Consider the following 1,153,433-nt stretch of genomic DNA (forward strand, 5'->3'; position numbering starts at 1 on the left):
TTGCGCCGCCAAGGTTAACTTGCTATTGATTTAATCAATTTTAGAAAACTTGATTTGACTATCTTCACCGGCATAATTTATGTTTATCTCTTAGGCAAAATTCTCAATGCCCCATCAGGCTACATAATTTCACCTTCTACACTCACCAATTGAAAAAGATTGGAACCAAAAATCAATATTAGTAGTAAAGTTAAAATAAAATGTACAACATTGACCAATATTATCTAATGCAAAGGTTTTTTTTTTAATTCAACTTATACTAACTTCATTTCTTAAAGGACATGAGTGGCGTTTTTTTCTTAAATATTTTTTAGCGTTGCTTACGTAAATTGACTCGTGTGCCGGTCTTAATAACACAGGTGCATAACTATAGACGAAAAAATTATGCATATTAGTACATAATGGGCCCTTTTCATAAATTGTGGTTCATAATAATGCTAAGGACAGACACGTACGCTCAAGCGTTTAAAATTCAAGAATGGGAGCCGTGGTTAGCAAACGCATGCCTACCTCGCATTAGTAAAGTGGGCGGCAGCTTTTATCTCATTTATAAGAAAGAGCCACCCCCTCACCGGTTCCACAGATCCCAGGATTCTCAATTCCCTCTTCCCCACGATTCTCTCGAGGAGTTAATTGCCGATTAGATCCTCCGTATTCGGGGAGAGGAAGAGACGCCTTATGGAAATGGGTATGGACAGAGAAAGAGAGAGAGAATGAGAAAGGAGATGGAAGGAAAGGAGTGATGATCTCGTCCCGCCGGTGAATTTGGCGCGACATTGCGGGACGCTCCCGACACGGATATTATATCCACACGAAATTACGCTTCGGTACGGAGATGAGGCTCTATCCACCTCCACTCAAGTATCCCAACGCTCCCGAATGATCTGCTCCGAGCAGAATACCAGTTCGCCTCACATTCACGAGATTCACGCATTTTGGTACGATTGCTCCCGACTGCCACCCATTTATCGGAAGTTCCGGTGCTCGATGGAAGTACGTCCTCGCTAGCACTACGATTATTGAACCTTAAATGAGAGCTAAAACGGTTCTAACGTGAAAAATTACAATCCGTAACGAATTATTTTTACTTTTATGACTGGCTGAGACCGATTAGACCGAATTATGCAATGGTTTCGTAAAAGTCTTGATTGTAGAGAGGATCATGCGACTGCACAATTTAAGAACATTTGTTTTGAGTTGGCAGAAGTTTATATTTAGCTTAAATCACATTTATTCTGATTTAATTTACATTCATCGATACATTTATAAGTATTCTGGATGCTAGAAGTTAAAATTATAATGTATTTCATATAAATTATAGGGCAACACCATGAAGGTCATCTTTAAAGTCTACTCTACCATGAGTTGAAGAAAGTAATATTTTATTTATTTATGGTCTGAAATGGCTATTTATCTTGTTGTTTGGTCAGAAAATCATATTTACAATCTTCATCAGGGACCTTGACAGAAATGCAAAATTCACTAATTCAAAAGGAAATAATAGTAATATATTCCAAAACCATAGTGACCATTTCCAAACAAACTGATGTGCACTTAGTTTTAATTCTTTCCAAGGAAGAAAACAAAAGTAGTAAATAAAAAATAGACTTGGGAAGTAAATAAAAAAAGGAAAATAAACGGGAAGTTAGGGATATTTAGAATGGATGAAATTGAAGTATATATTCAAGCTTTTTCCTGCTATTGGCCGCCAAAATTAATATGCAGATAAAAAGCAATAACATAAACATTAAGCACTGGCTTGCATATTTTTGAACTAATCGCCGCGTCGTCTGATGTTAAAGACTGGAAGGATCGGAAAATGTGTATAATGCATGGCGAGAAAAATACGTGGGCTTTATATAAAATCCTAGTGAGTGTGGGAAGTTTTTCTAATAATTCAAGTATCCTTTATTTTTATAATCTCCAGCATTCTCACGTATTTTTTTCCTTGTAACCGTCGTGTACTAACCAAGTATCCCCAAGAGGCCCATTATTCTTTTCGTCTTGAAAATGATTTTTTTAAATTTGAAACCAATGTACACATTACTATAATTAAGAGAAATAAATTTCCTACTAATTTTGAACTAATTCATACTGATACTTCGCGCAATCTTCAATTTCCTTGGCTAGGAGTTTTTCTGTCTCGTTTTCCAGCAGCGTTAAAATATCCTGACGATTCCACTTATTCGACCGTTACCTGCCGGCATACGAAAGTTTATTCCTATGAAAACACCTCGAAAACCCATTTACGGGTGTGATAGTCGCAAGATGAGGCACGGTAGGGGGTTGAGAAGACGAGTGTTTTTTTTATTACAAAGTCTTGAGTCTGAAGGAGGCAAAGGGAGAATGAAGAGAATTTGGGGACACAAGTGAGCCGGGCTCGGGGTTGGGCGCCCCTTGGGGAAAGGTGGCAGTGGCGAGAAGGAAAGAAGGATCGATGTGCCCGAGGAGGGGCGTCGGAGGAACCGATGAGGAAGGAGGAGACGGAGAGTACGGTGCCCGTCCCTTTTCTTGTGACTACGCCGTCCAAGGTTGGGAGGTTGACCGGTGTTCTTTTTGTCTCTTACGAGCGACAAGTTACTTCAAGGAGGACCTACGCGCCCATCATACTTCCCCAATTCTACTCGTCGTGTGACAAGTTTAATAATTTTGTTAAGCGGTATCATAGGTAAATTGAGGGGTGCACGTCAATTGGGGTCATAAGGAATGAAAAATTATAATATGAATATTTTTTTATATTACTCAAAATTTAATTCACTAAAATAGTGCATTTTCCCTTGCAAGGTTCGAACTTGAGCAAATCTTCCGAATATATATTATGTTTTAGTATTAGTATAGTATGTTACGCCTTTAGCTTATCACCTTGTTATTATTGACGTATTTGGTATGCATAATTGCAGCAAAGGCAGTATTATTTATTTATTTGTAAGAAAGATGGGATTATATGTTTATGTCCAAAACATTGAAAAGAGGATTTTATCCTACACGCCCTCTTTGCCAGTTCTATCCCATTTCGGGGTATAAATATATCCCAATTTACGTAATCAAATCTATAAAATAGTCCTTTTTAAAAATCTGAAATATTTTATGAAAAAATACCATTTTCTGTTGTTCAAATATCAAATTGTTTTACCAGCTTACTGTGCTAAATCATAAATATTGAAAAAGATCCTTTACTAGGAGCATGGTGGCCAAACATACCTGGTACACTGATAATGATGGAATCAGCTAAATGTGACATTCCAATGCATTCTCAAGCTTCGAACAAGCTAATAAAATAAACTCTCAAGTGAAAACAAACACTATTTTCGTAAAGGTCAAAGGTCACAAGATGGTATAAAAAATGTTCTTATCATAATTATTTGTTCTTCTTATTTGATAATTTAAGTGTTTCAAAACTCAGTAATGAATTACCCATATCTAATATACCTGTAATACCCTAAAACCAAATTCTACTGTAATTATAACGTGCAGGATTGGGGAAGTGGTTTCGCTAAGGATCGAGGGAAAACGCGGTTTTGGGAAATTCAACGTGATATGCTTAGCTCTAACTATCCCGCTGGATCTTTTCATTTACTCTCCCAGGAAGAGAATTTTGAGAAACACACTTGAACAAATGAGTCTTGGTTAAATCATTTCGGCGATTTACTCCCGTGAAGTGATGAATTATGCGTACCAATACCCCTTTCTTTTATACTCAAACCGCATTTATAAGACATCAGTGCAATTAGAAAACCATAAACACCCTCATTTAGTACCAAAATACCGCAAGCACTCATATTTTTCGGGAAAATTGAATATTGTAATGGTTATTCACTTAGCAGAAATCTTATTTTCCCTTTTTAGAGAAATATTTGGATACAGATTCCGGGTATGTCTGACATTTAATATCACCATATGCATATTTTGAACCAAGATTCCAAGAAGCCATCTTTATATACATGAGATTCTTCCCCCCCGGGCTCGTAGAATGAAATGAATTTATATTTTCCTCACAGATTTGTGCCTACCCATCATGAAAGCGGAGCATCTTGAAACCTTTTGATGCTCTGGATGAGAGATGCAGCAATTTTCGCTAATATCTTGTGATCTTTCTGGAATTTTGATTGAACGTTATTAAACGTGCTATAACATACTACCTACAGGTTAAAGTAAATGAATAGTTCACATATTTGAGAAATGACACTAATGCGCGAACAAATATTGTCAACGCATGTAAGGAGGGATGAGCAGAATAGTTATCAAGACCAAGACTACTTATATGTAATACTATATTAAATAATATTTTAAATCGTACTTATTTTTCTCATTTCTAATTAATAACTTGAGTTTGATGTCATGACATTCCTAGTATTTCACTCTAGGGTTTATAATTTCTATTAAACTTTAAACAAGGAAATGAGCAATAAATATCTTCATATATTATTCACTTTATCAACAAGCTGTCTGCACTTATTGAAAACAATGCAATTTATTTTAATTTTTCATTACCACCTCCAGTAGCTGATATTACAGATAGTAGCTATGATTTCGAAAATGGAGTGTTTAAAATTAACCCATTATGATTTTATAGAATAAAATAACGTTTTGGGTCTTAGAAGCCGAAATGAAATGATTCTCAGAACGACCACTGAAATACTCATTCCTCTGAGAGTCGGAGAGTAAATTAATTAGACAATCCCATTTGCGGATTTCTGGCTATAATAAAGTCTCCTCTCTCGGTTGATCGAAATTAATACGGGAGATTAGGTCGTTTGAGGAAGCCGTGGTAAGTGCAAGTGAAAGAAAAGGGGGAGAATTATGGAGAGGAGAGAATTGCGGTGAAAGATGAAGAACGTAGGAGAAGAAAGAACTGAGGAACATGTACCCAGAGTTCACGACTGCGAATAAAAAAGAACATAGAAACTTTAATAAGGGAATATCTACCGGATTGACACTCAATGAATATATCGGAAGAGATACTATACATATGATGTATAATGCACATAAGAGAAAACGTCAAAACAACTGGTATGACACGCAACTCTATGGAACTATCATTACTCACCACTTAGTGTACTTTTTCCTACATGGTAAGCTTAAAAATATGATGAGAAGGACCAAGAATTATTTCAACATAACTTCTAATACCGCTGCGTTAACAATTCCGTGGGGAAAGGAAAATTGACATATTGTAACCTTCTGGTAGTAACGAATCTAGCTAGAGATTTAAAGGAGATGTTTCTTAATCAAAACGGTGGGAAAATTCATTAAATTTCTCATGAAGATAGCAAAAGGTACTTGCTGAAAACATACGCGTGCCATTTTAAGCCTACCTCGATTGATGTTATGTAAAAAATTAACTTTTCCCGCAGTATTTGAAATAGGAATGACGAAGACTTGTGATTGGATTTTTGCAAGTTGATTTTTTCAACAACGTATTTTCTGTACAGACGGTAGTCACTGGGATTCTATTCCGTATTCCGTTTACTATTTGTTCTATTTTTATAATATGCATTCCGTATGCTAACAAACAGAGGTAGGGGAGAGTATGGGGAGGAGGGAGAAAGAAAGTCGGGAAGGGAATGATCATAGGGAAAAGAGAGGTGATATCCTTGGGGACAGTTTCAGCTTCAGTTGGGGACCAGGATTGTTCAATGGTGGTTTTTTTCATTGAAGAGGTGTGTTATGGGTTTTTCAATATGGGGCGCTCAAGTGTTTCGATGGTTGTCTGGACATTACCAAATTTCGATGCGTACCCTTGAGTTTGCTCCCGTGAATGTGTTGACGTTCATACGAGCGTTGTTATATACATTGTGAGCCTTGACAACAATAAGGGCTTTAGGTGCCATATGATGTTTTTATCTGAAGGTTGGACCCTTTAAATGCTAACTCTCTTCAGAAAATTTTTTCATTTGATCATAACTTGTGTTGGTTACAGTGACTCGAAAATTTGGTTTCGGCGAAAAAATGTAGTTAACTCGTGAACACTTTCGTGCGATGGTTTTTTACGACTTTCGACGTGGATTACCAAGACAGGAGTGCATCGACCAACCTACTTCCACTTTTGGCAATAAAGCCCCTTCCTTTGCCACTGTGAAACACTGGTATAACGAATGCCATCATGGCTGCCGTTCGTTCAGCGACGAAAGTTGTGAAGATCGTCCAAAATCAGTTGTTGTGCCGGAAAATATTGGTGCTGTGGAAGAACTAGTAAAGGGAGATGGTCATCTGACTTATCGTGAAATTGAGGCATCCTTGGGGATTATTATAAGGAGAATTCTTAAGATAAAAAACCATGAACACAGTAATCAACCCGAAGGTCGGTTTGGTAGGTGATGGTAGAGTTCACCCAGTACTAAGCCCGACGGTGTGTGAAATTCACACATCAGGGTAGATGGGCCAGATCCTTTCCCCATGCCGATAATGGTTCCCCAGGAAGATCTGGTACCCGAAAAATCACATAGATTGGGTGGAGCTGCAGGTACCCAGAGTGCCTTCCCAGGAATCGTACCCGGACCCGTCCGGTCAGGAGTCTAACGCTCTACCCACTGGACTACCGCGACCTACAATTTCGCACGCCGTCGGGCTTAGTACTGGGTGCAATTTGGTACTAAATAAGGGCGTACAGCCCTGATTTAGCACCAAATATTTTCTTTTTATTTCCGCTTATCAAGAAAAATTGCGTGGCCAACGTTTTTCGGCGCCTGAAGGAGCCGCTGATGCATTCAAAAACAATGTTTTGGAGGTACCTCAATCGGAGTGTAAAAATTGTTACGAAAAATGGTTCGAGCGCATGCAAAAGTGTATTGGCTATCATGGAGAATACTTCGAAAAACAATTAAGGCATTTTCAACTATAAATCAGTGAATTTTCATTATTAGACTTAAAATATAAATAGCAACCCTCGTATGCTTGTACCCTGTCCGAGTGTTTCCTTTTTTACGCGTCAGAGGAGCGTTGCCTGCTTTTGGCTCTCTTTGCATTCTGATTGACCTAGGAGTGCTTCAGGTCATTGTTTGCGGATGTTTTTGACGCATGCAGGGATTGCAGTTTTGGGTGAATCTGACCTTGGCGTTGAACGCGCAAGTTACATATCTTTTACATGTTATCTTTATTACATAGCTTTAAATATTTTTTTCTTTTCCTCTTTGTGTTGGCACAGGAACAGTTACGAAACATGTAACACTATCTGTGTTGGCATTTTCCATGAATGGTGTTTGATTGTCCACTTTTCACGTGGTTTTTGGGTGGATCATGGGGTGCCATGTGCATGAGGAAATAATGGGAATACACGTAGAATTACTGGTGACATACCACCCTCTGCCACACGTGCTCGCGACGTGTTGTAGGGTGGCATTGTGTGGATGCAGATTTACTATTGAAGATTCAGGCTTGTCGTAAATTTTCCACAAGACGCTTCTCAGAAGTATCCATAAGTACGATTTACCATGAAGTTACGATCTTATTCATCGTATTAAAGCGGGCCCCAGGTCTATCCCTATTGAATGTTGCCGTTTTATTTAAGAACGCGTAATTTTTGTCGTATCTTATTTCAAAAGTACCTATCTCTCACCTCCTCTACGACCTATCATAACTGTTTCATATGTTTGCATTTTAATTCTAATAGTCTTTTTCGAAGTAATAATTTCACGCCAGTCAAGTAATGACACTTTATTTGTATCTTTGCGAGTTTTCATTTTTTTACAGATAAAACTTTCTTTTTTGAGCTATAATATGTTAGTAATTACCGGTCTGAAATCTAAACAGCACCAAGAATGCACTTCTCGGATACTCTATCTAAGGGAGGCCATACAGCTACTACCTAGTGAAATAGCAAGCTCTGTCTGAAATGCCGTAGGAAGTAATTAAATTTTAAAATATTTCCTCCCTTTTGGTCAAGTTTTATTCTTGTGTGATGAGTTTTATGTGAATGGAAAATGAAAAGCTCAAACTAGGTTTTTCCAAATAACTACGGAACTAGTCAGTTTTAGAGTTAAAAGGCCGTAAAGTTTTCTTTAAGATAATTAAATCGAAAGGAGAAAAGAATCAAAGGGGAGTCATGGGGTAAAATTGTCCCCTTGAGGGATATTTTAACCGCAATCAATCAAATTCAATATATATATATATATATGTCATGTCAGGACATATATATATATATATATATATATATATATATATATATATATATATATATATATGTCCTGAAGTACTTTTAATTATATTTGGGTGCATTACAGTCTCTAAATTATTAGTATCAATTTAACACCGCTAACAGCTATATTTGTAGTGAAGATTTTTGAAATTATTTTTGTACATTTATGATAACATCTGATATATGCTCTTCTCTCTAGAGGTTTTCCAGATCCACTGCTCGACAGACTAATAAATATCGCTTATTTTGCTTCAAAATTAACGGGAGTAAATGCAACTACTCCTTCATAAAAGCAATTATTTTTGTTATTAGGACGTCTTTTGTGGTCCGTGCTGCCCTTGGGATCCCAAAAAGCGTTTAACTTGTCCTCAGGTGTTTCTCAGTGGCCGAGCCACCAGCTTCAACACAGCACCCCTACATGAGGCGGGACTCGAGCCCGCGACCTTTGGGTTTGCAGGAGAGCGTGTTACTGACTTGACTAACGCGGCCGGTATTAAAAATTATTTAACGCATATCTAACAGTAAAGGCGGTCCTAACAAATTTAATAAATTCTCTTTTTTATAAATTTCAGAATGGAGCGTTAATCGTATTTTAACAATGATATTTTTGAAATGAACATTTGATAGAAACCATGATTAATGAATATTTTAAATAGTTGAAAATGAAAAAAAATAAGAAATTACCACTAGACCTAAAATTCCTGATACCACTAAATCAGTGCATATCCGAATACTGCCATTAAATATGATAATTATTTTTTCTATTACATATCAAAGTTTCGTTCAATGACTCAATGTTTTTAATTCTATAAATATATTTTTTCAAAACTGTCACCAAGCTTCTCCCGCTTCCTCTAGTGCAGTAGAAAATCAATTTTAATTAAGAGATATGAAGCAAAATATTTGGTCTAAAAGTTTTTAAAAGGTCTAAGAGTTTTTTCGTAGGAAACATTTCATAACATGAGTGATTTATACATCCTTAAACAGTTGGCATGCCTGTAAGGTCATGAACTGATGACCTTCAATTTTGGCCGCAAACGTAGGTAAATCAGCTTCGAAGGGAACATAGCGAGAAATGAATAACCTATTTCCGTCATGTCCTTAGGATAGACTTTTTATTGCGTTTTCTCAACTTGGCCTACTTTAGGTAAAATGATAATGAAGCTAAATTACAAGTTATAGAAGTACGTAACCAAAGGCTGAAAAATATTTGGTTTTTAGGATATCAAAAAGACTATTCATAGTCAAGTGACCTTACTTATAAGTATTTACGTTTTCGCTCAGTATTTATGAAAAAGTACTTAGATATTATATATGAAGTGATTCAGTAAGATTACAATCTTTTATGAATCGGGAAGTCAACAAATGACTACAAAATAACGTGACAGTTTTCTGAATGAAAGACATCTCAATGAGTCACGTCATCACCTTAATTAAATAATTATATGAAATGAGAAATGTGCCTCAAAAACTTAATAATTATGTGGTGGGTGGTAAAACAGAACGAGTTTTGCAAAAGCGAGTTGAAACGGCCATTTAAACGAATCACATATAGTCAAGTGTCCACAGGAATCGAAATTGCCTTGACCCAAAAATGCAGATTCAGCGAAGAGAGGCAGAGAAAACTACTTTGTAATTTTGAGTCAAAATTTTAAGACACGTTTGAGTATTTAACCTATCGAATTTTGTAGTCCGATCTCAGATTCTTCATTAGAGATATTATACCGCGTCAAAAAAAGACTGCCTTCTCCTGAGCCACGAAAAAATATTACATTCTCATCGCTTCCCTCAATCTCTTACGCATTTCGCTCTCTCTTTTCCTCCCTATCTCTTTCGAGAAAACTCGTAAACCTGGCTTCAAAAGAACCAATTAACACATAATTATGGGGAGGTGGAAAACAAGACGGCATTTCTGTCTCTCTCGACTTCCTTTCGACCCCATTCGGGTACATCTATATTCACGCCAAGAATGATGAAGAGGACAAGAAACCGTCGCTGAGGGGTAGGCAGAAGACAAGAGAGGAACGTGTAAGGTGTGGTGTGGGAGACTAAGGGACAACTTCAGTATAGGGGGAGGGGACCCCCCGACCAAGCAAGGAGGGGCCGCGGGGTGGAATATTTCCACGATGGAGACGATAGGGCGAAGGGGGTGGAGCGGGGGAGAGGAGACCGCGAGACCATGGGGGCGACGGGAATGGAAAGTGGCAGTTTGGGATAGGGGAGGGGAAGAGCGAAAGGCCTTTCAAGCATAGGAGGGGGGGAAGTGAATTCGAAAGAAGGGAGGGGGCGGAGGTAAAATGGGAGAAAGGGGTTGGCGGAGACGATGTCTCCGGTTCTAGTCGATTTACGACCTATTGCGTTCGGGCGCACTCGATAGTCGATTATGGGAGAGGTGAAGTTGAGGAAGGTAGGGGGAACCTGGGGCGAATGGGTAAACGAATTTATTCACCGAAATGGAAGGGGATTGGGCTCTGGTTGACCTTGTGGCCTTAGCGGTTTTTCTTCTAAGACGACTAGCAACCTTTGACTCAGAGAGTTTCTATCCCAGTTTCCATGTAATATAGTATTCTAGTTCCCATTTTGGTGTCTGTCGGGAGTACTTCAATTATATAGGATAGCAGTGATCCTGACTGCCGATCAGCCTTTTATCAAGAAGGATAGAACGGAAGTTTTTGTTTTAGTTGCATCTTTTCCAACATTCTCGTTGTCTTGAAGACTCACCAATCGCATAAGGCAACGATGTGTTGCGCTAAACCTCTAGTAAACCACACACTACCTTAAGCAACATTGGGATCCCTTCTTTTGATGATAGCATAAAAAAAAGCTAACGGGATTGGAAAAGATGATAGTGTAAACAGATATCATGAATGCAAATTTATTAATAAAACATTAAAGCCCCCTTACCGTTTCTCACGTAAAGAGACTTATCTCCTTAGAAGTTTACTCCTACGCAAATACCTTAGATTACAACAGTAGTTGAGTATGTTTTTTATGAAATAATCCTAAAATTGAGACAATTTTGTAATATGTAGTCTACGAAAACATGTGAAATGAAAACTAGGGAAATACACATAGAATAAGTATAGAATTTCGACGCAAATCCCAAGCAGAATCTCCTAAGCTGCCGTAGAGGGCTGCACAAACTACTCTATTAGATTCTCCTGGGGGTCAAAACGAATGCAGAGTAGGAGTAAATAGATTATTGAAAATACTACTGCGTCCGCATAGAATAGATAGTCTTTAATTTGGGGCCAGATTGAGGCTATGGAGTCTCCTCTACCACCCCATCCCTTGATAGAATGAGATGATAGGAAATGCCTTTAAACAGACAAGGGGAATTGTATTGCTTCTTATTGCAAAAAACTAAAAAAACGATTTCGCGTCCAATTGCGGCTTTCTTATATGATAAGGGAGTAAAAAATAAAAGAAGTATTGAAAAATATAGAGAAAGGTAATGTGAGAGGAGATGAGTGAATAACGATTGAAATCACCTGACAAAGACATAACTTAAACGAAACGTGAAATGGACAGGAGAAAGAAGGGAAAGCAGAAGATAATGATGATTGTTTTAGGAAAATGGAATATTTTTCCGAGCGATCGAAGACTTGCCTATAATAAAAGAACTTCAAAGGCCATTATTTGGGCCGAAGACGATTCATTCTTTGGTTAAATTGGGAAAAGAGTTTTAGAGTCCTATCGAGTGGAAACGTTCAGAGAGCATGCGCAAAGGGACACCAAACCCTGGAGATGATTCTGGAGTAAAGAGAGAAGACCGAAGCATAGGAATTCAGGAAAAGTAGAGGAAAAGGAGAGTGCAATCTAAAATGTCAGGAATATGCTTAGTAATGCTATGTTCAAAATCTGATCTTTGAATGTCTTATTGAGGGTAGTGTATTCGTCCTTCATTATCCATATAACATGGTTCTATATGAAGATTTTCTTTCCATTGCGACTGCTTGGATACATAGAGCGCATTCGTTTTTTGCACTTTAAAACCTTCATACACATTTCAATTCAATAGTAACTGGTTACTATGTACGATAAACACAAATAATTGTTTTGGAACACTCTCGCACATTTTATGAAACCTGTTAATAAAGTATGGGCTAATAGAATCAATACTTCATTCAGTGAGGCTTTGATATTTCTTATGTAAACAGTAAATTTGTCGTAGATAAACTGAGTTAAACAGGCAATTTTAGGAGCAACGAGCGATGTAAAAGATGATATTTTAAAGCTCCTAGTTTTAAGTGACAAAATCGAAAATCGAAATCTGTCCTTGATCTTGAATTCTTTATCCATAATAACGAAAGCTGAATTTATCAGACTCTGTTGCTTACCACTAGTAATGAAAAAAATTAAAGCGTTTATAATCAATGTGAATTCACTTCACATTGATTTCACAACTAGAAAATTGAAACAGTGCAAGAAAGGAACCATTTTTACATAACTTTATTTTTTTCTCCCACTTACCCCAGAAAATGAACGCTACCGGAAAGGAATATTTTTGTATGATGAACAATTGTTTTTCTTTTGGATAGTTGAAAACTGGACCTACGCGTGCTCAATTAATATTTTTTCCAATAATTTACAGTAAAGGAGTTTTAAATGTGCTTTTCAAGATGTTGTGTCTTGAAGAATTTTCTGAAAATCGAAATTCATGGATGTTGATCGTGATTTCACAGAACTTTATCTTGACACATGGCAACTTTATCACTTCCCAGAAAAGATGACGGAACCACCACGATGGAAAGAGAAATTACCAGATACCTGTATGGACAACTTTGGTAATGACTTTTGTCACCATTCTAGCCATCAGTCTCAATGAAAAGTTTTTCGTTTTATAAAGTTCGAACGAGGAAGTTTCAAAATTATAACTAAAATACATTGGGCGTTTTGACGCCTTTGGTAACATGATTTACAATCCTTATTTAGGTCTACGGGAAACTACGGAAGTGATGACGAATTTGATACATGGATAAGATTTTTAATGGAAGATTAGATACATATTTACAAGGGGATAGAGAGAGATCCATTTACGCAAAGGATATCCGTCAAGAATTATCAAGCATTAAGTGGAGTGTTTTCTAAAGCGATTATTTTTCAAGGTAGTCAGACGAATAACCAGACTTAGGACGCAGAATGGGTGGTATTTCTTTAAATGAAATACTGTTAATCTGTTTTTCAACTATGGCTTTGATTTTCGTAGCAGCTACTTTGGTAAATCGTCTTTTTTGGATCGTAATAGCTCATAAATTAGTTTACAACGTAGCTAGTCACCCTGCGGGATTTTGTAAAAATTAGATTATATCTGTAGATTACTCAATAAATGACGTTATTGAAATCCTACAGAACTACCTGTATTTTAATTATTAGTTTTCCTGCAATTCTTTCGTCTCTTAAAATCTTGTATCAATCATTTCACCTCAACCACATGACTGAGGTCATTGTCGTTGGATCTGTTGTGAAATTAACGTAACACAAAATTTAAAGTTAATTATGAAAGTTTTCGGTAAAAATATTTTTTCAAGCAAAAATATTTATTTGGGCACATTAAACTGTAGTAAAGCAAACTGTTGTAAGGATTGAGACTAAAACAATATCAATTATTGTTATATGTAGAGAAATTTAACTTAAACCATGTATTTTTTTAAAAATAAATACTTTTAAAAGCGGTAATAACTTCGTATCCTGGCCATGATGTTAGATCAACGCTCATCTAGAAATTTCCGATTGCTTTCAGTTTGTGTGACGTATGGAGCATAGATGACAGAAAAATATTCGCATTAAAAACAACTTATTTGACCATGAAATGAAGAAAAGTAATTGATTGTTCGGGGAAAAATATTTAGAAGCATGTCGAAATGAGCAGATATTGTGCAAAATTCTCGGTTACAACGAGATCTCAGGGGCTGAGGAAGCATTTTGCGCAATTAAATAAGTGTGAGTGAAATACTGTAAGACTAATATTTTCCAGAAGTCGACCATTCCGGTGTGTGTGGGTGTATATATATATATATATAATATATATAAATATATTATATATATATATATATATATATATATATATATATATATATATATATATATATATCTGTCAATGACGATAGGTGTTTAAAGTTATACCGATGTCTCTTATCACAGCACGTATAAGCTTCGAGATCTTTGAGCTTTCTGTTGTAAAACACAACTCGGAGATAAGATTCAGACGAGTTGGCCGCCAAGTAGGATACTTGAGTTTGAGCACCCACCAACAGTTTGCTCAACAAGTGATGTTACATTCCCAGCTGCAGTGGCTTGAGTGAACTTGGCAGAAATATGACTTGAACATTTTATTTAAGATTGGCTGTATTGATTGTTACGGCAATGAAATCAATATTTAAGCGGTATAAGGAATTTTGATTTCAATAGGATACATCCGATGATTTCTAAGCTGATGGGGTTGGCGATTTTTATAATGTTTAGCGTTTTAGGGTTGTGCTGCTTATGAACTTATCTAAGTTTATTAATTTACATTATTCATATATTTTTCAATGAGTAACTTTTTGTCATTATGGATTTACCATCTTGCCCAAGATCTTAATCATGTAGCAAAATGATGAGTTACAATTGGAATCCTTCTTTATACTTACCTTAATGACTGTTTGAAATTATGTCGCAAATGGTACGAAAAATATTTATTTGTTGTGACTTAAATTTAAATAACGCTAATTTTAGTTAAATAAGCTATATATACTGAGTGGAAAACACCATGAATCAATGTCGCTTTAGTAAATTATCATCTCAGCACTAAAATTGCCAAAAAGTTAAGACGCAGATATTGTATGTACTAAACTAAAACATTTTAATATGAAAAATAAATATTTTATGTGCCAAGAATGGTTCCATACATTTATTGGACAAACTTTGTGCACTTAACGGGTTATCCACATACATTGGTTTAACATCAGTCGAAGAATGAAGGAAGATGGAGGAAGGGCAATAATATTGTAAAAAAATACAGGTTATTTCAATACAAATGAATGCCTCAACTTGAATACAAAGTCAATTCCAAAAATGGCATGACTTATTTTATCCCGGATAGACGGACAGTCGGGCGGCGGTTTCTCTGCCTGGGTTCGAGGGAGGGTAGTCTCTGGAAAGCCTTGATACCGTTGACAGTTGGCTCCCAGCCTTGGGAGTCAACTGCCACCTTGCCCATGCAGAGTGCGGATCGTTCGTTTGCGAAACCTCTATAACGTGACCTCGTTACGCTCCGTCATGAACCGGCTATTGGAATAGCTATGCCATTAAATTTTGCGTTAAACTGAGAAGTTTCTTAAAAGAGACTCATGATATGCCCAAGAGAGTTCATAGTAATTCTCGTAATGCCATGGGTAAATCGGGTGTGGTTGAGTGGCAAAAATTATTTCGGGAGGGTAGAGATGTTGAAGACGCTGAACGTTAAGGGCGCCCTTCGACCTCAAAAAATGATGAAAATCTTGGCTCATTGGACAGGGGTCGCAATTTAAGTGTTCACATGGTTTCTGATTAACTTTGATATGGAGAAGGTGATGGAGACGCCGAAAGTTCAGGGCGCCCTTCGACCTCAAAAAGTGACGGAAATCCTGCAAGAGGGAAGGCTTTGTTGGACTCAGAGATTGTCTTCGAATGGATTTTCATAAACTTAGCATCTCTAAAAGTGATGTGCTTTTACTTGTGACCGAAAACATGAGCACGAGAAAGGTGTGTGCGGAGATCGGACGAACAAACGGAAACTCACACGCGGATCTGCCAAGAGCTTCTTGACCCTACCTCACCCACCCTACGGCCCTGACGTTGCCTCACCAGACTTCTTATCTACCCCGCCTTGAATTCATGCTCAAAGGAGGTCATCACGGCTTGGTGTAAGCGTTAAAACAGGCCGTAACGAGAGAGCTTAGCAGCATTCCGGGCGACGCCTTCCAGAAGGCGTACGAGGCGCGGAAAACCTACTGGCAGCGGTGTGTGGACGCACAAGGGTGCTACCTCGAAGACTTTTGAGTGAATATATCAATTCTGGCAATAATTTCTTTTAATCGACTTATTCCTGCTACTTTTGGAAAAGACTTTGTACGCCAAATCCTTTAACAAAAAAATTTGCTACACTCAAGTGTATAATTCCTCAATTATATGTGAAGTGCGATAAGTGGAGCTTGGAAAAGCTTTGGCGAACCAAGGCAAATTTTCTTAGGTTTTTCCCTAGCGTTTTTCATTATAAATCAATTTTGTCGCTTATCTCCAGTTCTGGTGTATACAATTTAATTTAATTTTGTTTTGCATCGATAGGCTAAAATCAACAGATGAATCCAATTAAGGCAAAAAGCTGTGTATTTATAAATGTTCTTTGCAATTTTATTTTGCCTAAACATATAAACTGATTTAATTTTAAAATATGACACGCATTTGTAAAACCTTGCTTGATGTCGTTTTGCAACTGATATACAAGTACATTCAAAAGAACTAATGCCATTGCACATGCATCGCATTGCATATTTTTAAAGAAGGCTTAAAATATATTTATTTTATCATAATAATAAGTGACTGAAAAGCAATATGCTTACAATAGAAAACACAAAAAAATCGTGTCTAAGTAAATGTTAAAATTTTAAATTATCATTGTAAAGCATAATATGGCAAAATTATCTGCAGCTATAAATGTTAAATATTCTTTTTGAACATGGAACTAAACATTTTAAACACCATATCACTAAAATGGCTGTAGCGTTTAATTTTAATATTGATTATCTTCATCATAATTGAGTGTTTACGAAGAAGTTGTTATTCCTAAATAAAGAAAACATATACTATCACTAAAAATGACATATTGATAACAGATAAACGTTCACTAACTACAATATAATTGATGAAACTAAATCTTTAATCCTTTAAGTAATAGATGTGACATATTCAGACAGGATTCCATGAAGTAAACTTTGGTTAAATCTGAGCCATAATTTGAAACTTAAAGTTCGTGATCATTTCACTAAGTAAAGGTATATGCAAAAAAACTGGAGAAAAAAACTGGAACGCTCCTAGTCTAGTAGTTCGCAAATTTTTCTGTACTTTTCATTGCTTCACGAGGCAATTTACATTTATTGCATCCGATAGAGAACTCCTCAAAGTTTGAGCATGCACATTGTACCAATTTTCTAAAAATTATTCGTGAAAAACAATTTCGTACGATTCCCCCCGACTCGGAAAAGAATTGGTGGGTGAATCCTACGGGGAACTTTTTGATGTTCGCGCGAATAGATGAAAGATTTGCTTGGGGTTGAAAGAAGGCAAAGTGTATGGGTGAATTTGTCGTCGGGGTGAACGAATATATATCCATGGGGGTTGTCTCCTGCTTAGAAAGTATGAATGGGCTGGGAGCATTGACGGAGGCGGATTGGGGAGGAGATGGAGCGAAGGAGGGAAAGGAGGACTGTGGACACGGGGAAGCGGGGCGAGGATATCCTCAGGGTGGCGGATCGAAGGCTCAATATTTTCGCTGTTCGGATTCCGACGGAGGGTAAAGGAGAAAGGATGTCTACTTCTATCACGAAGCCGTCGAGAAAGGGAACGAAGTGGTCTCAGAGCTCTCTATTTCGCGCATTTCATTTCTTATTCCTATCCAACGTTTTCCCCCTATTCTTTTCTTTCTTTAGTTTCTCGCCATATATTAAAATGATATTATTATTTCAACTGACGTTATATATTTTCTTAAGACAAATAAAAAATAATAGAGCAGTAATTTGAAAATATGAATGCGATGATTTATGGTATTGATTGTGGATGATTGTGAAAGTTCATGTTCATGATACAAGGAGTACGTTTTATTCGTCCTTTGAAATTTATTCTGGTATGACTAATTTCAAAGCTTTTGCGTTATTATCAGTTCAACTGAGGTTAAAACTTACCATCCGTTTCTTTAACCTCTTTTCACATCTTCTATATGACTAACTGTGTAAGTCATGTAGTTATAGAGATTGAACTTTGTATTCCCTAACCTTTGGGTCACCTGGGATATTTTCCTTAGATTATTGCCACAGAGATACGTACTTCAGCTTCAAATGCTTGGTGAATGTTTTCACTGTTTGGGATAGCTATAAATAATTAATTTTTTTTCAACACCTGATTCATTGATAAGGAAAATTTAAAGCGTAGAAAATAGTGAGATGCCCAAGTCACGGTTTTTATTTCATAAAAGCGTCCTATACTATTTGTGTTAATCCTTTTTCTTTCAATGAAAAATGAATCACTACGCCATTGCTGCAATTGTATTATATTCAAGAGTGGTCTATCTCTTTACTCGACAAAGTGATTGAATTTGGCCTTTTAACTACAATTCATAGCGTATGCATCTCCTGTTCAAAAATCTCTTACGCGGAAAATATTTTCATTTCAATGACTAATTTAACTTGGTATTTTCGAATTCATTTCCATTTGTTTGCGATTCTTATCAACACTTAATACCCACTTGAATAAACACGCCAGTAAATGGCACACTCGGCAAGTAAGTGGTATCGTACTACTTTGTGCGCAGAAATCGCGGAAATAAATAGCAGGACGAGGAAATACTATTAGAAATATGTTACATTTTGCGGAAAATAATTGCTTTAGGCATGAAATTTACCAGTACTGCGTATTTGCATATAAAAAGGATTTACCAATTTAAAATTTTCTCATATGAAAGCAATGAAATCAATATCTCCTTTTTGGCAAAATACATATTTTACTCACCTGGCCAGATCTCTGTTCTGAACCGGAGAGGTTTGGGTTGTCTGAACGGCTGAATGATCATCCAATGCACCGGAAAGTTATTTTCAAAATGAAAGAAAACAGTTATTTTGGGCTGGTCGAAGCTATTTTGGCGGAATTCGCAGATCAAAGGAAAAAAAATGTCAGACGGCGAACACATACGGGGAAAATTTCCACGTTACCGAGGTTTTTGGAAAGGATAACTGATCACCAAACAATACAGCTTCTTTGCCACTTATCTGCGAAATTTTTATCGATAAATATTTCTTTTGGTTCACCATAACTTGATTACTAATTTCTTATACTATGATTTGACTCTTTTCGTCTGTGCACAAACAAAATGTTTTAAAGTGGAAAATTGCAAAAGTTTTCGTCTCTGTAATAATGAAACGGTTCCACCACATCACACCTGAATCTATTATTTATGTGCACAAACCTTTTCTGACCCGTGGGTCTCATTCCGACTCCATCTTTCGCGCTATATCGTCAAGGGTGGACGTTTGGAGGAGACGTGAACAAGTGGAAAAAAATCATCTTGTGCTATTGCCCTTTATTTTGGAATTCCTCGTGAAATACTGAAATTGGAGACACTCCTGCAACAGCCGTTATCCGCGACACCTAGAGGAATTTAAGCGGTGCTTTTTGAACCGTATATAAAGGATAATGAGTGGATGTAGCCAAGAGGAAAAAATGAACGCTTGATTGAACAAGTGGTCCCGCTGGAGGGCTTGTCGCTTCTTCATGTTTCGATTTAACGATGGCGAAGGAGGAGAGACGCGGTCTACGACAAAGCGTTCGAAATTTATGATTTTTTTACTCGACCAAAAAATTGACAGAAAGGTCAAGGGACAATTCATTTATTGAATTATTTTGTTGGTCGGGGAAGAGAAATAAATTCAAGGTGATGAATATTTACCCAAAATGAATAACAAATCCTCAACAATAATACTGAAGTAAATTTACGATTTTTTCCAGAGGAAATGAATATTGAGGGAAAAAATACTATTTAAGCATATATTTTAGAAGTATTATCAGCATTCAATTGATGTACTGGTGAATATGATGCCGCTTGAACCATATAGCATCCAGTGGCTAAAAATAAAGAAAATAAACAGTTCATTGTCCTGCAGACCAAACTAGTAATTTCACGGTCAAACGAAAAATATGCAAAAGATAACCAAAGGGTAAACTACCTGCTGAGGTATGTATAATAACTGTTTGAAACGCAAAAATTGCATGAAAAAATAATTACAATTTTCAGGGATATAATAATTTTTATAGCATCAGAAAATGCTTTTTGAGATTTTCATAGACTGAAAAATAAACGTAAGCAGTAATTTTCTATATTTGATGTGAAATTTAAAAGCATTTTACACAATCGATGTAGCCATTGCACTATGGATCGCAATAAAGATTTTTTTCAAGGTTCTCTGTGAAAGATAAGGGAAAACGTGCAAAAGGGAATACAGGAATCAGTTCGTAGCCTTCATTAGTCATAAAAAGCGGGGCATAATGTTAAGAAAATCAATTAACAAGTGGCGCATATTGAAAAGAGCAAATTTGAAGGAGATAAAATGGCGATTTATAGCAAAGGTTATTCGACCCTATCACAGTTCTGGAAAACTTAAAGAAAATGTGAAAGTGATTTGGAAGAAGACTAGTCTAAATATAGGTCCATATAAACTTCATTAATCACCTCTCCTTTGAATGAAACGCGAGAAAGGGAACGCAAACGGGAAATAAAGTTTGCTGGTAAATGGTAGCTTTCAGACGGTTTCCAAAAAGTTAAGCCGGCATCGCGTTTAATCGGATAGGAAATCGCTCGGGCACAGTTGCAATTGGTTTTGAGTCATAAATCAATGCACCGTAGATGGACGGCAATTAAAATAAGAGAAATTGTGGAAAATACTTTAAGGTCTTAGATATCGTAAAAACCGGGCCATGCATTTGAGGGGGTAATGCAACCGTTCCGAATTTAGATATCAATCAAATTATTTAATTAATCAAGATAACCCATTGCGAATCATTTAATGTCATTTTCAAAAGATTAGTTCGAGATTAATGAGGATTGTTTCTAACTTCTAATATAAATCCCATTATATGGGATATATTGCGAAATGATCCTTTCGTGCGGTGTTAACTAAAACCTCTTTTTCCGGTAGAATTAAACGAAGCGTAGATGCACGGAGACCTAGTTCGCATGAAGTATTATTCCCTAATTTATGCGATTATACGCTGATGAGATCATTCACTAAGGAAATTATTTTAAATTAAATGAGGAACTGAATCATTTTAAAAATTTTGTGATAGGTGCAAAATATTTTTATTTTCTCTGATAAAGGTTGCTACAATCTTTGTCAGGCATTAGATTGAAGCTTAGTCCTGAAGGGTTTTAGTATTAATGCATATTCTAACCATAAAATTTAGTAAGTCTTATTTATGGTATTATGGATAATAGAATTAGGGAACTCTTAAATATAGGGTTGAAAAATATTAACATATTTTATTTATGTAATGGGTTATGTAAGTAATAGAAGGGGGTTATTAAATCATAACTAGGATAATTTAAAGAAATAATTATTATTACAAACTCACTGAAAACGTTCACTATTGATGGCTGCCTAACAAATACTGAACCACGCAGCGTCTTCAAACTTGAAAAATATGCATTATAGATTGCATACCTTCTAATACGGAATTGATTTACTTTCATAAAAAATCAAAATAAAGATCGGAGGTTTTCGCAGCTGTTGAGAGATGCAGAGGTGGTTCTCGGGTTAGACTGCGTGAGAGACATTTTTAGCTCAACGTTTCTCTCTCGTTGCAGGGAGCGTCTTCAGGAGCGAAGTCCTGAAGACACTCCCTGCAATGGGAGAGAAACGTTGAGCTAAAAATGTCTCTCACGCAGTCTAACCCGAGAACCACCTCTGTAAGACCATATAAACTTAAAAATCACGTAAAGACTAATTCTTGATTTAGCTTAGAAAATACCTTTCGGCAAAGGCGAATGAAGATAAATAGAGAATGGAGAGACGTATCTGTATTTTCTATCATACATATTTTATTTGTGATTTCTATTATCTTCTCTTGTCCCTTAGCTACCATTACCTCTCTTGGGACATATTAATAACCTCAATCCCTCTGCAACTCTCAATGCATAGCAATAATTTTTCAATCAGAAATACGTCATCAAGTTGGATGAAATATTTAAAATAAATTTATTGTGAAGACCTTCAATGCTGTTTAAGATTCCTTTTCCGGGATTTCTTTCTTGTAGTGTGCTATTTTTCTCAAAGAAAAGTTACGCCGAGTTCTCCTCAGAATTGACCTAGTTGTCCTAACAATATGAAATTACGCAGAGTGATATGCGGAAGACGCAGATTTTCAATTGTTTTTTGTATTCGCACAAAATTATTAGTCGATTGAGTCCAAGACTATGCCCACAAATGGATTTGTATGAGTAAATGCATTGGAAGTACGTAGGTATTTGAGTTCCCATTAAAACTATTAACATGTGTTTGGTAGTGATCCAAATAATTACTATACTGAGAAAGTATTGGAACCGGTATATTCCGTACCATATATTCTGCGAAATAGAATTGTGTTCGTAAAATTGAATATTTCCCGCTTTAGAGTGGTGATAAGTATCCTTTGATCATTCACTCACTTCAGTGCTCGGACCAATTTAGTATTCAAATTAAATTTTTCTCAAATGAGAGATAGTTTTGCTTAGCAAGGGAGAGAGAGAAATAAGATGAATCTGGCGTGGGGTGCAATTATTACAGAGCCCCCGTCTGTCATTTTTCCGGCCTGTCAGGAAACGGGCCCGACATTCACGACAAAATAACAGAAAACAAATAGCTTTCCTCGTCTTATTTTTCCTGGCTATCCTCCGCCATATCCCAACACGGAATCCATCTCATTTTGTGACACGGATCCCATCCATCCTCCCTCCTCTCATGCATGTCGCATTAACATAATCCACTCGTGGCCATTCCCCCTCCCACAAGAGCCAAGGAGAACACCCGCTGTTCTCGCACGCACAAATGTAAACACTCAAGGCACGTACGCACGCAGGTCCCTCCGAATAAATATACAGGGTGCGTTCCGAAAGTAATGCAATTGTTTTTTTTTAACGTAATTTATGGAACAGATTTTCACAAACACTTACAATTCTTCAAAGTAATGTCCTTGGGCCACTACACAATTTTTTGAGCGACTCTGTCATGACCGGTACGTGCCCTGGAAGGCGTCTTCGGGGACCTCTTGCAAGGTCTTCGTTACGGCTGATTGGATCTCTTCTATGGAGGAAAGACGGGTTCCTTTCAGGGCTGCCTTAATCCGAGGGAACAAAAAGATGTCTTCTGGGGCGGCGTCAGGACTATAGAGGGTTGGGGCAGCGTTGCCACCTGGTGTTTGACCAGGAACTCGCGGACTCGTAGCGCGTTGCGGTAAGGCGCGTTGTCGTGATGGAGTTGCCAGGTAGCGGACATTTCTTTTCTCGTCCTGATGACCCTTTTTCGGAGAATTTCCAGCATATCCACGAAGTAGGTAGCGTTAACTGTCTGTCCTTGGGGAACAAACTCATTATGGACCACTCTATTACTGTCGAAAAAGAGCGAGTAACTCGTATTGTTTTCACTTTTGATTTACTTATTCTTGCCTTTTTGGACTTTGGGGACGGGATGGTGTGCCACTCAGAGATTTGGCGTTTTGTTTCTGAGTCGTATTCAAAAACCCAGATTTCATCATCAGTGATGACGTTGTCTAAATAATCAGGTTCATTTTCAATACCTAATGCAAAAGTTCACTTGAAATTTCCGCCCGGTTGGTCTTCTGGTCGTCTGACAACACCCTGGGCACAAGCTTGGCGCACACTTTCCTCATCGCTAAATCTTACGCAGCAATGCGAAACATAACACAAGACGACCAGCTCAGTTCATTGGCTACCATCTTGATACTCAATCTACGGTCAGAGTCCAACAATCGTCGAACACGAGCCACATTGTAGTCTGTTTTGCTGGTTGACGGCCGCCCAGAGCGTTGTTCGTCGTGAACCTCTTCCCAGTCCTCCTACAAGGCCTTCAACCATCACGAAGCTTATGATTAGGACAGAGCAGAGTTCTCGTAAGCCTCACGAATCATTTTATTTGTCTCTTCAAGAGATTTTTTTGGTTTAGCTCAAAGCTTATTCGCGTAACGTTGCTCGATCGTCGATTCTATTTTTTTGTGACACGGTCGGCGAGGTTTACAATAGCTGATGTTATGCCGCTTGCACATTTTAAAGAGCATTGAGACCGGTTTAGCGGCAAATCTTAGCGTCCCCCCACTTACTCCAAGAGGTTTGATCCCACTCCAATGAATAGAAGCGGCGCGGGAAATTTAATTTTATTACTTTTGGAACACATCCTGTTTACATCCGCCCCCTCTCCACCTCTCTATGGCAAACTGATGCCCAATTCTTGGCTAGCATTTTTGGTTTTCAATTAAATAAAAATGAATTTTATGTTTATACTCGACACTACCACTGATTACCGTACTATACGGCGCCTCACTGTGTCTAAATTGGTGGGATTTATCTAAAAATTAGCATGATTTCCAGCTTTGCTTTTAAGAAAAATTAAAAAAAAATATTTTTGCATAAACATGAAAGTGTCTTCCTCGTCTGAAGGTCTAAATAGATCCGCTACTGCATTTACCACCACTTCCCTCGCTCTCACAATCCGCTCCTTTCCCGCTCTTTTCCCTATTACTTTATTTCCTTTCTTTTGCCACTAAAAATACGTTTTGTTCCCACTTGGCTCCCTCCCGACGCCCTTGGGAGATTTTTGACATCCCGTGGGGTACACTGCTCCGGCACCCACGGCGGATTCAGTGGCGGACCATCGAGGGGACGGATGGCTGCACTAGAGTCAAGCTCGTCTGGAGAAAGGGATTCGGTAGGGCGAAGATGAGGGGCCGTGGGCGTGCGGCTCAACTTTTAAAGCGTACGGGGGACCGAGATTATGTCCCGGGACAAAAGCAACGTGGGTGACCGGGAAGGAGTCACCAGTAGGAGAAAATTTAATGAGGCAAAGCCAAGGGAGACGAGGACGGAATCAACTACTCTCGAGTGGGGAAGAGGAATCTTGAAAGGCACAATAATGAGCGAAAGGAAATATCCCTGTGAGGGTCACTTCGTAGCAAATGAAGAAAGGAGGGTGTATGTATAAAGCGAAAGGGAAGTATATTCGTTAGCGGGAACTCGGCATATCGATAACAGAGGGATCCGGTTTCCTCCTTTCCCAAGCTAATGTCACTATTAGGACGAGAAAAAATATTTTTTAATGAGCAAAGCTATGTTACTTATTACCGCATCTGGCCATTATAGTGAGTCAAATTGGCTGAAGGTTAGCTTGAGAAGTTTCAGGGCCTCAAACTTTGTCCAAAGTTCTAAACAATTCATGATTTCAATTAGGTTTTACTCAAAAATCTACATTTGGCAAATTTTAATGTTTTTTGTGTGAATATGTACGAGTATTCTCGTATTTCAAGCTTTACCAAAGGGTGTATTATACTTTCTTAAACGTGGTTATGAATAGTGGCAAGTTGTCGAACTGAATACATTTCTGTTTGGAAACTAATTTTTGAAATAGAATCTCAACTGTTTACCTATGTCTAACTTTATTAACCAAGACAAATCTAAAGGAAGACGAAAAATGACTTCATTTAATTGCTTAGAAGTGATATGTTAATCGAAATAAGTCTGGGGAAATTTCTGTCTTGAAAATATGATCCCACCTATTCCGAAATTCTTTTCTTTATATTTCGACTAGTAGTAAATATTTCATCGATACAAGTACGTATTTACTCTGACTGCTGATGATGAAAAGCCTGGTGTGCTTAGTAAAGGCATAGATTTTAATCAGGAGTCCTCATGAAGGAGAAAAATTGAATATAACTTTTTTAACGTAAGCATTGAGTTAATTTGATTCTTAAGAATTACTCATTTGATGTACATTTCTTTAAGTATCAAATTGGACTTTTCGGTTGATTAATAAGTGGACTTATACGAACGTCTATTTTGCAAACGTTTCTGGAAACGTTTCGTATGTGATCGCCCTTGGGTCAAATGTTGCTCTACGCAGGAAGGATAACACCAGCCACCAGATTTTTGCTAAACGTAGCGAAATATAGTATCTGTAATCGTGATTCTGGTTCAACTATCATTTAAATCCTTTGTAGGTGTCGGAAGTGCCTGAGATATTAATTTGCCTATTCAAACGCACTGTGTACACTGTATAGATTAAAAATGTGGCGGTAATGAATTCTTCATTGGTCATCCGGCGATTTTATCTTGGTGAATGTGTATTTATTGGCTTTAAATTGCTAATTTTATATTCAAGCATTTATAATTCGTAAAAGTAATGAGTGGCCGTTGATTATACGCATTCACCATGTATAACTTTGCGACGCTTTCTACGAATCTGATCGTGATTCCTTTTGTTTGTCTTATATACGAGGGTTTTACAAATGTAGCAAGATATTTTATAAACGCCGTATTTCTCTAAAATAATGGGTGAAGATAACATATATTCTCTGCAGATAAAGTATTTTATGCTTAAAATAGTATGGTATTTAGCATTGAAATACAGGTGAACTGTATCAACAACAGTTTTATTCATCAGCATACAGGTAGGTATAATATGCAATGTACCATAACATATAAATCGATTTGTGTCAGTTTCTTGATCAGAATTAGCGTTATAGTGATTGGATTTGTCAGCCCTGGCGCCGGCAGTTAGTTTCTTGTCTGGTAACCTTGAGGTCACGGGTTCTATTCCCTCCTAGATGGGTTTTCCTCCAAGTAGGGATTCGATGCTTGAATATATTCAATGTTATGTTTAGGAGTTTGGCGGAAGAAGGGACTTCGTAGTCTTAGTCTCAATAAAATAAATGACGATATATAAATAAATAATTATCAAAATATTCAGTTTCGCTAAAATATTTTGACTCAATTCAGAATTTAAAGGAAGTGATGGCCTCTTGCAAACTACGTCGATTAATTACGTGGACACATCTGAGCAGAAATCAAATGTTTGGCGGCTAGGAAATATGAATTTCAAAAGGATATTTTTGCGGCTTAAATATGTATCAGTAGGCTATACAATTCCATAAGTTCCAGAGGCCATAAATAAAAATATGCTAACTCATCTGTAACGGCGAGTACGATTATACTAACTGGTCTAAGAAATATATTTATGTCCTTGAGTGTTATTTATTAGAGAGGTGAATGTTTTTTTGTAATGGGAATAAGGAAAATGAGGTATTCCTCGGTAAATGGCAGTATTAAATAGGTTTTTCTTGTCATCAGCAGTTGCAGTTATCCCTTGGTCTCGTAAAAGTTATCGAAATTGCGGCGTTGATGAAAGGATTAGGACATGCAATAAAAGCAAAGCAGCACGGGGCAAAAGATAATAGGGATCGGGATGATAAAATACCTTAAAGAAGGGGAGGAGGAAATGAGAAAGATGAGTTGTGAGTGGAAGAGCCGAGAGGAAGGGGGAGTGATCTGAAAGCATCGAGGAGGAGGGTTTGGAAAATGAAAGATGATATTGATAAATGGAAAACAGCGTTAGCAGAGGTGCGTCATGGGAGCGAAGTTTACAATATCTAAGGTCTGATTCAATGAAAATAGTAGTTCAGCAGTAGATTCATTTTTAGACTTTCACGCTTAGTGGAACGATACACGGAAATAATATAATTTATTAAATGAGTAGCCTACTCGTAGATAGGAAAGAATTTTTCTCTCTTTACGAAATTAATTACAATTTACAAAGTATAAAAATATGGACAGTTGCTTTTGAATTCATCGAAGTCTATTCCACAATACTCTGGTTCACATTATCATCTGTTGTTTTTGCCAATCAACCGTAGCTCAGCTGAGTTATCAAGATTTACCTTGAAATATGAGGAACTCTACACCAAGCGATGGGCATCAGTAATTAAAACACAAATAATTCATGCATTTTGAAACACCTGAAGTACACATATGGCTGAATTTAGCCAGTTCTTCCTTTTATGACAGTCCTCTTCCTTTTGAGAGGAATAGTCTTGATGGGTTTAATTTCTTCTCGACACAAATTTGTGCTCAAAGATTGTCGATGGTAAATTTGACGGTTTTTTCCATTTTGACATGCAAATATAGAAATTTATATAGATATACCTCTTATGGGTAATTGTGAGGTTGGCCAGAAGTATAGTACAAGTTAGACACAAGCATGCCTACGTACAAGTTAGATAATTTTACGTAGGCATATTTTATGAATAAGGTTTTTTAAGAGCATGTAAAAGCTGTGGTTATTGTTGATTTCTCTTGAATTCTGTTAGCTCATGATAAAATTAGTCTTCCTCATTTTTCGCTATCGGATATTTTGTTAATTTGTTCAATACTTGTTCAAAACCGAAACATTGAAGAGGATGAGTTGAGTATAATACTAAGGTTAAAATTTTTGGGGTCAGGTTTTGGTAGGGTGTATGCAGTTTTCGGACTTCGAGTGATTATTGGGGAAATCCAGTTTACGTCGGTTGTTTTATGGAGTTGATGACTTATTTGAAATTACCTATTTTCTTCAATTAGTCTTTTTTTTTGACTGGAAATAGAATAGGTGAGGAGGGTTGGTATGACGAGTTTGTGGAACTGGTGCGTAGGATGGCAGAAAGGATGATTTAGATTTATTTTCATTTTCTATATTTATGAATTTGATCTTTTCTTGCTCAGACTTGGGGATAATGCACAACTGCCAGATTTTAATTTCAGGAAGTTAACGACACACTTGGTGACCTTTAGCATTCCATTTTCGAGGAATTTTGTTAATATCAAGTCGAGATTGAGCTACCGGAAAATACAAGGGTAACTCCATGCTATCACCGTTGTCGTTAGAGGCGGAAAAAGTGACTTTTTGGCATTTTAGTGAATTATTTTTCTTTTCATTTTGTAGGCTTTCATAAAATAGTTTCTTTTGATTTCGTTCGTTCCGTATAACACGCTGAAATAATTTGGTGAAGGAGGAGATGGAGTTCAGTTATTAATATTTATTTTACCTCACATCCTCAAATCCATGATAGTTATTTGGTAACCTAAGGGAAATCTTCCATAACATTTATTAAACTTATAGACGCTATTTATATGCCCCATTTATATATTTTAAATATAACTCTTACTTCTTGCATTCACATGAAAATAGAGTCTAAAGAGGGTTCGTCCGGAAAATAAGTGTACTGAGCTCAGGAAAAAAAATTTATTACACTTTTACATATCTTAAGATAATATTCCTCAAAATAGGACCCTTGTGAGTCGATACACTTGTTCCAGCGGCGTTCCCATTCCTGGAACGCTCCCGCGAAGGCATCATCGGGAACCTCTCGAAGACACGTCGTCACGGCCTCTTTGACGGCGTCCAAAGTCCCGTATCGCGTTCCTTTCAAACTCCTCTTTATCTTCGGGAACAGAAAGAAGTCCGGTGGTGCCAAGTCCGGGCTGTAGGGCGGGTGCGGCAGCGTTGCCACGCCGTGCTTGGCCAAGAAGTCCGACACGACAAGCGCGGTGTGAGACGGCGCATTGTCGTGATGCAGCCGCCAGATGTTTTTGATCGCTGGCCGGACGCGGGCGACTCGTGCACTATTGTTTTTGGCACATTACACTGATCTGCTATCATCCGAACACTAAGACGACGATCAGAGTTCAGTACATCGCGAACTTTTCGCACATTTTCGTCGGTGAGTGTCGTTGATGGGCGTCCAGGCCGTGGTTCGTCGTCGACCTCTTCTCTGCCCTCCACGAACATCTTGTGCCACCGAAAGATCATGTTTCTGGACATGGCTGACTCCCCGTAAGCCTGGTTAATCATACCGACAGTTTTGGTAGACGATTTCCCAAGCTTTACCGCAAATTTGATGGAATAACGCTGCTCCAAAATCTTCGGCATCGCGTTCCGTGACGTGGGTCGAGCGTGGAGGTTCGCGTTAACAGAGCTCCTCACTACACCTCAGCTCAGAGCCGACTGCCTTTTTCAGCGTCGCTTGCCAACATACCCCCCTCCAATCGCAGCCCGTCAGAGCGGTGCTGGGCGCGCCTGGAGCGGCGGGAAAAAATCAGTACACTTATTTTCCGGACGAATCTCTTCAAAGACATGGACAGTGGCATAAAAATGGAGAAGAAGGTTGGAGCGAAGAACATTTGTTTGTTTAAAATGGTTGAAAGCTTAGTGGTAAAGGATTTTTTTAAAGATCAAAAGGATTCATACCTTGATTATGGAAGAAAATTATCAATGAAAAAAAGTAAAAAAGAATCTACGAAAAAATATGAAAACGAGAAGAGATACCGGACATATTCAAGGCTGTCGCTGTTAGGTGATGATTTGCGAAAGAAAATGTGATGGGACGATTTCCAAAGAGGAAGATCAAGGATGATATGGTTTATGAAAATAATGGCTAGCATAGAGAATGCTCGTATTAGTAATTATGGAAAGTGACCGGGAGCTGCGGTTTTAGTATCAATGGAAATAGGCTGGTGGAGAGGAATTAGAAAACTATGGAAAGTCAAAGGGAACTCACCGTTGCCGTGAGCCCAAGGCAAATCCTCGGTACAATGTTCCATCCGACAGTCAGAGAGTTTACATCCGACAGAGGTCTTTACTAACATAATTAAAATGATAGTGCTCTTCATACGGCCGCATGGGTGGAGAGATAATCTAGGCCAATCCTAGGAATAGTGACCATCGTTGATAGCAATGTTGTTTGAAGATTATTCTTATGTCATAAAGAATTTAAACGAACTCAAAAGAAACAGATGGGAAAAAAGTACAGATTGAGAGAGATATATAGATATAACAATGCTTCGGATTCGCCAGTTTATAAAATTCCTTCTGTCAATTCTCAACCGTGAGTGCAGAAAAAGAAAAAAAGAAAACTCCCATCTCTGAACACGATAATCTTTCCGGATTGCGGCCCACCCAAGAGAAAACTTCTCGCTCTCCCGGGGGTGGGAGACCTTACCTGCGTATCGGTGTTGCTTTACTGTCGGTTGGAGTTCGTGTTGATGGCGCATCCCTTGACCTGTCTTCCTCGAGCAGGCCGAAGAATTGGAGGGCGAGGCTTATGGGAGAGAGAGAGAGAGAGGGAGGTAGCGATTGAGTGAGGACGGAAACATCCCTGTGGGGGGTTACGGGGGAAGAACAGGGGGAGAAAGTGGGCGGGGTCACGAGAGAGCGGGAAAGAGAGAGAGGGGCGGCATGTCTCTATGGCAACACTCGCATCTGTAGGCCCAGGGGGAAGGTGGCGAGAGGGGGGAGGGAAGAGAAGAAGGGGGAGCTGCGGGGGGGCGGTCGGGGGAGAGGAGTGAGGGGGAAGGGCGGAGACGTGAGGAATCGTTGTAGGCAGTGGGGGCACTCTTGAGGAGGGACGATGTCGTTTCAGGTAGTGGGGGTTGACGCGAGGGGTTGGTAAGGAGAAAGTCGAGTGGAGAAGAGGGTGGCGTGGTAGAGAAATGGAGGGAGGGAGGTTTGGGTGGGAGTCTTTTAGGGTGAAGGGAGGATGTGCAAAAGGGGATTCGGGGCCCCTTTTCCATCCATCTCGAGCGAGGACTCCACCGCGGCGTGATTGGGTCTCCTCCAAGCACCCCACCCTCTCACCTCTTCCACACACCCCTCAAAGCCCCTTCCCCTGCCTAGGGAGGGAACGGGATGGGGTTCCGAGGGGTCGCGGGGCAAGGATGGGGTGGGGTGGACGGGGGAGTAATGGGGGAAGCTGCCTCTCGGCGGGAGCCCATGGATCGAAGTTTGCCTGTGTTTGTTGTTCCCATTGCGTGATGGGGTGGAGTGGGCGGTAAGCGAGAGGGAGCAAAGGGGAGTCGCTGGGTGAGTCTGTGGTGCACGGAAGGGGTGTGAGTTTTGTGATCAGGTGGGGAGTGGATGGGGAAGGGGATGACAAACAGTATGTGTAGAAGCATTGGCAGTAATCGGGAGGTGAGACGAAGATTCCCAGTGATTGGCACTTGTCGATCGGTTTATTGGAGTGAAATGGTTTGAAATTTTCCAGAGGGGATTGAAAGGTGAGGAGAATTCGTTCGTTTCATGCACGAAAAGACTAAAAAAATGCATAAATGAGAATCCTTTCGACCACGTCGCGCTCTCTGCTGTGTTGCTCACGGTGTGACAGTGGGAAAAACACGCAAGAGGGGGTTTTGGGAGTGGGAGGAGTATTTATAGACTGTTAATTGAAGGTGAAACAAATCACGAACTCCACACGAAGAAATTAAAAAAAAAATTGGTCCATTGACTTTAATAATCAAAAGCAGAAAACTAAAGGTGAATGGGGAGGACAATGGAAACGCAAAACACCAGTCGTGGAGAGACTGTATCTCCACGGTCCATGGATGTTTCAATAGTAACTCTATATAACATGAAGCTTTAAATGAGATTAAAAGCACTCCTTGTGTTGTTAAATTGTATTTTAAAATTATGTGTAGATATTAAAAATTAACAGATTTTTAAGATAAAATGGAACTCTTGATTTAGAAAAAAATTTGTGCTATTTAAGTGCCCGTGATGGTAAAGAAATACATTTGTGACAAAAAATAGTAGTACGATAGAAAAGAAATGATAGAATGGAAAATTATTATTTGATGGAAAGGAAAACAAATAATAAAGCTCTATGCAAGAAAGTGGAAGACACTAAGCCTTTAAGTAAGAAACTCGACGTCAATACAGAAGATTCTGATAGATAGATAGATAAACGTCTTTATTAAAGCGAAATTAATACCATAAGACCCTTCGTACATTTAAACCTTTGTCAAGTGCATAGCAACAATAATAATAATAAGAGGAAGTATGAAGCGATATAAAAAAGAAAATAATGATAAAGTCATTTATATAACAAAAGAAATAAGCACGAGATGTAATGTAATGGGGAAAACATAGGGAGTTCAGACATGAAGACCCTAGTAAAACCCACGCAGGAAAACATCCATAAAGAAGGGTGGTGTAAAAAACCTGCGAAAACCCTGAAAGATTGTAAAAAATAAAATAAATAAATAAACAAAGTGTAATAAATACATACATAAACATGTGAATCACAGTACAACACCATATGGCAATACATATACAATGCGATATACAATGGAGTACAGTACAATGAATACATATGAATATACAGACATTCATAAATAAGCAAAATAAGATATCATATGTTGTAAAGGAAGGTTAAGTTGTGGGTCAAAAATGGTGCAGGTTAAGAGGAATTGAGATGATATATGTCTGCATAGAAGTAAATTTAAAGAGAAGTGTTTTGTCCTGTAGAATTATTTTAGTGTATCTGTTTTTGAATGAGGTGAGTGACTGCCAGTGCTTCATGTCCTTAGGTAGAGTGTTTTAGAGTCTCCAGGCTGTTGCATGAAAAGATTTGCTGTTAGTTACTGTGTCCTGTCGAGGTATTAAATGGATATTATTTCCCCTGGTGTTGGCAATGTGCATGCTGTTATGCAGTGGAACTCTGAAGGCGGTAATTGAGGGGAGAATGGTGGCAAATTAAGTTAGAGGGAAGAAAAGAATGGGTATTTTGAATAGAATTAAGCGAAGTAGAGAGTAATCAGTGGTAAAAATGAATTATTGCAATACACGTACTCGTGTTAAATGATAAATCATGTCATAATAGGTAGAGAATGCGATTACGGTGGATTGCAGTGCCACAGTAAAAACGGATTCTGCTACGGTAAACGACTGTTAAAAAATATAAATAGCAGTATGATCATTGTAAATTAGGAAAATACTAATAAATATGATGGTTATAATGAACATTTTCCATGATCAAACAGTGTCCATTTTGATATGATTCATTCTGTCAATATTATTTAACGAAAATTGTTGATTAAATCTAAATGTTGTTCTGGATTTTCACTGAAATTATCATAAAATGGGGTCATTTTTGGGCAATTTATTTGGAAGTTTATTTATAATATGAGAAATATACGCCATTTCCTTAATGTCTCAGAGTATCTAAAGAGAATTTGGTTTAATGACCAATGTAATTGATTTTGAGAAAAAAACTGTTCATTCCCATATTGCAAGAACATTGGTACATTTTAATATGGCACATAGGTTTTACAAACTTTGCCAAACTCCTGGTTGTAAATATAGATGAACTTTAGCACAATATAAGCATAATGATTGTGTATAATATTGAATCAGAAGTTAGATATAAAACACTAAATCTTACATTGAAGGTCTTATTGATTAACATCACGGAAGTGAATGGCCAATTGGAGAGTTTGGAATAGTAAATACGATACCGTACCGTAATAAAGTGGAATATAAAGTCCAGTACACTCTTTTCTGCAAGATTTAAAGCTCTACATTTTGAAAATAAAATAAAGTAATAACGAAAAATAGTGCAACAGAGGAATAGGACATGTTGTGTTATTTTTCAAATCTTGTGGCTCAACAAACTTTTCCCGATCCTCTGAAAACAGTTTTAATACGAAAAAGGTAGAAGTACGTATATAATATCATATTTCATTATCTTCTGGTTGTAGTATGCGTCCCTTATAATGTTTTCTCCTCATAATACTGCTGGAGAAAATAGAAAAATGTTCCATATTTTTACATAATCTAATGACCATGGAATAGGGATGTTTCCTCTATCTTTCTCTTTAGGATAGTATCCTAAAAACAAATATCAATGTATAAATTACAACTGTCATTTACTTCAATTCTGTCATTCATTAGCAAAGCAATGAGTAAATCCAAGTAATTTCTGTACGTTGTTTATATGGAGATTGATATAAAAAGTAATTTCCCTTTCAAATAGGCTTATAAATGGAATTTTTCGAAATGGGATCGTAGAATTTCATTGATATTGTTTAATTCTATGAAACTTCGGTCAACCTGGTCATTGTGTTTCCTTATAGGGTCAGAACCATAAAATAATGTAAAAGCGCGACAGATATTGCATGAATATTTTACATAGAAAAATAAGTCATTAGTTGTCATAAAATGACCTACGACCTCGTACATGCAGGGTTTTAGTGTCTTTCTGGGTTTAAAATAACTCTTGAGTTATTACATATTTTTTTTTTAAGGTAATCTACCGGTTAAGGTAGGTTTTTCGATGGACACAACTACCAAACAAATATTTTGTGACTACTAACAAAACACAACCCTAAATTCTACTCTACACCAGGTCCCTCTTCATCTCTGAGTACTTTCTTCCTCCCTTCATCCCGTCCAACATCCCTATCCTGTTCCTTCCCTTTCCTCTTTTGCCCAACATTCTACCCTCTATCACAGTCTTCAACATCCCACTGCCGGTCAACACCCCATTCATCCACTTTTCCTGCCTCCATAGGATTGCTCCCAACAAACCCCTCTCTTCGCCCACCATACCAAGTACTTCCTCATTTGTTTTCTTCTCTGTCCATTTCACCTTTTCCATTCTTCTCCACACCCACATTTCAAAAGCCTCCAGTCTACGTCTATCCTCCTGCTTCAATGACCACGTTTCCGCGCCGTACATAGCTACGCTCCATATCAAAGTTTTTACGAGTCTTTTCTTAACATCCTTACTCAAAGTCCCCGTCATCAACTCCCTCCTCCTCGTGAAAGCCTCTTTGCCTAGCGCAATTCTTCTCCTTACGTCCCTAGTACTTTGACCGTGTTGGTCCAAAAAACTACCGAGATACGTAAACTGTTCCACCTGCTCTAGTTTTTGCCCTCCTACTTTAATGTTAAGATTAGCCTTTTTCTTTCTAGAAAATCGCATAACCTTTGTTTTATTAATGTTGATTCTCATCCCATACCTGTCGCACTGAATTTCCAATTCACTCAGCAATGCTTGCAGCCCCTTGGCTGACTGACAAACTAAAGCTTGGTCATCAGCAAACCTAACTGATTTTACGAATCCCCCGCCCACTTTCATTCCTACCTCGAGTTCTTCCCATGCCTCTTTGATCATTTCCTCTGCTTACAGGTTGAACAGCAACGGTGATAATGGGCAACCCTGCCTTACACCCCTTCCTATCACTGCCCATCCTGACTCCCCGTTTCCCACCTGCACCTGAGCAGTCTGAGACATGTACAGGTTGCGGATTAGCCTCCTTTCCCTCCAATCTATTCCTAATTTCTGCAGAATACTCATTAGTTTTTCCCAATTCACTCTATCAAACGCTTTTTCGAAATCTACGAAACAGGCAAATACCTCCCGGTTGTGTTCTATATTCCTCTCGATTAATAATCTCATTACTGCAATGGCATCACGCGTACCTCTCCCCTTCCTAAACCCAAACTAATCATCCCCTAAGTAATCATTTGCCCTACTCTCTATCCTTTTGTTTATGATCCTGAGAACAACTTTAGCTGCGTGGGATATCAAACTAATTGTCCTATAGTCCTCACATGACGTGGCCTTTACCTTTTTCGGAATCGGAAATAACACTGCTCTCACAAAGTCTTCCGGCCAGATTCCCTCCTCATAAATGCTAAGGATCAGCCCATATAGCCTCTTCCTCCCACATTTTCCTAAGCATTTTAAAAGTTCCACGGGAATGTTATCTACCCCCACGGCCTTATTTAGTTTCATCTCCCTTAATGCCCTTTCTATCTCATTGTCTAGTATGCCTGGACCTAAGCTGTCTTCCTCTACGTCATTTTCTTTTTCAATGTCTAACTGTGTTGGTCTGAGTTCTTTACTATACAGTTCTTCTATATACTCCTTCCATCTCTCTTGGATCTTTCCTGCGTCAACTATTACCTTACCCGCCTTATCTCTAACTGTTAGCATAGCTCTTCCTTTCTTACTTCCCGATAACGATTTAACTTTGCTGTACAGCGCACCGATTTCGCCCTTCCTCTGGAGACTTTCCATATCCTCGCACTGCGTCTTCCACCATGCGTCTTTTGCCTTATTTGTTGCCCGCCTCAATTTATTGTTCAATTCTTTGTACTTCATTTTGCCTAATTCTGTATTTATATTCTTCCATTTTCGCCGCTCATCCATCTTTGTAATCATCTCATCCGTGATCCATGGTTTCCTAGTCCTTTTAGCGTTAACGGTTCCAATAGTGTCTTTTGCGGCTTAAGACAACCCTTTTTTGATCATTTCCCATTTTTCTTCGATAGTAATAAGCCCTTTACCATCCTCCATGATTTTCTCTACCACCTGTTTGTATTCCTTCCTTTTCAACCCATTTAATGCTTCTACATCCCATCTTCTAACTCGCCGCCCCTGCCTTATCTTTTTGAAACGTACGCTACATTTCATAACAACTAAATTGTGGTCTGAGTCCGCATCCGCTCCCGGAAAGCTGTGGGAATTTATCACACTATTCCTAAACCTGTGTCTAACCAGGATATAATCTAGCTGATATCTTCCTGAGTCACCTGGCATTTTCCATGTATACCTGCGTCTTTTGTGGTGTCTAAACCAAGTGTTGGTGATGACTAACCCCTGTCTCCTGCAGAACTCAACTGCTTTCTCCCCGCGGTCATTCCTCGTGCCTAAACCGTAGTCGCCCACCTCATCACCATCTCTTCCTTCGCCTACCGTCGCATTCATATCCCCCATCACTATCAAATGTTTCCCTGCTGGAACACACGCGATCATGTCCTCTAACTGATCGTATATCCTATCGACCTCTTCTTCCTTATGGTTGCTCGGTGGCATGTATACCTGAATAATAACTAAGTGCGTCGGTTCTGATTTTATCTCCACTAGTAGTATTCTATCCGTTACCTGCTCTATGTTGACTACGCTTCTTCCTACCTCTTCATTTAATACTATGGCAACCCCTCGTTGGCTCTCGTCCCCACCGTTGTATATTATTCTATACTTATCACTCCAGTAATCCCCGCTATCTTTCCATCTCACCTCGCATAGACCTAAAATATCTATATTTCCCCTTTCCATCTCTCGCTTAACATTCTCCAATTTCCCTGTCCTCATCATTGTCCTAACATTCCACGTTCCTATTCTAACTAATTTTGTCTTCTTCTCCTGCGTCTTCTGTCCTGCTGCTGCTGGTTTTCCCCTGCAAGGGTTTCGTGGGATGACGTCCGCGGAAGCCTTGCCTCCCCCGCTGCCGGGCACGACACACGGCCGATTGGGCCGAGCCCCGTGGTTGCCAGGACTCAAAATATCTCTATTGTCCATCATATTTTTCTAGGGAATGATAATTGAGGTGGTTTCCCGTTGCCTTCCTCAATAGTGTTTTTAACGTGACACCATCACTTACTGGCCGCCCCACTGGGGTCAGACGCCATTGCAGCCGCCTCACTGAGGAACAGACGCTGCGTGGACTACCTTTCGTCTGGCTCCTAACCTTCGACCTATCTGGCATGGGTGACCCTACCAGGAGCAATAATTATTACTCCCGCCAGCACAGCTCTAGGGGTCATCGGAACGCACAAGCCCTTCCACCATGTCAAGGTTGTAGTCCGGGGAGGGGTTATTACATATATATATATATATATATATATATATATATATATATATATATATATATGATATACATTTAGATTTCGAAAAAGCGTTTGATAGAGTGAATTGGGAAAAACTAATGTGTATGATGCAGAATATAGTAATAGAGTACAGGGACCAATCCCCAACCTTAACTTGTCTCAGACTAATCAGGCGCGAGTGGCGACTGAGAGTGTGAATGGGTAGCGTTAGGAAGAGGTGTAAGGCAGGATTATCAATTATCATTGTTGTTGTTCATTGTATATTTGAAGGAAATGATAAAAGAGGTATGGGAAGAATTGGAGATAGGAATGAAAGTCAGTGGGGAATTCGTAAAATCTTTGCTGATGATCAAGCTTTATTTTGTCAGCCAGTCAGGGGATTGCAAGAATTGCTGAGTACATTAAAAATTCAGTTTAAGAAATATGGGATGAGCATTATTGTAAATAAAACAGAGGTTATGCTGTGTTTCAGGAGGAGAAAGAATAAGTTAAACTTTGAAATAGGTGGTCACCAGCTAAAGCAAATGGAACAATTGTATCTCGGAAGTGTTTTAGACCGGAATGGTCAAAATGGTAGGGGTATAATTGCTAGAATTATGCGAAATCCCTTAGTTACGATTGTACTTTAAAGCATTTTATGAAAATACCAAGAAATACGTATGCACAGTTTACTAAATCAAAATATTTTACCAAACCGCACAGCAATCCCTTTGTCCAACAACAGTAATAATGAAGGAATAAAGTTTGCTGGAAATACTTTAAAGGGTATAAGAAATGTTCTGTCCTTGTAAAGGACTTCATATCCATAATTACCATAATACATAATTTTTACTCATTTTCTTTGAAATGAAATTAATAATTAATGTATTGTCTGGAAAGTGGTCACACATAACCCGGAAGTGTTATCACACTGGTCAGGAAATACACTAACTGTAATGGTTCATTAAAAACCCTTTTATAATGTACCGCTACAAAATCGATAGCTAAGTCAAGAGGCTAAACTTCTGAGCCCCCATGTAATTATGCATTAGCATTTCTATTTCAAATCGAAGATTGGTTTTCTACAGGTTATTCTTTTTATTCAATGTTAACTCAAGTGTGCATTGCTAATTATTTCATCTTGTACATCTTAATTTCAAATTGTCGGTTGACTTTATCTTTTGCATAAATATTCCATACCACGATTCAAATAAGTTTTTACGTTGAATAAACAAATTACGTTCCTCCCTCTTCATGAAAAATAGTATGTTCAGGTTTTTGGCCCTTAAATATTTTTAGAAATACATTAAGGGTAAAGAATACGGTGTTATGTTAATGTTGTTTTATTTACTGAATACTTGAAGGTAAAAAAATAAACTTTGAGCTTCCGCAGAGAGTGTGTGGAAGTGCAAAGTTTCTTTATTTACCCTCATCACGAAGGAATTTCACAAAGTTAAACATGAAACTGATATGTTTACTGGATACTTCTTTTGGAAATTAACGAATACATTTGGAAAATATCAAAAGTGTTTGACTATTTTTGTAATATATTTTGTACAAGTCGGGCATTGTATGAGTAATTTAGTGGTTGAACATATTATAGTTTTCCTAGTTACAGAAAGAAATGAAGTAATAAATATATATATTCCCTAGTTAGAGATATACCTTATTGGGAATTGAGGGATGTTTATACCAATATATGACCGCGTAGTAATTTCCTACAAAGAAGTAAAGATTTTTGTCCATAAACCTGACTAAATAAACGCACTGTTATTATTTTCAGCGAATTCACACTCCAGAGATCCCGTAATGTTTTTATTCTTTAACCTAGAATATTAACTTGCCAGGAGAAGTACTATTCACCATTGCGCTCCCATAAAATCTCTACTTTTATAGTCGATTATTCCCAAAAAAGAGAGAAAAACGTGGTTTCTATACGCCATTTTCAAGAAGAATATCACAATACAAAGTCTATCGCTGTCTAACTACATAAGTCATCTCTAGTGTACGGCGACAAGAATGAGTTTGTTGCTGAATTTTCTGATCACAAATTGCTGGTTGAAAATAGGAAATCCATGAGGAGATAATGACCCAACCCATCAGGGCAGATGGTTTGGCGTAACCCCACAGTGCATGAGGAATTCAACACTAGGGGTTGTAAAGCGTATTCTATATTTATCTCCAGCTATTCTATGGAGGGATCATCGTTTAGATAAAGGGAATCATTCGCCCGACTACGCCGTACAAATTCAGATATCGGGACCCGAGGGAACAGAAGGAAGGAAATAGGTGAGGAGCTCGTTGAAACATTCATTTTTCCCCTTAATGTTTCACGGGGTCCACAAGTTCTTCCCAAGGTAATCCAATTTTCGTCGGTGAAAGAAATCCGGGCATTAAATTGACAATTTTCGCGGCGGAAAATGTGGCTCTTACTTTCCTCTATCACTCTAATTCCCTTAGATTTGCTTTACGTATATACATTGTGGATAGAAGTATGTATTGAAGATGAGGCCGATTGGGGGGGTGAGTGATGAAAACCATTGCTAAGGGTTTTCACATATTTTTATATTCGCAAAAGATAGTTGACGCAAGATCCATGCATGCATAGGAGGGAATTTTTCAGGCAATTCTGAGAGGATGGCATACAAATCGATATCGCCACTGATTTGACGTGATAGAGAGAATAGAGATGAGGAAAGGGAAGTAATGGAAGACGGGCGAAAGAAATAAAAGCTAGAGGAATGAGGAGAAAGATGTTGAGAGGGCGAGCGAGACTAAAATGTGAAGAGAGAGAGAGTGGTGTGTAAAGATTGAGATGCACCAGGTGGAGCGAGAGAGTTTAATGGGACGGTGCGAAGGAGGTGGAATTCAGAAAAAGTTCTAGCTTTGATTATTTGGAATTTTTTCCGTGTGATCCACGGGTGTTTGAGAAAATTTTATGGGTAGATTGGAGTTAAAGCTAACCTTAAGATGATATCTGGAAGAAGAGTGCTGTTGAACAAATATTTGTCTTTAAAAAGCATGCAAGTAAAACTGAATTGTGTACCATACTAATGTGTACATACTAATGTGTACCATACTCCTAAATGTATATATTGTGGCATTGAGGTCAATTAACTTGTAAAGTTATATTGTTTCATCACATACCAACTATTAAAGTTTGGTTTTGGACAGCCTCCAACGGCTCTTCTACAACTCATGAGCCATTTCCCTTGTTTGACCTACGTGATTCCTTCCACAGCTCATCGTAACTCCTACATGTCTTCATGCAGTTTAAGTCTCTTGCCTCACTTTCCAAAAATACTCCATTCTACCTAGGCGTTAGGTATGTAACTTGCATTAATTGAAAGTTAATTTTAAATACAACTCCTTTCAATTTTTCACCTCGCGTATTTTTTGCCTTTTTTTTACCTACTCTAGTAACTTTGTCTCTTCATTCAACATATTTAAAACTCGCCAAGTTCATTCCTCCCTATCCAAATTATATTCTTCATTTTCTCCATAACCAGTGCAAGTATTTGAAAAGGTGACTCCCTTGGAAAGGAAGGGTAAATGGTTTACATATTTAGCCGAGTTAAAGATTTGGTTATTTAAATTGTTGCCTTAGCTTGAAAGAAAGCTCATTGACAACTTAAATTCAACTCTTGAGATATTAAAAGCAGATGTAATTGTTTTCTAAAGAAATTGCAAGCCAAAACGACTACCTTACTTCCTAAATAAATAGTATCGATTAGAGAAAAAATCGGAATATTTTTAATGAAACTTCTAACTGAACGTTGTGTCATAAATTACGGTTCATAAAGCCGGTGCGTTAAAGCGGAATTACCTATTGCTCCCTCTTTGTTAAGCCTCGAAGGATAGCCGCCCATGGCCCAAAGAACCTGGTAGTAATTATTCTCATCCTTTGAAATCGTAAATTTATAAGCATAAAGGGCATATTTTCAAGGAAATTGTATACAGTGATATAGAAAGTAGGAGACCATCATTGCTCACCATATACATGTATTTCGTCAGCACTCATCCACTATCACTAGCTTTCGGAAAGTGTCAATTAACGAGTGTACTCACATTGTTAATATCTCAACGCAACTGATCCTTTTCCCCCGTAGACGTAGTAATGCGAGTAGTAGCATTTTTCCAAGTTTTCATATTGTATCAATCGATACTCCACCGAATACATCTACATATGCATTTTGATATGCGTTCTTAATATGCGTTAATCAGTCATGCGAAACCCGCACTTCATATTTTCCAATTAATACTCGACCAATTGATTTTTAATCCAGCAGTTAAAAGTTCCTACGCTACACAATTGCCTCCAATTTTCGTCAATCCATTCGAAGTCCCTGAACTTTTCAGTCCAAATTAGGAAACTTACAACGAGCGTATAAAGTTATAATCTCTTTCCGTCAAATGATGCTATAATCGAATCCCTTAACTTGAGAGCCGTGTTTTGATGGACGCGATTGAAAACTGTAAACCAATCATGGTTTTCACCTCCCAGTAAGGGAAAAATATGTTTTCTTAAAAGATTCTCTTCAATATTAGCCGTTCACTCAATTAATTTAATTTTTTCTTGAAGGTTGGAAAAAAATAAAATATTGACATATTTCCAACTGGTATTGAAATGAATATAAATCGCTGCATTGGTTTGGGTTCAAATCAAAAATAAACATTTCCTAAAAGAAGCTTAGTAATGTTGTCCTACCCGGAAATTTTCTTCTCTAATCTTAACTGTACGAGAGAAAAAAACCCTTTGACGAGACTTGGACTGGAGTTTTGAGCTTGAGCGTTCCAATTTTGTTTACCCATGTAAAAATTTCATAACTTTAAATTAAAAGACAATGTGGGGTGTATGCATAAAGTTATTCATCAATGTTACCTTATATACTCATAATTTACGTAGCTATTACAGCGAAAAATAGATTCCGCTAGTATCAAGTTAGGCTTTGCGCTCTCTTTTTTCACAAATCATACCTAAGAATTACACATTTTGAATGGCCTCCTGTGGAGAACTTCATTGAAAACTCCTCTTTCAACTTATGTTACACAATATATAATTCCATGCCACATTAATAAACTTTGTGTTTTTAATTCTACGAAGATTTTGTTATTTTCAAATGAGAATATCATTTTCCGGTACTGTTTTATTATGTATTCGCAATTTATAGTTTTAAATAATGCAAATATTCTAAAAACACCAGAAATATGGCGGAATACCATGCATAGATGCGATTTTCACTATTCTGTAGCTTTAATCTAACTGCCTGCTAGTTGTAAATAGTTATATTTAAAATACCTTTTTAAAGAGTAATTTCGTATTAAGGTGTATGTTGAAATCGCATTATCTCAGGACTTTATGTGGTAATAATTATGCAAAATAATAACGATCCACGCAGAAAAGAAAATACCAATTGTATCACTATTTGAAATTTAATTTCCAAATCACCGTTGATAGAAGTCAGCCATGTCGCTGTCAACAGCATTTCCGATTGAAAGTCAGCTGATTAGTTTTCTTGAAAGAAAGATAACCTTCTTTTATCCAAACTTCAAAGCAAGCCAGTGATGCTGAAACCGATGCAAAATATTCAAAGCAAAACGTTTTTTTTATAGAAACAGCGTCCTTTCTTGTGTACAACATTCACGTGCGTAGTTAGTTAGATCAATCTTGAAGGTGGCTGGATATTCTACTAATTCGATGTCCGCACTCTCGCACCAAATTTATTTCCAAAGAAACCTGAAATTTATGGATACCAAAGGGGATTATTTTCAAATTCAAATTTTCCCTTGCTGTAAAGAGTTTCAAAAATTTTGACGCCAACAAATTTACCGTAGAGAGATTATGTTTTCATGTTCTTTGCTATCGCATTTTTCGAAAAGACGATTCCGTGTGCAATTAAAAAATTAGTGCCGCTGTAACCATTGTACAGAGAAGATAAAGGAGTATGGAAAATGTATTGCCATCGAAATTGCCTATTTTTGTCAATGGAAATAATGGAAAATGAATTGTGACCAATATGTCATATTTCAGGAGATGCTTATGAAGAATTTAGGGATGATTTCATTTTGAAATGATGAAGAGCTTGATTAATTAGGTGAACCGATCACCTCCACGGAAGAGTACAAGAGGAGTATTTTCCGTATGAACTCTCTTTTGTACGAATTTATTCTTCATGTGTTCTGACAAATGCTATTATAAAAGACATTCCTGTCTCTCATGACTCACACACGTATTACCAGATACGGAAAGACCTTCAAAACATTTTCTCCACAATGCCTCGAATTTGGAGGAACGTGGGGAGGAATATTGCCACCTCAATCCCTGACGATAATTGATTAGGACAAAAGCTAAGCCTTCTCCAGCTCCTTTCCTTCTCTTCTCCTCCAAATGCTCGTTTATCTCTTCCTTCAGTGCCTCCATAAGCAATCACCTTGATGTTTTCAACAGACTAGCAATCCCCACCACCTTCCACCACCACCTCGTCCCTTCAACCACCCTTAGTACATTACTGCCACCTAATCTTTCCAATTAAGCGTTATTTCTGTTATTTTATTTTACTCTTTAATTATTTTACTTCATTATGCACATAAAAAATATCTTGTATTTCGTAGATAAAGTTAGATTACTTTTATGATTTGATTATTACATTTGGTAGTTTACACACCTTAGCAAAGAAGATAATTGAATATTCTTTTATGGTAACGTAACTTGAGTTTGAGCCCAAAAAACCGACGCTAAAACGTACCATTTGGGACAACCAAAAACCACACGCCCTTAGCAATGTATTTTTTACATTGTTTCAAGGCGAGATCTCGAATATGATTCAATAACTACGCTCAAAGTGATGTAACTACCAAGGGTGTACTTTTTTCCTAATTTTTTCTCACCTTAAATTTCTTAAAACATTATCTAATTTTACATGTACCCTGTACAAACTACCAAAAAGAATGTGACAGAGAATGGGTGATGCAAACAATCAGAGAAAGGGAAAGGGGCATAATAAAGGGTTTTAAGGGAATATGTTAGGAGTTGTGAGCTGTAGCTTTTTTATATCATGTATTATTTCAGGGATAAAGGAGACACCATATTTGTAATTTATGGCATTTAATTTCATCCTCATTTTTCTGATTTAGATAGGAAAATATAAATTTGCTACGCGTAGCTGATTGAGATACAGGAGTCGGCCCTTGAGCCCTATCTAAAGTTTACTCCTAATTATTAATTCCTCGATCTCTTCATTTAATAAACTTCAGCACCGCTTCCTACCTGTGTATATACCTGTCTTTTTAAGTCTTAATTAAGTTAATTAAAATACTTATATTTGGTACCCTCGAATTGATTTAACCTTGGGCTGGGTCCTACGCAGAATTTGCGGACGTTAAAATATCAAAAGCTGTCATTTACAATTCTCCTTTGGTCTCACACGTTCCTAATTTCCTGCCGGGAAATCAAGATCGCTGGAGAGAAGGGGAGATGGTTTTCGCACCTCCTGCTCTCCTCGCTCTCTGCTTCCTCTTCCATTCCCTTTTCCCCAATCTCTCTTCATCCACATACCTCTGCAGAGTGCTCCCGTCCTTTTTATCCCGTTTCGTTCAGGTTTCCCTCACCTCACCCCTCTTTAATCCATTATTTAGGTTTCCACAAGAGACGAGGCTTCCCACTATCAGTTTTTACTCGTGGTAAATTCAGACTCCGCTCGACCTTTTTCTGCTCGAGCGGAGATGCTCATTGGTTAAACAAGTGCAGCCCTTCCGAGCGCTCCACTCTCGAGTAATTTGCCGCATAGGTGCGTTCATATTTTACGAGCGCAGCAGGAGAACAGCTACGCGCCGCACGACGGTCCCGATATCTTTTCTTCGGTTCGCATTCGCGAGCGTTATGGAATCAGCATAGTTGCAGGGAGAATAAAGACTGGAGGCAGGTTTTAAGCTTCTTTTTAAAGAGGTATTACCTGCATATCAATGTAAAATATTTGCCAGTGTTCTTTCCCAGGACTTAAAGCGCTTCCTTCAAGCGTAAAATCTGTTTTCCCTACATTATTTCCTTCTTAGAGTTTCCGTCCTCTTCACCTTCCTTCATGCTCTCCAAAAAGCTTCTCCTCTTTCAACCACACCGCCGTATATCCAACCGCTTCAGTCACGGTCGAAAATTTCTCAGCATCTTCTCCGTTTAATGCTCTTTCTTTCTCATTTAGCCGAGAAAATTACTTTCTACCCTATAACTTTATGATTACCCTAGAACTTTATAATTAGCCTTCTTCTTTAACCGGCTTTCTTATACTTTCTTCTCTGTATCCACAAATAACGTTGCTCGTCATCTATCCCTAAAGTTCAGGCTTTAAAACCATACAGCAATGCCCTCCACGATGCAGCGTTCTAGGACAATTAAAAAGAATTGTTTAATATCTGAAGAAAATTCCCTCTTTCGTATATGTATCTTTTGAATAAGCGATTTTTTCCTTTATTTTTTTAATATTAGGCTCAATTTCTTACAAAATACATCTCGAGTGTACATATTTTCTCTATTTTTTCGTCCTTTTGTCGAAATGATTAATTTAGCCTGTACAGCTAGAGAACTTCCTAAATACCGTTTTTTTGTATTTCTCCCACTTCCTTAAATCAAGAATACACTGGAATTTTCCGAATGTTCAACATGACGACACTTCCTAACCTGTATGACTAGCTAAAGAAAATTAGACTCGTAACTGCTCACCGTCTGCCTTTCTTCCTTCTCAAGTCCCTGCCATGCTTTTCTCACAATTTTATCGGTGAAAAATAAAAGGCACTGTGATTAAGGTGAAGCTCCATCGTATTCCTCTAATAATCACAGCTTGATTTGCCTTTCTTACTAACCAAACTTTCGCCGTATGCCTTACTCAGAGATTTCGAAGAATCCACATGTACATTTTGCCTGCCATTTGTTTTGAAAAACCTTTTTATTGCAAACCTCAGTTCGACCCGTCATGGGATGACACAAAAGAAAATATATACAGAAAATTTTTTTATTCATTTCTGTTACCATTCTCATTACTGATATCAAATCACGGGTTTCCCTTTTCTTCTGAAACCCAAACTGATCTTTACTCAATTAGTTGTTCAGTGTGTTTTTCAATAACCCATTAATGATTAACAGTACAACGTTTCTAAAATAAATATTGATATCGATCTGATTTTTATAAAGGTATACCTATAAGTGTAATTAAATTTCCTGTGAATCGTAGCCATTTGTTTCGACAGTTCTATTTGTATTTCCCTGAGCAAAAAAGGCGTTCGATGAAGTGCAAGCAGTTTGAAAGAAAATATTTTTTAAGGATTTAATATTTGCCCTAACTTGATTGTACAGTGTTTACAATATCCGCACGATGAACTATCTAGTGAGCCATTAAGAAATATGCTGTGCGATTACGACGCCATGACTCAAGATTGATTCATTATTTTAAAAGCAGGGAAACATTCTTTTGATGCATATGCAATATATTCAAATAATGATGTAGTATATGGTTCGTGGGCTTCCCGTTATGTTAATTTGACAGATCAATGAATGGAATGCTTGGTGGTAGAGGGAAGAGAGTACTAGGGTTCAAATCCGTATTTTGCCAATGGATCCTCCATTTATAGTTCAGCCGGGTGCTTATCCCGCTGTGAAAATTTTCTCGAAAAAATTGGACGGTATTTGGAGAAAAAATTTTCTATTTCATTAATTTTTTCAGTAAATATTTATGCATCGCAGAACTTGATACTATCGTAGATGATCTCCAACCTCATATATTAAAACTACCAGGAGAGTATGTTGGTTTTTGGTCAATATTTATTTAAAGCCAATACCGTCACCTCTTAGTTCAATGAAATCCAGTCTGGATTTAATTTCAACCTCCAAAGAAAATTAAACGAGGTCAAGTGCACGCGGTGTTTACGCTGTCATTGAACAAAAGTAAAATAACCGCTACCCTTCCAAAACCCTGATTTCATCCACTCCCGTTCGACCTCTCGCGAACATCGTGTAACTGATGATGCCTGTGTGGACTGAACGTGATTCATTGGTTTGAAATCTCCAGCAGATGCCTCCCATAAATACAGAGTTTGTTCTATCGCTCGAAGGGGGGCGATTGAGTCGGGTGGGCGTGGTTCATTTCCCACCGAGCACTTTTCTGCTTGGTGTCAGAGCTCATTTAACCGTCATGGAGCGAGGGATGGGGTGTTGGACAGGGACCCGGGCGAGGGAGCGTAGGTGGGGGCGAGGGCTGCGCAAGATGGAGAGGGAGCGGAGAGGCGGGTAAGGAAAGAGCAACGGTCGTCATGGTTACGAGTCGTGTCCCGCCTGTAAAGCGCCCCTCCAATTATGGAACTCAACATTTCATATTGCTTTGAAGGCGTGTGAATAACGGGCCGCTTGTGCGCTCCATGCTCCTCTCGAAGCTTCGCGTGGCGGACGGAATATATTATTCCTTACGTCAATTTGTAAGCCAATAGCCTGGAAGTGCTCGGTAAATAATTGCGCTCGATTCGGAAAGATCTGAAAAAGGGATAAGATTCACACACATGCGCTCAGGAGGAAGCCCGTGGCAAAAGGCTTCGTAAATCCCGCAACGCCCCCTCCTCCGCTCGCTCGCGTGAGGATTTGCGGGAAGAGAGGCCAAAGTGACGGCGTTTAGGGAATTCGGGGCAGAGTCCATTTTATTTACACCTATACGAATTCAATTAACGGTGCGCTTGCAAAATAGTAGGATCAGGACCAAGCTCTGGTGGGGCGCTGTGTAATCACTCCATCGGTTAGCTCTAAGGTCGCAGGTGTGAGTCCCGCCGCGAACATGAATATTGCGTTGGGGTTTTCTGTGGCTGAAATAACGGTTCGATATGACCGCAGTTTTCGGAGGAGCAATTTCAAACCAAATTGCTCATGCAAGATACACGAATTCACTTTTTAATGGATTATTGTGTTTCGCAAGGCATGATATTTGAAGCTTATTGTGATAAGCGAATAAAGTAGGAGGAAAAATCGGTTGATAATTAAGGGAGCTCAACCTTTAAGGATTACTTAAAAAATTTCCAATTTTCTTCTTTCTTGTTACCTGGTGACTCTACATCACCCACCAATGCATGCTCAGAATAGCATCAGCAATGATTTCGGTTGTTCGATATTCTGAAAAATTCCTTGTTTTCGGCATAATAATAATTTTTTTAATTAGAATTTTTTTTCCTCCGTGATTATTTTATATCTAGATCGGAAGGTTTAGTCGCATCTGTTAAAGTATTAAATTGACAAGGGAAATTATTACAATGCTAACGTGAGGTCAATTTTTAACCTTGAGATAAATCCAAGAGTATTTAAAAAGTGTTGATTAAGGCAGAGGTGAGCGTCCCACTGGTTACTTGATGAAATGTGCCTATGCTGAATGAAACAACGGAAATACGATCAAAGCTTCGTGATTGCAGGATGCCTCCTTTTGCTTGACCAACCCTTCTGGTTTCCTGAGAGAGTCTAATTACTATTCAGGGTTGCCCAAGGCCAAAATATTGCCTTCAACCCAATTCAGATAACCCCGAAACAGTATTAATTCCCTCCTGGCCTCCGGTTTTGAAAGGGTTTCTGTTTGGTTCTCAACGAATTCTTAATGCTATATGTGGAAATATTAAGGCTTAAATTCATTACCAAATTGATATCTATTATGAGATTCTTACATTACTGAGATTATTTACCCAAAGATTTTATTAAAAATAATCTCATAAAAAAGTGGTGCCGGTGTTGTATTTTTGAACAGATTTTAACTCATTTTTCTATATTTAATCAAAGTAATTATATCAATAGATAATTAATGATAAAAATCACCTCATCATTTGAAAAAACTAATTCTATAAAAGAGATTTCAACTTTGGTCGTCATTTTCTTACCAAGGTATTTTTGGGGCGTAATATTATCTATAATAGAATAGTAATGCCTTTAGGAATAGGAAAAAATGACCTAAAGATATCTGTGAAGTTTAAACACGTCAGTCTGTATTAAATTATTTTGTTTTCCTTTATGTAGTTTATTTTGTTTACATTTCACAGATTTTATTTTTGAAGAATATTTCCGGTTGCATTCCGAAATATTTCCTAATTTATGCTTCCCACTGCAGGGCTGACTTGAATTCAAATCTCTTGACATTGAATAAACTCTCATAAATACTCTTTTGTTAAAAAGTGGAGGATCAACTCCTTTATTCATACTATACTATCTCATATTTTTGTAATCATATGTTTTTATTATTAGAATTAAAATGATTGGGTATCGAAATGCCATTGTTAAATTTTCATGTGAAGTAGATGAAAATAGGATTTTAGGCTTAAAGTTTCGATAATCTAAACCAATGCTATGTGAGGGTGAGATGTAGAATTTGGGAAAACCCAAAAGGCTCTTAGGATGTTTGAAGTTGTCTCTTTGAATACCTGGAGAAACCAATTTTACGTCTACGTATGCATACTTTTTTATCCACTTCCGATGTAAACATATGTGGAATAGTAATTACGAAAGGCTAATTCCTTGCGCTATATCTTTATTAATTTGCGTGAATTTTAATTTTCCATTATTATTATTTATATGTACATGTATAATTAGTTTTCCGGTGACTTTTGGTTTTACCCATCACCTTTTGATGACTGCAATTATACGTTGATTACACACTGTTTTTAATATAATCAAAGTCATTCGATCGCTTTGAAAATGCATGTTCAACTTATAGGATATATATTCATTTAATAAAATTACATTTACTCAAGGTGCGGTAATAAAATTTGAGAATACTCCTCTTTACGTCTCCGCCAATTCTTCTCCCACCCTTATCGCACGTGCGTGACCTTTAAACATCTGAAGCGGTCTTCCCTTCCTACCTCCCCGGTCTCTTCGACACTAGCGTCTCCCTACCCCCTTCCCAGGTCGAGCTATCACCTGCACCTCTCCCCAATACTCACTTCCCGCCCCTCCATAACAGTGCCGGGGGGCGCGTGAGCAGACGGCGTGATGCGGTTTACTCGCGACCTTAGGCAGATAGGGATGGAGAGCTTGTGGATGACGGTGGGAGGATGAAAAAGAGAGGAGCGCAGGAAGATGGGTAAGAGACATAAGCGATAATTTAACGTTTGAGGAAACATATAAAAGGAATAATTACTAATTTGATCATGCATATTTATTGAGTGACACAACTTGTGCGTCGGTACCCTTTGTCGGCATCCTAAATCCATGCTGTTACACATCTTGGCAACGCTTTTCAGGGTAACGTTTCAAGGCTTCATAAGAAAACGATGGTAATCAACCCAAAGGCTGGTTTGGCTGGTGACAGGTAGTTTTCCCTATTGCTAAAATGCGTAATTCACACATCAGGGCAAGTGATATAATTCCTTTTCTTGGTGTCGCATTTCAATCTCCTATAAGGACTGGTGCCCAAGTATTATTTTAAAAGTACTATGTAATAACATTTGTAGTTTGCGACTCTTTCAATTTCCTTTTCGAAATGTCTATGAGTACAATTAGTACAATTTTAACCTACATGTATGCGTGCTAAATTTGATTCTATAAAAAAAACCATACGGCGGAATTATTTTAATAACATGAATACTTCGGCCTGGAGAGTACGAATTTGAGATGGATACTAATCCGTCTTTGCTAAACTAGTTCAAGTACTTCTTACTAGTTTCATGGCTAGACGGTATTTTTTTCCATTTGGAACATTTCAGAGAACTTTTCACATTCCCTCAAAAGCCCGTCGGATTGCCTTCAATCGTTTTCAATTCTTGAAGAAAATGCACATTGGACTCCGTCTCGGGGATCAGACCACTCCCGGCAATGAACGCCGGCGATCGCTTCCTCAGCTGTTTCATCAGACTTACCCTAGAGGGAGCGGAGGTTAATCGGGGGAGACAGTGAAAGGTTTCTGGTTCCAATGGCTTCTTATCGCTTCGGAGCTTAAAGGGATGGGAGGGAAGTGTTCGCGGTTGTATCCAGGGAACCCATGGATTGGCGCCTCCAGGGATGGGCGTATCTTTGCGCTTGACGTCGCCCCCCAAATTAGAAGACAGGACTATCCCAAGTCGAAGCGAAGAAAATGCTTTGCCTCGGATTTCGGCCCGTATCCCTGCACATTTCTCCCCTCCATCTGACGTTAGGCCCTCTGGCGGAAGAAAGTGAGGGTTAGGGAAAGCGGAAGGGAAGGCACGAGGAGAAAGTTCCAAAGGAAATGGGAGAATAAGGCAAAAGGGCGGGTGAGAGGTGAGTTAGCGTTTGGGGCACCAACAAGGATGTTGTCTACCGGAGACATAATTTTTCGCACAACATTGATTGACCCTGGGGTACCACTGTGATTTTTTTTCTTTTATGCAGAGGTTACTTACTTCGTAGTTTCATACATCCATAATAATACCCGCATTGTTGCACAATGAAAAAATATTTGCTAGAATTCAACATATAGTCAAAAACATAATTACAGAGAGATGGATCAAATAAAATTTTGCATGCAGCCATTTTTTAGTTGATTCGATAATATTTTAAGGTAGCAAATAATTAATGTTCTCGGAATTCCGCTTGAAGATTTTGACGTATTCATTATTAAATCTTGCTACATTCGACAGTTCCCTTTTTATTTATAATTGATAATATCCTTAATGGACCGATTTACCGTTTGAAAGCTACTTTGTTGACAACAAGTAATATATTTAAATTACTGTAATTGTTTGAAATATCGTATTTATGTGCCATAAGAGAGATATCTATGATGACTTAGAATGAAGTCGAATCATTCATACAGGAACGTAGGACTGTAATATAGGCAAGAGTATTCTGCATGTATAAAAGTACTTGCATTAAATTGTGATTATACTTCCCTTAAATTTTGTAAAAAAGGTTAATTAAAGCAAAATGCTTACACTTTATTGACTTAACAAGTTATAATCATAAGAGGCAGGTGTTTCTAGAGATAATGTTTTAAGTGATAATCATAGGTGTTTCTCACGCTGAACGGTGCATGTATTTAAAAGGATGGGGTGTTCATCGCATGTACGTATTGTTTTAAAATTATACTTTCGTTTAATTTAATCATCATTTACATGTTAGCTCATAGTTTCTCTAAGTCGGGTTTACGAGTAGAAATGACAGAATAATGCCAAGAGAAATTTTCTCTGAAAGTAACTAGTGCCTACGTCCTTTCATCCATGGTAGCTATGACTACATCGTGTTAAAAAACGGAGTAGACAAAATAACCAAAAGGGGCTAGAAAATGACATTTTTTATCTGGATTATATATGAAGTTATGTATTTCTAGAGGCTTTGCTTATTAGATGCTGACTAGCTTCCAGATATGTGTTCCATTACAGTCTGAAGACGTCCTAAAAACTTTAACAATGAGTACATAATGGCTCTATTCAATATAAATTGACCCTTCTGCATGCAAAGAGAAATGAGGGCCAAGGTATGGCGATTTTTCTCGTTTTATGAATTTAATAAATAATTAAATATCAGTTCCAGAAGTTTTTGTTTCGTTCAAGGATACTTTTAAGACATCAGAACCCTGGAATAATATATGGGATACCCCATCACTCCAATGATTATAGAGCAACTAATGAGCAACTTTTCTTTAGACTTGATAAATTTGCCGAGTTATTGGAGGTGGGTGTAAAAGTTTGTGAAATTATTTAAAAGTGTACGTTAGATGGAGCCAGGTAAAACGGTGCCAATGGTAGTGTAGCAGCAAGATCTTCAGTGAGGTTAAAAGCAATCATTCTTTCCTCCGGTCTACCAATTGCCAGGAAAGCAATGCCGTGAAATACCAGTCTCTAAATGTTTTCTAAGTCTTCCCACTACTATCTAACTGGCTTCGAAGTAGTCGAAATTATTGATAATTATAGTTATCCTCAACCAATTAATTCAGTACAAAAGACACTTTCAAACTCAGTATTCATCAATGTTGAGTTTTTCTGATTTTTTATGTGAATTTATCATTGGTGGTAAACGTTATTCTTTCATTTTCAAAGATTGATTCTCGGGGAAGAATATTATGCATTTGTTTTAGATATTGAATGTCACAAATTAAATTAAAATTAAAGTATGCCATCAAAAATATACCTCTAATAAACTATACGCGTAAATATACATACTCTTTGATATATTGAAGCCCTTGGTAACACGATTCTACCCTAAAACAGGTTCGTAGCCAGCAAATTGTGTCGTTATATTGTCTTGTCCATGAGGACCAAAAGGTATGCCCACGAAACCTCATAGGATAAACTCCAATTTTGAAGATATCACTTCACAACCACTTCTTATTCCTTCCATTCCATTAGATCTTCTCTCATTTACGCAAAGGGGAATTTTACGAGCAATCAACTACTCGCGGCTGCATCGGCATCTTCATCTTTTGAAGTTTAGTTTTGTCCTTTGAGCGAGAAAACGCCGGGGAATCCGCCTACCACACGTACCTTGTGAGTGTACTTTTTGGATTGTCAATCTTCCCCGGTTTGAGTCTTTGTTTACCTTGTTCATCACGTAAGCACAGTTTCAAAACCAGAGTTCTTACTGTATTCCTGCGAGTATATTGCAGCTTCAAAACATGAAAATACAGCCTGCAGCGTTCCGGCTTAATTGGATCTTCTGAGAAAGAATGCAACTCGAGAATCTGGATGGATACTCTTTTGTATAAAAAATTCTATTCGACAGAGAGGTGAAATAGCATGCAAATTGGACTCCTGGAGAGGAATTTCATTAAAAGAAGTGAGTGCCTTTTTGTGCACGTTTCTATTTATCCCCGATTAAATGTAACCGGCAAGCCTTTTAGAAGCCTTTCCAAATTAACAGCAGTGACTGAGTGAGTGAAAAATCATAGATAGAACATAGATACCGATAAATTGATTCATCCTTTGAAGTACTAAGCAAATATAATTTTAGTGAAGTATTGAAAATGATTTGGTTTTATAAAAAGGGAAATATAAGTTGACCCATTAAGCTCAGTTTTTAACTCGAATTCCAAAACAATTTCTCATACAGATTAATTGCTGAAAGCTACCGGTTATAAAAGTGAATTTTTGAAACTCGTGAAACCTTAGCTGAATGCCATATCTTAATATTGCACTACGATTGATACGAAATAAACAGGGACTTTAAAGTCTTGTTTCATAATTTTAGCGATAAGAGAAATCCTAAACTACATTTTTTTGATTTTTTGATTTGATTTTTTGAAACTAATCCTCTTAAAATGAATTCATCCTCAAAAACTTCCACAAACCGTGGGTTTATTTCACCGACATTCATTTTTATGTCATTTTTAGTAGGATTTTTAAAGAACAATTTTCTTCCCGCAGTTCTAGAACCATTGTATCTTTATTGTATGCCATTTATAAAGAGTTCATATGACCGATGACATGCAATCAAATTATAAATGTTCACTCTCGAGATATTGAAGTTTCTCGCAAAACTTTTTCACAATTATATCTCATTCCTCCTAATGCTTGCCATATTATATGTTTTTAGCACACATTTTGCAGTGTTTTCATTTTGTTCCGGAGTTAGCTTAGTACGATCCATACCAAATTGCAAATTAAATCTCAAAAAATAGAGTGATACAGGAAATGATTCCTAAGGTATTTTTTGACTCTTGCCACAAAATGTGATAAGATAATTACATTTTTCCTGCCAGAACTATCTTTAGAGGGGAAAGTTTTTGCTTTCATTGAGAAATCCAGGAATTTACTCCGTTTATTTATAATTACCAATAGATTCTCTGTGGAAAATGGAAGAGGAAAGTCAACGAATGGGTAAATAAGTCATCAAAAGTGAAATATAAATGCAAATTGATTAATTTACGATTGATCAGGAGGAAATATAATTACAGGACCTTAAGTGGTACTGTACCTCATTTTTCATCAATCTATGAAAAAATGTCGAAAAACAAGCTCTTATGGAAATTCACTAGATTAGTTTCTTCCTTCAGTGGAGCTCTCCTAAAATAGGAAACTAAGAATCGTTTACACATGTATATATTGGACTGTAAAACATTTCATGTCACATTAATTGCCGCTCTTTCCCGTACCTTTAGCTCACACATAGATGCTAGCAGGTTAAAGTCAAGGAAAATTAATTATTCCTTGGAAGTAAAGCATGCTTTGCTCCCTTTCTCCGTAGGGTTTTAAGTTCACTACCTAGAAGCCATAGGACGGTGTTGAACCAACTGCCTTGCGCTCCTTGATAGTTCTTAGTCTCGCTTGGTCTCTTTGAGCTTGTAAGACCTCCCATAAAGGAGCTCCATCTACAGTTATCATTTTCGCATTGCAATTTTTTCTATCCCGCCGTTCCTGTCTTACTTTATTTTATTCCTTAAAAACACTTTCTCGGTGGTACTCATGTCTTTTCCCTATATTCCGAATATTATTTAACCGAACTTAAGTAAACGACACTCTTTTTCTTCTTTGTATCAATTTCCATTAGCCAGTCATGCGTTACCAGGTTTCTTTAATGTGTATCCGCGAGTTCTTTTGAAAGTGAAGTGTGCGGCGACTGAGCCATGGATGTTACTTGTTATGAACTCTTTAATATGATACCGTCTAAGTGTATGTATTATTATCTTAATAATTACTGTAAAATTCATTTTATTCATTTGAATGAGTTAATATATTCTATTGTTTCAGGCTTCACTTCGTGGAAGTATTTAATATCCATACTAAAAAGAAAGATTCGTACTTTTCCACAGATTTTATTATAATAATATATTATTATTAATATATTATTATTAATATATTATTATTAATATATTAATATATTATTATTAATATATTAATATATTATTATTAATATATTAATATATTATTATTAATATATTAATATATTATTATTAATATATTAATATATTAATATTATTATTATAATAAAATCTGTGGAAAAGTACGAGTCTTTCTTTTTAGTATGGATATAACTGAGTTAAGTTTTAGTTTTTAATATCCCCCATTATTTGCCCTCAAAAGAATAATTTAAAAATTGTGAATAAGTTCCCCGGTGGTAAATTTATACTGTTTAGTTCTAAATTCTTTATTTATTGATAGGTTTCGGAAAATAATCTTGGTTTTTGGTAACGTAGGAGTATATATATTATTGAATAATTTTACGCAGGATGAGGGGCAAGTATCATATCTCTTGATGTCATGCCATTTTCTTGAATTCCATATTTGTGCATACGTCATAGACATGGTAGTCGTAAAAATACTTTTAAAACTACTTCGGAGAAGAAGACACTCATGGAAGATTCCGAGGTACGGAGAAACTCCCCAAAGTGGCTACATTCTTGTAAGAACGAGATACAAGAGCCAAATTAAGATATGTAAGAGCGGCTCTAGCACTGATATAAATAGCAATCACAACATGGTGATCATGGACAGTCTAATGTGATACGAGGATATGAGGCAAGTGACACAGGAACCCATGGATACAAAAGAGAAAGTAAACTGAATGAATAATTGTGACCATCGAGAAGAAATGAATGAAACTAGTTTATGATGGAGGAAGGGAGTAAGGCATATAATAATCGTAGTAGCAGATGAGTAAATCGTAAGTAAGTCAACGAAATCTAAGCTGTCATAGATAACTGGCTCAAATAAGTAAACTCATAGAGATTGGAGGAAAATATAAGAATTCAAAACAGGACACAGAAGATACTCTTTATACAATGTTGAGGAGCCAAGCGATACGACAGTGCCAAAAGGCCAAGGGAGTGTAGTTAGGAAGTCACTGCAAATAAAATCAATGACAGAATAGATAATGGTACAACGGTTTAAAAACTGGTGAGGAATAGAAAGTAAAACGAAAACCCACAACATCCGAGATGCTGACGCAAGGATAACAAGAGATGTTGATATCGAGAAGAGATGCAAGGAATACATTGAACTATTCTACTTATGGCCCAAATTACTTGATAGTGACTTGATTATGAAAGGAATCTGGGTAGAACAAAAGGGTTCCAGATTAACAGAGAAGCGAACTTCACAGAATCTTGAAAGATCTGAAGAACAGCTGGGTACCCGGAGTTGACAAAATAAAAGATGAAATAATCAAAGCGCTAGAGGTCCATGCGAAGGTTACTATGTTTGGGATAATAAAAGATAGCCACGGCAGTGGAAAACTACCAGAAGAATTTTAGAAGAGTGTGATGATTGGAATAAAGAAGATACCAAGATTACATAAATGTAAAGAGCACAGAAATTTGATCTGATGTCTTACACATACTTCGACGACTTTAGATGGAACAAGATGTTCAAGATATTAGAAGCTGTTGCAATCGCCTACAGTGATATTCAATAATTCATCATTTTTGCAAGAATCAGGCAACAACCATGCAAATGAAAAACGAATGAAAAATATTAGCCAAAGACTGAGAAGTAAGACAAGGATACAATCTCTAGCCAGCACTAGTCGACGTAATCTAGAAGAATCAATGAATGAAGCACACCAATTCAGCATCATAGGAATCAAAATAAAGGGCAAAGAAATTAACATGCTCCATTTCACATGCGATATCGCAGTAGTTGCAATAACGCGTGCACCAGCAAGAAACTCAAAATCCTATAGACCAAGTATTTAAGGCATAGAATATTAGCGTCAAAAAGGGGAAAACTGGAACCATCTGCGTGTAAGAGAGATGCGGAAGACAGACACCGAAACTCCAGGGGAGAAACTGGAGAGATTGAAATACTTCTTTCTATCTGGCCAACAGTATCACTTTGGATGGATGAAGTTCTACCAACATCTAGTGAGCTCAAACTAAGAAGGCATTCGTGAATAAAAGGCAACTACCATTTTAAAGCATCCTAAGGTATCAAATATGGAAACAGTTCGTCGAATAGTTCATTTAGAGCATGGCTTTATACAGACCAGAGACGTAGGAAAGTAGACTGTTGAAGAATAGAAGCTCTTGAAATGTTGTCCTGGAGGAAAATGTTGAGGATTGGATGGATAGATAAAGTGAAAAACGAGGAGGTATAAAGAAGAGCAGGAGAGGAAAGTACTAAATTTAGAACTCTCCAGCAAAGAAGAACTAGATGCATTGGACACAATTTGAGGCATAATTGGTATATTATGAGCATAATAGAATGACAAATTAATGTGAAGACTCCCTGTAAAAGACAATGGGAAAAGTACATGGAACAAATTAAGAAGGACGTAAAGCAGAGAAGCTAGCGGGGGGTGAGGGAATTAAAACTAACTAGAGAAGAGTGGAAAGCTACAATGAACTAATCTTACGATTGTAATGTTCATATGATGCTACGATAAAATACCAGCCATTTTGTTCGTCACTTTCGTGGCAGTAAAATGTCACAACGGAAGTCTTAGCGAACATGATTTCCCGGAGTGTTCCCAAAGCCCAGTTGGAAAGCGGCTTTCGTTAAATAGTAGAGTATAGAGAGGGGGAAGATGTAAGGAAGTAAGAATTGCAGGGTGAGGGAAAGCAGTGAGGAAAGAAAGAATCGAGTGAAACGGTTGGGCTAAAATGAAGCCAGAGAGAGATGAGAGGAAGGGGTAGAAAGCGACAAGCTGGGAGATTTACGACCAACACTCCCGGCAGCGGAGTTGGTAAGAGGAGATAAAAGCTGTACGCAAGGTTGTTTGGAGATTTGGTCTGTTATTGTGTCAGCCAATTATGATCATGAGCCTCGGACAATGCGAATACCTTCCGTTTTGTTCCGTAATCCCGTGGGAGCGTGATATGCCTCACCACAGCTTGGACCTACCTCAATCCTTCATAAAAACTGTCAGGCGTGATGTAGCTACGTGTTTCGAGGATGCCTTGTCACGTTATGACTCCGGAAATTGCAATTTTCCAGACTGTTGTAATCTTTATTTGATTCTGGATTGAACTTATATAGATATGCACCCTATAAAGGCAAGATTCAGTGTATAGAATTCAGCAAGATTCAGAATATAATTCAAAATCTCTTATGTTCCCTTAAAGTCGAACTAATTTATATATTATCAAACCGTAGCGCAGAAATACGACACTACCTACGAAGTGGTTGTTAACGACCACTTGAGCAATGTAATAGTTTGGGATGAAGCTGCTCCTGGGTCAGTAATTTAATTAAATTGCTGATGAACCGTCTTAGTTCTTTGATTGATTGAAGTTGATGATGAGGGGATTGCACTGTGTTATTACTTATTCAGATAATCATATTCATGCTCCGACTATGGAAATATTCAAATTACGTAGAAGATGAAAATTACTGGAGTTCATGGAAAACATTCCACGAGGTTATGTAATCTTGTTACTTGATCTTGGAGTAAACAAACTCATTTGTTAAATGCTGCTGGAACCCAAATTGTCATTTTTTAAAATGCTGCCGAAAAGCATTTATCAAAGGCGTGGACCGTCTAGAAGAAGGGTTAAAATTTCATAAATTAAAATTTTTGCTTCATGTCATTTTTAAGGCGTGTTCCTTTTAAGTTTTTAGTAAAAATCCATCCGTTGTATTGCTGGACTGGTTCTTCCAAATATAAAAAGTGCTTTAATAGAAATTAATGAACGCTAAATGTAATTCATTAATGCTGAAGTTTTTATGATAATTTTTTTCATAAAATTTGTCCCTGGAAACATATTATGGTAAGCAATGCTCTCCCATCAAGGGCGGAGACCTCAACCTTGAAAAGCCCTTCCATCACCCAACCGCTAAACCTATATGGGATTATATATGATCTCTCAGGGTTTCTATTAGCCCACATACATGTATTTCCATGTTCTGTAGATAAGATATTATGAATAAGTCTTAATCACAAAATAAAATAATAAATATAGCCTCTATATTGAGGCAATGTTGTTTTTTCAATAGCACTATAATTTCTAACTTTCATTGATTTGCATGGCCTTTGTGCCACTTTGTACACTGTAGTTTTTAGGCTTATTAGTCAGTGGAAGGATTTTGAGGACTCATTAAATGGCTAGAAACATACTTTTCAATTAACAACCCAAGCTTTTGCGCCTTGGATAATGGAATAATTGATCATCATACGTAGGCGGATATAATCATTTGGTGTAAAATCGAATCTTGCTCCTGACTCGCAATGAAACATTATCAGTTTTAAAGACACAGATAATGAATGTATAAGTTTACGTCTATGCTAGTCATGTGATTCATTGGCTTTATCTTTAGGCCAATTCTCTAGTATAATCCCCTGAATAAATATTTGGGTCTAGCTCGTGAAAAGGGCAAAGGAATGATTTCAAATCATCCCCTTCAAGTTTCCAGCATTCCCTTTAGTATATATTTTGTCTTCCTCCCTCATCAAACTTCTTCCGATACTCTGGCAACTCCTACCAACACCCTATCCTTTTATCCAAGCGCACATCTTCCATTTTCCAAGGCCGTGAACACTTCTCCGAATCTTTAGAGGTAACTCTCCTGAGATTCCCTACCCCCAAAACTTCTCTACTCACGAAACTCATCCTATCGACTCCTCACGTACGTTTTGGGGGACGCAGTTACGTGATCACTTGCAAATTTGAAAAGATTTTGTATGAAGCCTTTCAAAAGCGAATGCGAATGCCCTTATTAATTCGGGTCGTATTTCAAAAGAACTGTGGTCCTGTCATCTCGCGGTATCTTCTATCAGGACAAGGTATTTTTCATGAAAAATTGCTTGCCGTGAACATCTACTTCCAATTAAAATGAAGATATATGCATTTATTCTAAAAATGTTGCAGAATTTCACCCTTTTATGGGGGATTTTCCTTAAATGTACGAGGTAAAATTCAATATTATAGGGTTGAAATTTGTCTCTCGCATCAAATGCAGTAATGAGGGTAATCGTTTGATACAGAGCAATATTGTTTCGTAAGCCGCGAAAAGATAATTAAAATATTAAGAATTTTTCCTGTCGGTACTGTTTGCCGTGGCTGTAAAAATAGAGCCTAAGACAGCAAGTATATGAAAAAGTAGGCAATGAAGAATAAGGGCAATCAAATACTCTTGTAGAAGGCTGTTTTTTAAGCTTTCAATGAGTTTCACAGGTTCTTATTGATAGAATTATGCATAAATATTATGTTTACATTAAAAGCATCGTATACTTTACTAGGTCAATAATTTTAGTCAGGATTCAAGCAGAGATACAAGTAAATGCCACAACTTTCGGGATTTCTATTTTTGTGGTAGTAGATGAAAATATATTTTCATTAATTAATTTTTAAGTAATAATAATGCGTGATGGATGAGATATTAAACCTAATATTTTTAATTTTGCCGTAATTTTTATTAGGCTCTTATCTGTGGAAAATATATTTAAATTTTTCATGACCTCTTATTATAATGACGCAAGCCATAAAATAATTGAACGTTATGGAAAATTTTATTTATGCATAATATTGGCAATTGCTGAAAAATATAAACGATTTATTTTAGAAATTTATTCACGAGAATGAAAGGTTAAGTGGATCGAAAGGAAACAAACGAGGAAGTACTAGGCACGGCGGAAAACGAGAGGGGGAAGGCCAAAGGAGACAGGAAATATGAATGAAGAGAGCATTTTGGTTAGCGATGGGATGTTGATAACTGTATTAGAGGGGAAAATGTTAGGCAAGCGAGGTAGGGGTGGAAATAAGATGGGAATGTTGGATTGAATGAAGGGAGGAAGGAAGTATACGGAGCTGGAGAGGGGCTTATTGCAGAATGGGTTGGGTTGGCTGGTTAGCAGACCCAAGGGAATTGTCTCTACCTTTTGGTAGCTTGTGTCCATCCAAAACCTATGTCAATCAGTAATTAACCCAAGTTAATTAAGTTAACCCATAATTATAATTGAGAAAGAGTACAATAATGAATGAAAATAAAACTTCTTCCACCATAAATGTTAGCTCGTGAAATTTAGCTTTAGTATCTAGTTATGTTATCCAGTTAAGTTTTGTAAGAAAAATTGCTGGAAACTTGAACGTCAGATAATAAAGAGTAAATATTTTTTTATCATTCCTCTTCTGTATTGCGTAGGGTAAGGATAAAAACCACCCAATAAGGCATTGGCAATTCAAGTTGATAAATTCTTTAAACAACCGTAACTATAATTTCGAGAAAACATTTACTTGAAAATTACACATTTTGTCATTTTAACATTTCCTACAGTACTTTTGAGATCATATTGTTTTTCTTAAGTATCCTCCCATCAATTTAATAAACCGTCAAGAATCATCTTATTTGAATAGGGACTAAGGAAAAAAGAAAGGACTAGTTTTAATACGAATTGTCACCTCAAATAATAAGTATTTTTTTCTGTTTCTACAAGTACCTTTTACGGTGAATAGTTTTTTTACATTGAAGAAGAAAGGAGGAAAAAGTAGGAAGCTATAAGAATAATTCTCTTTATCAACTTATGAGTAGTATGTACTCACGTATAATTCCATTGAAACACATATTATTACTACATAAACATAACAAACATAATAGGAAAAAAAATTGAGTCATGTGATGTAAAACAAAATTCATTGCAGATTCGTTCTATATTCACCAAAAGGGAGAATGTAAATGCAGTTGCATGCAACAGGATTACGAATGGAATTTAATATTTATGTTTAATTTCATCATAGGATTTCGCGAATGAAAATTTACATATTTCCAAAGAACTCTATTTGAAGTGAATTTTCTCTTATAAACATTCATTCTTTCTTCACTTCTAGTTTTTTTTTTCTTTCCTAATGATCTAATCCAGGTAGATGTGAATCTAGGGAGTAAAATAAAATAAAAATTGAAATAAGACATACTGTGGTAGTTTTCCAATCTTGCTTGTAGAATTATTTATCTCAAAAATAAAAAAATTTTTGGAAGTCACGTAACCATTTTGGAGAAAATAATACTTCTACTAAACCTTTAGCTCTGTCCCTGCCATGAAGAACTTTAGAAAATTTTGGTGAGGGAAGAAATAAGTATTGTTCATAATTATTTACAGTAGTAGTAGTATTTAGGGGAGGCGTCCGACAACCGAGGTCATTTGTGCCAAAGGGGATGGACAGGAAAGGATGAAGGGTGGAGAGAAACCCAGCGTCGGTATTAGCCTACTCTTTGCGAAAAGCGCCTAGGGGTCCGTAGCTCAACGTCCCATCCGACGGATGGCTTACTCACTCAAAGTGCCCTCCACAAGCCACCTCAAGTAGGGATCGAGATGCCTCTGAAAAATATTCAACACCGCTGGGATTTGAACCCGAGCCCTCTAGGTGGACGCCAGTACGATAGCCACCGGAACAGTCCCGATCCCCTTTAATTATTAACACTATCGCACTACTAACTGTTAATTTAAATAAATGAGTAAATCAACTAACTCTTCAGTCACTTCAAGTAATATTGTAACCTCATTGATTTTATTTCTAGGGCCAGTAAAATCATACAGTGACGATATGTTTATCATTGAAAATTACTTTTAAACTTGCTTAGCTATATTGATTGAAGTCCAAGTTATTGGTTTGAGACAGATAATTATTATATACTTACGAGAGTTTTAATTTTAAATTTATTGTAAAAATATGACTTTGGAATTTTTCAAGTCGTCCGCTCTTTGTACTGTGATAATTTAAATGAAAAATCGAATGTTTTCGTTTCAATTTTCACTCATTTCAGATTATTGCTCTCATCTCTATATCTTAAGCATGGAAGAAAAACATTTGATATCATTCCTATCAGTTTTAAAACTATCCATTTAAGAGATTTTTAAGCATCATCCGGTTGGTGTGAATGTGAAATTGTTTCATTGTAATGCATATTAGCGGATGACGCCATTAAAAAAGTGACTGCTGCGCTATCTCCCGCAGTTTCTTGGAATTTGTGAAAACTTGTGTTTTCATACTTGCTGCTTAAAGTTAAAGCTGCATGTATGGCCTGAATGAGTTTTCAAGCTCACAATTAAAATGATAACTGTGACCGATTGAGAGGGGTCATTGCTGCGTCCGAGAAGAAGTAAGAACTCGGTGAGAAGATATTTCTACATAGCGATATGTTTGCATAATCATTAAAATGTATAGATATTTGTCTAAGTTCTTAAACGTAGAATTCCTTTCTTCCACCTCTATTACATTTATTTTTTTCCTCTTTTTCCATCTAATTATCTCATTTTATCCCTTATTCACAAGTCTCATAAGTTAAAACCCAATGTTCTAAGTCCATCTTCTTTTCTTAAGGAAAAGATGGCGTAATCGTAACCATTTCATAAAATTTGTATCTATTAATGGTTTTCTTATTTCATATCCGTCACAAATTTTTATTCCTTTTAAAATGATCATAGAAAAGCAAATAGCTGTTCCCTAGTTATCTACTAACAATCCGTCATCTGAATCACTAAATTGTCTTGATCGTCAACGAATTCGATTGATTCAATCAGTTCAACACTATTATTAAGTTTTTCCTCCATCTCCATTTACCACCTACCTGGCTGACATAAAAAATATACTAATCGTGAACAACTTCTCCACCGCAATTTATTACCAATTGTTTTTCTCTATCTTTTACCTTTTCTAAAGTAATTTTGACAAATATAAACTTAAAATGAGATGTATGCCCCCATGGTCTCCTTAAATACTCTTGGAATTATTACATTGGCCTTTCTCACTCGATGATATCTACGCCTAATCCGAATTAACGAAGCTAAAAAAAAACAATCCGATTGTATTTTTTGCATCTGCAAATAAATGTTGTGTTTGTTGACTAGATTGTTTCACATCCAAAAGCTGTACTCGGTAGCTAAATGTAGTACCCAACTAAGTTTCGCAGTCTTGTGAAAATTCTGCACCTAGCGTTACCCCAACCTCTCTAAAAAAGATCTCTCTCACATATGGAATGCAGTTGCCGTCCTAATTAAATTATATTTTGGAAACAACGAGGGTTATTTTTCAAACTAAGGATGCTGATGATAACTTCAAGGACATAATAATGATCATATATTGAAGAACTAATATGCGTTTAGGTTCTGTCTATACTCTTCTTTTTTATACTCCTCTGTAACATGAAACTATTTTCTAGCTCAAAACGGAGACCTTCGCAGGGAATCGTGGACCTTCAGAGTATTAATTAGATCAATTGAAGTTCATCGTAAGCCTAAGATCCATTTTAAAGTCAGGCCATCAGAGTAAACGGCTTGACATTTTCTCGTAGAATGCTATCATACTAGACAGCCGAAGTGGAGAAGTACATTCTAGGGTGTGAATTCATTGCGCCACACAGAAGCTACAAATTGACAGCGAAACAACTTTGCAGCGCAGCTACCTCCAACTCACATCATCCTATCAGGCACCAACATATGGCAAAATATACTTAGAGGAGCTACCATAATTAAGTCATTCTACATTGACTATATATATATATATGTAATATATATATATATATATATATATATATATATATATATATATATATGTATATATATATATATATATGTATATATATATATATATGTATATATATAATATATAAGTGGCGAAATTATACTTAAATTTGAAATTAAAGCTTCATGCACACGGAAAGTGGTTTCCTTTACATTGCTTCTAACACAAGCGATTCCAATTCTTTTTTGAGCAATTAAGACTTAGTTATTCAAATTAGACAAAACGACGCATCTTAAAAGGCTGTGCCCGTTTCAAATACGAAAAGCAGTTTGATCAACAGTTGGTTTATCATAAACAGTTAATTTTCCTTTCGTGCTATCTACAGGTATGTCGACTGAAGACAGCGAATATATTGTTCTATCCAAAACTCACCCGTTAGAGCCAAAATTTAATTAATCTTGTAATTTTATTACCCTGGAAAAAATCTGTTCCCCCCAAGCGTCAATTTTATAGGTTATCAAAAATTATCACCAGAATCTTTCTTGCAACTAATCTTACAATTGAGGTTCGTACTTTTAAGACCGCGATCATATTAATCACCTTGACGGTGGCTCATTTAAAAATCAAAATCAAAGAAGTGTCCTTGGTTTTAGCCCATAACTCTCCTAGTTTCCTCTTCTCGTCACGTCTACTCCTGTTAATCCATCTTGGCCAAAAGATGGTAAGGGCTTTAATTACCATTGCGTATGGTTGAGGAATCTTTTTGAAAACTTGTGAAACTTTAGATCCTTCGAAACTCTCCTTAAAGAGGAAATGAAATGAAAGTTGAAAAGAAAGGTTTCCGGCACAACTTCTTCGTATTACCTTTGACTTCCCTTTTAAAACTGAAGGATTAAACTACGACTGGCAGAAATGAAGGGGGTGAGATTAAAGTTTGCGCTCATATTGCAGTGCCCTGGAATTCCTAGCCTCACCGTTTACCTTCATCTCGGCTGTCTACTCCCCTCCCTTTTCTTTTCCCAACTTCCATCCACCAATTCGCCTTTCTCTCCTCTTCCTTACCCACGTGCCGTCATCTACCACTGATTCTCTCACCCCACTCTCGCTCTATATCTCTCTCTTCGTCTACGGCAATTTCGGATTCACTGGTCATTTACTAGCTTATTTCCGCAGCTCTCGCCTTGACGTCTCTTCCATCTCCCTTTCACTCCCGTTCTATTACATTTGTGGTCGTATCAAGGGGTGGGTAGGTCTATCAGGATTTTTTTCGTCTTTCATTTCACATTACACCGACATGGCTTTCTGTGGCAGGTTATCTGTTGTGTAAATTCATCATATGAGTACAAATTTTCTACCGTAAATCTTTCCCATTATTTTCACAAATACCAGATTGAAATTCATGAGAATAATCAAATTATAAATCATCACCTATTCACACAAATGTTGAAATTCATGTTGTGCTGTTTGGAATAGTTGATTCCGTCATCATGAAGATAGCCTTAAGCATTATGGTGCAGTTCATTCAAGCGTGCAGAGCTGTCTCAGGAAAACGTAATTATCGCTTTAAATTTACAATAATAAATGATGGAAATGATGCCATCTCTTACTATTTTTCTAACTTTCATTACACTTGGCCTATTAATGTAATCAGAATGGTATATAATGAAGGAACTAAATTGGGACTTTTCACGTCATTTGGGCACCGGGACTTTTCACGATATTTCAATCGTCATGCTAATCAAAATATTTTAAGTTCATCACAATGGCCCTAAGATTTGTGGGATTTATTATAGAACGTATTTTTTCCCCAAATTCAGAAGAAGAGCCAAAGTGCACTATTTCCCTGGGCTCTACCAGTAACATAAAGTATTTATTTCATTTTCCACCAGAACGGCGTAATAAAAAATATCACTGTTTTATTATTATACTAATACCTGCTGATATTTTTAACGTAAACCAATGTTCGAAAATCTGAAATTCTCTATGGATGAGTCAGAGAGACAGGTTTTTAGATAGAGGAACATCATATTTATTTAGAAGAAAAAAAATCTTTAGTCCAAGCATTCTATCCTGATAACGATCTTGTAAGAAAATTCAGGGTCTAGGGTAGAACATAGCTGGGTTAGTTAATTTGCTCTTTAGATAGAAGATAGCCACAATATTCAACGCACAATAGACTTTATTATGTAACCTTTTATATAAGAATTTCATGGGAAAGTGATAAGAAGATCAAAAAACCAGCTCTAAAGCGGTTGGCAGAAATGTGCTATAATTCCTCTCAAAGGTCAACTCAGGGAGGACACAAGAAGGAAATTGGCAAGCTGATATCTAGATATAAAAATAGAATGCAATTACGGCTAAAAAGGACTTGGAAGCAAAGAATATTTCCAATATTGCACTGACGCGTCAAAATACTAATGATCAGTGTAGTGCGGATCGAAAAACAGTAGCTTAATGAGGTAAACTATAAATAATCGAGGATAAATAATACCTTCTCTCTTTTTAAATGTATCCTCCCTTCTTTTATAAATATTGATTACATATATTTATATCCAATTATATATATATATATATATATATATATATATATATATATATATATATATATATATATATATATATATAGTACATGCATGCACCCACACAATCTTGGAGGACACATCGAATATGTTTTTGTTTTGGCGTTCTTACCGTCTAAGTTGAACAAAGTAGAATCAAGAAGATTTTTGTTTAGTCAATGAACGATGACCAAAATATAAATTTAAAAATACAAATTATTAATATTATGAATGAATAAATAAATATTTATATGTAAAATTAAAAATATAACTTGCTTTCAACGACTTAGAGGTAAAGAGGAAGAAAAAAGTACATCAAAAAGAGCTTGAAAGAGGGTATGATTCATTCTGCAGGATGAATTGCGAGAGAGAGTGGCGGAGAGCGTCCAACAAAACAGGACAATTTGAAGGGCAAGGGGGAGAAAAAAAATGTTTGCCGACTCGTGAAAAATCTTGAGCCATAGGAAAGAGGGAATCCTGTCGTTGAAAAGAGTTGTCGAAAAACATTTCGGAGTGAAGAGGTAGGAGGCGGGGAAGATTGAGGCTAGCGGGTGAAAAAGTCGGGAGGAGAGGGGCCAACGGTCGATTTGTTGCAATCGTATGTTGGGTGGGGGAAGTGTTACAAAGGTCAAGAGGAGAAATGCGGAAAAGTGGGTGTGGGAGGAAATTCATGGAAAGCTGCTAGTAATGGGATCAGGTCGGTACCCAGAGAAACAAACGAGGCCATGAATAAATGCGAGATTCTCATTGTTTCGCCATTCGCCTCCCCAAACACAATAAAGAAGATATAACTCCCTCTCCCATCCCCGTGAAGAGGATTAGGTTGCGCAGCTATCTGGCGGTACGAATTGGATACATTTAATACCTATTACCAGCATAAATTCCCACTAACGTTATTCTTCATTGAATATGAACCAACTTACTGTGAAATATGAGATTCTTCAATGTTTTTGCCAGGTTAGAGAGTTGTTTGGACATAATACTCTTCCAAAGATTTTCTGCCGGAGGCTCTTACATTCTGAATCGTTACTATTGTAAAAAAAACAGTTTTCTTTCTCTATTATGTCAAACTAAGGACATGTGTGGTAATTAGCACACAGAGATACAAAAGTTATTTTCTACGTCTCTTTGTGACTTAGATAAAGTTTTCCTTCACGTTATTTCACTCACATGGATACCTAACAATATATTTGCGGACAAGGAAAATTTAAACAAATTTGAGGTAATTCCCATTGGTCTTCATTATAATTAAATTTAATGATCATTAACACAAATAGTAAAAAGAGTATTCGTGTCTATTGTTAATTAACTAAATCAATTTGGACATTATTTCTTTTTTATATTTATTTGTCAAATGTTAACCCACGAAAAGACAGTACTTGAATTAACCTCTACAATTGCAATGGCAATTATTTCCTCAACACAGGTATTCTGTATACTATATTGTATTTAAAGGCAGCCACTGAAGTAGCACAACTGATCTTGAACTATGGGAAGGGTAATCTAATTGACTTTATCAAATAAATATTTTAACTAAGTTTTGATCTACCAAATTCGATTAAATAAAATCTAAACTAAAAACCACGTCAGTAGGGATAGGAACCGCCATCAAAACTTTTCTGACATAGCGAACTGGGAGAAAATGAAAGCGGGCACACGATTTCACATACGAAAAGAGGGAATGAATTGGATAGGTTACATAAGGAATAAAAAATCAAAATATATGAAGAAAGAAATGTTAAAGTGAAATGGAAATTAAACTGATTTACACCACAAAAAATTACATAAAAATTAAATATGCATAAGAACTTTAGAAATTATTTAAAAACTAATTAATTTAAACAGCCTAATGTTTAGCTGATTTAAAAACATTAGCAAATATTAATTATGGCTGTATCAATGTATTTCATGTCTCATATTGACTCATGATACGGCCTTGAAAATAAACTCTGTTGGTGTCAAAAATCATAATGAACTCGAGTATGCAAGTTATTGCGAACTACGTACCTAAACGTGCAAATAGAAGTAGTGCTGGAAACAGTAGGTAATAGAAAATAGGTGACACAAATTTCATGGATGTTTTTAGGTATAGAAAAATAGGACGACGAGAGAAAAGAATGTAAATCAGCAACTTGAGATGGCTTTAAAGTCAAAGAAGAAAATTTACCCGTGAAACCATTGTTTTGTTAAACCACATACCCTAGAGAAAACGGAGGAAAAGTAAGAAAACGAAGTGAAACATACCCACCTCTGAAGATCAAGTAAAGAAATCTGAGAATATGGTGAAGACAGCCAAAGGAGTGAGCCTTTTGCCAAAAGAGTAATGAAAACAGGGACTGGTCGTTGAAGAAGGAGATATAGCAAGAGGGAAATAGGGAAAGGACAAATGGCGAAGGGGATGCCGGGGTGGAGAGGGGATGGGGTTGGTCACTACGGGACAAAGGAGGTGTTGAAATTACGAGGGTGGGGATACAATGAAGACGAAACCGGACGATGACATGTTATATGCCCGCGGGCGTGGGAAGGGGCGTGGCGGGAGGGGGTGTGGTGGGGGCATCTGCTTCGAAGGGTGCGGTAATGCTTGGAGAAAAAAGATGGAAAGGGAATAAGGGTAGAGTGATAGGGGGGACCAGATGGGAGATCCCAAATGGTTCCTCTTGTGATAGGTCTGAATCGGGGGAGAGGGAGTCGAGAAGGGGGATGGGGAGAGGATAAGATTGATACGGGTGAGGGGAAGGGATGGAAGATTGAGACGGAGAGATATCGGAGGAGGGAACGATGGCGGAAGGGAAGTGTGAAGCGAAGACGTTTGAATTTCGCCTTGAGATGGTGAGCTGATGAGTTTCTTTGCTGGGAAGTGGTGGCAAGGGGGAAACGGGTGAGCGAACGACTCCGGATGGAAAGTGAGAACGGATAAAGGGAAAGAGGGCGGGTGTAGAGGGGAGCAAGCAGTTGGCCATTGAAGAGAGGAGGAAGAAAAAATAAGCCACAGAGAGAAGTAAAAAGTTGTGGAATGAGGATAGAGGGGATTACGAGATGTTTTTAAGAAACGAATACCGAATCAGCAGGGAAGCAGTAGCAAAAAGAGCAGCGGTACCTCGGACTATTAGTAAAAGATGTACATAGAAATCGGGCAGTACAATAGAATGACTTTCTGTCGTGGTAAATGCGACTCTAGGCTTTGGGAGGGAAGAGGGAGACCAAATACTGGCTTTGGATGCTGGTAAAAAAATGGTGCGCGTCGGAAAGCAATTGTGTGCGGCGCCCATGGACTTGGAGAGGTTCTTTTTGACAACGTCGAGTGGAACATAATATTCAAATTACTGGAAAAACTTGAAAGGGATTGCGATGAGAGGGAAACAATTTTAAACCCCCACGAGAGCAAACTTCCGTTTGTAAGCGAGAAAGAATAGAGGGTAAGTTATTAAAGAGAGCAGGCTCTCACCAGCACCGTTCAATATATTAACAAAGAAAAAAGAATTTAAATCAAAGGAAATAAACTGAATGAGAAAAAAATTACATGCCTCGCTTTGCAGAGGACTTCAAAGTTATAACTGAGAATCGAGGGGAACCGGCAGGCATCCATGGATACAATGGACTTCATGATGAACTCTTCAAATGTAAAATGTGGACATAAGTACGAATAAAAGCGAATAAAGCCAAAACAAAGGCTTATTTTCTGATACTACGTGAGAAATGAGAGGAAGTGAGATCTTTCACTACCATGGGAATAACATCACATGATGTGGGGGACGTGCGAGTACAATGAACGCTGAGTACCTTAAGCTGTGAAGATTTTATGACGAAGGGGAGATTACTGTGCTCCATTTCGATGAGATATATATCAAGAAAGGAGTGTAAAGCATTTTATAAGGCTTGAGGCTCTTCAGATGAGGAATATTGAGATAAAAGAATTTAGAAGAAAACGATCATTGGAAGCTTGGTGCTCGAGGTGGGTATAAAGTTCAAATGGACAGATAAATTGAGGAATGAAGAAGTATAAAAGGATGGAAGATGGAAAAGACGGGGTAGTACAGGAAAAAAATCAAATGTATCGGGTGCAGGTTTAGACGCAATGAACTGCTAAAAAATATAGCAGAAAGAAAATGTTAGACCGTGGTCTGCGGGTAATAGCAATAGGCAAATAGGTCAAACAAATGATTGGGGATTTAAGACGAAATTTCTGACCAAAAGCAAGAAGGATTTCTAAGGGATAGGAAAGAATGTCGAGCTATGTTCAAGTTTGCCTGAGCCTTTTTTGGTGTATTAGTATTTAACAGCTTTAAATGGAAAATGTTCAACATAGAATGATTAAAAATAGCAGAAAAATCGAAATGCGGAAGGTAATAGACGGTATTTTAATTATCTATTGGATATGTAATGTTACATTTTTACCTGAGATATAAGGGAGAAAAATCTTGTTTAAATATCATCACTGTAAATGTCTCTCCTATGCTAAAATCTTGTAATTGGTAAATATATAGGCCGTATTGACATAAAAATTGGATCGGAATGTTCATATATTTTTTAGCCTTCAACGGCTATCAATAGAGGCATTGTTCACTATTTTCTTCACGTCATCAATGCTTTCGTCTGTCGTTGACGTGCTCGGGCGTCTGGCACGCCCTTCATCCTTCACATCTTCTGGCCCTCTGAGGACATTTAGTACCCCAGATAAACGTTGCTTCAGCCCAAGGTAGCTTCTCCTTATTTCACAGTTAACATTCGGAATGCGGCCGCGCACTTCATTTCGTGTTTCACACAAAATTTGATACAGATTATTTGACCCATTTTTTGGAACAGGAAAAAATGGAAAACTAGCCAAAACACGTCCCAGTAAAACAGCTGTCAAAAATTAACGGAGAATTCAAAATGATCGAACCTTTCGGCATAAGGGAGAGACATAAGTACTATACATAACGCTACAAAAAAAATTAAAAATCAAATATACGTAACCCCAAAATTCGCGATACTTTTTGGACAGACCTCGTTGATGGGGGAATGTTGGACAGGCAAGGAAGTGGTAGGGACAGTATAGGGATGATAGACGGGATAAAGGGAGGAAGGATGTACTCAAAGATGAAGCAGGACTTGATGTAAAGTGGGTTGCTGGATTGTGTTTTGTTAGGAGTAACAAAATATTTATTTGGCAGTTGTGTGCACCCAAAACCTACGTTAACCGGTAAATTACTTTTTTTAAATCGTACTACTTAGGACTCGCGGCCATCCTACTAAAAAGGAAGTTTCTGGTTTCTCATTATGACGAGGACCGTTATTTGTAGTAAGTACATGACTAGCCGTCAAAGTAGGAAAATTCATGGATTCATCGGGTACATTCTGTAGTACGATGAGTAGGACATTTGGTATGGGAGAAGAATCTGAGAGTGATTTGACATTGGTTTCAAAATTATAGGCCTAAGGAGAAAAAAGTCCTGCTTAATCATAGAAGATTGAGGAAGTGAATTATTTAGGGGTTTACGATTCTTCTTGTACAGCCTCGGAAAGATCGGCTACCTCAGGAAGTAAAATGGAAACCCTGCGATGGAAGGAAGAAAAGGTGAGAGAGTTGGGATGGATAACAGAGGCATGAAGTGTTGAAAGGTGAGGTTCGGAGAAAGGTGACAGGAAACTTAAATCTTCCTCAGCCACTGGACATGAGGGACGGACTGAGAGACGGACGTCTTCTCACGGATGGCAGAAAACTGCTGTTGCAGAAATAAGGGCAGTACAATTTGGAGGGAGGGAGAAGAGAGTTGGGAGAAAAGCGATGGTAATTCCTGAAATGTATGTTCTTACGTCCAAGGAATATGACACAGTGTACATATATAGTTAATAACATGTACCGAATTTTCTCTAACGGTTTACTCAACTCGGTTTTATTACTTAACTTATGTTTCTCATTTGGGTATTTTGAAGGAAATGACGGAAGTTGCTTTCAAAACGGGTGTCAACAAAATGAATGGCATCTCGCATTAAGTTAACGGCTTAATAATTTTATTTATGCATAACCTTTTAGACCTTGGGGCAGGAAATTATAATAAAAAACAATGGATTAATATCCGATCAATGAAATAAGATGAATTTGGGGAAAATTACATTTACTGCTATTGTCAATTTTTATCCACCTCTTTGTGAATTAAGTAACTCACGTTAATTATGCCTATAATGGTGATTTTTGTGTGGAAGGTATCATTGGTATCATAATTTCCATTTGATATATTCTCTTTTATAAAAGTAGCTGACATAAGACGCGTGTCAAATTGTGAGGACCTGATTTAAACTCCATTTTGTTTACATTTACGCGATTATTTCACGAAAATAAATACCCAAATCTTCTTACTCTGCTCATCCTGCCCGAGCCCACAGTTCAGCATCTGGGCTTTAGGACTCGAGTTTCACTCCCTCGGCCCAATTTCACTGCTCCCCGTCCCCGAAGAAAGAGGGATGAAGCCCGTGGAAAAAAGAACGAGAGCGGACGGGGTGAGTGAGACGCGCTTTGGGCGAGATGCGAGAGAGCGGGAACTTAACACGCGGCGCGGAGGTAAAAGAGGAAGTGAGGATTTGTCACCGGGGACATTCGGAGGAAAAGCGAGCCGTGAGAGATTCGAGAGGGAGGAGTTGGGGTTGGGGGATTATCACAATGGAGGCAAACGGCGGAAAGGGAACCGCTTTGAATATGTGTGTGTGTGTGTGTGGTTATATGTCTGCGTGCATATGTTGTGAAAAGACTGGATTAAGGGATGCGGAGGAGCACCCAAGTGAACGCGAGGGTGGCGTGGATGACGGAGTGGGGGTGGAGAGTAAAGGGGAGATTTGGGGGATATGGGCCATGGGATGAATGCGAGAGGGGAAAGGAAGGGAATGAGAGGGGCGGACTGGAGGACGAGTGGTTCGGAAAAGAGGAAAACGGAATTGAGACCGCCGGAGTTGGGTGGAGGGATACGGAAAAGGTGAGCCAGTGGATATGCTTGACTTCATTATAACGACGAAATTGAGAACATCTGCCCCTTTACGCCCTTTCTTTCCCATCCGACTCCCTTTCGGCTTCGCTATTATTATCAAGCTTACGTAAAAGGACAAATTGGTATATTTTAACCAACTAAATGTGCGAAATGACATGGAAGGATACGAAACATTTAAGCACCGAAACGAAAATACATAAAATCTGACATATTGGTTAATAACATACCATATTGGTTATAACACTTCTTATGAAAAAGTAACAGCCTTTATAACCACAAACGGCACTCTTTTCGATTGATATTTGTGCTTTTAGTAATGAAAATAATATTGCGGTTAGCAATTTATAAATGACCATTGAAATTCTTCAGTATTTAGAAGCTAAAATAATGAAATATAAGAGTGGTTCTTAGTTTAACCTGAAAGTTGCTTAAAACTATTAATCCCCGACCGAATGGATGTACGCGATCTGTTGAAAGAAGAGTGAAGATAAAATTTTTACTCGCATTATTTATCACCCATAATTTAAATTTAATATTATATTGTTAGCTATAGTTATAGTGTTACAACTTTCATTGAATCGACTTAAGTATTGCGTCAGCAGCGGCGGAATAAGTTGAAATATATTCACTTCATCTACGGCAGCAATGGGTCGTACGAGTGTAAACATGTAAATCCTGTCTTTTCATTGAAATTTTGCTTTCGCCAGAGCAATAAATCATTCGGGGCTTTTTAATGCTACAGTTAGGTTATGAAGAGTCTGTTTTTTCTTGTATCAATATTTAAATGGGCTGAAAATTTAAGTTAGTTAGGAAAAAATTAGTTTCCTAGGTAGGTGCACCCGGAGTTCCAGTCACTATTCTTACGGAGAAAATATTACACTACTGGTTACATTCTGCTTGTCGAATATCGCAGAGGGAACTATCAGAAATATTGAAAATTTTATTGGGTGTCATAAATACGTTGGCCACCGAAAAATTGCGCATGAAACGTGTTTGTACACAATGGCTCCCTGCGGAACCCATCGCGAAATTGTTATTAAACCGTCAAATCGATGGGAAGTGTGTTTCCCATCCTTCCTATATTCCAGCCTCGTGTGAATTTTTTATGCTATCCAATATAAAGAAACGCCTTTCTAGAAAGCGTCTTTATTCATCAGATGCAGACATCTGTGAACTGAATATGTTTCAAATTGCGGCTGCCGCTGACGCAGTAGGAGCGAAATACATGAAATTTGTGCCATTAAACATAAATATGACGAAATAACACGATTATATTTTTACAAAATGTGTGGGGCAAATGAATAAATTTATATAAATTTTTTGACCGCACCAAATCAAGTCTGTCTTTTTTGAGTATGAATAAGACAGGCTTTTGTATTTATCAAGTTTCTCAGAAACTCAAAATCGAAAGAAATAGTTAATGATTGCTATTTATTGATATTCCCTCTTGGCGCTCATTGGTGTATTCATATTAAAAGATTTAAATTCTTCTATTGATGCGACATAAGTTATTATGGTAGCAGGTGAATACAGATCACAGTTGTCAGTAAATAAAATTAATTATACCCATTCGTTTGGGAGTTTGATGAGTGGTGAACTAAGAAATCGAATCGAGTAGTTAATCATATATGAAGTTAGCTCAGATTAATAAATTACGTATAATGCTATAAAAATATAAATGCTCTACATGCATGGAAGTGATGTACTTCACTAATTGATCAAAGTACTAAGATCTTGCTAGGCTATCGATAACGTACATTTTGTAAATTAACTTGATATGCATTTTCATTATTGTTCTCTGGGTGTGGGTGGTTTGAATATTTTTACTTTGTATTGTACTCGAAGATGACTCAAAGACTTCATGGATCCTAGCATGAATTTTAAATGAACTTTTAGTGCTTAATGAGGAAGTATACTTGGGGAACATCTTGCTTAAAAGTGAAAATCATTTTCTCGTCAATACACATGATGCATTAAAGAAATTATTCCCCAAAGTTTTGTGACATATATTCTGTTAAAAATTAACAGTGGAAATATTTACTAGCCAAGCTAATATTCACGGTACATTATAAACTTAAAAATACTGAATTCTAAAATCTCAAGATGTAGTTCTTTCCTCGTAAAACTCAAATTAGATGAGTTAGCAGAGTTGTAAATTTAGAGGAATTAACATTACTTGTTTGCTAGATATATTGTAGAACTGTAATTTATCATTTTAATTATAATATTTTACTTAAAAAGGAGTACATACTTAAAACCCCACTGACAAAACTATTGAATTGAAATGTTTCAGCAGTACCCTCTCCAAACGTAAGGTTTTCATTTACACTTCAAATGATAAGGGCAGCTGCTATTGCCAATTGACGGTGCATACATGTATGTGCTCAATATTCAGGTGAAATAACATTTTAATTTGTCCCTTCGAAAAGTGAAACGGACGAGTAATGTCGAATTTATCTCCCCATACAGTTTACAGTAGAAATATTTAGTTTTGTGAATTTTCCGAGGGTGGAATGGATTCGACATTTACCCTATCGAGGAGAATGAATCGGTGCCAATTCTGGGTTATCTATGTGACCACATTCTTATGGGCCACAAAAACCCTTTAACAATACGCACGGTGACGAATTTTATAGGCTTTTCTTGTGAGTGTTACGATAAATGGTGAATTAATTGGAAAAAAATCCTCATTTAGAATAGTGATCTCGGTTCTTTGCTGATGAGCAATTCTTTAAAACTCGGGATAATCAAAGTGAGATTTCACGAAAAATCGTATTATTTTTAATGGCATTGAGCCACAACAAGCAGGGTTGGAGTAAAACTGTGACATTTATAAAGATGTATAACGAGTTTGCTTGTCACGCTATGGAATGTATTATGACTTCACAAAGTGATTGGCAGATTTGACCATTAGGATAAAAATAGCGAGACTTAATTACTGACAGATTCAGGTACTCCTTCGTGCTAAATAATCTATGATGCAATAAAGTTTTTGTTAAGTGTACCTTTGTTTGTGCATACCTGCAAATATGTATTCATATTTACATTATTACTATTATTGGTGTTCCACCGGTTACTATAGGTATTTAATGATCACAGGCTATGCACTGGTACAGCAATATATTCCTCACTTCCTGGGAGTGCTTTCACGTTCTTGTACACCGCACTAATTTCAAACTTCCTTACCATATCCTCACTCTGTGCTTTTATTACTCCTGTTTGCATATTAATTCCCCGAATCAGTTTATTATTCCACTAATTTTACATTCTTCAAAGTCACTTCGTTAATTTTTCCATTTTTTTCTCTCTAGTTTTTTAATAATCTCGCCTGTAACACATGCTTTTCTTCTTATTTTATTTTTTATTGTTCCTTTTTTACTTTTGATTGCGATTTGTGTTACCCCTTACTTATTATATTCCCATTCCCAAACAATTGTACCCATCTAACTCAGCAATTTTTTGTACAGCTGACCGATCCTCCTTTCCTATCGTCTCGGTTTATTCTTCTACTTTTAATTTTTTCTATATTAAGGATGCGTTCCAAAATTAATGCTTTCATTTTTTAAAAGTAATTTATTGAACAGATTTGCACAAATACGTACTTAAAATTCTTCGAAGCACTGTCTGTGGGCCTCTACACATCTTTCCAGCGACTCTGCCATGATCGGTATGCGCCCTGGAAGGCGTCGAGGACCTTTCGCGAGGTCTTCGTCACGGCTGATTGGATCTCATCTATAGACGAAAAACAGTTTCCTTCCAGGACTGCTTTAATCCGAGGGAACAAAAAAAGTTCTTTTGGGCTGACGTCAGGACTATATGGGGAACGGGGCAGCGTTGGCGCCTGATGTTTAGTCAGGTACACGCGAACTCGTAGCGCGTTGTGGGAAGGCGCATTGTCGTGATGGAGTTGCAAGGTTGCGGAGATGTATTTCCTTGTGTTGATGACCCTTTTTCGGAGTCTGTCCAGCATATCCACGTAGTAGGCAGCGTTAACTGTCCATCTTTGAGGAACAAACTCCTTATGGATCACTTTTTCACTGTCGAAAAAGACAATCAGCATTGTTTTCACTTTTAATTTGCTCATTCTGGCATTTTTGGGCTTGGGGGACTGGTCGGTGTGCCACTCATATATTTGGCGTTTTGTTCCTCGTCGTATTAAAAAACCCAGGTGTCATCACCAGTGATGACGTTGTCCAAATAATCAGGTTCTTTTTCAATGCGTTGCAAAAGTTCACTTGAAATTTTCAGTAGTAGTATTTAGGGGAGGCGACCAACCGAAACCTTGGTTCTTCGGTTGGCCTTTCATGACACGGTTGATGCGCAGAGGTTTACAATTATTGACGTCCGACCACTTTCAAAGCTAGGAGATAACTGAGACCGGCAGCTTTTTTGGCAAAGCTTAGCGTCCCCACCACCTACTCCAAGTGGTTTGTTACCACTCCGACCAATAGGAGCGGCACGGGAAATTCAATTGCATTACCTTAGGAACGCACCCTGTAGATGCATATTTAGTCAAAGTTAATGTTCTAACTCCCACTCCTCACCAAACGTCATTGCGCCTGGTAACGGAGTAATGCAGCGATATTAGCACATATATGTAGTGAAAATGTTTTTAGTAATCTGACAAAACAGTCATTTCTGGTCAATAGTTTTGGATAATATTTTGCGGGAAAAATTCGTTGCATGCTTAAAACAATACTATGACATATTGTTGGGCGTTTTCCTTCAATTGAAAATAATTATTCTTGATCTAATGAAAAGTAATCTTTCATCTCAGATTTATTCCTAGCGGAAATACTTCAGTACGTTCAATTATTAATTTTTAGTAGTCAACCTACTCAAATGGTTTATTTTACAGATATTTTATTGGATGAATTTTATGCCAAAACAAGAGAAGTGTTTTAATACCGGTGTGACAAAAAGAAATAATAAATAACGTCAATTTGATTAGCTGTAGAAATGTGACTTATCATCATAACAATTATAAGCTATAATATTAATAATCTTACGCATCAAAGTTTTAAATAAAGATTCAACCTCGTCAGTAATGCATTATGTTTTACTTTCTTTTTTCGATTTCATAAAATAACACTTATTCGTTCTTTTAAACTACGAGGGTCATCCGGAAAGTAGTACCCGTTCGTGAAATAAAGACACAGAAGTAAATATTAACAAACATAAAAAATTTTATTTGAAAGAGGATACTTTAAACTACGAGGGTCATCCGGAAAGTAGTGCCCGTTCGTGCCGCATGAAGTGCTGACGACGCGAGTAGCCGCTGGACGAGGTCAGATAGCTTCAGTGGCTTGTCTGCCTTCTCTGAGCCAAGTTGCGTGACGCTAGCATTGCCTGTGTTGTTTCTGTGATTGTTTACAATGTTTAAAAAAATTGAGAACGCCGCCAGTTGTGAAGTGAGGGCAGTGATTAAATTCCTCAATGCAAGAAACGTTCGCCCATGTGATATTCATCGCCAATTAAAGGAGGTGTATGGAGACAATGTAATGGACGAGTCGTCTGTTCGGCGGTGGTGTCGCAACTTCAACATGGGGAGGGGGAACACACACGACGATGAGCGTTCGGGCAGACCGTCTGTCATTACAGACCAACTGGTGAGCTCAGTTGACGAATTCGTGAGGAACGATCGGCGCGTCACAATTGATGACATCTGTGAGCATTTTCCCAATGTTTCTCGAACAATTGTTCATGAAATTGTTAAACACCATCTGCATTATGCAAAAATTTGTGCAAGATGGGTCCCTCGCAAGCTTACAGATGAGCACAAAACCAAGCGTATGGCTGCAGCACTGACGTTTTTGGGACGTTATTCTGATGAAGGAGACTCTTTCTTGAATCGCATAATTACTGGTGACGAAACATGGGTTTGTTATGCATCACCTGAGAGTAAACGACAGTCAATGGAGTGGCATCATGCTCATTCACCAAACAAACCAAAAAAATTCAAGACAGTTCTGTCCACCAGGAAACTCATGGCAACCATTTTCTGGGATCGACGAGGTGTATTGCTTATTGATTTTATGGCCCGTGGAGACACTATTAATGCCAATGCGTATTGTGAAACATTAAAGAAATTACGGCGGGCAATACAAAATCGGCGGCGAGGTCTATTATCTACTGGTGTCATTCTCGTTCATGACAATGCCAGGCCTCATGCAGCTGGGATAACACAAAAACTTTTGCAGCAATTCAAATGGGAAACTTTCGACCATCCACCGTATAGCCCGGACTTGGCCCCTTCAGATTTTCATCTCTTTACAAAGCTTAAAGACTTTTTGGCAGGAAAAAGATTTGACAGCGATGAAGAACTTAAAGAAGGAGTGACCCTGTATCTCAATGAGCTGGCGGCGAAGGACTATGCAGCAGGAATACAGAAACTTGTCACACGTTATGACAAATGCCTTAATTTGCTTGGAGATTATGTTGAGAAGTAGTTTAAAGTATCCTCTTTCAAATAAAATTTTTTATGTTTGTTAATATTTACTTTTGTGTCTTTATTTCACGAACGGGTACTACTTTCCGGATGACCCTCGTACTTCTCAACATAATCTCCAAGCAAATTAAGGCATTTGTCATAACGTGTGACAAGTTTCTGTATTCCTGCTGCATAGTCCTTCGCCGCCAGCTCATTGAGATACGCGAGGGACCCATCTTGCACAAATTTTTGCATAATGCAGATGGTGTTTAACAATTTCATGAACAATTGTTCGAGAAACATTGGGAAAATGCTCACAGATGTCATCAATTGTGACGCGCCGATCGTTCCTCACGAATTCGTCAACTGAGCTCACCAGTTGGTCTGTAATGACAGACGGTCTCTCCGAACGCTCATCGTCGTGTGTGTTCCCCCTCCCCATGTTGAAGTTGCGACACCACCGCCGAACAGACGACTCGTCCATTACATTGTCTCCATACACCTCCTTTAATTGGCGATGAATATCACATGGGCGAACGTTTCTTGCATTGAGGAATTTAATCACTGCCCTTACTTCACAACTGGCGGCGTTCTCAATTTTTTTAAACATTGTAAACAATCACAGAAACAACACAGGCAATGCTAGCGTCACGCAACTTGGCTCAGAGAAGGCAGACAAGCCACTGAAGCTATCTGACCTCGTCCAGCGGCTACTCGCGTCGTCAGCACTTCATGCGGCACGAACGGGTACTACTTTCCGGATGACCCTCGTACTAAGCACCTCACACCTGACATTTTAACTAGTGATAACAGCATGTACAACTAATAAGGTATAAGTTTATTTTAAAAGATCTAAGATAGGAGGTACATATGCCGCTGGGTGCAGCATGAGGCGAATATGGAGAAACAGTAGAATTGATTGTGCGTGGAGGTAGATGTGATGAGAAGGGATTTGAGAAAGGGAAAGAGTGAGTTGGGGGTGGTAAAATAAGGGAAAACGATAGAGGCGATACAGGGGAAACCAACCGAGAGGAGCGTGTTGACAAATTGGGTCTATTCGTTTATCAAGGGCCTTCACCGAACTCCCGATATTCGACCGCATATCCCTCGCCGACTTGCCCTTATGTTAGTGGTTCTGTCTCTCACTCCCTGCCTTTCAGAGCCACTCGTTCTACATGCGGACGTATTCGCAGTGTTTATATTCAGCGCGCGCCATTTTCTCTTGCCTGCAATGGCAGGTGCTGAAATATCACCTCCCATCGCGATAGGGGGGAATTTTTTAAATTAGTCAACTGACAAATGTGTTAAAGACTGGAGTATCTTAAAAGTGCGGTGATGCCGAGTCATTCGGCAGAGTTGTCATCAGCTATGTATTTAGGAATTAAAGACGATGTAACGGTTTTCAGAAAGTGAATAAAATGAGAAACATGACTTAAAGTTGATTAATCGATTTGAATTTGAAAGGAAAAATTTGCAGGGATGTATTTTCTAATTTAATTTCCTCAACGAGCTTCACTGGGTGGATAGAATGTCTTCATATTTAAACATAAACCACAGATTGTTAACGATGAATCTGGTTCTATCTCCCTCGCCTTATTAATTGCCATAGCTAACTGTACCGCGATTGTTGACCGTTTTTTATTGTGTTCAATATTTTTACCCATGGGCTGAAAGTAATCAAAATCGTTTATTTCCTCCTACGTCTGACCGTTTCATGCACTCACTCTACTTCCTCATTTTTCTTTCTTTCTATAAATTCTAGGATGTTCTCCCATCTTTCCCTATAATTTTGTGTCCTAGTATCCTATCTTCAATTAGCTGAAGTGGGGTACGTATTTCATTATTCGTGATTTAATCTCATTTTAATTTATACGACTATAGTCCACCTTCACTGTACATTTGTGCGCATGAAAGAAGCGTGCATGTGTGTGAGTTCTTGTTTTCTTCACGAAGTCGGTACTTAACGTTTGCTTTGACACCATCTTGAACTACTTCGCGGGGATCACGTGTGGGCCATTTGATCTCTTTGAATACTATTCCATTGATTAAGTTCGAAGTCTGGAAATAATTACATTCTTACAAGTATTTTATTTATGTTTTTTATTATCTGTGGTGGTTCAAATTCAATAGTTATTGGCTTCACGTCATAGATAGTTTTAAAGCAGCTCTCTCATTATTTACATTGCAAAATGCCTAAATATTAAGGATAGAGGAAATGGTACAACTCCATGGTAATGGGACTTCAATGGCAATGGGATAATCATCACTATTATGGTGGAAGAAAAGCTGTAAACAGCACAACACTACCCCATTCCTTTCCTCCCCACACAAGTGATCATCTTTGAACGACCCATTCTACCTCCTGTCTCTTCAATCCCTCCCTCTATTCCATCTCTCATCCTTCCCATTAGGTATGTAAAAGGAACTGTGAACTTTGGGTGCCATATGTTCATTTCGCGGTGGTTTTAAATTCAAATAATCCTTTAGAATTGTTGTTTCCTTAACTTTCATTTTAACACTTTTCTTTTTCGCTATGTATCGATTCCAATTATTATTTTAAAATATATACATCATTATCAAGAAATTGTCTTTTCATGCTAAACACCTCAATACTTGAAAAAAAGGTAAACGAATTTCCGGGGGAGAAATAATCGTGTATGTTGGTAATTATCTCCTCCAAAATATTCTTTTTTAATGTCGGGGGTAGGAGATCGGCAGCTGAGAAGAAGTTGATACAAAAGGAAGGTGGAAGTTGATATCCTTGGGCGCGAATCAAACCAGGCGATTAATAAAGCGATATATTATCGTGTCAATACTATTGGGGGATTCGGGAAAAATTTGAAAGTAGCAACCAAATGGTTGGTTCTTTGGAACAGAGCGTTTGAAAACTAAGGTTGACAGGTAAAGGGTTTGGTTGGATGGATGTGATTATTCATTCGGACGGAAAGAGATACATTCACTTATAAAAATTGAGGAAACGATATTGCAAGACAATCAAAAAGAGGACACTTAGAAAAACATGTGGCTGGAGAAGGAAGGTATGTGGTGGAAATAAAGTCCTTGAAGCAGACACTAAGACGGTGGGTGGTTGCACGTAGAAGACTGATGTAAGAAAGAAGTAGTTTTCTGAGGTGAAGACTTCATGGTTTTAAAGCTGTTTTTCATGAGGTTTGTGGAACTTCTTTCAGAGATAGAGTGGCATTAGGTGAGGATCGTAAATGCAGACTCATGCTTTTTTGGAACGGAGTACATCCTTTAAAATGCGTCGGGTTTTGTGTGCTCCGGGCAAGAAAGTCGTGATACTTAACATTCAGAATTTCGGAGTGGTATGCTTTGAATCGAGTGATCTAACGAAAGGCCGAAGGAGGAGAATCATTTTGACCTTTTCCTGTGTACACGTGTATTGTAAAAGCATCCTGAATATCATCGGTTATTTTAGTTGGAGGAGGAATTGTTCTAGTCACGGTGACTGCGGGTGTTGAGTAAGGAGGTGAAGCATGTGATGTGTATCGAGTAACAGCTGTTTAAACGAAGCTTTTTTAGTTTTTCGTTGGTTTAGTGTGGGCGGAGATGTCGAGTTTATCTTTGGAGGTGAATGAATTCCTAAAAAAGTGATCAATAATAGAAGGGTAAAAGAAACAAAGGTGGAATTCGGCGAATGGAGGATGTTCGTGGTGCCAAAGAAGAAATATCTTGTGTGTGTGTTCTGTGTGCGTGTATTGTGTACATATCCATTCACATTGATATATATATATATATATATATATATATATATATATATATATATACATATATACATATATATATAAAAGGAAAAGTGATAGGAATACAAATAAAAGGTATGTTTTTAAATCCCTCTTGCTTGCATCTATATCCATTTGAATGAATAGTTGTTCGCCATTTGCCAAGTTTTCGTATTTGAATGTACACACACACACACACACATATATATATATCACCTTGCCATTTTATTAAAATGTCCATCGAAACAGTGAAAGTCTTGACTTCAGTTACAATTCAGCCTTCCCCAATGAAATGAAGATTCTGGAGCTGAACATGATTTCCGCTCGTAATTTTTGTTCCCTGTGTATAAAAAAATTATATTTTCATGTATATGAATAAAGTTGGAATACTAGGGTTTTCCAAATTTTATACCGGAATATTTAGTTTTTTGAAACTTCCTTCCTCCAAGGAAATATTAACTTCTATTTCATGTACGACGAGGTGGGTCCGTTAGACTAGCATTCCTGTATTCCAAAATAAAGCGGCACGGCACGACGGTGCCAGCATGGGCGTAGGCACAGCGGTATTTGTGGTGATTTAATTTATCCCACCTCCGTTTGGCATACTTATTCAGTATTATGAAAATATTTCCGAAATTTTATCTTGCTGCAGTTATTACGCTAGGGCTGAAACAATTACTTGCAGCAATAGGTTGAAGCAGTAGGATTCACGAACCCCCGTCTTCCTCATTGAAATACGGAGTTAAAGGAGTGCTTTGAATCTGAAATGAACCCTGCCTCCTATCCTCCGGAGAAAAAAAGCCCCGAGATGGAGCGATGGCGCCCAGCAAAAGCTTTGGCGAATCGTGTCGGGGAATGGTGGCATGGGGTGAGGGGCGGGAGGGCGGGGCCTCGCCCACAACGGATGGCTCAGGGACGGAGATGTTGGAGGAGGATGTTGAATGAAAGGGGTTGGTTCTTAAGAAGGTTGGTGAACCGGGAGGGAGAGTAGGTGATACATCTAAATCAACGTTCCAAAAACTTTTCCAGTTCCATTATCAGTTTAACCATTGGGTGAATCCGTCATTTCCTCTACTGCAGGTGCTCATTTTGGGGCAAATAATTATCGCTAACCGTTGAGACCCTTTCTCTATAATCAACTCAAGGTAGTCACACTTTTCCAATTATGAAAAGAATGTGTCAAATTATATGTAATTGGGATGATTGTAATATTTGAATATCTCTATTAGATTTTCAAAGTTTTTTTTGGTGAAAAATGGAGATATGATGAGCGTGAGAAAAAACGAGACTCGTATTTAGACAAACCTGTAGCTGAGACATTTGATGGCTAATGAAAGTAATCTGTGTAACTTAAAATTAGCAGCATGCGCAGCGGGTACGTAATCACTCCTGACAGTTATAACCCTATCCATTATTTCTCCGTCGTAAGATATGTATTCATTTAAGATTAAATAGGGAATAAATATCTCGAAGAACATATTGCTCAATTGAAATTGGCATGTGGTAAAACTTTTGATTTCAGTATTAAATTAACGGTAGTTCAATTTGAAACATTTAGGCCCCCTACAACTACTTCTGCTGGTAAAAACGTGTGCCACGAAGGTGTATTTTTATTTTGGGGCACAGATGAAAATCACACGGCACCACGTCTGGCTACAGTGCGGATGAAAATCACACTCAACATTTATTTTCGCGAGATAACTGCGATTTGCCGGAACTCATCGCGCGCGAACTTAACTCAGCTGGAATATTTTTTTGGCCAAAGTGTGGTTGGCACTCATTAGTATTTTTACAATAGTTGCTCTAATTGTTATTTGACGATTTCTCTCATAATGGCAGTAGCGGTGTTAGCGTGTAATTTCATTAGAGCACTTATTGGAAGCCTGGGTCCTCTTTCCTTTGGAATTGATTGTCACCTCTCTTTAAACATGGTAAACAATCTTCTATTGCAATAGGGTAAGGAATCTCTTTAAGCATTGTTTACACCTCAAGTGACGATATGGTTGGGTGAAGGCAAAATTTCAATGCAGCGTCGCGTGTTACATCTATCGTTGCCGTGATTGGACTGAAGATATTCCTACTTGAAATGGCTGACGCCGACCCCGTTAATCATATAGGTAGAGCTAAAGGATAACAGGTATGGAAACCGGAAACATAACATAAGGAAGAATAACAGGGATAAGTAAAAATACAGAGAACTATGACTCATGAGCTCGGAAAAACTTCTTCGTGGAAAGCGTTTTTCATCATCAGAAGCAGGCGTAGGCGGACGGATGCCGTTGACGCAATATTGAGTTTTAATCAATAAAGCGTATATCATATATACCTCAAGCTAACAATGTAACGTAAACTAAAAGTATTACACAAACATATGCGTATAAAAACAAGTTAAGATTACTCTTTATTGAACAACCATCGTATATGATTTCAGAAGTTGAATAATGTTTGCCTATGATTTATTGTTTTCACTGAAAAAAGTAAAAAGTAGATAATATTCCAACAGGAATGGATGAAGAGTAGAAGGGAGGGAATGAATTATTAACAGCCGATCAGGAAATAGTCAATACGGAAATTGGGGTGAAAATGCTAAGGTTTGATCCTCCCTTCCCTTTTGTTGTCTGAACTACGATATTAGTACGCACACGGATGTGATTTGGAGCTCCATCTGCAAACAGGACTGCTTTCATGTTACGCCTTCGGATTACATATATCATCAGTTACTCGTTCATACAGGGTTGCATCCAAAAGTGGTAGGACTGATTTTTTTTAAAGAATTTTATTGACGATATACTTGCATCGGCTTAAAAATCTTCTAAGTATGTTCCTTGAGCTGCTACACACTTAGTATAACGTTGCTCCCATTCCCCGTATGCCCGCTGGAAATTTTCTTTGGGGTGCCGTTGATGACCCTCGTCAAAACCTCTTGAACGGCCTTTATCGAGTCAAAACGTCGTCCCTTCAGCTGTATTTTCATCAGGGGGAAAAAGAAGAAGTCCGGTGGTGCCAGATCGGGAGAATAGGGCGGGTGCGGCAACGTGGCAACGCCGTATTTGGCCAGGAGCTGTCTGACGTCGAGCGCGCCATGGCAGAATTTTCGGCACCATCTTGGCGCACACCTTGCGCATGGCCAAATCCTGTGAAATAATGCGTTGGACGTTGAATACAAGAAAATCAGTCCTACCACTTTTGGGTGCGACCATGTATATCATCAATACTCGTTCCGAAAATATTCACCATCTGAACTAATGACTTAGTTTGCAAAAATTTGTTACTTTTTTCAGTGGAAATACTCGAGAATACTCCCCGCTGTTATGAGGGGATTGATTATGATGATGGAAGGGTGTATGGTATTAGATATTAAATAAAACGCGACCAAAATGAAGCATTTCAAAATGATGAATCATGGCTATGCCCTATGATTTTTGAGCATTCACAATTGTATTTTCCTTTTTGCGATTTTTTATAATCTTTTCTTTGATTATAGCACAAATTCCAAAGCAATCAATATAAATTATAGGTGAAAGAACTGAAAATTCAATGAGAGCGTCACTTTTCAATTTGCACTGTTTGTTTGTCAAACACCAATAATTTGATTAGATAGGTATTGAGTGAGCAAAGGATACTAGAAAATGGTCGTATTAGTCGAAGTGAACTTCCCGAAATTCAGGTATCTATTAATTTAATTTTTTATTTCCTTTTGTGCTGCGAACACTTCAGACGATCGCTGGCAAAAACAGGCATTTGAAAAATGTTCTCTTCCAATTATAAAAAAATGATATATTTCTCCAGCACCATAAAAATATATGCATGCACATATATGGTGAATAAATTTACCCCCAACAGCTGCAGCTGCCGCCATTCGGGTTCGATCTCGCAGGCAGCGTGAACTTATTTCATAAAAAAACTTTTGTGCCGCAGGAGCCAAAAACCACAGAATCCAAGGGCCTTCCATGGACATGGACGTTCTGTGGTTCGTTTTGTGCGGTGTGCGTGAAAAGATTTTCTCTCGTTCAGTCTGGTGAATACGAAAGTGGAAAAAATAAGATAACACCAACGGGTGAGTATGGAGATAGATGCGGTGGTATGGGTGGTGGGGCAAATGGGGAAGGAGTCAAGGGCTGAATTGAGATTGATTTCTGCGTGGAGAAGGAGGGCACAGGAGGAAGGTGGAGAGGGGTATGCGAAATGTGGCCGGTTTCATCCGTTCATGCCTGGGACGTGTTGACGTGAGTTGGTGTGTGTGTGGGAGTAGGTGGGAATGGCCGGACTAGAGGCGGACGAAGACGAGACAAGAAAGGTAAAGGAGGGTCATAGGGCAAATGGCAGAGTAGGTGGCCTTGGCAAATGCGACGGAATCCCCGCGGGATGATCGTGGTGAAGAGATGACCGGGGGAGGAGAGGAAGCAAGGTGAAGGGTTCTGGATGACCCACTCACCTCAACTAAAAGCCGAATAAGCTTGATAATAATCCAGGCTGGTTTTTACTTGATCCGCTCGCTGCCCGAAAATATATCAAGTGCTTCATCATTACGTGCTCATCCTTTTTCTTATATTTTTGGATGATTGAACTTAACACGCATGACATAAGTTAAAATGCAATATACCAATACTTTTCATTATAATTTAGTACAGTTCTAAGTTTTTCATCGAGAAAAAATAAATGGTGCCATCTCACTTGATTTCCACTTTTTTAACATGCTTAGTTATTATTTTTGAAGCTTGCATTGCTTTTAGAAAGAGAAATTGAGTTTGAGCCACTGTTTGCTTATTCGCAGCGCGGATGAAATCATGAAAGGGTATATTTAGAAGAAACTGTATTATTTCATACAATATAATCCTTATCTGCCAAAACATTTTTTATCAATTTGCACATTTTTGAACTCGTGTTATTGAAATAATCAGCGGTAATATATGTTTGTTAAGCAACAAATATATTCCTAAACACCAAGAAGGAGTTATAAAAAAGTATTTCTTAACCTTTGTGTTTCTATAGTTATAAAAGTAGCACTGAACGGTAACGTCGGACCGGTAAAGCGTGCTGTTTTAACGCAGAAAAACAGAAACACTTTGGTTGAGAAGCACGTCCAATTGGTGCTTCGTTCGTTGATATACTGCACCTATATCTAGAAGGAAATGGGAATACGTTAAATGTGTGGAAAGAGGTTACTTTACTGTTCTCCATTATGCATTAAAATGCAGCAAAGCATAATAAAAAGGAACGGAAGATTATAAAATGCAATATGTAATAATAGTAGATTTCTTGAGATGAAACATAAAATTGATATTTATAAAATAGCATTTGTATCAGAAAAACTAGTTGAACCAATTAATTAAAGTTTTAACTGGCTTTTATAACCGCTGTCGCTGCAAAAAAGCGATGTTATTTAGCTATCGAGGCTACCGAAACGAAGGTGACATCCACACCAAGAGGGATGCATAATTTTGTTTAAATTTGCTTTGAGTTGATTGTGATCAGGTGCTACATATTATTTGAAATACCGTTGTCATGGAAAAAAATTAACCTGAAGTTTTGCTATGAATGCCCAAAGGCATCATCGGGATCTTTGACTAATTCGCAAATTCTTGAACACCCCTTTACTGCATAGTTTAAGCTACTGAATTAGTTTTAGCATAATAAAATTATCATTGACATCCGAAGTGATTATAAAGGTTTCATTAGCGAATTTAATATTGGCTAAGCCTCCTTAAGACAGTTAACCCGAGTCGCTGCTGTGGGAATACTGCTTAAGTATTTACCTTTCCAGGAATGCATCTGTTTATGCCGAAGGAGTTTTTTCTTTCATCCACATGGGTTATATGGGGAAAATTAAGGGCTATCTTCAGGTATAAATATTGAGCGTAAAAAGTTTTTAATTTGTTTTTAAAGTATATTAATAATGCCAACATTTTGATCCATGACATCTGCAATCAATTGACAATCTTCTAGCAGTAAATTGAGAAAATGGTATATAAAAAGATCGATCCCTAGAGAAAGACTTAAAGGGAAAATCAAAATTTTTTATCAGTGAAAACGTTAGCGCTCTGTCAATAGTGTTGGAGTCCGAATGATGAGAAAACCCGCAGACGCCTACACTACCCCTTCATCATTGTTCGTTCGGTCCTAAGATTGGTGACTGCAACCCTCCATTCTACCCTATCTGATGCTAATTGGCTTACTTCCTGGTATTTTTTGCAATGTACTTTCTTCTTTATTTGTTCCAGGTGCTTATCCCTTGGCCTTACTCTTAGAGCTTTTCCCTCTTTGTCCTTCTATCATATTCTTAACACTACCCATTACACTAAATAACTATTCACTTTCAATCAATCTACTTCTTTTGTACCTTCTTCATGGTATCGAGATGGCAATTTTTTCCTATCTCGATGTCAATAATCCAGCTTGCTTTCCCTTCCATATTTTTCTTCGAAATCCAAAAGTATTCCCATTTCCAATATTTTCTTCGTCCACTTTTCCCCTTCAAATGCCTTCAAAAAACTCTCTCAATTATTGCCACGCCCAGTACATGCATGTTATTTTATACGTGTACATGTCTGAATGCCTCCCTTTCAACCGTTTTATTTTATTAGTATTTTTCCTCAGTATTTCCAGCATTTCTTAAAAGCCTCTAATCTATACATTTCCTCCTCATTTTCCGATTTTTAGTCATAAAACGCTCGGCTCGTAAGCAGCGTTTTCTCTCTCCGTATATTAACATAATTTCTCAAAATTCTGGGCATCAACTTTCTGCTTATTATACTTCATTAATAAACGTTATTCATGTAGTATAATTGCTACTGAACCCATTTTCGATTGAAATAAGTTCTAAAAAGCTAAAATATTATTTCTTTGTATGTGAATCATGTACTTAACATTACAATTAGCTTTGTTATTCTTTCAAATCTTATTGACTTTGTTTTGTAATCATTTTCAAATGAGTCATAACACCCGACAGCCATAAGGCTGATAAGGTGATCTGATGACATTTTCAATATTTTATAACTAACGTAACATGCTAGTATATTTTTGAATAACATAAATGTGAACAAATTAATGGAAATATTTATTAAAGAGCTCTGACCTTTTAGTTTTAATATCAGCAGCAATTAGAAACAGGGAAAAATATAATGGTAAAATGCCATCTCATAATATTAGTAACTGGGAGGTTGTAGTGGGGAAATTAGGAGAATAACTGTGTTAGCGGTAAAGGCATTTTCGATAAGAAGATAACTGGTAACTGGTGGACTGGGTAAAAAGGTGAAGAAAAGATTAGTAAAGACTTTAATACGGAGCGCAGTGCTTTATGGATATGAGACCTGGTCTTTGAGGCGAGGAGATGAGCTTAGATCGGACGCTTTGAGATGTAAGTGTGATGGTGAATGGAGAAAATAAGTTATAAGAGAAGGAGGAAGTTACTGGTAAACTCAGAAAAAGGCTCTCCAAAAAAGAGAAATTTGATGAAGGGAATAATAAAAGTTAGTGTATACTGAAGTCCGTGATATGAAGGAGAACGTTGGGAGAGAGGAGTAGAGGACAGAAGAGATTAAGCTTTTAGAGAGCATGAAGGAAGGCAAAATTAAACAAAGAAATAGAGAGAAAATGATGTAGGGCAAAGAAAGAGGAAGTTCTTGCATTGCTTTGAAGTAATTAATAGTTAGGAACTGTCCGATACCTAATTTAAATAGGTTAAATATACTGAATGAAAATTAATCAAATTTAGCACTCATTTTATTAATAATATCTAAAATACAGAAAATTGACCTATCCAGCTTTCTATTTCACTCGCAAAGTTTCAACATTTCCCGAAAAATACTCGATTGGTAGTTTTAGTTGGCTCGTATCACTACTGAGGGACATGAATACTGAGAAATAGATGTATATGCAGAATCGGGAGTGATGTAGTGGGTGAAAAATAGCCGACGCACCGCCACGGGGAAAAGAAGGAACGTACAGATAGCAGAAGGTAAAGTGCGTAGATCCCCAGGTGGGCTAACTGGGAATGTGATCCAGGATACAGGGCCATAAAGGGAGCTTTCGGGCTAATTCCCTCGGGCAGGGAATGGTTCACGAGGGAAAGAAAGAGAAAGGAAATTAAAGGGGAATACAGAAGGGGTGAGTTGTTGCATGGATGACATCAGAAACATAGGGAAGAATAATGCTATTTTGAGCCCTACCCTACCTTCTTTGTGGTATGGTATTCCAAAATAATACGTATATAAAAGTGTCCAGAGATATGCTTGCATTAAATGCCTCTGGTCTCCTATTTCACAAGAAATATTTACTGTAGCATAAGGTCCAGAGGTATTTTATTTATTTATTTATCGACTTAATTGGGCGAGGTTGATATTTATAGTCCCTTCTTCCACCTTTGGCATTGCCCACTAGATATTACATTGAAGACAATTACATACAACCAAGCAGGAAAAACCGAGGTGGGAACCTAATCCGCGACCTCTGGGTTGGCAGGTGAGGGCATTACGTCGGCCCCGCCGCCATCGGGGCCGACGAGGTAAATGCATCTGAAACGCTAACAAAAATCAATTTGAAGGCTAATACTCGTATTTAGAGTAGTAACGTTTAAATAACGGTAGAATGATTCGAGGAATCACAATTTAAATTTTTCTCTTTTATCGTGATTGTGTAAAAGGTTTCTTGGAAGGAAAATTTCATCTCTGTCGTGTAATGCAGGGAAAAAGGAAGAAAAGTAATGTTACTGTTTACAGTAGTAACCGAATGTGTTTCACAATATTAGTAATATAAGAGAAGTTATGACGCGTTATTGTATAATTTTATGTAACATTGTGTGCGTTTAGGCTCACATAAAATATGAGTTGCTAGTCTAAGAAGTTATGCATTCATTATTCATGGAACAGGCCATAATTTTACCTCATTACTTTACAGATAATGGATTTATAAATTTAAATATCTTTAATGAAGGAATTTAAATCGTATATCAGGATTGCAAACCTGGTTTCCAGAAATCGGAGGCAATTTGCTGAACTTAAAAATTAATCATTGCGAGAAGGATGTGATTTCCATTTAATTTAACATGGAGATGTAGTTATCGGGAAATCATTCACCATAGCAAAAACTACAAGAAAAAAATCAACAGAACACTTCCTTTTCCAGGAAGAGAATGTGTTAAAAACGGTTCAAAATTTCATTTTTCGTCCGTAAGAATACAAAAACACATTTTTTTTAAACTCTCAGGGAAAATATGTATTGTCAAAAGAACCGTCGGAAGGTTTCCCGTGCCTATGAAATATGAACACAGAAGTTGAAAAATCCATCGCAGTAAGATGTGGATTTTATCCCATTTCATTTCTTGTAAAGTTGTCCTTACCATAGCTAACTCTAATTCATAGCTAATACAAAGAAAGAATTAAATAAGCTAATATGACCCTTAATCTAAAAAATAATGAGTATATTCTACTAATTAAATAACAATATTTTCTTTAAACAATGTTGAAATTCATCATAGTGTATATTAGAAGCTTTAGGAGATATGCCAGTAATATTTTGCAAATGTTGCAAGTTATTTTCTGTTCAATGATCAACGCTTAATCTGAAGATGATGTCCTCTGAAAGGCAGGTACACTTGGAGTTGAGTGCAGTATGCTCTAAGCACAGTTATAGAGCTCCAAACTAGCATATACAAAATGATTTAAGTAAACGTGTTCCTTAAAATAGATGACATTGATTATTTTACCTTGGAGCGTGAGATCGGAAGATCACGCGATCATTTCAGTAATTTTAAGGCATTAAATTCTGCGTCATCGTTTCCGGCTCATTTTGAATAATGCATACTATAGTAATGGGATGTTGCAATGTCGACACTTTATATCTGTTATCCGACCTCGACCGCTCTTGGGATCAATTTGATGCGTCATAATAGGCAAGCAATCAGTTAGATGAAACAACGTAGCAGTATTTTCACTCCCCATGTCTTAGATTAGTCCTACACTTGGCGGTCAATGGTGGGGGGGAATAGGAAACCAAATTCACTGCTACCAGAGCGATTTAACTAAGGCGGATAAAATCACTAGACCAGTCAAAGCGGAGTTTACTATCTCCCAAACTAGAGAAAGCAGGGATTTATTTAAGCAAATTTTTTTGCATGAACACTTTAAATAAGAGAGAGGAGAATAAAGGAGTTATGTAAACATACAAAAACTAACAGAAAGGTAGCTTGAAATGTTTTTTTGGTAAGGAATACAATTGAAAATGGGTTTTACGATATTTTTTCTCGGATTTCGGTATTACGAAAAGTTGGGAAAAAATATTTTGGCGTCAGAAATATAATGTTGAAAGAATCTTGTTCATCCGTTTGGTGATAAAACTTAAAGGCCAGTTTTAGTTAATATACATCATTGTCTGGTCTCTTTTAGATTTCTGTGAGATATTAGACGATTTATGTCTTTACAGTCCATTAATAAGTGCTGAGTAATATTTGTGGCGATGTAATTTAGGAAAACATACACTTTTGCCCTTCTATATCAGCAAAAGAAAGTTTGACCACCTCTCCAAAGCAGGAAAATCATCCTTAACTAAGTACCACTTAATTTTAGTAAATAATGCTAGTATAGTAATGGGAAAATAAAAAAAAACTAATTTCTTAATTACTAAAATTATTCCACAAAACCCTCCCTGTGAGTGCTGGATAGAGGAAATACCGATATTTTAGAGAGGATTGAAGTGAGATGAAAGTATCACGGGAGTTGATGGACCGGTAGTTCTAGCGGGAGATGGAGAGAGCAGTACAGCGAAGGGAAAAATAGCGAGCAAGGGGTTGCAGAAATATGAACTAAAAGATTTGAGCAGCGTAGTAAACGTATAACGGGGGAATAAAAGAATACACATATTATCTACATCATCTACATCTACATGATACCCCGCAAGCTGCCGCAAGGGTGTGTGGCGGGGGGTGTTAGGTCATCAGCTAGATATGAATTATCAGTCGATGTAAAAGCTGAACCATGGAACATAATCATTATTTAGATGCACATGCTACCAAGGAATCATGGGTAGAAAGACGTCGACAGCGTGTATGTACAATTAGTTAGAGGACATAAACGCGGGTGTTCCTGGAGGGAAACATTGACAGTAATTGGGAATTGGAACGCGGTGATAAGCGAAAGCAAACATGGTAGTGAGGTAGCGGAATGGATTAGGAACCAAAAAGAAACCGCGGGAAGAAAGCATTAGAGCTCTTCGGGAGACAGGGGTTAGTTATAAGAAACACCTGATTTAGGCGCTACAAAAGGCGTAGGTATCCATGGAAATTACCCGGGTATCCATATATACGAGTTCATATCCATTTATCCATGTACATCAGTTAGACTATATCATGTTAAGAGACAGATTTTGGAGTAGCGTAAATAATTCGCACAGATTCCCGGGAGTGGACGTGGATTCAGATAAAAGTTTAGTACAATTGAAGTTTATGGACTGATTTGGGAGGATGATACATAGAAGGCGGATGAGAAAATGTATTTTTGAAATGCAACAATTTCAGAGTGTAAAAATCATTCGCCTTGACTGGGATACGAACCCAGATCCCTCAATATCCGGTCGAGTGCTTTAGCCACTTAAGCTACCGAGGCGTCCTCTTAAACTCTGAAATTTTGGGGCTTTTAAAGGAACAAGATGTTTGTGACGAAATACCGTACATACAATGTCACAGCCATTCGTAGTCGTGCGCGAGGCGCCACAGTCCACGAGGTTAAAGCCAACTTTAAACACTTATGGTGTTTTCACTTTGACAAATTCCAAAGAAACTGCGGGAGATGCCGCAACAGTAACTTTTAACGGAGTCATCCGCTAATGTGCATTTCAATGCAACAATTTCAGAGTGTAAAAATCATTCCCCTTGACTGGGATTCGAGCCCAGATCCCTCAATATCGGGTCGAGTGCTTTAGCCTGCATTGAAATGCACATTAGCGGATGACTCCGTTAAAAGTTACTGTTGCGGTATCTCCCGCAGTTACTTTGGAATTTGTATTTTTGAAACTTTAAACAGAATAAAAAGGAAGGAGTACCCGGAGGATGTAGAATATATTATGAGTGAGGAGAAAGAGAGAGAGAAAGAGACGGTAACAAAGGAAACAAATAAGAGCACATTGAAAAAGGGATGTCGGATGCTGCAAACTAAATTTAAGTTAATTGATCGGAAAAGGACAGGAAAACTGTCAATCACAAACGAGATGTTTAGGAAGATAAACGAGAGAAGAAAGTGGAAGAATGTTAACTCAGAGTTAAGTAGAAGAAAGTACAGAGAGTTCTGGATTAAAAAATTGAGTTTTATGGAGTTTACGCACTAGTAGTATTATATCATGGTCTTTCAAACAAAAAAGCACCTATCTCACTTAATACACACAACTATGAAAAAATAATGGAATTAAAACATATTTTTGGCTAGCACTTTATGATAAGTAAATTTTGCCGGAGGTAGTTAATCAATGACGAGTGTATTGGAGGAAGAAGTTACTTCATAAGCGTATTTTTATCTGCGAGTTTCGGCAACATGTACATTTAGTGATTGAACGGTTCGTAATTGGATGAAATATGCTTACATATTTGATAATTTTGATGTAAATTATTTCTCAGCATAGTGTAAACTAGTTTAATGTATATTTTGGAGTCAGGTTTGTGAATACATATTTTCTGGATATCTTGGTTTATTCAATTTTTAACGACTTTTTAAACAGATTAAATTGGCGAATTTGCAGTAACAATGTCACCTATCTGAATCCTAAAACCTATCTGAATTATAATTCTTTCTTTACGTAACCATTCTACTCGAAGCAACTCTTCGCTCTAAATTTTTCTTCCTACATTTTCCAGTTAGGTAAGAAATTCACAAGTACGATTTTGCTGCTCTATTTTATCTTTCCTGCTTTTCTTTTTATTTTTTCGTCCAAGGGAAATCGCGTTATTATGTCTCGCAAAATCAAGCGAAGTTTCCGTTCGGTGTGCGAGCTCTGGAATGTCATAACGCGTCAAAAATACAATTCGAATGCATCAACGTCCTCCTCGCCCCTCTTAAACTTCTGACACATCTGGAGACCCCAGTCCTCCCGCCAAAATCTGACCCTGTTCGCTCTAGTTTCGATCCTTCATTTTATTCGGTGGATTGAATATTTTTTCGCCATAAATAACCCACCGACCTGTATTCACTAATGACCCACTAGTTTTTTTAAACGGTGGTTCTTCTCGCGAATTTCTTTAAATTAGGCAAATACATTTAATGCCTTGCCATTTCTCAAATTTTCACAAAAATGGGAAACCAATAATTATTTATAACGATTTTGAGAAAGGATAAACGGTGAAATTAAAAGAGAAAATAAAATTTTTCTCAAATAGTGACATAGTGACCTCTTTGGAATTATTTGTTGGAAAATAGTTTGTATTTTGTAAAACTAGGCACATGGGAGGAATTTTTTGTGGTTGGGTAGAATGCCATTGTAGGATATACCGGAAGAATACGGGCCAGTATCAACAGCCATGAACACAAGTTGTTAATTTAGAAAGAAACAGTCTAAAAAGTGGACAGAATACGTGTTATCCGAATATGTTTCGTGTTCTCGAAGATATATATTGTATTGATAAGCGTAATCTATGCCAGTAAGTCTGGGTTCAAGCAAATCGGAAATAAGGTTCGATCCTTCATTAGATGGTGATACACGAAGAGTGAAGGGGATCTGGAAGGAGAACATCGGAAACTACAATACGGCGAGAGATGCTAAAGGATACTGAGATTGAGTATGGGGATGGAAGTTCCTCAAGTAAAGGACGGCGAGATTGGATTGACTGATAGGGGAATCGTAAGCCGTCGCGAACAAAAGGGATGGAGGAAGGTTGGCGGGATGGTAGAATGTTCCAGAAGCAATGAAGTAAGAGAGGGAGAATGGAATGAGTGGAGGAGGCGGGCATAAGCGAACGATAGCCATCCCGTGGGGATTGGGACCGAGTGAAGGAGTCGAAGGAGAGTGTTTCTGCAACGTTTAGGGACGAATTGGAGGAGTGGGGGAACTAGGCTGAGAAGAAATGGAAGAAAGAATACGTAGAAGTGTTGAAAGGTGATGTGGCACAGGTGTACCCTAGTATGATTCCCACGAATTGAGAAAAATATGATTTCATTTTTTTGATTTTCCACCTTTCGTGAGGTGGAAAATGGCGAAGAAATATATGTGGTGACGCCCCCGCTACTTCGTATTGCGACATTTGACAATGCACCAAAATCCACGGCAGCAAAAAACATAACTCGGGACAAAACCGCGAATGTTTGAATACGGGCACGGGATATGAGGATGTCTTGGAGGACGGGGAACTTTGACAACGTCAAACATGAAAGGGGAAATTCGGATATTTATATTTATGGTGGAAAGAAGGAGAGGGTTATGGAGCTAAAACGGAATAATTTACAGCTGAGGGGAATATAGTCAAAGAGTGACAATTGTGGTATAGAGCAGGAAATTACGTTTGGTGGCAGTGAATTCAAAGCAGAAGGGCTGTATGACAATTAGAGATAAAAGCATATTCCGCGTCTCCTACCCTAAAACCTTTGCTCTTTCACTTCTGATGATTTTGGGTCACGGAAATTTCTCCATGCTACCCAGGCAAATTAATTTACAAAGAACTGCATCACGTTCACGAACACAATGTAATTTCAGCAGCCAGCAACACTTTGGCCCACGTAACCACCATAAGTGGTTAACTCTAACCCAAAATCCGTATAATTGCGCAGACGTCCATCATCACAAAACGGATAAAGTCGCGAGAATCATCCTTTATCTTTTCTACTCTCTCCTTATTAACGAAACAAATGCTGGTAGTCAGTTGGTCCCTTGGTTACTAGGATTCATAACTCCATTTGGAGTTTTCTTCAGAACGAGACATGAGAATATAATTAGATTTTTCTTTGGTTTACTGACGAGTGCTTTTAACATGACATAGTCTTTACATTCGATCTGTATGGATGAGGATTAAACCGGAAACCATCATAGTTATTAGTCAACCAGTTAACCCAAAGTGAGCACAAGATTTCTGATGTGGTTCCATTTCAAAATTTTAACCTACCGGGAGTAAACTACAAAATGAAATAAACTATCAATAATATGTAATCATTTTTACCTGCGTTCAACAATTATTCTTTTTATGAACGTAGTGTATAATAGATGCATCGTGAAAATGTCTCTCTTGAAAGATATCTAAATGCTGTTCTAGGATATTAATCTAATACATGAAATTGGTCGGTTAGTGCCTCCCTAAAGGATAAAATTGACTTTAGCCATCTTCAATTTCTGGAAACCTAATTCTTCTGGAATTGACTTTCTACATAATATGTTTACGGAACGGCAAAACGTCGGTAGCGAGCTCTTTGATAACTCTTCTGTAACCTCCTTCGCTCCGGGAGAATTGCTTAACGTTGGGGAGTGAATTATCTCCTTACGATCTATATTGATGTTACTCCAACGTGACTCATGTATGAGAGCTCTTTACCGAAATTTGTTCAGATTGGAAGGTTTTATACGGCAGGAGCTTTCTCAACTACTATTTTTAGGTGTTCAGAGAGAAAATATTTCCTCATTGAGGTACTTGAAAGATGCATACATTTATTTCCCCCTCAAAGAATGGCCAAAATACCGCGTGTAGATCACCAATCTACTCAGTTTTGTCACGAAACTGTTTTTATTTAGCCAATGCAGCTTTTTGATTCGCTGATTTCGCATCTGGAACTAGGTCTGTTTGGGTTTTTTGTTCTGAAGGAACTGAAAATGATATTTGGTTTCGCGTCTTTAGGCTTTGTTGGCGTTGAAGTAGACCACCATGCGCAGGCCGTAGCAATATGCTCCGAAATTGTGGCTGTGGCACAACCGTTGGGCAGCAAGCATATTGGCGAGAGTGGCTCGCTGTCTCCTCATGTCCTTTCATTAGAATTACCTGCTAGCCGGGTGACTTAACCATTCCTAACATGAGGCCTCTCTAACTCAGGGCATAGTGCTACGTTTGTAGCGTCGTTTGGGGCGATGGCCGTGCACACAACGTTGCTAACGGGCGCCCCGACGCCGCGTAGCCATTGTGGACACGGGACGGCGTCCACTGCCCCCTCTTCCCTTTGCGGTCAAGCCTCTGACGTGCGCTTATTTTTTAGACGGACCCCACTCCTCTGGTCCCTAAGGAAGGGGTCATGAGCGGGAAAGCAGGACATTAAACACTACTACCTCCTCGGGCACCCAGTTTGAACATGCTCATGGAATCCAAATTGGTTCTACGATGGGCATTTGATGAAGAAGATCCACTCTCACATCGAGGTAACGTGGTGTGGAACAGAATGGAGTAAAATATACTTTTACTACCCTCTGGGACCACCTTCGCGGAGCAAGGAACATGAAAGATTTTGTAAGAAGGAAAGAAGGGAAAAGAAGGCGGGATTCAGATCGGAAGAGCAACACTGGACAACGATGTGCAACTTGAAATGCAGCCCTTTTAGTTTTGCAAACAAAAGGCTACTAAGAAACTCCATTGGAAATACTTAAATGGGAGCTACGATAAGAATAGAGGAGGGGATGAATGACTAAGGGAGGGATCGAAAGACAAGAAGTAACTAGGTTACTGCTGCCGTGAAATTGAGGATAATTTTACATTGTGAAGGAAGTAGAGGTTGGGAGCAAGGGACTATGGGTGGGAGGGAGTGGGAAAAACGTAGAGGAGTATTCAAGAAGTTCTCTCGGGTTTCCCACCGGGTCAGGTTGTAGTGCACCGTGGGTGCACTACAACGGTGGGAAACCCGAGAGAACTTCTTGAATACCATACGCCGGGAAAACATGAAATCCTTCATTACGTAGAGGAGTGATTATAATTAAGGTAGTGGTGGAAATCGAGTGAGCGGAGACGTCAGGAATTCCGCGGAGACGTCCACTGTCGACGTTGAATCGATCGATTAAGTATTTCAATAGTTTGTGTCATAAAAGTCGTATATCTCGTCATTCCTCTGGTTCTTTATCTCTCACCACCTTATCATATTTACCTTTATCTCGACTACACGTCCAATCCCACATCAACTGGTATTTCCTTCATATCCTCCAAATTTCTGAAGTTTTTGTTAAGCAAAAGCTTTTGTATTCGTCAAACCAATCTCCGAGTTGATTGTTTCGTTTCTAGTGCTAATGTACTCACTAATGATGGAAATTCATAATTTTAATCATTTAATCGGAGCTCTCCCTCAATTTTCGACCTCAATTTCCAGCGTCCCCAGAAATAAAACTTGCTCAGTTCTTTCAACAATCAAATCGTGAAGTTACGTCATAATCGATAGCTAATGAGTTAATATGTGCTATCATGATGCCTCAACAAACTTCTTTTGCTTTCTGTGATTCTTCCTTTAAAACTTATCATTATTAAATGTATATTACTGCAAAAATTAATATTTAGATATTTAAAAAATATAAATCAAACGGTTGACAAAATGTCATCGGTTTGCTATTGTATAAATATAAACTCACGCTTATCGTGTTATTTGTCTTTCATACTGTGTTACGAAAGGGATAATTGGGTAATTAGTGATCCCTTAATTTTTTTTTCAATTAATAATTTCAATTAAAATCAACTCTTTGTGTGTCGAAGCGGTATAATACAATAAATATTTAACTAGCTTCATGCACCAAGTGCTAATTGCATTAGCATTTCTTTGAAAAATGCGCATGTGAGGATAAAATTTTCTAGTAAAAATCTATAGCGCACAAAGCCATTTTAGGCTATCCACCAAAATGCCTATTTCTGACAAAATATCACGGTTTTATAATAGTTGATACTTACTTCAACCACTTAGCCTTTACACTTGCCAAATAAAAAAAAACCTCACCCAAGTAATTAAGATATATCTCTCTTTACTATGGATTGACAAGGGCACAAAATATAGTACATTTCAATTTTCTGGATTACAAAATGTCTATGCATTCGCTAAACATTTCATCTCAGAATGGGTGAATTATTCCCTTTGACATGAAATAAATTTTGGGTCAGTTTTTTACTGAGATGAGCCCACAGCACCACATTGCTACCTTTCGAACATTAATCACGCGTTCAAGAATGGGAACTTAATGACAGAAATGCACTACTTCCTTACCCCGTGCAACCAATGGCCATCCGTCATTCCGCAGTAAAAAAGAGTTCACTGCGTCAATCACATTTTTTCGATTAACGATTTCGATTTCGTTAATTTGAATGTTTCGGAGGAATCCCTCCCGGTAAGTCATAGCTGGCAGATTTACAGGAATGAAATAGTGAATTTGCGGAGTGGGGATGTCAAACAATACGCGGTTGCTTACAGATGCGATCAATGACTGGGAGCAAAAATAAAAAAAATGCCATGCCGAAAGAAGGAAGTGCGCAGTTTTTATCGCAGCAATATGTTCTCTTATCAACTCATCCTCTTCTCTCGCGGTATCTCTAAATCCCGAGTACTCGCTCACTGCATTTCACCTTTTTTTAATAATCCATTCGTTGTCATCCCATCTCTTTCCCTTCCCCTCCTCTTCCTGTGCAAATTTCCCTACCCCCCCCCCCCCCGCTTTGCTCACTCGCCCCTTCTGACTAAACCCTAATAACGATTCCCGTCCATCCCCACTCTCCGCACTTCATAGTCCCCTCTCTACCACCCTGAACCCCTAAAAGGTGATATTTTCCGGCTTTCTTCCACTCTTCTTCCACACCCCTCTCCATCAGGCTCCCCTCTCTTAGCAATTACCATCGTCCCTCTCCGGTACTCGTCCCATCTCATAAGGTTCCACGCCACCCTTTCCTCGTCTTCCTCTCTATCTCCTTCCTGCTTACGCCGCCAATCTCTCAAACCCACCCCCACTCTCCCTACCTCTCTCTCTCTCTCGCCACTCCCCCGTATATCCGTTTCTTTCACTTCACCCACTCCTTCCCACTCTTCCCATGCTCCAACTCATTCACTCAACCTCGACCGGGGAATATCACTTTTATAATTTAATCTCGGCGTGTAAGGTGGGACGGAGAGTAAAATATCGGTGGGAAATTTCTTCGAGGTAAGTTTGTTCCTCTTGCATATTGTTCGTGCGTGTGTGGGTGAGGGATGGATGGATATTAGGACCGGAGACAGGAGATGAATGAGGACGGCACAGGGGCTCAAGAGGCTGTAGCGATCCCTTAGTAAGGGTTGGGGGAGGAGAGAATAGTGTGAAGGGGGATGAATGAGTGGAGAAGAGATGGTTTATGGCTGGCGGTCTGCTAAGATCTTTGATTCCGGAATTCTTCAATCTGTTCCTTCTTTCTCAAGAGATCTACTTGCGGATGACACCTCGGCATTCGTTTCAGACCCTAAGTCATTTGCAATATGGGAATTCGAATTTGATGAAAAAAAAGCTTTAATGAATTTGATAATCCGCCTCCGTAGATTTTTTTAGCATTAGGATAAATTGTCTTCGTAATTTTCACGCGCCCTTTGAGTCCATTCAATAATTCGTCACCCAGTCAAAATGAAAGGTACTAATAATTTCATCAGCTATTTGAACTTTTAAATATCTTTATCGATTTTCTTCTGAAGAAAATGCACGCAAATTAACGCTCAGAAAGCGATTATGCACGAATAAGGTTTTCACTTCCCTTTTTTACAGGTAGTTGAAAAATAGTTGAGAAATGGGTCCCTATTCCGAACCCGCGCCACTGTAATTTGATGAAACGAAAACCTATTAATTCATGTTCGATATAACGTGATTTTCAAGGTATTAGAAGCCAACAACACATATTGGGTGAAGATAAGATATTCGGAAGTCACTGGGAGTCGTGTAGAGGCCCTAGGGTTAATAGATGAACGATATGCCAAGAGTTTTACTGGTATTATACGCCCTGTAAACATCTTGCGTAAGGTAATTTGGAAATTATGAAATTCAAAACAGTGTTTTTTTACATTTATTTTACAAGGCTTGTAATCATTCTAAAACTTTTATTCGGTTGAGTTCATTCATTGTTCTATGCTATACTAGATTATGAAAATACCTTGGGTTAGTAAAATTATACTTTACTAATAATCAGAAATTAAATAGTATTTGGTTATGTCTGCCGACTAAAATCCATTTTAAACTAGCTTTAAGGAAAAGAATACAGTTTTGAATAGAAAAAAGGTTCATCTTGTATAAGTCATTCTTTTTGGCATAAAATTAGCTATTATATGAAACAGATGCCCAGGAAAAAATTCAATTCTATCCTGCATAATGAAGAATAGCGTGGAATTACCCTTTCCAGGCTGCAGTGTTATCCATTATTTTAAAAGATTGTTTGGTATATCTTGTAAACGATCCAAATATTATGAAATCTCGAGTATAGGCTGTCCGAAGTCAAAAATATGTTCCATTAAAATATAAGGATTTCGATAGTTCAGGGGTAGAGCGTTGAACTACTGATTGGAGGCCCGGGTTCGATTCCCGGGAAAGGCTGTCTGGACACCGTTAGCTTCACCTACAGCGTGTGATTTTTCGGGTACCGGATCCACCTGGGAAACCATAACTGACACAGAGAAAGGAACTTGACCCCTACCCTGATGTGTGAACTGCACCCGCCATCGGGCTTAGTATTGGATGAACTCTACCATCACCTACCAAACCGATCTTCGGGTTGATTACTTTATGAAGGTTATTAAATGTAGCGATTCAATAGCTCCAATGGCGTGAAATCGCATAAAAGACTCAAGTGATAACATGCCCTGAAATATACCTAATTTATGTTTGAGGTAATGGTATGTTGCGTTAATTTTGATTTCAAATCTACGCACTTTAGCCATGGCTGCACCTAAACTTATCCGATGTCCAGTGGACGCATCCGCATATATTTTTGTATTGATGAATTTGACCGAAGATTTTGCACGAGGATTATGATGAATCATTAATTTGGTATTTCTTCGACATTTGCCTATCAGACTGATTCATGGTTTTAAATATATTTAGGGTCGATGTGTCCATATTTGAGGCCGGTACTTTTTTAATATCCATTATAATGAACAAGGGAGAATAAAAAACTTTGCGTTTCCACGGAATAGAATTTTTATTGTCGACTAGTTTTGCTGCACTGGTGTAAAGATGATAGCACAGGGTAACTAAACTAGGCGACAGTAAAAATTCTATTCTGTGGATGCGTAGAGTGAGTTGATTCTTCCTAGCCCATTAAATCCATATTTTTCATTATGGGTTTTTTTATGGTTTGGAATGGACTGAAGGAATCGAACGTGGGGTGTAGGACGGGGAGGCAATATAAAGAGTGAACATAATGTGAAATGGTGGAGGATGAAGGAAACGGGAATTCAAAAAGTGCTTTTTTTGAAAAAGGCCTGATAGTGATTGTGGGACTTTTTAACTGAGGTGATGATATTTTACTTGCACCTGGTTTGATATGATGGTAAAAATACGTTCAGAAAACAAATTATTTGAGAATTTAATTAGCATTCCAATGGAGGATGACATAATTTCAAGTTTTTATTTACGCAAAATTTTGATAGAGGCATCAATATAAAGACAGAAAAATAAGTTATCTTGATAAATCACAATTTTTAGTTATCGAGACCAAAATGGGTTACTAACACCGGTGAAAAAAGCGCTACGGTGCATTTGGACGAAGAGCATTTAATAAGGAAGTAAGATACATAGGGCTAAGGTACATAATCGAATCCTGAACACAATTAAGTTTCAGTGGGATAAAAATTATATCATCAACCAAAATATCCGGAAGAAAGAGTTATTGGTGAATAAATCGATAGCTTTGAAATTACATATTGGATATAAAATAATTGGTTACTTGGAACGCAAATAAAATAAAATAATTAGATAAACCAATTGAAAGGGCAACTTCAAATTATTCCGTGACACTTTGGTAACCTTTCACGAGAAAATTTGAAGTAACAATACACTGTCCCGAAAAACATGAAACTAGGAGCAGAGTAAATGCACGGGAGAGGACACTACATTTGGCACCCCATCAGGTAGATTGGGCGCGGCGCGTAAGGACTGAAAATATTAGGGACCGCTTGGAGCAGGGTGCGCAGAGGATATGATTGGGAGAGACACGGACGGCCGTAATGGGGTGTGAGTAATAAGCAGCGGGAGGGAAGGGGGAGCCTAAAGGGATCGAGAGCGTGGCAGGGAGAGGTGCTAGAATTGCGATATGGATACAAGAAGCGAGGTTGGTAGTTTAGAGATTGTGGATGTAGATGCGAGGCGTGCAGGGCAGAAGTGTCATGCGTAGCGCGGAGGACGGGAGATTGGATGCAGTGAGGAGCAAGGGGTAAAGAGGTAATTTGTCGCGTGGATGTGAGAGGTGGGGCATGGGTTAGCTGAGAGAGCGAGGTGTTGCTGCAAAGTGGCAGGTGAGACCCAGTAATCTCTCATCCCAGGGAAAGATAGGCTAGATCAGTTTAATAACTCTGCGGGGAATATCATTTTAGGTTCTTTCTCGCCAGATATGAATCACGGGGATGGCATATGCCACTAGATATCTCAATTTTAACGTGCCGTGGAGGAAGGACCAAATAGGCATCAGAGTCGGACATATGGCCCTTGTATGTTATTCTAATAAACGAAAAAGCCCAAGTAATATTTTCCACAAAATCATGAAATGAAAGCATATTAAAGTAGACTGCATCTAACTATGAAAGTCAGAGTAAAATCTTCCAAACTCCATTACTTAAACTTAAAAACTTAACGGTAAACGAGGAGCTCGCATAGAACCATCACAGAACATCATATTCTATTTCTTTACCCAAAAATATTCTCTATTCATTACGATAAGAAAATACTTCATTATTTTAATGGTGAGGACAAAAGACATGCCGAGGAGTTCGTTTTTACCTTTGATTCCGATTCCATTATATTTTGTGACGCATAGATGATCCATCACCTAGATTTTTCATCCAAAATATCAAAAGGGGACTAAAATATTCAAACATCCAAGCGGGTTTCGGTTTTCGTGGCAGATTTTGGTCTGAAATTTACTCTTTAGTTTTCAAGTAGATGAATGCCTAGTTTGCCACTCGGTGGGCACAACGAGAGCACAATCTTACCATTTGCGAATCTCACCTAGAATGTTGAGGCGCGCCTCAGACTTCGGTGGATTTATAACCCGCTCGCCGACGCAGATGTTTCCCTTGGCACAGCACCCTTTTTTTCTTTGCATGGCAACGCCCTTGCCATGCCTCGTCTTGCATGGTAACGTCGGATTATTCATATTTTCCGCGATGACCTCTTTGACGTCTCAGCCGGCAGCTTTACCCTCGTGCCTATCACCCTCCAGACGTACCTCATGCAGTTCCCCTCTCCCGAGGCGAATACGTTCCCTCCCACCCTCAACCATCTTCAGTCGATGGGGACTGGGTCCCCTCACCACCTCCTTTCGGATGGCGCCACGTGCCCTTGGAAGACACCACCAAATAGGATGATGGTGAAACTTTGATTTCAAGCCAGCGTGATCTATCAGCATCAAATGTACCACGTGGAGAAGCACATTTTTACTTAAAGGGGCACATGGAAAATTTCCATTATAAGTGTTCCTCACCTTATTATGCCTATCATGCAGGAAATTCCATTCTCTGATATTAAATGCTGGGGTTCATGGGTTCACCTAAGATGAGGAATTTTTTTTAAGTGTTGAATTGTACTGCGTTAAAAGTTGTAAAAGCTCATGTTCATAGGATGCAAGTTGGTGATTCTATCCTCTCATGCATTCACAGGGTATTTGCGATACTAAGTTGGGTTCAAGTTTGGCTACATAGGGAGGAGTGACACTACGTCTATTGGAATGACATAATGGTCCATATTAATTCACCCTAGGAACAAACTCATCAGAATTCAACTCATAAATATGAAAGGGGATCTTGGAAATAATCAAGCAAGGTGCTCCTCTCTCAAAAATAGCCATTTATTGAATAAATGAATAGGTCAACAAAAGTATAAATCTTTTAACTTTTCACGAAACAAACACGAAAAACACACACATATACTACCTTGATCAAAAATTTCCCGGAATTTATTCAGAAAATTAAAAATACAAGTTTATTCATCTAAATCTATATTGTCCCCTTCAAAGTAATCCCCATCGACTGCAACACACTTATGCCAGCGCTTGATCCAATCCTCGAAACATTTTTTATATTCGGTTTTCGGTATGTCCATCAGTGCTTCCTGCGATTTTTCCATTACTTCCTCTCGGCTGCTAAAACGCGTTCCCCGTAATGGTTTTTTTAACTCGATTGAACAGAAAGAAGTCACAGGGAGCCAAATCAGGTGAATTCGGTGGCTGTTGGATGGTATTTGTTGCATTTTTCGTCAAAAAATTACGAATAATGATAGCACTGTGCGACGGTGCGTTATCATGGTGCAAAATCCACGAATTTTCTGCCCACATTTCTGGTCTCTTTCGGCGAATTGCTTCACGCAAACGTCTCATAACGCCCAAATAATACTCTTTGTTTACTGTCTGGCCTTCTGGCAAAAATTCATGATGCACTACACCGTTGTAATCCATGAAAACCGTCAGCATTGCCTTCTTTTTTGACTGAAAACGACGGGGTTTTTTTGGTCTCGGCTCATTTGGTGAACGCCATTCACTTGCCTGATGTCTGGATTGCGTGTCGTACTCATAAACCCACGTCTCGTCTCCAGTAATGATCCTTTTGATGAATGTGGGATCGGATTCAGCCTCGCAAATCATGTCTTTTGCGACGTCAACACGGTCTCTTTTTTGCATGAAATTGAGGTCTTTTGGAACCAACTTTGCTGCTACACGACGGAAACCCAAACCATTAACCACAATGTCTTGGGCGGATCCATAGGCAATGTTCAAGTCCTCCGCTATTTCTCTGATGGTTAATTTGCGGTTATTGACCAACATTTCTTTTACTTTATCAATTTTTTCACCGACTTTCGATGTCGATGGTCTGCCACTGCGTTCATCATCTTCGATTGACTCACGACCACTTCTGAACCGCTCGTGCCACTGGTAAACGACCGTTTTTTTTAGAGAATCGTTGCCGAAACTCTTTTCCAACATTTCCAACGTCCGTGCGCCACTAAATCCGTTTTTTACGCAAAATTTAATACAAGTTCGTTGTTGCAAATTTAAATCCATTTCTGCAATTGTAAAAAATCGCCAACACACACAGAGATAGATGTACTCTTGGCTACGTAACTTTTGCAAATGTCAAGTTATGACACTAAGATTTAAAGGGAATATCAACAACAGATGTACCAATTTAACAAAAAAAACAGAACTCAAATCGGAACGATGGGAGCGCCACACGGTGGTTATTTCGGGAACTTTTTGATCAAGGTAGTATATATATATATATATATATATATATATATATATATATATATATATATATGTATATATATATATTTATATATATATATATATAGCGCGTTTCGATTCCCGGGTAAGTCCCTGGACACCTTGAAACCTTATCTTAACAGGAACACAAAGAAAGGACGCTCACTTATATTTTGGACGGCAAAGCTGTCATAGATTTCGACGATCGTGCCATTGATGCGTCAAAACTACCTATGTGAGTGTCCTTTATTTGTATTTCTATGTTTTAAAAATCTGCATCCGTTTTATATACATATATTATATATATATGTACATATATATTTAATATATTAATTCTTATATATACATATATATGTACGAGGGTCATCCGGAAAGTAGTACCCGTTCGTGAAATAAAGACACAAAAGTAAATATTAACAAACATAAAAAATTTTATTTGAAAGAGGATACTTTAAACTACTTCTCAACATAATCTCCAAGCAAATTAAGGCATTTGTCATAACGTGTGACAAGTTTCTGTATTCCTGCTGCATAGTCCTTCGCCGCCAGCTCATTGAGATACGCGAGGGACCCATCTTGCACAAATTTTTGCATAATGCAGATGGTGTTTAACAATTTCATGAACAATTGTTCGAGAAACATTGGGAAAATGCTCACAGATGTCATCAATTGTGACGCGCCGATCGTTCCTCACGAATTCGTCAACTGAGCTCACCAGTTGGTCTGTAATGACAGACGGTCTGCCCGAACGCTCATCGTCGTGTGTGTTCCCCCTCCCCATGTTGAAGTTGCGACACCACCGCCGAACAGACGACTCGTCCATTACATTGTCTCCATACACCTCCTTTAATTGGCGATGAATATCACATGGGCGAACGTTTCTTGCATTGAGGAATTTAATCACTGCCCTCACTTCACAACTGGCGGCGTTCTCAATTTTTTTAAACATTGTAAACAATCACAGAAACAACACAGGCAATGCTAGCGTCACGCAACTTGGCTCAGAGAAGGCAGACAAGCCACTGAAGCTATCTGACCTCGTCCAGCGGCTACTCGCGTCGTCAGCACTTCATGCGGCACGAACGGGTACTACTTTCCGGATGACCCTCGTATATAACTTGACTCTAGAACATCTTTGAGATAAACCACTCATAGAAGGTATATGGTCCCCCAGGCTATCTCTTTAACATTGAGAATCGTTTTTTGGTTGTTTATTTCATCGTTTTTCTAACCTTAAACATCTATGATATGCTTAGAGATTATGTGCCGTTAAAATTTAAATAAATTTATGAGAAATGTTTTGGCTGGAAAGCTTTTGCAAAGTGCTCCTATTGTCCCTCTTCCCTGTTGGGTTTCTAGCGTGGTGTAATATTCTTGAATTCGTTGCCAAGGTATTTACAATTCATTTATATTATTTATATTATGGATTTGCGCTAATAAAGATAGTTTTTTATCAACAGTTATAACTTAATTATTGAATGCCTTGTTTATATTTCAAATATGAATTCCATGTTATTCAGAACTGCACCGTTGCAAAAACTAAAAAAAAACAAGAAATGCTCCTGTTTCGATTCAAAGTTAATTATGATTGAATCATATAAAAGTACGAATTATGTGTAAATAACCTTATATAATCTTTATTGTACGCCAAACATCATCATATAGTTAAATTTTTGAACATAATGCATTCACGTACTTACAGGGAAAAAGTTTTGGTTTTACATTATATTTAAATTACAAAGTCAATGAATGCATGTGTTTGGATTTCTATCGAAAGAGCGTTTCAGCAACATTTATGAGTACTTTAACCATACTTTACATCGTTCAAACCATTTTAACTTAATAGTTTTATAGGGATCATTAGATCTCAATTTCGCCCAAATAAATACCTCTATCTATATATCTAGTTTTCATTTTACTCGCCACCGTGGCTATCACGTACGAATTAATATTAAAACAACGGTCATATGGCCCATTCATTTGTTCGGATTTCCCAGTGAATGAATTATTTTTTTTGTATCCATGATGGAGTTTCTTCAATCACATTTTTGAACTTCTTTTGCTAATTTTAAGTTTCATTTAGTATGATATATACTAATCAGCAGTCTGCCTGACTGACAAAGTGAGAGAAGAAATTCTAGAATACTTTCACCATTGAAAAATTCTAAATAATAACGTTACGCTGTAATAAGGAGGAAAGTTTAGTAAAGCTATTTTAATGGTCCATATTAAACCCACTGAGATCTCTTATCATGTTACCTTATAGCAATACATACAGTTTTACGTGCGTTCCATTTTTACTATGCGTCCCATGTAAAATAATACATAATAAGGCTAGAATAAACATCCATTTTAAGTTAAACTTCTTGCTCACGTCATCCTTTATAATTCAGTGGAACCTCCAATAGTGAGCAATTCCTCTCGCTGGCACCTCTAAGTAGAGGATAATGAATACTTTTCTCGGAATAAGCCAATTAAGGAGATAATAAATGCACCTCTAATGGTCACTCTCAATAGATGCTGCGGTCAAGCTGCTTCGAAATCTCTAAATCCTACCACACTTGCATAATGGTCTTCCAGGCTTTGAAGCATAGAGTATGGGCAATGGAGAAATGGAATGAGCGGAATCGGGAAAATCAATTCACTCATCTTTTCTTCTTCAATGTTCCCGTAATGTGCGTACTCGAACTTACTATGTATTCGACCTTTTAAATCAAGATTTTTCCCTAACCATAAACAAATATAATACTAATTAATAACTATATCAATATAAGTTCTTGTGACCCACGAGGGCCACTGTGGATTAAAAATTGAGTGAGAGAGTATTTGCACCATGAGTGTGTGTTAAAACTATATGGTTGTCATCATATAGCTGTAAATTAGTGCGATTGAGGGGTTGCTAACTCGGGGGTAAAAACCCCGCAACTCGTGAGTGCGTCTGTGATTTCTACTCACAAGGGTCACAAACCTGGGTGGGAGAAGTTTTTCATTGATATGCATAATTTATTTTTCTTTATAAATATTATTTTCCCTTTTACTTCATCCAAAATATATCAATTGAACATATGCTCCGTGGTGAGTCTACATGAGTGTGGCTTTTGGGGAAGTCCCCTTCTTTAGGTTTTTTACTTTATTTCCACGGTAAGCGCCTGTTTCCATCAGTATCTAAAAATTCTAAACTTCTCAGAACTTAATGCTGCATTTTTAAAAGAGGTCTGCTATTGTTTGCTGTTTATTACTATCTTGCTGATAGCGTTGAGTATATCGAATACACTAGAAACGAAGTGAAACTACACGACAAAAAAGTGTAGTGGATCGGAAAGTGGAGACGATCGGGAAGAGAAATTTTCATTGATCAAAAAGAAGAATAAAAACATACCATAGGAGAAGTTATAATTGTATTGCCATAAAAACTCCAAATTTGAACGAGGAAAGTCCGGGTTTTTGGATGGTGTTTGAACAGCAGAAGCAACCGGCGGAAAGTGTAGTTCACCTAGGTCAAGGTCTAAAGGTGAGCCGGGATTAAAGCAAAAAGACATGACTTAGACCATATAAAAAGGTGAAAGGTAAATCGGAGTTAAGGATCAAATGCGAAAAATCAGGACCGAATGCTAAATTTTAGGACTAGCGGCTCCTATTAGGACATTTTTGCGGAAAATTAAAGCCGTTTGCAAAATTAGAGCAGACTACAGACCCTCATGGGTGGTTTACACAATGTCCAACGCCAACTACCTTAAATATCTCCTTATTGACAATGCCAAGAATGATTTCAAACTATTTTGGTCTTCTAAAAGTAATATGGCTGCAAGTATAGTATTGGTAGGATGAGTTGGGGAATTATTGATGAAGCCTTCATGAATGAGCCGACGGCTTCGATGGAAATCGATTTGTAGTTTTTGCATATCATTTGCATTTTTGGGTCAGATATTTTGGAATCCACTGATGTATTGCGATGTAATATTTATTTTTGAATCGCCATACCACGGTTAGTAAGCCTTCACTACTAAGAAACTCATGCTTAGAAGCCCATGAAGAGCGTAATTTGTTTGATAAGGAACAGAGTTTAGAAAATTTTCTGCTCTCTGAATGCCCATAATTATTGTCAAGAATAACACAACAAAAGCTATAAAGCACTCATAATTTTGCTGTGGCAAACAATATTAATTCATAAAAAGTAAAATATTAATCTAAGCAATCAAGTTTTGCTGAAGATACGAAGTTCAGAACTGGAAAATAAGTGATTTGTATTTTGGGTAATCATCATAAATACTTGAAAACTAAAATAAAATTAAGTCTTGTGAATAGAAAATTATTTTAGTGTCCGGTTTCCGAGGAGACAAACTGATCAAATAATTTAAAACTCCTTAAATCAATAAGAAAATCGCGAAGTGAGAACCAAATAACGCGGGGCTATTGTTTTAACTCGATTCCTAATATTTAATTATTTATTCGCTTCATAATAAAACCAAATTATATATAGATTTTCAGTTCCCTTTGATGTGTACTTTGATATACACCTTGATACTACTACCATCTGCACAGTCATATTGTAAAAAGTGATATAATACGATGCCTATTCAAATAAAAAACTATCTAGTTAATAATTAGGCCTACCTTTGATAATTTAAAAACTGGCAATGATTAATTATTTAAAAAAATGTTTCCTTCGATTCCAATCCTTGTAATGAAGACTATTTATCGCGTATAGATTGCATAAATTAAGCAATAAAACATTTGATTCTATCGTGTTACGAAAATATATCATGACTTATTAATGACTAAAAGCATTTACATGTTGGTAGCCGTAAATAAGCAATATTTAATTCCCATCAAGGTGATATGCCAAACATGGAGGACAAGCCGCTGCCCCTAGATACAGGTTGAAACATTTTTAGCAGAACGTCAGAGTAAGAGCAATTTACTATTGACTTTTTCGACGTGTATCAATTCATTTTTGAACTACTTGCTGAAAGTTTGCTTATTTAAAAGTAAAATTCCATGGTAGGAAGGTGCATTTCCTTCTACATGACTACCGTTCACATTCTCAGGAAGATGACTGGTTTTTAACTGACTTAAAATAAGAGGAATCGCTTGAGATAAGTCATGATGCTGAAAGTGTCTTTAAGAGAAAATGTTTCATTTTATCGTGGGTCCCAAACGTTCACAATATCTGAATGAAGATTTTTAGCTGGTTACCAATCAATATACAAGTATTTATTGGGTGTCTTCATGTTCTAAGTCAAAAAAAAACAAATCATTTGATGAGTGGTGATACTTCATAAGAAAATGGAAATATCATTTTGGTTAATTTTAGAGTTCTGCTGGCGTGCTCGTAGGCGAGTTTTAAAGATAGAGGTTAAACTCATCATGCAAATAAATGGACCATAATGCTTTTAGTTTACATGCCCTCAGGATATAAAAACGTTCACATTACCCATGATTTTACCTCCTTCATGTTTTTCCTGAACAAGATAGTTTGAACCAAAATAATTCCTTAACCCCGGGATGATCACAAAGAGACAAATGATGATGCAACTCATCATTTTTATAGTAACTGAAATTTAGAATTGTTTTAAAGCAAAAAGCGACCAAATAAGGAAATAAAAGAGGTATGCAATTGGATGAGCAAAGCGATGAAAGCTTTGCTCATCCAATATATATACGTTATCCAAAGAGTTGCTAAATATGATTGTATAATTTTCTTGCTGGCAGTTTCACGCCATTCATCAGTATTCATCCGTAAAATCGATTTTAATGCCTAGAGTTGAAGAGAATTTTAAAGCCTCGCGGAAGCATTATTTGAATGCATTAGCGATTGGAGCTCTTAATCGAGTGATAATTATGAATTTTAATTAGATTCATCCTGTTATGTACTCACAATACGTGCCCCTAACATGATAAGCACTAAAAAACGAAAATTCATTTATTCAAATTGCAGGAATTCACCATTTGCATGCATATAACTGATACAGCGGAATCTAGGTCGTAACGCAATCAGAGGCTGAGAAGTGCGTGATGCATACCATAATTTCTTTTAATCATACTAATCCCACGAAAAAATTGCCTATCACGCTCACAAGATATCGGTGATTGAGGGACTTTTGAATAATGTATATTGACCGCTCGTCTGCTAAAAGTCACGGTGGTATGATATTGGCTTAAAACTGGTATATTTCAAAACGTATCAAACGTTTAAAAATCAAATTCAATCAATCAGATGGATTCGATTTGATGGAAACAATCCTCAAAATTGTAGTTTATGTGATATATAGTATTATTATTATTATCTAGCATAGCAATTAAAATTACTTACAGTTAAGGTAACTAAGAAATAACTAAACCACATTGATCATAAAACATGTTCCACAATTGATGAATCATTGCTGCTTTTTTGTTATTAGTAATGTGAGGAATTGGAAAATACTTATTTTTTATCTAATTGAGAATGGCTATTTTCAAATAAAAAACTGAATGTGATGAATTTAGGGTACTCTTTATAAACACTAATGTGTGCTTTAAAATAGTTTACAGCTATGATATAATACAAATAGGTATAATGGAACCATTTTAGAATGGTGTATTCAAATCCAGATTCTAGCATACTGCCACAATTTGAAATTTTTGTGTTCACGAGAACTCCATGTGACCATATTTGTGGAAACACTGCAGGGATTTTAGTAAGAACTCACACTACTTTGCAGTCCATGAGGAAACTTCATCCATGACTAGAATGAGACGTGCCGTCGATTACTCCAGGGCAATATCATTTATGAAATGTGGTGAACCAGCACGTTCCAAGAGCGCAGTGAGGGTGGTTTTCCATCACATCTATTTTAGGTACCTTCTAGAAGTTCTATTTCGTGACATTTCGCAAGCCTATTTTACCACTCTTCGCGTCGAAAGCCTTAGTCGTCTTAAAAAAAACCAGGATTTATAGCAATCCGTATACTCTAGTTGGATTACTCGAAGAATATTTACACTTTGCCTACGTTGTGAACTGTTCAAGTTGAAACCCCCTCGATAACTTAGGTTTAAAGTGAATCAGGCGACATCGAAGCGTGAATTGGCATGGATGGATACACAATACAGGGTAGAGGACTACGTGATATACATTGATTGCATTCGTTCATAGGTATTTAGAAAGCCTTCCAACACATTTATGAATTTAGATTGTAATTACGCCTACGCTGTATTCAGATCAAGTGGACATAATGTCAACATTGTCCTCGGCAGGGAATGCCTAATCATTTGATGTGAGTACCATGTCGTCATGGTCATGTTGAAGAATTTGAAATAAGGGATTTAATGATTGCCATGTTTGATCATTTCAGTTTTTTACTGATTCTTGAGTTAGTAACTACTTTAGAGGTAGATATTTGTAAAATAGAATAAGCACAACCATTAGTCATAAAGTTCCTCTGATTTATTGACGCAAAAGGTGATTTATAATAACTATTTACACTTAAACCTTAAGTTTCTCAGGAAGGATATATCAGGGCTTTCATTAAGTCTTTCTGAACCAGCAATAAGAACCGCAGATTTCCAAAAAAGCAAGATATTGCCTTTTCATTACCAAACTAGATGCCTCATGCTCGTGGACTTGACAGCAAGAGAAATTGAAGCATAATTCATCGAGAATCTCATGTCCGTAGCAGTACATCTCAGTGTCCCTCCTTTCCTTGGTCTCATTCTCTTCGGAAACACCTTGATTCCCATAAGAGTTATTGGGATCTACAAAAAATAAGCGTATTAAAGAGAGTATGAAATGTTTCCATTTGTAATTTATTAATTGTAATCAAATTATACGAAGCATACCGACTTTACTTATAGCAAGATTTTTAAGCCTGAATTGGGATGTTCCCTATGTTGGGAATCGGTTGCAAATTATTGGGCAACATTCAAGTGTGGAAATCATGTTAAGGAATTGGTGTAATATCATTAAAAATAAATTTCAGACGGAACAGTCCACTGCTATTATTATAACTATTCATGACATTAGTAATATTCATTATTCATGGCTTTTATCCGTAACCATTATCCAGCGCTGGAAGCGTCAATGATCTGATTTGGCAAATTAGTCTCGCCTTATTTGTAAAGTTTACTTTTTTAAATCGCTTTGTTTGACCAGAAGCAAATTTGATGGATAGAAAAATTATTTAGACTAAATATCCAAAATATCAAATTTACCAGAAAAAAAATACTTGAATTAATCTCAACCGAGAGCTAGGGTTTTTATTTGGATAATATTGTTAAATGAAACTTTTTGAAAGAGGTTGCTTTTACAAATACTCCGAAATGTGAATGTTTACCTTTGATTCACATAATATTAAATCCATATTTTTTAAATATGGAATAGAAGGTTCTGTAAGGTAACTATCTCATGGAAAAGTGGAAATTAAAATGCAAGGTATTGTCCATAATACTTATGGTACATCAAGCAGATGAACTGATCATCGAGAAAGATATTTCAAAGGGGATAATCTCCGTCTTCCAAGACTCCTCTTCCGCTGATTTACCTCTCTCACAATCTGTCGTGCCCATTCCAAAAACGGAATCTGCTCAATTTTCAACTCATCAAGGGACCCTTCGACGGGTTTTATAGATACGATGAGCGGCATTGACATTTATGTCAACGGTGGGCTGCTTGTTAATGCACTCCTCTTTTATCTACGGCAGTAAAAAAGGCCTTAGAAACTCAGAATTCATTTCCGATCTTTTTTTATGTCCTCGCGTCAATAAAATTGTATTCGCAACAGAGAATGGCCGCGAAGGAGAACCTAGGGATTATGACTCCAGTATTGGGACCTTCTCGCTAAACCTATAATATCTCCGTCTGCTCCCCCTCTCTTCGGTCCGCGCCCTTCACATCCGCCGGCAGTCACCCCCAACTGCCCTCTCACCCACCTCCCCGCTAATCTCTTATTCACTCTCTCCCACCATTTCCCCAACAAGACCTCTACTTGGGATGCCCTCGCAATATATAGCCGTTCCCCTCCTCCGCGATTCACACCCCGACCCTTGACCTCTTTCTGGAGCCATCACGATCCGTCCCAATCAATCGCTCGACCACCCCACCCCTTCGACGGAAGGGGAGGAGTGAGCGACCCCTGAAAACCACCCCCGACTCTTTCCGCCGCCGTGGAAGTGCGTGCACGTAGGGCATTCCTCAGCGATTCGGGAAGGGGAGCGCGGTGGAGGCGGGACGCCCCCTCTCCCCCTGCTCCATCCCTCTCCACTTGCCACGTCCCCTCATATTACCGAACACAACTCGGCGGCTATGAGAGGTCAGGAAGGGCGGAGGGGTGGGCGGCGATTGTGTGGGCGGAGAGGGTGGGAGGGAAGAAGATGGAATTCCGGCGGCTAGCGGTGCGGGGAGGGACAGGAAAATGGGAGGTGAGGGGCATGCGAGTGGTATAGGGGGGGGGGGGAGAAAGATAGAAGGGATGAAGGCAAGAGGAACGAGAAGGGAAAATTGTAGTACGAGGGAGGGATGAGATGGGGTGGTCATCATGGAGAGCGAATGCGAAGTAGTCTTGGGTCAAAGGCGCTAGGAATGATGCAGGGCGGCGAAGAGATTATGTGCAAAATGAATCAGGAGGGAAAAATAATGAAGGTATGATGAAGTTTTTCGTGATAACTTTTGTTTAGTTGATTGCATTAATAGTTTCGTAATTGAAATACTTTGACTAATGCTATAACGATGGTATTTTTAACGAAAAGTTTTGTTAAGATGTAAGGTGGAAAGAGAGAAGGAAACCCACGTGAAATGACTCAATACAACGTGTAGTTTACAACATTTAATATATATATATATGTATATATATATATATATATATATATATATATATATATATATATATATACTTGTCTATATCAACGTTTAGTTAATGATCCGTAAAACGCCCATTGACTTTGTTAAGACTGGGGAATGTTTCGTTGCATAGTGAAATAATAGCAGTGGAGCCAATGTTATTCCAAACGATTAAGATAGAATGGTGATCATTTTAAATTTTCTTCTTCAGATATATGGTAGCCCAATATACACGTGAATTTGAAACCGGCTAGGTTCATATATTACGTATGGTAAAAACATTGATTTGCGATTTGAACGTGGGAAGTTAACATTTTTATTTTAATCTCCCTTTAATTGCATTTGTTATAATTTGTTATGATAGATCTAATTCTCTGGGTGGAAGCGTTTTGTACATTTAAAACGAACAAACTGTGATAGCCTGTATTTAAAACTCGAAAGAGAAGAGAAAAGCTTTAAATAACGCACAAGCACGCAGCAGAATCGCTTCGTCTGCAAAACCAAACCCATCGTTCCCCTCACGAATATCAGTTATTTACCCTCATCGATAAAATTCAGCAGAGACGAATCCTGAAGAAAACTATTGGGATTTGAATGCCTGAGACGTGTGAAACAAAGGTAATTGAGGCAAATCTCCGGCATGGAAGGTGCATGTGAGCACCACCGAAAGGGGAGTCGCAGAAGTGGGGATAAATGGACCCTTGGTGGCTGGGTGAAGGGAACACGGTTATTGGAACGAACGATCGGAGGAGGGGGGGAGTGGGAATAGGAAGCGAGCACAATCGAGACTGAGGCGAGAGGAGGACAAAAGGGAAGAGAATGATGGTCGCACTTTTCAATTGATTTCCTTTTATCCTTCCCGGAATCGGGAAGGAGGGGGCGTCTCCTGGTGGCATCCGCGGAAAATCATTCTGAGAGGATTGGGCGGGGTTGTGGGGCACGGTAGCTATCTCAATCGCCCCTTAGCCGCCTTCCGTCCTCGCAGGGTCTCCGATGGGTTGAAAGAGCTCGCCGTTTCTGACTGATTGAGGGACATGACTGACTTTCCGCAAACCTTTTTATCCTTCCATCCCTTTTCGTGCTTCTCATCATCCCTCTCTTCCATTTTTGCCTCCTAAATTATCAGCTCTCTTTACTGACGTGACCCTAATTGAGTCAAATTCACTTATTTATAGCAAGCTTTTGGCATTTTTTAAACTTAAATTTTATTCGTGCAAATGTGCACTCAAAGTATAAATTTTATCAGCCCTTTACAAGTTGAACCTTTTTAATATGATGGTAAAGTATGGAATATGTTGTTTACATACTTTCAAATATATAACTATAAGAGTTACTTCTAATTAAAGCGTATTGTTGAAGGTAAAGTTATAGGATATAATGCTGACGAAGTCTACTTTCTTCAATGTATTCCTGCAAGATGCTCTAACATAACTTACTATTTTAAAGGGGTTTTTCTTTATAAAAAAGGAAGTTATGTTGTCGCACCCTGTATGGTCAGTTCATTCTTTCACTAACCCTCGGATTATTAATCGATTGGTTAGATGATATGATTGCTATACATATTGTCATTGGAACTTGAAATTTCATCCTTTTCGTATACTTTGTAAACACGAGATAGATCAGACGGTATTTTTGGTCAGCCCGAGGAGCATGGCGATGGTATCACAATCAACGGCTCTGTTCATACGTCACCGCTACGTGCAGCCGACTCCGAGGCATTCGATCACTGCCTGCTGGACACTGCGTACTGCCGCGGGGCTTAGGTGACTCAACTTCACCACTGATCATATTTTTTTCTCCCACGGCTTCATGTGAAGATTGGTTCGCTGAAGCAGAAAAGTAAAGATTATCCTGCCAAGGATCATTTGAAAAACCCCACGGACACTCTTTTCTTAAAATTCCAACTAAATCATTGAAATGAAAGGCTCTAATGTCGTTTTTGGTTGAAGGACGCGTGGTGTTTCTTGAACGAGTCTTTCAACGGGAGGAGATATCATGAAAATAATGAAATATATATGCATTACCTTACATAATGAAACAATACAAACTATTTTTCAGAGTTCCTACCCTGTGTTACTGTAAGTCGCGTCAAATACCAGGTCTTTTGACGGTAATGGTAAACTTGAGAAATTCGGAAATTAGTTTAATTTCTTAATTTTAGAGTTTTGAAGCTGTTCCCGTAGATTCCTCTTCTCACAGTCAGAATACACAAAGAATGTACGATAGTGAATGTTTCTAAAGTATTTTCGGTATGATGGAGAAATTCTCGGTTAAATTGTAAATGAGAATAGAATCACTCAGATCTCGTCCTGACTAAGCCGTTGCTTATTTTACAGTGGACGGATTGACAATGTTTTGAATGGGGATTGGGCTGGAGTTATCTAGATGAAATCAAGTCTTCTGCGCTGCAAAATATTTTCCAATATGTTTTGACCTAGAGTTTGACGTTGGTATCGGTCGCCGTTGGCTTCTGTGGGAAAAATGAAATTTAAAGGAATTTATTTACTTTATATACTCTTGAAGAGAGTATTTTTTTTATTTCGCCTCTTACTGGCCCTTGCGGGAATTATTTCTGTGTATATCAATAAAAATATAACCCAGGTAACTTTTGCAAGGGTTATTTCATTTTCACTATTTGTGGTGAATCTCGGCTGACATTCATGTGTTTGAAAAAATATTCAAGATGCATGAGTGATTTAAATCATGGAAACCTAATATAATGATAGGCTTGGCAGTTAAATTTAATTTTATGCTACAAGGCTGTAATTTTTTATCCGTTACGGGATTAATATCCGAAACCTTTGAAGATATCCGTATATACCAGATTTTTGTTTTTTTTACCAAGTTGATTCGAGTACGTTAGATAACAATAGTAGTTTTTCGTCCGCGGGAAACTATCACCCTCCATTTTAGTTTAAATAGTATATAAGGGTGACTCATTCCACCGAGTTATCATGTACTCAATTTTTAATGTATTTTGAGGTTATTTAAGAATTGTAAATACACACAATATGAAATATGGTATTTGATTAAATTTACTTGAAACATGGTGCATCAAATAACCTAATAAATAATTATTATCACCGAACGATGGTACATTCTGGAATGACCTCTGATAAACTTGGCCAAAGTTAAAGCCAAAAGAAGAATGACGCAATTATCACCATGTTTCATGCGTCTTCAAGCATTGGTTTGGAATATTTAAGGAGTTAAATCTGGATTCTCGATGATCCTCGTGGATTGGCTCGCGAGATTAGCTCCTTTACCGTGAGTTCTATTTTATTTACCAAAAGGTCTGTTCTGTCAATTATTATGGCGCAAGAGCTTTGGGGAAGATGCATCCGGGGATTAAAGAGGTTTTAACCGCAACCGAGCGATTATGATGCTTCAATCTTTCAAGTGTCAGCCCCGAAGGCGCTTCAGAATTGATAAAGCATTTCCGACGAGGATGAAAGGGGTATGATTGGAATGAAAGAGTTTCCTGTAGGTTAAGCAGGTACGCACTCAATGTGCCTTCAGAGTAGGAATATCGGCCCATTTATATCCATTTTTGCATTGAAAATGGAAGAATAACAAAATATTCATCATTGGAGTTAATATACAGGTATATATATGCTATGAAGCACACTTTTAAGATGATGAAAGGTAGTTTGCATGGTCCAAAAGCTCGTAACATATTATCGTAATATGCGAGTAAAAACAACGTTTTAATTAATTGATTTTTTAAATCAAGGAAGTGGCTAAAATAAAATCGAGATTTATTTTATAAGTATTTTATTTTTAAAAACTCATATTCTACAATATTAATGAAATCTAATATGTCATTAATGCCTTGGATGATCGAGATTAAATAAATACATAGGAGATCAAATGGATAAAAAGTCATTAAGTTACTAAGTTCTCATTTGGCATGGATAATTAAAATGATGATAAAAGATGTATAATTTTCGTGGAATATTAGTGTATTTTTTCATATGCATGGTGATGACATTTCAAGCGAAAGGGTTAGGTTAATTTCCTTCTCTAAACTAAAGAATTTTTCTGCGACTGTTAGAAGCAGGTTTTTCACGTCAGTGACACATTCGAGGAGCACTGGTTGTACATTAGCAGACGTTTCGAGGTGGGGTTTTATTCTTTCTTGTCATTCATTTTGGCATAATTTTTATTACTTTTATCGTAACTTTCCATACATGAAAGCAACATATACATTTAAACATTATAATTTTAACTGTAAAGCAGTTGGGGGAGATAAACATAAAGATAAAGGTTTAATCAAAATTTAACATTTTAATTAAGGCTAGCGTAATTGGCGCAGTTTAAATTGGATTTATGTAGGTATTAATTGATTTTATATATTACGTAATGGAACCAAATTATGAAATAAATGACGCCTTTAAAAGATACTAAATTTACTTTAAAGGCCATACCGGCAATATAAGCTTAGCATTGGTGTATTAAATCTCCTTTTGATTTATTCAGCAGTGCAATACATATATTCACAGTTAAAAATTAAGTTATGACCGATACTCGTTAAAAGGTGTAGTTACATGATTAGGTTAAGAGCCTGCTTATTTAAGGTACGTTTAAGGTAATCATGACATGGATTCATTTGCTGGAATTACACAGAACGAATATAGTTGCTAATATGTTACCACTATGATCTGAAACGCTTGGTATTATTATCTGACTTGGATATTTTAATATTTTATAAATTGAAGTTAAGTCCAAAAGTGAGCAAATATTTGACTCTATCCACCATGTACATTCATACCATTTGAGTTCTATTAAACCCTAAAAACTTAGAGAAAACTTAGCAATGATGGATCTATTCCAACATGAGCATATTTCATTTCCACAATTAAATATAAAATTATTACAGTGCTAATAATATTAACTTAATATTAAGGATTGGTGAACGAGAACTGTGTACCTGGATTCATTCAGCTGCTTGCTCAAAATAATTGAATCAATTGAAAAAATTCTAGTTTTATCTAATTGATGTTCGACAGAATTATCTAACATTGTCATCAACGTAAACGATGAGTAAAAATGAACCTCGTTTCAACGAAAAAAGCTTTTTTTTCGTGTCATTTTTATCACATTACCTAATTTATTTGATTGTGCAATATTATATTCGAAATGAAATTGTTCTAAATCTCATGACTATACTAATTGTATACGCCTCACTTAGGTAATTAGAATCAAGGAAACATAAAAAAATCGCCTGCTCGTTGCATTAACTTAGGAATAATTAACGCTAAGCCTTCCACGCAACCCTCATCTCATATGTTCATTTTAAAATTTCATATGTTCATTTTATCAATTTTTTCGAATAAAAGCGGACAGGAGCCCTGCAGTCATCCACTTGCTGAAATCACGGCTGGCAACTCCATTTATCCATCGTGCCCCCACACGAGACAACTATTCCTCGGAACACTTGAACTAATGCACTGGGGTGAGGGAGGATGGGAAAGGGGATAGGGGAAAACATCCGCGTCATAAACCGAAATTCCTCGATCGGTTGCGCTGTCGAAAGCGAGCACGCAACGAAATCAGAACTGCCAATCCTCTTCCACTTGCGCCTCATAAACGGCGATCCTTTGGACGAGGTTCTTTGGAAAAAAGGCTTCACCACGAAAGCGAATGAGCAACAGAGACGGAAAATGCAACTAACCGTTTGCGACAAGAGGGCATTCGTGGGGGGACTATCGTGATGAAAGCGAGACTTTTCTCATTTCTTCAAGAAACGTTTGACCCAGAAGCCGACGGAGTGACATGTGGGTCAAGGGATACAGGGAGGAAGGAGGAGCAACGTCCTCCTCCTCTCGCTCCCATGCTGGCGAGTACCATAGAGGAGGGAAAGTGTGGCGTCGGGGAGTTGGGAGAGAGCGATGCAGCGCGGTAGTACCGTTTGGGGATAGAGCCACGCGGTCGCGGCCGCCGCGTAGGCAGCCAGGTACGTGATGACGGGTGGGGCAGGGAGCACTCCCGTTGCATTGGCTCATCGGCGGAGTGGAAGGTGGGTAGGTGATTGGAGTGCGTCGGGTGTCCGGCACGAGTTATGCATCAACCCAAGACCGGGCGTCTGCATGTAGGATAATAGATGAGGGCGGGTGGATGATGGAGGCTCAAGACGGAGGAAGGGACACTTCGATGTGGTTGTGCGGAGAGGGTAAAAGAAGAATCAGCGAGGGACGTGGAAGAAGAGTATAGAAATTGAAGGGAAGTTAATTATCAGACGCGAAAGTAGAAGGAATACTTAGAATTTTGATATTGATTTTCCACCTAATTGGATGCCAAAATAATTGATCCTAATTATGTAAGTACCGGACTCTTGCGTAGAATACTCGAGTTTCAGAATCATGAGTGATCCTTGTTCAAATACGAATGATTGCTTGGAAACCCATCATAGTAACAAACATGTATCCATTAAATTTTACTGGGTTGATAACCGACTAATGGAACGGATTAGTTTGGTATTTGAAGGACTTGCTCTTCAAGTCTAGGGCCCAAGTTCAAAACCTGGTATTGGAGATATTTCTATGGAATTCGATTAACTTTTGGCTAAACTGTAGATTGAGGATTCTAATTTAGTCCGAGAAGGGTTTTCTGCATTTAGGCTATATCTGTATGAGCTCATGGTACTCCTACTAGTTAACAGGGGGAGGAAGTCGACAGTGTAGGTCATTTGTGCCATTAATTGGTTGATTTAAGATAAGTAGAATTCTCAGGTAGGATGGCGATGAAGAAGAGGGTTATGTGAAATGGAGTCCGCCTCTTTTTCAAGCGTTTTTATTAGGGCGATATAGACTAGGTAACCCCTTCTACCACATAACCCCTAAGTAATGATGTAACATTGAAAACACATTACAAGCACCCATGCCTCAACTAAGCTTACTGTTAACAAAATACCCTCAGAGGTCCAAAATGCAATGCCCCACCCGATGGGCAGCGTATTCCGCTTGAACTGCTGCCCCTATAGCATCAAGTAGAGATCAGAGTGCTACTGAAAAATGTAGGCATCACCGTAATACAAACCCGGAGCCTCGGAATGGGAAGCCGGTGCATTGAACACCGCACCAATTTAATCCCTTTTTTTCCCCAAACTCTTGTGAAAAAGCAATAAAATTTACCTTATCTGCAAAGACCTGACTGCAACTGACTGAATTGATATGTAATAGTACCTTGTTCCTTATAAAGAGCAAGTTAAATAAAATAAGTAATTAAAGCTAGATATTTGGAATTTAAAACTAGCTTAAATTGTAATAACCTTTAATGGAAAATTATCGCCATTTAGGAATCGTATATAATTTAGTGGTTGTTACAAATATCCCAAAATGTGTTAATTCAATATTCTTTTTTGCAAGGCAGAAATATTATAATTACTTTTTTAGGACTAAAAATAATTTTTTATTGCTAAGAGCTAAGTGGTGAATACATCGACTGCAAGTGGGAAATCCTAGAATAAGAAGGCCCACAAAGAATTTTTCATTCCAATGCACACAGAAGTCATGGATGTCTTCTTTCTAACAAACCCTTAACCTACTAATGGCGCTTCAATTTTCAAACCATTTGTATCATAATTGTAACCTTTGATTAATGCCGAATTACAATATATTATATGGGCTACCCCAGCCTTAACACTTGTCTGGTTTACATTATTTTTTTCCTCATACCTTCGCTAGTATTCAAGCCGTTCCTTATTTTCCTTCCTCTTCACCGCTTGTTCAAAACCTTCGCTCTAATACGGCTTTTAGCAGCTAACAACACTCGAATATTTCCTGAATCTACGCAAACACATATTTCATATTTTTGCCTTTTTTAAATTGGAGCTACAATTTTTGTTTTGACACCATATTAATAAATTCAACGTCTAACGTTATTCCCTTTAAATGCATCCTTAGTTGATTAATAATTTTAAAATTAATTATGGTTGCATTGTAGGAAATATTGAAGGAGACGTAACCAAGACTTAAGATAGTTAAATCCATCTCCTCTATTAGCAACATTCAATTGGAAAAGAGAAACCATGTGCATTATATCGATCAATTAAATTTTAATTCTCTTTTATTTTTATTTGTACGTGAAATTGTGAATTCAAATTCAATTGAGATTTGTTTTTCTCCATCCAATGTTGAAATGTATTACGAAAAACCTTTAAATTTTCGTGCAAAAAGAAAAATTAATATAGAAGAAATATTAATAGACTTAAAAAGATTAATAGACAGAAATATTAATTCACTAAAATAGTTACATATACATTATACATAGAGCACAATTTTGTACCAGCTGAATAATATTAAAAATTTGGGAGCATAATATAAGGGGAGTCCTTCACTTGTTACGAAATTCTGATTTATATCGTTGAATTTTTTTGAATAGAAAATACTTGAAAGCATGGACGGTGTAGTTGATTTTCATTAAGATAGAGGGTGTTATAACTCTGGAAATGATATGTTCTGATCAAACCGTTAATACGCTTATGCAATGGCTTATTTTAATATGAGAAGAGGTGAATATTTTACTTTGAGTCTTCAATGTATCGATAATTAAGTGGGCCTGTTTAAAGTGAATCAAATGTTATACTGAAGATTGATTATATTACTTAATAAACGGAGATGAAATACCTAAAATATGTCTATAATTCGCAGCTTACAGGTAATGCGTTTTATCTATATCCAAACTTATTTTACACGTTTCCAGACATTTTTTAATCGAAATTTCAAGAGTCAAAAGAAAATATTAAGGTCTAAGGCTATTGTAAATGAGTCTTCATTGCTAGAATGATTTAAAGTACTTAAAGTTAGGTTTCTTTATTTTAACCTCGACAATTCAAAAATCCCTATGCCTTATAAATCCTTACAAGAAATATTCTAAAACACCTCGCGAATCCTGTTTCAGTTGTATGATAACGCAAAGACAATGCAGTACACATCGTGTTACTAATTACTACTTTGATATTTAAGTTACTACCACTTTGGTATTCTAATTTTGGGCGGGAAACAAATTGATTATTTTATTTACAGCACAGCCGGCCAGACATGGAAAGGCTCATATCCTCTTCTATGCGGAATTTTTCTTTTAAAAATTCCACATAGAAGAGGATATGAGCCTTTACATTTCTGGCCGGCTGTGCTGTAAATAAAATAATTAATTTGTTTTTCTATTTAAAATTTCTATTTTTAATAGAAAAATTCCTTCATGTATACCGCGGCTATAATAATTTATTCATGTTACCTTGGATAGCAGAAAGCGAGTAAATAAAGAATGAACGGAATATTTATAATTATTTAATTTTTATTTAAAAAATTAATGCTTTAGATCCTCTTATGTCTAAAGCGATATGTTGCAAAATTTATCACATTATGTAGAATAAACAATGTGGGATAATAGCAGCCAATATCGAGGTGAAATTTAACTAAACGACCTTAGCTAATTCTGGCAGCCTTATAACTCTAGAAGAGGAAGATCAAAGAGGAATTAGTGCATTAATACAAAAAACATCGATTTTATCATGTAAACCTTTCACATACCCAGTCGTAGTTGGAATGGTGATGATGTGCTTCCTATTTAAAAGACACTCATATGTCAATAACAGCTACCAAATTTTATCCTTTTCGTGAGAATCAGTATTAATGATGTTTAAAGTTAAGATTTTAAAACGTTCAATGTACATTTTAATTAAATTTTAAATTGATTTTAAGAACCACTTGAAATATTTCTAATGGATTAATATATCGTTTGAAATACCCATCGTAAAAACTCCCATTCCTACAGGTTTCGCTATAAAAGACAGATTAATTGCACTCAGAATGGAATCGCTTTATATATGCGTTTTATCCGAGTCCCGGATGAACATAACAGTTTAGCTTCAAATGAAATAGCCAATGATAGCCGGCGTGGGCTATGCAACTCTGTTTTGCGAGAAAACTATTGAAAGTACACACTTTCCTGCTGTATTTACCTGGAACAGTGTTGTTATTTATCACGCCCATTTTATGTTTAAGTTTTCATGCCATATTCCTCGTAAAATACAAAGCGACCCAAGTGCCTAAAATTTTTTTTAACGACAGTGCTTTTTAGTGACTGTTGGCTTCAATCATTAAAGATTAAACATAAAATATTCATGTACGTTTTTATGTAAATTTGACTCATACATTTATGGATGTATAGAAATTAAGGCAAAAAGTTGCGTACGATTATTTTTTTTGTTTTAATACGTGTAGATCTTTTTATTTCTGCATTCATGAGTATGAAATGTCACTAAGTAATTGCTTCTATAGTTATCAGTGTAGGCTTCCAGTGGGACCTTAATTACATTTATGTGCAACGGATATGATGAAATATTTTGATTTAATCAGTTTTTGGTCACTCAGATCTCAGAATACAATTGTGTATTTTGGTTAAGTACTACTGGCAGAATTTGGTGTTGTTTGATTTATTGTAGTGGCCAATGCCTTTCATTTGACGGTCCGTGATCCCTGATTTAACCATTGCTCGGATGAATCATTATTATGGTATCATATCTATTATTTAACTTAAATACCAGTAGTAATAATAAAAAAGATGATTTTACCGTCTAACGAGCATGCGATAAGAATTGCCCATCAAATTTAATTGTACGCCTGATGAAGTTGCCTCGCAGTTGTAAAAAAGGCAATCTTAAAAAAAGGAAAATAATTACTCTCCGACTTAAATATTTAAAAATTTATTTCTTCTCCAGCAATTGCTTGGATAGTGTACAGTTAGTCATTATAGTGCAGGTACATTGCGCTGAGGTTAACGCTCACATTTAATTTTTTTATGGTAATCTAGTGCTTATGGTATTATAGCAACACCCTGAACAAATTAAACATTAAAATAACCTTCTCATTGTCAATAAATCCGCGGTTGTATTACAAAACATCATTCGGGTTAACCTCAATTATACCGCTCCGTAACATTAACAAACTTTCATTATATTCATCCACATTGTAAGAAGAGTTAAGGTTTTTATAATCCAAATAATATCTTCTAAAATGTTTTTCCAGATAACGTATGTTTATTGAAATCCTCTTTAACGACGTGTTACTAGTTATCTCGATAGTTTAAAATATTTTTAGTTAAAAAATCAACTGCACTTTATCCAGTTTGATCACTAAACTTTTAGTTATAGAGCCAACACATTCAATTGACATGGCTACAGAAAAACTAAGTCAAACAATTAAAGACTATTATCTAATTGAAGCTGAGGATGAATATCCAATTTAAGGTACATTTTAGAGGAGCTAGATTTTATTTCAACAAAATAGACCGCTGTCCCTGATCCACATCGACCCACTGCATACGTGCGAGTTGATGGTCCATGTGTTTTACGCCATCCACTTTCAGTGTAGTCATAGGAATACAGCCGAGTACCAATAGCAAAAAATGCGTGCTCCACATAAATCTTAATGGATATTAAACCAAATATGATAAAAAATAGTTCCTGGCTTTGCTAATAAATTCGAAAACCTACAGATTGGGAAAGGATTACACCGTTAACTCTTCTAAAAATTATTAGGCGTATCATTTTAACCAAATATAAAAATTAATTTCATCAGATTCTCACCATTGTTAAGATAAAAATTCATACGGGCATGTGTAAAATAAGTGACGACGGATAAAGATAATTTTTCTTGCAGGTTTTAGAGTAGAGATCCTTATTTTACACGCCGAATGACGCTTCTAAATATATCAGTAATTATGCATGGGATTCATTTAAAAAATGTAATCAGTTGATAGGTTAATCTTAAAACTGGAAAAATTAAATTTTCTAGGGGCTTAAATGTAATTTAAAGTTTATTTTCAACCCAACCCACCGCATTTGTTCGCTCATAAGTCATCTCTTTTATTCCCGTCCTGTTTGCTGTTTACTCTTGCGTTCCATTTCCTACCACTCTGCCGTGGAATATCCTCAAAATTGAGTGCTTCGTCAGTGCATTCCCACGCAGCGAATCCTCCCGACTATAGCATCTCTTCCGCCTTGATTGAACTCGTTGTTGTGACAGGAAGCTATTTCTGCCCTCTAAAGCTCAGGATTCAATGCTTTCAAGCTACGTAGCTGCGTTGGTCCTCTCTCTCCCTGGCAACCAGGCCTGGTTGCTCGTTCCACATTTTTCCGGACAGGCTTTTTGTTCATCCTTATACCGCCACCCTAGTTTAGAGCATTATTCTTTTCTTGATATGAGATCGGAAAAGCATGGCGTGCTGGGGCGAGGGAGTAATACCTTTTACGCAAGTAGAAATATAGAAGTTGACCTGAATGTTCTAAAAGTTCGTAGTAATATTAAAAATAAAATATATAAAGAGCACATCTAATCTTATGTGATAGAACGATCAGAAATCAAGCCAAAAGAAATTGTGGGTTCATGGTTTTTTGAATGATCAAATTATTATTACTTTCATTTGGGCAGGTGAATTGCAAAATTAAGATTTATGCACAAAGCTAAACGGAAAAAACATTTTGTAAAAACAATACGAAATATAGGAAAGCCATCGGGTGCGGATAATTTGATTTAACGTGGCCATATTTGAGAAATGAATTCTGAATTTTCGTAATCCATGTTGAACTACATGTATCATTCCCAAGAATTATGTAATACATTACAATATGCTCTACCATTAAGCACGATGAATATTAAATTATGCATAAGTAACTTAGCCCTTAAAAAGTGATTCACATTTGATGTTAAAAATTGATTGAAAGTGTAGAAAATACTAGTTAGATACCCATATTTAAAAGCTGGGGTGGAAATCGATGCGAATAATTTATAGTTATCAGTTTCTTGAGTACGCTCTCAAAAACTAAATACATGCCTATCATTATACTCAGAGAATTAATAGATTGAACATCATATCGAATGAAAAGAAGTTTTCTCCAAAATTGATTTGCACCTAAATAAATGTTAGAGAAACGAAGAAAATAGAATTTTGAAACAATTCTGGATAATATAGATTATACCAATGGTATCAATTGCTTCGCATGAAAACATTTTGGTATGTAATGGCGAACGAAAACACCTAGTGCATTAACCCATATGTTAAAAGTCTCAGTAAAGGTAATAAAGACAGGTTGAATGCTAATAGAATAAGTAAAAACGATTCTGGTAGAGAGAAAGGATTTAAGGGTACGAATAAGTCGGAGCCAAAAGAAGCAGGTGATCTTTTCTTGGATCAGGTACCAAATCCTAAAGTGTGGTTCTAAAATACTTAACTCATGCCAAATAATAAAAACTAAATAATAGGTTACAACGCTTTTAAGTAGTACGAGGACAGTAAAAGTTTTTAATGAAGGAAAATAGTTGGATATTACTAAAGGTCTGCCAAATTAAGACAAAATTGACACTTAATTACGAATATGAGTGCTAAATGCACAAAACGGACGGTGAAATCAGATAGCTAGTAGCAGATATACTGTCCATAATGCCAGTTCAAGGTTGTTCCAGTGAAGACAAACTAAGGAATTGAGGCATTAAGAAAGATGTTAAAGTATGAGACATTAATGAAAAAATAAAATAAAATAGGAAAAAAATTGAGAGATGTCATAGAGCGGATGGAACATGAAGAGCGTCGAAAGTTCTTCCGTACAAACTCAATGGTCAAAAAAGTACAGGAAAACAACGAAAAGATAAAGAAATAATGTTCCAAATTTTTGATTCCAGAGCAGGTTTATAACCTATTCAATGAAAAAAGATAATGAGTGAAATACGAATTAATACGGGAAATTTGAATGCAGGACATATAAATTAGTGTAGGATACAAGTGCGTATATATAGTTGTGTGTGTTTAAAATTTTTTTTTAACCGAAGGAATAAAATTTTTAGAATATTTTCTGAAATTAATGAAATCTGTTAATATTCCTCCACTATTGTTGTCAGTATCCCTAAACGAAGAAGGAATTCAACTAGGCGGAAATGGCATGTTTCTTTAAAAAAATTTAATTCGTTCTTCTTTGGGTCTCTTTTTGCGATATTGTCACCAGGAGAGCCGAGATATCTTCCTTAATCCCTTCGACGAAAGTGCCTGTCATATTTGGTAAAAAAATACGGAAATGAAAAAACGCGGCATGATAATTTCGGAAATAGATTCCGAAAAGTCAGAACTCTTGAGGATATATACGAAACTCATATATCAAGAGAGAGAGAGAGAAATTTTTCGAAGGTATCAAGGCGCAGAAACTCTACGACATCAGACATCTTTTATCAACCAAACCCAGCAGGCAAAGCGACCAAATTTTTATGACGCCAATAATACGCTTGAAAACAGATGAAATGTGGACTTATCCGACAAGTCACATTTAGGAATTTCCTTGAAATGCGAGCAAAATATTTGCTAACCTCCAGTCGTTCTTTATATAATTATATATATATAATCTATATATATATATATATATATATATATATATATATATATATATATATATATATATATTATACACACATACAAATATGTATACACACACACCTGTGTTCCGAGTTCACGTAAGAATTTGATCTTGCATTTTTTTGTCATGAAAAAATGCTGAAGGTAAATTTTTACAGACTCTAAGGTATTCTTTGAAACTACGGAATTTTTGTCATCAGTAAAATTATAAGCAGTTAAGCATAGATTGGAACAGATTACCAAAGTTATCATTCATCATGGCGGATTTGCAAAGCATGAAATCATTCTCGTAATTTATGTTAAACTCGCTGCAGTATTTCTTTCTGCAGGTTCTTCGTTACTTTTACCATTTTGAATCTATTCCTCTTGTTTACTTTTCCCCAATTACCTATTGTTATGCGTTTTATCACACTTTTTCACTTCATTTATCCCTATTAATTTAATGTCACATTGACGTCAACTTCCTTTGTATTTCCTTCAATATCCTCTCTAATATTCTTTCTTTGAATTTCATCCGAAATCAACTACTTCTCCACCACTCTAACACTTCGTGAATTGTCATCCGATAAACGTCACCATCAAAGTTTCAATTAATCACTATTTTCTTCTCCATGCACGAATTAAGTATATACGCAAAGTTCGTAATCAGCGTTCATCTTTTTGATTGTCGATGCCGATATCTAACTCTCAAAATGGTTCTTCCCAAAATACTTATTTCCCTATGTTCATATCATCTCATCTGGAGACAGAGGTTCAATTTTATTCTCTGTTTGAATATTCATTTAATTTCACAATTTCTATCCTGATATTCCCACTTCAAAACTGCTTTCCTTTTTCTACGGATAAAGAGTTATTTCTTTCAATTAAAAGTTTAGCTTAGCATTTCAAGGATTTCATTTGTCCCGAAAGGCTCCCGTTCTTCACTATAACTTTAGGAAGACATTTTAAACCGCAATTGTAACTGGTTTAGTTAGCAGACCCTTCCTCCTGAATTCCTACCTCAGTATTCTTTCACCTTTTATAATGCTTTGCACATGGATGATATTTCATCGTGCCATATAAATGGAAATCCTGAGTCATATATTCCTGTCTTTAAATGTTTTTATTACTCTTATAGTATCAAGTTTTCATATCTCCTTTCACCACTCAAGTGGATATTCATTTGCGTCTGGTCTATCTCATAATCCAAAATTTCAATCATGAAACTAGGATTTAAATTACTTGAAACTCAATATTATGTGATCAGAAAGTCCAAAACCCTTATCATAATAACCATTGTAATATTTTTCTCCTTCAGACAATCTACAGAGATGCCATTTTCATTCGCCTTCTCCATCTTTATTTCATCTCGTTTTTTTCCGTGCTGTAGAGCTTGAAACTAGATTTATAAGTAAATTAATACGTCTTTTACATTCTTGGGTAGCAACTATCCATATATAATTTCCACCATCTAAAATAATCGGAATCCCTTTACTATCTGGTGCCTTCACGTATTCATTGCATTTTACCCAAATCAAATGTATCTAATGCATATATCTGTTTGAATATTTACCGAAAGCTATATCGTTTCATCCCTTCTATTCTGAGAACTCTTTCACTTCCTTGCGTAATAACTGCACTTTCTCCTGTATCCAAAGTATTTTAACTGAATGTGTACTTTGCTATGTAAACATTAAAAAAATGAATTACTCCTTAAAAAAAATAAATAATCATCGCATGGTGACGTGCACCTAACTGCGTGGCCACAATTTAGTGTATTTTCACAATTTTAGAAATAATCTATTTGCGCACATAAGCAAATGGGTTACGAGACATGGGAGTCGAAAGACGATGTTTTGGATAAAAATGTGGTATTCTAGAGTGGTAAGGAAGGTGAAATCAGGAGGAAAAAATGTTGGGAAGAGATTTAAGTGTTAGTTGGTTTACAATAGCTTAATCTCAGAATAAGGTTGTTACTTTACATCCGATTAAATCCAGAATTGGTGAACCCTTTAAGGGTGCACATTATCCGAATTCTGCCTTAGAGTGTGTCAATTATTGCAAACCACATTCACTGCATAAGCTACGGCCCCCTTTCTTATATTCAATCTGATCTTTCTCATTTGTGATCTGATTTTTGTTATTTTAATAATTTTAAAATATTTCACAGCCAATTTTTTTCTGACCATATTGGGAACTTATACATAAAGAGCAGGAGAGATGCAATTTTTTATTTATTTCAGGAATGGAATATATTTTCCAAATGTATTGTTAATGACAATGGAATTGGAAGCCTTTGATTAGTGTTTGATTTTTCATTAGATTGGATAAAACATAATTACATGAAAATAATTACGTATACTTCTAAAGCTGAGGGCACAATATGAGTAAAGTTCAATTTTAATGGAATTCACGCAAGGTAAGCATTTCTCCAGCATAGATTCTCTGAAAATGAGTTAATGATCATGCCTCTTGAGTGCATGCGAATCCTAGACTCTTCAGCCAACCGAACAAAATGTTACTCACCCGCTCATGCTGACGAGCGACCACGATTATTTATAACACTCACGCATCTTACTATCATCGGTTTCACTCGCTCCACCCGTTGCACCTTCAATTAGCTCCCTACTTATAAGTCCGTCCCTTCCATCTCCTCTCCACTCGCTCGGATTCCTCCGAGTCCCGTCCACGTCCTCCCCGTAGGCCCCCGCACCCCCCTCCCGGCTTCACGCCCCGAGTCTCCTCGTCACTCTCAGTCCCCTTTTTGCCTTTCCCTCCCTCCTTTCGCTCGGCTCCTTATCGGGAATACTGGCTGAAGAGACCTACTGCACCACTCTCCCTCGTTCCCTTTGCTCTCCCTGCCCCTCCTCTATCCTTTCCTCGCCAAACTACTCCAAAGACTACACAGAATGGGGGAGGGGTAGGAGAGGGGATGGCGACAGCGCCAATTGAACCGGGTCACTGCTTCGATCACGGCACGCAGCCTGGGATTGCGAAGCGGCACGGCGTGGGCAAGGACAGGGCGAGAGGGAGAGAATGAGGGGGCAGCTTTGCAGTGGTATAAGGAGGGGTGGTTAGGGAGCTGTAGTTCGTTGCCTCCTTGTCGCGCGTCCGGTCACGGACTCGGCATGTTTTCGGAAATTTCAGCCTAGTATAAGGGGTGTCGTCCACTCGGACGGGGGACGGAGGGGTGGGAAGAACACCGAAGACAGCCGGCGGAAGGTTCGAGAGGAACGATTTACACCTTCATCTGCATATTATCCTCCCCGCTAGCCGCTAACGGGGCCATTGTGGGGAGGATACAAGGTCATCTACTATGAAAGGCCGGATTTTAAATATGTATTGATTCGGCAGACATTGGTTAATTTAAGTTCCTGAAAATCTTTAATATGTAGATAGGAGGAAAATTGGTTTATCAATGTAATAAGTTTTGAAAACTAATTACCGTGGCCTCAAAACATGCCAATTTTTTGTTGAAGTCAATTTTGCATTTATATTCTCAACTTCTATACTTAGAATCCTATCTATATTTCCTGAAAAGGTAATATTATTCGCAGTAGTAGTAGTAGTTTTGAGGGGAGGCGACCGACAACTGAGGTCATTTGCCATAGGGGAAGGACAGGAAAGGATGAAGGGTGGAGAGAAACCCGGCGTCGGCATTAGCCTACTCTTTACGAAAGGCGCCAAGGGGTCCGCGGCTTAACGTCCCATCCGACGGACGGCGTACTCACTCAAAGTGCCCTCCACAAAGCACCTCAAGTAGGGATCGAGATACCTCTGAAAAATATTCAACACCGCCGGGATTTGAACCCGCGCCCTCAGGGTGGGAAGCCAGTACGTTAGCCCCCGCACCATCTCGATCCCCATATTATTCGCTTCGTGGCATAAAGGTGATATTTGCTTTCAAGTCCATTGCCAACCGAAAATGTCTTATTTATCAATTAATGAAACCCTTGTATTTATATTTTTGTTTTCAAATTTTCCTTAAGCTCGATCGTTTCAAAACACTTACCAATGAACGAAAATGTTTATCTTACGCGTCCTTTAAATTCCTAAGAATCTGTCATCTACCTGATTTCACTTGTTTAGAAATTAGAAATAAAATATTTTTATGCTGAAATAATTGAACACAATTAAAATTCACTGCATACTGAATGCTGCATCGCATGAAATTAACTCATATTTTTTCTTAGACTTCAGTAGACCACAGCTAAATTGTTATATTCACCTTTCTGTACCTCATACCATGTGAGCTTGCATGAGGGTGCCACAGAATGTTTAGGACATTTGCTTTAATTTCTGCACGATAATTCGATTCTCGCCTAATAATACAAGTAATTTAAGACGGCTATGGCTGATACAAATCATTAATGAGAAGGGACTGATCACGCTTTCTAGAAGAACTTTGGTTGCTACACAAAATCATAATGTCATCATTGAGTTATCAATTTTTTTCGTTTTTCGCGTATATTGACTGCTAAGTTTTCGTTTATTCCAAAGTTTGGTGATCTGTCAATACAGATGATTGTGTGGCGCTTTGTAAAAAGCTTTAGGAAAATCCAAGGATGCCTTATCTAATTATATTTATTTTCTCTCTTATCGGAATACTATGAATTAATTCCTAATTCGCTCCACATGACTTACGCATTCAGAAATCGATAATATAAGATCGGCGCTCGTGGGGTATCATCATCATTAGGTCGTTCAATCCATGGATTAGTTATTTCCATCCTACCCTATCTGATGCCAGGAATTGGCTTAATTCCTGGTATTTTTGACAAAGTACTTTTTTCTTTCTTTGCCCCATGTATTTATCCCTTGGCCTTCCTCTTGGGCTTTTCCCTCTATTTTTCCTTCTATTATATTCTTCACGAATCCATTGTGCCTCAGGGTGCGGCCAATTCATCTGGTTCCTCTTTTCGTTATAGTGCTCCGTTTATAAGGTCCGTTCTTCATCAATTCTTCTGCATACTTCTTCATTTCTTATTTTATCCGTCCATTTGATCTTAAGCATCCTCCTTTAACACCAGGTTTCGAAGGTTCTAGTCTTTTCAGGTCTACTTTTCCGATGGTCTATGCTTCTGACCCATAGATCGCCACGCTCCATACGAATGTTTTGACTTGTTATATCCTCGTCTGTAGTTCTACATTCTTTGAACACAGCAGTTGTCCTTTCAATGTATATGCTTTATTAGCTTGAGCTATTCTTTGTTTGATGGCTGTAGTACTTCTTCCGTCCCTTGTGATGGTACTTCCGAGATGGGTGAAGGAATCCACTAGCTCTAATTTTTGTCCTTTCAGTCCTTTGACTACTGTATTCCGATTCTCTCTTCCACATACAAGGATTTTATTCTTCGTCTTTTTTATATTGATGTTGTATCTTTGTAGAACTTGATCGAATACGTTTAGAGGCCTTTGAAGATCATCCTGGTTTTCTGCTATCATTGCAACATCGTCGGTGAAGCCTAGCATGTTTATCCCTTCTCCACTGATCCTAATTGAATTTAATCCAATGTCTTGTGCTTCTGTTGTTGCCTCCTCCATTTTGAACAATGCAGGTTAGAGGTGGTATCCTTGTAGACTCCTTTGTAAATTTTAGCCTCTCTATGGCTTCCATCTCTCATTTGCATTTTGGCAACTTGCTTCTTGTATAGCTCATTGATTATTCTTCTGTCGTAGTAATCTATTCCGCGTTTTTCCAGCAGTCCAGATATCTTGTTCCATTCCACATTATCGAAGGCTTTTTCCAAGTCCACGAATGCCACATACAGTTGCTTGTTCGCATGCATTGTTTTCTCTATCTTGACTCTCGGAAAAAATTGCTTTCCTGGTTCCTCTGTTCTTCCTAAAGTCAAATTGGTTTTCCGATAGTTTATCTTTAATTTTCCTTTCCATCCTTCGACTTGTTATTTGCGTAAGTATTTTTGATGCATGTGACACAAGACGCAAGATTCGGTGTTTCCCACATTTCTCTGCCCTCGCCTTCTTTGGTATTGCGATCGTCAGATTCCTTTGAAAGTCTTGAGGATGTCTTCCGTCTTTGCATATATCTTTCATTATTCCCTGCAGAAAATCTTTGACTTTGTTTCCGAGTGCCTTGTTGATGTCTCCGCTGATTTTGTCTTCTCCAGGAGCATGGTTTTTCTCAAGGTATTTTATTACTCTATCAAATTTGCTCCTCAGTATGTATGGACCCTGGTTTTCGTCATCCGTTTATCTCTCGTCCTTCATCAGGTTTTCTTCCAGCGGCCTCGGACCTTGGTCGAGTTATTCGGTGTATTGCTTCCATATATTGCCAATATCTTCACCTTCTATCAGTATATCCCCGTTTATATCCCTGATGTTATTGCTTTTCATTTTCCTTTCTCCGAAATGTTTCTTCACCAGTTTATATGGTCTGGCGGTATTCCCTTCTTCATATTTTCGTTGATTTCCTCGCAGCAGCCTTCTATCCAATTCTCCCTAGCCTATTTGTATTCTCGGTTTACTTCGTTCTTAAGCTTTTTGTAGAGCCTTTCCTCATCATCATTCCTGGCGTTCTTATATTTTCTTCTTTCTTCTGTTAGTTTCCTGATCTTCATTGTTAGCCATGGTTTCTTCGTGTCGGCTTTCTCTCTCACCAGTTGCTATTCTGCAATTCTGCCATTATCCTCTTCAGTTGATCCCATCTCTATTCTTTGCTACTTTGTCCTTCATCACCTTGCTCGCTGTCAATGGCCGCGGCGAATCTTTCTCTGCTTTATCTTATCTTTATCCGCCCGCAATTTTTAGTCCCACCTTAGCTCTTGTTTGGTCTACTTAATTTTCTTGTAGCGTTCTTTCCTCTCCGTGATTATTAGTTTGTGATCGCTATTTATTTTTTCACCGGGGTAGCTCTTGCACTGCTTTACCTGGTTCATGTATCTCCTTCTTACTAGTATGTAGTCTATTTGGTATCTTGTGATATCCCCTAGCATCTTCCATGTGTATCTCCTTTGTCGATGTTGTTCAAAACGGGTGTTAGCGAATACCATTTTCTTCTCATTGCAAAACTCGACTAATCTTACTCCTTTGGATTTCCGTTTTCCCAGCCCATCGTGGGGTGTATTTATCTGAAATGAAAAATCAAAGAATTTAAAATTTCCCAAAACAATAAAAAATTTAAATTTTTCCTAAAAAAATTTTAAATTTTCTTCAAATCATCAACTTTACCCAAAATATTTTCTTCATTTCAATAAATATTCAATTTTGATTCTTCACTTCCAGTTTTCGTTCTTGAAAGTCTTTGATTATCTGGAACTTATAACAAAAGTGCGAGTAGTAAGGTTACGATTATATGTTAAGTTATGCTACTACGTGGCATTATGTCTCATTTATGAAATATCTTGTGAAGGCAGTGAAAGAGATTTCCTGAGGAAATTATAAACAGTGAAATAGTTTTTATAGTCATGTAAGGTACGTTTAATTTCAAGCAAAATTGAAATTTTATCTGAAAATGTAGATATATTTTCTATTTGATAAAAATAATATTTCCATGAAGACTTATTAGCAAAATAATATCGTTTTCCGTAAACTTGTCTTAAATGAAAGCGCAATGATGCTTATTTGATAAAATTATAAAAATTATGATATTATCTAATGTAACTAGGCGTTACCCTTTTATCTTGAAATATATCCTCAAATAAGCTCTCTCGTAAATTCAATTTATTCGTTTCAGTACATTTCTAACTTCTCAGTTGAATAAAATCATTCAAGTTTGAAATATATATTGAAGATACGTTCCCTCTTGCTCCGGCTTCTATTTTTGCCATGGTGAAAGAGGTGAAATGAGTTATAATAGGTTACTATCCGTTTATCCGAAACCGAGATAAGTCTTTGTCCCGTACACAAGTTTTGAGGAGCTAAAATTGAGGTGAGGGAGTGTTAAATGAAAACGATTATTCAATTTTCCATATTTCAATGTAGAAAGCTAATGCTTCTGTAATCAAAGCCACGGTTTAGTTGACTTTTTTATGCCGAACAAAGTTGAAGGATATTATCGGTAGTTTCAATTTGGAAATTGGGTTATCTCAAACATTTTCTCCAATCTCATGCATACTAACCATTACAAGTATTCACTATGAACAAAGCTATACACTTAATTCCTCGCTGTATAATTGATGAATTTGTTTAAACTTGATATTCAATTAATTAGCAATTTTAATATATATTCTGTAAAATCCCTAAACATGAACTGACAAACGGACGATAGTGATGTAAATTGAAAGTAGAAAATGAGAGGTAACGTGATAAAAGGTTTCAGGAGGGCGTTGTAATAATCGCGGATGTGTAATGAAAGCAGATGAATTGTGAGGAGAAAGATGAGCTGGACTGGGACCAGGAGGAAAGGGGGCAGAAATAGAATGGGAAGATAAGGTGGGCGGAGCGGGGAAGCAGACTAACTGGTAGGTGGCCGGGGAGGCGAATACGCGGTGGGAAGGTATACGAATCCATCACGGCCATCCCACTCCTTCCACCCTCTCCGTGCCCGACTCTTTCCCTCATCCCTCTTTCCCTCTTCCCTCTCCCCCGTCTCTCTCCCACCGGCATCATTCTCCCTTCTGCCGACCCCACGACGATGTAGAGACTTTGCAGCGTGCACGTCGAGGCCGCAAACTCGGTCGGGAACACTTTGGTCACTTCGGACACTTCGCACGCGCTTCTCGGGTGCTCTGCGTCCGCGGCACACGCCACCGCACTCCTTGCAGTTGTTTTGTTCATCGCCGGGCCTTCCGCGCTTCTAACTTCCTGCCACTCTCCTGAACATTTTCCTCCCTGCCTCGGTCTCGTGACACCACGAGCCCGACGGCGTTTCTCGGACAACGTTGTTCTCTGCCATCCGCGCGTTGAAGTCACTTCTCTCCTCCCCCACCTTCTCTCATACTCCTTGCCGTCTTTTTTGTTTTCCTTGGCCAAATTTCACCTCCGCGTTCCCCTGCTCCTCTTCGCCCTGCTTCCTCGTTTCACGTTCAATACCACTCCTTCCAAACTTTTCGCACTCTCCCTCCTCCACTCGCAAACGGTCAGCTCTCTCCGGTCTCCAATTTCTTCGGGACAGTTCCGTTCGTGGCCCCGGTGTTTGTTGTTTACATAACTTGGAGCTCACTTCTCCCACATGAGAGGTTTAACGCCCGCCCTCGGTGAGTGCAACATCTTTCTCTTTTGTTACGTTATATTCACGATAGGCATGGTTTTTATCCTTTATTGGCCTTCGTCGTGTAATTATTTCTTTGAAATATTTTCACAATACCATCATCATGTGTGGATCTATTTTTTGAAGCCATCAAATGACGAAACCTGATCAGATGTTACCTAAATAAAGAGTTTTAATCCATTTAACGGATAATCAATTTATTGTGTGAATTGTTTTGAGTGGGTCTCGTTTTTGCGGTGCATGTGAGGGGATGAGTTCTTTGCCAGAAGATGATGTCATGCAATGTATAAAACTTCAAACTTAATGATTGCAAGTGAGTTTGTCAATCTTAAAAATATTCATGACTAGTATTTCAGTGAATGCTATAACCTGTCCTTACTACCATTAGTCATAGTTATAATTAGGTCTGATTTTAGTAGGTTTTGAAAGTTGGGTTTTTATTAAATATGCGGGACTATATTCAAGATAATTCAATGCATAAATAACCGTAACTGATGGATATTTGTCGGTGGTGCTCCAATCTGCGACCATCGGGTTATCTGGACATCACCTTTCCCTCAGATATTATAGTTATGATGACATTTTAGGGCCAACATTAGTCAAACTGATAAGTAACTCGTTACAGGAATGTTTAATGAATTCTCTAATGTTTCGAAACAGTGAGAGCACAAAAAGTGTCTTTCTTAAGCATACGAACGCGCGTAAGTAAATGATTGTTAATGACATTTATTTAAATTCATATTATCTGTATTGTATTCCATGTATAATTGGTAAAATCCTTAAATTATCCTTATTCCATTAGGTTCTTAAAGTGATGGATGATTTTAACAATTTCGGCATATCAAATCAGAATTCATATACTATTATATAGTATGGTTGAGCATAAACTTGGAAGTTTCTAATTATATGTGTTCACTATAATAAATGACTATGCATGCAAGTAATTTTAAACAGTCATGTTTTGCAAAGGCTGCTAGTTTGATGTCATTATAGGATCCGAAGGGCAAATTCAAAATAAACTGAAAAAATAAAACGGCACTTTATTTCAGGGAATAGAAGTATTTGTTATTTATTAATTCATTAATTGACAGTTAATTAGTTATAATTAGTATTCAAAGTAAAAATTGAAGTGCTAAAATAGAAATATGGAAAGTGGAATAGTGTAATCATTAATTTTCATTTTTAAAAATGAGATGCATAAAATCTTTTTCAATCTTGCTCGTCAAATGAAATTTCGTTGATATCGGTAATATTCTCTCTTGAGATACATTGATCAGACGATAGCGACTTCATACTTCAGAGAGCAATTTTTACTTACTGTCAACCTGTGAATGGAAATGTTGAACATTCGGGATGACTTCTCTTTTTCTCCTCAAGCTTAACATAGTACTTTTCAAAGCAAATTTACTTAACTATGACCGTGAACTCTTTCACTCCAGCTGGCACCACGCTGCTATTCAAACCTTTTCTGCTATCAAAAATTGACAGTAACGTTCTTGCTTTCGACAGATAATTTAAAGGTGAGTTTAGACAAATACAGAAAGTTTGTCCATAAAGTGAAATCATTCCACGTATTTTTATTAAAAACGTGAATAATAAATGCTACATGAAAACCAATTACTCTAAGCATTAGTTACGTCAAATTACTGTAAATTTAATTAAGCTTAAGTCTCACGCAATCGCCAATGCCAGTAGTCCCTCTTGAAGACAATATTTTTAAGTCACTAAATAAATTTAGAAATGTTAATTTAGTGATCCAAAATACGCATGAGTTTTTGTTATTAATAAAGGTGATTAATAAAGCTTTGAATAGAATAAGTGCCTACTTAGGGTTCCGTTCCATCTTTCTCTACCTCAATTTAGCGAATGAAGAAGACTATTATTAAGAGCTTATATAATATCCGACATTAAAAAATAGCAATTGAATTCATTTTGTTTTTGACCATTTTTATAGTTTTTTTATAAAATTTGCCTGGCCATTTGATCGTGAATATGCCAGGATATTAGCTTAATGAGATGTGATTTCGAATATGCAATTATTCTCGACCAATACTGTGAATAAGAAGTGATATTCTGCTTTTGTCTTATCAAAATGTCCTCAGTAAGTATCAGTGTGTTGAGTTTGTACTGTTTATCAGTGAGTTTTGAAGCAATTGTTTGAAATTTCCATAAGGAAAATAAACATTAGTTATAAAAACTACTTCTTAATAATCAGCTGAAAGGGCTTTGGATATCGGCCCATTTGAGCGTATTCTCGTTCTAATTTTTTCACTTAAATTGTATATTTTATGCAATTGTATTGTGACATTTTAAAGCTATGCATTGATCCTTTGAACTGCATATTAGAACGAGGCTCATCATATTTTAATTATCCGAGTATCAACAGTCAAAGCATAAGTAGAAGCGGACCTTGGCGATGTAAAATATGGCATGGAAAAAAATTTTGATATTTAAAAGTGCTGATATTTAACAGAGAGCGGTAAAATCGAAAATTAAATTGGATTTATATTAATTCTGGAATATTTCTAAATTGAGTAGTGGCTTTATAGCTCTTTAATTAAATAAAAGAAAATCTTATTAATTAAATATTTTGAATATAAAATAGTGCGATAATGATTTGCACAGGTAGAACCAAATTATATTACACAAAAAATCCCTTACTTATTTGTGAAGAAAGTGATAAAAATTATGTGTATATATATATATATATATATATATATATATATATATATAATTATAAAATAATGTATAACACTTAGCACTAGTGGAAACAGACAAAAACACAGAAACACACAAAAAAAGACTTGCTAACTTTCGGTGATCGTAGCCACCTTCATCAAGGAAGAGAGGGATAGAACTCAAAGAGCTATACAGTACTCCCGCCGGCACAGCTCTAGGGGTCATCGGAACGCACAAGCCCTTCCACCACATCATGGTTGTAGTCCGGGGATATATATATATATATATATATATATATATATATATATATATATATATATATATATATATATGTATATATATACATACATGTATGTAAATAATGGGGCAGTCAAATGATAACCAAACACCCACTACAACCTGATCGTGCCATGGGTATACTGTTATGGACCGTGAGCTGTCACAATGCAATTCTCCTATCTCAGGAATGGCAGTATCGGTACGTAAAGACAGTGTTGGCACCTTTTGGGCGCACTGTATGCTATGGCGGGTTAGGGTTTCATTTGAATGCTCCTGATGCACACATGTATATATTTTTTATCCCTTTAAATGAGGGAATACAGTCTCGTTGGAGAAGAAAATTCATTCATGAGAAATCGTAGCTCTGCGGGGGGTTGGGAAAAAGCTTAAAACCGCCGCTGTTATTGATTGCCGCCTGCTTGAAAAGCAGGAGATGTTCTCTCCATGGGGTGAAAGAAAACGAACGTGGCTCCCTAGAGAGGACTCACTGACGTTATGAATGCAAACGCTGTTAAATCCGTGGAGGATAGAAAAAAACGCCCGAGGACACATATGAGACAAACCCCCTTATTTGACTGTCCAATCCTGGAATGAGACCAGAGCAAATGACACTTTCAAATTTACTTTTAAAAATCCTACATTTTTGGTATTATTTATAGTCCGACCATAGTTCCGCCCCTCATTTGAATATTATAATTTTAAGAAATTTCGAAGCGTAATTTCCGCGTGTGCTACCTTTCGATTCCCAAATTTATTTCTGCTCTCATATAAATGACCTCCGTACGTACCACTTAAGTACGGTAATGGAAATGATTGTCGTGTTACGAATACATCATTCATCATCGACTGGATTTATCCACGTGGACCTGTAACAATAGGTCTCGGTCTTTCAGATAGCCCCTTTCAATGGAGCATGCATTTCCGTTCTGGAACTCTTTTTTGGTGCCTTTTGATGGGTCCATTGTTTCTCACCCAACTACTATCACGTGACCCGAATGCGGTACAAAGGCGTTTTTCTGAGGCTAGCCATCTCCATCCCCGTTCTCACATCCCCGCCTTTAAAGGGAAACCAAACACAGACCAAGATAAGCAGAAGATGGGGGGCCTCCATTAAGCCCCCTCTGCATTGAGTCCTAATCCGCGTTGGCCGCACTAATATCCGGAGTGTGGGGATTGCAGGCACAACACTTGGGGTCGATATCATGTGCCGATCACCTTGACTCTAGCCGTAGCCCTTGCCGTCAATAAGAAGACGCCGGAGGAATGATCTGTGGGAATGGATGGCCATTAGACACCGCGTGGGATTCGCGTTGATCCGCCACCAAGCATTGCTGAGAGGAGAGGGGGAAACGCGACACTCGCTATTCCACGAGGGTGCGAGAGCAACCAGCATACAAACGAACACGTGATCACGTGCGTCGGCGTGAATCGGCTTGTACGAGACCCTTACCAGCGCTAATGCTCCATTCTGTGTTCTACACCAAGGCCTCCGTCACGGAATACAGCTGTTTATAATGGACGCTTGTGTGTTTGCGTCTCGTGTTTATTGTTGGCGTGACGCATTGAGAAATACTGTCCTTCCGTTACAGAAATTGGTGGCTTATTTCTTCCGGGCTCGTGTGCACGTACGTTTAGCAGAGATTGAGGGAATATATGTCTAATAATTCAGACGATTTTTCGGCGCTCTCTTATTACACTTTGAATAATATTTTAAAAGTAAAATGTTGAACAGCACTCTACATGCAAAATATATACTTGATGAAATATGGAGGAATAATTATTTAGTAGCATAAATTTGGCTCCATTTTGTGGAATACTGGTTTGTAGCATTGAAAAACACTCCATTACGATTAAGCATGATGCCACAAACTTCTAGTCGTAAGTCTCATCTTTTTCTCCTAATTACTTTTTAAGTCAAATATTGATAAGTCACCACCAATTAGATATAATTTCTGCAAGGTGCATACTATCATATTTTGACCCATAATCAAAGAGCTATAATAAAGTTATTTAAACCCATTTTACAGGCATATTTTCAGTGGAACTTTCGTTGGTTTTTCACCTAGTTAGGATCTAAGCCTGCCGACTTTTTGATGATACCATCGAAACCTCTGCAGATAAGTTAGTAATGATTAATATCTCAGGGCATCAACGTTAGCTATTGCTATTTTTATTAACTTAACCTTTCAACGAATTAATTCAATTTGAATAAACTTGTTTTTTATATCTATTCAAGACAGTAACCTTCAGTTGATGAATATTTGGATCGAATTACGTAAAATCTAAGAAAAATGATGAACTATGTTACGTACGCTTAGATGGTATTTTTTTATTAGAATTTATTGGATGGTACTCATCACTAACCCTGCCCACAAGATATGCACCTAATCCTCAATTTTTTATCCAGCTTATCTCGATTGATCTCCATTAGCCATTATGTACTATTATTTGCAATGAATTGCTATTTTTGACTCAAAATCGAACTTTTTGCTTTCGTACCTTCCTTAACAAATGCTTCAATTATTATTCCCCCTTATTTGATATATATTACTTTCTTGCATTTTGTCTTTATTTTATAATTGAATTGAACCATAACTTCTTTGAGAGACGTTTTCCCAAGGTATAAATCTACTGCTACGATATACGCATCGTGCCTGAAATTTATTAAGTACACTTCTGCATAATACCAATTTTTCTTTAAAAGTATTTTACATTGGTAATTAATTTAACTATACATAGGTTCTTCGCTTAATTAGTACTTTTTTGGTGAAAACGTATGTATCGTAATACAGGAAACTTTTATCCCACATTGTCCTCTCTGCTACTTCAGAGCCTATAGTTCTATATATATTCAATATTTTCGTCGTCAGTATCTCCCATTTAGCTTTCTTGAATGCCTGGTTTCATAAATGACCGACATTTCTCGGGAATTTATGGAAAAAAATATTCGCGGGCATTATTTAAAATAATTGTTTTTATTATATTTGTCGAGAGAGCAACAAGGAGAATGGTGTAGTCAGCGCTATTTCATTGAGACCAAAATATACTGAGACCTATGAAAACTATAACCATGTTTCACATGCATGACTAGCAGAAAAACATATAGGAAAACTGGATTTTATTCATCTCCATTAATTTAAAGTCTCCGTGTATGTCATGATAGAATATATATGTCCCTTAGGTTATAAATATTTTCTATTTCCCTCAATGAAAGAGAAACTCTAAACCCAAGTATGCAACATATTCCAATTATGGAACTATGGTGAAGTTCAGTTTGAAGACGATGGTGAAAGCATTCTTAGTTAAACTGTTCTCATTGGCGGAGAACAAAATGAAGTTTTATGTCTAATCTTATTCTACTGTATGTAATCGGAAAAATCCAGCTTAATAGAGCCCTACGACTATTGGCCGTTCATGTTTTCTTCCCAGTGGTTCTCTAATTAGGCTAACTCGCAGTTACGAATTAATATAATATCACCGCTTTACAAATTTCGATGCTGGAATAAAATTATTAAATCTGAAAAATTTCTCCCAGCAATAGGTAATATGTTGAACTCATTCCTTATTCATTGATGAAATTCAAAATTAGATTTACTTTTTAATTTCAGAAATTAGTTCCTTATCAGCTTATTTCTGAACCCATCTCTTTCTCGGTCTACTAATGTTTCACTTTCGTCTTAATATATACTTAAGACCTGCTATTAGTAGTCTGATTTCTCTTAACATACAATTTTAATGTACGCACCAATTTGGTGCTTGCTTTTGCTCACTGATGCTTCCTTTGCTTGCCGGTCCTTACTTTTGCTTCCTTTGATATATCATTGTATGACTTTATTCTTTCTTATATCTTAATTTATTTTTTCTCTCTGAATTGACATCCTTGGACGCATTTCAGAAATTATATTTGGCAGCGTGAACTTTATTCACTTCTTTTTATCTGAAAGTGCATGGTTTGCTTCCAGAATATTAGGACTGTTGATTTCTACAATTTCATTCTGTCCTGCTTTTTTTCTCAGGGGTTTCGCTTTGTTTTTTTATGAAGGATAGACTCGAATATTTTATCGTTAATGATCAATTATATATATGCGGATGTTTATGGATTCCTAAGTGAACAGAGTTTGTAAAAAAACATTTGATGGATCTCATCATCACCCACGGAAACACTTGATACAATTTATTTATAAAAAGGGTCCCACCATCTCCCTCACTACTTGAGATTTCATTTCCCAAAATTCTATGGATATTAAAAAGCTCAGAATTGGCAGCAGCCCCGGATATTTCTTCACCACTGGAAGCTTTCCTGAGAGATGTACTCTAATAAGTACGGCTTGTCCATTTATTTCCGCAGGCGGTCCCTCCCCGCCTTACCCCTTCGAGGCTGGTTGCCCTCCGCGCCATACTGAACAGCCATGAAGCTCAGCGTGTCCGCCTACCAGGCTGGCTCGTCCTCGGCACAGAAGATCCTCAGCCAAGCGTCTCACACGCACCACGTGGTGCCGCAGCACTTGCATCACGGACCCCTGCACGGCGTCGTCGCCAACTACGGCTCCACTTCCTCGACGCCGGCTCCCCCGCTCATCATTCCACGAGTCCAAGCGGCCCGCCTCATCCCAGCAGTAATGGTGAGTGTGAAATGCATCCGATCCGAGATCCCGGAATAATAAGCGATGGGTTGACCGTTTCCGAGGGAATTATCCGCGCGAACACGTACGATCCGCTCATGCGTGGGATAGGGTTACCCGCTCATGTACACGAGACTTCCCCATATGAGCGAGGGAATCCATATTTCAAGTATGTGAGAATCGAGCGTTGAAACAACGGACGGAGTTGGATTCAACAGTTTACCACGGAGGTAAACCACATACTTCAACGCAGTGACTGAATATAGTTGGGTTTTTTATTTCGGTTAAATACAGTTACGTCGGTTTCAATGTGGAATATGATTGCAGTAATTCAGTCATTTCGACGTAAGTTTTTCTTCTGAAATTTCCTAGTGCATAGCGTACCTACGCGCGTCAATGAAGGCTAAATTTTTTGTATTGTTTACAGATGTTACTCCAATTGCTCCAGGTTCATTAACATGAAAATTCAACCGAGATTCATGCCCTGCACAAAATATATGATCAACTAGAGACTCATTGTAATTTGCGTCTCCCGCTAGGATATTTAATGACTCTAATATATATAAGTCTCAGCATACACTGAAATATTATATTTTCATGATATTATTTCCCAATTAATATGAATAGATTACATTAATTTGAATAAGCCTCTTCCTTAATAGTACATTACATGATTTTGTTAATGTGAAAGAATTAATGATTGAATTTCGTTTTGCGGAGGATAGCAAAAATATTTTTGCATCGGCTTTAGTTGTACAGTGATTTCTGACATTAATGTTTATTATCTATATAGAAGATAGAAAGTAAGTGCGAGGAATATTGTTATTCGTCGAGAATATTATTATTATTTTAGTCAGCATTAGTTATTCGTTCTTTTTTATTTGATTCACTTAACGACAATAAATTAACATTTTCATCAACATATTCCAACTTTTACATAAAATCCTACCGAAAAGTATTAATATTTCATTATCTACGCGCCTGTATTTATTTTTAAAATTCGCTTAATTCTCTGAATAATATAATCTTGACAAAAACCAACGTGAATTAGTGGCTTGTACTGAATTCATTCTTATAATCGATTCCGAGTAAAGGGAAAAAACGTTAACACCGTTTAGATGTTCAAGGTAAAATAGCGTCTCTTATACTTCCATCCGGCACACACATCATTATTATGAGAAATTATTGATGTCTGATTCAAGTGAGAGAATTATCTTCTCATAAAGTCTTACAATTCAAAAATGTATTTCATCTTCATACTCGAAATATTAATCGGCTAACCATCGTTTTCAAGCTCTTTCAAACAGAAACATGGGAACATAATATATGATAGCAAAATTAAATATTGTGTAATATATAAGGAGATTTTAATAATTTAAAACCGATTGGGGAACCGAGTTTATGGTGTGAGCAATTGGGCCAGTTATCATGGAATTAAGTAATGCTACAGCTATTTCTATGAGATATTATTACTTTTCAAATGACTGAGCATTGCTGAAATGGTAGAAGGATCTCATTAAGAGAGTACGTTAATGGAAGTACTGAAAACCAAATGATTAATAATAAATGGATATGAAACGAAGTTTTGTGCATTTATATTTTGAAAAGAAAGCAATCGATACCGAAAATCTTCTTCGGAACTGGAATTGCTCCAAATTCAATTCTAAAATTCATTTCTAATTTTGAATTATCTAAGACTCGTTGAAAATTTAAATTGTGCTTGTGATGCTATGGATCCTAGTTTTGTACTGGACAGTTTTCAATAAGGTGTTACAGTGTTACTGAATAATATTAGATGCAAATTCTAACAATTTAAGATTCAATGACAACTTTTGATTTGAATTTTCTCTTAAATTTATATTGCAGCTAAAATGTACAGCTCACTCATCCAGGTCAATTCGTTTACATAAACACGACATTCACGATCCACGACGAAAACCATCTCTTTCCGTTAAAACTTGTGTGCCGCCGTGTACTCGTTGCCAAGCATGGTAAAAAAAGCCTTCGTGGAAACGTTCGTTCTCGAAACTCCGGATATATTTTTTCTGGAAAGAATTTGTTTGCTCTACTAAAAACCTCATTCCTGGTGAAATGTTTTTGAATCCCTGCTCCACGACATGGACCATTTCATGCATTCCCACTTCCTCAAACACGCATTCCTTTGGCACCCACGTACCTTTTTCTCCCACTTGAATCCATCTTGTCCCTCCCTGTATTTCTCAACAAGGTGCCTTATATTTTCCCCTACACATTACCTTGTTGTCGACTTTACTTGAAATCACTCTTCTCTGACTGATGCAGGAGGCGCCTGATCATAAGGAAGTACTGGTTAGTTCCAGAGTTTTGCGAAATAATGACAATTTTAGCTCGGTTTAATTTTGATGTTCACGGAAATCCGGTGAATTCAGGAATTGCAGTATTTTTATTGAGTATAGGAATATAAGAGATTACAACAAATAAATATCCGGAATATATTGGGTTTAAGGCAATACTTTTGAAATCTTAATTACTTTAAATAAATATCTGACACTCGGAATGTATTGATTTGTCTATCATATATTATCTTTGAAACAATAAGGGAAAATATATAAGGGTGATAAATGATCCATCCCGATTACTTTGGAAGCGATTGGCGCTAATTGTGTCGGGGTGGAAAATTTTCTTGTACAAATTCGGTATAAATTATAAATTATGATGTTAAGTTTAATTATATACTAGATTTGTTTTCAGAAAACGAAAAATGGGCTGCATAAAGATAAGGCTTTACTAAGGTGCACTTTTCGGTTTTCATCTGATATGGAAATCATGCTTTGACAAGGAAATATTTTTTGGAATGTAATTGGATCATCCGATTTACGGTACGAGAAGTAGCTTTCGAAATAGTTTTTGAAAATTAGGTGGACTTGACTATGAATAGCGTGTCTCAATGCATAACGAAACCAAAGCATTTAATGAGGAGACTAAAGGGGGTATCAAGCCTTAATTCGGGTTAAATGAGATAATTCAGGTATTAGACTCAATGGGACTATACTCTCATTGTTCGCAGTTGAAGCGGTAAATGGATTGTCAAAGGATGGCAGGAATGCCGTGACCCCAGATTATTCCATTGAAAGTTAGAGGCTAAGCATTTGATTTTCATAAATTATACTATGGTATAATCTATATAAATACAATACTTGGAGCCCAAAGTACTTTTTTTACTACTGGGAAGAAACTTTTATTACTATTCATTTAGCAGGAATTCAAATTCAGCAAGGTGTTAGTATTTGTGAAAACATATTAAATAACGCTTCAAACCAGGCAAGATACCTTGACTACATATTCGTAAGACATTATTATGTTTGATCTTTTAAGAGTTATTCAGCTTTTTAACGTACCTATCCTTTTAAAGTTTTGTATTCTAATGTTACCTTTTCTAATTCAACTTCTCTAATTTGTGATATTTTTATAATTTTTTGTTATAATTTCAATACAGTTTTGCGATGGTGATATTGATTTCTAATATTTCAATGGAATCGTCTGCGATCTTTCAAAAAAAGTTTGTCAAAAATATAATCGCTCTTCGTTGTAAACTTTATATAATTTAGCTATGCAAACCACATCATTGGAATTCCAAAGGCAGTAAGAATTAATATTGGCCTGCCAATTATTACATTACTACGACCTTTATTCTTATTTTAAAAAAAATATCGGGATTGTTTCGATTCTTACTCTCTATCACTTTGCCACATCTTCCACAAGCCTGTACCTTTTTCATTCATCAAAATTTTATCTCCCGCCACTAGTTTTTCTTAATTTATATCGTAATTCACTGCAGTCGTCATCTTCAACTTTAGTATTTGGATCATGTTCATCCCTCAAAATAATACTACGCTATTCATTCATGGCCATTCGTATTGCCCTGAATGTCTGTTTCGTATGCCGTCAGTCTTTTGGATTATCGTAAAAATGCTCGCCTTAGGCTACCTTTTCGTGCCTGCAGCAACGCCATACGGAAATGGAAAATAGCGACGGTCCCTGTGCTGTGTATTTTGACATGAGGTTAACAAATGACAGCGAACGTCGGATTTCGATCCCCGCCGAAAATTCGGTGCCGCAGGAATTGAAAAATAGGTGCTGCAGTCTGCTTACTGATTGGCTGCATCCTCTGCGGTGCTGTAAAAATGGATGCATGAAAACGCAGCTTTATAGCTTCATTTTGAAGTCCACTAACGTATTATAAGGGTTTGCTGACGATGCATTTTTCCTTTATTTTGTTTATTTGAATCTAATAGCGGTTATCGTTCAAGAAATAATCTGGTGCGTTTCTCGATTTGGCCTAAAATAAAATTTGAGGCTTTGAAGGATTAAAAAAATATTTTTTTTCAATTCTTAATATAACGTCATCACTTTGATACGTTCAAATTATATCATACGCCTATAATTTTAAGAACAATTAACGTTGAATTCCTGATTATAATGCTATTTTCTTAATACTGTGCCCACACAATTTATGTCGAGTATAATATTTAGAGCAGTTTATCTGCCTAAGTTTATGATTATAATTCAGTTGTTGGTGGTAATTATGATACTTGGAGATTTTGTTTTTATAAAAAATATAAGGTATTTGTCAATGGATTTATATAAAACTATGGCTAATTATGAAGATGAAAAATATTTGAACTCTTAATTGAAATTCCAAACAATCTGGGAACACTGCAGCTATCACAGTGCACGTATTTTAATTATGCTCCATCTGAAATGTAATATTAAATGCAAAAATACGAGTAAACCTTTTAATGAAGAATTAATTGGAATTTTTGAACGTGCTGCCACTCCGTACAGATTCCTTAAGGACGATTTCCACTCTTGTAGGATGGTTAAAATAAAGCAAACATTATTAAAACCACTAGCGACAAACAACCCCATAAATGCGTGTTGAGAAATTTGAATTTTTTTTAAACTGTAAAACTTTTCATCAGAATTTTATAATATTTTTACACCAGAATTTATCAGCTGAATATCAACATGTCTCCATGAATCACAAAAAAATTCCACTATTGATCCGAGAACTAGATTCCCAGTCCTAATGGCTATGCCTACGTGCATACGTGGCTGGAGAGATTGCCGCTTATATCAAAGTAAAAAGGTGAGCCTGTCGCCAGTTTCCGTGAATTTCTGGGATGAATCCTTGTGTAGGACTTTCTCCTCTGAGAGTTCTACGAGCACAGTTAGTCAAGAGAGATACTATATAATTTTTAAAGGCTACGATATTATTAAAGGTAGTTATATTTTAAATGAATGGTAGGTCGTTTGCAATCAAAGTGCATTTTATACCAATGTAACATTAAACCAGGCTTATTGGTTCGGCGACTGGAGTAGGACAGCACCAATAGCAACAAACACTTAGAAAAGGCGTCAAAGGTCCCGCTTTAGTTCGACCGCAGACAACGAATGAGCACACGACGGATTGCCATGGGTCACAATCGAAGAGCAGTCGGGTTGCATTGCCGCTTGAATTCACGCTAGTTATTGATCCCGTTCACTTTTGAACATGCGTCAGTTCTGTGACACAGAGGAGATACATGGCAACGTGACACGTGGAAGCAATCAGTAGTTCTGTATCACGCCCAATTCAAATATGGAATGGAAATTAATCACTATATTTTATTCTCTGGCTGCCATATCACTGAAATTTAACTGGAGAACGAAGACTGTAATATTAAAAATATTAGCATTTGATAGTCACTATTGTGAATTATTGGATGTTTAATTTAATACCCGTGCTAATGTCCTTAGCGATAAGATTACCTGGAAGGAATATCAGTTGTATGTAATCAGCATCAATCGATGTAATTAATCGTGGCAATATATTTCTTAGAGGCATGTCAAAGCAATATTTCCATGATAAATTTTGTTATTTTGTCAACTGAGATTGTACGTCATATATTTTGAATCACTATACATTTTAATTTCGATAGGTTAAAGCTATAATCTCGAATGGGAGCTCAAGAAAATATTTCCTATATAGTTAACCCGAGGAGGTCCACAACCATTATCTCATTTCTGAATTCCTCAGGTTGTCTAAGTTTTGAGACACTGTCACATACAGGCATTTTTTCTTTCTCATTGATATTTTTTACAAGATGCCCGCAATTATAATGTTATTTCAACATATTTACAACGCGCAAGAATGAGGCAATCAAAACGTCTGCTATATTTTCACCACCCAGCAAAGGTGGCCGTCGTCCTGAAGGAATCTGCACGGAGTGGCAACATGTAATAATTTAAATCCAAATGGTTCTTCATTTAACTTCTTGATTAGGCGCGCCGATTTTCTGAGACGCATTCTCTAGACCCTGCCACAGCAATTCCAAAAGCTCATACCAACTCTGCTTTGTGGATCATTTAATTTTTTCTGACAATATTTTAGACAACCGGTGTTCTCCATTGAAATTGGTTCAATACGGGTTTTTGTGGGAGTTTTCTTTTTTCCCGATTTACCGCTGATTCTTCATCGTCAAACCTAACTAGACGGTTCGCTGACATGAAGATGGAATAGGGTACGCAAAAAGTGGTAGTGAGAAAATAAACATCAGGTTTGCTCTTTCGGCTTGCCGAATAATCGGTAATTGGGAATGGCTAATGGCCTCGCAGTTCATTAACCGAAGAAGGGAGAGTGAGGGAAATATCGCTCTCCATGTGTTTACAATGCGGGCACGGGAGCGGGAGGGAAGGTGAAAGCAAGAAGGGCACGATGATGCCGGTGGAATTTTCGGTTATCCTTTCGCTGGCGAGGGGGGGGGGGAGAGGGGGGGGTGTAGAACTTTGCTCGTTCCAATGGGATGGGAAAACAATGCGAGGAGCATCGCGTTGCGAAAGGGAAGGGGGGACACAAGTGTTTGGTTTTCTGTCAGGACGGAACGGTTAGCACGGGGAAGTTTAATTGGTGCGATTAAGCGAGAGGCGGGTAAGGAAGAGGGTAAGCGTTCGATTCGCGGAATGGTTTGCTCAGCGGGTGTGAGGAAAATTCGGTGTAAGGGGGAAAAGGAGGGAAAAAGGAAGACGTGGGGGTGGTGAGGAAGCACTACAAGTGATTCGCGTGTGTAAGAAATTACGGGTCGGCAGGAGGGAGGAAAAGAAAGAGACGGGTGAGCGATGACAGGGGTAGAGGTGGGAGAAATGAGAACGGAGGGCAGGAGAAGAAAGGGTGAGAAGCGGTAAAAGTTACCAGCGGTCGGGGGAGAGACGCAAGGGATGAAAAAAGAGGAAGGAGGAATGAAGTGTCGATTTAATAATTGACATTGCAAGGTTAATGTTCGCCGCCAGAAGTAAAATTTTGCTCAAATGCAAGAGAAATCATAGCAAGGGGAATGGGAAGAAACCTAACATAATAAAAAATGTGCATTCGTTTTCAATGTTTATAAACAAAATACAGAACACGAAATACTCAGCAAAACGCTAATATACCTAGTAAGCAAATAAAATTTTTTCTGCCGTTCTCCTACTCAACACACTGATAAGGTGAACTAAAATTTAACTTGAAGTAATAAATAAAAAATATTTGAGTTTTTTTGAAAAATGTTATTAATGAAATGAAGTTGAAAATTCAATATTACGTACCCATGTGTAAATTATTTTCCTCGAATCTTTCAATTTAATTTTCTACAAAGATCTCTGTGCTATTACATAAAGTAACCAAATATATTATTTATTATTAGGTAACTACGTGTTAAGGCAGCTTTTAAATGGATGCGACTACGAAATAAATATATCCAAATAAAACACAACATCCTCCTCCATAACAAGACCCTCTTCATCTCGGTATACTTCCTTCCTCCCTTTATCCCGTCCTACACCTCTATTCTGTTCCTCCCATTTCCTCGTTTGCCGAATATCCTCCTCTCTATCACAGTCTACAAATGCTCTGTCTCCCAATGCCAAAAAATATGCTTTCCATCAATTTTTTCCTGCCTCCGTAGGATTTCTCCCAATAAACCCCTCTCTTTGCCCACCATACCAAGTATTTCCTCATTTGTTTTCTTCTCTGTCCATTTCACCTTCTCCATTCTTCTCCACACCCACAATTCAAAAGCCTCCAATCTACGTCTATCCTCCTGCTTCAATGACCACGTTTCCGCACCGTACATAGCTACGCTCAATATCAAAAATTTCACGAGCCTTATCTTAACATTCTCACTCAACGTACCTGTCATTAACTCCCTCCTCCTTGTGAAAGCCTCTTTCCCAAGTGGAATTCTTCTCCTTACGTCCCTATTACTTACACCATGTTGGTTCAAAACACTTCCGCACTGTAACTTACACCATACGTAAGCTGTTCTAGCAGGTCTATTTTTTGCCCTCCTATTTTAATGTTCAGCTTACCTTTTGTCTTTCTGGAAAATCGCATAACCTTTGTTTTATTAATATTATTTCTCATCCTATATCTATTGCACTGAGTTTCCAATTCACTCAGCAACGCTTGCAACCCCTTGGCTGACGGACAAACTAGGTCTTGGTCATCGGAAAACCTGATTGTATGGATTCCTTCCCTGCTTTCATACCTTTCTATAGTGTTTCCCACGCCTCTTTAATCATTTCCTCCACATATATGGTGAACAGCACCGGTGATAATGGACAACTCTGCCTTTCACACCTTCCCAACACTGCCCATCCGGACTCTCCGTTCCCCGCTCGTACCTGAGTATGCAAGGTGCCATACAATATGGTAATACATATACAATACGATATAAAAAGCAATGCAGTACATTAAATATATGTATATACACAGGCATACATAGTACAGTAAAATAAGATATCATACATGAATGTTTTAAGGCAAGTTGATGGTCAGAAATGATGCAGATAAAGAGGGATTGATATGATCAATTCATATCTGCATAGGAGTCGATTTAGAGAAATGTTTTCGTCATGTAAAATCATTTCAGTATATCTGTTTTTGAATGCAGTGTGTGACTGGTAAGTTTTAATTCCCTTGTGTGAAGTGTTTTATAGTCTACAGGCTCTTGCATGAAAGATTTTCTGTAAGTTACGTTAAGTTAAATCAACGTTGGAGAGTTGAAAAATTCCAAAGAAACTGCGGGAGATGCCGCAACAGTAACGAGACGTAACGTTCCTTTAAAAGCCCCAAAAATTTCAGAGTTTAAGAGGACGCCTCGGTAGCTTAAGTGGCTAAAGCACTCGACCGGATATTGAGGGATCTGGGTTCGAGTCCCAGTCAAGGCGAATGATTTTTACACTCTGAAATTGTTGCATTTGAAATGCACATTAGCGGATGACTCCGTTAAAAGTTACTGTTGCGGCATCTCCCGCAGTTTCTTTGGAATTTGTCAAAGGGAAAACACCATAAGTGTTTAAAGTTGGCTTTAACCTCGTGGACAGTGGCGCCTCGCGCACGACTACGAATGCATGTGACATTGTATGTACGGTATTTCGTCATAACATCTAGTTCCTTTAAAAGCCCCAAAAATTTCAGAGTTTAAGAGGACGCCTCGGTAGCTTAAGTGGCTAAAGCACTCGACCGGATATTGAGGGATCTGGGTTCGAGTCCCAGTCAAGGCGAATGATTTTTACACTCTGAAATTGTTGCATTTTTCAGTTGGAGAGTTGCTTTGGCAAGCAATAAATAGGGGATCTAACCCCTAAATTCCGTTCGAATGTATTGGGGCCAAAAGACCTATGTATCAAGCCATTATTGCAAGATTTAATGATTAAATAATTATTATTTTGCAAATTTTAACGCTGTAAGCATGAAAACAATTATTAGAATATTCTGACTGTGATTCAATTGCATTAAATTTTAGCTTTTTAAGAGCATTTTTGGAGCCCAAAAGTCAGTTTTTGGAGTGCAACTGCTTCATCAAAGTATTCTTGTATTACGTTACTATTTTTAATGAAAGCTCAAGTGCTAAATAGAATGAAATTCGCATTAAAAGTATGTAATACACGTGAAGATAACAGTCAATATGCAAAGAATATTTAATTTTATGATGAACACTTAGTAGTCTTTTAAGAAATCAGTACATTTCCGGAGAAACTGAAATTTTTTTATTAGAGGGCTATATCAATTTCCAGTTACTGCGCTCCCACCGTGTATGATTTCCACTTGGTCAGCTTTATCAATCGACGTTTTCTCATTACGTGCTTGACTCCCACATCATACGCGAACCAACCTTGATCGAATATCGAAATCAAACCTTTTTTTAAACAGATTTATTAATTCCCGTGGCAAGGAAGGGGATTACGATTCTTCGATCTCTCGAACTTTGATCTGTGCTTGTGGGACTGTAATAAAATTAATCTTCGCAAAATTGAATGTCATTTCACAGAGATTTATTCACCCGATAATACTTCATGGCAGGATAAAATGAAATTCGACGCCGCGCGTTTTACGTGTGGGCGATAATACGTAATTTAGAGAGACGTTATAATCGCTCGTATAGCCCGATGATAACATTTATTCACTTAAGAATTAACATGATGTGCCGACTTCCAAATTATGGTGTTTTAAAATGTTTGCTGCATTTGATAACAGTAATGTCGCTTAATGTATATTTTAGTGCATTTAAAAAATAAAGATATCGTTCGGGCTATCCACATTTCATTAAGAATATTATCCAGTTTTCATTTTATACTAGTTTAGTATATATAATGTACAGTATATGTAATCAGGTAATATGTTCAGGTGATGTATAGTATACCTGAAATTACCTGTAAATTACCTGAAATACTACATTAGAAATTGAGTTGGGTAATAAGTCTGATAAAATAAATTTGGACTTTTCCGACACTATGAATTTTTGGATTATTAGTTTTGAATGCACGTGAGTTTGGCGGACCAATATTATCAAATTAAATGCATAGATTCAAAAGCAAATTATTTAACAACCCTTTCATTCTGCATTTGCAGTTACAAGCTCTCAAATGGTAATTCAATTCCATACACCCCTTTTGCAGTCCCATTCTGAGCCCCCACACTCTACCCACCGTTGATTAGTTAAAGTATTTGCAAATATAGAAGAAACAGTTACCTGCAACCAGGTCATTTACTGTGGTTAAATTACCTAAATAAAAAGTAAAGTATGTATTTTAAATAAATCTAAATAAAATAGCTGACAGGGCTACCGTTGAAAATCGACTTAATATTCACCTTTATGTTAGCACTCCACGTAAAGGTGGTGTACGTAACATTCTCGGAGTTGTTAAAGGCATGTCGAATGGGTTGCCAACTCTCGCAGATTCCATCGGAGCCGGAGAAAAGTTAAAAATCAGCTCTCGTATTCAATAATGAAATACCTTTCTGCCTCTTTTACCCAGAAAGTCGAACATCTTCGAGATATTACTATTTTTATCCGGCATTGGTTACGTTTTTGTCTTACAAAGGCAAAATCATTGGAAATCATTCCTAAATATCTTCCAAATGATGAATTTTTCTATTTATGAAGCAGTCTCATTTACCAGAAGCTTAAGGAACACCCACATATGTAAATTTTCCGTTACACATGCTACATTATTAAAATTGAGCTTCATCTCACGATAAATATTTAAATCTGTAAGGTTAGACCTTTTTATATTGGAAAGGGTACAGTTTTGCATGGAAATAAATGTAACACGTCAGCAATATAAGTCAAATTTCCTGGAAATTTAATACGCAGATTTATTTTTGTTTTTTAAGCTTCCATTAATTAATATATTTCTAGTTTATGGTAATTTTTCTAGCCAATTTTTCTGAATTGTGAATTCATGTCTTAGAAGATACACCTTCAACAAAAGAATAGAGGGGATAATCATGTTTCTCCCATTTTTTAATGTTTGATATTCTGCACGAATAATTCACAGATAACAAGTTAGCGGAGTTTATTAAAAATTCTGTATAATTCTAACATGCGAAAGTGTTGCTATACGATTACTTCAAGTAATGGACTTTTTAAAATAAGAATTTCAACACAAATATATTAAGGAAATGATTGCAAAATGTATACAAAGCAATTCTCCATTTACAACAATTGGTTAGCGTCATGTCATTAAACGAAGAAAAGTAGGAAATTACAAGCAAGATATGCCTCGTAAATCAGCCATTATCCTTGAAATTAGTTATTTTTTGGTTGCTAAATATAATATTTTTTGAAAAAATATGGTTTGTTTTTAAAAATATGTAATTATTAAGGCAACAAAACAATGGTGGATTAATTTTCATATGACTTCAGATGTCAAAGTCGGCAGAGGTTTGGAAAAAATCATATTAATATATATACTGGCCTAAACTATGGAAATTAATCATAATATGATAATAAATCTCTTAAGGTACTGAATACCTAGGCTCTGTTGTCAAATTAATAACCTGAACAAAAGAAATCTAGTGGTGTAGTTGAAATTGTGACAGCACTATCATGTAAGGAAAATTTATAATTTTTTTGCAATAGACATTTCCATTAGGAATGTTTGGCACTTTCCGCTGTGCACGATTTTTCCAAAGGGAGACTATTAAAATTTTTTCATGCTGGTGCGCCATTTATCACCAAAATGGTCATCAAAAATAATAGCCACAGAAGTTGAATGCGAGTATTTAACATTGAAGAAACTGGATATGAGAACAAGAAAAAAGAGTTCATGAATGGAATAGCATGGGGGTGTATTCGGCCACCTCCGGAAAGGTTCCAGTTTAAAATGCAGGTGATGACACTGCATGCGTAAACTCGGAAAAACCAGGCTGACTTTTCTGTGGATTTATATGGGAAGTCGTAACTGGTAAGGAACTGACCCCGCTCTCCGGAATGAGCTTTATCACACATATAAGCCCTTTTGGTTTAGTGCAGCTCCGTTTTACCTTCGCTTCAATGTGCCTTACTTGATAGCTACGATTATGGTGAATACAGAGTTAGACGACTTAGTTTTAAATGAGCCAAACGGTGTGATATGAATTTTCCAGGTATCTCTAGCTGTATTTTGAATAAATGGACATGTTGTAGTATTGCGCTTTAGTATAAAGGTTATCAGAGCCCGAATTTTAGAGAAGTAACGAGCTAACGAAGGAGTATATTTTTATTGGCTGATTTGTTTCGGGTAACTATATGTAAGTTATAACCATCTAGAATGCAAGGATTGGTTACAGGATAACTAAGGCCATTTCACGTATAAATGCGCTACAGTATTATGCCAGTATTATTTTTTTAAGGATAGGGAATGGGCAACACAAACAAACAAAATTTTCTTTGATTTTAATTATATGAAATACTATATATTTTTTGAATTACCTAATGGGAGAAAAAATTCATAGTTTTTAAAGAAAAAACGAAATAAATGTTGGGAGTTGGTCTTCATGCATGGATATTGGTACACAGTTGTTTTAGAAAAAAACGAAAGTAAGCGGAAACTATGTAGCTCTATATAATGCATGAAGCTCTTAAAGAGAGTGTAAATTAATATTTTTTAAATAATTACTCAAGGTAAAAGCTTGCGTTTTCTAAGCCTTGAGATATTTTAGCACTTTGATAGTAACAAATAGACGCTTATCACAGTTGTTGGTACTAGTGGATGTTTTATTAATTCAAATGTAAATTTTTCTTCACAGAATATTTTGGTTTTAAGATGATTTATCCATCCAACTTCCTATATTAATAAGTTAAATGTATATTCTTTAATTATGGGACAGGGTATAATGGGTATCCCGGCGCGATCATTATTGAAATCTAAATTGTCTCACCAACAGCCTTACCTTCTTGTTAGGGAATATTTAAAGCGCGCCATAAAATTTCAAAATTCATCTGTGAAATTAGAAAAAGAGATAGGGTAAAACGAAAAGCTATCTGAAGGGCAACTTAAAACAAAACTCCTAAACTGTCTGATTTAGCCGTGTCCTAGGGGGCACCACTATCAATGAGCGCGGCCGAAACCATTGTATGCGTAGTGAGAAAAGGACGGAGACAGAACACCAAGGTCGTTTTTTCATCGCAAAAAGTCTCATTCAAAGGGAATGACCTAGAGAACGTGGAGAGGTTGAGGACGTTTGCCCTGCGGTGGTTTGCCGGCCAAACAGAGGGGTTTAGAGGTCCAGATATTTCGTGCCCAGTGGTTCGCCTGAGTGGAACGTGTGTTGAACAGTGGTCTGCAGCAGCATTGACGGTATTCCATAGAAGAAAAAGAATTGCGCTCAAATGGCTTAGCTTCCTGGCGAAAACAATTTCATGTCATCCCATTTTTCTTATTTGCTTACATGCCTTCAATCTCATTCTCCCTCCCCTTGCGCTGCCATACTTCGACGACGTGGTCAACTAGCCATTATAACCATCGAATGGAGAGGTTGATCACAGATTTAGACACAAAATCAGATGTTCTCATTGCCGTTACCTTGCGATGAAAAATATTAGCATCAATATATTTTCGAATTTTAATGGATTTGCCCTTCTCAATTCCAAGATAAATGTAGGAAGCCGTCCAATGTATTCTAACACAATATCTAGAAACGATTGAATAATACCTACATGATATGCATCCAGTTAAATATGCTTATAACTGCGTACTTTCCATATTGAATCGAAAAAAAAAATTTATTTCATCGGCTTTCTCGACAAATAGTTGAGGGCTCTAACAAGTTTCCGTAAAAAAGGAAAATTTCTTCTTACTAGGATAACTCTGCAATTTAAATAAACATAAGCTCTTAATAATTTTAAAGCATTTTATTTTACCATAAAATTTCGGATAATATTCATTAAAATAAAATGGAAACCTTTAAATGCACAGATTTCCCTGATCCTATTTGATGAATACGAATTTTCTTCGTCTTTAATTTTTTTTATTTAAAAAGCATTTAACCCCTATTTGTAACTACTCAAAACAAATTAGTTTAATATTTTATTTTTGGCACAGCATGTTCTCCTGGGAATAATTAATATATTTTCACATAGACTTGATTACAAATTCTTTGGAAGTTTTGTTGGAAATGTTTATGTTGAGAAGTCGATTAAAGGGAAGTTTTGATATTTCAATCAATATATTAATGTATCTGAAGTCTAAAACCCTAACATTGCGCTTAAATATAATCAAAACCAACGAAAGGGTGTAACCATGGCTATCGATCCGGTAGGCATTAAGGAATTTCATTAATCCACGGCTGTCACATCAGCTTTATTTAATCCCATAGTTCATTACGTAGCGCATGAGGTAGCATATTACTGCAATCGTACTCGAGTTACTTTATTCACAGTCATTGTTACTCAAGGACGGATTCCGGACCGTGACTTATCGTGGAAATTGGGAGCGGCATCATTTACGCCATAAGAGGGATCGCTTTCAATTGAGCCCACTCTGAACATCTACACAACTCTGTTCACACATGAAGAGTACCAAGCCGTTCAATCCAAAAGCATGCCAATATTTTTTGCAATGGTGTGATACGTGCTCCCATTCGAAATTCTGCCCAGCGCCAACGATTCCGATTATCTCTCGATGTGACTCGCGACACCTTGATCCCTTCCTTCCCGTCTCTTACACTCCATTCGTATCCTGACCACTGTCGTCCAGTTGGAAACTGGGTCAACTTGGCGGAACGCCAGAAACGGGATCGGAGGGGGAAGGGTCTGGTCCTGTGTGAAGAGAGTGACTGGAGGACGGACGCCCTGAAGAACGAGTAGCGTTTATATCGGTGGACAGTGGGGGATGGACCTCTGAGACCATCTGCAAGGGTGAATAAAATAGATAGCCTCGGTCCCATCCATCTGCAGGAAGTGGTTAAAATCTTGAAAGGGTCCGAGCTGGGACCATCTTCTTCCCCCCCGTAAAGTTTTTATCCTCGGAATCACATTCCCCCGAGTCGTATTTCCCGCCAAGTTTATGTGCACCCTATACCATCGCAGTTTCCCTTCTTAAATGTTTCCCCGAACTTTGGGTTCAACGTCTGCTATCAATTGAGCTGAATGGAGAGTAAACGCTAGGAATGCTTAATTGTACAGTTAAAGTCGATATGTGAACGGTGAAGGTGTGGGCATTGTGATGTGGATTGAATTTAGTATTGTAATCGCACGGTTTAGGAAAGAAAATAATAAGAAAAGGTAAAAAGTGGAGTCAAACTAAATGAATCCCATGGAATAAATGTTAAAGTTAGAAGTAGATGCTAACTCCTAAAAAATGGGATATCAAACTTCAATATTCTGTAATTAATTTACGGTTAAAAGCAAACGGTTATTATTAATTTATGATCTGAACCAGAAATATGATTAATAGGCCTTCTTTACCAAAAATAAATTGCTTGTAAAGGAAGTTTTGTAGGGAAAAAACAGGACATTTGTGATATTTTCTAACATTTATTTCATACGAGTTGAATGCATGTTGTGCAGTCTCTCGTGAAGGAGTGGTAACACCGAATATATTGGAACGGGGATATTTAAAGTGCTCTAGCCATATATTGCCCTTGGAAAAAGCTACACTACAAAAAATTGCAACAACTCATGTACATTTACCTAATTTTCTATTAGTAGATTGAAATAAATTCGTACCATAAGTTACGATTGATACTTTTTATGATCAATAATTAGATATTTACCAATGATTCTGGTGTCTTCTTGAAGCATATCCATTTGCTCTACGACGTAGGGAAGTGAAGCGATCCATTAGGTAAGTACACTTCAGAATATGAGTTTGATGGACATTCATGGGTCGGATTGGCCTGGCGGAGACGTGGAAACACGAGACTGTTCTAGTAGGCGTCGCTGTCGATATTGGAGACGTACCGGAGTAACTGTCGACATCGTTTGCAAATGAGGATTTTGAATAGTCGATGATGGGAGTGATACATACATTTGCCTTTCTTCTTACGTCACTCAATCCCTCGTCCACCACGAGAAGGGCACCGTTTTTGATCATCTATTGATGTGGGTGCAGTCCTAGCTCTAGGGAAAGAAAAGTTACATTGAAAGGGATCTTTCTCCTTGCCCAAAACAACGAAAATATTTCCGCGTTGCAGAGGGTCTTAATCTGAGAGAGTGTTTTACCTTTCCATTAGAAATCAGAAGGGGAACTTCCTCGAAAAGAATGACGCTCCACCCTCATGAGTTAATGGAATAACAATCGTTATATCCGTGTTAGTCCTGATGATACGTTTTTTATCTTCAATTTGGAGGATTTCCCGCCATCGGCTTCATTTATTTTTACCTTTTGCTTTATTTTATGTTATTTTGCAGCTAAACTCAATGCATTTTTTTAGAAATTCAGAAAAAACTCTGGTGTGAATGTTCATAAATTATGTGTTTGGTATGCATGGAATAAATCTAATGACAGTTGAAATTTAGCCACTTCTTAAGTGAAAGCATTGAAAGGCATCCCATGAAAAGATTGTTCGAAGATTAAAGAAGTAAATAATCCTGTAGTATAATCCTGTGATTCAGGCTGCAAGGAAAGATAAAAAGGGTTGCTATAGTTAGCGGATAGTTTTCGCTATACGTTCAGTTATCTCTAGTCCGATTAAATCTTTATGACTTGTCTTTTCGTACGGTGGAGAATGCAATGTACCTAGAGAATAAATACTAAATGTGTTATACATTGAAATATGACTCAATTAGATCATGGCTTTGCCAAGAAATAACATAATAATATCAGTAATGAAATGGAAATCAGGAAAATTGGTAATGGAATTTGAAAATATATTTCAAATATTTTATAAAATGAAAATCTTGAAATTCCAGGACGTTAAGTTAAAATCGCATATAGCTCAAATTATTCGGTACACGCACACCAAACTCCTACTATTACCTTGAAATACTTTATTTGGGCTTTGAATTGTTTTAAAACAAATATTTATGTCGAATGGTACATGCTAAGTCAATATTGGTGTTATTCGCTAACATTTCTGAGAAAATTCATCAGTTACCCACTCATGCGCGAACATCAAAACTAATAGTTAAAATTTAGTGATTAAAGATGAAATTAAAAAAGTATAAAAATTTTAAATCAATATTTAACATAGAAAGAGCTCCATGCGTTGGCTAATTACACATCGAATTTTATTTGGACCCACGGAACAAAATTACTTTTGTAAGTATGTGGAAAATGGTTATTTCCGTCTGAAGATTTCATTTTTTTGTTTCAATTTTTATGATTGATTGAAAAAGTCATCAAAATATTTATGTTACGGAAAAAGGATTTTACCATTACTAATAATATACCTGCTAAAATGTGACCAATATAAAAAGAGCGGAATGAGAAATATGAAAGGCGCGTATTTCCGATTGAAACTATCCATTGTCGGTAATTCTATTTTTAATTGATTTATTTTAACATGACAAATTTCTAGAGAATGTTGGGTACTGCCATTCCCATCTTACTGGAAATATAATTAAAAGCATTGGAATGTATCGCGCATATTTTAATCATTAACTTGTAAATACGTGTAGCTACACGGAGTATCCGACCAGAATACTTTTGATAAAGGAACACACCTATCAAATTTTTGCTATTTTGGAGACCTTTCTCAGAAATGAGTAAGCACAAGGTGTTTCGACCCCTCAAAATCCATATAAATAGGGTTAGGCATCACATATGTGCACGTGCTCCCGGATGTCATCATGTGGGTTAGACTTGGTAGGTAATTGATCGAGGATACTCGTAACCGATAATGATAAAAAAATTTAGGAAATAGTTAAGTTCTATTTTTTTAGTTTTTCGTTTGCTTTAAGATACATTGCTTTAGGTTTATTTTTTATCATTGCTATCAAATATTTGCACAAAGATAAAGGAACCTATTAGACACTTGAACAAAGGGGAAGAATAAGCTTGAATCAGCTACCTTACCTTGCCTAATTCACTGCCATTAATGAGACACAATGCAGCACCGGTCGTCTCTAACGTGTACCTTTAACCACGGATGTCTCCAGAACAGAAGGTAGACTTTCCGTTCAATTTGGTAACTCGTGGGCCACGGGAGTGGGATTTCGTGGTCGCACACTTGTAACACACGGAAAAAACATACCATCATATGATGCGAAGGCGGCCAAAATGAAAAATGTGGGAATGGAGATGAAATGTGAGTGGATAGAGTGAAAGTTGGAGATTGAGCGGTAGAAGTGCACAAGGGACCTCTTGCCACATAGCGCGCCGTGCTCGCGCCAACTGAATATGCAAGCACTCCACGCGAGGAGAGCGCTGGGAAGAGAGGAATACAAGAGCCTGGCCTCTTCGAAGTGCTAGTGCTTCGCCGAGGGCTTATTCCTTTCCAGCATGCTACTAGGGTTTCAAGCCATATCACTCTGCATTTGACGGCTTACGCTGCGAGGGAAAATCAATCTACTACGTACCCTCGGAGCGGGCACATATAGATTATACGTATTAATATGAATAACTCTGAAACCTCTGTAAGGGAAGCGAAAATGTTAAACTTCAAAATTATGCATTAGTAGGAGGTTTATAGAATTTATTTTCTCGGTAAAATTTATGCATTAGTTGATGGTGAGGAGTTGGATTAAGGCTCAGTTATTGTTAAAAAAAATAATTATAGTTATATATTATGGTAATTACAGATCTCTTTTATTTTCGCGAAAATTCTTGAAAATGTCTGACCAACACTCATTCCTATTCTCGAAGCATACTTGAATGAAAATATAATACTGACATGAAAATACAGATGTGTGTAAAAGGCGGATGCTTTCTTTTGTCCCTTTACTCTGTTAACCGCAGGAATATAGTATTTGCAATAAACACCATATGGTTATTTTCAAGTCGAAAACATGAGATATTAACTACGAAATTTAAATTTTTTTAATTCAAAACCTATTTTTTACTTTTTAAGGTAAAAACAGGGAAACTTTACAAAATCATAACTGGAGAAATCGAGTATCTCATCTTATTCCCTGAAAAAATATATTAAAAAGATCAAAAATTTGATCTTGAAATCTTGATCATCCTTTTACCATTTTATTTTTATTTATTTTTGAGTTTTAGTCTTATGTATGCTATGAACCATGTGATATGAAAATTTCTTCCGCCAATGTAAAATACTCACCATACATCCATTATCTCTTGGTTGGGAGAAATTGTTGTACACCTTCGGTGATTTCACTATTTTTATAGTTGTCTCAGCATTAGCTAAGTCTGAATAGTTAAACTATCTCAATTCAAAAATAAAATGTGGTTTATTATGATTAATATGGTCCTCGCCACAAATAATCATTAAATCTACGGTTTCTTTCAAATTCGTATCATTGACCATATTAAAAAAATAATTGACAATATAAGCGACGATAATACTAGCATTAAATATCTCGCATTTACAAATTTACAGCAATTTATATCCCACGCCATACGTGAGGACGAGATGACATGCGTAAATTAGTTACTCGGCCGTGCTGGAGTAAACTATTTCGATATGTTCTGAACCTACTCAATTCAGCAAAAATTGCCAGTTTCATGTTTGCATTTTAAAATTAATCTGAGCTTTTCAAAAGGAATGGTGAATAAATACACTCAAAATGCTTAATTCTGGTTTATTTATTCCGACCGACTTATTTTCCGTTTTGTGCCAGAATGCGTGAGGGACAAAAGTTTTGAATGGAGAAGTATTAGAAAGAAGTGCTTCTGAGTGGGAGCCTGCCTTTTATAATCAAAAAAGGGAGCAGACTGCGAAGAAAGAGGCAAAAGGGAAAGCAGTTTGCACGGGTGATAGGAACAAATTTTGCCCTAACGAACCTTTTAATCCAATTGGCTAGACCTGTGGACCGGATGAAAAAAAGGATCGTATTGAAATCAGTAAAATGGTAAGCACTAAAATTGTCAAGAGGGAGAGAGATGCCTCTAATTGTAACTAATAGTTTTTCATTAAAATATAAGCTATCAATTCGAAATAATTAAGTAAACTTCACCGTCCTCGTAGCTATGTCAAATAGCAAGCCATATAGATGAATGTAGCTCGGTGTCATGTGGAATGCAAGTCTCCTGGCTGAATTGAGGGAAATTTTGGTAATGAAGTTGTAGTAAATCGTTATTACTACAATATTTAGTTAGCATTTAACTTGAAAAGTTCCTTTTTTGTTATCAGATAAGCAGATGTTCCAATTTCGGCCCATAGATATCAAATCTCGTTATGTTTTGAAGTAATTATAATATAAAATCATGGTATAAAGTAAGAAACACCGCTGAATAGCTTTGCAAAAAATATCTTTAAGAAAAGTTTGTGTATATTAAAAAAAAGTAAAAGTTAGTATTAAAGAAATTTTTTCTAAAGTCAACGATAAAAATTTGTTAAAGCTACACAAATCAGCATTGATATGAAATTTTCTTTTGAAACGAAATTACGTCACCTTCAAAGTAATCTCCAGTGCAGGATTTAGAAACTTACATTTCCAGTTTATTAATTTGGCTCTAAAATGACTCTACGCTGCCATAAACCACTGACGCGCATAAGTATTATTTCAGACGAAATTTATGTGAATATAAGAGCTACATCAAGCTATTTTAAAGAAGCTAGAATATTGTTTTAATTGAAGCCAAAATAAAAAATATACGGTAGGTTTGGTATTGATTTCTATATCCTTTCAAAAAATGCTCATGCTAGGGACTTCATCTGTATACACTCTGCAGAGCGATGTTTTTTCTTTAAAACAATTTTTACAAATGAATTTGAGAGGCTACAAAATTTCCCTGTCAAGCTGGTAATAGCAGATTTTCCAATTTCGGCCCATAGATATCAAATCTCGTTATGTTTTGAAGTAATTATAATATAAAATCATGGTAAAAAGTAAGAAACACCGCTGAATAGCTTTGCAAAAAATATCTATATTGAGGTACTTGCTCAAGAGAGTTTCAAGTGTGGAAAATAGTATTGAAAATTGTTTAGGAGAAATTAGAATTTTTTTGAAATATTTTATCACAGGTCACGCAATATCAAAAAAATGAATATTTTATACCTGCTTCCCACAATTGTCGGACGAAAAATTTCCGAGACAAATGTAGAATTCACGGATTTAAACGCGATTTCCGTAATTTTCTTCGTCAATTATTCAGATATAAAAATTATTGATTACATTTTTATTGCAAATCTCCTTTTAACATTACTTAACGATGTTTATGGTTAATGTAATCTGATGGAATTTTAAGTGGAATTAAGGAAGTGGACAGACTTTTTTTATCCCCGTTATAGCAAAATATGTCCTTGTTCAAAAGTTTATTTTAAAACGCTTTTCATTTTAAACGATTTCAGTAGACAATGGACTATGTGGAAGATATTAAAATATAACCCTCTGATGATATACGGCCGAATTTGAGTTACTCCCAGTTTCAAAACATTCCTTTTGAGTTACAACTAATATTGAATATACTCTGGAAATGGTTTCTGTATCTCTTGCATGGGCCTTAGATGTTACAGAGAATTATTATTTCAGTGACACATTGGAGCTATCCTGTCGTTGGTTTGGAACTTTAGTCATACGAATTGTTCCAAGGGCTAAGGACGTCTCTTATTTGTGCCAGTGTTGAAACGAGAAGGGAGCGTTAAGGAAAGGATAAAGGGACGGGAAAGGGGGCAGGACGATAACAAGGGTTAAAGCTAGACACCTATGACCATTTCTCTTCCCTCGAAGTGTCCCTCGCGAGACAGAGGGATGAGTGAGAGGGTGCGTTTCCGAGGATACCGAAGGGAGGAGCTCCCAAAACTCGCTCGAAGGGGAGTGTGACAAGAAGTGGGTGGAAAAGATGGGGGTGGGAAGAAGGGTCGACGGAATGGTAGAGCTGGGGGGAGCAGGAGCACGTAGAGCGATGGAGGGCGCACACGGAGGGGTGTGGGAACCTCTTTTTCCCGTCCGCTCCGTCCCAAGCCGCCCCCACTTGTTTTCCGACATTCCAGTCTGTTGCCTCTCGTATCCCGGCTCCCACGACCGTCAAGAGTAGGTGACGCCATTTTTCGGGTAGTCGCCTTCATAATTCGTGGTGAAGCGTGAAGGGGGGAGCGTATCAGAGCGAGATGTAAAGGTGTTGCAGGGAGTGGAGAAGGATAAGGGGGAGGATGTAGGTGTGCCATGGAATTTTTTGGGATCATTGAAAGGTACCGGGCGTTATATCTATAAAAGAAAAAACTGAGATCGTAGAGTAAAGAGAGAGAGGAAGGGAGGGATATGTGGAGAAATTGAAAGGCAATGAGGTAATGCGCGAAGAGGAAAATGGATTGGGGAGTAGCTTGGAAGGAAATTGTGTCTATACGCAGAATACATTAAAAATATCATTTTTAGCCAAATATCTTGCCTGCGGTATCTCTCACAGAGGACGGATTATTTTCGTCAGTGCCAAAAATCTTTTTAAACCTGGAGAGGGAGAGCTGACGCACGACGGGCACCAAAATATCCAAAAATGAAAGTTACAGCATGAATTGATGACTCAGTTGCGCTCCTTAATTTTACCTTTGTCCAGTGACCGCAAAGTTAATTTTTTAAACCTTTATTCCTTCAGAAACCTTTAAATATAATAAAATGGAGTAAAAATATTAATAGCAGAACGGTTAATTTTACCTTATTTTGAAGTCGAATTTAAAAAAAGATACATTGATCAACTTTAGTTCTGGCGAATGCATATAATTACACATTCATCTGTGGCATATTTCTCAGTTTAATGATAGACTAAACTTTGCCATAAGTATTGTTCAGCTTTTCTGATAGAATATAAAATCGCTGAATATTCATCTCTAAATAATTCTTCGCTAATGGAATGGGACTACAGCTAGACCAGAAATGAATCATACAATTCACATGTGCACGGGCTGGTTTAGAAATTCTGCTTGGCCATAAGAAAGAGAATGTTTATTACATTTTAGACTATCAAGCTTATAAATTTACATACTCTGCTATTTTAACGTGCCAAGACTTCTTGATTTTTATATAGTCTTAATATTCCCTTTATGATATATATTTCATTTGTTTATATTTTATGCATGAAATCTTACATAAACGTAAAATTACACATATTGATTGCATTTTTAAAACTATTTATTGGGCTACATTCTTTTTACATTAGGTATTGGGAAGATTTTCGGAGAAATAGATTTATTTCAGATATTGGTAAAGACCTCAAAATTCTTCAAAGTACATCCCTTGAGCATCGATACACTTTTACCAGCGGCTTTTCCACTACTCTAAGGATCCCTGGTAGACGGATTCCGGAAGATCCAAAGGTGAACGCGTGCAAGCTTCCTTGACGGCACTTATGGTCCGATGGTGGTGACCTTTGTGGTTAGATTTCTTTTTGGGAACAGGAAATAGTCTGCTGGTGCCAAGTCAGGACTGTGAGGGGGTTGGGGAATCGTCGCGATTCCTTTGCAGTAGGTGTTCCCAAGTAGACTCCCGAATCTGCTTTTGGTCGTCTGTCAAAGCCTTCCCGATGAGTTTAGCGCAGATCTTTCGTATCGCAAAATTTTCAGTGATAATGGTGTGTACTCTTATATTATCAACGCCAATACGCTCTGCAATCATGTGCAAACTTAACCGACGGTCTGAATTCAGCACTTCACGCTCCCGTTAGGCAAAAAAGTTACCTATTCTTTTTATACCAACCTTATATAACTTCGTATTATGAGATTGCCATCGTGACAGTAATGGCACAATGTATATTGTAGCCCGGAGTTGATGAACCTTATTTAATTATAATGTACATATTATTTTATGGCTTTAGTTGTTCATGTAATTGGGCAGTGTTGGCGACCGCGTGATTAATGGCGATAAAGTGAAAAGCTAGGCGTTTTTGTCCATTGCATGAGTTAATTAAAGTGTTTTTATTATTAATCTAGAGTATACTTGGAATCAAATGTATTATTCACGTGTCGTATTCAAGACAATCGTTGTGAATTGTCACGCGCTCAAATAATGAATTAAGTCATGAGTGATATGAAAATTAACGCTTCATTAAATACCAGGGCGCTTACAACATAGAAATCGCGTTTATAAAACACAACCTTAAAAAATAATCATACATATGCAAAGATTTCGTATCTGAAGGCAATGTATGTTGGAACTATAGCATATTTATTTCCAAATAGTAACGCTCATCCTGAAACCTAATTCATCTAGATTCATAGAGATGATTCAGTTCATAAAAACCTGGTCGTCAATTAAAAAATCGCTAACTAGTGCAAAGTTGATTCTAATTTTCGTTAAGATACACGTAAAAATAAAATGTATTTCTAAATTTTTAATAATGTTACCTATTAATTTTTTACATTAATTAAGCTAATTAATTTATATACACTCCCAAATGACCTGAAAATTTGTCTATAGTGGTGCCACAATTCCCTCTATTGGCCGTGAGGTGATTATACGCATCAGAAAACTAATTCATCACGATATTTACAAACAATAAATTAGACTATTGACTATGATTTAGCATTGCAGTAATCAATTGCCCGATCGCCAATTGGGCTTCCATCCGTCGCCCTTGGAGATACTAGCTGTAATACGAGTGAAATAGTGAGCAGAACGTATAAAACTTAATTCTCAATTGACAACTTAGCTACAGCAAATCGGTAGGAAAGCGTAGGATCTAAGATTTAATATTACTTTAAATTTCTTTGGAAAAAGACCATAGACATTACTTCAAGAAAATTAGCTTTTATGATTCAGCGTAATCATTAAATATCATATTTTAGATCTCTTAGATAGTGTTGCTCTTAACTGAACAATCCAGGTGCACTTTATTGTAATGGTTTGGCTACACTGTTACTTTTTCCTCACTCGAAAATCTTTTTTAATTAACAGGGAGTGATGCAAATGAATTGGAGGTAAAAATTAGACGCCTTCTATATTCATGATTGGTGGAGTAAACCAATAAAAGAAATACTGAAAAGCAGAAATATCCAAGTGCTGAAATTTGGCAACTATCACATAAAAAGCTTCCCGTACCGAGAGTAATGTATCCAACGCCGCTTTTGCCGTTGTTAGCGGTGATCACGGCAATTTAACGCGAAGACGACCTGAGTGACGCGACTCTCGCTAAGAACCTCACGGTTTTTCTCAGATTTTACTCCTCGTTTCAAAAACCATTAAACATATTGAAAAGGGACGAGAATGAACCAACTGCGTAAATAAAAGAACGTTGTCAATCAAAAATTCGATTACAATTGGCACACTTAAATTTTTAATATCGGAAAATCAGAAAACATCGATGAAGTAAATTCATCTGGGACTCTCAGCATTTCTCTTTCAGTTGATTGATTCGCTTTGATGAAGCAGAGAAGTGAGATCGCTCACCAGAAAAAGCAGGGACCAAGAATTCTACAAAAAGAGAATATTGCGTTGGGAAGGGAACGCAGACAAAAATTCAATAAAACCAAAAAAGATATTGAGGTCGGCACGAGTGGAGTACGATTGGGGGACAGAAAGGGAGAGGTAGGCTGACTTAAGAGGGAGCAAGATTGGATGAGATGCAGAGAATAGAGAGGAGCAAAAGGGTGAGGGATAATGGTTCTGAGAACATTTGGAGGAAAAAAACAAAAGAAGAAAAGGTGAAATGTATAAATTGACAATTAAAACAATGAAAATCAGTATTGAGTATTTACGTTTCACTTATTGGAAACAAGGACAGTTGGAAACAGGCCTAATACGAAAGCTTCAAAAGCCGAAGGAAAAAGATCTAGATCAAATCGAAAAAAAACACGAGAATTGGGACGTATACTGCGGTAGCGTACGGAAAAAGGAACGAATTGAAATCAGCACACCCCGGAATTTTGCTGATGTCAACCTGACGCAGATACAGATTTCATGCATTTCATGAGGTGAGACAAAAAATACATATGTAAACGGAAAGAGAAGAGATGCAAAAGGAAAACCTAGCAAAGAATGAGAGAATTAGCTTCGGAAAACTGCACTCATCCATCCATCAGTTTGGAAGAGTGCCGTGGAACAACTTTACTCCACCAGTATACTCGTGGATATGAAAATTATTTATTATTTTGACCGAAGTACCAGCAGGGTAATATCCTCGCCTTCCATCTTAGAGATCGCGGGTTCGATTGTCGCCTAAATGATCTTACCTCAAGGTTGGGGGTCTTATACTTGTTGCCAATAAATTTTTATGATTCAATCCAAAATGCCAATAGTAAGCAGCTTTTTTATCAGGTATAAAAATTTACTAAAATGAAGAAGAAACAATGCTTTCATTTGCCCCCGCTGGTTTAGCGGTTCTTTTTAAGAATCGTTTTTTATATATTATTACTATTAGGTAATCTACCGGTTATGGTAGGTTATTGGATGGACACAACTACCAAAACAACATTTTATTATTCCTAACAAAACAAAAAATCCATCATCCTACTCTATATCAGGTCCCTCTTCATCTCTGAGTACTTCCTTCCTCCCTTCGTCCCGTCCAACATCCCTATCCTGTTCCTTTCCTTTCCCCGTTTGCGTAATATTCTCCCCTCAATTACAGTCTTCAACAACCCACTGCCGGCCAATACCCCCTTCATCCACTTTTCCTGTCTCCAGAGGATTTCTCCCAACAAACCCCTCTCTTCGCCCACCATACCAAGTACTTCCTCGTTTGTTTTCTTCTCGGTCCATTTCACCTTCTCCATTCTTCTCCACACCCACATTTTAAAAGCCTCCAGTCTACGTCTATCCTCCTGCTTTAATGACCACGTTTCCGCGCCGTACATAGCTACGCTCTATATCAAAGTTTTTACGAGTCTTTTCTTAATATCCTTACTCAACGTCCCCGACGTCAACTCCCTCCTCCTTGTGAAAGCCTCTTTGCCTAGCGCAATTCTTCTCCTTACTACTTTGACCGTGTTGGTCCAAAACACTACCGAGATACGTAAACTGTTCTACCTGCTCGTTTTTTCCCTCCTATTTTAATGTTTAGCTTAGCCTTTTTCTTTCTAGAAAATCGCATAACCTTCGTTTTATTAATATTGATTCTCATCCCATACCTGTCGCACTGAATTTCTAATTCACTCAGCAATGCTTGCAACCCCTCGGCTGACTGACAAACTAAAGCTTGGTCATCAGCAAACCTTACTGATTTTACGAATTCCCCGCCCACTTTCATTCCTACCTCCAGTTCTTTCTATGCCTCTTTAATCATATCCTCTGCATACAGGTTGAGCAGCAACGGTGATAATGGGCAACCCTGCCTTACACCCCTTCCTAACACTGCCCATCCGGACTCCCCGTTCCCCACCCTCACCTGAGCAGTCTGAGATATGTACAGGGTTCGTCCGGAAAATAAGTGTACTGAGCTCAGGAAAAAAAATTTATTACACTTTTACATATCTTAAGCTAATATTCCTCAAAATAGGACCCTTGTGAGTCGATATACTTGTTCCAGCGGCGTTCCCATTCCTGGAACGCTCCCGCGAAGGCATCATCGGGAACCTCTCGAAGACACGTCGTCGACCTCTTCTCTGCCCTCCACGAACATTTTGTGCCACCGAAAGATCATGTTTCTGGACATGGCTGACTCCCCGTAAGCCTGGTTAATCATACCGACAGTTTCGGTAGACGATTTCCCAAGCTTTACCGCAAATTTGATGGAATAACGCTGCTCCAAAAACTTCGGCATCGCGTTCCGTGACGTGGGTCGAGCGTGTAGGTTCGCGTTAACAGAGCTCCTCACTACACCACAGCTCAGAGCCGACTGCCTTTTTCAGCGTCGCTTGCCAACATACCCCCCTCCAATCGCAGCCCGTCAGAGCGGTGCTGGGCACGCCAGGAGCGGCGGGAAAAAATCAGTAGTCAGTACACTTATTTTCCGGACGAACCCTGTACAGGTTGCGGATTAGCCTCCTTTCCCTCCAATCTATTCCCATTTTCTGCAATATACTCATTAGTTTTTCCCAATTATTTCTATCAAATGCTTTTTCTAAATTTACGAAACCAGGAAATACCTCCTGGTTGTATTCTATATTCCTCTCGATTAATAATCTCATTACTGCAATGGCATCAAGCGTACCTCTCCCCTTCCTAAACCTAAACTGATCATCCCCTAAGTAATCATTTGCCCTTCTCTCTATCCTTTTGTTTATGATCCTGAGAACAACTTTAGCTGCATGGGATATCAAACTTATCGTCCTGTAGTCCTCATATGATGTAGCCTTTACCTTTTTCGGAATAGGAACTAAAAATGAGTTTTGTATATATTTTTCTTTTATCTACATTTTGCATAAGTCACATGCTTAGACTTAAAAGGCAATAGATTTTCAATATCTTATTGCTGGCAAAAAGTGTTGACAGGCATCGAGAATGTAAACACTTCAAAAAATTAGATTTTCGAAGTAAACTAAACAAGCGTACATTAATAAGTCGCATAAAGCTCCTTTATCAAAATAAATCCAACTGTGCAGAGAGAATGTCATTTTTATTGAAAATATTTAACTTTCTTCCGCCTGATCTTAGTTAACAAGTTTTGAAGTAATTACCAATTTATTTCCAATGCATTGATTGTCTAGGAAACCCACGGTTACAGATGATTATAATACCCGAATACCATACTTTTTTGTTAAAATTAAACACAAAAAATCATGATAAGTACGTATATTAAAAATGTTGGCACATCCTATATTATTTACCTCCCAAAATTAATAGCCATCTCTATCCATTATTTCAGCGTTAAAAGCAAATGTTTACAAGGGCTTGTGTTTTAACCAAAAAGTAACAACATACGGTCTGTTCCAAAAGTAGTAGAACTTATTTTTTCCTGGATGGACGGGGTGACGGGCGGTGGTTTCTCTGGCTGTGTTCGAGGGAGGGGAGTCTCAAGTAAGGTTAAAGGCCGGTGGCAGTTGGCTCCCAGCCTTTGCTGGACGCGGATCGTTTGTTTGCAAAACCTTTATAATGCGACCTCGTTACGCTCCGTCATGAACCGGTTATTTAAACAGTTCCATCAAATTTTGAGTGGGGAGTTTTGTTGAGTTGCACAAGTGGTTTCGGGAGGGTAGAGAACATGTTAAACACACCGAACGTTCATGACGCCTTTAGACCTCAAAAAATTATGAAAATCTTGCAAGAAAGAATGCTTTGCTGGAAAAGGATCAAAGATTAACTGTTAGCATGGTTTTTAATAAACTGGCATCCCTTAAAGTTATGTACATCGACACGTGACCGAAAACATGGGCATGATAAAGGTATGTGCGAAGTTGGTGCCGCGAGTTCTATCGGACAAGCGATAGAAAACTCCCACGGAGATCTGCCAAGAGATACTCGACGATGTGAGTGAGGATCCAAATATTTTTAGACAATGCCCTACTTGACTTTTTTCTCTCACCACGCCTCAAATACGTGCTGAAAAGACGTCTCCACGGCACGGTGGAAGTGTTACAACAGGCCGTGACGGGGAAGCTTAGCAGTATTCCGGTTGCCGCCTTCCAGAAGGCGTACCAGGCGTGAAAAACCCGCTGGCAGCGTTTTTGGGCGTACAAGGGTACCACTTCGAAGAATTTTGAGTGAATATATCAATTTTTTAATCGACTCAGTCCTACTACTTTTATACAAGGTATTGACCTTGTATATCTGGAAGGGTTTTTTTTTGGAAATTGAAATCTCTAACAATATATGACTATAGTCTATAGGGACCATAAACTATGTATGTATATGATGTAGAAATAAAATGTAGAAAACATACACAAAATACTAGGAGTAAAGGAAAAAAATTGCAAAATACTCAAATTATTAGAATTCGCAATTCATTATTTAGCTTGTATTAACTGCTCAGAATGCATGAAAAAATAAATTAAATTTGCTTCGGTCGGCAATTTAATCAAAATTGTAGTTGTGAAATTTCTCAGTAATACACAGTTAAATATGTTGAATTTGAAGCCCAATTTTTGGGTCTTATGGAAAATTACGGATATTAGAGATGTTTAATCATTTGCAAGCCCTTAATGGTGCATCGTGGATGAAAACCGACTACCGAATCAAAACTATCATTCTAGGTGGACGTATCAAAGCAATGATTTCAACGTAAACATGCCACAAACACAGCTGGTCTGAACGCTTTAAGTGCCGTGAGGATTGGTCTAAAAACCGCTTTAACTAATTTCAACGTAGTGAGCGGACGTCTCTGACATTTAAATCTCTGCTTAATGAGCATATCAAAGAAAGCAGCTCAGAAACTCGGATAATGTCCTTTCGTTTGTCAATAAAACGTTCGATTGCTGTTTTAACGAGCAAACTAAATTGAGTCAATGAAAATAAAAAGTAAAAATGACAAGAAGCCGGAGTTGAGAACCAGGAAACGTTCCCCGATATCTTTCATGGTATTGAGAAGATAAATATTAATTCTAAAACATTTATAACATAAATAAAATATAAGGATGTAAACATTTGTCAATAGAAATTGCTATGGAAAATATTAGAATTTAGTTATTTTGAATTTATAATTGAATGAGAGTAAGGACATTCACTACCTTGGTAGCAAGAAAATAGAAAACAGGTAATAGTATTTAATCTGCTTGGTTACTATGTAAGAACATAAATTAGAATGTCAATTTATAGATAGGCTTCAAGACAAAAATAATCAGGTGAAATGACACAAATGTATCAGGTGCATTCTGAGAAAAGTTACTCCGATACAAGACAGTGCAAACTAGATCACTAGATTTAAGGCACAGAAGAAGAAAACCAGAATGTAAAGAGATGTATACCATTCTGGCTGACCAGTTCTTCACATGTTTCCATCCCCCCTCCGCTCTGAACACCTTCCATATTATTCTCACACTTCTCACAAACCTCGCAAAATATTGCCACACCTTCCCCTTCCATTGAATGTCTCCAGCTCCTTCAGCTATAACCTTTTCCTCAGTTCCTCCCTTCTCTTCCTGGAGAAAGGTGGCTTGTACCACCGAAAATTCGTAAATGTGTGAGTTTATTTTCTTTTTCGTGTGTTTTTGTCTTTGCTCGCTAGTCCTAACTTCATATTATATATATATATATATATATATATATATATATATATATATATATATATATATATATATATATATACACACATATATATATATATATATACATATATATATATATACATATATATATATATATATATATATATATATATATATATGTATGTATATATATCCATAAAAACCATAAACACAGTAATCAACTCGAAGGTCGGTTTAGTGGGTGATGGTAGAGTTCACCCAGTACTATACGGCGTGTGAAAATTCACACATCAGGGTAGGGGGGCCTGTTCCTTTCCCTGTGCCGGTTATGGTTTCCCAGGAAGACCTAGTACCCGAAAAATCACTTTAGGTTGGGTGGAGCTGCAGGTACCCAGAGTGCCTTGCCCGGGAATCGAACCCCGGACCCTCCGGTCAGCAGCCCAACGCGCTACCCACTGGACTACCGCGACCCATATATATATATATATATATATATATATATATATATATATATATATATATATATATATATATATAATGTATAACACTTAGCACTAGTGGACACAGACAAAAACACAGAAACACACAAAAAAGAGACTCACTATTTTTCGAATTTTCGGTGGTCGTTGCCACCTTTATCAAGGAAGAGAGGGACAGAACTGACTGACAGTTCTGTCCCTCTCTTCCTTGATAAAGGTGGCAACGAACACCGAAAATTCGAAAAATAGTGAGTCTCTTTTTTGAGTGTTTCTGTGTTTTTGTCTGTGTCCACTAGTGCTAAGTGTTATACATTATTATTCACGTCCGTGAGACTTTCAAGAAGTGTTATATATATGTATATATATATATATATAATATATATATATAATATATATATATATAATATATATATGTATATATTTATATATTATCATAACACACAGCACCCTCGCTCTTCTTAATTTTGTGAATTTACTGAAACAGTGAGTTAAGCTTGCTTTTCTTTTCTGATTGTCGGTTGTATCTGGAGGTCCGCCTACCTGGGGGTTCTAATTAGTCACTCTTGTCTCGTCATTATTTGTTCTAAGGATCGAGCTATCTCGGTTAACAAAATATCAACAGTGTCCAAAGTGGGCCTCGAACTCTTGACCCTTGATATTGTAGGCAAAAAGGTTAACAATTTGGCAGAAATTTATCTCAGATGTTCTTGGAAATAGATTTTATAAAAAAGTAATTCAATGGCAATGCAGGAATATTTTTATTGACACACCAGGGATTCACATTTCCATGGTTTATGAGCGTTTTTAATTGATGAAATGGATATCAGGTGATATTTGACCCGCATTCAAAAACATTTTTTATAGGGAAACATTGCAGTCGTTAAAGCTTTTTCTTATTTAGTAGTTACCAATCCTGCATTCCAGTCTTACAAAAGGCAACATATGATTTACAATTTGAAGATGTATTTCGGTCTAACCGGTGAGGAATGAACAAGCATTGAGTCGATATTAATTTATTTTCAGAATAGCCTGAAATGTCCCGAAGTTCAATTCTGGGTAAGAAAACTTGAGCCACTGACTATGAATAATGAGAAAACGCTCATAAACAAACGGTTAACTAAGTACCAATGTTCACGGACGAGGGAAAACTATAAATTCCGGTGACCTTTTGAGTGTAGCTCTTGGGGTAGGGTGGGTTGTCTACGGTGATGGAAGGGGAGATGAAGCGAGTGGCGAGGGGAAAGGAAACGATCTTGAATGGAGGAGGAAGGAAGAACGGGAGCAAAATGGATGAGGTTTGGGCTAAAAGGGAAGAGGAGGCACGGGGTAGACTTGGTAGCGATCCCGAAACGAAAGAGAGAGAGAGGTTTCCAGTCCAAGATGGGCTGGGGAGCAGTGGAACGACAAATGGACGGAGAAAAGCGCTCTCACTCGAGGGAGTGGCGAAAGGATGGAGGGCGCTGGGGAAAGGAATCAGGGGATCTCAGAGGGAAAGCGACATCAGAATAAACATAGCGTGCGTACCAAGGTATTTTCTCAGAGTAAGGGCCATCTCCGAATAAGTTAGGAGGGAGGGCATGAGTCGAGGTGAGTGGCGAACTGTGCTCTTATGTCCGAATGGAGAGGTATTGATGCGGGGAAGTAAGGCTATTCAAACTTAAACTCAGCTACAAACTATGTGTATAATTTGGTCAAAGGCTTAGTGCATAATACATTGTAAGGAGGTATTTTTTTTCAATTGTGGGAGTTAGAAATAATAACCCCTAAAATATATTCGGATAAACCTCCAGCCAGAAAGGCGGCCATCGAAGGTATCATTATACTTTAATTTGACACTATGCATTTTGTATTGAACGTTTTTCAAGAACACTTACAATTTTAACATTATACTCTAATTAGGTCATAGAAATTTTCTGGAATGTGATATCATCTATTGGAACAGCACAATTATGCTTTGCATACAAAATTATAAAACAAAAGGCCATTAAAATTTATAGCATGTTAACTTAATGATATTTCCGATATTTTTAGCGGGTGCGCAGCATTACCATCATGAGGAACCTCAGAGGTAATTTATATACGATTTTTAATCTCACTTATATCAGTCATTTTTCACCATAAACGTTTCAATGTTAAACCCATACAATATATTGTTACTTTATTTTATCATTTTTGAAATCGCCTAGCTTTCCTACAGTTAAGAGGAGAAAACGTGCTATTGCATTTTTATTTAGTGTCCCCCTGGTTAAATGGGCAACATCAGGTAATTGAAGCTGGTCATTACAATGAAGATTTCCACCAAGACACCCTCCGATTTAATTTGAGCTATTTCTTCATTTTAAGATCTCGGGTTGAATTTGGAACAATACGAGTAAGCCAGTTCGCCTAAATGCACACGGGCTGAGACCCATTAGTTTGAGAGTCTCCTCAGAACTTGGCGAAGTGAAAGCTTAAGCTGTGTCAAGAAGGTTTCTCGTCACCCTTCTTTTTACCCTGTGAGGGAGACCTTTCGAAGATGGCGAAGTGATAGGATGACGAGCCAACAACTTGAAAGGAAGGGATGACTAGCCTGAATATGTAGCCATTGAACAATTTATGCATAGTACCGATATTGATATATTAACAGTTTCATAACTGCGTACATAGCAGATATCTGTATCGTCAAATAATTAAAAACCAACGCCTGGCAGTTTACGCAAAATTGATTGTCACCATTCGCAGAAGAAGTATGCACGCTTAATCCTAAAGCTTTAAAGAATGTAAAAAAACAGAGTAAACGCCTGCTCGTGTATTTAATGAAACCAAGATACTTGGATAACTAAATGTTTTGATTGAAATGTATTACGCGTGTGCTAACTTTTAGATATATTTACCCTAGTATGTGGAAAAGATTTTCCTTCTTACCCCATGTTACATTACATTTGAAAGTCCAATTGATTCAAGCCATGTACTTTGCTTGCCATATATATTAAAAATGTTGATACCTGAGCATGAAAATGCTGGTGATTAGATGTTATTTACTGACATAATTATAGTGATTAGCAATTGAATCGTGAATCACAATGTAAGTGCAGTGAAAACAATATTTTAAGTTTTTTAATTCAAAATATTTAGAGTTACGAGATAATTAATTTACATTAAAAAAAGATACTTGATATTCATAAACGCAGGAGATTATTAAGCAATAATATTAGAAATTAAAAAAGAGTCATTGTTCATTGTTAGTGAGGTTTTTAACGTGTGTGCAGAAGATATGATTTGTTACATCCATTGTACTAAAAATACTGTTTTCACATGATTGATAGAGAAATTTTTCATTGAGAGCTTCCTTATTATAATTTAAATGCAAAAAGATATTAATCCATACATTTTCCTCCCGGTCACACAATTTATCTGTTTTATAGTTATGCTCTATTGACGATCGTTGCGTGACTTTCTTGAATTTTTACTGTTCGGAAATTTTGCCCCTCTGAATCTTTCACATTAACATCTAATTCAAACAAAATAAACATGCAACACCACTGGTTATCAGTAGAATAATTTTCTGGCTTACTGAAAAAGGAACCACGTCCTGATTCAAATCTGGAAAACATTATAACTTCCACTGGAACAATTTTCCGCTCAAAAATGAAACATATTCTAACAAATATGAAAGATATTGTTTACACAGGTGATGTTTGATGACATAAAGCAAATTATATTTCATAGGAGTCATGCCAGGTCATCCAAAAGTCAGCTGAAAATAAAATATATGAATGTACGTGGGTTGTCATTTTTACCTATTTTTTGGAAAATATCAAACTTTGGAATACAGTAAGATCTGGTACTTTCCTGACGTTTTGCTTGTAAAAATTCCTCTCGGATCTTCCACCGGATGTCTCTCTACATTCTGGCCTGGTTAAAGACCCGAGAGGAATTTATACACTTTGGGATACAAGTGGAAATAACGCCCAGAATTTTCACATATCCCTAATGATATTTGTTTGACCGTATGTAGGAGCATATTTGAATATTATTTACATTTTTAGGGTATGATTACACGAAAAAAACAATTCCACTAGCTGAAATATTTTATTAAATGTGAATGCCTTTTGTGTGACATATTATTCGTCAAATTTTGATGATTTTGGGTAAACATTCTCATTACAATGTTTCCAAGAAGAGTTAATTTTATTTGTTTACACTAAAATTATGTTTCCAAACACAAATGGATTGTTTTCAATTGATTGACGCAATGAAAAAATCCAATAACATGTTTTTGATTACCGCGGAAACCAAAATGTCCTGCAGGCCATTAGTAAGTTTAGTGGTAAAAAGTGTTAGTGACTTTAGGAAATAGTTAATCTCTACAGTAATGGACCTAACTGATACTATATGCTAATGCAACTGAACTGGCGGCTTACTGTGAATACAACATGATGGAAAACATTTCCTTGGTACCTTCGAGATAAATAAATGTCACAAAAAAGATACCACAGATTCTCGTATGGGGTGGCAGTTGCTTAAGGCCTCGTAATACATCAAATTTGTGCCTGAATTAATCCTTGAGATGCGCATACACCACAGTATAAACTAATTTACTTGATTAAGGAAGGTAAAATTAGCTTTCGGCATCCTCAAACTTTGGCCATTATGGTGTTTTCTCTATTAAAATTCATTCCTTTCCCTTAATGTCCCGATTTCCTACCCACAAAGGAATTTTTAGCTTTCGCTTCCAAATCATTGGAAAACTTACAAAAACTTTTCGGATTTGCCTCGATATTATTCATTCACTCTTTTGTTATTAACTTTTGATCTTTTATGGCTATAAAGTAATGATCACGGGCAAAATTCCCTTTCTATGAAGAATAATTCATCATGGTTTAATAAATACTTACAATATAGGGTAGCTATCAGGTACAATCCAAATTAATCCTTAAATATTGGGTGTACGTTACGTATAAAGTTGATTAAGGACTACGAACTTGACTTCACTTTAATGATATGGATTCTTGTGACGTGTTACTTAAATGGTGGTTTTTCATTTAAAAAATGGTAATGTCACCATTTAAATTTGCCGTATGTTATTTATTATGATCATCAGTTTAGTTGCTAAATTTGAGTTCAAAATGGTTTTTAATTATATTTATGTTTCCCATACACTCAAGGGATAAAGAATTTCTCCAGATTTGATCAGCTGCCCATAGTAGAGAAGTGTTCTAATATCCTTCCATTTCTTTACCTCTAATTTGGGTTTTTATTCAGAGTATGTTATGTATTTCTCTCGGTCTCTTTTGAATGCCCCTCCAGTGTTGAAATACTCTTGCCTTTTAATGCTATGAAAAGGATGATTCATATTCATTTAACTGTAAGTAACCAAATTATCATGTCCACTGTTGCTAAGCCTACTCCTAAGGATAGATCTAATGGTGTTTGTTATATTACCACCAAAATAGGATTTGGACTACCACCAGTACCTTTCCTCGTCATACGACATAAACTGAAACTTTGATAGATTTACACCCTTTGTTTACACAGGTGAATAAAAACTGTATACTGAATGTACAGCCACATCTGTACGGTCTTATAATTATAGGGGTGAAGTTCCCATTTGTAAATTCTTAGCTCGTAAGTGGCGGAGCTTTTCAGCAGACAGTATAAGAAAGTCAATACCAGTTTTCAGCATTCTCACTTTATTTAACGTGAGGGTACAATTGACAGAGATTATCAGTTCCTTTTCTAAATAATAATCCTTATGCATAAATTAATAAATCTTATAAAAATCTCATATAATATGAGAACTTAGCTGAGGAACTGATATCAGTACGTAATGGTTTGGCCTTAGAATTTGTTAGAACATGTATCTTAATTCTGTTTTGTTAGTTGTGCGAAATTTTAGACTTTGCAACGGTTTAAAATTTACATATATCCATGCTTGCAAGCTTCACAAGCTTGACAAAGCAAATAATTAAATACGCAAGAAGCATGAAAAAATAGAAAAAATGTTTACTGCAGATACTAGCGCATAGAAGAGTTTGATCTACAAGAAAAATAAGCAAAATACAGGACATTATTTTCTATGAAGTAGTTATGACCGGTTTAATTGCTTCAATTACAATAAAAGGGAGTTTATCCCATTTTTTATAAATTTGGAGTTTTAGTCCTAGAGACTTACTAATAGTGTGAATTGGACACATAATAATATTTTTTGAACGCGAATTAAGGTAATTTTCATCCTAAGGAGGTGATAGTTAAACATATTTGTACCAAATGGAAAAGAAAATATGATTTTATTTCTTCACACGTAAACATGGCCCAGTGTTTTTCTAAATTGACCGAGAATTTACATGACGTGAACAAGTTTTTTCCAGCAACGTTCTATTCCTGCACATTTTCATGTAAAATTAATTAAAATTCGACAAAATAGCTAGTTAGACTCAGTTCATAATAACTCAATTCAGGTCTCATTATATTAACCCTTCTTATTTTATTAACAATTCATTTATTTGATCGTTAAATTCAATTTTCATGTACGTATAATTTCGGGATTGTGCAATATGATTTTATGGCTCTCTTTTCTGAGTAGTTGTAATTAAGTGTTCTCCGAAAATCCCGTCATGTAAAGGATACATCCATAAAACTGCACGGACAGACTCACTGATTAATCAGTACACTTTATATTTTCGTATGAAATAAAGCAGAAATTTGGCTGTATATTTGCTTATAACATAATAATGGAGGTGTAGACAAAAATGTAAAGATTAATTATCAACAACCATTTGGGTAAGTTCTGCGTCGTTCTTTACAATATTCCCCATTGAATAAATCTTGGTACATACTTTTTCAAACGAGGCATTTTCTTTAGAAGTAAATTGAGGCGATAAAATAGAATGACTTCATATTTAAATAGTCCTGCTTCGGAGTTTTTGTAGTGTTTAGCAGTGCGAATTTTCCGGTACTCATTTTTTCTGAGAATGAGAAAATTAATTCAAGGTGTATCCCATGGTGTATATTCTTTCTGATTTTCTGGAAGAGATGAATATAGACGCCCCATTTTTTTGAATGCCTACGCGCACATCGACAATTCTCTGATTCAGTATCACATTACTTAGGAGTAGTCGAATAAAAAATATTACGAATATTACCAAAAAAAGCAGCATACCCTCATACTATGAATGAATCCACACGGATTAAAAAAAAGATCCATTTTAATATGGCTCTCACTGTAGAGATAGAATATTGGGATTTAGGAAGCTTTTGTAGGAGAAATGCTTCATTAAAGTTTTATCATTTTTTCACTTACAATCTAAACTCTCCAATAAGAGATGTTATGGTGAAAAATAATTTAAGCGTCGAAGATTTTATTGTGAAAAACCGGATTGCTTTAAAATATTTACCAAGTTTGAAAAGATCTAATTGCTAACATACTATATGTGTACATTTTTACTAGCTTAAAAAAATTCATAAACTACTTACTTTATAGAGAATAATTTGAATGTCTCATAGCAACTTTCAAAGCTTGCTACCCGTTAAACGGCGAACACTTCTTTGTCCTACGGGGCTAATTTCTACTGGATGATATTTCAAGCTGCTTGTACTTCCTCCTTTGTTTCTCTAACCATGAACTTGCCTCTACTCCTCCTCTCTTCAATTAACTACCACTTTCTCATAGCGCGTCTCCGTACACTCAGCTTTATCTTTACTAATTCAAGGGCAAGTGTAAATTTCCTTTCACACGCCCTTACATTTTCTCGCATAGATTCATAGCTTTTTTAAGCTTAATTTCTTGGATCTGCAATCTTTTATTTTGTATTTATCTGCGTATTCATCAAAATATGTCAATGTATTATGATATTATAGTTATTTTTGATGCATTAGATTACTGTGAAGTGATATCTATTACACGTAGCATTGGCTAGGTGCAAAAAGATGGATATGTAGTCTGAATCTCACGCCACGTATGCATGCATATTTATTATACTGTAATCCATTCTGCATTGTATTGTATATGCATTACCATATTGTTTTGTACAGTACCTCAAACTATTATATATGTATTTATTGTGAATTATTTATTTTTAATCTTGTTATTATTATTTTTATTTTTACTGTCTGTTAGGGTTTTCGCAGGTTTTCACATCCTTCTTCTTTGTGGATGTTTTCCTCCAAGGATTTTTACTAGGGTCTACATGTTTGAACTCCCTAAGGTTTTTCCACAAAAGTACTTCTTGAGCTTATTTTTTATTATGTACATGTATGATTTTAACCTTTTTTAATTTTCATAACGATTTATATTTTCTCTTATTATTATTATCGCTGTTATGTACCTGACGAAGTGTTAATTGGAAGAAGGGACATTGTGGTCTCAATTTCTCCTGAGTAGAAACGTTTACCTGTATAGTAATAGTACGATAGTAGTTTTTTATGGTAGGCGACCGACAGCTAAGGTCATTTGTACCATTTAGGTTGGACGGGAAAGGAAGGGTGGAGAGAAACCCGGCGTCGATGTCATCCTACTCTTGTCGAAAGGCGCCAAGTGTTCCCCAGTTTTAACGTCTTAACTCAAAGTGCTATCCACGAAGCACCTCAAATAGGGATCGGGATACCACCGTTTGTTTGTTGTCTCCAGGATTTGAACCCAGGCTCTCTCGGTGGGAAGCCTGTACGTTAGTCGTCGCATCATCCCTATCCCCATCTATCTATCCCAAGCAGCATTATTACTGATATGATTCCTTTCCGATCAACGTAGAAATACTTAATAATGAATCGAAATAAACTGTTCTTGAATTTATTGGAAGTTATAATAGCACTTGCCTAAACAGCTCGTCTCTCATCCCCACCTTTAACTTGGCATTTGAAGGAAACCCACTATCCAGTATGCTGAGCACAGCTTCGGAGCAACCGAGCGTGTAACTTTGACGTCGAAAACATACAATCACCCATCGTTCCAATAACTATTTCTCCACACAGTCCTCAGTTTTTTCCTTCCACTTCTCCCACACAGGACGGGCACGCTTTCAAAGCTCTATACCCACACATCTTCAACACCACTCTCCCACCATCATCACATTTCCGGGGCCCTCCACTTTTGCTCCAATTCCTCGGCTTTCAACTACCGCACTCAGGGATGAGGCGAGAGCTGCCACAGTGCCATCATCATCCAATGTAGAGCCCATTATCCCTCCGTCTGTTCATTCCTCGTGCTTCCCCCCCTCTTCCACCCCCCATCCTCCACGATCCGTTGTCCCCGTAACCACCCAGCGCACCCCGCCCTTTTCGTTAAGCCAACACTCTCATCATAATTTTTATTCCCATTCATTAAAACCCGGTCAAAAATTCTCAAGACCAATCTCACACGCTCCTCTTTATCGGGCTCATCCCTACTTCCCAAGATCCCATTCCCGTCGCCCGATTCCAATCAACATCTGTGAATCAGGCATCCAGTCAAGTTCTGCTGAAGAGGATCTTTTATGTTTGGTCGAAATTCTGATTGGATTTCACAATGAGAACAAAGATGAAAAGAGATGCGATCCTTATTGAGACGCACCAAGTTTTCCAAATCCTTTCCATCCATCTAAGCGTTAAAGAAGAAACTGTAAGGAGTTTTTCTGTATTTCAGCTTATTGGAAACATTTTATGGGTTCGTTTGGTCAAAGTGTTCCCAAATTGAGTGTCGTTCGATCTCTTTACGAATATTTGACGAATATAAATCAACTATTATAAATATTTTTTATGTATGCAAAGAGTTATCCATTTCGCCCGTATCAAAGATCTGATCCACTTGCTCTGCTTAGTCTAAAAGAACATATTTAATTCTATGGTTCAGCGACGCCATAACTCATCAACTGACAGAAGAAGGAGGAGATTGTGTTCAGCCCCAGGACGCGGTCATTTTGTTTCTTCTAAGATATCCCGAATGTTTATACTAAAAACGGTACAAATCGACTTACATTTAAATAAAAATCTGGAATTATCCTCTATGTTGCATTGTACCCTCTCTCTCCCTCAACCAGATGAACATAATGTAGCTTTAGCATTCAGGTGCAAAATTCATGTCATTTGATGGGGTTCAAGGAAGCTAGCAATGCTTGTGTTATTGGTAAAGGCTTTGCTTACGGAAACAGAGTTATTCGTCTCTCTCTAATAGAATGGCTTGGTAGGTGCCAGACAAGCCTGCGAGGTCTATCTTCTCCATGGAATTATTGTAGTTCACAATTAATGCATAATATTGCTGGCCTCGGTGGCGGCGGGGTAACGTCCTCGTCTGCCAATCCATGGGTCGCGGGTTCGATTCCCGCCTGGGTGGGTTTCTTCCACCTAGGGCTTGGGTGCTTGTAATTGTCTTCATTGTTATTCTTTGTTAATAGTCCGATGTAAAGGCCATAGTGCTGTTTTCGGACTAAGACTAAATAAATAAATGAAATAAATAAATAATATTCCCTATGCCATCTTTTCCAACTGTCAGTCACTAATTGTGACGGAGTGAAACTAATCGTGGTCAAAATTGTTTTTATTAAAATTAACTGAATGAATCACGAATCCAACTTTCAACTCCATCCCTAGGTTATGTTACTAAATATTCATTATTTCAAATTTGATGGCTATTTTTCCTTAATGCTTGGTAGGTTAATGAAAAGAATTAAAGTTTTCCACGCAGTAAAGAAATTAATGCAACCAGTCATATTCTACTTTTCATTTCCGTCCAATCAAGTGTTTACAAATTTTCAATTCAATTTTAAATTAAGTATGAAAATGATCTCGTTCTATGATTTTATCAGAAATATTATTTTAAATGCTTTCTTTCCATTTTACGAGAGTTATTTTGTTTAACTTTAATTTTTATAATAAGTGTTAACATCAGAAGTACAGGCTTATGGAACTCCACAACCGCGTTGATTATCGGAACGGGAACGATCGGATGATTATTGAGTTATTCTGTAAAAAAGTCTCCGTTATTCTATTTTAATACATGGTCCTTTATAAAAGTAATGCGTATTATTTAATTGTGACGCGACTATCCATGGCAGCGCGGTAAAGTTGGTTGAGAAATGTGTTGGTTATTAGTTTGCCCCAAGCAGTCTGAGTGGAAAGACGTGCCTCCGCGTGAAGTATGGATTTTCGATTTTGTAACACGATGAAATGGAGCGTTCGGTTGAACTGCAATTGGCCATCAAGTTTCACGTGCAGCTTTGAAAGAATGTAACCAAAACAATCCAAATTCCTCAACAGACCTTTAAGGACGATTTTATTTCAAGATTACAGTCCGGAAGGTGTTGAAAGAGGGCCGGGAGGAGGGTGCCGACGAACTCCGTTCTGGACACCCAACAACAGCCAGAACCGACGGAAACGTGAATCGTGTGCGCGTTTTGCATTACAACCGTCGAGTGAGCATCCGGCAAATTGCGAGAAGCTTGTGCCGAAAGTATTGACGGAAGACCAGAAAAAACTTCGAGTTTCGCGCTGCCAAGAATTGTTGGATTAAATTCAAAATAAGCTGGCATTTCTAAACTCTGTCGTAACTGGAGGCGAACCCTGGATATTAGAGTACGACGTATAATCGAAAATCCAGAGCGAGTGGCGCACAAAATCATCCCCCCAGCCCCAAGAAAGCGGGAATGAGCAACTCTCGCATCAAAATGATGCTCATTGTCTTCTTTGACGTCCGAGGAGTCATCCATTTTGAGTTTGAACCGCAGGGAGAAACTGTCAACTCAGCCTTTTACCTGGAGGTACTCAAGAGATTGAAAGGCCGGGTGGAACGTGTGATGGCTGACGTCAAAGATACGGTAAAGCTCCACCATGACAATGTCCTAAGCTACACGTCCTTCATCGTTACCATCTTTCTGGCCCTGAGCACCACCCGGTGATCCCCCAGCCCCCTTACAGTCCCGACTTGTCTCCGTGCATCTTTTTTTGTTTCCCAGACTGAAGAGAGAGCTGAAAGGAAAGCATTTGAAGACCGTGGAAAACAACCAAAATCATGTTACAATGTTCCTGAGAGACATTCCCCTAAAGGAGTTTCAGGATGCCTTCAGGCGTGGCAGATACATCTCCGCAAGTGTATTGATACTGGGGCAGAGTATTTTGAAGAATTTAAAGCCTTTTTAGAAGCACGATCAATAAATCGTTTTTTTCCCAGAGAATGCGCATTACTTTTATAGATGACCCTCAATACTTAATAAAGAATTAATTGCTTGTAAACTGCTTTAAAGCAGTATCAAATAGAATTAAATTTATCAATGATTAACTTATCAAAATCACTATAGCTACTTATTTTAATCCAATTTATAAATAGTTCCATGTTATCTATGAGCATGCTTACATTGTATGGCTACATTGTATGGCTACATTGTATTTTAATTTGGGGCAAAGTTTGGCAAGGGACATCGTGACAAAAATCTTTGCTCCCCGAGGCACATCCCGAAGGCCCAGGAAAATCGATAACTTATCGGAGTGATCCTTGCGCAGTGGAACTCGAGAGCTTCTTCAACATATTTCCCATTGCTCTATCCAGATAATTTAGTTTTGAACAATAAGAATATCATGAGGAAATGGTAAATGAATGCATGCCACTGTTGATGCAAACATAAAGCAGAAAAAAGGGCATGAGATGGGGTGATACGAGCCAGAAATATGGCGCGCTATAAGAAAGATGGAATGGGTATAAAGACAGATTTGGAGTCAAAAATGAAAGTTAGATATCGTATGGCTAGCATTAAAAGTTATATAATGTAATTGAATTTAATGAATCAGAACTTTTATTGGTATAAAGTGAACTACCTATTGCAGTATAATACCGGGACCGTACAATAAGTATCGGGACTGGTTCAAAAAATCAAAATTTGTTGCAGTTATCATTACAATTACTGAGTAATCTTCAAAATACTTTCCTCCTGAATCGATACACTAAGTTCCGCGCGTCTGCCACTCGTCAAAATCCCGCTGAAAGTCGGTTTCCGGAATGATGTTGAGAGCCTTTGTCATCGCCGCTTGAACCGCCTCGATGGAGTCAAACCAATATCCTTTGAGCTCCGTATGAGCAATCCCTTGAGGCAATAACGTTGCCGAGAAAATCTTCATCTTCCTGGACGCAATCCAAAATTTCTTGCGAAATTTCCACCCGCGACAGTTTTTGTTCCTCGCTCAAGACTTTCGGCACCAGCTTCGCGCTCACTTTCCTCATCGAAAGATCCCATGTTACAATAGTGTGGACGGATCCGACTGAAAGACCGGTCTCCTCACTGATAGGGGCGATGGTTAATCGCCAGTCAGAGTCCAGAACTTTTTTCACTTTGGCCACCTGAGCATCGGTTCGAGCGGTCGTCGGGCGTCCGACGCGGTGCTCGACTTCGACGAGCTTCCGGCCTTCCTTAAACATTTGGCGCCTCTCACAAACTCTTGTGCGGCTTAAGGCATCATCCATATAAGCCTGTTTAATAAGTTCAAGGGTGTTCGATGCGGATTTCCCGAGTTTAATGCAAAACTTCACAGCGTAGCGTTGCTCGACGGTGCGCTCCATGCTGACGCGACGACACCACAAACAATCACACGACACAAAAATTCACCTTTTGTCTCAACGCGTGCCCGTAGGTGACTGAACTAAAGTGCGCCTCAGTGGTGTGGGACCCCTCCACCGAGCCTACCGGTCGGATCCCCATCCACCATTGAGGCTACAGCCAACCAGTCACGACACTTATTCTACGGACCTTGTTTATTCAATTTTTTCTACTGAGTAAATATAAGCGATGACTAATCAAGAGTGTACTACAACATTCATAACAATTATTCTTTTGTTTATTTATGATAAGATTCATTAAATACTCATTCTACTCTCTATTGAAATTCCAAAAATATTTTGCTCGAAATATCCATGTTTTAAGCGATACTTTATTTATAAAAAGATAGAAATATAGTAGTAAAAGGGTATTCGATGAAAAAATTATTTGATCGAGATAAAATGTGGGCAAAGGATATTTTTTCAACAAATAAGCAATAAGTAGCCTCGAACAATCAAATACTACATGAGTTTAGACTGTGGATGGTCCTATCTTAAGTTTTTATCAATTTACTCATTCTCTATAAGTCGTTTTCTCCAATATTTTACGCGATATTAAATTTTCTTTTGTCCCTTAGTCCTTTTTATTTACTCTGTACTCTTTCCCATGAAGTCATATGGCATCCCTTTACCTCACATAACTTTTCACCCAGCCACTAACACTCTGCCACTTTTCACATCCTTTCACCTTTCACCTCCCATTAATTACTTCTGTCGGTAGCTCCTCGAGAAATTCCCCGCCAAAAAAGGGATGAGCAACACAGCCTTGCATCTTTAAGGAACTGTCACCGAGGCCAGCCTTGGAAACTCGACGTTTTTTTGGCCAAAAACAAATTTAATACTTCCTTTCCCTTCCTTAGCTGTATAGACAAGTTTGAAATCACCTCAAGGCGTCAGATTTTCCTTGTTCTAGTCATTAGTCGGGCTCTAGTGTAGTCATTTTTGGCCTGATTAATACTTGCCCCTCTTAAACGCAACATATGGCCTTAGCCACAAGGGAGTCTTACTTTTATTCTAGATATCTACAAAAAATATCTCCGCTCCTGTGAGTAATACTTGCCCCCCTTAAACGCAACATATGGCCGTAGCTACAATAGAGACTTACTTTTATTCTAAATATCTACGAAAAACATCTCCACTCCTGTGACAACATGTTTATACTAAAGTGGTTTTTGTAAACCTTTGTTGAAGTATGATCAAGAATATAAACATTTAATGCTTTCTCTTTGAAGTTGAAGAGAGAATAACCCACTGATCACCTGGGGTACTTCGAGAACTCGTGCAAAATATTTTCCCTGGTGAAATGTGGAAAGTTGTGTCTAGATCATCCAACAGGAGTTAATTTGCGTGAAGCATTTTACTTACCTTGTGTTTGCAATTTTAGTTTAGTCATTGTTAATATACGTATTTGCTCTTAATTTGTATAAATTATCATTTTTACTAATGGCATGAATTATTAAGTCAAACAAGGTCGAATGTTCTTTAGCAATCTCAGTTAATAACCAGTCAGAAATTATTTATTTTAGGATACCCATACTGAGAAATTACAGCTTTAGTTACGACTTTATTTAGGGCTCTTAAAAATTTATGAAAATATAACAGCAAAGTTTACGGTGATTATGAGCAATGCGTGTAAAAAGTGATTAAATGAAATACTATGAGCTAAATCCTTTCTTAACTTACAATCTTCTTTCTTCAGACTTTTGGTATAAAATATATATTTTAATTACTGATGTGGATGAGCGTGAAATGCAGCAGACACAGAGGCCATAATTAAATATTTTTTTAAGGTTAGAATGGGTAAAGAAGAAACCTAAAGGTGAGAAAACATTTGCTATTGTAATTGTGCAGGTATAGTCCAACCGCAAGGAAGATTTTCGTTTCTAATTCTAGAAAAAACAAGTCCTCAAATAGACAAAATGTATGCAACCTAATATTTTTCCAGAAATAAATGTATCTGGTTTTTTATCGTGATGAGGTCCTCAATTTGGCTTCAAAATCTGTTTTACGGGACCAAAATAAATTGCAGGAGTGGGCGTGAATAAAGACCTGGAGCGCTGCTTTAAGGGCTGCGACCAAACCACGCTTTCATCGCAACATCCTTTCTTGAGGTGAAAATCGTGAGCTTTACCGTTCCTCTCTCTCCGTCCTCTATCTCCTCCGTCCACTCCAGACTCATCCTTCCCGCGACCTCACCCCGCTCATTCTCATTTCCTCCCGCTACCCCATCCTCCCTTCACCCTCGGATTTGACCTCAACGGCGACCGTGCCCACGGCACCCTGGTTTTAATTGCCGCCCACCCACTTCGCCCCCACTGGTGGGTGGTCTTCACCGTCCCCAGGGATTCCTCCTCCCCCTCGAGGACCCTTCCTTCGAGTCTGGCTGTGTCCTCCTACGTCCACTTCCTCTCCGTGGATATTCCCTCTTTCCTCTCCCCCTTCACGGTTTTGCTTGAGACGTAAGTGGCAACCCCCTGACACGCGTTTCCTTCCCGGGACCCCGAGCTCGAGGCAACGACGATCTCTACAGATTTTCACATAATGCAATGGTGCCCTTCATTCCCTCTTCTTTCTAATTCACTCGTCCAAATACCGTAATCTCGTCTATAAAAATTCTCATCATGGTAAGGCTGTACTCTCATTTACTGGAAGGTTTAATAGAAGAGGGAAAGATATAAAATGAAAAATAAATCTTCAGAATCTACGTTTCCGTGATATCACCATATTATGCATTCAATGGTCTATGGCTTAACTTTGTGGAAGTTTATGATCGTTAAATGAAGAACAAAATGTATTTTTCCCTGCTCTTTATTTTGGTATTACTAGTTTCATGGCTTAGGCGTGCCTAATGACGACGCCAAAGTGTTGAAACTAGTACTACCAAAATAAAGAACAGTGGAAAAATACCTTGTGTTCTTCATTTAAGGAATCATTGCATTAGGCAGTGAACACAACGCGGCAATACTGCAATCTTTCTCTTTCTCTCTCTCCTTTTTTGACGACTTTTTTAACGGCGCGTTGACTCTCTAAGATCTTTTTTATTTTTTTATGCTTAATCTCGTAAAAAAACTAGGATTTGTTGCCACCTTTGGGAAGTGTTTCCCGTTTGCGTACATTCCTATTTCTTCAATTTGTTAGCTGACTACTTTCCCATCAAAGGGAATACTTTCGAGGGAACCTCGGCTCTATTTGGGGTTCTCCGTAATGAAAAGCATGAAAATTACTACAAAGGTTTTTCAATCAATGTCAATCACAAGAATTTGGAGGGAGCACTGCTGTCCGAATGCATATTATGCATTCAAAACGTTTAAGATGATGATTCGATCAAAGTACTTGATCGCATAAAGATATTTGGTCATGGCCACGCCCACATAATTTCATTCGAGAGCATCCATACTTGTTCTATGAAATTATCAATATTATTGCCACCATAAATGTCCATCTGTATTTTCTCAAAGCATTTACTTTTAATATTGAAATTTATCACTAGCGAGAAGATAGTGATTTTATAGATAGGAAAAGCAATAAATAACAACCAATGAATTTAGTTTACATTGTTACACTGGTTTGTATATGAAAGATTGGCATGAAAAGTTATAGTTTTTATGAAAACGGTAAAATACATTGACTCGTGAGGAAAAAAATAATAAATAAATGCATAAATTACTTCAGTTCGCTGTGTTTCAGAGGATTTACTTTTCTTTTGGCATTTCTCTTAAAGTTCCATTGTTCTACCTTCCATTTGCCTAACTTTTTCCTTTCTCCATCGAGACCACACCAGTTTTATGACTGCTTCTCCCGGATTCTTTTTGTTCTTTCTCGTTTCTCAGTCACTTTCCGTGGTTTTACATTTTGGGCGAGCGACAATTGAGAAAAGGAGGTCACATAGTACACCTCAAAACGGAAGGCGAGACAATCTAAAGAGCTTTCAGGTCCACAGCTTGGATGTGTGTTTATACCCCGAGAGTTTGGATCCGAAAACAAAAGCAAAAATAGAGCTTGTTCCTTCACCCAAGAAATTGCACTAAACACTTTGAATGTGCGACATTTCTTTCTGGCGGAGTATGCTTTATATTTTCTTTTGTTTTTCAAGCACCAGTGTTTGCGGGATTACACGCTGAGGCAATAGCTGCTGCGTCGTCTGGATTTTTGTCCTTTAAATAACTAACCCCACAGAGATCCAAAAGTCTTAATCCTCACGTACCTTGACCACAGGTACAAATTAAGAAATTATTTGGTAATGCCTCAAAAACTTTTACATTACGTTTTAGTTGTTAATATGTTAGAAACAAATATTTCTTGTGATTCATTTTTTTCAAGTTACATATACAACGATAACTACCATTCTCTATTTACTCGAAAGATTTTAAAAATCAATTGCAAAACATATATTCTAAAAATTCGAGGAATAATGTGAAACTCAAAATTTTTGTTATAAATATCGTGTGCTTTTCAAAATTATTAAAGCTTTTTAAACTCTAAGCAGCATTCCGATTGATAACTAATGAGTTAATGCAGGATAAACTTTATTTTTAACAATGGCAAATGAACTTGTTGCACTTAACTTAATGTTAAACAGTGTTTCCTTCGGGTTGGCCTAATCATAAGATAAACATTTCTTTGTCTTTTATAAAATCATTTATTTCTTGATCCCTACTCTACCCTTTTGAAGATACTGTAGTAGTGAATTATATAGCCATACAATTATCCTCCTTTAAGATTGGAACTACGAAGCGCTAAGTAATCATGTCTTATCTGGTTTATTTCATTTTTTAGCATTTGAAACCATTTTAAGAACCCAATGTGATCTTCCTATAAGTGGTTTTCTATGAATAGAAACATACATTTTAACCTTTTCTGATGCTATCTACTACATGAAACATTGTGTTACGAACATTCATCTTTCTTAATAGCCAATCAACTTGATCTCTGTAGTCACATACAGTTTTACCTTATTATAATCTGAGAAGAGGTCACTAGTATTAATAGAACAGTTGACTATCAGGAATTTCGCATGTTAGAGTATAAGTAACCTATTTCAATAGGTATTGGTCAGTTTCTTCCTTATAATCCCGATGCCTTCCGTCTATGTACCGGAATCCTCGTAGCGACTCAGCTCTCAAGGTCAAAATTTAGCTTTTAGGTATGACGTAAAGGATGTGCATGCCAAAAACGAAATATTTCCTATGATAGCTAACATAAAAAAAATCAGCACTGAAATTAAGTTATTAAAAATATTATCAATAAATATTTATCAATTATTTCGTTCTTTTTTTTTTAATAAATATAGAGAAATTATGTCAGAATAAAATTGAAATTACATGGAAGCCTCCGGATAGCCATTGAATGTGCAGCATAGGTTAAATGTTAGTGGGATTAAATCTACAGTTAAAAAAATAATTGTTCTTTAAATGCTCCGTGCCTTTAAAAATAATTGAAGAATGCATTATTGCATAGTTTGCACTCGTGTATCAATTGAAATTATTTTTCGAACGTTTTTTATGGTTTGATGGTTCTCGGTAATTTCCCGTGAAAATCCAAATGGGCATGCCTTGAGATACACATTATTTTATAAAATACATGAGAAGAAAAAATGTTTTATTGATTATCATTTCCCTGCAAAAAACATTATAATTTCTTGAAAGTGACTTAGAAACACAAACATTAACAAGTTTTCCCTCCCGTAGAAAGAAAGTCTCCGATTGGAAAAATACTACTATAAATTTTGGAAATATACAAATAGCTAGGATGAAAGTTACAGGTATTTCTGGATGATCATGCACATATTTTTTAATGATGTAATTCATCATACTGTAATCATTAAAGACAAAAGAGTATTTTTAGATATCTGAACCTTCACTGCTTCACAAAATTTCTCGTTCTCATAGCAATGTTACATGGTGATACTTTCATACTTGTGTGAAGTTCAGTGACTGACTTAGATCCTTTTTTATGTTTTAAGAAAAATCTACGCTTAAAATTTCCGTTTTCATTTCCATATTTGCATTCAAGGTAATTTGATGCCGTTCTTAGAATTTAGGCAGATAACGAGGCAACCCCTTTGATTCAGTGGCAACCCCATAGGTGCGCATATTAATTATTGGGTTGAAAATGGAAGAGGAAATAACGGATAGTGCAGTAATTGGCCATTAGTGCACGGACTCGCCGGGATTACGACACAATCATTTCCTCCGCTGACAAAAAGATAACTTCCCTCATCGGATGCAGAATACAGTATTTGGACCTATTTTAATTGGCACACCTGGGGATCGGATTTCCGTCCGCAATCCACGTACGCTAGCACTGCCGACATGTTGTCCTCCCTTTTTCCCTTAGCATTTTTGGCCGGGGTTAGCTCTGGTACGCAAGGTCCCAATTTGGAAACGCACTCGCTCGGTCGAGAGCGAGGATGCAGCCATCCGTCTAACGCAGGAGTCCTCCGTCGGTTGGGGGGGGGCAACGAAGGCAGTAGACGATGCAAGGTGTTGTGGGACGAGGAGGCGGTGGCCGGGGAGTGATAAATGAAGGTCGGCCTCACGGCGAACAAAACGCCCAGGTGAGACCGGTGGCGCTTAACGCCGCCCCCACGGCAAGACGCGTCGATGTGAGTCTAGTCTGCACGGGTAGACAGGCCACGAGAGTCGACAGAGGAGGAAGAACCCCGGGGAGGAAGGGGAATTGAAGGGGATGGAAGCGGAGGGGTGGGTGGCGCCATTGAGAGAAGGGATGCGGCGAGCGGGCGTCATCCTTGCCCACCCAACCGCATGTAGATTTAATTATTATTTTTTTTAAAGCGCTCCGCTATGGTGTTTTTCTTGATCGGGATACGGTTATTCCGACGGAGAGGTTTTTTGAATTACAAATCTTCGCTCTGTGTTATCCCATGTTTGAAAAGAACCTTGTGGTGAGCGACCAGATTTCAAGGTGGAAAATATAACGATGTCGGGATGAATTGGAACTGAAGTGAAAGAAAAAGACGTTTACGCAGATGCTGAAAAAATAGAACGGGAGAGGAAGACAAGGCAAAACGGAAAAAAACGCATCTTTCTGTAAAAAAATACTGTCTAAAAAAACAGAAATCTGAGACTATTTCTTCAGTTTTTATCCATGTCACGGAATTAATATGTTAACTTAACAATATGCTATCCAAATTTGCCATAGTCACTCTTTTGCCTCCTAAACCAGTTGATCAAAAATGTTTAAATGCTATAAACTCTGCTCGCTCATTATTTGAGGTAACGTGTCATAAAAATTACCACCGGAAGGCAGTTTTTTTACGATATTAAAGATTCCAAATGGTTACTGATCACAAGATTCCAATTATTATCTTATTTTCGTGCCGCATTAACAATACGATGAAAATTGCAATCTGTTATAAATTATACAATATACACGTACTATGTTCGTTAATTGAATATATAAGTACGATTATTTGATAAAGCGGTGGAAGCATAAGTAATGTAATGTGTGAATAAATATTTTATCCTAAAATTGTGACAGATCCTTTAGCATGCACTCTGCACATGAGTATACAAAGGAAAAGAAACGGTTACTGGAAAATTAGCATTTTATAACCAATAAAATTTCAAAATATAATTATACTTGAGGCATTCAGAACTTTCCTAAACCCTGAACTCTTAAAACGGTTTCTCTTAAATGTATGTACACACCATGAAACTTATATTTAGAAGTGTTGGAAGCCCGCTGTTTTTTTGGGCATATTTTATCGATTTATTCCGTGAATACGAGTACGCAACGTAATTACTCATATTTCAATTTAATTAAATGAATCTGTTCGGAGTGAGCTTCGTAATTAATATTTCACATTTAAAAAATATGGAATTAATATCTCCTCCGCGATTTTAAGCTCCCCTGTTCCAATTTTTCCCGTTCTCTTCACAAAATATTAACAAATTAGTATGTACATGATTGTTCACTCATTGCAAAGAAAGACTGCTGTAGCTTCAAGTAACTATAGCAAATGCGAAAATAATGTAAAAAAAGATTCTCACCACATCATTACTTTTACAGTTTGATGAGGGATTGCAAGGAAACATGAAATTAATCCCAGAGAAGCAGATTTGGTGCTTCACTAAGAGCAAAGACCCCATTCCCACCTGCGAGTCCATAGCCTCGTTCCTGCGGATGAGAATATTTCGCCATACACGAGTCCCAACTTCTCACTTTTATACCGGGAAGGGAACAAGGACTGCCGAATAATTTTCCACAGAGGGACCTCAAGCCCTGTGCCCACTCGGGAAGTTGTTGCAAGAGTACTCAAACACCGGACTAAAACCCTCCTTGCTTCTTCAGCTACCCCCTTTGTGCTGCGGAGTTACTAATGACTGAAATTTGGCGTAAAGCACCTCAAAAGAGCACGTTAGTCAGCAAAATCTAGGTTAGAATTTAAGTTTATGCTACACTGTGTGATTGATAGCTATGCCAGCAATCCCTTCAATTAAAATAGGGATATTCAAAGACAATATATCTTAAATTAAATTTGGGGCTGGAAATTATTTAGCAAATCCATAAATATAAAAGAAAAACATATCTAAGAAGGATTATGTAAATATCGAGGTTAAATTGGTATTACATTGCTTAAACCTCTGAAAATGATGCAAATAACCATATTTCAATATTAAGGTTTTTCAAAATGTTTATTTGTTTATGAATAAATGTGGAACTTGTTAGAGGAATGAAATAGTTTACGAAGGAATACGCAAAAATGGTGATACTAAGTGAAGTAGCTTTAGTGAATATTCGTAAACCTTGAACCACAGATTTATTGACACTTGATGGTTTCATCTAATTCAGAGAAACATGGAGAAATGGCAAAGATATCACGTTTCACGAAGGTACAGGAAATCATAAGTGAAAAATGTATGCTGAGCCATAAAAAAAACCAATCTGCGTCAGGTTGGGAATATTACAATAGAGAGTTAATCTCGCGGAGCTTAAACCACCCACCCAGATTTGAGAGTGAGTTTCGCTTCCGAAAAATAATTTTGAGAGTTTAACGGGGAATGATTCCCGGTATATTCAAAAAACATTTTTGACATCCTTAGCATTAATTTTCATTGGAGCCCACGTAGAGGATCACATACTTTTATTCCACGAAAATATAATTACATTGTAACATATTGTAAAATAAAACTTGTGGTGGTGAATTGATAGAAACTCATAGTGACCTCTACCATTGGGTTCTGGACGAGAGAGATATTTAGCATCGAAACAGCTTAAGTAATTTCGGTCAAGGTTTTTGGATATATACACGAATGTACGCAAAATATCCCCAGAGTTCTTAATTTACAGGAGATATCAAAATTCATTTGCGAGAAAAGTAAAAGTAAGCTGTACATGATCATGTCATTGAAAGCGGCGGAAACAATTTGGCATTAACAAAAATGCTTGTCGATAGTTTCATTATTTGATCGTTTCAACGGTGGATATGGGGAAAGTTGGTTGCAAGGAATAACAAAGTGCAGAAGCATTTTCGACTTTAAGTCGGAAATCTGAGAGAAAAAAGTCATAACAGAGTGGTATAAATCAGGTATTTTGGATACATTGAACTAAATTCATTTGTATTGGGAGCTGCGTACCGTAAATGGATTTTAACAGGTGCTTGGGAACGTTTCAAGGGATTAATATGTTTAGATTACTGACAGTGTATGCGGAAAATGCGATGTGGGGAGATTAAGATGCGGTTATGCTGGAAATAATGACGGTGCGAATGACCATGAGTGGTGAAGAAGAATCGTTAAAAAGCATGATTATAGCTTAATTGAAATAAGCTTGAGAAGTATCGTAGATTATCAACGGACTATAAAATGTTTATGTAAGCGTCCTTCAATACGCGGATGATGCATTATTCCTGGTTTAGAATCCAACTGATCTCTGGGAACCTCTGGAATCCTTTGGTGTGGTTACAGAGAGAGGTATTGAGTCCCAATGTGTCTAAAAACGAAAATACTTGTGTTCGAAAAGTAAAAATGGAAATAATGGTTGATTGACTAGTTTTTAATACGGAATTGTTGATCCAGTATATGGTTTGCTGTAACTTGGCAGAATATTTGCAGAAATGAAAAAAAACAGAACCAGAATCTAAAGGATTGGCATATACCCACAGATAATGTATTGATAAAAATGGATTGGGTAGATTTATGGAAAAATATTTGTCGTAAGCAGTAAAAATGGGAGAGTAGAAAAGTTCACTTTTTACATCTATGAAAATAAGTAACACTTGAGTATTTAACGGATGTCTAAATTGTGACTAAATACGATACGTGTAGGGTAAAAAGGGTATGTTTGTTATAAAAACAGCAGTGGCGTGATGAGGAATGAGTGAGTAATGAAACAGTACGAATTGGCTACACTGGAAATAGAATGGGCAATAATTTAATATAACATACAGTTTTTTCAGCATCGCCCAATCGCCCAAATGCTTTATTTTGCTTGAATTATTTGAGCTAAATAATGACACCATATTCAACTGAAGTTCGTATTTAACAATGAGTGAAACAAAGATTTAATGTGGGTTTACCACCAGGATTTGAGGTGCAAGGAAATGCTTCATTTGAGCTGAAATAAAGAGGAGATTTTTTTGAGGTATTTAAAGCCTCATTATTAGTCATATTTGGGAATAAGAAACTATCTACTCCGCGAAATCCTTTCCCAGAAAACTCCATTGAAATCAGCACAACTGCGATATTTCGAGGAAGAGGGACGAAGGATCTCTAAAAAAAATTAATCGACGTAATTACGTGGTTATAAAGGCTATACAATAGCTAAAATTATAATTTCTCGAGGGTACGGGCAGAAAAAGTGAGGGTTTAAAGGGGGACTGATGGGAGACAAGAGATGGCGAAGTGGGGAGAGCGATGGGGAGGAAGAGGGGTAGGGGAAGGAAGTGAGAAAAGGCTCAAAACCTTGCTGTATCGACGACGAGAGTTTGTGACCTACTTCCTCACCACTCTCATCTTCTTCAGGTCAATTGGTGTGGTTCGCTAAACGTGGATGAGGTTATGGTGCGGGGGAGGGTTACGGTTATCTGTGCCCACGCGGACTTCTCCTGCTCCGTCCTGCCCCTTTCGTGCTTACAACACGCTCTTCTCCTTCTCACTCTCCCCCCACTCAACCACATCATCCGCCTCCCTCATTTCCACCTCTCAATCTCCAGCCACTTCTTCTTCCCCGCCTCCTCTTCCTCGATCGCCGAAATGCGCCGAAGTAAACTCAGTTTTATCGGTCGACGCGGCTGTTATGGAACCGTTACCATGGCTACGGGAAAATCGCCCTTCTTCGTCCGGTTTAATTCATACTTGATTCATCAACGGGAGGCATGAAAATGTTTAACTTCCCCCTCCATCTCCCACCTCCCGCAGCTTTGAATTGTTTGATTTCCGAATGATCCGTCGCTTCTCAAGTTTTTACATTGTATTACTTTACCGACAATGATCGGCTGCCTATATGAGGCTGTCTAAGACGAGTATTAAGCCTCGCGACGCATAGAGCTAAGGTCACCACAGAATATTTACGACGATTTTGATGCATTCATAAAATTCGCAGATTTAATGGCAAGTCCGTAAATTTGCAAACATCCATACGGAGAACATAAATCCTGGTCGGGATGAATCCGGTTCCCAATGAAACCAACCGACCAGATAATTCCTGAAATGTTCCGTTTTATCCCTCGGCTAATTAAGTAGAATGTTGAATGGAGCGAACAGTTTCCGATTTGAACTCTCACCCCAGCAGTGATAAAATTTTACGTTTCCCGGAGGATATTCACTTATGAGGAGGCATTGCGTTCAACTTGCTGCTTTGGGACTTGCTGGGGTATTTTAAAAGTGTTGGGATATACTATATCGTTCAACGCACGTCTCTTAATGTGCCCAGTTGCTTAAACCTGTAGTGCCCTAACACGCTGTTGAACTAGGTGATGTTGAAGCTAAATTTTATACGGTCTCGTACCATTCATCCTCGGTTGCGTGGCTCAGATTGATTAGCACAGAAAATGTGCCAACTTTTATTGGTCAATCGAATACATTCCATTTAATGCATAGTGGAACGTTTAAGATTCAACCTGTAATTTGTTCGTTATTGGAAGAATTTCGAGGAAAAATGGATGGAGGAAAAGAATGGAGGAAATATTGAGAGGCAATCGGACCACAAGAAGAGAGAATATTGACTGAGGTAGACTGGGAGAATAAGATAATTGTTGGATGGGATGAAGGAAGATAGAAGGTACATGGAACAAAAAATTATTATTTTTATCCTAAATTTAAGGATAGTTAATGTATTGTTTTGAGGAATTTTGTTGGGTTGCGTTTCTGGGTTTAGCAAAACCTAATTTTGAGAGCCGGCTACTGATAATAATAACTCTTTCTATAGATAATACTATTTTATGAATATAAAGCATCATGTAGTGGATATTAAATTGTTCGAATAGGGTGATAGGGAAATTAAACTCATAATTAGCACAAAATTTCATGACAGCTTTTCATTTCCCATGTTCCTGGAAAACGTGGCAAGTAATGAAAGTTTTTAATTGGTAAAAATTTGAACACAAGTTGTGCTCTTTTTTTGTTGAAAATTTGGGCCACTTTAGGGAAAAGAAAAAACAAATTTTTACTTTTGTGATTCTCACTAATTGTATGCCTTTGATTCAGGGGCGTGTTAGTATTTGAACATATTTTGTTATCCAATTAAAATTATACGACGAATATTCACTCAAATGTCATTCAGATGTGTCGTGAAACATATTTTATTTTTTTACTGGAACAATTTGTCATTTAGATGAAAGAACAAAAAAATGAGCCTGCGAACATTTTCACTACTCGAACTCTCTGTCTCCGTCCCAATTTTTTGTTCGCATCTCCTCCTGCATATGACACCCATCTGCCCTTTCACGTCCACCTTATCGGCTGGATCCTCCTACCGCGGGCGCTCGTTTTATTTCGTCAGAGAGAGAGAGAGCGTTCCCTTCGTTCCTGGCTCCTTTTTGCCACCGTCGTGGGCCACCGCATCCATTAGCTCATCAATGGGTAAGCGATGAAAACCGCTTCCTTCTCGGATTCCAACTATATGTAATATACACATCCCGAGAGGATCGGCCTGTTCCCCTTCGCTTCTCCCTCAGCAGGCCCTCCACCTCTACTCTCCCACTCTCACCACCCACTCACACGCACGCGAGGAATCATACACACGCGCACGGGCGGGAAAGGGGCGTTTCCTCTTGCCTACACCCGCACTGTCCACCTAGCAAAAACGCTACTCGAGTTAGGAGGGTGGGACTCCTGACGATCCAAAACGAGGGAAGCCAAATGAGCTTCTCCGGAGACGAGTTTTCGCGTTCGGGGCGTTGGAAGGGTTAACGTACATTTAATGCCCTGTTGAAACAAAGTGACGGATACAAAATTAAAAGCAGAGTGTAGTATTCGTTCCACTTTCATGGGCACGCTGAAAATGGAGACCTTATAATTAAACTCACCTTTGACAAAATAAGCGAGAAATTTGTGGCGTTGCGCATTTGAACAGTTGCTAAGAATTTACAGTGTAAGCTTCATTGAACGAGAATATACATTTTAGCATTACTGTAATCAATGTACAAGTTCACTGAATGTGGAAAGTAGAGATGTAAAGCCAGTCTTCCTAGTAAGAAAAAAGTATCATCCAATACTCAAATTATTGCATCATTTGATTCTAGGTGATTTTAATAATTCGATCAACCACAGCGGTAGAAATTCAATGATTTAAATATATTTAAATAGCGAATGTAAGCAGCCGGTGATATGTCTCCTATATGAATTAGTCATAGTTAGTAATAGTTAGTAATAGTCATCACATGCTCGCACTGATACAATGAACTTTATTAGGAAACGCATTTGCTATAAAAATTATTTTACACCCGACTTATCTTTTCAGTGTTATCCTAGTATATACCATATGTGCATTCATATTACTATGTGCTTTTCCCTATCGGAATTTTAAAAATGGTTTATCCTAAGGCAGGGTGTTTAGTACAATGTTATGTGATGGCTAGAAGCGTGGTAGTACTTTGTCCCCGGGGGCATGAAAACATACACCGATCGGTGAACATCTGCAAGTAAGCAGATGTTGTCACGACTCTTATTCAAGCGTATCAAAGTAATATAATGATGCTTATTAAAGTTTATTTTAACTTACGGCAGCTAAATTATGAATGTAACCTCTGATACATGTATAGAATAATGCTACTGGATGGCACATTATTATTTGTCTGCATTAGGTATATAATGTTATGAGCGTTCAAATTACTGCTTTCGTCAGAAATGAATCATTCAGAGAAATGACATGTGAATGAATGCCTGGAAAATACTGGCTGTAGTTCACAGGGTGTATCCTCATTTTATCTTTTATATCTTTCAAACCATTGCCCTTTTTCCCTCATCATATGTTCTTTGTGAGATTTATTTACGGTCTCTCAAATTGTATGGCTACCTATTCAGAGGTATGTGTTGTAAGCCGTGTAACTTCCTACGTTATTTCAGTATCATAGATCATTGAAAAAACCACAGTGGCTGTGTGATGAGTAGAACTCATCCAGCATACTTCTCAGTTTTTTGGTATATTATTTATAAAATTCAATGATTCCCCAAATATAATTTCTTCTTTGTTATTATTACCATAGTTTTTTATTTAAAATTTGATGTATTAATAGAAAGCCTCAAGACGTTAGATTATTTCAAAAACGGCTAACATACCTTTTTTTGGAAACGATTTTAGTCTACATTTTTATAATGGTATCCCTTGATTAACACAAAAGTAATTTTAAAACTATGTCTCAATGTATAAAATTCAATTATTTATATCAGAAGCATGAGCAACGAAGATTATTCAATCCTGTGAGAACTATGAGAAAATAATTTCATCTTGTTTACTTTTAAATATTCTCTCTATAAATTATTAATTTTCATAAGTATTATTTTGTTTAGTTGCTTTATGTTTAGAATAAATTAAAGTTACACATTTATATTATTCGTAATGAGGCAAACTTTGACTGATAATTGTGAAATACCAAAATATTGTTAATATCTCCGGTGAAAAAATCATCGCATAGTCTAGATAATGTGCGTGGTAAAAAGGACTGAGGAAAAAAGGAGAAAGGATGAAGAAGAAATGTCCATTTTCGGCCAAAATCACCTAAAGCATAAAACTCAAACATCCATAAAGCATTCAGAATACTTGCCATTACGAATTTCTCCCTAACGAAGTAAAAAACAGCACTTAATTTTAAAACTCCTTTGTGTTACCTTTGCCTCAAATAGCCGGCTGGGAAAATGCCCACACGCCCAGAAAATTTTCAACTGTGAAAGTACAAAAACAGCGGAAGCAAATTAAATGGCATCCCATTTTTTTATTATCCAAACTGGCATTCACTTTCCGTGTCCGGAGATCTTCCGACCCTACTGTGCGTAGATTTGACTTTGTTTTGAAAACCGGCCACCTGGCTTCCCGGAATCCCAAGGCAGCCCACTCATCAAACTCCCCTGAGGAAGCGCCATTGAGCCCGGTCTTAATTAAAGTGCACCCCAGGAGATGGCTCCACCGGACTGTTTGCAACACATGCTTGCATCCCATTTACACGTTAACTCAGTCGCAGAGAGGAAGGACTTTTGCCACATTCTGAAGCGAAATTCTTTTATCGTAATGCTTCTCTTTCTCCGTATCCACCTTTGACGAACGGTTTTCAAGCATAGAAAGGGGAATTTCCTGTATCCCTTGATAAAACTTTCAAATACAACAGTAATATTTTTGGTTATCCTATTTTTTGGGGAATTGTTCCTCGTTCCGTAGATATAGTTTAGGAAATAAAAACTAATAACTAACAAAATGTAGTTATAGATGATTGTTTATCCTTAGCCATTGGTTATAATACTTTTCAACAAAAAATACCTTTAAATTTGATTATTAAATGCTTTTCGACTATCGTACTGAATCCGCTTTTACTTTTTTTTTCTGGAACACCAAATATTTGTGATTTACAGCAAAATATCGCGCTGAAAAGGAGTAGTATCTAATATAAGTATAAGGTGTCATAAATTAGAAATTGGTGACGAGAGGCAGTGAGTTATACTGAATATGCATTAAATGTATATACTAATTGAATAACTATTCTTTATAAAATAATCTCGCTTACCCATGGCAGATCCAAAATTTAATTCTCTTGTTAGTTCGGAAATTCCATTCAATTATAATATTTTCTCATAAGTTAATTACCGGAAATTTCATAAAATTGAATAGATTAGACTAATTCAAATCGTATTTGTTGGAGACATTTATAAATTTCTGAAGTTGTTCTAATTATATCCAAAAAGTACTATTCATGTTGTCCGTGACAAAGTGAATAATGTTTTATCTCAGTTCGGAATCAATTCCTGAACGTTAGCCTGAATGAACTCAACACTCTTGTGTAGTTTGCATGCTTGGTTAAATGAAAAGAGTCGGTTCAAATTATTATATTGTGAAACTTCAACCAACACTTAAGTTGCCTTTCATGGCATAAACACGTTAAAACAAAGTTAGTATAGTTGACAGATTTACTTTGCATAACTTTCACGAGAAAGTCAAGAAAATGGCGACTAAAAGGCGTGAGGAACCAACAAGGGTAACTAGGCATTAAACCGCATTTTGAGGAGGTGTTCAGGGAAGATTGTGGGTAAAGTCGGTAGGCAAAGATTAGCATACGAATTTCCCGTCATTTAGTAGGACAATGCACGAACATCCTGCCCTCTTCTTCTGGGATATGGCGCAACGGAAACCATAGCCCCCAAGACCCTGCAAAACGGTCCCTACCCCCTACACTAATGTTTATTGTTATCACCCTCTCTTTAACCCTAGGCATGTGCGCAAAACTAAAACTCTATTACTCACGCAAAAAACTTCCCACAAAATATAATTATTTTCTTTTCCGTGTGAAATGACGATTAATTTAAATAAATAGAGTTAGAAGAATTCCAAAATGTGAAATGCAATGACGTTTACTATTTCATGATAAAAAAATTAATTTTTTGAATTCCACTAGTATGGGATAAAAATTAATGCCCTGTGAAATGGAATTACAATAGCCTCTCAATATCTTGAATGCCCTTTATGATAAATACTTCTGCGAGTATTGTCTGAAACCTTTCCAACCTCGACATTAATATGGTAACAATAGTTGAGGAATGTGTTAACGAATGCGTTCAAAGGTTTATCAAAATTTCAGCAATTTTGGACACTCATTGGTTGTTTCGTAATTGAGTGCTTTGAGGGTTTTTGTATCGAACTGTCATCAATCATTTGTTTCTGAAAGGCAATATGTCTACGTAATTCAGAGACGAGCTGGACGCAGTGAACGGGGATTCTCCAGCATCATCTGGGACCGTGAAATTTAAGGCAGCTGAATTTAAACGTGGCCGCACCAGCCCGACTGGTGATGAGGCTTGTTTATTCAAATGTAAAATTATAACCAACTACAATTAAAATTACGAAAAAAATGTGGCGGAAGACGCAGTGCCAGGATATGGAAGTTTTGTAGGGAAAAATTGAAATTCTTTAGCGGTGCATTTTCAGGTATTCAAAGGGTAAATTTTTTGCAAATGATCAAAAATAAGGCAGAAAAAATGTTATTTGATCCTAAGAAGATTCCACAGAGATAAAAGAGATATACGTTTAAAGGAATTATGTTGTAAAGACATTAGGTAGGCATGCTAAGTCATTTAGTTTAAATTTCAGAATATTGTATTGAAAATAAATTAATTTTTGATTCCCAAATTATATTTCTCTTTTTTGAAGTAAGCACTATTTGTGAAGAAAAAATATAATTTATCGGGAAACATGTAGTGGTATACCTCGAATTTTGGGGAAAAATGTGCCTACATTTTCTCGGGAATCCAAAAAATAACAACTTGCTTCTTATAAATTTTATAACGTTTGAAGTACCAGAGTAAACCTTCCTGCTCAGTCAATCTTACCGATGTGGCTTAACCAGTTTTACCTCGATGAGTTAATTAGTATTAGGGCTTTAGTTAGGCAGAACCTTTGATACACATACTTCGATTCCAGTCAATTATTGAGAAAATGGGAAACTTGAGCGGGAAATGGGAAAGGTGGAACCTTTGTCACATCTCCTGGCTACGAGGGTACTGTACTTATGATAATGCGAGCGCATGTGCACACCCTCTTTATCTCTCGGGAACGTTTTTGTAACACTGTATCGTAAAAGTTTCTATGATCCCACTACAAGAACATTTTCATAATGATATGATGAAACAAAAAAAACACGTCAAAAAATCTTTTCATTCTGATCCTTTTCCAAATTTAGCTGATGAAAGGGTACGTAATACGTGATTATACGATGCTCACTCCTTCTTTGGCTTCTTACAAATGTGTGAAATATACTTAACACTTTCAGGCTTCACTTCATGGAATTGTTTGATGTCCATATTAAATATGTTTGTAATTTTCCACAGACTTTATTTCACAGTTTCAGCGTTTCGCGACTTGCGGCATCATCACCGGGTGATGCCGCAAGTCGGTGAAACGCGTTGTACTGTGAAATAAAGCCTGTGGAAAATTACAAACTCATTTAATGTGGCGTGAAATATGATTTTCATAATCTAATTTTATTTCTTTAGCGAGTCGACAAGTAGTTTTCCTAGTTAGACATACATTTTGTCTTCATTTAATGCCTACACCATAGGTTATTCCTTTCAAAACATCACCTATCTCAGTCATTAGCAAGACATTAGTGAATGAAACTATCATCGAATGAATTTATCTACGAATATCTCGGATGTTGCGACGTGTAAACTGGCAAAAAGAATGGTAGTTTATTGGAATTCTGATCTTAGAGAAGTACCTACTTCACGGAAATAATTAAATTCCCGGCTTAATAATCGCTAGATATTTTTATAAGAAATTTTCATTTTTGCCTGAATAAAAGCTCATGTGAGGAGCGTAATACGTTAGCTTGCAAACCTGTAATCCTACAGCGCGTTTTAGTACTGCTATGCTTATACTTTTTAAAGTAATAAGTGGGGCATATGATTTCTAATGAAATATGAAACTATAAAACACTTGATTTAGGTTTGCGTTTTACTGGGAAACAGAATACTGTGGTCAAAATAAATATTTTATTGGTATAATAAATATAGGGAGAAATATAAATTGTGCCAAACACAACCACTGCGAATCCGGATTTGACATATAATACCGCCAAATAAACAATGCAGTAAAATAAAGACGATAATGTTAATGTGTAGAGAAAACGAAAACCCAAAAATTTCCCTCAGTACTACAAATAAAGAAAATGGAACAATGATAAAATAAAAGAAAATCAATAATTCATTAATGAAAATGACCTGAATATTTTGAAAATTATGATATAAAATAGAAATATTCAATTCCAGAATGGTAAATGAAACGTATTGACTGAAAAAATTGATTTTATCATGCTTGTCCAGCTGTCTTCGAATTTGGAGATGCAATGCTTTTATTGCACTAAAAAACAGGTATGAAGTCGCCACTTTGGTGGTATAAGCTGAAAATACTAAAATCCAGACAACCCAATTAAAAAAATATTACGCTTATACTGCTTAGCTTGGCCTCGAAAAATCTGGTTTGTAAGGCCGACAGAACAAGGAAACTTTTTCTTTCTCCTTCTAATAGGGGAAAATAATTTTTTTGATGAGATTTAAAGCGCCTTGACAGCAGTTAATCCCTATTGGAGCTGAAAAACATCATTTAATATATGTATAAGTATAGTAATAATACCAGGTATCAATGAGGCACTCAGGAAAACTCTTTCTAATTCCAAACCGAAACGCTATGAACTAAAATGTATAAAAATATATCTTCACAGTTTCATTTGAATATTCACAAGGTTGTGCATAATACTATTTAATATTGTATTACTTTTTTATTCTAATATTTTTTAAATATTTTCCGAGAGAAATGATATAACCGAGGGACTACCTCATTTTCGATTGGTAAAATAGGACCAAGTACTCTACGCAATTTCAAATAGAATATTTAGGCAAATATAACTGTAAAACATTTCGTTTCTTACATCGCTTATTTTTCAAACATTTTAGTTGCAAATTGCAATTCTGTTTGACATAAAAGACCGAGAATACAACAAACCAACTAGAGGACATGAATCATCGAGAAACTGATCCTAATGATGATTACGTACCTATAAACGTGTACTTTACGTTTAATTAATGTTATTATTAATTAAGCATGTTTAATGAATTGCATTACTCCTGATAATCTAACGGTTAAGGTAGATATTTTATGAATACAAGCTATCAACCGATTCAGCGACGATTCCCTTGTTTCTATATAACAAACAGATATATATATATATATATATATATATATATATATATATATATATATATATATATATATATATATATATAACAAAACCAAAACTCAGGACTTTTTCATGGAATGGTTGATATATATATATATATATATATATATATATATATATATATATATATATATCTCAACCATTCCATGAAAAAGTCCTGAGTGTTGGTTTTGTTGGGCGAGAATATATTCTACTCCAAACTAAACCGAAGGCATATTAATGTTTTTTTAGCGTGTGAAATATGAAAGGGAGGGTGAAGTAATCATACCATAGGGAATTCATTTCTGTCCTCCACATCATCAATTAAGTTCCTCTAGTTATTACAATAACCAGAAATCCGTTTCGGTTTACTTATAGATTGGGAAATCCAATATTTGAACTCTCCGATCAGTGAGCCTCTACTGCACGCTCTAATTCAGCATTGATTGACTGCGTCGTAAAATTGTCATTCTGTTTTGCGTAATACTCCTGATTAAATATCATTACATAATAAATATCATGAAGCAAAATTACTTATTTATCCGCCATGCTGTTATATATTTCGCCAGCCGTTGTAAACCTCACTATAAGAGTCATTCACTCACACAATTGAACAAGAATCCGCGACCACCATATCGATTTTTCATTCAGACACAATACGCTCTCCAAAAATGGAAACAGGCATGTATTTTTATTAAAAGATCTTTGAAAAATGCGCCCTGATCCAACTGAAACTAATGAATATGCTTGGCAAACGCACATAAAAATACATATGTAGTCATTAGCGGTAGAAAAGTACAATGGATTCTTTTTCCAAACTGCCCTATATCTGTTTCGAGGTAAGGCACATTCGAGGACATGTGCAACACAACAAAAACCTCGAACGCTGCATGCATTCTGAGAGTTTTTTTTTTTAATGCATCCGGAACGTGGGTCCTGCTTGGGCTTACCTGATCATTATTTCAATCAGTTTCTATCTCTGGTATAAAATTTAAAAGTTGGACTCGATGCTTTGCCACAATTCTGTCTACCGTTGCCTATTTTTTTGGATTAAAATAGGGTACGACGTTGCGTAACCAAATACAACTAATTAAAACAAAACTTTTAGCCTTACCCTTTGAAGGTCTCGGCTGATCCCGGTGGTGTGGGGGTTACCTTTCCCCCTACCAGATTCAGAGGTCTCTGGTTTGATTCCTGCCTCGGTGGGTTTCCTCCACCTAGAGCAGGGGTGTTTTTAATTTCCTTAATGTTATGTTTAGAGGTTCGGTGTAAGAAGGGATTATATAGTCTCAATGTCACCCGAATAAATTTGTTATTTATAAATGTAGCAGATAGTGATATAAGATGACTGGGATTTGGATATCTGAAATCCGAAAGGACCACGCAACTGATATAAACATCCTACGGTTTTTGTATCCGACTTCAATAAGCTGAAATTGTAATGGGAATCAGCAGAGGACCGGTTAAGTTGCAGGGTTCCCATACAATTCCTATGATAAATAATTATGATGGCGATGACGAAATTTCTTTAGAAAACCTAATAAAATTTTAAAACCTCAAAGTGCTTTATAATATTCCGTGATGCTTTAGAACATTTGACTTTACTCATAGGTATCGCTTGCTTGGTAAAGCATTTGGTCACGGGAATGAAGTGCACAATAATTAATTCATAAAAGACGTTAAGGTGGTAGACAGATTCCTTTGGGTATTTATTCAAGAAAGTCATTCGTCGAAGTTGATGGTGTAATCGAACGAATGTATTTTGGCGAAAAATAACTTAGATGACCAAGGTAACACAGCAACCGTGGTAAAGTATACCACAATATCTACAAAAATATTTTTCTGAAAACATAAATGGAGCAAATAAAAATGGTTCATAAACATAATAGCCCTCTCACGAATAGTGAAACGATACTTATTTAAGACTAATGTTCAACAATTCACTTTCTTAGTTCTGAAGAAGATCTGTTTCATGACCATTTCTTGTTTTATCTCACACCTTTTTCTGCGTGAAGTAAAAATATGTAGGATTCAGTGCTAGTAATTATGCGTAGCGCAAAATAATATAGGTCGCCTCGTATGATAAATATGATGCGAGAGATCAATGGGTGGTGATAAAAAAGAAAGGACGTTTTCATAAGGAGAGAAGACTTGTCTCGTATTACTTCTTTCTAATCCATTTTTTGCTAGAAACACGTCTATGTTGTTTTACCTTTCAGTTATGGGGCTATGCCCTCGCTGCCTTTGGTGACCGGTTTTATTAATTCTAAGGTTTAAAAATACGGGTGGATATTATTAAAAACTCTCAGGTAGTGGGCGTTTCTCAACGTTTCCCAAAAACAGTAGAGATATCAACGACAAAGTTCGCAGCAAGCAAGGATGTCTTGGCACGTGTGAGATTGAGGTAGAGAGGGAAAAAGAAAGACAGAGACGATCTCCTTGGGGAATAAAACTGACAAATGACCCTTCAGAGTGTAAGGAATTAGAGGTGGGATCTTCGGGTGCCACAGTTAATTAGGGTGGGAAGTTGGCCCGGGAATGCTGATAACAGATAATGGAGGAGAAAGAGAATGGAAAGAGTTTACTACCGCAAAGTGACGGCAGAATAGAGGAATAAGACCCGAGAAAATAGTGTAACAGCGCATAGACATAGTAAGAGGATTGCTCGGGATTTTAAAGTGAGAACTTTTGAAAACTTAATGGACAAAAATATTGGTGACAGTATTATCATAGAATAGAGACAGCGCAAAATGGACTAAATTGGGAGTTAAGCGAGAAAGGGGATCAAAGGATAAAATGGCATAAGCACTTACATTTTATGATGATCCTATGATAATCTGTATTTTATTTGCTGTTACATAATTTCAATTAGAACTTATATGCGACTCTAATAATAAGTATTTTTACTGGTAAATAATTTTATTGGAAAGTTCATACGCCAGGTTTGCATATCCATTCAACGTCGTATGACTGTGCTCCGTGGAAAAGTTATATAGCAAATTTATATGAAGCGTACGTAAGAAAACTACGTAACAGGTTTAATTTTAATGTCTTCACGCGATTAAAAAGATAACAGCATCCTGAAAAACTTCATACACCCACAAGTCGTTATAATAGGTATAGGTTGCAGAGACGTGCATGCTGTTGAAATTTTAAAAACTTTGTGTCGTGGTAATGTTTAACAAATAGGTTAATCATGCAAAGTAAATCATATAATTGAATCATCCAATGCAGAAAGTGGGTAAAATTTCATAACGGTAAAATCACGTTAGCCGTAAAATGATGAAGTTTTTACCTGATTATTTCATATCTGAGTAAGCGAAGTGTCATGAGAATGTCTTTCTAGGAATTTTGCAAGTTTAGCAAACAGGTGACAATTATATATATTACATTCAACAATATTGTGATAAGGAATTATATCAGCCATATCAACTGACAAATAGGCATTGAGATCGTAAACTCTTTAAAAAAATACCTTGATTAAGGTATAACGGCTTGTGCTGATAGAGAGAATATTTTAAAAACTGTGATAAGGAAGGGGGATGTATGGAAAAAGCTATGAAGATGAGGCAAAATATATAATTAAACCTTTCAAATGAGAGTGGTTTGAAAGAATATTAATATTTGTTCAAAGTAAAATTTTGAACTGGATTGCAATTAGTTTAGAAATTGGATTTCGCTGCGAGGTGGAACAATTTTCATTAAATTCGAGTCAATGCTTGTGTAGGTACCAGGTTTTGTATTTGGGAAATGGTATGTTGGCCGACAAGGGGAAATATACCGATTGATGGTGAGTGATGAGACCGATGTCCACGGTGTTCTTGGAATTTTCGGCTTACGACCAAGCAAGTCGACCGACAAATTAAGCCAACCTTCGCAAGGTTTTCCTTTCACTTTTACTGTCGTGGTGCTTGAAAAGAGCTACCTATTGATTTATGGTCCTAATAGTATCATTGGACAATGTATTCAACGAGATTGATTGTTAAATTTTGCACTAGCTCAGTTTTCAGCCTCAATTGGCATACGATTTCACTATCATTTATGCTATACTCTGTTTGGAGAAAATATGTTGACTTACATCGTTCACATGGCATTTTCAAGATTCGACAGGAACAAAAAAATATATCAACTCAGCCTTACGCGTTTCACGGAAAATTATATTTAATCCTGATATAATGCCATCAAGCTTGCGGCCCCCATTTTTCCTCGGGACAATCAGCGTGGCAACGACTGAAACCGAGGTTTTTGAAAATATTCGATGATAAAGGATTGCTGTGGTGCGAGAAGAAGGAGATGGAGCAGGGTGCCAAGGGGAAGGGAGAGAGACGTGTGCGATGAGAATGGGAACAAGTCGGAGGGTTTGAATTAAAGGACTTGATTGTGTTTGCTTTGCGGAAGTGTATCTCGACCCTTTTATAATAAAGCCATTGAAAGGGGAAATCGGGGAAAAAGTTTACCTTTCAATCCAATGTATAAGTTTTTTCCCCGGAGCCGCAGACAAATGTAAAATTTAGTTTTTTTCCAGGAATCGCGGTAGTTAAAAATTTGCTGCATTGTTTATTCATTTTTGGCGGGTTTAGAACATAAACTTTTACCCATAGGAAAAGAGAGGAGTGGAGGTTTTATTGTATTGCTTTTTCAAATGAACATTTTCCGTGGGCATATAGTTACAGGCTAACAAGATAGTAGTAGTCGCCATTCTATCCCAGTGCAATTTTATTACGCACATAGCACTACTTAAGCTTATTTTTATAAGCATTGGGTGGCTAAGATAAGCCAATTTTTTATTGATGAATTTATTTTTAAGAAGAAAATTATCGATTGTGTGTCAATGCTTAAATGTAAGCTGGAGATTATCTATAATGCAGTTTAAAGTGTTGACTCATAATTTTTAATTTTAAAATGTTTCGAAATGAATATATTGGTAATATTGAAATGAAACCATACATCAATCCATTAATGATTTCTTGAATAAGCTGTTGTGATCTATTCATATGTCTTTTCCGAGAAATACACGTAGGAAGAACAATCTGTTCCAATTATATTATTCAATCTATAGCTGCATGATTTAAAGTGGCTGCTGTTTTAAAAAATGATAATTGAAAGCGGGAAAACCATGGGGTATAATTTGTACATAAAACATAACCGCGCATGAAATAAAGCAAACAGAATAATATAACTAATCAGTGTTTGGGCCCAGAATATTTGCTATTTACTATTCAATTCAAAATAGGTTTTTTAAGACGTTACGACAAGTCTCATGCTTAGTAAATAGAACTAGTTTTACTATTCATAATATGACATTACCTGTAGAAAATCACATTTAAACTTAAAATTCTCTAGATATATATTAACCATGGAATAAAATATTTATTTTTGAATTTGTAACTTTACAAGACTTTGGAATAGGAAATGGATCCAAATGAATGCTCTAAAGCTTACATTAACAAATTAAACTGGAATACTTGTGTTTTCATATATCAATTTGAAGTTTAGACGGAGAATATTGATCTGAACATGTGCACTGTGCTTATTTTGAAATGACTTAAATGGGTTAGAATATAATTTGGGCATGTAGACGTTATGGGTGATAAATATTCACAGTCATTATTCCGAAGTTCACAATTCTACGAGGTGAAAGTAGAGCTGTCCTGATAACAAAGCGGTGTGTGACTTCACACATTTAATCAAGGAGAATTTTCTTACCCTACTCGACTGTGGTTGCTCAGAAAATTGTGATTCCCATTATAAATGATAAAATAATGGGTTGAGCTGATTACGTTCTGAGGGTCTTATGGGATTTTAGGCAAGAAATATAAGCCGAAAGGTTACTTAAATAGGGTCACTATACCTAGAGAAAGTTACAGAAGGGACTTTTAAAGAAACGCTTTGATCTATTGCATATGTACGTAATTAATGCATTAAAATAAGTGTACTTATTCGGCTTAAAGAATGCATGACCGTTGCTGGGGAAGGGTAAATAACTTATAATATTGGTTTTTAAATATTTAAATCGAAATATAATACTCCTTAGGAGCTTATGAAAAAATGTCATCGGGTGAATGAAAACTGGGTGGTATTCTGACACCCCCCGCCACGCACCCTCTTCGGCGGCTTGCGGAGCATTATGTAGATGTAGAAGAATAAAATAAACCAAGTAAAAACCAAACTCTAATGTAGACAAATGAATGTTAAATTACTAGCCAGCTGCGTTTTAGTAGTCACTTGAAAAAAAGTTAATTTTTACGCGCTATTATTTGGTCATTATTGAATATAACGTAAAGAGAAAATGAGAAACCCTTTACCACTCAAAATGTTACTGATATCGAATATTTTGAGCTATGCTTACAAAATAGCCGGTACAGTTTGTATGAAGAAGACTTTTGGCAGAGTGACATCAACTTCAAGGTTAATTTAAAAAAATTATCTGGTTTGAGCTTTGAGTTATTCCTCTAGAATCGTCATTCTAGCTGAGTTAAGACTTTGTGACCAATATTTTTGATCCTACCCTGTCTGTGAAAAGTACAGTACGGTTATTTTGCAATTATTTTAAAATGTATCTTTCAAAAATATTTTGAAATGTATCTTGGATCGTGAAGGCGGATTGCTTTATGGCACATGTCCACATGAAATGGTTGATGTTTGCTATTAATATTTTACTGTTTATAAAATAAGAGTACATTACTGTATCTTGTGGCTTGAATAATATATTTCCGTAGAAATGTCCATAGAACGCTTAATACCTGAATACATATTGCATGTGAAGTCGTTGTTCTTGGAGTTTATTGTTAAATATTTGTAATTTAAAGAGATTTTTTCATCCATTTAGGTAAATAGTTGAATTTAATGGCGTACAGTTAATGAAGGCGGTATGAGAGGGGGTTTAAGTGTCTACCTCAGAAAAAGGCAGATGCAATGAAGGAGCTTATAGTATTTTCCATAGAATTAGAGCTATCATCGTTTCATCTCTGGCTTGATGGTTATATGGGGTATAAAGCCGCGATTGTTGCGTAAAATAAAACTGCAATGGCGGCTTGATATCCCGAATAACCATCACATTAATGGCCATTCCAGCAAATGAGCCTTCTTCCAAGACTTCAACTATTCGACTAAATTTGTCTTCAAAACTCCTTTCATCTCAATCAACGAAAAGGTTCTACAGTCACCCTGTACCAAGAGCAACGGACATTTGCTAATTGTTATAACCATTTCTATTGCTTGAATTTCGGTTGATAATGGATTTTTTTTAAACCTAGGATGTAGCGAAATGTGTCGTTACGGCCGTCAGTCCGGATGCAAAGAATTCCTCAAGATGTGCAAATCATATAACCTCATATTGTTAAACTTTGTACTATGTTTTGGAATAGTTCCTAAGTGCCAACATGAAAAATAAGCGAAAAAATTGTGTTAATTTAATATAATGGTTTTATTACCATCGGAAACACGTGCTATCTCATTCTAAATAAAGTCTTTATGTGGAGAGTACTGATGTCACGGTCATAAAAGGTGTAACCAGTAATGAATGAGTACTTTAAGTTGCATTCTTGCCATTTATCTTATTAATGAAAGCTTTTTAGCGCAATGTAGGAGGCTCAGATAACAATCCCTTCAAAAGAGGTCAACGTGGGAGATGAAACTAGTACGCTCAGCGGTCCAGAGATGGCTCTCAACTCTCATCTGACTCCCTTGTATTGATCGGCCATTGGATGACGCTCCTCCTTAGCACGTGATGTGCGCCCGGGTACTTGAGATAAGGGACCGGAAGGTTTTAACTCAAGTCTGTAGTCGGACGGAAAAGTTAAGTTATTAAGGAAATACGTGGGCACGGCAGTCAAAGACGTATGTTTAACTCCTAAGAGGAATGAAGAAGTAATTTTTCAATTCATTTTTTTTGCGTGAGGAGATTTTCCTGACTCATTTCATGGGAAAAATGCAATCACGGCAAAAATATGATTGATAGAGCATCACGAACTGAAGCTCATCTTTCAGCCATAAATTGTGAATTTACGATGCCAAACAAAACGACCATATTTTATACATATACGTACGCGTATCTTATCGTGTCATAAGGAGTTGTTAATAACTGTTAATAATGGTCCCGTAGGGCCGCAGAGAATTAAGTATATTTTATCAAAATTCTAGAGCTACACCAAGAGCAATTATTTTTTGAAAAACCAAAATAAAGGAAGTTTTACATCGTCGTAAACCATTTCAGAAGAGTAATCCTCAATCAGAATCTAAATTTTACTACCGCAGGTGTACCAACAAATGTGTTCAGTATATACCGAATAAATATAAGCGTATTTATATTGATAAAAATAAAAGTGAGAATGGCAAACCCTTTCTTGAGTCTTCGCTTGTAAATAACATTGTAAAACCAATATGCTCGCCAAAATCTCAATGAAGGAACGTATAACGTACACAAAAATTAATAAGTGGAAAATTGACATGGGTTCCGTAATTAGTACAAAAAAAATTATTTTTGGCCACACTTAAACGGGGAGGTCAATCTCTTGAGTACCTATATGAAAGTTATAAGATTTACGACTATTTTATCAAGCTATTGAAGATCATTTTATAATTCATTGGATTGAATCGACAAGAAAATGGACTCGGACTTTCATTTTTAGGATGCTAAATGCCGCAAACACATTGCATATAAAGTAACGAATGCGTACGCTGATGTGCTTTATATTTTGATGTTGCTAAAATTAGTGGCCCTGTTCCTTGCATCCTTGCCGTTTTTCATTCAAAAATGGCCGATCCTGAGACCTTTAGCCAAATAATAAAAAAAAATATGAGACGTCTGTCATGCAGCCCTTTCACAATTTTCATTTCAGTTTTGAGGAATTTTTCTTTTACCGACGCTGAGCGAGCTGATACCGAGCTATTTTGGGTATATAGCAAGTCGATAATTGCAACCAACTCCGTTGTTATTTGAAAAACGAAGAACATCTTGTTTCATTTCATATTAAAAAACAATAATTTTAACGTGCATGATGAAATGTGATTTTTCCTTTCATATGATAATCAAATTAATACAAATAAGTTAAATTAATATTTTGCTTATTCTAGGATAATGGATTAGTAGTTATATTAATTTAGATCTCTAACGATTTATGTTCGAGTAAGTTTAATTTCCAGTCTACGGTAACTGAGCTATCTACACCAAATTTATCCTATCACATGACTAACTCATAAAACTTGGGGATAATGGGGGATCCAATATCTATTCTATTCTTCAGAGCACATGAATGGGGATGATGCCGATTGAGTTCGTTCACATGGTAGGCCCTCAAGGAACGAAAGGTCCTCTTCCTTCGCTTCTTCCTCGGAGGGAATCAATGCTTTAACGTGGGAAAGGTTGTCTGCTGGAGTTTGACGCGGATAGGGCACGTCACGAAAACCGATGCGAGGTAGAAGCACGCAGCCCGGCTGCCGACCCCGCGAGTGATATGCCCTGCATGCCCATTTCGCACTCCGTTGCGTCCCTATAGGCACCCAAGTTCTTACGGCTCTTCCCCCTGCCATCCTTTTACCTCAAAACGAAATTTAAAATCCCCCCCCTATCCCTCCTTTCTCGCCGCCCAATGCCCCCACCCCGCGACGGCCGCGTAACAATTTCGCTCCTCTTGTCTATTGGCCCTCGACGCGGGCGGGAAGCGGTGTCAATCACAAGACGGGGTTGGGGAAGAATAGGTGGGGGGACGCTTAGCCTTTTGCCCTGCAACGCTTTGATAAGCACCGATTGTGACTGCCTTAAAGCGTCGAGTCATTGCGCGGACGTCCTCGCCTCGCTTCCTCTTCCCTGGGAGTGCCGGGGATTAAATTGACTCGCGGGGCTCCGTCAACGCATCAGCGTCTTATAGCCCTCCCAGATCGTATCCGTGCGAGCCTTATGAAATGGGTAGGGGGCGGAGGGATGAGCGAGATGGTTTGGTAGGAGCAGGGATGGAGGCAGGATGAGTGAGGGGACTATTAAGATGGATTTAATGCATTCAAGACCTTGACGGTTGACGAATTGAGTGAAAAATGGTAGTAAAAGAGCCATAGACGACAGAAACCTGGTATAAGAATAGAATGAATGGATACGATTGGAGGACATGAGGTAATGTAGAAAAACAAAATCTGAAATTTAAACACTGGCTTTTTTTTAGGTTTTATCTTTTTTGAGATTCAATCCAACCTTAGCATAAATAAGACATCAACAATCAGCAATCTCGTTAAACGAGACACGAAGATATTATTTTTATTGGCCCTAATTTCGGCTTAATTTTATGGACTAATGACAAAGTAATAAAAGGCAATAATTAATTTGACTTTATCATAACTGCATGGAAAATTCATAAAAGGTTGATAAGTGCTTCCGAGACCAGTTTGTCCAGCAAAATGTCATGTAAAATATGATTCATTTGATTAATAAATGTGATCTATAACATAATTTTCAGAAGCACAGTAATGAGCAGACATGATGATTATAATAAGATAAGAATTTAAACTTATTTACTGTATGATTAGTCGTTCGACGAAAACGTGATGATGATGAAAGAACAAATGGACCTAAAATTAAATTTTTTTTAAAGAATTAATCGCGTTTTTGCTCTGCTATTGATATCCGTTGCCCGGCCGTGGGAGTCATACGGTAAATGGTACAGGAAAGTTACACAAATTAAAGGTAAAATGAAAGTACTTTACTTAAGCTGGAAAATATTAACGAAAACCGCTAATGAGGGAAGCTTAAGAGTTATCCTATTGAATTTTTCGCAATTCAACGGGAAAAGTCAAAAGGCGAAAAAAATGAATTTGGCACAATAAATTTAAGATAGGATAAAGTAAAGGATTTGAACGAGGGGTGCGTGTAAAATTCGTGGTACTGAACAGAAAGAAAGTGTAAGACTAAGCATATCGACGGGTGAGCTTGATTTACCGTTCTGACAACGGAATACGTCCGCTCTGGTTCAAATGGGCAATAATTCACGGGGAGGGGAAGGCCATGGGTCGGCTCGCGTCGGTGTGGAGCGTAATGCGCGAGAGGATATCACTAGGCGCCGGCCTCTTCCTCATCTCCTCGCTCCTTTGGGCGCCATGTCACGTTCAGTGGCGCGAGAGGATGGCCTTGTCCCAGAATATCACGCAAAGCCTTAAACGTGCTTCGACATCTGTCACGCCTGCATTTGAAGCTCCATTTGACTCAACAGCTCTAAAGAGTAGATCACTTTTATCCCTGAGTATTGAACACCAGAGACTAGAAAACATGTTAACAATTTATTTTCACCATCACAACGGATCGAAATAAAAAAAAAACTTGGAGTCACAATTTCAATCATAAAAAAATTTAAGTTTAGTAATCCGTTTTCACCTTTTTCATGCTTAGTCTGGAAATGAGTGAAACATGATATTTTAATTTTGGTGTAACGTAAAATAGTATTGCTACTAGAAATAATACTGTCATGTCAATTGAAATACTAAATTTCTATGCTTATAAATGTGACACAATCTTTCCAAACGTCATGATTTTGGAAGAGTCAACCTGAATGAGGTTAAAAATGTGTTTATGGAGCAATACGTGTTGGTGCTATTCTCTAGCATCATTCCTTCAGACATAATGAAGAATGAGTATTTATAATTTATAAATAAATGACTAATATGTCCTACATCTCTTCGGCTATATTGTACTGACTCTCTAACGTAAATGGAGTTCCAAAGAAACTGCGGGAAATGCTGCAACAGTGACTTTAAACGGAATCATTTTTTATTACGGTGCAAAATATTAAACTGTTATTTGCAAGTGTAATTTTAGCACTTCCGTCCTCCAATGGTTTCAGTGATCTAAAGAAAACAGTATGTTGAATGTACCCACCGTAATTTGATCTTGGTTGTAATGCCCTCCGCCGCCAAGTATAGTCACTTTTATCAGCGGGTTTTCGAAATTTAATTTCTAGTTAGAGTTTCCGGTATTCTCTAATCTTTGTAACCTGTTATATTGGCTTATTACCAGGGTGAATTTGAATATTAATTAAAATGGTAATAAATGGATTTTAGGCTTTAATTAAAAGATTATTTTTCATTCTGGAACAATTAGTTGTCTGCCATTCTTGATGTAATAAAAATGTTAATACGACAGTAAAAAGTTACCTTTTAAAGCATTAAGGTGCAAAAATTGTGAATATGCTAATTTATACAAGAACAAAGATGATCTCAAAATAAAAGTCACCACGCGAAACCGTATTAGGTTTTGTTTTTCAAGAGGTGTTTTTGCATGTGCTTAGCTTTGTGTAGATATTACTTACTTTTCACGTGTAATAAAATCAATTCGCGTTTTACCATTTTTACTACCTAGAGTTTGCATTTAATGAATATTATTGAGTTATTTTCGTTAAGGAAGTACTGAAAATCCCTTACTTAAGTTTTCACAACCCATATATATATATATATATATATATATATATATATATATATATATATATATATATATACATATATATATGGGTTGGTATTGTTGATATCGTCCTTTAAATAATTCAATAGAGAAATTTTCATTAAATTTCTTTATACTTTGAACAGTAGTAATACGTGTAAGCATATTTCTGTACACATAAAGAATAATTTTTGGCATCCATTACAACTGATTTTTCCCAACTGACGACACTGATTCCAACACCCTGGTTCTGCAATGCACTAATTAATGATTGTAACTAATGGTTGATCCTCCTAAAATTTAAAAAATACAAGAATTTCCCACCTTCTTTCACTATATTATTCAGCCTTTTACATATCTCCGTTACCATTTACTCTGCATGTTAAAGTCTCAATATCGATAGAATAATCAATATTTTAGGCAGTTCAGCGAATTGAATTAAAACCTTTCACGATGGAGAGGATGAAAATTGTTTGAGAATAGGCAATCTATAATTGGTTGCACGTTTTTTCTTTACATCATAATATTTGGTAACGAAGATATGCTACAAAATTTGGGGATCCTGGATGAGGAAATGTAAAAAAATTCAGCCACTCTTTTCGTTTTTAAAAATTAAATTCAATATTGTAATCATATCAGTGGTAAGTTTGGCTAAGTCTAGCGGCCAACATTTTTAATTAACAATATACTGGCTTATTTAAAATAACCTTCTGCAGTAAACCCTCTTTTCCCTTCTGTGGTACTCCACTGCCATTTTTAAAAACTACAATTTGAAAAAAAATATTAAGAATGAGTTTGGTTGCTCTGTGGGTTTGATTTTATTTAAGGTTGGATATCCTCTCTCAATACTGCATTTCTCGTAATTTGCACCAAAACCTACTCGTTCATGATGTAAAAACTAATATTAATTGGTTTCAATTAATCCTCACTAAATTGTACGCTCCACGTAATATTTATTTATGTTTAACATAAAATCTCATTATCATATTTTTTTAAAGATTTTGGGAGAAGACCACAATTCAAATGCTTGCATAATTGTAATGATTCTTACCTTTATAATAATTAGGAAAACGCGTAATATTTCCTCCATTTTGTATTCTACTCTAATTTATCAAACTTAAATTATGAACCGATATCTCTAAAGAATTATTAGAAAGGAAATAATGGTATATATATCCTCCAAGCGTACACGATTATACCTATCAAAACATGCACACGTGGGTAGATTAAAACCTCGTATTAATGACAATACATTTCAATGAATGAAATTAGCTTATTTCGAGAAGCGTTAATTTAGTTTCACCTGACTAATACAAATTATCCAGTTCGGTTACCTCTCAGGTAGTGGGATAATTAATAAATATCCAGTTTTCGTAATTTTCCCCCTCATCTTACTTCTAATTCTTTCCTAAAAATTACACGTTACGTTAAGGTTAAGTTACACGTTTTACTTTGTGCACTTGCTCATAACCTATCGGTTTTCCATACATTTGCTCTAACATTCAACACAGAAAGAAAGAACGTATTTTTTAATGACCCGTCACGTGTAGATGGAAATCCTAATTTTTGGGTGTCACCTGCCCTTCAATTTAAAATGGTGTGATCCAGCCTTTTATTTTGCGATTTTTATCCAAAGGATACTGCAACCTTTTGAATACTACGATCCCAGGGTATTTCCTGTCGCGCGTCTATTATCTCATACTTTTTAAGGCGGTACCAGCTAAATTTCTTCGCGAGTTTCACCGAAAATATATATTGACGTAATTAGAAACTAATCAAACGCACCTGCTACTAGTTTTGTGATCAATTTTATTGATTTTAAGGTCAGCGAGATTAATTGGGGAATTTTAAATTATGCCCTTTTATGTGCAAGGGTTTTTGCAGGTGAGCTCAAAAAAGCGATAAAGCATGGAAGATCAAAATTAAATAGTGTGACTCTTGATAGATTTAAAAGCAAAAAAGTGATGCTTTATTTTGCCGTTGTATAATTTTTCCAGGTTATTTTTTGCCCGCTAGAAAGTCTTTCATTGAAGAATTTTGAGCTCTAAAACAATGTATTCATTGTTTTTAATCATTATCAGTAGTTTCAGAGGAAGCAACCGACAGCTTTGGTCATTTGCTCGATTAGTGATGGACAGGAAAGGATGAAGGGCGGGGAGAACCCCAGGGTCGGCATTAGCCTACTGTTAACGAAAGGGGCACAGGCGTCCGCTGTCCCATCCGACGGACGGCGTACTCACTCAAAGTGCCCTCCACAAAGCACCTCTAGTAGGAATCGGGATACCGCTGAAAAATATCTGCCACCTCTTTGATTCGAGCCGAGGCCATCTGGGTATGACAAGTCCGTTAGTCACCGCATCATCCCAATCCACCATGGTGTTAATTGATAAGTAGATACAGTTAATGGCACAAACTGGTCGACAGCCAGCTTCGAGTGATGACGCTTGATTCCGAGACAGTGATAATATATGGAACAGACAAGTTTTCAGAAAGTTTCCGGAGCAATACCAATTTGTAAAAATTTAATTAATAATTTATCAGAAGTATACTGGTAATAAATATACTATAGGTGGATCCTGAGACAAATTTCAAAATTATGAGGTTTTCTAAGGTACACTGTAACACTTTCCCCTATAAAAACAATTTCCATTAAGCTGGAGAGGTTTGTGAATTCTAGTGAACGGAATAAACTTTCATGGTGTTTACATCAAAATTTAGAATTTTAGCATATATTTTATAACTGAGGCAAACCTAATCAATAAAGTGTCGAGAAACTTTAAGACCTTATGTTATTTATGTTACTTTTTCATACACATATTTGTGACCTTCCATCCTTTGGACTACAATCTTGCCGTGGGGGAAGGTTTTTGCATTGCAATGACCCTTATAGTTGTGCTGGCAGGAGTAATGGTCATTGCTCCTGGTAAGGTCACCCATGCCATGTAGGTCGAAGGTTAGGAACCAGTTGAAAGGTAGTCCACGCAGCGTCTGTTCCTCGGTGAGGCGGCTCCAATGGCGTCTGCCCCCAGTGGGGCGGCCAGTAAGTGATGGTGTCACGTTAAAAACACTATTGGGGAAGGCAACGGGAAAACCACCTCAATTATCATTCCCAAGAGCAGGATGAAGCACTATTTCTAGAATAATAGTCCTGGCAACTACGGGACTCGGCCCAATCGGCCAAGTGTCGTGCCTGGCAGCAGGAGAGGCAAGACTTCCGCGGTCGTCACTTCACGAAACCCTTGCATAGGAAAACCGACAGTAGCAGGACAGAAGACGCTGGAGAAGAAGGCCCAATTAGTTAGAAGAGGAACTTGGAATGCTAGAACAATGTTGAGGGCAGGAAAATTATAGAATATTAAGCGAGAGATGGAAAGAGGAAATATAGATATTTTAGGTTTATGCGAGGTGAAATGGAAGGATAGTGTGGATTACTGGAGTGATAATTGTAGAATAATACACACCGGCGGAGACGAGAGCCAACGAGGGATTGTAATAATATTCAATAAAAAGGTATAAGAAGCGTAGTGAACATAGAATAAGCACCGGATAGAATATTACTAGTAGAGATAAAAGCAGAACCGACGAACTTGGGCATTTTTCAGGTATAAATGCCAACAAACAATCATAAGAAGGAAGAAGTGGATATGATATAGTATATAGTATGATCACTTAGAGGACATAACCGCGTGTTCTACGAGAAATGACCGTGAACGGAAAGCAAATGAATTCTGCAGGGGACAGGGGTTATTCATCGCTAACACTTGTTTTAAACTCCACAAAAGGTATAGGTATACCTGGAAGGAAGGTCACCCAGAAAGGTATCAGTTAGATTATATTATGGTTCGGTACAGGTTTAGGAACAGTGTGAATAATTCGCAGAGATTCCCGGGAGCGGATGCGGACTCTGACCACAATTTAGTTGTAATGAGTGTAGCGTCCGTTTCAAAAAGATTAGGAAGGGGCAGCGGTTTAGCAAATGGAATTTAGAAGCATTAAATGGATTGACAAGGATGGAATATCAGCAGGCTGTAGATAAAATCATGGATTACGGTAAAGACCTTAGTACTATCGAAGAAAAACGGGAATACATCAAAAAAGGAATATCGAAAGCCACAAAAGAAACTTTGCGCGGGAGGTAGAGAGAGGTGCGCGTGATGCCATTGCAGTAATGAGATTATTAATCGAGAGGAATATAGAACACAACCAGGAGCTATTTGCCTGTTTCGTAGATTTCGAAAAAGTTTTTGATAAAGTAAATAAAGAAAAAATAATGAATATATTGAAGAAAATAGGAATAGTATGGAGGCACAGAAGGCTAATCCGCAGCCTGTAGGTGTCTCAGACTACTTAGGTGCGAGTGAGGGACAGAAAGTCTGGATAGGAAATGTTAGGAAGAGGTGCAAGGGAAGCTTGTCAATTATCACCGGTGCTAATTAAAAGAAGAATACAATGCATCTTTCCACTGTCTTTAAGACAGTGGAAAGTACATTGATTAAAATTTTCTTTTAATTAAAATGAATTTTCACAAAGATGAGCCGGGAACAATTGAATATCACGGATGTTGTTCAAGGCATACATATATGTGGAGGAAATAGTTAAAGAGGTATGGGAAGGAATAAAGGTAAGAAAGACAGTCGGCGGGGAATTCGTAAAATCAGTAAGGTTTGCTGATGACCATGACCTAGTTTGTCTCTCAGACAAGGGGCTCCAAGCTTAGTGAATGAATTGTAAATTCAGTGCGATAGAAATCGGATGAGAATCAATATCAATAAAACAAAAGTAATTCAAATTCCCCAAAAGAGGAAGGCTAAGCTGAACATTAAAATAGGAGGGTAAAAACTAGATCAGGTGAAACAATATACGTTCCTCTGAAGTGTTTTATGACCAAAGCGGTTAGAGTAGTAGGAATGTAAAGAGAAGAATTGCGCTACGAAAAGAGTCTTCCACAAGGAGGGAATTAATGACAAAATATTTATTTGATAGTTGTGACTTCCAAAACGTACCTTAAATGGTAGATTACCTAAAAATATTAATTTTTGAAGTTATTTCCTTTGATCGAAAGTGATTCAGAATTTCGGTTGAGCAAGGAAGGTAAGAAAAGGCTCGTCAATACTTTGATATGGAGAATTGGTCACTGATGCCGGTAGAGAAGGTGAAATGAACCGAAAGAAAACAACTGCGAAAGTGGTAGGTATGGCGGGCGAGGAGAGGGATTGTTGGGAGAAATCATAAGGTGGTAGGAAAATTGGATGAATGGCACATTGATCGGTAGTGAGATTTTGAAGAATGTAATAGAGTGGAGAATGTAAGGTATACGAGGACTGGCAAGAATAGGATAGAGATGTTCGACGGGATGAAGGTAGGAAGGAAGTACGCAGAAATGAAGGGGGGCATTTTGTGGAGTAGAATGTTGGGTTTATTTAGTTAGGGTGAACAAAATATTTGTTTGATAGTTGTGATATCCAAAACTTACCTTAAATGGTAGATTACCTAAAAATATTAATTTTTGAAGTTATTTCCTTTGATCGAAAGTGATTCAGAATTTCGGTACGGAGATTAATTAAATTCAAACAATATATTTTATTGTGATTGTTGTACACACAGCATCAATATTTCAAAAATTCCGTAAATTATGAAATTCATGATTGTTTGACGTATATATTCTTATGTCGTTATCTACCCTCATGCATAGCTGTAGGGCAATCATTAATATGCAATTATTATTAATAAAAGCTATAGATATACTGTTTTTTTATGACGTTTATGAATACCTTTTTTGTCCGATATGACTTTTGCTCTTCGTTCATAAACGTATTTACCCACTTTCTTGTAATAATGAGTTTTTCTACCTTTGGTTAGGTTCTTATAATCTATGTTTTATTAGTTAAGATTTTGGCGTAGTTAACAAAATCTGATATTTTCCTCATCAGCCAAGCAATAAATATTGCCCAAATTCGTGACTTGAATCTTACATTCGAGGCGAGATCCACAGTGCTGAAATCCAGCATGGGAATCAAAGGGAGAGAAGTCGCGAGATTAATGGAATCATGAGATAAACGGACTAATTTCATTCCAGAGGCTATTGTGAAGCTTTTCCGCACTGAGCACAAAAGAACTCCTAAGAGGGTGGCTGACTCAGGGCGGCTGACAAGTCAATATCATGTATATTAATGGAAGATAACGATATGGTAATGAAATATCAAAAGGCATTTGAGTCCATTCCCGCGCCAACGCATTCGTTTCTTCTATGCACCTTGATTGGAGAAAAAAAAATAAAAGTAGAAGAAGGGGGTGGGTGAAGGAACGAGAATGGAGCGAGAGAGAGAGAGAGAGAGAGAAAGAGAAGAGTTGAGAGAGCGATGAAGGGAAGGTCCCTCTGAATCTCATTTCACGTTTCCACCGGCAGAGGTGCTCATTTAAATCTTTGGAGAGGTTAATTACTCCCCATCCCCGGGTCTACCGTCTCCCCTCCCGTCCCCACACCTGCGCCCTCCCATCTCCCGTCATCTCCCCCCTCAAGAATATCCATCAACTAACTCTCCCATCCCGAACGCACTTCCCCTACTCTACCTCCTCCATCTCCCTTGCCACGTCGCTACTCTCCCCTCCGTCGTTATCACTCCTTCCGTCGCATCTTCCCTTTTTTATACCTCCACCACCGCCACACAAATATTCCTCTCTCATATCTCTTGTCTCTTCTGTCGCGGGATTTCGGTTCGTGCTTTCATTTACTCATCCACGCCTAACATTTCCGCAAAACACGAAGTATCGCAATATTTTTTTAATCCAGGGCCACAATCCTACGCTGAGTATCATACCTGTGAGTTAGTGGTCAAAAAAGCTCAGGAACACCTTGAATTGAAAAAAGAAAAACTTTTAATCTCTCTCTCCACGTTAATGTATTTGATTCGCTTCCTGGGAGCGCATGACGCCTCATCTCGTCTACTCGCTGTTGATTCAAATTAATTACTCCTGAGAGGTTAACATACGATACTTCTAAGCCGGACCCGAAGCGTACCAGGACTAATGGTAAATAGTATACATCTTCCTCTGCAAGGAGAAGATGGGAGAGAGAGTACTCAATTTTCAGCTAGAATTTAATTGATTAATCATACGGATTTGAAAGAGCTTAAATTGGAGTTTTAGATACACGCGTTTCGTATTTTTATTGCCATTAAGATTTTAATTTGATATAACTTCCGTGTTCTATGGTATTTACAGTTCGCTAGGCAAGGCTAAGTTGATGAAATGCGTACGAAGAATGTGAAAATGACCAACAATTTGAATCGTACGAATAGAAATGTTAGAAATGTTGCAGGTGTTTTGCACTCTAAAATATTTGAATAATATTTTCCCATGTTCATAAATAACTAAAAATACTTCAATTTCATATAAAGGGCCATTTCAGAATGCTATAAACTATTGGAGTCCAATTAAAACTTTGAACTAAATTTATTACTCCGTAATGCTTAGGGTGAAAATAGTGCAAGTATAATAACCATATAATAATACTTTTATTCAAACTTAAATTTTTTTCGTCAGTCTTCATAATGGAACCATTTAATGTAATCTGAATAAGAAATTAGAGGCGTAGATACCGAAAATAATAAAAATAACATAAATACAATTTGAAGAAATTCTAATTCATCTACATCTACATCAATACCCTGCAAGCCACCAAAAAGGTGTGTGGCAGGGGGGACTTCAGGGGGATTGTAGTTCAATTAGCTATTTAGAAAAATATTTACGCTAAATTGAAAAACCATTTTGATTTCTAATGTAAAATTTTATTTAGTATTAAAATTAAGGTTGAAAGTTATTTTGTCCAATAGGCAAGGCTGCTCATCAACCTCAGTGGTTTTCAACACCCGAATTCTCGGTAATACAATACCCATAAAAGATATCAAAAATATATTTTTATGTAACTTTGTAAAACACATTATTTTCAAAGATTAAAATTGATTTAATGAATCACATTCGCTATGCAAAACTTGTCTCTGCATCTGATCTGAAAATACAATTGGATTTTTGTATTGATCCTGACATTTGAATTAACAGTCCATCGCAATGAAATCCATTGCCAAATGATTTTATAGCCGTGCAAGTGCAGTGTAATGCTTTTAAATCTCATTACATGTATACATAAGTAATTTTAGAATTAAGAAACTATCAAAGATAAAGACAAAGATAGTTGTCACCTTATCAGTAGCGTTTGTGGATATGATTAACAGATTTTGCAGGTAAACCTAAGAACTTGGTTCCGTATTTTACGTGCTATCTATTCCTCATGCATTTATATCCCAAAATATTTTACCTGATCAAAGCTTACTTAGATTCTGAATTGTCTACACGAGATCATAAATTGTATTCTTGACGTCCTCCAAGATAAAAATATCTGAAAATTCTTCTACATTTTACTGAGTGATTTTAATGGAAGACAGATTTTATAATAATATTTATTAATGCATCATGTATTTCGTAGTAGCATTGTTAAATAAATAAAGGGCAGAATATCAATTAAGCCCGAAGGGATTTTTTCATAGGCGTGGTTCTTTCATTGGTGTGACTTTTTATTGACCTGGAAAGTTCAGCGTAGAGGGACCAAATTCTTTTTAGATACACAACGGTTTCCATGAAGTCCTGAATGGAAAATTGTAAATTTATAGACAAATTTTATCAAGGGGTCTAAGGTACTCAAGTTAGTGGACGATCGCTTAATAAATACACTCACGATGGTGGTATATTATATAACATTTCACGAATGGCTTACATAATATCGTGATAAACTATGCAAAAATTAGAATTAAAAAAGGTTGTGCACGATTATAAATGTGCATCCAATTAAAATTAGTGATTCAGTTATGATCCGCTTTAATGATGCAAATTTCTTGAGGCTCAAATAATAATGCTCAGTAGGTACTACGAAAAATGAGATTACAGCAGTAAATTTCTATTAAGTTGTAAAGCTTATTGAACGCAAGCAGGTCAATTTTTAATTTTCGCAATAAGTTGTTCGAAAAAAAGGTTATATGGATTGTTTGAAGGAGCCCTAATTTAAATTAGCCTCCTTTGTGTAAAGCTTATTGAACGCAAGCAGGTCAATTTTTAATTTTCGCAATAAGTTGTTCGAAAAAAAGGCTATATGGATTGTTTGAAGGAGCCCTAATTTAAATTAGCCTCCTTTGTGTATTTCTATGAAAGAAGATTACATCTTGTTGAGTAGATTACTCTCAGTGAAAATGATTAGAAGTATATCTTCGAGGATAAATTAGGATAACTGCCAGGTCATATAATTTGAGCATAATCACTGAGCATGATAAAATATAACTTTACTATAATTGAATTTGAAGTTGACTGAGGCTTAAGTAGAATGATGAATAGGCTGCATTTTGATTTTAATAATTCCACTTCCAAATCAGCTGGTTTTCTTCTTTGATCATGTCTGTCGTTAGTATGTCGCCTCAATGATGAATCACCTTGACATTTCTTGTATATATATTCATGGGTCAAATCAAGATCAAATCCTCAGGGATACTTGTTGCCAATCGATAAAACATTCATTTCTTGAAATTTAATTAAAGATATTCCTAGTGAGGGTGCAACCAATGAATGTTGAGACTTTGAGGAGAAAAATGTTTTTACCCGCATAAAAATATCGGTAGCAGTCGAGAATTCCACTTTCAATTTACGAAACGATAAAATACTGCGTAGACGTGACTCATGAGTTGTGCCTACGTATTCTTAAATTTCTTAATACATCAGTTTCCATTTCATTCCTTAAGGCTTGTTTCATATTGGGGATCCCTTGACGCATTACACCTCAACCTTCCGTCAACCATTCCACTACCTCGCAGTCCCGAAACCACCCACACAAAATTCCCCTGCCACCTTTGTAAGCCGCACACTCTCGAACCACAGATCCCATTAACATTACATGCCGTACCGCGACCAAACTACCGGTGAAGGGATGCTTTATGAATAGCCTGACCTCGTCCAAATAGCATACCGTCTCGAGAGGACGTTTGGACGGAGGGCGGAGGGAACGTGGAGGAGCCTTGAATCGCGGTAGAGGTGGTCGGAGCCGGTAAACGATATTCCGCTCTCCCTCCGCCTGCGGGCGAACCCGCATCAACCTTCTCCACTACCAACCCCTTCGCCACACCCCTCTACCTTCCCCCCTGCTGGACCTCACATCCCCCCTCTGACTCCTCTTCCTCCCCTTCTCCCTCTCTCTTTTTCTCTTTCACCACCTGTGCCACGCCCATATTCTCGGATCCGCCGAGAGTGACCAAATATATCCGGGAGTGCTGGGAGTTCGGCGGGAGGGGTGACCGCACTGGTGCCTTGACCGCCGGTACGAAGGAAGTTATGCATACATATATCCGCAGTGTCCGAGTCGTATTCCTTCCGTCGTCTTGCTGAAGCGAGCGCCACCTGACAACGCCCCATAAGAAAGGAAGGTGTAGAACAGATGCATTCGCTCCCGAGAGAGAATTCAAATGGCTCCCATTGCTTCACGGGTAATCAAGTCGGCTGTTACAGTTTCTGTCAATTCTCGTTCCTGCTTTACTAGATTATTCTTTTTCGTAACATGGATTCTTTGGCCATTGCTCCAAATTTTAAGGAGACACTGTACGCTATTTGAGTATCCTCGTTTTCTTTTCCCAAAGCACTACTATGTACTGTATACCGTTAACTATTTCCGATCATTCCTGGTTATGTTTGAATGAATGGATATTGATTGAATATCTGCGTATTTTTGTTGCTTTGTGAAGTAATTTTTAGGTGATGAAACGAATCGGAATTTTAATTGCGTTTAAAGTGAAGTAAATGAACTGGGAAAAATTCTCGTCTGCAAAATATTTGGAAAATATTCTGGATCTGCCATGACTCATTATTAAATGAATTCAATAGGAAATTAGTAAGGTGCACCACGACTTTTGTATTTTAAATATTTTTATATTTTACTTCTAGAATCATGAATAACCTCTATAATTTGTAAAACAGTTTAATTAACCTTGCATAAGTTTTAATGCTGGAATTTCTTCTCATGCTTTCCGTTGTTTCTTAAATTGCTGGATATAAATGAGTTAAATGTGACCTTAACTCTTCAGTACTCCCAAAATTTACTCACTCAAGCTCCGACTCGATAATAATTTCATTTGGCTAAGAGCAAAACAACATTACATCCTAAATACCCATTGAAACCTATCTTTCCTCATATTCCAGTTGATGAAAACAGGAAACTCCATGTGCGGATCATAGGTCACGACGTTAATCATTCGAGAACACGGAGAATCGTCTCATTGGTCTTAAAAGTGAGAAATGCCTGTCAAGGGAATCATGCCGTTGTCGGGAAATCTATCTCTCATTCCATTTCCTCCCGTCATTAAAATTTCCGATCGGAGAATTTGGCGCAAGGAGCACGGAGAAGCGAGAGGGCAAACACTCCACACAGGGTATATACGACGACGACCCTCTGATCAACTCCCGACCCTACTTCAAAAACCTCTCATCCTCCTCTCCACCTCGAGGCCCACCCGAATCGAACGGATCTCACCCGGCCCTCGTGGGGGTGGGAAACCCATGGCCCTTTGCGGAAGTTCAGGAAAGGTCTCACTACTCGCGGTAATTCGTTAATGGCTCTTTGTATTGCGGGATGGGAGGCGACGGGGTGAAGGGGTGGATTGGGAGAAGGATGAGGAGAGGGGAGAGAGAAGGTATGGGGTAGCGGTGGGGATAAGGTGCTTTGCAGAAGGAGCAGGAGGCGAGGAGATAGAAGGGAGAGGGATGTGGCCATTTGTAATTAAGGCTGCCGGGAAGGGTACGGGACGAGTGTGTGGGAGTGAAAGCGTACCGAGGGACGGGAAGAAGGGATGAACGTGAGTGAGCGAGGGAGTAGATACGGGTCTCTGGATAAGCATTGCCTCGGAGGGAAAGAGGTGTAATGGAGCACCTCCGGGAAAGTGAAGAGGATGCGTGGGTGAGTAGCCGGTCATTTACTCTTTTTAAGCGAAACTAAGGCAATTTTGGTATAGGTTTGTGTGCTTAAAATATATAATCTATTTCTAAACTATTGGCTAAAGTGTATTTTATTTTTCGATTGAGGAAAGCTGTTTTGTTAAATGAAAGAAAGTCACGTATTCTGACCTTAAAAAAGACGCGCGTGAACCTTGAAAAAATCCCTTACTTTGGACATGAAACCCATGTTAATTTCATCATGCCTATGAAACACTGATCACTGCGATGGCCACAAGAAGCAAAATAAATGAATACTCAAGACCATCAGCTCCAACAACAGCTCAAGTAACGGTATCTGCGTTATTTTTTGTTGTCTATTCCAGTAATGATTTCAATCAAAACAGCTTAAAAGTAGGGATTTTGAAGTTAACTCCTTTTTTCCTGTAAGCAAAACTTTTCAACCGGCAATGGTATTAAGTTAAGAAAGTAAATAACAGTACGTTCCATACTTCACGGGTAGATATTCATACGCTTGGTTTCTATTGAGAAGCCATCGTTTTGAAGCGTGCATAAGCTATAAATATTTTCTGCGTCTTAAACTTTTGAGGGGCGTAGTTTTTTATAAATCAATTACATCAGTATCATGTTTGTCGAAAAAATTCCTTCCGGATGGCAATGAGATCCAATGAAGACATATTTCCCCATTAGCCAACAAATCATTAAGGGAGACGAATCTCTTCTGCACGCCACTTGGGCGACTAGCAAGGTAAATATCTTCGCATTGTTCCAATTCAATGATTCTTCTGCATTATCTTCACTCTTTTGGCTGGCCCGTTGGAGTGGAACGAGAAATAATAATGGCATGACATTATCATCACCATTGCCACAATCCTAAAGAAGAGCTTAGTAGCGCATTTCTACCAAGCGACCACTTTGAAGGATACGGCTCATTAGAAGCGTTAACCATAATGGCGGTAGTGTGCAAAGAATAGGCGCTGTTGTTATGGAATTCTAAAACTAAAATTAGCCGCCCGGTAAGTGATTACCAAGGTATTTAGGTTCAATCATCTTCTCTTTGAAAGCATTTTTTAATTTTCCTGAGAGATTCTAAAGGGTATAGTATTCTCTGGGTATTCCAATAGAAAAAGAGTGCATGTATAACCCTGCATGCGGCCACTGTGGCTTTTTCCATTAGCTCATCACCCATTAAGGGATCTTTATGATTTGGTAATGAGAATTATGAGGAGTAAAGTCTTATTTTATTTTCAAAAATGAATGACGCCATTGCTTTCGAATTCTGGTGTCTGCTCTCTCCAATTGCTGTGATCGCAAATGATGCGTAGATATAAAGATTCCTCAAATATCTTTACTCTAAGGTGTATTTCCATTAATTCCTAATTAAGATGCACTTTGATAGAGTAATTATTACCTTGGTGTGATCATTAAACTACTGCTATTTCTCTTTAATTTCTACATACAATCTTTGTTTCTCCATCGTATGTCATCCTAAGTTTTCTAACAGTTTCGTAACACTTTATGCTTTCTCTTGATAACTATTTGGGAAAAAAGCGACACTCTCTCATATATTGACTAGTTCCGAATGAAATACTCTCTCTCTCGTGGTCCCAGACGCTAGAGATGCATTCAAGATAAGGCCTGGATAACGTTCCATTTGAATTTTTCCTCACGTTTCACGTGATGTTGTTGCTTCTTGCTTGTATCTCCGAAATTAACTGCAAGTTTCTTCCCAAATATAGGGAAACTAGACTCCCATGAATTTCAATTGGTCGGCCACGTTTTATTTAGGTGCCACTGATATAAAATTTCTTTTATTCGAGAGTATTACTCTTCATAATTTAAGCCATTTTTGATGGAAATTTTATCAACTCATACCGCATATTTATTATAATTTTATATTGAATTTCGTCGGCAAAGCTGAAAGAGAGTAACCTAGCAGCCTGGCCGGGAAACCCGGAGGCAAATATAAACCTTCTCCGTTAATAATTCCTTTCTGTTTGTGATCAAAGACGATATTGCATTCACAAAATACTTTTTAATCGTAATTTCCATTATGCTTCCGATTGTGAATTATTTTTGTATTTTTACTCCTTAAATATAGTTTAAAAGTTTTTAAAACTCCGCGTGTACTCGGGTAGATAATGCCTTTACTTTTAGGACGTCAATAATAAATGAAATCTCGGTGTTACGCTTTTAAAAACCGTGATAGTATTTGTAACTAAACTTCACCATCGTGAATAGAGCGGTCGAATATGATGTTAATTTCAATAATATAATTATAAACTATACAACAATGCACGAGACAGACGCTAATAATATCGAGCTCTCACGTCTGAATCTTGTCTATTGCAGCTGTGATGCTTGGGATACATGAGGTATTTTGTAGCCTCGAGGCACTTAACTTTCTGAGTATTATTTATGGATGTGTTCTAGAAACGTTACAGTGCCTGATTAACTCTTTTAGTCCTAATTCTGGTATTTCATTCGGCTGAGGAGATATTTTAGGTTTCATAATCTTTAGTAGTTTAATCAACACGTGTTAACACTAATGCATCATTAATGGAAGACCCTTTGTGGATTTCCCTCATTTTCGGTTAATAGCTATCATAATAACTGTTTAAATTGCTATCTATTCCCCCCCCTCTGTTTATGGCCATATTCTTATTCTTTGGTCTGAAGTAAAACTGGAAAAGATCTGCCTTATAATCCTCGTAACTAGCTAGCTTACAACGGAAATGCCTGGGGCTTGTCATTCATGAAGTCTCTGGTTATTTTCTTATAGATTTTAGCAAAGGGGAACCAAAATGTCTTTTCTGTCCGTGAGCTTTGGATGGAGGTTTATTATGTTACCTGAAGCATTAGAATTTCGGTGTTAGTTTTAACTTTTGAACCGAAACTGGAATTTCATTTGCCTCCCCAGCGCCATTTATACCGGGCTGTCTAACATACGCGGTTCGCCACTAAGTTTGCCTGGGGATGAAATAAGCTTCACGGACCAGCATTTCTAAGAATACTAGCGTATTGTTTGCGCACATGGGTGCTCTGGTTGAATTCCTAATCACTCGATTTTTTATACAACCCTGTCTTTAAAATTCCGTTATATCTTATACATGACGTTTTTTGCTTAGTTTCATCATATTTCTTTAATGTTAGTTCGGAAAAAATTTACATATTTTTGACCTAATGGACTGAAAATTTTGCAGAGATTTTATTTCATAGTAGTAGACGAAGGGAGAGATGGTGGTGATGCAGGGGACTACGGTTTAGTAACAAGAAATGGCCGCGGGGAGAAAGTAATAGAGTTCTGCACGAGACAAGGTGTAGAAAAAAACACTTTTTTTAAACGTTACAATAGATTTGCATACATGAAAATTAAGTGAGGATTTGAAGAGGCATCATTTAGACTATATTATAGTTTAACGTAGATTTATGAGCTGCCTGATTAATTTACGTAGTTTCACCGGAATGGATGCGGATTTAGACCATCATTTAGTAATATTGAAGTGTGGGATCAGATTCAAGAGGATAAAACAGGGAATGCACAGGTTTTTTCCGGGACATAAAGAAAGGAGTAACTGCAAGCTGTAGAGAAAATTATGAGTGAGGACAGAAAGATGGATGTATTAGAAGAAAAATGGTAACATTTAAAAAAAGATATACGGAAAGCTGCAAATGAAACAATTGGAACAGTAGAACAAGGAAAAGGAAATTATGGAGCATAGATAAGATGATTATGAAGATAGACGTTATAAGGAAATTGAAGCATTTTAAGTCAAGCACAGAGTTAGGTTGAAGACAGAGAGTTGACTAATAACCTGAGGTGTGAAACAAATGGAGCGAAAGCGGTTGGAGCATGGTGGAAGACGTTGTGCGAGGATGTGGAAATTTTAAAAAGGATAGATGAAATTTGTCTTCTGTGTAGTAATTTGACGGCAATAGTCACGGTTAAATTTTTTCGTAGATTTTGAGGATGTTGGAGAGGAATCAATTAGGCGGACTCCATCAATGTTTTGCTGAAAATAAGGGTAGATTGAAGGAATAGGTGACCTTTTCTTAACCTCCTGCACAGATTTCTCAGGTGTGAGTGGTGAATAAAGTATCGGGATGGCATTGTTACGAAGAGGAAGGAGGTGGACAGGTGGAGGACAGGTGTGCCTCTTATCACCCATACTTTTCAACGTATAGGTGGAGGAAATGGTTAAAGAAACAAGGGTATTACCGGAGAAGTCAGTAGATAATTAATAAAATCAGTTAGATTTGCGGGTGATCAAGCTTTAGCGAGCCAGTCAGCCAAGGGGTTTCAAGAATTTATAAGCGCATTGGAAATCCAGTGGGATTGGTATAAGATGACGGTCCATGTCAATAAGACAACGTTAATGAATGTTATTTTTGAGAAAGGAGAAGGCCAAATTAAATATTAAAATGTGGAGTTCATAAAACAGAGCAGGTGGAACAATTTACTTATTTCAAAAGAGTTAGACTTTGTCTGTTAGTCAACAGGGACGTTGAGTAAGGGTGCTAACAAAAGCCTTTTTTGACATGCGACGTGGTTTTGTTTGGCACTGAAACAATGTAGTTGTAGGTAGATGATAAGCGTACAGTGGAGGCTTATGAAGTGTGAATGAGGAGACGGTTGGAAAGGTGAAATGGACAACAAGAAAAACATACGAGGAAGTGTTAAGCATGGTGGGGAAGGGAGGGGATTTTTTAGAGGAATCCAAACGAGAAAGGGAAGATTGATACAGAGCGTTTTGATTCGCGATGGGATGTCGAAGGCTCTGTTAAAGAGGAGAACGTTGGGAAAACGGAGAAGGGGTAAGAAAGGCTTGTTAAACGGAATGAATCGAGGAAGATCTTAGGTTACGTTATGTTAGGAGAGGGAAAGAACTGTATCGTTGTTATCTATCTAAAGTGAGTAGAATACCGAAAATAATATTACAAGAAGATATAATAATTATACATATCTATGGACAAATAAAGATGTCTTGAATCATGAAAATATTGTTTTTGAGTTACGCTGCTCTCGAAAATAATATCACACACACAGGCTTACGGGCACTAAGGCTAACATCTGTGGAAATTTTTTAAAAGATTTCTGTAAACATAACAATATGAAAAGTAGATTCGAATTCAGCATTTTACGAATTATTTTAAGGAAAATTATAATTTCTCCTTAACCTCATTTTTGGAAACTATGAAAAGGCAGAATACGAGTGCGTCATTTTTGCATGTCTGTAAATTTAAAAAACCTTAACTCGGTGTCTATAGCCTCGGTGACATGGAGTTAATTCTCATTAAATACGGTTTTCTTACTACATATAGTCTTACAATACATCAAAATAGCGTATCAGAACGTTAATATTTGATTAACTGTGATGGAAGTCATTGCAACTGAGAGGAAAAATAATTAGGCGAGTTGTTTGAACGCTGTTATGCTTTATTATGTCGCTTACGCAAATTTGATGTGACAGCCATGAGTTTTAACTGCGTTTCGCTGTGCTGAATATAGTTTCATCTCGTCCATGAATGCGTTGAGGTAATAGATATAGTCATTCAGTCAGTGAGCGATAAAATATGAAAATTCCTAGTAAGTAATCCGATTTTGGGAATTACGCTGCAATGATACCAGTAATTGACTAATGAATCGAGAGCGAGGCTAAGAGGCATCATGATTTCAGTTTTCAGTAAGTTAGACTCTGTAGAAAACTCGCTTAAGGAAACACATTGGTATACACGTAATTTTGTGAATGTGTAGCCCAAAACCGAATGGTGATTGGAAACAATATTATTTATTCCTTGATACAGTGATAAATAGAATTTATTAGACGCTATGAATTGGAATATGTTACAGAAGCCTATTTTATGTATTGAGAGGCATGGCTGTAAAGGAATAAATTGAAACAATATTTTTTTCTACACTGGACACCATTAGGAAGATAAATCTTGTCATAGATAATTGACAGTCACTTTGGATATTTGTGTTTCCAATTTCCGTCCATGCTGAATGACATTTTATGGTAAGTTTTAAATAACTCTTGAATTTGATTAAAATATGATTTTAATTAATAAGCGTGGTGTTAAGAGCCTGATGTCTCTTTTAGGAAGGCATTAATCTTTAACTCTAAAAAAACTATGATATGTGACGAAATCATAATAGGAAGTTATATTAAGAGAGGCAAATGTCCTCGCATTGTAAGAAGAGGCAGGAGAATAAGAAACTGGCAATGGATACCATAAACAGAAACGGCTCTGCATTTTGGTAGTTTCAAAAAATATTAAGTGAATGAAGTGCGTTAGCGCGAGTTAAACTGCTGCCATAAAATTAATTGTACTAAAAGCTTCTGAACGATAAAAAAAGTTCACCAATGGCACTTAATATGAACGAGGTGGAAAGATTGGGCAATAATTTCGCGCTGACAATTGTCAATGTAGCTCTATGGAAGGGGATAGAGTGAAAAGCGAATTGATTGTGCACGATGGGAGCCAAAGAAGAGTGTGATTCCTTTTTATTTCATTTTTACATTTGAAAAAACATTTAGAGACTCAGATTACAGGATGAATGGATGTGTGTCGAGGAAATGTTAGAACTAAAACATTCTTCCATTGAAGAAAAGTAAATTGTTTTCCTCGATCGCAGGAAAAAAGCAATTAAAAGTGAAATTTTCTGAAAAAAATTTCATTGATAATGTTCACCTGCTTCTTAATTAACGGAAAAAATTATATATCACACTGAGTGTGAGAGCAGGAAACGTTTTTGACAGTTTGGAATGACTCAGAACTTGGAAGGACATAATTTTCTCCTGATAGAATTTCAATTAAAAATGAAGGACTTATATGGATCAGATAATTTAATTGAATTATACTAGACGGTAAATTATATTAAATGCTACATAAAGGTAAATATTAACTACATGTTCAATGGATATGCACCCCAAAATATCGTAAAACAAGGGAAAACAATTAAGAGTTCGAGTTAAATAAAAATCAAGGATTGAGAGCCAATCATTTTCCACTTTGACCAGTGATTGCTTTCCATCGATGAAAATCATTAATGATTTGAGTTTAAATTACCTAACTGCTAGCCAAAAAGGTCATCAAATGGGTATGACATTGTTTGCAATAATGAATAAAATAAGACGTTATTGGTCAAATGATTTATGATTTTGATTGGACTGATTATATATTGGCAGTGAACTTGAAGGAATAGGGCCTCATGCTTTTGTTTGACTATGAACTAACCAGGAGTCTAGAGGTTAACGAACTGCAAAGAGGAGATGAAATATAGGAGGGTCAATTGAAAGAACGATAGGGTCATTGCCTTCCCTGCGGCTGATGCCATCGCACCAGTCGAAGGCACATAAGGTGCACTTCATAAAAAATATCCACCCAAGTCTCGTCCTCATATTTAACTCAACCCATTTCCCGATTTTTCTTCCTCTAAATCCATGAGTTTGTCTGTAAGGAGCATCGACAGACAAATCGCCAAACAAATCTCTGAAAAGAAACCCCAGGACGTACGATGTAGTTCAATTCTGTTTATACCCCTGGGAACCATTATTAGTAATCACCTATTCGATGTTCCCATGCGTTAGTCTTTAACGGTTCTTATCTTGATCATCAAAAATATTAAAGAATCGTAAATCTACATGTAGTGATTTTAATCATACAGTCATTGATACCATTAAAAATATTGGTACACGGGATGGCCATTCGCATTTCGTACAACAGAGGTGATAAAATTGAAAGGATTCTATTGCCGCAGGATAAAATGCTTCGCGGTATATTTTGGTAGAGATTTTTACCAGTAAAAAGAATAAAATTAACTGATGAGAATAATGCTGAAAGTTCCCATATTTCCACTATTTTGACCACTGCATCGGATATTTTGTACGTGCCAAGGAGAATATTACCCACCGCTAGCCATAAAAAGCTATCGGGTCAATCTTAAACAGCGAAACATTTGCTGAAATAAAACATTGTCTTCACACACTTACTGCCTTTCTTTGCAACATAGAGCTATTATTTATGCATGCTAAACATTTATGAAATATTTTAATGTCTCCCAATTTTTATAATGTCCTAAAACCACCTCTTTAGCGGGTCCATTGGTGTAAAATTGTAAGGCATACATTTAGCAGAAATTGATCTGCTCTCCGAATTCATTTTAAGAAAGGAATTCTGCAAACTCTCCATTGCTAAGTATTATTCAATAAAGTATGCTTTCTTTGAAAAATACTGCAATAAAAGGGCGTATCAAGATGTAATATTTTATGAACCTCTTGAGGATTTCGTTCGAGCACATGTGACTAGCAATTATAATTGTATTAAGGTGCATAACTAGCTCAGATTATTGTATATCTAGCGGTAGTAGATTGCGTAAAATAGAAATTTTACGGAAAATAATCTTATTCCCTATCAACTAGAATTACTGGATTAACGGGAATTTTTTTATTTGATTCAAAATCACGATGGGAACGACAAGATAACAATGTTATTGAATTGGAATAGAGTATATTACTTAATTATTTCTCGAATTGATATTATAACTGGAGTGCTCGAGAAATACGTATTTGGTAAATATTAAATGGTTACTATTTTTAATAAAGTAAACTTTCATTAATTAAGAGGATAATATTTTATGCCAGTTTATAGGTCATAACTTTTTAGAGAACTCTTTAAAAGTGTACTCTTTCAAAATTCGCTCGAATCTAAAAAGGAACTAGTTTTTTTAATTGCAATTTTAGTAAGTGTACTTCAAAATGAAATATTAATGGATGCTTCCTTTTCAAGGAATAACGCTTTTATTTAAGACGGAATGTTGTAAAAAAATCCCAGTACCTCAAAAAATACCTCTCCATATACTTTCTGATTTAGAATTACTTCAGAAGTGGCCACAATACTAGAGTTAGTCCACTTTAATCGGACTCGATAAATCTTGCTGATCATAAAAATCAATGTCATTCCATAACTAATCTCGGGTGGTTAACTTCGCTAAGCAAGCTTAATTTTGGATTCCCCTTAAATGTCGCGGGAATGAAGTAAATGATCTTCGAGCCATCCCCCATCTTTTCATCCTAGCCGACAGGTGGAGATATTATTTTTATCATCCCTCAAGCCGCTTCTGGAAAAAAATAAGAAAAACTGGGAGTTGGTGAAGTGGCACTGATTTCCACAGGAAAGGAAAAAAAAACTGAGCTCGCCCGGGCGAGACGCGAAACGGGGCGGGATTAGATTGGTTTTGTGTGGGACAAGCAACGCTGGCGGGAAGGGTAGGGGCGATTTGGAGGGAGAGGAATAATGCCCCAAGGAAGCGAGTGTGGGCAGCAGATCCCCACGTGTGGAAACGTTCTAGATGGGGAAAGCGAGGAAGGTTTTTGCTCACCTCGCAAAACTCCTCTTTTTCCTCCGCTATCATTCCCGCTCTGGGGGGATGGGAGAGGTTCGTTAAGTGCATGCCCAGGATCGAACATATTTCTAAGTTTTGTGTCACTTTCTATCTCCTTACGTCGAGTACGTTTACCAATACCCCACATATCCCCCGTATCTAGAGACATTAAAATGATTGGGATCTCCGCCACACGTGAAAAATCACTTTTCTAATTGATCATGCGTTGCGTCTATTCTGAGGCCATATTTGAGGAACCCATGGCTGCACTATGTTCTATATAATATTAATAGGAAATAACTTGCAACGCATCCATAAATCAGCTGTTTACTGATTGACAGAACTTTAATTTTTGTTCGTGAGTAAAGCTGAGTTCTAATTTTACGATTTCCAGCCATTTTCCTTCTTCATTGTCTCTACTTTTTGCAATGTTTTCAAGATTTTCTTTAGGTCTTATGATACATTTATAAAATTACAAGAGGGTAGATGCTCGGGCTAACTTTTGACGCAAATTCTTTGCAAAAATAAATGTTGTTTATATGGAAACGCGTAGCATAGATTTACCTTATTATAATTTTTGCAACAATAATTAATGAAATGGTATCTAAGAGCTAAAACTTTTTGCTATTTTATTATTACCATAATATATTACATTGTGTTATACATAATAGCATAAAGAAAATTTGAAGGCATTATGAGTTTATTGTGGAGTGTAAGGGAAGACTGGAGCGTCCTGTCGGCAAGTCATCAAATCAAGAAGAATCAAACAAGTATGGTTGGCTAACCGAGATACGGAATGGGTCGAGATAGTCCGATAAGGTCCGATGAGTGGATTTTATCGTTCACCATCTAAACTGCCTTCATAACTAAGTTATATAGCAAAGAAGAGGAAGAGAGATATTGTGAGAAGGGGATGTTAGTAGTATGATTGGAGAATGGGAAGCTAATAAAACCATTTATGTTAGGAGTTATAGCTTCAGTTGACCAATCTGTAAAAGAATTGTATCCACGGTTTTTGGAATCACATGATTCCAAAAACTATTCAGAAGTTTGGCATGAAGAGATAGAAAAACCGCATTGAGGTTCTCAAAAGACCGAAAACCGAAGTAAAACATTTAATTTTCGGGACATAAATTAGAACAGGTAGAGAAATTCACTTACTTGGGCATTTTTAAAGACGAGAGAGGTTAGCACTAGACTATGTTAGTGAAGGTAAAATGAAAAGATTTGCAAGAACCAAATATACTTTTACATAAGGGGGAACCAATGAGAGGGATGGATAAAGAAGATATATTAAAAAATATTTTGAGCTCTTATTTGAAGAATGATGAAGGAAATAAAATAAATGCTGAGGAAAAGTAACAAAGAAGGGTTTTGTAGGATGGGGAACAAGAGAAAGTTTTTAGAAAAAATTCAAGTAATGCAGGAAAAAAAGAGGACAAATATTGAGGTGCCATGGAATTTTGAAAATTACGATGGAAGGAAGAATATTTAGCTGCCTGGAAGGAGGGAAAAATGGAAAGCTTAGCTCTTGGTAAGAAAGGTGCTTAGGATTCATATATGTAAGTAAGAACATCATAGGGTATTATCAGTTAAGATTCATAATCCAACCAGTATACAGAGACAATGCCTAATCGTTCAAATGAATTGCTGTCGGGGTGTTAACTGAGAAATAATCAGCACATTGCTTTTTCCGGTAGCGTTAAGGTTAAGGGTAAGCGGGTGAGAATACTGAAGAACATTCTTAACTAAGAGAAGGTAACGAATAATACGGTGCGAACTAAGCAAATGAAAAAAGGTAATGACTGGTGAAAGATGAACAGAAAGTCATTCTAGTATAAAAATGGGCCGTAAAACTCTAAAGTGGAAGAGGTTTTTTTCTTGAAGCAGAATCAGCAATGAAAAGAAAAGCAGGAAAGGCATAATGGCTTGGACTAATAAGGTGTTTGACCAAAATATATGTTTGCTGTCAGAGAGCTGAGAGAGAGCGGTGCAAGTGGGTAAGAAAAGATTTTCGACTACGTATGGTACATAAATTCAGATGGTAGGTGCGGCTGTAGGGAGAATAGCAGTAACTGGAAACTGTGCTCATTTTGCTACATTTGGCCGGGCTTCCCACCGAGAGGGCCCTGTCCAAATCCTGGATGCAACAAATATTTTTAGTAGCATCCCGATCCCTACTTGAGGTGCTTTGTGGAGAGCACTCTGAGTGAGTACGACGTCTGTCGAATTGGACGGATAACTGCGGACTCCTTGGAATATTTTGACAATGCCGACGCCGAGTTTCTCTCCACCCTTCCTTTCCCAGCCATCCATAATAGTGCAAATGACCTTAGCTGTCGGTCGCCTCGCATAAAAACTACTACCACTGTGCTCATGCGAATGTGGAGAATAATGCTGAAAATAGTTTTAGGAATTGAGTGATTAAAATTTTTATGCAAAGTGGATTAGAGATAAATTCAATTAAAACACTGAAAAAGAGGGAATTCTTAGCTAAAACGTTTTTCAACTTGATGATCTCATGAAAATAATTGTTGGTAAGGAGTAAATGTGGATGCGAGACGAAAGTATATCGATCAAAATGATTCGAAACAGAAAAACTAGTCCTTAGAAGAGTGCATTATGGGCTCATTAATATCTTCCCTTGGAATTTATAGCCCTTATGATGGTGAAACGGGGTAGTTGGTATGCAAATTTGCTAGCTAAAATACGGTGAAGGATTGTTTTTTAAAAAAGATGTGAAATATGCGTGTGCTGTTGTTTATAGGGACGTTCAAAATCTACTTCATCATTACCTGTAACACAAAAGTTATGAACTCTATATGGTTCCGGTACTCACAGTACTTTTTTGTTTATGGAATGTTCATGGTGAATATTATTTCGGGTGTTTGGGCCATTTTTCCAACCAATTTTCATAGCCTGAATGACTAGCAGTGCTGAATGAATGCCAAATACCTGGGATTTCATTTTTCATTGCGCCCGCTTGTTTGGCAAAACAAATTGAATGAACCTTAATGCGGAATCTTCTCCTGTATTCAAACTTGAAATTTTCCTTAAATAAGTAAAAATGCTTCATTAAACAAGAAAATCTAGAGGCTCTTCATCTTAAAGCCTTCACTTTTTTCTACCAATATACCGGTTTTCCAGAGTAATATTCATCTTTTCTACCCCTTTAAACAGGTAAGGCTATTGCAAAAATTGGTTCTAGACTAATAGTGAGCTTAAAATACATTATTGTTAGATATATCGATCCACTTAATGCAGATATCCGAGAAAAATTTTGTTGCCTTTAAGGTAAAGAAAAAACTCTTTCACCTTTTAAGACAAGCCATCTTCAACATCTGAAGTACGGCTTTAGAGATTAAGAGAAATCAAAAAGTATAGCAATGTTTTTATGCATGCTAAATGCAACCATGGGAAATTCACGAATGTGAGTGTAAAATGGTGAGAGATTGCAGTTGCACTAGCTCTGCACTAGCAGTATTTAGAAAATGTCCTTCAGATATAAAAACATGTTGATCACACGTATGTACGTAAACATTTAATAATATTGGGAAAAATTAAACCATAGCATTTTCCAGCAACAAATAAGGAATATTGAATGCAGAAACAAGTTGATTTTGTTTTACATAGTAAATCAAAGAAGCATTCAGTGGAGGAAGGAGACGTAGAATACATATATCTTCTTAGATTCACTGCTTGGCCCATGTCATCCTTAACGGTATAGTTAATGGTTGATTTTGAAACGATTAATCGTAAGGTAGTTGACAGTTTTTCGTAAAATACGTGTCCATATGCCGTACCTATTGTGTAGTTTTATTTATATGTAAAAATTAAATCTAAATTTCAAATGAATCTCGAGAATAAATGAAAAAAAATGAATGGCTCGGTATCCAACTTCATGTTGACCACCCATGATTTGACGTTACTATGCCTCGCACGATCGTGTTGGTTTCCGCTCGGTTCAAGCTCAGGAATGTTATAATGCGCCAGTAAAGCAATTATAGCCACTCGCGCCCTCACTCGTTTCGCCCAAGTTCTAACTTACAGTTGGCGACGACGGGTCTCCCGTGGAATTCCGACCGGTCCCAATGCCGTGCGCGAGTCTTCGTTTGACTCAGTGAGTTGCAATTTGTAAGAGAGGCATGGGGAAGTATCATTACAAGTTGCTGGGAACTCAAATATGTTAAAGAAGCAAGTAATCAAGCATTAGTCATCCAATAATTTTCAATTAATTGCTGAGTGTAGTACTGAATCAGTTTGATAGGCTTAGTATGAGAACCGATTCTAATAAAACGATGAAAATGATTTTGTCAAGATGTGGGAAGTCAAATGAATCATGTAAATTGTAGAAAAAATTTATTGATAAGAAATTAGGACATTTCTTCTATTTCTTAATTATTTTAGACGAAGATATTATAAATAATAAGGAGATTTAAAAATCAATTGCACAATTTATAGCGACCTTTACAAAGAAAGAGTGGTTGCAGAGAGGAACCTTGAACAGATTGTATAGATTGTGGCCATTTCCGAAAGAAATACTGTTAAACGCGATCTTAGGGTCTTATTTATCCTTCAAAAATCGATGATTCCTAAGTAGAGAATGAAACCTTACTCTGAGGACCAGAAAGACTTTTAATAATGTTTACCTTTCTCACTCGTCATTACCAAATTTATCAAAATGTTAATGATGGCTATTAGAGTTTATTCAATATTTAGTATTGCGTAAATAAATTCTCTCATTAATTTTAGAGCTTTCTTTAGGCTCTAATTATGTGTTCTGGATTCTTTTCCTGACTAAGGTCTTATATATTGTGCGATTTTCCAGCTTATTATAATTATCTGCCTCATAAAATATCGCGATGATTTTTAAAGAGGGAGAGGAAAGATGGGATTGACAAACGAGGCCGTCAATGTTATCAACTAAGTTATAACTAGCGACCTGAATAATGGAAAACGAAGCTCAAACTCCTTGGTAGATTTTTATCCGAAGCGAGGGACTCCCCAAGAAGTTTTCCTCTTTTGAGCCGCTCAGAAAATTTGTTGAAGATAACCTCGGGAGGGAGGGGATTGAATACAGGTGGAAAATGAAGAGATTGGATGCTGGTAGGCACGGGGAGGATCTCCTGCAGGAAGAGTTGTCCAGAAATAAACTTCAAACCGTACAAAAATTCATTATGCCTTACACTTTCCCAATGCTATAAGTATATAGATTTTGATTTTTTTAGATGAATTTTTATTGTTTTCATTGTCATATTTTATAGTGCACTTGATACTTAACAAACAAGACTATTTGGAAGATATTCTTAGGTATCTGTTAGATACAGCAGGTCACAGCGCCAATTTACTCGCGGTTGTCTAATGATTTGACCTAGTTAATATTTCAAAAAGGACAAAGCCGTAAGTGAATGTTTTATTAATTAGTCATGCCAGAGATTATTAAAAAGCTCATTAAACAAGAAATAGATTATTATGTTTTCAGAATATCTACTCTTTATTGATACTTATATATAATAGGTACTCATCATTGTAATCGGGTTTATGACGACAAACAATTGTTACATATCTATTAATTAATAGAACATATTCTCAATTCGTTTACCTTAAATTCAATTAAAAACCAAATTCATATTCTAATATTTCCATTTTAGTGAACTAATTACATTTATCCACAATAAATAAAACGTCTAAAATGAGGTATCAATTCATTTTTTAGGGTAACAGAAGACAATTATGCTACATGTATATATTCACGAGCAATAAGTATGAATAGCCTTGAAGAGAAAACTACACTCAAATTGAAAACTTGTGATTAAAGCTCCCATCTGTGGTTTTGTGAGAAGCTGTGACGCGATACATGATCCATTAAACCCAGTTCCCACAGGTAGAATAGTCCTTGGTCAGGAGCCATGGGACCGTCTGATTGAATAAGTCCGCATACAGTGCATTATTCAGCATCACATTGCATTAGAATTTTGAGGGGAATAAAAGAGTCTGCGCAGAATACAATGGAGAGTTGGTGATGGATATCATGCCGTTGATTATTTTATCAATTTCATAACATTGTATTTCTTTGTGGAAGTTAAGGACGTTACGAAACAAAAAAAGGAAAATTTGGATCGAAGGAATTATGCCGATTCGAAGTATTACGTGATTTATATTGATGATTAAAATTTTTAAAAATTTACTTCAGCAGAAATCTAGCTTTAATGTCTTCATTGAATTGTAGCTGACAGAATTTACCCTTTGTTCGCCGCAAATTATCACCAGTTACTTTTAACACATTTCTTAGAATGAAAAAGCCCGGCAAATGTTTCATATTTAACTTAGTTTGCGCTCTATCAAATTATATTCCCCTTGTGAGGTCATAATTACATTGATTTTATTGTGATAGATACATAATTATCTGGAGTGTGAAATCGTTTTTATAATGGGAAAATTTTTCAAAAATTCCTAATGGTTTCTGTATGATATTTTCTATGTGAAGCTAAATGGAATGAAGCCATTAATAAACGCATTGGGTGTTGCTATATTCATCAAGTGTTTTAAATAAATGTTTTTTCTGTAATTTAAAAGTTTAATAGCGTTGAACTCAAAAATTATATACGGGCAATTTTTGCCTAGATATTTTTCTTTTTAAAAGAAGTTAATCAATATCCCAAATCCAATCCCATGACTAATGAAATAAAACTGTGCACTGTTTGAGAAATAAAAAACATCTCCGGCTTTTAATGAAACATAACTCATAAAAATGGTAATATCTAGTACACTTGAACTCTACGGCCTCGTAAAATAACAAATTAAAGGGATGGTTACTCTAATGAGAAATACTTTGACTGCATCACTTATCTAAAGTTTTATGATTTAGACATGGGTGAATACTGAAAATGTTCGGAGTTAACCATCTCAGTCCTATTCTCCCATTAAAACAATATAATTCAGGGAAAAAAGAAAAGCTAACCCAACTTTTCAAAAATGTTAAATGTTTTAAAAATGCGACCCACTTCAATAACTCTTGGTGCCAAAATAAATTTCAATGATAAACCTAATTGATTCATTGCCAAGGTTTGGCCACATTTCTTTCAGCCGATCACTTTGATGATCGAATATGCTCATTATTGGCTCATTCAAAATACTACTTGGGATTCATTATTGAGGGTTATTATTTGCAAAATTATATCACCCAAAACCACTGAGTTAAATAGAGGGTGAAATGCAAAAGTGACATCAGGAATGGCTTGAAAACCAGAAATAATTTCTTTGTCTGACTTGGTGCTCTTTTTACTCGGCATCCCCCAGAAAGTATGTTTACCTTTCTCTTCAACCTCTCTTTCCTCCCAAACTTCCAGGTCCTCGGTCAAAGAGCATTAATAGAAAAAAAATAACTTCCGCCTCATTTCCATTCCTACCGTTCACCTTCTTCCCTCCTTTCGACTCTTCACCCATCCCACGCCCACATTTGAAAAGCTTTCCCTTTTCGACTTGACCCCTCCCCCCCTGACTTCTTCCTTATGATCCTCCCGAGACTCACCGGGCGTGTGAAACTTGCCGAATTCTGCCCATAGGAGTGGTAGTAGTATTTACGAGGGTGGAAAGAATGTTTTCCGAACTGAGGAGAGTGGAAAAGTTATGGACCGTTTTTTTCTAGAAGAAACGAGTCAGTTTCGAATACGTGAACTGAATGTAGAATAACCTACCTACCGACTCTATTACCTATCCTGGACCAACTTTAATGATGGTCCGTTAGCACGTCGTGAATACCTTCTCTCAAAGTTCGACCTCCAAGATCAAACCGGCTTCGTCACTATGACAAAAAAACGTTTAAATAATATTAATTTGTGTTCAGGTTAGTTTCGCCCATCAGGCTGGTTGAAGATCATAGGATGGGTTTATTAATATTAAGCAAGTAAACATTAATTTTGAAAGGTTTAATGGTACTTTGATAGATAAGATACTTAACTACGTTAAATTTAGTGTTCCTTAATAAAAAAAAGCTATGTCTTTTTCCAGCACCAGATGCCATTTTTTCCACGAAGAATTGGGGATCATAATAACATTGTTCGACCGCGGTGGGGTCATGTTCGGGTAAAATTATTCTGGTGTGTATTCACCCCTGCTACACACTCTGGTGGTGGCTTGCAGGGTATATATAATTAATAAAATTTAGGACATCAATAATATTGCTGGATATTGGGAAATAGTTGCTAATGAAGCTAAATTATCAATTTTTCAAAAATTCATTGAAGGTAAAAATTACGATATTCTTTTTTTTTGTCTTTGACCTCGATTGAGTAACTTATATTGCTCTTTAGGCTACCTGAAATATTTTTCACTGGTTAGAAGTCCGTTTTTCCTCACTTAGCATCATCAACACACAACTATGAAGGAAATTCAATCCTATAAAGTGAAAGGGACATTTTGGAAACGTGAATGATTAAGGTGTATTTTATATGCCGATAGGCCATGTTATTGATACGCCACAACCGTAACGTGTACATAAACGTGCGTGTACCAATGTACAATGAGATGGATATTTTGACGTTATGAAATTTTCATTCAAGTGTTGAGTTGAAATCAACTTATCAGCCGATGTTAAAGGAATAAATTGAAATAGAAAAAATAATTTTGAAAACTTTCTTTAGTTTTTTGATTTAGTTTCCCCTGCTTTGTATGGAATACATTTCCTTCGAGCTGCTTTTCAGCTTCAAGTTTGCCATGTAATTGTTATTTATGTGGCCATGTTAATTATGTATTTTTCTGCATTTCTTGTCCTTAGTACTTAACCACATCTCTAACATCATTAAACGGCAATTCATGACTCGAGATACTTCATTAGTCTTTTTTTCCCACAATATTTCTATTATTGTATTTTCAACCCCTTAAAGTAACACCTTTTTAAAATTAGTAAGAAAGGACAAAGCAATTAACGACGAGATTCATATTTTATCATATAGTAACAAAATGCAGAACATAGACGCACAAAATTTCACCCTCTGCGCATTTTATTGATGGCAAGGAAAGATAAACACCGATTGTAACATATTTTAAAAGTGGAACCTCAAAAGCTGATTTTGTAAACCAATTCTTCGAGCAAATGCCACGAAGGGAAATTTTAATTAAAAAGTAAACGCATGCGCCTGAAATATCATAGGGCTGAAATGCCGCGGAGCTGTGTTTCTGGGAATGGCCCGGTTGAATTTGGGGATCTGCTTGTTTCTGGCTGCATTTTTATGGCCCGTAAGATGCGATTACGCTTGGGTTTATGTAAAAAACTGTAGATGTTATTTAAAACCAGTGGAGATATATCTAAAATGCACCAATTCAAACAACATTCATGAATTAAAAATTATATTACAATACTGAGTTTGTGCAAAACCTGAGTTGAAAAGGCGTTTTTCTGGAATATATAGTATTTAAGTAATCAAATCGTGTAGTTTTGGGTGTGATATGGTGAAATTTCGGACCTAATATTACCAAAGGTTACCAATTTCCCTTTAAGAAATGTTCTATTACAACACCGGTTTCAGGGTCTGGATCTGAAGATGATGTAGTACATCGAAACCGGTTGTGTCACAAATCACTATCTAACATAAAATTGTAATCATTTAGCCATTATTATTAAAATTAATTCATTGCTATTGATAATAAAGAAATTTGCTGAAAAAATCAAGCGAATTAATACTCCGGGCCCGATAAAATACCTGCTCGTTTATTTAAGGATCTAGCTTCCGAAATTGTGCCTAGGAATCTATCTAGGAATAATACATAAGAAGTCGCTGGTACATCAAAAGGTTCCCAGAGATTGGCAAACGGCTAACGTAACACCAATATTTAAAACCGGAGACAAGGAGGAACCGAGTAATTACAGTCCTGTTTCCCTCACATCCATTTCGTGCGAGGTTATGGAACATATAGTTGCTAGCTCGATTATGAGACATCTCGATAATCAGGTGTTATTAATAAAACACCATCTTGGTTTTCGAAAATATTGATCCTATGAGACACAACTTGCGATTTTTGTTCATGATGTTCATATTTTGGGAGATAGCAATGTTCCAGTGGCCGCTAATTTTCTAGATTTTAAGAAAGCCTTCGACATAGATGGCATAGATAAAAATACCCGGGGTTGGATTAAAGACTTTGGAATTGTCGGGTTTAAAGAGCAGAGATAGATAGAGCTCAAATGCAGTAGAAGTTACTCCAGGTATTCTCCAGGGAAGTATCATCGCATCTCTTTTATTCCTACCTTACGTTAACGACATTGACTCCGTAGTCACTAGTAAGATACGTTTATTTGCCGATGCAGTGGTTTACCGTGATATCCGTGATCCTGGGGACTCAGCACCTTTGTTACATGACCTTAATGCGCTACAACGCAGGTGCGGCACTTTCCAATTAGATATAAACTTAAAAAAGTGCGTAGTCATAAGTTTTTGGTAAAGAGCAATTCCCACCCGAAGGCTTACCGCATTGGGAAAACGGAAATGGAATGTGTAGGCTCAATTGAATGCCTACGCGTTACCCTCACTCACGTTCTTTCCTGGGTGAAACACATATGGGGAATATGTGGACAAGTTAACAAAAAAATAGGATTTATTAGGAAAACATTCGGTAAATGTGATGAAAAGGTCTAAGAGAAGTGATATTTGTCATATCTAAGGCCTAATTTGGACTATGTACTACGGTAGGAGACATCATGCTAGTAAAATAAGAGAGATTAAGTGTAGAACAGATAGATTTAAGATTTATTTTTTCCACCAACGATAGGGGATCAAAATAACATTGTTCTACCGCGGTAGGGTCATGTTCGGGTAAAATTATTCTGATTTGTATTCTCCTTTCTTGTGCACACCCTGGAGGTGGCTTGTAGCGTATAAACAAAATAAAATATTCCAACTGAAATGAAAGAATTGGAAAAATTAGCCGTGGAATGTGAAATTGCCTTAGGGAATAAAAGAGCAGTGGAAAAATACATTTTGTTCTTCAGCCCCACAAATTTGTGCTAGAAACCGTCGAATACAAAGTATTACTCTTTCAAAAATAATCTTTGCGACACAAATTAATGACCTGGATGTCCCAAAATGTGATAGGTGAACGCATAATTGCAGTAAATGATGGTATGAAAATACATTTAAATTTATATTTCTACTTCCAAATCCACTACTTTTATTGAATCTCAATTATGTATCTTTAAAATGTCTCCAAATTACCTAGCGTCTATGTCTCAGTTTTTTCACTAAAGGTCTTTATTTATAACCACATGCACCTGTAATTCAGCTTAGCCACCGATTGTAGTAATCCATTCAATCAATCGTCAATCGTACTCTTTTTCTGAATCTCGTTCTTCCCAACCTTCCTGAGTGCGTACGAGCCAAGTTCATGCCACCTTTCTCTATCTCTCCCATTTAAAAAAAATATCCAATCAAGCAATAAAGTCAAGCTCTTTCCTCCAACTTCCCTTCATCGAATCATCCATTACGTGGCACAATCTGTTTCTCTAAAATGATATACTGCCTCATTTTTTCAATCGAAAGGAAGATATAATTGATGCTTAGTCACAAAAAGGAGACATATATTTCAAAATGTGGTGTGATAATATGTGCCTTTTTCGCATTGCTATTGTGATTTTTCTTTGGCATCACAACCCTAACGAAAATATATGTATAACGGTCTGTTTTAATTGTTCCTATATTTCAATAGAGTCTTCAATGTGTGCTTTGAATTTTCGCTGGTCTACATTTCTTCCAGGAATGTGTTTACTCGATTTTTATTCATTACAAATTCCCTGGCTAATGAAATTCTTACTTTCTCGTTCTATTCGTCTTACTTTCTCGTAATATTCATCAGAATATTATATCACGCATATGTTTTACTACGGTGCCGTATTCCATTCTACATCTTAAATTATACGCTCGGGGAGGAAATGGCCCCATTTTACCTATCTTGAGTTCATATATTTCAAATTAACTCCTGAATAATTTTCTAGATAAACAACCACCAAGTAAATTACTGTTATTAAATTAATGAAAGGTGTTAAATACCGTAGATGAAGCGTTTTTCTACCAAAGACAAGCTAGGAAAAACGAACGCCTGCGGTGTAGTTCGCCGGTTTTAATTATACGTGGATTAAAGACGCGCTGGAAAATTTAATTACTAGCGTTTGAGAACCCTATTCACAATTCACCACCGTTTCATCCCGCTACCTCCTTAACGATCCCTTCTGCTACACCCTCTCTGTCTCCTTTTCTCTGTCAATCCTCTGCAAAACTCTCAAACCATCCCTCTACCTATGCCTCAACCCCAAATCCCTCCCAATGGAACTCTCGTCCTTTTCTCTTCACCCATCCTCTTCTTAAAGAAAAATCTTCAGGTATTCTCCTCCCGCCAGGTACCCTCTCTCCTCTACTTACATCATATTTACTTACGAAGGTATACGCTCGTGTTTCTTCCCAAAGGTATTTCTCAGTCGCTCCTGAGATAATGGCCCACAAAGGAGGAGGGTCTTCCCCAGCTTAAGCCGCAAGACCCCCTTCGAATCCCCCTCTCCGAAGTTCTACTCGCTACTAACTCCTACGCCAGTCAGGGGAGCTTGATCCTGAGCCGGAGTTCGTAGCAGACTTCGCTTGTCGGGCTCTGTTTACGGTCCTTCCTTCATCCCTCATTCCTCCCTTACACGTTCCTCGACCATTAGCCATCACCCGTTCGTTTTCTTTCTTCATTGGCACCCTGGCGATATACATCTTAAGCCCCCATGTCGTCATACTCCCTACCGCAGTAGCTCTCGGGATACTTCTGTCGATTGCAACGCCCCGATTACCCATTGTTTTCACAGGTAGGGGGGCAAAACGTGTTGTCAGACCACTCAATAATGTCGTCTGGCCCGTTTTCCACCCATCTCCAACCGTCCCGCCAAGCCGCCCGAGTGCCTGTACTTGCAAGGGGAAATACTCATAGGTTTCCCATGGAAATGGAACTTCGAATTGGTGGAATACTCTGAATAATGATTCCGGTGGTGGGGAGGGTTGGGATTGATTGAGGGATGTATATATCCGGATGACAACTTCACCAATTCGAATTAAATCTTCTTAAGCTGCGTCTAACAAGCGGGGAAGTAATACTTCGATGAGCGTGTTGAACATTCGGGTCGTCAGCTTTCGCCAATCCACCAAGAATAGTTAACTAAAACTCTCGCCGGGAGAAATGTTGCAAAATGTGCTTTTTTATTTTCTCTTGGAGGGTCATATTCGGTGATATTGTCCATTATTGTCCATTATTACCTTATTGTGATTAATCAAAGTTGGTTAACCAGAATTTCTTCAAGTCGAGCATAAGTATTACCTGAATAAACGAATTATCCTACTCTTCCGCAAATTATGTTTATGAGGTAATTTTCCGAAATGTACTTCGTAGTTTTACGGCGAAATATCACAGCCAAAAATGAAAGAGGAATAGATGGAATTAGTAAATGTTTCGATCTAACTCACATTTAGTTGGATAAGGAAAGTAGTCCAATGCAGCAACGCCCATAAAATCTTTTTAAGTTCCTGGACTGGAATTCACAAAGCTCTTGCATCCCCCGAGTATATAAAGGAAAAGTTGATTTGATTAAATATTCATAAACTCTCCGGAATCAATTAATAAAGGCATAAATTAAAAAAAATAGCATAGTTTATTCTACGTTCATGTATCAGCGGCTGGCATTATTTGGTAATTTTCAATTATGTGACATGCGTAAATACCTTTTGAGCGTCGGTTGGGAAAGGAATGATGGAGATACTTGGTACATTAAAAAGTGTTAAATTGGGTAAAAGTTCCTTTAAAAGCGCTTGAATTGATGCAAACTGTCTATGGCAGGAAGATAATAAACCTTAAGACTATATAAAAAATGTTGGCAAATTCCATGATGATTTAGAGAGCCTTGAAGATGACCCACGGTGAGAACCCTCAGTAAATGTTTTAAAGATCAGTGTCAACGACTGGATAAAATCAAAATGATCACTTTGTGTCTACCAACGTCTTTCTTCAAGGACTTTATTGTAATTAAAAAAATCCTCTTTTTATCTGTTATTAACTAAAAATTTGGACAAACGAAAGGTCTGCGCTCACGTTTAACTGCTTACACTTACTGGCGATCCTTAGCGTTTCAAAGAAGAGCACTGCCGAGGCATGAAAACAGCAGCATAACGATTGAAGTTACATTTCAATAGGGATTGCCAAGAAAATTCAAAACCAATAGAGTGCGCGTGCAGAAGAACAAGACTCTACTCTCAATTCTGTTTATTTCCTAAGAAATAATGCGGAGAGATTTCATGCTAACAGGTCAAGAGTTCATTTGTTACTTGAATCATTTACCAGCCAGACTTCTATGAGTTTCAGCCAAATAATGGGAGTAAATAGCGTAGCCTTTGATGTTTGTCAATGCATCAGCGAACAAAAGCAATATTGTAGGCGATTCCTGGATAAAATATTAACGTCGTACTCAATGAACGTCCTATTTTCCCGAGTATTGCTCTTTTTATTGATTACGAGACTGAAATTGGCAATGGAAGGAAAGCGTTATGGCTATACTCCAGATATAACGAAGGTTTCAACCGCCTTTTTTGTCAGCAATTCCGAAAAATGGGTTTCGAGAGTGCTCAAAAATATTGCAAAAATGGTTCAAGAGTTGCATTTTTTCAAGAGTGTACTTTTGATAAAAGAGAAAGTAAAATGAAAATAATTAACATCTTGCATTACATTTTGCCTCAGCCACCTTTTCCGTGGAACAGACTGTGAACAATGGATATCCCCTTCGTGTCCGTAGAAAAATAGTATTCTCACTACAAAACCCCCTATATTCTAAAATTAATTAAACATTTGAATCCATAAAACTTGTTTTAATGCTTGATTTCTGGCTATTAAAACTGAATTTTTGTTTTTCAGGTAAGTCCCCTAAATTCATTTGGATGGTTTGGGAAAAAGGTAAGCTCCAACCATCGGTTATTTTATATTTTTCTTATCATAGAATTTATTCAAACTTTTCCTGAGATATAAAATTATTATCAATTATAATGCATTGAATAATATTAACCAAGTGTTACTAAAATTAGTTTCATACAAAAAACCCCGATTTATACAATGCCTATATTAAGAGGAAACTTCGAGGTTTATATTCTGTTGCACAAAAAAAAGCTAGGGCACTATGATGTCGTTTTCGCCCAGAATAAAGACAACTATCTCTACTGTTATGATTCAGACCAAGTATAACAAGACTTTCCCGAGGAGATATGTGGATACATTATTTTAAAACTCTATTATGGATTGTAAACAGTGATATACATATAGACATCCATTCAAAAACACCGAAGAAAAAATATATAAACTCTATTTCTCCTTAGAGCAAAATTGCATGTAAGACTTCATTCAAGACATTTCCTACTGAGTATTTTTGACGAAGGACCTCAGTGTTGTTTAAAAAAGTGGACTACGATGGCCTAATGTTCGTGCTAGAGCATCAATTTCCTAGTTTTAAGAAAAATTGTAATTCCCGAAATACTGAGGATACGTGGAATCACTCCCTTAAGATCACGGCCTCATCAATCAACGATTTCATTTCCAGTAAATTTATAAAAGTAAACACGGAACCTAGATAGCACAACGCGGATGTTGGAAAGGCATTACGACGCCAAAGGCTATGTCACGCCAAAATGAAAAATATTGGGGATGAATTCTCTGGCGACAAGAATAATGATATCACTTAAAATTATAAGATATCCTGGGCGAATGCCAAGAATGAATTTCGGAAAGCGTTATGTTAATTTAAAATAAAAGGTTGGCAAAAAATTTGAAAGAGAATCCAAAAGTATCTTGGTCATGTGTCAGAGAAGTTCAGGGAAATAAGTTAACTGTTAATTCAAGAAGCAATGATAAAGGCAAAAAAGTAACCAGCAATTTGGAAAAGGCTAACTCATTAAATTCCTTCTTGAAAAGCGTTCGCTAATATCTCACAGAATATCTCCGATAGCTTACCAAATCGTGCCGGTCGACCGATGTCCAAAATTGAATACTCATATAATGGATTAGAACGTTTGCTGAAAATATCAGCGTATCTCCCTTCTGCAAACGTATATTCCTAAGCTATCGTGTAGAGTAGATATGGCAATATATATATATACACACACACACTCGTATGCATACCTTTTAGAAGGTTTCATTGTAACGCTTTTTTAAAAATTTGGAATGCATTCAAAGCTATGAAATGTATATAATATTGATCAAAGTTCTCTATTAAACAAACAGTTATACACGTATATTATCGTTCTATAAATCTGCTCTATTCCGCCGTTCCATATGATACTATGCCGTCGTTTCTGATTTTTACATTTGCTACGGGATGAGAACTAGCCTCAATTTTATGACTATCGAGTTAATAATTGCGGATGCATACCTGATTCACACATTTGAAATAGAACCTTCGCATAAATAGCATATTGTGCAGCAGTTGTTCCTCTGACTATTTATTTTGTCCAGTTTGACGAATAAGAGCCAGCAAAAAAATATTAATAGTATGGTTGTTAGCATCCAAGACTGGTGAGGAAAATGTGGTTTGGTGGAAGAGTTGAGCAAGATAGGGTCCATTATATAAAGCCGACGAGATGTCGTGCTCCAAACTACCGAACTGATTTGCTCGTAATTCCTTTTGGCATTTAGAATTTCCAAAACGCTTTTCTTGGCATTGGTCTTTTTGCACACTGATGACAAAGTGAGTCGGTTTCTCGACAACGATTGGAGTCCTTGTCATTCCCAATTACCTTAGATGCAGGTATGTCGCGATTCGGTTTTCATTAAAGGAGACCGTCGGGCGTTTTAATAGGGTTAAGGCCCGTAACGGGTCTCCTGGGATCATGAGCGACCCTCTCTAGATAATTGAAAGTGAGCGGGTGGAACGAAGAGCGAAGGATTAGCCCGAAAATTTCAGCAGCGCGAAAAGACAGTGTAAATTTCCACGTCGAGGGTGGGAGGGGTACCTGTCTGTGTGCTACGAAGGAGCGAAACGATGTAAGGTGGAAGGAAAGACATGGCAGCACATGAGAAAATACATACTCAGCGTAGGAGCTAGTTCGCAGGCGGAGAGCAAACCAGAAAGTAAGGAAAGGAGAATGGTCAGCATGAAACAGGTTTATTCTACGCAGCAATGAAATAATTTTCGAAACAGCATGAAGTTATCGTAAAATACCCATCCATTTTTGATTTATCAGAAAATGTTCTGCTTCTCTATCTGAACACTTTGAAAGCATAGAATATTTGAACCATGGGGAATTGATTTATATAAGTATTTGCGTAAACAAATTAATGAAAAAAAGCCTCAAGTACTATTTTGTTCAATACGCCGAGTTGAGCTAATAAGTCTTTTCTTTACCGGGAAGAAACCAATATGAATAATTTCATTGCCACTAGGAAAACCAATACCAAAATGATCCCATTTCCTCTCATTAAGCAACACAAAAAATTAAGCAATAAAGGAAGGTACTTTAATTCAAACAAATAAAACCAAAACAACTATAAAAACTAGGCAAAAGTATAACATGATGCTATTTTCATGACACCAATCAAGGCAGCATGATTAGGATCTTAGAATTCAAACAGGCATTTGGAACATTTAAATGATTAATCACAGAAAATGTAATAATGTAGACATAAGGTCCTAATTTATGAAAGTATAACCCATAAATCCAAGTTTAATTATGAGAAGTAAGAACCATGACAATATCCATTTGATTTTTCTCGATAAAATCTAATTGCTCCCCAAATTTTATCTAAAATTAGAATCACGCTTGAAATTGCTAAAAAAAATTGATACTTTAATTGCGTTATCCGCGTAAGTATCTCAAGTTTGTCAGTATATTTGAACAGAATGAAACGCGTTCTCCTGTCACTAATAATAAAATTGTTATTCAGAATTTTATGGCCGATTAGTAATGATCATATATATAAGTGTGTAAATACATATATATGTATATATAATACTAATGAATAAATCTATATATACTCCACACCAATTTGCGACGCACAAAATCTACGCTTGGGTGTGAATAATAAAGATGCTGGCATTTGGAAAAATATGATAGTAGCAGGTTAAAACAAGGACGTAGGCTTATATGGATGATATTAAAATATAAGAAAACAAGAAAAATATGAAATACTTCGGCGTTATTTTTCCAAGCATCAATCAAAGGCTACTGGTGGAAAGCGAATTGTAGACATATTTTCCAGAAATAAACTTGGAAGGGTACGCTGCTTAGCTTCGGCGGCATTGGCGCGGTTAGAAATGGCCAAGGATGCTATGAAGGGAGGATGTCGACCGTACAAAGGTCAGGAATATCACAAAAGACGGCAGCGGTGAGATGAAGGAATATCGGGAGCGGAAGAACGGACGAGATGTGGGGAGGAAAGAGTCACATCCGAAGTAACCGGCCCGGCGGCCGGAGCCCACCCTCCCTCATTCCCCTTGCAACGCACTAACCCGCACCTTCTTCCCCCCCCGTCTCTCTCTCCCTTCCATCTCCGTCTCTGCTCCGTTCACTTTGATCGGAGAGGCCGTGTGAATGCGCGCTGGGCAGACACGGGGCCGCCCAACGCCCTCCACCCCATTCCCTCCTCCTTTCTGTGCACATAAAAACCTCCCTAACCAATCCTTTACCCTTCGTCAACCACCGAGGTGGTTTCGACAGCCGCCAAAAAAGGCGAACGCTGTCATCATGAGGGAGGGAGTGAGGGAGTATTGGCTGCCGTCGTCTTTGCTTCTACTCCCACCCCTATACCTGTCGACCTGCGTGCGGTCTCTATTTTTTTAGCGAGCGCTTTTGAAAGGGCTGCCTGCTACGGAGAGCATTTTTGCAGCATCTCGATCCCGTCCATGGATTTGTCTTCCTTACTCCCTAGTTACAATATCCTCGAGGTATTCGTTCAATTCTGAATCGATATATTCTGTACGAGACATTTACCGAAATTCTGGTGTCATACACCAAGAAAAACAGAAATTCGGAGGAAAATGAAGCAATGAACGATGAATAATTTTTTGCAATAGATGAAGAGTAATATTTTTCTGATAATTCTTCGTGGACAATCACGACCGAATTGGATATATATTTCTCCGACAAGACGTCATCTACCTTTTGCGTATTTTAATAGGAAAATACAGGTTTTACTATTTCACACTTCAATATACAAACTGTGAAAGTGTAAATATAAAGTACTGAGTGAAAGTATAATATAAAGTATATGAGAATTCAATATAAAAACTGCCGGAACCGGCTTTAAATTCGGGAAAAAAGCGAGGCTGTAGCCAAGCTAGTGGTAATTTAAGCACATTCGCTTAGATCTATTTTATCACGTTTCTTCCCAAGTTCCAATTATCACAGTAATAAGAACGTTATGCTTCTTCAAGCCTATGTATCGTTATAAACTGAAAGGAATATTTCAGTTTTCCTGGGATTTTTCTGGCACAATACAGCTTTCATCTTTTATCACACGGAATTCATTTTCGCCTTCCTGAAAGCTAGGTTTCTATTACACGAGCAGTAAACTCAGATAATTGAAAGTTTGCACATTTAGAGACCTAAGAATACACTTGAGGCATAAATCCATTATATAGCATCAACGGTAAAACATTTACCAAACCCATATAATTCATGCATACCTCAGGATAACTCAGGAATATTTATTACCAAAATGAATAAAATGGGCCTTTCTGCCCGACTTTCGCACCGTTTAAGGTGCAAAGAATAAAATTCGTTCCCTTTGGCAAATTTATTTGAAGGTAATTTTTTTTATATTTAAGCCAAATATATGGAAAGAATTTTTCATCATTTTGTGCCTGCATCCATATTACTATTGCATTAAATGTTTACGAAAAGAAGAAATTATTAGCCTTATCTCCAATTTATTTTCCACGTATTCGTAATATACTGTCTATTAATTGAGCATAGCTACAATCAACCATTGTGACTTTATTTTCTTAGTCTTTAAACGATAAGTCGTATGAGTTCTTGCTTACAAGTCAAATACAAAGTCCGGTCTAGATTAGGACGATCCACAGAATTGGTTATTCACGAGTACTTGATATGAATGCCCAGAGAGTGAATAAGACGAGAATTCTCTCAGAACCGTTCCCTTTCCAGCTCTCCTTCAGCATCTTCTCATTACATAGATGGAGAGCGAATTCTATTTTAGTGGCTCTAAAGCCTTTGAGAATCATAGAATACGGAGAAGATGATGGTGGCAATAGCAGTCAGGATTAGCTCTATAGTTAGATGACTACTGAAATGCTCCGTCTTTATTGGTACATTGTGTTCGAGACCATTTTTGGTACTTAAATTATGAGTTATCATTGAATATAAATTATTAATCCCAGTAATTACTCTGGAGCTCCATGATTACAAGTCCATTTGCAATTTTATTTATTTGGAAATCACGTCGGTTTTGTATCGTGTCTAAAAATAAAGGCTACGTACTAAACACTTAAAAATCAACACACTTCATACTTTTTCTGACCTTAAAATGTGACCTATTCCATCCATCGTTGGTCAATATGCAAATGTATTCGCTGATCTGTTGACCCTTACATTAAGGCCTTACGAATAGTGTCGCTTACAATTATGGTGCACCCATGAACTTCATGTACTTACAGTGTAGTGCAAAAGAGTACTTATATTCTGAGTTAGAAACGGCTTTTCCAAAAAGAAACTAAGAATTTTTATGAATAATGCATTAATAGTATTATTATTGAGTAATCTACCGGTTAAGGTAGGTTATGAATGGACGCAACTACCTAATAAATATTTTTTGCTTCCTAATAAAACAATCCAGCAACCCACTCTACTCCAAGTCTCTCTTCATCTCTGTGTCCCTCCTTCCTCCCTTCATCCCGTCCAACATCCCTATCCTGTTCCTGCCGTTTTCTCGTTTGCCTAACATTCTCCCCTCTATTATGGTGTCCATCATCCCACTGCTGATCAATACGACCTTTATCTATTTTTCCTGCCTCCCAAGTATTTCTGAAAACAAACTCCTCTCCCCGCCCACCATACCTAGTGCGTCATCATTCGTTTCCCTTTCGGTCCATTTCACCCTTCTTTATTCTTCTCCACACCCAAAAGCCTCTGATCTACATCTCTCCCCCAGCTTCAATTACCACGTTTCCACGCCGCACATAGCTACGGTTCATATCAAAGTATTTACGAGTCTTTTCTTAACATCCTTGCTCAACGTACGCACTGTCATCAATACCTCCTCCTTGTGATAGCCTCTTTGCCTAGCGCAATTCTTCTCCAGAATTATTGACTGGCCAGAATATATTTTGACTGATACCCCTTTGAGTCACGTGGCATTTTCAATTTATGCCTATGCCTTTTGTGGTGTCTAAACCAAGTAGTTGATGACTAAACCCTGTCTCCTACAGAACTCAAATGCTTTCTCCCCATGGTCATTCTTCGTACCTGGGAAGTCCCCCACCTCATCGCCATCTTTACCGTTGCTTAACGTCGTATTCCAATCCTGCACCACTATCAAATATTTCCGTGAAGTAACATACGCGATTATGTCCTCTAAGTTATCGCGTATTCTATAGACTTTTTCCGTCTTATGTTTACTTGGGGGCATTAATACCTTAACAATGATTCGTCGGTGTGTATTATTATCTAACTACCACTTCAGTATTTCCTGCTATCTTTCCATCTTACCTCGCATAGAACCAAACTATCCATATTCCCTCTTTCCATCTCTCGCTTAATACGTATTCTAATTTCCCTCAACATTGTCCTTATATTCCAAGTTCCTACGCTAAATAATTTGGTCTTCTTCTTCTGCGTCTTCTGTCCTGCTGCTGCTGGTTTTCCCTTGCAAGGGTTTCGTAGGATGATGACCGCGGAAGCCTTGCCTCCCCCGCTGCCGGGCACGCCACACGGCCGATTGAGCCGAGCCCCGTAGTTGCCAGGACTCAAAATCTCTGTATAGTCCATCACTTTAATCTTGGGAATGATAATTGAGGTGGTTTCCCGTAGCCTTCCTAAATAGTGTGTTTAACGTGACACCATCACTCAATGGCCTCCCAACTGGGGTCAGACGCCTTTGCAGCCGCCTCACTGAGAAAGAGACACTGCGTGGACTACCTTTCGTCTAGCTCCTAACCTTCGACCTATCTGGCATGGATGACCTTATTAGGAGCATTGCTCCCGACAGCACATCTCTAGGGGTCCTCGGAACGCACAAACTCTTCCACCACGTCATGGTTGTAGTCCAGGAGAGGGTATTAATGCATGTGATAATTATTTTGAATTTTTTACCGAAATACCGTTTTAATTCATATTTTGTAGAAAACAATTTATTTACATTCTGAGAGAGAAAAAGATAAATATCCGCCTTTCAAAAATTATTGCATGCATTATATTTATTTCAGCTGGAATTTAATTATTCATTATTCTTCATTCCTACTCACGGTTCTTGAAAGGAGAAGGATATTTACGTAATTTTAGCTCGTCAACTCTACATATGTGCATGAATGAAGCACCATCTATAGAAGATAACCACGCTGAGATATTGAACGAAGGAAGTTAAAATCCTCTTTTACGTAAACAACTATTGTATGGTTGGAAATATGCCGCGGTATTCTTTGACACTGATTAACTGCATTGATATCTGAAATTTCTTTACTCATTATTCAGTATTCACACGAAATGATATTGTATTTAAATTTTTAAATCACCGAAACTCTGTCACACCCGTTTAGATTTCTCTCACCTTCCAATCAAATTATCCTAGAGGAAAAATGTGATGCGCGGCTAATTCTCTGCCATGCCTCTTTCTTCCACGGAAGGTGAGGCTTACTCAGAGACGTCTAATATGTTCAATATTTGCTTAATATATAATACATGCTTGGAAAATGCAACTCCTTTGATACATATATCGGAAAGAATGCCTTCCTTAAGACGCTCCATGTTGAGGTGCTAACTTACATAAATACCGTATTGACTATTTCTTCCCGGTTTTTTGTTAAAGTTACAGTCCTCTTATGATTGGTATTTATGTATGAGCTCGCTCTGGCATTTCAAATAGATTTGCCGTCAGCATCTTTACCACCATTCTTCTTTAATTAGCCAAGTCAAAATTCTCATTCTATCTCTGCAAATGCTTTCTAAAACAAAGAGCATCAACATTATAGGAAAAAGTAACAAGAGAAAATAATGCATTCGATTCCTCAGATTGATTTTTAGTCGGAAGACTCAAGTATGAAAAATTAACATATTTGTTTAGTTGTGATGATACTTTCGAGTGATAAAATCGAACATGTATCCTCCAGATTGATTTATTGTAACGAGTAGAGTAGTCCTTCAAAGGTCTGTTTCATCATTTCCATTCGATGAGCAACCGACGTATTCACCAAGGAAAGACAGCGCATGAAGGGGGAGCTATTTTGAGATATCGGATGTAAAAAATGAATTTTTTTTTAGGAATCCTCCCCTTTCGTATAACATCAAGGAATAACATATCGATGGACTTTTTTTCTGGTTCCAGCGATCGGATCCGAGGATGAAAGGAAAACTTTACGCCTATTGCGCAGCTCCCCGTTTCCCAAAGGGAGGAGGCGAGAGAGAGAGGGTGAGACACTCGCACTCTCCCTTGGGATATCTGGTGGAGGAAGTGATAAGGCCTGGGAATAAAATCGAGAACTGAGAGCGGCTGAAGGAAGTGCACGAGGGAGGTTGAATAATACTCAGCACGCCGTAAAGGGTGCGCATACGTAGACGCTACCAACCAGAGACTTCCGTGCGATGCGTAATGGTGACGATAGCGATAGTTGATATCGCAACGGGATAGAGAGTTGCCGAGCAATGCGAAGGGAATTCCATCCTATTTAAATAGCGAGGGTTGATTTTATAATACGTTTCGAATTTTTCGGCATAATAAAGATCTGGATCTTTTCAATCGATAACTATAGGAATGTATCGCTATCAATCCAACCTTTGATACGGTTGTCGCATTGATGGAATAATGATACACACGCGACTTGTGGAAAATCGTGAATTTGGTAAAAAGTCGGGGATTCAAGAATTACGTACCTAATTATGGGGGGAAGGTCGAATTGGGAAGTTGATATGCTATTTGGGAAGTCTGTATGAGAATGTTGATTTACCGATAATATCGACGTTACTTTTAGTTTTGAGACCATTTCGTGAGACACGTAGCCCAAACCAAGTGTACGTTACGGGGGAAGTCGAAACTATAGTTTTGAACTAACTTAAATAATACCTATGGCAAGTTCCGCGATTATGTACGTATGAGGTAGGTACACGTATGATGCAGAAATATCAATGAGATTCAAAACTTCTTTGAGAAAACTTAGGAAAAGAAAAGGATATTTGTCGGGAAAAATTCGGGAATGAGAATCGATAAAATGAGTGGTCATCCTGGTAATTGAAAGCAGTATGTGCATTGAGGCACATTGTACGAGTAGTAGTAGTTTTTAGGGGAGGCGACCGACAGCTAAGGTCATTTGCGCCATAGGGGATGGACAGGAAAGGATGAAGGGTGGAGAGAAACCCGGCGTCGGCATTAGCCTACTCTTTACGAAAGGCGCCAAGGGGTCCGCAGCTTAACGTCCCATCCGACGGACGGCGTACTCACTCAAAGTGCCCTCCACAAAGCACCTCAAGTAGGGATCGAGATACCTCTGAAAAATATTCAACACCGCCGGGATTTGAACCCGCGCCCTCAGGGTGGGAAGCCAGTACGTTAGCCCCCGCACCATCTCGATCCCCACATTGTACGAACTTAACCCATTTGACTATCATGAAATGCTATTATGAGAATTTTATTTTGGAGTCTCTGTACCTTCAAAATATTTACTACGGCTAACTTACCTTTGTATTTTCTTGCCGTGGTTTTTATCATCGAAGCTATATACGAGATACCCAGAGAATATCCCCCTCTGCTTCTTGCGGCTGGGTCCAAAACCAACACGACGTCCTAAAACCCACTTGTTCCCTTCTCTGCAATTTTCCACTTGCTTCCCATGAATCTGTATGGGGCGCCTCTTCTCCCCCTGACCCCTTTTATTTCCCCACCGAATCACTAATGCCACCTAATCCATTGGACCTCTTCCCTCTTCAACCTCCTCTCCTATGTCTCCCGTTCCGCCCTCGCACATCATCCCAGACAGCCTTCCATCCATGTCTACAGAGAGCGCGAAGGCTACGGAATTTGCAATTCGTGCGCATCTCCGAATGTGTTTTTCCCCACGCCTCACCGATTTCCGAGAAATAATCCCCCGTTCAGTCCTGACTGATGGTGTGTTACGGAACGGAATATCAAGCTTAGGAGCCCCAGGGGGAAGCTCTACATTTTAAGAATATTGACAGTTTATGTAAAAATTATCCACTTACATCGCGGTTAAAAGTACGAGCTCTACAACAAAATAAAAGAATAACTACCACCAAAATTATCGAAAACGACGTTAAAAGCCAAGTTTTCCAAAAAAAGAGTGTGTAGTGGTTATCAAAGTACCTCAGAAATAAATATATAGAAAAAATTTAATTTCTGCGTCGATACAATTCTGCAAGCAAAGTTTAAGTACTTTATTTCGGCTCTTTTATTAATTTTTCTTAAAACTGTAAATGAAGTGTTAATTCAAAGGAAAAAGATACGAGGTAAATCGAAGGAACATGAATAGCGAGGTGCGAGATATCTGGTTTAAAAGAATTTGATTTTATTAATAAAATGTACCAATTATCTTTTCAAAGATACCAGTTGACTATTTTCACTTAAAATAATTATTTTAAAATGAATTAATCCACATAATTTTCTGGGCCCCTGATCAAGTTATTTACCATTTTAATTTATTTTTGAAGCTATTATATAATCCTCTGTTTAGGAGCTTATTTATTCGGAAATTGAATTGAAAGTAAATCTAAAAATACAATGCATTGAACAGAATTGAATTTTAAAGTTTTTGGGTTTTGGTATAAAAAAACGTTTCATAATTTTGCGAAATGTGAGCTACCTTGTTTGACGTGTATTTATGGATGAGTATGCTATATAATGTTTTTAATTATTCATAATGAGCATCAAGATATTAATTAAGGCAAACAGGGATGGATGATGCCGCAAATGAAAACCTTTAGAATAAATGAATACATTAAGAACCTGATGAAACGATAGCTGTGTTTTTTTAATTTATATGAGCCTTAATATTTATGAGGGCTTAATTAGAGAATATTACTAGGCCTCGTGGGGCCAGTGATAAACTTGTTGCCAAAAGAGAATAAATCAGAGGAATTTGAGGTCTACATGGCTTTAATTTCGGTGGAAGGTAGTATTAAAGATCAAAGAGAAACTTAAAGACCAAAGAAGCGATTATTTAACCAGCGGTCAGTTGGGGGTTAAGGAGAGCGGAACACGTTACTGCAAAGCAATATGAGAACATTATTAAAAGAAATGAAAAGTTTCATGATGGTGGGCTAACAAAGCGTGGATATGTTAAGTGTTCATGGATTTTGGATGCTTTTCGCCTTAGTAAATTTGAGCTCATACCAATTTTTAAAACTAAAAGATTAATAGAGATGAGTGCCTCGTTGATCACATAAACTTGCTCGTCGATTACCCTAACTATTATTTCTAATTACTACTAATATTTCTTTCTGAAATAGTAATAAATGCAATTTGGCAGATATTTAACGATTAAGACTTCATAGGAGAATAAATGTTACGATAAGAGATCATAAAATTGAGCTTTTGTGCTTGTGTTCGTTTTTGTTTACAGTTACGCATGAATCACCCATTAAATGATATAAAAAGAACTAAAACTGCGGTATCAAAATTAATATATTTTTATCGTGTAATTTATTACTCCGACTATTAGCTCAGGCGTGAACAAATTCATTATCAAAAGTTTTTAAAACAAAACGAGATTTTTTATCAAAAACATGCCTTTCCTGTGGGTGCAACCTTGTTAAACGAGAATTTTGAGGGATGAAATTGAAAATAATTGGGGTCTATAATCTCGATTGAGAGAAAAACAAAATAATACTTTTAACTATCTCTAGAATGGACTACGTTCGTGAAAGGAATTTCACGAAATCAAGGTTCTATTGAATAAATAAATACCTGTATATTATGTATACGAGGTCGTATATATGTATATATATATGGGTCGAGGTAGTCCAGTGGGTAGAGCGTTGGGCTGCTGACCAGAGGGTCCCGGGTTCGATTCCCGGGCATTACATTATTATTATATATACATATATATATATATATATTATATATACATATATATGTATATATACACATATAAATACATGTACATTATTATGCATATGTATAAATATATAACTATTTGGTGAAAGCCTCCTGCCTCAGTGACCATGTTTCCGCGCTGTATATTTCTACGCTTCGTATCAAAGTTTAGATCAGCCTTTTCTTAGCAACCTCACTCAACATCCCTGTCATCAACTCCCTCCTACTTGTTAATGCCTCCTTCCAAAGTGCAATTTTTCTCCTTAGGTCGCTACTAATTTGACCATTTCGGTCCAAAACACTTCCGAGACACGTAAATTGTTCCACCTGCTCTAGTTATTGCCCTCGTTTTGTAATTTTAAGCTTAGCCTTTTTCTTTCTGGAAAATCACATAACCTTTGTTTTATTACTCGTAATATTGATTCTCATCCCATATCTATCACACTGAATTTCCAATTCACTCAGCATTGCTTGCAACCCCTTGGCTGACAGACAAATTAGAGCTTGGTTATCAGCAAACCTGACTAATTGTACGAACTCCCCACCGACTTTCATTCCTAACTCCAGTTCTTCCCATGCCTCTTTAATCATTTCCTCCGCGCATACGTTGATCATCAGAGGTGGTGAAAATGGTCAACAGTGCCTTACACCTATTTCTAATACTGCTTATCCGGACTCTCCGTTCTCCACTCGCACCTGAGCAGTACAGCTTGCGGATTATCCTCCTGACCCTCCAATCTATTCCTATTTCCAGCATTCCTATTTCCAGCAATATACTCATTAGTTTTTTCCCAATTCACTCTAACAAATGCATTTTCAAAATCCGCGAAAAAGAGTATACGTCCTAATTGTATTCTATATCCCTCTTAATTAGTGATCTCTTGATTGCAATGGCATCACGCGAGCGTCTCCCCTTCCTAAACCCATCATTTTCCCTTCTCTCTATCCTTTAGTTGATGATCCTGAGAACAACATTAGCTGCGTGGGAAATGGAACTTAGTGTTATGTAGTCTGCATATGATTAGCCTTTACCATTTTCGGAATAGTATCTAACACTGATCTCACAAAATCTTCCGGCAAGATTTCTTTCTCATAGATACTACGAATCAGTCCATATACTTGTAGACTCTTCCTACCAAATGTTCCTAAACCTTTTAGCAGTTTCGCAGGAATGATGTCAACCACCATGATCTTATTTTAAATTCATCTTCCTTTATGCCCTTTCTATCTCATATTTGAGTACGCCTGGACCTAAGCTATATTCCGCTACGTCATATTCCCCTTCTATGTCGATACTTGTTGGCCTAAGTTCTTTACCATACATTTATTAAATACTTTCCTTCCATCTCTCTTGGATCTTTTATATGTCAACTATTATTTTACCCGACATATCTCTAACTGTTAACACAGATCTTACATTCCTGCTTCCCGATAGTAATTTACCCTTCTTATATAGCGCACCAATTTCACCCTTACTCTGAAAACTTTACATACCCTCGCACTGCGTCTTCCACCATGCTAATTTTGCTTTATTCGTTACCCGTCTCAAATTATTCTTCCTTCTGCCTTACTCCGTGTCTACATACATACTTCCATTTTCTTCTCGCATCTATCTTTGTAATGTTTTATCCGTAATCTAAGGTTTCCTTTTCTCATTAACAGTTCCTTTAGCTTCTTTGGCCGCTTTCTATATCCCTTTGTTGATGCATTCACATTTTACTTCGATAGTACTGAGCTCTTTACCGTCACCCATGATTTTCTCTACAGCCTGCTGGTACTCCTACCTTGACAATCCATTTAATGCTTTTACATTCCATTTTCCACCCCGCTGCTCCTGCCTTATCAAATCAAAATATGATGAAAGAAACCTAAACCAAATTGAAACTAAATTGTTGTTATAGTCCGTATTATCTCTCCGGATACTGTGCGAATTGATCACAGTGTTCCGAAGCATGTGCCTAACCATAATATAATCTAACGGATACCTTTTTTAGTCACCTGCCTTTTTCCATGCTTACCTGCACCTTTTGTGGTGTCTAAATCAAGTGTTGATGATGACTAAACTCTGTCTCCTGCAGAATTAAATTGCAATCTTTTCCTGGTAATTTCTCGTACGTAAACCGTCGACCCTTACCTAATCACCATATCTTCCTTCACCTACCGTCGTATTTCAATCCCCCATCACTATCAAATATTTCCCTGCCGGAACGCACGAGAATATGTCCTCTTAGTGATCGTATATCCAATCGACTTCTTCCTCCTATAATATCAAAATTATGCATTGACCCAACGCATACATTGGAATGAATATTTATTGTTACTATTAATAAGGTAATACATTGGATAGAAATGATAAAATAGTAAAACCCCAATGTGGAGTTGAGTTGACGACACTAATGCCAATAACAGTGTTATCTTATAAGTTGATAATTATTCAATTTTAGCGAATTGCTCTTTATAAATCACATACATTTAGTGTAGCATGGCTTATAGAACTTGGTGCTATGATATTTTTATTTAATTCTATTAGCTTCTTTCATTAAGTAATATCAAAGGAGGTGAAATTAGAACGACAGATAAAAATGTAACTCTGCAGCATTGACATAGTGCAATGGGTATAAAAGCACCAAAGTTTTGAAAAATATTAAATTCAGACAATATTTAAATGTATTTTTTCCATACTTAGTAAAAATAAATGTTTGTCGGGAGCAAATTTTTTGTAATGAGTGAGCATACTAAAAACGTGTCCATCAGAATGAATAATTTATCAGATAGTTATATGTAAATCAAGGCATCACCAGACAATGATACCCTAACGAGACAAATATTATGATACCTTAATGAAATTGACATTTTTTTAAATGGAAACCCAATTTCCCGGGTGAATTAGCCGTCATAAAAGAGGAATAATCTATTTCCATATGAGAAAAAATCAATTGGCTGAATGGTATCTTTCCAGAGATATTTTTGCTGCGTAAAAATCATGTGTGTATAGTTTTGAGCTATTATAGACTTATGATAATGAATAATGTGGACAGTTACACCTTCATTTTAATCTTTTTGATCCTTGTGGTTTATAATAAATTTGGCTCGTTCAGTTGGATTCCAACGTGACAATATTTGTGCATACCTATTCTATCATTTTATTTAAATCCTTATACTATCCATCAAATTCAGTGAATTTAACATTTTTCCTGAGATTCTAATTTTCAAAGTTAATTTTCCTATTAATTCATTAATAATATTTATTCTAATGTTTAATCTTAACCTCAAAATGGACGGAACTTCGTTTAAAGTTAGAAGATGAAATATTATCCATAAAATAAATGTCCCTAGCTGTTACACAGCAAACACCACTGCAATCTAACTAATAAATTATAACCCTCTGCTATAGCCTTTATGGCACCAATTGTATTTTAAATTAGTGATAGTTAGATTAGGAAGCTGTCAACTAGGTGATTAATATATTCATATTACGATTTTCTTCCTATAACAAACCAATATTTTCATATGTTAAAATATCCCTCTCAGGTTCCAATGAGTGGCTTTCACCAATAACGAAACGTATTTTCTCTTAGACGAATTTACTCTTACCAAATATATGAAAGAATTCCCAAAAAGTAGCAATCTGAGTTTTGGTCGCTGATGTGGCAAATGGTTTTCATTTAAATCCGAACATTTAAATAGGCTACGTAGATAGAATAAAGTAGTACCTCTACAACATTTCACGAGAGAAAAATATATATGGAGAATTGAGAGGTGGGAAAAACTACATTTTTGGTGATGCCGTCTTAGTTTCAGATAGGTGTGAACTGATAATTACAGTTAATTAGCATATTTAAGGTACTTATCTTAGTAATGAGATAATATTGCTAGATTCTCTTTGCGCGATATTGCATCCAAATAATTCCTATATAAAATCCGAATTACCAACGGAAAGACTGTGCAATTGCTAATTTGTGAGTATCATTTTTAATCAGCTTTTGGATATTACTACGTAATTTTTGCTTAATATTTAGAATGATGCGAATGTTCCAATTCATCTTTAAATCTTTATTGTTGTAAAGATATTTGGCACTCAAAAAATCACATTACCTTGGTGAATTTAGGGGTATTCTTTATCCTCGGGAACCAAACCTGGACTCCCCAATCAGTAGCCAAACACTACCTCTCCATAACCAATACAAGTGACTAGTTTTTGCTCTGATTACGAAATCGAGAAATTTTTAAAACTTTCTGTAATAAATTAAATTAAAAATCCATTTCTTGAGGAAATCTTGTGATACATATTTCGAAAGGTTGTTTTCTAAACTGCTTCCTTGAATTCCATTTTGAACACATATATGAGCGATTCACCTGTAAAAGACGATCTGGGACCCCAATTCGGGGTTCACCACCCAAACCCAGAGTTCTACATTTACTCTCGGTAAACAAAATTGTTTGTAGGAGAGGGTTATCCTTTGGCCAATAAAAGACGCCATACCTGTCTCAAGATTGAGTAAGTATGAACTTACTAGGGTCACGGAAGAAAAGTGGATTGGATATAGGACGCAATATGCTTCACGGGATAAGGTGCGGGCACGGGAGACGGCGCAAAAAAAAGTGTCACAAATAGAGAGGGAAGGAAAAAGTCTTTTTTTTTAAGAGCATCCAAAATCGAAGAAAGTTAGTCATTTGTGAGACCACGGAAGCAGTAATGGAAGGAAGCTGTTTGTTTTGGAAAAGGTGAGCCCACGTGGAAGCAGTTGAGAGGGAACGGAAGAAGGGTGCTAGAAGACTTAGAAATACGAGCAGGGAATGCGAAACAGGAAGGGTTGTTTAAGGAGCGCGGGAGATCACGGGAGATGAAGGAAAGGAGCCAACTATAGGGGTCGAGAATAGGGTTACAAAAGAGGGAATGTCTGGAATTCGAACGAATTGTTTTGAAGGGGGGGGGGAGTTTGGAAATGGGTAAGGAGAGTGTGAAAGGGGCGAGGGAGGGTTACGGAGGACTGGAAGTAAAATTGAGCGTAAAACTTTGGGGATAAGATAACGGAGGGAAAGTCGAGAAAGGTAAGGAAGGCGGAGAAGGGGAGTTGAAAGGCGTGGCCGGAAGAGTTCGTGGGTGGTGCAGGAGGCAAATTCAATCTAAATGGTGAGCAAAGGCTCACGTGAGGGTACATCATCTGTGTCAAAAAGTTATAATTTTAATGACTCGAAGAGTATTTTAATGAGTAACCGAGACTTTCCATGCATGATGGTTGGGAAAGGAACATATGCAAACGACATGCACACCTTCCCACGTTTGCCCTTGATATTTTGAAAATAAACTTGTCGTTGGCCATTAAAATAATCAACGAAGTTAATTTTCCATCTATTGCGATTATAAATTAAAATGTTTCACATATTTTTTAATAGAATGTTATTAAAACCAAGCAATTTTCTTTAAGAGTGAAATGGAACTTTGGTTAATGTCGAAAATCATCATCTGAGTGCGGTAAACTTTTACATGTAATCTTAGAATAAGAGGCGCATGCATTGTAATTATGACTCATTTTAGTATATTTAGACATAAATACTTACCAATTGTATTTTGAGCTGTTCAGACTAGCAACTTTATTCTATGCAACGCTTTCAAAGGCTTTATGTAAGGAAATTTTAAATAAAAAAAATTGAGTGACTACCGTAGTACAAAAATGGCATTATCATTGCATGTTTGACTTTTCGTGGCATTAGGGGTTAAATGAACATTACAAAATCAATTCATGGCGATGATGAAACTTATTTTCAACTGGCGTATTTGGAATCTATTAAATGCAGGTAAAGCGTATCGTAAAAGAGTCCACACTTGTCTAATTATCCTGGAGTAGAATTGTTACTAGAATACTAATTCTTGTTACCATAGAGTTTATCTCAGAATTACAGTGAAGGTGAGAAGAATTTACTAGTTTTGTAAAAACTGAGCCCGTGAACCTAGGTTTTGATTTTTTCAGAATTTTAAATTGGAACTATTACTTTTTTGGGTAACGGCTATGTTGCTATATTATTTTGCAAGTTTCGGTAGATTTTCGTGATGGATTAAAGAGACAGAAATGGAAGATTTCATGTGGTCATCTCCGTCAATATGCAACCGTTAGAACAATCAGGCCTCCTGAAAGTGAAAAAAATTTTTCCTTACAAATGGAAGCTGAGAGTCTTTGTATTAAAAAATAGTATTTGATCTTCTGAATCTCTGGATACCCTGGTTCCTCTTGCTAACTAAAGGCTTTCTTTTTATATAATAAATTTGCCTAATTATTTTGTCGCATAAGACCCTTCATGGTCAATACACTCAGCAAGATCACTCAGCAGTATCATTATTATTGCACTTCCGTTGTCTTTCAATCCAATGCACCTAAGCCGCTATATTTAACAGCATAAGAGTCACAAAGTGTTTAACGATACATGCGCAGATAAATAGATAAGAGGTCTTTGTTTGGAAGAAATTGAGACCAAATGGTTCCTTCTTCCATTTAATTAATCATCGTATACATATTATAATAGCCGTACAATTGATAATTACATACATATACAAAACCTTTACACGTGCATACACTTAAATACACATAGACAGACAGACGTACACACAGATATGTACGTCTAAAAAAATAAATATATACTCGTACATTCATACATACATACATATACGTATATAAATTAATATGCACCTAAACATACAAAAAGTAAAATTCAGTGAAAAAACAAGACTGTAAAGTAGGAAAAGTAAGCAAAGAATGAGTTTTGTGGGAAAAGCTAGGGAGAGCGTGGCGTTACTCACCTAGTAAAAAACCCACGCAAGAAAATACCCACGAAGAGAAAAGTACGTATATACGCCTTCAAATGGTACATATATCGATTAAAACATAAGTCAGACGAGATCAATGAAAATCATGCCATATTAAGGAAATAAAGTGGGAGATCAACGAATTGACTATAAAAATTCCCTAATGTAATTTAACTACTATAGGAAATGTGTGACCAGCATCGTAAAAGCTATGGGGAGCAGCACCAACCTCGTGTTCCGGAATTTCCGAAAGGGATTAAGAAGGGTAGTCAAGGAGTGTAAAAGGGGAGAACGAAGAAAATGAAGGAAAAGAAACCTCGAAAATTGAGAAAAGAGTGGAGACGCCAATTTGGTTGTCCCGGCGAAAAGAATTCTGAAGGAAACAAATCCGAATCAAATGAATTCATGGCATGTGCTTAGGTCTTTCGCGTTTAATCTTTACGGTCGGAGAAGACATCCCTGATAAAAAAAAGACTTAAAGGGCAACTGATTGCATGGGTAATTTTGAAAGTTTTCAGAGGAGTAGGGGTCGAAATTGGAAACATATCGAGCAAGAAAATAATATCAGCCGAGTGTCTAGAATTCGAGATAATTGCAATCGGGTCCAAAAAAAGGAAACATTCGTTTTTTTGTTCCAATTTAAATTTTCTAACATATGACGCCATGTTATTCTATTTTCTAACATAAAACGCCACTTTTGATGTATCGAGTATTACATTTTTCTAATCAAATTATTGGATATAAACAATCAATAGGTCACAGATATTAACACTTCAGCATTCAGGTTAAACAAGCAACCTTTAATTTATTTTACTTAGTTCATTTTTATAATATTTTGATTTCATTTGTTCACTTTAATTCATTTATTATGGTTCTTTCATTTATAAAAAAACACTTTTTATCACTTTTACCATACTCGTATCTACTAGGACTGTGACGCAAGAGTGAACGTGCATTTTTGTTCACATTAATAATTGTTAAATGTTTAATTTAATTTTTTATTTTTAGCTGACAATTCATTCGCTATATCGTATGGAGCCAGTTTAATTTCTTTAATTTCAGTATTTCTTAGCGGCAACCGTTACAAATTATATTGTTGTTTGCGTACGACAACAATGAAGGTAAGACACGACACTGAATTAAAATATTTCTTTCCCCCAACCAATGGTCGGCCAAGATATCAATGCTACAGTATACCTATGAAATCTGTTTTTCCCTGTAGCAATGCAAAACCCTATAGGAAAGGTGGTTTAAAAGTTTGACGAGTGGAAAAATAAATTTCAGAAGAAGGCAGATCCAGAGCATCTTTCACTGTTTTTCGCCAGTAGTTTTTAACGCTGCTGCTGCCATTGAGGGATAAGAAAGTTAATTAACATAAAGCACTATTTAAATATTGAAAATTTTATCAAGTGACACCAGTGACACCCACATCAAACCCCGAGGGGTTAAAAATGTTTTTTCTATGACGTTGTAAAAACCAAAGTCTTATACTAAATTTACTCTTGTAATTCATACTATGTAGATGCTTATTGGGAGTTACCTTTACGGCCTGGGGTCAACCTTAAATTCAACTTTCATGGACATTTCCTTAATTCATTTCATTCACGAATGTGTGTGTATTTTCCAAAAGTAAAACATGAAATCACCATTTGTTTACAGTTATTGCTAGTAAAACCGCAAACATTCTTTTACTGTCTTTATGTTTCCAGCGACCGACAAAAAGGGATGAACGAAATGTGAATTTCACATTTTACTTCAAATTGAAAGATTATTAAATGTTTTCAAAAAATTTTATGGGTGAATAAAAAACTAGGAAAATCATATTGCTGAATACGTTCCATCAAAAATGAAAGAAAATTTATTCTTAATTAGAACCCTAGACACATTCATCTAATTTCGTTTGTTTTGCATTATCTCTTTGCACAGTGGTACGCTGCCTAAAATTCACCAATTCGAGTAAATGTGATCAATAGAAGTATGTTTCATTAGACAGACTCAGCTGTTGCCAGTGCGTTTACGTCTGTAACCACCGAATATAACCCAATTAAGTAAACATCAAAGGAGTGATCTCAATATTTTACAGAAGTAATTGTATGAAATAAATAGTATCCTCTTGGCCCCAGCGGGTGCCACAGATCAATATCCAAGAAGTCGTTAAAGTTTCGGGAGCTTGACTATCAATGCTTGAGCGATTTCAGTCACGATAGGTAGGTAAATAGTGTGGCGTGACAATTCCTTGTGCTGGCGATGGATTGCTTGATGTATGTGCACGCAACCGCATTTGTACCCGCCGAATGAAATTAGCGTGGGCTGTTAAAAGGATCAAAGGGAGTATGGCTCGTCAAAACGAATATCGAATTGGCGCGTCCCGATCTACCGAGAAAAACGACGGAGGAATGCCATTGGAATGTGGATGGAGAGTAGAGGAAATCACGCATTGTGCACGACTCGAAAGAGCAAAGGAGTGGAAAAGGAAAAGCACGAGGTTGCAAAATGAGAGTAAATAAAGGCATTCGAGGAAGGGATCCAATTCTAGAAGGGGCGGATGAGAGCATTGTACACAAGGGTGGACACAAAGGCCAACAAACGATCCTCAGCAAGTACGGAAGAGATGGAGATAGGGTAAATATTAATAAACGAGATCAACGAAGGTATAGGAGGAGTAGGTATGCAGCAAACCAGTTGAACCGGGCGGAAGGAGATGTGGGAGCCTTTTTTTTCATAAATGATAAGCAAAACCGTCAGGAGTAGATGCGGGAATAGAGATAAAGGCCGGGTGAAACGAGAAGGTGGGGAAGAGATACGGAAATTGGGCAATCCCAATGCGATCGAGGATCTTCTGTAACATATATCTGTTGTAAATATATGAAATTAGGAGTTCATTTTGGATGAATAAAAATTACATGCATTTATAAATACATACGCGCAAACGTAATAAGAGTCACGAAAGTGTGTATGAGTATTGTAGAGGTGACGGAAAAAGGATACTCTCTCAAATTTGTGCATTTGCGCAAGTAATGTGATAATAGTTTTTGTATTACGGTGTGCATGTGTGTATGAATGTATATATTTACATATATGCACATGGTTTTTTGTGGTTTATATACTTTTCAACCCTGAATAGATTAGATTGTTCAATTGAAAGGTTGCTAGAGGAAATAAGTTGAGAAAGAGGAGAACACATTAGCGAGAAAATCAATTAACATATTTTAAAACAAATAAAATGGTAATGACTGACAGACAAATGATAACCCTTGTCAAAACAAGTAGAATAATGACAGCAGAATTACTCTCTCGGGATGAGAAATCATATCAAGGGTTTGGTTGAAATATAAGAAGGGGAATGGCCGTTTGAAAGAAGTATCGTAGTTTACCTAAGGTTACATAAACAACACAGGGTACTAAAGAAGATGGAGGTCCTAGCGGCAAAGGTCAGATCTGGCCAACTGTCACTCTTACAATGGACATACACAAGAAGAACGGATAGGAGACAAAAGGCTCTTATATACAATGACACTTAAATATTACCAACTGCACCTTTACCATCACCCATGGGCTAGGATCACACCATGCGAGTACATGCTATATATCGTCCATCGCCACACTCCGTCCGTAATCACGCACTCCTCACTTTCATATACATTTCAAGATCACGCACCGTTAACACATCATTCACTTTTGCAATACAACTTCTAACATGTCTAACATAACTTATATGTAGTAGGGAATGTTTGAACACCAGCTATGCATGCAGGAATATTAGTCCACGTATTCATTGGATTATATATTATCTCTTATACAAATACACTCGTGCATTTACTAACATACATACCTTTATATAATGAATGAAATACCTACGTTACACTAAATCATTCAATCTTTAAGTATGAATTGATATAACGTATGTTCGAGCACTTGATTTCGACTTTTTTATGATTGCGTAATGCACGAGGGTAACACGGCTTCTCCAACTTCCAGTGATGGTGCTCATAATTCGTATTCTCTACCAGTGGTAGATTCTACCAATAAAATTTGCCGCCACAATAATTCCCTCAGTGTCGATATGAAACGCTGGTGTCCTGAGCCAGTCTAAACTTCTAAGCCTTACCTGCTAAACGTAATTCCTTTGGCATACTACCCGCACAACAACGCTCTCTTCACATAGCAATTTCAGAAAACCTAGAGGATTTTTTCAGAATATCCAAACCAATTGCCAAATTAGCGCTTTCTCCTATACGAGATCCAAAATCTCCTAATTTCAACGTCTTCCAAATGTGGCTCAGCTGAAGTGTTTTTACAAATGACTCTTCTTTTTCCTACCAACCGTCTCAAGAAACCTAGCTTCGTTAAGGCTAACCAACATATTCTTCTGATTTAGGTATCAGATAAAGGATTTGATTTCAGTATAACACCGAAGTATTTCACCGGTTTTTAAATGCTTGACCCCAACTATTTGATATGTGACGTCTTGTTTAGGATGTCGTATGCTCCCCTGCCACACATCTTTTTGGTGGCTTGCAGGGTATTGATGTAGATGTAGATGCTACAGAGCTCTCTGCTGTAAATTTTCCTAATATTTAATTCTCACCTGCATTCTTTACATCAATCCGATATTTGGTCTAAATCGTTAGAGGGTGTAGCAACTGCACTCTCGGTTCCCTTGTTGTTATGTAAATCACTCTCTTGTCCAAATAATTTTAGACTTTTACACATATTCATTTGACAATTTCACTTCTGTACATCAACTGTTTTGGTGAGAGAAAGGTTTACCAAAGAATAAAAACCATTCAAGGCCTCCTAAGCAACGTACAGTGTTGTAATTTCAAGAAAATTTCCGATTTCCGCACCAATATCCCATAGGCATATATAACAAATTCAAAGGTCTAAACATTCGGTAACGGTGTATCGTACATCTCTCTACTCTCACCCGTGGAGCACAATGCAATAACTCTTCGTCCTGCTCAACATATTTTTTTTCTTTTCCCCACCCCGTTCTTAAACCCCGCAGGGGTCCCATCTTTCATTCATATCACCCCACACCTCTTTCCTGGCAGCAACCAAACGCCTACGCAAACTGAACGGCGGCCCCGAAAGCTTCTTTACCAATCAAATTCCCTTGAGAGGAATCACGGGGATGTCATCATTTCTGCGCCACCTGTCACCAAAAGGCGGAGAACTCGTCGCACCTCCGGCTGTTCGAATCTTAGCTTGAAAACTTTTTTCACCTTACACATTGCACAGCAGCATTAGAAACCTCTTCATGTGACATATAATGTTAGTAATACAATGGGCACATCCTTTGATTTTAATATGTGTATGTTGTCCGTTTAAATGCGTCACGTACACACCCGTAAATAACTGATGTGATGAATTTCCGTTTGACTGCGTACAACATCAATGGCTTGCATAATCTTCTAGATATGAGTGCATTACCAGAAAATAATGACGCCTTTCACTCCACGGGAAGTACACTGCTGAATCATCGGCTTTACTCTATTATCTAATCATACCACACGCCACTCGTCACTGTCCTGGCTGTTAATATTCTGAGGATTTTATCTATTTAGGTCAAAGCAAAGTGATAAGCCTTAGAGCAAATCATGCGGCTATTTCATGGTTCACTATTTATTTTTTCGGTTATTAATTTACTCTGATGAAGGGGTCCGAGAGAGAAAATTAGAGAAGGTAAATATTAGAAAAAAAATTCCGTAACGTGTAGGAATGATATTGCTTCTTTTATTTACCTTTTTCTACTTTTTCTTTTTCCATTTCAAGTAGTAAGATTTTGCATCGTTGTTTTTGGTACATCTAGTACATTTAGTAAATCTTATGATTCTTATTACTCGTCATGTGTTGCTAATGTTATTGATTTTATCATTTCCATTTCAGTTACAATAATATGTATACTATGTGAAAAATATTTTTTACAATGTATATATATCTTTCCTCTAATTCATTGGGTTTTAGCAGTTTTTTCACACTTCCCTTCACGTCGTAGGTTTTTACTAGGTGAGCAAATTGATCGCTCTGGATAGATCTAGACTCGAGATCAATAATTCATTTTCTGCACCAAATTTACTACCGCTTATACTCGGTCAAATTAGAAGCATTTCTATTTGGTCTGAAAATAAACCATACGTCTAGGACAAAAATACTCAGTAAGTAAGATACTATTTCTCTCTACAATGGCGTTAATTCGAGATTGTCTTATGCATCAAATGTTAAATACTCGACTTTCCCGTATTTACGCCACTTTTTCATATTAATTTTCATTTTTCTTCAAAGATCTATGCGTTTCTCACCGTGATCGGTTATTTGTGAATTTCAGTCATTAGACGTAGCTTATGCTTTATCAATGAGCACATTTATAAATTACAATTTATTATGCTTGAAAATTATTTGGAGGGCTGTTTTTCTAAACCTTCGTCGACCTGGCTGTAAAAATCATTAAGGAAATAACGGTTTTACTTACATCAAGATTGAATACATATCTGCATTACTTCTTTCTCATAATAATCGTCGTAGAAACAAAAACATATATCGTGTTATCGTAACGGATCACCAGATTTTCTATCCCCTCCTCATTAAAGATGACCTCCTGGGAGTTCAACAAATCCTTCCCACCTGGTTTTCAGCTCCACGTCAGTTTCAAGCCACTGCTTCCCCAACCACGCTTTCATCCGGTTAAAGAATTGGAAATCCCTCAGTGTTGATTCTGGGCTGCACAGCAGTTGAGCAATGACTTCCACACGAGATCATGAAGCACTCACCTTGTTAAAGCGGTGGTATCAGGGCTTGCGTTGACATGAAATAGGGTATCGCCGTGGATATCGGTCCGTTCTCAAAGTATTCGATAACTTCTTCACACAGAGCTTTAACTTAAGAATTTCCTTCCTTTCACCCACTAATGAGTGCTACACCTACACTAACTCCCCTCTCCCTTACTTCCCCTACCTTACTCCTCTCTTGGCGCCTGACTATATAATTTGAAAAATTTCTTTATATTGTACCTCCTGATGATGCGCAGCATCGAAACCATGGTCGTAGAACGTCAAAAGTGTCTGGAAGTTTAAAGTTTCTCCTATTTTTTACCCTTAATTTAAGAAGTTTTATGCATGCACAAGTCCCATTCTCCGAAGAATGTATCCTGAGTTGTTGCCCTCTGGTGAAATCAAATAAGAAACGAAATCTCACAATTTTCATGAGCGTCCATCATTGTAGCCATTTGGAAACGTAATTACATAACCATTGAAAAACGTTACTATCTAACAGTTGGGAAGACATTAGCCAACAGTTTTTCAATCATACTTGAGCAACCAACACAACACCATAGAAACATAATTATGATATACTAAAATGACAGATTTATATTATTTCTAATATCATGCACAGTTTATGAATGATAAAACGAATGGGCCTAACGGGAAATTTGCACTTTTCGACTGATTTATTTGTAACGTACAACGCGTCTTCGTTTATCTAACAACCTTACCCTACTCCTTACTCTTTTTATCCCCCGTTCCTCAAACAGGTGATATGTACTTATAATGTACCACTATTTGAATCTTGTCTTGTACCTGCAGATGGTTCGATGAACTGAAACGCGTTGCACAAATAAATCTGTGGAAAAGTGCAAATTTGTTTTTCTCATAATGACGAACTTCCACTTTATCTCGCCTGAATCCGTTGAACTTTTTTTAAGTAAAAAATTAACTGAAATGTAGTTCACCTACTCCCCTCCTCCTTCCCCCTTCCATCTCTCTCTGTCTCTCTATCCGATTGAATTTTTCATCATGGAGATTATACTGATAGGGCCCTGCTCTCCCTTTTAGAAAAGGGCGCATAAAGAAAATGAATCAGTCAATTTTCATGTATTTCTACCCTCACATTCCGAGCGAATGGGCACCCAACCGCTAGGGAACCGCGAAATTTGAGAATTATCATCGTGGGTGAATTTTGCGGACCATCGAGGATAAAAGCAGTGGTGATAGCGATGGAAAGGGAGAAGGGAAAGAGAGGGGGGGAGGAGAAGGGAGGGTGAACATGGGGAGAAGCAGGCGGCGTACATTTACCCAAAGGGGCCAGGAGGGGATCACCTGACCCTTTTCCCCACCACCCATAAGGGATTCAGGACTGCCCCGGGACGAGGTCGGTCAGACGGTCAAGAGAAAGGGTTCTTTCTCCTTCCCCATTATTCCCCCTCCAGCCACGCCTCCAGTTCCTTCTCCTTTTTCTCCCGCCGCCCAACTCGGATTCCAGCGTCTCCATGGAAACGGTTCACTTCCTCCCGACTCTTCGTTTCATGCCAGGAAGGCTCTCGATGGTCCCCATTTCCATATAAGGCTTTAGCTAAGTCTCTTCTGCTTGCACACATCAACGCACAGACTGCAGCGTAATGTGGAATAAATTTATACCCCCTAATTATCCACTTAATACTCACTCCCCGAATGCGTGTTTCGAATAAGTTTTTCTATGTACCCATGCAGCTCCCTTCGATCGACGAAAAGTGCTGTAAATAAATGTCCAGGGAAATAAAAGTGTTGAGGAGAGGAAGATAAACTTAAAAGAATTCCAATGGATGGTAAAAAGTGTCACCCTCCTGATATCCATCTTGCACTATAAGATTTTTACTTTATTACTTATATTATCTAGTTATCTATTATAATAATGTTTTATGGAAAAAGGAACATATTTGGGGGCGTAGCTGAATTACAGATTTGAGAAGGGTTACTCAATTAATTTATAAATATTTAGGAACATGATTCTGAATAATAAATATCCCTCTTTGATTAACCCCGCTAAATGCATTATGGAATTTGTTTTATTATAGCTGTTAACGTGCTGCTTCCTGATGAAGTAAGTTTGGACCTGCCATATTTCATCGGCTAATATCTTAATTTTCCAGTAAGAAAAAATGAGGTCATACCTCGTCTATTTTGAGAATTCTATTTGGAAATAATGCTTATATATGGAAATTTGATGCGGGTAAGAATAATGTTTCTTCCCTCGGATCAGCAAAACTAGGTTTTTCACACTACTTAGTCTGAATTAAAGTTAATAGTTACATTTCACCTGAATTCATGCCACGCTGTAGTCCAATGTTTTAATCCAATGAGTGTCGTTTTGTTAACCTCGTATTTACATTTGTTATTAAGCTATTTTCATAGGAATTATCCACTCAATTGTCTCCCCTGCCTTTTTTTGCCTAAATCTCTGCGCACATAATTTTTTTTGCAATATCCTGGCCCTATCCAACACTCCACTCCAAGGGGCATACCCGTAAGTTAAAAATGCGTAAAATAAAAATGCAAGTAAAGAGTAGAAGTTTACAATATTAAAAACGATAGTAACAATTTTCTGAAAGCTAGATTATAGAATCAAAAAATATTTAAGTTGCCAATTGTTCCATATTTATTCATTTATCATGAACCAAATTGTTATAGACGAATGTATAGGTGGAATGACATCCAGAAATGCGGGTAATATCTGGTTAACTCTGTTCAGCATGTGGCTGGTTTGATGGTGCACGTTTTTCGTCCTAAACTAGCGAACGACACTGAAGTCTGGGTAAGTTATTTACGAAACATAATCGGGCGAGCGAGTGAGTCACAGGTTCAAATAGATGGGTTTGTTGGTTTTTTAAACGACACCTTGGTCCCACAGGTCTCGTTACTAATGTGTCAGGGACCAATGGGTTATAAATCTCTTTCCGTAGAAACGGGTGGATATCGGGGAAGGTAATTCAGCTTAGCATGCTCCCGGAAGAAGGGGTAGGGGAAAACGATGTCGATAGATCACATGCTGGGGATTGCGTGGAAAAACCTTACTGCACGCATAGAAGACCTCGCATACATTTTCTCCTTCGACAATGTGACACCCGTGCTCCTTGAGGTAGTTGTACATCAGGAGCTATAGCATTCCATTTACCTGGAGTTGGAGGTCTGGAGTTGAGTGAATAACCTCGCGTTAATGTTATCAGTTGAAAAATGATATGCATTAAAAATGATAAAATTGGCAATGAAAACGCTATCCAACATCATTAGATGAACATGAATTTCGACAAAGTTGAACCGTGAACAATTGCTATATCCAACATATTGAAACTAATTCCATGGCTGGTAGTTAATAAGTTTTGCTGAAAGTCTAACCAAGAAATAATTTGTCTATCTGAAATTGACAATACGCAACGAAAGAGACTGGAAATTGATAATAGATGCGAGGCTTAACTACCGATAATATCCCTGTAATTACGCGCTGCGAAAGGACACGGCACCCGCATACGGTAGCCTGATCCAGGTTTATCTCGCCCGCATTTGAGTCAGAATTTCGAAGATCCCGCATGATAATTTCCGGACTGTTAACTTCCGCGCGAACATTGGTACTTTGGCAAAAGAAATCGTCAGCGTGAATATAATTCAGCACTTATGGTTGTCTCGATGCAACACGATTGCTTTCCCCGAAGAGCTTTGTTTGTAAATGAACCGTTTATATTTTACCATACTCTCCGTAAAATTTAGATAATTTCAACTACGTCAAAAAAATAAATAATCTAATTTATAATAGGCTCATATGTTCTCCATTCTTAATGAAACTTTAATTCATAATGTCTTTTGTGGCGCCTAAGAACGGCGTATGGCAATTTCTCGTCTGTTATTTTGAGTGTATAATAAAGACATCATTTAGGGGAGCAATATGGTAGACAAAATCATTTGTTCTTGCTATTAATTAAAGGCTAATGTTCCTTATTTTTCTTATTAGAAGAGTTTTATATCCAATCCGAATCCAATAATTTTCAAGTAAGTTATAAAATATATGGCACCTGCCACACATTTAATAACATCTGCCTTTCGTTTCGTAATTGACCCATTGACTTAATAAATAATTGAAATAACTTAAATTTCAGCATTCTACTAATTGATAAAGTAGGAGAACAATACACCTGAATTTCAATTGATTTTCGAAAAACAACTAGTCATAACTGATCGCCTATGGACTATTAATTCTATTACCCAATAGACTACCACTTAATTATGTAATTAATTTCAGTTGCGGTAAAAAAATGATTAAATTCCTCGCAATAAAAGTTCTTAAATCGGATTAGTTTCACTTATTGATGTTTTTATGTAGACTTATATAAATAGGAAGCACCTATCCCCCAATCAATCCTATTTTATTTCTTCAGTCACGATCAGTGACTCCTTACTTTTTGATTACTTATCGTCAATAAACATGAATATTGTGGAACTACATCGACGACTGTATCCTCTCAGGTTACCTTGCATGGAGTCATTGTATATTTCATATTTACTCTTCAAGCTTTGCCGTTTACACCGAAGAGCTTATTTTTTCTTTTACGTTACGTCCCCAGCAAGACAGCACGCAGTGGAAATCTATTGCACTCTAATTCCGCTCTTCTCAGTTTATTTGCTATTGGAGAGGATGAGGTTGGGTAAGTGATAGATTGAATGGCATAGGACGAATGGCTGGGAAGAGGAAATGCATATAATTAGGGAATCAGTGATACACAGTGAGAGAAAGAATATTACATTGGTATATCTTAACCAAAATACGGATATCAGGGTGTTACGGGAGAGGAAATATTCTCCAGACCTAGATGTCAATCCGTGCATGAGGGACTGAATATGGTTTCCATTACACTACGCTCATTTTTAATATAATATTGCAATAAAATGGCGATAGACTTGTTTATGAGGAATAAGCGGAAGACATTCAAAAGGGTGTAAGGAAAGGGGAATTTGGGTAGATAGTGGTAGAAATAGGGGAACTTTTACGTAATGTGGGGAATTGATGTACGTAAACATGCTTTGTCTGCTAGGACAATGGTGACCTGGACGTCTTGGGGCATAACAAGCTAGATGAAGAAGGTCTAGTGAATGGTATGTGGCTTGGGCTTGGGCAGCGGATCAAGAGTTGAAAGTAGTGGTCCACCAATGTGGAAATTCTTTCTGTTGAGGAGTTTTGAGAATAAAAAATAGGGCGCCCTGAGTTATTAGGTGTGTTTATTTTGGGGATACTGTACAAATGAGGAGTGTGGCGGGGTTAAGGATTGAAATATCTATTTTAGATAAGCCTTCGAACGTGTAATAATCCTCGTAAAAGAAAATAATATTTATCGAAATTTCGGCTTTGGCCTTTGAGAATAGGCTATATGAAGGGAATGTCATAGAGAAGTATACGAGTATTAGATATTTTTATATTTTCGCAGTATTGAAATTACGTGTTGGCTTTAGTGGACGATGTAACAAACAATTCGCGATTGTTCATACATTTTTTTTAGAGTTCCGGATTTTCATATTGAAAGCTTGAGTTTGTCTGGGGAAAGAAGGACGTAAGACTTGGGGAAGGCAAAGACTTATCAAGGTTTCTATAGCGTGATTTGAAAGAAACGGTTTGGATTCTTTCGAGGGTGCGGATCAAAACTTGATGAGGACTTTTTGTGTGTCAGTTAGGGGGATAGTTTTGGTGGGGATTGAACATTTCATTCATTAGATCATATATTATTCGTCTCACTTGTCGATAAAAATCTTCTACATTTCAATGGGCATAACCGTGTTGGCCATCAAATCCTAAATTATATCTCTTTTAGGAGTAAAAAGTATTAAGACATGAAATAAAATTGGTGCAAGTAGAAAATTATCAATGAAGTGTACAAAATATCAATCGGACGTTTAATGATGGCAGTTATATTAAAGGGTACGTTATAAAAGTAATGCGCATTATCTGGTTAAAATAGACTTTTTGATCGCACTTGTATGAATGTTTAAAATTATTCAAAACCGAAATATAAAATATCATTTCCATTTAGATGAGTAAAAGCTTTTGATGGTAAAATATATCTTAACCGTTCACATGGAAATGGAGAAAGTATGAACTGGCTTGTAAATCATCCTATTTTTAAAGGTAAATGGAAAGTCTTAGAGGTTGATACTAAGGAATAAAAACCCTGCGAATCCTATTTGTAAGTGGCAAATGAAATACCTGAAAGGGAATTATTGAAATGCTCGAGACCTTGGCAATAAATATTCTGTGAATTTATTTAAGGTGCCAACTACTTGCATAAGTCGCAACCTTTCACTAATATATCTTTCCGTTTCCCATATAAATTCAAGACGCATTCACCAGACATGCGACTTTTACAGGGAAGTGCGTTTGTGAGAAACCGCTGGAGCGATTCACTGGGTAGAAACCATTAAGATATTGAAACATTAGACTTATTGGCAGGTCTCTAAAAATCTGGTCTCAAGAGCTGGCTTTATATGTACGTATTTGCAAACTCAAAGGATGACTACAATTTTTATGGAAATAGCTAGTTTTTTATGAATACTCATAAACTTAAATATTTGATGTTAATTTTATATATTCAATGAAATACGCTCGAGAGAAAATTTTCCGTCCAGCCCGCCTAGCAGGGAGGACGTTTAAACTAATAATGTCAAAGAAAGAGGAACCACGTTCAGTATAACTTATTGAGATGCCGTTATGGTTTGATTTCTTCTTAAGCCAAAATATGAGAGCAATGGCCAATACTCCAACATTGTAGGTAAATATTTTCAATCTAAACTCGTGAAATATGAGGAATTAATAGTGTGCATTGCTGTTTTATTTTGAATTCTCGATTTACTCGAAGTTTGTGCAAAAGAAGAGAGAAAGGAGAGGATGGAAAAATTGTAAATTTTAAGATGATACGTTGGCATCACGGGTATGGAATAAATGTTATGTAGTATGCTTGATTTCATACCTTTCTTCTAAATGATAGCAAAGGGTTTCGTACAGCGGATCACTATTTATTTTTCAAACGAACTGTCCTTTAAATTTTAAAAACCATGTTTAAATAGAACTGGCTTTTGACAAGATGCTCCAATTATTATTAAATATATTATAAATTCATTCGCAAATCAACTTATTTTTAAGCATATGTACATATTCGGTAATTTCGTTACTTTTATTACCGTTTTCGAGAAGTATTTTCAGTTGGAGATATATCTTCGAAATATTTTTAATAAGAAGTCGATTACAAAATGCTATATTTCCTTCACGACGATTTTTTCGAATGGTTACAATACTACTCATCTACTTTGCCTTTTATTTAAGAATTCAAGAATATATTTCTTAAATCACGTAGTAATCTTACCCAGATTGAATACCAATCCATCAAATTGAATCAACATTTCAATAACTTCAAAAAATTGATTTCTCCGGCGCGATACAAAATGAAATTGAATAGGCCATTTATCTATTTGTCCATTTCATTGCAATTAAGTCCACTTTTTTCCTCCATAGAAAAAGAGTCAACCACCATCGTTATCATGGATACCCTTCCATCCATCCTATCATACGTTCATTGGCGAAAAACACCCATCGTTACATTCACGCGAACCTCAGATAGCCCTTAAAAAAGTTATATTTTGCTAGCGTCGCTTATTTCCAAGATTCCGGATGATTGACGAGCGTTTATATCACGCAACGCCCTGTATTCTCAACCGGCATCTCGTTAATTGCAGAGATAAAACTGTCTGAAGCTGCGTATCGTGACTGCGTCAATCGGGGCACTATTAACACTATGAGAGTGGTGAAGCATTATCATCTCCTCCTTAACGTACCGTGGAGTCCTGTTCACATAAATCTTCGTCTCTTAAGTGATTCGCATGACCTATGCGAGTTGTGCAGATTGATTTTTTCGTTCCCTTTCGGTTAAAACAGCGCACATTGGCTCGTAAAATACTCTTAATGATAGTTTTCAAGTAATTCGCTAGGATATCTAAGTCTTAGCCTTAATCTTAGCCTTAGCCTCTAAAACTTAATCTGCTTCGGATTCATACACCCTACGCAAACCAAATTAATTGATACTTCCTGAGGGAAGTGTGGGCTCAGTTAATTTTTATCACCAATCCTCCAACAACGGCTGAACCCAAGACCACATCTGGCGATGTAACCGGGGAATTGACATCAGTATCCAATTTCCGAATAATTGACTTGATCTAAAAATTCCTCCCTAGATATTTGAGTTCCGCTCATTTACAGCATATGCGCTCAGCCCTATGCATATTATTTGACGAATATAAAATATATAAATATATTGTATTTACATACATAAATGTATGATTGTACACTCACACAAGTTGTTGGTGTGCATATATGTGGGTGTGTGTGTATATATATATGTTGATAATTATAGACCGGTAAGCTTGACATCAGTTGTATGCAAGCTATTAGAAAAGATAATGGCTGATTATCTCTTGGACCTGTGGGAGAGTGAGAATTGGTTGTATAGGCGCCAATACGGTTTTAGAAAAGGGCACTCTTGCGAAACTCAGCTATTAGGGTTCTGCCAAGAAATGTTCGACTCTATGGATGCGGGAATAGAGGTGGATGCTATAATAGTCGACCTGTCAAAAGCCTTTGACAAAGTTGACCACGATCTCTTAATGCTTAAGATGGGCCAATTGCCACTACACACAGATGGAAGAGTAATCTCTTGGGTCAGAAATTTCATGGAAGGTCGAACACAAAGGGTCAAATTAGGAGAAGTGTATTCTGAAAAAGCAAGGGTAACATCGGGAGTCCCACAAGGAAGCGTACTTGGCCCGCTCTTGTTTTTAATATATATAAATGATCTCCCAATAAATATTAATTCTCAGATAAGACTTTTTGCAGACGACTGTATTATCTACAGGAAAGTCGAAAATGACAGAGACAGTGACAAACTTCAAAGGGACATTAATAAAATGGCAGATTGGGTGACAAAAAATGGGATGGATATTAATGTTAACAAATGCAAATCAATCACTTTTAGCAATAAGGTAAATGGAAACAATAGGGAATATAAATTTTCAGAAAATGTCATTCCTAGAAGTGATACTGTCAAATACTTAGGTGTATATTTAACTAAGGACTTAGGGTGGGGGCTAAATGTGGAGTGCATCTATAAGAAAGCTTTCAAAACTCTTCATTGGGTAATGAGAAACCTCAAAGGGAGCGTTAGAGCAACCAAGGAGAAGGCTTATCAGACCCTAGTAAGATCAATTTTAGAGTACGCTTCTCTTGTATGGGACCCTCATGAAGAAGGTCATATTAAAAAACTGGAAAAGGTGCAAAGAAAGGCTGCCCGATATGTATTGGGGAAGCATGGGAGGATGGAGAGTGTGTCTGACATGCTAGAAACGCTGGGCTGGGAACCTCTAGAATCTAGAAGAAAAGTAAGCAGACTTTGTGGAATGTTCCGAATTTTGAAGGGGGAGAAAGCTTGGGCAGATCTTAGGAAAGAGGCGGGGAACCCAAATTTTATAGGCAGAAATGATCACAAATTTAAGATAAAATGCCGGGCACAGAGAACAAATAAAAAAAAATTTTCTTTTCTAAATAGAACAATTGTTGAGTGGAACACTTTACCTGCAAAAATATTCGAGCCCTTTCCTAACAGAGTGTATACTTTTAAGAATAGATGTAAGGCATATATGTAATAATTTGATTGATGTGTGGTGTATGGTATTATATGTAATAGCTTAATTTTTTTTTTAATTTATCTTTTTTTTTCTTGCTGATAAATGGTTGTAAATGGGATGGGGATTCACTTGTTTTGTTAAAGAGATTTGTGTTTTGAAGTCTAGTTTTATGTATTATCTTTTGCAATTATTTGGGACTTGTGTGCCACCTGACAATGTCTATCAGCACATGTGTATTTCTAATAATAATAATAATAATATATATATATATATATATATATATATATATGTATGTATGTGTATATATATATATATATATATATATATATATACATATATATATATATACATATATATATATATATATGTATGTATGTGTATATATATATATATATATATATATATATATATATATATATATATATATATATATATATATATATATATATATATACATATATATATATACATATATATATATATATATATATATATATATATATATATATATATATATATATATGTATATAAAATATCTCTGCTGGTCCCCACCAACCATGTAAATAAGCGTGTTCCCTATTCGTTCGTTTTACAATAAGAGCCATTACGACATAATTACAAATGTCAAGAATGGACATAGTTGTCAGTTGACATACAGGTACATATCTATTAGAATATAATTATAATACATTGCGGTATGTATTATGCATCTTTTTCATCGCAAAGCAAATGCTTTTAAGACTTTTAATGGCCTTAACTTCCTCAAACAAGAAGAAGCTTATCAAACCTTCCTTATGTGATTCCATTGTTTTTCTGCACGCTTCTAAAAGATATAATAGAAAAAAATCTTCTAATCAAATGAACCATGAATTGATATCCCTAATGAAAGATCATAGATCTCCATTTCAAAAACAAGAAAATTAATCGCAATTTCATGCAGTATTACTGAAGCCGACCATTTTAATTTAGCTCTTGTGTATGAATTTTTCTTAGCTTAGATTTTTAAGTTTATGTGGTTATTGTTCAGGAAACTCCATCGCCCAAAACGACTAGAAGGATTGTTTTATCATAGTTGTTAGTCTTCGTAAGTTTTGTATATTAGTTTTGTTGAATTGAAAATATTGAGATAAACGAAAGGAAATTTTCATCCTTTTTAGTTAATAAAAGAGAAAATGCAGAGATTATTGTAAAAATGTTCTAATTTTCTTAAAATAAATGTAAATATACCTTTTTTGAACTATCCGCCAGCGTACCTAAACCATTTCAGTCAAACTTAACTCTTTTCAGTGAGTATTGGAAAGGAATCATCGTTTACAGGCTAGATTACTCGTCAACCCGAAGGTTGGTACGATATGAGAGGGCGGAGCTCACCTGATACTAAGCCGCACGGCGCACAGCGGGTCCAAGTGCCGATAAAACTGGGCGAAACATCTCCTCGTTTGATGCTTCCTCCAGAATATTTATGATAGGTTCTCCGCTTACAGTTAAGGCTCTTTTATTCCTAAGACTTACGACAGTTTTATCCATGATATTGAGGATCAAACAGGAGTTCACTGCTCAACCTTCGTTCATCCCATTTCCCGTTGATGCTCGGGATTTCCACGTACAGCATACCCTTTTGTAAATATCATGCATATTAATTCGATTGCATTTTTCGTCATTGAATTACATAACATAAACGAGTGATTGAAAGGAATAAAAATAAAAAATAAGGAATTTAAATATCAACTCAATCATAATTTTTATCTGAAATTAAACTTTTATATATACGTAAAAACCATAACCATAAACACAGTATTCAACCCGAAGGTTGGTTTGGTCTGTTATGGTAGAGTTCACCCAGTATTATGCCCGATGGCGTGTGAAATTCACACATCAGGGTAGTGGGGCCAGTCCCTTTTACTGTGCCGGTTATGGTTTACCAGGAAGACCTGGTACCCGAAAAATCACATAGCTATATATATATATATATATATACATATATATATTTATATATATATATATACATATATATATTTATATATATATATATATATATATCTATATATAGCTATGTGATTTATACGTGGTTGAATGTTTGAATATATATATATATATATATATATATATATATATATATATATATATATATATATATATATATATATTCATAATCAATTTGACGAAATCTCGCCAAACGGCGAACAAATACTCATTTATATGGAAACAGATATAAGGTACAGGGATAGGAACACACATGAAGGACGAACACAGGAGAGGCGTGGAAGGCGGAATCAAGTAGATCACGAGAGTAAAAATATTTCCTAGACCGGGATTTGAACTCCGGATCTTTCCACTTGCTGGGCGGAGGCTCTTAACCGCTTGAGCTATCCAGGAAACGTAATTTACATTGAGATCTGCGATACTTTATGCAACCAAGAGCCCCGATTCTTTGGCCAAGAATCCAAACTCTTGGCCAAAATTCTTGGCCAAAGTTCCAAACTCTTGGCCAAAATTCTTGGCCAAAGAATCGGGGCACTTGGTTGCATAAAGCATCGCAGATCTCAGTGTAAATTTGAGTGAGCTCCTCACTTCGACTAGTGTTGTCGTGACGATTACCCTTCAGTACGCTGAAGAGGGCTACTTTGTGGCTAAAATACGCGTATTCGTTTTCACCTTTCTTATCCCTTTCCTTTTTAATTTTTACCCCTTCTTGACTTGTGGCGTTAGCCAAATAATTTCATTTGAACTTTGTTTAGAAAGGTAAACTGTTTACGGTTATTGGAGTTTTACATTTATTTAAATTTTGTGTCACACTAAAAACAATATTAAGGATGACAACGAGAAACCAATTCAATCATTTATTCCTAAGAGTGTTACGTATGATGGAATGCTGACAGCAGTATTTGACTTTCTTCGTGCTACCAGCTCATGCCTTTAAAAATAGACTTTTCGGAGTGGGAAAGGAGGCATCGGGATGGAGCGAGAGCTAGCATAATGGCATCCCACCCAAAGGGACTTGGTTTGAATCCTAGAGACGGTAGATGTTTTTTAGTGGTGGTCCCAATCCCTCCTGGAGGTGCTTTGGTGGAAAGAAATTAGGTGAACACGCCATCCGTCGGATGGGACGTTGAATTGCGGACCCCTTGGCGCCTCTGTTTAAGAATAGGCTAATGCCGACACCGAGTTTCTCTCACCCTCTCTCTTTTTCTATCCATCCCTAATGGTACAAATGACCTCAGTTGTCAGTTGCCTCTTCTAGAGCTACTACTATACTAGGAATGGGTGTACCGTATGATTCCCAGATTTAATGCATGATATATTTTTGCATGTTTTTATATATATTGGTGAGTAATCATTGCTATATATTGATAAAAGTCTATTAGTAAACCGCGTTTCAACCACGGAAACACCTGGAAGCTGCTCGAACTCCCTGGTGTGGTCTTATAAAATATACTACCAAATATTGTGTCGACGCGATCGCGAGGCGTTCTTAATTAGGGGACAATGTTTCTTTGAAAAAAGGAATTTTTTTTCTTCGAAACAAATGACTTATCTTTATTGCCTGGTGACACCTCAAGCTTCCGATTAAATTAAAATAGGGTTCCCGTCCTCTGAGTGATTTTTTTAACTCTGGCTATTTTTTCGGTAGCACTAAAAATTTTAGTTTTTCATTATTGTTCACTATCGACAGCGTTCGGCAGATCTTCTACGTACATTTCTTTGGTGTAAAAAATATCAAATAAATTAATTTTATTTAAATACATTCTCGAATAAAAATGAATTAAAATGATATTTTTGAACTTCATCTTTTTATTAGTTCCTTATGCTAAATTTTTTATCAATATTTGATTCCTCTATATTAGCAAAAGAATGGGAAACTGAAGGAAAAATTATTAAGACTCCAGTGATTGTTTCTCTCTGAGATGCAATTGCATTTTCTCTTTGGAAATGGTTTTCTGTGACGTCTAGCGAAATGGTTTCTGGTGTCTTTGAACGGTGTGTAAAATTCGCATATTCATGATGGAAGAACTAGTTTCTTTTCCTGTGCTGCTAGGGTTTCTCAAAAGGCTCTAATATCCAAGAAATAACGTGTATACAAAAAATTAGAGCTTACGTGAAATTAGACGTATGCTGAGAAGTCACCAAATAATGTAACCAGGTGTCTTGTCCCCTTTTATTAAAGGTCGTCTAGCTAAAACCATACGCCGCATTATAAGAGGTATAAATTAAAATGAAAAAGACTTAGGATACTATCCTGGTTTAAGTTTTATGAACTTGAAGACAAAACTTCAATAGAAGTACTGGAATAAAAATTATAGAAAATTCAGATTAAAATTTAAAGTGTATGTGTATATGTAGGTGCATTTCCTGGGCAAGCCCCTCTGCAGCTCAGCCCAAGCTATGTGGTTTTTCGGGTACCATATCTTCCTGGGAAAAGAACTGGCCCCCTAACCCTGATGTGTGAATTTCACACGCCGTCGGGCTTAGTACTGGGGATAGCTCCATTGTCACATGGTTTATTTATATAGGTCTTATTTCCCCAGAGAAAGGTAGTTTGGCCACTAAAAATTCGGTTGTATAAGTGTCCTTTTGCATTTTTTTCTGCATTTTCGTTGGCTCGCTCCTTCGCTTAAATTGTGTGTGTATATACATATATATATATATATATATATATATATATATATATATATATATATATATGATTTCGTCGACGTAACACGGAAGTGTTGAATAATAAATTGGACAGCAACAAACAATAGAGAAACACATAAAAAGATCACTTACACGTTATTTCTTGATAATTTCGACGAAATTCTGCTCCGTTAGTTACAAAAGAATATAAATATAGGTGATTTCATTATAGTTTGACAAAGAAACGCACATAATTTAAATAAATACGTTCAAAGATAAGTAATATTTGCGCTGCATAGATCTCAGAAATAACATTTTAACTTGTATTACTTATATGATAAGTAAAACTATGCTACTATTTCTATTCGCCTCCTCGGTAAATCTATTGAATAATCGCCATTTTCAAACTAGTAAGTTTATATCAAAAGGAGCAATAAAAAATAAGGAAAACATTTCACTTATGAATTAAACCACTTCATTATAGATATGCAACTCTCACAATAGCAGAAGAAAGACAGTAATATTTTTTCAAATAAAGATAACCTGTTTCTAAGAGTAATCAAAACGGTAAGCTATGAACATTTTCATCAATCTAATGTGACTGTTGAAACGTCCTTAACAAAGTGGTGCTATAAATGAGAGAGCTTGTTACATTTTTCATAATGCAGATTTGGGATTTCTTTTTTATTTCAAATTACTCATTATTTTACATATTTCGGAAATAACAATATTTTGTTAATGTATAGTTATCAGGTAATATACGCCATATATCGGTATCTATCTATATCAACACAATACCCTGCAAGCCGCGCAAGGACGTGTGGCGGGTGGTGTTAGGTCCCCACCCTTAAGCTAGAATAAAAGCACATGGAAAACCAAATTATGGTACCTCTACACAAATATTAGTTTTTTCATGCACTCGATAAACATTCACCACACGAAAGAAAGTACATACATGCAACAATATTTAATAACAGAGTACGTACATTCAAATTATGCTGTAGAACTCTTAAAAAGATTAGTCAATCAAATATAAAGATAGCATTCAGGAAGAAATATGCAAGATATCAACAAATATATACACTACCAATTCTAATTATCTCCTGCGCGATTGCTGTCACGTCTATAATGATATATCCGTGATTTTAAATCTATTCGTTCTGCAATAAATCTCCCTGATTTTACGTTGGTGATCTGATCTACCATAGTTTATACCCTAACCTAAAACCCACCGCCACACGCCCTTGCGGCGGCTTGCGGGGTATTATGTAGATGTAGATGTAGTTTTTTGGGGCCTGTTAAATGTCCTTAACATCCTCAGATAAGTAACCTTTCTCAAATTTGCAGTACATGTAACCTGTATTTAAGCCTACGGTCAACTTAGTAGCACCCATCAAAATTCTTTCAATAGTGTCGTGACACTGATACCTTGTTCATAACAACTTTTGTCGAACCTAGCTGGTCTATGTTGTACTTGATCTAGTTCAGACATTAAGCCTACTTCATGGGGATCCCCTACACTTGCAGCACACTCTAAGTGGGGCCTAACTAACGTGAAATAACAGAGCTCCTTGACCCTTTCATTACAGTGCCACGGTATTCTTTTTATGAATCCTAATTTTTTATTAGCTATTCCGCAAAATGGTATTGGCTTATTTAAGGTGAATAAGGGGTTCATGTATACATTAGGAAAGCATATTAACTTTAAAGATGAAATATTAATTATGGATCCAGAAATTGTTAATTTGATAATAAATGGTATACAGGGTCGCACCCAAAAGTGGTAGGACTGATTTTTTTACAAGACTTTTATTGACGATATACTTACATCGACTTAATAATCTTCAAAGTATGCTCCTTGAGCTGCTACACACTTAGTATAACGTTGCTCCCATTCCCCGTACGCCCACTGGAAAATTTGTTTGGGGATGCCGTTGATGACCCTCGTCAAAGCCTCTTGAACGGCCTTTATCGAGTCAAAACGTCGTCCCTTGAGCTGTCTTTTCATCAGGGGGAAGAAGAAGAAGTCCGGTGGTGCCAGATCGGGAGAATAAGGCGGGTGCGGCAACGTGGCAACGCCGTATTTGGCCAGGAGCCGTCTGACGACGAGCGCGCCATGGCAGAATTTCCGGCACCATCTTGGTGCTTACCTTGCGCATGGCAAAATCCTGTGAAGTAATGCGTTGGACGTTGGATGCAGACAGATCCAACTGGTCTGTAATTTCTTCACTGGTTAAGCGTCGGTCTGTGTTCAGCAGTGTCCTCACTCTGTCCACATTCGTGTCAGTTCTTGCCGTCGACGGCCGTCCGGAGCGATGGTCGTCTTCAACGAGCTCCCTACCCTCAAATACTGTGGAACGGCTTAAGGCAGTGTCCCCATAAGCCTGCTTGATCATATCGAGGGTCTCAGTAGCCGTCTTCCCGAGTTTCGCACAAAACGTCACGGAGTAACGTTGCTCTAAATTCAGATTCATTTTGTTTTTCGACGCGGACAAAGAACTTACTTAACTAAAAACGGTGTCCTCACTCAACGACAGCCCTCAGGCGAATGAGGTTGGTGATGGTCTGTTGCTAAGAGCCCCATTTACCTTACCCTGCCAGGCAGACCCCCTTTCACCGCTCCGTTCGCGCCAGAGAAAATCAGTCCTACCACTTTTGGGTGCGACCCTGTATGTTATTCATTATAAAGTAATATGCTTGGGTGAATTATTGAATAATTCATTGATATGCTGTTTTTCATGGCTATATTACTCTCACTCAACAGGATATATTCAAGCACCATAACGTTATATAATGCTATAGTGTTTTAGGGTATTATGAGCAATCATGTTAAACTTTTACACTCGTGTTTGAACATTTTTTTCTCTTTAATACGTTTTAGCACGTAAATATGATACTACTACCATTAATTCTAAACCAGGCCAATTCATTTCAAAGGCGTAGTAAACAGAAGTTCGCAGGATGCAATATCTAAAAGTACTTATCAGAAATGAAATGATATTCCTTGGCTTATTTTTATGAACAAAAGGTCATCGATCAATATCAAAATCATCTAGCCATATTTAAAAAAATAAGTAAGCCGTAGTCATTTTTTGATTATTTTCTTAAGCAGACGCATTCCTTTTGGGGACTCTGTTGACCTGCATTTTGAAAAGTAATGCTGTCATACCTTCTTAAAGACTTCTCAGGTTTGACTGAATACGTATACGTGGTGTCTGGCCTTCAATTGACTTCCCTCTGCAGGTTATTATTTCACTCATGCTTCCGTGAGCAATAGAAACCGTCACGAAGTTTTCGAAAAAAATCTCTTTCTCCGTTGAATGTGGTGCAGCTGGGAATCTCATGACCCACTACGATACGGCAAGGACATAATTTAAAAAATGATTCAGTAGATGTCGGTCACGTTCGTTAAAATTCGAAATGGGACGGAAAAAACAGCGCATGAATAAATCGTCACTAAAATTAAGGAAGAACGGTTGTCATGAGATTGACAGAACTTTAAGTGAGAGATATGGGTCAATATATATTTATACTCCAGGCCTTATGCTAAGTTAACTTTTATATCCATCAGCCCTGCGAATTAAAAAATACTACAATATTTAGAAATATCATTTTAGAGTGAAGTGAAAAAAATATGTTTTTGGTAAAAATTTCATTTGGCCTCTCGTAGATTCTTGTCAAGGCTCTGTTAAAATAGGTTAGCGAAGTTTTTGAGCCATTTCATTGGTGTCGTGGTTGAAAAAAAAAGTAGTGAAAGCCATACAAGCGGAACGTGCTTTTTTTCAATTTGAAATTACACTTAAGCCTTTTGTAGCAGTGGCTCTTTGCCGTTTAAAAGAAAAAACCTATTACGCCCCCAACCGACAGAAGCAGAAAATAAGGAATATAGCGGGCAGATTCTTCCTCGCACTCACTCGGTCCGCATTCGCATAAGGCATCTCTCCCCTTCTTTACATAACATAAGAAACGCCTCTTCCAGAAGCCGTTAAAACGTCCAAGGCTTCTTTTTCAAATGAAGCGCATTCATACATTAGTAACTGGTGACGAATAGTTAATACTCTTTTTCCTTCTATCTCGTTCTCTCCCTTGAACACCACTACTTCGCCCTCAGTCCCGTTTCTCCGAACCCTACCCAGCCTAGTGTTCGGTGCGCACTCCTCCCCGTCCTTTCGAGTGGACGAAAGGGAATCGGACGCGTATGGATTTCCTGGATTTTGAATCGGCCAGTCTCATTCCGAAATCCCAACTTACTGAGGACCACGTACGAATTATTAATCCTTATTAATTAACGTCGTTCCAGTAATTTCCCGCCCCGAGTTCTTAATAGACTGGTGAAAAAACTTATTTCTCAATTTCCTTTGAAATCGATCAGGAGGTTTCGTCAAGATTTCAGATTGGAGTTGAACGCATACTTCGAAGTGCCTGTTGGATTAGTAAACTTTGTGTGTGCTGCTGTGAAGTTTTAGTGATATGGTAGACTGTGGTGTCTCTTCCTCGACACTGGAAAGCGAATCTTTTAAGCAACGCTGTGTCCAACGCGCCGATGGCCGTTCTTTTCCATAGGTGAGTATCTGAATGATATGATTTCCACTCAAAGGTGCTAAATACACGAACAAAAACCAATGGTTTTTAAAATAGCAGTAAAAGCAGTGACAAACCTGGAATTACATTTCTTCAGTATGTGGCGCAGAGGTGATATGGTAGAGGGAGGATATATCATGCTATGATATACTCTGTCGAAAGTTTCGACCGAAGTAACGGAAACTACTGTAGGATATCGATCTTATGCAGTAATTTTGTTTTCTCTATTGCAAAAAATGTTGTCTCTACTTCTCTAATGACGCCATCACGATTATTCCCTGATTATATAAAGATTTTTGTCAGGAAATCATAACTTTACTGTCAACTCCTGGTAAACTTCAAATTAAATTGTAACTGTAATCATTCGATGCAGGACAATCGAATTCTAGAGAGGAGTGTACATTTCGAACCAATAAAGAACGTAAATTGTTCGCTTTTTCCTAAAAGGTACCAATAACAAGTCACTAGGTTTTACTATTACTCTCTGTAAAAAAAATTTAAAAAATACTTTTTGTAAAACTGGTTAAATGCACAGTTTTAAGCTTACAGAGAACTTAAAATTCCTTCGGTTTTAACGAAAGTATGATGTAAATAGTTATTTGAAACCGTTCGTTATTAAAATAAAGAACTCAAAGAATAATAATTTATTTTAGAGGCTGCAGAATTATTGTCACCCATTACTTAAGGCATCAAATGTTATTAGCGAATTCTGGGAGAACAGATCAGAGAACTAGATAATATTCTCTACCTCTGAATGAATCAGATAATTTATAAGCACATCAGACTGCCATGATCAGGTGACTATCATAACATAATTCTTAAAAAGTTTTCATTTGATTTCGTCTTAAGTTACTGTTGCGTATATGTACGATTTTCAGCGCTACTTATCGGATATAAATTTATTGTAACTTTTCTTATAATCAACAATTATTATTTACTAAATAGTTTCAACGCATTTCAAGTAATATAAGCTACTCATTACGGTCGATTAACTGTTTAAACTGAGCAGCGGATAAAATAGCAAAAATTTGTTATTATACATTATCAGCGATGGAGATAATTCCATTAATATTTTTTCTGCTAAAATACCTCTCAGATTTTCCCTATATATTGGCTGAGTGTTATACGAGAAATATTATAGCTTATACCAATATCTTTGGTCTCAGAAAATGAAGAATATTTAACGCCAGTCTCTGGGCCTGCGCAGTAGGATTCCAGCAATTTGGAGCAAACCATCCATTAATTCAGTTCCACCGATGATGTCAAACCATCGTAAAGGTCGAATAAGAACTCCTTTTAAATTATCGCACCAAAAATATTTATTTTACTTTCTTTATGATGGATGGAATGTCGCATCTACCGCTATTTTATCGTAAATTTGAACCTATATTGAAATTTCTACTCCAATAATAGGGAGGCTGCACTGCCGTATGGATAATGGTGTTTTCATATCAAAACCGTGAACTCAAACCATGAAACTCAAACACTTATTTCTCCTTATCTTTTCCCACAATTTTGTATAGAGATTAACATCTGTAAATAATCAAAATCTGAACTATCAGGATACTTATGAAAACCCTAGAATCTTTGGAATGAATTTAGTCATTACGGTTTATAAAGAAATGGCAAATAAATAATTTCATATATTATTCATTACTTTTTTGATGGATCTTAGATATTTTATGGAAATTTAATTGGAAGTGAATTTAATCATGGAATATGAAGCTAATAAAAAAAAATTATTATTTTTCACCATTTGATTCTGTTACCGACTTTTTTACCAATCACTTGCGGTGTGAATAAACCAACTAAAATGATGTATGTATTTTCATGCACAATTTGAATATTTATCTGCTAGTCCTCATTATTCTTTCTTAGATCTGCTTTGACGATCAAGGTTCTGCTAAAAACGATTATGTTGTAGTGAAAATAAAAAAAATCTATTTCAAATCTGTTATCTAGGAGAACAATACGGTATTTCCCATGCACTCCATCATTTCTTGTCGGCTGCTTTTATTGCCCATGCTTCACTAATGGAGAGAAGCGTGCTCCAGATATGAGTTTAATTAAGTACTTCCTTACTTTCAGGCTAGTTTTGCTGGCGATTAGTAAACTTTTTTCTGGTGCAATTTCTATTTTACTTGGGCTTTTCTGATAACCATATCTCCCTTGTCTACTTGTTCTGCTTCCTAGCTTGTCCACTAATTAGCTAATTGTTTCGCTTTTTTTCTTTAACTACCAGTTTAATGCATATGTTACATTATGTATTTCTGTCAGTTACGATAATATCTGTTTCAAATTCAAGGGATAACGTTCATCTCATTCTCTAAGTTAGTAATCACCTCTGTCTATTCTGAAGGTGAGAGTGCATGTTTTTAACCAAATTCTTTCTTTGTTATAAGGTCTGTACAGCTTAGTCCATATTTAATGATAGCAATCAGTTCCTAATAAATACCTTGAGTAACTCTCTGGAGACATTATTGGTCATTGAAAACAGAAAGAAATTCATTCGAGTGGAAACTATCGAATTTGTTTCCTATAATCAGAAACTCGACGAATGCCTGTTAGTCCTTTTCCGTAATTTTATCAATAGCCTAATTTCCGAAGTAGTCCTAGTTAAATCAAAAACATTAAACCCGTACAAATAACTAAAATTAACTAACATCCAGGAGTAAAAAATAGTTGATTCTTTATTGAATTGGACATTACGCGATAAAAAGTATTTGGAGCAAATACAGCCCAATTTGTTATTTGATAGAATTAAATAAAAAACTTGATGCATCGTGGCGTATATCAGACTCCCAGAAAAATAGGTTTTTATCAACATTAAAATAAGTTTATAATATTGAAAACGCTTCATCTAGCGTACATTTCATGCATTGAAATGCCTAAACTACCAACACAATGAGCCAATGCAATTTAACTAAATGTCATGATTTAGTCTCTCTCAAATATATTTTTACTGAAATTTAATCTTGTTCACAAATTAATTTTTTAGAGGCTTGGTAACAATTCAAAAGTTTAATTAAGTAATTCCTATGATTAGCGAGTAGGTGTAGAGTATCAACATCAAATCACATTAGCATGTCCATCTCCAAAAATTGCCGTATTATAACAATAATTCACGAAAATATTTTCGGTATTTAAATTAATGGGTTTAAAAATCATTATAAATCTATCTCACGTGTATATATTATGTCCTTAAAGTATAGTCCCTATTTTCAAATTAATTAGATATATGGACCTCCAGGAACAATGCGGTGGTAGGGGTTTATAATTTGAAAACATTTCACCGATAAATTCCGAACTTTACAGGTATATTCGGATTTGTTTAAATTTCCTCAATGTCACTTTTTGTCAATATTAATATAACTGGTAAGATGTGCAGCTTTACGTAGCCTCGCGTACGTTTAATCTTGCTTGCGCATAACCTCGTATTTTGCCTGATTTTGAGAGTGCATGCTGCGTCTTTGTTATAAAAGGACTATGATTTCTCAAATAAATTAAATAATGAATTATATGAATGAACGAAACATATCCTTTTATGTGTTCATGCTTTTATATGAAAACTCAATTCAATTAAAGTTAATTAACGATGGGAATTGTGATGGAGTGATCTCATGATATTGCGTGCACAAGCAGACTAGTATTCGTTGTTGAATCATTGTTTTCTTAAAGAATGTTCTTAGTTTATATACGCAGCCCTTTAAATTCCCTTCTACTTCTCTCTCTTAGACCTTTTGGCTTGCCTCTCTCCTTTTATATTGCCTCCTTCCTCCTCATGTAAGTTGATAGCACTCTTCCCTTTCCCTCCATCCCCTTCACAGCAATCATCTCCATTTCCTCCCCATTGCGCACCACTCTTCCCTATGGGGGAATTTCCTCTACTCGACTGGTCTCATATTTGCTCTGCGTCGGTAATCTAAAAAAATAAATAAATAACATAAAACCATTCGGATCGCACCTTTAGTGGAGAGGAGGCATCGACTTGAGCTCAGTTCACGCCATTAGTTTTCAAATAATCATAATGATGTCCTTCTATGGGCACGTAGTTTAAAGCCCATTGGTTAAAATGCCCAGAACATATATTTTATTAGAGGTATTTTGAGTTAACTAATGATATGGAGTGTTTATTCAACATTTTAAATTGAATTCTGTTTGGTTAAACCATAATATTCGCTGTGAGTAAATGAGTAATTGAAATTTGCATCATTCCAAATACTTATCCAATACACTGGGAACAAATCTTATATTTTCCCGAGACACTGTCTCAAAGAGTCGAGTGTTAGATGCCGCAGAAAATCGCACGTGCATGGTTTAGACTGCCTAACAAACACTAAGTATGCAAAATGTAGGAGCGCGAGCGAATAAGGAATAAATCTATCCGTTACGGAGGAAAAATATAAACATGTGTTTGAATTCGAATGATGGACGCTGAACTTTCAGGCGAAACGCTTTTTCGTCGGTTAATTAGTTCATTTTTATTTCCTCTATAAATCTGATGCAACCTCGATTATTTATTTTTTTAGAAAAACATCACACGCTACTAAAGCACGCATGCAGCGCATTATCAGGAAAAATTGTGGAAAATACTAATCGCCCAGAAAAAATTGCAAATAGCAACCAAATTTAATTCAAATCACTTATTTAAAAATGTTTTTTCACTATCATCTCGTTTATTACAGACGAGGTATATTTATATTTTCAGAATATATTTCCGAAGAAAGTCAAATATTCTTTTAGCGAGGTTGTTTTATTTTTTCCTCAGCCCTGTCTACGAATAATTTTTTTGTTTTTTCGCTTGTTTTATTAAACCAAAATAAAGGTAAATGTTTTCTCCCCAGTATTCTTCCAAGTTTTTAATTAATAGTCTCCTCCGGTGTGGTGGACGTGTATGACTTGGATTTAAATTATCACGTAGATGTGGAAACATGGGGAAAATAAACTATGTAAATGAAATGTACAATATCCTGTACTAAACATCATCGGGAATTAAAATTTCCGGATTTCTGTGTATTTTGTCGTACAATACTTCCGTTTTCCTTATAAAATGTCGACGAAATAGTATCATTATAGAGAAAATATGATTTTTCTTTAGGAAATAAAATTTGTCAATCTATTTCGTTTCATCAATTTTATTACTGAACGCTAGCTGTAAATAAGTAGTAAAAGTATTGTTTGACGGGAATTTCTTTCGGTATGGTCGAGCAACCTTTCACCAGTTAACAACTTCTCTCTCTCCCCATTCGGAAAGGGTCTGATCTTCCACTACTTCCACTTTCACATCCATTAAACATCTTTATTCTTTTCCCAAATCATTTATTTTTTTGTTCTCTAACTTCAGCGTAAGTGGCGTTAAAAAAGCCAACGTGCTGGGTGAAGGGGAGTAAAGAAATGGCAATGGTCTAAAAAAATACTCCAGCCAACTTTTCACATTTTCGCTGCTGCAACTTATGTATTTTATCCCTCTGGGTTGAATTGAATTCCGAGAGCAAATGCCACGTAAAATGTTTTACGATTAATATATTTCAAGAAACAATTACCCATTTTCTGCAGTTGTGCAAACGGATCGAAAATACTACAAGAAGATACTTCTGGAGATCGCGCAACAGTAACTTTAAACGGAGTAATCCACTAATGTGCATTTCAATGCAACAATTTCAGAGTGTAAAAATCATTCGCCGTGACTAGGATCCCATAAGATCCCTACAAGAACTTTCACATTTTTTTCAGATCTATTCCCAAATGTGTACTTTTAAATTGATCACCTAAATTCCATTCATCAAATGGTTGTTACAGAAAATTGTAAAATGAACGTACTACAAATAATTTAAAATGCAGATAAAGCAAGGCACGCTTACATTATCTGAATTATTTTTTAAAAATGTTAGTGTCGCCATAATATTTTATCTGCCATATCATGCACTTATTTACTAAATGGACGAACGTGAATTGCTAAGGCGGGAAAAGTTATCGGAAGATGCGGGTGTAAAAAAAGAAGAAAACCAATTAGTGCGTTTGCCATCGAAAACTAAGGGGAGAGAGAAATATCAGTGATATTTAAAATAATCGAAAGGTCTCATTGTTGGTCTCAATTCTGATCGACGCATGTCTACGTTCAGGTTAGTATGAAATAGAGTGTGCCTTAGTGGGAATTAAAGGAATCAGTTTTACGCATACTGACTTCATTAATTTCTTCATAAATTTCCCATGAATATATTTCTTCCCGCGTGCTAATGTCTCTACCAAGTGTAACGCCCCCTCTGCTATCAATCCATGGTCACTTCAAATGAGCGTGCTCACTCGCATCCTATGTAAACACGTTTTGCGTTGGAAGCTATTATCAAGAGTTTTATTTTCCTTTCCTTTCGTTGCAAGCCTCTCTGGCCTGAACCGTATTTCGAAGTTTTGTCACCCCTCACTAAATCGTTACTCCTTTTTTTCTTCCCCTTTTCTTTCCCCTCGGTCTCCCTTCCGACCCTATTTCACTCGCTTTGGATACATCATTGATAGAACCGTTGTTTCCTTTAGTATCGGGAGCCGCTTACTCGAGTCAGCCCTGAAAACCGTGCTTTTCTTTTTATGTGGAGGCTTTTTTTCTTACTGTCTTTTATATACATTAAACTCATTTGGGATTTTGCTTTCTTTTTTCCCTTCCGCATGGGAGGTTCCACTTGTCAAAGGACTATTCAGTGAGCAGTATTAATTCAAAAGCTACATTTTTTTTGTTGTTACCCATTTGCATGGGACTGGATGTAGTGGCACCTGTTGTGGCAAACGGCAACTTAGTCCAGCATCTGTCTCCTAAGTAGCTTTCCCAGGTTTGACAACTCGTTGCCGAAGTTTATTGCCCTTGGATTTGTATGCTCTATCCATTGCACTCCGTTCCGCATTCAACTTCATGATTAAATAATGTACATGGTAAATAAATTATTTATGATGCTCGAAAAGTGGGGTGGACAAATGGGAAAATTTTTGATGCACTTCAGCATGTGATTCTTCTACTAATTTTCAGCAAAACTTGGATTTTCTAATGCATCGTGTGAGTTGTTTTAAATTTGCGAAACGAGCAAAGTCATTGCATCTCATTTTAATTTACGTTTTGATGTAGGTTATAACTAACAGAATAGTTACTGAAAAACGGAACTATTTTCCCACTAATAAAAAATTTATTTTGTGCGAAATCAATATCGTATTGGGTAGATAATAATAAATTATTTAAGAAATGTTTTATTCACTACAGAATGTAACTGGGTAAGGAAAACGTAATCATGTGTTTAAGAAAAGAGTGCGTTCGTTCGTTTCGGTGGGTCTGATCTACTCACTGAAGAAAGGCAAACAAAACTTGGCACTGATTATTTTGAAATAATTTTTTTTTGGAGTGCATTTAAAAATAGATGCATTGAATATCATTTAATTAGAGTGCCAGATGTTTTCACTGATTAGCCATGATGATACACTTTTTGTGCACTTTGTAACACTTGTGTAACGCCCTACGGATGAAATTACGCTTGAGGCCGTTACAGTGCGTTTATGGGACATCGATAAAATTGTATTATAAAAATATTTTCACAGTTACCGTTTTTCATATATTTTCCTTTCGACATGCCGTGATGTTTACGTGACGAGAGCATTTATCTGAACTCTTAAAGCATATCAAAGTTCACTTTTTCGGCCTGCGAACTTTTTTTCGATTTAAAAGGACACCAATATAAAAATTAGTTACCATCTCGGTTACAGAATAACTGAATAGGACCCAGGGGCTAAATTGTACAACAAAATGAGGGAACAAAAAGCTCACGAGCTCGCCTCTTCTCCACCGCAATTCCGCCGAAACGCGGGAACTCCACCCTCTTCCGCATCCTGGCGCAGCTATCTCGCCAGCTTTGTGCACAAAGAACTGAGCGTGCTATATTTTGAAAAAGAAACTTCAAGAGTGTGACCGAGAGATGCCGCGAAGTTTTCCTATTTCGATTTAAAGCGTCCTTTGTTGCCTCCACCGGTTGACGTATGCTCGTTGTAAGCCTTTCCGGAAAGATAGTTTCATTTGATCCGGAGGCTAAAAATGAGTGACATGCGGAGTGTCGGTGCCCGCCCAGCGCGAAAATTTGGGGCGGTATCCCTCTGATTAATCATGAGTGTAAAGCGCATTAGTGAGTGCACTGCCGCCGCACCGATTCAGCAGGTTTCCACCATACAATGGCGGCTCACTGCATAAGGTATCGACGCGTTCATGATTTTAACGCAAATTTCGAATCTCGAATGAGAAACACCGGCAGAGCTCCTATTTCGTCACGCTGTTATGGAAATCTGTGTTGGAGATGGTCGCATCAAATTAGAGTGAAAATTTAACACGATTCTGGCAGCGTCAGTAAATTAGTTTGCTTTAGTAATACCTGAATGATTTCAAAGATTTATCTAGGGGATTACTGATTCAACAAATAAAAAATCCATCTTTCTGAAGAACATCTAAGCACATTTATATTTCCATTCTTACTTAGCACTCATTTCCTTTCCTCTTCTTCATTTTTTTTTCTTCTTTCCCTCCCACTCACCATCCTCTCTTACTTTCATATCGGGCATAAGACATCGCCCCTGTCTGCTATAGAAATAATTTTACCACTTCACCATAAAGGGACGGAATAAGATCAGAATAAAATCATCATACGTAGTTTTGGTTAAATCTAATATGTCATTTATTATGGACTAATTAATAATGAGAATTAATTTCCTGAGTTGCTGAAAATATTGATTTTTATTGTTTGATCTTGAAAATACTAATGTTTTCTTGTTTCTGTCCCTTTATGCTACTGATGTTTCAGTGGAAATATAGCAATTAAACTATTACTTAGTCATGCCAATGTCCATTCGTCATATACTCGTACGCAAACATTCCTGGAATCTCTGCAACAACGAGTTAATACCCTTGCTTACAAACTATATTACTTGCATTAATGCCTATCCACCAATTTTTATAAAAATACTGATACCTATATTTTCTATTTTTGATGTATTAGAGGCAAAAACGGCTTAAAATTATTTTTCATGGGAATACAATGTGTTATATTTTAAAATGGTATCAAGATTTCCATGCTTTTTGAAGTGTTAAACCAACGAATTACAATGAAAAATATTCTCAATGCATCAGATTAACGTATTGGCAATGTGGTGTTTTTATTGAAGTTGTCTGTAAAATTCCAATAGTTAGTCATTTTCTGTGTGCTTATCTACGTACATTTACGCTACCTTCGATGACAGAGTATTAGGCTTAAGTAATGATGTCGGAGTCAAAATTAATATTTATGGATATTTCATAAAGAAAACAGCATAACAAGCATTATTGTATTAGGTGCTCCAAGCTGACTTGAAATATGGGTGACATATTTCCTCTTTATTTTATTTTCTATGTTTTTGATCATCCATACAGCTGCAATGAATTTTAAGAGGAAGAGATGAATTTTATTTAAGAGAGATTTATGAGATTTGTTGAAAAGGGTTAGCGATAACTGTGGGGGAGTATTTCAGTCACTTGGATGTTGTGAAAAATGATTTAATGGAGTTCTGAAAGTCAAAAACTTTGATGCAAGGTTACCTTAAAAATTATGAATCCTCTGGTTTTTATCACACTACGACAGATTTCAATAATTAGAGAAAAAACAGCCAAAATAAGACGCATTTCTGTCGAAGAAAATGGAATTTTTCTCGAGGGAGTAAGCTAAAAAATTCTTTACAGTGCTTAAGAACTAAAAGCATTTTGAGCTGATTTTGGTACATACTTATTTTCATCTCAAATTTATGATTATTTTTTCTCACTGAGCTTTTCTTTGCTGAGTATCGTCCTCCATCTATATCCACTGGCTCCCTCCTCCAGCCTACATTTTAGTTTCTATTTGAAAATTGTCTGAACTTAAATTATTCCTTTGCCTGATGATGATGCTTTTGCCATCGAAACGGCTGTAGCTTCTATTTTCTCCCTCATTTTTCTCAAACTTCACAAGTTTTATCCCCGCGCAACTCCTTCTTTCCAATAAATTTTGATTCATTCCACGTATTTCATTTCTCACCTGATTCCTCATCTCTCTCCCCTACACAACTACCTGCGAAACATGCCACTTATAGTTCTTCAGGAAATAATACTTTTTACGCGCAGTCTCCATCAACGAATATCAATAGTCTTTTCTGATCCATTACCTACCGTGATATTCCAAAATTATCTCAACGAAGTTCCATTTCATCCGGAGCATAGAGTGCATCCCTAGTGTCTACCTCCAGTAACTTCATCTTCAGTAACAACTTTATCTTCAACAGGTAAGAAACACCCTTTGTGTGGTCTCCACTCTTCCCTCCAAGCTACTCTTTCCTTCATTTCCACCATCTTCTTTTTTGTAATTGTGACAGTCAGTTCCGTCTGAGTCATATTCCTGTGTATGTACGACGTAAATAATGAATGCAATTCAGGGACTTTTCCATTCGTGCTAAGTTGCATATTGATTGGGGACGAACTCACTATTTCTATATTTTTTGTACCGTTGCTACTCAAGTAGCTGAACTAGAATATTTAATATATTATCTTAGAAGTTTAAAAATCTTTAAAAAATCACTAATAAAACTCTACGGGGTAGATCCTAAAAGAAAAATAATACCCGGCCACTTACAGTTTCTCACATTTAACTGGACCACACGGCTAGTCAAATAAGTGATACACACCATAGGGAATGGAGTGTTTGTCTGTGGCATTAAAATATATAAATATATGAACTCTTATAGTTCTTTTATGTGCAACTTCCCTACTTTTATGTTGAGGAAGATGGTCTTTGCCAATGCGTGGTTTTTCGACTTTTTATTTCTAAACACTTAACAAATTTGCCCCCTGCGTTGTCCTCAGTCTCTTCGAAAACACATTGCCGGATCCGCACGAAGAAGAGACTCACTTTCCCGGTATAATTTATCTCACCTCCTCCCACTGACACCACCTCCTCATTATCTCATCCCAATCTTTTTTTTTCAACTTTCTCGCGTACCAGCAACGCCCCCCTACCGCGGCCCTCTTCCGTGACGTAATTGTTATCTTCACCCTTTCCCTGCCCCCTCCCGTCCCCCGCTCCAGAATTTCTTTCGCCCCTTCAGCCCCACCACAACCATCACCTCTCCCCACTCATCCTCTCTCCTGTCCCGATACTCGCTCGCTTCCCTTCCCGCCTTCCCCTCTTGCCACCGTTATCACGGGAATTATTCAGGATCCCAAGCCATATCGGACGGTCTAAGACCTCATAGGAAATTTGAAAGAGATATAACGGGACCGAGATGACTACGTAAAGGGACCTCTCTTCTAAAGTCATGGACCGAAAGGGGAGATGCGAAGTCATCGTTTGCTGGTGAAGCCGTGTTGAAAGTTGGCAAGGAAATTTTGGTGAGTTTTTCGTACTCTATCAGTTCTCTTAAAAATACCCAATACAAAATACCATTTTCGATTTCGAGTAATTAATTTTTTGCCAAGGAGATATTTTGTTATTGGTTTTTGAAAATTATGGTCATGGTTCTCTCTCTGCGGCCGATAAAAATTAAACATATCAGGCATGGGACTAAAAATCTAATGATGTATCCTGCCTGTTTTTCAATTCCCTTTCATGCACAAACCCTTCTTTTTGTTGGGTGAAAGGTGCTAAATATTCTCCTGGTTACTTGGGTCCTCCTACTTCATCGCATAGCTGGCAGGCTTCGACCGACAGAATTAATGAGATTTGCCCTCAGGATCTAAGTTCAATCATTTTATAATAAAATATAGCCCGTTTAATTCTGAAAGAAAATCGACGATTTCCATCATGCTCATTGATTCGAAAAATTTCTTTCTATAGACTCAAGAGAGAAAGATTCATTCAAAAATCCTCCACGGTTTAAAGTCATCATTAAGTGTAGACGCTGAAATTTTTCCAGTGCCCGAGGTTGATTAGTAAGATTAAGGCTCAAAAGACGTGAAAATGTACCCACTTTTCAGTGGGTACAAGAATACTGTCATATTAAACATTAGATAATGTCAATAAATCGATAAAAAGTCGATCGTGATTGTTTGTGGCAAATAGTTCAGATGGTTTTCTGTTGCCTGTCTTAACAGTATTCTTAACTTAACATAACTACCCTGAATTTCCCCATGATGGTGGGAGACGCCGTTGCAGCCGCATGGGGGGCAGTTGCTGGGCGGACCACCTTTAGTCTGGCTGCAAGGAGCAAGTATTGTTTCTCGCATCAGTAAACCTCCAGCGGTCATCAAAAATAAAAATACCGTCCATCACATCAATAAATTTAGTCACATTCCAAAAGTTTTACCATGAGCATATGTTTGCATTTAGTTTAACTAGAAATTTAATAATTGTGCGAGGTTAATTTTAAAATATTTACATCATTTAACCTTGATTATAAACCCTAACCGGGAGGTCGGGATGGCGTGGTTGCCAACGTACTTGCTTCCTTCCCAGAGGTTTCTGGTTCAAATCCCGGAGGCAGGAGAAAATTTTCAGTGGCCTCCCGATACCTCCGCCGTTGGTCGGATGGGACATTAAGCTGCGTGTCCCGTGGCGCCAAATGCCCTCAGCTGTCGGTCGCCTCTCCTAAAAACTACTACTACTCTAAACACCAAGCTAGAGCTTTTAATGCCAATTATTCTTAAAAATTCAATTGTAGAAAAAAATACTGACGTACTATTTTACTGGGAAGCAAGATAAAGAATTGGATGTATGTAAGGGTTATGAATTCAAGTACGAGTGGTGATGAAGGTATGTTGAAAGATAATTAAGGGAAGTAGTGACAAAAAGAAAATGATCGTTTCGGATTGCTGACTTGTGGCCAACGTTGAACCCAGTTCAAGAAATATTTTCCTCAAAACATCATTGTGAGAGGTTTTTTCATGAATTTAAAGTTTGCGGACGATGCGTTTTAAAATTTCACTAGAAAAGTCCACCGTCATCACTCTAGATAAATATTTTAGCTTCCTAATTTGCGTGTTATCATTCCAAGTACATCTTGTTTGAGAAGGTTATTTGACGCATTTCTTTTTATATCTCGGAATTCGAAAGTAGTGGCATACTTGAGATTTGTGTATCCACGGGTTATCAGTATTCAAGAGATTCTAAGAATTTTCTAAAAACGATATTTATCTTTTGATTTTCTCCTTTATTTATTCCTTTCCCTCAGAATCCCTTCGATTCAACTTTTTGGCATTCCCTCCTAGAATATGTTTTCGTCACAATTCGTTCGTGTGATTTGTGATTTGAGCGTTTTGAGGAAAAGAGTGAAAAGTAGGATGGGGTCTTCTAAATTGCTGTATTCGCGTGAATATAACCCCAAGAACGCGGAGAATAATGGCTGAAATCAATTCTTCACGCCTTGAATTTTGATGCCGTAGTGAATTTTGATTTTTCTGGAAAATCTATGAAATGTTGGATTTAGTAAAGGTGTATAAAGTCATATATCTTTGAACTCAATTCCAAAACGGAATAACTAACGAATAAACGAAGTTGTTGGATGGATTCCAACAATTTTTCTCCTCAAATATTCTGCGGAGTTGTCAATACATCCGTACCTGACTACATGTTGATTTCTTTAGACCCACTTCTCCCTTTTCCACTCGTTCTCACGTCTTCTCCTCTATACGTACCATTTTTATCTTTGCATCCCCTTTCAAAAACTGCCAGCCTCTCTAAGCCACATCCATTCTCCCTCTCAATTTTTGCAAATCTACCCTCTCATCTCCAACCCCGAAACACACGCTCCCTCACCCTCCTCGCCTAGCTCAATTCTTCAACATCCAGCTCTTTTGGAGGTTCCCCGTTACCGATCTCGCCAAGTCCTCCTCCGACCTCCTACCTTCCCCTCTCCATCCTCTCCGCACCTCTCTGCCACCTTTCGTCGATAACGGGTCGCATTCCCGTACCATTCCCGCCCCTTATTTCATCCCTCGAAATCTTTCCATCCTCCCTCCGTATCCCATCCACCTTGACTCTCAAAGGTTTCCTATTTCCTCCCGGAGAGATTACCCCAGCCGTATTTCCACTATTTCGCCCCCCTCTCCTCTTTCCACTTCAATACCACCATCGTTTTCTTTCCTTATCGCACTGCTAACTCTTCCTGCGTTTCCATCGTTTAAAATGGCTAAGTTCAGTGTGCCAATCGTTGGGTCGTAACTTCCCACCACGCAGTTTGATCAAGTTCTCGAATATGATGGGCACCGAAAACGCATACACGCTGGAGTGATAAAGGGTAAGCTAGCATTTTTATGCGATTAGTAGAAATGGAATTTGATGTTATTTTCGTGTACAAAATTGCAGAATTGCAGATGGCTGATCTGGTCAAACTATTGTCTGGTTCAAGGGTTGAGCTTTTGAAAACCATTTATATCCCTTTAATACAATAAAGAGAATATTTAAAATTAGTTATGTTAAGTGGTGTTTCTTAAATACTTCTTGAATGGGTAAAGTGGATATTATACGAGCATACCAAACTTCGGACAAGAGGTGTGAACAACTTAAAGAATTGATTTTCATTGATTTTCCGTCAACTCTAAATTTGATAATTCAGATGAAAATACCTATCGCACTTTGATTGAGTACTCATAAAGGTTCAACAGAACATTGATACATGCGGCTCACGTTGATGTCAGCACACCAATAGAATATATTGGTAGTCTTCATTAAAGGGAGTGGGGAAGAAGGTTGGTGCTGTCCACTGCCACTCACAGCGACTCAATGAAATGCTTTTGGTTCCTGGCATACGCGATACTGTTTATAAATTTGTTGTATTGCGAGTGTTATAGTAGCACTATGATTATGTTATTGCATACGGCTTAGTAAATTCAAAAAACATTTTCTAAATGTAATATTGCATAAACAGAGTGGCTATTTTTAGCATAGTTAATAGTTGCGAATAAAAATATGAAGAGAGTATAGTTGAAACTGTATTCAATCCAAAATACTGAGCATCCCAATTATCTTTTTAGGAGTGGAGAGAATTTCCGCCATCCCTCCTACAAGTTCACGCGACATTCAGATTTCTAGTGGCTCGGACGGGAAATGAGAGACTGGGGTTAGAAAAAGACTTCGTAGTTTGGATCCCTCCCAAATAAGTCCATAAGCCCGCTTGCTTCCTGTGGCTCATCCTCAGCAAATAATCCTTGACGGCTCACTCCTTTCCAGCTCACACTCACTCCTTCCTCCTCTCACACATTGCAGTTTCCGGAATGGCCCTCTCTCCCGCGTCCCCCAGAGAACATCCTCCAGAGTGAATGGAAAGAAAGAATTCATTCCATCACATTCCCCCTTAACTCCGCCTCCCACCACCCTCCACCCTCCGCACAATCTCCACTCCCATTCTCTAGCCCCACCCCTGCCTGCTAACCGTCCATCCCTGCTCAACAGATGCACCCCCTCCCTCGTTCATTTGGTCCTCTCCACTCGTCCTAATTCCCTACTCTCCGCCCAACAGGCTGTCGCTCGATTCCTCCCAATCTCCGTCCGTCCACTCGTGCAACAAACATACTGTCCTTACGTCCTCTCTCCACCTTCCGGCCATTTTTCCCGAGCGTCCGTCGTCCAATCTTTCCAGGCCCCCTCTTACGCCCTCCAGCCGCCCACGGGCGAGTGCAGCAGTAGATGAAAGGGGGGCGAACGGATCCGGGAGGGTGTAGGACTTGAAAGGGGCGGTGCTGCGGTCTATTACAATTCAGGAGATCGTATTCATCAGTTATCCTGCACGTTTCTGAAACAAATTTAATGTATATTTCATTGATTGTTGCTGGAATAAACTCAGCGGATGGAATCCTGTATTCAATTCCTAACTTCATTTCAAGTTTTAAAGCTATATTTTATTGAATGACATTTTTATTTATTCCACGAGAAGTTTGCCCCAATCAAGATCCAAAAAAAATGCTATGAAATGGTAAACACCCTCTCATTTCGTTGCTACTGACGTGTTGTTAGTTTCATAGAGTGAGTATCGTATTCGTTGTGAATGCGTAACCCATAAAACTATCGAGGATGTAAAAGTCAGTATAAGAGCAACAATAGGACGACGACGCAGGAGATTTGGGCACCTCAATGAGATTTCAAAATCAATCATACGAGTAAATAAAAATTTTAGATGAATGTCTGGCATTGGATTTGATCGATTTGGATAGAAAAATTGCTTGATTAATTCCATGATTGCTAACTGAAAATTGAGCTCAACGCCACATTATGGTGTTGAGCTCTTAAGAATGGTACGTCGACAACGAAGCTCGACATTAGCACGTATCCAGAACATTTCCCTCTTGTCCGTGATGCCTCCAAATTGCAGGATGAAATTGAGCAAGCCTTTGTTTAGGCTTTCTACGCTCCCACTCGACACCTCGCCCTGGAATGACCTTTTCTGCCTCACATTCTCACATCCAATTAAAATTCTTCTCAGATCGCACAGAATCCTTCGCTCGATTCCGCACACGAAAAGTCACGTACTTAACTCCGCACGTTCCAAGTTCCTTTACGAATATAAGGTGGGTGAGGTGAGGTAGTAGCCTCAGTGCTCTGCGTGCTATGACGCAAAGTATACAGGGAGAAACGGAATTGGTTTGTAATGCTTGATACCAAATTTAGGGAAAGCGCTTGGTGAATTCATTGATTTATTTAACTCCGACCTAACATCAATTCAATCATCTATAAAATGGTAATTCCAGTTGAGCAGAATATTCGTTAATATAGAAAAATATGACGGAATGACGTCTTTGTCAAATTAAATCTTACTACGAAACCTGAACTTTGAAGTGCATACTGATGGATATGTTAAATTATATGATAATTTATAAAAACGTGAAAATTTCTAATAATCTTTCGTCTTGATACAAAGTTTTGAATCATATTGAGTGAAACTGCTTGGTAGTGTTAATAATGTTGTCCCTAAAAGAGAATTTTTCTTCCTAGTACATTTTTCAGGATGAATTAAGTTTGTCGTAAACCTAAGGTGCACAGGCTGAAAGTGCATTGAATAAATTTATAACAAATCGAGAATAGTCCAAAATATACATCTGGTCACGTGATGGAAAAATTTGACCTAGAAGGGTTTTTAATAAGGGCAATCATTCCAATTGCCTCTTCGTTTAATTCCCACTCGCTAATGAAATACCAAAAATGAATCAAAATTTTAATTTAAAACTTATTTGGATGGACAATCCTGTATTAATTTCAAGGGGAAATAAAAAGTGATTTCGTCTCCTCTAATATGTTTGATGGTCTGAAAATTGATTAGTATTTTGAAGCAAGTGAATTAATATATGGTAATATTTGCGTTATTTTTTCTAGTGTATGCGCTATGGTGAAACATTCTGATAGATGCTGTTAAATCACAACTTTTACTACTCGGCGCCTGCTTATTGAACTTTGCCAGGCACAGACTGGGTCTCATTCATTAAAAGAGAAATAAGGACTGTATTGCATGAAAACATTTCAGTGGAGAAACTCATTCTTGTAGTGAATACGTGATATTTGTTTACCTGGATACGTTTTCTTTAAATTTTCAAACAAGGTGATGAAAAATATGCATCCGAATGATTGTATGAAAAAGGAAAACCCTCAGAGCTAATGATTTCCATCCCCTACTTCGCAGCGCACACGTGTCACTTCCTTCCAAAGAAAAATACGCCTCCAACTTGATTGAATAGATTTTCTCGACGAAAATAGGGCACGTATCCATCCAGGATCAAAACCCTGGTCTCACCACTCTATGCCCTGACTTTTCCTTCTCCGTCTTTCCAGCTACGGTTAAGAATATATGTGACAGCGACTCAGCCTCGCAGAAAGTGGGAGCGTGAAACATATTGGGCAACCCTAAAGAAGCGCCTCTTAAGGTTCTTGTCAAAATTTCCTCCTTAGCATAATATGTTATACCAGTCAAGCAAGGCGCAAAAGGCTCAATAGTTGAAATATTTCCTTATAATGGTAATAAATGAGGTTTTTTGGGATAATAGTGTCTGCCTACGTGTCCATAACGGCCACTAACTTTGGTCACTATGGCAAAACCAACCTTTTCTTCCTAACATTATGTTTTCACCTCACACTCTCCACATTTTATAACCCTCTTTGGACTCCGGCACTCTTTTTGAGCCTAGGCACATTTTAACACTGAGTTGGTGTTGCTGTAAATTGATTATGTTATAAAAGGGGTCTAAAAATTAATATGGCGGATCCTTTCCTGAGTAATATGGAGTTGTTGTATATATTTCTCCATAGTCCATGATTTTATTACAGAGCTTAAAAATAAGCTGTTGAAAAGGAATGGATATCAGAAGAACCTGTCTTTGGAATTTAGACCTTTGTAAATATAACTTTTTTTGCAGTAAATTTTAGGTGTTGTTTTTAGAAGAAATGAAAATTTTGAATTTCGTAAAATTAATATATCAATAAAACCACCTCTAATGGTAAATTAAGTAACAAAACTAAAAGAATCCCGGCTTTTTCTGTACTGGAAGAATTAATACTTGATAATATGGCAGCTTTCGAGAGTCAAATTAATAAAAATGACCTCATGTTCAGAATATGTACATATACAGAAACTTTTTCTTTATTTCCTCCAATTTAAAGGATTTAAATGCCTCATCACTGGTGTCCAAGATTTCATGTGTTCAAAAAAACCTTAATAAATTTAGCTACATGTAATACCTTTTAATTTTTTTGATAATTCAATATTACATAATGGCAACTGCATGCGATTGTATGAACACCTTTGAAAATAACAGGAACATTAGTTTTGAAGCAAAACGTATGGAAATTTAATTCCTTGTCATATGCAATATTATATTAATTAATATTTTAATGTTTCCATCCTCCATTATTCAAGTCACAACTACATCTGCCCTCCGTTGACTTCGTCTGAAATCCGTTGCCCTCAGTCAGAGCTCTGTGTACAATCATCTTGAATTTGAACGACCGTTTTGAATCTTGCACGGAAAGTCTTCAGTTATACGTGTAATTAATTAATAATTAGTTAGCATTAATTCAAAACGAAAATAAATTTCTATTTATTTATGCTCAATTTATTAGAAAAACTCATTCTAATCAAGCTAAGGAGACATTAAGACTCAAAGCACTAAAGAAAGTTCTTCATTAGCTAAGGTAAAAAAATTGAAATGGAATTTAAAACTCTGAAGGTTTTCAATTTCTTAAATTGTGAAGATGAAAATTAAAAAGAGGAAATAAAAGGGTCTTTAAAAATCACAATTCAAGAGAAAAGGTAATGAAAAGCGGGTTTGACTTCATCCCATGAAAAAAGTAGGAATATGAGGCGTAAGAAAGATACACGTAGCCAGCGACTTCGAAGTAGATTGGAATAATCAAAGGTACAATAATCTCATAAGTCAAAATGAATCTCTTTTTTCTCTAAAAATACGTTTAGAAAAGACGATGTGACAAGTACGCCGATAGATGAAATGTAATTTCTAAAGATTACAATAGCAATGTAATTTTAAGAAAAAATAAAAATTACTGAGAAATTAATAAAGGCTCAAACTAGATTTATCGTAGGCTTCTCTCTTTTCATGGCAACAATTATTTTGAAGCTTAATCATACTTTAAAATGTAAACTCTTCAAAATAGTTTTGTAAAACAACGATTAAAGGATATTAATTACAGTAAACTGCCTATTTTACATGAAGTTCTTCGTTCCCCTGTAACTCTCATTTGAATTACCCCTCCATTATTTTCGTGGAAATTCTGTGCAAAATCACAGACTCATTTAATAAGGGTCTCCATTATTCGTGTAGTTATTATGTTACACCAACTTCAGGAAATATGTTATTCAGAATATTATTCCTTGCGAGGAATCACCAAATGCTTCAAAACCTTAGTGCACTACGTACTTTCACATATAAATAGTATCAAAACATCATGACGGAGACAATTTACATTTCTCTAGTAGTTATTTTCATATTTTACCTGCTTTCAAATTGGATTAAAAAGCTTATTTTCATATATTACAAGACCTCATAATAATATCAAGAAGAACTGTTTTAAATTCATGCTTTTGATTCATAGATAGGATTATAGATTTCTTATTATTTGGCTAATTGTTTTTCATGAGCTTTTGAAGGTAGCATATTTAAACTCCCGGACCTTAATGAAGTAGAGTGACTAAATGATACCATTAGTATTGCCGCTCTGAGGCTAACCGGCTAAATCTCGGCGCTTCAATCTTGCTTTGTCATGGATGTTATTCTAGAAGGATTTTTGCGAGTAGGACCTCAGCCGTCGAACCAACTGGAAACCTAATAAATATTGTGAACTGAACTTTGCCAAAGGGTATACATGATTCATTTCTTCACTTATCACTCCTTTGGAAGGTATTTGACGATGAAATTTTCCGTCTTTAACTTTTCCGACGTCGGATTTTTGTTGTGGCTTGTGAATTTTGCGACTTGACCCAAGTCTCAACAAGACCTCGGCCATCAGATCGACAGGTATTGTTATCCGGGTGACATCTTTGCCCATTTCAGGGGACTTCTTTGCGACGTCCACCCAAGTTGTTTTGGCGACTCTTTTCTTCGCCTCACGCCTCGGGAAACCCCCCATCTCACCCTTACCCTTTTTCCTGCTATTTTTTCCATCATTCCACACTCTCCCTCCCGCGAACTTAAGCCTTCCCGCTGTCGTCGTCGTCCCCCTCCCCTCCGATTCTTTGTTCACGACGTCACTAGCCGACGAACCCCCCTCTCCACCCTATTCGTCCTCTCTCTCTCCTTCCCCATACCCAGAGACTATGCACCGTCGAGATCCCCCTGCCCAACACACGGCTCACAAAACACAGACACGTCAGTCCCTTTCTCGCTGCCCAGCGCCTGTCTCCGGCGAGCCTTTTATTCCACAAACTTATCCATCAACCTCCGCGGCGCCACGGACTCAGCAACGCCCCCCCCCCCCGGCTACTCCGACGTCCCTTCGCGGCTGCTTTTACCCCCCTCCTCCCCATTTACCGGCCCACATCCTCTCACCAACTATCTGCACATGTCGCTCCCTCTTTTCCCCAAAACCTACCCCCGATCTTCATCCACGGTCTCGGGAGCTGTCGTCAGCGCTGTCTTCTTCAGACCCGTTAGGTGAGCGATCGTGGGAAAACCCTTCCGTAATTCCTTTTATCGGGGGGTCCAGTCTATTTTTCTTTAACTCTCCTTCTGAGGAAGGCATACGAGAAATTCCTCCACTTTCCCTCAGATCCGACTCCACACCTCCCCCCTCCAACCTCCCTCCATCTGCGCGAGTCCCTCCCGCCCACGCCGGGGAAGATCCTCTCAGACCGGACGGCCTCACTTGGGGCGGTCGTCTTCGATGACGTCCGTCTAGCCGGGTTCACCGTGAAAATATCGCACGCACGTCTTGATTGTATCGCCCCCCTTCCCGCGCTCGTCCCCGCCCCTTCGGCATTCCCACCTACGCGTTGGAGGAAAGGCTGGACGGAAGTAGTTCCCGCCGACCGTTCAGTCGCCGTGCAAATCAATAAATCCTCCAACCAGCCGCCGATCAGCGATTTTACGAACCTCCGATTCCCTCTTTTCGCGAAACAATTTCGTTTTATTCTCTCGCGTCGAAGCACGTCGAAATTTCTCGATAATCCCACTGAAGCTTTAAAGCCCTTCATGCGGAATTCAGACTCGTGTAGCCATAAAAAAAACATTGTTAAAACTCCATTTGAACTCTAATTCCCGCATCCGCCGCTCACTCACGCATCACACAACTCCATAGGTCGAGTCGGAAGGGGAGAAGGTTCTCGCGTGGGAAGATTTTATTTATAAAAAATTGACCGCGAACCATTATCGCGGAAACGTTTTGAGAAAACGTTTATAATACATTTCTCATATCCCATTGCTTTCCTTAAAATGATCACGACTCAGTTGAAACAGCGCACGAAATTCCCTGGCTAAACATTAATAACTGTTGAGAATCTGCGATAGAGTTATTGATTGCTTTGTCTTGTACCACCGTGAATATTTCGCTCCTCCACTAGGCCTAGAGCTCAAGGAAAATTTCCGTCAGCGTTCGGGATTAATGAGTTTTAATTTCCTCATTTATGACACTATTTGATAATTATAATGCTCATTAAATACACGTATATTCGCTTAGATTCAGTACGACGAGAGACCCATTCCGCAAACTTTAAAGCCGTCGCACTCGAATGGCAGGCCTGTAAGGGGCAGGAACTCTCCTCGAGATCCCCAAACGCCAGGACTCAGCCGATATTCTTGACGGTCAATCTACCGGATCATCGAGTAAGCCTTTGAGCATGGACAAATTCCCTTCTACGTACATGCGACCAACTAGAGAGCCATTGTTCTACTCCGAAATGAAAACCCCCTGAGAAGGAACAAAGGAGCATCAGAGGAAGGGAATGTACTTAGAAGGAACCCGGACCTATCCTTACTATTACCTATTGTGTAAATATCCGTATTATTACCTATTGTGTAAATAGCCAAACAATGCAGCGGGAAGGCGTCCCGGGGTGGGTGGGCACCCGCAGTTCCAAGTAACCCCCTTGGACGGCTGCGCAGTAGCTGGTATAGCCGAGTCCTCGAAGTGAGTCTACGTGAGCAGGGACAAGTTCGCTGGCGAACGGATGAGAGCGCGCGAGTGAAGGGTTGAAATGCGAGAAAGTATCCGGAGACAGAGGTGGGAGGGTGGTAGTCGAAATGGGTAGGTCCTGTGTGGTATCCCCCGGTTGTAGAATAGCGTGTGGGGAGGATGCGAGTGAATAAGCGTTGGGATTAACTCGGAAGGGGATGGTTGAATGAGAAAATGTGAGTGAGGCAACGTAGGAACTCAATTACACGGGAACGAGGAAGTTTAATGCCAAAATTTATTTCGGCTTCCGTTAAATTAAGTTTCATAAGTTCCTAACAAAAATATTAGTCTGAGGGTAGCAGCCCCTTGATTAGTCGGCACTCTGGGAAATGAAAAAATAAACAGAGTCGAGTACTGTGCTGATGATAGCAAGAGAATCTTATCGCACTCTTCGATTGTAGTATTTGTAGTGTGAAGTATTTTGAGGAAAGTGAAAATAAAGAGTATTCATTATTAAGAAGAATACCATAAATCAAGGACGAGAGCTGATGTGGTCTTCACTCAAATTAAACTACCGGCAGGTGAAATAAATGAGCTGGTAAAGTCATCTGTAATGAGGACAATCAAAGCTGAGTATGATTTCAATGATTAATTAAAAATATTCATTTTCTCCAAATATTACTATCCCGATAGGGAAATTGAATTCAGTGGTTTTCTGACTTTTTTTCAAAAACCTTGTTGTGTTTCAAATGAACTTCTGTAATGACGGGAAAATAGAGTGATAATATTGGGCAAGAAAGAAGATAATGAATTAGTTCGTAAAATCATGGAATAAGAGATAGTATGATGAATAATAAATAAGAAATCCTTTTCCGTTCACTCTCCTTACTAATTAGAAAATAGGGAACCATGATTACATACTAGCGTCTAGCATGTCCGTTTTAGGGATAACTTCGTGGGTATGAAAGGAACTTGCATCAGATTTTGAGGACAGAAATGGTACACAAGAAATAAAAAATAAAAGTTTTAATATTTTATACACTGGACTAACAATCCCGATATCGTAATCTTAAAATTATTTTCTTTATTTTATCATTTACCGATTATTGGACGACAATCCTATCCCATCAGAAACCTCCGGGTTTTCCCACAACTTAGGTGATCACACGTCTAATATTTTATAAGGCGTATTATAAGTTATCACACGAGAAGGCACCTACTTCCTAAGCAGGATTTAACCTGAAACCTCTGGGTATCACTGGAAATAGTTTATCTTTCCACCTAGTTAATCAATAGTGGCGTCATAACTCAACGGCATTCATAAGTAACATTAGTATAAATTAATGTAGAGATTATATTTCAGATGATTCTTTTAGAAATGCTTCCATAGTACGGTTATACTCCTTGCACTTCTATTGCATGAAAATAAAAGCAAGGATGATACAGAAGTTATTTTGACGAAATCCGAGAATACGAAAAAGTGAATTCATTCGTCCCCTTAGGTTCGTTCGTTAAAAATTCATAAGTAGCTGAAATTAAAAAGTTACGAATAGAAATAGACACAAATCATGACTACAAAAAACTCTGTAAAACACTTACAGCTAATCAAATGTGACCACCAGGTGTAAACCTTTTGAAAAACTAGGATATGACCTTGAATGTTTAGCTACTTTATCAGAAAAAATGTCGTTCATGCAAAGGATTGGAGGAAGACGTTGAAAATATTTTCTACGGCAAATGAAAAGTTACACACAATAAGTATCTCGGAAAATAAGAAAAGTAGGAGGCCCCTTACGTGTGCAGTTGATGTGGCGCTGAAAATTTTCATCACGGACGGATAGGATCGAACTGAGGCCCTTTCGAAGTAAAGCTACTCTTCAATCTCCTTTTCTGTTAATCCGACCACCCTGAGAAATGGGTTTTACAGTGAAAGGAAGTGTAAAGGGCTGGCTGTGTGCTAAGGGAAGAGAGACCCGAGAGGGGGTTGCACACTCCCCTCTTTTCGGTCGCGTGGTGTGGCCCCCGCCTTCCCCTACTTCCCTCTCTCTTCACCCCTCCGCCCCCCTCTCTCACCCTCTCTCTCTCTCTCCCTCCCTCTCTCTCACCGGAGGATCAGTTTGGCGTCGTCTCGCTTCGTGTGCGAACGCCCTCTTGCTTCACTCCCATCGGCCCAGGACTCCCGCCTTTTTTTTCCCGGAGACAAGAGTGCACCGAAGAAGAAGAGTGTGGAGCGCGTGTTTTTTTTCCCCTGCCCCTTTGTTCGACGACGTCAATTTGATCTACAACGCCACCGACCCACCACCACTCCCCGTGTGTTACAGATAGTGTACGCCCCTTTCCCCCTCCCCAACACGTATATTCAACCTGTCCGCCTTTCGCATTCACAACACCCGGCGCGCGGAGTGAGCGTGATCCCCACGACGCTTTTTTCGTAACGCGCGGGCGCTTGGAAGGTCATCGTTCGCCCCCAGGGTTTGCAATGCCCCACCCCCTCGGCAGCACACGCGGCCGGTTCCTCGTATTATTTTCGCTTTTGACCTTGTCCCTCACACCACTCCCGAGCGAAAGATAAACTCCTCGTCGACAGCCTATTTTTTTTTCTTGGAAACAGATCCACCGCCGACCGGTCCGCACATTCACTCGCAGTCCTTTGCCCCTTTTAAACACCTCCGTCTCTCACCTGAGGGAAGAAGTATGGGACGATAGAAAAAGAAAAGGAACACGCAAGATAAGTTTGGGGTGGGAAGACTAATTATTCAGAATTGGGTCGCGTTAGAATGATTTCGAGCGCGTCACGTGTGTACAGTGTCTTCCGTTAGTTTCGATGTGTGCTCCGGAGCCCCGTGTCACTCGTCTCGAACGCCGTACTCTCCTGACTCCGTGCCGGAACGCCTCATCTCGGGATTCAACTGTCAATTTGCGGCTCGAACCACCAACACCCAGCGCCACCGGCACCGCACCACGCCCCTCACCCTAACCCCCTTAAAACCCCCTGGAAACATCCGCAGTGCGCCTGCAATTCGGTAGATCCATTTCCCTTCTCAACCGGACCCCCTGCGGTCTCCGCTCGTCGCCGTACATCTTTTACTTGGGCCTACATGTTCATCTGTCTTGTCCCTCCCGCTCACAACAAGGCGCCCATAGCAACGGCCGCACCAAATTCCCTCATCTATCCCTCGTCTACCCCTCACGAGTGAGTAGACCTCGAGTAACTAGCCCGAGTGGGGATTTGACGGGGAGTGGGGACCCATCTGTTGCGTGCAGGATTCGTGTTTGTTGCTGTTGGAGTTCGACCCACTCTTCTCCCGTTTCATATGGGCGGCTAGACTCGAGTCCCGAATCGGGAGAGGCCTGCTCGTTTCGCGTTCTTTGACATCCATGACGAGAAATGGCGCATTTGCATCGGCTAGAAGGATGCATACTTAAGTTTCCGTGGTCGACTGGATGTGGTGATAAAAATCCGAGTCATGAATCGACCTTCCTCCTTGAGTCGATCGTACAAAGTTCGACCTTTAAAATGCTTGGTCGGAATCCTCTACATGACGAGTGAAAAGATTCATTCAACACTTTTGATTCGATATCTCCCTATTTTTATTTTACTTTCAACCTAGGGATATGTGAAACGTTAGATAAATCAAATGCATTTAATTATTTTATTCTCGATTGAGCTGTGCTGTATAAATATGACAATGCCTTGGTGATGTTTAGCCGGCTGATAATAATAAAAAGCGATAATTTATTGCACCGCACATCGTAGGCCCAAATATCCAAATTAAGTTACGATTAATGACAACGACATTATTGAGTGGTTAATCGTTATTAGATAAGGATTTTCACTTCAATGGTATTGCTACGTCAAAAAGCACAAGTTCTCACTACATTAAAAAGTCATTACAAACTTCCGTAAATGAGGAATATTTAAGAATTTTAAAATAACTCTTAATCACTAAAGGATTTTTAAGTCAATTTCAACAGAATAACTTATTTTTATACTAAAATATAACATTGGCCCTGAGAGTATTCGTAATCCAAATTAATTTCCATGTTGTAGACTTTTGTCGATAGGTCGGTAAAAAAATTACCAGTGGTTTATTAACGGAGAAAATCATTCTCATATCAATGAGCTTAAAAGTAGGGAGGTATGTAATCCTAATACCGAATTCAATGCTCTGGTTTATATTTTAACGATATTAAACAGTATTTTGCTGATCCAGAACCAACCTGGCGTTTACAGAAAGCACAAAGTATGGATATTATTGCCCTTGACGTAGTACATAACACAGCGTAGTCGCAGGTGACTTCAGCTACATACTGCGACTCGGCTAATTTTGCTTTCCAATGGCTTCACATAGAATCTGGTCTCATCCTTTTTTCTCGGCGCATATCACACGTAGATAGAAATATTCACGAATATCCACTGTGGGAAAAAAATTATATTCCTGTCCCTCTTAACAGACACTAAATATATACTTCGAATATTCAAGGAACTAGAAATTTTGGAAGAATACTTTTACCATTAGTGAAAATCATTCCTCACGATTCCTATTTGTCGATGAGGGATTTCCTTCAGGAAATGGCGGCGTCTTTCCTAAAAAAAAGGATCCCCGTCCCAGGGAAAGTCCGGGACGGAGTGGTGACGGAAGATTTATCGCCGGAGTTCCTGCCACAATTGCCGCGGGAAGTGTTGCAATGAGTGCCGACGACAGAGGCGGGGCGGAGGGGATGCCGCCCTCCGCTCTGCGGGCCCGTGGGTCCTCTGGAGCGACGGCAAGCGGCGGGAGGGCCTCAAAGCCCTATGCTGTCGCTTTTGAGGACGATCCTCCGGGACCCGGGAGGTCCTCTGGATCCTTCGGATCCCGCGCTTCTGGCGTAGTGCACCATGCAAGGCGTGGGTCGAGGTACTCCCACTACAGATATCAGCCCTTGGCCCTCAAACCGGTGAGTAATCGTAGCTGCGAACCGGAAAACGGACTCCTTGAATAGGTTGGCACATCCAAAGAATGGTCAAATTGGGTGAAGAACTGGTCGATGAATTGAAAGTTGCAGGGCTAATTATGTATGTCGAAGTTTCATTTATTTCTTCAAGGTTAAGATTCTCCTCTTGCCATATTTGATACAGCAGTTACTGGATAATATATATACTGTTTCTTCTCCACAAATAGCCATTTTTAAACTCTTTTCGTGTCATTTTGTGATGCAAAGTACAGGCTTCATTGGGATTGTAGAAAATTGGATCCTTCATACCGATTTGTTTGAAAGGATATTTAAGCCTGCCGAGTTCTGTAAAATATACTTTGGGGATTTGTATTTTACTCGTAACATTTTTATGCCTATTGTAGTTTCAGAGCACTGCTTCACGGTAAACTTAAATCGCACATACCTTCGATCTTCATACCGTATTTGAAGTGAAATTCCTTCAAATTACGTGCATTAAATATTTAAACTTTAAATATGAAGAATTTCTGGATATTTTTTTCTCTTAATACGTTTTAATTAGTCTTTAATTAACTGAAGTTTCTTACGAGATAAAATATAAATGGTATTAATCTTCGCGACACGTGACCAGAGATGTATATTGAAGGAAATCCTGCGCTAAAATGATAGTCGAAAATGTTTAAATTGCCCATCTCTATGCCATACAAATTACTAATTGATAAAATAGTTGTAATTTTTTTTCTTAGCCATTTAAAAATAATATAAACTCATTTAAAGCTAAACATTCTCTTTCCATCATTCACAGTGGTTTTCCAAAATTTAATTATTTGTATGCAGACAGTAAGATAATATCCAGCCATAAAAAAGTTTCAAAAAATGTTTCGCATTTTTTTTATTCGAACTCATTGACTTATGATAAACTCGGGAACGATAAAACGTGGTTTGAACTATAAATGAACACCCACATCCCATTATTTCATTATCGGCCCCCTTGAATGACGTCATGATAATGGAATCTTATTTCCGTGGGCAAAATCTGCGCAATGGGAGAAATTGGGATGTGAAACTCTGCCCTAATAAATGGAAGCCTCTATCATATAGAACTATTTTCAATCAAATCGGGCTCACCAAAAGTTTGCAAAGAATCCATATCTTCACCTTCATTTCCCATTGTGAATCTCGTAGAGTCTGTTATGAAATCTTTACGCGCGCATGAAAGGATTCCGTGAATCAAAGCGATCACGATCGATTTGAAAAATGTAGAACAATGTTTGGCTGAAAATGTGAATTTCAATGTATGGCTCTGTCACATTAAAGAAATAACAGAACCAGTTGATAATTGCAAATGACTACTTTTCTGAGTTATGTCGACGGAAAACTTTGCCATAGTATTGAAATCATTTCATCGCGTAAGTATCCTATAAGTGGATGAAATCTTATCTAATATTTAGATGGAAGGATTTGAGTTTCAATAATTCCCCGGTGTTAGATTTCAAAGGGCCATAGTTGAAAATAAATTGGTTTCATTCTTTGCCCACGTGTCCTAATTATTTTTAATATTCCTGCCTTAGAGTATAAAATTTATTTAGGGTTTCAGGGTGAAATAGTTGGCAAACTGAGGTGGAATAGAAGAAAAGCTTAATTAAAGATGTGAAGTCCGTTCCAATTCGTCTCATTTCTAAAGAAACAAATAGAGTTCTGGGCTTGTCAGGTGGAAAGGAAGCGTATTCGTTCCCTTTGTGGCATAATTTGAAGGAATGCTTTATTAGTAGAGATCCGATCCTTACAATTCATTTTTCGTTTTCATTTTGAATGCGTGTCTGCCGTGGATTTGACATTCATATTAACTCAGCGGAATTCATATTGATACACGCCTATTGCATAAAGCAGGGGATTAATCCTCGGCTATTCAACAACTAAATTCCTGAGTTTACAAATTAGTGCTTTTATTTTTTCATCGTGTAACCAAAATATATATTTTTTATTTCCTCAAACGGCATTGCACAACTTTCCTAAGTGTCGAATATTGTCCATTTCCAATAAATGATTCAATTTAACGCAAAAAATAATTACGATAGACTAAATAAATGCATAGTGTGGTGTGATATAAATATAGCAACATGATTCCTACAAATGGTGGTGCTCAGCTACCATACCGATAGGATAATTAATGAATAATTTGATAAACAACATGACTCACATGTAACTCAATGAATGATGTGCTATTTAAAATTTTTAGAAAATCAGTAAGATATTGGCAATTTTGCGACTTGAACAGCGGATAAAACAACCACAAAAATAAAATTTATTTCAGCGTTCTAAAATATTATTTATGCTCTACCGTATGCATGTGATAATTACTTTGTCTTCTTTTGCGTTTTCCTCACACATTCAAACTTCCGTGCCAACGATGGAAATGAGGTCGTTAATACAGATTGAGAATAATAGAAGCCTTAAAATGTCGACTTCTAAAACACCTGGGGCTGAGTTAAGTTTCTTAACTCATTCTCCCATATAACACTCGATCCCGTCTCAAGGGAGTAAAATGCCTGCAGCCTTGGGCCTTCCATTGCCGAGACTACTTGTATCCAAGCTCTCCTTCAAGGCAGAATACCAGGCCTAGAATAGATGGCCTGCAATTTAGCATGTGCCAGTAACTGTTGGGTAATACATACCCTAGCAATATTATCGTATTAATTAGTGTTTGTCAAATGGCATCGGGGAAAAAATTAAGCGATTATTGACGGCATTTTTCAACACTATGAAAATGAGTGCGCACGTTACCCATACTCGTTAATAAAAGAAATCAATCACTGAAAATTTGGGCTATAAAAAAGAAAAAATTCAGCTATGGTCGAAGAACAAAACTTATGAACTGTAAGAGTGAACATAAAATATCCAATCCTTTCTGCTTGCTAATTTTTTTAAATTATAGTAGCATATCGGAAAGGTGATTCTGTAATTCATGCATATTTAACGTCCATATACTGCTATTTATTTGGTTTTACATTGGCATTTGTTACAGAATAGTGAATACAATATAATTTGTTATAATTGTATTGTAAAGATATAAGGGTAGCTCAGAAAAAAACGAATTAATGTTAATATTCCTATACCTACAAGATTCATACCCAAGCAGAGGAACAAAAACTTCCAGGAAGTTATAACCCGTCAACATGCACAAGTCTCATACAATTAATACATGCATCCAGTTATCGGTAGAAATTGGCGAGTAACGCATTAAAGGTGAGCCCTTACAAATGTTGACTTTTCTGAAGTCCAATCGGTCAAGTTATATCCAATTCCTCGTACATCCACCCACCAATTGGAGCCTATCGGTTCGTGGCGACAGTTGCGGCGTTGCCACATCGTACCGGCTTCCCGACACTCCGGTTAAAGCCGGAAACTTAGAGGGAAATAACTCCTCGCTCTTAGGGCGACTTATAAGATAATATCCACGCGGTCGGATGAACGGGACTTTCCTCGATGTCTTCAGTGATGCGCCTCCCTTTCCCTTTTCTCTCCGCCCCGTGCTGTTACATTTTTCTAAGATCTCTGGGCCCCCGGAACCCGGCAAATTATTTCGGCGGCAACCTGACAGACGGGATTTTTTCTATCCATGTCACATACCAAATACGGAAGTGAGAGGTCGAAGTCCACCTTTCCTACCGGCGGAGATGAAAGCGGGATGACGCCGACATCGCTTTCCCGTGCCGATGGGCGGAGGGGGATGGGTGAGCCCGAAGGCTCTCCCTTACCGTAAGACCCTGAACGTCTTGGCCGACGTACCTCCCCTCCCTTGGGGCCCCCGCTCGCCCTACTGCTTCTCTCCCTCTGCCGTTCACTCAATTCAAGCAGCACAGGAAAGCCGGGGATACCCCGTGGTGAACCTCGACAGCGGCAGTCGCATTCCGAAAGCCGATTGTCCGCGGCCTTAGCATGTCCCGCCTCCTCCCACTTGATTCCGATCGCTTTATTTGGCCCACATGGCCGTTATCTGTTCTGCTTCCAAGATGTTAGTTACCTCATGCCATCGAAAATATCAAGAGATGAGATGGGAAGCGTTCGCCCCTCTGACCCAGGTGGATGCTAATCCACCCGATCACTCAAAACGCTCATTTGACGAAGAAGGAATCGACTTTATATTTACACAATGAAGCAGAAAAATCGCCCCCATCAATCTGGTAGCCATGTCAAACGGCATCTACACGAAATATGGCGTGCATCTTCCCGTTACACTTGGTACAGTTTTATAATAACTAAATAAATGTACTCCGTCTGTATAGATACTATAATAAAAAACGAGATTCACATTATTTGACGAAGTAAGAACAATCTAGTGTTTATAGCGTTAACTAGGTAAACTCAAATCATAAAATATCGTTTGCATTACATATTCCTCTCGACCAAATTTCTCTCCTCCCAGTCGACCGACACAACGACCAAAATATGGTGAGCCTGTTATGAGCTCCTTATCCGGGCATATCCATAAAGATAAAAGCTACAGGTCATTTATTTCTGCTCCTTTTCTCATTAGAAAACAATTCAATAAAATACCTAGAATACTGTATGTTAATTTTAGCAGTACTTTTTATGAAACGCATGTCAAAATAGAGTTTTAGAAGAACCCGCACTCCCCCTCGATTTCCAAGTTCACCTCGAAAGATGAATGCAAATTTTAACAAAGCAAGAATGAAAAAAAATCAAGATTAATAAGCTTGCAAGTCAAAAAGTATAAAACACTCTTTAGAGTCACATTTGGACATTTTATCCCAATGAGCATCCAAAAACAAAGCTCTGAGAACACATAGAATGATATTTCTACTAAATGTCACTCCTAATCGCCAAAATATTTTCTTTTATCTCAGTCAAATGAGGATTTATCTTTTATTACCTACTTTTTTCTTCCATTTTTGCTACCTATGTGTCATTAATTCCTCTTAAATCTACGTTAAAAATTCCCTGCATTCCTTAATTTAATTTTCAAATATTTTATTTCTTCTCTGTCGTCAAAAAAAGAGCCGGTAAAATTAAGGAAAAAAATCCAGACGTGAATCAAGAAAATCAATTTTTAAATTCTTAAAAAAAAGAATGAATCCGTAAGGTGACACTGGTCAATTTTAAGCTTCTTATTTAAAAAATAATAAGACTAGTAGCTTTGATAGGGTAAGAAGCGTTTTATGGTAAATATATTCAGGCACTTCAGAAGGAAGGTAATGCAAATTGATATTTCAAAAGAAACATTTTAGGAAGGAAATCGAATTTAAGAGGTCTAATATGAACGACCAGTTGCTCGCAAACAAACGTTTGAAGTCAGAAGAAAGAGAATATATGATGTACTTTCGTAAATATCCTAAATGAAAAATCTGTCGAGATAAAACATCGATTTAAATTTTTGTAGAAAGAGTTGAAAATTGTTACAAATATTTCAAGTTCCATTTATTTAATTTACATCTTTGTTTTTGCTAAAATGACCTCGAATGATGTACTAGCGTGAAACAATTTACGCAGATGTAGATCAGAACCCCGTCTGCCTACTGTTCATCTAGTATCGCAAAGCATCGCCATTCGTTTGTAATTACCAGTGGTACTTACTTCAGTAAAAATCTATTGCTATTACAAACAAAAACGGTAAGTTAGACTTATATTATTTCAATTGAAAATTTTTCAACGGTGTAATTGTGTAAAGAAATTTGATTATTTATTCTTTGCTTTCACAGGCAATTAGATTTTTACTTTACCGTTATGTTTAATTAAAATTAATAGTTAGATGAGTTACCAGTTTCAACTAATCATCCACTTAAATCGTTATTACTTTTAGATAGAAACGGTAATCTCTGAGTTTTTCAATTACACGGTAGTCTAATTCATTACAATTAAAATTTTAATTACACTTTCCCCACTTAAAGTTCGGTGCTTAAAAGCATTATAAAATTCCAAATACGTAATTTTAATTCGATTTAATCGTCTTATACCTTTATGTCACCTGCGCGCTTAAAGACTGCCGTATTTTTGGGTCCGTTATTGTAACATTTTTCAGGAAGAGTTGGTGCAACTCATCGAAAACCTTTCCCCGTGACTCTCTCCTGCGACACGTTGAGCAAGCATCCATAAGCAAAGCAACGGCCATTCGAACGGGTACTTTTTCGGAAAGAGAATTGAGGACACTGAGTATTAAAACTCTAAAACCGTTTGTCTTCTGTAAGTCACTTTATGCTTAAAATACCAGTGTGGCTTCCTGATTGAAGTCCACGAAATATCAGTTAAGAGTTTCGAAATACCTCAAATTCGCGTGGATGATTGCAAACGAGTGAGACACTAATTACCGTGACGGAATACGTTCTCCTTCGACTGTCGTAAAAATCTTGGTCACCATGATTTTTTTATCGGGGATGGCAAGATTGTGATTTTTCCTTGTGCATTGCTTTGATGACAGGCAAAGAGCTCCAGTACCTCTCACTTAAATCCGAAACGTATATGAGCTATCAAACTGTGAATAATTACTTAATGCAGTCGACTTGGAGATACTTTTGGGAATTTAATTTTCTAGTCAGTTAAAAATCTACTACAATAAACCTTACAAGTTCAGTATCGTTCAAATGACGCCACAGAAATGACACGATGTTGAAAAGGTAAAATTAACCCTGGCGTTATAATTTTCAACCCGCCTAATTAAGTTCTAGAGTGACCTGTTCGCTGGACTAATACGCTTTTAAAAAAACTGACTAATTTTGACATTTTCATATCTTAATATAAGACGTAAATTTAAATAAATATTTAAATGTACTCTGTCTCATGTCTAACTGTCTCATGAAAGCGTAGCATTTATTTCATTGTAGAAAAAAATCTGCTGGAAGCTAGTGAAAAGATATTTTTTTCATAATTGTTCCTTTAGAGTTTATTAGTTTTTAATACTTAGGATTTTAAGCATTACTTAAGCTTGGAAAATAACTGTCATATTCTTTTTCTACCTTTACTGAATATTATCTAATTCCATACTTTTTCCCCACCTATAGTAGTCAGTGCACTATCATTCCGATGGTATGGCTCCATGATCAATATTTGAAACAGAACTGTTATAAATACTGTGTGACCGAGAAAAAAAGGGTACGAACTGAAACTACTGCTGGAATCATTAACTCCAAATATGCAGTCTAGAACTTAGCAATTCTATGCCGAAGAATAATAGAAGTATATCACCATGCTTAGAACAAAAATAGATTAACTTCAATAGATACGTTTGAGGAGGCCCGTTCGTGCTGTTGGCGGGTATTTTAAAAGCACAGGAAAATAATTGCACATGCTATCTTATGCAATCTTACAATATCTTAATTAGCTCTATTAACGCTGTTCAGCAGCTATTTGGCCCTGGACTTCTTTAGTAAGGACAGAAAAATATATGCATCTTTTCCAGCCAAACGATTGGAACAATAGAGACATGAAGTCAAAGGATGTGTCCTGTGAATCCAAGAGAAAGATAACGGAAGCTCAAAGATGTTTTTGTTGCGCGATGAAAGGATCAAGAGAAAGGATGTTGTTGGGAGGGAAAGAAAAGAATAGAGCCACGATAAGGTAACGAGAAGAGATGGAGATGAGAGATTCGGCCAAAGGAATGGCGAGATTCAGAAGCAAGGTAATGAATAAGTTTAGGTAGAGATACTGGGGAAGTTTTAGCGATCATCCTCTCACCTATTCCTTTCTACCAACTGCATAAACTTTTTGAATTTGGCTTAAAAAGGATTACATTGGTTTAGGTGAGAGGAAAAGGCAGTATTCACGTACCTCCACCAGAGCCTAGTGGACACGTATTCTCTGTTCAGTAACAACTTCAACCGTTCAAATTTCGATTGCTCTCCATTTCTAATGCTATGTTAAAATTTTTAAGATGTACGAGAGCAATATAATTATCATCTGCCTTTTGTATGTTGTGAAAATATAGTTCCTGTCTTAAATAAATACTTCAGGTATACAGTTGACAAATTATTTTAGGTTATGGTATTATGGTTAATTTTTATGTTTTGTACACGCACTCAACTTTTAAGTTCAATTCATTCACCAAGCTCATTCAATCACAAGATTTTATTCGACACATATTCAGTCATACGTACGAGGGTCATCCGGAAAGTAGTACCCGTTCGTGAAATAAAGACACAAAAGTAAATATTAACAAACATAAAAAAATTTATTTGAAAGAGGATACTTTAAACTACTTCTCAACATAATCTCCAAGCAAATTAAGGCATTTGTCATAACGTGTGACAAGTTTCTGTATTCCTGCTGCATAGTCCTTCGCCGCCAGCTCATTGAGATACGCGAGGGACCCATCTTGCACAAATTTTTGCATAATGCAGATGGTGTTTAACAATTTCATGAACAATTGTTCGAGAAACATTGGGAAAATGCTCACAGATGTCATCAATTGTGACGCGCCGATCGTTCCTCACGAATTCGTCAACTGAGCTCACCAGTTGGTCTGTAATGACAGACGGTCTCTCCGAACGCTCATCGTCGTGTGTGTTCCCCCTCCCCATGTTGAAGTTGCGACACCACCGCCGAACAGACGACTCGTCCATTACATTGTCTCCATACACCTCCTTTAATTGGCGATGAATATCACATGGGCGAACGTTTCTTGCATTGAGGAATTTAATCACTGCCCTCACTTCACAACTGGCGGCGTTCTCAATTTTTTTAAACATTGTAAACAATCACAGAAACAACACAGGCAATGCTAGCGTCACGCAACTTGGCTCAGAGAAGGCAGACAAGCCACTGAAGCTATCTGACCTCGTCCAGCGGCTACTCGCGTCGTCAGCACTTCATGCGGCACGAACGGGTACTACTTTCCGGATGACCCTCGTATATAGTGAAATGCCAGCTAAACCGTTTGAATAACATCGACCTCTAAAATTTGATTTGGTATGGTATTAAACATTTCTTAGATTTATTTAGAAAGGTCACTCCTCAATAATAATGTGGAGTTGCCTTTCAAAGGACTAAAGGAGTGACTTCAACTTAAATGACTTCGGTTTCGTGGAAAGGTCGGGTTTACTTTTGCAGATTATACGTAACTGTGTTATGTTTCATATCCGCTAACATTTTCTGAATATCCAAATGTAACCAGTCTACTAGTACGTTCATTTAATATAAAGACGAATCTGTTTCTCGCAATAAGCTGGTTCTGCTGAAACTGTGAAAGTTGCTTCTATCAAAATAGGGCTGAAAAATTGCGTTATCAGCAATATGTGATTTGATTTTGCAAATCAGAGAAGCTAATTAGATTGATTAAGTTATGGTCAGGTTCCATATTTTTTACAAAATTAGAGATAGAAATGATGTTACTTTGGATTTTCCATTTTTGGAAACTGCTTTGTGAACTTCGGAAATCGATCTGCTAAATATGCTTTAGCGGAATGGTGCCCCTACGCGGACTCGTATCATATCTTCTCGTCGGGATTCTCATTTAATAACACAATGAAGGAAATGCATCCCCTACATTAGTTTCCCAAATTGTGGAGTAGGAATTAATATTTATAGATAATAGTAATTTTTAAATAGAATAATTTTATTCGTACGAGCCCTTAATTTATTTACCTTATGCATGCCTTGAAAGAATATGTTTAAACATTTTTTTGCGTTTTACGTATTGAATAACCTTATTAGTCTTGGAGAGAGTATGCTAATAGAATATTGCCTTTACATTTCGTTACTGCGTTACCTTGGAATTCCTTTTCTCATGTATTCTCACTGAATTTTCCTTTCAAATTTATTTCGGACTAATGGCAAGATTTTTTTCATTTCTATGAGATCGGTTCATTTCTGATTTTTTTCTCTAAGCTCGATAGAAGTCACTGTGAAATTATACTTTGAGAGAATTTCATAGGACTGCATTCTTTGATCTCGCCAGAATTGCATCGTGTACTGGCGTTTTCGTTTACTGTGAGCATGTTTGTCGATTCCGCGCATCTTTATTTCTTGGAATGATTTCCGTATATATCATACGCCAGTTCTTTATATTCCTTTGCCCACTAAATGTCGACATAGATGGTTTTTAATATAGGGAGGTTAACGGAAAGAAAGGCTGAAGGGAAAATAAATCTCGGCCAATCTGATGACCAATGATATAATATTTACGTTTGTATGCATCTAACTTTGTAAGTTATAGGGAATGGTCTTTAGGTGTCTAGCAATTTCAGAGTGTAAAAGTAAAAAGAGAGTAAAAATCAGTCACTTTGACCGGGATTCGAACCCGGATCCTTCTGGGAATTAAGTGCATGTTTATCGGATGATTTCGTTACAAGTTATTGTCGCGGTATCTCCCACAGTTTCTTGGAATTTGTTGAAATGCCTCATTCCTTCATTTATAATTGAGTGATTAGGGTTTTTTGTGTTTTTTTATCGCCAAGAGTTCGAGAAAACATGTTCCTCTGGCTGTTTTTCTTAACTAGTTGGAGCATTGAGTGAGTGTTGAGTTTATTAATAATATCTGAGAGGACTCGTAGTTTATGGCAAAGCTATGAACACTTTAATTATTCCAATCAATGTGTGTGAGATTGAAATAGAATCCTTTACGCTATTTGCATCATTCCGGCTGAATGTTGATAGTTGACTGTTGACGGTTCGAACTGTCTCTCTTTAGAATCGATTAACGAATACAAAGAGCAAGTGTGCTATTTTTCTCGTTTTTTTCTTCGTCGGGCGATCAGCACATTCGATCTCGCTGTCGTCAAAGTTTTATGCGGAGCGCTTTAAGTCTTTTGACTGTAATAGTAACCTCACCTACTCGAATTTCTCCTTCATTGTCTTAATACATCATAATCTACCTAACATTTATGTCTTGAAATACTGATTATCTGTATAAATAGTGAAAATATTCCTGACTTCAGATCATCTGTCTTTAATACTATATTAGAGAGAAGTTTATCATGACAATGAATGAATAATTTTTAAATTAGCTTCAACTGTTGCGTCATATCTGCGATATATTTTGAGTGGGTTTTCATAATTTCATTTTTCATTAAAATTTTGTATTTCCGTTGCATTTTTATAATTTAATGATTGTAGAAATGCTGACATTGGCTCCTAAAATCGTGATTGTATTTTACCATTTTTTTTAATAGTTGGTCTGAATTAATGCCCGGAGTTATGCGTAGGTACAGTAATGTACTCATTGAGTTGTCAGAGGATTAATCTTTAAGATGATCAAAATTTTATAATTTTCATAAACTACAGCAGAGTGTGAGATTAATTTGTGCATGGGTTAAAATTATCACCAGTCCATGTAGAGTTTTTAGAGATCATTATGAACTCACGGATAATATAATGAGACAATGTTTTCTTTGAATAAAAAGGGTTAAGTATAGTAAATCACGGTTTCACGATTGAATTAATATTTAATGGTCATAAATATAAATAATATTTCTCATCCAGGATAATAGTATTTTGTCAGATGAGTGTGAATCCTCGCCACGATTTAATGATAGCGTGGCACTTTAATATTTAGAGAGTGATGACGTAGACCAGAATACCTTTTGTACAAATAAGGGTGATTAAATTGAAGACATCCAACTAAGCTTGAGCTATGCAAATGTTTGCTGCAAAAATGTATTCCATGAAACCATCGGTCCACAGAAATATTCATAGTGTGTGAATTTCACCAACTTTATTCCTCGAGATAAACTCCCTTCCCACCTATTTAACTGACCTGCGGATATTTTGATAGTTATCTGGTTACAGTTAAAAATCCAAATACCTAATATTGGAAATTTCCATTGGTACATCTACTCGTACCTCCCAATTTATGTGCCAAGCAATTAATATCCAATCGTAAAAAAAAATTCTAACTGAATTGACTTATAGGTTTTTGCATGCAATGTACGTGAACTCCTGAAAATAGAACGTCTCATTATTTTTATCCATCGTTTGATACAAACTCAATTTAAAAAATTAGATAAATTAAAGTTAATGAATGCTTTGGTGATTCCTAAACCTGCGAGTTTACTAGTTATCCACCGTGCCGATTGGAAACCATGTTCGGCATAAAGTAATACTGAATTTTCAAATCATGATGAAGTAAAAACGGGTCAACATTATTCTTTCTATACGTGGCATAATTTCAAATACGGGAACAGGTGCACATCTTTGTCAGCATATGAATATTGCTTTCCTCAATAGTGTAATCCATTGGTAGCGTTGTATGTATGCAAATTAAACCAGTCCATTATCTTTCTCCAGGCCTTTCAGGTGAATCTAAGAGGGTACAATATTGCTGAAAGAGGATAATCGAAGGCTATTTCTGTGAACCCGACTTCTTTGTTTCGCTTATCGCCACCGTCGGCTCTAGCTCAAGGTTTCTCTCTTGTTCGCGTTGTTCAAGGATTCCCTCTCATACCCGCGAAGTATAGGCATTTAAGAGTGTCAAGTGATTACTAAGGGTAATTGATTAGTCTTTTTGTAGTTACCCGTTCAAAATTAACTTTTGTGACCATGCAAAGGAAGACAAAATTATACCTATCTTCTGTGCCGTGAGCTTATTAATAATCTTTGGTTGGTGATGAATCTAATCAACCAGTGCCACAGTTTGTAATTTTTGCGATAATTTGTCGCATTCTAAGCTATGCAGGATGTATTTATAAATGTGTTACTTTTAAGTATGTACTTACTTATCTTTTGCATATAATTACCTTATTTTATTTTAGTCAAATAAGAAAAATTCAAGTTACTTCTAGTTGTTTGATCCAAGGGAGGGGATCGAGATGGTGCGGGGGCTAGCGCACTGGTTTCCCACCCAGAGGGCCCGGGTCAAATCCCGGCGGTGTTGAATATTTTTCAGAGGTATCTCGATCCCTACTTGAGGTGCTTTGTGGAGGGCACTTCGAGTGAGTACGCCGTCCGTCGGATGGGACGTTAAACTGCGGACCCCTTGGTGCCTTTCGTAAAGAGTAGGCTAATGCCGACGCCGGGTTTCTCTCCACCCTTCATCCTTTCCTATCCATCCCCTATGGCGCAAATGACCTCAGCTGTCGGTCGCCTCCCCTCAAAACTACTACTACTTGATCCAAGGTTTCCTTTGGAAACAATCTGCTACAAACTTCAATAGTCTATACAGTACGGACTAAAACATTAGAGATGGGGATTTTCTTGTTTTGTGGAAGAGATTTGTGTTTGGAAGTTTCCTTTAAGTGTACTTTTGTTTTACTGACTGATTTTATTTATTATCATTTGTGATTACTTGCGACTTGTGTGCCACCTGACACTGTCTATCTGCACATGTACATTTAAATAATAACAATAAAAATTAAAACCAGCCGTAAAAAATGGCAAGTGTAGTGAAACAAAGAAAGCAAAAGGGAAACTTAATATGGAACTTTCTGAGCTAAACTTTGTCTTCGTCAGTGCTGATGTGAAAATGTAGAAGGTGTGTGGACGACAAAATTAATTCTTTCAAAGTTTTTGACTTATTGATTTATTGTCAATATTTTGCTTCGGTTCGGCATTCATATTAATTTCTGGTATTCTTATCTTGCATCATCATATGCAAGTAAAATGAAGGAAAATTTCTCAGTTTTTAAGGATATCATTGTACTCATTTTATTCGTAACACTAAATTATTAGGATCTTTGCCAGAGTAAAGTTATTAATTCTTCCTGTAACTAGGATTAAATGGAGTACAATGACATTGCCCGTGAGGATATCAATACCTTAGATGCTTGCTTAACAATGCCAGAATGGATAAAACCGGTTTAAATTGCTTAAAAAGATTATTTTTATTTCGGAGTACCTACCCAACGGACACATGTACATTAAAATACTTGCAGAAGTACTAAAGTACTAAAAATATTTGTAAACCTAAGGAATTGTGGTTGATAGGAATAAAAATTTGGACCCTTCATACGTTCTCTCAGTTTTAATTTCTCGCATTTTTTTAGAAATCGTTAAAAAAATTTCAATTCACCACAGTTTATTTTAATTTGATAATTTGATCCACAAAGCACATCTAACAATATAATTCATAAATGTTAATCAACGTTATAAAGCTAAATTTCCGATAAATAAATAAGTTAATTCATTGTAAAAAATGCAGCAAAAATTTTATTTTTGCAGAATTATAGCACAAAATGGATGAAATAAATGAAATTGGTCTCGCAAAGTTGTAAACTGTCACTTTGAATAGCAGTGCAAGCAGAGAAAAACTGGTCCAAATGAAACCAAATTATTAAAATAGGTACAGATAAGAAAATTATAGATACCCACACCAAATGCGCCATTTGTAAAATTACGTAAGAATTAAGGTGATCATTAGTATATTTCCTTGACGGCATAAGATTGCATATTTCTGGTTCGATAACCTAATTTGAATAGTGTTACTCTTTTTATTCCTGGGAATGTGATTACATTGAAATAATTAGACAAAGCCGAATTTGCAGGATAGTTCCAAAGATACTTCAGTTTTCCAAATACTTTTGGCCTTTCAAGTCTCCTCTTTTTTGAAGCATAACTTCATTGAAATATAGGACAATTACTGCAGAAATGGTCGTACAATACTTAAGCTTTTGTTTTCAAGTATGAAATATTTTAATTTTAATTTAACCGCAGCGGGTATAAATTTGATTTTTTTTAAAAGTTTTGAGAAAGTTTTCAAGTCCTGGACGGGGTATTCACGATTAACGTCTAACGCAACGGATTTGAACATGGGGATAAAATGCCCTGTGAGCGAATTTATGTTATGAGTAGCAAAAAATTTCTAGCGGTTTAGCTACGCATTCCGTAGGAAACCAATCCCATTCTTCTGTTGGTGTTGAAGTTACACCCTGAAGATATTTTCATGAAAAAATATTCGAGCGCATTTCCAGCGTATTTGGTCCAGTGAGCTCTCTGCACGCAAAAAAAATATTCACTCGAGGCCAGAAATACTTTTCTTTATACCCATAGCCGGATTCCATACTACAAAAACAGATCCGTGACGCAGATGATTGGACGTCAGAAATCCACTTGCCCCCCTCGCTTGTCTTTTGTCCGCTCTGGGGATTGATCGAATTCCGGACTATGGGATTTTAACCTTTACCAGATTCAACCCTTGAAGGGGGGACAAGGAGAAGGGACCGGCCGAGTGGTGAATAAAAAATATATAATATCGATTCTATTACGTGTATCGGAGAAGTCCTTCTCCGACTTCAGCCTTTCTTTGGGGAAGGTGCGGGCTAAAAGATTGCCGGACCTCTCGGCGGGGATGTATGGTGAAAAGAGGTCATAGCGACGGAAGGCTTTGGAGACGAGAGAAAGGGAGAACGGAGGGGAAGGGTTAGTTACTCCCCTGTTGGCGTGCCTTCGGTCGCCCGGGGAGAACGGGCGAGACGTTAGAAGTGTCGGGCAAAGGAAGAAGATCCTTGGGAGGTACGGGAGGGAAAAAGAGACACGCTGCCCCTTGGGTTAGGGGTGAAACATTAGGGGGCGTGAAGAAGGTAGAGAAGGACCCTCAGGAAAAAGAGATATGGCTGAGAGATTAAGTTTAATAAATAATAATGTGATTCCAAACGGGAAAACTATCACGCTACTCAAAGTTAGTTTATGTTTGAGTTGATAAATTGATTTGGTAGATGAAAAAAACTGTGCTTTGAAGTCTGCGTTAATTAACTGCCAAATTTCCAGAATATGTTAATGTTGTATTTGACATCATTAAATAAATCAGTTGGCCCAGAGGAGGAACACCTAAGAAAGAGAATGAAATGGAGCAGAAATGTGAGTGGTGAGATATACCCAAGAACGGAAAATATGGTCGTGGGTGGTACTGCCAGAAGAATATGCCTATCCCGATATAAGACACAGTTATGACGGGAAAAATGGATCGCAGATTTTGGAAGAAAACCAATCGCTTTTGCTTTGAGAGGAAACTTTTTGGTCGTCTTGCCTAGATTCTTCAGGTCAAAGGGCCTTAATTTTGTGTATTTCGGCTTCTACACAGGGAATAATGGTAATGTCAGCCACAGAATCTTTAGACTGGGTGCCCAAATGTGAGATAAAAGAACTTGGGTCTTGTATGTAATTGAATTAAATGAAGATTTTCGAGGATTATTTCGAGTTTGTTCTTGTGAATTATTCTTAGCGTTCCTCTATTTGACTTATATCATGGATCTTAGTCTTTTAAAAACGATGCCGTTGATGGAAATAGTTAACATGCTAAATCATGAAAAATGTTTTCTCGATTTTATTCTATAAAATTCATGCAGAGACTCTAAAAGCTATTCACTTAAGATAATCAAAAAGTAAAGCAGCCTTTTTAAGGCAGAGAAGCTGAAGGTGAGAGGTAGCAGATTGACGACCAGTTTCTATTCGCGTTCTTAAGATTAATTTAAATGGGAATTTTTATTGTCTATTGTTATGAAGGCTGTTTCAGGGGTCAATTTGTGAAGATTTGCGGTAAATGGAAAAAATGACGGTGAAATTCTTCAAAATAGTGGAAATATGCAATGATTATTTTCCTTGATGAAATATTGGCCGTTTTATTTGGTGTTACAGATTGGATAGTATGTAACTAGAAAAATAGTAAAGGGGTGAATAATTTTTCTTTATACAAGATATTTACTTGAAAAAGAACTGGGCAAAGGGGAAATAATAGCCATTAAAGATTAAATGCTCACCAAGATAATTAAATTCATTCAAGAGAATGCATTAGGGAAAAGAGATACATATTTAAAAAAAATAGTAATCCATAATTCTTTCTTTCATAACTTTTTTCATAATCTCTCTTTGTTAATATTAGATCCCTCGCTCATTTTCTATCCCATTGTTTTAATTATTGGCACTGATATTTCACTGCATCACACCATCTCATAAGTTAACTTGCGGCTGGTAGCGTATCACGAATACCATTGGGGTGGAAAAGCCGCTATGGCAAGATTAGGAAAAGACCTTTTTTAAGAAACGTGAGTTAATGCGACTCCGGAGAAATCAATCTTAAGAAGAGTGGCACGATCTCAAGGGTTTTCTCTTCCAGGAGTGATGAGCTTCTTGTGAGCTCCCTTCTCACTTGACTCCCTCTAGAGAGAGAGCTCTCTTTATAGGCCGAAAAAACTTCTACACTGGAGTTTTACTATGAACACGTCCTATGGATGTACATTTCCACAAGTGCCCAACCTTCGCTATTCTTCCATACTAGGTTGTTAAACGTAGCCTTGAGTGTAACGAGGGAAAGAATGGCATAGCGAATGATGAATGAAAGGAGATGATGTTGGGACAGAAGAACGTTGTGAAGGGATGAAAGCTATGCATGAAAACTGAATCTATCCATAAAATCTTATATTTTTATCAAATTAAATCTGAGATGCCGCCATATTAATGTAAAAAATGTGAACTCGGTGTCAAAACCATTTTCCAATATATATTTCTCCTTTTTTATTCATCCCTTCTTTCAATCCCTCAGTCAAATGGATCACTCGAAATCTTTAAGTTCTTCCCTGGCCAGAAATTTCAAAATCTCTTCCGGTTAATTTTAATTTTACCTAATTTTAATTTTACTAGTAAAAATTTTTGAGTCGCAATGCAATAATGCCATAACAACGGAAATTTATGAAACTTTAATTGCGTAAACATTATTCAACTTGGCTGGGATTCGAACCCTGATTCCTTAGAATCTCAGTTAAGTTGAGTTACTTTCACACTATAGAATTTGCGCATTTTGGTGTACATCAGTGGACGACTCAAGTTAAATTAGCTGTCAGGAATTTCCCACCGTTCTTTTGCATTGTCTTACATATCTGATACACTAATCGTAATGCCTGATTGTTTATTATAAAGTGTGATCACTTAGTCTTTAGAGAATTGCAAGGTGGCCTGAAAGCTCTGTGCCTGAAAATGTGGGTAATGAGCATGAATAGCCTGAAAGAGTGCGTCATAGTCATGAAACGGTGGAAGAGTTTTTAAAAATAGGTTAGGAAATAGTTAGGAAGTTAGGTAATCCATCACAAATTTTATAACTAGCATTGTGAAATAAATATATTAACAGCATTTTATTAGTGGCACACATGCTACCTGAGATTTTCTACCAAAGATCTGGTGTTCTTATTTTCACCGCGTAGAAAATAACAAAAATATAACAAAGTCTAGTCTAGTATAAAATAACAAAGCCTAACTTTATCGCTAAAGAAATGTCGAGAATTCTCATTTGGAAGGATTGACGGGGCTAATTCAAGGGCGACAACGCTACCAGAAGGGTTCGTTGTCGGTACTAGAGGGGAAAGGTGAGTGGTGTTACAGGAACTACTTGTGAAACACAAGCTAGACGAGCGTCTTAAGGAGGCAGGGAGACGGGTAAGTCGAGAGCAAGTGAGTTCTGCTCTAAGGGAGGAGGGGGTCAAAAGTTCATCTCCATCGTCAACCGAGGAGCGTGGGAAAGGGGCGTAGATGGAGGAATAATGACTGAATGGTGGGCGAAAAGACAAAGCGAAGGGAGAAGAAATATGTCAGTGGCATGATAGAAGAGATAACAAGAGGTAGGAAGGAAGAAGGATAAGAGAGGTTAAACAATGTGTAAGGAGTTATTCAAGGGATCGAGATGGTGCGGGGGCTAACGTACTGGCTTCCCACCCTGAGGGCGCGGGTTCAAATCCCGGCGGTGTTGAATATTTTTCAGAGGTATCTCGATCCCTACTTGAGGTGCTTTGTGGAGGGCACTTTGAGTGAGTACGGCGTCCGTCGGATGGGACGTTAAGCTGCGGACCCCTTGGCGCCTTTCGTAAAGAGTAGGCTAATGCCGACGCCGGGTTTCCCTCCACCCTTCATCCTTTCCTGTCCATCCCCTATGGCGCAAATGACCTTAGCTGTCGGTCGCCTCCCCTCAAAACTACTACTACTAGGAGTTACTCAAGGAGCGAGTGGAAGCGTAGGCCGATGAGATAGGAAGGAGTACGAAGAGGGGAATTTCGGGCCAAAGGGTGTCTTAGAGACAGGAGGAAATCTTATCAAGATGGAATATTATAAAGGAATGAAAAATATTGATGACATTTGATGCACCGGCTGATGGATGAAGTAAGTCCTTATGTAGTAGCCGACTGACTCGTAGAAAGGATATGGAAGAGGGAATGACAAATAAATCATATATGACTGGAAATTTTAATTTTTTAATACATAAGTTCAAAAACGTGAATCGCAATGCTTTAATAAACAAATGCATCTCAATAGCCTGCTTGAATTAGCTCCAAACATTTATAAAAAAATTGTGTATTATTTATTTCACAGAATATTATTTATTTCACAGATTGCTTCCGAAATTTCTGGGCAGATTCTTGATATTAAAATTAATTAATCTTGGCTCATATTCGACTCAAGTTAGTGAAGGCTATGTTTTTTTGACCTATATTAGATAGCGACCTAAAATCATTCTCCATCGACCGTTCAAAATACCGAGTCGTGTTCTCCGTTCATTTTCTGCCTGCTTCTTTCCTAATCCCAATTACAAACCTTCAATTGAATAGGACAACATTATCAAAATTTTTTTTCACAAAATGAAAATATAACTGTGGTAGAAAAACTTTTTCTGTTGCTTATCCTTGAAGATTACATTTTTAATGATAGTAGTGAATTGGTGGTAGTTGATCTAGTTTGGCCTTAGTATGACAATGTCATTCAATTTCTATAAATTACATTCTATACGAAAGTTGACGCCATGATTAACATAAATTGATACTAGCTGAATTGACCAGCAACCGTAAGTATAAGAAATAGCTCAGTAGTAATCGAATCTGATTTATAAATTGTTTGAAAGGATCAAGGATTCATCTTGGGTGAATAATTATTAATGGAAGTGACCAAATAAGAATTTATGATAAGAGTCTCATCTCTTTGTATACTGAAGTTAGTTTATGTACTTATTATTTTGTAACGTAACCATATATAGACAGGCGTACCATAGGCTATATATATATATATATATATATATATATATATATATACGCCACCATATAATCTACCTACGTTCGAACGGTTAACAAGGGTGTTGTAATTATTTTTATTTTTAACTCGAAGCACTCCTGAAATTGAGCGTCTGAACGCTTCTTACCAACATATATTTCAACCATTTATGACTTGGTTGTTGCCACAACGTTTGCGGAATCATAATAAAAACAACGTTGTGAACGCATATTTCTCTGTTTTAAAGGACATTCGAAATTCGGGCCAAGGCGTGCGTGATAGTCGGAGAACTTTCATTTCGTTTTTGCTTGAAAAAGGTTCGTTTGATATTTCACCCAACAATGGGTAACATAATTCATCACTACGTATGCGATTTTTATTATTATAATGCATAAACAGTAAAACCCGATTTAGTAAATGCAAGCAATTGCATAAAAATAAACCCACATATAATGTTCAGAAGCTTGGGGATTTAATGCTCTCAAAAATACTGCCTTAAAGCAAAATATATAACGTGGTAATAGGCAAGGGATATAATAATGATGCGTACAGTTAAAAAAACATAAAAATGCTCTGAAGTGAAACAAATATGGGTGATTTTGATTTTCTACATGATGAAACGAATGGAGCTCTTTCCTAGGCATTCGGCGAAGGTTTTATTTGCCATTGTCGAATGTGCTTCTTACACGTCACGGAATGCAGTCCCTAAAACTCATGAGAGTGGAAGAGCGAAGAAATGGGTTGTACGGTGAGGATGGAATGATCGAGGCCGTAAATAGCAGAGCGGAGGAGAATGAACGGAGTGAGAGGAGGGGGAGGGAATGTGAGGAAATCGGTGATGGAGACGATGAGAATGGAGGCTGGTCGGAAAGGAAGTCAGAGGGATAATGCCGTCTTTTTCGATTAAAGAGAGTGAGGGTGTTGGGGTTTTTTTCAAGAATCCCGATTGCTTTCTTTTCGACTCCCCAAGGCGAAAGAAGCTTTCTGGATCCTTCGGTAGGCATCTCCTTCTTTCTCGATACGTTGCATTTGTACGTTCAGGGTTCGGGAGGGTGTATGGGTTTCTTTAATGAATATGTAGAGGCACCTTTGAATCATGGACCACAAAATTCAAATAGTGTCTTTCATCTGATACTTATTGTTCATTTTGACTTTTTTCCTTCCCATGACATCCTTTTTTACCTGTTAACCGTTGCGCTTAATGTACATAGAAATGGATACAATATTCTACTTATAAAAGTTAATTGTCTGCATTGTTTGATGCGTCTAGTATAAAGCAATGTATTTTCATGCAAAAAGAACATCTTCACACATGTCTAAAGAAATCGAGAAAGCTAATAACCGACTATATACTCTTTTCGGCATTTCCTTTGCCTTTTAAGTGGGTCATGAATTACAATTTTCTTTCGGTGAAACCTATTGAAAAAGAGACAGTGGTGTAATTTACTACATCTCTTCTTCCGTAGTTCAAATTTTATGCCACTAATAACCGTATAAATTCAAAATTACATTGCTGCTGATTTTTAAAGATTCATTTTTTAAATCTTTGGTTGAGCTACTTTTTAAATGCCTATTTATTTGATAGAAAGTATTATAATTAGATAAAAATTTTCCTCGGTGAAATACCTTTCTTGGGTCATGGAATAACTTTGACATTGGCGTCACATATTCTAAAAATAGATAGATAATATAACATGCTACTAGAACATCAGAGCAAAATATTACGTCTACTTTTTCAATTATAATGGTCTCTAGTTTATGCTCAGTGATCAGTAGGTAGGTCGTATTGAATTATTTCGTCGAAGGGAATTGGTCTACCTTTAATGACTAAACAAATATGACAGAGTATTTTTGATACGAGGGTCATCCGGAAAGTAGTACCCGTTCGTGCCGCATGAAGTGCTGACGACGCGAGTAGCCGCTGAACGAGGTCAGATAGCTTCAGTGGCTTGTCTGCCTTCTCTGAGCCAAGTTGCGTGACGCTAGCATTGCCTGCGTTGTTTCTGTGATTGTTTACAATGTTTAAAAAAATTGAGAACGCCGCCAGTTGTGAAGTGAGGGCAGTGATTAAATTCCTCAATGCAAGAAACGTTCGCCCATGTGATATTCATCGCCAATTAAAGGAGGTGTATGGAGACAATGTAATGGACGAGTCGTCTGTTCGGCGGTGGTGTCGCAACTTCAACATGGGGAGGGGGAACACACACGACGATGAGCGTTCGGAGAGACCGTCTGTCATTACAGACCAACTGGTGAGCTCAGTTGACGAATTCGTGAGGAACGATCGGCGCGTCACAATTGATGACATCTGTGAGCATTTTCCCAATGTTTCTCGAACAATTGTTCATGAAATTGTTAAACACCATCTGCATTATGCAAAAATTTGTGCAAGATGGGTCCCTCGCGTATCTCAATGAGCTGGCGGCGAAGGACTATGCAGCAGGAATACAGAAACTTGTCACACGTTATGACAAATGCCTTAATTTGCTTGGAGATTATGTTGAGAAGTAGTTTAAAGTATCCTCTTTCAAATAAAATTTTTTATGTTTGTTAATATTTACTTTTGTGTCTTTATTTCACGAACGGGTACTACTTTCCGGATGACCCTCGTATATCAGTATATCAAATCAAATTCAATTCAAGAAACCATTGAGGCGTGAAATCCCTACGACCCTCGTCGGTTTGAAAAAAGAAAGCGGATAAAAAAGTCGAATGAGATTTGGCTTGGAGACCTCAGTCCCAGGGAGTTCGGGGAATGGTATACCCGGCCAAAAATCTTTCCAGTGCCATCAACACGTCTCAACTTTGCTAAGGACTTCTAAGGGTTTGCGTCTGGGAAAGCAGTGTAAGATCGGCACGACGGGGCGGAGTCAAAGCTCGGAGCTTGGGTACCATAGACGGATGAGGAGAAGAGAGTGGAAGGGTCCTACCCGGGTAGAAAATCCTTCCCCGTCATCCCAAGAGTTCGGTGTTGTTACAGTGAGATTTGTGGTTAGTGAGAAAATTTTGAGTGAGGCGGTTTAATCGTGAGCCTGATTGGAAAAAAAACTAGTCGAAGAAGAGAGTGAGGGGAAGTCCTTCGGCTGCCGAGTGTGCTCGGTGTATTCACACCTTCTTAATTAATTTGATTAGTTTACCTGAAATATTATATGGATCAAAATGAGAGTTTTAAAGCTAATATCAATCCAAGTTGATCGATAACGTGCCTAAATGCGTATTGTTTTGTAGGTTTTCATGTTACAAAATTGATGACAGTTCTTTCGCAAAAAATTATTTGAGTAAAATATCGTCCCCGACAATATCTTATGAAAACTTTTCATAGTATGTCAGTCATAATGAACTATACGAAGGTTGGTTTAATGAGTGAAGGTAGAAAATGCCTACTACCAAGTCCTTCAAGATGATGCGAAATTCGCGCATCAGTGTAGCGGGCCCAGATCCTTTCTTTAAATGGTCAGCGATTTCCCGGGAGAGACTTGTAACCCCTGATATTGTATTTCTTGGGTGAAGCTGGAGGGTAGGCTGAAGGGTACGCAGGGGTGTCACCTTGAACCAGGTCAAACCTCGACCCTCCAGCCCTGTCGGTGGTCTACTCACATGATTTCATTTTATAATGATATGCTAATTTCCTAACAACAATTACTGAAGTTCGATATTGTTTTCGAAGAATGAATATCGTTAAATTTTAGTGAAAAATAATCTTGAATCGTAATAATTGTGTTAAATGTAAAATGTTATTATAAATCATTGAAAGTTATAGTTGGTTAACGTATTAATGCTTTCATTTGTGCATTGTTTGCTACCCTTTCGATTCGGTCTGTATCATTATTCCGTGATGCGAATTTAATGTGTGGAGAAACTTGTGGTTTTTAGGCTCAAATTCTTTTTAAAAACATGAGATATTACCCATGTGAATGTTCCACTGAATCCACTTCAAATGATAGAAGATGGTTGTTTAATTACACCCTTAAAAAGAAGTAGTACTGTATTTGCAGGAAGTTATGCATAATGAAATGTAATGAAATAATTGACTTTGTAATTCCACACACTTTTTGTCAATTTTGTCACACAAAGTCAATTATTTCATTATATTTCAATATGTTATGCAAATTCCACAAAGTTAGGCCTGAGACAACAAAAAGAAGTTATGCATAAGTTGAGAAGTACTCCCAAGATGTAAACGATATTTCTATTTTCAATGCAATCATACGAAATGTATAAAAACATATTCAGGATAATGGAGTTATTATTTAAGGAATGCCGATATTCTATTGAGGAAATTATCATAAACTTTTTATGCTCAGGAAAATGGCTTTAATCAGTGATGTGACACTTTCAAGCGTGTGTTTCCTGTATCTGTGCTCGCAGCGTTCTGGCTCGGAAGGCTGGAAAACAAGAATTCCACGTTTGCATCTGCTGATAGCAGCGTTTCGGCTATTATTATGCATGTTAATTAAGACGTCTGAAGCAGAGTAGTTAAAATGTCAGAATAGGAGAGATTCAACCCCTTGATCCAGCAATTCAAGTATTTCTTCATTCTGAGATTTAATTTGTTTTTAAAAACGCATAAAAAAACAACCTTGAGGCAAATAGCTGATATTAATTAATGGAAACGTAGTCTTATCTGATAAAATCAACTTCAGAATATTCCTGTTAAAGCTGTATTTTATTATAATTTATATACCTTCTGTGGGTTATTTGACAAAATTTGCGGCTTTAAATTAATGCTCTGTGTCCTGGCGATATTTTTTTCAGCCATATCTATTAGCAAGATAACATAAAAATTATTCTACATCAAAATCCATGTATGTGATACAAGGCCATGAACAAATTAAGATTCAAACGAGCTATTTTTAAAACTTTGTGGAGCACGCTTTTCAAAAGCAAATTGGAAGAGTTCCATAGATATAAGCTTTTCCCTTTTCATACTATTAAATTAATTTTGTCTTAGTAGTTGAAGGTCCTGCAAGCGAATTTTATTCTCAAATTGATTGAAGGAGCAAGAGTGGGATAGCTTTAGAGATTGGCTGGGTGGAACTCCAAATGAATTAAACGAGGAAGTAGAAATATTTGCATTGGTAGAAAGAACGAAATCAAAGAGGCCCGATTGGAAAGGTTATTACGTAGCATTCAAAAACGGATCAATAGGAATTCAATTTTTTTTATTCCTTGAAAAATGATGAAAAAAGGATGGAAACTAACTCATTTAGCATAAAAAATAAGAAGAACCGTGAGACAGATGTAGATGTGTAAAGAAGATAAACACACATTTTGAGATGAGCGGGAAAACACTGAGTTTCTTGAGTCCGTACAAAACTGCCGTAAGCACAGGATGTCTTTGTAAGTGATACTCATTTATTCAGTTCCTCAGATACTCAAATGTGTTATTGGCGTAGGATTTGATTTTACCCAACGAATGCCCTCCATAGCCTATCAGATCAGACCTACCGTCTTCTATGGTACTTCCATAATGTAATTTCGAAAGATAGCTCTGCTACTATTCTCAGTACGCTCAATGTTCCGATCAAATTTTGCTGCGTCCATTCAGCATTAGTTCGGAATCTCTTGTTTGGTCGGTGAAAAATTTCTGTCCAATCCGTACATCCTAAATGCGTCGATGCACGGGCTTCAGTGATTGACGCACGTCATATCCGGCTTCAAGGTTAATATTATGTTCACTGAAACCTATTTCGATGGCTTCCTAGGTCAATCCATCCCAGTATCCATTAGAGCGGCAAAATAATTATTACTTGTCAAAACAGATTCAATGGTCGTGATTAAGGCCATGTTCCGAGACCTCTGAATTTTCCGTGTGATTCAGCATGATGTAACTCCTGTGATACTTGATTCTCGCCTCGATGATTAGGCCAAAATCCTCTTTGTACGATTTCTGTTGTCCTTAGGGGATGGTATTCTGTCTTAACTTAAATTTAGCTATATTTTAGCTCGAGGAATTTTAATTCTGAGATAATGTTTCACTTTCTAACTGCAGGAAAACTTAATCTCAGCATCCCTTAATATTCTGAGACCAGTGGCGGAGTTAACCTTCATGACATCGGGATCGTAATACCTGACCTATTGAAAACCCAGGAAGACCAAATTAACGCCAATAGCCAAATTTTTCTTAAAATATTCATTCATTATTGCATTTCACTCTTAAAATGAATGAAGTGAAAAAATCTTCTTCGCCATAATGAGCAATATATTGATTACTTTTGTTACTTTAACTAATATAGATTTCCTTGTCACAATGTTAGATATTTTTGGTCAATCGTCCATTTAAATTGGCCAAAAGTTTATTAAAAAAAAAGAATTAGAATACCGAATTTCACTTCTAGCTATCCCTTTAGTCGGACTTGTATTGAAAAGTACGAGGATTTATGAGAGCAGTACTCGTAGAAAGGCAATGCCATCCAAAAAAGAAATCGAGGCATTTAATCTTAATCTACTTTTGACTCGCTGTGAAAGAGAGGCCATTTGCAATCCCTTTTAGAGAAAACCATCAAAGAGGAAGCAAGAATAAAAACTCCATTATCACTTTTACTCCATAGATTCCGTCAATTATCTCAAGCCGTTTCACTTCAACTGGACAGAGTGTTAGTCTGTTCGTTTTATGAGCCCATCAGCATAACCAGAGAGTCATAAACTTGGATTGACAAGCTGCTTCCTCAAATGGTCTTCCTTTCAAGGTATACCGATCATTACAACCTCTATCGCGCTATAGAACTGGAAAGCGTCTTAACTTCCAGAGTAAATGCCCTTTTACTCTATGAATATACATATCTCAGTAGTCCTATCTAAAAGAAAAATAAGTTATTATCTTACGCCTTTACTATTTCAAGAGGAAATCGGAGGCTTTATGAAGAGAGGAGGAAGAGAGTGTTATTTTCAAAAATATAAAAGTAAGGTGGTAAGCCCAAGTCAAGGATAAAGTGTAAAAAATAAAATATTGGAGAAAATAGAGTAGAAACGTCAAATTTTGACATAAACAAAATATAAAACGGTATGAAACGCAGTTTCTATTTTAATAAAACAACATTGTTCGTGCCCACTTCAAACTCTCTTTAGTTTAGCATTTAAATATCGCAGGGAGCCCTAAGGCCTGGTTTCGAATGATTTTGATAAAATCAGGATTAATGCTCAATTTGATAATCCAGGAGTATTAGCTGCCTTTTTTTCCGGAAGAACTGTATATTACCATTTTTTCGGAAATAATTTTTGGAAAAATCATATCTTTCTTGCGAAGTCTCTTTCAAAAAGTATTCCTTACTGTAAAAATCAATATTGGCTACTTAAATTATTAAAATATTTAAAAAACTGATTTCGTAATTCTCTATATTGCTAAGAATTCTGAGGTTTACTCTTTACAGATGGAAAGGCATTCTTACAATCCAAAAACAACAGGAAATTTTTGTAAAGCCATTTTGGTGCGGGAGCAGGGGTTGTGAATGTGGACAGAATCGTGAAAGTGTGAAGGGGAGCCTTTCAATCATAAATATATTAAGAAAATTAATGTATTGGTATAATATTACCTCTTAGAAATAGTTTGCTCTTGAACATAATTTTTGTAATAAGTATACTTAGAATAGTAAACTTTTAAGAGTGTAATATTATGTTATTATTTGCTACGAATTGGTCATGCCCACCTTCCACAACATCTCGTCTGTTTTTATAAATGAGGGGATGGAAATTTGTCCAAATTAACCAGAAAATGCATTTTTTTAAAATTGATTTTGATAAAAATTGAATTTTCATCAGAAAAAGGCCCAGATATCATCAAATATTTCTTAACTAATTGTAGAATGAACCCTGATGTACATTGGAAAACTATGTCCTCCTGCAAAGAAAATGACTATAAATGGGTAGCTAAACAAGAGTATTGTAAAAAATGATGATCGAAGTGATGAAATTGTTTGTATTTATTGTATTTTCATCAGTTTCACAGGAATAGTTAAAATAGGAAGAACCAGATTTAGAAAAGAATATAGGCTAGGGAAAGGAGAGAATGAGAGAGGAAGCGTTAAATGGTAAGTTTGAGCGAAAGAAGTCGATGGGTTGATGTGTAGTGGAGAGGTTTAAGGCTTGGATGAGCCAGGAATGACGGTGAAAGGGTGAGGCGTGTTAGAAAGAGGGGCGAGAAGGTGCCGTGGGAAGGTGGTCGCAGCGGGAAGAACAGGGGGGGGGAGGGATGGAAACAACGCGACTGTTATGGAATGCCCACAAGTTCTACTGCGGCTTCTTGCCTTCGCAACCGCGGTCAATAATTCCATTTTACCTTCCTACTCTCCTACACAGGACTGTGTCCTCCTTTCCCATACGTTCTCAACGAGTTCTCTTTTTCATTTTAACTGCATCTATTTTACTATTGTTGTTGCCTGAAATTGTTAGAAAGAACACCGAGAACATTAAATTATTTCTCGGTTAATTCTCGAACTCTTGGTGGTCAACGCACAGATCCTCGCAATTTAAATATGTATTTGTATAAGTGCATAAACGAGGCACATTCATAAAGTAAGGGCCGTTTGGTCAAATGAAAAAATATTCTCATATGAAACACTTTATTGGCACTTTTGGTTAGCTACAAACCTACTTCACTTCTCTACATAATCGCCGTTCATTTCCAAGCATTTTTCGTACCGCTGTACCAGCTTCTTTAACCCCTCTGCATAGAAGCTCGCCGCCTGAGAGTTTTGACCAATTGACAACGCCGTTCTTGAGTTCCTCTTCGGTTTCGAAACGTTGTACGCCGAGCCACTGTTTCAAGTGCAAGAAAAGGAAGTAGTCGCTATGTGCGAGTTCAGGACTGTACGGCGGGGGGGGGGGGCAAAAACTCTCGTCCACTAGACATTCTTTGCTCTTTGTGGTGGTCGGTGAGCATTTTCGGTACCCACCATGCACACAATTTGTGGTATCCAAGGTTTTCCGTGACAGTATTGTAGACAGTAGTGCCTCCGAGTGGAGGCACTACTGTCTTCTTCAGCAAGGCAATCGTCAATCGACGATCATATGGCAGTTTTTGTTCCACTTGCATACATACATAAATATAACAAAATATTTATTTGGTAGTTGTTTCCATCCAGAAACCTACCATAATCGGTAGATTACCTTATAATAATGATGATATATATATATATATATATATATATATATATATATATATATATATATGAATATATATACATATATATATATATTAATATATATATGAATATATATATATGAATATATATATATATGTATATATATATATGAATATATATATATTTTTTTTTTTTTTTTTTTTTTTAAGTAATCTACCGGTTAAGGTAGGTTTTTGGACGGACACAACTACCAAACAAATATTTTATTACTCCTAACAAAACACAAAATCAATCATCCTACTCTATATCAAGTCCCTCTTCATCACTGAGTACTTCCTTCCTCCCTTCATCCCGTCCAGCATCCCTATCCTGTTCCTTCCCTTTCCTCTTTTGCCCAACATTCTACCCTCTATCACAGTCTTCAACATCCCACTGCCGGTCAACACCCCCTTCATCCACTTTTCCTGCCTCCATAGGATTGCTCCCAACAAACCCCTCTCTTCGCCCACCATACCAAGTACTTCCTCATTTGTTTTCTTCTCTGTCCATTTCACCTTCTCCATTCTTCTCCACACCCACATTTCAAAAGCCTCCAACCTACGTCTATCCTCCTGCTTCAATGACCACGTTTCCGCTCCGTACATAGCTACGCTCCATATCAAAGTTTTTACGAGTCTTTTCTTAACATCCTTACTCAAAGTCCCTGTCATCAACTCCCTCCTCCTTGTGAAAGCCTCTTTGCCTAGCGCAATTCTTCTCCTTACGTCCCTACTACTTTGACCGTGTTGGTCCAAAACACTACCGAGATACGTAAACTGTTCTACATGCTCTAGCTTTTGCCCTCCTATTTTAATGTTAAGCTTGGCCTTTTTCTTTCTAGAAAATCGCATAACCTTTGTTTTCTTAATATTGATTCTCATCCCATACCTGTCGCACTGAATTTCCAATTCACTCAGCAATGCTTGCAGCCCCTTGGCTGACTGACAAACTATAGCTTGGTCATCAGCAAACCTAACTGATTTTACGAATTCCCCGCCCACTTTCATTCCTACCTCGAGTTCTTCCCATGCCTCTTTGATCATTTCTTCTGCGTACAGGTTGAACAGCAACGGTGATAATGGGCAACCCTGCCTTACACCCCTTCCTAACACTGCCCATCCTGACTCCCCGTTTCCCACCCTCACCTGAGCAGTCTGAGACATGTACAGGTTGCGGATTAGCCTCCTTTCCCTCCAATCTATTCCTATTTTCTGCAATATACTCATTAGTTTTTCCCAATTTACTCTATCAAACGCTTTTTCGAAATCTACGAAACAGGCAAATACCTCCTGGTTGTGTTCTATATTCCTCTCGATTAATAATCTCATTACTGCAATGGCCTCACGCGTACCTCTCCCCTTCCTAAACCCAAACTGATCATCCCCTAAGTAATCATTTGCCCTACTCTCTATCCTTTTGTTTATGATCCTGAGAACAACCTTAGCTGCGTGGGATATCAAACTAATTGTCCTATAGTCCTCACATGACGTGGCCTTTACCTTTTTCGGAATAGGAACTAAAACTGATCTCACAAAGTCTTCCGGCCAGATTCCCTCCTCATAAATACTACGGATCAGCCCATATAGCCTCTTCCTCCCACATTTTCCCAAGCATTTCAAAAGTTCCACGGGAATGTTATCTACCCCCACGGCCTTATTTAGTTTCATCTCCCTTAATGCCCTTTCTATCTCATTGTCTAGTATGCCTCGACCTAAGCTATCTTCCTCTACGTCATGTTCCTTTTCAATGTCTAACTTTGTTGGTCTAAGCTCTTTACTATACAGTTCTTCTACATATTCCTTCCATCTCTCTTGGATCTTTCCTGCGTCAACTATTACCTTACCGGCCTTATCTCTAACTGCTATCGTTGATCTCCCTTTCTTACTTCCCGATAAAGATTTAACTATGCTGTAAAGCGCACCGATTTCCCCCTTCCTCTGCAGACTTTCCATATCCTCGCACTGCGTCTTCCACCATGCTTCCTTTGCTTTATTTGTTGCCCGCCTCAATTTATTGTTCAATTCTTTGTACTTCATTTTGCCTAATTCTGTATTTATATTCTTCCATTTTCGCCGCTCATCCATTTTTGTAATCATCTCATCATCTCATCTATATATATATATGAATATATATATATATGTATATATATATATATATATATATGTGTATATATATGAATATATATATACATATATATATGTGCCTCCATGCAAGTATCATTTTTCTTCTTCATAAAAATTTTTCCATTCCTCGCCATGTTAATGATTTGAATGAGACGCATTAATAGCGTCTGCAGTCATTATTTATTCCCTCCTCGTTCGTATAAGTAAGGGCAAGTAACAATTGTAAATTAAGATATAATTTATTGGAGAGAAAAATCCAATAAAATATATTTCTATAATTTGTAACGCGAAAACTATAATGGTTGTGAGATAAGTGTTGAGATTATGTAAAACTCAGCCCCTATTAATTATATTGAGAACTATTGGCCTAAAAATAACTTAGAATACATCACAAGGTAAAAATTTGAGAAATGGCTATCAAAATAAAATTTTGTTTTGAAATTGCAGATATTTCAATGAAATCGTTGCGGATCCGCCTAAAACCTTTCGACCGAGTGTACAGCCGATTGCTTACCGTTCATGAGCAATCAGTTGTTTTAAAAAATATCCGACAGTCTATCATGTACCTCTAGGCAAGGACGACTGGTTTCTCTTTTCCTTTCCTTCCTGTTTTTCACTAAATATAAGTTGCCAGTAGGGCTGATTGGTCAGACATACGATACGGCCTATATACTTTTCAAAATGTTCAAAAAATCTAGTTTTCTTGGGATATGAATTATATGCTACATTTGCGATAGAGTCAACATGAAATATTGTTTTTAAATGACCGTAGTGAGCCAAAGGAGCATCGCTACTCTCTAAAAAATATCTTTTAGAGCAAATATGTTATGAAATCATTTTTTTTTTAATTTTTCTGCTTTTCTTTTCTACTGAGGATAAACTATGACATTTCATCATTGACTCGACGGAATATTTCCCAAATAAAATGTAGACCTTTGTCATATATTTTTCACATTCTCTAGAATAGTGTTAAGGGAGAAAAGTTCAGATTTCTCTCCCGTAAAATTAAGAACAAAATTCGATTGAATTTTGGTGGAGTTTCTCCCTGGTTGTTTAAGTAATTCTCCCCTCGAACCTCTTAGCTCTCCTCTCCTTCCAATAAATTTCAACTCTCTGAATTTCCATCCATCTCCTGCTCCGACGACCTAAGCGACCTCTCCTCCTCCACACTCTTCATTAATTCTTAATACGGGTCTTCCATTTAATTTCACCGCTTTCCCCTCCCTCCACTCGTGCAGTCGATAATTTTCCTCTTCTCCTTCGATCTCTAAACTGCTCCTCTTCAACCCAACTCCCACTCTGGACTCCTTTTTCATATCCCTCCATTCTATCCGTCCCACCGTCCTCCTACTCCTCACACCCTATCCGACATTTTGACTCCGCTCCAATTTTAAGATTTTGCAAGCGAACACCTCAATATACTTGTCTGTGGGAGTCCCCGAGGTGGAGTGCGGCAAAACGTGGACGAAGCCGCACATCCATGTAAAGTAGTCGAAAGTCGTGACCAATTTTGGCTTTCCTCCGTCCTGCCTCCGCACGATTGGGGCGTTTTTGTAGAAGAGAAAGTATTCATCTTGCTACCTCGTAAAATTACATATGCAATACAAAAACCTCACTAAAAAAATTAGCTGAATCGTGGTATTATATTTTGGGCTTCGTGACGTCACGTTAACTTCCTCGAGCAAGAAGATTTTATGTGAAGACGATGAATACAAATGATACTGACACAGTCTATTCAGAGATTATATATTTTCCTGTATTTTTCTGTTTCTGTTGGGAATTGATTATGTAATGGAATTTTTAATAGCTGCTTTGTAATTCTTCCTCAGTAAGTAGTATTTCACGGCGAAACGTCTGCCATAAGCGAATTAACATTAGAGGGTTGGTAGGAAGATATTCGTGTTATTATGGAATTGGTTTACCCCGATACTGGCATCGTAATGTTCGGCAGTTAGGCAAGACATAAAAAAATACGCCTTTTCATTATTTTTCCGGCAGAACGGCACAGTATTTGTGATTCCCGACATCTTTTCAAGTATCCGTTGATTGAAATCGCTTTTATGGGAGGAAACTCCGTAAGGTAAACTTTTTTTGTAGACGTGTTATTTTTTGCTTCAACGTAGCGTCTGTTATACGCCTCAAAATTAGTAAAAAGACTGTCAAATCACGTTTGTCTAGAGAAGTATATTCATTTTGATGAACAAAACGAGAAATACGATAAAAACGTCTCATACATTGAATATCCAAAGTGTAAAATACAACCAGGGACACGAAAGGAGGAGTGAGAGTGTATTCAAATACCATCCTGACCTATTCATCTTGTAAGAGCGGATTTAAAAGCCCGGAACTGTATACTTACTTACTGTACGTAACTCATAAAACTGCCATTCCCTACAAAGAATGTGCAAATGCCCCTTACTACGAGAATTATTTCCTTAGTAGACTAAATAATTTCAATTGGAACGTCATCTCTGTGGCAGGCCGAGAACGTTTCAGCTTACCCTTGTAGATAGAAGTACCATATGTAGACCTTGAAATGGTTTTTGCTGGTAGAAGAGTCATACCACTAAGTGCCCGTAATCAATAGTAATATTGTCCTTCATTTGGTATTTTTCAAGCTTTACTCAACTTTTTTTCTGTGGAAATGGCATGTTAACTGGCCCATGTTTCTAGTAATCTATTACCTTTTTCATAAGATGTTTCATTTTGTGTATTATTGCCTACAGGTAAGTCACGAAAACATTGGAACTTTCCTGTGTGTGTTTGGGAATTTGTAAGATGGAGAAAATAGTACTTTTTAAAATAAATTATCACTAATGCGTGGCGAAAACGTAAATTTGTTTTATTTTTCATCGTCCACAAGTTTCTTTATAATCCTGATTCTCTTTTGATATTCGTAGTGTAGGGATTTGAATATAGTCACATCACTTTCATGCTTAATGGTTTTAAGTAAATTTTGCGTAAGTATGAACAGAGTTTCTACGAAGTTAGATTCCGGTAACGCATCTTAATGCTCTCATCTTTACCAAAGCTGTCTTTTTTGGGCATAAGTTCTTCAGGGAAATTGCGTGAATTTCTGATGTGTGATTTTCAATCGCCATTGGGTATAGTGCCAAGCTCTACTCTCACCTATCAAGGCAAGCAGGTTGGTCATAATCGTGACAATGGAACAAAATCTTCTGTAACGAATTCCCTTTACATATTTCATAAAAATTGTGATTATTCATTATGTCATTAGACTAAGTATATAAAAACATAGTGAATTATGGTGACCATGCATTCTTCCGTTAACCTCACGACTCCTGCCTTTTATTTAATTTTATCAATTAAAGTTCCTAATACCTCTTATACACACTTAAAATTACATGTAACATGTACATGTTTTGAAGTATCTTTAATCGCCTATGTCTCTTTAACTAGTATTATCCAAATCCCTAAAATTTCATATAGAAATTAGTCTGAATTTCGCCAAGCAGAAAGATTCTTTTCTATCAATTGCATGAATTGAAATGAGAAATCCTAGGAATGGGCATGAATCATGTACTTTACTAATGGGGTAAGTTTATTATAAAGTCCAACAGACCATTAATCTCATATTCTCCAAGGCTCAAAAAATTACATCAATATGTCAACGATGCGAGAACAATCTATCACCCTTGAGTGGTCAGAAGAAACCATTTCATCTCTTTTTCTTCTCTTTCGGCTTCACTTTTCATGAACTGTGGACAAGTTTCTCTCAGGGACTCCGACGTTCCATTAAAGTTTTCTTCGCCCTACCGCTTCACTCTCGTGGCGTGGAAGGTCTATAGTATCATAAAGTTATTTTTACACGCTGTGTGGAAATACAACCCACCTACTAGGGATTATCAACAGAAGATGGAAGAATAAGATAAGCTATTATATTAAGATCATGTGTCTTTTTACCTTCAAAGGAAATATATTAAAACAAGTTAGTGCTAATAAAACTAAAACACAAAAATGATCTGTAAGCCTTTCATTCGGGGACTTTTACGAGGGTCATCCGGAAAGTAGTACCCGTTCGTGAAATAAAGACACAAAAGTAAATATTAACAAACATAAAAAATTTTATTTGAAAGAGGATACTTTAAACTACTTCTCAACATAATCTCCAAGCAAATTAAGGCATTTGTCATAACGTGTGACAAGTTTCTGTATTCCTGCTGCATAGTCCTTCGCCGCCAGCTCATTGAGATACGCGAGGGACCCATCTTGCACAAATTTTTGCATAATGCAGATGGTGTTTAACAATTTCATGAACAATTGTTCGAGAAACATTGGGAAAATGCTCACAGATGTCATCAATTGTGACGCGCCGATCGTTCCTCACGAATTCGTCAACTGAGCTCACCAGTTGGTCTGTAATGACAGACGGTCTCTCCGAACGCTCATCGTCGTGTGTGTTCCCCCTCCCCATGTTGAAGTTGCGACACCACCGCCGAACAGACGACTCGTCCATTACATTGTCTCCATACACCTCCTTTAATTGGCGATGAATATCACATGGGCGAACGTTTCTTGCATTGAGGAATTTAATCACTGCCCTCACTTCACAACTGGCGGCGTTCTCAATTTTCTTAAACATTGTAAACAATCACAGAAACAACACAGGCAATGCTAGCGTCACGCAACTTGGCTCAGAGAAGGCAGACAAGCCACTGAAGCTATCTGACCTCGTCCAGCGGCTACTCGCGTCGTCAGCACTTCATGCGGCACGAACGGGTACTACTTTCCGGATGACCCTCGTAGGATAATATTTGACTGAGTATAGTAGACAATTAGTATGGTATTATAAAGGATATTGGAGTTTTCTGGAGGGATCTAGGTCTCACTGCCAATAGGCACGTGAATCAGATTATATGAGTAACGGAAAAGTATCGAGGATTAGGGTTTCCAATGATAACCTGGTATGATGTACCGGATTACTTGCTGCCTATCTAACCCAAAGCTCAGAGAAAATGAATGGAGAGGGATAGGAGGGACTTGGTATAGGTGCTGATTAACTGAGACGGTTCGATTTCCTTTTTATAATAATTTAATATTCAGCCATAAGGTTTCATTCACGGTGAATCACGTAAGAGGAAATGGGTAGGGGTGAAAATTAATCATAATAGAACGAAAGTAGAGATATTTTCAACATGAAGATGGAATACGTTTGGCAAAAGAATAAAACGCATATTAGATGGAATAATTCTTGTATTTATGCATTTTATCGGTGCATCAGCTGAGATATCTGTAAAAACATTAGGGTTTTTATTGCGTTAAAATACGCAAAAATATACGCAAGAAGGGGAATGTTCTGATCAAAAACGTAAAGAAAATATTAGGGAACATGTTATTCATGAGAATGAAAATTAGCCTTTGTTGACTAATACTTAACGAAATAATATGAGATCATGACGGATATTGGGAAGGAATCGTGGACAGACGCAATAGTGAATACAAAAGAATAAAAGACCAAGAAATATCAGTCTGTGTGGAAGATAAGAGGTCGTATAGAGTTTATGTTCGAAATTAGCAGGAATAGTGGATGGTGAGATACTGAAGGTTACTGTGCGGAGGTTAAGCTATAAGCTGGTTGAGAACGATGAGGAAGAGAACTGGAATTTTCCGTTGAATGAATGGTGGTAGATACAATCAGGAGTTATTTCCTATTAAATAAAACTTCAATATTAAAATTCCCCTGAACTCTCCAAGGCACTCAGAAGGACAAAGAGAATCACTCCTGTCAATGTAACAATGTCAGAGTGTAAACATCATTTGGGATTCGAACCCGGATCCCTCAAATGTCCGGTCGAGTGCTTTAGCAAGTTAAGCTATCGAGGCGTCCTCTTAAACTCTGATCAATGATTTTTTCACTCTGAAATTGTTGCATTAAAATGCACATTAGCGGATGACTCCGTTAAAAGTTACTGTTGCGGCATCTCCCGCAGTTTCTTTGGAAGAATCACTCCTTTTCGATCATCGTCCTCCGTCGACGATGGATGCTAAAGGGCTGGTGCCGAGTAAACAAAGATTAATTTATACAATATTAACATTGCAAATTTTCTACAAATCGTTTGTGTTTATAACCTTTCGGCATGATGTTCACAAATAAGATATTTCCGGCACGACAAGAAAAATGATGAAAATTCATATTCCCTGCCGTTTTCGTATTTACGGCTAGGTTAGGAGCCATTCAAAATTGTAAAATTCCAGAACGAATATAATTTAAATCGAAAAATCTTGCTTAAAGCCAAAGACTCTCTTTGTTAACTTCTCTCCAATACTATAATTCATGAATATGGCCGGTTGGGAGGCGCCTGGTGGGATGTGGCCTCCAGCCAGGCAGCGGCCTGCAGAGAAAATATTAATGATGATTCGACCCCTTTCGATCCATCGCTTGCATGACCGTGTTATCGTTGCGAGGCATGTATGACAGTCCTCATCTATATTGTATCCTCATCTTATATGTCCTCGTTCATTGTCAAATTATATTCCATTAGCTGCTGTCAAGAAAGCATCCCTCATCTGGTGTCTATTACATATGCATATTTATTGATGTAACTCTGTCTCTGAGGATTTATATAGTCCTCAACGGCTGTGTATAGTTTTACCGAGACTAAGAAAAATATGCCTTTGATGCTCAGCTATATTTTGCTATTTATGTTAAAAGAACTTTTAATAGCAGAACTTCGTCTTCAGTTACTCATTTTCTATAGACAGAAAAGAAAGTGATCGTCATAACAGGCGATTATTTTTGAAAATTTTCTTTGTCAAATGCATTTTACTTGTTTAAAGACTTGTCACATTGTTTTAATGTACACGTGAGCATGACCAATTCACTTTTAAATGTCGAAGGTAAAATATACAATGGGCTGAGTTAAGTTAAACATTTCGGTGATATCAAATCAAACTTCTCCAGAGGTTATAACAATGATTAAAATAGTTAAATTTTATGTAACAAGGGTGACAAGAAAGCATTATATTAATTTACACCAGAAAGATAACAACACTGCAATACCCTAGACCATTTTGAGGCAAAATGTAGCCTCATAACATTTAGAACATTAGGCATTGAAGTTCGAATTCCCCGAGCGGAAAATTAATGCTGATACTAATAGTAATAGTTTTTATGGGAGGCAACCACCAGCTAAGGTCATTTGTGCCATTTGAGGTGCTTGGGAATGGAAGGGTGGAGACAAACCCGGCGTCGGGATTAGCCTACTCTTGTGGAAAGGCGCCAAGGGGTAGGCAGTTTAACGTCCCTTCCGGCGGACGCCGTACTTACTCAAAGTGCTTTCCACAAAGCACCTCAAGCAGGGATCAAGATACCCCTGAAAAATATTTGTTGTCCCCAGTATTTGAGCCCCGGCTCTCTTGGTAGGAAGCCTGTACGTTAGCCACCGCAACATCGCGATCTGTGATAGATGAAAGACTTGATAAATAGTGCTTGGCAGACATTGGAAAATGTTTCAATCATAAAATACTAAAATGCAATATGCCCGTACATTAATGCTAAATAATTAAATAATACCAGTTTTAGACCTTTTTTTAATAACCAGTTGTGTCGAAATGAGAAAAAAAGATAAATCTTCCCACTTCTCCGCGTCCCGCTAAGAATGGCCTAAGGTTTTCCGTCTTTTGATGGCTAGTTAACTAACATATATTATTTTGCTATGAATGCTGTTTTTTACGTTCTTGGCAAAAATAATGACTATTTTATTTCATTTTTGAACCGTTGCTAAAATGTCTAAATGTTCACTTCTTTTCAGTTCAGTTTTTGGCTTAGGAATTTCCAGAAGAAACTTTGATGATCAGTATGAGTATTAGCTTATCCTTTTATTTGAATCGTCTCACTCAACAGGTAAACCTTAGCAGACGGAGTGTTGCCTTAAAAAGATGACAGCATGATCAGCCGAGTCTAAAATCCTGAACAGCCGATTTTATGGACAAAAATGGTAATTTTATATGAACGGAAAATAAAACGTACTGGGTGAACCCTGAAAATGCGACTTGCAAGCCGTTCCCTGTAATAATCTGAAAACAATTCCACGGCAGGGGAAAATATGTACTTACTCCACGGTTAAAAAAAGCCATATCTGCTCCCGTTATTTTATATGATACACCAATATGCTGCCAACTACTCTCTAGTTCAATCTTTCCTCTCCGTTCGGTTTCCCACACACTATTCCTTTGATTGCGTCTTTCATTTCCACGCGCCGCCATCCATCTTCATCACTCACCTCGCGTCGACTGCGACCGGTGCGTGTGTATCCACGTCGGGTGACATGGGACGATTGAGACCGAGGGCAGTGCGGAGGACAGAGCGCCCGGAGCCTCCACATGAGGGATGATTCCATACGAAGGATAAGCAGCAGGAAGAGAAACGCTTTTTGAGCCGAACGCTCCAGTGTTACGGCCATCGGACGGCAACAGAAGTCCTCCTCCTCACCTTTGGGAGAATTTATTGAAAACAATCATGCATCCACGTGACGGTGAAACCTAGCCATGGCAAATAGCTTCGAAAACCTGCGATAAACATTTTGAAGTTTTCATTTTCGTATTATGACAATGTTCAGCTCACATAAATGGGATTCTAAAATGATAATTCGGGTGTGCTGCTCGTCAGAGACCCTAGGGTTACTGTTTTACAGTACGTTCTTTGGGATGGGGCATAATACTTTTCGCAAGGATAAAATAAGTAAAACTTCTTTTACGTAATTCTGTCACCGGAATGCTCATCGTTGAAACGTTAGCCATCTACCATCTACCTACTACCTGGGTTTGTACCCCGAAGTCTTAGTACGACGTAAGCCTCATATTTATTTGTACTGCGTGTGTATTCGAGCCATTAGGATAGAGGGAGGGAATAAACGGTTCCGTCTGAGGTTTTGTAGCAATATCTGGAACCTAAAAACATTGCTGGTAAGAGCAATTACGCAATCCACATTAATCCGGATTTTATCTTGGGCTAATAGCCGAGCGCTTTACGATACTCACTCCGACTCACTCCGCACTCCGCCCAACATGGAAGTGTATTAAACAGATTTAACTAACCATAATTCAATTCTGTAAATAATTTTACAGAAAATTAACCCAAATTTCGCACAAATTACGTTTGCTAAAGAAGACTTAGAATTGATTATCCAATCCCTACAGCAAAATTTATTTACCTTATAAAATTGTAGATTTACACTCATGGATGTATTTAACTCATTTTCAGCATAGATGAAATAGTGAATTGAAGTTGTGACTTGCTTTGAGAAAAATTGTGAATAAATTAATATTTTCATGAAAATTGATCAGATGAGCCTATTAAAGCTACGTATATAAAGGTGTGAAGATTAAAATCACTTTTTAATGCCAGATCGGAGCTATATTATTAAATTAAAATTAGAATGTCGAGGGCCGCTACAAACTTAATTCACCTTTGGTAAATGCATTACAAAATAAGGACTCCGGAAACTAAAAAAAAATTAACCTGCTCTGCTGAGGGAATGCGATGGTTCTGCTATGGTAAAATTAGAAAAATATGGATCATTCATTGTAAAAATATTGATCATGGGGATATTGTGGGTGAACTATCAGCATAACAGCGTCTACTGGTAATGCCATGAGCGCAAATGCACAGTCCTTCCTCTAAGCACCAGGGATTTCTCCAGGATCCTTGGATGTTAAAAATGTATTCTAGTTCCTCTGAGGTCTAAATTCTACTAGCAGAAACTCCGTTCTTCTGTTATCTAATTGTTTTATATGTAAACATTATAATATACCTGTAATCTATCTGGAAGTGCTGGTGACTCCCGTTACCGTTCTAATAAAATTTTATCCATAATTTTTTGGCAAGCCTTGCTTTTAAATCTCATGGAATCACGAATGATGCCGTGCCAATCGAAACGGAAGTGGTTTACCTTGGCTTCCATCAATTTTTCACAGCCGTTACGACTTCAAGCCTTGTATCATCTCACGGGCGGGTCGGCGCTTCTTTGACGTGGACGATATCGAGTTTCTTTATTAGGCCATCCGGTCGATACCTAATTCTGTTCCCACAATCGCCCACACTGATTCGTCATGCTGCTTGCTCCATAGCCATTTTCGTCGGGAATCCTCCAATTCACACCGACGAATATTACCCGCAGCGGATTTGGTCATTCAATGTTCGGCTTAGAGTATGATCACCATCCGGGAGCAGCCTCCCCTCCCGGAGCAGATTTTTTCCGCCAGCGAGTCATCAAAGATCTCTATCCTTTGTTCCACCCCTCGACCGTGCCTGCTCACATCTCATACCCTATCCTCTCCTTTTCTCTGCGCCCTGTCCTCCGCGTTGAGCTTCGAGAGTTTCTGTCTGACTCGGAGAAACCGAAGATCGCCATGGCGATTTTCAAATATTTGGTCAGCTGATGACCTTGATAAAAAAAGCGAACTTTTTTCACAGCCCGACGAAAAATCTCGCTGAACAATCAAATTTTCTTTCTGGCATTCAAACTGCACGAACATGGTTTAATAGTCATATTTCCACGGGTTAAAATCGAGAATAGTTAGCGTTTTTAAGGCTTTTGTCCGAAATAGGAACGGTGCCGGGAAAACCAAAGGACGTCTGAGTAACTGGGACTACGTGTTACTCGACAAATGGTCATCAAGTTAGTAGTCATAGTATGTCAGGAATTAAAGACCGGGTACTGCATCTTTTCGCATAAATTTGGTTTCTACGGAGACTCTGCATCTATTCTATCTATTCTAATATATTGCTCACCGAAGACGAAGAGTAAAAATTGTGTACTCCTTGAACTGTTTTCCTTTGATTCGTATTTCAAAAAAGTTGCGGCAAGATAAACTTTTGCGAGTTCATAATTTAGTCATTGGTAAATAAGTGGCTTCATTATGATAATGTGTGCTCTTATAAAGGGAAAAGTGGTTATTTCCTAAAATAATGGTAAACGAAGCTGAAAAATATTCGCCGATTATTGAAAGAAATAAGTTTGATAATGTGCCATTATTAATTCATGCAATAATAACAACTTATATGATTTATGCAGTAGATGTCTCACAAATTATTAATATCCTATATTTTTAGGGCATATTTCTAACGATATTAGAAAGACCAACTTATATCATTGGTCTGGTGGAGGAAAATCAACAAACTTCAAAGAAAGGTTGAAATTGATATGAATATATATTTGCATATTATTCCTTAAATTTTGAAAGGAAATGAAGATATTTTGCACTCATATGGCCATTTTGTGTATTAAACCAAAGGCCTCTTTCGTCTAATGGGCTTTATTTAGAATAAAGAACAAAAATGGAATTACAGATTTATGACGATCTTTTAAGAGTATAAATACCGTAAAGCTGTGGCTACTCAAAATCTTTTGCTTTCAATTGTTTCGATATATTTGTAACCTCTACCTTTTCTGAATGGCGACATGGAATTTCCTGTGTTTAAAAAACGAAGACGAATAAAAATGGCTTTCCATGCAAATTTAACACGAGCTTTGAAGTAGAACATACATGGATTTTACCTGGTGTTTGAGATGTCTGCTACATTTTTACACTTAGGGGAAATCTGTGACCGTGAAGTGGGAGATACAATTACCGTATAACCGCCATCATACCCACCAACCCGTATGTTGATTTGACTGGCGATGGTGGAGCCCATCAAGTACTAACGTCAGTAAAACGGTGTGCGTGATTCACGCACAAAAATTGCGAAACCAGCTTCTATGCCTGTTTCGGTTTGACGAGAAAGTTCTGGTGGACATAAGGTCACCCGACTAGGGATGTTTTGGGGCACGGAATCCTTTTTTCAGCAGCCTAACGTTGTACATACATTAGAATAAAGCACGTACAAAGAATCAAAATTACTTATGGTCAACTGACGAATTTAAAGTAGTTTATTTTAAAAATTTTCTAAGCCATTAATATGTCCATCTCTTTTCAACGGCATTTCTGAATTTTGAATACGTTACGGGAATGAAAGGCACTATGCTTTCTCACAGATATTATCATTCACCGACTGTAGTTTCAATAGAAGAACGTCGTCATCAAAATATTTTTTTAAAGTTCCTTTTTCCTTAAATTCCCTGAAGGACTTCCAGAGGGGATAAGGTTTATTTATTAACGGGAAAGTTATTTTTCTTTTATCCCCCTCTTACTTTATAGAGCCTGTAAAAGCTTCAAACAAATTTTGTAATGATGTAACACGGTAATAGCTCTCATCTTTGAACTCTGTTTGTAGAATATTTAACTACGGAAATATATAATTGTTTGATCTTCCTATAATCGTTCTACATATCCAGCGAGAAATATTTAAAATCGGCGAAGTATTTTATTTAAAAAATAAATTTAACGATTGTAAGAAAATAAATGAGGTATTTATTTTTAGCATTTTTTTCATTTCTTTTCAATGTTATAAATGTCAATGTTTTGCTTCCCTTCAACGCGTTTGTGCTATTTTGCCCCATTTTTTCTCTACATTGTGTCCCCATTGATGACAGCAATGAAATTTCGGTTGATGTAAAATTTAATTACGTATAACCACTGTATGTTTAACACTTCTCTTGATCACAATACACTAATATTCATTAACACCTGTTTAAGTTACCCTGAATTAGTATATTAATCATATCTTGCTATCTCTCAAATGTTTCTGATAATCCCTTTGTCTGTTGTAAGATTATGTTTATAGTTTGCATTCGTGCCTTATCCCTCGTATTTCAATGAAGTGAAAGCGGATATACGCTCCACGAGATTGAGAAAAAATGACGCGAAGGAAAGTCACCTGAAGAAGTTGTCAAGCTTTCTTTATTTCTTAATTTTTTCCCTTGGCTCATTAAATGCTCCGCTGCAACTCCCTCCAAAAGTATTCTAATTTAGGCTCAAGTTTGTGGGGCTTGATTTCATTGCAGAAAGTCTTGGTGTACGGTGTACTTACGGAATAGTGGGCACTGGAAATATGCTCACTGTAGTGGAAAGAAATACATTAAGTGGTTAATTCATGAAAATTTAAAAGTTGGGATATATTTCATTGACATATATTTTTGTATAACTGTTCCTCTGAATTTGATGTCTAACCAACTATCACTAATTCGATAAATAGTTACTCTGTAAAAAGCTTAGTTTTTTATATAATCAAGATTATTTTGCCCCGGAGCGCTAAAACAATAATTTTCACATGTGATTTTCTTCAAACTATGCATATTTATCTGACAAAGAGAGTGTATAGAGATGATACATTAAATCAATAGCAAAGAACAAGGATACTGTATACATTTTTATAAAATTACAAATATTCGATTCTACGCCCTTCAATTAAGTTTTAAGAAAACGAGGATGGATTTAATGGCAAAAAGTCAATGTTAAAGGAAAATGATCAACTCAGCGAAAAAATATTTACTCATTCAAATTTTAGTATTATTTTCTATTCCAAAAGTAAAAACAGGCTTAGATATTCTGATATTTGAAAAATATATTTTAACTAGCATGAGTATTAATAAATTTAAAATACATAACTAAATAATGAAATCCATGGCTCTCTTCAGGCGTAATAAATATATTGATTCCTCTTTTTATTTTCACTGTTGGTGATGACGGAAGAAGAAAAATAGTCTTCTGAAATAATTCTAGGTACATACACTACGAATTTTCGAGAAATTGACAGCGTAAAATATATACTAGCATTTTCTGAATTTAATATTAATAAACTAAAATTTTTCTATCACATTATTGGAATAATTACCCCTTTCCCTCTCGTGCGTTCACCACATTTTAGAGTGGAATAGTAATTATATACCTCCTTGCTGTTGGGTCCTTTCCTTTTCTCAAGAACCTCTCCCACGACCTTTCCAGACGTGCAGATGCCTATAACGAGGTAGTTGGTTACCGTATGTTTCACAATCCGCTGCTTATCGCCTTGAAGAAGAAAAACTCATTTTTGAAGTGGCTTCTCCTGCAAAACTCGCTACTCTTTTAATATGAGAGTTTCGAACGACTTCATTTTTATCACGGCTCTCGTGCAGCACTTAAAACTTTCTTCATCCTGTGGGATTGCATCCGCATGTACTGAAGCATTTCTTACTATCATTTAGAGTAAGGTTGGCTCTTTCCTCGATGATCTCATTATAGACAGGAGATAATAAAAAAGAGGGAATACTCTCCAAAAAACTGTACTATCATTTTAAAGAGAATATATGCCACTTTAGGTCAGTAAGAATTAGATTCTGTAAATTCTGAATATTTCCGCAAAGGAGTGATACAAGACGTGATTTTGACTTTATTTTTTTATTAGGTAATCTACCGGTTAAGGTTGATTTTGAATGGACCCAACTACCAAATAAATATCTTTCAAGTATCCAAGAAAAAAATTGGTCAAAGTAAAAAAAATGGATTAATTCAGGGGCATTGGAACTGTGAAAAATAGGGCAGTAATGCATCTTCCTATCAAGGGAGAAGGAAGTGATTTTATTATTTATTTTCACCCAATAGCTTGCTTTATTTTTCGACCATTAAATATCAATATCACAAAATGGCAAGCGTTATCACTTGATATTACTGTTCTAAAAATGGAATAGCCCAAGGTCTAATTACGTTACACAATTCATGGAAGCACATATGACCACATACTCATCATCTCATCTGCATCCTTGAGTAATCCCTAGGGGTGCTTTCAACAGCCTTTCCATTTTAACAAGAGTATATTTTTTTATTGGAGTAGGTTGGACTGGACAACCATGCCCATTAGCATCATCAGAGGATACTATTAGATTTATCGATCTAAAACTAGAATTAGGTTTTATAAAGTGTCGTTCGGTTTTCAAGCACAGTTTTTGTCTAATGAGTCGCTACGTGTACTTACGATAACGTATGTGTGACGATTAAAAAACTTCCTGTAGTAATTTATGTGCCGACAAAGTGTTTGGTGAACTTAAATTTTCGGGATCTGATCTTTGTGAAAAATTTAATGGTAGTCACACGAAGACAATTAAGGAATAAGGTAAAGAGAGCATATGTTCGTCAGATAATATTTCAAATTATGCTAGAATAAATTTAAAATTTGACTAACTTAAGTTTTTAAATGCTATCGGTTCATCGGGAAGGGTAAAATATCACTTGGTGGAAGTGCTATCATACAAGAGACATAAAGACAAATCAGAAGATCACATAATAGTTTGACTGGCACGAGAGCTTAATTCATGGAGTATTATGACGTGATGACTTCAACTCTCAGTCTGCCCGGCGCGACACGTGTCCCGTAAGCTGGCAGGACTCATTTTCGAATCGATGTCATGTCCAACAGAGTTTCCCATTTCCTTCATAAATAGTATTTTTTAACGTGACCCAATCACTTAAATAGCTGCCCAGTGACGTCAGACGCCTTTGAAGTCGAGGAAGAAACGGTGAGTGGTCCTGGCTTTCATCTGAAATTCTACCTTTCGACTGATCAGGCATGGGTGATCTTAACAGGAGCAACATCACTGGTCCCACCAGCAGAGCTTAAACAGTCATCGCAACATTGGAGCCCTTCCACCACCACAAAAAAGTTTTAGTTAATGGGAAGGGAATGTCGCTATATTAAAAAAAATACACTTTTTCGCATAAGTTACATTTGTATCACTCGTCTTTAAAATTGGCATTGACACCGTTTTTTATGCAACAAATACAATCACAGTGGCAATATGTATAAATTGTAGCGTATGCATTGTAAAAGGTATCTGTATGCCCTGCTGGTTCGTGGACAATGAGTTATTTCAATGTGGAATGACATTCTTCATCCTCCTTCAATGGAATAACTATTCAAATACTATTTCCGGAAGTGAAGTTTGGATTCCATCATGCCTATTATACATCTTTCATAAAATATGCTGAATCCTCATATTTCTATTGTCATTTCATGTTCATAAATTAAATAACCTTGCAATAACATTTGTTTCACAAAGTACCTATTGATAAACTATTAAAGGTAGTATGGATAAATAGTAAGCAACTTCCCAATGTACAAGTATATACCATTTACATTTACGAAAAATCACGTCTAAATTCACAAATTTCATTTTATCTCTCTTTGATTAATTTAATTTAGAAAGATGAGCATTAAAGAGAAAAAGATATATTCCTTCCGATGACGTGAGTAAGAATGTGTCTGAAGCTCGTATTCAAACATGGCGTGAGTTAAATGGTTCGGACACATAGGGCGTGAGTTATGTGGTGTAAGCACGCGGTTGTGTAACGGAGTCAATGTGTACTTGAGAAAATTCTGACAGCAAAATGTTTGCTTGATATTAGGTATAAAATGTTTGGGAATAGATAGTGTTGATAAGAATGACAGATTAAAAGGACGCTGAAGATTGATGGGACTATTCAAGCAAGGAAAACATAATGACCCATTAATGTATAAGCTAAATGTAATAGCTGGGTGGTAGGAGCGCTCAGAGTTATTTCGAAATTCTTAATTGCGGCTTTATATGCTATTCCTATTTAAAATGCCATGTAAGGTATGTTATATAACGCTTAATGCTCCTCATATTGCATAACCCCGATTCATACCAGCAGAAACGTGACGTAAGCAGCCAGCGGCTGGAAGCAGACCATCCACAAGAGCAAAAAGGGCTGAGCATCTCGCCATAACTTTCATAACCCGATTTCTTGTAAAAAATTAAGTTTCACATCTATGAGTAAGCATGGCAATATGCACAAAGTGGTATATTTCATGCTTATCTCAAGTTAATATCTATTGAATCTTACTACTAAGTTTATGGTGCATTTTACAAGAAATGCTAATGTGAGGTTACATTAAAATATAGTCATCTATAAAATGTAGTAAGAATGAGAAATGAAAAGAAACTCGTACTGGTATGAAATGGAAAACATGTAAAGGACTAGATTATTTTCCTTGCGCATGTGAATGTACTCGTATAATATTGCTTGATAAAAAGAGTCGGGACAACTCTAGGCAAGAAACACACCGTCACACTCCTCCGTCGTTGACAGATAAGTCAAAAGGAATAAACTTCCACGAATTTCAGCCCTAGGACTTCATGTACTTGAATTTTTCTCTCAACAATGCTCTAGTTGGAATCGGAAAACTGCCAAGAAACCTTGTCTCTTCCGGAAATCGAACGCCGAGCTGCGAAATATGGGGGAGAAAAGTGGTTCTGGCATCCGTCCTTGGAAATCTACCCATTTCTTTTTCCTCGCACCAATACAGGAAAAGTGAGAAACAGGATGAGGGTATGTGTGAAGAAAAATAAAAGTGCAGAGAGAAAAGTATGACTGAAGGGCAATGCATTTTACTTTAGAGAAAGGAGCTCGAGATTCTTCTTCTCCTCCTCACGTCGTTCAGGCTTCTATTCGAACCATGGATGCAATAGGTTCAGTTTTATGCAAGGTCAGAAAATTCATTTGGTTAAAATTTAGAGAAAATTAAATACGGAGTGACTAGTTGTAACAATGTTGATGGTAAAAAAATAATGGAAACAATAATTTGTCAGGAATATTGTACATGTTGAACCGTTTCCATTAATCAATAAGGTTTTTTGTCTGTTTCATTTGTGTAAATCTAATTCCGAATAAGTATATGGTCAAAAATCTGGTAAAAATTTGTGATTTTGGAAAATGTAGTTTTGATCTCTTAATATTCTGTTTAAAATCGTTTAAAGATGCTTAAATCCTTAGGAAAAATTTGGTTATTTTACGCATCGTGTTGTAGATTAATGACTTAAATCCATGGTGAGTTTATTCCTGAAATAGTGATGAACGTCATGGTAGCAAAGAGAGTTGAAATGAGAGTTTTCTGTTACAAAGAGAAAAATGGACAAATGTTGCAATGCTAAGTTCTGTAAATTCCGCAAACATTATATAAAATGTTTATTGAACGAATACGAAGTTCCATCTAACTTATTCAATAACCCTATGTTAACGAGTTACTTGTGTAGCTAGTTCGGTTAAGGTTGATGTTTCTTCTAGCCTCTCGTTCTATGTCTCTTCTTCTATCGTTTGAATCCTCCTTTATGAGACACGTGAGAAATTAGGGAAGTGTTTTTTTTCAAATGAATTATTGGACGGAGTTAACCTAATGAAATATACTTCCACAGCACGGGCGCATCCAAACCTAGTGTTCATCCCACATAGCAATTCATATCTACTATAATGAGCCAATAAGGGTGAGATTTGAGAAAAATATCGTTTGAGTAATGAATACTGAAGATAACTTTGGAGAGATGGAAGCTGAAATGCACATTTTCACTGAGTAAGCCGGTGTGTCCTCGCCAAACATTTTAATCGCCGCAGATTTTCATATAGTCGGCTAATGGGTACACACAAATTTAGACTGAAATTCATTCCGATATGAAAAACCCGCACTTTTTTAAAGATGTTTCGATTGTTTTGCTGAATATCTCATATTATCGTGTGGAAATACCTGTAGTCATGATCAATGCAAAACATAATCAGGGTTGAATTAATTAACCCACTTGCACTCGATACGTAAAATTGAATTCTCAAATACCCCGTGGTGTAAATGCATTTAGTTACTCGATAAGGTAATAAATTAAGAAAAGAAAGTAGGAATCTAGTTGATAGCGAAGAGAGAATGGATTCTAGTTTAGGAGTCATTTCGTGAGATTAGTCATGTATCTATTGAGAGAAGAATACTTATCTTGTTGTAACTCAGGTACAGTTGGATTTTGATGCATCGCAGCATTATTCAAGTAATGTGTCCCTTAATTTATAATACTGAAATGAAAACGCGTATTTTAGTTCATAAAGGCTGAGTTCGCTTCCTTCTAACCCTCTAAACGCGTTTAATGCATGGGATGGGTGACCAATTCCTTTTCACTAAAACTCCTACGATTCCCTGGAAGATTTGGTTTTCCAAAACAAATATATGACAGCTTATCCAAAGTTACCGAGAGTGAAACTTGGCCCCTGTGTTCATTCGTAAAACACCGGGCTACCGTTTCTTCATGTTGCAATTCATAGAATATTTGTATTCTATCTAGAGTGTTTAGCACCTCCATTGGAACTGGAATTTAGATTAAATTTTGAGAAGATGAAGAGAGAAAAGGGAACGGGGAAGGTCTATATATCTTCTGGGTGTTGAATACAAAGGAGGAATGAGGCATAGGTAAATGCAAATTGGCACGAAGTCAAGAAATTTCCTTGCAGATAAATTGCGATCGTAATGTCCGTCTCTCCAAAAACATTTCCCACCAGGTCGTTTGAGCAAATAATGGTGAAAATATGGGGATGAAGGAAGCACGTGAAAATAACATCTAGAAGATGAATATGCGTTGACACAAATGTACTTTGAATGGTTATTTATACATTTATTTTACATGCTGAAGATCTTCACCTCACTCTGCATGAAAATTCAGGAAAAAATTGTTACGAAAAAGGTATGTATGTCTGCGGAAAAACCTCATAGGGGCATATCCATTTCCATACAAACAACTTAATATTTTTGTCACCAGGTGGAAATAATGAGACGGAAAACCTGCCGCAGGCTAAAAAAATGAAAAAACACGGGAGATTGTCACTGGTGTTTGGTAATGAAGCCATTTTTCTCCGCAGAACACTGTCATTCGGCTTTTGCGTACCCAATGAAGCAATGAAAACCAATTTATGATTTACTAATACTCGTATTTCATCACATTAAAAGTATGTAGCAGGGTTAATGTGTGTAATAATTAGACATACTGCACTTAAAAATAATAATCAACTAATTTCGTCTCTCAAATTTTATTCATATAAGAACACCGCCATCTCATGTCACCCTGTGACGTACTTTCAAATTTGCCAAGAACTAATCATGCCAGTGGAAAATAAATCGCTAGTTTAAAAAGCGTCATATGTGTCAGAAGATATATCAAAAAATATTTTACTTACATTGACTGATTTGCTCCCATTCTATTTTCATTGAACACATTCGCTGAAGCATTTGCCAGGGAGACGATAATAGACGAAAGAGAAATAAGAATTTCGACTTTATTAAATTTTGATATTTTTGCGAGTATTAAATTTGAAATTCTCACAAAAAGTAGTGGTCTCAAGAAAATGAAATGCATACGTTGCGTGAGCAAGAGTTGGTCACAATGGAGAGAAAAGAAAAAAATCTTCCCAAGGAAGTGAATATGCATATTTATTAGGTAGGCGTGCTTCTGTGATTGTACGCGTGTGTGCATATGCATTAGAAAACCATATTCCCCTCCTCTTCCTGTAGATATATATATATATATATATATATATATATATATATATACATATATATGTGCGTGTGTGTGTACAGGGTGGAAAAAGGGTGCGGCAACATTACTTCCTTTTTTAAACGCAAAACGCTTTCAAAAAAGGCAGTTATATTGCCGCACCCTATGTATGTATATACACGTACATACATATATACACACACATTTGTAAGCACCAAGAGCAGCCAAAAAACCACAAGTGAGTCGTGAAGCTGGAATGGGGAAAAATGTTAGGGATAGGAAGCGAGTTAGGAGGCAATAGAATGGAGGGGAGAGAAGGAATAAAGGAGATTGAGAGAGTGAAGGTTGCGGAACCGGGATCTGGAAGTTTATTAGAAAGAGCGGTGGTGCGTATCGAAAGGGTTTGCGGGTGGAAGAGTGGGTCGGACGGGAAAAAATGAGCGTCCGTGTGTAGCAATGTGTACATTGGATAATAAAATCGAAAGAAAAGAGAGGAAAAATTGGGAGAAAGGAATGGAAATAGAGTGAAAAATCCTGCTGAATGGGATTGGGCTTTGGCTCCAAATAAAGGGCAGAGTGACAGATAGAGCACGGAAAGCGGACGTCGGACACCGGTGATATATTTTTTTTACTCGCAAATTTTTCTCCAAAATAACTTGTTCCAAATTGACTATTCTACCTCTGTATTTTTCTGCAATTTCAATTATTGAGGAGGTTCGGTCATTATTATTTCATTCCGACAATTGGTTGAATGAAACCCTCCATCCTTTCCAGTCCAAATGTTATTAACTTACACGCTTTTATCAGTTCCATCCACCATCTCTCTTCATTTTGGCCACAAATATTTTTGCGGCCTAACAAAGTCTTCCTTGTTCAGCCGTTTCTTGAATTTCAGTTTATCTTTTAAGCTAATGTTTCTTTCTGCTTTACTCTGCGTTGCTTTCCCGACAATAAATTCATATGAATTTTTCCTCATCTGATTTGTAATCTTGCATATATCTGCTCTTTCTTTACCTTTCGCTCTTAGGTACATTTTAAGTGTCAGAATTTTCCCCCAGAGTGTGGTTTCGGAAACATTTATCTTGTAGCCATCTACTATGCTTTTTTCAATTTTCCAAGAGTATAATCTCCAGATTAACCCGCATATAATGGAAATATACACGTTCTATTTTCAGCTGCATTACCACATTTTCTTTAAAAAATATCATTGCAACAAATATCATGAAAGAAACATTTGCCTCTTTATTAGAAATATTATGTGAGTTGTAGCCTTTTAATAGGTACTTGATATCCACGGAGCCACTTATTCTAGTTTGTGCTTGTTGAGTCTCGCCTCGCAGACTCTGCTTTAAGCTTTGGTCTTCTTTACGGTGTTTATAGGTATTATTCTATACTTAAGAAGAAATTAGATCATATCTTTGATTTTACGTGAAGATGCATTCCATAGCAACGGAGACATCTGAAAATGAAGATTTGACAAAAAATACTCAGTAAAGAAGAAAACGAAATAATGATCAAGAGTTACGAATAAGGGCACAGGAGTTTCATGAACGGTGGGATATATATGATGCGAAGTAAATTGGCAGAAGAATGGAATAAGCAAATATGATAAATATTAAGATGAGGTTCGCAGACATGGGTAACCTAATGGAGGAAATTTGACAGGTACTTGGGCCTTAAGATGGAGCTAAGGTGGGGTTGTTGAACGATTCTGTGACTGAAAGAGCGCAAATGCCTCTCAAAGTATTATGAAATTTGAATTGAAGGGAGCGGGAGGGATTGTAGCAATAATGAGTTTCTTCAGAAGATTTTGCAAATGGAAAAGAATGATTAGAGTATTTCCGAATATGTGACGTACGTCTGTCTTAGGAAATTTTCTGTATCTAATTTCCTCCACGTGATTGGTGAGTAACTATTAATGACAATTTTAATCATTAAACATTCTTTGCCGAATGAAGCCAGTTACTCTCTTTGTTTGTCTAACATTTGTTTCTGGAGCTCGATGAAGTCCCCTTTGTGTTGCTCAACTGATGCATTCATTACATTAATGTCACCGTGTTATAGGGTTGTGTTTCTGACTGTAGACATTTGATCTTTTCTTGTCACATCACGTAGCAGAACTCACATTTGACTGTCATAAAGTCCAATTATCCAAACTGAGAACCTAACGCTGAAAGCAGTAATGACTAATCCAGTATGTACCTACCTGTCCTTCCATAATCCAATTCCACTCATTTCAAGTATTCACTGTATGAGTACTGGCCTCTTGGCTGCACTCTATAGAACTTCTGATACACTGTCCATACGTTATTCTTGAAGGGTTATCATGAATTTTCTTAGTGTATATTCCAATAAGTAACCAAATTCCGGAAATAAGCCAAATTTATCAACTTGAAAATTCATCTTGAGCGATTCCAGGTTATTGCCCTGAGTTAAGCTCTTAGTCCTACTATCTTTAGATCCTACGTAATACACTAGGCGAATAGCGATCGCAGGTTGTCTGGCACGGATAATATCGCTAGCATTCTTCACGAAGACGGATCGTCCATCGGCTGTCCTAGGGAGCCTGTACCCTATCATTCATCAACGCACTCTTGTATTGCATAGTTCCATTAGAAATTCGGGGTAGCTTGGAGTAATAATGGATATTTCTATTGGTTCTTAAGACCTTAAAGGTAAGAAAAATTAGGAGAAACATGAAGGTATACTGGATTTATAAATACTATCGACCTCAATGGCTCCATGATGTAGTAAAGATAATTTCTTGCCATAAATCGCTCCCGTGAGTTGATTATGAAAATTTCTTCTAAAATTTGTTCATGCCTGTCGTAAAAGTAGAGGTTATTAAAAAAGAAGTTAATAATGCAGACAGAAAACATTCGCAATTTTAGTTTGCACCGTGAAGATTTGCATTGTCCCCTATTGAAATGGTTTAGCGATTATATTCGGTATTTTATTTTATTCCAAAATACAGAATTTTCATTTTTAGTTGGGTAACGGAGCCAGCATACCTAACCTATGTCCATTCATTATTCTTATATCATTAAAGATGTTGCATAGGGGAAAATTGAAAGACCATTTTCCAGTTTATTTCAGGTGTATTTTGAACTTTCAATATTCAAAGCCTTTACCTTTTTCAACTACAATTTCTGCAGCAAGTTATTCAGGCTTAAAGTGTTCATTTGGGGTAGAAATATATCCAGTATTAATTAAGGTCCTTATATATTTTAAGTATCATATTTGTTTCGTGAATCCTGTGCTTGATGTTTCAGGTTACTAGTTTTCCAATTGTATTAATTTCATTCGTTTCCCACCTTATGAAGTCCTTTCTTTTCGCATTCCCTCTTTCCCCGTTTCTCTTCTCCTCATTTTTCGCTCTACTTGTCTGTTACCCCTCCTTTCTCACCGAACCCCTTCACGAACTAATTGGCTTAACAAGGGCATGGTCTGGCATGCTGGTATCGGATTTTCGAGTCAGCTCGTACTTCGATCCATTCTCCTATATTTCAAGCGCCAATTTCAACCGTTTCCTCTCTCCTCTTCTCCGTCTTGCGATCCTCAAACTCTCACTTTTCCCTCTCCTCTACCCAACCTCTTGCATTTAATTCGCGCATGATATCTGCCCAAGACCGCAGCCGCTTCTCCTTTGCGAAATATCACGTATTGCTGGTTATCTGATCCAAATTGCTTGCTCTCTATGTGACTTCCTTTTCTGCTCTCATACCCGTGGGCAAACGAATACCTCCCGTCTTACTCCAGCAAAGCATTTAATAAAACTCTACCATTTACCTTTGTCAAATTTCCATTTCGAGTCTGCTTCACTAATCCAATATGGTTAATTTATCGCCCCGAAAGATTTCTAATTAACTAGTGATGTTGTAGAACTCCATATCTATTATCACTTAAAATATTTATGCAATGCTATGTGGAACTGACCTCCTGACTTACTTTAATATTTATTTTCTAAGTTTGTCATTAAGAAGTCCACGGAATCTTCTATAATTTAAATAATAAGTTTCCTTTAACGTGGCCCTTAAATTCACTCACTTTAGATTTATCTTACATTTTGATCAAAAGTTATTTCGTACTAAATGTAAGTCAACGATATTTTTTAGGAATTTAATTATTTCATGCATTTCTCTTCTAAAGTGAAGAAGGAACTGCAAAAATATTATTTAAATTGATTAACAAATGCATACATATAAACTATTTTTGCAGATAACCCAATAGCTTTAGCTGCGCTACGATTGAATTATTCGACTTTGATGATGGATTCTGGCCAATGGTAGCTTTTAGTGGAAAGAACCAAAAATAAGCCTTCAGACCTCCATTGATAGCCTTTGTTGAATACCTTTTATCTGTGTGCCCAAAAAAGAGTAGGAACTGAGTAAAAGAAAGGAAATTTAAAGTAAAAGGTTTTCCACAGAGGACGAGAGCGTGATATCCTAGAAATACAAAATGCCTTCTCAGCAATTAGCCATAAAGTCTGTTCCCACCCACAGCGTTATCCGAGACTACCTCCTTTCATCCGCGTCTTTGAGTGAGTTTATAATAAACGAAATGTATACGAGGCCTGATTCATTATCTGCCTCAAAGCCTCCAGAACGACAATAGAAGCTGAAGTATTCGAAAGCTCTACACCCGGTATACAATTAAATCACCCTCCTCCAGTGACCCTGCTCTCGTTTCAGTGAAACGAGTAAGATAAATAAAACCCTGCTCACTTTCTATATATGGAGCCCTTGCACTCCATTGCTGGCTTTACGTAAGAATCCTAACCTCGTAGTAGACTCTTATAAGACAAAGTAGTAGAAGGGAGAGCCCTTTAGCCGTAGGGCACCGTCCTGTCTGAATGCACCGCCGCACGCTTTAAAATAGCATGACCCAGCAACTAAGCACCCCAGGTGTCACAAAGCTTCTTCTGCTGCTGCGAGTGTTCTTTTGGCATGGTTCCGGAGATGAAGCTTCAAAGGGTATGGAGGAGAGAGATAGGAGGAGAAGGTTTTTAAGATGCGACCTCATTCTCATTAAATCTTTCCTTTTCTTCACTGCGGAATGATTCTTTTATGCAGGTGGAGGCGTCGATGCTCCTGAATGTGGAATTTGCAAGTTGGGTCCTTTCCAGAGCTAATCTATCTCTTTTACCTCACTTATCGGCACAATTTTTGGCTTTAGAGTATGCTTTGGATCCCCAAGTTCATGAGTAACTTATTCCTATCAGCATTTTAGATATTCACCATTCGCTTGAACCATCTGAAATAGTTTTTCATTTTCTCATTAGTACTAAAATAATTAAAGAATATAGATTTTATGTAGATGGTTTAAGACCCTAGCGATATTCTTTCAATGGACGTTTGAGGATCCCTGGAGGTATCATAAATATTAGGAAATTGATTAGGAAAATATATTAAATATTTTATTTTTATAAGAACTGAATAATATAATAAGGTCTTATCTTACATTACTTTGAGATCTTAATTTTCCGGCTTAAGCATTTTATGCATGACTAAACCCAGTACCCAAGATTTACTCTTGGATATCCCATGTCGAATGAATGAGCGTAAAAGTTTCAATTCAGTCAATATTCACGTACCATTAACATTTATTTGCACATGGTTTATAGTTAAAATATTTTAGATTAAGGAGTATTAATTTTATAGAATATTTTCATGACTTTTTTATGACGTTACAGAAGCCATCAGTCTCTGTATATTATCGAAAATATCTTTAGAATTGTGAAAAAGCGGTATATATACTATATACACGGCATAGCGATGTATATATATACACGTACATGATCAAGGAACTGGAAATCATTATTTTTCCAATAGTTGAAACTAACTAGATTCAAAGATTTCTCTATTTAAAAAGACATTTTTGAAAATTGCGAAAATGTATGAGGGGGATAGAAAATTTTCTCTAAGGTTACATTAACCTGATGAATGAAAACTGTTTTTATTAAGCCTATTCAGTCCGATTCGCAAGAAATTCCTTCCAAAAGTTATCTCCATAATTCTATTTGCAATGAAAATAAAATGTGTAGATTCTGAATCATATAAAAAATATAAATCCAATATAACGATCACTCCAGGTCCATAGAAGATTCCATTATGTAACGTTAAAGTTTTTCCACGCTTCTATGTGACAATAAAATGTTTATTACGGTTACAGCTGTTTAGACATTCGGCGCTGTAATACGAAGTTATACAACATAAATTCAGCACAAGGTAATAAAGGAAAAAAAATACCGTACGGGATAGTATTCACTAAGATATTACATTCCTGACGTGAAAGTGATATCGGTGATTTCATAAAGTTCGATGTAAGATTACTTGAATCGTCGTGCGTGTTTACTTTTAATCCTGTCGCTAAAATTTTTTAGTGAAAATAATCAGCCCACGAAAATCGATTAAATCGAAACTTTTCCAATTATTTCTAGTCGTTTGGTCGTTTTTTTATCCAGGGTTACTTTGTCCCTTGGGTAAATATAGTTCATACCTACGGTCTCATTGTTTATTATACGTCTTGTACAACTTTGTCGTTTTTGGTGGTCAAAAATGCAAGAGTTTAACTAACTGTGACACACTCATCAATAGGTTCTCATTTTTGGAGCCGCTTTTCCCTCAAGGCGTTTGCATTGGCTCTCCGTCTGCCGGAAACATCTCATCTCCGTCTTGCAAAAGTCTCTCTGGTGACTGTAGCGATTCGGAACCCATTCTTTCACCAAATCTTCCTTTACTTTCCGATCCTTAAAAATTTTTTTAACACACACAGACCTCCCCCTTTATTTCTGTTCACACTTCCCCCAACCTCCGGCCACCTAGAGATCATCAGTATTCTCCGATTCAGACTGGTCCCCACTCCTACGTCACTACCCACTCTCCCACCGACTGTCCTTGCACTCCCAGCCACTCACTTTCCGTCCTCGATCCATCATCCTCCATCATCCCCATTCCGTCTCCATATATATCCCACTCTTTTCCCTTCTAGACCTCTCCTCTTGCTCTCTTACCATCACCCGATGCCATTATTGCCTTTACGCGGACGAAAACAATTTTTGTGGCGCCAAAATTTGCCTGAAGTACAGCCGCAGGGTATCCGGAACACTTATGATAATGTGCAGAAGTTTAAATATCCCCTTCCGCTGTAGACGTCAATGGATTACGTGCAACCAAGCGGGTGACGATATGAATTTTTCCGACAATATGGTGCCCTTATGAGGCTACAGAAAAGTTTATTGTTCTTACCTTTTTTTCGTGTGCGCTTCTCATCATTACTTCCACAAGCACTTTTTACTACCCTTCCTGTTCTTATTCAGAAAAATCACATTCAATACGTTCATCTCAATGACGTTTGAGTACCTTTTTACCTTAGAAGGAGATTACCTTCAAAGCACTTTTTAAATTTCTTTTCTACCGTTGCCTCATATTTCTATCTTTTCAAGAAATGTTTCGTAATTATCTCAAGTTGATTGCCTCTTTTTACTTTTTTTTCTCACTTTTACCGAATCATTATTTACAGTAGGTATTATCATACCTACAGACACATCTGCGAATATCTTTTCAATAATTTTCCTGACTGTCATTATTTTTAAGCATACAAATGTCGAATGCTTCAAAACTATTTGCTAAAAAATATGGTCTACACACGCCTGGCAGGGATCGACCCCGATCCTAAAAAGCGTACTTGATAGAGATTGCTAGACTTTTATTCTCTAAGAATCAAAATCGTGGATAAATGAGCGATTACCAATGTGAATTCTATATTAATTATTTCATCATTTTTTGCATAATCAGCCGATCGATTCATGTATATATTTTTGTGTGTGTATATATATATATATATATATAATTATTATTTTATATATATATATAAATTTTATACATACATATATATATATATATATTATTTTTGGAACTTGGATAGAAGTTATTGCGAAAATTAGGATATTTTTATGGTATTGCATCGCTATTAAACACCAATTTTATCATTGCATATGTCACTGAAATATGCGTGCAGAATTTATAAGTATGTATTGAGAATTTCATTAGTCCAGAATTTCGTGAGTTTATTGATTACTGAAAAATGAAATTCAGCCACGTTGCTTACCGCTCACATCCTGAGATGTTCTACTCCATAATTAAAATTTCAGTGAACGTGGAAACACAATTAATTGTTATAATTTATTCAAAATGTTTGTATTTAGGTAGGCATTTTTGAAAGCAAGACAAATTTTTGGTGGATTAGAAACTTTTTCCTAGGTTTTCTCATTTTTATTACTATTATTTAGTGAAGTCACATTGTGCGATAAAAGTATAATATAAGAGACGACAGCGACAAAAATGTGAGACATTCGATGGAATCACCACATTAGAACTGGAAACCCGAGTTGCAATGAAAACAATCGAACACAAATTGGAAGTATCTGGAATGGAATGTTAGAAGTCTTGGTAGAGGGGATATAGTAAAAATTGTAGGAATCAGAAAGTTAGTGAAAGTAAACAAATAATAGACGTTATTGATTTGAAATTATTCATTGAAAATTGACACAGTACGCGTAAGCACGTAAGATGAAAGCAGAAAAGGCGTATCAAAAGCGTTGGTGACACCATTGATTAAGCAATCTGAAAATAGAAGTAAGACCAAGGAGAAGACGTCTATATATTGCTCACCCGATCGTACAGAAGAGGGGCCTGGTGGTAGAAGATCCCACAACTGCATGATATTGAAATAAGGACGCAAAAAATATCTGTAAAAAACAGTAAATTACTCGCTAATATATGTAAATAGAAGTCTATCTGCCAAGGCCGGTTTTTTGTTGAACCAAGAACTAATCACGGATTCTACGTCTCGTCTGGCATGATGCTAAAGTACCTTAACAGTCTGAATTAAAATAATCCATGATAACACAATTAGCGGAATAATTAAAATGTGAGCACATTTGTACCTAGTTCACAAAGCCATTACCCTAGTGAAGTCTTTTTCTACCTAAGGCACCGGAACACTGTGCGATACTCGTTTGAAACAACGACTCTTTCCCCTCTTATCCCACTTTCCCTCTCCCGCAATCCGCTTCTGTCTCTTATCAATCACTGTCTGCGCCTTAGTCACTAGCGCCTCCTTCCCCTCGAACTCTCTGGGATTCTGTCCTACTTCATCTCCCTACCAGTATCCTTATCTCCCTTCTCTCTCCCGTCGGCCAATTTCCGATCCATCTCCCAGGACTCGACTGCTTCCAAATCCAAATTGCTATCCGCTGTCTTGGGACCTCTCCGAGGCTGCTGGCCCCGTCTTTAATCCCTCCTCTTCCCCGCGCCGTACACGCACATGGATCTATCCTAGGAGTTCTCCCACCCTCCTTGCACTTCCACATACTTGCCATCCGAAGACGAACTTCTCGTGCCTTCTGCGTGCGACCCGACTCCGCATAGTCTCTCTGGCGCGCGCCGCCGCGCGAATCAGCCCGGGGCACCAGGTGAATTTACTTAATTAGCAGGGACGTTGAATAATATCAACGGTAATTCTCCCCCCCTCTCGAGTCATTACCGAGTTAAGTCTTCTTGAGGTTAGAGCGGAGAGGAGCGGGTAGACGTAATCTCATGAATTGCGGCCAGGATCGCGTTTAAAGAGTTTTCCCATCTCGTAGAGAAAATTTCGGTGCTGCGCTTACTTAACTGGGCAGGGGGGGATGAATTGAACTAGCATGGCGTAAACAACGGGCCGATCTAGACGGTGGTATGAGGGATTCGGAAATTAGTTTGAGGGCTTAGCGTGGATAGGAAGCAGTGAGGATATATTGGAGAAATGCTCCGATGTATTTTATAAATGAGGACCGCGAGATGCTCAGGATCATGTCGAGTCAGAACGCAGGAAATATTTATTTGAACAAAAAATAAGTGAAAAATTTCTGTACGCAAAAGGCGGTATTTTTTTCGGGAAGTGATTCATACTATTTAAATCAGGAATGATTTGAATAATTTTATTTTCTACACAGATTGGAGTGACATCTACTATGTACACAGTTTTTGATTGCTAATGGACCAATATATTATTGTTGTATTATAGGATAAAAATGTTCTTCGACGAAGTGAACGTAAATACATTTGTGGCCGCAGGAGTTCACCTAATTTGTTTATCTATTTATCTAGGCGGAAATTGAAACAGCGACCTTTAGAATAGCAGGCGAGGGCGTTGTCCTGTCAGCACTGATACCGGTGTATGTGTTATTTCATGATTATTGGGCCACGACAGTTAGGAGGAAGTTGAAATAAAACTGGTGACGCAGTGGATTCATCAGAAAAGTTATTTGTCGACAATCGGTCGTCTGTTCTTCAGGAGTAATTATGTTTTAGTGTTCCCTGACCTTGGGGACAAAGAGCACATCCGGGAACCCCTCTTAATGTCACATCTTCTATTACCATCCGACATTTGCGCTTACGTTTTCTTCCCTCTCCTTTTCTTCTCCCCACGTATTTCCTCGATGCGCGCCCCAGAAAGCACTCCCGCACCCATCTCTGACCTAGTTTTCAGTATGAACTTCAAAGAAAAGAGAGCACTTAAAATAGATTACGGACGATTAAATATTTTTCATTATTTAGCAAACTGCTTTTGGAACTGCTGACAATAAATGTGCAAATATTTTGACTCGAATGAATTTAATATATAAGGATGAAATATGCGGAATGATGCGGTCACGTAAAAGTATAGTAATATATTATTGGAGCCAAGGAGATCTTAATTTACATGATCGAAGTTTGGGGTAATATATTCAGTCTAAAATAAAAAGCTTTCCTTTTCTTACATAAATGACATAAGCTAACCAACTTCGTATGCTTCGTGAACCTTTTCAAAGTTTCATTGAATAACGAAGTGAATATTCTAATTATAAGAAAAGAAAAAGATTGAATTTAAAAGCTATGTGGAATATCTTATGATATCTGTGTATTGATCTTACTTAATAAATGAATTTTTTTTAGATATTCGCTGCTTTGATATTCGCTTTATTTAGTGAATGCTCAATTTTACAATTATTCTTTGATTTATTCTAATTGAGTTTCAACTGGTTTAAAGCCTCCACATTATTTGATAAGATTTTCATTAGAAAATACAGTCGATGCAATAGATTTTGGCCGAAGAAAAAGAATTTCAGTCAATTTTCGTTTTTCGCTCGAATTCCTCATTCGTTACTTATCTGGTTTAAGCAGGGGATTCATAAATCTCTTTCCGAGTGGAGGGTTCCATTTGGCTGGGAACATTATCATAGTTTTGACCGTCTAAAAATCCACCATTCCATTTCATCTTCACGTCTCCCGCTCACTCAATGAATCCTTATCTCTTTAAAACCCAATCCATTGGTACAGATCACTCAGTTTTTCACTTGAAAATATTTTTGTGCCTCAATGAAGGAGACAACGTGATAGTGGGGAAACGTGCTCAACGTGATAGACTTAGTCAATAAGGTTACGTGATTTTACATTCGACTCTCGATGATGGCGCTTGCTAAGACGTGAATTAGAATTCATTTATTCGATGATTGTTATATCTCGGCCATTACTACTAAATTGCTATGGCATGAATATGACTTTTAGTTTCGTATAATTTTTGGACCCAGGACGACATTTTTTATGTGTAATTGGTTTACCACTTATAGATAGTTTTCTGAAATCTGAGAACTAGAGCACAGTATGTTAGTCTTTTTAGACGAAATCCCTTCCAAGCTAAGTGTAACTCAATAATGAATCATAGTGTACTAAATTATCCTCCGAATACACAGTGTAACACCTCGCTAAATGCTTTCAGCAATGCTATTTATTTTCTGTACTCTACCTTCCTCATGCAACATTCTCTCCGCGGTAATTTTCAGCGTTCCGCTTCTCATCACTATTTCTTATATTTAGTTTTACCTTAATACTCCTAATATCATCTCTACTCTCATGCTGGCTAGCTCTTGATCATCTCATCTTCTTTCTTGCACATTGTCTTTATTTTCAAACATTTTCTCCTATCCAGTCTTTTTCATTTGGACACCTCGGAAACCTTTAATTAACGTTCATTGTCCTTCATCATAGTCAATTCGAGGGTTAGCACAATATTAATACGTTTATTTTGTGAATAGCCAAGAAATTATGACAATCTATTCACGATATGAACGCCTTTTCATGACTCTCATGTCGTGAATAGATTCAAGTACATTCAAAAAAGAAGTTTACACTGGCCGTAAGTAGACAAATTAAGTGAAAAGTAATAGATGCAAGTCACAAGCGTGCTCCTAGTTACATGCAGTAAAGACCATTTATAGTAGTGCTCAGGCGAATGGCACCAGAAGAAGTAACTAAAGTAAATCGAATGCATGGCAACATAATGATCAAAACGAGATTCAATGCCAGCATATTCTAGCTAACCGCCAATCTAAAACTCCAGCTATAATGCTGCTTAATCTACTTAAGTTTTTTAAGTTAATTTATTGATCAGTACACATTGACCAATGCTTTCTACTACGTATTATCCTAAAGATGGATGCCATTCTATGCTGAATGGGTTTTCACATTGTCCAGAGTTAGGTATGCGGCTACATAATTATTAAATTTTTTGGCCCTTTTGCATTTTGCTAACAATTTTTGGGTTAGTCGGAGAATTCTTCTGAATGAAAATGTTTGATGAAATATTATTTAGAAAATACCATATGCACAAAGAGTCTTTAATTCGGAGCGTGGAGTTACATGACAACAATAAGCTTTGATGAGTGTGTGAGAGGGAAAAGAGCACAGTGTTTTTGGTGAAAATTTCAAGGGAACCTTTTGGTAATTGAGTGGTTTGAGTTGGATAAATTGACACCTTTCATATGCAAAGACTGAAATGCAAATGGGTATTTTTATGAGCAGGTTGATGGTAAAACCATATCATAACAATGAAAGTGATATTTAAGTGAGGTAAGAATTTGAAGATGAACGACTGAAATTATATTTGGAGACCACAGATTAACAAACAAATGTTGTAAATGTAAATGATGTAACAAACAATGCGTATTATTTTTTTTCGTTTGAATAAGATATGCATCTATATTGGGTAAAACGCTCCTTTTTTACCACTGATGACTTCTTTTTTACCTTTGATATAGGTTTATAAATATATTTTTATTTAAAATTTTGGAGATATATTCGAATTAAACATGAGTCATACAGGCAGTCTCCCCTCGTTTTTTTCCCTATTCCTGGAAACGTTTAATTTCTGATGGTCTTCAACTTAAAATAACTACCAGCAATATTTATTTTAAATGGTAAATATAAATCTTGATTAACGAAAATTTATTGGCCAATATAATTGTAAAATATCAATAATTTTAAGCTGAATATTTTTCTTGAATTAACCATTTTAAAAAATGTGTTTTACTTGAACGCCCTTTCAAAGTAGCAGTATTGAGATTACAGGTATGAAAGGACAAATAAAATCGGGGAATTTTTTCCCAGGTGTCTATTGAGAAGACGTTTGACAGAAATAGCTAGACGAAATTATTAAATTCATTGCAAAATATCGGAGTGAACTAGAGGAATAAGCAACTTTTTGAAGTCTGCACATGTCTAAGATGGTAAAAGTACGAATAGCAAAGATGGTATCGATAGGCATGAGGGTAAGGTAAGTCTGTCCACAATCACACATAAGAGTCAATGTGAACACAGAGAAAATAATATCAGCAATGGAAAGTTCTTGAAGCATGAACGGAAGTAAATTGAGAAAGTATCAAATTAGTCATATTTTAAAAAATCTAACTTTAGTTAGCCAGTTAGAAAAGGTTTTGCAATCACTACTGAGCTTATTAAGGTACCAATTTAACTAGCATGGTATGAGAATGCACAATAAAAAAATAAGGCAAAAAGGGAATTGGAAAACCTTAATTTAACATTAAAATTGTAAAATATAATCCAGACAGAACGGTTTACCTAATTACAAGGTGTTTCAGGCAAATATGTGTAAAATAGTGCGGATATTAGAAGAAGGATTCCAATATAAAAACTTCAAAAAGGAAGTAGAGCTTCAGGGAAGGACTTTAAGTGAAGATGTAAAGATAATATTGGTTGAAATGTACATGTGGGTCGCCGTTCCGTACTCTTGGAAATTTTTCCTCTGATACTAAGATAATAAAAGGTTCTTTTTTTTTTAGATACGATCACGGAAAGTAATGAAAATTATAAGATGAGGAGAATGTAAAATAAACGTGGAGTGTTACGCAATTTTAAGGGCGAGAAAATGCTGTAGAGAGAAGTTTGAAGAAGGCAGGGCAATTTTGTGCAGAAGGATATATAGTGTATGTACGCATATGGAGTGTAAATGGAATGTTGGAGGCATTGATAGGTAGAAGAATGTTGGTTAAGCTAAGTAAAGTTAATAAAAGATGCGGACTAAAAGAATGCAGGACGTACGTATATGGGGTTGAATAATCGTGTATCGCAGTGTAGGGTGGCACGAGATTTCCTGTCCTTTTAGGCGAGACTGTAAATTGTATCGTTCGCTAATCTCTACGTCCAACAAAAGAAATACCTCGATCTCCTAGACTATACTTGGTACACTACTATCAATAATAATATTTCTTCAGCTGGACTGGTAAGCAAAGTTACAAAGGTTTACAGTGTTTAACGATCACATGAATGTCATGGGATACGGGGAAACAGGTTGGTTTGTTTGCAGAAAACAGTGACTGCATTTGAACATAATATAAACATTAATAAAGGAACAATATGTTCGTTCGAAGGTTTCCGCGGCGATGAGTAGGTGATTTCCACATTTTTCGGGCTGCGTCCGCGTATGTCGTTTAAAAGTACAACAGTTTCGCCAGCTATCCTGCTGGCGTCCTCAGGTCAAGGATGACCTTGTACGACCTTGACCTGAGGACGCCAGCAGGATAGCTGGCGAAACTGTTGTACTTTTAAACGACATACGCGGACGCAGCCCGAAAAATGTGGAAATCAAAGGAACAATATGTTCATACCCAATGTCTATACTTCCGCAACACAGTTGCTCCCTTCATATATTTCTGCTATCCTCTCTTGAAACCCTCTTACTTCGTCCAATCCGCCCCGGCGAGGAAGCATCAATTCTTATCTTCCCCATCGTTTGCCCTTGCCTCGTACCCTTGCAAGCCCAACGCCATTTCTCATCTCTCTCTCTACCCCAACCCCGCCGCCAAACCCGATATGGTTCTTCACTTTCTCTCTCCCACCCCTCTCTTCCCCACTTCTCTAATCCCCTTTCTCGCCCTCTATCTCTCCCTCCCTCTAGTCGTCCTACACTCTCTCCCCACCGCAGACCCATATCACTTCCTCACCCTTTTTGCGACATCTCCTGCTTCTTCGTCCACCGTGGCCGATTCAGCAGCTGTTCCACTGGTCTTAACGACTTAATGCTTCTCACTCTCAGCGAAATATTTTTACATTAAACTGGACGGTTAACGCACAACGTGAACGATCAGGAATCAACGGAAAAAGTAGCGATAAAAGTAGTTTCGTCATGATTTTTCGCCAAAGAAGTAATTAGCAGTCTCTTTCTCACTGCTTAAGTTAAAGATAGAGTATGATAGGCAAAAGGTGGAAAGCCGAATGGTTTCCCATCAAATTTCCCAGGTCAATACCCCTCTTGAAACTACGTCAACCCGTCTAGTAGTCACCTTCGTTAGTAAATTAAGAAATTAAATTCAGAACCCTTTGAAATCCAAGTTTTTATCACTAAATAATGACGCATTAATCCAAAACTTTACTCAGTGTCTTGCTATACATGATACAACTTATACAGTCATTATATCCCTGAATCCAAAATAATGTATATAAGGTAATCTTGGTTTGATTTTTTAATTTGAATTAATTAAGGCCCTAAGGAATTAATTAATTATGGCCTCCGCACATTGAGATGGATGTGAACGAGGAATGAACGCAAAATACTGGTGAACTAATCAGTCCGCACTAGACCGAGCCGCACGGTGGTAGAGGAGTGAAATTGGGTAGTAGTAGTTTTCCAATCTGTCCAATAGCTGTTATGGACGCCAATCAGTTTGAAAAAGAATGCCATCTTTTAGCAGTAGACATGGGCGATGATGGAGAAATGGAAGAGGGAGGGCAGGTTAGAGGAAGTGCAGCCTGAATGAAGAGTATTTAGTCCAACACCAAATATGTGGTGGTTTTTTGTGTTGGGGGTTTTAATTCAATTCCGCTCTGAGCTAAAGTGGCATGCAAGAGTTTCTATTTTAGTCAGAGATGACCTCGTGGATGATTATTTTCTTATTTCCGCACGAAAGTGAAACATTGCACGTTTTCTTCATTGTTACACCCTCATCCCCTTGTCTAATAAATATCACTACCGAAATAAATGGAAATGAGGCGATTCTGGAAAAAGCGGGTCTAGAAATCTCGTTTTTCCCAAAAACATTCCGCATTTAACCGAACAACTGGATTTAGCTCGAAAAATTCTTGAATTAGATTTTTGCATGTTTTTATGGTCAAAAGGTAAATATGGAAAACATTTTGATGGGGAGATCTCCCTACAGTCATCGCCGTGACGTTCACCCCACTGTTACGCTTCAAGCTTGAATTAGGCTGTACAGCAGTTGTTTTCGAGGTGTTATACCTATTTAAAGATACTTTGACGTTTTGGACGTTTCCCAACGGTTATTTACTTACAGGTAATACGAGAAATTCCTTTTTCTTTGCCTATCTTTATTAATTCGTAACTAATATCTTTTTTCATGCTGCTTAAAAAAGTCTACTTTATCTTCCTTCCTCTATCCCATTTATGTTAAGTTTTCCCTTCTATCACAGCCTTCAGCTACTTGCGCCATCTATCTCCGAAACACCATCCAGTAGCTGAATGTTTTATGATAAAGAAATACCTACTTCGACTCCTACGTTAGATGGATTTAATTCCTTTAAATGTATTCCACGAGTTTTTGAAAGTGTTGCAGAATGAATATTTATATCGCAGTAGTTTCTTTTTAGTTCCGAAATCTGACACGCGAACCAAATCTAGCAGCCTACCGGGGTCACTGTCGTTAAAAGAATAATATTTAGCTAGTGAAAGTTAAAGTTAAATATGCTTTGCTTGCGAAAAATATTGGGTTGTAATTTTATCAATTAACTATATTACTGGGTTTAAATTGATTTCCAACCAAAAGCCATTAGCCATTCGAGAATTTGTTGATCTTTCAGATGCTCATGTGGAATAGTGTTATGTGCATATTAAACTATGACACCATAAAAATATATATTTTTATTCATTCTAATAATGATATTTTATTTTATATAATCTCTCCATTACTACTGAAATAATTAAACTAATAATATCAAAATTATGTAAGTACCTACTGTTGATGCCAAAGCTCTACGACAATAAAGTTTGCTTATTTCCTGGCTTCTGTAAAAATGTATCAAGTAAGGCAAAAATTACGATCCATTACCCCTTAAATTCTACTTTCAAAAAAGGACAAGAAATATTAGAATAGACTAGAAATTAGACTATGAAATACTACACTTTAACAAAATATACCACAATTTCAAGTAAATACGGGAAAAGTAACTATATGTCTAATTCTTTCTTTATAACTTTCATGGTAAACTAGTGGAAAGGATATTTTATTGGAGATATTTTTCAAGAATTATCCTAAAATGTCAACTAAAGAAGACTGTCTAACGTTTTTACACACCTTGCTATATTCTATAGCCGTAGTGATTCAGAGAGATTCTTTGTACCGAGAAATCTGCATTTATGTCCTCCAAAGCCTCTACCAGCCCCACAAACCTTCTTCTGCCCACCGTCCCCCTTTCTCTACTGTAACGTCAACTCTGCTATAACGTTTCACCCTGCTCAAATGTCCACATAGCTTCTATTCACCCAGTAGTATGCCCTCTATGTAGTTTTCCATTGTCCCCGTCCCAATTCCGATGAAATCCCCTATACGGCAGGACTCCATTTTTATTCCCTTTATCCCTTAACCCCTTCTTTCCCCCATCTCTTCGTAACCTATGACCCCTTCCCATCCACCACCTCAAACTATTCCCCTCTGAAAGGAGGGCGTCACATCCGTCAATGTCTTCTGAGCTTTTTTATTTCTTTTTTCTTTCATTTCAACCCCCTTTCCGTAAACCTTCAGTAACCCTCAATATCCCTTCTCAACAACACCACTGCTTTTATTTACCGCTTGGTTCTAGCATTAGATGGCCCAATTCTTTTTGACTGTCCCTTTGCTGTCCTTATCTAAATTCCTTTATTTCGTCCCATTCCCGTTTTGGTCATCCAACCATTCGCCTCACTGGGAAATCCTCACGTTCATCTCTATTCTTTAACATTAATCTTTGCCTACATTTTTTTCCTTCCAGTTCTCCTTTTGCTTCCACAATTCTCAGCAATCCTACCTCTCCTCTGCACCCACTGGCCCAGGATCTTCCCGTTTATAATCCTTCCTCCCTGGACGCGGTTCTTTTATACCCTGACTTCACGGTAGGCTTTTTCACGGCGTTATCCCCCAATAATTCAAACCCCTCATACAGAGACGACCTACTGGTACTGTTTCATCCACTTTTTCCTCTCTTGTACTTATTTCTACGTCACAGCAGTAACAGTGGCCTCTTTTCTACGAGTCGTCCTTGCGTCTTCCGCATTCCGTTTTCATGCACTATATATTCTACCTTGCGTTTTTTTTCAATAATAGATGACCTGAATTTTTTGAATTTGACCTGAAATGATTCATATACACTACATCAGCGATGAATTTCAATCTCTAGAAAGTGAACGTTCATCTATCTTTAAGTTGTTTGGTGATGGTTGCTCATCATCACAGCTCATGGTGTTAGCCCGTCACATGCTAATTGATGTTCATATTCAATACCATAACCGTTAAAATACTTTCCCGATTTGTAATGTCCTATTTCTGTATCTTTGAGGAGAAATTCAAAAGATGAAGTACACAGTCATTTTCATCTTAGTGGCCATCATAATATGAGTGTGATAAGAAAAAAAATCACAAATGGAGATGCAAATAAAATTAAGAAAAAATCTATTAACTCCAAAATCATATATTTTATAATGAATGGATAAAGTGCTAACAACAGGAACGTATGAAACTAAATATATACCAAAAAAATATATCCATTCCATGAAAAGAAAAATAGTTAACCTTTCTTTCTTTTGGTGAGTACACCTATATGCCTATTATAGAAGGTAGTAAGTTAGCATAAAATTTAGGACCAACTTACTCAAAGCACCCTTTAAATACAGATTCATTAACTTAGCTTTGGAAGGAGTAATTCTCTACCACCACTTCCAATACATAGTTCAAATAAAAAGGCAGATTTAATGCTACTTCGTAAAAAGAACGTTTTATGAAACCATTTAATAGTACCTATGTCTTAGCGGGAACACCTTTGCTGTATTATACACAGGAAAACTAGGATATGGTCGGCTTTTTAAGAGATAATTCTGATTATACTCTTAAGCACGTACAAATTGAATACACAGTATATAATTGAAGGAAGCATCACCCAAACAGTCATGCAATAGCTAAGCTTTGAAATTACGAAAATATTATGGTATATCCTCAGATGGTCTGCAAAACAGTTGATGCGAATATTATGAAATTTTTCAATGCATTGGCATAAATACGTATATATATATATGTATATATATATATATATATATATATATATATATATATACACTATTATATGAGCACAATTGAATAGGGTAATTGGAGAATAATTATTGAATATCCATCCGGGTATACTCAAACGAAAATTACATTCACTAGCAATAACTGAAATTTCTAAAATTTTGTTATCTAATAAAAATACGCTAAAAAATAACAATATGGCATCATAATGACAGAGTATTTTTAAATGAAGTTATAACTGGAGAAAATCACACATCACCACTTTTTATTCATTTTCCCTATTCCTGCCATAATATCTTTCGAACCATCTTTCTCCATACTTATTCCTCCCTTTCTTTGCTTCACGTTTGTAACACCTCTCTTCAAGCACTGAACCTTCTCTCTGAACCCCTTTCAAGAAAATTCCTCTCAACCTTAACCCTTCTCTATTCCCCTTCCTTCCAAAGCACTCTTCCTTCTGCCTTCCGGTGGTAAACCTTTCTCCACACCGACACCTGCCACATCTCTCATTCTCTCTTTCTCCCTCTCTGTATGTCTCACTCCCCCAAACCGTCATCGTTTAACAATTCAACCCTTTCTGTCGTCCATGTGGCCTTTTTTAGCGTCACTCCTTCCAGTAATCCTTTATCTTCCCTTCTACGCCCTTACAATCCCTTTCTCTCCAAACCCCAACCTTGTTTCCCCTGCCTGTTTTTTATGGCGCCCTCCCGGTGTCGCTTAAGGGAATATTAATGAGCAACAACATTCCTCTCCTATCTGCTCTGCTCTCCTCTTTCTCCTCCCACAACTTTCGCACAGTAGCAGCAGCCAGAGAGCAGGAAGCCAGCTTTCTGACGTTGGCACTCCAAGAGGATCTTGGACACCCGAGCTACGCCATCTGTAATGGTTGCTTGGCAATGCTCCAAGAATCGATTCCATCATCCGTCAACGAAATCGAAGTAAGGCGCACTCTAAAGATTAAAAAAAAATAGTTGGTAAATTTTGAAAAATTTGGCAAGCAACGTCGTCGCAAGAGGTGACAAAATTCTCACGATCAACCGGTGCACCTCCTTTTCCGTGCCAGCAAAATTGCCGTCATTTTAAATTTATAGAACACTTCTCCGCTGTGGTTTGATTGCCTCCAGAATTTTTTTTTACTACTCCACGGTCTATGGTTGGATTGATTTCTTTTCTGCTACCAACATACCCGATGAGAATCCATTACAAATCACTTAAGGATTTGAATATCTTGAATTGTCTTTCGTCCCTTGTTTCGCCAATTAGTTTCCTCTCTTTTCCCATCATTTATAATTTCGTCTTCAGTCTTCCTTTTTGCCAATATTTCGTACCGCTTCCATTAATGTGATGGGAAAATAATAATATGCAGTTGCCTTCTATAAAACAGTCTTAACGTTACATCAAAGCTTTGATGGACTAGATATCAGCCACATTAGCAGCCACCCCACTGAGGAATAGATGTCATATTGACTACGCTTCGTCAGATTCCCTATCTTCTGTTAATCTGGGGCGCTACCATTCTCATTATCATTGTCTTTTCTAATATTTTTCTCGGGGACATCGGTATTCTCAAGTCCTTCCACCTAATCTACGTTGTCGTACATAGAAGGAACATTTGTACAACTCTATTTCCGATCGTGGACAATATTTGGAAACATAATAACAATGAAGAAAGTTGGAAATCGTCACCTCCCCGCTCTTTTTTAAAGAAATATTTCCCACGCCAAAATACCCATTACTGTCAGCGCAGATTTAAGATCATGATGTAGATGTGGTAATGGAAGTACATTATACTAGCAATCTTCGTTAATAATGAATGCTAACCCAATTACTTGCATGAGTAAATCTGAGGTACTACGATTTTAATTGGAGGATTATGGTTTCTCGATTATTTTTAACATTTCATAATATGCAAATAGTAAGCTTCACTTAATTAATTTGAGCAATATCCAATTAAAGGTGCAATTATTCTTTTACTCCAGTACAAAAATTCTACAGTGATATCGCTCTCTAACAGTCAAACCTGAGTATCGCAAAACGAACAAAAATCGTCCATTTCCTATTTTGTTTCACTTCTGCAATGGAAATTATGTTAAAATGATAACAATCACTGAAATGATCTAAAATCTAGGAGTTAAAGACGGTAGCTCACTTATTAGGCTACATTTGCATTTCCTCATTCTGTGATGGATATTTTTTTATTATAATATCTTGAACAAAAGCAAAAGTTAATAAATAATTAGGACTGTGATGATAATTGTGAAAGCAGGCATTATCGATGATTTTTATTTGAAATCCAATGATATGGTATGAGATTTGCCGGCACATTCCATTTTATTGTTATAGGAGTATTAATCATCATTAAATGACATAAATCTTGAAATTTATTCCTGTTCTGAAACACATTGACCACCAACTGATGCTCGAGTCAGCATCTTGTTCTAAGGCTATCAACTCAAAAATTTTATTTTCTGCTTTAGACACATTGCCTCTGTTGTGACATCATTAAGCACACTATCGCACCAAAGGTTTCCGTAACTATTCCTACTTAACTTAAAATGACTTCATTCTCACAATCGAAATTCAAAATAATTTTCAAAATGAATACACATAATAATAATAATATAAATGTCAAATATTTTACTTTATCATATATGTAAATATATTTATGCATGTATATGTGTGTGTATATATATATATATATATATATATATATATATATATATATATATATATATATATATTATAAGTATCACGGGGATCGAGATGGTGTGGGGGCTAACGTACTGGCTTCCCAACCAGACGGCGCGGGTTCCCGGCGGTGTTGAATATTTTTCAGAGGTATCTCGATTCCTACTTGAGGTGCTTTGTGGTGGGCACTTCGAGTGAGTACGCCGTCCGTCGGATGGGACGTTAAACTGCGGACCCCTTGGCGCCTTTCGTAAAGAGTAGACTAATGCCGACGCCGGGTTTCTCTCCACCCTTCATCCTTTCCTGTCCATCCCCTATGGCGCAAATGACCTTAGCTGTCGGACGCCTCCCATAAAAACTACTACTACTAAGTATCACGACATTTTTATACAATACGACTTTCATATATATGTAATAGTTGCCAAAATATTAACTCATCGGATCCTTATAGATGTCATTTACATCTCACTGGGTTGGCTTTGATGCCATTAGACAAAGTTGATCATCATCATTGGAAGAGGATACGGAATCAATGAGACACTTTCATACCATAGCTTTTAATGAATGTATTATCAAATTGATCTGAACTATTTTGAATTTCAATCCTGGGCTCTTTATTTGTTTAAAAATCCCTAAAAATTTTAGCTTATAAAATAGGTATCATATCTGTTGCTCAATCTGATTCAATATGGCATTATCGCAAAATATAGGGAATTCCAAACTTACATTTGTATTTATTCCACAACATCGCATTCATTTTTTTGTATCACTTTGAAAAGTGAATTGTAAGGAGGATGTAGATCATACAATCTATATATATAAAGGAGAGTGTTTGTTTGTATGTATGTAATTCGTTTACTTTTTTGCTGTCATAGAAACAGAATTTTTCCAACTATGCCAGCAGGATACTTTTGCAAGAACACTATTGTATTCAGAATTGCCGAGATATTATACGTGGAATACATCAAGGAAAGTCTTTTGTAGAAGAAAAATGGGCAACTTTGATCCTGAGAATAATATTTATTCATGTGACGCATCGGGCCGAGTCTACACAGTCCATCCTAACAACGCCGAATGTTATTTTTTAAGAATGCTTCTACATACCATTAGAGGACCTCGCTCATTTGCAGAATTAAGAACGGTAAACGGAGAAATATGTGAGACATTCAGAGAAGCTTGCCAGAATTTAGGGTTGCTAGAAGGAGATCAACACTGGGATGACTCATTGCGAGAGACCAGTTTGATTTCTCTTCCAGGACAAATCCGAATTTTGTTTGCCATCATAATAACCTCCTGTAATCCATCTAACCCAAAAACATTACGGGAAAAATATAAAGAATCAATGAGTGAGGATATACTGGCTAAAGTTCGAAGTGAAAATCCTACATTGGATATTACGTTTAACTCCAACATTTTTAATAAAACTTTGATTATTTTGGAGGAAAAGTGTATCACCATGGTTAACAAGACTTTAGTGGAATTCGGTCTTTTTGCACCTGTACAAGATCAACGGTGTATTTTATCCAGATTATATACGTGAAACTAGCTACAATGTCTTAGACTTAGAAGCATACATCGCGGATAAAAAGCCACTTCTTAATGAAGATCAGAAATTCGCGTACGAAACAATAATGGATCAAGTAGATAAACAAGAAGGAGGTATCATTTTTCTTGATGCTGCTGGTGGCACGGGAAAAACATTTTTAATTAATTTAGTTCTCGCTGAAATCAGGGTTCATGGAGAAATCGCTCTAGCCGTTGCATCTTCAGGTATTGCAGCGACATTAATGGAAGGAGGAAGAACAGCCCACTCTGCCCTTAAGTTGCCACTTAATATTTCCCGACAAGAAAATCCCACATGTCATATAAATAAAACAAGCGGCCAGGCACAAGTTCTTATAGAATGTAAATTGATAGTATGGGATGAGTGTACGATGGCTATTAAAAAATCTCTTGAGGCCCTCGACGCAGCACTTCAAGATCTTAGAGGAAACTGCAGTTTAATGGGAGGAGCTCCTGTGTGGAGACCTCCGTCAAACTCTGCCTGTCATTCCAAAATCGACTCCAGCCGATGAAATTTATGCCTTTTTAAAACATTCTGTTCTATGGAATCATGTCCAAGAAATTAGCCTTAAACAAAACATGCCAATGCTCTTAAGAGATGGGAATGCTCAAAATTTTGCAAATAAACTTTTGGAGATTGGAGAAGATAGATTAGTTATTGAAGCATCTGGTATGATAAAATTGTCATCAGATTTATGTGTATCGGTGAAAACTGTCCGCGATATGATACAAGCAGTCTATCCTAACGTTAATCAAAATTATAAAAATTTAGAATGGTTGCGAGAAAGAGCCATTCTTGCTCCTAAGAATGATGATGTTAATGAAATTAACAAGGAGATTCTAGCTATGCTGCCAGGAAACGTGATTGAATATAAATCGTTTGATACCGTAGTGGATGCTGATGAAGCCGTCAATTATCCAACGGAATTCCTAAATTCACTTGATCCAGCTAGATTGCCACAACATCGCCTTATACTTAAAGTAGGATCTCCAATCATTTTATTGCGAAATTTAGATCCACCAAAACTCTGCAATGGGACACGATTGTGTGCGACAAAATTAATGAAAAATATAATCCAGGCAGTCATTTTAACTGGAAAAGGAAAAGGCGAAATAATTTTTATTCCACGGATACCTCTAATCCCAACTGATCTTCCCTTCAACTTTAAAAGATTACAGTTTCCAGTCCGGCTAGCTTTTTCAATTACCATTAATAAATCACAGGGACAGTCTTTAAAGTTTTGTGGTGTTGATCTAAGATCGCCATGTTTTAGCCTCGGGCAACTTTATGTTGCTTGCTCCGGAGTAGGTTCGCCTAAAAATTGATATATTCTTTCTCCTGGATATGAAACAAAAAATGTAGTTTATAGACAGGTGTTAAATAAAAAAGATTCTTAAATTTGTATGAAGTAGTGTATTATTGTACTTTATAATTTGTTGTTTTTATTTATGTAGTATATTTATATTATTGTTTTCCCCCTAACCCGTGCAAAGCCGGATATTCAGCTAGTGTATTATAAATGCTGTGGTACGTAGTGGGCGTAGTTACTAAGGTTATACCTAAAGAAGTGAAATACACGGCCAAAACGCTGTCTTTAAAGGGGAGCATCCACCCTGTATGTTTGTGCACACGCAAGGAAGAGTCCCTTTTCTTAGCATCGGCTGATAACGAAAATTCTGTCCGTAGAATATCTCTTTCAAACCATTGTACCTCACCAGCGTGACGTTGGCGCCAGTAACATACCATAACCACTACAAGTCGGAACTGATATTCAAATATCAGCATAAAGATCAGTGCGCTTAAAAACGAGGTTATGTAGGATACTAAACATACCAGCAAATGATGGTATCTGAAGCTCATAATTCAATTAATTGTAACGTTTTAGCCGCAATTTCGTGGAATTGAAACACATTAATGACCAAATAATAGAATTTTTCCAATAGTTAACTAATTGATTTGCGACCAAGCTTCGATATATTACAGCTCTTCAGACCATCTGAAGGTGATGTGGATGACCTGGTCAAAAATAAATTTGTTAATTATTTGAAAAGCATCATTATCTAGCCATCAATAAATGATATTAATTGAACATTATTTAGCTTGGGAAGCAAAATAGAAGATTAGATTTTGCGGTAGTAATTATGGCTGTTGACCTAATCTGTTTTTAAATAATGCTTTACACTAAACCGCACTGCAGATTAGTCCTTAAGAATTATATGAAAGCCGCACTTCTATTTTCTCTCACACTCGTTCGTGCGTGTGTTTTGTGGGGATAGTGCCTTCTCCAAAAGAATCTGCGCCAGATCCTGCTTCCTCGCACGCTGTTTTGGTTTCGTTCCTTTTTTTCTTTTACGTTATCAATATTAATGCAACCCTTGGAAAACTGTAGTTACTCTGTTTTCAATATTCATCATGAATCTCCATATTGATTGGAATAGCCATAAAAAAATAATTTGTTTGGTTCTGCCAAACGGGTTAGGAATATCATAATTTGATTTTTTCAATTATTTCCATAAAATAATATTATTGTAAAGCTTTATAAATAACGGTATTGTAAAAATAAATCAATCACCATCATGCTTCGATTTGATATACTTTGCATGATACTCGTATATTTTGGGCATTTTTTATTTTATTCCAAAACTTCATTATTCCACATATATTGTTACATTATTTTTTATTATTCCCCAGATATGTAGTCTAAATAATTACAAAGTATGCCGTAAACTGGTGGAGTCATTATTTCTCGGCTAATAACTGTTTCATCTCCACATTTCTATCTGAGGTCCATTCATTTACGATCCAGAGCCATATTATAGTTACAGAAAATTTCCCCTCTCAAATGTATCCGCTGAAATTTTATCATTTTTTTGCTGCGCATCCCAATAACTGATCATTGACAATAGGGAATACCTCAGTAAGGATATGTAAAAAAAATGCAAATCGTTTTTAGGATCCAAGTATGGATTAGTAATGCTGATATAAATAACAAATTTTAAGTAATGGTAAAAAAATGTTTGCATCCAAGTACACTATGTCGTGAATATCTTCCTCCTTCTCTTGAATCCGTACTCTTTATCCTCAACGATCCTTGGTTGAAACTTGTATCTTAAATCTTCTAGTTGAGCGTTGCATCTTTCTCACATTTCTCTTAATTTTTTAGTGCGAATTCACATTTACATTCAGTACTCCTAATAGCATATTGGACTCGCCTATTAAACGCCTCTGCCTTATGCTCCTTTAAATGTTTTGCTTAGATCCAAATCTCCGTCCTTTGAGCTAACGCTACCATGGGTTCAGGGGACCCATTTACCTCGCCCTTACTATCAAAGTAATTCCTCTTACCAATGTTGAGTCTTCTTATATCATTCTTTCTTTGGGATTCAATGCGTCTTTTCCCGGCCGAAATTCACGCTACGCTTCTTCCGGAGTTTCAGCACATTCTCTCATGTACGTTTGCGTAGAGATTAAGAGTAGAAAAGAAAATTGATACCTTTAATGAAAATATTGCTTATTTGAGAGCTAATAATAAACATATGCTGAAACGTATAGTAATAGTAATTATTATGTAAAATATTTACCTAATATTTATCATGGAGTAAGAACTTAATAAACTTGATATTTTGTAGACGAATGATATTTATCTAGTAGCAATGACTAAATACAATTTTGGTTAACTACTTCCTAAAACTGAGAGTAGGATGATTTCTTAGTTATAACTCTCTTCAATAGGTGGTTAAGATTTTTGTGGATATAATAATTTCCATAGATCTCCAATTGCAAAAACCTTAATTTGATAGAGTAAACAACCGACAATTTGATTGAAAGATTAAATTAATAAAGGTAAAGGCGTGCATTTTTTCGTTTCGAATTTGAAGCGGTGAGGAAACTTTCTAAATAAATTTCTGAGGGAACTCTCTGCAAGAGAAATATACTAAAAAATTGAATCATTTGAGAAAAATACTAAATCTGCAGAGTTAATAGGATTAAACATTTTTTGAATGCATTTTTTAAGGATTAATAATTGCATGAATGATAAATGCATACATTAAAATTTTACATAAAGAAAAAGTTATAACACTGTAAAACCAATTATTCATTTATTGAGAATGGAAATACACTAATGGTTTTCCTTTTATATAATCTTTCATATGAAATACTAAATTACAATAAAATCATGTGAGTAATTAAATACAACTCCGTCTGTTTCTTACATGGTAAAGCAGTGAAAGGAATAAAATACTTGGTCCCTCGACTATTATACTATACCATTTTTTACTTCAATTTGTGAACAATATTGTCTATATATTGCAAACACATGTGCTGAACGAGTTGTAAAGCAAAAAGCAACGATAATTTGAAGCATCGTTATCATTACAGGGAACAGAAGGGGGCTGATCTTTGTCTTTGGTCCCTGCTGCGAGGCACTTTCTTCTTGTGAAACGTCCCGAATGAGCCCCTATGCCTCTTCCCCTAATGTTGAGAGCAGTATGGGACGAGGAAAATATCTTTGTCTCTGTTGCGAAACAATTTCTTCTCATGGAGAGTCCTCCGTATGGACTTACGCTACCTTCTCTTCTCCGTTCTCTTTATCTTTAGGTTGTATCTCGGCCCTGGTCCGCATTGTTATTTAAGCTTATTTACCCGTGTATTCATTTTCTCTCTCTCTCTCCTTATCGGTCCTCCTTCCGTAAAATGCACTTAATTCCATTCTATAGTCACTCCTCAACATCGCCAAGATGTTAATGCAAATCTGAATTATGTAATATTCTCCGAGGTGTTGGGAGAGTAGAGAGAAATTGTGTTTGGAATGGTTTCATAGACCTTCAACCTCAGGTGATGTGCAAATGTTCTGGTATTTATGTTTATATATCCCAATTATCGATGCCCGTGAGCTTGAATTTCAATTTAACAAAATTCGTAATCTAATCAGTTCAATTGAAGCGGTAAAGTGAAAGCTTTGATATGGTCTCCTAATAACTAAGCTTAGTTTCTTTATTAATTTAAAATAGTTCTATCTACGTTGAAAAAATTATTTTTTCCATTTTCATTTCTCTTAAACTTGATATCAGATAATTAAAAAGATTGAACGGGGCATCAAGTAATATTTAAAAATAAATATCTACGCTCCGATGAAAATTTTCATATGCGATGTTATAACAATTGTTTACATAAGCTAATTAAAAATACCATTTGGAGGAGATAATTTCTCACTTTATTTATCATATTTATATGAAAACGTTTTAAAAATCTAGACCCTCCTAACCATAAGACCATTATTAAAACATAAAGACAGCGCCGCAGTGTTCGTGAATTACAGAAATTATTGTAAAATGATAGGAGTCAGTAATGAAGAAATTTCACAGAAACCTCATCCCGTTTCTATGTCATCAATAAAAAAAACAAATTCTCTTGACACTAGTTTTCATTTTCAGACACTAGTTTTAAAGGATTTTTAAATAATATAATGAATAAATAAACCTTATCCCATTCCACGTGGACAGGTTTTCGCGGTTCCCATGTACTCAGAATTTTGGTATCTTCTCTCGGGTTTTCCACTAGTTTTTGTTTCGAGTTAACCTCCAATCCTTTCTCACTATTTTTTTGCCCTTGCTTTCCACAATTTTAATAAGCTCTCTTATATTATTTCAAGTTCAAAATGTTTACTCGATATCAATAAAATTTAGGTATTCATATAATAATAAATACTTATGTGCCATCAATCCCAGTCCAACCTGAAATTATACTAAAGTTATAAATTACTCTCCCACCCTGCGAAAAAGACAAGATTTACCAAACGTGTTTATTCAAGCCACTACAAATAAGACAGAGGGAATATCCACTCAAGAATTTAGGCAGAGACAGAATAAAATGGGTGCAAATCCCTGCAAAACCTGATTTTAACGGCATGCAAAAACCTAGGTGCGAGAACTGAGGTGAAATCCGTGGGTTTTGTGAATTTGATTTTAGCTCTGTGTTTAAATTAAAGTATTATCATAAACTTCCTTCAAATTAAGTTTAACTAGTGACTATATAAGGTGCATAAGTAGGCACCTTGGATGGTGTGTAAAGTAGAGGATTAATTACGATTGTTCAGGGATTATTGCACGTGCGGTCAACCAGTCCTAAAATAGAAAAAATTAGGCTGACGTGAATTTCAAATTAAATTGCGAGGTACTACCTTTCACAGAGATAAACAACTATATTAAGCTTCATGATTTATTTTAGAGAAATGTGCTGGAAACCAGTCTATGACTACAATACTTGCTACAAAAATTAATCTTTCTTAATGAAGAAAGAAAATCAGAATTCTTATTGAACGCCCTTTTGTGTGATGCCTTCTAAGAGCAAACTAAAGGAAGATGATATTTAATTATATTAATTTTTTTTGGATTTAGAGTCAATATAAGTGAATTATTCTGATGCCTTCCTTCATAATGTAATATATATATTAGGGGTAAAAGTAGCATTGCGAAGCATATCCTAATAGTCAGTGATTTTTTAAACATTGAGTATTTCTCCTCTGAAGATTAAACACTACACCCATTAGCACTTTGAAGCTTTTCGTTTCCTCTTCATGATTATACATTTTTTGTAACGAAATTCACGAAAAATATTTCGTGTTGACAAAAGTAAATTTCTGTCTCCTCGTTTGATTTTCTCATCTTAATTAACCACCTGATATATGGAATGTACATTATTTTCGTCTAATAGTGTACCTTTTCTAGGTGTTCTTTTCTATGGACACACTCTAGACACCCCTGCACTTCTTAGCTTCGTGGCAAAACATAACGCACGGCATCATAATACATTAATAAATTGTTCATTTCTGCATACATTCTATATGCCTTCTTCCAGTAGAATGGATAGTCTACATATTTGCAAGTCTGAATCTTTCAAGAATGTCGAAGTAACTGATGTCATTGTTTGTACTGCTAATGTAAGTGTCCGATCTAATATTAAGTTATCTAATAAGTTGTTTGATATAGTATGAAACATAGGTTATTCTAGGCTGCTTACGTATAGATACAGGTTTAGCTGTAACTTGCCGCTTGAAAGACTTGAGGCTCTACTTACGAGTGTGAAGTTCTGGTGATTTATCCACCGAGAAATCTTATGATGAACATTCGTTTAAAAACATCTCTGTGGGATTAATTAAAACTAGCTGTTCCCAAACGCCTGTATTAATGAAAAATAAATGATTTGACCATTTACATGCTAATTTCTGAAAATATGTTCATCTAAATAAAGAAGAATCGATTCCGAAAAGAATCTCTTGCCTGTAAATGACTGCTATGGAGGACTCATAAAGAGATAAAAAAATTCCCTCCACTCTCTATCCCCTTCTATCAGACCCCTCTTGAAAGGACGTTGAACTAAGTAATTTTTTGTCCAATTAATTTTTCCAGTGGAAGTTTTCTTTATTTACAATTCATATCAGTGTCAATTCTTGAGGCTGACGAAGAAGGTAAATTTTTAGCGCACTTTGATTTAAGCTCCTTCTCTCAAGGGCTGTTTTTACACATAGCCAGTTTACCATTCAGAACAGGACTCTGAAAGGGAGAAAATTTTCAAATTTTTCTCATTCCGCATGGTACTTTTTTATCCAAATTAGTGAAAAACTTATATCTGCATGGGATTTGCACAAATTCTACATTTTTATTTGGCTAATAGACAATATACACAGACTACAATAGCCGCTTCGCAAGGTAAAAAATATTCTTACCAAAGAGTATTATGCTGCGTCGATAAAGTAGGCGTGTAAGGGACAAAAGAGTCAAAAAGACAGGGGTGGTTCTCGAGCAATGCATATCGTTTTGGAACTCCCGTTAAGGCTGGAGATTAGAATCAAACAGAAATTGGGCGGAATTTAAATTTTTCTGCAATAATTTTGGGAAACGTGGTATTTATGCAGGGAGATTCGAATAGCACATGTTGAATGAGATTATTTCTACCTTTAACTTTACATTGGGATTATTCTTTGCACAAATAATCTTGGCTTCATTTGTGGCTAGGAGTTAAATTGGATGAAAAAATTAAGGCTAGTTTACGTTATCCTGCATAAGATTTCTTATTATAAGAAGTCTTATTTAGAATATCGTTTGTAGTAAGGATTTCAGAATCCTTGGAAAGTGTATTAATTAGAAAAAAATTAGGTTTAAGGATCCTAAGCTTTTGTGAAAACTATTGCGTTACTGAAATTAATTGGTATCGCGTGGGGTTGAGAACTAGAATGTCAGATGCTCCAGTTATGAATACAGCTGGTCAGTTTTTAAGAAAGAGCAGGCAATCAGATGGGAGAACATGTGAAAGTCTCTCATTCTATCCGCGAATAAACTACCCCGATCAGATATTAGTGTTACAATGTGAGTTTATTTGTGAAAAATAGTTTCTGATAGCAGAAATAAAATGCTGTATTAATTGGACTATGTTTCTTGTTTTTTTGCTCTCAGGTATGATAAATCCGATGATCAAAACATCATAAAGATAATTAAATAAATTACCACTCATGGCTTGTTATAATTAAGCCCTGACTTTCAAATCTCCTATTCCTGAATGTAAGTCAAAAGGTTTCTAAGGTGTGAGACACCCGAAAATAAAGTTTTCAGTCTGATACAGGGAGCGGTATTTCTACTAACGAAAACGTTGTTTGATCCAGTGCTCTAAATAAGCTGTTTACTCCGGTCTTTTCTTCCTCTTTTGTGTGTTGACTATTTATCAGCGTATTTAAATACTTAAATAACTAGCTCGATTACATCCGCAGCTGCTGCGAGGCTACTGCAGAAATGTATTTTATGATGTAAACACCAAACAATACAGCAGTTGTGGAATCTAAGAAAAGTAATTCATAAAATTAAAGTATTTTTTCTCAATGGACGGCATTTATGGAATAGCTGCTTGAGGCTCAATATTTCTTTAGATAAGTAAAAAGTGAAACCTCGCATGGAAACAAACAGTGGCATGCTTTCAACCGCACCTTCCGTGTCAACTCCCTATCGTAACGGACCATCAATGCCCTCTTTAAAGTGAACCATGCATTTCTAACCTCTTATTCTTTCATTAGCAATTAATTCGGACAATCAAAGACAAATTCTCCCATTGATATGTGGCCCTTGAATGTCACTACTATGTTATTTGAATTGAATCTTTTAGAAATTAAATCATAATTTTCCGATCTACGTTATTAATTGCTCATTGAATTATTATCTTTTTGCATTAAAATAGCCATTGTTTTCGTTGAATTTTCATCCCTCTTTTTAATAAATTAATTATTTACTAATTAAATTTGATTCTATTCACTTTTAACCCTACATAAATATGTTTATGTGCGTCATTCGGAATGTATCATGCCATTTAAGATTTGTCGCTTAAAATTTATAGTTTTAGTTAGTGTAATTAATTCAGGTGAAAAATGATCGAAATTTGTAGCTTGATGTATTTATTATATTCAAGGAATATCTTTATTCGTATATAATCTTTCCTTGTAAATATTTTTACATTCTTGTAAATCTCAGCCATTCTAAACAAAAATCTAAAGAACCATCGAGGTTAATATCTCATCAAAATTGGCCAATATGCATTATTCAGTAGAATAAAAATAAGCTAAAATCCCTTACGTTGATTGACTTTCTGGGCTGTTAATTCCCAAAAAAATAGTGATAGGAAATTATAATCGGAATCGATTCAATAAATGAAAATCAAGGATTTAGGTATATCAGCAATTTTCCCAACTTGATGTGGAGATAAGCCATTACTAGCAAGTAGGATGGAGCTCAAACCAAAATAATCCTTCCCATTTGCTGCAAATGGAACCTGATATCAAGGCGTGACACCAGTCAATTTCAAGATCACAAACTCTTTACCAAAATGCCCCCCTTAGCCTTAATATCTCATCACTCTAAACGCCCAGTCAGGGTTCAGCTGCGCGAAGGCAGATGTCCTTGTTTATAACCGGACAGGCCCCTTTTTCTCACTGTTTGTTACCACTTTCAATGAAATTTACAAATCCAGCGGCATAAAATGGGAAATATTCACCGCGAGTCTCGCTTTCATCGAATTCCCCAGGACTTCGTCAATGTTCTTTCTTCTCTCTCGTTCATTTTTCCAATTCCTTGCACGTTTCATCGAAGTCACTCCCACGAAAGTACCTCCATTATCTCTTGCTCTAATCCCGTCGATATCACTTTGGATTCCAAACTGGGAGTCTCGTCACAAAACAACTTCATTGTGGCGTCAAAATCTTTCACGACTCTGATCCTCAGTTCCAATTTGTGTTCTCAAACTACGTGCTTCCTCTCTGCTACAGTTTAGGTCGTCTATCTCTACATTCTATCGCTTTTATGCTCGGAGAGAATCGAACTAATTATTGATGTACCACATCATTATTTATTGCAAGAGTTTAATGTTTCTCGTTCCAGGGGAAAAAATTTATTTTCAAAATTTACGTAGATATTTTAGTTTGTGTTTTAGCGGAGCACTTGAAGATAAAAATATCTTGTATCGGTTTTTACTGTAATAATTTGAGCTCGTCTAATATATGGTATGAGAAAAATCAGAGGGATATACTATATGAGATCAGGTAAAAATAAAGTTGGAGCTTTAATCAAAAAGAATTGTGGGATTAGGTGATAGAAGTTAATATTTTTTTATAAAAAAAATTAAAAGCTAATTATGTTCGTCCGGTTACGTTAAAGTTATTCATCTTTGAAAATGCATAGAATTTTCCAAATGTGCATTGGAGAAAGTTACCTAGTTTCAAAAAAATTTGGATTCAAATTAAGTTTGGTTGATCTTTCATGAATGTTGCAGAATATAATGGTCTCCACTAATATAATAGTACTAAATATTAGTTAAATAATAATAATATAGTAGTATAATAGTCTCTATAATAATATAATAGTCTCCACTTGAAATAAGGTGAAGTAAAATAATAATCTTCAAATCACTCTCAATGCACGCAATATAAAAAATATCTTTCTATATACTCATAACGGAGTAAACAATTTTATTTCAGCAATTTATATTAACGATATACAATAAGAGAAAGTAAAACTGTTTACCTTCAATATGAAAACATTACTTGTGTCTGGTTTAGGAAAGTCATAGTAGCAAAAACTCTGTTAAATATTCACTGAAATTAAATTACTCATTTACTGGTATTTTTAATGCATAATTGTTCACAGCCGTGTGTTATATTCTTAGATATAAATCAATTCAGAGTGCAGAAAAAGTGGGAGTGGACTAAATTACCAAAAAATTGTTCATTCCCCTATTATTAATTTTTGGTAGTGTACAAATGTCAGTTTAGGATATTAAATGGAAACCGAATGCACACTATAAACATCTTAGCCTTGCCTAAGAAGGAAAAACTTGACTCCCCACTTTAAAATAAACTGTTCTTGAGTTCCACACACATTACATCTCCCTTCATCCCATTCATTACGAATCACTATCCTTTTCCTAACCCCACCTCACTTGCCTAACGACCTCCACCCTGTCACAGCCTTCTGCATTCCAACGCGAATCAATCCACATTTCGTGTCTCCTATTGATTTCTCCCAACAATTCACTTACTTCCACTACCCTGCCAAGTACTTCCTTATTTGTTTTCCTTTCAATCCTTTTCACCTTTTCCATACTTCTCCAGACCCACATTTCAAGTGCCTTCAATCTACGCCTATCAGCTTTCTTTAATTATCAAGTTTACGCGCTGTACCGTACCACTCTCCGCACCGAAATTTTCACTAGTCTTTACTTAACCTACTAAAGTAACTGTTCTACCAGTTCTAGATTTTGCTCACATTTGTCTTGGTCTTCTTCCTTCTTAAAAACCCACTACCTAATAAATTTAATGTATTCCATATAATAAACATTTAAATAGCATTAAGTATCTGTATTAAACCTTCTCATTTTATCCTCCTGGGATAGAAAACTACCACCACCGTTCAACAACAGTAAACAATTAATGTAAAACCCTCCCTTGTGACATGTCAGTTAAATAAATTAATTATATCTTCGTTTGCTCGCCAACTGGGCGACATTGCATCACTCCTTAAACATTAACAACGGGTTTTTTGAGATATTGACAATTACACCCATAATTAAATCAATCCGGATCGTTTTAATCATTAGGTTTTTGAAAATGAACTCATAAGCGATGTCATTTCCCGAAAGCTATGTAGATGTTATTAACAGACGGCAGGAAAAGGGCACGGATAATGAAATTTTTCATATACGTTCCTTCCTTCTCAAGGGGATTTTCATCATATAAATCTGCTGTACAAATGTAAAAATTTAGAAAAATGAATTAAAATTCAAATGCGCAAAATTTACTTAGCAAATATAAGGTGCAAAAAGTAAAATTCAAAACCGCACTTGAGTGTTCGAGCTTTTGAATGTACCTCGATAAAATTTGTTTTAGCCTTTTCACGAGGAAAAAATAAATTGCCTTACTTTTGATCCTAATTATTTATGTAAAATTAATTTACCTTTTGAAGTAGTATAAATGGAAAGATGACATAGTTATTTTATATAAATATTTTTTAGATAGTCTACAAAGGCACATGTTAGAGCACGAATTCATTAATCTATTTGAACTTTGCCACAAAAGCTACCACCTTACATTCTCTGCTTTGTAAGTTATCTCTTGAGATAATTAGTGTTACACAAGTTATCCATGCTTGCGATGTATGGAATTGTCTATATTGCATGATTATTTCAAAATATGTGTGTAAAAATGTGGAATTGTCACAAAAATGTTGCTCACTACGTCAAATCACTTTTGTCCGACTCGGGAAATAATTTTTTCCTAGTTCTGGTTCTGTTCTCACAGGATTTGTTAAAAATACAGGGAAATCACCGACAAATTTTTAATACATTTGTAATAAGGTTGATTAATTGAGTATATGATATTTTGAAGGAGAGCAATGAAAATTGCGTTCATTTTGATTATGCATTGAGGCTGGAAAGGATTACTTTCTTTAATTTGAACGAAAATAGTATTTTCCTTGCCCACTTCAACCTTCCCTTTACATTATTTTTTTTATTTTTTCACGTTGGTTTCTGTCCGTCTCGTACCAAAACCAGTTCCTTTTGTACTACCAAGGCGTTCAAACAGATGAGACGAGTTCGATGGTGAAATGATGGCTCTGCGAGCTCTTGTTTTGAAGAACGACCGCTGGCCCGGCCGGAATGGAAACTCAAAGGATCGCATGAACATTCGAAAGCAAGAGAGAGTGACATCTGCTAACCCTTTGTCCCTGGGATCTCGTAGACATCTCTTTCGAAGGACATGCTCGGAGCGAATCCCTCACATGTTCTCTTTGCTAAATGGTATGCTGCACTATAAGACCGAGCAACCCGAGTGCCTCAAGGGTTGTATACTCCTAATGATAGCAGCGTTGCGACATCACGAGTCAAATAGACGAAGAGGATTCCCTCAACTGAATTATTAAAGAATTAATCAATCACCTTAAACAGTTGAAAAGGAATAAGCACCTATTTTCACCCACCGAGAATTGTTTTGGGTCCATTTACGCCATATTAAGACATCTTGAACTCCCCTTCCACCCGTATCGGATTTGCTTTACCAGCAGCAAAGAAAAATACTATATAAGCGATAATGAGTTTGGTTAATGGGAAAGAAATATTATTTCTGTTTGTACGAAACAGTTTCGTGGTTGAAAGTGACACCTTCAACAGCTGTAGCTTGTTTTTATTAGATGTATAAGACATATTCTAGTAAAAATAAATTTTCCTTTAGAAATATTTAGGTTAAAAAAGCTAAAATATTAAGCTTTCATGAATATATATTAACATACGAATGGGCATATGGCTGCGTATACGAATGGACATTTTGGATAGCAGGAGATAACATACATTAAATTATTAACAATGGGGAAAACCTGATCCATAAAGTTCAGGAGCGAGACAGTTGCACTGTCTTTGCAGGCTTTATATAATCCTCCTCATTTGATTAAAGTCACCAAACAAAAGTGCAAAAGAAAGAAAAGGAAAGACAGAAGCACTTTGGAGACTTGGAATTGAATTGAAAATGTAATTTCATTTTGAATATACATGAAAAGCCATGGAAACAGAAGAGGATTCTTAGCGAAAAATATTCAGTGTATAGAGAAGCGTAGTGGAGACAGTGGCTGGGCTCGTGATAACCACAAAGTTTAAGGTTATCATAAGTCCAAAAATGAAAACTTTCATTTGGAAGAATAGGGATTTAATTCAATAATCCTAACCAGTGGACTTTATAATTAATTAGTAGACATGAGACCATACTGCTCTATTTTATTTAAAATAATCTGTGCTAAAACTGACAAAATAGCACAAGTTGCATTCTTTGTTTGGCAAATACATCAGCATTATATTTTTATATGTCATTTAATTTTGAAGAACTTAATGGGCCAAAAAGATGAATTATTTAGATTTATAGTGAATTTAAAATCTGCCTAAATATAAATTCGAATGCATTTATTATTTAAAAGTGTTTATTAATCCTGAATTTGGATAGGAAACTTGAAAGAAATTATGATAAAATTATCTTATAAATTAAAATACAACAATATCAAATTAGATGTAAAAATATTTTATAATGATTTAAGGCTTAGAATTCATGAGGGTAATCTTTATCCTTCGTTCATCAAGGAAACGAAGCACAGTAGAAATGAAAATATGATAATGTGTTTCTGAATGCATCAAAGTGTGTTGAAAGGTCTCAATTTTAGAGGAATTAAATAATGGAGTAACTCAGTAGAGATTAAAGATGAAATAGGACCTACTCCAAGGAATACATTGTTAAAAAAGGTCGAGGAAGTAGGGCTGCATAATGAAATAGAAATGGGTTGGGGCACAAAGGTAAGGAAAAAGGATAGAAAGAAATATGTCATCCAAACCGGGCTGGCGTTTGTGCGATGAACGATTTAAAATTAAATAAAATATCGACCAAGAATAGAATAGAAGTATTGAAACTTTGACGTGCGGGTTCATTCAGAATGATATAATCCCGTATTTTCCTCTCTCTGTTACTATTTTTCCCCTGATTCGATCTCAGTGTGCCGCAGGAGAGAGTTTAGCAATGTTAAATGATAACTCTGTTCTAAATTCGAAATAAAAATGCGGATAAATAACTTAGATACGTATTATATCAACCCTTGCCTACTGCTTACACTGGCTGATTTAGATCGGATTGATAATGAATTTTCCAAGATTTTTTTAATTGTTGTGAAGTATGTCTTTATAGCCAAACGTTATAAATAATTTAATTTTTCCAGCCGGAATTATGAATCCATTCGCCGTTTTAATTCTTGGTCCCGTTGAAGTAACATAGGAAATAAGCAACTTACATTGAAATTGGTGACATAATGAAGTTTCCCACAGCCCATACATAAGAGCTTGAGTCAGATAGAACAATGTCAAATCATTTCATGGAAACAAAGAAATGAATGAATGGGTTTTCTTATTTGCTTTTTGTTGTATATATGAATTGTTCTTGGAAATAATTATCTCGAAACTTATGATACAAGATGTTATGACTATAGTAGCGTAGGCTTTTAAGAATAGTTTATAAGAAGTATGGAATAAGGATATACACCGAGACATTTACATAGTTTTCAGCATCTCGTGGATTTCGATGGTGTGTTTGGAAGAATTTGGAAATTTAATTAATTAATTCCACACTAAACAATAAATCTTGTTGATTGAACATAATAATCAAATTAGTTACTTACAGATTCAGAAAAAATGCCTAAGGATAACAGATGCAAATAGAAACGAATGGTGATAAGCGTGGGAGTTGGCAAGGGTTTTCCATAGTGGCCAAGAATTTAAAGCTTAATACATCGATGAAATGATAAGAGAGCCAGGAGAATGGAGGTAGGGATACAATTAGATGTGGAACAGATTAAGTCCGTTAGATTTACGTAGGATGAAGTTTTTTTAGCCTTTCAGTCAAGGGATTGAAGTCATTATCGAAGGTATTATAGGATCAATCATAGGCATGAGAGGAAAATAAAAAAAATCACAAAAACAAAAATTAATGAGATTCACAAAATGGAGAAATGGTAAAAATTAAATACTAACGTGGGTATAAGTTAAAGCAGACGAAACAATTCACTTGTTGGGAGGTATTCTGGATACCACTATGCAAAAAGTGTACGATCTGATGATACAAGTGTGTACAGGATAATAATCGAGGCTATTACTTAGTGAAAGGGATTGATTTTAAAACGCCAATTTAAGTTATGAGGCTAAACATTGACAGCTTCATACGAAGTGTTGATATCTGATTCGAAGGATATGTTCCAGAAAATTTGTATCGGCCATATATGTTAATTTTAATATAATGGTTTAAAGATATAAATTATAAGACAATAAGAAATCAGGGATTGCAAGCACATACTCGTACTTAGAAAGAAAGCATGGCGTAGATGGGGATAGATTTGGTGTAGATATACGTCTTAGCGAGATAGATAGAGAATTAAGGTAGTTGAAATCAAATAAGGCCGTGGATGTAGAACATTCACCCGAAGTTATTTGGGGAAAAAATAGGAAAAATAGTTTCCTTGGACTAATTCGTGGCTTTTGTGAGGGAGGACTTTGGCAGATTGCTCCTATTCCAAAATTAAAGAAAAGGAGCTATGTATAAGAACTATAAAACGATAAGTTAAATTTCGTCCGCAGCCTAATTAGCACTTCATGTAATCAATGATAGGATATAGAGGAAGGAAAATGATAACTTAAGGTCAATCAGTTTCGATTCAGGAAATAAAGAGACACAAGTTATGCCATAGCAATAATGAGGTTACTAATAGAGAGAAACATATTACTCCATCAGGATGCACATGTTTGTTTCTTAGATATCTTGAAGGCGTTTCATTGAACTTGTATGGTATAATTAATCTGAGTTTTTGCAGCATATAGGAGTAGATTGGAGGGATGGACAACTTATCCGCAAACTGCGTTTCTCAGAATGTTCAGCTGCGAGTAACTGTTTGATAGTCGGAATGGGGAGTGTTAGGAAGAGGAAAGTGTAAGACGGGTGTTCATTATTACCTGTCCTGTTAAATATATTCGTGGGGGAAATGGTCAAAGAGGCATGGAAGAAACTGGGGATAGGAATGATGGCTTCTGGGGAATTCATAAGTCAGTTAGCATTCCAGATGACTAAGCTTTCGTTAGCCAGTAATCCAGGGGGTTGATTGGTGATCACATCAGAAAAACAGTGCGTCGATTTGAGTTGTTTGGAATGTGGGCGTGGGGTCGGACGGAAGGGGTGAAATGGACGGAAGGAAAACATACGATGAAGTGCTATGCATGGAGGCGTAGCAGAGAAGAAATTTGGTGGCGATCAAAAGGAGACTGCCCAGATGAATATAAAGTATTTTGATTGACGATAGATTGTTGAAAATCGTTATTGTTTTTGTTGCTGTTCTATTACTGTACTGTGTGCCTAACGGTTTTCCCTTAAACAGGGTAAAACGTTAGGCAAATAAGGAAGTGGTGAGTAAAGAATAACCATGTTGGACCGAATGAAGGGGGGGAGGAAGAATGCAGAATTGAAAAATGGTTTATTTTAGTGTTGCACGACAGGTTGTGTGTGTTTAGGAAAGGCAAGCATATGTATCGTTGGTCAGTTTTTTTACGAAAACTTACCGTAAAAACGTACCCTATATTGCAATAATAATGTAACATAAACTAAAGAGAAGAAAATAAACTGGAGAGGAGTACAAACGATTGTAAAATTGACTGAGAAATGGAGGAAGAATTATAGAAAATTCAAGTAGACAAAAAATGCTTACTTATCGAGATTGGAGTCCTATTGAGACGAAATGAATTGTTGGAGGCTCAAAACTAATGAAATATTAAAGCTAAAAATAAGAGAGAGAAATAGAATGTTTTGAAAAATATTTTGAAGTATAATGGGGAATTGACGGCAAGTATTAAGTGCAGAGAAATTAGTGATTCGTTTCTCATGGGTGTTAATACTTTAGGACACGAATGAAAGCATCGGGCGGTTTCAACAAAACCGAATAAATATACAAATATGAGAGATGGAGATTAAATGAATAAATACTTTTGAACGCCTTTGAATCTATCCCATATTCTAAATTAGGAAATTGGACGGAAATATTTGTGACTTAAATTTGTACGTCTGGGAAATAGCAATGAGTTCTCGATGGCTCTAAATGAAACAGAGAAGTTGTCGAGTATCCCAGGTTTAGGTAATATACAAGGAATTTAAAGGTTGATTGATAAGGGAGAGTAGAAGGGGCTCGCCAACTACATAGCTTTACTAAGCGTGAAACCTGTCATTTAACGTTTTCTTTTCCCTATTAAGTCCGTGGTTTTCTAAGAAGATTCGATTCCCAGAGAACCGCAAGGCTTAGGTTTTGAGGTAATGGAGACTAGAGGCATCACCATAATGTGAGCTTGGGACAAAGTGGTCAGAATCTGAGAACTCACTCTACCCATTCCAGTGATGGTTTTTCCTGACGTTAATGCGTAGTTTGTCGACAAACAAAATTATAATAGAAACAAAATGTAACTATCTGCCAGAAGCAAAATAGTTCAAGTTTGCTGAAGGAAAAAATCATATCAAAGGGGAGCTTATTCAAGCAAAATAATAGCTAATGCAGTTTAATGCATATGTTGTGCCTAAACTTGTGCTCCTACAAAATGTATTTACGTTGGAAATAGTAGAGCCATAGTGAAAAAACTGTGCTATAGTTTTCAGGAAATAAGATGTTAATAACCAATATACTGTATTAAGCTAAAGAAAAAATTTTTGGCATTTTAAATGTAGAATTAAATTTTGGAGTTTATTTTCTCCTCCGAAAGTGATAGATATGTTGGTATGCTGCAGGTTTTATATTAAAACAATAAATTCTGTAATATTGTGTGGTCATTTATTCATAAATTCTTAATCTAAAATATGTGAAATGTCAAGGGATGACGTTATTTCTATTAAACCCACCTCCTCATAATGACCCCAGGATTCATACACGTATTGACATACCCAACAATCAATCCAACCGTTTTTATGTTTTCGATTTGAGTAAAATACACACAATACAATTTTGAATTCAATTTACTAAGTTATTTAGACATTTTATCGATGCAGATTTGGCAGTAATTACTCCATCTAATGCGGGTTATTTCCCAGATGTATACTCCATTTCCAGCCAATAAACTAGTTTTACAACTTTCATTTTCCTTATATTCAAACGCAATCGCATGTTCACGGTTTCTTTAAATGCCTCATTTGCCGTTCTCACTGCGCGAAGTTAAGCGAAATGTCGCCAGATGCCGTGGTCAGCGTTCCAGTCGCTAGTGAACTGCTGTGAGTTTACCGGAATAGCCCACGTGGTAGCGCCACTGTCCCTTCCCTGCAGCTCTCTCTCCTTCCTTAGCTTTCACCTCTCCTCTCCGACATTGCCTCAGGTCGTTACATGCATTTGCCTCCAGGGCCTCCTCACCTCCACGGTCGGTTTGGTAGCGTATTTTTTGGGTGGGCGGGCACGGCCGCCCTCACAAAAAATGTCATGCAAAGAAGTTGAATAGCCTAAAATTTTTTAGACCGTGCTTTCACAATAATACGTTGCCCTGCCACACACCCTGGCGGTGGCTTGCAGGGTATAAAAATAAATAAATCAAAAATAAAAATACGTTAATGACTTGGCCCTCATGAATCACGCCATAATTTTAGAATTAAATGTACCATCCATGTTGGAATTGATTCTTAAAACAACAAAAAAGCACTTTTAAATATTGGTGAGGATTTGAACAACGTTTCAGCATGATATAATAAATTACCACGAGTAGAATAATTTTCAAACTACAAATGCATTTTAGGAAATGTTCCATTTAACCACCCACGTCTTACTTGAGCCCTATCACATGAAAATGAACTACGTCGGGAGTTTCCGAATTGAGTTTTCCTATTCAAAATGTTTGGAGGCATATGTAAAATAATATGGTTTATTCTTTTTTTATTCAAAGGTCTGTACTTTTGGCAATTACAGAAACACCAATAAACTTAAGCAATCAACCACAGGTTTTTTTCACGTTTAGGTAAGGATATTCAGATTTAATATTCGATAAATAAAAGTAATAATATCACTTGAAGTTCCGTCGCTCTAGGTTTAGTGTGTTTTAAATGGACTTGGAAAAAAAATAAGCTACATAGCAGTGAATGCAAGATACGATTCAAGGAATTGATTAGAATCTGCTACTTGCTGTTATCCTTCAGCACTGACATCCGACGACAACGAGAAGTTAGGTAGCTAGTTAATGCCTAGTAGACCTGGAATGCCAATAGACTTAAATAAGAATGTTGCTCGTAATTTATCGAAGTATTTACTTTTGCATCACATCAGGGCTTGGCACCGAAGTGAATCTTCTGTACTCTCTAAGATGTGATTGATAACCTCAATTTGTAAAATTGTACGTAGATATCTGTTCAGCTTATTTCTTAGCGCCTAAAACATCTCTCTCTAGATTCTAATAGATAGATGCAGTAATTCTCTTGGCTTTTCATTAATCGAATTTTACCTTTGAAATAAACTCAAGATTTATTGAGGAAGGGGTTCCAACATGTATCGGAAATTGAAAATTTTGATTGAAACATTTCTGTGGACTTTAAAATATCACTCAAGGCTTCTTCAGCAAATAATCAGATCAAAGGATATTCACGATGAAATATAGGTTTGTAGGTAAATAAAGATTCTTGATGTTGCTCTCCGATTTCTGCCAATGAGCAATGGAAATTGATCACCCAACTAAAATATTTACATAACTTCCAAGCAACAGTTTCAAATTCAAAGAAACCGCTGGAGATAGACGACATTGACTTAAAATGGAGTCATCCGCTAATGTACCATGCAATAAGATCTCTCCAGCACCTACCGCTAAGATTACCACCTCAGCCTTGATGACGTCAGTCATTCTTATTAATGTTAGGCAACACGCAGACCTGGTAGGTATTTTTATGTTGCATAACGCTCGGGATGGTTCCTGCCATTCCACATTCTCTTGGTATATGCAAGATAATTATCATGAAATAAGATAGTATATTTAATAGAATACGAATGCCTGTACGCTTTGGACACAAACGGTAGGAATAATATTCCTAGAAGATGAGAAATACTATATAAATTTATTAAAGTAATTGAGAATATCGTCATTACAATGGAACAGCAATCCCAGTAATCATTAGTTTTTCCATGGGACCTAGCTAGGAAAATTTGAGTATTTGTTACAATGAGGTTTAATACCTCTAAAATATTTCTAAGAGTTAAAAATTAAAGTAGCCAATTTTGGTATCTAAACATATGCTAATGGAAATGATGAGTTGATGATAATTGTTATGTTTTATTACCATAATAACTATTCTAACTATTACCATAATACTACTGAACACTCGTCCAGCGTGTAAAAAACCTTCCATTGAAGAAACTACTAATCATTCAACTTCAACATTCCTTTCATTCACTAGCAAAGTGCTGAACTATCTTTAATGTTGAAAGTTAAAGTTGAAAGGATAATCTGCAACTATTCTTATTTGATCCCATCATTTTGCAACTTAGTGAAAATTAAATGAAGATGTAGCATATTAAATTCGACTTATTTTGAAAAGATCATAATTTTTTTCTTTTAAAGTTCATCATGTACATTACTCTGATTTCCACGCAATCGTGAATTTCATATTTATCTTTGGTATTCATTATTAAATTCTCAAAGAATTACATTCGATTGGGCATTATCCGTTGTACCAACGAACAAATATAAGGAAAACTGAATGCTAGGAGGAAGAAATATTTGCATAAATATACATGTCCCAAGGGTGCCTAATATTAACGATCCAGGTATGTCTAGATAAGAAAGATGGCGAAAGAATGAGTAGTTGAATTTGTTAAATAGAGGGTAATTCTTTCTCAAACCTTAGTTTTAAAAATTCATATTCATCATGATTGAAAATAGAAGTTAGTTTAAGGATATTTAATGCAAATATTTGATTGAACAATTTTACTTTTCCTTCAGAAATTATATAAGTATGTTTTAAATATTTCTCTATTTGATACCTTGTGTACTCGATTTGCTGTCTCCCCAGGACTGCATCATGGTTATCCTTGGACGCTCCTTCATAATAACCCTGGTTCAATTAGTCTTCCACTATTGCTAAGAGGAAGCTTAAGTGCCCACAGCAAAAACATGTCAAATTTCTACGTTTTATAATGATTTTAAATGTTTCTCGAGGGTCCGTAATTCATGCCTCTTATATATTCTCTCTTGTCAAACCTTAGAAATAAATATTTTCATATAGAATATCCACTAATTCCGAATAATAATTCCACCACCGGTAGTAAAAGTATATTATATATTAACCTTCCATAGATATTCGATGCATTTTTTAAATTTCATGGTTTACTTTTCTGCGGTTGTGCACATTTCATCTTTTGAAATGTCTTTTAGAATAGTTGTTCACCATTAAGATTTGTTTCTTGTTTTTTTCTATAGGTTGTGCTCCTTATGACCAAATAGCAATTATATTCTTATCCGTGGATGGATTCACCAATTAAAATTAATGATGATGTTTCTTAAAAATAATTCTTCAGCGGATAATTGCATTTGTCTTGTCTATATTGCTTAATCTTCAATCTACATTGAATAATCATTTTCTCAAACTTAATACAAACCACAAGCGGCTTAGTTTGTTCTCTCATTCTTTACTTATAGTATATCATATCCTTTGTGAATAAAGAAATTAGCTCTTGCCCAATTTCTTTATTTAGCCTTAAGTGTAATTGATTTATCCTGAGTTATGTTTGGCGAATAGGTATTTATACTCTCATTTCAACTCTCTTTTGTCATTATGAGGTGATCCAAATGCTTTCGAATTTAATCATAATATTCTAGTATGCATGAATACATCATCTTCCAAGCTTAAGAATTCTAATAGTCTACTGGTTTTCCCAACTCCTTTCCCTAGAATATCTTAAGGGTTAAAGAATCTTTTCTTTAGCCTTAGCTCTTTTTAAATCCAAATCATAAAAGAATTATTTTTTTCATCCAAAATTTTATGATAACATTTTCTTAAAATCTTTCTGGAAACAAATGAGAAAGTTATTGAGCCCCCTTTCTTGAAAAACTAAAAACATTTAGCGAGTCAAAGAGCTATGAATTAAATGAGCCCAAGTATCTTATAAAAAACCACCTTTGGTTGGTTTTGTGAATGTTTACTCCATAGAAGAAAGTAGATCGGGAAGAATGGCGGAAATTGATGTCTCAAAAATATTGACAATATAACTTTTACACTAATTTATATAATGGCTATCATTGAAGTACTAAATGCATAAGAAAGTCAAAATCATTCAATAATTATATATAATCAAGTGATTACTGAATTAAATTCAAAGCATTGTGCTTTAAAATTCATAAAAATAGCTTTTGCAATTTTTAATGGAACTAACTACTTCAGCTCACACGTACGTTAAATTACTCTTCTTTTTCATGAATAATATTGTTTCTAATACAAACCAACACCCAGGCAAACTTAAACACTTCGTACAGTTTATTACGATATGACACCTAATAAAAATTCATAAGCTCTCTCGAGTTGGGCTGTACGAAGAATCAGTGATGGCGCCAATTTATCTCCGGAACGTTTTGCTCGAGTGGATTTTACACTTACTATATTATGTTCTGTAATAACAATGCATGGAAGGAGCTGGGAATGGGTGCTTCTTGCATTAATGACGAGGTAATATCCCGTTGTCTTCCACTTAAGTACTACAGAAATGTGTTTTTTTGGAAACAGAAGTAAAATGAAAACTAAAGTACCAAAACCCCTCGTATGAATCTGGATGTATACACTGCTACTAAATCACAATTAAGAACACATTTATATTCCTCCGGCCTTCTTCTAGTACCGTCACTATTTCCTTCTTCTTTTTCCTTCAAAGATTAGGACTCTCTGCCTGTTCCAGACTCATTTTCACCATCTAGTTCTTGGTCTTCCATTTTTTTTTCTTTCACGATAGCTTATATTCTATAGCTTTCTTTGATACTCTCTCTGTGAGCATCTGCACTACATTTTCTTTTTATTTGGTTTAAATTCGCTTTCCTGGCCTCATTTTTAGGGTTCGGCAAGAGCCCCGTAGACTCCTTATATGGACAGTTTAATAATTCGCTTATTTTTGCATTTAATTTTACGATTCGTTTGCTATTACTCGTGCTCATCTTATGCATTAAATTTTTAAAACGCAAGATAGTTTTTGGCACAGGCGCGACTTGCGACATTGAATAGCTAGACCTCGGAATACAGAAGTTCCGTTTGAGCAGTGCGCTTTTTCTAACGGATTAGAAAGGAAATTTTTAGCTATAGCTATCAGGACCATAGTATAAATCACAAATGAGAATATACTAGAATATATATATATATATATATATATATATATATATATATATAACCTGAATTGGACCATAATATAACTGCTTTTTAAATATTATTTGACGCTGCTACAGGAACATCACATTTCAATCGTTTTAACTAAACCCATCGTAATAATCAAATTAAATTGATGTGACGAAATAAACTATTTACTTCATCAATTGTGTGAGAGTAATTTAAAAATATGTGTTTGTTTCAGTAAATATTAATAATGCGAATAGTGAATCATTTCATATTATGTTACAAGATAAAAAGTAAAATTATTTGCAATGAAAACCTTTACATGCACAAATTACTAGTACAAGTTTACTCGTAATTACTTTATCAATATTTCCTTCAGTTGTTTCCTTAGTGTTTCCATGCTTGACAAGCAATATTTGCGCAAAAAACTAACAAACTAATTACACAAAACAGTAAAAGAGATAATTATATTTACTTTTAGTATCAAATAATTCTTGCCCTCATAAAAGTTTAAATGGTAAAATGGAGGACTCGCGGGAATTTCAAAATGTGAGGACATTTTGACGGGAAGTAAGAATGGAATTGTTATCGGAATTACTTGGCCAATGTAAAGGGAGTCTGCAAGACGAATGAAAAGAGGGGGTAAATAGAATTGTAAAGGAATGAAAGTGTAGCATTGGCAGCCAGCATAAACTTCTCTTAAATGCCATGGTTTTTAGAAAGGGCAATTAGTAGTCGAATTGGAGTAGTGAAAGAATATTTTTCGTTCATTTATTTCCCTTATTATTGTTAAAAATTGATTAAAAACTGCAAAAATCGGTAAAATAGAAAAAGTTTGGTCTTACGGTGGACCAAATGTCCTTCTATCCTCCGCAGTCTAAAGTAGACCATTCATATTCAGATTTCTCAGAGGTAATATTATTTTTATCATTATTTATTATTATATTGATCTCGTTTCAATTAGGCAATTTTCCTGGTGCCAACGGTCAAGTCTGGTCAACAGTCACTCTTGCAATGCACATACATGCATACACAAGAAGAACTGATATGAAACAAAATGCTCTTACGTATATAAAATGACACTTAAAGATTACCAACCACACCTTTACCGTCACACAAGGGCTAGGCTCACACCATACCTAAAACGCTCCGTCCATCACCGCATTCCTTCCACAAACACGCACTCTTCAATTTCATAAACCGTTCAAAATCCGCACCATTAACTCATCATTCACTTTTGTCATGCAGATTCTCACGCCGTCCACATCACATACAAACAATATTTTAATTAGCACATTAGTGTAATAATCACTGATCAATGAAGTTTAACACCCAGTGGCCGCTTTACACTTATTTTTAACACTCCTAAAATTGGATGGAAAGGGCTCAAACAAACCTCCAGGTAATAAACGCGCTGATATAAACAAGTGCCTTAAGATGTCGCTATACTTGAAATAACTTCTGTAAATATCAGTTAAACGATGGAAGACAAAATTTTAAAGGTTGACACTGCTTGGAATGCTAGAAATAAATATATTACTGGCAATATGTATATTCTTACTTGGGCATGAATTGAGGGATAATGAGAAGCAATACTATAAGCAAATGAATATGGTACAATTAAAGACGGTGGGTGAGAAATTAAGTTGCAATTGCAGAAATCAGAACACGAAGTTGTAGTGATTTTCATCATAAACATTCAGTACAAATGCTGTTATTAGATGTTGGTTAAGGGTGCTGAAATAGTATATGCAAATATGAAGATAAAAGTGTGATTGGATGTTAAAGCAGTAAATTATGCCAAAACATATGAAATATTAGGATTAGGTGATTCGCTATATAAAGGATCTCATAGACTACTCATGCATAGGTACGTTGAGAACTAATCAATTAGAGGGACAAGAAACATCAATGTCATGTGCTAAAGGAAGATGCCAACTGTGGGCGATTGATAAATAATACATTTTCCAGCTAGTACAAAGGCGTGAAGCATCAAAAAATCATCACCTTAATCTATTTTTACTTTCATTTTAAAAAATTTAGGATTCTTATAGAAATTTTTGGATTTCCAGTATTTTCACCGGTTGAAGACAAATTACTCCGAGTAAAATTACAAATCAAGAAAGATAAAAATTTAAAGGCTTAAATTGTTACTATGTGAATAAAATTATTGAAATGTATCATATAAAACTATATTAACGGTTTATTTGTATAAATAATTAGTTTGGAGGCTCGAAGTTGTAATAAATGAAATAGTATAGCAATGAGATCATATCCCAGCATGATTTTCCTTGGGAGTGCTTACGTTTTAAGATTTACGAGACCAAGGAGTTAAAGAGACCAAAATTGTTGATAAGGCAGGATATCTGCTCAGGGTTAGCAAAAAAAGTGAAATGTCTATCTTAGTTTAAAATTTCATATTATTTTTAAAATGCGTTCAACGATAGTAGAGGTAGGTATTCATTGTACCCGTTTTCCTACGCTAATTATTACTATTAACACAATAACTTCAACTGTGTATTCTATAATTGTCATAGTTACGAATTTATTAACGAATCTATCGATTAATAAGCCAATTATATTATTTACATTATGATAAAATTTTCCCCCATACTATCTATATTAGCTTAGATTTTTTTGTTTTCTTCTATAATACCAATTTCTCAACCAAGATTTTCTCGGACTATGTTGTTGTAAACTGTATTCTCCGTTGTAATACCTTTTTCTTAATTCTGTTGGAATAAATATTCATTTTCCTCACCATTCATAGCTTTAGTTTAACTACGATTTGAAGGACAAGAAAAAAGTGGCTAATGGTACTTTTATATCATACATTATTTTAAAATATCCGGACAAAAACAGTAGATTAACACGTAAATGAATTGTTATTGAAAATGAAAAGAACTGAAAAACAATACCGTTATTTTGCTCGTGCTTCCATAAGTATTACCTCATGCATTATAACTCGAACACATGAGAGAAATGTAAGAATCTTTTTGAGCAAATACTTAATGAATGGAAAACTCAATAAGAGATTCAATCATATCAAATGACAAACTCGTCCCAAACAGCTTCCATATACAAGCATGAAAAAATAGGGAAAATTTACAAGCGTAGAAATCTATTTTTTAATTACCGACCATATTGCGTCTTCTACTTTATCGATTCATGTAGGTGAGGAAACCGTGATAAGCTGTGCCCAGAAAGAGTTCAAAATTAGTTTCCCATAACTGTTCTATCGAGAAGATATCCTGTGTATCAACAATTGACCCTCGCTGCCCGATGATCTTCGTGAATATATCATCTTGGCCGGAACTCGTGAGGAAATCGATCTTCCAGAAGCGCCGCTGTAAACCATGTCGCCACGGCGGCCCTCCGTTTCACCTCCCCATCGGAATGATGTTTCACCACCCCGCTTGCCTCTCTGCTTTGAATCCTCCGCTCGGATGCATGCTCCGCTCAAGTTAACTCCCACCCTACCCGTCCCTCTTCCTCCACACACACTCTCAATCGTTCAGCCGCCGGCAGATGCCCCATTTTTCCCCCGCGAGTCCTTTAAGTAAGGGAAGTGGGTCTCAGGGGGGCTGTGTTTCTCGCACAAGTGCGACTGCTCAGCCAATATTGACCGCCGTTCGGGGCGTTCGAAGCCTCCGACCCTTCGTCCACCCATTCCCTCCCCGCCCCTCCCTGTCTCTCTCTCTCCACCTAAGCCACCCCCTTTCCTCTTTCTCGCCTTCTCTACACCTATGAGGGAGGGGGATCTCCTTCCCACCTTCACCTTCCATCTCCCACATTTTATACACCAGCAATATTTACTCCTTCCCGTCGTCCCGCTAATACTTTCGTCCCAACCCTTCCCACCCTTTTTCCTTTTCGAAAAGGTACCAAATGGAGTGGAAACTTTTTCTGGATTCCACTCCAGCGTTCCCGTGTGGATCCAAGCGCGTGGAAGGCACGCGTTTTTTCCTTCCTTTCTCGTCGCGAGCGAAATTGCACTCGCAAGGTGGCTAAGAACCACTACCGGAGGCCGGCTCGTCTCCCTTTTGCTGTCTCTCTCTCTCTCTCCGGTTACTGGGATCAGGATTAATACGTCCGTTCTAGAAGGGGACCACGCAGAGATTTTTTCCACGCTGGTCATTTTTCATGTCTATCTCGATCCCCAAATTATTGGAAGGAACGAGGTTAAAGTATTACTGGCTTCCTACTTCAAGCAAATCCTCTCACTTGATGCTCGTTTCATGATACTATCACTGTGAATAGGTGAAATATATTTTCTGTGGTCAAGAAAAGTCGAAGATTGCAGCGGCAGGGAAGCGAGGAAAAATGTGGTGAGGGAAAATGAAATAAAATAGTTAGGCAAAGCGATCTAAAAAGAAAGTTGAGGAAAGGGTGAGGAGAAAAAGCTGTGGAAGACTAGATAAACATCTGAAAAAAACACGTTCATGTAAGGATTATATGTTGTTCAGTAAGGTTATAGTAGCTTTATGGTATCATAAACCGCTATTCTAACAGAAAGCATCATTTAGGATAAACGATAGCTTTTTTGTGGTGATGCACACAAGTGTATGTGGTGATGATAAAGACTTAAATAATTTATTATTGTTAGTTGGTAAAAAATCAATTGTATGAGAATTAAATATTCCGTTGTTGAAATAACTAACAGAACAAGATGCAATTGACTTCATAAATTATTTGCAGGTGAAAACTTCTGATACGTATTACTCGCATGTCAATAATCTTTTAACCAAACTTGTGTCATTCCATGTAATTACCATAAGTCCATAAAGTCTATTAGCTATTCCACTGCGCTTTCTTGAAGTTCATAGGTGTTATAAGGGTATTTAATCAAATATTATGTCTTCCACGTATCTTTTGTGTTAAATTCAAACATAATTTCTTGATCAATAAATCCAAACATCTCTAACGTTAAATATTAAGTTGGTTTGGTAAACTTGATAGATCGTTCCTGCGCGGAATCAGTCTTCGAAATTATTCAGTTTTCTTTGCATCTTTTTGGAGACATGCTGACTTGTTTCATGCTTGATTTTTGACAGTTCCACGATTTGTGTACGCATGGGTTGAAATTATATTAACTGTCCAGCATAGTTAGCTTTTGAATTTCGTTGCTTGAGGAAATAATATTTCTGGATACTTTTTCAAATCTTTCCAATTCATAAGCTCAAAAATAAATTCAAATCTACTTTATTGAATTTCATTGCGTGCTTAAGCATTCGTTCATTTGCTTTCACGGCAAAAATTCACTTGTGTGCCCCGGCGCCTTTCAACTGCTAGAAGAAATACTTATTTCATTTTATTACTGAAGAAATAAGTTATAATTTGCTTTCACATGAATTGATTGGTGAAAGCAATTTCGCATAAGAGCATATGAAATTTACTTCAAGAAAGACAAGGCCTCTGCGAAATGAGTTCTGGCCTTCATCGCTAAATCTCTTTCTCCAAACCACGTTTGTCACAAACTTGTCACAAACAGTCGGGAAGAGAGCACCACGGTAGAGTTGTAGAGGTCATTCATCGAACCTTCGTCCGACGATAGTGTTGCTTAACTTTTGATGATTTGACGGTAACCACTGTGACACCGAGTCCCAATTTTTCAGTATGAACTGTGTCATTTTAACTCTGGATGTCAATTACTGAAACAAACTAGATTAATACAGGATGGTCAAATCTCATCTTAATTGATGCAGTTTTACTCCTGGTTAGATTTGCGAGTAAGAGATTGCAGGGTAAAAACCTCCCAGCATACGCTCACTATAGCGAATATTCAAGCGAGGAAGAATGAAAATGGACTAACCTCCTGTCAAATCATTTTAACTCTTTGAAAATAAATTGAGTCAGTTATGTGGGCTGCAGATCTGAACGGGAGAAAAATGTCATGGCTAGCGCACACACTGGAAGGCGAGAGTATGCACAAAGCATCATCTGTAGACATGAGACCAAGCGACGTCCCCGGCAGTGCCAGGTGGACTTCTAGAGTCACCAATGTCTTTCCCTGGATGCAAAATAAATAAATCTTATAGTAGCTAATCGATGAAGATCACTGATCCAGAAATTCACATCGCAGAACGATGGCTCCTCAAGTGATTCAATTCAGAGTGGGGGCGTAATTTTTGGAATTGAATTATCAGAAAACATTTAATTCCTTTCCTTAGTTGTACCTATTTTGCAAAGGAAAATGACAATTGTAGGTCAGGTTTTTTTTAAATATTGCTGCTTCTTCTCCACGGAATATCTGTCATGTGCACGTTAAATTGCACTAAATGTGACATAAATTCTAAGGAAATTATTGGATCCCAACATCTTTCAGGTGTCACAAAATTAAAAGTAATTTCAATATTAAACGCTGCTTTTCACCATCATTAAATAATATGAATAAAAATTATTTTCACTCGGCATTTTCAGTATTCTTCTAGAAAAGAAAGGAAATGGAAGCAGTAATAAATTTCCTAACTAATATAAATGTATAATAATATTCGTGATTATCTTAGTTTATGCTAATAACCCTATATTACCCAAAATTTTTAAATAAAATCTCATAAGATTAAAAAAGAATGTGGACATGGATTGCTGTGGTAATATCTCTCTAACTATCCTACTATTAAATAAGTGGCATTCCTGAACTCTGGTCTACTATTGTAATTTCGCTTTGTGTCCTGAAGAGATTCCTCCTTAGCAGCAGTGAGAAGTAACCAGATGGCTAACTTTATTGAAATATAATGCAATGTAACAAAATGTAAACATTTTTGGCGTAGTATCCTAAATTTGCACCGTACGGAACTCCAGTGATATTCTAAATCGAATATGCTGAATGCTATTATTTACTTAAAAACTGAGTGAATCACTGTATTTGATGCGGTGCATGGGAATTGTAGTTTTAATTCGTATTTCTTTTCTTTTCAGGTGAGTCACCATTCATTTAACACAGAATGGCTACAGGTCATAAAAAAAACCGGAAAGTCAGATTAGGTAAGATGTAATCAACATTGAAGTGCACACATATGTTAGTATATATATATATATATATATATGATTTCGTCATTTGGACTGCTGACCGGAGGGTCCCGGGTTCGATTCCCGGGTAAGGCACTCTGGGCACCTGCAGCTCCACCCTAGCTATGAGATTTTTCGGGTACCAGGTCTTCCTGGGAAACCGTAACCGGCACAGTTAACGGAACTGGCCCCCCTACCCCGATGTGTGAATTTCACACGCCGTCGGGCTTAGTACTGGGTGAACTCTACCATCACCTGCGAAACCGACCTTCGGGTTGATTACTGTGTTTATGGTTTATATGTATAAAAATTTCTTCGAAATGGAACGCTCTTCGCCGACGCAGAAATACATATATGAGTGTCCTTTCTTTGTGTTTCTATGTTTTAAAAAGCTACAACTGTGTTTATGTATATAATTTAGCATAACTCATTAGAGCAATATAACATTTGAACGGCACAATAGAACCCAGCAATATGAATAGAGAACACTTTTAATTCGGAAAGTTAAAGCTTTTTGCCTTTCCTGAGGCCTTCAGGTCAGACCGGAAGATGATGAAAACTTCTTGAAATGTGAAGGTCCTTTAACGTGTTCTCTATTTACACTGTTGCGTTCTACATATTGTACCATATAAAATTGATATTTTATAAGACGCAGAAGAAGAAGAACAATTTAGTTACAATAGGAACTTAGAATGTTCGGATAATGGTGAGGAAAGGAAAATACGAGAATATTAAGCGAGAGATGGAATGGGGAAGTATAGATATTTTAGGTCTATGCGAGGTGAGATGGAGGGACAACGGGGATAACTAGAGTAGCTTAACTGGCTAATGCACTCGACTGGACATTTAGGGATCCGGGTTCAAATCCCGGTCAAGGCTAATGATTTTTACACTCTGAAATTGTTTCATCAAATTTGGAATCCGTTGATTCGGCAGACATTCGCACGTGTTGTATGCCAATGTGTTTTCTCCATTATAGTAATTAATTTTTCATTCAATAGACATTTTTTCTTCAAAACCTCATCTCTCGGCCATGTTTATCCTATATTACTGAATCTAAACTATCACTCCCGCTTGTAATCGAAGAAATCTGAAGCCTCACTGACCATGTTCTCCACTCAATTTTCCTCTTCTCCGTTACGCCCGATATTCCTATCCCCGTTGTCCTTCCACGTGTCTCCATTCAGGGTTCATTATCTTCGTTCCCACGAGGCGAGAGGGAAAGAGAAAGAGGGAGAACTGGGGGTGGGACGGGCGCGTGCAGTGGGTGTGGTTTCCTGGTAGCGGCATGTTCCTTTGTCCCACCCCACCCTCCTCGTAGATGAAGACTTGTGGGGGAGACCGCTGATGCTCACCCACGTGTGCGAGCGCGTGGTTTCTTCGACCGGCGGGAGATGTGGCTGCGTGCTCTTTGCCCCTCTTATCATTCCGTCCGCTCCTCTGAAGCGGCTGAGGGATTCGTTCTGCGACGTTTTCATCTGATTTCCTTCGCTTTGAAAAACCAAACTCTAAGGACTCCCTATCTAGTGAATGAGAGTGGATAAAAATTCCATTATAGTAGTGCCGACATTAGCCAGTTTTCTGAGATTATTGCAATAGTGGTGACTAATTAGAAATGATTAGTTCCATTGCAAAGTGAAAAAGAGCCTGAGGTAAATTACACTTCATCAAAATAGTAAATTGGGCATCGATAAAATATGCTGGATGCAGTTAGAAGATTCTTCTTATAAATATACGAGTACACTATGTAGTATGCAAATTTTCTTGCAAATTTAAGGATTTTGTGTAATTTAGGAGTAACAAGCTACCAATGAAAAATGATATTTATTTTATTTTTTCTATTAATTTTATTTCTCGTGTATAATAAGTTGAGTTGAAGAACCTGTTGTCTCCATTGCGTTTTAAAATTTGATTTTCATTGAATCTATGTTTATGAGAGATATTTGTTTTAAGCCAGTTAACTTTTTACAGTGAGATAACTCTCTTTAAGAGAGAAGAAAATTAAAACTTTTTTTGGAAATCAATGGAAAACTGTCATTTAATGCACTTTGTTTCACTAGAAATTCTTTTCTCCCGATTCATTTGCACTTTCGATTAATCAACAGATCACATAATCACTGTTAAATGTTTTTCCCGATTCAATTAAATTCAATTATTCTGTTTCGACAGATTAAATCCGTTTTCTACGTAACGGTTAATCCCAAAAAATTAAAATTTAATTAATCAATTTAACGAATATTCCTTCCAATGAATTTGCCAATGTGAACGAGAGCTGTAAACAGAAACAGAGACTAAAACCTATTTATAAAATAAAGGAGTATATTTTTCCACTCGGTATGAGGATATAATTACCAAAAATCAATAATAATGCAATTAATTATATAACTTGTCTTGCACAGGGATTTTCAGAGACCAAAGCCCAGAGTAGCTATGAAAGAGTCATATTGATATATACAGACCTGAACTTCATTTTCATAGAATTCTGTTATCATTCTTATGCACCAAAACACTTACTGTGTGCTTATGTAATGAAAAATCATCACTATTCCTAATCATGTAAAAAAGCATACTGTAATTCATTAATATCGAATCTTTTTCCAGTAACGCTCAGAATACTGGTTATCAAGTAGTGTTCTGGTGAGTACACAGCGTTTGCATCTTAAAAAAAATGTTGAGGTTTCAAATACAATTATAAGCTTGTTGATAAATTGCCATGTTGTCATGCCATACGATTATGTGACGTTAAATAAGCTAGGTGTGATTCGCAAAATAATTGGCGAATCTGGCGATGTCGTTCGTATATCATTTTAGTTTACTTCTTAGTAATGCCACACTCATGCTTTATCTTAAGGTGAGTGGTTCAAAGATTGCATTTGGGCAAAGACCCTTTGTAGCGATGTTTTTTTAGCAGCGACCACTTCTTGTCCGTAGTCCCGCAATGAATGAATAATCATTATTTGCGAATACAAATTTTTACCCTGCTAAGTACTTGGCTACTTCACATCATTCATCCATGGAATAAGATTTGTGGAATAAAATGTGAGTGGAAATACTTTTGATTTAATTCAATTTTTGATATGAGTTTTTTAAAATTCAATTTGACCCCTACAAACTATCTTGATAGCTACACATTAAATGGTCTGAATTCGCTTTGAGGAAGTTTTTTATATCCGTTAAATTAAAGAGAGAGCGTGAGAATGTATTTTTATTTCATTTTTCAAATAAGAACCATTATTAGGACTTACTATATCAAACACAATATTACCTTTCAATCTTTAATTTGCGGTATTATTGAATAATTTATTATATAAATTTCAGATAATTTCCGTGAACCTCATACTTACCACGATCCTAACATAATTTTAGGAATATGTAGTAAATTTTATTGAATATAGATGTGTAAAGGTTAATAAACTGATAAACCTGGTGAAGTTGTGGGGGTAAGTCGTGAAGATACCTCTTTTGACACTCCTGGAGGAAAACTTGAACCTGTATTTAGGTACCCTCATGCAAGGCATGCACGTAAACTGTAGTTAAGTCACTCAAGTAAAAATTCCAGATGGTGATATATTCGTAGTTTTCATCAATATTTTGTTCAAGTGACGTTATTTCTCTTTAACCAAAATTTGGACTTTGTTCCCAAGTATACAGGTTATTTTGGAAAAATATATCAACCGCTTAAATTACGACAGCTGTGCAGCCACATTTGGCGTGGTTAAAATGAAAACGAGGATGGGAGAGGAAGTGAAATAAGGGAAGAATGAAACGCGGATGAAAAAAATGATTAATTTAGAAGGTTTTTGACTCTTGCAGTTCATTTGGAAATATTCCAGAGCATCGGAAATTGAAAATTTAATAGCTAATTTCTCTTGTATCTGCTCATGTAGTTGAGTAGCCTCGAGGAACGGTCACACTGGTGGAGGAGATCCTAGGAAATCGCGGAATCAGAGCAAGCAGTGGAGAGTGGAAAATGATTTGGAAACTGGAAATTGTGATCTTACTCGAATGGGAGGAAATACGGAAATGTAACTAGTGACGTAAAACTACGAGCCTCCATCGAGAGTTTTAAAATTGGCAAAGCGTACAATTTTAGAGCCAATTTATCTAAGAAGATGCCCTGTGTGCGCTGCTAAACGGCAGGATAATGATATATGTTCAACTACCACGATTTTGAATGATAAAACAATAGTTCCGTTTTAATTGTAACTTGCACGTGAATATTACATGAATACGTGGCGGTTCATATCTTAAAAACTTCCGTCATAGAAATGTGGACATCAATTGTTGGTTAAATCAGTATGCGTTCTCGAATTCTTAAGGAAAAATAGAGATAGAAAATATTAAAACACAGCTGGACAAAATGTCACATCAATAAAAACAATCTCATCTAATGGCATTTCAAAGCTTAAAAATTTCAAAAAGCATAAATAATGTGTAGCTAATCTCAATTTCCCGAAATTTTTACGTGATACCATGATGGGTGCACTCGAGACGGTAGTTTGACATAAAATGAAATTAACCGGAGAAACATTATATTATTCCCTTCTTCTAATAAAAAACCGGAGTATATTGAAAAAACCGAAACACAAGAGGAAGGTTGTTGTCGGGCAGTATTATTTTAGCTATTACTTTCATCTTGGACATTGACTTTAAAATCAATTTGAAAAGGTATTCAGATGGCGGAACTGGAGCTGTTGCTTCCCGTGCATGCGTGGAGAGTTTTTTTTGCAATGAAGGCGTAAAATAAGACGTCAACGTTCGGCAGGAAAAGATCGAGAACAGAAGGGAAAACATGCCGCTTTGCTCATGCCGACTGTTGCTGGTGGATGATCAGGAAGTCGGATGCTATAAGATGCGGTGATTAGCAGAATCAGAGAGAGGTAGGAAGTGGAAACGAGTCTTCAGAAAGGGAATATTCCCAATTTGGAAATTAAGGCTACAGAGGGAACCCCTAACTATTCATTACGTTCCGAGCCCGCGCTACCCCCTGGAGTCGACTCGAGATCCCCTCATCTCCATAAGCAACCACTCTATTTCTCCCCCACTCTAGTCTCCCTGCCACTCTTACCCGGCGTTACCTATTCTTACTGTCCCCTCCTCGATCCACCTCCCCCAAGGCACCACCGCTCACTCCGCCCCTGCCCTCAGATTCCTTCCGAACCTCCTTCTCTCCGCGTACATCATTCTCCTAGACTTTGAACCCGCCCTCCAACCCCCCAGACAGACGGGATCATTAGCAATGCAAATGCACTCTACCCGACTTTTGGGCGACTTTTCCCGTCCGTTCCTCCCCGCTTTCTCCATCTCTCTCTTCAAACACTTTGCCTCCTTATCTCCACCCCTCGTGTTTGCCTGTTCCTTCTTCTTTATTAATACAGATCGTAGTATAATTATACCAATCTGGTGGAAATAACTTCGACCGTCTGTCTCTTGAACCTATATACATTTTCTACGTTGATTCTGTCGCCCATCTTTACCCGTTCTGCCTATCTCATTGCATGTTTTGGTCGGTCTGGCTTACTTCTATCGTTATTTTTTCTTCCTCTTCTTATTTTTCTTCCTCTTCTGCTTATACCCATAAGCAGAAGAGGAAGCTCAAGAAAGGTATTATTCGTCCTTCCTATAAATTATGAGGATTCAAAATTACTAATATTCTTTCCATACCAGAGATTTGGTTCATGATAGCTATACTTATTGAGTTCATATCCACTTAATGAAGAAGATGTGATTTTCACCCATAAAGCTAAATAAAACTTGGAATACGCCTCGTTAATGAAGATAGAGAATTGATTCAACTTTAAAACTGCAATTAATTATGGTTAATTTAAATGCATATTTGCAGTAATTACATTATTATTCTCGCCGGTATTTGAATACCTAGGTTATATGACGCATATGTATCTCTGAGACCATCATATCATATCTTAACATGATTGAACAAGGTATTTCACGATAGAAAAACAAAGAACTTAAACATAGTAATCTGGGATAGTTTTCGAAGCTATAGAGCAATCGATTTAAAATTCGGAAATTACGCTTTCATAGAATGGGTCTGATTTTCATTGTAAAATAAGCAAATACCTTTAGATAAGTCAAAACTTCATCATTGAAGGCTAAATTAAAGTAACATGCTTTATTATTTTGGAGGATAAGGAAACTTAAGATACGAATCCCCCAAAGAGAGTAAAGAAATAAATTAACTTTTTACAGTAGACTCAATATTTTTAAGACTTCAATTTAATTCTCTTTTATGAAATTCTAATGGAAAATTTTCCCAATCAATGGATTTCTTACAATTTTTCAGGGTTTTCCAAAACGGGTCAGTAAAATTTAAACAAATAGGCACAAACTAAAAAACCTAACTAGAGGACCTGATCAACAGCAGAATTAAAAGAGACGCTTCGTTTTTACCAACAGCCAACCCTTAGAAATTCACCTGAGAGTGCCTCTCTTTCTTACTGGGCACACTAGTAAATTTCTTCTAAAAATGAGATGGATTTATTTTTTATCTCCAGGAAGCGCTGAATTAACGTTAGCAACACTATTCTTAGCATCTTTGGAGCGCGCGTAATATAAGGTCAGCTAAAATACAGGGTTTGTCCGGAAAATAAGTGTACTGAGCTCAGGAAAAAAAATTTATTAAACTGTTACATATCTTAAGCTAATATTCCTCAAAATAGGACCCTTGTGAGTCGATACACTTGTTACAGCGGCGTTCCCATTTCTGGAACGCTCCCGCGAAGGCATCATCGGGAACCTCTCGAAGACTCGTCGTCGACCTCTTCTCTGCCCTCCACGAACATCTTGTGCCACCGAAAGATCATGTTTCTGGACATGGCTGACTCCCCGTAAGCCTGGTTAATCATACCGACAGTTTCGGTAGACGATTTACCAAGCTTTACCGCAAATTTGATGGAATAACGCTGCTCCAAAAACTTCGGCATCGCGTTCCGTGACGTGGGTCGAGCGTGGAGGTTCGCGTTAACAGAGCTCCTCACTACACCACAGCTCAGAGCCGACTGCCTTTTCCAGCGTCGCTTGCCAACATACCCCCCTCCAATCGCAGTCCGTCAGAGTGGTGCTTGGCGCGCCTGGAGCGGCGGGAAAAAATCAGTACACTTATACACTTATTTTCCGGACGAACCCTGTATGGGTGTAAAATAAAGCGACGTTTGTTACTACTTAGGATTGCACGGAAAGAGTATATTTCAAGAGCCCAAACATACTGTACCAGCTATTATACATATTAAAATAAGCAAATGGGAAAAATCATCAAAGTTATAAGCTGTAGTTGCAATTTACATTTTTTGTCATTAGGTTAGTTTTGTACAAATCACTACAACTTTGATTTCCATAACTGTTTAAAATTGAGTGTTAAGTAATGTGAGGTTACATTTTCTTAAATAAATAAAATTGATTTCTTGTGAAGCATTTGGCTGCTATGGGTCATTCCCGAACGGTAGAGGTGGCAAAAAATAAGTATATTTTCTTAATTAAATTATAAGTATGTTTTCTTATTCAATGAACTATTTCCTTTTTGATGTCAAATTCTAGTGCATCAAATATAAATTAATATCTTACCTTTTCTTAATTTCATTACCTTCAAAACATGATCTATTTTTTTAATCTTTTGATAACATTCAAAGTCCTCGACTTACGGAAATCTCTTTTCTTTCACCCTGTTTTTCTTCTCTAACTATCCTCTTCCATTCCACTCTTAGCTTTAAAAGCACTTCTGCATTCTAATAGCGGCCACTAAATTCGTTTCCTGTCCCTCCAGTTTTCCTTCAGGCACTAAAACAGTCTGCTCGTAAGTCGTGTTGCATCACATCTGCGAGATGTTTGTTTTATCGCTGCTACACTTCTCTTTCGAAGAACTTCATAGTTTTAAGAACGTCGCGTTCAGCTTAAAGGTTTCATCCCCGTTTGCCTTGGTGTGAACATAGAGACTCGACTCGCCCAAACAGGAGTGGAAAAGAGTACACAACTGAACACACAAAACTCGCTAAGTCGTTCTTACGCGGTTTTAACCAAGCTATGTGTTTAAGTCTTCTCGCTTCTTCAACGCGAATGTCAGCAATGAATTACTGACTTAGAGAAATTTGTTCCTCTTTATCCCATTATTCCTAGGCATTCATTTCATCTTCGAGGCAGGTTTTTATTTTATCCAGCTGTTAATTTACCATAGCTGCGTCAGATAATGTTGAGAGCCGCTATGAAGAATTGAAGGGGGAAAATTGAGAAACATATTTTGCATATTTGCAGCAAAATATTGCCAGCATTGTAAATGCACATGGCGATATCGATCACATCCATTTCGATTTAACTCAATAGACTGATTCCATAAAATATCATAATAGTTGGTACAGATTACTTTGGAATTTTTCAATTGCATTTGTGAAAAATAATTTTCTTTTTGAGTAGTACTTGCGTGATGAATCGCAGAAAGCTAAGAAAATATTGAAATTAAATTATGTCTTTACTTAAAATTGGTTAATATTAATTCCTAGGGTGTTCCTAATTCAGGGTCCATATAAATAATTAAAATGATAGGAATGAATCGCTTTCTTTTTCACGAAATGTGCAAATAATTTATATCAATAATTAAATCTGTTTTCCAGTGAAATGTATTTAGGCATGTAAACTTTAGCCATTACGTTATCTGGAGGATGGTGTTTAGTGACTTTTATTTTTAAATTGATGGCGATGTCGTTCATATGGTCAGGTAAAAAATGTAAAAATCATACGACGACAACCGTAATCCTGCCATACTATCCATCTGTAGACCCTCTAACTCTTCCCAATATAGAGTCTGGTACTTTGTTTAAGTAAGGATTATGACCATATAATAGACATGAGAAGTTTAAAGGAACAAAATTGACTGATTTTACTCAGTTATTTTCATCTCTAGCAAAAAACAGGAATCAAATAGTATAGCTTTTCGTTTGCTCTCCTAAATATCTTTAGGAGAAGTTTGCCTCTTCCAACAGAAATTTTTCCACTCTCAATTCCGCTCCGTTTACAAATCGTTTAGACAGGCAAGCTGTTTAATTGGTTCCCACTGAATTAAAAAAAAGAGAATAAGGGAAGCTCGATGCACAGCGCAATAAATCCACGGGTCAAGTTCGCAGCGAGGCCGACGTGCAAAAGTCCCCTTAATGCTCTTGGAAAACTTCCTGCTTCTCGACGAACCGCCGGCACGGACGAAGAACAAACGGTAAACGTTCAGAATGACAGACGTATATAGGAAGAGAGGAAGCGGGTTAGGGAGCACCTGTGGGTGAAAGGGAAGCAAGGAATAGACAAAGTTTGACGGAATAAAATACGATCAAAGGATAAAAGTGGATTGAGGGGACGGGAATTAGGGTAGGAGTGCGAGAGAGAGTAAGGGTAGAATTTTAAAGGGACGGAAGGGTTGAAACAGTGTTGGGAGAATATCGACTGTGCAAGCTCCTGGAACGATGGAGTGGAATGAGAGTGGGAAGAGTCGCTGGAAGACAGGGAGAAGGAGGATGGAGGAGAGGCTGATTGCTCCAGAAGTAATTGCAAAGTGAAGCCCAAAACTCCAATCGTCGATCCATCGAACCGGTTTGCCTACCTTCACTTTGAGATCCCCCGCGATACAAGGGGGACCGATTAGTTTTCGGGAAATCGGTTGATTTTCGAGGAGAAGAGGGGACGCAATGTGTGGATAAGAGTGGGATGTGCTGAGAGATAACAGCGTGGGAAAGGCACAAATATGACGTCAAAGTGAGGATAATTGGAAAGGGGAATCCGAACGATATGCAAACAAAGTCCGAAAAATAAGAAACAGTGGGGAATTTCTCTAGCATCAAGTCCCGTTTCCCTGCAAAAGAAAAATTTGATAGAGAACTGACGGATCATTCTAAATAAATATTCAGGCTTGAGATTATATTTGAATTTTTTATATAGCATTAAAAGGCATTGCTAATTAAATGGTGGAAAAGAAACCATGAAACCATTCGAAGTTCTTCTTTTCAGCCTTGAATGCTTGCAGGAATTTACCCGGTTACTTCTTAGGTACTCTTCGTAAAAGGAATTCGCCGACAAAACGAGACACTGTCGAATAACAGCTCAAAATATGAGCCGCAGTCTTCCAGATTCCACAAAACGTAAGGTACATAGAAGAAACAAGACAGAAGTGTCTAAATTTAGAATTTTAGTTAACCAAAAAAATATTCAACAAACTATAATTATATCGTAAAATATCTTTTGACCTGGATACATGGGAAGTGTGACCATTGTATTAATTTTACTCGGACACGTAATTTAAAAAATACTGAAATAATGTATCGATAAAAACTTCAACTCGTAGAAAATGTGTATATATTGAAACAACTTTTCATGAGTTTTTTTTTGTTTTGTGACGAATGCTTTCGCCCCAATAAGTTATTGAAATTGAATACCAAAATGTATAAAAACTCCTCTTTAATAGAATTATTACTTGATAATTAATGCCAGTTTAAAAAATATATAAAAGTAATTTGATGGAATAGCCTGCAGCATAAAAAATTATACGAGTTAAAATGATGTGTAGTAAATAAGAAATCTTTTTTAATGGTATCCCCATTAAATTTTAGCATTAACAACGTTTCCTAATATTTGTTTCCTGGATATTATCTGAAACATATTGTTTAGTTTGTTTACAATTAGAGACGTTCAAAACATTCTCTCTCGTTTCAGAGTATAAATTTACGTGTAATTCCATGTTTGAAACAGTAATTTATATGCGGCCGTTGTATTTGAAATGTAAAATTTAAATAAATAAATTTTGGAGTATAATTCTTTTTAGTAAGTTTTATTCTTAAGTTTCTCATTACTAAAATATTGAAAAGAATGATATTTAAATTACAAATTCATCTATCTAGGCTGAACATAAATTTCTGAGGAAACCAATGTTATGCTATAAAGTACGTTCTCATTTATGTCCAGACTCTCATCTCGCCAAACTCTTATTTTCGGTGGGAAAAATATTCAGTCCGCCAAGTCTATTCACAGCAGCACCGAATCAGGTCATTTCTGCATCCATAGATCAATTATGCACGCACACTATTCCAAGTTCGGTTGTCTGCAGTGACAGAATCTAAAAATCACGACTATCGCGTAATATATGGCAATAGTAAATCCTATTAGTGCCATTATGATGCTCGGGGAAAGTTCAAAATGTAACGAACCTAGCAGTTAATTTCAATATTTATTATAAATTTTGAAATGTAAAAACAGTAGAGTCTTGCCTTACATTTAAATACTAGTTAATCTATTTATATAATGATACAGTTATGAAATTATGATATGTTTAATGCGGCATAATGCCATAGAAGTTATTATTTAATGTTACAAATATTTCTTACGGACTGCATTTGCAGTGGACTTATGTAATTAATGTTGGCGCCTAATATATTATTTTTTTATACTGCTTCAATCCACATGAATTTTATTCTAAAAATCTATTTCCCGTTCTTTGATAAAGTGTTGCATTTTCCTCAACAGAAAATCTTTTCAAGTAGTTCTGTATTTATATAACTCTAGTGTTAAATCTTGATTGCAGGGTACCTATTCATTCATATTTTGATTGTATCTCCACTTTTTCATAAGTACTTTTGCAGTAGATCCTCAAATGATACGAAAAAATGTAGAGGGACTCCTTGCAGTTCAAGGGTTAATTATTTCTGTATGATTTGGCCGTGCTTATCTTTTCTGTTGCGGGTTACAATTATTCACCATAGTGGTACAAACTTCATATGCCTGAAGCGAAAAACTGTATTTTTTCAATAAGATTTTAATTTCAGTACCTGATAACTTCTAATTTTCTCTCTCGGTACTGTATTCAGTGCACCAAATAAATTTACACACGGAGAGCAAAATGCTTACGTGGAAATGGATTTAAAGTCAGACATTTCCCCTCCTTACCTAGTGCATCATTCATTATCCAAATCAATTTAGTTCTGCTTCATGATATATGATGAACGCCAAAGGGTATTAGGTTTTCATTTGATTTTGTTATTTGGTAACATTTTCACGTAAAATATCTCCCTAGCCATTCACATTTTACACAATATACAAAATTACAATATTTCATTTTCTTCTGACCTGACATATGTATTGTGCTCTCAAAACTGCTACGTTGGCGTATCTTCGATTCAGTAGTCACCAGCGAAAATAGAGAAATTTCTTTTGCAAAACGTAAGTTCGCACGTTAATGTATTGTAATGATACATTCTACCCTTATATTATTTTATAGAATTATAATTTGTTAAATGAGCCATATTGCCATAATTGTGCTACATAATATAACAGAAATTTAAAACGGACTGAATTTGCAGTAGAAAGATTTCTATTTTTTATGCTAAATATGAATTGAACTAATTGTCCGAAAAGTTATTCTAACAACTTTTAAGTATGTGACAGAAAAATGCTCATTATTCTTTCATTTCTTCGAGACCAATTGGATAGATAATTTCTTCACATAGGTGAGAACTAAGCAAACATTACTGCAAATACTATAAAAATAACTAAAATACGTTAACTTATATAAATAAACATATTTATTTGTATTTTACATTCACTCAAACGTGAAAATATATTGAAAAGTGCTGGATGTTGCAAAGTTTGACGACCTTTCGAGGAGATACTGAACCCAGCATCCGAAAAGGCTTGAACTTATGATCATTATGCCATTACTGTCACATAAACTTGTTCGGAAACAAACTGAGTTTACAGTGAGAAGTTGAAATGAGGAAAATTCATTTTCCACAGAAATGTCTTCTGCTGGAATTGTACCGAAGTGTCTAACGTCTTCTTACTAGTTATTATCACATACTAGACTGCTCATTAGTAATAATTATTGCATATTCTATTTGAATTAACGAAAAGAAACGTTATCATGGGATCAAGTATTTGCTTTTATCCTCCAAATATATGAAAGCATCACGTTATGGTTCACCTCCCCAACACCTAATACATACCGTAGCACACCAGAGACCACTAATTTAGGAGTTTGCTATCCCAATCAGCCCACCCATACATAAACGCGTACTTAAATGCTCAATATATATATATATATATATATATATATATATATATATATATATATATATATATATATATATATACATACATTATATACATACTATATATATATACATACATTATATACATATATATATATATATACATACATTATATACATATATATATATATATATACATACATTATATACATATATATATATATACATACATTATATACATATATATATATATTCCCTGGAGTTACTCTTGAGTTGCGCAGGGAATTAATAATTTAGTCTACAGTCAAGGTATGCTTTTCACGATCACAGAGACCAATCAGTGCTTAAATGTTAGCCCTTCGGACAAAAATATTGCTGTTACACGCTAAATTACAATTAGCCACTCATCAACTCCGCTGGATTTCTGACTTTCTTAATTCCGTCTTATGTGTCTTCACTTTTACTTTCTCTACCTTGCCTATTTGGCATTTTCCCCTTGATCAGAAATTGAAAATCTCGTTGCCATTTGAAATAAATCCACCTCTCCTGCCTTCTGGTAGTTTCTACTAAAAGCCTTCACTTTCTGCTAAAAATGGTTACCAGTTCCACGTTTCTTATTCTTTGCGTGAATTTTATTTTTTACATTCTTCTGTATATTTCTTAAAAGAATTCAATGTACAATCATTCGCTGCCTTCAACAGTAAAGTTTGTGATCCGTGGAAAACCCCGCTTCATATCAAAGTTTCACTTGTCTTTTCGTTAAATCTTTCCTTAAGTTCTCCTTCATTTACTGTCTCTTCCAAGCATAACGCCGTAGCGATTCTGAGCTCGGCAGGATAAAAATTATAATGTTTAATACATATTTTTAGCTTCCTCGTGGTTTTTGATGACTGCGTCAAGTCACCTCATAAAGTTTACTGCCCGTTGAAATTATTGTAATTTACCAAAACGCTCTTTCTGTGGGAAGCCCCTCTGCTAATTAATAACGTCCATCACATATCTATTTTCTTGTAAATCTTCTGTTAGACATAAGAATAAAAATGATATAAAATTATAACATTTTACCTTTTCTTCAACTTCATCTAAACCCGGTCCCCTTTCCTTTCTTTTATTGTCATTTTTATCACATTAGCTAGAAGCCTCCGTCCTTATCACGACCCAAACGATGGCGACCTTTCAGCTCGAAACAACCATCCTCGGCTCCCCTCTTGCCTCCCTCCAAATTCCCTCAGTTACGATTCTCATCGTTCCGTCGCTCTGTCCTGATCTTTTCCCGTCATTCGCCTACTCGCACGGAAAACTGAACCTTCTTTCCCTTATCTTCATTTCGTCCCAAGGTCATCGCGATAACCTTCGGTTCATTCTTTCTCGAGATCTATGTTGGAGGTCGGCCATTTCAATCAGAGAGAATTACTATCCATTGAGTCAAGGACTGTCACACACAAGGGCGAGCAACGCCGGCTACATTCTGTGTGGTTCTCCGAGAACCATGGTTATTTCTTCGGCATTATAGCTAATACAATTTGTTGCCAAGTTTGACCAACTGTTGTGACCAGAAAAATTCCATTGTTATGTCGTTAATTTTAAATCAATCCAACATAATGAAAGTACACGAGATTCTAAGATCGAAATTTTAAATGAATCTTTATATTCAAATGTTTCAAAATGTGAACAGATTTGACCAGAGAATTATTGAATTTTATTCAATAAGATTTTGAACATAATTTATCGAATGAAGTATAAAAATGTATTCAAAATATCTAATAAGGATACTTATAAATGACAATAGGCAATATCATATTACAGGATCCGTACAATAAGTATCGATACTGGTTCCATATATCAAACTTTATTGCAGTTATCATTACAATGACTAAATAATCTTCAAAATGCATTCCTCCTGCATGCATACACGTCGTTCGGCGCGTCTGCCACTCATCAAAAGACCGCTGGATGTCGGTTTCCGGGGTACTGTTGAGAGCCTTTGTCATCGCCGCTTGAACCACCTCGATGAAGTCGAACCAATATCCTTTGAGCTCCTTTTGAGCTATTATTTTAGGTAATGACGTTTTCGAGAAAATCTTCATCTTCCTGGGCGCAGTCCAAAATTTCTTGCGAAATTTCCACCCGCGACATTTTTGTTCCTCGCTCAAGACTTTCGGCACCAGCTTCGCGCACACTTCACTCATCGCAAGATCCTCTGTTACAATGGTGTGGACGGTTCCGACTGAAAGGCCGGTATCTTCACTGATACGGGCGATGGTAAAACGCCTGTCAGAGTCCAGAACGTTTTTCACTTCGGCCACCTGAGCATCTGTTCGAGCGGTCGTCGGGCGTCCAACGCAGTGTTCGTTCTCGACGAGCTCCCGGACTAACTTAAACATGTTGTGCCACTCAAAAACTGAGATATGTAAGATGTGCCTTCAGCATAGTGACTTCTAGACACATCAATTCTATAACTTTATTTCAACAATACCTGAATACTAAGCATTAGTGCAATGATTGAACTAGAGATTAGTTAATCTGAAATATACATACATTCCTACCACATATTTGTGATAGATTTTATCATTTCACATGCAATGTTAATGTTTTGTTCGGAACTTTGTCTTTGCATAGCAGTTTTACAATTCAGCAAATTTTATACTACAACATTTGCTAAATTGTACTCTATATATGTTTATTCAGTAGATATATGTATATATATGTACATGAGCGATATTTGAGGCATGGAACTTAGCAAACGAATTCAGAAATCACCTTAAGAAATACCCTGCATCTCGAAAATATATGACGCACGCAATTCAGTAAATGAAAAAGGGCAAAATGCCTTATTTATATACAAGGTCTCTTCAAAAGGAATCGCGATTTTTGTGTTTTTTAGATAAATATCTATTTTTTCCTCTTCAAAGTAATCCGAATTAGATATTATACCCTTGTGCCAACGTTTTTTCCGATCCTCGAAGCACTTCAAAATATCATTTTTGTTTTCTTGTTCAGCTCCTACTTCGATACAGTCTTTATCTCGTTAATCGTAGCGTAGCGTCGCCCTTTCATTGGCCTCTTCAGTTTCGGAAACAACAAAAAGTCACTGGAGGCCAGATCTGGGGAATACGGTGGCTGCGGTATCATTAGTGTGTGGTTTTTGGCCAAAAATGCATGCACGAGTAATGTGAGTAGGGGCGTTGTCATGGTGCAAAGGCAAATTTTTGTTATTCCAGAAATCCAGGCGTTTGTGGCGGATTACTTCGCGCAAATTGTGCGAAACTTGCAGGTAATATTCATTATTAAATCGTTCTACCCTGCGGTTAGAACTCATGATGCACCACGCCCCGGCAATTGAAGGAAAATGTGAGCAAAACTTTCACATTCGACCCAGTTTCCGCGCTTTTTTCGGTCTTGGCTCGTGCTGCGCTGCCATTGGGATAATTGAGCTTTAGTGTCCAGGTCATAACCATAAACCACTATTCGTCCCAAATTATAACCCTCTGGATAGTTGGAATAGTTGTTTTCCGCTGTTTTTTATTGAATTGCAGAAGTGAATAACTCATTTGATAGGAATCTCTTTTAAATGTTATGTGGTCGAAATTGACGCAAAAAGTATGAGGAATGGACATAAATATCAATTATGTAAATAAAGTTTTCATTAAAATTCTTTACACTTATTTTATTAAAAAAATATATAAAGAAAATAAAAGGAATAAAAATATAAAGCCCCATATTTGATCTTTGGTTAGTAATGTGTTAGTTACCATTGTTAAAATATTTTAAAAGTTTTAATTTGGGTTACAATAATTATTTATGATATATACATCTGTGATTGGGTGATAAATGTTGACCATTGCGGAACTAATACCCTTGTTTCGTGCAATGAATGGGAGATAAATTGATTTTTTTAATGTTTTATTATATTCAAAGTCCGTGTTCACAAAATTTGAATGGAGAAATTAAAGGCACCAACTTGGTTGCAGTAAACAAAAGAAAGGTAACTTTGGATGCGCTTTAGAAATGTAGCCAGCAAACGATACACACAATACGACCCTCCCTGGCGTAGCTGCTGTCAGTCAGTCCTTGTGCTGTTTCTCTTCGCTATAAAAAAATGTGTATCACTGACAGCAAACGGAATTATCGAAATGCGATTACTAACGATCCGCAGAGAAATTCGGAATTCAATTTTTGCTCGTTAAAGCGTTTGCAATCAGGATTCCGGCATTTCACGTCCACCTTGTTCCAGTTTGGCGTTTGGGTTGCCAAAATGTCCGCACCAGTTCCTGATTTATGATATTTTGGTCAAGTCTCTCGTTAATGGCACTCTTGTTTACTACGTTACGCGACTGATGATTTAAATATAATTCTCTAATCATTCCATTAAAGTTATTAAAAATATATAGGGTATTTTTATATCAAAAATCTTAAATGAATAATAGTGGGACGGAAGTTTTTTATGACACATTTCAAATTTCAATTTTTTGGATTTGTCAAGGTATATCATTAATTAATATGCCTATGGGCATGAATGGGAAAACAGCCAAGGGTATGACTGCAATTTAGTGGAGTGAAGTTATCGTAGTTTTATATCATAATGTTACTTCTTAATACGTTTGTTTTTAATAAATACAGTAGCAGTTTCACGCGTAACCTGTACCTAGTTGAATTAATTTGATGCATTGTACAATTGTAATAAAATTTAAATACCAAATTTCTAGGAAAGAATCAGCCAACGTTTCCATTTTACTCTCAAGGTACTTTTTGTTGCTATTTCTGTAAAATATTTCAGCATTGTCGCACTTAAACTGAATATAGTGCTGAAGCTAAATAAGTGACAACTCTTAGGAATACATTAGTACCTATGGTTGGATGCCTGGCCGTGACACATAAGTTTCAAGGGCTAGTACGCCACCGTTCAACTGCCAGGGATTTTTGGAGGCTTCAAATGAATAGAATGGAAGAAATGAATTAGCTACGTGTTATCGAGCAAAAACAATTTTAAAACATTCATAGAAAATAAAATGACACACTTTCTACCAAAATAATAGGGGATACTAAATTAAAAATGTTTTCACAATGCATTTTTCGCAGTGAATTCAGCCGATGATTCCGTCAGCATACATCAAAACAGAGAGTATGGAATAAAAAATACATATAGTATCTTCTGATACAAAGCAAGGACTGTAATAGTGTGTAATAAAATAATAAACATTTTTCTTGCCACAAGTATTGGAACAAATTGCCCGACAAATAATAGCGTCACATTTTTTAATCGAATGAGATCTCAGAAGATTTATGGGCACAAAAGCGGGGTAGCGATAAGCAGGGGACTCATAAATCTCTTCCCCGTATACAGACGGGTTTCCTTTAAACTTTATGGAGCAACCAGGAGTCTCGGGATTTTTCTGTGGCTTAGATAAAGGACGAAACACTTAAAAGGACTCAAACTGGTGGATAAGAAAAGGACTGAACGCGATCATTGGCACGCTTCCAGGTTTCTTTTCAATTTTACAAGCAATCCGTAATGGCCAGGGTGAGCGAGAGACCCTGTGGTTAACCACGACGCCTTTTAGTGGAGTAAAGGAAAAAAGTGGTACTTTTATTACGTCCAAAGTTGCGACCTAAAATAGCTTAAAAATTGCAGAACATTAAAATCTCAGAATATCAATAAAAATTGCAGTGTCCTCGAAATTAAATATATTAGTGCAGAATATTTATATTATTAAAGTGGTTTGTACTTTTCGGCGAATCTTATGCTATTAATTTTCCTCATTGTATTCGCTTCCTTGTAATCAAATTAGCAAATTCGTAATGATTTGCATAATTGTACATAGTAATATTCCACAATTTTAAATGAAAAGACCGTATCGTTCTTTGTGAAAACTTGTGTTCATCTGTAGATTGCTCTTACTTATCATGGGGTTGATTTGTTAGGATTTAAATTCGTCAAATTACTTTAATAATTCTTCACAAAGATAAGGTTTTGCTAAACTGACAAGCGATTTTAGAAACTTATTACTTATCTTATTAATTTTTAGTCTAAATTTTACCGTTTTTGGGAAAATTTAAGCCTAATGAGGAATTTATTCCTTTCGCCATACTGCCATGCAGTCATACTTGTAGTATGATTGTAATGAAACCAGATATTTTCAACCAATGTAAGCATTAAAATATAATAAGATGCAGGAATAATATGTTATATTGAAAACAGTTATTTCGATCGAGTTTGCGGAGAAGAAAACGTTCACCATGAAATATGATTGAAAATCTTATCAGAAATAATGCGTTTATTTATTATTCTCAGAATTCCAAATAGTCTCCCTGTATCTGGAGTGAATTAGTCGCCTTCCGGCCAAAGAAGCTTTTTAAGAATATAATTATATTAAAGTCCGTTGTGAGCCATATTTCTCCGCGTTTTCAGGTCGGAAGAGCACTTAGCCTTTATTTATCACTATTAAAGCTATTTCGTTTGCTTAATCGATCGATCACGTTGCACATAAACTCATACGGTATAAAATACCAGCATGATGATATAGAGTTTTTTCGATTACAATGCTGCATACTGCAGCATTTGCCATTGATTTTTCCTGTTACCATTTCCCTTCTGATACATTTTGAAGTGCAATTTTGTTGTAACCAATGCATACAAAGTGATAGTCAGCATTAGAGTGATTCAAATAGAATTCCCTCAGTGTCGACGTCATTTTCATTTTGCGTTAAATGCATTCGTCAGATGTATTAATCTACAGATACGGACAATTAAATGTGATGTTTAAAGGAAAATAGTATTATAGATTGATATGTAATATTGTTTAAATACATAACTCAAGAATTGTAGAGGTTTTTCGTCGGCAGTCAACGAGGATTCATTCATACACGGGTGCAGTCACCATTGGCGTTCTCCTCAACAGCGCCACTCAGAGCGCTAACGGCAAGAAGCAGCATGATTTAGTAACCGACCGCCAAAATTTTTAAGCGAGGAGGGCTCAAAATGCGCTGTATATAGGGTCAAATTTAAAAAACTAATGCACGACTCCATTATTATAATGAAAGATTCTGGCATAAAATATGCTCAATTTACGATAAAATATGCTCAATTTACGAAGAAAGTGTAATCTTTGTCAAAAAAATAAATCTATGGAATAGAACTGTTGTCAGTAACGTTGTCAAATAATTTGAAAACTTAAAACACTTGCTTAGGCAGAGCTCCGAACAACCCGCAGCATTATAATTGAAACAAAAATAACATCTTTGATGAATTCATTGAATTTAATCCGTTTTTGTGAATCGTCTCTTAAGTTTTTTTTACACATTAATCGCAAAAGGATGCACAGAGGTAAATTAACAATCTCATGTCTACCCATAGGAACAATGTTTCAATTACATCCATCTATTTTCATAGCATTTATACTCGACGGGTCTTTGTTACCCCTTAATTGTCACTTTTCCTCGCTCGTTTTAATAAAAAGCACTACTTTCAGATAATTACTAAGGGCATAATTGTTTTATAATCAACCCTTTCTCCTTGCCCGTAAATCATTATTGCACTATTGAAATTATTTCCTTCGATCACTTACCCTTGTGTATCGCTTTTATTTAGTATTTCAAATATTTTATTACAGGATATTCACTTATCCCTGAATGATAAGGAGTTACTTAGAAATTTGCCCGAAGAAGTTTAATTTCTCCGTGGTCAGTTCCTGATTTTCGCTACATAAGAACGTAAAAATTCATGTTGATCCCTTGTGAAAGATGAAAAAATTATTAAGATGAGGATATCCTCGTAATTCAGTGTGTTCAAACCAGTTCAAAGTATACAATATTGCAGGGAAATTGTTTAACCATGTTTCTCATATCCAAATCTTTTGATTGAAATTTGTAAAATTCCTACACTTTTGAACTCAATAAGCAGAATTTCCCCTCTGATTCTTGTATGGATCAATCTGGCGTCAAAATCCTTCAAGATATATAATGATAATTAAACTATTTATTTGTGACATGGGCCATAACCATCTATTTAAATGACTCTTAGGGTAAAGGAATCGTGGCAGGAACTGCGACGTCAATTTTTGTTTCTTTGGCGATAAAATTTCAGAATGATTAGGGAAATGAATTAACTTAACTAACCAAAACCAGTGGTATAAATTATAAATTTCTTTTTTACGTCAACTTCTGTTATATATTTTAATTGGTATTTCTGGAAAAATATTTCTAATCTCCATCACCTAGCAATAACAAATGAAGCATGTAGAATTCTCTCAAAGCGATAAAGTTTCAATTACAAACGGACATTTTTACAAATCCCGAAGAAGCAATCCTGTCATTTCCTTGAAAATTTATATTATGATTAAATTTAAATTTTTATTCTCAACGGTTTTTTCTTAATTTAAGACGTTTTAACGTTCTTGCTACTGTGAAACAGTGACTGGTACAAATTCCGTTGGGTGTAGCCTTCGGATTACGATTCAAAATTAGCCAAACGTTATTCCAAAGATTACGCCATAGGATATTTATATCAAGCCATAAATTATTTCTTTATTTAGCTGACTGCCTGCTAAAATTAACACAAAAAATCAAAGAGGCCAGCCTGGTAAGTTAATGGTTGGTGTAATTACTTGATTACAGTTTCATTTTATTTATATTGCCGCGTTTTAAAATATGTTTACACGGACTAAAACGTTCAAGAGCTTTTTATATCACATTTAAATCAATCATTTATTGTGGCAGTCGTCGTAGATATTGTCATTATAATTTTTGGGAAGTGAGTTCCTGCAGGTCGAGAATGACAGACATGCCTAGAAATAATTTCAGATTTGTCAATTTTGAAATGAGACTGAAAGAAAATTGATGAAGTTACTTTAAAACTTTCACATCTTCTCAGTTTTATAGTAGTAACTGTCTCTGGTTTAGCCATACATTTTTCTCCTACTACATATGGATACGAATTTGGTGGAAATATTAATGCTAAATGTCAATCACTTAAAAAGCATCGTTTCACGATCTCCAGCACAGCGTTCAGGGGAGAATATCCGCCAACGTCGCACTAATGTGAAATTAGAAAGGGCTCTTTAATCATTAAAATATCTTGCTAGGAGAAGTGAGAGGTCAATTTTGGAATGGCAACGTGCGCTTTCGGCTTGCGCTACTTCGGTTTCTCTAACCCAGGAAAAAACCTATTTACTTGTCGAAAATTGCAATCACTACCGATTCAAGTGGGATTCCATTTAAGGTAGTAAACATAGAGTTCCATATACGGGGAGTACGAAAGCCTTTGTTCACACTTACACCCCTATAATAACACCAAGAACGCACATCCAAACAGCGGCGAGTATGCTACCTTCCGTTCTAAGGGAAGGGATAGTTTCTGTAATACAGAGATCATCTCTATCCCCTACCACTCATCATCACCTCTCCCTTCACATAAATCTCCCAAAATTCGAAAGGTGTGCAGTTCAGAGAGCCTACAACTGGGTCAGCGGCGGCAATGGGAAAGGAGGTATACCTGTATGATGGACAGGAGTAGGATCCTTGCTGAAAAGTGCTCGTGATGAGAAAGAAGACACTGAGTGATACTTTCACCTTTAAGGTAACTGCGAGGTGAGGAGGGGAAGCAGAGACGTTGGGAAGGGGAGATGAAGTGGGTAAAGAGGGCGGGTTACAGTTTAAGAAGTGGGAGGGTGTATCGTTTATCTCATAGCGCAGGGCTCGGGAGTTACCCCCACCCGCACCGCACTCTTCCCCTTCCTCCCTGTCTTGTCAGCTGCTTTTATAAGGATTGCCTCCGGGAATAAAGATAAAAAGTGAAAGATGCGGAGGTAAAAAGTTCAGGGATACAGGAGGGGGAGTGGCGAAAGAAGAATTAGAAAGTAAGAGGAGACGAGTGAGGCGAAGATGAGCAAAGAGGAAAGTATTAAGGAGAGAAAGGATGTCGAACGAAATTCTGGTATCACCTATTGAAAATAAGAGTTCGTTTCCATTATACCCTGGGCAGGAATTCCATACGTCATTTAGTAGATCGTTATAATCGACGTTTCCCATATACTACGAAGGTATAAGTATAGCATAAAAGTGGAACAACCAACGTGATTTACAAAGTTATTTATACTTATTAATTTGCGCAGATAAGAGAAGCACTAAGGGATAGAAATTTGCCGAAACTTGTACGACTAATCGGAATTGATATGCGGAAAGAGCAAACATTATTTTAGAATTAGACTTGCAGAAAAGATTAAAAATTAATGAATGTAAGGTTATTATGTGGACCTGTCTGAGATACAATGAGACTCGGGAAATAGAGATTAGTGAATTTGAAGGTTGGCCAACCACAAAAGATGATGTAAGGAAATCGAGAATGAATAATCACAAAATTGCTCTCCAAAGTGATAATCAATATATATATATGTGTGTGTACAGGTATATATATGTTAAGTAATCGGATTTTTCACAATATTGTTTTCAACTTTGAAATTATTTTTCAAGACATCTGTTTCTTTGAGTTTTAAATCATTATAATTTTATTGAAACAACAATTAACATTTTACCTTGTTTTCTATTAATTTCTTCTAACAACTGCTAATGATCAATCATAGCAGAAAGCAGCACTTATGAGTAAAATTATATTTGAAATTCTGAGATACTGCAGCAGTAAAATTGATCGTTCATTGAGGCTTTTGGTAATGATAACATGAGCTGAACATTTTGTGTGTTTAAACGTGTGAGTGACTTCCAACATATATAACAGCACATTTACACTATATCAGTTATTGTGGCAATTTCATGGTCTGCATCTTGATATTTGAGCTGAAACAAACAGAGTAGTCAGTTTGCCTCAGCAAAAATACCACCATAAAATCCCTGCTGATCCCTGCCTCAGTAGTTGAGGTACATCAGTTATCTAATCTCAGCTCATATCTCTATGATCTAGGTATGAATACGGTTCAAAGCGAGGTGAGAAACAGTGCCCCGAGGGTAATGCTGTTTATTAATTACGGTTTTTTGATATTAGACCCGAGAAAAACCACAAGAGGTGATGAAAGAATAAATAAAAATTTGTAAATGAGAGGGGCTTAAGAATTAGTGGAATTCAAACAGAGAAATCACCTTGAAAAATTATGTGGGGATTATTATTAAGCTTGAAAAGAAAAACTAAAAAAATAGAAAAATTATAATCTGCCATTGAGTTGAAAGACCTTTCAATGATCAGAGTAGAAAGCAATGGATGACAGAAAGCGAAAACAACTAAGAAAAAAATTCCATGATGGCATATATGTGATAGCTGGAGATATAGGATATTTCGTATAACGGAGTGGATAGGTGCAACAGTAATTAAAGTGTAAAATGAAATGGTAGCTAAATTAAGTCTGTTATGGGACCTAAGATATTCTATGGTTAAGAGACCTTGCCAGTTTTACGAGCGTAGGGGAGGAGGATGAAAGTCCCTGTGATGAAGAAATGTAGCGTAACAAGGTAAGTTAATTCAAGGAATGACAAAATTTGAGGTGTAATCTTGGTGGGACCTAATGCTAAAATATATATATGTTGAACACGTGGACCTGAAAAGAGGAATTTGTCGGGAAAAGAGTTGAACAATTGAAATCATTAGGGAAGAGGGAAAGACAACCAAGTCAAGGTATAAGATTGTGACGTAGAAAATAACTTGAGGGAGAGAGAATGGATAGGAAGGGACGCGCTAGAAAAAAATGGAAAAGAAGGATCAAAACGCCAACCCCACAGGTATAAGATAAGACTGGGAGATCGGAGAAAAACCCAATAATAAAAAAAGAGCATGACATTCTAACAAAACACAGGCGGATTGGTGGATTTAGCCACGCGACCAAACTAAGCACATTCATCGACGTTAGAAATGAATGCGTAACCTTGTCCAATCTGAAGATCATCCTGATAGTATATTTTTACCAGGTAGTGGATTTCTCGTAGTAATTTCTTTCCTCAGCTAAGCATTATACTAAATTTATCATGCAGATGGTTAGAGAGGGTTGCTATACGAGTAAAATGCCATACGAAAAGTGTTACGCTCATGGGAGACACTGGACCGGTGATTGCATCAGGTCAAAGGTGCCTTATTTATTCTCGTCTAATTAAAATATTCCGCGCCAACTAACCTTACCATAAGTTTTTTATACAAAATAAACAAACCGACGGGTGGGAATATCAGGAGGCGAAATGATAGCGATGCATTTGTTTAATCACAAAATATAAATAGGTGAGTTCTAGGATTCTTCAAGCGGATTTTACGTTATCATTGGATAGTAAGTTTGGGTTTTGTATTAAATCGTTGATGGTTAGAGTGAGCGAAAGTCTCTCTAAAATACCTCGGGAAAAGATAGAAATAGCGAATAGTGACATGGGTTTTCGGTGCAGTTGTACTAAACTGAGTGTGGCATGTCCCTCAAATTACCTTCATTTCAAAATATTAGCGAGTGTTTGGCAATTTGCAAGAGTCTTCGTAAGGCTTTAAATATGAATTAATGCCAATTTTCACAATTTTTCCAAAAGCACCGTAATTTAATCTCACTTTACGTAATATCTCCTCTGAACTTTCCCTATTCATTTGATTCTTTGACAATGGATCTCTGATATTTGTTCTATATTCTAATATTGATCTCTATTATTTTACTGTTATAACATCACATGACCCCAAGTGTTTATTTTTATTGGTCAACTGGAAAGGGGCGAATGTCAATAAATCGAGCTACCTTTGTACAACATGCTGCAAGTTTTCCCCACAGCGAATCATTTCATTACATTTTAAATTTTTAGGCCTCTCTTGTAACCAGCGAATGAGATTCACGGAATTTTTTTTAGAATTCACTGGAAATAAAACTGGAGTGAGTGACGTTCACCTGCAGTACTTAATACTCTATATCCTCAAATAAAAAATTTAGAGGATGAATTTGAAAAGAGGCGTTAGGGTATGGGAGCAAGGTCAAAGAGATGAAAAAGTCGTAAAAATTTAGAGGGAGAGAAATCGCCTGTTACGGGAGATGAGAAAAGTGAAAGGGAAGTAGATTCGTAACGTAAAGCTCGAAAGCTTTCAGGTTAAGAGAAGATAAAATTGAAGGGAAAACTGACTCAACTAGGGAAAAAACGATTAAATAAATACGCTCCGATTGTTTTTTTCTATTGGTACGCTATAACGAAGGAGTATATAGAATTCAGAGCGTGTTCTTATCCTTAATTTATTTATACTTTGTTACTGATGAGTTCCTTTACCTGGAGATACCAGAAACAATTTATAAGGTAAAAATTATTTCCATGTATTTTGGTTCGAAAGAATGCAAAATATGCAGAGAAATGTTTAAAATGGAAGTAAAATTTTGAACGAGGAATAAATTATTCATTTTTGTGCATTATAAAAGTCTTCAACCAATATTCAGTCTCCCAGAAACGAAATAGTTGATATTTATTGCTTAGAATATAGCACAGGTAATGAAGCCATTTAAATTAAATGAATCACAAAGAGTTAGTTTTTCAAATAATTACAATTTAATATATTTATCAAGCAGATAGACGCTTGAAATGAAATATACAAAAAAATTAAAATTATGTATGAAAGATGATTGTTTTGCGAAGGGGTTATTAAAAGAAATTAATCTTAAATGCTAATTTTATGGCGTATTGGTTGTACGTAATAGTCCATAGATGTCATATTTTAAATTTTTAAGCAGCTAAATCAACAAAATGCAAACTTTAATGTAATTTAATGTCACCTCATCTTTATCTTAAGTGCTTACAGCATAAACGGCTGTTTACAGACTAAAAGGATTACAACAAAAGGTAATAAGTCCAATTGTAACAGGAAAAGCTAATATTTTTGTAAAAAAACTGAAGGTTTATCTACTACTAGAAAGAGACGGGGAGAAATATGTGTAGTACTACACCCAGTACTTAGGAAATTACTTAAGTGAAATGAGTTTCGAGAGTGCAGATTATCATAATGAGATTCTACTTGTACTAAAGGATACGTTCTATGTTATGAATATTTTTTTATAACTATGTCTGCATTGAACGAGTTTTCTTTGCAACTTCCAGATCATTCTGTAACTAGAGAAGAAGTTGTGAAATTTAATATTCTTTTGTTTATAGGAAATTCATCACTTCGCGCCTGAGTCAAATATAAAAATGCTAAAGAAAATAAGAGCGAAAAATTGAACGGCATGAACATTAATCGCATCGTGTTTCCGTATCAATAAATTACGACTTATAATCCGAAGTATTTTTGGGATAATGACTATCCAAAAGCCTCCATAAGCAACGTTAAGTATTATTAGGGTTAAGAGTTAAATTTGTAATTTAAGTTGCCGACATCGTGACGATGCATTGTTTTATTTATGCTAATGTTCCCGCTTCCACCCTGTTGTGTTCTTAAGAATAAGTGTCTTTGTTGATTGACTGTTATCAACATATAGGGCTATAAGATTTGGTCTCATTATCAATAGTAGCTCAAAATAAAAACAAAGCTCTAAATTCTGTGGCGAACACCAGCGCGTCAAATGGTATTATTATTAGTCGTCCTCTGCAAATGGGAGTCACAGAAATTTGGTTAACTTAACTTTGTTATATGAAACCATAAAATCAAACCGATTAAATTATGAATAAGGTAGACTGATGAATTACGACTTCGGAATAGTGTTAATTTAACGCGCACTGTCAGCCAGGGTCATTTCGCACCTAGTAAAATAAAATTCATTACAAATAATGTGATTCATCCAAAATAGATGCATTTTCGCTTTTCATATAATCTCAGCATCGAAAGGTTTTCTATATGTGCATATATATATATATATATATATATATATATATATATATATATAAAATAAATGTTAATACGGATCTAAAACTTGTCTTCCGTTGGAGTTTTAATATTATACGTCTGAATAATCTATCTGTTCAGTTGTTTATCTAAAGAAGGTCTTCACCTAAGACTAGGCATGGATCCTCAGATATTTTGCAGATATCTTTTAGTGTTTCATACTTACGGCAATCTGGACATCATGATGGCAGGTTCTTCTCCTGAGTGAAGAGATAAGAAGAAGTCAAAGCACTGTTACCTATCGTCAACAACGCGAGTCAATTTCCTAGAAAATGAAACTAATAATGGATTCATGGAGTACAAATGAATTGAGAATAGCTAACGCTACAGATAATTACAAGGCAAGGACCAAGTGATAATAGATTTGGGAAGATTCGTTGCTTTTGCGACGAAAAAAGATTCCAAGACGCCGAAAAACGAATGGAAAGTGAAACGAGTTGAGGATAAAGTGGAGAGGATGAGAGAAATAGTGATTTAGCCGGAGATGAACGAAGAGAGTGGATGAGTTAATGTGTGTGGGAGACATCGGCCACCTGAAGTGGAATCCTCAGGCAAGGTGGAAAAAATAAAAAAAGCAAAATAAGGGTGCAAATAAAGAGGAACTCTCGTTCCGCCGTGGTTCCGGCCCTGGACGTGTGTTAGGAACACTCCAGGCAGGCTGATGCTCGGACTGCTACGGACTGCCCTTCTCCCCCTCCCCACTCTTCTCCCTGGCCCCTCTATCGCTCCTCCCAACTAGCAAACATCCCTCAAAGCGCTTCCCTCTCCCGATTCCATCCCATCCCCTTGTTTGCTTCCACCCCTCGCCATCCATCTTGCCATCCCACTACTTTATCCTCCTTTCCCCCAACCGTTAGTCGCTGACTACCCCTGAATTCCTTCTCCCCTTAACCTCCTCGCCAGAGCCCGCGTCCTCTCCCTTCTCGGCTCCAATGCTGCACTCACGGTCGTGCCACCTCGTCAAAAGTCCATCCGAATATTAACGGCGCCACCCTCTTTTAATTCTCTTTTCTTTTATTAACGTAGATGATTATATTCGAAATTCGTTCCAGCCCTGTGCGAGCTTTTGTCGAAGCAAGAGTAGAGTGAGGGGGAATGAGAGGATTGAAGGGAGACAGAATGAAACCGTCTTTAATTCGCGACTTAAAGATGGATGGCAAACCTGTGCTACCGATAATTTACAAAAATACGGAAAATGTCATAATTTTGGAAAACTAACTACGCTCTTCTTCCCAGAAGAGTAATATTTACGATCAGCTTATGTATTTTTGCCCATCGATGGGCAACTAACAATCTACTTTCAATTGGTTTTTCCGTATTTATCTCAACTTTCTCTCAATTCCTTCCGTCTTATATTTTCTGAGCAATATATATTGCCAGCCATATAAAACTTATCGAAAAATTCCCTCGGGCTCCACTGAAAATTAATCATTTTTTTGAGACCGAGGATATCAAAAATCCTTTTTCACTTCGTATCCTTCCATGTAAAAGTTTAACCAGGCGAAAGTTGTTCGTATATGGTAAAACATTTTGTCCCTTATTAATAATTTCCAGTAATTAATTCCAATTTTGATTTTTATCGAAATTAGAGTTCCTTTTGAGACAATTGGTAATGAGAAGTTCCAATAACTCCAATCTCCGAGATTAAATGTTGGAATAAGCTATGGGAACCATTACAAGATCCCATTCATAATACGCAGGGAATATATTTTAACCTTTACAATTCAGCGTCCGACGGTCTTCGGTTAAAATAGAAGATTCTTTTATATTATTTTACCACATAATAAAATAGATTTTTATTGTACATGCATAATGAGTGCAATAACGGCATTACATTTTTTTTCTGTAATTGTTACGGGAACCTTAAGGAATTGAGTTTTATGCTAAGCTGTGAAAAATTATCAAGTATACTTTTGCTTGAAGTATGTAATGTTAACTACCTATATTGCAATGATGTTTCAAGGAGAAATGGTATCACGAATTGGTTAGCCAATAAAATAAAAAACGCCAATTCAGATACATACAGGTCATTTGGCATTTGGCAATTTCAGAAAATGGATTGATATAAAATATGTTGCGGTAGTATCTCATTTATGCATTGTATTTTTTAATATTGTCTACTAATAAATAAAACAGTTTCTGGCGTCACTTGGTGGAAATTCATCAAATTGGACTTAAAATTAAACCACCTCGATGCGCTGGAGCAATTAGAAATACTTCAGCACATGGATGTTTTGAGGAGATGTTTTGACCAACGAATTTCTTTACCCTTCACTTTCCCCGTTATTGTATTTTCCTCGCCCATCTACCAACTAAAATGACACCAAGCAACTCTTTTTCAACAATGTAGTAACCCCTCCCAGCCTGCTACTTAATCACCTAATTACCCAGTGCCGTTCGTAATACCCATTCCCCCACTCCTCTCCCAACTAATCGATGCCAAGTAAAACTTTTTCCAACTATGTATATATTTTTCAACAATGTTTTTTTCTCAACAATGTTTTTTATCTCAACAATGTATTGATTCCTTCTCCCAGCCTGCTAATTTATCAATATTACCAATCCTCCTCCTTCCTCCTCTTCCTACCTCATCCAATCCTTGCTTTTCTCCCTCCCTCCTCTTCCCTTCCGTCCAGAGATATAAATACTGTGTTTGCCTTATATTTTTACCTTATGATGTTATACCATAACGAAACCTAGGGCGTAAATAAAAGTTTTTTATGTGGAAAAGCCAAGTGGTTTAATGTTAATTTGTCTACTAATACTTGTTCCATTTCGTAACAAGAGGAAGTTTAGTTTCTATTAACAATAAAACTCCAAAAATAAAATAAATATCTTTTCCGATAACTCCACTGTTTGAACAAAGTGTCTCTGCTCTAAAGTCTAGTATTCATATGGAAAACAATCTATATGGCATTTATAAAGGATTCAAACAAATCTTCAAGCATTTGAGCAGGGTTTTCTCCTGGCTACACGATATTTTGTGTATATTTCTACAAATTAGAGAATTTAAGATGAACTGAATGAATGTAGCAATAATTTTACAATATTTAAGTGATTATTTTTCAAAAATTGTTTTCCTAAATATACTAAATTAACAAATGTTAGCTTATAACTTCGATTAAAAATGGATTGATTTTGATTTTTAAAGTATTACGACATTCACGGAGGTTGAAAAAGATGCCATAATACTAGGGAACATGTACTTGAATGTTCGTACTGAGTAGTTGGTCATTGAAGCCGTTTAAGCTTCGTCTCTCATGAATAGCAATCGATAAATTATGAGGATAAGGTCTATTGAATCCACTAGTACTCTCTTTTTGCTTTTCCAGCTGCCTATATGAAAGTCCTTTTCGGTGTATTGTTTGAGGTCAAAGATGAATAACTATTATACCGAATGATTGAGTAGTATCAACACAGTTTTCAATAGCTACAACTCATCGAAATTATTTCTCATTTGACAAAAAGGTGTCATTGAAATAAAAATCATTCACTTTTTAGGGAAGGTTAATACAGACCATGTTCCTTATGAAGCCCTTCCAAAACAAAACCGCCATCTTGTTGATCGGTAATAGTCCTGGGGGGGTTCACCAAGAGTCTTTTGCCCTCGCAGTAGCACACAAAAAAAATGGTGGAAATCCAACTCGAAATAAATTATTTGACTGAACTGCACAGGTCTTTGGTGGTGCATTAAAATTTTTTTCCCGCAATTGCTTTTTTAAAATGACATTCTGTTAGCGTTAGGTACCTTACATACACTAAATGAGATACCGAAAAGTTAATTTTGAAATCAAGGCTCAATATTTCTTCGTGCACCACCTTTGCGCAATAGAAATATTTTAGCCTTGATTGGAAGATTTTTCTCAGCTCGTCCTAAATTAGATTAAATATCAATAGCCTGGGAAGGTATATGTCTTACTGCGACGAACTAAACAGCTGCTGAAATACCTACGTAAAATTGACTGTAAAATTGACATTTGGAGTATTAAAAAAAGAATTGATAATATTTAGGAAATGATAGATAGGGGGGAGGGCGTGCTTGTTGCAGCGTGCGCTTTAAGGAGCGGACGAGAACAGATTTCCCGCAGACTGTCCGAGGCGCGACGCAAAAAAAAAATCTAGTGTTCGCTCCGGTTCGACTCTGCGTGTCAGGGACAGACAAATTAGGGGCGGGTCTTAGCCAATCTTGATGATTCATGAGTGGAGGAGGCGGATTCGGAGGACAGATTGATTGGCCGGATGATCACTGGCACCTCAAGAACCTTGGAAACTGAAAAATAAATAAAACAACAGAGAAAAAATTTAAGTGGACACCGTGTGGGAAAAAATCGAATCCATCAATCCTTTATCAATTTTTTGGCATCCCCATATTTGATGGAAAGGATTTTTAGGTCACAAGCGGACTGAAAAATCTCACCAACACCCTTGGTCAATGGAAATTTAAAAATTAGGTCAAGCAGTACAAAATTATAAAGTATATCCATTGCTCTATGCTGTATTGGATTGCTATTATATACAGAAGTACGGCAAGTGGAAAATTATTTTATTCTAAAGAGAAATTCAAAGATAATAAAATATCATGTGCTACATTTATTACTACCTATTTTTCTCCTACATGTTACGGTATAACATCTAACACATTATTTCAAGTAGGAATATTTCAGATAGTTTTGATACCACAGTAAATTATATCTACACTAAGTACCAAAATTATATAGCCTACATCTGTGACATTTTCGCAAGATATTTGATAAAATAAAAGTGGAAAGATGCAAGTAATTAAAACATGAAGTCAAAGGATTTATTATGAAGAATTTTTAAATTCCAGGGTTTTTCGAGGTATCCAGGAGGAAAATGCGACTAAGAGGTCAAGCTAAGAAAATTTTAAATTAAATTGTTTAAATAAATTTAAATACAAGTGTTACTACAGGGAAAAGCTTGGTATGATAATTTTATTGGTAATAGTTAGAACCCGTTCTAAATAAACGATAAAGTACCTTTCTTCAAAATTATAAACAGGTTGAAGAGAAAATTTGGTATTTTCCTCTTTCTGTCTCAGTTCAATATATATTCACTTGCAATTACTTTAGTCTCCATAGTAGATTGTTTAACATTAGGGGGTTTGTGATAACTTGTCTATCCCTTTTTTAATTTTATTTTCAATAATTAGATGAAATATTTGTACAATAATATTATTGAAAATCATCTTCATTTAATATGTATTTGTGGCCGTTTTTATTTAATGCAATCTATTTAACCGTGCGTACTCGCCCCGTACAATTTTAACACATTTGTAATATGAGTAATATCTTTCAATAATATGCGGAAATGAGCATATGCTGATATTTTTGCCACTGGAATCTGGGTCATTTTAAATAATATATTACCATTGGTATATTGCTTGCATAACATTAATTTTCTCTATTAAATGTGACGTTGTCCCTGTTTAATTATAACAGCATCACTGTCGGGAAAATAAGACATAAATTTTTGATTGAATTGTTATGGATAGCTACATGCCAGCTTAGTTGACGATGACAAACCGCAGACCAGGTAAAATGCATGGAATTCAAAATGGTGTATATTTCAAAGTATTTCAACATACTGAGGCACAGTTGTTGATCTAAAACGTATTTTTGTCATAGGATTTTGACAAAATTTTTCCCTTCTCGTGGCAATTTTGCGGTTAATTTGTATCAATTTGCTCCCTATTTTGCATTACTCATGTAACATATTTTGTTTTTCTTTCTCCGTTTTATCAAGCACATGATTCTAATTAATTCCATTTTGCGATCACGTGAATGAAATGTGTTCTCAGCGGAAGTTTTAATGGCATTTAGCGCCTCTATAGCTTTAGAAAACTCCTGCATTCCTCCGCTTCTCTTCTTTTTCACCCCCCCCCCTATGTTTTACGAACCTATTTTGAGTGTCCATCGTCCTGATTCCACTATATACTTCCCAAACCCAAGCCACCGTCATGGATTCGTCAAGTTCTTACTCCCCCTCCACATACACAAAAACACTCGCGCCCTCACCCGACCTTCGTCCCCTTGAGGCTCCGGACGTTCAATCAGTCCTGAGTCTTCTCCACTCCTTTCTCTGCTAACCCTCCTCGGCCCCGAAATCGATTCGGTTTCCGCCTCTGTCCCCCTTCATCCTCCTCTCAGAGGATCGCACCCATACCCCTTTCGGTGTCCTTTTTCCCGTCCCCCTTCTCCATTCCCACGCACGCATATACGGCAGAATCCGACCTCCACGCTTATGGGGACGTTTAGAGAGGCGGTGTAACACTGAGGCCCGGGCCCCTCCGAGTAGGGGCCTGGAAAGGAACAGGAAGGAAAGGTAAGGAATTGTCTTTGGGCCAAAGTGGATTGGGAGGTGCCGAACGAGGAAGGAGAGCGGGGGATGTGCCCTAAAGGGGGTGGCTCCGAGAAGATGGCTATAACCGTTCCGTGGAGACGGCCTCCTACTCCTCATCTCGAGTCGAGATTTCGGACGTAATTGCTGCAGAACCTCCCTCCCATTTGTGAGAGCGTTTGGTCGTGTCGGGGGTTGGGCTGTTTATTCCGGGGTAAGAGTAGTGGAAGTGAGACCGCACTCCGAAAGAGTTCTGTAGACGGGGGAGCTGGAGTAGTTCAATAGGCGAGGCGACCGCAGATAGTGAGCCCGCGGGGCTCGGCGCCGCCGCGTCCACATATTTCCGAGGTTGATTCAACCTCTTATCCGGTCAGTCGCTCATCGCGGATGGAGTAAGGAGGGACCGTAGGAAATCTTGGCAGATCTGGGGCACATTGCCTTAGTGTTGTGGAAGTCGGGCTCACGTTTTTCGTTTCAATGGGCATCGGTATCTTCACGCGGCACGACGCCCGAGGGCTTTCTGTGACTGTCCGAATAACAAAACAAAGCCCACTAACATAACCCTCCTTTTCCGGTCGTGCCGTCGTATACTCCATCTGATGAGCCGACCACTTCCTTCTATTCGTGGATTCTATGGAGAAAATTATGCACTTGGTGAAATTGTGATAAAATCGACTCGTGGTTATTTTTTCCAATTCTGTTTTGTTCAACATTTCTCCCGCCGGGATCATTTAAAAAAAACTTGTTTTAAAGTGGAGATTATATACGTTTGCCATTTTAATATTCGCCTAAGTATTTTCCATGACCGTGCATACTCCACGATTCTGTCTTAAATATAAAAACATTGTCGACCGCAGCTAGTGCTGCAAAGTGATGCATTTTAAACTGCAATGTTTTCTTACGTTCATGTCAGTAAAAAATTTATTTTTTCTTCACATAAAAAATTCTGTTGATGTATTCCATTCGTTAACCCGAGCCTGATGTTCTCAGGGACATGCAACATTGGTGATTGATTAACGTAGTGATGTTTCATAACAAAGAAAATCTTTATCAATTTTTTTGCATTTTTTCTCGACACCACCCATCACGGATAACGCTGGTGACTGCATCTGACAGTTTTGTGGAAAGCGTAGCGCGCGAGCAAGGGGGTGAAATTTAGCCACCCACTTGTCGGTGCTGTATTTTTGACTAGGGAAAGGAACTGATTGCTGGTGGGCGCATGTAGTGGGCAGCCGCGGCGTAATAATTGATCCCGGTTTAGCGCGGTCTCTAATGATATCCTAATTCGATGACTGGTGGAGATACATGAAAGCCAAGCTAGAAAGACCTCTGACATCTGAGCAAGTACTGAGCTCCTGACTACCTCCTCTTATTCCATAAGATCCTGGTTGAAGTAATGCTTTCGTAAATATGGCCACCAGTAAAAATCAACCCTCTTTTAAAACTCTGCTAATGCGATAGAGGTAAAAGTTGATTTATTTGCTTTTAATTACCAGAAATGAAGGTGGAAGAGACAATTCAGGTGATGAGTTTTTATTTATCTGGATGTTGCTTACCTTTTGGCGTGGTAACCTATATTTAAAAGTGTATTAAGCGTATTTTCGGAGAGCAGATGTCTCTTCTCATCATTAAATAAGTTATGTTTTAGCCGCACATGCGAGCAAAAAATTAATGCTTCATGGAAATTAAATACCAGTCCATTGAGATGCGTGACCAATATTTGAATGAAGAAAAAATCTAATGGCTCTTTCAAAATAACCGCTGTGCTGGAAGAATATTTTTTTAGCTTATTTTTACTTTATCTCGCTATTCACAGTGACTTTTAGTGCACTTTGGATTCCCATAACTCCTCATAAAAATACTCATTTAATTTATTACCATTAATAAAAGAACGAAATTATCTCAAGTGTCATCAGTGGTATTTGGCTTCGAGGGTAAAGATCGGAAAGTATATGTTTCTTATTTTCCATTCTTCTCTATTTTTCCTAAAAAACGTACTCTTCCAATGGCTTCAGGAATATATTCGCGTAGTATTAAGTAATATCCATATTAAATGTGCCCGTCTTGAAAATTGAATCCCAGAAGCTATCTTTTTATTAATTAGCCCTGACAAAGGTCTGCCAATTTGTTCGACTGATGACCTACTCATCTGCCAAACTGAAAGATAATTTATATATAGTATTCGTGCCAAGCGAATGAAAACTTGTGCAAATATATAGACAATGCGGAAAAATTCTAAGCATACATATATGACCAACACCTTTTCATACATATGTTAGCATATACCTCTTCTTGGTATAAATATTAAATAAAACATAAAATGAAACACTTTCCCTGTTCTATTAGGTTCGCCTTACATCTGCCGGGAGCACTAATAGAAAGGAATACTATAAGCTCCTGGGTGGGCGGGTTGTCGAGAAGTAGCCCTCAAAACAATACAAAACTCTCGATCACACAGCAGGTACTGGAGTACATTGGGTACGAAGAAAAAAGGATAACATCTCATGACCTGAAGACTTCAGTGAAATGTAAGGACACCGATACTAAAAAATTAAGGGAACAAAGGACAAAGAAAGACTTAATAAAGAATAACGCAAAGCAGTGGAAATTTCATGGGAGGCCTTGGGCTTATACGTACACGTAGCAAATGTAGGAAAATTAGAGAAGGAAGAGAATGTAATTTTCCTTGAAAACTACCAAAAGAAAAAAGGGGTAGAAAACTAAAAAAGTAATTTGAAAAAATTTTAGACTTGCATTTTCTCCTATGTAATCAAAAAAATATATATATATATTCTCGTACAGCAGAAGAGATAAGGTAAAAAATATTCAATTTAGATGTAGAACAGGTTTTTATAACTGAACAAAGGTGTCGTCATAAATAAAATAAGGAAGTCGCCATTGCAGTGAATCATGAAAGAGCTGTCAGAGCAGAACAATGAACACATAATACAATGAAAACATGTCACAATTAGAAATCACAGCAGCAAGACATGCATATGAATCTGCAATATTTAGGCGCCATGGCAGTCCCACAGGAAAGATTATCGGGTGATCGAATAACTAGCTATACATTTCTTCATAGAGTAAGAGGAGTTAATGTAAACTAATTTAAGCATTAGCTTACCCTTCTGACATTCTGAAGCGTGATTAGTTGTTGAATATAGTTACGGTATAAAACGTGAACAGATATAACTAACTGGGAAATCCCCAGATAATATTTACAAAGCCCCTCGACTTTGCGTTGTCGCGACAGCTTCTCTGCCAATCCTGCAGCTGTCATCGGGTCAGAAATCCCTTAAGAGACAGAAACAGGAATAACGTGAAGCGGAGTACCTGAAATCCGAACAGCTTTACCTGTCGAAACTCTGTGAAAACTTATAGCACTAACCCCGAATAAAATATTTAAAAAAAATATTTTGTGAATAACTATGTAAAATGGTGAACAGATATTGGAGTTTCTTCAAACTGAGCCAAGTATGAAAGCAACCCATCATGATTATGAATACTGAAAACGGCTGCACGTATTATATGTAGGTGTATATTATTGAAGGACGCTAAATTATACCTAATTTTCTTAAGTATAATGAAATGAAATATGACAATTTTTATTCAATTCTCCGTTCATCAAGTCATCAACAAGGATTATGGGTATTTTACGAATCATATTTTACACTTAATTAGCTCAGCAGATTTCACTGTTAAATTTTCCAGTTTTTTCAACCTTCATGGGTATTTTTTTTGTTTTTTTTTTGTACTTAAATCACAAAAAACCGTAAAATCGGTATTTTTTCAATTATGTTGTTTACCCCTACTGATTACGTAATAGAAATTCGTTCTACAACGTCCTTGAGTATTAATACTTTAATAATCTACGGTATTCATTTAATACGGAGCAAATGTATGCCGATAGAGTGCCAAAAACTCTAATGACCTCTGTCTAAACCTTCCGGGATTGTCGGAAATTAGTGAATGTATTATGTAGATTTATTATAATGGAATAGGACAGAGAATTAGAGGCCGGAGGATAATTTCTGGTGCAGAGGTGTATGGAAATATTAATGTAAAGGGAAATGAAGAGCGTAAAAGATGACCAATATGCCATAAACAGGACGTGAAAACATCGGTAAGAAAGGATTTGACCCAAACTAAAAGAGGTCATATAAGCAAGTCTCCGCAATAAATACCATAGAAACGAACCCAAGAGTTTGAGATATGGAAGGCAATGATAAAGTTGAGTGTAATAGAAGACGCTGGCCTTAATACAATGCTGCAAATATCTTGAAAATTTATCAGGGAAGTAGAAGAGAAATTTTGGGTTAAAATGAGGGCATTGAATGAAAAATACGGCAGTTATCACGGGGGGAAAGGAAGGGCATCGCATTGTGAGAGAATTTAAGTTTCCCTCGGAGATTTTGTAGCGATGGCTGTAAACTTAGCCGGTTCACACCATTGCGAACGATCACTTTTCTTTCAATGTCTTTCCGCGAAGAAACGTCCTAAGGGATGACTCCGAATGAAATGGTGAAGTGCTCTGAGACCACTTCTCAGTGCAAAAACTCGTTGACTTTAACAAAATATTTATAAAAAGTCACAGGTTAAGATCAGCAGGGTGAGATTTTTGGTGACACTTCTACCAAATGGTAGAAGTTATGACTGAAGCTAAAACGGTTGCACTGACCGAGTTCCGGTGCAGCTGCACTCACAATCTAATGTAATAAAGGTGTTGATGATGGATGACATCTTTGCATTCTGGATTTCCGGTTCATCCTATAAGCAATCCTGTTTTGGCAGTTATGAAAATCCATCTTCACTAGCAATAAATTTGAAGAGTCATGTAAAAAAGTGAAATTACAAACTAATGGGTGCTTTAAAGCTAAAACTGTATTTTTATCTCGCCTATTTTGTTTTATTGTTTTAAAGTCTTACGAACATTGGTTCGTAAAAATGATCAAAAATTATAGTAACTACATTAGTTAAACATAAAAACATGAATTCATTCGAGCTTAGATAATCATTTTGGAAATTACAAGCCTGGCAAACATTCTCGAATCGATTTCACTAATGGTCATTGCGAAGATCATTATGCCTCGGTGCCCGTATCCACGTTTCGCGCTTATTATAATTTTTACATTTTCGAAAAGGAAATATATGCATAGAATGGGAGTGTTTCTCATTAATTTAGGTATGTTTAAACACCAAGTAATATGATCAGTCTAATATAGTGTTTTCTTCACAAAGATACGTAATATTTTACATGAGCTCTCTCTAAATGTAAGGATGAGTGACAGTACCTTAGTTAATTCATATAATTATGTACATGCATATATTGTTTCCTCTTAAATTACATAAATTTTGCTCACAAACGTACTATACACTATCTTCTGTAATTTATTTCCGCTAAAAACCATGTTTCTACACAGTTATTTTTATGTTTCTCATACGTTTTTTTAATTAACGTCATTAGTCGTTAAATTTGTGGAAAATACTTAAATTAATTAGTAATATGTAATGTATGAGGTAAACAGATTGCCAACAGCACAATATCGGCCTCTTCCCAACTCCAGAAGTAATCGAACGGAATTCATCCTCTTGATAAGTGACAACCACTTGGCTAATGAAGAAAAAAAGAGCTTTGCCCCACTCAAAGCTCTTTCACCAGGACATTTCTCCGCTCAATTCGAAAAGAAAATAACCGAAACCGTAGTGTGGGAGTGAGAGGTACATATTCTACTAATGGCTCTTCTGTTGCGACACCTTAATAAAATTCCCACTGAGCACTCCCTCTGCTCGTCTCCGTCAAAAGTGGGTGTGGGATTCGGAGTTTCCCCTCTGTTCCTCACACCTCGCCCATCCCCAGCGGTCCTCGCGACGGAACGAAAGCTATCTAAAGTGAAACTCGGAATTCGGCTCACGTCTCGCGGTCGTGAGGAGACACGCATCGCAGCGCAGAAGAGGGATGGGTGGCCACCGACCACCACCCCATCCCCGGGCACGCCAATTCGCCACCATCGAAGCCCCATCCGTCCCGCCACGCCACCTCGTGGTACTCCCTCTTCTTCTGCCGCCGCCTCGCCATTTTGCCACGCCTCCTCATCCCCCCCTCTCCACCCCCAACGGTATCCGACAAAACTCTCCCCGACCTGCGCGCCCCGCCCTCCTCTGACGAAATCTCCGCCACGCACCATCATGCCATGCCCTGTCCGGTTTCGCCGACCCATCATTCCACCGACGCCAATTCTCGCACCCGAAATCACATCAGGATACGGTGAGAGGTATTTGCCCGAAAACGTGAGGAATGCGCTGTTGAGACCTTTCCCTGATATATTGAGCGATGTTTCGGATTGTTTGAGGTAGCTCTTCGCTATTGAAACTGTTTATACAAATTTATTTGCTATAGCAAGCGGAATAGCTGTATTTTCTACGATAGACTGATTGGATGCCACGTTTTTTTTTAAACTCAAGCAATATTTAATGAAATCTTAGAAAATAAAAAGAAATAGTTTAGGGTTTTCTGGGAGAGAATTAAGATTCCACTTGAGGTCCGTTACTCCAAGTGACATGATAGTCTGCAGGTTCAATGGTATCGGGCGATATGCGATGGAACTCCAAATGATATTTTCGAAAAAATAAATGCACTTGCAAGGTCCACACATTTTTATGTTGCTCGAACCGTTCCAATGCGAGGTAATTAGCGTGCCTTATGGTGAAACCTTGTATAGAAAGCAGATGAGGATAGTAAAAATCTGTGGAATCTTGCTAGTGCATTTTTTTCCGCAAAATTAGTCTACAAGCCCTTGAGGTATTCCCATACTAAGTGTGTCGATGATACTTAATGCTCCAGCTTTTGTGACATGCCTACTTTAAATAATGTGTGAATCTGAAATATTGACAGCATTTGAGACATTTAGTATTCAAAGGGTTAGTAAATCGACGTATATCTTTGAAATATGTGCCATGGAAATTACTTTACCGATACCTTGAATTTCGAACTGTTATCCATCTCCTTTTTCCCTCATATTGTGTAACAAAATCATGTCAAATGTCAATTTATTTACCAATTAAGACTTGAGTTTGTAAAGTTTAGAATCATCCTGCCCTGCATTTCAATCTCACTGTAGTGTATCCCGGTAGTCAACTTTAAGAGGAATTTTTAGCTTATAAATTTCTTCTCACTATGATAATGACTTTGGCAGTTTGTGTTTCTACAGTAAACAATATATTTGTATCTATGGGTACTGAAAATATTTTTGGGAGTAACGGTTAAAATGAGTCAAAGATCAGTGGCCTAGGATGTTAGAACATTGGAATACGGAGTTTGATGGCCTAAGCCCAAGGCGTAAATCATGTCTTTGGTTAACACCATTCAAAATTCCAAGCCACGCGATTATTCCAGATAACAGAAAATCGCAGGGAATTGCTGTTGGCATAGACAGAAAATCTGGCCCCTCTCCTTAGCACTCACGCGCTACACAACTTAGGGATGAGCTGTGCCCTCACCTATTTCATGCAACTTTAGGGTTGACCTATTTTAATTTATGCCATCACTAATTAGACGAAGGCATTCCGAATATCCCTCCCTCAATTATCAAAAGCTTTTCGCTAAGGTCCTATTTTAGTAACTGATTTGACATCCTATTACTAGATAACTGATTTAGATATCCTATTTTAGATTACCGGGATTAGATCATTAGTGTCTCTCTAATTATTTAAAACTCAAGCTACGTCTATTTTTAAATCTGATGTTCTTCCTTAACCATTGAGATGCTGCAACGGGCTTATATTCTGTCAGAAGAAAATGCATATGAGACGTATTTCTCTACTATGTCTTTTGGCATATATTTTTATTTAACCCATCTTTAGGGTACATTTCAGCGCGTTTTCGGGACTTTTATATCCTTTTACATATGATCAGGGAAATAACAGGCGGCACAGAATTACCTCTAAAGTAAAAAAATATGTTCTCATTGTTACTGTTTTGTTGTTTTTTATTGTATTGAAAATAATCTCACGCTTGCTTTCATTTTTAACCAAAACTCAACCACGATTATAATTTGTCATCTATTTCAAGAAATACTAAATACCCCTTTACCAAATATTTACCCGTTTCTAACTCAGATGGTGTCTCTGACTCGCTTTTATTTGAACTGGTAATGAATAACTTGTGAAAGTTTACACCATTATATCATACCTTCGTGAAACACTGTTTATTTACTCATTTTAAATATTCTATGCTAATTTAGTTTAAGGGTGCTTATTTCAAGAAATTTACCGAGTAAAAAGGCATAAAGAATTGCGTTTCAAAGATAGATTTAGTAGAGTAGACTGTATTGCATAATATAAACATTTATTAGTTCCTTTTGTATTGGCAAAACCACAGTAATACTTTTGATTAAAATATGGAATACTCAAGTCTACAAAGGCATTATATTTTATCATATTATCAGAATGAAGTATCAGTCCTTATGACTGAATATTAAATGGGCAACTCTACTTCACAATGGCAATACTCAGAATGCAATTTGGAATGTCCAGAGAGACGTGATGAATGCCTTTTATCATCATCAGCAGGGACCAGTAAAGAGAACTGCTGCAGATATCAAGCTGCCCTGTTCACTGCAATCCATTCATTTCTTCAGGAGTGTTCCAAGTTTTCATGTCTTCCGCCTCCTACTTCTCGTTATTTGTCCATACATTTTTTCTGAATTTTTTTCCTTTTCATATTTCCCTAGAATTAGGATCTTGGTTGCTGTGCCTCAGGATACGTGCAATTATATGCTATTTTCCTTTTCTCTCGACTCCTGTCCGAGCTTCATCTATCATTCCATCTTCGGTGAAATTCTTCATTTCCTAGCCGTTCATGCCATTTATTTTCGTCATTACTGCTGCGCAATAATTCTATACTGTGCAGCCTTTGAGAGATCTAGAAACTCAATTGCTATATTCTTTGAAATGTAATGAAATAATTGACTTTGTAATTCCACACACTTTTTCTTTCACTGCTATATTCTTTCACTAAATTTCATTCAACAATACCATGTGATTGCAGCGATGCTGCGTTAAATGCTTAATGTAAACGCTATTGAAAATGAAAATTCTCACAAATTATTAAAATAATCCATCCCTTTTGAATGAAAGTGCTTAGAGGAACTTTTCTCTGATCTATCCTGCATTGTATTTGGAGGAACTTGATTTATGCTTTTCCTAGAGTAGGTTTTTAGATCAAACGCCAGAAGTATGAAATTCCTGTCATAAGATGCAAATGATACATTTCACCAATTTAAGTTGTAAAATAATTTCTGCATGAAAAATAAATCATATCATAAACAATTTACTATATTAATAGCCCTTATAGGCATAATACTTGACTTTTAAAAACCAAATCTTGATTTTTCAGACATAAAAAATCAAATAAACGTTATCAAAAACTCTTTCAATACTTTTCGTTATAATTAATAGCATATAAAAAAACCGATATGCATTCAATAATTGCTAAATTTTAATTAAAACAAGTTCATGTCCGCATATGTATTCGTCCAGTTGTACCGAATAGTTTCATGAATCAATTAAAATTTTAGAATGCTTACATTTAGATGCAAAACATTTCCATAGCTGTCATTCCGAAAAATTTTCCCTTGTACTATGAATATATCTTTCAAAACAAATGACCAAATGAAAACTCAATCCGGTCCATTATTCATACATGGGGAAAGAGAATGGACAGATCTTTGCCAATTAGTAATTCCTCTGTATGATTTAAAAGCACAAATGTCCTATATTTACGTATCTCTGAATTTTCTTCAAATTTCATGATTAAAAAAACAAAATTCCCGACCAGATCAGGTTAAAAATTTCGATCACGCTTGTGCAATATGGCATGAAAATGTTTTCCTTGATCGACGATTAGATTTTAATATTATTCATATTGGCTATTAACTTTTCTCCTCTTCATTATTATATGCGCCATTGCTCTCCCTAAAGAAATTCGCTTTGCGAGGATTAAAATAATACTCCAAAAAATTATCCTTCAATAAATACATACTTTATTCTGATTTCCAACTTACGATAGTATTACGTTCTGCATTTCGCTAACCTATTACGACAGCGGCATAGGTATCTCCTATGCTAAATACTGTGCTCAGTATTATACAGTAACAATTGTTTTAGTAAATCTTGGATCTTTTATCAAAGTTTTGGATATTCCATTGCACACTGCCACTGTCCATGTCTCAACTTCGCTCTTAGCACTGTAATGATTTACTTATTCACCCCGCTCGATTTTCTATAATGTCAGAAATAGCGCGATTCCCGCAATAATATACACTTCCGCTATCAAATATATAGCTCAAACTGACTCACCATATGAAAGTCTAAGGTTATGCTTCAAATCCTACTTTTAATTTAGAAGTGAAAAGTAGGTTCATTTTTCGTCCTTTCCAGAATATATTTCAAACGAAAAATGATTGCTGTGTTTATCAGCTCAGTGTACTTCCAGAGAAAAGGTCGCGCCTGTAGGATTACAATGCAAGCCGAAGGGGAGATAATTCCGAACGCTTGCGCGTAGGGGAACCATGCTTACGTATTGGAGGTTTGGGATTGGTTTAGGATAGCCTAGGCAATGAGAACGGAAACGGAGGTCTGAAGGGAAGGTTTGCTTCGATGGAGATTAAGCTGGTGGATTTTGCCGAGGATTCACGGAGATAGTTAGGGGGTGGCGAGGAGGCGAGCATCGACTGGGAGTTAAGGGCGGAGGGACGGTTGTGGTGACGGATGAGCGGTGGACACATTAGGGATAAGTTAGCGTGAGGTTTGGGGACTATGAGAACGATGGAAAATTAGTCAGGGAGTTAGGGAAGGTAAGTTTGCAGATTGAACTGAGGAAGTAGGAGATGGGCACAAGGACAGACATGTAATTGGCGTATTGAACCAAGAGAAATTTGGTGAGTAAAAATTAAAGACATGTTCAAGGAATATTGGCGACGGAAAAGTTTTGGGAGAAACATATTATAAAAACTGTCACCAAGGAGCTTCACGGTTTCACAGGTCACTAAATGTTATTTTATTTCCCCAAGAATAGAGTTCACCCTTTTCTAATCTTGTAATGTTTTAAGAGTTTCACATTTTTTCAAAGTTTTCGAGAGTCTCAAAATGTTAACACTAAATTATTTAAATATTTTATTCCTAGCTAAATTTTATAATTTAATTCTCCACAAATTTTTTTCAATGGTGTAGTCACTAATCATTTATCAATAAAAAAACAGCAGTATTTAAAATTAATGAGCATTTTTTTATCAAAAAAATTCATCTATATCATTTTATTTCAAAAAATCATAATCGTATTTCAATAACTCAATATCCGACACTATTTACTTATTTATCGCCATAACTGGGCGAAGTTGAGACTTATAGATCCTTCTTCCTCCTAACTCTTAGATATTGCATTTGACCAAACCCTTGATGGAGTAAAATCCATCAAGGAGGGAATCGAACCCCTGACCTCTGGGTTGTCAGGCGAGGACGTTATCCCGCCGCCACCGGGGCCGGCTCTGTCTTAAGTGAGTTCCGACAAAATACTCCACATTAACTTTCCTGATTTAATGAGCCTTCTCTCGAACGGTTTGGAATAATGAGTGATGATTCAGAGAAACACTGGTTCAGTGGCGTAGTGCGACGATTGGAGAGGAGTTCCATATTGGAGAGAATATGAGGGGTAATATTATTTATTTCCTCGGAGAAAATTAGACACTGTAAACTAAAGAAAAAATTGCCTCTTGCATATGCCGAGCCTTACCCGCAGGGACAAAGGCAATCAACCTGGGTGGTGCGGTAGAATTTTGGGCCAACAGCCACAAAAAGGTTTTCCGTCAATATACCAGTATTTCACGTTGAAACCCGTTGAAATTTGACAGAAATAGAACAAGCAGTTCCGGAGACATTCAAGATGAGTGGAGTGAGGTAAATTTGGGCGTGAAAAGTGAGGTATTTCAAGGACGACAAATAATGAACGTGATTAGAAGTCAGGAAATCTAAACATTTGCTGAAGAGATAACAGGTTAGACCTGAAATTTTTTCATATTTTCTTCTCCGGCAGTTTCAAATATTCTAAACCTGTCAATTCTACCATTACTTATTCTGATTTTTACTAGGTGAAAAAATCACACTTTTATTGAGTTTAATGTCATTAGTTTCCCCTTAATTTTTCGATTACTTTTCGATTAATTCTAAATAATATTAAAAGTCAAAATTGTGAAGCGGAGGTAATACGCGTCCTCTGGGCGAGATTAGCATTTTTTCAAACCGATGACTAACAATAACCTTACATTATCATGTAAGATTATTATTGCATTCATCCAAACTTTAAAGAAGTCAAAACATGAAAACATATCTAAAACCCCTGCATGATATAATTATTACCATGATCACTCTATTATCCTATTACCTGCTCCCCAATTCAAGAGATCCCGGCGGTGATGAATATTTTTCAGAGGTATCTTGGTCCCTACTTGAGAAGCTTTGTGGAGGGCACTTTGAGTGAGTACGCGTTTCGTCGGATGGGACGTTAAACTGCGGACCCTTTGGCGCCTTTCGTTAAGAGTAAGCTAATGCCGACGCCGGGTTTCTCTCCACCCTTCATCCTTTCCTGTCCATCCCCTATGGCGAAAATGACCTCAGCTTTCGGTCGTCTCCCTTAAATACTACTACTACCCAAGTCAAGAGAATTAAATTCTATAGATCGGAATTATTCATTCTGTTAAATTCACTGCGTATAGAGTGTATTTCCATTCGTATTAGCAATCACATCAGTAAATTATATATAATATGTTATGCCGTGAACCGTGGGTTCAATTTTCTTCGCCTTTCATGCAGTGAGGTTCTTAAATGAATATTCCCGTTAAACTTTTACCTCGGGAACACTTTCACCTTCGAGTATCTTTGGATCATTTCTTGCAATTTCGGGACATCCCTCTTTCCTTCCAATTCGTTCTAAACCTTCCACCATATTTTATGATCCGACCGAAGTGGCAGACCCATGGACCATTGAGGATGATGTCATGAAACCAAAACAAGATGATGTCAAGGAGCTAATGTACTGCGTAGAAAGTCAATATTCCGAATTTTAACAAAATTTAGAGATGCGGATAGATGAAAGCTCTCAACGCTGCGTGAAACGCTCTACGGAGGGCGACCGACAAATGAATAATATAAGAACAATACCACAAAAGGAACGCTGAGGGAAAGGGATGAATGAGGATTGGGAGGAGGAGGCAAGGGAGACGAATGTGGATGAAAGGCGGGGGTGCGGAGTGAGATTCTGTGTGTTGGAGAGGGTGAGTGTGTGTGTGTGTTCGCAGCACAGGCGCCGTGCGCCTCTCAATCCGGGGACTCCCGACAGCGCCGCCCTCTACGCTTCCCCTCCTCCTACACTCTCCTACCCTTCCTCCTCTCCTCCTCACCCCCTCCCCCTTTCGACTCCCTCACCACCCCATCCATCCCCTCCCCTCCGCCCGGATCCTTTCTCTCGCAGTCGCCGGCAGTTGCAAGCGGGATCTGCGGCCGCATCCTCCGCCACCGCCACCTTCGACCCCGAAGACGAGCGCGCGCGCCGAGGGCCAGGCTATGTGCGTAACCCTACCGTGGAGTGTGTCTGCTTGTGTGCTCCTACGTGCTTGTTTGCACAGTCTGCATATTTTTCCGTGAGCATTTCTGGGCGTGAATGCTTGAGTGATTGGACCGTTCATGTGTTTGTGTGTGTGTGTGTGTGTGTTTGTGTGCGTGGGGGAGGGAGATTTCTTGAGTGTAAGTTCAGATGTGAGTGATATCGGTGCGCGTGTGTGAGTGTGTGTGTGTGTGTGTGCGAGAGAGAGAGAGAGAAAGAGTCGTTCAAGACCTCCCCTTCCATACCGAAATATCATCCGGTCCTCAAATCTCACCCACCTCCAAAATTCTTTTCCTCCTTTGCTAACGTTCATCGACCCCCGCCTCTCCTTCCATTCATCCCGAACGGATGCTGATTACCCCTATCCGAAATACCCTTGTATCGAAAACAAAACCACCACATACATTGCCACATTTTTTCAATATCCATCCCGTCGCAGTTCCCAGCCTGAAAACCATTACCCCTTTACCATTACTCCACCCACCCTGAGGATCCCCACACCATTGCACCCACTCCCCCTCCACAACCTACTTCTCTCCCCCCGCCCCCAACCTCCATCTCAACTTCCCCTCTCCCACTCGTCCCACCTCGTGCCTGCAGAGGATCCTTTTTCCTTCCAGTTCGCTCCCGCCTCCCTTCTCTTCATCTCCTCACAATCTCCACGCCCAAACCTACACCAGGCCTCCCCCACCGTTTCTGCTAAAAAAATAACCCAGAACCGACCCACGAACCCCAAGAAAGAGGACAACGATGATTAGAAGCGTGCACGAGCCGTGTGAAGTGTTCTAGGATCAATCGACAGTTCCCACTCCCATATCACGCTAAAGGATTTTTTAAGAGGAGGCTTATCCTTGGAATTGTCGTCAAAAATCCTCCCGCTCCTCGATACCTTCCTGCCGTCCCTACTTTGCCGTCCGTCCCACCAATTTTTCCCGAAGACTTCTTGTCATTCCTCCTCACACTTGGACCGAATTTGGTGCGTTTCTTTCTCTTTCGTTTTGGCAACCGAATTTTGGTCGCGGTCTTCCACCCTAGCTTGCCCCCCCCATCCCCAACCTGGCGTCCCACCGCATTTCGCGCACCCTTCTTCGCCTGTTCCTCTGCGGTTTAATGCATTCGCCGTCCCTATGCATGACACGTATCTGATATCAGGACTGCGTTGGTTTATTCATTCATTCAGCCTGCTTTCACCTCTCCTCGTGTCTCTCTCTGTTTCTCCCAACGGGAAAGTTTCCTCGCAATGTGTGACCTCCCACCAAGTATAAATCCCCACCGTCCGTTCCTCCTTTCATTTTTCTCCTCCACGACCGTCTCTAGAGTGATGGGCGTTTTTATGACCCACCTTTGGAAATGTTAATGCAACGAGAGGTGTTTTTTGCATGCCCGCGGTTTTGTTTTTTTTATTTCACAACGCTCGTCCCCTCCGCTTCTAGTCCCCGGAAATATCTCTAGGCTCGGGGGCGATTTCGACGCGTCAAGGTTTATTATCGGATATTTCCACAACATATTCCACCGCGAGCACAGAGAACGGCGGATATCACACCAGTGTGGATTTTGAGGCTGATTTTATCGGGGTAAAATGTCACCATGCATGGCAAAGCTGCCGACAGACTTGCACTATGCATCCGGTGGACGTGACTAAATTCGTATATGTCAGCCAAATTTTGCCAGAAAACCTTCGCGTTCTCTTTTCCTTTTGAACCTAGGGAATCGTTGAGGAGTTCCTATTCGACGGGTATTTTATCGAAAGGGCAAGATTCAAGTCATTAGTGTTCTTCCATTTTTTTGTACTCAAGCTGATTATTGCGCGTTTAATGCGATACCCGAAAGATTTCCTTCGTTTCTCCGCACTTTTTAATGTAAGGGTGACGTTATTTCGGGGTTTGATGGTGGTTTGATCGAAGTTTTGGATTTTGCAAGCTTTATATCATTGAGTAAAAAGGAAAATTAAGAGTGTTGCACTAAAACGTTTTAAGTTTTATTTGGTTAGCTTGAAAACCTCTTGATAAAGGAATATTTGTTTTTCCGCCATACCTTCCCAGGCAGTCTCCCTGACTGCCTTTCATATTATTCTACGTTTTCTCCTCACTCTCATTGGCCCTCCAGCACACGCACATCTCGAACTTTCCTCGAATGAGTCCCTTATGTTCTTTCTATATAATCGCTTTGCTGTTCTCCAATCTTCCCCCGCTTATTTCTCTCCGGAGGAGTACTCATCGCAATCACGAAAATGCCTTAATTGCCTCTTCAGTTTTAGTCCATCTACTTAGGAAATCCTCTGCTCACGGTAGCGACCCTCTTCACTTCCTCTTTCTCCCCTCCGTGTTCATACGTACCGTCGTTCCCTCTCTCCTCACCTCCCGCGACAGAAAACGGCAATATCGTTCCAATTTCGCCCATCGATCCTCCTCCAGTCCTGAACTCTCCCTAACCCTCATCAGTTTCCTCATTCCGTCCGAAAATCATTTTCGCTCCCATCCTCGAGCTTATCGAAACCATTTTGAGACATTTTTATCCCGTTGTCCCAGCCTCTCACCGTAAGCCGTTGAATCAGTGAAGGATAAAATGCGATATTCCGTGGAGAGCCTCACTTGAGAAGTTATTTATTTTTGGCAATAAAGGGCAATATTAGCCACGGCACTCATGGAGATATCATTTATTTGATTCCAGAGGTCGCATTTTTTCTTACTTTAAGGAAGGAAAAATCTTCGCTGACAAAAACTAGAATAAATGATTCATCTTTTTGCACTAACCGCTTTGAAGTTTATCGCATTGCAAAACCGTGAAGATTTAATTTAATATATTTTATTTTTGATCAATAAATTACATTTTCCACGGCTCCGGTTATTTCTTTGCTCTTCTACCCTTGTGGGTCCTCTCCTCTCCACCATCCTCTTATCCAACCTCCATTAAGTTCCTTCCTTTGGTAAAAGATTTCATCGGCCAGATCCCGCAACCCAACAATGCATCGCTTGCTCCCCTTTCCCGGCTCTTCCCCTTTCGGCCTTCCCCCCTTGATGACTGCGAGCAACCGTGATTCACTGCAGCAGCGCGGCACACTCTCCTCCCTTTCGGGCTTTCTCCAGCGTGCAAGCCGCGCACTCACCACCTCTCACCAATCATTAATCCTCCGACTTATACTTCCGTAGGACGTGTCTAAAGAGCAAAACCGTTCTCATCTTTCCGGACAACAATTCGAGTGACTTACAGTGAACGACTTGGAGAGAGGACAGAGAAAAGGGAGAGGGAGCGGAACAGCAGATCGGGAAACGCACATAGTACTTGGCCGCTTTTTTGGAAATAGGTTTTAAGTGCACTTCTCGACAGGGCGGTGTTTACTCCCTCCCCGCACCTCTGTGAGCAGTGCATGTGACACCTTCCTGAACTGTTTTCTAGCAAAAACGTGAGTTACTGTGCCACAGAGAGAAGGCTATTGAAGTGATTGTGGTGCCTTTCAGAGGTCCGGTGAACGGGCGAATTCCCTCCATTCCTGTTTGGTGCGAAACGGTGGGAGAAGGAGGAAGAATTTATTGGCGTTTTGTTTCCCGTGCGAGTGATGGGAGCATTTGGGAGGAAACGCCTCTCATGAATCTGCGCTCGGGGGGCTAACCCGTTCCTCGTTCTGCCTCCGGCCTTGCATCCCGTCCGTTTCCGCCGGAGAAGCGTATCGCGTCCCGGTTTTGAGACTTGTCTCCCCCCCTCCTCGGTTTCTGTTCGCCGTACTGCCCCTGCGAGCGTCGTGGAGACGCTGCAGAAGAAATAATTCTCCAGGAAACATGCTCGAGAACTGGCGCGTGGGGGAGTATAGAGGGACGTGATGACGGGTGTCGAACCGAGGTGTTCAAGATGGGAGGACAAAGATAGGAGACATCCGGAGGTGCATCAAACCTTTTGATCCCCACCGGTTCGAGCCTCTTCCCCCTTGGACTGCTCTCGCTCCCTCCTCTCTCTCCCTTTCGTTCGCCAACCGCGCCGCTCCCTTTCTCTGACCCCGTGAAGAACGGCGAAGGGCTTCGCGCACCGCTGCCGCCGACGCAGCGCTCTTCCGTGCACGAGGCCGCCATGGACCGAGGAGGTGGATCCATCGCCATGGAATGAAATGCTCCCCACGAGGTCGGCAGCCGACAGACTCGCCCCCAAACCCCGTGGATGATCCGTCCGCAAGGGAACCTCAAGTTGTGGAATGATACGCACGGGAAGACTTGAATGGTTGGTGATCTCTTCCTTGCCCCATCAGAAATCCCTCAGCCCCACAATCAAGAACATTTCAGTCCCAAATTGTAAGGGTTTGGTCCGTTTCAGATAAGATGAGAGACCTCTAGGTTCGTGTACACATGATGCTTTTTAGTGTTCCGCTGTGATGGAAAGTAGTCAGATTTATGTTGGTCTTTTTATCCAAGTTTATTTTCTTGAATATTTCTGATATCTTTTATTCATAATGGTATTTATATTTTTCGAGTAACCGATTAAGCAGTGAGCATTTTAATAATACCGTCATTATAATTTTCAGTAGTTCTCATGCACTTTTTTCTCGCTAAAATTTTCCGCATTCAGTTACACGGAGAACGTTGGGCAGTGTTGTATGAAGAAGAATTTCCATTGCCTACTACATTTATACCGTCAGTGCTTAAGTGGAGTGCTGATAGACGGACGAATATGATCTTGAACTAGATTGGAACGTTATTAATGTATTAAAGGACTCTTTAAACTACTACCTGTCATATAGGTTTCGCAATATTTCATCCTTGATTTCCCTGTAATCAATTGTTTTATAACATCAATTTTAAGCGTTGAAACATCAATTCGAAGAGTGAAACTCTTACGCCTGTTTTTAGGAAATAACATTTATAGGCACGAAGTGAGATCGCCGATAACATATGTGGTTGATAAATTCATTTATTTAAGAATGTTCCGGCCATTTACAGCTAGTCTCCGCTAAATGATGGCGCTCCATGACTGGTCTTTATTATAAGATGACCAATATGATTTAATACCTTTGATACACCTACTGCCTCAATAAGAGCCAAAGAAAGAACTTACTCTTTCATATCTGATTTACACTATAGTGGTAACTTATGCTACCACCAGGTTCAGTAATTCACTGTGTTGTTATCGGCCCCGGTCGTAGTCGCTCTCTGGTTGGTCAGTTCCTTAGAGACCGCAGCTGCTACGTCGACATTGATTACCTGGAGTGGTCTTGCCGCATTTTGTATTTATTTGCAAAGACGTTTTTAGTTTCAAGCTGGCAAACAAAATTGGTTGAGGCAAGATTGAATGAAGTGAGTATTTGTAATTAATAGAGCATTCTTTAGCGATATATCGATTTTTAGCGAATCGAGCTTTTAGCGATTAATAGAGCACACGTAGCGATTTCTAATAATGGTAAATTAGAGGTAATGATGGGAAGCACTATGAAGAAATGTTATCTCAGGAGAATGGCCAAGTTTTGAATGGCGTAAATACGCGAAAGGATATGCAGCCAGGCCCATACGGTGATTTTTCTGACTCCATTTTATAAATACATATAAATTTATATATTTATATAAATATACTAAATGATAACTTTTTTATTTATGCATAGATTTAAGTAATATGATATTATTTCCAAAAGTTATGATTCGTAAGGGGCTAATATTAATATACTCTATAATATCTTTAAGTTATCATATTATAAACAATTAAAGTAATTGTATTATATATTAATACTAGTCCCTTACGAATCATAACACGGGAATTATATCATATTATTTAAATCCCGGGCTTTCAATTTTCACTTTCCTTTGAAATCCTTAATGATCTCATATAGAACCACCATATTTAATAAATTTTTAACTTTTAATTGCTTTGAATATCCAATATCTATATTAAAAAATATAACAATACTTTTGGGTGCTATTGTTTATTAATTCATAAATTTTAATTTATTATTTCGTAAAATAAAATACATTTGTAATATTCTGGTGCTTCCTAATGAATATTCAGTCAAATTATATTTTAAATTTTAAACAAGGAGACTTAAGAAAACAGGCTGTTAATCAATGAATTAATTTCCATGAATACTATCTGAAATGTTCGGAGTATTACTGACATTGTTTTTCAGGGGAAAATTTTACGTTGTATCTTTTCCGGAATTTGGATTCTAATTTTGATTAGCCATCCTCTTTCATATTTTAAAATACGGTATCAATGAAATGTTGACTAATCCACGTATTCCTCTTGGTGATTCCGAATCTGAGTATTACTCTTTGACTTTTCGTTTTGTGTATACATGCAGTTTAGTACAAGTCAGCCTACATTACTACGAGACTATAGGAAGTAAAAGTTTAACGCTAACGTTTGCTAAGCTAAAACTTTTCCTTGCTTATTACTTCGGAAGCTCGTATTTCATTTTTAAGTACATAAGGATTTGATACAAAAGCAGAACATTTTCTGAGTATTTGTCACGTGCAAATAGAGCGTTAGGTGAGTATTTTAAAATTCTTTTCAAATGTGCGATCTTTATTTTTTGCCGTAAAAAAAACATTTTCTGGATATTGAGAATAATTTTCATGAATAACCCTGTTCTTTGAAATAACCTCATAATCGAAGATAAATTCGATCCAGTGAGCTATGATGGTACAACTTTGCCTATACGTTTTAACTTAATGCATGTTTAATTTTAACAAAACGTTTCTTGAGAATAGCGGATTAGAGTGTAAAAGAAAATTTAATATCGATTTTTATTGCATGTACTGATATACTGCTCTATCCGTACTAATATATACTATCGTTACGGTGGTAATCATATTATCATGAGTTTTCTTTCGTTTCTCAATCTGTATTTTACTGGATCGGAGAATGAACCTCTTTTCCTGGCTGTGACACAATAAAATATCGAATTATGCTCATGTCCACCTTACAAAAGTCCTCCAAAAAATCTGTCAATGATTGTGTTTACTGTTTTACAAAGTGCACGTAGGCGATATGGTCTCTATCTTTATGAAATTAAGATTTGACATTTTAAAAACACTATCCCAAATAGACGCCAGCGATATCATAGGTGAAATTGAGTCATATTATACGTTTTCAGATATTTTGTAAATGATGCATTACCAGTTGGAAATACGTGTCAGGAATAAGAATGCACTAGAATGTGGCTATGAAAATTGGCACCATTAAGCTCATTGTATCGCAGATGCAATTGGAATGAATTTGATTGTGAATACTACTAATGTAGAATAGATTTGCACTTTCTCTTTTTTACGCATTATTATTCACTTTTTTCTAATCATTCCATAAAAATTCATGCATGTGAGCTGTGAAGCTATGTGAGCTGAAAAAGTAAAAGTGAGCAAATGTAGACAAGTATCAATGTACACTTCGCTAAGTGTTTTAAAAATTAGAGCAGAAAAATTGCACGGTTTAAACAAAAACTATGATAGCTCTCAAAAATAAAGATAGTTTTGTTATGATGAATATTACCTGATCATTTTTAAGTCTTAGAATTGTTTGTCAGCCACCGACTATGCAGGCGCTAGATACCGTTGAGGACGTGATCAATACCTAACAATGATAATCACGAAAAAGGGTCATATTCACCGCAGATTCACGTTATTTCCGAGAGTTATCGGATAGAAGAGTGAGGTGGCCGCATACCGTTGAGTCATGGGTGTTGACCCTCTCCAGCCTCCCGTGCCCAACTCGTGAGCCCGTGATCCGTCATGAATCCCTTCGATGACGTCACCTTAATTTGCACGGCCGTTTGTTTCACGTCCCCGCCGAGAGGGGACGCGAATACGGAAATTAAATCTAGAGAGCGGAGCCGGACCCATATTTTTCCAACATGAGAATGAAAACTGCGGATATGAAACGGCCGCTGCGAATGTTAGCTGAAGAGCCTTGTTCGGAAATTTGAGACAGTTGGATATGAAGTCAACGTAATCGAGAAAGCGGGAGAGGAGACATGGAGACTTATTCAAGATCCCGGCAAAACTTTGAAGCGACGGCCAGCCCACGTTATCTCTATGCAGGGACGGTTAGAGGAGGGTATAAGGGACGAGACCGGTAATTGGCTGCGCAGATGGAAACTCCTTTTACGCACGCAAGGACGCAATGTAAAAAAAGATCGAATAGGTCAGGTATTCGAACAAAAAGCCGTGCCGTTTAATCCCGTGACCGGCGGACATTACTCACTCGCATACATTATTCGGCGAACGGAAGCACGGGCCGGGTCCCTGCTGAATATTTTACAGTACGAAGCCGAACTGAACGCGAATCACATCCCCTTTCGGGATTATCTAACACAAATCCTCTAACGGGATGAAATGTTTCATGGCTTGTGGATTCATGTTTTTCGCATCTGATTTTTCGCGCGCTGAGTCCTCAATGGCATGCTTTCAATGAATCAATTCAACGGAAAATTTCCACGACTCTTCCTTCCATTAATTTCCGTGAAACGCTCACTTTCCAAAAAAGTATGATTTCAGGTTACTGCTGATTATGTTGAGCTTAGCACGTGTGAAAGACGTTTGGTCTTTCAAAAAATGTTAAAGCTACAATGTAGATCATTGGTCACTGCTAGAAATTAGGAGGAAATCTTTCAAGCGAGTGTGTCATCATTTCTCCTCAAACACCTCTACTGTTGGTTTGAGCAAACCAAGGAAGTTATGACCGAATTTAATAATTCTCGGTGTGCAAAGACATATATTTCTTTATCTCGTAAATAGACACTTTTTTTCGTACTGAAGCAATCATATCCTCCAAACTGGGGAACGTTCTAAATAGAATAGAATTCTAGTAGAAAGAATGGGTTAAAATTGTTTACCCATGAAAATCACGGTGTAGTTGAGCGAAATATTTTTAACATCGTTATATAACTACTCGGTGATCATGATTTGATACATACGTGTATTTAGCAGTCAGCACTGGCATTGTATAAAAAATAGATCATCTTAAGCGCTGTCTAAACATCTTAAACATTGTTATATATTCCATTACTGGAATTAAATAACCACAAAATAAATTCTATCATTCTCGATAATAAAGGGGGTTAACACAGGTTTTATCTTCCCAAATGTCAAATTAATATATATGCCCCATGGATGTTGAATGGAAAATAACCTGGATTTATAAATTTCTCTCAAACCACAAACCCCTAGGTTTGGAGAATTGGCACTTCGAGTGCCAATTCTCCGAATATATTATAGTTGTCAACCGATTATATTATTTATTTTTTATTAAGACATATTTACTGAATCAAATATTTTTGTCACCGATAACTAGCTATATGCATAAAAAAACAATTTTGAATTGACATGCTCAGAATATATGAACGGTAACCTGAATTACGTTTATAATTAAATGATAGATATAGTGATTGAAACAGTTTTTAGAATACTATGCCGCCGTGAAAAAGTATCAGTTTTAAAGTATATAGAAGAAAAACAGCAACGAAGTGAAAAATAAAGGGAATAAGCCGTTTTTCATTGATTAGCGCCCCATTAAATGATTTTGTCAATATTGTCAGCTGATAAAATAAATTTAAACTCAAGGGAATGAGCAAAAAAGAGGTAGAATTTCCGGCTCGTGAAATTGCGAGAAAAGAAAATAAAACGTAAAACAAAGGCAATATTATCTGTAATTGAAACCCCCGTGAGAGAAAACGCTGGATTTAACTCATACGCAAGTCATGGTGTAGTTTTTCTAGTGACATTAGGGAATTAATTCAAGCACTGATTGGTAATCAAGTAACTGTAATCGAATAAGAGAGGATTTTGAGCTAATATTTACAATAATTCTGTTTTCCTTCACAAAATTCAAGACCGTTTTTCCAGAGAAAGAAGGGAGGGCCAACTAATACACGGCTTTTATTTTTAAAGACTCCATCTTTCTTTACGCACACGCTGATCGAAAATACCATGCCATACGATCTTTCAAACAATGGTGGGATATTGTGTTCATGAAGATGCAAAGAATGTAAGGAAGTTAGTATGACAAATAGTATCAATTACTATTACTATTAATTTTTACTGAACCCATTAGTATCTAAAACTTTGGATTGCAAGGCGGTGTTATTGATAAGATGTATAACATAATAGTTAGTCCTTAAACTTTTTTAACAATATGATTGTCATTTCTATTCTAACTCATCTTATACTCCCAGTATATTATTTAATTCATATATTTCGTGCATCCAAATGAATTTTGAGTTGAGACAGCCTAATCAGATTTAGACTTAATACATATTATTAGCAATATGAACGATTGTAATCTGTTATGTTCATACATTCGGTATCTATTAATTGGTTGAATTTTCCGTCTGGTAAATAGTATGCAATAGGTTACGACAAAAGTCAAGGCAAACGTTTAACGGCAAGAGCTGGATTCATTTAAGTTAGAGAATAAGAAATTTGGCAGTTAATTTTAGGGTATAACTTTATTAATTCTGAAATAATTAGAGAATAAAAAGATGAAACTATTCCAGAAAAGAATTTTACGCATGATTTTGAAAATCTCTCTTAAATTTTGTAATAAATAACAAATAAATCATTATATACACACCAATTTGACGAAATTCGTCATGAAAACATTTTCTGGCTTAAGTGGAATTCAAACAAGGATCTAAAATGAGGTGAGATTGGGAGATTAAGATGACTGAGCTCGAGTCATATATATATATATATATATATATATATATATATATATATATATATGCGATATCAGTTACCGTTGCCATGGATTAAGTCGGTTGTCAGTCTTCTTCGCGGAATTCCTTGAATTCAATGGGAAATGCATATATTTTTGAAAAAAAAGGCCAATGGAAGGAGTTCAAGAGATAGAGGTCATGACCTTCATGGAGATTTCACGCAGAAATTTGCTAGTTTCTATAACTTTTCAGAGCAGATGAAAACATTTCCTTGAACAATAACGAGTACTTAAGGTCATCCTTCCGTCTACAAGTATATTCGTCTAAAATACTTCTTACTAGCTTACTTAAAATTCTCAAATAGTAATAAATATGTATGCATGTGTGTGTGTATATATATATATATATATATATATATACATATACTTATACTTATATTTATTTATTTATATATCATCAGTATATCAATCCTCTGATTAGTTTACTGCAGTCCTGTATGTTACTCTATTCAACATCAATTCCCTCAATCCCAGATACCTTCTCTGTTTTACGTACTGCTTAATTTGTCCTATGTGCATATATCTTGGTCTTCTTCGTGGAATCTTCCCTTATTTTTTTCCTTCTATTTATACATATTTATTTACTTATATATATTTGTCTTCTATATACGAGTAATATCCCATTAGAGATAAATACTAAGAGACAACTGAAAATGATGCCAGTAAATGGCATTAAAAATATTGACGGAACCATTTAAAGATGAAAATTAGCCGCTATAGAATTAAAACTCAACTATTCAAACATACTTATTTCCGAATTCAGGATAACCAAACGCAACGCGCATATTTTAGATACTAAATACTTCCGCTTGTAACTGCATGAGAAATCATTGCATGGATTTCCATAACTTTTCATTCTCATGCTCTTTAGAAAATTTCTACATTTACATGATATTAAACAGCTTTATTCTAAACATACATAAAGTTACAATTTTCACTATTCATTTAATTTCCAAAAATGTGATCCGCCCATCATGTGGTAACATTAATTCCACATGGAATTTTATAATTTATAGAAGTGGAAATTAAGTGTATCTTGAAACCGTGAGTTACGTAAAACAAACGTAAATAATTGATGAGTAGAGTTGTTTAAATTATCACACAACAGTTTGTATTTTGAAATTATTAAGTAAATATGAATTGCAATTAGGGATGCAATCCAGAGTTAACTTAAGCCTAACAACACCGGATGGCCCTCCGGCATGCTGTGAATTATAATACTGACGTCAAAAATTCAATTAAGGATTGCAAACCACATGACAAATCTAATTATCATCATTATAAAAAGCTGTATTGCATGTGATTTTATCATATTATAAAACATTCAATAATAAATATAACTTGTAAGTTATGGCGATCGGCATAAAAATGTTAAATGTTCTTTCAGCAATGTTCCTTTTATTTTTCCAACCTTCATCACAACGACACGAGCCTTCTTCGATTTGTCCGTTAATATTTTACGTTACCATAAATTTCAAACTTCATTAATTCTACAATAATTAAATTAGGAATTAACGAAAAATACTGCTGTTATTTCTAATAACTTATTTCAATTTGTCAAGTATTAATCGAAATTAAAATAATAATATTATCTTTGTATGACACCCCTGATCCAGACATGATTTGGTTCGTGATAGGGTTCGTTTATGACATGTAACTCTCCCAGCTCATTTATGTATTTTTTCTGAAAGTGACGGAGACAAATTATCGGAGGCAAAAGCATTAAAATCCGTATTCCGGCTAAATGAAATGAATTAATTTTCCGTCCCCTGCCAAAACCCTTTTGTTTTTGTTGCTACAACAAACTTTTTGTAACTACTCCGATATAAAGCACGCTGCATTAGTGAATTCTATTTAAGTAGACGTGAGTAGTTTTGACATTTCCTCAAATGGCATTAAAACGCTGTACTCGGTGGCTACGCGAGTGCTTTCGATGGCATTTTCACGCTGTCGCTGGCTGCTCGGTTGACCCCCTTGATGTCCACGTGGCCGTCACACGGCGAGGAATTCCTCTCTCGCCCCCGGGTCTTCCCCCTTCCCCTCACACTTCGCGACTGCCCCACTTAATCCCCTTCACTCATCCCCACCCCTCCACACTATAAATATGTTGGTTACTGGAGGTGAGGTGGATTCACGGAAGCTAGCAAAATTACTGAAAATTGAGTATTAATGCGCATTTAATATTTCCCTTTAATCTACTTGATTAATATATCGATGGCTACCATTTTAACTTTAAAGGTACCTTTTTGACGATTTATAATATTTAACCTCCGAAATAAGAAGTTGGAACTAGTTGCGTTTAAAATTGTCGTTTTAATGGATTTCTTTGAAAAAATCCAACCTCATTTAGAATTCAAAGAATTAATTTTAATTTAGTTTAAATTTAAAATTGAGTTCCACATTGAAATTGGAATTAACCGGTACATTTATGCCCGTTATGACTATTTTTGGGTGATTTTAGTTTATTTTAGTTGGAGAAAAACTCATTCAGAAAGATCATTGACCATTGCTGACGAAATTTGACATTGGTCAGGCACCAAGAACTCTCGAAATACTTTAATTAGAAACGTTTTCCCTCTACTTGAATTTCATCGGCAACACTCCTCTAAATAAACACGCGAGTGCGACGCTGTCACGGTGAAAGTCTCGAAATATGTTTCGCTCCACTCAATCCTATCGTTCGCTCGTTTCCCTCTTCATCCGTCCTTCAGTTCTCTCCCGCTCCCCCACCACGCCATCTTCTCGCCCGCTCCCCCACCACGCCCAGCGCTGTACCCGCAGCCGACCCTCGCATTCTACCGCACATGACGACTGAAAGTGCTCCCTCGCATACCTTTTATTCGTCGCCCCGAGCGGACACGCCACAGCCGCCGCTTTCGCGTTGCGCTTAAACAGACAGGCACAAGCCACGCCGCCAACGACTCTCGCAGGGTGAACGAGCGTCGATGAATCCCGAAGAGCAAATTGAGGATTCTATTATCCGAGCTCTCTCCATCCCTCCCTCTCTCCGTTGATAATTCCAGCTTGCTTCCATTACCTCCCTCTCTTCCTTATTCCCCTTCCCCACTTCTCACGGTCACTCCTGAATAGTTTCTCTCTTGGATTCGCACGTTCCTCTACCCTCCCTGTAATTTCCGTTTCTCCTGAGAAAAATATACTATAATGATTGAAATAGGTGTTGTAGATATTAATAGTGGAGATTCGCCGAAAACATTCTTGCATAATTTTGAACCAACATTTGTGTTATTCTCATGATCATGCAAGTGAGAAAAAGCTTTTTACAAATTACCCAAATGAATTTTTTCAAGTCACTTGGGAATGCCATGACTGCAAGTTGAACGTAATAAGTGCGTTTTCAAGCAACCGTCCAGCATGAACGCAAGCTCTATGTTAGGTATTACAAGCGCTTTTGATAATACACCCGTTTATTTAGATTCAAATAAAAGGGTTTCACAATACGGGTAAAATTTTATCACCATCATTATTTTTAATTTCGTGGCTAAAAAATAATTTCCATAACATAGACTGGGATTTTAGCGTCACGTACCAATTTTTAAAACGGATTATGAAGGCAAGAATTGGAAGGAATTAAATTTGTAATTGCGTTTTCATACAACAAGTGGAAGATAAGGGGAGGAAAAGCGAAAGAGAGAAATGAAAGGGAAGGGAAGTAATTAAGTGAAAGTCCCCGGGGGCAAAATGTTTGAAAAAGGGAAAGATAGGGCGCGCGAGTGAGGGAAAGCAACGCGGTTTGTGGGAATCAAGAGAGTCGTGGAAAATAAGGGAATGAATAGAATCTGTGGTGGAAAAGAACATTACTTGCTCTAAATGTAATAGGAGGAAGGGACAGAGGACAAAAATGGAACGTGGGATAAATACGCAATAGCAAATTGGAAAATGGATAAGAGGAAGGAATAAATAGGCAAAAAATATACAAAAATAATGACCAAGTGCTTAACCTTTATTAGTTATCCAATGGGAAAGCAGAAAAAATTAGGAATACAGCAACAGAAATTAAATTTCATATACGAATCCCAGTATCACATATTAGACTGTTAAAAAGGCCGAGGCCAATGAAAAATTCGTGATTAGAAAAATTCAGTATGAGAATACGGAAATAAATTTGAAACGGTGCATTCAAAGGTTTCCATTAAGGTCAGTCACTTTATTTTCTGATAATGAATGTAGTTGGAAAAGCTTGAGCTACAAATGCTTAAGTCTTCAAGATTGAGTTCAGCATCTTATAAAATAAGGAAGGAAATAAGTAAAAATGAACACCTTAGTGTCGCTTAAACATGAGCGAAGAAAAGAAGTGTGAAAGAAAGCGAAATAAAGGGTGAATGAGAACTAAATAAAAAATAGAAATTTAAAAAATAAGGCAGGTTGCGGAAGAGATTTATTGGATATTTATTTTTCCGGAGACAACGCCGCAAAAAGGGTTCCCGTCTCGACCCAAACCCTTATCTTGCCATAAGACCAAAAAATAAAACCCCGCAGGACCTGCCTTTCCCGCATTAAGTGGGATGTCACCAAGGGAATGACTTTTAGGAAGGCTATCGAGGGAGCAACGCGGGGTATTTAAAAATTGCACTGTAGCCGAGAAAATAAAATAGGGATAGTATTTAGCATTTAACTGCTCTACTTATATCAATGAAGATGTAATTTCATGCAATGGTACGCACAAAGAGTATTTTTATATATTTTTAAGTGAATTTATTGATACAAAATAAGTAACTTTGTGATTCCACACACTTATCTAGAACACGACCTATGTTTTGACGTTGGATGTCATCATTAGATGGTGACGTCCAACGTAGAAACCTCGGTCATTTTCTAAATAAAGGGTTTGTGGAATTACGAAGTTACTTATTTCATTTCAATATGCTATGTTATTTCCATAAAGTTACACCAAAGGCAACAAATTTCATAAAGTTAATTTCCTACTTCATAGAAAACTAGATACTCCGACGGTGTTAATTATTGTGACTTGCTACAAAAGATTTTAAAGCATTTTATCTGCATACTAACAGAACGATATGCATTATAGGAAAACTGGTGGGATCTGGTGGGGCTAGTACAATTTTTTGTAACTAACTCTGTAAGTTATTCGGCTTGAATATCCTAAACTTGATGCATGATAAGACGATCAGTGTTACCGATATACGAATGATCACTGTTGCCTACTGTAACTTAAGTGTGTTAAAGTAGCATTTGAAAGCAAGAGGGCAGAAATTGCCTCATTTTAATGTGGTAATAATCATTATCATGTAATCACCATCAGCCATATTTACGTAATGACATAAAACTCAACGGACAATTCGTTACCAAAACTGCTGGAAAATCTATCATTACAGTATTGATTAACTCTAAAGGAGATTGTGGGTCTATAATATTCAAAACCTTAATAATAATCAGTTTTCAGAATACCGGAATGTATTCGCATTTACGTTGAGGGAAGGGGCGACCCTTATTTTCATGGCTCCTTATGATAAACCTCATAAACCTTATAAACATGGTAATATGGAAACGGAGTGATATATCAGTTCGTATGATGACTTGGGCTTCTGCCCGGTGAGTTTAGGATTCTAATCCCTTGCAATGTGCTTGGATATCTCATCTAGAGCTCTCGCGGTCTGATTCTCTGGCCAATGAGACTTCGTGAGGAGCCAAATGGCGGTTTAGGAGGAATAACTAGTCCCTCTACTCCGTGTTCATGAATCTCATACGCCCGTAGGCCTTAGTTTGGGGTTAACTCTACCTGTCAAAACCATATTTCAGTATGAGAATGGCTTAAGCTATATTGCAAAGGCATTTCAAACTTGGGTAGCGAATGAAATCGTTTGGAAAGGAATAGAAATATTTGCTTGAATATAAATACCTTGCTTCGGAAAAAACGTAGAGTGAAATGGCGAGTTGACGGGCTGGTGAAGTACGTTTTTTGGTAACATTGTCGTTCCTGCTGGAGAGCGACACATTGCTGACTGCTGAAGATCTTGACGGAGACACTGTGAGTCCAGAGGACTGTTAATTGAAAGTCGAAAACTTTAGCAACTTAAGCACATTATTGGGTTACACTTAAAGCTAATGCGTCTCCACAGTTTCCATTCAGTAAGTCATATATCCCTTTTTTCAACATCATTCAAAATTACACGTAACCATAATATTCTTGAAAATTTTGAAAGAAATGCACATTACACAATTGTTATAAGTTATTTTAAAACATTTTGTAAAATTACCACATGTGTATTCTGCGTTTTTCATGGAATCTACTGTTACCCATGGCATTCTGCCATCACATCGTGGAAATAGGAGAATGTTTCACATTCCAGTGTCGCTGAATAACTACGTAAAATGTATGGGAATAATTATTTTTTCTGCCGAAGTCCAATCATCTCTCAGACGAGGAAATTCGGTATGTTTAAGTCTCAAAACATTTTTAAATATGAAACTTATGTAACAAGTGGATATTTTTTCGTTATATTTTTCTCTCAAAAAGCGAAAAATGAAACAAGGGAGACAATTATTTCAGACCATAATTGTAGCAGCTCCAAGAGCCTCGTTATATCATTTCTTTAATGCTAGTGTGGCCGTTTTTTATTTTTATTCATATAACTTGAAAACACTATTCAAAATAATTTTAATAATAGAAACTAATAGGGTATGGTAAAAACTGTGCGTAATTGAAATAATGTCGTTGTTTTCAAGTTTCGTTAATTGAGGGGTATTTTTTATTAATTTTTATGCGCATCATTGAACTTTTGAGTTTAATATAATTTTACAATCTTATGATGGTCAATATTATGTCCAATTTCCCCTGTCATTAGAATGAACTTATTTGTACCTAATTTAAAGTATTTAAAGTGTAAATAGGATTTGAAATCACATTTGGCATAGGGTAGAGGAGAAAGGAAACAAAAGTAGACAAAATCATAAAAGTTAAGTGGATTTTACGGAAATTCTGACTTATCCGTGATCCGAACCCGGAACCCTTAAATTTCAGGACGAACTCTCTACTAACTAGGCGAGTTTTTCCTGCGCGAAGCTATGTTCGGCCACGGCTAATTCTCACCGGTGCCGTTGGTCTGCTGGTCCGAGCAGCAGTACAGGCTTAACTGCAACATGGCGTAACTGCTATCTATCTGAATGCCGAGATATTTTTCTCTTGTATGTACTTCTTCTTCGGTATTTAAATCAAATACTAGTTATTAACAATATCTGTCTCCTGCAAAATTCTATAGTTTTCTCCCCGTGGTTATTCCTTGTCCCTTAATTATAGTCCCCTACCTCACTACCATGTCTACCTACCGCTACCATCTTTTCCAAAGTTTCCATCAATCCTAGGTGTTTCTTATGAGGGAAGTCCACTATTATTTTCTGTAATTGGTCGTTCGCCGTCTATTCTTCCTCCCTATATTTACTTATTGGCAAGTAGACCTGATTGATAACCAAGTTCGTCGTTTCAACTTTTACTTTTACCAATAATATTTTACCACTCACTTGCTTTGTGCTCGCTACCTTTACATCTTCCTATCTTTTCGAGCAATGCCACTGTCACTCCATTCTGGCTCTCTTTCCCTTCTTTAATTATCCCTCCAATAATTCTCACATCTCAACTCGCGCAGCCTTAAAATATCCGTATATAGTATTCTCTCTCCATCTCCCACCTTAGATTTTCTAATTTCCATGTCCTCATATATGGTCTTTGTATTTGAAGTCCTTATTCTCACCTTTTTGGTTCACTTTGTGTCTTATACTCTGCTGCTGATATCGGTGCAGATTTCCAGGGATTTTGAGTGATAAAGACACTCCCAGCCTTGCCCGTTCCGCTGTCGAGCACAACACACGGCTCAGCAGGAAAATTTCTGTAGTTTCCAGGACTCGTTGTAGTATTCTTGCCCATTACGTGGTCGTGGCATTAGCAATTAAGGTGGTACCCAGTTGACTTCCTCAACAATGTTTTTAACATGATGCCTTCACTAGCACGATAGATATTCGAATATTATTATAACAGTAATCAGCCTGAAGGTTGGTTTGAATGGCGAGGATAGAGCTCACACACTCTAAAGCCCAGCGGCATGTGAAGTAATAGATCAGGGTACGGGTGCCAGTTCCTTCCCTTGTGCCGCCTTTGGTATTCTATAAAATCCCGATCCCCGAAAAATCACACTATCCGGGGCCCTCCAGTCGATAGCCCAGCGCCCTACTACTGACGTCCTATATTAAAAATTATTTCCGCCAAAATACTTGAGGTAATGGTGTGAGATATAATTTGAAAAATATGCCATATTATTAGGAAATAGCAAAAATGACTATTTTTTTCAAATAAGAAATAACTAGATCTTTTTTGCTAACTAATGATTATTTCGTCGGGAAGTATCATAACCGTGGGACTAATGCATACTTTGCGTGAGTAAGAAACCTAGTTAGGAAGGTAGGGACCGGTGAAGGAACCGGTGAAGGAACGGCGCAAAATTCAATTCCAAGAAAGAAACTGGGCAAATATAGGCACCTTATTTCTCTGCAGCATTAGAATTAAGATAAAAGCGAGGAGATTTTATGCGTGAGTGAAATGGAGACGCGGGACGAATTAGAGAAATTGGAGTTGGTTGACATGGAGACAAAGCTAGGGCGTAGAGCATCAGAGTACTAAAATTGTGAAAGTAGGAAGTCGGAAGGAAACACATATCTTAATAATATGGGAATAATTAATGCATGGAAATTGAATGGTGAAAGAAGGAAATGAGAAAAAGAAGTTAGAGAGATGAATAATGAAGGGCTCGGCGGAGCAGTTAAACGGAGAGGGGAAAGCCCGAAAGCACCGAGGGCAAAAAACAATTGGCCAATGAAAACCACGGGGAAATGGGAGTGTGAGAATTGATAAGTAGGAACTACTTCCATTCTATCGTCTGTTTCATTGAGTTAGCTCTCAATTGCTTCATTTCCTGTTTCTTCAACAGCCATATCCATCCTGTTTTCTTTCCCCGTATCCTTCACGTTTCTTATCTACCCATTCTCTTCCAATTCTTTTTTTACTCCGAGTCTCCGAGTTTTTTAAGTCGAGTTTTTATATGTAGCCGAAAAATACAATAGATTAGCATTCATTGTGATTAAATCATTCAAATAGCGTACTAGAGATTCTAACAGAATTCAATGAATTTTGGTAGGAAAAAGAATCTCGATCTATCGTGAACTTAGTAGTAGACGCTTTCTCGAGTGTCAACTCCGAGAAGTGGTGTAGGTTATTTTCAAAGGCTAAGTAAGAAAAATGAAAACTAATGTATAGATTGTGTTCACAGTTTTTCAACTATACCTTACTCCTTCTCGGAAAATTGCATTGCCTATGATATCCTAGTAAAAAATATGGAATAATTTTGTTCGCTAGAAATAATAATTTTCAAAATAAGTTACTCAAATGCGCTAAGATGAAATGACCAAAAATATGATTTCATGGCCAATTTTGAGGCGAATGTGTATGAACTACTGAAGAACAATTAACTCCTCTTTGTCTAGGGTATAAAACACTTATAATAAAAAACTAAATCTCCGTAGCATTTAATTTGCACTAAGGAAATAGTATTTTCAGATATATAGAAAATAGACATGCTGAACATTTGATTATTGTTGTTCAATTTGGAGGTTGGGTTAAATTTCAAATTTCTTGCTCAAGGTAATTACTGGATATGAATCATTAGAGGAGAATAATATATGTAACCAGTTCAATTAATTTAATTGTTGAGTGAGCGAAATATTTTACGCTTTTCCATTAGTAATTTCTTTTCACTCGTGGTTGAAGTAAATTTATTCTTTAAGACCTAGGCATTCAATTTCCATTATATTGGGAAGTATAGTTAATTCTTAGCTTTAAATTTGCGCGCGACAATAGTATTAGTAATAATTCCGCAAAAATTGTGGAAATTTGTGCGCTTTGTAATTTCTATTCAACTCAATATTTGTTGATACCGAAGATGAGGCAATCCATTTCGTTCATCTTTGCTCCCAATTTAGCCCATTAGTAGTGTCTTTACCTGCCAGCGTCATCTCCAAATCATTCTTCCTCATATTTACATCTTTATCTCTCTCAACCGCTTCTATGTATCCGTCAATTTTTTATCTAGCGTTTCCTCTCTGACTTCATTGTAAACAAGTACTTCTTTCATTTTTGTTTCACATTTTATTTTATCTACGATGTTGAACAGGATGGAACAGTATTCCCTACGACGGCTAATGTCAAAATATGAAGCATTCCAGGCCACATCCTGCGATAGTAAGCTAACCACGAAAAATAGCAGTATTTTTGATAGATCCAATCCACCATCCGAAATTTGGCAGGCTGTACACGACCCCTTAGCGAGCTGTGTGTTACTGATCATTGCTATAATGCGCAAAATGTCTTGCTCTTTTAATATAACTTTTAATGAAATATTGTCCCAGCACCTCTCTCCCTGGGCTTAAATCCTACTTTATAATATGTATAGTAGCGAGTAGTCATTTATCATCAATGAAACTCTCATATGATAGAAATCTCTTCGTTTCTCGAAATAAAAGGCCATGCATTAATCACGTCTTAATTATTTCATGTTTTCGCTACAAAAGGAGAAATTCTTCGGACTTGATGTTCCCGCATCACCCTACTACATCCATGTTAAAAGAATACCTATTACCTTCCAAAATATCAACAACCTTCCAAAATCAACAACCTTCCAAAAGCAACAAGGAGCTTATTTGAGCCTTGTGATTTTTAATTAAAATGTGTCGTTAATTGTCCAAGATGAATGCTAAAAGCTCTTATAATTGCCAGTTTGGAAAAAAATTGGTAAAAATATGCAGCGAAGAAATATTTGTCCAAATAATAGAAATTTTTGAAAAGAACGAAAGCTGAGATAAATTTCATCAGCAAGACTCCTCCCTCCCTTCGCCTTACCTCGCCACCCTATCCAGTGCTTCCTTTCCCTCTTCTATTTCATCTCCTCCTCACCTCTCTCGCCCTCTTCCTCTCCAAATTTCGCTTCCTTATTCTTGGCCCGAAGTGAGAGGACCCCCTGGGTCGTCTCTGCTCTTCATTTAAATTCAACGCCGTACCTCTTGCGTGCTTCTCCTTCCGCCCCCACACACCCTCGCCTGTGGGCGGGCGTAGGAAGGGATAGGGAGGGATGATGGAGGCAGGAATGGCGCGGGGAGTGGGGGGAGAGGAGAAAGGTCACCAGCTACCACCTTCGCCGTCTTTTCGGTTGTCATCGCACCAGCCGAGCATTAAGCCTTCCCAACTTATTCCCCGCGCTTTTGCCCTCAGGTTTACCCCCCCCTCCCTCTCCCTCTTCCGTCTCCCTTCGCCTACGCTCCCCTATGGCGTCCGAGAAGCGCTGGATTTTGAAAGAAGTCAATGAATTCAGCCCTCTATCATTTCTCATTCCCTGGATGTGAGACTCCCACCATGTTTACGAAGCGAAATCTCGACGGGACAAATGGCAAAGTATGATGCGGTGCCATTTTCGGCCCGGAGAGGACCTTCTGGACAGTACCTAAGGAATCACGATAGGCCTGCTCTGTGGGAGTGATGGACTCGATTATGGCGAATCATTTTTCATGGGAGGAGTAGATAATTTTTCTTTCCGGGAAAAGTTACCTTCTATATAAACTAGTTTGTGACTGAGACTGGATTGACGTTAAAAAGAAGAAAAGACATGTTTACTCGGAATTTTTGTAGCATATCACGGTATAACATGCAGAATATTACTTCAGCACTAACGGCCTAATTCAAAACTATAAGTGAACGTTTCGAATCTGGTTGACGTCGTTATCATTCTCTGAGAGGTTAGTAAAATTTAACAACCTTGAAAAGATGCATATTGGAAGCTATTTACCGTAATAACTAAGGGGTTAATGCGTCTCGAAATTTCTGCTAGGTCATTACTATACTCTTAAAAACTCCTGATCAACAGCAGAATAAGTGTAACGTTAGCATTTCATTTTATTTTGAGCTATTTCAGGTCCAATGTATTTCCCGGGTAAATATTACTATTCGTAGAATCATCTTCAGCAGGTGAAAGTTTAAAGTAGGAAAATATATTCTCGTAATTTTCCGTTTAAGTTATTTTAATTAATTTTAATTGTAAGGTTCGTAAATTTAGAACAATTTAGGATTCCCAGTTCTTGATTAGTCAACATGCGTCTATTTGTATATTTGTCGCAGTGAAAAGCAAGGTTTATTCATATTGATGCTAGCCACTGCCCTAGCATGGCTTGCACTTTATAGATGGAAGTGGAAAATGCCAGGCATATTCGGAATTGCACATGCTTTGGCTCAGACAATGTGCATAGGAAAATCAGAAGTAACTTTGAAAGACGCCTTCCTCATTCACACAGCCAGCTAAAATGGTTACTTCGATGATAGGAGTGAACAAATTCTTGATTCCATGCCTAACCCCAAGGCTGCCTTGGTGGGCTAAGGCCAATGAGCAGGATAATTGGAATTAATTTTTGGATACAGATTCTGGGGAGACATAACGGTACCTCTTTATCCTATGTTCCGACCATTTCCAAAAAATTCTAAGGTCTAAAAGTATCATTAGTGTGTTTACAACATCTAGTGTTTTAATTTTGGAAGCTAGGTTTGTATTGCGGAAAATAAACATTTAACATTATATTCTAGATATTTCGCAATATATTTGCTGGTTTAATGAATGCTTCAGTTCCTTTAACTAGTTTATATTTGAAGTCGTCTCAGAAATTGTGTAGTTAATTACATATCTATTATGGGATATCACTTCGTAAATTGAGTTTTTTTCAGGAAATAAATATCCGTAAATTCTTTTTATGCCTTGAAATAGCTGTCGAGCATAAATATTCCTCTTTCTAAAAATAAAAGTAATCAGCATTATTATCTCAAAAAGTTTTGTTCCTTTTTTATTTTTGTCTCCTATAAAGTACATTCTCGCTCGAATTCGCAATGGAAAAGTATGACACAAATCAGAATTATTATGCGCTAATCTCTGAGTGGTTTCTGTTATTACTAACTTGGTTTCCCACTGAGAAATTTATCTTAGTTATGAACTAAGAAGCAATTCTCCGTTTTTGTATTCAGTCAGACGTAATTGAATTGATATCAGAAGAAAATATAGCGATCTTGATTAAGTAAGGATCACTATTTTATCTGTGGGTGAAAAAATGACAAGTGACTCAAAAGAAACGGGCATCCCGGGGGCATTTTTGATATGTCTACTTGATCTTGGAGAGAAAGAACAATGGAAAGCATTTTAAAATGACGCTTAAGTATGGCAATAAAAGTTCATGATTCATGCTACATGAAAACGTTCTTGATTCCGATTGAAAAAATACTAATAAACATTTTTATTATCTTATTAAAATCATTTTTTAGCATGACGTCGTACAGATATGATTTCAGAATAATCAAATGGAACAATCAAAGAATTTACGAGGGTCATCCGGAAAGTAGTACCCGTTCGTGCCGCATGAAGTGCTGACGACGCGAGTAGCCGCTGGACGAGGTCAGATAGCTTCAGTGGCTTGTCTGCCTTCTCTGAGCCAAGTTGCGTGACGCTAGCATTGCCTGTGTTGTTTCTGTGATTGTTTACAATGTTTAAAAAAATTGAGAACGCCGCCAGTTGTGAAGTGAGGGCAGTGATTAAATTCCTCAATGCAAGAAACGTTCGCCCATGTGATATTCATCGCCAATTAAAGGAGGTGTATGGAGACAATGTAATGGACGAGTCGTCTGTTCGGCGGTGGTGTCGCAACTTCAACATGGGGAGGGGGAACACACACGACGATGAGCGTTCGGAGAGACCGTCTGTCATTACAGACCAACTGGTGAGCTCAGTTGACGAATTCGTGAGGAACGATCGGCGCGTCACAATTGATGACATCTGTGAGCATTTTCCCAATGTTTCTCGAACAATTGTTCATGAAATTGTTAAACACCATCTGCATTATGCAAAAATTTGTGCAAGATGGGTCCCTCGCGTATCTCAATGAGCTGGCGGCGAAGGACTATGCAGCAGGAATACAGAAACTTGTCACACGTTATGACAAATGCCTTAATTTGCTTGGAGATTATGTTGAGAAGTAGTTTAAAGTATCCTCTTTCAAATAAAATTTTTTATGTTTGTTAATATTTACTTTTGTGTCTTTATTTCACGAACGGGTACTACTTTCCGGATGACCCTCGTATTATCATACATTTTGATGCCTCGATTGGCTCCTGAAATTATATTTAATGCTAAGATAAACTTCATACTATTTTTAATCATTTACAATAAATTTGGAATGGATGGAAAATGTTATGCTCAAATTTGCAGTCGTTCAGAACTCTGAAATGTTAATGTGAGCTCTGTGACGTTACTCAAAATATGGAAGGCATTGATTTTGGTGAAGTAATGAGAATACTAAGCGTTGCGAGTTAAATACTTCTTGGTAAGGAAAATTAATATTACACCAAGCCTAGGAGATGCTAGTGAGCGGTATTAACTTTTTTCTTCATCGCTCACGAAGAGGAATACATAGGCATACAGGGTTCGTCCGGAAAATAAGTGTACTGAGCTCAGGAAAAAAAATTATTACACTTTTACATATTTTAAGCTAATATTCCTCAAAATAGGACCCTTGTGAGTCGATACACTTGTTCCAGCGGCGTTCCCATTCCTGGAACGCTCCCGCGAAGGCATCATCGGGAACCTCTCGAAGACTCGTCGTCGACCTCTTCTCTGCCCTCCACGAACATCTTGTGCCACCGAAAGATCATGTTTCTGGACATGGCTGACTCCCCGTAAGCCTGGTTAATCATACCGACAGTTTCGGTAGACGATATCCCAAGCTTTACCGCAAATTTGATGGAATAACGCTGCTCCAAAAACTTCGGCATCGCGTTCCGTGACGTGGGTCGAAGCGTGGAGGTTCGCGTTAACAGAGCTCCTCACTACACCACAGCTCAGAGCCGACTGCCTTTTTCAGCGTCGCTTGCCAACATACCCCCCTCCAATCGCAGCCCGTCAGAGCGGTGCTGGGCGCGCCTGGAGCGGCGCGCCCAGCCCAGGAGTCAGTACACTTATTTTCCGGACAAACCCTGTATATAATTAAAAATCTGGTAAATATTTCCTTCTTAAACTATGGAAAACACATTCAACATATCTTTGTAATTTGTAACGAAGCATGAGAAAACGTATTGAGTATGGAACAATGATACGGAAAAAGAAAACTCACAAAGGAATTGCTAATGAAAGGTAAATAAAGTCTTATTGTTGGCACGGTAAGAGGTTAGCGTGAAATTGGAACAACTATTTAACAGCATTTAGTAAATTTAGATTTATCTTATGATAAAGTAATTTCAATTGGAAGTAGATCCATGACCAAAAAGCCATTAACGTTGCTCGAAATTCATACCCTGAAATCACCGTCTCTTCAAACGCGGTCACGAGATTCAATCTAGAGCACTCACAACGTATTCACCCTGGGAAATGAGATTGTTGGTACCCACGCCGACCTTTTAAGAAGCATCCATTCGACAATTCCGAAAAATGTTTCACGCCATTGAATTAATTAGCGCGAGATAATAACAAAATTTGAGGTGATTATGTGGGTACAAGAGAGGGCAAAGCGTCTTTAGTCGAGGCGCGAGATGGAAAGAGGGGACTGAAATAGCTTTAAAAGCCTCGAGTGCGCGACTTTCTCTCCCTCTTCGGCACTAATAAACACTTATCATCCCGCCTTCCCCCTACGAAGAATCTACGCCCTTCCTCTCCCCCTCCACCTCCCCTTTGCGGGAACTCATCTGTTTCCATGGTGGCTGAATGAGGGAGAGGAGAGGAGGGAGGAACAAGGGGGAAAAGGGGCCATGGCAACTCCCTCCCTCCCCCACGTCCGGAGGAAACTGTTCCCCCCAAAGAGAAAAACGTACGCGATGCGCGCACAGCGTTCGTGAGAACAATGAAAAGTGTTAGAAAAAGAGAAAGGAAGAAGAATAAGACAAAAAAGAGGCCATCCAGGAGCGCCACTCAGCGGAAAGGAAACGAGCACCGAGAGGTTTTCGACTGGCTACAGAGGGGGGGGGGGAAAGGTAAAAAAAAACGCTGGGGGAGGTGGAGTGGTTGGTAGGAGAGGAGTAGAAGGAAAACGCACGAGAGACGCGAGTCCCAGCGACAGCGACGGTTCCAGTTCTCGCGGAAAGAGAAATAGGAAGAGGGTGCGAAGGAATTTTACGAAAAGTACCCCCCTCACGGTACATCTTGCGGGGTTGGGGAAATAGAGGCAGAGAGAGTAACGGTTACGGAAAGAGGGAACTATACTGCGTGTGCGGGCATGGGAGGAGGATGGTGTGGAATGGCATGTGCACTACGATCCCCTTACCCCTTCTCCTCTTCATCCATCTCTGCCAAGGCCTCTTCCCCACACCGACCGCTCCTCTACATCCCTTGCACCGTTCTACCCCCGCACTCGGCTCCACACTTCCGGAAGACCCGACTCTTGATTCCCTCACCCCCCTCCCCAACGTGCCCCTTTTCCTCCCCCTCCAACTTGACTGGCTCACTCCTACTCCTCCCTCTTCCTCTCTCCCCAGTTGTGCCACCCTTCCCCCCTAGCACCTCTCTTCCAGCCTCCCGCCCGGAGATTGCGCCTGCATCACTCAAGTTCTCACTCTTCCTCCCAACCACCAAAGGACCGAACACTTGCTCTCACACACATCCCTGCTCATCAGTCTTTCATCTTCCTCTCTCTCCCTCTCTCTCACTCACACACACACACACACACCAGCTCATTTCCCCCCCTTGAAATGGCGATATTCATTATCTCATTTCTTTATGCGCTCATCTTTCTCTCTTTCCCATCTCCCCTCATTCCCACGGACTCTCCAGCCAAATCACAACCTTTCAAATTCAATTACTCTGCCCCTCTCCCCTTTTTACTTTCAAACCATCTGGTTTTCCTCCGATAAGCATGCGGCTAGAGATTTAGTCCAATATCCCATCAAGTCTCTGGCATGATTTCCCGTATTCTGTTTCCCGAGAATATTTTGATTCCCGTGAATTAGGGACCGCTGAGCATGGAATTACCGATGAGAGCTATCCTCCATTATGTAAGTGGGGCTTCGAGGGTCATGGAAATCAATACCTTGCGACAGGATAGGCAATTCTAACAGTGCGCCTCCAGTAAGCAAGATCCCCTGCCAGGAAATTTATTTTCCAATATCCCATATTAAATGTTCTAAATCGTGAGATATTTTAGGCAGTCAACGTAATTTAACTGGTGAAGTCATTATTTATTCATGCTTTAGATTCCCCTTAATAATGGATATTTTAAACTCATCGCTAAAAATATAATATAAATTGACGTGGCTCATATTAATTTGAGTTAAATATCACACAATGTTAACATATTTATAATTCCAATTTTAGAGATAATTAAGGTATTCAAATTTAACTTTAGAAGTTGTATGTACTGGAAATTCAATTAAAACATTACTCCACGTGAACTGGGGCACACTAAAGTGTGCTCTTTGAAATTTTGCAGGTAAAGAGGAAACAACTTAGTTTATTTAACTAATCATTGCAGGTTTTTTTCTCTTCAAAATAGTAACTCTTTGAAACGACCGCTAATCTTTTATTTTTATTTGAATGGGCAAAAATAATATACCTTTGGATTAGCTAGCAGTAAATGCTTTTCAACGATGACATTTGAATTTTCGTAAGTCATGGGCCGATCGTTGTATAATCATTTCTTACATACATAAATATGTAACGAATGAAAAACCACTCATATCATAGTTTAAGGTACATTTGTAGAAATTGATTATTTCATATCATGCTGCTTCAAGGAATATTTTAGCTGCTTAAATTTTTAATTATTTTAGTGTAGCAGACGCAGTATGTCTTTTTACGTTTGTCTTTCCAGCATTGGGGAATTGCACTCAACCGCCTATAAATAAATATATAAATAAATACTTGCATGAATATATACTTACACATATACATATAAATGTAAATATACATATACATATGTATATATAACATGTATAAATAAATAAATATGTATATATATGTATAACCACACATATCTCTAGTAAAATCTCTCTTGCAGCATTTATTAACTGACATATTATATAGCAAGTGTTAAGATGCACCCACATTTCGCAAAAAAATACTTGTATTGTACAATTGCAAAACCTAATTAAAGATACCCCAAGGTTTAAATACCAAAAACCTACTTGATAATTAGGTTACACCTGAGAGAGTACTTGCTACAGAAACGCAATTTAAATTGTCTCCAAAATGAATCGCGCAAGCGAATCTGTCAGCAAATGGAATCAGCATTTCATTAAAACTACACAATCCTGGGTGTGCTTAATCGGTGACTTGGAATTGAGAAACGATAAATTGATTTTTTTCAGTGGTTCTTATTAGTTGAGAATTGAATGAAATATCGACTGTATATGGGATACCGGAACCATCTCAGTGAATCATAATAATATGGGGAGGGATTTATTTATTTGTAGGACGATCGAAGGGCTATCCCTCAAATGCTTCCTCTTCGTGGAAGAAAATGTGTGGGAGGGGGGTGGGCGTGGAAGATTAGGAAAAGCGGATTTAGAACGCTTCGGGTGCTAGGGGTAAGTTCTGCCAAACAAGCTCTCCTCTCCAGGAAAAGACTCGAAAACTCACAGCTCCCCTGGAGCTCGCTCAGCATGAATCAACCGAGGATTGGAGAGGAAAGAGAGAGAGAGAGAGAGAGAGAGAGAGAGAGAGAGAGAGAGTAGAAGAGTAGGAGAGAAAAGTTCAAGGATATTTGGTGGAAGTCTCGAAAGGAGAAGGAGAGGATTGGCGGTGAATGGTGAATGGAAAAGCGGTGAATAAGAGGAGCGGAGGCTAGAAGTGAGATGGCGGAAGAGGGTGAGGCTCTTAGCGGAGAGAGGACGCCAAGAAGGCGCCTGGAGCAAATATTTCCTGCATGAACATTCCGGAGCTCTGCTCGCGAAACTCAAAGGAATCAGGCAGTGCTGGATATATTTAAATGCAACGCATCAAAGCAGATAATTTGTTTCATAGCTCAGATATATTATTTTTAAGTGGGTCTTTGCATGGAGTCATTTTGCATAACCGTTTTAATCCATTAAAATATATCAGCTTATATTTCCTTGTCTCTATTTGAGCCCATAAATCCGAATTCGAAAGATTATGGCATGAAAAGTTGTATTGCATTTATATCTATACATACATAACCATTCCTCGTTTAGGTATGGATTTCATCATTTTAATCTAATAAAATGCGTAGCAACGAACAATCATCATCAGGAAGCGGGAAGACTGGAGATAATGTCTTTGATTTCAATGTTTGCTGATTTAAAGTTGAAATTAAATGGAATAATTTACTTTGTAATTCCACACGCCTTTTTGTGGAATTTTAAGTGTGTGGAAAGTGTGTGGAATGACAAAGTAAATTATTTCATTTCATTTCAATATGTTATGCAAATTCCATAAAGTTACGCCTGAGACAACAAATATGATTTATATTTTATTATTACCCTTAAATTTACTATTGAAATGCTCAAAGAACGATTATATGAACTTATTCTAATTTATGTATCACGTGATATTTCTTAAAAAGACACGCAGCAATTTTAACTAATGAGTAAAATATCTTTGATTCTTAGTAATAATTTTGGCAAATTTAAAGTTCTTATTATCCTTAATAATCTATTGTCCAAGGGATGAACCGAATCGGCATACCAGCAGTCACTAAATTTCTGAAAGATATTTCATTTAACATTTATTTTAAAGTACTTACAGAAATAAAAATGTAACTGTAGGAAAAGGACTAACAAAGGTTTCCTTAGGAATGTAAAGAAAATGGGTGTTACTTTTGAAGGAAAGATGCCAGGATGGGGAAGGTAGAATGTTAATCCCAATTTTGAGAAGAATAACCATTCCTGATCTGGGGAACCTAATGTTAAAATTATGCACGTACAATCACTGGGAACACTTCGCTCTTGCATTTACAAGCACCAATTGTTAGTAATGCTACGGACATTGAATACAGAGAAGCTAAAGATAAAAAAAGGCCTTGTAAAAGCATCCCCTTAGATGGAGATAAAAATAGGGTCAGCCTCCAGGCCCCAAATAAGGCGTAAATTTCCGTTTTAATCGGCATACTTATTTCATAATTTTGAACACAATCTAAGAATAAGCATTCCACGTCTTATTATTTTTACTGAATCCCCCATGATTGCCCAATTTTCAGTTCTCTTTCTGAGTTCCGTTATTACTTTTTAAGCGATTTAGTTCATTTCCATTGAAGAGGATGAACAAGTTTTATTAACGACGTATTGTTCATGTGTAAGTTATATTAAATAATATATTTTGAATTGAGTTATTTCAACGGCTCTTCCAGCTAAATGAGACCCCTGAAATACCTTCATATAGGACAGGAAAATATTGAACTAAAATGACTCGTAATGTAAATTATAAGTACGAGTTTCGTAGATTTTAACTTCCAACATTACCATATACTTCGTAGGTGCACGTAATAGGGTGATTGTCTTTGTAGATAATAGGCAGTCTAAACTGACATGGTTATTACATGGTACTCTAAATGTCAATATGAGGCTTTTCCCATGGTGCTGTATGACTCATGCTATCAAAGCAACTACGCAAAACCAAATTACCTCGTGACTCTCTGATGAGAACACGAGATGGCAACTGTTACACGGATTTGGAGGGGGTACTCGGAAGTGATTATGGATATAGCTAAGAAGATTTGGTTCATTCAAGGCGAGGAGAAGAGACGGGAGAGCAAAATCATGCTTCGAAGTGTTTTCAAGGGGATGATGAGGGGTTTATCTGCCTGATATTTGAGATATTTGATGATTGGCGTGGTGAGGCTATCCAAAGGAGTAAACGATATACCAGAGAGATATGCTAGGAAGGGGATGGAGATCTGAGTTTTGATAAAAGAAGGATTTTCGGCTTATGCTCTCAAGGAAATGAACGACAAAAGGTTTTTGTAACTGCTTCAGCTCTCTCGCAACGTCGAATGAAATTTGATTTGTTACTCACAGAGGCAAAGGAGATGTCATTGAAGGATAGGGTGAAGTGAAAAAAGCCAAGCTGTGGAAAAGAAAAGGAAGTTAATAAGGTCGGTTTACGTGTCATTTATTGCATATAACATGAATATTTATTGACTTGAACGAACAAAACTCATGCATAGGAAAATATTTGCCTACTTCGGAAAATTAATCCTTAAAACACATTTTATTCGTTAATATTGACCTGCAATGTAATTGGGGGGCTGTAAATTCCCTCTAACTTTGCTGAAAGGTTGGAGAGAATATACCTAATGCGATTCTCGTAATCCCTTTTCCAGCATCGACCCTTATCAGCTCACACATCCATCACTAATTTAACTTAAAATGTCAAAATTCGCTCACTTGCTCTTCATTAGATCGCAAAATTTAATTGAAATTGAATATGCATATTAATTTTTTATTCATTACATTATCCAAATATGAGGCCCATCAGTGATTCATAATGTCATATTCCCCACTTACTGATTGAAGAGGAATACGGAGGAGGAAATAGTTCAAATCTCTTTAAAGTCCAGTCACTTCCTCAGGTCGACAGTAGGGAGTGTTTCGGCGTGTATTAGGCTATAAGGTATTACGTGTGTGTGACTCGGAGTTATGGATAGGATAACATATACTTTTTTTTTCTCTACAACATATTTATGTATAATTTACAACTGTAGTATAATCTTCATCATATATGATGTACAAAGAATTAAGACAATCAATACAATATACGACGTACAATTACAGATAATCTTTATCATGTACCATAGTGATATGATCATCATAATATACGATAGTAGTATAAATTAAAAATTAATAAATGGAATACTCTCTCTGCTCCTGCTAAGGCAGTCAGTTCTGGCTTAACAGCAGGTGCCACATGAACAAAAATAGATTGAAGGAAGGTAATTATTCTTAAAGACAGAAAAGAACGGCACTTACAATTAATATATTAGGATATTTAACCTAGGTTTATTTTGGACCATGAATTAAGGGTGGAAATATGAGTATCTAGTTAAGTATATCACTGAACGGAGGAAACTGCTACAGACTTTATTTTTTGGGAGTTACCCATCAGGGTACCCTGAAGATGCCCATCAGGGTACCCTGAAGGTGACACAAAGTGTTGAAAACTAGGTCGTAAGAATAAAAATCCAGTGAAATCAACCATAGCTTTATTCTGTCTTCCGTTGTTTATCATTGGAGGGTTTTATATTCCGTATTGTAAATCAAATGCAAATGAACCACCAGGTTATTCTAACCAGGTGATTCATTTACACGAGATAAAATACGATCTTGGGGTCCTAATGATGCTCCCGCTGTTATATATAATCTATATTACTCTAGGTCTTTTCAAAAGTTTTAAGAATATTCACTTATTCTATTCGTGTCTGAAGAATATCCGACACAGTTTCTCCAGCTTCAACACATAATTACGTATCATGGGTTATCTCTATCTAAGGATTTGATTCTTAGTACCTCTCCAAATTACCCTGCTCCCTGGAACTTACTTCATACCCTCTTTCACTCCTTGTGCCGATTTATTACTTTAAATGCTTCTCGTATTTCATCCTTGCCCTTCCTCTGTAATTCTTCCCATTTGTAAATTTTCTTAAATCATGATCTTTAATAAACCATCGTGTATCAGAATGCGCCTATTTCTTCTTGCTTCATCTTCTTCTTGTAAGTTTCCTCCATGGACCTCTCTCTTCAACCAGTCTTAGAAGTACTTATTTTGTTACTCTATTTATCCACTCAATCTTGTTCGTTCATCCGTAGCACCACATTCGCCTCCAATCTTCTGCCCTCTGCTCCTCCTACCGTCCACGTCTCACACAATGTAGAAAAGTAAACTCCTCATAAAATTTTTATTGGATCGCTCCAGTAACTTAATGTTGCAAAAGACATATGAATAAATACCTCTCTTCTTTTTTATCACATTTCCCTTCCTCCCCCAGTTATCCTAGGGGAATATTTCTTAAGGAGAATGCAGATGAAATCCAAAGTGAGGGTTTTGGTTGAGGGCACAATGCAGGAAACAAGAATCACGTAGAGGCTTGAGGAGACTCCGTCAAGGATCACAAGGAAAACGGTGAGGCGGGCTCGTGACGGTGAGGACGAGGGGGCGAGAAGGTACGTGTTGACTCTAGAAGGGTTGGCCACCGAGGAGGAGTTTTACGAGGCGTGGCGGAATGGAGGCCAGGGGTCAGGGTACGAGGGGTCAGAAGGTACATGCTTTCGGAGCAGGGCTAATGTGTCCTTGAGAGGGTTAGTGGAATAGAGGGTTCCGTCGGGTCTTCCGACAGGATCCCCAGCCCTTACCCTGCTCCCTCTCCTAAGGGCCATCCAACCATTTAAGAGAAGTCCATATTGAGGATGACTGCCTTTTACTATTCAAAGGGAAGTATAGTTTACGGTTTCACAGGCGTATTCCAGAGTGATAAACGGAGTGTGGTAATAAAAGACAAGATTTATATCCCAAAGAGTCGGAAAGATTGCTCGGAATAAAATACTGCTCAATAAATTTTACGGATAGCATTTGGCCGAGATTCATCCCTAGTACTCAAAGTTAATTTCCGCCAACTAACGTGTAGGTACACGATTGTTAAAATTTAAATACTTATAATAAAAACGAGTAAAATGAATGTCCGGGCATATCCGCGTTTAACGCTCCTCCATCTCTTATCTAACAAAAATTTCTATTTTTTTTGGAATAAGCTTCGGGATTTTAGTCATGGCAAAATTTTTAGATTGCCTTTCCAACTAATTTTATATCCATATTTTCCAATCCTTCAGAAAATGCCCATGCAATGTAATATTTATGAACCATTGGCTTGGGAAAAAAAACTTGGCAATGCGGCAGTTGCCGCATGATAGAACAAACAAGCGAAGCTTCACTTCAATGATCGTTGGCCAGATTCGATAAAATAAAGCGTGCTTTGCATGACACAGTGCGACGTATTTTTACCCGGGCTTTTATTTGCTGGTCAAATAGCCTCACTCATCATAATGAGACCGTCAAAGTATTAAGCGAAAGTGGAAGTGAGCACATTCTGTTTTGTCTGCACATTATTTCCTTTATACTTGCTTCTATACTGTTTATACTTTCCTTCTCTATGATAAAAATGTATATTGAGTAGCAGTACTGGCCACAAACTACTAAAACGTACCTCAGAAGCATGGTGTAAGTTGTGTTATATTTAACAGATTACAGTGAAAGTTTTATATCAATGACCCAAATAAGATGCCCCTATTTTAAAGTAATAACGTAAAGACGGTCTAGGTTTGCTGTATTCTATACTATTTTTTAATATATGCATTATTCGATTTTGGCCGTGTATTTTTCAAATGAACAGCAAAACCGCCAAACCATCTTCTTTCTTGATTTTGTAATGTTATACGTACAGTTATATGGATATGTAATTAATCATATGGCGCTACATTCATTCAAGTCGAGGGATTTTACGCTTTCACTCTTTTAACTGGGTGGTGCAAGAACCCATTTTTCCAATGGAATGAGGATTGTACGAATTTGTAAGATATTTACCTGGAAATGAAGGCCTAGTTTGCGGCACAGAATAGCACTTACATGAAAGCATTGGGAAGAGCACTAACATGAAATCCTCCATCCTCATTGGTTACAGTAGTAACTTAGGCTGATACTAGTCACGCAACATAGCAAAGTAGTTCAAACGGAGAGTTGCCACGAAGAGTCCATATGGCATTCAGAGTATTTATGAGCGTAAAATACCCAATATTGTCATATTTTACTTATAATAAGTCTAATTACATCAAGAGGCTTGGTACAGGTGGGGTATAATTATTTACTTCAGCCCCAACTGTCTCTAATTTTATTATTTGAACAATATGCATCACAGCTGCCAGCTCCGTATTTAATATCCTCGACCATTTCTTCCATTCTGACGTTTCTTTTCAATAGGATAAATTTAAGCCATAATTTCAAGTGGGCCATTTTTTAATATTCCAATTAAGAGTTAAAATAAAATTGAAACTACTTAAATACCTATTGCTCATCACCCACTTTGATTGTTTGCACAATGGAATGCTTTTGTGGACTTGGTATGCATCAGAACGTCGGAACAATTTTTTTAAACTTTGTTAATAACAGTAATACTCCAACTATAAATGGTTAACTTAGTGACTGCCCATTAAGTTAAAAAACATTTTCGAGATTATTTTATGCTATAATGTTACATGTTAGTATATACAGTATTTTTTTAGAGATGAACTATGCAAAAATATCACCTAAAATAGGAATTTGATATACCACTGAGACCCTATATAAATAATTTCTGAAAACGTTCTATGAACTACCATTTATTATAAATGAATCCTATTCGTGTATTTTCTTATATTCTTTACCTAAAAATAACATGGGCAATCGTCGTCGATCCATTTGACCTAGGCCCTAATCACCATAAGCTTTATATCCAATTCTTTGCTTATTCTAACCTAAATTATACCGTTAGGAATGAATTCAGCTTGCACTTAGACAGCCACTTTCCTAGTCATAACACGTACTCAGGCATTATCATTTTGATTCACCTGGTATTCACGTGGCTTGAGGCAAACCAGGTTTTCATTTATTTCCTCTGCTACATTCATTAACAGTTGGACGCGATAAGATAATCACTCATCGATACAACTGCTGATAATGAATTAGCATTTTACATGAAAAGTATGTGATATTTAGGGAAATGGAAGAATAAAGAAGCAATTTAATGCTGGGGGAGGAATTATCAGGAAAAACGATATCTAGAGTAAATGCATAATGTAGGGTTTTACCTCACAATTTATCATTTGTTTGAAAATTAAGAAAAATGCTCCGTGAATTAAAATGCAGTCCTGACAGTTTCAATCTGGGTTTGCAAACCAGCTCTGCCAAAAAGCCCTCACCCCTTCTATTTCCGAGACAAAGCGATTAGAACGACCCTCCGGGAGAAGGTAAGGCTTCCATCTCTTCATTTAAAACCTGAATACGGCGACCATTCACAAAGACGCTTAGCTTGAAACAATTAAGTGCGGTCTAAACGCCTGGAAGGGCTCTGATTTTATTAGTGACAGGGAGAGACAAGCAAGGGAAAAGAGAGAGAGAACAATTATACGGATTTCGAATTCTGCCCCTTTCCCCTCTTCACAAACCCCCGACCCGTCTGCGAATGTGGATTTTACCTCTTCCGCCTCCACCCTGGAAGATGAAAATCCATCCTCCTTACCATCAATTCTTTCGTGAGAACTCCCTTCGATTTTGCCCTATCTCCGCCCGCCTCCGTTAGCCCCTCTTCTCTCTCTCCGATTCATGCATCCATCGTCCTCGCAACCCTTACTTTCACCCTTCCGGAATAGTCGCCGAATCCCTTATCTTGCCGTATTGCCCCAAACCCTTTCCATCCCTTAATGTCCTGCCCCTCCGCCCCCTCACCTTCCAACTGAGAGCGAAATTACTGTCCTTGATGAGCAAAACAAGCGGGCATTGGTGGATCCGCCATCAATCCAATACCCCTCCTCATCCCGGCGAGAGAGGGATACGGCAGTTCTATCCGTACTCAGCGCACAAGAAAGGCAAAAGGGGGGTGAGGGGAGAGGGGTGGGGTTCGTTATGTGATCTTAAGTGCACGGCTGTGGGGATGGAGAAGGATTGTAGGGGATCGAATCGTCGGGGCTGGAGATACGAAGGTGGGGGAGGAGGTGGACTTGTTTTAGGGAGGGTGGCTGAGAGAAAAGACGTCTGCTTCGAAGAAGAAGGATGATTACGGCACGTTGAGAGGACGTCGAGGAGAGATTGGATCAATGTGGGAGGTTAGGGGAGATGGGTGATTAACGATTCCAAGAAAGGCACGTTCCCTTGTGTGATTTTCATTTCAACAGCCAAAAGGTGGAATAAAAGTACTTAGCCGGGATTCATATGCAATAGACGATCCGATGATCAAATGACGCGTGAAACTAAAATTTGTGTGATAAACATTGAAGGGAGATAATTTATTTCGCTTTTTAGTCTAGGTGGGGAGTATAGAATGATGCCTAAAGATAATCAGAGTTATTTGAGAAAGAGAGGATAATGTAAAAAATGTAAATAATTGGAAACTTTGGGCTATTTTAAATACCTCAGTACATAGTAGCTGGACAAAATAAATAATCATTACCTTGCACTTTTTCATTACTCCGCTTCCCCTTCTTCCAACACAAATTCATCTATCAGCTGTCTATTCCGTCCCTTCCTCTCCCGAGTTTATCTAACATTTTCTCTTTTATCTTGACTTTCGAGATCCCATTGCCCTTTAGTATCTCTGCCACCTACTTTATCTTCCTTTTCGAATTTCAACCAAAACATCCTATCTCTTCCTTTTTTATCTACCACTTATTCCTTTGCCTTCTTAACTATACATTTTATCAGCTTGACCCTTTTCCATGCCCACATCTCTAAAGCCTTTGATCTAAATTCATTCCCTTTCCTCAGGTTTCGGAATTATACTTTGATAAGCTCCAGGTCAGAGTTTTCCCTTCAAATTTATATTAAAAGATTCATGCCATCAATTCCCACTTCCCGATAAATACTTATTTTGCGACCCAATCTTTTCTATAATGTTCTTTCTGGTAAGTTTTATTTTCCTTCTAAACAATGGAAAAATGTATAAGTAGTCTCTTCTGCCTTAATTTATCATCTCAAAATTTGTATTTCACTTTAAATTGTTACAGCTAGATTATGCCATTAATTTTGCTTTCTTGTTGCATATATCTTTCCGTGTATCTTCATTTCTTATTTTTTGGTATAGTTTCCATTAGCAATAGCTGAAATTTCTTGGTTGATGAGATAATCAATGTTACATCATGTAATTCTGATTTAATTATATCCTCCAATGTTTGTATCCATAATCAAACCTTCGAAGGCGTAATTCATCCATCTTCCGGTTAGGTTAAAAACACTCTTAGTAACGAGCACTTCATTCCCTTCTTGATACGCTCCCTACTACCATTACTTAGGCAGTTTGGTTCATGAAGCCGTTTTTAATAAGAACCCCTTTTCTTCAGTCCATCGTCCGCATTTGTTGATTGAAAATTCCGGTCAATGGTGATTCAGTCTATTTTTAAATCTAATGGATTATTTTATTGATTACAGCCCCCTGCAAACCCTCGTTCAGTATTGTCATGTAACTTAACGTATTTTAGAGTTTAAATGTTTAACGGTATCATATTTCCGTTTACATTTACAATAATTTTCAGTAGTAATAAAAAGCATCTGTCTTTCCGTCGATGCCGCATGTAACTGTAAATCGCGCCTCAAACTCCATCTACGTAGATCTTGATCTGCAATACAAAATTTATGTTTAAAGAGACATGCGATAATTCCACTTTACATGAAATTTGCAGAGCTCTTCACAAACTTATCGTATCTTAAATCGTATTTGAACCGCAAAAGATTTTAAATATGAATGGAAAGTAGTAGAATATACAACATCTGAAGTCGACGTTTAATATAATCTTTGCCTGACGGAGTAAGAATTCAAATCTTTCTTAAACTTGATATTTATTCATCTCTCTAAGCTTCAAAGGTGGCACCCGGATCGAAATTTTGATTCGAAGTCGAGAAATTTTCGGCATGTAGTGATCCCCCCTCCCGTTTGCCACATGACCAACTGACACATCCGCGGTGGCAGCCATCAACATTTCATGAGAACAAATTAAGCTTCCTTCGGCTCTCGAAATCGTGAATTCTGTTTAAGAAGCGCGCTCTTAAGAGGCGCGTGACAAGATGAGGCAAGTGAAGGGAAGACAAGCGAGAGAGGGTTGCGATGGGCTGTCTCACGTAATAAAGAAGACAAAACTAATCTCGTTCTCAGCATAAACTCATTCTTCAGCGCCATCCCCCGATTCCTCCTCCTTTAGTCTCTTTGCTTTCCATTCATTGCCTCCACTTGGTTCTTCTCTAACTCGTGCAAATTCTGTTCTGGGAAAGTAGACATAAGGGAAAGGAGAGGGGACTAGCGGAAGCGTAAGGACTAAAGGGGTCGGACTTAAAACGACCGACGAGCAAGTATAAGGTGAGCGGGGCCATTTCTGGGGACAATGGGGTATTTTTAATGACAAATTAGCTCATCGCTAAAAATAAAAAGGGCAGAGGTTCTTTCTGGATGTTGTGTATTAAGTTTTATCCCTAAGGACTTAAATTTATTTTTAATAACATAAATTGCCATGACCATGCCATTGCTAAGTCAGATAACTGTTTGAATAAATTTATATAGTTTTATTTTTGAAATCCTTTCAACACGAGTGCACGGGCAGACCAAGAAAACTATTACTTTTGAAGATAGGTTAAAGATAAAATCACCTCAGTATTCACACAAAAAATTATACATACTTGCTCAAAACTTAAAAAAATGTATACATGGTTGTTATATTTGACCTGCAAGGCAAATTCTTTGAAATTTTATATAGCTCTATTCCATTCCATGGGCTACAAACTAGACTTAAAGAAGTGGCTCGTGAATTTAGATGAAGCTCGAAAACTCGCTTACGGTAGCAGCAAATGCCTCTAGCTGGTTCGCCCATAAATCGTAGTGTAGGAGCCAGGCGAAAGAGTTCACGTTAAACGTTCCTCAAGAAGGTGGGACCAAAAATATTTGACCCTAGTGGGATGGTTACTTTAAGTGGCCATCAACAAAACAATCAAAAAGAAAATTGGTTTTCATGTGTGGGGGAAAAACCAAAGAAACCTTCAAAGCGGGTGAAATTCACCCATTCATGACGAGAATGCCGGCTTCATTTTGCTTCGAAGTTATAGGAACCAGAAAGTTGCACCTCCTTGCATTTAAATCTGATTTACAGGCATCGTCACCCGTTAGCAATCCTAAAGACGCTCTACCCTTTTGAGTATGGCATTTAATTGATACATATGATGCAAAAAACAACTAAAAAATGCATTGGAAAGCCGCCTCAATTTTATAAAAATGATACTTTAATAAAAAAAAGCATACCTTGAAACTTGTTTCTACTGTGACTGATACGAATAAATCTGAAATAATGAGAAAAAAGGGAGAGAATAACAGAGAGGCGGAGAGATTGGCGCAAGGGCTCCACGTAAAGGACGAGATGGTTTCGAGATGGCCGCAATTGGAGAAGGGAAGGACACAGTGGCATCCGGACGTGGACATATATAGGGGCGAGAAGAAGTCACAGGGGGGGGGTCGTGGAGGGAGACGAGGGGCCCGGGATCGTGGGAAGGAGGAGAGAGAGAGAGGAAAAGACAGGCGGCAGGAGTGGGAGGAGACGACGGGATATTCCCTCATCGGCGTCGCCAAACTTTTCGCGTGGTTTTTGTCCCGCATGTGGGGCTGTTTGCCCCAAGTCGCTGCCGAGGGCGTATGTGTGTGCGTGCGTGGTGGGCTCATGTGAAGGCTCGCCTGCGTGTGTTTGCGTACGTGTGTTCCGGACGGGGTGAGGAAGAATACGGGGGCTGTGTGATGGCGACGCCACGGTGACGAGTCGAACAACGCGGAAGAGGGTGGGTTGGGGTGAGTAGATAACAGGATCGGGGAAGTGGGGGAGAGAATCTTTTCGGGTAGTGGGACGAATGGGATGGGGCTCCCGGAGTTTCCGGGGGCTTTCCGGCCTCCTCTCTCTCTCTTTCTCTCTTGCTCATGCACACATGAACACACACACTCACAAACCATTCCTCCTGGCCCCCTACGAGGCACCGCTAGGCGCCGAGGAGCTTCGGAATGGGAGGGGAATAAAGTGGCGGAGAGGGATGCTCAAGGTGTAGGAGGCCGGTGGGGAGGAGGAACAGGAGGTTAAAGGAGGCCAAGAGACGCCACCACGCAGACTCCCTTCCGCCGGGGCGGCGACGATTGAGGAAAAGGGGCCGGGGGAAGAGGTATATGTAGAAGGACATGCCAGGTTAAGGGAGGGATAAAGGATACGGAATTCGTCGAGAGATAGGGGAGTGGGACAGAAGGGCGATACGAGGACTTTTAGAGAGAAGAAGAGAGGAGAAGGGGGTAACCCAAGGAGATAGAAATTCCATTTTCCGCGCAATTTCGACACTATTTCCCCGCCTGCTCGGACAAAAAAACCATCAGAGCTCCTTCGTTACAGTTTCTTTTTTTCCCCTACACAACAATAAAGCCCGTTTCCATTGAAGTGAAGAGGGTAGATGGAAACGTTGGAGTTGTTCATTCCGTAAAATGGGAAAATAAAATCGCCACAAAGGATAGCCCAAAACAATTATTCTTAGGTGATTTATGGGCAACTAGCACCTACTCGAGTGTGAAAACCTCACTAACTTTAAATAAATACAATCATTGACTTCGTTTTTGGCATATTTTATGCCTTATCAGATATATTCACATTCATAAATACTTAAGAGTATTTTTAATTGGAAAAATTGGATTTAAAATTTAATTGTGTGGTTTTGGAATGATATACCAAAAGGAAACTTATAATTACAATCCTATATATGGCTCATAATGAAATTTCACGGCTTAAAAGTTAATAGTATGCATTTCAAATTGAAAAATTTACCGTACTAAATTATAAAAAATATTTTGAATCAGTGGCTAAACTTAAAAGCCTGCGTAAGAAGTTACTGCATTATTTAAATAGCCGGTTTTAGTGGGTGTGTGAGTTTACCTGTATACTGATAAGGCCGTTGAACGCTCCAAGGACTGCATGAAAATTGAGTAATTTTTGTCTCCAACTTTTGAACGTTTATGTGTCAAATTCATGCGTTATTAATTCTATTTTTAAAATTTTCTCCAGGAAGAAACTCAAAGAGCTTTTTTAGACGGTCAAATAAGCTCTCTTTATTGTTTTATTCGCTCTTAAAATTCAAATTATTTTTACTCTTTTGGTGTGCATCATGCTGAACTTGTATGATGTTGGAAAAAATCGAGAGTTTTGAATCTTTTGCTAAACATTCTTTCAAACTCAATATATGAAATACCCGGTAAATTGTTTAATGGAATCACAATTGCTTATGCATTGGTATAGCTATAGAAGAATGTAATTTCAGCTGATTTTCAATTACGAGAACAAGACTAAAAATTTCAATACAATATAAAGAAAGTCTCCCTCAAACTTCTATTTCTTAATGTTGAATATTCACTTTTTTATTTAATAACATACAAATGGAAATGCATTTAAATATATCTATTTATTTAACATTTGTAAATGAATGCTAGTTTTTTACAATTACTCCGCATGTATGATTTGTGGTGTCATTGAATTGTAGGCTCACAGAGCGCTGCGTAATGGTAAATCATGACTCAAGCCTTTCCATAAGGTCTGAATGCCTTAAACTCATTTTTATGTTTCTAACTATTTATCTGTTATATTTCATGCATTTAACTTCTGGTTTCAAAGTACTTTTACCCGATTTCTTATGGACAGCAGCATGGTATTTACATATATCTAAAATAAATGATGGAATATGGACATATATATTTAGGAGATTTAGGGCGAAAATATATCAGGTAAAACCACTTTGCTTGCAGAATGAAGTCATGATGTAAAAAGGAAGCAGATCTCTGGGGGAAGCCTTGGGAAGAGTGAAGACATGTTGGTAGAAGGGAACGTAGGAAATGGGGTATGGATACTACTGCTGACCCCGGCCTCTTGAGTAGGGACTCCCTAGATTAAATTCTGACGAGAGGAGAGATCGTCAGGAAGGAAAAAGAGAAGAGTATGCAAATAAAGAGAAAGCTAGTTCGGGGCGATGAGGTTACAAATTGGATGAGTTTTAATAGCGTCGCTTTTACCTTTTTTCCATTTTTTTCAATTATCATTGTTTTTCCTCTTCAATTTTTTTGAAATACCATTCTTTTATTCTGGTTTCTCGTTTCAATTCCCAAATTATATCAAGTTGGTTTCTACGATTGGATTTACTTCATCTTAAGCATGTTGATCGAGTTTTAATCACCCCGAACAACTCAAACGGGGAAAGTGGAGAATATATCGCTCTAAAAATCAAGTGCATTGGTGATCGCACCACCATAAATCTAAATGCTTTTAAGGGAATCAACCTGAGTATGTGTATTGCGTCAAATACAGTATTTCATCGAATAAATAACTGCCGTTTATTATCCACCTTGCATAGTACTCTTACATGGGATAGTGCAACAATCTAAGTAAGTCATCTCTTCACATGTGCTCATGTTGTCTGCTGTCCATATCGTTGCTATGGAATAGATAAGATGAGCTGAAATATCCGTGGTTAGATATATATGAAAAACATTATGCCGACTTAGAACATGAAAGTACAACAGCTTTCACAAAAGCATCCTTGGCTGTATGCACGCCCATCCTTCGTGGACACCAACTGCCATTTCTACGAGTCAAGAGACATCCAAAATAATCGCCTTATTCCTTGTCACGCTAAAAATTTTTCTTAAACAAAATATGGTCTCCTCGGGTCGATTTTTAGACCCAATGGCAAAAATCATTTAAATCAACTGATTTTGAAGACTTCATCTCGTCAGTGCTTCCCCTTCATCGTCTTGCCTTGACATTCAGATCCCAAATACTGCCTGATTTCTGTCATTCCACCATTCCGCTGCGTTCACTTCCATTTTTCGCCGACCAATCCATCACCAAATCGTCCTTTTCACGAATTACATTCCTATCCTCTCCGTTTTCCTTCCAGTTTCCTCAAAATCCCAACTAACGCCATCCCCATTCACAAAAAATGCTCATTTTTTTTCTCGCCTCGCCAACTCCAACCACCGTATCTCTTTTTTGTGCCATTGCTCCTGTTCTTCTTCTTCCAGCGCCTCTTCTCTTCTCCCTCCGATCTCCCTCGCCTCACTTCCTCTCCTTACCCTCCCTCACAGCCAAGTTCTTGGATAACTTGTCCATTATATTCACCCCGGCATCCCACAACTCCTAAGCTGCCGTAGTTCTCTCTATTTTCCTTCACGGCCCCGCCCTTAACTCTGAGATACACATAATAAATTAAGGTAAAACTTCCCCGACTGAAGGCCAACATTTGTAAAACATAAAAACACCCAGGGAAAAGGGGATTTTAAAAAGTTTTCTTCATCCATATACTCGATTTTTTTTCGGCTTTCACTTACGTAGGTGAAAAGATGCAGCGACCGTAAAAAGTTGGAGGGTTTCGCCCGCCGATTGCAATGGTTTTTACGTCACATGACACACATTCCAAATTTAGATAAAATTTCACCTAAAAATTTCATGTCCTTTCGCCAATTACTATCTCAAGAGGAGGAAGTGATTTTTTTGATGCAATATATTCATCTCTGTTGAAGAAATCAAGAATTTGATTATATTTTATTGCATTTATACGTTCCTGGTAGGTTTATCAGCATCGGTCAATGTATAATTAGTGTAACTCAGTTCGTACTCAACTCAGTAGTTAATCGTCCCACTTTCTGAAATACTATACTCCACGATGTACCAAAGGTATTAATAAATCCTTCATTTCTCATTAACTATCCAAGTCAGAGCGCAAGTAATCACAATGTTGACTCGGTTAAAGTTAGCAGCGTGGAAGCAGTCTCTCACCATCAACAGGCCTGAAAGAGCTGATAGTAATTATCTTTCCTAATGAGTAAATAATATATTTTTTCCTCAAACTTGGAATTGGAACTTATTTTTTCAAAGTTTTAAGTTCCTATAATGTCTTTTGCGGCTTCCGATATCCCTTTCTTGGTACATTCCCGATTTTCTTCCATAGTACTCAGCTCTTTACCGTCCTCCATGGTTTTCCCTAAAGCCTGCTGGTACTCCTTTCTTATCAAACCATTTGACGTTTCTACGTTCCATTTCCTAACCCGCCGCCCCTGCCTTATCTTTTTGAAACGGACGCTACATTTCATAACAACTAAATTGTGGTCAAAGTCCGTATCCACCCCCGGGAAGCTGTGCGAATTTATCACACTGTTCCTAAACGTGTGCCTAACCAGAATATAATCTAACTGATACCTTTCTGGGTCACCTGACATTTTCCATGTATACCTGCGTCTTTTGTGGTGTCTAAACCAAGTGTTGGTGATGACCAACCCCTGTCTCCTGCAGAACTCAACCGCTTTCTCCCCGCGGTCATTCCTCGTGCCTAAACCGTAGTCCCCGACATCGTCACCATTTCTTCCTTCGCCTACCGTTGCATTCCAATTCCCCATCACTATCAAATATTTCCCTGCAGGAACACACGCGATTATGTCCTCTAATTGATCGTATATCCTATCGACCTCTTCTTCCGTATGGTTGCCTAGTGGCATGTATACCTGAATAATAACCAAGTTCGTCGGTTCTGCTTTTATCTCTACTAGTAATAGTCTATCCATTACCTGTTCTATATCGACCACGCTTCTTCCTACCTCTTTATTTAATACTATGGCTACCCCTCGTTGGCTCTCGTCCCCGCTGCTGTATATTATTCTACAATTATCACTCCAGTAATCCCCGCTATCTTTCCATCTCACCTCGCATATACCTAAAATATCTATATTTACCCTTTCCATTTCTCGCTTAATATTCTCCAATTTTCCAGTTTTTATTTTTTGTCCTAACATTCCACGTTCCTATTCTAACTCATTTGCTTGATTATGTTTTCTCGGGTCTCCCACCGGGTCAGGGGTTCCATGCAGGCCAATATGGGACCCCTGACCCAGTGGAAGACCCGAGAAAACTTCATCAAGCACATTCGCCGGGAAAGCATCAGATCTTACTTTAAACTAATTTGGTTTTCTTCTCCTGCGTCTTCTGTCCTGCTGCTGTTGGTTTTTCCTTGCAAGGGTTTCGTGGGATGACGACCGCGGAAGCCTTGCCTCCCCCGCTGCCGGGCACGACACACGGCCGATTGGACCGAGCCCCGTATTTGCCTGGACTCATATTCTCTGTAGTGTCCATTATTTTAATCTTGGGAATGATAATTGAGGTGATTTCCCGTTGCCTTCCTCATTTAAAGACAATGGAATGAAATATGTATGTATCAAGGTTGCAAGGAGGAGGAAGAAAATACACTAAAATATAATTGTGGAGAGTGTAAATTAAGATTAATTTTAAAAAATGTATCGCGTACGTCAATTTTATCCGTTGTTTACAATCAAATTTATAGTTTGTGACGGAAGTGCATAAGGTAATTTGTCAATATGACATAAAGGAATTTATTAATAGTGGTCTAATGCAATACTATAGAGTTTAGCAAAGCTGGAATATTTTTACAATAGACTTCATATTATCTTCTCAGGAATATTTACTTAACGTATGATAGGAATCTTACTGACGATCATTCTATGAAATTTTATGATGAAATCAATAAATAGGGACACAAAATGCTATCATAGAGTATGGCTTCAATTAGATAATAAGAAAAACTTCTACCTTTATGTGAACTACATAAAGGTAGCAGTAATAATAACTATATAATGTTCAGATCCAATAAAATTGAACGAAGTCAATTTCATGAAATATGCATGGTCAAAGGGAATAAGCCAATACAAAAGATGATAAAAAAATCTGTTGAGGAAAGAGAGAGAGGAGATAGAAGGGCCGAAAAAGAATGGAATTTTGCCAGAAGAATGAAAAATTAATTAGCCAATGATCAAAAGGAAAGCAAGTTTTGAGAGTGAATGATGAATGGAAAATAATTTTTCGAGCAGGAAAAATAAGAAATAAAAATATACGATAAGACAAGAGATGACAGGAAATATGAATTAGATCAAACTCCAAAGGAAATATTGTTTTTTAAGCTGGAAATGAGAATGACTCCAACAGAAAGATGGTGTGTTTATGTTTGCATTTCTCGTACCTTAAGATATTTAATTAATTGAGGAAGAGGTTATGACACATATACAGGTACCTGTAGGTATGACACGTACAGATAGAAGATTAAATTAGGCATCCAGCACCTTAGTTTCTTGCCTTTCACTTTAATAATTCATGCTATATTTTTAATTTTCAATGGAAGACACTGGTAGTTGAGATAATTTGCGCAATTATATTAGGTGGACATTTTTTAGTTAAGAAATATTTCAATGACTTGTAAGGTGGGAGAGAAATATGACGCCTAGTGAATCCAACACTTGACTACAAGGGGCCAAGAGTTCAATGTGGAGTGGATAATCATTTTAAATTTTTTACACGCTTCACCTATGAAATATTCTATTCAATCAGGATTTTAACACTCGGTAAAGGGAAGTCATTCTTATTTTTATTTTGCTCGCATTTGGCGTGATAAATTCGTCATGTTTCCTGAAAACTTTCCACAGTTATTTCTGTGTAATTGATGACTTTTGTGCACCTCTCCGTCTTGGAAACCTCGAAATATTCTTCCTGTTTTATTATAATCTTCTAACGAGCTTGCGGAAAACAACTACCCTATGTTTCTTCAGCAATTGCTCGGTAAGTAGGATAAGGGAAAGCGTCTCTCGCTCATATTTATTACCCAACGTCTCCCTCCAACTCCTTTGCCATAAGTTCACATAATCCAAATTTGTCGTGCTAGTCATGAATAAGAAGAGAAGGAGGAAGATATTCAAAATTAAACGAAACCCAGAGAAGACCTTTTACTCGTGGTGGGACACATTCCAGCCCTGGATAACCCTTTTTCTCCTTTCCGTATCCCACCCATAGGGCACGTCATCAATCCCTATTTTTCTGTCCGGACCACGACCCCTCGGTACCTCTGCAATCCTCTCTTTCCCTCTCCTCCTCTTCCACCTCTCTTTCTCCAACACAAGTCTCTTTCTTCTTCTCACCCTACTGCTATTTTTCCGAGCCACCATGGAAATAATTTTTCTCTCTCGTCCCCTCCTGTACCCCTCCTTTCCCCGCCAATCCATTCCTCAAGCCTTTTTCCCCAGGCCCTCCCATCAATGGCAAACATATTTCTCCGTCCATTTCTGTAATCATAATTTTTTCCTCCCGTTCCTTTTTTTCCTTTCGATACCGCCGTACTCTCTAGCCCTGTCATGTGGTGAGCTATTTGATCCGAGAGTTTGAGCAAAAATAAATTCATATTCCATGTCCACCTCCACGAATTTTCTCTTTGTTCATGCTAATTTTTATCTTTGACTGGGGTATATATGAAAACTTATTCATAGGTTTTAACGTACTCTGCCATAAATGACGATACTGTCAAATATTTGCTGATATTTCAAACGCGACTGTTTTCGTATTCATTAGGAAACAACCAAGTTTATTTTTAGTTATAAATCACTACAATTGTTTTTTTTTTGACCTCCGGTAATCGCGTGAACGCCTCTATTTGCTGATCAGTAAAGGAATAAAATAGGACCAATTAGCACTCAGTGTGTTATCATTGTACCTTAATATTATCAATCCTAAATTTTTAATGTACCATGTAACAAGTGAAGAGAAGTTTAATCTTTTGCATTCAATATTATAATTGAGATGAGTTACCCCAACGCAATCGTAAATGTTTTCATTTATGTATCGATATGAAGTAAAAAATATTTGTAGGTCTGTTCTTCACTCTCAATCAAGCATTTTAAACTCTGATACTCAAAGTAAAAAAATTACTAACCCTATGCATTGTTTCGTCCTTTCATTGAATTGAACTTTCTCCGACGGTTAACGATTCCCTTAGTACATTGCCACGACCGGTGAATTATTTAAGTTCTCCTTTGATATTTTCCCGGCACATTTGCGTCGCACGTTATTAAGCTCTTAGAATCTCCCATCACAATCGTTCTGGATTTTTTCGTCCCTTTGTCTTCGACCAGGATTTGGAAAAATGGACATTCCTCCCTTGCAAGACTGTCAGACACTGTCCCGTTTCGAACCTTTCCACCCGGCCTTTCCAATACCATCTCCAGGACCTCAATGTCCCCATTCTGCCAAAGTCCAAAAAAAAAATTCTCTCCACCCCTTCACCATTCGATGAACGATGAGAAAGAACGTTGCAGAACCACCGAACCCTCCACCTCGTCCCCCTCTTTCTCTCTCTCTCTCCCTCGTATCACCCTGCCAAACCTCTCCCCAGTCACAGGAGGGGATCAATAAAAACGAACCTCGACTCATCCGTCCAATCCAAATCCTTGGAAAACTTTTCCGAAAAAAAACGTTCTCAACAATTCCTTTAAGGATAAGTGGTGGTGTACCACAATTCCACGGTGTGAGAGGAAGGATGGAGTTGAGAGGTGACAACGAGACCGAATTTCAGATTGGATTATACACGGTCCAAATGGGGAAATCGAAAACAGGGCAGAAATATACGACGAACAGTCCACACTTCGATATTTATTTTCTAAATCACGTCACAACGTGAAAATGTTACGCTGGTGGTTTCCAGCGACTGGAAACAATAAACAGAGTTGTTAAAATGAAGAAAAAAATGCAGAAAACTACATCTACATCTACATAATACCCCGCAAGCCGCCGCAAGGGCGTGTGGCGGGGGGTGTTAGGTCACCAACCGTAAAAAAGAAAAATACCACATGCAAAAAAACAACACGGAAAATTACACCCACAGCAGCGCACACACTCATGCAAAAATCCCTTCATCCAATACTCATGCAAACACATATACCGCAAAACAACTAAAAAACTGCACCCCATGATGCAGCACGAAAGCCATCCTACAACACGGCAGCCAGGACACAACAAGCAAGAAATTGAAACACCACATGAAAATGCACCACGAAACACTCTGCCCCCAAAGAGTCTTTAAAAGGCAGGGAATGCGACCCAACGTTGCAGGTAGCAGGAATTTCCCCCCGCGGAGAGGGACGAGGGATTGAAAGGGAAACTTAAAAACAGATGAACAGAACACGAATGAGGTCATTCGGGAAGAATGTGTTATTATAACAAAACACATAAGGTTAGTGGAAGAGCATGCATTTAAATACAACTAATTATTTTTTAGACGCTGAGGGTGGCAAGTGGAATTTTTGCTATCTATAACCCTGCAGTTGCTATCCCGTATTGTCCGTGGGAAGAAGGAGTCCTTGAGTCGGCTAGTTCTGGCATCTATTTCCCATCTATGCATACACTACAAAGTGTATGCATAGATATTGTTCTTTATAAGAGGCGAAAATAAAAGATGCTGAACCTCAGCTGTAACCTCTGATTCCCTTGTTTTGCCAAATATTCTCAAAGAGCTAAAAAATATTTGCGAGTTTACTACAGAGTCTCTCTATCTCTCTTCGTTATCGTCCATAACTTCTTCTTTATTTTGTGCTGTCACAAGTAGTAAATTTTTATCCTTACAAGAGTTTTTAGAACTTTCCTTCTGAAAATCAGTTTTCTAAAAAATTGCACGATGTTAGAAGTTTTCCTATTAAGCGGTATTAAATTCGTGAAACTAATGTTGTTTAAGGTCAGCTAGTTTACTGGAATAGTAATGCTTTATTAAGGGAATTTTCTAATAATCACATGCAGCTTTTGTCATAAAATGTGAGTTAATATTTAATGGTCTTAGTGGGAAAAAATGAAATTACTCAAAATAAAAAAAATAACTTGGCAACAGTTTCTCGATGCTGCCATCTGACATGCTTAAGGACAAAGTTAATTTGAAATGTAGATTAATGTCATTACGCCTATAACTACCCGTTTTGACGAATCTCTGTTTACCATCTAGGGTTTTTTTACGAAAATTTGGTGCAAAGAAATTAGATTACATCTCAATAGAGTTATATTTTGTGATAACTGGATCATTTTTGTGATTACTCATGGAATTCTTCATGCACCAAAATTAGCTTTTTCATTATTTTCTTCAACTAAACAAATTCAAGAAATAATAAGAGCTTCATCAACGATGATCAAAGTAATTTCATTCTGTTGCTCCCTGTGGCATATAATTAAGTAGCCAGTCCTAATGGTTCTCCATATTTAGATTAGGAGAAAATTTGGGCCCTAATTAAGTTAAGTAATTACAAAGCAGACCTGTATTCGCCACAAATGTTGATTAGAGAGTTTTATAATGCCGCGTTATCAACAATGATGAGTGTATTTACGAGTGCAGACTATAATGTGACTGATAGAGAAGTAAAGATTACTTAAAAATACTTCGGGAACGAGGAAATTAGATGGATGTTTTTTATGGCCAAAATTAGGCCAAGCAAGTTAATATATTATCATAACAAAGGTAAGGCTAAGTTTCCTAACATGTTAATAACTATGCTCTCATTTAGTATGTCCTTAAAAACAGTCCATAAAATAATTGATATTACCGCAAGATTACATATTTAGTTAATCATACGTCCAGAATATGGTTTTTGGGGTATTAAGTCATTCCCTAGGTCAAAGTACAGAAGTGGAAGATCATTAGGTGCGTTTTATCAAGAAGGCAGTCGTAAACGCTAGACCACATGCGAGAAAAGAGTACAAAAACTATGTAGTTATTCATATGGGATGTTAAAGAAATTACGAGCAAATTGAAGTAATATGCTCAAAGGTGGTTATCAATGCAAAATGTCTCAAAAATATATTGAAAGTTCTTTGAAGAATTTTTCAGGATCATGAAAAATAACTGTTAATCACATTCATGAAATACGAGCCCCGTACAAACCTTAATGAAGACTCCAATGCACCGAGATATCGCTCTGATATCATTCCATGTACTCGTATTTTAAGGTGAATACGCCCCGAGGCCTTTAGTATATATACATTGGGATTGGAAAGTACAATTATGTTCATTTACGTAATAATTTTGCTCGTATAAGTAAATAAATCATCAGAATATTTTTAATGGAGTAGTCCAATACTTATTAAGCTTTTTTCCGCTTTTATAGTAAATATGATAAATTAAAATTTTAAAATTATTTTACTTTTATTACCAGAAGTTTGTCATGAACCAAACGGACATCTGGTCGGCCGGGTATGTCTTACAAAATCTGAGTTGGGTTAGCGCTTTCGTGAGGGAAAGCTGTGAAGAAGGGACCTGACCAAAAGATTTAGATTAAAAAGGTTGTTTTGAGAGTAAGATGTGGGTTGACGCGTATTCCACGGGAGTGACAGATAAATGTCGTTATTCGGGAAGGGATGATATAGAGAGAGAGGGAAGAAAGGGGAAAAGAAACGGGAGGAAGGACCTGACCTCGGTCTCCATTTTCGCACCCGGTCGTATTTTAGGGAGATATTCCTAGAGGCTGAAAGAGAACGGGAGATATTGGCTTCCTCTGTAAATCAGTTTTGAAGCTAAGAAAGAAGCACATACGCATGTATCATGCAACCGCATCAATTTCCAAAGAAATTCGTCCCATCATAATCGCATTTATGTCGAAAATCTCTTCTTTTTCGCGTTCACCTCCCTCCATTTTCCTTTGCAAATTTTACACTCAAATAAATCGTCGAAAAATTGATGTCTACCCGAATTCTTTTTCTTGAATTTATGACAGTTCGCCGTTCTTGGTATAAGTTTCATTTTCTTTTCCAAGAGCTCCATGGGCAAAGTCTCTCTGAAGTCCATTGCAAAAGGCGTAAAAGATATCTCTTCGTTCTACCCTTGCTTATCAAAACAAAACTTTGTGTACTATGGTGGTTTTACTATGGTGGTTATTTTGGAGGATTCATTTCATATTTTATGATTTAAAGTAATCACCACTAAGAAATGGTTCATTTATGAATCGATGGATTTTACCTTTTACGCCAGGATATAATATTTATACATCTTAGCTAAGTCATTGTCAGTCTTTCCCTGAAACCTTTTCAACATAATTAACAGGGACATAAAATTTGCTCAATGAGCCTGTAAATGTATTTTTACTCAAAGAGCCTGTAAATTCCTTAACAAGGTCTCCAGTTGTCCTTGTAATGTTACGAGGCCGGGGAAAATTCATCTCTCCGAGTGTTATTAGAATACTTAATTAAAAGCTACTTGGTTCTGCGAACGTGGTGATCGCCCAAAAACACGAACTCAGCGCGCGAATAGGAGCGAATCTTAGATATGCATGTATTACTTCGATACATAAAGTAATTACTCTACATTTTAGCTTCTAACTTATTTCATAGAATGTAAGTAATCATCTATGTACTGTAGACATTTTATTGAAAGGTGAATACGTGAGTAAAAAACACGAGTGAATTATTTTGAGCTTTCTTTGGAAAAATTAAGTCTTAATTTTCACACACACCTTGCTGTCACTGGGCATATGCTATCATTCTCTTCGTATTCCACCCAATTCTCACCAAGAATAATTATTAATCAATTTATGCGGCATAAAATGGGTATTAATTACTATAGCAAGTCATTTATTGATGACATCTTTCGTATCTGAGGGAAATACACTGTTTATATACGGCATGACATGAATCGTGAATTATTTCTAACCAGTCGAAAAATTGCGTGCGTTGTGGGCAAATATGAGCCATTGTAAATTAGAATTTTATGTTTTTCTTAATTCACCTTCAAGAAATAATCTAGAGGATGACTTGGTTTAGCATATTAAATTTCAACATTGGTGAAATTTATGCTTTAGTATTTGAATATTTCTCACCATCAAAAACAGACGAATGTGTTCCGATATCCTAAAAAGGTAGTCTTTGGTTATTATCTCTGCTAACTTCGGACGTTCTGTGTTGAACCAATTTTTCTAGACAAGGACTTAGATAAAAAACATCTAATCGCACTTAGTATCGCATGTTAAACATTTAACGTAAAGAAATAATCTCAAAAGAAATATATATTTGACTCTGTCATGATATTTAATTAAAGGATTATTAAATTAAAGGAAGATGTAATTTTCAACGCATATTGATGTGGTGTAAAAAGGGAAAGAGAAGTAAATTATTGAAAAAATATAGGCAACTTCGAATTCAATGTTGACTAATAATACCTTTTCTCTCCAAAAAGGATAAAGAGATGTAGATGAAAATAATTATGTGATACTAATCACTAATGAGGAAAACGTAAAATAATACGTTAGCAAATAATTAAATTAAAAATTTTTTTAAAAAACATATCTCCTATAAAATCATTTTCAACGAGGTTTTTCCTCAGCATTGTTTTTTAAAAATATCTATAACCATATTTTTGTCACAAAAATAAAAAGAATCCCTCATTTACTCTTTTTTTCCGTTTCAAGAGTTTGGCTTCTATAAATCTTATTTCCATTCCAATTGTTCAGGGATGATATGCAAATGAATCTTCAGTTACGTTTTGCAGAAAGCTTTCTAGAAAAGAAAATCTCAAATCCCGCTAGTCATTGTCCTACTTTCCCACTTTATACTCTCTTCACGAACTCATTTCTTTCCCATACCCTCCTCCTTAATCCACTACTCTTTTCTTGTCATCCCCTCTTTCCTCACCGTAATTCCCTCTTACGACCAATACTTTCTCTCTATAATCCCCCGCTCTGATTATTTAGCTTCTTCGTCCCTCTTCCTCCACCGTGGTTCTCGTTCTTTACCACTCTTTCCAGCTACTTTCCACTTCCCCTTTGCTTCTTCTTTATTCCGAGCGCCTACCAAACCCGCTCTAACTCCCGATAAGCCGCAGTCTCTCAGCTCCTGTTGTTCTCCACGTGTCTGTTTCGAGTCTCTCGCACCAGTCCTCCTGCAATCCTTTCGCAATACGACAAGGACAAACAAAAATATTCTGCTCCAGGGAACATGTGTCCATCGCAGAATCGGAATATCTTCGAGCATGAAATGCATTTTATCTTACACGCACCATCGCGAGTATCTTTTCAAAATGTCTCATTCGAAGAGATAGATTTTTAGGTTTCTTTATTTTAAGACACAGTGCTTTTACTCATTGGGACCCACAAGTCCCGATTCCGAAGACGGAATAAGTATATGCATTTCTAGTCACTGAAATTATATTATCTTTTAATATTTTTCTATATAAAACTTAGTAATTTTCAGAATTATTCGCGTCATTTAGAAGATCTGTTTCATAAGTAGTAGGACTGAGTCGATCAAAATAAATTTAACGCCAAAATTTATACATTCCTTCAAAATTCTTCAAAGTAGTACCCTTTTGCGTCAACACACCGTTGCCAGCCTCGTACGCCTTCTAGAACGCGGCGCCCGGAACGCTAAAAGCCCCCTCGTCACGGCATGTTGAAACGCTTCCACCGAACCTTGATTACGTCCTTTCAGCACAAATATGAGGTTGGGAAATAAAAAAAAGTCTGGTGGGGCAACGTCATGTCTATAGGGCATCTGAGGCAGGGTCGAGAAACTCTTGGTAGATCCGCGTGCGAGTTTCATTTTGCTCCTCCGAGACTACCCGCGGTACCAACTTTGCACACACCTTTCTCATGTCCATGTTTTTGGTCACAAGTTCATACGCCTCACTAATATGGATTCCAAGTTCATCAGAAACCATGCGAAACAGTTAATCTGCAATCCTTGTTCAACGAAGCCTTCATTGTTGCAAGAGTTTCATCTCTTTTTAGGTCGAAGGGCATCCTGAGCGTTCAGAGTTTTCAAAGTCTTCTCTACCCTCCTGAAACAACTTTTGCCACTAAAAAAACCTATCTATCCATGGCGTTAACACCATGGGCTGCTTTGAGTATATCATGAGCCTCATTCCTGGTTTTTCTGAGTTTCACGCAAAATTGGACGGCGTCGCGCTGTTCCAATAACCCATTCATGACGGAGCGTAGCGAGGTCACATTATAGAGGTTCAGCAAATGAACCACCCCCACTCCACAAAGGTTGGGAGCTAACTGCCACCGACCTACCCTCCCTCGAACCAGGCCAGAGAAACCACCGCCCGTCCGTTCGCCTATCCGGAAAAAATAAGTCATGCTACTTTTGGGAAAGACATAGTATGTTAAAGGTACGTGGAGAATAATACTGAGTAATAAAAATAAGGAGATCCGTAAAACCTGTGTTGACATTAGTTTACTGTTAACGTTATCCTCCAATTAGGCCGTGAATTTTTGTTTCCATCTCCTCAAGATATTTTCATCTGAGGCATTCCGGCTTTGTCGATTTGTGATGAAGTCGATCAAGAGCACCTGAACACACAGGATAATTGTTGGACCGCTATTCTGTCCCTTAATCCTGAAAAATGGCATAATTTGATGCCTCATGTAAACCAACAGTGCTAGATAATAGGAGAAATGTTTTTCAAATAACGCCCATTGTGTACATTTCTAAATTTATTTTATAAAATGTTAGGCGATTAGTAATTACACAATCATAAACTCTCTAGTGCTACATAAAATATTGGATATTTGTGACTGAATTATTTTTCCTGGGACTATCTATGCATCAATTGAGTTTTGAATGTGTTAAAATTATTATAGAAAAGGGTACATCTATCTATCTATATTTTTATAATCTCTCTAAAGTTTTAGAGAATGGATTTTATCTATCGCCAGAAAAATTTGTGTTTGAGGAATCCTGCAACCGTCAAGATAAATGTGCATATTTACTATCTAGCTGATCTGATATTTACGTTTTATAAATCACTTCTGGTTGCATAAAGAAGTATGTTGCAATATTTTTGTTACTTTATAAACTAGGAAATTTCTCCAAAAAGTACTCGTGACTGCGTTTTATGGCGCCTTGTTTACGATGTTTTCAAAGGAGGTAATGTAGTTATAAAGTTCCTCAGATATTTTATTTTCCTCAACCGGTTTTGATACAAGGTGTCATCATCAGCCATTATAACAGGAGTTTTCATGCATGATATAGGCGTAGAGTCTTGGCGAAGTGTGGGAAGGGGTTTAGGGTGGGAGGAGAAGTTTGGAGGTTTAAGTGACGTTGAGGCAGCAGCGTCATGGGGCAGGGTGGGGGTAGGTGAAAGGTTGGTTATTCCAAAGTGGCGGTGGGGGTGGCCGGGTAGAGTGACGGATGATGGGGATGGCTAACGAAAGGATGCGCGATGATTAGGGAGACGTTGGGGATACGTAGATGGTGGGTAAATCAGTGAGGAGACGGTCTTTTCTGGAGAGTAGGGAAAACACATTAAGGGTTTGGGAATTCTCTCTCTTAAGAATTAAATCTCTTGTTCACAGCTAATAAAGACTGAAAAGTTGAAGTATTTCAACTTTTTTCCAATGCATCGAGTCTAGGGTTGTTACTCTCCTTGTGTACGATTTTTGGTTCAAGGTCACTTTCATGATCGCAATCCAGGAGATGTTTGGTCAAATTTGAAGAGTTATTATGATTTATGAAATTTCGTTGAAATCACCGCACTCAAGTTGTTACACTTTCCTGTGCTTCATTTTACAAATTTTTTCTTTTGTGTTACATAACGTTCGCTTATCTTCGGTGCATATCTCCATTATATCCTATGCGTACCCGTCTTTCGTGGTGATTTGTTTAATGGCGTCCGTCTCCTTTTCCCTGCTGGTGTTCGACATCGGTATTATCACCAGGCTATGTAGCATGGAGTGGAGAGCAGATATTTTCTGGGAGAATTGGTGTCTTGAAATTAGAGGAATTATGCTGTCAGTTTTATTCTTTTTCCTATAAATTGAAAAATCAAATTTATTGCCTACATTTTTCATGCCCAAATCTATATAGTTTAAGCTACCTTCAGCACCCATGACACAATTGAATTCAATACGCCGATCTGCTGCGTTAAGAGAAGACAGTACATTTTTTTTTTTTTTTTTAAGGTTATCTACCGGTTAAGGTAGGTTTTTCGATGGACACAACTACCAAACAAATATTTTGTGACTACTAACAAAACACAACCCTAAATTCTACTCTACACCAGGTCCCTCTTCATCTCTGAGTACTTTCTTCCTCCCTTCATCCCGTCAAACATCCCTATCCTGTTCCTTCCCTTTCCTCTTTTGCCCAACATTCTACCCTCTATCACAGTCTTCAACATCCCACTGCCGGTCAACACCCCCTTCATCCACTTTTCCTGCCTCCATAGGATTGCTCCCAACAAGCCCCTCTCTTCGCCCACCATACCAAGTACTTCCTCATTTGTTTTCTTCTCTGTCCATTTCACCTTCTCCATTCTTCTCCACACCCACATTTCAAAAGCCTCCAGTCTACGTCTATCCTCCTGCTTCAATGACCACGTTTCCGCGCCGTACATAGCTACGCTCCATATCAAAGTTTTTACGAGTCTTTTCTTAACATCCTTACTCAAAGTCCCCGTCATCAACTCCCTCCTCCTCGTGAAAGCCTCTTTGCCTAGCGCAATTCTTCTCCTTACGTCCCTACTACTTTGACCGTGTTGGTCCAAAACACTACCGAGATACGTAAACTGTTCTACCTGCTCTAGTTTTTGCCCTCCTATTTTAATGTTAAGCTTGGCCTTTTTCTTTCTAGAAAATCGCATAACCTTTGTTTTATTAATATTGATTCTCATCCCATACCTGTCGCACTGAATTTCCAATTCACTCAGCAATGCTTGCAGCCCCTTGGCTGACTGACAAACTAAAGCTTGGTCATCAGCAAACCTAACTGATTTTACAAATTCCCCGCCCACTTTCATTCCTACCTCTAGTTCTTCCCATGCCTCTTTGACCATTTCCTCTGCATACAGGTTGAACAGCAACGGTGATAATGGGCAACCCTGCCTTACACCCCTTCCTAACACTGCCCATCCTGACTCCCCGTTTCCCACCCGCACCTGAGCAGTCTGAGACATGTACAGGTTGCGGATTAGCCTCCTTTCCCTCCAATCTATTCCTATTTTCTGCAATATACTCATTAGTTTTTCCCAATTCACTCTATCAAACGCTTTTTCGAAATCTACGAAACAGGCAAATACCTCCTGGTTGTGTTCTATATTCCTCTCGATTAATAACCTCATTACTGCAATGGCATCACGCGTACCTCTCCCCTTCCTAAACCCAAACTGATCATCCCCTAAGTAATCATTTGCCCTACTCTCTATCCTTTTGTTTATGATCCTGAGAACAACTTTAGCTGCGTGGGATATCAAACTAATTGTCCTATAGTCCTCACATGACGTGGCCTTTACCTTTTTCGGAATCAGAACTAAAACTGCTCTCACAAAGTCTTCCGGCCAGATTCCCTCCTCATAAATGCTACGGATCAGCCCATATAGCCTCTTCCTCCCACATTTTCCTAAGCATTTTAAAAGTTCCACGGGAATGTTATCTACCCCCACGGCCTTATTTAGTTTCATCTCCCTTAATGCCCTTTTTATCTCATTGTCTAGTATGCCTGGACCTAAGCTGTCTTCCTCTACGTCATTTTCTTTTTCAATGTCTAACTGTGTTGGTCTGAGTTCTTTACTATACAGTTCTTCTATATACTCCTTCCATCTCTCTTGGATCTTTCCTGCGTCAACTATTACCTTACCCGCCTTATCTCTAACTATTAGCATAGCTCTTCCTTTCTTACTTCCCGATAACGATTTAACTTTGCTGTACAGCGCACCGATTTCGCCCTTCCTCTGGAGACTTTCCATATCCTCGCACTGCGTCTTCCACCATGCGTCTTTTGCCTTATTTGTTGCCCGCCTCAATTTATTGTTCAATTCTTTGTACTTCATTTTGCCTAATTCTGTATTTATATTCTTCCATTTTCGCCGCTCATCCATCTTTGTAATCATCTCATCCGTGATCCATGGTTTCCTAGTCCTTTTAGCGTTAACGGTTCCAATAGTGTCTTTTGCGGCTTTCGACAACCCTTTCTTGATACTTTCCCATTCTTCTTCGATAGTAATAAGCCCTTTACCATCCTCCATTATTTTCTCTACCGCCTGTTTGTATTCCTTCCTTTTCAACCCATTTAATGCTTCTACATTCCATTTTCTAACTCGCCGCCCCTGCCTTATCTTTTTGAAACGTACGCTACATTTCATAACAACTAAATTGTGGTCTGAGTCCGCATCCGCTCCCGGAAAGCTGTGGGAATTTATCACACTATTCCTAAACCTGTGTCTAACCAGGATATAATCTAGCTGATATCTTCCTGTGTCACCTGGAATTTTCCATGTATACCTGCGTCTTTTGTGGTGTCTAAACCAAGTGTTGGTGATGACTAACCCCTGTCTCCTGCAGAACTCAACTGCTTTCTCCCCGCGGTCATTCCTCGTGCCTAAACCGTAGTCGCCCACCTCATAACCATCTCTTCCTTCGCCTATCGTCGCATTCATATCCCCCATCACTATCAAATGTTTCCCTGCTGGAACACACGCGATCATGTCCTCTAACTGATCGTATATCTTATCGACCTCTTCTTCCTTATGGTTGCTCGGTGGCATGTATACCTGAATAATAACTAAGTTCGTCGGTTCTGCTTTTATCTCCACTAGTAGTATTCTATCCGTTACCTGCTCTATGTTGACTACGCTTCTTCCTACCTCTTCATTTAATACAATGGCAACCCCTCGTTGGCTCTCGTCCCCACCGCTGTATATTATTCTATACTTATCACTCCAGTAATCCCCGCTATCTTTCCATCTCACCTCGCATAGACCTAAAATATCTATATTTCCCCTTTCCATCTCTCGCTTAACATTCTCCAATTTCCCTGTCCTCATCATTGTCCTAACATTCCACGTTCCTATTCTAACTAATTTTGTCTTCTTCTCCTGCGTCTTCTGTCCTGCTGCTGCTGGTTTTCCCTTGCAAGGGTTTCGTGGGATGACGACCGCGGAAGCCTTGCCTCCCCCGCTGCCGGGCACGACACACGGCCGATTGGGCCGAGCCCCGTGGTTGCCAGGACTCAAATTATCTCTATTGTCCATCATATTTTTCTAGGGAATGATAATTGAGGTGGTTTCCCGTTGCCTTCCTCAATAGTGTTTTTAACGTGACACCATCACTTACTGGCCGCCCCACTGGGGTCAGACGCCATTGCAGCCGCCTCACTGAGGAACAGACGCTGCGTGGACTACCTTTCGTCTGGCTCCTAACCTTCGACCTATCTGGCATGGGTGACCCTACCAGGAGCAATAATTATTACTCCCGCCAGCACAGCTCTAGGGGTCATCGGAACGCACAAGCCCTTCCACCACGTCAAGGTTGTAGTCCGGGGAGGGGACAGTACATTATCCAACTGTATTAGAGAGCCAATACACAGGAAAAGTATCTACGTACCTTTACCAGCAGAATACTTTCTTATCCAGAGGGCACTTGGAAGTAAGTTCCGTTCATTTAAAACTATTCATATAAATGTTTACTGTCCAAGGCTGTAAGGAAGTCTCCATAGCTAGACTCTCTGAGTGTTTTTGCACTTTTCCACTGAAATGGAAAATATTTTTTATGCGCTCATACTTTTAATAATTGGCACAATTTGGAAATAACCGGAGAGGGTGTTTGGCTTTCCACAAGGGTAGCCTCGGCTAGTTCTACTGCCTCCGTTCTGGAGACACTGTTGAATGGAATACCAGCATCAAAGGACACCAGAATGGATTTATTAGGAAAGATTTTGCGCACGAGGATACTCACCATTACCACAGACTTTTTGCGGAATAATTGGGTCTGAAGTTAGAATATTGCCGGAACACGGAGTTTAGTTTCCTTGCCAACTAATAATTCGGTTTATGTACACTGGAAAAAATGGATTGCATGGGAATTGCAGCTTTGTGCATCTTTGACTCCAAGGAATTTGAGGGTCGTCGGGTTGGTGTGGATCAATCTCTGTTTTTCTCAGTTGTGGAGAATGGTAAAGCATTCTGCGATGGTATTTTTGCACTCCTTCTGGTGATCGCTCGTCGGATCTTTAGGGAGCAATTTATCCTTAGCAATTCCTCCTTATTTAAATATTTTTAATCACTATATATACAGATAAATTCACGAAAATGTTCACCAATAAATAGCAAATTTTCAGTATTCCTGAAGAGCTTCGCTGAAGGCAGTTATCTTCTGTCACTTTTTTATATCCCTATTGTTTTTTCATTTAATTTCTTAAAATTGGTGTTCCATGCGTAGGTAACAGTACGATGCTGTGATGTTATGTATTAGCATTCAAATATTATAGAAAATCAAGGACACAAATTATCGTTTAGTCCTTAAAAAAATTGGGTAAAACTATCCACTGGATATCTAGCTTTCTTTCCTTCCTCCTTTGAAAGCAACATCATTTTCCATCGAAACTTCCTTCCAAGTTCATGTCTTCTCCAAAAGCTTCAAAATGTCCACGTCGCCTCCCAAGCTAAAGTCACACAATCCTCGATACTCCCATGACCTCCCACGGTGGACCAGTTTACATTCTTGCGATTTTACGCAAGGTTCGGTCAGAGGAAAGAAGGAGTGAATAATTTCATCAAGTCCTCTCAGAGTACATTTACACTCCACGCTCTGAATTTTCAAACGCTCGTGGTACTCACTTTGTTTCTCACCGAATGAAGTACTCCTTCCCCTTCCATGAAATCCAGAAAGCCTTTTAGCTTCTCGCAAAGTCGGCAAAGAAGGATGTTCTCCGAAAAGAAAGTGGACCAAATGGAACACGAAAATTACGTCCGTATTGTCCTTACATCTTCCATTTTTCAGTAAAGGAAACATAAACACCAAGCACTGAATGAGAGTGAGTTATTTCCACACTGTATATACTCATTTAAACATATCATCTAATCATTCCTAATTGGTACATCAGGACACGATCAAATTGATGCGTTTAAAATTGATGCGTTTTAAATACACCTACGAATGAAATTCACTCAATTTCATCGATAAAAGATAATGCTCCCCTTACAATATTGGCTAAAGTAATATCTTTTTTGATGCTCCCCTCAAAAGATGAATTTTTAAGCTAAGCTAATAAAGGAAATCGAAGGTTCTTGACGTGGTCTGTGCATATGCAAAAACAGATCCTGTTAGCATTAATCAGCCAAAAGAATTTGAATCGGTGATGGGCATGGATATTAATTTAGAATGATCTAACGCTACAGCTCCCACGAAAGCAAGAATTGCACGAAATATAATTTTAGAAAATAAGTTAATTTTATATATTTAGATGTCATATAGACATTAATGCAACTGTTATGATAATAAGATCAAATGGCACTCTAAAGAATATTTGTTAATAATACCTTTCTTTCATGAGACTATTCCTGATTTGTGTTTAAATAAAATTTAGTATTTTAATTTTTGATTCCAGCTTTTTATTTTCGGGATGTTTATAAATCAGTTGTTTTTAATTATCTTTGAACAAATTTAACGAAGGGTTTTTTGAAATATTTATATAAGTTGTTGTTCCTCCAATTAACCTTAATAGAAAAGAGATATTTGGAAAACCTTAGGATGCTACGTATATTTAAAATTTCGTTACCCACCTATTAGCGTTATTTACGGTTTTCTTATTCAAGATTCAGCTATGACCATCGTTTGGTTTGATTCTTTTAAGGAAACGCCTGCAGACTCATAGCAAGCCTTTTCCTTTGCTATGTCCATCTTACAAGATTTTTTCCTTCAAAATTGACGTTATTTAAGCATTTTCATCTTCTCCCATATGTCTCTCCAGGAAATTTAAATATTGCATGCGTCGTTTTCTTCCTCTAGCAAGGTTAAATTCTCTCACTTGGTTTCACATTCCAAACTTGACTTATTCCTTGATTGTGGTTTCACTCAAGAATTTAAATTGTACGGTTAAGGTTAACTTTTGGTCTCCTTTAGCGTGAACTTATTATTTCGATTTTTCTCAGCAAAACGAGCTAATCACTATATTATTCTGATCACATTAACGAGCTTGCAAAAATGGGATTTGTTCGGGTGTCCTAGGCCGTAGAAAATGTATACATTTTTGTGAATAGGAGGTGGTGTAGCACCCACAGGGAGAAGATGTTAATATCATTAGATTATTCCGGATTGATCATTTAAAAATATTTAAAGTTGCTACTTAAATCCGAACATTTAATTGATAATTTTTAATACTATGGTGCGCTGCATTGAGGTTGGTGGATTACTAATTAACTAGTAGCACGTATGACCAAATATCTCAAGCGAATGTATTGCACTACCCTGTACTGTATTTTTGGGTCGATATCACTAGGCAAAGGTGTGATACCTGAGCGATCAAAAACCCATTTAGTGTATTTCTTACCGCACTGATCAGATCAATGTATAGATCTCTATCCAGAGACCACCCTGTGAGTCACCACGAGGACGTGGGGAAGGGAATGATGGCACACGATCCCATTTTTGAATTATCCTTCGGAATAATGATTTTATATTAAATTTGGTTTTTGAGCTTTGTTGCCAGTGAATTTTACCTTGCTATTCAGCTAATAATGTAAATATAATATCATTATAACTTCAAATGATTGGCTAATTTTGTTGTTTTAATTTTTAAATGCATTATTTACTCATGCATTAGTTTAGGAGTTTGAATATGAAGTATAAATTTCGTTCTACAATGTATTTTGTAGAAATGATACCATGGATCATAATTTATTAAGAACTCAAGGTATATTCTACGAACTCTGTTATAAAAATAGAAAATCAATTCAATCATAGAATCCGCTTAATGCTGATAAAATAAAAATTAATTCAAGTTCAAAGGAATTATCTTATTTTTCATACCTAATCGAAAAGTTATTTTTTCCTACCTTTAATACTTGAACTACCAACATATATTTGTACCATTTGTCTGAAAAAGTTTTTCCAAATTTTATTTTCCCTGAAAAACAGAAATATATTCTTATACAGGGCCTTTATATCTGTCACGGTGAAAGCGTCGCTAATAAATTTTAGTTAATCCGTTGCTATATATTTATATACACCGGAATGCCAGAAAAAAATAAATATTTTCCCCATTAAACTTCGCGAAAATTCGCGAAATAGACAGCAAAAGCCCCTTACCCTAAGTCACTTATGAACAACATACCCGGTAGCTACAGTCCACGGCCGCCTGGCCACCACCTGCTTGGAACAATTCCTCACCGTATATGGCGCGGATGAAAAGAGCAAGGTTGCTGTCGTGATGCCGACGGTGAACTTTAATTATTCCCCTCCCCGAGGGCGGTCGTGTGGAGACGATGGGGGTAGCGAGGAAGAGCATGCCATCTGCCTTTCTCCTCTGAACCCTTCGGGGCACTCCTCCCGCCCTAAATCCGCACAACACCATCCCTCCCAGTGCGCAACGCGGTCGCACCATCCCCCTTACGCCGCCGACATGCCTGCACTTACTCCCACCCCTGTACCCCACAACCCTTCACCTACTCCCAGCTCTCATCCCCCAAGTCTTTCTAAACACCCCGTTCCAGGCTTTCTCCCCATTCTTCTTCCCCACCGATCATCCGCAGACGTGCCAATCCCGCTTCCACACCACCCTCTCTCTCTCTCTCCCTTTCCGCCCCAATATGTCCCACGTCGCATTTGGTGCTCAATCCGACCCCACCCGTCCCGTTGTCCCGCACCTTCATTCTCTCGAGCGCCACCTCCATCTCCGCAAACAAACAACATAACATCGCAGCCTCTTTTCACCTTAAGGCGAGACATCTTATCGCCCCAACCCAACGTCTTCCTCTAACCAACGAATTTTACGCCCTCGATCTACTCATATCATCCTAGCTGTGCAAACACCCAGTGTTATTTATATTGTCTTTCCCCCTGATTACTGTAGCTACTACTCTTCAGGCAAATAGTGGTAGCACCAAGCTGAACCTTTTCCGATGAGAAATGCTTGTTTACGGATAGAATTTGAATTGATTCTATATTACTGGGGCACTAAATCAAACAAATTCAATTTTTAGTAAGTAGTAAAATGAAAAAGAAGAAAAACGCATTTACAGGTGAGAACTTTCAAACCACCTTGTTAGTGCATAAATGAACAACCGCTCATCAACGCAGCTAGCAACGCTGGATCTATGAGTTTAAGCCCTCACAGCTGTAGTAAATCAACGAGCACACTCAATTTGAACAGCCATATATCAATGGGCTCGACCTGTTTACCCCGATGATTGGAATTAATCGTCACGCTCGCTAATGAACATGCGCTTAAATATTCATGATTGATGTTTTCTGCGGAGTAATTGACCTATAAGCCTTATGTCAAACGGAGAAACTCTTTGAGATTTCCATTAAAAAATGTGTATCGCTTTTTATTAAGTGCTGTTTAAAGACAGAAAAAGCTTCGGGCGAGTCAACCAGGTTTGATACAAAAAGATAAAATATCAGACAATTTTAAATGAGTGTGTCTAAACTTGCTATTTTATGGCAATAAAATATAAATTAACCATAATAAATGGTTTATGTATAGAATTGAGAAGAACTTCATTGTTCAGATGGAAACCCTTCATACGAAAGCTGGCACTTTTGCTGAGTATAATTTCCATCCCCAAATTTCCCCGTTCGCAGAAACAGATTGGATTATCCTTATGGATATCTCCCACTAGTCTATTTATTTTCGCCGATTGCTAATATATTCATTCTCCTCATTTTATTCATAGTATTTTAGTCTTTCGAGCTCGGGTCTGCAGAGGACGAATCTAATTTCAATCGAGCGCATCACAACGCTGAGTAAGGGACGAGGTAAAATATCAGAAAACCCTAACTTAGTGTGTCTACACTTGCTATTTTATGGTAAGATTACATAAATGAACATAAAATAAATGCCTTATTCATGAAACTTCGAAGAGCTCCGTTGTTTAGCTGGAAGTTTTTCATAAGAAAACCGGCTCTTTGGTCGAGCATTATTATCCCTTCCGCATTTTCCCATTCGCAAAATCAGAGATTCGCAGAGTGGATTATCCTTTGGTCACAGCCTCACCAGTCTACCTCCTCGGGTTGTTTAATTTCCCCGATACTCAAAATATTCATTCTCTTCATCTAATTCATAACTTTGAATAAACAGAAAGTCTTTCACGCTCGATCCTGCGGAGGACGATTTTAAATTTCTATCGAGGGAATAACAACGCCGAGTTTTCCTCTCCGTACCATCCCCTCATGGGAGACGAGCGGCGTGAATGCTGCCGCTGAGTCTGTTCCCACAGGATACCCGTGGCCCACTTAACCGAGCCCTCTCACCACGCAATTACCATCTCAATTCCGCTCACAGTTCTCATTAACCACCGAGGCCCTATTCACGTCCTTCCTGCTCCTCCTCTTCTCTCAGCCTTTCTCTCCCACGCCTCTTTCTCCTCCCTCCCTCGCCGCCGGCTTTCCCAGTCGTTCTGCCTCCCTACCATTCACCACTTCTTCAGCTCTCATCCTTTCAGTGGACCATACGGGTTTATAAAGCTAGTTTAAACGAACCCACCACCACCAACCCCCGCCCGCCCTCCTCCTAATTCCCATTTCGGACACTGCAGCCGCCCGCCATCCACCCGACCAAACCCCACCCTTCCCTCGGCGCTCTCACCAACCACCCTTTCCGGGGCGCCGCCAAATATTCGCTCCGGGCCCATTTCGCCACCCCATTACCCAGCTTCCCTCCACCAACTCCTCGTCCCACTCCTTGCACCACTCCTTCTCCGCCTCCATCGTCTCACATCGTCCTCCTCGACCGCTTCAACCCTGCCCTTTGGATTCACATACATGTCTTCCGGTAGGCTCGTTTAGTATCTTACCGGTTCGTACGATTCCAGAGGCGGCCTTTTCCACTTGACCCAAAAGTATATATATCTTAATCTCATATGCGTTTAGTACGTATTTGAAATTGTTCCTCTTTAAATTATCCATTAGCCCTAAATGAAGGAATGAAATGCGGCTAGTCTTCATTTCACCATGTACGAAATGCCTCATTTTCAACGAAGTTATAGAGATTTCCATGTGTTCATTTTTATTATTCTTCTCCTATTCCAATGTCGTGGTGTTCATAAATTAAAATTCAAGGTCTGGATTTTTATTGGGAAGGAGAAGAAATAAGCTCACATATTATTAACGTGCTCGAGGAATAATTTCTCCGATGCATGCATATTTTCTGGTAAATTCGTTGGCCTCGATCTGTTCCCGTTTTGGATACCGCTGTTGCATTAACCTGTGATATAATTGCCTGAATTTTTTAAAGCAACATATCTTCAACTGTTGAATCATATGGAAAAGTCAATCAGAATTACTGCCGCAGCGCCCGTTGTTACTATCCATTATCCCATAGTGAGGTTGAATGTATGAAGCACCTTGCTTCTCCTTGTCCATAATCGGATTGAGCTACTCCATCATAATCAGGTTTATTTCTGTGTATACTGACAAAAGTAAAGCTATTACATGATAAAATTGGTAATAGGCGAGCTCACAAGAATAATACAATCAGAAGATAAGATGATTGGTATAAATCATACGTGAGTGCGTTCCAAAGGACACTTATTTATTCTTAAAATGACAGTTTTCTATTCTACAATTTTACTCGTTCAAACGATCAGTATAACTAATTACTAATGGAATCAAGAACGAAATGTATATTTCTACTGCTCTTCATTTTGGCTCTACTGGTTTCAACGCTCAGGCTTTATCATCAGGTATCTCAATCAAGTACCTGATAAAGGCTAAGCGTTGAAACTAGTAGTACCAAAATAAAGAACAGTGGAAAAACATTTGTGTTCTTCATTCCATGAACATGAACTTCCACAAGGTTGAGCCTGAAACCATCGAATAAACTAATTACTCCTTTATAGAGAAATCTACAAGGGTGGTCAGAAAGATTCCGGCTCAGAAAATTTTAGGAAAAATGTCTTTTGTGTTTGTTAGGTCGGAAGCTTTTCAGATCACCCTCGTAATGGTGCCAGTTGGGTTTTTTAAATAAATATCTGAGGCAACTCTATTCGAGTAGTTTTAAAATCAAAGTACCCCTCTGTTGTAATATTTACTATAAATTAAAAATTTCATCACAAAATGTAAGGTGAACTTACCATTATTATATTTGACACTTTCACATCAGCGAGTTCAATTTATGTCCTTAAACTTGATTTCTATATGAAACTGTTTCATCATGCCCCATTCTTTAATTTCAACTTATTCAGAGAAATCCTTTTGATTCGTACCAAAACTACTACCTGCAACTTCCACCTAACTCTATCATGTGAAACTAATAATCTTGGACTTGATTATTCTTTCACCATTGACAAGGCTTTTCTCGTCAACTATTCATTTATCTTGGAAAACTTGATTTGTTTCAAGCCTGTCTTATAAGAGTTTCTAGGAACAATTCAAATTGTACATAAGAGTCAGGATTTTATCAGAATACAAACATGGTTTTGGCAATTCGGCATTCAAATGCCGAAAATATTGATTCGTTCCATCCAGGATTTCTCCGTTCTATTTTCTTCGGCTTACACAAGGATTATATCATCCTGAATTATGACTTTGGCAACCTCATCGCTGAATCTTGACGTTTCTTCACAACCCGCGACCCCATTCTCCCTCCCCTCGTGGAAGCATCACGCCTTTCCTTCCCCTAAACTTCCTTCTGCCATATTCTGCGTGGCCATATCCCCGAGAAAAATCCACTCCCCCAAACAATCCCGACCACCCGTCTGACACCCTCTTGCGAGTCTTGCTCGCTGACCCCGCCATCCCCAGGGGCAATTTGGCAGCAGTTTTACTCTCTTCGCGACCGGCTCCGTTACTCCTCTCGATTCCCTGCAAAGTTTATTCCCTACGGCTCCGAATACATTATGCAAGCCTCTCATAAGAGGAAGGGAGAAAGGAGAAAGAGTGGAAAGGAGGGTGAAGTGGGCTTACGGAAGACAAGGTTACCAGGAATGGGAGGAAATGAGCGGGGACTCAACAGTGTAGGCAAAGACAGCTGGCGCCGGGCGTAGAGCAGTACTTTATTTGTATACGGACAAGCTAGCCGCTTATTCGCAATTTCAAATACATGGGTATCATTTGCATAAAATAACTGCACGCAACGAGAATGAGGGACGGCATGGTAAGAATCATTTACAAAAGAATATGGAGGTTAATTATGTGCCGCATAGCAATCCCACGTACGGCTTCCTATAAGTTATATCCATTATAAGCAAAAAAAGTGTTGTTAAAAATAGGTAGCTATTTCTTGTAGCATATTAGAAGATAAAATATAAGAAAGGTCCCTCGAGGAAGAGGGACCTTTCTTATGATATATATATATATATATATATATATATATATATATATATATATATATATATATATGTATATATATATATATTTATTTATATATTTATATATATGTATATATCATATGAAATTACAGAGAATTACAGCATGCCAATATCCTAATGGAAAATTAATAGTAAAGAAATAATTTGTGGAAGAATTTTTCATTGATTTTATTGACAGTCTCTGTTGTTTTTATTATTGGATATCTACGATTTGTTTTCCGGTAAACGTTAGACCTGGCAAACCAGGCACACCGTACAGTCATCAGAAGCTCATAGGGTTGAGGGTGAAATTTAATAACTAGCTTGGTTAATGAGACCATACACACTCATTTATCGTGCCCTTTAATATGACCTGTCCTCTCCCGTCCTATATGAAAATAATTTCGAAAAAACATACGATGCTGATCCAATTTGAAGACTAAATAACTTGATGAAATTGTTTTCAGTAATGTATGACCATGTATTTCTAATAAATAGAAGATAGTATTTCTTTTTTAGTGTAAATGAAACTTTCTGTCATAGTACAAGGGCTAAATTTTCCACACCAGATTCCCTTGAGATGACTTGCGGTTTACTGCTCAATGTAGCTTAATACGTGATCCTCGGATACATTTTCATGAGCTAGTGCGAACTATTATTGGTGATTTTCTTGCTGGTGCCATTAAGATGATATTCGTATTTCTGTAAATATACCTATTGTAGAAGACGGTAGTTAAATTAATAATGAGCTACTTACGAGGCTACTTGCTTACAGTCTGCACCCCATAAACCCGTGTCAACTAAATTATATTATAAATAATTTGGATTCTATTATCAATTTTAAGGTATCAATCAGTCCACGAGGATGGCATATACCCATGTCAGTCGTTCAGAAAAGTAAATAAACTGTATCTGGACAAGTTTCAAGCTCTTTCCTTTAGAGGCAATGGTCGCCTAACTGATACGGGTATGGCATAAAGTACGTTACTATTATAAATCGTTAAATATATATAAAACTATAATAATGATGAATATCCCAAGGAAGCAACAATAAGTATTACCTTTTTGCAATTAGCCAATGTAAAGGATTCTAGGTACCTATTTTATAAATGATGCAGGTACATGTAAATGATATAGAAGCAGGTCATTATCCATCTCATTATAAAAACATTTATCCTCCGCGTAAATGCCTACTTACAAGTGTGTACATCTAAACTTTGAGTGGAATGGAGGTAAAAGGAACGGGCAGGCATGGGCTGATTATGTAGGAATGAGGTAGATTGGTAATATTAAGAGAGGGAGTAAACAGGAAGAAGGTTGAGGAGAAGTGAATGGAAAATGGGAGGAAGCTGCGGTCAAGGCACCAAAGCCTTGCTCCTAACCATTTCCTCCTCTCGCATCATCCCACTCTAATCTCTTCATCGACTTTCAACCTACAGTCTCTTGTCTCCCCGTCAATTAAAATTTTCTCTTACCCCCCCCCCCCTCCTCGGGTGCAAACGCCTTTTTTGGAGCGGTCCATCGAAGTTGGAACGACCAGAAGGCTTTGTCAAGAGAAGGAAAGGGTGTTAACTGACTTTTGAACTCCGTACGACCACCGTACGTGTGGAACAAGTATGCTTATATTTCTCATGGGAAAAAGGCCTATAGGAAGCTCTTTGCTAAACTTTTAAGGGTGCACAAAATATATAAGTTAGATAGGGAGTCGGAAGGAAAAAACGCCAATCCGGAGAGTGCTCACGATCAGAGTCCGATGGGAAACTGCTTTTCGGCATTACAATTGTGGACTCGCATTTCGTTACAAATATGAACGATTATAATTTTTTACGATAATTTTCTGAGATTTTGTAAGCATCAATAAATATTGTTTGCATTTGTAGCATCTAAACACAGTATTATCTCAGAAAGTCGTCTGAATAGAATCAAAATTGCACATAAATACACATGCAGGCCAAAACAATGGATAAAAATAATATCTCAATCAATGGCGTATTTTTAAATGATGAAGCTGAAGTTCTTAAAATTGAAGGTGATTTTTTTCTCGTTGGAAAGCGGTTATAGTTGACATTAAGGCGTTTAAAAGAAGACACAACATGTGTTTGCACATTGATTGCAGTGTGCAGCAAAGTTCTAGTGATACCATCTTTTAAAGCTAGTTCCCCAGAATATGTCAAGATTTAAAGTAATTTAGTTCGGAGCGTAAAAAAGGACCATTGTTAGCTAGTGCTCCAATTATTACTAGGCTTGAATAGCTATATTACTTGAATAAATTACTGTATTACTCGATTTTTTCTAAATTTCTTCGTGTTTTCTTGTGCAAATTGTACAATTACCTAATGACATAAAACATATGGATACATATTGATTTTAGCCACCCTTGGGCACTTAGGATTACGAGCACTTTATTTTTAGAAGATTAACTTCAAGTCTGGTGCTATTATCCAGCTAAGGATTAATGTGTCAAAAAAAGGAAGCGATGAAACAATTTAATTTTTTTGTCTATGTATTTCATACTAACAAAAATAGGTATTAATGGAAGTACGGTAATTATGAGTGACCTAAGGGATAAAATATCCTCAGTATAAATGTATATAATGCATGCTTATATGAATATATTTACGTCCATGTGTTAAAAAAAATGTTCGCTCTTACTTTCATCACCTAATATAATCATACAGATGGATGCGTACCAATACGGATCCAAACCTCATTTCAATCTTTATTCGTAAACACGTATATTGCTTCAACCTCCTTCCATCTCTATTCTTCCCTCATCTCCCTTCTTCATCTCCGCATTATTTTCCTACGCCTTCTCCCCACATTTGATCCATATACCGTGTCCACGAGCAACCGCCATACCCTTAGTTTCCCCCCTTCGGTCCATGAATGTGTAAAGAAGAGGTAGAAGGGAGAGAGCCTGAGGGTATGGCTGAAGCTGGGGAGAGAGAGAGAGGACCAGAAAGGGTTCCACCGCATGACCATGATTGCTTCGTTGCGATGAACCGTTATATTAAAGGAATGGGGTCTTGCCTCTTAAGGGCCGTGTGGCGAAGGCTCAGCACCCATCCCATAAATCGATTAATCGATAGTCCTGTCATGCCCCCGATCGGTATCACCCCACAGTGTCATAGACGCCCCCATACTTTGCTGTCTTCCCTCACGACATATTTTCTTCACTCCGAGTGACGAACGCTCTCACTCCGTGGCCCACAAATCCACTTGGGTTTTATAAAAACCGATGCTGAATTTAATATCGTGTAGTCATAAAGAAAACAACTCGCGTCTTCCGTGAGTATGGTCCTAGGTAATCCAATTCAAACGACCTCGAAATGTTGTCCTTTAGCCAGCAGTTACAAAGGACATCGGTTAAAGGACCAATATTAATCAATTTCACATCATATAAGTCTTGAATCAGTTACTACATAGCGTTCCCACAAGCTGTTTAACACGCATATCAAAGCAAATATGCAGTGTTTCACTGAACCCGGCTGATGGAAATGATAACTTAAGTGCAAACATGGTTTCAGCTCACTCTGGTGTTCATTTCTTGTTTTTCTAGAGGTAGCTAAGACTAAAAACAACAAATGCGCAATTTAAAACCCTTGCAACGCCAAAAAAACAGGAAAATTAAGGAGACATTAATGCTATTAGTTTCTTTATTAGGTTTTTATGGAAAAATAATGACAATATTCATCTGATCATATAAAATAGCGTCATAACTCTTTAATAAATTTATCGCACCAAATTTTGATTTAAAAAGAGTGCTCTATATTATAGTGACAATTACTATATAAACACTAATGACGTAATATGGCGTGGATATTTAGGTTTCACTTAAGGGTGATAACCCAACCATGGGCACAAACTTGTAAACCTTCAATTGAATTCACATAGCCTTGTTTTCGGAAAGAAATAAATGAAATGGAACAGACCTGATTTATGTTGGTATACAATGATTTTCAGTCACTTAGTCAGCAATAATCACATTAAACTATTCAAATCATGAAAAAAGCCCTAAATTAATTTCTCAATTATCATCGTTTAAAATATTCCGTTTAATCATTACGTTGCCTAATGAAATAAAAGCAGAGAACTAATTCAACTCGGACAGGAAAACAAAACGGAAAATCATGATTAGGTATCAAATTGAGAAGATAATCACACTTTCTAGAGTTAAAGTCGTTTGAAATCAGTGATTGTAATGAAGTAAAACTTGGTTAATAAAAGAGCATCGAGATGCTCACCTCCTGTAAATGCAAATTTGATATAACGCACGAGAATTGGTCTCTTTATTTGGAGAAAACATTTTTATCTAGATTTTTTCAATAAATACAATTACATAAAATGTTTAAGTTTTTTCTATGTTTAGTAGTTTGAATAACTTACCTGTCTGAAAAACTGAAAGTAGTGGATAGCAGTTTTCTATTTGAATTTGGTTGGTCAAGTTATTATTAGTTTAATTTACTTAAGTAGATATTTATTTCAATTACAGTCAAAATTATGAAAAAATACTCGGTATTTTTTAACTATTTCTCCTTTTTTGTCCACGCATTATATTCTGGTAACGTATGTGATCCAGCTCTCTTTCATTTTATCCGTTACAGTCAGCGTACACTGACCTGAAAATGTAGACTACAACGTCGACCTAACTCTTGCCCCACCATTATGAACCTACGCATTACCCGGAAGACCTATCTTCAATATTGCGTATCTTCAATTATCTCCATAGCTTCCAAATATTACACATTCAAGTGGTGTAAAAAATTTTCTTCCGCAGATATTAATACTGCGAATGAATCTAGTCGTGTAATACCTGAAACTCTTAATTCATTCCAAAATAATAAATACTTTAAAACAATTTTATATCACTGAAAGTGAGACGACCTCCAGTGATACATTAGCGGAGAATGGCAGTACTAAAACGATATGATTGAATACATTATATGTATGTAATATTAGGTCGTATTAATGCTTAAATTATTATCTCATCGAATTTGTAATATTATTCTTATGCATCAACCAAAAATCATGTTATATTAAGCAAAATTATATAGCTTCGCGAGAATAAAATCTACAGTTTTCGGCTTTAATTAATCTTTACGTTTCAATTCATTGACTAATAAATGAACATCATTTTATATAGTTTTCTCTTTTTTTACTTCCATCTTAAAAACAGCTACGTTTGCTTTACGCCATCATTTTGTTTTCGTCGCTGTCCGCTCCCTCTTAATGTATTTCTCATTAAATTGTAATATTTGGCCATTTCCATAAAGCTGAACTAATTTTTGCATAATTTTTATGTATTTTAATGAATCTTTCCACCAAGCAGGTTGTAAATTAAATTACACTTCATTTAAAATATATGACTCAGAGTTTATAACGATGATTAATATTTACTCGCGGATTGTTATAATAGCCCACACTTTTACTTACCCGTCTTCTCATACAAGTCATCATTGTCCGTCCACATATCCTTCGCTTTCTCCATTTCTTAGCTCCCATTTCACTTCTCTCTTCCATTCTTTTGACACCCCTATAATCGTCTCCTCGCCCCTTTCTGCCGTTGGCTTCCCCCCTATTCATCTCGTCTAACCCTGCCCGTCCCTATATCGCGCCGAAGGCCATTTTTGATCCCACGAGTAAATTGGTCTGTCGGCGACAGGGCTAAGAATGGAATTCAAACGAAACCAAGGAATTAAAAAAAAAATATTTTTATATTATTGTTCTCGGATCCGAATTACGGTAAAAATCGGCCGTGTGAGATGGTTTTTCATAGACTTGGCGAGGGAGGCGGAGGAGTATGAGAGAAGGACGTTATTTGGACGCTGTGTTTTTTTTTCTTCAATTGCGGTGAAAGAAGGTCGGTCGGATCGGTTTGATGTAGGAAGAAAGGTTTTTCAAGTCTCACGATGATGGCCTTTTTTTATTTTTAGCCGGGACATTTAAGGGTGGAGGGAGAAATTGGGTTTCAAGAGGAATTATTTTTAAGCATTTCGCACCGCAGTGGGCGAGTGGATACATTTGGAAAGTCCCTTCCATATTCCCCCTAGGACTGCTTCCAATTCTTTTCCCAGGAGGTATTTCAACATCGATCCTTCGCAAAGAGCGGTCTGAGGTTGACCAATCCTTTTGACAGAAAAATGTTATTATTTCAAGGGAAATGAAATTTTCAACCAAAGGCAATCGCCGAGAAGCTATTTTAGCTTTTAACTACCAGCTCCATTTTTGTTTATACCTAAATTTATTTTCAAGAATAAATGTGGAATTGATAGATTTCTTCAATAAAAAATATTAATTCTGGCATTTAAAATGTTTTATAAGACGTTGCTCATGCTCAGTAATGATTATATTGACTGGCAAAATCAGTGTAATTGAACTGTACTTAAATGTTTCATTGAGAAAATATCACCTTCTTCTTTAGAAATACTGCCCGCTACATTTTATCAGATTTTCATTTTATGAACTACCAATAAAACCTACCTTAAGAGCATTAATAGAACTCATATTTTTCTCGAACTCGTTAGTTAGGAGCGTAGCGTAGAATTCGCATATTCCATATTGGTAACACTGTAAAGTAATTGCAGCTAAGGAAGTGCATGACAATGGCCCATATGATAAGGGAAAATTGTATACCAAACTAATGTATTTACATCGGCTAGCAAACAGCCATTCTATCGGTGCTTACAGTAAATGGATAAATATTATATCCTAAAATAGTTTAACAATATATTATAAAAAACAAAACACCCTTGTATAAATTAATTTCATTTTTTCACTACATGTGACCCTTATCAGCTACCGATATGCAGGCAGATATTTTTACGGCAGCTCAATTTAATCAATAATTTTTTTATCTGATGAGGCAAAACTGGGGAAAGTTAGATAAATATTAATGGATTTAATAATTTTCATGACCACTAAAGAGGTCGCAATAAAAAAGAACATTAGCTGAGATGGCAGAAAATAATAATATTTATTTAGAATGAAAAACAACATTTGACAAGTTTCAAAAACGCTATCTGATTTGACCTTTAGGAAAGTTATGAAAAAAATTTTGAAGAGGGAAGACACGGAAACGGGTTGAAGTTCATTTGGCACATGGACAGCGAAAAAAACTAGCAGACCGTCGCAAGTAGGTGGGGCTACTGGACCGGATGCGGAAAGACGAGGGCAATGTGAAGAGAATAAACAATGAGCGGGAAAAAGAGTGCAGATGAATGGGAGATGAGAAGGAAAAGCAGCGGATTTGTAGACGGAATGATATTCAGCCATATTATGCCGGAGTGAATCGTGAGACAGGATGAAATGGGAATATAATGCGGTGCAGGGGAGCGGGGTGGGTCGAGGGGCAATGAGTGTGGGGAGAGACGGCGGCGGTGGAGCGATGAGGTTGAGTTTGAGATGTGATGGGTGTATGGGAATGTGTGTACATAATACCTTCGAATAAGGGCGAGGACGGCGACGACGGGTGGGAGGAGGTGGAACGCTTTGCATGGATTGGGTGAGGGAGACAAGGAAAGGGTCACGTCGACATGGGAGACGAAGTTAACATGAAATGGCCTTCGGGCAAATTTGTTTGGGAAATACAAACTCATTCCCCATGGCTATAAGACTGCGGCCATTCTGAGCAGCATCAGAATGATATGCTAGCCTCTAAATATTATATTTTAAGTTAACTGGCAAATTGCACAGACGTATGAACAAATTCAATTCAAACCTGATGAATGTTGAAAGATCCAACCAAAACCTATTCCAGCTATGGAAAGGAAAACCATCTTCCCATCAAGCAATTTCATTATCCTTCGGGAATTCAGTTTCCCTTTGAATCTCTATTTTCAATTGCATTAACCACGACATTATTTTTATTATAACCGTACTATAATAGCAACTTATCCCTACGGTAAATGTCTAAAATCCATTTTTAGTTACAAAATAGTATCTCCAAACTACAGCGTTTAGCTTAAACCTTTGGGTTCATTTCCACCGCTGTATACGGGGAACCTCGTAAAAATTACCCACCTTGACAGAATGATACCATTGAATCCAATGAAAAATAATTTTCTTTATTGAACGTGCGATGAGTAAAGACAAAAGAATTCAAATATTTAACCACTTCCTAATTTTCTGGACACTGGATGACATCTAGCTTGCCAAAACAGCAATTTTAGTTGTCAATATCATCAAAGTATAAACTCATTTGAAATTCTACTTCTCGTATTTTCTCTAATGCTGACAGAACGCATATCAAAATTATTTTACTTATCGTCTTCAACAAATTTCAAGGTTTTCAACTTTGCAAATTAGTGAAATTAGCATGTCTTCAATTGTGACAGACGACGGTTTTTGCACTCAGGCTCATTTCCAATTTTAGACACCATTCAATATTTTTCATTTTACTTTGTTGGCCATGGTCTCCTTCCGGTCTGTTTTGGAGGTCTTGCGACGCCAATTTCATATTTTAAGAATATCACAAGGTAAATGAATCCGTCTCTCTATTAATATCGAAGATAACACTAAAAGAGTAATGGTAAAAGATCCTTAAGGCAGAGTCACCTTATACTTTGGATCATGCACTTAACGACACTTATAATTTGTATACAGATTTGGACCATCGGGAATAACTCGGGGAAGAGTGTAAACGGAAAGACGTTGGAAGTGATATCTTTTAGTTTTTAGAAATTAGTCGTACCTGTAATGTGAAAAAGAACAAAAACCCCTGCAAGTTATCAGAAATAATGTTCCTAGCCCTGAAAAGGCTACCGCTTCTGTCACAATTTTCGGTGTTAGTTAACATTTTTCAGCTTCAGCTGAGATAACATTTGAGCCCAACAATTATAAACCAAATTCAGGTGGATTTTTCCTAATTTAAATATTGGAGCACACTAGAGTTTTACTTTAAGTTAAACTTTAGAATAAATCCTTTAAAAAACTCATTTTCTGCGGATATATGACTGTATCAAATGCGGTAACAATATCATGCAGATCTTAGGGTGTATTTCCCCGTCATATCCCTTTAGTTCATTGAATGCATTTTATTGTTTTAATGTCTTTTATTACGCTAAAAATAACAATTAAAAAGAATTAAGAGGGCGATCATTACTAATTACATATTGAAGGTAAGGGTAGAGCAAGAAACTTTTCACTTCCACACAAATATTTATTTCTCCACACGACCATGGTTTGATGTTGCGCATCATCATCCCATGTTACACATGAAAATTTTCCTACTTATATTTTTTGGTTTCTTAAAAATTTTTCAACCTTTGTTTTGTTTAATTGAATATTATTAAATATATTTAATCCAAATTATTCAAACATTCTTCAAATTGTTTTGGAGAATCTATTTACGTAGGAGAGGTTTAGGCAACGGAACAGTTTGGCCTTCATTTAATGAAAAGTCATTTTCATTAAATGAAGACCAAACATAACGCTTTTGTCATTTTTCTCATATTATGTTTAAACACTTAAACATAATTCAGCTGCAATTTATTACCCCAAGTAAATGTATTTACGCTCTTGTTGGCTGTTTTTCATTTTGAATTCATCACTCCCAAGATGAATTCAACTTCCTCAAACAATCTTCCTGCATATTCATTTAGAATTCAAGAAACTTTCCCTGTTTTCCGAACCAGTGACGCCGAATAAATAGTACAAAACATGGAGACAGTCACGAGAAGCAGACAAGAGAAAAAGATTACCTCGATGATTTAGTGCAATTACAATGGATAGTGGAAGTATTATAATCATGGATGGTGATAGAAATATTCCATTTTTTCCTTAACAATAGTTCATGGAAATATTTCTAAAAAGACTATTTCCTTTAGGGATATATGTGTATGTGTGTATATACATATGTATATATATATATATATATATATATATATATATATATATATATATATATATATATATATATATTTATATTTATATTTATATTTATATATATTTATATATATATTTATATTTATATTTATATATATATATATATATATATATATTTATATATATATATATATATATATATATTTATATTTATATATATATCTACATATATATATATATATATTTATATATATATATATATATTTATATATATATATAAATATATATATATATATATATATGCTTTCGTAATTGAAATGATTTTAAATTTTAAATTTTTTATTTTTAGTTTTTAATTTTGTCCATAAACCTCTGGAATTCATTATTGTATGAGTATATTGCGAGTCTGACTATAGCAATGCGTTAATCATAGGAAATTGTAGGATGCCCTATAGCAGTGCATGCCATTTAAGGATTTAATGGTTTCCGTTTTACTATTTAACGGTAGACAAAACATATTTGAATCCTATCTTAAAATCAAAACCCAGTAATTTTGGAATGATTACTGCATTTCTAAGGAAACGCCAAACTGTGGCCCATGTAAAGATATTTTTCAAGAAAATTCTCAGTAAAAGCGTCATTATAAATGGTTAAAATAATACCGAAATTTTGTAGTACGATTGATAGCAATTTGACGAGTTAAATTTAGAAACGCTCCCCTTGCATTTCATCAAGCATTCCATTAGCATTCCATTTAGCATTAAGCACCCACATGAATGGTATTAGCACTTTCCTTGGAAAAAAATACGGTAGGCCAACAAATGTAGCCAGTTTTCACTGTCCAACTTTTCAAGCATGGTCAAAGAAATTTCAATGGACAAAGAGTATTTTAGCACAATCGGATGGAGCACTTTTTTGACAGTACGATGAAGACCACTCAATTTTGCTCAGAAAATTTTGGAACGCGAGTTCCAAAATTTTCTGAGCAAAATTGAGTGGACCAACTTATAAGGCTCATATTAGAGCGTTTGATTAAAGTGAAAAATGGGAGAAATTAGTGAGGGGTAGACGTGAGAGGACTTTTTCAAAAGATGGTAAGAATCAGGCTAAGCGAGGTAAAGTGAAAGACCAAGCAGCGAGAACGGGAAGATGGAAACACCTGGTAGAGGGTTGAGAACGAGGGTGATGACTCAAGGTTTGGATAAGGAAAAGAAATCCCGAAAGGGTTTCGGATAAGGGGAAGAAGCTTGGGTGTGGAGGAACAAGAGGATTGGCTGAACTGAGAAGAACTCGATAGGCAGATGAGGAAGAGTACGAGATTTGAGAGGTAAGAAGAGAAAGAAGGAGGAGGAGCGGAGAAAAGAGGAACGAGAGGGAGCGAGTCTATGGCGTGCTCGTAAATCTAAGGGTTTTTCAGAAACGGACTGCTACGGCAAGGGATCTCCCTGGAAGCGAAGCAGCGTGTCTGAAGATGAATGGTTCTGTTGGCGAAATGGGTCGGGAGAGCGGGGAGGGTAAGGTGAGGGAGAGAAAAGAGGAATTCAGGGATGCCTAGCTGGATGGAAACGGCGGAGGGAGGATGAAAGGGGAGGGAGAAAGGAGAAAAGGGGAGATGAAATGGGCAGATGAGGTGGAGAGTAAGGGAAATCAATGGTGGAAATGAGAGAGATAGAAAGAGAGTGAGAGAACATGATTAGAGGGTGCGCAGCGATCCGAACCCAATTTGGGAATTGAATGGATTTGCCACGGCTGGAAACTGAAATAAGACGGATACTTATATTTGCGCTCGATATTGAATTTAACTGCCAATCACAGTGCGTGCGGTGCCTGCGCTCTCAGGTGCCTGTGTGCTGTTTCCGGAGGGCGATGCGGTTTTTCCGCCACCCCATAAGCCCCCATGCACACCTATCTCGGAAAATAAATTTCCGGGAGCGCTGGATTGCGTAGAAATTCGATTGCATCGGAGTCGCGGTTCACTTTCTGTGTCGTTCCATTACAGTTCCACAACTCTTTGCATGCCATGCCAGCCCAGGCTGATTAAAACCTCTGTGAGCGCATACTATACGACGATGTTGTAAAAATATGTAGCTGAAATGTATTGGGAAAAAGAAGGAACGAAGAAATGCCGATGAAAGAAGTGACATGCTCTGAAAAGAGCTCGCAATTATTAAACAAAAGAGCCATAAAATGCAGGAAACTGTCGAAATGATCAATTTATCAAACCGTTACATCTCCCTTGACAATGACCAAGCGAGAAGGATTTCAGTTTAATTAAAAGCTAATAGTACCCACAATTCAAACGTTAATTTAAAAAGTTTCCTTTCCATCTGAACAAAACTCCTTACTTCTTAATTAATTTTGACTTAATGGTCAAGAATAATGGTATATTATTTTAAATATTAAGTAAAAGTTTTTGGTGAATCCCATGACTTTTCGTGTTTTGCTATTCAGCTTATTGCAGTCACGACTCTTTCATTCCTCCGTTAAAACTAGATGAAATAATATACTTTAGTGTGAGATTTAATTGTAACAGTAATTAAATTACGACGATATAGTCAGTGTATTCAGAGTTATTTAAAATCTCCATCAGTAAGCTGAAATGGGTATGGTACCAGAATTTAAATTTCAGGGTGAATGGTAGGTAATCAAACTAAAATTGATCAAAACGTTCTCAAAAATCCATAAGAAGTTAAACAAGCAGGAGATAATTCTTGTAGAAATAAACTACTATAAGATTAGTAATTGCCGTCGTAATGTGATTAATATGAAAGGTGTTTATCTAAGATTAAATGTACCTCTCTAGGGATCAAGGTTAATGATCTATTTTGGGGTCACAATTTTGAATTAATAATGCTTATTTACTCGAGGACTTTGCGTTACCTTCTTAAATACCTTTTCTTTTACTAAAATACATACAAGCATGTATCTTTGTCCTTGTAAATCGAAAGATAAAAATATTTTATGTCTGTCGAATTTAAATTGATTCCAAAATTTTAATATGATGACTTTTATCCATAAAAAACCAAGGTCAAATGGGATATGAGCAAATTTTACACTTAAGATTGGCTCCTGAAAATGTAATGGCTTTGAAAGATGTGCTATAATCCATCTACCGTATATCCCACCAAAATATGGTACTCTTGAGGCAACAAAAGCTAGACTTAGGTAAGGAGTGCTAAATTTCCATCCCTGAAATAACCGAATTATATATCATAAGAAACATAAGTTGTGTAGAAGAAAATTTTCTCTGAAGTAACTTCCTCAAATACTTTTTTCAAAACTGTAAAATAGCATATGAATTTATTATCTATTCAACTAAACACAACCCAACTTTTTGAGGCAGTTAAAGGTACGGCATACAACTTAAAGGTACAGGAATGCATTCAACATCATTCGAGTCACCCTATAATTTTCCCTACGAAGTAAGTACACATCACCTATTCGGGTTCATTACTGTAGTGGTAGTCTCCGAACGATTTTATTTTGAAATTCCAATACAAAAAATCTACCATATCCAAAAATCCACGATATCCCTGTCCTATATTTACCAGGAGCATATTTCTTTAAATTCGTCGGATCCAGAAAATAAAGAGAGCACACTGCTGAGCTGGGGCAAATATTCTCGCTCACTTTTAAATTCCTTAGCTCTGCCTTGCAAATATCTCTATGTCTACGTATTGAGCTTCCCAGTGAATCCCACTGGTACCCGAGTGCAAGTTTCTCCTTTGTCTCTAGCGCAAATAGATGATTCCCACTGTGTCGCTACCGCGCCACCACTTCGTCTCAAATGAGAACAGCGGTATGAAATTGGCTCCCGAAAGGATTACTCTTCCGTCTTCACTCGTCCTTCCCAAGCTGCCTGCCTGTTCCATGCTCCCAGTATATTGCCTCATGCACCCTCGGGCGACCGAAATTATTTTTACATCCAGCAACTTTGTCTGACTTAAGCAAGATTTCTTAGTCAAATCACTCAAATCTGTGTCCCTCCCGACATTTATTGAGGTATGAGATACCTACATAAGGGTAAATGGACTTGTGGGGCGAGAAATTTCTCTCTTTAACCCCAGCATCAGCTTGAATTGACGACCACGAGTAATGGAAACTTGAGGCTATCCGGTAGCCAATTTGAGCAAGAAAAATGACTTCATAATTTTGATCATAAAATGATAGGAATTCATAAAAATGTTTAGTGTCGTTCTTTCGAAAGATTTGAAGCTTTCTTACTATTAAATTAATAATGTTTTTAAATCTTGTATAGGGCGGTTTTTTATTGCTATTTTACATACTTGGAGAAAAGAAGCTTGATCTTTTAAATAAATATTTTTTCTTTATATTTGGGACTCAAACATAAAATTTAACATAGATTTGTGATAAAAGATCCATATAATTTATTTGACGATTTTCTAACGTTACATGAATATAGGTCACGAGTTATAATATCTAGGCTGTCGTCGTTCTCTGTCGAATTCTATCGTCGGCAAGAAAAGAGTCCTTGATTTCATGCGAGGATTTCATATTTGTATTAATAATTGAAGAATTAAACACTAGTTATGTAGCCTCAACTAATCGATCACCCTAAACACTAATCTATCCACCTAAAGGGATAGTCTAGTGGTAAGAGTCTGGGGTATAAAGTGCTCTATTACTATTGGGTGAGCCCAAATTCTATTCCTGGCAACTAGATAGTTTTACCTAAGGATGTTCTTGCTGGTGAAACTGTGATATTTTAACTGCCAGATCATCTTGCTCATCTGGAGGGTACATACGAAAAAGAACTCGCCCCATACAATGATGTGTGACTTTCATACGCCACTAAGTTTACTCGAGGCGAGTTATACCTTACAATCAAACCAATCATCCGATTTTTGTTGTATTTTTATCCCACTTATTCGAGAAAAAACATCAAATAGTGTTATTTAAGTCCATTTAGTTAGTGAAGTTAAGCTGGTTACTTTAATTTCATGTTTATATAACACGTTTCAGGATCAATCATTTACTGGTAGCCGCTTCTTATCGATTTCCTGGCAACATTTACAATGAAGGCTTTGTTTCCAGAATGTTAATTATCTTTCGGCATTACACATACCTACCTTCATAACAAAATTTCCATATCCCCAAAAGGTATAGAAGGAGAAAATTTAGTATTTTTGTTGTAGTTAAGGAATTTTATTAATTAATACGTTATTTTTACCTTTTTCTATAGGCTAACAAAAGGTTAGCATAATTGAGGATGAAACTAGGCAAAATTAAACGCGCATATCACAATCCCTTCATCTCTGGTTATTGTATTGCATTGTACGTTTGGATAGAATGAAAAATCTTCAGTTTCACTGCTACAGTTAAAGATAAAGTAAAATTAAAACCGTTAATATTGCCATTTTAACCCCTAAAATTTAGAGCGTGATATTTGAAAAATAAGTATTTGGATTACATTTTCAACCAGTTGATACTATTGAAACCATAATTAAGTGGTTGGAACATAGATATATTTGAAATTACAAAGAAAATATATTAAAAGAATCTATTCTAAACCATTTATGCGTTAAGCAGTCGGTGAATTACATATTAATTAACGCTTTTATTATTAGTTATGCATTTATACAAAACTGAACATTTTATTCTACTTTGTGGGAATAATCTTTGTCAAAAAAGAAATAGTACAAGTATAAAATTAGTCATCCCTTCAATTATGTCCACATCTTATTTCAAAATATCCTGATGAATTTCAACGGGTATTTCTGCTAGTACTCAATTAAAACATGAATTCTAACCATTTGAGGTTGAGGAAGATTTAGGCCTTCAGGCAAACATAACCATCGATCAATTGTCCAAGGCGTTCACATATTCACGTTAACGATTTATTGGACTAATTGGCCAAGCAGAAATTTAAGATGCCTCTGAAATATTATTTGAAAAAAAAAATGTTTCCGTATGGCTATTTTCCACCTCCATTGTTCTGGGATTTCGTCGAAGGCGGATTTGCAAGAGAAACAGGAGAACTGGAAAGAAACAGGCTGAGGCAGGGACAATAACTATAGAAAGAGGACCAACTGTATAAATTTACGGAAAATAATATTACAAGATATTTTTTTGATCTGATAATTGGCAGCTTGTTTTGCACATTGTTGAGGCAATTTTAGTTAAGAGTTTTAGTTAAGAGCACCACGTAATAAAATTTCTTTGTTACTGTTTTCCCAAGTTTTGTGTCTCTCTTTTATTTGCAATAGCTTGCTAAAAAAACCCATTCAATGCATTTGCTTCTGGCTAGCTGCGCGCTCTTTAAAATACACTTCATGACTCTGTGTGATTACTTCCCCTATCCTTCCCTCTGTTTATTATTATTATTATTAAAACGCACACGTATAGATAGACAATGTGAGGTGGCACACTATTCCCAAGTATAACAATTAAACTTGCCTTGGAAAAATAACATGACATCTCAAGTTCAATCAATATCACAAAAGATTATGATTAAAATCAGTCATATAAAAAACAATGTACTTTAAGAAACATCTAAGTACCAATCTCTAATCCAAAAAAATCTCCATCTCATTAACATCAGTTTTCCAATCAACAAGAGAAAAAATCAAAACTAAGCTGTTACATACAATTTTCACAACACACCAATCAAATGATTATATAAATTGAATGCATATTTGCTTAAAAGTATTTACCCTGTCAGGAAAGGGCTCGAATAGCTTTGCAGGTAAACTGTTCTAATTTACAATCGTTTTATAAAGCAATTAAATTTTTTTTTAACTTTGTGCCCAGCATTTTACCTTGAATTTGTGGCCATTCCTTCCTATAAAATTGGGATTTCCCGCCTCTTTCCTTATTTCTGCCCAAGTTCTCTCTTTCTTCAGAATGTGAAACATTCCACAAAGTCTGCTTATTTTTCTTCTACTTTGAAAATTTTCCCAGCCGAGCGTGTTTAACATTTCAGTCGCACTTTTCATCCTCCTATGCTTCCCCAGTTCATATTTGGCAGCCTTTCTTTGGACCTTCACCAGTTGTTTGATATTTCCTTCTTCGTGCGGGTCCCATATAAGTGATCAGTGCTCTAAATATGAGTACTCTCGATTGTCAATCTATTCCGCCGATAGGGGGATAAATAACTCTCGAATGATCTCTCATGGCCAAAGAGCTGGGGCGTATGGTAACTTAAAAGAACGTACATTTCACTAGGATATACTTTAATAAATCAAAAGAGAGATGGTACTTTTTTCCACACTTTATTTTACAAGTCCTGTAAAATAAAGTGTGGAAAAAAGTACCATCTCTCTTTTGATTTATTAGAATGGATTTCCACAAAGTGAAGCCTGAAACCATCGAGGATATACTTTTTCAATCGTAGCTTCATTTTGAGCATCATCATGTAGTGTAGGCAAGTCGAGGGTCTATTTTGGATCCCGGTTATAAAAACATATTTTGTTTTGAATCCGCACACATTCACCTCCCTCGCCGGCCTTGAGTTCATTTTTTATCTGCGTTTCTACCCCTTTCCCTATATCTGTAAGCGTTTGACCATCTTTCCGCCGTCGGACGGGTTTACGTGTTTGGAACTTTAAAGGCATCCATATACTTTTATGTGTATGTATATAAATATATATACAAATATATATATATATGTATATATATGTTTATTTATTTATATTTATATACACATACACACATTCAAACACTAATAACCGCCATATGGCGAACATATACTCATTCTCATGGAAATAGACATAAGGAAAAGGGATAGGAACACTTATAAAAGACGAATGCATGAGAGGTGGGAAGGGTGGAATCGAGCAGATCAAAAGTACAATTATATTTCAAGTCCCGATCAAGGAAATATTTTTGCACTTGTAATCAGCTCGATTCCGTCTACCTCACCTTTTTTGGGTACGTCTTTTATGTTTATATATTCCTTTACCTTTTCCTTATATCAATTTCCATGTGACTGAGGATACATATATAAATATGTATAAACATACATACATGCTTTTATGTATGCATGTATATTGCAGTTACATTTTCACTAATCTAATTGGGATGTATATGGTATATACGTATATATATATATATATATATATATATATATATATATATATATATATATATATATATATATATATATATATATATGGCAGTGGGATGTTGAAGACTGTGGTAGAGGGTAGAATGTTGGGCAAAAGAGGAAAGGGAAGGAACAGGATAGGGATGTTGGACGGGATGAAGGGAGGAAGAAAGTACTCAGAGATGAAGAGGGACCTGATGACTCTACTACTAATACACCCTACTCAGAGTAGGATGATGGATTTTGTGTTTTGTTAGGAGTAATAAAATATTTGTTTGGTAGTTGTGTCCATCCAAAAACCTACCTTAACCGGTAGATTACCTTTAAAAAATATATATACCTATAAAAAATATATATATATATATATATATATATATATATATATATATATATATATATATATATATATATATATATATATATGCTTTTGAAGAGAATGCAGAAAGACTTTGTGAAGCTCACGTGAATTCCGACCAAAAGAAAAAGGAATTGAAAGTGCAATGTTCTATTGAGGGTGGTTCATGGGGAGTGGGAGAAGTGAGGATTAGGAGTGGAGAAAATGAAGGGGCCGCCTCAAACGCCGTTTTTTTAAGTAAGTGAACTCTACCCTCACCGATGAAACCAATCCTTAGGTTGATTATTCTTAGTTTAATATATAAAGTGATTCAGGAGAAAAAACCCAAAACTAAAAATTTGGTCTTCTGCTAATTTAATCGTATCTTTCATTTATAAAACCATTAACAAATTAATCAACCCGAACGTCTGGTAAGTAGGTGTCGGTAAAGTTCACCGAATACTAATTCATGCATCAGGAATGGAGTTTAAAATCCCAGTCATTCCAATCATTGGCTTTAGTAATAGTGTTAAGTGAGTTTTCACAAGTGAGTTTATGAGTTTTTTTGTACGTCATCAAGCAAGGAGCGATGAGCGTACGGTAAAATTGGCGAGAATGATTTATCTTCTACTGTGGGAAGTCAGAGAGTTGTGGAGAGGCAGAAGGAGACGGAATTAGATGAGAAATTTCACAGGATTAGCTGAACAAAACTAATGGATACAGGTAATGTCTAGCCTGCAAAACTCCCTTCTTCTGTCTTTCCTTTGACATTGTCACACTAAATATATAAGAACGTGTCGACTTCCCTCCCTTTTTATTCATACTACTTTAACCATGCCTCTATTTTTAGCCGTCTACTACCTATCCCCGGGGTATCTTTCAGCTTCTTAATCTACCCTCCATTATGATTAAGCTTTATCTCCTAAAAAATACTCCCAATCCTTCTGCCATTCTAATTGTACCATATCCTGCTCCTTGCCGAGCATTGAATTCATGCTTCTGCTCCCACCCCCATTCCAATGGCTCAACCCATCAACGCCCCGCTCCTCATTTAAAGCTTCCCTTTCAAATGTCTCATCAACCCAAATGACCATCCAACCTCCCCTCCCCTCCTCTCCTCCTTTTTCTCCCTTTTCCTTCCTCAGTATCCTTCTCACTCCAGCCTCTCCTATCTACGCAAGTCTCTCACCGTTCTCATTCTCCCCATCCGTCTCTTTATTGCCGACAGCCAGTAGTTTTTCTCAATGAGACAGCCGCCTTTTCACCAAACAGAAAGGGAGTTTTCGTTAATACAGTTAATTTCGGCGAAGAAGGGACAGCAGTGTGCAACAATACATGGGAGTGAATGCTACCGTCGCAGTCGCCGTCGGGGGAGGGAAGAATTCAATATACTCGACTTTGAGGCGCGAGGATGGTACGAGGAAAGATAGTGTGTATTGCTGAGATAAAGACTGGTAGGGGAAGTTAGTGAATGAAGCTGGGAAAGGATGTTCTTCTTTGAGAAACCTTGGATGTGAAGAAGTGACGGGAAGAGAGAGAATTAGGAGGTTGTTGCGGGATTTGAGGAGGGTCGGCTGCTCCTCACCTTCCCGTCCGACGCGAGAAGATGATAAGGACACTTTAGACCTCGTCGCAAAGAATTAACGCTATTAGTGTTTGCATTAATTCAAGTATGTGTTTTGCCATGTTATTAGATTTCCCGACAGCTCGCATATTTCCCCAACGAGTTCGTCATTGTAATGAAATATAGATGTGTAAATTGGAAAATATGCTTGCTGCTGCCTCTATATTTTCAAATATTACACGTTTCACATTATCTTGACAGAAACTTTGCTTATTTAACTAATAGTTCACTAAATATTAATGGATCTTCATTGTGGAATAAGTGACACCACTTACTCGAAGTGTTTCGTAGAGTTATTGATGGAAACCTGTTTGAAAGCTGAGTGATGAGTTTCCTAATGTTCGAATACAGTAATTATAACAAAATTCAAAGAAAAAGCGAAAATCTTATAACGAGGTTTCTTCAGTTTTAAATGAAAGAATTCCCTAAGAATTACTTAAATAATCTAATTCGACTTTGGAAAGGAGGAAAATTTAATTGACATGTTGGGTGAAAATATGGCACGATGAAATTAAAAATCATTTTGATCTTTATCCTTTAACTCTGAAAGTACGCGTACCAATACGGATAATAACGCCAGTTTTTTATCGCGCATCAAGAACTGAACGGCTGACTACTGTTTCTTCGTTTTACAAAAATTCTTGCGACAAACGGTTTTGCTCGAAAAGTCAGTGTTTGTAATTCAGAATAATCGAGTCTTCAAATTATTTTAAAATAGAAGTATTATCATGTGATTTCAGTAGTATCATATCAAGGAAAACGGTTTACCAGACCTTGGTTTCCGATAGATTTTTAATTTTTTTGGTTTTCCGTATCTTTAATTTGATCGATAAACTTTTGCCATTCCTAGAATATACTCACATGGTTTTACAACTTCTACTCCAGTCGGTAAGAATATCTTACCTGATTTAACTGAATATTCTAAAGTTTATCTTTTTATCCTGCCAAACTTGGGTTTGTTTTGTTAACAGGTAGTCAAGTTTTGAAAACCTCTCAGTATGTGCGTTCCAAGTGAATCATTAGTTGACCGAAAATTAAAATATAAAAAATAGCATAATATGTCAAAAATTAGTGCTGAATTCCAATTATTTACACGCCAACAGATTCCTTCTCCCAATTCCCCTAGTATGCGAACGTAAAAAATGTAATTTATTGTTCACATGCAAACATTTTATCTCAAAAACAGTTAAATGCAAAAATAAAATGGTAGTAGTTTGAAACAATAAATGCCTTAAAGAGAAGAAATAAAAATAGTTTTTCTTGCTTTATTTTTATTTTTCGGATAAGATTATTTAGCCTTCTGTTTCGGTAATGCAATGGCCTAGACTGGTGGTGCCCAAATTGGCACGCATGTCAATTATTTTGACACGCAGAGTTAGGAGGGTGCTACGGACAATTTCACAGTGATCACTTGTTGGGTTGGCACGCGAGTCAATAGTAGACTCATTTTGCATGCATAAACGTTGGAACTCAGTCGCCAAAAGCTGCGCCATTCTTGGGCTTTCTTCTCTCTATTGTAATGATCAAATAAAATTCTAGGAATTGATACACATGTATGAAAATTCATAGCTTTTCTCTATGCGTAAACTTGTGCCCATGCACAAGCTTTGAGTATATCTAAAACAATGAGCTTTTAAACATAAAACACTAATCATTTACTCTGTAGAGAAAGACGAAAATTCAATGTCCTGGATTACCTTAAAACACAACGAATTTATTTCAACGGCTATTTTACCCATAAATATTTAAAATACGATTTTAGTTCTCGGATATAAGCAGCATTAAATTTTCAAACTCGAGAATGCTAAAGTGTAGCCCGCTATTATTTTTTATTTAACCCTGAGGAAACGAGACTGCCTATTTTTATTCCTCTCAATTTATGTCTTCATAATGCACGGATTTCCGGACCCATAAATATTTTACACCTTGGCACGTGATAATGTCCGACGCGGTCCTAAAATCTGAAAACGACACCTCGTGTCGCTTCCTGTGTGTGTGCGAAGTTTATAACGGGCCAAATGGCTCGGATAAAATCCCTTCCTCTCTCTCTCTCTCTCTCGCTCTCTATTCACCCCTCCAGCGGCACTTCCCCTCCCAACCCTCACTTCATCTCAACTCACCTCACTCGGGGGAGAAGGCCCGGGTGAAAGGGCCACTCCGCACACCGACCCGAGCAATGGGTTTTACGGCCGGGTCGCTCTCCCCGCAGCTCGGAGGCGCTTGTCGAAGCAATCAAGTGTCGTCGAGATATGCAGCGTCAGTCTCGCGTCAGCACGGGTATCGATACACGTTGCATGTAAAGGTTGGGGCAGGCACACCTTTGGCTGCCAATCCTGAACCTTCTCTCTCCAAACTCCCGCTCGTGGACCGCAACACAGTGAAGTTTTGAGTTCATTGGTTGTCTATTTCCTCTACACCTAAATATAATTCGCACTCCTGAATCCCAAATCATCACCCTATGACCCAAATAAAACTAATTTTAATAGTAGTTTAGTACTTTGTTTTCAATGACTTTAAAAATTAAAGGTATACTTTGAAAAAGCATGACCAAGAGTTTTAGAGATATGAGGCATAAATAAATGGATACTCGTATATTTATGTCAATTCAATTTTTTGACGTCCTTTTAGAGCATACGATACTGGTTGTTAAATGTTTTTACGTAAATAATTTCCAAACTTATCAGTTAGCCATGTAGAGACTCCTGTTAATATGTACTGGTATCCTCCATAAAAAGGAGAATGTTAGTTTTATAAAACTATTATATTGAGAAGTAAAAATAAATAGATGCTAATGTAACGAAAAATTATTACTTTTGGCTACTTGTAATGTCAGTTTATAATAATTAGTCAAGTGAGCACGAGCAAAGTCACACATTTGCCCTTGAATAATCTTATTACGGGTTTAGAGCGAGGTGTGTTGGGTCGGGTGACGATACTCAAATTAATCTAATTAGACGCAACACCCGATAATTTGGTCGTTCACTCAAGCGATCTCAAGGACTCAGCAAATTCGCGTTTCCAGAGCCGCAATTGAATCTGACTGAGGAGCGTTAAAATCACAAATCCCTGATGGGTTTTTGCATCGAGGAAGGACTCTTTATTTCTTGACGGTGAATATTGAGATTGCAGTTGTAGGCTGATAAAATCTTTCTTAAAATTTCTGCCGCAATATATGATTTCGAAAATTGCTACTTCAAATCCAATATAGTTTTGATCAAGTAAAAAAGCTGACTGTTCCCATTTTCAAACTAATTACTTCTGAAGTCACTTTCAATTAATGAACACATAATTTCAATACATTTAACGACCACGCAATCGCATTAACGACCGCAATCGATGTCTTGAACCACGAGTTCTTTCATAATACTCCAACTCTTGTTAAAACAAGTGACTAAGTTAGAATAAGGTGGCTTCTACAAATTTACCGTTATTAATTCCGCAATAAATAAGAATAATCGAAGAAACTTCAACGTTTTTACGTAATAAAGTAGATATTTCTTGGAAATTCTTTTATTATATATGACACAAGTTTGAGCAAAGAAATGAAAATATATTACTTCTTGTGAGTAACCTTTAGCTTCGATTTATATTTTTTTAGAATTGGTTTCTTTCACCATTGCCATTCGTATTGCGGAATGATTTTGACGTCACTGCATTATCGCTTGACTATCTTCTGAAATTTTATAATTTGGAACAAGTAATTTACCGCTTCTATACTTCATCGGAGTGATAACACGTGAAAATATAATTCAACAATATTCAAAGTTCCCACTGGGATGGAATTCACATAAAATGCCATTTATTGATTGATTTGATTGATTGATACCACCGCAGTTATCAACCCTAGTTTGCAGGATTCATAGTTCTCCTAATTTTTCATTCATGTTTTATTTTAATTAGTAGAGAAATCTTTATTTAATAGGAGCAGGTACTCTATGTTCTCGTATCTATTTTTAGGGTCCTATATTCCTATACTGCCCTGCAGTTTACATAAAAACTTACTTTGGTCCTAACACTTATAATCAAATATTATTCATTACAAATTAAAGTCACGAATTTCAGAGGTTAATGAACTAGGTCGTGATACTTATCGTACCTACCTTATCTTCTTGCCTAGTTTTTCAATTGTGTTGAATCATGATTATGGGATTCTTGGCGTACATTAAATACATTTCTTGTAATTCAATAGAATAATTGAAATGAAAGTTTAATTTATAATGTTGGAAACATTCATTCCTATGGAAAAATATTTGATTCAATAGGACTGTAATATTGAGTTTGAAAAACTGTTTGAAGTTCGCGTAGCTCCGCTACCACAACTCGATCATTCGTTTGCGGCAAAAGTAATACTCCTCCAACAGCAACAATTTTAAGTAGAATGGCAAAGGAAATCTACAATAAAACAAACAGCCAACAGCCAAACAGAATGTTCAGGGTCGAAAAACGATGCTGGAACGAATAGTCTGAACTCTTTTTCTCACGGAGAATCAAGGTGATCCCTTTTACGACCTCCTTGACCATTCACGACCCACACGGTTTTCGCGTCGAATTCCAACAAATTTTTTGAGGCTTCAATAAAGTTGACGGTCATGAACGTAAAAAAAGAAGCTTCTTTACGAAGCCTATTCCCAACACACGCCCCCTCCCCCACCCAGTTTTCGGTGGGATATCGGAGCTCGGAAGGACCCGGATCTATTCCTCGTCACCGGAAGTGCTTCTCTCGTCCTTGTAGCCGAGGGAAAAGAGTGGCCGCCACTGCCCCTATCCCCTCCACCCCCTTCGCGGTCTTTATAGTCCCCTACTAACACTATGCCCCAAACCTCCATTGCGTGAAAGTCGTTTCCGCAGCACTTCCTGGTCTAGTCCCTCACTTCCCAGGTGGATGGGAGTGGAGACCAACCGCATCACCGCATATTTTATTCCCGCAGCCTCGACTTTGTCCGGGACTATGTGGGTCACCGAGGTGTCCTATCGGAAAACACTCGAGATCAAGCCAATGGCATCCACTCGATGGCGTTATACTCGAATCAATGCCTCACACGGCGCTCCGCTCCGTGAAGCAAGCTCTCGATACACAGGCGGCCATTGTCACGCCCCTAGTCTCATTATTTCCGCCTTCCTCTATCCCTTCCTTTTCTCCAAAGATAAATTGTCTCTCTCATACTTCCCTTCCCTTTTTATCGCTCTGGTTGGATCATCCTTTCACCAATACTCCAAGCAAAGAAACTGTCGGTGACGTTGGTATCGGAAAAAGTTTCGGGTGATTTAAAATAGGCTCATTATCATTTCCACTCCGTGGCAACGAACTGTTAATCGGGGCGCAAAACTTTTGTTCTTTCATTTTTCACTTGAAAAATTTCTATAGCATGGGAACTGGGGAAAATCTTCCTTCGTTTATGAATGATGATTTATCCTAATTTCCTCTCTGCGTCGATTAGTAAATATTTTCAAGATAGTATTTTCTCGATTAAAGCTTGTCACAAAATTTTGCTGTTAAATATCCGAGAATAGAGGACAGTAGAGTATTATATAAATCCACTTCGTTGTACGTGTCTTGAGTAACATCAAAAAATACTTTCATTCTTTATCATAATTCAATATGGAGTAAAATTTTAAGTTGCGCAAGGCAAATTAAATAGCTTAATATAGGAAAAGCAACCGAGTTAGTCGTCAATCAGTTTTAATAGCGTTCATAAATGGTTATCAATAAACATGCAAAATCATACCAAAAGTAATTGTAAAATACGGAATTAAAAAAATACGTAATGGTGTAAACACTGAGATAACTCGGTGGTAAATTTGTGTCTACTGAAGCAATCTAGGGAGCGAATTGTGTATACACGTGCACTAATCAAAAACTAGAGACTTCGAGATATATCAGCATGTTATCTTTCATAATTTAAGATTATTCAATTTTAAGGTATCCGCAAAAAGGGGCTTGAAATCGTAGGCGCTTCTTTATCCAGAACTGTCACTCTTCCTACTACCAGAATTTTCTGTTCACAAACCAAAACGCTAATGTGATGGAGAACCGACACCAATTTGTACGACATACACGCCTATTTATTTGATAAAAAAAGGCAAAGAATCTAACCACTTAGACCTTCTTGCTAGATGTCGCATTCTCATACGAATATGGTATATCAATAAAATTTCTAATGGCTACTCGTTTATTTAGGATGAACGACAAAACATTAGAATGTTACATCCACTCTAAGGTATAAGTCTAATTACATTGGTGACAATCGATTGGCTCCAAATTAAGCAGATAATCTAACCATTATCTACTTTTGCATTAGATCGTGGTTCAGGGTATGCTCTTTTACATTCTATGAAATCCTGACTTTATCTTATAAATTCATAGAAATATTCCATAGCACATAACTCTGGCATTAATATCAAACCCAAATTATTGTACTCAATAGCAGAAATGGTAAATTACCATTAAACTACATTCATAGGCTAACGTTATTTTTGTATGGCCCACGTTAAATTCATCTCTTCAGTTAAATCTTAAATAATTATGGATAATTTAGGTAAAGAAGGTATTTTTAAAATGGATAGTGGCTTCAATATATTGGTTATTATCGTTTGGGCCTTTAGAGTTGCTTATTCCTCTGAATTTTTTATCTTGCTCGTTATGAGCACGCATGTACGTGTGCAAAAGGGTTTCAGAACGACGAAACTCCACTCGAAAAGCTCCAAAATTTTGCAGGAACGTCTGGTCGTAAATTTAAGCTAAGGATCCATTTACTGAATTCAGCGCAGTCTTAATCCTAGCGTCAGTGCATATGAGAGGACAGATGTTATCATCGAGCAATGTCAGTGCCAAGAGTGAACTTCCAACACCCCTTCAACCTTCTGTCACATTTCTAGCTGTAATGCAGTTACGATTCTAAGCGCTGCGGAAAGGAAGTAACAGAGAGACTGAACCTTTATGAATTACGTTCGCTCATTCCGCGATAAGGGAAAAGCTGCGAGAAGTAAATTTAATGAACTTCATTTTTGTAGCATCATCGAGGTGACAGGGAAGAGAATAAAAGAGCTCACGCATTGGAGTCTTTCTAAGTACCTCAGAAGCCATAAAAAATTCCTTTGAGAGGTTATTTCATATGTTTGCTGCTTTCTCATTATTTATTCCAGCGAAATATCAATCATTTAGGGATTACGAGGAAATAAGAATAAAGAAAGTCTTTACACACCGACTTAATTGGAATAATGTATAATAATAAAGAGCACCTAGGTACATCCCGGAATAGTTTCTTAACGATGGGCTAATTCTTCACTTAAATCATAAATGGAATAGGATCTTATTAGTCTGTGATATTCAGATTTCAAAATTATTATAAGTTTTAAGAAAGGATGTTTTTCATTTTTACCATGTTCTTCTGAATTTTCGTTTTATTTTACCTAAAATATGTTCCCAATTTAATTTTTAATAAGCATCATTATCTGGATGGTAAAAAGAATGCCTTATAAATGAATTCATACAAAAACGTATTAGCACACAGCAAATAAAAAAGGATTAATTTTCGTTAAAGAAAGCATCTATTCTTTTTCTATTTCTATGATGTACATCCGTAGTTTCAGTATCCCATAATTTGTGAAACATATCTTTCCTATAAGTATAATAGGTATGATGAGACCCTGCTAGGCGATTCACCAATTACCTCTACATTTTTATTCAGGTAAAGGTCATACGTCAACGACACATTTCAAATGGCTGCAGTTTTCGAATGAATTCATCAAAGTTCCTGAATATTTAATTAAGTGATTCAACACTTAAGCACCAATGGAGCGTTTATGAAAGGCCTATATCCACACAAGGCGCTCATTTGCAAAACTTTATCCAGCCGTCGGCGAATAGATTGGAGTAATAACGAAGATGATTGAAAATCTTCCTCACCGTTTGATCCATTCACTTACCTTGTTTATTACCATTTATTTCAAAAATAACTGAATATGCAGTTAGAATACAGGAATATTCACTAAGCATCATGAAAATATTGTTAGTGCATTAAGTTTCTTTAATTTTTTTACTAACAAAATGCTGTCAATTCCAATAGCCGTTTTTGAGTTAGGGTAGGTCTATATTGGTAAATGAAATTCATCGCACAAGATTTTCTGGGGGACGTAGTACTTTTTAGTACGTACTATTTAGGATAAAGTTTCTATTTTACTGTTAATTGTTTCCAATTGCATCTTTAGACTTTCCGTCATGCCGTTTTTAAGGCAAAACTCTTATCCACACACTGCTTCCCATCATTCTCCTTTACCTCATAATCTTTAAAATCCCTCTGCCTCTTAGCATTTATCTATCATTACCGCACTTATCCTGTCCTTTTTTTCCTTCCTTTACAGCACGTCCGCTCTCATACCTGAGGATTAATTTATTTACCTTTCTTCCATTGTATTTTTCACCGTAATCAACCTAAAAAATATCATATTATCTCGCCTTCTAAACAACCAAGTTTTATAACCATGCAACGCTACTCTTCATGTCCAAGTTTTCACTATTTTTTTCTCTTAGTCCTAACATGAAATATCTGCTTTCAATGTGCTCTTTGTAAAATTCTTTATCCAGCGACATCACTTGTTTAAGTCTTATTTTCATCTAAAGTACATGAGGAACAGATATTTTATCCCCTCTTATTTATTCCATCCGATTTTCTCATATATTTATTTTTTTTAATATTAGACGTTTCCTTCCTATTTCTGGATAATCACCTATAGATAAATAAGTAATTACTAGTGATATGATGAAGATTGATATATTAAATAAATTATATCCATTAAAATATTGTATGCATAATATTTCATTTGCATAATTCCTCTATTATTCAACTTGAAATTAAGAACTTAAACTACGAAACTTAAAAGAACTTAAAATACGAAAGCAAAATGATTATCCGGTTCAAAATTGGGACTCCTCTAAATAGTCGACTGCACCCCAAGATGATCCTATTCTTTTCATCCCGCATAATAGGATTTAGAATACTTGTAATATTACCAAAACTGTGTAAATACAAATGAATGTACCTGCGGTCGTAAAACAATAAAAAACGAAATAGCCGGGACCTTTAACTTGATTGGCACTTGGTTTGTGAAGGGCCAATCAAGTTTGTAGTCTTGGCTATTTCGTTTTTCATTACCATAGCAATCCAGAAACAATGATTAAAACGACAGTAATTGAATCATTGAACAAAATAATTATTCATGGTATCTCTTAGCATATTATTCACAGTATAAAAATGGGCAGTAGGAAGGTCGTGGTATTATCTCCAAATAAAATATTTTTTAATTATATAAAAAATTATTAGTTTTGTCCGAGTAAACCTAATAAATAATGGTTCATTGATACCTCAAATTGATTGACTTTGTCAAATTAAAAAAAAAATTCTTATGCTCTAAATAAAAGTGAAAAGCATACAAGTCCGTGCTTATCAGTTTTCATGTTATCGTTCAATTCTATTAACAAGCCTACATAAGAACAGACGTCGTTGGGAAATGTTTGAAACAGCGTTTTAGAACCTCAATTTTTATATAAATCCTAAAATATATTTCCCGAAACGAGTAACATATCCCCCATTCGCCCTACTTGACGAATAAACGAACGAAAAGCCCTAAATAGTTTCCAGTTTTGTTAAAATGATCTTTAATGTTTGAACATTTTAATAAATGTTGGCTAAGGCATAAACTTATCTTAGCCATCCATGCTTTTATAAATTATTTATTCTCTGCTTTGGATCCACTATATCGACTATCATTGTGATTTTTCTTGGTAGTTCCCTCTCGTACTTGCGTATTCTGATACATTGTATTATTTTATATCGTTTTCAAGTTAGCGTATTTAAAAAGCTGACAATGTTGATAAATGATTGGAATATGATTTCCTTCATCCATGAAATGAGTTGATTACTCGTACAGATTAAGATAACCGAATCTCATTTGACTCGATTTCATCGAAAATGTTGGTGTGTACGAAGCGGGGCTCGCAGGTGCAACGTTACCGAGGGGAATATAATTGTTTCAAATTAGGTCGACAAAAACGTGAAAAAATGATAAGATAGAAATTAACGGAGATATATTTGTAAGTATGGCAGAGGGAGGTCGGAAGAAAGGAGTAGGGAACAACAATTCTTAAGCAAATCTAAAGAACACACCTGGCAAAGGAACGCTAAGTATTGGATATTATAAGTAACCAACAAATGTGTGAGTGTTTAAATGAAAAAAGGTGTTTTTCATCGACGTTTAATTGTTATCCCTCCGTGAATAAAACCCAGATTTCCCGATTCTTTGATAAACTTGCTAGTGACACCGCCTAAATGAACTACCCCACATGTTTATGAGAGCCAAAACAAGAATGCAGAGATGCAATGCTTAAGTGGTGCAGACAGACAAAATAGCAGAAAAGAGATGTTTTGTACCAGAATTAATATTATAGGAGAGGGCTTTAGTGATGGGGTAGTCATTCTTCGGAAAAAATCTGACACTTTGGTAATTGAAAAAGTGCGCCTTTAAAAATGGAGATAGAGTAGAAGTAGCCTTTCACGTATGTAGGATTGGAGTCTAGGTCGGATGAAGATCCATATTCAATCCGCAAATCAGCGTTCGAAGCCGAGGTAAGGAGTGAATTCTTCTCCAACCCCATCTGGATGCCCATCTCTTCTGATGCCACTCTCACCAATCTCACCCACCTTTTACTCCCATCTCGAAAGGGAAATTAAATTTCCAAATCAGCACATGAAGTGCAATACTTCTGAATTAATGCATACCGGCGCAGTGCCAAGCTTTCTGGGGTAATTCCTTCTTCTGCACTCTCTCTCTATTCATCCCTCTCTATACGGTATATCTCTGACGTCACCATTCGGTATTTTATGCACTCCTTCCTCTCCATTATGGTGATATTTACGCGTCCCCAATTTTACATTTTTCGCAAAGAGCTGTCAGGGTATTACAAGGGAATCAAAAGAAGAAAGTTGGGTGGCGTAAATTAATTTGACCGCTTAAAACAGGAATGAGCAATAACTCACAAGACTCAGAATCAGAATAAACTGGGTTAATAAAGCTGTAGGGATAGGTAGGTTAGTCGTAAAAAGACGAGCAATAAATGAAATTATGGTGCTTTAAGTAATCGGGGCATAATTCTGAAAACATTTATCGACCAGTTTCTTGTGAAAAAGAATGCAAATTTGGTGTGCGCGATAATTTAAGTGTAACGAATGAAATCCAATTAAATCCATTATTTCTCCTGTGGTTTTTATCACCATTAGTGGAGGAAGTTTTTAATAAAATATGAAGATAACCGTCAATATCAGTCGTCAAAAATATTATTTTACTTGTATCTTGCCTTTTGTGAGGTTTTTCCCTTCCCAATCAGTTTTCACAACGTACCCCTACTTCCGGAATCGATATGCCTTGCTGACTAAAAGGAGACGAGTTCAAATACAAAAAACCGTTTCTCCCCCAAATAAGTTGCCGAAGCCAATAAAACATTAATAGTGTCATCAAACATTAAACTGGAGCACGGTTATTAGCCTATCATTACTTAGATATTGATATGTGCCCCGATAACTTGTCAATGGCCGCATATTTCAAGACGTGGATTAGGCATTGCGCCACTTTCTAGAAGAAACGCAATTTGGAAACATTTGCAGAGGGACGAATGTAATTACGGTACATCGTATTGAAGTCCAAATAAGAATTCTTTAAAAAGCGATTCGCAATTGATAGTCAACAAATATTTTATTTATACTGTCGATTTGAGAACGTTTCAGGGGCGAAATGCTGGTCAATATATAATAATGTAAAAATAAAGGTATACATGTGGATGCATACTGATGTTCTGACGAACAAAATTTCAATCACCTTATACAATAACCCATTTAAAGTAGCTATTCATCAATTTCAGTCCAAACGCAGCTTTGTCTACATGTATATGTTTCCCTGCAGACTAAGTTACTGTGTAGCATAAATAGCAGCACACAACATAGTTGATAAAGTTATTGATCCAGATAACGGCAAATGAGGCTAGAAGGAAAGGTATCTTTCTTTGTCTATCAGCTTCATGTTATACTCGTATTTAGCATTCAGTTAGGGATTTTAGATTAAATTTATGTGCACAAGTACAGTATTGAAATCATTTAGTTTGTATTTTGGCTATTTTTTATTAATTGAATTGCTCTAAATATAACTATTTACTCTATCAAAAGTATGCAATACCACAGCTTGGCTTGCAAATTACATGTACACTGGATAAGTTCTACCACAGTTGTACGTCACGATTGAGATCCAAGTAAATCTACCTATCTAATACATTTATTATTTGTTGCTTTAAATGTGTGCATTAATTTGCTAAATAATGGGTTGGTAATTTTCTAAAAGTAAAATTATTCTTCCAAGACAAAGGTTTCAATGTGGGTGGATCATCCCCAGGCTTTGTTCACATCTTACGTGAGTGCTTGCACAAAATTCACGATGCTAAATGCGGAGGAGTAGACTGCTACTTTGGATGGGCAAATGATTGTTTTTAAGTAAGGGAAAGGGGAAAATTGGATAGAAAACGGTTTCCGAGTTGTCTTTTAGAGACTTTGTAGCAACAGGGAATGTTGTATACATATCGAAACTAGTACATGTGATGGCAATTGATGGCAACTTTATGGCAATTTTCTTTGTCGCTGAAAGGTAAAACACTACATCTTATCGGATATGTCCTGGGGAGTTTATCCTAATTTTAAATAATTGCAATTACAAAGAGTGAGGAACACCACGAGGGAATCGATCCAAAGCATCGCCCTTTGCCTTCTACAGCTACAAATATGGTAAAGAAGCTCGAATTTGCCATCTCTTTCGTTATTATCTTAATATAAACGCATTGAAAACATCGATCATAAATGAATAATTTTATTGTCGGAATATTTCGCACTCATTTTGTATCAAATGGGTTGAAGTTCGACTTGGCATCGCCCAACTCTTCAGTATTTGTGCATTTATGTGCACTTAATAATTGCGCGTATTGTATTTGCGAAGGATGAACTCAAATTAAAGTGCCAGATTTTTATAAGAACCATGTAGTTCCATATTCGCGGGTCATAATGAAAGATTCAAATGGCATCCCATTAAAAGAAAATGTATGAACTCTCTTGTTATCACCTCAATCTCCTTCCGTCAATATTTGGGTAAATTTAGGTTATTTCAAAAATAGTTTTCCTGTTTCTTTCGGGAATATCCATTTTCACCGTCGCAATGGACCCAGAGCATACGCTGGGCTAATGGTGCACAACTCGCCAACCACCGAATTTTCTCACGTGGTCCTTGTCCACTGATATTAATTTTTCATGTTAAATGATATCTGAAGTTTCTCGTTATCATTCCATTGCTTTGGAATAATATACGAAACGTATATTAATGTACGTATATTTTTCTGTTCATTTTAATTTACCATGCCTGCTTCTTATTTTTTGAACATATTTATGTAATACAACAATTTTAAGTCACGAAGTGACTTCTATATTTACTGCAGTGTTCTTAAGACGGCCAGGAAAACAGGCATAGGAAAATATTCGTTGTTGATAGGATTACTATCAACACTGTTTATCTATTGTGTAGATACACTGTTTATCGTTTCTAGAATATTAAACGAGCATGCGATATTGAAAAACCAAATGCAAACATTGGCATGCTAATTAATTTTAATTAGGACACGAAATATACGTGCATTAAAGTTGAAGGATAGTACTTATAAACCACAGCTGCATGCCGTATATTACTTACTGCACTGTCCTCATGTAGTTTAATCGTCATGAAATTTTATGAATCTTGATTTGTGCTTTCATTCAGTAATTTTTAAATCTCATATCTTGCGATTAAATACACCTACTTCTCTTCTTGAGGTGACTGAACCACTGGCCCGAACATGAGGGAGTTCCTCTCGGCTTTGAGTCCATTAGTGTGGTAGTCCAAACCAGACGGATTGTAAATCTCAGAAACATCCCATACACCATTCATTTTTATAGCAACAACGATAGTATAGTTTGAAATTAGAATTTCTCCCAATTTCTTAGTGAACTACTTTTTCATTTATCCGAAATTAAGAAGGTGTTATGATTTTTGTTTGAATAAATTTCCATGAATTTCAATTTCTATCTCCAAAGGCTTGGAGAAACACATTGAATGGACGAAATTTTATCGAGGACATGTATTGTTAATGGATATTAAAAGATATAAACATATGGTCTTGATTTTTATGCAACCAGTGAAATGTTTACTACTAATGAAAGTTTTTACTTAATATTTCCGTTACAATAACCCTGTAACGGAGGAGTTTCGGGTAATACACAGAGGAAAAAATGCTTAAAATTGTAAAATCTGCCCCACATCATAACTTTTGCCATTAATTTTATTATACCTGGCACATTATTTATCTCATCTATCCCATTTTTTCCTCCCAGGTCACAACACTCAGGAAATATTTCAATAGGCTCTTCCAAAATTTTAGTGACATTTTTCATGAAAAATACCGAGCAGGCGGAGTCATTATGAATATTTGCATTTTTCGAAGTTCCGGTAAATTTTTCAGATCAAAAATCAGTCCGTTTTCTAATACGTTACGTGTAAATAAGATAGGAACGATAAAAATGTTTAATGTGAATAGCTACCTTCGATAAGCATTTTGGTTCAGAAAGTTTCCGTGTGCCACGTCTTTGCCATATAATTTAATTCCAAAGAAACTGCGGGAGATGCCGCAACAGTAACTTTTAACGGAGTCATCCGCTAATGTGCATTTTAATGCAACAATTTCAGAGCGTAAAAATCATTCGCCTTGACTGGGACTCGAACCCAGATCCCTCAATATCCGGTCGAGTGCTTTAGCCACTTAAGCTACCGAGGCGTCCTCTTAAACTCTGAAATTTTGGGGCTTTTAAAGGAACTAGATGTTATGACGAAATACCGTACATACAATGTCACATGCATTCGTAGTCGTGCGCGAGGCGCCACTGTCCACGAGGTTAAAAGCCAACTTTAAACACGTATGGTGTTTTCCCTTTGACAAATTCCAAAGAAACTGCGGGAGATGCCGCAACAGTAACTTTTAACGGAGTCATCCGCTAATGTGCATTTTAATGCAACAATTTCAGAGCGTAAAAATCATTCGCCTTGACTGGGACTCGAACCCAGATCCCTCAATATCCGGTCGAGTGCTTTAGCCACTTAAGCTACCGAGGCGTCCTCTTAAACTCTGAAATTTTGGGGCTTTTAAAGGAACTAGATGTTATGACGAAATACCGTACATACAATGTCACATGCATTCGTAGTCGTGCGCGAGGCGCCACTGTCCACGAGGTTAAAAGCCAACTTTAAACACGTATGGTGTTTTCCCTTTGACAAATGATTTTTACGCTCTGAAATTGTTGCATTAAAATATAATTTAATGATTATATCAACTATTTAAATACTTCGACATTAAATGGTAAGTCCCTCTTGATATCGCATGAACTAAAGTGGTATTCAAATGTCTATACCCGATATCAGCCGTCACTTGAGATGGTCCTCAGTCTATGCAGAATTTTTGCAATGATTCGGAATAATCCAGAAGATTTAGTTGAAATATCCAAGATTAATTAATGGCGGACCCTGTCAAGGTTATTTTAGCTAATTTAAACGCTAAAGTGGGACAATAATATAGAGGATGATAATTAAAATCATCCCAGCAGAAATTAAATATTTTTTTAGCAAAGTTAGGGAAATTTTTTTCTGACATTTTTTTATATGTTTAAAGAAATTTTTAAAAACTATCCTAATAATTTCACATTACGTTTTCTCTCTAAATCTCTGGATTAATTCGTGCCGGTTAGCATCTAAATCTCTAAAATGGCAATCAGAAGTCTCACCGCACAAAAAGTTTTTTTTATTACCATTAATCATTCGAAGTCCTCATGAGCAAACCTTGGGGCCCATTTATTCTCTCTAGTAGACGTTTATCGGCCGGTTCCAACGCCACATATTACGAAAATTAATAAATCGCACAGGGGTGAAAGAAAGCAGGAAAAAACTAAAGAGAGATAAAGGAAGTCCTGAGGAACCGTAAAGATGATGGCTCAGCAGAAAACAAATCCAGTGATGTCGAGTGGAAACGGAAGGGACATTTTTTCCTAGATCTTTAAGAGTTTGATGAAAGAAGAAAAAAGGAATTGTGGTGAAAGTTTTCGAACATATTTGACACCGTTTGCGAAGGGGAAATTTGTGAGAAAATGGAAAGAACTTTAGGGAATGGGAAGAGGAGGATGAGAGACGGCCGGATCTAAAAGGAATTACTTGGAAAGTGTTTAGTAAGAAATCATGTGGTGTAAAAATATTTCAAATCTGATTGTTACTCTTGTGAGGGTAAATATGAGAAAGAAAATTCAAGACTACCGAAATGATTTAATGGGGTGAATACAGAAATGATGACCATCGTTGGCTGTGGGTGATAACATCACTTACAAGAAGGTAACATATTAAAATACTCCTATTCCAGCGAGAGGAGAGGTAATTCAAATTAGTATAATAATTTTGCTTAGAGTCAGTGACTGCAAAATATTGTGAACTAAACAAATGAGACGAGAGAAGGACATCTGATATAATAAACCTTTCAAAGAATTGAAAAAGTGTATTTGTGGGTGAAGGAAGATATTTTCAGGTAAAAAGAAATGTGAATAAGAAGAAAAACAAGGGTTAAAAGGATAATTAAATATGAAGAGCTATACGTGATGCATTCCTACTGGAGAAAAGGAATATGATAACCCGTGATCCTTCGATGAATTGAATTAAAACGAATAAATTCAAACGTATGAGCCAAGATATAAACTGATTCCACTTCTAGCAGAATAAATCGTAAACGCATTAGCGGAGTGTGTAATTTAATGCCTCACAAGATTACATCCTCGACATAAAACGCTATTTATTTTAAATAAAAAATGTAATAAAATGTGTTGAATTTATGCCTGGATAAAACCCTGGTTATCTATAAAAAGATTCTAAGTTAAGAAAGGTCTTTTGCTAAAATTCAGAAATGAATTATGCCTCAATGTGCCTAATTTATAAACATATAACATATATATACATATAATACACATATATACATTATATATGCCCATTTAGGCATATATATATATATAAAATGCCTAAATGGACATATACCTGTATAATGTATAAGCCTAAGTCTACGTATTAATTAAAATCAAACTGAATAAATTTAAATGTATTGCTTCGTCGTCCAAAGGCGCTTTACAAATATAATACTGATGAAGGCAGAAGTGGAAATATTATAAAGCTAAAACTATAGCTTCAATGGTCTTCGTGAAATTACGTATCTTCATATTTCCGCAATTTGATTTTTTATACATGACTGCTCAGTAATGAGTGGAATTTTGTAAGGGTTTGGTTTTCAAAGTAAACATCTTTCTTGCATTGTTGCATACAAAATGCGGTATCGATAAAAATAAGTGAGGTACCGTTAAAATTCTACAATTATTTAGAGAAATATATGTCCCCATGATGTCAATGGCACGAGCAAAATAATGAAATGTATAAAGAATTAAAAATATTTACAAATTATGAAAAGCTTCCTTGTTCCTTTTGGGTAGTATGACCAAAAAATATACATAAACATATATGTATATATATATATATATATATATATATATATATATATAAATTATTATTATTATTGAGTAACCTATCGGTTAAGGTAGGTTTTGGTTGGACACAAATACCAAATAAATATTTTATGACTCCTAAAAAAAAACAATCCAGCAACCTACTCTATTTCAGGTCCTTCTTCATCTCTGTGTACTTCCTTCCTCCCTTCATCCCGTCCAACATCCCTATCCTGTTCCTTCCCTTTCCTCGTTTGCCTAACCCTCTCCACTCAATGAGTTTTCAACATCCCACCGCAGACCAGTATATCCTTCATCCATTTTTCCTGCTTCCTTAGGAATTCTCCCAACAAACCACTCTCCTCGCCCACCATTCCTAGTACTTCCTCATTTGTATTACTTTGGTTCCAATTCACCTTCTCCATTCTTCTCCACACCCAGATTTCAAAAGCCGTCAATCTACTTCTATCATCCTGCTCCATTGACCATGTTTCCGCACCGTTCAGAACTACGCTGCAAATCAAAGTTTTTACGAGTCCTTTCTGAACATCCGTACTCAACGTCCCTGTCATCAGCTCCCTCCTCCTTGTGAAAGCCTCTTTGCCTCGCGCAATTCTTCTCCTTACGTCCCTACTACTTGGACCGTATTAGTCGAAAACACTTCCGAGATTCGTAAACTGTTCTAGCTGATCTAGTTTTTGCCCGCTTATTTTTTATTTTATGTTTAGCTTTGCCCTTTTCTTTCTGCAACATTTCATTTCACTTTTGTTTTATTAACATTTTTCTCATCTCATATGTATCACACTGAGTTTTCAGTTCACTCATAAATGCTTTCAATCTCTTGGCTGAATGATAAATTAGGGCTTGGTCATTAGCATACCTAATTGATTTTACGAATTCCCCGCCGACTTTCATTCCTACCCCCAGCTCTACCCATGCTTTTTTGATCGTTTCCTCCACATATACGTTGAACAGCACCGGTGATAATGGTCAACCCTGCCTTACACCTCATCCTAACGTGGCCCATCCGGACTCAATGTTTTCCACTCGCACCTGAGCAGTCTGAGCCTTGTTTAGGTTGCAGATTAGCCTCCTATCCGTCCAATCTATTCCTATTTTCAGCAATAAGCTCATTAGTTTTTCCCAATACACTCTATCAAACACCTTTTTCGAAATCTATGAAACAGGCAAATACGTACTGATTACATACCATATCCCCCTCGATTAGTGATCTCATTACTGCAGTGGCATCACACCTGCCTCTCCCCTTTCAAAACCCAAACTTATCATTTTCCCAATATCTATCCTTTTGTCGAGACGCGCAAGCTCTTCCACCACGTCATTGTAGTCCATGGGAGGTTATAAGGCTGTAGTCCATATATATGTGTGTGTATATATATATATATATATATATATATATATATATATATATATATATATATATAATATATATGGTGGGAAAGGTGGAATCGAGCTAATTACCAGCGTAAGAATGTTTATTTGACTGTGACAAGGGAAAGAAAGCACGAAGCATGTAAAGGAAAGAGAAAGGATTCCAAGCAGAAAAATTTCCCAACCAATTAAGCAATCGAGCAAGCGTAATTTCAACTGAAATTAGAATAATACGTTTTCTGCTTGCTATTCGTGCCCTTTCATCTTTCCCATTAACTTTCTGATGGTCCTTTATATCTGTTCCTATAATTTTTCCTATATCTACGTATACCTATTTGAATATGTTTTCGCTGTTTCGCAAGCTTTCGCGTTCTTTTGTATGTGTATGTATGTAACAACGGAATAAGAAGTCAAGAGGAAATGCTAACTGAATGGGGGAAGAATGATTGAAGAGGGTCAAGAAAACGTGGGATTCGAAAGGACATGAGCAAATTTTGGAATGATGGTTGCCTCTGGGAGTCGGGAAATTGAGAAGGTAGGAAGTAAGGAACTAAACGTGGCAGATGGGTTTTGAGAGCATCATTCTCAGGATGTAGGGTCATCAACCTAGCCTAAATGGAAGCTTGGGGCCAATTAGAGGCTACCTCCTGTGCCCCCGGCCTCGACTCCGTTCAGGGATTCTTTTGATTCACCTCTTTTTTCAATTTTTTTTAATAATTCTTTTTTTGTTTCGTTCTATCTCTTTTCTTCTTCCTGTGCACAGAGCCGTCCATAATTTATCAAACACTTGGCACCACCCGTATTTACATTTTTTATGTATCACTCAAAATAGAATCTTAATTTTTTTTAATTTGTCAATGCCTTCAATTTTGACCTGAAATAAAAATGTATTTTTATTTTATCTCAAGATGAGAAAGTATATTTGACCATATGCAATTCATAAAGCAAAGGAGCTATTAAATTTGATTAGTCAATGAAACATTGGTAAAACTCCAAGGAACTACGTCCTATATTTAAATTTTCTCTAATACAACAGTGAAACTTTTTGTCATTTCCTCAGCAACGTTTACATATCGCAAAAATTACGCTTCAAAAATTGCTGTTTATGGTAAAATGGAAAATTAAGTCTTTGATTTTACTTTATGGAGTTCTAAGTGGCAAAGGTTTTCACACACCTGCACTACAAAATAGCTAAAATTGGCTACTTTTACACTTTCTTGCAATGGTGTTTTGATAAAAAATTTCCCAGAAGTCTAGAAATCACCCTTTTAAATCGCCATTTTCCTTCCAGAAACCTCATTCAGGTCTACAATTTTTTCGCAATGTCCAATTCCTACCGTACATCAAACCCAAAAACCCAAAATTGTCATCTACGTGCTACTGGATACTGAATTTTTTATGTTTCATCCCGGGAACCTAATGCAAAAAGTCAAATAGGGACTGAATTTTTAACTCGCGCCTGAACTATTTATGATGCATTGCGAATGTAGGCGCCAAAACCCATTCTCCAGAAAGAACCGTGATCCCTTTTGGAAATTTATGGAATATTTGCCATTTTAGGTAATCGTTCCCGCGGGGATGAATCCGAATTTTCGGCGAAGCAATGGCCACTGATGTTACGTGATTTCTCTGCCATATAAAGTTATCTCCAGACAACCACGCGTGATAGTCTACGGTAGACATAAATAGGTAATTATATCCTTCCAAAAAAGAGCTCATTCAGTGCTAAGGGCTGAACAGGGTATGGCAATGGAGACGTGTGTACTATATACTATATTTTCTTTCCTGTTGTCAACATAGGAATTTTGCTTTGTTTCGAATTATTATCAATAACTTCTTGAATTTACTAAGATGAAATGTATCACAAAAATCACCATTTGTTTAACTTTATTGAGTTACTTTACTTTATCTGCGCTACCATATTGCGCCTTCATAGTAAAAATGTTTGAATTTAAAAAATAATATTACTAAAGGAAGGATCATAGTTTTTAAAAGTGGTGGAACAGAGGGGGAGTAAAATATTCCGTCTCTGGCTCTCATTTTATCCTAGTTTTCTTCATTTCAAAAGCTTTGTGACTAAAGTCTAGGCCTTAAGGTCATAAAAGAATAAAGAAGACCACTCATTTTCTGAATACCAAAACCCGACTTTCCTGGCGTCTCCATGACTGCCCCTATTTTTTCGACGGATATGCCCTCGTTTTCATGATTTTCCTCTGCTAAGATGCCATCGCATAACAGGACTCAGGATGATCGATCGCAGCGCATTTTCCTGAAAGTGATGTCACATCGTTTTGAAGCAAATGTCGTTGGGAAAAGTAGATCCGTCGTTTTACAATAGCAAACACACAATAGTAAAATCCTAGGTCATATGAAAGCAAAGAGTGATACGAGAGAACTCGTACTTAATTTTTGGCCGGCTCATGATAACAATTCCAGGAGCTCCAAAATGTGCATAAATTATGTACATATGGATCAAAAGCATAATAATAGACTAATTCCTATATAAACCGATAAAATACCATAAAAATTGTTTATATTGCTAGCCCTGTAACATGCTTTGGTTTCATCCAATCTTAATCTTTAATTTTTTCTATTTATTCCACCACCTACGTTAATTCAAAAACATATTGTAGATTGCTCTAAAGGTTCATTTTTAAGGATCAAAGTTTTCCCTAAGAATTGTGATTATGTGCCCTAGATAGGACACATACAAATCAACTGAAATATGAATTAATCACTTATTATCCCTAGATAAAAATTACTTCGTCAAAAAAAACGTAGGTATGAATGTGATGCTCAGCTTAAAATTATTGTTAGAAGATATTTGCCCTCAACTATTCATGAAAATTATCCTTCATAACCTAATTAAAGTGTATTATTGATTAAAAAATATTTTCATAATTCTACCACAGGTTACTCCAAATTAACTGATTTCTCCAACTCCCTTACTTTAATGAATAATAAAAGACGAAATAAAGCACCTCCTTGGATTATTTTCAGTAATTATTTAGTAGTCTGCGGCTGAATAACTTATGCAGAGTGTCAGAAGAGCGTATTCGTTTATCTTAAGGATATATTTTGGTTGTGTAATCCCAATAGAATCAATTTTGATTTAGAGAATTCGCTAGTATTTCTTTAAATTTGAGGTTTAACCATCTTTTGCAATATTTTATAAGACATGGCATGATTTCGAACGTTTTTTCCTTCTCCCCGTGTGAATAGCATTATTGTGGTTGTGTCGTGGGGGGGGGGATATATTGTAATTCAAATTACAAGGCTTATTTTCTTTAAACTATCAAAATCCCATCTAATTTTTTATGTGCGTTCGTCAGCACTAAAACTCGTTAATCAGTAAAAAAAGAACGTTGCACTGAAGCAGTACGTAGTCTTATATCATTTTACATGATGATGCAGCCATTTTACTCCTTTTCAATAATATAAAAATAAGAACCTTGAGTATTTACGTCGGGGTATCACCGAATCGATTCCTTAACAAAATTAATTTTCTCATTTAAATGCCGTTTTCAATATTCCCAGAAGAAAATTACATTTTGCCTCCACCCTTCGAACGTCAAGGCGAACAAAAGAAGTTCATTTCGACTAGAGCCGAAATAGTTGGATCTACTCAAAATTCGAATACTTTTTGCGAGAAGTGCCCTTTCAGAGAGAGACGGAATGCGAGCGTATCACTGTGCAGGCGACCTTTACGAGTTAACGAAAAAGGAACTGCCACCGATTGGTATGCCTCTCTCTCCTCCTTTGACCTCGGGATTCCTCAAGCGTCCAACGCCACTCACTCCCCCACCCCTTCCCCTTCCCGATCACGTGCAAGCAACGAAGCAACGGCGCGTCCTGAGACGGCAAGGCAAGCGCATCGATTTTCCCCGTGCATTGTTTTTCCTTCGGGGTGGTCCTCATAAAAAAATTACACACTTCAGCGAGCGACGAGGATGGGCGCCGTTCGGGAGACTCGGTGTGGGGGGGGGGCATGGGATGAAAGTGAAGACCCTCGGTGAGTTGAAGACGAGAAGTGGCTCCTTCTGGAGGAAGTAAATGGAGGACAGTAATGAGGAAGAGGGTAGAAGGCTGTGGAATGGGTGGGCGATGGGGTGGTGTTTGGGGAGGGAGATGGAGGAAGATGTCTTGGGTGTGGAAGCGGGTTCGGGTGACGGCGAACGGGCGGAGACCATGTTTCAGGGGCCTATGGGGAGAATTGTTTGGATGTCGCGAATCGGCGGTCTCATCGACTACGAGACGTGACAAGGCTGGGAATACGCAGGGGGACCGCGTGGCGGTGAGGGTAGGGAGGTACGAAATGAATTGGGGTCGAGAAGAGGAAGAAGTATGGGTGAAACGAAGTGGACCTGGGAGGCACGGTAAAAAGGGAATTGGCCCCGGCTTGGCAGCCGTAGGGAGGACGCCTAGGAAAGGCCAAACGGAAGAGGTAGAAGGATATGAATTCATATCAAGAATTACGGGCCTGTTCTTGACGGAAAGATAGCCGGTCGACTGCTGAAGAAAGGCATTCCCTCCGCCTGAGCTAGTATCTATGTAGACTCTTTATTTTTAACCGTGGACGTAGGATATAATTTTATCGCCCCTTTTTTCCACCGCTGTGAGATTTGAAATGGGTTGGGTGGTTTGAAATCATGGGACAGGGATTAAAACGTACACACCGCACGTTCTTAACGCACTGTTTTAACTAGAAGACGTTAAATGGGACAGTTACTTCAACGAATCAGATACATGTTTATTACCCGATTGTTAACAAGAAAAAATGTTCAGTGTGAAGGAAACGCAAATTGCTATTGATTTGCGTCCATATCTTAAAAAAATCCACGAGGCAAGTTTGTGACATGATACCAAGCTATATACGTGTATGTTCCAAAACTATTAGAAACAGACTATAGCTAAAAAGCAGGCAAAAACCCCAAATCATTTTAATAACACGATATTTTGCATAAAGAAGTGTATTTGGCTAAAATAAATTTAATTGTAAATGTAGATTTACATTCTTTTATTTCCCTTAGTCTGGCTGGATATCTTTTTAAAATATTCTAACATTTGTAAACTGAAATTCTGTATTTTGCTTAATGTATAACATTTGCGAAAATGATACCACGGTAGGTTTGAAAAAACTTTGGTAAGACATGGTGAGAGAAAGAATGTTAGTGATAACAACCTTAACCATTTAAACACGACGGGGAAATTTTTATGCTCGAAACTGGAAATCGCACGTTATAAATTATAAACCAAAATGACTACATAGAGAGCACTTTAATATAAAAGAACTCCAGCTTAAGGTTAAAATATCAAAAGTATTAACATTTCAGAGACATTATAATTATGCCCAATTACAAGCACTTTTCCAGCTATAAGTTGACAATGTTTTTTGTACTTCGAAATACCATTTTATTTATTTTGTTTGAATATTTGCTTTAAATTCTACGATGAAGTTATTTTCGAAAATTAAATGCAAATCCTTTGCAATGGGCACTGAAGATGACATATGCCTAAAAATATGTTCCTTTTTAACCAATCCAATCCCTAAGGTAAAACTTCAACTCATAATTTATGTCGGATGTCCTCATCAATTCACTTAGGAGTGAATTTAACCCTACCCTGCGAGGAAACAAATAACAAAGTTAATAAGTGCACGGATTAAAGTGCATTTCCAAGTTACCCTTAAACATTTTGGGGTTAGTAGAAATAATATTTCAGCAACCCTTGCCGTGAAGGAATAGTTCCATTGTTCGATAGGTTCAAACAAATTTAGTCCCGCTTTGCAATACATATTTCACATCAGTCCAAACTATGCAGCCCATTCTCTCTCTCCTACCTACCAAAGCTAATAACGTTCACTCTAAACTGATTCCTGGATCCACTCCCATTTCAGGTGGAGGAGGTGGACGGACGCAGCTCGCCCGGGGCGGACGGCGGGCCTAGCGGGGCGGCTGGCGAGGACGGGGACGGAGGAGGAAGGGACGGCGTCGCTGGCCCGGCTGGAGAAGGAGCGTCGGGGACCGGGGGCGGATCAGGGAGTCAGCAGCCATCAGCCCCCGCTGCCGGCGGGGGTCACTCCGACATGGTGGACAGCACCTTCGGGCGGCAGACGGCTGTGAGGCCGCCCCCGGAGACCACGTCACCGAGCGCCTCCGCGTCCACGGCCTCCTCCGCCTCCGCCAAAGGGAAGGGGGCCGGGAAGCGACCGCCCCCGCCGACGACTCTCCCGCACGCGCCGAGGGAGGGCAGGCGGGGGGAGGAGGCGGAGGAGGGGGGCCGCAAAGGAGACGGAGGGGGAAAAAAGTCCTCCGACAAGAGCCCCGGGCTCAGGTAATTACAATTCTATGCCCCTCGTAGCAAGGAGTAGTCGATTTGCTTAACTGTAGGTATCGAACAAATACACAGATTCATGACCTCAATTCCATGGCCATTCGAGTTTTCTCTGCCTTTTTATAATAGTTCCTGAATTAGCACATCCATTGCCATGGATGTAGTGACGATAGGTGAAGATATTTTAATATTTACTCTGTTATTTCAACTAAATTGTCTTTGAGAGTTTTTCTTTTTCTAATTATAACAATATTCAATAAACTCTATTTAAAGCGACTTTCCAGCAATTAAGGGCAATCTCGTCGATATTCGTAGTCAACATGCGATGTTACGGCTGATCTTTTGTTCCAGTGTCTTCCGTGCTTACATATATTATATACGTATTTATTGTGTTAATTTTATATATATATATATATATATATATATATATATATATATATATATATAATTTACATTGTGTTAGCTCTAGTGAACAAAAACACAGAAACATACAAAAAAGAAAAGAAACTCACACATTTTCGAATTTTCGGTGGTCAAGTCACCTTTCTCAAGGAATACTCGTGATACCACCATATACATTATTATTTACACCCGTGAGACTTTCACATTAGTTATTTATGTATATATATATATATATATATATAATAAATTGGACAGCAACAAACAATATAGAAACGCATAAAAAGATCACTCACATGTTATATCTTGATCATTTCGACGGAATTCTGCTCCGCAGTCATCGGAAGAGAAGAGGACTTCTATATCTTCCAATGGAGACGGAGAATAATTCCGTCGAAATGATCAAGAAATAACGTAAAAGTGATCTTTTTATGTGTTTCTATATTGTTTGTTGCTGTCCGATTTATTATTCAACACTTCCGTGTTACTTCGACGAAAGCATCTATATATATAACCAGATTTCAACCAGATTCAGTTTCGGGCACAGAAAAATACGAAATTTGCACTAAGTTTTTTGTAAGTGAACATGCCAGATATGAGATAACAGTAAGCATTAAACGTTCGCAGCAATGAATTGCGCGGTTAGCCGGAAAGTCTAAGTCAGGAAATATCAACAAGTAGAGGACTATGGTAGAGAACAGCCTGTGAGCGGCCATTTCACGCGTTATATATTTGAGGGTGGTCTGAAACGTTTCTGACCTAACAAAGATACAAGGCCTTTTTTCTGAAATGTTCTGAGGTCGGAAACTTTTCAGACCATATCCTTTTCACATCTCTCGATATTGACGTCAAAAGTATTTGTAAAATATCAATTATAAGACAAGATATTTTTGCTGGCTTCAAATTTCATGGTACATTAGATATTAAACATTTTGATTGGCCACGTAGGATACCATTTTTAGGATAGGTTTCGCGCACAAAAACTACCCCATCATTATTCTAAGGAATTGAGATTTCAAAATGGGATAAACACACTAGCCCGAAGCCTTGGTTACAGATCAAACCAAGGGTCTGGGCGAAAATGGTAAGCTGCCAAATAATGAAAAAACTGAACACGTCCACTTTGATAGAAGGCAAAAATGATGAGGCCAAACATAATCCCGAATTAATGTGGAAATCAAGTTAAAATTAAAGACATTTTTTGGAATTGTTGCCTTTCATTTTACCAAAATATATTTTTCAGATTTAAGTGAATATTCCCTTTAGCTGATTTTTGTTTGTGTCGGTATAGGTGATTTCATTTTAATAAATTAAATCACCTGCACTATTTTAAATTTAATCTATATTGCGAGCCCTAATGTATTAGAAATAAATTTAGCACCGAAAATGAAAAACTGCTAAGGAAGCTCCTAAGGCAAATGCGAATATGTATTTAATATCTTCTCATCATTAATTTGATCTCAGTTGTCATATATTTTGAAGATAACGATGTGATATCACCCAATATTTTAAAAGTAATACGTCATATTAAGGCCTATTTTTTCAGATAATAATTTTAGTATTAGAATTTCCAAACGTTTACAGACTTGTGGGGTGGACGTGGTAGTCCAGTGGTTAAAGCATTGAACTACTCACTGGAGAGCCCATGTTAAATCCTTGGGACGCCTTTGGGTACCCTTAGCTTTACACATGTTGAGTGATTTTTCGGATACTAGAACTTTCTGGGAAACCATAAGTGGCACAGGGAAAAGGAAGAGGTCCTGCTACCCTGATGTGTGGATTTCACACGCCATTGGGATTAGTACTAGAGGTGAGCTCTACCCTCACCTATCCATCCAACCTTTTGGTTGATAACTGTGTTTTTTGCAGAAATATTTCGTGTTATTAAATTCAAATGTCATACGGTATGCGTTATAACTTTATTTATGAACCTTTGTATTTATTATTTAACTGAAAACTCGGTTGCAAGTAAACAAGAAAAATTATCATGTAAGGCATACATTCAGTATAGTGAACTAAAAACACTTAAGTGACGTTAATTATGATAAGAATATCTCCTGAACGCGAAATGAAAGTAGCAAATTATAGCCATCTATGTAAAACTTCTCCCTGACAAGATAACAGATATATAATTTTAACTGCAGGAAAATGTTCCTTCAAGCAGGGAAATGGAATAAATGTATACTGATAGTTTTACAAAAATTATCCCTGGATAAGTATAGATAGCCAAAATACTCCTATCTTTGCGTTAATGACGGCGTATTTTTCAAGTTTTCAATTCAGGTTCGATGAAACTTAATTTTTTTTAACGGTTGCACGTATAAGGACATTAAAAAAAGCTAAACTCTAGTAAGTTAAGGTCAACAACTGAAATTTCCCACGACTGAAAGATTCAAAACATTTTTAGACGCATCTCATTGCTGTCACATTAAAAGTGGAAAAGTGGTATACCGCCATTAAAACTGATTCATGAAGGGACTACATCAAAAGTTGAGGATATTTTTGCCTTCTTTATCAAGAAAGACAAAAAAGATAGCCACAATCCAATTTGAATTAAGCTTATGTGTCACGTCTGCTTCATGGCGTCGTTGCCAGAAAGTAGAGATACTCTCATCTGTTTGTTTGCTGCAAACTGTCGTCCTTATTAAGGCATGTAATGTAAAAGTTGCTCGTAAAATTAAATCGCCATGTATGCTGTATTTTACACTATTTGAAGTGTTACCGACTCCATTGTACAGGAGTGTTAATTTCAACTCAGTCTTTCCACGGAAATCGCGTTCGTATGAACTTGCCAACGAGAAGCTGGTTAATACAATGGCAGAGGAGAAAAACATTTCAAGATAAAATAATTACAGGATGGTCACGCCCATGATGGTAAAAGGTAAATTATATTTTGACCATGAGAACAGTGCTTTTGTATTGCAGGTACCTGCCCTTTCCATTTTTTTATTATATTTTCAAAATAAATCGTATTTTAGCCGTTAAGCAGAAAAAATCAGTTGTATAATATTTTAATCAATCATATTCGTAATTACGAAATTCCTTTTAAGTACCCACGCTTTACCTCTCTCTGAAAAGGTGACGGTAGCCTATAGGTCGGTACTTGTCGGTAAATGACTCGCTGGAGACTTATTAATGATATAGCTTTCAAGAGGTACAATTGCCGTAAAGAATTATTATTTCCCTTTCATAAAAAACACATTTGTCAAGTTGTGCATTTTGCATAATCATATTCCCGCTCCAGATAAATGTAGAACAGTTTATAATTTCAAAAGAGTTAAAGAATGACTAGAATTTGGACTTCAACTGATTGATAAGAGGAACCTTTGTTCAACTTTTTTTGAGAAATTTGGACGTGAAACTAGAATAGGTACTCTTGTTTTTTCTTCACAACGCTTTATTTTAATCCTAAAATCCTATAAATATCCTATGCAAACGCGGCGTCTGCATAATTCTTACGGGCAATATTTAGCCTGGGTGACTAGTTTATTGAGTTCCCCACAGGGAGATATCTTTGGAACAAGGTGGAATAAAATTGTGCACCATCTCCCTCTGCTACTTTAAATGGAAATCTTTTCCTGGTTAAATTCATGTCATTAGGTCATTCATAATGTACACGTAGGCTTCGCTAGCTCTTCTTAGGCGGATACTAAGAATAAAATTTTGAACTTATCAGCAGCGGTAGTATAGGTCTTTTAATGCAATTGGTTTCTATTGTCTAATTCCATCAGATCCGCTGGATATAAAAATCATAATTAAAAGATATTATAGGATTTTCAATACAATTTAATATCTACTATAATGAGGAAACTAAAATAAACAAATTGTTATCTTCAAAATAAAATTTTTCAGTCAAAATGTATTTATGAAAAAATTATGTTTAGGAGAAATGGACTGAAAAATCAGCTATTTAATTCAAATAAAATTTAATGTTAGATTTCTCATTCAATAGTGTACGAAATTTAGGAGTGTGTATTTAGCTTGCTGGAAAGTCTCATGGTATGAAACACATGTAGTTCCCTCGCATTGATCGTCATTATATGTTTAAATGTCCCTTGCAGTATTTTTTTGTGATTGTCGGTAACTCGAGTTTTAGATTTTTTAGCTTTCATAGTAGAGCTGGCAAACGCAAGACATATTACTATACTGACAGTTGCTCGCAGCTGACTATGTGCTAATGGATTAACTCCTGAGTGCAAAATGTTCCAACGCAGCTCTAAATAATAATTTCCAAACTCGGAAGATATTCTAATATCGTGATCCCCTGTCAAATTATGTGTAATAAAAAATAATATACTTCATAGAGAAAAGAAACATCATCCCCATTACATAATTAATCAAATAGATATTGGATTACACCGTAATCCCATTCGTCAAATATGTAGGGTTCTATGAAAAATTTATATCTTCATCAACTTTTGTTCCATAATAAGCTCACCCTTCGAAAAATAACCGTATAATCATTCTCTTATTGGCATATTAAAATTGTAAATTTATTATATAAATTCCAGCAAAAAATCGTTAACGGGTATAAAAGTCAATGTATACCTTTACCTTTTAAATAGGTAACTGGTACAAATTGAGTACGGTACACAGTTGTAAGTCATATCAATGATAGTTTTCCTTTGCTTTGTACTTAAATGCCTACCATGCACATAATTAATTTTGAAATGTTTGCAATAATTATATTGTGATTTAGACGATTTCCATTGATTAACATTACGCTAGAATATGAAAAATATTTAATTTTTGCAGTGATCCTCTTGAATACAGTAAAAAGCATGCGCTTTTCACCTACTGACAATTGCAAGTAATATAGTTAACCAAATTCAAATAGCTTTTTCATAAATCTACACTTTATGCCTCCGATGCACCTTGTTGCTTATTTATGCCTATGTTTCTTCCATTAAATAGTATTTTTATTCAAATGAGCAGAAATTGTTTTTCAAAGCACATTCTCAAGCGGGTTAGACTGGCACGAATAATGTCACAAGCATATGATAGGTGTATATCTATAAACAGAAAAGTAGCAATTGTTCGGAACAGCGACTTAAATTCAGAGTAATGTGTCAAAATTTTACCACTAGCGTTTACCTTCATATTCCCTACTGTAATACAGTTCAACCTAGACTAGATAGCCTGTCTAGTTCACTATTCATTCAGAACCTACACTCGGGATGGATTTCTCAATAGCCACTAATCACCAGCAGGTGATTACTTTTGGCCTAGCTTCGCTCCCTTATCAACAAAGCATACGACACGCTCCAAGGAATAAGTAAGACGAAGAACCGGTTTTGCTTTTGTACAACATAAGGAAACACATTATCTCTGAGGGAAAGAAGCGAGGCAATATGGTATGTTTCTCGTCTCACCAGTTAGTCGTCCGCTGCACAGAAATGTGTTATGCTTATTGAGATTTCCGGAAACTTGCGAGCGTAACTTGAAAAAAAAGGAACAGTTTTGCTAAGTAGTAGCTATGGTTAGCTTAATAAACTACGTTGACGTGAAACACTGGTATAGATTTAAGAATAATGGGTCATCAAAGTACGAGAAGGTGAGAACTTCCGAATATGTGCATTCCGAGGATTATAATGCGAATGTTTCCGACACTTGGGAGCGGTATTTCGGTTCGAGCAATGGATTCCGAGGCCAGTATGTATTCATTTATTACCTTTATGTGCTATATTATCTTTATTCATTCCCCATATTGCAAATCATCATAGAGTACTTGAGCATATTTTGAATATTTAGGCTATGAAATAAATATAAATAATATTATGGCGTTATTTTGCGTTTAAATATGCGCTTGACCGCCTGGATACGTGCTCCAGGCAAATGTGACTGTGAGGAATAGGATTAGCAATTACATGTTATTACCTGCGCTTATTTTTTGTACGCGTTGATGAGTTACCAGTGGTTGCCATAAGCTGCGAGAGCTGGGTACGTAGTCAGTAAATTGACGTTATTTAACCACCCAATGAGTTGCCATGGAAATCAATGGTTGCAAAGGACTTAATAAAAAATTGCTGGACTGTCGTTAAGATTTCTTCCGCTAGATTTTGACACTGGTTACCCTAAAACTAATCTCAACTAAATAATAGGAAGGAAATTCTCATTTCCAGAGTTTATGAGTACGTTTTCAACAGTTATGTCTCCAGAAAACCTGCTCGCATATGCAATCGGTTCTTAATTTCTTTGATTGCGTTCATAATTCGTGATGAACCCAACCTTAAATAGATGTTTAAAGATACAAATGTTTACAGATACCTTCCCATATTCAACATTGACATGGCGATGGATAATTTCTTCTCGTAGCCCAAAACTGAAAGATCAACAATAGCTAGAGCAGCAATCAAAAATCTTTAAATTAACAACACAAAATTATGGATCTATTTAGTAAAATTTCAAGTTTGCTGGATTTTTAAGCATGTATCATGTTTTTCCTGAAGAGCTATAAGTTCCTTCCTATTCTTCCCTGCTGCATTCAAAATTGTTTTGAAAAGAGACAAGGAAATCTTGACGACCCACTCAAAATACGTAAATATAATACTGCGGTGGTTATAGACATGATTTGCATATAGTAATTGTTAATTTGAGGATGAGCAACCCTCTTTAAGTTTATTTATTGTGACATGCTTTCAGCCCTCTCTTGCAATCCGGATAAAAAACAGATTTGGCATCATGACAGTACAAGTTGATTTTTGAAATTATTGTGAAAATTTACCTACAACATTTGATCTAAATTAAGGAAAACAAAAAGTTCAACTCTCAAAGGATATCAAACCACAAACATCAAGATCGTTTTTCTCTCAATTATTAACACAGTTTTCAGAAATGTTGAGGAATCTCCCACTTTTCCCAGACAATCCTTCCAAAACTTTTTGTTCTTTTTGGATATTGCAATTTTTGTCAACGAGGAAAGCACCGATTTTTTATTCAATCCCTTTTGAAATTTTTCACCAACCGCCATCACACCAGACCCCAGATCACGGTCGAAGACATTTTTTTCTGGTGTTTATTTTTTGAAGAAGCGAGAAGAAGAGAAAAATATCCCAATTGCTATATCGAGCATGAAATAATGTCTCCTCTTTTTTCCCCCACCCTCCACCTCCCTCAACCACCCCCGCCCCCCATTTCTTCCGCCCTTCATTTTTTTAGTGACGACCGCAAGGGAGGCGATTTGGAGGAGATAGTGTTGGAGGAGAGGGTGGTGGTAGACGAGGCTGAGGGAAAGGACGGGGAGGAAAGGGGCACCGGAGGAGGAGAAGGTGATGATGTCGCGGGGGAGGCCTCAGAGGCCGCTGCGGGAGGGGGGGATGGGGAAGAATCGGGTGGTGCGGAAGGGGGGACACGCAGGAACATCGGGAGTAGGTCTAAAAGCATTGGAGAGCAGCACTGGACCAATGTCAGGGCCGTCATGGCCCTGTACTCTCACCTGAGGAAGATAAAGAGGTACTCAGTTGATAACAGCTTTGACTCTTAAAAACCACCACGCGGACATATATATGTGTATATATATATATATATATATATATATATATATATATATATATATATATATATTCACCTTTTAAAAAAAGATATCTATTAACCGTATTATTCGTTCTTCTCTCGTCCCACTTTCTCTGTTGTTCCTATCTGTTTCCTCACTCTAATGGTTCTCCGTTTCTCTTTCTCTCCGTATTCCTCCACTAGATTTCTCTTCACCATAAATAACTATATATATATATATATATATATTTATTTATTTATTTATTTATTTATTTATCTGTATTTTTGTCGCTCTGCCTCAATGTCCTCACGTCCTGTTATAAGGCTGCTCTTAATGATCGTCTTGCTGTACCTTTTTTTAACGGTGTCACTCGTCCTTTTAAATGGCTCTCTCTCTCTCCTTCTCGCCTCTCTTAATAATACTCACAAGTCTGTTTGCTGCTTTTTCTCCTCTTCTTGTTTGACCATTAACCCCCATACTTCGTCGTGTTTTATTTTATCGTCACGTGGAAAACCCTTTGATGGAAACTCTGGTGCTCGTGTTCCTTTTGTTTCTTATGTGTATATTTGTGTGTGTGCGTGTCTGTCCGTATGCGTTTGGGAATGCATTGTTGGAGCATATATTAGAAACATTAACAAATAACACGTATCAGTGTCTCTCCACATCACTCAAGTACGTACCTGCCCTATTGCATTTTGCACTTGGTACACTCTAGTCTTCTATTGTAATGGAATGTAGATATGTCTTCCCTCTTATGTGTCTCTAGCAATCTTTTGAAACCTTTGCGTGTTGTCCTGTTTTGACTGATACTAAAGCTGTATTGGTAAAGCATTTTGTCTACTCGGGCCTAACCTTTTTATATATCCGTGCGCTCTTTTTGGAACGAAATTCAATAACCTTTACGGACAATAAGCTTCTCCAGATGGCCTGGAGTGTTCGGTGTTAGCATCAGTCGACCCCGTATCTGCTCGCTAATATGTTTGTGATTATTCCAAATGCCTTGAATAATGTTACCCACGCTTTCCTGTTATTCTTTTTAGTGATCTAGCTTGTTGAATTTATCTACTTTTCTCAAAGTTGCATTTGATATAAGTATACATTTCCACTGTTTTCCCAATGTTTAATCAGGAATACTGAACAACAAATGTAATAAATGCTTACATTTTTAGTTATAGAGAGAATTTAAACATTTAATGTGCCTAGTATTTATTAGTGTTTTCTTAGAATAATTGAAATATAGATAAAATATTAATGTGGTTAATAGATTAGATTTACTTAATGCATTGATCCACCTGAAATGCTCTATATATGTATAAAATATTTCTTGTAAACACTCATCATGAACGTGTGCATATAAAATGATATGTCATTTTATTTTAAACTTTCATATGAATCATTAATAAGCACATTGTTATTTCAATATTTTTCTTAGAAATATTGTTTTTCTACAAATAATCTAGTGAGAATGATGTTTTTTTTTAATGTTGAATGTTTTATTTCATACTAGAACTCTTTTTACATTTATCTTAACTGAAAATGTACTGTAGAATATATTTACACACTAAGATGGTAAATAATTATTTCATGCCACTTGATGCAATAATGTGAATGTTATCTATTACTTGGGAATGTCTCGAAAAGTTATTTAAACCAAACTTCAAAGCTGTAATATTATATTGTGGCCGTAATATTTAGTTTTCAAGTATAAACTACCGGTAAAAGTTTCCGATTTAACATCATCCGCTAACTTAGAAATGTTATTATTTTTTTAATGCTTGAATATAAATCTAAGATAATTTCTAATTCCCTATGTAAAAGTTACACAAAATCTTTAGGCTCTCTATGAAAAATTTAGAATCTTTGTTTGAAAAATTAAATCTCTTAGGCTTGCAAAATAATATTTAAATCATTTTCAAAATATTCACATCACTACTGAGACATAAAATAATCTAAAATCAAAATAGCGTGCAATATAAATGTCTTCTATATGTGCTGTTTCAGTTCCAATCAGCTGATTTCCATGCGATACAAAGCAATTAAAACCATTTATCCGCATTTTTAATTACATTTTTGTATTTTATACATTATATTATTTCTTATTACTCTTAGCTCTGGTATTATTTGTTTAAAAACATTAGATCTTAGTTTAATTTCAATTATTTTGCATCCAATTGGTCGTCTTGAGTTAGTTTGCCATGTACCCTCTAGATACGCATAACCTAAATGCCAAACCTTGCAAAACTAGTTACTGGAATGCTAAGGGATATTTTATTTAAGTCGTGCATTGTATTTTAAACTTGTACACATTTTTTCTTTGTAGTTATCCCTTCTCCGAAGGGAGTAAATTCCTAAAACGTTCCTTTTTTCTCAAGTAATTCGAAAATATATGGCACTTTCTTAAATTTCATTGCTTGATTATAACATTTTCCTTATATATCTGTATTCTAAATCAATTACATTTCTTTTCGTAAATATATTTCGTATTACAAACTATTTTACTATTTTCGATACTTCCTTATTTTTTGCGTTTCGTTTTCCACTTCCATTCAATTGAAATGAGGTCCAAATTAGAAGAACGAATATTCCTTTTGCTCTCCCCGATAATAGGCGATAATTGATCTCGGTCATACGTCAATGCATTAGAATGGCGAAAGGTTTTGAATGTGATCGTGATAAAAGAAATAAACATCTTTCTACGAGTTTTAGTTACTTTAATTCGAGTTACAGATGGGCTTACTTATTTTATTTCACTTGAATCAAACGATTATATTTTATTCTGAACATCACATACTTAAATATTCAATATTATTTTCACTGATAGATTTAATGGTATTCTGGTTGACTGGAGTAATAATACTATTTTCTTCCAGCAACAATCTCTCCATAACAAAGAAGCGTGAAAATATCCTTGTTACTATTTATATGTATAAAACTTTACGTATCCTGATATCTTGAAATTTTAAAACAATATCACTGAAATACAAGCACACAATTTAAATTACTCAGCAAGAACCATGTTAGTAGAATATTTGGGGACATTTTGGGTAACGTTTGTATTACTTTTGGATGCTCACTTCTATAAAAATAATGCCTCAATTTATTTATAACTACTTGAGTCGAATTAAACTTTAAAAAATTATATTTTAACAACTAAATGATGTTAACATGATATATATTAGCGCCAGAATGTTTGATCAAGTTCTAATTCCTTTCTCATATACTTCCCATATTTAGTCACAGTTATGTTTATTTTAGTTTCCGTATTCCATGAATCGTTTTAAATAAACGCTGAATAATCAATAAGCTCCCCTGGATTAAACTAAGGAGAAAATTCTATATAAAACTAAATGTTTACTTTTAATTTAAAATTTATCGCTATTGTTTCTTCGGTACCCTTGATACATTTAAAATTACTGAGCGTATCCAATAATTTAGTTAATTTTGTTATAGAAAGTAGGCTAAATGAAAGTGTCATTCACATATTGTTTGCTATCAAATAATTGAAAGAAAACGCACAAAATCAGAAAGCTTTTTAAAAAGAAAATGTACACAGTTGGACCTAACTGTGAGGCTACCTAGCGATACATCATACTACAATGCCTATAGGGTACAGCAAAGTTACCATCCGCCCCTGAGCTAATTACCTAATTTTTTTGTTGCATTTGGTCGATAAAAGGATCAGAGTTTAATAATATTTTCGACTGTGAATTAACTTTCATTAAGTTTTGATAACCAAACATATATTATGTCAACAACTTGGCATTTAACCGAAAGAGATCTCAGTTTGGTGATAGCTGAACAAGGTTTTTGGACTTTGTAAATAAACTTTTTAGCATGATTTAATCAATAACTTCACTTACTCATTCAATTGGAATTAACACTGTTATGCCATTAGGTATTAATATACATATTACGTGTGTGGGAAAAAGTTTTAACAAAACTACCAATGAATTTCCTCCCGCGAAACTAATTTTCTCCGAAAATTGATGGACAACAGGAATTATAACAATTATCTTACTCCTCCGGTGGAAACTAAAAAGAGCCGTCCGGTATTTTAGTGATTAGAACAAGGAAGGAATTTCTCTCCTTCTTTCTCCTCAGCTCTTTTAGTGAAAGGTGATTGAATAATTGCTTGTCTGCAAGGTGCTACAAAAATTGTTCAATATACAGTTTGTCCTGATGAATGGTTGAATTAGGTATTAATACCTTTAAAATCAATATTTTCTTATCTTAAAAAACAAAATATTTATGTAAACTAACAGTAAATGCCACTTGTTCTTCCAACACCTACCGTTGGTTCATTTGTACAGTTTTCTTGAAAAGGAGCCATGACTTAAAAGTGTGCATTCACGAGTCTTAAATCTCTCAAACGTGTAATAACTTTCGTTTGGACGCTGCAAAAGGCAGCACCTATATACATATATAGCTTCTACTTTTTAGAATCACTTCACCGCTTAGTGGCGCGTAACTGCACTAAAAACCCTGGAGAAAGGTCAATAGGGAATCAAGATTTTTTTATAAACAGTCAATTAGTTTTTAAGCACTCGATGTTTCCAATCGAACTTGAAGAAAAAACAATATGAGAATGACAGAAATTATAGTCAACATTTGAGGAGAGCATAATGAAAACCGATAAAGCATATGCGTTTGACTATTCCTTAGCGAAGAATTTCTCCTTGGAAATAAACAGGAGGGGAATAAAAATTGCGACCGCTATTATTATTCCGCGCAGAAATGTTTTTTTTCCATTTTGCAGTTATAATAAGTGCTAGCCATAGAAACCCTAAGCCAGCAGAAAAACATTTCTTGTGCTCTACAAGAAAGTGGGAATCAAATGGCTTTCACTTAAGTCCATGGTGAAAGAATTTTGAACTGCGGAGCTTAAAAGGGGCGATAGATGGGTTGACTTAAAGTGAGTTTGTAATGGAAAAGGCTGGCCAAAATCTAAATGTGGACGCGTGTCACCGGAATTCGGCGACGGAACATTATTGTTCCACATCATCCAGGATGGGAAAACGTTTTTGAAATTTGAAAGAACTCTCGAAACTGAACAGAAAGGTTCTTTAAAAAGTTGCGACGAATTACTTGCTGCAAGTGTATAACGATTATCATTTTGACGTTACTTCAAAAAAATGGCTATTTTTATTATTATTCTATCTAGTATTTCTTAAATATATGCGAACGCTCGTATTTAATATCCTTATTTTTATGCCTTAAACTAATTTTCTTATTACGCAGACAATGTTAATGAGCCCAAAAACACTCGGACTAAATTAGTAACAAAAAGAGAGAAACAGTTATGCTGATTCACTTAAGTTTGTGGAATTAGCATAGCTGTTTTTTTCCTTCCTTGATGGATAAGTTCCACAAAGTCAAGCATGAAACTACGAAGTTCAAATTAGTAACATCTTGATTAAAATCTAGTACTTTTTAAATCAAAATAATTTCCACGTTTTTTATTAGAAATATTTATTACGTAGAAGTGTTTATTTATGGTTATCTATCGTAATTCCCTTAGAAAAAACTACAGCGATTGGTATTAATGGCCTCACAATACTATATATCTTTTAATTAAGGACTTAGGCTGTATGTATATTGCAACTTACTTTTACTACAGGCATCTAAAACTACGACTCGCATCTGCTCTTTCCGTAGTCTCGCAGTGACGCTAGACCATAGAAAGAGTAGATGATGCACGATTTGATTTTGCGTATTCCTGTTCACAGATATAATTCATTGAAAAATCATAAAATGTGGCACAAGTAGTTAGCGTTTCATGTATGAATTTTCGGAAAACAACATTTTCTGCTAAAAAATGGTGAACGTCGACACCTCTGCATTAGGCGCGTGCATTAATCATGTTAATATTTCAACATATCTCTGTAACAACAAGTTAAACAAAGTTAATCCTGTATCTATGGAAATAATTTTATATTTTTTCAGTTTAGAGGTAATTCAATTGGATGTCCTCTTCAAATATGATTTTTAATTTTGACCATGATAAGGAGTTAATGGGTATCAGGTAAGAGGCATGGGGGGCATACCTAGAAGTCAAAGGAGAATCCGTAGGCTCGCAAACACCATCCCCTGCTGCACTCATATGAAATGGAATTCCAAGTCGGTGCCGTTCGAAGTGATATTGCGTATGATAGTGATTACGAAGGAAGAATATTTCCTATTTAGAAAAACGATGGAGGAGGTTCTTTAAAGTAAAGGACTTAAGTATATACGAAGTTACCACTAGCGATATACGAAGAAATACCGATAACAGCGAAAAATGTAAATCATTGGAAACGATACGATAAAAATGGAGATCTCACAAGTCGTATACTTCAGGCATTTTCGGCTACCAGCGGGTATATTCTGCTATCGGCAGGGTTTCTCTCCTTGCATACCGGAGAAAGGTTACCACGAGTATGACAAAGACCTTGATTGAATAGAAGAGGGTAGCAAGTTGATTGAGGCTCGTGTTCATGGTCGTCTCCTAGTTATGTGGAATTCTGAGGGGCTCCCGTGTCATATATTCCAACCAGGGTGGGGACGGCGTAACGTCCTCGTCTGCCAACCTAGAGGTCACGGGTTCGATTCCCGCTCAGGTGATTTCTCCTACACCTAAGGCTTGGGTGTATGTAGTTGTGAAATTGTTATATCTATGTTCAAAGTCCGATATAAAGGTCGAAGTGTCGTTTTCGGGCGAATGAAAAATTAATAAATAAATAAAAAATAAATAAATTTTACTTGCAATTAATGACGGATGATGTTTACGAATAAATTTATATAAGCCAGATGTTTAAGTTGAAGGCTTTATATTCAATGGCTAGAAATAGGGCAGGTAAATCAAAGTGAAAACAAACCAATGAAATTTCCCAGACGTAGGAAGGCTAGCAATAATGAAAGTATAATGGAGTAAACTCGAGCTAGTAGCAAAGTTCACGCATTTGCATTTTACATTGGAGGAAAATGGGCGTAGTAGTAGCGAAATTCGGTGACAATTACGTTGTCAAAATGAACACTTCTAAAAACAAGGAAATTGATGGAATGAACGCAAGTTTATGACTTGAATAAATGATTTGCGACGACTTAAATCTGATGCGTAGCTAAGTATGGAACTAAGAACGTTTTTGCGACAAGTGTATGAGGGAATATAACATTAAAATATTTTGAGATTTTATTATGAGGGAAAATTTAAATAAAAGATACTTGGTGATTCTCCACTCAATGATACGAAAATTGCTCAGTTAAAAGTCGTCATGACATAATGTAGCACAGAAAATTTTGATTTTGTTATATTTTTATTTTTCAATATGTATATGTGTGTGTGTGTGTGTGTGTGTGTGTGTGTGTGTGTGTGTGTGTGTGTGTGTGTGTGTGTGTGTGTGTGTGTTTTCATGAGTGTGTATATGAATGTATGTGTGTGGTGGGGCGCGGTGGTCCAGGGTTTGAGCGTTGAATTACTGATCGGAAGGCCCGGGTTCGATCCCCTCTGATTCCTATTTCCCGGATAAGCACACCTATCAAGATACTCTCAGCTCCACCATATCTGTGTGATCTTTTGGGTACCACATCTTCCTGAGAAACCTTAGCCGGTACACAGAAAGAAACTGGCCCCCCTACCCTGATTGTGAATTTCACACGCCGTACAATAAACTCCCATCCGTCGCGGAATTTATTCGCTCGCAAGTCGCGTCTTTCAAATCCCGCCTCGCACCGTCTGGAAATCCGCTGCTACAAACCATATGGGACTATGATCCCGGAGAGAAACACACTTATACACTGCCTAAAGATATTACTCGCCTATGAGTCTTTACTCTGTCTTTTAATTTTAAATTTTCTTCATTGTCTTAAGCCCCTTTCGGCCGGACGGATCTCTTCCTCCGTCCTCCAAGTTATTTTAGTATTATTTTATCCGCTTCACGGTCTTGCTGTCACCCGCTTCCTCAAGCCCAAGTGTAATTTCCCGCTGTGGGAAATGGGCGACCCTCGCCTCCGCTTCCATTTTGTACCGCTCTATGCTCAGAGTGTGCCGGTGGGCAGTTAGTGCTGTTAGTGACGTCCTTTTTTTTTCTTTTTTGTAAAAAGCCGTTCCCTGTCGGCTTTCCTTTCTTGTTAGATTAAGAATTCATATTTTATTCCTAGTTTTAAGTTTCACTTTCTCGCAAACCGCACTTCCACCTCAGCCATGTTTCTTTCTTCAATGCCATGCGTTTCTTATGTACAGTGACCGGTAAAGGTGGGACTTCACTCACCGGGACGGTTTATACTTGCCCGCTTTGGCAGTCAATGAACTTTTGTGGTGGGCTTAGTACTGGGTGACCGTCTCCTACCAAACCGACCTTCGGGTTGATCACTGTGTTTATGGTTATATATATATATATATATATACAAATGTATATATATATAAAACCATATATACATATATATACATATATATATATATATATATATATATATATATATATATATATATATACAAATGTATATATATATATATAAAACCATATATACATATATATACATATATATATATATATATATATATATATATATATATATATATATATATATATATATATATATATTCGCGCACGTTTCATTGATTAATTCCAATGTTGCGTCAGTATCAGCCGTTGCAATATGAAAGATGTTCAGTTCGCCTACGCCTGCCTAGAATGATGAACATTTCTTGGCACGCTGTTTCAACGTATAGAGGAGGAGAAAAATATAACTTGGGACAGGATAAGGAATGCATCTTACAGTTGGTTTTCGCGAGTCACTCGCGATTTTTCGGTGGATTCCATGGAACCCACCCCGCACAAACATTTCTCCAGCATTTTTACGGTTACTCAAAGTGCATATGGAACCTAATAAAAAATACAATATTTAAGTTACAGTTGTGAATGTTATTTGATCATATTCTCTTAGTAGCGTTAATATTTACTTCCCGAAGCGGAGTGGTTCGTGACACGGGTCCTCTTTCTTTGAAATTAATTGTCACCCTTCTTTACCATTTCGCATCACTTTCTGTCCGGACTATAATAAAAATATATGTACTTTGCATAAGTCTTTGTCAGTATTTCACAGTTTACAGCTGAAGGTTTTTCAGGAAAGTTTGATTTCAGTGACGTGTGTTACTTCTATCGGTACTGCAGATGAACTGAGCGTTTCAAATTGAAAACGGCTGCCACTGATGCAAAAACTGGAGTATAATTATTGAAACTTATACCGCGTTCACAAGACGTCCAAAGTTATGATATAAAAACTAAGTTATATTTCACGGTAGATTCTGCAAATCAAGGAATTATTGCAACTCGCTTTATTGAACATTCCTTGAATGCGTCTACGGCGTTTTATATGTTTACAGTTCTCCAACGTTTTTGCCAAAGGACAAATAAAGTTGGCACCGTCGGAAATGTATTATCATATGCAAAAACTACCAAGTATTTTTTATTTCTAGAATTGGTATTCTTTCCAGTGAACCCTTGTACTATACACTATAGAGATTGGAATAAATAATTGGGTAGTAATAATAACTAAAGACGTTGTTTTAGACAGAGGGGTAAAAGATAGACAGTTGCTATGTTTGAAGAAAGCCGTAAATTGGATGGATGATAGGCTCCTGGAATAGCATTGCAAATGAAAAAAATATGAAGGAGAAAATGGATAGGCAGCCTGACTTGGAGATGATGATAAACTCAATAACATCATTTATAAATGCAACAACAACACAACAGTTTTGCAACATTTTTTTTCTGTACCATCTTTCAAATTTATGCATTGTTAATAATTGGTTTTATATGAATTCTCCGTGCATTAATAATTTCCTCTCATATTAATATCTGAAATAGTAGCTTAAAAGTGTCCATCGCCCTAAAGACGCTGAGTATCGATAAGCCTCAACATTAACATGAAAAATCTATTCCAATTGATTCGTTGGGCGCATAAATTCTGTTTATTCTCGTTATAGAAATAGTATTCCTGAATCTCCTGGAAATTTCGGTAGATTTACATCTTAATAGATAAAGATATTGCTTGATGGGCTTCCGTTTTCAGGTTATTAGTAGATCGGCGTATGTTTATGCCCCCTGTCGTTGGAATTGAATGCAGGAATTGGCAAGGATAAGAAATACATGCTAAAATGCTTAAATTTGATGAACTTCTTCACAACGATGGAAATAGAGCAGGCGCAAATGATGGCCAACCTTCTTTGAAGTTTTTTTTAATGCGTAAGAGGTTAAGGTGCATGATAGGAATATATATGTATTTATTTACTAGCATATGGTGTTTAATTTTTGAATTAAATTGTATATTAAATCTAACAAAAATTATGGGATTAGGCAAAACAATTTAAATAAAAAAAAACCTTAGCGCAATGAACTAATCTTCTCAATTCAGTATGGTCCTAGGTGAAAAATTAAATAAATCTTCGTATAAAAATCTAAAAAGTAATACACTCTACCTAATGCAATTATATATATTTAGCATAAGCAAAAATTTGCCACTTATGATATTTTGTGTCCCAGTGTTGAAACCAATGAATTTATTGAAGTAACTTCTTAAATCTAATATGAAATATTAACGTATGCGATGATGTCTGAGATAGCGTGCCCTGATTTTCAATCCCTTAGTGTATGCTTGTATTTTTACTAAAGCGAACCGAAGTCCATACTCCGTCAAGTATTGTTACTGCCAAGTTCATACTCTGTAAAGTATTATACCGCGTCAAGTATTTGAAACACTCCTTTTTAGTATCTATATTCGTAATTAAAAAATATACAAAGGAAACCTGACCGTTTAGTAAATAATCGTTGTGAAATAACGGAAATTGGCATACTTTTGCCGAGTATAGTAGGATGGGAGCCACTGTAAGCACGCAGAATATAAACAGCACAACTTATATCAGATGAACTCAAATCGTTTATGTTCAACGCTGAGGCGGAATATCTTAGCCCCGCATTTAGGGTGAAAGTGATACATATAGCGTGCAGATTAATCAACTAAAAAGTCAATTGAGTCTGCATTAAAATTAAAGTACTTAGAGAAATTATATGACGGATTAACTGATAGAAAGAATCCTTTAACCCCGCGCACTATTATGACCACAACTACTGAAAACATCCGGTATAATAATCTGACTTACCAAAATAATATAACACCCAATGCTATGGCCAGCAATTATTCTAATGCCAGGAAATTTGATGACCACGCCGCATACCATTGTGGAGACTTACAGGTAAAATGGAGGTAGAGAGTACGCATTTACTTGTAAAAATGAACCCCTTCTTCAATCATGACATGCAACAAGAACAACTTCAAGCTCTCAGCGCCATAAACTACGTATTTTAAATTTATTTTCGTACTTTTCCGCACCCCTCGAAGCATAATGAACATATCTTTTTTATTATTCCTACGAGACAGGAGTATAAAAAACCGACGTTAATTCGTTTTGAAATATAGTTAAATAGTTAGATGGATTGATTCCAACGAATTTCACGTATAGTCTAGACCCACAGAATCCATCATCCGTTTAATTTTCCCTTCTAACTTCCAACTCTAAAGTGGGCTGGCTACGACGGTAGGTCGTGGTGGGACACAGGACACCGAGGAAGGTTCTGCTTCATCTCCGGGATAGGAAACGTGACAAGGATACAACGGACCCGGAGCCGGAATTACATTTCCTCCCCCCTTCAACTCTACATTCAAATCCGGCTCCATTGGTTCCATCATACCGTGGCGTCCGCACCTCAGAAGTTAGGCAAGTCGTTACCGGCGCACGACTAGGCCTTCCGGTTGTTGCCCTGGTAACTGAAGTGGTTTCAGGACGTGTGTGGAACGGAGCCCTTCGTCCCACTCGATCCAACTCTTGAACACTCACTGATTGCACTCTTTAGTATAAAAGCAGATATGTCTTCATCCGAACTGTTTATGATAGGCATCAGTCTCTTCCACCTGACTCTTCTCACCTCTCATCGACACTCTTGTTATCTTTTCTCCTCTCAACTCCCCCTCTCCCCCGCCGACTCCGTCAACGGTGATGCGTCTCGACGCCTGCTGCCATTTCGATGGGGGTGACAACGGCGCGCCTTTGTCCGACAGGACGAAGAGCAACCAGCGGTGGATGAAACTGAGGACCACCGTCCAGCTATCCGGAGCCATTTCGTCGACGATTCAGAAGAAACCACCGCTCAAGAGGGAAGACTCTTTCCTCAAGAGGTTCTCGACTCGACAGATCCCAGAGACTCAGGTGGGTAAATATAAATCCAATATGTCTAGTCTCACTACATCTTCCTCCTAGAGTACCCCGCCCTCATCGGTTGTTTACAGGTACACAAAAGCAGAAGCTGTTCCATCATGAACTGGTGTGCTCTGACCTAATGAGTCAGTCAGTCGAGGTTGAATTCACATTACTATAAGAATATATATCTGACTATTTAAGGAAATTCTAATGTATATCTTTGGGAAAATGTCTTCCTTTGCGATTCTAAAACTTTCCTATCAAAGGCTTTGCTGTTACCACATGCGCGCCTATAATAACGACAAATCACTTTTTACCAGGTATTCCATTTCCCGAATCAGCTGTCTTAAAAATCCATGCCTTTTTGAGCACGATTTTGGGTTCTTCTCCAGGTGATTTACGTATGATTTATACTTCCAAATGGCACTTTTCATTAACTTTTGCCCTCAAATGCTAGAGCTTTAAGGACTACTAAAGATTTTAGGGCCAACATGGAAGGTGGAGAGATTAGCACTATTTCTAGTGCGCATGTGGATATTAATTTCGGATTATTGCTCCAAAACAAAATATCCACGTAATTTCTGCAAAAGTATCAATGCGTGGGAGCATAGATCCTGTTTACCAAAATGTTGCGATCCATGGAGAGAGTCAAAATTTCAATGGTAGCGGGGCATACTTTCTCGATATTGAATATAAAATTATAATATATTTATACAAATTTTTCGGCATTAATTATTCAATTTGCCGCTATGGAAAATTCTGTAAATGAAACCATTCTCCCAAAGACCGATTACCATCCATAAAAAGACAAGATATTCATAAAAATTTGAGTCCCAGAGAATATATGTAGACATGATATTAGAAGTAATTCGGATATAAAGGCTGTGATAGGAGGGAGAATGTTGAGTAAACGGAAAAAAGGGATTAATTTTGAACAGCATGAAGGGGGATAAAATATTATAAGATGAGGAGAGAATGCAAAACAGGAGAAGAAAAACAAGGATCAAAGCTCCTTTAAAAAGAAGGGGATATATTCTGGGTATCATATTCCTAATAGGAGAAAACCAAAATATGTAATGCGAAATTATTTTTTTAATTGGATTCCACGGTAGGAATTGTTTCGGCAGGCAGAATTTCTGGACCATCTGCTACGATCTTCCTGGTTCGACCTTCGTCAAATATATTGTATGAAATGCTAAGTTTGTGTTTCTGAATAAAAAGAGGTAGGTTGGAGAGCTGAATAACTGATTTTTACTCATTTGCATCATCTGTCATTCGCGCGAGATAGAAAGAATGGGTAAACGGAAGCTGCCCAATGTGTCGCTTCAAGGGTTTTGGAAGTGTATTCAAGCAATAAATTTGAGCGATATAATCGTATTTTTTGCGCATTTCCCATGAAAAACGCAACATTATTTTCTAGAATTTTGTTTTAATTCTGAGGTTTAATTTGAGTTCCTAGTTGCATACTAACGTCTATTGCTAAATGACAGCAGAATTCGTGAGCCTTTGTTTTATCCTGATATTAACGTATCGCATGATTTTTCAAAAAATTAAAAACATTCACCTGAATAAGAGCAGTTAAATAATGAACTTGTACATCTTATTTATTTGTTTTATCCTTATCAATGTTGTTCAAAATCAGTTAAGACTAGATAAGGCATTGTACAGTGTGCACGTGAAGGAATTTATTAACTACTTTCCATACTCTTAGCTGCTGATAACCACGTTCGATTATATTTAAATTTGACAGCAAGCAAAAAATAATGTACCGAGGGTATAATTTATAGTTTACCAAATGTTGAAATACGATTACATAAAATATTTTTAAAATGGTTTCAGTTCGAAGAAAATAACCGACCATTTTTTAATGTTCCTGTCAGTTTTTATCATTATTCTCATAAATTATTCTCTTTTTTCTGATGGATTTTTAACTAGTCGCGATATTAAACCTGTAAGTGTACGAATTTTTATCTTAATGGATTTCATGTTCACTAGTTTCCATGCCTTCTTCCGCTGACTCACCTCTCTTGAGGAATGAGTGGGTCGGGGAAATAGGAACGCTTCCAATGTGACGGAAAGGGCTGAAAAAACAAGAGGGTAGGAATGAGGCGGATTTTCTAGAGTAAATAGTCAACAGGATCCTCAGGAATGCCGCGCATTCGTGTAATCGCATCTCCTTTGCATTACTGCGCTTAAGCACCTATTTATTTTATTTGTGTCCTCTGTGGAGTGAAAGGCTGATCGAAATTAACTGTTTGTGTCGCTTTAACAACTTGTATGTATGTCAGACACGTCAGGTGTACGAAAACAAAGGCATGTGAGAAAATATAATATTCAAACGAATTAATGGTTCATTTTTCAAGGAATTAACCTTGGAACGGATGATTATTTTAATAAAATACAAAAAATATAATATTCAAATATCAAAATTAGTTTTTTTTTTTTACTTGAAGTAGTAAGTTCTCTTCTCCCACGTGTATCTTGAGTGACGCCAACATTTCCAACATCCTCAATTTCTTCAAGACAGTGTTTACTGGCCAATAAACTGGGCTTAAGAAGCAGAGCCACATTTCACTCGGAATATGCCGACCTATTAAAATGAAAAATGCGGATTCATCGCGATCTTGCAGACTGAAAGCCGACTGCAAAATGGCGATTTAAACCGGACGAGAGGGATTATGAATGTTAATCACAGTCATGGCACACATAAATCGTGTCGGCACTTCGCTATCAATTGATTTTGTTACAAGAAACATGAATTATTTCATCCGATTTTCCAACTATACATTTTCCACCACTGATGGATGGAATTATTATTACTCAAAGTTAAAATTACAAAAAACTTTCTTTTTTTCTATAAATAAAGCCATTCATTTTGAGAACAAAGCCTTAACAGCACAGTATTAAGTTTTTGGTTCTGCCTGAAATTTCTATGAATGAAGAATTAAGATTTTTCAATCACAATAAAATCATTTTTGTGCATACAAACTCTCAAACCAAACCTCAAGGAGAGTAAAAGATGAAGCAAGAATAAATGGTCTGAAGTGAGGCGTTCAGCAGTATTGCTAGTCCTTCTAGCAAATTATGTATATGGAAATTAATGTATATTTTGATAGACTTAACCGATGAATAATTAAAATTTAGAAATATTTAACAAAAGATATTTGGATTGCAAATTATATGTGTAGTTATTCTAGCTAATCTTCAGCTAAAGCGGCACTTATCTTCCCTGTTAAGGATATTCTGAGAAATCGTCTGGGGTAATGACACTAAAAGGCTAAATAAATATTCCATACTTGAGGAATATGCATGAACCATTATCTTATATCGTTTAAAATGCATAATATAAATTCTGTTGTTAGACTTATCTTTTAGATGTACCCCGACTTTGCAATTTTGTAATGAGTACATTTCTATTATTGAGAGAAAACTCTACCGACTCTTTTATTTTGTCTCCATTTATGGAAGTAATGTGACTGTGTCCCAGCAATCAAATTAATTAATGTGTCCCAGCAAACTAAAAATATGCCATTAAATTCCATGAGAATGAGTTCAATTTGCAATCATTTCATCCTGAAAAATTTTATACAAAAACTCATCGCAACTTTTTTATATTAATATTTAATTATCAGTTAAATAATAAAATTGTCAACCTAATAGAGCAATTCAAAGACTCGGCTAGAGATACCGCAACAGTAACTTTCGTTGGAGTGATCCGCAAATGCGCACTAAAATGCTACAACTTCAGAGCGTACAAAACATTTGCTTTGACCAACATTCGAACCCGGATCCCTAAATGTCCGGCCGAGTTCTTTAGCCAGGAACGCTAACGAGTTTAAGCTAAAACTTATTTCGGAGTGCGAGAGGACTCCTTGGTAGCTTAAATCGTTAAAGCACTCGGCCGGATACCTACAGACCCTGGTTCGTATAGATCAAGGCGACTAGGTTTTACAATTGTAGAATACTAATACATCGATTTAGAGTACCAAGTTAATTACTTCTAATGATCATTACATTTTAAGAGTCATTGTAAGTCAACATTACTAAGTATATGTATAATATATTTAGGTTGCATTTATAATTTATATTTGAAGCCTGTTTCATTGAACTAAAAATAAGGCCATAGGATAATCGTTTGACCTTTTGCAGTTGTATCGAGATAGTTAATACTTCCACTGTGGGCTGTTCGGTTGTAACATTGTTGTAACTTTTCAGCTGAAAATACATATTATTATGTTAAATAGTACGGTTTTACAAAACAAAATTCCGAAAAAGTAATTTAGATTAAATTTTAAAAAAAGTAATTTACAGATTTTAAAACTCGTAAACGTAGATCACTTTATGTTTATCTCAAACAAATCAAAGCTAATATGACTGGAACCTTACCAGCAGTTAATTTCAATTATGAGTGAGAAAATAATTGCAAAGAGTTAAACCGAGCTTAGGTAAATATGGGTGGGAGGCCAGCGAAACAATCAAACAGCGACAATCAGAACGGGGAAATAAGCGTCATCCCAACTGAGAGAGAAATAGGTCAGGAAAAATGTTAAGCTGGAATAATTTCATTTTCTTAGTTTCAGCTTCTTATTTCAAAGAGAGAGGAAGACACTTGACAAAATGATAGGGAACAAAGAGTCAGGAACAAATGCTGGAAAAGAAAGACTAAAATAATGAGGCTTGGGTGTTCTGCACACGAAGGTACTGAAACGGACAGCGCCTAGTGTAATCAATTCTGCCACGTCCCAGGCAGTCTTTCTCTCGCAGAATGTAAGACGCCGAATTAGTTCAAGATCTTGTGAAATTTTATGCCTACGCAGAGAACGAAAATGTGGAATGCCTCTTTTGAAGTGTTAAATTAAATCACGGTTCTGATAGTAAACTTTTAGGTAAATTCACAGTCTGTGTTGATTGTTTGCAAAAAGAAAGTTTTGTAACCTAGGAAATAGCTTCTATTACAGTTTCTATGTTTCACTGTGAGATTACAGCCTCACTTCTCTCAAAAGGAACTAATAAATTTTGTTAAGCAACGAGGACATCTAGAAAGTCATATAATTGGGATTCATAATTTTTCAATATTGCTAGTAATCAACTCATACTCGATGAAAAACGGGAACAAAAATGTCAAATTTCTATATACTATATGCGACTAACCGGTAAAACGCTACAAAACATGTTTGTTCGTATTATCAGGTAATTAGCGGGTAATTATATTTGAGGTAAGTCGGCAGTTATGCTTGGTATTTATGGAATTATTTCCTTCGTCTTTATTTTTTGCGTTTTAAAATTTTAGTTCAAAGAATTTCAAATATGGGATACAATTAACCTCATTTGAAGCATATGGGAAAGCAAAAATTTTAGATTTTCTGCAGGAAATACATGTCAGTGATGAACAAAACTACTGAGATAATGAATCAGTAATAACAAAGTGATAATAGGAACTCTAAGAGAGAGCGTCTTCTTTCTCTAAAGAAGAGAATCAGCAAAACATTTCAAAGGTATGTCCCATGCATACCCAGCTTACTTATGGAAACGAAGAAAGTAATATCAGTACGTGCAAGGTGTGTAAGGACGATCGTAGATGATAAAAACATGGATAATATTGTTGGGTAAATTCATGGCGTAGCCGTTTTGATGGTGACTATTACCGTAATAAACAGGGAATGTACGCATTCGATTGTCCGAATTCACAGATTAGGGATAGTGGAGTATGTACATCAGAAATGCGCCTGAAAACCATGAAACCTTTAGACCAGTAATATTGTCGAAAAATGTGAACAAATTTTGGCCCTCAGTATTCAACTCACTTTAACTGATATACCTTCATTTCGCACTGTTTTCTCCATGCAACTACTATCCATTATCTAGGTTTAACTTAACCGAATGTCAACCTCGTTAACCCCAAACACAAAAGCCTTCAACCGAGCTTATTTTCATTTCTTTAATCCAAGATTCTCAGCCGCAGCAATTTACTTTACATTAAAATGTCCACTAATATTTTTTTAAGGCTATTAAAGGAAAATCGCTTCTTACCACTGTTAAAGTTTCATTATATTTAAGTGATTCACGCTTGAAATTTAGCAATACTAAATCTTATTAATTCACGATTTTGTCATGTCACACTCTAAAGATCATTTTTTCAATAAAAGTTATTTTGCTAACATTGGAGGCAACCGGAGTATGATATAGGTGTCATAGCATTGCAGCCTCGTCCAATTGAAGTATGGTTTAGTAAAATATGTTATTTATTTCAGTTTTGATCCAATGAAATTATGTAATTAATCCTTCAAGTTGAAACCTTTTGGAATAGTTCCATGATCAAAAATGTAGAAAAAAATTGTAAAGCTGCATGAAAAATATAATTTAATACGCCCAGGTTTCACTGCTGCACCGCAGTGAAACCTGGGTCGCATTAAAAATTATTTTTCTTGTGGATTTACGAAATTTTATTTTGGCATTATTTACAAATTAATTTATGCATAAATATTTCAAATAGTGATTGTAATAAAAATTCAAGCAATACCATTTCAGCCTTATTAATACCGCTTATAAAGAAGGAAGCCTAAAAATATTTGCAAACTTAAACATTGGAAAGACATATAACCTATAATCCGAGTCAAATAACATTTTTTTCCTTACTGAAAACCTCGCACAGTTTCCACATTATGAAGATATTTTGGGAAAAAAATGAAGGCATATTTTGCTATGGTGTCATGAAGTATTTAGCATTAGGGGATTAAATCCTCTTTCTTCCTCAAAAACAAACCTGGGGATTAACCTAATGCTCGAAATTTCCCAACCGACTGTGTAACTGTGCACGGTGTCGATTTTATGTTAATCGCATCGTTCTCAATCGGACGCACGCCGGTCGACAGAGTATCAGGGCAAACTTGAGTGGCTTACATATACAGTTGTCGCATCTGCCGCATAGCGGTCGTGTGTATCACGATCCCACCCGGCGCCCACAATTCGCCCCTACCCTGTTTCTCCCCTCACCACATCCATCCCTCCCCCTCTCTCTCTCTCACACACACAAACAAGCGCCACACTTGTGCAGAGGACACTCGCCCACGTTCACCCTTGCCCCAGAGCCTCCCACAACCCTATATTCTCATCCTCCTTCCCGTACAGCCAAGCTCTGGGTTAGATTTAGGGCGATGCTCGGCCGAGCGCGAAATTTCTCTTGTAGCCGTGAGGAAGGGTGTGAGGTGGGGATGAGAGAGAGAAGGTGAGACAAGATGAGAGAACCTCACGTCTTCGCACTCGATTTGGCGAGAGAAGCGAGAAAGAGGCAAGGGCGAAACAGACCTTTTTTGTGACGCAGTAACCGCTCTACTCCTTGAGGGATGTTCACTTACGAGTGAGGAAGGGGGATAGGTGGACGTGGGTATTTTCGTCCCTCGTATACACCGCCTTTCGTTCGAGGTCCGTGACGAGTATTTCCCTTCAACCATTCCTTTCTTTTCTCTGAACCCAGTTTTGGCACTGCACTTTACGACAATTTTTAGGTGCCTTAAGGTGGTGAGATATTTCGCAGTATCGGAGCGTAGTGGTATGGCGGTCAATATATTTACCATACCATGGATGATTGAGCATTGAATTAAGTTCACGTATCAAGTGTAACTAGGTCGCATGATATTGTGCAGTGACTGTCTGATCCACAGTATAATGTTTCTTAGCAGAAAAATTAATCCTCTTTTTTCCAAAATCTGTCGCTAAACCATGTCCCTTTCATATCATTACTATGGATATTATTTTGATCACATGCCTCAACGTGTCGATCAAATGAAATGCGAGAAGGATCATCGAAGGCTAGGGTAGAATAGAATAACTTAGTGACCTTTCACGCGTTTTAGGAAACTAGCTTGAAATGTTTTAATTGTGTATTCAGTACCACTAATTATAAATTTATACACAATAGGTTTTTCAATCTTGTTTATTAAATCTTTTCCTGAATTTTTATAATTTGCATATTCAGCATATTAGCATATTCATAATCCTTGGAGTCACGACTGTCCTCGATTACTTAAAATGCGCCGTATCTGATTTTATTTTTTAACTTGCTGTTTTTGGGTTGGGATTAAAATATTTAACTGTGATTTAGTCACAATTGGCGTATACAGCTCAAACTATTAAATAACCACCTAAAACTAACTAATTTCAATGCTTCATTCAAATCAATACAATTATATTAACATGATCCTTTGTAAATAACGTTTAACTTAATTATTCCATATCTTTACAAAAGGATATGGAATATTTCATTTTATAGCATTTTTATTTTGGAAATAAATTTACGCTTGGGTTTCAAACTTTAATCATTGTACTGCTAATATTCAATATATTGGAGACAACACCTGTGAGCATTGCGTTCATTGCAAATTTCCCACTTACCGATTGATTAGAAAAAAAGAATGACGAAGACAATTTGGAGAAAAGTTGTAGTAAAACATTTCTCGCTTCATACAAAAGATGATTGAAAGAGGATTAACTTATATTTCGTTCGATTATTCAAATGAGCGATTCCATCTCGTCGTAATAAATCTTAAGCAATCCGCATGCGACTCATTCAGAAGAAAAATTACCGAATTCTATTTGGTGTTATTAAGATAGCCGTCCAATAAGATTCTGTACCCATAATCCCTTTCGATAAGTAACATTCCTGGATACTTTTTTTCTCAGCATTACATCCCTCATCATAGAATCAAACAGCTAAGGCTCAGATGGCTGCAGGCTAGATCTAGATAAAGGAGGACAAAAGTAAGGGCAAACATCAACAGGCAAAGTTACATAGCATCAGATTTAATTATTTGCCATCTTATGTGCTCATCTCACATGCTCATATCCATTAGAAATGGTTCATTTTTTCTCCAATGCTAAAATATATTTTTAATTTAAGTGACTTACTACATTTCATTTCAATAATAAAGACGGTCACATGAAAGGAATAATTTATAGAACAGATTTAAATACTACTTTTCCTCTACTTTCTATAAAAAACTGATGTGGAGAGCTTTTGTGGCGGAATCATTAATCAAAAGAATTTTACAATGTTTACACCACTTAAGAATACCTGCCTCTAAGTATAAAATTTCTCCTTCCCTTCAAATTTTCCATAATTACATCATAAAATTTCCATATCCCTGTCAAGTTTCGTCTAGAAAGTCATTTTTCGAGCCATTGTAATTTTCGTACCCGGAGTTTTCGGATGTTAATTATTGGTGAAGCACCCCTTACTTATTTACACTGCATAGTATGGAAATCGGAATGTTTAACAATACATTTTAGACTGTATGCAGAGCACATTCGATAGGACTTGTAGCTTTGAGAAATGGGTCTCAGACTCAAAGAAACCGGTTGTTCAGAATTCACTGCTCTAACAAATAATCTTCCGGTTCCCTGGTCATGTTATTTTCTCGTTTATCACGAATGTTTCCCGGTGAAGATAGGCGACTACCTTGAGAGCTTATAGATATGCGACGATCCGTAAGAAATCTGCATATCGTCCCCGATACCCCCGCCCTTTTCCACACCGAAAGCAATTCGCCCACTTGCTCAAGAAGTAATTTTTTACGTTGAACTACAATCTCATCCATAGTAAGAGTAATAATGAGCTACAAACTGGAAGTAGTGCTGATTACCAGGTCGGATATGAATTCATTTTAGGTTGTTTTCTAAGTAACCTTACACTGAAATTAGTCTCAGTCTAATTTTGAACTCAAGTGTACCGCTTCTAGTTCAATAACCGTATGAAAAATTTGATCCAAACAAATCCAGTCAAGAATCAACTCAAAAAATCCCGTCATGAAATTAAACGGAATCATATCGTTGCAATATAAGTATGTCGCGTGTGTTTTTGCCATTGATTACATTATTATTGTCATCCCATCGTTGTCATTGGCAGTTAAAATCATCAGTTGAAGGACTATGAATTATTATTTCTCCCCCTGCACTCATTTCTTCATACGGTTGTTTTTCAAAATTCTACCATCTGTTTGTGTTTTCTAATAATTTTCATTGTTATAACATTACATTGCATCTATAAAGGTGAACATGTCTCTTTAACCATAAGTATTTTCTGAGGCTCAAAAATACTATTTTTATAATTTAGTATGTTAATTCTTGTTGGATGGCAAATTGAGAGGAGTGTTTTGGAATGATTAAATATCGTTAATAATCCATTTAAGGAATTAAAAAAATTAATCAGTGAATCTTTCCGCGCACAGGTGATTCCACGACATACCATTGCGAAATATTTCCTATTCCATAAATCCCTCGCGAGTGGTAGAGAGATGATATCAATCCAGAATCCACGTTGCATTAACCCTCTCTGTATTGAACAACCAAAGAAGATAATCACATCATCTTTATGATAATGCATCAACTTTATTGTTTGATACCCTATATCATTTCCGCTTTACATATTCCAAATTCTCATAAATTGCTGTAAATTTAATTGTAATTAGAACGGGAAATATTCTGCTATCTCTTTGCAGCGTAGATGGGAAACGGTGTTTGTTTGTAGTTCAACTTCCTAAGGAAACAATTTGGCAAGAAACAGTTTTAAAAAACCTTCGGGAAAACCGAAAAGTTTTCGATCACCAGGATGTAAAATGGAAAAAACGCTACCGGATGGATTTTAGTTTCCCTTGATCATTGATCGGTACATGTATTAAAAGTTAATTACATTCCCGCCCGTATATCATAGCGTTCATCCAGCGGCAACCAAATTCCGTTTCCTTCTTCAAGCCCTCGCTTAGTTGAAATTCTACTGCTAAGTTCAAGTCATCGGAGTTTCCAACCTCAAAGTCAAATGGCTAATCTGAAAACGGCTCAGTCTAGTGTGGAAGCAAAAGTTTAGTTTTATACTAACGGCTACACTTTTAATCTCTCCTAAATTAGGTAAGCAAAGTGAAGGCAAGCTAGAGCACATGCGGCCGTCCTAACCCTGGCGTATGTTAGACGCACAAGCGTACTCTTATGCCAACTTAACAGATAATTGTAAATTCTAATTTATTTTCCCTGGCTAACAAAAATATGGAACTGTACTGAGCTTTGTGTTGAATCGCGTTTCCTGTTAAATTTTTCGTTTACGAAAAACAATCATGCTGCATTTAATAAATTTAATCAATCAATGTTTTGAGGATTTTTAATGGATAATCGAGTGGAAAGGAGAGATGATAACATTTTGGTAGGCAAATTCGTTAAAAAAATATACTTGTGCATGCCTAATGTTGTTTTAATATCTTTCCAATCGCCCCACTTGATTAGAATTTTAACAAGGGTCTCGGCAGGGGCTAATATAAAAAATATAAAGCATTGCATGGGAATATGGGAATCTTTCTCTCTATTCTCAAATAATTTGCATAAGAAAAACGCTCGTTTTTGTATTACTTTGAAATTTCAAAACTGTGAGCACGAGCTGGAATTTTTCACGTTATTTCAAGCTGAATTACGCTACAAAGTATTTCTCCGTGTCAAAATTCCCTTCTTTCAAGATGAATATTAATATTTCCGTTTTCTCCCTGAAATATTTTTCATGATAAATACAGGGATATTAAAAGCATTTCCAAATCGGAACTTTAAGAATTGCTTCTTTTATATTTGTATCACTTTGATTCAAGTAAATGGTAAGTTCGAACTGATATTCCTCGAATAATTCTTAAACCCAACAAAATCAAGAATGAACACCAAAACGTTAACGAAATAAGATCCTTCTTATCATTTGATTTCCCCCTTGAGAAAATGTCTCCACGCTAATTACTTAAACTTTAGCAAACGTTCGCTTTGCAGTTCGAAAGGTATCATATACATGGTAACTAATTAAGATCATAAATATCGTTAAAAAATAAAAATAGAAAAGGCTACTGCGCGAGCGAAATCAATACTTGATCGAAATGAGCACCTCCCAAAAATATATTCAACGTGGACTTTCTTTCTTAAAAAGAAAAAAACCAATAATAATCTCGGATTGTTAAACTCTGTGGCTTCAAGAAATTTATATTTGCTTTTCTTTTTTTACATTCTTAAGAAAAACATGGCGTATTTACAAATTTGTGCAGGATTTGGAATTAGTTTTCCAATTTTACTCGATGGTAATTAAAGTATACTGTTCAAGGGCTTTGATCAATTTATTAATAGCTTTGACATAAATTCTCAGGCAGCATTCTCAATTGGAAAATTTGTATCAAGTGGAGGTTAGTCTTAAATTCGGAGTGAATATTTTTTAGCTGAGAAAATTTTATTCCATTGAAAATGACAATGACCACGCAACTGACGACCTTAACTTTTTCCATTGGCAATGTTCAAATCCTTAAGGAAGTTTTTTACGTTCTCAAAGGGAATACTAACCATCCGTACAGTTAGATAGTGTAGCAAGTTATAAATTACCGTTTCAAGGAGTTCATTGCATTAGATTTTTAAATATTTTAAAGTTAATGATGTTATGATGCAGCAGCCCTTCTGAATATCATTCGAAGTAGATAAAACTGGTAGGTACTCGCTAATTTTTATACAGGTATCAATTTTATTATTTATCAAATTCTACAAACAGCGAGCCTTGAAATACGGCCTGTGTATATAATTCCCCAATATATATCACGGAAAGTTTCATAGGATTAGTGAAAGATGTAAATTGATGTATTATACACATAAAAATATAACACAATGTACCTTGCGATCAATTTGGATTACATTTGACCTCTGAAACAATGTTTAACTAATGGGGCATAAATTATAAATGTAGGGAAATTAAATACTGGATAATGCAAATAATTGTATTTTCATTGCTTAGTTTCCATCACATTACCCGCTCCACAATTTCAGATCCCTATTATCAAATTATGATTCAGTAATTAACATGAGGTCATCAATTTACGAGAAAATGAAGTGAGCCTTGATGAAGATTAAGGTTTTTGAATAAAAAAATAAGGTTTTAACGGAAGAATTCTAATAGGATAATATATAGTCTATAATAATAAGAATCTAATTGGATTCCCAAATCACCCACAATAAACGGTTATTGCAAGAAGAAATCTCGCACCCCTTTCCACAGGCTAATTGCCTTTGTGATTCCTGACCCTAAGTTATCTTTTCATAATGACGCCCGGAAAAATGAACGTTTATCCCTGTATCATTACCTTCTATAGTTAGAGAATACCTTTCTGTTTCAATGCAGCTTTGAAAAATTTTCCTTCTCCTGGAAAATAAAACGGTTAGTTCAGGCAAATAAACAGTCTATTCTCAGCGTGAAAATGTGCCTGGACCCTTTTCATATTTTAAAAAATTGCTTTTTAATTGATCAAAGATTAGATGAGGTTTTTTAAAAAATGCAGTACTATGAATATCGTTGTAGATACAGGTTGAACATTTTTTTCAGAAACAGATATCTCAGGGAACTTTATTCTACAATGCCAGTATCCAAAAGCATCACTCATTCGCTGGACCGAAATTATCAAAGGACTGGACATTTTATCGTGATTTTTATGAAAAAGGACGTGGAGAGGGTCGGTTTTCATCTCGGTCTCTCTCCGTGTCTCTGGAACGGATGTCCCCTTTCGAATTGGCTACGTGACTATCCTCATTCCGATGTATTGCTTCTATTCTGCCATCCGAATCCAAGGGACAGAGAAGAGAACGCAGGCCTTTCACTACCCCCCTCCCCCAACCAAGCAACGTTCGAACCACCCACACACCAACGGAAAGGTGGACGGAATAATTTTTGATGAATGGAAGGGATGACGAAAAATATTACTCAGCGTTGTGACGCATACTCTATACGGCTCTTACTCTCATTTTTAGATCAGAAAAACGTAAGGGGAGCACCTCCTTGAAGTTTCAGTTGCGCTAGAAAAGAGTAAGGAGGTCAGGCCAAAAGCAAAATGAATGCCAGTTCAGTGCCTTGTCAAAGTTTCATGACTCGGAGGAGGAGAAGTTTCCAAAGAAGGAAACAATTAAGAGGGATGAATATTGTTCAATTTATGTATCAGAATCGAAAAAAAATCAATTATATTATTTCCAGTTTAAACTAAGTTCGCTATACTGCTTATTCAAAACGGTGGCCAACGTCGATGAAATGCAGAGAATATTAAACTATGAGGCCTTTTTACAGCAAAGAATATATTCCCCATTTTTTCCAACTAGAGATTCTGTTGCATGGGAGAAAGTTCAAGGGCATTTGTTTAAATGCAGCTATTCCATTAAATTTAACATAGAATCTTGCTAAATTTGCTTGATCTTTTTTGTATATTAATCAAAATTTATAAAGACAAATTTTTTTAAATATCGGCAAAAATGATGGTAAAATGCTCTCCCTTAAAATATATTATCTATGTCAATTACTATTTTAAAAATTGAACTTCAAAAAAAAACATTTATTCAAGAATCTTTGCTGAAAACAAGTTTTCCATTAATTTATAATCAATTTGGAAATACTTAGTCATAACTCAGAAGTGGTGCTGAGAAAAAAGGAATTGGTATAAAAACTATGCTGGTCCACAAATTACAACAGATTTTTGGGAACCGCATTAACAATAAACGAGTGCATGACCAAGAATTAATGTTGGTCAACTCCTTCAAAAAATTTCTTAGTGACCAAAATTTAATCTGGAAAAATCTGATAAAGGCAATGCTGCAGTAGTATTGGATCGAGATGAATATGCGAACAGTTGCTATGCCTCTATAAAAAAAGAACAATGTTTTGAAACTCCTGTATGATCCCACTAACAAATTCCAAAAAGCTCTTAAAAAAGATCTGAAATCCACAATGTCTATCTTCAAGGCAAACGAATTATACCAAGTGTGAGTTATGAGTCCGAGGGCTACGAAATTCTTTGGGTTACCTAAAGTACACAAAGATAGCATTCCATTTAGATGATTTGTGTCTAGTGCTACCGCGTCATCAAGGAAATTAGCCGCACTTTCGAACACATGATTCAGGGATTTTACTTCGTTTCAACCCAAATTTGGAGTGAAAAATTCGGTAGACCTTTGCAAAAAACTATCATCAATTACCTCTCCGCCTTCCTATCACAGACTAGTGTCCTTTGATGTGTCCAATATGGTCATAAATGTCCCAGTGTACGAAAATATCAGGATAGCGCAACAGGAACCGAAGAATGCAGGAGCGGAACCATCCTTCCTCAGTGTATTGAAACTGCAATGAGAGTGTGTGTGGAGGAGAATTATTTCAAATTCAACGGGGGCTATTATCAGTAAATGGAAGGATTGGCAATGGGATCCCCATAATCAGATTTGTATATGAATGACTTAGAAGTTAAATTATTCACTAATACCGTGGTAGACACACATAATATGCGTTGCTGGTTCCGATACGTGGATAACATATTCTTTGTGTGGACGGGCACGGATGGACACCAAGATAATTTTCTTAAAACGCTAAACGCGCAATCCAACAATATTCAATTTGCGGTGAGAAGGAGAAGGAAGGGAAACTTGACTGTTGGGATGTTGCGATATCATAACATAAAAAAGGTTTTCACTTTTCAACTTCTCGCAAAGATATCACCACAGATCACATCATACCGTTGAACTCCCGCCATCACTTTTCACATAAAATGTCCACATTTCATTTTATGTTGAACCGGCTTCTCAATATACCACTCTCTAAGGATAAGTAGAGGACTGCCGCGAACTTAATACCATTAGGGGAATGGCGACAAAAAAAAGGATACAACAGTAGTTGTATAGACTCAATACAGGCAAAAAAATTGGAATAAAACAGTTTCACTCTTTTACCATCCCCCTGATTAGAGGGATGCATCCAAGAAAAGTGGTGCAAATTACCGTTGTACGGAGATGCATACCTTAAAATAGGAAAGGTCTTTCCAAAATACCAATTTAGGGTGGCCTACTATAACAGAAACAATCTTAGATGTTTTTTAATGGACCAAAAAAAAGGGTTGATAAATTGGAAAAAATTGGAGTCCACAAATTAAAATGTATTGATTGTACGTGTGGCGGATCCTATGAAACGAGAGAAGAGGAGCACAGAAGTTTCCCTCTCGGGAAAGCATCCGACTCCCACTTCGTGAGTAATCTGCCGGAGGAGAAACGCGCTAGTGACTTAACCCCTGACGTCCTACACCTAGTCGAAAAAGGGAGTAAAATGGACATATTTGAAAAGCTGGAGATAAGAAGACTAGTGGAGAAAGAGACACTGATTTTTAAAGATATTCACCACTGATGACAACCTCTCTCTAATTTAAGAAAATGCCTCGTGACCCCCAACCATGAACCTTCCTGAGCACTTCCATTCTCCTCGGACCTTACCCTCCCAACTGTCCGCGGCCCACCACCCCTGACTCCCTCAACAACCCCCAACCAACTTCAACCAATTCCAGCCATATCTGTACCCCCCTTACCTCTTTCCCCTCTTCACATCCACCATATATACTATATGTATACAACCGACCTGTATGTGTAACTCTGTACCTGAGGGTGATGCTGATGCGTCGAACTAATTGTACCGTATAAAATTGAGTGGAAAGATACATTGTTATTTTTACTTCACTGTTCTCCCTTTATATACGTAACTATTTCCCTTGTGCACCTTGACTAATTTATTCAAACTAAATTTTCCGTGAGAAAGGTAAACAATGAAATTCTTGCTTATTTCCAAATTTTCTCGTCTAATACGTCCCACATCCACAAGTATGATCCAGAAAATTTTATGACCATTTTTATTTTTTTGAACGGCATTTTATACGTTACGACGTTAGAGAAAGTGGTAGCCTCATATCGGCCTAAGTGACATAGTGAATACTTCGAATTCACCGTAAATTACCTCACAGTGTGTTTCGTTTATCTCGGATCACTCGCACCGAATCTCACATTTCTAATCCGATGTTATACTTCATGCTTTTCTTCAAATTCGCATGCCGTTTCTCCCAGGACCTTTCCTTAACTCACCATCAATTCCCACGTTATTTTTCATTCCCCTCAACCGCTGAACCGCCATTTATTGTATTCTTAGGATGACGAATCCAGTCGTATGCTTCGTCCTTTATTCCATCCACGTCGTCCTCCCATCAACCTTCTTTCCCTCCCCTCCCCCACTCACTTCTTCATCTCTCCACCCAATTCTGCGTTCTCGTCACATTTTATTTCCTTCTCGGACAGAGTTTCATTGCTAAGCCTTCTTGAGTCAAACCTCTCCAAAATGTCTCACTTACAACGTCTACATACCGTTTCACCTGCGGGTTCAAGGCCACAACCTTTAAGTTTCTCGATTCTTCCTCCACCTGCTCGTAAGGATGGACGTACCCGAATTTGATTGATGTGCCATGATGAAAAGTAAGGTCACAATTTTAATGTGCTTGCATCATCTTCCCAGATTAGACAGTAAAGCCCAAATTTCAATACGTATTTTAATACCTCATTTTACAAGTGATTAAACTTTATAATAGCTTAATATACCATTTAAACCGTTTGAACGGTTTCTCTTTGTGTTTTTGAGGTCATACCGAAGATATGGCTCTAAAATCATCCATGATTCATGTTAATCTTTCCCATTTCCAAAGATTTAAATTTTCAGAACTAGTCAGTCTCTTCTAGCTCAAATTAAATTCACTGAAATAATGTTTTTCATCTTGAATAGAATAACTGTGGTAACGATATGGGTTACATTCCAAAGCAAAGATTTTATTTAATTTCGTCTCTAGAAATAAAAAATTAATATCCATTTTAAAATATATTCACAATGATGTGTGACGGAATATTTTTTCGCTGAAAACGTGGGTAGTGCCAAAGTAGCATTGGTAAATATTGTCTATCAATTATTTTTAGACTATAAAAAAGAAACATGAGAGTAAAAAGGTTACGTGAACGCTCTTCAAGTGTTGCATGACGTTGACATGTTTATCAATTGTACTGTGACTCTTCAGCGATACATGCAGATAAATTTACAAAATAAGAAAGCATAACAAGTTCAAATGTGCTACTTCATGTTGGAGAATGGGAATCATTCATCGGTATTTTTTTAAGATGACCGTTGGATGTCCAGGTTACTTCTATACTTTCCTCCTTTGGTGTTTCGACAAATATTCTCAGTATAGGGGAATACGGTTTTTCATTAGTCAGAAAAATATGATATCTTATGTTCTTTTTACCATCAATAAAATCTACAAGTATTATTTTACAGTTTCTCTCTTGAAAAAATATTTTTAAGTTGGTATTTTTCTTTACAGCTCTTAATTATTATTTTTTTAAACTTTAAATGTCTACGATAAGTAAATTGATTCCAGAACAATTAACAGTTAAAGTGAAATGTAAACTCATTACTAATTTGCATTGAAACCGTTGAAATGACTTGGTGAGTTGCACCAATGATCCCATTACTTGACTATATGTATGAACAAATGTTTGTGGTCAAAAAAGGGACCAAAAATTCGTATGTCTATACATATGTATCAGGGTAAGACGGCGAGAGGAAATAAGGGCGCTTGAGCATAGAAATTCATGGGAAGTGAGTGGAAAATTGGATGGAACCGAGCGCGATTGGGCACCGTGTGAGTGGCTGCTGTTGCTACCACTAGAGGCCCTCCGTTTGGATTTGACATCCCTGAGGACGAAGGGACACCATACATATGACTGTGGGTGTGTGTGTACGCGTGTGAGTGTGCGTTTTTGTATGCGCCCGAGATTGTTTGTGTGTCGGTATGTTTGTTCGCGCATCTGTGTGCGGGCGACTGCGTGTCAAGTCTCCGGAGGGCTGACGTCCCTCTCCTGCCTTATCATCCCACCTATCATTCCGCGTTTCTCAACCATTCTCCACAAGTCTCAGTCTTCCAAATTTCTCGATCATTTCTTTCTTCTTCCATTTTCTATCTCTTATTCCTACCGCTCTCTTACTTTCTCCTTCCACGACTTACCTTCTTAAGATGTAATTAGAATTAAAGCCCCCCGTCATTGATGATTCCTTAGGCAATAGGGCACATAACTGTTAAAATGATCTAGTAAAAGAAACCTTCCGTAAATGGTAATACCAGTAGACGCTCAGGCTAATAAAATTTGATTTGAGGACTAGGTTTTTGATAAAGGTTTCGTGATGCAATTTCACGATAAACAGCATCGTTATGCAACGGATTCAGTTTATATACGAATGTATATAATGTATCGCATCGCTTATTATTTATTTACTTGTTTTTCATGGGATCAACTTCACTAATTTTTCAGATTGGTGCCATAACTTAAATTATCCATACAAGCACAATTTCAATGCAACTAGCTTACATAAATTATATTCATTCAGTCTCATAATTAGGACATGACGGAAAGGAAAAATTTGCTCATCATCTTTAAAGTACATCTTAAGGAGGTCACACCAAAAATTTAGCAAAATTCGGTTAAGTGATACCCAGATGTATCATTGCCGTTCTACTGGCTTTAATATAGCAAACGAAGCTGTTAAATTTTCTTATGATCATCATTACAGTTCTTATACTATGTAGTTTTGACGCTTCGACGACACGACCGCTGTCATCAGATGCTGATGACGACGGTCGTGCCATCTAAACTTCAAAGCTACATATATGAGTGTCCTTTCTTTGCGTTTCTTTGTTTTAAAAATCTACATCTGTATTTATAATATATATATATATACATATTAATTAATTAGGCAATCTATCAGGTGGGGTAGGCTTTGTATGGACAAAACTACCAAATTAATATCTTGTTTCTCCTAACAAAGCATAAATCAACATCCCTCTCTATAACAAGACCCTTTTCATTCCGTATACAACACTCCGACCTTAATTCCGTCGATCATCCCTATTCTATTCTTCCACCTTGTTCGTATGCCCGACATGTTCCCCTCTATCACGGTTTCAACATCCAACTGCAATTCAATATGCTTCGCATCTATTTTTCCTGCTTCCTTATGATTTCTCCCAACATTCTCCTCTCTGACGGCACTTAGGGTCCCATGGTGGTGGTCTTTGAGGAAGGATTTCACTTTTGGGAATAATAAATAGTCTGCTGGAGCCAAGGGACTATTAAAGGGCGGGGGAATCGTCGCGATGCCGTTGCAGATGATCTTCGCAAGCTTTGCAAGTTTAGTGGAGATCTTTCGCATCGCCAAATTTTCATTGATAATGCTGTGCATGGTAATCTAATCAATGCCAATACGTTCTACGATCATGCGCACACTTAACTGACGGTCTATAGGTGATCTAACTATAGTACCTATAATTAGGTAATCTAACACTTAATGGAGGTTTTTCCAGGAAAAAAAACACCAAATTAATATCTACTATCTTTTGTTTGTACTGACAAACCGCAACCAAAATTCCTATTCTATCGTAAAACAAGCCGCTCTTCATCTCCATGCACATTCGTCCTCCTTTTATTCCGTTCAATATCTATCTTATTCCTTCCCCTTCCTTGTTTGCCCAACATTTTCCTTTCTGTCAAAGTTTCAACATCCAGCTGCCATTCAATATTTTTCGCATCCAATTTTCCTGCTTCTTTATGATTTCACCCAACAATATCCTCTCCTCCCCAACCATACTCAGCACTTCCTCGATTGTTTTCCTATTTCTCCACTTCACCTTCCCCATGCTTTTCCACGCCGACGCATCAAAAGCCTCCATTCGACTCCTATCATCCTGCCTAGTGACCGTGTTTCCGCACCGTTCATAACTACACTGCATATCAAAGTTTTTATGACCCTCTTCTTCTTATCCTTACTTAACGTCCCTGTCATCAATTTCTTCCTCCTCGTGAAAGCCTCCCTGCCGAGTTCAATTCTTCTCCTTACGTTCCTACTACTAATTTTATGACTTTGGTCCAAAGCACTTCTGAATTACGCAAACCTTTTCATCTGATCTGGTTTTTGCTCTCGTAATTTAATGTTTAAATTTGCCTTAGTCATTATGGAACACCCTTTATCCTTTGTTTTATTTATGTTGAATTTCATCTCATATTTATCGTACTGAATTTCCAGTGTACTCAGAAAAGCTTTCAATCCCTTGGCTGACTTGGAATACCAAAGCTAGTTCATCAGCATATCTAACTGATTTGACGAATTCCCTGCCGATTTCCGTCCTGTCTCCATTTCACCCCATACGTCTTTAGTCATTTCCTCCACACTTACGTTGAACAATGTCTTACTCCTCTTTCTAACACTGCGTATCCGGACTTTCTGTCCCTCACTTGCACCAGTGCAGTTTGAGAAATACGCATGTTGCAGGTTAGCCTCCATTTCCTCCATCATATTCCCATTTTCTGCAATATATTTATTGGTTTTCACCAATTCACTCTATCAAATGTTTTTCCGAAATCTACGAAACAGGCAACTACGTCCAAATTGTGTTCTATATTCCTCTCCATAAGCAATCCCATTACTGCAGTGGCATCACGCGTGCCTCTCCCTTTCCAAAACCAAGAGTAATCATTTGCCCTGCCGCCTATCCTGTATCATCTTATTCATGATCCTGGCAACCAAATCAGCTGTACTAGAAATCACTCTTTTCGTTCTGTAGTCCTTAAATGATGTAGCCTTTACCTTTTTCGGAAAGAGAATTAGCTCTTATCTCACAGTCTTCCGGTCACATTTCTTCCTCATAGATGCTACGAATCAGTCCATGTATGTTCTTTCTCCCACATTTTCCTAAACCTTTTGGGAGTTCCACAGGATTGTCGTCTACCCGCACTAGCTTATTTGATTTCATCTCCCTTAATGCCTTTTTTATCTTATAGTCCCGTACTCATGGATCTAAGCTATCTTTATCTACGCCATATTTCCATTCTACAGGGTCGCACCCAAAAGTGGTAGGACTGATTTTCTCGGGCGCGAACGGAGCGGTGAAGGGGGGTCTGCCTGGCAGGGTAAGGTGGAAGGGGCTCTTATCAACAGACCGACACCAACCTCAGTCGCCTTCGGGCTGTCGTTGAGTGAGGACACCGTTTTTAGTAAAGCAAGTTTTTTGTCCGCGTCGAAAAACATAATGAATCTGAATTTAGAGCAACGTTATTCCGTGAAGTTTTGTGCGAAACTCGGGAAGACGGCAACTGAGACCCTCGATATGATCAAGCAGGCTTATGGGGACACTGCTTTAAGCCGTTCCACAGTATTTGAGTGGCACAAGTTGTATAAAGAGGGTAGATAGCTCGTTGAAAACGACCATCGCTACGGACGGCCGTCGACGACAAGAACCGACACGAATGTGGACAGAGTGAGGACACTGCTGAACACAGACCGACGCTTAACCAGTGAAGAAATTGCAGACCAGTTGGGTCTGTCTGCATCCAACGTCCAACGCATTATTTCACAGGATTTGGCCATGCGCAAGGTGTGCGCCAAGATGGTGCCGAAAATTCTCCCATGGCGCGCTCGTCGTCAGACAGCTCCTGGCCAAATACAGCGTTGCCACGTTGCCGCACCCGCCCAATTCTCCCGATCTGGCATTACTAGACTTCTCCTTCTTCCCTCCGATAAAAGACAGTTCAAGGGACGACGTTTTGACTCGATAAAGGCCGTTCAAGAGGGTTCGACGAGGGTCATCAACGGCATCCCCAAAGAAAATTTCCAGCGGGCGTACGGGGAATGGGAGCAACGTTATACTAAGTGTGTAGCAGCTCAAGGAGCATACTCTGAAGATTATTGAGTCGATGTAAGTATATCGTCAATAAAATTCTTGTAAAAAAATCAGTCCTACCACTTTTGGGTGCGACCCTGTATGTCTAAGCTTGCTGGCCTAAGTTCTTTACCATACATTTCTTCAATATATTTCTTCCATCTCTCTTGGATCGTTTTTATGCCAACTATTATCCTATTCGTCTTATCTCTAACGGTTAGCATAGATTTTTCATTCTTACTTCCCGATAATATTTTAACCTTTCTGCATAGCGCACCAATTTCGTCCTTCGTCTGCAAACTTTCCATATCCTCGTAACTTCTTTATTCCTTTAACACTCCAATTTTTCAACTCCCCGTATGAAGGCATCCCATCAGTTATTTTAATACAATGAAAACCCAAATGCAAAATTGATATCACCCCCATTATTTAAACTGCAGCCGCTGAGGCCGACCTTAGGAAAAATTTATATGAGTTGTCAAAATACACGTATCACCTCTCCCAGCTATTTTGCCAGCATAGCACAAAGAAACAATGCATCTCACCTATACAGCAAGCGATTCGGTTGACCTAGTTTTCAAGATTTTATAGTATGTTGGTAATTCGAGCGTGTAGGACTTTGCAAGGAGATTAGTTTCACCTATATTTCTTCATATGACCTTTCACGAGAGTATGATCACGAATCGTTTTCAACGAAGTATTTTTTAGTACAATTATGTATGATCAAGTTTCATCATATAAATTCATTCTCCAAATAACCGAGATATTTTTCACGGTTTACAGTAACCCAATTTAATTATTTTGACAAGAATTTCGATTGGAAATAATGGCTTGTCCTTACAATTAAAAATAGTTTCAGATTATTTTATTTTTATGAAAAGCCCTCCAAGGATTTTTGTATTCACGGCTGACGATTTTGCTGGCACAAGAAAAATCAGTCATTTAAAACGGCTTATTTCTTCAGCAAATCATTTTTCAGATTCTTTAAACTTATTTAGGGGAAATTTGATGACATATTTGTGCAAAATGTGTAAACAGTAAACAAAAAATTGTACCTGCACAATGAGATTTAAAAAAAATATTAATGAACCAGAAGATGTGCTAAAGTCTACTTTTTGAACATGCAAAAGTGTGTTTTAAAACAGATAGATGATAGAATTATTTGATTTAATATAGACTACGTATAACAGCCGAAATATTTTTATGTAATACTCTGTTTTCATAAAAATACTACCTTGATCAAAAAGTTCCCGGAATTTATTCAGAAAATTAAAAATACAAGTTTATTCATCTAAATCTATATTGTCCCCTTCAAAGTAATCCCCATCGAATGCAACACACTTATGCCAGCGCTTGATCCAATCCTCGAAACATTTTTTATATTCGGTTTTCGGTATGTCCATCAGTGCTTCCTGCGATTTTTCCATTACTTCCTCTCGGCTGCTAAAACGCGTTCCCCGTAATGGTTTTTTAACTCGATTGAACAGAAAGAAGTCACAGGGAGCCAAATCAGGTGAATTCGGTGGCTGTTGGATGGTATTTGTTGCATTTTTCGTCAAAAAATTACGAATAATGATAGCACTGTGCGACGGTGCGTTATCATGGTGCAAAATCCACGAGTTTTCTGCCCACATTTCTGGTCTCTTTCGGCGAATTGCTTCACGCAAACGTCTCATAACGCCCAAATAATACTCTTTGTTTACTGTCTGGCCTTCTGGCAAAAATTCATGATGCACTACACCGTTGTAATCCATGAAAACCGTCAGCATTGCCTTCTTTTTTGACTGAAAACGACGTGGTTTTTTTGGTCTCGGCTCATTTGGTGAACGCCATTCACTTGCCTGATGTCTGGATTGCGTGTCGTACTCATAAACCCACGTCTCGTCTCCAGTAATGATCCTTTTGATGAATGTGGGATCGGATTCAGCCTCGCAAATCATGTCTTTTGCGACGTCAACACGGTCTCTTTTTTGCATGAAATTTTGAACCAACTTTGCTGCTACACGACGGAAACCCAAATCATTAACCACAATGTCTTGGGCGGATCCATAGGCAATGTTCAAGTCCTCCGCTATTTCTCTGATGGTTAATTTGCGGTTATTGACCAACATTTCTTTTACTTTATCAATTTTTTCACCGACTTTCGATGTCGATGGTCTGCCACTGCGTTCATCATCTTCGATTGACTCACGACCACTTCTGAACCGCTCGTGCCACTGGTAAACGACCGTTTTTTTTAGAGAATCGTTGCCGAAACACTTTTCCAACATTTCCAACGTCCGTGCGCCACTAAATCCGTTTTTTACGCAAAATTTAATACAAGTTCGTTGTTGCAAATTTAAATCCATTTCTGCAATTGTAAAAAATCGCCAACACACACAGAGATAGATGTACTCTTGGCTACGTAACTTTTGCAAATGTCAAGTTATGACACTAAGATTTAAAGGGAATATCAACAACAAATGTACCAATTTAACAAAAAAAACAGAACTCAAATCAGAACGATGAGAGCGCCACACGGTGGTTATTCCGGGAAGTTATATTGGGAAAGTTACCTGAAATCCTAAGTTAATTCCCGACAATTATTCATTCTCTCAGAGATCTAATATACGGAACGTGGTGACGTATCTACTTAACGATGTTAAACCATTGGAATGTAAAGGAAAGATAGAGTTGCGAATTCGTAAGTATAACATGTGTGAATTCACAGTTCCGATTCCATTTCCTCCGGCCGTTTTGAAAGGTAAACTTTGAAACGAAAATAGGAAAAAGATACTCCTTTACTATGAATTCATCATTGTTAAAACATCAATCAAGTACCTTTGATTCGTAACATCGGAGCGCACTAATTGAATATTAAAGTTTGAAATTGAGTAAGTCCAATTAAAACTAAACAATTTGCTCAACGCCGAGATCTGTGCTTCTACCGATAACACCTCCTTTCAGAAAACAAAGGCACCTGATTTTAAGTTTGGAAAAGCGATAAAGCAAAACCCGCCATTGGAGCCTGCACCTTATCTCTGCCAGTATGAACCTCAAGACGTTAATTAAATTGCTCTTAAATTCGAGAGTAAATGAATATGTCCCTGGACTTTAAAGTCTTTCTTAAAGAGATTCTATATCGAAAATAAGAAAGTAAAAAGATAAAAGGAACTATCATCAGAGACACTTTTATCAAGAAATAGAAGTAATTAACAGAAATGATTCCTCTGTATAGAGAGTGCTCTTCAAAATAAGTCCTTCAAATGATAATATAATTATGAAATTCTAATAGAAGATACTAAAGATCCCTTGAGAAATAGAAACATATAAAATAATATCTTTATCTAGAGTAATGTTTCCTAAACGTTTTCCAGCCACCACCCCTTGGATCCATATACCTTTACTCTAGGCCCTAAATCAGTAGCTTTAAAATAATAATCAAACTCATAAAACAAAATAGCCAAATAAGAAACATTGAAATAATTAAGTTAAACAATGGTTAATCCAATATACTTTTGGAATCCAATAGATGTATAGTTTGCTTATCACATGTATACAAAAGACTTAATACACAATAATGGGAACTTAGGTGAGAATATAATTTTTAAAATAAAAAGAAATTTACAAACCAAATAATATTAAGAAAGGTTGTTTTATGGAGAAAGAATTTTTCATGTAATTTTTTACTTAAAGTAAGCAATTAAATTACAAGAACATTTTTAATTTATAAAAATAGATAACATTCTTGTTTTATTAAAAATAGCTAAACAAATTAAGTGACTATTAATTATAGTTTTTCATGGTCTAGAACTCATTTAAGGAGATTCTATTGACTAATTTAATAACATATTTCCATCAAAAAAGTTTTAATGGAATGGATGGGCTTGATGACTTTATGAAAGTTTTCCAACTTCCGGTGTAATGTCACTTAGCATAAGTCTAAAATCAATACGTTCACAAACCTGAAGTGTTTCTCTGCTTGGAAATAAGCTGAATGACTGCACTAAAACCACGTTCAACCAAATATGAAGTTGGCAATGCAAGAAGAAGTTTTTTAACCACCATCCATAATGGAGGATAATGATCGGAAACCTCCTTCTTTAACCAAAACTCTTGATAATTTATCTTAAACTTTGGTTTCAATTCAACGTCATTTTGTAATCCAATTAATTTTTCTACTGATACTCCAACTTCATCCATATATACAGACGGATTTATCACCTAATCTGGAATTTCCTACTAAAGAAAATCTTCCATCACTGCGTCATAGTTGTATGCAAGGTAGCTAAATGGTAGCAAAACACTCTCAAATCATCATCATCTATACAAGCATGCTCTTAGATATTAAGAAAGGAAGGAAATTGATAAAGCTCGCGACGACCTATGTTGTTATTCAGTAAAAGCAACTTGCCAATAAACAGTCACCACAGATTTTGACTTTATAAGGTTGGTATCATTTCCCTGCTATTGTAAATTCATTTAATTGAACTTTGCAAATAGTTCAGACAAAAATGCGACGTCACTCCTAATCTCTTAAAGGTTGTAACTGAGAAAAGCATTAGTCTCCTCTAAAAACTCCACGACAGAGGGAAAATGGTTATATAAGCACCTTTTGATAGCCAACGAACTTCCGTGTGTAGAAACAAACGTTTGAAATCTTCGTCGGTCTCGTCACACGACTCTCGAAAGAGTCGATCATTAAGAGCATTGGTATTTATTTTGTTAACCGATGTAATTGCAATGTTTAAAGACTTGTGAAGGCGATCACTCAGTATTTTAGCCACTAGATGTTTTCAGTGAATGATACAATTAATAGTCAAAATATTTTATGAATATTTTATCAAGTATCTAATACAACCATGGTGACGACCAGTCATTTACGGAACTCCATCTATCGTAACGGCAAGTATGGTGAGAGAGAGGCAAGGAAGTGAAATTTGTTTGTACTTGAAGAACTGCTCTACGATGGGAAATATTGATTCCCCTTTAGGGTCAGTTTCTAAACAACAACTCTTGGGATAGATTTTCAACTTTAATAAAGCTTACGTAATAAGCTAGAAGCACAGATTCATTATCTCGCAAAGTTGACTCGTCCAACTGTAATGCAAATTCTGTTGTCTTCCACATTTTCAGCCATTTCATCTATTCCTCGTTGAACTGAAGCGTTGCTAAAGGGAATAATTTTTATTTTATCATATGATACCTTATGCAGAAAAGTGCTCATGACTTCATACTGCTGGTGAGATGAGTTCTTCACCAATTGTATGTGTCTTTCCATATTTGACAATTAGTGGTGAAATATTGTATGATGCACGCAAACAATCAGTGACATGTTCTAAAGCATTACACAACATACTTGAAAGTTTTACCCGACTTTGCAACCTGTCTTGAAGTATCTGAAAAAAATATCAAAGTCTTTTGTCTTGTCAGGATGTGCCTTCCAAAAATGGTCAATTAGTCTGGAAAGTTTCATCGCCTCATTTGAAAACAACCTTACGCATATAACCAACAGCACAAAGTCATGTGCCTGTTTATAGTTGACTCTTTAAATCCGTTTTGAAGATAATCCACGTTATACTGTCTACATTTCTTCTTTTATGAGACATTTCCTGCCATTGTGTTTCTACAATAAAGGTTTAAATATTTAATTCTGTTAAAATAAAATTTAATATATATTGACTAAATAGAATACACGTATAAGTTAATAATAAGACGTGGATTCAATCTTTAAGTGGTTGCTTTTTAAAACAAAATTACTAATAACCTTATGAAAAACATCAAAAAATATTTGCGAGGCTTGCGGAATAATTTTAAATGTATATACGCAAGGCTGAATCTTTGTATTTGTTTTGCATACCTGGTTGAAAACAGGATTTATATTCACATAATTTTGCTCTTGAACGGTAGTAATTTCACCTCAGGTAAGCCAAAAATATTAATAGTTAATTTATTGAATATAAATCTTTTACATTTTATAAACAAATACATTACATTCATCACGCGAGCATGAATTCGAAAATGGTCCATCGGGTGTTTGTGCCGGAGGTCTGCACATCCACCTTTGCCGTCTTTCATGGAGAAGCCAAACACTCGGCTCCAAAGTAAGCTCCTCTCGCAGTCGATTTACAATGCTGATCTAGTCAGTTGAGGATGAAATAATATTTATTTGATTCCCATTCTGTCGTTATGAATCAGATTAGTGCATGTAATTCATAAGAAAAGCAGTTCAAGGGTTCAAAGGTTACGGTGAAACTGGCTATGATTCAATTTTCGGATACTTGTGTGAGTCGAAATTTTGCCTTTTAAGAATAAGAGTATCAGGAGACTGCTGGGAAATATGGAAATGTAGCAAATTTATTGTAGCAACAATTTACTTCCGCATTTTTTCTCTGTAACTCATTAAATTATTACTGAGAGATCTGTACAGGTATTGCTATGTATAATCCTGGGTATCTTTAACAAGAGTGAATTTCCCCCTAGGGGTAATTTTAGAGTGTCAACAGTGGACCACTCCCTGGATTGGGGGCACTATTCAGCAAATTATGCATACAGTAAATGAGCCATTCCATCTGTTATACTCTCGTTTGGTTTTAATTTATTCTGAGCAATCCGTCAATTTTATTGTGTATTACAGATTAAATTCAATGCATGGACATTATTTGGCATGCATTTTTTAACTGTACTACACATCTCGGGAAGGAAAAATGATATTCAGAACCATGTTGAAAGTGGAGAATGTAGCAAAAATATTTGAAAAATACTGGTATACGCAACTTCTCTCTTTCTGTAGCATAAGAGTGGGATGGCAAATACGAGCACAAGACATTTCATATGAACCGTCATTTTTATCGCTATTTGTAAGTTAAGGCATATTGGACATATATACTTTATAAGTGATAACTAATTCTTATGGTTGGCGTAATATGATATACCTAGGTACTTGAGATTCATTGGCTTTGACGATAAGAATATTTTGAACCTTGGAGAAATATTAGCGTTGTTTGGTGTACAATGTAATAATATCTATTGATACGTATTCTTAGGGACGTTCACTTCAGGAAGGTTATGAGACACCTAATACGGAATGTATTTTTCTATTAATTTTTTCTGGGATAATTTTTCAGTGTACGGCTATCATCAATGTGAGGTGGGAAATGGTGATAAAAATTAAAATATGGAAATTGCAAGTTGGTCATCTTCTGTTTTAGCATGCTCCTTTTACTAAACTGTGTCGAAATGATTTTTCCATTGAGTGATTTTTTTTATCTGAACTTTATCTTAACATTCCATGCGAGCTCTGACCTGGGAATGTCGGCTGTGTGTCAATACTGGTTTTAACTTTTGCGACACGATACGCTTTTGTTACCATATTGTTTACCAAAATGGTAAATAAATAAATGAATATTATACATTTTTATTAAAAAACTTTCCTTGCATTCAAACAGATTTGTTTAGATACCCTAGCCTTTGCAGTAAGATCAATTCTTAATGATAACAGACATTTTGAAGCGTAATTACTTATGACGTATATGAAAAATGTCAATTTCGATACTTATTATCTGGAAATTTCCTGAAGAGTCCTCATTTTTTAATTTTTGTGCCAATGCTGATGGAATGACTTTTGGTAAAAAAAGTCTGTCCTTTCAAAGAGAAAAATATATTACTTATCCAGCAATATTTGCACGATGGGGTTCATGTATTCACTATAACAGTATAATTTTTCATAAATTACAGACATTTCACCAAGAAAGAATTTCCAATATTGCTTCGTAAAAGGCTTCTATTTTGAAAAATTAAGTTTTAATTCTTGTTTAATCCACCATTTCAGATTCTGACTACTTCACATCAATGATTGATTTTAAGGTTATCAAAAAACGGTGTCAGGAATACTTTAGTATATAGTTATATATTCGAACGTGTGTGATATATTAAATGAAAAACTGTGATAAACGCGTTTATAAATGAAAGAGTGTAATCAATAGAACAAATATTTTAGCCTAGTTTGCCATAAATATCCTAAATGGAAACATTATAGAAACTCAAAAAAATATTTTTAGTTAGTTAGGAAATAACTTTTATCTTGAATGTCAATGAAAATATTTTTTTCTAATTTCTTTCAAAAAAGTCCAATATACAAAATATTTATAACGCAAAAAAGGAACAAAATAATTTTTACGTAACTTATGGTATTTCAGGAAAGGATTTTTGTGAATTAACACCGTGGCATATAAACATAAACAGAAATGCAGAATAATTTAATTTGTACTTAAATTTGTATTTGTAGGAAATGATAAAGATAATTCATTTATTTGGATCGGCTTTTAAAACCCTGGAGTTCAAATAAAAATATTCATAGCTACATGGATTTTCTCTTTTTTCTTTTCAAGTAAGGTCGAATTACTCCATAGGCTCCCGGAAAATTAACTCTGAAACCTTTAGCCGAGTTTGGTCAAAAATCATAGATATTTATCGCAACCAAGGCAATCCCAAAAGAAGTCATTGCAAAGACCATATTTTCAACCGTCCTTTTTAATATTGTAATTTATAAATGAAATAAATTTAGTAGTCCATAAAAAAACTTGTTAAATCAATTCTTTATTTTTTAAAAGTCACTTTTTATGAAGAGAATTCCGGATCAGGAAACAAAAAAGTGTTATGTGGAAAATATAATAACAAAGTAAATTTCAATCGTAGAGTACCAAAGTCTTCCAGTTAGCAACTTAAGACAAAGGCAGTGCTTTTCCTTTATTCAGAGAGGTTATCATTTCAGCTAATACACAAATGACTCAAATTTGGACTTAAATATTTAGATAAATATTTCACCAAAATACATAGTATAGGATTTATATGCCTTGTGTGGTTGCATATAGTAATTTCGTGTTACTCATGGGAAACTACTTTTCAAAGTGGGTCATCCCCTTTGGGGCACAAGTGGGCATCACCAAGTCGAATGCCTACTCATTATGGGTACACAATTCAGGCACCCATTATTAGATGGAAGCTCACAGGCGCCGGCTGGTCGGAACATCCGGTAGCATCGAAGACGTGTATGCGCATCTGATGTTGTGTAAAGAAATTTTGGAGAGGTGGGTGGAGACAGGGTGTGTAAACGCTACGTCAAGCTAACTCGGGTGCCTGAGTCAAACCTGATTTCCTCAAAATCCCCTGGCGAGAAGCATATTAAATTCTCCTTCTGATATCATTAGGAAGAATTTGCCGTCTTTCAAAGTACAAGAAATGGGAGGTTAATGATGAGGCAGAAGGGTAAAGAATGAGTTTGATGGCGTGTGATTGCATAGTCAGAAAACAAAATTTTCACACTCCAAGTCTTATGAATTTAAATGATGTACTTTGTCTACTAATTTTTTGTCAATTTTGTATCATATTTATTTTTATAATGTGCAATGAGTTTTGAATCCTTCAAAAACCTACCTTTACCGATATATATGCACTAGATGTCCACTAGAAAATACACCAATGTAGCTTGCATAAGCAACACGATTTACATTTGTATTACGTCATATCAAGAGTTACAAAATCATGTTACAAGGCAAAATACATTCAACCTATTTAAAAATCGTTCCAGATGGTGCACTAATTGTAAATGTGGAATTGTATGATAAAAACATTTCCGTGAACACTTTCCAAAAACAGGCCTAAAGTAAAAACTCGGAGGTAGTAAAAATAACATTAAAGATCATGAAAACAGTCCTTCAACATCAAAGCTAACATTGAGAAAATCGAAGAACGTGACTGTTTGACATGATTTGTATTCAAGTATCGGGAAACGTTTCGGAAACAGATTCATGTAAGATATTAGGACAATGCCTCAAAATTCTTCAAATTACATCCCTTGAGTGTTGTCGGCGCACCTTTGCCAGCGGCTTCTCCACGACTCAAAGGCTCCCTCAGATTACGGAAAGCCCTTAAGGGTGCGGGTGTAAACTTCTTTGATGGCACTTAGGGTCTCATAATGTCTTCCTTTGCGCTAGGATTTCACTTCTGGCAATAGTAAATAGACTACTGGTGCCAAGTGGGTACTGAAAGGGGGTTGGGGAATCGTCGCGATGGCGTTGCAGAAGGTCTTCACAAACAGACACCTGACTCTGCCCTTGGTCGTACGTCAAAACCTTCGGGATGAGTTTAGCACAGATCTTTTGCATCGCTAAATTTTCTGTAATAATGGTATGCACTGTCATCTTATCAACTTCAATACGATCTTCCACAATATCTATGGTCTGAATTCAGCTCTCCATGTACAAGTCAGGAAAATATTGTTACCGATACTATTTACACAAACCTTTTATTCACAAATACTTTACACTTTCAGACTTCACTTCGTGGGATTATGTGATGTCCAAATTAAAGCAGTTTATGATTGCCCACTGGCTTTATTTTCGGGTACAGCATTTCACCTGCCGCAAGTTGGTGAAACGTGCTGTATCCACAAATAAAGTTGTAAAAATTACAAATTCCTTTAATACAGACTTGTTTACACATGCTTGGAAAGCAAAGCGATGAAAATATGAAGAAATGCTAGGCCATCATTTAATAGGCCGCTTCTCTAAATTGTTGAGAGAATGTGATTTGCATTTCGGAAAACAAGTATTAAAAAGTTAGGCTTAATGAAGATAAAATCCAAAATTTTCTTAAAGCAAGGGAATTTTTGAAAAATGTTATGAGAGCACTTGGAGGCTAGAAACACTCAGCTATCAAATTTTCTATAAAATATTCAAGATTCAGCCGTGCCATTTCACTGGACACAGAAAAACTAATCCCAACCTACCTCCAACAAAAATAAATCTCCACCTATTGATGGATCAAGCAATACTGGGAAGATCAGAGAGGCTGTCGTAGAGATAAGAGTTCGTTTCATTACTTTCTCGGAATTCTCCACCAGGTCAAGAAAAGCAAAAAATGTATCTCCTCTTTGCAGTCATCTTGCTTTAGTTGTGATTACTAGCGTCATTGCACAGCGTGCCACACGTTTTTTGGAAGGCTAATGCGTATTAGGTATAAAGGAATAGGATGATGAACGTCTGCCCTTAACTCCTATAGTAGTTTTCACGGGAGAAGACCGACAGCTGAGGTCATTTGCGCCATTAGCGATGGACAGGAAAGGATTAAGGGTGGAGAGAAACCTATATGAGCCTGCTCTTCACGAAAGGCGCCATGGGGTCCACAGCTTAACGTTCCATCCGACGGACAGCGTACTCACTCAAAGTACTCTCTACAAAGTACGTCTAGTAGAGATCGGGTTACCACTGAAAAATAACCGCCGGACTGCCCGGATTAAAAACCCGGGTCCTCTGGGTGTGAAGCCAGCACGTTAGCCACCGCAACCACGACCTCCCCCCCCTCTACTTCTGTGACCAACAAGATATAATGATATATCTTTCCACTACTTAATCTCCTCCGAAATTAATTCCACAAAGGTATCTTTTGTCGTATTGATGGCCGGAAGGATGAATGGATATTCTTGTTCTTTCCTCTAATAAAACTAAAAAATAGACACTATGTATCCTAAATCTGAACATGTGCACGTTACTTATTTGCATGTGCCGATATTGAATATTCAAATTTTTTCATCACGTGATGCGTCTGAGATATTTTTGATGTAAAATTCGGTGGAATATATAAATAACTCGCATACCTTGCTGTAATTTTTGCGGGGATTGCGGCTATAAGGCTTAATATTTCCACTAGTTCGCCATATATCGTCAGTAATCTCATTTGTTTATAAGAAAATTTTGGCAGTTAACCGACCTAACGTAAGGGTAGATGGATAACGTTTGATATTGAGTGAGAGTTTATCTGCATGAAGAATGCTATGCAATTAATATGCTATTGTGTTTTGCAATATTATTTTAATAATCATGTCAGACTCCCTGAAGGGGATTACGCCATTGTATAATAGTCCGAGTAATTTCTATTTTATCCATGGGAAATCTTCACCAATATCGCAGTGCAAAACCATAAAAAACAGTTTTAAGGTGAACCGACGTTATTGGTACAAAGCGCGCTAGATGATTATATTTGGCCGTGGGTTCTTCGTACATATCAAGCGTGCTGCTACACTGAGAGAATGGATGAACGGTAACACACGTTCCTTGATCCCTGGTGTATCTATGATATGACGTGAGCCTATGAACTACGAGACAGATAGTTAACTGTGTCTCACTATATCCCGTAGATATTCGTCCAGAAATGAAAGCATTAAAGCATAGATTAACGTTCCCCTCGCGATGAAGTGCCAAACTGTAAGAAACTTTCGATTCCCACAGGAGTATCCTCCAAAGTAGATGTCAGTATTTGTAGCGACGTGGAAATTTCATACCATCCCCTAGGCGAATACATTCCAGAAAGATGATTGATACCCTGCATCACCAAACAGGAGGAATTTAATTCTTAAATGTAAAATTGTAACTATCCCTAGAAAATATCAGAGTTCTTATTGCCTCGGTTGCATCAAAGCTATTTGCTTTAACTTAGAACCAATATTTCATTATACAGTGGTTGCAGCAAGGTTATATGATCATTCTTTGTAGCTCAACAAGCAGAATTGAGGTATTCTCTGTATGTGGGACAGCTAAACTTCTGAAGGGCGGCTGTGGTATACAAGCCATTTTATGATGGTACCTCTGCCGAAATGTGGTTTGTTCCGTGAAGTAGGCAGATTGACCTACAACAAAAGTAAAAAAAACACGTTTTTAAATGTAAAAGTGTGAATATTTAATTCTCTTTGTTATGCCGATGGTTTAACCAAAGAGAAATTTTCAATATAAATAGCAACCTTCTGTATTTCAGTTATTTAAAATGTTATGTACAAATTTCGAATCACAAAGATAAATAACACAAATTTTCTTCTTTCAAAATTCCGAAATTCATACATCAAATTTTTTGTGCACGCACACACAAACACCACGGAAATGATAATGAATACCTGAAATGTGGAACTCAGTATGCCTCCTTGATTCTCAATGGCATATTTTACCTTATATATCTTTACAGTATTTCCCCCACTATTTCATATTAGTCAAGTAATAATCTCTGCAAAAATTTAATTTCTCCAAATGTTTCTAAGGGAAACGTAGGGATATGAGCAAAGAATTTTAAATTTAAAGAAGGAAAGAAAAACTGAGATACGATAGTCAGACTAGTAAATGTTCACTATATTTTCAATTGAAGATACCTAACTAATTTGACTTGAGCATTGTACTGAACAATATGAGATATATTTTCCGCATGCTACTTACCAATATTTTGAAATGTTAATAGAAAAAATGTAATCAATGTTGTTCAAGGCTCAATCAAGGTTTTTGTTGAGTCTCTGGTACTTAAGAAATGATTTGGGGTGCTTTCACGTAAAAGAATTATTAAATACCGAAACTAAATACTGAGTAAAATATATCGTGCGTTTAATAAGCTCAACTTGTTCATGATAAATATTGAACTAAACTTTGTACTCATATCATTTGATTTAGGGAATAATATAACACATCCCTCTGCTGTTAATAATTTTATATCCAAATAAAATTTGTCATACTTCTTTAGAAAAAATTAAAACGTTGCAAGCGTATCCTCATAATACCCAAAATAGAGTTATAAAACTTGAAATTCGACAGCAGTGCAAGCTATGGTGCATATTCAGGCTATATAGTGTCTAAGATATAAGTCACTCTATAAAACGCGGGTTTTGAATAATTTTCTGTACTAGCTACTTCTAAAAAATATAAATTAAGGCACAACTATTCTTCGTAAAGAAAATTTAAACCACCGGACAAACAATGGGGAGATTCTGTTTGCATAAATCTTTTGCGTAATATCCAACAGCTTATTTTCCCAAATATTCAGTTTTGCTATTGCAAGCATTGTGAAAAATCTTAATATTCCTACATCAACACCTTATTTGTTCAACGCCATCTCATTTCTCGGTATTTAATTTTGGTTCATGAGTGAAGAAAGGAGTTTTTTTTGTAAGCTTAAATTATGCCCCGCGTATTCCGTCGTTGGTGAGCATTTTTATAATTACTTTGTGGTGGAGTATTTACCGAGGCACCTCATCCGACTTAATTGAAGTCTCCTATAATTAATATTTCCAGCACTACTATGCTACTCAGCAGATTTAGTAAGATAAAAAAGAAAAAGAAAATTGCCAAATTTAAACTTAAATTTCATTTATGCTAGGAAAGAGAGATCTCGAGAATTAAAAATAATCACGGAATGACAAGTCATGTATGGCAAGAGAAAGTCATGAATATATTTTGAGTGTTGAAGAAAACGCTACAAAAATACTAATAGGAAAGTTTCTTAATGTCATTGATGAAATTTATTTCCCCTCGTTTAATCAGCTTATAAGCATTACTTATGTTATTATAATAACAACATTTTTGTACATCTTAACCTTTTCGTAGGGGAACGAGCAACACAAATATTCATGATGTCATATGTCTTAATCGGCATCTATATACTTCCGATCCTTCCCCATAGGCAAATTGAAACTCATAAGTCCTTTGGAAAGTTTTACTTCATAATGTTAATTCAACATGACACTTGATGTACTAATAAACATTTTGAATATTAAAGTAGCACTCAATGCAGAAAAAATATTAACAAGTAGAATGCATAATGATCCTTCAATAGTTCAGCTTTTATTGGGCAGCTATAATTTAAAAGAGGGACCTGTAAAATCACTATGGCTGTAAATTAGATTGGTAACAATTCTGTTACTCAAAATAAATGAATGATCATATGAAATGTAGAATAAAAATCATGTATTCCCATTCCGCTCAATGGATTATTTTATGTTTCACAGTGAATGAACTCCAAAGAAAACCTTAATATGAAAACTCATTGGAAGTAGTAAAAACAATTACGTCGAACACAACCGTAGTACATTAATACTCCAATCTAATAAAATTTATTAAAAAGAACTTTTCAAGATAGAAAAAATTTCAATACATCTGTAAGAATACATATGATGCATACATTTCATTTTTTGTTCCAATACTGATTGAGGTCAAAACAGATTTTCAATTCTGCTGACTTTTTTCTCTCTGATATGGGTTCGTTTTTAGTCTTAAAACCATTACTCTTACCTTGATGACATATTGATGCTGTTACAGAAAAAAGAATCTATTGTTCAGGCTAATTAAATACGATCAGTACATTTCCTTCCAAAAGGGATCTCAAAAATATGCCTTTGCTCGGTGGGGGAAATATATCAGGAGGAAGATAAAATTACAGGAAAAGAACTTCTACGTAAAATTTCAACCTTGAAAATAGTCTCTCCCTATCTCCCTTCAACGGCGTCTCCCCTCCCAACGCCCGCATTTAGCGTGCGCTGACCGGCGTAGTTAGAGGGACTCCAATTAGTAAACCCTATTTCATCGTGGTGCCACGAATTGCAAGTTGGGTCATGAGGAGTGGGAGAGAATGGAATATGCTAACATAAAGGTGCAGAGGTAGGGAGAGAGAAGAACTCGGAGATTCAGGAGGAGAGATAGAGAATGAAACTTAAGGAAGCCCGTTAATCGCGGCCAGGGAATTAACGCCACTACCGGGTGGGATCCCGTGCCTACAGATGAGCCGGAAGAAATAATGATCAGGGACTACGAAGGCTAATAGATGAATTTAGGAAAAGAGAAGGAAGGCAGATTTAATGGCAGGAATGTTGTCCTAAATTTTTAAGCCCTTTGATACTCTGATGCACGTGCCCATGTGTGAGCGTGTGTGTGGTAGAGGCCGCGAGGGGATGCCGTCGTGAAGCCGAGGATTAAATGAATTAACTGCACTGCAAGAACCGCTCTAATTGGATCCTTTTCGAGCCAAGGGATTACATCCCTACTACGAGGGATTGCAGAGTGATGTGTTTCCTTCCCGAAAAAATATCGCCGACCCAGAATCAGTTGGATGTGGGGAAATGGAAAATAGCAACATGTAGGATATGTCCGTTATAATAGTCCACTGACAATGCATCCGGCAACTTTTGTTTATTTGAGTAATGACTTCTTAGGATACTAAGCACATAATTCAATCACGTTTTTTGTCCTAACCGAGAAATGTTCTGGAGAAAAAACGTAAATTTTTTCATAATTCCTAATAATGTAATTACATTTCAAGTGTGATTTTTTTCTCTGATGATTTCGAATCCATCGTAAAACTATCCTGATAGGTGTGCACGTGTGCTAAGTTTTTATATGAAAGTGACATTCCGAGGGTTAGCTTTATTTGGGTGAATAAAATTGTGAGTGCATACGAAATGCACAATATTGCCACTAACGTTACCTCACAGTAAAATATCGAATACATTGGACACCATTACGCTGTGGTAAAGCAAAGAAGTATGAGGAGAATTATCTCCTACTTTTCTATACAGAGTGTCAAATGGGTATAATATATTATTATTATATTATAAATTATTTATTTGATATTAATATTTATTAATTAATTAATTTTATTATTTAATTAAATATATTATTTGGAGCATAACATTTTCGTGAATACAAAATGAGGAACGTTCACTTCCGTGGAATATTAAAATATACTTGTCCCCCAAGGCATTAGAATTTCTTTAATATATCCAAGATGGGAATGAGCTCCTCCTCTTCTTAAAACTTACTTAAATTTTGTACTTATTTCAGTTCCATGGATAACATGTAAGAAATATTCCTATACAAACTAAATCGAGAGGGTCCTCTAATCTCCTATCATCTCCTAATGCCTCTTCCAAATCCCTGCTACCGACAGTACTCCGCAAATGGTGACCTCTTTATGGCTGATAAGTGTTGCATAATCACCCTATCAAACTCATGAAGCAATATTTCCTCAGTCTTCTCCATTCTATTGCCAGCGCTCAATTTCCTTAGAGTACTTGGTTGGATTCCCGACGATAAGAATACTTTCATTAGTCCACATCCACTCCCGGGAAACTGGGAATGTATCACGATGCTCCTTAAGTAACCTAAATTATGCCTTTCTGCGTCACCTGGTATTTTCCATGCAAACCTACGTCTTTTGTGGTGTCTAAACCAAGTGTTGCTGATGGCTAACCCCTATTTCTGCAAAATTTGATTTATTTCTCCCCGCGGTCATTCCCCGAGCCTAAACCGTAGTCCCCAACCTCATCACCATTCTTCCTACACCTACCGTCCCTAACCCTCCCTAACCCTCCATCACTATAAAATATTTCCCTGACGGAATACATGCGGTTATTTCCTCTAACTGATCGTATAAAATCTCATGCATACGATATTATACGATCGTGTGTTAATACTCATATATAAGCTACAAATCAGCCATATAGGCTTATATATATATATATATATATATATATATATATATATATATATATATATATATATATATATATATAACGATTGTACGGAAAAACTCATACGAGCGGCACAATAATGGGCTGACACAATATAACACAAATAGAAAAGAATAGACACATTTAAAAGAACACTCACACGGTAAATTGTTCGAGCTTTCGGCCCTCTCAGAGGCCTTCTTCAAGAGAGACTCAGAGAGAGAGTCTCTCTTGAAGAAGGCCTCTGAGAGGGCCGAAAGCTCGAACAATTTACCGTGTGAGTGTTCTTTTAAATGTCTATTCTTTTCTATTTGTGTTATATTGTGTCAGCCCATTATATATATATATATATATATATATATATATATATATATATATATAATATATATATATATATATATATATATAATATAAATGTATAAGCCTATATAGACTGATTCGTAGCATATATATTTTCATGTATATATATATAATCCTATATATGCTACGAATCAGTCCATATAGGCCATCAGTCCATACATATATATACATAGACGAAGCAGAATTCCATCGAAATGATCAAGAAATAGCGTGTGAGTGATCTTTTTATGTGTTTCTATATTGTTTATATATTTATATACATGTATGTATATATATATATATATATATATATATATATATATATATATATATATATATAAGTATGTATGTATTACTCTGTTAAATGTCAGAATATAACTCCGAGTTGGACGGGGAGTCAACACAACACCGTAATTTTATCGATTTAGATTCCATTTACTATCATATGATAAACCCTCAGTAATAAGAAATCTCTCTCGGTTACAAATAAAGCTTCCCTGGATGGATCGTCAATATATGGTAGTGATGAAGCTACACATGAGACAATAACTGGGCTAGGGTTATTTTTTGCTGTTTATTAATACACAGCAATCAAACACCGATTGCATGTCAGCTAAAACTGGCCTGAGAAGTGAAATATTATCGTCTCATGAAAATCAGAAGAAAATGAATTTTTTTTCACCTTACGGTTTTAAGTTATCATCCTTATGTGACGTGAATGTTTTTTGTAATTGTCGGAAACAATGGCAGAGAATTGCCGCCAAAAATAGTCATTTAGGCAATATTTAGTCAAAAAATATATTCATTTTGCGTCACTAATGGACTTCCCAGGCAATTTCCTTCTTCGGAAAAAATTTAGCCTAAGTTTCAAGATTAACGCTGTATATTGTTATCCGGAATGCATTCTCACTCTGGAAAACGAAGCGGACGACAAGTATAAAAAGATGTGGCGAGTCACCTTTTCAACACTTAGGAGCCTAGGGGAAATTGTTTATTCATTTAACCGTTATTTCGTCCCTAGGAGATAACGCCGAGTCCCAGCCAATGACATTAGCTTATCGCGCGCCTCGACGAGGAAACTGGGACGAAAAAAACGTGTGTCTGCCTCCATGAATTAACTGAACCATTTTAGTGTCCTAATGCACGTGGAGAACTTTTCCCAAAAAAATTGGAGTTCATGTAAAGTGGTTTCAACTCTCAGCAATATGAAAAAAAAGCCAACGAACTTCCTCGGACGGAACGCTGGGATTGCATTTGAGGTAGCTTACCTTTTTTGCAGCAAAGTTTTCCATGATTCGGATAGTGGTCTTTCCTTCTTTTCCTTTACTGAATTTCTGGTCAAACTCTCTCGAATTTTCCCTCTTTCCTTGCCTGGCTTTCTTAAGCATACATTGGCTATGAGGTACCAATAGAGGCCACGGTCTTCAAGCCTCAGTGAGTCAGAGAAGGATTGAGTGGTGATTTTTTATATTATTTATCACTCTCCGTTATATTCTGATTTCATTTGGTCGTAAAATGACATTCTGTACTTCATTTGGTCCTGGTAATAATCCTCAAGGACTAAAGAAATACGCAAATAAAATAATTAATCGAAAGTCCACAATTTATAGCCAGTTTTCAGGTGTGTCCGGCAAAATCAGCATATGTATACACAATATAGGATTAAGAAACATATATAATCAACATTCGAACTCCATTAGTTAGTGGCTAAGAAAATAAATCGTGAAATCAGTGATTATTCCAGCTTGTTAGCCGGTGTGGTTCGTTCTTGCGTCGGGAGCTGTGATGGACCGAGGAAATATTGCTTTTAGGGGTCATGTTTCTCAAATTTTACTTGTCCATCGTAGTTAACTCAAAAAATTTTAAGTTAAGGCCATTTTTTTCGTCTAACGGAAAAAATTATGCTAAAACGGCCAATTTTCACTACTAAAAAAGTTGAAAATAATATTTAAATATACCGTATTTCGTTTCCCTTTGATAGGGCCAAAGGAATTCCCGATACCCTTTCTCTTGTTATGCATAGACCCTTCCAAAAGAAGTGCCTGTACTATCTTGGAAGCAAAGTTTTCTGAAACCGACGATTATTTGGCCACCCTGCTTCACGATTCCCCAGGCGGAAGCAATAACGCTCGGAACGAAAAATGAACTTGTATCCTTTCCTAGCAAAAGGGAAAAATCGTTATGTAGTGACCTCCACGTGGGTCCATGAAAAGATGGAGTCGGCCGTTATCTAGTTATCGAGGGAATGATTGACAACAGCACTAAGCACTTCATATAGAAGATCCTGGTACATGAAGAGAATTAGGGCTATATATCATCTTTATGACTCACAGATGAACATTTCATTTCTAAAAATTTTCCGTTTCCATGTGGATACTGGAAGATATGTATAGGTATGTATTATTACATTTCATGGTAAAGGTCTACATTCCGCATCGTATGCATTGTTGAAGCATTTTTTAATTTTTTTATTGTACCAGATAACTTTATTTTTGTTTCATTTTTTTTATTTTATTTTGAGCTGTGTATATTGTGCAAAGTTAAAGGTATGCAGGTAAACAGATCCCTTTTGATAAATCCACATATCTGCTGCAGCACAATTTTTTTAACGCTCCCTTAAGGTTCCTAAAATACGAGAACGTATTTTAAATACATATAAATATGATTAGTTAAAATATATGTGCAAATCACACAAAGATGTAATTTCCATAATGCCCTACAATTCCAAATTTTCTTCTTGAAGTAAGACGCCAGCCTTGTGAGAAAGATTATCTTTCCTTTGTGAGCCTACATTCAAAGCCTTGCATTAATATAAGCTAATATATTAATAGTGTGTAGATGAAAACTTTTTATTTCTGCTCGAGTTGATTCATTCTATAATATTTCATCGGTAATTATGTGTGTCAATAATTGAAACGAAACTTACTCTCATGACTAACGCGCTTTTTTAGGATTGAAAATGCTCTTTTCAGAAAGTGATCACAATTCAGAGGAATTTGTGGTTATGTCACTCACTATATCGTCTATCTATAACTTGTACGTAAATATGGGGTTGCGGCTAGGTGCGGTCGTTAATGTATAAAAAATACATACGATATATACAAGAAATGTGAAATGAAATGAATGTCATTATGGAGCAAAGGAGAAAAATGTGCCAATAATGAGTGAAAATCTGACGTCCTTTAATCCTCTTTTATTGCAATATTTAAGTAGTCCTTCCTGAAATCACATTCGACCTGGGTTTGCGTATTTTTTTCTCGAGGAGTATCTTTTATATTGGAATCCATTAGCTTGCTTTATAATTATCCCAACTTCCCCGTGATTTCCAGCCTGCTGAAGCCGTGTGGAGCTCGGCTGATTCCTTTTAGGGATTTCAGGAACATATAGTAGTCGCCCGCCTGAATATTTCCCAACAGATGCATGTTTGATCTCCGGCCTCATGGCTCGAAAGTATAGGACTAATCAACGTAACTTTGCTTATGTCCTGCAGGAAACGATGGACACCGGGGACGACGGCGACGACGGGGGATCAAGCAGCGCGGGGGGTGGTGGTGGCGGTGGCGGCGGCAACAGCGGCGGCGGCAGAGGCTGCGGGGGCGGCGGGGTTGGCTCCTCGTCGCACCCCGCCTCCGACGAACGCCGCCGAAGACGCCGCCGCGTGGCCCACCACCGCAGGCGTCAGGTGTCCCCGAGGTCTGTCATTAACCCCGACGAGAACTTCTACTTCTATTGGCTGTTCGTGCTCACGGCGTGCGTTCTCTACAACCTGTGGACGCTCATCGTGCGACAGAGTTTTCCAGAACTACAGGTAAGGGGGTCTATGTACGTAGCTGATTAAACTCCCAACCTCATTATTGTATTGCTGGCTTATAAAATAATAATTCAAATGACGACAGGTACCCTCAAAACCTCAGGAAAACTAAAAACAAATATTTACATGCTCTACCAGCAGGGTATACATTTAATCAGCCAAAAAATATATTTAATGTGAGTGTATGAAACGACATTTCTTTCTTTATTGTATTCGCTATTTTGCCTCTGTGAATCGCGAAATTTAAATAGACCCACTAGCTGATAGTTGCCAATTTTTGCAATGGTAAACATAATTTCCGCGAATAATATCGTGCCATGGTAGATGTGGTTGATTTGGTGCATAAAGAAGGAAGGAGTTATTTGCGGTTTTCTGCTTGGAGAACTTTTATTTCAATCGGTTTCCAAGCTTTGACATTATCAAGTGCGTGAGTTATCAAATACCTACACACAATGACGTCCGGCGTCGAAACCGATCAAAATAAAAGTTTATGTGGAGCACCGCAAAAAAACGCCTTTTTTCATCGTAATTTCTCTGCTTACCCAAAAACTTGGATTATTAATGCTCCTAGTGGATCTTTTTCTTCTAAATGCTTTCCATTAGGCCGGCCTTCCTGTATTCTGGCGTTGCGGAGATGCCTTTGGTGACACCGTATTCCTCCTAGACGTGGCTGTTCAGTTCCGCACGGGATATCTCGAGCAGGGCCTTATGGTTTACGATTCCAAGAAACTGGCCGCCCATTACATCTCCTCCAAGGCCTTCCTGCTCGACCTCTTCGCACTGACACCGCTTGACCTTGTGCAGCTCAGTCCAAAAGTGGGCCCAAACCCCATCCTTAGGTTTCCAAGATTTCTCAAGGTGAGTTCAAACTATCCTGCTACTTCTAATCCTTACCGATTTGAGAAAATATTTTGAAAGTAAATATCACCGGGATAAATTCTTCGATATTATATTCATTACTGTTATTGAACAGGTAAAAGCTTATTTCCTTTTACTTCATATTGTCTCCGATTACGTCTCAATTTTCATTTAGCTGCTATTTTCTTCCTCAGCGGTGAATGGGAAGGTGTCACGTTTGTAAGCATTTTTACCTTAAGGAAACATAGAATACGTTCGTTGACATAATCATTGCATATTCATGGACTTGAACTATTTTTGCCGTTTTTATAATATGGATGTTTCCATACCGTCCTGATCCTTCAGCATCATATAATATGTGAGATGGATATGAAGGCTGACGAAGACCGATAAAATTCATGGAATAATCACGCTAGTTAATTGTTTTATAATTGCACCAACATCGGATCAGACATGCTTTAGACGTTTAGAATTCAGTGTGGTCAGTGTGCCTCTTAGTAGATTTGAGCTAGACGCGGGCTGGGAATTGTTGAATAAGTTTCAGTTTATTGGCTCTCTTAATCACCTAATCAGGTGAAGGTCTGCAAATGTCCTTTGTAAACCAAAGTACTCTGGCGAAATTTCGATGTCCATTTACGCAACCACATTACATCCCTATAACTACGTTCAGGAGGTTTTCAATACTAAAATAAAATTTTCATCACACGCTGTGAAAATACTTATTACGTGCTTATGTTTACACCGCCAGATAGTTGGTCAAATGGCAATCCATTCCCAGAAACTATCATACGAGGGTCATCCGGAAAGTAGTACCCGTTCGTGAAATAAAGACACAAAAGTAAATATTAACAAACATAAAAAATTTTATTTGAAAGAGGATACTTTAAACTACTTCTCAACATAATCTCCAAGCAAATTAAGGCATTTGTCATAACGTGTGACAAGTTTCTGTATTCCTGCTGCATAGTCCTTCGCCGCCAGCTCATTGAGATACGCGAGGGACCCATCTTGCACAAATTTTTGCATAATGCAGATGGTGTTTAACAATTTCATGAACAATTGTTCGAGAAACATTGGGAAAATGCTCACAGATGTCATCAATTGTGACGCGCCGATCGTTCCTCACGAATTCGTCAACTGAGCTCACCAGTTGGTCTGTAATGACAGACGGTCTCTCCGAACGCTCATCGTCGTGTGTGTTCCCCCTCCCCATGTTGAAGTTGCGACACCACCGCCGAACAGACGACTCGTCCATTACATTGTCTCCATACACCTCCTTTAATTGGCGATGAATATCACATGGGCGAACGTTTCTTGCATTGAGGAATTTAATCACTGCCCTCACTTCACAACTGGCGGCGTTCTCAATTTTTTTAAACATTGTAAACAATCACAGAAACAACACAGGCAATGCTAGCGTCACGCAACTTGGCTCAGAGAAGGCAGACAAGCCACTGAAGCTATCTGACCTCGTCCAGCGGCTACTCGCGTCGTCAGCACTTCATAATAATTGGGTAATCAAGGAAAATACAAAGTAATACCACCATACATGGTCCAGTATCATACCTCGTCCAAAATCATACGTTGTCCGACATCACCCCCCACCCCCCGTCCAAAATTGCTCACCGTCAAATATTACCCACTATCAAAGTCCGGCTTCTCACACTTGCTCATAAATATTGCTCACAGTCTTTGTTAAGATTATCACCCAGTTCTTTGCCCAGTGGATGCCTTACACCTATTCTTAAAGATCCTAAAGTTTCATGCAAAAGATTCAAATAGCTCTCCAGGCAGTAGGGAATCGTTCGATCATACTTCAATTAAAAAAAGAAAACATTTTTCTATTTGTTTTGGTTTTATTTTAAAATTGTATTCCTTTTTCTCCTTTAAAATTTGGTTTTCTATTTCTTTCCTTTAATTTTCTCACCCTTTGTCATTTTTAAGTTATCTCCACAATCCACCTAACCTACTCTTTCTCCTATTTTGAAAACTCCCCCATTACAGGATATCCAAAATGTCCGTGTGCTTATCTGGCTGCTTTTCGTTGCACCTTTTCCGTCTTTCTGATATCGTCGCAGGCGTTTGGCATTAAATGGACTTATTGTGTCTTTAAAGAAGAGAATATTTTCTCAAGATTAATGTATTAACTCAAGATACCGCCAAGTGTTATTTTATGTTAAATGTACTTACTTTGCGGCTTGTTCTTCATTCAATTCCAATGAATACACAAAATAGAATTTTGCCTTGAAAACCATTTAATTGGGCATCAGTTATGGTATTCCATAACAATTCTCGGGAGAGAGTTCAATCTAAATCGTATTCAAGTCCGACCCAATGCTACGAAAATTATTTCCTGTGACATACCTATGGTTCAAATTTTCTATTCATTGAAGCTAGAAATGTTTCCATATTCTAAACAACGTGATATTTTTACTTAATGAAAACATTTGGTTTATTCCCCTAACTCTATTTCAATCCAACATAGGCCCTCTTCAGTAATTCTTTTTCGATCAGAATATTTTCATACCTTAAGTTGTATTTCTTACGATTCATTCCAGAATAATTGCGTTTCTGGCTTTAGGCAAACTTGGAGTATTCTTGAAAAGATATTTCCTCCGCTCCTACTTATTCAATTAAGAAAAGAACTTCTTTTGAGTCTAGCTGCGTAAATTCCAGCCAAAGTTTACAAAAGCAGACGGAATGTGAAGAGAATATAAAAATGCCTGCTTCATCTTCAAAATTCCCTAGGATATTTCAAAATGATGAGAAGTTCAAGGAATCACTGGAATCCTGTCTGTTTATAAATTAAGGCAACTTTTTTCATTATCAATGAGTTAGCAAATACTTTTGATGAATTATAAACTTCACTTGATGCTAGACGTTGTTAAGCAAAGAGGCTGGCATATTAAAACCTAAATTTCTTCATTTATGCAATTAGTCGCATAAAATGCTATCAAAGCAAACCACGGAGTAAATGCTCATGAAACATTTTCGTGTTAATTATGTATAATTGTACTTCGTTTCATTATACTCATCATCATTATCTCAAGGATTGCTTTACTGAAGCATGCGATAAGTACTCAATCATTACCTACTTAGCTCTGAGTTATTATTCGAATTGGAATATTGTAATACGAGGGTTATGCCAGAAGTACCCGACCCAACAGAGAAAACACAATTATCTCCTTGCAGCTCTATACAATTTTCCCATCGATGTTCAATAAGTTCGATAACCTTTTTATAGTAAGAACTGTCTTGCTCCTCAAAATAGCCATTACCTGTCGACAGCGCTTCTTCACGGCTGGAAAATCTTTCATTGCCGAGCCATTTTTTCAGGTTTGCGAACAGAAAATAATCCTAGGGGGCTAAATCTGGCGAATAAGGTACATGAGATAGCAGTTCAAACTTTAACTGATGAATTTTGGCCTTTGCAAAAACGGATTTGTGAGCTCTTACATTGTGTCCATGAAACAACACTTTCTTCTTAGCCAAATGCGGCGGCCGCTCTTGCTTGATTTCTTCGCTCAAACGTTGCAATAAGTTTGCATAATACCCGGCGTTGATATTATTTTCCTTTTTTAAGATAGTCAATGAAAATTATCCCACGCGCATTTCAAAAAACCGACGTCATGACCTTACCTGCAGATAAAACTTTCGTCGCCTTTTTTGGAGTCGGTTCTCCTTTTTGAATCCATAGTTTTCACTGATATTTTGTCTCGGGTGTGAAGTAATGAACCCATGTTTCATTCATAGATATGAGATGGTGCAAAAATTTTCCTTTGTTGCTGTGAAACTTTGCTAAATACTCAATTGAAGCATCTTCATGACAATGGTTTTTCTTGAGTGTGAGCAAACGAGGCACCCATCTTGCACACAGCTTCCTCATGTCCAAATTTTCAGTGAATATGCAATGTTCCGCACTTTTTGCAATGCCTACTATGTCTGCTAGCTCGCGCACTTTCAGTCGACGATTATGCAGCATCATTTTGTGGATTCTCTTCACCGTTTCTGGAGTCGTCACCTCATTTGGTCGAACAATGCGATGCTCGTCTTGACAGCTCGTATGGCCTCGTTTTAACCCTGCTACCCAATATTTTACTGCTGTAAACGAAGGAGCAGACTCACCCAGAGTAGAATCCAGTTCAGCTTTTATATTGGTCGGGCTGAGGCCTTTCAAATAAAAGTATTGTATCACATGACGATGACCAATTTTCTCCTTTTTCACAAATTCACAGAATATGTTCCCTGTTGATGGCTGCCAAACAAATACTGAACAACATAGCGTCTTTAAACTTGACACATATGCTTTATAGATTACATACTTTGTAATACAGTAATATTTTTTCAATAACTACCGTCATCTCTAGGTCAGGGCATTTTCAGGTAAAGAATGACGATGGAAATTAACTGAGTTCGATAATAAAAATTTCCTTTTAAAACAATTAAATTAGTTGATATCTTTATTTGAATTCATGGACCTCTCCGTATTTCCTTTTAACTCAAATATTAATTTGAATAATGGTTCTTCCCAAGATAATTAAAAAATAATCTGTAATTTATTACGATTATATGAGTATGAAAAAGACCGAGTCACTTCATTTAAATTGATGGAATTCCATCATCTCTTTGGAGTCACGGATTTATGGAAAGATACCTAGAAATAATAGTTCACTTTCGCTTTTGACACTGGAGGCAAGCGTATATCTAAATTCCCTTATTTTATTGACCATAAATATAACTCTCACTAATTCCAACTGAGAATTTTTAATTAATGTTATATTTTATCTTTAATTAAAAAATGGATCTACCCTTGCTCTTTCCCTTTGGATAATTTCCTCTGGATTTTGTATTATAGCTCACACTTAGAATTGTGACGACAAGGCTATTTTGTGCCTGGTAACGTAATGGTTCTTCACCCTCATTAATCTCCCAAATAGCTGATGAATACATTACATAAGTAGTCGGGTGTTATCGCTTATTCCAATACCATTAGTAAGCATGAGATACGAAATAAATTATCAAGTAAAACAATCTGTAAATTCGCAAAGGCATAGTTGTACAATGTGGTGAATTGCAGTCATTTTTTCTGCAGGAGTTGATCGATTTTAGTACTGATGGGAGGACTTCGCATAAGTCCCAGATCATGATCTGATAAGGTACAGAATTTAATGGATCGCTGTTTTCTTTGAGTTTAAAGAAACTGATCAAGGTTTAATTAAAATTAATTAAGTTACGAGATTCAATTCCAGCCATTTTTTACTTGTCTTATGTAAATTAAGTTTAACCATAAAAATTTCTTTAATTTCAAAACAAAAAATCAAAATAAACTGCTTTCTCTCTTTTTGTTACTTGTTATTACCATTTATTTAATATTATTGCTATAATTTTACCAACGGCCTTTTATTCTTTGGCCCTAACGTCATTTTTATGAATGAAGTAATTTTATCTCCTGTCTCAGACAGAGAGATTATCTAAATAATTCTGAACCATAAAATCAATTTTCTGAGTAAATAGGTTCATTCTTGAATCATCCCCAAGCGTTTAAAATGTTCTCATCGTTTCCGTCTCCCAATAGTATCCCTCTCCCGCCCAGAAAGAGATTCCCCTTTCCTCTCCATAATCGTAGGAACGCAACTTTTTTCACAGATGATTCCAAGTCGTTACTTTCAGCCAACTCCTATAAGTTCCCCATTTGCACAGTAATTATGCGTTCCTTTCCGTTTTCGAGGATGCATGATCCTTTCCCTATCCTCCCCTTCATAGCCCTCCCAAAACTTCCATATTCTCCAAATAGGGTCTTCAAGGAGTCAACCTGAAGAGGTCAGAAAAAAAATCACGAAGGATCGGGTCGAGACACCAAACCTCGTGACTCCCTTACCCAAACGACCCGGGTCCCCTAGTCAAGACCACGCCTCCTTCAGGCCTAGTTGGGTAAAGGAGACCCTTGAATCCCATATCGTCTTGAAGAGATTCCGGCATTTCCCTTCCCGCTTCCTTCCGTCGGTGGATGGGGGGAGTAAGAGTGGGAGCGAGCCGTGGGAAGTGGGCGGACGGGATTCACTTTCACCCACAGGGTCGTCCGTTCCCTTAACTTCTCCAGTTCACTCTTGTTTCTTCCCACCAACTTATCCTCCCACCTATCTCCCTTGCCACGTCCTCCCATCCTCATTTCTTCTTTAATGAACCGTCTCACGCATTTTCTCGGTTTCTTCCTCTTCGACTCGCAACCTCCCAAAACTCTTTCTAGCGTGCAACCGTTTTTCCACATGGCATTAAATCGCCTGCCCAAAATTTTGGCTTAACATTTTCATCCAATTTTGAACTTTCTCGTTTTGACTATTCCAATAAACTATTTTATATTTTATTCAGATATTTTGTTTTCGACCTCCTGCGTCGTACGTGAATTTTTGGTGTCGATGGAAAGTAAACGTGGCAAGATACAGTCTCATGAATAATGAAGGTCTCAAAATTTGGGATCTTTAGATATGATGAAGTATGCTTTAACGTTAGGCAGAAACGCACACTAGATGAGAGATAAACCCCGTCTCATTCGAAGAGTATGGGAAATACAGACAATTGCTAAATCAACTCCGAAAGATCGTAAATATTATCCTCAAACTGGCAGAAATTCATTCAAAGATTTTATTCTTACAAGTTAACTCTGTAAGTATCCTTGAGGAATTCTTTACATGCAGAATAATTTTGGAGTCGGTACGGCCACTTATATCATACTAAAGCTGGCGTATAACTCTGACAAATAATACGCAGGGGATTTTGACAATTTTCCCGCTCATTAAGGTTAATAGCCATAACGATGGCCTAATGAAACCATTATCGCTCTCCCTCGAGTTACACCCTGCTCATAAATCGTGGTATCAAGGATATTTCGTAGCCAATTTGATGAAATTATGTGTCAATTATTTTAACTTACAGCGAACGAGTGTTCGATGGAGATAATGTCACAAAACGATCCGCAGACACTGACATACATCAGTTCTCAAGAAAATGAGTCAGCTCTTTAAGCAGCGATCAGTCGCTTAACCCATTCTCCACTCATTATTAGAATTAATTACCTGCTGCTTTTCATCAAAGGTAAAGTGATAACACTTCCTTAATGACTCCACGGAAATGTGAACTCTTTACTCCACTTTATTTGGCCAGTTTTTGGAACTAGTTCGCCGGGCGTTACAATAAAATGTTAACCTTAGCATTAAATGCATTCCAAAAGATTTAAATATAATTTGTGGAGAGTAGGAACAAAGTTTTAAGGCAGGGAGGCTTCGTGATTAACTACTGCAAAGATGAGACAGGCTTAGTGAAATTAATGGAGCTATTACTTACTGAGTCTGCTCTGTTCCCTATCACGCTTCTGTTGGATCTTCAAACTCCTAGAGTCCACCTTCTTCTTCACACCAAACCCTCACTCTATTGTTCCTTTCGTCTTGTTGTTGAGTTCTCCTACCTCTTCTCATTCTCATCTCGGTTCTTTCGCACTTCTCCACCATGCACGCCTCACTCAGTTTACCGCTGAGTTTGACTGCCCATACCAGACCTTTGTCTCCAGTCTCGCTAAACATTTTCTCCCCAACGCACCGTTAGGGCCAGAGCCATAACCATTCCGTTTTTCCCAAGTTTAAAGCCAAAAAAGCAGATGCAATACTTAGATCTTTCCTCTCACCTCTCTGCAGCAGCTCTCTCTCTTTCTCAACTTCATTCGAATTTCTTGACTGTCTGTGCTATTGTCTTTCTCTAAACTCCTTCGTCATGTCTGAATAAGCCGCCGACCATTCCTTTCCCGGATTAAACGCAGACATCCTAAACTCACTTCGGGGTACCAATCCACGTAAACAGACGGCATTGTGACATCTTCATGTAGTTTTGGGTGCATGAGTATCCATAGAATTAAAGGCTTTCATTGATACAGAATAAAATTTACGGGTAATTTTACTCCCTCTCCTATTAATTCAACATAATACGTATGAAGAAACTCAGAATATTTTTAGCGCAGATGAAATCAAAGAAAATGACCTTCAGCCTAGTAAAGTATCGTAAATAAAATGAATAAGTAATTAGTTTCATAAACAATCGAAACCGATTGAGCGTAAGTAAAATTTATTGTTAATTATAAAAAAATAAATCTTCGAAATAACGATTGTAATGAAACATGCTCCCGCAATAAATTAGTCTCAAATTCGCTCCTTCGGCTCGTAGACCGCATACTACATTTCTGACATAGCATTGATCTCGTAGAAATATTCTCCTAGATCATCGTACCTCTAATAGTAAATGTTTAGTTATTCAGTATCAGGACTAAGTTAATTTGTGTGACCGAACCTCAGTGAATGAATCCCAACTAAACCCAAAAAAAATATTTCATGTATTAAAATTGATGTTAACTGTAAAAAAAACTCTTCAAGTTCATAAAGGGTTTTTAAAGTAAATGACTAACTGAATTCTCTTTCTTCGAAATATTTTTAATGTAAAATATGCGATATAAAATTTTGATGACACTCGAGTCTGACCTGAAGAAGGTCTCAGAGAAGGTTGAAAACTTAAACTTTCTTCTATATATATATATATATATATATATATATATATATATATATATAGGATATATATATATATATATATATATATATATCCTATATAGAGCATCATCCCGGCAAGTCGAACGATCCATGATCAAGTCCCGGCCAAGGAAATCATTTTGCGCTTGTGAACTGCTTGATTCCGCTTTCCCCACTTTGTGTTCATCTTATACATGTGTTCCTATCCCTTTACCTTACATCTAAATCCATTTTAATGAATATATGTTCACCATATGGCGGGTTTTGCGTGTTTCAATGCATATATCCTATCTGATGAACAAGTACTACTGATACTTATATCTGATCCCCGGACAACTGCGAGTTATACCTAACACGTAAATTTATTACCATTAACAATTTTCAATATTTATTCTATAGAAAATCATATAAATTAGAGATTTAAGCTATCTTCACTGAGATATAAATTTACTGACTTAAAGTCCGTTTATGAACAGCGACTGATCGGAATACTACCTTGATCAAAAAGTTCCCGGAATAACCACCGTGTGGCGCTCCCATCTTTCCGATTTGAGTTCTGTTTTTTTTTGTTAAATTGGTACATCTGTTGTTGATATTCCCTTTAAATCTTAGTGTCATAACTTGACATTTGCAAAAGTTACGTAGCCAAGAGTACATCTATCTCTGTGTGTGTTGGCGATTTTTTACAATTGCAGAAATGGATTTAAATTTGCAACAACGAACTTGTATTAAATTTTGCGTAAAAAACGGATTTAGTGGCGCACGGACGTTGGAAATGTTGGAAAAGTGTTTCGGCAACGATTCTCTAAAAAAAACGGTCGTTTACCAGTGGCACGAGCGGTTCAGAAGTGGTCGTGAGTCAATCGAAGATGATGAACGCAGTGGCAGACCATCGACATCGAAAGTCGGTGAAAAAATTGATAAAGTAAAAGAAATGTTGGTCAATAACCGCAAATTAACCATCAGAGAAATAGCGGAGGACTTCAACATTGCCTATGGATCCGCCCAAGACATTGTGGTTAATGATTTGGGTTTCCGTCGTGTAGCAGCAAAGTTGGTGCCGAAAGACCTCAATTTCATGCAAAAAAGAGACCGTTTTGACGTCGCAAAAGACATGGTTTGCGAGGCTGAATCCGATCCCACATTCATCAAAAGGATCATTACTGGAGACGAGACGTGGGTTTATGAGTACGACACGCAATCCAGACATCAGGCAAGTGAATGGCGTTCACCAAATGAGCCGAGACCAAAAAAACCACGTCGTTTTCAGTCAAAAAAGAAGGCAATGCTGACGGTTTTCATGGATTACAACGGTGTAGTGCATCATGAATTTTTGCCAGAAGGCCAGACAGTAAACAAAGAGTATTATTTGGGCGTTATGAGACGTTTGCGTGAAGCAATTCGCCGAAAGAGACCAGAAATGTGGGCAGAAAACTCGTGGATTTTGCACCAATGATAACGCACCGTCGCACAGTGCTATCATTATTCGTAATTTTTTGACGAAAAATGCAACAAATACCATCCAACAGCCACCGAATTCACCTGATTTGGCTCCCTGTGACTTCTTTCTGTTCAATCGAGTTAAAAAACCATTACGGGGAACGCGTTTTAGCAGCCGAGAGGAAGTAATGGAAAAATCGCAGGAAGCACTGATGGACATACCGAAAACCGAATATAAAAAATGTTTCGAGGATTGGATCAAGCGCTGGCATAAGTGTGTTGCAGTCGATGGGGATTACTTTGAAGGGGACAATATAGATTTAGATGAATAAACTTGTATTTTTAATTTTCTGAATAAATTCCGGGAAATTTTTGATCAAGGTAGTAAATTGGTGTATGTATAAATAATCTCCTATATATATGACTACTCAGGTTAAACAGAGAGGCAATGACAAAATAAATTCTGATTTGTTCTCTCTCGATAATTTATTCGTTTCTAGAATTCAAGTACAAAAACTAGTGACTTCTTTGCCGCGTAATTCGTATTACCGGCCAATACATGTCACTGGCAAGCAATGCAATTAATAGGTGCGGCATTTGAACTACATAAAATCCATTAAAATTTAATGGAGTCTATATAATATACAACTGCCACTAAAATAATTTTAGAATTTCGAAAATGTAAAATATTGTCATATTCTGTCATAACAGTGACATTAAGGTATTTTTGAGGAATCATTAAGCAGAGATTAAAACATGAAGAGTAGTTTGAACGTTGAAAATACTTGTCGCGCAATATCTTTCTTTCACTCTCCCCAATTTCCTTTAAATATTACAAGCCCATTCATTATAAACAATAGTGAGAATGACTGGGGAAATCCCACTCGCCGAATCAAACGTTGAATATTCAAAGAATGCTGCTTTCCATTCCCCTCGCTTTTGTCTCTTTCCTTCATCTATTGCCCTTGTATCCAACAGAAGTTCGCGAAAGTTATTCGGTGTTGTTCGGCTTTTGCTTTTATATAGATCTACGGATTTTTTTTCATCCGAAATTTCTGAGAAAAGTTTCCGGAGAGTTATTTCATGCCTGGACACGGCGCATTATCTTTCAGATGAATGGATGGAATGTTCGAAATGTACATATTTTATTCAATGACTTGCTCTGCGAGGGAATTAAACATTTAGCTTCTCTCTCGAGATGAGATATCATCGATCAACAGCAGTTCATTTAAGTAATTTGGAGGAAACAGAAAATACATGAGTAGTTTAATTTTATATGTCACTCTATATCTACTCTCCAGTAGCCCATCTGGTACACCTATATAAATAGCCCCTCCTTAATAAAGTCCATTCGTGAGATACTGACTAAGATCTTTGCAAACTCGTCCATTTTTCTCATTATCGCAAAATTATTCCCATAGCATCCCGAAACTCTTCAGCTTTAATATACGATATATGCAAACATACATCATTTTGATTGAAATTGAAATCACGGGCCCAGCGCAAATTTTCTTGATTGGATTTCAAATTTAAGCACCAATTTTAGGGCCGTAATCTTAACTGTAAAGGAATTTATTACAGATAGTGGACTTTTACCACTGATGATCTTCTCATTGTACCGTCCTACTGCATGACTACTACTATATGTGCCCTTTTATATCGAGCGATCGCTTTATGTTACCGTTCAGAAATAGGGCCAAGGGCCTCGTCGCTCGCGGTCCTATTTCTTCCTTTCTTCATATCCGCTCATATTGTGTGCTGCAACCTCTCCAACCTTCCGCCCCAAGAGAGCTGCCGCCGTCGTCTGCAATGTATTTTCTTGGGGTCGAGGTGAACCAGCCAATCCTCCCTCTCCGACCACTCCCTTCGACTTGACAGCTTTGATTGCGTAATCCGTACTCTCCGCCCCACCTACTATCATTTGTCTACCCCCACCGGTTAGTTCATTTTGAAAAGCACTCAGTAATAACGGGTTGGAATTAACTGGAACTCAAACTCTCAATTCCCTGTCCGTAATCTTTCAATAATTTCAATTGTGACAAACTCTTCGCTGAGGAATGGAATTATCTTGTTAGTGTGATTTATTACAATTCAACTTTTCTCCTTTTTATTTAAATTGACGGAAGGTTTTGACTGAATGCTACCAAATAATATATCTCTTAACTGAAGCCATCGTAACTGTTGAAATGAAATATCAACAGTTACGATGGCTTCAGTTAAAAACCTTTTGAACCATCAATTCTTCATTCTTATCCATGAATTTAGCTGGACGTACATTAAGCCGTAAGTAGCTTTAAATAGAAAGAGATATTTCTACCTCCAAGAATAATATGCAGAAGTGAAGAGAGATAGTCCTTTCAGGCACTCTTATAATTGGCTATACAATTGTTCCCCTTTCTACCCATCCAATTCTTCATATGTGACTACAGAATTGGATGGCCTTATGTCAGGGTACTAAAATACCAGAAGATATAAGTGCTGCGCTCATTGAGATAATTTACACTCGGAAAACACGAAAGTTGTAATTGATAAATTCATGTATTATTTTCAGTCTGGCAGAAAATATTTCCAGCATGTCAAGTTCGCCATATTATCATAACTTCAAAAGTCTTACACAATTAATGTTGTTCCTACGGAGAGAGAGGAGAGAGAGCGATCTTCATATCTTCGTAAAAGATGCGGGAGAAGTGCACCGTATAAAAGTCAAAAGTATATAATACATCCAAGTAAAAGAGTGAAAGCATTTCTGGTTAAAGATATGAAAGAGGTTTCCAAATGCTGAGGCTTTGAAAGCAGTAGTCGTCGGTCACGAGGAGGGGATGTAAAAGATAGCGTTGATCACTCGGCTGAGAAGAGAGAGAGTGCGAAGGTCAAAGTGAGGTCACACCTTCCTTCAGAGAAGAATGGGACGCGAAGTTAGGACTGGAAGGGCCTAAAAGCTGGGACAAACGGAAGGGGGGAGAATGGATCCGGAGGAGAGAGAAAAAAGAATGGAGCGAATGTGATGCTGTCAGCCGGAAGAGCGATCTTCAAATATCCCTCGTCTAACCCTGAAGACACAGAGAGACATGGATTATCAGTCTATTCAGGCACCACCTCGACGTATTCAGTATCGACCACTTGTCCAAATAGCTTCCGTGATCAGAACCTTTCAAACGTGCTGTTAACATTAATTGATCATGGTTATATATTATACGATATTATCAGCGCCTCTGGAGTTTAATTATTACGAATAACTGGTGTTTAACGATTCCGTTGACTTTGTTTGTTGAGAAGACCGTTTATTCTTCTGCAAATTTTTATATTATATCCCTGGTGCCCCTCCATTTTCAATTTTATGACCGATTGAACATCAACGACTCTCACGGTGACAACTAGGTAACACATATTCCTTAAGAAATTTTAATTTTTAAAGTCGTAAATAATTCTTCAAACGTTAAAAAATCATTAAGCGGATGGAAAACTGATTTGATAACTGAGGCTAGAAATCACATCCTTAAATTCCCTAAATCAAGCTTGTTTTCATAGTTCACGATAATGGATCAAGTTTCTTGTGCCATATACGGTTTGGCAAATAAATCTGCTACCCGAAGAATTGCTCAGCTTGGGTTTAATCAATAGAACGATTTATAAATTCTCCCGAATTAGTCTGGTCCTTTCGGGCATTAGCCGGAATCTCTATCATTCACTCACCTACCCGACTCCTATTTACATTAATGAGGATCTAATTTAAATATTTTCCTCCACAGTCTCTATTCGACATTCCTCACCCATTCCTTTGGTGTCTCTTCATCTTTAGAACCTATAACATTTTATTTTACAATAAAAATCGAGATACATCAGTAATGTGTCTCAAAAATATTACAAGTGATAATACAGGGTGAGGCAAAAAACTTCCTTTTTCACAAACGCAATAAAACCCATTTTAAAACAGAATCTTTTTATTGTTTTAAATATAGGTACATATTTTATGTTTTGTTTTACACAGTTTTGAAAATCAAATCAGGTAGGTGACGCCCCCCCATTGGTCAAACACTGAATAAGCCGATTGCTGGCATTTGTCATGACCCTTACCAGCATAGCTGCTAGTATGTTGGCAATTTCTACCCGGATGTTATCCTTCAGGTCTTGTGAACGGTCGACATGCACGCAGGATTTCAAAAAAACTCTACAAATAATCACAAGGGGTCAAATTGGGGGAGGGGGCTGGCCACTCCAAATCACCGTTAAGGTGCTCCGGGAAGTGTTCCCTCAATACAGCCATCGATACCCTTGAAGTGTGAGAGCTATTGCTCCGTCCTGTTGGAGCCAAATGCCCATTAAGTCCAGTTTATCAAGTCGTGGAAAAAAAGTTCCTCCGATATGTTTGCAAACCGGTCTTGATTCACTGTCACTCTGACCTCATTTTCTCCAAAAAACCAGGGATCAGCAATACCGACTGAAGATATTACGCACCACACTGTGATTTTAGGTGAATGCAAAGGAATTTGTTAAAATTCTCTGGGATTGGTGTCAGCTCAGTGGCGTATTTTCTGTTTATTGACATGTCCACTCACATGAAAATGGGCTTCATCACTGAAAAACACAGTTAAGTCCTCAGGAACGTTTTCGAGAAGAGCCTCACATGCGTTCCTCCGAGAATTGAAGTCACGTTCGGAGAGTTCCTGCACAATCGCCAACTTGTAAGGATGGTAATGAAGGACATCGCGCATAATTCGCCTCACTGAACGATCAGTAAGTTCAAAGGACGACTCATGTTTGCGCGCAGAGTGCCGTGGCGATTGCAAGATGGCGGCTCTCAATGCCTCAATGTTCTTAGGTGATCTGATGGGCCAAGGGAATCCAGTTCTTCGTCTGGTCGCACTGACGGTTTTTCTGAACATAGTGACCCTTATAACGATTGATTTCCAGTCCGGGACAGCGCCAACTGGGGCTACGTTGAAGCGATTTCGGAAGGCCCGCTGGGTTGCAATTGCAGAAAATCCGTACAAAAAGAAGGCCTCGACAGCAAACGCACGCTCTTCAGTGTTTCAACGCGTAATGGCAACTGACATGGGTGGAGTAAAAGCTTTAAAACTCCTGCTTTTGAATGAGATCACTCTTACTTATCTACAATCTCTATAGTCTGATTGGTGCGCATTTCAAAAGAGGAAGGTGTGTTGTCACCATAACTATTTCTAGCATAAACAAAAGGATGCCACTCATTTAAACTTATACAAGGAAGTAAATTTTCTACGGATACGAGTAGTTGGTGATACGGGCGGAAGAGACAAATGGAATGTGGTGATACAGAGTAATGATAAAAATAAAATGGCAAGATAAGTTAAAGTTGAATAATTTCGTTGAGTGGGTGAAGAGAAAAACCTGTTGAGACCACTCACAAGAAGACAACTAATTTTACCCATTCTGAGGCACGATAGGCTATTGAACACCTCTGTTGAAGAAAACATGTAATGGAAAAATTACAAAGGATGGCTAAGGATGAACTACGACAAGGTCAGCGCAAAGAGCAAATGAGAATGAGGAGATTAATCGACAGGAAACGGCATCGATCGAAGAGCTGCTACAATTCCATCCTCGGATTGAGAACCCGTGATTCGTCCACGTGCCGACAAAACTACTTGTGATGGTGATGATTATGAGTGGCACTTTCCAAATCAGAACACCATTTTGCAATTTTTCTCTTTCTATTGCAATAATTTTGATGCGTTTTTAAATTGAAATTATTTTTCAAAAATCTGCGGGAGATGCCGCGATAGAAACGTTTTACCAAACGATTTTCTTAAACTGTAAAAATCCTTAAAATTCATTTCTTTTGAAACTCCCTTAAAAATATATGCAGTACAAAAATTTGGTCAAAAAAATAAATTTCAAGCATTTTTTAAAAGGCGAATGTTTACCCGTGGCATGCATGTAATCGTTATTCTGAGAGTGATCCATTAGATGCTCACACATGCACCGCACCTTTTACTCCTTTTGATTGCCACCGGGCAGCGGATCTATTTCTCCCCGAAAACTTTTCCCCACATAAAAGTTTCTCGACAATTAAGGAAGCGTTTTCTTATTCATGAAACAAAAGAGGTTAGTTAGAGCAGCGAGATGGAAGAAGCCTTGGGGAGGAGTTCGAGGAAAAGTGTTTGCGGATTTCCCGAGAAGTAAAGCAGAGCAGTTGGAAGAAGGCTTGGGATAGGAAAGAGTGAAGGAGAGAAAGAAAATGGACGTCGGAATGAGGGAAGTTGAAAGGAGAGGAACAGAGTGGAAAGAAGTGAGGACCGGGAAGGAGCCTCGGGGAGGGAGGAAGGGGGAGGTGAGTGAGTTAGAGGGGGTGGGGTGGAATGGCAAGCGGCGGCAGACGGGAAAGAGAAGAAAGGGAAGGGGTCAAGAGAAGGATGGGAGGAATGGCAGCAGTTCTTAATGCGGCTGAGGCACGCAGGGAGGAGAATGAGGATGGATGGTCGGGGGCAGCTTATGAATTGCAGGAGAAGGGGAGGGCGGCCGGTTCCCCCGTGGCAGAAGAGAGGGCAATGAAAGAGCAACCGGGAAAGGGGGGGGGAGAGGGGAAGAAACGTGAGAAACTTTGCCTTCTTTTTGAGTTGATTCAGGCGCAGGCGCTTTCGCTAAAGCCAAGGAGATGCCTCTGATTTTTTTCACTGGGAATACGTGTTTTAGCAATCTTCAGTGACCCACTAAGGAGTGATTGTGTCTTTATTGCTCCTGTAATAAGTATGAGGGCAAGTTTCTCTGCAATGCGAAATCAAAAAAAAAAAATACCCGTGTAATTCGTGTCTAAGGAATGCTTAGTCGGCAAATGAACGACTAAGTCGTTCATTTGCCGGCACTTTTTTAGAGATTTTCTCAAACCTGGAATTTTTTTAATCAGAAGTCTAGCAATGATAAACTAATTCTTCATTTTTGTTCCCAGCAAATTACTTAATATTTTCATTTGAATTAATCATGCATATCATCCCGCTAAGCTCTTGCCCATTTCAATATGCACCTTAACTCAATCACCATGAAGGTATCATATCTACAAGTATTAAAATATTACCGTGCCTGTAAATTTGAATACATTTACTCTATGTACAATCTTTCTTTTCCATAATAAAACGAGTCAATAGAGCACACTGGTGGTAAGAAGTGAAATTTGTTTCTTCTTAGACTGGTTTTCGTAGTTGCACTAAACGAGCAGTTGATATTTTTTCAGCTATTACAATGAAACACCGGGCGAAAAACTAAACATTTTGCAAGTCTTCAGTTAATATATTTTTAAAGGGTGGAGTGTTCTTTGAAATTGGTTCCTTTAAGCATTTCATATTCAGCATTGTTATCCCTGCTAACGTGTTAAGTTTCATTTAAGTACGAAGATCCGATATTTTTCATTAATGGATTGTACCGGAACTGCCATTAAGTCAGTTCGAGCACTCTCGCTAACTGATCGCGAGACATTCATTTTGGAGGCCGTAAGTGTTGATTCGGCGCTCAGTTTCGAATTCTCCCCATGGCTAATTGAGGCTCTCTCCCCCTCTCTGAGCTGAGGGCTACTATTTGTTGAAACGGCTAAACGGGGAGAGTGTGAGAGCAGGGAGGATGGGGTGGACGAAAGGCACGCGGCTGTCGATAAGGGTGACGAATAAGAGAGAGGAGAGGTGGCTAGCCGGAATGGCGTTGCTGCTGAGTGTGACTGGTGGATGACGAAAAGAGAAAATGAAAATATATGCGTTTTCGGAGAAGTTCGGAGTGCTTTTCGGAGTGAGAAAGTGAAACGCCAATTGTGGGAGGGGGGTCGCAGAAAAAAAAACAAGAGGGAGCAAACATTAAAACCCGCATTTAACCTCATTTTGTGGAAGTGGAAAGGGGTGAAAGTGAAGGGGGAGGGAGGATGCTAAGGCCGTAAATGACTTTCCCCGTGAAAAAAAAATAAAATGAAACACTCCCGCAGTCTATCACTTACATCCGACCTTTCTTCCACCTCCCACTGCCTTCCTCTCTCCCGCTTTCTCCCTCTTCTATCTTCTCTCCTTCCACTTCTCTACATATAATGTCCTCTGTCTCTAGGCCTTTTTCTCTTTCTCCTCTCTTTCCTCTGCCTCTCCCTTAACATTTAGCCGCTTATCTCTCTCTCTCTCACTCTCGTTACCTTGCCCTACTTTAGAAGTTGGATTATACGATGAGGGAACTTGATCTTTCTCACAATGGTGGCCAGGTTAAATTTATTAGCTCGCAAAACATGATCCCTTCCGATGATTCGCAAACTCCTCGGCTACTTGCATGCCTGAATACAGAAGTGTAAGATGTATCTAATTATTGCGATTCCAACCACGAAAAACAGCCTTGCCAAAAAAACTCCCTCCTTCATACTGAAAATTAAAATCTGTCTGTAAATGGTGGTGGAACATTAATTTTATGATATGAGATTTGATGATTTTTATTTGAGAATTTAATAATCTATGAGTTTATGCACAAAGGTTTATCCGGAAGATGAGTTTGTTTATGCCGACGCAAGAATATGATTCAATGGCACCAATTCTTTAATGACTCGATTCAAAGAATACTTTCCGTCAAGGTAAGAACTCTGATAACACAAATGACCCGAGTTTTATTTCATTTTCGTTCTTATTTTGCTGAGTTAAGAGCGAAAGAGAAATTTTTTCAAAGGCTCGAGTGATTTATTATTTTAAACTCATCCTCATTTACGTTAGCCATAAAACTTTCACGCCATATGTATATTGCTAATATAAATTTTGTGAAATAAAAACTATTCTTGCGAGCATTAGTAAACAGAAGCATGGGTTAATTTGAGGTTTTTCGATCAGATTCATTAAGTAAAACATGATTAATTGTTGCCAATGGTTAATAATTAAATTAATCTCACTGTTAAACTCAACCTTCTCCTCTTTCCAAAGAAGAAGAGAAAGAAAGACACCCAGGATTAAATTAATGCTAAAAATATTTTTTCTCGCAAAAATGCGCCTTCAAAATTATTATTTGATTAACAAAAACTAACTTTGCCGTCTATTGGCAATTACAGTTTTTTTCGTAATAATAAAATTAAAACTGCAAACATAAAGGTATTTGTTTTAGACGGTAAATTTTGCATTTCAAGCATAACGTATACAGCATAAAATTTTAATCGAGGAGAGAGAATGCATAACCCATCGCCGTTCCTCACGAAATCCGTTCTCTGCCTCTCTATCATCCCTTGGGCTCCCACATGATGGAGCACACCGAGTTTATACAAGCACTTCTCCTTACCACAGAATCCACACGAGCATGTGATACGAAACTCCAAAGGGAATTTCCCGGAAAGTGAAGCGGTGACAGCTTCGGGACATGGGATTAAGCCCGGCTTCAGAAGACCGTTTCGTTCCGGAAAAGGCGTGTCCCTTGGCTAAAAATCGAATTCTGCCCCTCCATTCTACTCCATAGTTTAAATTATTTCCAAAAAATAAAGCTCTAATTTCATTTGCCCATTCTTTGCTTGACTTTTATTCTCACTCAAAATTTTCAAACCCTACCCCAATTTTCATTGCGCCTTTGTGAAATCCCCAACCGGATAGAGAAAAATAACATCCCACACCATAAAAATTAACAAATCTGCAGCCCTCTTGCACTGATCGCATGCATTTTGAAGTCATACAACCCCAAGTTATTGGCAATGCCACACTTCAAGCTTCCTGTATCGTTCGACATATTATTTTGAAACGTAAATATTTATCGAGGTCGATTTGACCATGTTAAGAGACTAAATGATTGTCGAATTGGCAAACAATTATGCGTGGAGAGTAAGTGTAAGCGAGGAAGAGAGAAATCATGAACGCTACAGTTAAATGTGGTGGACAAAACTTTAGCACAAGGAATATTAGAAGTATCAGGAACAAAAGAGTATGTATGAAGAAATGCATTAATGTACCAGAAATTAAATAAGAATACCAAAAAAGTTCAGAATGGAACAAGCTATTATAAGATAGTACCCTCACTTTCATTACTTACAATCTCGTTTCTTTTGTGGTGGCAACCCTGCAATGGAGCGGCATGAAGTGCATGAGTGCTTGTACGATAAATAAATACCTATAAGTACATCGTTATCCTAACGGCCACCTAATTTTTTTCGGAAAGAGTGAGGCAGCATGAATTTTTTGATACATTCCTGGACACCCTCAAGCGAGGGAATGGAACTGTCACCACTTCCCTGAAGTGTGAATTTCACACGCCGTTGGTCTTAGTACGAGGCGAGCTCTACCGTCGCCTATTAAACCAACCCTCGGGTTGATTACTTTATTGGTTTTATCCCTATCATAAATTATACATATTATATGATAATTGTATTCTTGCATGATAATTTCGTATTCTTAGTTCCAAAGTAATCATTCACCAAAATATGAAAGTATGTAAGGAATTGCATCGATATTTTTAAACTACTCCCACTTAATTTCATGCATTCAATTTATATGCACTACACATATGCTACGCTGCTCTCTATTTCAGTAAATATAGTTTCCCAACGCGAAAGGTATTATCTCTCTGTTCTTATACAGAAAAGGCTACCCCAGTGCGACGAATGTGACTTAAAACTCTATGCCTGGAAAAAAAGGTATGGTTCCCTTATTCTTCTCTTGCAAAAAATAGTGTGTCTAGACTATCATAGAAGACTTTGGGAGGCGTTACTTCAATTGAAAATAATGCAAAAACCCGTTTTTGCGAAGATATGTCGGAGGTGTTACTAAATTCATGCATTTGGAAAATATTTAGCCAAAATTACCGAGGAATTTGTTGGAAAAGAAAGAAAGCAGGTCCTACGAGTAATGAGCAGCGTTTAAGCAATTAACGAAATCCAATAATAAATGCTTACGAGCATAGAAAATTTTATTATCACTTTTGGAGCACATTCTTCGATGATAGTGAAGAGTGGGCAACTACAGGGGAAGAGAGGACAACATTTTAGCGAAGAAAATAGCTGGGAAGAGACGGGAGTGGAAAGCCTCTGAAAACCTATCTTAAGATTGGTTACTGTAATACTTAAGATGGTAACTCTATATGATATTAGTATATTAACTAATTATTAATTATCTAACCTGAAAAAGGCTTTATAAATTGCGACAATGAAAAGGCTGAACACATTTTGGATTTTCAATATTTCGAATATTTTAACTATATTTCGGATTGCTTCCTCATTGATTCAGTAGAGATCTTCAGGAATGCCTTGGAACTGAAGATTCCTCTGCATAACTATCGTTCAGCAAAATTCATCCATGGAGGATTGACGCAAAATTTTGGAAGCATCTCCATATCGAAATTTAGATATAACCTGGAAATCCATAGTAGCATTGTGGTAATAACCTGATAAGTACGTCTAGGGAATTTGAATAGTTTATTGTCTTTGTTTTAGAGTTATTTTCATAAGTGGCATCCAAAAAGCAGCGAGTATTTGCATCATGCTTGAAGTCAGTTCCCCATCATAAAATTAAGAAAATATCTGGTTACTTCTTATTATCTTCCATATTAGAGATATCTTAAGTTGAAATATCATTACATTTGCTGTTTAAAATGCTTACTTCTGAGATATGTAGTTTTGTATGTTATTGAATACTTAAAGTTTTCCTGTAATTATTCGTAATGTGCTTATTTCTGACGTGATCTTTGAATGTCATTGAATATTTAATAATTTGCTGTTCTCATCCGGTCACGGTTCTATAAACCAACTTGATAATTAACTTTTCAACAATAATATAAATTAATGGCACATCTTCTCACCAAACAGAAGGTTCAACTTTCACATTTGTCCAGTACGTCCTACGTACCAATGGAAAAAAACGTTGGCTAAAATATATTTTCAGAAGCATTTTGTGCATGGTATAATATCAGTAAAAGTGGTAGTTCATAAACCCAATTAATTTATGAATTAAAGGTAATTTTTCTAATCCAAAATCTGTTTTCAATCAGTGATTCACCTCCCCAGGCAAATTTTTGTTTCCTCACGGAGGCAAAATATAGCCCATGCGAACGCAAAAGGAAGTCCTATAGCTTTCATTTCTATTGAAGTGGCATACGTATAATCTAATTATATTATTTTTATTCGAGCAATAAAATATAGGAGGGATTAAGTCTAAATTCTTAACTTTAATGACGTTTTAATACTGAACTGACCTTGGAAGATCTGCAGATTTTCACAATTTCTTCCCAAAATCCATCTCTTTTCAATTTTTGGAAGCCTAAAGATGGAATGGCTGTTTAAATTCGGAAAACTGAACAAATTTAATGATTCCAGCTATGCAAGAATGTTGAAGCATAATGGAAGTGGAAAACCCAGAAATCAATGGTTTGAGAATCTTATATAGCCCAACAACATATAAACCACAAGCATTCCCGCAGCCTCCTCGTCGAGGCTCTCAAAATTATTTTTCTCTTCTCCTCCGTAACCCTAAGCGCTCATTTCGTTCCCCCCCCCTCCCTGTCCTCATAAACCCTTCTCCCTCCGCACGCCTCATTACCCTTCCCCGCTCGCCTTGCAACCCTTCATCCTTCCCTTCGTTTTCACTCTCCCTATCTCTTCCACGACTCCTTCCCTCATCCCCCTCGAGTTGGCTAACAAATGATTAATAGCATGCTCCATATAGCTCCCTTCCCCGCTTGTCCCGCGGGACCGCGTCTAAAACTCCCACGGCCGCCCCCCACCCCCCGTAGTGATGGATGCTCGTCGCCTCTTAGAACACCCCCTGAGCGCACACACATCCATTCAATCAGCCGAAATCCTTTCCTCCGACATGCCCTCGCCCAAGAGGGCTGCATGCCAGTGCCTTTTCTCATCAAACCCAAAACCTCATCCGACCCTCGTCCCTCCGTTCTTCTTTCCTCCTAAATGTCCCTCATATTCGTTCACGTTCCATGTCTCATTTCTGTGGTTCCTTCTGGTCAAGGTGATAACGGCGTCGCATGAGTTTCGAAAGTTTTTTTCTGAAGAAGTTGAACTTATCCATCTCGTGAGTGTCGGCGGCAGTGGCGGAAGCTAATGGTGAAAATGTCGAGGCTTTCGAGTTGGTTGGATCTCCACGTAAAGTGGATTCGCATCGCCTGACTGTCGGAATCCTTATGAGTGAAAGTTTTGCTTTAAAAATACCACTTTGACCCTTAATCGACAACCTTGACCCGTTCATCGTGTTCTATTTTGCCTGGGGATAGTTCTTTTCTTATTTATTTTAGAACTCTCTTCAAGTAGAATATGTAGGAAACCTCAGATTTGCGATAAGATGCCAGAAATAATGCTTTACTCACCAATTCCGATAAGTTAATATTGATAGAATTGAAAGGGCCAAATCTTAGAAAAACACAAAGAAAAAACTCCAGCTTTTCTGTTATGATTATTTCAAGTAATCGGGATAAATAGCAACAGTCTATAAAAGACCTTTTTTTGCAAGACATGTGTTTTAAACTAGTGTACGGAGTGTAAAATTAAAGGGCTTGTGTTTTTAACGCATTTATTATGTCAGTTATTTTTCCCGTGTATGCTTTCCAGCAATATTTAATGAATTTGTTCGTTCGAAGGTTTCCGCGGCGATGAGTAGGTGATTTCCACATTTTTCGGGCTGCGTCCGCGTATGTCGTTTAAAAGTACAACAGTTTCGCCAGCTATCCTGCTGGCGTCCTCAGGTCAAGGATGAAAAGAAGCTTGTTGTCCCGTCTTATATAGGAAAAAATCCGGCGCCAATACCGGGAAATTTCTTGGCCAATCAGGGAACGTCCTCATATTTGCGCGGGATTATTCGTTTCCACGCACTGTGGAGTGGATATCCATCCTCTCTGTTAAAATTTTTTGGCCTTTTAACGATTTCAATGGCCTCTCTGATTATTCTCTGGAAGTATTTTCCTTCTTTCGCTATTATTTTAGCGTCGTCGAAGAGAATAGAGTGTCCAGGTTCACTCCAGGCGTGCTCAGCGATGGCCGATGCTCTAAACTGTTTGGCCTTGGTTGCCCTCTGGTGTTCACTCATGCGTGTTTTCAGCGCTCTGCACGTTTCACCGATGTACCATTTGCCACAGGAGCATGGCACTTGGTACACGCCTTCTGATATTAACGGTGAAATTCCATCCTTGGGTCCGGGTAGGGTGTCAGCTATCTTGGTGACGCAGTTGAATCTGGTCACCACATCATGTTTCCTTAAAGCCCTCGCGATTCTTTCCGAAGTCCCTGCGATGAAGGGGATGGTGACGTAAGCCTTCGGACGTGGTCTGGAGTCTTCCTCTCTGTCAGGAACAGCGGTGGTTTGTCTCTTCTTTTCTTCCTTCTCGGCCCTTTTTTGGATCATATGAGCGCTGTATCCATTCCTTTGCAGGGCATTTGTCAAGTGTTTCTTCTCGTTGGCAATAGAATCGGAGTCACTTGAAATCGTTAAAAGGCCAAAAAATTTTAACAGAGAGGATGGATATCCACTCCACAGTGCGTGGAAACGAATAATCCCGCGCAAATATGAGGACGTTCCCTGATTGGCCAAGAAATTTCCCGGTATTGGCGCCGGATTTTTTCCTATATAAGACGGGACAACAAGCTTCTTTTCATCCTTGACCTGAGGACGCCAGCAGGATAGCTGGCGAAACTGTTGTACTTTTAAACGACATACGCGGACGCAGCCCGAAAAATGTGGAAATCATTTAATGAATTTATTCATCGAGTGTTATTTATTTATTTATTTATTCAGTATAAGTCCGAAAACAGCGCATTCTGGCCTTTACATCGAACTATTAACAACGATAACAATGATCATAATTACAAACACCCAAGCCCTAGGTGGAGGAAAACTCACCCAGGCGGGAATCGAACCCGCGACCCTTGGAATGGCAGACGAGGACGTTACCCCGCCGCCACCGGGGTCGGCCTCCGGTTCTTTTAGCAGCCGTCGTACAATTAGAAGAACTTGATTAAGATAAGAAATAGTAATAACGGAAGTAATTATGACATAATGGAAAAAGTGAAAAAATTGTTCTAATACCTTGGTCGTACAGTGAGCTCGTCAAAGAATGAAAATAAAATTGAAAAATAGGATCTAATACGTTTTCTGGGTAGAATGTAAATATATTTAATTTGTAGCTCTCGACTATAACACCCTTAAATTCCTCGGCCTCCATATAATACCATTATTAGCAGAATGATAACTGATAAATTAGGCTTCTGATAATATTTAGAGTTTATTTTACAAAGTTGGGACAAGACCTCTCGAAGTATGTATGAGTCCCGTTAATTAGTTTTTCTAATTATTTATTTCTATATGCGTATGTGTGTATAAATATATATACATATATATATATATATATATATATATATATATTTATTTATTTATTTTATAGACGCACATTAGTCACGCAATCTTTATTATAAATAATTTATGTTAGCGTTTTCCTGAATATGTTCTCTTGCAGCTAATTACTCCAAAAGTACGGTCAAATCATTCCTAAAGGTATCCCTACCACCCCCTGCCACACAACCTTGCCACGGCTTGCGGGATATTGTCTTGATTTAGAAAAGTATCTAGTTGTGAATTAATTTAAGGTGTTACGAGAGCTTAGTTCGAAATGCAAAATAATCCCAGCCGTGGAAAATTCAGTACGGGACAAAGGATCCACGCCCGGGCTGAAGAATCGAACCCGCACCCGGTGTGCCCGTATTCCGCCAAGCTACGTGATTCTGAAATTTTATTCATCACTGACTAAAAACATGGGAAGTATTTGTCGATAAACATTTCCCTAGTACGTCTGTAAATCTAGTAAAGTAAACCTGCGCCATTACCCTTGTCCACATTTAAGATCCATCGTGTATAATTGAAGCCGTGCGTAGATCAAAATTATAAAATATTACCAAGTTACATTTAACTTTCGATATCAAACATTTTCATTGAGTCACAACCATAAATGTGCTTGATTCGAACGCAAAATATCGGGTGAAATATGCAATCTAACGCAGCACTCACTTTCTGTATCTTCAGTTAAAGACATGGAAATATTTCCTTAAATCCTTTTTTTATGCTTATAAAAGATGCCTGTTACACTCGTTTAATTAAAATATCTGTAAAATTCCTTCTAAGTAAATTTCAAAACTAAGGTGTTTTAAGTAAATATTTTTACTTGATGATACGAGTAAACGTGACGGTAAAATGTAAACAAGACGGTAAGAATGGGGTTTATCACCTTGTAAGCACACTAAATTCAGGTTTCATGAGAGCTTTATTAATGGAAAGACTAGCACTTAGGCTAAGGAAAACCAAACGCCAGCGGCAAACGTCGACCAGGGGAACGTGTCGCTACATCATCGGAGACGCCTCCGATGGAATGGGTGACGAATTATGGTAGGATACCTAGCGACCAATATGTAGGTCACCGAGTAGGGGAATGAGAAATTTCCGAGTGTATACATTATGCTCACAAGAAGGCGCAAAGAGGCCAGCCCAGGAAGCATCTGATGCATTCCCACGCTTCACTCCCCCACACTCGGTTCCGTCACCGCTCCATGTCACTCACCCGACTCAACTGCCACCCATCCCTCGAATTCAATATCTTGCTTCCGGCACAACGTACACCCGCCTCTCGATATTCACCGTCGGTCCCGTTTCAAATTTAAATCAACGCCGTGTTGATCGTTTTGCAACTCTCCTTGCAGTAGACCTTTCCAATCAGAATTCCTCGCTTACGAAGGCGACATGGGGATTTTTTTCATGGTATGCATTTTTATTCATGACTGTGAAAAGTTTCAATTCAATATTATCCGGTGAACTCTGGCCCAGATATCTAAGAACCAAAATTATTGTTTTTAAAGGGTACAGAAGTTGATTTTGTTCTGGAGCGAGGATCAATTTCTTTTTCCAACGTATTCAAGTAGTAATTCCAGTTTAATGAAAGTTAAGAATGATTGAAGTGCCACGAAACGGCTTGGGTTTTGCAGATATTTGATTCTCGTCGTTGCGTTTCACGCGGAAGTGACTCTTTCAGCAATGTAACCACTGAAACAATGTATAAAACGCTAAATATGGAGATTGTATTCAAAGTTTCTTTTACTTTTATACATCTTTTGGTAAGATTATTCACTAATATAATGCTCAGGTTTGTAAGAAGAGGCGTTTTCTGAAGTTCATTGGCGTGTTCGTTGGATAATATCTAATGTACATGCTAGTAACATGAAATTAAAATCCAATAAAATGTTTTTATTGCAACAGCGCAATATCTTTGGTATGAGGCATGCCGGAGGAAATATATATACTGGAGCAGAATGATAAAACGTTCAACCTTAAAAAAATTGCACTTAAATGCATACATATTTGTCCTTTTCAAAAAATATAACGATTGATAAAAAACAAAAGAGAGAATTTTCACCCAAATTAGAATTTCGGTATTCAACGGAACATCAAAGAATCTTTAAAGAAATAATTTTTCTATTAATTTTTCAACAATAATAGCTCCTTTTACGTATACGAAGAACAAATATATTTGATTCAACTATTCGTTCCTAAGGTACACCATAACAGTAGTTTCCAATATGTTAATCTAGATTATCAATCCTTCTGAATGCCCATCAAATCCATAAATGTTGCACAGCGAAAAACAAATGTTAAAGCGAAAACATTCAATCGAAATTTGTATAAGTGTTGTAAACTTTCATCATGCTCTGCATATTTGATCACCAATCATACTTGTAGATAAAAAGTATATCCTACCTCTGGAAATACATTACTTCCCTATTCGTTAGTTGCTTAATTGAAATTTTTGCATCTTAAATCTCAACTATTTCAGCAAGAAAGTTCACCATGTGTCTCAGACCAGTCTGTTTTTACCTTTTATTGAAAGTTGCAACGAAATTTTAATGCTCTGAATTTTAATAATCTAATCCTTTAAAAATTGAATGACGTTCATATACCTGTACCTTGCAGTTTCTTTACAGCTACCTAGATTTCATATTTGAATAGAATTAGCGTATTTTTAAGTCTTGAGGTTTTTGCATGAAATCAAAGTTTTCATACAATGTTGCTACATGTGAATTTCAATGATTCTCTTTCGATTTCCAAAACAATGAGCTTCGACAATCAGAAAATTGAGAATCAAATCTGTACTCTTCTAGATACAGTTCAGCCTCGAATGCTCCCAACGGATGACTGGTTAATTAATTCTTTCATCTTCACCGGGCCATTACGATTTCACCCTTTATCGAGTTACAGGTCTCTGCGTTCAAAATGTTCACTCGTCATTCGCGTCGTTTCGAAAACGCAGCCGTGAGTTATTGGCTTTCCGTTTCGCCTACCTCACATTGGCTCGCATCATTCATTCTAGAGTAGTTTCCCTTCGACCGGTTGCTCTCTCCTCTTGCACTCCTTTTCCCAACACTTTTTTCACTCCGCACCAATCAATAGCCGAATCATGCCCACGTGGGGCACCATAACCTGCTAAAAACACTATTTATAAATAATTTTATTAAGAAGCTATGAACATCGTCATGATCAGCTTATTATAAGTATATAGGTACGCGCTTGAATCTTACTGTTATCAATCTCTAAGTATGAATTTTTGACACTAGCACAATTATATGGTATACTCTCTTTGAGAAAATTTAAAGCAGTTATTCTCACAGACTACTTACGGGGGTTATCTTTTCGAGGTGGATGCCGATTGATATGATTATTGCATTATCCAAATAGGTCGTCAAATCAGGATTCTGTTTACCATTTTTTGCAGACGTGTGCACTTATGTTTGAGAAAACATTGATGAGAATAAGTTCATACTTACGCAAAAAACGAGCACTATTATCTCAGATATCTGACGGCAATAAGTGGAAGAAGAGTACTTGAAACATTTAGAAATAATTCCCAGAATGGCAAATCTGGGTGAAAAGACTGATGTTATAAAATAATCGAGATCTGTGTCCTTTTTTCAATTAGTCAAACACTTCAAACAATTTGCAAACTATGCGTGTATTATTTACAAAATAGAAGAAAAAAGGAAGGGCTTAAAGAAAGTTTTCTGTCCAATTTCTCCTAATGCAATCAAACTCAAACTGGGGGAGTAACTTCTTTCATGGAGAAGGAACGATCAATTTTCATACATTTCTTTGCCCATTTATTGATCTCCTTGACTATGCACGCCGCCCGTTGACTAATTAGTATTTCCCGTACAACACGGGATACGTGGAAACGGTCTGCATCTCTTAAAGAAAATCTTAATAAATTTAGGTCACTTCCGGCACACATACAAGTTATACCCCCTCTCAAAGAGCGCGCCTTCGACAAACGTGATACTTCGGCTGCAACGGAGCAAGAGGAATGGGAGAATGAGGGAAAGTGAAGAAGTTAGGGGGAGGGGAATACATAAATGCCCAATTTTTACGTGCAAGTGTCCCCCTCCTTGAAAACACGAAGCGGTGTAGGTGTGTGAGCATTGCCAATCCTAATACGCCAATTGGACGGGAGTGGAACAGAGAGCATGTGTTTTCTTTCTGTTCTCTTTCGTGCATGGCTGTGAGTAAGGGGGTAGGAAATGAAACCCTTTGCTACTCTCAAGTACATCCGGCAGATACTTCCCGTCAAAAGTGCTTCCCTGAAAACAAATGCCGGATGCACAATGCTTGTACGCGAAACACAGAGTGAAGTAAATGAAACATGAAAGAGAGAATTGAGAAGGCAAAGTTTACGTACGAAAGGGGAAAAGCGTGTGAGGGCATGAATGTAAAAAGGGTCAAAAAGCTGGAAGGGATTTGGGTGGGAAGTACAGAGACATGGGGAGTGGATAGCGATTTTTATTTAGCTTCGTTTTTGGCGAATAATTTCCACTTTAACGCTCCATTTGGTAATAAAACCCAAGGCTGTTTCCAGTTCGCAACGTCCGCCTTCCTTTTCGATCCTTTATACGCGAATAACAACGGCTTCTCGCTCCGTACCCACCGAGAAAAATATCCAAATTGACCTTTTACGTCGCTCTAATCCTAAAGGTTAACGCTTCGTTGATAAATTATGCGTCCACTGAAATTTTTTCATCATATTTTGTATCTTTGTGATCATAAATGGGAAATCCCGAGACGATGAATGACAAAATGAACAATGATGTAAGGACTTTCTTTAAATATAATGCTAGCAAATATGCCATGCTATATTGCGGGACTATAAGCTTGCTGTTTAAATAATAACACCCTTTTCTTTTTGGGATGTTAATAAATTTTTACGTAACTGGATGCGTTCCACGACTATGTCTCACCAGGCTTATTACATTACCTAAATGAAGAGGAGCATCATGGATCAACAAGTAGTTTCCCAAATGCTCCGCTCGTGAAGTTAATGCCAAGAAGTAATAATATATCCTTTCTCATTTGTCTAATTACCTTCGCATTTCCCGTCACAAAATGTCCTCTTTAAATAATTTAGGTACCAGAAAAATGAATGAAGATCCGTGCATTCATTTCTTATTTTCTTTATAAAATGAGATTTTTTCAATGTGTATTGCAGAGTGTATTTTATTGTCTTGTCCATAAAAAAATTGATAGCTAAAATATCGATCGTGATTCTTCACGTTTTTATAAATAGTTTTTAACTTTTTATTACGTGCTACATGTAATCATTCATAACAAGTCTTAATATATGATTAATGATAAATGTTATAAAAGAGACTTTTTATTTCTAAATTAGTATAAAGTTTTATTTTTATATTGCTAATACCTAGAAAAATTATCCAATTCGGTAATATAATATAGTATTGGGAAAAATGTTTAAATGTAGTTGTAGAAAATAGTGTATACAGAACTTAGGAACCTATTGCTACTATAATCTTTCAGTTTTGATCGAAAAGGTCGATAAAACACGCAAAATATCTCAAGTGAAGCATCAATGCGTTTGAGTTGAGGGATAGATACCTACACTGTCAAATTCAAGGGCTCGTCCTTTCCTCGCAAGATACGCAAACAACAGAAAATATTCATGGAAGAAAATCCTGAGCGCTCAACAGAAATTGGCCTTACTTTAATTGTTTTCATGACAGATTTTGATTGTGCCAAGAACGCCCTGGTGAATAATAAATGTTGAAGTAACAAATATTTGAATTATTTAGAGTATGTATTTTATAATGAAAGTAATGAATTTTGTATTACTCTCACATGGATGCCGATATTTAATTGAGAGGAATATTCCCCAATCACTGGATTATCCTACAGATGAAAATGGATTTGTAATTAATTAAGTTTAAATCAAAGAAAATTTAGCACTAATGCATTGATTGAAAAGGTAATAAAATTCAAAGAGAATTTTTCGTGCTCCGACGTATCAGAATGAAACGCTTTATAAAAAGTGTCAACCTTGAGTGATTTTTATTCAAATATAGGCACAAGTCCCTATCCTTTTTAGTATAAGTCTATGAAATCTAATAAGCGTTTCTAGCATTCAATAATCGCGGTTCGAACATAGGTTCCTCACGTTGATATTTTACTTTAGACAGTGCTCAACCTTATAGCAATTAAGATAAAATTGCCATACCTATAGATTGCAAACATGTATGCCTTTTTTCAACCGTCTTCATCTACTTGCATTTCAGATGTACCGCCTTGTCGACTACTACTACATGGTGGAGTCGCGCACAGTTTATCCCAACCTATGGCGAGTAGTCAACCTTGTTCACATCTTACTTATTCTTGCCCATTGGTTTGGATGCTTCTACTATTTACTTTCTGAAGCCGAAGGATTTCAGGTAAGTCTCATGTTAAAAAACACCGAAGCATGTCACCACAGGTATATAGGAAGTGTGAGACTGTGATGGAATTATTACCTTGATTCATAAAAATAAATAACCACAAATAAAATTAATAAATTTTTGATGCATTAAGTAATTTGAAATAAAGTTAAGTAATTTTCCCGCTTTTGTTTTAAGTTTATTTATATTGGTAGTCAAACAAATAGAATGAGGAGACGAAAAGCAATATTAGAGTAATGATGTGCGTTTCCTAAAAAGCTAACTTCCCCTTAATTGTTATTATCTTTCCTCCAAGCTCCTGTTTAATTATACTCTTATCCATTATGTTTATCCTTAAGCCTAATATGTCATGTATTGCACCCTGTCTCGCTCAGTGACAATAAGCAACATCCAGTGTAAACGAACAGAAAGGGGATCGAGATGGTGCGGGGGCTAACGTACTGGCTTCCCACCCTGAGGGCGCGGGTTCAAATCCCGGCGGTGTTGAATATTTTTCAGAGGTATCTCGATCCCTACTTGAGGTGCTTTGTGGAGGGCACTTTGAGTGAGTACGCCGTCCGTCGGATGGGACGTTAAGCCGCGGACCCCTTGGCGCCTTTCGTAAAGAGTAGGCTAATGCCGACGCCGGGTTTCTCTCCACCCTTCATCCTTTCCGGTCCTTCCCCTATGGCGCAAATGACCTTAGCTGTCGGTCGCCTCCCCTCAAAACTACTACTACTACTACGAACAGAAATGAGCGGCAAAGTTAGCAAAATATCTTTCATGACTTTTTTAAAAAATTTACTGGACCTCCGCTTCAGATTTTCTGAATAAATGTATTTTCATTCATTCCGATCAAACTTCTTGGTCTCAGTCAATTATTTTATTTTTCCCATTTATCCCTGACCGTAAATTTATAAACAAAATACTTAAACCTGCAGCCTTTTCTTAGTAATTTTGTTGTTTATACTACCTAATTTGTGACATTTTCATAAGATTTCTTTCTGATTAGATGGCACGAGTACATCACTAAATGCACTAAATTTGTCGATTTTGAGTAACTATATGGCTTTACGATAGGTAAATTAGTTCATTTTACAAGAGAGAAAAACAGAAAAAAGAGCTCAAAAGTCAAATTTTAATTTTATCATTCCGAAAGAAAAGTGCAAATATTGTTGAATTAAATTCTTTCGAATGGAATTGGAATGTGTCTTACCAACTTTCGCAAACTGGTAAATGGCAAACTGGCTTTCAGTGCAAGGGGGTGAAAGAAATTTAAAATCTACCTCTGGCATAGGAACATGACAGACATACCAGCAGGGGTGTTTGGAAATGAAAGGAAAAAAATGACCACATGAAATTATTTGAAGTGCACTCGATCGACCTCATTCACTTCCTATAGGGCCATGTGTATTGGAAAAGTTTTGAGAATGCCGTCATTCCGCAACGGTCGGGGTCTGATGTACTAAAAACATCTTATATCTTGAGTGAGTGGAAATAAATGTCATTGAGGATATTGAGTAGACACATAAAGAAAAAATTAATATCGGATAGTGACATAAGTGAAAAATAAATTATTACGCATGCCAAAACCAGCAGTGTAAAAATGTAAGAAAGTCAACAAAAAGATTTCAGCATAAAAAATGATATCGTATTGTTTACACTTGGACGTTGAAATCCCTAGTTGGATGTATTTTTTATAACTTTCCTCAAGTCGTGTCTCCATATTCATGAAATGAAAGCATTCCAATGCGCTGTTGTTTTGCTATCATGCTATTTGATTGTGTGTTTTTATTTAGCGGTCTTTATAAATAACTAAGCAAATATTCGAATACAGTTAAATATATCATTCATAAAACCAGGCCCAAAATAATATTTAGTCACAATTCTGCTTATCAAGATGACTCAGTCCGGAAAATCAATTCCTTGTTCCTCTATGAAAACAGATACTTGTGTATTCCATCAGGGGATGGTTTTAGCGACTGACTTAAGTTATTTAAAAATATCTTATCTGGTTTATAATCTATACAGGGTTCGTCCGGAAAATAAGTGTACTGATTTTTTCCCGCCGCTCCAGGCGCGCCCAGCACCGCTCTGATGGGCTGCGATTGGAGGGGGGTATGTTGGCAAGCGACGCTGAAAAAGGCAGTCGGCTCTGAGCTGTGGTGTAGTGAGGAGCTCTGTTAACGCGAACCTCCACGCTCGACCCACGTCACGGAACGCGATGCCGAAGTTTTTGGAGCAGCGTTATTCCATCAAATTTGCGGTAAAGCTTGGGAAATCGTCTACCGAAACTGTCGGTATGATTAACCAGGCTTACGGGGAGTCAGCCATGTCCAGAAACATGATCTTTCGGTGGCACAAGATGTTCGTGGAGGGCAGAGAAGAGGTCGACGACGAACCACGGCCTGGACGCCCATCAACGACACTCACCGACGAAAATGTGCGAAAAGTTCGCGATGTACTGAACTCTGATCGTCGTCTTAGTGTTCGGATGATAGCAGAGCAGTGTAATGTGCCAAAAACAATAGTGCACGAGATTATTAGGCACCAATTACAAATGCGAAAAATTTGTGCAAAGTTGGTGCAGAAAGTGCTCAGTGATGATCAAAGACTCAATCGTTTGGAAATCGCGACACAACTTGCGGATCACTGCAAAAATGATCCACATTTTTTAGAGATCGTTTTTTCGGGTGACGAGACGTGGATCTTTGAGTACGACCCGGAGTCGAAGAGACAAAGTGCGGAGTGGCACACCCCATCATCACCCCGTCAAAAGAAAGCTCGCATGAGCAAATCTCGGATCAAGGCGATGCTCATTGTCTTTTTTGACAAAAGGGGAGTCGTCCACTACGAATTTGTACCTGAACGACAAACTGTAAATGCTGCATTTTACGTCCAAGTGCTCGACAGGCTTCGAAAACGAGTCGCCCGCGTCCGGCCGGCGATCAAAAACATCTGGCGGCTGCATCACGACAATGCGCCGTCTCACACCGCGCTTGTCGTGTCGGACTTCTTGGCCAAGCACGGCGTGGCAACGCTGCCGCACCCGCCCTACAGCCCGGACTTGGCACCACCGGACTTCTTTCTGTTCCCGAAGATAAAGAGGAGTTTGAAAGGAACGCGATACGGGACTTTGGACGCCGTCAAAGAGGCCGTGACGACGTGTCTTCGAGAGGTTCCCGATGATGCCTTCGCGGGAGCGTTCCAGGAATGGGAACGCCGCTGGAACAAGTGTATCGACTCACAAGGGTCCTATTTTGAGGAATATTAGCTTAAGATATGTAAAAGTGTAATACATTTTTTTTCTGAGCTCAGTACACTTATTTTCCGGACGAACCCTGTATAATCTCAATAAAATATTTTATTATTTTACAAACCACTTCTAAGTTTTGATTACAAGTTTTTGGTTCTCAAAAGTGCTAATAATTCACAATTCTTTATATATGTTATGATTACATTTGCTATGAAATATATTATTACATTATTTCAAGGTAGGTCCTCTAGACCTCTACCTATCTATCTATCTATCTCTATATCGGAAACAATTTTAAGCCTATTTTAGATTGAATGATAAAAACACTAGGATGTGAGCTCCCCGGTTATTAAAATGGTATTTTTAAACTCTCTTAATTATCCAATTGAAATTTAGTATCTTAACATACGTTTCCGGACCAACTAAAATTACGAGTAAGTTTGAATGAATATTGTCCTGATAAATCGGAATCTTCATCCTATTTCTCTCATATTAAAATTTTCCCGTTCTAAAGAATCTATAAGTGAGATTTTCTTAATTTAATTTTCAATCTCAATTCAATAATCTTTACTTCATATTCCTATTTTTATTCACTTTTTAATCTTCAGGGTGACTGGGTGTATCCACATCGCTTGGAAGGTGACTATGCTACTCTAACTCGCAAGTATCTCGGATCCCTCTACTGGTCAACGCTCACTTTAACGACTATTGGAGATCTACCAACTCCAGAAACTAATGCCGAGTAAGTACACTGACGTGGAAATCGGTCATTGTTTATATACCACAAAAAAAATCGTTGCTTAATGATGTCGGCTATTCAAGATTAATATGACAACCTCAGAGACTGTGATCGATTTTCCTTGTATTTAATTCATCCAGCCAAGTCCTTGTAGTTCAGTTCTCAATTTGGAATACTCAACTTTTATCGCGATATGAAAATATAAAAACGACACATTATCTTAATTCTTCAGACTTTCGGTAGCCGACTAAGGATTCATAATTCTTCCATCTTTGGATGGACTTAGTTTACATTTTTTCTTTGTTCGTAATTATATTTTATCTACTGGAAAATTCAAGAAGTGCTCGTCATTAAACAGAACATTTGATGCATTATACAACTAAATAATGCATTAAACTGCTTAAAGGTCACACAAATATCTTTACAGTACCCGAAGATAAAATAATTAATATGAAATTTGTTCATGTTTAATGTTAAATATGAATTAAAGTTACTAAGATTGCTGGCGGCCATTCTATGAAATTTTTCCAGAATTAAATGGGCCGCCAGGCAAGATGATTGTAGCATTACTCTTCCAACTCAATTCATACCCTTAGCTACGAATAACCTCGCTCGGAATTGAAATCATTCAAAGATAAAGTTCACTGAAGATACAAATTATTATTAAAGCATAAATATCGATGCAAATAATCTTCTTGGAGATAAATAAATAAATTTATATTGTATTCACCTTTAAATTTCATGGAAGAGAACCGTAGTAATGTCCTTATATGCAAAATGCATGCATATATATATAAGCGGTGATGGGTAATCAATTGTTAAAATAAATACAATCATGGAAAAAGAGAGTATATACATAAGGAATGAAAGTGACGCTTATAAATATTTCATGTGCTTTCGGTTTGGTACATTAATGTTTTTTACAGCTCCAACCAGACGCCCTTCATTGAAGATTTTTTATATACGTTCACCTCAGAAAACAATGACTTGAGTGTGTGTCGGTGGTGATGAATTTACATCCAGCTTAAAATTGTGGGTTTCAAAATAATTCCATAATTATATGTCCAACTTCAAAAATCTATTAATAAATTAAATTGGCGCCTACCGTTCTTTTGGCTTTGGAATTAAATTTAAATCATATTGGAAAAATATTTTCAGTTTTACAGTTTCAAATGCGCTTGCCTTCTGAAGGTGTCAATATCACCGGTCAAATATTCTTCTGTTTTCCAAAGGGATGAAAGTGGATATTTGATTTAAAAATATTAGAGGAGACATATTTCAAAATAGAAAATTATTTTCTATTACCAAAGAACAAATCTTAGTACATTCAATTAGTGCTTTAGCAGTACAATTTCAAGGCATGCCTCATGACCCTGATTTAGTGCTACCACTGCATATGTTAATATCCTCTTATAATTTGTATACCCTCAAAACGAGCTAAAGAAGTTTATTTGGATTAAATAAAAGTCTATTAGCCATAAATGTCTCGCATTTGATAAACGCTGACTCATGAGGTATTTAATGAAAAGTTTTCTCTGTTTTATCTTGGCGTCTTTATATCATTTGCGATGGCATGCTGGAGAAATAGATCACATTTACAAGATGTAACGATGTCCTTCGTGGTAAATATATGCCTACGCCATGTAATTAACGGAACTAAGTTTTAATTTTTGCCCTAGTTCATCATAATTAGTATACCTAAGTGCTCACTATTTTTCAGGTGCCTGCCTGAATTAGCTTCATAACTCATCAACACCTTAAATAAAGCTGGGTTTAAAAAAAACGAGGTCCTACATTTTTACCCCTTGCAACCTCGTTCATTAATCACACCAAACACCTAGGTACCTATTTTCAACGCTGATGAGCGCTCTTTTAACTCCTGTAGCTTCAAGCATAATAAAATTAATAACTAGTCGCTGGCTAGGTGATTATGTACCGTAACTATATTTACTAACTGGATGTTAAGTTATGAGAAAATAAATAGTCATAGTGCAATAGTAACTGATGGTATGTTAAAAAGATTTGCCAGTAGATGGTAATCCCTATCACAATGTATTTTTCCATTAAATAAGTTCCAGTGTATGATAGTTAATTTTTATAAAACTTAAAATAGTGAATGGCTTATCACCGATTAATAATTAGAGATTAGTAAACTTCGTCTTGTTCCATCATCCACGGATTTTACTCGGCAAAAGCACACACATACTTCTATAGCATTGAGACCAATGCCAACATAGGATTAGAGTAAAGAGACATCAATTAGCAATTTTAACATAAGCTTAAAAACTTAAAAATTCCGTAAGAAAGCATTTTTATTCATCATGATAACTAAAAATTTTAATCAAAGAACCTTGCCACATGGAACATCGAAAATCTAATAAGATATCCTTCAACCCATGCAACTCCTTCAAATTTTGGATTCGTCGAATGACGAAGAAATTGGACAATGACTACAACAATAATTCATTGGCTTAAGAAAATACCTATAAGATACAAATTATTGAGTCTCAAATCTCAATTTAGTATACACACAAGAACTATCGGCTAATGGGCCCAATATGAGGGAAGTAACTATATTAAAGGAAATCTATATTTCCTTTAACTCTAATACAGATATAATCATGGGATATTTTGTTAATTTAATTGGTTAAACCACCCATTTTACTGCCTAACTTATTCCCTTTTAACGGAACTCTTTTTTTGCAAAACACTAATACAATAAAAAATGTAATGGTAGTTTATTAAGCCCAAATTATTATCTATAAGTTATAGACTTCCTCTGAAATATCCTTGTTAAGAAAGTATTCACTTTGCGAATTTTTTTACTCAAATCTATTAATGCTTTCAGTCTACTATAGGCTCTGATTAAGTAATAATTTAGATCAGTAACTGTTAAGCGTTGATGTAAGGATTTATGGAAACTAAACCCCACCGAAGCGTTTACGTACATATCTGGAAACATATCGATTCGTGATTTCTTCATGTTTACATAAAATTAAAATTCAATACGTGAAATGAAAGAAACGTTAAACGACAGGATTCATTTGCGCACAGAAATAATGAAAGTCATACTATTCTCCTAATGATATAGCATGTGCATAGGCAGAGAGAAAGAATATATCCCTCAGATATTGACCAACAAGACCTTAAACAAGATGACGAAATAGAAATATTCGTTCAAACGTAACTCAAGTCTATCACTATTGGATGCAATAAAAATTTTTACAAGCTTCACCGTAAATTTTTGAAAAATGGTTGAAATACTATAGGTTGAGACTTGAAACCTTTAAATTGAGATTTGTTGGTTGTGTATCACTCATCGGTACCATCATCCTCCAGCTTCTTTCTTCTCTTCACCTTATTTTCGTGCTGCGTAGACTTTCCTGGTGGCTTTCGAACAACTCCAAAGTTTTCGGATTTCTCCAGCGTTGACCGATAGTCCCTACGGTATTCCAGTCGGCATCTTTGCCCCCTAAGGCTCCGAATGTGAAACTGACATACGCTGAAATGGATCGGGAGGAACCCGAAATCATGTAATCATGATCCTTTCTTTTTTCCGAGGATTCTTTAATTCATTCTCACTTTGTAGTTTCTGACTAGTGATAATTTTATTTCTGATAATGCTTTATTCACGCGGCACATTTACGGTAATTGCAAGTTACTATTTTAGAGGCAAATTCTTTCAGTTATTTCCGTTTGGGGAAACGTTTCACCATTTCAAATTTGAAAAACGGACAAAGAGATACCAGAATTAGTATTTATAGGGGCTTACAACCCGAAAACAACATTTGATGGTAATGATGTAAAGCTCTCAACTTTAAATGTAATCTCGCAAATCCTTTCCAATTCCTCATCGGAATGTAATTTCTCAGCATTCAAAAGACAAATACATCCGATAGTCCGGTCATGCATCTAACTTATCTTACAGATCTCTCTTTTCTATTCCTTGCTTATATGTTCCGTAAGTCAAGTATTGCATACGTTATATATACACGGCGGAAATAAGTTCATGTAGAATTTATCGGTATGGTAGTAATTTTGAGAAAGGAGATCCCTGGGTATGAATATCGTATAAGTAAGTTTTTCCTCCGGAGGGCAGCTTAATATTACTTGTTCGTCATATCTAGCGCTGTATTTAAGCGCCAAAGGGTTTCATTTTCATCTTTTAATAGATACCGGAGTTCGTAAAAGTAATGAAAGTTTCGACTGAACTAGATAGTCTACTTCTCTGCTCACTGGCGATCGTCGGAAATCAGTGTAACTCCGAAGTTTCTTAATAAATAAAGTTGGATCAAAGGATAAAGTTGGGTCAAAATACGTACTTTAATATGATTTTTTTGCACCGAGAACCTTATGATATATGTATTAGTACATCGCGACTTGTGACAATCTTTCTTCAAACTCCGAGTGATTGGTTGCGAGAAAAACAAAATTTTAAACGGATATATGCGTTAACTTTCGAAGGCTCGCACTTAAAATCAACGCTTGGTTACGATTTCAGACAGCTTTAGGTATCTGTGTTGCCATGCCTGGTTATACTAGAAATACAAATATAATGTCTTCTAGCTGTGTATACGGGTACCCTCTGATAGCAACGGAACTGATGGTTATGTACGATTGCGTGAAAAGCGGTGAAGCATGTGTTAGTGTGTGTGACTGCCTGCTCGCATATACGCGGCTCCCTTGATAAATCTTCCGGGCGTTGACCGCTCTGAAATATGTTAGGGTAAAACAAATGCCCGACGAGCTCAAACTACTACGACTTCCTTTACCCATACTTTTTCTAATGAATGCTTCTAGTAGCAAAAACCATTTTCCTAAAATCCTCATTTCTAACCTTTACTATGCCGCAATCCATATTTTTAAAAAGTTCTTTGATATTCCATTACTTTTGGCATTAGCAAATAAGTTTGGCCAAATTGTTGTAATTCATCGAATCTCGATTTTACACTGATTTCAATTAAATTGTATCATGCTAATCCTCTCAGTTCACAAAATTTCCATCGCAATTACTTTCATCGGGTACATTAATCTAAGGCTAAAGATGTGCTCTTTTTGCTTGCACTTTTTAGAGGGAAACAACTATCTGTTCCGCCTGTATTTCCATCTAAATTCATCAGCGCTTTAAGCCAATAAGCGAGAGACGGACGGCTATGACGAAGAATAGTAGCGAAATACTATGACTAGGCGACGGTTGAGTTACGAAAAATGATTGAGCACCGACTTCCAAGTAATACTCCGTCAGACCGAACCGGATATTTCTAGTTCCTTAGGGAGAACCCAGCTTTAAAAGCAGAGCGGTATAAGATTAGAAACAATAACTGACAAAAATACTATAAGAGATGGCAAAGTTGTTAGAGTGAATGATTAATTTGAATAAATACACTAATTTAAGGATTATAATTATCAGCACATTTGCAGGGAGAAATTTCCAACTCAAAAGACAGCGAAAATATTTGTATTACGCCATCGAAAAATTAATGTATGCAACCCTGTGAATATCTTCTCCTTCAATTTATCACCTTGGTGTGCTTCGCTTTGAGCGCTATTGCCTCATAGAAACGTCACACAGAAAGACAAAAATGTGGAACACGTTATTCATAAGATTAATCCTCCCTGTTTTTGTCTTTCTCTAGTGCTGTTTTTTCCATAGCCCTTTTGTTTTTCCTTATCATTCTACCGTCTTCTCCTTTTCCTCACGGAGTCCTGTCTCTCCGAGTTTTATGTATACATATATATATATATATATATATATATATATATATATATATATATATATATATATATATATATACACACACACACACATATATATATATACACACACATTTTCCCCTGCGTATTTCCATCTCCTGTTGTAATCCATCAACCCCCTCCCTTCACTTCCTCCCCACTCCATCAGCCTAACCCTTCCACCTCACAACCCACCGCCCTCTGTCTCTTCCTTTCTCACTCCGTGCCCTTCACGATCATCTACCTCTTCACCCAATTCCCACCATTCCCTTCCACTTCCTCCCGCATCCTCCCTCATTTTCTCACTCTCACGGTCCTCAAAAGGAAATAGGTCTGGAATTGGATTGGAAATTTCTCATCCCTTCGGCTCTGCTCACTGCCAACTCTGATTATAAGCGTCAGTGAGTCGGAGGACAGGAGCCGGGAGGTATGGTTTTGGGCGCCGATGGATGGGAAAGGCATGAAATGGAGGAAAATGTGCGTGAGTTGGGATGACGGTTGGTTTATCCGCGGTCCACCTTACGACCCTCCGGGGTGGAGGGAGGAGGAGGGGTATGGCGCAATCCTCGAGCAGTCAGCCTTCTTTGCTGCATCATTTCGGGCTTTGTTTTCCTTCTCCTTGCCTTCTCGGCGGAAAGACGATTTATTCGGGTATTTGCGTCAATTAGCTACCAACTGATAACCTTTATTTGTTTTGATCTTTAAGAGACAGTCGTAAAGTAAATGTTCCATAGAGTCATTGCTACCTTCAAAATTTCAGCATTGAAGTTTAACTTGTAAGGCGGCTGGAGGTAGCGAAAAGAGTGAGTGCCATTCTGCCCAATATTTATTCACCTCTTTTTTAAGTAAGTCGCCTTTTAAAAAATAAGGTAGCATTCTGGTCCAGAAGCGCCAAATTCATTTTGATATATACTATATTGGGTGCACTGTTGGGTGTGCAAGCAGGTTGTCCGACACTGAAAACATTTACCGTAGATTATCATTAATACTTGTCCCATTCTGCAATATGTTTTACGCAAGCACTTCATTTCCATTCCTGGAGATTAGAAGTCATAGTGAAATACTCGAAATGAGAGGGCGTAAGAATATGTTATTGAAGAAATCTATTGGGCTAATTTACAAAGTAATTTCATAAACTAATTACAACATTTTTGCCACCAAATGATCTCATTAATTTTAGCCATAGCTAAATTAAATTCTTCATTAAAAACGATTATCTCATAGCAATGATTCGATGATGACTTGGTGAGCATTTGACGACCGTAGGAATTTGATTGCTAAAAGATAACCGTACTTGTGAGCTAATGCTCATGCCATTATTTTGCCAATCGTTGACAACAGTTTACTTGAATAAAATCTCATTTTATCAGCAGAGACATTCATTCTAATAGCGAAAAATATGTTGCAAAAATTTCCTGCTCTCATCTTTTATTATACTCAATTTGCTAATTTTTTCAGTCAAATTGTTTTTGCCGCGATTGAATATGATTCATCAAAGATTATATCTGGGTAGAAGAGATTATGATTGCCATGCTGATGGAGTAGAGTGATAAAATTATCCTATAGCTAAAATGAATCAATGGAACACAATATTAAGTGCTATAAAGTTATTTATTCAACTTTCACAAATTTATTAATGCATTGCACTTTTATTTAGCACATCTTTTGAACAAATTACTGTATATATCTACCTGAAATGTTGTCGTATGAAGGTAGGTTTTCCCAATATTTAAACTTATTCTATGTGATAAGCACTTTATTTATGTGCGATACAAAGGATAAAGTTGTTGAATGTGTAAGATTTGAATGCTAGCTACTCACAGGTTAGTCGATTTGTAGTTATTTGTACGTTGCACAGGAAATCAGAGTAAAACAATAAAACAAAGGAAATAACTATAGCATTGTTTTGGGGTTATATTGGCCTGCTTTTACTTCCAACCGAGAGTCCTCGTGAAGGTTACAGCTCTTCGAAGAGAATCTAAGGTGCGCTTTTTAAAGTAAGTTATCCCAGTCTACATGCCTTGATCATTCATTTCCCTACTTTCCTCGTCGTCCTCTTTTATTTTTTATTTACTCTCCCTTCTCAGTTTCGTTCTTTCGACATTTCCCTGGCCTCACAAAGTATCTAGCCCCTACTCTCCCGCAATCTCGCTCCTCATCAAGACCTTTACCATGCTATTTATACTTATTTGTTTACCAATTTACTTCAAATTCTCCAAGGCTTTTTGAGACTAACCCTAGTTTTGATAAATGAGACGTTTTATACAAATGTTATTAACCCTCGTTTGCTTTGAAGGCATTGCCTTTATTAATCAGAGTAATTTAATTTAATTGATAATATTGACGCTGCAATTTAATTACGATCCGTTTTTCTTTCTTTGATACGTAAATAATCTAATTTTCACCGTCTCGAAACCGTATCGTATCATTCTGTACTTGTACATTTCGAGACGAGTACTTGCATGGATAGCTGTTGCCATATTAATACTACGGTACTACTGTAATCCGATTCTCAATTTCTTTGAACAAGCAGCTCATCTTATTCATATAGCTTGCAAATAATATTCCCTGCTAATTGTATGCGTCCTGGTTGAGTTCATTAAATTCAATTGTTATCATTGGCTGTGGAAATAACGCTTAATCGGTCTTGTAGATGACGAAAGAAAAATACTATATAAATTCACTTAGTCATAGAGGGGATCTCTAGAGAAAATATGGTTTAGAAAGAGGAGCTGAAGAGAGAGACCTGTGTGATGTTTATATTATATTTAGGTTTGGCTTACATATAAAGCAAGCCCGTGGTTAAAGCTCCCGCTTCTTAATCTAATGATTTTGAACATGAGTCTCGCTTCAGGCATAGGAGTTTTCTGACCTCATTAGTTTGAAAACTGTCTCGTGAGCCTGGTCGCATGCCAAAAAGAGACTACACAGCGTCTCAATGGCGAAGAGTCCAACAATTTTCTTACACACGATGCAGAAAATTTGCAGCTCTGATGAGCAGCGTACTCAAAATTAAGCGTTCCGAACTCCATCACGCATTTTAAAAACAATGGTACGAGTGTTCAAATATGTCAGCTATTTTGACCCGATGTCAAATAACATATAACTCTCCCACCTTCCATTTGTGATTATTTATAAATCTTTTATTAAAATAATCAATTGACGTAGACATGAAGAAAAGTGGGAAATCTTTGGGAAAAGAAAGGTTACGCGCTAACCTGCCGACGTGGCAATATTAAGCAATGTGTCCTAGACTGTAATTCGACCGTCCACAATTGCAGCAACAGAACAGAACCTGAAGGGGAACTGAGGGAGGAGAGATGAAATGTCCATCCATTCAGCCTGGAAATCGAACTCAAGCCATTAGAGACAGTCCAAGCACACACCAAACCCATCCCCTCCAACCAGGATCACCCCACTTCCCACCCTCGCATCCAATTGTTCTTCCCCTGGAAATCAACGTGAGATATCCCCACCGCTTATTTCAGTGGCCTTAATTTTTCAGGCCCTTTGGCCATCGGTCGAATGAATCGCCGTGGTAATATATCTGCTCCTAGGCGCCCCCATCCCATTCCCTTCCCGCCACTCCCACGGGCCGAAAGCCCAACCCTCTCGGCTCCCACCCACCCCTTCTCCCGCCGCACTTCTTCTCCTCCCGGACCCTGCCGATGCCACTCCTCTTCCCGCCCTCCGCGGCTGCCTCCGACTCCGCCGCGTCCCTCGCTCCCACTTCTCCCCCACACTCTCGAAACACCCTCCAACTAACTCCTCGCCTCCGGCCACTCCCACCTCCTCGCTATCGCTCCCTTCTCCTCTCCCTCCGGGGGTATCACCGGCACCCCATCTGGTGGCGTCGCGCTGAATTTTCCATCCGAGTGGCCATTTCCCCCGTCCTCGGCTGCCGCCGTATTCCCAGGATTGGCGGGGTGGAGTGGGGAAAAAGAATGGGGCAAGGAAGAGAGTAAGCGGAGGGTTAGATTAAAGATGGGATGCCGGAGAAGAAAGACGGACGGGAGAGAGATTTGAAGAGACCGAGAAGGCTCGAGGGGAGATGAATTAGAATGCCGGAGCGCTCCAGGACTCGGGCTAGGAAAGTGGAGAGTGGGAAGTGGGGGGAGGAGGGGTTGGGTTAAGCAGAGGTGGTGAAAGGAATGGCGGGTGTAAAAGGTCAAGGAAGGAAGAACATCGAGGTAACTGAAGACGGCGAAATAATGAGGGATGCGTAGAATTAAAATATGGTACTTGTTTCGGCCGATGCGAAACTAGTACCAACACTTTTCTTGCCTATTTTACCCTAAGACTACTGAAAACATTGTTTTCGACATAAATAAGGTCGAATTGGTATGATAAACGCTTCGGAATTCCTCGAATAAAGTCCTGCATTGCATAAAATTAAAGCCTTATCTACCAATCATCATTCCTCAGGTGGAAGAAAGGAAAAATACATAGTGTAGGTATATACCAGCAGTGCTTAATGTAATTTATATTAAACGAGTAGCCCACGGAGATACGCTCCCGCATGACCTATCCCTAATTTTGGGGAGATGTAAGGTTTCTTCTATTTAAAATTGGAAACATTGCATAGTGCAGACTGCTCCAGAATGCAATGGCTTCATAGAATATCATTTCATCTTCATCTAATTGATTGACGACAGAGTATTTCTCAATGGTGATCCTCTTTTCAGGAAACTTGATTTCCTCATGCTTCTCTCAAAGATGATGATCAATTACGGCGGTTTTTACAATGAAAGGCGTGAAATATTGAGATATAGGAAGAATATTTATGAGTAAAAATGTTAACGGAAATTCTGAAATGAGGCTGATGACTGATGGCCATATCGGCAGCAATATAAAGTAGTAGTAAGATATTAATGCTGAAATAGTAGTAAGATATACTGAAATAGTAGTAAGATATTAATGCTGAAATAGAAAGGAAATGTAAAACTTCATAATTGTACTTTCGAAAATTCAACTATTAGACACAACATTTCGAAAGTTTGGTGTTCCGTATGTAGAAAAATATTGAATATTATTTTAAATAAATTTTATTTACGATGCATGTTGTACCCTAGGGTAAATGTTTTCATTAAAATGGTAAGGTGGAAAGAAGAATTGTATCCCCACTCCTTGCTTCCGGGAGTTCATGAGCGCTTCCGTCGACGAGTTTTAGTGAGTGTTTAGAGCGATAACACGCAAACGATGATTCCTTCATAGTATTTGCACTCCTCAATATTTCGCTTCCGAGATTTATCTCAACATACATCCCACCTTTAATGTTCAAATTTCCGACGAACCAAAGGTATCAAAGTAATACTATATTCGATAACATATTCGAAACGTGCTCCAAAAAGTAGTCATTTCAATGCTTAATAATTGGATGCTGATTGGATAGGATAACCACTTGATGCTCCCAAATGACTGACGCGCAATTAGACTGGAGTCAACTCCAAGCGAATCAGCCGTATTCCAATTGTTTCATGTCGCTAGCATCCCTTTACTGGAGCAGAGTCAAAGTGTCTTGCCAAGAGTCGGCAGTTTCTGTCTACTGTAAGATTTTTGCGGCTGCGCTTCGATTTCTACGCAACGGTGATGCTTGCCTTGTAAACAAAATAGGAATCAAGGTACGTTTGCATGAGGTAAATACATCGCTGTCTCACTGGGAGTCACTCAAGCGAATTGTGTCAATGGTTTTCCAAAGTCGCGACTTTCATGTCGGTGAAACTTTCAATGACTGCGGTAAAATTTGAAGAAACATTTTAATATTCGTGAAATGGTTTTATTGCAACCACTGCACAAATATTCATATATATGATGTTAATCCTTGCATCTACGATATTTACCGAGATTTTTTTCTTTCTTTCTCTCTGATATGCTATATAGTTGACTCTCTCTTAATCAACCTTAGCTTTGAATAGACAGAAAATAAAAAAAAATAATTTCGCTGCCACACGGAGATCCGATAAATTTTGCCTTTAATGAAATACTTGAATCTAAAACGAAGTTATCAATACTTAGAATGAAATTACAACTTACAATTACAATTTTTTCATTCGTAAAATAAGCCCTATCCTATAATCTAATTCACTAATTGTTTTTACAAGTGCATAGCAGGTACATCCAAATCAAACTCATTGACTTGTTAGTTGTTTGGCTATTTACACATGATATTTTTATATTCCATTACATCTTCAAGAATTTTTAGAATTGACATATGCTATCGGACAGAAATGGAATTATGTATTTATATTCACAATATACTTGACATCTAAATTATTCTTTGAGTCAATTACTCACTTCCGCGTTTCAATGTTTCATACACCATTTGATCTCACCATTGCTCGAAACATTAATTTATTCCTCCAAGAACCAGTAAAATATGCTGAGCTTTTTATTTTCAAATGCTCAGCATGTTTTAGTACGTAACGCATGTGTAAAATTAATAACTCGAAGGAATGTATAGTTTTGGGCAAGATATATTGTGGATTTAAACATAAAATCACCAAACCACAATAATTTTCCAAGAGATATTGATTTGCTAAACGACTACGGTTTCGAAAAACTATTTAATCTTCAGGTCTCTCCTTCCCCTGAGGAGGCTGCAGTGCATCGAAACCATTCGTGTAATAAATCATTATTGAATGGAAAATTGTTACCATATTTCATTTTTAATTATTCTTGAGTACAAAGCTTAATATTCGTTTTAGTGACTAAGTTAAAATCATTGTAACTTTTAATCAGAATGATCTCCTTAGGTAAAGAATTAGTGGACTTACAACGGCCTGGAAGAAATGAACTGAACTCCCAATCCTTAGTGTAAACTCCCGCTTTCATTTTACGAAAAACATTAATCAGTTATTAGCCATTTTTCCTCCATGTTCAGTTATTACCGAAGGCCCTCCTATCTGGAAATCAGATCGCAGTGAGATGTAAATCTCGCGAATAGGTTAGCATTGTGTGCACAGTAATAATCGCAGAGCAATCACTGAAAGCAAGGGTAAGACTGTGGGGGCAAACGGAGAAGGGATTCTGTGAGAGAGATTCGGTGAGTGGGTGAGCGGGGTGAAGGTTTGGGCAGAGGTTGGCGGGACACGGTATGTATAACAGAGGCCGAGTGTGGGAAGTGGAAGAGCAGGGCGTAATAGTGGAGATGAGAAGGAGTAGTAACCTCACCGCCAAAGCTAAGCTCTCAGAGGGATCATCATCGTCATCGCCATCATTATTATCGCCGACCTACAAAACGCAGCCTTTGCCATCCTTGCCACATCAGCTTTACGTTTCCCTCGGTAATCTCTTCTCCGCCTGCGTCACCGTCACGCCCCGAAGCCATCCCATGAAAGGAATGAAATAAAGATTGAGTAAGTTGCTCTGTTATTAAGGTGACCTCTCACTCACCTCACATTCGCCGAATGCTCTTAAAGTTACGTTTCAGGATTGGGATATTGCACGCATGAAATTTTCGCATAGTGACCTGAACAGCAGAAGATACTTAAATGGGTTTCTCCAGGTTTCATTTCCTTGCAAATTCACGCATTTTCCAAAGATTAAACCATTATATGGGAGTTAAGTTTTATTAATGTTCAAAATCTGTAATTTTTCAAATACAGTTTAGGGTCTATTAAGTTACATCAAATTTGACATTAAATGACCAACTACACTCTTGAGCTGGTATTCCTACTAGTAATGATATACACGGGAATAATTTTAAATCCAATATTTACTGATATTTCACAAGTGAATCGCACGTCAGTATAAATGAAACATACCGATGAATGAATTCCTTTTTATAAAATATCTTTTTTAAATACTTATATTTATATTGTTTCTTCAATACATCAAAGGTTTTGACAATATTTTGTAACTCAGATGTAGGGATTTTACAGATTGAAAGGAATTGGGAACTTAAAGTCGATTATTTTACTCTGAAGCTTATTCCAACCGAACATAGTCATTTACCAACCAATGTAAAACGGGAAATAAATATTTGAAAGTCAACTGAAAAAAACTTGACGTAAAAAAGAAAATATTTGCAGAAACTTTCATTAAACGTAGAACATATTTTCAAATCGCATCTTAAACTTAAACTCCGCTACGAATGTTGTGGCCCAGGACTTGATGATACTCTTGAACATTCGTTCTTAAAATATAAATACCAAGTTTACCTTACAAATACAAGTTTACGAACATTGGTCTCCACCAGAAGAAGGGAAACGATGTTTCAGTATATCTGTCATAACAGCTCCTTCACATTTTCTTTTTACGGAGATCCCCAATTATCACTGAGTTTCTATCATTTGATTAACAATTATCTGACTCATTAGAACGAGAAATTCATGATATTATTGGTAAAGTAGCAGGTAATATCGCGAAATTCGAAAGTCCGGTTCTTAAAATTTTTATCCATAGCCCCATTGAGGACGACAGAGCAGAGTAAAGTGCAGGCACGGAAGGAAGAGGAACTGTACTCTAAAAAAAGTCTCTGCTGATCGTCTTTGACCACCCTCTTAAAGTTTGCAACGCACTTAGAATCTTCGCCCCCAACTTCCATCAGAATCGATATCTCTCCTTTTTCCTTACCCACAGCATCTACCCCCTCCTCGCTTATCTGTATCCATGACTTGGTAAACCTCGTTTCTCCTCAATGGATGGTAGCATGTCCTTCAATGATCCCTGCAGTCAACTTTTTTTCATTTGTATCCCAAAAAAAGATTCCATTAGTTGAGTTGAGTAGTTACAGCATTCCCACGTGTTGAACACACACACATACACACACCCACAGCCACACACACACACACACACGCACGCACACGCACGCACCCACACACACACACACACACACACACACACACATATATATATATATATATATATATATATATATATATATATATATATATATATATATATATTCTTGGACGGCACAATAGAACACAAATAAAATACATAGCACTTAAAGGACGCTCACATTCCAGATTGAGCTTTTGGCCTCCGAGGCCTTCTTCAAGTAAGAGGTGTCTTACTTAAAGAAGGCCTCGGAGAAGGCCAAAAGCTACTATCTACAATGTGAGTGTCCTTTTAATTGTTATGTATTTTATTTGTGTTCTATTGTGCCGTCCAAATGTTATATTGTTCTTGTTGGTGCTTCAATATCATCGATATATATATGTATGTATATATATATATACACACACACACACACACACAAAGAGAACCTTCCCATGGTTCGACATTTTTTATTTTCTCCCTAACAGGGGGGTAACACAGGTGAAGTAGCAATCGGGCCCAGTTGGTTGCATTAGTTAATTCAGTAAATGGAATAGTACTATTATGCAGAATTTTTCAAATTTTAAATACCCATTTGAGAAACCACATTTTTTCTTTTAGTTTCGTAAGTGTTTCAAGCATTTTCTAATAAATAGTGATTTTACTTTGTCAGATATAACTTTGCGTTTATACAATTTTACTGCAGAAAATTTCCCTAATGTTTAACATTCAAAAACTTCATATTACTGTTCACGGTAAAAATGTTTAACTTTGACGATATATTTTTCATTATTTTTTAATAAAATAATAACGTTGATAAATATACATAAAATACCAAAATTAATTAAATAGCAACTCTTTCGTGAATTTAGTGTACATCCGTCTTCAAGAGTATGAAGAAGTTCACTTCTAAACTCCACCTACATGACATGAATATTCTAGGTTTTACGCAAATTCATTCCATTTCCGCGCATCATTTTTAAAACTCTAACCAATCGATAGAGAAATAGTTTTTTCTTCGGTGCATAAATTGCCTGTACTAATCAACCTAACTCTTTTTTTTCCATTTTTTACTTGAATTATTAGGAAGACTCAATAAACCCCAATCCTTGCAAATTAACCCTCATTACAATCTCAAAGAATTCCAATTATCATCGAGTAGAAATGAATAGTACGGATTTGTTGCGAATTAATGTAAACTACTTTAGCTTGTATATATTTTCAGAGAATGAAATAGCATTCAATTTGTTACTGCCATCAATATTAATGATGATAAATATAATTAAGATGCAGAGAATGCTAGCGGCTTCGCTAAAGCGACATCTCTTTTCTGACAATATTTCATTTTCGTTTAATTCTTCCCAACTATTTATTTTTGGACCCATACTTTCCGCACTGCTCATTAGTAAGCTAAAGTGACCCGTAAATCTCTGTATTTTGCTCCTTGGTGCTTCAAACGAACGAGGTCATTAAGGTGGCCCTCCCCTTTCCTGATCCAGACCTGCATGCGGATGATGGCATGATTGCGAGGTGCAACAGAGCAATTTAAACGGTCGTTTAATAGGATCATGAACAGTGATGACTACCTGCCGTTGAATGGACTGTTTTGAGCAGCTTAAGCACCCCGGCATTAAGGAAAGCCTATGTAATTCTTCTTTGTCTCCAGTTGATAGGGAATTCCGGCAAATATTCCAGTTAAAAGTGCTTACGATAACTTAATGGCATCCTCTGCCATGTTGTCGGCAAAAGGTCGACGGGAACCGTTATGAAAATGGTTTCCAGTTTTCTTCGGTACCGAGCGTTTTCCTATGTCGCCATTTCAACCAAATTCTTTAAGTGGGAGTCACGTAGTTAGCGCATCATTCAGCGAAGTGGATTAAATTGCATTTAAAATCATATTAATCCCTAGCTTTTTTTGGAACCGTAACTCTCTGAACCGGCGAAATAATTTATGGTGAACGTTATTTAATCTTCATTAGTTACTTAAAGTGAAATCAGCAATTTTCAAGTGCCTCACTCATAGTGGTTAGTCTACTGTCATAGAAAGGTTAGAATTAACAGGAAAAAAGCATATCTCCACATAGAAAGAGGTACTTCTATTACTATTTATAGAATAAACTACCACAGAATAAAAAAGCCGAATCACGATATCTCAAGAAACGAAAGAGTCACGGGTTAGGCGGACCGATGTCATCCAAAATATGTTGTGCCCTAGAATCCCAAGCAATATGAAGATTCAGAGGGACCTCTATGAATTCAGTTGAAAAAACCGTCTCCTCGAGGATATAGCGAAGCATAATGAAAAGTAAAAACCTCACTCACAAAACTGTGTGAGTCAGTGATTGTATTCCGGTTGAATGATTCATAAAGGAAATACTCTGATAATATTTATAATACCACTAATTCCATAAAAATATCATCTTCTCCTTAAATAATTATGCCTTTCTGTTCCAGTAAATGAAGCAAAATGTGGCTACAACTATTGCGTACCTAAAACATCATTTTTAACCTAGTTTAATCAATAATAACTTATTTAATAACAAATGTTATAAAATAGACAATGTAACTGAATTAACTATTATTCATGATTATTTCAATTTTGAATTTCCTATATTTGTATTTAATTTATAAATGATAAAACGATGATAATTAAGTTAATTCTATCCGAGAGCTATTTTTCTGTTTTCTTATTACGTATTACTTTCAAATGACAACAGAGCTCGTTCGTTATTTACCTAACACAAGTCCCCCGACATGAGTAGTAACGTGACTACTACCACAAGAATGGCAATCTAACCACGAAACTAATCTGGGATGAAGTAGAACGGAACTAATAGCAAAACTATAGGGCCACCGTATTCGAGCTAGTAAGTTCAATGTATTTTAACCCTTTCTCTGACATTGCATGCAACTGTGTTTGCAGAGCAGCATAGGGCCACACTCGAGCTCCCATTTATTTCCTAGGCCATTTCTCTTATTCACTGAATCCCATTAACCACTTATTTTCCTATTGAAATCTTCTGGAATTATTTTTCTCGGTGTGTTGTAAAAATAAGAAGCATCCCTGTGAATCCAGAAGGATCCGATTTTGCTATTCAAGTTTGTGTTCAGTACATTCTTTGTTATTGCACTACACAATATTTCACCGCTATTTTATAACTCAATTATATGTGCTTAAAGAGTGTTTATAATCTTATTTGGCTCATTCAATCAGCCGGTGTGCATAAGGCGTTGCGGAAAATTAGTTAGAGTATCAATTTTCTTGAAAGTGGGTCGTAACCAACATTTTTAAATCCGTCATCATGGTCATTGCTGCGACGTACTCACTTTGAACACTTGACTAAATATATACGTTTAACTCTTCGACTGAATCGAAAATAGTTTGATTATATCCCTCGCATAAATGATTTATTGGATATTATGAATAACTCAGGAGAAAGTAGTTCGTATGCATAGCCGTTCTGCTATTTCGTGAATTAACAATACCGAGTTGGCACACGGTCTCTTTAAGAAATACAAAAATGTGATTCATATTTCAAACTTTCCATTTTTATTTTAACCTCCGCCATAGTTTGCATTTCATTCTCTAATCTAATTTTTGGCATAGTTCATTAGCATAAATGAAATATGGTAAAGCAGGATATCCTTACACTTCAATCAGTTCCTTTAAGATTCATTTTCTATTACTTATTGCTGCATTTTTCCCACACTCAAAGAATATAGGGTGAAAACTCGTGACATCACCATTAATAGTCGCCATAGTTTCTCTCTGTAATATTTAAAACCTATTCAACTTTTAAGTGGGCAATTTAGACACGCCAAGTTTGAATATAAAATATTTTGTAAAAAAGGTGAAGGAAGATAAAATATACTTTTCACCGTCAAGAAGCAAGAAAAATAATGTAAATCTGACAGTTCCATCACTCTTATTTTAATGGTATTATATTTCCTGTGATTTACACTTGCTTGGTGGTTGATTTTATTCCATAAAATAAACTTTAAGGAGAAAGAGATAAGGTTCGGGGCAAGGTATCCTCTTGCCCCTACCCTCGGTGTGCTTTTGCGAAAAAGCATTCCAAAAGCAGAAAATTAACGTTCCCTGAATAATACGTGCCAACGTTCCCATTAAAAGTAGATGTTGAAGGTAAAATACCTTGTGCAGAACAATGACTCCGTTATTCAGACAGACATACGCCGGCCTGCCGAAGCAAATGCCGTGGGCTCAAATCCATTTCCGGGCGCGGATTTCACAGTTACTCTAGGATTTAACGCTTTGTATGTGCGTTGCAGTATGAACATGGGGGCACCTAAATTCTAAGTACACGGATATTGCTAAGTAGCGACACTAATTCAAAAGGTTATCAATAAAATGAGCCAATAATCTATGAGTATAAATCTCTTCAGTGAAGAGAGTATTTTTGTTTATGTGTGTCCAAAAATATTTGTAATTCTTGCAAAAGGCGGAGTGGCACACCAGTAGATTTTGCATAATATCCCACAGAAAAATTTCTAATATCCACCGGGGTGAAAGAAATGGCATTTATAATGAAATTGCTTGCGTAAGTGTTCCCGATAAATCAAATATTTCGATTATGCACTCATCAAATTGAGATTGAAACAATGATATAATACTAAATAATGATGTGAAATGTACTACTTCACGAAATAAATACTTAATGTTTTCATTTTGATGGTAATTTCATGCACTATTATTTGCATGAAAATTTTATCGCAATAGGAAAACTCCTTGCTGTTACGAGATGGTAATCTCGCAAAATAATGACATTTTTGAGGAGCTCAAAGCTACGAGTTATTTATTTATGTACTCTGAAGTCCACCGCTTGGGTGCGTAGGAGGGGTGAATGTAGACCAGACTAATTTTTACCGGAACATGATCCCACTGCAGTCGAATAATGTCATTATGATCCCTTATCGCTCGTGTAAAAAATGGTTTCTTGAATCTATCTGTTCTAATCTCTCTAATTTTATTTACGTGATCTCTCCTACCATGAAAAATATTTTATAACATAAAGAATTGAATAGATTTTCATGAATGAACTAAAATATATGAATATATTTTTGCGGATTTCCGAGTGTAGTGAGTTGGAATTCCCATTTAAATGTCAGATATATGGTCATTGTAAGCTGTCACATTCCATACCTTTCTAGCTGAATATTGGACTCCCAAAAATTTCTACTAAATATTTAGTTTGATCTAGGATTAAGCTTGGCTTATCTCCCATATGAGAGGTCAGAGAATTCCTCAGTTTTGGTAATAGTTAAGAGGGGTAAAATGAAAATGATCTTTTTGGCATAACCCGGGCGAATATCGGTTAAGCTCAGCCTGTACGTATGCATTGAATGAGTCAAAATATTCCCCTTTCACCTTTTCCATTATTTTTCTGGCCACTCCTTGACTTTCCTTTCTGGGCCCACCAGGAGAGCTGTTGACACTCGCCATTTTCCTGTTCACCGACCCATACGGAAAGCCACAGATTTCCCAGCCTAGTTAATCAATATTACAATATTTTTACCCGCTACTTGCTTCGTCTGACCACTAGCTCATATGCGTAAACGGTCTTTAAAAATAAGACACTAGCTGGAAAACATTATACAAAGAGTATCTCTATTTTACAACTTTGTAAACTTCACGGTAACTTCGTAATTACTGGGGGCACGTAAATGTATGCATTATTTTGGAGGTATTCGCGCGGAATGCTACGCTAATTTTTTTTCAATGTAAATACTTCATTTGTTAACAGAGCGCCCTCTTTGACATTAAATTCAAAATATTTGTTACTATATAGATCATGGTGTAATGGATAACATTTTACTCGCAAAAATGATAATAAGGATTTTATCATTTGAAATAAATCTTTCAATAATAAAATTACTAAACAGTTTTTTTTACTCAGTGACTTATTGTTCTTAATTCTTTAGCTATTATATTTTTTTCGTGAAATCATATATCGGTTAGTTCATTAATATGGTACTTGATTCTAATTCGTGTCCAAAGGCTAATTAAGAAATTCGTATTTCACTTTCTCCTCCTAAAAAAATCTCATTGAATGAAACCCCGAGTCATAACAATAACTACGAGAATGTTATTTTAAAATTGTATAATTATTAGAGTAATTGATTTTGCTTGATTACACAGTCATTTGAGGTTAAAATATTTTGAATTTACCTAAATTTGACAAATGAATAATTTCACATTAATTTACAAAAAATATATGAATAAATATAATCACACAATTGAACTACACATTTAATAAATCAAATAATATTGCTCCTATAAAGGCGTTAAAAAAGCTCTCATAAGTAACCCTTAAAGGCAATTGTATGATAAATTCATCCACCGTGTTTTAATGTAAGAAGGGGTTTTCCCTGGAAACATTGAATGATCCATACAATGGTTCTAGGAGAAAATTCAATCATTCCCATGATGTAATTTGTCTTGCGAAAGTCACAAATCTGAGGCGCTGTTCAAAATTTCGCATCAGCGACAAGGAATGCGTAAACACATCTTCCCGGTCGTAAACAAGCCACAGTCAACAATAATCGAATGATTCCACCGCTTGAATTCCAAGGGGTCCTTAAATCCATTATTCTGTTTATGAATCAAACTGTCATTAATAACGGCATTTTATGAAGGCAAAATTTTAGCCATCTTGAAAGTCTGAAACCATCGTTCAACTTGCAAGCATCTGAGCTCGAACAAAGGCATCCGAAAGTGCCTCCAACGTGCACATCATTCTCAACTCCCCTCATTCTATTACCCTTTCGGGAGGAAATCATTACTGGAAGATGCGACATCAAAAGAGAGTCGCTGGCATTAACCTGAATCACAGCAGACGTATTTCGTCTCGCGCGGTGCATTGATTTTGCGTGGAAATATGGGAGTGAGTGAACGAGCTAGGCAGAGAGAGAGAGAGAGAGAGAGGACCACCTCCCACTCCACTTTTTGTTGCCCTTTGACCCGGTAAGTTATTAAGTTCCTTTGGCATCCCACACGCCATCCATCCACTTCCCAATATCCCCCACGAATTCTTTCTCTCCGCTCCCTACTTTTGTTTGATCGCTTCCCGAGAAAACCGTTTCTCCACTCCTCACCGTTCTGCCTATTCCCGTTCTTTCCCTTTTGTCCTTCGAGCGAGCATACAGTTAAGGGAACGGGGGTGAAGCAGGGGGAGGGGGGAGGGGAGGCGCTCCCTTACATGTACACCTTGGTCTGAGAGCTTCTCCTTCCCGTCTTTCCCTCGGGGTGAAAGGCGGGAAACGGAGAGGTGGGAGAGGGTAAAAGTTATCCTGAATTTCCTAGCGAGGAGGAGGACTCCTCCCCGATATCCCTCAACAATCCACTCCGATATCTACAGACCAGCTGACTTACTCGATCCCTGCTACTTATCCAGGCGCCCATATTCTTAGCTTTCCCCCTCCCTCCCGTTTCATTCGAGGGTCCTTATTTCATTCCAATCCTATTCCATTCGAATCCTCACATTCGACCGATGAAGGAAATAAAGTGCTTATGTGTTCTTTTCTTTTTTTCCGCCTATCCGAATGAAACAAACATCTGTCCTCGGTATATTGTTCGTGCGGGGCTTAGAACTATGGGGTCCGATGGCGGAAATTCTAGCTTGTTTCGAAAAATCAGCCTTTCTTCGAAAAGTAAAAATTACGAGCCTTAAACGAGCCTCGTAATGCACTATCTTACAAGATATGAATAATTTTGAGTTAAGTGGATAGATTCGGTGACAACCCGAAGGAGTAAATTTTTCATCATACGTTTTGATAAATAATGAGGTTAAATGCCACCTTCCATCACGTATAGCCGAAAAGACGGCCAATGGGTTGACTCACGCAGCGGGCTCATCAACTAACCAGTATGAGAGTTTCAAATGCAATATCGTATATAGTTCCTGTTGTGCCTTGGTATTGTAAAAGCCGAGTTGCGATATTGACTCGACTTAAGGCATCGAAGACCTGCTGACCCAGCTGTTACAACCAAAAATAACCATTCAAATTTATTATACTTTTCCTTTGAAAGAAGCACATTATTCAATCCGAAGTTTGGTCGATAAGTGACGGTAGACCTCACCTCGTACTAAGCCCAACGGCGTGGAAAATTATCAACACAGGATATGGCGACCAGTTTCTTTCTCTGTGTCACTCGTGGTTCCCCATAAAGATATGGTACCCGAAAAAATCACGCCACATGGGTAAAGTTGAGGATGGCCAAAAGTGTCACCGAAATCGAACCAGGACTTTTCGATCAGAAGTCCAGCTTGAAGCATTAGACTACTATTATCCTTATTTCTGTAAAGATCGTTTAAAATGTTCTATGCTTTCACTCACCCAAATATTATAAATTGTCAGTTCTCAGGAAAGGATTACAATGTGTGCGGTATTTTTCCTTACGATTAGACTTAATGCCACTCTATAGTACGTACTCGTACTGTAGCGTATCTCACAATAGTAAATAGAAATTACCGTTCCTGAAACACGCCATCTTCAATTTTGTGTTTATCCGGAATGCTATACAATTTAGTATTTTTATTTATGTGGTATGTAAGTATATATATAGAAATATATATATATATATATATATATATACATATATTTATTTATTTATGGGGATCGAGATGGTGCGGGGGCTAACGTACTGGCTTCCCACCCTGAGGGCGCGGGTTCAAATCCCGGCGGTGTTGAATATTTTTCAGAGGTATCTCGATCCCTACTTGAGGTGCTTTGTGGAGGGCACTTTGAGGGAGTACGCCGTCCGTCGGATGGGACGTTAAACTGCGGACCCCTTGGCGCCTTTCGTAAAGAGTAGGCTAATGCCGACGCCGGGTTTCTCTCCACCCTTCATCCTTTCCGGTCCATCCCCTATGGCGCAAATGACCTTAGCTGTCGGTCGCCTCCCCTCAAAACTACTACTACTTATTTATTTATATATATTATATATACATATATATACGAGGGTCATCCGGAAAGTAGTACCCGTTCGTGAAATAAAGACACAAAAGTAAATATTAACAAACATAAAAAATTTTATTTGAAAGAGGATACTTTAAACTACTTCTCAACATAATCTCCAAGCAAATTAAGGCATTTGTCATAACGTGTGACAAGTTTCTGTATTCCTGCTGCATAGTCCTTCGCCGCCAGCTCATTGAGATACGCGAGGGACCCATCTTGCACAAATTTTTGCATAATGCAGATGGTGTTTAACAATTTCATGAACAATTGTTCGAGAAACATTGGGAAAATGCTCACAGATGTCATCAATTGTGACGCGCCGATCGTTCCTCACGAATTCGTCAACTGAGCTCACCAGTTGGTCTGTAATGACAGACGGTCTCTCCGAACGCTCATCGTCGTGTGTGTTCCCCCTCCCCATGTTGAAGTTGCGACACCACCGCCGAACAGACGACTCGTCCATTACATTGTCTCCATACACCTCCTTTAATTGGCGATGAATATCACATGGGCGAACGTTTCTTGCATTGAGGAATTTAATCACTGCCCTCACTTCACAACTGGCGGCGTTCTCAATTTTTTTAAACATTGTAAACAATCACAGAAACAACACAGGCAATGCTAGCGTCACGCAACTTGGCTCAGAGAAGGCAGACAAGCCACTGAAGCTATCTGACCTCGTCCAGCGGCTACTCGCGTCGTCAGCACTTCATGCGGCACGAACGGGTACTACTTTCCGGATGACCCTCGTATATATATGTATATATATATATATATATATATGCATATATATGTATATATATACATATATATATGTGTGTGTATATATATGTGTGTGTGTGTATGTGTGTGTGTGTGTGTCGGTGGGTGGGTGGGTGTATGTATGTATTTATATATTGATTTGGTTTGCTATCAATAGAAGAAATTTGAAACGAACAATAATGATATCACGAGGTAGTCTTACGATTTTCCTTAGACTAATTCTAAAATGCATATCATTTTTGAAAAAAAGAAGGTGATTTCATTTCGTGCTAGACCAATTTTGTTTCGAACCAAAACTGTTTTCATTTAAAAATGACTGAGACTACGAAAAGTAATTGAAACGAAAATAACGGCTAAATAATGGAATAACACGGTGCTAAGCATGGTTTGATAACTTCGGATACAATACCCAACAGTTTAAAATCAATCTTCAGAATTATTGTCACCATAAATTACGTAATTATTATTAAAGATTCCCTTTTTGTAATATGTTAGCCCGAATATTATGCCAAAACGACATATTTGGCGACGAATGGATTGTGTTATCTGGTTCCAACAAATTATTTTTTTTTATATTTAACATGATTGAAACGAGTAAATATTTTAAATAATTTTTCGATTTTAATTCAGTAACCTCTGAGTCTTTCAATCATTTTTAATAGGATTCCTGCAGGTGTAAATGATTTTCCTTTTAAGTGAATTTACCTTCACTAAAGGTGATGCCACAATCTTCAACATCTTCGCAATGTTCGAAATCGGTTTGAATAGTGGATTAATAGTTCACCTTACAGTAATCCTAAAATATTCGTATTAGAGGGACGGCAGTCAGCCGCTAATATTTAGTAGTTTCCTGAACTCGGTTTTGAACTCGCTCAAAATCCGTATGCTTTATCCATTTGGTTAATACACCGTCTGCTGAAAGTAATCCGCTAATTGTGTTCCTTGAAAAAAATTAATAATGAAATCTATGGGCTTCCCGCTTTCCGAACTACCTTACTTTTTCTACCTCCTTCCATTTGCCACGAAGCTCTTTTTGTGCACTTCCCTTCACCTCGATTTTATTTACGAGTTGATTTATCTTTGGAATTCTAACAGCTGGCTTACTAATTAGTGAAGGTATTCCATTCCGTTAAGGGAGTTAAAGGCAAAAAATTTAAGCAAAGGACGAACTCATTTGAAACTATTCAAGAGAAAGTGGAATCGGTGAAAATGAAGGATAAGAAATTTTTCTTTGGTCGTGTCCTCATTGAAGAAAGAAAAGGCTTTGCTGAAAAGCAGACGGTGTAATTTTCTTTTTTTTTTTAATTTCCATTAATTTCGTTTTAGCTGCTTCTTTTAACTGTAGCTTTGCTCAGTTGCTTGCTGTCAGTAATTGATTTATTACGTCCAAGTACTTAAATAAACAACGAAGTGAACAATTAACGGGTTCAAGCAAAAATGTATTCTTACCAATTCCATGGTGATTTTTCAAATGTAATTAAATTTTAACTAGTTTATTGATTCCCGCACTTAAATTGAAAAATATTTTCTTTATTTTAACAAAACATTTCGTTCCGTTATACCTGCATGAATTTCTGACTCTCAATTCGTAAAATGGTCATTTTATTAGCCCATGTGCTTATAATAATGCCTTGTAAAAATGTGCTTTAACTAAAGGACAAAAATTTAACTTGAACGTATGTGTTTCGATGTCTCTAAAATATCTTTCTTTCTCGCCATGTCTACATATATATCAAAGTGAATGTTTAATAGCTTTCTAATAAATGAACTCAGGAAGGTATTAAGTTATTATTATCATTTTTCCAATATTCGAGTCGTGGGCAGTAGCCGTTTTTTTTCTTTCATTTCACAGATTTCTTGAACATAATCTTAGATCCCAAAAATTTGGATTTTTGGCGTAAGTGGAGGGGCTAGTTCTTTCACACATGCATACCATGGGATGCCAGAAAGTTCTATCGCACAAACGATCACAATGTGTTTCTAATTGGGTCAATTCCATGTTGAGGGGTCAACTCGATTAATAGAGTACTTATTCTGACTCATTTAATGGGTTCTTGTTTCGTAACATACGGAAATATACGCCTACTACCGCCAACAACGCTGATTGCAAGTATCACATAAAAAACGGCTTTAATGTAAATACGATATTGAGCCGAATTTTCACTAATGCACACAGGATTTATTTGGAAATAAAACTCCTCTCAATAATTTTCCTTTTCATTGACTACATTATCAAACATTTATATTGATTTATTTTATTTGCTATTTTTCTTTTATTAATATGAACAAGCATGCTTTATGTGAGTTTATTTTCAAAATATAACCTCGGATACGAACGAATCAAAAGTGCCCGAGTTCGTCATGTTTGGCGCGACAAAATTATAAGTTTTTTTACACATTTGATTTAAATAATTTGCCTCAGGGAAATTAAAAATCTAATGAAAATAAGATTGTTCATATACATCAATTATTTTAAATGTTGATAAAGTACCGGCCGAACAACATTGACAAACCGGTTTTCGTTACACAACAAACGTTCGGCAATGATGACGGAGGTTGAAAGGGTGACCTTCATACCTTTATCATGGTGCTCTTGTCCCCTGCCTGCATATGGCAGGCAGGTTAAACATGGGTTGAAACACTGGACCCAGGGGTTTAAGTGCCAGGAGCTACTGTCGAAGGTCCCCTCCACAATAACATCGGCAGCCATCCCTGTTAAAGACAGGCACATACATAATACTGGCGAGATTGTATTAAAGTTGCAACTTAACTGTTAACAACGGCCGTTAGGTGTAATCAAATATTATTAATAACCTGCATAAGGACATACTCTGAGACATTTTCAGTTTGTCAAAAACGTGGCATCAAATCATCTTTCATTCTCCCCTTCTCTCTCTCTCTCTCTCTTCCTATCTATAAATATATATATATATATACATACATATACGTATATATATACACACATACATATATATATACACAAATATACATATATATATATATTAAATATATATTTACAAAGTCTTCATGAATATTGATCAAAAGTGTTTTGCGTGGGCTAGATTTTACTCGTATGTCTCAAGTTAGCAGAAAATATTGAAAATTTAGCAATAAAGAGCTTTTAAGCCTTTTCCATTCGTTTGAAAATAAGCTGATGGAAGTACGCGTGTAAGTTTTTCGATAGTTTACAGGTGTATTTCGTCTAATAATCAACTACATGGTAGAACTTTATTTTATTTTCTGTGGTTTACTGCCCTCTTAAATCTATGACACGGGGAGGCTGGTAGCGATTTCTTGCCGTATATCCCCCTCTCTTTCTCGATCATTAAACCCGATTTCCAATTTTCTCGATTCATCCGATACATTATCAAAACTCTTCCATTGCATCTCTAGTTATGCCTAGAAGAGGTATCTAATGTTACGCCCTAAAAATCAATTCATCATAAAGCTTGTCAACTTTTTTTTTGCTTCAAGGAGGAAAATGTGTACGAATTCAGACATAACACCTCATATTGATTCAGTCCACATAAAGTTTTCCGTTTTAAATGCCTTTCCGTCAACGGCAATGTAATACTCTGAGCATACGATAATATTTATGGATTATCTATAAAGTAATGACACTGCGATATAGTTCAATAGATTTTGAACTCATGTGGTGTAAATTTAAAAATCACAATTCTGTGAGTTTATAAAGCTCGTTTCAATCAAGGTAAAGATATCAGGCATTTTTGAAGTTTACTTCGCAAATATATTTTCAGGGGATATCAGAAACTAAAATTGAGTAGTAATTCTTAAGCCGACGTCCTCCAGGCTCTAAATTAAGAATCGATTATTCAAGATATAGTATGTGATCACCTAATTAATGTATATATTTGCGAAAAAATCGCTGCGCGGACTGTTTGTCGGAATGAGTGTAACTCTAGTCTAGCAAATAGTAACATTTCTTATCATATCAATGGAATTCTGTTAAATGAGATCTTAACTCGAGCATCAATGAATCATTATTATATTCATAACTATATTTCGGTACTACCTAAATGGTATTCATGCTGCTTTTCAATAAAGTGATAAAAGTTTCATAATTTTACGTGAATTCTTTTTCATTTTTTTCATCACAGATAGAGTACAAAGTTATTATTCGATAATTATTCGAGCGGTCAATGCATTTGCATCCTTCCGGGTATGGTGTTAGCCGAATGGAATCACGACAGAATTTGACTGCGGTCCCAAAGGGTCTGGCCGCCACCCTCAGTGGCGGAGCACGATGAGGGAACTTTTAGTTTACCGAATTGCACATTTTCCACCAGGATATTCCGGCTAAACAAGGCCTAATGATATGACAATCGTAACTAATTAATACTTAACTTGGTTAATTAAATAATAACACGAAGCGCACTTCGTACGTAGCAAGTTTTCTACTTCAATTACGTTTACTTTGATATGATAATGCATTTGTGGATTAAAGCATTTTTGAAAGACACCTCATTATCTCTCACTTTGTATTTCAAATTCAGGAGCAATCATCCTTGGACTACTGCGAGTCGAACAGATATTGTCTATCGTGCCTCTGAATGTTGTGATAACTTTGCTATCTCACAGGAATTTATATTAGATGTTTAATTAGAAGTTAATAATTGCTAGAGTTGTATTGAAGAGTCGTATTTATAACAATATATATAGGTGGAAGCATAGAAATAACGGAATGGAGTGAAAAGGGGGTGTAGGAAAAGAACGGAAGAAAAGGATTCTGGGTATGAGGGAAGGGAAGTTTCTATTGAAGATGTTAGTTATTATCCACCGAAAATTTATACAATTGTGAGTGTTAGGTTTTTTTTGTGCCTATGTTTTAAAAGATTATCTATCACCATATATTCGCATTTTCGAGTTGTTTTACCCATACGTATATCATATAATGAATATTTGTTCTACGCCTCGCGCTTCGTACCGTTAAAAACCGTTCTCACGGTTCCTTGGCATTTCCTCAAAATCCCTTCAGCTGCAGCTCGCATCACCGGAAAGAGATTCATCGATTTGTTTCACGCTTGAGTCTCCGTGAATAGATTACCTCGACCGTAAGTTTTTCTTCGCCCGACGTCGCATGCCAGTCTTCGAAATTCACTTTTATTCACAACATTGGAAATGAATACGTCCTCTTGAATGATATGGAAAATATTTTTTTAATCCAATCGAATGACTGGAATAATGCATGACTGCATGCGCCGAATAATATGAATCCGTAACATAATAGTAGGTATTCATTTCAAACATTTTTGTCTCCGAGGATTCTAGACATGGTCGTGAATCTCTACACCCGCATCTCTCTATTCTCCGTAAAATACGATTGAGTAGATTCTACTAAACGTTCTAGAATGCATATACTAGAAAAAAATATCAATGACGATACTATTATCACAGATTTATTTCGTAAATTCTGGATTTTCATATATTTACGTGTTCATCCACAAAATACCCCCACAGGACGCCGCGAGGTCGTGTGGCATGGGGGTCAGGGGAGGTGAGGCCACAATCATCCAAGCATATACAGGGTGCGTCAACATAATTTTCTTTTTTCAAACGTAAAACGCTTTCAAAAAAGGAATTTACGTTGCCGCACCTTTTATATGAGCTTATTCATATATATAAATATATATTTGTTTCATCAGTCTGTTGATTCCATCCCAGTCGAAAAACAATCCGAATTTATCTAATATGTTTTTTAGTGCATCAGTCATTTGACTGCTTAATCCTTTCTGGCTCCTAACAAGCGTGTCTCGAACGAACTCGTCCCTCAGAGATGTAACTATGTATTGCCCAGTAGTCCATTTCGACTGATTTATCTTTCGTATTCATTGTTTCCCTCTTCTCTCGTGGAATGCACAGCGGTATATATAACCGTCTCCATTTTAAGAAAACTTTAAATTATATTACCTTTAATCGTAAAATAAGTACTGAAGTAACTGCAGCATTGGCACATTGCTCCGATTTTTTTCCGAATTGGCATCATTATATAAAAATCCATTAATGATAATTTGGTGAAATCAACACAATTAATCATAATTTGACTTAAGTGCATATTTAAGTTATCTTAGGTCACTGAACGTAACTTTGAGTTAACAATTGACCCCATAAGCAAGAGAGTAGTATTACTGAAACGTTGATGATTAATTTGTATTTGAAAATAAACTTTGTTTACAGTATTTTCGTAGAAGTGGCCATAATTACTATGCAATTATAATATTAAATTATGATAAATCAGGGATTGGCGTGAAAGTGTAAACGCCCTGCTTTCCCATTGTATGCGTTGTCAGTGTTGAATATTACAATAGGGCACCTCATTTAAAAAGAGTCCTTCGAGGGCTACACCAAGACTGTGGTCCCAAAACCTATATTGATTCAAGCAGTGTACATAACAGAGAAAACGCACGCTTTTCCAGATGTAAGAACATCCCCTATTGTTCCGAATTATCGACTCCAGAAGTGAGTTTAAGAAGCTATTGCGCAGTAGAATTGTTCAGTAAGTGCTCAAAGAAAATGTATGCAGTGCAATACATATGCAGTGAAGGAAGTGTCTGACTACGATCTAAACGGAATGTAGCCAAATACGTGCCTCCTGCAACCCGAACAAACGTAATTATTTACCGGATCGTTTCCTAAACACTCGAGGATCCACCCACGTTAACCAAAGATACCATCATTTATTTATGCCCTTATCGTTGGGATCGAAAGGGCATCCCTCCACCTTCCCACACCGGTGGGAGGAACACGATCATCCCATCGACTTCATGCATCCTCAAGCACCAGCCCTGTCATTTGCCTCAGGAACACATATGAAATAATAACAAACATATGAAATATCTCGAGCATACTTGTTTAGCTGATTGTGGCAGGATATCTCTATTTATTCATTGCATGGCATCACCCTTAAATTAGTGGAAGATACTGAATATATTCTTTTAAGCATCAGCGATTTGAATTTGGCAGTTTAACGTAACCTGAATTACTCGTACTTCTTTTACTAAGCTACACCTCGTTTCAAATACTTATATTTTTATTGCAATGGATACGACTTTCAAATTATTTCCTTTAATTACGTTTATGCCCATAGCACTTTTCGTAGTCATAGAAACCCATTTATTCCTTAAAATATTCCAAGGCTATCTTAGGCTGTAAATCTTCGGAGGTGCTGTTGATGGGTTGTTGAACATTGCGCATACGCAGCGGAACTTGAAAGCCACATTAGCATGTAGATAACTATTTATACATGCAAAGCAGAAAGTTTTTTCGGCTGATTATTTTTGTTTGTTTGTTTGTTTCTTGTGCAATTTCCAATCACTTGATCGTACTGAATCAAATTTTACAAAGTTATGCCAAGTGATCCCAAAGGTGTTACTTGCTGCATGACTGTTCGCTTCCCTATACCAATCCCCAGATTTCATTCCCTTTACACGTTATAGAGTAAGCTAAAATCTTTAAAATATCAAAAGTGTAGCAGAAAAATTGTCCATAGTGATTTAGAGCCTCTTAACGCGAGTGAAACAACTTAAATTAACTTGAAATTCACGATATGAAGCACTGTGTCGTACCGATCCCGAAGCATTTGCACCAGACCAGAAACCAATCTGCACAGCAACAAGTAAGAGTATTCTCGTATATTCCTCTCCACCACACTCATCCTTCTGTATACATCTATCCGCTAGCCAAAATAAAAAGACACAATAAAAATATAAAGTAAGCCAAGACAGAAAATTAATGCCAGTAATCACACCGGATCAAAGATTGGTACTTAAGCTGGTTAGGTGTTATATATTGTGTCCTCCATGGGATAAAAGATATGAAAAATGTATGTTATACATGTGTACAGGATTTGGTTCATTCGCCTTCAGTCCTTAACGGCTGAAGATGGATGCGGTTTATAAAATGCGGTTCGACGGCTGTATCGGAAAATCTCACAAAAACACAACTTCTCACTCGTTATCCCGAGTATAATGCCAAAAATTCTCAAGCTTGTTTCATGTAAGTTTACATTTTCAACGTTGCGGTAAAGCCCTAAGCCATCTTATATCGATTCCAAATTTTGATAGAGTATGGATTGATCTTCATATATCATTCGCACCGGTGGCATGTCCGGTATGTGGCTTTTCAGGGCATTAGTCAATAATTCTGCAATTCATACCTAATTGACGCTCTGTCATTATTCAGTTATCATAATTTAAATCAATTTAATCAAGTAACGTATATGTTGACGTATTATTCGACCTGCATGAGTATTTATCTGATTACTCTGGCCACTTTTATCAATTCAATAACTGAGCAACCCTACCCAATAACCAAGCATTGAATTGCCACCCAGCAACAAATTCAACTCCAGGTGAATTCTTTATTCAATGTGATAGGGGGATTTTAAGCGATTAAATTTCTAGTATATTATCAAGAGCTGGATAATATCAGATGATTCCGCCAACCTTATGCCAACAATAATGATAAACGATAATACATCGATCAGAGCCATGGGGGTAAACTAATTTCATACCCAATACTCATTAAGTAAATTGTTTTCATCCAACTCTGCGTGTCGCTTATTTTTTTTGTTTCTCCGAAATGGAACAAAAGATGATGTATCTCGCCATCCGTCTCTCACTCTCCATCCGTCCGTCGATTCATGACTTATGCTCCTTTTTCGTCGCCCGCCCCACTTCAACAATATTTCTCATCGCCGTCCTCACCCCGGCGACATTTTTCCCCGCTCAGGCAACGACAAACCCTGCCCATCTCTCCCCTTCGAATCTCTTCCGCCAACCGTGGCCCACACGGGCGCCTCTTTTTCGCCCTCTATTCCCCATCCCTCTACTCACTCCCGAATCCCTCCAATTCCTTCCCTCTTGGAAATCCTCTTCTGCGGCCCATTCGAATATCTCACGCACATAGGTGCCATTTTGACCCTCCCCTCCCACATTCTCACTCTCTCTCACTCCTTTCCCCTCCTCTATACGATCTCTCCATTAATCTTGCCTTTTTTTATCGCCTCTTTTACTCGGAGTGACCCCAGAAAAAATGGGAAACGCGGGAATGTCGCTCTTCAAATTTTTTGATCATCGGTTCGATTTCTTTCACCTATCCCCACGTGTCGTTCCAGTTAGTGCGTTGGGCAGCGCGCCCGTTTTACAGCCCAAAGATCGAGTGTTCGATCCCCAAACTGGAAGACAAACTCCAAAGTGTCTAGTGACTCAGTTGTAATTATGGAACTTAGGGGCCTCCATTCGTTCAGTGAAGGTATACTGTTTATTATTAATATTTTCATTTCTTTTGCCTTCCCTCTCTTACTCTCCCCATCACTTTATCTTACTATGCCGAAGTTCAACCCAATTGGTTCTTAATTTTGAAACTATTCGCGTATATCTTTGCATTCCAATAGATGCTTTTTAATATCTCATTTTTATAATTTTTAATTGCGGCCCATTTATTCTTCGCTTCCATATCTAATCCCAAACAATTTCAATCTGCATTGAGACTGTCGACAAATCCACTTTGACTTTACATTTTCTTTCAAAGTAATCCTAGTAATATGAGTATGTATCATTCGTTACATCAGTCTTTACAACTCCCTATTGAAATAATTAAATATTCCTCATGCTATCGTGTCACTTAGAGTCGAGTATTCAGGTTGTATCATATTTAACAAATTCGATGCATTGCTTTTCATGTGATCCTTTTTCATTAATCCTTCCATTTTCACCGAGGTGATTTTTGTGATCTCAGATGTCTTAAAGCATTATCTCTTGACAACTTAAATAGTTACTGCTTTGTGAGCATGATTGGCTGCAATCGACTCCCTAAAAATATTCATCCTCCAATGCCCGTTTTTTTAATCATTATTTTCCCTTCACCACCGTTCTTTCGTTCCGTTCCATTCTCCCCCTCCCCCTTATTCCTCCAAACCTTTATTTTCCGAACGCGTGCTCTTTATATTCCCCTCTACCGGTTCTTTAAATTTATGTCTGCTCTCATGTCACGTCGTTTCCACCCATGAACTCCCCTCCCACTGCCGCTGCGTTCCTCGTCATATCTCGCGGGAACACTCTTCAGCTCAACCGCACGGGGGTGTAGGTGGAGACGAACCTCTACCTACGATTCCATCCCCCCCCTCCCAACTGTCCGTCCACATATTCATCCATCAATCTGTCCCGCCAATCCGCTCACGCTTTTAGGATATTACCAAATCGCTTCACTACCCCTCCCTCTCTCCTCGAACATACCCATTGGGTGACCCCAACCTCCACCCGGATCCCTCCACCACGAAACCTTCTCTGTCGTTCGCTTACCCCCACCCACCCACCCCCTGCTTCTCCTTACCTTTGCCACGTCGACTTCACTCCCTCACGCTTCCATCGCGAAACACCTCACTCCCCACCATCTCCCAATCCCCGCGGATCGCGATGTTCATCTGTCTAGCTCGGTTTGTACCCGAGCGCCTCCAGGTATTGCTCTTTCGTGCTGTGGATCTGCGGAGTAATAGGCGGAGAGGGGCCGTGGTGAAGTCATTAAAAACGAATGCGCTTTTCGACGGAATGTTTTAGCCTAATTGCTCCGATCGGTAGCCTAGTCAATTTGAGGATGAGCGACTCCTCGGAAACCTCGCTGAAGCGGGTGATTGGACATTAAAACCGGCTGGCGATGCCAATTCCTCAATGTGGGAGTCTATATAGGTACAAGACATTTCCCCTTTTCCAAAAAAATATTAATCGTAAATTCTTACTGAGCGTAGATTAATGCTCATGAAATTATTTACGACCACCACATTAAATTGCCAAAAAAAGGACAGGTACGAGTATATTTTTTATGCAAAAAAGCTGTCTCTAAAAATATGTGAAAATTCAAAATTCTCAAAAAATAATGCACCTGTGATGCACATCGCGATCAATAATCACCAATTGTATTACGATAAATTTCACAAAACTTGATAAATCTACTAAATGTACTCTAATAATTATTCAATGGTAGCATTCAAGCTATGGTTTCCATGTAATTTTCCGATTTTTATAATTAAAGTGTAATTTTATGAGTTTAAGATGCGATAATCCGTAGGTTCTTTCATAAGAGCTCAGTCGTACCTCTACAAAATGTCTTTCATCTGAGCCCCCTTATGCCTTAACGGATTATCTTTCACAATGGCCCACAGGAAATAATACCCAGAGTGTAAATATAGACCTTGTCATAAATTGATTTCAGCTTTTCTCAAACGTATAACGGTCCCAACTTAAGATGAAGCCTAAATCTCAAGCGTATTCCTGAGAACATCGCCTAGAGTTTTCAGAAGTATGCTCCCTTTAAAATTAGATTCTTTCATTTATTTATTAGTTGTATGCGAGTGGAAATTTCTGCCTGTCCCGTGTACGCCATTTCATCACTTAGAGGAATTTATTAATTGTGGCAAATTAATTTTTTTGAGAGGGTCTTCTGACAAACGATATTTCCATTTGGGAAGAAGGGGGAACTTCAGAGGTGACTCTCAATCGTGAATCCCTCTTTTTAAATTTTTTCTCTCATTTAATTTACGTTTTTCTTTATTTTTCTTCCTTTCACTTCCTCTCTTTCTTTGCAACCCTTTCTCTTTTCTTTTCCCCTTCTTTTTCTCGTCCTCTTTTCTCCCACTGTCATTATTCTCAACCTATCCTTCAACTTCTTGTCTCATTCCAGCTTCTGACCTAAACCAAAAAAACACAAAGTTAATAAATTCCACTCAAAGTATAAACTTCTGTGTATGGTAAATATTTGAAAAAAATATTAAAAGGATCTCTTCGTGAATGAATAATTTGTAAAATTTCGTCCTATTTAAGAGGCACAAAGGATGAATGCGGAAAGGCAAGGTATCAAAGGGCGCTAGGGAAACCAAAATTTGAAAGCTCTTGTGTGGTGTTAGATTAAATATGCGTCATTATGTCCTATATACCTGCTAGTATATTTCCACGACCAAAGTTTTTCTACGTAACAACGTTAATACAAAATAATTTGGCAAAGTTTCACGACAGAATCCACAATTTATTCATCTCACAGAATTTATTTCTTCTCTTTATTAAGTTCGAATGCACTGCAAGTGGACGAGACCTATGTTCATACTGTTGAAGACAAAAAGACATTCATGTAAAATATTGTACCAAAAACGACTTTAAATTATGACAGGGCATTGGACATAATTTGATCCTAACCGGATCCTATTTGGCTAATGTGCTGGCTATCCACCCCGAAGGTCCGGGTTCGAATCCTGCTGGTTGCTTAGTTTTTCAGTGTTATTCATATCCCTACATGTGGTTCTTTGTGAAGAGCACTGTGAGTACACCGTCTGTCGGATGGAACATTTAATGGTGGACCCCTTGGTGCTTTTCGTTAAGAGTAGGATTTTGCTGACGCCAGGTTTCTCTCAACCCTTCCTCCATTTCCTGAAACATCATACAGGGTTCGTCCGGAAAATAAGTGTACTGAGGTCAGGGAAAAAATTTATTACACTTTTACATATCTTAAGCTAATATTCCTCAAAATAGGACCCTTGTGAGCCGATACACTTGTTCCAGCGGCGTTCCCATTCCTGGAACGCTCCCGCGAAGGCATCATCGGGAACCTCTCGAAGACACGTCGTCACGGCCTCTTTGACGGCGTCCAAAGTCCCGTATCGCGTTCCTTTCAAACTCCTCTTTATCTTCGGGAACAGAAAGAAGTCCGGTGGTGCCAAGTCCGGGCTGTAGGGCGGGTGCGGCAGCGTTGCCACGCCGTGCTTGGCCAAGAAGTCCGACACGACAAGCGCGGTGTGAGACGGCGCATTGTCGTGATGCAGCCGCCAGATGTTTTTGATCGCTGGCCGGACGCGGGCGACTCGTTTTCGAAGCCTGTCGAGCACTTTTTGGCACATTACACTGCTCTGCTATCATCCGAACACTAAGACGACGATCAGAGTTCAGTACATCGCGAACTTTTCGCACATTTTCGTCGGTGAGTGTCGTTGATGGGCATCCAGGCCGTGGTTCGTCGTCGACCTCTTCTCTGCCCTCCACGAACATCTTGTGCCACCGAAAGATCATGTTTCTGGACATGGCTGACTCCCCGTAAGCCTGGTTAATCATACCGACAGTTTCGGTAGACGATTTCCCAAGCTTTACCGCAAATTTGATGGAATAACGCTGCTCCAAAAACTTCGGCATCGCGTTCCGTGACGTGGGTCGAGCGTGGAGGTTCGCGTTAACAGAGCTCCTCACTACACCACAGCTCAGAGCCGACTGCCTTTTTCAGCGTCGCTTGCCAACATACCCCCCTCCAATCGCAGCCCGTCAGAGCGGTGCTGGGCGCGCCTGGAGCGGCGGGAAAAAATCAGTACACTTATTTTCCGGACGAACCCTGTACCCCTACCACATTACCCACCTATCCCATCTCACGCAAATGACTTCAGTGGTCAGTCGCCTCCTCGAATGACTACTATTACTCCTACCGCTTGATCTCAACCTTTTTGCTCTATTAATTGATTTTTATTCGATACGTAGCTTTTAAACTTTTTAGCTGTAGCTTTTTTTTCTCTCGTAATTTGCACCGAAGAAATAAACTTTTACTTCACCGAAGAAATAAACTTTAAACAATCCGTTTTTCATGTTTAGAATTATTTTATTGAAAAAACAAAACGGAATGTATTTAAAATAATATTGAACATATATTGCCATAAAAACTAACTGTAAATATGAGCTGAATGGCTTGAAAAGGCATATTGATGAATGAATTGACTTTTTTCTAAACCACATGTACAAGCGTGGCCTGAAAAGTTTCCGACCTAACAAAGATACGAGGGTCATCCGGAAAGTAGTACCCGTTCGTGAAATAAAGACACAAAAGTAAATATTAACAAACATAAAAAATTTTATTTGAAAGAGGATACTTTAAACTACTTCTCAACATAATCTCCAAGCAAATTAAGGCATTTGTCATAACGTGTGACAAGTTTCTGTATTCCTGCTGCATAGTCCTTCGCCGCCAGCTCATTGAGATACGCGAGGGACCCATCTTGCACAAATTTTTGCATAATGCAGATGGTGTTTAACAATTTCATGAACAATTGTTCGAGAAACATTGGGAAAATGCTCACAGATGTCATCAATTGTGACGCGCCGATCGTTCCTCACGAATTCGTCAACTGAGCTCACCAGTTGGTCTGTAATGACAGACGGTCTCTCCGAACGCTCATCGTCGTGTGTGTTCCCCCTCCCCATGTTGAAGTTGCGACACCACCGCCGAACAGACGACTCGTCCATTACATTGTCTCCATACACCTCCTTTAATTGGCGATGAATATCACATGGGCGAACGTTTCTTGCATTGAGGAATTTAATCACTGCCCTCACTTCACAACTGGCGGCGTTCTCAATTTTTTTAAACATTGTAAACAATCACAGAAACAACACAGGCAATGCTAGCGTCACGCAACTTGGCTCAGAGAAGGCAGACAAGCCACTGAAGCTATCTGACCTCGTCCAGCGGCTACTCGCGTCGTCAGCACTTCATGCGGCACGAACGGGTACTACTTTCCGGATGACCCTCGTACAAGACATTTTTTCTGAAACTTTTGAGGTTGGAAACTTTTCAGACTATCCATGTATAACTGCTGGTTTCGCATTCTATCAAGAAGATGTGCGTATATACTCTTCTCCAATTAATTGCCTTATCTCCTTGTCTGTAAATGATGGAATTTACGCCACGCTCGATAATGCACTCCGGCCCGCAAAGGTGTCAGGCTTCCTTTCCCACCTAGGATAAAAGATTGAACAAACATGACAGACCCATTTAAGTGCCTATGTGCCTATTACTTTAAACCTGTTTCGACTTATGTAATTCGACCCTCACACTGGCCTCTTTCCCTTTATCATTCTCATTATTTTCAGATTTTCTCGTTTTTACGTCTGCTATTACCGGTTTCAATTTATCAAATTTTTCGTATGAGATTGAAGAACATGTTTAAGTTTTTAATACGTCATTCCCCTTTATCAAATTTTCACAAGAATTTAACATAAAAATGGTGGATATCAACGACCAAGTCCTATGCCTTGTCATCATTACGAAAAAGCATTTGTCTGGTGAAAAGTTCAAGAAGTATTTCAAAAATTGACTGCCAAGATTCTTAGGTGCGATTACAATTGAATTTAAATACAATTCATTTCGTAATAATTCCCATGTAGTTAAATAACTAAGAATGCTTACATTGAATTTTAGTATTATATGTAAAAACAGTTTTGAGTTATTTAAACTGTTTTGAGTTCATAGAATTCGACGCTTGCATGGATCTTCAATACAATATATCTATTTTCTCGGTATGACTGCCCGCCTGAGTTTAAAAAATCGCAATAACCCGAAGAGAAGGCATGCAAAGCTCAAAATATCCGGCCGGTCTGACATCTTTATTTGATTTTTTGTAGACATTTCTTCAAATTTTCCAATGTTTTATTAGTTAGTAGTCCTTTAGTAAAAAATCTGAATGGGATAGCGCCAAACCTTTATGGAATCTTGAAGAACAGTGCCATTGTCACAGACTTAAAATCTTGGCCTTTCCTTTGAAATACATATAAATTCTAAGAGAAATTAAAAAATCGTTATCATATAAATCTGCATTAAGTAATTTAAAATAATTATTATAAACATAAATTCAATCTAAATCACGGTGATCCTATATTCCCATAATAAATAATGTATAATTTTAGCATCAGTGGCATTGTAAATTAAATATTTCCTCAATTTAACACCATTTCTGTTCGCGTAATCTATCGAATTACCATTTATCCTGTTAAATATTTTACTGAATCCTGTTAAAACTCTATATAAAACCAGATTATATTCAAGTTATACTGTATATACTATATAATAGGATTGTGGGCAGAAATCATAAGGAGGTAGGGAAGATGGATGTCGAGCCTATTGATCGGTAGTGGAACGATGAAAACTGTGATAGAGCGGAGAAGGATAGGTAAACAAGAGAGTGGAGGGAATAGAGTAGGGATGTTGGAGGAAGGGAGTATATGGAGCTGAAGAGGAATTTATTGTAGATTAGGGTGTTTTGTTGTGTTTTTTTGGTAGCTTGTGTCCATCCAAAACCAACCTTAACCGGTAGCTTACCTATATTAATTATAGTAATATATATTTATATATATATATATATATATATATATATATTCGAAGTGGAACACTTTTCGGCGACGCACAAATATATAAAAACACCGATGTAGATTTTGAAACCATAGAAACACAAAGAAAGGACACTCACATATGTTGTTTTGACGTTTCGACGGCTCGGCTGTCGTCATCAGAATCGATTCTGCAGACGACAGCCGAGCCGTCGAAACGTCAAAACAACATATGTGAGTGTCCTTTCTTTGTGTTTCTATGGTTTCAAAATCTACGTCTGTGTTTTTATATGTGTGATTGTGTGTATATATATATATATATATATATATATATATATATATATATATATATATATATATATATATATATATATATAATGTTCATTCACATGAAAATGATATAAGGAAAAGGGATAGGAACACATCGGGCACAGAGCGGTCAAATGGAAAGGGCATGCAGATATAGGGAAAGAGTTGAGAGGATAAATAAAAGGTGTACCTATGGAGTGGCTGGCAAATTAGAATAACCGGCTGTTAAATCCCATCGAACGCCCAGTTTGCTTTGCGACTCAGTCTAGAGTGTCATCCATCAGGAGTGCGCGGCACTTTTAATTATCGCGGTATGCTCCACGCCGTATATTTACGGTGTCCTCTAAAAGTGCTCCATGTTTTCAGCCCGCATGCTTATAAATCTAGCTTATATACCATTAATCAAAAAACGACTGATCCATCAGTCATTCATTAAAATATTCTTCAGTAATGCCAAAAATTTAATCCTTTCACTTAGTTAAGTGCTCAAATTAGTAAATCCTCAAACCTTGCAACACATTTTTGAAGGACCGTATCGTTTTAATTTCATAATATTTATTATCATAGTTACCATCAATTTTTCGGTTAGTGCCTACAATGCAAACATTATTAAAGTTCCCTGCAAGTGCGCTTAAATGAATTTCTCGTTTCTATGAAAGGGAATTGAAATAAATTTGGCAATAAATAAATATGATGCCTAAAGGTAGTAAAAGTATTTCGTTTTTGAGAAAACGCATTTTTATAACAAATAATTTTTATGGAACTTCATATTTAATACATAAACCCACGCTGCCCATTGTATTTATAAAAGTTATAATAATGCAAATTAAGAGTAATCTAATTATACTCAACTGTAAAATTATTATGCAGCTGAAATACCAAGCGTATATTCTCTTATTTTTGTCTAAATTCTATGTCCATATAACATTTTCTTCGATTGTACTGAATGAAGAAGGTGGCATTAACTGGAGATTCGGAATCATAAAATGCTATGGAAATATTATCGTTGTTACCTTTCCTGTAGGTAAAATAAAATTCATAAAAACTCGATTTTATGATCCTATTCTTGAAATAGAATGTGTAGCTTTGCCCAAATAACCCATCAAAATTGTAAATGTGAGTCTTCTCAATTTAGCGATTGTTTTTGGTTTGCATTATGAGATATATACCTCTCTCCCACTAACTCCAACTCTTTTCTCAATTTCATTAATAATAAAAATAAATCCTGAATTCAATTTATTGGTTAGTCAACTTGTTCGATATTCCAGCGCACAAACTCAAGCATTGGTTTAAGCGTTGGTTTTTGTATCCTCTGGCATCCATCTCTTAACACACTCTTAACTTTGTCATGGTCGACAGAAAATTACTAATCGGTCCTTTTTTCCCTTCCCCATTTGACCGAATGACCTTTTGGCTAAAATGCCAACTCCAACCATTACAGGTTTATCGAACTTCCTATAGCATAATAAAAATGGAGATTTCGTGTATTTTTCAGATTTTCTCAGCTGTCATGTATTATCTTGCATCTAGAATACAATATTCAAACTTTTCAAGATGAGTGAAAGGCATATCACCAGGTTATTTATTAATGACAAAATTACGTCGCTTTAGAAACGTAACTCTTAAAACATTCAAATATTATATATTTGATATTTGCTTTCAAACTTTGGTAACTACACACCGACCTGCATTCGTGTCAAGTATTCTGTTATTTTAAAATACACCAAAAATAATTTATAATTTTTATTTTTTATGGAGTTAACAATTATGAACAATGAACGGCAGTTTTCCTCAATCAAACTGCGCACGGAATGCAACATACATGTTTTTTCACTTCAAGAACTAATTGACCATAGCCGTGAAAAAAGAGGGTGGCAGTCCAGATTCCACCTCACCATGATCGTGGTAAACAAACATATTGTTAGCCCCGGATGTACGAGCAATTTTTTACGCGTGGAATATAAAATCAAAGGGACGCGACGAAATTTATCAAGCGGTCACAGAAAGTACCTAATCATCTCTATAACAAGAACGGAAAAAATAACTTCATGATAAGGAGGAAGTGTCTCATACGACGTGACGTCTCCAACTCGAAAATACACGTGAGAAGTAAATATAAATTATGGAACGTGTAGCGGTCCTCCACCAACCTCCAGCCAACCCCTGCCTCCTTCCCGCCCACCCCTCCTCTCTTCTCCACCCACCTCCCAACCCCGGCCTCGCCGCCTCAACCCCTCTCGCTTCCTCCTCCATGAATAATTTCCCATGCGGTCACGATGTAGGCGTCCGCAGCTCCCTCTTCTCCCCTTACGCATCCCACCCGTTCGTCCTTTGCGACCGCCCTTCATCCCTACCCACCTTTTACACTCTTTCAGCCTCCTTTTCAAACCCTTTCCCAGTCTTCTTGGCTTCTTCCTAAATAAGCATCAGATTGTTTTAATGGGCAAGTTCAAGGGGTGTGTCCGCTGACCTTTAGTTAGTTATGTACCTCTTTAATATCGCAGTATTTAGGGCGAACCCTATTCTTTCACTTTGAAAAATACATAAACTACTACCGGTGTTAACATGCACCTTGAAGCACGACACAGATGATTTGTGGACATGCACTTACCTAAGTTCTGACTTGTAATCCATATATAGTATAATATGCTTGAGATGACTCCTGAAATATGCTCAATTCCATAAACATATTTAATGACTGATAACTTCTAATATCATTATTTTTAAGAAGAGACTTAACGAAAGTCCTTTTATTTTACTGGATCAAATATTTGAATGCGCGTTTTCAAAAGTGCAATGACAAAGTACAGTACGAGAAACTTAAGAAAATTATTTGTTGACACATGGCTCGTGATTTTTCATATTTTAGCATATTTTTATGTTACTTAAATTTGATTCCCTTGATAAATTGATGAATTTGATAAATTTGATTACTGAAATTTGATTGATTTTTGATTTGGTTACTTAAATTCTTAGACCTTGCATGTATCCACTAAATGCTTATATTTCAATTTTCATCTAGAATTGTAATTTTTATTTCGTCAGTAACATCTTAAACTACTTAAGCTTCATAGGATGCACAAAAATACCAATAGTGTTTTCATCTAACTTTTGCATTTAAAATGCATTTACAAAGAAAATAACTCATCTTTTGCTCGGTTTTCATTTTACATACATTCGTAATACTACAATAGTACTTAGGCGTAAACTGCTTCTAGGAACGTAATTGAGGCTGCTTGCAATATACATTAGCTAAATTCATGATGATATACGGCTATATTCACGGCTATTTATGCCAGTATAATTTGACCTCACAGGCCATCGTTTTAAAAATAGCAATGTATTTTTAAATTACCGGTGGCGAATATTTTACAAGAAATTAAAAGTCATAGGGATAGGATTGATCTAAACTCTTAAATATTGACTCCATTCCATGTTATTGAGTTTTACTCATATATTAACTTCAATCCATTTCAAAAGGGATTTTTTCAAACACCTCTTTAAGATCTCCAGTAATTGGCTTCTAGAATTAACTAGTAATCTTCCGATTAAATACCGAACTGAGCATGAATTTTCTATGGATTAACATTCTCCTTAGTTCCTGGTGAGTTTTCCAAAACTGCTTACCTTTTGGATTCCCCGAGGTTATTATCCCAGTAGCATTAAACAATAGTCTTCCGATTTACATTCAAAGTTGTTCATGAATCTGCCATGAGGTAAAATTCTCCTTACTTTATATTTCCTCCTCAATTTTTTTCTAGACGTGTTTCCCGCGCATATATCCCATTACTGATTAGCATTACCCCTATTGGCTCACAACTGACCTTAAAGCCATCTAGTGCATCCACCTGAGTTGCGAATGTGGGTCAGCATCTAAATATAGGAGTTATCTGCGAAACAGAGCGTGTACTCGATGAATAAGCAGCCGAGAACCAAAGTGGTGGTTTTGGAGAGTGAAGAGGTCTATCCTCGAGTACCTTATTTTTATAAAAACCTACGAAGAAGTCCTATGAAAAACCAATGGCTAGGCGAATAGCTCCCGCTAATATCCCTAAGAACGAATAATTTCCTTTTATACGAGTGGGGTTGTTAATCATAGTGCTCAGTAAATAATCAATCAACCCATTAAAAGCGTGATAAATATTACTTTAACGGCTGCAGTATTCCGAAGTGGTGGTCAATGGTAAACCACTATTGTGTTTTGGATGGATGTGGTGTTTATTTTCTAAGCATGTAATAAACGATTAATATCAGTAGTAGATGAAATTTGATTGGGAAGGATATAGGTATGGTGAATTCAAAGAATGATAAATTGAAATAGATAGACTGAGTTACTAATGACCCCTTAGAGGAGTTGGTGAGGAGATACATCGATGAAAAACTAACGAAAATAAGGGAAAACCTACTTGTAAATATTCACTAGCGTACATATATACTGAGAGCCACGAATGAATTAGTTCAATGATGATTTGTGAGAAGGAAGTTCCATGACAGCATTAGGAGGTCAATGATAAAATATGGGAAAGAAGGGAGTGTGAGCGCAAGAAACCATGAAAGAATGAAAAAGTTTAAGGCAACAATAAAGCTTGTATGACTACCTCACACAATCCAAAGTCTGATCATTTATAGTAAAGATTTATTTTAAAAGACAAGATAATATTTCCAACGAGTAATAACACTACGTTAGAATATAAGTTTCATTGATAATGAATATTTGTAAGTTCTTCTAATCAAATTTTATATAATTTATTTTCTTCAAAACGTTAAGTTTAATTGATCTTTATGTAGGTTCATTCACATGCAATCACTTTGATGAAATTATTTTCTTATCATTTATAAATGCAATTTTTCTCATAATAATCATTTATTTATGGTTCCTAGTTTCTCTTAGATTATACTGGAAAAAATATTGGTATCTAATTGAAAAAGGTATTACTCTCAAAATAGGTCCTAAGACACTATTTGTCATAGATTTTTGTCGTAGAGAGATTTAATAACACGATAGGACATCTGCATCGTCTCAACGACCAAGTTGCTAAAATTTATTCCATGTTTTAAATTATTCTTCTTTGTCATTATTTAAAAATTTAGCAGAAGACGGATGAGATTATTTTAGGATTAGTACAGCTTTACTTTCTAATCTCAATATCGATGGAGTAATATAAAAAATTATCAGGTTTTCGTCAAAAAGGTTAATTTTAGTCGAAAAAATGGTCATATCGTGCATACTACCTTGATCAAAAAGTTCCCGGAATAACCACCGTGTGGCGCTCCCATCGTTCCGATTTGAGTTCTGTTTTTTTTCGCCATTCACTTGCCTGATGTCTGGATTGCGTGTCGTACTCATAAACCCACGTCTCGTCTCCAGTAATGATCCTTTTGATGAATGTGGGATCGGATTCAGCCTCGCAAATCATGTCTTTTGCGACGTCAACACGGTCTCTTTTTTGCATGAAATTGAGGTCTTTCGGCACCAACTTTGCTGCTACACGACGGAAACCCAAATCATTAACCACAATGTCTTGGGCGGATCCATAGGCAATGTTCAAGTCCTCCGCTATTTCTCTGATGGTTAATTTGCGGTTATTGACCAACATTTCTTTTACTTTATCAATTTTTTCACCGACTTTCGATGTCGATGGTCTGCCACTGCGTTCATCATCTTCGATTGACTCACGACCACTTCTGAACCGCTCGTGCCACTGGTAAACGACCGTTTTTTTTAGAGAATCGTTGCCGAAACACTTTTCCAACATTTCCAACGTCCGTGCGCCACTAAATCCGTTTTTTACGCAAAATTTAATACAAGTTCGTTGTTGCAAATTTAAATCCATTTCTACAATTGTAAAAAATCGCCAACACACACAGAGATAGATGTACTCTTGGCTACGTAACTTTTGCAAATGTCAAGTTATGACACTAAGATTTAAAGGGAATATCAACAACAGATGTACCAATTTAACAAAAAAAACAGAACTCAAATCGGAACGATGGGAGCGCCACACGGTGGTTATTCCGGGAACTTTTTGATCAAGGTAGTATGAATTCGATTGTGAGTCTCTGATGGGTGGAAACGCGCTCGCCTGCTTACACTAAGTTTGCAGGGGTCAGCCTACCCCATTCTCACCTGGGGCTTGACCACTTGGGCAATGTATACTGGTTGCTGAGAAACGAGAGAACTTGTAGTTTCCCGTTGCTGCATTAGTTATCAGTTATTCTATGCTCAAGAGACTGAAATAAAAACAAATCCCGTATGATGAACATGTTAAACTTACTACTCCTCCGCTTAACTCAGTTCCTTTCACTCAATTACTTACTACCAAAATATCCCTTTGGGTATGAGTTAAGCTAAAGGTCGCTGATTTGAGTCAGTGAACCGTTATGCGTTAAAATTCCCTTCTGCCCTGTAGTACACTTTCATATGCTAAGTTGTTAAACTGACGGTTTAAAATGATGTAATCATAAATATCCCCTTTGATTATGTAGTTACTACAATTATTTTATGATTTGTACTGCTCTACTTTCTAATCTCACTATCGATGGACTAATATAAAAATTATCACTATTTCGTCAAAAAGTTTAATCTTAGCCAAAAAAATGTCTATATTGTGCATATGAATTCGATTCTAAGCAAATTTGAAATAATATTTGCTTTTAAAGTCACACATAAATATTAAATTCCCAGCCCCTTTACAATAAGACGACATTTTCAGTTACAATTCAGCCAGAAGTCATTTATATGATGTAATATGCCAAGAAAATTATCCTCGCGAGCATAGACTCTTGCTTCTTATTCTTCAAGTATTATAGACGATTTCATGATAGATATATTCCAAGTACTAAATATAATACTACATGCTTCGAATCTTGTCAGTAAGATTCAAAAGTATGTATAATCAAGTGAATTAAGGTGGATTAAACAGAGTATTCTATAATCACTGCAACAAACGCTTTAATTGATGTATTCCATGATTAATATGACTATTTTTTGTTAAACACTTTTTCTGGAACTAAAATTTCTATTATTCTCTACTACATGCCACTTATTCCCTTGGTTAGACCTCCCTAGTACATATCTTACTTGTATTAACCCATTATAAAAAAATGTTTCGCCATCATTCTGGATATCGAGTTCACTCCGTGAAGTATGCATTTTCTGTCATGAACACGAAGTTGTGTCATCAAGAATTCAGATTGTATTACTGATGCATTCGCGTGCCTCCCTTCCAGCTCCATACTCACCCATCACCCGATACGTATTTCCCCCACATTTCGTAAGTGTCAAGTGTACAGTTTCAAGTGCGGCTTCTCCATATCCATCTTTCTACTTTTCCCGACGCCCATTTACATCCATCTCTTCCCTTCGCTAATCAATACATTCCCGTGAATTGACAAACCCTTCACTTAATTGCGTCCAAACAATTCAGTGTTGATAAAGCCTTTCAAAGCTAAAATTTTCGTATTTCGGAAGCGGAAGCGAATAGTACATGAAGAATCCACGATTCATCACATTTATTCTTATCTCTCTCTTTCGCCACATCTTTCACGTTCCCGCTGTAGTTCTCCATCTTTTCCTTACTTCTCTTGCACTTAGTAACAGAAAATCCTGCTTAATTTTTTTCCCATCCCATCTGCAATTTAATCTCTCTTTAGGTAGCTCATATTTTCATATGTGAAAATCATCAACTTCGGTTCACAATATGACTGTATTTACTTGAGTTAAAGCATACGTACCTAAGCAATTATTATTTTTTGTGTTAATCAACTAGTCATTGAAGCCTGCACATACCAAGAGGCTGGTGCTCATGATTATTCAAAACTGGATTCACACGCAAACGTATTAAGATTTTTAAGAATCAACACATTTGAGAAAATATATCATGCATGAATGTATGCATATATCACTCATACTTTCTTTTACACTTACAATTACTTTTGTGCAGTTCCGTCGATATTCGTTAGATTAATTGACAAAAGTGATCAGAGACCACCAATGTACTAAGAGCGCGTGAATTTCCTAATAATAGCACCATTTAAGCTTGAAAACCCTTCCTATTTAACTTTATTCGATGCGCTTGAATAGGGAAGGTACGGCAATACTGTGACCATGTTGATCTCAAATGAAAGTGTGATTAAAGCGTTAAAAAAATGTTGAAACGCTAATAATGCTAAGTTTTGTAATTAATACGACAATTTGTGGCAATAGAAGAGAATTCCATTATTTTAGGCCTATTTCGCTCCGAATAGCATGGCTAACATTTTAAGCATGAAAGAATAAGAACATGCACGGAAATTTACATCATATCCGTAATTTTATCCCGGTTAAAAAAATTCCGCTGTGTTAAACCTGAGTTATTTTTGGGATTTCATATTTTTTTGGCTGATTTCAACGTCCAATTGCTAATATTTCATCTTTAGTTAAATATCTAGAAGTGGCCCTAAATTTTGTGTGCCAGTCAAATGATTGCCACTTTACACTTAAGTCACCAGCAAATTACTAAGCCATCGTATCGAGTCTCATTCCATCCGTATCTAGATTTGAAGAGATGGAATGTCGTTGGAATTCGTTGACTTTGCTAATATCAAATAGTACCTGAAAACGGGAACGCATTGTCTATAAATTCCTAGCTTGAAAGAATGGGGATAGCTTATGATAAAATTCCATGTCAGCTCACTTCTGTTGTGGAAATCAATCATGAAGAAATGAAAATTAAATAATTTATAGATATTTCAAACAAATTCCATGTTATTTCTTTCCGCAAAATTTTGAAAGCGTTAATCAAAAATGGTAAACACAGAAATTTCCAGCCTTCACCGTGCTTCCCTCTGGAGGAATAACAAAAGTTTCTCTATCTAAATCAGTTCCCTTTCTTGTAAATTTTTAATTATCGTGCAGATTATGTCGATAATTAATCTATATTTATCATTTTTCTTGGAAAACATAGAAAGCGCACCCATACAAATGTTAACTCATTTGATTGGTCAGGAGAGGAATGAGAGATAATGCTATGAATACTCTTAACGGATAAAATAAATCTTCCCTAGGAGGAAAAATTTCGATAATGTTCCATGGAATATTTATTCGAGTTTGTTTCCCGCCATGTGTGACAATCCCGGAATAACAAATGCGTTTCCATCTTCCGGTCCCGCCTTATCCCTCCGGCCGTCCTTCTCCGCTCTCACTCCCCTTCCCCTCAACGTACGAAACTGCCTCGAACGTCTCCCGAGCATCAGGACCGGACCGCGTCATCTGCAGAGATTCATCAGCTTCTCCCCAAACGCACCCCTCCCCGGTCCACGTCCCCCCTCCCCACTCCCGCGTTCAACTGACGCCTCTCCCAAGGAACCATTGTCTCCCACAGCCACACAGGAGACAAGTTTCTCGTAGCAGGACGATGGTAAGAGGGGCCCCAAGAGACGGGAGTAAGGGAGAGAGAGAGAGAGGAGGGTAAGAAATAAGGAAAAAGAGAGAGGAGGGGGGCGGTAGATAGGAGGGATTTAACCCTGAGGGCGGGAGATATGGGTAAGAGCGCCTGTCGGCAGGAACAGGCAGCTGAGTGGCACACACCTCTCACCCTTCTGCGAGGAGCGCCATGTGGGGACCGAGGGGCGTTGGGAAATTCGGGGCCCGACGTTAAGTGGGCGGCGGCTGGTTACTGGTATTTCGCCCTCGCGTTGTGTATCCGCGGGTGAAGACAACGCCCCAAACCCCTTGCCGTCACCAGCGACGACGCACCCCCCCCCCCCCTCGCCGACAGTCGCGCGAAGGGTACAAGAGACAAAAACAGTCAGGCGCGCTCGGGGGGAAGGGAGGTTGGGTGAATTCACTCGTTTTCTCACACAAGGGCCCCCCCTACCCCCCACCCCCATAGGAAGAAAGGGAATTAACTCGACAGCTATATCTACCACTTACTGTTTGTTACTTCCCATGTGCGAGGGTTTGAAAGACTTCATTTATCTCAAGAGCGTGGAGGACGAGCATTCAAAACCCAAAGCACTCTCGCGCCGAGTCGTTGGGATGTCTCTAAACTTTCACCGGACTTTCTGTAAAATTTCGTGCGAGGAAATTCTTACTCTGTTGTTCTCGCTATTGGTTTCTTTGATAAATATTTCAGTCTCTATCGCTTAGTTTATATTTCCACGTGTACATTGTTTTTGGAACTAGTTTATGATATTTATTAATTCTTAATTGGACCGTAAGTATGAAGATCAGGGGATGATTCCATTGCTCGGTAATAGACCGCAGAATATTCAAGAAGTGAATTCGATTTCCGCGTTTTAATTAGAAATAAAAATAGAAGCGGACACGAAGAGAATCTTAGTTTCCTTTCTCTCACATAAGTTTATTTTTGATTATACTTCCTCCTTAATCCCAATATTCCTCAGCTCAACTTTGAATGTTTCCCTGACTGCTTCGTTTGGAGATCTGTAGTTTTCTTATTTGCGAGTTTTAAATCGAACCAATGAAATGATTTTATCATTCTTCTCATGAAAAAAGGTGGTAGTCCATTAGGTAGTAGGCTAGGCAACTGACCGGAGGGCACGGGTTTGATTCCGGGAACGTCTCTGGACACCCTCAGCTGCACCCAATCTGAGTGATTTTTTGGGTTACAGATCTTCCTGGGAACCGACAGGGGAAAGGAACTACCCCCCCATACCCGGATGTGCGACATGTAGATGCTTTATATGGCTTTCTATGGAGCCATAGCCATACCAACTTCAAACTATCAAACTTCAACTATCAAACCAACCTTATATTGGATTATTGCAGTTTTTTATGTATCATGAGGTCATAGTGTTCATTCAAAACTACCATTATTTCTTATGCATCTTTATATATACTTAACGCCAAGTTTAAAATATTAATATAATCCATTTTCTCGTTTTATGAGGCACGAGCATGTCTAAAGTCAATGAGCTCATTAAAAATATTTCCATCTTAGCCTCGTTGACGCTCAATTATGAAAAGATTATAACAGCCTTAAATATGAAACGTTGTGTTCTGCGGATTGAAAGCCTGGTTACGGCAGGGAGAGAGTTTATTTGAGGGTTCTGAGACGTCGGTAGGAAGAAGAATAGAGGAACTACGTTGAATAGAGGGGAAGATTAACGAGGTAATTTCATACGGTAGGCGAAGAAAAAGGTGCGAGATTAAATTCAGAAGAGGTAGAAGAAGTGGCTAGAGGAAACGCCGAAATACAGTCGGATGTTGAAGGTCGTGATAGAAGGGAGAATGTTTGGTGAATGGAACAGATAAAGGAAGAAATGGACTTTATAGACGGTGTGAAGACAGATGTTGCGAAGAACTAATGAAGGAAATAACGTTGGGTAAGCAAGAGGAAGTTTTCTATATACGTATAATATAAAAGACTTAGGGACCCTCCACAGCCTACCTCTTAAAAAATAAATTACCATTATAGGGCTGTGAAACGTTTTTTCTAAAAAAACGATATAAGCTATAAAAAACAGGTAACAAAATCTTACTTAAAAGCATTCGCAAATAGTAAATAGTTGGTCTCCATCAAAAAATGAACAAAGACTTACTTACTTAATAATCACAACTTTATAATCTCTTTTCTTCATTTATGCAATCATTTAGAGGGTCCTTCAGGGTCCTGGAAGGGCTATTCAGGTGAATAACGGAATCTTCCTACAAAATCGGTTAAGAGTTTCACCTTAGGTTTTGAGAACAGTTAGTCGATGCGATATACTCGATTTTAATGCTCAGAATGGCAAATTGTTCAGCCCCAGCGGTACCAAAGACCACAAGTGATGTGCCCCGAAAGCATAAAATGTTCAAATATATTATGAATTGGAGGCGTGATGAATATACAATCATGAATAAAAATACCTTAATTTTCAAATTACTATACGTGCGAGATAGGTATACGAAACCTCAAGAGTGCGAAAGGAAGTGCCATCTTCTTCGAAACAGAAACTATTGTGAAATAAGGGTATAATGAATATAATCTTATTTTTAATTAATAATATTTCAATCGTATTTTTTTACCGAATATTTAGTCGCTCACATATCCGTACCCATTACTAACTGGTGCATTCTTTCACCGAGAATTACTGAGTCGGTCGGCTTTGCTGATTGAAAGAGAAAGTCGAGCACTATATATGACATTTCACGACCACAGCCTACATATCCCCACATACTACATGAGCTTTATGTGATTCGATTTATTTTTATATCGAATGTTTTGAATCTTTCTTTAATCAAAGATAAGGAATAATTTTCATTCCCTCTCATGAAACGTTAAATTCCCGGAATCCACAGATTTATAACTAATTTCATAGTTAAAGTGATAGTTATGCCGTTATGGAGGACTTCTTATGGTAACTGTCGGCCAAATATTTTGTCATTTCAGCAGTCGACACTCAAATGTTGACTTTTAATTTTTGTATTTAATTCCTTGAATCTGGCTTTTAAGGGGCTCCTAGAATGGTTTTATCGGATCGTAAACTCAGCGATAAAAAATCAACTAGGATGATGTAAAACCTCAACATACAACCCAGAGTTAGATTCCAATCCAAGGCATTAACGCTACGAAAGTACCAATAAAAGAATATGGAGGCTGTTATATCGAGCCTTCAATAACACGTGAAAATAAAATGCCTATCGCATAGACCTTCTTCTAAAAATAGGCATGGGCTATATTCTAGTGCTTAGCTCAAATAACAAATCTATGATTTAACCTATCACAATTTGACCAATGTTGGAACAAAAGTTCAGTTTATCAACAAATCAAAACTCCGTACTCTAAGTAAAACAGATTTTGCGAGTTAATATTATTCAATTCACATAAAAATAGGAACCTCACAGCCTTTTCAATAAATCTGAAACTTTACCATTAGTATTTTGCGTTAGATTTTTAGTTAGTATCCCTGAGTTCGCAGAAATTAAAAGATCATTTCATCAGAAATCAACAGTCAAATTTTAAGTAAAGGATGTAGTTACTATGGAAAGTTTTTACCGCTTCAGCTGGTTGTCCTTCCAACATTCGTATTCAAATGTTCCGTTACTCCAGGCGCGTATTTAGATACTTGACGAGCTAAAAAGTTTTCAATGCAAAATAAAAACATGAAATAGTGAATGTAAAACCGATGGAATGCTTTGAAAGCTTCTTTAACAGTTATTTGTGTATGTGAATGCCGCAAAATTGACGCGTTAATTTCCAAATCGCTCTAATATAATAATATTTTAAAGTAAACCTAACAATCATTACATAGAGATAGTTCCAGTTGCAGCTCACTTTTCCACGGATACGTATAGCGTAAAGGAAGATATTGGAGTAATGATTTATTTTTAATTATCGAGAAGCATCAGTGATCTACATGTTCCCTTCCGTCTTATTGATGACGAAAGCCAAATGATTTACATGTATCCTTAATGACACACTCAATTTCTATTCACTTCAGTTTAAGGCTAGCATTGTTCAACAACGATACAATATCATTTCGATCTTTTGACATAAACATTGGGAAGCATATGAGGAAAGATCTGAGACCTGAGTCTGTCACGTCATCAAATGCACAACTTCGAGCAATGAGTAAATAGATCCCCTCCCCCTTTCTCGGAGGAACTTGCTCCATCATATCAATCAACCCTTAACAGCTTCAGAGAAATCTTTGATGTCACGTTAGTGAGTCATCTCTCTCCTCCCTAATTCAATAAACCGCTTTTCTACCAGAGGTAACGTCTAATTTTAATTAATTTTTCCCTTAATACGTGCCATCTAGCATTTATTGCATAAAATATTGTCAAGCCTATCATTAACCATTTTTCACTTTTGATGTCATACAGATTTTATTATATCAGTCAACAAAACTTTGTTAAAACACATCTCAAAGTTCTCAAATTTTGATGAAAATATAGATAATTATTAATATCCTTAAATTCAACATCATCGCATTGTGATAGCGAGCATGCAATGGCAAAATAGCAATATGGCAATGCCCACGTATTAGCAATGGAGGGATTATGCTGGAGCAAAAATCGCGGCAGCCATGGGTGAGGGGAGTCGTATCTGTTTACATATTCCGCGTTACACAGGAAGAAAAATTGAGAGACTCCCAGCGAACTCGATTTCAAAGTCATTTACCAGGATTCCGCCCCCCACGATTCCCTTCCACAGTTTATATTCCCAAGTATGCGGATAAGATAATTTATATTCGCCCCGTTTCTCAGCGGTTAGTATTCATAAATTGTGCCCGAGAGGGCGAAAGGAGGTATAAATATTGTCCACTCTATTTTTCATATCCTAGGTTCCCCGCCGATGGCTCCAACGTCTCCCTTTCTCCTCCAGCCTCCCTTCGCATAATGGCCCATAACTCGGTAGAGACTGCCCCGTTGCCACCCCCTCATGGAATGCTTACTCTCTCAGTCTGTCCGTCCTACTCCCCTACATCCCCACGCCTCCCCAGACATCCCTGGGGTTTTTTCCACCCGCGTCGACTCCTCAGAACCATCCACTCCCCTATCTTTTCCTTCCCTTCCCGCCGAAATCCTCGGAGACTCCCACCCTTCCTCCTCGGCGCCGCCCACTTCGTTCCTGCGGAGCCCGTCGGGAAATTTACCGCGCCCTCTCCGGGGAACACGTAGCCACTTGCTGTGGATGGGGAGGCGAGGGAATCCGGAGCAAATAAAAGGAAATAAACAATAGGTGCACATACGCAATGTATGTACATAGGTAGGCATGTATCGATCGCAGCAAAGCGCTCGGGAGTTTTTTTTTCTCATGCGGTGAGGTAAATTGAAACAAATGCACCCGTGGAGATTATGTTTGCCACCCTTACGCGTAGCGCGGGAAAACATTGATTGCCAAGTGTGCGAGGTTGCGCGTGAGTTCGTGCTTTTTTTGTCCCTAGTCCGGCTGCGGCGGAAATTGGCATGAGTGTCTTGGGGAGTGCCTTTACGTATGAAGCTGCCAAGGTTTTGGCTTTACCTCCACGCTACGTGTCTTCAGTAAACGTCGGTTACACCCACTGCTGAATAACACCTTAGGATGAGATACGGGGAAAATCTAAGGGGAGACAAAAATAGGAATATAGGAATTCATCCTCAGGGGAATATTTTTGTCAGAATTCTAAATTAACATTTATATAACTGTTACTACTTTTCAGACCCCGTTGTCATCGAGTATAAAATGATCTTTTGCGAGCATCAGAACAGCAAAGGAAATTCTAAAAAACGATTAGTTATATGCATATATGTGCATGCAGTAATCAACCCGAAGTTCGGATTGGTAGGTGACGGTAGAGTTTACCCAATACAGAGCACGACGGCGAGTGAAATTCACGCATCAGGGTAGGGGAGTCCTTTCCCTGTGCCGGTTATGGTTTCCTAGGAAAATCTGATACCCGAAAAATCACAAAGCTTGGATGGAGCGGAAGGTGCCCAAACAGGCGTGCCCGGAAATCGAACCTCTAATCAGTAAAGTAATATGCTCTTTATCTGTACTTCGTCCGCACACATTAAATTTTGTTAGTACTGCAATTGCAATCCCAAAATTGTCTAGCTTTCTTCGTAATCCGTTCGATTTATTTTTTTTCTGTTGATGATAAAATAAAAACCAGTTTGTAAGAAACGATATTAGACTTCCTTAAAAGCCTGCTATTTTTTGACCTATACACTTTTGACCTATACCTTACCTATTAGTAGTAATGTATGTAGTAGAAAAGCATGCAAAAGAGCTTACAGATTTTTTACATATAACTGTAGGACATTAATATAATGAAAGGAGAAACTTTGTAATTCCACATAGATTTATTCGACGGACGACCTAGGTTTCGACGTGGCACGTCATCATCAGGTGATGATGACGTGCCACGTCGAAACCTAGGTCGTCCGTCGAATAAATCTATGTGGAATTACAAAGTTTCTCCTTTCATTATGTTAAGTCGATTCCATGAAGTCACGCCTGAGACAACGAATTATAGGACATTAATATTCTAATTAACCCTCGCATATTTCCTGATCTTACAAAATCCGAATGAAATACGCTTTGAACGAAAATTTATTAGTGGTACATGCGCACTTGCCAACTTATTATCTGGTTTTATTACAAAAACCCCAGGAATATTATGAGGTATCTTCGTACATGTATGGCAGGCAGAATAAAAAGCAACCCGTCGTAAGAACAACCCGTAGTGTTATCCAGTTACAAAATAGAATGAATTGAAAGCACTTTCAATTTAAAAAACAAAGCAATACTCATATATATGCCTGGACATAAATTGAGCTGATGGATTATTATTAATGGAGTAAACGATGGTTCTACGAAGAGTCTTCTACGAATGAGATCGCGTAAGACGTCGCAATCTAAGCCTCTTGTCCTCGATTGCCAGTAATTTACCAACCGAACATAATTATCCGAGTCACTAGGCTTCCAGCGGAAAATCAAACGCTCAAGGAAAACAGAACTATCAGGCTTTACTCACATGTTTTAGACACTTTTTTAGCATCTGGTGGATTGCGTCCGTACCCGTCGGCTTCAGGAATCGCACGGGACGAGCTACCGTGAGTATCGCGCTACGGGGTCCGCAACAGGCACGGCCAGTCACTCCAGTCATCCGCTTTCACGGGTAATCGCTTCTCGAGCAATTTCCTTCATCTATGCATTTGCACTCACATAATTTCATGCTAATCACTTCAAAGTACGAGTACTCTCCTGGTCATAATATTAGACAATTCATTTACTTTATTAATTTCTTTAGAATGAACGACTTCGGGAGGATACAAACGACATCTATCATGTAAGTACGCAGCATACAACAGCAGATGTTTAAGGCTTGAATTGGGGAAATTGCAGAAAATATTTTGTTTGCGTTTACGTTATGTAGGTTTACTCAACAAATGCTACAGATTCACCACAGTTCACTTACTAAATTATTTTGGAATCTACTTTCGTTTGCTGTCATACCTTTATAATACCGTAGATTTTAATAAACTTGGTAAAACATAGGCTGAAGTAGGATCACATTTTCGAAGCTCTATGGAATATACAGATTTTTTATATGTAGAGAGACGTAGATGAAATGTTAGAGATCATAAATGTTTCCCAATACGTACCGGTATGTAATTGACATTGGTAGGCGTTATCATTGATGTCGAAAAAAATATCATGTTGTGTATGTTATGAAGTAAACTTTGAAAGGAACGAAATCAAAACTGTTTTGCGTTTGACAAAGAAAAGTAACAGGAAAAGTATGTGACAAAATCACATTTACCCTTTCTAAATTCCATTGAATTCCAGTTCGGAATCGTTCACAACCGAGGTAGCAAAACAAATCTGCTTTCAGCCACAATAGTTAGAAAGGCCTGAAAATGTTGGTGAAATGCCAATCTCGTCATAACTATATTTACTTTATTGTCAATATCACATTCATTAACTGCGAATCCTGTGGGGGACGCTGAACCCATGCTGATCTCGCAATGTGTCAACAAGTGACCTAACCAATCAGCGGCCATAACGTTTTAGATTTCTCGACAATCAACCACACACATGCAGATATCTGGTATGAGTGACAGCAACACTGAACTCATAGGCATATTTTATATCCATCATGAAATTTAGTAAATACTTCATTTATGACCGACGATGATAGTTGCTAGCCCAAGAATCCATCATGCTGCGCTGGCATATAGACATTTTCTTCGGTTGAATGTAAAAGGCAAAGTAGATCATTTCATAATTTGGCCCATATAGAAAATAGATCAGCACACTTCACTTTGACATTAAATTCAACTATGGTAAAAAAAATCATTTTAAGGTAAATTACTTCATTTCTGCAGAGGTATGAAAAAAATGTCCCTCAGTCTACTCGAGGAGTTGTTACGGTCCACCGTGTAAAAATACTACAGGCTACTCAAAGCACATTTGCCCTTCCTGAATGTGCCCACACAGGTATTTTATGCTTCCTGTGTTGACTTGTAAGATGCGCGCATGCATAAAGCACACGAGATTTATTTAAAGACTTTTCATACCCTTTGCCATGAGCAGGTATAGGTAATTAATGATTACCATTAGTGTTTCTGAGTGAGAAATTTCTCGTTGAAAATTAGACAATATGACTAATGCCCCCAATGAAAATCTGGGATTCATCAATTTTTCTAAGTGTTTCTGTACAAAATATTAGGAGAAATTCTACTAAGATAATCGGGGTAAGTATTACAGTTGGAATACTAATAATAGCCTAATTAGAAGAGGGAGTCACAGTAATAATCATTTTTAACCGCAGTCAAACGGCCAGATTGAAGATAAAGCCAGACATACCAGTAACATACATATGATTAATATCCTGAAAGGGTATTTCCCACACTTCACGTCTACAAGTTTAGATTTTCGTAGAAACAGCCTTTTATTTGCAATGGTATTGTTCTTTTAATGTAATCTCCTATTGAACGTAACAATTTTAATGCAGCTGTATACGCTAGACCAGCAAATAAATTTGCATTGAAAACGTCAAAATGTAACCAAATAGAATAAATAACATTTTTGAGAAAGAGTTAATTTGCACAGATATTTCAAAATAATAATTTGAGAAAGAGCATTAATGGTACTTATCATCTTATTTTGGAAAAGAATTTGTTTTAATAAGTACATGAAGTTCGGGCTGCTGGTAATCTCAATACAAAACGGTTTAAAACATTATTATGGATTTCATTGCTGACCTCCCAATGACAGCCTACTGCAGCATCATAAAAAAACCATAAAATATTGTACTCCTTCACAAATAAAAACTGCGCTCAACATTCTTAAAATAATTTACTAATTGTGTAAAAATGTATTGAAGATACATTTTAATTTATATTTAATAGTTTAATCACATATTTTTTCTTTAAGCCAACCAAACTGCATACATACAATCGAAATAAAAATCACGTCAAATATTTCCTCGCTAGTAGAATGTAATTTTCTTGAAGAATAATGAACATGGTAAAAGCTAGTTGAGAGTACTTCAAGCTATTAAGACTACCTCGACAAGAGCAGTTTGGTAGATTGCAAGACCTTAGGGAAACGGCCATGAACAACGGTTTCCCCTGATGTACCAAATGTCACAAGTAATCTCCACAGCACATAGCAGTAGCAGAACGTCGTGGCACTTGTTAGACAATAATTCATTTACTCTACTTGCTACGCAACTCTCCGTCTAGCCAAGTAACGCACGAAGTTAATCTCCGTAATCCTGATAATTATCAAAGCAGCCATTTGGTACATCGCAAGGCATCAGGTAACAATCAGAAATGACTGCTTCTCTTGATGTACCAAATGTAACAAGACATGGGCACAGCAGGCTCTAACTTTTCATTTTTCAAAAAGGATAGCATACACAATGGATAATATTTTCAAACAAAAATTTCTGGTTATACACTGTTGCCCTGAGATATCTTTATTGATGAGAGTCATAATTAAATAATTCATGTTTAATTGATGTAAGTGCGTGTGTTAAACGGGTTGAATGAATTATGTGATCGCCCATACCTTGATATCATAGATTTCCCAAACATAATTATTTGTTTGTTGTCTCAGGCGTAACTTTGTGGAATTTGCATAACATATTGAAATGTAATGAAATAATTGACTTTGTAATTCCACACACTTTATTTAAAACCTTAAATAAGCTTTCGGCATTTCATGCAATGATCCACCGTTTGACCGCTATCCCTATGTCAAAATTCAATGTAAATAAGGAACTTAATGTAATTAAAACGTTAGCAGTAAACAATGGGTATTCAGAAGATCTAATAAATAAACTTTACCGGAATAAACTTACAAAAATAGCCTTAAGCCACATTTACAACCCCGAACATGTAAAAGATCCCACTGCCAAATGGCGGAGAATACTATATCTTGGGACTATTTCTCAAAAAGTAATTAAAAGTTTACCTAAAGAAAAAATTAAATGTGCCTTTTACAGTCGTTCATGCCTTAAGAACCTGATCTCTCACACTAAAGACAAAGTCCCCGAAAACGAGAGGAGTGGAGTGTATGAGTTAAAGTGCTCGGATTGTAGCACAAAGTATATTGGACAAACAGGACGGAAATTTAAAGAAAGGATTAAAGAACACCAAACATGTGTAAAAAATAAGAACATAACATCCCTCTTTGCAAAACACCTCATCGAAAGTGATTACAAAAGTGACTTTGTGACAAAAATTATTCATTTTGAAGAAAAAGGTCAAAGGCTCGATGCTTTGGAGCAGTTAGAAATTTTGAAATGTGTCCGTTGGAAAGATGATCTTGCCAACGAAATTTTGTATCCCTCCCACTCCCCACTCCTAGACCTACCACTCTTCTAAATCAAAAATGTAATTCTCTTTTCTTCCCAGCTACATTGTAACCTTTTTACCCCTCCGACCTCCCTCTCTGACCAACCCCCCCCTCCTATGATCAGAAGGTATATATAGCCAGCGTGCTTCTATGAGGACCACCTGATGATGACGTTCAACGTCGAAACCTGGGTCGTGTGTTTTTAAATAAAGTGTGTGGAATTACAAAGTCAATTATTGCATTACATTTCAATAATTATTTGTCTCGGACAGCATACATGACATTTTAACCATTAACGAAATTTTCTGAAATATCTGAGAGCAAAAGGAGAAATAGATGTTGAAAAGTAGGTGATTGAAAGCAAATCAGGAGAAACCAAATTCTGAAACGTGATATTAAAGGCAGTGGGAGGGTATTAAAAACATCCGACAGTATTCATGGTCCATTATGAAACTAATGCGCATGGTTTTATTGTGACGCGACTATCCATGACAGCGAGGTAAAACCGGTCAAGAAATGTGGTGAGGGACCTGCCCTTCCAACACAGCCTATTTACTTGCTAGTTTACTCGAATCAGTCTGAGTGGAAAGACGTGCCTCTGGGTGAAGAGTGATTTTCGACTTAGTAATACGACGCGATGAAGCATTCGCTTGAACAGCGGTACGCCATCGAGTTTTTGCGTGCAGCTTGGAAAGAATGCAACCGAAACATTGCAGATGCTTCAAGAGGTCTTCAAGGACGACTGCATTTTTAATATATATATATATATATATATATATATATATATATATATATATATATATATAACTAGTATGCAAGCACCGTGTACTCAAGTACCATAGGCGTAGCTACAATTTTAAAGTCAGAAACACATCATATGACGGAAATCTACAGATTCCATGGAAATATCACTATTTTTTTATTAAATTTATCTAAATTATTGTATATTTCATGTTATTTAACTCTTTAATTTCGGAAAAAACAAATTGCAAACAAAATAACAAAATAGATTTAAGAGTATCGTCAATATGACTCGTTACTGATTTCATTGAGTAAGTATTAGTCTATTTACTTTAAAACACACCACTACATCTCTTTATTTTCAATATAGACGCGATTAAAGCATACCCAGAGAAAACAAAAACCTTTACATCACATTATTTTCTTCCTTCAAATCTCTTCGGCTGGAATTTTTCCATTCAGTGAATTTTAAAGCTCCACTGAGTTGTGCAAGTCGAGAGAGGAAGTATTTTTTTTTTAGAAGTTGATGCCAAATCCAGAAGTGAATCACAGATTAATATGGATACAATGGGCGGTAAAGCTCTTGCTACTTCATGCGAGAATAACAAATCCATGTATTTTAGCTGGATGATTTCCATCGCCACCATATCTAATTAAAGCTGCAGTTTTCACCCTCTCTGCCTGGCTCTCCTGTTCGAACCGAATTGAAGAGTGCATGAAAACGCTCGTTATCATGGAAACGGGCGAGACACAGGTCTTCATATTTAAACCGTAATGTGCCGTCGTAAAATTTATGGAGGTGGTTTCCATACCGAGGGCTAAGTCCTCTTATATTTTCAGGATTGTGCTTTATGAAGGGTGCCTCATGAAATTCGTTGCTAAGCCGCATTTCGTTCGATTCTATGAAGTGGAATCATAACCATTTATCGAATTGTTAATGCCCTTTATAATTACCTAAGTAAAGTACGCAATATAATGTTCCTTACAGAGTTGTTTACGGAATTTCAATTAGGATATAATATTATTAATGCCCTTATCCTGAAGATTGTTCATCACTAAACCGTGAACTAAATCAAAAAGTCTGACAAATCAACTGACTCCATTTTAAAATTTTGATTTAATTATATCTTCAAAATATATACTTATTTAATTTTTAAGGGCTCAAAAAGTTTATTAAAATTAAATAAATCTGAATTTTTATAAATGAATACATATTTATGCAAAAAAAATGTCTTATTAATTTTTTTCAGCTTTTGGAGAAAAAAATATATATTGCATTTTTTAACATATATGCACGTACCACTCTTTGAAATTAATACGCAGACACATGCAGCGACCTATTTTACTCATGAAATACTATTTTTATAATGCCGCGGCCAGTCTTACACATCTTCGAGTAACATATTCATTTCTGTTTGTTTTCGAGTCAATGTCTGCCTATTTCTTTAGTATTACTCCCGCAATGATTTTGTACGAGATCACACTTTTGGTGAATGCTGGATAAAATGAATTCACCCTGGATTATGTAAGGTTGGTGTTTCATCTTTTTCATAAGGTTTGCTTGGGAACAGAATATGGTAAGCAGAATCATCATATAAAGCACTCTTTCGGGAAAAAGTTGAATTTCTGCAAGCGGCACTGGACTTGAGTTTGGATATTGCATTTAATAATTATTGACTTAAAGCGATTGGTTCTATAATAGATTTCTGTTGCTATAATATTTCTGGAATTACATCAGTTGACTATTTTTGGGCATTAGAATTTAAAACATAAACGTAGTAATTATTAAAATCACCATTACCTAAAAAATGTACATGTATTATTTTGTACCTTGAAATTTGTGCGAAAGAGAGGCAATTTAAAATCAGAGATTTAAAGCTCATTCAAATATATATCGTGACTGAGAATTGGTTCCAATCACTAAGAATTGCCAATATGACAACGTCAATATCCACGCATATCCTCATCAATGACTCATCAGCTAACGATTTTTTCCCGTTCTCGCCGGAAAAATTTCCAGCATCCGCGTACCCGCAAAAAAATCTAATATTAAATGGCAGATTTTTATCTGTACTTTTCAGCTCTCCTATCAAGAATGCTACCGCTCCCCTTTTTGCAGTGCGTGACCCGTGACCTCGAAAATTAAAGCACAGTCCCGGAAAATGCCTTTCGGGACGGTTTGCCTTTCGATCGTAGCTCGACTGGCCGCGGGAGAGGGAGGGCGGAGAGGAGAGTCAGGGCCAGAGAGAGGTAACTCTCTGAACTCTCCGAAGCCACGTTAACGATTGCACGTGACGCAGGGGCCTCGCGAGAACCTCTGCGTCGTAATTGTTCCGTGCACTCTCGTCTCTTTGCATCAGCCAGGGATGCGCTCTACCGGCAATGCTGGGGAGTAGAATAAAAAGGGACTGTGGAACGACCAGTGCGACTGACTGACCGTTCTCTTCCTCAATAGTCGCAGTTTTTAGGAGCGTAGAGTATTTTTTTATGACCTTCGCCATGCGTCCGTCCTCCTGGTAGACTTCCGCAGCTTTGACCCGACGGTGTGGCTGTTATTTTTTCCCCTCGTCCTCCCCGCGATCGGAAAATGTAGGTCCACTCCACTCGTCACTTTCCTCGTCTCTTTTCTCTCTCATTCTCTCTCTTTCTTCTTCTCCCCTCCCGAAAATTCCAACCGCATGACAGGACGTCACGGCCCAGTGGAGAATCTCAAGAGTTGACAGTGTTTTAACGTTTTCCAATGCGCCGTCAACGGTAGCGGATCGTATATGGAGGGGGGGAAGGAGGGGACTAAATGGTTTCGACGTCTGTCGTCGAGCGTTCTAGCTGTTTCCGAGCACTTGAATCATTGAGCCGTTAAGGCCTTCCCAGGTCGGGGAGTCGTCAAATGCGGGACTGGGCGATTTCTTCCCCCCCCCCGTAGTTTTATTCAGTGGTTATAAAACAATTGAGACGTCAAGAGGTTTTTTCAACTCATGCTTAGTTTACTACAATGCGATTTCTGTTACGCTTTGTGTTTCCTCTCTATTCGAAAATGCTGATCCTAGGATCATTCCTGGTTATATCTTTGTCGTCGTTTCTCATTACTCTGTATCTCGTTTTTAGTCGTTCAAAAATGAGTGCCACACACGATTTGAAACACATTTGTAAGTCTTACTTTAGCATTATAAGAATCGTTTATTCTATAACATGAGTGACCATAATTTGTATAAGGTACCGAAAGCGAGTCGCACCGAATGCATATGGTTTATCTCAATAAATAATTAATACGAGTAACTGGTTCCTTCTGTATAATCTTTTTCCAATTTCTAGGTTGGACCTTGTCTTCATTTCCTATCATCAACTTCACCAAGTACCTTCTGTTTTTATAATCCTAGGTCACCAAGGTGCCAATTTAAACTCCTCCTTGCAAGAAATACTAACAAAACTGGTTTAAGAGCATCTTTACTTTTGAAGAGATGCTTGGATGTTAACATGAGAATTTACCAAAAACTCACATAACTAAAAAAAATACTAATATCTTGTCCAATTAAAGGGATAGCATTTGAATTGGAGTCGTCTGCAGCCAATTCCAACCTTCTCGAGGCACCTCGGGAGTCTTGTGGCGGGGATTGTTATCCTTTGCCTCGCCGTCCTTTTTTGCTCCAAATGATGGCTTTTCACGGAAATCGTTCTTGTGCGTGCACCAGAGAAGTGCAGTCGGGCCCGAAAGGCACCAACAGATGAGATCCCATTACGTTAACAATGCCTCTCAAAGGTTGGGACAGACTGCGGATCCAACTCTTGTCTCCCCACCTCTCTCTCTTTCTCTCTCTCTCTCTCTGTCTCTCTCTCCCGTTCTTCGTCATTTTTGTGCCGCTCATGAACGTTAAATTTCTCTTTCTCTTTCATCTCCGACCCATCTCCCCATTTGCTTCTCCCACGACACCCTGAAACCGTCTCCCGTCCCCCTCCATCCCTTCCCCTTTATTAACGTTAACCCTCCTTGACCCCTTCCTTCCGAAAGCGGGAGGTATCGCAAGGCTTTCTCCACCTTGATCCTCCCGTACACCACGACCGCTCCGCCCACCCCCCTCTCACCGCCACACCATGGGAACCTCTCCTCTTACCTCTCCGCCAACTCTTCGTCGACCGAACCAGCGAACACCACTACCGCCACTGCAACTTCGGCGGGCAACCCCCAAGCTCTGCCAAGGCGCGGCTTAAAGTCCCGTCTCCTACAATTCTCTTCGAATCGCGGGTCAGTACTCCTTTGGAAATGCATTTCTGTACGTTCTCTTCCGTCCTTTCCACCCTTCCTCTTCCCATCCCCCTCCGGTCCTCGCTGTAGCTCTCACTCCCCCTTATCTCACTTCCTTCTCATAGCTCCACTTCCTCCCGCTGATTCCCTTCGCCAAAAATGAGTAACGAGATATCCACGGCCGCATTGAGTTCAGGAAATCCTCGAAAGGGGATATCGCCGTCCGTCAAACCTCCTTGTGCGACAAAGAAGCACCGAAATGAAAAATAAATTCTCTGGAAAACGTCAAAAATTTCATTCTACAAAACTGACTTGTAAAGTTTATTCATGCTACGACTTCAAAAGCTTGAGATGAAGCAAGCGTGAAATAATTTCCAAGGTCCCCTTCCTCGAAGGCATCTCAGATGTCAGCGCCGTCACCATTTCAATAATGCCCAAAATCGGCGTGAAAGTCTCTCCTTGGGAAATCCCGTGAGACGAAATCCCAGTTAATTTCATAATGGCTCAGTTTTATTTTTTTTCTCACTTGGATCCGTGTCACTAAAATTTAAAACGCAAGTTTGAACACTTTTGCACTCTCTCGAAAAACTCACACCAAATAACTTATGTTTCTATTGACTCATGTACCGTGGGAAAGTTATAAATAGCGTTTTGTCAAATGTTAATGTTTTTTAAACATCTTTAATACTATCCCACCAGATCAAAGTATAATTTTCCCTTATTTTGTCATAGCCCACCAGAATTTTCCCTTACATGACTGTGATGAATGACTAGTAAGTCTCCGCATTTGAAAATAAATGAGTCTCGAATATTTAGTAACATAAATATTACAGTCATGCACACAAACAGAAGGCTTTATCCAAAAATATCTTTGACAGAGTTATTATTTTCACAGTATCATGATGAAGTTGAACCCAGCGAATATTTATTTCATTATAGCTGTTACCGAATGTAAATCAAACCACTATCGGCTTCTCGTTATCGGAACCGACTATTTGAGATCAGTTCTGATGGGCGATCTCGGATTTCCTGTACTCAATGGCAATTTTATATGCCAGCCAACCATCCCTCTTTTAACATTTATCTTTCCTTTTCTTTGATTTCCCCATCAACGTTATTTTATCTCCCTCCTAAAAATTGCATTGAAATTCTTTTCACGCCATTATTTTAACTTATCCCTTATTATTTTGCTCCGTAGATTCCTTATGTTATTTCCCTCAATCGCTGGCTAAACGCACTCCCTTATTCTATCCCATTCTCTCCTCCACCCTTCCTCTCCACGACAACTCTATCCAGCTTGGACCCGTATCGCAACAATCGCAATTTCAAGCCGACCGGAAAGCAACCGCCGCTTGTAATTTTAACGCTCCAATTTCCTGGCTCGGTTTATCCCCAGGTGGTGCTCCGTTTCCGAATCAGCGGTTTTGCACTTGATGTGCCATATTTCCAAAATTCCATCGCAGCCGATCGCGAATCGATCGTCGGCTAGGATTTTCTTTTGCTGCGGAAATCTTTTCCCCGTTTCCCTTCTCCACCGTCGTAGTAAATATTTTTTGTCACAATGTCAACGATAATCCAAATTTTTCACGTAAAAATTTTGAATCATTGCATTTAATTTTTATATCTTCCCCCTCTTCTTCCCCGGGATAATATGATTCTTAAGTGATGAAATTCCGCTAATGTTAACATAACTTCAAATATTTATATTTTACTGCGTTTTTTTATTTTGTAAGGAAATAAAATACATAAGTAATTGCATTATTTTTCGATAGTTACAAAATTCTTGGCTCCTGGGCATGCATACTACCTTTTTTTCTTCCAATTTTTGATAAATAATTTGGCTGTACTAGATTTTTATCAATACTATGCAAAAAATCCCTATGAAATATAGAAATTTTAAAGACCTCCTTCTAAAAAAATATTCGTTCCCATGGCAGCTTGAAATATTAGAGCCATATCGGCTATTTCATGTGTGGATTGTTTGCACCTGATTTTTTTCGACATTTAAATTGTCCTTTTTCATAAAAACTATAAACTAATATAAATTTTCTAATAAGATTGAATTGGCTAAGTGTATTATAGTTATCTGTGAGGTTTTTAGTTTGTTTACATTATTTGCATTTTCGAGTTAAAACTAAATTCTTTAAAAATTGTTGACATGATGAGTTTTCTTTTTGTATTCATAAAACACCGCGGCTAATGTTAGGTATTTGACCTCACAGATGAGTTAATTCAGAATAACTTGATAATACTTTCACCGTTGCAGTCTGTAAAAGTGCACGTGCCTCCTGAAACTCGACTCAGAAATGAAGTCCATCTAATTCCTCAGTCGCGCCATGAATAACCTCGTTGAATAGCAATTCCGCCGGAAATTAACGTCCTGAGTATCCGCGGTGGGTTTGGTTCCTCAGATTGTTGCATAGGTCCTGCATCTCTAACATACCTTCAAAATCCTTGTCATAACCTTCAACATCCACTCCTCTCCAGTCTAAGCTTAATGCCAATTTTAACTCGAAAAAATATACTGAGTTGTTGTTTTATTTTTTTTCTATCCTACTTACATAACGGGTTTACGAACAGTGGACTTTTGGGTGACAATTCAAAAACAACTCCCTTGCCCCCACCTCTTGATTTGTAAAGATCCATCCCTCTTTGTCTTTCTTCACCCGAATAATGGACACATTTTTGAGCGCGTCTCAAAAGTTCGTCTTCTCCTCCTCCGGGTTATCCGGTAAAGTGAAAGTTGAAGAAATTTCACTTTTCAGCGTGCTCTATTCCTTTCGTCACGACGTCACTTCAAAATTTTAAAAAAATGAAATAAAATAAAGGAAAGGCAACAAAATGCAAATACGCAGGGTTTGGAGGCTGTTCGTCGAAGTTACATGTAACTAACCCCCGCTCCCTCAAAAGCTTTTATGCCACTGGCAAACTGTATCACAAACATTGGAATACGGATTTTTTTCATGGAATTCCAGTTTTGCTCTCGCTTACCGCGCACATATTGAAAAAAAGCGGGCCCCTATGTTTGCGTTCATTAACATTACCATAAATTGCACACGAGCTGAGTTGACGCTCGTCTATGACACGTGTTAGACCTGTCTTTGTCTCACACACATACTTGTTTTCCCTCTTTCCATTTGTGTAATGACACAATTTAACCCTTTGTGCTCGAGACGCGGCACGACCGCCGTTGACGCCAAAGTTTTCGAACAGCCTTCAAATCCTTACAAGAGGTGATCAACTAATCTCCATTGACGTTCACTGTTCGAAAACTTTGGGTATTTATTATCATTATGTAACATGTGCTTGCTTTTTCTTTTGGTGATATGGTGCTAACCCTGTGGGTGGCCGTCTAATATTGGGATACTTCACTTTTGGTATTTTTTTCTCCACAGGTTCCCCTAACCAGCATCCGTTTTTGCTCAACTCCAACCTGTTTTGTGTGTTTTCACTGATCACTTTATTACTAATATTTTAACTGTATTTTGCATGCTGTAGTTAACCAAAAGATTTTTTGTAATTCATCCAGAGTTAGTTTTCTCCAATAACCTCCGTTAAGTTTTATTTTGCACAAATATTTTTGTGTGAATTTATTTCTCTGAGTAAATTTCTTTCTGTTTTTATTCAATAGTAAAAGTTAACACGCTATTTTTGTTACTGCTGTACACACACATTGCACAATAATGTTCATCAAGGAGCTAATGAGTATTGCGCCAAAATGATTCGTGAACTGTAATGAATTAATTATTTTATCAACTATCGTAGCTAATCGATCAGCAAAACGTTCTTCAAATTTAGCTTATTTAAAAAGCATTGTAACTTGAAGCACGTTTATTTTGAGTCAATTCATTCAACAGGACGCGACTGTTTAAATGTATTAGTTTCACTGAAAGTGCATTTGAAAATAAAAAGTTAAAGGCTGAAATTTTGCAATTATACTTTCTGTGAACACTTCAATTTTATTCCGCGAAAACTCAGAAGAGCTATCTAGTTTTCGGACTTATGCATTCAAGGCTGAAAAATTCTGCTCATAATCTCTAAATGCTTAATCAAATGAGTAAGATATCGATCAGTAGGTTCTTGAAAGTGAAAGACGTGGACTGAAGCAGATGATCTCATTCGGTGAATAGATGTAATGCAAGTTTGACTATCGTGGAGTCATTTTAGTGAAACATGTATAATTCGCGGTATTTTGCATCATGAGAAGTTAATTAAGCATTTTAACTTCCTAAGTATTGGTTATTTGGACGAGGGGTGATTACTCACATATTTTATGAGCCGATGGTGAGGTTTCGCGAACGGCGAAGTATGTCGATGGATACTAATTATTTCCCATGTGCCTTCCCTCTAAAAAAAAAGATATTTACTCTTTCACGTCGCAGTTTTCAAGTTTCATAATATGACATCAAATATGCTCGTGCGAGCTTTTTATTTTAGAAACTCACTGAATAAAGTTGAAGCTCTCAAAAAGAGACAACTTGTGGGAGCATTACCTTATGTTCGTCAGTGCTTATATCCTCCAAAAACCATACCACTAGTCGTCCTTTGTGATTTATTTTCAATATTGAGTTGACCGTTTATGAAGGAATTTACTATTAACCTAGGATTATTGTTAGTATAATTTTACGTGACATAGCGATATTACTAAATTTTACCTATTCAATACTAGTGCTTTCAAATTTTTTACTGAAACCATCTATTTTATGTGTATATAGGCAGGGTAAAAATCTTTCTCCGCCTCTCTACCTCTCTCTCCTCGATATATGGTTCATAAAATTTGCTATAGATCTACATTCGCGATTTTGATGAATGATCTCACATTCCCAGCATATGACCCGTAATAATTAGGAAACCTAAATGAGTATCTCAAATATTCAGAAGACTGCTTGGTTTTATAGCCCATAGCTATTTTGAACTCGTAACCTAGATACAATCTAAAGCCAAGTTGCAAAGGAAAAAGCTGGAAAAATGACGGCAAACTATAAAAGATAATTTTGTAGCCAATTCTCTATTTACATCGTCTTCTTCCTCAAACGATTGGGCAAATTGAAAAAAAATTAATTTTGGAGCCATTCTAATCGGATAAACTGGCATCGGGTTGAGTGACCCGAGGACTTGAGATGACCGTTGATTTTTCAACAGAGTCGTCTCTCTACCCGTCCTAAAATTGTAATTGGGCGGGTGATGAAAATCTTCCTCGTCGAGAGCGCTTGTGAACAACCTCCCTGGACAGATCGCTGAAAGCATGTCCGAAGGACGCTTTCCGAATGAGCTAACGACGAACATCTTGCTAAAAAAATAAATAAAATACACCGAAACATTCCGATCGTCGTCGGCGAATGACGCGCACTGGACAGGAGAGAAGGTGATCGCACAAATTGTCTGCGACGAGACGAGATCGAAGCGGGCGATGGTTGTGTCTGGGGGGGCGGGGAAATAGGCTTGACACACACACACACTCTCGTACGCTCACATCGGCACGGCCTTCGAATCCGTCCACTGTGTTTCTCGAGAGGGGGGAAACGGGGGTACTGAGCGGGGAGATACCGGAAGGGGGTGGAGGTAAGGGGGACGTCCACCTCGCCCCGTCTCTCCTCCTCGTCTAGCTCCCGTCCTATCCCTCCCCACTCACCACCCTCTCTCCACTTGGGCGAGAAGAAAGAGCCCTCAAAAGAGGGCGAGAGGAAGGAGTTCCGTCCGGGAAGATGGGATGGTATGTGTGGGAGGGTGCGGGATGGCGCCCCCGTCTTTGTTTGATAAGAGGGGTAGCAGAAGTGTGCGAAAGGTAGAGGAGAGGGCAGAGAGAGAAAGAGAGACGGACCGAGCGAGGGATGTGGGGGGGGGGGAACGATGGAGGAGAAAAGTGAAGAGCGTTCGGAAAAGGAAGTAGAAGGGGGAGAGAAAAGGGTTCGGGGTGGCGGCGAGGCCATGGGAGTGCCCGGGGGCGAGGGGGTGGAATGAGGGACGGTGGTGAGTCTGTGGTAGAAGAGGAGAGACGACGAGTTTGGACGTGAGAGAGGGTGAAGGGAGAGGAAGAAGGTCAGCCTTGCCAATTTGGTGGTTTGTGTGCCTCTGGCTAAACTTTCCGAGGCTTTCATTCGTTTGGCACGATTAGGAAGAGCATCGCCGGGGGATTGTAGTTCGTGACTAGTGGAAGGAATAGTTTTAAAAAATAATCCAACTAGACCGACACTTAGAATTCAGGGCTCTTTTTATTTCACGTTCAAATACAATGTGACAGCAAATGATCGAAAAGACTTTTTTCAGGATATATTTCGATTTACCAAACTCGTCTGTTGTTAGATGTTGAGATGGTTTTCGTTAGAATAATATCGAGGATTTGAAAAAAATTTTGAAATGAAGGATAGTTTTTCAAACCTATCTTTCTGAACTCTTTTCCGGCAAATCCACTTAATTTTGATATGGGTAGTTCTTTGGGAAACGAAAAGCACAAAGAGGGTGTAAAATGAGGTAGCAAGGATGAGATGATCATAGCATCTTTGGTATAGTAAAGATATATAGGAATTACATTTAAATGTGGAAGATATTTGGCGTAGCATAAATTGCGGACCACAGGATAGTATATCCTCGGCATTTGTACGTCCACTCGTTCCTGTTTATGAAAAGTTTTATGCAATAAAATCTCTATCTAAAACCTTAAACCTTACTTGTTTTTCGTGCCCAACAATGATAGGTCTGTAGGTATTGTTACTTTTCCAGTAAGTTCGTCCAAAACCACAAATTTCTCCTTCAACGTCTTTCAATCCATACCCGTATTTTGACTTTGAATCTTTCGACCTCCTCGAAAGAGCAATAGCTTTCCACCGTTTTGTATTTGAATTCTCAGGCCTTTGACCTGACTCTGTCAAACTCCAGTTAAGAAAGATATACCCTTGTTGACGTACCTACCCGACAACAGCTTCACCAGGCGTCTCCGTAAATGAGGTCAGGGCTCGTATCTCACGATCGCCGCTCCTGCTTCAACCTTTGGGGGAGGGGGCTGTGGCGCAACGTGGGGGAGGTTCAGGTACTTATTGCGGGGCACACTGAAGGAGAAATGGATAGGGCGAAGATGTTGGAGTCGAGAGGGTTCGAAGGAGGAAGGGATATTTTTTGAAAGGAGGACGGGCACACAAAGGACTTCATTTTTGGCCAACTCGAGGCATGGCATTGTCCATCCACTCACGCGTGCCTCTCTCGTGTTTGCTCGCCCACGCCACCAGCATTAAGGATTGCGAATCAAAATTTTAACCGGGGGCGAGATCAGTACGAGAAAGATTATCACTCAAGGCCGCGGGAGGAAGGAATGAATAGGTATATCGTCCGAGAATAGCACCCAGTAGCACACGCTCAATCCGTCGTAACGCTCTCCCGTTGTGCGACACGTCACGAACCGCCATCTGCCTCCTTTCCCACGTGAGATGATGCAATAAAACCTCGTGTTCAACATACGCCCACCATATGAAAGCATAAATGGCGCTTAGCGAGGAATTTCTGGGGATTATGTTCTTCCCCTTCGATTTTCCATTTGGAAACAGATTAATTCTCCCATTATCCTTGAGGCGGTTAATCCGTCTCATTAGCGACGGATGGTTAATCAAATCATGACAACACTGAAAAAGATCTTTTTGCCAACGTTGCTCGTCATTTCGTGAACAACTCCATTTATTTACGCGACGGTTGGGGATGCAAAACGATTTTATATCCAACTTTATTTTTAAAAACCATTCACCTACTTTACATTAATTCATAGGTGACGATTCTCCATGTTGATATACGCTGTAATGGTATTATCACAATGCATGTTGGCAATCCTTCATTTTTTTAGGAAATTTCCGCAGTGATATAGTATTCATTTAACTTTTATTCACGTGAACTTATCTCATGCATGAACCTCAAAATGTAGCGACTTGCGTAAAAATGCATAATGAACTAATCAGGTTAGGCTTAATCAACTATTAAAAGGCCTAATTAAATTTTCTAAACAAAGGTTCTCATGCTCTTCGCGAACCTCAAGTTTGTGTAGACTTTTATCGGAGTATGTATACGCCGAATTCCAGCTGAATCTACGTACAAATTTGATGGTAAAAATTCGAGAATCCGCGTTTTTCCTTTGATCCATTATTCCAGACTTCTGATGCAATTGAATGAGGAATTTTCAAGAGAAGGAATTGCGGAACTGAATAAATACTGAATATGGAGAGCTTGTAAGTAAACAGAGTGAAAAAGCTATAAATATATGCATAAAACCTCAAATGAGTGCGAATTTAGTTGAGGATTTCTCCGCGTTTATCCCTGAAATATTTTCATCGCGCCAATTATTTCCAGCTTCAGTAGAATTTTTCAGTTTTTAATGAAATAATATTTCAATCGAAGGCGAACAGACTCTTGGACGTATGCAAAAATGTATGACTGTAAAACGGTGAAATCTTAAAAAAAAACTAAATAATGCTGACACCTCGGCCACTGGAACAATAAAAAAGTAATTTTCTACTCGTTCGGAAGAGAGAGGAAGAAGTCTAAAGGAAATTATATGCACAACCCCGGTCGCTCGAAGAGAGAAAAATAAGATCCTACATCGATGTTGCGAAAAGATGTACGCGACGAAAGACAGCGAGTTTCGAGACAGCAGTGTTTAGGGGACATAAGGACACGAAGAGAAGTCGAGGAGGGGGCAGAGAATGGATGGGTGGGGGAGAGGCATGATGAGGAGGCGAGAGGAGCAAGGGAGGAAAATGGATCGAACAAAACCGGAAAGAATTTAGCCGGAAGGAGAGGGGCGAAAGGGTAAGGCGGACGCGAAGAGGGTAGGAGGAGACTGAGAAGAGAAAAAAAGAAAAGTTAGGAGGAGGGAGAGGACGAGTAATAATGGCGGTGGTGGCATGGAGGGTTGGGTGGGCAGAGAGGAGAGAGAGGGAGAAAAGTCGTGCGGGAGGAATCGAGTTCGGGTGACACTAAGAAGCTTAAGAGATGAGATCGATGGAGAGAGAGAGGGAAGGTGGCGAGGGAAAGAAGGGGACCCCAGGGGGATTAGTCGGTTGTTATCATTATTATTATATTTTTTTCCGGCGTTTGCGCGTCCACGGGGGGTGGTTCCTAGAGTTTCGCACCGGCCATTCAAACCTTCCCTTCCACTCACCCCGCCCACTCTTGAGCAATGCGTTCAGATCAATTAGCTCACGGCCTCTACGCGTCCCCCACGGCCTCGCGAGAGAATGCAAAGGGGAATGAGAGCTCTCTCGTGCACCGGGGCTTAGGAGAACGGCCGCGAACGGCAAAATGAAACTCCTGATCCGCGTACGGATTTAGGTGACGAAATTAGGTCGACCCTTGGGTGCATTTGATAAAACTCACGATGCTTTTTCGGCGTTTTTTATAAATATAATCGTCTTTTGATACGCATTTGAAAATGGGTTTGGTTCAAAAGGGTCTAATAACACCTCTCTCGTCATTTTTTTTCGATTTAGGTGAGCTTTAATGGTATCGACTCGGGTTTCCTTCGGCGGTGATGCTTTATTCTTAAAAAATCGTAATAAATTTTCTGGCCGAACTTCATGATAATCAGCTTAGGTACGCAATATATATTCTCATTAGCTCCTATGATAGTACTTGTAAAGTTACACCTGAAACTGCGAAAAACTAATAATTCACCAATTATATGATATAATATTATCACGCTTATTTCTTTTGCGTAGTGGCATTACACCTTCCAATTTTTTATGGATGGATATTGTTAAGTACTCATTCAAGCATCTGGTTCAAATATTACTCGTATAATTAGATGAATGAAATTAATTTATCATGACTTTGTTCATTCTTCAACTATCGCTAAAACATCTGTGCATATTTGTCTTTTTCTTTTTTTTCTAGCATTACCATTTATTTCAACTTTATAAAGTTGCTAACTTCTTATGCAACTAATATATTTCTAAATTGGACACAAATTTTTGTTCTCACTAATTATTCTGTACGATGCCTGATGTGGGATCAAAACCTTGCTTTTATTTATATGAAGAGCTTTCTGCAAAAGTGAAGCAATTTTTCCATTCTATTGTATCTGCTGGTAATTTTTAAAGCTGCCAAGTCAAAAAAAGCAGTGCATTTCCCTGGTTAATTTGCACTGGTAAAAGTGCATTTCATGGTAAAAATGCCTAACTATTTTATAATCACAACAAGAGCAGCAATTTATTCTTAAGTAAGCTTTTCGTGAGCCCCGATATTTCCAATGTGTAGTATTTTTTCTTAGCGCTAATTTGCTCAAAATTGTTTTGAACTAAAAGTTTAGGTATCATGTTATACCCTTCTTCCTCTTTACCTTAACCATTTTCGATTTTCTCTGAATTATATCCTTCCTTTTACCATCAAATCCCTAATCCTTCCCTCATTCCTTCTTTTAATCTTCCTTCCTCTACACCTTCTCTCATTTCAGGTATGTCTTCACGATTGTCAGTTACTTAATCGGCGTCTTCATTTTTGCAACCATTGTGGGTGAGTATTTTCTATTTAATTGCAAAAAGATTTATTTAATTGCATATATATGATAATTGTGTTAATATTACTACTACACTATCAATAAATCTTAATCATGCTAAATTTATGTTAAAAAAACAATGCAATGATATTCAAAAGACTGTATTTCATTGACGGCTATTTTTTGTTTTAAATTATTTCATTATCCGAAACAAGCGGTAGGGCACTTTGCCACGACGTCAAACTGTAGATAAAACCAACCCATGAACAAAGTAAAAATTTATCAGCAGGAAAATAATGCCATTATTATACAAATATGGTCTTATTCTATTTTGTCAAAACTTAAATCGATTCATAATTTCATAAATTGGATGAGTCATCTTAATGTGTATTTTTTTACCGTGTAGGTCAAGTTGGAAATGTGATAACCAACCGCAATGCCAATCGACTGGAATTTGAACGCCTCTTGGTAAGATTTGTTGAAAATATATCATAAGCAGTATCTTACTGATTAATGTAAATTTTTAGTGATTCACGGATTATGCACAGCTACAATTTTAAATCGGTACTAAGCACCATGAAATTACACTTCCCGAGGTCAGCGCATTTTTTTAACGGAATGAAGTTGTTCTCTCTTTATTCCGTCAAAAAAAGCGCTGACCTTTTTCTCTCTCAACCTCAATCGCCCATCTATAGTAGTCTTCATTTAATTTTCACTCAATATGCCTATAGTCCACTTTTACGACCTCCTTATGATTTCTCCCAAAAACTTTCTCTCTTCCTTTTTCGTGCCTATCACTTGTCTTTTTATTTTCCTTGCCGTCTACTTCACATCTCTCATCCCACATTTCAAAAGCCTCCAACCTACGGATAATTATCGTATTTGACGGCATTTGGACGTACCCTCATTTCAGTCGAGCACAAGCAAGGAAATAATTTCAACAGTCAATGCGAAAACGCGACACCCCACCAATTTAAGTGAAAGTGCCTTTTGCTTCTAATATTTCAGAAAAGGCAAATAGATAAATCGTTGATTTCATTACCAAATAAAATTCAATCAAGTTCGTTCGATATCTTGCTTGCACCACTTTTGGCATCGCAGAAGCGAGCAACACGATATTCGCATCACATAATGACATGGATAATAACAATTCCAGCTACAATATTTTTCATTTGAATAATGAATATAATATTAGTAAATACAATGACCTAAGTTATTGCAGCCAAAATAGGTAGTTCTTATCTGTGGTAAAAATAAACATCAGTATTTAACTTTAATCCATGTAGTTCGAACCTTCACGTATTAGAAGCTGGTGATTTTAGCCATAATTTTGGAAGAAAAAGGTGCGTCTTATAATATTTTTTTCACTATTTTATTTCAGGATGGCGCTAAGACATACATGAGGCACCATAAAGTTCCTGGAGATATGAAGCGTCGCGTTCTACGATGGTATGATTATTCGTGGTCAAGGTGAGAATAATGTTTCCATTCTTAAAACCCTATACCTATGTATGCATATTGGGTACTGCCGAATTATATTGATGTTATGTTATGTTTGATGAAGTTCCAATATTAGTGTATGATATGGAAAAATCCCTTTGAATGGATAATGCCATTCAATTTCCCACTTGTGTTTCCCTGAAGAAACCTTTTATTATATAAGAAGCTTCCCTCGTGTATGTATTTTCTTAATGATCTGAAGCGGTGACAAGAAGTTTTTTTTTGTAAAATAAACAGACTATCATTTCTATCAAGTGAGGAACATACTTACAATGTTTACAATGCAAGTACTTACGGTGCCTATGTTGTTGCAATGTATCATTGGGCATGGTAGTATTTTATATATGGATTCGTTCAATGATATGTTATCACAAGTTTGTTTTCACATAATTCTTTGTACAAACATTTGATTTTTTTAATAATGTTAGCTTAATTTATGTGTGGTAAACGTTTCATAGATTTGATTTCAGTGTCACGTCAGTCGTCATCTGAGGCCTATGTAGTGCTATAGGAGGCTTATAAAGTTTCTGTTTTTCCCAATGACACACCTAGAAGTTGGTTTAAAATTTTTAAAGATAGGAGATAATCAATTCAAAAGTAATATGACCCTGAGTTTGAGTTACTGCATATACGGAAGTAAACATTAGTACCACTGCCATTGCGTGAGAATATCTTGGAATAATGTTAAGAGCACGATCAGAAATATTGAAATTTTCACAGGGTTCCTACCACACGGTGGTAATAAAAAAATTGAATGTGAGACGTGTTTGAGCACAGTTGATTCCAAGATTGCTCATGTCCAGGAAACAGTGTACGTATCAGCACGCACAACTCCAACTACACGGTTTGTATAAAAAGTATCGTGAAATGTTTTGGAAAAATAGATTTTTCTGATATTGGTACAATGCCTCCAAATTCTTCAAAGTACATCCCTCAAGTGTCGATACTCGTTTTCCAGCAGCCTTTTCACGACTCAAAGACTCCCCCTTGATGGTCGGATCCCGAAAGGTCCTTAAGGATATGAGTGTAAGCTTCTTTGACGGCACTTGGGGCCCAATGGTGGTGTCCTTTGAGGGAGGATTTCACTTTTGGGAATAGTAAATAGCCTGCTGGTACCGATTCGGGGCTCAAAGAAGGTTGGGGAATTGTCGCGATCCGTTGCAGAAAATATTTGCAAGCAGAAACTCGACTTTGCTCTTGGTCGTCCGTCAATACATTCGGGACGAGTTTACCGCAGATCTTTCACATTTCCAAATTTTCAGTGATAATGGTGTGCTTTGTCATCTTATCAATGCCAATATGAGCCGCAATCATGCGCACACTTAACCGAAGGTATGAATTCAGCATTTCACGCACACTTCAGAAAAAATTGTTACCGATATTTTCATGAAAACCTTGCATGAAAATAGCAGAGCATGCTAAAGGGATGTACTGAAAATACTCTAAGGCCATGTCAATCACTCGTGGCTGCAAAAATAAGCAACAGTTTGGATACTGAACCACAGCAATGCACCAAAACAGTCCAGGTCTTGCTCCATATGACTTTTCTTGTTCCGTTATCTAGAGACACCTTCGCGGTAAGCGTCTTTCATCATCAGAATTGGGCGTAGACGAACTGGACAAACTCGTATTTCAACTTGCGACTCAATAATGGAGTCAGATCGATGAAACTTGTTCCACACATTTATTAAGTTAACGATTTAACATAAAATTAAAGGTTTAAACATCTAATTGTACTTGTAACAAATTCATAATCGCTCTTAACTGAAAATCCCTCGTATTAATATTATCCAGTAATATCAGTCTAAAGCATTTCGTTCGAACTTCATTTTCTTAAGTTTAAATCTTATAATCAGAGACTTTGGTCTAATTAGCACTAAAAGATTATACACTAATGTTGATAAATTAGATCCCATTTTACGGTACGATCCATTGTTTAAATGGACTCCCCTTATTTCCAATGTGAAGAGGATGGAAGTGCTTTAACGGCATATAACGACGAATAACTAGCCTGAAAACAAAGTAAGTCGTTTAGATTATTCAGTAGTTGGGTGTTGAGCGTCATCACTTCACCGCAATCAAAATTAAACAATTGCCTTCGGGGAATATACGTGAATAACGTACTATCTATTTAATATTTATGTTACTTTTAGCACGGAAGTCATTGCATCATGATATCTCTCTACCAAAAATATGAAAACGAGAGAAAACCAAAAAGACAAAAAACCAATAAGACTGAATATTAGCTACTTAAAGCACATTTTTATAATTCAGCGAGTCACGGCTTTTCCATGTAAATTGGGAAAATGGTTCATAAGTGAATAAAAAATTATCTTTGCGTTAGTGTTATTCTTCGTCATCTCCATGTATTAGTGTAGAAATAATGATATGCAAGCATCAACCGTAATGGAGAAGAAATAAGAGAGGAAAAAGGAATAATAAAGCATTCCTTCAAGTTCGTCTACTGCTTTTTTTCCAGAATATCTATTACAGATTACCTTAAACCCCGTAAAAGCTCTCACCGGGCCTCTCGCCTCTTAATTAGCCCAAGATCTAAATGCTTCGAACCGTCGCTGTCTTCCATTAATCAGAACAAAATACCCTAAAGCTTCCTCGTCCAAAAATCACTTATCGTTATCTGGGATAAATATTAAGTAGGTTATCATCTTCCTCCTTCATTAATACCACACAATTTAATACACATTTATTATTTATTTTCATTTATTAAATAAGTTGAACAGTTGACACGCATATTTTATTCTTATTTAATGTTTACACTAAATTCTCAAAGATTTTATCATAAAGGATCCAAGCTGCTTCCGCGTTGATTGTTGCACAGTTGTCTAACAATCAACCTACGCGACGGTAATCCCCGGAAGCAGCATGGATCCTTCATCGGATAGACGTCGCAGAAGCCTTTGGATTAATGTTATCATAAAATTTAAAGATTTAAACTTATTTCTCCCGATCTTTCTCTTTAATACTAAAAGCCCAGAGTTTGAGAGTGAGTAACGGCTTGGGGTGTGAGGGGTAGTGTGCGAGGTGATGTAGTGATTACCATATTATTGAATCATACGATTTTCCCTTTAAGGAACACAGCATGTATATTGCTGTTCATGAGAACTCACTCTCGGTTCCGCTTAGTAATAAAATACGTAGGTATAGATTGCAATGAAACCGAGGATTATCTCACATCTATCATCCTGCTAGCTATGCAATTGTGTATACAGATAAGAGTGGATACAGTATACGTTTTAGGATATCGTGAAATTCATGCATGATATTTCCAAAATTTCAACACCTTATTTCCATACCGTTCAGTAAATATCGGACGGATAAAATGCAGCGCCGAATGAAGTGCTGAAGAATGCATATATATAAATTTCTTTTGTAGACTTAAACATGTTAGAAGAAAAATATTTTTATATTAACCATAGACCATCCATTTGGATATCCATAGGTTGTGATTACTATGAAATTTTATCGATTTTTATTGATATCACTTGAAGTATGGGGGTTTATATATTGTTTCTAGATAAATTATTTTTATTTTATACCTAAAGGGGAAGAATTCAAGGTGGCGGTGACATTAACACGGCCTTGGGACTCCTTCCGGACAAACTGAAGACAGAGCTGGCCCTTCATGTCAACTTGAGTGTGTTAAAAAAGGTAAATTCTTAAAGATAAAATATCTATACACGATAATAATCAAGAAATATCACTCTTCTTAGAAATACCACACTATATTTCGGGAATATTTCTTTTGATATAACATCATTTGTTACTCGTAATTGTAGTTGTATCATGGTAATTTTATTGAAGTATTGTAATATTTGGTCACTTAAGGCGATATAATTTGCCTCTGTGGCTCCCATGGGCAAAAGTTCACAAAGTTTGAGTAGAAAATCATCCGATTCAGTGTGCGTCAATTTATTTTAAAAGATTTTCTAAAGTAATTGGCATTAAAGGTACAGGATATCCATAAATGTATGTTGATAGCTTCTAGCATTTTATTTTAGTATTTGTATATATTTTTAAATAGATCTGTGGAAAATTACAAACTCCGTTAATATGGACATCACACGATTCCAATATGTGAAGTACAAAAGCATCATGTATATTTATAAATAGTTTAAAAGAATATGGTTTGGTTTTTCTCAAGTTATGAGGATATTTTTTTTAGCTTAGTGTATTACAATGTTTTCTAAGAGTGGATTATTTAAGCATTGCATCAGCAAGAACATACCATGTTAGTATGATATCAATCAGCACACAGAGAGAGGCTTTTTATAAATTTGAGGGAGGACAATCTATATTTGCCATATCACATCAACGTTTGCACATTTGTTTCCAGTTCACTGAGTTTGTATAACTAATATCAATGTAAAAAATTTGCATAGCTACAAGAAAAAGGCTGAAGAATGCATGAAGTATGTTGAAGAAATTCACTAGGAATAATATATAAAGGGGTCTCATTAGTAGAAGGCCTATTTGTTTAGTTTTAATCAAGGTCAAATTCCAATCAAAAATGATTTTCCTTCAGAAATATTGAAATTGGTAGGAAAAATTAGTTCAGTTTTGCAAACAGCAGACCTCCATTTAGTGTTAACGCTACACCTCACTACTATAAAGTGGGCATCTCAACTGAAATAGGTATTGGTACAATCAATAAGCAACCAACAGCAGCTGCACAATAAGAAGCAGCCAAAGAATAACCAACCTGTCTTATTCATTTCTTAATGTCAGGCATAAGAAAACCTTCACAAAACTCAAACTCATTAACAAACTCAATAATTTCCATTTAAATTAGCATTTCTTTTAAATGTCAAAAAATGAATCATTTTTGTAAAAATACAATTCTCAACTTTTTTTTGGCTTACACATAGACAGAGAATAACTTATTTGATGCATTTTGTACCTAATTTTATTAATTTTAAGTAAATATCTGTTATATTTAGTTGCAAGATATTGAGATATGCATCAGGTCTGATGTTTACTATTTTTGGTATCTCCTCAAAGAGATATTTTCTCATTTCAGCTGATACCTCTGAAAGATGGGTGTTTTAGCCTACTTTGGATATCATTTAATGAAATTAGTGGATGTCCACTTAAATAAATTGAAGCTCACATTGAAGTCTACAGTGCCTTCAAATGAAAATAATGAAATTGCAGCATATTATACACATAGTGATAAATTTCACTGTATTGAAATGCTTTTGTGAACTTTTACACATGAGTGGCCAAAATTTTTAGTTATTGTTAGAATATACAGACAACCTAAATTGCTCATTTATAATGATACTAAGTGTTTCTATGAAATACACAGGTTACCATTTTTCAAGAATGCCAGCCAGAGTTCCTTCATGATTTAGTTCTCAAGATGAAAGCATATATTTTTACTCCAGGAGATCTCATTTGCCGAAAAGGAGAAGTGGCCAGGGAGATGTTTATCATTGCAGATGGCATCCTTGAAGTCATGAGGTAATACAAATTATGCAAAAAAATTAATCATATTAATTACCTTGAGATACATTTGGTAACCTTGCATGAGCAATATTGAAGATTTTTCTTACTATAGGGATTTTGGGATATTTGATAAGGTGGGTTATCCCATTGCATTGTGTTGAAAACTAACCATTCATGAATTGAAAAGATTAGTCAAGATAACAAGGAAAAAGAGAACAATGAATCAATTTACCCAAGTGATCATTAAAACCTCAGCTATGTCAGCAATCCTCTCAGGAATGCATCTTACCTCATTGAAAGTCTGCTACATCATTTCCCCAAATGAAACGTTATATATCAACAATAATATGCATAATTAACTCATGGCAAAGGAACTATTCATTGAGAGGTCAGTGCAAATGAGGGCGTGATCATAGAATGATTTTTATCCATATTTTGCAGTGAAACTGGAAGGGTTTTGACAACAATGAAAGCAGGAGACTTCTTCGGAGAAATTGGAATCCTCAACCTTGATGGCCTTAACAAGTGAGTTCATACATTCAGGCATCTTTATATATTCCTTTGTTGTGATATAAACTCCAGAAAAATTTTTGTAGTTCCTAATATGAAAGCAAATGGGTAGTATCTCAATACAAGATGCAGTATACTATGATGAAATTAAAATTTTATAGGTTTTTAATGTTCATAAAAATGAATAATATGTTTAAACATTTTTAAGATTAATATCCTTGATTAAATACAGGATGATCCTGTATGAGATGACAGGATTTATTTTATGGATAGTGTTCTTCCTTCAGCTCCAGCTTTTCTCTGTAATTTAATATAAAATTCAAGTAACGCCAATCGTATCAACAGTATAATGGGTGAAATTATAAAAAAATATAAGTATAAAAGTATGTCATATTACCATTTAAGATTTAAACTACAGCATACACTTCCAGCATTGTATACTTAAACCACTTAATGGTTATCAATGGCAGAACATTTTTAAAAGTCAAGCATAACTAACTTAACACTGAAAATGAGGTGTAAATTAAAATTGATATTCATTCATTGATACATTTTATCATCACATAAAGCTTTTATACATTATGTTACTAAAAATATTACTGCATAGGTCATAGAATTTCATTCTTAACAGAGTCACAATTAATGCTTTTTCAGAGCATTAGATCAATAAGCCCTATTGAATTATCTACTCAACAGTGAAATTTATTCTTACCATTGGCTGACTGTTTCATTGCCTTTTCTTTCAGTAATTTCATTATTGTCTAGCAGAGGTTTGCCCCATTCATATACCATATTGAAATACTATCCTTTCAAATCGCTTGGCCATGAGGAAACATTGTAACTAATGAAATACTTTTTTTATTTTTTTATTCTCATCTTATCATATTTTTTCTCCACTCAATTTCCAGGCGAACAGCAGATGTGAGATCAGTCGGATACTCTGAGCTCTTCAGCTTATCCAGGGAGGATGTATTAGCTGCAATGAAAGATTATCCAGAAGCACAGGTCAAATAATATTTTCAATACCTCTAATCTTGTCAACTTTTGCCTCATTCTTACATTTTAATTTTCTATCCCATATAAATGGCATTAGCCCTTCTGACAGAATATGAATTAAAATAGATTTGAACCCAAAAACAAAAAGAGATTATTTAAAAAATTGGGATTTCTGAGGTGGTAATGATTATAAAATTATTTCTTGGTAGTCAATTCTTAAATACCTTTGACTCTTTTACGTTTCTTGGAAAATTGATAATATTCAGAGAAGCATTGTCAATAAATTTGAAGTAAGAAAATCCTCAATCAATTGCTGAAAGCCAACGTATATTGACATTTGTCCCTGTAGATGAGCATAAACAGAGATAATTTGCCTGCATTTGCGATCTGGCTACATGGTGTCTAGCCCAAGAAAGTCGCCAAAAGTGCACCTAGCTCCATTGTCCCTGTTACTTTGGTCCAAATAAAAATAAGTATTAGGTTCTGTCACACATGTCATACATTTCTTATGGTATCATAACCTCCCCATAGTCACAGATTTGGTATTTTGGAAGGGTTTATGTGTTCTGATGAACCCGTAGAGCTGGCCTTGGTAAGTGTAATAATAATTGCTCCTAGGCACCCTTGCCAGACAGATTGAAGGGCAAGAGATAGACAATTACATAAGGGTTAGGGTTAGAATGAAACATGACAATGAGTCCTGGCAGCCAGGTGCCTCAATCAGCTGGGGAAGGCACTATTCCCTGGAGTGGAGGAGGGAATGCCTACTCAGTTATCACCAACAAAATCCGTGAGCAGTTAAATTGATGGTAGCAACATAAAAGAAGACACAGAAGAGGACTGCAATGATGAGAATAGGGACCTCAAATGTTAGAATGATCTGGCAATAGAGAATCAAGGTAAACATCAATGAGGCCTCAGATAGGGGAAATTTTGGTTTGTTAGAATTGTGCAAGGTGCAGTGGTGTAGCTTGAGTTTGCAGCATCTTGGGCATTTCCTGCATTTGCTTTGATCCTCCTTCCCAGAGATTTTCAGTTTTTCCTCAATTAGGGTGATTTACTCCTTTCCTGTTCGCTACAGTACTCCAAAAGTGTCTCTCTAAATATAGTTCTGCCAGGGTAGGCCACCTCCTAGCCATTTTACTGATACTATGTTACTTCCCAAGCTATGTTACCCCCAAGCTACGGTACTGGTAAGCATGTAGCAGGTGAGTGATAGAATACTATTATTGAAGATGAAACCATAAAAAACGTGTCTCGCTGTCAGGTATCAATGCCAGCAGATTCAAAGAAAGGGTAGATAGTGAATATGGTCAATTAAAATAAATGATTGCAGGTATTCCTCAAGGGAAAGTTTTACTGTTATATTATCGTGGGGCACCTCCTCCCTCTTCTCTGTCTAGAATATAAAGCTATGTGTCCTCCATAGCTCACCTGATGATGACTTTGTAAGTCAAAACCTAGGTCATGGATAATAGAATATACGTGGAAGAACAAAGTATTTTCTTTTCCGATAAGATGTTATGGGTTCATTTTTAGTATTTATGAGGTCAGACTTTGGCCATAAGGCTGAAAGTTTCATCAATGGTAATTTCTATTCCAAAAACAGGGAAAGTAGTAGTATGAGAGGACTATGGTACCATTAGTTAAATTTGGTAAAGGTGGTACAGTCTCAAGATGGTTAAAGAGGGTAGAGACTAGCTGACATAAGACTATATCAATTTCCCAATTATAATATGTACCATTATAAGATCCACTCTTGCTTTCACAAGTTAGATGTGAAAATACTCTTCATATATAATCATCATCCTCATCAGTATTTCATTTCTAATTTATTTTTCTACAGCCCTCCATTCTTCTCTATTCATTGACGATTCCCTTACTTCCTGATAGCTCTTCTGTTTTAAGTCCTTTTAAATTTGTCACATACATTTGTCTCTTTGTTTCCCTCGAGTCTTCCCTTCAATTTTCCATTTATATTATGTTTCTAACTAATCCACTGTGCCTCAAAGTAAGTCCAATAGATGTATTGATGTCCAATCAATGTTCTTCTTTGTCCTGGAGTTCTCCATTTGGTCCTTTAATCTTTTGCTCTAATGTATGATACACACCTCATTTAAAGCAATCCCCATTGCATAATTTATCCCCTCCTACTTTCTTAATAGTGCATTCCTAATGAATGAACTTCCCCTTCATCCAGCATACAGGTATGCATTACTGATAGGCTGAATTTGCATGAGTCTTGTGACTGAAAACATTACAAGTGTATATACCTTGGCTGTTGGTTTCACTAAATAGTTATGAGATTGAAACTATAAATAACCAATTGGCAGTTCTTTTAACTTTGTTAGATTTTTCAGAAGAGTGAATGGAATGAATATTTAAATAAAGAAAATGATAAATAATAGTCCATAATAGTTCCTGGGTCTATCAATAATCCACCTTGATTGGTGAACTTATAATGATAAAAAAATAATGATATTTACTTTTAATAATAATTTTGAAATTACAGCTTATTTTCATATAATTCCTTTGTAATTAAAAGGCAAACTTGGTGTGAGTTAGGTATTCATAGAGTTTGCACACTTTCTCTTCCTCCAATATAACATGGCAAGAGAATTTTTGAGCTTAAATCACTTTCATTTTATCAGTCATATCAAGTTTTGGTATGTTGTTTCATCCTCTTTTACATTGCATTTTAAATAGTTATTCTGATGTAAATCAAAAGAATTTTTCATTCCAAGTTGGTCTTTAAAATTTCTTCAAAGGTGAAGTGATTGCATTATGGTATATATGACAGCGTCACAGAGGAAAATACAAGTAGATCAAGGAATCACTGTTACATTAAGAAAGAAACCATAGTGATAGTTAATTGTGTCATTATACCACATGTTGAATATTCACTGTTTTTCTTAGTTATAATACTAATATAATTCCCAATCAGCAGTTAAAATATAAACTAGTAAAACTTTAACAAAAGGCCAGAGTTATGATTCCTTATTCCTACTACCCTCCTGTGCATGTTGTGCACCTAATCAAATTCTTCTTTTTCAAATGTGTTACCTAATGATCATTATTATTACTAAGTTTTACATGGAGCCATAAAAAAGGGATTATTTAAAAATAAATAATTAAAGAATTTCACAAATATAACCTCTGCCTTAGTAATTTAGAACAATCTTCTGATTACTGACAAAAAGAGTACTGAGGAAATATTAGAATATTTTGCATTTGCATATAATGCATTTTATATGATAATTTGAATAAGCAAGTTCTTGTGATTTAACAAAAAAATTGACACTGATGAATGTAATGAAATTCTTTTTAAAAAAAGTAACTCCATTTTCCAAAATACAATGACATAAAACCGGAATATCCCATTCTTTTTATTTTTGCATATTTTTGGTATTAAAATCTCCTCTATCACTGCCAGAGAATTTCTAGCTTATCTTTAGAAAACCCATTAACTCAGTAAAATTAACAAAAATATGATTTGGGATATGTTTCCATGTTCATTGTTTGTGTTCCATTTGTTGACACTCCATTTCCCATCTCACCAAAAGGAGATACTCCAGGCGCTGGGAAGAAAGCGGTTAATGGAGGCAAGGAATTCTGGGGCTCGTGGAGGCAGTCGGAAAGGCATCTCTAGAAGCAGTACCAAAGCACCCAGCACTCCATCACCAGCCTCCACCAAGAGCTCTCCACCAGCCCTCGGAAAAGGTCACTCCAAGGATGAAATCCAGATAGAGAATGAAAAGGTAAATTTAATGAGAGATTCTTCCTGTTTTTAAACTTCAATTATTCAAATTTAAGTAGTGCAATATTTCTCCTATTAGCTGGAGTATGAATTGGTAATGAATATTTGTTGTAACTCTAACAAAATACAAGGAGTGCTCCTCTCTGCATTTCCGGGTTCTCCATTCACGTTGATTGTCTTTTGGTGAGAACAGATTTGCTGGCCATCCTGCCTGCGACTTCAGGTCAAAGGTATTTTTCGAAGCTTTCTTGTCCACCTCATATATGGCTGGTAGTCAAGTACTGTGCTCTGATTGGATAGTCCTTTTCTACTAACTGTTCAATGGATATCTATTGTTCCTGTTGATATTTCCTGGTCTTTTTAGGATTTCAAGTGCCTCACGGATTTGCCGGGGGAAGTAGCACTTGTCCTTTGCTCCCCTGACATCGATGACGTGACTCGGCTTACTCCAAGCATTCTCAGTGATGGCTGATTGGTTAAATTGTTTCTTTTCCGTCGCCCCGCAATAATCTTTAATCCCTATTATGAGTGATCTGAAGGTTTCCCCAATGTAAGATCTGCCACATAAGCATTGCACTGTGTATATGTCTTCTGATAGCACCTTAAGGACGTTGTCTTTTGGTCCATGAAAGAGGCTATTTTATGTTAATGCTGGGAAAACCTTCGCAGGAAAATACAAGGATAAGTCAATACAAAACTCATAAAACTGGATAGAGGCAATAATAATGAAAGTAACTTCCTGAAATTTATTTTGCTTTTCTGCATATTTGCCCTGTACATTCAGACATCCCAAATTTATACAAGTCCTTGATAGCTGGAAGCAAAGAAGTCTTTTATTATTATTATATAAATCTCGTTGCAACTAGGCAATTGTCCTGGACGCAACGTTCAAGTCTGGCTTGTAGAGCCACTGGACAACACATTGATCACTCTGTTTGCCTTTTTAAATTTCTTCTTTCCTGCCATGGCCAAATCCCATACCAATCCAACCACCTTCACCTGTTCACCTGTTTTGGCTCTTTGGACATCGTTTGTGCCGAAATGTAGGATCACCACTTCCTCTTCCCACTCACCCTCCATCTCCTGAATTTTGCGTTACAATTACTCCGTTTTTATAGCTGGGAAGCAATTTACCTTTGCCCCTCCTTCCTTGCTAACTTCTCCACTGAATCTCATGATAGAATCCCCCCTGATCCTTGCCTTTGTTTTATTCGGCTTTGGTACACACATTCCTTGTGGATGTGGTGGACCTTGCCTAACTGAATTTCCTTCACTTGTGCTGCCTCCTCCACACAAATCTGCACTGCGGCGTTTTTCAGGTAATCTTGTTTCCGTGCATCTATTCCTTATCCTGTCTCTAACAGCCTTATATTGGTCACACTTGTTATCTAGTTGACATTTTAACCTATCATTTTTATCCTTCAGGGCTGCTATTACTTCCTTAGCCATTTGCAATACACTCCTAAGCTTTTTTATCATAGAGTCTTTCTTACCTAGTTCATTTGAAACACTCTTTTCACATTCTTCGCTCTTCCAACCTTCTTGAATACACATTTTCATGGTCTTCTTATTGCACTTTAAGTGAAACCAACATCCATAATCCGTACATCAGGTATCGTTTTTTAAATACCTTTAACAGACCTTGCACTTAATCACCTCTTCACCCTCTGAAATGACCTCCCAGGGATTTTGACCACAAACTTTCACTTCCTCGGAACAATGAGAAAACACATCTCCTCTCGAAGACCGTGTACAAGTTAGTTTTTTGTGAGGGTTTTTGTGTAAGAGTAGTTTTTTTTTCTAAGACAGGCAAGGAGTAACCTTTTGGACTACGGCATCATCATTTTCAAAATTTCGGCCAGCCAATTAAAATTTATAGGTCTGATCAGATGAAAATCACTGAGGGCTAAGTCAGGACTGTATGGTGAATGTTCCAAGTGTCCCCAATGAAATGTTCATAACAGCTCATGTGTTGGTTTCACTGATGTTTGCAACTTATTGACTTACTGAAGTTGGCTTTAACCTCGTGGACAGTGGCGCCTCGTGCACGACTACGAATGCATGTGACATTGTATGTACGGTATTTCCTCATAACATCTAGTTCCTTTAAAAGCCCCAAAATTTCAGAGTTTAAGAGGACGCCTCGGTAGCTTAAGTGGCTAAAGCACTCGACCGGATAATGAGTCAGACCTTATCAACCTGCAAGTTACTGTTGCGGCATCTCCCGCAGTTCCTTTGGAATTTACCCGCATTTATTAAATAGTTGCATTTTTTTGAGTTCATAATTAAGAAAATTAATCTGAATATATAGCAAGCAGTTTATATGAGGTAGACTTTATAGCAGGCAATACAGCATATTAGGTAGGTTATACCAGCAAGCAATAACAATTGAGCAGTGAATTGAACTCTGAACAATTGAACTCTGTTCACATTATCTTCTTTATTTTAAAAAAAACCATAGTTAAAATTCCTCTCTGATTTTGGAATTTTTCCCACTTTTCTGAACAGCAGACTGTATTTAGCCTCCTATATATGTTACTTTTCACTTCTATACCCTTATTTTAATATTTTCAAATGCATATACATAGTTATAATTTAATATCAGAATACATATTTATAATTTTTCACACTGATTCCAAGAAATATTTTCTCTACCCATTATTCACAGGGAAAAACCATTGTCCCAATTTATATCACTACCTTCTTACCATACCACTAATCAAACAAATATCATGTTTATTCTTTTAGTTATTTCCCTAATTTTTTGGATTGACATTTCATATCCAATATTGTAGCCTCAAATTTTGCAACAGGAATAATTTTTCGCCAACCTTTTAAACCTCAGCTGTGAGAAAATCTTTGTGGAGAGAGAATGGCAAATTTTGCCAAGAAACAATATTAGTCATGAAAGTGTAATACTTCACATTGCAATCAACTCTAGAGGTACTGCCATGAATTAAAAAATCACATCAAGATTTATTACCTCTTGGAGTATTTAAAAAAGTACCATATGCATACTTACTCGTATATGTGTGCGATCCTTATATATTTTTGAATAGATAAAGACCTTAAATTCAGTAAAATGGAGATAGCTGATGAGAAGAGTTGATAGGGGTTAAGCAAACAAAAAGAGTCAACAATTACCCCAATTTATCGGTGGGACAAAGGGTATTTTTAATTTAGAGCCAGTAAAGTAATTTTAAGTCATAACAACAAACTCAGGGCTACAAAACATCCCTCTCATCTTAAACAACCTGAAACCTACTTCTTTCCAAAGCAGCCCTAGGTAACATTAGAGTTCAAACAGGCTTTCTTTACTCCCCAGAGAGTAACAATTAAACTGGGTAATGAGAGCATCAAGGGTGTGCTCATGAGCAAAGAGTTCTAGGCCCCTGCTCTAAAATTTTAAATTGCTATGGATGTGTTTGCTTTAGGAGAAAACTCCAGGAATGCAGTGGCAGGAATCAACATCTTCATCATCGCCTGCTCTACTTGCTGGAACACCAGGTGAAAACACTGGTGATGCTGATGGTGCTATAACAGGGAAAAAAATAGTTGAACGGCTCAAGAGTGATGTCATGGGGTTGAGGGAAGTACTTCGAAAGAGCAAGAGAATTGCCACAAGGTAAGAAGATTTCATGAGAATTTTTTTTAAATACTGTCACATTTTTTTTGTATTCATGCTTGCAGTAGAGTTGTTGTAACTATTTTGCTAAGAATATCTTGAAATGAAACCTGCTAATGCATGAGGTTGATGCATGCTTCTGTTACTTCAGCGTATGATTCTCTTATATCATGAAACTCCAAACAAGTAGTCCACCTAAAGGTTGAAATGTGTGCACTCATCAATGACAACTGTAAGTGGATCATTTTCTAAATTCCCAATGTTTTATCTTTCACAGTTATTTCATGTGTAATATTTAGGTATAGAATTTTAGAATGCATATATCTTCACCTTTTCCATGCACATAGTTTCAGTTCCAGTAATTATCCACATATCTAGAAATTATGTCAGAAATATCTATTATTATAAATGGTTTTGTTGATATTCAGTATTTTCCAAAATCTTTAAGGAAAATTGCCTTGAACGGCTATCAATTTTTGTCAGCAGCTTTTTTTCATTCATCTTAGGCTATATTGAACTTCATAAATCAGTATATATTCTAAGGACGAATCTAGATTAGTAGGTAGTAGCTATCAGTCTTCTTCGTGATTTGTCCCCCTGAAATCTATTAACTATATGTTCATATACATGTATTATATTCATCAATATCATAAAGAAGGCAGAACAAAGATAGATTAATTGTTTAAGAATGGTGAAAATTCCAAACTGTTATTGTGTGAATTCTGATGCCACCTCGTTGAAATACCACCAGCTCTATCTGCTTTTCAACTGTTAAACTTGTTAAGGTAATTATAATTCATAAAAGCATCCCTTCAACCTTGTATATACATTGAGCATTATATTTTTCATTTAATTATTTTTGTAAATTAGCAATGTTATCCAAACTCAAGTTAAATAGGCATTACATGACTCAGTGATTTATAATTTAGTATCTATATTCAAAAAGCCTAAATAATGTAATAGTGAAGCCCAATTTCATCAAGTAAAATTAACATTAACCTTATGGTGCAGAAAAAATAAGTGCTTCCCCTTCTTTTACATTAAGATTAGCAACAATTAAAAAAATATTTTATTGATTCTATATTTGATTAATAATCTCAATAATCTCTCAGTGCATGTACTTAATATGATTCGTATAAATACTGATTTACACATAGGCATTTACTGAAAATACACATGGAGCCAAATGATTAATAAAACATGGTAGCTCTATGAATCGCATTATATCCTGATGTAATATTATTCATAGAGCTTCCATGCTTTCTATATAATACGTATATCAGAGTATATTAATACTGATAGGATTAAACAGTAAGGTCTAAGAGAATTAAAGCCATACCATTTGAAGTATGGGTATTACCAGTAATTTTAAGTACATAACCTGCTTCCTGTAAATCAGGTAATTATTAAGAGATGTTGCTAATTATACAAATACATAGTACAAATATACAAATTTCAAAACTATATAAATAAAAGATGATAATTTACTGCCAACACTACCATCATCGTCAGGTCAGAAGAGATTGTTGATATGCACTTGAAGATCTTTCTATTTTTAGCAGGTCTAAGAGATGTTTTAAGATGTCATAAGCGATGTCTTAAAATTATTATGTTCAAGACAGCTTCTTCCAAGAGCATGAAAATTTATACATTTAATTTCTATATTGAAGTTACTTGAATATTCATAATTGACTAATTCCTTTTTAATTATACTATTTAGCTGTAACTTTTAATGAAGCAATATTGTTTTCTCCAGGGAACTTAGAGGTTCTAACCATTTGTAACAAGAAGTAGACGATTTTTCAACATGATCGGACACCTTTAACCTAGGGCAAGATCAAAGATATTCATTATGGGCATAGATTGACTATATCAGCTTCAATTTTACTTTGATACCTAATAAATACTTGATTACTAAAACAAAATTGCACTCTTCTGCAAGAGAAAATATTATAAGTTTCAATAACTTAGAGTAGTTACGACTCCTTCTCTATGCTCAAATATTTTTATTCACAATTGTACTTTAAGGTATGTAACAGCTTCAATTGTATATCTGCATGCAATGTGAGCAACCAACTACCTTTAGCTGTATTAGATACTAACAACTTTTATATGAAAGTACAGCTTAATTGCTTCATTCCAAATCACCAATTTATTACTGAATGCTTAGAAGCTTATTCTTAAAACCCAAATTGAGTCAAACAATTATTGCTACTAGGCTTTCATTCTTTTGATGCATGAATCTTCTGTAGGTTTTGTTCAATATATCAAATATAGCACAAGTGTTTTCCTAGCTAATGTGCTGTATTCCTGTTTAGGTATCTAAAGAGGAACCAAGATGACATTCAAATAATATTTAGTCATGTACTTTTGCAGGTTTCAACTCATTGTTTAACATTTTGATTTAAAAAAAATAGAAACCTCCCTTATTTCTAGCAGTAAATCTAACTTAAAATTCCTTTAATATCCTCTTGCTCTACTAAATACAGCATAGTAAATAAATGAGCAAATTTAATATCTCAACTTTTACCATGCAGCTGTGGGGGGTTTCTAACCTGAACTAAATTGCACTAATGCTTGTAAAAAAATAAAATTTAAAAAGCATAGAAATAATTCAAACATGAAATTTATATTGCTTTTTCGCATGTCTTTATCATCAAATTCCATTATTTATATGATCTCAAAATTATAGAATCAAGTTTTTATGAACTACAGTTAGTATCATCAAATGGTTGGTAGGCATCTTGTTGGTCATGACATACAATAATCATACCTACAAATAATATGCTGCGAGAGAATTAAATGTTGATTTTAAAGAGTGTGATACAAAAAGAGACCTAATTACACAACAAAATATGATGATACAATATATGTATTTCAAATTAATTTCTGTTCAAACTTATGTCATAATACTACCTGCAAAGGATTTTGTACATAAAATAGGGTAGAATAAATTTGCCAAAATACAGCTTTTTTACAGATATTAAGAATAATATAGGCATGTGCTTATGTGTTTTATGATTTCTCTGTCTAAGCTAAATATTACAAATTGTAACTTTCTGTCAAAATGCCAAGAGAATGGCAATTCATAACCTATAAATTGTTCAAATAATTGTTATGGTTCTTAGCTTTTTAGAATTATTTGTACAAATATTTAGCAATTTTATATCATGATTTGCAGCTTAGATTAAATAGACCTAGTTACTTAATGAATTTAATTAATTATTTACACAAAAACAATCACATAAACAATATATATCGGCAGGGTTTTCATTTATAATAGGTTTGCTTCAGTTAGGTACCACCATAAGCAAAAGTAAATTTGGTACCATAGCTAAAGTCATAGCCTAGTCCAATTAAATCTATGAATAATGCTTACATAGTATTGGAACAAAGAAAGCTTTACCAGGACCACTATATACTTCAAGTACACATGAATTTAATTTAAGTTTCTACTTTACAATTTCATATCAATTAGTAGATAAACTTAAATTAATTTTTATGAGCTAAATTTTAGTATTATGAGATGCATACAAATGAATGATAACAACATATGTATCTTAAGAAGAAAATGAAGCACATTGGACTTTTTGTTTAGTCCATGCATCCTCCCTTTATCCAAAACAGAATGTAATGTGATTATTGGAATCATTGCTTAATTATGTTGAATGCATTCTTCAATGAGGGCTTTGGATTGTATCAGTGAATATTGTAGCTCAAATCAAAAGAATGCGTTGTTACCAATAATGGGTGGGCCTGACAGAACCACTGACTTTCAAAGTTAATTTGATTGGGGAGAAGGTGCCTTGACCCAATCAGAGTGCTGAAGGATATCTATAATACCTCTTTAACTTTGCTGCTTCAGAAAGAGTGCAAAGGCTTTGGGTAGACAAAATGAAGAACTGAAAATGGTTACAATAGACCGACTATTATTCTACTAAATTTCATTTATTAGTTTCTTTTTGTAAAACATTATGGTAAAATGATTTTTGAAAGTCAATGGTTTTTCATTTAAACTGTGTTTCCCTCCTTAAAATATAGGAACTCTTGAATCACTCCTTAAAAAGTGTCATTACAGTACTAAATGTCTCATAGATGTCAGTAAGGATTTTGAACAGTGTTTGATTCATTTTATTGATGAAAGGATACTCATGTTTCATGGTTTGTATAATATTAGTTTAACTTGTCTCTAGCCATATCAGCCTGTTTATGCCAATGATGTGAGGCATAGTTCAATTCATTCTCTCTATAAAGTTGGAAATTTTAAATGACACAATTTAAAATTTCAAACTGCTTTTTATGGTGCATATAAGTAGCTGTAGCTCATTTAAAAAGGAAATCTTTTTCTCAGGCCAAACCAAGGTCTCAAGCCAAAATAAACCCTTTGATGTTACTTTCATATGGAGTTGATAATTTAAAATGGGAAGAAGAATAAGGGGAAAAGAAGAATAAGAGGGAGAGACAGGGAAGTAGGGGCATGAGTAGGTATAAAAAAGGAGAAGATACTACACGAAGGGCTGCAATCACTTATTGAAATAAAGTTGTTATTTCAGACAAAGTTTCTGGTGGTTTACCATATATTCTGGATGAGAAGGATCTTCTTTAAAATGGCATTAGACCAGTGCATTAGTTAATGGATGGGTAAAGTTTCTTGGCAAAGCGTGGGTTCAAAGTTAGCCAGAAAACAGCATGCCATGGTACTGTTCTCATGCTATCTAAGCTTAGCAGCACTAGTCTTTCCCACACCCCCTTCTTGGTTGGCAATACTAGCTGCATTCATGAACACAGCAGGCTGATTTTAGACAGCCTAAATAGCGCTGCCTCTCTATCTCATTACCCACCACTACATAATGGGGTATGTCATATATGGGTGAGCCATTTGACTGGACATTAGCAAATTAGTAGCTCTTGGAAAATGAAAATTCACTCTCCAAGTTCCAAATATGCAAAAATTTATATGCATAATCATGTACATAAATGGATTTGAAGATTACTCTTGGAAGTTATTCTCTTTTTTGGCAGAATCTTGTGAAAATTTTGGGTAGGATGAGCCTCACATCCATAATGGACCCTTCATTTCTGCCTGTGGCCTGTTAGAAAAATATTGCAATTTAAATTAAGTGAATACACGATTAATAATTCCTTAAATCATAATTTTCACAAATTGATGCTTACAATTCACAATTTTTATGGCACATACATTAACTAAAATATCCTAATTTATTTTGCAACATCAACAATGATTTATTAAAAAGCAGTTGAGTATTTCTGCATTAATAGTATTAAGTACCTACTTATGGCATTGATGAAATAGAATGCCATGAGGAGAAATAAGATTTAACAATTGAATTAATGATAGGGAAATTAAATTTTTGTATGCAACATTCTGAAGTACTTGGATAAAAAATTAAGGTCTTGCCTATTATCTAACAAGCAACAGTCATCTATCAAGCTATTTATTTCATTTCAGTTAGCATTTAAGGAGGATTATCTTTACCGAGAAATAAACTGTTCAATGATAGTTTATGTCAAACTTCATCTTCTAAGATATATCTTTTGTTTTATGGAAAATGTATGTACCGGTAGACAGCAAGTGAAATCTGAAGGAAATATCTCATTTACAAATGTACTGATCAAAAAAGATGATATATATATATATATATATATATATATATATATATATATATATATATAGTGTCTATATATGCATTTGTATATGTGTACATAAGCATACACACCAATAAATCCTTACTCTTTTCCCACTGAACAATAGTGTTTAGATTACGGGTGTCCATATTGTAAGTAAATCTCTAAGTTAGAAGGTGGTATCTGAACTAGAATTATGTAGCCATTGTTCTGTATTGTATTTGTATATAAGCTTGAATTGAAATTATGAATGCAAATATCTACATTTGTGTGTATAATATATTCATATATGTACGCATAAATGTTTGTTGGGCATACATGCAAACAAATAGTATATGTACATGATTGTGTGCACTAGCATGGGTAAACTTGTTTTTTTTTCATATACCATGGGGCAGATTCAGAAAAGTGGAAATTTAAAACGGGAAACAATTCTAATTTGTGAGAGAAAAAAATTTCAATTTGTCAATTTCTTACACTAATATACATAGATTATTTATGTTACATCTTCCTTGCGCAATGACACCTCTCAGGAAACTTTCAGATACACAGAAGTACGTTTTTATTTTACTGCAGTCAGTTTCTGATTTTATCAACCACATGATCATATTGCCACCTCGTTTGCAACATGTGGGAAAGTTTTAGGGAGTTTATTCTCTTTACATTGGGTGTGGAATACAATAAATTTTTGAGATGATGAATTTAGCCAAGATGCTTTTGTTTCCCTTGACAACTGGCAACTCACATTATGATTTCATGCATCCTTAAAAATGTACTGCACTCACAGAAACAAGTGAATATGGAGTAAACTTTGCCATGCTTATTTGTATTGCATTTATTTCCACTGATTTATTTTCCAGGGCTATAGCTAAACATTGTGTATTATATAATCAATATACCATATGTACTTGTTGCACCAAATGGATCAGCCAGAAGGAATCAGTAGGTTCACTGTATAATATTTACATATCATGATTATTCCTATGCATGAATTAATTTTTTAACACAGGGACTCACTGTGCATACATTCATTCCCCTTTGTCATCAAAAGGCTTTGGCCAATTAGAAAATGTTTCCTCATGGTTAAAATGATCACTTTATAACTGCTGTCCTGTAGGGATACTAAAAAATACATATATTTTCAGCCCAACTTATGTATATATGTACATGGTGCACTGTGTTCAGGCAAGTCTGTGTGTGTATACATAGATCTTTTCATGTATGGATAGAGATATAAGGAAAAGGGATCGGAACACATATAAAAGACAAACACCCTATCCCTTTTCCTTATATCTATATCCATGTATGAATATTTGTTTGCCAAATGGCAGGTTTTAATGTTTGAATGTATGTATGTGTGTGTATATATGTGTGTGTGTATGTGTATACACACACACATCCACATATATGTATGTGTGTATATATTATATGTGTGTGAGTGCACATTTTCATTAGGTACTTGCATACATTGTAATTGTATTCCCTTTGTGTTATTCAGCTGTTTAAATCAGATAATTATTTTGGAGCTGTATTCATCAAATAAAATACGCAAAATTCTGAAACTCATATATTTCACGTTAATTCAAGATAAATACAGTAGAGCACTGAATATCCATAGTAATCCACCAGCAAAAAATGAAACAGACAGATGATGGATTTATGTAAGTCGTCGGCTATTATGGCTTTATTTTCCCGAGCATTTTAGATAAAAGCCTTCTATGTACCCTTTAGTAAATTATTTAAATTTTTCTTTGGTGCAATCTTTCATTGCATTTAATCTTTAACATTATATCCCAAAGCTACTGCTTGTTAATAATTTGCATTTCCCATCCCTCATATTTATGCAGATAAAAACCAAAAGTGAATGTTTATATTTATGTAATATTGTCACTTGAAACAGTCATATCAATTGAGTTTGGCATTGATTCTTTTAATATATAAATGTATATATATGTATGTATGTATATATATATATATATATATATATATATATATATATATATATATATATATATATATATATATACATATATATACACACATATATATATATATATATATATATATATATATATATATATACATATATATACACACATATATATACATATATATATATATATACATATATATATATATATATATATATATATATACACACACATATATACACACACATCGTAAAATATTGTGTTAATTGGCCAAAATTGATAAGCTTATCAATTGAAAATCAGCCCCATTGATTTTGACTTTTGTGATAGAGTAAGGAAAGAGTGAATAATCAAACAAATGCTATCTGTCAGCATCCAATTCCTCCCACCTAAAAACAGATATGCAGAGGAGAACACAGAAGAAGAGAACAGTCCCTCCAGCATGGATGCACAGTGGCATATGGTCCACTGTGAGATGTTCTTTTAAATTTCCCAATAGTCCCAGTTATTAATCCACTCTGTTACAAACCTCATCTGTTTCAAAGAGCTAAAAAATCAAGGTCACTAGTCTTCCCTATTCCCAAACATTTGTTGTTGGTAGCCTTTATCTACATCTCTACCCACTATATCTTACTTATGTAATGAATGTTCAGTAATCTTTCAAAATAATTTTGCAGCTTAATTAGGCACTAACTCTCCTATTTTATCATTCTGAAGGAACCATAAATAAGATTTTTTAAATATCAGTCAAAAGAATGTACACAGTTCCTCACTTGGGTCTTATTATTTCAGAGACAAGCGAGGCAATGAGTCTAGGATAAACTCATTGTGACATAGTTGCATCCTTATTAGTTACATACATGAGTGTGGCAGGATAAACTTAAATGGTGGATTAAATGCCAGTGGCCACTGGCACAGTGACAGGACTGGTGGAAAGAGGATTTTGAGGTCAAGGATAGAATACCCATTGCTGTGAACATGAGATGATTCACCAACTGAATGGCTGAACATTTGATAATCATTGATCTACTGTACCAAATTTGCAACTTCCGCAAAACTTAATGGTTATACTTTCTGGTATCTTAGATTCAAACATTAATATTATTAATATCACTCAAATTGGTTGATACATGTGCATCGGAAGTTAAATTACCATATTTACTCACATCTAAGCAATTTTTCCTAATTTTGATAATAGAGTATTAATGGTTGGCCCAGTACATAAGTATATATCTTCCATTTTGATATGGTAAACAGGAAACTACTATTAATTGACCATATAATTTACACTTTTATTATAAAATTAAATTGATAAAAAAATAATGAATTATGAGCCCTGTTTTCATGTCAGTTTATACTATTTTCATCGTTGTCAAAATGAGCAATCTGAAATAAGCACTAATAAGGAAATATTGATTACTAAAAGTGCTCTACTTTGCTCTTGAATATATGATGAGGATCTTATATGCGGATGGGTCAATTTTCAAGTAGATTGGAATGTTGTCTTATTTCAGTTTAACCAAAGCTCCACAGTATTTTTTTATGGGAAGAAGTCTCCAAAAATTCAAATCATAATTTATATTTATAGTCTAAAAATATGTACCTACTTGAGTCCACAGCTCATAACCTTGACATAATGCTTACATTGCCATTTCACTGTAGCTGATGTTGTGCAGAACCTTGTAAAAACGTATTGTAATGTAATGTCCAATGCATCTTCCCCAGGCACCAAGATATATGCATTGCTTCCAAAAACATTGTTTTCGATGGTAGTGTTTGTTTACCCATTGTTGTCACATCGCAATGCCTATAACACAGATGTAGAAAACTTGCAGCACACAATTCATTCCTAGCAAAATCACAAAGAGCCAAGGGAGTTGAATTATCTATTTTAATATGCTTCTAATATGACATTTATGTTTAGTAACTTGGAGTTAGATTAGATTTTCAATTAAGTGAATTCAATTTACTCCTTTACAAGCATCTGAATGGATTGAATAAGAAAGTTTCTCCCAATGGCTGATAACAGTTTTTTGAAAATTTTACTCTTGATTATCTTGAAATAACCTTTGCACTGATTTATAAGTTAACTAAGAATAAAAATGTCCATCTTTAAACTAAGCATGGAGAATATTTCATTTGTTTTCACAATTAAAGAACTTTTAACCCCTTTCTTTTATAAAAAGTAAAAAATTAAAATAAAAACTGACTTTGAGCCATCCAAATTTCCCCTGCAGGGGAATGCGTGATGAAGCTATCGAACTGCAGCCCTTAACCAAGGAGACTCCCTCGTCATCATCCATGACTACTGGCAGCTCTCGGGACAAGTCCCCTCAACTGAAGGCCTTGCTTTTGTGAGAGTCACAGCATTAATAACTCAAAATCAACATCACATTCAGCAATATGTTGAATGAGTGACCATTAATAATAGATATCAATTAGGTAGCTGTGACTAGTTAGTAAAAACCATGATTATTATCCTCAATGACATATTATCATGGTATAATCATGGAAATCAGAATTTTTTATTTTAAAGAAAATCATTTACAGAAACATTAATTTCTTTGCCAAGTAATATGACTATAGCAGAAGCTTCATAGTCTTAATATTTTGAATACTATTTAAGTTAATGTTTTAATTTCTAATATAACTAATTCATGCATTTTCAGGTTAAGGAACTAATAATTATGGTTTTGGTTGTAATATGTTATGTTTACTGCATATACGTATATCCTTAAGACTGGAAGAACTCAAACATATATTTAATTTATGATGGTAAAGGATTTTTAATTTCATTTTTACTTTCTTATTACATAATAACTGAATATGTTTTTCCAAAGTCCAAATTTGGAAATCCAGGGGGTGCTTCTTTGCTCTTTCACTGCAGACTAAAAGCAGCTCAAAATAATATGCTCACAAGATTATCAGAACCATGTGCAATCCATAAAGCATATTTATATATACATGTCCTAATTGTCTGTGTAATAACTATGATAAATTTACCCTCAAGTCTATGCAAGTATAATGAAGGGGAGTGAATACCCACTCATTGTTTTATCTATACATGGGTTTCCAAGTATGTATTTTCCTTAAGAGAATTATGAATGTTTACATAATTCAATTTAGCACCCAAAATACAGTATGAAGTCTAATTGGTTTACTTGAAAAAACTGAGGTGTTTGTAATAGGCAGTTATATATGAGCATTTTTCTTCATTTCTTAGCACCATATATCCAAAAAAAAAGTAACTAGTGCCTCAACTTTAAAAATATAAAGTGGGAACCTGGTCAATCTGAAATACAGGGGACAAACCCAAACATTTCATGTTAACTTAAAGTCATAAACTATGCCGACATTTTCCTGCCCCTTTGAGTTGCATAGGTAAAAACGTACATTGCCTTCCACTATAAAAATATGACTTTTAGAAAACATTAATTTATTATAAAATCAATTCTTTACTAAGCCAATTGATTTCAAAATTCTATCATAAATGTCTATGCGTCTTAGCAGTTGATATTAAGCTCACTATGCAATCTGAGATCTCAAAATTTTAAAAAGTATCAGTAATATTATTTCTGAATGTCATCGATAATAATTTTATCCTCAATGTATTGTTCATCAACCATATCTAACATTTTGCCTTTCAAAGTTTTTAACAATCTTTGTCCACATTTAGTATTTCACGGACATCTGTTGCATTAAGTGAATCCAATATCACGGCATCAAAGGCACCATCACTTTTATCACTGTTATTTCCTCGCATTACATTTGTGTAACTACATTTTTAAGGCCATATTATCCTATGCCAGTAATACAAGATCAGAAATTAGCCATTCAGGGCTCTATTATGTGTAAACTAAATAATCAGTACCACATAAAAATCCTCATGTTTTGCCATGCATAGTTACCTCTGCTCCTGTTTAAATATGATTTTATCAAGCACACTTGTAAATGTTAATTTTTCAAAATTTTTAATTATATTGAGTGCAAAATTGAATTTGTTATTCCAACTCTTTGTCGATAATCATTTCCAATAAAGCACTGGTATCAACTATCATTCATGATTTTTAAAAGATTTATAAATATACAACCAGTGCTAATATTAGCCTTAAAAAGAAGAAATTACTCACAGATTCTTTCAGCATTCACAGAGCTCACTTTGAGGTTTGGAATCAGCTGAGAGAACGATTTTAAAAATATACTTAGGGGTCGGAATGACTTTAGGAAGACTGAATAGAAATACAACAAATTTCACCTACCATACCTTAATTGAAAGGAAGAAATACTTAAAATGTGTTTATAGCAGCAAAGGAAAGTCTTGGAGGTATCCTGTCCACAGATGGGGAGGGAAATGTGTTTTTAAAATACTTTGGGAGTGCAGAGAGATGTAGCATAGAATAGGGTGTTGCAGCACTTCTCACAAGCCTACTTGTATAAAGAAGAGTAGTTACTCACAGTTAAGTAGTGGGGTTACCCATGTCAATCTGTCAATGAGAAATGTTGATGGAAGTTTTTAGGAGGTTTTGAGTGAAATTGGGTGAATTTTCCCACTCATTATCATAATGAAGTGGTTTCCGCTGTACTTTTATATTTTTCCTCAGCTATACATTATTTCTGTTCTAACTTAAAAGTTTGAAAGATATTAGCATGAAGTTGTTATTTTAGCTAATTATTTTTGAAAGTTTTTATGAATGTTGTGTATACTTTAAATAATAATTGTGACTAAGCTAAATTAACTTTGCCAATATTTTTGTTTGTGAAACCAACTCATTTAGATTAAGCCATATAAATTAGTTTCAAATTATTTATTTAAAATTGACACTAAAATTGTACTGAACTTTTTTTTCAATGCTAAAGTTCCAGATAAGCATTAATGGTCAATGACCTTACTATTTTGCAAAGTTAACTCGAGTGTTATTTTTGCTATGGTAATGACATTTGTACTGTCCTATGTCACTAGCTATATATGCACAGTTACGTAGAATCATCTAATTTTCTTTTACCAAAACAAAATGCATAATGTTTTCATGATTAAATAAATAGGTGCTTACATTTCCTTTCAGGATTTTTAATTTTTTAATTACAGCTAAGGAGTTTGACATAGCGAAAATTAGTGCCAATCCTGGAATTTGAGATCTAGTGGAAACTAATGGCATATTTACTCTTAAGCAACATACTTTATTTACAAAGCTATGTTTCTGTGTCAAAACAGAAACATAAATGATATTTAATATTAATAATGTTGAATTGTACTGACTTGAACAAAGTCAAAATTCATCTTAAATAAATGCTTCATTATTCTTAATTTGCAATGAATGAGTAATTTTAAAATTATTTTTATACTCCTAGATATTAGAAATTAAATCATATTGTCTTTATCATATCGGGTTCCTACCTATTGTAAATTTAATATAAATTGGTACATAGATTCCTTCTTTTTTTATCACTACCATTAAACTGTGACAAAACATGCCACAGACAAGCTAGAAGTATCAAAAGGGTGGACTAGGCAGCCATTAATCACCAGCTTACAAACTAGTGACAGAACTATTTAGGGAACATGAATGAATGTCCATGGTACAGAACCGGGGTAAGAGATAAAATTTAGAACAAGTGAGCTCATGGGGAGGAGGTGGTTGAATAGATGTATACCTATGGTGTGGAAATTGAATTGCTACCACTGACGAGAGATGGCAGTCACATGAACACTATAATAATATGAAGCTCCAAAATAATATAAGCATACCTATATAAAAAATTATCAAATTTTGAAAGTGCCAAAAATATGAAAATTAATTATGAATAAATACTTAATAGTTGATCAGATTTATTTACTGACTACTCAAAGTTGAACAAAATGTACTGATCTTTCTAAATTTATTTGACTGTTTTAACATTATGGCTCCAGATGCAGTTTAAAGAAGCATTATTATTCATATTTTAATTGATGTGAAGGTATAAGAAGACTTTAATTAATTTTTAATGCATAAAAATTTAAATAAAGAATATAATAATTTTTTAATTATTTCCTGATTCAGTATTACAGAATAATAATGGAATTTAAAGTAGAAACTCCACTATATACAGCAATTTTCCTTGCTTGCAGAAGATCTCTGACATCAAAACACACTGGCAATTGGGATTCATCATGCTCTGGCATCAAGGGTGCTCTTCGAAGAATGTCACATGTCAAAAGTGATGACAGTGGTGGAGACGTGGGTGGTAACAGTAAGAGCAGCCCCCCTGAGTTGCCTCGAAGCAGCCAGAGGAAAAGGAGCAGGGGGAGGGGCCATGGATCTGAGGAACCTGAGGAGGAAGACGAAGATGATGAAAGGAAAAGAGGCTCTGAGGAGTCAGAGCAGAAGGTGGAGGTCATAGGGGAGGGCCTGCCCCTCATAACTCGGTTGAGGATGCTCAGAGAGAAAGAGGAGAGGGAGCGGAAATTGAGGGAGAGGAGGAGAAGCAGCAGCAAGGAGTCAGAAGGGGAGAAGGCCCAAGGAGAGGAGCCTCAGGGGTCAAAGGGAGAAGAGCAGGAGGTAAGGTCAAAACCAGTGGAGGTCATCGGGGAGGGATTGCCACTTTTCACGAGGCTGAGAATGCTGCGGGAGAAAGAAGAGAGGGAAGCGGCCGCAGCTGCGGCAGCAGCAGAGAAGAAGGCTGCTGCACTATCGGAGAGAGAAGTGCGGGAAGGGAACAGGAGGAAGTCCTCATCCACTTCTTCTGGGGCATCCCAAACATCTCCCCCTCCCATTCCTGAAGCAGAAGAGAAAGAGCAGCTGAGTAAGCCGGAGGAAAAACCACCCACCCGTGCAGTACGCCCCCTCATCCAACGGCTCCTTCTGCTCAAAGCCAGGGAGGAGAAGGAAAAGGAATCTGAGCCTGGGGTTCAACCCTCTGCCTCAGCTGCCGAGAGTACTTTGCCTCCATCTTCAACATCATCCTCTGCCGGAGTCCCCTCCATGACTGCAGCATGCTCAGAAAGCCAGGACAGTGCCCCCAATGTTTCATCTGCCGCAACCACCTCTCAAATTTCAGTAGCTGTAGTGCCTCCAAGGACTCGTGACCTTCAGCAGAGTGAATGCAAAGGAAAGCCAGAAGTTACTTGTATGGACAATAGTTGCAGTGACCTTAACATGAGTAAGTGTTGTGAAGGAAGTATGCAGGAGGCCTCTGTGAGGACAGATTCAGCACAAATTTCAAGTGCCCAAACTTCAGCAGAAGACTCAGTGTCAATTAATCAAGATGCAGGTGCTCAGTCCATGTGTGCCTCAGAAACTTCAAGTATTGTGGTACAAGTGGAGGATGATGAGGGTGAGTTGGTTGTAAGAGTTTCGGAGGAGCCTGACAAGGAACTTTGCAGTGTAGCCACTGACAGGAGGCAGGAGTTCAGGTCATCGAAGTCCCAAATGTTACCACTCAGGAGAGATAAAAATTATGCCTCAATAGATGACCTTTCTCCTGAGTACTGTGGCTTGCCCTTTGTCAAAAAATTAAAAATCCTCAATGATAGACAAAGATTAGCTGAATTGGATAAGAGTTCAAGTCTGGACAGTGGAGACTGTGTCGACAGAATTGATCCTTGTCACCGTAGTTTGTCTAGAAGCTTCTCAGACGCAAGTTATATTTCACACATAGGCCCTACAAGTGCATTCTTTAGGAGAAACTCCCCCCATACAAATAGTATAGTGCCAAGAGGCAAGAGTAACTGTGATGAAGAAAATGTTGTGTGCTCACAAAGGACTGAGGATGAGGATTTAAGGAACCTCTCCCCAGAGAGTAATGAGACATTAGAGAGGCAAAATTTGAAGAGCATTTTAAAGAAATTATCAGGGTCAATTGCAGGTGATGATGAAATGACCAAGACAGGTGAAGGTTCTCTTAAGTCTGAAGAAAAGACTACTACTCTTGGTGCTACAAAAAAGGACCTTCACCAGCTGATGCGTGCCCCAACTGTTGAGGGCTATGCAGCAAGGCACAGCAAGCTGACCAAAAGTGTCACTTTCAACAGGGATACTTTGCCATCCCCACCTCGCACACCCACCGCAGCCACAATTTCTCCTGGCATTCCAGTGCTGCACACACCTGACTTAGCTACTTCAGCTGTGCAAGAAAAATCACATGCAGAGCAAGAACCTTTCTTACACCATTATTCTACCATATCCACAGCAAGACCTACATCCTTGTCTTCAGCTCTAGACAATAGGCATTTTTTAGTACAAGGTGCCACTGATTCTCATTCAACAAAGGAGGATGAGTGCTTTGGTGGAGTACTTTTAGGTATCAAGCAAGTAATACAATCCCATGTGGTGAGTTCATGTTTTAAATATGATATATTAAGAATATTTACTTGTAATATCATAATGGGTTGCTAGTGAGCAAATACTGTTAAACATCCATTTATTATTCTTAACATTTAGACAAGTTATAGATAGGAATTGAGGCTGGGGTGAAATGGCTAACACTGGAAAGACCTTATCTATTCCATACAAATTCATTTATGCATTCACTAAAATAGAAGGTATTTTAGAATTCCATAATTGCTATCATTTAAAAGGAAAATCACAGCCATATAATAATGAGATAACATTCTATATATGACAAAATTAAGAGTACTGGAAAACAGCAATTCACATTAATTAACTTAATGCTAGCAAGTTTTAACAGAAAGCAACCAAAATACAGATTTCACTTTTTAAGTATGTATATTGTCATAGTCCTTTGGATTTCTGGCTTTTTAATTAGATCCATTCAATTACAAGGATGTAAAACCATATATAAGATTTTAAGTGAAGTACGAACAAAGTTTTAGTCTTGGTTTAGATCATTAAGATGTTTTAAATTCTCAATCAAATGGTTCAATCCATTTACATGTGCTCTCTAAATGGCTCAAATGGAGTGCTCACTAAAAAGGAACTGATCTCTTCTATGAATAATTCATATTAATTATCCTTCATTTTATTCATACTGGAGAGTTAGATACATAAAAAATGAGCCTATTAGAATTAGTGCTATTACATAATCATATTTTTGGGATTGCTTGAAAGGTTGTCTAGATGCTTTTTACTCTCAGCTATGTGTTTTGTTTCCAAAATATGATATCTAAAAATTTAGCCCAGAAGTAAAGTTAAAGGGTCAGATGTCATATGCAAATTGTTTTTACCCCCTTTTTATATCCAAATAATTTTTACTTTAAACACTTCTCCTCATGCATGGAAGGAGAGAACACACATATGTCTTTGAAAGACCGCGAGCACATGGTATATGATATAATTAAAAAATTCAGGGTTTTTTAGTACATTAATTGCAAACATTAGACCCCTAAAGAGAGAATGGCTGAAATCCTCCACCTCTATTCTCATCAAGTAACAAAATACATCTTAAATCTCATCAAGTGAAGTAATTTTAATGGTCCATTTTGACAGAAGGCATTAAATGTTTCAATGCATGAATTATATTTTATTTTTTTGTAATGATCTAATTGGCAAAAATTGAATGGGTTATCTTGCCAAGTCAGATTCTATTCCAAAGAACAGCATTTTGTAAAGAATCATGAGGTCCATGGAATGTACTAGGTGCACATTTATAAATAACTCTCATGAGCATTAGGAAGTACAAGGTGTATGCTCTCAAAAAGAAAATACAGTAATAAACTCCAGAAGCATATTACATAAGTTCAATTTTCCACAAGTAGGTCATTACAAGGGCGAGTACAATTAATGTCAAGATGATGATCATTACTGATTCGTTCATTTTCATTACTTCTAGGTTGAATGAGCTCCAAATATCAATGCATATAAAGCATGCCTGGGGCTGAAATTTTAAAAAAAGAAGTATGATAATTGAGCTCATAATCAGTTCAGTCATATTAGAAAAAATTGGGAGTGTAGTTGAATAATAATTTGTGATGCCACTTAGACAAGAGCAACTTTTTACATTGCGTTGCAAGTTGAAAATACCATAATTCCTGATTCTTTATGTACATTTGCAAAATTGCTGTTTTAATCAATCATCACTAAATTCATATATTATGATTGAGGGAAGATATATCAATGCATTGCTTCACTAAGTTTAGTTTATATGTTTCTGAAAAACAATTTTCCTTAATGTTAAAATATTATTTATTCCTGAAGCAATGCTACTATAAAGTATTTATCCAGCTCCATAACTCCCTGAGTTATTAATATACATAGCTAATATTTTCTTGTTTCTAAGCTATTCTTAATATAAGTTTCCCCTTCTCTTACCTATGTTAGTTGTATGATAAGTTTTACCTTATTTTAAACTGTTATGTATTTTTCAGGATGAAATACAAAGTAGATTCCAGGAGAAATTTCTTTCACTGGAATCAGAAGTGAAGAAACGTGATGAAATAATTTTTTTCCTTGAGAAGCGGATCAGTGAGTTGGAGCAGGTGATTATCATTACAATTTTGTGATTATAGATTTAAAAGTAATTATGAAAAGTTTAAAAACTTCACACACAGTACGTATTAAAGATGCTATTAAAACATAGGTACAAATAAAAAGAGTAGTCAATGAATTTTTACATTTAAGTGGCCATGCCACCTTTGTCAAACAAATAGTTTTGATACAATATTTTTTTCACTCAATGAACGCAACATGACCACCAATAAAGAGAGTGATTTTATTCGTTTGGAAAGGGGTTTCATTGCATATGTAAAGACCATGAAAAGAGAAAAAAAGGAATGGAATGCTTTGTCTGTAATTAGTATAAACTACTTAGGTTTGGGTACTGTTGGTTGGTTTAATGTGGATGGAGGTATTAAAATCATTTTTTTCTAGATAGAAATGGATCTATGAAGGTAATGTTAGAATCAGAGGTGGAAGAAGTAAATGATTCTCAAAATGATGAGTTGAAGGATGAGATGAAGGAAGATAGATTATCATCATCATGAGTTCAGAGAAGGACGATATCATTGATATATCAGGTCGAGGAGAAATGCTTTAAAATTTAGGATTTCAATAATGTATGCTCAAAACGATCCATGAAAAGATTGATATATGATGAGGCCATTCTTTTGTCTGAAGTTAGAAAAAGTTGTTGAATATGAAGGTGTTTTTGTGAGCATGGATGCTGTAAAGTGGATGAGGAAATCACTCAAAGGTGTGTGGTGTAGTATTTTGGGAGAGTTAATGTATTAGGGATTTTGAGGCCTTAATTATTAGAAATGGAGGTGGAGGGAGGTAAAGGGAGGTGACAGCCATTATTACCATAAGGACATTGGATTAATGGGGGATATTGATGCTGTTTAATCAGATCAGGAAGTGTGCATATACAATGAAAGAGTGGAAGGGGTTGCGACTATGAAATACATCTACATAATACCCCGCAAAGGCTTGTAGCCAGGGATATTAGGTCTCCACCCATAAAAGAGAACAAAACCATATGCAATATCAACACATCCATGCAAACCTACACGCATAGCGGAGTATACATTCATGTAAAAACCCTCTCAGCTAACAAACATCTAAATACATATCCTCTTAACTAACAAATAATTGCACCTTAGAATGTAGTAAAAATTTATCCAATAATGTGCAAACTAAAATTTTAAAAGTAAGAAGGCAAAATTCCACTACCACATGGACATTCAACATACAATGGTCTCCTCCCCAAGGACACAGGTAGAGAAGGTGACCCAACGCTGCAGGTAGTGGGAGAGTCCCCCCACAGAGTGAGATGAGGGATGGAAGAAGAAACTTTAAAACAGAACAAATCAGAGCAAGCAATACTTTAATGAGCATTAAATTATTTAATGGCATTCAAATGCAGTCATGTGGGAAGAGTTTTGACGACAAATCAAATGAGGTTAGTGAAAGCGCACGTAATTGAGTAGAACTAATTTTTCCCTTGACACTGAGGGTGGCAAGTGGAATTTTTACTATCTATAACCCTACAGTTGCTATCCTGTATTGTCCATGGGAAGAAGGAGTCCTTGAGTCTGCTAGTTCGGGCATCTATTTCCCGAATTTTATATATGTGATCTAAACGACCAATGTATGTTGTAGTGCGAATAATTTGCAAGACCTTGGCACTGAAACATGCGGATCTGAATTTATTTAGTAAGTTCAAACTAGCATTGAATCGTCTTTCTTCCAATGATTCCCACCCTAACTCCAGAAGCATTTCAGTGATGCTTTTCATTTGATCATAAGAGTTTTTAACAAAACAGGCCGCACAGCGTTGAACCTTCTCAATTTCCCGAATGAGGCATTTTTCAGTTGGATCCCATACACTACATGCATATTCTATATGAGACCGTAAAAGAGCAAGGTAACAATGTTTCTTGACCTAGGAGTCACTACTGCCAGATATATATCTAATAAATCCCAATTTTCTATATGCTTGCCTGCAGATTTTACATATGATGGTCCCCCAAGTTAAGTCTTAGTTATTGTAACACCTAAGTGTTTTACCATATCAACTACTTCCAGGTCAACTCCAGCTAATTTGCAAACAAGTCCCATTGATCTTTTAAGGAAACTTATCACCAAACATTTATTTAGTTTTAATGACAATCCTCAATTTGAACACCATTTAGTAATGCCCTTCATACAGATGGGTTCCACAATGCTTTTATTGGGTTTAGGATTACTTGCCACAATGGTGATGGAGAACCGAGCCCTGTCCAAGGTCCATTGTGACTGTATGACCCACGAAGGCTGGCGTGGCAGTTGGCATGAGACATCTTATCAGCAGAAGATAGTGATCTATGAAGGCAGAGATTCATTGAATTCATAGGTGCAAGGGATGATAGGGCGTCCAGGGTTACTAGGCTTGTGAAATTTTGGTATAAAATGGAAATGTGGGGTCACAAAGTTTTGAGGGGGAGAGGCCTTTGCCAGGACTATGTTCTCTCAAAAAGTGGTGTTTATCTTTTTGGAATTCAGATTTGAGGTCAAAGGGGAAGGAGGTAGTAAGAGGAGATGCCACTTAATTGTCGTTAACTGTCCATTAACTATTCATTATTGTTGAGCATAATGACACAGAAACCTTCATCCACCCAATCCTTGAATAATAAAAAAGAATCAGCTCAATTTTTTATTACATATAAATAATCATTTCGGTGAATTTCCTCACACTAAGCAAATAATTTTACTGTGATTGGAGATCTATTGAAGTTGTGGGCTAGGACCATATCTCAACTCAATTTTTGTATTCATTCAAAAGGAAAAAAAGGATATGCATGCATAAAAGCGAATAGCCTTATTCTTCTGAGGAAAAGCTCACCCAATATTATTTTAATCAACCAAACATATAGATGTGGGTTCAGGATTATCCCTGAAACTCATTACGTATTCTTGTGGAATATTTAAATTGCTGTAAACAAAATAAATTTTGCCCTAGACTATTTCACCCTTCAACTTCCTGATTCCTCTCTATGAATTGTTATCATTGAATTCCTCCCACCAAGATTCTTTCTCATCCGACTCCATATAAAACATTTTCATTAGTTGTTAACATTTCTTTGCTATCATCCTGTTTTGCCTGATACCCTTAGCATTAATGTTGCCTTCATTAATTCGAAATACCACCCAAATTATCCAATCTGATCTAATTTAAGCAAACCTGTTGTTATTTCTCCTTAGCACAGCTATTAAATCTCATTACTTTCATTTTATATCTTTCTCAGTCTTAAATCTTTCATTGTTTGTCTAATTAGATATGTGTGTCAAAATGTGTTGAATCGAAGGGTGAACTTAAATCCCTTGACTGTCTAATGCCCCATTTGCATTACTAGCATGTTACTATGCAAGAAAATATTGAAATTATAAACTTCTATCTGCTTTCACACATATCCTCAATTACCATGGTTAAATGTTGCAAATATTCTTTTACCAATACCATTTTCAGAATTTCCTTGTTTTTCTCTATTTCTCTGCCATAATTTGTATGATGAGATACCAATTATTACTAGCATTCAATCAATTAGCAAAAAGCTACTGTTGTAGAAAAGTTGGCATGACCAGCATCAACCCAGCATTTGAATTACTTCCTCTGAATTAATTAATAATATATTTTGCATTATATTCCCAAAATGATTTTGGATTGTGTTATAGTAAAGAGAAAACTTGCTAAATTCCCATAGCACATTTTTTTAAAGGTAACCTACCGGTTAAGATGAAGACAACAACCACTTATTCTCCCATAACAAAACACAATCCAACATCCTACTCTACAAAAAGTCCCTCTTCATCTCTGTATACTTCCGTTCTCCATTCATTCCATCCGATATCCTTATTCTATTCCTGCCCTTCCTCATTTGCCTAACATTCTCCCCTCTATCACAGTCTTTAACATCCCACTCCCAATCAATATGCTTTTCATCGATTTTTCCTGTCTTATGATTTCTCCCAACAATCCCCTCTCCTTGCCCACCATGCCTAGCGCTTCCTTTTTTGTTTTCCTTTCCATCCATTTTACCTTCTCCGTCCTTCTCCACACCCACATTTTAAAAGCCTTTAATATATGTCTATCCTCCTACTTCAGTAACCATGTTTCCGCACAGTACATAATTACACCCTATATCAACGTTTTGACAAGCCTTTTCCTAACATCCTTACTCAACGTCCTTGTCATCTATTCCCTCCTCCTTGTAAAAGGTTCTTTGCAAAGTGCAATTCTTCTCCTTACATCCCTACTACTTTGACCGTGTTGGTCCAAAACACTTCCGAGATACATTAACTGTTCTACCTGCTCTAGTTTTTGCCCTCCTATTTTAATGTTCACCTTCTCTTTCTGAAAAACTGCCTAACCTTAGATTTATTTATATTTATTCTCATCCCATATCTATTGCACTGAATTCCCAATTCATGTGGCAATGCTTGCAACCTTTTGGCTGATTGACAAACTAAAGCTTGGTCATCCACAAACCTGACTGATTTTCTCAATTCCCAACCAACTTTCATTTCTATCTCCAGTTTCTCTCATGCCTCAATAATCATTTCCTCCAACTATACATTAAACAGCACTGCCTAACACTGCCCATCCAGACTCTTCATCTCTCACTCACACCTGGGTAGTTTAAGAATTGTATAGGCTGTAAATTGGCCTCTTATCCCTCCAATTTATTCCTATTTTCTGCATTATACTTATTAGTTTTTCCCAATTCTCTCTTTCAAGCACCTTTTCAAACTCTACGAAACTGGTAAATATGTCCTTATTCTATTGTATACTCCTTTTGATAAGTGATCTCATAACTGCAATGCCATCACACATGCCTCTCTCCTTCCTCCATCCAAACTGATCATCCCCTAAGTAATCATTTTCCTATCCTTTTTTTGATGATTCTGAGAACAAATTTAGCTTCAGGGGAAATAAAAATTATTGTTCTATAACCCTCATATGGTATAGCCTTAATTGTTTTTGGAATAGGTACTAACACTGATCTCACAAAGTCTTCCGGCCAGAGTCCTTCCTCATGGATACTACAAATCAGGCCATATAGACTTCCTCCCACATTTTCCTAAATCTTTATGTAATTCTGCAGGAATATAGTCTACCACCATAACCTTATTTGATTTCATCTCCCTCAATGCCCTTTCTATCTCATCATCTAATATGCCTTGACCTAAGATATCTTCATCTACCTCATATTCTCTTTCCAAATCTGACCTTGTTGGCCTAAGTTCTTTACCATACAATTCTTCTATATATTTCTTCTATTTCTCTTGAATATTTTCTGCTTCGACTTTTGTTGTAATTGACTTATCTTTAACGGCTAACATAGATTTTCCTTTCGTACTTCTCGACCATGTTTTAACCTTCTTGTCTTGTTCCAAGAAACTGCGGTAAATGCTGCAACAGTAACTTTTTGATAGAGTCATCTGCTAATATGCATTATAATGCAACAATTTCAGAGTGTAAAAATCGTTTGCCTTGTCCAGGATGATTTTCCAAAATTTAGGAGAGTGAGAGGATGCCTTGATAGCTTAACTGGCTAAAGCACTCAGCCGAAAATAGAAGGATCCAGATCCCGATCAAGGCAAAAGATTTTTACTGTCTGGAATTTTTGTATTGTTCTTGAATTGTACTTGTATACCAATTTCACCTTTCCTCAAGAAGCTTTCAATATCCTCGCACTGCATCTTCCACCACACTTCCTTTACTCTATTTGTTATCTGTCTCAATTTATTATTAAACTCTCCATGTACTTCTTTCCTCCTAACTTTGTACTTAAATTCTTTCATTTCCTTCTCTCATTTATCTCTCTAATCATCACATCCATAATCTATAGTTTCCTTTTCCTATTAACCATTCTAATAGTTTCTTTTGCGGCTTTTAACATCCCTTTTTTAATATGTTCCCACTTTTCCTCTATAGCACCCAGCTCTCTTCTCTCACAACTGATTTTTTCTACAGCCTGTTGGTACTCCTTCCTTTTTAATCCATTTAATGCTTCTACATTCCATTTTCTGACTCACCACCCCTGCCTTATCTTTTTGAAATGGACTCTACATTTCATAACAACTAAATTGTGGTCAGAGTCCGCATCCGCTCCCGGGAAGCTGTGTGAATCTATCACACTGTTCCTAAACCTGTGTCTAACCAGAATATAATGTAGCTGATGCCTCTCTGAGTCACCTGACATTTTCTATGTATACCTGCGTCTTTTGTGGTGTCTAAACCAAGTGTTGGTGATGACTAGCCCCTGTCTCCTGCAGAACTCAACTGCTTTCTCTCCGTGGTCATTCCTCGTGCCCAAACCGTAGTCTCCCACCTCATCACCATCTCTTCCTTTGCCTACCGTCGCATTCCAATCCCCCATCACTATCAAATGTTTCCCTGCAGGAACACATGCGATTATGTCCTCTAAATGATCGTATATCCTATCGACCTCTTCCTCCTTATGGTTGCTCGGTGGCATGGATACCTGAACAATGGCCAAGTTCGTCGGTTCTGCTTTTATCTCTATAGTAATATTCTATCCATTGCTTGTTCTATGTTGACTATGCTCCTCCCTACCTCTTTATTTAATATTATGGCCACTCCTAGTTGGCTCTTGTCCCTGCCACTGTATATTATTCTATAATTATCACTCCAGCAATCTCCGCTATCCTTCCATCTCACCTCGCATAGACCTAAAATATCTATATTTCCCCTTTCCATCTCTTGCTTAATATTCTCTAATTTTCCTGTCCTATCCTCTCTAATTTTCTTGTCTATACCACTTATATTCAGATAATCTAATGGTTTCAACTTAATGAAATATTTGCTCACTTAAGATGTTGAATATTTTTATTCAGTAGGTGGTAACTCTGTGAAATTATATTTATATCACACGTTCATGTACAATATCTATTCATTTTTTTGTAGCCAAACACTGGGACACGTACCAATGGCAATACAATGTCAGTAGAAGATGACTCTACATCGTCATCTGATGACGTCAATCCTTTCATGGTACGTAAATTTTCAACCATTTTAGATCAAAATGTTTTAAATTAAATTTTGATAACATTCACTTTATCAAATTTACCCTAACAGAGAGGAGATTCAGCTGACACTGTTGTAACTGCTGACTTAGAGGATGACATAGATGTTGATGACTGCTTTGATAATAATTCACTTGACCAAGGTGCAATAGTAAGACAGAGAGGTAAAAAATCATGCAAAAGAAAGTCATCTCATTCCTTGTCTGAAGAAGCTTCACAAAAGGAGGATGATGACATCAGATCTGCAGCATTGTCTTTGTGGCTAAGTGATAGGGATGAAGATTTAAAAATGTCTTACTCATCAACATCATCCTCATCTTCATTCACATCATCTTCACCTTCATCAAGTCCATCATCCTCAAGCCAAGAAGAAAATGATGACATCCAAATGCCAGGCAGAAATAAAGATTGGGAGGTACAGATGCTGGCAAGGGAGCTGGAGAGACGCCAAGGAGTAAAGCGACTGAAGGAGTACGATGAGCAGTGTGATAAAGCAGAGAAAGCAGGGGAGGAGGAGGAGGAAGAATTTGAAAGCCATCACCGCCTGGCAAGACGTTTCCTGAGACTTTCAAGGTCTGAACGCGAACTTCTTGAGAGGTTGTTAGGCTCAGAAGAGGATGCCGATGAAGAAGAACCCAAGGACAAAGTAGTGAGTGATTCCGCATGGCATCAAAGCAGGAGCTTGAAGCAACTGCGGAAGAAGACAAGGAAGGGTGAGAGCAGGAGGAAAGGGGCAGGGACATTGAGGAAAAAGAATGGCACCAAAGTCAAAGGAAGCCCTGACAGTAAAGTTGCAATTCAAGGGTCATGCCAAGAAACTGATGCTGTTGGTGAGTACACGAAAAGAAAAGTTTGGATCGGACAGCAAGTGCTTAATGCCAGGTCCCTTGAGGAATCTGGATCAGCTAGCAGTAACATTCCATCATCGTCAACATCCCGAAGGAGGGCAGCTTCCACAGGCCAACTTCCATTTCTGTTACCCCTGCCAAGTTTATCAGCACTATCCAACTCTTTCCGTGGAATAGCTAAAGCTGCAACGGCAGGAATGGGGCAAGTGTCATCGCAAATCCCTGAACCAGATCCTGAAAAGGCTGTGGTTACTATCTCAGGAAGTGGTCACAGTAGCAGTGATTGTCCACTTGATACGACAGTTGTATCAAAACCTTCACCAGTTCCTAAGCTCTGAAGGTTGATGAGTGATGAATCCAGCATCTCAATTATCAATATCCATTCATCACTCAGTTTAATAAATTCTTGTGATTTTAATAGGTTAATGAAAATTCAATGACACTGTCTAGACCATGTTCATATGCCAGGGAGACACTAGTGAGAGCATGACTAAATACTGCACCCATACAGTGACTGTGTTGCTCGTTAATAAGGTGCTACCTTGGGGACACTGCTGAACAAATATCCTTTTACCCTACAATGGGGACTCAAGTGATCAAGATAGCTTCCAGATCTAACAAAGCACAAAAAGTGATTAAGGTATTTTCAACCAACCAAGCACTGATTTGAGTACCAAGACATTATCATATAAAGGGGAAGATATGGAGGTCATATTTTGTTGTATACTTTTGCAGGTCACAAAATCTGTACAAATGCCATCTCTTTCTCTCTCTTTTGTTATGCTTATTTCTTCCCATCCCTTTAACCCGTAAAAAACGATTTTGGGAAAGTCAGAGGAAATATTACCCTGCCTTAAACGGGTATTTGATTTAATCACTCTTAAGGTCATGAAAGTAAGTCCCTTGAAATGCCAATGATCACAAATGCTCTACAGATTGAAAACACAGAACTTTTTATCACTGTTGACATTTATAAATCAATTTTTAATTGGTCGTATTGTGTGAAACTTGTTTGAGAAGCAATTGAGAAAGGAATGATGTATTTTACTATGAATTTGTTGCTAAAATGTGGTTACAAGAATATCTTTATTAAAACTGATGAGGATAAAATAAAATTCCCCTGACTTTAATTATTGCCATGTTAATAAGCATAAAGGGTGATGTTTATTTTTAATGCATGTTTTCATTGGTGCATTTTTATAGAAAAATGGGGAAGTTAAATTTACATCAAGAAGGTAAGCAAGCTCCAAGTTAAGAAATATTTAGATTTGTGATCACCAATAACAGTTGCAATACTATAATGACATTGAAGCACTTCATGTTGAGCATCTTCACCTTATTGATAAACTTCGATTTTTGTGGCTAAAATGATTGACTTCAATAGATTATCCTCTTAAACTTTGCCGTCCAAACATTAGTGCCAATTATATGGCATGGATTAAATAATTTAATAAAGACTTTGATCCAATACTTAATATAAGCTCCAAGTACCTACTTTACCTAAATAAGAATCAAGTGTTCTTCCATTATCTTTTGAATATGAAATAGAACAATGTATTATATTACAATACAGGGAAACCCAATGTATAAAGTAAGTCAGCTTAACAAAAAGATTATGATAAAGACAGAGGTATTGTTACAATGTTGTTTTTACTGTTGCTGTTTTTTATTATTTAATAAAAAGGTAATGATTAAAATATGCCCAAGAAAATAAAATCAAGACATGAGACTCAAAATTTATCTAAGTAATTTATCCATTCATTATCTAAACGCAAAGACAGATTTATATGTTCATGAACAGAAGATATTCATGCTGAATCCAACGCTATTTAATTTTTAAAAGAGGTTGACTATATTTTCATCCAATGTAAGAAAGTAACCAACTAATGAAAATATGAATCTATACCCCTTATAAAATGGAAATTTCCCTGAATATGTTCAATTGTTAGTGGACTACTTCTTGAGCACACATCACTGAGATATCTGCTGAGAAAATGCTGCTATTCTTCCACTGCCAAGAAATCGAAATCAATTACAATGTCATTCTCTCATCTCAAAATGTAAATCTGTCATTGCAAACCTTGTACCTTTATGTTCCACCAAATGAAGGTTTTAATTTAAAATCTCAAATATATCCACAGTCAAAAGCCAAGTAAAAGTGGCAAGAAGTAGCAATATTAAGTCATTTACTCCTCATATTTGGTGCCTACAACTATTTTAAAGATCCAGATGTATTTTTTTAAGTTATAAAAGCTGAAGCACTCTGGATTAAGTAGCTAACAAATTCTGGCTACATGGTGTTCTAATTATCCATTCATTTCCTTTTAAATTATCTTGATGTTTCAATACACTCAGGATGTCAGTCACTAGTGGACGGGGGTTGGGTGTGGGCAATGAAATGTCAGCTATCCAGGAAGCCCCTTCAAAAGAGATACCAGCTTATTTAGAATAAATAGTGAAAGTGGGCCTAAAGTTTTACTGGGGTTTTTCTGTTGCAAGCTGGTGGAAATATGTTAAGATTGAATACAGTAACCATTATCAGTGAATTCTACATTTGGTATGGGTTCTGCAGAGATTGGTAACTTTTCATACTCACCATTAGTCATACAAGTCAAAGAAAAGAATAGCATGATTCCAGTCATGATGGGTGGCATAGGTCACATGATCTGAAGTTGACAATCATGTATTTACTTTTCATGCTGAGAAGGTACCTTTGAAGTAGCATGACCCTGATGAAAATATAATAGCTGCTAAAAAGATGAATGACTGGATTGATGTTGGAAATGGAGACCTCTGAAAAAGTGGCACAGCCATTGATTGTTCCCTTAGTGAAAGATTTGAGAGGGAATTAGTTACGTATGTGCCTATGAATAGGACTTTTTTGTCTCTGATAAATGGTATGAGTATAAATCTACTCATTAGCATACATGGCAAAAAGATGATTCTAAGATTGAGTTTGATTTTGTCATATACAGTTATTCATGTACAATACATGATAACAACTCTTTGTGTGCTGTGTGTGCCTGGTGTAGATGTACCCCTGTCACATGCATTGCATGTGGCTTATACGGTATCATGCAGATACATATTGAGAGACTGAGTATCAGTGATGGAGGAGCGGAGTTGTTTGTGATTCAGAGCACTATTTAGGTATTTCAAAAATATATAGATCTGATAAGGCAAAAACTAGCCAAGAACACCTGGAGAGTGAAAACAATTGGCAGTAAAGTTGAAATCCAAATGCACACTTGAGGAATTGGAGAAAAACATATGAAGAGAACAGTTGTGAAAGATATTTGAGATGGTTTTTAATGAATGATTATTAAATGCACTAAAAGTGAACATGGAAAACATGGATGAAAGGTGATGTTTGGTGGAATGAAGAGGTGAAAGCCTCTGAGTGGAGAGAAAGAGACATGAAATTGGATGACTACAGCCAAAGTTGAGCTAGCTTAGAAGTTAGCAAATGAAGTTTGCAAAGAGAAAAGTCTGAATGCTGAAATATAATAAGGCAAGAACAGAACTGGCAAAAGTAGAAAAATGATTAATGACTTGCTCGCAGGGTAGGATATTAGAGCTATTTTGGAAATGGAAAAAAAGGGAAAACAAATGTTGAGCAAAGGGATGGATGGAATGAGGAATTAGAGTGGTGGTATTCTTGGGGATGATGTGCAGTTAGAGAGTGTTGAAGGGAATGTTTTTGTTATAATGGTGTAGAATTCGATATATTTTCAGATAGTACTTAGGAAATTTAAGGATGAGCAAAAGAAAGTTTATTGTTCATTTGCTGATTTGGAATAGGCATCATTATTGTAATTCTACCAATTAAGATAGGTTTTGGATGGACACAGCTGATACAGTTGTAAAACACTACATTTACTTACCTCTCCTAAACAAAAACACAACCTGATATCCAACACTACAGTAAGTCCCTCTTGAATCCCACGTAATTCCTTCCTCCCCTCATTACGTTCAACATGCTCATCTTATTATTTCCCTCCCTTGCTTTCCTAATCCCCTCCCCTCCATCACAGTCTTCAACATCCTATTGACAATAAAAATGCTCTGCAGCCACCTTTCCTACCTCTTTTTGATTACTCACAACGACCCTCTCCCACCATGCCTAGCACTTCCTCGTTTGTATTCATATCTGTCCATTTCACATTTTCCATCCTTCTCCACACCCACATTCAAGGATAGATAAACTGCTCCATATCCTGTCTCTCCCATCGGGATTTCATAAGAAGACAACTGCAGAAGCCTTGTCTTACCCTCTGCCAAGGCACCACACAGACAATTGTACCGAGTCCCGTAGTTTCCAGGACTCATGTCATTATAACATCCATCCTTACAGTCTTGAATTAAATAAATGAAGTGGTTTCCCTCTGCCTTCCTCAATGGTGTTTTCAACATGACACCTTCACTCAATGCCAGCCCCACTGAGGTCAGATGTCTTCGCAGTTTCCTCACTAAGGAACAGACACTGCATGAACTACCATGTATCTGGCTCCTACCCTCCAACCTTTCTGGCAATGGTGAACATACCTGGAGAAAATTTCTTGCTACCACCAGAACAGCTCTTGGAGTCATCAGAATGCCCAAACCCTTCTACAACATCACGGTTGAAATCCTTGGGGAGAGGGAGAAAACATATGGCAACTAATGGAAGAACGCTTGACTTGAAGGAAGGCTTTTGGAGAATATTGAGGGAAGGAGTAATTTATAAAGGCATAAAAATGAAGTGTGAAAAGAGTACAGCAAGGTTAAGAATAAATGAGGCCATTAGTGACTGATTTGAGTTTAGGCATGAAATAAAGCAATGATGTATCATGTCAGTGAAATATATTCATTTATGTTAAAGAGATTAATGCAAGGATATATGAGGCAGATAGGTTTAATGATTTGAAAGGAAAAAGTTTCATTCTTTTGAATGCTGATGATGTTGAATTGCTCTCTGAAATACCACAAGATCTACATAGGCCCATGAGAAGTAACAAAGTGAACAAAATGGGTTGAAAGTACATAATTATATTTTATAGGGAGAATAGGAGGAATAACTTCAAAGTGAAAGCTAACAGCTAAATAAATGAAAAAGTACATCTCCATGAAAATCTATATCTTGAGATATTGTTTGAGAAATATCATAGGATATATGAAGAGATTAAATGCAATCAGAAAAATTGTTAGTAGCAAGAGGAGAATATAAAATAATCTTTGCACAATATAGCAAAACTTAAATAAAATATAAGTGCTATACTCCTCTTTACACACTAGTATGAAAAATGAACCAGAGTACACCCATATAAACCTGAATTTTGACTCAATGAAGTGGGCATTGAGGACTTAATGAGTGCTTGGTAAAAATATGAGCAAGGATATGGGATGAGTGGCCCATGAAAAAATGTGGATTTGATGCTACAGTAATGAACCTGTACGCTTCAATTGCTTAGTCATAGCAGGAATAGCTATAGGGGAGGTAACCGACAGTAGAGGTCATTTGTGCCATTAGGGATGTATGGGAATGGAGGAGGGGTAGAGAGAAACCCAGTGTTGGCATTAGCCTACTCTTAACAAAAAGAATAGTTTAATATCCCATCCGACGGAGGGTATACTTAATTAAAGTGCTCTCCACAAAGCACCTCAAGTAGGGATCGGGATATCACTGAAAAAGATTGCTGCCTCCAGGATTTAAACCCTCTGGGTGAGGTGGCAGTACACTATCCACTTCACTATCCCAATACCCCATTAGTTAAGTCATATTGAGAGAAGAGATGAGTCAAACAAATTCATTTGAGGATGTGGTATATCTAGGAAGGTAAGGCAGAATGTTGCACCAGAGATTATCAAAATGAGGGATATATAACTATCAGTCACAGAAACACAAGTAAAACAAGGCATGAATTTGAAGGAAGCATTTAAGGGTAGGGATGTGTAGTGAAGAAATTAATTAAGGGGATTAAGTTTTCTGAAATAACCGAATATGATTTTTGTTCTTCTCCAACTCCAAAAGGACATGCATACATTTTATCATTTAAACACTAGAACCCACTCCTTTTCAATTTCATTATTACTGACAGTGTTTAAGAAATTTTAAATACTTGAACATGAGATGAAATTTTAAAGACTTGAAACGTCCCAAAAATTATTTACTTGGCAATTTAAGATGGTGTTTAGTGGATTCAATTTATATTATTTCCACTGATTTTGATTTGAATGTAACTTCGAGCACTTGGCTTCAGCATCCTGTTTATTTGAATCATATTTAAGTCCCAAAATGCATCACTTTCTGGAAGATAATGTGATAGCATGGCAGCCTAAATGGTGGATCCCAGATTTATCTTCAAATTGCCCCTTCGAAAAGTTTTCATGATTTTTTGGTAACTGGAACCTGTTTGGAAGCCAACAGGTGGCATTAGAATGGGAGTAGCACCCCCTATCCCAACTTTCAAGGTCTGCCAACAATGGCTTAGTTTAAGGTAAACACTTCACTCACCTATCAAAACCAACCTTCCATTTGTGGATAGGTTACTGTGGATTTTATTAAATTATAGAGGTAAAGGTCATTCCTGTGCGCTGCCCATATTATGATGAATTAGGAAGAAAATGGTCCAAGGCTTGCATAAGGAATTAACCTTGAGAACACCCAAAAATACATGAAATTTCTCTCAGGCTCCTGGACCTGAATTCAGAAATAGGAGCCTTATATGGATGGGGCAATGTGGTTTGAGAGAATATAGTTACCATTCTAATAATTGTGCCCAAATTTAGTTAGCTTGAGTTACCAGCCAACCTAAGGGTTACAATTATTTCCGAGCACATAATAAAATCAATGTGATGGGTGTGAGATAAGAATTAATGTTAACAAAACAAGGGTTAAGAGGTTTTCAGAGAAGGAAGAAGGTAAATTTTGGAGGTCATAAACAAGAGATGGTTGAATAGATTACATAACACAGAAGTGTTGTGGATCAAAATGGTCCAAGTAGTATGGACATACGAATTGCATAAAGCAAAGATATTTTTATGAGGGAGAATTTGATGACAGAGACACTGAGCAAGGGCCTCTAGAAAATATTAGTGAATATCTTAATGTGGAGCATGGCTTTTAGGGGGTAGAAACTTAAGTCATTGAAGCAAGATGGCATAAATTTGAAGTTTCTTAGATGCGGGTGTGGATCGAAAAAAATAAAATGAGCAGAAAGAAAAACAAATGAAAATGTACTAGGCATAGTAAGAGAGGATTGTTGGCAGAGATATAAAGGAAACACCAAAGGTGTACACAGAGGATTTTGATTGGTGGTGGATGTTGAAGTTTGCAATAGATGGGATAGCAATTGAAAAATATAAGAATGGTGGATAAATTAAAGGGAGGAAACAATCATGCAGAATTGAAGAAGGGTTTACTGTAGCATTGAGTGTAAGGTTGTCTTGTTAGGAGAGACACAGAAATGTATCATTTTGTCGGTATCCATCCAAAAGCTACCTACAACTAAATAATAATAATTTACCAGTATTTAAATGTGCTCAAAATGTTCACAGACAGAAATTTACTGCATGAAAATCAAAATTAACTTCCTCGGGTGCAGGAAATAATGCAAGAATTAAGAGTAGCACAAAAACATGCCAAAATCATTTATTCAATATCAATTTATGGACAATATTAACAGTAACCACCGTACTTGAAAATCTGAACGGGGACCCTACACTTACATCCATAAAATACGTACCTATTACTCTCCTTAAAACTTTTATATAAATAACATTATAAAGCATCCATTGCTGCAAATTAAGTAGCCAAAGAAAACGTTTAGCACCATGAACAGTGCAACTATTCCTACATCATTAAACAGTGGTACAAACAGGCTTAGACAGTGAACGGGCAATGATATTTGAAATGTAAATAAATTCAGTATTCAAATTGAAGCAATGTTTTACATTAAATTACATAATTTGGTAACAGAATTTTCCAACATAAATACCACCCATAATAATTAAGCATAAAAGACATTTTGAAAAATGGCAATGAATTTTTAAAAAATGATACTTTGCGAACATGTACATTTGGATTTTGATAGTATCTGTATGACTTAACATTTCTCCTACCCCAAAAACACTTAATAACATTAAACATAAATTATTAATAACAAAGGGCACATGGATCACCCAACTATTACAAATGTTTGGTTAGAGAATATATACAAGCATATCACTTTATGCAGAGTACACCTTATATAAAATAATATAAACATTTGGATAAACTGCTGATGCAAACATAATAGAAACTTAAGAATCGATTAAATCCAGATGATATGACTTTTAATGGAAATGTTCTCTGATAATCACAGTGATTTTTAAGTCGGTAAACAACAGAAAGCATGAGCAGCCACAAGATACTTCCTCATGCACTTTCATTGCTGCCTATTGTCGGCACTGAAATCATTACGCTATCAGAAAGGATTATCACTTTTTGAGGATCTGTTTCATGTCACGATTCTGTCTACTGATTGACAAATCAGCACGATCTGCTTTGGTTGATACATTTTCAATTATATCATTTTGAACATCAATTTCTTCTCCAAGGCCCCTGGCTAGGCCTTTGAGGCGACTAATAGAACCACTCATCTCATCTGTAAAATATAAAAGGTGTATTATTAATTGTATAAAATGAAATTACACCCTAAACAAGTTTGTCCTTGATAAAAAGAATGATTGTGCAACACACCAAACCCTTCAATTATAATAGCAATCCCAATTTGAAGTTAACAAGATTTTAAGCACTTGTCAATATATTTAAACATTTAAAACTCAAAAAATATAATATGGTGCAGCAAAATTGATTGGAGAAATAAGCATCTATGCCGAGGAATATTTTATTGCCCTGCAAGAATTTTTATTCAAATTTTTTACTGAACTTTTTGTTCATCTATCCTCCTCATATAGATATCTTGTTTGATAATTTGCACACAAAATGTGTTGCAACGATTTAATAAAATTAAAATGAGTAATTGGAGGGTTTGGGGGGGAGGAGGGGCAACAAGATTAAATTTTGCTAAGTAAAAAGATTGAAAATATCAAATTTACAAAAATGCTCAGTAATTTGGAGAAATAGGCAAGGTGTGACTTTGATTAAAAACAAAATATGTCATCACACAATCAAATAGTTATATTCCTTATCTCATCAGAAAAGAAAAATTGAAGAATCAACTATTAAGTAAAACCAATAACTTGCCTTAAACTTCGTAAATAATTCATCTTAATATTACCAGTTACGTATCACAACTTCTGACAGAAGATGATAAATATACGGTGAAATATATGACAACTGCTCAGCTCAAACGTTTTATGTAAATCACCATATATTCTCTTGTGCATGTAATAACTCTTATGTTAAAAATGAAAATGCTAACAAATGCAATCAAGGTTTCCAACTTAAGCCATTAGGAAATATTGCACAGAGAATGTTCATTGTCAACCATACACATTTTTCAGTTTTGCACGTTATTATTGTAATAATTTATGCAAATATTTAAAGGTGTTATGGCAACAAAATAATATTAACTTGTATCCAATTAATCCCATCGACTCAAAGCCCAAGGTCACATTGCATTTGAAATGATGATTCTGTAATTATATCAATGGTAATAATTTACTCAACGCAATATGAATAATCAGATAAAATGTTTCTCTTACATAAGTCTCCCAGGACAAATTCTTGGATGCCCAAAGTCGACCTTGAATTTTTGGCAGTTTAGGGGAAACAGTATATACCAAACTACGGATTTCAATAAAATACTACAGTTATTAAAAAAGTATTCTACGTAAAAAAACTCACCTAAATTTCGATTCAATACGTCACCCACATTTCCACTGGGTATCTCTTCTTCCCGCACCAATCCTCTAACTCGTAGCCCTGTGAAGTTGAAATGTGTAAATCAAACTTTCTCACGAAGGCTTGCATCCAACTAATACAACAGAGGAACTTACCTGGATGTTCCGGCGTGTACTCATTTCTCTCAGCAATTGACATTTCATCCAAACGTCGAGTCAAAGGCGATGGCCTACTAGTAGTCTCCCTTCCCACATCAAGTGGCTTTGGAACTTCATTTGGACGACCACTGAGGTAATTTCTTAAGCTTCCAAAAACGCTCTGAAGCGAGGGACATTTGAAAAATATAAGCACAAAGCGGATTAGAAGACAATAAAAGTCAGGTTACTCGACAAGCCATAACGGATCCTCCTAAATAAATACCTTTATACTTTGAATGTGTTTTTGACTGGTCCTCAGCGTACTATTTATGTCATCTAATCTCCGTTCAGTTCTTTCAAGTTGCTCCCTTTGTTTCATTAATTCCTAAAAAGTGAAATTCTCCATTGACACCACGACCCAGTTTCCACTTATCTACAGGAATAATGCAAATCAATACCTCAGCAGTAGCCACTCCAATTTGTTCAGATTCCCTGAGAATACCTATGGACCTTTGAGACGATTGAATTGTTCTATCCTCGATCATTTTCTTCCTCTCCAGAAGTTGAAGTCGTCTCTCTTCCAATTCTCTTTCCTGTTCGTACTCTGGAGACAGCATGTATCGTGAATTGCCTTTTTTAGCGCTACGAAGGAATGTTTCATCGTCCACATCATCCTCTTCTTCGGGGTAGAAAGGATTTTTGGGGGTACTATTGTAGTTAAACCCTGCCATGTTATGTAAATAGGTTTTAAATGCCTGAATGTCACAAGCGTCACAAGACAAACACCACGGCTCTGCCCCCTATCATCGACAGCTCACAAAACTCGAATGGATATATCGAAATAGATACATCGAAAGAATGATTTGATTTATACGACAACACCGCGGTCAACAATCAACATTTGAATGGCGAAATTACGTACACCGTAAAGAAATTTACCATTCGCCGCTAGTAGTAATTATGGTTTACAATTTACTAATGTCCAATGCATAATTATTGAAATTAAAGAAAATCACACCCTAAGTAAATATGATATTGATCACCCGAATTTATCTCGTATGGGTTAATTATGGTTTGTTTGGGAATGACTTTAATTTTCTTATCGCAATTCATTCTTATTGAAGGACGATTATCCGAATCTTGATCACGTAAGACTTGGCCATGTATTCCTCGTGTCGGGCTAGATTATTTGCGTTGAAGCGAATTAGATTTTTCAGCAATAAAATAGAAAATGATAGGTAATGATGTTTAAAGATTTTGCTGAGAAATCCTAAAACCGTTGCTACACTTAATTTTTTTATTGTAGAGTGTACAGGCCCACTCCTGGGCAGATGGAAACTATGCTGGACATCGGTTCCCGGGCTATTTTTAATGAAGATCACGACACCCTCAGGACAAGTGTTCGTCGATTCTTTAGAGAGGAAATGGTGCCAATGCGGAAGAAGTAATTTTTTTTATTGAGATGATCATTCTGGTGGGATTAGATTAGTGTATCTTTGATTTTGCTTTAATAATTGGAAGATGCTTTACTTTATAGGTGGGAAGATGATGGAATGGTGAGTAGGTCTGCATGGTTACGAATGGGAGAACTTGGTTTCCTAGGAATGGACACTCCGGTGAAGAAGGGAGGTCTTGGTGGCTCTTTCCTTCACTCTGCAATAATAATGGAGGAACAGTGAGTTGTACGGGATAGTAGGTGTAACCATATTATTATTGTCAATGGCAGTAGCCTACCAGTTTATGGTAGCTACCAAAACAGGTTTTGGGCGGACCCCGACATTGCACCCCACGGTACCCCCTAGCCCCAAATACCATGGCATAAAATAACTTACTTCTTTTTTAATTAAATGTATATTTAGTTGTATTTTTGGTAACTTAAGTGGTTAAACAATCTCCTCCAGTGTTTTCACTTATCTGCTGACCAGTTCATCATGGCGAATTATTTGAGCAAGCATTCCTCTAATATTTAGCATTGATATGAAATTTTCAAAATGAAGCCCTGTGGTGTATACAGTTACCCTTAATCATATTTAAAAAAGGGTGCCTCTCCATTTTATGATGGATTATATTTGCTCCTTTGTGAGGTTTTGTTTGTGATATTTTAAAAGAAATTTAATTTTTAATAATTTTTATGAGTGCATGTCACCTTATTTGCTAAAGCCAGTTCCTAGTTCATCAAATAATAACTATATTAATTATTCATGCGATCAGTACAGACATTGGGCATGGTCAGGTTAAATACACGAGAATAAAAAGGTATATTTGAAATCAGCCCATCATCTAGATAATGATCCACACTATAATGAAATCTATGTGGTAATAATTGTATTAGTTTACTTATACAATTTTGCTAGCTGAGGCTTCATATTGAATGCAATTTTATGAAAAATTATTGTGACATGACCATTCAGACCATGCTTGTATAGTGTCATTACTGGATATTGTTGTGTATATAATCTCTGGCATGAGTTAAATATTCATGAAAACTAATATTAGTGGCAAATAGTCAGTGAAAAGAAAAGGTTGTGCAAATTATGGTGTAAGTATATGTTAATGTTAGGATTCACAGGGAGAAGGAAATCAGTTTTCCAGGACTTCTACAGAGCTTTGTTAACTTTGATAACTGACTTTTCTGTAATGTAATCTATTGATGCTAATTTTAAGTTTCTTGTGACTTGTGACATTCTCAGTTTACAGATCACAGACTTGGCCAAATTAAAAAAATATGGAAGGTAATTATCCTTTCATCACTAGAATATCAGGTTGATGGGTACCAAAGGAATTCTCGATTCCTGAGAAAGGAGTTTTAAAAATTTATACTTATTACCTTTTTATTGTTTTTCTCAGAAATAGTCATACTTTTTAAGTAAAGGTTATATGTTCTTACATATTGTTTACAAACCAATTTTTTTTATATTTTTAGTTAGATTACATTGATTGTTTGTTTTATTCTGCTTTGTAATGGATCTTATCCCAAATTTAGGTTTTGATAGTTTTCATTTTAAAAATAGTTTAGGTTTTTTCCAGTTCATTTCAAGTTTTTTTTTTAAGACTTTCACCCTAAATATTTCATTTGAAGGCAGCAATTACCGCTTTGTCAATTTTTTAAACAAGTATGTCATATCTTTATGATCCTGCTTGGTGTGATAGTCCTCAAATCAAATAAAGGTGATACCAACATTTCACCTTTTGCACCAGTACATTGTGTCCCTTCTCTGTCAATGTTTTGAACCGTCCATGTCCTCATTTGTATTTCTTACTTCATTATGAAGTCCATGGATACCATTAATCTTCTCTCTGTGCCACATAATTGACCATAAGCTACATATACGGATGCAATAGCAAGGGTGAGGATTGCTGGGCACAAAAATCTTCTGTGATGTCCTTCTCTGGCAATTTTCAATTTGAATCCCTAATTGTGTCAAGTCATGACGTACAGGGTGTGGCAGCATATTTTCCTTTTTTCTTGGAAGTGTTTTACTTTCGAAAAAAGAATGTTATGTTGCCGCACCCTGTATATTTAGTATAATTTTCACTTTCACCTCTTTAGTTCACATTTCCATCTGAATCACTCGCTCACTCTCTTCCTCAATTTCATCATTTAGTATCAATTGGCTTTTTCTTTTCGTTGATGCATGGTTAAAAAGGATACTGGGAATTTCTAATTCATTACTGATAAATATGCAGTCATTTTATGAATACAAAGTTGCAAGAAATCTTCAATGCGATTTATGAGTGAACCAACTGTTGCTGTTTTCTGACTGAATCAAAAGATGTGCAATGTTTGGAGAGGCTTAACTAAGGGAAGAAGATTTCTCTTCCAACATAAATAATTACCACCATCCCGTTATCAGTGGAGATCATAAATATATTTTAATTGTTCCTTACAGGACAATGGATAGTTTTTTCTGAGGCATGTGAAACTCAAGATACCATAGCAAATATGAGGACTGCTCACCAGAACATTCCCACTCTCCAAGTGTAGAAAGATGAGAGAAATGAAGACGAAACAAAACTACGGCAGAGAGATGAAGGTTGCAGGCCTGAGTATTCTCTGTCTCAACAAAACAAATGGGCACATGAGAAAAAGCACATCTACTTTATACAATAGCATTCATGAAGAGCTTACATTTTTCAGTAGCATGATATATTCTCATAATTCATATTCTCAGAATTATAAGGATGTAAAATTTTTTCTACAAATTTCAGAATCAAAATTCAATAGCACTTTATGATGTGCATTTATATTGCTGTACGCTCAACAAATAAATTGTATATATATATAAAATTAGAGGTATTTAAACTTCCTCTTTAGGGGTGCAGTAGAAGAATATTGCTCTAATCAGGCTTGGTTTATTGAAGACAAGAAATTAGGTAATTTGGGAACTCCTGTGATGTAGTGGATACGTAAGTTGGCATGGGTTAATCCAAATATAGTCCATTTCATTTACTATTTGTGTGTTACAGGGGGGTCCCTGAAATTGGTAGAAAAAATTCCTTTAAAATACCTATTTTTTCATAATATTATTAATCGAGTAGTTTGAATGGATCATTGCTTATGAATTAGAAACTTTAATTTAACTTAGATTACTTGATGTTAAATTGACCATGACTTCATTTTGACAAAAAATTCATAATAATTTTAATTCTGATAAATCTAGATGTCATCTTTACTGGATCAATTGCTTCAGGGGAAATATTTTATAAAATGAGGTTGACTGTGCAATAAATGCTGACTGTGTGGATAAAGGGAGAGACCTAAGGCCAACTGAAGGTTGGACAACCAAGTATGTCAGTAGCTTTTCCTCTTTTATTCGGATTCATATACAATTTTTTAAGTTCTTATTCACCTATATTCAGTGACTTGAATGCTAATTAATAAACATAAAATTAGTGCATACCAAAATACCCGCTAATAAACTAAACATTTTAGTGAAAAAATTTAAAGTGGACCATTAGGTATTTTTATGCAGAATTCTGTGTTTTTTCTTATTATTCCGATAATCTGCACTTGAGAATAAATTGAGTAGCTTCAGGCGTGATGTGGTGGAAGTCAAACATAATGAATAACTGATTGAAGCACTTTTCCTCTTTCCCGTTTCCGGTCGTAAATATTTTTATATTTTATCAAGTGGAAAAGTGCTTCAATCAGCTATTCAATCTGCACTTGTATTTCTAAAGTCATGAGTCCTCTACTTGGGAAGATTACGTCATGACCTAGAAAAACAAGCTTAAATGAATATGGAGAAAGCAAACAAAAATTTTCTTTTTGTTGAGAGTACTAACCCCCCTCCAAAGAAGTTGCACTGAAAAATATGAAAATCAAATTTCTATTAGTAGTAGTTTTTGGGGGAAGCGACCAACAGCTGAGGCCATTTGCACCATTAGTGATGGGCAGGAAAGGATAAAAGGATGGGGAGAAACCCGGCATCAGCATTAGCCGACTTTTAAGGAAAGGCGCCAAGGGGTCCGCAGCTTATCATTCCATCCAACGGACGGAATGGACACTCAAAGTGCTCTCCACAAAGCACCTCAAGTAGGGATCGGGATATGACTGAAAATATCTGCCACCTCCAGGATTCAAACCTGGGCCCTCTGGGTGGGAAGCCAGCACGTTAGATACCGCACCATTTAAATCCCTGAAAACTACTCCACCAGAGAAAGGAGGGCTGTAAAAGTTGCAAAGGATGCATAGTACAAGCTTATCATTGTTTTCCTCAGACTGCATGAGTCAACCAAATTTTAAAATGATGCAGAGAACAAAATGGGAGGTCCTTGATGCAATACACTAGACAATACATCAGCCTATTTAGATTTAAAGTTAAAGCAGAAACTGTAGCTAATTTTTTCCACAATGTATACATTGTATATGCATTCGGAGAAGTCCTGGATAGGCCGTAGAGTGATGGCAAAGATTGTGCTAACTCAAGATGTGACGAGAATCATGGCAACTTTGAGAATATCTAATTCCTAGAAACTGTGGGAGATGCCATGATAATAACTTTGTAATAGAGTCATCCACTAAATAACCCTGGCAATGCAGCAATTTCAAAGGGTAAACATCATTGCATTGTTTGACAATTTCCTTGGAAAAGGTTAAGATCCTAATGATTAATGATGTCATGCAAGACAAAGAGACTTCATTTATTCATCACTTATTCCAGTGACTAGAAAGATGGCACCCTTCTGTTGTCTTAGAAGAAATTGGAGACCATAGAATGATTATCCTCACTTTTCCTTTACAGTTCACCTCCACAACTACCTACCACGTTATCAATCAAATACTGGCGGACCTGAAAAACAGATTAGAAACCTTGCCTTTATTTTTTGATTTCTCAAAGGTCTTCGATCATGTAAACCATCAGCTGTTTTTGCTGAAACTTGAAGGGTTTGATATAAGAGGCTGTGTATATGAGTGGATTAAGTGTTATCTAAGTGAGAGGCATTAATGTCCTCAATGAAGATGGGACACATTTTGTTTCATCTTCAAAAGAAGTCACCATAGGTGTACCCCAAAGTTTCCTGAGTATTGCTATGGACAGCTGTGTGTCTCGGGAATTTCATATTGAAAAATTCTGCTGTAAACTGAATTTTGTGTGTTTTCATACTGAATTCCTTTGGTTTACTGTCAATAATGATGTATGAGGGTGGTCTGAAAATTTTCCGACCAAACAAAGATACAATACGTTTTTTCTGAAATTTTCTGAGGTTTGAAACTTTTCAGACCACCCTCGTATTGAAATCATTCTATTATTGTAATTGTATTCTCATACCACTTTCATCATTCTCTTCTTTGCCTCCTCACCCAATGCTGAAATAGCATTTCAGATTCAAAAGAGGAACTTATGGCTTATTTGTTATTTATCTGTCTTTCCCACTTGATGTTCCCTCTTCTAAAAACTTTTGAATTATACAGGGTTCGGCAACATAATTTCCATTTTGAAAGCATTTTGTGTTTGAAAAAAGATAGTTATGTTGCCGCGCCCTATACCTTCTTGCATATCTGTGTATGCTGTCTTTGTCCATACTATACACAATCTTTCACATGTACGAGGGTCATCCGGAAAGTAGTACCCGTTCGTGAAATAAAGAGACAAAAGTAAATATTAACAAACATAAAAAATTTTATTTGAAAGAGGATACTTTAAACTACTTCTCAACATAATCTCCAAGCAAATTAAGGCATTTGTCATAACGTGTGACAAGTTTCTGTATTCCTGCTGCATAGTCCTTCGCCGCCAGCTCATTGAGATACGCGAGGGACCCATCTTGCACAAATTTTTGCATAATGCAGATGGTGTTTAACAATTTCATGAACAATTGTTCGAGAAACATTGGGAAAATGCTCACAGATGTCATCAATTGTGACGCGCCGATCGTTCCTCACGAATTCGTCAACTGAGCTCACCAGTTGGTCTGTAATGACAGACGGTCTCTCCGAACGCTCATCGTCGTGTGTGTTCCCCCTCCCCATGTTGAAGTTGCGACACCACCGCCGAACAGACGACTCGTCCATTACATTGTCTCCATACACCTCCTTTAATTGGCGATGAATATCACATGGGCGAACGTTTCTTGCATTGAGGAATTTAATCACTGCCCTCACTTCACAACTGGCGGCGTTCTCAATTTTTTTAAACATTGTAAACAATCACAGAAACAACACAGGCAATGCTAGCGTCACGCAACTTGGCTCAGAGAAGGCAGACAAGCCACTGAAGCTATCTGACCTCGTCCAGCGGCTACTCGCGTCGTCAGCACTTCATGCGGCACGAACGGGTACTACTTTCCGGATGACCCTCGTAATTAATGACAGAAAAAATCTGTCAAAATTCTGGCATTCATCAAATGTATGTAAGAACTAAAAGTTCTGCCCATAGACCTCAATATATGAGTATGTTATTAATTTTTATTCACTGATGCATAAGTGGCCATGTTTAAATGTAAACTCCATGAGTATGCACAGAGTGTATAATTCTACTCTCTCAATGAATTTCTTTATCCATAACTTTACTTTCATATCGTCAATTGTTTATGTGCCCCATATTTGCCCAATCAAATAAATACATTGTTATTCCTTCATAGGGCGAAAGATAGCTACAGGGGAAATGACATTGCATCAAACTACAAATTTTTTCTTTCCAATTCACATGCGTTATATAAACTTATATAGTACATAAAAGCATGCACAGAAAACACTGCATAAACTATATTTATTTGGTTATGAATTGAAAATCTTTGCAACAAAAATCAATAATAACTGTATGGAAATGATTTATTCACTGTGACAAATAATTTTAAATTTTATTCATCACAATGAGGTAGTACTCAAAATAACCCTTCAATTTTCCCTAAGCATGTTTTATTTATTACTTGTCTTCAATCAGCCTCCCATTTTTTCTGAGCAGGTCACTCACTGATGGACTCGGATCAGGGTTTGTTCTTCATTCAGATATAGTTCTCCCATACATTATACATTATGGATCAGAAGAACAAATGAAAAGGCTGCTACCAGATATGTTGGCTGGAAGGAAGATAGGTGCCATTGCAATGACAGAGCCACATGCAGGCAGGTGGGTCTTCTGCCAAATTTTTTACCATTGCTATTGTAATGTGTATGGTAATGCCCAAATATTAAAGAGATGCCAGCCATGCTAATAAATATTGCCACTTGGTTGTGAAATTCAACAATTTGTATTTTATATTTAATGCCTTGTATTAAAATTGACAGAAATTAGGATTAAGCCATTAAAGATTTTCATGTAAATTAATGCGCATCCTCACCATCACAATGGAAACACAACCATCCAAGCCATTGCCTTAAAATCTGTGGTATTAAGGTAGAATGGCAACGGTATCGCATGAAGGATATCTGTGATGTGCAATCTAGCTATGTCATGTGATATATTGAAATTAAAATTTCAGCAAATGAAGGTACATTTTTGTCTGTCGTACCCATCTGTAGATAATAGACTTACTTTTCTAGTTAGCCAAAATAAGATACCATTATGAGCTTAATGTAATGTGTAGATGGTAGTCCCTTATAGTTATTTATGTTCTAGTTTCAAAAACTTTGTACACTGCTAACATTTCGAATAAACATTACCTATTTAGAGGCATGTTTACTTTCTGTTATGTAGATGTCTGTCATGATTCAAAAAATATAATTTCCCAGTACATAATTTCTCCAATGGCAAACTGAAATTAATCCACACAATATTATTCAATGCACTATTAGATTTTATTTTTTAAAATTTATTTAATGAAAAAACAACATCCTCAACAGATAATTTTGCAGCATCCCCCCCTCAACCTTTTTTTTTTAAACTTCTATGACAACTCATGGCTCTGCATTGGTGGCTTATGTTGTTAAATTTGCCTTGAAATGTTATTTTGCAGAATGAAGGTATGAAAATTCAGTGGTTATTATTTTTTGAGGTACTATGAAATTGTTAAAGGGAAAAGAAGTAATGTGTTTTGTTTTTAGGTCATGAAATAATTCTTGAAAAAATTATATAACTTTTTGGTAATTTAAAATATGAAAGGTGCTTATCACACTTCAATTTGTCCAGCAGATTATGATTGAGTTGCCTATAAGTTTAATATGTTCATTTTTTGTGTAGTAATATGCAAGGAATATGTACATCCTTATGCTTTTTTTTCACAATCAAGAATAAATTAATGCTTTTGCAAGCAATATTTTGGAGAGTACTAGACTTCCCTCTCAGATTTAGGACTCGTAATTTTGCATAGGCGGCATAGGTTATTCATAGAACTACATTTATTATTATATAAGAAATATTTTTGTTGAGTACCAAAATAATTCAGTTTTCCTACTGTTCCTAATTCACCTTTTTTTTGGCTGATGTTTCTGGGCATATTTTGAAATGACTGTATGTTTGTACCATATTTCCTGGCCTATGAGATGCACTGACCCATAAGATACTAATTTTTGGGTTGCAGTTCACCAAAAAATAATCAACGTATTTTAGTGTGAACACTTTATAGGAAGAAAATGGCATGACTACATTCCAAAATTTCCACTCAAATGGAGGATCACTTATTGCAAAATCCCAGGAATGCATCTCCACAGTTGGAATGATGTGCCATAGGTGAGGCATGCCAAAGTCTGCCATAAAAAATGCTTACCCTTGGCCCCATGAGATGCAGGCCTATTTTAGATCACATTATCAAGTTAAGAAAGTGCATCCTATGGTTCAGAAAATATGATGTTTTTATTTGATATGATGTTTTTTCCCCCAGAATAGGTTTTTTTTTAAGAGTTTCATTCTCCCTATTAAGAACATTATTTGGAGAGTTGGTTTTAAGTGGTCTATTTTAATTGGTGGTTGAATAACTTCTCTATGCAGAGCTGAAATGATTACATGTTCCCTGTTAAAATTAGATGGATAAATTCCAAGAAACTGTGGGAGATGCTGCTACAGTAACTTTTAACGGAGTCATCTGCTAATATGCATTTCAAAGCAACAATTTCAAAGTGTAGAAACCCATCGCCTTGCTATTTGGCTATTTCAATTACTTCTCAAATCAGACAAAGATAATACCAAAATTGCCAAGAATAGAGCAATTTTCGCCAATATCTGTTGAAGTCAATCCATTGTCTTACCAAAAGGACTCTTTTATAATCCAGCACCCTAATCTCAATTGGCTTTTTAGTTTATCCTATGTGGCTTGATTGCACACCTTCTGTGAAAGGTGGAATAGCATATTTCAAAGATTTTAAATCAGCTTTATTGTACTCAGATATCAATCCTGGTTATTTGTAAGAATTAAGTGAGCTATGCGATAACATGTTTCTATCTGCTTCCAGAATCCAAACCCAAAAATCATTCCTTTGCCACCTTCAAATCAACAGACATTATTTACTACTTGTCCTGTAACTTCTGTCATGCCTTCATTTTTGAATTCACTATCACCCTTTCCCTCCACATAAAGAACCACTGCTACTCTATTAAATCCCCAAGCCAACTTAAGCAAAATACAGGGAAGATGTTTAACTGTGCAAACAACCAAAGAAAAGTTACGAAAAATTGAACCAGGAAAGATTCAAGTGAGATGGAAAAAATCATAGTTAATCTATATGGTAGATATATTAGACCAGCGAGGTTAGACTTAAAAAGAGAATATGATGTAAATGGAAATCACTTAGGTCTAGGTATACTTGAATGTGAGATAGAAAGGGCATTTAGGGAATTGAAATTCAATAAGGCTCTGGGGATGGATAACCTTCCTAGTAGTAGAAAGTAAATGGAAGTATAATGAGTCAAATAATAAACTGAGGTAGGTAATAAATAGAGCAAAAGAAGTGTGCTGGAAGACGCAATGTGAAGGTATGGAAAGTTTACAGAGGAAAGGAAATAGGTGCAATATGCAGTAAGGTTAAAACCCAGAAAAACTATACGGTAAAGCCATTAGACGAGCAAGGTTAGACATAGAAATATAATATGGCATAGATGAGGATAGTTTAGATTCAGACTTATTTAGATGGCAAGATAGAAAGGGCATTAAGGGAATTGAAATCTAGCAATACCGTGTGGGTAGTAAACATTCCAGTGGAACTACTTAAGGGTTTAGGAAATCAAGGGAGGAATAGTTTTCATAAACTAATTTGTAGCATTTATGTGGGAGGAATTTGGCTGGAAGATATTGTCAGATCAGTAGTTCTAATCCCAAAAGAGGGAAAAGTAGGGTGAGGATTAATGAACAATAAGTTTGATTTCACATGCAGCTGAAGTAGTTCTCAGGATCATCATTAAGCCGATGACCATTTATGGGATGATCAGTTTGGGTTCTGGAAGGGGAGAGGCATTCATGATGCCATAATGATAATGAGGTCACCGCTACAGAAGAAATAGAATACAATCAGGATGTATTTTTTTGTTTCCTAGATTTCCATGAGGCATTCGATGGAACACTTTACAGCAAGGTTAAATCACTATTGGGAAGTAAGAAAGGAAGATCTATGATAATAGTCAGAGATAAGATGGGTAAGATAATAGTTGACACAGAAAAGATCCAAGAAAGATGGAAGGAATATATAGAAGCACTGTATGGTAAAGAACTTAGGCCAACAAGGTTAGACATACAGGGACAGTACAATAAGTATCGGGACTGGTTCCAAAAATCAAAATTTATCGCAGTTATCATTTCAATTAATATTAATAATCTTCAAAATACATTTCTCCTGCATCGATACACTTAGTTTGGTGTGTCTGGCACTCGTCAAAACCCCGCTGGAAGTCAGTTTCCGGAATACTGTTGAGAGACTTTGTCATCGCCGCTTGAACTGCCTCGATGGAGTCAAACCAATATCCTTTGAGCTCCTTTTGAGCTATCCTTTGAGGTAATAGCATTGTTGAGAAAAGCTTCATCTTCCTGGATGCTGTCCAAAATTTCTTGCAAAATTTCCACCTGCGACAGTTTTTGTTCCTCGCTCAAGACTTTCGGCACCAGCTTTATGCACACTTTCCTCATCACAAGATTCTCTGTTACAAAGGTGTGGACAGTTCCGACTGAAAAGCTGGTCTCCTCACTAATAAGGGCAATGGTTAAACGCTTGTCAGAGTCCAAAACTTTTTTTACTTTGGCCACCTGAGCATCGGTTCGAGTGGTCGTCAGGCGTCCGACGCAGTGCTTGACTTCGACGAGCTCCCGGCCTTCCTCAAACATTTTGTGCATCTCAAAAACTCTTGTACGGCTTAAGGCATCATCCCCATAAGCCTGTTTAATGAGTTCAAGGGTGTCCGATGTGGATTTCTCCAGTTCAACGAAGACTTCACATCATAGCATTACTCGATGGTGCACTCCATGCTGGTGCAATGACAGCACAAACAATCACACGTCACAAAAATCCTGCTGCTGTCTCAACGCATGCCCATAGGCGACTGAACTAAAGTGCACCTGAGTGGTGAGGGACCCCTCGACTGAGCTGGCCAGTCGGATTCCCATCTACTGCTCCATTGAGGGTACAGCAAACCAGTCATGATACTTATTGTACAGACCCTGTAGAAAAGGAACATGAAGTAGAGGAAGATAGCTTAGGTCCAGGCGTACTCGATGATGTGTGTGGGGGTGGTTCGTTTGTGGATTTTGGGCATGCCATAAAACCTGCAAGCTATAGGACACATCCCTATTACTTTCCACTTTTCTTTGGGGTTAAGGATAGCTTGTATGTTGAAAACCATGATTTTTCACTCACTAAAATTTCACTTTGGGGTCTTCATTTAGCTCTTGAATATGATTGTCTTTCATATAGGTCAAGCACTTGTTAATGAAAATATCATGGTTCATAACTACTACAGAATTCCCTTGATTTGTATTAATGGCTATCAATTAATGATCAAAATTCTCCTCTGTGGGGACCCAAAGTTATTTGGTTCCTCCTTAGTCATAATAATGGAATTCCACAAAGAATCAGCCTTAACTACTTCTGAAAAGATTATGAAATTTTCGAGAAGGATGAAGGCTTAGTTGAACATTAAAACTGAGGGCTAAAACTAGAGTAGGCAGGTAAGTTTTGTTAATGTTTTGAACTAATATTGTCAAAGTAGTATGTACATTAGAATAAGAAGTGTGTTTGGGATGTTGAGTAATTTGGGATTTTAAGATAAGATTAGTGATACTTTGATATGGAGAGTGTTTTATATGGTATGGAAACTTGATCATTGAAGCAAGATGGTAAGCATTGGAGGCTTTAGAGATGTGGAGATGGATGGGGAAAGTAAATTTTACAGAAAGGAAAACAAATGAGGAATTGCTAGGCAGGGTGTGGGAAGAAGGGATTGGTAGGATAATCCAACTGAGGCAGGAAAGATTGATGCAGTCTTTTAATTGGCAGTGGAATATTGATGATTGTGATGGAGGGGAGTACATTATATAAGCAAGGAAGGGATAGTTAAAGGATAGGCATGTTGCAAAGCATGAAGGGAGGAAGGAAGTATGTGGAATTGGAAAAGGGTTTTTTCATGTCAGGTTGTTTTGTTAGGAGAAGCGAAGAACCTTATTACTGTTCAGTCTGTTGCCATCCAAAATTACCTTATATGGATATTGCTACCCTGTCTAGTTCACCTCAATTAACTAATGAATGAAGCATTTAACTTATAAATAAAATGTTAATATGCTACATAAGTACAATAATAAAAGTTATGTTTATCTAATTTTCTGTACACGCAAGTGACTTGCAAGCAATTAAAACTCGGGCCACAAAGCAAGAAAATGGAGGTTATGTATTGAATGGTAGTAAATGCTTCATAACCAATGGTGCCATGGCAGATGTGGTAATTGTTGTTGCAGTCACTAACCCACATGCCAAAAGTCCAGCCCATGGCATTTCATTGCTTCTTGTGAATGCTGATGCTGAAGGATTTTCCAGAGGAAAACCAATTGAAAAAATAGGACATAAAACTCAGGTGAGGTAAGATGGGGTAAACGTGACCACAAAAGAGTATACATCAATTTCATCTCCCTAATTTAGCAACATATATATATACATAACATATACATATAGGGAAACTTTGTGTGTGTGTGTGTGTCTGTATATAATATGCACTTTTGATAATCTTAGGACTAGGTAATATAATTTCTTTTACATTTTATCTAAAAGTTCAAATTTTTGTTATTTTTTATAGAAATTATTCCAAGGGCAACCCCTTGGAATAATTTCTACAAAAGTTTCAGCAATTGAAGTGTAATATGATTTTATCCTAATTTTAGCTTTAAGTTGCTTTTTAAAATACCAATTTTTGTGTAACTATTTAATAACTTGAACTTTTTCTTAAAGAAATGATGACATTTATAGAGGGATATATGTTAATAAAGGAAAAAAGGAAATGCTATTGAAAAATGTTTTTTTAATCCAGATTTGAATTAAAAATTGTAAATGCATTATTTGTTAGATATTTTATGGAGAGCACCTAACTCAAGACCTGATAGTTGGAAACTATTAAAACAGAGCAAGTGCTTAATGCAATTGCAGTTGCTCCAGAATTTGGGAATTCATGGTTATAATAGAGAAATTGCAACCCCATCTGAGGAAAACAACATGTAATGTTTGAAGCCCTGTAACTTTAAATCTAAAGCAGGAAATTATTCCATAGGGAAAAGAATTCATGAAAAATTATATCCGTAACTCTTAAAAGATACTTATTCTAAAACAAATAATGAAATCACACCTTACTAGCATTTATGGCCACGAGATGAACTGAGGAATTGATTTTTTTAAATGTTGTCTGGGTACAAAAAGGGTAAGTATTGCCAAGGAGTGAATGATTCTTTGACTTCAATTATATGATAGTTTGCTTATGAGCCATCCAATGTTCCAATGGAAATGTGATCTAAGTGAAAGGCTTGCGTACCCCACCTCACGCTACTGAAGTAAATCAATAAATAGATTTCGTGTGCTCATATTTTGGGTTTCTGATTCTCTTCCTGTGGGTTTTATCCCTCTTTGAAATCCTGCTTAGGTATGCAATGGACGTGTAATAAGTAATTGATAATAGGTATTTCTAATTTATTTTTATTTTACTTATTTATTTATTACCATTCCATCTTGACCTGATGTAATACATCAAAACCCAGTCTTAAAATAAAAATTGAACAATTTTATCAAGTGAAAAATTGCTACAATCAGTTATTCATTTCATCTTGTCATTTTACAATGGTAAAATATAAGATATGTCAAACAAAAGAAAAAAATTTTTAGAAATGGTTATAATAAAATTACCCCTTGAAGTACCTTGACGTAAAATATTGATTTAGATCATAAAAACAACTCTCAATTAAAAAAGATTTTTACCTAGATTTAAGTATCTGATATGAATTGGTATCTGTAATGCCTGCTAGTAAATAATTATAAATTTTAATGCCAGTATAATGGGGTCCTTTTTGAAACAGAAGTGGAATTCTGTATTACATGCACCTTCTGCCTTTGTATTGTGGCATAATCGTGGATACTGTCATTTTTTTAAATATACACAATTTTTCTCGAGCATGCACACATGCATGATATATGTACAAACATGTTACAGGTAAGAGTTCAGGATTTATAAAATGAGGTCAATAATATTATATTTTTGGAATTTTGGCCATGTATCTAATAACTCTTTTTTGCATGATGGATACTTTCTCAACACCTACAGCAGAGCCCCAAAATATAACTCCGTATTACATTCAAGATTTAAAATTAACTAAGTAGGCTGTTTTTAAAACTGCTTGATCCATGACCTTTTCTAGGTTTCTTAGGTTTTAAGTTAGGTTTTAAGAAATTCTGGAAAGTGTACAGCTTAAATGCTTTATGTTCATTCCAGTTTCTTTTTAACTTTCATCAATTATTAAACCTAAAAATTTGGTACTGTTAACTCTCTTCAGAAGATTATCTTTAATGTAAAGATCCATTTTATGGGTTTCTTGTTTTTGCTTGAATTGAATTGAATGTAGTTTGTTTTTTTTAAATGTATTAATCCTTCAAGGTTACTGATCATTTCAGATCTCTTTTTATATTATATTATCAGTGTAATATCCTTTTAGATCACCCTTGCAAATTCATGACCTGCAAGGGGCAACGGTTGGGTTTGTCAGGAATGTAGTGCCCATCTACCTAACAAGAAGTGTGACATGACTTTGTTTTCAGTCATTATTCTTTGTGGGCCTCATTCATCCTCCTTCTTTTTAACTTTAAAAAAGTCTTCCAGATATTCACATTGCTCATGACTTTGCATTAAATTTTGTTTAATGGTGAGGAAGTATTCTTACTGCTCATTTAAAATTATTATTTTCAATTTGTTACTTAGTTATTTTCTTCTGCTAATTAGGATGTGGCTGAACTGTTCTTTGATGATATTCACCTACCACCAGATGCCATTCTAGGGAAGGAAAATCATGGCTTCATGTACCTCATGAATCAACTTCCCCGTGAGAGATTATTGATAGGTATTGCAGCTGTGGCTCACTGTGAATGGATGTTTGAAGAAACTAGGTCCTATGTAACCAACAGGAAAGCATTTGGGGGAACCTTAGCTGACTTACAAGTAATTATTTTACTCATAATTATATTTAATAAATTATGGTGTGTACTGGTCTGCCTTTAAAATTCTTTTTTTAATTTCGAACCTCTACTTTGTACCATATTGTCAATAGCTCATCATTTTATGGCCTCATTATTCTGATGGCACTGACATTTTTTCCTTGATGAAAATGTTTTAATGGAATTTTCATCACCAAAATATGTATAATATTGTCATAGTGATTGTAAATTCTATTGGTAGAGATAAAAACAGACACCATCAAACTTGCGTTAATCAAGGTGTATATGCTGCCAAATAGTCAATAGGAGGAAGAAATAGCTTCTGCTCTGCCTAACACTACCCATCTGCACTTTAAATTCTCAATCTCCATTCACTTGCATCAGAGGAATCTGAGGCATGCACAGGTAATGATCTCCTATACCTCCAATATACTCATATTTTCTGCAATACATTCAGTAAATTTACCAGAGTTCACTCTATCAAATGCCTTCTCAAAATGCAACAAGCAGATAAATTCATCTCGATTGTACCCTATGTTTCTTGTGACATTAAGAAATCAATAGATAGGCAGTTATCACAGATACTGAAATGGATCCTCTCTAGTTGAAATGTATGTGAAACAAATAGTGGATGTCCAGATGACACTTGCCACTTGAGTTATTTCTTAGACCAGGGAAATAATTATGATTCTTTATTATATTGGGTTACAGTTCTCTTGTTTTGTTTCACAATTATATTAAAACAAGATAAATAGATTCCCTAGCTGATATTTTAGCCCTTTAACCATCCCATCATATAAACACACACAAATATACCCAGGGGTACAGTTGGTTAATAAACAGATGTTACAAGGCTCAAATGGAGTCACTTGGTCAGTTGTAGAAATAGGATCAGTAGATTGGATGTAGGCATTGTAGTCATTGTCACTGCATCTTTGGTGAAATGTTAGTGTGCTCCTCCAGCGACATCATCTTCCAACTCAATTCATTTCCCATTCCAAAACATACCCTCAACGTATCATTTGATATCTGCTTTTTTTGTACATATCCTCCATATTCTTCCTCATGACTCCTTGAATGCATAACTCAAAAGTACAGAGATTTCAACAGTTGCTCAATAAAGGTTTTTTTTCTCTTGCATTAATAATTGTCTGCATTCCCCAACTAAGTGTGATTTGCAAGTACATACATAATCTCTTTCTCCCCTTCTCCATCAAAGATGGCATCAAGCTTAAATTTTACATTCACACCTCTACAAAGTTTGCTATGTCCTCACTATCTATTTGTCTGTCCATCACCCATAATTTTGGACCAAACATCTTTTCACAGAGTAAAAATTATTCTCCTTGACCAGGATTCCCTAGATTTCCAAATAAATGCTTCAACCAATTAAGTGACTGAGGCATCCTCTTACGTGCATGTATGTGCATTTATGGGGGCTTTAAAAGGTCAAGATGTTATGATGAAGTGGCATGCATAAATGTCACAAGTAATCATAGGTTTGTGCATTTGCACATTTTCATTTTCCCATGCACAATTTGTTATCATGCTGAACATGAAATAAATATCTACTCTAACGTTTTTTGATTAAAAATACCCAATTGTTATCTGCCATTCATTTTATGAATAATTCAAGAAACTGCTTTGTAGCATAGTTGAAATCTAATGTTTGAAAAACTCTTGCCGTATGTCTTTTTGGAAATAGGGTATATTGTAGATGTACAGAATAAACATGTATAAATACAGAATATTCAAATTCTACCCATATTAATTTTATTGTAAATACTGTGGTGCCTTCTCCAGCCATTATTTGGTAATTATCGCCTCCTTATCCAGATATAATTGAAACCTCTAAGAAATAAAATCTCCATTTATTTTGTTTAAAATATCTCTAATACATTTTTGCTTTGATTTCATAGACCGTTCAGCATAAATTAGCAGAGATGAAAACAGAGATCTGCATTGCCAGAGCATTTATTGATCAATGTATAGACATGTTCAACTCTGGAAAACTTGATTCATCTACTGCCTCCATGGCAAAATATTGGTGAGTATTTTATTAGAGTTAGTCCTTCACAGAATATGCTTTATCCTTGAACGTAATCCTCCCTTTTTGCTCAAAGTATTTTAAGAAAAGTAAGGGGGATGGTTTTTCTCCTCAAAAAATAAGCATTCAAAAATATTAGCACCATTAGCAAATGTCGGTAATGCCGAATGTTCTCACTTGATTTCAATGTTTACAAATAATATTTTGGCACCTTAGTTATAGTAATTCTATTGCCTTTGTTTATTATGTCATCCTACACCTGTATATGCAATGTAGAAGTATGAAATGCTTTGTTTAAAGAGTCTAATAAGGTATCAGCATTGTTTTATTTCATGTTGTTAGAATTCATTAAGGTTTAATAGTTGTTCATACAGATATCTCCCAAGTGTCATTGATGATTTAAATCTTTAATGATGAAGTAAGCAATTATTGATAATGTGTAGTTTTTAAAATCATTTAAAGTTTTAAGATTATTTTATGTTGGCATAAACATTTTTTTCTAAAGGAAATTCATTCAAGTATTCACCTTATGTACTAATGTGTGCACATATCATTACAAAAGTGGTGATTAATGAATGATTTTTTCGGCAGATCTGTACCAGATGACTTGATTGAAGTAATTTTTTCCATAAGAAATATCCTTGTCTGACTTTTTAATGAAATTGTTATATTTTAGTAGTCAATTGATTTCTGTTGGCATTACACCATAAATAAATAGGATTATTGAGTTAAAATAACAGTATTGGAGTATGTAGTCACAGATTTTTTTAATTGGCTTCCTCTGTACAACATTGAATATCAGGACTATTGTGTAATTCAACCTTTTTCCTAAAAGGGAAGATTCAGATATTAGGGGACTATATTTTAAGGGATAAACTAAGAAAAACACTAAGTATGAGTACAATGTTGTAATAAATTCCATAAGAGTTGGGGTGTACCACTCAAAGTTGGTTTTTGACGAACCCAGGGACTAAGAAATGCTATGCTACTAAATCCCATCAAATGCAACTCTAAATAGTATAGAAACCATGTGTCACAATAGCCATTCTTAAATGCCCCATAACTTCAATCTGCGTACATTCCATTAGCCTACTCTACCTTGTATAACTTTTTATTCTCTCCACCTTGCCTGCCTAACATTATTCTCTATATCATTATCCAATTTCCACTCATCACGCCCCTCATCCTCTTTTAGTCCTCTCGCGATTTCTTCTAATAACCTTTTATCCTCCCCAGCCATTAGTTGAGCTTCATTTGTTTTCCTTCTTGGATATTTTATTATTTCTGTTCTTCTCCACACCGAAAGCTCAAAAACCTCCAATTTATACTGATCCTCTTGTCTCGACAAACATTTTTCAGAGCCATACAAAACTATGCTTCGTATCGGAGTTTGAAATATATTACCTTAATTTGAACAAAATTATCAAGCTATGGGACTGGAACTGTTTTCATGATATTTCTAGGATTACTTTCTAATGTATTAGTTTGTTTTTATTTTCTATTTTGAATTCCCAAACATTGGTATTTATCTTTTCATTTAACCAAGGAGTACATAGAGAGTACATTGTTAAGTGAGGAAGAAATTTTTATAAACCTCATCATGAATTAAAGATGATTGGTATTGTACTAACATTTATGCTGGAGTATTAACACAAAATCAAAATTACTTCAATGATCAAGAACTATAAACTCCTTAATGGATGATCAACAGGTTAGAGGAAAAATTCTACTCGGTTTTTTGAAATTTTGGGTAATTGTTCTTGAGTCAGTGAATTTATTTTATATTCACAAATCACATAATAGCCTATGGTCAACTTGACTTGAGTTCAAGTATATGAAGTGCTCTGAATTGGTAACTAATGAAATGACTGCAGGTCGAATTAATTGCAGAATTTAAAGAAATCGTTTAAGAGACAGAGAGAGTACCTATTCCCCATAGCAGGAAGTCATCTAATATTTTTACCCCCTTACCTTCCTCCCTAAATCTCCTTTCTGTCTGCCCTCCCCTATTTTCCCTTTTACTCTGCAAGAGGTTCATGAGTGACCTAATGCTGCTGCATTTGAATGAAGCCTAAGTTGTCTTATTTGTGTAATTTTATAAGAGCGTGAAATAAAATGATAATTTGAGAGGTGTAATCATGTGCAGTTTCTGCGATGTTATTCATTTTTTAGTTTTAGAATAAAGTTATGGACGGTGTCTGAAATTAATATGCATAATAAATCAATCTCCACAATAATCAAGCCGAAGATTGATTTGATGAATGCGGGTAATACTCATCTAAACTCAACCGAATGGCATGTGAAATTCACTGATCAGGTTAAGGGTAGAGTTCCTTTTCCTGTGGCTCTGTGTCTGGCACCCAGAAAATCACACGTCTTTGGTGAATCTGAGGGTGCCCAGAAGTATTACTCAGAATTGAGCTCAGGCCTTCCTGTCATTAACCAAACACTCAGACCCTCAAGAAATCTACCCATCCCTTTAAATGTCTAATGGCAGTAACGGAAATGAGCTCTGAGAATTGAATACATTTTTTACTTCATTTTAATGGCATTAATAATATCTTTATTGATGAGATTCGAGATGTAAATTTATTTATTATTAGGTAATCTACCGGTTAGGGTAGGTTTTTGGATGGACACAGCTACTAAATAAATATTTTTTGACTCCTAACAAAACACAAAATCCAGTATCCTACTCTACATCAGGTCTCTCTTCATCTCTGAGTACTTCCTTCCTCCCTTCATCCTGTCCAACATCCCTATCCAGTTCCTGCCCTTTCCCCATTTGCCTAACATTCTCCCCTTTATCTTTAACATCCCACTGCCGATCAATACCCCCTTCATTAACTTTTCCTGCCTCCATAGGCTTTCTCCCAACAAACCCCTCTCTTTGCCCACCATACCAAGTACATCCTCATTTGTTTTCTTCTCAGTCCATTTCATCTTCTCCATTCTTCTCCACTCCCACATTTCAAAAGCCTCCAGTCTACGTCTATCCTCCTGCTTCAATGACCACGTTTCCACGCCGTACATAGCTATGCTCCATATCAAATTTTTTACGGGTCTTTTCTTAAAATCTTTTCTCAACGTCCCTGTCATCAACTCCCTCCTCCTTGCAAAAGCCTCTTTGCGTAGCGCAATTCTTCTCCTTACGTCTCTACTACTTTGACCATGTTGGTCCAAAACACTTCCGAGATACATAAACTCTGCTCTACCTACTCTAGTTTTTGCCCTCCTATTTTAATGTTTAGCATAGCCGATTTCTTTCTAGAAAATTGCATAACCTTTGTTTTATTAATTTTGATTTTATAATGTATAAATTCAAAATAATTATAATTTATATAAATGAAAATTCATAATAAAGCATTTGAAACAAATAATGCATAAATTATGATATTTTCATATTTCCACAAAAACAACACATTCAATCAGTCAACAAACAAAGCTATCAAAAAATATTTGCAAGTTCATATTGGCCCAGTTTCTCAATAGCCCCTTGTTTGCATACAGGGTTTCCGAGTTGGAAGTGAAGATTTCCTCTGAGTGTGTGCAGCTCCATGGAGGTTGGGGATATGCGTGGGAGACACCAATCGCACGAGCCTTTGTTCAATCCCGTTTGCAGCCACTCTACGGGGGAAGTAATGAAATTATGAGAGAGCTCATTGCACGAGGAATAGTTGGAAAAAAGAGAACATAGTGATAATTTCATAAAACTTGTATATATTCCAATTTGACATTCATATTCTCTCAGAGGGGTCAGGTCTTGGTTTTATTTTTTTGACATTTTTGTTGCATTCATAAGAATAACTTGAAGGTGTTTTTTTATCATGCTTCAAGTGAATAAAATTGAGATTTACTTCCTAATCACTATATCTTGTGCTTAATGCTGTGAAGTAAAATGCTTGTATTTATTTATGAACAACATAAATTTCCCAAAATTAATAGTATCTCTAGAAATATAAACTTGTAAATAGATAAATATATTTTTATATAAACATTGAATCATTTTGTATAACAGCTGATAGTGTTTCTACTGCCTGTTGAAGTTAGATATGAAACAATAAAGGTGTAAATTTTACTGCTGAAACTACTTGAGCTTGTCTACTTGAAACACCAGAAGTATAAATGTTTTAATGCTAAGTATAAATATGAAACCGTGTTCACTGTTATTGTATCCAAATTATTTAAGTTATGTGTGAAAATAAAAAAAAACATTGAATTAATCAAATAATATAGCTTAATTTGGAGTTATGTCACCAATCGCTCCACTGTCGGTGCTTTCTGAGCACATAATAACAAGAATGCAGTGAGGCACACTGTACCTGTCATCAGCAGTGTTCAGTACACTGTTAACATTCTTTACTGACACCCAACACTCTTTGATTACGCCAACGGCAATTTTTCTCAAGGAATTCCAATAGCTTAAGGAAGAGAACTGTAGTTTTAATGAAATATTGTGTACCTTCAAAGTCGTTGTCATAATAAATACCTGAATGAAACTAACTAAATACTATGATACGATGGCCATCAAAATCAGCAAAATGCAACTTAATAATATTATTTTCTTGATTGTTTATTTAGCTTCACATTTCTTCCTGTACCATGCCACAGGATAAATATTGTACATGCATACCAAAACATATTAAGAAGACATTTATTTTGCTGCATTTTAAGATTTCTAAAAGCTCATTGTTATCAGTTTTATAAAACCAAATTGTAAAGAATAGGATTAGATACTATGTTTTGTATCCAACATAGAAGTTTTATGAGAATACCTTTAAGTAAGGCACTATGTCAGTGCTATGTGAAAGTTTAATTGTCAGTTTGGATCACGTAATTAGTGTGCTATTTTGAGGTTTACGGGATGTCTATGAGAAGGAGGTACAAGTATAACGTGATTTTCAGGGAGGGATAGGTTAGGGAGGTTGTATGTCAAATGAGGAGAAAGGATATTTAAAGAACTGAGGGGAATGCCACAACAGATACTTTAACAGTCATCCGTTAAAGTGCAACAAAATGCAAGTATTCGACAATGTCAAACTCATACAAACTCTCAATCCACGTAAGGAGGAGAGACTCTGTGGGTGCTGTTGATGGTCTTAAATTTTCTCACACAAAGCCTTTCTAGCCTGCATAAAATGAACGTTTAAAATACGTTACAGTCATCCTCCACTCACTGATTGGGCCAAGATGATATCTACTCCCTTTCTCCCCGAATTAATATTAAAAGTCAGCGGTTCCAGGGATCAGACAGTATTATTTGGTAGTTTACCGTATAAGGTAGATTTACAGCATTGCTACATTTCTAAGTCTCACCTACAAAAAAAAACAATCTTATACACCACTTTTCTTCTTTATACTATCAACCTCTCATCATTTCATCCAAAATGCTTCCATGACCTGAATGCTATGCAATGTTGGTGGGACACTTGGCAATTAGAATTTAACTTGAAAAAAGGGCGCGGTGATAAATTTTTGGAATAAAAGATATGCCTTCCAGAACACGTGTTGCATCAGGAATACCGATATAGAAAATGTAGACTCGATTGAATACTTAGGCGTTACCATATCTTGCAACCTATGCTGTGTGAAAAATATGCAGGGAATATGTGGAAAAGCTGACAACAAATAGGATCTATTAGAAGAATATCGGGGAAAAGTGAGGAAAATGTATCCAATCACGCTAGGAAGGAAAAGTATCTTTGGGACAAAAGTTGTCTATGTGTGTAATCATCCCCTGCTACACATCCTAGCGGTGGCTTGCAGAGTATTATGTAGAAATAAAATAAATAAAACATCCTGCCTCCTTTAGATCTCTGCCAACAATCCTTTCTCATCCCCCACCATGCCCAACATTTCCTTGTATTTTTACCTTATCCATCCTTCTCCACACCCACAAGTTTTTACTAGTCCTTTGTTAGCATCCTTATTCCATGTTGCAAATAATCCGCTTTCCTTAATATCTCACTATAGCGTAAAGTATTTTAGATTCTTTCTAAGCATTATATAACTTCAGCTTTCTTTTAGATTTTCTCCTCGATACCACTTGTAAGTACTTGATCTGCTGTGCTCCAAAGTGTCTCTATGTCCACCGGATCTTCCAACATAATCTCCTTTAGATGTGCAAAATGATTCATATTCATTCTTCGAAAGGTTTCTCCCTTGCCACATCCATGCTTTCTCTAATATATTCTCTCATTCTTTCACAACTTAGTCCATGCTGCCATTTTCCATGCTCTTTTCTTAAGCCTCTTCCACCTGAATATGCTGGTGAAGTGTTTCACCCTTGTCAATCATTATTGTTTATTCCAGCTACTATGTATCTTTCTCCTACATTGCGATGACTTGATTCGCAACTTCTGCCCCTGCATAAAACGTTAATAGTTCATGCATTACAATGTTCTTTAAACTCAACCACACCTAACTTTTAAAAAAATGACAAAATTGCATTTAGTATATTCATTTGCGGCAGACACAGCAATACTACACCACAAAAGTATTTATTATAAATGGTTAGAATTACAGGAATATGTTTACTTTAACTTCTGCCGCATCTACGTGGGAACTTCCATGTTGATTAAGTCTCTCATTTGCTAAATGCTATTTGTTTTGGTTTCACTATCCATATAACATTCCCAATATCAACAGGAGAAGGCAGCTAAATTTATTTTAGTTTATTTATTTCAATTCATGTTTTCATTTGAAGCAATCTAATACGATTCTTGGGCATTAATAAAAACAGAAGAGATATATGAGAGCGAAATGCAGAGGGTTAAATATTATGATATATGCCTGATAATATAATTTTATATAACTAGTTAATACAATGTTACTATTGCTTCAATAAATTTTGGTGAAAACAACATGTGACCCGCCAAGAAAGTTAATAAAAATGAACGTTGGCAAAATTTTCTTTCATAATTTTCAAGCCCATATTTCTTCAATCAGTCTTAAACAATCAAACAGGACGTGGAAATGAAGTGGTTATTACTCTTTCTAATTATTTTTTGTGGAGATAAATTTTATTCCTAAGACAGCCACTAATGACCCTAAGATATACCTGCTAGTAAAAACAACTACTTTCAAGCTTCAGCTTTCGAGTGAAGTTCTTGAAAATTAATTTATCACGTTACTTAATTCTCTGCTGGGTAGGTTATTTACCGATTAGCTAAAAGGTGGAGATTACCCGCTAATGCAATGCTTATACTTGTAATAATTTTACTGTGGAATTTTTCAGTAGACGGAAAAACTGGGCCCAACTCCCCGAAATAATGTTCAAAATCAACAAATAATGCTACGATTTCTTATGAAGTGTTTTAAAAAGCTTTCATGGGACTGTCTTAAAAAATAGACGGTGATGACTTCTAAAATCGTGGTGGCAATAACTCTCGAATTCCGTCGTAGAATTTGAAATATATAAGTTAGGCCAGGAAATACTTGACTACACATACTTGAACGCGCTGCTGGATGGGGAAGCAAACGATTCATGTCGTAGACTTGCGTGAACATTTATATCTTCTTCTCAAGGGGACTTTAGACGAAGGGTAGTGCATCCAGTTGTAAAACTCGTTTCCCGAGTGTTAGCAAAATTTCAAATGGTTCGCTAATCATAATATGGAGTTTTCAAAGAGTTGAATTATTTTTACTAGATTTAAGCAAATGAAAGCATTCTCGACGTTAGGGCTTTTTGATTAATTGTTGTAACGGACACCACGGTTTCACTACATCTCGTTATAGGCATCAACACATAGGCCGTGTGTTGCGCCATTTATTCAACTTTTGAATTCTCATAACAGTTTCAGGTTTAACTTTGTGGAATTCCTTCATTATGATGGTAAAAAGAAATTTAAAATTTCCGCAATAAAGGTGTGGAAATGTTAGGCTTAATGTTAAAAGTTAAGTTTAAAGTTAAATGTTTCCACTTTATTGTGGAAATGTTAAGTTTTTTTTACCCTCATATTAAATTCTCTGTCATGGATATAACCGAAACTAGGAATTCCCTTTGCCAATCTTTACAGTTTTTATTTGTTCATTTAGCATATTTTTAACATTTTAAAGCAGTAAGTCGTTTTTAATGATGTTATACTTCATTGTAATGGCGCCACATTGAAAAGATGGCCAGTTCTCGAGGACAGTGGGCCAGAATCGAAATGGTAAGTTTGTAAAATATACATAGATCACTTTTTCTGGTATTCTGACACTGGTATTAATGTTTTGGGGTCCAGCGCAAGAAGACATGTCAGTTTCTAGAGTTATAGTCCCCCTCAGTCGCGGAACGAATGGTCTGGCTCTAAAGAAATCTGTTCTGGCTGTTTATTAGCCTAGCTACTAACTCATACTAATGTTAATAATTGTAAAGATAATATTTTTCATTTGACTTTGATCATCACTCACCACAGATCAGTAACAAAATTTTTTAAAACCTCACTCGGGTTTTTCCGGAGGTTTCGAACCTCCGTCAAAAGACCGTGTGGTGATCATTAATTAATAATATATATTAAAGGCACTTGTGCAATTAGTATTTCAAAATATAAGGACTGGTTGACTGCTGCCATCCGTTTTTCAATTACTATTTCTGACTTCCTTGCGTCCGGATAACTCTTCTGCCTTACCCCTCCGCTCATTAATTTTATCTGCACACGTCCAATGGCATTTACGATGCAATCGATGCCAAGTGTGCCTTATTCAACCTAACATTGTTAAGGCCTTTTTCAAGTCCAAGAACACTACATACAACTTTTATAACATCAACAACAACATCTGGGAATGCATTCCCTTCTGTATTCTTTGGATGATTATTTGTCATAGCATTTTGGAGTAATATGAAACCAAAGCCAACGTTCGGTGTCCCTCACATCTCTCAGCCTACGTTTTCTTCGGTATTGGGATCATTATTTTCATATTAAAGATCTGCGGCAATCCTTCACTTTCGTGGCTACCTTTGATTACTACAATCATGTTTTCTTTGTCTTTATCGATGAACGACATCGGCATTCCTCTGTTCCAGATACAGGGTTGGGGAGCTCTATCTTTTCTGGCTCTTTCGAATGTCTGCGCTCTATTCTGCTTCACCATTTTTCTTCATGGCATCCCAGAGCTTTTAATCAAAGATACAGTTCTTTGATGCCCTCTTTCCACCTATTTCCTCTGTTCACCTTCCACGAACATGATCATAATTTTTAATCTAGTAATTTATATGCTCCAGCATGAAAGATGTAGTGTAAGTACATGTAATATGTGAGTGTGTTCGGTACATGCATACATGCGTATTCATATTTCTTTAAATAGCTTGAATGGAAATGGAGAGGGAAGATGAACCAAAAACACAGGAACGTTTAAGTCCCTGAAGAGTGTGAAGCAACTTTTGAAGAGCAATTACTTCACAGTCTTCTTTTACCACCTCCAGAAGGGACCACCTACCAGCCCCAAAACGTTCGAGAGTTGCACGGGGCGCAAATGACCTCAGTTGTCGGTCGCCTCCCCTAAAAACTACTACTACGAGTTGCACGTTAATATTTAATCTTCCGCTTTCATGTGGACTAATTTTTCAAAACTAGTGTAAGCTATCTTAATAGCGAAGTATTTCATATTTGTGTGAGTGTTTGAATGCACATGAGATTTTATAAGACGGTGCACAGATATTCTTCAATCGATTTTCCTCTCGCTGCCTCAGAGGGTTCCCACAAATCAAATCGACGGAAAGCGAATGTTGAGCAATTCGCTCAAGTCATCAAGCAGGAAGTGAAATATTTTATAATTACGTCGCCGTCAAGTTTCCTGAACAAGAAGCTGTAAGCACAACCCCGCAATGAATTTGCCACGTCAAGTGCCGAAGGGATTGATCCACCTGAGGCAATGACTTCTTGAATAATCTCACCCTCGGCAACCAACAACGTATAATTGCTTTTCTCGGGTTTCTCTTTAAGCTGTTTAGACATTTTCACATCCGGTTGTATGTAAAGTTAGGCCACTTATAATTGTATGTGTCGCGCTAAGGTGTGAATTTAGATCGAGAAGTAAATCATACTTCATGACACAAATAATTGAATGTGTATCCAAAGATTTGGGGGAAAAAAGACAAAAATTAAGACGTTATCAACGTTTTCTTTGACTGTATTTCCATTCAGCTACCATATTCTCATCGTCCTCTCGCCGGCGATGAATTTAAATTGAGAGAGTGTGACAGGGATACATTTGAATTTAGAGCAACGGATTTATAAGTATAAGGGTTTGACTGAGAAGCAAAAACATAATATTAGATCTTTAAGTATGATCTTCGTTATTAAAAATATATGAATGTTTCAGCCATAAATTGTGAGGAAAGGTTTCGAACAACGAGGCGTTGAGATTATGGTGTATAAGTCCTGGGTTTTGAATAATTTTTGGAACTAAGATATTATTTTATGATAATGCATGTTAAAAAGATAGTTTAAAATGATGAATAATTGAAACTGTTCGGTATGTATCCGTTTTTCTAGTCCTTTATAATTCTTATCGCCAAGTTATTCGTATAAACCTTCCGTTCGTAGCTTTAAATTCAATTTCATTTAAAGAAGAAAGCCACGTCATGTGGTGATCTTTCTATAAATATGCGTCTTGTTTGCGTGTTAGTAACAAAATATATAATTTTGGATACTTCTAATTTAAGTGACCGAATTTAGACTCGAAATACTGTTATACTTCATTTCGATGCCATTTTTTTCCCTCAGGAGTCACTTAAAGAAAGACAGGTAGTCATGAAAGCATTTGGGAGGCCCTGATATTGCAAACAAAGCAGTAACTTCTGTGCCGAATGACCATTAAAGTGATAAATTTACTGTATAAAAACTTAAACTAAAACAGTGATCCAAGTAAGAGTTGAATTAGATCACCAAGGAAGCCAACGCCGTCCCTCCAAACAACCATTAAATTTCGATAAAACAGGGGAGATAAACACCAGAGGGTGCAGAACCTGGGACCTACTTTCACAATTCGTGGCTTGCGGTGATAAAAACGTGCGCCACAAATGTTTTTCACAGTTGTAAGGCAAGAAATTTGTCAGCTAATCCAAAGCCGTAGGTCGAAATATTACCCTGGCGCTTGGGTTTTTCCTTGATGAACATCATGCAGTGAAAAATGACCACGCAAATTGAAATTATACACTCCTATTATCTGCTCAGCGAGGCGTGGAAATACGCTAATCCCGGAGTCCACTATACCGGTGTTTCCCCACTGGTGTGCCGTTTTTTCATAGAGAGGCGCGAGCAACGTTATTAGAGGCTTTGAAAACGAAAAAAACTCAACAAAACTCAAAATATCTAACTTTTATATTCTCCATGCGATTTTATTCATTACAACAATTACTCATTGTAAATTAAGCATAAATACTCATTTTTAGGTCCTTGATGTGATTTTTGAGTGTTTTCCCCAAATCTCTGTTCGTGTGCGTAAGAGATGGTAGTGCAAGTTGAGAACACAAGAAAAGAGCTCTATATCTGAGCGTCATAAAATTTTATATTTATCATTTTTATTTCAATACTGAATAGATTTTGATCAAAATAAATGAGAAAGAATTTTCAGTTTACATGGAATCATTCCATGAGGGGCGTTTAATTTGAAAATTGTAGATTCATTTTTTTCTTACTTCCTTTGTTCCACATTTTCTCCAAAACTTTATGAGGATATGTTTTGATTCGTTCTTAATTTTGAAAATTTTCATGAAAAATTACGTGGTGCGTGAATAAGATTATTACAGATAATGAAACTTCCCTCGTCTTTTGTTTCAAACATATTCTCATAAAGCCTGCATTTCTCAGAACATTTCAATTCATCGTGACACATTTATATTACTGATTCTAAGACTGGGAAAAAATAACTGAGACTGAGTGAAGAAAGTATTACGCTTGACTTTCATAGCCTCGTAATTGGATGATAATTTGCTTACAAGAAAAAAGTAAATAGCACTTACGTTCCAATCTTATATCGTCAAGTATAATGAATGCTGCATTAATCAGGGGAAACATTCTCCTGTCGTGAAATGAAATACGTGTATATTCAGTAATTATTGTTCAAAGGAAAGGTAAGTGCGGTTATTACTTTATTTTCCCCTGCACGGTTTTGGAGAGATAACATTTTGTGGGGGCAATAAATAAGTAATTATTCATGGTGATACCACAAGTAAGAAGAAAGTAATTTTCAGCCAACAAGTTTTTTCGTTGATAAATGCATGGTTGTATGGCACTTATCACAACCTATTACTTACAAATGATTTAAATTTCTTAATGCTTCAATTTTTCAGAAGTATTAAACTCCATTACTTTTATTATTTATTCTATGTTCTACTAGATAACATATCCCTCTTGCTGGGACTACCTCGGCTAGGAATGATCCCTATCTTAAAACTGTTACATCAAACTATATGACATTAGAGAAAGAATGTAGGAATATTAAATCGATTAGTAAAAAAATCCTTTTATGACTATCGTTAATCCACACTAGGAGAGAAAATATTGATCAATATTTTCTTCAACACATGATTCATAATTTCTGGTAAAGAGATGGAAAAGATTTTACGTACCTACAATCTGAAAAATAATATATGCACCCATAAACTGCTTCCAAAGGGAAGAACTTTGAATCAATATCAGTTTTGTAATGACGTTTCATATCAATATGATCCGAAATTGGCTCTATATTTTGATAAAGTATTTAAAAAGTATTCAATAAAAGTTATGATGAAGATATCAAGATTTTGTAAGACAATAACGACCAATGAAAAGTGCCGAGTTTGAAGCTTTGTTTAAGAAAAAGAAGACTGGGAGGTTTATCATGAGTGAGGACGACTTGTTGATCGTTCTTCTGCAAATACTTAAGGTTTAAACATATTGTTATCTTAAGAAAATACGGAGGCTTTTTAACTTAATTTAGTGCATTTAAGATAAATCCTTCGATATGTAAGATGAAGGCAAACAAAGAGACCGGGAATGAACGTGAGTCTAATGTCAATAGCTTCACTATATCTTGCAATGTAAATGACTAAATTTCGTGGCACGTAGCATCCCAACGCTATCTCCTGTCCTGATCTTACGGAGGACAAGTTCGCAAATGTTCTCATTCGCGACATCTTCGTCAACGCAACCGGTCGTAGTAAGAAAAACCAGGAGTAAGATATTTCGCTTCGACAATTAAGAATACAAAACAGTAAAAATTGAATACCTGATTACGTACCCAGATCCTGCAAGGAGTATCATGCTACACGAAATAAACTGAATTAGCATTAGTAATTGGAACTCCAACCACAACGAAATTGTGCTTTTCGGGATACGCTACCGTAGGAAAAAACAACCACGCAGCAGCTGTTAATCACGCAGAAAGGCGAAAGGACACGCTTAATCGGAATCAACAATTGCCGAAAGTTGGCAAGGTAAGAAAATGTTGCGTAGCATTTACTTGTCCTTTCTGAATAAGTTTTACTGTCAATATTTCATGTTGTAAAGTCGTATTTCTCCATGGTTGACATCATTAGATGCACTCAATAAGTGTGGAAGCTTCTGTCATGATAGAATATAGATACGATGATACATGAAATGGGGAAATAACGTATCCTGCTTATATCCTACTCGAAATTTGTGAAAATGAATCAGAATACGCAAGTAGTTCTATCGGCTTCGAGAGTAATGACTCAGAAAGAGCAATCAGTTGAATAGAGATCGTGAACAGTCGTTTTGAGATGAGAGTTACATATTAGAGAGTTATATATTCCTTTCGTTCTCTTTACATAATGTTTTAAGAAAACAATCTTCTTCTCATTCACATTCGTTCACAAAACATATAATGCGCACCATTCTCGGTAGCCACCACAATAATTTCTAAAAGCCTTACTTATTGATCGTTACAAAAATTTCAGATTTCAATCGGACAATGAATAAGTCAAAGTTAGCAGCAAGCTTCCTCCTGATCTTCATGCTTGATGGTAAGACTATACTAATTTTTTTGTTTTGTTTCTTGGTCTTTTTTTATCGATGAATCGTAAATGAATCAAGCAATTTAGAATTCCTAAATAATCGTAGCACTATGGCTATCTTGTAATCTAGAACATATAAAATGAATAAATTATAAAATGTTTCCCAAATAAAATGTATCTAGGTAAATTGCTTTGCATGTATTGAATTTGAATATTTTTCAAACTCCGAGGTATTTTAACATTTTTTCTTTTGTGTGGTGCATGGCTTGTTTTTTCAAAAAAGTCGTATCGTCGCTACGGACAGTCTCTGCTATTGCGGAAAACTTGGTGAGTACAAAACGCATTGGGCTTTTATGTCAACTGATTACATTAATATTTTATAACGGACACTTAATTGATTGAATAAATAATATCTCTAAAATTATGTAAACAGTACATGATCTTTTACCATTTTAAAAATCCTTCATGCTTTTTGGTGGCTCCTATAAAAATTATAAAGCCATGATTCTAATTGTTTTAATATTTACATCGAAAGAAACGAAAACAACTTTTCCATCATAATTTTGAATATCACCCCATTTCTGTCGTTGCGTGGAAAAACTACAATTAGCTAACATTAGGATGGGACAGGAGGCAACCATATAGCTTTGAAAGTTAAACCAAAAAATTACGAAAAAAAGCTGGCAGCAAAAAGATCGACGTCCCAAAGTCAGCGTTAAAAGGTTGCCAATGACAAATGAACGCAGATATCATTTATTGATCAAAGAATTAATATATTTTATTTAATATTGTTTGGTGTCAGGCGTGTCAAAATTTTGGTACGGTGGTGTAGAATTCAGAACTGTTTAACTATCAATATGGGGAAAGTTCTCTTCAATGTTTGCTACTTCATATTCTTTATACGTATAAAGATAGACGCGAACCTTTCGACTCTTTGATAATGGAAATGGTCATAGGGGATTTATGCTTTAATAGAAATCAATATTTTTCTAAATTCTTAATCAATTTGATGCTAAGGAAAATATTTAAATGAGTGATGATGAGCACCATGACAAGCTACATAACATAATTCACATTCTTAACATAGAACCGCGAGATAAACCTTTTCATGCGCGATAGTAAGAACATTTAATACTATATTGACTAAACTATTGCCACCAGTCGTTGTTTTTCGTTGTTCCATCCTTACTTTATAATTTTGAATTTGTTTGTACAACTAAAAAACTAAAAAAATAGTTTTCATGCATGACTATTACACAAAACCTATTGACACTTCTCACTTGATGAACGCTAAATAATCTTGCATCCGACATGATCAGATATCACATACTACCACGATGTAGTACCCTAAGCTGGCAATAATTTTTTTCAGATTTTCTCAAAACGAAAACTAAGCTCAGGGAACCAGGATAATGACATGATCTCTAAATACATTAAGGTCATTTGAATAAATTCGAGAATAGCACCAAATAATGACTCAAAGTTTGAAATAATTAAATGCCACCTAAGTATTTTTGAACCCTGTCATTAACCTTTAACAGTAATTTTAATTATTCTTTAAATATGCATTCATATATTTTCTATAGAAGATACATGAAAACTATTCAAAGCAGGAAAAGGATACACCTCCAGAGCCGTCTAGGGATGAACTCTCTGCCCTCTCATGGTTAATAGGAAAGGAAACTCCTCAACTGCGGTCATTCGTGAAGGACGATGAAGAACTGCAGCCATCATTTTTGGATTGGTTCCATGGATTCTTACAGTCTCTCTCGGTAAGATACTCAATCTAATCACCTAAACATATCCTATACAGTTGAATAAGCCTATCTAAATACTGTGAATATTAGCAAATTCAATTTAATTTTATCTACACACAGGTTCCAGGACAAAGCGAGAGTCCGATGATGTTCATGAACGAAAATGAGGAATAAGCTGTTGAAGGTGAGCGAATTTTCCTTTAAGTAGTTCGAAGAAAAATTTCAAGATACTTTCTTATTTTTTCCCAGCTTAAATTTTCAAAACCAATTTTGTCTTTTTAAATGATAGAGGAAATTATCTTTATTGGCATATTCCATAGTACTTTACTCCGCTATAGTACTTCAAACTATATTCAGTAGTATTAGACGTCCTATCAAATATAATATAGCTAATGAAAGGAAATATCTTAGTTAAAAATTAGGAAATGTTTAAATATTTCGTTAAATATTATTTAATATTTACTCAGGTAACCCTTCTGGAAATATTAAAATAATATATTTTAATCAACATCATTAATTAACTCTGATTATTGGTTGATCTCCAAGGAGTTCAACTTTCGATACTCCGAAAACAAGGTAAGCATCAGTTTTAAAAATATACTATTTCACTTTCAATGCCGCGAATCAACCATAACTTTATCAACAGTACTACAGCTTCATCATATTCGTGAATTTAGGCAACCCGACTATCATGTTTTATAATGTGCCAATATATCCGTGTATATATTTTGATGGCGTTGTAATAGAGGATCATTTTGGTAATCATATGGACGTTTTTGTCCTTTTCGTATGTATCTCTGCAAACCCCATGGTAACAAATTAAATAAGGTTCACTAAAATTAGTGAAGAAAATTCGTCAAATGCTAGCAAGCCAACGAGTCAAATTGTACGAGACAAACCATTATATACAACCTGTATAATTATATTATCGCTGACGGCATGCTATGCGATACTGTCCTAATTATCTGTCACTATACAGCTATCATACACTTAGCGTCAGCTTTTTTGTGACAGTAATGATCACTAAGTACTATTTGAAAAAATTTATAATCTTATTTTTGTCTTTTTGTATTTCCAATTTTCCTAAGAAAGTCTTTTTCGAAGTACTTAGTACCAACTTTTATTTTTTACAAATAGTTCTACACTAGGATAGGCTATAAGTTTCTCCCTTCAATTTTTCAAATTATTCCTGCAAAAATGGCAGTTTGAGTGTTATAAATATGTCATTTGCCAAAGTGAACTCATTACCAAATAAAGGCATGAAACAAATGAGCATGGACAAGACTCACTTTTCATCTGCAAGTTACCTATATGAATAAAGTTTTTTTTCAAACCAAACAAACTCGTTATTGTACACAAACCGCCAAGCAGCAATTGGTGAACAATAATTTCTCAGCTAATTTTACGTCAATTATTTCTCTCGTGTATGAGTACTGAAAATTTTGTATACTCCCTCATAAGACTTACGGGGCACTGGATGGAAATGAAGGGTTTCTCAGTCTCAATGCTACATTGACGCCATTGAATTGCCATAAAATATCAGTGGGGACATAAAATCCGTTACTGAAATAATTCAGTTTGAAAGGAAGAGTAGAGAACTTTGTTTGAGGCCGGGATGCATACTCATGTTCTAAAAATTTCTTTGGAAATACCAAGAAAGAGGGACAAATAAAGATGTGCCTGTCTTCCAATTTAAGTCAAAGAATTTCACAATACTATATATTCTCAAATTTCATAAATGTTTTGTTGAGTGTGAAAATAAAACTTTGAATTACTGGTTCACAAATAATAAAATGGTCTTCAATATACTTCAGGGGATGTTAAAATACGAGGCATGGAAGTTTTAATAACACTTTGAAGCTAGCATTCCACACCATTGATACGATACTAAACTACATGCTAATTCTCTGGGAATAAAGTTGCACCGACGCATTGAAAATGAGGTTTTTAGACCGATCAGTCACGCATTTATATCACAGCAGATTTTAAACCTAAACTATCAAAGAGCGATTGCATATCTTCTCCTAGCGTCTTCTGAAACTCATTAAATGAGCTGGAAATCATCAGCATAAGAACGAAGACTAAGGATTACCATATATTCCGTGCTCCTTGAAAACAAATTAGTTTTATATTTTATTTATGGTGAATGAAATGCTCAAGTATAACATAGATTTAAAGAGATATAACCAAGAATCCTGTAAATACCAAGTTTCATTGGCCTCCAAAAGCCTTAGTTGAGATATTAAGGAAGAAATACGCTCTTTGTCAATGGAAGAAATCATGAAAAATGCATGCTCCAAATAACTCTTCTAGAAAACAAAGGATAGATAATCGTTTGGTTATCTACGAACTAGTTTTATTGTGCAATCCCTGCCGGCTGACAATGGCCCATGTTGACTTTACTATAAATGGATCGAAGGCATGCTCTACTGAGAGTGAAATGCTTTGAATGCTCAAAGCTTGGGACGTTTTGAAAAGGAAGATTCAGCATTCAGAAAGTAAAGTTGTGCGACATTAACTCAACTCCATTATCCTCTTTCATAAACCTAGGTATTTCATTAATCTCTTAAAAAAGCAATAATGATTACCATAGCCATCCTCGCAATCCTAATTGCGACTCCAGTCATTCAAAGTAAGTTCTTCTCACTCTATTCGTATGACTGTTCTCTTGAATAAATCTACTCCTTAAACGAGTATTTGCACAAGAGCTCACGCATTAAAATAAATGTTTACAACTAGCTTATGTCTTTATTCCTTAAGATACTGTATAAATAAGTTTACGTATTTAGTTTTGCATTCATCATTAAAATCAATAAAATACAAGGTAGGTACGCATTACTGTAGAATTCAATATCTTGAAGTTGGAAGAAATTAACTTGGAACTTTTACGTCCATCCAGTGTTCCCTGGAGCGTATGCAGTGCCCGAAGAGGTGAGTTTAGTACCAACGCTGAGATTTTCGACAAAAATAATTTTTTTCGTGACATTCTTCTAATTTTTAAAGATGTAAGAGATCGTAATAAAAATCGCGTTTTGTTAAAGAATCCTTACATAGTTATTTATGATTGCCGTACGTTATAAATTGGAAATACAAAGAATATAATTCTTTTGGTAGTTTTGCTCAATAAATTCCTCATTTAAGCGCACAATAGACCATTACAGTCTTGCGCAAGTGTATATACTAATACTTTTATCGAGAAAGTAAACGCAGAAAGGCACGCCAAGCCCTATTAAAATGAATCTATTTTCATGTCAGCGGCCAGAAAAGCATCTAGGTGCCGTGCTTAGTTCTTTAATTCAAGTTGTAATCAAAGATATATTTTCATAAGGGTTGCCACTGTGTTTCTATTCTATAAAAATTCTTTTACACTATTTAAATTTTGAAGCGATTACGTCAACTGATCATCTAAATTAAATTTATTCAACAAATGAAATATTAATTACGGCTATGTAGAGGTTTCATGTGGCCAATGCAATTTTATAAACTATAAACCAAGTCAAAGTCCAAAATTACAACGTGTATTCGTGTTTAGCCAAATATTAATTCCCCGACCAACACCCACAGAAAACACTGTTTTCGTATTTAAGTATTTAGTGCAACTTTGCGCTCAGTTCCTCAATCCACATCATTCACGAGAAGAATGTAATCCATGATTAACCTTACATATTTGTCATAATTATTCGATTAGGGGTGAAAATCGAGATAAAGTTTAAAATTGACTTCTTGCAAGGGAAATTCAATCATATGAAGTGATAAACTCGCGTATAAAAGTGCCAAAATTTAATCTGAAGTGAACTTTCCTTTTCACTACTGATTGTGATTTTAACGGCACTCCATAGCCTCTATATCGCCTTAATATTTTTATTTCCCAATTAGTTCTCCGCTTCACCTAACGATTCTCTTTCGTTCCCTTGCAATTAAGGAGTCTGAAGATGTGGGCGAAGCTGACGAAGAGCACGAGGACGAAGATCAAGACCAGTCATTGTCGCGGGAAGTGATTAAGGTGGACGCCGAGTTAGTGAGTCTCATCGAAAAAATACTCGTCCTTCTGAGGGAGAGCAAGGTTGCACAGATGGCGGAAATAAAACAGGTCATCATGAACTTTGAGCATTTCATGAAAGAGATTAAATCAGAGGAGAAAGTTTGACCTCGAATGGACGACTGGAGGAGGACGAATGGCAAGGTTACATTGATGATCTAATGATTAATTTGCACAAGTTGAGACAAACAACCGATTAAAAAAGGAGCATCAACCAATCACAATGAAAATATTTATTAAGGAAATTATTTGTAAAAGCTATTTTCGGAATAAAATCATGCCACAAGAATTCGAATTTTGATTCATACCGTCAAGTATGGTAGTTTTGTGAGCAGTTCTGATCGAAGGATCCAAGGATGATATCTGGGTAAAGTCTCCGGACAATCCCAGTTGGGTAGCGACGAGTTATATCCTGGACACCAGTACTTTTCTCTGAAAACACCGGCGGCACATAGGAATGATATGCCCTCCCTGCCTTCTTCGATTTTAGAGCTACGTTGTTTCCTAATAATTCGCTGACGGTGGCCTAAGTAGAACGTCATTGCCTAGCAGGAGAATATAAACGATGAAGAGATAATTTTACAATCTGGTAATAAACTCCTTCCATTTTAAGATAAATCAAGAAAATAAATAATTTTTCTATATATTGATAGTTATTGTTTTAAACATTCAAACTGGACATGTAAAGTAAGAGCTTTGACTAAATCCAGGTGCGTTTTCCCTGGAAGTGATAAAATATACCGACACTACCGTGATACTACAAAAAACAAATGGCAAAGATAACCGCTGTGAAGGTAGTCGCCTCGGTCGAAGAGTTGAAAGTGATTAACAAGGGGACCGATAATAGTGTAATCTTAGAGACCTCACCACCACCAAAACCGAAAGAGCAGTCTGAATTATGAAGGCGGAGGGATGTCATTGAATCTTATAGTCACCCAGGTATGTGCAGGGTATTTCAACTGTGCTGCTACCTTGATTGATTTGGAATGTTTTCCCATTTATAAGTTTATTTCTTGATAGCCGCGAATAAAAACATGAGTAACAGGCTTCTGCTAATCGTCTGCGTGCTCGGAGGTTCATTGTTCACACTAGGTAAACAAAAAAAAGAAAAAATAATTTTAAATTTTAAGTTTCAAGTAAAATTACTGGATATCTTTAGATCTTCCTGATAGTTACGTGTGCCTAGGAAGATTATTTTTTTCAATTAAACCGACTAAAGTTCACTTATAATTACATTGCAGTAATTTCGTGATGGTTTTTAGCGTAAAGCTAGAATTAATACTGATGGTACTTGATAATTTTCGACTTTGAATTGTGATATTTATAGCTATATAGTTCTAGTTATGAATAATTTGTATATTTGAAGGTTGCACATAGAAACATAATAATTCTATCATCAAAGAATTTTATACTCTTCATTCATTACGGGATATCATCTTTTCAATTCTCTTTTCCAAGCATGCTTAAATTTTGTATTTAAAATATAATGAAAGAATGCTTCAAGAAAAAAACTTGTTTTTTTCTTATTTTAGGATGTAAGGGTTTAAATTTTTGCACAATATGATATTATTCATTATGGTGAATGGTTTCTAATGCCTATTTTTATTATTGGTTTCCTCAGTTACTATCTTTGAATCATTCATTAAAATAATTGAGACTGTGAAAGAAGTTCTGTGTGTATTTTTTGGTTACTGCATGGTGTTTTACCACGCAAAAATAGCCGTAAAATAGAATTCACTATAACTATCACATAAGAGCACTGAAGCCATTTTAGTGTTAGACTGTACAAAATAGAATGCGTAAGACATCTAATAAAACTTATAGCTACAAGTAGTCTAGAAGAGAAATATATAGTTTACACCACTTGACACATTGCTCTCCATAATTTAATAAGCATATTGTTAAAACCGCGATTGTATTTGTTGAGCATTTCTTTGCACAAATTGACACAGGTTTCTTTTTGAGCTTTTGTCAAAGTATGCGGGATACAACGCGAACAAATTTTTTTCACAGCTAAATGTTCTTGCAATATCTTATTGATGCTAGTCGTACTTATCCCCGAGGATGCCTTAATCTCACTATTAGTCACATGACGATCTTCCTTTACTAGTTCTTGCATAGCATCAATGTTTTTTGGTACAATCAATGATTTTGGACGACCTTCACGACTTTCGTCTCTGAGCGAACGGTGGTGATGATGGAATTCGTTATACCAGCGTTTCACAGCGGCAAAGGATTGGGCTCCATCGCCAAAAGTGGAAGTAAGTCGACCTTTGCACTCATGTCTTGATAATCCACGTGACAATTCGTAAAACATCATCGTATGAAAGTGTTCACGCGTTAACTCAATTTTTTCGCTGGGACAAAATTTTCGAGTCACTCTAAACTACACAAGTTTTGATCTAACAACAAAATTTTCTGAAGAAAGTCAGCGTTAAAATGGTCAAACTTTCAGATAGTGCCTAGAGCACTTCATGTTGTCAAGGCTCAAAATATAAATAGCAACCCTCGTATATAGTTATTAAGCTATTTAAGGTAATGCCAAATCTGTTTCTGCACAGCCTTTTTAAGTTGTTGAACATGTTCTTGACCTTGCCTGCTGCGTCATTTGCTTTCTCTTGGAATGTTAGTCATCGAACTCAATACCCAGGTATCTAAATATGGTGGCACTTTTGACGTTTTCATCAGAGATTTCAATAGTTGGGTTTCATGAAAAATTTTCCCAAACAAATTTGGCCTTATTAACAAAAATTTCTAATTTTACTTTCGCACTCCAGGACTCCACTATATGGCAACATTCCCTTGCGATGTTTTTTATTTCTCTCCTGGATTTTGCAGGCATTGTGATTACTACGTCATCGGCGTAGGACGCCCATCTGCAGTTTTCAGGAAGGGGTTGATTTAGTGGATGGCGATGTTTCAAAGAAAATGACCGAGTATGGATCCCTGTGGAGCCCTTTTTATAATGTTCTTTTCGGCTTCCAAGTTATTTAGTTGTATTTTGTTTGTTCTATTCAAGAAATAATATTTGATAAGTTCTACTTTTGATCCCGGGATTTTATTACTTTTGAGTTAGTTTATGTAATGTGGCCACCACAAGAAATAAAATTCTGATCCGTAGTCCATGAATAAGGCCACCTTTTACTTAGATTCAGAACTTTTGATTTCTAGCAGCAGTTTCTTTGCAGCGGCTGCGGTCGATCCTCCTCTTCGAAATCCAAATTGGCTTTTGTGAAGTAGGTCCTTCCCACCAAATGCTTTTTCAATTTTCATTTTGATGATTCTTTTGAACATTTTCCCCATTTCGGGTAGTATAGTTATTAAACCGTTTGCCTTAGGATCAGAAGGGCCTTTTTCTTAAGATTCCAAGATGGTGCGTAGACACCCATTTTCCATGCAGCAGGAAAGTACAGGGTGCGTTCCAAAAGTAATTTAATTATTTTTTTAAAGCAATTTTTTGAACAGATTTCCACGGCCACTTAAAATTCTTCAAAGTACTGCCCTTGGGCCTCCATACATTTCTTCCAGTGATTCTGCCATGACCGGTACTCACCCTGGAAGGCGTCTTCGGGAACCTCTCGCAAGGTCTCCTTCACGGCGGATCTGATCTCTTCTATGGACGAAAAACGGGTTCCCTTCAGGGCTGCCTTAATCCGAGGGAGCGAATAGAAGTCTGCTGGGGCAACGTCAGGACTATAGGGTGGGTGGGGCAGCGATGGCACCTGGTGTTTGGCCAGGAACTCGCGGACTCGTAGCGCTTTGTGGCAAGGCGCGTTGTTGGGACGGAGTTACCACCTAGCGGAGATGTCTTTCCTCGTCTTGATGACCATTTTAACAAGTAGCAACGCGAAACACCACAGTACACAAGTTCAGTTCCTTGGCAGCTATCTTGATACTCAATCAACGGTTAGAGTCTATCAATTGTCGAACACGAGCCACATTGTTGTCGGTTTTGCTGGTTGACGGCCGCCCTGAGCGTTGTTCGTCGTGAACCTCTACCCGGCCCTCCTTGAAGGACTTTTAACCACCTCGAAACTTATGAGTAGAACAGATCAAAGTCTCGTAAGCCTCACCAATCATTTTGTTAGTCTCCTTAGGAGATTTTTTTCAGTTAAGCAAAAATCTTAGTAATCGCGTAACGTTGCTCGATCGTCAATTCCATTTTTTTCGTAACGCTGAGGCGCGCAGTGGTTTACAATAACTGGCGTCCTGCCACTTCCAAAGCTTGGAGAGCACTGAGATTGGTTTCGCGGCAAAGCTCAGCGTCCCCCCCCCCCAACCTGCTCAATCAACCTACTTGATTCCACTCCGACCAATAGGATCATTGAGGGAAATTCAATTGTATTATTAACGCACCCTGTATTTGTTTCTGCGACAGCCCTGTAGCAATCAAGTAAAGTAGTTGAGGATAACCGGCTTGGCTGCTTTGGTCAATTCAGCGTTATGTCATCAATGCTTACGGTATTTCTCATTTTCATCTCATTGATCGCGATTACAACGTCCTCATCGGTGACATCTAACTCTGTACTTGGCAGGCAAGGGAGGCTGGCCTCACTCCTAATTACTACTCTCTGCTGTGTCGTCCGGTACTAGTGTATTGATGATGTTAGAAATGGTTTCGTCCACGAATAGAAGCTCCACTATGAGTCAGAATGGACTCCCTGACTTGACGGGTAACTCGTAAAATAACCAACCAAGATAATTATTTAAAAAATTTATTTCTGAAAACTACATTTGATGCCATTTTGTTTTCATTAGTTTTTGAAAATTATTTCATCCAAGTGACGATCTTGATGAGCGATGCACATGTTGAGTCGTTCAAAAAGGTTTTCGAAAACTCTTCTCAGTATATCTTGCGTATTCTAGCGATGACATCTGTAATTGCCTCCTTAAGAGCTTCCAAGACCCTTGGTCGAACTTTGTAAACCTCAGCTTTGAGATATCCTCAAAGAAAAAATTCCCATGGGCTCAAAGCCGGGGAACGAGGGGGCCAGGGAACATCACCTCGTGAGGAGATCAGGCGGCCGAGTAATTGTTCTTGGCGTCCACAACGGACAGTATGAGCCGTGCTACCATCCTTTTGAAACCAAAAGGCTTCTGTCTCACAGTCCCCACCTCACTCTCCCATTTTGGCGAGTGAAAAGCTCTCCAGCAACTCACAATAATGCACAGAGTTTACAATAATAGTTGAGCCTTAAACCCAGTTGTTCTTACAGAACGTTTTTACGACAAAGCCTCGATACCCAACTGCATGGTAACTATTGAAAACGACGTCGATTTCCCCAGCTAACGCCACTTCTCCTACTCCGCTAATTTACCTGCGCGCTCTTCAGTCATTTTTTAAAACTAGGGAGGCTATTCTGACTCAGCTTTTATGTATGTGTGTGTGTGTGTATATATATATATATATATATATATATATATATATATATATATATATATATATATATATATATATATATATATATATATATATATATATATATGCTTTCATAGAAGTAACCCGGAAGTGCCGAATAGTACAATACACAGTAACACATAATATAGAAACACAAAAAAAGAGAACACTCACACGTATTTTCTTGATATTTCGACGGAAACAATCCGTCTTCTTCTGAAGATATAGAAGTAATGACTGCTGCAGTCATTACTTCTATATCTTCAGAGGAAGACGGATTGTTTCCGTCGAAATATCAAGAAAATACGTGTGAGTGTTCTCTTTTTTTGTGTTTCTATATTATGTGTTACTGTGTATTATATATATATACTATATATATATATATATATATATATATATATATATATATATATATATATATATGTATATATGTGTGTGTGTGTGTATATATAGATCCGGTGTTCGAGTCCCGGTTAAGGAAATATTTTTACTCTTGTGATGCGTTCGATTCCGCCTTCCCCACCTCTATTGTGTTCGTCCTTTATGTGTGTTCCTATCCCTTTTCCTTATATCTGTTTTTGTATATATGAGTATATATATATATACATATATATATATATATATATATATATATATATATATATATATATATACACAAACACACACTCATACCAGAGCCAGAGCGAACTGTTATACAGTTCGCTCTGGCACTGGTATATATACAGTTAGTTATGGTATATACAGTTTGTGGGTCGCGGTAGTCCAGGGGGTAGAGCGTTGGACTCCTGGACGGAGGGTTGATTACTGTGTTTATGGTTTTAATGCAGTTAACTACAGGGTCTGAGTTACAGTTACAGTAAACTGAGGGTTGGTCGCTCTGGCAGGTGATGGTAGAGTTCACACAGTGCTTAAGCCTGACGGCGTGTGAAATTCACACATCAGGGTAGAGGGGCCAGTTCCTTTCCCTGTGCCGGTTATGGTTTCCCAGGAAGATTTGGTACCCGAAAAATCTCATAACTTGGAGCTGCAGGTGCCCAGAGTGGCTTCCCTGGGAATTGAACCCGGGCCTTCCAGCAGTAGTCAAATGCTCTACCCCTGGACCACCGCGAATCACAATTAGATATGCATAAGTATACTGTATATACAAACACATATTTTCATACAGATTCCTAGGTTGGAATCGAACCCCATGACCTCAATTAACTGGCAAATACCGTGCAGCCGAATGCCTTTTGCTGGCTTTTAACATCAAATATCTGCGGGAAACAGCAAAACAATTATGTTAATGGTATCAACCACTGATGTGAGCACAAATGCGATCATTTCTCTGTGAAAAATCATTTACTTTGACCGAGATTCGAACCGTGAATCCGGACTCCTCGATATCCGGTTGCAGCTGAATATCAAAAGATGAGAGTAAAAAACTTTTTTGCTGGCTTTCAATTAACCATCCTCAGATTATATTTTTACGGCGCCTAAATTTAATCAGTGTTCAATAGGACACTGAGGAATTCCGGGACGAAAGCATAAATAATCAGTTCAGCGTCATCTTCTTCTTCTATAACATTGCAGGTAACTTAGGATGGTTACTTACGGATCAACAAATAAGGAAGGAAAACAACAAGAATCCTGCTTATTTTAACATCACATCTTACGACGACCTTCAAACACCTCTCTGACTACATCTAGACTACATCGGAAGAGCCTTCTCTCGGTCGCATATGCACGGCTGCGCTACGTACTAATTGTCACCGTTATCACCTATGCTGGCTGATTAAATTATGGAAAATCTGGTTCGAACTTTAATGAGAATTTTAATATTCCTCTGGTGGAAATAATGAAATTATCCTGACAACATTATTTCTTAACTTGTCAACTCTAAGAATAAGTTCTAACAACCCCTGTTTTGTAAGGTGCTTCATTTATTTATAACAAATACTTTGCTTCATTTTCTATCCCTTTACATTTTCTAGTTGGCAATCCGTTTCCAATAAATGATGAAATACATAAAACATTTTCTTTGAATGCGTTCATTAATTGTTTGTGAACTGTTATAAACCCGTCAAAGATAAATGGAAAATATAGAGAAATTGCGAGAAAAAATCTTTCTTGGTCATTAAAATAAAATGTTTGTGCTAAAAATACCTAATAACGAAAGTTAATGAATTAAAATTTCAACCCATTCCCTAGAAAAATGTCTGTATACATCATATCCTTCGCAAAAGAAATATATCTTAATTGACCATGAAGTTGGTCGTGTTACGAAGTAATTCTGATGAATATCCAAACGTTTTACTCAAGTTTTCCTTCGTGGCAATGCAGCGTATACTTGCCACGACCCTTCAAATACTGGATCCCTCAAATAACTTCCATCACACTCAAGGCTTGTTCTTGTGATTGTTTGATTGGTTAATGCGAATCCAGAGATTTTCGGAAACCGTCATGCTACCAGTATAAAGGACAATGACGTACCAGATGGAGCTGCATCTGCATTCATAACATATACCTCGTCAGCTTCCGATCTTCGACTTCCTAGCTTCAAGATGAATTCATAAAATGGCATTCCAAATGGAGTTGGAGCGTAGAAAAGCTCCTCGGGCATCATTTATTTTATCAGAAACAATGGTGTCGACACAGCAGTAGCAGTAGTAGACTTGCTACTTTCCAGGTAAACTTATGGTCCTTTTGTTGATTTCGATTGTTTCCCTATTATTTAATGCAAGAAATTCTTGTGTTAAAATATCCTCTTTTGTATTTACTTGGATGATGTCCTCCTTATACATGTATACAAATCTTCTTAAAAAAGAGAATCTTGAGGAACATTTACTCTTGTTTATTTTTTGGCAATCTCCATTTCGTATTGATATGCTGCCTAAGAAAATTAAAGAACGTGAGGTGAAGTGAGGATACTGAAGAAGACCTGCCCATCAAACTAATTCAAATAGGAAATGAGTTGCTTCCTCAATTTTTCATTGTAAAACTTCCTTATACACCATGTTTTGAAAACATTTTAAATCGTGCTTATTAAGGATTAATAATTCTTTTTTCGAGAAAGATACGCCAAACATGAGTGGAATAATAACGTTTTAGTTTCAGCATTTTAGTTTAATTTCTCAGATCTCTTGGCGGTTAGAACGAGTTCTCTCAAAGAAGCAACAAAAATACTTCCCCCCTTTTTATCAGACAAACTAAAAACCTGTGTATCTACCACTTTGTGGGAGACCACGTCTGAGATCCGCATGCTGTAATAGGCAACACATATAATTGGACATAATCAGATTTCATGCATGATTCCCAGTGTAAAGTTATTCTTAAGAATGAACCTCAGGGGCTGCTATTGATTCCAGACATTAAAAGTTTCTCCTCCCGATCTTATCCTACCTGCTCAGAAACGAGACTGCCTATCCGAAACATACGAGGATGATATTTTATATATTTAGATATTTTCATACCCTGCCGCTTTTTATCTTAGATATTTTAGTACCCTTTGGTGTGTGAGAGGGGGTGAATACACACCAGACTGATTTTGACCAGAGTAAGACACTACCGCGGTCAGACATTGTTATTCTGACCCCTTATCGTTCGTAGAAAAATTAAATCTCAAGTCTATTTAATCTATTTAATTCTATTAAGTCTATTTAATTATTTGTTCTGAATTTAATCTCTCTAATTTTATTGACATGATTTCTCCCATCGTAAGTACGATGGGGGTAATAATACATTTTCAACATCACTACTAAAGAGACTCCCTTCCAATTAATACAATAGATCTAGTCTGTAATTTAACCCTCGTTCTGTGAGTGATTCCCAGCCTAGCTTTTCTAGTGTTTTGGATACGCAACTCAATTTATCATAACAACGTTTTACTAATCTAGCCCCTCTATGATGTGCGTGATCCCATTCGGTAATCAATCCAACTTCGGGAGGAGCCCATACAATAGCAACCAGCATATTCTAAATGAGGCCTAACAAGCGAAAGATAACATTTCTTTTTGACCTTCATTATATTTACTCAGTGCTCCTCTTAAATATCATAATTATTTGTAAGCTAGTCCACATACTCACCGTATGTGTTTCACTCAGGAGATATCGTGAGAGAGGGTAAGTATTTCATCGAGTCCACACTACCCATCTCGGTGTTCCCGATGCAGTAGGCGTTCAGGAGGGAATTGCTCTTTTTCAAAAAATCCATCGCTACGCATTTTTTTAAGTTTAATTCTAATTGCCAAGTGTCGCACCAGCGTTGTACAATAAGTCCATCTGATAACTCTGCTGTATTCACAGGATTATGGACTTCACGGCAAACCAGTGCATCATCAGCAAATACACGTATGCAACAATTTCAGAGTGTAAAAATCATTCGCCTTGAATGGGATTCGAACCCAGATCCCTCAGTATCCGGTCGAGTGCTTTAGCCACTTAAGCTACCGAAGCGTCCTCTTAAACTCTGAATTTTTGGGGCTTTTAAAGGAACAAGATGTTGTGACGAAATACCGTGCATACAATGTCACAGGCATTCGTAGTCGTGCGCGAGGCGCCACAGTCCACGAGGTTAAAGCCAACTTTAAACACTTATGGTGTTTTCACTTTGACAAATTCCAAAGATACTGCGGGAGATGCCGCATGCATGCATTGAAATGCACATTAGCGGATGACTCCGTTAAAAAGTTACTGTTGCGGCATCTCCCGCAGTTTCTTTGGAATTTGTCTTAAGGATTTCCGTTATTCCTTCTTGGCATTAGGCCTAGATATCTTGTAATTATAAGTTATCTCATTCCTTTTTTTGTAAGAGATATCATACCTAATATTTTTCATCTTAGCGTGACATAGCCTTGGACGTCGCAATGCCTCTATAACATCCGCGTTGTACCATCTAAATTCCGGGTTATCCTTAATAAATTTACTCTGAATGAACTTGTTGACTGCTGAGCGCGCGATCTCAAGGAAGTGAATCCACGTATCCTCAATATTTCGGTGATTACGCTATTTATTAAAATTTGCTAATTGACTCTGTAGCACACATTTTAGGGCAGTATACTCCCCTTCTTTAAAAACGTAAATTTGGTGGGTAAAGGATGATCAAAGTAGTTCTCGGCCTGATGATGAAAATGGAAATTTATGTTCTCAAAAAGTTTTATTTTACAACATCATTGCCTTTATTATTAGTTATCATCCAGCGGTATTCCAGTGCCATTATCCCTTCTCTGCCGTGCTCATCAGGAAGTGCTACTAAGTACTGGCCTGCAGCTGCAATCGCTCCTCTATTGGACGAAAAACGTTGACCGGCGAGGAAACTTATAAGTTTTTGGAAGAGGTAAAAGTCCGAGTGAGCCAAATTATAGGAAAATTGTGAATGTCCAGTAGCACAAATCCCTCAAATCTCCCATCGCCAAGATACTTTTGTAAGTAGGTGCAATGTCCTGAAAATAATCGATGTTTTCCTCTGCTACTTTCATAATGTTTTGCGTTCGGTTTCATTAAAAGGTTATAATAGTACCCCCCCAGGTATTATCTTACCTTACTTTTAAAGAAAATCGCTCAATAAAATTCCTTTCGCATTCCAAAAAAATCGACGCCATGACCTTTCCCACCGATGGCGCCATTTTCACCTTCTTCGGAGTTGAAAAACTGACCTCTATCGACTTCATGGATTTCTGTTTCGATTTTGATGTGAAATAGCGAATTCATGTTTTATTCATTGTCATATCGACACATAAAATTACTCCTGTTTTTTGTTTAGCTCGCCAAGCACTTTTTGGAAAGTGTAGTGAAATCCAAACGTGTTTTTTATCCACAATGACCACACGCGGCACACATCTTGCGCAAAGCTTCGTCATGTGCAAGTTGTAACCGGAGCATTCTTTTGATATCCCTACAGTATTAGCAATTTCACACACTTTAATAAGCTGATCTTCCAAACTCATATCTTGCACTTTTTTGATAATTTCCTGGGTAGTTGTATTTTTCAGACGTCCTTCACATGGAGGCTTTCACGGCTTCACGTTTAAACTCGGACGCCCATTTATTCACTGTGGAAGTTGGGTGAAAAGAGTCCCCAAACACATTTACATACCCTTGAATGAATATCAATAGATATTAAACCTTCTTTTACGAACAATGTTATCACTGCACGGTACTGAATTTTTCCATTCCTACGCACCGCAACTGATTCAAACGACTGACTACAGCGAACCGCTGATTGGAATGCCTTGCAATTTCACACGGCCTACTCACCGTTTTACTAATGTAAGAGAAAAAGATCAGGAGAGTAATGATGCCATCTCGACCTCCCCCATAGATGGGGGACGCCGAGAACCTTTCCGACCACCCTCATAGGTAGAATTCAAATTAAACATACTCGTCATTATCCTCACCTCATCCATACTACTTTTAGTCATACAACCCACTCGTATATCCTTTCTATGTCATTTCAGGTTTATTTTTAAGTCTTCTAGTTTTATCCGGACTTCTGAGAATTGCATTATTTCATCTGCAGACTACAAGTCTTCCCGTAGCTGTAAATTTTATATTTGTCTTTCCATTCCATTCCAAAAAAAGTCTTAAGGAGGTTGCTGAATGATACACAAGAGCTTCAAGCATAATGTTGATTAAGCTTTGCTGCATATTTAGTAGAAAATATTTGTATTCTTTGTACACACCTTGCTTTGCGAATATTCCAGAGTTATGGCGATTCAGTAGTCTAAGGTCTTATTGAAGTCAATAAATGCCTGATGCTCTTTATTGTATTCGTTGTATTTTTCAATGTCCTGGTCGATGACTTGAAGGTTGCGTGTCGTAGAGAACCCATCCGGAAAGCAGGCTTTCTTTACTCGATGGATCTTTCGGAAGAGGACTTCAGCGAAGAGCTTGTAGATGGCAGACATTAAATTTATCGGACGATTGTAATATATTTGATAATTATGATCCGTCTTATGAAGGAGGGCTATGGCTGACCACATTCACTGAGCTGGAATTGCACATTTCTGTCCGGATGGTATCCTTTAAGACTTTTGAAACTGTTTCAATTAGATGGTTAAAAATAACTTCCAACATTTCATCGGTGATATCATCCTTGTCATGGAACTTCCCGTGTTGGAGTCCAGTTTAACCAGACCCGAACTTCCAGTTTAAGGTTGGCGGTAATTGATCATCCTGTATCTCTTCCCGACTTCGTCGTGAGTGGTCAAAATTTAACATTTGGAGGTCATCCGTAAGATATGCAGTTTTGCATCGTAACGTACATAGCCGAGAGGAAAATAAAGATTAAAAAACTGCATTATTCTAATCAGGTAGTTGCACATAATAGGAAAAAGTAAGGTGACGTAAAAAAATTCGGTGATAAAGAGACGACAATAAATGTTCTTGCATTTAATGTTGTTTGTATTTACACCACCCGTTAATATTTGAAATGCATAATAATTTGAATATATTTTTAAATTCAAGTCTCCTGTTATGTGTCCCAAATTCTATCTTCCTTTCTGACCAGGATAACTTAAAAGGGAGAGATTATAGTAGGAATTTTTTGACATTTTTCAAACGCCTTTTTAACTGGATATAATTATTACCATTGTCTTGCTCAAGATATGGTAATTAGCACATTAAAATGTTTTGGTGTTCTTAATTATTCAAGAAATGCAAAGAAACCTTGACAAACATTGATGACAAATTCACAATTATTACATGACCTAAATAAGTTGGCACATAAATTTTAGGGTTGATGATTCAGTAGGTTGGTTTTTTTTGCTTGACTCGAAATCTGGCATACAATGTATTTGAATTAAAATGGGACCTAGACCACATGGCTATTTTATTAAGTGAAATAATAGTTGAATAATGGAGCCGAAATAACGACAAAATAATTAAGTAATCCATCCAGTGTTATTAAGGGGAGAGATACCTTATGTAGCCATCTTCCTAACAGGAGACTATGGTTACAGATTCATCCTCAAGCTTAGCCGTTGTGAACTCAAAGAGTTTGGACAGAGGGGAACCTGATGACAAGCAGATTCGGGACTCCAGGTTTCAAGCAAACGAAGGCTGTTCTCTTATTGGTCTGGTCTCTTATTGTTCCAAGAACAATAACAGACCAGAATGCTTGTAATCGAAATCCCCCAGGAGCCGGCTCGACATAATAAGTATTAACCTACAAGGTAGCGACTGCGCATGGTTATACGTTATACGTTATATATATATTTTTTTTTTTGCAGGTTCCCCTTACCTTTCCCCATCCATTTGAAAAACCCTAACCCCCTCATCCCTTACCCTTTCTTCCTGGTGCTGCACCCCCTGCTACACACCTTTTTGGTGGCTTGCAGGGTATTAATGTAGATGTAGACTGTCAAAGATAAATTCGCAAGTTTTGACAAAACATTAAAAATTCGCATGTCACTAAAATAAAATATCCGCTATGGGATATTTATCGCCTGTGTTCTGGTCCATATTCAATTCCATCTCTGGGCTAAACTCCTGCAGGAAATCAGAGATCGTACTGATGTATTCAAGAATTTAAATATTATATAAGCTCAGGACACGAACCTCTAATACTGCCATTCCACAAACATAATATTCCAAAACAAGTGTATATTGTGCCTTGCATCTCTGGAAGTCCGACTACCAATCATGTGATAATACGAAAAAATTCCCTTCCTACTGTTTGTGCACGCATGTAGTAGAAAGAAAATTCTCATGAATATACATGTCGTAAATTGGATTTAATCCTTGCAAAATAAATTGTCACAGCATTAAACATCCCTTATCAGCAAAAATGTTAATCATCACCATTATAATAATCATTGATATTTTGCAGCAAATTTTTATTCAACTGTCCGATTTCATCAATGAGTAAACGATTAATAAAGTACTGTTTCCATGACGGAAGTCAATTGCAATTACATATCTTAGAAGTTGCCCTGCCACTGAGGACCTGTCATAACATCCCCTTTTTCGTCCAGATTATTCCTGGGTCTATTACTTAAAAGAAAAGATGATGAGACAAAATAAGACGATGGCGCACATACTAAATACAATTTTTACCTAAAGACTAATTACAACTTATTTGAGTAGGACTTTTAGCTGCCTCAGTTTTTTTGCAACTTTAGACAGCTAAATAGAAACAAAACAAAAAATAACCTTTCGGTCCTCTGAAAATATTTTGCCCAGATCTGCGTAGTAAAATGAAAACACTTAGTGACGAGGAAACTTGAATAATGGCGTCGTTTCTTCCGTCTCCAAACGATAAGGTACCAAAAGAAGGCAGAAAACCACATGATTATTTTCTTAAGAAGCCAATACTGGTTATAGTTTCCGGCTAGATTACAGTACGAGAGATAGTGTCAATAGGAAAACAAGAGCCATTTAGATTATAAATTCGCGAAAACAAAAACATTTTAATAGCCGGAAATTGCTGGGGAAAAGACATTCCCATTCCTCGAAAAGGGCCCAATACTATATAAGCATTTTTAATGGTGAAGGCAGTCAGCCTTAAAACTTTCAAGATGAAGGTAAGTCAACTGGTAGTCATTTTAAATTCAGGTGCTTCAATTGAGTTTATATATATATATATATATATATATATATATATATATATATATATATATATATATTCTCTATACAATGTTTAATTTAAATATGAATATTAGTTAAATGTCAGGAAATATCTGAAATCATATTGAATACATTATTTATTTTTCAGACACCCTTCTGGCTTTTCCTATTTCCAGCTCTCCTTCTCCTGAGTGGTACGTAAATGATCACATTTCTCGTAACTTCTCACATATTTGTCAAAGACATATTCAGAAGTGTTTAAAAATTAACTCATCGTTCCTATATTCCATTTATTTTTCATTATCTACCACGGGGATTATTTCATCAAGCCGTTGCTGGCCGCTCTGTGAGAAACTCTGACCCAAATGTAAGTACCTAATGCCACACTGTCTCGAATGTCAATTGCAGGTTTTTTTTAAGTCAGCAAACTACTTTTCATAAAACCTCACACTTCTCGTACGCAGAAAAGCCAGCATCTTATTATTTTTCCTAAGTATGTGTATAATATTATGTTTTTACTTATTCTACTCTTCAACACCGCATTCCCCTTTGCAAGTTCACGGACGCATATGTTTTTTGGACAGAAAGTATGTTTCGAGTTACTTTTAGTAGCTGAGAACACAGCAGTAACCAAAAACTGACCCGCAAAACAACCAACACTGCTGGAACTTATGCGTTTTGGATGCTTTATCAGAAAATTTTGAATTTCTCATTTTGTACCCACAGTGGAGATGCGTCAGTTCAATTTCCAAGCTTAACTATTTGCCTAATCCAGAAAACCCGCGGGTGACTAGCTTCTACCTTTAAAAAGTCGTTGGCATTATATTGTTTTTGGTTAGAGTTCGATTTAGCCTCATTCTGTTGTGTTCACACTGACACTGAGCATATACACTGTTTTTATTCATGAAACATTATGAGGACTGAGACTCTACCTACTAATTACGTCGAACTAAGTACCTACTAATTACGTCGAACATCCGTCTCAATTTCGTTGGAATAACAACCTACTTTTGACCGTATTCTTTGTAAATTTTTGAAACTGGTTAATGGAAAAGCTTCATTTTTAGCTCTTAGTTAGTTAATTCATTTATTTCTTGCCGAAGGGACTACTAAAAAGAATTCAAAGTCGAAATTGACGCCAACCTGATTTTTGGGAGGAATTTTTGTTAAGAAGTGGGTCGCAATTCACCTAAAAGTTATTATAATGCCTAAGTTATTAGAAACCAATAACAGCAAGCCAAATGCCATTCTCAAGCTCCTCTAATCGTGTTAGAAATTACCATCACTATGCACCATTGGCAGACTTCAATTTGTGGAAATTATTATTATTGGTATTCTATCGGTTAAATTAGGTTTTGGAAGGACACATTCTTTTCCATATTGCCACGGTATAATCGTCCTTTCTAAAAAAACACAACGTGACACACGAAACTACAACAAGTCTCTCTTCAATACTGTATACTTCCTTTCTCCCTTCATTCTTTCCGACATGCCAATTCTATCTTTACCCCTTCCTCCTTTGGCTAACGTTCTCCCCTCTATCAGATTTCAACATCCTATTGCCAATCAAAATGGACTGCATCCAACCTATGCCTGTTGTCTTGTTTCAACGACAATGTTTCAGTTCCATACAAAACCACGATTCATATCGATATTATAACGAGTCTTTTCTTAACAGCCTTACTGAACGCCGCTTTCAAAAACACCCTCCTAGTGAAAGCTTTTTTACCTAACACAATTCTTCTTCTTATACCCGGAATAATTTGACCACTTTGGTCCAAAACACTTCGGGGAAAGGTGAGCTGCTGCCCCTGGTCACGTATTCTCCTAAACCTTCACGTAATTCTGCAGGAATGTTGTTTATTCTCACGGCCTTGTTTGATTTCAATACCCTTAATGTATTTTTTATCTCACCATCGAGTAAGCCTGGCCTTAGCTTTTAATCTACGTCAGATTCTCTTTCTATGTTTATCCTTACTGGCCTAATTTTTTTATCGAACAGCTATTTTATATATTCCTTCCGTCTTTCTTAAATCCACCCCGAATCAATAAATATTTTTCCTGACTTATTTCTGATTCTTTGCAAGGATTCCCATTCTTACTTCCTGACAGTGCCTACACCTTCCTGTATCGTAACCAATTTCACCGCACCTCCGTAACAATTCCATATCCTCACACAGTGTGTTTCACCATCTTTCTTTTGCCCTATTTTTTCGTGCCTCAGTTTATTATTTAGCTCTTTATTCTTCCTTCTACCTAACTCGGATATTATATTCTTCCATTTCTGTCTCTCTTCTATCTTTCCAAGCATCTCGTTCGTAATCCATGGTTTCCCCGCCCTTTGCCAATAGTTTTGTTTTCCGCTTTCAATTACCCATTTTTTATGAGTTCCCATTTTTATTATATACAACCTAGCTCCCTTTCCTTTATTAAGGTCTTCCCTACAGGCTGCTGATACTCGTCTGATTCTTGTCGTTTTGGTTAATGCTTTTATTTTTCATTTCCTGAGCCGTCTTCCCTCTTTTATCCAAATGAATTAAACGTAACACTTCATTATTAAAAATTTTGATATGAATTCGTATCCACTTCCGGGAAACAGCGCGCACTAATCACGCTATTTATAAATTTGTGCTTAATTGATATATTTCTGAGCCCCTAGAAATATTCCATGCATACCTACGCCTTTTGTGGTGTCTAAACCAAGTGTTCGTTATGATTAACTCCTGTATCCTGAAGAATTCTATTGCTTTCGACCCGCGGTCATTTCTTGTTCCTGAACCGTGGACCCCTACCTGAGTACCATCTCTTCCTTCGTATGCAGTCGCGTTCTAATCCTCCCATAATAGCTGTCAAATATTTCCCTCCGGGAAAACCCACAATAATCTCCTCTACCCTATCGCGCACCCTGTCTACTTCTCCCTCAACATGACTTCTGGCATGTAGACCTGAATGTTTACCACCATTCTCCCTACGTTTTTGTTTAATACTATTACCACCCCTCGCTAGGCTTCTTCCTCCCTGCTGTATATTAGTCTATCACTATCATTCTAGTAAGCCCCGCTATTCTTCCATTTCACCTCGCAGAGCCCTAAAATACCTTTATTTCCTTTCTCCACCTCTCTCCTTATATTTTACAATTTTCTACTCTTAATATTGCCCTTACACTCCAAGTCCCTATTCTAACTAATTCGAACCTCTTCTGTGCTGCTTTAGCTTTGCAAGGTTTTCATGAGAAGAAGGCCGCGGAAGCCTTGCCTCTTCCGCTACCGGGCTCGACACACGCCCGTAGTTGCCGGGACTCATTGTCTCTATAGAGTCCATCATAGCTGTCTTGTGATAAATAATTGAAATGATTTCCCGTTGCCTTCTTCAAGTGTTTCTGATGTGACACAATCACTAAAATAGTTGCCCCACTGGGGTCTCACGCCTTTGCACCTGCCTCACTGAGGAACATGTGATGCGCGGACAACCTTTTGCCCAACTCCTAACCATATATCTACTCAGCATGGGCAACCCTACAGGGAGCAAATGTCATTGCTCCCTCTAGCACAGCTCTGGGTCATCAGAACGGATAAGCTCTTCCACAACGTTAGGGTTTTAGTCCATGGGGAGCGGTGGGAATCACACATATTGCAAAATAATAAAAAGGTAATTTTCTGCAGCGATTTATTGCCTTCAATGAATTTCAATGCTAGTCCAACATCATCAGGTACATAATACAAGTTTTAAACACCGAAGTGATGGATATACGTATCGTGCGACCTACCCACTCACCCCAATTTAGCTCAAGATATAATACCACACCGGGCACGTATTTCGTAACTGGTAATGGCCCATTGCCACTGAAACGCGCTGTATGGAATAAATAGCTGTGGTAAGACACATTACTTAATTAATTCACAATACTCGCAACCACCATGATATCTGAAATGAAACTAAATTCTCTAGGAATAGAAATAAAGATTAATTGGCAGGGTCTAAAGCAAAATAAAAGGGAAATCAGTATCATTACCTTCCCAAAAAAGTCCAACCGCAGTAGTCAACCAATAAATATTGGTTTTAAAGAGTTGAAGCTAGAGGTTACCCAGAACTAACTCTTTAGCCGAGTGAAATTAACGCATTCAGGGTAGCGGGGACATTTCATATTTCTCTCACTCTTCGGAACAAGTTCTAGCACGTAGTCGCTTCCAGGCCTCCCAATCGACAAATGAAACTTAATGGGCAGTGCAGACACATTTCAATTTCCTGGCTGTTATTCCAAATTTGATATCTTTCTGATCCAAGTTTCATTTCTTTCCAGGATAAGGTTTCGTTGCAACAGGCTTGGGATCACCTCCCCGAGGAAGACAAGACCTGGTTCCACAAACTCATGAACGATCAAAATGGCATTTCCCAGATGCTTAAGTTTTTCGGCCCCTTTTTTCCTGACTATGAATCTGACTACAGTTCTGAATATGATGATGATTCCGATTTTGACCTATTTGGGCCCCCACCCGGCTACCCAGGGCCACCACCCGGCTACCCAGGACCACCACCCGACTACCCAGGGTCGCCACCCGGCTACCCAGGGCCCCCTGGGCCTCAATTTTTCCCCGATCCAGACTATTAAGGCATTAAACCGCAGGCCTCAATTACATCTGATTTCGATCAAATAAGGACTCTGTAATAATTTATCACATATCGCCTTCACAAAATCGCGTGATAAATTAATAGTCTACACTTTCATGTATAAGATGTCATCTCCCAGCTTTGAGGTCGATGCCACCAGATTAAGTAGATATTGTTTTACCAAGCACAATTCGGTTTCAAGCAATCCATCAAAATATAATTATTAAATCTGCAGTGGTGTACGATTTTTCATATTAAGCACCACCTGACAATAAATCATTAAAAATGAGCAGCTGAGAATGTGCATGCTAATTTTTTAATGTTTGATACAGGGAAAAGGAATTCAGGTGAAATGGAAATTGTATGCAACACTATCCTCACCAGATATTTTGTAATCCTTCATTTTAATTCCCGAATTTGAGGAAGAGCTTTGCTCTTCCATGCAAATCTGCCCATATAAGTGGGATTCTAATTTTGTAAAATTTATTATGAATAAAGAGATGGTGCTTAAAAAAATCATCATTTTTATTGAAAAAAAAAGAATGACGTTACTCAAGGCATTAAAAATTATAATTAAATGAAAATAGTTTAACATGTTTTATTGGAAAATGCTGTTCTTTCTTTGCGGAAATGGGAATTTTCCAAGGCGACTACAGAGAACAACATCCAAAATGCAGCTCAGTTGATGAAACCATACAAATATACATTTTTATTCCACCTCCCTGGTCTGAAGTTTATGATGCCAGGGTATTCGACCATTGCATCTGACTGATCAATACGGGATATAATAGAAAAATAATCGAATATTTGCTGGAAGAAAGTATAACACAAAATATGTTTATATGTTTTCATAACAAATGAAAGTTTGACCCACTTTCAATACTGATCCCCAGCATTCACAGAAAAAATCCAAACGACTTTATCCCAGCAACAACATGAAATTCACGAGCAAAGCTTGGTTCTCTGAGCTTCACTTTACACGTATTCCACTTCGAGAAATACTCATGCTAAATTCAAGCCGGTAGAAAGGAGTCAAAAGAAGAGATTACTAGGAACCTAAAAGGTTTTTACGAGGTTTCCCCAGGAACCTCTATAAAATGTTACAGAAGAGATGAGAGATATTTAATTTCTTAAAACTAGTCTTAACCAGAATAATGAAACAACAAAAACGGCAAAATAAAGATTATTATGTTTCTGGTTTAGCCTTGTAAAAGTAATTTATATCGATCTTTCACGAGAGAAAACACAGTCACAGATTTATCACTAATACCGACCATTTTTTAGCTAATTAGTACCATTATCAATGTCTCGATAATATTTGCTAGCTGAATTATAATTTGCAATTATGAGCTGAAACCATAATAGGTTACTAACAGTAAATTGCAATTTCTCAGCAGTTTCTCTTCTCCCCAAAAAAATCATCATGAATTTCATTTCGCTCTGATGATAGCAATTTAAGAGAGCTTAAGAGATATTCCATTACAAAAATATTGATCGTACCATCAATTCACGTATCCATATTTTATGAATCCAATTCTTTTGCATGTCTTTGAAAAGAATAGCTGATTAACATAACGTATGACTTAAGGTTTTTAAAACCATGTGGGTCAAAAGACAATTTTCTTTCAAATAGGTCATGGAAAAAAGAATGGTCCTTGAAATGTGAATAGGAGTCGAAAAGTAGGTGAACGCTTAAAAGATTATACATGGGTTAAAAATATTTCTTTAAAAACTCTAGAGAGAGAGAGTATTTTCTTGAGCGTCCAAAACCGAACAGAAGTCGTAACAGGCAAGTTCTGATTGTTTCAGTTGACGACTTGGATAAAGTTTAAGAAATTTTTTGTGAAATACTACAGCCGCCCTACAAGTCCAACTAATAAATATATTTGGTGAATTACAACAGTGTGCACTCTGACTTGCAGTCATAATGGTGAGTACGAGCAGGTTTTATTCATCCAATTATTATTCTCCCAATGGCAGCGACGACGTCAATCTGCGTGCTGCTCTAACATTCAATTTGAGGTGGAAATAATTGGGAGTCAAGACGGCCAACCGACAGATTGTCGCGTGTAAAGTTACAAAACGAATGCAAGTATGAAAAACCGAATAGTCACAACAGTATGAGAACTGCACACATTCAGAGTATAAATGCATTGCCCTATGCGCCACCTGCATTTCCCCAGAAAGTTCTGATATCCAGAAAATAGTGTAACTGATGTTTAGTTGGTGAGGTCACTATTATTTAAACTCAAGTCTGCCCTGTTAGTAGCAGAATGCCCATCTACTAGTTAAGCTCAAGATTACCCCCACCACACGCCCTTGTGGCGGCTTGCGGGGTATTATGTTGATTATGTAGATGATGTCGAAGCACGGTCAACATTGAGCGCAACGCTAAAGTCGGCCTTAAATTTATTGTTTTTAGTTTTAATTATACGATCATTAAACCTGGAAGATTTGCATGTGTTCCTCATCATCCTATAACCTGACAGGCTAATAATTTCACAGTAAAGCTAGATAGTAGTAGTATTTAGGGGAGGCGACCGAGAGCTAAGGTCATTTGCGTCTTTAGGGATGGACAGGAAAGGATGAAGGGTGGTGAAAAATCCGGCGTAGGCATTAGCCTACTTTTAACAAAAGACGCCAAGGGGTCCACAGCTTAACGTCCCATCCGACAGGCGCACTTACTCAAAGTGCTCTCCACAAAGCACCTCAAGTAGGGATCGAGATACCACTGAAAAATATTCGACGCCGCCGGGATTTGAGCCCGAACTCAGGGTGGGAAGCCATTATGATAGCCACCGCACCATCTCGTTCTCCGTAGAGCCAGATATAATGTCAACAAAATCAATTTACCCTTAGGCCGACTACGGTGTCCCGTCCTAAGTTGATCAATACATAAAAGATACAATTACTGAAATATTAAGTTCGGATTGCTTTTAATGTCCCTTCATTTCATTATCTCTAGGCTAGAACGATTTTACCTGCATCTCTGTTGGTGATGGTGCTTTTGTCTCTTACTGGTGAGTCAGTTTTCGACGTATTTATCTATTAAATATAAAAAATTGGTTCTCTATGCATGATTCAATTCACAAGTTATTTCTTAATGTATATCTTTGAGTGGGCCGAAAAGTATGGTGCATTATTTTAGAATTTAAAAAATATTTCAAAAGGCTTTCAAAAAGATGTTTCAATTTTCCTCTGAAACTAAAGGAACATTTACAATATCATAATTTTGCCTGCACCCCTTATCGTCAAAAAAAGTCGGTGTATTCTTTTCTTCTAGTTTTACAAATGACTGAAAAAATATTTTTGCTTATGACTCACAATGTATAACGTAAAATTTGATAATCAACTGGTACCCAATGAATTCACCTATGATTAAATTTGAGAGATAAAAAGTATTGAAAGTCTGGAAGCATATTCGAAGTATACTGGAAGTATATTCCAAATAATCAGATTCAGACCCAAATCCTAGCTTATTCGAATATTTTAATATAATTTCTCATAATTTGGTGCGATATTTAGCATTATTAAATATCTTAATCTTTCATCTGTATCATTTTACCCTCAAAGTAACGTAAGTTATACATACCCCCTCTATTAATTTTCCTTATATTTCCAGGTCTAAACTTCACTCCGATTCCCGAAAATCTTATCCAAGTAAGTATTGAACTTTTCTGCGTTCCTTCTTTCTCATTTTTATGTATAAAACCAACTAAAATGCTATCAGTTTGAAATTATGTATACTCTACTATTTCATTTACCGTAATTCACACGGACCTAACACTAGCAAACAGAAAAAGACCAAAGGATTAGCATCGCATGTGATTTACATTTAACTTTGTCTTTACTTGGATAGTGATGTGCGGGGGAGAAGGGAAAGGAATTCTAAACCTGCCAGAGCGGGAGTTTATTGTTCCTATTTTATCTAGGTGGTTCTTCTCCCCCACGTTCTAAGGGTTTTTATAATTTCCTCCGCGCAAAAAGCAATTTCGTCCTGCATTTTTCTTCACTATCTTTACCATCTTAGCTTTTACTTCTAGTTCATGAATGAAAGGGAATCCTAGCTCTAAGCTATTTAATTCTCACACTTAGAAACTATAGCTGATCCCCAATTAAATCTAGTTAATCTTTAAAACAATTTATCCGATGGGTTCCAAGTACTCTATACGCACCCTACATGTGGCCTAAATAATGTGTTATTGGAGCAGTTACTCTAAGGAGGATCCGGGCTCAGTGAAACTCATGTGGACGTTTTCGTTAAGCTGACATTCGACGGCGAACCGTCCCTCGCCCTTACTTCACCTTGCTTTGCCCGTGTTTCCAGGGAACCCTTGCGTGCGCCGTCAACCTAAACTGGTCGTCGAGGCGATCAGAGCCTACTTCCGGGGCCGTCTAATTCCCCCTTCTTTCCACAAAGCAATTTTTTATCATATCCAGCTTAACAGGTTACCCTCGAATTTCACGTTTTCGATATTGCAGACGACGCTATCACCAGAAGATACGAGGTCGGCGGACCAGGCCACGCTATCTGACGACCCCCAAACCGCTGGCGGAGACCAGTTGGGCGGCCTCTACTCTTATCTGCCCACTTTCCTTCAGTGGGGTGGTGGAGGAGGGGCGACCAAGGCGAGCGACGTGTCTCCCGTCGGTGGGGGCCCCGTCGTGGTCCTCGGCAGTTTCTCAACTGTCATCTCGCCCCTCGCCAAAGTCCAGGAGTACATGAGTAACGTCGTCTCTGGGGTCCCGAATTTATTCGGGGGCCTTCCCTCGATCTACTCTTCGCCAGTCGAGAATGAGGAGGTTGCCAAAATCCCTAACGGCCTACCAGCCTTGGAGTGACCCGAGAAGGACCTTATGACAGGATTGATCCCGGGGGTCAGGGGCTCCCATGCGTGGTCGACTGTCTCGTTGCTTAGGTTCATCATATACACATTGATCCGAAATAGAAGTATGTTTATTATTAATAAAAGAATTTGAATAATCCAAGTACGTTTTTGCTATATAAATTCACGCTTTCAATTTATAGCCTCAGCCCTATACCTTTAAAGTGTCCTATTTTACATTGCACACCACATTGCGCAAATAATCTTCGAATTTAATCGCTACGAGAATTTTTTTCCTGTTTTGAATTCCACCCCGATCAAAAATGTAGTAGCTTTAAAGAGAATATCAGAAAATTGGAACTCATTTTACGCCAGAAGATAAACTGTCAGAACCTGTAAAGATACCAATTACCCAGCGACTTAATAACTCGTGCTAAACTCAATTTCATCCGAAAGGTATTATTTCATCCGTAAGGTATACGCATATACCCCAAAAGAATCACCAAGCCTGAGAATGAAAATAATTTTCCCATTAGTTGCCACAATGTGAAGGCTTTGCGAATACATTTGGCATCAGTATACAATGAAAAATTAAACCATAACATGCGCCATAGTTTGTCAGTGAGTAATTTGGTTATCTACCTACGTATTGTATGCAGGATTTGGAGGATCCCTGGGAGCTTTTACTAATTAAATACCATGTGCACTTTTACGAGTTTTCCCTTTATTATTTACTTCTCCCATTCCTAATCTTCATTTAACTTCCATAAATAAAGCCAATTCTCTTCTTTCTTTTTCCCTGATTTATCAAAAATCATTCTACCTTCCACCAAGGCTTTCAACATACTAATAAATCCCCAGTTTTACTACCTAATTTGATTGAATGTCACTCAACAGCTTCTTCTTTTCTCCCATCGCATTTAAAACTTTATCCTTAGTCATCCAGGGTTATACCTCCTTCCTCTCTATCAAACGTCTTTCTCCATACCCCCACCTCAAAAGCTTCTAATCCATCTCATCCTCTTTCCTCAAAGACATCATTTTGGATCCATACAGAGCTATAGGAACTACGTATTCAAGTCTTTACTGATTTCTATTCGTCTTTTTTTAGCATCCCAGTCGCCGACTCCCTTTTTCTTGCAAATGCTCATTTTGCCAATCCAAATCTTCTCGTAATTTTTCGACTATTGCACCACATTCCCTACAAAATACTGTACAAATGCGTGAACTTTTCCATCTGCTTTAGTTTATTCCCTACTCCTTCAATGTTTTACTTAGTCTTCCTATTTTAGATTCACATAACCTTGTAGAACTAGATCTACTGGGCTCTCATGAATTTCAGGTATAGTATATTAATAAAATAAAACTCCTATAGCCGTAATAAGTTAGCACCACTCCTCCCGCAGTGAAAACAAAATTTTATTGCGATGGTTTGAGGGAAAATAAATTCCACGACAGTGACCAACCACAAGCACTTAACCAGAACACCTTTCTGCAGTAGTTTGAGGAAATTTTACTTCCTCGCCAGTGACCAACTACAGACAAAAACACTCAAATCCAATTGGGATCATTGACAGGGTTCAAAGGACTCCATTAACGATATCTGGGTTTATGAACAGATACACACTATCCGTGACTGTTTACGGGAATAAATTCCCGTAAACACAGAGATAGGGAGAAACACAGAGATACACTCACAAGCACTCAGAAAAACAATCACTCACACATTCAAAAAGGGCTTCTGCGAGAATACTACTCAAATTGAGCAAAGTTAGCAAAAAACACAGGAAGACGAGATTTTGCATCTCATCGCAACAAAATTTTGTCTTCATTGCGGAACGAGTGGTGCTAACTTATCACGGCTATCGGAGTTTTATTTTATTAATATACAAGATGTGATAAAAAAAGACCGAACTGATTTTATTCTGGGCAAACGGTTCAAAGGATCGAAACGAGACACAATGCACCATCTAGCGACACATCTGACGACTAAAACGAGAGGTTTTGCGTTTGTTTACGTCGAGTCGATACGCAGCAGCGGTACGTGTCTTAGCCTGTTCGTCGCCGTATGCAACGGCAGCAATGATGGAGCTAGAGGAACAGCGTGTGTGCGTTAAATTCTGTTTCAAACTTGGAAAAAGTGCTACGGAGACATTTAAAATGATTCAGCAAGCCTTTGTTGATGAAACTATCAGTCAAAGCCAGTGTTTTGAGCGGTGAAGTCGTTTTAAATCGGGCAGAACTTCGACAGATGAAATTCGCGAACGTGGCGGCCTTCCACTTCGACAGACCCCAACCATGTCAAATTGGTGAACGATTTGGTGCGGGCAAATGAGGAGATAGCCGAGGAAGTGAACATTAGTTTTGGATCCTGTCAGACAATTTTGACAGACATTTTGAGCATGACACGCGTCGCATCAAAATTCGTCCGGCGGGGACTGACTGATGAACAGATACAAAAACATGTGGATAATTGTCAGGAACTCCTGGATCGAGCCAATGCCGACCCAGAGTTTCTTAAAACCATCGTAGCCGGTAACGAAACATGGGTTTACGGTTATGATGTTGAGACAAAGGCCCAGTCTTCCCAGTGGAAAGACCCTCATTCTCCGCGACCAAAGAAAGCTCGCATGTCCCGGTCCAATGTGAAGGCCATGCTGGTGTGTTTCTTCGATTGGCAAGGGCTGATTCATTACGAATAGTCCCTCTAGGTCAAACCGTCAACAAATATTTCTACTTTAAGGTTATGAAGAGGCTGAGGGTTGCAGTGAGTCAAAAGAGGACGGACATGTGAAGAAACAATTCATGGCGTTTCCACCACGATAACGCGCCGGCTCACCCGGCGCTGATAATGACAGTTTTTCACCAGAACCGTAACTTCCGTGATTCCGCAGCCACCCTACTCTCCAGACGGGGCTCCATCAGACTTTTTTTTGTTCCCAAAGTTAAAATTAACCTTGAAAGGGCACCGATTCCACTCTATTGCGGACATTAAAGTACGGCGAACCTGAAGAGGATCCCTAAGGCGGCTTACCAGGCAGGTTTCGAGAGCTAGATGAAACGTTGGCAAAGGTTAGTCGTCAGCTAAGTCATGTACTTTTAGGGCGATAAGTTCGATTAAGTTGTATCCGTCGAAATAAACAAGTTATAAAATCAGTCCTGTCTTTTTTTTTATCACACCTTGTACGAGGCCGTAGGGCTCAATTTCTTTTATTTACGATATGGTATGATTATGAAAAACGACACAATAAAGATGACTCCGTTAAAAGTCACTGCCTCGGCATTTCCCGTAGTTTCTGGTAAAAACGGGACATTTAAAATTACCAAGAAGGTAAGTTTGAAGAAAATTACATTATTACTAAAGCACTTTGGAGAAAAATTATGGTAATGATTACTGAGTAATTATCCTTGTCCTTCACCCCACCCAGAATTTACTAGCTTTAACAATCAGCGTACATTATTATATACTGATTATACTTCATGCGTTGTCATTCAGAGAAAAGTCATATTTATAAGAAGTAATGAAATGGTGAAAATAAATGAAATATTTTTCTTAATTTACCATAACATGATAGTATAGTCAACTTATTCATGCCAGTCCAATATTTATATTTTAAACCTCTCAGCTGATGATTAGTGTTTAGCTTGTTATCCAGTTTGACTCATCTTGAATCACATATTTATTGATAGCGAATTCAATAATGTGATCCTTGTAAGACTCTGGGTGGCCAAGGAATGTGTAACCTCACCCTCAATCAACCTTTGGCAACAGAGCAAGGGGCCAGATCCTAACCAAAGTCCATGAGCCGCACACTAACAAAAAATTCACCAAATCTCAAAAAGATGGCAAAATATAGTCCGATTCACACTTATAATTTTTATTTCAAACTACCCTCAGATACGTACTGTATAATACCTCTACGAGCAAATCCATGAAAGACGACTTCCTTCTGTTTAACTAATGCATATTTACTTATTGGCAACAGGTTATCAATTAAAAAAACGACAACTATCAATTTTATGTCACCAAAATGTGTAGGTAATTAAAAAAATGATATCCCGGTTGCATATTGAGTGGGTAATACAGAGCAATAAGAATTTCAAGTTTTCCCCAGATCTACGATACAAATATCAATCATTATAAAGCAATGAAACCACTTCATCCTTAGCTGCTTACGTGTGTATATTTATTTAAGGAGATCCAAATGTTTTAAAATACTAAGCTAAAATGGCTTAAGGGCATCTTAATTCTTACACGTACCAATTAAAACAATGCGATTCCCGAGGTAATGGGGAGTGGACGTCTCACATCATATGGAATACAAAGAATACCGAAAGAATATAATGTTGATCCTTAATGCATAGGCAACCCTACACACTAGAATTCGGTTACCCAGTTGCATAAAATCTAGGATAGAAGATAATATGTGGTGCATGAATATTCAATTAATTTCTCCCATGAGAGGGGAAGTCCCCAATTTTCATTTTCCACAAAAAAAAACAAAATCTAACCACCCAACAAGCTACGACAATGTACATGATAAAAATGATGAAGATGAAATGGATGAAGACAATTACCAACCAAAAAGTCCTGATCTAGCACCAAATGACTACTTTTTATTCCTGTTTATCAAGAAAAAATTGCTTGGCCAACATTTTTCGGCGCCTGAAGAAGCCTTTAATGTATTCAAGCACCATGTTGTGGCGGGACCTCAATCGGAGTGGAAAAATTGTTACGAAAATTGGTTCAAGCGCATTCAAAAGTGTATTGATTATCATGGAGAATACTTCTAAAACAATAAAGCCATTTTCAACAATAAATTATCGTCTTTTCATTATTAGGCTGAAAATATAAATAGCAACCCTCGTAATCATACAATCTAGTTTAAAATAAAATGGTAAAAGCAGAAGTCTCTTGTTAAATGAATGCTGAAGTCAAGCTATCATAAATTTCTTTTCTCTTAAATGCAAGGTTTGCAACGTATCAGTTTTTTAACGATAGCTTCTTCAATGATGCTCTTGTGTAGAAGATAATTTTTTATCCATTACATTAAAATGAGGATATCTACAAATGAAACTACTACTGTTACCTTTACAGCTGAATACAAGCAAGCAAGTCCAACAGAATATTATTGAAAATATCCATGAAAATAATAATAAAAACTGTACAAAATCGACTTTTCACAAAGGAAGGTCTGGTCTATTGCACCTGTCTAAAATTATCAATTTTGCTAACTGGAATTATATAAAATAAAATACTATTTAATTTGTGTTGAATTTTGGGCATGCTGCTAATAATTAAGTTTGTACCTGTATGTCCTATCACATGGCCAAAAATTGTCTCAATACAAGTATATCTCAACGTGCAGATTGCATATTTATGATACACTGGAGTAATACATATATTATTCACAATACTATGAGTGTAAGAGAAGACTATAGACCACACTTTCCTTTTTATGCATTTTATAATTTGAGAAAATTGAATTTTAAAGGAAAAATTCACCACATTATGCAATCCCTTGAGTAGTAGTAGTATTTAGGGGAGGCAACTGACAGCTGAGGTCATTTGCGCCATAGGGGATGGACAGGAAAGGATGAAGGGTGGAGAGAAACCTGGCATCAGCATTAGCCTACTCTTAACGAAAGGCACCAAGGGGTCTGCAGTTTAACGTCCCATCCAACGGATGGCGTACTCACTCAAAGTGCCCTCCACAAAGCACCTCGAGTAGGGATCGAGATACCTCTGAAAAATATTCAACATTGTCGGGATTTGAACCCGGGCCCTCTGGGTCGGAAGCCAGTATGTTAGCCCCAGCACCATCTCGATCCCCAGCAATCCCTTGATTTAGGCAAAGTAGACAGAAATATGGGTGATCCGAGATTTATCACAGGGGGCATTATTTCATTCAGGATTAAGTTATTAACTATTAGAATGTTAAGGTACTAACTAGTTGGAAAGCCTATATGTGGGGAAAGTGCCCCAAAGGTCATACATTTGCATACATTTTTTGACTATCATAAACAATCCATACAAACAATCACTCAATATTGCATGATAATTTACAGAAGAGTACCCCAAGTCAGGGATTATCTCATGAGAACTCACCCAGGAACACACACACACGACTACCTGAGGTTGTTTACAGGAAAATTAATGCCATGACAATGATACCCTCCGGCTCCAATTACTCTACCTTTCATTTATTCCTGAAAGAGTCATTCTAAATATCCCTTGTCGAAGAAAGCCACAGTAAAGTCACAATCACACATTAGTTGCTTGCAAGGAAACTAATCCCATGTCAAAGATCAACTTACCTAATTCACACTGATTACCTCAAAATGGTTTGCTAGGAGTTTAAGCCAGACTCCAGTGATGACTGCAAGGACATGCAATGGAAGGTGTGCACACACTATCACACACGTATTTCTTTGAAGTGGTTAACAGGGAAGTGAATCCCAATTAAAAGGCCAGGGCCCTGGGTCCAAAAAGCAAATTGCCACTTTTCCCAGGTTGTGAAAATGCCATTAAATTAATAGGCTTATGATCAATACACAAGATAAATGGACATTGGTGAAATTTAGTAAAGTGAATATGCATGTTTCAATCACTTGGTAATTTTTTTCAACACATAGAAGTTTTAAATAACAGCAACGTTGAAAGGAATCAGGAAAGGGCATCACCAGCCATCATATGGGAAGTAGCATGGGAGAGATAAAGGGACATGAAAGAAAAGATTTATAATATCAAAATTTTTTAATGATGTTAGTGGGTGAGAGGAGGGTCCAAGACTGCTGTTTCCCTGTATTCACAGTTAAATGGATAGGCCCCTCATTCAAGAACTGGTGGTAGAGCTCAGACTCACCTTCTAGGATGATTTACTTCCTTTGATTCAATCAAACAGCACAAGGTCCACTATGAGACGAAATTCTAGCATCTTCACCACCTTACGTGAAATCCTTATGGAAAATTTTGAAGAGGCAAAGTTCGTTATCCAAGAGATAGTAGGTTTTCTATTGGATTCACTTATGTTTAATTACCACAAAGTTTTTAATCCTGATTCAGAACTGCTTTAGCTCTGCATTGGAGCTCATCCTCTTTAAGGGAATTTACTTTGCATGAACAATCCACACACATATAATCGAGAGTTTACTGTAATGATTTAAATGAAAATGTACACACAAATTATGATAAATGACTCAATATTCATTGTTCATGTTTTTTAAAATATACATTGCAATTTACAAACAATTTTGGAGCAATCATTTAACCACCCATGTGACCTCTGGGTGTTACAATTAACCAGTTTTAAAACACAGACATTCTGGTACACTGGAGTGCCATAGAGGTAACTGATACTAAATAATAATAGCATCTTTCTTCTGAAAAAATCTCTAGTATTTTATACAGATAATGATGCATAGGATTCACAGCAGGTACTAAAATTCTAGTATCATTTTGATTGATCAGGTCAAAGACCTTTGAAATCCATAATACTCCATTATAAGAATATTTAAAAAAAGAAAAGACTTCAGCTTATGAAAGAATCCATAAATTTTAGTCCATATAATGTTCACTAACAAATTACATATAGCAACTGTTTGAGAAAAAATAGAAGCTTTTTAACAATAACTTTGAGTGAATAAAACCATTCACTAAGAATTGCAGCCTCACAAGACTAGAATGAGAATACGTAGTCATGGGTGCTGGCAGGTTGAAATCCAGGGAAATGAGGGTGGGAGAGGGAAAAAGGTCTCCATGTCTTATGGCTACCAAAATTCTTTTTTACCCTATTTTATTACATGAATGGCATTTCCTACCAATACACATTCATGGTATTACATACATACATGGCCGGATTAACAAAATGAATCTTGTTATACATTGGAAATTTATGGCAGCACCAAAAGTCAAGGGGGAAAAGGCAATAGGCTCCCATAGCATCCCCTGCCAGCATCTATGTACATTCTCTAATACATAGTTAAAAAAATGCCAACAATGCCTAAAAATCTCTTGTAGAGAATATTCTATCAAAAATCAGAATTATATATACAAATTTCCAAAAGGTGATAATAATCTTTGAGGGAAACCAAAATGAACATTGATTTACCACTCATTTTAAAATTATTGACACATTTGTACACGGCTTGTAGAAAATTTTTATCAGTTAAAAAATTTAAGCTGGCACATAAACGAGCTTCAATCCATAAAGCTACTCTATGTCTTCATACGTTGTAGGAATGTTGCCAAAGTCAAGATTTGAACTTTTGGCAGAAAGAATTATTTTATTAACACCTGGCTCAGTTTTGCGGGTAGCTGAAGCTTTCTTAGGAGTCCTGCTTCTTTTTCCCCCCTCAAGAGTTGAATTGAGCCCCCCTTCTCCAGCACCTGAACCTTTCCCACTGGATTCCAACTTCTTCTTTGGAGCAAGGCAATTGGAATGTCGAGTCCTGAATGAAAATGAATGAATTGATGGTTCATTAGATACACCCTGACCTAAAATAAATGGAGAGAACACATTATATTATGTGACTAACTTAAAATAGAAAGACCATTTTAACGTCCAGTATTTTTTTTACAAATAAAACTGAAATTAAAACTGAATACCATGAATATTATAAATATCACAATAAGAATTGCTTGAAACTGGATCCAATTATACCAAATATGTATAAAATTTTAAGGACATGTTGCAAAAAGAAAAGTGGAGCACGTATGGACCTTGTTTAACAGGTTAAACTAAATTCAAAGAAAAAATGGAAGATTGATTTTAACTGTTTTGCATGAACAGTGCAAGAAGTATAAGATGAAAATCAACCATAGGAAAACAAATGCAAAAAAATTCTTAATAAATACAAGAATGAAAAGGATTGCCTTATGAAAGTACTTTACATGTAAATGGACAATGAATATTGGACATTAATAGAAGGCATTAGATAAAGAATTTGCAAAGAGGTAGTTAATAAAAGTTCCTTCTGTAAATAAATAGAGAAAACTAATTTAAACTTTGATAGAGTAAATAATGTTGCATGGCTTCAAACCCTGGGTGTTGAGAAAATAGATGAGTATAGATTTGACATTTTGAGATGAAGATGAAAAGAAGAATAGGGACAATAAAATAATGGAAAGAATAATAAAGTTACAGTGGAACTTCACTAAAAAAGCACCTGGCATAATGAGTAATTCACATTATTAGCAAAATTGTTGGTCCCAAAATTGACTTGCTGAATGAATGACTTTAACACATAATGGGTGGTGAGGAGAGAGGAATTCCTGAAATGATTGCATGCCTGCTACTTCAGTTTGTGTTTAGCCCCTGTTCGGCTAGCATTTTAGAGTCGCTAGTGAGAATAAATTTTTCCCAACTTATGTTCCGACTTATTGTTAGGTATTCTTTGCTGCAAAGTTTAATAATACTTTGTGCATAGTTTCAAAAATGACCCAGAAAAAATCCATCCGAGAATAAACAATAAACGAATAAAGATAACAGTAGAATGAAAAGCGTTATCATTGAAAATCTGGAATAAGGTGTAAGCATGGCTGATCTAGTACCATATCAACAATCGGTCGACAACCACAATTTGCACATTCTTCACGCACAAGAACAAAATAAAGGTGCTAGATGCTTCAAAGAGAGTGATAAGAATATCTATGCAACAGGCATGTATTCTGAACGATGTTGAACGGCTACTTCCCATAAGATAAAGGAAAGAAATTGCAATGCGACATTATTAATGAGAATATCCTTTGTGAGAAGGGGAAAGTGATTTTCTCCAACCTCGATAGAAGATGTCAGGATCATCAATGGCTGAAGAAGTATTTTAGGGGAGCCATGCGTGATTCAAGAAGTTAACAAGAAGAAGTGGTATAAACGGCATTGTTAGGCAAGGTGAAGCAGCAAGCTTCAACCATACCTCACAATACCCCTTATGTGCCTCACAACTTTGTCCCTTCATAGCCATTAATGCTTCAAAACCATTTAATTCAGGCTCTACATGTCAATGAAAAGTGCAACCACCTACCGATGATGACCCTAATCATAATCCATTCCATTTATCCTTTTTTTTATTCTTCCCTCTATTTCTGCCAACCATGCTTTCACCCATTTAAAAATTAGAGTACAAACTGAGGATTGCCTAAGTTAATGGGAAGAATTAACTTCAGAGTTTACGTGAAAAATAAGCAGCAGAAATATGGTATCAAATATTATTATTATGTGACACATCGACAAGGGACATTCCCCATGCAGAGGTATATAATAGGTCATCCAGATCAGAGGATTAAAAGTTTCAGCTTTTATGGAGATACTAAGTGACCACTATACATGATACTATTTAGGAAGAAAAGAGACAATATTCATGGACCCCTTTTATGCCATCCCACGCCCGATCAATTTTTTATGGAAGCATAATAATATGGCTGTAGTTACAGTATTGAAAAATTGAAAAAGTTTGCCAAAAGGAATGAAAATTTTAAAAAAGAAATTATTTTCAGGGTAGACCATCATCTACGGGCAATAAAATGGCAAGACTCCAGGGGCAACTATATTGTAGTTATAACTACATTTGGATGACTCTATTGACAACAAAGCACAGATATCCTAGGAATTTTAAGACTTCAATGGCACAAGAATACAAATTGCAAAGAATTAAGTATCTTGTGCAATTCTCTTCTAATTACAGTTTTAAATTAAACCAATATATAGCTGGAAAAGAATATTAAATACTTAAATACAGAACTATGATACACGTAAGTACAATTAAACACAGTTTTGCACCATCCTCTCTCTGTTGATAGTGTTACCTGTCCTGCTCCAGGCATGTAAGCTAACATTGTAATTGCAGTAATGTTATAATGGATAGTCAAGCAAGGATAACACATATTTAAAAAGGAAAATAAAGGTAAAATAAAGTTTATTTGGACATTTTTAATCTGTCTCCAATAATTTCTTTAAGCAATTAAATTACCATTGCATCCTCTAAAAATTTGAATTTCTACAGACTTAAAAGGATCAAGGTGTTATGACTGATTACGATGCATTCAATGTAACAAGTATTTTTAGGTATGCATACTGCACCACAGTCCTTGGCATCAAAGCCTACTTTAAACACAAAGGTGTTTTCCTCTGATAAGTTCAAAGAACTGCAGGAATTCCTACAGTTCTTTGAATTTGAGATGCATATTATTTTCATAGTTACTACATTTTGAAAGTACAATTGAAGTGCCAACCCTGTTTACGAAACTGAAATTACTCATATCAGAATATGTTACTAAAGGAATAAATCCCTAAAAAATTCAAAATAGATTGTTAACTTCTATCTAAATAGATTATGGATGAATTTTCCCCACAACCTTATTACAGAATTGATTCAAGTGAAAATTTGAATTGTCCAATTAAAAATTCTTGAATTAAACTGCATTACAGAATATTTATGTGTTTTTTTTGCCATTCACAGTCAACTGGCAATATGAAAATGCAATTTTAAAAATTGTCCGAAGTCATCCCTTAGACAGTAAAACACAGTAATCAACCCAAAGGTCGGTTCGGTAAGTGATAGTAGAGTAGTAAGGTGATCACTAATAAGCCCAATTGTATGTGAAATTCACACTTCAGGGTAGGTGGGCCATTTCCTTTCCCTGTGCCAGTTATGGTTACCCAGGAAGATCTGGTACCTGACAAATCACACACACTCCTGATTTTATTTCCCAGAATGAAATGCACCCATTAAAATTAGCCAGAGCATAAAAGGAAAAACTAAGAAAAAGAGGAACTAACTTGTGCGTCTTGAGGGTGCTTGACTGGTTGAACTCTCTCCCACAGTCATCACACTTGTATGGGCGCTCTCCCGTATGTATGCGCTCATGGCGAATTATGTGCGACAAGTGATAGAACGCTTTGCCACATGCACCACAAATGTATGGCTTTTCCTTTGTGTGGGTCCTGAAACAAGAGAACAAAACAAGAGATAATTTGTCACCCACAACAAGTCTCAGTGAATTATATTCACATCACTTTAACAACTATATAGATTGTAGAAAACCAAACTGAAAATATATTTCTCTAGCCCATGCTACATCAGAGTGAACTCTAAGTCAGAGGAAATATCTTTTTTTAATTTTATCTTGTTATTTTAAACTAATAGGCTAGTCATTTAATAAGTTCTAAGGAAAAAAAAACAGAAATATAAATTACTTTGGGTAGATTTTTTTTATTTTTTAACATACTATCCTTTAAGCTCTATACATTTTCTCAGCACTCCTCTAACGTTTTTAGCCATTGAAATTCAAATCAAAGTTTTCAATTCTCCTTCTAGTGCTGGCCATTTTGCAATTCCATGTGGCAGGTTATGTTTACTGTGAATAGCTTTCTGTAGTTCCTCTTCCTGTCTTAACCAACTAATTATTATATTTTCGGTTTGGGGAGATCCAAAAATCCTTCTGTTGCTGTTTCTATGTTCTTTTGCATGCGTAATTACTGATAGCTTGAATGCAGTATCTTAGTAGAATCAGCATTGATTTTTTACCAATGCTTTGTCATGAAATTTCAACATAAATAAACTTTGATGACATGTAAAAAAAAATGTTTCATTTAAAAATGCATTTCAAGGTTTTAAAAAGAAGTAACACCCTGCTACTTATATTTTTTTGATGCATAAAAGCAATTTCGATCATTGCCATTAGAGCAATGAACTTATCTATATAAGTCAGATATGGCCGAGAGTGCTTTACTAAAACTCATACATCACCAAAGAATATGGAATTACTACCAGGACACACCCTAAGGGAGCATAACATAAAGATGGGAGTTGCACCATTCACAACTGAATGGAATGCATGATTTTATCAATTTCCACCAACTGAAATAATACATACAAGCACACATTGGAGAAAATGTAACTTTAGATGTCGGTGGATGTGAAATCATTTTACTTGAATTTCAAAGTGAAGCAAAACATATATCATAAAATTAATTATTTTTACTGAGCAGAAAAAAATATTATGAAAAGATTTATTCAAAATCCCTCTTTCCTAAAAAAAGCAAAAAGCAATATCATATCTAAAAATGTTTATTAATATAAACCAGAAGTTTTAGAGATAATTACAATTACTGGTGCATAAGATCACATATTTGCATCACATAATTTAGGCATGTACTGAGGGGAACAAAATCATCCAATAAGCCACAAAATATGGTAACATTATATCAAAGATTAAATTATTTAGATCATCTAAGAGGTCCAAAAACTACAGAATTTTATGAACTAAAATATGGGGTTTCAAATAAGCATGATGACAGTGGAGAAAATGAGACATAAACATTCATGATAAAAAAACTGTTGCAAGCAGCCTAATCAGGCAGGATATTTCAGGGGTATATTCAATTTACTCACCTCAAGTGAACTTTCAGATCATACTTCTTATAAAAGTTTTTATGGCATTCAGTGCAAGTGTGAGGTCTCTCTTTGAAATGGTCCCTTTTTATATGCTCCTAGAAGTTAAAATGAAAATAAATTATTTAAAAAATTGCTTATTTCTAGAAATAGCATTGGTTTTAAGCCCAAAATTGGATAATGATATTGTTGACATCCTATTTCTATTTAGGATAATAGCAAATACTGTCACAATAACATTCCAATATCTGAATACAATATTCTTTTACATTTTAGATAGCACAACCATATTTTTAGTAGAAGGGTAGTAACACCACAGCCTGACCAGCAAGTAGCCTCATTGGGAAAGCCTCTTTTCCTAGAGCAATTCTTCTCCTTACATCCCAACTACTTTGATCATGTAGGTCCAAAACACTACCGAGATACGTAAACTGTTCTACCAGCTCTATTTTTTGCCCTCCTATTTTAATGTTTAGCTAAGCCTTTTTCTTCCTGGAAATTTGCATGGCCTTTGTTTTATTTATACTGATTCTCATCCTGTATTTATCGCACTAAATTTCCAATTCACTCAATAATGCCTGTAATCCCTTGGCTGACTGATAAATTAGAGCTTGGTAATCAACAAACCTAACTGATTTTACAAATTTCCCTCCGACTTTCATTCCTACCTCCAGATCTTCCTATGCCTCTTTTATCATTTCCTCCACATATACGTTGAACAGAACTGGTGACATTGAGCTATCCTGCCTTACACCTCTTCCTAACACTGCCCATCTGGACTCTAAGCCCTCCAATTGCACCTGAGCTGTCTGAGATATGTACAGGTTGTGGATTAGCCTCCTGTCCCTCCAATCTATTCCTATTTTCTGCAATATACTCAAGAGTTTTTCCCAATTCACTCTATTAAACGCCTTTTCGAAATCTATTAAACAGGCAAATACCCCCTGATTGAATTCCATATTCTTCTTAATTAGTAATCTCATTACTGCAATGGCATCCCGTGTGCCTCTCCCCTTCCTAAACCCAAACATCATCCCCTAAGTAATTATTTACCCTACTTTCTATCCTTCTGTTGATGATCCTGAGAACCACCTTTAGCTGCATGGGATATCAAACTTATTGTTATAGGAAAGGAACTAACACTGATCTCACAAAGTCTTCTCGCCAGATTCCTTCTTCATAGATACTACAAATCAGTCTATATAGTCTCTTCCTACCACATTTTCCTTAACCCTTCAGTTGGTCTATCCCCAAAGCCTTATTTGATTACATCTCCCTTAATTCCCTTTCTATCTCACTGTTGTGTATGCCTGGACCTAAGCTATCTTCATCTATGTCATATTCCCTTTCTAGGTCTAAGCTTTTTGGCCTAAGTTCCTTGGCCTTTCCCCCTATACCCCCTGACCTTTACCATTTTTCTATATATTCCTTCCATCTCTCTTGGAACTTTTCTGTCTTATCTGTTTTATCTGACTTATCTCAAAATGATAACACAGATCTTGCCTTCTTACTTCCTGTTAGCGTTTAATCTTCTAGCATGGCACACCAATTTTACCCTTCCTTAGCAAACTTTCCATATCCTCGCCCTGTGTCTTCCATCATGCTACTTTTGCTTCATTTGTTACTCGTCTCCAATTATTATTTACCTCTTTGTACTTCCATTTGCCTAACTCTGTGTTTAAATACTTCCATTTATCAAGCCCTGCCACACACCCTATGTAAATATAAATAAATATGTAAATACATATAATTGTCTAAACTCACCTGGACTTGTGAACTTGTGGTATATTCCTTGGAACAGAACCCACAATTGAACTTAGGTGCTGGCCCAGTTTGGTGTGCATTTGACATGTGCTTATTTAAAGTGGATTTCCAAGCAAAGGACTGACCACATATTTTGCACTGGTAACGCTGAAGATCAACAAAATGGATTCCTAGAATTAAAATGAAAATTGATGGTCAACAATCATTAAGAATCTTTACATGCACATGCTAAAAAAAAATAAACCAAACAAACTAAATATCGTATTTTCCTATTGCAAATGCTTATCGTATAATCCTTACAAAAATGTTCAGATGATCGAAAAAATGACAATGCGTATTTTGCAATAAAAATTGAAAAAATCCAAACATAAACATATTTTTACACACACTATATATAATTTTTACACGCATATGTATATACATAAATGTATATACAGATGCGCGGCATCTTTACATGTTCAAGATAACTATGAAGCCCTGGTCGCACGGTATCTATACAAATTCATAATAACTAAAAAGTTCTGGGTGTGCATTATACCTAAGGTGCTATCAATGAGAAAATACGGTAGTTCTAATCTTTTAAATTCCCATGACCTCCCATCATTTACAAAAACTGTTAAAAAATAAAGAAGTTAATTACTGAATACAATGGTGAACTACATTAAGATGGAAATTATTACTCAGATATCTGAAGCCACCGACTCAACTTATGCATGGTTGTAATGAACTAATTCTATGGAAACGTTTTCCTCTGGAGCAAAAATTTTGTAAAAAATATTTTTTCAATACTTATGGGGTTGAAAATTGTACAAGGTGTTTGTTTGAGTCACAAATAAAAAAATAAAAATACCAGAATGTAAGAAAATTTTATCTTTTTCAAGCTCCTGTGACATTTATAACTTACCCAGATGTTGCTTATAATTGCTATTTTTGGCAAATACTTTTCCACACTCATCACATTTAAAGGTTTTACCGGCAGGTTTAGATTTTTCAGTCTGTGCTACATCTGCTAAGTCATCGGGCTGATCATTTTGGCCGTCATCTTTCTGCAACACATCAAAGAGTTTAGTTAATTAGAGAAACAGAATGTATAACAGACCCAGCATGGAATCAAAATATAAAAGTGGAAGCTAAAATGCTAATGCATATAAATTAAATAGTAATAGGGCCATACATCATACACAGCAAAGACCAAAGATCAGAATCGACAAGAACTAGTCGCCTTCTGGTGACTGTCTCATCGACACGTCAATTAAACATCACTTTGATAAAACTTTCTGAATTTGTAACTTTAAATGCACTTCATCAAATGACGATAATAAAACAGGATTTTTTCCCGTTAGTTATCATGAATAATAACATATAAAATCAAAGGCTTCATACATAAGAGGACTACCACGGGAAGAATTATGGATTAATGGTGCAGGAATAAATTTCAGTCTAAAAAAAACTGAGATGAAGAATGGATTTTAACAATTAAATTAACTAAATTAATGTAACAACAACAGAAAAAATAGCCAGATATCAATTCCTATTGGGTAGACGATCCTCAGGCAGTCCAAAGAAAAGACAAAGAGAGATAAAGCACACTTAACACCAAAGATGAGGAGGAATCTTTCTTATAAAAGAAGAAGAAATTATTTTGACCAGGGCTATCAGAGAAAGAGGATGACTATAACAAGCGTAAAAAAATACCATTTAAGTACTTATCACTAATAAACTATAGTTCTCCAAAATAAATTATCACCTCACCGTGATGGGTAGGTCCTGTCCAAACCACTGTATGCTCATGAAATGCAATATTAAATTCTTTGTAGATGAGGAAGTGAACTAACTCCAATCTCATTACAATAAAATAATAATAGATAATTTAACGGAACCAGACATGCAAGTTCTACAGTGAAAAGATAATTATGCTCTCAGCAACATTTATCAGCATTAAGAGTAACATGATCAGTGATAATATAAACAAATTAGGTTACTAAATAACTATTAAAAACTGAAATTAAATTTAAAATACTTTGCCTTTCCACATAAACCACTTTTATTACGACCTACGCTTTGTTATGGTATAACATCATCTGGTACCATAACGAAACCTAGGTCATAATAAAAGTGGTTTATGTGGAAAGGCAAAGTATTTTAAATTTAATTCCAAAATGAAGAATTTGCACCAAGTGATGCCAGAAACTGTTCCATTTATTCAAAACTGTTTTTTTCAAAGAAGATTAACTGACTGATATCTAACCCCAATATCATTTTTACTGCAATATTGACTTCAAGAATTTAATCTTTCATAAGCAATCTACCCGGTTAGGGTAGTTTTTTAATGGACTCGGGTGCTATACACTACAGTACTCCTAAGAATATGTTTCCCGGATATTTATTTAACTGGGCATTTCTTTAAGTCACACGCTAACAAAGAGATTAAATGAAGGCATTAAACAAAAAAATTACTGATACACAGGGTGCAGTGTTTTAATCTGGACACATTTCAATTTGAATTTCCCACCATATCGTAGTCCCACTGGAGGTCGCGATTAGCATTCTTGAAAGCTATAGGAATCTAGTAAACAGTCATAACCTCAAATGGCCAAGATGTTATGTATAAGTGTAAAGTACAATCAAAGAGCCGCTAATATGGAAAGTGTAAGAAGATCAAGCAGAAAAAGATAAGAGTAGGAAATGGAAGAATATTAACATAGAATTAGTTAGAAGAATGTACCAAGAGTTGTATAATAAACAGAGATAAGAAATTGATGGGGCAAAGAAGTGTTGTGGAGTAAGTAGTATAAAGATATCAAGAATTTAAAGAGGATGGGCGAAATAGGTGGGCTGCATAGGAAGGTATGTGTTTTATCAGGAATTAAGAAGGGAAAATCTGTGCATACTGTAAAGGATAAGGCAGGAAAATTATTAAATGACCCCTTTAAGTGTTCAGGAGGAATTTAAAGCACACAATGTGGATCTACACAAGGCGCATACCATCTTGTATAGTGTGGAATGATATTAGACCAGCCAGTTAAGACAGAAAGAGAATAGGACTGTTTAGGTCAAAGAGTATTTTATTATGATATAGTAAGGGAATCAAGAGAACACTATTTAAGCATCGAGAAAAACATGGAAGGAAGAGTTTTTATGAGTTACTTAATAGCAAGGAAGGGAAGATTGCCCAAAACATTTTGCCGGATCACAGGTGGTTCCCATCTCAGAAAAAAAGAGAGGCATGGGAGGACTTATAAAATAATAAGTTTGATTTCACAACAGCTAAGGTAGTAGTTAAGATCATCAATAAAAGGATAGAGAGGAGGGCAAATAATTACATTAGAGGATGCTTAGATTGGATTCAACAAGGGGAGCAGCATGTGCAATGTCATAGCAGTAATGAGATCATATTTTTTTTTAAGGTTTTGAGAAAGTATTCCAAGTAAATCGGGTAGAATTAATAAGTGTTGTAGGAAATAGGTTACTTAGGAGCTATTTCACCCGCTCCAAGAGAAATGGACAAACACACAAGAAGGAAGGACAACAAGGAAAGGTGACATACATTGCAAGAAAGAGTAGGTACAATGCATTAATAGGCTTACACAGCCAGAAATAGGAAATGAGACATATTAGCCAACCTATATGATAATAACTTATTTCTTTCATATTTAAAGGAGAAAAATAAAATTGCGCTTCATGGAAATTCATATAAGCTTTAGTAAAAATAGTACTTGGAACCCCACTTTATTTACATGGTTTTATGGCTTTTGTGGCAGTGCTACTGACACACTGATTTAAGGCCAAAATGGCTACTTCCTATAGGTTTACTTTGACTGAAATCTAATCAGTTCATTTACTCTTAATAAAAATATTAATATTAAATTCCATGCCGCTCATGTCAATAGTTTTTTTAATTATGGTACCCGCAAAAACCCTGTCACATACACAAAGAGACATTATCTTGGAGGACTCATATTTTGTGAAAAAAATAAGGAGGATGAGGAAAAATAAGTCAGTGGGACCGGATAATATCTCAATTGACATTCTAAAACTGGGTGATACCGCAATAGCTATGTACCTGAGTCATCTATTTAAAGTAACTTTAAATAATGATGCCTTGCCCAATGATTGGAAAAAAGCAAATATTACACCAATTTTCAAGAAAGGGGATAAAACAATAGCCAACAATTATAGACCGGTAAGCATAACCTCAGTTGTTTGCAAAATAATGGAAAAAAGAATCGTTGACTACATTCGGGAATGGTGGGCAAGAGATAGATGGCTATTCAAACACCAACATGGGTTTAGAACGGGATACTCGTGTGAAACGCAGCTTTTGGGATTAAGTCAATACATCGGCGATGCAATAGATGAAGGAAAGGAAGTGGATGCAGTCATTGTTGATTTTTCGGCAGCTTTTGACCGAGTGCCTCACGATAAATTATTGCTAAAGTTGGATTCGTTACCATTGGACTTGAGGGTAAAACAATGGATAAAAAATTTTCTCAGAGGCAGAACTCAAAAAGTAAAATTAGGGGATACATTTTCAAATGAGGCGAGCGTACTAGCAGGAGTTCCACAGGGTAGTGTTCTAGGGCCATTACTCTTCCTAATTTACGTACACGATCTACCAAACAATTTACATTCCCAAATAAGACTCTTTGCTGATGACTGCATTATATACAGACGGATAGAACATGTAAATGACCACGTAATATTACAAAATGACATCGATCGCCTTGGTGACTGGGTTACAAATAATAATATGGGCATTAATATAAGTAAAAGTAAGCATATTAAATTTTCAAATAAAAAGAATGCAGAAAAGGAAATTTACACTCTCTTCGGAGAAAGAATCCCATGTACTAGTCAATGCAAATATTTAGGCATTTATTTAACTAGGGATCTTGGGTGGGGGGTCCAAGTAGATAATTTGACACGGAAGGCATTTAAAGTATTGCATTGGGTGATGAGAAATTTAAAAGGAAGTGGCGTAGCCACAAAAGAAAAAGCATATAAGGCACTGGTTATCCCTATCCTAGAATACTCCTCCATAGTATGGGATCCATATGAGGTGGGACATATTAAAAAGATAGAAAAAGTTCAAAGAAAGGCAGCAAGATATGTACTCGGAAGGTACAAAAGAACAGATAGTGTCACGGATATGTTAGATGTACTGAAATGGGAGAGTTTGAAAAATAGAAGAAAAAGGAGTAGGTTAGGCGCGATGTATAGAGTTGTTAAAAAGGACGAAGCGTGGGAAGATTTATGGCAAGGGATAGAAAAGCCTAACTTTAAGGGAAAAAACGACCATAGCCACAAAATAAAAATAAGGACTCAAAAAACCAATAAGAAAAAATACTCTTTTTTAAATAGAACCATAATTGATGGGAATCAGCTGCCTGGAGGTTTGTTTGAGCCCTTTCCATCCAATTTGAGAAGTTTTAAGTTGAAATTTAAAGCAGCCACTGGGTAATAAACTTCATTGTAGTCATGAAAATATTGTTTGTATGTGATGTGGACGGCATATTGTACGTGATGTGGAAGTTTGTTTGTATGTGATGTGGAAGTGTCATTATGTAAAAATATTTTATCTCTTCTGTTTTTATGTGTTCGTATGTAATTTTCGTTGTAGAGTTATCTTTGACCTAACCTGACCGTTGCCACCAGGAAATTTGCCTAATTGCAACGTAATTGTGTAAAATAAAATAAAATAAAGACATACTCACACAGAGAATTCATTCAGAAAACTGACTAAATATTTTTATGGCACCTCAGACCATGGCATCAGGCATGCTTCCCAAAGTTCAAAATTTTCATTAAAACAATTTTCTTCCTCTAATACTTATGGAGAAAGTAAAATGCATGAGGACCAATACTGTAAAGGGCAGAGGTTATAACTAAGGACTGCTTACCTTTGCAACTTCTGTAACATCCAGAGGGTCTTTTAAATCAGTATTATTTCCTTCGCTATTAGAGGCAATGAGTTGATCGACACTGTCAAGGGCATCAGTCATTTGATTAGACACTACTGCTTCCTCACTCAAAGGGTCAACCACTTGCATATTGAACTCTTCATCATTCTCTGGCAATTCACTGGCCGTGTAATTGTCATATTTCTTAAAGTAAGCTTCATCTGTGAGGGGTCCCTTTTTAGTCTTGTTATCATTAAGATTAATTGGGGCCATGTATATCACAATCTCAGAATCAGTCTGGTCACGGAGGTTAAGCCACTTCTCTGGGTTTGGCTCAGTCGTGGCACATCCTGGCTCGACCACCCAACTCGCCTCTACATCTCCAGGATGAACCACACTTAATGTGTCACACACCTGAGAGTCTTCCGTAGCACTTCCCGTTTTAACAGCCTCACTTAAATTCCCTAACTGTTCCACTTCAGCCATCTCATCTGTAGGATGAGGTGGTTGAAGAGTATCACACTGTCTCATTTCAACTATCTGATCCTGTTTATTGGGCATATTTGACTCAATTTTTAAAATGTTGTTGTCCAATTCACTTTTGACATTCTCCTCTTTACTAATTTCATCTTGACTCCGAGTCTCCAGGGCACCATCTTCCTCTGTGTCTTCACTAGTGATCCTCCGAATTAATTCATTATAACTGTTCACAACATCCTTCTTTGATGCCTCCTCCTTTTTAATGTTTTTAATTTCCTCTGCATCAAAACATGAATGGAATTTAAAATCATCAGCAGTTGTGTAGTCCTGAAAATAAATGTGATCATGAAAATATGTTTATGTGAAATTTTATAGAGCTACATATACTACATATTTGAATATATGTGGGCATTGATAAATGCAAAGGTATAGTACGAGTATATGAGCAACATAAAAGTAAACTTGGCGTGATTAAGATGACGATTTTTCAGATGTTTGATTATGTAATTAATCACTATAAAGTTAACAAAATAAATGTCAACTATTTAACAGAAAGTAAGTTTATTGTTACAATAGCAAATATTTTTCGTCATTTAACATTACCCTATTCAATAATTAGTATTGGCATTAGCAGACCCAGGTTCAAATACTGCTCAAATCATTTTTTGCAAGGTAAATGCTCACCAAAGAGTAAGCAATATCAATCACTTGGAATATCAAGTTAAGGCTTCCTCTCTGTATTTTTTCCTCTATTTTCTTATGATCACAAAAAGGTTTGAAGAATTCGCTTTTTGGAGGGCTATATTGAGGGTGGCAAATTTGCTAGATACTTGGTAGCATTTTTATGTTTTACTCAATATTCTCCTTAACTCCCTCACTACAGAAATATCCTGTTTGACAAAGGATGCCATTAAAAATACACAATAAATAAAAATAGTAAAAAACCTTCATTACTTCATTCCTGGGTCAGGCCAATCACCTAGGCCTTTTATGATGAAACATTCAAAGAGGTTAGCAATCAGCCAAAGTGCACTTACAACATCCAGCTGCCAAAACACAGTCAATGATTTGTCAGCCATGTGGCATCTTCTTACCATTTGGTAAACAACTTGACTTTATATCTTAATGCTGCAATAGTACACCGATAAAAAACCAATACTACCAGCCAGACTAGCATGATTAAAATTCATGTGTTTATCCACAGTGAATTTCCTGCATCTATCTTCTCTGCCAAATAATTATATTTATCTGTTTTGCTTAACATCACATACTAGGGAAATTTTCTGTATACTAAAACGCAAGTTTTCTGAACATGTAGTAAAAGTTAAACATAGCTATGGAGTTAAACATAGCAGTTTGCAAGATGTCCGGAATACAAAATTTTCAAAATGAATATAAAAAGAATTGGCACATTAAAATGTAAAAAAATTGTAAGTGGAAAAAAGACAGAGGAAGAATTTACAATCCATCAGATGGAAAAATCACAGTAAGACCAGAGTTAATAATAATATAACTTAATAAATGAAAAAGAAACACTTTGTTCCAATCCACCACTTTATTACAGGTACCATTAGTACCTGTAATAAAGTGGTGGATTGGAACAAAGTGTTTCTTTTTCATTTATTAAAATGAACTTCCACTTAGTTGAGGCTGAAACTATTGAAATAATATAACTTAACCAAAAACTAATGCAATGTAATGACAAAAAATATTTCTCTAATCGTGACATGAACCACAGATCATTTCAACAGTAGCAAAGTATGCAAGAGTAGCCAATTAATTGTCCCAAATAACGTATTGCTATTTTATCAAAATTATCAATTTTGATTGTCGATTGATTTGTTGCTATATGAACACGATTCTCATTAACAAATTTTCTATGCCCAAAATGGGATATTTCCAAGGTGAAGGGGTTTAGCAATACAAGACTTCCATCCTTCCACCCTTATTTTGACCATTCAATCCAGACCATGAACATGTTCTGGACTGAATGATCCAGATACATTCATTAACTACAACTGGTTGAAACGCTACTACCAATTTTTAGAAATATTTTAGTATTTATTCCCAAAAATGAATCAAACTGATGCTGGTTAATAATGAAGTTTTGATCTGGTACGATCCTTCTGTCACTTGGAACTGAGATATTCTTTTCATAATAAATAAAAAATTATTTTGACACACGAAAAAGCACTCTAAAAGTTCTCTTTTTACGATTGTCGTAAAAATGACTGCATGCTTTTCCTTATATACTGGAGAGTAGCAGGAATGTTTTTTCTATTAATAGTAATAACTTAGGCCTATTTCTATGTAAGTACTAGGTAAACTAACAAGATAAACCAACTAGGTAAACTTTTTCTTTTGGTTTGCTAGCTTGTAAATTTATTTTTTCTCCCTCATGAATGTGCGTGCACTATAGCAATGAAATTGCATGTATAAATATTGATACATTTTGCATTGTATTAATAAACAATGTGATTAGAGCTAGAACACCAATATGATTGCCATGAATTATATGTTGCACATTGTCATACGATGTGAGCCCTAACCTACATTAACCATGCACTACCTCTTGATCAACATTTAAACAGCCATAAGAATTATGTGAAGGAATAACATGATAGTATCACATCACATGAGGATGTGTAATGGTGGATTTTAATAATAATAAAAATGTCTTTATTGGGGTGAGATAGAGACTCGACTTCTTACATCTAACCCCTAAACCCTTCTCTCACTCCCACCCTCCCCTCTATATCATACCTCAAACTCTTTCAGGTATACCCCAAAGATTTTAAGGTATGATTAAGAGCCAGTATTATGAAATACGGATTTATTGACTCAATCCAGCTTATTCTTAATCAACAATGAGTTCCTGCACACCAAACTTGAGTTTGCTTGCTTATTCCCATATATTTACTCTCCATTTACTCCCCAAAGTGTTATGCACGTAGTAATTCCCTCACAACAAAAATTATCACAAAATAGAATAATCTTGGAAATTTTTTTCATTAATTTTCATATTTTTCATTTTCATCCACAACATCCAAGAGAACCTTTCTTGAATTTTAGCAAATGTTATTTTATTTCATTTAAACAAATGCCGTTTTATCACATTCCAGCATACTACACCAAGTCACGTCAAGAATCATTCAGAAGCCAAAAACAGTCAACATGAATTCCCTCAGACAAGGAATAAAACTTAGAACAAGGTCATAATATTCTTCACACAATTATTGAATGAGCAAAAGAAAGGTATCAAAATATGGTACATAACATGAGCAATTAATATTGAGCTATAAATACAGTGTATGTCTCATAAGCTGGAAAATTGAACTGTAAAATTTTTGAACTGAATATAACAAATGTGATTGTAGATCAACCAAATGCAATTCATGTCAATACTACATATAAATGACTAAATCAAGGAATTGTTTGGAATGAAAGTTATCGATAACTTGTTTGTACTTGTTGTATGCATACTGTTAGGTTAAAGGACATAATTAATACTTACACTGCCACAGCAATTGCAATGGAAATTTGTCTCCTTCTGATGTTTGGCCTCATGATCCTTGAGCATTGCAGAAAAAGGAAAATCTTCTCCACATACATTACAATAAAAACGACGATTCTGAACCATTGATTTTGAATCCTGACATAAATGCAGTAGAAAAAAGAAATGTAATTACAGAAACTAAGGAAAAAAACTAACAAATTTACCACAAACAAAATTATGATCATAGTATCCCAATTAGACGAGCCACTTACCTCTTCTTGGTTGGCTGTATTAGAAGTTGAATGCATTGACCGAATATGTTTCTTCAAGAGGAGATTAGACTTAAACTGCTTACGGCATAAATTACAATTATAATCTCTGGATGTGTTGTGCGAGTCCTTATGATGCTGTAATGCATTCACTTGACTAAATCTGCGACCACAAATATTGCATGGATAAGGCTTGATTCCTGAAAATCAATTCAACAGTTTTAGACCACATGATCAGGCAGATTACTTTTAAATATTTTCAAAAAATTTTTCCTGGGGCCAAAACAATATTTGGACATGCATTGGTTGGTAACTATGCTGAAATAATTCAACATGGAAAATACTCTTCATTTGTTAACATGCTAAAAACCATGAAATTTTCTAAAATGCCATCACAGCCAATTTTTTTTCCATTTTGCTATCATTAATACAAATTCAATGTAATAGATTTCTTTTTCCAAATCTCCATAGCCAATTTTTTGTGCAAAATGTACTACTTTAAAAAGTGGTCCTGAGGGACTGTCGAGGCAATCACAGTAAGAATTGGTCTTTTGCTGCCATACCAGTCACTACAGAGGTCCACACTCAGGGCCACGCTCCTTTGGCTTCTCTTTCCATTTGATAGAGCTTCTCACAAAATGTTTTCTTTGCATTAATTTTAGCCCTTATGTCACTACACATAAATTTATCAGCCATTATTCACCTCATTTACCCATTGCTCTCCCCTTTTATAGAACTCTCCTCCCCCCAAATCTCCTGTCCAGATCCCTGTGCTGCACTGCTACTTTTGCCTCATTACGCTTAACCACCATAACTTTACCATGCAAATGTAATATGAGCAAATTAGTTTTTCCAGTTCTAACAATTATTAGTTTCGTGGAATATTTCTACTGAAACGATTTGAATAAACTGCGTGAGTCGGTTCTTCAAAGCAGTAGTAGTCAAGAGGTCCTAGGTATTTCTCTCGGCTTCACTTCCATTTGGTGGATGTTTTCTCGGTGGATGAATACTCGATTAAGTGATTATCTGCACTCTTCATGGGTAACTTGAAAGTACAGTCAACTGTGTGAATTTTCATTAGAGATTCATTGGAGAGTGGTTTAGAAGAACTTTAGAACTAACCAAGAAACCTTAACAATTCAGAGGGGGTGAAAGAGATATTTTTAGTTATTTTGAGCATTGCAGATTTAGATATGAATTTACCATTTGGACTCAGTACTGTTGTATATTTAAGCATGTGTTTTCTACTGTTTTTAGACACTTGTTTGGCAGATGACCCTGCGACAGGTTATTTTTCTCTTTTGAGAACCTAATTTTGGAATTTCCAATGAAGAGGGAAGAGAAGTAAAGAATGGTTTTTCTGCTTCCAAATCTGAGTTTTCTAAGATTGAAACTCCGATAGGAAACCCTCATACACCTGATGAGGAAATTCTGGAGCTATTATTCAAGGTGTACAATCAAAACAATCCTGGTCATGTCCCTGTCAGGGGTAATGAATGGAGTGACCCTACAAGCAACCACCAAACATTGGAATTTGAGAGAAACTATGGGATTTCTTCCAACTATGGTTGATGACACTCCAATAGATTTTTTGCCCCATAATTTTAGATGATGAAATTCTCTAGGAAATGGTAGTGCAAACAATCATTTTTGCCGAGCAAGTTTTAATTTCAACCGAAGATAACCTACAACAATCAAGATTACACTTGTAGAAACTTACTAAGAAAGAAGAATTAATGAGATTTATTGGGATTATTGCCTAAATGGGTATTCTTCAAATACCATCAATTAGACACTAGGTGAAAAAAAAATTTTTTGTGTCAGCATCCTTGCGAGAATAATGAGTGGCAATATATTTGGACAAAATTATTTATAAATCCAATTACTCCGTGATGCACAAAATACTTCATACGAGATGGTGTTTATTACGATGATATTTACTCAGCTTAATGGTATTTATTAAATATTTGGAATTTCAGTAGTCATTACAACATAGTGCTACAAGGAAAACAATTTCCGATGAGGTGATTTCTGATTAATACTTCATTGGCATGCCTTTAGCATTAACAGGGTGATGAAATATTTATCAACATCTTTTGCATTTTGATTGCACATTCTGGAGAAGCTATTTGAAGTAAAAACTTAAAAATAAGTAAACACCAGGGAAATTACTTGATTACACATTAATTCTTACCTGTATGAACTCTGATATGGCGAATCAAATTAGACACATGATTGAACTGCTTTCCACAAGTTTCACATATGGATTTATTGATTCCAAGGTGAATATTTACATGAGTCCTCAAGTCTGATCGTTTGAAAAACCCCTGTAAAAAAATTGCAATAACATGAAATTATATCAACTACAGACTTATCAACCCAATAAATTATATCGTACAGAGCACATATCTTCCTGGCCTACTGTATTTAGATGAGATACGAATGAGATTTTGTGACAAAATTTCATGAGGTTTTGAGATGAGTAAAACTAATCCATGGGGACAATTTATCTACGCTACTCAATTCAGCTTTAAAATTCAGACAATTCACATATGCATACATAATAATTTAAAAGTACTGGCACAAGGCAAAAGCATCACTTGAAATAGGAAAGGGAGGGAAAGTTTCATGCTTTACAAGGAAAACAAAGCTTAATAAAAGTTTTTCATTTTAATTATATGCACCCTGTCAAATTTGCACAAAGGTGAACTTTACTCATACATTATAACTATCACATTCTCTGAGGGTATTGACATCTCCCAATTTGAGACATTTCAAACCTAAATTTGCAGTTCTTGTGACAAAAATGGTCACAAGAACTGCAAATTTCTAATGAATGCCAAAATTTACCCTCCAGGCTACATTTTGTTGGTATGAATTAATTTTCATTTATGGGTTTTTTTTACCTATGCTTTTACATACGAAGACAATTTGGGATGATTTTTCTGTGCATTCTGATGAGCAAGATTATTATACCAAGAAAAGAAATGCATTTCATTACAAATCAATATGAATGAAGATTATAACCCCATTAAACTGGAGGAATTCACCTGTAAATACCCCTATTGCTCTAAGTCCTACAAGAGATTCTCACCCGAGTGACAATCACTGACATTAACATATGCAGAAAATGAAAAAGTTTTAAGTACTGTATACAAAAGCAGAAGACAAATTATGAGCACACATCTTGTAAGTATCAACCCAAAAAAAACAAAATTTGTATAAACTCTATACAAATAGGTATTTATAATCATTATAGGATGAAAGTTTGCAATGCACGATGACTTATTTCTGGGTGCACATTAGAAGTAGTATTTAGGAGAGACGACTGAGAGTCGAGGTCATTTGCGCCATCAGGAAAACAGGAAATGATTAAGGGTGGAGAGAAATCCAGCATTGGCATTAGCCTCCTCTTAGCGAAAGGTGCTAATGGGTCCGCAGCATAATGTCCCATCTGACGGACAGCGTACTCACTCAAAGTGCCCTCCACAAAGCACCTCAAATAGGGATCAGGATATTACTGAAAAATATCTGCCGCCGTCGAAGTGTACATTATTAACCATTGTTATGCAGTAAGTTTTCCTCATAAGATCTCCATTAACATTAATGGTAGACTTTAGTTTAAATTTGCAAATACAGTGATATACAAGGAGTTCCTCCTTTCCAAGTTTATATTTTTGGAGTAAACAATGACCATTTTTTGGCAAAATGTTTTCAAAACTATGACAGTCTTCACCACCTAGGAAATGTAGTCTACAACTGTACGTAGGGGTTCAATGTGACATTTTTCTACGGTAATAGACACATTGCCTCAAATTCTGGACTTCATTAAATTCCAAGAAGAGAAAGGAAATAATATATATTTCCCTCTTTTCATGCATAACATTGGCCTATATTTTGTCACTTATGCACCACCTATAAACATAACTTTTTTCTCATTATAATATCATTTTACTAACCTCTCTAACCAGTAAAAATGAAGTATACTATTTAAAATCAAGAAATGCCATTACCATCTAATTAAGTGTTTACCCTTGTACATACATAAACATCTACTGAAACTACACTCAAAATTTCAGCTGAGATCCTTAAATGATTCTAGATTCTTTTCATATATCTCTCGACCTTGAGCCCAGTAATTAATGCTGTCATTTTACTTCAGAAGTTATCATTTATTGTTCCTATGCCTATGAAAATCTTAGAAGCCGAAGCATTTATGTGTAACAGGTACACAGTGATCCGATGGTACATGATAGGAAGGTACACAGATGGTGCAAATGATGCCACACTTCAAATTGAACAATTAAGATGAATTACAGGTTGATATCCATTGTTGACAACATTTCTGTATTTTTTGTTGAACAAATAATTGAAGTTTTGGAGAAAAATAAGAGTAAGTATAGAATTGAGCCATTAAAAATATACCAGTTATTTACTCCATCAACAGCCATTATTCTCTGAATCTAGTCTTTTTACACTAAGCCAGTTATTAGCTAAGGAATCCTTTGCTCTAAACGGTTTAATTGGTTGATTCGACTTACTGATAATCTGTTAATCCTTTAACATTCAATTTGTGTTTTATTACTTGAGATAAAATCTCTTCTTGGAACACCCCAAATATCTGTTCCACTACAAACCTCATGTCCACGAACCCACCATGAAAATGAATAACTCAATTCTTTTATTCAACTACTTTTAGCATCCAAGTATTTAGCAAACAGATTATAAAAGTGAATCCCTCAAAAATAATGTCACCGGTCCTATTTTAACTAAGGCAGTTTGCAATAAGTCCATTAATATATGTAGTTTATGCTTCAGCAGCACATTTATCTTTTTCATCATCAGTTCTTGGAAATCATTCCACTGGATAAATCTGCAGCTGGACTTTGGCTATGACTAAATTTTATAAATAGAGTAAACTCTTGATTATCTGTGCTAATGGATGCACCAGGAAGTATGGATAATAGAAAAAACCAGTAACCAAAACACAGAAAATGTCATAAAATAAATGAATATATATGGAAACTTTCCTCTTTCACTCGAAAGTATATTTATCAGAATGATTTACTGAACATTGACTAAGGATCATTGATGCAGATTCATATTTGACATACTTATGATACCAATTAAAATAATGCAATGTAAATAGTTAATAACCTATCTTTTGCAGAGTACAACTATATATTTATCCTCATTAATGAAAAATATGTCAATATTTCAAATACCTATGTCAATCTATTATGGTGAGTTTTATGTCCATGTAATTTTTAGTATTCTTTTTTGGGGCCCATTACCCTGCGCTCATGTTGTATTTAAAATCCAAAAGAGGATACTAAGACTAAAGTGCAATGCACCTCTCAGAGCTCCATGTCGCCCCCTTTTCAAAAAACTTGGTATTCTCCCTCTTCCCTGTGTGTATATGCTAAGTGCTATTGTTTATGCTAAACGCCATATCTCATTATATACCACTAACAATAGCATTCACAATCATACCAGGACCTGCAGTCATCTACATGTGAACTTCATCAGAACTTGCAAGTCCACTTTTTCCCCCCATAACATGGGACTCTTATTGCATAATAACCTTCTTCTGGTTATCAAGAGCATAGAAAAAATGTCCACCTTTAAATTCAAAGTGAGGGACTTTTTCATGCTACACTTATTCTACACTATTGATGAGTTTCTGAATATGTAACAATGTATTGTATTTAATGACAAGATCTTTGACGTGCCGTATATCGTGGAACATGAATGTACCCAGATCCTCAGGCAAATAAATAAATAAAATAAAATGGATAATCCATTAAGGGGATAATCTGCACATGGATAATCGAGACTTTACTGTATTCACTGAAAGGGTTTAGAACATATTATTGAGTGTGATATGCCTCGACTAATTAAAACTAGGTGCATGCATACTAATTTGTACAAATCCTTTGATTAATCAATCAGGACCTAATCACACACTGAGGCCTACGGCCCAAGTTCCGAGTATCTCTAATGGGTTACTACTGATGCTAACCCAAGCCAGAAGTTACTAGCTTAACCAGGACATTTTTTAATGTGTTAGCACCATAATATCTTCCACTGCAAGGAAATTTCAGCTCAGGGATTTTTATTATATTCTTTCAGAAAGGCTCTGCACTTGAATTTTTCATTAGCAAAAACTTAAGTGTAAATGTACAAACTGTTTATAAGAGTTATCAAGAACAATTGCTCTTACCTTTGAGCAAATAAGACACATGTGAGGCTTTTCCCCAGCATGTATTCGTCTTTCGTGGTAGTGAAGTTGTGACACTCGATCAAACCGACTTCCACAAATGGAGCATGGGTAAGGCCTCATGTTGAGATGAGAACGAGCCTCATGCCGATGAAGCTGCGAATGAGACTTGAACACCTTGTCACACCGCTGGCACTTCCAATCTCTTTCTCCACTGTGGGAATGCAGATGTCCATAATACTGAGCAGCACGAGAATACGCGTTTCCACAAAGGTCACACATGTAGAGGCCATCTTCCTTCATATCCTTCTCTTGTTCATCTCCCTGATGTTTTTTGGAAAGTAGAAAACAACAGTGTAAGAGACTTGAAAGGATACACCAATACCTTTTCTTTAACAGTACACTAAATCAAATAGATCAGTAGTGCTATTCACAACTGTGAATTAATTACATGCATATAAATCATAAACAAATATACACTTTCAAATATTTACATAGAGAGATAGTTGAAATTGCATAATATAATTTAACCGAGTTTTGTGTTGTACAGCTATTGAAAATTTCAAGATCATATTTAGAAGCAATAATTAGATGTAAATGTTTGTATTAGTCTATACTGAAAACAAACGATTTAATTTAAATCTCCTCTAACTGCAGAGGTGAGGTTTATATAAAAGCCCTACAGACTTGTGGGATAGCACTATTGAAGCTTGTCTCTCAGGGGGATTGGTTAAGGCAGAATTGGTAGCCCCTTAAAGCAGGACCGGCAAGAGGTGGAGACTGAAAGGAGAGGATGAAAGTTGTGACTTAAGGATAACTAATTTCATTGCTTATAATGGCCCTTTTAAAGAAATCAATTAAATTAACTCATCATTGCTTTAAATTATCAAGCTAACCAATTACTTTAAGTTTATAGGCAATATGAATAAGCTTGCGTTTAATTCATAAGAAACTTTTTCTTTTCCAAAGTTCAGTATATTTCCAGGAAATCGGCTTGCACATATGGGTCGGAGTTATACTGTATTTCCCCAGTACATAAGATACAGGCTGATTTTAGGGCATATTTTGGAGTAAAAAACTGTCTTACGAGCCAGGAAATTAAGTAAATGAAATGCTGCGAAACACTTGTCAAAACAAAATAATGCAAAACTTTTTTTGATTTATTTTTTCCAGTGAAATTAATATTATAAAAAGATTGTTTCATTTTCTAACAAATACACACAATTCTTCAATTCTCAATCAAAAATATGCAATTAATAGGTAGGGTACCCGATAATATTTAGGAAAAGAAATATTAACAAGGGGGTCCTCATCCATCAAATTATGAATTTGATCTAAGAAATGGATTTTAATTTATTAATAAATCATGTTAATCTGTGCCCTCTAATGTTTCTTGGGGAATGGTCAGGATAAATTTTGGATCTCATAATGTAAAACTAATTTAATAATACAGCTAAAACTTAAACAGCTTCATATTTTGACAGAGAAACCAAACAAGATTGAAGTGCAGAAAATGCTCCACATGAAAAATGCATGCCAGAAAAATTGAAACACTTAACAAAGGTACTTACTTTACTGACACCCTCATCACTTTTGAGATCAGCTTTTCCAGTCTCGTCATGCTTGTTATATGATTCTTCAACTTCCTTCTTTGCTTCTTCCTTTAATGGTTTTACTATAGTCTTTTTCCTTTTCGGAAGTTCTAATCGAGGAACCATTACTTCTAATGCCTAAAGAAAATTATTATTATTGAGAACATAACAAAAGCTGCCAATTGACAAATTGAAATTATAACCTTGGTAAAGGCCATTTTTTCTGAAATGTACATAAATAATGTTCAATAAATTTTGGATGGTTACAAAACACTCTCAAAACAAACTATATCTCTCCAAAGGGCTATGCAAATTGCAATCTTTCCTGCAACTAACGACTATTACATTTTTTAGAATATCCACTGATGAAATGAAAACATCGAATACTGCAAGGGGTTTGCAAATTCTTCTTCCTGCGCTTAATTATCACGTACTGAAAAGTGGTTACCCATGTAATTAGCTAAATAAGATCACAAAAGCAGAGTTGTACATTATATTCCAGGGTTTATGGTTCAATAAATGGTAACCTGAGTTTAAATTCTTTTCAGGACAAACTAATTTTTAATACTCTCTCAGATGACAAAATGTCAGCCACAAGTCCCAAGAGAAATGTTCTGAAAAAAGTTACTACAAACTATATCCTATTCTACTACAGTTGAAAAGCAATCTGTTATTCACAAATCTACCCCACAAAAGAAGGGTAGTCTATCTCAGGAACGAAAGCCGATTCTTAAGCCTGTTTTTTTAGGCCTCTCCTCATGATTCCGTTAAAATACTTTAATGAACTGGCCTACTTACAAAGCTAGAGCTGTCAAAGCATCACAAATATTGCTGACATTTTAGCAAAACTGCAATATGCAATCACATTAATCTTCCCTTTGATTATCATAGCTTGAGCTTTTTCCTTGAAGGTATTGTATTTCATATTAATTCCAATCAAAATGTTAATTTAAGTTTTTGATAATAAAACACACTCTCTTAGACTTGTTTCTATAACTCATGATAAATGGTTGCAACATGTAATTCAACTCTTTCAAGCATATTGTAAATGTGATGAAAAGGAGCACAAACAAACAAAATTAGCAATTAAATTTAAGGGGGAAATTGTGTTAACTTTAAATCCCATTGGTAAGAGTACAGCTGGAAAGCACAAAAGGGAAAAGTGTTTACTGGGAAATAATAGGTGTCAAGGAGCACAAAAAATAATAGTCTTTAACCAGAGAATGATTGCCACTTTGACAAGATATTACTTGGCATTGCCTAAGTGGGATTGAAATGATGTTTCACTAATTAAATTCCAGGGACCAGTCACTATCAACTTACCTGTAGCTTATCTTCAATGAATACCTCTGGACCTACTATTCTGGCTGTCTTCCTTTGATTACTTGAATTTGCTACACTAGGCTTTTTAGACTTTCCAGAAGTGGGTTTCTTCACTTCAGGAATGTCTACCATTGTTGAAGTGTGGTTTGCCACTAGGGACAGATCGTTATTATTCTCATTGGTCACCATGTAGTTGCCTTCCCCACCTCCCATGTGCAGAACAATTTGCTGTTGTATTTGAGAAGATGGAATATTCAGCCCTGTCATCATATCAACCTCACTAGGGGTTTGATCTTCAGTAGGAAGAGTATTTTCCATTGCACTGTTGTCAACTGTGTATGTGAGATACAACACCTACACAAACGAAGGAAAATAAGAACATCCATTTTTATAACGGACTGTTATTGTCAAACATAAAAATATGTACAAGTAAAAAGTACTTCCACATAAAGGGATTTATGCTCACAGTGGGTGGCTCCTAAATAATTGATTTTTCCTGCACCAATTCACAGATAAAGGGAATTAGAGGTCATAAAGCCCAACTGATGTATTTTTTCAGCATAAAAACCTTTAGTACAGAAACACTCAGGAAAACTTTTAGATCTTAGGATTACATTAAGAAAGGCAAATAAATAACAAAGGGAACTGAATGAATTTCAGATGAAAATTCTACTCATCACAATAAAATCCCAACCCACTAGAGCTGTTGAAATAATTGTGATTGATGAAGTCATGATTGCCTTTCTTTGATTATGTACTTAAACTAGTCTATCCATTTTTATATTTTCATTATTCGCAATTAAATCTATTAACTCATTACCACTTTATGGGGGATACAAAATAAATTATTTTAAGGTAAAGGTAGAGACCAGTCAAAATTATTTGGCCATTCCTGGTACAGAAACACACTTAAACTGCCAAAATTAGTAAATAACTAACTCATAGTATCACCATTAATTAAAGGACACACAATGAGAAACTGAAATAACAGGGTTCACATGCTATTGAGGCTTAGAAGCATTTTTCAACCATGAGGTGAGGAAAGAGAATGGAAAAAAGAAAATTTGTGAATTTACCAACATACATGGAGTAAAAGGATCATGAGATTACTCTGTGATTGCTTCTGTATAAGGAATTTTGAATGAGAAATAATTTGAAATTGGAAAAATACCATGTTGAAAATGTTACATTTATAGAGATAAAATGTCAAAAGGTCATACACATCATTAATGATCAAGTTCTCAGTAGTATTTAACACAGGAATATATGAAGTCTAACAATTTTCCAGGTCCTGTTACTGACATTCAAATGTCCTGTAAAATGTTATCAAAGATAGGCTTCAACTTTTGTTCCATACAATACCCAAATGATACCATTTTATATTTCCAGCACAAAGCATGATGAATATTTTAAATTAATGCCCACACTTCATGAATATTGTTTCACAAATTTCTCTACAAATTAAATTTACTTCGCGCTTCCATAGCAAAATTACCAGCATGCTATTAAGATAAAGAGGAAAATGATTCAAACTACATCAATTACTAATCTTGACTGAATTCTTTCAACAAAAATGAATAACTTTAACTTCTTTTCATCAAATTGGCTCACAACATCCAGTTGTAGGTTGTACAAAAATGCAACGTGGCAAATTTAACATATGTATTTCAAAATATTGCCTTGTATGATAATGTGTAACAGATAGAGAAGGCCCAAATTAGGTTGGACCAACATGGATTGTTGTTGATGGGAAAATTTATATCACATTGTGACTAAAACCTAATGTCATGTTAGATCCTCAGAGAGATTTCTGAAGTTAAGTGACATTATATGTGCTGGGGAGTGCACCTAACAGATCAGCAGTATTAACTTTGAAATAAGTACAATTGCAAATTCAAATTTCCGAGAGAGCAGAGATGTAAATATAGTGAATTTGCTTTGAAAGTGAGAAAATTAAATTGAAAATTTAAATTCTTTAAATCTAATATTATGTTTTAAAAAATAACATACACCATAGAATTAGGTACATAAAATGCATATAAATAATATAAATTAAATTTTGAACATATGTGCAATTAATGTATGTAAAAAGTAATAATTAAACTACAATAATGGAGGAACAGCATCTCATAGTGTTTTTTGACCTTAAAAATATGAAAACTGTCCACATTCAACCAATGATTACACAGAAGAATGATTTTAACGAAGGAAATGGACGGAAAAAAGGTTATAAGCAAAAGCAATGACAAAATATTACAAACTCTAATATCCAAACTTTTTTTTGACAATGGTATTATACTACTACACAGAAATTTAATTTGCCAATTCCTGATTATACAAAGATTACATCAAACATGCCTTTTTTGTTATCAGTCTTCAATAGCAAAACACCAGACAAATTTTTAACCATATTCTGTGGAAGAGTATTAAGTCAAAGTACACAGAAACTTTTTTTCAGCAATCTTTCCTAAAATCCCTGACTTTTCCAGGTATTCGATACCTCAGTGAAAATTCCTAACTTTTCCAAATTTACCAGAGAGATGCCAGCTCTGAATAAATACTAAAAAAATTTACTTTTCACAAATACTAAAAAAATACTTTTCACAAAGTTAAATTTCCAAAAGATGATTTAAGTAGAACGATCTTAATGAATTATTCTGACCAATTTGTGAGCATTAATTACATTGATAAATTAAAGTTAATCATTCAGTTCAAATAAGATGTGTGTATAATTTATTTTATTTTACACAATTACGTTGCAATTAGGCAAATTTCCTGGTGGCAACGGTCAGGTTAGGTCAAAGATAACTCTACAACAAAAATTACATACGAACACATAAAAACAGAAGAGATAAAATATTTTTACATAATGACATTTCCACATCACATACAAACAAACTTCCACATCACATACAATATGCCGTCCACATCACATACAAACAATATTTTCATGACTACAATGAAGTTTATTACCCAGTGGCTGCTTTACATTTCAACTTAAAACTTCTAAAATTGGATGGAAAGGGCTCAAACAAACCTCCAGGCAGCTGATTCCCATCAATTATGGTTCTATTTAAAAAAGAGTATTTTTTGTTTTTTGTTTTTTGAGTCCTTATTTTTATTTTGAGGCTATGGTCGTTTTTTCCCTTAAAGTTAGGCTTTTCTATCCCTTGCCATAAATCTTCCCACGCTTCGTCCTTTTTAACAACTCTATACATCGCGCCTAACCTACTCCTTTTTCTTCTATTTTTCAAACTCTCCCATTTCAGTACATCTAACATATCCGTGACACTATCTGTTCTTTTGTACCTTCCGAGTACATATCTTGCTGCCTTTCTTTGAACTTTTTCTATCTTTTTAATATGTCCCACCTCATATGGATCCCATACTATGGAGGAGTATTCTAGGATAGGGATAACCAGTGCCTTATATGCTTTTTCTTTTGTGGCTACGCCACTTCCTTTTAAATTTCTCATCGCCCAATGCAATACTTTAAATGCCTTCCGTGTCAAATTATCTACTTGGACCCCCCACCCAAGATCCCTAGTTAAATAAATGCCTAAATATTTGCATTGACTAGTACATGGGATTCTTTCTCCGAAGAGAGTGTAAATTTCCTTTTCTGCATTCTTTTTATTTGAAAATTTAATATGCTTACTTTTACTTATATTAATGCCCATATTATTATTTGTAACCCAGTCACCAAGGCGATCGATGTCATTTTGTAATATTACGTGGTCATTTACATGTTCTATCCGTCTGTATATAATGCAGTCATCAGCAAAGAGTCTTATTTGGGAATGTAAATTGTTTGGTAGATCGTGTACGTAAATTAGGAAGAGTAATGGCCCTAGAACACTACCCTGTGGAACTCCTGCTAGTACGCTCGCCTCATTTGAAAATGTATCCCCTAATTTTACTTTTTGAGTTCTGCCTCTGAGAAAATTTTTTATCCATTGTTTTACCCTCAAGTCCAATGGTAACGAATCCAACTTTAGCAATAATTTATCGTGAGGCACTCGGTCAAAAGCTGCCGAAAAATCAACAATGACTGCATCCACTTCCTTTCCTTCATCTATTGCATCGCCGATGTATTGACTTAATCCCAAAAGCTGCGTTTCACACGAGTATCCCGTTCTAAACCAATGTTGGTGTTTGAATAGCCATCTATCTCTTGCCCACCATTCCCGAATGTAGTCAGCGATTCTTTTTTCCATTATTTTGCAAACAACTGAGGTTATGCTTACCGGTCTATAATTGTTGGCTATTGTTTTATCCCCTTTCTTGAAAATTGGTGTAATATTTGCTTTTTTCCAATCATTGGGCAAGGCATCATTATTTAAAGTTACTTTAAATAGATGACTCAGGTACATAGCTATTGCGGTATCACCCAGTTTTAGAATGTCAATTGAGATATTATCCGGTCCCACTGACTTATTTTTCCTCATCCTCCTTATTTTTTTCACAAAATATGAGTCCTCCAAGATAATACCGTTTGTCGAGGGCAGTAAGCTATTTGGTGCTGTTATGCTGATGAAGTTCTCTGTCGTTTCTGAGCAATTTAGGCAAGCTTTATTTTCCTTTTGGTTTTCTATTCCCCGAAAAACATCCGTAAAGCAGGAGTTGAAAACATTTGCTATTTCTACAGTGTCTGTTACAATACCATTTTCCTTGCTTTTTAATATAGTCACGCGTTCCCTGTTATCTTTCCTTGTTCTCATGTATCTATAAAATTTCGTTGCGTTGTCTTTCGAAATTGCATTGATAAGAAATTTTTCCTTTGCCTCCTTCTTTTCCCTATTTAGGTTCCGGACCAAGGTCCTGTAATGGTGTGACATTTCTGTACTTTCATTCTTTAATCTGTGTGCCTTTCTTACCGCTATCTTTAGTTTTTTTTATGGTTTTGTTGTAGTACTCCGGATCTGTGTTCTGCTCCAAATTTTTTATGGGAACATACTTCATTTGCCCTTCAAGAATTATTTCTTTGAATGTTTCCCATATTTAATAACCTTGATAAAATATAGAACAGAAATCAATCCTTTTATTTGTATTAAGTATTTTATACCACCCTACCTAGTGAGCTTAAAAGCAGGGCCTAAATGAAAAGATGCCAAATACTGTGCAACGTATACATTTACTATGATTAAAATATTTAAGTGTAATTGAAGTCATTTCAGACCACCAGCTTCCATGAGATGGTTACTTAACTCTAGAGAAAACCGGCACTTATTTTAGCAACATACCTGTCCATCTTCAGCTTGGAACATTTCACCTCCATTGTCCACAAAGTTAATCTTGCCAACATCAGAGAGAGTTACAGGTACTGCTTGACCTTCAATGGCTTGTCCTAATTCATCCACCAAAGCAACTATCTGTTCTCCAGAAGCACCAAAGGGCTCCAATGACTCCTGCAAAATGAAGAGATTGATGGCTTTGTTAACAGGAGATTTTTAAATTCTATACCTCATTTACATTATAGGAAGTGATCCAAAAATTGATTAATTATTATATAGGAAATGTGGTCTAGATTCTAAGAAACATCATCATGATCTTAGAGAACCCAAAATCCAAACTTTACTGACCAAAGCATTTCCAGTCTGCCACCTACAAGTATCCCTTGACTCCAGTCCTCTAAAAATAACAGCTAAGTGTTAACCAGTGTCATAACCTCTTCCATGCTCTCTCTTGGTTCTCTCATCCAAACATAATATCAAAAATACAGTGCTTTATGTGCTCTCACTATTAAACCAACCATATGACTTTACTTCACAATCTACCTATTTTGTCTACAGCCCCCAATTATGTAATGATAAAAACTCCCAATACTCATCTTTTTACATAGAAGCCAAATTAATACTGCATTAAATTGATTGTAGGCTCAGTGATGTGTTGAGATTTACACGAATCATTGAAATACCTTTTCCAATCAACATAACAAGAACATTTGGTTTCAATCATATGGGCTCATAATAACATTTACTAATCTTAAACAATACAGTATTACTAAAAAAAAAGTCACTCACTAGTATTTCAATGATGCCATGTTAGCCATTGGTTGAACAATGCTAAAAGATATATTCCAATGGGCAATTAATGTGCATATATAGCATATAACCCTCTGTAACAAGACTTCATTTGACACAGTGAAAATAAACTGAAAGAATGTATTTGAGGTTCTTGATGTGGGAAGAGGTCATTTCAAAGTTGTCTGCAGTTAAGTGAATATTCATGCCATGATGGGATGGGCCGAATGTGTTTGCAGGAAAATTAAGCGGGGAGGAGGATAAGAAGTTTCACACCCATATCTATGGTTTTCCACCTCTATCTTTGAAGTTTTTAAGAAAAAATATTAATTATTAATGCAGCGAACATCTACCTGGCAGAAAAGGACATTATTAAAGCTCAAGGTGTTGCATTTTTAGGATTTATTGAAGCATGTGGGCTGAATGGTTCAAAATCCTTTTTGACCAATTCTGTTTCATGAGTTGGACTTTCATTGACTATGCATTAAAGTATAGGTAGTGACATTCTTATCTAGTGCCAAAATCATGCTAGGCATTACATGGTAAAACAGCATGTAAAAAAAATAAGACGGCAGTCTCTGCTGACTACTTATTTGTAATTATTTAAAATTTTTTTAAATACTTAGGTGTCATCATCAGGTAAAACCTTTTGGATTTTGGCTTATTGCCTCAATGTGTACCCAAAAGGGAAAGCAGCAATGGCAAATTTTAAAAAGGGTTGGGGTTAAATTGATGGTTCATTTTAATCTCTCACTAAGAAGTCACCATGAAAAAGAAAATTGCAGAGGCAACGGAAGGGGGAAGGGAGTATAGATGAGGATTTGTTTGAATAGCAAGACTTCTCATGTGGAGAGGCATATGATGGGAGTGTGGTATGCAAAATATGCAACAGTGTGGAATGGTTTATTTCCTTCTTCTTAATGATTTCCCACTACCCGAATGTGTCCAGGCAGCAATCGTTATACTATACGTAGTCATACCAGAATACTGAAAATAAGCATAGACCACAAATTGCATTATTTATTGTAAAGGAAGATGTTCAATGTGTCTGTCCATAGTGGAAAAGTGGGAATTGATAAATTAGAAATGAGCATTCATGAAGAACAGTGGGTGTTGATAAAGAGAGTGAATAGAATAATATATTTTCTTATATAGAATATTTGACAATGTTTGCACTGCAAGAAACTATGCTCGATAAGCTGCAAATTCTTATGGTTCAGATGTTATGGAATATCTATACGAGAGCTTACATAGATGGAGATGGGCAAAAAACTACAAAATTTGTCAATAGAAGAGTTTGGCACTGCTGCCAGGTAAGTGGAATTGTGGTGCCAACTTTTAGTTTGAGGGAAAGATTGAAATTCAGGAGGCTGACGAAGTTGAGTGGATTTCTGTCGCAGATCATGGGATGCCTTCATATTATGTTGAAAGTTTAGCCATTGGGTTATAAAATGAAGCACAATATTTTCAAGAGGCAATAGTTTTCTTTCATCCAAGAAAATTTTCAATTTCCTATAATCCTCCAACACTGAAATCTCCACAAAAATATAACTATAGAAACATATAAATTACATCTCTCAGCATGGTTTTGTACTTCATCTTTATTCTATAATGATAGGTATTTAATGTCACAAAATTTTGATCACTTCTGAAAAAGATGGCAAAGTCAACATATCCAATAGTATATTTTAATATTGATATAGAGTGATACAGAATGCAGTTTAGAAATTAGAAAATGTATTCTGTTCTGCATTAATCAACACAACAAATCAAGATGAGAGAGACTAGTATTTAAACATAAATAAAAAATAATGCAACCCATATTGTGGAGTAATCCAGAATGTGGAATACGCAATGTAAGGGAAAAAAGATAAAAGACTTAAAGAGTATATTTCAAAAAGCCTAAAACCAATGGAGAGATAGCATATTTTGGAAAGCATGACAGGAGGTAAGTAGTATGCTGAACTGAAAAAAAAGGATTGCTGTAACCAGAGGTGCTTGGGATACTTATTGTTAGACATGAAGATGAGTAGTAATGCTTTGTTAAACCAAAGGGCTACTGCTGAAAATGCAATACCTTCCCCGGCATTCCAGCCTACTATGCATTCTTTATACGACAATGAATTCCATCTCAGCACAATTGGAATACAAAGATATCACCTGAACCTCATATTCTCTAATAAAATTATAGAATGTGAATTTTTATATACTTTTTTACAGGAGAAATATGCTTCTATATCTGTCGAGCATTAATATCTCCATTATGAATGATCCTCTTGTCTTTGAATCTTCTATGTTACACTTTATTTCCATTTTAATTATTTTAATGGACTTTATATACCAACTAAAACCTTGGCTATTTTGAGGAATATTAAAATGCACATACCCCTTCATAAATATTAACACACAGAATACGATGACAACATATTAAATTTTAATCCTAAAATTTCTAAGGATATTTTACCTTTTTCTCTCACCTATCAAAAACTTTGTATAGAGGTTAATTGGTTAACGAGGGATTTATTAACGAGAACTAAATAGTTTTTATTAAGCAGTATATTTTCCTGTCAACATTGGGTGAAAATAGAATGGGCAGTGAGGATTACTGCAAGGGTTACACCTATTGAAAATACTTATCCACTTCTTGAAAGATGTAAACATGTTTTTTCTACTCTATGTAGCAGCGCAAATAAACCAAAATATAATTCAAACAATAAATTGAGAATTCTTAAAATCAGTAATACCTTCTGTTTCGCTTCACTATATATGCATTTAAAACTTTCGTTGGTCATAATTGAGAGGTAAATCTGTTGGAATGGTCCCAGACTCGGCAGGCTTCACCCAGTTTACACACTAATTAGAACCAATAATTTTTACCTCAACAATGTATTCTCAGCACCCTTTTACAGTTCGACATACGATCTACCCCCTTTCCTTCTGTCCAAAATAGGTCATCTTTTCATTTGTTTCAGGCTTTACACTGAGACTAAGTTGACTCTGACTAATTCTGAGAGTGGGAATTTACTTCCATACCATTTTACAGTATCCGACTTAATTATGTATACACATTACACTTGGAATCGGTTACTCCCATTAAATCCAGATTAAAATAGTGGCAATAAAAGGAGATAAAAATGTCCTTACGACTCCAGGAAATGCAGGAAGAGGGATCTCGTCGGTCATCGGTAGTACTTGCCCACCACCTTGAGGATTGGTCTGCACGTAAATGACCATTTGCTGAGAAGCCTGGCCCTCAGTGGGCATCATTGACTCGAGAACAGTCATCGTGTTTGGATCTAAAACCTCCAAATTTAAAGAATCATTGCCTTCTAAGTTCATCTTATTTCAAGTTGGCATCCTAAAAGATATTACAAACATAATACTTTATGACATTCCTCAATACAGTATAAAGTACACAATTAATATAAATTAACATAGATACTCACTTCATTAACCAGAGTAAAACATTGTCAGTTTACTTCGAAAATTACAGTAACTTAAGATAACTTCATGTCAAATTTCTCCGAATTCTCAAGTAATTATATCTAAATAAATTATGTATTATACGAATCAAGTTAAGAGAAGTTGTACTTGTTAGTTTTTCGCACATGTCAATATCAAATCGAAGCAAAACTTTTCTATAAAAACAGTTGTCAAATTACGAAACGTAAGGAGCAGACAATAGATGAGGGAGAGAGTCTACTCCACCACAAAAGAACCTCTAGCCAACTACTTGCGAAAAAACAAAATTGTGGGCATGAGTTCGCGAAATATCTTGCCTGCCCAAAAGTTATATTCTCGGTCACACAAAATACAAGCATTAAATTAAATCAAAAAATAAAATTAGCATATAGAAAACAAGAAATCTGTTACCTCTCATTCAGAAAACGACAGCCATTTTGAAAGCGTTCTTTGTTCACGAAGGCTCCCATTCCACCCATTCTCCATTTCGCTCAAAAAGCGCTTAACGAGCTTCATTTGAAAGGAACTTCAAGCATTGTAAATCTTATGTAAGGATCTATTGGTAAGAGACTGAATGGATATTATGCAATGAAATGTCATATCGGATCTTATCTCTCCATCCTCTGAATGTTCCCAACCTTCAGAATTGGATTATTATTATGCTTAGGATACACCTTCCCAAAATCCCATGTGTACTAGTTAGTGCTTTCATCTACTAACGACCTCACGTTCTACGACTAAACTTTGTAGAAGGGAATTTAAATAATTGTCGCTTTACCACTATTTAAGATAGCGTCAAACTGTCCCATTTCATTCTATATAAGTTTCATCATCTTCATTTACGCATATGATTCTCCTCTCGAATAATTAAACTCATTCATGATAGTAGCGTGCCTTGACCGTAATATGTCAATGAGTAGCGAATAAGGCATTGCCATCGCCCTCATGACAATCATCGAGTGGGAATTACAAACTGACATGTTTTCAACCCAAGAGTGCCCTTCACCGTAGTGGTCGGGAATATATGCAATAAATGGAAGAAAGTGGGAATCGTTGAAGGAAGCGACAATGGAGGCAACTTTATCAATTCGTTATGTCAATCCAAGGATTTGTCCGTAAGTTTTTGTTGATATAATAATCTACATACCTAGTAAAATAAATAGTTAATAAACTTTCCTATTTTTCATGAGACTTAATCTGTATTACCCATTCCTATTTTCTCCCCAGCCAGTTGATCCATTAGGGCTTAATTTCCCCGTCATATTTTGTCACTAAATGTCTTAATACTGAAGAAGAATAACCCGTATTTATTATTAGTTATTTGTCAACACACTAAGAAGAATTATCTTTGGGAAGCCTGATAAATGCTTACTACATCTACTTAATACCCCGCAAGCCGCCGCAAGGGCGTGTGGCGGGGGGCATATAATTAATTTCTTTCATGCTACGATTATGATCCTACTTCCCAAGTAGGAATTGCACATGGATAACATACTGCGTTTACACCTGCAAGGGATTGGATGAAAATAAGAGTTATCACACCAAAGTAACCGTGTTCAAACCTCAAAGCCTGAAGAGTACATAGACCATATGTGATGACCTGCCAACACGAAGTACTCAAGTGTAGTGCCAATGAAATGTAACCCTTTCTAATGGGCAGCATTCTGAACTTGGACGTAGCTGAACTAACTTCAGTCATTGATTATGAAGTCTTGCTTAACGTAACCCCCTCTACACACCCATTACACATGCCACCAGCCAGGTTAGCCTACACAGCTGCGGTACTAGCTACTCACCAGGTTGAGAAACGGTCTACCTAAATTCCTTGGAGCCATTCAGAGAAATTGTATAATATGCCGGAAACATTCACTCAAGAGAAAGAAATGCCAAAGAAAATTATTTTTGTACCGTGAATCACTGAATTTGAAAACTTTGAGGTCAAAGGCCAAAATTCTGGATACAAACTGATCAGGTAGTTCGAGTTTTCAACCATTAACTCTAATCATACCTTTTCTCATAAATAAACTTGTTGATCTCCCATGCTAATCATCGTCTGCAGCTCTACAGCCTAGTGTGGGCCTTGGCTTCATCTATGACATGCCTCTATTCACTTCTTGTTCTTGCTTTTTCCTTCCATCTTGTAACTCCCAATGCCTTCAAATCATCCTCCGCATCCTGTTGCCATCTCTTCCTTGGTCTACCTCTTCTTTTGACCCCTTCCATCTTGCTATTAACTATCAGTTTGGGCATTTGTCATTTTCCATCCTTTCTACATGGCCCAACTATGCCAGCCACAGTGACTTGGCAAATCTAGCTATATCCTTACCTTCTAGAAGTTCATTTATCTCCATGTTCATTCTAATTCTCCATCTCTCTCCTTTTCTAATTGGGCCAGTTATTCTCCTTATGATTTTTATACATAAATTTTTTAAGAGTTTCTTCATCCTGACTTGTTAATGTCCATGTCTCAGCTCCATAAGTTACCATTGATCTACTAAGCGTTTTTATAGATTTTCAATTTTGTATTCCTTGATAGTAACCTTTTTTTGAGAAGTGTTACATTCTCCCATGCAAATACCTGAGAATAAACTTGCTGCTACAATTGCATACGGTTTCATTTTAAGTTATACTCATATTTAAAATAAGCAGGAAAACCAAGAAAATTGCATTAACACTTAAGTAAACTAAATGTTATGGAAAGACATAACTTTAATAAAAAATTATAACAGTGTGTATTTAGTAGATTGTATTCAATTAGTACAAAGCATTCACTTTTCAAACAGCCATCACATTAGGCACCAGTACATTTCTTTCATGATGAAAAACTTGGATCTTAAGAAGGCAAAGTCTTATGGAAAAGGTGAAATAAAATTAAAGCATTTATAATGGTTAAATGAAGCACAAATAGTCAAATTTTCCATGCAGCATGGTGCAGTTTCTTCTGTGCTAATCCAGTACTGAACCAAAATTTCCATATACACAAAATCAACCTTTCAGAGATGACATTCCTGCACGCATAATTTCATCAACTAGCAGTAAATTGCTAGCTATAACAGTGCTGAAAGGGAAAAGAGAATGAGTTAAAGACATGACATTGATAATTTCAAATCAGCATAATTATACAGATAATATGATTAATAAATCCTGGAAAGATATATCAAACATGGCCATTTTATGCTATTAACAATAATTGATTAATAAAAGTGCATTTGTCAACTAATTATGTAGCCTCTAATTTGCCTGGCAGTCTGATCAACCTTTGTTGTTAACAGTGTTTGTAGTTGGAATGAATCCATTAAACTTATATTGCTTCATGTACAAACACACCAACTGAACCAATGACATGAAATAGCTGCTTTCAGCATGTTCCTGTATTTTTTGAGTTTCCAGATCACAGCAAAATTGCTTTCAACATGATGTTACAGTGCTGTATTTTAATGACATGGCGGAAGAAGGGTCGCTAAATAATTGGGTGAATATGGAATTAAGGTTTCAACTAGGACAGTTTGGAAGTGGGTAATAAGATGTGATGATTTGGTCATGTCCCTAGGAGGATATCAGCAGTAGGTCCGTGGAGGATTTGAGAAAGAAATGGGAGGATTGAGTCAGGGAAACTTAAACCACCTGGAGGTGATGATATTTAAAGCTTAAGTAATAATGTGGATTTCTCAACTCTATGGATATCGGACCTCACCAAAAAGCAATATGGTTTAGATACCTTAAATGAACATGCCATTATTGAGGAAAAGGTACACTATAGCCAATTGATGGATTTGAACATCAACTGCAGCAAATGATACAAATGAAAATTCCCTATCCTTGAAAGTTTCTGTACACATAACTAACAACATCTTATTCTTCTTATTTACAACCAACATCTACCACGTTCTCTCATCCCAAAAGACAAGTAAAATCTAAGATACATGCATCATAGAAAACTAAAGATGCTAGTGAAATTTACAATCCATCTGCAATCCCAAAATTATGAGCTGAGACATTTATTCTAATGTACCCATATATTTAACTGTTTGATTAATACTTCAATTTTATGCAAAAAATACAAAGTTTTGCCAATTAAATTGATAATGTCAGCCTAGAACATGAAATAAATTTTCCAAAAATAATGGGCACTATCATGTTTTCACTTAATGAAACATTGTTAACATCCCTTCAACCATCCCTTAAAATTCAATACATACCTCATTACACATGCAACATTCTACATTTTTACTTATTAAACTAAGGAGAAAATACATTGATTTGTATATCTAACAATATATTACTGAAACATAAATACGGCTACAATCAGGACTTAGATCATTCAAACCACTTGTTCCCCATTATTCAGTCGTCTTTAAGCCAGGGCAGTCAAGGATGGGGAAGAGGAAAAACAAAAGAGGCTGGTAAATAATGTAGCAATCTTAGTTTTTTACCTGGTAGAACATGTTAACTACTTACAAAGATTTTATCTAAGGGTCGGGAGCAGGGGGCATAAAGCATGAAGGTGAAAATTTGCCCTCTCATCCACCATCAAACCCATAAGTAAGAAACAGAGGATTGGCATTTTGCTGCCATTGCTCCTTTTGCAGTATGCATTGTTTCCATCATAGAAAAAAGGCAGTCATTCCCCTTACTGTAAGAGGATGTTCATCTATCAGTAGAAGTCTAGAAAAAATAACTGCAATTTAAGTGGTCCCATCACTTTTGTCTTTCCCGATATCTCAGAACCATTTAAACCCTATTTCTTGAGTGGGCATGTGACTGCTTGGGTCTGATGACAATTTAAGTGGTACAGGACATGGAAGCAAATTTTATAAAAGGGTGAAGTTGAGAGAGGCATAAGGGCAAGTCTTGTGAGAGAACATCTTAAGATATAATAATACATAATTCCTCACAGGGATATTCTTCTTATGCATATTAACTACTTAAGTATATTCTTTTATAATGCATCAATAAATTAAGATCAACTAACTAGGAACAAGAGGAACATGGTAGCCCAGATGGTAGAGCATTGGACTACTGACTGGAGGACCTGAGTTCGACTCCTGGGCATGGCTCTGGGCAACCTCAATCTCACCCAAGCTGTGTGATTTTTGGAGTAACAGATGTTCCTGAGAAATCATGGGTGGCACAGGGAAAGGAGCTGGCCCCCCAATCCATGATGGTTAAATTTCACATGCCTTTAGGCTTAGTACTAGGCAGGCACTACCCCCACCTATCATATCATACCAACCTTCATGTTGATAACTGTGGTTTCTTTTAAACTAGGAAGTTACATACCATGAATTGATAATCTGTCTTTTGACGATGTAATTATCAAATATTCCAACATCTGCAGGTATTATTGCTTCTCCAGTTGTTACATCAAGTCCTACCAAAGCACCACTGGAATGAGATTCTTCACTTAGTTTGACGATAGTGTCCTGACAGTCAAATCCAGAGTTTGAGGCTGCGGAAAAAAGAGGGAATAAGTCCCAGTATGGAACAATGACAAAAGACACTAAATCTAAAAACTAATAAAAAATATATTTCACAAGAATCACATGTAACTTCCCCTTCCAAGTATCATTCCTGAACAACTTTAAATCATACTAGCATTCATTTCTTTTAACCATCATTTCCCTTTCTTTTAAAATTCAAGACCCAATGACACACATTGAAGTGCTTCATCATCTTATTTTCCAGCCATTGATGGATAGCCATAAATATGGCTTACCTTCTTAATCACCTTTTCTCCTTCATTCCCTCTTCTTGAACCTTTAACATGTCCCACAATATATTACAGTTGACCCACCTAACTCCAAAATATTGTGTCACCACCTTCCTCCACAAATGTACAACTTCTTCCAAAAGCCCCAGGGTCATATTCCCATCTTCGGGCCCCATAATAAGACATTACCTCTCCTCTACCCCCTCTCCACTTGCTCCAGTCCAAACAGTCCCAGCCCACTTTCAATTTCATCACATGGCCAAAGCATTTCAAAACAAATTATATACCAACTACAGTGTAACCAACTACCATAATTTTACATATGTGATACTTCTACATCCCTTTCCAGCCGCATTCACGGCCAGAACATATCCCTTGCAGTTTCCAGTTCCAAATCAATTCCCCACCAACCAACTTTCATTTAATGGTTTTATTTCTGTTAATATCCTTTACCTCTCCCCCTCACAGCATAGAATACAGATTAAAATAAGGAAAAATAAAAATTGTTGTTAAGATCATTCTATTCACAAGAACAACAATTTGCAAAATCTCTTCCATCTCACCCTAAATATACACCAGATCCTTCATTAAACAATTACCCTTTCCTAATCAGCAAATTCCTGCTCATTTCATTGTAACCCCTCCTTTCCCCTCATAACCTCCTCCTCCCCTAACCTTCATTTCATCCACTCCATCCACTATCAAGAATAGAACAGAACACCTTCAATTCATTTTTCTTCCACCAACGATTTTATTGAGCCATTACTTTTACACCAGTCTTGGTGTATTTCTTTTACGAGTGCCTTAGAGGCTATATGGGAGAAGAGCCCAAAAATCTATAGCATAGGAGTAAATATAAAAGCATGCATCTAACAATTGCCGCATTACGGATAGGTGAGGGATATGGTAAAGAATTCACCAGTCATATGCACCATCACCTAAGGTACACTAAATGAGGTGAATTTTTTTTGCCTAATAAATGGAGAAAAATTATAAAGAGGAGAATTTTGTTAGATAGGGAGGACTTACTATACTTTAAAAAAAGTTTTTTTAATGCCTCAGGATCAGCAGAACCATTCTTATAGCCTCTGAATTTTATAGCTATTACACGATTGAGTGATTTCTAACATAAATTTCTACCTTTGCCATGACCAGAATAACCAAGCATTAAACTAAATAAATGATATAACTAAGAACTTACCTAAGGTCTTCGGTATAACAAGTAAGGCTTCAGCATATGCTTGAATTCCCAAACGTGCTTTACCCTTGACTTCATCTTTATACTTCTGCAACTTTAAGTAAGCTGCCATTTCAAAGGCTCCTGCTCCAGGCACAACACTACCTGAAAATGATAAAATTTACTATTATTGAGGGACTCATTTCATTGGTTAACAAGGAAGCAGAATTTAAGAGCATAATAACAATCATAATAATATATGTATAATATTCATTCTATTACACATGTAAATGTTTTCCCCACATAGAATTACTTGATTACAAGTTATATAACAATAATTTTACAGGGAATTAATTCCACTTGGTATTCCACTCACAATAAAATCCATTTGTATTTTTTTAGGACCCAATCCCAATTAAATATTAGAATTATTACACAAATTATGAACATACTTTCAACCGATAATGTAATCAAAATTGGACATAAAAAAGGTCATGATTCCAACAACTTGAAAAACACATAAATATACTATAGTAATAAAAATACTAATAAATCATACTAACCATCCTCAATGGCATTCTTGATGGCCCTTAATCCATCCCTAATTGCATCCTTTACTTGAACAAGTGTATAATTATTAGCTCCTTTGATAAGAATAGTTACACTCTGAGGTAACTTGCATTCCTCAACAAAGGTGAACTTATTCTCCCCCTGAAATATGATGAAGTAGAAAAAAAATTATTATATTATGCTATATCAGTGCACACATTAACTTTTATACATGAAAGGAATAAATTTTAAGGATACAATGTGAAAACAACTTTTTACTATACAATCACAACATCAAAGATACATGATCAAGCTTGAACAAAGCCTTGCATTTGGCAACAAAGGGAAACATGGGAGATAACCAAAACATTATTCAAACATGGAAGAAGAGAGAAAACTGAAGAATTACAAATATGGAAATATGGCAACAATCAATACAAACTGAACAGAAATGATTGATATGAAGTTCATGCATCAGTTAAAATAGCCAAATTATAGTCAGAGGTTCAAAAAGCATCTGCCAGGCCAAGTGTTCTGCTGAATTTTCCTCCTTATGTTGAAAATATCTTTAATCTTTCATTAATCCATTCTTTGAAGATCTTGAACTCTACAACCACTTCCATCCATCAACGTACATTCTTTCCCTGGTAACATATATGAAACACTTGTCAAGACTTCCATGCAAATTCTCACCACCAATGTAACCACATCAGAACCCAGTCAAACCTGCATATCACTTACAATCAAACCAAAGCTGCAAGTCAAGGACCAAAGTCAATGGGACTAAATTAATTTAAAAAGTTACCAAAGAAATGCAAGGACATAACTGACATAACTCACTTTTGAAGACGAATAAAAAATTCCTGCATTAAAAAATTATTACAGCATCTCTGAGGGTATTAATGATAATATATGACATGTGATAAATATAACCTTTGTAGCTGACCAATGTATATACAATAAAAATGCATAATTTTTCTCTGTACAAGCTCTGAATTCTTATTTTTTATGAGGTGTCCTATACTGCTGTTGCACACCAATCCTTAGGCAAATGAAATGATTATTATTATCCTGACATTTTTAAAAAGATTCAAGAGGAAGCCGAGACCTATGAACTTGTGGAAATAGGTAGGATATTAGAATAAAATGCCAAAGCAAATGATCACATAGAATTGATAAAATGAGAGCAAGGAATTTAGCTATGAACATTAGATTGAGTTGCAAAACCAAAGACGGGAAATTTTGCAGATAGGACAAGAAGCGAAGACTCAAAAATTACCACAAAATTTCAAGACCATGATGATGTTGGAATTCTTCCAAATGATAGAAAGAATGGGCAGGTTTTTATGAGCAGGATCCAATTTGTTTAATGAAGGTATCCTGGGCAGATAATAATACTAAACATGAAGCGAGATATTTCTGAGGTTTCGGTTAAAGAAATAGAGCTATCAGGCATATATTATTAAGCCAATATACCAATAAATCAGAAACTAATTAAGTGCCACCAACGCCTGCGTAATCTGCATAAATACATCAGCAGACTCCATTTGCTCAAATTATTTTTGTTCAATTATCCACTAATTAACATAATATTTATGCCTGTAATGTTTCAATTTAAATTATCTTCATACATTTTTGCAGTTCTACTTTTTCCAACTTTTAATCCAATTTAAGTGAATATTAAATTTGTATATTTATCACATTAATTAAGTTAACTGAACAGCCTATCCAAATATAGCATTTTTTCTCATATCTGTCTAACATGTTATTTTTATTATCATCCACCAGTTACTAGAACTAAAAAATTTTTCAGTTGATACTTTTGACTAACAATTAGATGTTAATGACTGTGATACAAAAGAGAAAGTTTGGCAAGGGAGGTAGCAAGCAGCAAAAGATGATGATGAGCAAGAGAGGTTGAATGCATGAGTTGTTTAGTATGGGTTTATTTCAGTGTGGGGTGTAAGGTTGTCTTGCTAGGCTAAGCTAAGAAATGTAGGGGCATTAAGTTTGTGCCCCTCCTACCTAAATCAGTAGATTAGCATACAATAATAATAAATATATCTATTTTATACATTAGCAGAAGACTGCTTTCACTAGGGTAGCCAAGTTAGTTAAAATTTTCGAGGTTAGCCACTAGCTGGTGGAACTCAACTGTTATTTTTTTAACCTGAACAACCTCTTCATAAGTTATCTTTTACGAAAACCACCGAGCTATGAGAAATAAGGATACTTCAAAGTGCTGCTATTCAGGACTTACCAAGATATGCTCATACACAAGGCCTGCAAAACCCAAGTGACTCTCATCCATATCATCCACACTGTTTAGGGCAACACCACCACATGCCAAAGAAAGACGTTCCATATTACGTCTTTTTGCTCTTCTCAGACCCATTATTCCTTCTTTTGCTAACATGTCTAAAGACATTGGGTCAATACCCTAGAAAAAATTGTTATACAATGAGTGGCAATAAAAGTAACAAGTTAAATCATCTCAATAACAAATTCCCTTAAAAATATTGGTAGAATACAATACTCATAATCACTTTGATTTAAATGAGCTGGGATGCAGACCTTTTAAAGGTCTTACCTCTGGTCAAATGTGCTTGCACCAATATAATTTCTTCACCAAGTTTTTTATTTACGCAATATGAATGTACAGAAATTAACCTTCTAATTAATAATAAAAGCAAAATGTACTGCCCATTTCTATTGCATCACAAAGGCAAGGGAATTAGTATTAAAAAAATACCATGAACAACTGTGACCATTGCTATTAACCCTCTTAGTGCGGCGGGGATTCCAAGGGTACTAGTGAAAAGTGCGAAGGGTAATTTAAGAAAATGTATCACCTTAGGAAAAAAAACATTATGAAGTTATTTGTTTAGATATCCATATGCAGTTTTTTATTTTAAAATAAAATATTGTAGTTAATAATGTTGTAATACATTTACATCATCTGAAAAATAAATGTAATTATTTCAGTATTATAAATTTGAAGAATATTTTTTTTGGAATAATATTTCGATTTTTAGACACAATATTAATATTATTTTTAAAACATTTTTCAATTAAACTACGATACTTAAATATAATAAAGAATCAAAAAGACATGTAGAAAATATTATAAATAAATAAAGAAAAACCAGTGAATTGCAAATTTTTTTGTCAGCCTCTGCATAGTTCGATTTTGTTGAAAAGGCTGATGTCACTGAGTCAATTTGGGACTTTTCCCCTTTCCTTGAGACTGCGGCAATGTGCTTACAATCTAAAGGCAAGAAAAAACCAAGTTCTAACTCACAGAGAACTGCTTACAATGTAATCCAATACAAAGGGCACAATTGACTAGATAGGATGGACGGCAATGAAACCAAAATGATTACAAAGCAGTGCTCTCATTTCCATCATCTCAACAAAGTCTGAATAAGCGGCTATATATCAACACCACCACACCATAACACCATAACACATTCAAGAGATTACAGATGATCACAGATTAATTAGTAGCCTTTCAGTGGCTTTTTCATAGTGGAAAGACCACTCAGGAAAAACCGAGCAAACAATTAGGCTAAGCTTCCCGACATGTACAAAACTGAACGAAAAATTATAGTAAGAATTATACTCTTTGAAAAGCATTTAAAATTGCTAATAAAAAATTAGTTATGTAATTGTATGGAATTCAACCTATCAATAGCACGAAAACCATAAATTATTAAAGAAAAAACCATAAGTTACAGCGATTTAAACAATAGCCTATGCAAGAGCCGATATATCGGCCCGCCGCACTTTTCGCCAGGGATACGAAAGCCGATATATCGCCCCCCTGCACTTAGAGGGTTAATAACCTTGTGGTTACCATGAACATGATTAAATCGACACTGAACAGCTTCAGGACCACTAAGCAAAACATGGATCAACTATGCTGATTACAGAATCGCCCATAGAAATCACAATTAGTGATAAATAAATGAGCACTCAAAAATGAATTTATGATAATGAAAACAGTTATGACCCAATCAACAAAAAATACCGTGTGTTGGGAGCTTTTCCTGAGAACACTACATTAATGTGACTCCACAATGAGCAATACTGAATAAATGTAAGGATATCCTTAAAATAAACAATGTCCTCTACAATTATACACTGGATGTCATACTGAACTACTGGTTGAAGAGTAACAATGAAAATATTTTTATAATTACAGAACTCGCATACTAATTACAATGAAAGCAATTTACCATACCTTTTGATTTATCACTACAAAGTTCTTGTCAGTTCCATCACACAACTTCTTTTTCAAAGCAATCACTTTTTTCACTCTATTCTCAATGAATTCTCTCTCTGCTGAAACAAGTTTATCACGATCTTCTGCAGATTTATAGAAGAATCCTGAATTTACCTCACTGAAAGAAATGGAAAAAAGATTTTAATAGAAAATATAAATAAAAAAATTATGTCAGAGCACATTATTTTAACAGCCTGACTTGCGATCTATCATGGGAGAAAATATATACCATGTAAAATATTCAACCCAATTAGCATAACAGCCTCCCATTGTCAATTTAAATTAAGATACACAATATTTCTCACACACAGGAAGTTACCCTTTTCTATATAATATTATTACACTTTTTCTTAAGAAAAAATTATCCTACACATGGAAATCAGCATAGGTATGTATTTAAATTGGTAACACACGGAGTTTAACACAAAAGCCCAATGGGAAATAATTTAACCTAGCTTCACTTGCATAAATTTGAACATTTCTGACAATACTGACTTTGCCCAGTGTTTTATCACAATTGCTAAGGATGTTCTTTTTGAGCTAGTTTTCATACATGGCTAACTGGGTGTGGCATTATTTTTTCTACCAACATTTGTGTACTGCAAGGAGTATATTGTAAAAATTTGAACTGAAGGGTATGAAATAGACCAATTTTCTTTCTTTAACTACATAGTTTTGTCCCTGCCACAAGTCTCCACCCTAATCACAACCTTATTTTAGTTTGATGATGGAATTAGTCAATGAACCACCAAAAAGAGGAACATGAACACAATTATAATTAGCAATTATCAGTTCCCACGCGAACAAATTGAAAAAAGTGAATGATATGATTCGGCCCTAAGACTTCCTGAGCTGTGCAACAGTTTAAATGTTTTGTACTTGCTTTTTGCAAACAAAAACAAGCTACTGTCAAAGTTAAATAATACAATTTTTACCAATCTAAAATAAAAATATGTACTGACCTTTTCTCATACTCCATGCTGACATTGCACGTTAAAATGTAAGCATTAGTAAGCCGTTTTGGCATATCAGGGTGGCGAGTACCATGATCAAGCACCAAACCCCTAACCAGGCACGTTTCCGTTTCGGTTTTATGTTGCATTTCCATTATTTCAACCATATTCAAGTCCAATGGTTTGTTCTCTTGTTTCACTGACAAGACAGCATCAACACATACCTGTATGCATACAGATTATAAAAAATTAAAATTCCAACTATTATAACAATTTCACCTCAGTTAAATATGATCAAAATCTTATTATGCGATTAGTATGGTACATTAGGGGCTATGCATTTCGTCTGTTTACCTGCCCAAATACTATATTTGGAAACTGTAATAAAGCACACCTGCAGTGTGCATTGACTGTATTGCTAAATCATACATACTAACAAATTCATTGAAATAAATTCACTGAAACAGCATATATCTCTTACCTCAGCCAAAACATCTGCTAACTTAGGGTGGACTTTGGTGCGTAATGACGTCTGAGCAACGCTGACCAAATTCTCCTTGGTTGGCTCAATTTTTACTTTAATACTGTCCAAAACTTCAATTGTTTTAATACGTGCTAAATCAAACCCTTCGGTTAAAATTCTTGGATGCAGACCCTGTAAGGAATTGGGGTTGAGAATATTAAAATTTGCAGAAACGCAATATTACAAAAACCCTGAACAGGGAAGTAATACAGACATGCAATCATACCTCAGAAATGTATAAATCGGCTTGCTTCAATAACTCTCCGATGACTAAAACAGTTGATGTGGTTCCATCACCAGTAATGTCATCTTGGGCGGTTGATGCACGAGCGATCATTGAAGCTGTCGGATGCTGAATTTGCTACACCATATAAACAGTTAGGTTAGTTAAATAAGAGAAAAAACTAATTGAAAATCAAATGCGACTGATAAGAGCTTACCATTTCATGTAGAAGGACATTGCCATCCTTAGTAATTTTGATGTCACCGGCACCAGAAACCAACCTAAGAAATATAGAAAACTTATGAGCGATATGTTTATTCTCAGGCAATTTTTACCCATACAGAAGAACATTGGACACATTATTAACACAAATTATAGCAATTGCAATCCATGACAAAAGATTTTAAAACCATGTTCTCTAGACATTCGTCACGTGGGAGTACACTTCATAAGGCTGCTTCAACTCACATTTTCATGGTCCCTTTAGGACCTAAATTTGTTTTCATTACATCTTCAATTCCTTTTGCTGCTGATATATTAATGGCAAGAGCTTGTGCAGCTCTAGCAAATTCGGCTTTAGGGTTTAGAAGGCTGATCGCTGCCATTTTCAATTCACGCTACCAACACACGATGGTCAAGGAAACTTCTCAGTAAGACGAGTTTTCCTATGCGCAAGATGCGTTAAAAGTAGTTCTTTATTCTATCGCTAGGCTGCGGAGCAGAGAGTTAACAATGGGGAACAAGTAGCAATGTAATGAATTTAATTCCATCAAGAATAATTTGTCACATTTGTTGAAGTAAATATTTATTTTCTTTCTTCAGTCTAGCATACCGATCTTATCGTATGAATTATCATAATCATTTGCAATAAATGGGCGCCATATTCATACGGAACGTTAGTAATACAACAATATTCAGAAATGCGTCATCAGATGAAAAGTTACTTAAAATAAATTGTTGGAAAACAAACAATGTTTTATGCGATGCCTTCTTTTTTCCCATGGCTTCTGAAAATTCATTTCACTCCCTAATAGAAGCGTTAGCCCTCCACTCATAGGCCCCGCACATCATTTTAACCCATGTATTTGGGTACTCATTTTGGATTCCAATTTTCACTCACCGATACAAACTCATGAATGCGCACATAAAACATTCAACATTACTTGGCAGTCTACCTCTAATGTGAGTTTTGGATAGACAAGTCGGAACACCACTACAATTCTTAGCGTAGCAAAAACCCGACAACACACACAAACCCTTCAACTCCGCATACATCATTCCTCCATTCCATCTAAAAGGTCAAACCTTGCTAACATTATTTCCTCGATTAATGTTTAACATTACATACCAATGAAAACGCTCTGTGTTCACCTTAATTGCTTCTTCCGGGCTTCTTTATTTAAAATTAATAAATTGTTATTAGTAGAATTTGAATGACATCCACCAAGATTTCAATTCATATGTCGCTTGAGAACAAAGAAATTTCTATTGGAAATTAAATTTTCACGTACATTGAAATTAACCTTATTACAGACGATCACAACGGCCTAAAGAGTAAAAATACACCACCACCTTCCAAAATCATTGGAACTGAAACTTGATTAGGTTTTGATGAAGACCTAATTCCTCATTTAAATTTTCACCTCCCTACCTAGTACTTTTAATATGGATACAAAATACTTTCATGAAGTGAAACCTGAAACAGTAGAATAATTTCTTCAATTTCCTTGTGAGATCAGGCTGACCTTTATAGATCCCACTATTTCGAAAGCCATTAAGAAACTTCGTCAAGACAATGCACCGAAGTAATTACATTCTGGCAAATAAATGAGCTGGAAGGATACTGCAATACCATTTATTGCTGATGGAAAATAGGGAGTGCCATGCTAAAAGCAGTAGGAAATTTGCAAAAAATTAACTAACATGGGGGATTTCCATGCAATGGACTGACAGTATTTTTAAATTCAGTAAAACTTTTCTAGTCCTTACATTATATTATGCCTTCATCCAGCATTTCTTCAACTCTGTGCGTATAATTTAACATTGCCATTACTCTTACATTAACAGATATTTTAACACCACAGAAGATTATCACGTTATTGGTTAAGTCTGCTGCAGACCCTACAACAGTATGTATACTTAATTGGAAGCCATGCTACCAACTATTGTTAGGAAATGTTTCTTCTTTAAAAGTAAATTGAGTATTTTCATGGGTGTTGCCTCCCACTTCCACCTACCTAAGTCCCATACTTACTACTCTTCAATTGTCCTTAATGTATTGAAAGTTGCCCTTCTAATAGACTAAACATACTTCAATAATTTTTGGAATTAAAAAAGAACTACAGCACGGCACAAAACCATAAAATGTAGAAAAACACCACTAGAGTTGAGTTTTCTTCCTTTCACAACCATTGAGTCGACGAAGGTTCAAGCTAAGCAAAAAATAACAATATTCAGGTCAGTAAAAATAAGAGAAAAAAGTAAAACGCCCTTTCTTCATGAGTTCCAAAATCATCTCAGAGACCTTGGCAAACTTCTGAAAGATTTTTAAAGAGCCAAGGCTGCAGGTTTTGAATGTCTGGGTTCTCCTCCTGTTGTTTTTGTTTGGAAGATGACATTTTGAACCCATCACAGGTTAAATCGTCAGACCTTTGAACTGCACTGTTATTTGAAATTGGCCAGGATATATTTAGTTTTTAAGGTGGCCTCCCATAATTGAAACCAATAAAAGTAAGGCCTCAGGGCCAACACCCATTGCCATGAAATTTCGTTTTGAAAATTGAAGTTTCTACTCAGTGGTGTATAAATCAAAAATGTTTTTATCTGATGGTGATGTGAAGCAAGCAAATATGTATCAGTGAGGGTTTTCTTCCTGCAGACTCAATGTCCAAGAGTTACATCAGCGTTCTTGGATACTATGACTGGATGTCTGAGAACCCAAGAACACATCATGAATCATAAGAATATGGTGTCTACAGTAAGAAAAAAACCATTTGATATTTTAACGCTTTCCCCCAACAAAATCCACAGATAAAAAAATTGCTGATAAAATCCCTCTCCTTCGTTAGGCAGAAAATATTTCAGATGAGAAGTCCCTAAAAGCCGAGAAGCATTTGTCAGCTTTCATCAAAAATGGGTGCAAAAATTGCCTCCTCCAGAGTGTAAAGACATAAGGATCATCGAAAGGAATTTCTAAACCTAGTGTTTCTGCCACTTCCTTTCACAGCAGGCACAATGGAAAGAACCATCAAACACTGAGAAGGTTCAACATTCTTTCCAGGTTTACAAACATATGGAAGATCCGAGATGATCTTTCCAGGGCAAAAGTCACTCACCTAACCTCAGACAAAGGATATCATGGAATACCCTGAAGCTGTAGCAAAAATTCACCTGTAAAATGAAGATGGCAACATCCATGCTAATTGATGCCACACAAGAGGAATATTCCAAACAAACACTGCACCCAGTCAGTTGTGGTGGAGCATGCATTCACCTACCAAAATCCCCAAGTTAATATTAATGAAATGTACATATTATATAAATCATTTTTGCTCCCTTGCCTTGTAAAGGAGGAAATCAAAATTAGAAGACCATTGAATTGCCACAATAATTGCTGACGAAACTAATAATTTTCAAAAGGAAATTTCAGTCCAATGGGATTGCACTGGTTTCCAAATCCTTGCTTTGGATTGGCTGCCCTGATTGGTTTGGAAGACAATCCTTAAGCCTGTACTAAATGACACCAACCAAAGATCTTATAATTGGGTTCAAAACATAAGATTACAAAAATTAGAAAAACAGCAGAACTCAAATATCCAAAACTTGCAAAAATAGGCAGACCCAGAAATAAATTAATGCTCCGCATAACACAGTTCGTCAAGTCTAACCCTGACACACATTAACCAGTCATTTCATTCAATATCTCAACTCAAATGTCAGCCAGCAGTATCAGCTCATCTTTTGCTATATGCCCCTTGGAGGAAAAATATATTGAACACACACTCCACCAATTTCCATACACACAACCAGCAAATGAGCCTGCAGTCTGGCCCTTGTTCAATTGTCTAATTTATAAATATCACCTTGCTATTATAATATTAAAACTTAATTGAATCACGTTCATCATAACGATATATAATGAAAATGCTGCACGAAAATACCCCCATAGAGGGTGTGCGTCAACCAGTTCCTGATCTTTTTTTAAGTACAGGGCCTCAAGAAGCTGCATAATGTGACAGCTATGCAATCCTACAGAGAATTTTCAAATTATAAACCTTTTTCAAACAACATCTCAAGGCTGAATTATTTATTGCATAATATTCTTGGGAGTGTGGATAAAATCTTTGCAAATGGCCGAATGCAAAAAGATGGTAGAATCAACATTATTTGTAACATGATTATGATGGAAAAATCCCTTCAAATTAACCGTATAACAAATCCAGTTCGAAGTCTTCTGGAGAAGGTCCATCAGTTCAGAACCAAACTCTGGATGGACTGGTGGTTCAGCCCCAAGCAATTTAACAATATGCATAACACAGCACATACCTCAGGATGTTTCATAGCTGAAATTCATATTTATTGGAATTTCACAAATAGAATTTCACTTTATTTAATGTTTTTTGGACACTCACCAAAATTTCACTCAGCTAAAATGTTTCAATTGGAAATTGTATCATTTGTGGGGTAGTTCATTCAAAAATGAACACTCAATTTTCCCATCACACTCTTAAGGTTTTCAATCATAAGATCAAGAGCTTTTCACCAGTTTCACCTTATCTTTATGAACTTTAACACCAGGAATTTTGTGAAGCTTGCGCTCAAACATGCCCATAGCTTCTTCAAGAGACATTTCTAAACACTTTCCCTCTCCCAGGGCTTCTTGATACTCTGATAAAACTTTTTTCCTGAGACGTTTAACAGGTAATTCATTGTCAGGAACAGTATTGAGAACAGACAGTATTGTTTTGTTCCACTTGAACTTTCCTTTTCCTCTAATATCTTCAGTGGTGACACCATTCACACCTGAAAGACAAATATGGAATATAGCTCCCAATCTTTTTACTCAATACTTATTTTTCTTCTTTAAAGTAAATTCAATTAGTCAAACAAATGACGAACAATGCAGATCACATGAGTAAGCCTCCCACAAGATAAGATATTTCATATGATCTGGTAGAACTTTAAATTCTCTGGATTAAATATAGATTCCAACAAACTGGAATCCTCACATTGAAACTCAATGTAGAAAATTAAATTAAATATTATCTGCCATGCAAGTCACAAATCAGACCCATACTAAAACATCATCTCTGAATTTCTTATGCTAATATGTATAGGATCTTTTACTACTAAGGTACCATTTTTGGGGACAAGCCACAACTCTTAAACGAGTAGATACAAATATACTTTATCAGCCGGCCATAGTGGCGGCAGGGTAATGCCCTTGCCAGCCAACCCAGAGGTCACAGATTACATTCCCACCCAGGTGGTTTTTCCTAAACCTAGGGCTTGGGTGTATGTAATTTTCTTCAATGTAAAGTCTAAGGGTTAGGAGGAAGAAGCGACTACAAGTCTCAATCTCACCCAATTAAGTCAATAAATAAATAGATTATTTGACATTGGCAGAGAGCCATCAGAGTTCTAAATAAACTGCAACCAACCAAATCATCTAAGCACTAATACTTCTACGACAAAATCTTAACACTACCAGGTACGTATATATTCTGAATATCTCCTTTTCAACAAACAGTGCTCCCACTTTTTCACTCCATATTAAGGGACATATTCCTAATACACTAGACAAATGTACTTAATACAATTGATCATGAGAAATATTTCAATGTAAACATTTCTGGCACATAGGAATTCAATAAAAACTCTGATGAAATAAATTAAAGAAAATTGGACATTTATAGCGTCACATTTGGAAATGCCATATATAACTTATTATTCAAAAGTTTCATTCACAAATGATAAGCTATTCTCAATGAAAACATGCCTACAGCTATTATTTTATTTGTTCACTATGGCATGCTTCAGAAAATGTAAATGTTCCACTGAGATATCTTGTACAATTGAAATTCAATAACTTTAATACTGTTTCAACCACCAAAAGAGATATCAAAAGTATTACCAATACCATTTTATGATGAACAATTAATTGTCACTTTTCCTTTGATTACTCATGCCTTTCACAGCCCACCAAACTATAGAGCAAGTGGCTGAATATGCTACGCATACAACAAAGGGAAACTACATACATGTACTATTGAACAAAAGAATAAAACAATTAAGATCACTGATTTTTCAGTACCTGTTGCAGTTGATTCGCCATCCTCAGTATCTTGACTGTCATGTTCTTCTTTAACTCCTTTCTTCCTTTTCTTTTCACAATTTTCATCTTCCACATTTTCGGAATGCTTCCTCTTTCCTTTCTTTTTATCGGCACCTTTGGTACCGTTGACGACAGCAGGTTCAGTACTTTCCTTAGCATTGGCTTCTTCTTCCAATTTACCCTTTTTCTTCTTTTTACTCTTCTTCGATTTATTGTCCTTTCCTTCACCTTGAGCCTCCTCTTTTATCAATTCCATGTCCTCTTCGGCAAGGTTTTTATCATTTTCTAATTCCTCTTTTTCTTTTGAAATACTTTCCAGTTCCAGTTCATACTTTTGTTTTTTCTTTTTTTCTTTCCTCTCTTTCTTGGTGAGTTTGGAAGTCTCTGTTGGTGAACTCTGGTCGACATCTTCAAGTTCTGGCTGTGGATCCTCCTCCTGTTTTGTGGAGCTTGGCTGAACTTCTTTAGCATCTGTCATTTCTTTACCATTAGAAGCAGATTTCTGTCCCTCTAGTAACGTCCAAACTTTTTCAATTGTGCGAGGATCCACATATCTACCCATTGCATTTTTCAGGAAATTCTGAAATAAAAAGGAAAAACCCAATATAATGTTCGTTAAAAAACATATTACACATGAATACCTTGGTTATTTGAATGGAAATATGTAGTATCTTCACTAGTCAAAAAGCATCACTAGTATGCTTCCAGTCCCTTCTTTGCCCTCTCCTGACCGTGCCTCAACTGCAATATTTCCAATCCTGACTCCTACAACTAACAAAAAAATAATTCCTTTGCCACCTGCACATCAACAAATATTACCTATTTCCAGTAACTTCTGTTCTACTCTCCTCATGGGTGAATGCACTACCACTCTTTCACTCCATTTGAATAACTATTGATCTTCCACTTTCCTTAATCCCTCCTCCTCCTGCTTTACACTGCAATCATTTGAAAACTATTTCTGTTTCAGTGATTCAAACTCTCCATAAATCAACGAGTAGAATCGAGGTGAGAACCCACAAGATGGCTCACACACAAAGACTTTAAAGACTTAAAGACTTTTTAAAGACTTTAAACTTCCCAGGCTTAATATCACTCGCTGAAACAATCCAGTAGCCATCCCATCTCCTTGCTCAATCATTGACTACCTTTCCCCCTACGTATAACCTCTCCAATCTTTCAAAAGAACAGCATTTAGGATGACAGCCTCACTGACAAAATGTTAACTATGTTAATTATATTCACTTTATGATTTTCCAATCTTTACGCATGTACCTGATATGAAATTTTAATCAATACGATAACATTGAGACCATAATTTACAACCTATGTTAAGTCAACAATGATTGGAGTGAAAAGATGTAAAAACCAAATCAGTCCAAACCACTAATACAGTTCATTGATCAAGATAAAGGAAAGTGGATGAAATTGCTACATCAATGCAGACAGTTAACAGATGCAATTTCAGATTGAGGACTAAATATAAATGATAATTAACACAATGATATGAGTGTACGGAAGAAGCATAAATTAAACGGCTCTATGAGGCATCTCAGCAACCTGGAAATCTAGAGATTGAGGAAGAAGCTGAAATACCAGCAGAGGAAAAACGGACAGCATTTCAGAAGTTGCATGAGAAAGAGCTATATAGCATGTGTAGAAGATGCAAGGTAAAAATATAAAATAGTTTGGAAATCAAATGGAAGACCAGGGCAATGTGAGACATGATAAAGGCAAGAGGTCAGATGTTTCATATCATCAATGATTGTACCAATTGAGAAGAAAACACAAATAGAGGGACACAATAAGAGAAGTTAAACACCTCTTGCTGTCAAAGGGCTGTTGTAAGGTATGTGTATGTAAGGTGGTCACAAGAGATTTTACTCCCAAAACAAAGAGTTTTCCAGTAAAAAATTATGTTTTCCGAAAGTTTCTAGCAGTCCATAGTAGCTTGGTGGTCTGTCCTCTTGGCCCAATTATTTCCTTATTCCTTTAACAGCCTTCAGAAAAATCCTTAATAGGCTGTTCTGTTTTAGTTAAACATGGAATGGACATAATTCTTAAGTAGAAGTGACTACCATAGTAAAGCTTCAGCTGAGAAAAATGAAAATTCCTCACACTAATAAAACTATTTTTCACAATACCAATTGTTGTGACATGCATAAAACAATTTTGCCTGACTCTGCATGGTGTAGGCCAGATATCTTTATCTCACAGGCTGCTAAGGAGCTGTGATCTGGCATGAATAAAAAAATCAAGGGTATATTTAGAAATAAGGTCCAAGTGTAAGAGTTACTAAATATTGCAAATACTCAAAAATTTATTAGAAAAAATGCAGGGCTAAAAATAAATGGGGATATCACAGAAAAAAATATACACAGCTGAAATTCTCATCATGGACAAAACAGTTTAAAGAGCATGACTACCTTCCTAGTCAATTTCTTATACCATTAAATACACATGTGTTACCTAGACTTAGAATTTTATCTAAAATTAAACCGGCAGTACAAAAAACTGCACTTTTTACCCACCAGAGATATACTGCATATTAACCTTTATTCTTCCAATTTAATATACTAATTGAATTTAATAATATATTCTGGCTTTGTGACAATGTAAAACAAATTTAGGTGGTAGGTAACAACCAATTTTCCCTTCAAATTGAGAGAAAATGTGGAAATTTTGCACAAATGAAAATACAATTCACAGCAGCAATTCCTTCAATGAAATGAATTTTGCACATATCTATGATTTTTTTACATCATAAGTTAATGGCTAATGTCTACTGTGGTTTGAGGTCAAAAAAATTAAGGAGTATGCTTTCCACTTAACAGAGTTTCACTGCAAAATTATACAAAACATGAAAATTTTTTCCACTTTAGGTCTATAACCAAGTCTGTTAAATAAATGTGTAAAACTGGACCTTAAACTACAAGCTAAAGAAGTTTCATTCAGTGATTGTGCTTAATTTGCACCCACCATTGCTCACAATCAAGAACACCACCCTTTAGTACTCAATACATCTGCACCAGAGGTTAAACATCGGTTACATGCTTGGAAGTGAGACCAAGGAAAAATTAAGATGCCTGCTCCTACCATCATCTTAACCTTTTTGGAAGAAACACACTGGCTTCTGTTTACAAACATGAATTGCCAAAAAGTAATTAAGATAAGGCAAACTTGGAGGTTAAATATATATTTAATACTTAAAGGAGGATAAATTATTAATGTAACAAGGGAAGTAGGAAGAAGAATAGTGTATCAAGTTTGCTGAGGACAATGTGACACTAGGATAAAATAATAAATGGATGGTTACGAAACCTTAGCAATGCCAGAGAGAACTTTGGAAAGACATTTCAAGGGAAACGAAAGCATTGAGGTAAGTTTTCCAGAAGAAGGTGGGCAAAATAAAGTTTAACAGTAACAAGATGTCATATAATTAGGCAGCTGTTTAAAGGAAAAGTTGATATTGCTGGGCAGATGCAAAGACAAGGATAAGGAGATGTAAGAAGACATTTAATCACAGATGTTGGCACGGTGAATCATTAGATCAAGGATTAAGAAAGAGTTTGGCAATATGTTGGTATGTATAATGGAACATAGAGGCTGAGGTTACTAAGAGAGGAGTGACATCAAGAATTGAGAGAAAATTTAAATATGAACATGGAGGAAGATGGGAGAATAATAGCTGGATGGTTTGAGTTGGAAAACAGGTGGTCAGGAAGAGTTGGGGAAGGGAGAAACATGATAAAGCTGTAAAAAAACTAATTGGAAGGGGTATTGGACTGGGTGCCTCGAGGGAATACTTAAAGGGAAAGAGGTGAAGGATGTTGGTGCCAGATGGTGAATGACGTCAAAGTGGAGAAGAACTTCAAGGAGGGGATCAGCGGATAGGGGTGCATTAAGAGGTTATGTATTAAAATCTGCAACAATGGCAGAAGAAAATCATTTATCCAAGGGTGAATCAACTCGTTGGTATGCATCAATGAACCCATGTAAACCATAGAAAAGGCAAACAACTCACTAACATCCCTCGTACCTTCTATTCTTATTCCTCTAAACAAGCTACAATTTTGGGCATTCAGAAAAATTATAAAAATAAGTTTTAATGAAAAATGAACTTTTACTTGGAGTTACTTGAATTAGTATAAACTGGTATGAATTTTTAAAGGCAACTCAAAATCTGTTGATTGAAATGGAGGTGAGTAACACTTTCAAACTTACTTCTCTATTTAAGTATAAGTGGTATACACCGAAATACTTCTGAACCACAACGAAACCAATTAATACTTAATGAATAAAAATGAAAACATTCTCTTTTCAATTCCTAAAAAAAATTCATATAACATTAAAAACAACCAAAGAAAGGCACACCGAAAAGTTTTTCACTTACAAAAATTGTTTGGCAAAAATAATACCTCGAATTTCTTTTTCTTCCTAGGAATATTTTCAAAATCTTTCAGATTTTCCAACAGCTGCCGCTCTTGAGAAGAAAGTGTCGATCCTTTTGTCTCAATTATCTGCCTCACCGTTTCTACCCATGCCATCTGTTTCTTTTCGCCTTTACCGAGTTCCGTTACACCATTTAAGGGCCGACCAGAATATTTTTGTTCTTCGCTGACACATTTATTGTGACTCACATAATCTTGACCACTGAAATTTAAATGGTTAATGGAGGCACGTGCTCTTACTACTGGAAAATACAATGAAGGAATTCCAGGGAAAATAATCAAATTTCACTTACAAGAAATCTTTCAAGCAATCCATACAAGACACTGCTGGAGGTTTACGGCATTCCACAGCGTAGTGCTTTTCGACTTTGTTCTTCTTCAATGCGTTTCCGCAGTGATTACAGGTAAAGAATACCATTTTCCGTTTAAAAACTGTTAACCCGGATGGAAGCCAGTTTTACGATTGCCAAATTTGAAAAGGGCAGTCACGTGTATCTCCTGTGACAGACAAATATGTCCTCGGTTAATTTTAATGAAATACAAAATAATTATGGTATCAAATCGTTATAAACAACAACCTTAGTGTCGACAATTAGGTTCGATGTTCGTCAAAAATTAAAGATAAATAATATCGAACTGAGTGGTGTACTAAATCTTGAAACAGTGCGAGGGTTTCACTGCACATCGCATGGAAGCACATGGACTTCGAAGCGTGTGGCAGATCGTGATTTGCTTCGCATTTCGATTGTCATATGTAGTTGAGGTAGCGGTGCCAGTTAAGGCGGTCGCTGCAAATGATTTGAATCGTTTATACGGTGTTTCCCACAGTATTTGGAATGGACAAGCGATGACAATGCAATGTTTCAGTATACTTTTCCTTATTAAATTGTTGCATATTTGATGGAACTCATGATGGTAGGTCATCAGAGAATAAAATATGTAAATTACAATGAAAGCGATAATAGCTGCAATGTTTAAATAGATAGTGTTCAAGGTTTAGAAACCAATAGATGCGCTTTCTATAAACCACCCTGGGAGAAAGTAAGCCTTTCATCCTAATAATTTGTTTACTCTGATGTCAACGTTATCTTATATTTTTAACTGCAGTGTCAATTTTCTTACCCTGATCCGTATTACATGCGTACCTAGAGACAGGATAGAATAGCAGTAATAAAAATTAGCTCTACGTACGCAGACCATCACAAATGAGAGTTGACCTTACTCTTGATTTTTACATGCTTACTTCAAGGAAATAGTAAAAAAATTATCTTCCTCTCTCTCTCATTGAGAAATCAACGTCATAATTATCAGTCTCGTTGCAGTCAACGAACAATACGCTACACAGTAATAATACAGTTCAATCTAATAAGCCAGCATTAGGATATACTCCCTTAGTCATGGAATGAAGGCCATTACACCACTGGTAACTGTGTGACATGGAAAATTTATTCCAAGGAGGGGAAATGAATATCATTGAATCTACTTCACCAAAAATTTTGATACAATTTTATGCATTGTAATGGAAAAGCTATTTTACAATGTGTTTCGTTAGTTTTAAAACGATACACTATATTAGCGCGAAATACGAATTCGTACTTAAGTTCCCTATCGATGAGAACATACTCAACATAAGAATTCTGGAATCGCTGAGAGCTAATAACAGTCCTCTATGTAGATTTTCAAGCTTGCATTAAGGTATTGACATTTATACAACACTTACCTATGCTAATGAACTTCGCTTATTCTACATTGCATACACACGATATGTCGGATTTCCCCTAATTGTAGGCAATATGCAGCTCTAGTAAATTCGTTGCTTTTTTGTCTTTCTTCTTTTCAGTTTCTTAAGTTATAAGGTATATTTTTTAACATGCCGGCCGTGTAAATGCAGGGAATTAGGGTGGTGATCTGAAAGTTTTTTTCCATGTGATTTACACCTAAAGAAATGCTTTGTTCTGCCTATCCTTGTTCATAGTTATGAATAAGCCATTTCTACAAATACCCAATTACTACAGCCATGAATGTACAATATTATATTACCTATTCAGAAACGTAAGTCCATCGGCTTGGGATGATTATAGCCTAACACAGTAGATGACCTTAATCACACACCTTTGCTTTATTTGGTGACTAGCACGTTTCGGCGGAACTAACGGCCAAAAATAACCCAAAATAGTGGCAGCATTATTATTATATTTCATTATTCTGTCCAAATGTTTCCATGAAAATGTACCGAACTAACGTCACTTGTAGTTAGATAGAAGGCACTTTCATTTTATTCTTCGCCCTCCTGAGAGTTAGAGCCATTACGGTGCCCCTTTTCCGAATCATTCTGCAATGATTTCCTGCGGACGTCGATCCCATCGCCTCCTAGCTCATGTATCTTTCAGTAGAATAAATTATGGAAACTGGCATCCACTGTGAAAGAGCTGCTTCTCTCTTTCGAAGTTGCGGGCGTCACATCTGTTAGCGACTTTTTTCTTTTGAAGAAAATAGAACAAAGATTACCGTTTCCGGTTTTTTTGTGTAGGCGTTCTCGTCAGGAGTTAACATTTGTAAGAGCGACATATCACGGTTCAAATTGAACTTAATTCGGCCGGTATACCTTGCATTTAGCCATATAAAGGTTTGTACTTTAACCTATTTTGTTAATTTTTACTAAAGTTGAATCATTTAGACATGAGAACGCATCGATGGCACAAGAAAAAGATAGCTCTTGTGTGTATAGCGGGAGTAATTTTATTCTTGCTTGCTCGCACGCGGCGTAATGTTATTGAATTTGAATTTCTTGTCAATCAATCGGATCCAATGATAGTATGGGAATATGTAGCCGATTTCAGTAATATGAAACATCTGAATCCAACCATGTAAGTAAAGAAAATGTCCAAGGTTATTATTTTGTGCTGCTTGTTATACTTGTAACGTTTTAACTATTTAAATTTGCAGCCTTGACTTCGATATTAAATCAGAGAAGGGTAACTACGACCATTGGGAATATACAGCCGAGTATGCAGAATATTTATCACAATATCCATTTATTAAAAATCTTTCGAAAGGGCACTTTATTGTGAAACCAGATGGGAAGGATTATATCATACGTTCCGAGCATCGAACTTGCTTCATTTCATTATTTTGTCGTAAGTATTAAGTTTCGTCGGTATTTATGGTAAACTTGGAATTTGGTATTAATGGAAAAAAGGACCATGGAGATGTCTTCAATGTTGCTATATGACATTAATCCACCGGTAATTTCTTTCTCAAGTGAAATTATTCTCCACGGAACTCTTACCAATTCCAAAATTTTACATTTTAGCATTTTAATTCCTATGCATGGCTTGTAAATAACTTTTGTGATGATTATCAATCGAAATTTTTAAACGAGTAAATTTTCTTGATTTCAGTGAAGTCGACCTCCGAATTCCGATTTTTTAGCGATGATAATAAGACAAAGTGCACGGAATTTGTGGAATATGAATGCCCTTCTTTGCTTACTGCAATCTGTACAAAGGAAGTTACTTTCCAAAGAAGTGCTATCATGGAAAATCTTCAGAAGCAGTATTTAAAGTGAATTATTACGTAGTTTTACATTTGTTAGTTACCACTGAAACTTTATATGCAGTGGCCATTTGAATGTAGAAAGGATGGATTCAATTTATATGTGGCATGCATTTCAAAATCCAATCCACCATTCTTGGCGCTGTCAATATATATTATTCGAGCTCTAATTATAGATAGAGTTAGTGTTCCCGATGAAAGTTAAAGGTGAATAATTTTACATTATTCTTCATCTGCTACCTTCAGGTGCCAATAATTTTGTTGCTTAGATGCTTTCCTTTGGTACGGAGCATGGTTTTAATATTTCTACTAGTATTAAACGTACAACTCTTGACATCCTGATGTGTTTACTGGTCTCCTGGTAGTAACTGTTATATAATTCAGTAGTGTCTATTGAAGAAACATCAATTTTGAGTTATGGATTCTTTGATTGAAATTTGTTTTTATATACTATAAGATTTAATCTCTCTTACAAAGGGGCATCCTCATCGGAAAACTGCTATGAATTCCAGTTAGTTAGTACTGAATAATCATACAATATGACCATATTGCAAAGGAGCAGTTTTGAATGTTTTGGAAGAAAACAATTTTCATCGCTTTGAAACACTAGTTAGCAAATTATGTTTTATTAATCTATATCAGAAGTTAGTTTGAAAATGTACATTTTGTGACTAATTTAATTGTATGAAATCAAACCATCCATTACTGTATCAGGATAACTGTGCAGATTTGGGAGGGTACTATATTCATATATACTGTGGAAGAAATGTTCATATTGACCATATGTATGAAGAGCTTTCTTATCATGGAGTGGTGATGAATTATGCCTTGTGGTGACAACTTTTCAATATTTAAGCATGTTGTACGCCCAGGAAATGTGACATGTGGCTAAAAGAATTGCATGGATAACTTTTTTAATATTGGAGTGCTATTCTTACCTTCAGGGTACATCGAGTGAAGTTGAATTTGGGAAATTTGCCTGATGAAGTTTTTTCTCAATCCTAGATTTATGAACTTGAATCTGCTTGTCCTCTCAGCTCAGATAAATTTTATTTTATAATATACATATGCTTACTATGGTGAAAGTATAGTATATACATATACATACTGTACTATATTTTATAGTATACATGTATAAAATCAATTTCATGCACATCCTTTTGGAAATATTTACAATTTTGTGCTAATTTTGTAGATGATAAATGCATTCTCCTTTTTACATTTTTATATAATATTTTTGTATGCTCCTCAGAAAGAAGATTTCCGTATCTTTTTTTAACTGTATTCTTCTGTAGACGTGATACCAAATTTTATATTTTGTAAATATTTTTGTCTATGTAATAAATGAATTTTCATACATGAATTTCAGTTACCGTTCTGTTGGAACTAATGAGTTGGATATTTTTAGTGAACTTCTCTTTGCAACATTAAAAAAAAAATTTGTGGAAGATCTTTTTCTATTTAAATATCACAATGTTAGTTTTAGTTGCATATCATGGGAGGATTTAACTATGACTCTACATAGATTGGCTGAAAAAATTACTGTTTCACAGCAAAATATTTTTCAATCTACAAGGACATTCAAGGAAAATTTTGATCTGCAGAGAGTGCCAAAATTTTACTAAGTTTAATCTAAACTGGTTTAAATTTACACAAGGTATTGTTAAAAATTCCTTTAATTTTGCACTATCATTCACTGTTTGCTCTTTCTCTAGGGAATCAAATTTTAAATGGCATATTGACCTTAGAACTCCTTTTGCACTGGAGGAGAAGAAAAATATCTGAATGGCTTTATTTAAAATATATTTTTGCTGCAAGGAAGTCAACGTTAAAGCAGAGCTTTAGTTAGATCAGCTGAGCCATTCCTCAGTGAATTGACAAACAAAGACGATGGCTCACTTGTTGGCATATTCTCAGCATATTACTTAGCTGAATGGAAGGTTGTGAGTATCTAAGGGCGTAAATATCTTTTTCATTGGCTTGTTGTATAACAGTTTAATTGATAAATAATTACTAAAAGTTACAGTATGTGTGTATGTTTTTAATGGTACTGAATAATAATATAAACTTTATTGCTGAAGTCAACCAGCCAAAGGGTTTGCAGGCCTTGAGAAGGTTAGGGATGAGAATCAATGTCAGCAAAGCACAGATTATGTAGTTTTCAAGACAGAGGAAGGATAATTCAAATATGAAATTAGGAGTTCATTTACTAGATTATGTGGAAATGTTTAAAATAATAATTTCATGCCTCAGTTTATTATTCGACTCTTTGTACTTCTAACTCTGTTTACAGTCTTTCATTCCCTACTCCCATCTCTCTTTCTAACATCAAGTCAATACATGGTTTTTTTTCCTATAGTTTCATTACTGTCTTTTGATATCCCTTTTTTAAATGTAAATGGAGAATTGCTTTAATAATAGGATTACACACATGATATTCCCCTTAATAATAGTTAAAAAATAATAGGATTTGAAATACTTCAAGAATCCCAAGGTGCTGTGGAGAGTTATTTGTTAAAAAATATTGTTCATATTATACTACAATACAGCATCATTTTGTTAAATATTACTTATTTTTTTTCAGAAGTATTCCTTTACATTTTAACGAATATCTTTTGCAGCAGATATCAGTGTCATCTAGGAGACCCCATTTGTGAAATACACTCTTCATGAGGAATAACCAGCATGGAAAACACAGTTATTAAAACTTCTAATGTTTTAACTTTCTTTATAGGTGTTTCATTGAAGTTTTCAGAATTTCAGAAACTGATAAAATTTTAGACAGCCCACCTAATTCACTGGGTATATTGTTTGTATTATCACCATAGTGACAAAATGTGTACTGGAAAGGATTAAGCAGAGGATATCTGTGGTGTGGTGGTTGTAAAAAATACATATTTGGATAGAAAATTGTGCAGTTCCCCTTGAAATTGCTCATTTTATAGTAAACACTATAATGCTAAAAAGGGGGCACTTAAAATAAATATTAAAATGGTACACAAAAACAGGCTAGCGTTGATGTTATTTTAATACATGAAAATTGCCAAAAAAAAAGATGGCTATGAAGGACTTACAGGGCTCAGAAGCAGTTTTAAACTCAACTATATCAAGGTGAAATTGAGTCAAAGATATCTTAAAGAAATCCAGAAACTGTGTTAAACAGTTGCTAAAATTTACCGTAACTGATGTGAAATATAAAACATATTAAAGCTAGTATTTCAATGGATTTTTAATTAGAAGAACATGGTGCCGGACCAAGGAGTTTTGACTGATAGTTGCAGCTGCTCATTTCTTCCTTATTCCAGAATTATTTTAATGCTTCAATTGGTTGACTCATGCTGAATTTATTACTGGCAACATTGAAATAGGAAAACTGGAAACACCTACCCTTGTGCAAAAAAATGTATTTTTTGTTGCTTAGTGTTATTATGAGAAGTAGATTGTCGAGGGAAAATTTAGGGAATGGCACTAATCTGAATTTTTTTCTGATATTAACTTTTCAGGAAGAGTTTGAGTAGAATATTTTGACCTTTGTGACATGGTTTGTACATTCATTAAGTATAGCAAGTTGACCAGGTACCAATGTTTTCCTCTTGAAATTATTCATTTTGAGTATGCGTTAGTTCCTGAATAAATCAAACAGCACTTGCTCGATGGCACTAAACCTTCCCTCTCTGATTATGTGTTGAAGGGCTATCTTGGTTATAAACATGATAATGCAGCAATTTTAGCTCTTAGAAATTGTTGCATTGTAATGTAGAATTTTACAGATGACTCCATTGAAAGTTACTGTCGTGGCATCTCCTGCAGATTCTTAGAATGACCATCATCTCTGAATTAGGAAAATATTTCCGATGAATTCATTCTCATGCAGGTACTCCTTCACAATGCAAAGAGTTTGATGGTTTTCCAATGGTGGCTTTATACTTTCATGAAAACTGTAAAGAATAACTGATTATATAATGAATGACTCATTTAATACGCTTAACTACTTTGGAAGACACTTGTTTACACTTTGATGGGCTTGGAATCTTCACTCAAATTGGCCATTTTAAGTTTGGTTCTGTATATTATGTTCTCTTCTTCTTTCATACCTCAAAACCAAATATTTTACCTAGTTTAAATCAGAGGGAGAAGCCTTTACTAACTATGCTTCATTTGTTGGACGAACCATAGTTAGCCATAAAAAGGAAAGTAAACCCTGAGGGGTCGGCATCAAATTACAACAAATATGCTAAGGAAGTGATCATTGACTCTATCCCTTTCAAATTCATTCCGAAATAGTTCAGATTTTTTTTCTATTGTCATTTGATTCCTTCTAGCTAGCAAAATGATTTCCTAATATATAAAAGCTTCAATCACATCTTGCTAATCATTCATTCAGAATTAATATGTTACTAGCGGTTGAATTCACAGCTAAAACAGTCCTCAAAGGGGAAGCAAACAATCAGGCTGTTCATATTTCTTCGCTTAAAATTGATTTTTGACACTGCAACCTTTTATGCATATGTCTGATCTCTGGCAGCATGTCTTATAATCCACTTTGGCTTCATTTTTATTGGTAGTGTTTAAATAGAGAATAGAAAGACATGAGCCTAAACCTGTGTGTGTGGCAAGGTTATTTTTTTAAATTAGAAAAAAATACATAGGTTAATAGTGAATTGAATTTTATTCTCATTTTGACAAGCACAAAAGACTACAAAAATGGAAGTGCAACCTAAATTGGTAATGTGAATTTTGGAAAAATTAAATTTTTCAAAACTATTGTTAACATGACGTTTTATCATTCAGAGGAGGTTATTTACATAATATTCTGGTAATGCCTAATTTCCAGTACACAGTACCACTTTTATGTACACAACAATTAAAACTGTAACTGATAACCTTATTTGCATTGTAAATGAGGTATTTATAATATTTTACAAAACACCAATGCGAGAATAACACAGTATGATGGTAGAAAATGCCAATTTTTTGGGTAACACTAACTTGTTAGCTTTTGCAACTGAACGTAGTGACAAACACAACAATAGATATTATTAAACATATCAATTAATATCATTAAAACAAACCAAACTTCTAGCATAGAGCTCACTGCTTAAGGTGGAACATTTATGTAATATAATTATGTATTATTCATCATAAATGAATTCACACTCTCCACAAAGATATTGCCATATCTTAGAAATACTTTTCAAGAATCACAGATCCAATTTCACTCAAACAATAGCCCTTACAAATTAAAAACTGACCTCAGCTAAGATTTGTCAGTGGAATGCAACAGAAAAAATTTCTGATAGTTTTCTCACCTTCAGTTATCATTACCTAAATACTGACCAAAGAAGAAAGCAAAGTAAGGTGTATAATTACATCATGTGCAGAGATCTTTAATATGAGACTTAGAAAATGTGGAATGACGACATATAAATGGAATGCAAACAAAGCCCTCTCACATTACACATCCACAAATTTTATTTGTTAAATCATCTCTGGTAAATATGAAAAGTAAAGTAAATAAATATTAAAATAAAATATATTCATACAAAATGTACATTGCTTTGCCTTATAGCTTGACTATTAACTTCTCATGTTAGCTCAATGGTAAGTTTACCAATATATTTTTTAATATATAATCAGATCATCATACATTTGTAATTGCATCAATTTTTACAAACATGTCAATTTACTGAGCATTGGTAATTCATGAAGAAGTAAGGCAATTACCATGTCGAAGACTGTAAATAAACTTAACATTCATCTTATAAATTATCATCGAGTGGCTTAAGTATTGCTGCCATTCAAATAAAATATTACCAGCATTATAATTGTTAATTCACTAAGAAACATTTAACTGGTAACCAAAACATTCTTCCATTTCAAAAACAGTGCCTACTTCGGCAAAGTCAAAGTCTCCAATATACTAAATGCTTTGGTAGCACTTTAGAAGCTGGTATGACTTCAGATCATTCACTGTCCAAACTTACATGCCCATATTCACATTGAAAAAATATTCCAAGTATAAAGATTAGAAAATGTGAACTACTAGGAATTTGTATACATATATAAATACTTCTTAAAAATACTGACAAATATTGCCATCTATTCTAACATAAAAAGATCTTAATTAAGGCATTAAACTGATACGTGCTTTTTTCAAACTTTATATGGAGATAGATGGACAATATTGCAATTCTCCATTAATAATGAGAATAATAATTCTATACAAAACCTGAACACAACAATTGTTACTGAAAATGGTTAGAAATGTGCACACACTAGCTATTTAGTAATAGTACAAAAACATCAACTGCACACCAACCCTCAATGAGAGGGAGCAGAAAACCAATATAGTTCTGTTGCAGCATGTGCACTTTGCTCAAATATGACATATTTGGATTTAGCTCTTGATGGGATATGATGACCATTATTAATAGGGCATCAACCACAGATAGTTCATGAATCTTGGACTATCCCAAGATTACAAAAGTTTACTTCTTATTACTCTTGTAACATATATACAAAGTAAAATGATGGTTTCAAAATTTAATATGCATGAGTGCCCGGCTAGCCAAAAACTTAGGGCTAACCAGCTATGCAAATTAAGGGAGATTCTAAATATTGTACCTCAGTGATAAACATTTTTCACAGGAACAAAATAGAGGGATTAAATCACTCAGCCAACACAAAAACGAAATTTCCTCTTCAGTCATGACCATCCACACCTAAAAGTTTTGCTGCATCATCAGCTGACTTGGAAAGAAGCATCTTGTCAATTATGGACCTATCTTGAATGCCCAACAAATTTCCTATCAAGTCACCAGCTCCTGCTGCTCCTCCTATAGCAGCCGCGAGGTTAATTTCCTGAGGAATGAGCTTCCGTCGTTTCCCTTCTGCTTCCTCATCATCTTTACCACCATGCACATTTTTTTCCCATTTCAAATGGTTTATTGCTACCAAATCACTTGCCGTTGCCCTATGCCTTGTAGTGATGGCTTCCTCATCACTAGCCTCGGATGTTGCAACCACAACTGGAGTGCTTCCTCCAGATGCCCGCTCTGTAGTGGAGTGCTTCTTGCGGTGACGAAGCATACTGTGCTTGAGAGTGAAGCGCCTTGCACAGATGTCACAAGAGAAGGGGCGCTCACCAGTATGCGTGCGCATATGACGTCGAAGGTCTTCAGCAGACCAGAAGCGGCGAATACAGAATGCACAAACAACCTGGAATTATAGGAAAAGTATGTTACAAAATCAGTTTTTAACTATAACCTCTAAAATTACTATTTAAAGATTGAATCTTAAGAAATAAGTCATTGCAGAAATGCCATTCACCAAACAGAAGAAAATGCAGACGCAGTTTTCAAAATTTATATCTAAAGTTCAAGAAGGAGAACTTTCAATTACTTCATTTCATTTGTAGCCCTACACATTTTTTCTAGTATTTTGAATGAAAATTTTGTTATTTATACCACCCATGACTTCTGTTTTGAATTCAATGTGTAAAAAGCTCTATAGTTGATATATCACTAAAATATTGAATGCAAGCAGAATTAACTATGTAACTACATAGCAATTTTCCAAATTATTAAATAATGAAAAGAAAGTGCTCACTTGCAATTTTTTGTGCAATTCAAAACATCTACTTAATTTGTTGTTGTAGTGCTAATTCAATTGATGTAATGATCCCTTTTATTTCAGATTTGAAATTGAATAAACTGCTATCACTAGCCTTTTGCTAAGAGAACTAACCTTTCTATTGGCATAATCAGGGAATTTTCCCCGCAGTTGTTCCAAGCTCTCTTCTCCTCCAGTGTGATCTGTTCCTCCAACATTGTTGTTATTTGGACCGTTATGGTGGTTGTTGTTGTGGGCGTCTTCAGATGAGACTGCATTAGCAGAGTCCAGAGCTCCTTTAGCCACAAGTAGTTCATACTCTGAGGCATGGGCATCCTTAATGTGGTTGAGGGCATCATTTCTCTCAGCATAGCTGCGTTCACAGAGATGGCATTTGAATGGGAGATCAGAGCCTGGGTGGTGATGGTGATGGTGGTGATGATGGTGGTGGTGATGAGTCGGCAGCTGCACTGGGTGATTCTGTAAATTAGGAAGAGGGGGTGGTGGGGTTCGGCCTTTGTCCCACGTCAATTTCCCTTGTTCTCCTTCATCTGCAGAAGCAATTGGCAAATTCCCATTGAGGTGCTGATGCTTATTTTGGCTCGAGGGGGACTGCTCTGAAACCTTATCAGGATTTTTTGAAGCTGACTGCGTCGGTGTCGTGTCTTTCTTCTTGTTCAAGTTGCTCTGGCTTCGAAGACCATGCGCCTCACCATTGCACAGCGCGGCGCAGTCGGCGGACTCTTCGTCCTCCTCGAACTCCCCTTCCTCTTCTTCCTCTTCCGGGTCCTCCTCCTCGTCCAGTACCCCTTCCTCGTCCTCGGCGCCTACTAGACCCTCTTCGTCCTCCTCGTCGTCCACATCCCGCTCCTCCGTTGCACAGCGGGGACTGCTGGCCGAGGACAGGGATCCACCCTTCTCCGATCCACCGCGGGGTGAAGCTGACAGTCTTCCGCTGTGGTGGCTCGGAGGCTGGAGGTGCTTGGTGGCGAGGTGTTTCTTCAGATTGTTCTGCGTAGAGAAGGTGGAGCTTGGACAGACGCTGCATTTGTAGGGCCTCTCGGGGACGTTTCGCATGGTGTAAGCGCTTGTGGCCGCGCTCCCGCTCCCCCCTGGCGACAACGCGCCCCCGCCGGAGGAGCTGACCACTGAAGCGGAGTCCTCTGCCCCGCTGCTGCTTCCGCCACAGCCTCCGCTGCCGCTTCCTCCCCCGTTGCCCCTCCCGTGCTTCCTCAGGAGGTGACGGTCGCAGTTTGATTTTGTCGTGAATAGCAGGGGGCAGTGCGCGCATTTGTAGGGCTTCTGTCCGGTGTGGGTCAGGATGTGGCGCCTTAGGGAGCTTCGCCAGGGAAATTTTCTCATGCAGTACGGGCAGGAGACGCGGTTTGGCGCCGAGGAATAGGCGCTGCGCCGCTTTCCCTTGTCCTCAGTGTCCGCCGCCGTCGCCGCCTCGACGGTCACGGAGGCTAACTTGCGCTCCAGGCTGTCATCCCTGTCGTCCGCCCTCCCACGGTTATTGCCTCTCGGAGACCCCTCCTCTCCCGATGATGCGCACTTGCTGCCTCCGGTCTCGTCTCCACTTTTCCATCCCTCTTCCTCCTCCTCGTCTTCGCCGTCTTCCCCGCCGTCGTAACCCTCGTCGAGACCGCGACGTGAACCCCTTCCCTCCGTTTCCTCCATCTCTTCGTCTTCCTCCGACTTGAAATACTGTTGGAATGTCTGTGTGGATGCATTATCCAATAGTTTAGATACACTGGCTAAATCCACACCACTAGATTCGTCCTCTTTGGTTTCTGGACATAAGGTATTCCTTCCCTTGTCCGAACTAGTATCATTTTCAGTGTCCATCTTTTCCTCGTCTATCACCAGTTCACCACTGTCTTCGTCCTCCGCCGTACCTTTGCCTTTAGTATCTTTATTCATCTTCCTACCATCGTCTTTGGTATCGATTCTCTTTGAATCGGACTCCTCCGCTACGCAAAATTGGTTATTGATTGATCGACAATCGGCGACAAGTTTTGATTTGAGTTGCTGAGCAATAGCGTTCTTCACCTCTTCTGAGATCACTTTCTTATTATTATTATCTTTGGCCTTATTACTAGGATCATCAATATTCGTTGAAGATTCAGGAGTCGAAACTCTGTCGTCATTTGGCGAAAGTACTTCACTGCCTTCCACGTCATCATTGTTCATTTCATCGTCCCTATAGTCCTCGGAACCATTTTCACTTCCGGGCTTACCAGCAGATTCGGCGGGTAAAGAAGCCGCCGGAGGTAGTGGTCCGTCAGGCGAGTTGGAAAGCCTTGCGTCCAACGCTGATGGGGAGGTGTCTGCCCTGGATGAAGGCACGCCGGAGAGACCACTGCTTCCGCCTCGCCTGCCACCTCTCGGCCTTTGACTCCAGAATTCCGGGTGCTGTTGCTTAATGTGCCTCTCCATGTTGGAGCGCAGAGTAAAACGAGCGGAGCAGTGGCAGCAGGCGAAAGGACGTTCCGTTCTGTATCTCCTCTGCTTCTGTTTCGGCATTAGTACGCCGTTCTTGATCACCATCTTGACGCCGGATTGCATTCGATTGTCATCTTTGGATGGGATGGCTTCCCTCATCACATTCACGACCGGATCATTTGGCTTCGATTCTTTGGTTTGGGAAAGTACTGGCTTTGGGGGAAGTTCTGAAGGCGTCGCCGCAGAAGGAAAGCCCGCAGCAGCTGCCGCAGCGATTGCTAGTGTCTGGATTCGTTCACTCATAGATGCTGTATCTAGAACTAATGATCCTCCTGACGATAGCTGCAGATTGCGTAGAATTTCTTTTTCTAGACGCTCCAGTGATGGTGGAGCACAGGATGTTGGGATGCCAGGATATGATGGCACGCTCTGAGAAGATAGGGATTGGGTGACTGAGGGTGATATGAGGGGAGATGGGTGCAGAGATGGTGACTGAACTTGCGCGGGCTGAAGTTGAGGAATGAGAGGTGCTCCTGAGCTTGGGAAAGGGAGTGGAAGTAGATATGGAAAATTCCCAACAGATGGTCTCGCTGGTGTAGAGGCCGATGTCGGGTATTGTGAGTTCAGGTACATATGGAGAGGACTGGAATAGAAAGGAGGTTGAGAAGGTGGAGTGGACATTGGAATGTCCATCTTTGGTACTCCATTTGAAATGGAAACTGGGGCAGAGTCTACCTTCATCATTTGGGGGCTGAGTTGAGAGCTATTTGCCGAAGGCGGTGGAGCCATTGACCGAGTTGTTGGTACGGTTGGGAACCTTGCTGGCATCAATAGCCCTCCATTGAAGTTTCCACTAGTGGGTGGAGGGGGGGCCTGGATATTTGTCCGTAGCTTCCCAACCGAGGGTCTGGAAAGATCCTCTGGCTCATCTTGAACCTTTTTACTACTCAAGTCAAGGGCATCCATGCTCAAATCCAAAGGGGCCTCCGCTCCGACCGGAACAGCCTCCTTTACAATTTCTTGCTTAACCGCTATTGGGCGAAAGAGGTGCTGATGCAGGGGCAGCGTAATTTGGCCACTCATCATGGTAAGCGGTGCTGTAAGAGATGGACTTTTTGCAAAATTGACTAACGCTTCCACGCTGGACAAATCATCCATATGGCCGCCCTGCTGTTTATTATTCATCCTAACCTCCATGTCCCTCTCACCGAATTTCGGCTTCTCGTCTTTCTCATGATCTTTACAGAATGTTTCGGATCGCGATACGCAGTTTTTGGCTTCTGATATTGCTGTCAAAAGGGCGGACAGCTTCGTCGGTGGAGATGAAATCCTGGGTGGTGTGCATTGAGTGGATGAAGAAGCAAATGCGCTTTCATGCCGCGAATTGCCTGACTTTTCTCCAAACTCCCTGGGGTTGTCGCCGATGACAAATGCACCCATATTTTCATCGGCGAGAGGAGAGTAGATGACGGATCTCCTGACTTCATCCCTGGATACTTTGGAATGCCTGTTCCGAAGGTGCCTCTCGCAATTTGCCTTGGTAGTGAAAGCATAACGACAAAGGGCACACCTGAAAGGTCTTTCTCCATTGTGTGATCGAAGATGACGCATCAGCCCGTGCTTATCAGATGCAACTCGGCGACCACACAGGCAGCATGCGTAGCGGTTGGGGCTCTCATCCTCTCCAGGCTGCCCCTCGACAATCTCAGCAATATGATTCCGACAGTGCCCCTTAAGAGCGCGCAAGTTTGGAAATACAGACGGGCACAGCTTGCAAGGAAACTCTCCACGCATCTTCATCTCGCGCAACTCCGCGGCGAAAGTCGCGTCTTCCTCTTCTTGTTCCTCCTCTTCTTCCTCATAGCAACCTGTCTCCGCTTCATCCTCCTCTTCTTCCTCCATTGGTCTCATAAACTCCGAACCATTTCCAGCAACAGCAGATATTATGCTGTTAATATCCGCCAAGTCTTTCGGAGTGTCGGAGGCCTCCCGTCCAGAATCTGATTCCGTTGTTTTGGAGGTCTTTTTGATTCCAAGATGGAGATCTTTGGGTTTCATCGCCGGGCTGTTGAAGTAGAAAGCGTTGTCAAATTCCTCCTCTCTCCTCTTCCTTTCGGCGTAGGGTAAGTGAGACAGGGAAGGGGAGTTCGAATGAGGGAAAAGGCGAACGTGTGGGGGGAGGGTACTTTGGCTGGTTGCGGGGGATGGCGAGGTGCTGCACCTAGTCTTGTTCTGCAGATTTAACACAGCGAAGAAGTCCTCCTTAGGATCGTCGGCTGTGGGCGGTGCTGCGGTTGCCGGTGAAGTTGAGGACGCGCGGTGGCGAGTGTCTGCATGTATGTGGAGGGCAGAGCCGCATGGAAACGCACGGTCGCATCGCCCGCACTGGAAGCGATGGAATTCGCTAGAGGCGCGGTGCACGGATCTCTCGCAAGCAGCGTTGGCGATCAGTGGGAACTTCTGGGTCGAGAAGTCCACGAATGTCAAGTCTTGAAACCCCAGTGTTGGTGTTTGGTTGGGCTGAGACGATGCCCTCTCCTCACCAGACCTTCTTGTCCGCTTCCTTCCAGTGCACCTTTCCTCTTCCTCATAATCTTCGTCGTCGAAGTCATCCTCCTCCTCCTCTTCCGGCTCGAGTTCCCTGTGCGCCATGTAGGCGTGAACGCGTAGGGCTCTTTGGTTTCTGAAGGAGATGTCGCAGGAAAGGCACCTCCAGCCCATTTCCGAAGACTCTTTTGCAGTCCTCGTCCTTGGGGAACAACCTCCCCTACCCTGGAGTCTCCCGGAAGTGGCTTCGATGGTGCTTCCGTTTGCTGTCCTCTTCCTTCCACTCCCTGGAGATGGCGTCGTCGTGGGCGGCGCCGGTGACTTCTTGGGTGTAACTTTTCCTCTCTTTGATCCGCCGCTGTCCGAACTCCCGCAGTCACTAACCTCCTCCGGTTCCTTCAACGACTGCGCGTTAGCGGCGTGTGTCCTCATGTGCCGGTGCATGTTGCCATTGGTAGTGAACGCCACCCCGCACAGCCGGCACTTGAAGGGCCGTTCTCCAGAGTGCACGAGCATATGGCGGTCGAGGGAGCTCGACGAACTAAGAGCCTTCCCGCATATCCTGCAGCTAAAGGCTTTCAGGCCATTGGAGGATGCTGCGTTTGCGGTGGCGGATGCGGATCCGTCGCTGGGCGTCGGCCCAGGAGTGTTGTGAGACCTTATGTGCACAGTAAAGAGGTGTTGCGAGCTAAGGACGTCCTCGCATATGGGGCACACGTAGCGCATGTCCTCCTCATCCTCGCCCTTCTGTGTCTTTGCGTCCCCCTTCCGTTCCTCCTCCTGCTGCCCTGTAAGTTCCTCCGCCACGTCCTCCGCCTCAACGATAGCGGCCGAAGATTGAGGCTCCTCTTCCTCCACCATCACCTCTTCCTTCTCTTTCGTAGCTTGTGGTTGAGCAACCTCTGTAATGACTTCCTGCACCACTTCTGTCATGACTTCCACCCTAGGTTCCACCTATGAAGAAGAGGAATAAATTGTTACAAGGCGATACGTATGGATTTTACCTAACTGCAAGAGTTATGTGGAAACTTAATTATGTGGCTCAAGTGAAATATTTGATAACACTCAGGTTATCATCATTAACACCTATTTTATTTTTCACCGTTCATCCTAGCTATTCCCATTTATTCATTCATCAACTAAACTTTCCTTTGGAAACATAAATCAAATACTTCCAGGGCATTGTTTTCAGCATAGGCGGGAAGCATGAGAATAATTAACAAGTTAATTTCAATATACCATTAGCGGTGTCAGGGAATAGAATGGCAGCTCATTAGCCGAAGAGTGTAGGAAATAAAATGTACCCTCAAGTGAATCTTGTCTGCAGTGCTTTCGAATTCCCTTGGAATTTCATGTATTTTGTCGACATGGCAAAAAGTCAACAAGTCCACCCACCTCTCGCTTCACGACTTTATTGGATTTTCTCTTCCTGGCACCGATCAAGTTGGACTCTTGGTCAGTGGCGACTAAGGTGATCGGCTTTGCGGACACGGCCGCATCCTCCTTCCTCTGTCTCGTTACTGGACCGCCCCTCTCCTCCTCAGGTTGCTTCTCCTCCTCCACCGAGGCCTGCAGCTCCATAGACTCGGAGACTTCTCCTTTTGGAAACTCTGCTTCCACATCACCTCCGTCGCCGACCAGCTTCTCACCATCGCTCTTCTCCTCTTCCTCCTCCACTCGGATTATCTCCATCTTCTCCGATTCCCCTTCGTCTCTCGGGACCGATTCGCTCTCGAGTTCTGTAGGAGAAAAAAATCGGGAAAAGTTACTTTTACGACTGGTTTGAGAACTTTTGTGTAGCAGTAATGTTGTGTCCAAGTTATTCCAAGAGAACGATCAGTCATTCTCTCGTAATAGACTTTTGTCTCATTTCGACGGAATTCCATAAAAATGTTGCAACCGTTCGAATGCGGAATTTGGCTTGTGATTGACACGTCACGGTTTTTCCATTCGGAAAAACAAAGCCACATAAACATCTAAGAATATGATCGGCATACTTTCCTTCAAGAAAGACAGAGGAGGACGGGAAAAGTACCCGATACTATCGTAGATACTCGATAAACTTGGAATAACCTGCATGGGTAGCGTCAATACCTTTCCATATCTATAAGTAAACTTCTATGGTATTAATGAGCTGCGTCTACACCTTCACGCTCAATTATGCTCCTTCAGAATCAGGTAATAATTGAGAGGGGCAGGCATTTTATACAGATTGAATAAATGTATGACAAAAAAACGTGTTAGGGCTCAGGAGTTTTCACATTTTAACCATATTTAATCGAATTAAAATACATTACGAAAAGAGATGAAAAAGGAGCCTACATACGAGGCTACATACGTCGTATCACGTATAAGGATGATGTTTGAAGACGTTTCTAAGGAAAAAGGAGCGATGCTCAGGCCATTGATACCATCACGATCTGAATATGGAGTGTGAATTTGTTCGGCCGCGTGCGGTGCAACTGAAGTCGTGGCTCCGCCTCGGAGATGTTTGAACAGAATGTGGCACACAGCCGCCAATACTACGATACGCCCTTGGGTCGCACTTTAGATGGAAATCTTAATTGAACAGTCAAAGCAATACCTAGGAACGTTAAATGAATGGAATCGGACTCCCCAAACTACCGATTCTGAAAACACTGGAAATACTCAGATCATGGCCGATTTCACTCCGTAAAAGAATGAAATACTTGGCATGATAAAGACTCATCCTTTTTTATCACTTTGAATTTTTCAAATTAATTGTTTGTGTTTATGATTCGTACGAGAAGGAATAAGGATATAGAACCTTCGCATTCTCCATCTACTATCCTTACGATGTTTTTTTTAAATTCTGGGAAATTGCCAAGATTACCCGCATTCAAGCGGTTGTAAATATTTCCAGAAAAAAATCAGACTGATGCCATGCATGTCCCACGGCAATTGCGGCAAAATGCAATGAGAGGGCTCTCGTTTGTGGTCTTTTGAATTTTTCCGGATATTTCTCCGATGGCTGAGTCCGTGAAATTTTCCAACAGTGACGGTGAGCGAGCACGCCCTTAGCCCCTCACTTGTCTCCGCTCCAAATAAACCATTCTTCACTGATTTTTTTTTAAGCCATGCTTTCTCGAGGTTCACTTTTGACTTTCACTTTTTTATAACACATCCGACTCTTCCAGTTATTCCTCTTACCACAGTCTCCACAAACAGAGAATTAGCATGATATTATGCATTGCAAAATACGTTGAATACAAACTGAAGTTAAAACAAAACCAATGTTGATTTGAAATGACTTACCTAAAAATTACACAATGACCAACATTTCTACTGAAAATCGTCTGTAAGGCAAAGTTTTCCATGTATATGTAAATTGCCATTCTAAATAAGATGATCCCAACAGCAGTAATCAAGCCAAATTTTGATTGCTTTGGACGGATTTCACCTAATACTGTGCCCAACAGCATGTAAATACACACCTCAATGTAGGGGGAGGGGGGTAAACACTTTCCTTATTCCCCATACGACCTACCATATGTATCTGATACTCAACTAACCACATATTTGTGAACTTTGGATGTCTAGAGGCACTGATGGATGCAATTGACCCCGGGCCCTTAGTTCAGCAAACCAACGCTCTACCCACTGCAATACTATGACCCTCTAATAAGATGACCATCCAAATCCAGATGAGTTGTGTCATTTGAATAACAATTTGCCTCGAAGCAAAGCTTTAGACTTATAGACCATTGTAAACAACACCTATTACTGGTTAAAACATGACTTGATATTCAAATCTATGTGTGCCATGAATATTTCCCCTCGTCATCTCGCACATTGAAATGAATTGTTGACCGGTTTAAACGAACACGACCTCTGTAATAGGCAGAGTGCTTAAGAGAGATTAAGAGACCACCATATAAACGACGACTACTTCAGGGTCCAAAACCCAAAAATGGGAGGAGGGCTGACGTTTAGGGGTAAAACCTCAAAAGATTGCTAGATGTGAACGTGGAGAGACTGCTGGAGATTACATCACCGTCAAAAGATGCTTGTGGGTCACAACAGAGGATAAGGGTTGACAGAGAGAATGTGATGGATTGGTGACCAAAAATGATTGAGTGTGAGAAGAAATGAATAATATAAAACTTCCAGGTGTCTATAATACCTGTATATTAGGGAATAGGTTTATATAAATTCAAAAACAGCGGTTTTCAAAAAGATATAAATTTCCTGTTGCTGGCGTGTTGACGTATAAGACTAATGTCAGTTTTTCGCATGCATTGAACTACTTACAATCGGCCTTGTAACAATATAAATAACACGCGATTCTATTATTAGTTCTTTTTACATGATCAAAGTTTATATGTGCAAACATCATACACTAACAGTTAGTGCATTAGAAACAAATATTGCGGCTCTTAATTAATATTAGTTAAAACTAGAATAATTCAGCAAATGTAAGAGGATACAGGGTAAAACACGCCCGATGGAAACTGAATATTAGGTGTTTAAGGGCCACTATTAAAACAAATAAAGGACAAATGGAGAATGACGGTGAAAACCTTTAAAAGTTGCAAAAATATATCTTTATTTTTACTATGTAAACAATAATGAGAAACATTTAACAGAAGCAAGACATTGGGTCATCAAAATAAATCAAAGTCGAAGCAGAAAGACGACGTAACGCTTAATTTACCAACCAAGAAATACCTTGGATATACCTACATACACACGAAAAATTTACAAGAAAATTTAGTTATTTTGCAAAACGAAATGTACATCTACTAATATATGAATAATAAAGTAGGGTGCAAAAGTATTAGCTGAAAATTGTAAAAATATGTAGCATTGCGCCTAATCAAAATATTACGGTGAGGATGATATGGAGGAATGAATCGAATCTTCCGATTGAGAAAGGGGACCTTCGAAGTGAAGATCAATCTCAATGAAGGCATTTTAAGTGCGAGAATTTACAACCCACCGTCTGCTCTCCCTGTAAGGCTGGAAGATACAGGGCGGGCCAATTTATTCCGTTCTTTTATAAATACTGGGTGATAGTGTATTGCATCAATCGAACCCGCTGCCTTAGGAGTTCAACTCATGCAGAAATGTGAAATTACGCACCGCGTACAACAAGAATATGACGACGTTTCGAGCATTTTGAATCACTTTGCGAAACCGAAAATATACATTACTATCAAAGGACGCTTATTGCAACAAGTGCCTGGCAAAGAAATCTTAGAACGAAACCAAATGGGCGACGATGTTGGAGAACAATAAAAGGTATTTCTATTAATGGCTAGCTGTCGTCTAAATTAAACCCACAGGTTGGGTGCAACCCTACTAATGGACCAGCTTAGAAATAAGGGAGGATGGACTGATGGGATGCCAGAGTATTCGGAAATAGAAGATGGAAATGGGGAAGAAGCGAGGAGATCCCCAAGGGTCGTCGAGGATGGCCACGGAGGGAGGGGAGCGAAGGAAAGAGATCTTGCGGGCTGGCATAAAGGCGAGGGCGTCGTCTCCAGCGATGCAAGTCCCGAATCCGTATGCGGAACGGATGAAGGAGGCTGGTGGGTGAGAGGAGGGAAGTGAGGTGTGCGTGGAGGGCGATGGGGGAGAGGTGGAAGACGCGGCGGCAACGTGGGAAGGGGCGGCGGATGCTATGCGGAGGAATGGACGCATTATCCAAGGCAGATGAGACGGGAGGGAGCCGGCAAAGGCACGCAAACACGGGGGAAAACAGCCTCCATCCGCTCGCTGCAGGACGAAAAGTTTCATTATTTCCCAGCAGCGCATTTTCGCTTCGCTTCGTGCGTGTAGTTATGTGCATCCCGCTTCCTGCGAAAATCTTTGATCTGGAGATTCTTCTAGCATAAAGGCCACCAGGTTTTTAAGTCCACCCCAAATGTTTTCGGATGCAATTTCGATGAATTTACAACATTAACGTTCCTTCTTCATACTGGCATACACAATATCAGTACTAACTACCTACAGGTGTTCCTACTACTAACTACCTGTATTACTAACACATATCGGTAACAAAATGGACAAGCTTTCAACACATAATCAAATGAGACAAATGCATTTATTAATTGGCTCTTAAGTGGTCGGTGGTCAGGTTATTCGGAAGCAAGGAAAGCCACTTTTCCGAAATCTTCAACTTAATTCAAGATAAATTCAACGTAACAGGGCCGAATGTAATATTTCGACCCCTTATAATGGGTAATACGAAAGAATTACGACCACTATGGTATGAGAAAACCATAGACAAAAGAGGAGCTAGTAAAAATCGTCGATTACTATCTTCTATTTCGTATCATTAACTAGGCAAGGTTACCTGAAGACCAGAAATTCAAAATTCAATGTCAAACCAAAATAAATTAAAAACCAGTACCCATACTTCCATTTCGAACAGGAGATAAAACTTGGGTGATTCAGATTCGTTTCATGCGTCATGCTGGACTAGATTAGCACAACGCACAATGATGGAACAAAGAGGGGACTCCCGTAGATAAATCTACTAAAATAAATTAACTTCATTTGTACAGATGTCACGACCAACTTTCGTACTCCTCAACTCATCTCGATGGTATTCGAATAGTATGACCACAGCATAACTTTATATCTGTATGTCTCCCCAAGCTCGTAACTCAACGATTTTACGTGACGATTCAGGGTAAATAAGTTGAGGAATCGTATGATAGAAATCCTAAAGCGAAAAAATAATCAATATAATTATCACTTTTTCCATTCCGTTAAATTTGAATTCAGGATACGATTCCGCGAACGCGTTTCCTCTCTCTACGATCGAATGTCTTTATGAAGGAGGCACGCGTGGGGGTTGGCACGCGCAGAGCCATGAAGTGTCGCGAAGGAACGGTGGCCCTCGGCCGAAGCGGCTAATTTCAGCATGTCCAAGGCGTCTGGCACCACACCTGCGGCATTCCTTCTAATGCCATTGTATTGCTCACGAGGTGAAACATCGTAATAGCAATTCACATCGCACCAGTCGCACACGCTTGCGGCGCCAGAGTCTCAAAACTTGCTTGCGCCCCAATGTCGAAGCTTCGGGGTTAATATTCTGTACATTGCCCCGAATGAAAGGTGGAAATAACGACGGCAGGCATTGAAGAGTCGTGAGAGAATATGTAAAAAAAAGGGGATCTCTCTAGGCAATCGATGAAGAAATAATAGGTCCACTTAATAACCAATGGTTCCTAAACTAAGCGCCGCGACTCCATAATAGGCGTTTCTCCCTTTCTCCGTGTCATCATTCAGAAACTAGGAATGGGAGGTAGAAGTTGAAAATGATGAAAAAATGAAAACCAAAACGTAAGACTTTTGCCATCGTGTAACGAATGAAAAGTGCGTATCATATTTTATATAAAGGAACACTCATCCGTTTCCATGATAACGCTTTCTGGTATTATAATACTCCACCTGATATGAATTTGACAATCATTTGCATAGATAATTGAATTTGAAAGAATGAAAAAAAACTCAGTCCAATGTCACAGACTCGCTGCACAAAAATCCTACTCCTCAAAAACCACCTCCATCGCATCTCATTCCATTGAAACATTCAAACAAATAGTACTGCTGATTTAGTTGGAGAACTATTTCTTCCAGGGAAGCCTCCCCTCGAGATATGACGACCGTTGCATTTCTACTGGAGCTAGAACCCCCGAGTCATACTTGACTCTGATAGACTTTGACGGCGCCAGCACTTGAAAATGAAATACTAGCTTTAGTAGCTTAATCTTCTTTCAGGGATCACGGGTGTGGCGAAGTGCCAGCAGAAAAGCCTGGATCCCTGAATGACGCAAGAACTTTCGGTACGCGGTTTCCTACGTCTTTCGCCGCTGGGATAATACAACATGAAGTTCGGATTCGAGGATTCCGTAGAAACATCCTTCTCCGCTAATTATGATAATACGGCAGTAGTAACTAGTGGATGGTCGCTTTCTCAACCATAAAAGCTTCAGTCACCAACGCGTCCATTTTTCATGCCGTGAATCCACGCTCGTCCATCGCTACAGATTTTGATGCCTATGGGAGCTTGGACGCACCAGCTCGCCGAGTTCAATGAAAGTACCGAAAAATGAAGTCACCTGATTCGCACTTTCGGGAAAACCTCAGGTGAGAGCGTCACTGATGAGCGTCGACAAGAGATCACGCCCCCGGGTAGTCCTTCGGCCCACGCTAGCAGGGAAAGGACGGCACGCACCTGAGCGGGTCGACAAAAACTCAGGAGCATCGCGGGAGGCGTAGAATTTCCCGAGGAACGGGATGGCGATACTATCTATTCGAGCAGGCACACATCCTCTATGAGGACTCCCATGTACCGGAGGTCCTATATAATTTGTACTGTCAGCGCTAACTCCACACATACGTATGCACCATTTGATCGCTGTCCGGTAGAATAAAAGGATTTTTCCGTTTAGAGATTCATTTTTCAACTAACTATAAGAGCCAAAGAATTTCTGAAAAGCTACAGAAAATTCGTGATCGCAAGAAGAAGCCTCCACTGGCTACATCAGTAAAGAATATTTAGTTTAAAAAAATATGAGTAAACGGGCATGCCTTGCTAAATGATTCAACTAATTAACAAGGAATCAAGGCAAATTAATATTAAAATCATCACTATAACCACAGCAATCAAACCTTAGGTTGTTTTGTTAGGTGAGAGGACAGCTCATCTAATTCTAAGCCCAACACATGGTGTAAAAGGTCAGGGTAGTGAGCCAGTTCCTTTCCCTCGGCCAACTACAGCTATCCAGGAAGATTTGGTACCCGAAAAATCGTATAGCTTGGGTGAAGCTACAGGTGCCCAGAGGTATCACCTGGAATCGAACCCGTGCCCTCCTGTGACAATAACCCTATGCTCTGCCCACAAGACTACTACTCCTCTTCATTAGTACAACAAACTATAAATGTCTTTAAGGTGAAATTAGAAGCTTAGTATCAGTATGAGGAGAAGTGACTGATTTTAATTTCAATTAATTGAAAAGCATTGAGTGCTGTGACTTTCCTGCTATAGTACATCACAACGAACTTTACTATCATACTTACAAGTTCGTTATGGTATTAAAACTTTTAACCACAGAATGGGATTCAGCTAGGTTACACCTAGTTTACCCAATGCACATCCAATCCTCAATGTCATTCCAACAGATTTTTAACCAATGCCATTCAATCATGGTTTATCTGAAGCATAAATACTTAACTAAATACGCGTAAGATTACTCGCACTCATTGCTAAGCAGTGATCAAAATGCGCAGGTGAAGACATCAAACATTCCACATGAAATGCGTGCACAATTGCGCAGGCCATCATCTACTTTCGTAAGTGGAGAGATGTAACTATAATGAAACGTATTTCTGAGCAGGAGCAGCCGAAATACGCACTCAAAACAGTCGACGATGGATTCCGCAGCAACGTTTGCGTATTGAGAGCAGCCGAGAGAAAATGTGGTGCAATCCAACGGGAGTCTACATGCGCAGCGCGAGAGAGGTGAAGTGCTAGGCGATTCCGATTTGCTACCTCTTGCTCTCTTCGAGAATAATTCCTAGTCGGCTTCGAGCGACGCAGAAGAGGACAGATGAGCGGAGGCGGCGCCGAAGGAACAGAATGAAGCTTTAAGAGTGGCGAGGATGATTTCGTAGCAAGGAGAGTGGGACGAAGAAGGGAGATAATGGCCTCACCGTCTCTTCTCTCCCTACAGGGAGAAGGAAATTGTGGCGGGACAGGACGGGGTGGGGCAGGTGGGATAGCCTGGATGCTGCGAGGCGGAGACACGATCAAGTTGCCGATTCGAGAGTTGAGAGGTAACGTAAGATATAGATGAGAACAACGATCCACATAAAATTGATGCTTTACTGTGTGGCACCCCGTGAGAATGCGTTGAGAAAAAAAATATCGATAAGGTGTTACATTGTTCGATGTATTAAATATCGCCAAAACCTCTGGAACATCGGGAATACTAACTGTTGGGAAACTTAAATATTCACTTGCACAGGTGATTTTTCCTAAATGATTTATATTCAGCGATGAAATTATGTATTATGCAATAGGTAAAACGGTAGTTATATGATTGGTGCGTAGCTTATGTGAAAAAAACAGACGCTTTCTTCTACTTTTGCAATAAAAAATTGTAAAAGTTAACACGCAGTAGGTACGTGTATTACGCCCTATTATACGGAGTATACTATACAATTGTTCTCATTTAAGACCTCGCATGATGAATATCGAACATTCCTCTCTCCTGGCCTTTATTATCCACCCTTAGTTGAATTAATTTTCCAAGTCCAAGGATCCGACGGCATTTCAACCTCTATTGGCAAAGTCTTGACCGATGACGAAACACCAATAACGCGATTATCGGCGAGGCATTCATAACGCAATCGAGACGTAATAATCGTCAGGCTACGCAATGAACTTCAGTTATTCACAATTTAAAATGGCTTCATGATGTACGACTAGGACACAAACCATGATTGCAACATCATACCAGAATAAAAACCGTTGGAATAATAATGTGTCATTCCAACCTGAATTAAAAATTCTTCACAAAATAGATTGGGAAGCTTATTTAACTTTTCCACGCATGATTGAGCGAGACACTATTATCTCTGAGATTGTGTTCCTCAAGAGCCCACATGAATTTCTTAAAAATAAAATTATTTGTACGCGATTGCACCAATATATCTATCAAGCTCCAACGAAAAACAAAAGTTGAAGTCAAGAGGAAGCGACTTAATTAAACCCGCTTGGGAGTGTCTACACGTGATAAAAAGTAATAACTTCAGCCACGAGGAAAGAGCTATCCTCGGGGTAAATACTTCCTTGAAAGGTTCAAACGTGACAACACCTGACATTGAAACAGCTGAACGTTCTCCACATTAATTGATGCTATAGGCGTCGGCCGCAAAAATCTCGCCAGTGAATTGTCGCGCCACGTCATAGGTCACGGAACTCGGAAGAGAGAGGTGTGGAGGTCTTGGGAGTGTGCTCCGGCTATCGTATTACACATGGGCACTTAAAGGCATGCACTCCTCGGGTAGCGTAATAGGGGTGGAGCCATGGGATCATACACGAATTAACTGGGGAGTTGGGATGATGGAGGAAGACACCGCTCGGACAACAGCGACGGGAATGTTGAGGAAGGAGATCGAGCAGAATATGACGCGATTGAGGCACCTCCAATGGCGACGGGAATTCCTTGCATGGCAAAGAGGAAACTTGGTAATTATTTGCCCTTCGTGATTACAGGAGAGAATGAAAGAGTAATGCGAACTAAATATGCTGTTATCGATCCAATAATTTAACTGTTTTCCACGGAACTAAAGACGAAAATGAACCTAACAGTTTCAGGTTTAACTTTGTGGAATTCCTTCATTATGAGGGTAAAAAGAAAGTTAACATTTCCACCATAAAGATTTAATATTTCTTCTCTCCCTTATTCCCCTCTTGGAGCCAGACTTGATAAGTTGAAAAATGTTTACGTATGTTACCTGATGATGATGCGCAGTATTGAAACTATGGTCGTGAAATATTAAATCTTTATGGTGGAAATGGTGTTTATTTTTACCCTCATAATGAAGATAATGAATATTGTCATGAAATTAGGAACATATTAATAATTTTTTCAAACCAAAGACTGATTGACTGCAGTCATCCATCCTTATCTATGGATACCATTTCTAATCCGAATTGATTGCCCTCTTTATTTGGTTTACGTAGCAATCCATAGGCCTATTTTGTGGCGGCTCCCCTTCCATTCATTTAAGGATTGAATATTCGAAAACATTGGATACAATCACAACCGCAGTTGTCAACCCGAAGGTTAGTTATATGGATGAGGATAGAGCTCACGTCGTACTACGCCCTCGTAATTCGCATTTCGCGGTAAGGGGTTCAGTACCCCAAGCGCTCTCCGAGGAAGATCTGGCACTCGAAAAATCACAAGACTTTGGTGAAGGTATGAGTCACTTAGAGTTGAACCCTGCCCAAAGCCGTACCGAACCCTCTAGCCACTGGGCTACCACGCCCCACCAAAAATCAAACCAGCCTTCAAAAAAACAGAATGGAAGTGAGTTCGAAAAAACCTCAGTTTACCGTGAGGCAAGGGAAGGAAAATGAAGACTAGGAGCATGGCTGACAGAAAAACATGCCCACGCGTGTCGGGCGATAGAAAGAAAATAACACGGCGAAACCTACGTTGAGAGGAAAGTCTTAAGCGCGTAATGACAAAACTATGCGGAAAGGCGAAACGAGACACGCCGAAAAGGAGAAAGCAGGGAGAGATGAATAAAAATAGTGAGATGAGAGAAAAGGGCAAAAGAGTGAGTGGGAGTGGAGGAGGTGGAGGGGAGTCGGGGGAGGGAGAGTAAACGCTAACGGGCGATGATGGAATACGCACGGATGGAAGTCTGCGTCTGTAGCAACGGAGATGGAGAAAGAGTTGCCTGGGGAGGGGGAGACAGGGGTGGCGACGGAGGGGGAGATCTGAACGGCCGGGGAGGAGAAGAGGGGCAGGGATGAGAGAGAAGGAGGAGGGAAGATAAGTGGAGAGGGTGGAGGAATAATTGGGTGGGAGTGGAGGGAGACTCGAGCGGCACGCCGTGCCGGGTGGGTGTAAGACGCAAAGGTGGAAGAAGAAGAAAGTCTGGGACTCAGGGAGTGGGAGAGCTGGAGCAGGTGGATGAGAGCCGGCGGGGGGAGGGGATCGATGAGGTGGACGGGACACTTGGCTCGTGCCCGGTGAAAAAGGAACAGGTCATGGATCCTCCAAGGATGGAGAGAAGAAGTAAGCGAGCACCTGCTTTCCTCCTCTCTCTCTCTCTCTCTCTCCCTCACTTCCCGGGAGGAGCGAGGAGGTTTAATTGAAGCAGCCTGCCGTCGGCAGCAGCGACCCGCGCGAGCATTGGGTGTACAAAAAAAACGCAGACGGAACAAAAGGAGGGACTTATGTATACATAAAAGAGGGTTTCCCCCGAAACGGCCCGACCGCATGCTCCTCTCGGCCCTCCCTCTTTCCCTCCCCCGCCGTCCAGACTCCAGCCTGCGTACCATTAGAAAGAAGCCCTTTAAAAAGTCTCCGTGGCCGATTAGAATCTTGTCTGGACGTCCTCCCTGACTGGGGGCCACCGCGCCTGACGAAAATCAACATAAATCCGACATGATCGTCAATACGATCTTTCGCTTCGGATAATGTATTCAACCATTCGCTTTCCTCCTGAATCCGGGGATGAGTCCTGACGCCGCCACAACAAGACTTCGCGGCGCGTTGGCACACCTTGTCAACGGCAATGGGCTATTTGTCAAGACTACACACGAGTGGCACAAGTCGCAGATCTACATCCTTGACTTCACATTAAGTGGAGTGAACAGGCTGAGCCTTCGATTTGAAACCGTCACGATCGATCCATTGAAAAAAGAAATGTACTCTCAATCATTTCCAGCACCTTCTATTGCGCGAATGTGTATGGAGTTTGCTCCAGATAAACTGCTAAGAGATGAGATTCTGAAAACCCATCAAGAGATAATATGGCGTCATTTAATATATAAATCCTCTAGGCAGCGATGCCGGTGATTGAGCAATTGCCTTTAGGTGGTTGTTTCGCTGTTTGGAGAGCTTGGGTAAAACCAAGTACCTTTTCTAGACCCCTTCACATTTATGAGGGCATGATTGAATGCCGAAAACTATTTTTATTCCACAATGGTATTATTTACCGATCATAAAAATAGCTCCATGAAAGCAGCTCACACTGAAAGGAAGTGGTAATCTCTTACGTCCACATGGAAAGATACCTTGACCTTGTAAGCCTGTTTTAAGCGCAACTGTGAACAGTCATTCCAGGCCTCGTAGTCACGAACTCAAGGAATTTATTTCAATGAGGATTGTTAACCGAAATCGAAGACTTAGCTTTCAGTTTCCGTGAAAGCGAAATGAAATAAGAGGTTGTAGTTCGACTCGCAGCATAAATTAATTTATGTATCAATTAATTAAGTGTTCCGCAATCGAAAGTAAATATTTATTAACACAAATGGTGACGGGTTTTGAAATTGTTCTCACTCCATCAGCTCTCGAATAAAATCCTACTATAATAAACTACACTAATACTGCAATAATGTCGTAGGAACAAAGCCAAATGAAGTGGATGGTTGTAGTTCATCATTCTGATTCATGGCTTTCGACTAGTCGCAATTCTCTGAGCGACCAGCTCTTCAAATATTTATCAACGAACATAAAATATTACCAATGCTAAGGTGAATTATTTTTAAAGCTCGCTTCGAATTTTGATTCTGTGCCAAAAGACACTTTGCTGTAGAGAAGCCTTTATTTACCGCAACTATAACATAAGCCAAAACGGTGGCGCCATACGATTTCGCTGCGTCATTTGATGTCTGTTTTAATAGGGTATTATTAACATCTTTTCAATATAGATGGGTGTCAAGTTGATTTTTATGTTGAACTATGACTATTACATTGAATTTTTCAAATAATTCATGAGGTTTAGTTACAAAGATTTTAACTTGATACCAAGCAAGTATAAATGTGAATTTACATTTCTATCGTTGACTATTTTTCGTAGTGATAACTGTCTTTTCATAATTTTGATTCGAAGTATATAAGAAGGTGAGATGCTAAATTCCCTAAAATGCGGACCTTGTAAGCGTGAGATTTTCTCATATGTCATAAAATGAAAGATTTTCTATGTAAAACCAACAACAAATTAATAATGGAGAACACCGGGGCATATTTAACGCGATAAATTGAACAAATTATGGGAAGGAACTTCAGCAAGAGGTGGCTAAATTCGATTATTCATGATTTCTTAAGGATTTTGTCTGTTCGGGTATTACTATTTCTGAACAATAGTAACGCCACTGATGGGCATGGAAACACACGAGTGTTTAATTCCAAACACACAACTATCCCCTAACATCGGTGAAAAAATAAAGGCACCGAATCTCAAAAACCCAGGTCCAATAAATTTGTGTATTCCTATAGAAAGTAATTCACATAAAACAACGCCAACTTCCCGGAAAGACGTTCGCGGAATCACGCCAATCCGCCTCGCTCTTTTAGTGGAAAGAAAAAGTTTCCTGGACCGCCACTGAACTACGCCAAGTGAGGGGAAAGGGTGGTGGGGGAGACGACGAAGGCAGGGAAAATGATTGCAGGGGAGTGGGGGAAGCGAGAGAGAGCTGAGCGAGAGGAAAGGAGGGGGCTGGTGGGGGAGATTTGGGGTGCGGACCGACGTGACTCGATCACGAGGAAATCCCTCTACCGGCCACCCGCGCAGCTGACGTCACCTCGGAACAGGTGGGTGCGAGCCCCGCGACGACCAGGGAGGAACGCGGACGGCCACGCATATACGTCCGCCCGCGTGGTCGCGAGGCTCGCGGGTGACTTTCATTCCGGAGACCGGACCACATTCTCCCCCCGCGCTACCTCCAAGGAGACTCGTCAACAACTTCGGGCCTCCCCACACACACCCTTCCCCCGTCGAGTGGACGAGACGGTGGTGATGCAAATGGTGACGGGAGGGGGCGTGGGTACCGGCCGCCGCGGGAAAAAGCCGTGACGCGCGCATCCCATTAAGACGAGGATCCCGGAGATTCATCTCTCGAGGAGACGATAAACGTGAGGGACTAACTGGGCCGTTTAGCAGGAAATGATTTGGGAAGAAAATTGATTCCCGGATAGCCTCGCGGTCACAGGAGACTTCAACGGCCGAGGATGCCGGTGATTGCGAGACGGCAACGACTCGCACGTGCGCCTAGCCTACTCGAACCAAATCGTCAGATAAATCAGGAGATGAAGCCTCTTCCATATTACGCATTATCGATTGAGATATGCTTCCATACTACGCATTGTCGGACATAAACAACTCAGTGGTACTTTCCTAAGCATCGAAACCAATATGGTGATTCTAAATAAGCAAAAACATATAATGAGCGTCAATATGATTGCCAGATGAATTGCAAATATTCACAAACACTTCCACGTAACAAAATTCTGCAATAGATTAGCAACATTTCATCATTCAAGAACTTCTATGATGGAATTTGACGGATTTTTATCATCACCATTTTCTGCATTAGTTCAATAATTATGATCAGAAGTAAGAAGCAACTTGCTCGCATGAGCGAAAAATAAGTAGAATTCATAAAGAGCAGTTAGACAGAGGTTTCTCGCTGGTAATTAAGTCAATTTTTTCCTCATAAAGGGAATTGTTTCCAAATGGTGTACCTGAAGTTAAAGCATCGTGATGTGGCCTCTCCAGAGAATATTGCCGCAAAATCGCGAAATATGGTGGGAAAATGTATCAATAAAGGGAAATGCGACTCTACGTTGCTCTAAATACGTAGGGAAGACTCGTAATAAATTATGCGAAAGTGAGTACCGTTGTTCATGTTAGGGAAAGGAGTAATCATTTGGAGCCAGTCACCTAATTACGGACTATCCGATTGGAGTGAAAAACTGGAAATCAATTCATGGAAACATATCTCGGGAGGATGCCAGTTATTCATCTTCCTGGGCCACGAATCTCGATCCCCTCTCGCGATTTCTTTATTGCCACGTGTCAGTGGGATTTTCCACCGAGCCGAAGAAGCGAAGGTGAACAGGCTTCCGCGATGCTCGGCAAGGAATCGGCAATAACACGCACGCAACAGAACGAGATTGCCACGCGGCGCATGTGTGTGTTTGTGTCAACATGGAAAAGGAGGCGGATGAAGCGGCGGGATGAGAGGCACGCCTCCGGGAATCGGAAACTGGGTTACGCAGAACGCCATAACAATCGCGCCCAGCAATACATGATTCACGTGAAAGGGGAGGATGAGGATGGGGAAATGGAGATAAGCTCAGCAACAAGATCGATTTCGAAGAAATATTGCCGGATTTGTTCGCTGATAGAGATTCATAGCAATCCCACGTGCATATAGGCAGCAGCGGATTTAAGAATTCAATCTAGTTAACCGAGACACGATAGACTAGGATGATAAATCAATTACGCATCGATGGTTGTTCGAGCAACATACTCACTTTAAATAAAACGCAAGCGCATCATATTCGAATTAGTGGTACATAACATTCAGCGCATTATTTGTCACGTACCTGAATATTACCCAGACAAATGGTCAAAGGGCCCCGTTTCACAAAGCTACAGGCCGAGCGACAAGTCATCTAAAAGCAACCATGATTGTAACTTAAAACATTCTTATCCGTATGGTGTGCAATGTAGGCAAGTAACAAATACTGCTCCAAATATTTATAACTAACAGTGAGAACCATATGTGGAAAATAAAAATGCTTGTATCAGAAGGACTAGTAGATTTGAGAAACGGGCTCAAGGTGTTGAAACGTTTACATTGAATTTGATTAGCCATTTGGATATGATAATCAATTTTCAATTAATTTAAAATTAGGCATTGCTGAGAAATAATAGAGGACAAAATATCGGTGCAGAACTGCAAGCAGATAACGATAAAAAACACTAAGTATGTAGTAACGGCTGCTTAACCTAAGTCTCGAGAAGGCCCATGACATCAAATATCCGATACTATCGAATTTTCATGGTTTTTCTGGATTATCTAGGCACGATTCTGTGTTGTCTTAAGAAATTTTTAACTTAAATGAACAGAAGTTTGGTACTAACATTATTTGGTATTAAATGACTATCGCATTATAAAACAAGGACAATGAATTAATAATGCTACCTATGCAGTAACAACAAACAATTTGCAAGGCATTATTTCACTAATGATATACAATTAAGAATTAAATTATTCAAACAATCATCATTTTGAAACATCTTATTCTATACGACTTGAGAGAAGGGATTTCTAAAACGGCAAGAATTTTTTTATATTTTAATAATTACTTCTTGCCAGGAGCTAAAATAACTTATCCTGTCCATTACACTAGTTCATTATTTCACTAGCTATCATTAACTATCATATTGAAACATAGAAACATAACACGAGAAATGAGCTAAACTTTAAACAGATGAAGGATAGTATTTATTCAGCAACTTTTCAAATTGATTACTCCCATTACATGCAAGTTTTATTTTTCATTCTCCGCTTAGGGACATTTCCGTCTTAAAAATGAACTAACTACATCAAAAAACTCTACGCCAGGAAAAGATCACATCAGGAAACAACATGCCGTCGAAAAAGCATACGATTTTTCGTCGACTCATACACATTTGAATTTTCCTATACGAGCAGGTAACTTCGGTGACAAGAGGCTAGTGAATGAGACGCTTCAGATAATGATATTTATGCAAGTGTCCAATAGAGCCTGTTCCCTTTCACAATGTACTCAGCTTCAATTGGCAATTAAAACAACACAAACAAGGGTAATATAAAATGATCAATTACGATAATCTAAGCCATTAAGATGGAACGTATCACGTTACCCCCTTCTATGAGGAAGGCTGAAAATTAAAATTTTTCAAGAAATCCTCCATTAAAATAAGGTGGGACACCAGAAACTAGCTTGAAGGGTAAGAATTCTCAGTTCTCTCCCATGAAATCGACATTTATGTGGTTTCTACGCATGGTTGCGTAGAAAAATTGTGTAAAAACGAGAAGTTTAACCAATAGCTCACACTAGGATCTAATATACATACATAGGTCCATATTCGCACATGGAATGATATGCTAAGCCAGAATGGAATAGGTAGACTATCCAGACACTTATAAATGCTAAATATTTTTTACATGACCAACATCGCAACATCTCAACTTATAGATATGCATGTTAAATTCCTATTCTCGGCATTTTCGTAGAAATTATATTGTACGGTGTGTTCGAAACTTCACCAAATAGAAAATAATTTTAACATCTTTTTTCATCCAGTTTAAAAGTCAACGCAAACGCTGCTATCGCACTGCAGAGGATTTACAGAATGAAGGGTAATGAGTTAACGTCGCTGAAAAGGGAATATAACGATAAACGCCTGAACAACAATATATGCTCCCCCATTCCCTTCCCCAGAGCTTCTTCAGTATAGGGAAGTGAAATAGTCGCTTATCGCAAATTTGAGACTGACTGAACAACGAGCCTTTAATCGACCAGATAAGCAGTTTGAAGTTCTGCGCGCCCGTTTCCCCAGAAGCAAAGCGCTCCATATCGTTCGAAACTTCCACGTTAGAGGCGCTGTGGTCAAAATCCACCGCCGTATCAGTCGCCGCCGTGGTAGTCTCCTTGCCATTTGATTCTTACCATAATCGGGATTCACAAAAAAGTTTCGTGGGTCCCTCGGATTGATAGGGAAAATTAGGTTTTTGAAATTTCCTGGGAATGTACCATCAGTCAATATGTTCTTATAATAATGGTAACTATTAGAGCTATAAAAAGTTGACGATTAGGCACGAACTTCTATCCAAGTACAATTGTAGCATATTATGGCATTTAATTTTAACTTCACAATAATAAGCCATTCCACCATTAAAACGCCATGAAAAACGAGAGATTAAAATCTGGGGGTAAAGCAGGTAATTGCTTTATCGTAAACACGAAATTTAATGTAATCACATTTCACTATTACCATAATGAAATTTTTGACAAATGGGAGCAGAAACTAATTCAACGAAGATTAAAAATACGGCTAGTTCCTAAGTAAAAGACAAACGACAAATACACCACAATTTCCGCATGAATTCTCGTTAAAGCTACCTATGGGCTTACTTAGTAAAATACAACTTAAAACGATTGTGCAGTTACATAAAATAAAGTGGTACACGTAAAGTGAAAAGGAGGATGCTTAAGGACAGGCATGCCAAACTTCATCAGTTCGCGACTGTTTTCGAAATTTGCCAAGGGCTGCTTTAACCGGCGTTGGTTATTTCCGATTCGTAACGTCAAAAATGCAAAAAAGGACTGCAATGATTTGCATATGCCTAGCGACACGCAATGAATGATGTACTTATACAATTTCAATAATCAGAGATACCCGGGCGCATATGGATAAATTAAAATTACCTACCCGTTATACCGAAGGTGGGTTTGATAAGTTCAGGTAGAGTTTACCCAATACTAAATTTCATACATCAGGGCAAGGGGGAGGAGAGTTTTTTCCTTGTGCCGAAGACAATTTCCCGGGAAGATCTGGTACCCAAAAAATTAAAGAGCTTGGGTGACTCTCAGGTTAGGGCCGGTATTTAAATAATAAATATTATTTCGCGGAAAGAGTGGATTTTTCAGTTGCTCCGAGTATATATCATTAAATACAGATACAACGTCCAACCTTATTGAGGATTAGGAGGAGGCATCCTCAATTCAACATCAATTCACTTTTCCTATTGCGCATTATATCAAATGATTGGATGAGGCCAAGAATGCCTTATTTTACAACAAACACGCGGATTCAATAGCAAATGCAGACGCGATGATCTATGACGGTAAGCTCAAGCAACCCTCAAGACATTATAGCATAAGCAAAGATATCAAGTCGCAACAATGGACGCCACGAATATACAGTGGACTGGAGAGCGCAATGGCTCTATTTGACATGCCTGAACTACAATGATTAGCGTTCCTCACCTTTCGGGGATGATGCCATGCTGTCCTCCTCGGGATCGGCCTTCTTAATTGACCCGCTGCGACCTCTTCTCTCGCCCGCAGAAGGCGCCGACGACGGCGGTGTTGGACCCTTGGCAGGAGACCACTGCCCGGGCATCGCCCCCCTCCCGCCCCCGCGACCCACCCACGACTGCCGCCCTCCTCTCTGGCCGGCTCCGCGCCTCCGGCGGCCTCCCCCGGTGCTCCTCCAAGGGGACCGCCTCCACCTCAGGCCGCGAGGAGCCGAAGGCGGGGGCGGCGGAGGCTGGGGCATCCCGTGGGCATCCTGCAACGGCGAGGAGGCCAAGGGAGGCGGTGAGTTGGTGGCGTCGGGGGAAGTCGCGGACGGCGACGGCGGAGAATCCACGCCGTCGGCCGACGACACAACCGAGTCGACCGTGCTCATCACGACGGCGGACACGGAACGCGGCGAGCGGGGAGCCCAGGGGCTCCCACCGGATCCTCCGCCGGGATTGCCGGGTAAAGTCTCCGAGGCGGTGGACGCAGGGAGGCTCGGGTGCCAGAGCATCTCAGCGGAGCACCCGGGGAGACCCGAACGCACGAGTATGCACACACGGGACCGAATCGCCCCTAGCTTTTTTTCGGCCGAAAGGGTCTCCGAGTCGAAAAAAATATATATAAAGTTGCACTGATGCACGCACGCACGGAGCGATCCCGCCCGAGGGAACCGGGCCGCTGGAACTAGTCCCTCCGATCACTCGCTCCGTCTCCTCGATGTGGGAACACTTTTTTCTCCACGGACTATGTACTGACACCCGGCTATCGAGGATTGGCGACGGGACACCAGGCCGGAGAGTGCCTCATCCTACCGTAACGGAGAGCGCACATCAACTGAGACGAGCGAAGTCTGGCAGGAGAGAGAGGGACGAGGGGAGGGAGAGGGGTCGTAGGGGCGGAGAGGGAGGGAGGGGGCGGAGGGAGGGAAGAGGTGGCTGGCGGACGTGGGGGGGGGGAAGATGAGGAGAGGGTCTCGGAGGAAAAAGGTGGTCGGAATGGGTGAGGAGGGAAACGGGGAGAGAAAGGGGTAGTGGGGTGAGGATTTTACAGGCCTTCGCCGTGGGGCCGTCGCATCTTCCTCCTCCCCTACACCAACCTCACTACCCCCCTCCACGCACAAGACGACTGCCTCCCCTGGTCACCTGACGCACTCCCTCCAGCGCGGAGATGAGTAAGGAGTCGGGATGGTTCGAAGGGGAGGGAGGAAGACAGAACAGGGGAAGGAAGAAAATAACGAGGCGGGTGGGAGTGAGGATGTGAGAGGGAAGTGTGCTTATGCCCACGCACGCATCGGTGGAGCAGCCGAGCAAACTCTCTTAGCCAAGTAGTGCCCGCAGCACTCGTTTTCTCCAGCCAGAATGGCAATAATGGTAGCGGCATGGGTCCGGCCCCATTTCCCCAAATCCCACCTATGTCAGAGCGTATATCGCTTCCTTCCCCCTAGAATCTTTACCACGCTCTCGAGCCTTCCTTCTATCTCATATCTTCTGTGCGATCTCAGAGACACTCACATCTACAGCCTTCCTCGATAAAAATCGAAATCTTTCTCATCTGATCTCGCAAACAGCTCGCCGCCTTCCCTCCCACCCACGAGCTGAGTGTGAGAAATGACCCTTTGATTGGAAATCCGCCCAGCTATCCTTTAACACTCGAGCAACAGCACTAAAACCTTGGCGATTGAAAGGCATCGCAACCCAACATAATCCTCAGGATGCCCAGACCGGATATGTATAGGCAATCCATATAATGTCTGACACGGCGCACACTCGGTCCAATTCAAATGAATACGCCTGGCGATGTTTCTGCTCTTTATGGCAATCTCTCTCCCTTTCGATCTCTTTCATCGATTTGCATCACTGAATTGCTACGGATAACCTAAGCTGGGCCAAATTTTCCCAATTAAGATTTTCTTTAACCTTGGCGCGAGGGTATCACAGTTCGATAACCAAAGTATGGGTTCAAAGCGTACCTTTCGAAGTAGTAGTACTCGAAAAAAGATTTAATTTCCTGTCGTTTACACTGTTAATATCCATAAAAAAAACCCTTTTAAACAAACCGTACTCGAAGAATCTTTGTGGACGGTTCTCAGTGCTCTTTATTTTTTAATCCCCATTCCTTGAAACCGCAAATTAGATGCTTATCAGAACCTGCTCTCATAATGGGGCCTATACTGACTACATAAAACCCTCAGATTCTTTTTATAACCATAATGCATCTATTGGGAATAAGGCACGTTTACTGAGAATTATTATCGATATTTTTATGGTTAAACTCAATATACATGGCACAAAAAGAACAAAAATTAGGAACTAAAGCATAAGACACAGAATAGTATACTTCCAATTACCAGATGTCTTGGTGGTGCTTTCAAAAGTTACGTATAAATTATTTATATACCTCATGGGCGGCATTAATTTCATTGAATAATAATTAAATACGTACCAGTAAGTCTACCCTTTCATTATAAAAGAAACTTGGAAACATCAAAGGCTAAATTGCGAAGATTGCCAACCATCTTCGACCAATAATTACTTTAACTCAAAGAAACTGCTGGAGATGCCGCAACAGTAACTTTTGACGGAGTCATCCGCTAAAGCGAAGTTTTCGGAGTCTAAAAATCATTCGCCTTGAACATATTTCAGTACAATGCAAGCCAACGCTAGGGTATCCGGCAGAGTGTGAATACACACCAGAATAATCTTTACCCGAATATGACCCTTACCGCGATCGGACAATGTTACTCTGATACCTTATCGTTCGTGGAAAAAATGACATCTTAAATCTATCTCTTCTACACTTAATCTCTCTAATTTTATTGACATTACATATCGTATCGGGGTACGATTTTCAACATCAATGCTAAAGAGTAATTATTGTTTAGTCAATAAAAAGCCGAATAGGTTAGTGCATTTGATATGATAATTGCAGTTTTGAAAGGACACTATGGCGCAATAAATGTAAATAGGTTATAATCCTGCAACCATTATCCTTAAATTCAACAAAGGCTAGGCAATAAATACACAGATATTGCTTTCCTATAATGCTTAAAATCGTTTGAAATCCTGCCCGAAAAGATTTTCTAAAGTCTACCTATAGAATTGGTATTATCCTGAATATTTCAATACAACTGCAAAAAAACAACATAAGGACTGTGATAATCCTATTGTTGCATTTAAAAGCTATTGAAGAAAATTCATAATAAATAATTGCCTTCTCTTAAATGAGCTATCGCTAAATGGAGTTAATTTTTCTACTGAAGCACATATATACCCAATAGAAAAGTACAAAATAATTCCGTAGCTAATTCCTCGAATTAACTTAAAATAGGCACTTATCGACACAAACATAGTTTTCCTCTGAAATCATATGTCCAACTTATTACATATGAAGGATGCAAAAATATTTCCTCGTCATATTCCTTTGCGGCCCTCACTTTTATAACAATATAGAACAAGAATGGAGCACCATTGACAACCTTCTGCATCGCACGTGTCAAATTCCATAGCGAAGAATGAAGAAATAAGCAAGACGAAAACCGAGACGAGTCGCGCGTGAACTAGCCTGCTCCCATACGAGCTGCCATCGTCACAAATTGATACATTTCAAGAGGAACCCACACCCGGACCGGGAGACTGTCTCGCAACCGGCATGGTCGAATAGGGCTTAAGGTTCCATCCACAGACTTGACGACTTACAGCGAAGCCACGCTTGCCATCAGTTGCAATCCGAACAACTGGCTTTTCGGGCCCGCGTCTCCGATGCACCTATCTGCCGTGCTCAGGGAAATACGCCCCCGTCTACCCTGCCTTCGACAACCTCTTCAGTCCCCTCCCACCTTTCCTTCTTCCCCGCCGCCCCTCCGGCACCAAACCTCACCCTTCCCTCTCCTCCGCCTCCCTTGGATTTCACTTGCCTCGGAATGCTGGGATACATTTCGGGACAAGTTGGCACGTGAGGCAGACGAGTAACCAGACCACTAGTCTGGCGGGGGGGGGGGTAGGGGGAGAGGGATGGAGGAGGTCACTGCGTGCGAACTGGAGGGTGGCTTCGAAGGAGGCAGAAAATGAACATGCTACTGGGCCAATGACATCTTAAATCTATCTGTTCTACACTTAATCTCTCTAATTTTATTGACTTGATATCTCGTTCCGCAGTACGATGGAAGAATAATACATTTTCAACGTCTCTCCTAAAGAGTCTCCCTTCCAATTAATACAAGAGTTTCAATCTGTAATTCAACCTTCACTCAGCGACTACCAGCCTAGCCGCTCAATATTTTCGACACGGTATTAAGATCATCATGACAACGTTTTACAAATCTAGCTCATCTACGATGCACGTGATCCCATTCGGCAAATAATCCAACTTCGTAATGGTCCCATATACTTGCGGCATATTCTGAATGAGGCCTGAACAGCGACTGATAACATTTCTCTTTGAATATTTCATCACATTTACCCAGTACTCTTCTTATAAATCATAATTTTTTTGTTCGCTTGTCAACATATTCCCCGTATGTGTTACACCCAGGAGAGATCGTGAATGAGGGTAACGCTTAGGTATTTAATTGAGTCTACCCATTCCATTTAGGTGTGCCCAATGCAGTAGGCGAGGGAATGGCTCCTTTTCCAAAAACTTATCAATACGCAATTTTGTAAGTTTAATTCTAATTGCCAAGTGTCGCACCAGCGTTGGTGGTTGCCACAGTCGTGGAATATCGTTTGCCTCGGACTATTGCTACAAATTTAGTTTTCTTTTTTGCGACCAGTGGTGCTAACTTATTAACGGCTGAAGGAGTTTTCCGTTCATTTCTTATTACGATACCTCGCCTTCTTTTCTTTCGTTCGATTGTACGATACATATCCCAGTTCCACATGTGGTTATTTATTCTATCGATCCTTCCTCCCTCACGAGCGAACTTTCTCACTAAACGCCTACCGACAAGAAAAGCGCAATACTAGAAAAATTTTTCTTTCCCCTACCCCATCCCATCCGCCCGACTTCCCGTTCCGCGGTCTCCCTCCCTCTCGGTGATTCATGCTTGGGAGAAAGAGCGGACGGAGACGGCCTCTTGAGGGAGCGAGAGAGAGATTTAACTCGACGCCTCCGCGTCCGAGAAATTCGACGAGATTCTCCCCCAACCCACCCTCCGCCCTTCAAAAGCGACCTTGAGAAAGATTGACTGCTATGTGCTTGCATGTATCCACTTTGTCGTTGAGATGTCTCCTTAGTTCTCGGGAGAGGAGGTTGGAGGGGGAGGGGAGAGGGAGGGAAGTGGGGGCAGGGAGCTTAATGGGTTGCTTCGAAGGTTCATACGTAGGGGACGGGGCATCGGTCTCTCGGTCCGCTTCGGGAGAAGGATGGAGGGAGAGATAGAGAGAGGAGACAGGAACCATCACCTCGGTCGCTCGGTTTGACTGAAATAAACCAAACGGGTCAATGCACGGGGCACCTGGAAATAGAAATATTTTTGCCCACCCCACTCGACCAATCAGATGCACGTACCGATTAAAGCGGTAATGAGGAGCGTTCTGACTAGCAAGGAGTCACGGAGGCAGTGAATCCCTAGTATTGGTCGCGTATCTAGAACACCAGTTTGCGTGAGAAGGGGAAGGGGATCGCTGCATGAAAATGGAAAACGTGTATCAAAACAAAATATTTGCTAGATGAATAAAACCGTAGCTAAACGATCTCTTCACTCTGATTTATAAAGCAGCAATTTCTTTTATTGTGTATTGTGGGTATTGTGTAGATGTAACAACCCAGGGAGAAATGGCCATGTGGAAGTAGTGGAGTAGAACTAGAATGGCTAGTTGAGGAGTGAGTAGATGCAGATGAACTCTCGTCATTTCTTCCTGCAATGGTATTATTAAATATCTGGGAAACTTTCCAGGCTCTTAGTTACTCATTCGTAGACTACAAAGCAAATTTAAGACGAGTTATGTGGGGAACAAGAAGACATTCGATTAATGTCTCATGATTCTCAACCCTATTTGGGAAATATGCCGCAACTCGTAGAGAAAAACAATGAGAACATTCATTCAGAGGTAATCTACCCATTAAAGGTCGCTTTTTGGCGGTCCAATGTAGCTATTACGTACTACATATCGCGTGGACGTCCTCTTAATGCCCCATATTACTTCATCCTTCAGTTCTTCGTACCTTCTACCTTATTCGTGCCATCCAAACAGCCCATTCTCTTGCTTTCCTCTTCCCCGTTTACCTAACATTTTCCCTTCTAATACAACCTAAACATTCTGCCTTCTCTTGATATTTCCTCCTATTCACTCCACCTCTTCCGATTTTTCCCAGAAATAACCAGGATAGCTTCGAAAACAAAAAATTCACTACGGACTATAGTTTTTCTCAAGGATAACGGAGCTGAGTCCTTCAGGGGAATTACTGATGCTATACTATACTTTTAATTACTGATGCTGACACTATTGAGTACAGAGCTATTGTAGAGAGAAACTAAGAGTAGCTTGTTTACAAGATTATTTCTTATGTAAGGATGGAGTCTCTTTCTTTTCCTCCTAAATAAGAAAGTTTGTCGACACTCAGTTCACACAAATTTCTTCCCGAAAATATAAGTTTGGTGGCAGCAAACGCTTCACACCAGCAGAGGCGCCAATATTCAAAAATTATAAAGCCATGGGATTTTCAGCCCACTCAAAAGTAAAACTACTTCCTTAGTTCAACTCAAGGATTAAAATCAATATACAGCATACTTTCTTATTCACTCGGTAAGAAGGACTTGGAATCATTTCACACGATCTAGCTAGGCGACGAAAAAGCTTGCTAGTTTCAAAAGTTTTCGCTGCAGTTAGCACCGGATGCCGTAAATTACGTGTCAAAATACGACTTGCGGTCGTCAGGGCATGGATGACCTCATTTTGTGTTGTAATTTTCATAAACCATCATATTTATATTATGTTCCATACATTTTTATTTTTAAGACTTTGCAGTCATTTGGGATTCAATATTTCAAACACAGTTCATTTCTGCGCTACATAATGCCCTTCGCAAATGTAGCTCGGGGAATACGACTGGGTGACGTAATTGAACTCGAATGAATGAAAAGCTATTTCGAGAAGGGAATCATAGAAAATGTGTTGGCCAGATCGCCAGAAAGATGGCATCGATGCAGTGGCACCAGGAAACGCCCTTCGCGTCGTATTTTCCTTTCGAGGAAACATTTCATCGAGGCCTTCTCGAGCTCGACCCTTAGTTCCCAATCCATTTCTCATTCCTTAATCCAGAGTACTTTTATTCCTATATTTCACTCAATACTTTTAAATACAATAAATATTAGCCTAAAAGCTACGAAATCACCCTTAGACTGACTGCTGCAACACACACCGCTTTTGTAAAATTCGACAAATCTGATATCTTATGCTTCCAAATAATAAAACCTCTGAATCAAAAAACTCTGCCTTGCAATTCTTCATCTATTCACCAGTATAATGAGAAGACTACCTATGAACTAAGCATGAAAGAGGGCTAGCCGGTTTTATGATAAATTAAACTGCACCAGCAATGGAGGTCAATAACATTTTTGCACAATAGCGCAGAAAAAAACAGTCCCCTGCTTATGTTTCTAAGTAGTGACTGTTAAACGATGCATCTTTAATGAATAAGCTTTAATTGATATTTAATATGTTTATCGTAACTTATATATCACCTTGGACACTTTACCCGAAAGCTCAGAGGAACACATTGAACACTCTATTGAAGTACAGTGGAGTGTTGACGGCACTTTAGAATTTGAACATTTGAAAATGTTTAGACCATTAATTAACATTAAAAGTACACATTATACCGAATTGTTTTCTCAATTAAAAAAGGACAGCATTTTCAATACGCATAATTAGAAATAAGCATTTCAATAGATCATAAAACCACCAATTATATCTTTCAAGTAAGAAGAAAATAACCAAAAACCGCTCTAATAGAATAGTAATGCATTCAAGCAAGTATTATCTTACTGCTTTGAAATCATAAACGTCAACACTTAAAATATCCTATTGTTACGAGAACTTAAGTCCATGTCAATATTTATTTTAAATTTAAAAGATTCGTATGCATATGTATATTCGTAGGAACTAGTAAAATCGTCTATCTGCTTAACCGATTGGAGAATTAAGAGTGATGCTCAGAATGCCTTACATATTTTGATACTTATCGCCACGTTAGAGGATCGGTAGGAAGCCCAAGACTTCTAAAATGGTCTAAGGGTTTCGCTTGCACCAAACCTTATGTGTACCTTTCTTGACGATCGACTATAAAAAAAGCCCAAATCTCCACAAGAACACCGCTATAGCGATAGCGAACCTTAATTCTGATGCTTCTCTCAAGGGTAGGAAGTATTGCGCTATTTTCTCCCATTTTAGTAATCAAATAACACTTTGCATGCATTTTTACATATGAAGCTGCTTTGTGTATTGCAAATTGAATCATTCAATTTTCCGCCAATTCTAGACGTCAGCTTTCGAAATACGGTGATATTCGCTACAACAGTGGCACCTGACACTTACAGGTACTTCCCTCTAAAGACAAACCTACATGACCAGCCGAAAGAGCTTTCGTTCAAGGCTGCCAGTGCGTAAAATCTTGAGCTTCAAGTTGCTCCGCGACCTAACTCACGTCGCCCGCGGACAACGCTACTAATTAGCGGCCACGAGGGCCATCGCACCACACACTTCCTCGCCGGAAACGGCGGGCGAGGTGAGCTGGAGGAAGGATCCAGATAAGGAAGGCGTCTTCTCTCAGCATCTAAACTATTCCTCGATTTCTCTTCCTATGGTCAAACATGTCTGAGTATTAATAACAAGGTGACACGGAGCGTGATGAATTCCTCAGAAGACCGGAATTCAATATCACTTTGTCCCCCTTTTCCTGAGGATGCCGAAGTTTGCTATTAATAATCACAGCTTTCTTGCAATTTCGGTTCCTTTCCTGTGCGTATCTCCACCCATTTCCGCTTCGCCTCGCTTTTTCTTTGGAAGTTCAACGTAATCATACATATCTGACAAGATTTCCAATCTTTCGCAATGTTAAAATAATTTCGTAGTATTTTCAAGAATACCAGGTCTTAAATTTGTCTAGTCTTTATCTGGTTTTACAAAGACCAATAATATTTAATGCGTCTAAACTCGCAATGAGGGTTTCAAATTTATATTATTATAATAACAAATCATTAATTGGGTATAAATTAATGCTATTCATTCACTGCTAATTTCATTTCGTGTTGTCTACCAATGACAGAAAAAAGCCTGATAAGCTAAAATGCGGCAAGTGGTTTGCCGTTTACCAATCTAATACAGCTCCCCTTTAGAGAAACGCCTTCTCTTTTTGTTACGAGTAAACCACGCTTGTGACTGACCTGCTCATGTTTTTAATCATTGCTCTTAGCCTTTACTTGACATCATTAAAAATTGGCATTGTTTTAGCCAGCACTCGGTGGAGTTTCTCCCTTGGATAGATAACAGAAACACAGAAATTCCACATTCAATATTGTTTGACGACCATAGTTTCGACACTGCGTGGAATCATCAAGTGTTTATCATCATACCTGATGATGATTCGTGTTCTGTTCATCTGTTTTTAAGTCTCCCTTTCAATCCCTCGTCCCTCTCCGCGGGGGGAAATTCCTGCTACCTGCAACGTTGGGTCGCATTCCCTGCCTTTTACAGTCTCTTTGGGGGGTAGAGTGTTTTGTGGTGCATGTTCATGTGGTAATGATGTTTCACATTCTTGCTTGTTGTGTCCTGGCTTGCGTGTTGTAGGATGGCTTTCGCGCTGCATCCTGGGGTGCAGTTTTTTGTTGCTTTGCGGTATATGTGTTTGCATGAGTGTTGGATGAAGGGATTTTTGCATGAGTGTGTGCGCTGCTGTGGGTGTAATTTTCCACGTTGTTGTTTTGCATGTGGTATTGTTCCTTTTTACGGTTGGTGACCTAACACCCCCCGCCACACGCCCTTGCGGCGGCTTGCGGGGTATTATGTAGATGTAGATGATGCCACACAGTGGGGAAACCATGGTCGTAAATAAACATTAATTGTGGAATTGCTGTGTTTCTGTTAGCTATACATTAACACTTTAATTGAAAAGAGAGCTTAAGTGTTAATTCGTTCACAAATTACCACTATTTCCGTGGAAGTTTTCGCTTGTGTACGATGATGTAGCAACATTGAACGTAAATGAAGACGAGACGGCGAGCTGGAAAGGGAGAAGTTAAGCACAGACGCACTCGGTTTTCTTTGGGATGCGGTTTTTGCACGCACGTGTGAGTTAGCCTTCGGATCGGTATGCATGCACACACATACGCATTCCTTTAATGCAGGGATGCCCAGGGCGGCCCTTGTTTTTTGTCGCACACGCGACCTCACACTTCTCTCACTGCCCTCCCCTCTCCGCCCTCCTGCTCGCTCTCCTTCATCCGCGACCCTCATCTCCTTTCCTTGCTCTTCCAGTATCCATCCTCGGTTAGTCCAAATCCACGTGTCCCCACGGCTGTCTTCAGCGAATGCCGATACGGTCCACTTGCTTTTGTTGTGAGTCCATCCCATTTTCCCCCCCACTGAGTTCATTGTGGGCACCATGACCACAAATGCACATATCGACTCCCTAAGCATTTCCCAAATAGGGGGAGGCGGACCGCATAGTCTCGTCCAGAGTAACGGAACCTGATTTCCGTAAAATTGAATATTTGTGCTCATGAGAAAAAGGCAAACAAGGTAAGTAGGGAATATAAATAAATAAAACATGAATAATTCGATTAAATGTGAGTTACTACATTATGATACAGCGAATAATAAAGACTCGTCACGTTTTTTCTAGGGTTCATGCATGTGGAAGTTATTACAAGGAAGTTCCAAGCTCAAGCATTCTTCATTACATGATTGCATATAAAAACGTTAAATGTGAAAACGCTGTTCGATTTTACACGCTCATACTTTAATTTCACGCTTAATATTGGTTAAGTTTAAAAATTATTCAATTGACAAGATTATGCCAGCTCTCAAATATTGCTTCTGCGATTGCCACTGCTTTTTTCACCGACCATTTCCTTTCTACTCGGGTTTTCGATCTTCAACCTCCATTTTTCCACTGCATTTCCATTCCTTTCGATCTCTGAACAGTTTTTTTATAGGACACCCATAAACCTCCACATACAACTGTGTGTCACTCAGAAATTGGAGGACAAGCCTTGCATGGGATAGCCGCAGAAAGTGATCCCAAGGATTCTTTAAATTGTGGGGTATTCCCATTACCGATCGTCTTCAAAACGCTCTCAAGTGCACATCCACGCGAGTCCGTTTAGACCTCCGTCAATAACACGAATTTTTCCGTGTCCCATTCCCTAGGGCATCTGCCCACTCCCCTCAACACTGTTTCCCCCTCCTGAGTGAATGGAACACCCTCCTCCCGTCCCCATTCCGCACGAATTATTAATACGCGTCCGAGGAGATGTCCCATCCACTTCCCTCTTCATATTTCTATGGACCCCTTTGTGCCGCGCCTTTGGTTCATTTCTCCCGAAAAACTGCGTCCTTCCTGTCTCCCACTCACCTGCGAGAACTCACTTGGGAGTGCGACGTCTGTCATACCAGCCCACCCCATTCCCTCTCCTTACCCTCCCGAGTGACGACCGTATATGACCGGCGGGGAGGAGGGGGGGGAGAGCAGAACGACCGCACGAGAGACAAAAGAGGAGCCTTCGACTCGATCCATTCGCACACCCGCACAGGATCCCTTTCCCTCTCACAGCGTGCTCTTATAATCTCCGGGCCATCCTTCGAAAACCTCTGGAAAAACCCCATCCAGATCCATATATGAATTGTCTCTCTTTGAACTCAAAAAGAAAGACCCCCCCATCCTCTTTCTCTAGCTCCTACCGCGACTTATAGGGTCCACTCTCCTTTCGGGATATTCCGTGAGAAGAGGGAAGGGAAGGAGACGGTAGAAAGAGTGAGAAGTAGGGAGGGGAAAAGCAGGATGTTAAGACCCCTCTCCCGGAGAGCTTTCGCCTACCTGCGTGCGAATCCCGAGAGGGCAATTGCCATGGGAGCCCGATGGGATGCGGAGGAGGGCAGAGTGAGGGTGAGGGGATGGGGAGAAACGCTGAGGACAGGGCTCTCTCTCTCTGGAGGGAGAAGAAGGAAGAGACGGGAGAGGGAGCAGGCGATGACAGTGGGAGGAAGAGGACTCATTACTCCACCTTTCCGCTTCTGACGTCGTGAAGGGATATTCTAAAAATAAAAACATCGCCAAATTGCCATAGGACGAGAATTGTGCGTAATTCCATGCTACAGCTAGGTTTTACGCGTCCTCTCCTTACTCGGGAGCAGCGAGGACTCATCTTCCGATCGCATTTATGGACGAAGACTGGTTGCCATGCATCTATATCTTCACAAGGGCGTGTGCGAAGGATGGAAAGGCACAAGTCTTTTATGTATAAATAGATATTTGTGTAATTAAATACACACGTGCACGTAATAATGCGTTTCCGAGTCCCCCTTCGTTCGGAAGAGGACACCAAAAGACGACCCAAAGGACATGGGAATCTTGAGACACGATTGGTCTCGACGTGCCGAGCGTCGCATATTATCTCTCGAGGTGGACACTACATGGTGACGCGGATGAAGTTCACCGCTCCGGGAGGAAGTGGGCGGATGCCGATATTAACGCCTTCCGATAAGCGAATAACTCGCAGAAAGATACGGGCATCAGGAAACGACAAAGATGACTATTTTAAGTGCCTGCGTAACCTTAGTAGACGCTCCCATCCTGGTAAGATTTGAAGTGATTGAATCGGTATGAAAAGCTCCTTTTAATCGCCCAGGAGAATAAGAAAAGCTTGCTTTAATCGAGCTCACTGCGAAAGATACCCGAAAAGAATAGAATTTGAGATACGCAACGGAAATGAGAATATTTTTTACGAGTCGAGATTTTAGATCAGAGAAAAGTAGCTATAGACAGAAAGAAAACAATTATCTACTCAGTAGGCTTCAATGGAAAGAAATTGAATAAAAACAACAACCCGTAGGCTGCCGTTAGGGAGTGTGCCGGGAGGTGTTAGGGCATCAGTAACAATATTTGGTACAGCCGCGATGGCAGCACAAAATCAATACGAATCCAAATCTTGTGGTGTCAAAATCATTCATCTAAGTAATTTATCATCAAATGTGTTTATTCTTAAAGTACTCGATAACTTTTTTGAGGTTCTTAATTAGAAAGACTAAAATGAAAAGTTTCCTTAATCATCAGCAAAACAGATCTTTAAATCAAGATTTTATATGTAATTTTCGATAGAAAACAGAAAATATTATTTTAATATATTTACCCCATTTAGCGTTTCGTATTATTACAGTGGACATTTGTAATTCTTGGCGTAAATTGAACAGGCGATTTGAGGCATATGGTACTGCCAAATACATTTGAAAAAATGGATGCAGGGTTGTATTCAACTTAAAGTAATACCTTGAACTCGCAATCGATAGTTGCATGCAATTTATATGCTTTTTCTCCAAAGGGCAATCCGTTAATATATCACCAATTCCATTTTATTTACCCGTCATTTTTAGACCCAGTGTGAACCTAAATTCAAATTCAAATAAAATTTTTTCTCGGAAGAATAAAAATTGCGTTTTAAAATTAGTTGTGAGACTACAAAATGAAAGACAATATATCGTCGATCGGTCTCGAGGGTAGTTAAATATGCATCTGAAACTAATAATATTCACGAAGAAGGGGAATGAAATTATTGAAGGCACAACAAATAACCAGTTAGCTATCACGAGCAAGAGTTCCTAATATTAAAAATTTTTGTTAATGCCAAGGCACGCGCTAAACTTAATTCGGGACTTCTATAGGCAACGTGAGGGGAGAGGCATTCTCTGCGGCCGTGGGCCGACTTGGTTAAGGCCTTTTGTTTGAGAGGCGCCCGGATGTTTCCCAGCCGTAAAAGCAGAACCTTGTGGGAAAGCTTAAAAGAGGATGAAGGCAGGAGGGAGTGGCGGAGAAGTAGCTAGGAAGGCAGGGTGGGGAGGGATGGGGACGAGAGGAGATACCTCCTGACGCGCCGTCCCGAGATTCTCGGCTGGCCACATCCTGTGCACCGCTCCTGCGAAAGGTTCCCCCGGTGTGGACGAGTCTATCGCCGATAGCAGCCACGGAGGCAAGGTCTTCAGCGAGTGGATGTCGACCACTCCCTTCCCCCACACCAGCCTCATCAGGACGAGATAGGAAGTTCGACGTGGGAGAGGCTGGTGGAGCAGCGGTGGCCGTGATCATGTGCACTCAGAAACTTGAAGAGGTCTACTAAACTGACACACGCCTGATATCGTTATTCCCCTCACCGAGTGCACTGCATCTTTAATGACTCATTAATTCATTGGCGTTTCGGAAAGCAGTGGGTGGTTCTAGGTTTTTGATATGAATGCCCTCATTAGTGAATTTCAGGGCGTGCACACCTTTCGCTATATCTAACTTCGCGAGCATGAAAATCAAACCAAAAAAAGAAACATCAAACTTCATCTCGTTCACAACTTTGGCTGAAGTCCCTCACAGGCCCTCAACCCTTTGAAAAGGAAATATTGGGTTGTTTGGATAAGCCTACAAGTGCCACTTTTTGACGGCTCGTTAGGCTTAAGCCCGGAGTTCAGATCACTTCGATCGCTCTTCCTCATCTAAGTCGACACAATAGTCCGCAAGTCGCCGAAAGGGTGTGTAGCGGAGGGTGTTAGGTCACCAGTCATGCATGCACATGTCATGAGCTGGAGAACACATCCATCAACTGTCTTACTACTACATAATAGAGCGAATAAGTGAATATTTAAGGAAAGGTTTCATAATTTTAGAAAAACTAAAATAGGCAGGGAAAAAAAACGTATTTCTTCTACAGTCTATACAAAGGTAAAATCTCTGGGAAAAGACAAATGTGAAGAAATGTCAACATACCAAGTATTAAAGGAACAAAATAACTGTTCGAATTTTAAGAACAAATCTGCCCAAATTATATTCTATTTTTAGCCAATGAAACTGACAAATAAAATTTAACTTGTGCATTGAAAATTATAATGTTGATATTCAACAGAGATGTCTCAACATTAGCAGCATATAAACAAAATCTGTGGATCAACAGCTGAGGACTATACATGTATACTCCACATTTCGAAAAAATATTTATTCTCCAGAAGAAAATCCGATTTTCTGGTGAGCAATAATGATAATGCAGTCCAAAGGGTATCTCAATCCGTATATTATCTTTGGGTAAATATGGTCAAACTATGTAGAGATATTTTTTCTAGTAACTAATGGATCTAACTGGCGTAAGGTAGGGCCTTCTAAAGCGTGGCCAACATATCAGCAGAAACCATGAAGCACCAACAATCATTCGCAAAATGAATAACATTAAAATTAAGCTTTATAACTCCCTGTAAACATTGTCGATAAATCTTATTTTTCATGTGGAGTTACAAAGTTTTATTTTAGCATTATTCATTATATCAGTAACATTTACTGTGACTTTGGGGTGGGAACTATGAGTTGAATGGGCATGAATTAATAGAATTCCCCTCTTCTTAATTTCCAGTTCTGTATGACCTGTCGTGGTATGGTAGAGGTCTATCGAATAAATGGTTGTCGTTCATTTTTATTTCTTCCTTTCTCGTACACAAAAGAACTAGTTTAGAGTGTGAAATTTAGTGAATGTTTTTTCCCTTTCTGTCCCTAATCCTCCCTTATTATCCCTTACCCATCCCCCATGGTGCCTGCACCCCCTGCCGCACACCTGCGGCGGATCGCGGGGTGTCGATGTAGATGAATTGTCGAGTGAACTGCGAGACCCTTCAGCAAGAGGTTAAGGCTAACCTCCAAAATAACGCTACGGCAGCTGGCCACCGTTTGTCAAGAAGAGCGTAAATGGTAATGAACAGCAATTGACTACGAGCCGATTAAAACGGAGGCTGGGAAGATACATAATTGAGTTGCGTCTATATAGTACCACAATTCATTCTCTCCCCTATCCCCACCCGCTGCCGTCGGGTTAACGCTACGTCTTTTATAAACAGTTATGGAAAGGAGCCCCGCAAAGAAAGCACGCCCATTCATCGTCTCCGAGCATAAACTCGTGACGCACGACTCGCCACTTCGCGACAAGCCATCCTTGAGCAAACACGCAAACACGGGACGGAGGAGGAGAACGGGGATAGTAAGGGAATGAGAGGAGACTGACCAAAATTACGAGCCGCTCACTGGGTCGGAAAGATAAAGACTCTGCCACACGTGAGAAGGAAAGTGAGAGAGTGACGGTGAACGAGAAGAAACAACCGAGATAGCCTTCCCAGCATCCTCCTCAACGACCACCCACTCCATTCCTTCCCCCAAGCTCACTCCAATCCCATTTCCTCGAAAACTACATCTCGGTATCTTCTACCCAAGAGGGTCGCCCCGACAGAGGGAGGAGGAGGTGGAGAGAGGGCTAAGCAGCACCGCCGCCCCTGACGTCAGTCTTTCGCAAAGGGAACTCTTTGTCCTTTGATAGTTCCGACGCGGGGCAGTTTTTCCACCTTGGGAGGGACAATTATCTCGGGCGATAGTCGGCCGTTTGAGCGGCTGGGATCGGGGGTGGAGAGAAACGGGTGGCCCGAGAGGTGAGGGCGGGCGTGCCAGGCGGTTGGATTCTGGGAGGGTTTTTTGGCGGCGCCGGGGGGAGTAGGGAATCGGCCCGAACGCACGCACTGACGCCCCGGGGCGTGGGATTCCGACTGCCGCGGAGACGGATCCCTCTTTCTCTGTTTGTGTGAGGTTGTCACGGAAAACGTGGCGGCGGCCACCCACCGCCGTTCTACTAGTTCTCTCTTTCAACTTCCCGCAGCACGTGTGGATTTTTCCGGCGTCCGAATTAATCGTTCATTCGAATAGACCCTCGTTCGTTACGGGATTCATTTGTCTTCGTGCTGACACTGTTATAAATTTAGTATAAATTGTTTTCTCCGATAGGCAAGTGATGGGAAACTTGAAGAAAATACAAGTATCACGTCAATTTGACGTGACTTTTAGCCCAGCGTTGGAAAGTCATAAATTGCAAATGTGGCAGACATTTTGAAGGTAGAATTCAAGCTTATAGTGCCTTGAGTAATATTGTGAAATAATACATATAGGAGTAAATTTTCACAGTTATTTATTCCGTACAGCGCGTTGCAATGATTATCCATCGGAAGCAATCATTTACCTCAAACGAAGAGCACTAAAACCAAGATTATAAACAGCATAACAAGCATCAGGCCATAATTAAGTTCTGCGAATGTGCTCGATGGCTTTAAGCGATGATCTTTCTTAGTCCACGACGGATATAATTATTATGTAAACGATAGGCTCCAAAGAGAAACCGGATACCTAATATGTAAACTGAAACCAGTCGCAAAGACCGCAAGAAACAGATGGGGCAGATTTCTATTTCTTCATCCTTCCAATAAGGATGTTGATTACACCTAAATAAGAGAAATAATTTAATGATTTTCATCTACATCTACAAAATATCCCGCAAGCCGCCGAAAGGGCATATGGCGGGGAGTGTTAGGCCACCACCCGCAATACAGAATAAAACCATATGACGCACAAGAATAAAACAATCAACTTTCAACTGTTGTCAGCAAGGTAGTCATATTATTTTTTAATATTTATTTTGAGTTAATACAATATGATAGCTATTAGGAGAAATATCCGCTCACTTATTTGGCCCCACCCTCCCTAGTCAGAAAAATCTGTCACAATTCATAATGACTGAAACCCCGAGTTAAGGCAGCAAAAAAGGTTTAATTAATGCTAATGGACGAGCACTGATTTATTTCCGACCGCGACGATTGCCGTTTGTCATACTAGATAGGATTTTCACGCGTTTTGTATTTTATTCAATGGACTTGGAATCTAAGTGAGAAGCGTTCTAAACTGTTTGTTGTGTTTTCAGATTTTAGTGGAGGAGAGGTTATAAAAACAGCCACCAGTGTGCGTAACGAGAATTTCGCCCTCCTATCTCGCTGAATTTCATCCGGAATTCAGTGGTCCGCCCTAGTTAGGAGACCAAGGCCGACATAGCGCCTTTCTGGTGTGATTTGTAAACAAGGTGACTCAGTCTTATTTTACGAACAGCAAAAACGAGATCCCTGTGCCTAAAAGTATACTTGAATAAGCCATATTTAATAATTTCGTTTGTCTAAAATATAAAATCACTGTAATATGTCTGACACAATCAGGGTACTTGAAAATTGCTTCAACTTCTTATGCATTGCTCTTTTATAGCTATTGGCTGAATCATTCTCAATAATTAATCAATAGAGGTTTATTATTCCCTAAAAATTTCAATTTTGGCATGACGATAAGAAAACAAGTGTCACGAGCTAATTATTAATTGAGATATGCTAAAATTGACTCAGATAAAATATCTCCATCAATCTGGACTAATAAATATGAATTTTATGGGAGAGAAAACCATTAGATTTGGATTTAAAACGAATTACTGGATGACTACCGACTGTAATTTCACGCAGGTCTGAACGGCTGGGGGTCTTTAAGGTTGATCCGTAGCCATGAGACCTTAAGACAGTGAACAAGCTCGAAGGGTACTTCTTCGCCGCGGGAATCGATACGCGTCTTGTACACACCGAGAGAATGAGCATTTTCGGGAGGAGGAGAGGAGTGAAACTTCAAACCCGGCGTCTTGGTAGAAGAGGATCGGAAATGGGACTCCGCCGAAAAGAGGCGAGGAGCCATCGATCTTTCGAAAACCGGACGTCGTCATCTCGCCCTTCCCCGAAGAACTCCGGAAAGATATCGAGGCTCCTCCGGGATGAAAGAGTGAAGGCGCCTCGTTACTCATGCCGACGGCCTCCCTCCTCACCTGCCGGGTAGGGAGAGAGGACCACACGGGCGGTGGACTCAATCCCCCCATCCCTCTCCACCCCACTCCCTCCCGTGATGGAACGTGCCGATCCCGACCTACGCAAAACGTGGGTCCGAGAGCTCCGGCCTCCTGGGGTGTGGTAAGAGGGTGAGCAAGCCCCCCTCCTCCTTCTATCTTGCTCTCGAGTCTGCTCGGGGAAAGATAGAGTGAGTGAGTGAAGAAGCGTGTGTGAGGGAGAGAGGGAGACAAGAGTGACGGCCAATGGGCGCCAGGTCCTTCATTGAGAGGAGGAAGGGAGAAAGAGATAGAGGAAGATGCTTCTTTTGCTGCCCTTGTCCCTTTGCACCCACCCACGATTCTCCTCCCCCATCCCTCCGGCTCCGCTCTTTCGGGTTCGAAAGAGCGACGGAGAGAGAGGGAAGTAGGAAGGGTAAGCCTTCTGAGAAGCGATTTGCCCTCTTTGGTGGAGGGGCGGGAGGGGATGGGTCGTTCTCGGAACGACCTAGCCACGCCCCCGAAATGGGCAGCGTAGTGGTTCACGGTGGACCTCAGCCCATATCTCTCTCACTCCGTTGCCCCCACTACTTACAAGGCTCTCGCCCTCCACTTGCTTGAATCGATGGCTCGCTCGCTGCGGTCAAGGGTTGAGGCGCTACCTCCTTTCGTTTTTCTGCGGTTTCGATGAGTGATCGATGGTGGCGAAGTAAAAACCTCTTGGCAGGCGCGGGAATGGAGTTCTCGCGGTTGGCGGCACCACCCTCTCTTTGTAGGACTACCTGGGTATTTGGTGAAAACTTTTCGAAACCTTATTGATTCTTTTTTCTTTTGATCGGAATGAATCCATTAATCTCGCGATTTCTCCTTAAATGATAACGCATGCAGCATAGGCTTTCATTACCAACTGAAGGAATTTTCAAATGTGCCATATTGTGCGTACACATGAACATGGGTCACAAGCACGACTATGGGGAGATTCGGCACGAAAAAAATTAGTAGTTTAACCTGAATCTTCCAATTACCGATGTGATCTGTCGAATAGTAAAACATTATGCCACCCCATTTAGAAGAAAGTTTGACTTCAGCGGGGAAACGTCACGCGTATGCGTGTCGACTCATAAACCATACATAATTCCAGCGAAGGCTAAACTATTTGAATATAATATCTCTGAACGGGCGACATGAAAGACCTCTTTAATTTTGTCCAACTTAGTGAGCAAAGATAAATTAATACAGCTAGTCACGGAAACCTTAGCTCTTCACTCAGGTTAATGTTTTTAACTATTCACAACTCATCAGCTGACAGAACTATAATCTGGCAAGAGAGAAAATGAGTGATTAATCAACTAATCATAATCCCTTTAGAAATTTGGATTCATGCTACATATTTTTAACTTGCAAGGTTTCTCTCGTGTGTCAACTTGACTACCAATTCGTATCTATCTACATCTGCACAATACTCCGCAAGCCTCCGCAAGGGCGTGTGGCGGGGCGTATTATGTAACCAACCATTTTACCCGGCTTCTAAATTATGGAATTCGGGGCAAAGAAGTTTTCTAAATCGGCATCCCTGTAAATAACCCACGATCAACCAAAAGGGTGCGGGCAAGAAGGGGGTGCAAGCATCAGGTGGGAAGGGTAAGTGATAAGATAGGATATGGGAGAGGAAAGGAAAAGGGGAAAATATTAAGTAAAAACTATCAAATAACGTACAAACCTACATACACGATGGAGAAAGACCCAATTGAAAACAAGGGTTAATTCACTCAATAAATTAGATATTAATTATGCGAAAATGTTTTATTATTTACTTGCACGTCATAACCTTCGAGTGGCCACGAAGGCGTGTTGGGACACAAGTCTGTATCATGCAAGTAGTGGAAACACGTAAATAGTGCAAATAAAGCATGACAGACGAAAATTATGCCTTTAGATCAAACGTTTTAGGTGTCTAACTTCATTTTCCTGCGATCGGGAAAGCTAAAATGGAAATATTAACGTTTAAATACGGGTATTATAATTCCCAATCCTTATAAGAGCACCAAGATTAAAAAGATAAAACCATTAAATAAATATGCAAATGACTCTGACTCAGCTAATACCGCACGTAATACACGTAGTATGGAGGTTTTTGAAAAGGGAAATAAAAAATCTAGACCTTCGAGACAGACACCACAAGTAATAAAATTACAAAGAAACGACTGTTCCGCTATTGAGATTGGGGATTTCCTTCGTCACCTCCGAGAGGAAAATTCCCAAAGGAGAAGTCCAGGATTTCTAACAGCAAGTACAGTGTAGCAGATGGAAGAAACTTAGCAGATGAAGGTTGCGGAGGAGAATTTGCCGTTCCTATTGACAGAGCAGTGCTACGGAGGCTGCAGGAGATTAGTCGACTGAGGATGGCAAGGGCGCGTTAATTGTGTTGAGCGGTGTTCTAGAGTAGTGCCATGCAGACGAGGAGTGTGTTTTCGTTCACAGGTCCGCTCCTTCAACGGAATTATGCGGCTATCGATGGTAATACACCCGACAACTGTAGAAGGAGTGTTTCTCTTTAAACTGTTGTTCCAATAATTATTTTCATCATTTGTACGTAGCAACCAAATAGTTACTTCAAAAGTTTACTTGTCGAAAATCTTTTCCAAACAACGTTTCCAGGGCTTCAAATACCGATTGGGAATGGAAACACCATAAGTACTCATATCCTCCTTACTTTTCAACTAGCATGATTGCAGAAATTCGAGAAATGTGTATAGTATTATAGGTTAACGGTAAACTGGATTGCTTGACGAATAGGGGTCATATCCCAGGCACCTAAAGTATATTGAAGATTTTATTTGGTTAGTCGATATCATTTAAAAAAAATGTTCATTAATCGGCACCAAGTCTTAAAAAGACTTTAATTTTAGAATTATTAGTCATTGCCTCCCGGATGTCACGGTCAGGGAAGAATGATTGAATGCCTCACGAATCAAAATTACCCGCCATTAGAAAATGAATTGGATCAGTTAAGTCGCATGCGCGAATTCTTTTCGCGAAAATGATATGAGTCCTTCTCATGATATACGAGAAAACCAAAAGTCCTAGAATAGTACAACTATCCATGCCAAGTGTTCTGTTTAAGGAGAAATTCAGTATCTGGAGCGCTTTGAATACTGTACCCAGACAAAGGTAAAATCTCTCAGAATCAAAGAGATATATCTGCTACCCAGGGATACTTCGTTACAAAGATTTATCGTTGATAAAAAGAGCAAAATTCATGAACAAACCTTGCGAGGATACTAATGGAATCAACTTTCATTTGACTCTCGTACAGTATAGAAGTCGAAAAAATGGTTCCTACGTCAACGTGCACCAAAACGTAATGGATGATTTTCAGTCGACAATAACGAGGTATATCATTTCACTTGTTCGCGCAATTGTGCGTGGCAACGATGGCTGAGCTCCCGAAGAGCAGAGAGGAAGACAAAAGGAAGATCTCCGCGTTCAACTGTTGAGATCATCGGAATAACATAAAGGTGTGTGGTATTATGCCTGGCGAACGATACGGGGGAAAAAAGGTTATTGACGGCCGCTTACCGTCGCCGAGCGATGGGGTAGGATTTTTTGCTCGAATCCTTTTATGCGCAGACTCATGGCTTGCAAGCGAGCAGGAAAATGGGAGAGAGAGACTGCAAGGAAGAGGAACTAATACCGAGGTCGCAACACATTTGCCTCAACATAAGTAATTAGCCGAAAAAGAAAACTTCAACTTCACATTTAGGAAAGTTGTATTTCATCAATCTTCAACAAATTGGTTTGGTGGTATTATCACGGAAATATTTTGTTTGAATAATCTTTTGCATTATATAATAATAGCCTGGATTAACAAGGAGCAGTCAGTCATATTGAAGTCAAATACCAACTCCACTCACAAGTTCCATTACGTGGCAATATGTCGGATATTACGTCGGGTTTCCCTCGACGCTTTTTACCTCTTCCGTTTCCCTTCTGGGTAAATGTTGATGACCACGTGCCTTCGAGAAGTCGCAATGCAATATCCATACAACTCTAAACACAGAGGCAGAACTATAGTCAAATTGAGACTTTTTTCCTCCTCCTTCCCTTACTCGATATCCCTCCCCATTATCCCCTTCCCCTCGAATAAAATTAGGAACTCTCAGCAAGTTTTATAAATTCAACGCATTGCGGTCAAAGAAAGTGATATACTGGACTGCACTAAGTAATTCATATGGATTTTCTTCACGATATATATTTTTTTATGGTCGAATTACCAATTTTGAGAGTCTCATTGCTATTTTGGACAGTCACCCCAGCAGTCTGCTCTTGCAGCGGCTTTCATCTACATCTACATAAATAACCCGCGATCCACCAAAAAGGCAGATGGGTTTTCAGGCTATTATGTAGACGTAGATTACAAAATACCATGAAGGCATAAGAGTGCACAAGAATGCGAGGAATATGTCACATTTTTCATTATTTTTAAAGTAGGATGATATAATTCATTATCCTCTGAGTTTGCAAGCCCTTTATGCTTCTTAGGTTTCACTAAATTCATACACTTCATTCGAAACTGTTCTCCATCCGACGCTTCAGTTGTTTTGCCAAGAAATACGAGCGTATGCGAAACTGAAATGTCGCGATATATTTTCCTCGCAAAAATTACTCGATTTGGAAAATACAGCCATACCAACTCCAATTTTGTAAAATTTAGTCGGAGAAACACATTTTATTCACCCCTATCATCGAAAATCAATTTCAAATGAGGTAAAGTCAGGTGAATTCGCACACAAACGGAAAAAAGAGGCTTTCCTGAGGTAGTATGTACCATTTCCATTTAATTTTACTATATTTCAATATTTTAATGTCATTCAACGCCACGAATACCATTTCCTAAGAGTTGGCATGATTGAAACTGGCTATCAGATATCCTAAATTCCTTTCGAGCACGACCTCGTGAATCTGACGTCGAAAGTTTCCCCGCCTATGCACGCCAGTCCCAGTTTGACGCTTGAATTCACAGAATGCTGAACGACTAAAAGATATGTTCATAGCGCGAAAGCACAGTGGACCTTTTAACGCGCTTCACGACAAATATGACGCGGGGCTGTAAGCACCAAGCGGAAATGGTGGTGCTGTCAAGGTAGCGCGAATCTGTTCGACAAAGCAGAATAAAGGTCGAAAGATTTCTAGGATGCAAAATGTTTGAGCGAAGCAAATTCTGTTAAAAGATTTTTCCTTTCAAGGTCTCGTAGGACGTTGAATACCTTCCGATCTCGTATGTCACGCGGGTGGACTCGCAACCACTACACCTTATTGACTGCGATATTCATCGAGGGGCTCAGCCTTCAGATACTGATGTGTCGCACTATTAATTTTATCCGAAAAGAACTAGGTTCTGGCTCAAATCCTTGGAATATTCTGTGGAAAAAGTCCTACAGTGCAAGGACAAGATGAGTCCATGACACAAGTCCGGCTACTATTCTTGGATACATGCAATTTTTACTGTAGCTTTTCACAGCTAATATAAGCGGCAAATCAATATTTAAAAAAATGAGACTTAAAAAGTAAGGAGAGGAGAGGGTATAGCGAAATTTTGGCTTTTTTATACCATGACAATATTAAGCTGCTGAACAAAATCAAAGCATCCAAGTTTCATGAATGCTTCCGTAAATATTAACTTCTATAAATCGACACAACCTTCTTAGCCAATGCCCTCGATATTGCGATAGATGAAAATGAATGTCAAAATGTTTCCCACCAGCATAATTTACGCGCAATGGTGGACAATCAAATGAAGAATACAAATAAATCTTAATAAAACTGACATCAGTTCGCCGTGAAACAGACTTAAAGTTCAAGAGTTAATCCGGCTTTGCGTTTCGGTTATCTAATTGGGCCATGTGCATCAATCTCCGCGATAAACTATACAATTGTCTTTCTTAGAACATGGCTCTGTGCTGTTTTTCGACCGGCCACATCATTTAAACATTGAAGAGTGCTTAGTACGATTAACTTCCAGGTCATGTGATAGACACCCGAGAGAGTCTCAATCGTCTGCGACAAAACTTATGTCAGAGACTACTTTTAACGCCGACCTGGCGGTTACACCTAAAAACTGAACTCACCAGCAAAGAAGGTGGTAGGAAGGGGATGAGAGGGAGCGGGGGCAGGGGGTAGGAGGTGGAAGGAGCAGTTCGCAGACTATTCGCTCGGACAATACTCTCTCGTGAGATAAAGATTTATATACACTTGAAAAAAAGAGGCGACATCACGTCGGATGCCATTGTGTGATCCATGTCTGAGAATTCCTCAGTGGCACAAGGGTAGCCGATGGGGCCATCGGGGTTGACGCCACAGCCTCGCCGGAGAAACACGCAAACTAGCGCCTCTGTCGCACAAACCCCTCGCCTCACCCTCTCCTCTACCTCAACCGTCGGGTCTCCCACACCACTCCCCTATCACCCTCCCCTCTCGGCCACTTGCTCTCACCCTCCGCCGACCTACCTGCCCGCGACGGCTCTCCTTACACTTATACCGTCGACAAATTAAAATGTTGTTTTACTTTCATTTATTACGTCAGCGCCGAACGACATGGATCCGTGCACTGGTATGTGGTGCGATGTGAAAATGACTGAAAGGAAATGATGGGAAAAAAAGGTGCACCGCGCTAGTGATTATGAATCTTGCTCTTATTTTGATCCGGCGGTCGCTCATTTTATTTACCTTATTTTGCCACGTGAGATTCATTGAAAAGGCAACCCATCGCCATTAATTTCCAGGTGACTCATATTATTAGAATCTGAGACTTAAATTGTGGCATTTCGGTTCATTCTCTCTGTACTATTTTACGGAATAATAGAGTTGAACTAATTAAACTGGTTACGAAGAAAACACATTTAGGCGCAAACATATTTCGGGACGTTTGACTCAGCAGGATATGATTTCCGAATAATTTACGAGTTGCCTGCCGACGGAAATATACATTTCAAGATGAAAATTAGAAAATACTGACCAAATCTTCGAGTTGCGAGATTTGGCATAAAGAGCATGAGGAAATATGCCAAGCGGTGATCTATACCCTAATTAAATTAAATTTTCAAGGAAAGCAAATGCTATAACAGTATTGTTGAACACGTTTTTCATATAGGGTTTGGACTCAAAGTAAACACGAATGACGTGATCACCTTTCAGTAGATCTCATTTGCGCTGAGGTTCTAGAATGAAGAAGATATTCGGAATTTCCATCTTATTCGGGTCATTTGTTTAGATTTTATGACAATGACATGTCACCATATTATGGCATGCATATTAATTCGACTCTAGCCTGCTACAGGAAAGGGTTTCTCGACCCCTCCCCCTCGGTTCCTCCTCGCTCCGTCATAACCCCACCTCTCCCAAACTCCTTCTCCACCCGAACAAAATACCCCACCACCACCTTCCCCACACACACACCTCATACCCTTCCCCAGCCTCCCTCTCACGAACCAACTCCAACTCCACCCCCCCACACCCGCAATCCCCCATAAGCGGACATACCTGAGGCCGCCTTCACGACATCTCCGCGTGTCGCAAGCATTTCGACACTCTTGCGACCGCTTCCTGCCAGACAATGCACCGGCAAAAACCCCTCCCACCACTCCCTCTCACTCCCTCCTCCCCCGCAAACCGACCCGACGCGACCCCCCCCCACCCACGACTATCGAGGAGGCGAGCTTAAGCGCATCCCCTCCCGACCTCACCCATCAGCCCGTCCTCCCAACGCCGCTCCGAAAGGGAGGCGGGGGCTGCATAGCATTCTCTTATGGCGCACCATTCCCCCTTCCCCATCAGGGGGGAGGACGGGGGACACGAGAGCACTGTGAGACGGACTTCAACACTCTCGTCTTCTCCTTCCCCTCCTCCCTCGCTCTACCCTCTCCGCTCCCTCCGAAGACTCAAGAGAAGATAAGAAGACCTTTATGTCCGGTAAACTTGGGTCTTTCCTTCGCAAACGCCTCCAGATGCTTCCCTCATACGTGGTACTCAAATTTTCCTCTCATAATCAGCGAGTTTTTCCTTCTTGTCTCATTTACCACCGCTTCCTAGCAGTAGCAGGACACTGATTTTGGAAGGCGAGCTTTGGCTGAGGTTATTTTCTCTTCCACCTTTCAAACTACAGTGCTTCTCCTATAGGAAATAATAAGTAAGAGGCTACATCTAGGGTTGAAAACAAAGAAAGAAAAGCTTCTTCATGGCAATATGAACGTGTATCCTTGGATGCCCGGATTTCAGGTTTAATAAATCAGTTCGCGATCAGACCTTGCAAAGAAAAGATCCCGAAGGACTTGCCTTTCAACCTCGACCCGCCTGCAATAGACTACCAGGATAAAATAAGAGAGACCACCACTATCACTGACTGATTCAAGCACTCTTCTTCCCTCGCTCTTCACACGTTCATAATAAAATAAAGCATCCCTAAATTGTTTTATCGAAAATAAAATTTAAAGCTTCACTCGAATGCACCCATTATTGCATGATGCAAATCGGTATGCATGAGTTTAGGTGTACGTGTGCATTGTATAAGCGCAAATATACACCCTCAGCTTTGTACATAAGTGGGTATTTATGCAAAGATAGCCAGAGCTTTCACAGCCCCCCCCCTGTCGTACACATTTACGAATACGAGCACTTAGTTTTGCGGTTTGCGGAGTACTGTTTGGGTGCAGATTAATACACGAAGTTGTCACTGTGTTAGTCATTCGGCAGTTGATATTAGTCTTCATTCATGATTTGTGTTTCTTTTCTGCTAATCCTTCGTCATAATTCTAATTACTGCGTATATCTCTCCCATAACCCTACACCTCCCCACGCAATCCTCCTTATCTTTCTCCAACCGTCTTAATTACAACAAACATCTCTAGGCCTCTTACTAAACAAAGTGTCTATATTCGAAGATGAAGTCCCAGACATACGAGCCTCCTGCTCGTATTACGGCGGTTCGCGAGCCTCAGTGAGAATATCATCGTTTCTCCTTCATTAAGTTTCCTCGTGGTTTTCTTCATTAATGAATTCGTCGTATTAAAAGTTGTAGTTGGAACCGATATTGTTTTTAAATCTACGCCAGAAAAATTAAAGAGTATTTACAGTATGTTTGACAATGGGAGATAGGATTTCAATTGGACACCAGTTTATAATTGAATGCCTAGGATACCCTCAATCGCATACAGAATTTCAGGAGCCTTGATTATTTTCGAGTCCAAATATCCAATTCTAATTCAAACCATAATTTGATCGTTTCCAAATTTTGATCTCGAGGTAAGGTCACGACCTGAAAAAGTCTTTAAACGACTGAGCATCAGTGGCGAGTATTCAAAATTCTCATCCAAATTCTCAAATATTCAAATGTAACCTCACGTCGACCAAGGTGACTGACGCTCGCTGATGTAACCCTAACCAGCTGGCCCAAAGGGTGCGTGTCCTAATCCAACTTCAAAATAGAAGTTTAGAAGTCGATTTGGTTTGGTGAGTCCGGATTCAGGACATGGCGATCTTGACACTGGACGGGTGTGACGAAAATAAACAACCGTTAAATCAGGACATAAAAAAGGAAGCATTTTGTCTCGAACGTTAACACATTTTTCCCGATTGATCCACCTCTGATGCCTTTTGAAAGAATTGACGGATTTATGTAAATCTGTATTGATTGAAGCGATCAATTTGAAGAGGACGTCTTAGAAAATTTTTTATAACCGAGGTAATTTCCTTTTATATCTATTTTCTCTCAGTATTTGAACACCATTTTATCAGCATCTACTTTACCTTTTGGAAACTGCCTTCACTTTCATCTCAGGAGTTCAAAAATTGAGAAAGAACAGGGGTACGTTTCAGTTCGATATGTTATAGTATGCATTAATATCGAATAAAAAAATTCAAACAGAATATACCGACCGACATATATTGCAAATGTTGAATTTCAATTTGATGTCACTCCAACATGAATACAAGTACGAGTATGAATCTTGAAATACTCATGGTTGAAATTATGAGGTACATATTATGGTTATGAAAAATGTCACTATCAATTATAAAAATAAGTATTTAACGAAAATTGAATATTCATTTTAAATATTCAACATCATCTCTGGGTAAGTGGCTCTGGAATTCGATGTTTCTATATTATATCGCGTTGCCTACATATACAACAAACATTTTGCGCTCCTCATACAAATCACGTTGCGAGCTAATCAAATTCGAATATCGCACAGCGAGCGCTTTCCCCATTCCTTTCCTTCTTTGCGGGACACCTCCTATCTCCTCTCAACGCCCCCCCCCCCATTCCCCTGCCTCCAACGTCATCCTCGAGGCAGTCGCAAACGCGTTCTGACGCAACATCACCGTTGGCCACGGGGATGCCAGAAAAGCGCTCTCCACCGTTGCGTGGGGAAAAACATATCTGGTATTCGAACATCTGCGTACCTGATAAACTGATCTCCTGGACGAGAGTCAAATTGAGGAAAAATACACGAGATGGGTCCTGTTCGATTCTACAATGCACTAATCTACAATTTACGAATACGATCACTTTGGAAGCGAAGGTCAAAGGAATAACCCTGGTATGATAGGGTCTGATCACAAGCAGTACGAAGTACAGGCTAAAAAATGTGGAATCCATGACTCACCAGTAAATATCTCTATTGCTAAGAAGAGCGTTATGGATTGAAGAACTGCACTTACCTGAAAAGAGCAAAAAATAAAATAAATACTTCAAAAATACATGCCGGTAGTAAAAAGTACACAATCCAGAAAGAAAAAAAGCAATATCAAGCGAAAAACGTTTAAAAGTAGAAGTGGCTTTCCGATTGAAAAAGCAAAAATTATAAACTTATATTTAAGTGAATTATCTCGGTTGTTCGAGCTAGGGTTTGGGCAGCATGAAATGCTTCTCAATTACGCCTTATTTTTTTGGCGCGGACTGTTTGGATTAGTTGGGAAGATTAGTGATTGGGAATGGATTTTGGAATGGTTAGGGATTAGTTGAGACGTTGTAAAATCCAATCATATTTCGAGGTGATTACGATGCTTTTATATGCATAGGGGCCCAATTCGTGGTGCTGGTTATCATCAAAACTGACCGTGAAAAAAATATATTAAACGTTCCCATTCAATTATCGATTTCACTCACATTAAATTTATGATTCAGAATATGTAAACACAATAATAATGGTGACTTTAATGTGTTTTAATATATCTTTGGACAAGGGATATTCCTCAAACTTAGGCAAAAGGTTCAAATTTTATTTAACCTACCATCTGAGAGCGCGATTCATACTTTGATTCAAATAGAAAGCGGTTGCAACATTAAGCCTTCTTACAATTTAGTCACATCACCACGTACAATTTAGCTGCTTTCGCTGAGCTCGATCAAATTCTGAAGTCAAACTTACGACATGCAGTTTCCAAAAACTAAAAGCATTCTAGGTGCAAACTAAAGAGTGGAAAATAAAAAAACATTTATATTGCACTTTCTTGTGCTGTCATATTTTCCTCGAACTTTAAAAAGCGTTCTAATTATCTGCTAGTTTACTTGCACATTACCCTTAATTTTCTCCTAAAATTTTATTTAGAAAAGTCACAACTATCTACAGATATTTCACAGATGTTTTTCTATTATCCTTCCTCTACATCAACATAATACCCGCAAGCCGCCGCAAGGGCGTGTGGCGGGGGGTGTTAGGACATCACCCGTCATTTAGAAAAGAAAAAAAAGCTGTTACTTCCAATATTTAGGGGGAAAATGCTTTTAAATCATTAGCCGTTTTTTAGAGACTGCAAAAACTTTTGCACAGCTCCGTTCTCGTAAAACAGGATAAGTTACTACTCGTATTAACCCAGGTAATGCAGAAAAGAAAATAATGTGTAATGTTATGTAGATGTGAAGTCACTTGCGGTGACTTCATTACCAATAAATGTAAACTATGGTGGGCGAGAGTGGGCTTATTGACAAGAGGAATCCAATTATTTCAGTTTTAATGACAAAAATGAAAGTGAGCACTAATCACTGACTGGCTCGTATTATGTTCGAAAAAATAGTACGTTTTTGGCGACACCCGTAACACCTTGCCATTGAGATATAAATAAGTAATTGGAGAAATTAGATAGACTGATCTTTTGTAGAAAGAAACAAACTTTCATCGCAAAATCTAACACTAGGAGTAATTATAGCACCATGCAAGACATAATCATTTGGAGATAAATCATTATTTCTTCAAGAGGCAGTACACTTTAATCGAATGAATGGGTATATTTTTCTGAACTACAGGAGATAAAAATAGTCCCTCAAACCCAGAGGACTGGGACAAGGTCATACTCACGGAACAAATGCGTTTTGAAAATTCGAGAAGAGATTTCAACATAAGATTTCGGAACAAGGGTTTCAGAGGTCGCGAACTGAGTTGCGTGATTTAGCGTTGGACCATTCACGTGAACACAGAAGTCAAGTGGGAGAAGTCTGTGTCTTCACCTTTCTCCATATTAGGAGAACGAGAGGCTGTAACGTCGAGTCTGTTCCCCTCGTCTTTTCTTCAACTTAAATTCATCCAGGCAACGCCGCATCGAGAATCAGGGTTCAAATCCTCAGAATCTTAGGTTTTCAGACAAAAATACAGCTCAATATGCGGATGAATGAAAATAAAATAGATGTTAAAATTTCATTTTATCTACGCCGGCAATGTGATTAGAACGACGTATGTAAATGTGAAAATTAAATTAATGCCATCGGCATTTTTAAAATGTAACTATAACATTATCTGCAACATACTACCTTGATCAAAAAGTTCCCGGAATAACCACCGTGTGGCGCTCCCATCGTTCCGATTTGAGTTCTGTTTTTTTGTTAAATTGGTACATCTGTTGTTGATATTCCCTTTAAATCTTAGTGTCATAACTTGACATTTGCAAAAGTTACGTAGCCAAGAGTACATCTATCTCTGTGTGTGTTGGCGATTTTTTACAATTGCAGAAATGGATTTAAATTTGCAACAACGAACTTGTATTAAATTTTGCGTAAAAAACGGATTTAGTGGCGCACGGACGTTGGAAATGTTGGAAAAGTGTTTCGACAACGATTCTCTAAAAAAAACGGTCGTTTACCAGTGGCACGAGCGGTTCAGAAGTGGTCGTGAGTCATTCGAATATGATGAACGCAGTGGCAGACCATCGACATCGAAAGTCGGTGAAAAAATTGATAAAGTAAAAGAAATGTTGGTCAATAACCGCAAATTAACCATCAGAGAAATAGCGGAGGACTTGAACATTGCCTATGGATCCGCCCAAGACATTGTGGTTAATGATTTGGGTTTCCGTCGTGTAGCATGCCAAAAGACCTCAATTTCATGCAAAAAAGAGACCGTGTTGACGTCGCAAAAGACATGATTTGCGAGGCTGAATCCGATCCCACATTCATCAAAAGGATCATTACTGGAGACGAGACGTGGGTTTATGAGTACGACACGCAATCCAGACATCAGGCAAGTGAATGGCGTTCACCAAATGAGCCGAGACCAAAAAAACCACGTCGTTTTCAGTCAAAAAAGAAGGCAATGCTGACGGTTTTCATGGATTACAACGGTGTAGTGCATCATGAATTTTTGCCAGAAGGCCAGACAGTAAACAAAGAGTATTATTTGGGCGTTATGAGACGTTTGCGTGAAGCAATTCGCCGAAAGAGACCAGAAATGTGGGCAGAAAACTCGTGGATTTTGCACCATGATAACGCACCGTCGCACAGTGCTATCATTATTCGTAATTTTTTGACGATAAATGCAACAAATACCATCCAACAGCCACCGAATTCACCTGATTTGGCTCCCTGTGACTTCTTTCTGTTCAATCGAGTTAAAAAACCATTACGGGGAACGCGTTTTAGCAGCCGAGAGGAAGTAATGGAAAAATCGCAGGAAGCACTGATGGACATACCGAAAACGGAATATAAAAAATGTTTCGAGGATTGGATCAAGCGCTGGCATAAGTGTGTTGCAGTCGATGGGCATTACTTTGAAGGGGACAATATAGATTTAGATGAATAAACTTGTATTTTTAATTTTCTGAATAAATTCCGGGAAATTTTTGATCAAGGTAGTATCTCAATAAATGATAGCCACCCAGGTCATATGCCAAAGAAATGGAGTAGTAGTATTTAGGGGAGGTGACCGACAGCTAAGGTCATTTGCGCCATTAGGAATGGACAGGAAAAGATGAAGGGTGGAGAGAAACCCGGCGTCGGCATTAGCCTACTTTTAACGAAAGGCGCATAGGGGTCCGCAGCTTAACGTCCCATCCGACGGACGGCGTACTCACTCAAAGTGCCCTATCGAGGCTACCTTCGTCTAAGGCCCATAAATTATTCATCTTTGCTTGAATTTGAAGTAGTGACAAATGAAAGAGTAGATGAAAAGATGGACGAGAAACCTATTCTGAAAACTCCGAGATCCCAACACAAAGTCAAGGAAAAGGAGATTTCTATGACTAAGTCACGTCATTTTTAGGTACAAAGGAAGGTTAGGTGCTAGGGAAAGCTTCACGCATTTTTTCCAATGACAATGTTCAATTTTCGACAAGAGTTCAAGAATTATGAAGAACTGAACTTTTGCAATAAAAATAGTAACGCATGTAAGCTATGCTATATATATATATATATATATATATATATATATATATATAATTATATATTATATATATATATAATAATTATATATATATATTATATATATACATACATATATATATATATATATATTCTGATTGGCAAGGGGATGTTGAAGAATAAGGTAAAAGGGAGAACGTTGGGCAAGCGAGGAAGGAATAGATATAGAAAAGGCATGTTGGACGTTATGAAGGTAGGAAGGAAGCATGCGAAATTGAAGAAGGGTTTAATGCAGAGTCGAATGTCAGGTTGGCTTTTTGAGAAGGGGCAAAGAAATACATCGTTTTTCAGTCTATGCCCATCCAAAACCTACCTCAAACAGCAGAATACCAATAATAATAAAAACAGCAATAATGCAATTCGTCTTTTAAGGTAATATTTCAAATTTAACTTTCATCTTACCACTTATTTTCGTCAGAACTTATCCTTTTTAATTATTTTGTAAACCGATAATCTTTAAATTTCTTTTCTTGCACATGTGAGTTATTTATTATTAGCACTCACACGCAGATACCTGATAGCAATATTGCTTAATGTAATCCTTCATACTATAACAGCGTACATTACTATTACTAAACCTTCAATTGTGCCTGCTTCATACCGTCCGAAATCCCTATTATTTTACTCTATCTTCTTCGCTATCCCTCTCCATTCTTTCCTCTATCATAGTATTCAACTTCCCTTTGCTTCTCAGTATCTCTGCCATCCACCTTACTGCTTTCTTCGAACTTTTCCAACAATATTTAATCTTCCACTTGCGTCACTACACTTCTTCTGTTTTCCTTTGCATCCATATTATTTCTAAATTTTTCATTTTCTTCCATACATACATTTCAAAAGCCTCTAACGTAATCTAATTTTTTCTTCTCAACGAACCGGTATCAGAAACAAAGTTACGTTTCACATGATATCAAAGCTTTCTCTTATCTGTCTTATGCTCCTCATCTTAAATTTCCCTCTCTTTGTTCACAATTTTTCACTTAACATGAGACAACATCTTAAAAATTTAAAATACACTGCGAGCTTTAATCCTAAGTCAAGCATGAAAATATTTCGTAAATACAGATAACCGAGAAGAAAACAAGAGGTGGAACTGTAGATAAAACTTATTTAAACGTTAAATAATACAGCGGAAAATGGAAGAAAAGACTCATTCTGCTCTTAACTACGGCGATTCTATTGAAATTCGCCGAATCTGACTCAACAAAAATCTCATGGCATTCTCATGACCATACTGAGACAAAACCTCTGAAAACGGCAACGCTTTCTTATTCCTAGGGAGGATAATAACATAGTTCTATTTGCAGTGCGTCCCCACTTTGGAATCTCTAAAGATTTGTGTGCGCACTTGCAACCAGTGCATCCCTAATCTCGGCATTGTTTTGAATAAGGCAATTGTTTCCATTAATCTTTATCCTTACGAAGACTCCCACTCTTCGGGGACAATGGAATGGGCCGCCGTCCTTCGCGCTCAGAGCGATCGTAAACGAATCCACAAAAGACAGCGCGCGCAGCTCCGCACGCAAGAGCGCTGTCATTGCCGGGGCTCACACTTCTCAGCACTTGGTGGAGACCAGTGGTCATGGAGGAGGAGGAGGCAACCCTTGGGGAACTGAATTGGTCTACGAAGCGAGAGAAGCTCTCGTGTGAAGGCGATGCTTTCAAACGATGACGTATGCACCAGCGTACATTCAATTCATGATCCACTAATAAACCACCAACAATTTATTTTACTACCACCGCACTCAACTCGAAGGTTGATTTTGATAGGTGTGGATATAAAGTTCAAAGCCTTGAGGCGAGAGAAATTTACTCATTCAGGGTACTATTTTCACGAAGCTGTTAAGAAAAAAATCACACCACCTGGATTTTAGGAGGCCTTGTCCAAAGATAACAGTCAAGATTTGAACATCGGACCATTCGGCCAAAATCGGACCTACTGGACTACCACATCACCCAAAAGGACACATCACTGCCAAAACTCGAGCGATGATGAATAATATACCGTTGAGGTACATGCTAATGAAATGGTTGAGTCCATATTGCCATGGCAGTACTGAGGAGCAAATGAAATACTTCTCAAAATGTGTAGTATCTTAAATCCGAATAACAAAGTTATATAGTTGGAAAGGTATTTAGATTAATAAACTACAACCTTTCGATGTTGTCACATATAGCAAGTATCGTCATCCCGAATTACTCCCACATCTTATATTTATAACTTTGGAAAAATGATGGGCTGTAGATATAGGTACCATCAACTCGAATCGAAAAGGTAAATTTAATACTCGACTGAGTAATGCAAAATTATTACACGTATGAAGGAGCTAATAACAGAATGTCGATATAACGCTAGGCGTAATATTTAATGCTGAGTCGGGATTAATCAAAATGATATCAGATAATGGTTTTCACAGGTCATTACCAGTGGCGGCCAAATTGAACCGAAGATCATGCTCAGGAAGACAGTAAGATAACAGCATCGAAAGGACAGAAGACAAAAATACTTCAGGAGATGAAGATTGTTGGAAATTGAGCTAAGCTAATGCAATAACTTGGTTCGTGTCCATTATTTAACTACGCCACTTTACAAACTCTACACCGAAGTGAGTGGCGGATACTATGGGAGGAAAATTAAATAATTAAATATAAGAATCAAATAATATAAATACAAATATAAGAATCTGAAGAAAATCATGACGAGCAAATAGCTCTTGGAAATATGGAAGAGAATGTAATCGAGGATGTCTTTCCAACGAATGCTAGAAAATGAACTGGAAAGACAAAGTCAAAGGATCGATCGAAGAAAGATGACAAGATATTAAGGGAAGAATACAAAGTCACAAGTCGTACAGACGAGCAGATTGATGCAGACGAACAAGAGGGAACGTGTTCTGTGGAGAACATTTTGCTCAAGTTCGTAATAGGAGCCATGGAAAGAGCACTTTAACGGGAGGTCATGGGTGTATTTCAAGATTACAATAACCTTATTATATCTCGGTTATCACTTAATTGTGATGGAAGATGCCCGCGCATGGAGCTAATAAGGAGAGAAGACATTTCTAGGTTAGAGGATGACAGCATTGCAACGAATCATTCATTGTATTAAGGTTTTGGGGTGGCCTTTGAAATGAAGGGCTGGGGGAACTCATGAGGATGGAATGAATAACCTACGCACCCTAATATAACAGTAGTCTAATTATTAAGTCAACAACAACTGTCGATAAAGGCGGGAATAAACCTGTTAAATATCTTTATATTAGTACAGATGAGGTTTCTATCACTTAATGACGTCACTAAATATGTATTTAAATACTATCGACAGAGTTCGCTGCATCTTAATCATTAAATGACCAGTAAATCACGATAGGATGTAAATGATGGGAGGGATCGTTAGAGAGATTCCCATAATAGAGAATTCAAATGACGACAGTCGAATATCATTATTTCCACGCCCATGCGACGGACTACCTCGTCCTCCGGTCAAAGCGAGATCGCGGTGGAGGGAGGCTCATCCGGTCCGAGCATCCCTCATCGCCTCTCCCCGCGGCAGAACAATGGATCATCCTTGGGCTCGTCAGTGGGAGCCATCAAAATTTCAAAGACCTTCCCGAAATCGATGCGAGACGAACATAATAAGAGCCGCGTGAAGCGAGGTTGCCAGACTACTACTCGTCCTAATGGTAGCCGGATATATCGCTCAGTCAACTTTATTCTAACGGGGTGAAGCTCGAAGAGCAATTTGAACGCATGAATTGTTTCTTCCAGTTTCTAAGTTAAAGATGCTCGCTAATATCATGAGAATCATTTCCCATGAGATTTTTGTTTTAGATTTAATTGCATACATCATGCATTTCACCACGAAAATAAGAGATCAAACAATTTGTGCTCCGGGGAATAAGCATGGGGGCAGCCTCAAGAGATAATTTACTCCTGGATGTGTTTCAGGGGTACTTACTTTCGTTATCAATGATATACGTACATTCTTATACAGCTATCTTTCATTTATTTCTGACCACACACCTGTTCGTGAGACTTGTTGCGCTCACTTACTTAAAATTGAAGATGTATTGGAAGCACAAACCTCTATCTTTGGCGAATTGCGGTCGCTCAAGACGTTGAGAATGGTTCCGACCCTTTGAATCTCCGCGGCGAACGCATAAGTAGGGATACGAGTTCTTGAGATTATCTTTCGCGATAGGACGCATAACGTAAGCTTTGACTGAGGGACGAGAATAGCTCACAAAAACTGTCGAGGGAAGAAATTAAACACGCAGACAATGGCGAACTCATTTGAATAGCGTGTCGCAATTAATGGACCCGAGCCTCTGGAGCGCGATGTTGGCCGGGAAGGGGAGAATGACGAGGCGTGAATGGCGAACCACCCGCTGTTATGCCGGTCGGCGGACGGGAAGAAGCGAGTGGAAAAGTGAAGGCATACCGAGATGGGAGCAATTAGGAACATTTGGGGACAAAGTGAACGGAATGAACCCACATCATCCGATCCATTTCTAACCGAATCGATTTGCTCTGTAATTATTAAAACTGGAATTACATGCAGGATTTTCGGCAGGTTTGATACCGTCAAGTAATGTATTATTGGTAGCCTACAGATATAGTTTTTGATGGTTTTTTTAGCTACGCTTAACAAGACAAACCCTGGCACCCCACACTACATTAGCCTGTTCTTCAATTCCGCATACTTTCTGCCTCCCTCCATTCTGTCGAACATGCCTATCATTTTCCTCCTCTTATCTCGCCTGCATAACGTTATTCCTTCCATTACAGTCCTCAAGATTTTACCCCATTAAAATTGCTCTGCATCCACCTTTTCTCCCTCTTACCACACCTAGCCTCGCACTTCTACCGTCAAGTGCAGGATCCCTTAAGATCGGAAAACGTTCACGGTGAAGGGACATCTTCAGTGACGAGTGAATATACGGATACACTCGATGGAGAAATGAAAATGCTGGTGTGGATTGAGGGACTCTATGCATGAGAGACATAATTGGAAATGAAAATCAGAGAAGAATGGGAAAATTCGTTACCCAATGTCGGGCGCGGATACTGAAATTAAATCAACAAATAAAATCAAAAATAGGGAAGAAAAGATAGAAAGAAAAATGATTGAATAAAAAAGAATGCAGAAAAGGCAAATAGAGGATATAGAAGAGAAGGATTAAATGGACTAGATACCCTGAAACAACGACATTTTCGGGAATATAAGAATTATAATATAGAAGATGGCCGCACCAGGTGTCAAGAGAAAATTATAGATAAAGTTAAAGGAGGCGTGAAACAGAAGAGCCACCAGGATAAGAAGAAAAGTATCATTTGATATGAATGATGCAGGAGTGCGATCAACCAATCTTTAAATTGCGAGTTTATGAATGAACTTCAGGTCTGGAAGGATGTATTCGCAGAGCACAACTACGGACTAGAGAAGAATCTGCAGAATTTAACCAGCGTTCGAAAATAAAATAAAAATGATTCCAAAGGCATATTTGTTAACTTGGACATTTAATCCTTTTCGACGATCGACGTTCAGCAGCAGTGAGAATTATATTGATATCTACTTAGTATTGCTACAAAGAAGAAGAAGAATTAGATTTACAATCGCTGCAGCAAATCAAGGTTGATCTTTCTTTAAGACAGAGCAAAGGCCTGTTTTGGGAAGGTGTACCCAAAAGAATCTTCCTGGAATCGAAATTAAACCTTTATGTTGAGCAAATCAAGGTTGATTTTTTAAGAAAGGAGTGCGTTCCAATTTAACTTGATACCAATGATAACGATATAATCCCAGAATGCGAGCACTTATTATTTATATTTAAGAACGCTTATAAATGACGAAATATTTTATCATATAATAATGACTATGGAGCATAAATGTTTGAAGATTATGAATGGGAACGTGATGATAATATACGTAAAACAGGGTGACGTAGAAATTACTCGAGCATAAAAGAGTATAATTCAGTAACCCTTGAAAGATCCCGATACGCTTATTACGTTTTATAAAGTAGAATAACTTTAGATTCCCTCTTAGCGTTATTGCGCCCAGTAAGGGAAGGGCCGGTGATTGAAAAAAGTATCGCATTATGCGCAAACAAGCGATTAATCTGGCAAATAACACTGATAAAGCGTTTCCTTTGGACTGAAATGTACTTACGATGGGTTTGTATCGTTGAAGTCTTCTAAGAATATAACTTGGGAAGAAATACAGAATTTAATAGAAAGTAAAGGAGCAAGAAGAGGTTACTCACTTTCCTTCAGCCATTATGACTTGGAAAAAATTGCGGGCAGCTGGAGTTTACCAGGCAACCATGCTATCAGCAAACGAGAATGCTTACGATGAAGCCATGTAATGGGTTAGTAAAACGATTTCCAACGACCGTTAAAAGGGCATAGGTACACATACATGCATGTAAATCTGTTCATGTCTACAAACTGACAACTAATACGATTAACGGCAATTTAAAATAAGAGACGGAGAACACATGACTCCACAAATAAATGCGGGGGACGGTTGCGACATGTAACTGAAGTTTTTTCCGGAAATGACGTCACAGAAACTGCCGTGGCCACTTTTTAAATGGCTACAATAACACAGAAAGACACGCGGGAAAGATAAAACCAGTGCAGATCTGTATTACGTGTAAGAAATGAGATGGGAAGCAATAAGCGGGTGAGGTCACCCGTAGATTTCCAGTAAGAACCCGTTAAAATCGCAGACTGGATCGAGGTGAACTCATGTGGTGGTGCTGGCTTGTCTATTTATTATTGCCGGAAAACATGCTTCAATACGGGAGGCGGAGGCAAAAATTTCCATGACCGTGAGAAGAGAAGACGGCAGGAGGATGGGCGGAGGGAAAAGAAAAGGGGGAGGAAAGGGAGGAGGATGGAAGTGGGAAAAAATGATGGATGGGAGGGAAGGAAATGTTGCCAGGGGGAGGAGGAAGAAGAGCGCGGAGGAGGGAGGGAAAGGGTTTTTGAGACAGGGGTAGAGAGCGTTGGCGAAGGCGAGAATCGCTTTAGGGAGACCGGGTGAGATGTGGATCGCGCTCTCTCTTTTCGAGTAGTAGTTTTTAGGGGAGGCGACCGACAGCTAAGGTCATTTGCGCCATAGGGGATGGACAGGAAAGGATGAAGGGTGGAGAGAAACCCGGCGTCGGCATTAGCCTACTCTTTACGAAAGGCGCCAAGGGGTCCGCGGCTTAACGTCCCATCCGACGGACGGCGTACTCACTCAAAGTGCCCTCCACAAAGCACCTCAAGTAGGGATCGAGATACCTCTGAAAAATATTCAACACCGCCGGGATTTGAACCCGCGCCCTCAGGGTGGGAAGCCAGTACGTTAGCCCCCGCACCATCTCGATCCCCCTCTCTTTTCGAAGCCGCGCAAAAAAAGGCGTGCGGCTACTATACCATGCGGGGTCGTATTTAGGTTATTATATCTTTCATTCTGAAATGCTAAAATTATTTAGGTAGCTAAATGGAAACGCCATTTGGAACTGTCGTGGCGACGAGTCTATCACTTCAGGCGTTTCTTTTCAAAATACACTGTAAGAAGTATTTCTTTAGTGGGGTGAATTTAGTTTGAGCTGCGCTAAGGAACTAATTTTATTTTTAACACGTCAATGAGAAATTCCCTAGACGACCAGGCGATCGTTGCATATGCAGGATATGAAAAGGAAATAGCCGCGGATCATAGGGAACAAAATGCTAGAATTGTCTCTCGAGTTTCAAGAGCAAAATGAGACCTTACTTGCATTAGAACAAACATCAGAATAATGTTGTTTAACCGCTCTAGAGGTGAAAAGTATTTTGTGTCAAAAGTAGCTTGGTGTTTGATACATACCCTAACGGTGGCTTGCAGGGTACTATTCAATAAAAAAAATTAAAAAATAAATTTCACCTTGTTTTTAGAGCCATCACATATATGCCCGTATATTATCTCCGGGAAATTAGATTTACCTAATAAGCATAACCTCTTGATTTAAGATAAAACTATCGCGAGACAAAGCGAACCTGCTGGAATGGGCGAGGCTTGTTTACATTTCATGAGCCGGTCACTGCATCCGTCATCATGTCAAAAATCTAATTGACAGGAGTAAAGAAGCATCGGGCTAACAAAGTAGGATACTAAATGATGATCGGAAGGCAATAATAATAAACATCGTCTGAGAGAAACGCAATTATTACCGAAAAGGGGGAAATAATAAAGGGAATGGGGGAGAGGAATGGGAGGTAGACTGTAGGATGGGAGGTAGGCTGTAGGATGGGAGGAGAAGGATGAGAAAGGAAAGAGAGGGAAGGGATGGCTGTGCTTCTCCGAGTATGAGCGTGAGGCTAATGGGTTGATCTGGGAGCTAGGCGTGGGAAGGCTTCTTTAAGATGAGCGCGCGAAGAGAGAGAGAGAGAGAGAGAGAGAGGGAGGGAGGATGTGGAAGGTTAAGAGGAGGTGGAAGGTGGAATGAGGGAGAGAAAGGCAGTGGTAGGGAGAGACGGGGGAGAGGCAGAGGAAGAGCCGTAATCGCAACAGACTGGGAGGCTCGTTTCCTCACAATGGCGGAAAGATGGAAATGGATCAAGGTGAGGGTGTGAGTGGGGGAGGGGCGACGGAGGGGAAGGGCCAAGGAGTAGGATTGGGGAGGGGGGATAAGAGGGGTGTATCCCGTGAGATGTGGCCACCGGAAAAGGACGATTCTTGAGGAACGATAAGAGCAAGTCGGCGAGTACCGAGGACGGGGAAGGAGGGTGGGGGAGGGTGGTTTGGAGGGGCAGCGGTGGGAAAAACGAAGGGCAGGACGGGATGAGGTGAACCGGTGGGTACGTAAGAGCCAAATAAGGAACGTGTTTGATTGCCCGTGTCTGCATTTGGCTTTGCCCCTCGCGGATTATCTACACCATAAGGCGAAGGGGGTAATAAACTTCACGCTCAGGTTACTACTCGCGTCGAAAGGGAGATTAATGTCATAATGTAAAAGTTTGGCATGCAGAATAGCAAAATGTCAATTCATCTTAGGCATTTTGGCGCCGTGGATATCTTTTGGGAAGACACTACGCCAGATTTTAGGTACCTCCAATACTCATGAAGATGGACCGTTGTGGCGATTACGCAGGCTCATGCGCAAATAAGGCAATAATCACCTTTTGAAAGTTCCCGTGAGATACTAAAAATTAGCATTTTGCTTTTTCACCAAATCAACTTCTTCAGTTCAAAAAGATATTGGATAAATTTAGGAAGGCTTCGTTCAGAACGAGATTAAGACGTTATACGAAGACGCCACCGCAACGTGGGCGGGACCACTCTACGGCTGATGAATAAAATAATATTTCCGAGACCAAGGTCTGTGTTCTGGACGCCATTAGCCGACTCCCACGAATTAATTTTCAGGCGAGTGAAGATGAGAGCGGAGGTACAGGGAAGATGGAAAAACGACTCTAAGCCTCGTGCAGAAAGTGCAAGTTGAAATTCTCAAACGATGGCCATTGTAGTGGCCGCTTCATGATTACGCGCGGCGAAAGCGTTTCAGGTGGTACACCCGTCCCTGCTCTCCCTCCACACCCCTCGCTCTCTTTTATAACTCCCACTAATTCGCGAGTCTGGGCCATTAAGGTGGCCTCTGCCTCCTCCCCGACACCCCCCTCTCTATGCCCTGTCCCCCCACTCCACACAAACACACACACAAAACTCCAACCGCCGCCTTTCCAGCCCCTCGTCTCCTCCCCCCTTTCCTTTGCCCACCCCCACACCACGAGGGTCCACCTCTCCCCCTCCGAGACGAGGGCCGCGCGGTGGGAACGCATAACATGAGCGGCCGCCCATGACCTGTTTATACCGGTAAAATATCAGCATCTGTGGATGTGCCGGGAGCAGGTTGAGAGGTGGGGAAGGAGAGGGAGTTGCCGTGTGGGAAGAGGGAGGGCGCTGCTGCTATGTGGGGGTGGTCTTCTGGGGTGTTGGGGGTGGGGGATTGACGGGGGAAAGGGGGGAGGTAGGGAGGTGGCGGACCAGTGAGTGCAATAAAAATGTGAATTGTACGGAAGGGGGGACAGGTGGGAGTGGATGGTCGATTCGCCAAAAAGAGAGAATGGATTCCATTAAAACCCTTGCTCGTTGACAAGGAGATATTGCGGCTGGGGGAAAAACCTTCCTATGGTATACCTATCGTACGCGTTCATAATGGATGATGATAAGCAAATGTAATTATCGCAACGGTGCTACCGGTTCTCATATATGGAGTCTATCGGAAGACAAAGTATGAAGTGCTGGTACTCTGGAAAAATTCTATGATATACACACACGAACCTCGGTACAGAAACAATACATGACGTTCATGAGTTTGGAAGACTTACATTTAACTTATACAGAAAACATTTTGCTGATAATTCACGCCAACATATCGTTAATTCCAATACTTATTCCACCATTTAGTCCGTATTATGAAAATCGATCGAGCAGTTGTCGCACTCTGTATTTCAGCTGTTCATACTGCGGCAGCGAAATTTATATCGATCAACCGTTCAATCCCTATTGCTACATTTGGTATTTATTTCATTTCCCATTAAAAATTCGAGGTAGGGAGGTTGTTTCCATGGGAAATTATGGATAACCTATTATTTTCAAAGGCTATCACTACATTTGAGAGAAATAAATCGACTATTGACGCTCTTTCAGTAAAAATCCAAAAAAGAATACCATTAATGGGATGGGACGAGTATGACTCTGATTCACAGCATATTTGCATCGATACAACAAAGTTTACACCCGACAATGAGACTCCTTTAATTGACGGGGATGCAGTTGCTGCTTTTTACAAGCCTACGGTAGCGTAATAAAAGAGCCACATGACGCCGATCGTCGTAAAAATAACACAGACGAAGGGAAGCTGGCGAGAAACTCGATCAACAAGTTCCGCCCTTCTTATTTTCTTAATTGGCACGTTCAGACGGTAATATATTGCTTCGGCATAAGCATACGTATTTTTTGACTCAGGTTTCAAAACTAAGCTGTAGATAATAATGTAATATAAGTATCATGCTAACCCTCAACCTCAACAGAAAAGTGTACAAAAAAATTAGGCTGCAAATGAAACCCGTTCATTGAGGGTGGATACTAATAAATGGTGTGATGGGTATAGTAATAGATGGAGGCAGGGAATGAGAGAGAGAGATTTGGAGAATTTTAGTGATGGTGGGATTTCTCGAAAATTTATGACTACTAGTTAGCAACTGGAAAAACCGTGTTGCCGTAGCTGAAGAGCTGACTGTATTTGGTACACCCACTCGGGGCACACTATAGCAGAATCCTGAGAAAAACGATTTAATTCCTTTGAACGCCTTATTTGGGGAGTGACAATCGACCGCATTAACGTGAAAAACAAAATTATCGACCGGAAAATATCAATCATTAATATTTTAGATTATTTTTTTTCCGCTTGAAACGAAATTTGCAATGGAATTTGTGTTCCACAAGCCTTGTGTGTAATGAATTGCGCGGCTTATACTCCAGATAATTCCTCAGTGAAATATGGATGAAAGAATCCGTTTCATCTCCAAATTTCTATCTCAAATTGAAAACTCTAAACTAAAGATTTAAATAATGTGATATTTTTCGATCTGAAAATGGTTCGAAATATTGTAATAATACCGAAAACGTGTTTATTGGTTGCTATAGAAATTCTAATATAATCATTTCAAATAACAAAAACTAAATGGAACATTAAAAAAAACGAACACAAATGAAACTGCAACCAGACCAGGCTTGCCGGAGAAAAAAAGGAAAAACTATTTTGGCAGAATGAATAGATTTTAAGAATATGCAATTCATAGTATACACCTACATGCATATCTACCTTCACTTATTAAGGCTATTCTCTTGTTTAAGAACTCACAAATTAAATGTAACAAAATTTAGCACCAGAACCATCTTGTGGCAAATATAAGTTAAATAAGATTGAATTTTAGCTAATGTTTATATGAGCACAAAATCGACTAAAAGCACCTCGTTGGAGCTATTTAGGAAATCCAATAGAATAAAAACGTCAAGTCGATCTGTTTCTCGAACAGAATTGATGCATTTGAAAATTATCACGACTTGTGATGCTCGGAGTCTGAGATATTTCGACTCTCGGGGTTAAAGTGCACCGCATCTAAACTTATGAAAACCCATTACATGACAACATAAAAATAAAGCCGTATGCAGAATTTGAGCCATAGTCCAGGTCCAGCTGAAAGACTGGGCCTCAGGGCACCGTTAACTGGGCTCGACATTTTTAAGCTGATACATAGACTGAAAAAAATTGATGAATGTAGGATACAAGATCTCACAAGTTTCTCCTGAGGACTCTCGTAATTACATAATCCATGCGCACGATTTCCGCTGATTTTTAAAATTTGAATAGTTCATGTCAAAGACAGTATTGTTGTTATATACATAAATTCACATTGGTATCACGGTAAAAAGATATGTATCGTAGTTACCCTGGTTTCTCTAAAGACCGTCAAAGTACTACTCCGCTAAACTTAATTGGCATTTTGTCTGATATTTCTCCTTGGAAGAATCCATTTTGTACATCAGTATATTCCTTGCTTTTACAGGAAAAAAACTAATATTATAAATTTTCAAAGATCATAAGTCATTTATAAATTAAAAGGGGGCTTCATCCATGGAAATATTCGATATATTGAAGCTATAAAATTCCCTTAACGGTAAGCATAAGTAGAGTTTTTCCCCATTGTTTTTTTGTCCCTGAAACAAAAACGGAAGAAAATGTGATGTAGTCTCTGTTTAAAATTCAAGAGGAGCGTAATAACTGAGACGGCATTATCTGTCCTGACCGATTTCAACATCCACGCCATCCTACCCATTCAACACGAGGTTGCGAAAATGTATCTTGCTGTGCACATTATTGAGATCTTAAGATGTGTGGCAAGAGTTTGTATGTTTGTACCATGGAAAGGAAAATATCACTGTAATAAGTTTATATATACATTTGCACCTCACGCACAATTATGGTAAACATTTTAAGTACAACACGAAGGTATCTAATTATTGCCACTAATTTATGGAAGACGCAGGAACATTTTCAATGTAAGTAACTCATTGCTGATAAGTAGTTATTGGACAGTGAAAAAAATCACCTAACAAATAGCAGGGCATTACACAAATGTAAATTATGTGATACGTGCCAAACACGGTACGCAGTGGAAAATGCCCCCTCGAATGTTAAGGGTTCGAATCTGCAAAGCCTCGACGTTCAGGTTTTTCTTCATCAAATTGAAGGAGCAAAAATAACTTGAATACCATACCATACAACCAAATTATCATCACTTTCTTCTAAAATATTTAAACGGAAAGTTATCAAAATTAAATATTCTTTAACAAAATTACATGTGAATGACTAGGTCAGAGTTTGATAACCAAACTACTACTTTATTTTACATCGTCGTGACCATTTACGAGTATGACGGTGATTCCTTAGCAGAAAATTAAAAATTTCTTACATCCCATTGATAATGTTTACTCATTCAAAATGCAACCAGAAACATTTAACAGTTAACACATTAGGTCGATGAAATACCTTAGTTCTTTGAGTTTGAATTTAGAACCTAGGGAAAGTATTGTGCCATTTTTTTGGACACGATTTATATGTTTTGTTGAAAAATGAATATCATTATTATGACGAATCATATACATATAGTGGAAGATGATGGGATACCTGGAATCATGTGGGATACGAAAGAATTGAACAGTGGATTTGCAACGTCACGATTCTATATAAATAACCTCGAAGATTTCAGGAAAAAATCCAACTTCCTCTCAAATCAGAAATTGAGCAGTTCGTTGTCAGAAGTTTCTTTGTCATTCAATTAATCATCTATAAATCCCTTTTCACAGTGAACTTAATATAGTTACATTTTGTAAAATAAGGTGAAGAAGAGACACGAGAAATTTTACGTAGGGTATCAGTAATTAGTGGCAAATATACAATATTTAAAGTTTTTCTCTTGGTGCAATGAAATTTCAACCAATATCATTTTGAAACTGTAACCCACTCTCTTTTTAATGTCATATCGCATTAATATGATTTTAAACGTGTAAAATTCCTTAGTTGATACGACTCAACATTTACAAGGACATGCAATCATTAAATCCAATTTTATCGTCACAGTTCACATGTCAGGGGGTCAGTTGTCATTATAAAGGAAGGAAGGAGGGCTGTAGTCAACCAATTTTCGAATTGCTCTTCTGAAGATGAATTCTCCTCTATTGCAATCAGTCATGGGAAAAATTGAGGATATACGTATTTCGTCGTATGGTACCTGCCTTGCCTCACCAAAACCATCAATTACGGAAATTCGCGTTACCCTAACTCGATTTCGCCAAACCGCTATTCTTTTTAGATTTAACCCGAAAACGCTTGCAGAAAAATGGGCGGCGACTAAGCGGGAACCTTCCAAACCAATATTCCCGAGCCAGTCCGATCCTGCACGATCGCCCCTCACCTTTCACCCGGAGGACGCTTCCCAAATAAAAGCGCTCTGACGTCATCCGTTCGGAAGAAACTCAGGGATGGATTCCCAAATAAAGAAAATGCTCCTTGACGTCACGCAATTGGGCGAGTCATTGCGAGTCGCGCGATCCTGCGGCGGGTGTGGGAGGATGTGGAAGGGGTTTCTGGGGGCGGGGGGGATGAGCGGGCGTGGGGCGTTTGCGAAGGAAAGAGCCTTCCGATCTCCGCTCGCGTTTATGTAGGCGGGGAGGCGGGTGGCTCGCGGGGTTCTTGAGGGAGCGGGAGGAAGGAAGAATAGAGGGGAGAGAGGGACGGGAGGAGTGTGACGGAGGAGGACGGGAGGTCCTGCAGTTGGAATGAGGTTTCGATTCAGCGGAGGAAGGAACTTGGGGCGAGAGGTCGTGGGTGGGAATGAGGAGAAGGTGATGGATTTCGCTATCGACAAAACTTTCCGGCTTGCTGATGAAATAGGAAGCGATGTCTCACCACCCTCGGTTTTTGAGGAATGAGAAAGAAAATGATTCCATCAGAGTTCATTCAGCTCTTAATATTCCGGGGATTCAGTGTCCTCCACGCGCAAAAGGAACGTCCTGCTGCGATTTTTAATACAATATCCACAGTGAATTTTCTCCACCATGAAGCGGTGCAATAATTTGTCATTCCTGTGGATTTGAACACTGAGCTCAAGGAGTCTGGAACATTACTCGGACTATCTTTAATCCTAAATTTACCAGTAATCTCCCATGAATATCTAGTACCCTAAAAATCTCGTAGCTCGGGTGAAGACGAGGGTACCCATCGTCATAACCCGGTTGCCAAGTGCTTGTGGAAGTATTGCAGTAGGTGCAGTGTGGCTGGTGACCTAACACCTACTAAACGTCCTTTCGATATTTTGCCGAGTATTACCTGTACATGTATAGATCACTCGTCATCAAACCTTCCAGTAACCATCCCAGCACTCTATTCAATGAATTGCCACCACCCCGTATTTAATACATATGCGTAAAACTTGGCTAATAGTTGACAACAGAGCTATAGGCATTAAATGGAAACTGATCAGAGATATTTTTAGACACGGTGGTTTACTGACTACATTAACGCGAGAAATGGCGTGAGAGAAAACTGCTCAAAAAAGTCTGAGGCCGAAATACGGAGGACATTTATTGTACGCAAGATATCACTGCAAGTAGATAACTGTCAACAAATGAAGGCAACAGAGGGAGTGTGAAGTTTGAATAATTCCTAAAATTGCTAAGCTAAAACTTTCGAACATGCGCGAAACGAATGTGTTTGGGTTAAATGTATTTGTTAGAACTACCATAACAATAACCTTTGTAAAGTTTTAAACGTCTTATCTCTTTCCACATAATGCTTGTTCAATTTTTAGTAAGTACCTATATGTTGTGTCTAAAAGGTAACCCTAATGTTGATGAGAGAGTGGATGGTGGAAAACTGAATGAGAGAGTTTTAAAGGATGGACTCCGAAACGGAATTCGAAAATGAATGAGTAATGGGGGAGAGGATAGTACATTTAGGGTTAATTGAAAGAGGATTTATTCCTTCCGCAGATCCCATTCTCGAAAGCCTGGCTTCTCGCAAGAGGTCCGGTTCACCCGTCCTTCCCTCCTCAATCTCATCACGAGGAAGAGGCACGACACATCCTCTGCCATCTCGGCGCCGTGACGGTTTCCAACATTCTGGCTTCCTTCCGCCCTTTCCTGAATCCCGGATTCCCTGAGACCACTGTCACAGTTAAAAATCAAGACGCCTACCGGTCTTTCCTAACAGCACAACTGTTCACTCAACCCGCTCTTGCCCAAATCTCTTGGCAATCGGACCGACATAGCGTTACATCAATTCTTCATCACGTTTAACGAGAAAATGGATTGACATAATTAATGAAAATCTGTGAGGTACCATGATTAAAAATGTGTAGGCATGTAAAATATGACAGCTAAGTTGCCTTTGAACACAAACACTTGGCTCTTGAAGCTGAATTCAAGGGTTTCTTCTCGCATAAGCGTACATTATTCAAGGATAAAGATCCACCGTAATCGAAAATTCTTCAGCAAAGGTTTTGTTTCATGGGTAAAGAATTGAAAGTTTTTTCGTCTGATAAAACCACCAATTAACGCGGGACTCATATTCATTAGCGCTGGATATCAGCACTGCTTTATCACGGATGTCTTTTCCTTCGTCCACATCCTTCCTTCTCCAGACTCCAATCTTCTCTTCTTTCGGGGAAGGAGAGTTGTTGCCAAATCATATGCCGGAGGCTGGAAAGGAGGAAAAGACGCCTTTCGAAGGACTCTTCATGCGACTGAGTACGTTTCAACAATATTTCCTTCTCAAGAACCTAAAGCAGGCTTATTGGTAAATTATCCCATCGATAAGATACCTATACTTCTTACACTGCTAAGTGAGACTCGTCTCCATCTAATTAGAAATACAAAGTTAGTAGGAATTCTCCAGAGTAATTGTTTCGTCAACATTAGAATTTCACACTAAAAATCCATATTTCACCTCTCACATAATACGTTTGCTTTTGTAATACAAGAATCTGTATTGCAAGTTGAGTTCATCGGTCACTAATAAAGATTTAAATGAGAGAGTGTGTAACTACGCAGTGGGTAAAGTAGACCCGTGAATTCTTCACAAAATGAAGCTACAACTGACAGATGCAATCGTGGCCAGCCAAGTATTATCTTAATAATATTTCATAAACCTTAGTGAGCAATGGCTTATGAGCGACCTGAAGTTTTATAGGAAAGGCAAGTAATTTATTCGCAGAAATGCCCACGAATTCCGGAGAACTGGGGTCGGGGGAATTCATGAAGGTGAAAAAACTGTTACACCACATTTGTCCATTCCTGATGAAATACAAGTGAGCAACAGCAATGTCTGATGGGGTTGGGGGTTTTGTTGGATTTATATTAAATAAACTCCCGCAAAATAAAGCATTCCACGCAAATATAGACCGTTGGTAGGGTTTACTCTGCAAGCTTTTCCTCGAAACTCGCTACCGGGCGGTAAAATTTTAGAACGTGTTTTTAATACTATGCATGCCTTGACATCTTGCACCAGTCTCAATTTATCTGTATTCCTTCAGAACTAAACATATCTCTGCGCGGCCATAATGGCTTGAGATGCCTTAAGTTTATAATCTACAATGTGCATAGCGTCCCATTTTCTTTCCCTTCCCATTGTAAACACCAACTTTCACGAGATAAAGCCCTGGAATACCTTCTGCCAGAGATAAGGCGGCTGGGCGCCAAGGAAAGGATTGCTTCAACGTCAGAGAGCAAAGAAAAAAAAATACCGAATATTTTTTCCGACCGTACCGTAAAGTCGCACCAAACCCCTTTCCTCATAGCGCCATATCTTGCCGACGCAGAGCGTTATTTGTGGAGACGGCATATTTCGGTATCCTGCTCCCTAATAAGAACACTTGCGTCCGCCCGCAATCTCTTGGCTGTTCCGGTCCATAATCCCGTTAGTGGACTCGGGGCCCTGGCCGCAGCTTCCCTTTCCTGCAACCACTTCCCCGTTCCTACGTCGGACCAACCCACTCGCGACCCCTCCCCTCGCCTCCTTCCTTCCTCTCCACGCCACTCCCCTGACCAGATCCTTTTCTACCTGAGTGACAGCATGCTCAAACGACAGTTCCCGCGGTAAATATTTTTAATCTGCGGTTGCCCGCTCTCATCTTCATTAGCGGTAGAGCAAGCGTTATGGTGAAAGAGAAACTAGGATGGGAGCCCATCTAGCCACGAAACTTGATTCAAATTTTACAAAGGTTCGGGGCATGCTGGTTTACTTCTGATGACTAATTAATTAATTATTAAGACGGCATCCCATGACTGAGAGTCTTCATACCTGAATTCTATGGCCTTTCCTGCCATGGCTACATCCTATAGCTAAACGTTTTCTTCAAGATCTGCATCATTAATGGGCGCACTTTTACCTATTATATCATTTTACCCGCGCTAATATTGGAATGGAATACAACGACAGAAAAATGATCTATTATATCTGCATGCACCAGTTTTCTACGAGATGAACTAATAACGGAAAAATAAGCTGAACAAGTAAAGAATTTAAATAGGGGCAAAACAAGCACCGTCCGCCTACTAACGAGGCATACTGTGAAATACGCACAGAAGATGGTATCAAAGGAAAAGCGATGAACGGGGAAGAAAGTAACATGACTCGTTTTCAAAGGAAATCGCAGTTTTAGTAGAGGATCGGTAAGACTTTACTTTAGCAAAGCATCTGGTTGATCCCCGAAGAATATGGATGAATTAATTAAAGGATAAGCATAAACATCAATAGGAAGAAACCAAATTTTCTAACGTGCGGAGGAGACAAGCCGGAGAAAAATGATGCGCTATGAGGAGAGAGGTTAGCGAAAGGAGAGCTTGGTTTCAGTCGCATAATTCCCCATATGTGGCAAAACTTCGTCAATATAAACTGCTACTCCTGTCGTTGCACATTAGAATATCACTGTACTGCTTTACTCATATGTCTTATATGTGGCGGATTACCGAGGAGTAATTTATTTTGACGCCTCACCACCCGTTACTCTCCCCTCTGGTTCTCCCTTCGTTCATCTCAGAGTCCTCTGTAAACATTCCTCTGTCAACCGACCAGCAAAGGAAACCCTTTTGAAGAAGGCATCTACTAGGGGGGGGGGGTGCTAGCATCATTTGTGCCTGTATCTTTCTTTCGACTGGCCTGTCTGTCGCTTGACCAACATCCTGTCTTTATCTTTGACTTTCAGATCCTGACTTTCTCTTCTTGACCCACGCGTCTCTGCTCTTTTCCTTGGATGCCCGAACCCTTCCCTATCCATCGGCGTTACAGGTTCCGTTCCTAGATAACTCCTCGAACCTTTTCCCAAACTTCTTGCTGAGTTTAGAAAAAATGACGCTCGTGTAGTGTTCATAGGAAGACGGCGAGAAAAAAGTTAGATACGTACGCTCGCTCACGAACTCTAACTAAAAACATCGATGAATTGGCAAAGGAGGCAAATCGTCAGCTCTTTGATGACGCGACTTTTGCCCTCACTGTTTAGGCGGCCAGCTTTTCTAAACAGATTAGAGAATTGGAGCAGTCAAAAAATTATGAGTGTTATCTTCCAACGCTGCATGTTAGAACGTGCAAACACACGTTGCTCTCTCCTCGAATATTTTTGATTAAGAAAACTAATTCTAAAACCTCTATTGATACCATAAAATAGAGTTTTTATGACAAAAGAGATAGTATTGATGGCATTAATAAATGAGCTTGAGAGAATATAATAAAATATTAACATTAGCATATAGAATCATCTTGTAAATAGAAGTGGAATTCACTCTTGCTACATAACATATGATCATATCAATATAAAGTAGAACTGGTTGAAGGCTTTCACCATTATGAGTACAAAAAATATCGTTAATTATTTGCAGTAATGTACAGGATAATGGTAAATTTTTGAATAAACCTGGCACTACGCACTACTGTAACACTAAGATAACTAACATTCCGCAATATATCCTTAAACCCCATACAACAAATTACGATAACACATTCAATAGCTCCACACTCTTTCTTACCCCATTAAAGCGTATGGTAAAATTATATCCTTGGGCTTAAAGGGTAATACCGCAGCAAACTCTATTCGATGTGTATTAACAGTCAAATACTGAAACCCAGCAGCGAGAAAATCCGATTAATGTTCAACCTCCCGTAAGGGACATAACTCCATTTGGGAGTATCGAAATGGCAAACAAACAATTGTCGACGGTGCATTCATGTCCTTAACCGTTATAGAGGTGACGGATATTCATGGCGGCCCTTCCTTAATGGTTAGCGGAATGAAAAGCGGTCACTTTGAAGCCACCGACGATTGCGAAAGATAGATTGTCTCTCCCCCGGTGGAGTTCGTGCTTCCGAAAATGCCTGTGTGGGAGGAATACACTCTGCATTAGTTGCAACCGCAAGGGATAAAGATGCCGATCGCGCGAATTCCTTTCTATTGCGCCCCTCCACAAACTGCCGCTGACCCCTGGAGTTTTCTCTCTCTTTCTCTAGATCTTTCACTTCCCTAATGCTACTCTTAAACGTTCGACCAAAATCGACAACGTGCATCCATGCCGCGGTACTAGCTTGAGTTCGGTGCAAAGGTATTTACCTTGCTTTTAGGCAGTGTACTTCGATTAAAGTAAATGTAATATTATTGTTTCCGTAAATTGATCCTGATGATGCGAGCAACATTGATAATTATGAGCATAAGTTCGTCAATCCAAGAAAAATATCCTCAAACAAATGAAGATGGTAAACAGGAAAGAGTTGCTTATACCCAATTAATTTTTAAATAGATGTAGTTAGTAACTATTTTTGTGTGGGTGTTTGTAGGTTCTACAATGGATGAGTTGATTGTTATCATCAAATAATTTGTAAAGACCCAAATTCAAATATCTCACTATGTAGGCACGAATCATTCATAACCGAAACATATACGAGTCCTTGACCTTTACGTAGGTCTCCGATAGTACCTCCTTGAGTAGGGACATACCTAACTGTTTATTCTAAGTACTCTGGAAAAGTGGGTGACATGGTTGTCATTGCAGGACAGACAAAATTCAATTGGGAAGAAATTTCTTATATTATGTAACAAAATTTCATAAAAAATCTTCACATGGTTGAACTATTTATTAAACATGAATTAATACCTGGAGGTACCACATAGACTAGAATAATTAAAGAATGTTTAGAAATGGTAGTAATCAAGTATTGTTCCCATATTCCTGGCGTAGGTGTGATGAATTGTCTCGGCATCAAATACAGGTAGGACAACTAGCGAGATTCTATTCCCGGACATGGTCACAGCAAATATTAGCGGAATTCAATGGAAAATCACGATATATTTGCCATTATCAGCATAATTAACCCTACATATTGTAGAGAAGGATATAAGACTACAAATCATCAATTCTTAAGCTGAAAGCTAGGGATGATGAGAATAGGTCAACTATATAGCCATCTGGCGGGCGACGCTCGCGTTGGTTAATCAGAAGGAAGCAGATTCATATCCCGCCTAGGAAATGGATGTGGGATCTGAAATGATTTTTTTATGAATACGGTCTGACCTCAGCCGCAGATTCACCGCCAACTTTCAGTGAAAAGAGACAGCATGGCGCCTCCCTTTACCATAACAAATTTGGACAGTTTCCAATGTTCCTCAAATAATTAGGTATTCCGCATAACGATTTCGTTTGATTCACGTTTTCTTTCAGTCGCCTATTTTTATTAGAGCTACTAACAGATGACTGAATGAATCTCACACTAAACCCTAGCAGATGTATCGCAGAGCGCCTCTTTGGAACTAAATTCGTGAACAACTTGAGCGGTGACAACGGCCCCCTACTCGTGCCACGCCTTGAGCACAAGTCTTCCAGCACCGAAAGTAGGCGTATCTGAAGACCGACCGCCCGACGCGGCGCGGAACGGGGCTCTGGGCTGGTTATCTTGTGCGGAGCAGAGTGGTTGATGACCAAAGATGAGAACCGTCGTCTCTCGCAACACTCTCTTTAGTCCGCGAGGCAGCCTCCAGCAGGTCTCCAATTAAGGACTCCGAAGTGTGTTGCCGCAGCCTTCGGATCGCCACGCTTGAGGAACAAGGACGGGGTCAGCCGAGGGAAGGTGGGGGTGGGAGTCGAGAGGAGAGGGGAGACGGTATGAGGAGGATATGTCTCGGGGGAAAGGTTATATTCTTCGGAGGTGGCAAAGGGTAAAAAGCCGCGGGAGGAAGAGGGTAGAAGGGGATTGAATGTTCACACACATAAGCCGGCCGACCACTCTTGGTAATCCATACTACTATGGATTACCAAGAGTATGGATGGATCGAGATACCTCTGAAAAGTATTCAACACCGCCGGGATTCGAACTCGAGCCCTCTGTACGATAGCCACCGCAACATTCCCGATCCCCATGTCTCCATGTGCCCCATGATCGATGGGATCGAGAGAGAAAAAACATTTATGATACGAACATATGAGGAGAATGGTATGTCTCGAAAGAGAGCACGATGTTGAAAACCATTATGAACCGGAAAGCGAGGACTGCCGCCTAGTAAATGCAGCGCTGATATAAGAGGTAAAATGACCTATCTAGGACTACGGGGTGACGTATGCAAAATTTTCAAATACTGGCGCTTAGGATGAGAGAAACGATTGTGAAATACTATAATAAAGGCTCGCCATTGAAAAAAATTTTATTTGAGCGTAGTGAATCAGAGCCATTCAATCGGAAATGACAAGAGAAAATCTGCCGTAGCGATATGCCGACAGGTTTTGCGATTTAAACCAATATATCTTCATATTGCAATTTGTACGCGTAAATTATTTATTGCAAAAACGGCCGATTTTCAAGTAAGAGCGTAGCAGTTATCCTTCCACGTTAAGAAGAAAATCCTGAAAAAGGCAATTCAGCGTCGCCGCGATTCAGGGAGTTTTTCCCCGAGTGTAGAAATCTCTGACCGTCTCTGTTCTTGGCTCTTTCGTCGCATTACGGATGAAACTGGGTCGTTTCACATGCCGCCTTGGGTCTCCCTCCCTCTCTCGCTGTTTTGCTAAATCGTTCCGTGGCGTTCCGCTGTTATGACATCCATCCTCGCCTCCGCGAAGGCACATTTTTATCGTCCGCCATCTATCACGCACTCTTTTGTTTTTCCTCGCGTTCACCCGGGCACAAGGACCCTCCGCCGCCCGTATTACCATTCCACCCCGTCCACTGTTTCTCCCTCCCTGGAACGGGGAATCGACGTGGGAGTGCCCCACTGCACTCTCCGTCGATTGCGCATGCCTTTTCAAATCCGAAGGCTCTTTCACACCTATCTACTAATAGCCCTGCATATCACATCCTCAATCATAGGTTCGGAAATAAATGGTTTCTGTGACTCACGTTCAGTCTTCTATCCAGCGAAGATTTTGGTGTAAATGTGTTTTTTTATATTTTTCATGAATGATTTATCAATGCTCGATGGTCTGATGGACCCACAAAAGTTATCCTTTTGGAAATCGGAATAAGCGCAAATTTGGAAAAAATAGAAACCAGTGTCACGGCTTCACGAGAGATGAGTGAGGATTAAAGGTTTTTTTTTTCTTTCCTGGTATCACTTACAGAGAAATGAGTTGAGATGTATGCATGAGCTGTATGTATCCAGAAATATGGTAGCATTGAGTGTAATTCTTGATATAAATTCCTTCGAGGCTATGGACAGCGGACGTTACTGCCGTTATCAGTTCCTGTTAGGTCTTTGTTTAGAAATTCTATTCCGCCACTAGGCATGCACTTGATAAGGCGTCCAGTAATAGACAAACGGAAATATTAGCTATCTTTCAACTTCTCTTTTCTTCATTACCTTCTGAGATATATGGATTACCAAGGGGATCGAGATGTTGCGGGGGCTAACGTACTTGCTTCCCACCCTGAGGGCGCGGGTTCAAATCCCGGTGGTGTTGAATATTTTTCAGAGGTATCTCGATCCCTACTTGAGGTGCTTTGTGGAGGGCACTTCGAGTGAGTACGCCGTCCGTCGGATGGGACGTTAAGCTGCGGACCCCTTGGCGCCTTTCGCAAAGAGTAGGCTAATGCTGACGCCGGGTTTCTCTCCACCCTTCATCCTTTCCTGTCCATCCCCTATGGCGCAAATGACCTCAGCAGTTGGTCACCTCCCCTAAAAATACTACTACTTCCCATCGATCATAAAATTCCATCATAAAACTCAAAATATAATCATACTTCCCTCAAAAGGATATATTTTCTCGTGTAATAATATGACGACCGGCCCGGGGACCATGTTATCAGGTTTCATTTTGATGGTTTAGGCTTCTTTGGGATAATCTATTTATGCGCCCTTTAGACTTTATGTGGATCTAGCCACCGCAGGTACAAAATAGAAAGGGATATCCAGGGATACATATTTCTCTCCGTAGGTGCACACTAGTTGGAAATCTGACCCACGACCTTCGAATTAGTAGGCGAAATCCTCATCCCCAGAATAACCCAACTGAGTCCTTATAATAAAATGGCCATCGTGTGTCGAGAGGATATGGAGAAACTGGTAAACATATATCATAAATATATTTTAGTGTATAGTTTATTCGTTAATTTGTAAGGGATACATTGGACTTTATTTATGCCTATTTCAATGCTCATTTCACGGTTTGCAGCCGAATTGTTGAATTAAATCATGTAATCAGCACAGATTTTCAAATGCCCGGCCGAAATTTTCATAAAACAAAAATAAAGAATTTCAGGGGCATTGAGACGAAATTCATTATAAATCTGGTTTCAGGAGAAATCATTCAGAGATCAGAGGGTGTGTACTTAAAGAAAGGGTTTGTCATGACGATTTACCACAAGACCATAGGTATTTGGGAAAACGCTGCTCTCCCATTCACCACGGTGAAATCAAGAGCCGTCTCCTCATTCGCGTAACGAGGCGCTAAGAGAGCGCGGTCCCCCGCGAGCAAGGGAGTGTAACGGCGAAGGAAGGTTGATCACTTTCAAGCTGATTCCTCGTAGTATTTACGCCACGCTGGCTGCAGCGACATTATCTGCGTCCGCGCATATGCTCAGGCTCACAGGATCCGTGACCGAGTGTCTCAATCACGACCATATTTCTCTGGAAATTAGAATGGCCATGTCCATGAGATTCAGCCCCAAATTAGTGGGGAGATTCGGAGTCTGAAGGATACACTAATTTATGAAAATGTGTTCAAATGAAGGGATGTCAGAAAATAGCAAAATTTGATCGCTTGGCTAAGAATTTATGGGAAACATTTGGATCATTGCGAAATGATCGGATCAAGAAACATTTGAAGTAATCTCATCAAATGTGCATAGACACTAGCATTTTCGCGCGAGTGCTAGAAAATGACAAACCAACTCACTTCTTGTTTGCGACTATTCTAACCTAGCATCCACGCGTGCATATTTTGCTTCGCGACAAGTGCGGATTTATCTCCAAGGAACCAATTCGTTTTTAATATTGGAACAAAATATTCACTTACTTTCTCCGCTAACCGAAAAATATGACTCTTCAGTGGAAATGTGAAAACACAAGCGATGAATGGCGAACTCATATCGAGCTCGTGAAGAGCGGCATTTGTGAAAATATGTAGGACAATAATAAATATGCTCTCACAAACAGAATAAAACTCTTACCTAGGAAATCTCCTGATGTAATATCTTCAAATGGTGAGTATTCATAACAATAACCTGATTCAAAAACAGGTACCTGTCAACTCACTATAGAGTTGCTAGCATAACATGCTTACTACATCCAAGAAACTACGACAGATACCGCAACAGTAATTTTTAACGCAGGTTTGCGCTAATGTTCATTAAAATGCAAAATTTTCAAGGTGTAAAAATCATTCTTTTCAGATTCTGACATTGTTGCATTGCACTTACTACATATTCCCTGAATTTTTGCAGATCTCTCGGACGAAAATTACATAATTTACTTCAGCTATTTGCTCCCATTCGAAAAGAATCTCCATCTAGGCATTATCTAAACTAAACCTTGGTGTTACCCACCTCCTTAACGCCGCGGATGAAAATCTCAATGCTATCATAGACTTATTAGGCGCCATTTGGACAAACAATGTAGAAGATCAATATAAGTTGACTTACTAGAGATTTGTTCAAGAGATGCCCGAGAAAACAAAGATGTCATTCATTTCGACTTTCGTTGACTCCTAGCGCTAGATATTCCAAATGCAACTAAACACCTCTGCCATCCTCGCTGCTCGCACAAAATCTCTCATGACAGATTTGCCTGGTTACGGATTGCGGGCTGTTAAATGTTTACTCTTTCGATGTCCATTCGAGGTATCTTGTTTCAATATGATTTTTTATCTACGAATAAAAATAACACATTTTGTTTCCGAGAATCAAGCCAGTGATACGAAAATCAGCACACAATGATATGGCGAGCAGGAATCAATGACGGTGAGAGTGGTGCACTCAGGTCACCTATATTCGTAACACAAACTCACTCTTAACTTATATGCCCATATTTAGAATCAAATGTCACTCAACTAAATACATGAATTCCCAATATAACTGTACTCAATGAAAAATTATCTTCCTGCCAGGTTTTCGTTGAAAAAATCATAGTTCTGATAGGATTAAAGTTCATTTTTACATTACAGTTTCGGCATTTTTTTATATCTGGTACAAGGAGTTCCAAGTGACTCTCAAAAATGATATTTGTTCAGAGACAGAGCTTAGACGAAAGTATAAAAAAGGCAATATAAATAGAACTTTACATGGAATAGCTATAAGCTAAACATTTTCAAGATCAGATCTATAGGGATGTGAATATAAATACCGTCATCGCCCTTCCTTGTGTCATGAGCCAACTTTTCAACAGGTCAAATAGTTTCGCTGTGATGATACAGAATCTCTAACGCCACGATGGATCTCTCCGACGGGCTGAGACGAAGACTTTCCTTCATGGAACGCAGATAAACACTCAATCTCGAGTCACGCCCTTTTCGAGAAACATCGCCGCTCGGAAAACATCCGCTGACGAGATAAAGAGCTGAATACTTGGCAAAGAAGTGAAAAATAGTCAGAGGGTGATGTAGCCAAATAATGCTGCGATGTCTCCTCCAATCTGGGTTGGGTTACCAGCAGATAATACTGCTCCAACCCTCTCTGTCCACGCGCGAAGTCCAGGACGCATCTCCTATCTCCACCTTCCAGGAAAATAAATCTTCCTCCCTCAACTTTTCCCCGCGCACTCTTCCGACTGACTCCCTTTGCTAATCTCGAAAGTCTTAAAGCTCGTTTCCACGGCAACCACCGTATCACACCAGCACGCGATCTCTCCTCCTCCCCGTAGCTTTACTTTTATGGTGATACAGTCGTCGCTTCGGTCGGGGTCCTGGTTGATCCGCGGAGCCGCTGCAGCGAGGCTATGTCACCTGGATACCGCAAAACGCGGGGTTTGCACACCGGCGTATCCCGGGAGACGAGATATGGGGCGAAGGGAGGTGGAGGCGATGGATGGTAGTGGACTCAGGGGATGACAAAGGTGTGGCGCCAAAGGAGTAGGGCACATCGCGGAGAAACGGACCTAGCGATAATTACGTATGTCAAGGTTTACATGGGAAAAAAATGAGGGGAAAGCAATACTGATCGCCCTGAGGTAATACCTGGTAAAAAACCGTCAAGTGATGCGACCTAGTTGTCGTGACAAGTCTGGATACCACCCCGAAACTTCAGGGGCTTGGAATACACGAAACCTTTGGCGGACGAGAGAGGGAAGAGAGTGGACACTCATCATTGAACTCATATCGAACGTAAAGGACGCAAAGGAAGCATCAAGGCTTTTGACAGTAACATCGAGCAGAGAAGGGTGCCGGAACGCGAAGTGAGAGAGTGAGCGCCCGTCCTATTGGTCAGAATGAGAAGGCGGATGCTGTGACCTCGCGATTCGCAGATAATATAACAGCGGGTGGAGGCAGGGAGAGGTGGAACGAGAGAGCGAAGGAAATCTATCTCTCAAAAGCGTCGAAAGCTGCGAGTCACCGGCGCGCTTATCGGGGATCAATTCGAGAGGGAGCTAATGAGCGGACGGCTCATAGAGCATCGAGTTATCCGGAAAATTTTTCTTTGCCATCGACGCCCGCGATGCTTATATTGCGTTGCGAGAGGGAATTTCTCCTCTCCTGAGATGATGACGACGCAGCACGCGGGTGAGAATTTCTGCCGGCACGTGCGACTTCAGCCTCCGACGTGACGAGTGGTGTTGGGTGGCCACCATTGAGATGCCCCCCCCCCCAATGAGTGGGACCATGCGCCACGGTACTCATTATGAGACGAGCGGTAGCTAGGATTTCGTTCGCATCTGACGTCTGGCGCAGTCAGTAGCCGGAAGGGAGAAATTAGGAGTCACACCAAGTGACTCATGTGCAGCCTTCTCAAAGATTTTACTGTAGCGGTTGTAAGTGGGGTTTTTAACTTCTGATATGGCTTTGACCATATGACTAGCCAACTCACAATTAGTGACATTACTCGCATTTCGTTACAGCACTATATCTATGACCGAGGCTTAATCGTAATTCATTATTTGCAAGTTAACTGTGATAGCCTATGACAATCAAACTACTTGGTCAAAAGATACATTAGCTATAACAACAGGATTTCAAATAGGGATGAGACCATTTATAGTGATAATGACAAAATTCATTCAGTTGGCCAAATTTATGAAATGAAATATACAAACCCAAATCGTTTGTGGAATATGGCTGGTGAGGGGACACGAGTTGCGTGCGCTTAGGCACGCTGCAGGGTATTTAAATAACTCGGGAAATTCATATACCTTGGTAAAGAGGGCGGGCCGGAGGGGGTTGAGGGAATGAAGTAGAGCAGGAAAGCAAAGGTTTGATTCAAAGGAAACATTAAATTCCTAATTTAAAAACAATGTATAAAAAATAAATCATTACGGGTCCAAATAACAATCAAACCACAGGGAGCTACGGAGAGTAGTCACTGAATTCTAAATGTGTCTCTGAAACCTCAAATCTTATAGCACCGCAAACTCAAATCAACAACTTCTTTTTCAATATTCATGCACGATAAACGGTCTGACCTCAAATTAGCCACCGAGTGGGTTGCCAATTGGACTGGCCTCGTAGCTGTGTGGTTAAAATTACTATTTACGATGAAACTACTTGTACATGAATGTTATTGGAGGCAAGTTTTCACTAACTAGTGAGATATGCATCATTAATAAAATAGTCTATGGTCCTCGTAAGGACTAAATAACTTCCAGGGAATTCGACGGAAAGTCCTTATCAATTGCAATAACTCATAGATACGCAGTCTAATTACGCAAAAGTCCAGAACGAACCTACATTTCCTTCCTCGCCCTCCTTTCGATACTTCATTTCTAGCAGATTACCCATACATATATATATATATATATATATATATATATATATATATATATATATATATATATATATACATATATATATATAATGTATTTCTAGTTAAAATAAATCGCACCGAATCCACGGGGTCCTCGCGACCCAAGCCAAGCCAAGCCATGCTCTTACGACTTGTACCCCAGTAGTCGAATCTTAAGTTCACTTTTTACTCGGGACAAAGGAATGAGAGCATATGAAAACATGAAAAGAGGAGACGAAGAATGAAACAAAGAGGATGATCCTAGAGGTAGTGAGAGCGAGGGAGAGACGGAGGAAGGCTTTGAGGGAGAACGAGCGGAGGAAAGATGGCAAGGGAAGGACGGAAGGAGAGAGAGAGAGAAAGAGGAAGAGGTTAATGCACTTGAAGAGATGCGTTGAGGGTGAGAGGGAGGGAGGAACAGTAGGAGGAGTAAAGAAGGGAGGATGGGGGAAGAGGAAGGGGCAGCTGCGTAGATAGCACACGTAGAGTCAGTCAGTCAAAGCGATGATGCACTTGCATGCAGGTAATACATCCTCGAGTCGTCGCCCCCCCATTCTACAGTGCAAACGTCTCTCCCCTATCGGCAAGAGGACGAACCAACAATTATCAGACGGGAAAAAAATAAAAAAAATGCAATGAAAAAGATACTTCAAACGAGCAGCATGCGATGGCCGAACCCAAGGAATGCGAATGCGTGTATTTGCATGGCCAGTGTGGCGTGATAACCACGGGAAATCATAGGCAGCCGATCAAACAAAGAAAGGCAAATAATTCCATATGCGCAAAGCCCGGGCATTGCCTGTACGTGTGCCAAGGCTGTAAAAGCCCCTTTTAAGAAGGATGAGTGATACACATCTTACACATTATGTGAGCCTCTATTAATATTCACGTCAGTTGAGACGTAACCAATAGAAACGGCGATTAAGAGTAATCAATACAGTGCATGTGTTGGGCACGGAATATGGGGAGTCGTGAGGTTCGACCGTAAAAGCCACTGTTCATCTCAATTAATCTTTTTTTTAACATTTGTTTTATTTCAACTATATATACATACATATATATATATACTTATATATATATATATATACATACATACATATACATATATATATATATATATATATATACATACATACATACATATACACATATATATATATATATATATATATATATATATACATACATACATATACATATATATATATATATATATATATACATACATACATATACATATATATATATACGATTACTTCTACATCTTCAGAGGAAGACGGATTGTTTCCGTCGAAATATCAAGAAAATACGTGTGAGTGTTCTCTTTTTTTGTGTTTCTATATTATGTGTTACTGTGTATTGTACTATATATATATATATATATATATATATATATATATATATATATATATATTTGCATGGACGGTGTATTTTTGGGATTTTATCTATTTTATGATAGAGAGAATTACCAAAACAATTTAAATACTGAAAGGGATGGATAGATGGATGACATAATTTTATTTTTATTCACAATCCCCTTCCCAGACAATATTTAAAATAATTACGGAATGGTTACATCAATATTAGAAGCTGAGGTAAAATGATATTCATCGATACAATCAATTAGGTATAAGTGTCATACGCAAAATAAATAATAGTTCTGTACTTATGGCTAGGTAAAATGTCACACCAGCAAGATGCATCCTTATATTCTGATTGTGTCTAGCGAAGGCTTTTGGTTGAGTAAGACATTTTTGAACTTCACGAAACAATGTCTTCTGAAAATTTACTTTTTTGAAATACTATAGGTTAGCGAACCATATCATCAGGGTAATGCATAGAGGAATGATGCCTTTATCCATTGCATAGCGACTATTCATATACTGAATTTATACAACTTCCGAAAATTGCTGAGGTAAATTGAGACATTTATTGCATTGGATCTTTAGTCTATAAATATTTCTCATATATGACCTCAGATAAATGGCTATAATTTACATCCTATCCTTAATAGTTTTGTACAACTTGGTCGTAATCGCGTCAGTTTACTGTTATTTGTAGGAGGTAGAGAGTTCACAAATTTCCGAGTTTCTATTAACCCTCCCATGGACTATTGAAGTAAAATTACGTGAGAAGGGTCGCACACCAAAGGGATGTCATATGGTCGAGAATGGGGTGACCACATCAAAGAGGCAGGGGATTACCGCTCCCACAAAACGAAGAAAGGGCTATAACTATTCACCGACGGAGGCTCTAATAAGCAAAAATCATTTCGTTTACCCCTTGACCCTTGAGGGAAACGTTCATAGCCCCCCCAAACACAACGGCCACTTCACTCGCATTCAACATCTTAGCGTGAACATAATGGGATACACAGGTCTCTCTCTGACTTTTCAGCAGCTCATACCGTCCATCTTATGCTCCTTCTCAAGGCACTGAAAATAGATCCGGGGAGTCCTGTCTCCCTCCCATCTCACCCACCGGGAACCACGACGGTTTTCATCTGTCTTCCTCCTCCTCTCACAAAAAAAAGAGACCCCGCGCCTTGTGATGCTAATTCCTCGGACGATCCCGCTTGAGAGTTCGTCAACGTTGCGGGACACACACGCACACACCCTCCCGATCCTCCCCATTCTAATTCCCTCCGTCCCTTTCTCTCGCCTCGAGCGCCTCATTTGTTTCGTATTGTGGATGCCGGTTGACACCTGAGGCGGAGGTGGCAACGGTCTTCACGGATGCCGCGATCGAGGCTGAGGACAAAGCGGGAATATTGAATAATGGGAGTAAGCGGGCGGGAGGAGGTAGGAATGCGAGTGTATTGGAGGCGGAGAGGGATGTCAGGTGGGAGAGAGGAGGATCTCGGGAGAAATGAGAAAAGAGTGCGAGCATTGGATGGGGTTGGAGTGTCTAATTGTGCATTAGTGAAATATTCTCGGGTTTTCCACCGGGTTAGGTCCCCAACCTACGCCAACGTTTCGGTGAAAGACTCGCTCATCGTCTGCAGGGAAATGTCGCTTTGCCACACCCACTCCCTTCTTCCTCCCGAAGAGTACTTATTCAAATTCCAACTTGAGAATGAGAAGAGCTGCTTCTATAAGGAACCTTGAGAGTTTTTTTAGTCTTTCGCCGAAAAATATTGACTTTATAAACCTTCTGTCCATAGATCAAGTGCTTTCTAATTGGTCCACAGAACGTTCATCGCTTTGTCGTAACTTAATTGACTGCCCGTTGTTTCTCTTTTCTCGGACACATTTCAGTATAGGACTCCCAGCTTTACGATCACCCATAGTGAATAAACGGCAGTGGAATTCAAAACAAGAAACAAGCACCCAACGTAAAATTGATTACTATACACAATGTATTCTGAGATTTTTATTGCTCAAACAATTACAAGAAAAACAGTAAGTTCAGTTTTTAAATTACACTTATATCTGTCAAGTTTCTGACGCCAAAACCGATGCATTTTTCGCTATGTAAATGTTTTCTAACAATTTCAGTCGAACCAAGCTTCTACCAAGAATAAACCATGCATAGTTTAATGCTAATGTGAGCAACAAGAAAAATGCTAGAATAAAACCCCAGATGACAAATAAAAAATCTTTGAATTAAGGAGATACGAGAGCTGGAGCTAGAGATACGTAGAGCAGGAGATACGTAGGAAGGAAAGGCGGCGGGGAATTCGTAAAATCAGTTAGATATACTGATGACCAAGATCTAGTTTGTCAGCCAGCCTAGGGGCTGCAAGCATTGCTGAGTAATTGGAAATTCAGTGCGATAGATATGGGATGGGAATCAATATTAATAAAACAAAGGCTAAGTGATTTTCTAGAAAGAAAAAGGCTAAGCTTAACATTAAAATAGGAGGGCAAAAACTAGACCAGCTGGAACATTATACGTACCTCGGAAGTGTTTTGGACCAACATGGTCAAAGTTATAAGGACATGAGGAGAAGAATTGCACTAAGCAAAGAGGCTTTCACAAGGAGGATGGAGTCGATGACAGGGAGGACAGGGAGTAAGGATGTTAAGAAAAGGCTCGTAAAAACTTTGATATGGAGCGTAGTTATATATGCAGGATGATAGGCGTATATTGGAGGCTTTGAAAAGTGGATGTGGAGAAGGATGGAAAAGGTGAAATGGACGTAAAGGAAAAAAATGAGGAATTGCTGGGTATGGTGGGATAGGAGAGGGGATTGTTGGGAGAAATAATAAGGAGACAGGAAAAATGGATGAAAAGCAGATTTCAGCAGTGGGATGCTGAAGACTGTAACAGAGGGGAGAACGTTAGGCAAACGATGAAGGGGCAGGAATAGGATAGGGATGTTTGACGGAATTAAGGGAAGAAGCCACTAAAGGGAGATGAAGAGGGACTTTGTTGTAGAGTCGGATGTTGGGTTGTATTTTGTTATAAGAGACAAGGTATGTATTTAGTAATTGTGTCCATCCAAACCCTACCTTAACCGTTAGATTACCTATAATAATAATATAATTATTAATATCATTAAGTATTTTTATCATGTACTTATTAATAAAAAAATCATCGCGCCAGAAAGATTTTTTTCGTAAATTACTATTAAAATAGTCGTTGAACCCTGAAATATTATCTACTACTTCTATTTCAAATAATTTTGCATGAAGAAAATGAGTTTTGTTAAAACTCATTCAAACTTTCTCAGATTTGGCTTTACTGGTGCGATTAAAATTGCACTAATCAAAGTTTCTGCTTTGAACTAAGACGCTCGGCATTAGGGCACGATATTTGTGATGGATTTAGAGCGCCATCGTAATTTCTGATATTATAAGTTCAATCGCCTTCACCTCTCGCTCGAATTAAAGATTGCGAATAAAAAAACTGACACTTCATCAGGTATGAAACAAGGAAATGAGAAAATAGTATGTAATGGATATAAAAATATCAACTAATTTTGAATGGGCTCGGGGTTTGTGGCTCGCGGAAGGGGCGGGATAGAAGAAACGACATTTTTACCGCTAATTTTCCCAAGTGGTGGATATTTCTTGGAACAAGGAGAAGTCGAGGCCTTTCGGCGTGTTTTAGTACGTAATTGTATACGTTTGTTTCCAACACTTTCAACCATGGGAATTTCGTCTGTCACGTTCTCTTCACATACTGTGCATTTGTAATCATTCTTAAAAAAACGTAATTTTTAAAACAATGAACATTTTACAACCCTGACCCCCAAGCCAAGGCTGAGATATTGACATTCAGAACCTCTGCTCTACAGATTGTGACACAACATCCCAGCGATCACAGACTCGGGCCCACGGACCCTCTCCTGGACAATACGTATAAATAGTGCATTGAACCTCCTACTGGCGCAAAAACATGCTCCATGGGATAAGCAGGTTGCGGCCCCGTTGTTCCATGCGTTGTGATCGGTAGAGAAGTAAGTTTGCCTGAGATGCTGGGTTGGAATAGATAATTTACCCGGCACATGAGAGGCTGGGCACAAACCGGAGGAGAAAATATCGCCGTGGAAGGGGGGACGATGCCAAAGCGCAATTACCGCAGGTGTGAGAAAACGAGAGATATTCGAAATGACTCAAAGTGAGGGAGGTTTGCGGGGGGGGGGACGAGGAGAGAGAAGCTCGGACGGAAGAGAAGGCCGGGGGGACCGCAAAACCGCCGCCGTCCAGTGGTCAGAGCGAACAAACTCCCCTCGAGTAACGTTCATGACGTCGGCGGTGCTCTGCCCACCTGCTCTGGATGGCACGTGGGATTAGAGTGGCGAGGAGGGTGGGGATCAATGGATCGTGTCAGGTGAGTTTAAAACAGGAATATCGTCCGGTGGGAACGATGATACCTATTCACCTGGGGCAGATCAAGAAATTTCCAAAACGAATTGTGTGAGACCCAGTAAACCTTCGTTGAAACGATTTTTCACACATTTTTTCAAAACTATGACATTAGAAATTATTATATCAGCGGAAGAGCCAGTAGAATTTTGATATGTCGTTTCATAAACCGAGTGCACTAACTTGACTCGAAACATTTTCAAAAGTTTATTATGTCCCTGGCTCCATTCCCCCGGTCCCAAGTTTCATTATTAGTAAATATCCTGAAAAAGATTGTGAAAAATATCCTGATCACTGAATTATAAAACAAGCAAATAGTCTTTGGTTGAGATTCTGACAGCAACACCAAAGTTACCGATGGTCTTCAACAAATTTTTGCGTAGTCACCCATCGGTCAAAACACTACCTGACCGTGAAACATTCATTTCTGCAGCCTCACAATTTTACGTATGTATATGACTTGGTAACTACTTAGGTAAGAAAGCTTTATATAAGATTTGAGCTCCTTTTAAATTTCGGGGAATATGCAAAGTATGGTCTTACTTAAATCATGGGCATGGTGTCATTCACAGAGCAAATTAAACTAAGGCTCACGTGAAGGAAGCCATTTTGGTTTGAAATTATTGCCATAGGAAGGTATTGGTATGTTTCAAATAATGCGGACTTTCCAATTTGACGATAACTTGCTTCACGCATGGTAAGATTGGGCAAGGTAGTAAAGAAACCTTTCGATGAAACCCACAATCTTAACTTCTAACTGCTGCATCGATTACAAGGTTTAAATAATGAAAATCACCCCCACTCTGTTCTAGTTTAAACCGTATCCACCAAGCAGGTCAGCAATGAAAGGGTGTTAAAATGAAAGTACTCAGCTTTCATTGAGTAATATTAGGACTTATTATACATTCCTAAACAATTTCTTTTATCGAAGTCTTGATGATTGACACAAGACCAAATTAAATACCAATACATACAGGCGCATGTACGTACATATTGATAAAAAAGTTTCATCATAATAATGGACATTAGGACATTTCTTTATAGTTTCAAAAGTCAAAGTATTAGGTAATCCATTTAATAATATTTCAAGAAATAAATAATGAGACAAAAGAAAATTGCAATATAGGTGAACTGGCGCTATGCACGAGTTCACATGGTACATGAAACCTTGGCGCAACTAAAGGTTTTCACCAGATTGGAAAGTAGACTTATTAATTAAAGTAAAACCAGAAGCGTGAACCGTTCTTACGTCGGAGTTAATGAAGCAAAAGATGAATGAACGGAATCGGTAATAATTTTCTACTGTTAAGCTTTACGATTCTATGGCAATCTTATATTTTGACACCTTCAGTGAGAGAACCCACTCAGTATCTCATAGTTAAACGATCAGAAAACAAGTTGGCGAGTTTTTTGTCTACCTAATGAGGTAAAGGATAGCAATTAAATTTAATAAAACGTGAAGAGACGGTCTTAATTTGCTCGTCAAATTTTTTCTTTACATTGTGAAAAATCTTACACAATCTCTTTCTAGCACAAGAATACGTTTACTTATATCTAATTTAGAAGGGGAAAGGTTAAATGGAATGAAGGTATGAGGGGGTGAAACCTCAACGCAAAAACCTTAGCCCCAGATATTCTTGCGAGTGATGAGGAAGGTTTGGGGCATTGAACAGAGAGAATAAAATGCAAACAGAATAAAAGGACAAACGTGCGAAAATTCCGCGGAAATTTAAAACATGGATCATTCATTGTTCATTGTTTATTTGCAGACACTATTACTTACTAAATCCATTTAGTCGAAACGATTCTAATTGGCTGTGATAAACACTAACGAACGGGGGCAGTCTTCAGCCTGAGGAGGTGACCAGTGGAGTGGAGGTCCACAGCTTTACGTCCCACCTACTCACAATACTGCACTTTTGACGGAATGGTACCAAAGTATCTAGACCCCAATAAGACATCAAAACCTGGTAAGAATCCTTAATTTGGGAATAGAGCATTCAGATCAAATTTTCAATTAAAATGTCACATAAAATTTCACAAATAAAGCAGGCCAACGGCGGTACAACTCCAGCTTGTAGAGCAAACGCTAATCAGGAGAAATCTAAAATCATTACTTCCAAAACGATAATGATACTATCGATGATGACGATATTGATTATGACGATAGCATTATGTTACAACATGAAAAAAAATCCAACTGCTGGAATCAATATTTAAAGCAGATCAAATTCCATATTACGGAAATATTTCCAAGAGAAAAATAGCATTTTTTGAAGGACGATAATAAAATCAAATACTCCACCGACCCTTACTATGCCTCTCCACTTCAACTTTAATCGGTTTCTGACGGCAGATTTCTCCTGCAATGCTTCGGGAGCCTTACCCATTTCCGCTGTTTCTAGTCTGATAGTCGAACTGGAGATGCATTTAATACATGCAGCGGCGAGAGCGGTCGGAAGTTTGAAGTGAAATAGCGTGACGCTGTTTAAGGATGCCTCTAGGCTAGGGCTGTCGCCCCAAGAACGCGCACAATCAGGAGGGTAGTGAACTTCCTCCTCCATCGGAGATAACGCTCACCTCTGATGAAAACGCATCTTTGCTGGAGTTCTAAACTGACCTCGCCGCGAAATTTTATTCTCCTCTCGACAATAACGCGCGCATTTTTCACGGAGTGGTTGGGGGACTCCAGGGAACAATCGAATGCCACAGAATGGCTCCTATTCTGTGTCTGCAAGGAGGAAGATTTAATTAGAGGCTAAATAATTATTGCGAAGCCTCCTCAAATACGTCGACGGCGGCGGCGGTATCGTTGCCGCATATTTAAAATAAACAAGTTCTTCTCTTCAACGAGACGAGTCGTGAAAACGAGACGCACGGCGGTATTATAAAAAAATTGAGGAAATATAAAAATGAGGATGTAGAAGGGGAGATATGAAGATAATGGAGTAGACGGCAGGAGTGGGAAGGGAGAGAGAGAAGGGAGAAGGGGGAGGAGAGAGCGTCGGTGTCGGAGGAGGCCATTTCCACCGAGAGAGGATTATGAGGAGATGCTCTGGGGGAGATAAAAGCGCCTTGAGGGACGATGGCGAGAAAAGGGAAGTTGGGAGTGGGGGTGGGAGAGAGAGAGGGAGTGAGGAGGACAGGGCGGGGTGGGGGGATTTGGTGGTGGATTTGGGAGAGGATGGAAAGAAGATGGCGGAGGATGGATAGAGGGAAAATCGAGATCACTCCCTCGTTAGGAGCCGTTTCTATGATTTGAGGAAAGAAGAAAGAGGGAGGGAAACAATGCTTCCAACCAACACTTGTAGTTGGCTGAACTACCCAGAAAAGATTACAGGAAAGGGTTGGATCTTGCACCAATTAAGTGTGCAGAAAGACACCTTTCGTCTTCGCATGCATCCACCGAAAGTAATACCCGCGAGAGAGAGAGAGATAGTTTGTCGTAGTTTATGCAAATGAACATGGCTGTTCACACATCGGCCAGGATTTTTCATTCCCCTGCAGATGAGATTTGGGCAAATTTTTAGAAATAAATACTGCTGATTTGTGATCAACATTCAGGAAAATATAAACAAACATGGATGCCTAAATGTCTAACGATTTCAAGGAAAACAACGGATGAATTATGTTCTCAAGGGGTATATTCGTGTAATATTGCAACAGAATTTTCCAAGAACAATGTAACTTGGAAAATTCTGTTGCAATATTTTTCAATTTTTTCCGAGAGTTTTCTCAGGTCAACACTAATTATTGACCTAAAAGTTTTTCTCACTTCACTACATAGTGTTGCGTAATATCACTGATTACATAAAGAGTGTTAGGTCATTAGCCTTAAAATTATGTAATTGAGGGCAAATATGAAGTATTCATAAGAGAAGATGAGGCTGTATGTTTAAATTTTTGCTGTGCCGGAGCCTATTCTCTTATTCTACCTTATAGCTTTATTCTGCCGACTTACTGCGGGATCCTCTGTGTTGGGAGTTAATTCGAGTGCTGCACACCTTTATAATGCAAATTTACCTGTAAGGAAGGGGTTGCACTTCTAGATGCTGTCAATAACCCCGCCTCACTTCCTTACATACTCGTGAGAGTTTTTCAGAGTGGCTCCCGACTACTTGAATTTCCGAGTCAGTCACTTAAAAAATAGCTATTCAAGTAAATCGTTTACACATGCAAATATGCCATATTACTGTGCATTTCTGTTTCCACAACAAACTAAAATATTCTCTTGGCATAGAAATGCCAGATGATTACGATGGCTTTGGCAAATTGTTTTGGTGATACGATTTTTCTCACAGAAGTGCAGAAGCCACCACAGAATAAGGGAAGATGGAAAGGAGAGAACGGAGATTAGAGAGAGTGAAAGTAAAATGAAACAACTCGCATATTTTTATTAATATTCAACTGTGATAAATATGAGGATGTTGGGTAATATAATTGCAGGAAAATTACAGAAAAATTGCAGGAAAATAATCATATGAAGGGAGGCAGGAAGCGATTGGAATTGGAGAAGTGTTTATTGGAATGTACGGTATTAGGACAATTATTTAGCGTCCTTCCAAGTGGGGCATAGAAATGAATGGAATTACTTATTTACCGGATCCATCGAAAATCAATCCTAATCAATGGACAACACTAAATAATAGCAAAATATTATTGAAGTATACTGGATGTCAGCGGCAGAGAAAACCCTCGGGCTAAATCAATTGGATATTGAAAATCTTTTTCACAGACAAGCAGACATTTTCTGACCTTGTCACCATTCGCAAGGAGGAAGAGGTCAAAGAAATTCACAAAACTCCGGAGAACCGAACGCGATACCGACGGGTGACATTGATTTTTTCGAGAGGGATGGAACTGCACCTCTACGCGTCCGTTATGGCGGAGATGGGTTCGAGGACCGGTCTCGGTGGCCAGCGGAGGGAAGAATATGAGGAGCCGGGTGGGAAGGGAGCAGTTGGGCGAGGGAGGGAGTGAGGATGGTTCGCGGGGAGGGTGGGAGAACTGCGGCTGGAAGAAGGAAGGGGAGGGGAGGCCTGGCCCTCGGAGCCACTCGCTCGTGGAAAATCAGACAAGGAGCAAGAATGGAGAGGAGGAGATAGGATGGAACACGCAACCGGCCACCCTTGGCTACCGCCCGGCTAGGAAGGAGGTGGGTGATATGGGGAGGAGGACCGGAGGATATGGGAGGGGGGGCGAAGGGGATGAGTGGGCGGGAGAGGGGACATAGGAGGGGGAGGGATGGATGAGCCTGGCCACAAACGTGTGAATTCGGCGCCCTGAAACCCGCAAGTGAGGCAAAAAGGAGGGAAATCGAGACTCGTCAAGTCCTTGATGGAATCGGGAGAGTAAAACTCAGGTTTGTCCGTGTAGAGAGAATGGATGAGAGTTTAATAACCAAGCACGCATGACAGAAAAGTAAAAGGTTGGAGAGGAATGGTTAGACCGAAAAAGCCATGAGTGGATGTTGTCGAAGAGACTCTCGAGACGGGAGCGTTAGAAGCTTTAGGAAGATAAGAGTATATGGTGATATGATAGCCTAACCAGAAAGTTAGCGATGAGTAGAGCTTGCATTTAAGTGTGTAAACGCTGCTTTAGATAATTAATTATGTAGGGATATGTAGAGACCATATGGGGATAGAGAAACTTCGTACAGACACTTTTGCTCAAAATGTTACGAAACGGTGGTTTTCTACCCCATTTTTATCAATAAAATTGGTTAGAAGTAGGCACCTAAACATAAATGACCTCAGTAGTTCAGGTTTTTCCAATTTTGCTTCCCTCGATTGATTTCTTCTATGAAAGGTAAGAATTTATAATCAACTATGATAAAAACACATTACAATGAGAAGTGTTAGGTAGAAAATAAAAGATAATTACGTGCTCATTTCATTAGCATATTTATGGTTTTTTCCGACAATAAATGTTATGCCATTCTAACTTGAATTAAACTCGACGCATCTCTAAAAGTGTGTAGACATCATTTCTTCGTGTACAACGTGAGTGAGGTATCTTAACGCCTTAAATTTTAAAGGATTGGGAATTAAGTGGCTTCAGTTATCTAAAAGGAAAGTGTCAACCACCGATGTGCAACTGAAGCTAAGAAAATGATTCATTTATGGCCAAAATTTCGCAGAAGACTGAAAGACCTCACTGGTGAAACAAAGGAAGTCATGAATGCCTTTGGACCATCAACGAAAATGGTTAGGCCGCACATAGAGGTTGTACCACCTGTACATAGACTGGTTTTGGGGTACGAATTTGTGAACACATTATTGTAAATGGCCATTTTAAAACTCAGGATACGCATACGTGCTGTACATTCTTGGAGATTTCCGGCTTAAAAAATTAATATATATGCATCAACATCAGATGCTATCAATGTTGTGCTTCCCCTAGTTACTCTCTCCCACGGACGAGAATACTTTTACTGCTCGAAGGCGGAATAACAATTCCTTTCCACCCTTTTCGTTGTACACCTGCGGAGGCGGAGGGAGGTGCGGTCGACATCCGTTGCAATTCCGACTTTTTTCCGTTCTCTCACCGGCACACAAAGCCTCTTCGTGCCACTCGCCATCCTTGTACACGTACGCATGACAATAATTTGGAAGATGTATGTGTGGGAGGAAAGAGATGAAGGAGATAGAAAATCCGTGTAATGGCGAAGAGATGGCTCACGGGGAGAAACAGATGCCGGAACAAGAGCAGATATAGATGAAGACAGAATAGAAGCGCAGAGAGTAGGAAGGTTTTGGTGCGTGGGAGAGGGAGAGATTGGCAGCGCACGCGAAAGGTTTCCAAGAGGGAGGAGATCCAGGCTATTTTATGGGCGGTGCTGAGGATTTTCGGGATGGGGTAACGTGGACATGAGAGAGAGAGAGAGAGGAGAGACATGGGAGAACACGAAATATGATATTCTGATATGCTTCCCGAAGTCTAAGTGAATGGTAAGCGTCTCGGTAAATGGACTTGTTTTACATTCGGATCGATTGGAGGTAAATATGACCATACGACCATCGACTGACCATCATTCCGTGATCGTAGACATTGAATATGGTACATCATATTACGGTTCTGCTGAAATATGGAAGCATTACTCTTGCACAATTACAGTATATATACATCTCGATATAAATCGATGGATTTAAATTCTTCTATACTTTCTCGTTTGTTATTACTCGCATATAGGTCTTAAAGTTATGAATAATTGAAATCCATTCACAATACATTTTAAATGTTCTCTTTCTCTCAGCTAATAGGCCACGATAAATTATGACACCTAAAAATATTAAATTGTTCATGCTGAAACTGCGTTGAGCGACCTTTCTTAGTTTACAATCAGAATGTGTTACCGGTTCATTTTACTGGTACGCACACTCTGTTACCTAATTTTTCCTCATTCTCAATATTAAATTTCCTTAGAAATAGTTATCATGAACGAATAGGTCTAAATTTAAATTCCTGCTGTTCCGAATCGTTTTTAACTAATTGCAGATCTAATCTGGCCATAATCGATCAACTCAGTCCAGTCTCCATCGGTATGTCAGGAGTCATATGGCACATTATAAAACTATAGTTGCATGCATACTTGTATTGGTATTTTTGTGTACATATTATATTTGTATTTGCTTCTCTTGAGTGGAATCACCGCGGTCCTTGAAGCGAAAATAACTCATAGATTCAAGGAAATATCAGCACAGGCCATTGAATCTAGACTCCAGCGGCAATATATTGTCCCATTATGGGAGCGAGAAGTACCTATTTCAAGCTCGCAACAATGCGCTTTATTCGTTCCTTTCGAATAATGGCTAACTTGCGCCACTCCTGTTCGAGCAAAGTTTTTATTTGTCACCTTCGGCCTTCGCGACTTCCGTCTCAAAGATTGTCGCCTCTGTGTCCTACATAAACAGGACGAATAGAGTAATTCCCTTGCTTCCTCACGTTTTTTAAGTAGTTTCTTTCTCATTAATCCTTGCCGTTTCGAGATATACGATTTAGTTTAGTCTTTTTCAGTCATAGTCATCCAATATGGTTGAGAACTTAAAGTTTTTTACATTCCTTCATGAAAATATTTTGCGCTCTCGTCTCATTACTGAGGCATCTTAACAACTACAAAAATATAAAAAACCTTTGAGGAAATGTCGAAGCATTTGATACCTCATACCTTTTTACCTTAATCTAGTTAATTTTAATTATTTCGCATACGCTCCCAAGAAAATCTTCCCTAGTTAAAAATTTAAATAATTTTGTTACAACGAATACCAAGGAAAAAACAACATTCAAAGATCCATCCTTTGCGTATTTTTCTGGGTAACATAAATTTAGAGGAATGCAAAAAGGAAACAGAATGAGAATGATAAAAGCACTCAGAGAAAGTTTTCACCTTGAGGAAGTTTCAACGGGGTCTGAACAGTATGATATTTTATGCTCAGCTGACATTCGAGCGCGGACTTAAAATTAGAGAGAAAGTCGGAGGCAGATAGAACTCGTTAGTGGAACTAAATCCCAGGGTGGCGCTACTAATGCAGGGCACTGTGATGAATGTAGTGGCATGTAAATGGCAGGGAGAAGAAAAATTGTAGGTTTTCACAACCCTTGAATGTAATGACTGAGTAATGCCAAAAAAATACCTGGGGATAACGCACAATGAACGTATGTCACAGCGGCGAAAATAATCGCACAAGGTGGTCTCAATAAAACGAGCAACGGACGCCGTCCTGCAATACTGCTCTGAAACCGCCAGCCACTCAACTCCATGATTTCACGTCCTCATTTTGGCCCGCTCTCAAACTCCTCAAGATGCTTGCTCTTCAAAATCATCTCTCCCTATCTGAGAATCAACCATCTTGAATTACTTCAAACGGAACATGATATTTTCCTTTTTATGAGGCGTCGAAGAAATAAGGTGAGTCAGGCAGAAGCATTTTTCATCGAAGAGAGAAAGTTTTAAAAGCGAGTTTTAAAAGCAGAGGTTCAAAAATCTTTTTCTGTCGAAATCCGCTGACGATAAAAATTAACTATCACACCAGGAAAACGCACGAGTGCCAAATAAACATTTTTAATAAGACACGAATGTGCGTTGAATAACTACTGGTTCAGTAGGGCGCGATTAAAATAATGTCATAATTAACAGTGATACTTTCCATTCGAACACATAGATTAACAGTTTATTTAATTATAAGCGAAACCAACGACAGACCTGAATTGGCATATGAATTTAATAACTTTAATGACGTATACCGTCACTGCCCGGGTAAAGTTCAAACGCATCACATTTTCTTCCGAATTGGATACATTTCTAAGAATTTGTCAGCCGTGATGCTATTTCTTCATCACACGAGTGAATGAAAGATACGCAGCTCATTCCTACAGAAAATATATCACCTAACTGACCGGATGGAGAAAGGTCTTTAACTTTCCGGTGGGGACGCTAACAAAATATGACTGTCGATGGAACGGCGCAATGCGAAGTATTTCAAACTGGGTACTCCCCACTTGCAATACCACCCTCTCCTCCTCCAATCGTGACAACGCCGAAATAAGCCACTTCCTTCTCCTCCCACGGCGCTACCTCGACCACCAGAGTTACATTTATGGTCTTAATTGCGCAGCATTAAGAAGAGATTAATCACCGCGTGTCGCAGAGAGAGAGAGAGAGGGAGAGGGTGGGGGGAGCGAATCTCCTCCCCTTGATCGTAAGAGAGGAGAGCTCGGCAGCAAAAATGGAATGAAGAGAGTTACTTCCCGAGAGAGTAATGAATTAGATTGGGTGTCAGTAATGGCGCGAATAAACTCTCCCAGATTATTTCATGGCCGCGTTTAAATGATTCCAGCCGTGGGCCCCATTAGCTCTAACGCAAAAAACGTTTCATCATTCCGATAAGCGTGTTTTTCACAAAAAAACGGTCGAACGAATTTTTACGAAAATTTATCCTAATACCTCGCCTGCCATGATAGCGGCTGATATTTCACTGGCGTTTGCTTACAACCGAGTCATCAGTTTTGAGGAAAGAAGTAACGAGACTTTATTAACTGAGTCGCAACCCTTGACTTCAAACTGACCTTTCAGTTCGCTTATTTCCCGCTAGAACCTTATCGCCCGTAAAGGTAAAATTGATGCGCATGGATTCAGAAAAAACATCTCGCCTAACTGGAAATACCGTCGTAATTTAACCTAGCGGCGGTCATACCTGTAACTTCTTTTACACTACATTATTGCGTTTTTAAAGATCAAGCAGTCAGTGAACTTGCTACGATCAGATATGCTAGGATACACCGATGAAATACAAACATATTTTCATCAGTATGAATTTGCAAAAGAAACTGTTTCGAATACACGACCAAGGTGTCACCGTGAGTTTCATTGTTTTAATGGGAAAGGTCATCACTTACACTCACATCAAACGCCTTAATGAAATGCGTTCAATCGTTTCAATGGAGAAGTGCCACCCAATCATAATTATTAAACGCCCCTGAAAAACAAAATGTTTATTAGAAAAAACACAATGATATGATCTTAAGATATTTTAAAAAGAGCATATCATCAAAAATACTATCATTTCCAAAATCTAATGCTTTCAAATAGGCATTCCAGGAGGGAAACGGTATCTTTGGCAAACTGAAATATCAAGGGACTAGAAACTGAAAATGTGAATATCACCCTGATTCTTACTAATTGATGCATGTGGGAGTTCAGATAGATCACGCAGATTTTAGGCAACGTCATCCTTAATTGTTAGACGCGTGAATGTCGGGATGTGACTATGACGGAACGCGATACGGATGGAAAGCGTCCGCAATCCAAGTCGCGAACTAAAAAGCGAAAGTTGGAAGTTTTTTTCAAATTGTATAATTGGAAAGACTGAACTGACGGTACGATTTAGATTGAATGAAATTGAATTGAATGAATATACCGAGAAACGCGGGGTTCCTCTCTTTGAATATATATGATTAATGTCTTTCAATGTAGCTTGTGTCGTTGAAATAATGACCACCTTTCACTACTTGGTGGAAAATTACGCGACCGAATTGAAGATTCACTCTGGTTTTTGGAAATAAATGGAGTGATATGCAAAGGATTGGTGGGTAATTTTTTAAATGAGATGCAAATGCTTCACAGAATAGAAAATAGAAATGATCATGCGTTGTTTGTATTATCATTGATACATCATCCCGAATATCACCGACTGTAGAACATAATATTCTCAAAAATCTTTCTGTGAGGACGATCACCTTTTAAAACATGATTTGCTTTGGGTGTGAGTGTACATTTACCGGAATAATTACACAATGTACCTACTCGCGATGCAAGCTTCTCAAGAGCCAAAAAAGTACTCTCCATAGCTTGGGAATATGAATTAAGGAGACATATACGTAGGCATAAATTAAATGCAGTTACAAATCGAATTAAAGTTATGAAAATTTTAATTTTTAATGCATGACGTAATGAATGCGTGACCCTTATCACGGTCAGTGAGCTGATTTCGGGGGTGATATACTGGGCAAAATATTGCAAATAAATACTTTCCTTGGTAAAATAAAACCTGCCCCTAATGTGCGTAATGTTATATTCAGGAAACCCGCCCGCGAAGCCCGCATTAAATGAAACATCTCCACATTATAATACCCTCATTTTTTCACGCCACTCTGTGAAACGTGACGCATGCATGGGGAAATGAAGTGGTACGGCTATTACAGAAGACGTCGATTCAAATACTTTTACGGCAATTCATGCCTCGTTTTATAGATTAACGAAAATATCGAAGAGTAACTGAGGCACAGCCGCGATTAGTTCAATAACCGCCACTAGGACCTAGGAAGAAAGCGGTAGCGAGGGGAATGGTGTCATAGGGTTGACAGATAAACGACATTTTTGGGACGAAATCTAAACCTACTATTTCCCACTAACTAGCCCCTTGATAAGAATAGGAAAAGTAAATTATAAACTTATGGAATTCCGGTACACGCAAAACATGAATTGCTTTTGTAGAGCTACACTCTCATACGTAGAAATCTGTTCGCAGAAAATTTAACTAGAAGCATGCGATGAAATGCATTATGAAAGGAATTGAAGCACGATTAAATGATGTTAATTACAGTTAGTCAAACTACTGAGGGGGAAATAAAGGGTAAGACATTTAGCTTTAAAGAGAGCCCGAGTGGGTTGGGGGGAGGGAGACTAGAGGGTGATGGGTAGGTAAAAAGCCTGACGGCGAGGCGGGCTGTAAGCGGATGGGACGAAGAGAGGCGGAATTTTCACCGAGGACAATGGGGACAGAGGAAGTTCAGAGGGGGAGAAAGAGGGAGAGAGAGGGAGAGAGAGAGGACTCGAGGGCAGGGTGTAGGACCCTCCGTACCATTATCGTTCTGGGTGAGAGAACTTCATTTCGTCAAAACAAGCGCAGTTCCTGATAACTCCGCCCTCCCGTCCGTCCGTACGTTAACACCGAGGAAAACGACTTTCCAGCGAGCGTTTTTGTGCGCGGGGGAGGCAAGGCGAGCGAGAGAGAGAGAGGAAAGCGTGGGGCGAGTGGAAAGAGTGGGGGAGGGAGACGGTGGCAGAGACAGCAACGGAGGGGCAGTGCGGGAGAGATAAGGGCGGCGGATGGGGGAAGGCGGCAGGTGGGATCGGGGCAAGAGGGGTCTCGGGGGTGGAAGTGGGGGGGGGTGGGATGGGGAGTGAAACAGAGGTGGAGGCGGAGAGAGAAGGGGGTAATTGATGCGCGCAAAAGAGATTTCGGAGCTTGAGCGAAGAGTCGTCTCCCCGAAAAATAAAAAGAGCGGGGAATAGGGTGGGGTCAGTTGGCGGCGGTTGAGGAGTCGCACCACCGCGGCCTAAATTGGGGGACTCGTCATGGAAATCGGCGTGGATTCGTATCGGGCATCGGGAGTCGAGCACGGAAATCAAAGGGGAGATTACAATCTAAATTATACGGTTTGTGAAAAATCTACAAAATTCACGATACCTTAGGTCGAGGAGTGTTATAATGGCCACGTTTATGGGGGATAATAAGCAAGTCTCTGACAATTGACCGGGTTGCTAATTTTATTTAGATCTTCATTCATGAAAGCGAGGGAAAACGAAGTATTTTAAGGGATACGCGGGCTTCATATCTTAGTCAATCTGATAAAGAATTGCATCATCAAAGTAAAACAGTGCTCAGTAATGAAATGTAATAAATTACGGGCAAACTGATTGTGCAAACCGAATTTTTCTGAGGATAGTTACGGTTCCAATGAGAAAGGCGAAGAGGAAAGGAGCTAAAATTTCACGAAGATGATTTTATTTATCATTACTGATAGAATATATGCGAGGCGAGTCATAAAACAGCACAAGAGGGAAGAATAAATTGATAAATAGGAAAGAATAAGCCGAAAAAGGCGTTGGTGGGTGTAGCTAAAGAGTATCTCAAGTCTCGAAAACAGAAGAGTATGTGTGGAAAAATAGTAGGCACGCAAGAAATATGTCAAAAAGATTAATTTTCCTGAAATAACTTTTGCTCTGATAACACTGAGTGCTCACAAACCACTGTGTAGCACAATTCATTCGAGCATAGTTGGCATATTCCTTTTGAAGTAGACCCTGCGGGTATGAACGGAATGGGCATTAAATCTGAGTTGATAATGTTATCTCTAACCTGATATTCTCATAGGAGTTCTCTGTGCCACAAATTTGTATACGTATTTTGATTAAGGCACTCTAATACTCGGGGATTCTTGGTAAATTATGTCTGATCTCTTACAGTAGCCCATTCTCGGTCACAGACTTAGAAAAATGCCGATTTATAAAAACGATAGGTAGGATTTTTTTAAATACACTTCATAAATGTTTTTTCACCGGAGAGTTTTAAAAAAGTGTTCACTTATATATTAATTCTGATCACTAATTGAGAACCAATATTTTGCACTACATTTAAATTATGTAGAGATTAACAATAACCATCCGATTCTCGTCATCAACAACGTTACTAACTAAATATTAATTCAGTGACGAACAGTTGACCAATGAATTTCAAGGCAGACATACGTATGCACATTTCTACATAGCACAACTGATCAACTCAGTGGGGGAATTCTTAGTGGATTACATCTAAACGCCGACCGACGAAGAAGACACCTCCACCCTCGAATCGAAACACTTCTCTCACTCGGGCCGAAGCAAGCTCTTCTGTTACTGCCGTCGCCATTGTTGTTCGCTGGTAGGAGATGGTAGAGTGGGGCGGAGGTGGGAGGCAAAGAGAAACACCTCCCGAGTTTCCATGGCGCTCGGAAATGATTCAGTAAACAAGGCTTTTGACCCTAGCTCTCCTGATGAAGGCCGAAGGGCGGTGCCAAAGGATGTATACATGCATGCGTGCACGAAAAAGAGAAGATGCGGGCGGACAGAGGAAGTAGGGAGCGGGGGAGACTGGGAAGGGAGTGTGGGCGACAGGTTGATGTGGAGTGACAAGGGCGGAGGAGGGAAGAAAGGATGAGGAGGAGCAGACTTGAGGTAAATTAAGAGGCCGGTGGAGAGCGGATGGGGGATGCGAGGAGGAATAAATGACTCCTGGGACAACGGGGGGGGGGAATAAAATACTTCTCTTTACTTCCGCTAACTACAGCTCCTTTCTCAAGTTAACAAATTAGATCAAAGTGACGAACTCTGTCACGTTTATTTTCTTGATGGACATACAAACCGTGGGTACCTTGGTCAAGAGAATTCTATGATTTTTAATTAAATTCTCGTATTTTCAGTCGCTCATGGTTCCATAAGCAATTTTGGACAGAGATCTCCGTAAAGTCGGATCGTAGATCACAGTGCTAATCCAACTCAATAGGATGCTGCTCGGCTGATAGGTAAAATTAAATTTACCTAAACCGCCGATTGCTTGGAAGAATGTATAACATCAAGCGAGCGCACGGTTCCATAAACATGGACAGAGGTCTCCCGAAGGTCGGATCTTAGATCACAGTGGTAATCCAACTCTATAGGATGCTGCTCGGCTGATTGGTAAAATTAAATTTACCTAAATCTCCGATTGCTTGGAAGAATGTATAACATCGATAATTATCAAGCGAGCTAACGAAAATTTGAATTTCACGGTGCTACGTCCAGAGGATAATACATAGTTATCATACATCACGAAAAACTATAGAAAAGCTGCACAGTTTTAATACGAAGTTGCAAGATTCAAACTAGGATGTTGAAATGTGTGAATACTGCAGAATAAGATAAATAACCTCTTCAATTATTAATATATATATATATGGTTGAACTAATTACAAAATGGACGTATATACCAGCCGCTGAATATTTCTGTTAACTTGCTGTGTAACAGGAAGTTAAATTTTATACACAACTGGAGTAAAAAAATCTTCCGGCGCCCTCCTCTGTTCATCCTCCAGACTGTGGGAAGCATTCCTTTTCCGGCGCTCGAAGCAATTTTCCTCCATTAGTCTCTCCCCTACCTTTGCCGCGCATACTTATGAATAATAACTAAAAGGGAACTAATGACTTATAAATAATAAGTTTCAAAATTATTGCGCTGCATGAGAGATTATTACACATAAATAACAGTCCTACGATTCGAAGGTGTACTCGTATATCAGATCACCAGACTATGTTTAAGAAACTGGTGGTGTAATTCCGTCTTTCAGGAGGAACTATAATTTTACTAGTACATTTATTAAAGGGATTCGTCATTTCAGGTTTTCGATCACAAATATGTAAAACGGAATATTAAGAAATCCTTGAATGATTAATAACCCGACGAATGTTAAGCATGGCGTCACTCAGTTCAAATAGTTCTGTTTTCATAGAAATTATGGGCGCTATTAGAAATTTCAATAGAAAATTTAAAAAATGCGAATGAGGCTGAATCATAAATAAGACCAAAGTGCTCTCAGGGGTAGTTAATATACTGCTGTTATCTGTCTACTGTAATCTGTCTACTGCAATAAATGGAAGAGGCAACGGGCATACGTGGAGAAATATTTCTCTGAGTTTTCTCATTAAAGTGCAAACTCCAACAACTTTTGTTACGACACAATGCGGCATCATCATATTGAGAGTAAAGCACGGTCGTCAAACCCACGACATCAGGTTCCCCAGCCATTAGCGAGAGAATAATGCATTTTTCTCTTTCATGAGGAACATTCTGACGCGTTATTCCTTCATTTTTGTGAAGTTTATGGATTGGAGAGAAAAGCGAACTAGCTGGCCTGGAAGGTAGCAGGATGGGTGAAGGATAATTAGAATCAGAGATTCATGTGAGGAGGAATAGTTGGAGGAGGGGGCGGGAGTAGCGGAAGGGGGATAGAGAAGAGAAAAAAAAGAGGGAGAGCGAAGGAGATCGGAGACGCGCTTTGAAACGAGCGACGCTTGCGTGGGTGGAGAGTGATGCGAGGGCGGGGGAGCGTGGAGGCAGAATGGGAACGGGGGGAGGGGAACGGGAGAGTGGAGTAGATGAGAGAAAGATTTAGGGAGAGAGAAAGAGGTGTGGCGGTGACAAGAGGTCGTGGAAGCAGCGAATGGCGACGGAGATGATGGGGGCCGGGGGAGGAGGGACGCGGCGGGTGGAGGCTTAATGGGCGAGGTAGGGAAGAGCGAAAAGGACAAAAAGATGAAAAGGGAAAGAAAAACCCACCGGGCGAGCGACCAACCGGCGGAGGCCATTACGCCGCCGACGTTGCATCCCACACTGGAAGGTAGGAGAGGAGGGGGATGTGGAGGAGGAGTAGGGCTAAGAGGGAGAGGGGAGAGGAGGAGGTTGCTATGGGGAAGGGGGCGAGAGATGGTGGCGGGGGAGGGAGGGTGAGGGAGGAGATTCGGACGAGTGGGGGGGTGAGGGAAAGGAAGGAGGAGGCTCCCTCGCCGCCACCGCGAGAGCTTCCCCCAACCCCCCCCCCTGTCGACTCCTCGGGCAGCAGTGTTGGGCACGGTGCGCGCTCCTTTCGCCGTGGGGCCCCGCCGTGAGGGTGTGTCGCGAAAGTCGCCTCAAATTACCACCGCTGAAATGTCTCCTTAACAAGCGGGATGATTGGGACCCTCTTACCCGATCGCGTGCCCTATTCGGGAAGAGTCTCTCGAGATGATATGAACGAATATTCCCGAGGGCGGATGAATATGCTAATTCTTGGGAGAGCGACGGTAGGAAATGTCGCCTTCCCTATTTTATGAAAAGAATCATGTCATGCACACTAAAGGATGACATCGGAGACGCCCATTTGCACAAAAGAATAGGTTTGCATGAGTCCTATGTAATTAGTTGTACGTGCGGTGAAGACGTTACAGAAGAAAAACAACATATCTGATTCTTATGATTATTTAGTGCAGTCATTATACTCTCTTCGTACGTTTTCATCATAATCAAATTTCACGAATTTGATTTTTATATTCAACTAACTGAAGAGCAGCTTATTTAAGAGATTTCCGCAAATTTTTATTTTTATTGACTAAACAACGAATAAAATTGTGGAATCGGTTCGCACGTTGATGAAAGGAAGTGAGTTGTAAGAAGTAAACATTTTTTCACTCCGTTGATAGGGGTATTACTGTCTCTAAAACTCAGGAAAGTCACGTTATTCAATAATATCCGCTCTTTCGATAAGCGCGATTAACCTACAATGTCTAATTCCGTATATCATTATTCATCTTTAATACAAATATGCAACATATTATTCCACAGATTTCAAAAGTCCTTTTTATTCACGATTATTCTGCATACTTTTACTTGTAAATTTCAGCGCACATTCCTGGATTAAACCGAATATCTACTTGATCTTGTCCTCTCCGTCACTATTGTGGCACGCCGAGCAATGTCGTAACGTGCCCACTACTTTCGCGAACAAAGCATACTATCTCAGGTTTGAAAAATCAGTCGTTAAACACCGTTAAAGAGCATTGTTATTCAGGCTTCAACCGAAATGGCCACCCAGCCAGATTGAGAGCGGAAGATGAGCAGGATTCTGAGAGTTTTGACACGCTGGAAAACCGATGACTAAGTCCGCCGTAAAAACGCGAGTTCCCGAGAATATCACCCCGGCAATTGGCACCTGTGTGATCGGATTATTAAGGAGCTTTCACGAGAGAGGAGAAGTAGCTGGGGGGAAGAACGAGAGAGGGGTTTCTGAAATGAAGAGGAAGGGGGAGATAGGTGAGGATAAGGGAAGTAAAGGCGAAGATGAAAGGGAAGCGAGGAATGTCCATTGGCAACAATGGTGAGGAAAAAGCAGGCACGGAATTTCCCACAGCGGGCGCGCCTCTCTTCCCATCCCTCCCATCAACCCATAGTGAGCCCAAGGAGCCTAATTCCATTACGGAGACCCGAGCCGGAAACCTCCCCGACTCGTCCAAAAGAAAGCTCTGTCGGACAGCAGCAGCCTAGACGAGAGGCTTTTGAATTGAGATAAATGGGAAAAAAGGTCATTTAATATTGAATAAAGATTTGAACGCCTTGCACAACCAAAACAGACGATAAATTTATAACTCGGAAAAGTCAAGTAGGTACTTTGGACCCATTCTTACATTCAGGCTCTCATAGAATACACGTATTTGAAAAAAAATGCTCTTCCACTTAAAAGAATCTTCATTTCATTTGCAGGGTAGAGGAAACATTTGTAGAAAAAGTAATGAGATATTATTTCTGTTTCGTTGGCACAAACTGAGGATATGCGACAAGGATTTGCCACCGAATATCGGAATATTTATACAAAAGGGCCCCGGTACGATGCACGGGGACGTTTCTGGGGAATCTCAGCTTCACCCAAGCTGCGTGATTTTTCGGGTACTAAGTCTTCAAAAGAAACCATAGCCGAAACAGGGAAAGGAAATGACCCCATACCCTAATGTGTGAATTTCACACACCGTTGGGCTTAGTATAGGGTGAGGTCGACTCTCGCCCATCAAACCAACCTCCGGGTTAATAACTGTGGTTAGGTTGTTTTGGGATTTGGTGCAGAGAGGAAGTAGTATTAGCTGAGAAATTAGATCAAATTTAATGGTAGTCCTCCAGATTTGAAAAAGAAATGCGAGAAGACGGCAAGAGAAGCAGATTTACTCTAAATATTAGGATCTGAATTCGTACAGACATGAATAGACCAACTGGGCCCAAGACTTTTAGAACAAATGAATGCATAAGCACCGAAGGAATTGCTGTGATCGCATATTTTACCAAAAATGTAAACCAAAACTCAAAAAAAAATTACAGAGATAACCGAACTTAGGATGAGTATATTATTATTGATAGCCGAAAAACTTGCTTTCATTTTTTATTCACTTATGAACAATTCATATTTGCCTACAATAACATGGTTATAATCTAAGTATTTAAAATCCCTGTTACATGCCGAAGCATTGCGACAGATTATGAGATACAAAAAGGTGGATGGAGATGTAAACTGTTAAATTAACTGTTATCAATATCCTACTAATTCCCCTCCTGAAGGAAATTTCGGAGTGCTGTTTCCATTAGAATTGAACCTTTCCAAGATTACTGCAGATTGTTCAAGGCAGCATTTTATGTCAAACGGACTTTACTCTATTCTAATCTTGTTGCTTTTACACAAGAAAAATGTTCTTGTGTAAACGCATTTAGATAGTTTTTTCGTTTAACCTTTAAAGCTACAAATCATTCAAATAACATTTTTTTCGCTAGTTCTGCCTACATTGACCTGCGGGCCATTCACTCTCTCATTCTGGACGTGTCTCTAATACCACGAGCTGCTGGACGGGTTTGGATCATGTTCTTCTTGCGCAAAACCCAACTATTCTTTCCCTCTCGCCGCTCTTACTCCCCCTCCCTTAATCTCCTATCTCTCTTCCAAGTACCCCTTCGCGCTCCACCTTCTTCCCCGACCCACCTCCGACATTCGTGGGTAGGTGATTATCATGAACTCGAGAGAGTTTCGCCAGGCACGCCAGCTGATCGACGGAGCTGCCAAAACGAATTTTTTTCTTCCCCACCAGTAACCCATCCGATAAAGGGGGTTAAAATGTCGCTGAAAATCGGGTATAGGAATATTTGGCTCGGGAGAATACGACAGCTTGCGCCGCCGGGAGGGAGTTGAGAGAACAGCTGACGACGGGCCCTGAGGCGAATTGAACCTGAGTTTGGTGACTGAACCGAGATCATTCCATTTCTTATTGAACTGGGGAACATACGTTGCGTGATCATTTGCGATGGAAATCCATACTTAGGTTAACCTCGCAACCTCAAACCTTCTCAGTATCCTACCTCAGTATCAGAGACAGATTCTGGTTGACTTACACCCCAAACACATGCAAACACTCAAACTACCAACTAACATACACATGCAGCTGGAATTATACCTAACATCTTTACAATGTTTAATTTTGTTCCGACTTGTAAATTCAATGTTTTTATTATTTCTAAAGTGACTTCGGTTTCTTACTATTATGATTTCTGATTGTTCGGGGAAAGAATAAGTATTTGTATCCATCTGTACTGGAATATATCTCCCTTATTTTATCTTTGTGGTCTGATCTACCTGGTCCTAATGCATCTGTGAATTGTCCGTCCTGCCTGAGTGCAACACTACCTGAAAATTAGCGACTAAGTTGCATGTAAGCCCGCTCTTTTTAATGGTTTTCATTATATGTCTTCTTAATGTAATCAGATATATATGTATAATAATATATATGTATATATATATATGTATTTGTGGATATATACATATATATATATATATATATATATATACATATATATATATATGTATATGTGGATATATATATATATATATATATATATATATATATATATATATATATATATATATATATATATACAGGGTTCGTCCGGAAAATAAGTGTACTGATTTTTTCCCGCCGCTCCAGGCGCGCCCAGCACCGCTCTGACGGGCTTCGATTGAAGGGGGGTATGTTGGCAAGCGACGCTGAAAAAGGCAGTCGGCTCTGAGCTGTGGTGTAGTGAGGAGCTCTGTTAACGCGAACCTCCACGCTCGACCCACATCACGGAACGCGATGCCGAAGTTTTTGGAGCAGCGTTATTCCATCAAATTTGCGGTAAAGCTTGGGAAATCGTCTGCCGAAACTGTCGGTATGATTAACCAGGCTTACGGGGAGTCAGCCATGTCCAGAAACATGATCTTTCGGTGGCACAAGATGTTCGTGGAGGGCAGAGAAGAGGTCGACGACGAACCACGGCCTGGACGCCCATCAACGACACTCACCGACGAAAATGTGCGAAAAGTTCGCGATGTACTGAACTCTGATCGTCGTCATAGTGTTCGGATGATAGCAGAGCAGTGTAATGTGCCAAAAACGCCCGTGCGGCGAGTCGCCCGCGTCCGGCCAGCGATCAAAAACATCTGGCGGCTGCATCACGACAATGCGCCGTCTCACACCGCGCTTGTCGTGTCGGACTTCTTGGCCAAGCACGGCGTGGCAACGCTGCCGCACCCGCCCTACAGCCCGGACTTGGCACCACCGGACTTCTTTCTGTTCCCGAAGATAAAGAGGAGTTTGAAAGGAACGCGATACGGGACTTTGGACGCCGTCAAAGAGGCCGTGACGACGTGTCTTCGAGAGGTTCCCGATGATGCCTTCGCGGGAGCGTTCCAGGAATAGGAACGCCGCTGGAACAAGTGTATCGACTCACAAGGGTCCTATTTTGAGGAATATTAGCTTAAGATATGTAAAAGTGTAATCAATTTTTTTTCCTGAGCTCAGTACACTTATTTTCCGGACGAACCCTGTATTACTCTAAAAAATTACTTTCCCGAGAGAGGAGTTAAGTATCAGATTTGAGGATAAAATTCTTTGCCGATATAAGTAGTATTGATTATTTTATGGAGCCCCAATAGCAAGTAGCACGCTGGAAACACTGTCAAATGCCTTGATGTCTAGCATTACCAAACAATTGTAAACCTCATATCAAAATGAGAGGGGTATTTTTGCACCCAAGAGGTCGTGAAATATGTCTCGCCGTTGTACATATACCTTTTAATGCATGGATAATTTTTGCCCACCATAATTTTTCAGAAGCTCCTGGTGAGTCTCTCAGCTCCATTCGCGCGACATCTTTCCCTCCTATACCCTAACCACTTCCTTCCGATTTTCCATGTCATTCACTTCCCGTCCTGTGGGACCGTTCCACACCGCAAACCACCTACGCACAGCATCCTGTTTTACGCACATCCCGCAGTAGTGCCAGCAGGCCGAGCAGCTTTGAAATATCGCGCTAAAAAAACAATCGACGTAGAATGAAGACACGAAACCATCCGAGGACGTGTGCAACTCTTGCCTCGTGCGCAATACGTAATATTTATATCCAAGTGTTATACCCAACTCAAGCATCTTATGCGTACTTTGGAAATCGCTAATCCTTGTACTCTTCCTACTGGGACGTCCGTCCTGTATTGCGCAAGGACTCTCATTGATTGTGGAATGTTGAATAATCGAGGTCGGGAAAAGAAAAGAATAGAAATTCTTGGACTCCAAGATGGCAGATTAGTGTTTGGAATTAAAAACTGGTTTAATGGAATGTAGTTCGCTTTTGTGTTTAGTGCAGTTTTAGACTGGGCTTAGGAGTTAAGCGATTCTTAGTCTTAAAAATCACTCTGGCTCATGAATTGCAGTTTTTCTGGGCTCATCATAAGTCCGCCGTTGACTTGATACTCACAATAATTTCAGAAATACGCAAAGTAAATTCAATACACATGCACAGATTAAAACCAATATCCGAACGTGTGAAATAAGGAGAGGCCGTAAGGTATAATTTTCGTGAGAGAAAAAAGGTGTACTCGTATATCGCGGCTTTTATACATCAAAAAGAATTTTTGAAAAAATATTCCTTTCTAGGGATTACTTTTTTATGACGACTCAACAACTATATTTACATTTGTATATGTTTACAGCAAATTATTTATATCTCATGAAATTTATACAAAACCCACCATGAGACAGAATAACGTCACATTGCAGATATTTAATTACTTCAATTATGTGAATTGGTTGACTTAGTAGTTTATTCACCGAGGTTAACGATTTAGTTTCATATGAATAAGATTTCCGGTACCGGAAAAATCCAATTGAAGGAAAAACAGGGAAATGACAAACGTAATGACGCATTGTAATCTTAGAACAAGGATGATTAAAAGAATTTTGTAGTAGCAGCATATGCCTTGGATTTGCACCATGTACTTATTATGATAGCAGTGTCACAATGCTTGAAGTTATTTAAAAACAATTAATGAATTGAACCTTTACTGCCAACTGAGTTCAGTTTTTGTTGCCTTTATTTGGCTGATTTTAACGGGAATAAAAAACTATCTGGCAATGTGCTTCGCCATGTCGGATCGAAATAATATTTTAAATATTTTTTAACTGAACATATTCTTTCCTCCATCATCTTCATATATAATGACTTTATCATACTTTCCCTCCTCTCTTGGCTCGGAGAGCTAACCTGTAGCTACAACCATGACTGTAAGTAATACCGAATGATTACATTTCATCTCGTGCTTAACGAGAAGAGTAGTAAGACTTAATAGACATAAAGGGAATTTTTTAACTTGCAAAAATATACTTATGATCATTAATTTTTTAAACAACGGAAAACTAATCTTATCGATTATAGAACACTGGCTTAAGCTACGCAGGCATACAATTATCAAACATATACCTTCCCCAAAATTTATTTCCAGTCATATGGCCTCTGGCAAAACTGCGACGAATTTCTCCCAGCCGGTCGTCCCCATCGTCTTCCGGACGATGAGTAGTTGCGACTGTCGCGACTTCACAGCCGGAAAAAAAACCGGATTGCATCCTCCCTGCTTTTATTTCTGTTTTTCGCCGTAATTGTGTATCGTACGACACCACAGGCGTCAACATACTCTCTCGCTTCCTTAGACGATACCATGAATCAAACACAATCCATGAATGGTTTTCCCGGAGTGCTGCGTGGTTACAAATGATATCAACACTGTTCGCTTCCCACCACAGAAACGCCTCTGGGCAGAAGACCTTGCACCTCTCCGTGATGGGATTGCAGAAAGAGTGAGGTAGCGGAACTGCTCTCGGAGGAAATTCCAGTTTCCATTACAACTGTCGGTTAGTTTCAGGTGTAACAAGAATAATCAGAGGTCTTTCTTCCAAAACAGGCGCCAATGGGAATTCCCGAAAAAATAATGCTCTCTCATGAACACGCAACTGCCTTACTTTTCAAAAGGTTAACTATGACGCGAGCGATAGTCAGAGGGTTTCCGTTTTATCATACCTTGAGTTTTTAATTACAGCAATCTCCGAATAAATGATAATTTTTCCCTCAGGTAGACGAAATTTGGGTTCATTTTTGGACATAAATATTAGATAAAGAGACATGCAGTAATTTGCCACGTGATACCGCCGTACGGACAGCTGGTGATGATTGGCAAATTTGCCTGCGGTGGATGCCAAGGGGAATACAGTTCGTCGGTGTTATACTAATTTTCATGCAATGATGCGAAATTTTACGCGCTGACACGTACACGTCAATCGGTTGAGAATAACAAGATTTGTTGTCAAACTTTACGACAAAATTTGAATTGCATTAATTTAATTTACAAGAAAGTTTAATTACCCTGATACTAACAAAGACATGCGGAATACCTAAAAAGGATAAGAATAGATGTGAGGGAAGAATGTACTCATGAAAACAATTGAGATTCCGACTGGAATAAATACAGACTAAATGCAGAGTTACAGCATCTGCTAATGTTCACGTATTTGTGAATCTTCCCTAATCGACGAACTCATAAAAATATATGGCTATCACTAAAAATAGATAACGCACTTGGACAACAGACAATAATTCGGTGATGAATCGTGAAAAAAAATTGACTAGAATTGGTGCCAAGTGTTGCCAGTGATGCTTTTGGAACTATGGCCGTGATACCGGAAGAAAGTGATCTATTAACTGCATTTGAGCATACATATTATTCTGGATCTCAATAATGGACGCATAAGAGCGAAAAAATTATTTTCTCGAGCATAGCACTTGTGGCCAATAATTTTTACATCTCACACCAGACTTGTGGATAAAGACGCTGGTGCAATAATTGCTTGAAATGTGGAAAATTAATAAATATTCAAATGATTTTATTCAATTTTGCACTGAAAGCATAATGCGAACCAAACTACAGGAGATTCCTCTTAAGTATTACGAAACACTGCTTCGAAAGTTTTTTTCATAAATGTGACTCCACTAATGCATCATACAGGGAATGGTATCGGGTGATTTTTTCAAGGACTGATAACGGTCTTTGACGTTTTATACAAGAGAATACTACAACTCGCGAAATTAAATTTTTTATTCAGTTCAATTCATCTCCGATGCAGAAAGGACCCCTGGCGAGTGAAAATATAATGCAAACAACAACGAAGTGGAGGCGCAATTAGTCTCGCATATCGTCCGATTTCGTGACGAACATCATTTCCCCGTGCGAACCACTTGAAGGGAAGGAAGGAGGCGAAGTGAGGGGGGGCAGGGAGGGAGGGGGGGAAAGGGAAGGAGTTGATAGGAAGGACGAAAGAAGTGGTTAGGGAGTCCGCCCGCGCAACAATTGGGCCATGACTAAGAGACCAACCAAGATGGCGCCCTCGCACACACTTTACTACATTCCCGACCCCTTCCCTCCCTTTCCCCCCCTCCCCCATACAACCTCCTTTCCTCCCCGGTAGCCGCACGCGCGCGCGTGAGGACGCAAAAGTGGACACAGGAAGAGAGGGAAGGAGGGAGGGAGGAGGTCCCCGACGCAGCCGGTCATCGTCGTCGGGCTGACGCTCGCGTGATGTACGCCGGACGCGTGACGCCGCCCCGCGATTCCGTGACGTCTCGTGGTGAACCTTCCGATTGTTTTATTTCCTCCGCGAATTCATATATCCCCCCCCCCCCCACCACTCGCCCCGCCATTCCCTGAAGCCGACCGCCCACTCAAAGCGTCCCGTCAGTCCGGCGGGCACCATCTTCCTCGTTCCTCGGACCCCTTTCTCTTCCCTTTCCCCGCCCATTCCATCCCATCCGCATACCCGCGGCGAGCGCATCCACCACCCATTCTCCACGCCCTACCCCGCCGTTTCCCCCTGGCCCCTCCACCACCTCCCCAGTCGACCGAGTATCCTTTACGTCAGCCGACACGATAACGACGACAACGACAGCCCGACAAAAGGACCGTATTTTTATTCTCTTTAATGTGTTTTTTTTTGAGGACGTGGGAGTGGAGGTGGGATGGACTAGAGTCGGGAGGAGTGCCGGTGAGCAAGCGGAAAGAGACCGGAAGGAGGAGGTTTTGGTTCCGCAGCCCCGAAAGATAGGACTTCCAATCATTATCGTGCTTTCTCTATGGTGGGTGTACGGTCTGATTGCCGATTTCGACTCGGAGAGAATCGCTAGGATTTGGTGATTATTAGATGCCAAAATACCACCCGATGACTCACTCCGAATATCTAAAGGTATCATACCTATCAACGGTCGAATTTTAGCATCCCAAATAACATATTTTTCTTTGGTGAATTTCGATATTTAGTAATGCTGTTTTATGCCTCCTTCTGTTGGTAAACTGTGAGCTTAAAATCTTTCAGAAGCAGCTATGCCAGAAAAGTACAAACTGGGATCAAAATATTTGTAATTTTTTGCTGGCAACACAATGACTTGCAATATCCGCATTGGAAAGCCCATTCACGTAAGGATGACTACGTGACCCAACAGCTAAATGGTCGCAACGGGAATGCAGACAATCATTCAACTGAATTTGACCGCCAGGAGATATCGTATTGTTCCCTTTTAAAATTTTAACGTTGAACAGTGGACTAAAGCATGCATTTCATAATTTTTTTATACTATCATTTTTTAATATTCTTTTCGAATCGTGCCATAATTTTGGTAGGATATCAGGTAAAAATCTTTAAATTATGTTAAAAAAATATGCACAAGAATAATGTGAAAGAAACCTTTCTACATTGCTTGCTATCTCACAAAAAATACATTCTTACAACTTCACATGTAACAGAGTGGCCGGTAGAAAATATGACAAAATAGACGTTACGTACGATATCTGAACTGTTACCTCATAATCGTATACATCAGATTATTTGTCCGTAAAAGTTTTAAAATTCCAAATAGTTATTACTTAATGCAAAGGTTAGACTGTTACTATTTTAAAATGACTACCTCTCCAAAAAGTATTGACACGGAAGCTTATACCTTCCTTTTGTGATTCTTAGGTGGACCCTCGAAAAAAATCAGTGGAACGAAAGACAGGAGATTGCTTCATGAACAGAAATTATAAGGCGTACTCAGTCTTTCCGCATAAAGAGACGCATCTTTTCATCTGCAGGTGGAAGAGATGTCATTATATCAAAGCGAAGCCGTTATGTTAAGCCGAGTTCGCATGCGAGACTGAACGCTGGCCAGAGATGATCGCGTCACCGTAACAGCCTCGAAACCACAAACATATTTTCATTCCCTTGGAGTCGAATGGAGGGGGGGCAGGTGAAAAGAATAGGAGAAAAAACAAAACCCTTTCATTCTGTCCACTAGGACATGGCGAAAAAGGCACTGAGGGTAGGGGAAGGGGGAGAAAAACAAATGCGTCTTCCCGATTCGAGGGGTTCAGGGGAAGAAAAGAGAAACTTTACGGCGCCTGTCTGCAATGACTTATTTTTTTCCACCAAATTGTCTTCCTATGCTTTACTCACCGCTGATTTCCCTCTCGCAGACAGCCAACCGTGAGGATGAAGGAGTAAGGGGGGAGAGAGGGGGGGAAGGAGGAGGAAAGATGGCGAAGTGCGTGACAGGGAGGAGAGCGGAAGCGTGGGACGGAAAAGTGGGGCGCGGGAAGGTGGGCGATTCGGAAGGAATGGGGCCGAAGACGAGGAGAGGGAGACTTCACTGATCGGGAAGGGTCAGCGGATGGTAACACGGGATGAGGGGAAGAGGATATCCATGTTATGAGACAGACCATTGGGCTTTATAAGGCATGAAAATTTCTGGATGTAGTCAAAAATAGGTGTTTTTTTATGCTAGCAGTTTTTGAGTAAAACAATTCGTAGCGGTAGATTGAAACGCTCTTTTATCCAGCTGACAATTGTTCAGGAGAAAACGCCACAACCATTGCAAAATGAAAAGCCAGAATACATCTACAACTACAGTATTTCTATATCAACATACACAATACCCCTATATCCGTCGCAATGGCGTGTGGCGGGGGGTTTTATGGCACCAGCCATGCATGCAGAATTATTAGTTTACACATTTAATTTTATCATGTTAGCTAATGTACAAAGACTCACCTGCACGTTTAAGTCTGTATAAATCGAGCAACAATTGTTGCATTCGACCAATTCATCAAATTCAAGCATTAAATTTATTTTTTCGCGCTATTAGGTTCGTTTCTGTCATGATTGTGTGTTGTTCGAGAGAAGATCGCTGACTAGAATCTGTCTGTAGCGGTGCCATCCCCTATATACCTGCATTTTTTATAGATTATCTATTTTTAAATCTTCTAAATATTACAGTTCACTTCATGAAATTAACCAAAATATCTTCCGTTTCAATATGCTACTTATGAAAGTGGTTTTGTGTGAAGCTATTTTTCCTGAATTTTTATCATATATTAATGGCATATGAGCCCTAAATCCTAGTGCTAAGAGGTGGCTCATGCATAAGAACATTAATTTGTTGATGACTTGAACAAGCAGAATTAAGCCGGCGGGTATCTCGAGTCTGAAGAAATCAAGCCAAATGGTTTAATTTTGGTTTCTCGGAGCAAAGAAACGAATCAACCCAAAAACGTGATCATGCCATAGGAACGGCTAATCTGACCAACAGTTAACAATTACCGATTTGAGATATATAATACGACCGGGGGACCTCAGCTATTTTTTCATGCAGTTCAAGTAGGTTCACCTGATCTTGGAGACAATTTGATGGTGAAGATGGTGATACGACTAACTGAATCGAACAAATAGTTTCATAGCCCCTTAAGAAAATGCTTACTCCAACATCTTTAGGCAAGATTTACGATGCTGAATCTTTCTTCTTCTAGGTGACTGGCGGTATGCTACAAATCAATTCGTCTTATCCATAAAATTTTTAAAACTTCAGTCAAACTGCAGATACATATCACAATAATAACTGTAGGAATACTTTACTATTATTGACTGCTAACTAATTGTGGGATAATCATATCCAGGACTTAAGGTAAAATACGGCTTTGTGGTGTGACAAGAGGAAAAAGCTTATTCTCTACAAGCCAAAGTATTTATTTGTGATGATGACACTGTGTGTCAAAACCGGTCATAAATAAATGTTGTATTTTGTGAAGCTGCAATATCTTACCACTTACACGGTTACAAAAAACTAAAAATCAACGAATTTGTTTTCAGAAGGAATAATTCTACTGTAACATCCAAGTTAGGATATAATTTATGGTATTACTCAATAATTGGATAGGAAATATTGTCACAACCAGTGGCGAGAGGGATCTGAGAGAAAAGAGAGGATATATTGATAATATCATTCATAGATTTTATCTAATATTCTCGGGCTAGAATGAAGGAATGGAACAAATGAGAGGCGACAAGGGTTGAGGCAAGGGTACGCGGTTGTGAGGGAGAAAGGTGAAAGGAGTAAGGTAGGGTGGCGTGGTCGATAATAGAGGCAAGGAAAGGGAGGTTCAGGGACTCGGCACGGAATCAGTAATGTATTAGTCATAGATGAGTAATGCATTCCGAGACTCAGAACACCCTGACTGGGGGGAAGTTTATGAGGAAAAGGAGAGAGGGGAGCTGTTTCCATGCCGTTACTGGCCAACTCTTGCCACAATGCACTCAGCCATGATATGTTGTCCCCTTACATATTCGCGACAAGGCGCGTGCGGTGTGAATCACGTCACATATCCTCAGCAAGTTTCAACTCGCGAGGGAGAATCAATTGTGAGGCCTAATATGTGACCACGGGAAAATCCGAATCAATAAGAGTAAGTACCTGCTCGGTCGGAGACAGCTCACACTTGACTTGGACGAGCTACTGACAATCGTGGTGAATGAAGGCTTATGGTTAATTTACAACATACCTACGCACCGAGGACCTAATCCAATATGTGTGTATGTATATATTATAATAAATAAATACATAGATAGATAAATAAATAAATAAATATATATATATATATATATATATATATATATATATATATATATATATATATATATATAATATGAGTATATCGAGTTAGCACTAGCGAACCAAAACAAAAACACAGAAACATACAAAAAAGAAAAGAAACTCAAGACGTTTACGAATTTTTTGTGGTCAAGCCACCTTTCTCAAGGAAGAGATGGAAGGGACCCTTCCTTCCTTCTCTTCCTTGAAAAGAAGTTGCTTCCTTCTCTTCCTTGAGAACGGTGGCTGGACCACCGAAAATTCAAAAACGTGTGGGTTTCTTTTCTTTATTGTGTTTTTGTTCGCTAGTACTAACTTGATATACATTATTATTTAACAATCGTGAGACTTTCACATAGGTTATATATGCATATATATACATATATATACGCACACACACACACACACACACACACATATATATATATATATATATATATATATATATATATATATATATACAGGGTTCGTCCGGAAAATAAGTGTACTGAGCTCAGGAAAAAAAATTGATTACACTTTTACATATCTTAAGCTAATATTCCTCAAAATAGGACCCTTGTGAGTCGATACACTTGTTCCAGCGGCGTTCCCATTCCTGGAACGCTCCCGCGAAGGCATCATCGGGAACCTCTCGAAGACACGTCGTCACGGCCTCTTTGACGGCGTCCAAAGTCCCGTATCGCGTTCCTTTCAAACTCCTCTTTATCTTCGGGAACAGAAAGAAGTCCGGTGGTGCCAAGTCCGGGCTGTAGGGCGGGTGCGGCAGCGTTGCCACGCCGTGCTTGGCCAAGAAGTCCGACACGACAAGCGCGGTGTGAGACGGCGCATTGTCGTGATGCAGCCGCCAGATGTTTTTGATCGCTGGCCGGACGCGGGCGACTCGCCGCACGGGCGTTTTTGGCACATTACACTGCTCTGCTATCATCCGAACACTATGACGACGATCAGAGTTCAGTACATCGCGAACTTTTCGCACATTTTCGTCGGTGAGTGTCGTTGATGGGCGTCCAGGCCGTGGTTCGTCGTCGACCTCTTCTCTGCCCTCCACGAACATCTTGTGCCACCGAAAGATCATGTTTCTGGACATGGCTGACTCCCCGTAAGCCTGGTTAATCATACCGACAGTTTCGGCAGACGATTTCCCAAGCTTTACCGCAAATTTGATGGAATAACGCTGCTCCAAAAACTTCGGCATCGCGTTCCGTGATGTGGGTCGAGCGTGGAGGTTCGCGTTAACAGAGCTCCTCACTACACCACAGCTCAGAGCCGACTGCCTTTTTCAGCGTCGCTTGCCAACATACCCCCCTTCAATCGAAGCCCGTCAGAGCGGTGCTGGGCGCGCCTGGAGCGGCGGGAAAAAATCAGTACACTTATTTTCCGGACGAACCCTGTATATATATATATATATATATATATATATATATATATATATATATATATATATATATATATATATATATATATATATATATATATATATATATATATATCCACATATACATATATATATATATGTATATATATATATATATATATATATATATGTATATATCCACAAATACATATATATATATACATATATATTATTATACATATATATCTGATTACATTAAGAAGACATATAATGAAAACCATTAAAAAGAGCGGGCTTACATGCAACTTAGTCGCTAATTTTCAGGTAGTGTTGCACTCAGGCAGGACGGACAATTCACAGATGCATTAGGACCAGGTAGATCAGACCACAAAGATAAAATAAGGGAGATATATTCCAGTACAGATGGATACAAATACTTATTCTTTCCCCGAACAATCAGAAATCATAATAGTAAGAAACCGAAGTCACTTTAGAAATAATAAAAACATTGAATTTACAAGTCGGAACAAAATTAAACATTGTAAAGATGTTAGGTATAATTCCAGGTTAATGTGTATGTTAGTTGGTAGTTTGAGTGTTTGCATGTGTTTGGGGTGTAAGTGTTCTTGCATGAATTCATACCATGTTTTTTTGTGAATGTATGAATTTGTGGTTTTTGCATGCGGTTATTTTTTCTTTTCCATATTACGGGTGGTGTCCTCACACCCCCCGCCACACGTCCTTGCGGGGCATTAAGTAGATGTATATATAGGACTACACATTTATTTACACGAGACTACGTCTCCCGGCCCAACGGCGCATGGCGGGGGCGTGGACACCAGCCATTAAGTGAGTTGAGGGGGAATGTAACTTTTATGTTCCTAACTATTTTCGCCAGTGCCTACCTATTTGTCTCAGTGCTTCCCCCTTGAGTTCTTGTCGTGAAGAGTGCGGGGGATAAACAAATGCTTGAATACATTCGTTCGGCAGTTTATCTCTCTTATTTTGTGATAATTCTCTGTCCTGCTGATTTCATTGGGGGACTGAATTATATCGTCTGTGTCGGATAAAAAACCACGCAATTGATATCTCTGCGATAGGTTTAATCTTGCTCTGAGTCTTTGCATATCTAACGGTTCCTATTCCAGATCTTGTAGCAAATGTGTAACGTTTTGCATTCTCTCGTACTTAATGGTGGTATCAAACTTGCGTACTGTACTCATATCGTTTGAATCATTGAATCACTTGCTAACTAATAATTCTTTACCGTAACGTGAACATAAATAACACGAAAAAATTGGTATCATTAGTCTACAGATTACTATGAGACGCATGAATAACAAAATTCTGTTCAAAAGTAAACCTCATGCACTGGACTGCAGGCGCAATTCTGTCATTGTGTAAATTTTTTTAATCGGATCGTGGCGTACGGATCGTGTAACAATCGATTCGGTGACCGATAAAAAATAACTATACTCAGTAAAAAAAATCCTTTTTTAACCTACAGAGAACCGCGGAGGGAAAGCGGTTTAACGGCGTGCAAGAACATAAAGGCGTCACGAGTGCCTCCCATTTATAATCATCGCTGACTGATATATCCTAACGCGTATACATCCCGCAACACGAGTTTACCCGGAGGCCGCTCGATTAAGATTTATCGTCCCCCGTGAACCTTGGCCGCAGATTCAATTTGCTTAATGGAGGTGCTGTCAACATTACTCCACAGAAACTGCTCGTACAAAGGTAAAGATTCTAAAAATGTGACACAGGCTGATGCGACACATGCGACGACAGCAGATCACGTGTGTATTCAATGGAGTATATTTGAGTCCTTCAGAATTTAATTCGTAGTACAGAGGCCACGACTTCCACGATTTCTTTGTCATCATTTTTCACTTCAAAGAGAGATATATTAAAACATCTAAGGATTGCCTCCGCACAACTGAAACAGTAGTGATAGTGACACGAGGAGGGACACATAGATAATAGTTAAATGATTTTTTAAATCATTGATATATTTACTAAACTATGGAATCGATCGTCATGATAATGATTTCGTAATTTGGAACAAAGGCACATTTTTTAGGTAATCGGTTTTCACCAGTAATGCCTTTTTATTTTAGACACACTTCTTTCGCCTCTTTTTTTCACATTTCTGCATGCTCGTCCATTCCTGGGACAATAGTAACCCTCACTTTGAGAGACTCTTCGACTGCATTCGCCCATACATTTCTCAATCTACTCCTTCTCTCAAACCATTCACCGTTCTCTCATCATTCTGCTGAAATATTCGTCTCTCATGCATTCTTCAAGCAGGATCACACAAACAGAGCACACTTCCTAAAAGCTTGTATATTACCGGAGCATAAAATTCACGTTCTTTCATGCCCAACTCATTCTCGACCCCGGTCTTCTTTTCGTACTACAACCACTACACATTTACAAGTAAACCATACCCTCCATGTTCAGACAACATCCTATCCTGAAATACCCTAGTTTCATTTTCACACAATAATATGGGGGTTCACTTTCATGTACAGCTCTTTTTGCAGTCATAGGCGAACATTCAATATTTTGAGGGATAGTTGAGGCCGATACTTTTTTGAATTCCATAGTTGTACAACAGGAAGAACATTCATTAGTTTATAAATTCCACATTTCTACAAGGGACCACCAAATTCTCCATCAACATTCACATTCCTCAAAATCTCTTCAACTGCCCCATCATCTTCAGCATACTTTCTATCAATGCATATAAAATCATCTAATTTTGAAAATTTCTCGGCCAAAGCAATCGTTCTACCCATTCTCATAATCGAAGACAACTTCTTTCATTTTGAACATATATACCCTTAATTTCTCTCTCTTTTATCTTAATGAAGTTATCCACGTCTCTGGCATACAGTATATTATGAACTCTCAAAATGTATTCCGTTAAAGTTTTACGTCGCCTTGAGTTACGTAAACGGTGCGGAATGAATTGAACCATTGGGAAACGCAAAAAACGTCCACCACTACGAACCAAAAAAAAATTCCTTAAGCCGCCGGCGTTTAGTCATGACCCTGCGTGGAGCTCGCACCGTTGACGTATCATTATGTCAACGATTGCAGCAGAAACCGCGGGGATATGGGCGATACCACAAGTGAACTAGAGCCGAGCAGAAAAGAAGAGGCCATCCCTCTAGTGACTGGAATATAGCCCTAAATATGTATATAATATTTATACAGCCGTTATATCCCTTGAAGATACATAATAAATTACATGTCATTGAAGACAACGAGGCAAATAGGGACGAGGATAAATGTTGATTTTATGGACTTAATATCTACATCTACATAACACCCCGTAAGCCGCCGCAAGAGGACATGTGGCGGGGGGTGTTAGGTCACCACCTGTAAAAGGGAACAAAACCACATGCATAATGAACACACACATGCAAACCTATACCCATTGTGACGAATAGCATATACAAAGTACAGACTTAACAGCCATAGCGAAGGTTGGCGAGTTCTTCATGTTTCTCCAAGTGTCGACACGATTTAAAAAATACTTACTTCATTTATGCAAATACTCCATTGCGCTTTTCATTTATTTATTAACAGGAATTGATCTTCGTTCATTCAGTCACCAAACAAACATGCAATGATGAGCCAGGTTTGACCATCATATTATTTCTTGTTTACATTTATATCCTCTTTTTGTATTATCTTTAAAATTCGCAACTTGAGATCAGCCTAAAACTCCTACTTTATCGCAGCAATTTTGATCAAGTTATCGTCAATTAGTAGCAGTTTACCTCTCTACTTCTAAATTAAAACATTCTTCCTTGGGAAACAATATCACACGCTTTTTGATTACAGAGTGTTAAATTACATGTATAAGCATGTTGTCGACGATTAAAAATCGAGTAACTAGGTTTCAAAACATTCCGTAGGTGCTACACTCAAATTACTACCATTTAATGATACATGAGCATTATACTCTAATCAACACGGGAAAATAACTAAATTGTTGTTAAGTATTTCAAACAGAATACTCTTATTTCGGAAATTTCAACAATATCTTCATCGAACGCGCCGGTACAATTTTTTTCTCGAAAAATATGCGAGTGACGTCATACATGTACCTATTGGTCTTCCTTCGAGGAACTGCGACGAAAAACTCAAACACCCTGAGGAATTCCAGGGAAAAGAAAAGCCATTCGGTTTGAACGAGTACTGGGGAGGCATCGGCGTAAAAATTTCAAGGAACTACCGACGATTTTCTTTCGCCTTAGAATGCACCTTTACCCGGCCCGTCGCCGCAGGACAAAGTACACATCATTCGAGGGGAGCGGGCAAGCCGGGAGCTCTCGTGACCTCATCTTTTATCGAACGACGCGAGAAGGGGATGTGGACGATGCCAGAGAGGCAGAAGGGGAAGGGTTAAAGGAGAGGGGAGGCATCAGAAGCGGGAGGGAGTAGAAGGGAAGACGCGGAGGGAGAAGGAAGAAGAGAGAGGGGGAGAGAAGGGATGGAGGGGAAGGAAAAAATGAGAATGAGGTCGAGCCATGAAATAATCCGAGGTGAGAATATGAAAAAGAGAAACATCTCGCAAACGGAAGCCACGCGTAGAGATGCCACTAATGCGTTAAGTTAAAACAACTGAGAAACTCTCCAGAGCTGATTACAAGGCACACGTCAATCAGGTGATGTTTTTTCATGAAAATTGCACCAAAGAGTGGTAAGTTTTGAGAAAAGACTTTCGAGAAAAATGTGTTTAAGTTTTCGAAAGTGCCTTGCTTCATCCCGCACGTTTATTTAGTTATCCAATGCTTTTTAACTGATTTTAATACTTTCGTTAACTATAAAAATGTTTCAGACATAAAAAAACTCAGAATAATAATTTCTGAGGATAAAATAAAACCGGCAAGGTTGTAAACACGTGCTAAAAAGTTTCTTAAGAAGTAATTTGCGGCGTTCGGATGAATTTGGTTGGTTTACGGGTTCCCATGCCAACACGGAGGAAACCCGCAAGTAAACTAGCCTAACTCATATGCTAAAATGCTTTTTCCCAAAATGTAGGAGTATTTTGAATATCAAATTGAAGGCAACTGCTCCAGAAAGCCGACCAAGAATGTATGAAAAATTCTTGCTGCACGGTGGAAAGTCAGAAATTTCAAAAATGATTGTTATAAATGAATTCAATCATAAGAGACAGTCGTACAATACTCATCAATTTTAAGCTTAATATAATCCTTTTTTTTCAAAACTGAAACCACCCGTAATTGTTGCAATTAGTCCTTGTTGGTACAAGAAAGCATTAGAGATTAAAAAATTTTTGTTTTGGAAGTTTTGGAAATTGATATCAGGACGAGGAATAATATAACTGCTCAACTTTTCTGAGTCTAATATGTAACATAATGGTATTTTGAGTAACTAATGGTTTTTTTCGTAAATGGGACCATAGGCACCATGATCAGACCAATTGTAAATTCGCATTATAGCCATTTCTCTTGCTTAGTTCTCCGAGTATTTAATACATTTCGATCGCAAGTAAACTTCTAAACATCTTCTAATGAGATAAGGAATAATGATTAAATAGTTGTAGATTATTTAATGCGTCAGAGAATAAATGCTGGCACGGGAGAAAAATAAAGTTAAAACGAGAAACCACTTTCCTGAGTGATTGTGTTAAAATGGAAAATAAACTCTCAGCCTCATGCAAGTACAGGTATTTGAGCGACACTCAATTGCATTAGTATCGCCTTTTAAATGGCAGACAGTAGGTATAAAAATGCGATGCAACCACTGGAAGCGATTGAACATCCGCCTCCATGGTGGACCTCGCCCCTTTCCCTTGGGACACAGCCCACTTTGCGCCACACTTAGACCGGACCTGCATGGAAGTCAACCTCGAAACTCGGACCCATCATCACGATCGCAGGAGAGAAAAAAAGCGAAAGTCGAGCTTGCGATAATTCACCCACCTAGGGAAGACCAGCGGAACGAAGGAGGATCTCGAGGGTTATTAGACGGGAGAGAACGGGGAAGAAAGAGGGGAGAGGCACGAGAAAAAGGTGGAAGAAGTAGAAATTTGAGGACGGAGATGGAGGAGGGGCAAGGAGGGAGGAAGATGAGGGGGAAAAGCTGGGAGGGCAACAACATCCGCGATGGGTCAATATGCAGACTGTAGGCGGCGCATGTTTGGAGGGGCAGATCGGAAGGGAGAGGGAGGGAGGAGCGCAGGAGGAAGGGAGAGGCGGGGATGGAGGCAGGGAGGGAGGCGGACGAGGCAAAGAAGAGGCGGAGGGAGGGTGCGGGGGAGGAGATGTGGAGGGCCCGCTCCCCTCCCGCCCTTCTTATACCCCGGCCTCTCTCCAGGTCCTCGCCGGATTGGCGGGACCCTCCGCCCCGCGACTCCTCGCCCCGCTCTCGGATTCGATGACGCAAAGACGTCCCCCACCCGTCTTCCCTCCTGTACTCCCCAGAATGCGATCCCCCTCTCCGAAAGATGATTCAATTTCGCTTCTCGGATCGCGATACCTCTTCCCGAGAAAGAGAGAATACACTCCATCGTCTGTGTGTGGGTGTATGTGTGTGTTTTATTCTCTCATTGCGATATATGATTCTTTAACAGCAGGCATCTGCCCCTTTTCCCCAGGCTTCCTCTGTGGTTTTTCCTCTCTTCCGGGTGCGACGGGGATCTCGTGGCGAAGGAATTCGTAAAATTGTGGAGATCACATGATGTTGAGCACGAAGCGAAGCATTTGGAAGAAACGTTAACATAAAAAAGGGGTCTTTGGGAGGGTACATACTACCACACGGGCACGAATTTTTTAAGGCTCTCAGTCGTTGAATAAAGGTGAATATTAGCCGTTTTATTCCCATGATATAATGGTAATAAATGACAAAGACCGATAGTGCACATCATTGAATACAATTGGACATACGTCAAACAGCAATTGGGTCTACTTTTCGGGAATATTGTCTGCCATGCAACGAGGATTAGCATGAGTATGTCCTCCAAGTTGCTTGCAATATACGCAGGCGACAGAAATCCCAAGCATAAATGCCATCAGTCACGGACGGGGTGAGGAAAGGAGAAGTTTGCTTTTTGGGGAAATTCATTGGTCCATCCGTACCGTTAGCAAAAGCAGTGAGCAAGGGAGGATCGGGAGTTCAATCAAAAGGTTTAAAATTAAAGTTCCGTTGTCGCACGCCTTCCGCTGAATTGCTTGTTCATTCATCAGCAGAAAACGTATCTTTACCAATTAGTAAAACCACAGTAATTAAAATAAATACACGTTACAGACAAGTAAATTTCCACCGCTTCTGCTGATGCGTGGTGTGAACCGAGAAATTTCAAACTAATGGCCAGCCTACCACGACGATAATAAAGGAATGATTAACTCCTGCGAGGCGTGGGATCAATACTTACTATTTGGTTAAACATTGCGTGAAATATTTTACTGGATCACACTGCTTCCCAGTAAATACGTCTGTCTATCATATTGTCCTTTCTTCAATTCAAGATTTTCTTTATTTTTGAAGCTGACGGGGCACATGAGAGACCGATTGATCATAGCTATGAAATCGATGAAGCCTCATTCAAAGTGTTATTAAATCTGCAAAGCACTAGAAGTTCTTTTGTAACCACAAATCTGAAAAATACTCAAATGTAAACCTCTTTGCAAAGTCTACCTTCGCAAAGTACAACTTGGCCATTAAGTGCGAGCCTTGTTAGCAAGCAGCGAGAACATTTTATGAAGTAAAGTGCTGTTCACTACGTAGCAAGTCCTGCAGGGATTCCAGTACTAATGAGGAGGAGTTAAAAATTACATTAAATCGTATAGCGTATATGTAATGAACAAAACACTATCAGTCTGAGTTGCGAGAAATTTCTCTATTCTTTTACGAGTGCATCTACATCTATAGACTACTCCGCAAGCCATCACAAGGGCATGTGGCAGGGTGTGTTAGGTCACTAGCCATACTAAATCGACTCCAGCACTTACCCATACATATGGCACCCCTCAATCCACCGAAAGGGCACGTGGAAGGGGGTTGTTTGTTCAACGGCATCTAGTACGGCTCCAATATTACGGTATACAAAGCAAATTTCTTTATATCCTATAGTAAAATTTTATTGCCACCACTTAATGGTCTATGCCAGTTGCGGGTTTTTCTTTTATTTTTTGGAAAGATACAAGTTTTACTGTGAGCTCATTACTGTCTAGCGTTGTACCTTGTTAGGTTGTTAGGCTTAGATAGGATTAAGAGTTCCCTTCTCCATAAGGAAAAAGTTTTCCCTTCTGAGTAATTATTTATACCGTGACTAATAATAGCCTTTGACATTGGTCTTGAAATTAATTCCCCGAGATGAAACATATAAATTATATGAGATGACGTCCCAGATGACGTTAAAATGGTCAGCCAATCTGAGGATTCCAAAGAAGTTTTCCAATAAAAACTTTTCGGATGTCATGTAAGTTCAGAACGACATAGGGCGGCAAAATTGAAATCATGGGATTGGAAATTAATCTTGCAGGATCATTTCGTTTACGTTGACGAACGATAATGCTGGCATTCAACTGAAACTTCAAAAATTGCGGAAGTAGTAGTAGCTGTAAACGGTTCGCAGTTATGCGGAGAAGAAGCTTGTCGAATGCCTACAGTCAAGCTTTCGACGCGGCAAGCTTTCGTCGGAGGAACACGAAAGTGTAGGATGGAATGGAGGAGAGCAAGCGAGGCGAAACGAGTGGATTAATGGAATGGCCCTGGACGGACTAGCCGAGGGAACGAGAATGCGATCGCTGAGCATCGCTCGGAAAAACAAGATGGCGGCAGAGGAACACGATGGAGGAGCAAGTGGAGATAGGGCGCAGCGGGTGGGGACGGAGGTGGTCGAAGAGGGAAGAGGAGGTTGAGGAGAAGTGGGGGGGGGAGCGAGTGAGAAGGAGTAAGAATGAGGGGGAATTAGAAGGGGCAGGTGGCTGGGGGGAGGTGGGGAGGAGGAGAGGGAAGTGGGCTGAGGAAGACGAGGTGCGATGATGGAAGATACGCGATGAATGGAGTGGTTGCCTCGTGATGTTGGAGGGGAAGAGGGCTCAACGAAAAGGTTTTTGAGAGCGATTCGAAAAGCACGGTCCGTGGGAATTAAAACTGGCCAATTATTGTCCGCCAATTAACTGATTACTCCGCAGTAGTCTCCAATTAGAAGAAGAAATCTCTCGGTGCATGTACCCACTGCATAGACTGGGGCCCTTATGACCTTTACGATATCGCTCAAATACCAACATCTGCGTAGTTATCAATCTATCTAAAACTCGTTCTTATATTTATTGGGCGTAACCACTTGAAGCGCGTTAAATTTTGTTACATTTTATAGAACTATATAAAGTAAATTTTAATTTATCAGCAAGCCAAAACATGTTTCCCCAAATAGATAAATAATTCATTTTGTCTCACAAGTAATAACTAAATAATGAAATTCTAACGCCCTAAGCCATGCACCCTAATCCAAGTTAACAAAAAGTATTGTAATTTATAGGAGAAATCAATAATTTTAAGTTCATAGGTACATGAAATGAGTGACGCGCGGGAGAAACGTGTTTGCAACGAATGCTGTGGAATGAGAAATTTGGAGAGGTTACTTTGATCCGATTCACCAGTGAGTGCAGGGCAGAATTATAATTCTGTTTTTTTTTCAACTTCTCGAAGGCACGTGGTGATCAACTTACGCTCAAAAATTAAACAGAGGTTTTATATCCTGGATGTCGCTCCAAGTCGTCGCCTAGGTTGAGGTCCCATCAACCGAAAAATTAACGCAAGGAAGAACAATAAGGCTAAATTCTGACTGATGTTCTTGAATGTGAATAATATCAAAAGCTGAACTGGTGGTGTCAATGAGACTTGCGGGTATATGGATCTCAAACATTGTGGAGAAATACCCTTTTACAGATTGCAACCTGTTTTCCAACAGTTATCAGAAAGGTGAAGGGCGGTCTAGGTTGGTGAGACCGTTAGGGTCCCTAGTTTACATCAGGTACATTGCCATTTCACTAAAACGCATTTTCTGATTTTTTGAGTCACCAAGAGAAATGACTCTTGCAGCAATATTTAAAATGCACCACTTTTGGGAGACAGCAATTAAACCAGGATAAACTCGTGGCACAGGTCAAGAGGATATATCCGATATAAAATGCCATAGATGTGGGTGGGAGCCGAGTCCACGAAATGAAAGGCAGTAGTGCAGCATGAAACTAAACACCTCACTGGATCTCGCTATAAGTGCAGTCTTGCATTCATAAATGTGACGAGATAATATTCCACCCCGTAAGATATTCCCGAAGAAAAATATTCCCCAATTGGACCTAAGCGAGTACTACTGGGAGAGAACCATAAGTCAAAGCTGAATGCAGTATGTTATGAAAGGACGTAGAGGGTGAGATCCTTCGGTAAGTTGAATAGATATGGCGGTACTGGAGTTATACTACAATGTAACATAAAGTTTTTAGGGAGGTGCCATACGATAAAAGAAAGGAACATATGAGGAATGCTCACACTCGAGGACGAGGAAGGGAAAATTACAAGAGCTGAGCCGCTAGGACACACGAGAATCAGCAGTTGATAGGATAGGATAGAAGGCTGCAGACAACCAATTTTTGTAATGCCGGGAAAATCAATGAATGAATCAGTTTATCACGATACTAGAAACGACTGCATGTAGAATATATCTTTGTACCATATAGCCCGGTTTTTTTGTTTTTTCTTTCATAAATGATCAACTAATCGACTTCTAACACTTTTTACTCTCAACGCTCTCAGTCAAAAACAATTTGTTAAACAGTAAATAAAACCGAACCGGTCAACTATGAATGCAAGATTATATCGTATAATATTTCGTTAATAAAATGAAAAGTATTGCAGACAAACGATCATTATTTTCAATTTGCTATATAATGTCAAAAATACTACCTACGATGAATCGCTAATACGTTTGAATACGATTTCAGTGGGCCATAAACATCATACAAGGTAAACTCGAAATCCGTTTAAATCCAAAGTCTACGGTTTGAATTATCTTTACGCTATCGATTAGTAACTTCAAATTGACGAATTTATGACAGCGAATCTAGTGCCCGAGTACCAGAGCATCGAACGTAAGAACTACAATATTTAATGACACTTTAGTTGAAAGCAAATAAAGGAGGCGGCCTGGTCACTAAAGATCTCTTATTTATTGACATTTTTTATCATTTCTTGAAAAATAAAGAAGTAATACTTATAATGAAGGTGATATAAAGATGAGACGTGCAGATCCTCCTTTGAAATAAATTAAAGCGAATATTTCAAAGCGGAGGAACCAACACTTTTCAAAGATAAAAACGGTTTCATTAACTGAAAAAGTTACATTCTTTTAGGAATTTGTATTTTTTAAATATCGTGCAGTACTTTAATTCTTGTTTCACTTAAGAAGAATATCCATCGTGAGCGATTCCAGCACGAGAGGTTGAGGGGGGAGGGTGGAGACTGGAAGATGCGAAACCCAGGGTAAATCCCCTCCACAGTGGTTGGCTACATGGCTCGTGGGTTTAGGAGGAAGGAGCGATTCAGCCATGGAGGGAGAGTGGGACCACGAATGGCCACCAGGGTGTGGGAGGCGGGTAAGAGCGCTGTGAGGCCAGGTGAAGAGGGGAGCGGTAAAAGGGGGGTCCTATACTCGTGCTCCCGATAGCTCTTGTGAACTGTACATATAGTCCTAGACAGAGTCCTCCTATCTCAAAGAGATATTACTATTTGTGATATTAATATGTAATGAATTCGTTGCACGACGGATATGCAATATCGTGTTGCTATGACGAGGTGCCAAAGAATTCAATGTATTCCATTTATAATGTAGGTGCTAAAGCGGTATTTCATTTACAATATCGATCCTTGCTCTAAAGCAAATCGAAATAATGATCATTTATGGCGTCTGAAGATGTCATGGATAACCAATATGTATATCTATCACCACATATCATACGGTTATCGTCCATGCGAAGACGTAGCTGGCAGGAGCAAATCAAGATGGGTGTCGTGAAAAATACCGTCAAATCGCTTAATAATGTCTAAGCGTTGCTGCAACGTGAAGTTTGGAGGAGAACATTTACCTCAGGGTAACGACGCATCCACTTTCTTGCGATCTACAATTCACATTTCACTGAGATGCTCAAAATCGAGCATCTCGCACATCCCTCCGCCCCAGTCCAGGCCGTCTCTCCCCCCCACTCTCCCAATTCCTGACCACCCCTCCCCCTCCTGCTCACGTCCTTTCCTCCGTCCCTCTCTTTCTCCAGGTACGCAGAATCGAATCGACCGGTGGAGTGAGGGAAGGTTCTCGGAATCAGGAAGAGGAAGCACGCGAGGGGGAGGCGAGGGCGGGAGGAGAAGCCAGCCCAGTGACATACTGGGTGATCGGGATGAAACGAAGGTGGTGGGGATGATAGAGTATTAGTGAATTTGGAGGGAGGGGATAAAGAATACGAGGGGGTAGGTGAGGATAGAGATTACAATAAAGGAGAGGACGGGGGAACGAAAAGAATTCTTAGTCCGGCAAAGAACGGGATTCCCTCATTTAGGCACTCAGTCATCTTTGATGTATTACCCATCGTGAAAAAGATTTCTCGGAGAACAATTGAGCAATAATAGCGCTTAGCTTGCGTTATAGCGTCGGCAGTGAACACCACTCCCTATGAATTGACTAATTTCCGCTAATGCATAAACATTTAAGCAACAATTCACTGGAACCGTTTGCTGTTAAAATAAGACGTTAAAAGACTGGAAAGACTACAACTCACCTAAACGTGAGACTCAATCTTTCCGGTCCAAGCCAATAAAGAGCATCAAGCGACACATATAATGCATCACATTTCGGACCTTAAGCCAAAAATATTTTGCAACATTAAATAATAATTTCGATTTCATAAAATACGCATACCATGGAAGTCACTCGGAACTGGAGAATGGGATCAGAGAGGCAATTCCTCTATCGTATGCGAGGAGAAACATGGGGGAGAGAGCGGAAGGTGAGCCCGGAGCAGGGAAATGGGAGTGGAGTCGAGGGAGGAAGGGGAAGAGGCGGCGGAGTAGTGGAAGAGGGATATCGTGATGAAAAATGTTCGGCGTCGTTGGTTTCCATGGCGAGGAAAGGAGAAACTCGAAGCGAAATGGGGTTGGGCTCGGAAAATGTGAGGCGGTGGGAGTGTGGGTGAGAGTGGGAAGCGGAGTGGGAGAGGCGAAGATTGAGGATTTGCGTCGAGATCTACCGCCGCGAGAGAGACGAGGTCAGCTATGTGAAGAAGCAACTTTGGAGCTGAATCGAGTACGTGAATTTATGCGTATTTATGATCTCTTTCATCTGCACGTCTGCACAGAGACTCCTTGAGTCACGTGATATACTTCCGAAAGAGTCAATACGAACCTACACCGGGGGCAATATCGTGCCGCGGGCCGGGCAAGCGTTTGAACTACTACATACAGCGCCATAAAGCGGTTGAGAGGATTTTTTGACCCACCCTATGGATAATTGCACGGGCTCAAGGATATTTTTCAACTGGAGGCAGTTTCAAAACATAAATTCCTGCACCATAAAACGATACTGAGAAAGAGCGACTGGGAAAATTAAGAAAATTATACTGCGGAGGTCTGATGAGCATTTGTGACCGGATTAGAGTGACAGAGACGAAAAGAATTGTGGAGAGACGTTTGGAGTTTACTCGATGGCTAATGACTTCAAAGAAGATCAATATTTTAAGATATCTCAAAACAACGTCATTTTTCTTGCATGGCAAACAGATATAGAAATGAAAGCCGAAGCCGGTTAGAATTATCAATGCTTGTTATCAAACAGGACATACTCAATTCATACATGGTATTATTTCCGAGGAAGTCTCGGCAATAGATGCTAACTTAATGAATGCGGACTGAAATTAGAGCAGATACGGATACATCTAACGGTATGAACTCTATTTGATGTAGAGACATCAATAAATTGTATACTATATGCCGTGCAGGAGACTATAGTCTGACGTTTAAAGAGGATTGAGAGATAAATATGGTATTTCAAAAATGGTATTTTTTCGCAGTCTAAACCAGTAAATATGCGTGCCACCAATAACGAGCAAACGATTTGGTGTCAAGTAGGCAATTCAGACTGATGAACATCCGTTATTGATATTAAAGAATTTATTAATTTTTCCACTGAGAAGATAGGATTAAAAAAAAACTATTTAGTTCGGGATCACAAAGTACTACCATAAAAATTAAAGGTTTTTAAATAAAAGATATAAACTGCATTTATCAGATGAAGTGTAAATAAGTACCAATGGTTCAACTAATATTAATAGACACTAATTTAATATTACTAATACTCAATTAAAATTTTAACTGAATTGAACACCCAACTTCGTAAACTAACCAGGCAAATTGTTTTTAAAACGCAGATCTAACCACCGAAACTGCTTTCTATAATGTTTTCAGTCTCAACTCTGCGAAAATTCATTACCACTAAATAAATAAGCTAAGTATATTTTATCAGTAAATTTATTTTGACCCTATTGGTTTCAATGCACACGCGAAAACAAGCACCTAATGATGTCGTCTACGTCTATTTGTGCTATTTAATCATTCAGAGAATAAATAATCTACAAAAAGACTTTCACAGCTCTTTTGCAACTCTTTTTTTTAGTGTGCATGCTTATTTTCCCGTTAATTTTATTCCAATGTCATTTTAAGATTATTTTTAAGTGTGGCCCGAGTGCTGGTGCTTGATATCGTCTCTAAATTTTAATGGCTTCCATAAGATTTACATGTTGCTGATTTCCGTTAGCATGAAATTTCCATTTTCGGTAGGTAACTAAAAAGAAGTTTGCCTTGCCCAAACGTCTTATCTTGGCCTGACTTCCTTGCGATGATGCTTCATTATTAGTGATATTCTACCTGTTTAGGGCAGGTTTTTGATGGCACCTAACACGAAATTATGCTCCTAAGCCTTAACTAACATGACACAAAATACGCTTAAACCCCATTTTATCATAGCTATTCTTTATGGAAACAAATTTTCTACAGTCCTTATTTTCACCCAAAATAGTTCAACTTTTTCATTAAATGAAGAAAACAATATATTTTTTCACTGTTCTTAACTTTGTTACTACTAGTTTTTGATAATCAGTGGACAAATACATTGTGTTCTTCATTTAATGAGCATGAACTTCCACAAAATTGAGCCAGAAACTATCGAATACAAGGTTTTTCTCCCTTTACCTCATATTTTCAACACACTGCCCTCTATTGAGTATCGTCTTCGAGATGATAACTTCGATTTATTATATAAATGAGAATAAAGCTATGGCATGATATTTTTGAGCAATTGGACTCTAAACATTGGGACGCATTCTTTTCAAACATATCAGAAAAAAACCATTTCAATACGTAGTAATGCTGTTATTCATTTCCTTCCTCGACAGAAATCTAAGTGAACTCTAACCACTAAATGTATATGTCAGATTATGTTTTTACTCTAATTTACTCTCACTCAAGGACCTTTGAAAGAAATTTACCACAATGATGACGACGCATTCATGTTCAGTATATTCCAAGTCATTTAACTCTGTACATCCCATACATTAACTCCTGATGCAGTAGCATTTTACACACGATGGAATAATTCCTTCAATCCAAATTACCTTTTGCATCAAGTAAACGTCACGGTTTTGGAAAAAAAGTATCCAGGTACAAATGAATGCTTGAATGCGGAAGTTAATACAATTTCCGATTTTATAAAGTTTTACGAAAACCGGTGTTTATGCCGTAATTCTCTTGTGTCTGCGCAGTATAAGATATGAAAACATATAGTTAATACAGAAGCTGCAGACATTAAATTGTTGGGGAACTGTATTTCCCTCGATTTAAATTGGAGAATGGCATATGCAACCATGACGCATCTATCTTACCACGCCTAACAAATGTAAACTATAAATAAGGAGGAAAACAGAAATAAAAAGTTCTCTGAAACATTTACCATGCGAAAAACCAAACGTTCTTATCTCTGATTCAGAAAATGCAGATAACCAATTATGTAGAGAGAATGCCCTCCTAATTCACATTACCGTGGAAGCAGAAAGCGAGAGTATGAAGATGAGTACTGAAAAATTTGATTTGCTTCAAAAAAATCGCCAGATCAAAGTGCATAGCTAAGCTAAAGGGACGCATGCAACACACTAACCGTTAGCTATCACTACGGAAAGCTGTGAGGCGGGTTATTGAAGCAAAATTTCGTTACGAATTCGCTCTTGAAAGAAAATTTGTCCAGATGGCGCAAAACCGAGCGGATTCAGGAGTATTTCTCAGGCTTGAATTCGAATACATTTACGATTATCGAATTTACTACGTGGTGTCAATGCATACATTCCTGACTCCACTATCACGGCATTTGTAAATCACCTATCAGAAAACCACCTTTTTTGTGGAGCTCGATAGTGACGTAATGTATTCCTCAAGCTTAATTTGGACAGAACAAATCAATTAACTATAATACCGGGGTATAATGCACCAATAACTTATAGCTTTCATTACGGGCACAAAGACACACAATATTTGTATTCAAAATTTTCATAAGTTTCAAAGAATGTTTCATCACAAGGAATGAAGGACTTATTGTCTGGCAGCCATTATCTTTATCTAAAATTGTCCTTCATGATAACTTATTAAAACCAAACTATCATAGTAACCATCCAATATAGTCAAACAACGTTTCATTGAGTGTGATCAGAACATTTTTCGACTAACAAATTAATAATGACAAAACTTTTATAAAGCATCTCTGAGACTAATCCAACGTTTAGCACAGCACTATCATGGGCACGTCTTGGACGATCCCAACTTTCCGGTGTGTGTTGTGGAGGGTGGGGAACAGGCATCGTAGTGAAAAACAAATGAACTACGAAGGCGCACATGCTCGGCCGAGAAACCGAAAAAGAAGAGTCTTTTGGGGGGACTCACCAATGCACAACGTCGGTCGGGAAAGGATTTCGCCTGCCGAGTCCTCACTCCACAGATGGGACCTTTCGGAGCTCGAGTCTGGGTCCTCCTCCAGACGATCGCGGGCTCCCCGGGACCTCGATATCGAATCCCTTCGATCCCGCCCCTCTTCACGACGGGGAGACGGTACCGCGGTCCGGACCCATGGTCTTACCGGATACTTTGGGGAAGTCTCTTGAGACGGCGGCGGCGAGGCGAGAGGGGGGAATAAGGAAACACGGGGAGAACAACCCGCTCTCACACACTCAACACACCAAAAACTCCTTATCCTTGTTCAATCCTCTCCGCCCTCTCTCGCACCACAAGCACCTGCCTCTCTCTCTCTTCTCTCTCCTCTCTCCTCCACACCTGTCCCGCTACTACGGCCTCCTCCTTCCACCGGCCTGCAGGGGCACGTGCCTCTTTAATAACACCCTCTCTTTCTTCCTTTATGTATCCCTTCTTCTTCTCCTCTACCTTCTCCAACTCTCACCACCCCCCCGGCGCACCCGTTAAACAGGGCGGCCCCGCAGATGACAAGCGGGAATATCGTGGGGAGGGAGATGTTATAAGGGGCAGGGATCTACACAACCACACACACACACACACCTAAGCTCCCTCTCTCTCTCCCTCCTCCCTCTCCAGAGCACGTATATCTCCACCGTGCGTGGTAGTGGGCTCGGAGCGACGACTCTCACCGTTCGATCGCTACTTGGACGAAGCCACAGTCTCACTGAGAGAGAGAGAGAGAGGGGGACCCTGAGGGTGTGGGGGTGGGAGGTGCGCCGGGGGAGGGGATAGATAGAATGGGAGGAGAGGGCGCTGTTCTCTCCTTCGCGAGGAGGAGGAGAGGCGTGCAGGGCAGCGGCAGCGGCGGCGGCGGAGGCGACATCTGCCGAACGTGGGGAGGCGCCGCGTTTCGTGGGGATACGTTTAGGAGCGGGTTGGGTGGGGCGGATGGGCGGTAGGAGAGGAGGAGGTGAGTAGATGGGGTGGGAATAATATGGACCCTTTTTATGGAGGGGGTTCGTGGGGAGAGTTCTCTTTCCCTTCTGCACCATCCTCCCTCCACTCTCGCGATCCCGTGACTCGGTGTTGCCAACCGCGTAAAAGTTGATGAATTTTTTTGGGCCCGACCTGCGAAATTTGCTCGCAGATCTGTTAAATCATTCACTGGTGAGTGTCGGGCCATTGTATAGAGATAAAAGAAGTTTTTACCTCGGCGCTGATTATCGAAATTTCTGTCGTAACTATTCAGTTATTTTTTATGCTATTATTTTCTCTATATGAAGATAAACATTTGTTTAGCAATCCATGTACCGAATGCATATGTGTGTCAAATTGCCTCTATGCTTATACATTAGCCATTAATAATTCCTTGGAAGAAAGTACGGCTTTTCTCATGGGGCTATATAGATGCCAAATAAAGTTTAGCATATTGATCACTTCGTGCTCCAGACAAGGCGGATAGACCATGAACCGCTGAATTTTTACGCCTAGTAATTTCATTACTTTTGTCATTTTTCAATGCCGACGATTCATTTTTATTAATATATATTCCGTATAAATAATTCTTGAGATGCTTTTTACTTCAATCGAAAGATACATAAAATTGGGCTTTTCCGATAGCTTTGGACTTGAACAACGTCGCTGAAGCCCTTGACCGCGAAACTATTTTCAGGAAAAATGTGCTCAAGTTTTAATTATGCGTCCAATGGAAAGGGATAAATTTTAATCCCAGATTGAAGCCTTAAAACAGAAAATAGACATTATCATTGTATTAATTTTTCTGCTACAATGCATACAAAGTCACGGGATGTTTGTTACGACCGATTGAAAAGGTCATCATATTGATGATGTAATATACTTATTGCCCATAGCTTTAAACTCCAATAATAGTGGAGACATGTATGCATCCATTTCGAGAATAAAATGCAGCATTATCATCGAAAATACCCATCTAAAGACACAAACTATTTGTATGATTTTAAAACTCCCGAAGGAATCTTCGAGCGAAAACTTCGGACTCAAGGAGATCGGCGGGGGAATGAGTCATTTCGGTTCCCTCCGCGAACCAAATGACGGGTATCTTTTCCCGGGGAGAAATATCATTTTTACTCATTTATCGTTTGCTGGGTAAAAAACAAGACAAATATTAACCTATCCCACTCTCCAATTTCTTCGATAATCTCGAACCATTGTCTCTCCCTTCCCACCTCCTGCCCCCCGGGTACGTCCTATCTGTCCTCCCAAGACCCTACCCTTCCAAGTTCGAATCCCTAGGCCTCCCCATCTGCCGGATGCTCCTCTCTCCCTCCCTCCTCTCATTCCTCCCCCTCGAAAAGACGGCGGCGGCAGCTCTGCAGCAATTTGACTGAGGCGACCGTTTTTCTTGAGAAACCTTGAGGAGGTGAGGAACATGATGCGATTGGCTTATCGTATCGCTCCTTGCTTTTTTTCTCTCGTCTCTCTCCCTCACTCTGCCTAACAGGGGACTCTCCCCTCAGCCCCCACGATCCCAGGGAACCCTTCTTTCCCTCGCTCGCCTTCTTGTCGACCGTTGGGGAAAACGAACGAATTCGAATGGAGGGAAAAGGGTGTGGGGTAGGGATCAACTCCCATGCGGGTGGAGTGAGGGAAGATGCAGCAAGTCAACGTTCGCGGCGCACGTGCCGTTGTCGAACAGACAAAAAAAGCGATCGTCTCAGAAGTCATCCCTCCCGCACCGCCGGCAGGAAGATGTATGGTGGGGTAGGGGTTGGTTGCCCTGGATGAAATATGTTATTTCATGCCTTATCGGCGGGGGACGATAAAGTAATCGAAGAAAGAGCAAGCAAGCATTGATCGAAAAAAGCGCCGAACGATCTCGAAACGAGAGGTAACCCTAGTCTTACTATAAATTATTTCAGAATATTTCTTGTAATTAAAAAAAATTACCTTGTTTTCATCAAAAGACTCTTAATATATGCGTACCTTTCGCACGTTGATTGTGGCTCATGTTTAAACTGCCGAAGCTTCTTGGGAAGAGATTACTCCTTTAAGTTAAAAACAATGCAGATGCAATTGGGAAATTTCATTTTAATTACCTGTACTTTGCCAAACTATATTTGGCGAAAAGTTGAGGGCGAATCCATAAGATGTGATAAAAAGAACGAAGACAATGTAATGGAACGCAAACAAGAAGTAACGAAATTCTGAGATAATGATCAAGACGCTAACATCCGGTGGGAAAATATATAGCTCTTAATTCAATTTTATTTAACTCAGGGTAAACATTCACATTGTAACTTTTCTGAAACTCGTATTTTAACTGTTTGAACCAACCGCATGGGCTTCTGAATATTCTGTCTAATCCAACCTTTAAGTTATCACATATTTATCGTGAACTTTTTTTACGAACCAATTTTTCCTTGATACCTTTAATCATTTAATCAGTAAATAAGTTTTCTTTTGCAGGAAAAATAACGGAAAACAATTTTTCCTTAAAAATGTGCCGAAAGGGGAAACCATTTGCCAAAGTCCGTATGCCGCTTTAATGTGTGGTTCAAGACACCTCCAGAGAGGTGGCAAACATCACTATGAGCAGCATGTTTTCCTAGAGAAGCATCATTAACATAATGTTTGTATTATTTGCTGCCTACTCAGTTGTTCCGACTGGCCTAATTTAAGCTACTAACATACCCAAGCCTTTAAAAGTCCAAAGAAATTTTTTAATATCCTTTATCACTTTAACATTTTATTAACTGAAATTTGACAATGATGAGCTGGTAAGTGTATCATGTACACGTTACACTACATGCAAATTTATTGTATGCCACACACTTATCAATGAGATGGTAGTAGGTCAACACAATGAATTGTTGTTTTTGGGATTTTCACTCAATTGAACGTAATGGTTCCCGCAGGACGACGACGTCATTACTAAAAATTCAAAATACGCCATTTGAATCGATATCGGTCAATAGCAGATACATATTTCCGAACGGTAATACTTGGAAGTGTCCTTTCAACAAATCCGTAAATCCCACCATCTCCTCTCCCATTCAATGGCCGTCGCGTGATTGACATTGCGCAACGGATCTTCGGGATCAAGGAGAAAGGAGGGAAAGGAAGTGGGAGGAAGAGGGGAGCAGGGAGGCATACTCACGGAGTAGAGGCGGGGAATCCTTTCTTTCTAGTTCATTGGTAGGCATACTATATTTCAAAGATTAATAACACCCATCACCATATTCTTTTCAGCACGAATATGCTATTGCGATAAATACTTAATTTTTTGCTGTCATCACGCATTAGTTATATTCGAATGGCATTTCTTACTGTTTTGAATTCATTAACAAAATGGATGATTTCAGAGCAAAAATGAAAAGTAACTCATCGGTTTTATATATCTAGATTTTAGAAAGTCCAGCGCAACGATTGGAAAAACGAATGCGATGGGAAATGAAAGTACTTAGGAAAAAAATTCACGAGAAATCTTCTCAATAACATCTCATATATAGGGATATAAAACATTTTTTGAGATTTGAACTTGAGAACTTCTATCGTTTAAGAACAAATAACAATCATTGACATTTAATAACATGTTAATGCATGCAAATAAAATTCGGAAATACCAATTGGTATCGCATATGGTTTTGTTTTTTGGTAAAATGAAATAATGACGACTGAATAAATGAGCCTGAGCCACAAGGCAGCCATTTCTCATGCCTAGGCAAGTAAATGGTGCCAAGGTGACACTGACTGCCGAATTATACCCTCGTTTAGTGTAATTCATTTAGAGTTTGCCCTGCTAATAACTTTTCAATACCTTACACTCTCATTTCTATACCTTAAAAGGGTTCGATGCAAATTCACGTCATTATCAAAAAGGAAAATGCTGGAAATTACACGATTTTAAGTGAAACAGGTCGATATAGCAATATAAACGTAAAATATCACGAATTGATTATTTTTTAACTCGTGCAAAATACGCAAAGTAAATTCGCCTACCATTATATTAATTCTTAATGTGCTCATTATCATTTATCGGAAATAAGACTTTGTTAATAAATAATTTTTGCCAAAGATTAGATAAAAAGATCTTCATTGATATCTGTTGACCGATTACATTATTTTTTTGGTGTCAATTATACGATACAGTTCTTCTGTAGCTATCGCCAAAAGCAAGCGCTAAAAATTTTAAATTCAGCCGAAAATTCGTTCGTAGAAATTACTGTGAACGTGGATGGACCCGATGTTCGCATGATATTCTGATCTCGTCGTCACTTTGCCGTGGTGAACTGACCAATTTTTTCGCCCTTCATTATGAATCAAGCGTAGAACTAGGTTTTACATTTCATTCAATTTTTTTAACTTTTATTACATTCTGGGGCACGATGAAGTACGCATTCCATAAGGCGATCGAACATACTCGTTTTAGGGCCATCATCAGATCAAATTGACTGAAACTTCTAACCAAATTTTGGTCTGCAAACTTATTCGCCAAGACTGAGGGTCGACTACATAGGGCGCAAAAGGCATCACATTAACGAAATAATTCTTTCAGAAAGCGCATTTTTTTCTTACTTCAAATCTTGCACACAACCCGCGAAATGTAAATAAGAACGAGAGGCAGGAGGATGGAGGACAAGGGTAAGAAAGGGCAGATCTCGTTTCGTCGTCGGCACCCAACGTTTCACCTCGTTACGCAAACAGATTCCCTACTCGACCCCTCTGACGAACAAGGCATGGACAAGGGCTCTGGATCGCCAACTCGCCGACTCCGCGGCCGCAACCCCCGCCTCCACCATCCCCTCGGCCTTGGACTTCAAACATTTCCAACACCCCCCACCCCATACCGCCTCCAACCTTCAAAGCACACTCCCTCGCCCCCACTCCGGGTGCAGGAACGGTGCCTCGGCAAGAGTTACCCAAATTAAGTGAACTTGCACAAGGATGCTCGCTCACCTGCCGTGTTAGATCTCCCGTTTGGGCGCGCGAGAGCGACTTTCCTCATCGCGAGGGAGCGAGACCTCAGCCTCCTTAAGACTCTGGCAAAGGAGGGGATGGGAGGTTGGCCGTCGAGAGGAATAGGAGGCGGCAGGGGGAGGGGTAGGGGTGGATAAGGAAGGTGACGGGAGGAGGGGAGAGGAAAAAATGAGACAATTCGTGCGCACCCGGCTCGCCGTGACCACGCGTAAAGGGGGGGCGGGGGAGAGAGAGGCCGTGTCACACGAGCGCCTAACGGGCATTCCGATGCAAATACGGCTCCCGCACGGGGACGCACTCGACAAACAGCTGAAGGCGTAGGGGCGGAAGCGGGCTGCGACGCAATCGCTCTCGGGAGAGCGTATAAAGTAAACCTACTTCGTATCGACAAATAGGTTAAAGAATTGTCTAAGACCCCGTCAGTTAAGTAATTTAAAGATTTTTAAAAGCCCCCCTGACACATAACTCCCCGGTGGATTCTTTTATCCCAGTTCTTAATTCTAACTTGGATGTGCGTGATATTCTCGCCGAATATGAAGGGTGAAATCTAGGGAGAGCAACGACTCAGCATAGGTGACTGCAAAATTACTCTCCTGTTTGCGGAGATAGAAACGACTTGATTACTTAATGAAAGATGAAATACAAGATAAAATTTCATTTGGCTTGATAACGACAATACGTTAAGCAAAAATATTAATCTTTCGCTCACAGAGATAATCCTTTCTATTAAACATCCTAGTGACAAATTTCTCTTCCGCTGGAAGTTGAAAAGTCTCAAAATGTGAATGAAATAATTTTAAACTGTTAAATTGATAACCGACGGTTATTTTCATTAGTTGAATTTTACATTCATTATTTTCATGGTTTCATAATAAATTCACCAACTTTTGCAAACAAAGCATGTCATTGTTATTTAGGCACACTCAAAGAGACATGATTATATAATCTTTGGAATTTCAAAAAATCATCTAAAATGCGAAGCAAGAAGTTCGCATTTAAAGTAGATAGAGTTCGCAAAAGTCTTTCATACAATATAATACTAAAGTCGGTAAAATATAGTTTCAAGCCGAAATATATGTATGTGGTTCCCATGCTGAAATAAAACCCCTGCGAAAAAAATTAGCTATATGCACTATGGTAGTATCCCATTCTTCCTTCCTAAAAGACGGAATATTTTCAAATTTGCACAGCCAATATTGCACAATTCGTATCAATTTGGACATTATTCACTGGGTGAAATATACGTATTTGAGACTACGTAAAGGATGTGCGTCGTCGATAATCAGGGAATGGAAAAGGATACTTGAAGTACAAGGAAATGAGGTAATTACTTGCTTAACAGATTGATATTTGTAGAATTTTTCTTTGTGAAGCATTTCACTAGTTTTGCATACCCATTTTACGGAAACGTTTCCCTGGAGTACAACGAATATCTTTTTTCTTACAAATTCACACTATTGAAACGTTAAAAAAGGGTCATATTTCAAGTATCCCCTATTGCAATTGTCCAAAGATCAATCACGATTTGCTTCCGAATTGAAAAGTAAGAGAGCGCAAATATACTCACATTTGTCGTCGAACTGCCCGCGGGCCGTTTTGGATGAAGTCTCTGGGCTAGGCGCGGCCCGATGCGCGGACGACGATGGCGCGGCGTGGCGGGAGATTGATGAAGCTATCAGAAGAGATGAGGTCGCCTACTCTGGCCGAGGTAGACGGAGCTCACTGGTGGCAAAGTAAACAAATGCCTTGCAGAGACGTCAGCGGCTGAAAATGTTCTGAGCAACCGGCCACCTGCAAATAAAATTGGGAATGCAGCTTTAACTGTGACGCGCGCATACCATTCCCACTCTTGTTGAGTAATTAGCAACAATTCTCTGTTGAATGATGAAAATCTTGTTTGATCACGCGGTACAACAATGAAGATGTGGAAAGATAATTGATTCAGTTAAATATCGAAACAATGGGATTAGAAGAGGAGAAAGGAAGGAAGCCGTTATTCATATCGACAATGAACTATATGACTGTAGCGAGTGATGCTCCGAAATGAATTAATTGTATCAAAGCACGTGATGTATTTCTGGCTATCAGCTACGGCTCCAACCTGAGAGAACATCTATGCCCACACAGTTTTTATTTATTTCCTAAACATCTTGTGTTAAATGGAAAATAAATTCAGCTTAATCTAGTATGTGCTGATGTACAATTGGGACTCGATTTCAGGTGTACAGAGAATTAGCTACTTTTTCCTATCTACATAAAACAGAAAACATATTTAATGATAATTATAATTTATGCAATGACAGGAAAAGCACTTAATTACGGACTTAGATACGCAAACACCACTTCAATGGTACTAGGAAGCATAATTCAATCCGAAGTTAACAAAATGGCATCAAACAAAAATATTTCGTACAAAATAAGGATGGGAATGATTAAATTGTGTGTCTATGGGATAGAAGAATTCAGTTATTAAGTCGACCGACTGGGCCATGGTAGTAGGTTAAGAACTAACTTACCAGCGTATAGCTCACAAGATTTAATCTCACCCTGGAACGAATTATCTATACATAACAACTATGCTTCATTGTTAACTCATGATTTTTGGAGCAATCTAATTTAATTTCAAATTACCACGTTCCATGGAAAGTAACCTATGACCTACTACTCTATTCATTGTGACAAAATTCCCAGCAATAAATGATTAGAAATAAGGAGCATGATGAGTGAATGATGATCAGTTTTCTTTCCGAGTTTCATCTGTGGACATTATTTGATTTAAAGTGACTGCCATTTTGCCAATGTTTCACTGAAATCGTTGACAGAAAATTCATTCAAAGTGTTGCCCATAATATTTAGCGGGGAGAAATCGTAACGTCTGGAATCGCGGATGAAACATTAGCCCGTGTACAGCATGTATTGACTTGTGTTCCGTGGAAATTCGGTGCTTTTCGCATTGTAATAGAATTCATGCGACAAATATTGTGACCAATTTTTAATCTGCTCCGCATTTATCAAATTCCATTACGCTACACCAATTATGTAGCAATGCATAATTTACATTAATTAGATTTTCGAAGTGGTAAGGCTTCCGATGGAAATCCACCTTTTCGGTGACACAAGTCGTTCGACCAACAGCTCTCCACTTTCTTGGGCATATTGCTTACAAAATAATCGAAGAGATCCTTTCCAAAAGGGGGCGTTGGGGCGAACCCAAAAGGTACGAGAGCCAAAGGGGTACGGACAAAAGATGAAAGCAGCGTCACCATGGCGTGGATCGATCTCTTAACCCTGAGGGGTAGATGGCCCGCACGCGCTAACTACACTCCTAATCTCTGCCCTCCCACCCTTAACTTCCTTATCGCTTGCTTCCCAACCCTCTTTTTTTTAACTTTCAGGGGCGGCGAGGGAGGGTGGAGATGGGGAGCAATAAAAGTGGAGGAAAGAGAGGAAAGAAGGACCGTTCGTGATTCACCCGAGGAGAGAGAAACACGGGGTGCCCTTATCTCCTCTCTCTCTCTATCTCCCTCCCTGCCTCTCTGAACCAGCCTGGCGGGATTGGCGAAAGAGATGGAGAGGGGAGGACTGAAAACAGAGTGGGGGATGGTGGAAGACGGCTTGGGAGGGGGGAGGAAGGGAGCGAGGGGAATGAGAGAGAGGGAGATGAAGAGGAGAAACGAGGAGCGAGGGGCGGGAGGGGAGGGGCCGCAGCAACGGGAGGGCGTCCGGGAGGAGGGGGTGTGCAGGGTTGATGGGAGGGGGACGGACTCTGAGAACAAAATGGCGGCTGTCGACCCAGCGTCAGTTTCCGCTGGGAGCTGGAGAGAAGGAAGAGAGAGGGAGAGAGAGAGATAAGTTGGCAGGCCAAAAAGCCTCCCCTCCCCCGCAGCCCGTCCCCCAACCTCCTTCCCGACCACCCAACTCTCCTCCACAGCCCTGCGCCCGTGGTTCCCTCTTCCCAATCCCCATCGCGTATACATAACACACCAGGCTATACACACTAGGCTACTGCTACACACAGCTCCTGCTTCTTCATCGACCCGGCGAGACCCAACGGGGTGGAGGAGTTTGGAGGGAGAATGAGAAAGGTTTTGGGGGGGGGGTGAGGAAGGGAAGGGAGAGCACACAAGAAGGGAGGCCTGGGAGAGGGTGGAGCGGGGATGGGCGGGTTGAGGGTGGAATTGAATAACTTCTTCCCCTCCAGGTTCACTCGGCTCCGTCCTCTCTCGGTTATTTTCGCGACTCTCCTTACCTTTCTACGCAACCCACTCACTTTCTCGCAAAGCACAAGAAAAAGTCTCCAACCACTCCGATGATTCCGCAAAAAAAATCTTTGGCTGGGTATTAACTTTTCCCGTCCATCGCAACCGTTGACGCACGCGAGAGATCGTCTAGTGAGGGAGATGATGGCCGAAGGACGACTCAATTTGCATCCACACTTGATGCCCTCGAGAAATTCCGATGGAAATCCAGTTTCATGTAAAACTAGTACTCTAACTGAACAGAGAACGTCTCACATGATAAATAATCATAGAGAGTCGTCCTCGTTCGATCTTCAATGAAACGTCATCGTCACCTGATCTAGTGTCAACGAATACTATCAAAATAAATGGGAGATATAGAATTGAAAGCTCGGCCGATTTATTGATTAAATACATACCCATCACTCACATTGTGGACATAATAGTACGAAAATGGAAAGGAAAGACGCCCCGAAGACGGCAAAGTGACATATTTGTAGGCCAGGCAAAGAGAGATGATAGATGGACTATAAAGGCGTTAAGGGGTTAGTGTAACAAAGTGAAAAATGGGGGGATAGCAGTCAACAAAAATTTGGATAGAAATACTTATACAGAACTCAAGAATCATGCTCTTACGTGTAAAGGAAGAAGCAAAACATCTTCCACAGGCGCAAGGCATGAGACAAACCTAAATTCTATAAGGATAAAATTGATTGCGCCCAGGCTGGTCTGAGCACATCTCAATGCGCCATAACTCCAAACTCATGAAAAATTGCCGTAGTGGTAGGTATGCATGTTTGTTGTTATTGTAGGTATATACGTGTATATTTTTCCAAGGAAAAATAATACTATAATTTAAGAACAGGTGATTTGGACTTTAAAATTTACATTTTAACTGAATTTTAGACAGAGTCTGAAGTGCCATAACATAGATTCTAATAGCTAATGTGGCTGATTGTGCTTTTTAAATTATTGTAACAAATAATGCATACTCCCTTATATGCATGTTAAGAAGAGTTATTTCAATCCTTAAAGCACCTCAATCATACGCAGCGATCAGTTGCGTTCAACTATTTCGGGAATAACACTTACCGTTCATCTGGAGCTAACTACGCAATTATCACAGCCGCTATAATGAAAGAGTTAATATCAAAATGCCATTTTTTAACTAAGGGAGTGGAATTCAGATAAATATAGATAAATCGTAGACGTCAGTCATCTGTCTTAATTAGGAAACGGGATTGAAAGAATCCAGATACCAGAGGCGAGTAATATATAAATACTCATCTTTACCAGTGATCTCTGTGAATGGAAAACTAGGTACAATAATTCCTCTAGTAATTTTATAAGCAAGGAGCATAACCTGAAGCTTAATACATAGTGAAACATAAGGAACTCAAGCCAAACGTTTTCCATCAATAGTTGAATCATGGGTTTGCTCCTTCCGAGGGATCAGGACAGGTTCAGCACAGGATGATGCTTTCAATGCAAACGGGGTGGGCTTCAACGAAATAATTCTCCGGAGAACAATCAATGCATCGGAATTTCGCTGATTTCTTGTTGGCGGACAAATTCATTCAAATTCATCAGTAAAAATCCTTCGCCTTGACCGGGATTTGATATACGTATTTTTATATTGAAATACGGCAAGATGATCACTTCTATTTCAATCCCCGTTCAATAAAGATTGTGCCTAGTATCCTGAAAGTAATCCTGCTCGGACTCACCATCCTTACACATGTCGAGAGCGTATTTATGTATGCATTAAAGCAGGCCACAGAAAAAGCTAGTAATCTCTTCGATAAGTTCTTCGCCCGTACTCAAATTCCCTGGGTGCAACGACTGCACCACTTTGACTCTGGTTCGAAATTTGATGTCTTCTGACGCACACGCACGTTCGCAAAACATGTTGCGGAAAAGTAGGCGTGTTTATACCCGACCATGTTCTCCCGGAATGACGAAGGGAACGACAAAAACAGGGCTAAAAAGCCCCGCTCCCGTCCCGTGGGGAGAGAAATGAAGAGTAGAGAGGGAGAGAGTAAAAAAAACAGAGAAGCTCGCCTTTTGTTTCCGCCGCGTGGGAAGAAAGAGAAAAGCGAGGGAGGGAGTCGAGGGATAGAGAGAGAGAGGGATGCGTTGAGGGATGGGGTTGGGGTGGGCGAGAGATTGGGGAGGGAATGAGGAAGAATGTATGCATGGGAGCAAGCGAAGTGGAAAATACTGGCGAGATAGGAATGGGTAAAGGGGGCGGGGGAGGTAGGCTGGACGCGCGGGGAGTGGTGTAAGGGAGGGGATCAGTTGGGGCGGGGGAGAGAAGAGGAAGAGAGAGAGAGAGAGGAGCTCTGTAAGGCGCCGACGGAAAATATGAAGCGAGAGTTTCCCAGCGGAGGAGCGACGGTTTATAAGGAGGAATCCATCATCGGCGGAAAAACCGATTTTCAAAAACGACAGTCAGGCCTTATGCATTATTAGTCTGACAAGGTGGAAGTTGGAAAAAGGAGCGCTCTGCTCCCACCCCCTTTCTCTCTTTCTCTCTCTCTTCCATTCCATCGACATCGCCATAGGTGAACAGAATATGGCGAGTGAGGGTGGTGTCCTCCCCTCTTTTACCACTCCCTCTCTCTCCATCTTTTGCATCGCGAGGGGTTCTCCGCCTTCCTTTGAAAGGGCAAAAAGGGGTTTGATGCTTCAAGGTTGCAGATTTACATAGTTTTTTTCCTATTTTTTCCCCTCTCCGTTTCGATTGGCTCTCGCGGTGCAGAGCGGGGATTTTCCTACTGGGTCGCGACACTGCGGTCCGACTTCTTATTGCGTGGATTGGGAGGATGAACAGGCAACAGATTTTCCTCCTCTCCCGGTCTCCTTCAGAATCGACCTTCGAAAACTGCGACGTGTTATAATGATCATTTTTTTTATTCCAGTACAGGAAAAAATGGATCTGCACAATTACTACCGCATTTGAATTCCTCTGGTCACATAAATTCAATTTAATTTACTTTTGACTTCTAAGGAAACATTTCCTCTAAATTTTTATTTTTCATTATTTGAATTTGATTGGAGGGAAGTTTGTGTCTCATTTAATTTGTAAACACTTTTTTGCTAATTTATTTGAAACATTTTGCCTCTCAAATAAAAGTTTTGCGCTCAATTTGATTATTCAACGAAGTGTTTGCGATTGCACAAAAGATTAATGAATGAGGAATTAGACGAAAGAAGCCTTCAATAGAAGCTTCACCTGTTTGTCTATCCTCCAACCACGCGGTTTAAGGCCTTAAGGCTTGTCGAAGGCACACTAGAGAAACAATGAGGGGTAAGCCATCTCATCACGAAGCAGAATTAATCTCCAAAGATAGGAAAGAACCCTGCTCGTGCGTTAATCATCCATCTCTACTGCTCTCCCGACAATCGTTTCTCGAAAGCGAAACGATTCTTCCGAACGGAAGGGAGGAGAGGAAATACGAGGGGAGGCGCGAAAAGCAAAATGGAAATTTGCACTCGTGGAAGAAGAAGATAAAAATCATCGCTCTGGATCAAATTGCTGGGAAAAACCACGGAGTAACGCGTATAAGTCATCTCGCGCATTAAAAACCGCCGGCGGCAGGTGAACGGACGGTACGGGGGGAGGAGCACGTCCCGGAGAGGGGCAAGGGGAAGACGGTTGAAGGATGAGGGAGGCGGGGAGGGGGAGCGGACGGTTTGAAGAAACGGCTCAGCTTAGCGAAGACGTTACCCCACGGGAGAAGGATGGGAAGGAAAGAGACAAGAAATGGGTGGAGACGAAGGAAGATGAACAGGGCGGGAAAGGGAGTCGCACAGAGTGGAGACGTGGAGGAAAAGAGAGGGAGAAGAAAGGAGGGAGAGGGATAGAAGGAGAGAAAAAGAAAGAAACGCGGCATGGAGGAGGGAGACGAGGAGAAGGGGAGGTGAGGGAAAGGTAGAAACAGCGTTATATCGATTAGTACGGTTTCCAAGGCGACCAAACATCGCCTCACATCTACACACAGACAAAATGGAGGGGGGAGGAGGAGTGAGGGAGACGAGAAGAATGGTGGGGTGGAGGGAGAGGGATGACTGGTAGGAGAGGGAATGGGGGTGGGGGGTTGAAATGGCGTGGATGGAGACGGGAAAGGGAGGAAGGGGTCGGAGGGGAGCGGAGATGAGAAAGAGGGAGGGAGAGAGTGTATTCGGGGTCGGGAGTTTGTGCAGGACTGGCACATCGCAACCCCACCGCTCCTTTCTCCACAACGATCCCCGTCCCGCCTACACCTGACGAGGGAGGGAGGGAGAGTGAGAGAGGGAGGGGAACGAGGGAGGGGGAGGGAGAAGATGTGGGAGTAAGTTGGCTGTGGAGGGGTTAGGATTGGGCTGAGGTGAGCCAGGTGGGAATTATAAGAGGGGGAGGCGGCGGAGCCAAGGAGAAAAGGGGGAAGAAGGCGGAAAGTCAAACGGGCAACGGGGGGGGGGTGGGATGGGGGACTAATGGGGAGCAAGGGGAGAAGGACGGGGGGATTCTGGTGCCGAGGTGAAATGGGGACGCTGGACTCAGAAAGGGGGAGCAGGCGAGGGGTAAATGGATAATAAAAAAGGACAGCAAGCCAGCAGCAGCAGGAGCTAGGCAAGAGAATTGGGAGATGCCGCATTCTCTCTTTCCATTGTGTGAGAAAAGTGTGATGAGGAAGGTGGGGATGAGGCAGACGCATTTGAAAACTCCCACTTTTAGGTATTCAAAATGCTCACCTTCGTCCAGTAGAAGTGGTACGTTTCTATTTGTTTATTACGGCTAAAGTTTGGAAAAAGGTTGAATTTGTCATTCTTTAGCAGCATAGCTAGGAAAACGTGACATAATAAATTTAAATTAAAAAAACGAAATACCTCTTGCCCATCAGGAAGATCTAAAGAAGCGAATGACTGTCTTTCAGGATGATGTTCCAATAACAAGATTTTTTCAGAGTTCCGATTACGTTTTTCTGGAAACTTGAGGATGTGTATCCCCTCTTCAAGATATAATAGGTATTGCTGCATAATAATGACATCTTATGTACTTGCAGAAGTTATGAAGTTCCAGAAAAAAATGCTTGCAAAGTTCGAAGTAGGCCTATGCAGCACAATGAGTAGATTCTATGCATGTAAACAGTGACGGGTACAGATTCTACACATTGGACTTGCAGTTTCAACTATAGACAATAATTCATCAAATTATGGAAGTTACGTTTGGGGAACCTTACATTATATGATGAATACTAGAGTGCATAACGTGTACCAAACTATCGTCTGTTTTTTAAACTCTCGTTCCGTGAATTTCACGGCGATTTAAATGATTTAAACCGAGAGGATTTTATTTTGAGCGTAAACGTGCGTCTGCATCCATCGCTGGGGCGAAAAAAGTGACTGAAGAGAAAAAATCGTCAACCTTTCTCCTTGCCGAGAACCCAAGGAGTAAACGAAAGCACGGCGCGTTCGATGGCTCCTCGGTTTACCTTCAAATCCGCAGCGCGCTGATAATACCCACTCCAACCACCCGTCATCTAGATCGACGGTCTCAAAGATTAAGAACGACCCACCCCGATACCCACCCACAACTACACCTTTCCCTTCCCGCCTCTCGCCGCCTACACGACCCCTCGTGCCCCTCGGTCGACTCACACATCCCCATCGGTCCGTTCCTCCGACCCGGTTCCCTCGGAGACGCTTGTGCGCATCGATATATGGATGGAAAGGGAGAGGTTACGAGAGGGAGGCGGAGAGGAGGGAGACAAGGGGTGGAGTGGTCGGGAAGTTGAGGCTTGCCGATAGGGTAATCGTAAACAAGTCCGAGGAAGCGTATGCGAACACGCGAATGCTCGACGTAATCGTGTTTGCTACCGCCTTCTCATCGCCCAACCGACCGAGCATCGCCCCCCTCCGTCTGAAGCATTAGACCAACAGCGAGAGCGGATACTCACGGGAGGTATTTTGCGAACGGAGATGGTGAGCAAATAGAGGGGATTCGAATCAGAAACTATAAAATTTTATTGGGAGTGTACTCTTCGTCCAAACTCATCGGAAACGAAATAAATATGGCCCAACAACCTGAGATGTATACACGAAAAACACGGCTTCATAGAACAACTTCACAGCATGCCCTTCACTTGTTCGCATGCAGCGATGATCGTGACATCTTCACCCATCTAATTCCAAGATTCGAAGATGACATATCAATTTGACAATCTTTTTTGGTATTATCAGGGTCGCAAGTGATGAAATTACTGAAACGGGCATAGGAATATTTTATCACGGACCTAAGGAAACAAAAATACTTACATGTGTTTCATAATATTTGAATACCGCTCCGTTTACACAAAAGAATGAGCCGGTATTATATTTATCTGCCAACGCAAGCAATGCGAACAAAAACTACGAAATCGTTTCAGAAATGAATTGTTTCATACCATATATATAAGATCGCTATCAACTTTGTCGAGTAATGTTATAATTCCAGACCTTTCGAAACAATAATGGCAAAACGTTGAAAGAAAACCAGGTTCTTGGTCCGAAAAAAATACAGTCGAAGAATTTAAACAGGATACATCGAGATAAAAGAACACAGTGGAGGGCGGAAGACTAATGGAACATCGAGCGGTGGGCGCATTTCGTATTCCTTGGAAAGGCGGAGCGTGGATGGAGCCTCAACCGCCCTCCTTCCCTCCATCGCCCCTCATTACTCATTTGTTCTCGGAGACGGCGGTCGATCGATACTCACTGGGGATCGGTATATACGTCCTCCGCTGAGGCACGCGCGTTGTGAGGAGTCCAGACTCTCCTCTCGACCCCTCCATCCCCCCCATCTCACTCTCTCTCTCCCGCTCCCCCTGAGCCTCGCTCCATGCACGAGAGAGCGTGTCCCTAGTGGATTCTGAAGGCATGGAAAGCCGATAGAGATAAATCGCGAAGGAGAAAGAAACGGGAGCGACGCGCGCCCATCCGGGAGACCAGGGGGTAATGGGCGTTCTCCGCGAGTGCTTCAGGGATTCAACTCCGTCCCAGACGCTCTCTCTCTCTCTCCTCACATTCCTGCGGACTTTTCACGCGGGAGAGGGGAAGGGGGAAGTCGGAGCAAGGGGTTGCGTGCGAGGGAAGGGGAGGGGGGTGGAAAGCACACTCGCCCTAGCGTGAATCAACAATTAATCACTCCGAGGGAAATCATTGACGAGACACACTAATTTTTTTTCCTTTTCTTTCTGTACCTTGTTCTGATATTTATTAGATTGGCCAATCGTTACGCTTATCCGCGAAGAAAAAGTTTGCGTAAAGTACATGGCACATGAAGAAAAACTTTCACAAGGCTTAATGGAGAACGGAGCACACTCATAAACCTCTCTTTCTGTCTTTCATTCCAAGCACTATTGCATCAGGAGAATCATCTCATTGTTTGTTCAGATGTGCGCACGCTGAGTGAACGCGTGGCGTGAAAAAATAGGACTGCTTAAGGTGGAACTGCTCCATTCTTCCCATGGGGAAGCGGGAATTTCTCATTTGGTCTTTCATGTTCTTAGGTTGAATCGTGCGCCTCTTAATTCTACATTCATAAGAAAAAATAATGTTGACCGATTGCTCTATTTGACGATATCATACATGTACTTATATTAAGTCGTGTATCTTACAAAACCCATTTAAGGAGGGAGTTGATGTGAAAGTTGTAGTCACTAGTAGTGCGTTATATATATTAGTAGTCCTAACATATATTAAAGAAAACAAGGATATGAAAATATGAAGTAACTTAAATACGTGTATATTGTTACAATAGAGTAAAATTAAACTAAAATTATATAATATTTATTGCAGTCTAGAAATCACGCAATTTTTCTCCATCTAATTTTTGGTTATGATGACTATAAATTATAGGTGGAAAATCATGTTAATGTCAAATTTACATTGCGCGTATGGATTTAATGGGAAAATATTTTCAACATCGCAATTTCAGTTCAACGTTTTCCCATTAAAATTTACTAATTCTTGAATTTTCAAAAATAAATATGGAAAATGTTATTTAATCAAAGGCAAGAGGGGGACTAATCAAGGCTTTACTATGTCTGTATCTAAAGAGTGGAGGCTCGATAATTCCCGGACGCCAAACAACCTTTCCTGAAAAACCCTCTTTAATGCGAGCGGAAACTTTTAAAGAAAAAATATCTATAGAAGTGCAAGCAAAATGGTTAGGGAAACATACAAGAAAGAAATTAAATGGATTAGAGCAACGCCGAGTAAGCTAGAGATCAATTCCATGATTTAAGCTACTTTCTCTTCATTTATTTTGTCTTTTGGTTTTTATAATTCATTTTTCTCTAGAACCTAAAAGTCAATACTTATAACTAAAGGCATGGAGGCAACAGAAAGATCAAGGCGCATTAAATGTTGATAAAGAAGGATAAGTAAAAAAGGAGCCATTGGGTCATAAGAGAATACCTGTTGGTACGGAAGAATGGAGGGCTGAACTCAACGGATCTTCGGTCTAAAAACCGGATGAAAGATGAACGTTTATGGATGAAGCAGCATAAAAAAGTTCCACTAGATCAATTAAAACGTTAAAAACAAAAAAAAAAGAACACGAAGTGGAAATATATTTCGCTATAGTTACATTCTAAACTAATTATTTGATGAAATCAATTCTCCGTTTAACATATCTGAGATTCATTATTAGGACCAAAAATAAAGACTGTAACCTAATTTCAGATTTTTTTCAATCAATACCGATTAATTTCACAACCTCCCTTACCCAAAACAGTAATAATATTGAAAAAACCAATTGTTTCTGAATGACCGCCTGTAGTTTCTCAGTTCGTTGCATCCCGAGCTTTATATTAATGACGAAAGTTCGCAGGGCGGAGGGTATTCGAACGGTTCTCAGCCATATTGGCCTATCCCATCTCTATTAACAATATCTACCTCTCTTTCACTCAGGAATTCCATTGGGAGAGGAAGTTCTCGGATGCGAAACGAGACGATGCCGAAGTGGCTGGCTCCAAGCAGTGGCACACTACATGACTGGCGCGAACGGGCGACACTGGGACTACAGATCGGAATTGATTACGTGGTTAATGGCGGTTAGATGAAAGGACAATGGTTATAAGGCACCTCACGAACCCCGTTATTGATGACGTGTGCGCTGAATTGAGGGGAAGTGAAATGAGAAAGAAAGGCGACCTGTGGAGGAGATAGTTAAGAGGAAATTAATTTATTAATAGTTGGGGGGATGATACATGATGAGCCCATGGAAGGGTGATGTTCATTTAAGTCTGTCCAAAGGTCAAATAAAGCAGTTAAGTTTGGGGCGAAAGGAATTTTTACTGATACCTGAGCTAATAGTCGGTCCTAAAATCGATTCTTATTGCTTTCTTCACAGCTATCCAAATATTGTACAGTTGGAGAGATGGCTTGTATTTTGTGAAACATGACACGATTCAAATTACCTTCCCCTCCTACTTCGTGTTCAAATCTGGAGGTTTAACCCGACTTTGAGTAAAGGAATATTATATCAAGGCGAAAAAGATAATATGGTACTACGTCTTCTGTAAAGTTTTCTGGAAACCCTTCTCTCGTAGCTAGTATTACTACGTTGGAGGACTGGAGTAGGGTGTAGGATCCTACGTCCTCCGACGTCTGTGTCAAAGATTTCCATATTGTCAGAAGATGATATTGTTTACGTTCCCAAAGCCCTCTCTTGGCTATCATGATTTTGGAGAATGTGTAAACATTATACACACACACACACATATGTATTTATTTATTTCATGTAAAATATATGTGGGTCGCGGTAGTCCAGGGGTAAAGCGTTGGACTACTGGTCGTAGGACCCGGGTTCGATTCCCGGGCAATCCTCTCTGGGTACCTGGGCAGCTTCACCCAAGCTATATGATTTTTCGGGTATCAGATTTTCTTGGGAAACTATAACCGGCACAGGGAAAGGAACTGCCCCCCCTTCCCTGATGTGTGAATTTCACGCGCCACGGCGCAGTAGTAAGCCCAACGGCGCACTGCGTGAACTCCTACCTATCAACTCCTACCGATCACCTACCAAACCGACCTAGAGTTCATTACTGTGTTTATGGTTAAAAAATATATGTATATAAAAACTGGTTGAATATATATTAGAAATATATACTGGTTGTATATATATATATATATATATATATATATATATATATATATATATATATATATATATATATATATATATATATATATATATATGTAAACTATGACCGTTCTATATTTTAACACTCTCAATAATTTAATGTTATTGCAAATATAGCAATATGAATGTATCTATTTATATCTGCCAGCGACAAAATTTGGAACAACGAATTAAGAGATAAGTGAACACACTGCGTATCAAGATAATCTGCTGGATTTAACAGAATTTTTCACTCTTAATAATATATCTTGCCAGTTAAACGTTTAATACTTTATTTGTCATATACTCTTATTGATTGTTAAAAACGAATGAGGCATTTCAAATAACATGAATAATTTAATTGGGGTTATTTTCATTTCAGCAATCTGATTGCGAGTTAATTTACCTGGAATTCAAATGCAATCGCAAAGGGCATTCTGTCAAGGAGATCATTGTACTCTTGAGACGAAGATCGAACTTCTGAGCTCGTATGCTCACATGTATATCTAGTAGGCCGTGGTTAGTTTTCAGTGAGGGGTTTGAACCTAAACTAACCGTCGGATGGTGATTTAAGCAATAGATATAACCCCCAGCGCCTTTAATTAATAATAGATTTATGCCAGAGCCATGATTTTCTTGATTTAACCTTCGACGTAATAACGCAATCACCAATTAACTAACGCATTAGCCAGAGAGAGCTGCTATCTCAGCGACTATCTTAATCGTTCTAGGATTAAGGCGTTGAGTAATAGTTTCTTATATAGTTACCGTTATGCTCGTTTTTCAACATAGGAATTTCTACTAAAACCAAAGTGAATAATAAATTCAGAAATTATGAGAACGGTAAGAACACAATTCTAGCCATCACTGACAAAATATATCGACAACAATTATTTCGGGAGTACATGGTCATTCCCCCTTCCTTTCACTCCATAGAAGTTTTTCACGGAAAGGGTTTTCTTCGGTAACGCTCAATTAAGGACCCCTGCGATAAATACAGTGACAAAGAATGGTTCCTGAATTCCCTGAACGAACAAAAATGAATGCATTGGATAAGACTATCGCACTCTAAAGGCAAGCCATTTGGCTCGCAAAAACTATAGGAGACCTGTCGGAAAATGGGGGAGAGAGGAGAGCAGGAGAATGAGAGCAACGGAAAATGTAAGAGGGTTAGAAAGGAGATGAGTGTAGAGAGAATGCATACGTGCACGTGTGAGGGAGGAGGGGAAGCGGAGACCTGGAAGCGGCAGGCAGGGGTGTCAGAGGAAGGGGGGTTGAGAATTGACCGTTGGGAGAGTGCAGTTTCAAAGAAAGAGAGGGGGGAAGGGAGAGGAAGTGAGGCAGAGGAGAGAGATAGGGGTGTAGTGGTTTGGGGCCAGGCGAGGACGGAAATGAGGAAGAGAATAGGGGAAAGAGGGAACGGCGAGGCGTGCGTGTGTGTGCAGGAGTCCACCCGCCGTGGCAATGGGGGTGTGTGTGTGTGGGGACGGATGGAGGAGGGAGGAAGATACGTCATTACCCATTTTTTTCAGGAGTGGGTGAGGAGGGGAAAGATTTGCTGGATGCGAGCTGGCCTACGCGGATGGGGAGGTGGTGCGCAAAAATTGTCGCAGAACCACATCCTCGAGGAAATGCACGCATTTCATATTTCCCCCTTGTAATGTCCCACTTATTTTTTGCATCAGAATATCGCACGGATGTCGCGTTGATAATGAAACACATTAGCGAGGACGGGAGCTGAATCCGGGACCTTCGACTGGCCAGCTGGCTGCTCTCTTGGTAGAACGGCTGAGATACCCGAGATAGCGTCCAACCAGCTGGCTGTCACAAGGTTCCGAGTTCCACTCCCGGTCTTTGCTGGCGATTTGTTCAAGCGCATTGAACCGTGCGTTATCAACCTGAGTGACGGAAGCCTGTTCCTCGAATTGGGCATGGTGTCCCATTAAACGGCTTTATCTCATACATTTATTATTCTGCCCCTTTTCAATATGTAAGACAAACCACTACTTCCCTTCCATTTGGATAATTTCGAGGGGCAACGTCCCCCAACTTTGCCACGACTCCGAATCACAATGTCCAAGGATATACTCCTCTCGAAATTTTGTAGAATCTAAAGCGATAAACTCCCATGCTCAAACTCCCACTCCGAAACGAAATAAACAATTCTAAAAATTCTCACTCAAATGATCCTAGTGTGGCATCATTTGGTAACCGATAAAATAATTTATTTTGAGATATTTCTTCCAATTAATCTTATTTATTCAAGTGCTTTAAAGAGATGTTATAAGATATACTAGTTAGAATTTTCTTCATTTATAACATATATCACTATTAGAGTATTTCATAAAAATACTAAGGCAAGATTATTCCGCATGTAAATAGCGTATGCAACAGTCAATTATGTTGCAATGCCTTTGCTGTATTCGGAATTTCGTACATAATGCTGTGGTACATCATATAAATGTATGTATATATTTGTATTCATAATATTTTACGTTATACAGGGATACCTAACACATTTCAGGATGTTAGAATAAAATACGAACTTGTAGCTAAGTATATACGTGTAATCTACGCTATAGAAACTGTCATGATTTATGAAGCCAATATTTCACCTGTATAAAATCTGCTGCTGGACAACTTTCACTGTTTTTTCTTTCGGGGTAGACACAATTCAACGGATATCAAATATGACTGACTTTCAGAAATTGAAGTAATAAAAAATACCAAGAAAAATATAAGGAATTATTTCAATAATAAGAAACCAAATCTTGGCATGACGTTGCGTCAAGATACCGCTTTCTTGCAATATTTACTCTGCGGGACGCTTTTCATTTTCACGCGGCATTCTCAAATGCCGTGAGTTGCGAGGAAACACGGAAGTTCAATCACATCCTCAGTTCGCGAAGCCCAAAAATCTAATCATCCCCGATGGGTGGATGCATGTAGGGTGAGGGGCGAAGGGGCAGGGGTGGGGCAACCGAGGGGGCTGGCTCCTGACCCTGACCTCTTCCGGGAGGAAAGAAGAAAAAAATACTCAGAGGTGTCGTTTGGTGGTGGTCTCGGATCCGGAAAGCTCCCTTCTTCCCCACCCCTCTCCCTCTCCCCCTCGTGCGAGCGTCCGTCCGTCCCAGGGTCCCCTTCCCCCGCCGCAGCCACGCCGTGAATCAGCTCAATCGAAGGAAGTGGGCGAGGTGGGAGTTAAGGGAAGGGGGTGGTGGGTCCGGCGATGGGGAGTTGTTGGAGGTTCAAGGGGGAGGTGAGGGGTTCGAGGGACTCGGAAGTGGGCTGTTTGGGACGGGGGAGGTGAGCAGGGAGATGGGTGAATAGGAGGATGTGGAGAAACTGGAAAGGGACGAAAACACCGGCGGAAGAAAACATATATGGGAGCTTCTTGTCAAATTTCAGCCGACGGGAAAAGGACAAGAAATCTGGTTTTTGATCATGCAATATAAGGCTCCACTTCGATCGATACATCTTTCAGGTACACGGAATTTGAAATTTCGTAAATTTAGTAAAATAGGTTTACTAATATTTAACGTCCTGAACAATGCGCAATGGAGACCGTATTTTTAGGAGGTGAGTATTTTGTATTCCCCTACACAAAGTCCCTGGTTCGAGTATCTGCGGTGGTAGAAACGATCAGTTGCTCCCGATCTCGACTGGTGTCATAAGAGAAGATGACTTCTGGGGAAGGACTTTAACCGACACGACGCGATGGTTAGGCCTTTAAATTGCTGACCCCTTGGCGCATTTCGACGAGAGTAAGCCAACGCCTGGTTTCTCTCCACCACTTCTCCATTCACTGAAAACCCTACCTCTATCAAACCGACAACATATCCCCTGAGGCAAAAAAGATATCAGGTCTCGTTCGCCTCCATTCATAACTGGTAATATTGTCCTATAACTACAAAGCTCTTTTGATGCTCCCTCAAAACTTCATCGAAAACAACAGTCGTGGTTTTAGAAATATAGTGATATATAACAAAAAAAACTATAGTTCAAAGAGTGAGATAATCACAGAACCAAAACCCAAGCTACTATAAAACCACCGTACATTTCACCGAACACTCAGATTCTTAATAGACAAATTGGCAGCATAGCAATTGCATATTAAGCAGCAAAAATTGTGTATTAGTAGCTCTAAACGGTTAATTTTATTTCGCAACCGATTATGAAGTTAACTAATGACTATGACTTCACAAGAAATTCATTAGATAATTTCCTCATCCCTTCTGAGCAAAAACTCGCTTTGAGTACTTTAAATTATGAGGCAAGATAACTACTCACCGGAATAACCGGACCACAATCTAGTGACAACACCTTATCGGACAGGTAAAGAGGTGAAACCGAAATGAAATATTTGTGGCAAACAAAGGAGGAGAATTATTTGTAACTGGTAACTGCCTTACTATGGCCATATATTTTTAAGGAAATTCCTTCACGGTAGTCATACCATGGAGAAATTTTGCCACTTTACTTTAGGCAAAATACTCTCGCTAGTGAAAGGAGAAATGCTAATCTCGTAGCTTTGTCAACAACATCGTCTCTTTAAAATAAATAAAAGTTCATTTTCGTCAAATATTATTATAAAAAGAGATTATTTAATTTTAGTATTAATAAATGTGCGATCAAAAAGGCAGTAAATCTTTGAGGCTTCAGGGGTCATTTTCAGAAAAAAATGAGGTGAGAATAGGAGGGTGGTATTAGTATCTTCTATCCGATGAAAAATGAGAAGGCTCTGATGATATAATCCAGTAACTTGTCAAATGTATCTACACCTCATTCTACAGACTATAAAAACGTCGGTAATTCAACCACATCATGGCTGATGCCGTATTATATAATAATTCCACAACTTCTTCATTGTTTTTTTTTAATTCATGTGATTAAGATAATGACAATTAAAAAAATAAAAGTTAGGAGATAAATGGGGAAACGCTTGAACTGAGTTCATAGGAAAAAAACTACCCCCAAATTGCCCAAGTCCCGACTCAATTTTTTATCCGGATCAAACCGGAAGTCACTTGTCCGAGGGTCCCAATAGAACATGGTTCCGTGCGAAAGAATCAATTAATGTCACGCGTCAAGAGAAAATCGGAATGGCTATTCCATAAAATGAGAGTCAGGTAATACAAAGGAGTAAGTGCCATGCATCAATACATCATCCGACGTGAAGTCTTATGAATTAGGGCGAAAACTCGGCGGGGTGAGGAAGTTTTATTTTGCTACGTGCTCGGCAGGGTAAGTGATGAGAAAAAGGGGTTAAAAGAGGGAGCGGGATAACAGGGACAGACAGTGAGAAAATGGGAGGGAGGAGGTGGATGAGGGGGGCATTGAATGTATGTGTACGTGGGAGTTGGTATTCGTCGGCCGATGGCGTTGAGTCGTTTGGAGCGGTGTAAACAGAATCACCAGCGTCACCAGGGGAAATGGTGTCAACTGGACTTCCCTCGTCTTCGCACTTGCTAACTCCAAAGTACTGGTCGTAAAGCCTCTCATTCACCCGGGCATACTACTTTTTCCTTTTTATTCCACTCTAACCCTAAGTACCGGCAGACAGACGATTTCATCGCTACAACCCCCCAATAAATCTTTCGTTCCAAAAGTAACGACAGAAACTATGCTTTGCCCATTACTTTGGCGAACCTAAAATTGTATCTCCCTTTTTGACCAAGGTTTAAAAAAACGAGAAAATGCAGCGATACAAACGGGACAAGATGACCGTCGATAAAACCATTCGCAACAAGAAACATGAGTTACTTTGTATTTAGGGTGAGGAGAGACTAATTTAATACAAAGGGTTTGAATGAGGAATGATTATCTTTTATAACTATAATTTGATTTTGAATAAATATCAATATACATCGTGTTTCCCATAAACTACAATGAACTACGGCCCAGCAGATACTAATTTTCACAAGAAAGCCTATTTATTTCTCATGAATCAGAGTTTTAAGATTTAGAGTTTTAGGTTAAAATCTATATTTTATATAACATGTAAAAATATATGATGATTCGACTTAATGACAGCGAGATAAATGTTCATATCGTTCCACGTTTTAATATTTTACAAACGAACAACAATATATGATTATATAATCATCAGCAATTTACTAATTGTCAGGTCAAACAAAACCATTTTCGGACAGAATTAAAAGAAGGAGGGAAGGTAAGGATTTTTTTTCCTGATCTTGGACATGGGAAATAGGATTGCGCTTAATGAAGGCACCATAATGACGAGATTGAATGAGAGGGGTAAACTAAAATTTGTTCCACCGCCGGAGGGGTGTTTTGCGGGGGAGGGAGCGGAACAAAAAAGACAGGAGGGGGGCGGAGGCAGAATTGGGGGCGTGCGAGGGGGCACCACCGTTGGTGGAGGGTGGGGAGGAGGAATAAACGCAGCGCAGAACGGCCCTTCCCTCATCCACGCCACCGGATGTGTCATGGATCCATCGGCGCAGGGAGTGAGAGAGAAAGGGAGAGCGACGGCAATAGAGACAGTAATGATTTGAAAATCGCAGGCCCGGGCATTAGTGGAGCGGGAAAGGGGATGGCGCTGGGAGGAAGGGCGCGAGGGTTAGGGGGGTGGAGAAAGAGAGAGTTAAAGGGGACGAACGGATGGCGGGTCGGTCCAACCCACCAAGCCGCCTACGCCGTCCCCTTCCCATTCACCCTCACCCCTCCCCCAAAACGCTTCTCACGCAAACCCAAAGAGGGACCTGAGCACGCCGGCCCCCTTCCTTTCTTCCCCGCCTCCACCCCCACCTTACCACTCCCTAGACCGTCCATTGCCTCACTCACCACCCACCCACCCACACCCTCATGCACGCGTTCCGACTCCAAACAACCCCCATTCCGTCCCCGTATAAATTTATACGTCCCCACCCCGCAACTCCCTTCCCCCAAGTCTGGAGCCACCACGTCCATCCCCCGCCGCCCACCCACGGCAACCTTCCCCCTATATATATATATATCTCCCCCCTTTCCCCATTTCAGAGTCATCATTAAAGCTAGGTAGTTGGAGAGTGGCATCTGGCTTTATGGAGCGAAAGAGAGACAAAGAAGCAGCAGAGGGGAGCAGGAAGGGAGTCCAGGTTTGGGGGAGGAAGTGAGAGATCGGGAAAGGGTGCCTGATTGGGGCGGGAAATGAAAATGGTAGGGGAACGTGGGGAGAGAGAGGAAAGCTGGATGCTTTGGTGAAAATTGTTACGCGGGAACGGACATTATATGCTCCTGCGCCGGGGATGGATAATTCGTAGCCCACGCACGTCCATTTACCCAGAACCCTCATGGGGAGAATCGGACTAACGTGCGGGTGCTAGCGAGTTACGCAAAACACACACTCAGGTATATAATGAACAGTATTTTACAAAATATACTCTCCAGGACAGAATCCATATGGTTAATGTATTTCGAGACACGTTCAAAAATAATTCAATTTCACACCTTAAAATATTTTAACTAAGTGACTGGTTTGATTGGCGAAATTTCCTGAGCGATTTTATTGAGAAATCGAATAGTGATTTAGTTCAAGTTATTGAACATCAGTACAAATTAATTACGACACTTGAAAATGAAATTGTGAATCTGAGTGTAGATCATTGAAGAAATTTCTTGCAATGCGCAGAAGAAATGCAACTTTTGCTCTCTAATTTGCAGTCATGAAAGTTAAGCATCCTAATTATCTTTAAATATTGCAATTGAATTATGTTGCAGCCAGCGGAAGCACTAGAACCTACGTCTATAAAAAAATAATATCTGAGGAAACACCCCAGCTGGTACGATGAGTAAATACGGCATCCTATCTGATGCTACATTTCAAATGTAAATTTATTCTTTGATGTTCTTTGAAGTTGCAATTTCTTCTCTTCTTTAATAGGTATTGGCTAAATATTTATCTGGGAGTAATAATTTGATACTTCGTAATTATTCCCTTCTGGCGGCCTCGGGATCTGCTTCAATTCTACAGAACTCAGTCGTGTGCTTCATGACGACATGTATTTTATATCTGTATAGCCTTTGACACCACCGTGTACATTCAAGGAATGATCCTTAATTATTCAGAAATGCTACAATATTCCTTGCGCTAAAAAAAACCCACGTAATTCCCGCTGGCTATCCATCTCGCGCATCACGGGACTTAACAATGGTACGACACTGGGTGTTCTTTGTATGCGACAAATTCCACTCCCGACCTCTTCCTCCGCTTGTGTCCTATGACGGCCCAATATAAATAATAAAAGAGCCCCTCTCTCACTCTATATTCGTGTACCCTTAGTGTAGGCTGAGGCGCTGGAGGGGGAGGAGATATAGGCAGGAGTTGTGGTGGGGGAAAGCGAAAGGCAGTCGATAAGCGCCCCTTCGCAGGGTCAGGGGGATGAAGAGAGAACCAATAGCTTCGAAGGACCAATAGCAGGTGAGATAGGGGATGCCGGCGCTCAATAACTCGCACGAAAGATTTCTTCGAAGTAGAAGAAAGACAGAAAGAGGGAGAAACCGTATGGCAGTAATAAAAAATATTCTGTAAATAGAAAGTGCACTTTCAAATTTCAGTGGCTCTCAAATACACG

General features: G+C 37.7%; 8 protein-coding genes and 1 long non-coding RNA gene across 12 annotated transcripts in view; 3 read left to right on the forward strand and 6 right to left on the reverse strand.

The window, feature by feature from the left end:
- Window positions 1-152,401: 152,401 nt before the first annotated feature.
- LOC139697493 (uncharacterized) lies at window positions 152,402-830,744 on the forward strand. Its single transcript, XM_071596219.1, has 22 exons — window positions 152,402-152,615; window positions 609,735-610,171; window positions 630,156-630,303; window positions 674,009-674,326; window positions 674,933-675,187; window positions 706,739-706,891; window positions 710,738-710,871; window positions 776,583-776,816; window positions 787,246-787,304; window positions 787,694-787,755; window positions 788,669-788,757; window positions 792,351-792,456; window positions 794,114-794,268; window positions 794,695-794,778; window positions 795,672-795,768; window positions 799,323-799,517; window positions 802,951-803,141; window positions 812,956-813,072; window positions 816,825-819,024; window positions 821,019-821,129; window positions 828,056-828,142; window positions 828,227-830,744. Exons 1-22 carry the CDS (start codon window positions 152,403-152,405, stop codon window positions 829,358-829,360), a joined length of 6,579 nt encoding a protein of 2,192 aa, XP_071452320.1. The 5' UTR covers window position 152,402; the 3' UTR covers window positions 829,361-830,744.
- Window positions 830,745-836,636: 5,892 nt separating this feature from the next.
- On the reverse strand, window positions 836,637-839,782 carry Snap29 (Synaptosomal-associated protein 29kDa). Its single transcript, XM_071596206.1, has 5 exons — window positions 839,444-839,782; window positions 839,269-839,370; window positions 839,004-839,166; window positions 838,852-838,929; window positions 836,637-837,646 (listed from the first exon to the last, which is right to left on the reverse strand). Exons 1-5 carry the CDS (start codon window positions 839,714-839,716, stop codon window positions 837,480-837,482), a joined length of 783 nt encoding a protein of 260 aa, XP_071452307.1. The 5' UTR covers window positions 839,717-839,782; the 3' UTR covers window positions 836,637-837,479.
- A 98-nt stretch (window positions 839,783-839,880) lies between these two features.
- Window positions 839,881-862,265, forward strand: LOC139697487 (long-chain specific acyl-CoA dehydrogenase, mitochondrial-like). Of its 2 annotated transcripts, XM_071596210.1 has the most exons (9): window positions 839,881-840,008; window positions 840,110-840,223; window positions 840,292-840,429; window positions 840,523-840,660; window positions 847,394-847,558; window positions 853,180-853,414; window positions 855,815-856,030; window positions 857,946-858,073; window positions 861,584-862,265. In XM_071596210.1, the coding sequence occupies exons 2-9, from the start codon at window positions 840,147-840,149 to the stop codon at window positions 861,768-861,770; spliced, it is 1,284 nt and encodes a 427-aa protein (XP_071452311.1). In that variant the 5' UTR covers window positions 839,881-840,008; window positions 840,110-840,146; the 3' UTR covers window positions 861,771-862,265. The 2 variants fall into 2 exon arrangements, with proteins under 2 accessions (XP_071452311.1, XP_071452312.1); XM_071596211.1 differs by lacking the exon at window positions 839,881-840,008 and having other exon boundaries at window positions 840,109-840,223; window positions 840,507-840,660.
- Window positions 862,266-909,285: 47,020 nt separating this feature from the next.
- LOC139697490 (zinc finger protein 420-like) lies at window positions 909,286-946,592 on the reverse strand. Of its 3 annotated transcripts, none has more exons than XM_071596217.1 (15): window positions 946,519-946,592; window positions 945,790-945,948; window positions 941,866-942,030; window positions 936,623-936,976; window positions 935,279-935,437; window positions 933,711-934,031; window positions 929,682-929,814; window positions 927,491-927,687; window positions 927,237-927,374; window positions 923,243-924,049; window positions 918,247-918,388; window positions 917,343-917,512; window positions 915,579-915,676; window positions 913,964-914,128; window positions 909,286-910,637 (listed from the first exon to the last, which is right to left on the reverse strand). In XM_071596217.1, the coding sequence occupies exons 2-15, from the start codon at window positions 945,928-945,930 to the stop codon at window positions 910,400-910,402; spliced, it is 3,228 nt and encodes a 1,075-aa protein (XP_071452318.1). In that variant the 5' UTR covers window positions 945,931-945,948; window positions 946,519-946,592; the 3' UTR covers window positions 909,286-910,399. The 3 variants fall into 3 exon arrangements, with proteins under 3 accessions (XP_071452318.1, XP_071452316.1, XP_071452317.1); XM_071596215.1 differs by having other exon boundaries at window positions 945,790-946,003; window positions 946,519-946,589; XM_071596216.1 differs by lacking the exon at window positions 946,519-946,592 and adding an exon at window positions 946,092-946,179 and having other exon boundaries at window positions 945,790-946,003.
- Window positions 946,593-948,815: 2,223 nt separating this feature from the next.
- Window positions 948,816-960,187, reverse strand: CCT6 (chaperonin containing TCP1 subunit 6). The gene is made up of 11 exons (XM_071596212.1): window positions 959,996-960,187; window positions 959,745-959,808; window positions 959,531-959,665; window positions 959,263-959,436; window positions 958,791-959,005; window positions 957,787-957,946; window positions 955,804-955,983; window positions 953,558-953,705; window positions 953,019-953,159; window positions 951,388-951,556; window positions 948,816-949,165 (listed from the first exon to the last, which is right to left on the reverse strand). Exons 1-11 carry the CDS (start codon window positions 960,130-960,132, stop codon window positions 949,093-949,095), a joined length of 1,596 nt encoding a protein of 531 aa, XP_071452313.1. The 5' UTR covers window positions 960,133-960,187; the 3' UTR covers window positions 948,816-949,092.
- A 3,637-nt stretch (window positions 960,188-963,824) lies between these two features.
- LOC139697482 (cell growth-regulating nucleolar protein-like) lies at window positions 963,825-971,021 on the reverse strand. The gene is made up of 5 exons (XM_071596204.1): window positions 970,891-971,021; window positions 970,606-970,810; window positions 970,280-970,514; window positions 965,841-966,441; window positions 963,825-964,549 (listed from the first exon to the last, which is right to left on the reverse strand). The coding sequence occupies exons 2-5, from the start codon at window positions 970,728-970,730 to the stop codon at window positions 964,275-964,277; spliced, it is 1,236 nt and encodes a 411-aa protein (XP_071452305.1). The 5' UTR covers window positions 970,731-970,810; window positions 970,891-971,021; the 3' UTR covers window positions 963,825-964,274.
- A 1,175-nt stretch (window positions 971,022-972,196) lies between these two features.
- Window positions 972,197-975,161, forward strand: LOC139697485 (uncharacterized). Its single transcript, XM_071596208.1, has 3 exons — window positions 972,197-973,179; window positions 973,259-973,449; window positions 973,714-975,161. The coding sequence occupies exons 1-3, from the start codon at window positions 972,992-972,994 to the stop codon at window positions 973,878-973,880; spliced, it is 546 nt and encodes a 181-aa protein (XP_071452309.1). The 5' UTR covers window positions 972,197-972,991; the 3' UTR covers window positions 973,881-975,161.
- Window positions 975,162-978,517: 3,356 nt separating this feature from the next.
- peb (zinc finger protein pebbled) lies at window positions 978,518-1,007,123 on the reverse strand. Its single transcript, XM_071596203.1, has 4 exons — window positions 1,007,017-1,007,123; window positions 987,866-988,209; window positions 981,614-987,424; window positions 978,518-981,085 (listed from the first exon to the last, which is right to left on the reverse strand). The coding sequence occupies exons 1-4, from the start codon at window positions 1,007,033-1,007,035 to the stop codon at window positions 980,570-980,572; spliced, it is 6,690 nt and encodes a 2,229-aa protein (XP_071452304.1). The 5' UTR covers window positions 1,007,036-1,007,123; the 3' UTR covers window positions 978,518-980,569.
- A 125,076-nt stretch (window positions 1,007,124-1,132,199) lies between these two features.
- Window positions 1,132,200-1,153,433, reverse strand: part of LOC139697495 (uncharacterized) — a 146,016-nt gene continuing 124,782 nt past the window's right edge. Inside the window, exon 4 of the long non-coding RNA XR_011702786.1 lies at window positions 1,132,200-1,132,263. This is a non-coding gene — a long non-coding RNA (uncharacterized lncRNA). The remainder of the gene's footprint in view (window positions 1,132,264-1,153,433) is intronic.

The sequence above is a fragment of the Hetaerina americana genome, unplaced genomic scaffold (assembly GCF_022747635.1).
Source record: "Hetaerina americana unplaced genomic scaffold, ioHetAmer1.1.p SCAF_78, whole genome shotgun sequence".
NCBI classification, from domain to species: Eukaryota; Metazoa; Arthropoda; class Insecta; order Odonata; family Calopterygidae; genus Hetaerina; species Hetaerina americana.

Bases quoted from the DNA above. Each gene is read 5' to 3' on its own strand.
- LOC139697493 (XM_071596219.1), top strand. From the start codon at position 152,403: ATGAAGCTCAGCGTGTCCGCCTACCAGGCTGGCTCGTCCTCGGCACAG. The intron at 794,779-795,671 runs GTGAGTTCATAC...CTCAATTTCCAG, and splicing joins AACCTTGATGGCCTTAACAA to GCGAACAGCAGATGTGAGAT. The intron at 813,073-816,824 runs GTGAGAGTCACA...CCTTGCTTGCAG, and splicing joins CAACTGAAGGCCTTGCTTTT to AAGATCTCTGACATCAAAAC.
- Snap29 (XM_071596206.1), bottom strand. From the start codon at position 839,716: ATGGCAGGGTTTAACTACAATAGTACCCCCAAAAATCCTTTCTACCCC. The intron at 839,167-839,268 runs GTATTTATTTAG...CCCTCGCTTCAG, and splicing joins AACACATTCAAAGTATAAAG to AGCGTTTTTGGAAGCTTAAG. The intron at 838,930-839,003 runs GTAAGTTCCTCT...TCAACTTCACAG, and splicing joins GTACACGCCGGAACATCCAG to GGCTACGAGTTAGAGGATTG.
- LOC139697487 (XM_071596210.1), top strand. From the start codon at position 840,147: ATGTATTCCTCGTGTCGGGCTAGATTATTTGCGTTGAAGCGAATTAGA. The intron at 840,430-840,522 runs GTAATTTTTTTT...TTTACTTTATAG, and splicing joins ATGGTGCCAATGCGGAAGAA to GTGGGAAGATGATGGAATGG. The intron at 858,074-861,583 runs GTGAGTATTTTA...GTTTGCATACAG, and splicing joins GCCTCCATGGCAAAATATTG to GGTTTCCGAGTTGGAAGTGA.
- LOC139697490 (XM_071596215.1), bottom strand. From the start codon at position 945,984: ATGAACTTAGAAGGCAATGATTCTTTAAATTTGGAGGTTTTAGATCCA. The intron at 914,129-915,578 runs GTGAGTAAATTG...CTCTTGTTTCAG, and splicing joins GATCTGAAAGTTCACTTGAG to GACCCACACAAAGGAAAAGC. The intron at 910,638-913,963 runs GTTAGTTCCTCT...ATTTTCATTCAG, and splicing joins AGCACCCTCAAGACGCACAA to GACTCGACATTCCAATTGCC.
- CCT6 (XM_071596212.1), bottom strand. From the start codon at position 960,132: ATGGCAGCGATCAGCCTTCTAAACCCTAAAGCCGAATTTGCTAGAGCT. The intron at 959,666-959,744 runs GTAAGCTCTTAT...TATATGGTGTAG, and splicing joins ATGTCCTTCTACATGAAATG to CAAATTCAGCATCCGACAGC. The intron at 953,706-955,803 runs GTAAGTCCTGAA...ATCATATTTCAG, and splicing joins TTGTGTATGAGCATATCTTG to GGGGAGAATAAGTTCACCTT.
- LOC139697482 (XM_071596204.1), bottom strand. From the start codon at position 970,730: ATGGTATTCTTTACCTGTAATCACTGCGGAAACGCATTGAAGAAGAAC. The intron at 970,515-970,605 runs GTAAGTGAAATT...TTTAAATTTCAG, and splicing joins GATTGCTTGAAAGATTTCTT to TGGTCAAGATTATGTGAGTC. The intron at 964,550-965,840 runs GTACTGAAAAAT...TTTGTCTTTCAG, and splicing joins TGGCGAATCAACTGCAACAG to GTGTGAATGGTGTCACCACT.
- LOC139697485 (XM_071596208.1), top strand. From the start codon at position 972,992: ATGAGAACGCATCGATGGCACAAGAAAAAGATAGCTCTTGTGTGTATA. The intron at 973,180-973,258 runs GTAAGTAAAGAA...TTAAATTTGCAG, and splicing joins AAACATCTGAATCCAACCAT to CCTTGACTTCGATATTAAAT. The intron at 973,450-973,713 runs GTAAGTATTAAG...TCTTGATTTCAG, and splicing joins CTTCATTTCATTATTTTGTC to TGAAGTCGACCTCCGAATTC.
- peb (XM_071596203.1), bottom strand. The intron at 987,425-987,865 runs GTGGGTGGACTT...TCTTCTTCATAG, and splicing joins ATAAAGTCGTGAAGCGAGAG to GTGGAACCTAGGGTGGAAGT. The intron at 981,086-981,613 runs GTTAGTTCTCTT...CTATAATTCCAG, and splicing joins CTGATTATGCCAATAGAAAG to GTTGTTTGTGCATTCTGTAT.